Source organism: Corvus cornix, chromosome Z (genome assembly GCF_000738735.6).
Source record: "Corvus cornix cornix isolate S_Up_H32 chromosome Z, ASM73873v5, whole genome shotgun sequence".
In the NCBI taxonomy this organism is placed as follows: Eukaryota; Metazoa; Chordata; class Aves; order Passeriformes; family Corvidae; genus Corvus; species Corvus cornix.
The window spans coordinates 30,496,177-31,499,425 of record NC_046357.1 but is presented as its reverse complement, the minus strand read 5'-3'; the positions used below and the strand labels follow the sequence as shown (position 1 = coordinate 31,499,425).

At 41.8% G+C, this 1,003,249-nt stretch overlaps 11 protein-coding genes and 1 long non-coding RNA gene across 46 annotated transcripts; 8 read left to right on the top strand and 4 right to left on the bottom strand.

Annotated features, from left to right (window-relative positions):
• Positions 1-37,580: 37,580 nt before the first annotated feature.
• On the top strand, positions 37,581-53,275 carry LPL (lipoprotein lipase). Its single transcript, XM_039567260.1, has 10 exons — positions 37,581-37,798; positions 44,591-44,754; positions 44,869-45,048; positions 45,662-45,773; positions 47,631-47,864; positions 48,105-48,347; positions 49,455-49,575; positions 50,444-50,626; positions 51,806-51,910; positions 52,862-53,275. The coding sequence occupies exons 1-10, from the start codon at positions 37,735-37,737 to the stop codon at positions 52,905-52,907; spliced, it is 1,452 nt and encodes a 483-aa protein (XP_039423194.1). The 5' UTR covers positions 37,581-37,734; the 3' UTR covers positions 52,908-53,275.
• Positions 53,276-87,108: 33,833 nt separating this feature from the next.
• Positions 87,109-120,686, top strand: LOC104689738. Its single transcript, XR_002045526.3, has 7 exons — positions 87,109-87,175; positions 87,336-87,391; positions 103,863-103,907; positions 105,628-105,748; positions 106,516-106,591; positions 107,131-107,201; positions 120,581-120,686. It is a non-coding gene; the product is annotated as an uncharacterized LOC104689738 (long non-coding RNA).
• A 170,862-nt stretch (positions 120,687-291,548) lies between these two features.
• NRG1 (neuregulin 1) lies at positions 291,549-723,493 on the top strand. 16 transcript variants are annotated; one of them, XM_010400013.4, is made up of 14 exons: positions 291,549-291,660; positions 336,007-336,081; positions 479,225-479,402; positions 486,198-486,322; positions 494,282-494,332; positions 497,203-497,253; positions 593,118-593,247; positions 599,965-600,023; positions 605,824-605,847; positions 610,251-610,353; positions 614,012-614,138; positions 614,665-614,795; positions 615,296-615,499; positions 619,477-624,898. In XM_010400013.4, exons 1-14 carry the CDS (start codon positions 291,573-291,575, stop codon positions 620,126-620,128), a joined length of 1,998 nt encoding a protein of 665 aa, XP_010398315.3. In that variant the 5' UTR covers positions 291,549-291,572; the 3' UTR covers positions 620,129-624,898. The 16 variants fall into 16 exon arrangements, with proteins under 16 accessions (XP_010398315.3, XP_010398318.3, XP_039423628.1 ...); XM_039567694.1 differs by lacking the exons at positions 291,549-291,660; positions 336,007-336,081 and adding an exon at positions 448,348-448,639; XM_010400016.4 differs by lacking the exons at positions 494,282-494,332; positions 497,203-497,253.
• On the bottom strand, positions 716,637-734,458 carry FUT10 (fucosyltransferase 10). 9 transcript variants are annotated; one of them, XM_019286200.2, is made up of 6 exons: positions 734,375-734,458; positions 733,465-733,638; positions 728,030-728,236; positions 727,062-727,347; positions 720,069-720,904; positions 716,637-718,809 (listed from the first exon to the last, which is right to left on the bottom strand). In XM_019286200.2, the coding sequence occupies exons 3-6, from the start codon at positions 728,108-728,110 to the stop codon at positions 718,585-718,587; spliced, it is 1,428 nt and encodes a 475-aa protein (XP_019141745.1). In that variant the 5' UTR covers positions 728,111-728,236; positions 733,465-733,638; positions 734,375-734,458; the 3' UTR covers positions 716,637-718,584. The 9 variants fall into 9 exon arrangements, with proteins under 9 accessions (XP_019141745.1, XP_019141744.1, XP_019141746.1 ...); XM_019286199.2 differs by having other exon boundaries at positions 728,030-728,233; XM_019286201.2 differs by lacking the exons at positions 733,465-733,638; positions 734,375-734,458 and adding exons at positions 728,868-728,947; positions 730,212-731,046.
• Positions 734,459-734,856: 398 nt separating this feature from the next.
• Positions 734,857-743,831, top strand: FNTA (farnesyltransferase, CAAX box, alpha). The gene is made up of 9 exons (XM_010400020.4): positions 734,857-735,024; positions 735,704-735,789; positions 736,345-736,459; positions 737,314-737,418; positions 738,080-738,206; positions 738,555-738,703; positions 740,804-740,866; positions 741,373-741,544; positions 743,025-743,831. Exons 1-9 carry the CDS (start codon positions 734,882-734,884, stop codon positions 743,154-743,156), a joined length of 1,092 nt encoding a protein of 363 aa, XP_010398322.2. The 5' UTR covers positions 734,857-734,881; the 3' UTR covers positions 743,157-743,831.
• An 11,056-nt stretch (positions 743,832-754,887) lies between these two features.
• Positions 754,888-801,256, top strand: KCMF1 (potassium channel modulatory factor 1). Its single transcript, XM_039567268.1, has 7 exons — positions 754,888-755,486; positions 777,827-777,994; positions 785,049-785,188; positions 791,651-791,752; positions 795,619-795,793; positions 797,899-798,181; positions 799,112-801,256. Exons 1-7 carry the CDS (start codon positions 754,925-754,927, stop codon positions 799,371-799,373), a joined length of 1,692 nt encoding a protein of 563 aa, XP_039423202.1. The 5' UTR covers positions 754,888-754,924; the 3' UTR covers positions 799,374-801,256.
• Positions 801,257-807,533: 6,277 nt separating this feature from the next.
• Positions 807,534-894,893, bottom strand: HOOK3 (hook microtubule tethering protein 3). Of its 6 annotated transcripts, none has more exons than XM_039566899.1 (24): positions 894,774-894,892; positions 880,635-880,720; positions 870,448-870,520; positions 861,545-861,595; positions 858,415-858,547; positions 856,893-856,960; positions 849,681-849,743; positions 848,140-848,223; positions 846,952-847,115; positions 844,720-844,860; positions 843,048-843,249; positions 839,640-839,750; positions 836,995-837,082; positions 836,378-836,447; positions 832,110-832,250; positions 829,816-829,903; positions 825,517-825,594; positions 824,780-824,814; positions 823,905-823,987; positions 822,475-822,575; positions 820,281-820,385; positions 820,103-820,174; positions 818,507-818,643; positions 807,534-810,429 (listed from the first exon to the last, which is right to left on the bottom strand). In XM_039566899.1, exons 1-24 carry the CDS (start codon positions 894,828-894,830, stop codon positions 810,414-810,416), a joined length of 2,247 nt encoding a protein of 748 aa, XP_039422833.1. In that variant the 5' UTR covers positions 894,831-894,892; the 3' UTR covers positions 807,534-810,413. The 6 variants fall into 6 exon arrangements, with proteins under 6 accessions (XP_039422833.1, XP_039422834.1, XP_039422837.1 ...); XM_039566900.1 differs by having other exon boundaries at positions 825,517-825,522; XM_039566903.1 differs by lacking the exon at positions 839,640-839,750 and having other exon boundaries at positions 825,517-825,522; positions 894,774-894,893.
• A 79-nt stretch (positions 894,894-894,972) lies between these two features.
• RNF170 (ring finger protein 170) lies at positions 894,973-919,883 on the top strand. 4 transcript variants are annotated; one of them, XM_039566908.1, is made up of 8 exons: positions 894,973-895,046; positions 898,084-898,141; positions 905,012-905,093; positions 909,998-910,073; positions 911,399-911,507; positions 912,531-912,604; positions 914,471-914,575; positions 916,302-919,883. In XM_039566908.1, exons 5-8 carry the CDS (start codon positions 911,438-911,440, stop codon positions 916,569-916,571), a joined length of 519 nt encoding a protein of 172 aa, XP_039422842.1. In that variant the 5' UTR covers positions 894,973-895,046; positions 898,084-898,141; positions 905,012-905,093; positions 909,998-910,073; positions 911,399-911,437; the 3' UTR covers positions 916,572-919,883. The 4 variants fall into 4 exon arrangements, with proteins under 4 accessions (XP_039422842.1, XP_039422841.1, XP_039422839.1 ...); XM_039566907.1 differs by having other exon boundaries at positions 895,013-895,046; positions 905,012-905,155; XM_039566905.1 differs by having other exon boundaries at positions 895,013-895,046; positions 905,012-905,155; positions 911,396-911,507.
• Positions 919,884-936,804: 16,921 nt separating this feature from the next.
• LOC120411536 (transcription factor jun-D-like) lies at positions 936,805-949,931 on the bottom strand. Its single transcript, XM_039567571.1, has 2 exons — positions 948,219-949,931; positions 936,805-942,029 (listed from the first exon to the last, which is right to left on the bottom strand). Exon 1 carries the CDS (start codon positions 949,929-949,931, stop codon positions 948,276-948,278), a length of 1,656 nt encoding a protein of 551 aa, XP_039423505.1. The 3' UTR covers positions 936,805-942,029; positions 948,219-948,275.
• A 2,827-nt stretch (positions 949,932-952,758) lies between these two features.
• On the top strand, positions 952,759-959,673 carry THAP1 (THAP domain containing 1). Its single transcript, XM_039567527.1, has 3 exons — positions 952,759-953,037; positions 953,380-953,575; positions 957,631-959,673. Exons 1-3 carry the CDS (start codon positions 952,967-952,969, stop codon positions 958,096-958,098), a joined length of 735 nt encoding a protein of 244 aa, XP_039423461.1. The 5' UTR covers positions 952,759-952,966; the 3' UTR covers positions 958,099-959,673.
• Positions 959,674-973,379: 13,706 nt separating this feature from the next.
• Positions 973,380-986,332, top strand: CHRNB3 (cholinergic receptor nicotinic beta 3 subunit). 4 transcript variants are annotated; one of them, XM_010400033.4, is made up of 7 exons: positions 973,380-973,923; positions 976,542-976,693; positions 977,741-977,785; positions 982,172-982,281; positions 982,506-983,035; positions 983,123-983,388; positions 984,684-986,332. In XM_010400033.4, exons 1-7 carry the CDS (start codon positions 973,881-973,883, stop codon positions 984,816-984,818), a joined length of 1,281 nt encoding a protein of 426 aa, XP_010398335.1. In that variant the 5' UTR covers positions 973,380-973,880; the 3' UTR covers positions 984,819-986,332. The 4 variants fall into 4 exon arrangements, with proteins under 4 accessions (XP_010398335.1, XP_010398334.1, XP_019141683.1 ...); XM_010400032.4 differs by having other exon boundaries at positions 973,381-973,923; positions 982,506-983,388; XM_019286138.3 differs by lacking the exon at positions 973,380-973,923 and adding an exon at positions 974,069-974,232 and having other exon boundaries at positions 982,506-983,388.
• Positions 986,333-989,475: 3,143 nt separating this feature from the next.
• CHRNA6 (cholinergic receptor nicotinic alpha 6 subunit) lies at positions 989,476-1,000,232 on the bottom strand. The gene is made up of 6 exons (XM_010400036.4): positions 999,897-1,000,232; positions 997,418-997,557; positions 996,219-996,263; positions 995,062-995,171; positions 993,937-994,921; positions 989,476-990,960 (listed from the first exon to the last, which is right to left on the bottom strand). Exons 1-6 carry the CDS (start codon positions 1,000,207-1,000,209, stop codon positions 990,838-990,840), a joined length of 1,716 nt encoding a protein of 571 aa, XP_010398338.3. The 5' UTR covers positions 1,000,210-1,000,232; the 3' UTR covers positions 989,476-990,837.
• Positions 1,000,233-1,003,249: the final 3,017 nt, after the last annotated feature.

Here is a 1,003,249-nt window from a genome sequence, read left to right as displayed (position 1 = left end):
TCGTTTACCAAATGCAAGCAAGAACTTTCCCAAAGCCTGCACCAATGGCCTGACTTTGCCCTTGTAGTCAGAAGGAGCAAATTTAGGCTAATCCCCAAAGCATTATCTCTTCCCTGCCTTTGAACACTTAATTATTCCATAAAAATTATAAATGTTTAAACAGTGAGGGACTTTCCATGGCCTGTGCTTTTAAATCTGGGCCAGGAAGCAGCTGGGGTACAGGCCAGAGGTTTATTTGGACCAGTAAAGGCACACACCTAGCAATGCAAGCACTGAAAGTGCTACAAGCCGCAAGGGCAGGATTTTTCTCCGACATAAGCCACTGTTTATGTTGCCACTCTATAGCAGTGGTCCTGTCTGTAATTTCATCTAAATGAGACCAGGACAAGAAGATACATTTTGTCTAGACAGGCCAGGTTTCAGCTTGGGCCAAGTGAGTATTATGGTGTAGTGACAGAGCAGCTAGCTAAGCTGCCATGGAGACTTGTATCACATGAAATCCTCCAACTCACCTTAGCCTCTTGCTGGGAAAAGGGAGACCAATGCTATCGAGTCTGTGTCACTGCACAGGGCAAACTCTATTGGTAATATAAGTCTTAACTCACACTCTGACAAAAACCTCATGCTCAGAGCTGTCAAATTCTGAAAGACTGTAGGATGAGAGCAGGGGTGGGTTGTGGTTGGGTTTTTTTTAAAATTTGTACATATTCATGACAACTGTGTCCTCTTATTCGAGTCTAGAATTATAATTTGGCTAAAAGGACAGAGTTTTTTGGCTGTTTAAAAACCTTTAAGTCACTACTCTCTGTGTGAGGTACACTCTGAGGCTTAGATTACCTGGTGAACATGTTTAAGTGATGCCTATAGATGTCTGTATGTATTTCCTAAGTATAGTATGGCTTCTATGGCTCAGCATTGCAAAGCCTGCTGTTCTTTTCTGAGGCTTATTTTGGTCAAAGCACTTCAGCAGCTGCAAACATTGTTAGGTAGCTTGTTGTTCTGATTGTTCTCAAATGAGGTTAAACAGCTATCAGAGCTTTGCAGATTTAAGGTATCCTTTGAGCTGCCTTGATCTTCATGTGTTGTCCACCAGGGGCTGCCTGTTGTTCTGCATGTTGAAAGCAAGACATATACTTGAGAGTCTAAGCAAGAGTTAGTGGGTGGGATTTTCTGCTAGCTTAACACTGGGCTGACTTTCTCCCTGTTTATGTCAGCTGGTGCCTGTACCAGGAGCATCCACGCTGACTTCTTCTGAAAATCATGCTCTGGGGATCTAATACACAGCTTTACTTCTGAAAATGTTGACCTTGCTCTGTGAAAATTCAGCAAAGGGACATCATGTCCAAAGTGTCCAAGAAGGACAGGTGCCTGTGATGTCTCCTGCAGATACAGCCGTACAGCAGTAGTGAGGGGTTTTTTTTTCTGCAACGTACAGATTTCCTGAAGAGTGGCTCATCAGCAGGGAAAAGAGCAGCAGGGCTGAAATATCTCTCTTGGGCATCCCAAGGTTTCCCTTGGGAGCATTAAACAACCTTTTAACAAGTTGCTGGTCTGAGTAAAATGACATAGGGAAACCCAGTGGGTTTTCCTATTGCGCTCTAGTCAGGGCAACAGTAGTGCGATCTGCATTATTCTTGGAAAGAGAGAGCAAAGCCTGAGGGTGTGATTCTTAGCTGGAGTCATAAAACTGTTTATCATGCAGTTAGCTTGAAGCACTTGAGCAACTTCAGTGAAACTATGCCTTTGCGCTTCACTGGACCACAGCCAGAGTGATTGTGTCGTACAGAACCGAGACCAAGTGAACTGCTCAGAATGAAATGAAGGGGAACACCCCATCACCTTGCTTTGGGCAAGCTGTAGTCCTGTAATCCTTTCTCAGGTATTGGGCTTCGCCCCTTGGCTTTCCTGCCCCCCCATGGTGATGGGAAGATGTGGCTGAGTACGGTCAGTTGTAGAGTCACAGTTAAGAAGTGTCATTTACCCTCCACCTGAACTGTTGCTATGTTGTTTTCCCTTAGGCTGAGACAGAGGACTGAATTTTCAGACAATGTTGCTTGGTAGCCATATGGGAAGCATAATTCTCAGCAGTGGTAGTGCAGTAAAACATTTTGCACATGCGTGTACATACACCTTATACATCTCTTGTGTGCAGAACTAACCTTACAGGGCTTGACAGCAGTCCTTGCAAGACCTTTCCTCTGGGTGGTCTCCTATCGCTTTTGTGATGTGTAGGAACCTTCTTTCTGGTAACCTTGAATTCAGTTTACTCTCATCACTGAATTGCTGGAGTGTTTTTCATGTAACATAGTAGAGACACAGTCCCAGTCTCACTGCTTTGCGGTAACTTCTTGGTCTGCTGTGAAGCAACAACATTGAGGTAGCCATTAAATCTTTTCCAGCAGCATGGAACTTGCTGTTCTGACTCTTGAGGAGGTCATCATCTCAGGTTTGATGCTGTCCTACCACCAGGACACCCTGTTTTGTCCCTGGGAGTAGGCATGGCCAGAAAAGCATACTGGGTGGTTGGAGTCAGAGCTGTGCTGACTTAAGTCAAGCCCTGGTTCATGGGAGATTTTTCCATGCGCTGCTGTTGTCCATAAGGACTCAAACATAAACTTGCTTACACAGAGATGCTTTCCTGAAGCAGAGTTGTCACTCTTTTCTACAGGTATCACAGGATGCCCTCCCTTATTCTGCTTCATGTATCTGGTACTAGAATGATCATTTCCTGATAAATGAAGGCACTTAATCAGTCCTCTTCCCCTTGGAAGAAGGACTTTTGGGGATATTGTTATATCATTTAAAATAATATTTTGGAATTTAAGTTTACATTGCTTTATTTTTCACTTGAGGTGACTGTACATAAATATTTTCCTCTATTTTATCATTGCTGATAAAGTAAGCCTACAGTATACAGACAAATAATTTGCCTTTGATGTATTGAAACTGTGAGATATAAAGTAGACTTCTCTTGTGTCCATGTTCCTGACTATAACTCTGTTCCTCTGTGTTTTTATAAGTTGGAATAAATGTTGCTTACGGGCAACAGTGAGCCTGCAAGCTTTCCAATAATTTTTATGTCATTGAACTCAAGCAACCCTATTGAAGGATCTCACATATGTATAATGATATATGTATATGTACAAACTTTAGAAAGAAATAAACCAAATGTATTTCACGTTCTGCAGCTGAATGTTTTTTATTTGAGCCCTGACAGTTGTTCTACAAGTAGGAACATGAAGGTGGCTTTACAGTGGCTGACAGTCCTGCTTCTGACTCCTGGCAGTCTAAGTAGTTTCAAGGTTTTCCTTAGCTGTGTACATACATGTACTGTCTGCCTTACAGTCTGGATCTGACCTGTGGTTGGGCTAACCCATGGAACCAGTGGCATTGTGTGCACATTAGTCCTGTGTGAGGGCAGCTGGAGCTCTCTTCCTTCTGCACCTATAAAAGAGGTGGTATCCATTCCAGCTGTTTCAGGGTGTGTAGCCTGCAGAGCTACCACTGCTTGCTGTGAAGAGACAGCAAGAAGAGAATTAACTGATTTAAAATGGGTTTACCAGCACATGGGCCAGAAGAGGCTGCAGCAAACAGCCGTTCAGAAATGATTGGGAATTGATCTCAAAATTGTTGAGGCTGGGAATTGCTGCTGACATGGTGGATGGGAAGAAGGACCCACAAAAGGCAGAAGAGTCAGACACTAAAGAAAATGATGGAGTGCAAAAAGGCAAAGGTGGGAGTGGTTAAGAAACTACAGCTATCCAAAATACCGAGAAATAGTTGGTACAACAAACAGCCTTGTGCTTGCAGTTCTTTGGTTGTACAAAGTTCAACATGGGAAGTTAGTACACTGTGTGGAGAGTGAGTCACAAGGCAAATGGAGAGAATGTGTCCAATACATGTAGGGCATGCCCAAACTTCACAACAGGGCTAGGAGCTTGTGCTTGGAGACAATAGTAAAGAAGACATGTTTCTTACTAAGATTTCTGTGAATGTTTGACTATCTTGAGGTGATCGTTTCTTTATATTTTTCTTCAGTGTGCTGCCTTTAGATGAATGGTAAAGACTTTCACACCTGAGGTAGTTCTGTGTTTGTTTGTTTTTTCACACTATGCCTTGGGCTATCAGATTTTTTCATTGTTGTTCCAGCCTGGTTGCTTCAAATCACTTGGGATTTTTGATTCCAATGCATGCTTCTGGATTAATATGTCTTTAATGAAAAGACTAAACAAAGTGCTGGTAAGGATGGATGGGAGTATTTTAAAAAGATGTATTAAATGCCTCCTCTAAGCCCAAATGAATGTTTGAATTGTGTCTGAATGTTAATGTCAGTACTGCTCACCACATCTTTTCTTATTTTTTCTTCCTAGCTGACAGAGTCAACGCTGAACATTTTCTGGTGATTTTTCTACCTGGAATCATTAGTCACGTCACGTTACTCACAATGCAATAAGCTAGAACAAAATGACAGAACAGGTGCAAAGTGAAAGACAGATGCATTTATATTCTCTTCGTTGTCCGTTTTCAGTTCAAGTACAGAATATAATTATCGAGGAAGACTGAAAGGGCTAGTTTGTGTATGCAGGAGAAACCTCCAGTCTACAGCAACTACACATCTCTTTGGGTATTTATAAATAATGTATCACGAGAAAGAGACTTAGCCCAAAGTGATGCACAGTTTGGTCTGAAATTGTCATGGTTATCTCTAGATTGGAAATGAGAATAAAGTTCTTACCTGTCAGAGCACTAATCTACTGCAGTGGCCTCCTAATGTGTAAGGTAAGGGCAAAAATACCCAGTTGCTTTTAAGGTAGAGCTGGAAGAGGAATCACGTGATGATAACCCCGGTTCTCATTTGTCAGGTCATTCCACATTCCATCTGTTTCTTTCTGTGTTTGCTACTAAATTGATGTTTCTCAGAAGAAATTATGTCAGCCACTATGCTAACTGTTTGTCCCAGAAAAAGGGCCATCCTAGAAAATATGAGTTGCTGCACAACAGCTAGCCATCTTTCCAGGTTTGCTGTGTCATAGCACGTTCATCTTAGGACATCTCTTCTGGTCCCATTCTACAGCTAGTTTTTTGATAGATCAGTGCATAAATGATGCGGGTTTTCATTTCACTGGTCTGCTCTTCACAAGAAGATGCAAAGACAAGGACCTAAACTGGGATCAGGTGAAGGAATCAAGACTAAGTTATTTGCCTTGGAAAATGTGGAAGGTAATGTGTTGCTATTATGAAATGGAAGTTCATGGGGATGTTTTGGTCCCCTCTTCCCATGCCGGGTGTATCAGTAATAGGCTGAGTTTGCTCCAATAACAAGCTTGGGAAGTCCAGACTTTGGTACAGATTTTGCTGAATTTGGCCAGTGAGGATAAACTAAGAAGGGTATGTCTTAGGGAGGAACCTGGGCAGAGAAGGGGAGGCACAGGAGTGGCAAAAAGATCGTTCCAGGAAATAGAAACAGTGATGAATAAGGCAAAAAAATCAGATTAAATAAACAAAGGAAGAGGGAGCCTTCTGAAAGGAGGAGTGCAGGTGCCTGCAGATGCGTCACTGATTTGCAACCTGATCCACCAGGAATTCCCTTCACAAAGGTGTCTGAAAAACTTGCTGTGAGAGGGTGGGCTTCAGAGGGATAGATTTCCACTGTGGTGATACGTCATGTAAAGAGGAAAAGTGATGGATTTGTAAGTGAACAGTTGATGTATGTGATTCATAAGATTTAAGAGTGTGAAATAAGCACTTTTATAGTTGTGTATAATAAGGTGGAAAATAGCATAATTTCAGATTAGCAGCCAGTGGTGTGTTTGTTTGATAATCAGTATATTGATTACTTAATAGATTGACCAGTTCCTTAGGACTGTGTTGCTTAATCACTAAAGCCTGTAATTTTGTTGTAGCACTTACATCTTGATCTTGCAATCTAAATGCAGGGAGTTGCTTCCTGAAGTAACAGTTATACTGAGGGAAAGAACATTTCCTACCTAGTTTTAACTTGCTTCAGCCACAGCACATTGACCATTGTAAGGACGTTTGCAGGAATGTTTGTAAATATTTGAATTATGCCAGTGACCACAGGCCACAAGCTAAATAGGATGAATCTTGAGAATGCAAACGCCATAAAAATTACATACTGGGAAAGCGAGGTCTGTGAATTAAAATCTCAGGGAAGGACTTTCATAGTGCACGAGCATTGTTTTCTCAGCTAACACTGTCTGTATGTGCAAAGGTACTGAAGGGCCTTTATCTTTATGATGTGCAGTTTTAAAATGTTGGGGAAATGTACAGATGGGTAGAAGTCTGCGGAAGGAAGCAGAATATAGCATCAAAAACTGAAAACTCTGTGGGAAAGAAGATTGCAAGGAGGCCTTGCCCAAGGGGAGAGTATTTGTTTGAAAGCCAGAGACAAGACAAAAACTGAACAAGGCTGTAAAGAAAAAGCATGAGAGGCAACTGAACAGTACACAGATTCAGTTATCACTTGGAAACGACAATCCATTAATAGGAAGGGAGCAGCCTCTTGTGAATGTTGCCTAACCCTTCCCTTTATCAGAGTGCTCTTTTGGTGAAATGTTCTTATTCCCCCATTGTTTGTAGAGGCATTTTGAACACTGCCAGGGCTTGCCATAGGGTCAGAACAGCGTGCTGTGCACTGGCCTTCAGGGGAAACTGCTCAGAGTTAGCCAAGGTAGATACTCCTTCCTGCACCTGGTAGCTTGGAAGACAGCAGCATCCCTGGGGTTGTGCACTCTCTGTTGGATGGGGTGTGTCTTTGCAGAAAGGACAGAAAGAAAAGCAAGCTGAAGCCCATTTTCCATCATCGCTATACTAAGATTGTTCAAAATAAGTGGTTTAGGTGGGTGGGTATGGTTTGCTTTCTTCCTCTCCAAGAAAATGTTTTTTGTTCAGCCAGAAATCATCTTTATGCTGTATCTCGCTCAGAAGTGCAGTGTAGATAGGCTCCATCAACTCTTTGGAAGGTGAATATTTTTAGTCAGCTTGCGCAACCTTCTCCTCAATGCCCAAATGTCTCCTCACCGTCCAAAAAAGTACGCTCCCTCTTTTCAGGGTAATTCCAGTCAGGACTTGTAAACCAAGACATGTGTCACTGAACCCTTGTCGCAAGTGCAGTCTTCAGCACAGACATGTGCCTTGTCCTTTGAATAGAAGTTATTTTGATCAAGGTCATGGCAGGGATGCTGCTATGAGGGTGGGTGTGGAAAATGCTCCTCTCCAGTCAGAAGTGCATGTGTGATACCCAGCTTTTGGTGTGCTCTGCTTCCTGTTCCATCCCATCCCATCCTGGGCTGAACTGTGCTGAGCACCCTGTAAGTACAATTACTGAGACAGGGATGGATGGAGCCAATGCCATTAGCAGCATAATTATCTGAGTAATAAAGACACTAGAGATGCTCATCTTGACAGGAATTTGCTGTGGTCTGTGCCTAGGACAGGAATACTTTCCATGTCTGGCTGCTGGGACAGTTTTGTGGGGGCCTTGCAGCCAGCCAATGATAGCAAGAATGGTGTAAAACCCGAGTCCTGTTACCACAGCCATACCCACGCTGCGTTTCTTAGGCAACTGAAGTGTGGGCGGCAGTTAGAGGTTGTAATTGTTTCATGGGGGAAAAAAGCCCATATACATACACACTCGGAATTAAAAAATGCAGTGCTCTTTCCTTTTAGCTGCGGTTTTTGACTGCACTTTGGACAAATTGTCAGAATCTGCATTCCCACTGGCAGGGAGCCAGGCTCCCTGGCACACTGATTAAACGGTGTGTGGGCAAAATGTAGGCAGATGATGGGGACCTGGTACATTGAAACCTTGGAGAGCTGTGTTTGCTGCTGCTTTCTTTTTCTCTCCAAGTTCCTTTCATGCTAGTTTTCTGGCCATCCTTCACTAGATCCATTTTGGGGTCTGAACATCCAACTTTGGGAACTGAGAAGACGCTTGAAGCCACAGAGGTAGCTGCTCAAGGTACATAGTCCCAGCTGATTGTTCCCCTGCGGGTGAGCACATTACCGTCTGAGTGCAGTGGAGGTGCTCAAGAGACCAAAATGCTCGGCTGCAGCAACATAAAGGAAATTTTTGCATTTATATGGGAAACCTCTTCTTTGAAGGACCCAGTCAGCCAGTAAAACACATTCTTCTGGTCCAGCTTCAGCCTTCTTGGGAGCTCCATCTATGACTTGGGGTATGGCTTTATTTCAGTGAGCTGCTCTGCCCTTTTCCATCCTGGGGCACTGGGCTCCATCCAGCTGACAAGCACTGGAGCTGGGGGTTTTGAGACGTCACATTTCTAATCAATCTGGTGCTTAGATCTCACAGCTGTAGCATTTACACTGCCATGTGTGTGAAGACTGGAGGCTGTTGCATTGTTCTGCCTGATATGTGTCTGCCTGTCATGGTGGGCACTCTTGGTTTACACTGACTTGCTCACTTTTCATTTGGTTTTTCATCGTTTCTCTTAGGGCTCAACAATACACAGGAAGGTGAGTTGTTCAACCTTTGGAGCCACAGCAGGCATTCAGTGGAGGCAATTTTCGTGAACATAATGGCTGGGCTCTGCTCTGAGTCAATGTTGCTCTGCTCTGAGTCAATGTTGCCCCACTCCCGTGTCTGATGTCACCATAAAGGGTTTGACTGGATAGCTACACCTCAAGAGAGGTAATTCTGCTTTTAAAATGGGTGAGCTCCACTGCACTGAACACTGGTGTGGACCTCCCAGTTCAGAGGCAGGGTGGCTTCCATGTGGCTTCCAGAGCAAGGCAAAATGATGCTCTTCTCAAAATATGGCCATAAAAGCTCAATCTCTTTTTTAAATTCCACAGAAATTTGATTCACATCTTTAGCTAATTCAAACTTCTTAAGAAATCTGGCACAAACAAGTCTCTGGAGGTATTTTGCAGCCCTCTGGGTTCTTGCTGCACCTGTGATTCATCAAACGTGTCTTGATGTTTAGTTCAGTGTGCAGCCTGACTGACAGGGCCTCTTTGCCAAGCGTTAGGAGGTGCAAAAGTCCTGCAGGGTCTCGTATGTGCTGACGGTGCAGTCGGGGGCTCAGCCTCTCATGATTACAGAGAAGGGGCTGGTGCTCCTGGTAGGAGCTATCTGCTCCAGCACAGCTGCACTGTGATCTGCCTCTGTGCCCAAGAGCCCGAGAGGTTTCATACTCAGCTGCCCCAGGAGCAGACCAGGGCCAGAGCTGCATGTGTGCCTGACAGTTCTGCCTATACTTCAGGGAACGGGTTTTGGCTGTGTACATTCAATACCAATAAGTATTAATTCTTATGATTTGCAAGCTGCTTGGCTTTCAGAGACTGGTACAACTTTAATGCAAAACACCTGGCACAGTGTTTTATGAGCCCTGGGGACAGTTTAGCTTGTTCAAACGTGTACTTGGCTTTGAGTCACTAATGTGATCAATCAAAGGAGCAGTCTTTTCCCTCTGACTCACCAAGACTGATTCCTTGAATTTCAGGGGTTTAAATATCCACTTGATTCAAGTATTAAGGATTTTGACTTAAAAATTCTGGCTGCTTAAATCACAGTGGGAGCAACTGACCCCAGCTCCCACAAGTTCAAGGAATAATCACTAATGTGCTAAAGGCAGAGAATATCTACTAGCTTTCATCAGCTGAAAATTGAGCATTTTGGGGAAAAAACTGTAGATTCAGTGGGGTGCCAAGCCCCAAAAACTTCCCCTGTTCATTTGCTCCGATCTGTCTCTCATGTAAATGGCTTTTAAAAGATGAAGAAAACCAAATCCAGCCCCATGTAGTGGGATTTTCAGGTTTCTCATTCCACTCCATGGAACCCTGATTTTGCTAAAGGACACTAAAATGAGAAGGGAGAAAAAAAGTCCATGCCCCTCCTTTTCCCTTCAGGTACCTTCTGTTGAAGTACAACTTTCATTCCATTTTTCCTCAGCATGTACACCTTGAGGCCTGGTGAGTTTCTGCAGTCCTTGCACTGTCTCACCTTGAATGTTGTAATGCTGCTGTGGATTTTACTGTTACTGTTCTGCCTGCTGGTATTACTGGTGTCATTGGAGGATGTAATTCTTTTCTTGTCTGTGCCCCTTAGTGCTTTTACTGTTGTTCTGACCACATCATGTTGTATCTTCTCTGCGAGCTATTGTCCTTATGTCCTCTTCAGGGAAAATAAAGCACATAAAGCCTAAGTAACTGGGTCACACAGGGATTTTTGAGCACATCTGGAAGGTGATTTCCCCTCTTCCAGAAAAAGCAGTGAATCACTTTGTGTCACACTCCTTTTTTAGCTGCCTCCAGTACTCTGACAACTTCACCTCCATTATGAAGATCATACCTTCCTAGTCTTACCCTTCATTATTGCTCTCAGCTTGTTTAATTATGAATTGTCATCAGGCAAGGCTTCAGCAACTGGCTGAATCTCTGCAATTCTGACAAACACCTCTAGCATATGTGCAGCTGTCTTAGTTCAGTGCAAAACCCCATTTTCAGACCAAGCAGTAGAATGAACAGATATATTTGTGGTCACCTGTGCTGCAGTCATCATCGGAGTTCAGAGTTCTGCTATGCTAAGCAATGTGTAGGCCTCCTATGCCTCCAGACTGTGGATTTGTTCCAAAGATTTATGCCCAAGCTGAAATTCAAGGGTGAGAGGTTTATTGGACTTTTGCTGTTAAATTTTAGTAGGGTCAGGGTGCACTGACTGGCTGCTGAGCTTGAATATTAGCAGACAAAATAGTTAGGAAAGAGGGAAAAACAAAGATAAAGAAACAGGCACACTGTGGCTATTTGCCCCTGATCAGATGATTGTTTCTGATAACTGTTCTTAAAGCTGGTTTTACTCACAATAAACAAAAATAGGAGCTGTTTTGATTGAGGGTGGAGGTTAGCTCTGCCCTAGCTGTTCTGCCCTAGCATTTCCATCCTGCCACATAAAAAAAGGAAAGCACAACTTCAAACAAAGCTAAGCCCTAGAGCCTTTCTGGTTTTCTACTTAAGCATGGTGTAAATTATACAGCAATGGCACAGTCTCCTTATTAATTTCACTCTATAAGCAGTCATAAAGCATTTAGTTTTAACATGAAATATTCAAATTATTCTCTGTTTGTTTTTGAATTCTTTATGTATAATTTAAAGAATGCGCTAATGCAGAAATTATTAAATGTGGATATGTCAGATGACAACTAAGCTGAGGAAGAGGGACAAGGATACTGGAAACTGAAGGATTTCCCAAAACTATAACAAAGTGTTTTGAATGCAAGATTTTTTCCTTGGGAGATGCAAATAAAAAAATATCCCTGATACTATGGTTAAGAATGACCTTGTTGATAATGTGATAGATCCAGCACTGCTCAGCCTGCAAAGTGCTGGATGGGGTTATTATTACTGGTCCTTATCTGTCATTGCATGATGATAACAGATTAGCTGACTGACTGCACTCTGTGCTTTAGTGCAGTCCCAGCTTTCTCAAAGGCTGCTCCAGAAAACATCACCCTGTAGTTCCCACACACTTGAGCTTGGAAAGCTTGGAAATATCTCAAGGGACCTATCTTGTGCCTAGTTAAAGTGCTTTTCACTTGAAAAAGAGGTGCCATGCTTGCTGTGCTCTTCATACACCATGTAGCCATAAGGTATTTGTAGCACTTTCAAAAACAAGAACTCCATCCAGCAGGATGAAAATGCATAGTTCTGACATCTCCCAGTGCTATGCTCTTATGGGCTATCCATGTGCATCCCCGGACTACCTCCCATGTAAGTGGAGGATGGTGAAGTGTGGTTGCAGAGGAAGAGCTTTCAAGCTGAAAGTCCCTCTTGCCCCTTTGTGGACTTGAGCTATGTCTGTAACCCATCAACTTTTCCAAGTCAGATTTCCCCCATGACTTTCCAAAATAACATTGCCCCCAGCACTAAACATGTCCCCAGGAACATCCAGGTTGTGCGTCTGCTGCCCCACAGCACGCCAGCATGTAGTGCTCTGCTTCAAAACCCTGAGCTGCAACAGGGTGCAGCCCCTCTTTCCTACCGAACTCTTCATCACTCTTCTGTGGATTTCCCAGCTACCTGGACTCTCTCTGTGGGTGCACAGCTGCAATGCTCTCTTGCTCAGATGTCTGCTCTCATCTGAGCCCAGATTACTGGGATACATCCTTTTTGATGCTCCAGTATTCAGCCCCCAAATTTCTTCCTGTTAGCTCCCCCACTAGTGGTACCCTCTTACCTGCCCTGAGCTGCATAGGGCTGGGAAATTTTCCCCATGCTCAGCTGCCAGGCAGGGAGGAGACTGTGTGATCTGCAGCATTCACAGAATGAGTACCTGGCACTGGCCTGTGCTGCTCTGCCGGTGCTGCTGGAGGAGTCAGAAGGATCAGAGCAGTAGTGGCCGATGGTCCCCAGCAGCAGTTCACCTCACCTTCTGTGTGGCTGCATGGGCCTATTTGGCATGGCAGGGATGAGGGATTGGTGACTCCGGCCATGGATGCCTGTGGGGAGGGAGAGGAAAAGGCCTCTTAAATGTGCCAGAGCAGAGCTCAAAATGTCCTGCCAGAATACAAAAACCCTGGTCACAGTCCAAGGGATGGTGGTGCTCTGGGAGAGTGGCAAGGGAAATCTGCCATGAAAGGGCTTGAAAGGCAGAATGGGCTGAAGCACTGAGAAGTGGGCAAGAATCAAAACTCAGTGCTATGAAGAAATCTGGATCAGAGGAGCATGACAAGTTTTCCTGGCTGTCAGAGGATGAGGGAGCAGGAGGGGAGCCTTACAAAGAGTGCAGGGACAAGGTCAAGCAGGAGGTGGATGAGAGAAACACAGGCACCTCCATCCTTTCCTCCAAGCCTTGGCCTGGAAGTCTTTTGCTGGTGTTGGTGCCAGCAAGGCATGAGTCATTACTCAGAGCCTGAATATGCATCCTGCCTCACTTCAAGCTTCCCACCTGATCAAGTTGTGCCACAGGGTGTTGATGGGGTTGGCAAGATAAAAGAGGGGGTAGAACTTGCTAGATGGAGCTGGATGTTGCTCTTTGGCCAAAAAAAATTTGATGCTATGATTATTCACCCTTTCTGCGGCTATTAGTGGGCTGTAGGCATATAGGGTTTCAAAAAAAGCGTTATCCATTTAAAAGTCAGATTAAGAAAAATCTGCAACAAACTATGTATCTGAATAGAAATGGGAATTTCTGGGGAGCCAAACACTTATTCATTATTGAGAAGCCAATTGCTTCTGAAAAACCCGGCTCCTTGTTGCTTCTTGTATTTTCAAATATGATGCAGTTGCACGTGGGGACAGTTCAGTGGTGGGAGCTTTCACACAGATTTGTAGCACAGGGAGTGCAGGAGCAGAGGGAACAGTTTGTGCTGTTGCATCACAGCAGCTAAGAAAGCCATATGTGAAATATCAGCCTCCCATCAGCCACACAGACATACATCTCCATTCTTTTCTCTCCAAATGGCTCCTGTTTCAGAAGGCAATGAGGAATGGAATGCTGTATTGGGAATGCAATCACTGATTGCAGAAGAAAAGGCAGTCCTTGGTGAAGAGGTTATCATTCAAGCTTTATGCCTATTCCAGAAAAGCTGTGACTTAACATTGTTTGTGAGCAAAGGGAAAGGAAGGATGGAGTGGGGCAAACCACTGTGCATTTTAAGCAGCTTTGATTCTGAGTTGGAGCTTTATGTTAAATACCATGATTCATGTCTATTTATTTTGTTAAGCAGTGAGCAAGCAGAAAGTCTAGCAGCTGAAATGATGTGCCTGAAAGACTCCTGGCAGGCAATCCATCAAGCAACTATTGATTAGTGCTGCCACAGGAGCCATTATGCACAGTAAGACCTTTATTCTTTACTCTGACAAATGCTCACTTAGATGTAAATTAGCTGAAGGTGTCCTTCTCTCACTTGTTAGGGCTGAACTGGGAATGAAGCTTTGCTCTCCTAAGAGCAGAAGTTTGGAAAGCATAGCAAGAGCCATGAGCAAAAAAACCATGAATAAGATTCCAGGGCTCCAGGAGGTGTCCTAGCCTTTTAAAAAAGGAGGAGAGAAGAGAAATGAAAAAATTCGCTTAAGAAGATGGCATGCTGTAACTGAAAAGTGCTCCAGTGGGCTGTAATGGCTAAACAGAAACTTGCTGGTAATGGTGCTACTGAACCAGTCCAGCCTCACTCACTTCCCGTGGTGCATAATGTGAAGGAAATCAAAGGTGAGGAAGGTGCAATGGAGGTGCTGTGATACTATTTAGGCTTGCACTGCATTGCTTGCATTGCCTCAATAGTGTGCATGTCAGTATCTATTTGCATGGATAATCCAAGCAAGCTTTGCTCTCCCAGAAGGGGTCTAAATGTGCTGTACTTGTTACCTCCCACAAATGGTTAATTTCTCCTTCATTTTATAAATATTTCTAAACCCATGGTAAATATCTGACTTCCATCTCCAGCCATTGGTTCCCATTGTACCTTTCTCTGCTTGATTAAACAGCCTGTCAGGATCAAGAATTTTCTGTCCTGCAGAGGTGCTTTTGCACTGCCGTCATGGCCTATTTAGTTATTTCTTGAAGAGCTAAACAGATTGAGCTCTCCCCATTTCTCAGTACCAGGCATCTGCTTTGATTTTAGCCTGAAATGCCCATTCTAGTTTTCTCGATGTTCCTACTCATGGGCATTAAAGGACAGTGTTCTCAGACACAGTTATTACACCTTTGGTGTCCTTCACATGGGGTGCAGAGATACAATTCTTGTCCTGCCCCTTGCCTCTCTGCAGAGACTTTGCAGAGGCAAAAAAACTGCTCTTAATAGTTGGTGCTGATAGCCAGAGCAGAACATTGCAATTTTTCTGGGTTCCATGGTGGTCTCTGAGTGAATTTGCTCCAGATGGATGACCCTGAGCTTCTTCTTGCCCTCAGCAATGAAAATATGTGGGTGATATTATTTCTGCTGGCACTGTGCTGAACTAATTATTCCTGTTTTTTTCCAAAGAACTGAGGTATGCAGATCTTGTTCTTGCATCATAACTGAAATCTTTTCCCAAATTCAGGAAAAATACGTGGCGGCGAAGCAATCAGTGTGAGCCCATGCTTGGCTGTTTGTAAAGGCTGGATGAGAAGCAATCAGTTTTGTCTGGAGAAGTCTCTACATGCATGATTTTTGATCTCTACATGCATGATTTTTGGTCTCTCAGTGGGAGATGCATACTTGATAGCTTGCAGCTGATGTCATCTCCCTCCTGGAATTAATTAGGTGGTGCCAGATCGTAAGTGAGTTCCTGAACTGCAGTAGGTGCTGTGCTCAGTCTGTCAGCAGTTCAGCACATCTGTAAATGTCAGCACAAGGCAGTACATTGGCAAGCCTCACAGGTGAACAAGATTGGTAGATTGTTGGGCAGAACAGCTGGGCAGAGGTAGTATTGGGGGAATAGCCTGGGTTTTCATGCCCATAATGTTATGTCTTAGTTTTAGACAATTTAAAGGAGAACAGTCTCAAATGAGCCGCCTCCGTTTACAGGTTCAGCCAATCCCTTTTCACCAATAAGGAATGAATATGAGTAAATATAAGTGAAAAAGCAAAAATCACGTGGCACAAGAAGCCGAGCTGCTTGCCTGAGCAGACTTTAAAAGCACCCACAGTACCGGCCCCCTGCCCCCACCCAATTCCACCAGTTCCATTTCCTGGCTGCAGGATCTTAGAGAGACTAAAAATTTTTGGGCACAGGTAGGTGTAGGGAGTACAATAACATTTTGGGTTACCCACGACATGCTATCATGAAGCAGACAGTTGTTTAAACGTGAGGAGCTTGTGCCTAAATGCTCTTGAGAGTCAGTGCCTTTGCTGGAGATGGGTGTGTGTAAGGTACATCACCCAGGGCCTGGATGGTGATGCTGAGTGGAGGGCTCTGCTGCAGCTCTGGTGAGCCACGGCTCTGCCAGGCTGCCATGAGGGCAAGGAAAAGGGGGATTTTTCTGCTCCTCTTCCCTCTGCATCCAGGGAGGGTTTTTTGTACTTTCTCTGTTGCTCATGAGGGTATTAGACTGTGTTTTCTCTAGTACCATACTACTTTATTATCCTGGCAGTATGCAAACACTGCTAACCTACACTCTCTGTATGATATGGATTTAGTTTGAGTTTAGGTGACTTAAGACATTACTGTAGTCAGATGCCCAGTCCATCTCCTGGAAAGGTGTAACTGGACCTGAAATGAAGCAGTACATTTAGGCATGGTTCATCTTGCACCACCAATGACTTGAAGTAGCATTAGAACAACTAGGCTATGAGGTACACATCCTATTATGTCCAGGAGTGTTAGCCCATGCAGGAAATAATATGGCAGAGAGGGAAAATGAATCCATCTCTTCTAAACCACTGCCTAAATCCACTTTCTGTCATGGATAAATTATTTTATTACAATGATTCTGGCTGCTGATTCTGGATGACTTCAACTCCTTTGGCTTCAATGTAATTTTAGCCCATGCCTAAATGAATTTGAAGTGAAGCTGGTGTGAAAATAAAACAGTCTTAGCAAAGATGTGATTTGTACTCTTTCAGATTTTATATTTTTTGCTTTGCTTGTTAATTTTTTTTTCCTTTGCAACTAATTATTTCAGGAACAGGTAACAGAGGAGAAGGTGAATGCTTCTACAGAGACATCTTCAATCTCAGCCATTTAAACAGCAATTAATTGTAATCTCTTCTAATTTATTAACTTGTGCAGGGTCTAGTATCACAAAATATTAACAAGAGCTGAACAGGGAATTCAGCAACAACGAACTATCTATATGCACTTGATGGAGTGTTCAGCTTATTAAATTGTAGCTATAGTACAATTTGAAGACACTCCACTGTGTAAACTGATGTGACCTCACATATTTTGCTCTGTCTTTTTAGTCACTGAGGTCTCTCAGTATTTCTCTGTTTTTCCTTGGGGCCATTTTTACTTCACCGCTCAAGTATTGATTTCTCCTATTAGGGACAGGCAGAAAAATTATGAAAAAACACAGGGAGGGATCCAACCAGGGTACTGGAAGAAGAAAACTGGTATCTGTGAACTATTGATATTTTAATTCTCTCATTAATTTTTCAGGAAAGAGATCAGAATGTACAACAGTAGCCAAAGAAACACTGGCTGCAAGGACTGACAGCATCTGGTAGGGTCTCATGTACCACATGCTGCTCTGCTTTGCTTCCATGGTTCCACCTCATTGTCACGGCTCAGTGCTTTACTTTGCTGTATGTGTTTCTGAATTTGCTACTTGCAGCACCTCAGGTTTTTTTCCTGTTACATGTGGATGCCAGCAACCATTAGCAAGATGCCATAAGGCTTGATCTTCTGTATGGCTGTCCAAAGTGCAACAAGAAGGTTTTTCCATGGACCTAGCACTTCTACTGATTATTCTAGCTGTGTATAATTGGCCAAGCCACAGAAGTGGGGCAAGGAGAGTATTGGGCAGGGGAGCCAATACAAAAGATGGAGCAGTCCTTAAAGGTTTATGATCGTAGGTTTCATAAGCAGTGCCGTTCAGGCTGTGAAATCTCAGCGCTCACCATATGGAAACCTTCTGGAAAAAAGACCCTGGTGGTGGCAGTACATCATCATTGGCTGCTGCCTTAGTCCAGATGTTCTGAGCAGCTCTGACAATGTCACCCCACTGGTGACAGCAACAGAAGGCCATGGGACCTGAAGGCACAGGAAGAATGGTGGCCACCCAAAAGGACTTCTGGAGAGTAAGGAATTCCAGCACGCTGTGGCCAATGTTGGTGAGCCTCTGACTGAGAGGGACAAATGCAGGCACATCTACATGGAAGCTGGCATAGAGTCATAGGATCATTAGGGTTGGAAAAGACCTCTAAATCACTGAGTCCAGGCACTGCTGTGCTCTGTGTGTCACCTCTGCAGCAGTCTGGTCACAGCCCTGGGGTCACTTCAGCCCCTTTCCCAGTGTCCCCAGTTGCCTCAGATCTTTGCAAACTGCATGGTGCTACCTGTCTCTCTTTGAGCATGGAGCATAGACAGAGGCGATGGCTGTGCAGCCACTTCATCCCTGTTTCAATACACCCACTGAAAGCCCTGTTTTATGACAATGTACTAAGGAGACAGAGAGAAGCATCTCCTGGAAGGTGGGAAATAGGTAAAGGAGAACACCCTTTTCTAGATCTGACGCTCATTTTCTTGCATCAGAAACTGGACAAATATTTGTGTGCTTTCACCCAGCCAGTGAGTCAGAGGCAGGAATGCAGGACCCATCCTTGTCCTGTGCTCACATACTGACTTTGTGTATATCCCTGCTACAACTTGACTGTCCATGCCGTGGGCATGAAGGAGGATGGGGAAAGGAAACGTTGGCAAACCAGGGGGAAAGCCCTTCTTCAGTGCAGCCAGGGGCGTAGGACTAGATCTGGGGTGGGTGTCTGTGACACCACTTGTGCTTGCAAGAACAGGGGCTGACAAAATGGTCAGAGATGGAAACAGGGTCAGATCCCAATGGTCAAGGTCATGGAAAAACAGGATGGCCTCTGATACAGGAAAAGTAGGGAGTCGGCCCTCCCAGGGCTTCTTCAGTACTGGCATCCTCCTTTGCCCTGCCAGAGGACACAGCTGACCTTCTCTGGCTTGGCTCCTGGCAGTGGTCTCTTGGGTTTTTGCATCCTCCGCTCCTTGGACTTCAGAATGAGCAGGACTGGGAAATAATCAACACCTTGGTAATGTTCTCCACTGATGCATTAACTCTTGGGTAAGTGCTTACCTCAGTGCACCTGACAGCCGGACACAGGATGGGAGAACCCACACAAACAGTGGTGGTTGCCTCAAGAATATCCTGTAGGTTAGTTACAGGCTTTGTTACTTCTCTTCATGTGTTCTAAGCCTATTATTTGCAAATCTCTCTTCATCTGTGTTATTACAAGAGCAGAATTACTCAGCTGCCCATCCACCAAGCCATTCAGTGTTTGAGACATAGCCTTAAATTTTTATTTATGACTTCTCCTTCAGAAATGAAGTCCTGATCCTTCAGTCCCTGAAGCTGTATGGAATTCTTGCCTTCCTCAGAGGCTTCTCCTACACACAGTTTACATTCATCCACAAATATTGCTAGGCAAGTGTGTAATTTCAGCTAATCATTGCATGTTCACCTTCTGGGGGAAGTTCAGGGGCTGCCTTGGCATGCAGGCTCCCCATCAACACCAGGTCTCGTTGCTACTTTACTCATTATTCATTCTCAAATGGTGAAAGCAAGTGACTCAACTGCTGAATGTTTCCTACTGAGCTTAACCGAGTAACACTTGTGAGGAGAAAAGCTCCTGTTTGCCTCCGCCTCGCTTTCAGCTGCAAAAGACCATCTGAAGAACACTGACAGCCTTCTTCTTTATGATCTTTCCATCTCACCAACCCACTGGAGTAATTAAGTTTTCCTTTTCGGTGCCAGTAGGTGGCATTGCTTACTCTCTTAAATGCCCAAAAGTTAAGCAAACATTTGGCCAAGCCTTCAGAAGTAGTATCCAGTTGGAAAGTCACGACCTTTCCCAATATTGCAACAGCTTCCAAATCCAGCATCTAAATTTTGGCTGGAAATCAGGCTGTTTTCTAGCCCCTAGAGGAATTAAGTTGTGTTAGCACTTCCCTGCTGAAATTACAGGTGGAAAAGAACTAGGTAGTTTTATGCTATAGCATGATAAATTTATGAACAAGGTGGCATGGTGAAATTGCCTGTGATATGATAGAGCAGCAGTCCATGATCTTGCAACCTCTACACCTCTTTGTGGTGTGCAAATGCAGTCTGCTCAATGGAGTTGTGCCACTGGCAATTACAGCTCCGTCTTGTGCTGGGTTGTAACTGCGATTGCAATCATGTTATGTCACTCCATGGCACAGACTGACAAAGATTTGGCCATGCCATCTTTCTCCCAATGGATAGCCATTTCCTGTCCTGCAAATATAGCACATGGGACATCATCTCTTCATCATAATAAGACTGGAGAGATTTTTCCAAGTGGATGTTGAAAGGTCCTGGCACTGCAAATGCAGCTTTGCTGAGAATCAGCACTCCAGGAAAGACAGCTTGGCAGGCTGGGGATGGCTATGGTGTCATCACAGGAGATGACCCTCTATAGGCTACTGGGAGAGGGGCGGCGTATGAGGAGAAAGGCAAGCAGCACAAAGGCAATTGGAAGTCTAAGCGTTAACTGCCTTCAATGTTGTCTTGCATCCAGGAAAAAATACGCAGACATATACATGGCTCCAGGGTAAACTTCAGGGTTTCTTACCTCTTTGTGGGCAAGGAGTGTCCTGGAGGACTCTCAGAGTGCTCAACACCACCAAACAGATTTACGAGCAGAAAACCTATCCTTGATCTGTTCATGAGAGGAGTGCTGAAATGGTCACCCTGGACACCTGTCTCAAGCAAGAGGCTAATCATCTTGCCGTTCATTCTGGCTCAGGGAAGTGGATGTCCAGGAACAACTTTTATCCAGCCATTTCTGTGTCATCACATGGCAGGTTGGGATGTGCCCACTGCACCTGCTCATGTGGTATGCTCTGAGCATGCTTATGGGAGACTGTGTGATTCACCTGCTGTCAGAGGACAGTGCACAAAAATGTTGAGCAGCTCTATGAATGAGGACCAGGTCCAACTTGGCTCTGGACCCCCGCACAGCACCACATGCCAGTGCTCTAGCTCCAGTGCCCAGGATGACTCTGCCTTTGCTTGCACAGTAGGTAGACCACTATTTTCTGAACTATGCATGACATCTGACACAAATATGGAATATGTGTGGGGCATCATGCAGTCTGCCCATGGCAAAAGCAAACAGGCCATTCCTGGCTCTACAGTGATCTTCTCCTACTACATGCTATCCTATCTTCTGATTAGGAGCAGCTTGTTAGAGTGCATGTCTGCTCTTTCAGGAGTTCAAATAGCTTTAATGGGTAAGCTTTAACGGCCTTACATGTTAATCCTGTGCCACTGGGATCCGTGATCTATCCCAGTGAGATGCCGCTCTCGGTCTTGATGGAGTAGGAGTGTGGCTTATCTGGCAGGGGATCCTAAGCCATGTGGAAGACACTCGATCAGGAACTCCTCAGGACACAGACAGTGACTTCAGGGCCTTTTTCTCTTCACCCATACCTGAAAGGTTATTTGTGCTACCTCTTGCCTCAAATTACTGACAAGGGGTGATGATTTTGGCCTTTGTGCAGCAAGAGCAAGGCATGGAGAATGCATTTCCTTCTCAGATGACCATTATTAAATACCTTTCAGTTTGTTTCATAATATTCCTTTGTTCCAGAATGAAGACTCCTGAATGATGATTATAATTAGCATCTGGTGCTGTTCACTGTGAAATAAAAGATTTTTGATTCCATTGTATATAATTTCTAGGGAGCCTACTTGCATTACATTTTCATGATTTATTTTTAAATTGGCACAAAGCACTCAGAAAGTGATGTATGACAAGCTGTGGGATGTTGTCCTGAGTGGATTCAGACTGTCTTCTTATGTAGTCACTTTACCATTTTTGGTTGCAGACTCTCAGAGAAAATTTGAGAGTGATTCAGATTCCTAAACACATGTACCAGCAACATTTGAGATATTCCTAGGGAGCCCAAACTCTCCACTCAAAATAGGCAGATCTGATGTGGCACCTGTGGGCCCACAGGCTTCACAGACTATTGACCGCAAGGTACAGCTTTGGTAGCTAGTCCTTTGATATGCATTATAAATTTTTTCTTGCATATTGTTGCTCTCTGACATTAGGGAGTTATGAGGGAATTAGCCCCCTAGGCTCATCATTTGCATATTCTATGTCATGCCCACTTCTTTTTTTGTCTACAGTTAGGAAATTCAGCTCTTCCACCTGTGGCCATAATGGTCTTGGCTGCAAATCTCATTGGTCAGGTTGCTGTGGACAGGCCTATTCCTTTGATTAAGAGAGTCCTTCTGAGGCAGCAGCAGCACAAAACACACGATGTCTCCTCCTCAGACTTGGCTGGGAGCCTGTTCTGATGTTGTCAGCCCTTCCTCAACTCTGCTTTTTGTCTTGCAGGCTATATCATTGCTGCCATGATATCCACTCACGGGACTGAATTAGCCCTGAAAGCAGCCTCCTTGGCTACACATTATGGCATTGCTGTGATAGCAAAGAGCTGAGAATGGTTCAGCTGCCTGAGTATGAGGGGCGGGTGAACATGGAGGCCCTGGTCCTTGCAGTGGGCCATTCACCCTCAGGTGTGCTGTTTCCAGGACTGTTCCAGGCTCTGTTTCAAGAGCCATGCTGGTGGTGTTGACTATGGCATGAGAAGAAGGACGATGACAACAACAAAGGAAGAAAATATGACTCCTCCTTGCACACATGGCACATATCTGTGTTGCTTGACATCAGAGAAGAAGGAGCCTTTGTGAATAATATAAAGATAACTTTTTTTTTAAAGAAAATTACATTGTGTTGTCTTTTCTGCTACTCAGGACAAGCAAAGCCTATGACTTAGTACCAAATTGGGTCACCTGACCAGAAGCTGTTGGGAGACTTTGGATGCTGCCACTCACACGGCTGCAGCATGCTACCCTCTGGAAAAGGAGGGCCATGATGGAGAGAGTGGCCATGCAAAGCCTTTGAAGGACAACAGCACTGGAGAGGTGCACTGGCACTTCCCTCTACCCCCCATGACATCTAGAGGGAATGAGAAGGCATGCAAGCAAGGATCTTTATTTGTTCTTAGGTGCCTGTAGTGACTGCAAACACCCATCAGGAGGGGGAGGATATGTCCAGAATACACAGCTCCTTAGGACTTCTCTTGAGTCCTGAAAGTTAAAAAAAACCCCACCCAGTAGCAGAAAAGGATGTAAAATGACGAATTGTTCTAACATTGTGTGTGTCCCTGAAAGACTGTGTGACTACTAGATTTGCAGCCAGTGGGTATCTCTTCATTAGAAGAAAGAAGAAGCTGGTCAGGATATGCCACAGAGAAGGGCCTTTTTTGTACCTCTAGTCAATGAATTCCAGAAGTCTTTTCTTCCATTTATAGCCTGTTAGCAAGCGCTGGTGTTGACCTGAGTTGTGCCAGATGCTGCTAGTTGTGCCAGCCTGGAAATTGGATGTGCTGTCTGAGACCAGGGTCCTCTTTCTACTATTTTCACATCCTAGGCACATAGTGAAAGAGTTTTTCGATGCCCATGAGGTCTAGTTTCCTTGAGCACAAAACCAGACACCCAACTTCTTATTAAATCATTCCATGAGCAAATTTGAACTGGGTTTCAAGGTTTTTCTCCTCCAGTTCAGGAGTAAGTTCTTCTAAGGCTGTATTAGCTATTGGTAAGGAATTACCATGGCTGTGTTTGGCGAGGAGCTGTGTGCTTTCAGAGCATTGCAAGAATGCACATTGAATATGCCTGTGATTGCTCTTCTTCTAGAAATACAAATTCGTCAAGAACCTCAATTGCGTAGTGCTGTGGACCTCAACGTGTCTCCCGCAGAGTCTGGCAGATGAAAGACCCAAGGGAGGAAACTGAGGCATAGCAAAGTGTTTCACCTCTTTTGATAGTCTTTATGGCCCCAGAGTGGGAGAAACTGGTACAAGATCTTTTGTCCATAATGAACATTACTTGATGCCCATGAGTCAGGGGTTTTAGTGACTGGGGTCTTTCAGATTAAGTTTGAAATTAAGTTTTGCCCTATGCTATCCTTTCTCCTTCCAGGGACATGTCATATAGTCTTTCAGCACCTCTTTAGGACTGTACAAGCATGTTTCAGTTCCTGAGGGCCACAAATTCTTCAACAGCTCACCATGAAAAGGTATGGACTCAAAAGTCACATCGGCTCCTGCAGACCTGAAATGCCCATAAACACAACCTGCAGGGGATGCCTCTGAGAAAAGATGTGAGACAGAACTTCTCCAAAGAATTTTACAATCTCAATCTTGAACATGATACCTGAACTGAAGGTAGGATTTGGGATTACTTGCTTTAGGACATGGATTGCTTGTTTCAAGTAGCTTTAAGACTCAAACTGTGTTTTATCCACAGTGTAGTAAATTGTCTATGGTCAATTTGCTTTTGGTGAGAACCTGATGGCTGAAAGAGAGCTACAGGATGTAAAATGACAAATTGTTCTAACATTGTGTGTGTTAGATACTGATCAACCTCATTGGAATATGCAGCGAGTGACCTTCCTGAGGCAAAAACATATTAAGAAATATTTCTGAACTTCTTAGCTTGCATTTAATTTAAGTAATAATGAAGAAAATTTAAAATAGATCAGGACTAGCAATATGTTTCATAATTTGTGTAATACTGTCTTTTTCCTAACTGTACACTAGGGATGAATGGTAGGAGTTTATGCCCTATTGCAAAATTAACCAATTCATGCTATTCTTTCCTGAATTTTCACAAGTCTGGATACTTCTGTAGCATAGTGATGGTCCTCTGTCTGAAGATTTTTGTTCCTTCTTTCACATTTCACTGTTTATGATACTGACTTACGGGAATGCCTGCACCCCCTTTGCCTTTAACTTGCTGTCTTGTCAGTAGCTGCCAAGAGGGTTCTTCCTTTATCTTTTGTAGCTAATGATGTATGTATTGGGGCTGCAAACTCTTTCTTACTTACTCAGTATTTCCCCTGCTCTCACCTGGTATAACAGAAATGCTCTTGAGATCCTTGTTGAGGGCATGGAAAGCCACTCTTCTAGAACTGTATGTCCTTTTAACACTCATGTCTGAACACCCAGCCTGGAACATAAAGGAACTCCCATGCTTTTCCTGCAGACAGTCTCTTCCTCAATGGCTTGTTTACTTTTGATACTGTCTAGTGATGCAGAGTTCTTCCATAATAGTTAATAGATTTATGTGCCCAGATTAGAAATAAATGGGTGTCAAGAGTTCCCCCAAGAAACTGTGAAACCTCTCATCTCTCAGTACAAGATCTGTGTCTCAACATCCATTTTCACACAGAATATAGTGGGAGAACTCTCTGATTTGGATGAGGCCCTAAAATTGCTTTGTTTTCCGGTTCATCAAATCCTGTGTGTAATCTAAGGAAAACAACTGGAACTTCCCTCTGGCTGAATTAGCTGAACAGCTCTTAGAGCTTATGTTTGACTTACTGGGGGTTGAATTATATTCTTGAGGGACAAGGAGCAAGGGAAAAATTTAGAGGGCAACTGCCAAAAGTTGGTGGTAGGAACTTGAGTAGGTGGAGGGATAGCAACAGACTCATCTTTCTCCCAGAGAGTTGTTCCAGTTGACTCTCTTGGGGTTTGCAGGGCTGAGCATGTGATTGGGAAGGGCTGTGGTGCCAGCTGCTTGCCAAAGCACTTTCGGGCTTGGAGGGGCTTAAAGTGGTGAGTACTGCCCCTTTATGGGGGAAGAGGGGGCAAAACATGCAAGACATGATACTCAGACATTTTTCTACTTATTTCTCAGCGAACCTCACTTGGTTGTCTTCAGGCAACCAAAGTCTTATGAGTGTGATATGTTTCAGGGTGCACAGAAATGCTTCAGTGTAGTAAGTCCATGCTGGATCAGGACTTTTCTGTGTAAGGGCATAAAGCACTTTGGAGGCCCTCCTTGAAACCCATGACAAGGGAAGGTATCTAATTACCAAGTGAGATGCCAGCATATGACTATGTGGAAAGAGATACAAACAGTTGATACAACCAAAATGCCCGGACCCAAGAAATGAGTAAGTCTCAGAAGGTGGCAAGGACATGCTGCAGCTGTATGCAAGGAGTAGTTTTACAATGGAGTGTTCTCAGTCTGTGGTGTGCACATCAACCTTGCCTCAAATACTTGCCTCCAAAGCTGCACCAGTTCCCAGATTCACCAGAGGGAGATGGTGTTTGCAGGATGAAGATAAGCATCTGCAGTGGATGTTGAGTTCCATTTAGCAATCACTTGGCAAGGCTGGCTGCAATGCAAGCACAGCTCATGCAATTTCAACTGTGTACTCTCTCAAGGGTATTGTGTCATGCAGGAAAGGCCTCTAAATTTTAAAAAGGTCATGACTGGACTCCCAAGGGATTGAGATAGCCCTTCTCTATCCTTGGGGAAGAGGTTAATTTTCCAGGGCCTGTGGGTGTAGACAGAAAAAAGGATGGTGTAAGGTCTTGGAACAAAACACTGGGCTGGGGTTTAAGCAAGTTCAAGGCTAGAGGGGAAAGGCCTGATTCTCCTCTTGGGTTATTATGCAGTCATTTCTTGAGATGGTTTACCCAAGTGCAAGGACCCTTAAGCACAAGTTTGGCTTTACCATGTTCAAAGACAAAGATGTTCTAAAGTGAGAATGAGGCAGAAAAAAGTCATCAGCACAAGAGAAAATTAGAAAAAGGGGTGTATTCCTGCAATACAGACCTGTGTGTGAACAAATGAAAGAAGGCCTTGTCACATAAGGAAGAACTCAAAAACTGAATTTACAACTTACGTATTTTTATTCTCAGCAGGACTTTTAAGTTTAGCAAGAAACAAATCCTTTTTCATGTCCCCTGGTTTGACCACATATCTTGAGTGTTTTAAAAGATCAGACATCTTTCCAGCTTGTGCAGTCATAACACACAAAGCTAGTGAACTGCTCCTACTTGAATTCCTGTTAGGTAGATGGGAGGCCACTTTTGTGCTATACAGATGTTGTAAGAATTATTTGCCATAGAAAGTAGCAACCATCTGCATGAATCTGCTGTATCTTTTGTAGGGTTGGAGTTACTGGAACTTCAGAGTCTTTTTTTCTATGAGACATTCACAAGGGTTGGTGTATACACCTTGGGACTTTGAATTTTGGGTTGGATATTACATGAGTGCTGTAAACAACAGGGGCTGACGGATGGACCAGGCAATACCACCCTATGTGTAGTCCAAAATTTTGCCTCTAGAATAGGTGCTTAGGGGAAGGCTGGCAGACACACTACTCCACATGACTAACACTAGTTATCTGGCTGGCACAAGGGAGTACATGTCTCCAGACACTCTGGATTCATCAGCTGTTTTACACACTTCACAAGATCCTGGAGGCCATAACCTCCTAGGGAATTGTCCGTATAAATTTCACTTGCAATTTCAGGGTGCAAGAGTCCTCTTCCTCCAGACTGTTTCCTTTCTCCTGTTCCTGGGGCAGACCAGCCTACAGAGGTTTTGGAAACTTAGCTTCCACAATGCATGCTGTGATCATCGGATGACAGGTGGTGAGACATCTATCATTGCTGTAAGTCTCTTGCTCCCTATGCCTGCGTCCAACCACGGTAAAAGAACTGGGGAAGGGGATTTCTCACTGAGCATCAGCGAGTGCAGCAGAAGGAGTAACCAGGCACAGATACACACACTGACATATTTCAGCAGCCCCCCAGTAGGAAACTAATACCATTTCCTGCTCAAGTCAATCAATGCTCCCAGCCCTGTGCTTCAAGAGCACCAAAACCTACCAACAGGCTGAGCTGGGAGGAATGAGCCTGTTCCCTTGCAAACCCTATCAGGATAATCAGTAATTCCTCTTCAAGGAGGTGCCAGACTTTGCTTCCACACGTGTAAACCCTTCATTGCAGAAGGAGGGCAATCTGGCCAGCAAAAAAGCCATACAGTATAAGGTTTTGTTCCACTGTAAGGAAACCTTCACTGCCAGCTATTGCAAAGTTACTAGTAGCTAATTAGAGCTGACTTAAATGGTATTTAGTGTGTTATTCCAGAAGAAAATACTTTTTCACAGAGTGAATGCAACAATTACACAGATGCCATATTATGAATGATCATTTATATTTTCCACATATTTGCATTTTCAGATTCTGTTTCCAGATTTTTTAAATTTATGCTGATATTATAAAGCTGTGTTAATTACTTTTTGGGGATATATGTTTCATTTTTGATTAAAAAAGTATTAAAAAATATTAATTTTTTTTCTTCAGAAAAATGACAATTGGAAAGGAAAAAACTTGTAATAACTGCCTAAGACCAAACAAAAATACTTATTCAACCATCAGTGACCAATAAAATAAAATCCAATGAAGTAAAAAATTGCTGATTATTCAAATTTAATTTCAAGGGCTGGGTGGTCAGTTCCATTTCTACCTTTTAAAAACAAATTTAAAAGGAGATTATAAACCAGAAAGTTTTAAAAATCAGTGTTTTGCTTTAAAAGTGTCAAAACAAAAAGGTTGGATGGAATTACTTTTTAATCTTGAGCAATTTAGTTAATTCAACCCAAAACTGCAAAATACTGTGTTTGAGTCATAGCCTAACTTTTCAAAGCGAAGAACTGTTTAGGCTGAAAATACTTTGCTGAGCTCTACTTCTGCCTCAAAAGAGAAGCCTGCAGCTGTTTCATCGTGAATTATCCATGCACCACTGACTCCTTCCTTTACCATGCCTAATCAGCCCCAAATTTGCCTTAATCCATTAGCTTTGTTTGCTCTGTTGTCTGTCTCTTCTTTATCTTGGGAAGGAATAAAGGTGACAGCCCAGAACCAAACAGTGGAGGACTGTCCTCGTCAATTGCTTGCAAAGCAACTCACAGGGTAGTTCTTCCCTCTAATCAAAGTCCTGTAGTGCCCCTAAAATCCAAGGAAAGAATTTTTTTAAGATATCCCTTGTGAAAGGCGAACTTTATGTAGGAACTGGTTTTACCATGTTCACTAATGGAAGCTCCTTTGAGGTTATTTTTTTCCTTCTACAAAGCTTTTTTTTTTTCCCCTCAAGACTGTTAAGGAAAAGAAATACAGGCATAAATACAACAACTAAAAAAAACCCCAATTCTGCTCGGCTGAGATGACAAACCACAATACCCAGATACGAACTACTGAAGGAGTCAGAGAGTGGCTTTCCACTAATTTGCTCATCAACATAAATAAATGATAAAAGAGATTAGCAAACAAGAGAAAACCAGTGGCAGCTTATGAACTGTTCACTAGTGCTAAAAGGGTTGAATCTTTTAGGAATGAAGGTATATTTTATGGAAGCAGGTAGTTTATGTAAGACTCTCCTTCCAGTCCTGCAATTGCTTACAATTCACAGCTTGCATTACAGAAGAGTAAATATTTAGCCTTCATGGCCACAGAGAAGGGTTTGATGTTGAGAATGTTAAACCTTAAAGACCAGAAGGCAAATAAAAATTACCCCAGCATTTGTCCTTTGAAACAAAACAAAGAAAGCCTAGCAGTTTTTAAGCTAGACTCAGTAGTGTTCATTCTTTCTGCTGTTTGTATTTTCTGTAATTTCTTCTCAGGCTGGTCAGTTCAGCCCACTACTTCAGCCATAGGACTTCCAGAAAACCACAGGGTATGCATACAACTGCATGCACGTCTGCTTCTCCTTGTGGTGGAACAGGTATGCATGGGCTGGGTTCATGCACAGACAGCCTCTCCAGTGGGAAGGGGCAGTGTCATCCCATTCCCAGCCTCTCACCACATTTTCTGCAGCAGCACTTACAGCAGGTTTAGTGGCACTTCTAAGACCTGAATGCAGGATCACATCTAGGTCAGGACTGCTGCTGAAGAGAGTCCTCATTTTGGGCTTCAGGGTGCATCAGCATCAAGCCAAGCATCTCCAGAGTGACTGCTAGATGCAGATTTCCTTGGAAAAAGCCATCTCTGTTAGAAGCAATGTGAGCATGTGGAAGAGATAGAAAGTGCCTTTTGCATAAAAATCTGTGCTGCAGCTCCTAGATGGGAAAGTGCTTGTTTGGTCCTGGACTGGAGGCAAGTTAAGGCATCCAACGGGCTGAGCGGCAAGACCAAGCACTGAGAAGGCTGAGGCCAAGCGGTGGTCTGTGGGAAATTTTGTACAAAACAAAATTTTGTCAGCTTTACATGAAAGTGGCCTCAGGGAAGCCTCAGGAAAGCACTTGGAGGAAAATATAAATAAGCAGTGGACAGTCAATAATTTCTCTTCACTGGAGAGGAAGAGCCTAGCCCCAGCACACAGGCCTTGGTGCAGCATGGGTGTGCTGGCTGAGGCAGCACCTAACCTCTGGTGTGCTCCTGTGCCAGCAAAAGCTCAGCTTTGCTCTGAGGGGCTGGTGAGTGCCTGGTGCAAGGGTCCAGTTCCAACAGCAAGGCAGACATGTTCCTGGAACCTTCCCACTTAGTCAAACTGAGTTTTCACTGCTTCCACAGCTCCACCTCAGTTGACTGAGTCCACAACACTGTGTGCACTAGGAACTTCATGTGGTTTTATTTACCCATGAGTTTTTGGTAAAAAAAAAAATCTTTTTATGTTTGCCTTAGGTTGAAAAATGTGTTTTTATGTTCCTACATGCAAAGGACTGGAAGCCTTAGTTCTTACAGCAATATAAAATAATACCTAAGGACGTGAACAACTTTAAAGCCCAACACTGGAAAATTTTAGGAAGAAATTCACTCATTAACAAAGGAACAAATATTCCTTAAAAGAGCTTCATTCCCAGAGTTCTCATGGCATCAGACTGATGGAAAATCAAGTTCACATGTCCCTAATTATTTAACAGGAATTCTTAAAATTCCCTCAGGATAAGTAACTTGAAACAACCCACAGAGCTATTTTTCTTGTTTCCTGGGGCAAATTTATGTTGCAGTTTGGTAGTTACAATGTTATCTGCTGCCTTGGAAAAACAGGCTCTGCTAATATGACCATTACCTAATTCTTGCCTGGTGTCTGATCCTTGGAGATTTCTAAGCCTTTTAGTGATCCCTTGAATGGCCTCTTTATAACTTTAAACACAGGGACATTTAGTCAGGTGGCTGCCATAGTAGGAGAACAGGAAGGTTTATAAGAATAACCATTTTTGTTTGATGTCCTACCCTCTGCACAATTGCAAACTTGTGCATAAACACTCATGACTGCTTTTTCACCGCTATACATGAAAACAAAAATTACCCAACACTCTCTGGGAGATGGGACTGTGGAGGAAATGAAGGTACTGGTGGAGCCTCATATCCGTGTCTTCCAGAGGAGATGGAGGCAGAAAGTACTTTTCCCTCTTTTCAATTGTTTTTTTTCTGGTTTTACGCCCCTTAGGAAGGACATCATGTGGGGGGCCTGCCCCGCTGAGGGCAGTCTGTGCTCTGGGTTTCTTTATGCTCCTCACTTTGTACACGGGCTTGGGGCAAGCCATTTCAATCTTTGGTGCCTCAGCTTCTCACTCTCCTGTAAAGTGCTTACACATGGCCTTAGGAGCTGCAGAAGGTGGTTTCTTCTCACCCGGATCCCCACTGCCGCCTGCTATGATCCTACGGGAGCACTGAGGCACAGCCACAGTGAGTCAGGAGGAAGGTGGTGTCAGAGACCATCAAATCAGCCAAGTTTCCATCTGCTCTGTGTGTGCTCTAGCTGGTGGAGAGGACCCTGAAGTGGACTGGCTGTACTTTCTGCTTCCAAGGCTGCCCTTGGTACACAGAGCTGCTGCCCCTGGACTCCAGCAGGAGATGGAACATGCCTTTTCTGTGGTGTGCTATGTGGCAATGTCTTCAATGACAGGCACGTGACTTACACAGTAAATATGACAAACTGAGCACTTTGCAACTTTAAAAACAGAAAAAAGCTTTGCCAGATTTATGGCTGTAGATGGCAATGATGGCATCATTTGGTGCCCTGAAGGCCAAGCTGATGTGCTTCCCTCACAAGCTGTTTCTAAAAAAAGGGCCCCCAGGGAAAATGTGATTTTCCAACTTGGAGAATCCTGTCTGTGGGGTCTGAAAACCTCCATGATCAGGGAATCAGGTCTGCCATTTTTCAGGCTTCTCCTATAGGTTGCACTGTTTGGAGTTGATTGATGAATATTGAGATCTTATTGCTGCAGCCCTTGTCCTTCCTCTCCCCTTCACCTCTTCTTTGTGTCTCCTCTTTGTTGCCATGTCTTAGTTTTGGCAGGAGTATCTCTGGGACAGGGACCACAGCTGCAGATGTTCCTAAAAATGTCAGCATACTTGTCAAGATAATGAAGTAGTGCAATGAAAGAAGTAGGTGGAAATAAATACTATTTGTTTGCTTACTTGTGGCAAATAGAATAGATCGGATAGGGAAATTTTACTGTGCATATGTAAACTGAGCCTGTTTTCTGGTCACAGTTTGAAGGCAAATCACTAACTGAGCTCAGGCTTTGATTGAAATCTTTTAAACCTCCATGAGAAGTAAAATTGAGAAGTAAAATTGATACCTATAAAGGTTAGGAGCACAAAATCACTGCAGGATTCCTCTGTAGTTCCTGGAGGCAGTGCGCGAGTGTGCTTTGACTGCAGGCGGGCTGAACTGTCCTTTGGGGAGCACACCCCTCACTCCATGAGCACTTGGTTTGGATGTCCACAGCAGGAGTGTTGAGCCAAGAGGGTGTTTTTACTTACCAGTTGCAAAATTCCAGAGAAGCAATGCTAACTCAGCTGAAACTTTAACTGAAAATTAAAACAAATCCCCTTTGGGACGAGATGGAAATGTCAGCCCAAGGATGAATCTGTTCTCAGTAAGTTGCAAGCAACTAAAGGAGATACAAATTGGAATCCAGCCTTTGCTGCACCACACACCATCTGTCAACCTTATAGAGTGAAATAAAGGAAAAGCAGAGAGCCTGCAATTATCCTCTCCCTCGTTGGATAGCCTAGAGGCCAGAGAAGTGGATTCTCTTCCCTGATACATTTATTGAGACGGAAATGACACATTCGTTTTCCCACAGTGGTGATGCTGTGCATTGCTCTCTCATCCTACTCACTGTCCCCTTGGCAAGAAGGAACACAGACTGCCAGGCTGGGACCTGAGTGAGAAGGCTCTCTTCCCAGGGTTAGAGATATAGATTTAGCAAATTGCAGGAGAAGAACATGAGAGAGCAGGGGATGCTGAAGTCTCTCCACCCGGCGCACTGCTGGCAAAATGCAGGAACTTGCTTCTGCCCTTCCAGGCGCCTGAGTACTGCTGGTACTGAGCACTTTCAGTCAAGCAAAATCTCTTCTCTCTCTCTTTCTCCCCCCCTGCCCTTCCACATTTTCATAACCTTGCAAAAGTTTCAGACAACGTCATCTTTAACCTACTGCAGGCAGGACTTGGGAGCCACGTGAGGAACAGCAAGGGGGACCATACTGGATCAGAACACCAGCCCCATGGCCAATGAATGGGAGACTTGGAATACACTCCCCTACACCCCACCCTAAACAGGGTGCTGGAATGTCTCTCCCTTGGCATTGCATTTTGAAAGATGTGTCTGGCAAGACAGCTAGCTGACTTTGGCAGGCACTGCCGTCAGTGCGATAATTAATTAAAAAGCAGTTGAGAAAATACAGCACGAGGTTACTTCACAACTGGATCCACAAGTCACTACCAGAGCAGGGCATCCTGCTCTATTCTGTATCTCTGTTTTTTTTTAAGGAATCAGTATCTTACCTTGTGCACTGGAAATAAGAGACTATGATGGAGAGGAACAAATCCTTGTGCTAATCAGTGAGAGGACCTTGTCTGTGAGATAAGACAACCTGGCAACAGAACACCAAGTGATATCACAGCAATAGAAAGGACAAATATGGCAAGACATAATAGCTAAAGGCTATTTTACACAAGCCTCCTCTTGTTTCCTGTGTGACACCAAAGACTGGAAAAACCTCCCTGCGGAACAGAAAAGTTAGCAGGAGGAACAGGTGTCACATCTACTGCAGTCAGAGCTGCAGCTGCTGCATAGCTCCCCATATTTCTGTGTTTTCAGCTGGGCTCTTCCAGGTACCAACAGTGAAGGCACACATATTATGTTCCTAAGCAGACACCCAGGTTGTTCCTGCTCTCACTTTTCCCACTGCTGCTCATTTAGGGAGATTTGAGATAACCATTACACACAGACTTTGGTGCAACTGTAGCTCTCACTTGCCTGCACACCTGCCTGTCACTGGGCTGTCCCTGCCCCTACTGAAAGGTACTTGCAGTGCTTGCCCACTGCCAGCGTGGAAAAGCAGGCAAATAGTGGGCCACAAAAAGGGCCTGTTGATGAGTGTTGGTGTGACAGGCTCAACAGTCACCCTCAAGGCCCTGGATGTCTTGATGTTGTGCTGCTCCTTACTTGAAGCAAAGTAAGAGGCTCAGCCCAGGTCAAGAGGACCTCCGCTGCGTGTAAAGTTATTGCTGTAGCCCAGTTAGTGGTTATTGAAACAGTCAGGGAAGACTAAATTTTTTATTCCCAAACTGGAGTTTCTTTAAAAATGGCTGATTTTCAGAAAAATACATTTTAAAAAACATTTCATTGATATCTTTGAACAAACTAAAACTAGGAGAAAAGGATCCTTTTTTGTTTGTTTCTTTGAACTTACTAATACAGAAATCATCTGGAAGCCTTAGCTGACTTTTTGGCTTTATTTTCACTATTTTTCTTCTGGGTGGGGAAAGAAAAAATTCAAATACTTACAGAAAGGAAGAAAAAAAAAGACTTCTTACTTGTATTTCCTTGAAGGAGTTTGTTTTCTCCAGAACATGTTTTCTGCTTGTTTCTAAGCAGATACTTTTGTTGGAAGACCTCTCACCCTCAGTTATCAAATCTTTTATGTTAAAGCAGTACAGAAACATTCAAAGTGTCATGTTGTGTCACCCCCCTTCCCTTCTCACTGTACTTCAAGCTCTCTTTGGAACATTGTTGTGGAAATGAAATTTTCTGGTTGGTTCTCCCCTTCCTGTCATTGTGTGAGGCCAGTGAGTCTGCTTGGGGTTTAGCACAGCTGCACTGCATAAACCAATGCTGCCCACATTGTGTTGGAGCCACTTGTGGGCTTGTTTTCAGTTTAACCTTCCACATGGTCTGTGAGTGCAAGTACCAGTCTAGTTATGCAACTCCTCTCTCCATTGCCCAGGATTTCACCTATCCTTATTAGGAACAGTGTATTTTAGCTCTCACTATAGTACCTTCCACCCACTTTGGAGTCCATGAATGCTATAAATCAAGCTCTTTTTTACAGATGGAGCTTTGCTTTCCCCTCTAGGATTATGTATTTCACAGACAAAGAGGAACTCAAGTCCAGTTAATGATTGCAGGACCTGGAGTTGATGCCATGAAGCTTCTTTTCCATCCAATCAAGATTACCTGGAAGGGAAAAAATGGTTTTTAAATGTTGGAAAATATGCTGTATCCCATTTAGTTCAGATTATTTTGCATCTGAGTTTACAACAGACTTACACAATTTGTTCAAGATCCAAGAAACCAGAATTATCCCCTTCCCCCCATTTTTCGGCACTTAAAAGTTTTCTTTTAGTGTTTTGTTTTTAATCTTCCTTCTTTTCTTTTTCTTTCTTTTTTTTTTTTTAATTTGGTGGGCACTTTGCATAACTCTTTCTTAAATACATAACTGTCTTAAAGTGAGGCATGGGCATAAAGAAAAAATTATGCAAACAAACATTTTCAGTGTAACAAATTAGATTTCATTCTGTGAAAATCTGCTGTGTGCCCTTGCTATTGACGGATATCACGAACTATGTTGGGAATTAACTGTAAGTCTGTTTACAGCCTGTGGATTTACAGATGGGGCCAGCAATCCATCCAGGACTAGTGTGCCAAGCATTGACACTGCTCCTTTCTACCTGATCCTATAAGTATTTAAAACTACACTACTTCTCTTCCCAAAATCATATTATAACATGCAATATGTCACATTGTCAGCTTTCAGGAGACTTCATATTCTGATGGGGTAGGTAGCATCACCTGCAGTTAGGGTGACCTGACAGTCTCCCTAACAGCAGCCTGCCTTAAAGTGTTTGTTCTTTTAGCTTGCCTTATGTTGCCATCAAGGAATGACATTTTCTAGGAAGGATGTCTGACCCTAGAGAGAGTCAGGCTGATTTCTAAGGGGGAAATGATGCCATACAGTTTCAACCAAATTAGATCAACAGAAATGCAGAGTTTAGTCCACACTAGTGGAAAAGAAAGACATGAAAAAATTCCTGTTATTGTTTCGAAAAGATGGTCTCAAAAACTGTGTGTCAGAGGATATGCTCAGTACTCAGTAAGCTGCAGCACAAACCATATTTTTCCCTGCCCACATCACCGCCATCCTCTGGTGAGGAATGCTGGTCTCTCCTTATTCCCTCTTCGCTTCCAATCCCCTGCTCTGACTCCCACTGTGTTAGCCCCCTCCTCTCCCTGACACTCACTTGTCTCAATGGAAAAGTCTCAGCATGAACAGTTTGTACCCTCACTAAATTCTTCCAATGCCTTCTGGATATAAATAGGGATTGCTGGTGGAGGAAATTCTAGTTGTGTCTTGGGGGAAAATGTATTCTCACTTACAGATCTTACTGGTCTTTTAGTGGAACCTGAAGTTGGAAAGGGGACCCAGTACTGCTACACTTCAGCAGTCTGTTATTGAACAATCTCACTAATATAAACCAGATATGTTTTAGTCTCCTAAGGTGTCTGGTATGACAAAGATCTGTTACCCTTGAAGTGAATCCCATTTGCTTCACATTGCAAAACCCAAGGAGTCCTCATTCCCTGTGTCATAAGCTTCTTTATGAAGCTGGGCCTTTGGCAACAAACTGCACAATGAAATGAAAACTGGTATTGTTATTAAATTAATGTCCTTACATAACTGATCTTTCACCCAGTGACTGCCAACGCAAATCTCAGTGCAAACCACATTTCTGAGAGGAGGACAAAGAGAGTTGAAGAGCTCAAAGAATCAATTTTTTATTTCTCAGGACCACAGATGCAACCTCCAGTGAATTAATTTTTTTCTCCAAACTTGTATCCCCTCGAGTACTGGCAAAACAAGGTCTCAGCAATGATTTTTTCGAGGGAACAGTGGAAGCCCCCTTGCAAGCACAGTACAGGAAATGCAGTTACCTGCTGGTTACTGATACAAAAGCATGAATGGGAAGGAAGACCCCACCAGAGGCAGCAGGGCTAGGTCGCCAAAGGCAGCAAGGGCCAAGGGGGTGAAACGCCGGGGCCGCATCCTGGCTGCGCGGGCAGGGCTGGCCAGAGTGCTGTGGGAGGGCTGTGGGAGCCGGGCCCAAGGAGAGCTCGGAGCCTAGGGCTCTATGCACGCCATGCCGAGCCGGGGCCGTGCCGCTCTATCCCGTCCCGTCCCGTCCCGTCCCGTCCCGTCCCGTCCCGTCCCGTCCCGTCCCGTCCCGTCCCGTCCCGCTCTGCTGCATCCCGCGGCGTGGGGCGCCCCGCGGCAGAGCCGAGGGCCAGCGCCGGCCCGAGGGCCAGCGCCATCCCCAGCCCCAGCACCATCCCCAACCTCAGCCCCATCCCCATCCCCAGCCCCAGGCTCATCCCCAGCCCCAGCCCCAGCCTCAACCTCAACCTCAACCTCAACCTCAACCTCAACCTCAACCTCAACCTCAGCCTCAGCCTCAGCCCCAGCCCCAGCCCCACCCTCATCCCCATCCCCATCCCCAGCCCCACCCTCAGCCACAGCCCCAGCCCCAGCCCCATCCCCATCCCCATCCCCATCCCCATCCCCAGCCTCAGCCTCAGCCCCAGCCCCAGCCCCAGCCCCAGCCCCAGCCCCAGGCTCATCCCCAGCCCCACTCTCAGCCCCATCCCGATCCCCAGCCCCATCCCCAGCCCCAGCCCCACCCCGGCGATGGGGGCAGCGCCGGCCCCGCCCCGCCCCGCGGCGCGCGGCCAATGGGCGCGGGGCGCTCGTTTGCATATTTGCATATTTGCATATTGCCCGGGACATAAGGGCGGGCGGGCGCGGCGCTGGCGGTGCTGGGCGCTCCCGAGCCGGGCCTGTTCCCATCGCTGCGCTTCTCTTTAGTTGTCATAAGTTTTTAAAGCAAAAACCTTACTTCTTATTTTATTTATTTATTTTTTTCTTTCGCGACGAAACTTTCGTGCCGCGGCAGGAGGCGAGATGGGGAGGAAGGCGTTCCTGGCCGCTGTGTGTCTCTGCCTGCGCTGGGTGGCTGCTCTCGGCGGTGAGTCCCGGGGCGGGGGGTGGCAGGACGGCGCCCAGAGCGCGCACGGGACACGGGATGCACGGAGCTGCCGGGCCTGCCTGTTGCTTTTGGGAAAGGGGAGCCTGGGGGAAAGCGCTGCCGGCATGGCGGGAAGGGGAGTTTGCAATCTTTCCTTTGTGACGCTATCCCGGGGTACTTGGGATGCTGCGGGACCCGGGTGTCACGGAGTGGGCTTGGAAGGCGCTGGAGAGCGACACTGGGGGGAACCTCCATCCTGTTAGGGGGGACCTGGAGCCTGTTCCCCAACCGAAACTCAGGCACAACCTGCCGGGCTGCTGGCGCGACCTGTTGAGATTTGGGATGTGTTTTTTTCCCAGAAACGGGGTGGCTTCCGAGAGTCCCTTACCCCAGCAAGGGACTTGCACAGCAGTAGCACCACGGTAAGGTCCCTGGGCTCCCTCCTCTGTGGGACTCATCCATCCCAGCATCCCAACTTCATACAGTTCTTGATCATAGCCGAGGCAAGGCTGAGTCTCATCGCTATCATGTGTTTCATCGTTATCATGTGTTCGAGTTGTAGTTAAGCCTGTAGTGGGCAGAATCCACCAGGGGACAAGTGAACAGAGGGATGTACTCTTTCTAGGTTCACGTATGGCTGTGTTTGCACTCTGCGTGTTGTACCTGCACTTGTGCATAGGCACCCTGTGCAAGCTCGAGGAAGTGGAACACGTGCAAGTGTTGACTGCTAGATGTTCACTAATGCTCTCTCAGTTAATCACAACGTGGTTGAAGCTGTTGTGAACAAAGGGATTAGTTCCAGGAGATCACTACTCCTCAAGCTTAAAAACTAAAAAAAGCTATTAAAATATTGTTAGCAGTGCCCTGTCACAGGCTTACTTTCTTACACCGATCTTCCACACATAGTACCTATCTTTTAAAGTTTAGCCTTAGAAGAAAGGGTGGCCGTAGCTCCTAGAGCTGCTTTGTGATCCTAAACTGGAATATATAAACTGCTGGTTTTTTCTGCTGTGGATGCCTTTGTTACTGCTTTGTGTACAAGGAAGCTGAAGGGAAGTATTCAGAAGTAGGAGGATGGGGTGCTAGGGTACAGCGAAAGGAATGTATTCTAGCTTTGAATCCAATCTTGTGCCATCAGAGACAATCAAAACAAGTTTTCATCACAGTATCCAAGTTCTATACAGTAAAATAACTGTCTTCCCAGAGAAAGCTTTCATCCCTGCAGGAACTGATTTGCCACAGACTTACTAATAATTTCATTATTTCTTCTTAGGAACAGGTTATATGAAAGCAGGTTGTGTGTTCATCCTAAAGCAATTCAAGCCTTTAGTTCCACACTATTTCTTGCACACCACAGTAAAAAGTTTTTTGAAACCACAGAAAACACATGATCCAGCCCTCCAGGAATTCAGAGTATTTAAAAAACAACATAGAAAAATACTTTATAGGTGAAGAAAATGTTGGCGTTCCAGGAAAAGATAAAAACATTGCTAGGAATACATTCAGAAACTTATTTTTACTAGTGTAAATCCAGAATCTACATTGTTGTGTGATATGAACTGCTGGCTTTTTCTATGGCTGTGTTTTTAGGATAGACGTAGCAGGGGAGCTGTGGCGTGGCCTTTTGAGAAACAGTGCGTTTCTGAGAAGGCACAGAGGTGAGGCTCTGAGGCATCAAGTTGTGCTGGAGATTAGCATGATCACTATCGCTTCTAAAAGTTTGTTGGAATCTCCTCTGTGCAAAAGTACTTGCGTGATAGGACTTTCTCATGCATCCTTACCTCTACATTACTGCAAAGTCTGACAGCGGTTGCATTTTAATTGTCTTGGGCTAATTCCAGATATCCCAGAGGGAGTGATAGATGGCATGATCTCTGCTGGATTGAGTTTTGAGTGTCCCAGCTGCAGCTGAGTAAAGATTTGTCAGGGAGTACCAGGGAGAGGGGTGGGCACCCCTGTGTGTGGTGCAAGAACAGCAGTTTGCCAGCTGCAGAACTTGAGCTGGGAGGTTCTTGCTTAGCTTCTGAACTTGTGCCCAGCAGCTTTTCAGAGGTGTTGCTCTTTCCATTGACCCCACCTGGGAAGTGAAGCAGAACGTACTCTCAGGGCTCTGCCATTAAGGAATACATAAATAAACTTGAAGTTGTAATATTTTTGCAGCGAGGTTAAACAATAACCTGATTCGTGAGGTAGGTTTCCTGGGATTGCAACACAGAGTAGTCTGCTTTCAGTTTATAGTGTAGATCAAATTAAATGGTAACTGTTTCTGTGATATAACCCCTTTATTACAGCTGGCTGTGGGTTTGCTTCAGAATCTTAGGAATTCAGTATGACTGATTGACAGGTGATCCTAATGCTGATTGTTGGCTGAGAGAAGATTTAGCCCAGTTAACTACAGCTGGTAAATGTTCCATGTTATGTGCAGATGTGTACTGCTGTGCCTGTGTGTGCATGTATGTCTCTGTGGGCTATATAGTATACACAGTCCAGCAGTGTCATTTCTAAGGATCTTTGCACTTAGCTAATAGTATTTCCATTTCTCAGTACATAATGCTAGGAAATTGTTGTTTATCAAAGATTCCCTTTTTAAAACCATAACTCAGGTGCACCCATTCTGGCAAATGCATTGTTATCATATTTTGGCAACCTGTGTGATGTGGGCAGTTTAACTTTTGATTAATATTCCAGATGTTGTTACTTCCTCAAGAGTCACATTCTCCACCCAGCTGACCAGTGGTAAACAGTTTCACAATAAAAATAATTTGCCAAGTTGCCTTGGGCTTCCTGTGAAAGAAACTTGAAACTGAATTCTTTTGACTAGTGTGTCAGAATGCCTAAAGACAGTGGAATGCTTTCAAAATTGATAATTGATAGGAGTCCCTAACTGAATGGAATTTCACAAGTTGCAAGTCCAAAGTGTCACAAACTTTGAACAGGAAAAACAAAACTACTGAGTTTTCCCAGTTAGTAAGCTTTTTTTCCCTCCCGCTTTCTTTGAGTTCTGTGAGATTCTTGATCTCACAGCTTTTTATTTTTTTTTAAATATGGAAACTCAGACTGTGGAAGTAGAGGTGTAAGAAAAGCATCAGAAAACTTTGTATAGCGTGACAAAATGGTGAAGTTTTGGCAATGCAGCCTGAAAAGCCAGCTTCCATCTGGAATTGGTCACTTGATTCTGCTCCAGTTCCCTAAATAATCCCTTTGTAGGTCGTGTTAACTGTAAGCACACAGCAGTAGATAGAAAACTTTGTTTTGCAACAGGTGCTTGTAGTTGTGACTGTGTGCCTGGAAGCTTTGGCAATGCACAACACTTGCTTTGGTACCTTTGCTGAACTTTGTCTAGGAAAGTGTAGTTTTTAGAAAAAGCATGGATTTCTTTTTTGTCTGAATGTATTTACTTCCAGTCTGTTTTATTCAAGGCCTTGTTTAGAAATGGGACTTGCATTCTTGTCATGAAAAGCTACTTTGGTGTCTCAACATGGATGTATGTAGATTTCTAATTATATCTAATTTCTGTATCTGTGTTATGAAAAATGAGATATTAATTCAGATAAATTTCTGTCCACCTTTCAGAAAACTACCCATTTTTGGGTTTTCTCTGGCTTCATTAACTTGAGTTAAAACATATTACTTACTAAACTGTGGTGAGTGTGTACGTTGACTGTGTCTGCACTTCTTTGTGTAAGACTGTAAGAATGAGGCCCAGCAGTTCACTGGCTCAGGACATGATTCAAGGAGACTTCTCCCTTTAAATCTATGAGGAAAAGTCTGTGGCAAAATCTATGAATGACAAAGTTTGGTTCTGAATAATTTTTTTAATAGACCAAGAAATATGATGAGGTATGAAAGCAGAAGTGGGAAATGCTATTTTTCTGAAGAGATGTGCTGTGTAACTTCTCTGCTTCAGGTTTAAAGCTTGGTACATGTAGGTCTGTGTGGTGAGTGTGTACATACTATGTGTACCTCTATAATGTATTTGTAAAATGTGTTCTGCAGAAGCTGAGATGTGAGGTGGTGCTGCAGCGAAGACTGGGTATCTTGTGCTCTGAGCCATATAGAATTTGCAAAGCCAAACTTAGGCAAATTCTGAGGAAAGCTTCTTGATGAGCACACCATGAAGAAGTCTGTAATAAACTCCACTACACACACACTTCCCTCATCCAAAGAGTATCTTGGCTGCTGGGAACTGACCATATGTGGACATAAGATAACATGACACTTTTTGTGGCCATAAGATGATAACAGTAATTTCTTCTGACTTTCTAATTCCTCATACAACATAGTTAAATGAGAAGAGTGGCTGCCTGCCATTTCCCTAACTCATGGGCTGTTGCTTTGCAGCTGCTGCTTTCCTGGTGGTGACTGTATCTCAGTGATTTTATGTCCTCAAATCCCCATCGAAGATTTTTAGACTAGAACACGCAGATAATTGTGAGGCACTTAGCATGTCTTCAGTGGCAGGTGCCACTGTACTGCAATCTTTCTAAGCTTGGTGCACTTTTCCAAGTGCACCCTTATATAGTACACTTTGAATTGTAAATTTCCTATAAGCTTGTTTTCAAAAGAGCTGTGTTCTGGACTTACATGCAAATTCTAGCATGTGTTTGTAATTGAAAACACACTACAAGACAGGATATCAATGTAATTTAGATTTTGGATGATTATCAGATAAGTTTAATTCAGAAGGGAAATGATATCTATGTATGAAAGGAAGCACTATTAACTAGTGAGCAGGTGGGCTATTCTTGTTTCCCTTCCTGTACTAGGAGGGAGTATACATAATTGGAAGTCCTGGTGTTGTATGCCTTACAGTTGAAAGCTGTTGCTGTTCCTTTCAAGGTTTTATTGATTCACAGCTGAGTGAAAAGTTACAGCTTATATTTAACCAACCAGCCTTTGGAGCTTTTCTTTTTCTGGCTAAAAACTATATAATATAAGTCTAAAGATTTGTTCCAGAAAAGTGTTTTATACTCTTAGTTGGCGAGAAAAAGAAATTTCAAACATGCAAAAATGTAGAAAAGGTTTGGTTAGTTTGGTAAATGTAGCTTTCATTGGTGGGTGAAATGTTATATTTGCCATTATGTGAATACTTCTGCTGGTTTGGAGGAAGGGTAAGGTCTATGAAAAACACCTTTCTTTAGGAGGAAGGAGGCAGGAAGGGGGCCCTCAGTGTAATTATCCTGGATTAGCTAGCCAGCCTAGCACAGTCAAGGTTGAAACCTAAAGCTGAGTACTGCCTCTGTTCAGTGAACAGTTCTTGCTTTCCTGCGTGTGCTTTGACAGGTGAGAAATCCTGCTGAACTTGGGCAGTATTAAGCCACTGATTATGGCTGGCAAGTTTCTCAGAGGCTTGTATATAAGCATTTGTTGCAAGGCTCTGTGCTGGTTTTAGACTTAATGCAGGAGGTTAGACCCTGATTTCTTGTGACCCTCCAAGCACAGCAAGAACTTCCCAGACTTTATAGAACTCCCTGAGGTGGGGTCAGGCAGAAGTCAGTGGCCTGCTGTGTGTGGTAGCTTGAATAAGAAGACCAGAAAAACTGTTTTGGAAGAAAATGAATTGTAAGTTAATAATCACCTGAGTGATGCAGAAATGCAAATCTACCAATTATCATAGAAAACCTCTTCTGCAAGAGGAAAAAAAAGAGGAGTGGGAGTCTGTTTTGCATGCCTAGTGTAAGGTCCTTACCTAGGTATTCCCCATGATGACTTGGAGCCAGTCATTAATGTGTGTTTAGGAGTTTGTGAAAAGTTGGTGGTCTTGATGTCAGGAAAGACCATGCTGAGCAGGACAGAACTGGCCTAAGTTCAGCTGCACTTGAAAAACAGGCAATCAATATTTGCCAAACTCAAGTTGCCAAACAGGAGCCTGGGTTTTAAAAAGTTAATTATGGGGTCTGCTGTACGTAGAGGCATTTAAGTGTTGAATCAGACATAAAAAGAGGAGACATTTAAGTTCCTTCCTGAAGGAAATAGTGAGTATGAAGCCTAAAGTAATTTCTGCCTTGGCAGGAAAAGGAGTACTTAAATTTTGAATCTGGAAGCTGGAGGGAGTGATCTTTGCAGGCCATGATATACTTTGTTACCACCAGTACAGGATCTTCACCTCCTTCCCCACCCTGGACTCAAAATAGCTTCAGGCAGAGAAAGATACTCTTCTGCCCTTATTTTTCTGTAGTTTATCAGATGACCTGAAAATGTACTTATTTTCAAAATAGACTGCTGGTTTGCTAGTTCACTTTCTCTGATGGGTGTCTGGTCTTCTCACCTGCTGTTTGTTGGTCAGAAGTTAGAACTAGCATTTTGTAAAGCAGTGGTGGCTTCACAGCTTTTAATGCACTGCAACTACATGGTGTTACAAAAGGCCTTGTTAGGCAGTGATTATTGATGAGGTGATGTGGAAGATGCACCACCAAAATATGTAATAGTATGGTAGTAGCTCTCTGCGTTCCTGGATGAGTCTGTGACTGTCCTGTGCAGTTTTCTGTACTCTTGTGATACTTAAGAGGTTTCCTGCTTAGTGTAATGGGGAAAATACTGACTCTTAAAATGCGTTCATACCTCTGTGACAGCTCAGCAGATTCTTACTGTTTTAGCAGGACCTTGGAAGGGGAGCAATTTTCATCCTTTGATTTCCTCTTTACATGGCTGTTGAGTGCTGTAGGAAATGAAAATCATGCATCCCATTTCTTGACTGTTCCAGATATCTCTCCAACATTGTACCTGTGCCTTCTGACTTTGTCCTAGTACTCCTAAACACTGCTATATGTTTTTTGTGCTCTTGCATAGCAGAAGCTGAAAACAATTTCGATGGAATTGAAAGCAAGTTTTCCTTACGGACACCTGCAGAACCCGATGAGGATGTCTGCTACCTGGTTCCTGGGCAGGTGAACAGCCTGGCACAGTGCAACTTCAATCATACCAGTAAAACCTTTGTGGTGATCCATGGGTGGACGGTAAGACGAAGTGGGAGGAATCTCCCTTTTAACCACACTTCTGATAAACTGTCCAGAGGTGTCTCACAGATATATTATTTCTCCTTTTTTAACTAAAATCCCCAAAATCAACAGGTGACAGGGATGTATGAAAGCTGGGTCCCGAAGCTGGTGGATGCTCTGTACAAGAGGGAACCTGATTCAAATGTCATTGTGGTGGACTGGCTAGTTCGAGCTCAGCAGCACTATCCGGTGTCTGCTGCATACACCAGGCTGGTGGGAAAGGATGTTGCTATGTTTATTGACTGGATGGAGGTAAGGCATGGAGACATGTCTCACATTCTACATAATGTCACAGGAGACAGAACAGCAGTGATGCAGTTGTGCTAATCATCTCCTGTTGGGACGATGGAGTTAAACTCTTGCAGACAGTACTTTAGCTGGACTGGTAGAATTCCAGCTTTAATTTACTGGCTATCTCCTGCTCAGAGGGCTTTTGTAGTGCATTCCAGAAACTTTACCTTGTGGTCTGTGGAGTCCTCTGAGCCCACAGTATTTCTGTCTCTATGAAAGACAGGTCCCTATATATTATACAGCAGCCAGCCCTTGGGAATCAGAAATGTGCCCTGCCTTTGGAAAATACTTAGGAGATCCAAAAACTGGTGGGGAGAGAGTGGCTGAAAATATTTATAATACACAGCCCTGTTTTCTGTCCTTTATTCTGCATTCCTCTCAGCTTAGATTTTGGCCATAAATTAGTTAGATCAAGAAATCTACTATGGCACAAAATTATGATAGCTGTATAGTGTTTCTTCTATTATTCATGGCTCAAACAAAAATCCTGGTATTAACAAAACGGGGGGTTTTTGTGGCTTCTGACATTTTTGTGTTTGGTTTTGAACTTCAAACAAATTGTTCTCTTCTGCAGGAGCAATTCAATTACCCTCTCAACAATCTCCACTTGCTGGGGTACAGTCTAGGTGCCCATGCTGCTGGGATTGCTGGGAACCTGACCAAAAAGAAGGTGAACAGAATTACTGGTAAGGAAACCTGTGACTGTAGAGTGGAGGGTCCCATCTCTTCCATACTGAAACATTATATTCCACTGAAAAATCACCAATAATTGTTGCTTGCTGGCAGTACTTTGGTTATATGTTCATCATTTAATGAAACATCAGGGCTGGTATTTCTTTAGTAGAACTAGAAAAAAAATTCAGAAAATAACAACAAAGGTGGTGAGTGAGAAACCTTTATTTGCTTTTTCACAGGAAATGAGTGAGTAGGCCATGATAAAAGAGTTGTTTGGGGGGTGCGGTGGGGACTGACCAAATTTGTGGCTTGGAAAAGGTCACAGTATCTCTTGCAGCATGAGAAGTTCAGCTGGTTGTCTTTATCCAGGCAGTCATTTCTTACAGCTGATGGAAGCCATTCAAAAAGAACAGGACGTAGGTCCTGCTGCAGCAGTTTTAGTACCTGCAGAACTCTTTGCCATGGGATGGTGCAGATGCAAGAAGTTTATATCGGCTCAAAGGGAGATTGGACAGATAATCAGAAGAGAGATCCAGTGTGGGTTATTAACAAGTTAATCATAACAGGCTCAAGAAATATTCTAGGCTGGAAAAAATACTGTGAGAATTTGGGGAAGGGGAAGGGAGCATACATATACTTGCCATGTTGCTATGTGTGCTCAGATGTCTAAGGTGATTTTTGGAGACTGAGAAATGTGCTAGACAAGACAGAGTGTGTGGCTGCTCTGGGGCTGGTTTACAACCCACCACCTGGAGAGCTGAGCCCTAGCACTGATCTCAGTGACAAAGGAATTGCCAGCATCAGCAAATGAGGCTAAGAAAATTGCTCATCTGTGGTGTCTTTGTTGCTGAGAGAGCTTGGGAGCAGCATTTAGAAGGGAGCCTAGCTCCTGTCACCCTTTACTCTTTCACCTGAGCCTGGCTGTGATCCCAGATCCACAGGCAGGCTGAGAGGAGAGCTAGGCAGCAGTCACACCTGGAAAGGTCGAGTCCTGAGAGGTGGCAGATTAAAGTCAGGAGGCCAAAGCAGTAGTCCCTCTGCCCTTCCTTTCTCTAAGTTGCAGCTTTGTTGCTTTGCCAAATCACTGACATAGCAGTAGCCCTCTGTTATGCCTCTACAGTTGCTTTTGGTGCTCTTCCTTTCCTTGGGAAAAGCACAGGGAGCAATGTAATGTGGCCCCTGAAGCCCTCACAGCTGAGGGTGAGGCAGCTCAGACCCACTGGAGCTAACTGTGGGTGAACAGCACAGGTGCCTGTCCCCACCTGAGAGCTGCAGAAAAGACATGTCCCTTCAGCCATCTCTCAGGTAGTTGTCTGAACAGGAGATAGTACTTGTTCACTGGCAGAATAGTTCTGGGCTTTTTTGATGTCAGTGTTGCTGCCGCTTGACAGTTTACCATAATAATCCCCTTCCCCTTAGGTATGTAGAGAGTGAAGCCCTCATTTATGTTTCCCACTTGTTCCCCTGGCATGGAGTTGTCAGCAAGACTTTTCCATACTTCAGACACTTCAGATTCAAGTTCTACAGTTCTTGACAAGAGAGGAAGACACTGAGAAAATACTTAGGATCTCGTTTCTTCCACCCACTACAGCTACACTGTAGCTACAGCTCTGAGGAAGTTCGCTGGGCTTCCTTCCATGTGCTTGCATACACTTTTATTTTTTTTAAACAGTGACAACATTTCAAGGTAGTGCATTTGATTCTCCTGTATACATGAATGTTATTTAAATGATCCCTCTGTAATGTCTGCAGGAAAACCAACTCAATACTCCAGCCCAACATGGCAGTTGAGTTTAGCTTTTGTTGTCAATGTCAGTGTCTTTGGCAGACAGTAGTATCAGTTTTTCTTTGTGGTTTGCCCCATAAAGGGCTGGATCCTGCTGGTCCTACCTTTGAGTATGCTGATGAACTCACTCGCCTCTCCCCGGATGATGCTGACTTTGTGGATGTCCTACACACCTACACCCGAGGCTCTCCAGACCGCAGCATTGGGATCCAGAAGCCTGTTGGACACATTGATATTTATCCCAATGGTGGAGGTTTCCAGCCAGGTTGCAATCTGGGAGAAGCACTGCGTCTGATTGCTGAGAAAGGCTTTGGAGGTGAGGTTGCTCTGAAGCAAGCAGTATAACATTCAGAGGGAAACCTGAATAGTCCTGCAAGGTGTCTTGTAGGGAAGGATGTCTGAGAGGCACAGGAATATGTTCTTTTAGGTGCTTTTAAAAGTCATCTGTAAACAGCAGCTCTGGCATAGTGGATCAGGCCTGTTGACAGCATTGCTTAGGGGTTTATATCATTACATGTGTGCATGTATACATATTCCACATTTTCATTCTTTCAAGATGTGGATCAGCTGGTGAAATGCTCCCATGAACGATCCATCCACCTCTTCATTGACTCTCTCCTCAATGAAGAAAAGCCCAGCATGGCCTACCGCTGCAACACAAAGGAGGCCTTTGAGAAGGGCCTCTGCCTGAGCTGCCGCAAGAACCGCTGCAACAATTTGGGTTACAAGGTCAACAGAGTGAGAACAAAGAGAAACACCAAAATGTATTTGAAAACCCGTGCTCAGATGCCCTATAAAGGTAGGTAGTGCCTGCTTACTGGTGAGCAAGACTGGTACTTGTGGTCAGCAGTGTGTCATGGTGGGCGTGTGCTGCAGATGACAATATTCCTGATTGGTGCCTGTGGTGAGCAGGGGTGAAGCTGGTCTATAGTTTGCCATTGAATACAAGTCTCAGAGAAAAGTGTCCTCTTACTCAATGTGTGGAGGTGTCGGGTAGAGTACAAGAAGAAAGGTATTTTGTAACAAGTTTCTGAGTAGCAAAAGTTAGACTTCCTCTGCTGCCCTATCACTTGGAACAGCTGAGTCTTCCAAACCTTTCAGTGTTCTTCATCCAAATGATTACTTCTTCTGCTGGGGAAATAATCAGCAGAACTCAGTCGGATGAGCAACTTATTTAAAGATATGCAAACATCAGATTTGTGGCTTTGGTAGTGCGCTTGCTAGAGGAGCCCTAGTCCTTGTTAAAATAGCACAGCACTTCTTGATTCTAGTTGCCACTGTGGGAGATCTGAGAAGGACAGTGCCAAGAGAACTGGGAGGCTTTCAGCTAGGAAAATAGCACTGGATTTTACTACTTTATTTTATTTTCCTCCCTAGCTTTGCCTGTACCCCATGGGATGCTTATAGTGTGCATTGTGTGATGGACCAGCAATCAGAAGGCACATTCCTGCAGTGTTAGAGCAGCTGCAAGACTGGTGTTCTACTGGCATTTGGTGCTTTATCTGCAGTGTCAGTGGGCTGATTTTTTTTCTTTTGTCTCCTTTTAACAAGAGTCCTGTAAGAGGAAGGCTTCTCACTTGTTTCAAGTCAAGGACAGCAAGTCTTACACGTTCAATAGCAGGTTTGAAGGTGATAATGCAAAAACTGTGGTTATAGTGGCAGCTTGAATGCAGAGTTCAGTTGCAAGAACTGCAAAGGTGTTCTTTAAAGATGATTGCCTTGTTAACTTATATTTACCTTCTCACAAAAATAGTTCCCTGGACACCTGCAGGGAAGTAAACTCATTTTAGTGAAGTTGGCATATTCCAGCCTAGGATTTTCAGAGGTGAGGCAGGGTGATTTCGTCACCAGCTGTCTCTTTGGAAGTTGAGTTTTCCTAATGGCGTTTCCTTTTGTATTCTTCCAGTCTTTCATTACCAGGTCAAGATACATTTCTTTGGAAAGACTAACACAACCAAGACAAACCAGCCATTCCTGATCTCTCTCTATGGCACTCTAGATGAGAGTGAGAACATTGCTTTCACACTGTAAGTAGCTACAGAAACAACTGCAAAGTACTGTTGAGTTTACCTAAATTTGTTAAAGTCTTAACTGAAAAACTTGTTCTAGCTCCAGCTCCAGTAATCTTACAGGGTCCTAGTATCTGCTCTTGGGCTTGATCAAGGAGTTGCATTTGCTTCTGAAGCTAATGAACCAAATCTTACAGTAGCTCTTCTTGATACGACATCTGAAATATGGAAATTTGAAGTCTGACCTGTGACTCAGCCTAATAAGAGTCTTTCTAGTGCTTTCTTATTTTCTTTTCAGTACCTTTGTACCATGTTAAATCTTCTTAAAAGTAGACTAATGGGTTTGAAGACCTCAGTACAGAAGCTGAGGGAGACTTGGGATTTGCTTTCACAGCTCTGCCAATAAGTTTGTGTGTACATCCCTGGACATAAGCTGGCAGGGAATGGAGCTGGAAATCACCAAAGTCTGTTTTCTGCTCTGAGGAATGTAAATTGTTTATGGCTGGTGGTTGTCTGGCTTTCTGAGAGTCATCAGCACGGGAGAGGACAACCCTTGCCTGTCAGACTGTCCCAGGATTTTAGCAGCCTTGCTACAGAAGGATGTTCCTTTTGCCTCTACAAAAGCTTAAGGCATTTTTTTCCTTACTTCATCCATCAGTGATGAACCTCTGCAGAAGGATGCATCAACCATCCTATGCAGAAGGTTGCTTCCTTCTCTGGAGTACAAAAATTCCAGGTTCTATTGCTCCTTAATTTTCTTTGTCTGTCCAAGAGTTTCGGGGTTTTTTTGTTTGTTGGTTTTTGGTGTTTTTGGGGGGTTTCTTGTTTTGTTGTGTTGTTGTTGTTTGGTTTTTTTTTTTTTTTTTTAATCTTCTCCTCCCCACAGGCCTGAAGTCTCCTCAAACAAGACCTTCTCCTTCCTGATTTACACAGAAGTGGATATTGGAGACCTGCTTATGCTGAAGCTGCAGTGGGAAAAAGACACCTTCTTCAGCTGGTCAGACTGGTGGACTCCTTTTACATTTGACATCCAGAGAGTCAGAGTGAAGTCAGGAGAAACTCAGAAAAAGTAACTTGCTTTGGTTGTTACAAGCTATATTAGTTTTAATTGACAGTGCTTCCTGATTTCTGGTATCTCACAGGCTGGGACAAACATGTTAAGCAGTTACAAATTGGTGCAGCACTGATAATCAGGGCTCCAGTGGTATCAAACCACCATTTATATCAGCCAGGTTCAGTCATTTGCTTCCACTGTGATCTGCAATTTATAGTCTTTACTCCCACATAATTAATTTGTATCCTGCTGTCTTATCTACTTGAGGTTAGTTATAATATGCAGGAGTGTGTGTCCATGAACCAGCATCAGTGACTGTGTTTGCAATTTCTCTCCTCCTTTTTCATGCTGGGTGTTTGCATAGGTTTTGTCACAAAGAGCATGCTTAGATGGGGGTTTTTAGAAATCCTTTCAAAAGTGTGCTTTCACAAAAATTATTGCTTAGTTAAGTTGGGTTTTCTTAGGGGTTTAATACCTGCATGGTGGGTGAAAACAGACACAACTGTTGCTGGACATTGCTAACGCGTGAATGTTAAAACATCAAAGTCTGCACAGAAGTGCTTTGACATTAATCTTTTGAAATACTCATATTCACTAAACATGAGCTCTGTTTGCAGAACACGGGCCTAGAACAGAGTATGTGTGTCCTAGGTATAGTATAGTAAATAATAAGTTCCTTCTTTGAATAAACAGGTCAGTCACTTGATCAAAGAACTGTTATCAGAGCTGAACAAATATAGGGGTGGGGAAAGTACTGATAAATAGTAAAAGCAAGTGCTCAGGTTTTCTGGAAATTGTAACCTACTTTGTTTGCAAACATTTGAGGAGTATGGCTTTCTTCCAAGTTCATTCACCTGACAAAAAACTCACGTAAAGACTGGTGCAAATAAAGATCCAAGAGACTTTGGGATAGAACTTCAGCTGTCTTAGCCACAAGAAGATTTTATGCAGAGGATCAGTGAAAATTATGGCTGTGGTTTGATGCCCATGTATAATTCGTTTACCAGTTTTTCTTGCACAGCGTTTCTTTTGTCACAGAATTCTCTTTTAAAAATAACTTTCTCACTGGCTTGTGAAGTAGCAGTGCCCCATGTGACAAAGTATAAAGACTGTTTCCAAGCACCAGTCTTCTTTCTAAGATTAAAAAGGGATGTTTGGCTCAGTCATGTGATTTTTCCAATATTTATTCCACAGAGTGGTGTTCTGTTCTCGAGATGGCACCTCACGTCTCAGTAAGGGAGAAGAGGCAGCAATATTTGTGAAATGCTCAGAGCAACCCGTCAACAGGAAGAGAGCAGGGTATGAGTAATCACTATTGGTTCTATATTGTTTTATTACCACTCAAGTGGTAATAAAACTTTCCCATTAATTGACTTGTGCACTAGTCTTCTCAAGGCTTCAGAAGCATCACAGTCAGACTAACCAGAGGTTTGCTTATGGCTGCTTTAGCAGCTTAAAAGCCCTTTGCTTGCTTCTCTGCTGACCATTCTTGTGTGGTTGTTAGCATGTCTGAGAAGCAGGTACTAGTCACTGCCTCTCACAGCCACTCGGTGGCCAAGCTTGAGGGACTGTTGGGGAGGGTTACGGACAAGGCACTAGTACACAGAGGAAAGCATGTCTCTGTCTCAAGATTCCTTACGCTTACCCTTAGCTGCAGAATATTCAAACTTCCATACTGGGTCAGCCCAGAGCCCTCCCTCCTTACTTGCCAGCAGCAGATTTGGAGGCTGGTACTGGAATGGAGCAGGCATATGCAGGTGCTCTTCTTGGCACACTGCTTTCTGATGGCAACCATCAGCTGAGTGACTTTCTCAGATTTTCATCTCTATGGATCAGAGATTCTGCCTTTGTTTAATAGCCCTTGGTGCACTTTAGTATTTTTATCAATAATTTTTCTGACCCAGATTAAATGTGGGGACAGTCTTTGCCCTTTACCCACAAAAGTTTGAGATAGAGAAGTGGTTATATTTATTGTAGTTCAATTGCTGTGTATGAATGGGGACACTTCTAGGCTGAGATCTAACTGCATAAAAAGTGCACGTGCTGACCTTGACTCTGGGGCAATGACTTGGATGGGCCTTGAGACATCTGTGTGTGTATCTGACATAAAAACAAGCAGAAGCCAGGAGAAGCCCAAGCACATAGTTTATCTTCCTGTTAAGCAGGGAGTTTTAAAATCTTAATTCTCAAAAGTAAGACAAGTATCTTACATCTTCCTTATCACCTTTATATTTTATCTTTTTTCCACAGTACCAAGAAAGCCTCTAAAGAAAATTCAGCTCATGAATCTGCTTAAGTGACAAGAGCAAAGATTTTTCACACTGGGGAGGAGAAGAGTCTGTTCATCCCTGTGGACTGGATGTTCAGAACCAAATATATAAAAATATTTATCCGCTGCTGGATTTTTGCCTGCTATTCCTAGCTATTTTAGAGACTTCTTGTAAGAAAGTCTCAGCATATGAAGTTACTAACCATAACCATTATCCAAATAGTTAAAAACAAAAAGAAACCTGCAAAACAACATGCCAAAGTTTGGAGTGCTGAAAAGATACAAGTAATTTTGCTTAATCATGGTGCCTTGTGACAAGGTTTCTTGACATCAGATCATATATAGCAATTTTTTAGTATTTATTGAAAAGAAACAAAGCCCTGTGCTTGATTTTATTTTTTGCTGTTGTTTTTGGGGTTTTTTTGTTTTGTTTTGTTTTGGGTTCTTTTGGTTAGTTGGTTGTTTTTGTTCTTTTCAGGAGTCTTTTAAAACTAGACAGATTTGTTTTCTGTCTTGGCTAACTGAATTTTCAGGCAGTTCAGTGGGGAGAGTTCATAGTTTTCAAGTGTGTGTTTAACAAATAAGTAGGTTTCCCATGTGAAAAAACCATCTTTGCTGTGTGTAATACTAGAAGGTGTCAGGGACTGACTTAATATGGGGATGAATTTTTTAGTTTGTGGTTATGAATGTATTTAATTGGGGGTAGATCCCAGTGGTGCTTAGCAATAGGTATGATCTGTTAAGCTATATACTTCTATGCCACTAAACCCTGTAATAAATAACAGCTGTAGGAGAAGGCAGCAATGCCAGTGTCTTATGCAGACATTTAATACTTTATCTATGCTTTCAGTTATTGCAAATGAAACTGTCTAGCCTTCAACACTGAAAATGGAACTGCAGAGGAATTGAGCTACCAGAAAATGCAGGAAACAGATATTTCCCCCCACCTCCACCTTCTCCCAGCTTGCTTGCATCATGTATGCCAAAACTGTCACAGTTTCTCTACTCTTTGTCAATGAGTGTCAGTCATGCAGCTGAGTGGCTGCTGTTTGCAGTTTTCAGTGCAAGTGAATCCACTTGATAGCTGACAAGGATGTTCATACTTCCCTGTACTGGAACTGTGACTGCCAGAGGACCACCTCTGTTTGTTTCTTGGCTGTGCTAGAAGCTGCTTAGCTTTCTGCCATGAGATGGAATTCAGCAGGAAGCAGGAGCCGAGTTAAAAGCAGCCTGATTGTGTGCTCCACAAGAAAGAGTGCTCTGAGAAACACTGAAATTAGCCACGCTGCAAGTTTACAAAAATAGGTATATTGAAGGCAGTCTGCTTCCCCGTTTTAAAGTAACATACAATTTTTCTAGTGTGCTGAAAGGTGCAATAGCCCTCTTTTAACTTCGTAGAGGAAAAACAAAATGCTGGAGAGGTAGAAGGGCCTGAAGGTAGGCACTTGGAGCTGTGTAATGTTAGCTATGTTGCTGGGTGTTGTAGTCTTTTCCTGCATGGGCAAGACAGCATGGAGATGGTGATTTCTCCAATATCATCCCATCTTAAAAGCAAAGAAAAAAATGTAAGTGTTTATGTGCACAGTTTGTTTCCTATTTCCAACTGTAGCTGCTAGTATATTTGGGGATAAAAGTCTTAAACAGTGCAATATGTTGGAATATTAATAGCTCTGAAATTGCTCACATTTGATTCCACATTCGATTAAACTACAGCAGAGATGTGATGAGTCATTGAGGGTGGGGTTGAGTATTGAGCCACTGCATTTGAGACATCTAAAAATAAATACAGTGATTTATTCCCTATAGTTTCCACATTTTGTTGCAATTTTCTCTTAAAAGTTAAATTCTTCAGAAGCAAAGTATCTGGACAGCTGTGCTCTTAATACAGGATCAAATACAAACACATTTAGAATTTGGATACAAAATAGTGAAAGTTCTTTTCATAAGGAAACATGGTTTAGCTTGGATGTTATTTATTAGCTGTAAATAAGATATTTATGGGTGTAAAGGTAGTTTGTATATATTGCTAAAGTTGCTGACAGTCTCTACATTAATACAGTTGTGTAGTATTAATCCTGTATATAGCTTTCAGAGATTTTTATCAACAAGCCACTTACATTGCATTGTTTCCTATGTGGTTAATACTTTTTTTTTTTTTTTTTTAGAAATCTCCTCAGTTTTGTATAGAACAGAAACCTATGGTTTTAATAAAATTCTCAAACTGATACTGAAGTCATTAGTTTAATTTCAATGAAACAATCTGCTGTATACCTTATATGTGAAGGCCAGAGCCTATCCTTGAGTTCTGGGCTAGAAGGATGTAATGAGACACTGAAAAAAAAAAAAACAAAAAAAAAACAAAAGGGCGGCTTGTGATTGCTGCACTCCCCTCCCCGATTTCATTTTGGGAAATGCAAAACTCATGTATTAAGACATCAAGCAATCACTGTATGAAAGAAAGTATCCCACATCATAAAAGAAGTAGTTTTTCACCTGTAGTTTGTGGTTTTCAAGTTTCAGGCCCTTTTAAGAACAGTCCAAGAACTGTCCTTATTTTGAAAGGCTTGTTTCCCTTTTTTTTTTTTTTTTTTTCCCGCAGATGTCAGAACTGTGCTTCTGCTCCATGTTTTGCCAAAATAGAGATGTTCTGACCCTGTGGGTGCAGGAGGAAAGCACCAGTCCCTTACCACCACTATTGCTTAAGGAAGGAACAGTGACAAGTCACTTTCACCCATGTGTTATGAGTGCAGCTGAGCTCAAGAATGGTTGTCACTAGAACAGTTTGCTCTGTCATACACAGCAAGACTCCACCCAGGCAAAGGAGGGGGATTGCTAGAATTAAGGACAATTGTACTGACACACACGTGGGGGATCATGTTAGGAGTAATTAGAGCAGTTCTCAGTTCACCTGGGGAAATCTGCTTCCAATGCTCTTCCTTTGTCAAAGATGACTGCTCTTTGACAAGAGTAGAGCTTAATTCCTTGTGAAAGCAGAGGGAAGCTATGCCATGGAAAATGGATGGTTGAAGAGGATGAAAGAAGAACTGGAGGGAGAAGGGAAGGGGGGATAGGGAGAATGCTGAGAGAATCAGTGGAAAAAGGAAGAACCCAATCTGCAGACTGCAATCCTTGAAAATGCTGGCAGTGGGTGTTTTAAGGCCATTGTTCTTTTCCCTGGGTCAGTGTCTGGATTAGGGGACTAGAAGGGCTCCTGCAGTTGTACAAGACAAGGCCTGGGATCACATCTCTTGAAAACACCATGGTATAACTATTCTTTTAACATCACAGCAGCCTCAGTATGCTAAATGTGTTACTAGGTAAAGCAGAAAAATAGTTTTTGTTGGGGGGTCAAGAATCCAGGTGTCTCCTGTGAGCCTTTAGAGCCATCCCTGGGCCCCATTGCAGCTTGCTCTGCAGTGCCCAGCCACATCAGAAAAGGTGATGATCCCTGCTCACCCTGCCAACTGTCTCTGGAGTGGGCTGGGAGGGACAGACTGTCCAACAGTCAACAAGTGGGTGGACAGACCAAAAGAGACATTCTTGGCTGCAAGGAAAGAGTGAAGAAAAAGGATTTTAGCCAGTGTACCTGCAAGATGAGGAAATCCTGGCTCAGGTTTCTCATGCCTAGATTTTAATTTTCGTATTTAATTCTGAGAAATTTTTGGAATCAGCAATGACTTTGCTCTCCACAGATGTCTCCATACTTTTGCCATTCAGATATAGTTATGTGCCTGCACTTTTGTGTGTTAAGAACAAAATGTCAAAGCTTGCTGCTTGGGATGAGCAAGACATTGTGCATGTGTTGTTTCTAAAGGTCAAAACCAGATATTGAAAAAAAAGTTTCTGTAAGAGAGAAGAATGAAAGTAGCTGTAGTATTTTCCTTTTTGTTTACAGCTGTCATTGCAAGGCTCTCCATATTCTGACTGTCAATACAAACATAGCAACATTAAAATCCTCAGGTCCAAAGGAATCAATCCAGCTGCCATCAAGTTGAGATCATTCAGGAAAAACATTTCCAACTCCTCCTGCTGCATCTTTACAGAAAAGTCTTCTAGTTCAAATGTCTTTTGTAGCAGGTCTGGAAAGTCACCAGTTTATGCGTAAGTGAATAAAGGGATTAGCATTCTCCAGTGGCTGAAGGAGAACAAGGAAATGAGAAGAGGAAGGGAAGGGAACCATTTGGCAGAACATCCCATATAAAGCTTGTCTTAACAATGGTTTTATGTCCGTGTGTGGTGCTATCTCTGCACAGCAACACTCAGAATGCTTCCCTAAATCAGAACAATGCATCCACATCAGAAATGCAGATGCTCAATGGGGACCACTTTGGATATAGCAGGTGTTAGTGTGGGGGTGCAGTGCATTTTCAATGACGTAACCTCCCAACCATTCACGTCAGATAAACACCGTGTTCTTCGTTGTAGGCCCTTCCTGTGGGAAGTGACCCAATATCATCAGTCTCACTTCTTGCCAATGACACTGGAGTATCTGCTGCTGTTTATCACCCCACCACGTAGAACCATTCAGTGAGACGTAAGACAGCCTGGCCATGGGTTACTGTCCTCAAAAGAGCCAGGAAGTGAGGGCATGTCTCATATTGTTCAACCTACCAAAGGCTTTTTTAACCACAATTAGCTGTAAACCTGGAATGTTCTAAATAGTGGAACAAGGACACTCCAAATACAGAAATTAGGAGCAGTAAAAACAGATTCCCATGATAGGACAGGTTGAAAAGATGCTAAGAATAATCACTGTTTCAAAAGAAGCATTGAAAATAAAAAACTTCCAAAGTTTTGCTTGTCAGGTCCTTAGGCTTTGGTCAGCCCTTGCTTTTTTCCTCTGGCAGGCTTCATTCAGGAGCTTTTGAGGTTTGCTCCCACTGCCTGAGAAATTGCTGCTGCACAAAACTCCCTTTGGAGTCACTTCTAATCTTTGGGATTAGAAACCTCTCCCATGAGTAACTGTGTATGTAAGGAGGGGGCTACCAGTCTTGTGCTTCTGGTGACAGGGCCAACCCTGCCTTCAGTGAGAGACCCAGTCAAAACTCCACTGAGGCTATGAAAAATCTTTTTGTTGACATTATGGAATTTTGAATGCTTTCCTAACACCTAGCACAAGATCCCAGATTTAAAATGAAAGCACAGCTCAAACTTTCTTGTCTTTAATACTCCTACGCAGTGTTTCCAAACTGAGTGCATATAATGTCAGGTCATGATCTGCTCAGGCACTAGGTTAAATATCAGCTCTGGATGACTTCTCACAAATATTGCCAGCATCTCTTAGCAGTAAAAACATTCTTATTTATGGGACACCAGAACAAACCTCATAATTGCAATGATGTAAATAGCACCCAATTAAAATTAAAACAAAGAAATCAACTAACAGAAAAACAACCTGAGAGAAAGACATGCACAATACACAGTACCTGATTTAATGTCTACAGACTTTTGTAGGAAGGTATGAGACAAAGACAATCCCAAGCAAACTCCATTGTTTCTCTTGCCCTTCTTGCAGGCAGGCATGGGCAATGGGAGCCATCTCAGGGATGCTGTCACATAGCTCCAGCTCACTGCTCTGTGTGGTGCACTAACTGCATATCTCAGGTGGTTTACTCCTTCCAGATCCTTGCCGAGTCTTGTTCAGAAGCCGGGCATGGTTACGCTGATTCTTAAATTCCTCACTTCTGCCAAGCTGCACAAAGAGAAACAACATAGCTAGAGTGGTTGGTTCCTGGATCTGAGTCAGGGAGCTGATCAGTTTGGCAGCCTTGATCAGCCAGGAGGCCTGACAGAAATCTAACTGTTGGAGAATTTTGTTATGTGTCAGCAATTTTGAGTGACACCAAAGCAAACTCAAAACAAGAAGCAAAAAGCAAGAGCAGAAATGCCTAAGAAAAGGCAAGAAAGAAGGAGGGGTCTTTGATGTTGCACCAGGTTGTACAGTACTCTACTGCAATATGGTGAAAACAACCATACCAAGACTTGAACAACAGGGCTGTTAAGCATTCCTTTGGTTTTAAATACACATTCTCTTGACATCAAGAAAATGGAAGTGTGCACCAGAGGCTAGGTACACACTTAAATGATTTACACTGTGTTGGTATCCATTAAAAATATTTAGTCCATAACAAACCAATCCTAAAGAAAAACGTGTATAGACCCATTATAGAAAGATCACCAAGATTACAGAACAAAAAGCAAGATATAAATAAACGTTAAAAAGTAGAAGCACATATTCAGAAAGAGGAATAAATTAAGAGGAAGAGGAAAAGCAAAGAAGAACTCTTCCTTAGCAAATTATTCCACCCAGGACACCCACCCACATATTCTTGAATGTAATTGAGCTATTATTTATATGCTCATATGACTAATTTTCACCCTTTATAATGTATTTATAACCCAGACACAAAATTAAGCCAAATTTTTTGTTTATCTTGGGAAAATTTTTGCCCTTTGCTAGTGAAGTTTTTCTGTACAAGGGTAAGAAGTAAGATCTTAATCTCTCTGATTTTATTTCCCAGGCCTTAGACAGGAAATTCAGGTCAGACTCAATGAAACAGAAAGACTCCTTCTAGTATCAGTCTTTTCTTAATGTCCTGAGCACAGAGCAGTGATGGAGTAAGCAAATGCCTACACAATGGCTGATTCAAAATACTAAATGCTTGCTTTCCCCCCCCCCCCTTTTTTATTTATAGAGCAGTGTTCATGTGCCTTTTTGTAGTTCTTTGTTTTTCTTTTAACATCAGCGAATTTAAAGACCCTGGGGAGAAATCAGGGAAATGCTGGGGAACATTCCTTTCACAGCATTTTACTCCCATACCTTGTGTAAAACTAAAAAAAAATTGCGTTTTTGTGGCTGGATATTTTTTAGTGAAAGGCTGAAGCACCTAGTCACATTCAAAATTGGGTGTCATTTCCCTCTTTCTGCCCTGAATTTGAAAGCATAATTTTGAATTTGGATGGGAGGCATCAGGAGAGGAAAAGAGGGCAGGACTTCTATACTAGGTTTATTTGGAGCTTCTTGTCAGTGTTTAAGCAACCCTCCCTGAGACATTTCAGTTACTCAGTGGTACCTCTTCTGACTGACTAATCCCTGACCATCGTTCTGTTTCCAGTCATTTTCTGACAGGATCCCTGTTGAAGGCATCCCTTTAGCTGTCGGGGTAGTAGTCCCATTGCCTTCAAGACTTCCTTGGGCATCCTAGGGGTAGGGATAAGTGCAGTTACATGGGAGAATTTTCTTCTAGACAAAGTGTAACTAAGTTGGCAAAGATCTCTGACAAGTAGCTTTTACATAACCAGAGAGGAAAACTTGTATTTTCTTACCAAACTTGGACCAGATGCTTGGACATCTTTGTGTAGGTATGACTAAGTCTCTATGACCTTCTCTCCAAACTTATCCTAGCTTGCTGCTGAATCCTGTTTTCCATTTCTCCTTTCATTTCTCTTTTGGCAAAGTTTGCAGAATTCAGCATCCTTCCTCCTACCAACGCCCCTGTACTCCCTGTCCCATGACTGCATAGGACCACAGTAAATTTGTGTGTTACTCTTTCAAGAGTACCCCGCCTCCACTCAGACAAGAGACCAGCCTACATCAGCTACTTCTCTAAGGATCCTGCAACATTTTCTGTCTTTTCTATTAGGTTCCATTTAACCCCAGAATGTGTTCTAAAAGCCCCCACGGATGGGGAGAAAAAGGTACCATATTGAGATAGCAAAATAAGTGTTTGAAAGTCCTCCATAAGTCGATCAGAAGGAAAGGACCTAGTTGTGCAACTGTCTTCTCAATTGCAGTGTACATTCATTTAAAGAAGCAGCAGAAATCTCCTATTTGGACTTTGTGCCATGATAACATCTTGAGGACTTTGGATCCATATGCTGCAGAAATAATCATCTTTATTCCATATCTTGTTTTCTATAGTATTCATTGCTGATGTACACACAGTGTTGTTAAAAAGGAACACAATACTCTCTACAATGTTTTGTGTGTGTGTTGCTGGGAGGATTCAATTTTACATGCTTGCCTAGTGTTAGTCAGCAAAACCCCCAAAATATATATATATTATATAGTTGTGTTTGAATTCTATATTTAATGTTTCTAGAGATGAGACAAAGAACATTAAATCCTTGAAGAGAAACACTTTCATCATTCAATTAAGTAGCATACTCTATATTGGACTGAAGGAAATAATGTCCAGAGAGTAAATGCTGAGTTCAAGTTTCCTACCATTTTACCAGGCTAGACTTTCTTACATTACATAAACTAATGGTGAGTGGAAATAAATTCAACTGTTTGTGGACGAAATGCTTGAAGATTTGGAATATGGATTTGGTGAATCAATCCCCAAAAATATGTTAAAACCCATTTGACTGCAGGAGAAGAGGATTAATTGTGAACTCCCTACTGGTCAAGCTTGGAGAGTGATGCATTTGAGCCTAACACAACTTCAGTAATATTTTTCCTGAACATTTTTTTTGATATGATGTATCCTTTCTACACTTTCTACACATTTTAACTTTGAAAGAATCAATACAAGCAAATAGTAAAGGGCCATCACATGAAAGCAGAGATGGTTAAGATCCCTTACTCCCATCTCTTGCTTAATGTATGTTACAGAATCTCAGAATAGTTAGGGTTGGAAAGGACCTCTGGAGATTATTTAGTCCAAGCCCCTCACCAAGGCACCATGGAGAAGAGTCTGGCACCATCCTCTGGGCACTCACCTTGGAGATACTGGTATGTATTGCTGAGATCCCCTCTCAGTCTTCTCTTGCCTGGACTAAACAGGCCCAGCTGCTGCTGTCTCTCCTGATAAGAGAGATGCTCCAGACACCAAGTCACCTCTGTGACCTCCACTGGACCTTCTCCAGTAGCTCCTTGTCTTTCTTGTGCTGAGGAGCCCAGACCTGGACACAGCACTCCAGATGTGGCCTCACTACAGCTGAGTATGGGGGACAATCACCTCCCTTGACCTGCTGGCCACACTCTTCCTGATGCCCCCCAGGATCCCACTGGCCCTCCTGGCTGCAAGGGCACTGCTGGCTCATGGACAGCATGTTGTCCACCAGGACCCCCAGGTCCTTCTCCGCAGCGCTGCTTTCCAGCAGGTCAGTCCCCAGCCTGTGCTGGTGCCTGGGGTTGTTCTCCTCAGGTGCAGGACCCTAAACTTGCCCCTGTTGGACTCCATTAGGTTTCCCTCTGCCCAATTCTCCAGCCTATCAAGGTCCCTCTGAGTGGCAGCAAAGCCTTCAGGTGTGTCAGCCACTCCCCCCAGTTTTGTATCAGCTGCAAACTGGCTTAGGGTTCTTTCTATCCCTTCACCCCAGTTGTTGATAAACAAGCTGAATAACGATGAACTATTTCTTTTACATGCATGGTGATGACCTCCAGAATGATCTGTTCTGTCACCTTTCCAGGGATGGAGGTGAGTCTGACTGGCTGGTAGTTTCCCAGATCCTCCTTCCTGCTCTTTTTTAAAGATGGGAGTAATATTTGCTTTCCTCCAGTTATTAGGCATTTCTCCCACTCTCTGTGATTTTTCAAAGACAATGGAGACTGGCTTAGCAGCACCTGCCAGCTCCCTCAGCACACTTGGGTGCATCCCATCAGGCCTGTAGATTTATGGGTGTTTAGTCTGCCTCACTGATCTCTAACCCAACCCTCTACAAACAAGTCTTCCATTCTCCAATCTTCTTCTCTTATTGATGGGATTCCTGAGAGCTGTTCTCAGCAGTAAAGACTGAGGCAAAGAAGGCATTCAATAATTCTTCCTCCTCTGTGTCTTCCAACACCAGGACACCCCTCTGATTCAGCAGCAGCCCCACATTTTCACTCTTCTTCCTTTTGCTGTTGATGTACTTGTAGAAATCCTTCTTGTTGTCCTTGATATCCCTTTCCAGACTCAATTCCAAGTAGGCCTTGGCCTTCCTTGTCACATCCCTGTGTACTCTGGAGATGTACCTATAGTCCTTCCACATGGCCTCTGCCTTTCTCCGTGTCCTACAAATTTCTTTCTTCCATTTGAGATTTGCTGGGAGCTCCCTGCTCATTCATTCAGGTCTCCTGCCTCCTTTGCTTGATTTCCTGCTCATGGGGATACATTGGTCTTGGGCTTGGAGGAAATAATTCTTGGGTATCGACCAACTCTCTTGGATGCCCTTCTCTTCTAGAGCTGTAGCTGATGGAATCCCTCCAAACAGGTCCTTGAAGGGGTCAAAGATAGCTCTCCAGAAATTTAGGGTTCTAGTCCTGCTCACTGCTTTGCTTCCTCAATGCAGGATCCTGAATTCCACCATGTCACTGAAGGCACGGCTGCCCCCAACCTTCACGTCTTCAATCAGTCATGAGCGAGTGAAACATCTTGACATGTGCGAACACTTAAATCACTGGTACTGCACTCAACATGGGGATTTCAGTGCTGCTACTTTGGGAAAAACATTGTACAGCTCTCTACCTCAAGGAAAGGTGACTGCAAAGTGACAGTAGCTATGTCAGAAAACAGCTAGTGGATGCAAAGGTTAGAAAGGAATAGCTTGGATCCAGGACCAAGAGTGAACCACATCTGTTAAGGATTGACACAGTAAAACATATTACAAGGCAGCTTTTGTTAACAATATTTCTGATGTCTTTACCTAAGCATTTCCATTGATCTTGTAACTTCATTTCCATGCCATCTTCTCCTGTGGAAGAAAACCTGATAGTACTGCTGTCACCAGGTACAGATGTGTGAAGTGTAGTAAAGAAGAGTAACCAGGCATATAGCTCTTTAGTACATGTGGGCTGACTAGAAACATGGCTGTGTTCCTGCTACCTCTGCTGAATTAACCACACAGTACAAACTTGAGAAGAACTCTCCCATAAAGAAATAAAAGTCCACTGTAAAGCTCTGAGCAGCTGGAAGCAGCAAGAGTTAACACAGAGGAGAAGATGTCCCTGATCAATGTTTGGGTTTCAGACACAGTTTTGTGACAAAGTAATGAAAGAAAAATCTTTGCTCTTTAACAATGTTGAGACAAATTCACAAACGAAAGGGAGCATAAACAAGTAAATACTGTATCATTCACTTGCAGTATTTATCAGCACCTTTCACATTTGTTGAAAAACAGTGCGAGAAAAGGAGAGAAGGGGGCGGGGAAGAAAGCTTTCCTAGTAAGTTACTACCCTGAAGACTGAATGCTGAAGATAAGCTAGTCACTGCAGTGCAGTACAGGGATACCATGCATACTCACCCTCCCAACCTTGTGAAGCAGCAGCAGCAGCGTCCTTCTTACTCAGTCACAGCACAGCTAGGTCAGAGTTCCTCAACTTCTTACCAAATCCCTTACCAGACATATTGTCTTGGATTGCTACTAACCCCAGATCATCTTCTTCTCCCCCAGGAAGCATGAGGAAAACTCCATTTTCTTTAAAAGCATGGACAATAGAACAGTAAACTCAGGAATCCGATCCTTTTCTCTTCTTTTTTTTTTTTTTTTTTCACAAATTTCAATTGACAGGCAGTGTTCCTAAGAGGGCTTTTATCTTTGACTCAAAAATACCTCAGAATAAAACTGAGGGTGAAAATGTCCTTTTACAGCATTACCAAGAACTCTCCTAGGGATATGCACGGGCAGCCTCGCAGATGAGCCAGTGGTCTGGTATTGTAAAATCCCTGAGGATGTTTAAGGTCCTGCTGATATGAGAAGAATGGATTGCCAGTCTCCTTTGCTGGACTTGTCATTACCCCTCTCCTCAATTACTATACAGTGCATGTATGGTAATGTACACACATACATACATACATACATATACACACATATTTTTTAATTTCCTGACAGCTATGGCAAAAGAAAACTTGCAGCGCCTCTGCGCAAGCTCTTCATGTTGTACAGAACTGCTAGTGGTTTGCTTCAGATGTTTTGAGAGATGTCCGCTGTCTTGGTAAACAGCAGAAGCAGGTGGACGGGTTTAGAAGCCTTTGCTTCTCCTGGAGAGACCAATCCTTGACTACTGCTCCCTAGAAGATATCTCCTTTTTACGTTTCCCACAGGAAGAAAAGAGGCCCGGAGCCTGGGGTATTTCCACAGAGCTGTGGGTAGGCTTCATGTCTCCCTCTGACCACATGTTGAAAATGGCCCTTACACATTATCAGTTCCTGGGAGACTTGTTTGTCTCTTTCAGAGGCCCCGTGGTGAGGAGATAAGTTGGTGAGAGCTAGAAGGGGGGAAAATTCTTGAAGAACAGATGTCTGACAGCTGTAAAAGTAGCTAAAGCGCCAGTTGCTCTTTTTAACAGTGACAGTGGTACCTGCCAACACTGGGAAAACCACAGCCTCTGCAGATATGCCCTTCCCCTTCCGGTGTGGGTAGGCATGCAGCAGCTAGCACCAGCAGGCAGACTAGGGAACCTATGGCTGTGGAAGAGACAGCAACCTGAAAGCAGTACAGGCTAGGAAAAATGGTATGCAAATGGACTGAGTGGGCCGTGAGGAGTTACTCACTGTATCCTTGTCATGTTACCCACCTTCCCAAATACATCTTGTTCCCTGCCCCTAGCACACAAATAAATGCTTAGCTCTTTCCAGTGCCTTCCTGACCTCTCTCTCCTTTGTGATCTCAATCCAACCCACTTATATCTTCTGGCTAGCTGTTTCTTTTCTGTAGAAGCTTTCCCAGAATGAGGCACATGGGGAAAACCAGAGAGGAGTAAAGAGTAAGGTCTACAAATACACGTCAAAGCACCCATGACAATCTCTTCCCACATGGAAATTAAACCTTCCTTTGCTTCCAGGAGAAAACAAGGCTTGAAGTCTCTGAGATTAGTAGCCTCCAGTACTACCCCATCTAAAATCACTGCATACACATATAATCCATAAGAATATACATATATATATTTATACATATTTGCATACTGACTAGTCTAAACTCCTTTCCCTGCTTAGCTTTCCACTTGTTACAGCTGCTGCCTGACGGCCACTGTAAAGCAGCCCACCATGAGACTAACATGAAAAGGGAATTAAACAATGGAGAAAGGTTACTTTCGGACAAATTCCTGCTGCAGCACCAGGACGGCTATTTGCATGTGACAGCTCCGTGTGCAGGGGTGAACACAAGGTTTGGCGCTGAGGGAAGATGCTAGGCTGTTTTGAACACTTGACTTCAGAAGTAACACTTCTGAAAGAGTTGCCTTGGGCATGGACACAGGCAAGCTGAGAGAATAGTGTTTGACAAAGCTTAAAGACTCCTTTTTTTTCTAAGATACTGCCAGTTAGCATGGGTTTGGACTGGCATATTATTTCCTTTTTTATCCCCCACTTTGTTATCTAGGCTCTTGTGGGCCCACACCTTCCTGAAGCTTGCATCTCCAACAATTGTTAAGGAGTTTTATTCTCAATAGAGTATGTTTAAGAAATGCAGGACAAAGATAGTGGGGTAGATTAAAGAGAGACCATGGATGGTTCAGCATTTGTAAGCAGGTTTCTCAGTGTTCACAAACATTCTTTCATGAGCCTCTTTCTTGTCTGGCTCTTCAAATGTAATTAAGAGGAGAAAAGAATTTTGCAGTCACCTCAGATCCAAGTGTGTCAAAACCTGGGATCACTGTAAAAAGGTACAATGGTAAAAACCAGCTCACTTTCAAGAGCAAGTTGAGTCCTACAAAAGAGAAAGGAACAGAGAAGTACCCTTGTTTGACAAACCTTTCTTTCCCATTTTTTTCACTCTGGGTGACTCCTTCGTTTCCTAGAGTCATCAGCATGGGGTCTGAAAGTCTGAACCCTGCAGTGTTGAGGAGAGCATACGAGCATATCTACAGCATCTTAAGGTAATTTCTGAATGAAGTTTGGGCTTAACCCTGGGGCAGGTGCTTTGGTTATCTCACTGGTGACAGGGAGTCTTCTTCCTGTTTCTTCCCAGTCCTTGCTCCACTGTTCCAGATCAACAGCTCTGCTGTGAGACCTTGGATCTCAAGACTGCCACAGCAGTCCTAGGGGTAGAGAAAAGGTTCTGCAAGTTCTTTATGTTTGTCTTGTCACAGAGTGTCATTCCCAGCCATGCTGCTGCTATGTGAGGAGCTCCTGTCTGGAAAACCTTTCAGCACACTCTCAAGAAAAAGAGATTTATTATTCTGATCCTACTTTTTACAATACACAATATCTATGCCATGTGGCCAACAAACCCAGCAGGTTCACCAAAGCAGCAGTCTGGAACATACCTGGTGTGCTGAGGATACCTGAGGGAACTTTCCCTCCTCACAACTACAGTCCAGATGGTGACATCTATGTATCTGTGATAGAACCAAAATCTCAAGACAGAATAAGGGATGTATTTCAGAGAAAACATAGTTTAAAGGTGGGTCACCTTGACACAACAATTTTAGATGCCAAAAGACTATGTGGCTTAGAAATGATCAGGTATCACTTCTGAAGAAAAGTCTGTCTAGGGCTGTCATGCACAGCAGTACTGCCTGTAGTACTGGAAATATCCGGGCATCATACGACTGGAGGCTGGGAAATCATCTTGTAGAATCTCGGCTACATTTTCTTTGTTCTGCAGATGCTTGGTCTTAGTCACTGTCAGAGAAGGATTACCAACTGGTAAAACTCTAGCCTGGTCTAGACATTCTCATGTATTCTAGCCGATAGTCCTATTTACATATTACTCACCTTTCAAATTAGAGCAATTCTAGTACACTTAAGCAAGGTTTATTTAATGTCTTGGTTCTTAGGTTTACCCTAAGGAGTTGGTTAAAATCAAAATGTGTAAATTTTCTCTGCTCATTGGGCTTAGAAGAGTATGGTATGAGCCCTTTGATATTTTTTTCTTCTCTTTGTTGAAAACCTGAAATTTCCCAGAGGGTAGATACACAAATAATATCTTTGATTTTCTGTTCTAGCAAGTTAAATACTTTCTGCTCAAACAGAATCTCATAATTCTGAGTAGTGACAATGAGGATTTCAGCTGAAAAAATGAAGGCTTCTGGATAAACTGCAAAGTAAAATTTTTGAATCTAAGTGTATACATCAACATGTATGTAGGTACAAAGTATGTCAAATGATACCATCTATTGCTAAACTGTTTATACTGAAGGCCAAGGTACACAGTCCTTGAAAGGTCACTTGTTAACATGTTGAGCGAGTTAGATTTTAAGCTAAGGCTTTTCAATGGATCTTTCCTGGTTTTCTCTCTCTTGGTCCTACAATGCAATTCACTGTACCTAGATGCCCTTTGAGAGCCACTCTGTCTTACAGTGTAGACACATCCCAAGTATCTTTCTGGGTAAACAAGTATTTATAGGATCTCAGATTTCAAGACAGGGATGAGACAGACAGAGGCTAATTAGCAGTTTAGGAATGTCTTCACACTTGGTGGGTTTTGGCTTAATGGTTTCTCAGCTCATGAAAAAACTTTTCTCATTTGATCCATGCTGAGGGAATATTGCTCCTGAGGCAATGACACTGTATTTCTGGAAGACCGATCACTATGTTCCAAAGGCTGTACATTTAGACTTCTCCTTAGTGCCAAGTAACAGATGTTATCATGGGAGAGATGCCCTCTTCCCCTCTAATTCCAGCAGGCAGAGCTGCTGGGCCCTGTGAAGGTGTAGGGATAATATCCTGTATAGAGCAGCCTAGTAGCAGGCCACTAGGGATTCATAATCCAGCATCTTTCTATTTCCTCAGCTTTTGCAGATTATTCTGTGTTTCTGGTTTCTTCCTTCCCTGTGCTAGAGCAGGAAGGTGCTTTGATGATGGATATGATGTTGTGTCAGAAAAATGTAAATTCTGGGAGCACAAATTTTCTTTACTCTGCAAGTTGCATGGGGTTGCCCAAACAGAAGAATAACAGGACTTTCCCCTCTGTTTCTCTCCTGACTAGGAAAGGACCACAGCCAGCCATGCTTATGACTGGCAGTCCTCATTAAAGGACCATGAATAGAGGCAGGCTGTAAACTTCAGGAAAGAGCATCCATGCAAGCACAGGCAGAACTGTAATTGTAACTGTACCAAACCAGAAATGGCATATATGTGTATACTGCTGCAAAACATGTACTTCACTGTGTCACCTGCTTCTGCAAGGCCTTCCAGAGAAACTGCAATTGCAAAAAGCCGAGCCAGCTGCCCTCTGGCATAGAAAAGCAAATGTACATTAGTGCCTGTTTAGCAGTTTGTGTGTACTCAACTGCTCTGCTGGATCTGTCCCCATTTCACTCCTGGGCTCAAGCCCTCACTGATCATATTGCATTCATGTGGTGTAGCTTCTGGACTTCTCTCTGAAAATAAGCTGTTGAGAGCACAGTTTGTTCTAAATTGTGTATTCTGCATTGTACTCTACTGCACATACCTGAGAGCCTTCAGCTTTGTATCAGCAGGGCTTGCATGATCAAATTCCTCTTGGTCCCCCTCAAGTGTACTTACTCAGCAGCACGGCATTGTCATGGTGATCTGCAAAAAGGGCTTTCTTGCCACAGAAAAGGAATGACTGTCCCAGAACAAATACAGTTGAAATAACAAAACGATTGCTTGAAAAGCCCCGAGGATAAGGTCTCAATATATATTGCAAATGAAACTATTCCACACAAAAAGTACTGAGTCTACACCAGCTAGGGGCTGGTTTGGAGTTCATGTCCTATCCTTGTTTGTAAAGGCAGTATGAACAGAACCAGTTTAAGGTAGAAGAAGGGAAGTAGTAAAAGCAGCTTTTCCCATGGGCCATCAATTTTATGGTACACCTCTGTTCTGTTAATCCATTTTTGCTCCCTGAGAAGACCATACTCCTCTGGCATTTATTTATCTCTCATGGATTCCCTCAGAGCAATGAAGCAGAGTAGAAGGGTGCTGGGTTCAGCACTGAGAAAGAGCCAAGCACCCTCTGATACGTGCACAAGATCCTCAGGGGACCCATATAGCAGAAACAAATGAGACAGAAGCTGGGAATCAGAAGGTAGAAAATGTGAGATGTTAGGCATAGAGTAAGCCTTACCCACTCCTCGATCATTCACTTTATTCAGCTGAAGGGTTCATGGAATCAGATTAGTTCCTGCGATTACTTTTGTTGTTACAATTGAATTTATCACATACCTAGACCCCTGGCAGCACCAGCATGAGTCAGTCCTCACAGGTGCCTAACAACAAGGAACATGGGTAATTTTTCTTTGATCTGTTATATCTTTCTTGTCTGGCTAACTTGTTTTGATGCCATTCCCTAATGGACCATAGCTGGTAAATCAGAAGTCCCTGCCTATAGCAAACCTTTTCTCACCTAAAAGACATGAAAAAACAAAACACTGTGGTTTTATTAGTATTTTCCTTTCTGATTCCAGCACACCTGAGCTATCCAGCCAAGTAGGGGACGTTGAACTTCTCATAACTGAAGTTATGAGCAGGCATGTGCTTTGTTTCTTGGAGAATTTTGGAAGTAGTTCACACCAGAGAGCCAAGTTAGTGGACTGGAGAATTCTGAAAAATGCAGACAGGGCATGCTGTGCCAACAGACTTAGTTACCCACTTTCCTCCATCTTCTTTCTTATAATTTCCAGCTGTTGAGGATGCTGAGTCTGACCGAAATTCTTCTATATCCATGGCTGTCTCTTTTCCTAGAGGCAAACAAGTCAATGCTGCACTGATGGGTTTACATCTGCATTCTGCCATGGCTTGTTCCCTACCAAGACATCTGGGGAGTGTAGGAAGGCTGGCACTGCACCAATGCAATACGAACAGAAGTGGTGATTTATTACTTCTCCATATAAGGGTAATCAGAGAAGCTGGCAGATTGACACTGGTCTTTGGGAAAGGCACAGAAGTGGAGTGGGTAGTGGGAGGAAGCCTGCCCTATTATCCAGTCACTCTCCTGAGATCCTGTGACAGAAGAGCACTCATCCACTGTGAGCAGCTCAGCCCAAAACAGAGACCTCATGATAACCACAAGACTACTCTCCACACTCCTCTAAATGCAGAAGTTGTTCCTCCCACAGAGAAGTCCTCTTCTCTGTATTTGTCAGCCATGGACCTTGAAACCTATTCAGGCCTGGAAATTTGCCTCAGTTTTTGCAGCTAACCGGGCAGCTTCACAGACGGACGGTGTGGGTTAGAAGTGGTTGTAGTACGGTTGCTGTACTCTGCACTCTCCCCAGTCCTCCCCCTGCTCCCCCAGGCAATCTCTTATGTTAAACCCACAGGACAAAGTTTTCTGTTTTCTGAGGCCAATGCACAAAGAGGAGAATTCCAGTTTCTCCTCTCAGCCTGAAGAACTGATGTAGCACACGCAGTGCCAGGACTGGAAAAGACCCTAATCCAGCTCTCTGGAGCATCCTTAGCATGTTTCTCAGAGAAGGAAGTGCCAGGCCATGCTAAGAAAGGAGCTCTGGTGAAACTGAAAATCATTGTACCTGAAGACAACCACTGCTGGTTTCTGCCAAGTTTCATTCTGGCAAAAGAGGCTGTAGGTCTTCCCTCATCCTGGTCAGCCCACTGCATTTAGAGAAATGCCTGAACAGATTTAAACTAAGAGTTCCCCCTAGAGGAGTGAAGCAATAATGTACACATCATTCCACGTTCTGCTGAGTCCGGGTTCCATTTTCTTTACAGATACCGGCTGACAGTGGGATAAATCTGCTTATGAATTCCACTGTCCATACATATGCAATAAAAACAAAACAGTATCAGCTACACAGAAAAAAGCTAGCAGGGCCTTTTGAGGACTATCAATGGCAACAGAGGACAAAACCCTAAAGTTTCAAGTTTAACCCAGCCGCAATTTACACAATTCTGCCACTAGAAAGGAAGAAAACATCATTATTGCAAAAACTGAGAATTCCATAGAGTGATCCTGACCCTGCTGTGCTTAGATGTTGTGCATCCCTCCACTGCAAGGCTCAGCAGCTAAACATGAGCGATAAAATGAAATCAAGGCACAGAAAAGGGATTAGGCTGCGGTCAAAGTCAAAGACAAGGGCAATCACATGTACAGAATTTATTTGTATGGAGTTATTGTGTCCCCAAGTCTTGTTACTCACTATTTATTCATTAATATTGATTTAGAGGAACTAGTTTTGGAAAATAGTTTGTTTCATATTCATATTGCAGGATGCTTTCTTTCTTAAGCAGTATTCAGCACTATGGAAATGCTGCACACCTTATATATGAGATATAACTTTATTTGCTACTTTTACTTGAGAATCTGATCACAGTAGGAACACCGTGAAGACCAGCTGTGAAGAATTAAGGTTTCTTGTCTTAGCAATATCTGTCCAGAAATCTCAGTGGGAAAAGCCATGGGATTAAGTTGTCTGATTTCCAAACCAAACACATGTGAAGGTAGAAGTGACCAGCTAACTTGCACAGAGAAAGAAGACAGCAAATGCCTAGCTGGGAGGAATAGAAATATTCTTGGAAGGATTTTGTATTACAGCAGACTGATTTAGATAGAACCTTTTAGGCTGGGCTCTTCAAAAGACACCAGAGGAGACAGGGCTACAGCTTCCACTTGGAGTCACCTGAAACTTCCTGCTGCAATTAAAACATGTTGTGCCTTGGCCTTCTCCATGGATAGGTTTAAGCATAATGCCTTCAGAAAGATATGTGAAGAATCGTTGAGTCATTTTACACATGAGGATGGAGAGACAATACCAAATTATCTGTCAGACACGCATATACACATACATAGAGATATATTTAAATTACCTTCCCACATTTTTAAAAATGCAATTATTTGTAGAGGTAAGTGGTCCAAGGAAGTTAAAAATAGCTAGTGAACAGAAGATGCAGAGGTTTGCATTGTCTAAATGACCTTTCCAACTATTTGTGAAACAACATATACGTGTTTTTTCAAGGCAACTGAAACAATAATAAATATGAGAGCCACAACAGTCTGTCTGCATTCTAGTTGCTTTGTTAAACACAAAGGCCCAAAATGTCAATGTGGATTTAGTGTCTCTCATTCGTTTTGGCTTTGAAAGTTAAGTTGTGATGAATAATCTGCAAGTTAAGATGTTAGAGCAGTGACAGATCCTGCCCCAGCTAGACCAGTTTTGTGACACAGTTTCATGAAACGATTCATTGCAAGAAAGTAGAACATGAAGGATGTGGAAAAAAGAGGATTCAGAAGCAACCTAGGAACCAGCGCAGTGTTTCAGGAGACTGAGCATCAGTTTCATAGACTACCTCTGTGACCCTGGATAAATCACTTGAATAGTCTTTGCCTTCATACCTAGAGATAAAAGATAAGGTTTTAAATACTCATCCCACCTGACTGCTTTGTATGCTTCTCAGATTCAAAGTTGAGGCCATGTAAATCCAAACTGTAAAAAACAAAAATCCAGAAATTATAGATATTAAGTGCATTGTAAATTATAACATTGAGCAGTGTCCTACAGTTTATGTAGTTCTATGCATCAACACAGTTTTATCTACATTAACCAAGAAACAAGATTGTGATTATCTTTACATCTGCTGCTCCATACAACAGTGTTACTCCTGTATAAGATATTTCAAAAGTAGTGTCATGGATAGGATGGATGAAGTGCACACTCTCATTACTCCTCTATAATTGGAAAAGCAGTTTGGGTGTTTGCTGCCTCTGTGAAACAGTAGCTAAGAACACTACAAAGCAGGTAGAAGCAGTTATCTGTACTTCACTTTTCCTGCAGGAAGGAAGGAGCAGAGCTCTCAGCAGGCAAGAGGAGCAGGGTGCTGAATGCGGTGGCTCTGGCCATGAGAACTTGGTCCCAGGTGTCCCTGCAGGTCCTCCATAGCCAAATGTCCCCCAGAGCAGTTGCCCTTCTCCCTCTTGGGAGGAGGTGGGATGAGGGACCTCTTCCAGCTGTTGGCATTTTCTTGGCCCATGGACCTCTCTGAGATACTGTTCAATGATGAGTGTAGTGAATCATGGAGTAAATATTCTAGAACCAGTTTAGATGTGCTTTTTCTGCCAATAGCTATGGGGTTTTTTTCGTAAGACCTGCCTAATTGTGCTTTATCTAAGCAGTGGTACCTCCCTACCAACTACCTAGCAACACGATGAAGGTCAGACTATGGGCCTCTGACAATGGTCTAACCATTTGAGCAATGCCAGCTCTACAGGCTAGAACACTAAACAACGCTTGCTTTACAGCTCCATAATCTCACTTGTCTAATGATACACATTGGGAAGTTACTTGCATCACAAATAACATTCTCTGGAACACTCTGCAGGTCTTTGTGTGCTGGACTATAACAATAAAGTGCTCCTATTTCACTACAACTTTCGAAGTTTTCATGTACACTTTTAAACTCACAACTTTTTCAACTTCTGACTGCTTAAGACTAGTAGCACTTAACAGGTTTTCCCTTTGTTTCCAACTTTTAACCTTCTTGATACTTTTTTTTTACATTCTTTCTGTTATTTACAGAGTAATGTTACTGAAACTAATTTTTATCACCAATTGCCTCTTTTCAAGTTGTTCTACAAAGGCTCAGTCTGTAAAATAAAGTATAAATATCTGTCAAAGCTATTAAGTTATTACAGTTTGGCTTAAATTGTGACTGTTCAGGCAGTTTTTTTAACTATTAAGGTTACATCCATTTATTTATTAAGCTGGAACTGCTTGTTTACATTATTATATATTAAATTATTATATATGATATTAGATGTGTAATATATATAATATATTATATATATTTACATAATTATTTTTCTTTATGAGCAGAGTTTTTGTTACATCCTAGGAAATTTTAATTTAATATAAAATTGTTGGTGATTAAAGATGTTGCTTTAGTGTCTTTGAGACTTGGAAATAAGAGAGGATTTGTTACACCAGCCGAAGTCCATGTTTTAGTTGTCCATAGCTTCATTGTTTTGTTTCTTAAACGAGAGCTACCATTAGACTGAATTATTTCATATGTCCTATGTCCGTAAGCTTTTTTTTTTTAGATTTACCATTGTACTTCTAGTAGTGGCATAGGTTACTGGGTAAATTTCCAGCTAGCATGTAGCCGTTCTTACTATGTTTAGGGCATAGTGATGCACCCTAGTGTTACTACACAGAAGTCCAATGTGTTCTGCTTGCTTTGCATCTCCAAATTCTGAGATCACATATCATCCTTCTGTCCTTCCTGTTTGACTTCCTCTTTCATTAATGCACAGATTTCTCTTGCGAAATGGTATCTGCACTCTATCGAAGCAGTGTAACATCCCTAACAACTACCTAGCTATGTGCTGAAGGTCAGCCATGGGCCTGTAATATCAGTCTAACCACTCCACCAGCTCTGTAGCTCCATAAGCCAAGACACTGGGCAAAGGTAATGTAAAATCAGAACCAGCTTTCTAAATGATATGTGGTAAGAGGCCAAAATCTCTTTCTTACACGTTTTTCTAATGCCGAATTCATCATACTGTTATTGTACACCTGAAGGAATTTACTCTGGTAATGAAAATATACACTGTAATTACAACATCAAGATATTGCTAGCAAACTTTCTATTACTTACTATCACTATTGTCTTGACAGTGTTAAGACAAGTCTGTTTAACTATGTGAAATAAGCAATACCAGTGAGGCCAGAAAATAACCATTGCTTGTTTAGTAAGGCAAATCTGGAAAAATGCAGAATGTTTATCATTTATCTCTATTGCAAGGAAGACTTTAGTTTCTTTTATGCACCTGCTTAGTTGCATGAAAATAAATCTCCAAAATTATTCATAAATTTGTACCTTTGATCTTTTAAATGCAGACTTTGCATGGTCATCAGTATTTTCTGTAACCAAACCTCCATCTCTTTTTTGTTCAGCTTTTGTATTATTGCTAATAAAACCCCAAGTGTTCTCTATCTGCAGCAGGAACACTGATTGCACTTGCAGAACTCTACTTTATTAATTACACCCTCGGCTATAACTTTCTCTATCAAAATTAACAAAGACAAAGCAGGAAGTCTGCCCTTGACTGCAGATTTGCTCAGACATTAAAAAAGCCAGTTTGACTTCCTGTGCTTATTCAAGCATTTCCATTCATTACTGGTAATATTACAGCTTTTATACTTTTTTGATATCAAAGCATGCCTTTGTGAGGAATTCAGAAGTCTTAAAAATCAAAACTCAATCATGCTTCTGGAGAAAAGCCAGAAATTGGAAAATAGCCACAATAGTTTGAAGAAGCTTTTCAGAAGAAAACAGAGCCTGGAGACTTTAGCCTCATAACACGAGAAGGGTTCACTAGAATATTTTCTAGTGGCAATCTTCACCACAAATGTAAGACTCTCTCTGACTCAGCAGGGCAGGGTGGGCACACCATGCCACATACAAAACCAGTAACAGAAAAAGGGCAAACAACCGCAAATCAACCCACCAACCAAAACAATTCTGAGCCCATTATTAACTGGCTCCAACTTTTCAGAGAACTGTGAATATCTTGATTCCTTTCCACAGACTGTCAAGAGACAATGTTAGATTGTTGAGTGTTTTGTCCAGATTAGAAAAATTTAATTTGTGTGTTTCAATTCTTCTCAAGGGACTTTAAATCACCCGTGTCACATGCATCTGCTTCTTTCTTGCACTTTTGTCTCCAGAGTAGAAAGCACAATTAAAATGACCTAAAAAATCCACTGGGGTCTGGGTTGAAAGCCTGGGAGAAGTCTGCCTTGCCTGACTTCCAACAGCAGGGAGGCTTGGCCACCATCAGGGTCTTCTCTCCACAGACACCGTCATCCATGCTACAAAACACTTGCAACTCAGGTTTGGCCTCCTTATCCATATTTGGTCATGTGAACTTTCCACAGGTCTTGGCGATTTGTAATACTTTCCTACAGCACTCTCTGACTGCTCCAGCTACTTCTGAAGTTGTGGCCTGACTTAAGGGACCGTTTGTCCCTTGGTGGCTGTTGTTGTGGTTCTCAGTCCACCCAGAGCAAAATGATCCTTTTGCCTCACCATGAATCCCTGCCTGGGGCTGTGTCCACACAGATAAGAAACAGAACTTCAAAACCAGTGGAAGCCCACAGCCTGCAGAATATCCTTGCTACCTTGTTTGTGATGAACAGGAGTGGATCTTAGGACACTTCCTTACCTGCTGCCATGTCTCTCCTTGCAAACAGCAGGACTCATCTCTGCTGTTGGACAAGGGAGGAGAAAGCAGGGTGTGCTGCCCCTGCCTAGCTGCGCCTGCTGACCCCTCTTTAGCTGCAAGCAGATGTGCTCTGGCAGCACCTGGGAATAGTGGTTCAGAGCACTAGCCAAGCTCAGAGGAAAGGATAAGGGAAGGGGAGAGGAGAGTTTGCTTAGAAATATTTACCCAGAGTCTCACAGGGATATAAGTGCTGGATGATGGAAGAGTGAGACAGGAAGTAGATCCATTGCACATTTACGGTTATTAGCTACCTGCCTTTAACATGTCATAAATAGACAGATGTGCGTGTGCATGTGTGTAGTTTTTTGAGACCCTTTATCGACATTTCCACACCCCATTTGATATCAAGGTTCTCAGGCCCGAAGAGAATCAGACCTACCACATTTGAAATTCAGACCTGCTATTACAGAGTTGCTGGATTTTGTGGTTAAGAACCTTGCCTATGTTGTTGCTGTGCGGTTGTCTATGGACAGTCCAAAATAAAGCATCCTGCTCCAGAAGGCATCCAGTTTAAATGTTAAGCCCAAGGGACAGAGAGACAAGTCAGAAGATGACACAAAACAAGGAGACAACATTCATTAGTGTGGCAAATATTGCTGTGTTATCCCTGCAGCTCAGCTTGGGAAGCATCTCAGCAAAACAGAGTTTGAGATCAGTGTGGTAGTTATGTACATGTTAATGACTGCAGGCGGGACGAATGTCCTCATCTGACTAGTCTCAGTCTTAATAATCCTTAGAAATCCTGCTAGAATGAGTTTTTTAAGGGTCCTGAGAAGCTGCTACAGCTCCTGAGGTACTCCATGAGGTAAAGGTTAGGGCATGAGCAGGCTTTGAGAGGTGTCCAAAAGCAAAGCCAGGCAGCTTATATTTAGCTTTACAAAGAGATGGGAGCCCACAGTGGAAGGTGAAGAGAAAGGTAGACTATTTTCAGTGACAGTAATGTGTATGTTCTTTCAACAATGCTAGCAAAGAGCTCTATTTTCCACAAACCACTGTGCTGTCCATGACTGGGTTTCCCACAGCTTTTCTGACAAGGGCATTATAGCAGAATATCCTCAGCCTTTTACAGAATCACTGGCAAAGCAGCATAATGTGAAGGCAGCCATTATAAAAAGCACCTCTTTTACTTATGTTACCTGTCACCCTAGTTGGAACGCTTTCAGGTGAGAAAAACAGGCAAAAGCTTATAGAAGGAAAACCCTCTGATGTTGAACTGGCGCTATCCCTCTGTCCATGGCTACATTTAGCTCATGCTGTGAGTCTGTATTTCAGCTTCCTCACGTCTCACCCTACATCCTGAAGAGTAATTTTTCTCCAGGTGGGCTGTTTACTTAAGGTACAGAGGCAGACTGGATTTTGGCATTACCTTGGTTCTTACGTTATAGACTGTACTTTCAGGGACCAAACCTTCCAGCTTTGTTTCCTCTGTTTGAAATGATGTTTATACTTTGGCCATAAAATACACTTTCAGGAAGGGAAGTGCGTTCAGTAAGGAATTTGGAGAATGCCTTTTCATCTGGGAAATAGATTTATTTTTCCAGTTTGCAGCTATGTAATCTGAAATGGCAAGACTTTCAGAAATGGGACAAACTATTCTTCTTTTAGCTATATAGATAATAATGCTATCTCAGGAATTCGGGTTTGACAATCTTGGCTTCAAAAGGAGCCTACAAAAACTAGGTGCTCCAACTCTCGTCTTCTTATCATACCACAAGTTCTCCAGGGTGAAAGAAATATATGTTTGCAGGCCTAATTTAGATAGTGTCTGACCACTGTAGACACTGTTCAGATAAAAGGAAACACAACCAAAAATTTACTTTTTTAATACCTTTTTTGTCTCTTTTCTAGGGTACACACCAACCATCACTACAGGAAGATGTGCTGTGGATTTAAGTCACTGTTTTGTAAAATTCTTAAGAGAAGTTGCATGGTGGAGCAGACTGAAATACCATGGTGCTGCCTGTCCTGCCACTGTCTCCTCTTAGATTGCTTTAACAAGCCTGCCAGGACAACGAAATTTTCTCTTTCTCCCAGAAAAAACCTATTAACTGCATTGGTTGCTGGCTAGGCCAAAGCCCTTCTTGGAGATGAGGTCTCTAGCACAGTGCAGTGCAGCTCTGTCTTGATTTGATTCTAATGAAATTCATTATAATGCTAGCCAGAACTCTTTTCCTTTTTCTCTTAAATTGCAACTCTCTGGAATTTGAAAGAACACATTTTCCTTGTGGTTAATTAAATTTCATCAGATTGGGAGTCCTTTTTTTTCAGTGAGGAAAACCATCAAAATAAAAAAGCAAGGAAGTTACACAAAACTACTTTTGATTCCCTATTATTTGTGGAATACAATTAGATGCTAAAGGAAGTCATTCTTTGGTAACTGTGGTACTGGCTGTTACTAAATCCCCTCACCTACTTTTACGTTACATTCTCAGTTCTTTATGTACAGACTTTTTTGGATTTCAGCTACTGCACTACTGAAAGGAGGTCACAGTTTGAAAATGGGTACTGTTTGGCCTCGTGCAGGACACAGGAAAACTTCATCTGGACTACTGAATGTAGATTGTCAAGTTAATAGTCCATTTGGTAAAAATGGGTATTATTTCCTGTCAGAAGAAAAAAGAATGACACTATCAGATGAGGGTGGAAGACAGTTTTCTCTATTATCTTAATTTATTATCTCTAGTTTGATGAGACTAGAGAGTGTTAATATGTTCCTCATCATCTTGGTTTGAAAATTCACACTGCAAGTTTCCTGCAGGTGGTTCAAAGAATTATCTGCCTCCTCTGTACCTGGCAATTCCAGGAAAACTGTGATGATTCAGTTCACTGGCTTTCGATTCTAAGGAAGATGATAGACATAGTCCTCTTACAAAGACATGACATCTATTTCCAAAGTACTCAAAAACTGACAGGGCAGGAAATGGTTAAAAAATAAAACCACCAGTAACCCAGAACTGAAGTGATTTGGGCCAGGCCAAACACAAGATGGTGAGAGGGATAGAGATAAAAAAGTTTGCACCCACTGGACAAATAAATGTTTTATCCAAGCATCACGGCAAACATTTGGTAAGTGGTACCTTAGTCCTGACCACTTAAGTTTACTCTAAATTAACTTCCCATTGTCCTGGTCAGATTACATTGCTAACTCCCATTAAATTTTTTGCAGGCAAATTTAGATGTATCCTGGCTGTATCTGTGCAGGTCTGGACTCTTCTCAGGATGAAAATTGCATTTGGATAGTTTCTTTCACCAAAGAAAAATGACACTTATTTGAGAGGCATAGCCAGAGAGTTTAGAAAAGTTTATTTTAAAGTGAGGATGATATCAGCTCGAAGTCCAGTATTGTACAAGAAGCCAAAATTTGATTGGTGTTTGTAGCCAAATTCTTAGTTAATATCAGGAGTTTAAGCCATTTTCTGCAAAGTGAGTGATGTTTACCCTAGAGATCCTGCCTTTTGTTCAGTACATCAGCCAAAAGTAGATATTTTCTGGTGTTTCTTATCTATGCTGAAGTCTTTGCTGCACCAAATCAGAGGGCAGATTTCCAGGCAAGAGGAAATGTATGCTCATGTAATATGAATGCTGAGGTAAACAGGCCTTGTGAGTTCACTCAGCAGTTCCTGTATCACTTGTACATGTTCTAATGAAATGAAAAAATTGCTATTAGAAACATTATATCATGTCATGTCATGTCATGTCATGTCATGTCATGTCATCCCTGTTCCAGTGGCTAACAGTTTCCCTTTAAGAACTTGTAACATATATAACATGAGCTTTTTCAATTTACAGAGTTTGGAGCAGTTCAGGTGCAGCAGATGTAGAAGACTTCACATAGCAGAAATACTGGAGATGCTAATAAAGTTTAATTGAAACACTTCTTCACTTTTCCTTTTTTCATCTTAGGAATTTGAGTTATTTGAAGTGTTGGTCTTGTACAAAGAAAATGTTGAACGATTGGGAAACAGATTTTCTGTTCTTCCAGGTAATAGGGACTATTCTCAGTTTGTAAAAATCTAACTGGAAAATGAAGGTTATTATCCTTTCAAAGATCAAAAACTCGTAGTGCACAGAGATTCACGTTGACTTCATAGTATGCTTAGCTATAGTTAGAGCATGCCAGTTTCTCACAGTGAAATTACACTCCAGATAGGGGTCCTATATAGGGGTGGCTATTTGTAGTTTCCTCTTCAAATAGACAGGGGATAACGTGTTCACGTGGACTGAAGCCAGAAGTTTTTAGCTGTGAACATCTTACAGGCATCATCTAATACCAAGATTTAAAGCGACAAGTAGTAAGAGTAATGATGACATTATTCTCTGCTTGTAAGGCCAATTATTGCCTCTAATTCATGATGTTCTAGTTACAGATGAGGCAGTTTTCCATTATAAGCTTCTTCTCTGTGTCACTTGGAGCTGACATTTCTCACAGTAGCTGTCAGTCCAGTCATAAGAGGATTTTATGATTAATGAGATTCACTTTTTGCTGTTTCCAAGGTGCTTCAAATCCCACATAGTATACTAGAGGGAAAAGTGGGACACTTAAGGCTGACGCGTTCAGCCTAGAACAGTGTCAGCTTTTCTATTGAATCTTAGCTGTACATAGGTGATTTTTTGTCACAATGACCAAAGGTTTTGGTGAAGCAGAAGACCATTAATGTCTTCTCCGATGTGCAGCCATGCCCACACAGTTCTCTGAAAGTAAGTCTTTTGAAATGCAAATGGAAACTGTGTGATCTTTGCCTTGCACTGAAGGGACGGTTGTAGAAATGCATGCTCTTCATATTTTTTGCTTCCTTCAGTTATTTGTAATACTACTTTAACGATGTTAGATTTTATTTTGTCAGATTTCCTTTTGATTTTTGTCAATTTTTCTACCTGTTGTATTTGTGCTATGGTAGCTTTTAGAGTCTACAACTGGTGTTAGGGCCCTGTGGTTCTTTGCATGTATGTAACACTGGGATTTTGATGGTGTGGAACAAAGCAGGATTGTTTAAGCAGAGAGATGACTGACAGGAATACAGTTGAGGTCTACCCTGAGAGATATGGAGAAAGTAAATAAGGAAATTAAAGTTTTTCATACTAAAAGAATTAGGGGATGTCAAATTAGACCAAGGGGTAGCATATTCATAACAAAGGAAAGGACATGGCTCTTCACATAATATGTAGGTGAGCCATGGGCCTCCTTCCTGCAAAAATATTGCAGGTTTAATTTTGCCTGGATTCAGAAGGGGACAGGACAAATTCACGGAAAACAATTCATCCTGTTCCACCTGGAGGGTGGTTAATTCATAGAGAAATGCTTGTGGCTTATGATGTTTCCAGAGCCACAAAACTGTTAACAACTGTGAAAATATTCGGGAGTAGCATAATTGCAGCTCTATCCTGACCTTACATGGATTCTTAAGTATCTGGTTTTGTATGTTGATGGGATTCAGGACCACATGGGCCTTTGGTGTGATCCAGTTTGATTCTTCTTACGTGCTTTATATTTCAGTCTTTGAATTGTTTTTTTCAAGAAGAACAAATGAGCTCTGGGGGAGGATATCCATACAAAAGTGGTTGTTGATCTCAGCATAAGTCTGATGGCATTCAAACAAAGTCAGCTTCTCATAGCAGAACTAAAGAAAACCTTAACAAATGTTGACAACCGAAGGTGCTGGAAATGCAATTATTTCCCCACATGAGTACACAAGGGCAGCTCAGGATAGCTCAATTGAATGGATCCAAAAATATTGAAAATGGAAGGGCAATATTTGGACATGTCTGTTTCATAATGGGAAAAAAAAAATCCCTTGAAAATAAGAGTGAGCTTCCCCTGAGTTGACCCAGTCTTCAGACTGGTTCAAGAAAGCCCTCTGGACTTAGTGAATTACTGAGAAAAAGAAAATATATATGTAATGATGTCTAAGGCTGTCATTGATTTGCAGATTTCTGTCATGAGCAGTTGAGATGGTCAAGCCTTTATACAAGGATGTTACTTTCTGATGATCTCAAGCTGATTGCTCTCAGTGGCTGGAGATATTTTAAAGTGGATGAAACCTTGGTATTTTCCACCAGCTGTGAAGAGTGCAGACGCTGTGCATTGAACAGAATAGTTACACTGTGAAGTCCAGAAAATAACCCTGCAACGTCCAGTGTGCTTACATCCCTGTGACAAAGCATAGACCTGTAGGTTTTATACAAAATGTGTGCCAGCAATGAAAAGTGAAGAATGGTTCACAGATGCATTTACAGATAAACTCTATTTTCTCTATATTCCATAAGCTAGAGCCTTTTGCCACTTTGTAATGTTTTCTGACTGTATCAAACACTTCTTCTAACAAGAAACTGAAGGTAACACTATATTGGTAAGTGGATTGGGAGCTGTTTCATTCTGATGGGTCAGGGAACTGCAGAGGTCTGCTCTGGGATTCATTGATAGATAAAGCTTTCTGGAAAGGCTAAACTGGACAGGTACTCCAGCAAAGAGTGAAGCTGAGGTTTAGGGGGCTTGAAGAATGAGAAGCTCAAGAAGTACATGTGATCACTTTCTCCTGCACTTAAAAGCTGGGTGGGACCCAAAGGGAAAACTGTGAATGAGAATTTATTTAAAAGAAGGATTTTGCTAAATGCAGGGACTGTATTATCTGTACTCACCTTTGGAGTGAGTCCATTAATCCATCTCTATCCAAAAAGCACTTCATGAACTTTTCATTGAGAGCCCATACAGACCACATTGCCAGCAACAACTGCTCACATGCACTGTTGAGTAAGGAAACTTGGAACCATAAATTTTTGCTTAAGGATTTGGGGGAATGAGCTTGCAAAGTCATGTTAGTATGTTACAGGAAAGAGCCAGACTCTGCAATTACCCAAGGAAGAAGGGAAGATTTACAGTAGAATTTCTTTCCCTTAGGCAGGCACATCCCAGCTGCCTTATTCTGATACTTTTTTGACAGGCAGCAGTGCAGAATGATTGTATACTTATAAAAATCTGTTTTCAGGAGGGATAGGGGCAAATTTTCTTAATTATGCTAATTTGTCCAGTAAGATTTTATGCATAACAGCTCTTCCTTGTTGCATGTTTACTTCTTTGCTGCACTTCATTGTTTATCTTAAAAACCCTCAGAAATCTGGCATCCAGATTCTTAAGCCACAAACAAGGATCACAGTCATAGAGACAAGAAAGCTGGAATTTGTGTTACTCAGTTTTGTGTTCTGTTGTAATATTGCCCAACTGCCAAGGACTCAATTTTGATCTTGCTTTGTTCTGTTGTAAAGCTCACTAGAGGGTAGAGAATGGAAAAGAAAAGGGAAGTGGTTTTCTGAAGAACTTAGCTTACATTTAGGAATCTCAGGGGCATGGTCTGATTTTCAAGGTTATATATATTAAGAAGATATTTTCTTTTCTGTGTGTTGCTTTCCCTAAAAAACCCCTGGTGGTTTTCTGTCACTTTAAAATTTTGTATGCCTGCACTGGTGATCAAAAGGAAAGTCCCACCCCAGTATTCCAGTTCCCACTCTTCTGCTTCTGCTGGCATAAACATTTATGCAACAAAACAGTCAGCCAGGTCTAAGAACATATCAGCTGAAATATATCATTAAAAAAACATACTTAAAATCCATCAGACTCGAGCTATTGTAAACCTGCATGTATCCTTCACTCAGCACAAGGAAAGTCTACTGAATTGCTGTAGGCTGCAGCATGAGATGTGGCTGCCTCTCTTAGTGGTGATAAGGATTTTCATGGGATTGAGCTCATACACTTCATCTTTGCAGCAGCAGAGAGCACCAATGTCCTCATCCTGCATTTTCGGGGTGAGTCTTCCATCTGTGATAGTAGTGTGTCCTAGTGTTTCCAAGGGGATAGCTGACTTGGTGAATTAAAAGTGCCGTCTCTCTTTATCTTGCCCCAGAGAGATGTGTATTAGTCAGGAAAGCCTGTTCCTTAACGGGGCATGGGTCTAGTAGTTTACTGTTGGGCTGTTGTGTTGTAACCACAGCATTCAGATCTCCAGATTATTGCAAGGAATTGGTATAACTGCTGGAAAGATTTGTCATCTTCCCCTTGTTATTCTAGGAGCAAAACAATCATGCACAGATTGACATAAACTAGGCCAGACTCTGTTCTTGTTCATAGTTATTCCCATGGGACTTGACTGTTTCCTTGGCAATACATATGCTATACAGAGTAAGACACTTGCATCGGGGTTTTCTTCTATATTTTCAGAGCTGTGCTGGCACCAAAGGACCAGGTTGCATTCTTGAACCCTGTTTTCTGGCTCCTGTCAACCTTTGGCACATTAGAGAGACAAAGAAGAGAAGACTAAGAGGGAGATGATGCTGTCCATGTCAATGCATGCAGACTCAAAGAGCAAAAAAGAGATGACTGACAATCCCAGTGAACTTAGAACTTGAAATACTTTCTGTTTCCTGGAAAATGAAATGGAGCTATTTTGTATTCCTTGTCAAGTTTTAAATCTCTTTTCATAACCACGGGAAAAATGTTTTCTATATAGTGCTATTAATAAAGTGATGGATTTAAAAAAATGAACAGATGGGATTCTTTTTGGGTTTGTTATTCACCAAAAGACACATTTCTGCCCTGCAAAAATAATAGGTGCAGTGTCCATCACTGTCCACAGGGAGGGGAACAAATCCTAGCTCCTAGGATGCACTGGGCTTTTTGAAGAGAGAAGGCAGCTCATCCACACTTGAACAAAGTGAAAAGAATCTGATTCTATTTTACTAAACAGACCAAATGTCCTGGCCAAGACTGCAGGGTAATTTTACATTACATTCAAGAGACGTTTTGTTTAATCACTTCCTCTTACACTCTCCAAATAAAGCACTGCTTTCCACTTTTTTTCTACACAGATCTGATGCTAGCAATTCTGCTCTTCATGACAGATTAGTCTGTGCTTTGGTCAAACCATTTTGGCACAGGATGGAATAAAAACTGACCAACTTGATCTGATGGAAGGTGTCCCTGCCCCTGGCAGGAGTTGTTGGAACTAGATGATCTTTAAGGTCCCTTCAAATCCAAATCACTCTGCGATTCTATGATCCTATCTCCTACAAAGAGTATTTGAGGGTGAAAATGCGGTCACTTAACCTGTTCCATACTTCTTGATGTGAGGGGTGATCCCTTGGCAGAGGCATACCTCCAGAGTACACCAAGACTGTGCTTCCGCATCATGCTGTCTCTTCAAGGAGGATAAACAGTGCAGAGGCACTAACTCACAACCCTGTAATTCTGCAAACAGCAGAGCCATGTGAGAGTGCGACCATGATGACACTGGCATGGCTAGATATCTGCCTGGGTGCTTTTGTACTGTGGTCCACTCATGGGGCTTTAAGGGATTTGAGAAAAACCATAAAAGAAACATGGCCCTCTAATCATGTCCCTTAGCAAGGAAGTCCAGAGCCTTCACTCTTAGTTTAATGTTGATGCCTATTTTTCAGGTGTTTGAATGCAGCCACAGTGCTCAGGATGCTGGTCAGTCTGAATTGAGTCTAGTACAAAGAATCTCCTCCCATGAATATTACTGGACCAACAATGGCAATGGGGAAATCCAATTTAAGCTGATCCACATAAACTAATTATACTGACCTGTCAAGCTCTTATGTCATTCTCTCTATAGTTCTGCAAAACTCCATGAAAAGGCCAATTTAGAGAATGATAAAGACCAGGTTATAACTTAAAAAAGGACCAGCACTTTCTAGTTAAAAGCATTCAAAATTTCGGGAGAATTCAGAACAAAAGTGAGAAAATATTCTGATGTTGACAGCCACTGTAGCAAAATAATGTAACTTGTTTTTACATCTTGAGTGGGAAAAATGTCAGCTGAAAACACTACCTGCAAAATCAGCCTGTTACATTGAGATAAAAAGGATTCCTAACATATAATGTGTATCCGTGCTGGAAGTTTTGCTAGAATGTGTTTTGCTCAGCTTTCACATGAAAGTGTGACATACCCTTTCTTCATGGTTTTCCCTAATACATGCAGAGAGATCCTTGTTCAGATTTGTTTAGATCATGTTTGTTTTCCTGTGTTTCTTCTAAAGGAGTTTTGGTTCTGAGTGGGAGACACTTTTGAGTCATAATGACGTGTGTGTGACTGATAATGCAACTGATGAAACACTGAAGAGTGGGCAAAACCTAAATAATTTCTGGCTGGTCTGTAGTGCAGAGCTTAAATTGGGGATAGTGCTCTTGATAATGCAAGCATCTGGAGCTCTTTGTAAGTAAACACATGTGATTCAGACATAACCTGGTACTGCCTGAGACTGGAGTGTGGAAGTCAATTGCTGCAGGGATGAATAGTGCTGGAAGTAATAATAGGCTATACTTTTCTGAAAGCACAGATGAGAGGAAGAATAATATTGTTATTTTTCACGCAGTTATCAAGTCAGAGATTGAAGACTGCTTGTAGGAAGACATAACTACTTAGCTGCAGGTAAGTAGAGTTTAATCAAGCCATATTCTGTTACACAGAGATTTGTTTCTATCCATGGGTAAGGCACACTGGGGTAGCCCTTCCTGTGAGCAGTAGCAAAAATTCAGGGAGGTGATACAAAAAAGATTTTCTTCTCAGACAAAGCCTATAATTAAGTTTATCAGGCAAAGTTTTCTGTCATATTTTTTCTGTAACTAGTGTTACAGTGAGGTAAAATCTATCAGTAAGAGTTTTCATTTCCAGGTTAAAAATATTCCACGAGATATCTGTGCTCTTGAGAATATCTGAAAATAAACTTGTGAATATCCCCATTTGGCTACCTGCCTAGAGAAACTAATATAATAATAATAATAATAATAATAATAATAATAATAGCAATAATATTAATAGTAATAATCTGAAGGAGTGCAATTCAGAAATCAGTTAAACTGTCCAATAGATTTTCCTGGCCCAGATTTCCAGATAGCCTGGTGTTGCTACATCTTCTTTGTGTAACTTAAAAAAAGAAAAAAAAAAAAAAAGGAAAAATAAAATGGATCTTTGTTTTCCTTTGAAGGAAAAAAAAAATAGAGAATTGCTACACCATGATGCTCAAGAACTCAGCTAAAATACATGCACTTTTGAAGTTAAATTGCCAAGTTTCAGTCCTGAAAATGCGTATGCACAACTTAGGTTTACATTTGTGGTATGTTCTATGGGCTTCAGTGCTAAAGAAAGATGTAAGAGCTTGCATGACGTTTGACAGGACTGCAAGGAAACAGGGCTGTTTACAGTTTGGCTACTGTGTTTCTGTCTCTGGCAGGACTGTGAAACATTACAGCAGTCTGAATTTAAATACTTTGATTCATTGCTCTACTGCGTAGAGAAAATATCTGTAACTCAGAAGCTGAAATTATTCTTGTATAGGAGCTGTCTTTGGATTTTAACAGAAGTGTCAGAAAGAAGCTGCTGTAATGTACAGGAGTAGAATTCCAATTGAACCTTGAAAGAAAAACTTGATTTTCTAAAAATATTAAGCTGTTTGAAATGGTTATGTATTTTTTCTTTCCCGCTTATGAGGAACATATAAAGCAGTGGGGTTTGCAAATGCCTGCTTTCAGATTGTGTAGCTGCTGCAGACGTATAGTGCTTTGTGTAACATTGCCCAGCAGACATAGATACTATGTGCAGGTTTTTTTACTCTGGAATGCAATTTGGGATTGTGGAAGCCCTTAGTCAACTGTAGTTTGGGGACAGGAATCAACAACTCCCCAGGCACTAATTCATTTTGAACTCATGAGGTTTTGGCTACGGTTGTGTGAGCAGGCTGTGTATTCCTCTCACAAGTGTAGCATGTCCTTCTAGCCCAGTTTCTCACTTGCCAGCCAGAAAGCTTCCACCTTGCAAGTGGTGGCTTATCATGCTAGAGACTAAAATGAAAATTTATAATCAAGGACTAGGCATGGGTTCAGATCTCCCTTCCATGCAAATCCAAAGTGAACCAACTTGGTAAGCAGCTGTTAGTAGTAATTAGTTATTGTTATTAATTATAATTGTAAGAACTATAAATCATCAGACATACCACCACCACCACCAATATGTTGATAGGTTAATTTCACTAAGGTAGGTACGGTGGCACTATCTGAATGTCATTTTCTCCAGGAAAGAGAAGTATTTCACAACAGTGAATGGCAAAATAAGGACATAGCTTGTGACCTGAATATCTGTACAGTTCAAGGCATGAGAAATCCTTTGGAGCAGTATAGAGCTGGACAGGAATAGAAATGTGCAGTACAAAAGCAGCTACCAAACAATTCCATATGTTTCTTATGAGTTTTTTCTAATTTGGTATCAAACCAAGAAAATGTCTCTGAATGAAGGCTTTGTCAAAACTACATAGGTTTTCATGGAGTGGGGAGAAGTGAAGAGTGGAGACATGTTGACTTCAGCAAGGCTTTTGACACTGTTTCCCCTACATACTCATAGGTATCTCAGGAAGTGTGGGTTAGCTGAGAGGACAGTGAGGTGAATTGAGAACTGGCTGAATGACAGAGTTCAGAGGGCTGTGACCAGTGGCACAGGGCGTAGCTGGAGGCTTGTAGCTGGTGGCATTCCTCAGGGGTCAGTGCTGGGTTCAGTCTTGTTCAACTTACTCATCAATGACCTGGAGGCAGGAACAGAGTGTACCCTCAGTGAGTTCCCTGACAACACAAAGCCGGGAGGAGTGACCAACACCCCAGAGGGCTGTGCTGCCGTTCGGTGAGACCTGGACAGGCTGGAGAGTTGGGCAGAGAAGAAACACCTGAAATTCAACAGAGGCAAGCGCAGGGTCCTGCACCTGGGGAGGAATAACCCCAGGCACCAGCACAGGCTGGGGCTGACCTGCTGGAAAGCAGCTCTGGGGAGAAGGACCTGGGGGTCCTGGTGGACAACAAGCTGTCTGTGAGCCAGCAGGCCAAGAAGGGGGCCAAGAAGGCCGATGGGATCCTGGTGTACATGAGGAAGAGCATTGCTAGGAGGCTGAGTGAGGGGATCCTGACCCTCTACTCAGCCCTGGTGAGGCACATCTGGAGTGCTGTGTCCAGGTCAGGGCTCTTCAGTAGAAGACACACGTGAGTTCCTGGAGCACGGCCAGTGGAGGGCAAAAAAGATAATGAGGTGACTGGAGCATCTCTCTCAAGAGGAAAGGCTGAGGGAGCTGGGCCTGTTCAGCCTCAAGAGGAGACGACTGAGAAGAGACCTTATCAATGTATGCAAGTATCTGAAGAGGATGGAGCCAGGCTCTTTCCACTGGCTCCATCTGACAGAACAAGGGACAATGAACACAAACTTCCACACAAAGTTCCACCTTTATGAGGGAGAACGTCTTCACTTTGAAGGTGACAGAGCACTGGAAGAAGTTGTCCAGAGAGGTTTGGAGTCTCCTCCTCTAGACATGTTCAAGACTTGTCTGGACATGATCCTGTGGAACCCATTCTAGATGAGCTCCAGAGGTCCCCAACCCTAGTGAATCTATGACCTAAAGATATTTATTGAATATAAGGAAAACTGGTAAAATCTAATCTAATCTGAAGACTATAAAGACTTTGTGATCCAATCTCCAATCAAAAATCACGCATGAAATCTACATAAGATCAAAGAAAAATTAGATAAATTAGATGTGTTCATGGGTATGACTAGCATGAAGGCAATTAAGATTGTGTTGTGCAAAATGGTGATAGGTATCTTGTTTTCTTTTAAGCAGTGGACCTCTGGAATCTGCACTGGGAAGAAGTACTGGCCTTGCTTTTTCATCCTCAGCAGTAACCCAAAGATAGTACAAACCCAGTTTTGCCTTATGGATCTTTACTACCACATGAAAGGTTGCCCAAATGTAGCACGCAGATTTATGCTCATGCAAATTTGCTTCTTAATGTTAGGTACTTTCTTGTCTCCCTTTCCACAGCTCAGGGACACTGCAGAAAAAGGGACAGGGACACGAGTCCTGCCAGCTGCAGGGAGTGAGTTGAACATGCAGCTGCTGCTGCGTGTTTAGGTGTGTTGGAGAAGAAAGGGAAGGGAAGGCATTTCAGACCTATATAAAGGGTACCAGAAGATCTCAGGGCTGCTTCTGAGATCCTCCCAGTTGGACTGGGCCAGCAGCTCTACCTCACCTGGTTGTGTTCAACTTATCCCAAGAAAAATAAGTGAGGAAAAACAAAATGGCCACCTTGACCTATTTGTCTAATCTTCCTTTCCAGATAGAAACAGGGCACAATTCCTCTGACCAACTTAGCTTTTCTGCAATATGACATTCCAGACTAGCAGGAGACTGTATTTCCTTGGGTGATCCCACATCTTTCTATAGTTCTCTTGCAATTGGGCTGAAATGAAATGCATCCTCCCATCTATCATTCTGCTTTCCAGAATAAGAAGGAAATCTCTACAATTTGTCCAGGGATAAGAACTGGCATAGCAATTGCCTAAACTGTCGTTGGTCTGTCTGAACTCCATGTTGTAGAATTACTGACTGAATTTGCCAGCTATTGCAGTGTATCACCTTTTCATTTTTCCTGCTGTCCTCAACCTCTTTTTTTTTTGGTGACACAGATGATCGTCAATTTAGTTGCCCGAATGGGACTATGGGTAAGAATGCTTAGTTTAGAGTAATACACTCATGTGCTTACCAAGCAGAATTAGCACCAGCAGGGGCCAGGTGGACAGTAAGCTGGACATGAGCCTGCTGTGTGCCCTTGCAACAAGGAGACCTAACTGTGCCTAGGCTGCCTCAAAAGAGAATAGCTAGCATATTAAGGCAAGCATCTTTTCCACAATCTTCTCATTCTAAAGAAGAAAACATTCATCCCTATCTTATGCTTGAGTTGTTTATCAATGTATCACAGGAAAACTTTATTCTCCTGTTAGACAGGGCTAATTGAAAAGAAGCTGTTCTGAAACCTGAAGCCCTGAAATCATGTTTTGGCTGAACCATGTGCTGTTTACTTCATGATTGAAATGGCTCATGACTGCAGTCATATATTGACACGTTACCTCAAACTGCAAAAGGCAAAGAAAATATATGTTGGCTGACTCAGTTCAACAACATCTCAGCTGAGAAGATAAAACTGTGCAGGTGTTAATATCAGTAGGTAACCAAAACTGATTTAATGTTAGGTTTGTAATCGTATTAATTATTCTTGTTTATTTAGTAAACAAAGTTCAGCTAATTGACAGCCTCTGCAAGCACAATAAGAACTGGTACAGATATAGCAAGATCAAACTTACTCAGTTAAATGACTTCAGTTTTTCATGTAGACACTGAGCCTAAGATCCTTATTTTAGGGCTTCATATATCTTTTAAGGAAACATTATGATACCATTCTCTTCTTCTATAAGATTTAAGGTGACTATAATAAAAAAAAAACAACTACTGCCCTAATGCTGACTTGAGCTGACTATGCTTGATTGTTTTTTTAGGGAAGAATGTTTAGCCTTGAGGAAAATGTGAGCAGTACTTTTACTTTTTAGAATTTTTGTACTGGAGGATAAATTCAGTGAAACAGATGAAGATCAGACTGAATTGCTGATATTAATATTATTTTTAGCCAAAATTTTCATGTCTGACTGTGACTAGAGATGTTGTTTCAGCTAAAAGTGCAATAAACCTCACAGTAAACAATGACCAAATATGAAAAGAAATTTCTGTCTCCAACTTAGAATGTCAGTTTATATTCCAAGGCAGATGTGGTTTTATTCTTCTCATAAGTAGTCTTTGTCGTCTCTCATGTAATTACATGTGGTTGTTTGTGGATTTTTTTAAAATTATATGTAGAAATATTTCAGATTTTTTATGGCATTTAATCTGTCTTTCTGGTCAGCCTCAGGGAGATGTTTCAGCAGCTAATTCCACAGGTTAACAAAGTGCAGTATGGGGAGACACTTCTTTTCCTATCACTTTTAGACCAGTTGCCTTTCTATCCTCTTCAAAGCATTCCAGCTCCTTTCTGTTGAAAGAGAGCAAACAGGAGAATATCATAACTTGTCTTCTTTCAGCCAGAAATCTACTGCTTACTGCTACCCTCTCCCTTCTCTTGTCAGCTTTTGCTTGCAATTAGCCCTTTGACTCAGAGTAGTTCTTTCTGTACTGACAGCATATGAAATAGTGTGTGAGAGACTGGTTCAGTGCCAAAATATGACTGCATTTCCTGGCAGTTTTGCTGTTGTATTAAATTAAGGAATTATGACCACTGAAATCTGCAATATTAATTTTGGTCTTCAATCCAGTGATTTTCATTCCTTTACCTGTGCAAGGGCTTTCCCTTGCGTGGTTTGACTGGTTTGTTTTTGTTTTTCTGGTTGTTTCTAAGCTCAGATGGTCTCTTACATATATATTTCATACTGACAGGGGCACAGATTCCAGAAGTATCTCTACTTATCTCAGGTTATCTGGTGCTATCCTGTACCTGGGAAAGTAATGTGCATCCAGAAGAAATGTCAGGAGCACTTCCCAAAAGCTCACAGATAAATTCTTCTGAAGGCAGCTGTGTTCCTAAGTGCTAAAGTCTATCATGGTGCAACTGTAGATGACAATGGTGCAACAAGCACTAGGCCATGATTAGTGAAGGGGTAAGCATGCCCTCTGAAAACTTGATATAATTTGGTTTATTTTAACCCCCTCTTGTGCACGCCAGAAATGCACACAGTTCCTTTTCAACTGTCCAGGTAGCATATAATTTGTTGAACAGCAGCAGTACAGCTTTGTCGGAATCCCAGGCCCTCTGCTTATCAACTGTGTCTCTTTTTCCATTAACAAGCTTCACAGATCCTTGCTGGACTTGTTATACTTGGATATCAAGGCACATCATTCCTTCACGGCTAGGAAGGACCCCTCCTGGGTCATGAGCAGGGCATGCTACCAGCACGCCAGCTACCAAATCCTTATGGCACAGCTGGTGAACTTCGTCCAGTCCATCCTGCCAGCCTCCAGAAAAGCTGCCAGAATGAGAATGGTGTTGCTGATGCCATTAGAGGAGCAGTCCTGGCTTCATCTGTTCACCATGTCTTTGCTTAACTTCCCCTTTTCAGGTGTCTGTGTTCAAGTGGTAATCATGGACCATCAGGTTCTTTTCCAGGTGGGAAAGAATGGTGAATTTGGGTCCCCACAGAATACAAACAGACACTGTGCTCCTTCTGAGAGAGGTCAGTACCTTCCCACTTTAAGAAATGGTTGTCCAGTCTCCTGGAGAGAATAAGGAAAGTTGCTGTATTACCATATTTGCCTTGTCCAAAGGGGTGATGGTTATGTATTTCCTAGGGCTTGCTGAGATGCATAGGAAGTGGGCTGATGATGCTAAGCTGCTGCCAGAAAATGGCTGTAGTTAGATCTTTCTCCTATACACTATAGGGAAGACAAGCTGCCACCTTCAGGGACTGCAAAAATGATGTCTAACCAGTCCCATGCTTCACACAGATGTTCTTTGTTTTACAGGTATTGAATGGAACCTGAAATTTGTCAGAGGAACTGTAATTAGTTTTAAAATTGATAAAACAAGCCCTGTAAGCCCCTGGAGAACATGATTTACAAAAACGCAGCCATCTCTCTGTGACTGAACACTTAGAACAACATATTACAATGGAGGCTTGTGCTCCAGGTTCAGATGTCCAAAGATATTTAAATATATAGTTCCCATTCAGATTAATGAGATCCTGGGTAAAACAGTGTAATACTTATGTGCTTTATTATCGAACATTGTCAAATCTTTATGACAAAACCATATGGAGTGGTTATTGGATTCAGGTCCAATTCCAGTAAGGTACCTTACCTGAAAAAGCAAGTGATTTCAAAGAGAACTGGGAATTCATCTTATTGCTGAACTCCTGCCAGCTGCTGAGTTACGTAAGTAGAAACTGTGCCACAAACCCTTTTGTTCTAAACACAAATATCCTTAGGCCCTGTTGTTTATATTTTTGAACTCTTTCTTTTGGAAAGACAAATGCTCACATACATGCACACAGCCCTGAGGAGACAAACACAAGAATTGCACAGAGGAAAATAACACCAATCTCCAGTTAAGTGTCTTTAACATTTGCAAATCTCTTTTTAATGATACTGGACTAAAAGTTTGAGCACGCTTTTATATTAATTGGAGAAATGTTGCTCAGATAAAAGCCCCTCTTTCTGTCAGTAAATAGACCATTGTTTCCTTGAAAGTGTTTGAGTCAGTGTCAAAAACTGTAAATAGAATTAAATGCCGCCTCTAATTAAAAAACATAATTTTTTTTTTTTTTTTTGGTCTTCATTGCATAATGAAGAAACTTGTGTAAAATACCAACAGGAGAAGCTGAGTTTCCCAAGACTAAGATTCAGAACTGGACTGTGAATTACTTTCTTCATAAAGAAAAGTGATCCAGTGTCTTGGATAAGGCAAAAAAGGAAGGAGTATTCCCAGTGGAAGCAAGTTCAGGTGACATGGGAAGAAGACAGATATGCTGCTCACTGCTGTAGGGAGAAAATTTGTGTGGCCAAAACACAACCAGAGGGTGGTTGGGCATTGGAACAGGCTACCCAGGGAAGCAGTCACAGTGCCAAGCCCGACAGAGTTCAAGAAGCGTTTGGACAGTACTCTTGGGCACATGATGTGAATCTTGGGGATGGTGCTCTGCAGAGCCAGGAGTTGATGATCCTTGAGGGCCCCTTCCAACTCAGCCTATTCTGTGATTCTGTGATGAAATATTTTAAAAGAGGAGAGTCCTTTACAAAAATATTTTTGTGTTTGTTTAGACTCATTCTGTTTCTATCCTCTCTTGTTGTCTCCTCTGTTCTCACCACCTGAAATCGTAGCTCCAGCATGGAAACCATAAGGAGATGGTAGAACTTTCCTCCTGAGCTATGGCATCTTCAACAAGGATTCACATACTTCTCACTTGCTTCCCTTCCCCCTTTCTACTCCAGCAAGATAGAGAAGAGAATTGGAGGTAAAAAGGTGAAGGTAACAGGTTTAAGTAAGAACAATTTACTGGAAACAGCAATGAGACGAGAAAGCAAAAAATAACAGCAATAAAAGTAATAAAAAGAGCCTACAAAAGAGAAGGTGATTCACATGCAAAAATGCCCACCAGGGATCCCGAGACAATGAAACAAAGAAGGCTTCCCTCAGCCTACCAAGTTTGTTCAACTGAAACCCACACACTTCTTCTCAGAAGTCCAGAGAGTCCCTTTCCTCTGCCCCAGCAATGACCCGAGGAGGTGTAGAATAACCTCCAACTCCTGGCCAAAATTAGGACAATGGGGGAACAGGCTATACCCACAGCTGAAGAGCATGGCTTTGTACTTGAGCCAAGCTCACCTAACAATGAGCTCCTGCTGGAAGAGGTGCTAGTAATTCACTGCAGCTCAGCTCCTTGGTCTGTCAAACCAAGTGATCATCTGCCTGCTGAGCTAGAGAATGAAGCAGAAATCTTCATTTCTCTTAAATCACAGGCTTGATTTCCCACATATTGGCTAATGTAAGTGACTCCCATATAGGTGTACAGACCTAACTGTGGTGTCCATTTAAAGCTGATGCCATCAAGAGAGATTGACCAATATTACAGCTGGTAAGGGGGGTCAGCGGCTCTGACCCAGGAAGAGATGACCGGTCCGGGGAGATGGTCCCGAAAGGAATCGCCTTCCCGAGGCCCGGTGTCTTCCCTCAGCTGCTGGCAGGAGGGCCCTTGCAGAGGCTGTCAGCTCTTTAGTGATTATCAGCTCGTGATTCCAGCTCAGCTCTGCAGGGCAGCCTCCAGGCCAAGCCAGACCAGAGAGAGAGACGAGAGGCTCGTGTGGTTGGTTCCGCACGAAGGTAGCTTTATTGTGGGTCCCCTCTAGCAAAGGGGAGAGCCAGTGACAAGAACTCTCTCCCTCCAGGGCCCCAGAGAGCTTGCTTTTATAGGGATACAGGGGATGGGTGAGGACCAATGGGTTACAGAGGATCTGGGATGGGAACAGACCAATGGGTTACAGAATGATTTGCATAGGGTCTCCCAAAGGATTGTGGGTCTGTCTTTTCTCACCGTGACCACAGAAGTGGTTGCCTTTCCAGGGAGTCCTGCTGGGCGAGTGAAAAATCTCTTATCTCAGCAGAGATCCGTCCAGGGCAGGGGCTGGGCATACCCCACAGACCAACTCTAAAAATTTTGTACACCAGGAATAATTTGTGTGATAACAGCAGCAGGACTCCTTTCACAACCTGGGTCTCATCAGGGAAATGTAAAGCACAGGAGAAAAATCATTGTTCTTAATGTTATATTGAAGTTGGTAGTATATCAGTACGTATGATAATCCTAGGCACACTTAGTGTGTTTCCCCTAGCTTGTTTTTTTTGCATGTCTGTGGGTATTATTCCCTACTCAAGAGGGCTCTCATATCTGTTCAGTCTGCTTGCAGATGTACCTTCAGTGTGCTAGGCCACAGGGAATGGCAACTGTAAGCCTTGAGGTCTGTATCCTCCCTTCCAGCCATGCATGATCACTTCTTGAATAATAAGGTAGCAGCTGCAAATGAAGAAAGGATAAGTATTGTAGCAGGTAATATCTTCCCTACTGTGATTTGTCACCTCTTGCCTATCATGGTTCAATATGATGTAGTCCTTAAAATGCAGAGCAAAGCCTCAGAAGTAGGGGTGGTCAGAATCTTGACAACTCAGTTCAAACCTTTCACAACTTCTTTGACTGTTAAAAAAATGAGTGGAGAATAGCAGGATAATACTTTCCTCTCAATTAGCTGTGTAATAATCTGAAATGCAACTCATTTGGAAGAAAATAATTTGTGCATTAAAGTGTAACTTTGAAATTTGATGGTTAAACTTGCATTTCCCTCTTCGAAAGTTTTGTTTCTGTATTTTGATGTTTTTGCATTGCATCTACTCATGTTAGCCCCTCATATCCTCTCATGTCAGAGCAGCTCACTTGCTTCTGGATGAATTACCTGATGATCTTTTAGGAAATGCCTGTAGGTTGAGAAAATAGAGTTGTTCCTTGCCTGACAAGCCTTACTGTGGTCTGTGTATTTCAACAAGGTGATACTAACAAGACCCAGTGACAGAAACCTTCATCCAACTTATTAAACCAAGTTATTACATATAAGGGGCCAAGAAGGAAAAAAAGTCACCAGAATCAAACTTGATATTTAAACTTTTTAATGAGGCAAACCAGAATGACATTGTTCTTGAGGCAGTTCCATCTTGCCATCTTAAGATCCTCACCTGATCAGTTAAATTACAAGTTGCTAATGATCACCACGGTATACTCAGAGAGGTTGACAATAATGCTGTTTTGAAGATATCCCAGTCTTAACAGATGGTACTTGTGTAAAGTGGGATGCTGGATTTACCCTTAATTTCCTTGCAGCACTTACTTACTGTGGTGTGCTGGTTTTAACAACCAGCAGGGAACTAAACTCCAAACATTCCCCTCTCTTTTACCTCACCCATTCCAATAACGGAGGAACAATGAGGAGAAAATACAAATTGGAATAAAAACTTACTAAATTCATGATAGCCAGTGCAGTATTAATGGAAAAAAAGTATATAAAAGAGAGAGGGACCCACAAAAAGTTATTCACCACTCGTAACAAAAAAAAAAAAAAGACTTCCCAAAAGCAGCATTGCCCACGTGGTCTCCAGAAAAAGGCAATATGGCGAGAAGAGCTCACATGGCTTAACATCCTTCCTCGACCCCAAGTCTGAAAAAACCCCAAAACAAACCATGAAGAAACGGAACAAAGCAACCCCCTTGGGAGCCAGATTATCTGTGTTGTGCTGCCTGCTATTTTTCTGGACCGGTGTGCTCGGCTGTGTTCAGCCACGCTCACCCAGCTTGACTCAGTCCTGGGAGCACACACTTTGATGGGCTTGAAGGAATGGAGGGAGGAGTGGTGCCAAAGAGGGAGCTGGGGCTGCCAGCTGATCCCAGCACCTTCTCTCTGGAGAGAGCCAGGCAAGATGGTGAATTTCTGGCACTTGGCTCTTCCTGATGAAACCTTGTCCCCACCAACCATATAGGTGGTATGGAATTAAACAGCTCTAAAAGCTCCACCGCCTTTTCTCTGTAACCAGCACATACAGTTGCAGTTTTTGTATCAATATCAGCTCTGGCTTCCGTTACTGGAAGCCTCTGTTCCATAGAGCTGCCATGGTATATTCATCAAGGAGTGCAAGTTTCTTCTAGCATTCCCACTCGCTTCAATGGCAGCTCAGCAGGGCCAGCCAGGCCTCTCAAAACAGCAAATATGCAAGACGGGAACTCCTGATTACCACAAAAAGCAAAATAAACAAAAAATATCCACTCTGGCTGACTCTAATGTCACATTCTTAGGAAAACAGATTTTGCTGTTGAAAAAAGTCCCAGGATATTTTAAACTGGTTTTATTCAGAAGGCAAATACAATGAATAACATGCAAGGATATTCACTTAGGCCATGATTCATGAATTGCCCAAATGAAAGCTGTGATAATATTCATCAAGAACTGTGAATAGATAAGGACATGACAAACTGTTTTACTTTATTTTTGTCCTGGCTATATTTGTACAAAACTAGCTTCATTAAGAAACCTTTCAGACAAAGCTTTTCTTAAATAAACTGTCCTTTTGTCTCCTTCCATCAAGACAAATATTTTCTCCTTGTTCTTAAGGCAAACTTTCCCTCTCACTGAGACTCTTGCAGTGTGACAAGCCTGCATAATCCACTGTATGAGAAGATCTCCAATATTATTTGCATGATGCTGAGCAGCAGAAAATGACATTTCAGGCAGAGGAGTTTGAAAAATTCTGAAGAGTAGATTTTATTTTCAACCAGAGGAGGCTTGCAATGAGCCAAAACCAGACAAGACCACTAACATTAAGGTGAATAGTGGTGGTGATGGTAATGACAAGGGTAAGGTATGAAAGGAATGAACAATTATGATAATTTTGTTTGTTTCTCAAAAGATGAGATAATGTGGATGACAGAATACAAACATGCTTCTGCAAGTAGTTATTCCCCTATTTTCAAATAACATATTATTTATCATATGTGCATATTTATAAAAAAGGCCTGAGGATTTAAAGTACTAATTTGAATTCTATATTCTTATGTGTTTGCAATAACACATGAATTAAAAAACCACATAGATTAAAAAAATAAAACCTTTCTCTGTAGATGTCCTAGCTTTTCATTCTAATAGTGCTTACCAGAACAGGTAATGACACTTAGTTGCTGCTGTAGCTGATGGTAGACACTACTGAAAACAGGCCACGATGCAAAATAGCATCTTGTGTCTTGACAGAGTCATGTACATAATGTCTTTAGGTATTCAGGAAAAAAAAAACCAAAACCCCCAAACAGTTCTGTCTTTTACACAGCAGACCTTAAGAAGGCAAACACTTTGATAAAAATCTATCCATGTTTTTAAGGACTTTAACCATGATCTAGATGGTTGAAAGCTCCTACTTGACCTCAAGCTTCCTCTGACAACTTGACCAGGACACTTACTGTCACTTCAATTTCCTTTGAAAACAGAGATAATCTCTTGTCTTCATATTTTTATATTGCAGGCTGGGGGATAAATAGACTGAGAGCAACCCTGTGAGAAGGACTTTGGAGGTGCTGGTGGGTGAGAGGCTGGACATGACCCAGCCATGGGCACTCACAGCCCAGAGAGCCAAACATGTCCTGGGCTGCATCCAAAGCAGCGTGGGCAGCAGGGAGGGAGGGGATTCTGCCCCTCTGCTCTGCTCTGGTGAGACCCCACCTGGAACACTGCATCCAGCTCTGGGGTCCCAGCACAGGAAGGACATGGACCTGCTGGAGCAAGTCCAGAGGAGGCCACCAGGATGAATGACCAGAATGCTGGAGCACCTCTTCTCTCCCACAATGACAGGCTGAGAGTGGTGGGGCTGTTCAGCCTGGTGAACAGAAGGTTCCAGGGGCACTTTAGAGCAGCCTTCCAGTACCTGAAGTGGGCTGACAGGAAAACAGGAGAAGGATTTTTTACAAGGGAGAATGGTTTTAAACTGAAAGAGTGTAGGTTTAGATTAGATATTAGGAAAAAATCCTTTACTGTGGGGGAGGTGAGGCACTGTAACAGGTTGCCCAGGAATCTGTGGATGCCCCATCTCTGGCAGTGTTCAAGGCCAGGGGTTTTGAGAAACCTGGTGTAGTGGAAGATGTCCCTACTTGTGGCAGTGGAGTTGAAACTAGGTGATCTTTAAGCTCTCTTCCAACTCAAATAATTTTATGGTTCTATGATTCTATAGTATTTGGGTGACAAAGCTGCTGACACGAGAAGCAAACTCCATGTTCTCAAATGAAGAGTCCCATATGAATGTGTTTTCTAGGGAGGTCCACCAGGTCATTTAACAGCTTATCCCCAGGGTACAGCTGAATAACAGAAGTTTTCAGTAAAAGTCAAGTGGAGTCTGTTGTCAAAATACACGGCAGCAGTAATCATTATTAAGCATTGTTGAAAACTAACATTGGGAAGGTAAGTAGCCCATGTATGGAGATCTGATGTTGAGGAAAGAATGCCTGCTCTGCCACAGAGATCTAGCAATGCCGTTGCAAATCATTTAGCCATCCTAAAATGAACTGACACCACTAGTAGGTAAGCATCCAGATACAAAGCCCAGGCTTCATACCTAAGCTTGTCTTTTAAACCTAAGCTCCAAATCTAAGCTTGACTTTTGCCCATCATCATGGTGGAGGGATTCTCTTTCACACAGACAGTACTGAGGCAGTGACCACTCCACATTGCTTATTTGAAAAGTGGCAACAATTTTCCAGGTACTTTGAAGAGCATGTTGCAGCACTGGATTTGATAGTAAAGGTTATGAATGGAACAGACTTGCTGCCAGGGCACTGTGAGAAATGCAAGAGGTGGTATTAGCATCACCTCAGGCGAAGCAGGTCAGATTACTTTCCTTATCTATCATTTTTCATTCTGTGACAAAATTGGTATCATGATAGCAGCAGGAAGATAATATTTTTTTACACAGATAACTATTGTATCTTTTCCTTGCAGTATACACAATGCCCATTTATCCTACACCATTGCCATCCCATCAGAAGCCACTTTGACCCCATCAGCTTAGGCTGCAAGCACAAAACCCATTGCTGCTGCCCAAGAAAGCCCCAGCCCAGTGCATTGAAGCACAGCTACCATACCTACAGGGGCAGCACCAAGAACTTTCAAAAGTCTGGCAACAGCTGCCAGCTGCCAAAAGTAAACAACAAGCAATTTTCATTTATGCAGGTCCACTGAAATGGGTCTTTTCTTGTGGCTCTACAAGTCTCTGGACAGCTTGTGTGCTACAGATATTTTGCCAGACCCATTCCTGCACTTTGACTCACTGAAACAAGACAGTGTTTATTTCTATCAGGAATGGTAGTGGCCAAATTCTTACCACAGCTGGACATGGTAGGGTGGTCTCGTTGTTTATCTCTGCATCTTTACCCTTCATGGTTCAGTTCAGTCTGGAGAAAGTGTAATGAATATCAATGGAAGTAATGGCATTCTTTTGCCAGAGGTCATCATCATGCAAGTCAGGACAGAATATATCCTCTGAGATTTTCAACTAGAGTAGCTTGTGCTCATTTGACTTATAAATTTGGCTCTGCAAGAAGAGCATGGATAGATTTCAGGCTGTCTTATTTAACAGAAACCCACTGACAACTTTGAAGGCTGTGCAGGTTTTGTTCTTTTCCAGTGTAAGACCAGACCTATATTCTACAGATAAAGGTTGAGCTGCAAAACTCCCATCCCTGTGAAGTCCAAGATTTTTGTCTACAGAGGGTAGTACTTCAGACAAAATGTCATAGCATAATTTTATCTATCTCTGTGCTATCAGCCTTGAAATAAACTCTGTTACCACATAGGTTTATTTCAGGAAATATAATAATGCAAATGTTGAAAAAGTCCTAGTGTGCTTGAAAGCTTATATATTTTTCCAACTTTATCAGTTGCTCTAGTAACAGATATTATCATTCTTTTCCCCCCACAAACCATGCCTTGTTTTTTTCCTTACTTTCTTTGCCACTGAAAATGTACAAAGAGCAGGAGATGGTTTGATGGGACATTAGGTAGCTAAAATGCTCCCTTCATATAGATACATTTTTTAGCTAGGCCAAATGCATTCCACAGATGAAGCATGCCATTTAACATTTCTTGCTCTTGCTGTCTCTTAGTTGATTCTCTTTCTGCTCAGCAAGTCTTAGTCTTGTTCAAGTATGTACACTGACTGTTTTTTTCTAAACAAATGTAGCTATTATCACCACAACACTCAGGGCATTTGAGTTCCAAGTAGAATACAGATTTATTGCATAGCTTTGGTAGGTACTGTAACATAATTCTGTTTGTACCAAATTTTTGTGGCTACTCTTGAGTGGACTAAATTATCATATTCTCTGTCAGAACCAAGAGTTGGCTGAGGAGACTTAATTTGTGGCAGAAACAGTCAGAAAAAGTAAAAAAATCCATCTGTGTAAAAAAATCTATTTGTAAAACCAAGCCATAAATTCTCTTCAAGGGCCTCAATGCTGTTTTCAGCTGCACCTACACAAATGGTGTAGGCAGATACATCTTTGCTATGTCTGCCCTTGCTAATGGCAAGACGCAAACCAGCTCTTTTCCAGGAACTGAATAGTCTCATTCAGCATATGTACAGCTCTGAGCTAATGCATTTAAATGGTTCTGGCCTGCTGCCAACAGTAGGCACACAAGTCAAGCAGACGTGACCGTCTGTACCTGTCTGTGCCTCCAAAAGCAGAGTCCTTGTCATTGTTTCCAGTATTCATGGTATTGAATACTTGCTAAAACCATCAAAATATTCTCTTTGCTCTTGATGTACCCAGCTGCATGTCAATTAATCCAGCAAAGGAAAGCACAACAACCCCTGCAGCTACCAACTATTTATTTCCCATGTCTTACTCTCCAATTTTTTCTGCTTTTACTCAGCTGCATCAGCTTAATTCACTGATTATTCTTCTTTGTTTTATCTAGGTTTACCCTCAGCTGTTTCCTCTATCATATGCAGGATGCTAAAGGGTAAGTTTATTTCAATTTTGCTCACCCTCAGACAACTGTCCTTTCAGTGGACATTGCTGCAGGTGAAATTGAGCTTGAGTTGAGAGGCCGTTGTATTCAATGCCATGGTTCAGACCCTTATGTTACCCTCTTGTTCAGTAATGTCCACTGGGTTTCTCTGTCTAGCAAAATTTGTTTTAAAATTTGCTTCAAGATTTTTGCCAGATTACATTTTTCATTCAGTTTTCCCCCCAAACCATAATTTCATTCAGTGGCATGAGACTTGTCTTGCATGGCTCATGCCCTACTGTCTGTATGTCAGGAAGTCCCTGCAACACTTGACATAGGGAGCTCTGAAGAAATGCAGTTGAGTCATATTAGAAGGGACATCTGGTTCTAGGAGATCATAAAACAAGACAAAACCTGGACTTTTTGAAACAGTGACACTGTTCTGGGTATTCACAGTCTTCTTTCATTCACAACCAAAGGCTGGCTTCATCATATTTTTTTCTAAACAAATGGTGCAATACACCTTTTTTTGTAGACGTTGCTAATACACATTATGTTAGATCACAAACGTTGTTCTTGCTGTAAGACTTTTGTACCCTATGTAAGCAGGATGCAGGGGACAAATGTGAATAAGAATTGAAGTCTTGTGGTCTGGTCGTGGAAGAAGCAGGTGTGATAAATGAAAAACTTCTTCTCTTTCCAAATGGATACTTAGGTCTTGGAAAATGATCAGAAAGGATTCATAATCATTACCTTTAAATATCACATCAGATGGTAATTTTTTCCTTCAAGCCTGATGTCCCTATTTGAGGGCCATTTTCCATTTCAAGTACCAAGTGTTCACTGATTGCAGGAGAGGGCAGGCACTGATGGTGTATCTGACATGGCCACAGGACACACTCTCTGACTGGTCTGTGCCAAGCAGCTCTATACATCCAGCAGGATGAAGCAGAGAGATTCTTGAGGAAACATGCACCACTGCCAGGGCAGAAGGAATTCAATTTCCCCCTAGGAGCCTTGTACCTTTCATTTTTATAGTCCAATGCCTCTGAAAGTCCAAAAATAAGTGACTGTGTATCTTACCTTGTACTCTCACATGATGCAGGTTTAAAAGTTATTTATGTAGAGTGTAAAGGTCTTCTAAGAACCATGAAGAGCCCTGCTTCTGTACCATACAAGTGTTTCCTCTGAATGACGCATTGGCTAAAGAGATCTACTCCAAGATGAGGAACCTGTTAATAATAAAGCAAAAGGGAATAAAGAGAGCAGGGATGGGGAGAGGACACCAAGAAATAACAGAGGCCCAATTTTTCCACCCCAGTCAAACCATCCTCACCTGCAAGCAAGGTTGGAGAAGCTCTCCTCAGCCTGTCTGAAAGCGGCAGAACAAGGCTTTGGTGCATCTGCCCCAGGATAGTGTGTAAAAAGGTAGTGATACATATGTCGAATGCAACCATACTGGCAACTCTGTTATTGGGAGCTCCTTGGGAGCTCCTTATTGGGTTGTTTCATATGTCTAAAGTTGTTTCATAGGTCTAGGTTGTAGCAAGCAATGGTCATAGTACGCTCCCTGATTACACAAGGGCTTTACACTTCTGCAGCTTTTCATAACACGTTTGAACATCACTCAAGCATTTCTAAACCACGTGCATGAGATCAATAAAAAAATATGTAACAATTGTGTAACTTGAGCTTCTCTCCTGAGTATTTCTTCTCATCTAACATTTTTCAGAGCGCTTGGTCAGTCTTACAGCAGTCTGTCTGGTTATCACACCTGCTTATTGTGGGGGAGTTCTTTCATGCTCATAGATGTACAAGTAAAAATTCAAAGAGACTGGATCAAGTGCTGGCAGGTAAGTGATAAGAAGTAAGAAAAATGAAAACAAAAAGGGGTGGGAACTCCAGGTTTTGGGCTATCGCTGATCTCTTTGGTCATGTTCTGGAAAGGAGGAATATACTTCCGATATGTAATTATCTTTCTCCACCCACTTCCAGAGAGAGAAAGAGCCACTAGGGGATATTGTAGACGGATTATGGAGGTTCATCATGCTTCTGTTTTTCAGGAGCTCAGTCCTGTAATGTCATCAACATACACCACTTTTGCAAGTTAAGATTTATTAAAAATACGTGCCTTGTTGGAGCTCTTCTGTGACCAGTAATGTCCAACAAATTTGGGGAAAGAAATGAGGGGTCTGGGATGTTCTTACCGTTTATTGCTCTGAAGGCTTCCCTCAGAGAGGAGCTAAATGATAGCAAGGTCCCGTACACCAGTTCCTTATGGAGAGAGCAGAAAGGATCAAATTCGGCAGAAGAGGAGAACAGCAAAGGATAAAGCTTTTCAGAAGGAATGTCGTGGTAGCAAGGTACACAGAGCTTAAAAAGTATTAAAGAGTGGGTGTAAAAATGAATGTATCATGCAGTTAGTGCTCCTGCAAGTGTGGTATAAAGCCAGACAGCCTATTACAGCAGCTCTAAAGACACAGACAGTACCACTTTGCACAAGTCAGTGCACTAATTTGCTCCTTACTGTCTTCTACTGGATATTCTGTGTTCCACTTCAGCACTGCTCCTTGACTCTATTAATCGTATCCATACTGGTTCTCTCCCTCTTGCCTTTTAGGTTCTGTGTCCTTGTCTGAAGAGCCACACTGCCCCCCTCAAAGACTCATCACCCAAGGAAACATGCAGTACCTAAGGTAAGGCAGTGACTCATCTAACCCCTGCTGGTGCTGGCCTGCTTTGTAAAAGCACTTGTGCTCCTATTATGTGGCATAACACAGAGAGGAGATGCTCCTGCAGAAATCCCCCAGACAGGCCAGCACTCCTGGTCCGAGTCACAGCCTAGGGTTTCAGGAGTCATCTCATCCTCCCCATTGTGCAAGACCAGCACTGCACACTTAGTTCACTGCCCCTGGGACCACACTATAATTTTGACTTATTAATTAGAGCTATAGACTCTTTTCAAACTTTATGTCAATACTGCATGTGGCATCTTGGAGGGCAGTGAGGGCCTGAAACCCAGAAACAATATTATTTCTTTTATAAAATCAACAAAAAACGCCAAAAATATCAGAGCTGGTGCCATGAAGATTGATGTGAATCGACAGGAATTAATCCTCCTGCTGTACTCTTTGCCTAAATATGAAAGGTTAAGCCAGCTGCTTCCAGTGGGTCAGAAAGGAGATTTCTTCTAGAACAATATACCAGGGACTTCTGTATTTTTTTTTTTTTTTAGTGCCTTCCAGCAAAGATCATCTGCTAGGACCATCTGGATGTCATGAGTTCAATGAATTTCCTCTGTCAAAGGTAAACTTGGCTGTTTGTAGAGTGGCAGATGCCTTTTCTATTTGTGGCTGACATTGCTTGCTTTTTCCTGTTGACCATAATCTGTGATAAAAATTTTGTTTGGCTTTACCTCGCCTTTCCCATTCTGCCCTTTTTCAGGGAGATTTAAAAAAGCATCATTTGTAGAAGCATTTAGGAAAGGATCGCCCAAGAAGAGCCTTTGCTCTCACCCACTCATTGGTATTATGGAGCACACCCAGCCCCAAAGACAGAATAAAGAAATGATAATATATCTTTTCTTTAATAATTGGTGCCCTCCTTTCAATGAGACCTCCTGTTTGTGGCACTCTATTGACTGACTTTCACGGCACCTGAACAGCTAACAACTCTCATTGCCCTACAGTACTCCCAAGGGATAGGAAGGGGCATGGAGGGATGTCTGCAGGTTGTTCTTAATAAAAAGTTTGAATGTATCCTCTGGTATCTATGCTGCAGAGGGTTCCCAGAGATTTAGTGATGTTTGAAGCAGCCATTGGAGAAAAACTTGGGCCATATTTGAAAAGCCCACAACCAATGTCTCATTTGCATAGCACATTTACTTTTCTCCTGTGAGGAAGCTGGGATTTGACAGCCATCAGGAGCACAAGATCTGGGTCATTCTGTGTTTGTTAGAATTTAAGCAGTGTGGATGGCACAGGCAACTTTTTTGAGCTCTGTCATTTATCTGGTGTCAGTGGGCTTCTGTAGACTGCTGCTCTCATGGGGATGGGCATGGACTGAGAGAGCTGTGCTAGCAGAAACGTAACTGTGGCTACTTCGCAGAGTGTCAGTTTTAGTGTAAGTATGTACAAGAAGCCAATGCAGTTGGCCTTATACTGATGAAAAATACAAGTGTTCATGCAGTGGTATGCATTTTAGCAGCACTACAGCCTAAATGATCCAAGTCAAAGTTTTCCCCACAGAAGTCTGTGACAGGCCAGGGAACTAAAAAGGGCCAATACCCCCACTGCCTGGTGTCCAAAGATGTAACAAGTCTCTGCTGCAAGAAGCACCTGGAAGATGCTCAGCATTCCAGACTGAGTCCTCGGCACATCCTGTACCACTCTGAGACACAATCTATCATTGCTTCAAGTTAAATTCATGGGAGCTATGACCTGAGCCATGTGCACTACTTTGACTGTAGGAGCAGGAATCCCATTATTTACTCCACCACAAAGGCATTTTTAAAGTATAAATACACAGGTTTTAACACAGACCACAAAACTGGTGTAAGGTGGTCTTTTAGATACTTTTTATCCTGTAGAAGTTTGTCTCCTTGGACTACATGAGATCCTTGAGCTTTGAGCAGAGAGGTCTGCAGAACCATGAGGACAAATTGCCCTGAGCCACCAACTCAAAAAATAAAGCAGGAAGGGAGACAGAGAGGGAGGGCAGGCCCTGCATTTCCTTGCCTGTAAACAAAGACTGTGGAAGCAGGGAAAAAAACCCCACAAAACAAAACAAGAAAAGCCAAAGTCAGATTTAGAATACTTGAAACAAAACCTGATGGTTTTGTCTCAGTCTACTGACCTCGCCGCATATACCCTTTCATCTTCCACTAGTCTTCAGGAGCATTCTGACCTAAGTTCTGTTAGGCATTTAGCTTCCAGCTTAGAAACATGATGGAAGAAGCATACCACAGGAAAGTAGTTTTGCTTCTGTGCTTTTTTCATGCCTACTTTCAAGCTCTGGTTATAGTGTTCTGTAATAATGTGTTGTCATGAAAACAGCAGTCTGCCTCAGTCTCTCTGGTATGCTCCTGGTTGTTCTTTCAGCTATATAACAGCATGTTTCATCTTAAGTTGTTTTGAATGACTGGGGAGGTAAGCTGTTCTAGGATGCTGTATATTTCAATAGTAGGCTATTGCATACAATGCAGAAGTGTTATCTAAATGCTAGCCTTTCTGGTATGTGTGCAAGACAGATACTGGTTTACTATTGGAAAAGCTGCAAAAGGACTCTGTCTCCCTACAACATCTGTATTCTGTCCTTCTGTGCTGGGAGCAGAAATGCCTAGGAAATGACTCTTGCCCTAGCACAGTCCTATACCAGGTTTTGGCCCTATCACACACAACCGACCTGTGACTGTGTGGGAAATGTAGGATCTTTTGTGTACGATGCATAAGAAAGCCATGCAACTGCAGTGCTGTGCCATTCACGGCAGGGCTCTGTCTGTCCCCAGGTGTTTGGCATGCTGCAAAGGAGGTGTGTGTTTGTGAGGGCCTTGGGTGAAGGAAACTCTCCTTCTTGAATTCCAGGCAGGCAGGCTGAGGTATTAATCTCTGCAAGACTGAGGCAGCTGTGGACATGTGTGTAGCTGTAGCATGGCTAATTTGGGAGTTCAGAAATAAAATAATTTAGCAGCTGTTAGAGAATAAACTTTTTTAGGAAGGTTACTGAAATACGAACTGGAAAACCTCCAGTGCTCCTCCTTGTGTAGCTTTAAGTCCAAGTATGTCTCTTCCATGCTAGAATGCAGCTGCATGGGCTCAAGGTTTGATCAGGAGCACATAATGAGCTCTTTAGGAGGAGTGTCTGGCCATCTCCTTTGGATATCTTTGGCAATGCTAACAAGTGCCAGCATCTCTACTTAGTTTGCTCATGTCTTTCTGAAAAATGGATGCCATTGGAAAGTTTTGCTTGCTATTTATTATTTACTATTATTTACTATTAATTTTTATTATTAATTATTAATATTTATTATTATTTACTAATTGTTTACTGTTTTTTATTGTCTCACTGATAATAAAACAAAGTTAAAAACTTAGCAAATCTATTATGAAATCTAAATCTCTTTACTGATTATACAAGGGTCGTCCCCCATAATTCTATTTCCAAAAATATTTTGCTTTTCTAACAAAACTTTCATTCCAGAGAGTTTATGATGAAAACCAAATGCTGAACCTTGTTTCATCTCATTATGTTTAGTTTCCATCTTCCTTGGGTTTTCCTTAATTCAGAAAAAAGCGAACAAAAATATAGTAGATGCCATTTCTATTCCAGGGAAATAAAATAAGAAGAACCTTTTGTTCTGACAAGAAAGGTATCACAAAAACTGTATTTCGTGGCACGCCTGAGGACAGGGTGCCATCCAAAGGGACCTGGACAGGCCTGAGAAATTCGCCTGTTCATTTGAGTCTCATGATTTTTAACAAGACCAAGTGCAAGGTGCTGCACCTGGCCTATGGCAACCCCCGGTATCAGCACAGGCTGGGGATGAACAGATGGAGAGCAGCCCTGTGAGAAGGTCCTGGGGGTGCTGGTGGGTGAGAGGCTGGACATGACCCAGCCATGGGCACTCACAGCCCAGAGAGCCAAACGTGTCCTGGGCTGCATCCAAAGCAGTGTGGGCAGCAGGGGAGGGAGGGGATTCTGCCCCTCTGCTCTGCTCTGCCCTGGTGAGACCCCACCTGGAACACTGCATCCAGCTCTGGGGTCCCAGCACAGGAAGGACAGGGACCTGTTGGAGTGGGTGCAGAGGAGAGTCACAGAGATGATCAAAGGGTTGCAGCACCTGTCCTATGAGTAAAGGCTGAGAGAATTTGAATTATTCAGAGAAGGGAAGGTTCCAGGGTGACCTTATTGTTGCCCACCAGCACATGAAGGGGGCCTACAAAAGAGATGGAGAGGGAGTTTTTACAAGAGTATGTAGTGACAGAGCAAGGGGGAATGGGTCTACACTGAAATAGAGTAGGTTTAGATTACAGCTTAGGAAGAAATTCTTTGCTCTGAGGTTGTTGAGGCACTGGAAGAGGTTGCTCAGAGAAGCTGTGGATGCCCCATCTCTGGCAGTGTTCCAGGCCAGGCTGAATAGAGCTCTGAACAACTTGTTCTAGTGGGAGCTGGCAGGGAGGTTGGAACTAGATGGTTCCTTCCAAATAAAACAAAACACTCTATGATTCCATGATTTTCTTATGAAACAGCAGTTGCAATTATTCCTTTATCAAATGTGAGTTGCTCTTTTTATTATAGTTGCTTTTTTTTTAGCTGTGCCAGCTCCAAGAATCTGGATTTGTAAGAAAAAGTGAGAAGGTAAAGAAATGTTCTTCTTTATTTGTTTCATAATCTTAAGTCAGTTTTTAGGCTCTATTTATGATACTCTTTCCACAGACAGGCTTTGAATCAGATGCACAGAAGTAAAAATGCTGCATGTATATTGTATCTTTTGATACAAATGTTGGTTTAATGTGATATAGTGGACAATATCCACTGCCAAGGGATATCTTACGTTTCACACATCAAATTAGAAAGCAAAGTGAAATAAGGAAAGTACTTTTCTAAATTTTGCTCAACGCTCTGATTTTTAATTTGATTTTCCATGGTCAAATAGGATCTTATTTAATTCCCTCAGTATAGCTTCATTTACTTGAGTTCATAGGCAGTCATAAAGATGGACATCAGAATTAGCACACCTCTAAAAGGAACAGAGTAGTTGTCAGCGAAATCAGCTATTTTTTCAGGCTGCCTGCAGACAGATAAATGTCTTGACACTGCTACCAGTGTCATACAAACACATTACCTAGAGCAAGAAATTGCATTCATACCATGATGTTTAATCATGTCATAAAACAGAGGGCCCCTGTGCAGTATTCCTCCTTAGCATGAGGAGAAGAAACTGCTCTCTCGTAGGCTGTCCTGGGGTCCAGAGACACGTCTTGCTACTCCAAGGTTACCATCTTGGAGTAATCAACACACTTGCTGAAAAACAAGGCCAGAGACAAACACCAGGAAAAGGCTAGCACAGGCTGCATATTTTTTCTGACCTGCAGTACAAATCCCAAAGTAGGTTACTTGTAATAAATTCTCTGTGATGTGCACTTTGAGGGATATAATCCAGGTCTTTAGTGGTAAAAAGAAGTGCCTTTTGTTACCTGACCTCCTAGATTTGAGGCAGTATGATGCGTAAGCAGGTCTTGTCTAGAATGCCAAATTTCAAAACTAGCATATTTTTACCAAAAATGTTTCCTGATGAGTTTCCTGTTGTTCACCACATACTTCTATTGGAAATATTTTTTAGTTCTGAGGTGGAGTTCCTCACTCAGTGTCAAAGCAAGTGTCTGAGGTGTTCAACACTTAGTTTGGGAGGGTGGATTTCAGAGCTCTGCTTATTCTAATGCAATCCAAGGATACTGTCATGGTTACACTGGCCCAGCACCAGGCAACCACAAGAGTTGCTTGCTCACCTTCCCCTGGACAAAGCCAAGTCCATGAAGATTGAAGGATGTCATTTACCAAAATATCTGAGCTTAAAAGGCAGGTTTCCCAAATCTCTTTGGGACCATGCGGCTCCCATTGCTATGAGAATGTGTGGGGTGTATTTCCCTTGTACTGAACAGGTCTGCTGTGTGGAAATGACTTTATTGTTCCCAGACTGGGTGGAGTGAGCTTCTATTGCTCTCAAGTGTGAGGTGAGAAACTTCAGCTGCAGTCTGGTCAAAACACATCTGGCTCCATTCATTGTGCTCTCAGTGATCCAGTGTGTCTATGGGCACTGCCTGGTAACCTATGAAGATTTCTTTTGGGCACTCAGAAGCAGTCTGGTGGCAGCAGTAGATGTTCTGGCTTTACAGGCTATAGCTTGACATCTCTTTTGTCTCAGGAGTTGACTTATTTGGCACACACCACTCTGTAGACATGCTCTAGGCTTCCTGGCCCCAGCATTCCTGCACTTCCTTGCAGCCCTTGCCCACCTCTGTGAACTCACAGGAGCTTGATTCCCCTCCAAGATCATACTCTCCATATTGGAAACAAAAGCATCCTGAAGGAAATCACTCCAAGTATGTCAAACATGTTGTCTACCTGATTGGTCTTCAGTCTAGCTGGTGCTCAAGCAAAATTTCAGACAACGAACAAGCTTTGGTATCTTTAATGAAGAAGCAACTAATCATGATAGGAGTGTGCTATGCTCCAAAAAGAGATCTGATGAGCAGAAGAAGCCTGAAGTATGGCCAGATCCAATTACAGTGCCTGTTGTGGGAGCAATACAAGAGGTCACAGACATACTGTTTTGGACAAATCCTATGAGCTAACCAACTCAATGAGAAAACTGCTACTGAGAAGCAGGTGGAGGGCTCACTCACCCTTGCTGAAGAAAGGCCCAAGATAGTGGCAATCAGAATTGCAAACCAGAATAATGAAATTGATCTTGCAGGAGAACAGGCGGCCCAAAGCTTCAGGAGAATCTGGTGCTTCAGCAAGTGACCAAGGCAGCACTAGCCCAGCGCTGGAGCACCATCTGGTGACGAAAAACCAGAAAAGTTTTCTGCAGATCCCATATTGTCTGCTAAGAAAATAGGATGTCTCTGCGACTGCAGTGCTGCTCAGGCGTCTGAGCACTGACCCCTCTGACACAGAACATCCATGTCCTCTGGCTGTCTAGCAGGAGATGTGACAAACAATCACAGAGGAAAGCATCCCAGACTGAGTTTGCTGCAAAATTAGCGTGTGTTTTTAAACAGCAGTCAATGAGAAAATAGTCCTAAGAGGTAAATTAACATAGTAAGATATTCTGCGATTCTAAATATCACTAGTATTTGCCAAGGAAAAAGTGTGCACAAGAAAGAGAATCTGCCCAAATGGTATGTAGGTCCCATAACACGGACTTCTTTGTTAGGTTTTGACATGAGTGAATTGCCCTCTGTGTAATATTTCCTTCCACTTCTCAATGCATTTCCACTTCTAGGCTTGTAAAGCACTGGCAAGAACTTCCTTTAAGGGAAAAACTTAGCTGGAATCATAGGGTATGGAGCTAGGATGTGCTCAAGCCTTTGTTTTTCCGTATCACCAAAAGAAAAAAAAATTCTAAAAGGGAAGAATATCATTCAGGTATCAATAGGTAAACCTATTCATTAAGCTGTTCAAAAGGCTTCTGCTCATTCTTTTGCCTTCCATTCAGCTTGTGAACATCACTCCTCAGAAGAGGCCTTTTGAACACAACATTTCTGTATGCATGAGCTGGTCAGACCAAACTCCATGGCAGGTCAGTATCTGCCGCACTGGAGGTGGTTTGCACCAGTCACAGAGAAGTGTGGTTAGATGGAGGCTGGTAGCTAGAAATTATCCTTCTTTCCTTGACTAAGATCCAGGCCATGTGTTCCAGCTGCCACAGTGAGGCGCAACTTCCCTCTGCCCACAGCTGTCCCACTGTCTTTGGTCTCTCACAAAGAAAATTCCCTGCTGTTCACCTGTCCCTTCTGTATCTAACATCTCTTTCAGACAGGATACCATGTGGGTGCTGTCAGTGGCTAAAAGTTTGAAGGCACAACTCCTTGATCCCCTGCTACCAGAGAAAGAAGCCATGCCTGCAAAGAAAGCACACATAAGAACTACTGGCTTGTGTCTGTGACCAAGTCTCCAAGCTCCATCCATCCATGGCTGGGAAGTTAGCTGTCCAAATGGTCTGCTGGGGTGCAAAAGTAGCTCCTTAGAGAGCAGAATGCCTACAACAACCCATAGCTCCCAACACAGATAATGGCATGCAGTGTTGGAGAAAAGTACATGTGCGTTTTTTAGTGAGAAACCTTTTGTCTGGTGTCAAGTTGACTGTTGCATTTCAAGGCAGCTCTTACCCAAGCCTTGAGCCCAGATTGGATTCCTTGGGTGAAAGAGCAAAGCTGTATTCTGCCTAGTGGCAAACAAGGCTGTTCGTTGTGCATGGATATACCAGTGATCTGGCTGGTCTGTACCATAACTACCAACACCAACAATCCAAAACACAGGCAGCTTAAATTTCTCTGATGTTTCCCCTGATGCCGATTCTGTTAATATTCCTTTAGTGCAAAACCTCTTAATTTGGGTTTCTTATCTCAGGTTTTCAGTCAGAAAGGATTTCTGCAAAGCACTAATATCTCTTTCATTAACTAGCGTTGACAGGAGGGTCAGAGCCACATTAGGTGGTCCCACTGAAGCACAGGCAAACAGAGGCTGATGGGTCCAATCCTGTATTTGAGGGATTTTTCTCATTACAGCCAAAGGTGTCATTTCTTGCCACATGTCCCTGTGGATTTGGCAGTAGAAGGTGGCAGGATGCAGGATGGAGAGTACACCCCACACAGAGAACCAGTGACATGTAGGTCAACAGGTGCTTGATTTCTAATTTTCTGTATCACGTTGCATGAGCATAAGCTTCAGTGTAAGTGCAGCAGGAGGAGCATGCTCCAAGTCTGCAAGAGCTGATAAGCAGAGCTGTCACTGTTAAAACTACACCCCCACATGTCACATGCAATTCAACACCACACTGGAGGATTTAGGACTCTGATCAGCAGTTTGTTCCAGAGATGGACAACCAAACTGCCTTGCCTTGCAAGTCCTACTGGAAATTTGTCATGTTTATGTCACATTTTGACCCTGTTTAGTCCTTTGCCGGAAGGTAAAGGACTCGGTGTGACCTTCAGAGCCCAAGTGGAGTGATGGGAAGAGAAGCATTGACTGTTTAATTGCATAGAAAGGAGGAAGAGCCTTAAAATTAAGAGCATTCTATATCAGTAGGAGGAAACTGCTTTATACTGTGATGAGCCAGAGCTCTGTAAGCTGTTTCTCTGCAGAAAGGAACAGATTGGACCATGAGTCACTCTGAAAGTAGCATGATCCTTTTATAACTCAGAGCAACAGGTCTTCCACATATGAGTTATGACGTTACTGAAGGTATGTGATACAGAAAGTGCTTCATTTCCCTTCTGCCATTCACCCATTTCCCTGGGAGCCAGGTAGCACAATAAACTAATGCAGCAGATAAACACCACTTGGTTTCTTGGTTTACTTAGAGACTAAATGACGCTCATATTCCAAAACTGACTGGCAAGGTACAGGAAAGGAAACAAACCCAAATTCCTTTCTTACATGACTGTTGATGATTGCCTGCTGTTATGGCTCCCTTTCCCCCAGTCATGGCCTCTGGTGAGCTGGAAAAAAGGTTGAATATGCAGAGCAGGGATTCCAACAAACTCTTTACTGGACACTGAAACTGTGCTGATAAATATCATACCAGATTATTTTACATTAAAAAGCATTAATTCTGGGGAGGTTTTCATCATGCACCAGGCAAAACTGAAGTTCCTATGTCCATTCCTTTACTCACAGATTTGATATGTAATTTTTTTGACACTATGAGTTAACGGATTGAATTAGTGTGAGCAAAAGTTAACTTATCTTACATAAAGACAAATCAAAAGTCTGAGCTGGCTTCAAAGGCTCTTCACCAAATAGCAAGAGTCAACTTTATCTGGAAGTGGATGAAACAGAGGAAGAACTCTAACCTGAGAAATCCCTAGGATGGATAGACTTGCCAGACTCCATAGGAAAGCAAGAGTTAGGAATAGCCACCTGGTAGTTTTAAGACCTGTTTCCCTCTGAAATGTTTTTTTTTTCTGGTTGAAATGACAGTTAGCTCTAAGGGAACTGGCTATTAAGGGAAGGAGAACTACAGACACTGCCAGTCCTCTGAAAGCACTCCAGCCCAGGGCCTGATCTGAGAGTTGGTGCACTGTATGGCTTCATTGCTGGAGGGACAAGAACCTTGGCCTGGAACAGAGCAAGAAGAGCAAGTAGCCAGTTGGGAAACTAGACACATCTTTTACTTTGCCCTCTTTCAGTTTCCCAGCTCTCCCCAGTCCTTTGACTCAGACTCAGCCAGGGATGCCACACAGGAAGATCCAAAATGCTCATCTGTTGTGGTGGAAGTACTGACTGTCTTTCCAGCTCTGGAAGTCCTTGTGTTTAAGAGCACAGCAGGGAAAACTATTCATCCACTTTGAAAGTAAAATCTTTTGAGAGAAGCTGGAGAACCTAAATATAACCAATGAAAAAAAGAAAAAAAGAATTCTGCTTTTATATTCACTATTTCTGGTCTCAGAACTACAAAGAAGCTGGTCAGATTATGCTCTCCCCCTCTCCAGAATCAAAAGAAACAGATGTTGCAGTGGGCAGGGTTCAGAAATCTGTGGGTCTCCTTTACTTTGGGCAGGAGGCAATTCACATTGAAACAAGCTCACACTTCTCCCAAAGAATGCATGCATTGTTTTCTAAACTGCCTCGTCATGAGAATGTCATTCGATTATATGTATGTCAAATGGACACTAAAACTTACCTGAAGTTTTGAAAGCCACAGCCAAATCCCCCCATGCCCACAGGCCAAACACATATTTTGTGCAATTTTTTGTCTTTTTTTCCTTTCCAAAGACCAAGAGGAAGCAAGATGAGTTCGATGAGTTTGATTGATGATGTCTCAATCTCAGAAATTCAGACTTAACCCTTTGTTGTAAATATCTGTTTATCAAAAGAGGAAGGGATGATTCCCAACACTTTTCCAAATACATGGAGTGATCATGATGCGTCTGAAGAGGTAAATGCAAGACTTTTAGTGACATCTTCCAGAGACGGGAGAAAGCCTTCATCACAACCCAGTCATCTCCCATTTGCTTTTGATGAACTCCTCAGAACACATGGAATATTCTTTTCTGACAAATACAGATTCATAGCATGACTTACTGTTAAGGTGCATGGTGGAGGCCACAGTATTTGTAGCGGCAAGGTTCAGTGCAATACATGTCCTTGTGACAGAAGAACAACTTTCCTTCAGTCTCCCATCCTTCCCCATCTGTTCTCTGAAGGTTTAGATCTTTGTGATCAACCAATCTGCCTTCCCAGAAAGGCAGGCTATATGTATTCCCCATTCTTTCTTCCTGAGCTGGTGTGTTTCAGCCTGCCTGAATGGCAGCGCTTAAGATTTGTCATAAAGTTTAGTTTAACACTTCAATGTACATAATTTAATGTTAGATTTTGCTTAGCTTCACTATGGGACCTCCTTTTATCTCTGTCTATTAGATGCAAAAGCCATGCGCTGTTTGATTTCTTTCTACTGGTAGTTTTGCTCTTTCAAGTCCTTTGGAACATACCTAACAGCACAGGGAATTGTCCTTGTTCCAGTGGAAGACAAGTTGCTCCTTACAATTACATTTTTAGGGGTATCAACTACGTCTTTATCCATTTGGTGGCTAACATGACAGGTTAAATCTAGCTTTGATGGAGAATACCATCCAGCACAATGTCAAAAAACACACCAGATATCTACAGTATGGATGCCCATTATCTTCCATCTCTCAAACTCCCTTTAATTTTTTTAAAGTGCTAAACCACTATTAACCCAAATTAAATTTAAATAAACCTCTTCAAGGTCTAGCACAAATTTCTAGCAAGACTATGTTGTTTTAAGACTTATTTCTTCAGGTGGTAGTTTTCTGGGGGGGGAATGGAAAGGAAAATGAAGGTGCAGCATTGCTTGATGCAGAACATACTTTCCCACAAACTGTGATGGGAAAGGGCTTGGCAAGGGGAAAAGGGTTATATTTAGAGCAATACTAGAGAATATTGGCAGCAGAAGCCTTGTCTAGGATATGTTCATCCTCATACTGAACATGTCAAAGGCACTTGAGAAAACAAGCTGCCAGAGCACAACCAGAAAAAGCTGATAGCAAAGCAATCTAAAATCAGTCCTTGCTTTTACCTGGTTCTTCCAGTTTCTCTCCTTTGCTGACAGCTCTGCTGCCTGTGAGAAAGCTGTTCAGCATTCATCCTTAAGCTGTCTCTAGACTTAAAAACTCTCTATGAAAACAGAGTACAAAAGAGAACAACTGCTCATTGAACTGTGGTGGTTTGTCATAAGCATAACAAACATACTACACCACTTGCATGACTTCATGGGAAAAACCATTGCCCAAAGGCATAAAGAGTTTGGAAGAGTCCCCTAACAAATATTGCAGGATTTGGTCTTTTGAGACTGGACAGAGATAGAAATACTTGCTTTTAAAAAAAGGCATCTGAGACACAAGCCTGAGATACAGGCCAAGTAGGTTTTACGCACAAGGGCCTCAAGAGGCTACAAAGATGTAGGCGGAAGAAAAAAGTGAGCAGAGTGCAGAGTAACTTCGTCTTAGCACTGCCTGGCAGAGCAGCACGAAAACTTGAAACACTGAAGTACTGGCAGGCAGGAGGGAACCTGCAAGAATTTCCATGCCTCAGCCTAAAATTCATTTAACTTTACCTCCACAGGTTTGAGGCAACTTCTGAGCATTAGCATTTATCTCACCAAAGATAAAATAGGAACATGAGGGAAGTATGCAGCAGTCTTTAGCCTGGAAGGAGAATGCCCCAGAGGAATGTCTGCATTTTGCATGAAGACTGCTATTTGGATGATCTTGTGAGATTACATAAAATGGGGCTTTTGAATTATTTTACTACAAGAGAAGGATGGGTAAGGAGTGTCGTGGGAGTAGAGTCATTAAGCAACAAATGAGAGGGAAAAGCCTTTTCATTGTCATTAGCAATGTTAATAGCAACATGCATTTCTTCCTTGCTGGAGATGCCTTTGATCATATACATGACTATTACCGAGCAGCCAATAACTGATGGGAGTGCAATAGTTTTTGTGTCTACCACAAGTGCAGGGAGGAATTCCTGCTGTCTGGTACTACAGTCTTGATGGTGCAGTATTATCATGCTTTATCTGTTTCTGTGCCCTTGGAGATAAAAAACAAACCTGATGTTGATGTTTCTAATTAAAAAAAAAAAAAGAAGAAAAGAGCCTTTTTGCCTCTTTCTTGGCTACTACTGTGTATTTTTAGTTGTGGAAGACTTCTCAAACCTACTCACATCCGGAAAACTTATTTTTCACTCTTCACTAAGTCTGATGTCAAGTGGTGTTACTGGGGTATGTGATCAGCTCAGGTTGCAGAATTGTCTGAAACTAAACAACAAAATGCTTTTCCTCAGTTGTTGGACACCAGTGGAATCCAAACCAGTCTGCAGATAAACAGGGCTGTTCGATCAGCTCATTTGACTATCAGTTACAGGATTACGGAGGTTGGAAGTTTAAGTTACCCACAGTCAGCATTGCCCAGTTTACTCATTTGGTTAAGCAAGTGCTGTGGCACAAAGTTGGAGGCAAAGATTTTGTCCTTCCTTCCTCTTTGATTGTTGTCTAATACATATATTAACATAACCTGCTGGGCCAAAGTAGAGTGAACCGTGGCCAGAATTATGTTTAATCTTGCTTTGCTATGGTTTCTTTAGCAAGTAGTGTCATATTTTTGCATTTCCTAAGATCATGAGATGGTTGATTTGCAACCAGAAGAGCTACTATATATGTACATATAACTTGAAATGCCATAATTTAAATTTCAACTAAAGCATACTCTTAAAAAATAAGCATTACTAATGCAGTTTCCTAGATCAGAAGAGTCAAGAAGCCATATATAGGTATGTAATATCTGAATATGCTACAACATAGTGTACTTGCAGCTTTAATACAGTCTTTTCAGACATACATGATGCAAGACGTTATAATCTCTCTTCTGTTTCTGTCATAGCTGCTTGAAGTGCTGAGATGGACGTCCTAGTGTGGAATGATGCATGAAACCTGCTGTTGAGATCTTGGATCACAGTATGGTTTTGAGTAACCTCTCTGAGCAGCCCATCCTAAGGTAAGGGGACAGGGAAATTGCTTGCATTGCTCCCTTGCATTGTGGAGCAGATGAAGTGGCTTGCCATGCTGTGATTCTCCCGAGAACAAGCAGTCTCTAGGTGACCACATCTTTAATCTTGCAGTTGAAAGGCAAGCACTATTACTGAACAATTTTTTTGTCTGGTTACTTTAACAAATTGCATTTTACAAAATTCTTAATTTACAACTGGATAAATGATTTCTCTTACTTTCCTCTCAGTTTTATTCAGGAAATAGCCATAATGGCTGGTAAAGCTCTGTGACGACTGCAGTTCAGTTACTCACCAGATGGAAAGAGCCCTGAGCATTCAAGGCGAATATTTGGCTAAGACTTGCCAGAAATCTGAATTCATGCTTGATTATCTAGATTCAAGCAAACTACTCATGTTTGGCCAGCCTCTTTGGTAGCCCCGAGAAGCCACAATTGACTATTCTCACCCGTTAAGTCAGGTCCCAAACGCTATTAGCAAGTCCATAGCAGCTGTGAAAATTATAAATATGTTGGCGTTAGGAACTGGCAGCTCTGTTTAGCTCTGTCACAGGCAGACTGCCTTTTCAATGCGCCATTAGGGAGCTGGGAAATTGGAGCTAACGGATGGACTTTCTGCAGTTTTCCTCTTTTCTAACATCCAGTGGCCACTGGATGGCACTGAGGTTACTCTCCTGCTCACAAACACATTCTAAGAAGCCTCACCCTTTGATTTTAGGAGTTCTAAAAAATTGTCCGGGACACTGAATTTAGGTTATTTGTTTGGACACGTGTAAGACTGGTTGCCTCAGCTCTTGTAGATTCTTCTCCCCTCACTTACTGCCCCTGCTTTGGGACCGCTTACAGCTAACAATAAATGCTCACTGTAAATCTCCACAGGGGTGTGTATGGAGCCTCAAACTTGTTGGAAGTGCATGCTGTCCTATCACACTGGCGGGTGAAGAAGATAAGGAGCCTTAATTGTTGTATTAATCTGTAAGCTACGTCACTGATACTGGTTACAGAGTAATTTCAAAGGATCTGCCAAAGCATACAATTGTCTTAGGTAATGGCAGCATCAGACAAAGTTCACTGATTATCCAGCCATCTCAATGCCCATGGCTTCTGAAGATTTCCCATTCTGAAAGCACACAAACTATAGCACAATGTTTTCAGAAACCAAAATACCCAGCATCTTAAGGTATTTTTAGATATCTGACCTTAAAGCTTCTTATCTGTCTCTGAAGATGTACTCCAGTGAGGCATTCAGATTTGTTTGTAGTGAAAATGCCACTAATCACTTTTTATTATGCTGGCTGAAGGCTTGAGCCACAAATACAGAATTAGCAGGTTTTATGTGTGCTTGATGCACTCACTGCAGCCAGTGTGGTGGTACACGCGAACTGGGCATGGATGTGAATCTCAATAGCTGCAGCAGAAATAATTTTTTTACAGGTTCCATCTCAAGCTCTGTAGTGCTGACCCAGCAGGATTTTCAGTGCATTTGTCCTCCTAGCCCCTCTTTAGCTGCTAGGTGCTGATGCTTTGAACAAGCTAATACCCCTTCTTTTATGCTCTAGGTTGTGTTTGATTTTGTAACCTAAGCAGCTTTTCAGGGAGATGGCTCTTCAGACTGCTAATCCCAGTTTGATTTGCTTTTGTGGGGCAAGCCAGAGCTGGCCAGTAGTCCAAGTCCTCTTAGTGCAAGGACACAAGCAAGGAGTGGGCCCTGAGATATGGATCCAGGAGGAAGCACAAGGGAGAATAGTGAGCGAAACCCCTCTTTCATGCTTATCATACTGGCAGGGTAGTGGTCTGGGTGCAACTGCACAGCACCTGGCCGCAATGCCAGCATGCCTCTGACAACAGCTAGCCAACAGAGTGGTCTGCAGGGGATGGCCCCTCTTTGCTTAGCTCTGCAGCTCTGCTAAGTGAAAGATGAGGTTGGGGTACTCAGTCTGAAAGGCCAGGAACAGAAATAGAAATTTGATTAAGGTAACTGGACGCCAAGTGCTTGATTCTTTTAAACTATTTTCAGAATTCTGGATTAAAAGGACTGTTCTTCCCTGCTCTGTTCCCTCAGACTTTCAGCAGATTAAAGGCAGGTCAGAATCACTTTGTGAGAAACCAGTTTGCAATGCACCGGCTTTCAGAAAGGAATTTCAGACTATATATACACAACTAATATTAGAAAAGTCTGAACACATAGGGCACCATTTTCTGGTGTCTGTTTAGATGTGTCTTTCTACACAGCAGATACACATCTAGGCACCAAACTACATGAAAGTTCACAATGTCTGTTTCACTACCATTTAGTTGCATCCAAAACCAGACATTAGGGAATTCAAGAAATCTTAAGCTGTGTGCTCTTAGTTCATGACTCCAGAGATGCTACAAGCTTGTTCTTATTAAAACTAGACACTAATACAGACAGCAAATTTGAGAGAAGTGGCTAATTTTTTTTTTGAAAGAGACTTGGTACTTGTGTGTGAAAACAAAATACTGAGATTTTTAACAGGCACTCATGGCCAAAACATCATCAAGCATTGATGTGATTTAGAGAAATAGATGGCAGTGGAATATGGAGTTTTTTAAAATATCCGTTCTTCTGAGAATACCATAACCTAATTTTAAATAAACTCTGCTAGTTGTTTTTGATTTTGCAAGGACCGCATCATTCTGCAATCAGTCTGAACTCTAGCTTGCTGGTATCCAATGCCTTTGAGAGTACTGTGCTCTGTGTGACATTCAAAGTACCTGAACACAGTCTATCCCAGTAGCTACTGAAGCTATGTTTGATGTGGTATATAGCTACACAGCACAAAGCCACGGGATTTGGATGCCCAGAGCAATCTTAACATCATTCTTCTTCTAGCTAGTATGTTTTTCCACTTGATTTTCTCTTCATTTTTTGACCGTGTCCTTTCAGTGGACACTTACAATCGAAACAGGATTTTGTCCAAAGGGCTTGTACTCACATACTTTTGATTCCCGAGAAACTGTTGTGGCTCTTTGTCAAGTTAATGAAAATAAAGATTGTACACTCTTTATGATTTTTGAGCAGCAGGGGGAACAGTTCAGTTCTATGGAGCTGTTGACTCACATGGCTGTCTTTTTACAAAGCCAACTATATACAAAAGGGGAGACTTTTTATGAATCAAGTGTTACTTAGCTATGGTGTGGTCCTCTTCAATTCTTGCTTTGAAAGATCTGTTCCACTGCCAGAAATATGCTCTCTCTATGGAAAAGAATCCTTCCAGTTTCTATCCCCTCAAATTTGAAGAATGTTAAATTGACCATTTCTGGGCTATGCAAATGTATTTTAAAGTTCTCATATCTGCAGAAGTAAACTAAACATGGTCTAAATTTCTCTAAGTAATAAACACGCTGTTTCTAATCAGCAGCAGCTCTAAAAGGTGTGAGTGTGGGTGTGTGTGTTTCTGTGGGTGGTGGTACATTAGCTGTTGTGACCTGCAGTAGATACTGGTTAAGTTCTGTCTGCACAGCATCATGTAAACTGAAGCAACTGATGTCTGCATGGGAAAGGTTGGTGCTTTGTTCTGAGCAGCTGAGCTGACATGTTCTCACATCTCCCAGGTTCTTCTTTGCTTCCATATCTAGTGTTGCATGTGCACTGAGACACCTCATGCTCTGACCTTGCAAACTGATATTTTTAAAAATAGACTTTTGAGGTGTAGATGGAAAAACGCTTAAAGCACTCCTATAAGCAAAATCCAGGATGGAGCCAAACTTTCCCAAACACTTCCGTATTGTGTCAGAACCTGCACAAATAAGCCAGTTCATCCAAATAAGCTGAACTGGGAAGACGCAGACAAGCAGCAGCCCTCTACGCACAGCACCTGGGACACCAGAACAGAAAGGCTGCACTGCAAAGTTGCAGTAAAAGGGGATGGAGTGTACAGGGGCAGTGCCATACTGCTATGTTTAGGTGAGTGGTACGACCTGGTGGCTGGGCACTGTCACACAAGCAGAGAAGGTGCGGTACAGCTAAGAGAGTCCAGGCTCCTGAGGCGTGTGCAAAAATGTCACAGAACTTAAGTAGCATGAATGATAACCAAATTTAATCTCCATCCTGAAGAAAGGAGCTGATGAGCAGAAGAGGCAAAGAACTAAATGCACGTTAGCATCTAACACAAAGATGTCAAGGAGATCCTCGTAGAAGCAAGAGGAGTCACCTTCATTAACATGACCCCCTTCAATTTTGTAAAAGAAGTGTGGCAGCTGGAGGCAGGTGACTCTTGCTCTCTACTCCACTCTTGTGACACCACCTAGAGTACTATTTACTACTCTGTGGGCCCCAGCATGAAAAGGATGCAGAATTTTTAGAGTAAATCCAGAGTAGGCCACAAAGATGATCAGATGGATGGAGCACCTTTCCTATGAGGAAAGGCTGAGAGTGCTGGGATTGTTCACCTGGAGAAGAGAAGGCCTTGGGGTGATGCTATAGAAGCCTTTCAGTGCCTGAAGGGAGTCTACAAGAAGTATGGAGAGGGAGCATGAAGTGATAGTGATGCCTTTTCCTGGTCTTAAAATCAAGACTCAAACACAGTTAGAAGGGAAAAAGGGATTTTACCTTGGTATTTATTTTAAGGATCCTTAGGTGCACATATCCAGGTCAAATGCACCGAAATGCACACCGCAGTGCCCCCCCACCCCAAAAGATCAGGTATAACATTATAGGTCTTACTAATTAGCATACCTATCAAAAATTCCCCAATGAGGGGCTTGAATGCACCGCCCTCCCCAAGGAACCTTCCCTTGGATGGTTCTATCTTAGTTTACAGAATGTGTTCTGGAGAGGACCTTGGGGTCTGGGGCACACTAACCCTTACTTACGAAGCTTCTAAAATGTTTAATCTCCTAGCTGGATAAACAAGTCGAAGAATGCAGGCAAAAAGCACTAAGAATACAGAAGTTGTAAAAAGGTATAACAGGGGTATAAAAGAAAAGGCAAAAAATCATCATGGCGTCAATAGGAAAGGGGAAAATGGCTTGAAACTGAAAGAGAGTAGGTTTAAATTAGATATTAGGAGAAATTCTTTACTGTGAGGGTAGTGAAGCACCAGAACAGGTTGCTCAGGGAAGCTGTGGATGCTTCATCCCTGGCAGTGTTTAAGGCCAGGCTAGATGTGGCCCCGAGCAACCTGGCTAGTGGAAGGTGTTCCCTGACCATGGTGGGTGAGTTTAAACTGGATGACCTTTAAGATCTATCTCTCCTTTCCACCTGCGGCTGCTGTGCTAAGGTGTGGCCGTGTGCTTCGCCAGGGACTCTTAGGGCTGTTGCACAAGCCCCACGGCAGCTGCTGCCATGTGTCATGGCTATAAAGCTTTTCAGCTGCTGCCATGTGTCATGGCTCCCAGAACTGTCAGTGACACACAGGCACTTTGTATCTCTTGAGTTCCTGCTGGGCACACCCTCCCAGGACACGGCCAGGGCAGCTCCTTGAGAGGCACTGTCCCTCCCATGTCCTCTCTCCTGTGTATAGGTGTTGAATTAAGAGTACAGACATTTGGCAGAAGATAAACTCTGGCATCCAGTTGGTCCTGAGAGATCAGAGGGACTGGGTGCATCTAGGCTTCATTTCTGATTGTAAACGGTTAGGCACTGTAAGTCTGATCATGTTCAGTGAGATCCCAGGTGCAGAGATAGCGTGAGTTACACCAGAAATCTGGCCAAAGTGGTGATCCTAGATTCACGAATGGTGCAGGTCATGAATTCAATTCTGTAAGTCTGGTCAAGCTCAGTAAGAACTTTGATGAACACAGACGTGTTCCTGCTCTGCCCAAAGCTGGTCTATGACAGAGGCCTCTTCCTGGGAGAGTGAGGGAAAGCAGGCAGCCACACATGGCCTGGCTTTGTCACTTCTGTCCTCTTTAGAGGAACAGCCTATTAAAGATTTTTGGCTTGTGAAGAGCAGATCCTGCAGAGGGAAATTGGTAGCAGATCCTTTGGGTAAATTTGTAAGCGAATGGTTTTTGAGACCAAGGTCATGTTTAGAAGACACCATCAGTATCTCTTACTCTCTAGTGACTATAGACGGGCTGGAAGAATACTGAATATGTTTCCATTAAGTTTCCCCTGATTCAGCTACGGAGTGTTTTGTCAGGATTTCTGTTTCTAGATAATTCTGCAATAGAAAGCAATCAATAGTAGCTCATTTTTCGTTATTCTTCCCCCACATAATGCTTTTGTTTTGCACTTTTGCTCATTTGATCAGGTCCAGAGACAATTGCTGACTGTCACTGTTCCTCTTATCATTGACACTACTGTCAAGAGTTGGACTGAGTTTGCATAACCGTTTCTGTAAACCATGATTTTCAAAGGAGGTGCTACATGGAGTACATCCAAGAGCCAACACTTACTCTTAAAACAAAAGGTATTTTCAAAGCCAAAGCTGTGGTGTAAGACAGCCTAATCTGACCCATTCACAGGACCAAGTTCAACTTCCTTCACCAAAATATTTCTGTTTCTTCTTCTTCGTTAGGTTAACCCCAAGTAAAATTCTAAATTGCCTCTGAAACTGTTATTTGGTTGCTTGTAGCTCTACATCCACAGGAGGGGGCACTTGAATAAAATTTTGAGCAGTGCCGAATATCCCTCTTTTCATTCCTTCCTTGGTCTGAAAATTTAGTTCTCTGCTTCAGTAGGAAATAAGGCATTTTACAAGGAAGCCTTTCTTTTCATGCTTAATATCCATGCACAGGCATCTAAAGGGTTGAACTGGACTAAAGAGGAAACTTCTAGTGGTTCAGCAGACTGAAAGATCCAGAGTTCTTAGTCTGGTGCAGAAAAATTGTATTGTAGTTTCATATCATCTTTGTTTAAAAAGGGATTTGTTTCCCATACCTGCCTGGAGTACATGGAGGTATGCTTCCTGAGAGGAGCAATAAGTGAAAGAAAACATATTTCCACATGCATTACCAGTAGTCTGCACTTCAGCTATGCTGATGTGTCAGACCTTTCTGAGGGACTAGAGCATAGCTGAGCATTAGAAAAGTAGATGTGTAGCTCTACTTGACCATGTTTCTTGTTCTTTGCCCTCTCTAAGGTCTTTCTGGCCTTTCATGATTGACAAGGTGTAGCACTTGGGAAGAACTGATTTCTAGCTCCTGTGGACTTAAAGATTTTGAAAGCTGAAACTATGAAAGAAGCGGGCATGAGTTTAAGTGCCAGCAGGAGTGAGACTTGCTTCTACCAGAAGAGTCAATAACAGGTTTTTATATGTATTTCCCCTCCTCCTTCCACTCTTGCTTTTGCTCAGTTTAAATCTACTCTGGATAAGGACACTGTGCTGCTCAGGACTGGAGACAGAGCTGTCTTCACTGGAGCATCAGGCTCATACACAGAACTGCAGTGAAGATGTCTCAGCAGAGATCCACTACTACCACAGCAGGATTCCTGCTCATAGATTCAAAGCTTCTCCTGAGCCAGAACAGATTCCTTTAATCTGGGAGAGGACAATGAAGAGGTGACCACAGATTTCAGTACTCAGATTGTACCACTGAGGAGAGGGAAAATTAGAGAGGTCTGATATAACTAGCAAAACTTCTTGTTTTTCCCTTTCCTATTTTCCAGAGTTGGCAGATGTGACTCTCACAGTCTTCAGGGGCCATACAACAGTCAGAAACCATAGTTTGAAAACAACTCCTATAACAAGAGTTCTTAGATATGGCAGGGTCCTAGAAGAAGAAAGAAAAGAGAGGAAGTGTTGAGGGTCCACTATTAAATTTATCAAATTTACCCTATTCTTGTGAATGATACATCCGTAATAAATTAATTATTTTGCTGCTGCCCATGTTATGAACTCCATGTAGGAGAACAGACATGTGGCTGGATTGCTTGTGTGTTACTTCCCTCCTCCCCTCTTGCTTTTGTCTTCTCTTATGATACTATGGGTTGCAATTTAAAGCTTCACAGCACTGGCCTAACTTCACTCTCTGACAGCTGCAATCAAGTTCTGGTTTGCCCGACTGCTAACAGTTCTACCAGTGAAATTCTGGCTGACTGCAGTAAGAACAGAATTGGAGCAGTTCAGCCTCCTCTAAAAATACCTCTTCAAGAGGTTGCTGTAGGAAAACACCATGATTCTGCATCTCAAAGTGTGAACACTTATTAGGGCCAACATCAATGGATGTGAAACCTGAGGCAGGGAAGGAGACACCTTTTTTTGCTCGTGTGGGTTATGGGGGAGAAAGCAGGACCTAATTTTCCTGGTCCCAGGCAGATTAGCTGAGGCTAAGCCTCATTGTTTAAAGTTATGCCAAATGCCATTCTGTTGATGTCTTTGATTTCTCACAAGACATTTCATCCTGCTTCAAAGCCCTTGACTATTTGAGAACTATTCAAGGTCAGCTACCACCCCACCTAATATTGCTGCTTTTCAGAGAAGGCATCTGCAGAACTGTGGCTACTTAGTGTATCTGTAACAAAGCTAGGACAACTTTCTTTGATTCTTTTCTTTCTTGAGAGAGACAGCTGCTTGGCTCCATTGACAGCAATGCAATTTTAAATTCCTGAGATTCCAATTAAAAACTAGATATGTTTCCAAAACGCTATTAAGGATATACCAGGGGATAAAGGATTTGAATTTATTGTAATGAATATAAAGCTTATCTCCTTATTTGTGGTCACAGACAAGCCTTTCTGTCTTGCAGGGTGAAAGAATACTCATCCAACAAAATGGAGACTGCAACTAGTGCTTTTTCCTTTGTGAGCTGTCTAGATTTCAGAAGCTGGCAGTGGTGAGATAAGCATACTATTAGGAGTGGTGATCTAATAAAACAGCTGGCAATCTTTCTGTGTCAAATCTGCCTTGTGCCCAACTCACTTGTTTTCTGTGAGACACTTAGGACTTGATGTTCCCAAATGTGTGCCATCTCTCTCCATATCAGACAGCCAAATATGCAAAATTGCTACTTGCTATTTTGATTCAATATTACTTGAGAAGTACGCCTGGTAGTACTTCTTGTCTTATGAGTATTCACTACTGGGATCTGCCAAAAAAAGGAGATGATGCTGTGAGCTGTAATGATTCAGAAATAGGCTCTGCCTCAGCTCTGCCTAAGTTTGCTCTGCCAAAGCCTTCAGTGTCAGTTCGACTCCTTGTCTCTTGATGGTGATTACAATGGACTTCTGGTGAGCTCAGAAAAATTAAGCTAAATTCTCAGAAAAATTAAGCCAAATAGGATGGTTTGAGAGCAACCATCCTATCTCTCCTTCTTCTGAGTTGTGTGTGGGTATAGACCTGAATCCAGTCTTCACCAAGAGACTGGATAACATCTGTCTCTATGGGTGCCAGCAAAATGTCACCCTGTAACTGCAGCTGATGCACCACTAATTGCCAAAAGCAGATACAGGGCAATTGTAGGTGTCAAAGCTACTAAGATGCTTGCAGATCTCAGTGCACAGCTGGGCTCAAAGAGGATGGAACATGATTTTAATGTCGAATTCAGAGGAAGGCTCTTATGTAAAGTGAGTAATAGGCCTCTGCTACTGCTCAGCATTGTGCACGGTGTTCAAGCCAATCAGGGCCAGGTTCTGGACATAAGGAAATGTAGTTCGATTGAGTTATAATCACTGACACAGGGTACTTTTAACCTGTTTAAAACCTAATCTTCAAAAACTGCTAGACATATTCAGGGGTGAAAAGTTCACAGACCATAAGGAAAGAAGACACTTTCTCTGGTTGAAGAGGTCAGAGCCCATGACAACCAGAAGCTGACATACAGTGGGAGAAAAGCTGCTTGCTGTGCCATTAGTCTTTCCCTTCATGCTGTTCTCAGAAAGTAGCCTCATTTACACAGGCCTTTGCTATAGCTGCCAGTTTTCACTGCTCTCAGTGCAGGTGCTTCTGAACAAGGCAACTAAGGGCCAGGGTTTCAGACACATTTGCCTTAGTTCATACACCTTTGTACCATTGATTAGCTTTTCATCTTCACCTTGGGGGCAAACACAATGTTATATGGGGAAGCTTAGTCTGAAATACATTTTTCTTCTGAGTAACCTGCAGCATCTCTACAGTTCTGACACTGTCATGTTCCCAAATGCAAAGAACAGAGAGATTTAAAACCCAGAAACAAAACACTTCAGCAGCTTTCTCTATTTCACACCCTCACTTCCCACCACTGTTTTGTTGGATTCTTCCTTAAGCTAGAAGTGATGGCATTGAAGACAATGAGGAAGATCTTGGACACAAATTGAATGCCTTATAGTGGATGGAGGAAAACAGAACCCAGCAATTCTGCAATGAAAATTGACCAGACTAATTTTTCTCCTTAGCACAGATAGTGTATTGTTTCCCCAGAAGAAAACAGAAATTAATACTTAATGAAATACCCTTTCCTGCCACTTGGTTCCTCAATGGCAGTCAGGCTTAGATCTCCCACCATCCTTTTTCCAGAAGGCAGCCTACAACACAAAGGTTCAGAAAAAAGTCCTTTTTTTTCTTTCTTTCTTTTTTTTTTTTTCCATTACAGAGATCTGAGCTGTTTGGGAAAAAAAAAAAAAAAACACCAAACCAAAACCAAACCCACAAAAAAAGAAAACTTAAAAGGAAACTCAATAGTGCTCGTGCTCCTACCATTTGGTTCTACTGTCAAGGACAGAATAAAACTGTTACTGGCTGCAATAGATAAATGATTTGTTCAGACATGACTTCCCTGCGTAAATTGGCAGATGACACCAAGCTGGGTGGCAGTGCTGATCTGCTGGAGGACAGGAAGGCTCTGCAGAGGAATCTGGACAGGCTGGATTGATGGGCAAAGGCCAACAGTAAGAGGTTCAACATGACTAAATGCCAGATCCTACACTCTGGTCACAACAGCCCCCTGCAGTGCTACAGGCTGGGGGAAGAGTGGCTGAAAGCTGCCTGGGGAAAAAGGATGTGGGGGTGCTGGTTGGCAGTGTCTGAACATGAACCAGCAGCATGTCCAGGTGGCCAAGAAGGCCAATGGCATCCTGGCCTGTATCAGCAATAGAAAATAGAAAAAAACCTTATTTTTTAAATTCTCAGCAGGAAGTCCTTGCTGCAACTGCCAGCCCTTACATAAAAATGCCAAACCAAAGCAAACCAATCAAGCAAACAAGAAAACCCCAAAAGAATTATTTATTTTGGGGAAAGGAAGTTAGGGGCAGGAGAGCAAAGAGATTGCGGACAGCTGCCATACCTATTTCCATGTGCAAGAGAATGTGAGGAATTGAAAGATAAAATGGTTTTATTTCAAAATGCCTCTACAAAAATAAAATGTTAATTCCTTCATTACTAAAAATATTACCACCAGTAGACAGGGCTGGTACTGTCTATTTCCATGGAGACCACTGCAGTATTTTAGAGCTCTGGTTTTGTGGGCAGAGGAATATGCTGTTAAATTAAATAATACTTGAGAAGATAGACATAAATCCTCACTACATATTTTGGGAACTCACATAACCTTAAGGCAATGTAACTACAATAACATCATAATAACATCCTCTGACCTCCACTAACTACTTCTTTCTGGTGGTGTCAGTGACACAAATGTCCAGAAATGGTGTGAGTGCTCTGATGGTCCCACCCAGTGCCCTCCCCATTCTGCAATAAGGACTCGTCCATCTGACACTGCTGTGAAAGGGAACAACCTGATGCTGTCAGCTCTGGGTAGGTTTGTTCCTTTACTACCCATGGTAGAAAGAGCAGAGTGCAGCACTGTGTTAACCTCGCACAGACAATAGTCAAAGTAAAGCAGAAAGAAGGCAGAGGCAAGCCATTTTGTGGTTTCCATGTTCATTTCTAGGCTGTGAAATCACTATAGCGAGCAAGACGTGCATGTAATGCCACTGTGCCACTGCCTGGTTATTCCTAATGAGCCATATGATCCTTCTCTTCCTCACTTCCTCCCTCCCTCCCTCCCTCCCTCCCTTCCTTCCTTCCTGGAATCCTTCCTGGAATCCTTCCTTCCTTCTCTTCAGTACTGTCAGCCAGCTTTGATGTGGAGCTCTTTCCTTAGGGATGTGCCTACAGAGATGGACATGATCTTGCGTAGACGATAAATGATCCTGAAGGACTGAGGACAACTTTAAGCCCTGGGAATGCTTGGATAACAGGCCTTTCTTACCAAGAGGATGAAAAGCTCTGCCTAAAAACCAAGGTTAATGGAGTTCAGGAAGATAAGCCCTCCTTGAAGGAAGTCAGCATTTTGCATGACTGAACCCTGTAAAGTTCATTACTCTTGCAAGCCTCAGCATGAGCTGTAATCCATTTTGCTTGGCAAGGAGGAGTTTAGTCTGTCAGTATCAGCCCTTTGTTCCTGTGTAAGAAAAGATTTGCACAAAAACCCACTGGCCCAAATTTGCAACCTGAAAGAGCATGTGGGAAGAAGACTGTTTGCTCAGCTGTGGCATCTGATGCGAAGTTAGCTTTCAAATACCAAAAAACCGGTGTAGTGAAGCATAGCCATGGAGTTTCTCACAGGTGGATGGATGCATAGTATAACTTTGGTATGAGTGCACCAAGGACACAAAATCTGCTTGCATTTTCTTGTGCAATTTCATCTTGTGTTACTGTTTCCAGAATCTAAAAGCCCAGCTGCTGTTAACTGGGGTCCTTCATTGTTGAATGTCTTGTAGATCTCCTGATAGTACCAGTGAAGTATAAATATTTTGTACCTACCTTCCAGCACTAATACCTTGCTTAATCAAAATATTGGCAAGTTTTGTACCTATCACAGTAGAACTGGGCAACTATTTAGCCCGGGCCTGAGAACATTTTAGAAGGTGTATCAAAAAAGCCGTGTCTTTTCTTGTAAACTCTAGCTTTATCATCATCTCTAATCACACATTCCATTAATATAATTAGGAAATCTACAATGTCTTGAGTAAAATCAATGCTAAAAAAAGGGAAATTCTGTAATTCTGATATTCTTTCCTTGGTAGCTCTATCATGCAGACTTTTTTTCTGCTCTCTGAGCAGAAACTCATAAACTCTTGATTGGGAACAGCATAAAAAAAAAGGAATGTCATTCTTGGATTTCAGTCCATTTCCTAAAGTAGCTTCTAAAAGCCAGAAAGTCAGCAACTGAGATGTGCATTTCAGAGACCAGTAGATCTCTTGGCTTGAAACGTAATTAAAGCAGAAATATTTTCACTGCAGTTAGTACAGTTCCCTGCATCTAACCACCAAATCTTTGTTCATGTGTTGAAACTAGACCAGCTGAAACATAAACTGACTTAGCTTAATCAGAGCAAAACCCTTGTGTACATGGACTCTCTCAATCAGTTTCTTACCAAATTAAGATAACTCAAGAAGTGCCTCAGAGTGGTTGCTTCCACTTTCTGGGAAGCATCTCTTTTAGTAATTTGGAAAGGGATTTAAGAAGTATTACTCTTTGTACACAGAACCCCACCACTCCATTCTGCTGGGCCTCGTGTCATGCTCAAGCTGGTGATGTGTACTGTTTTGATAGATGGATGAAGGGAAAGCATAATTTTCCTTACCTTCAGCTTTCCCTGTGTCTGTGTCTGTTTACCATGCAGGTGTAGACAAGACACTTCTCCATAACTCCATTGCTCCTCCATTACTGCTTATAGTCCATTCTCCTTTCCAAGCCTACCTGCACCATGTAAATGTTCTTGAAAGCTCTCAGAGCTGCCTCCTTCCTCCTGCAAGACCAGTGCAGCTGACTGTCTTATTTCAAGAACAGAAAGGTGAGCTGTGTGACACAGAGCAAGATTTCTCCATTCCCAAAGCCCCTCACACTTATGACCAGAAGATATGACTGCCATTTACACAGTGCTTGTGGTGAGGGAGGCTTCAGGGCTGGGACACGAACTATATCCATTTAAAGGTAGGATGGTTTCCTATGATCCCCATCACATCATGGGTATAGAAATACTGGCAAGAGGTAAGATGTGATGAGGGAGTTACCTAATGCTTTTGACAGACTTTTTCAATCTAAGGCACCAGGAATATTACTGCTATTAATGATGAATGAAGCAGACAAACAAGATCTTATTCTAGCAGTAATTTGAATATGGGAGTACTGAGGCATGTGTCCTGTGATTGCCAATTACCTGTTTTGCAGTTATCGCAGCAGTGCCTGAACAGTGCTACAACCAGAGCTGTCAGCACCTTTGAGCATTCATTTCTTGCTGACACACAGAGGTCTGTAATGGATGCATAATGTGCTCATTTAGTGACAAACATTTAAGTAAATCAGTGACATTAACTAGTGAAACCAAGCAGTTTTGAGCTCTACGCAATTTACAGTCCTGACCAGATGCTGTCTACAATCTATGCTCTGCAGAAAGATCTGTAGGAAGGCACCAGGTAATCTTATAGGCACCTACGGCTAAGAAGTCCTGTGCGGGTGTGTGAATTCACACAGCTTTTAAGAGAACGTAGTTTACACCAGTGGAGTTTGTAGTTAGTCTGAGCTGACTGTTTCCAGTGAAACTTGACTGCCTATACCTCACTGGTTGACTGTCAGGTACTAACCTTGTTCCTCTGAGATGGCTTCTTAATTCAGATCTCACCAGGTCCCTTCAAAAAGTTTCTCAATCCTGTGCAGTAAAGTGAAGAGAAGCATATGAAACAGCAGTCTTCTCGGCTGCTCTGTCTCAGGAACTAATGATGCTCTGTAGACTCAGGGTAAATTGTTCAGCTGAAAGTGAATAAGAAACACAAAAAATTAGTATCTTCTACAAGCACTGGCACTGCTCTTCCACATGAGGGAACTACAAAAAACAGCCACTTTCCACAGTGCGTTTCTGCAAACTCTGGGATGAAATGAGCCTGATCCTGACAGAGCATCTGTATTTGGGAAGCCTTTAAATCCTAGATTGAGAACACTGAAATTTCTTTATATGTTGGCACCAGCCTCTTGCTTTTGGTGTAACAAGACCATGCCAGAGACCGCACTTTTAGGGTGGTAGCCTGATTGCCACTGCTTTATATTCATACCTTGCCTGGAAACCACTGCATCAGTGCCTGAAGTACATACCTGAACATGAGAGACATGCATGGGGGAGAGCTCCTGATTCCTTTTGCAAACTATTGCTAATTTCAAAACACCACTGTAACAGTAGTTCAATTCACCCAGTCAACACCTTAAAAATATTGGCATCAGCTGGAGTTGTGTTCTTTGATATCTTCACTGAGCTAGAACTGCTTAACTACTTGGCTGATACCCATGTGGATGTGTCAGAGTATGATAGGCCCCCACACGAACACTGACAGTGTAGTCAGAGGTAAAGGACAACTTATACTGTCCAGTTTTTCTAATTAAAGCCATGATTTCATTCTTGAGGACACCTGCAAATAGTAGAAAGACACCCGCAGAAGTCCCATGATAAAAATCAGGCCATAATGATGAAGATTTTGGAGGTCCTACAAAGTAGAGCTCACCAAGTAGGGCAGCTAGGAGATGGCACGTGCTGAAAAAAGAGCAAGAAGTTGCATAAATTAGTATGAAAATCTAGGGAAAGACCTTCTGTGGGAAAATCCTGTGTGTCAGTCAAGTAATTTTGTTTTCGTTTAGGGTATATATGAGCAATTAAAAAGACTAAACCAAAATTTCCACAGCTAATCAATATTAGGAAAGAAAAAAAGCTGTTAAGAACTTGTTATTAGTTTGCTAAAAGATGCAAATCAGGTATCAAGCCAGGTTTAAAACTTGATTAACCCTATTTTTCTGCAGTCCAGGGAACTGAACATAATAAATAGGGTGGTGGTCTTTATCTGCATAGCCAGGACTGGAATACTGAGACCTGTTAATCATCTGGGATATTTCACTTGAAAACATACATGGACATACAAAGAAATAGTCTCAATATCAGGGCTGAGATTTGACTCAGCATCATCTGTTGACTCTGTAAATTCCCCTTTCTCTGTCAGATGCATTTATCACCAGTTTTCTCTGCTCTGTACCCAGTATACTCACTATGTATAGAGCTGGTCTCTACTAGTCCTTGCACTTGCAAGGCAACCTGAAGATCTGCAGGGCAGACCATAAATAACTAGTAGAGGACAAGATGTACAAAAGAACTCAAATAAAAGGATTTTTATTCCACTGAAAGACCTGTGCAACCATGAATTTTCTTTTTCTTGAAAAAAGCAGGAAGATTACAAAAGTTGCCATTTTTTATGCACAGTAACTTCTTCCTGTATCTCAGGCTCAGCTTGGTATGTGTGCACAGTTGGGCTTCCATTACACCTCTGCATGCGAAGGCTGTAGTTTTCTCATGCCTGAGCAAGGGCAAAGACATGAGTGCTGTGCTATCTGTTGTGCAAACTGAAAAGGGAAGTTAAATTTCTGAATAGGATATGGAGGACAGGCTTGCTTACATGTTCGTTTGAGGCAATTACAGACCCCAAGCTTCACATCTCCTCTTTGTAAGCTTTGGGATGTTAACCTTCCAGCTACAAATTCACAAACAGTCTACAGGAGCAGACTCAAAGGAATTCGAAACCTTCTAGAGACAGAATTGTGCCGTACTAGCTCACTAATAGGAACTGTGTTTCACTCTGCAGTGGAAAAAGGACTTTCTGGCTTGCAAGTGCAAACTAACGGCACTACCAGGAACAGAAGTCAAGAGAATCAGAATCACAGAATCACAAAATCACAGAATATTCTGAGTTAGAAGGGACCCTCAAGAGCCATTGAGTCCAGCTCCTGGCTCTACACAGCACCATTCCCAGGAGTCGCACCATGTGCCTGAGAGCATTGTCCAAATGCTCCTTGAACTCTGTCAGGCTGGTGCTGTGACCACTTCCCTGGGGAGCCTGTTCCAGTGCCCAACTGCCCACTGGGGGAAGAACCTTTTCCTAATACCCAACCTAAACCTCCCCTGACACAACTTCAGGCCATTCCCATGGGTATTGTCACAGAGAAGAGATCAATGCCTGGCCCTCCTCTTCACCTCAAAAGGAACTTGTAAACTGAAATGTGGTCTCCTCTCAGTCTCCTCTTCCCCAGGCTGAACAGAACAAGTGACCTCAGCTGCTCCTCACACAGCTTCTCCTCTGGGCCCTTCACCACCTTTGTTGCCCTCCTTTGGATGCTCTCCAAGAGCTTTATGTCCTTCTTATATTGCATTCAAGGTGAGGCTGCGCCAGTGCAGAGCAGAGTGGGACAATCCCCTCCCTTGACCAGCTGGCAATGCTTTGCCTAATGCCAACAGCTTGGGGAATTTACAAGTCTATCAGGGCTGGGGGCAAACCAGTCTTGTTCAGTTGTCTCAGCCAGTGTCTTCCACTTTACTCACTTGCTTTGTCGTATTCTTGTTTATAAACTGTACTTGGGTTAGGGTTTAAGTGGCTCAGTTACTGCTTTGGTGTCTTGGTTATGCACCTGTGAAGACCAGCCTGCCTGCCAGAGCTACTTACAGCCACCCTTACTCCTGCTTTCCCTCAAAAACTGGATGCTGTGTGAGCTGAAGGCCAAAGCACGCCACCGCACAGATTACCACTCAGCATAATAATGTCTAAACCACACTTTTCTTGTTGGAGGGTGAAAAGCTGCCCATCCATGAAACACATCCATCTCTGGATGTTTTTCTCTCTTGGTCACTCGGGTCATGACGGCATGTTGGTGGAGCTGGAGTATAATCCTGCTGTCTTCTGGGGCTCCACCTCCACAGATTTGCTGTGTGCCAGGTTAAGCCAGTGTCGCTGCGTTATGTCTGGGATGCAGTGTACAAAGCTGGGTCCCCGCCTGGTTACCAGCTAATAAGTGTCCCTCTGTTTCCTGCCTCTGCATCTTTTCTTCAGGTCTGTCCCTTTTCGCCAAGCCTGGTACATGCTGATTGGCTAAGTGGGAGCAAAGGAAAACAAGCTGTCACTCACATTTGTCCTCACTACCCTGCCTCCTTCAGTGCCAGAGAGAAGATAAATTGACTCTCAATCCCCTAAGGCCGGTCTACAATACCTTACAGCATCTAATGGATTTTAACACCTCCGGGAAGGCAGTCTTTAAACCAAATGTCCATACAATAACTAACTTAATTTTGCATTTAGTAGTGGGGATAGTGAAAAATGTCTGAACTAGAGAGGCAGTAAATTACCTCTTTGAGGAGTAGTTTGCATTTCTTGTTGCCAGGAGCACTACAAATGACACATTCCATGGATTTATTTGCCGTGTTCCTGAGCAAAGCATTAGAAGGTCAGAATTGCAAACTACATGGAAAATGGACTAGCAACTCTTCACTCTGTCCTGAGGATTCTTCTGGCTTGCTGGGAGTACTTTTTCTCTTATGAACACAAACCAGCTTGCAGGGTCTGGGCAAAATTAGGTATTCTAGTTTTGGGTAATAATTTGTTAAGAATCACAGTGACAGGAGCACTGAAAGACCACCAACAGGGAATCCTTGCTGACTGGAGAGGGTGTCTGTCCTCTGTTGTAGCTCTTGAGCTCATAAAATTCCACTGGTTCAATTCTCTGAACTGGTCTTGAGCATTCGCAGTTTCTCAGGAACTGGTTACTACAATAGTAGGATACAGTTGAAGAGATTTTTTAAAAAAATTTGCATACCCTGAGTAACACAACTAGGGGAGTTGAAAGGAGGGCTTGGGAAAGTGGGAAAATTCCTGGATTAGGCTGATCAATCTATGGAAAAAAGAGTTTGTTAAAAGTCTATGGTCGGAAGGAATAGCTATTGAAAAAAGAGCTTGTTAAATGTCTATTGTAGGAATGAATGCTTATAAGTCACCAGGTTCTCTGTCGAAAATACTTTCTAAAAACACAACAAAACCAACTCTGCTCCTACTGACAGTGCATGCACACCATGTCTCCTTGTTTGTTGACTTTAAAGATCTGATGCCAGGGTCTTTTGTCTACCATATTTACAAACTGAATCCATACCTTTGATCTTTGTGGAAAAAAAAGTTTCTGAGCAAGCTCAGTCTTGCAGAAAAGTTTCTTACTGCTTGATATGGGATGGACTGTGTTTCTTCCAACTGACAAGTAAAACCCAACATAGTCCTGCTAACAGCAGGAAAACCTTGGTATTAACCATATAATGATGGTCAGGTCTTTGCCTCCTGTTTAGATGAGAAATTCCATAACCCTTATTGCAAAGGTAGAGACAGAAAACTTTATTGCTGTGCTGGGGTTTGAACATCTAGCTATGATTCAAAAATTAGAAAAATCTTACTCAAATGCTCCAGCCTTGGAAGAAACATTTTGCACCTTGAGAACCATTTAGGTGAACATAGTGATTAAAGGGAAGTAGACACGTGGGGAAAGGTCCAAAGCATCATAGCAAACCAACTGCAGATTTAGGAGCAAAACTTTGCTCTTGACCTGCAGCCCATATATTATCTCTTGAACTTTGTGTTTTTCTGTGAACTAACTTGAGTAGAAAATACACTTTTTAGTGACTGGAGGCAACCTTTAGATATTCTAAAGTAGGAAATAAGTGACTTGATATTATTAATAAGAAAGATGATAAGTTCAATAGCTAATAACAAAGGAAGCCAGTCAGGTACTGGGTAAACATGAAGTTACTTGTATTGGGTTGGTATTTCCACAAATTCTCCTCTGAATGCTGCCCAGAGGCTGCTTCAAGGGGCAGAATGGAAGAATTCAGGATAAGTTAGCTTTTAATTTTTTTGTCGATAGGTTCTCTTTGCATTTCAATTTTATGAAACCCAAGGTTTCCTTCTTTCCATGAAACAGACTGCTGGATATACTGATATTCTGTTAGAGACCGTGGAGCAGCAAAGATAAAAAAGAATAAATGGTGGAAACCACAACTGCTCATGGGATTTTTTTTTTAATTCAATGCTTTCACTATATTTTAGGCACTTAACTTCTGTTTCCTGAAACTCAATTCAACAATGTGAAGCTTGAGCACTGAAGTATACAGTATTACTGTACACTTAGCCCCACATCTAATAGTGAATGCTTAGTAGTAGAAGCTGGTTTCAATGTGTATGGAGCCACAAAATTGCTGTCATTATTAGCAGAAGTGGTTCCTTCAGCGTGTCATCCATCTTGGGAAAGGAAGATATTTTCAGTACTCCCTTCTTTGATCTATTGAAATTGTTCAGACTTTCAGATTGTCAGTCCAATCACAGCTCTTCATTTCCACATGTCCCAGTTATTCTAGGAAGCTTTGAATTATTTACACAATAGGATTGTCTGCACTGGGAATAAAAGATTTGCAGCAGGCAAACCTGAAATCTAAATGAAAAGGCATCTGGTTGCTCGGCATGGGGACTTACTCTCACAACCCAGAGGCTAAGAGTAAACAAGAACAAGAACAGGTGTTTAAGAAATGGTTAAAGTCCCGCTATGTTGTAACCTCTAGACTCTGCCTAGGAGGCTGCTGCTCCCTGAGAGCTCAGCGAGGGTTTCCTAGGGCCGTGTGATCAGTCGCATCCCGGAGTCCACTTCAGACAGCCCTGCGATCTGGCTCCAGCAGCCAGCAGCGTTACAACGCAGCGGATGGTAAAGAAGGTAGAGAAGGGTCTCTCATGAGGGTTTGAGATGGCTTTAATCACATCCTGTCCCTGTGATATTCAGAGGTAGAGAGACCACAGGGTCTGGGTGCGGGGTGGTTTTGTCAGGGGCCCAAGGGCGGTCCCTGGGCAGGGTTGGGGTACAGGAGCAAATAGGGAGAAAACGAGGGAGTGGCCAGGACTAGGGCAGGGAACAGGGGGAACATGTGAAATACGAAAAGCAATGGATTAACAGATCCCCACACCCCTAGATACCCAAGTCTGTGGCTTCAGTCTCAGTGAGCACACGATCCCCATGTGTACGACCACGCATATGCATGTGTGCATTTGAGTGTGTGCACACTCATCAAAAAGGGAAGGAGCTTTCCCAGTTGATGCTGCATACTTGCCTTCACATGAGGAAGCTGCCCCTCATAAAGCAGTGGCCAGGAGGAGCCTCTGACCATGCCATTATCACAGAACCAGAACCAGACATTCCCCTGAACCTCCATGTCGTTCAGTCCTGTGGCACAGCACAGTCTTGAGGGAGTTGTCAGGGGGCGCTGCAACTTGAAAGGAGGCAGGATGTCTGTCTCTCCTTCATCCAATATCATAATTTCCATCCAAAGGGAAAGTGGCTCCTGGTTCCAGTCCCACCAAAGCTTAGGTAAGGACTTACAGGGCTTAACTCCAAGCAGCATTTCCTTCACTGTTGGCTGGAACTGAGCAACTCCCCTCCCCTCTATGTTGGTCAAAGGGTCTTGTTCTACTGAACAATGTTTCAGTCCTGTAAGTTTGAATAATTCCCTTGGAAAGCGTAATTTCAAATATGCAGTGCCATCTTCCATGACTACAATAGGAGAGTATTTGGTGAATATCAGCTTGAACATTTGTTACAGCGGTTACAGTAATAGCATCATTGTTACAGTAAAAACTATTTTGACATTTCATTGAAACATAAGGGAATATGTCAGCACTATAACCACCTGTAAACTGGTAAAATAAAAGTATCTATTTAAAACCATGTCTTCATAAGTATATGTGACAGCTTTGGAATACTTGATGCAGACAAGTATTGTGATAAAACTTTGATATATAGAATGACATAAATTAAATAAAGTAGATACCGAGTACTTTATTGAAACACGGCTATTCCAATAATTCTAAGGCTTCAGGTACCAGAGGGACTTGATGGGCTTTGTAGGACTGTTCTGTGTCTTTATCTGAGTTCTGTTTTATTCTTACAATCAGTGTGCAAAATGCCTGTTGTTCACGACAGTGTAGAGAACTGGTATCCTAAGGCTTAGATTTTATATGGAAAACAGTTGTAATTAATTTATCAAATTCTGTTAATCAAAACTATCCAAGACTTTTTCTGTCTCAAAGCAGACTCCTGAATGGGTTGGTTTTACTTAAGTACTTAGAGACTTCTATGGGTGCAGGAGAGGCAAGGCTGGAAGTATCACAGATGGTGAAACACACTGGAAAACACCCTGAAAAAACATTGTGTGCTCCTATGAGCAGAGTCCCTGGACTTTTCTGGAGAACCACAGTATTGGCAGACCAATAAGTATTATTCTTTTTGGGGTGGTTGCCTGTTCCGTGGTGTTTCAATGTTAGACTTACAGCAGGACTAATGTGTTACAATGCAGTCACAAGAAGATAATACACCTGAATGTAATGCAGAAATATTCCTTCCTACATGATCAGGCACCTTGTTGGAGCATATTTAGCTTTCTCAATGAAGAGCAAGGGGAATTTTCTTCTGAAAATTGAGATGTGCTAAAGGAGACTTCACAGAAGCAGTTAATACATGATACAGAAAAGCAGCTTACTTCTGAAAGTAGTTGGTAAGAGTTGTGCATTACACTGACCTAGCTGTGGGTTTCTGGAAGAGCTGCATGGAGTGAGAACTTTTCTTTTTTCCAGGAACAGCTTCCTTGATGCTCCCTCTTCCCAAGGATTTTAGAAAAAATAATGTGATAGTAGTCCTCATAAGCATGCAGAGCTGAGGGTCCCCTATTTTCTGTGTCACCTTTGTAGGCTCTTCAAAGAACCAAGGGGGAACAGACTCATTTGTTAGGGGTCCAGCTGTGTGAGAAGAGGGGAAAGAGTTAGGACTAATGCAGGGAATACAGTTGACCGCAGGGACATGGCCTATATAGGGAAATACAGAACATTTTCTTCAAATCTGTTCTTAGCATAACATATGAAGCTGCAAGAACTGGCTGGTTCATTTGCTAAAGAATTGATCCCATATAGTCATAGCTCTAAAAAACCCACAATTTTAGCTATGTGTTGCACTGAATTTCAGCATGCACCCCTTTTGCATTAGGAAAACAAATTGCTCTGACCATAGAATTTCTTTGGTGTAGTTTTGGGAATGTTTGAATTCAACCACTTCTGTGATGTGCTGATGAAGGAGGATTTCTGCCTCAGGAATCACTGGCAAAACAGCAGTGAGCCATTTATCATACTACACAGCTAATATTAAACAAACCCACTTTTCTAAATTAATGAGGGCAGTTGTCTGTAAAAGCTTCAGGGCTGAGCCGGAGATGTCCTGCAAAGTTAAAACACTGGGTCTCCCCAAGGAGAGACAATATTTTTATTTCAATGAAACTATTTTACAAGCCCTGTACTAAATTCACTAGTTTCTATTTTGTCCAACAAACAGAATGATCCACTAAAAGATGAATAAGGAAAATCATCATGTTGGCTGTTTACACTCTGCCTTCTGACTGTTCCTAGTTAGACAATCCTTTAATTATTTGTGAAGAAAGGCCTCTTTTGAGTTCTCCGTTGGACTGAAAAAATTGCTCCTTCTCATCATCCACAAGCAGTCTGGCTCGGGCTCCTGGCACACAGAAAGGTTTCTGCATTACTTTGGTTTATGCATATATATCAATGAGCCAGCCAAGTTTCGTCTGGATTCATTTAATCAGACATCAAGAACAAGATTTGAGGGTAGCAGACATGTGCTACTTGCTCCCCAGAACTCCTGGAAGTCCTGTTTCCTTCAATTTTTCACACCTAGTTAAGGTTCAGTAACCTTGTACTGCATGTTGTTACACAAGTGCTGTATGCATTTTACCAAGCTGCTTCTTATAGATGCAGAATCCATTCTGAAGAAATAGCTCTTATGTTTGGGTCAAATTTTTCCAGTATTCTCCAAAATCAGCAGTCACACCTGAGTCTAGGTTTCAGATACATGAAGGCTGCTCAGCCCTCCTCACATCAGTTCAGTGGGGGTGTTTAATGTCTTTCTGCGTGAATTAGAATTGATGTCATCTATGATTTTGATATTCATTACTGTCCAAATGGGATGAAGAGGAAAAGCAGAAGAAAGGTAAAATTATGGGATTAACTAATCACTCAGTGCATGTTATTCAGGTGGCTCTAAGCATAGTCAGTCATTAAGTCAGGTAGGCTTCCTCTTCCAAGTTTGATTGAGAATGTAAATGTCTTCCCAAAACAGCTATATGCAGTGAAGTGACACTGAAATAACAAATTGCCTTGAAACCTTCTTGACTAAAGGGCAGAATTTGCAGTAAATTACACACTGGGCAGGTAACTGGCTGGTTACTTTCTGCTTAGGTCTTAAATCATGGCTGTTATGGTGAACCATGGAAATGGAAAAGATTAAGGCTGTACCTAGCTTGAGACACTGACAGCCTAGAGCTTTGCAGGGAAAGGTATCACTCTGTTTCATTTCTTGCAGCAGAGTAACTGTGTAGCGCAGGCCTGGATTGCTTTCCATGAACACATCAGGAGGGCTGTGCCCGGCATCTGGAAAACCTTTCACTCTTTGCTAAACAGAAGTGGTATCTTAATACATTAACTATGTTTCAACAGACAAGAAAAAAGGTATTTTCAGTGCATCAGGAATAACTCCTCAAAATGCCTTTGTGAGGGTGGTAAGCTACTGATGCTCTATTAAAAAAGAAATCTGCTTGCCAAGAACACGTAGGAGAGTGAATGCTGCCGGTTCTGCATTTCAGTACTGCAAAGCTAAGGTTCAAACCCACCATGGTATCCTATAGCCTGTCAAGCAGTGTCTTCTGCCACCACTGGCCTTTGTTTGAAATCTGTTGTGCCGGTTTGGACAAATTTGGAGGAAAATATCTTCTGATAGAAAGCAGATTACAACCAGCCTTCCCTCACCAGGTTAGGGGAAAAAAAAGAAATTTTCCTCGGAGGAAAGTGAAAGAGATCAAAACTATTTATTTAACAAGCACACAGGAAAAGGATAATAATGCTAAATAATAAAACCTCAGAGCTCTGGAGAGAAACCTGGGAAGATTTCAGAGTCCTTCTGTACATGTGGTCTCCCTCCTCCTCCTCGGAGCTGGGTCAGTGTGGGCCCACCTTCAGGGCCTTGGTGGAAAATTCTCCCGATGCATTCTGATGTTGAAACAGTCCAGAAGAGAAGAAGGGAAAAAATCCCCGAAGTCCCAGGAAAACAAAGTTCAACTCTCCATCTTCCTCTGGAGAAAAGGAGCCGAAAGCTGGCTGAAAAGCAAGCAGGCTGCTTCCTCTGCTCTTGCTGCTGCAGAAGCAGAGGAGTCTGTGTGTCTGTGTCCTTGAACAACTGCTTTGAAAAGTTCGCTTGGTTTTCTCCTCTCCCCCCCCTCAGGCTCAGTTTAAAGGCACAGAAAGACACAAAATTAATTTCTGGGCATAGAGCAGCGATAGGGGATACACATCATAAAGTCACCCCAAGACATTTGTGTAGTCTGCACTTGACTGTCCTATATTAGGTGTGCTTTCTTTTTCATAAGAGGAGATGGAAGGTGAGGCTGATGCTATCAGAACACAAGCTATGTAAACAAAACAAAGAAATGGAACTGAACAAAGAGTACAGTAGCTCACCTGTAGCTTGTCTTGGCCTGGTATTTTTTTTATATGTGAAGATAATTATTTGTTAACACTGATAATGGCTAATATGGAAGTTACCAAAAATTGTACTCAATGTATGGCAAATATTCACAAGATGTGGTTGGACATCAGAGTGACTCAGCATGGCTTAATGTGTGTGTGTATGCACTGACATATACAGAGAAAACGCTGCCTAGGATGGGTGTCATATTTGACTTAAGTATCAACTGATATATGAAAGGTACCCATTCAGTTTCAGTCTGAGACTGGATGGAGAGCTCCCTCACCTTTTGAGTGCTCAACCCTTTGAGAGCTGTCCTCTACTAGTCAGCCCTCAGCTTACAGAAACCTATCTCAATATATAAACCCCTTGTCTATGTCATCTTTATCATTATTTCTGTGCACCTTAGAGTTATGAATACCTTTCAGACTAGATTTAAGGGTCTGGGCCTTGCATCCTTCACTGTTACAACATGTTGAGCTGCATCCCTAGAGACTGCCTTGGGTCTGTTCCCTTTGTTACATGGGCAGGGTATGCTTTGCAAAATATTAAGCACTGGAAAGTGACCTTTTAACTCACCGGTGCCAAGAAAGAACTTAATGTATGAAGTAGCCTGTACTCAACACATCCAGAGACAGATGCAGCTAGCTCATTCTCTAGGGATTTCTCTAGAAAGACTGAGGCACTTTTAAGCTCAAAAGTGAAATTTTGCCTGATTGACAAGAAACCAAAACTAAAAGACAAGAAGCTTCAGGCTACTCTGAGAGAGAAAACTGAAACTGACAGGCTAGGTACAATTGTCCCTTCCTCAGAGCTGTCCAGGCAAACCTTTACTTCCATTCTTCTGTGCATAGCAGAAGTATGTCGGTCACTAAAAACTATCCTGCCACTTCTGAATCTTTGTGGTTGATTCCCAAAATTGCACAGTTCAAGTGAAAGTTCAGATTGTGTGGTGCTAAAATCATGCCTATAGACACTCCTGGATGCACAAGTCTCAAATGCAATGGAGAAAAGTGTTTCAGTCAAAAGTATATCACAAAGGAGAAGAATCCTATAGCTTGATCACTGTATCTGACACCCTGCCAGGGGATCTAAGCCCATCAGTCATGTGAAAATGAAGTGATTTAGAGCTATAAATGCACTGTCAGAGCTTGCTTATCTGTCCTAGTCTGAATCGCAACCTCCATCTGTTTTTCAGGGTCTATTGCTTTCTGGTTTTCTTCCTCTTCTCTACATCACTGCAGCACATTCCAGATCAAAGGCAAACAAAGACTTGGATAAGCACTGGGGACTACAGGTCTGAGTCTAAAACACAGTGGTGAAAAAATGGACTGTGAAATCCATTGCTCAAGGGCTCTGAGAAGGAGGTGATGAGCAGCTCCAAATCTGGTGTTCCAGGCTATTTCTGGTGATGAGACAATGCCAGGTGGTGTATAGGCTAGGTCATTTCTCTCAGAGATGAGGAAAACTTAACAAAATTATGACTGTGTAGGGGGCTGTAAAGAAACAAAAAGGCATCAAGATGCTCTAGTAGAATAGACACTTGCTCCACTGTTTTGTTTTCAAGAAGCCCCTGCACAGCGACTCCTGCATCCAGAAATTAATCACTCAAAATTCCTGAGGATAGCAATGTGAAAGACTACAATGGCCAAGATGCACTGAGGTGGAAATGGGACAAAATTTCAGGTGAGCTCAGGGACAAGTTACTTGTACCTCAGAGCAAAACTTACCTCTCACTCTTAAAGAAAGACCATTTTAAAAATTGGACTCTGTCCAATACTGAGTGGGTCTAAAATACCTACTTGATGTGATAAGCTTGGTGAGTTGTGTGAGAAGAAATAAGCTGTTTACAGGTTTCAGCTTTTCCTTCCATGGAATTCTTTGAGTTCAGTGGAACAACTCATGTGCTACCGTTCTGAAGTTCAGCTTCTGCTTGGAGTTCCAACTGTCCACTGCCCAGGGGAAAGACAGGTTTCAGGTTCTGCACAGCCCCTGCTTTCTGGGGCAGAAGTGAGCTGGCAGAGAACAAAGCCTGTCTGTAATCAGAAAGGCTGTAGAGCCCTTCAGACTGAGTTGGGGCCATTCTTTCCATAGATTGAATTTCAGAGAGAAAATCATTCCTTTAAAACTGGAAGTGTTGAATGACTTCAAGAATTTGGTAAGGCTAGACTGGAAACAACCTCTGATCTTCCAAACATTGTCTGAATTTCAATTCTTTGCATTGCATACCCTGTTGGAAATTGATGAGCTACTACTTATATCAGGTGAGTGCTTGCTTAATCACTAAAAGTCTGAACTAAGCATGCTTACAAATCAGCCTGTCTTAGCTTCTTGCCTATTAGCAGGGAAATTCAACACTTTTGGGCACTGCTTTACAAGCAGCTGTAGCTATGGCATTGGGATTAAACCCTCTGCACTCATTAATCATGTTTGAGAGCCACATGCATTTGATGTAACTAGAATTTTAAATTCGAAGTCATCCAGAGCAACACATCCTCTCCTCAAGACACAAGCTGGCACTGTGGTGACTCTGAGTTGCCTGTAATTCCTGATAATTCTTGGTCCTGGGGTGAACAGACAATCTAATCACTTGTTGCAGGTATGTAGCCTCATCCAAATGTGATTAACTGGTTTGATAAGGCATCTGCCAGAGAGCTAATTTAGAAAAATGGTAATTAATAATACTATTTCAGTGTAATAAGATTAGTGATTATTCTTATATTATTTCCTTATTAAAGAAGAAAAAGTAGTTTGGAATGACTAAAGGACCTACACAACATCTCTTGAAGGGGTAATAAGTGGCTAGGAAGAATCTTGGAAGGTGGTCAACCAATTTGTCACTCAGTGTGAGGCCTCCAACACATCAGAGAGCTCTGGTATGGCAGCAGAGATCAGCTTCCTGCTGCTCTATCAGACAAGGCATCACAAACAGAACCTTATAAGAACTCTATACAGGTGAAGGTACACTATGATAGAGGAGGGCAACTGAGATGTTCCTGTGGGTGACATAAGACAAAGATCCACGAGGCAAACGAATTTTCTAATATGTCCTGTAAGTAAAGAAACATGGAGGGGATATCTGGTGAAAACTGTCTACCCTCTGGTAGAAAGCCAGACTTCATGCACGAAAGGAGCTTGCTATCATAAAATGAGCTCATGTCCAAGGAAAACTTAGTTCCCAGATCTGGGAATTCACTTAGCAGGTATGGGGCATGGGGGACAATGGTATCAGTCTCACAGCTGTGCATAAGAAAATGGTCCAGTTGGAAGTGAGCAGCATGGTGACATGTTCTTACTGAGTATTTCCCACAACAGAGACAGCAAGGGTTTTTGTCCTCTCTCAAGCCACTTTTTCATATGAACAGCAACCTGTAGCCTTCCTTTCATCTCCCAGTTTTGTACCAAGAGGTATGAAAACCACAGTTCATTCAGATCTACTGTGAACAGTATTTGTTTTGGTTCTTTTTGCTGATTTTGCATTTTATGAAGGGCTAGGGGAAAACATTACCAAGCATCTCCTACATGGCCTGCTGGAGTAGTAGCCTGATGGTGCAGAGACCCTGTATAAACCTGCATTAACCATACGACCTGCTCCCTCTTCTGCAGACAGCATACTTATTTTCTCCTTGGAATGGCTGCTTCACAATTATACTGGTGTAACACTTGATTTTCTTAGAAATAAAGACACTGGAAGTAAGATACATGGAAAGAACCCCATGCCTCTTTTCTGCAGGATCATCAAATGTGGGAACATCTTGGTTACTCTCCTGATTTTAATGGGCCTCATCTCTTACTTTTTGAAGCCAATGTGTGTGACCATCAGTGATATACTGTGAAGTAGGTGGAGGCATTGATTAATCCTTTGAAACACAGAATTTCAGGGCCAGAGATCCTGGGCTCATTCCCATGTGCTGTGGTACTTGGCTCACATTCCATCAACAAGCACAAAATGTATTATCTCAAACGCTATTTAAAATTACATTAAGGTGCTGCTAGATAAGGTTTTTTCTCTGTTTTACTTCAGTCCAGAGAATTATTCTTCCCAGTTTCCCTGAATGCTGCCTCCTCCATATCTAGGGTACCTCTGCCACTGATTCTTGTCATGGTGAAAGGGGTGCAGTGACCATTGGGCAGGTTGTCCAGCCAGCCAAACTCTATTGCCAGCTCAGGACATATAATGCTTTCAAGAGCTGTTCATCCAATTGTGTCATTCAATGTGGGGCAGAGTCAACAGACGCCAAGCTTGGGCCAAAGCTGGAAAGCAGGTTTAAGACCTGGCTTCCTGGTAATAATCTTTTCCATGAACTGTTACTACACAGAAGTCCAGTGCATAACAGGTTCAGAAGATTAAGCCTCATGGCTATACAAAGTCTCGTAAGGATAGATTTATGTTTCCGAGAACTGCAAGAGCTATAAAACGAGGGATACTGGTTTAAGGGTGGGGAAATACGCCTGGATCCTGTCAACCTACAAATGTGAGATTTACTTGGCTTCCAGTGCTGGCTATATAGGTACCACGACTTTCTTCCAGAGTTCTTGTGCCTACACAGCTCAGTATCTGGTCTGGCCACACAGCTGTCAGAAGAGATCCGGGTTTGAGTGAAACCTATGTTCAACCATGGGCCTTGCAATTACAATAATCTATTGTACAGCAGCAGAAATAAATCTGATGAAGCAGAACAGCAACTAGCTGAACAAACATCTCCCAGTAGAACTGAATATCATGCCTGAATCTTAATATCATGACCTTTTTAATAAGGCAAGGTGCAATAAATTAGCCTGGTGTCTCAGACTTGCCTACCACTGCCTGATCATAGAGTGCTGACCTGACCTAATTCTGCCCTGAAAACTCAGTATCAAGCTGTAAGGGTTAATGGTCTGGCAGCTTCACATACTACCAGGACCTACTCAGGCAGGACTCTTGCCCTCTCCTGAGGTCTAAAATGCATACTCTGTTCCTCTCATTTTTTTACCTCATGCAGTTGAGGTCTCTAGGGCTGGGGTCTTTTTTCAGAATCCAGATGCACATATTGGAAGGGATCTGAGTAAACGCAGATAGTGCTGAGCTTTAAGTTCCATGTTCAGCGCAGGAAGAAAGCAGTTTTCAGGAATTACTCCCCTTCTTCAGATATTAATACTTGGATGTCTGCACTGCTATATGCTTGCTGTGAGTTTATGTTGCGGCTGTTAAAATGTGTCCATGTTTGCATTAATGATTATGAGTGAGTAGGAGAGGCAAGTGGAAAGGACTGGGACACCTGTCAACAGTGTGCTAGTCTAAGCCAAAATGCAAATCAGAAAAACACAATTGCTGCAGTCAAAATGGGAACTTTCAGGCCTTTTTACTGTATCCTTGGACCCTTCCTTACCCTGTCTAATACAAAGCAAAGTCCTAGCAAAGTGAACGCCCTTATTGCATGTTTCTTTTGGAAGAGATTTTTTAGAAGTTTGAGACTACGACCTTGTCTATTATTATTCAGAAGAGCATTGAGAACAATATGCCTGCTACTCTTGCACCTCATCTCTGTGCAGTAATAGAGTATTTAGTTTTATAGTTCTGTGATTACTTCTATCAGACAAGGTGACCCTGGAATCTCCAGCAAAATAGTGTGTAGAAATTTATAACGGTGCATGGAGTTCCCTTCTGAGCTACAGCCCCACTGTGCTAAGCCATTCTGGTGCCAAGAAGCCTACACACAGTAAAGATGCAGACTCAAGGTCAAACTTCTAATGGTGGCTGAGACAGAAACAATATTTTGGGTCTTCAGCATGCTGGCTTGCACCTAGTCTTACCCAATTTTACAACTTCACATAGAAAAAGGCTGAATTTCTACTGCGTAAAAAGACCACTCCAGTCTAAGGTTGTGCATGGGTTTATCACTGGCCTCATATGGATGCTCAAGGGAAGAAAAACCCCCCACAAAAATTGTATTTTGTACTCTGTGAATAAAAGCAAAGCAAAGAAGGCTCAAGCTCTTCTTTTTAGTAGTCCAGATGCATGTGAATGCTTTTGAGCAAAATAGTTGGAATTTTTCTCAGCAGCAGCTGAGGCGTAGGCATGGAGCTTCATGCTTGTACACTGAACTTTTTTTAGGTAATATGTCAGTTTGGGAGAAAAGAGGAAGACATTAATACATAGCTAAAAATTTCAGCTAAAAGGTCACAAAGGACTGCTCTGTGCCCAAGATAGCTTAAAATCCATGTTTGTTCTTGGCAGTAAAACACCTTCCATACATAGAGGTAAAGAGCTGGAAAATCTCCTGCCTTTCTGGAGCCACTGAAGTTTTGCTGCTCATTTTCCAGAATTCTTTGAAATAAACATGAGAAACATGACTGAGAAATCCCATACTCCAAGAAAAGTTCAGCATGAGCATATGAAAAGTTCTGCCAGATCAAGAGGGTCTTTACACACTTGAAAGTGCATGCAGAAGTCCCAGTTCACATGATGCGGTAGCAACTCCTATGTCTTACTGGATGAGAGGAACTGGACAGTGCTAGTGACAGCTTATACTTTGATTTGAGACCTTCCTAGATCAGGTTTCTGTTTTAATATCAAAAGATTCTAGCAATTGCAACTGAGCACACAATTTGCAACATGAAAATACAAAGCATAGTTCTTTTTCTTCATCCTTATTGCAGCACTACTAACAAACAGAAAAGAACAGAAGAGTCTTAATAATATTCTAGAGGCCAAATTACTAGTTTGACTATAAAGGGGATTGTGATTGGTCCACATGGATTCACCAAGTCATCCTGACTGATCTGATAGCCTTCCACAATGAGTTGACTGACTTGGTAGACAAGGGAAGAGCAATTGGTATTTTCTGTCTTGACTTCTGTAAGGTTTTCAACACTGTCTCCCATAACATCTTCGCAGAGAAGCTCATAAATTATGGTCTGGATGAGCCAACCTCATCTAGTCTGAGACTAAAAACTGACTGAATAGGCAGGCTCAGATGTTAGTGATCAGACATAGAGTGTCTAGCTGGAGGCCAATAATGCTTCATCCCAGGGGTCAAGTCTGGGACCAATCCTGTCCATTTTCATATGGTCTGCATTTTGGGACAGAGTGTGTCCTCAGAATGTTTGATGATGGTACAAAACTGGGAGGAGAGCTAATACACCAGAGGTTTTTTCTGCCTCCCAGAGGGTCCCTGACAAGCTGAAGAAATGGGCTGACAGGAAATCCATGAAGTTCAAAGTGGGGAAGGACTAAGTTCTGTACCTGGAAAGGAAGAACCCCAGGAACCAGCACATGCTGGGGTCCACCCAGACAGAAAGAACCTTAGCATAAAAGGATTTGGGGGTTGTCACCGCAAACCTGAAAATAGACTCTCCAACAAATTTGTTAGGTTAGAAAGCCAACATTACTTTATTAGCAGTGCTGGATGCATAGGGAATTGTCCTCAAAGGATGCATGCTAAGGAACCTATCAGACCAGGTTATATTCCTGAAACTAATACATATTCATCACATTTTTTAATACATGCATATATGCTAATTATTCCCACTGACCTATTTGAATATGGTTCCAGGTCTTCTGATGAATTTTTTCTCCTTGAGACCATCTCAAACATGTCATCAAGTCATAATGTACTTCTCCTATCATTCTTTGCTCTGACATACAATCCTTGTTCTCAAAACTAAGAAATCTGCTAGTACATATTAATCACTAATACAAGTAAATAAGGAAGCATTAGCTGGAAAACAACTTACTAGTCACAGCTGTAGGGAGTTAACACAAGGCCATACTAATCTCTGGCATTTGTACTAAGCACTGTATGATACAACACTAAGCATCAACCACGGATATAGGGATCATACATTACCGCGCTTAAGATAAAAGAACCTTCCGACGTCTTCCCCCACTGCTGCATAGGCTTCTTCTTCCAGAAATAAAACCTGTTCGTTAATGGTTCTGGTAGACACCAAGCTGGCCATGAGCTAGCTATGTCCCCTTGCAGGAAAGGAGGTTAATGAGTTGGTTGTGAAGTTTCCATGCTTGGAGAAACAGAAAAGACATCTGGACACAGTCATGGTTCACTTGTCCTAGGCAGACCTGCCTGAGAAAGGAGGTTGGACCAGGTGACCTCCAGACATCCCATTCAACCTCAACCATTCTATGATTCTTTAAACACAGTTATGTTTTGTCTTATCATGTTAAAGAGTTTATGGGGGCAGCCTACTGATGCTCTGATAGGCTTTGGAGTAATGTATCTTGCTTGCATTTTACTGACAGGGCATAATCCTCTGAATTAACTTACTCTGTAAAGGATATATACACATGTTTTTGTTTTACAGCATAATCTTTAGACAAAATGTAAAACTGGGACATGCTTCCCATCAGTTATTGATTAGCAAAAGTCCAGCTGATAAAATACTTCTTAATATCAACTACAGACATCTAAACATAATTCACTTTTTGCCTTGTTGAAATGTAATATGATGCTTTATTCTTGTTAATCTTAAGTTTCAGACAATTCAAGGCATAGTGACTCAAGCAAATTGTCCTCTTTGCTATTTTAAGTCTAAGAATAGGTGTATTAATGCAACAATGAAACAATGACTCATGTCTGAAGCAAGGCATTTAGGGTGTAATCCTTAAGTCCTCTTTTACCACTCAAGGAAAGGGTAGTGTGGAGGGACAGAATCACAATGCGAAGGAAAACTGGATCTTTATCAGCAAAATCTGGAGGAGTAAAATGAAGTAATTTTTTTTCAGCAGTTCATGAGTTATTTGAATAAAGAGAGAATTTGCAAAGTTTTAATACTCAGTTCAAGGGAACTGAACACATTCTTCCACCAGGTAAGTAAAAGCTGTGCTTTTGAAGGACTGTCTGCAAAATGAGCCACTCTGCATAAGGTGGAAGGTGCCAGTGTTTCTCACTCAGCCTCAAAGCACAGCAGCCATTAACATGAAACAACTTCAGAAAATACCCCAAACAGGCATCCTTTTTATTATGTAAATATAATTCACCTAGTGAGGGCTTGGCTCCAGTGAAATTCATTCAGAGCAGAGAAGCTTGGAGGAGAAGTACGCAGATCCGTAACAAGAGCAAAACATTTACTTTCTGTCTGTATTAAGCAAGCAGCTGCAGACTCCCTGTGGCATAGAAAAAATACTCTATTTATACATGCCAACAATACTAGCAAATTCCGGAGCTTGCTGGAGCATTCTCGCAATATGAAAACAAACTTGTTTTTCAGCGACAGAAGGAAGATGTGAAAATGGGGGCTTTCACTGACTCATCATAATCACGGGGGTTATCACAAAACTAAATTTTTCTTCTAAACTACTATTTCCACACAAACAACTTATTTGCAATTGTGAAGGCAAGTGTCTTACCAGAAATAGACCACTCTGTTACTAAAAATGTTGCCTTCTTCCCTTACTGTAGATTTCATTTTAAGAAAATGGATATAGATAAATTCCTACACCTCTTCATCTCATTTTAAAACAACTACCATTATATTAGCTTTTCCTCATACATGCCTTTCAAATACAGCTTGTATTTTGTAGTAATACCAAAGCTGTAACCAAGAGTCTGTTTTGCTGCCTTCACATCTCTTTTTTATACATTGAAACTTTTCTGTTTGGAGTGGGTAACAGTTTTGATCATACCTCCTCAGATATATTACACCAAATTTCCATACTCTTAACACTTCCATAGAATAGAAATTTTCTGCTATACAGGTGTATCCAGAACAGGTGCTGTATGTACATCAGGCCAGCAGTCAGGGTTTGGAGCTGCTCTGTGATCCAGGTGACACCTTTTCCTTGTTCTTAATTACACTCTTCAATTGTCTGACTCACTTTTGTCCTCCTTTGTGAACAGATGCAGCCCCTTATGTTTGTCTTGAAACGCTTGGGAGGAATGACTACCTTGGCAAAAATACTTCATTTCAGGCAGGGATATCCATACATTTTTTCTACTTAGGAAAGTGTTCAAAGAACTTGATGCTTTCAGTGGCGGCTCTCTGACCTTGTGGGTACAGCTTGGGGCTGTGCTGCAGAACCCTCTCTGTGAGCTGATACAGATTTCTTTTTTTCCTAGAGGGAAACTCATCTGTGCCCAGGGAAGACAAGAGCCCTGCACACAGGCAGAGGGACACTGCAGAAAGACAAGCGTTTTGAGAGCACAGTTAATGATGACGTTACCAGGACATTTTGCATCTGTTCCTGCAATGAAGAAGCCTTTCAGTTAGGAACATACAGAAATGAGGGGAGTTCTTCAGTAGTAGCCCGTGAACAAGACTTCAGTGATTTTGAGTATACAGGAGGAGCCTGGATTGTTCCACTATTTGAGCTAAGCGGTGATAAAAACTGGGCACAAGGTGAAGAGACTCATTTGTAAGATTAGGCTTCAAAGATCAAATTCTGGGTTTATTTTTAAGTTGTCCTGAAGCTAATTTTTTTTAGCTAAAGCAATAGCAATATAATCTAGGGGAGAATACTTTCTCTTCCACCTTCTAATGGTTCATTTGCACTTCAAAGTAATGATTCAGACTTAATTCAGCCTTAACTATCATGACCTAATTAACTTCTTTATGTTGCAGACCATGTCTGAATATATGATATGCTTTGCCATGTTGAGGGCTGGCTGTTCAATCTCACAGCTTTTCCTAACAAGTTTTATCTGTCACAGCACTTCCCTTTTCCTTTCTATGCCTCTGCATTTTCTTCAAAGATTTTCCATGGAAGGCTCTCACAAGCACTCTAAAATCCAGATAGATTATACCCATCCAGTCCACATAACATGTTTGTATTATGTGACACAGGTTTCCTACATAGAAATGGTGTGAGCTTGTTTTTTCAGGCTATTTCATATTAATTTGTATTATTTCATTCTGAGTGGTTTTGTAAACCTTTAGGCTTCAACAACCTGAAAGCAGATTGCTCACCCATTTTTTCTTGGAAAGGAAAACAATGACAGTTTTCTGGGAGCATGGAAACATTCCAGCAATGTTTTTTGGTTAACTGATATATTTAATCAATTTCATTCCCCCTGAAAGTGTACAGGAGCAGTACAAACTAAAACATCTCCAGAAACAGTTTTGTCTGAGATGGTCTCACAAAAATGGAATGTTAAAAAAATTAGTGATAATATACAATTAATTTTGAGTTCTGTTCCTGAGAATTGCTGTGTTGAGACCTACAGAAATGGGCAGAGCATCAAAGTTGAAATAGAAAGAAAATTTCTGACTAACTCACTAGCAAAATTAAAATATTTGATGCCTTTTTTGCAAAAGCATTACCTAGAAAACCTTACCCAACCCTAGATATTGGAAATGATGGTTCTATGGCTCTGAAAATATATAGCATTTTTCTCAGAGTCTATCTCATTTTTGTGGAAGATAAATATGCACAGACAAACCATGAAACTCTTCATCATTGGTCATTGGGTTGGACAAATACATAAAAAAGTTAAAAATGAATAGGCTGAATTAGTGGACCTGCTAGACCTACTAAGGAAAGAGGAATAGGTTTTAGTTTTAGCATTAGTCCTAGCTCCTAAACCATTGACAGCTGGCATTTGAGAGTGGATACTGATGGGAATATTTGTCTACAGTATTTTTTTTTATTTTATCCAACGCATCTGCTACTGGATGTTGGTAAGAAGGTACTAGAGGGATCCCTGTTTGTCCAGTAAACCACTAATTATGTTATTCAGTAAAACTGATAATTCATTATTTGAAAAAGACAAAGTGCAAAAGGAAAAAATCTCCTTTGCTGCTTTTAAACACCTGAAGAATAGGCCCAAGCCCACAGAAGTTCTTAAATTAACAACTCCTGATATGTGCTACTGTGCTGTTTCCTACATTAAGTCCTTGAATAACTGAAAAGAGTGTTCTTTTTAATGTTTTATTTACAGGATACCACATTACAAGCAAGGGTTTGCTAAGCATAGACAATGTTGAGACAAATCTTTTAATACTGCCAAGAGCAGGTTTCACAGTAAAAAAACAAATTGTATGAAAACCAAATTAAGTTCCATTGAAAGAAATCTTGGACTTCAAAGCCACAGAAGTTTCTGTACTCAAATTTAGACTCCTTTTAAAATAAACCTTAAGACTAAAGTACACCACATTTTGAAGAAACCCCTAAATGTTTTTTTGTTTTAATAAATTCTGTCGAGAAGTATATTGCAAGACACAAAATCTATTCCAATTAAGATGATCATTGATTAAAAACTCAACTCTATGCTCCATGAGGGATTCAAATCTTGACAAAAATACGATATCCCCACTAATTAATATGTGGGTTTCAGTTTCTACTTCATTGTTCATTTCAAATATTCCTAAAGAGACTTTGAACTGAGACTCTCTATACATGTGTGAATGCTAAGTAGGCGGGGTGGAAGACTGCTGTTTTGGGAGACACACTGAAGAAATGCAACGTCTGTCCCATAAGAGAGTGTTTCAAAGTGGAGAACTTAATTGCACTGAAACACTCATTTTCTGTTCAGCACCAGATGTCAGCAGAGCTTTAGGTAGCTGGCTCACAGTCTAGCTTTTTAGAGTATGTGACACGTCACATACCATACCAGACCTACACTTACATGATAATCACTTGGTGAATTACTGAGCGGTGAGGATTTGCTGTTCTCTGTCCTTCCCCAGACGTCCTCTTGTGTCCCATGTGTAAGCAGCTCAACGCTTTGTGATGCATGCTTCCATCCTCCTGCTTTATTTCAGCTCAGGCACAGCTGTTACTTGCTCCTTCTGCAAGAGACACTCTGCTGCTGGCTAACTCACCCAACAGCCAATACCACCTGCTTTTGTGGTTTGGTGGGTTGACCTCCGACAGCAGCTAAGCTCCCTCCCAGTTGCTCCTCACTCCAAGCTCCCAGTGAGATGGGAGGGAAAAAGTGGAAACAAAACCAAACCAAAACAGTAATTATGGGTTGAAGTGAACACAGGTTAGTAAGTAAAGGAAAAAAAAAAAACCTGGGAAAAAAAGCAAGTATGTAAAAGCAATTCCTGCCCAGCAGCAGAGTTGTGTCCAGCCAGCCTCCAAGACTGGCTATGTACAACAAAACTCACCTCCCCTGGTTTTCTTGCCGAGCATGATGTTATGTAGTATGAAGTATCTCTCCAGTCAATTCAGTCAGCTGTCCCAGTTCTCCCCATCCTAGACTATGCTCTGGGGGAGAACAGAGTAAGAAACAGATGATGAGCAAGCACTATCCAGCAACAGCTAAAACACTGTGGATTTAGTTATAAACTATTTTCATCACACATGTAAAACACAGCACCATTTGGACTGCTATGAAGAAAACTAACTCCACCCCAACTGAACCCAGCACACAGAGGAGGCAAACCACCCCTTGCTGCTAGTTTAGGGGTACTCTTATGTTGGTGAAGATGGCTGCTTGGTGTAGCATAGCTGTGGTGTGGAACTGCAGTGAGGTGGAGCTCTAAGTCCAGCGTGTGGAACAAACCGGTCTGTGTTCACACAAAAACACACTGTTTTGCAGGCTTGCTGCCAATGAACCTTTATAGCACTGCAGTTTCCCTTCCACTATGTACTATAAAAACCCAGTTCTTTAAGAGCAAGGAGACATGTTTCCCTACCCACTCATCTCACCTTTCCCTAGAAGTTGTCACTTCTTCATATATCTTCCTGATTTGAAAAACAAACAAACAAACAAACAAGCAAAAAAACCGAACAGTATTCACCTGCTCATGCCATGTCCTGTCCTCACCCCTCTTCTCACTTTGTAGTAGCATGAGCTGTCTTGTTGCAGGAGTATATGGATTGGAACCCTTGGTTCAATGCTGTTCCCCACTGTCCTCCACTGAAATTCCTGGGACCACCATGGGAACACAGGGAAGGATATGAAGCAGGCAGTGCTTCACCTCAGTTCCAGGCTGAGATATGTTAGCCAGCCCAGGATGTCTCAAAGACATACATACTGAGAGTCCTACATACCTGGAAGTTCTCTGTAGCAGCTGCTGACTTTGTCCCTTGCAGGCTCAGCAAAGCAGTTAATGCCTTTAACTCTGTACCTTTTTACTTCAGTAGGACTGTGTTTGGCCTTAAAGTACACCATCACGTACCGTGCTAGACTGGGATCTGCTAGAGAGCCACAACATTCTGACTTATTTCCTGTCCATATGGACTTTTCTCAAGTAGACACCAGTTTTGCTAGCACCTAGCACTTTAGCAAGTTAGCCTATTAAAACAAAAGGGTAAAAGAAAGGGTATATAAATGAATGGATAATTTCGTGATATAGTACAAATGCTGTTAAGTTTTGATCAAATGCCACTTTTGTATACTGGTAGGCTCATCAACCCACTTTACTGTTTTTTGTCCTTAAACATTGATTCTGTTTGAGAAGGACACTTTAAGAATATGTACAAATATGAAGTCTTTGCATTTTTTAATTACTAAAAGTGCAAAAAGCATTGTGCTGCTTCTCTTAAAATTCTGCTTGTATAGGTCAAGCAATATAGTTAGCTGAGACTAATAATTTTTCAGTTGAGCCCCTAAGGAGGCAGAAAGACAGAATGAGAGAGTCCCATGCTCTGTAAACATAGGTGAGCGATACCAAAACAGAACCTGACAGGCATGAAAATTTCAGACAACACAGATTTTTGACTAGTGTATATTTTTTTCAAGAATATAATGCAGTTTTCTCAAGAATTGTATGAGATTAAGGGTCATGTGAGCGCTCTAACTCAGTTCCATTGAAGTCCTTAGGGGCCTGATGCAAGTCTTTGCTGATGCATGCAAGAACCTTGGCCAGCTGTTATTTTGACTCCTGTTGTGTAAAGCAGTCCCATTATAAAACAATGCGGTTTCAGTTTCAAAGAACGTGGCAGATTCTCACTTACAAAACAATGCTTCATCTTTCCTGTATCAAGGAATTTTAATGTAACCAAAACCAATTTCTCTTATAATAAATATACTACTAATAAATACACTCTAATAAACCCTTATTTATATTTAGATGCTTTCTGCAGGGGAAAAAGAGTGATATTACAACATAAAGGCTAGCAGCATGTGTGCGTTTCTCTGCTTCAAAGCAGTCAGAGGGACACCACTTTGTAGTCAAACATGCCTATCAGCAGGCAGTGAATCTGAATCTCGATGTATAGGAAATCACATAGAGTTTACTTGCCAAGAAGGCTTTTGGGGAAAAAAAAAACATACCACTAACAAACTTTGAAAAATTAACTTGTATAAACTCATGTAAACACAAGACAATAGGACAGATTTTTTTCAAATGGAAACACTTGAGTACCATATTCAAGCAAAAAGGTAGTGGGTTTGGTTCCTGTAACTGTTTTTATAGCCAACAAAAGGAACAAACATGACAGGTTGCCCTTTTCCAGTTGCTCCCTCAGTTCCACACAACAGGTCACAAGTGTTTCTTTTCTCCTTTTACTGTTGCCTAGTCATTAGAAATTTGCCTTTGATGAAACTAGTGGAAAATGCTTCCTTTCTTTTCTCAGAAGTTTCTTTTTTCTGCTTCTCCTCTTGCTGAAGGATCTCAATGAGAAATTAAAGTAATAACCTTGGCAGCTTCCAAAGGTGCTTGTTGGAGGGGATTTTTTTGGTGTTTTTATTTTTTTGGTTTGTTTGTTTGTTTGAGGTTTGGGGGTCTTTGGGGTTTTTTTTTAAGGAGACATCCACTTTTTCTAAGTTGAATTTGGTGCTAACAATATGTAATATATGAGCAGCTCCTGCATATGGGTTCAAGGTGTGAAACTGGTTTTTTCCTCCTCCCATAAGAAAATAAACAAGAAGATAAACTGTGACTGAAGTGAGTTGCATGGGGACAAGGGAACATTTAGTGCTGTCACAACTTGAGAAGACACTTGTGTTCATTGTTTGGTGAGGTTTATGGATTTCCACCTCCAGCAAAATTAATGAGAAAAGCCTTTTTTTATTATTATTTTAGTGCCATTACAATATATACTGCATCCTAAAGGACACTTTTGGAAGATTGTGGTCTACCATGGTATCATATTTACACTCAGACTTGAAATGAGCTGGAGTTTCCATTTTTGCCAGTTCTACATCAGTCCCTTTGAAAAGTGATAAGCAGGTCCATAGTGCTGCAAAACTTCAAAAACAGAACACAGACTTTGGAAAGTGCACTTCTACAACACAGTATTCTTACAGAGATATCAGTGCACAGGAAAGGTGGAGATAAGTTTAGATCCTCCAAAATGAGCCTTCATTTTGCAGCTGCTATCAAAACAGAGTGTTTGCCTGTTTCTCTGTTGCAAAAAAAAATAAAATACAGGAGTGTTGTCTTTTCAGTAGAAAAAATACTGCATTTTAGAAGCATTCTTTTTTATTTTGCTATGGGAAGGGAAACACAACATGCTAGGGAGAAATGGCTCTCAGAATTGCATTTTCTTCTGTAATCTGTTAGACTAACAGCCCATGCATCATGGACCAAGCAAATAAGGTGTCTTTGCCAAGGCAAGGAATAATCCTTGGACTGGAGCTCCCCACATGGACAATGAACCTGACACTCCTGGAATTTTTGTCCAGTGGATGACTTTTAGAGGGGATGTGTAAATACACACGGGTGAGACTGCTGGTTGCTGTGCAAGGGACCTCACTTGAGACATGCAGCTCCAAGCAGTCAAAACTCTCATGTGTCAACACCTTCCAAGACACCCGGGACAAAGCTCCTACGAGGGCTGAACCCTCAGTGTTAGTGAATGTGTGCAGTGGTTTTGGCTGAGCAGACTGGCTTTCTCTACCAGCTCAGAAGTAGCAGGAACCGAGTAAAGGTTTGAGATCGAGCCACCAGAGGGAGATGTAAGGCCACACGCGGTGCCATCTGCTGTCGTCTGATGATGCGTTTGTAACCATCTGTGACGCCATCACAAAGCTCATGCTAACTCAAACTGTTGTGGCAAACAGCAACACCATTAGGCCACCAGCACTTGCCAAAGACGAACATTACCATTTTAATTTTGCATCTGTCAAAGCCAATGCATGCAATCCCAAACAACAAAAAACCCCAAAACCAACCCAGCCCAGACCAAGCAAATAAACAGAACCACCCCCCAACAAAAAGCCTTCAAACAAAATTCTTGCTGTTGTTTTTGTAATAGATCTATGCAGCCTGTTGGAGAAGTTTGTAACTCTGTGCTGTGCACACATGATTTGTTTTATACCTGTTACTGCTCTACTTGTTTCAAACTGAGATCTAAGAAACCATTAAGTTTCTGCAAATATTTTGGCATGGACCTTTTGGAATAACGCTAATGAAGTTCAGCCTGCTAGGTTTTTTTCTTAGAGCATATTGGAGGGAGTTCATGTTTTGAAAAAATTCCATGGAACATTTCAAAGTCAATTCTACACTCAAAATATTCCTTCAAAAGCAAGAATACAGACCACGACAAAAACACTTAATGAAGTGCTCTTAAGAAGATGATTCGGACAAACTCTTGGTTAGATTTTTGTTCTCCAGGGATAGTCTTTGTCTCTTTATTCTTTGTATCTGTCTCTTCCTTTTTTATGTCCTTCCTAGAGCGTTCCTAGTTGTAGTGTAAAATGAAGAGGCTAAATATAGTAATAAAGTAATAAATAACAAAGTAAAATAGGTTATAGGAATAAAGTAATAAATAAATAATAAATATAGTAACGATGAAGTAATAAGTCAAAAAATAATAAAGTAAATGCAGCTGCTTGAAAACCTCAAGCTACAGTTGTCAATAAAAACTTGTAGATTTCTGCTCTGGACCAGAATGAAAAAAAACCCCAAAATTATGACAAAGTTTAAGTGAAAAAATGTTGAATTATTTTGACAATTTTCATGGAAACAGGACATTTCAGTAAATCCAAATGTAAGTCTTTTCTGGCTGCATCAGCAGGGAATTGCAATCCTGATGCCTTTCCCATTGTTGTCTCCCTTCTAATCTTGCTGTCTGACTATGAGAACTCCTTCCATAATACATCAATTTGTCCCTGATTCTAAATTATCTTGTCTGTGTTAGAGACTAAGAAAGAAGAAGACACAAAATCTTGGAAGGGTGTAAGAAATCTGGAGTTAGAACCTGTGACTGACTGGTCAAACACCTTCTCATATAGGATACTAAAGGAAAAGGAAACCCATGAACAAGACAGACAGAGACACAAACATGACAGAGAAATGTAACTGTGACAAAGATCAGAAACAAACCTGCCTAATCTGAGTAATTGATGGGATAGCAATAAATTCAGAGGCACACTGGGGCAACTGGTAAGGATGTAAACTCAAAGATGCAGAATGCTGGTGAGTCTGTGACAGTTGCTCAGCATTCAAGGAAGGGAGAAGGTCAGACAGAAAGGGTGTAGGAGGAGCTAGTTGCTTGTGAGATTAGACTGGTCACTATGTTGGTCTGACTGAACCTGGCACCTAATTACTACAATCTGTTCCAACTTCTTACATCCTTTCTTATCTAACTGCATAGTCATGGTCTCTATCCCATGTGCATGACTGCTGAAAGGACTAAGTGCCAGCTGCTGGGTGAACTGATGTTATGGATTTGGTGCCAGCAACTGGAGTCAGACCAAGGGTTTTGGTGCCCCAGACCTGTAGTGGCAGCTACCAAAGTGAGTGGGGTTTCAGTGTCAGTGACTGGGGCAAGGAGGGATCTGGGCCACCAGTCACTGGGGTTGAAATGGTTCATGTTCAAATAGCCATCAGACCGATAATGGATCAAGGTGGCAAAAGCTGGTAGAGCAATTGTTAGAAAGGAGGAATGCTTCTTGTTAGAAGAGGAGGTTAAAATTGTTCTTTTTTTGCCCACTAAGGATGAACCTAGAGACAATGCTGAATTGTTCATATGCACTTTGGAGCAGGAAGAGAGGAGAGCAGTGTTATTTCAGATATAGAATGGTATCAGCCAGATTTTAACAGTTGTTTTTGTGCCAAGTATGTATTTAGGGTAGAAGTTTGAAGAACCCCTTACTGGTAGAGGAACAAGATTGTGGGATACCTTATCAAAGGAAATATTTTGGCACAAAAGCTTCAGTTAAAATAGATCTCAGAATGATTATTTAAAAAGATTTATCCTGACATGGCTACCCAAGTTAACAAGTGACTAGTTTTTATCATTTCTGTGTTTCTATGGAACAGTTGGTTCAGAATCTTCTATTAGCAGATGTGCTAAAAAAGGTACAAAAGCAATTCTAAGACCCTCTGTGCAAGGCTGGTCTTCAGCCTTCCCCCAGATAGTCTTTCTGTAGTATGGCCATCTCTGCTACTGTCATTCCGTTGCAGGAAAAGAGTTCCAAAATCAGAATTCCTGTGTTTCTTGCTTCATCACTTGTAGCACTAGGGCTTGGAGTGACAATGTGTGCATACTCAGTTTTCTCTAGAGAAAACTGGATGCTTCTGCCTTTTTCTCTTGGCTATTTTGCACACATGGGCACACATACACATGGGCTCACACACACACACAAACACCCACACCACCCCACACTTTTACCTACATACATAAACTACATTTACTTTGGTGTTCCCACCTAAATTAGCGAAAGCATGGCACATATTTGCTGCACAGGGACCCTGGACACTGTCTCCTATAACCTAATGAAGTCTCTGCTTTTGTGCTGCTTTGAACTTTTGCTGTAGTTGATAACTGATGTGGCTGCTTCACTCTCATGAAAGCATCTGGGAAAAAAAACCCTATAGTTTTGTGTCTCAGATATTTTGGATCCCAACACTGTCTCATGTTAATCACACATAGCTGAAATTAAACCTTTCTCTTTTTTTTTTGGTGGGTGTGAAGATGGTCTGATGGTCTTACTTTTTGTAAGTATGAGGAAGATAGCAGTGAGTACACAATGGTTAACGAAAGAGGCAAATAATTCAGACCTTAGGGACTTAAGACTTCTCTAGGGCTGCTAATGGGAGAATGGAAAATTTCAGCCTGAAGGATGCTGAATGGGGTGATAGTTCAGTTCTTCCAGACACTGAGCATCTCTAAGAATCAGCCTATTTTCCCCTTTCATTGAAAGCAGCTGTCCATAAGGACGAGGCAGTTTTTCTGAGTCAGGATACAGCATGGCGAGAATTCCCACTGCTGCCACTGCAGCATCCAAAGCTACAGTCATCAAGTGCAGGCTCACAGAGAGACACAGACAGCACCTGCTCAACTTCTGCTTTTTCTGCTTTGCCCCTACATGAGCTGTCCATAGATCCTACAAAAGGGCAGAAGGAACGAAAGTCCTGCAGCCTACCAGTGTTGACATAGCTTGTTGGGAGGGTGACTGGACAATCTTTGGTGATGGCTGGCATGAATTACAAAGAGCTACTAGTAAAATGCAGACATTCCTCTATGTATGAGGCCTGATATTTAGAAGTGGAAGTAAGACACTACTTTGTTGCATGTGTTTGTCTGGAGTTTGTCTGATCTATGCTGTCAGCATACACTTACATGAGTTACATGGCATTTTCAAACTTGTTCTAAACATAAATCTGTTTAATGATGCAGAAGTCTTGACAGCTCTTCATAAAACCTTTGAGATGCAAGAGGCTTTGTCAGGATCTGTTTCTTGTTATCTGCTCACCATTGCTGATCAAGAAAATGGCTTGCTGAGTTGTACCACTAGAGCTGGCACAAAAGCTGTGGCTTCCTTGTCAACAAACAATGCCACACAAAGGGACCTGGGGGTTCTTGTTGACGGCAAGTTGAATGAGTCATTGTGCCCTGGCAGCCAGGAAGGCCAACCCTGTCCTGGAGTGCATCAGGCACAGCATGGCCAGCTGGGCAAGGGAGGGGATTGTCCCACTCTGCTCTGCACTGGGGCAGCCTCACTGAATACCATGTGCAGTTTTGGGTTCCTCAATATAAGAAAGATATTAGGCTCTTAGAGGTCATCCAAAGAAGGGCAAAAAAGATGGTGAAGGGCCTTGAGGGGAAGCCGTATGAGGAGCGGCTGAAGTCACTTGGTCTGTTCAGGCTGGAGGAGACTGAAGGAAGACCTCATTGCATTTACAACTTCCTCACAAGAGGAAGAGGAGGGGCAGGCACTGATCTCTGCTCTGTGGTGACCTGTGACAGGACCCAAGGGAATGGGCTGAAGTTGTGTCAGGAGAAGTTTAGGTTGGATATTGGAAAAAGGATCTTCTCTTGGAATAGGTTCCCCAGGGAAGTGGTCACAGCACCAGCCTGACAGAGTTCAAGGAGTGTTTGGACCATGCTCTCAGGCACGTGGTGTGATTCTTGGGGATGGTCCTCTGCAGGGCCAGGAGTTGCACTTGGTGATCCTCCTGCGTCCCTTCCAACTCAGCATATTCTGTGATTCTATGAACCAGAGATGAAATATACATATACTGAAGCCTTGGAAGTTGTACTGAGTATTTGCTTCAATTTTGCTGTCTGCATGAAGCTATGTGGGGATTTCATAAAAGCCACAGGAATATCCACTTACATGATCCATGTTTCTTGCTACACAGATGTGATTGGGGCATTTGATTCACTGTGAGTCACTTTTTAATCATGCTACAAATTGAACCTTTTTTTCCTATTCTTTCTGGTTGCCCCTGTAAACGATGCCTGCAAAATCAAATGTAGCCTTGTTTTTTTGGTTTTTTTTCCTCCAGAGTAAAACCCTGAGTCAGGAAGATGCTTAAGCACATGCTCAAGTACAGGCTGCAGTGCTTTGTTGAAAATTTGTAGGTATAAGAGCATGTTTATCCATAAACATATACTGAAGAGCTTTCCTAAACTGATACTTTCCCCCAGAACAGTAATTACTTAGATAGCAAGTAAGTGCAAGATAGCACTTAGTTGCAATAGCAAGATAGCACTAAGATAGCAATAGTGATGCTCTGAATTGAATTAGTGAATCCACACCGCCATTAAGAGAGAAAATATTTTTCATTTTATGTTTAAAATGCAGATAAACATGAAAAGAAAGAAAAGCAGCATTTTCTTATACAAAGGGGTCACTTCCTGCTGTTCAATATTTTTAAGGGTAAACACTAGCTCTGTTATTAAAATGACAGGGTGAGACATGGGAGTTTCAAGAAAACTGGATATTAAAATCAAGGAGTCTGGTCGTCACATAATAAAGGTGAATTTAAGTCATTGGCCAGTGGTCAGTTAGGACACTCTGCTTGCTAGGGGAGAGACTAAATGGTACAAAGGGAAGTTTTCAATGCGTCACTTTTCAGAAAGCCATAAATTATCAGCAAGCTGTACTGTCTAGAAATATCTGAGTTCCAATCACAGATTTCAGTGCAAATCAGACCTCTTTGTTAGGCACTGCTCAAATTAGGGCTGCATTGAAGTAATCAGTATTCTCTTCAAATTTTTTTTTAATTGTTCTTTGTTTTTCCCTTCATTTTCCTTGCTAAGGACTCATTCAGGAGCCTGATACTGAAGTGCATGTACTGCGGAAGAGGCAGGACATTTCTTCTTGTACTGTGAGTTCAGATACCCATACACCTGATTGTAAGGTGGCACCGGTCAAAGCTGTCCACCCGCATTGTAGATTTTAGATTTGACTTCATATACAGTAAAAACTGGCAAGTGAGCATGGGAAAGATATGCACTGGATAATCGGCCTAGAAGATGCTTGGAAAATCAGTAAGAGCTTGGGGTCCAAGTGTTTTGAAAAGCAATGCAAGGTCTAGCATGTGACTGGCTACTGGTCACGTCCCTCTGAAATACTGACACTGTGGCCAAAAGTGTGCAATGTCTTTACTAATGACCTGTATGATGGGACAGTGTGTTCTCAGCAAGTTTGAAGATGCTCCCAGTCTGAGGAGAATGTCAGATACACTGGAGAAGAGGGCTGCTCTTTAGAGGCACCTTGACAAGCCAGAGAAATGGGCTGATGAGAACCTCCTGGAGTTTAGCATCGGCAAATGACAGCTTTAGTTTGAGTCCCCCAGTTCTTCTCAAGAGAGGCACTGAGCCTATGCAGCAAGTTCAGTGGAGGCCACAGATGCAGAGAAGGCTGGAGGATGGCACAGGGCAGGAGGGGAAGCAAGAAGTGGTTTTTTCAGCTTGGGAGTGAAAGGGAGTTTTTCTGGCTGTCATCAGCTCCTTTGTGGCAGAGCACTGAAATAGTAGACTCCTCTCAGGGATGCACCAAAGGCAAAAGACAGTCATAGCAATATAGAGCTCTCACAGAAGATTGAAAGATACCCATCTTTCCCGAGAGGGTGCTCAGTGTCTAGGCAGGGACACCCAGCAAGACTGAAGGTTCTCCACTCTCAGGCGTCTTCCAAACTTCATAGCCCAGAGAAAACGGACGAAGTGTCAGGTTGGCCTGTGTGTGAAGTAGGGAGGAATCTATGGGCTAGTAGATGGGGGTTTCATAAAAAAGTGAGAAATCTGGGCTCTTGAGCGAGCTCTTCCAAGACAGAATGTTGCTGTTTATGTATTTGCTGTTGTTTGCCTACCATGCCCCCTTGCCCTAGGAGCTATGCAGGGACAGGAGTTCTTGCCCTGTGTGTGTGCTTTATGTTGAAGTAATTGGGAATATGAGATCCTTGCTCAAGTCCGAGCCCCAGTCAGGCACAACTCAGGCGTTTTTCTCCGCGAGGAACTTGTTGGGGAACATGTGAACAACCCCGCGGTATTGCAGATCACCCGTGAGCAACACCGTGCACTCATTTACGAAAGTTCCATGCGACGTGCACGGCAGACAACAGACAAGGCAGAAACTGGGGGAAAGACGTAGAATGGCTGACGAAGGGACGACATTCCTTTATCTGGGGGCCAGGGAAGCTGCTCCAGGCGGTGCGCGGAGCCCCCGGGCGCGGGGGGCGGTGCGGTGCGCAGGGGGCGGGCGGCGGGCAGCACCATGCGGCCGCGGCTCCCCGCCCTCCCGCTCTGGAGCTGCGCGGCGGCGGCGGCGGCTTCCGCGGGGCGGTCGGGGCAGGCGAGCCGCCGCCGCTGCCCTCCGCATGGAGCCGCGGCCGCCCGGCGCCACCGCCGCCGCGCTGCGAGGGGCGTCCGCGGCGCCGGGGGCGGCGGGCGGCGGCGGCGGCAGCGTCGGGGCGCCCTGCGGAGGATGTGGTGAGTGACGGAGGCGCCGCGGTGCGTGTGCGTGTGAGCGAGTGTGAGCGTGTGCCTGGGGGGTGTGTGTGTGGGTGTGCGCGCTCCCGGCGGGCCAGGCCGCTTCCCGGCCCGGGCGGCGTGTCCCGGCAGCGGCGCGGGGCCCCGCGGGGCGCTGTCCGTGGTGCTGAGCACGGCGGGGCGGGCGCGGCTGCTGCCGCCGCCGGGCGCGGAGAGGCGCGCGGCAAGGAGGCTTTCCTTCCCTGGCTTCCTGCCTTGCGGTGTACTACCCGTGCTGTCTCGGCGGGGCGGCATGGTCGCTGGGCTGGGTATGAAAATATGTGGCCGGACCTTGCTCGGTCCGCCCGCAGGGTTTGTGATCCGGTCATGGCAGAAAGCAGCCGGCAGATGAGACCATCAGTAATCGGGTAGACCATAGACTAACACAAACACAGCTCGGGGTAGCAGTCCGCAGCCGGTGGTATTTTCAGTTTGCAAATCTAGACAGTATCTGCTCAACATCTGTTTGCAGCAGACAAGATGAAGTAGCTCCCTGGCACCCTGCAGTTTTGCAAGTAAAAACATAGACTCAGGTCTTGCTGTGCATTAGCTTAAACGAATTTGAGGTCAGCCAAGGCTTAGATGCATTATTCTTATATTTTCTTAGTCCTGAGTCACATCATTACTGTCACGGATTGTTGGGGAACGATATATCCTTACTCCTAGGAGGAAATACATTTTTTAGAGTGCAAAGTTCTCTCATTGTAAAAGAAGCAGTAACAATACACTTCTTTTCGAGCCTTTCCTTCTTGTAGGCAATATTCAGCCTCTCTTTCCTGCAGCAGCTAAACATTCTCCTCCTTTGTTATCCTGCAGTATTTCTTGCAACAAATGCTCTTCATTTGCATAAATAATGAATGCACTGTTGCATTTTTGGTATTGTGTTAATCTTTGAAACTTTAAAAACCATAATTTCTCAGAGCTGCTGTATGTGTGTGTGTGTGTAGGTGTGAGGAAGCCATGCTTTGCATTCAGTTATCCACAGGTCTTAGCTCCTAGATACTCTCTTGGACTTAGTGGGAACTGAACTCTTCAAGTATTTTACTGTAAATGTATGGCACTTGGAAGATTGTCTTTTTTTCTGAAGTTGACAGGACTTTGCCTGTTTAAAAGATAATCAGTACTGTTTACCACAGGTGTTACCAGACAAAGGCTTGAGAGGAGGTAAATGGTGTGATCATGATGCTATTGTATAATCAGGCAGGTTAGCCATGGGCAAGGACCATTCTTCAGCTGCACAGAAGCTAGCAAAGTGTATTTCTAAAGGCGAGGTCTGTCCACGGACTGAAAGCTCTCACAGGCATTCAGGCCTGTCTAAATGGGAGTCTGTGAAAATCTTGAGTCTGGGGGAGTCACAGCCCATAAAATCTAGCCTGTAAAATCTTCAGCACCTACCCAAACTCCTTTGTGATTCATTGGGATCTGTATTTCACTTGCTGGTGTGTCCCAACTTGTAAGTCCCATCTCACACTTGCCAGCTTTGGCCTCTGCTTTTCTGTTAGATGATAGCAGATGAATTTCTAAATTTGTTACTGAGATAAGAATAGTTATTTTGTTTGAGTTTACTTTGAATAAATGTTACTCCTGTGCCCACTGAGATGTTAATTGCTTCTCTTTACACACTGTGGGAGCCGAAAAAGGGCAATTTAAGAAAGTCATGATCTGCCTCGTATTCATAACTTTTCCTTCCATTTTGCCTTGTGTAAGCACTTCTGCTGGCTTTAAGAAGATCTCACTGTGGGCATAAATTTTCTTCAGGAATTAAGCCTCTGCATAATTCCTGAAGGCTTAGGTTTGTAGGTGTTTTGCTGACATGATTAATCATGCAAATAATTCTAGGGGCTTCCATGCTGGACTGCTTACTTGACTAGTTGCAAGAAATATATGACATCTAAGTAGAAACCCACAGGAGCAGATTGTCTGAGAGACAAAACCTCAGCAGAGGCATTCAGATGGCTTTCTCACCTCTGTGCAGAAGACAAAGTGGGGCACTCAGCCTAACACTACTTGTTGCTCGTGCTGTACCCCTGTGTCCTCTCATAAGTTCTGTAGGGCTGTCACATGCTTCCCATGCTGCAGCTGCAGAAGGGGCAGGAGAGCGCTGGCCCACAGCTGGCAGAAGTGGGCTCTGATGTAAGGGAATAGCAGTGTACTTGTTCAAGTATACAAGTCAGGCTTGCTGTGCACCCAGATGTTTGGGTTACAAGTACCCTGTCACCTCTTGCTATGTGTTTCACTGTCTTCAAGTGCAGATATAATGGGCAAAAGTTAAGTATCCCATATATTTGAATGAGCCAGCTTTGCAGTCATGGAGGATAGAGATGGCTCTTTCCTTACACAGCTGAAGATGTGACCAGTTGGCAAGCCAGGATGTGTGTGTGTGTGTGTGTGGGTGGGTGGGTGGGTGGGTGTGGGTGTGTTGGGTGTGTTGACCACAGGCAGGCACTTTAACTCTTTTGTCATTTCTTGAGACTGTTGAAAAGGCATCACTGTCACAAAGCAAAATAATGAGACTAGTAATATCTTATTTGTGTTTCTTTAGGCACAAATTAGTTCTGAAAAAATACATTTCTCCTTACAAAAGTTTGTTTAAATGTACTGAGCAGGGTGCCTAAAATCCATTTAATCTAATGAGCAAATAAATTTTATTTTTATAAGTATGTGAAATGCAGAAGATTTGAAAAGTATTTTTCATACATATTCGTCAAGTCAAACTGCTTAAGGTTTGCTTTTAAATGTAAGCAACTTAAAAATGCATTTGAAGACCCAAGTTAAAAATAGTTGACTTGCTGTTTGCCTGCACCAAGGAGTCTATTTTTGTCTTTATTCAGTAGCTTGCACACAGGCATTTCTGGGGGATGTTTCAGGCCTCCTTTGTAGCAATCCAGCCCCTGGATTTGTGTGTTAAATCGTTTTGATTTGGTTAGAAGCCACATTTCTTCCCAATGTGCAGATGTTTCTATTCATATCGGTAGGAAAGGAATACAAAAGTTTATTCTAACCTCTAAACATGTTTTCAGCTCGCTCTTTGAATAGTGACATGATTTCACTGTCACTTTCAAAACTGCACTGAAATTCAGGGGAATGCCCAAACTTGAAACCTCCTTTTAATACATGACTCTCCTTTGTACTTACGGTTGATAGATTTCCCCAGCACTACTGAAAATAAACCCCATCAATAGTTCATTTTAAATGGTTTTATTTATAAACATCAATTTGAGGCTAGCTAAGATTGATTAATGTAGCTCTTAAAAATAAAAGATGTGACACTATCTGGAAATACTGTTTTTAGAGTTCATGTGCATGTTTTGTTGAATTGAAGCTGTATAGAGTGAAGGAATTTATCTTTCATTGTCATAAATATAGATATTTAAAGCTGTATAAATTCTATATTTAGAACACGATATAAGCCAAAATCGATTTGATGTATTTGTATGTGTTCAGTACATATATTTATGTGAAAACTGTCCATCTAAAGCAGTTATATGCAGTGTGGAGGCAGGCCTGATATCTCTTCAAATTAGTATGTTACTTTGTAGTTCACAAGAGAGTCCTGGTTTTGTATTCTGAAAACAATCGACCTCAGTCCAGAATCTCTGAAATTATTTCTTGGTGTTTCTTGGATAGTACTTCTTTTTGGGATAAGTACACTGCTGGAGGTCTGGGCAATTGATCCTAATGAAGCAGCCTGCCTGAGTGATCCTTTTGGGATTTCATCTGTGTTGCTACTGTGATAGCTGCTTGAATTGTGGGGGTTTTCTCCTTTTTTCCCCCTCTTGTTTGCAGGGATTTAGCTGCCTTGCCACTAGCTCTGCCAGGTTAGAGGGTGGTGTTTCTACCTGGCTTCTGCAGGCTGAAATTTGCAGCCTTTCCAATCTGCCTGTCAATCATCCTAACAGCCTAGCATCTTGAGATGCTAGAGGGCTCCCTTAATGTGAGCACTTACCTTTCTGCTTGTCTGGGGCCCAATCCTGCACCCTTGAAGCAGGTAGCATTTTTGATACTGCCTCTGGTACTTGTAAAGTCTATGTTGTGACAGGGACCTTGCATTGCCAGGAGGGTGCAGCTTTCCCCCACCTCCCACACACACCACTGTTTCTGTTTGCATGCTAGAAATAACAAGGTTGCGTGACCTTCCCATCTTGGTGCACACACGGACATCTGAAGTCAATGTTTTGACAGGAATGACTTGTGTGAGGAAGGTGAGCAGAACTTGCCTCTGTTTTTCCTTTGTGCCAGTCAGGCTGCCCAGGTGCTTCGATGTGTGTTGCCAGCAGCAGCAACAACTGCAAGTATGGATAGTGTTTGTCCAAAATATTAAATGAAATACATCAGAATATCTGCTTTGCAAGATGCAATTCACTAAATTTCACTAAATACGAAATGGGATTATTTAAGTCTTTGCAAGGAAATGAAAATCAAGGATCATGGAATAAATAATTATTTTCAGACAACCTGATAACCATTTCCCTTGCATGTATTCATCTACAATTTGCATAAGGATTTCACTTTCGTGCTTATTAGTAATGTGTTTTGATTGCGTTCTTGTAGTGGGTATAATTATTTATTTGATTGTGAGCATTTCTTCTTGTCCACAAATAGGACAAAAGATTGTGTAATGCCCTGGAATATCATCGGTATATTGCTGATCTCATGCCAAGATCATCTTCAGCAACGAGATACGTATCTAAATAGAATGCTTTATGGTCATTACCTTAATAAAATGTGAGTCATGCACACCAGCACTTTCATTCTTAAAATACTTCAGTAAACTGGTATATCCATTTGCCAATGCATAGAGCACACTATGGAAGACAAATCTGCTGCTGTGTGGACAAATAGTCTCCAGAATCTTCCCTGAAGCTCTGTGCTTAATTTAGCAGTTTATGCGTGAGCTCACTAATGAACATTCTAAGCGTGCTTGCATGATGTACATTATCGCCAAGTTTTAACTAAAACTATAAATGTTCAACTATTTTAAAGTCTATTCTGACCTAACGAAGTCCTACATTTTAAATTAGACTGTTGGCTAAATATACCTGTTTGTTCTGGAGGGCAGACAGAAAACCTGACTGCTTTATAGCAAACTCTCTATGTGATGGTCCTGTAGCTATTGAGAAAAGGTAGCAACTGATACCACAAATTGCTCCAAAACCAGCATTCAAGCTAAGGCTTCTGAGGAGCAATCTATGACTCAGAAAAACTTTCACGTTCTAGCTTGAAAAATATATGCGTGCTCTGGGAAAATAAAAGGGAAAGTTGAAACTGTACAAGCTGTCAGACCATGTCATGTGTGTCCATTCAGGAGATCAGCAGGTGAGTCAGAAGGAATTTGGGAAGTATTGCATTTGGGGATGCTGTGGTACTTTTGTATTTCAAATGGATTTTCTCACTTGCAGGGAAGAAGCAGTCACTTCCGGGACACGTAAGGAACATTCAAAAATGTCGACCTCTGACAATGATATTAATTCCTGATGAAATAAAAGCTTGTAACATTCAGTGTAGTTAGTCCATATATTTCTATAGATTCTGAAAATAATTTTCTAATACTGATTTTTAAAAACAGTTAAAAAAAAAACACATTTAAAAAGCCCTAATCTCTTCATAGTACTGCATCTTCTCTTCGTCTTGCTATCAAGTCTATTACAGTAACAGTCAAAATTAATTTATAATCCACCTGCTTTCTGACAAGAACAGTTGTCAGTTTTTTAGCTGATATCTCTATGTACGTGTTTGTACTGTCTTTGTGTGAAAGAACATTTGGGAGCTGAGCAGAGGAAGGGAATCTGATTCATAACAGGTGAATAGGAACTCAATTAGGTTTTGGTACAGCTGTCCAAAACATTCAGTCTTTCTTGTGAGGGCAGGGTATATACATGGTGACTGCATTCTTCCTTCTTCTCAGCTTTCATGTTAGTTCACTGTGCAAGTCTGGTGGAGAACAGTTGATTCTGCTGTACTTCTTCTATACTGAAATTTGTATAACCACGAAAAATATGTCAACCCCAGACAGCAAACATATTTTGATTTCTTCCATCAATGAACATCATCTACCATCAAGCACATTTTCACAGAATCAGCTGACAGCTAAAATTCTTCAGTACTGCTTTTTAAAACCAGCATTTATGTTTACAGTGGTCTTTTTTTTTTTTTTAATTATTTTGAAGTGCAGAGTTTTATGACCAGCTGCTCTCAAGTATTCCTGCTTAAGAATCCAGTACTGCATATTCTGTGAACAAACAATTGGTACAAAATAAAACTTGTGGTTCCTGCAGAGCATCTTACTGGCATGTGTTGCTTCCTTCATCCTAGAGGTGGGTGGCTTCTTCCATTTTGTGTGTGATGGTGAAGCATCTGCAGTTCTTGCTTGCTTCCTTGAGCCTCTTTCTACATTACTATCAGCTTTTGACAGTGTTTTTGAGATGGGGGAGAGCAAGCTGAGTAGAGGAGGGTTGTGCTGTTGAACAGGCATTGTTTCACAATGTGCTGAAGAGTTTTATTTCTGCTGGTGGTGGCAGAATAATAGTGGTATCATATTATTGCTAGTTTTCAACACATGCTTTCCTACAGATGGTGGAGATTAACACTGCAGTGCCTGTTGTTTGAGCTGCAGTGCTAAAAACAAGAGCTTTGCCACAGCTGCTTCAGCCGCAGCAAGGCGAGGGCCCCTGGGGACCTTTGGCAGAATCTGGTCTCTGTGTATCACTGGGCAAGAACAGAAGTTTATGAACACTGTTCATTTGTTTATTTATGACAGCTGGTTGTTGTCAGTCGTCTCTTGCAGGTCACACATGTTTAAACTTAATCAGAGAGAGCTCTTGCCCTTTTGTTTGTTTTTTACCTAAAGGTTTTGTTGAGCACTATACAGGGTAGGGAAGGTTTTAACTAATGTTTTCTATTAGATGCATTGATTGTGTGGTCAGAAACCTCAAGCACCACAAGCAAGTGGATCCTAAACACTTTGGGCTAAATTGGTTCTCTGGTATGTTTTTGGAAGTATCCAAAATTCTGATCTATATTAGAGTGTGTTTCTGTACTGAGGTAAGCAGCAAAACTTGCATTGACTTTCACTGACACAAGAACAGCCCCTGAAGCTATTGTTGTAGTTCAGCCTAAATTGCATTGGAAAGTGGTTTGGGATATTTCAGTGAATATTCTGAAATAATATTTCTCCCTTGACATCTGGTAAATTGCATAGCTGAAAGTTTCAGTATGTATGTGCACTCACTTTTAGATCAGATGTTTTAGTGCACTTCATGCACATTCAAAATGCATCCTTATAATCCTTATAATGCTTCAATAGTAATCAAGGTAAGATGGAATATTAACAAAATGCAGGTTTTTTTTTACTGGAGATGTGAAGCCTTTCTATTAACAGTGAACAGAAGATTACAGTGGAAATGAGTGCATGGGGAAATGACTGTAGTGGATGCTCAAGTCTTTTTGGGATTCATTTTAATATTTAGTTTGAATTAAAAACAAAATAAAACACAATGAAGTTTATTTAGGGAGTATTTTCCAGATTTTTTGGATAAGGCTGAAGTTGTAAACTCTCAGGTGATGAATATTTTTTTCAAAACCACAGTTAGATAAGAAAAGTAATACCCTTACAAGAAGTGATTGGATCTTTTGCTGAAGATGAAGGCACTGGTATCAAGCTGGTAAATACATATTTCAGAAGATCTTGGGGCAAATTTAAATAGGTATAAATCTTAGCAAAAATACCAGCATCTGAGAAAAAGATACATCCTTAACACACAACATAGAAGAAAATAGTAGCTTTTCCAATTATCTTTTCCAAACATTTTTGCTGGAAGCTTCAGGGCTGCTGAATGGGTATGGATATCTGGACATTTGATCCTTTTTAGTTTGTCCAGTTTCTAGTTAAGAAGTTGTAGGAGGAAGAGAATGAGTGATTCATAGGTGTCTTTGAAAATCTATCTGGTTTTTGCTAAAAGAACAAAAATCAGGAGTGGTCTGCAGGTCCACTGCAGGCTGGACACCATAAAATTATTATGAGCATCTTGACTTTCAGATAATTTGTTGTTACAACATGTTGTGTGATTCACGTAAGTTTCTGGTGAGTAGCTGGTACTGGACTTGTGACATTCTCTTTTCTTCAGCAAGACCTGCTGTGTCATGGAGAACTTTGTAGGAAACACAACTTTCTCCCTGCCCTTCAGTGACTGAGGATATACCTCCAATAACACCAGAAACCACATAAAACTAAAAAGAGTATCCAAACACTTCTTTCTTCCCAATGCATAGAAAAGGCATGCAATGGCTTGATAGATGCTGTGCTTGAGTATCTCTGTTCAGCTGGAGTGAGTTTTTGTCCAATTGTGGTAAATAAGGGTTTTGTCTCTGGCTTGGAGCCACATTTTCAATCCTTTAATTTACTTGGGATTTTCTTTTGGCAGGACAGGATGTTCTGCTCTGTCTGTGAAAATGTCTTACTTTATTGACAAGTTATGAAGGTCAAGAGAAACACTCAGGTTTGTATTCAGAGGCATCATCAGAAGATGAATAGCAAGGGACCCAAGAGAATAGAAGTAGTCCATTTACAATTGAAAATCAAATTTAAACCTTCTTCAGGGTTTTAATTATAACTGGTCATGCTTTTAATTTTCAGTTCTCACCTCTTTTCATATATGATTTCCGTTCTAGGAGGCTGATTTTCTGCTTGCTTCTGAAAATGTTGTCCAGATATGGAGTAATGTATAGTCTCTTTACAGGTGCAGTCAGAATTGATGCTTTAGTCTTGCTAGTGATTTCCTGTAGTGATTTTGATACTAATGCTTCAGATTACATCCACTGACTTTGAGACTTAAATATCAATGCAAAGTTATATTTGTGGTCTAATGCTGTCTTAACTGCACATCCTTTCCTAACTCTGGGTCCCAGGAAACCTCCCAGCTAAAAAAATCTGCTGTCATCTTTTAATCTCATTGTTACTGGCAAAAGTTTATTCCGTACCTCAGAGTTGCCAGTGTTTCTTAAACTGACATTATAAGATAGTTTCTTATAGTAAACATTTATACAAGAAAAAATATAGTGATAAAAAACTTGTACTTTCCTTTAAAACTGCCTCTGTTTGGAGGCATTTGCTATTTCTGCATCTCTCAAGAAATTCAATATTTGCTTTAATAATACAGAATAAATATTGACTGCTGTATTGTGGTATAGATTTAATAAATCCCTTTAATATTAACCTAACTTTTTGCCTTTACTTTGTACTAAGAAGGCTCTCCTGACTGTGATCCAATTGTAACCACCTTTTGTCACTCTTAATTAAAGTTTACTCTCTTTACAGTTTCTCTCAACAAATTAATCTACTGCAGTGGCTTAGTGGCAGATGAAATTTAAAATGATGGTGTATCTCCACTACCGTTCAGTTTTGTTTTTTTCAGCATGCCTTTAACTGAAAAGATCATGTTTCCACATTTACAGGCACATTTGGTTTTTTTCAGGTATTCTTTTTTTTTTTCACTAGCAAAACATTGAAGCTTGAAACAACTTTTTATTTCTAATATATATTGCAAAGTGGCAATTTATTATTCATAATGCTATATAATGTTTAATAACCTGTCTAGCAGATAACAATTAATGTAACATACAGAGAACTATGCAGATGATTGCATGGAAAATGCCTTATCTTCCTTGTGTTATTTAGCACAGGTAAAACATAGGCAAATGATAAAAATTTTATTAAATATAATACATTTACTGAAGCACTGACATACAGGTATAGAAGCAGGGAAATAGATGTAGAGCTTTTATTTATGCAGAAGAAAAATAGGTATTGATAGCTAGAATCTCTGCTAGGCAGGCAGATGTTTGATAACCTTAGTTTCTCTTTGTAAGTAGGTTTGCAAGACCAGTATTGCAAGTTTTGCGTTTGCTTGTTTTTTTAAGGTTTCAATTTTCAAGGTGATTTTAGATATTTTTTCCTGGCTTATATTCTAGTTTCCTTTCTTATATTTTGTGACAGTCTGTTGTTCTTTTATAGATCTGGTATTTTTCTCAAGGAGAATAAAATAGCCTTGTTCTTTTTGCTTTGAGGATAGTGTCTGCTTTAGCATTATATATTGCATTTCTTTCCTCAAGTGTAGGTCAGATATGCTTTTTGTTTTAGTAAGCTGAAGTCTTCATTGTCCTGGAAAGTGAAGAGTCTCTTTGTCTTCATCCACCCAAGCAGACTTTTTCTGAAGTCTCTTTGGTGACGGAGATGCATGTGTTTACTTGTCATTGGAATTTCCTACACTGTTCCCCATAAGAACATGCTGGTGGGCAAATTGGGGGTGGGGAGCATTTATACAACACTGTCTGTCATTATTGCAATGAAATTTGAATCATGGACCTTTGCATCATCAGTGTCAGCTTAAGCCACGGTTGCACACATGGGTACATTACTCTGAGTACTTCTAAAAATCTCTTGCAGTTCAGTTTCAGACTCACAAAAAATTGACCAAAGTGTATCCAGGCAAAGTATATCTCTGTGCACAGAGAGACCACACTAGAAATTATGAGAATCTGGCTTGGTTTAAAGGTGAACCGTATGAGTTTTACTTTTGTACCTGTGCAATCTTTACTACGTACATGCTGTAAAACAAAAGGTTTGAAATCAAAGTATTTTAGAAATCATCATGAAATAGGATGCTGGACTTTGCAAGTTCAGACAGCAGCTGTTTATTGGTTTGGTATTCTGAGATAGTCATCTGGCAGAAACCATAAAAGTGTTGGAGACTGCATGGTCTTGAAGTCTTGCTAAGTTGGATGCAACTAAACAATGTGCATTTTATATAGTGAAATGCAAGTAATAGCTTTTCAAACCAGGACTATACCTTATGACAGAAGAGCAGGATTTGGAGTAATGCGGAAACAGCTTCTGCGGAAAGAAGTCACAGTTCATGAATACCTGCAAAGACTAGAGCCTTCTTTGGTGTAGGAACTAAAAGGACATTCTTTTGAAAATCTACTGGCATTTGGGGTTTCTTGTCCATAAATATCAGAGTTTCATCTTGCACGTCTATTTTTTTTTTTTGTGTGTGTGTGTGTGTGTGTGTGTGAATACTAGAAAATTAGACAATAGGGAGATTTCAGAGAAGAGCTACAAGCCCAACTGAATGACTGGAAACACGAGTTGCAAGAGGTTCAGTCTACTGTCTCTACAATGGGCTAAAGATGATATAGTAACTTTCTATTAGAGAAAGATATCACTTGAGGGTTTAAAAGTGAGACTTTTTACATTCTCTGATTTTCCCACAAGAATTTTGCATCCTGAGATCTCTGGGACAAGGTCTAAGGGCTATCTGATCTGTGCAGATCTTCACTATTATAGGGAGAAAATTAATGGGGACAAAACTCCATTAGACCTCAATCTGGCCAGCACTATAAATGACAAACAAAAGGGCTTCTAAAAACATTTTAACAACAAAAGGAAGATCAGAGATGATGCTGGTGTGTTGCTTGATGAGGTCAGACTCCTCACAAATAGGGACATACACACAACAGAGATTTTTAATACCTTCTTTGCCTCTGTCTTCGACACTGATTATGTGCTCTGGGAACCCCAGAGCCCTGTGTTGAAAGACTGACTGGGGGGATGATAATCTTCCAGCTGACCCTGAGTTTGTTCAAGACATGCTGCTCCAGCTGGATGTGCATAAATCTATGGGGCCTGATGGGATTCATCCCGGGGTACCAAAAGAGCTGACTGATGTCATTGCAGGACCTCTCTCCATTATTTTTCAAGTGACTTGGGAGTCTGGAGAGGTCCCAGTCAACTGGAAGCTGGCAAACATTGTCCCAATTTCAAGAAGGGAAAGAAGGAAGACCCTGATAATACAGGCCTGTCAGTCTCAATTCACTGCCTGGTAAAATTACGGAGAAGGTTATTCTGGGGGTAGTTGGAAAACACTTGAGAAATAACACAATCATTGGTCATAGCCAGCAAGAGTTCACACCAGGGAAGTCCTGCTTAACCAACTTAATTTCCTTCTATGACGAGGTCACCCAACTAATTGAGCAAGGGAAGTCAGTATATCTGGGACTTTTGGATTTTAGCAAAAATTTTGATACTGACTCTCATAATATAATTCTGGACATAATGCTTAACACACATCTAGACAAGCCCATAATATGTTAAGTGAACAAATTACTGATGGGACTGGCTCAGAGTTATGTGAGGTTACATGAGGGTGGTGACCAGTCACCAGTGCTACTACTCAGGAGTCAATTTTAGGACCAGTGCTCTTTATTGTTTTTATAATCAGAATACAGAAATCAAATGTACATTTATTTGTAAATGATACTAATCTAAGAGCAGCTGTAGACTCCCTTGAGGGTAGAGTGGCTGTACACAGAGATATGGATAGACTAGAGGAGAGCGACTAAGATGGTGAAAGATTTCAGGGGCAAAATATATGAGGAAAATTTCAAGTCACTTGCTTTTCTCAGCTTGAAGAAGAGAAGGCTGAGGAGTAACCCCATCACAGTGTACAACTTCCTCAAGGGGAGCAGTGGAAGGCAAATTGCTGTTCTCTTCTGTCTGGTGACTAGTGGTAGGAAATGAGGAAAAGGAATGAAGCTGTGTCAGGCAGGTTGAGGTTGAACATTTGGAAAAGTTTCTTCACTGAAAGGGTGATTAATTGTTACAGTGGGGATACTGCAACACGTGTATCAGACAACGAGGCCCATGGAAAAGAAATATATATGGACAGATTCTTGGTAGCTGTTTCAGAGATGTTTATTTCTCCAGCCGCATGGCCGGGGCTCTGCCGAGGAACTGTTCCAGTCACGGGACCAAGGGTCCTTCTGCCCGCGCAGGGAACACAAACCAACCAATGGGAGCGAGGCTGAGCAGGGGCAGGGAAGCCCCGTGTCTGTGCCCTCAGGGCCCCTCTGCCAGGGCTACACGGCGGGGGAGGAAGGGACCCCGACAATTAATCACTGGAGCAGGCTCCCAAGGTAAGTGATCACAGCACCAAGCCTGGCACAGTTCAAGGAGTGTCTGAATGATGTCCTTAGTCATATGATTTAGCTTTAGGTAGTCCCGCAAGAAGCAGGGAGCTGAACTTAAGGAGAAGCTGGGCCCCTCTAAGCGTGAGATACTCTGTGATTCAACCAGCTATGATCTCAAGAAAAAAGAGAGACATTATGAAATGCTTAAGGCATATATTTGCTGAGATGTAACACCTGATTTTGTTTCAGCACTTTATATTTTTCAAGGTGTTTACTTTTTGTTCAAATCTCTTGCCATTATACTTGAGTGACATAAAGGCTGTCCGTAGACTATTTATGAATGTCTCTTTAAGGACTAGATTGTCCTCTTTTGCCTTGTCCACATTTGTAAAGGTTACTGATATTTGTCTCCTGCCATTGTTGTGTTGTTGATGTCATACTTTTTTTGTCATTCATTCTGAAACCCAATGAATTATGGAACACATGGGGGGATGATGTTGTGAGGGTACCAGAGTAAAATTAAGAAAATATGAGTTATTACTATGCTTTGAAACTACAGCTTTTGCAAGAACATTTCAGCAGGTGCAAGCTGCCCCTTGAAATTCCTTCGGTCTTTTCTCTTGAACTTTCAAGGTCTTTGGTGGTTTATGGACCTCTTGAAATTATGCATGGTCAAGGAGAGTGGTACTTTGGCTTGAGTCGTAAGGAAAAACTAAAAAGAGACTTTTTTTTTCCTATCTGCAAATCAGAAAACTCAGTGCTTAAACACCTTGGAGAACTTAAGCAAATAAGTTATCACAAAAACTGCCCATCAAATACTTGAAATAGAATGTTCGTGTTCAAGACATGAAGTGTCTGGGAGAAGACCCATTGGGCAGCAGCGTGGCCCAGCTCAAAGAGCCAGCTAACTGGGAACTCAACATCTGCCATTGCATTTCTCTGCACTACAGGTTCCCCCTATTCTCCTGGACAGTCAGTTACTATCACCTGGACGAGGAAAACAAAGAGTTTTCATTTGTATTTCTGAAGTGCTTGGCTATAATGGTAAGGAATATATATTAACATAAATCTTCTTGTCAGGAAAAAAAATCTGAACTAGCCTCTGGCTGCACTACTTGTGAACTTTCTCTCAGCTTCAAGGGTGACTTCTAACTACATGTTGAACAATGTATCGTGGTGCTACCAGGATAGCTATAGTCACAAGTAGGAATATCCGTCTGTAATTGTGAGAACTGGGGAGTCTAGGAGTTAATGTGTCCTTGTGGTACTGAAATGGCTTCTTAATTTACAGAATTGTTGGCTAGTTGTTCTCAGCCTCTCTTCTCTCACCTCCCCAGAGCAGCTCTCTTGTTTCGCTACACCTCAGCCAGTTCCTCTTTGCCTGTTGTGCTGGGGAGCAGCTGGGGAATGGTGTTGCTTGTATTTGAGAGGAAACCAAACTACTAATAACTGGCGGTTTTCTTTCCTGAATGACTTGATTTTTTTAGTGAAACTTGCTGTGGTATCCAAGGATGAACACCTCTGGCAGTCTCAAATGGGTGGTAGTTCCATATGACTGAAACTTAGGGTAGAGATAAGAGTCTAATCACTTTTGGCAGAGGCTTTTAAATCAAAATGGCTTGTGTTCCCACTGAAAATAAAAGTGTAAGGGTCTGGTATAAAGAAAAAACCAAGGATCATTCCTGATACTTAGATGGGAAAACCTGGCATGTTGGAATCCCACACTAAAAGGAACAAAAGCTAGTCACTATCATATTTTGGGAAGAAGTCTCATGCTTTAATTGTCTTGATGATTAGTTCTACTCAGGGGAATGAGTCAAAAGCATCCTACTGAATGGAAGAATAATGAAGGAAACAGAGATATGTAAAAGAGACTTCCTGCAAATTCCATCCCTTTGCTTTGGTTTGTTAATAGCACCACTGTTACAGTCTTGAAATAAAGCCTTTAGAATCAATTTTGAGAAGTCTTTTGAGTTTTTATTCTCCTGACTATGTTACTTTTCTCCTGGTGTTGTTTCAGCTCTCTAAATCTGAATTCTTTAACCTTGTCTGTCCAAGAAACGTGTTGTGCCTTATAGGCCTTAATAGCACTTAACAACAAAAGAATGGTTTGTAAATAACAGAGCTACTAGATCAGGCCTGCCTCAGCATGGTCAAATGCCATGTCCTTTGACCACCAGTAACTCTTAACAGTAACCGCCACAGTGTCAGACTCTCACTTCCCCTGTTTTTGAACATCATTAACACCTTCTGTGGCACTTTTTCTGCTGCAAATGCCTAAAGATGACTAACACATAGCTAGTTTATGTAATTTCCAAGATGTAAATGTCTTAATATTGTCTATTAATATGACCTAGTATTCCATCTTGTTTAATTCTTTACATTTCCTCTAATTTTGAAATTGGGTTACAATGCAGCAGAATACCATGAACAGCAGTAACTAAATCTTTTCCTCAGCATTTGCTTCATCTCTGCAGGCATTTTTGTTAACATTTTTTGTTCAGTTTGGAGCCACTTATATTCAGGTTATAATTCATAGCTTGATATTGGAGATGCAGCTCAGAGACACATCAGTTAATGAAAGACACTCTTCTGGCAAGCAAATCTCCCTGTGTTTTCCAGAAAACCCTTTGAAGGATACAATAAGGAGGAAGCAAAACTACTTTTAACCAGTCACATGTTGTAAGACCGTCCTAAAAATGAGTAATGTCTACATAGAGAAGACAAGTGATTACAGTTTTAGTCAAAAGCTTCTTCCGATAGCATGATACTGTTGATTGTTATAGGACCAAAGAAGATTTACTGTGAACTTGGGAGTAATAAACTTCTCTTTCAGCACCGCAAACAGCAAGCTGTGAATAACGCTGATCTGCAGAGTATGGAGTAATTTTCTATCACATCAGAGTTTGATAACTGTAAAATACTTGACAAACCTTTGGACTACTGTGTTATATAGTTAAGATGTGGCGCAGGGGAGGAATTTTAGAGGTGCCTAAACAAACAGCTCTGCTTCACAAGTCTTAAACAGTAACATACTGGGACAAAGACACAATTTTTGCTAATCCTTGCAGAAAAGAAGATGAATGCATAATGATAGCAAAATTTAAATCATTGCATCCAAATCTGAGCATCTGCCCAAGCCCTGAGCAAATATGAGAAGCAGGGAGATACCAGGAGGCCCCAGCCTAGCTCTTTTCAGGAAAAGCTACATGAACAGATCAGGGCTTTTACCACGTTGCTTGGTGACATGTTTTATGTTGTCCCTGACACAAGTGGTGATGGTCAGTAAGCCTACCACAGTGACACACCTCGTGTTGGGTTTCATGTTAAAGACACTACTCATAAACTTCCTTGGGTAAATGCAGTTTGTCTATTTGGCACACATCCCAACCCCAGATGTTCACAGATTTTGAGTTAGTTCTCAGGAAAAAAATTCAATTTTCTGACTCAGTATAGCAGTATTTAATTTTTTTTGTAACTATCTTCTACTTTTGACCTTCCCTAGACTGTTTTTTAAAGACATTCTCATTAAAAGAAAAGCTGGGCTTCTAGTGTAATCCTGTAAACATAAGACCCGATGCATTAAAGCACACTAAAATCTGTGGCACTTACAGTAAGACATAGAGATGTCAAAACTGATTCCTTGTTTAAGAGACTACAAAAAGAGAATCAGAAGGGAAAGGTGAGATTCTTGCTAAGTCTAGGGCATTATTTCTGCTGAAAAAGGCTGCAGGCAGTGTATGGTTGAAAGAAATAGACACCCACAGAACACAGTCCTATTTCACTCTAGATATTCTAGTCAGTCACTGTAGGACTAAAGGTTTTAAAGACAATATTAAGCATGATGACTTAAGGTAGTTTGGTAAGTTGACTGAAGGTTTCCTCACATAAACAAGGCAGTGGAAACAGCCCAGCTGTACAGTCTATCTATCCCTTTTTTTCCTAAGCAGTGAATTTCCATGTGTTAACTTTCAAGAAGCTGTTTTAGCGTTTTGGTATTTTGTGTTAAAAGCAAACAGAAAAACTGGGGTTCTTACTAAGCCATTTCAGCAGCACATTTCTTCATCCCTCTTATGGTCTATGGTTTTAAGAAACACTTTATTGTTTAGAATCTTAATGACAATATTTACAGCAACAATGTCTACCTTAATTCTTTTTATACTAGTTGAATGATATAAACTATAATTTGCAACACTAAGATGTGAGAGTAATCTTTGAAAAGAGAAGGCTGAATAGCATGATTAAATTCAATTTTATTTTTTAAGCTTACCACATATATTATCATTACTATGTATTTTTGGCACATTCTCCAAAGTGTCTGTTGGAATGATTCCTGGTTTCTGCTTAATAAAAAACAAAGCTAAACTTCATTATGTTTGCTTGTCCTGAGATACTTGAAAGTTTTGCTCCAGTTGTTTCAAAATTACCACAGTATGTTGCTCTTCCAGTTAAAATATGTGGCCTGTCAGAGCTTATTTTACAAGGCAGTGGTCTCTTTGCTGTGGTCCAGTTAAACACCTAAATACTTGCTCCATGTTGGCAACTTGGATGCACAAATGTAGCGCACATTTGAATGCTCTGTTGAATCATATCACAGTGCTCTGCAGTATCAAACTCTAATACACAAGTACGTTTTGCAGATCACATTAGCATCACACAGAGGGTACATATGCACAGGCAGCTGTGTGAAGATATCAGCCTTGGCTTTGGAAAGACATGTATAAAAATTGACATGTTTGCCTGCAATACGTGAACACCAGTTGTTTATTAGACAGCTATGATCGCTGTTGAGCTGGAAGGGAAGCAATGTCTCTGAAGTTGATGGCAAAATTTGCTTAACTCAGCATTTCACCTGAAGTGTCTTAAGCAGTCTACACTGGTTCTTTACCCTTTACTACTGCTTTTTACCCTCTCACTGCAAGCTCCATCTTCATCGAGGAATAAGTAAGCAGCTTTTGTGGAATGACTTTGAAATTTCCCCTTGTGCACCAAAAACTGTGGCTAGTTTTTGAGCCAAATACATAATTCACAGGGAGTAAGTCATTAAGTGAGTTCATCCTCTTACTTTCTTTTGTTTATATTCCTCACACTTGCAGTGATGACTCTCGCTGCTAATTGAATGAAAGTGAGCCCCTCTGATTTTCATGCATTGCATGTTTCCTAGCTAACACTTTGACACTACATCTGAAGATGTTTTGTGCAAGACACTGCTTTGACTGTTTTGCCTTCACCTAGTTTCTACTATTTCCCATAGTTGACAAATATTTTTTCTCATTAGCCTGGCTGACAAGCATAGCTTCTGTCCCACAATGGCTATATATATATATATATACATATAATCATTTCCAGTGTGAAAGTCTGGGTCAGATGTGTCACTTTTAGACTGTAGTGAAGGCCTTACCTCCCAGCCCCTGATGAATACCAGCTATTAAAGTCCTGCTGGAAATCACTTTGATCAATCTGCGAAGTCAAATATACCTATGCAAATTTATTTGTACTCTTGTGTCTGTTTCCATGAAATATTTACACGGCTTTGAATTTCACTGTCTGTAAGTATTAGCAGCAGTAAACAAATCATTCCGGTATTCAGGGAGAGCCACCCCAAAAGAGAAGCAAGCAGTTTTTGAAGTAATTCCAGTTCATTTGGGTGAAAGACTTGAGACAAAAAGGGATATGTTTAATCTGCACCTTCTCAGTCTCTCAATCCAGTAGAATGTTTCCTACACAGAGTTTGAGAGCTTGTAACCAAACTAAGAAACATACCAGATAAATTCACAGGTTCTTCACCTGCTAGGGCTGTTTTTTCTGCACTTCCTGTAGTCTCAGCATTTTTCTGCCACAGAATTCTTCAGCTGACAAGAGAAATTAAACTGACAATAAACAAAGAGCGGAGATAATGCTGCCTGCTGCTTCCAATAATGCTGCCTGCTGCTTCCAAAGTGCAAAGTGGAAAAGAAGTTATCATGCAAGAAGCCCTGTGATAGCAAAGACAGTTGTTTCCCATGTTTGGCAGGACCCTGAGGGGAAAGGAGCCTTGCTTTACTCCAAATAATCACAGGAGAGCTAGGTGACTGCTGACTTGAAATATATTTTCCCTCCCAGACCTTTTTGGATAGTAACATGAATGCTACACACCTACCCACTGTTCCTGCCATAAGGTCAAAGTTGGATTAATAGCTTCTCTGCAGTTGATGAAGTGTCACTATCCAGGTGTTCTCCTGGAAGCACCAAAGCTCAGTCCTGACTAATTGCTACTCTAACCTGTTTCCCATCTTTAAACATAGCCTGCTGCTTCTCAAAGCTCCAGTTAACTGAGTGGAGGTGACACTGGTGGACTGGACTTTGTACTGAGCAGTAAGGCTGTCTGAGTGAAGTCTCAAGCAAGGAAAACAAAAGTCATTGTTGCTATTTGGCAGTTTCTGCTAGAAAGAGCTGTGGAACAGAGTGATACCTGCAAAGGATATTTTAAAAAAGTGCATGACTTGCCTCTGCACCCTCAGCTAAGGAAAGAGGTGATTGTATGAAGAGCTCAGTGGGGATGCCTAGGAAAAGTTTGGCTTTCCCCACTGCCTCCTCATAGAGGGCCAAGAAGTGCCTCTAGTTGTTACCAGGGGCAAAAATCACACAGCACCTAGATGGTGAGTCACGGGTAACTGTGCCAGGACAGGACTTTGATCTGACTGTTTCTAAAGCAGTTAATCTCTCATTCCTAGTAGTCCCTCCCTGTGCTTTGTGAGCTTTGAGGAAGGTGGGGAAAGGGACAGGCTGGTATCCATGATCCTACCTGGACACAAGGAATTGGGATTGGTGGAATTGTGCCTCTGAGGACTGGAGAGGGTTCTTCATGATAGCTCCAACAACTATCTCCAAAGGGTTATATTCGGTCTGCTGCAGAGTGTGAAGCAGATAGACCCAGGTACCTAAGGACAGTTAGTCTCTCCTGCCCTTGGTTACACATAATGAATCTTCTCCAAGGAGAGTGGGTCTCACCCACTTTTCAATTTTTATTTAGTCTTTGCATCCACCAGGGCCAAGTTCTTTACAAAGGGGGAAAAAAGCCAAATGTCATGTCTTCCAGTAAGATGAGTGATAGGAAGCTAGCACATGTATAGGCAGCTCCTGCTGTTGCACAGCCGAGGCACTGCTACTTTAGCATTCACTGGCAAGAACATTTATTCCCTGCAGTCATCCCTCACTTGTTCTTTTCTTGACAGCAGATGGGAAGCAGAATAAAAAGACACCCTGAAAAAGAGTAATTACATCCTTATCTTTGCTTAATCTTGATTTTTCTGCACCTTCTTTCATAAGAGTTGATTAGTTGTGCTGTTTCAAGCAGATGCTTTAAAGAAATCTATTTATGGGGACACTCTGTTTGCAGCTGGAAGTGGTTTACAATGGCAAATAAAAGGACTTTCTCCACTGAGATGTGCAGACAGGCCCAAGGTCATGCTAGTCAAACAGAAGACATTCTGTTAGTGAACAAGATCAATGTGCTAGCAAAGCCAGGCCCTCAGAATTGCAGAATGGCTGAGGTTGGAAGGGGCGTCTGAAGGTCATAGGATCCAATCACTCACTTCAGGCAAGACCACCTAGAGCCAATTGCCCAGGAACAGCTCCAGACAGCTTTTGAGTATCTTCAAGGATGGAAACCCTACAACCTCCCTGGGCAACCTGTGCCAGTGGTCAGTCACCCTCATAGTAAAATGTGTTTCATGATGGTTGGGAGGAATCTTCTGGGTATCAGTTTGTGTTTGAATGTTCAAATTAAGGGTGTTCCTTGGACTAATCTTGCTGGCCGCAACTTACCTGGAGGTAAGTGTGAGCACAAGTACTTTGATGTACCAGCATAAGCAAAACAATTTGATATCTTTATTTTGTGAAAGAAAAGTTGAAAGAATTATCTGCTGTGATAGGGAGAGGGAATTCCAGATAGGTTTGGCTGAGAAACAGTGGCTTCTCTGTATAGTTCAGTCCAAAACACCTGCAGGCTGACCAAGATTCCTTTGATTTCTGTACACTACAGACTAGTGAGTGCTCATGTTGGCACAGAACATGCATCTTAAAGTGTATTTTCTTTGTCACCTCCCAGGGATGCATATATAGTTTGCATGTAATTTTGCTGTGGTGATCTCAGAGTAATATAAAAGATATGTGTCATACTTTAGAAGGTAAGGGCTCAGGCTTTATGATTATAGTACACAAACCTTTCCAAATTAGGCAAAAATCTAGGGAAATGAGAGAAATGCATGCGAGAAATGCAACCAGCTTATTTGCAGAAATGCCAGCCAGTCTCGTTCTTAGCAGAATTGATACTGCCTGGTGCAGGACAATAGCAAAAAGAAGTCCTCCAAGTCCTGCACAAGGCAAATTTGCAAACTCTGAAGTACAGCATCAACTTTGAACTGCAGCACCCTGCACCGTCTCCAGGAATTAGGGTTATAATGTCAGTGGGGGCATACAGCAGACATACGTGTGCTTCCTGTACAGACTGACACAGACCTGCTGTTCTTAGAGGTCATCAAAAGCAATTTCCTCATGATTTCTAATTTAAAGATACAGTCCCTGAATTAGTGAATTACGAGAATTAAATGACCCATCACTTTGTGTCCATTCTGTCTCTGCTTCCCACCTGACCACTTTTTACCACAAAAAATGGTGAAATTTCTCATGGATACCATGGCCAGATGTGCTTGACCTGAACTAATAGAGAGATATTTGAAACTTAACTAATTTTTATGCTAGCATGGAAGTTACTATCAGGCCTATATGAGGACTCAAAACTCCACTGAATTTGAACATTTTGATGAAATATGGGCTGACTTTAATTTTTGTCAAATACTGATAGCAGAAGCACCAATTACTTTTTTCAAATAGTGAGCCCAGGTCCATAATTTGCCTCTAGATTTTAAGCATTTTAGAAACTGAAGAGGCTCAGATCTTCATTTTGACTGAATGCTAGCTCTATCTGGAGTAGTTCCCTTCAGAAGGCACCAGAAACAAAATTAATAATGATAAACAGGTCTCCTAGTGAATAGTAGTAAGAGGATGCCACTTTTTTTCCAGATCTGTTTGGAAAAATTTCATACAATGTAATACCATAAGTAAATAGCCTAAATTCTTCATTTTTTAGTCAACCAGAGACTTACTGTTTCATGAAAAAAAAACAAAACCCAACTTTGCTTTGCTGAGGACTGTCCATTATGCATAACATATTAGAATAAGTTCAAAGTTCAGTGGGGCCAGCTGCTTGTTAGAGAATGAACAGCAAGCTGAGATATTTTTGACTCTGTCATGGGAATGCAAAGATGCCTGCAAGAGCATCTTGTTGATATTGCTGCAAACACAAAAATCTCTATCTGAGAAGCAGAATTCTGGAAAGGGATACCTTCTATGTGTCGATAAAGACATCTATTTTTCCCCATTATTCTGCTGTTGAAGAACATGGGGGAACTCAAGAAGGGTGCATGTTATAATGACAAAATAGCCATGCAGGCTCCTCTTTTCATTACTGGTGGCAGCAGCAGTAGCAGTAGTTATTACCTTTTCTGAAAGACAAGATTTGTTATAGCAGCAGCCTATTACACCAGAGAACCTCTCATCCTAAATTGGTTTGCTTAGCTAGGTAAAGGCGGAAATTGGTTAAAAGGAAAGGGAGTGAGAGAGATATGGCTCCTCATTTTTTTGTGCCACAGGTTTTGTATAAAGACACGGATAATGAGGCTGGCTGACATCTAAGCCACTGGCAGCAAGTGCTTAGATGAGTGGGGCAGTTAGCACCCTGCAAGGACAAGCCCTGCTCTTATACATCATACCTGGGCACCGACCAAAGCCGTCTGAGTACACACTGCTTCCTCACAAATGGTGTGTTATTTCCCAGTCATACCATTTGGCAGCCTTGCTGGGATGTCTTCTGTGTGCACTGATGGCTAATATGGGAAGAAGCAGCTCTCAGAGAGTAGCAGGAGTCGAGCTTGTGTAACCCCATCACCTGGGGCAGACAGTGATGCCCCTGACACCATCTTGCAGCTGTGTCTGACACACTGGCAATTCCTTGCAGAAATGTAAAGAAGGTAGTGTGCTGCTCTGAAGAAGGCGCTGACACTGAAGTGATAACTCATGTTTCATGCTCAGAGGCTGTTTCCTTTGTAAGGGAGGCTTGAACACACACTGAAAAAAAATACTTCAGAGGACTATAGTAATGCAATGCCCTTTCTTGTGAACTGTGCAGGATAATAATATTTTTTCATTTCCACAGTCTCCATAGATCCCAGTCATAACTCTCTGATGTTACTGCAAAGTAAGAAACAGAAAGGATAGGTATAATTTCTTTTTTAGTTCACTTCCTACTTAAGCTTCTAAAATTGAGGTGTTTTCTATAGTCTCTTTCTTAGTGTGATGGCCTTTTGAAACACCATTAGAAAACAATCAAGGCTTTTTTGTGTGTTTTCTTGTCCAAATAATGCAAGTTAGTACTGGGACCACTGCTGTTTAACACCTTTGTCAGCGACATGGACAGTGGGATCAAGAGCACCCTCAGCAAGTTTGCCACCAGCAGCCAGCAAATGTGCAAGGCCAGTTGTATCCTGGGCTGCATCCAAAGCAGCGTGGGCAGCAGGCTGAGGGAGGGGATTCTGCCCCTCTGCTCTGCTCTGGTGAGACCCCACCTGGAACACTGCATCCAGCTCTGGGGTCATCAATGTAAGAAAGATGCAGACCTGTTGGAGTGAGTCCAGAGTAGGCCATGAAGATGAGCAGAAGGATGGAGAATGTCTCCAATGAGAGAAGACTGAGAGAGTTGCAGCTGGTCTGCCTAGAGAAGGTCCCAGGGAGGTTTTATAGAAGCCTTCCAGTTTGCAGAGGGGGCAACAAGAGAGCTGGAGAGGGACTCTTTACGAGATCATGTAGTGATAGATCAAGGGAGAACAGCCTTAAGCTGAAGGAGAGTGGATTTAGATTATCTATGAGGAGGAAATTCTTTGCTGTAAGGGTGGTGAGGCACTGGTACAGGCTGCCCAGAGAAGCTGTTGGTGCCCCATCCCTGGAAGTGTTTAAGGACTCTTGAACAGGCCTTTGCGCTACCTGCTCTAGTGCAGAGTTTGCCAGCCCATGGTAGGGGGTTTGGAACCAGATGACCTTTGGAGTCCCTTACAACTCAAACTATTCTATGAATCTATGATTTGGATGCTTCAGTTATGTATGTTGTCTACTACATGGTGGTGAAACAGTTCCTAAGCAAAATCTAGAAGTTCAAGTGTAGGTGACATAGAACATCCCACTGATGGCACTATTTTTATTCACAGTTTTCATCCATGTTCACCATACTGCATCTCCATCTCCCAAACAAGATTTCATTCTCACTGAATTAGGTCTTTAAAGATACACAGTATCTGACAGTACAGAAATTGTGGTCAAAGTAGTGAGGAAAAGCTGTTGAAAATGAGGGAAAACTCATTTAACTATCCATAAAGACAGAAGTAGGAGCAGAAGATGCTATCTCGTCTTATGAATTTTATGCAAGGTCCTTAATTTCTCACTGTATAAATTTCTAAAGAGTTACATATTAATTATCATATCCTCCCATGTTTTGAAGCTCAGAATGTCACTTACATAAATTCCGCCTGGGAGGTACATATTGCTTAATAGCTGAATTAATTTTTAATCTCCCTTTGAAGAATATTAATTCTTTATTTTCTATACTTCATCTCAAAGCAGCATTCCAGCAAAATATCTCAAAGAAGAAGGCACTGGGAATACTTACCTTTGAAAGCAACATCTTATCATCATTTATTGGAACTGTCAAACTTTTCCACAAGGCTCATACTTCTTTCCCTGACTGCTTTATTAATGCTGGTATCACTCAGCATTTATAGGAAGACTAATTTCGTAGCACTGCAGTACCTGCCTGAACTTTCTGAACCTGAGCCTGTTACACCATGATATTCTTCGCATTGCTGAATATGAATCACAGCCTTTCCAGAACCTGTGAAAATATTTGAGTATCTATTTAAGGATTAAGGGAAAACAGTTCTATCAAAAGTAGAAGATGAAGAATGAAATCTAGTTTTTCAACTATTAAAAAGTCCTCTAGTTTCCTTTTGAAATTGTCTAAAGTTTTTGCTATCTGTCTTGAAAATACACTTGGCTAGGATTAAGGGTTGTTCACACATGTGAGTGGGCTGAATTAAAGCTAATGGGCATACTTCATTCTTTTGTTACTTTGCCTCTGCTTGACTTTGCAAGCTTAATGTTCTTTAAATGTAGGAGGATGATGGGTGAAACATAGTGGCATACTTGCATACATATGCAATATAAGCAATCTATGATCCTTAAACTGGGGTCCTGTTCCCTTGATCCAGAGGTATTGTATATAATTCAGTTGTTTTTTCTGCAGCATTTATAAAAAAAGTAGTATTCCATTTCCAGCGCTTCTTCTATATTCACCTTGGTGACACAGCAAAAGGAGGTTGCTTTGGCCAAAACCAGGCATTTTTAGAAGGAAAAATTAGTTGATGTTACATTGTAGTGTGGAACAGTCACAAATCAAACTAAGCCTGCAGAAATAATTTATACTTCAGGTAGAAAATGCTGACCTGAATCCTGCAGTGGCTCTCCCAAACAAAAGTGTAGTTGTTATAAGACCAAAATGAGAGAATAATTCTAGCACATTGTTGAAAGCCCACACTGCCAGTGTGTGCCTCAGACTTGCTGTGCCAGTTTGCACTTTGAGAAGAATGGGAAGAAACAGTGCTCCTTACGAGTTTTGACTGGGTAACCTCACTTGTGGCAGGAATGGCTTGCTGTTTTCGCAGTTCTGCCTGTTTCTTATAACTGGCCCGCATGCTGCTAAGGTCGTGGCTTCCAGAGTTAGACAGCTGCTGGCTAGACAGCTGGAAAAAGAGCCTCAAAAAATCAAGATTAGGAGTAGTTTTCTTACAAATCAGAGCCTGCTTAGTGATACAGCTAGCAAAAAAAAAAAAAAAAAGCCAGTTGCCTCTAAAGCTGGAAATCAGTGCATCCTGGAGATCATGTTGTTTGTCACATCTAATGAGTTAGTGAAGAAAAGAGATAGCCTCTGTGCAAACTGCTGAGGACTTTCACCATTTGTGACCATTAATAATCCAAAGGGATCTGAGAAAATCTGAGTTGCCATAAAGACATGGCTTACCTTAGGAAGTATGACACATGCTATGAATTGCCTTATTCCTTAAATATATGAATAAGGCTGGCCTTGAACAGCCTTCTGGAGAAAATGGCATGGGCATCTGGTTGAAGGTACTTTCTCCTCATGCTGTTGAAACTTAAATAAAAGCTCTTCAGTACCTCAGTTTCAAGATGGACATGAAAGAAAATGTTCCCTAATCATATACAGGATATGTGTCCACCCCTTTCTAAAGCGCCATGCCATTTGATGCCTGTCACAAAAAAATGAAGGTGATGCATAGAGTTATTTGCCCTCAGAGTGAGAGCAAAGATGATGAACCAGATAGCACCTAAAAGAGAAGGTGCTTAAAGGTATGATTATTTAATTCTAATAATGAAGCAATATCTGAATTTGGTCACATATTAATGCATTAACATCAAAGTTACTTCAAGGGCCTGCCTGCCTAAGTTAGACCCTTCTGAGGCTAATATTTTAAACTCGGAAAGTTTTGAAAACTGTGTAAACATTTTGTACCCAACATCATAATATAGAACCTTGAGGTGGAGATAACATTAATGGCTGTAAATGTACATCAGATAAAAGAAAACAGAACTTTATGATAATCATGAAAACAGAAAATTCATTGCTTGGTCATAATCAGGTCACATGCTGTCTCTGGAATTAAAAAATGACATATGTGTTTTATGAGTACTACTAATATTTTAACTGGGTGAACTAAAACAAAGATAACAATCTCCTTCATGTGATGGCTAAGGGCAGACATGTACTTCTCATGAAGAGTGGTAAAGAACAGACTTCTGTGCTGTGGGATCTCTCTTTACTCACTGTTATGAGTGACATTTATAGACAAAGTTGTCTTTTACTGGCTAATTGTTCCACTTCTATCCTGATCCCTCTGAGTGAGCAGAAGGTTGACTGCAAGATGGCTACTAGTGTAATGGGAACATAGATTTCTAAGCTCCCTTACACAGCACTCTTGTTGCAGGCATCCTTCTTATACTACAGTCAGTCGATATGATCCTTGTTCCCTCATCTGTAAATAACACCAACAACCTAGCTGTTTCAAAAAGGAGGTTAGTATTTTCATTTTGCAAAGTTATTCTCATTTATGATCATAGAGTCATAGAATGATTTGGGTTGAAAGGGATATTTAAAGGTCATTTACTCCAAACCCCCTGCATTGAGCAGGGACATCTTCAACTAGGTCAGATTGTTCAGAGCCCAGACCACCCTGACCTTGAATATTTCCAGGGATGGAGCATCTACCGCCTCTCTAGGTAACCTGTTCCAGTGTTTAGAGAATCACAGAATTATTTAGGTTGGAAAAGACATATAAGATCATTGAGTCCAACCTTTGGCTGATCACCACCTCATCAACTAGACCAGAGCACTAAGTGCTACATCCAGTTGTTTCTTGAACACCTCCAGGGATGCTAACTTCACCACCTTCCTGGGAAGTCCACCAATGCTTGCCAACCCTTTCCATGAAGAAATTCTTCCTGATGTCCTGCCTGAATCTCCCCCGGTGCAGCTTGAGACTGTGTCCTCTCATCCTGTCCGTAGTTGCCTGGGAGAAGAGGCTGAACCCTGCCTTGCTGCTAAACCTTTTATCAGCTTTGTTGCCCTTCTCTGGACACACTGCAGCACCTAAATGTCCCCCTTGTAGTGAGGGGGACCAGAACTGGACACAGAACTTGAGGTGTGGTCTCACCAATGCCAAGCACAGAGGGACAATCCCTGCCCTGGTCCTGCTGGCCACTCTAGTGCTGATACAGGCCAGGATGCCACTGGCCTTCTTGGCCACCTGGGAACTCGATGGCTTATGTTCAGCCACTGTTGACTAGCACCTCCAGGTCCTTTTCCACTGGGAAGCTTTCCAGTCACTCTCCTTGTAAAAATTTCTTCCTTATATCTAGTCTGAATCTATCTGCTCTTTGGATTAAAACAATCACCCCTTTGTCCTATCTCTGCAGGCCTTATTAAAAAGTCTGACTCCATTTTATAAGCCCACTTTAGGCACCAGAAGGCTACAATAATGCCTCCCTGTAATAAAGCCTTCTTTTCTCCAGTATAAAAAACTCCAACTCTTTCATTCTTTCTTCATAGGAGAGGTGCTTCAACCTGCTAATCATTTTTGTGGCCCTCTTCTGGGCTTGCTCCAGCAGCTCTATGACCTTCCTATGCTGGGGACCCAGGAGTTGGATACTGTACTCCTTCTGGGGTCTCACTAGAGCAGAGGGGCAGAGGCTGGTCGCGCTTGTTTGGATGCAGCCCAGGACATGTTTGGCTCTCTGGGCTGTGAGTGCACATGGCTGGGTCATGTCCAGCCTCTCATCCACAAGTCCTTCTCCCCAGGGCTGTTCTTCATCTGTTCATCCCCCATTCTGTGTTGATACCAAGGGTTGCCATAGCCCAGTTGCAGCACCTTGCACTTGGTCTCGTTGAACATTATGAGGTTCTCATAGGCCCACCTCTGGACTTGTCCAGGTCTTCTCTCTGTATGCCGTCCATTCCCTCAGGCATGTCAAATGCAACACTCAGCTTTGGTGGTAGCAAATTTGCTGAAGGAGCACTAGCTAATGTCTATTTCTATGGTGACTGGCCGAGAAACATCAATTTTTATGTCACCAGTTATGGAATGGGATTCTTTCACTTCCTGTTCTTCTCCCAACTCTTTTTTGTCTGTAGAGTGAAGGTGCCCTTTACTGAACCCTATCCATGGGATGATAGAAATTTAGAGAATGGGTCTGATAACAGAGCGAGACTGCATGCCAGAACTGGTGTTGCATCCTGATTGTATACTGATCTCATCCCATAGCAGAAGATTGCCTTGCAGGTGCAAAAATAGTTTTCAGTCTGGCCGACAGAACCAGAACAGCCCTCTGTGTGTGTGTGTTAGAGCACATGTTAGATGCATGCCAATTACTAGGCAGCTTTGCTCCTATAGCTTTGCTGCTATAGCTTTGCAGCAGAGCAATATTTTTCCTGCCTACAAGCATAATCTGGGTGATGCTAAGGCAAAGCATATTCTTCTCCGTGCCCTCATTTGTTCATAAAAGGCTACACTGATTCCAGCTGAAGGTCTGTTAAAAGAGAGATCTTCAAGCTGTCCTGATCTGTGCATGCTGTCATCAGTAGACAAAAGCATAGAACGGAATGCTGTGGCCTGCATGTCCTACATTTGATCTGGACTGCCTGTCCTGAGCAGTGGGATATTAGTTTGAATAGCATTGGTTGGGAACACACTGCAGAATGTCTCTTTTCTTCTGCATGTCTTCCCAAGCAACTGTGGACTTGAAATTGGGTCAGGCAGTCTTACATGAATCATCCAGAGCGGAACATAACGTCTACTGCATTTGAGGCTGTACTGGTTCTGACATGCTTCATAGCTAGATCCTTTGTTCACATGTATAGTGGAGGGCTGAAACTTGCCAGCATTTATTGGGAGAGAGCACTGCTCATTTATTGGGAGCAGCACTACTGCTGAGCCACTACTGAGCTCTTCTGCCTGTCAGGAGAGTTTTCGTTGTAATATGCTATTTGACATTTGTAACTCACCTATCTCATTGCAAACTAACTTGAAAATAAAAAGAACTGCCAGACCTTTCTGGCTGGTGTTGTGTAAATGTTCGTGACTCTCCTTGAGTATTTGCTCTCTTTAAAAAGCAAATTTTAAGGCACATTTCCCTTCTCCATCTCTCAGCTGATTATGTGATCTTCTCTTCCACTTTCACTTGTAACAGTTCCAAGCATCTTTTTTTCTCCATGAGATCAAAAGCTCAAATACTTGTATGTTTGTTTCCTTAGGACCTCAGCATACCTACCTGCCTATTGAAACTATTATTTTTACTGACTTTTAGAGAATATCTGCAATTGTAACTAAGTAGATAATAGAATCATAGCATTATAGAATGGCTTGAGTTGAAAGGGACCTTAAAGATCATTTAGTTCCAAGGCACCTGCTGTGGGCAGGGACACCTTCCACTAGACCAGGTTGTTCAGAGCTTCATCCAGCAATTCCAGGGATGGGGCACCCACAGCTTTGGGAAACCTGTGCCAGTGCCTCACCACCCTCACAGTAAAGAATTTCTTCCTAATATCTAATGTAAATCTACCCTCCTTCAGCTTAAGGCCATTCACCCTTGTCATATCACTATGTGTCCTTGTGAAAAATCCCTCTCCATCTCTCTTGTAGCCAGGTGGGATCTCATGAGAGCTGAGCTGATGGCAAGAATCACCTCCCTCAGCTCCTGGCGATGCTGCCTTTGATGCAGCCTGGGACATGATTGGCCTCCAGCCTCTCACCACAAGCACCCCCAAGTCCTTCTCTTCATGATCCATTCTCCACTCAGCTTGTACTTGGGGTTGCCCCAAGCCAGGTGTAGGACTTTGTGTTTGGCTTTGTTGAACTTCATGAGATTCACACAGCCCCACCTCTCCAGCCTGTCCAGGTCCCTCTGAATGGCATCCCTTCCCTCCAGTGTGTTGACAGCACCACACAGCTTGGTGTTGGTGGCAAACTTGCTGAGGGTGCCCTTGATCCTGCTGTCCATGCCACTGACACAGATTTTAAAGTGATGGTGCCAGTACTGGGCTCTGAGGAACAGCAGTGCCACTGGTCTCTACTTGAGCTGTTGACTGCATCTCTTGGAGTGAGACCATCCAGCCAATTTCTTATCCACCAACTGTTCCATCTGCACATCCACGTGTCTCCAGTTTAGAGACAGGGATGTTGTGTGGCGTATTGTCAGATGCTTTGCACGAGTCCAGGTAGGTGGCATCTGTTGCTCCTTCCTCATCCACCACTGCAGTAACCTCATCATAGAAGGCTGCCAAATTTGTCAGACACAGTTTGCCTTCAGTGAAGCCATGCTGGCTGTCACCAATCACCTCATTATTTAGATGGTGTCATGCTAACAGGAATAAAACGTTGAAATGCACTACCTAAAAAGGCAAGAGCACAACCAGCCTTGTGGATGGATAACTTTTAAAAATGAAAATTAGAGCATTTACAGAATTAGTATCTATGCTCTTGTTCACTGGTCCCTTTCTGACCATCACATCACAGTGACTGTATCCTTCGCACTGACTTCTGCTTATTGCATTTACACATTTGCATGCATTAAGTATCCATAAGTAAGCAGGAACTTTGACAAAGTGTGCAGTCTGTCCACTTCCTGCTGAATAATGGCTTATGGTGAAACCTGACAATAAATGTAAAATGAAGACAGTGTTCTTCACCCTTCTTGTCTTGGTCTCTTGCAATCCTAAGCAGTAATCTTAGGCAACCTTGACACTTTGAGACCTTTCTTGAATCTAAGCATAAAAGTACCTTTGGATTTTATCCTCCTTTCACCTATTAAATAAGCTTCACACCTGTGGTTAGAAAAACTTCAAAATGCCAGCTTAAATATATTCAAAACCAATTTGAGCCACTTCTTGTGCCAACACTCTCCTTTTCCCTAAATAATTTTGGTTTTCCCCTGATGTTTAGCCCCTATCAATTTATAGACAATGAACATACTCTCTCCAGTCTTTGCTTTGCTGAGCTAGACAACTCCAATCCTTCAGTCCTTTCAGCTCAGGCAGGCCTCACTCTATTCCTTCACTATATTTGTTTCCAATTTAATTTTAGTCTACTTCGAGATTTTTGCCCAGAACCAAACACAGGAGTTCATCAGCATCTTGTGCAGTGCTATTTTCTTGCTGTTACTCATAGACTTTCAGTTGTGGTTGCTTTATGTAGAGGACAGCTACGACATTTTTGTGTCTGATGAACCCTACAGGGTTTAGCCCTGACACTGTTGGCCTTCTGTGTTAGCAAACAGAAAAGCACTAACTCCTCCAAGTTATCTTTTCCTGCTATGGGATATTTCTGCAGATGAACAAGCACTGCAAGTGTTGGAGTCAGTAACATGCTCTTGCATTCATTATGTGTGCTGCTCATTGACGGGCACTTCAGAGCACCTGCACTGTGCTGCTCATATGTGAATTTTATTGGCCCTCTCCTGGTTTGGGAGCCCAGACATAGCGCTTGTCACAAGTTCCAGCTGTTGTGCACAGTCTTTTTATCTGGAAAGGGTCTGGAGATGTGCTTCTTTGGCAGTTTGTGTCTTGTACATGGCCTCTGGCTCAGGATCTTCCTGATGGCAGCACAGGAGCCTGCTGCCAAGCCATCTGGTTCAGTCTTCCTGGACCATCTCTCAGTGGGACCCTTCTGATGAGCTATACTGCAGAATGAGCTCCGGATAAGGATGGTGCCTTGCACAGCAACTGCTCTTCCCCCTTGTGTCCTCAACTGCCGCTTCCATGAATGTACATGTCTTCCTGCTCTTCCTTCCTTTGCCCTCCTGCACATGCATGGGCTGGGCCAAAGTCCTGGTTGCGGGTGCATGGCAGAGCACTCACTGCCTCTCTTTGCAAATGACTTATTAGGGGACATAAAGGACCTCTAAAGGTCCCAAGATGTTTGTAGACAACATCAACCAATCAACCAGAGTAGGTATCGGACATTTGCTTTCTGAAAAATGGATCTCTCCGTCTCTGAGCATCAGTAGCAGGAACAGAAAGAAGGTAATAAAAGAAGGCTCCACCAAGACCTGTTGCAGTCTTCAAGTATGTAAAGGGGGTTATATGAAAGATGGGGTCAGACGTTTTAGTAGGGACTGTAGCGATAGTGCAAGGGTTAACGGTTTTAAATGAAAGAGTGTAGATTCAGACTAGATGTGAGGCAGATAGTTTTTATGTTGAGGATAGCGAAACACCTGAACAGGTTGCCCAGAGAGGTGGTAGATGCCCCATCACTGGAAACATTCAAGGTCAGATTGGAAGGGGCTCTGAGAAACCTGATCAAATTAAGATGTCCCTACTTATTTCAGGGAAGGTTGGACTAGATGAACTTTAAAGGTCCCTTCCAACAAACTCATCTAAGATGCTGTGATTTTATGATTTTATGATCACAAAATAGAAAGCATGTTTCCTTCAGTTGAGTAATGACAGGACTCTCTGTAACTCTGGTGGATTACTAAATAAACTCTTTTTGGAAAGGTGGGAATGCTGTGTTACAGATAATTCAGTATCTAATTCTAAAAGCTAAAGCCTGTATTTATTACCTTCAATTTCATGTATATCCATCTGTCACCAACTCTTTAAAACTTGTTTTTCACAATGAGATATTCCCACCCTGCAGATCTTTCTGCTATTATGTTACACTAAACTAGAACAAGATATAGGTTAGCTGTTTCTGTGTAATTTGGCCTGTGGGTGTTCAGTGTACATACATACAAGAACAATTTGGTTAATGACTCATGCTTACTGCCCTTGTCTTTGACTATGCTGTTGCCCCAAGCAGATGGGTATCATAATGAATTCTGTTTCAGAAAAAGATCCACCACCGAAGCTGCAGTGGTGGAAAAGGTTTATTCAAGTATTTATGTTCCAAATACCGGAGTTTTATTTGCCATGTCTTACTGGCACATTAGCTACTGCAATTGTTATGCTTCTCTTCTAAGACAGATGGAGAGAAAACTACAACCAAAAAGGTCCTGAAGAAGGTCCTATAGACTGGAAATTCTGTAAAAGCTTAGATTACTTTTTACCTGTAGAATATTTTTAAGCTTCCTTATTCCAAGCGAGTGGTACATTATTGTTTTTTTTATATATTATTTAAAAATATTTTTTTTGTGGAGACATGCAGAGTATCCTCAAACCTTTATAGAGTTGTTCTTAGTTTGTACATAATTAGAGATTTCTCTGATCCGTATTTTCTCCAAAATACTGATTATCATATTACTTATCTTCTCCTTTCTTTGAAGGAAACAGCGTACAATTCCTGAGTTTCATGTGACAAATAAAATACAAGCATGTTTTGATAAGAGAAACGTTGTCCCAACTTGACTTTCCATTCTTTTATGCTGTTTTGAGAATGAACTAACATGCTACGGATCATGGGAACAAACAAAAAGCGTGGTGGCAGAGTAACAGCAGTGTTTCAAATAAAGCTGTTTAGCACTTCCTCTCAAGGTACAATGCCCGTGTCTCATAAACTAGAACTACAGAGGGAGTAGCTGCACAGAAGGAAAAGAAAACATGCCCATGGAAAATTGAAATATGCATTGTAACTTGGCAGGGTTTATTTGCTTGTCTTTTATTGGTGGGTAACCTCTCAATTACTAGAACATACTTTCTGTCTCCAGCTGTGCCTCACCTTGTTTTGGCATGACCATAATTAACATAGTTAATTACACAGTTCTTAGTTGATGTTAAGTACTTAGGTCACATTCAGCGACTGTCTTCACGTTCGCCTCATGAATACATTATTAGGGCAATAAAACTTCTTTGACTATAAATACAACTTTTATCTTCATGCTTTCTCTTTATAAAATTAATTTGATGTTTGTATATTTATCTCATTTGAAGCTGTATTTATAGTAAATTGATCTTTCTTTTCATGTCAGTTTCTAATTATTCTCTTGTTACCAGATACTGCTGTATTGTTGACATGTGAATTTAAGGTCAAGCACAGTCTTCAGTTGCTTCACCAGTGACACTGTTTAGCAGAAAAGATGGTCAGGAGAGGAGTGGGGGAAAAGAGGGTGTTTTGGTATGCGGTGGTAAGATCAGCTAAGTGTGAAGAATGGACTACTGCCTTAGTCCACTCATGAAAGGTACAGGCAGCATTTAGCTTCTGAGGTGAATTCCTGTGAAATTGACATCTTGACATCCAGCACTTCATTCAAGGCCAGATAGGCTGACCTGATGATCAAATTAGGTCTGCTGATTTAATTTGTAGTGGGCCAGGGGCCTGGGTGTTATCCCATGCCATTGGCTCCAGGGAAGGTTTGTCACCTCATTTCAGAGCAAGTTCAATCTCTGCTTTGGGCTAATGGAGAAGTGTGTCACTAGAAACATCCTGACAACCCTTTACAGGTTGTCACTTTTCCCATACCCTGTTTTCTCTAAGTCCTGGTCCACAGGCACCACATCTTGGCAATACTTTTAGCATTTATTACCAAGATGTTGCCTTAAAGCTCGTCACAATCTGGTGCAATTAAAGGGTTGGATCCTCCTGTCATTCAGCTCTGTAGGAAGTGTGATATTTCCTCATTTCACACTAAGCTTAGTCACTCCTCAGACAGACAGGGAAAAGGGACATATGTTCAACTCTGTGTACCTGAGATAGCAGCCAGGGCTCCTCAGAGTCAGAGGGACAGATGGGCTCAGCCTCTCATGCTCTGTTCTGTCCTCAGAATGAGCTGAGTGTCCACAGCATATACTTTGGGACGGAGGGCAGGATATTAAGTCAGCCCTGAGTCCAGCCTACTGTGGCCATTATTGTGTTCTTGCTTGTGCATGGAAACAAAAAGCCTAAGATGTTGAGAGCTGCAACATGGGATTAGTTCCTCCAACTCCAGCCATTAACTTTTTATGTATTTCTCTTTCACTGCTCGGAAGCCTGGCCAAAAATAGGAGTGCCAGTGCACTACATTTTCTCTCTGTACTACTGTATCTTCATGTGATAATCCAAAGGAAAGGCAGATCATGGTGAATTGTTTCAGGCGTACAAATGATAACACAAAGCTGTGACTGAATACAGAGAACTCTCACAAGAGAAATGAACCAAAAACTCTTGAAGTTGCCTGAGAATCCCAGGATTCAGTGTAGCTGACAGATACAGCTTCCTCTGAGACAGAACTCAAAGCCTCGTTCAGAAAGATTGACCAAGTGATTACAGAATGTATCCTTGGATGTGACCACCCTATGTACAAGCAAAACATTTATGACTGCTGCTATACATGTAGAGATTGAAACACATTTGTCCAAGGGTGTTATAAGACTTTTAAGCTATAGATAGTATTGCCATTCAGGATGGAGGGATTTATGTGAAAATCTCACACCTGTCTTAGACATTTGATTATCAGTGTCATGTCCCAGCTCACAAAATTATTCTGCTCTAAATCTCATCAGAGATTTTTCAAAGGTGACTTCTAAACCAGTTGCTGTTATGTTGTCATAACTCATAGCCTGACTAAGTGCATGACTCTGCCAGGTTTGTCATGGACTTCAGGTATTTATGAAGGTCAGACATCCAGTATCTGTATTTATATTTTTAAACTTACCCTTCTTTCTTTTTTCTTCAAGCTTTTGAAGCCAATGGGACTCTACTTTTGACTTTTTGAAATACCTAATAAATGTATATGCTACCAAAAAATTAGGCTGTGATTCAGTGCTGTGGGTAGATAGTATAACTTATCCAAAGATAGTCAACTGAGAAGATGATGGGAATGTCCATTATTTTAGGATGGCTAGTGAGCCTATTAGGAAACAATTCAAGAGAGGAGATGCAGAAGAGATTGACTCAGTTTAGTTCTACTAGAGTCTTCCTTATCCAAGCTAGAAATGATTGACAGCAGCTGTTCCATCTTGTTCTCGTGATCACACAGCCAGAAAGAAAACTCAGGCTCTGTTGCTTCCATCACACTATGTGGACTCTTGGGGTTTTTCAGAAGTTGCCTGCAGAGGCAGACCTTAAGAAGCCTGGCAGAGCTCACTCAGAAAAGGACTGCAGAAAGAACAAGCACATCTCTGTCATCTTGGGCCTGGTCCCTGACAACTTGTGATCTATTTGCTGCATGCTTCTTGCAGTGGAAATGTGGCAGGAGTTCTCCCAAGCACGTTTCTGACCTTAGGGAGAGGATGATTTAAAGTCAGTATATATAAATCAGTGCTGGGTATTCATTGCTACATGATGTGGTTTATACTAGTGGGACTCCACATGTGAACGAAGCTTGATGTGTCATTAGATGTTTCTGCTGCAAAAAATATTTGCAATTAAGGGACCAGATTTTCAAATTCTTTTCCCCAGAAACTCTGCAAGGTCTTATTTCAGAAAAATTTTGGATCCTCAAACTTTCCCTTACAGATACCAATTATGTTTGATTGCTTAAGGAGTGAAGGAGGATTTAATCAGAAATATTTCCTTTTATGTTACCAAAAGTACCTCTATAAAAAATATGTGCTTACATTTTCTGGTGGAAATATTTCTGTTGTTGTGTGTGATACTAAGAAAGTCAACTTTTGTCTTGTTTAATTATGAAAAACACTGCTAGGATGCAAATATGCAGACTATGTGGATCTTGCTACCACAGATGGTGGCTTATACCTGGGATTCCCAGCCATGGAAAACCAGTTATCTCAAAGCTGGCAGCTAAGTAGGCAGCTGGTCTTCAGAAAATATGGAGCTGGTGCAGCTCGTGTGGCAATGGCATCCAGACTCAAACAGAAGGGACCACTCCTGTGCACTGCTTGCAGACTGGAATGATCTAATATTCACAGTCCATAAGCATCAGCTGAAAAATATAGCTAGTGGCTAAGCCCTCTGCAACGTATAAACACTTGTCTGCATCAAATTCTGTGGGGAAGAAAAGAAAACCAAAAGGCAGCAAATGTCTCCACACCTTCTACAGGACTAGAGGTATCTGAAAATTTGACTGAATCACTAGCATGGTAGGACCAGCCAACAGAGCTAGCAAGAAAGTGCTTATGTTTTCATTTGGAGACCTTGCAGCCTGGGAAGGAAGCTTTGGTGCTGGCCTTGCCTGCAGACCTGGGTGGCTTCGTAAAGCAATCAGGGCTGCTGCCCAACAGGGACTGAGAGCAGCTCTCTGGGTACCGGGTTGCCCGGTACATCCAGTCTTTTTGCAGACTGGGCTGTGGGTAAGGGCATGAGCCAAGGGAAGCCTTGTGCCACTGCCTCCTCTTGAAACTGCTCTTATCCCGTTGGGATATGGTTTGATCCTGTTGCTGCATCTCAGCCACACTGGCTGTGTGTTTCCCTGTAGTAGTTGTCTGAGACAAAGTGAATGTAATTCAGTAATTACTGCAGCTATTTAGGATGCTTGGAGAGTAGAGAAGGAAAGTTGAGAGGTGAAGATATTTCTTTTCAGAAGATTTATAATTGTGGGGTTTTTCTCTCTATTTTTCTACCATATGAAGAAATGAAGAAGCAGAAGAGAGTCTAGCTCAGGCTGTGATAAAGAGGTATTTGCTTCCTCACCCAGCAATGTTGATTAAGCTGGAGACAGGGAAGTGTATTTATTTCCACACTGCTGTTCCAAATCAATGCCACCTGCCAGAAGGATGGACTCTGACAGATTCCTGTAACACCATAAGACACCAGTGTTATGTTCTGTAGCCTTTTCTGTTGAAAAATCATCACCATGGTGAGTGTTTTTTCATTGGCAGAGAAAATAGGCAGATACTCTCCCGCATTGTGAGGCCAGATAGGCTGAAGTAGAAATTGCCAGACTTTGTGTAAAGAGGATGCAGTTACTTGGACCAAAATGCTGCAGCTATGTGATGCAGGCTGTAGGTTGCTACATGCTGGACAGTGGTGTGGTGGCCTTGACTGAGCACTGTGAGCACCTGCTAAACGTCAAACTGTGTATGGAAGTACTGCCAATCAAAGTAAAAATCTATTCTGATCTCTGTTAGATCTGGAGTTTAATTTACTGCAGTAAGGGATAGTAGGAGTGGATCTTTCAAAACCCATTATACTTAAATCGTGAACATTGTTACCAGAAATGTTCCCCCATCCACAGGCAGCTGAGTTGGATATTTGCATTGCTTCACTCTTGAGCTGATAAAGTCAAATTGCTGTTTAGACTATGTTCTTCCCCAGAGAAAGATGTTTTTGAAGACCTGTCTTTTTAAAGCACTGACCTGACATAATTCTGCAGCTGTGCTGACAATTCTTGGTAAAAATCATACTGATGGAACACATTCCATGGAACTAGGTGATTTTCTTTTTTTCTTGAATAATGCATTTATTTGAAAGTGATTTTCATTTGGGACTGGACAAATAAAATTATATGAGCCAAACCTTTCTTAGAAGGAACAAAACTTTTCAAAAACGTTTTTGTAGGTGACCTATATTAAACCCAATAGATTTAATTAGGGTTAATTATTCAGAACATAGCTATTTATCTCCACTATCTAGAAAGCTGAACAGAAAGTAAAGGCCTTGTAGAAAAATACAAAGCATGGTAGAGAACAATCTGAAAACTGTCCACACTGTAATGTTAAAAAAAACAAAGGAAGTATCACTACAGGCTACAGAACAAATACAGAATTTATGGAGAGGTTTGAAAAAGCAGGAAGCTACTGGAAATTAAGTTTCTGTAAAACCAAGTTCCTGGTAAGAACTATTAAGAAACTCTGATTGAGAGAGCTGAGTGTGGCTGGAAAATCACTGCTTGTTGTCTCCCTGGGTTGTCTCCGGGTCAGAGCACATTTCCTCAACGCGTGAGGTCGATGCCCTGTACCCTGACCCGCAGGACTGCTGAGTCTCCATTTCCTGTTCTGTTGTCTGACCGTATTCAAAAGAACCCGTGAAGGAAACATAGCAACACTTGTGACTCCAGGGCATTCAGTTTCTACAGTCTGCTTTCCCTCTTTTGCTGTTATCTTAGGAAATGTTCAAACTAAAAATACAGCTTCTGAACTCTTGGGGCTGTTTGGAAATACAAGTGCTGGTGTTCTTGGTGCCTTTTTTACTCCAACACCTTCAGATCACACAGAATTTCTAAGAGTTTGCTCTTGTTCAGGCCAAAAGCAGAATTTGAGCTTCAAATTTCCTCTGAGCCAGGGATACCTGGTTGCAGATAAATCTGCTTAACATATTGTGCATTGGAATGGAAAGTGAGACTATTTTCTCTGCAAACAGCTTTGCTTATTATTCTGTGCCCCAAAGCTATTTCTGCCAGTGTAAAATGGTCCAAGAAACATAGTAGCATTTCCTCTCATTTTGCACAGAATGGAATTAGCAAGAAAAGTTCAGAGCAAGGAGGAGTCTGTAAATACAGGCCCATTTCACTTCCCTTGTTCTACCTCTCTTTAGGTTGGAGTGCAATTGATCCAATATCTTGTGTCTTTAGTCTATGTGTTTTTTAAAACCAAGAATTTGCTTCTGTTTATCCTTAAGTACTTTCATGCAGTTTGGATATTCAGATTTTTTGGTTTGTGCTGCAAAGCTGTTGCAGGGAGCCAAGTTTCTATTCAATGGTGAAATAGTCTCCTGCAGCTTTTGCTACACATTTGCTCATATCCTGAACACATTTCTTCCACCATATACTATTCTTAGCATCATTGTTCTGTGATAGCATCCCCTTACTTTAAGCCATTTTCTCACTAGGGAAAAGAGAACAGAGTGATCTGAATGCCTACGATGAGTTTCCTCATGGATATAGATGTCTCCAGGTGTATCCTTTCTGCACAGAAAAGCTGTGCTTTGCAGGGAGCATACCACTGCAGTCCATTCTGCAGTCAAAAGTGTGGATGCGTATGGCTGGTGTCAGTAGGCAGGTCTTCTCTTCCTTGGGATTAAGGAATAGGTGCTTTTCCCAGGTCTCAGTACCTGTGTCTGCTAACGTGCATTATGGGAAGGGATAACCACTGTGCAGAGAGGTGAAATAGGGATGACCTTTTGTGTTTGCATTGGCACACTTCAGCCAGAATGATTAATAGCAGTCACACAACCTGCCTGTATAAGACATGCTTGTAGCATTTTCCATCTAATTTTCACTCCTACACAGAAACTAGTAACCTCACAGTCCTTGTATATGTAACGCGGCCTGGGAGAGGAAGGTTCTAATGCATGAAATGTAGCTCTCTCACAGCACTGGGTTATACAAAGAGAAAATACTAGAATGCAATTACCCACCAACTGGAAACAGTAGGAGTAGGTTAGCTGCTGAGAGAGGGCTGCAGACAGAAGTTCGGAGAGAGAACAAGGATGGAATTGCTCTTGTCATCTCTAAAGACACTGCAGCCCTGTTAGCAAAGGCTGGGAGGAGGCCTGCAATAGAAGAAGGATCGATGGTTATGCTGCTGGTGAAAAGCTAATAGACACACCTGCGCATTAGTGAATATTGATAGTAAAAAACCCTATTTCCTGCATAATGTAGTGGTGAACTGATGGACTCCAGCCCTACTATTTTTTCTCAGTTTCGTGGGTAATCATCAGTGGGCTGTAGCAGACTGGGAAGTTTCTTGGTGATGTCCCTTACCCAGGCCCCAGAGAGGCAACACACCTCCCTACGGATTGGATCCAGCTGGCACATCAGGCCTTCCATTCCTCTCAAAAGGGAGTCACCAATGACTACTCTTCTTTTTCATAGCTGAGGAGGCTGTGATGTGGGGGGTAAGCTGCTGTGCTATAGGCAGCCTCATCAACCCGGATGGACTGTCACCCACATTCTCATTTCTCCAGTCCTCATTTCCCTGCTTCTCAGATTCCAGGGCCTCGTATCTATTGCATATGGACACTTGAGGAGGTGAGAGAGGTCAGGAGGGGTTCACCTGCCACCCAAAGCAGAAACGCATTTTCACTCCCCTCCACCCCGAGCTCCTTCTGGCTGGTGGTGAGAGGGTGGGGGGTCCATTGCTTCTTGTGAATTGGATGTCAGGTCTGTTTGTCTGAGGCACGGCAGAGTGCGCCTCCACCAGCCAATCTCTTCATCCAAGTCCCTCAAACTTCTTAGTCTTTTTACTTCATGTGTCAGCTCTGCCACTAGGCTGAGCAGATCTTCACACTTCACACAGATCTTCACCTCTCACTGTTCTCCCTGCTGCCCTCCGACAGCAGCACAGGCTCTGGCACTCCCTGCAGCCTGAGATCTGGACCACTGCAAGCTTTTGTGGGTGCTCCATCTGGGTCACCACATCCTTTGTGGTGCACACAGAGGAAGTAGCTTTTTTCGAAGTGGACACCATACTTGAGCTCTCTTGGTGAGGATGCTCCCCACCAGCTGAGCTAAGTGCTTGAGCTGGCAGTGCCTCAGTGCCTGTCCTGCTCACGCTGCCTGCACAAACTGCCACCCCATGTCCTGGCTGATGCACCATGCCCTGTTTGCCCACGTTATTCATTTGGTGTGGTCCCAGTGTGCAGTAGGACTGATGAATGTTGGCTGAATGTGAACAAACTGGCAGGCTGATTTTGGTCAATAGTCAAAGAGTTCTGACAATTTATTACTTTCATAACCATTCTGAGCAAAGACATTATGAACAAAAACTCTTTTGCACATCCTTCTAAAGTGTTTAGAAGAGATGAAAAAAAAAATTTTGCTATTTCTTCAATAAACTGCTCATATCCTTCCCACAAAATGTGTCCTTGCAGTTGCATTCTTTCAAGTAGCAGTACCTTAGCCTTTAAAGCTTTTTGAACATGTATGAGTAGGCTCTTACAAGTCAGACTCCTTTTCATTCCCTGTCTTATGGACACACTTGTGGTCACGCATGAAAACCTGTGGGCTCCTGTGGCTCTCCTGCCTGTCCAAACACAAATGTGTGTGGCTTTTCTCATGACAACTGGGTAAGTAATTAGAATGTATGTTCATTTTGGGTATGGGTAGCATTTTAGGAGCTCCACGTGGATGTGAAAGCCCAATCTCAAGAAGTGAGGTGGAAACTTCTGAGTTATGTTCTCTTCTAAAAGTATTTTGCATCCTTACATTTGAATTAAGATTTTAAAACGCAGAAGGAATTTGCATCTGATTGTGAACTTATTGGAGCCCTAATTTTTGTGTTCCTAGAAAGCAAAAACTTTGAACTTCTTTCAGTACAAAGAAAAAAACTGCAAAAGCCTCAGTGGGAAAAAAACCCCCCAGTGAAACAGGCTACCGAGTCATCACAGTATTTTTATAAAATTTGGAATATTTTGTGCACAGAAGTGAAAGTCACTTGGTATCATGCTTTTGAAAAGAAAATTGCTCTGGAGTATTTTGCAACCATCAACACTGACAACAGCATCTTCTCAGAGAATGGCTTTTAACAGCTGTGAGGTGGTAAGAGAGCACAGTTGGCTTACAATAAAGCAGATATAGTGTGAGTCTGTATGGCACTTGTACTGCCTGAGATGTAGCAATGATTTTTTTAAAGTCCATTCTATGTGTTTGCATCACAGAATCACAGAATCTAAGCACTCTGTTTCCTTTAACTTAAAATTAATAAATAAGCTTTGCATTTCTGTTGGCTAACTCTTATTCAGTGAAGGTCAGTCATAGTTCCTTCCAGAAGTTCTACAGAAATAGGGTCCAGTTACTACTGCTAGCCATGCTGGATTTTGTGTAGGCCCAGTTACCTATTTGTGATATTAGTGTAAGTAAGAAAATACTTAAGAATGTGACATAATGCACAAGACACTGGCACTCCCAGATAAATGCAAAGTACCAGTCAGAATAATTCTGCTCTCTCAGAATCAGAACTAGTGGGGTTTTTGCTGCTTTTGGGAGAGAGGACTTACTCCAAGAAGGAAGTCTTAGTATGGCCTGTCAGCAATACATTAAGATCACAGAATCACAGAATTAACTAAGTTGAAAAAGACCTTTGAGATCCTTGAGTCCAACCTATGATCTAACACCACCGTATCAACCACACCATGGCACTAAATGCCGCATCCAGTCTTTCCTTAAACACCTCTGGGGATGGTGACTCTGCCACCTCCCTGGGGAGTCTATTCCAATGTCCAGTCACTCCTTCTGTGAAGAACTTCTTCTTAATGTCCAGCATAAACTTCCTCTGGCACAGTGTAAGGCTGTGTCCTCTTCTCCTGTTGCTGATTGATGGGAGAAGAGACTGACCTCACCCAGCTATGGCCTCTTCTCAGGAAGGTGAAGAGAGTGATAAGGTCACCCCTGAGTCTCCTTTTCTCCAGGTTAAACACCCCCAGCTCACTCAGCCACTCCTCAGACAGCTTGTGTTCTAGACCCTTCACCAGCCTTGCTGTCCTTCTCTGGACATGCTCCAGCATCTCAACATCCTTCCTAAACTGGTGGGCCCAGAACTGGGCACAGAACTCTTAAGTGTGATCTCACCAGTGCCAAGTACAGGGGGGCAATCACTGCCCTGCTCCTGCTAGCCACACTGTTCCTGATACAGGTCAGGATGCCATTGGCCTTCTTGGCCACCTGGGCACACTGCTGGCTCATGTTCAGTCTGCCCTCAATCAGTACCCCCAGGCCCCTTTCGGCCTGGCCACTGTCCAGCCACTCTGACCCCAGCCTGTAGCATGCCTGGGGTTGCTGTGACCCAAGGGAAGGACACAGCACTTGGTCTTGCTAAACCTCCTCGTATCATTGGGTTTGGCCTATTGATCCAGCCTGTCCAGGTCGCTCTGCAGAGCCCTCCTACCCTCGAGCAGATTGACAGTCACACTCAACTTGGTGTCATCTCCAAGTCTGCTAATGGTAGGCTGATCCCTGGGGGACGCCACTGGTGACTGGCCACCAACTGGATGTAAAACCATTCACCACCACCCTCTGGTCCTGGGGATCCAGACAGTTCTTAACACAGCAAAGAATGTACCTGTCCATGCTGTGGGCTGCCAGCTTCTCCAAGAGTGTGCAATGGGAGATGGTGTAAAAGGCTGTGTTGAAGTCCAGGTAGACAACATCCACAGCCTTCCCTGCATCCACCAGGTGGGTCACCTGGTCATAAAAGGAGATCAGGTTGGTCAGGCAGGACCTGTCCCTCCTAAATCCATGCTGGCTGGGTCCGATCCCTTGGCTGTCCTGTAGGTGCCATGTGATCACACTCAAGATGATCTGTTCCATAATCTTGCTGGGCATCAAGGTCAGGCTGACAGGCGCGTAGTTTCCCCAATCCTCCTTTTGGCCCTCCTTATGGCTGCATGTCACATTGACCAGCTTCCAGTCATCTGGGACCTCCCCAGTGAGCCGGGACTGATGATAAATGATGCAGACCAGCTTAGTGAGATGTTCTGCCAGTTCCCTCATCACCCTAGGATGGGTCCCAACTGGTTCCCCAGGCTTGTGAGCATCTAAGTGGCTCAGCAGGTCACTAACTGCTCTCTCCTGGATTGCGGGGAGGCTATTCTGCTCCGTGTCCCCGTCTACCAGCTAAGGGGGCCTGGTGTTCTGATTTCCTCTAGTGTTTTCACTGTTCTATGTCTGCTAAGTTTGGTAAAATCTGATGTAGTGTCCAGCACTTAAAATTCATTTCTGAAAACTGGTGACCACTTCAGCTCTGCCTCTTTTCCTAGCACTGGGAGCTTGTGCACTGTACATCCTCCCAAACCCCTGCACTCCTGCAGATGGGAAGGCAAAAATGCTTTCTCCTTGCAACTTGCTGTAGAAGGAAGGCTGGTGGAAAAGGTCTATTCAGTGATTTTTTCAGGAACTTAACTGAAGGTTTTCCTCAGTTCAGACTGAGGAACAGCTGGTGCCCATGGTGACATGAGTGTGAGCCAAGTGCTGCATAGAAAGGAATATAAAAGCAAACTTGTATCCATGTGAAATCCTATGCAGTAGTCACTCTAAATGTTCAGATACCATTTTTGGGTTTGTTAATTTTCTGTTTTGTTAACAACCACAGGACAGGTCACAGTTACATTACCCTGTGCTATGTGCAAGACAAAAGTAGGAATAAGGAGGCTGGCACAGGTAAGAAAGACACTGGTTTGATACCACTAAGAGGTAAGAAATAATGGTGTAAGTCCTGGAGTGAGCTGTTGGTCAGAGCTGAATTAGTGGACAGAGGGCAAATGAGTTATTCCTTCATAAACATTTCAAAATGCTTGATAAATTGCTTTTTTATTTAGCTCAACACTTGTATATAGTTTTGGAGAGAGGCTCTCCTTAAAACAATAATGGTCAATAACAAACATCCTGAGCTTATTGCTGCATTTGGTTGATGAGGTTAAAAAGGCTGGTGTCTCTGAGCAACGTTGCTCTGACCCTGAGCAACAGAAATGCTGAAGGGAATGTGAGTAAGTGATTATGCACAAGAAACAGTCTTCATCTCTCACTTCTTTAGTCACTTTACACTCAGTAGCTCCATTTCAAGCGTATTGTCTTTTGTTACTTTTTGTCTGGTTAAGTTTAGCTACATAATAAGTCTTTCTTCTTTAAGGTTCTTGAAAATCAAGTGGAAGTTCTCCTTTCTTCCATCTAATATTTTTTTTAAAAGGGGAAGAGAAAGAAAAGTAGGACTTCTTTTATCCAGGACTTGAGTGTGTGTCACAGTATACTTAGTCTGAAGTAACTAACTGATGTTCTGGAACTGTTTTCAGAATTTGTCATGAAGAAAAAATCTTCAGAAAGGCTGTTGCCTCCTCCCTTTACTCTCTTTCTTTGTTGTAGATTTGAGTATGAACTTGATCTCAAATAGTGTAACAAGTACAATTGTGATGTATTCATGATGTAGTCAAATTCCCAGAATCTTCCTGAAGCAGACAACCCAGAGATTCATGCCTATTTTCCTTGCTTATTGAATGATAAGAGTGATTGTCTTACACTAGATTTTCTGATTTGCTGTGAATTACTAGGGAAGACTTAACCTTGCCAGAGTTCACAGGTCAAAATACACATAAGAAAAATTTTCTTCACAGAAGTTATCATATTACTAGATGTGTATAATAAAACCATCCCTTATTAGGTGGGATTTTCTGGATAATTGTATGCAAGAGGCATGCCTAAATCATTGCAAAATTAAATTGTTTGGATTGGAAAAGACCTTTAACATCACTGAAACCAGCTGTAAGTCTGATACTGCCAAGTCCACTGCTATGCCATGTCCCCAGGTGCCACATCCACACATCTTTAAATACCTTCATGTACGCTGACTCAGCCACTTCCCTGGGCAGTTTGTTCCAATGGTTTACAGCCCTTTCTGTGAAGTCTGATTTGGCTTTAAAAACCACACATTTAATGTGTATAAATTGACCACCTAGAAGCTCACACATTTCATGTGTTGATGATGATACATTATAAAGAGGTATTTTAAATGATCAGTTTTGGGGAAGACAAGTGAGTGGTGTCCAGGACTTTTTATACCACTTGCAACTGCTTTTCATTTCCATTTGTTTGTGGAATCTGTTGCTGAAAGATTTCACTAGTGATAGCTGATACAGTGAAAGTAGTGGACAGCAGTTCTTGGTTGGACCCGCCCAGGGGCAGAAAGAAGTGCTTCTTGACTGGTCAATGTGGGACCAGCAACCTCCATGCAGCTCGCATTTGGTATTAATTATGTGACTAGATAAATGGTTATGATTTGCCTTAAGAGTTGTCAACTCGTCCTAGATGTGGATTTTGTATATGAGGATATTTATTTTAGCTATTCCCTCACTAACTTTCCTCTTCATTGGGTCCTCTAAATATGACGTAGACAGAGGAAAATGCCTAAGGGTGGTTTATTCATTCAGGCTCCTATTGCTAGTTCTCCTTGAATAGAAGGTCCTCAGTGGTCCTTGAAACCCCAGCTGGCCTTTAGGCATCTCCTTCAGGGAAATCGTGATGGATTTTAAGATTATCCTTGAATTAAGGGGTGTGTCACTTGGGTAGATAAGAACGAGCACCTGAAATGGTGCTGCTCAAGGCCTGGATGCTCAGTGTCAATTATTTTCCTGAGTGATTTGTGAACACTTTGCCTGAATCCCCTTTGTGTGCTCCAGAATGCAACTCAGGTCAGCTGCAGCTATCCGGAAAATAAAGATCACATTGGAAAGACTGTGATATAGATGTGTAAAAAACCAGAATAATAATAAATTTGAAGCCTTGAGTTTCATCTAACTATTCTCCAGAAGCCTCATCCTATTCATGTTCTATTCAGTGATTATACTGACCCATAACACAAACTTTTGTTGATAGTTTCATTGCCTAAAACATTAACAAAGAAATACCAAATTTCTTGGCAATGAGCAGTTTAAAAATTCAAGAGTTGTCTGGATCTGGTGCTGGTTGATGTGGTTTAGTGGTTTAGAGATTACAGTGGTAGTGCTGGGTTGACAGTTGGACTGGATGATCTTGAAGGTCTCCTCCACCCTTAATGATTCCATGATTCTATTTATAAATAGAAAATCTTTCCTTTGGTAAAGAACAACATCAGCTAACATCCTACTGTGTTAAATATCCCACAGCCTTAAAATGCTGTTCCTTGATCAAATTTATTTGTATTTCAATGAAGTAAGCATTACAAAAAGATTTTCTTTTCTGTTAGTGATGCTTTTACACTGGGCCCAGTAATGAAAGAATTGGTTGGAATGATAAATTTTGGTACTACCAGCTAATTAGAATGTCAAGCTTCCAGTGTGAATTGGAATTTTTACTGTTAGTCTGAATAATGCTAAATACCATACAGTGTTTAAGGAGACCATAATAGATGAAATTTTTCATTCAGTCGTATTTACAAAATAAATAGCATTTAAGTAATGAAAGATGACAAATTGGCAATATAAAGGGAATTTTAAACAAAATACTTCTTTAAGAGTTTTACTGATTCATCTGAGAAATGTTTTATAGCTTCTTCTATGCAAACATAATATAGTAGCTGTTACCTATGAATGCAGAGTAAAGACTCTGGGCACAACAAAGAAAGAATGCGTTTGGTCATCACCCCTGGGAGCCAAGAGTCCTTAGTCTGACCTACAAAGGTGCTAAATGCTTCTTGTATTGCTTTGAGCAAAGCACTCAAGCTCACATCTGTCAAGAACTTAAGCATATAAGAGATTTTTCTTTGTTAGCACTTGAGTTATTCCATTAAATGCAATTTCTCTTCCTGGAAAACACTTTTAGGGAACACTAGTGCAAATTTTGGCCAAGATATTTTTCATAATTTAGGGGACACTTTCTCATAAAAAGGAGATTGCGAATGCTGTATTTTCAATTGCCCCATTAATGCAAATTTTCACTTTTTTCCCCCTCTTGGCAGTTCTAGTCATGAACTGCCATCCACTGTTTCTTTTTCACTGTGGCACCTATCACTGCTGACGTGAAATCTTTCAGCAAAAGATTTCACAAGCAAATAGAAATGAAAAGCAGATGCAAGTGGTATAAAATCCAGGATTTTCATTGTCAAAATCTGTCAATATTGTTTGTGTTACTTGCTAAAAGTGAAGTATGCATTTTTTTCTCCTTCTAACACAGATCCTGTATTTCTTTATGTAAACTGGTTTTCATGAAATTATCTCTGGGTCAAAAGAGGGAGATTCAACCAAAATGCTTTTGTTAAAAAGCTTAGATGAAGATAAAATTTTAAAGAGCAAAAAAAATTAGCAACAATGTCCTCTGAAATGCCTGAGATTCAAAGAACTATTTAGATAAGGAGCCTGACAAAAAGCTCTGCTGCAATCTGTGCACAGAAGTTGCAGCTGCAGGAGAACCTGCTGGCAGTGGCTACCTCATGCAGTTCTCCATGGGGAAGTTCTCTGTGACAAGATCTGAGCAGGAGAGCAATGTTAGCTCTAAATTTATCTCTGCATTTAAATGGGTTTAATTCATGTTGTGGGAAAAGAACAAACTAAGTGTCTTCATGAGAAGCAAAATAGTAAAAAATGTTGTTTGCTTTTTTATTTTCCATCTCACCTGTAAAATCTGTAAACGGATGGCTAATTTAATTTTACTTTACTTCCTTTTCTTCACATAGATATTGCACCTCTTTTCAAACTAGCTTCCACTGAATGATGCATTTTGCTTGTATATTTGATTCAACTCAGTTTGTGGTTCTAAAACCTCTTGACCATGTGTAACACATTACTGGAAGTTTACCACTTGCAGAAGGTAAGTTTGTTTAACTCCCAGGTTGGATGATAAAGTGAAAATATTTTCAGAACTAGGTGACGTGGTGTATTACTTTGAAAGTACTTTATCTTTTTGTTGAGAAGTGAGTTACTTCAGTGTCATTGCAATGGACAACAAGTAAGATCAGAATGGGTTAGGTTATCTTTTGGTCAAAAGTTTTGAAAATTTTATTGTGAATTCGTAGATAGCACTGATTTTTAGTGGGAATAGCACTGTTTCTCAAAGTTGTTATGATTCCTTTCCATGGCAGGAGGGTTGGAACTAAAGATGACTTTAAGGTTCCCTTCCAACCCAAAACATTCTGTGGTTCTGTGACTTTGTATCATGAGAAAATAGCATGGGAAAAAAATCCAGATAGTGTTGTTCTGAAAATTGCTCCAACAAACTGTGCAGAAATCAACAGTTTTGATCTCTGTGAAGCTCATGAAAGTGTTTATTTCAAAGCTGGCATCAGTAATGTAGAATTGCATTTTTGTGTTTTCTGTCTCACAAAATTCAGGTGAGATTCACACAGACAGAAAACTGTAAAATTTAAGCAACAAATAGATGTAGTTGGGACCCTTCTTAGTCTTTTCCCTCTAGGAATATGCTTTTCTTCCCACACTTTGACACATGTGGACATTTATCCTAACCTTTCTATCCCAGTGCTGGAGTCTTTTGCCATCACTCCATCAGAGGAAAAGGTGCTAGGCACTGTATGTCTCAGTTCTCCTCTTTGTCTAGATATTTCTGACATTTTCTGTCTATACCACCTTGTGCCAGAAACAGGAGGGATTGTGCCAGTTATCAATACAGAAAAGAGTCTCCCTGTTCCAGTAAGACATTGCTTGAGGAAACAAGAGAAGGAAGAAAAAGAGGTTTAAAACCTGAAAAGCAACCTAAGCAAAACTGTTCCCCAAAATAGTAATTGAAACAAATGGAAATTTCACTCATAGAAGGTGGAAATAAGAACACACTTTGATCTGTCCTGAAATGCATCCTCTCATTTGACATTCTCATCTGGGCAAAGATAAGGTAGTTCAGACATTTTGAAAGACCTGACTGTATTTCCTATGTAAACAGATGCTGCCCCATGCTCTAATAGTCCTTGATAGCTTTCCTCTCTAGGGCTTCTGCTTATATTATCACACTGTGCTTTGCTGTCTGTCACAAAATTATTTCACAGTGTTGGTCTGTTTTTCCCCAGGTTACCTTAATGACAGCACCTCTTAAGTATTAAAAGCTATAAAGTCAGGCTTCATCTACCACTAAATGTCTGTAAGGCATTGGGAAAGAAGCTCTGTGAAATTGTGGATCTGGATGAAAGATATGGGAAAGAGGGATATGTCTTTCCGTGTGTGCATATAAGTAAACAAAGGCTAAAGGCAGATGAAATCAAGAAGTCTTATAGGGTATAATCTGCTTTCTAGTCAGTTGTAGAGTAAAACTATTGTAGCAATTCTGTACTGTATGATTTATTCCCTCCCTCTCTAACCCCACGCACAAGGAAAGGTATTTTTTCAGTTATAAAAAGCTAGAAAACAGTGATGAAATGATCAATGTAGAAAGGCTGAAGTTTTCTGCTTGTGGTCTTAGAACACAAAACTGCAACCTTCACATACCAAAATAGTGTTATGTTGATACATCTCAAGCCAGCCAGTAATTGGTGGTTTGTAGACATAATCTGGTCACAATAATTGTGGATATTTGGATTGTAACTACACACAACCAGAAAAAGACATTAGGAAGCAACCAGAAAAAGACATTAGGAAGCAATCAGAAAGGCTGTGGTAGTAAATTAACATCTGCTGTACTGCTAGACTGTAAAGCGCTTGAAAACACTGAGAACTGATAATAATTTAGAATAGTATGAAAGACAGGTTTGCGTTCAGCCTCAGTCATCTGCTTGAAAACATCTAAGAGGATCTGACTACTGACCTCGAGGGAAAAGCATTCATTACCAATGGACAAGCTGAAAGTGCATCTGAGAATCGGTGGTTTTGGTAATGTTTCTTTGCAGTTCGTTTATTAATTTTTGCCAGTATGGAGTTAGTTTGGAGACAGAGAGCTAACAGGAAGAGAAATAATACATAGAAGTAAGTGTTGCATTCGATAGTCACCATGCTGTGATACAAGGGAATTGGCTCAGAGTGTCGTTGGACCTCCTGAAATGTTGTATCTTCTGCAACTACATAAAATATGAAAAGTATCAAAGGGAGTCAAAGCAGGATCTTTAACTAATCGGCTTGGCTTGGTAGCAGTCTTTTTTCCATTGTTCCACCTTCAGTATTGAAAGAGCAAGGCACAGAGACAAAAGTCAGGCAGAAAGGCATGTTCTTCCATATCTGAGGCAAGGGTTTGCATAGACAGTGTCATGTCACCTTCTCCTGAGGGCTAGGTGATATCTAAGGGCATCAGTAGGATGGGTGAGGAGATCTGCGAAGAGCTGAGACTCATTCCACAGCAAAGACTGATAAATTCTGTGAGCAAGATTTTCCAGCATGTCACAGAATGGGTCACTCTGGGCAGGGGAACATGGGCAATCTTGTGCCCAGTGAAGAACCAGCTCCTTGGCTTGTATTTCTTCCGGCAGCCTCTTCTTTGAGGGGGTAGCCAGGCATGCTCTTTTCCAGGCTGTAGGAACAGCAGACAAAAGTTCATTTGAGCATCTCATAATTTAGGAGCCTGCAGCAGCTTTGTGCTCCCACCAACACAGGTCTGGTTTCTCTTGGTAGCACTCGGATTGCTGCAATAAGGTGGGTTGTAGGATCTATAGTTGATAGGAACCAGTGCTGACTCTAGAGTTATTTCTTCAGAACTGTTGCTGGAACTTTTCACTAACCTGCTGCTGCAGTGGGCAGGAATGGAACAAACTACCAGCTGCAAGGGAAAACAGCAGGGTATTGCTCATTTCTATGAAGATGCTTTACTTTAATTCAATGGGGTAGAGAAGGGGAGCAGTCTTTGGTAATTTGATTCAGTGTACCCTATTACCCTATAGTGGGCCATGGGGGAGTGCTTTCACTGTAGATAAAACAAGTGAGTCAAGGAGTTTGGGTGGAGGAGGCTGAGAGGAGACTACATTGCTGTCTACAGCTTCCTCAGGAGGGGAAGAGGAGAGACAGGCACTGATTTTTTTTTTTGTGGTGACCAGTGACAGGACCTGATGGAATGGCCTGAAGCTATGTCAGGGGAGATTTAGGTTAGATATCAGGAAAAGGTTCTTCACCTAGAGGATATTTGGGCAGTGAAACAGGCCCCCAGAGAAGTGGTCATAGCATCAAGCCTGACAGAGTTTCAAAGAGTTTGGACAAATGGGTGCATTCTGTGATTTTTGGGGTGGTCCTGTACAGTGCCAGGAGTTGGACTCGATGATCCTTGTGGGTCCCTTCCAACTCAGCATATTCTAAGATTCTGTGATTCATTTTTCTGAAACTGTGGCATAGCCATCACAAAACTTTTGTGTTCTTGCATACTGGAGTACTGAGCACACAATGTGCCCCTGTGACAACTGCCTCTTTGCTATTAGTCAGGTGGGGACTAAAGTATGAATCTTATGTTTTCTGTAGTGGGTGACTCTTGTTTAGTCTCTTTGGAAGTTAGAATTGCCCAGGTTTGCAAAGAAAAATGTCTGAATTCAGGTTTACTGAGACCATTGATACTTGTGTGCTCATGGGGCAGAAAGAGAACAAGTTGGTGTAAGGTCTTTAAAATAATCTTATCTTTTTTTAATGTGGTGGGTTGTACAGCGTCACGCCTGGGTGATGCTGAGGAGTGAAGCAGTGCTCAGAGAGTTTAGAAAGTCAGTAAATGTTGTCTTTTTGCAGACAAGCTGTTCTGGTTGTGCACGTTGTTGCAGGCTGCTTTCAGTGAGGCTTAGGGAAGGGTGCCCAAAGCAGTCATCTCAGAGGTATGCAGAAAATAAAAAATAATAAAAAAAAAAGAAAAAAAGAGAAAAAAAGATAGAGAAATAGGAGAATGGGAAAAGTTTATTCAAAGGGTGATTGCTTAAACTTGTTGACATAGAGTCAAAAAGGAGACCTCATTAAAAACCACAACTCTATTGAAGGAAAGTGCTAGAAGATAAATCTTCTCTTTTGGAGCCCTTCCTACCCTGAGTCAGAGAAGTGAGAACAGAAGCCAAGTCATGGAACCACTGTCATATGCAAATACCCAGGCATATCTAGGAGTAAAATGTAGGTGGCTTTGGTCCTTCCTGAGGATGCTTATGGCCCAACAGTTGGCCAACACAGACTCATTTTCTGCTGGTAACACAGAGCAATTTCTGAACTGAGCCAAACAGCAACTAATGGGGGGGGGGGGGGGGGGGGGGGGGGGGGGGGGGGAGTGTGATTATGTATTTTGTGACTCTGTTTACATTCCCAGTGTAACTACAATGACAGGACTCGCAATTCAGCTTGGCACTGGCATCAGGATGATTATTATGGAATTACTGAGCCATTTTACATAGCAAGGAAGAAAAATGGTGGTGTAAAGATTCAATTTCCCACTGCCTGAATGACCCATCAGGTTGCAACCCATCTGCTTTCCTGAACTGCATGTGTTCCCAGAGACTGCCAAGTACTGAAATGAGAAAAAGGTGATCTCCAGGGGAGAGAAGAGAGTTTCGGCAGGAACTGAAGGAATGTTCCTGTTGTATAGGAGAAACAAACAAAAAAACCCCACTGAAACAACAGAAAAAAAGAAAATAAAGAAATACATATTTAGACAGAACTGCCGTTGCTGATGTCTGTAGAAGGATCTGTGAGAGTGCCAGATCCCAGCACTGAACAGCCAGAGGACTCTGCAGCAGAAGACACTGCATTGGATAAATGTAATATTTGAGACCAGAAGAGAAGTAGCTTCTGATCCTCCTCAGCCCTATTTTTTACCAATGCTGTCCAACTGAGCAGCATGAGAGCAAAAATAAATAAGTAAATGGGAGCAGATACCTGGGCAATACTGTGGTGACTTTGAGATGGGGGTGTCTATAATTGCCCATATTTGCAATGACCCATCAATTACAGGTCTGTTTAACACAGATAAAGGTCTGGGTGGTGAGCAGTGTTCCATTATGGGAGGCTTCATTTTCTGAGGGGTCTTTGCCTGCAGAGTTGGGAATAACTGCTGAACAACAACAAAACCTCTTTTAATTCGTCTGGCACAAGCAGGCACTAGGTGTGGTCACATTGCTCTTCAAGGATGAAGGGCAAAATGATGAAGATTTAGTTGACCTCCTGCATGCCACAGCCTGGGTCATGTCACCTGGGATGGCTGCAGTTTCCTAGAAGATTCCTAAACTGCAGCAACTCTTTTGCAGAGACATCTGCTCCTCTGCCACATAATTGAAGGCCATAGAGAGAAATAGAGAACAGTCTGCTCCTCCTGTTGTACTCATCCAAGAGTTAATTATTTTCCACGTTTTTCTGTCCTCTGTGAGTTTGAGCTACACCAGTTTGAGTTTGCTGCCTCTGGACCTCATTAGGTCCTTAACCTGATGAAACTAGAAGTCCTTTCTTGTAGTACAGGGCTCTTTCTTCACACAGTTTGGCACTTATTCTCAGCTTTGTCTTCAGTAAGCTGGTAAATTGTCCTTCTTTCTTCTCTCAGAAAAAGTGTGCTCTCTGTCTGGTGAGGCATTTACGTGGCCCTTTGCAGCTTTAAGATCTTTTTTCAAGTTGCACAGCAGAGCAGGGATTGAAGTCTCCTTGGTGTTTCCCTGACCTGGTACTTGTGGAGGCGCTTCGTCTTTCCCTATCAGGCCCAGCTCAGTCCCCAGGCCTGTCAGACAACGTGAGCAGTGCTGCCCTGCACAGCTGCACTGTTGTGGAGTGGCCACAGAGAGACACAGACAACCAAAACCTGTTTCCAAAGAGCCTGGGGCTACTCCAGCACGACTAGTAACAGCCTCTCTTGGCTCTGCTTTGCCATGGGACTTCATACCAAGCAGGCAATCTTGCAATCTCTGCACTCAGACCAGCATCTCCTTCCCAGGACATGTCTTTTCCCTGACCTCCCAGGAGCATGAAATCCCTAGTCCTGCAAGTCTTTAGCTGTCGGTAGGTGGAAGAGGCCTCAAGAGCTGGGTGACGTGCTTTGGAAAGGTACCAACAAAAGCAGCTTTGGCATTTCCATTGCATTGGCAGCTGGTGGATGTTTGCTTGACGTGACTGAATCATCATGCACCACTCTACAGGCACAAAGGAATTTCTAAGCCAGACCATTCACAGCAGCACGTGGCTGTGCCATGGGGCAGAGGGGAGCCTCAACTCCAGTACCTTTAAGGCTTGTTTGCGATGCAGTGGACACACCACCAGCAGTCACCTGGTGAAAACCATTCAAGCCACCTCAGACACTTGGTTAAACAAACCCACTAGAAGTTTAAAAGTTTTAGCAAGCTGCCTGAATTGCTTGTCAGGTTTTAGAGCTCAGATGCCATAGGATTTCTGAGCACTGCCCTGGAAGATGAAGGTTCTCAGTTGTTCGGTTCACTCTGTCTCATGGGGAACAGGGAGGGTAAACTCCCAAGTCATGCTGCAGTAGCCTGGACCAAGCAACAAAACATTCAGCAACTCCTAATAAGCTAATATAAATACATTTTTAGTCTAACAGGGAAATAGAACAGAAGGGAAAAATATTCTCTGACAAGTACTAAATAGCTACCTGTCTTGAGTCACTGCATTTTTTTATTATCACAAAAATTCTTGAATCGTAATTGTAATACCTGTAATCAATAATAAGAAATTGTGTTATAAAGAAACATTGCAGTGCTGTTAAATGCATTATTGGCATACTGAAGTAATTTACAATCCAATAATCATACCTCTAACACTGGTTATTGCAAACTGTAATTTGAGAAAGTTAAATTGTGAATCATAATTCAATACAGTGCTTGACAATTATTCTATTATGCATAAAGATAATAGGCATAACAATTGGCTTGTTCACCTGTGGCAGAAAGCCTACTAATTTTAATTTTGGATATTCCAATTGGTTGTCTTTTATAGAACAGTTAAGACAATAACTCTGCTCTTGCTTACCCTTAAAAAATAAGGGTGATTCCACCAAAGCTCAGCAAGCTTTATATAATTTAAGAAGAAACTTTCATCTTAATTGTAAACTATTTTGGCTGCATGGTGTGGAGCACTTGTGTAGAAAAGTAGCAGTTTGTTCAGCTCATGGCATGACCTCACCCCTTCAAAACTAATGTAGAGTTATCAAAGTGACTCAATTTTAATCAATTGCATTTCTGCAGATTGCCTGATATTATAAGCTGGCAGAGATCTAGAAATTAAACAATCACAAGCAATACTTTTTAATGACTCAGAGGTTGAAATAAGCTAGTGATTGACTTCCAGAACAACATATTTTATTAGTAGGATTATTGTGCTCTTTTTTATATCTAATTTCTCTTTTTGCTTTTTTTTTGGAAGATGAGGAACAATGGCACTTGTCATAGCTAGAATCTTAGCTACCTTTATCTGATTAAATATTTTTTGTCATTTTTCGTTTATCCCAGCATATCTCTGGCATAAGTGTTTTTGGAAAGTGGAAGAATACAGAAGAAGAGTTAAGATATATTATTTTTCTCTTCATAAATAAACCTCGCAGAAAAGAACCCCTCAAGAAAACTGTGGTTCTATTCTTTTTAATTTATCCTCTAAAGCATTGTATAATCCAATTGTTTTTCCACAGCCGTCATCAGGAATTCACTCTGTAACAATAAAGAGAGAACTTTTTTTATATGCAAAACAACCTTCTGCTTAGGGCTTCTAAAATGAAATTAATACCGCACATGTACACTGTTCTTATTTTGGTGACTCTTCAGATTAGGTGAATTAAAGATACCAGTTTTGTTTAATACAAATATTTTTTTGTGACTGCTGTATAGAACATAGTCTCAGAATAGTGCTTTCTTGGGTTGACTTTTATCTCTATTAAATAATTTATGAACTTTTTTTCTCTTATTAAATAGGAAGTTTTAGAATTTAAGTTTTTCTGCCAAAGGAATGAAAATGAAATTGCCTTTACCGTTTAAAATGATTAAAGTGTAAAAATAATTTCTGTCTACAAAGGTGATGATCTTGAAAAGTGAGGTACTTCAATTTTTGAAATATGTTGTTTAAGCCAGCCTACTGGCACAGAAGTTTTCTATCCATCTCAAAAAAACCCCCTGAAAACCCAAAAAACACCACAGATTTTTTTCCTGTTGCCTGCAGGTACTTTCCATGAGCATGGCATTCAGGCTTGGGGGATCAGGGAACAATGCAAATCTGGTTAGGTGTGCAGCTGTTAATGTGCCCTTGAAACAGAACGATATTCAAGCAGTGTTAAGTCTCTTATTTTGGAAATGCTTATTTATCTTTACAAAAGTCTTACTAGACGTTAAAAGAAATGTTGGTGGGATGTTAGATCACTGAATCCATTTACAAGGAAGCAAATCCAGGTCCTCTCTGGTTGCCAAACTCCAGCTGACTAAAAGGTAATTTACCTTTTAAGCCAGCAATGGTAATTGCCTTAGAGACTGCCTAGTGAAACAGCAGAATATTTTTACATGTCAGCTGGTCCTTGCAGTCCCCCCAGCTGACACAGGAGATAAAACTGATTTGCTTTACCAACACCTGAGTGACTTGCCTGGAGCCTATTACACAGAAGATTCTCAAATTCTTTTGGTTGTAAGAGCAGTCCATGGTCTATAACGTCCTTATCCTTGATGCATTTGGGGACAGTCCAGGACAGTCCCCTCCTGCATGTGCACAGAAAAGACTAGGAATTTTTATCCAAAATAATTCAGAATCTTCATCAGTACCTTTTGCTGTGCAAAACCTCTCCTCACCAAAAAGCAACAAAAAAAAGGGCAGTCCATAATCCAGAGCTTATTGGCACCAGAGATAACTGGCACTCCTTTACGAGCATTTTGTCGCTACCTCAAGCTGTTTGTGTCCATTGAGTGTCCTCAGGCTTATGTTTAGACTGTAGCTTCCCCTAGCTGTGGTTGTTCCCTCTTAATTCCACAAAAAAGAGCATTTTGAGATGATTTATTTTTGGTACTTCAATAGGAAGAGTAATATAGTGAATAATGCACTAACTAACGAGGACATCTCTTAATTTGACAGATTAACGGAACACATTTTATTAAAATACTTGCATCCAAGCAATTTGCTTTTAATGGGCAAAGCATAAAGGCAGTGTAAACAAATGGCAGATATTGTACCTCTCTGCAATGATTCTGGGAGAGGTCACAACTTGATGCAAAGCAAAATGGCTCAGCCCAGTTCTACTATGAGCAGATACTGCACAACTGGTGTGTAACAGCTCCCCCATACAAAATTTGCAAAACAAAAGCCATTTCTGGATTTGTGATATGGGAAGGACTAAAAGTTGAATTTCAAAGCAGAACCTGATATCTTATCTAGCAAGACTAGAGCAAGTGAATATATTTTTCATTTATGCTTGGGTTATGTTTCACTTAACTTCGTAACTTGTCTACAGAACCAGCAATAAAAAGACCTGACAGAAAATTCTATTTCACCTGCTAAACAAGAAAAAAGGTGAACATGACTGGTGGGAATAATAATCTACTGAGGGGATGTAGACATGTAGGGAATGCAAGGTTTTAATGAAACCACAGGCTATGAGAAAATCCATTCAGTCCAGGTATTGCCCCAAGAAATCTTTTTTTTTTTTTTTTTGAATTACAGGCTTGTGACACATGGCATTATGTAGAGAGTTTTGATAGAAGGGATTATGTTCAAACAGAAAAGCTTATCCTTTGATAAGCTGTGGTTGCATATCTGATGCTGTTGTCAAGACTGACTTCAAAAGGCCTTGGCTGTCTCTGAAGTTGCCAGCTAATATTGCTTAAATTTGCAAATGTGCTTTTCATCATTTTGCTACAGGTGAGGAAGGACAGACAAAGAGGCTGAAGTTCAGGGAAATACAAACTTTTAACACTGACCCCATAAAATCCAACTGAGGTACTAGCTAGCTGGCCAAGAAAGAGAAAAGCTCCTAAATTGCACCTCAGCTTCTAAAAAGTTATCTGATAGCTTCTAAAAGTTCTTTATCCATCAGAAGGCTTGAAACATGAAATGCTTAGGGGCGTCATTCATAGTACTTGAGAAACAGTAAACAGGAGGTAGGAAATCAAACAGGCCTGTAAGGAACAGAGATAGTGCATATCACAGAACCATAGAAGCATAGAATGGTTGGGGTTGAAAGGGACCTTAAATCTGACCTAGCTCCAAACCCCCTGCCATGGGCAAGGACACCTTTCACTGGACCAGGTTGCTCAGAGCCCCATCCAACCTGGCTGTGAACAAATCCAGGGACAGGCATGAAGAACTTCACAGAGCAACCTGTGCCACTGCCTCATAGTAAAGAATTTCTTCCTAATATCTAATCTAAACCTATCATATGTCAGTTCAAAGCCACTATCTTGTCCTTATGAAAAGTCCCTCTCTGGCTCTCCTCTAGCCCACTGTAAGTACTGGAAGGCTGCTAGAAGGTCTCCCCTGAGCCTTGTCTCTAATAACCCCAACCCTCTCATCCTGTCTTCCTAGGAGAGGAGCTCCAGCCCTCTTACCATCTTTGTGACGCTGCTCTGGACTCCCTCCAACAGCTGCCTGTCATTCTTACGTTGGGTGCTCATCTTCAGGGCAGGACACAGTCCCCATGCATGTTCATCTCACACTGACCCTGTTCCTCAGACTTTGCTGAGAATGGCAGAGCCCAGGCAGGGAAATGGTCTTGCAGAGTAATATTGCTATCAGACACAGCAGGCTTTCTTTAAGAGAATATACAGTTTTCACAGTTTGCTGCGTACAGAAGCAGGCAATTCCTAAATCCTGAAAGAGAAGCAGGCGAGGCAGAAGGCTGGCTTGGTTGAACAGGGATTTTCTCTTGGAAATAAGGTGAATAAGGAAGGAGTATGCCCAGTGGAAGCAAGGTCAGGTGGCATGGGAAGAAAACAGAGATGCTCCTCACCACTGCTCCTCACCATTTGTGCAGCCAAAGCTCAGCTGAAGTTGCAGCTGGCCGGAACTGTGAGGGACAATAAGAATAGTTTTAAAAAATATATTAATAGCAAAAAGCAGTGTAGGAGTACCATCAGCTTGTTACAGTATGAGGATGGTCATCTTGCAAACAGGGACATGGACAAGGCAGAGGTGTTTAATGCAGTCTTTGCCTTTGTCTTCAACATGGATGACAGACCAGGGGTGTGTCAGTGCCCTGAGGTGGAGGACCAAGACTGCGAGAATGATCACGTCCTGGTTAACCTTGAAGTTCTGTGGGATCAGCTGCGCCAGCTGGATCCCTACAAATCTATAGGGCTAGATGAGATTCATCCAAGAATCTTCAAAGAGCTGGCTGATGTCATCACAAAGCCTCTCTTGATGGTATTTGAGTGGTCTTGGGAATTTGGAGAGGTCCCAGCTGACTAAAAGCTTCCTAATGTTTTCCCAATTTTCACGAAGGGCAAAAAGGATGACACTAGAAACTACATGTCTGTCAATCTCACTTCAGTGCCTGGTAAAGTTATGGAGAAGATTATTGTGGGAGGTATTGAAAAACATCTGGAGGACACTGCAGCCATTGTCACAGCCACCACAGCTTCCTGAGAGGAAAGTCCTGCTTGTCCAACCAAATTTACTTTTATGACAAGGTAAACCATTTAGCTGATCAAGGGAAGCCAGTTAATGTGATCTTTTTGAATTTCATAAAGCTTTCAGTGCTGTCTCTCTCAGGATCCTTCTGGAGAAAATGTCCAGCACACAGGTGGATAAAGACATCATGTGGTGGGTGAGCAGCTGGCTCAGGGGTCGAGCACAGAGGGTTACAGTGAATGGGGTGACATCAGACTGGTGACCTGTCACTGGTGGGCCTCCACAGGGCTCCATCCTTGCCCCAGTTCACTTGAACATCTTCATAAATTACCTGGATGCAGGACTGGAGGGAATACTAAGTCAGTTTGCTGATGACACTAAAGTGGGAGTAGCTGTCAACTCCCATGAGGGCAGAGAGGCCCTGCAGAGAGACCTGGACAAATTACAGGGCTGGAAAATCACCACCTGTATGAAGTTTAACAAGGATTCTGCACCTGGGATGGGGCAACTCTGGATGTGTGTATGGACTGGGCAACGAGAGGCTGGAGAGCAGCGCTGTGGAAATGGACCTGGGGGTTCTGTTCAATGGCAAGTTGAACCTGAGTCAGCAGTGCCCTGGCAGCCAGGAGGGCCTCCCGTGTCCTGGGGGGCATCAGGCACAGCATTGCCAACTGGGCAAGGGAGGGGATTGTCCTGTTCTGCTCTGCACTGGGGTGGCCTCACCTCGAGTGCTGGGGACAGCTTTGGTGCCACAATATAAAAAAGACATTACATTATCAGACAGCATCCAAAGGAGGGCCATGGAGATGGTGAAGGGTCTGGAGGGGAGGCTGTATGAGGAGCAGCTGAGGTCACTTGGTCTGTTCAGCCTGAAGGAGACTGAAGGGAGACCTCACTGAGGTCTTCAACATCTTCACAGGGGGAAATGGAGGAACAGGCACTGACCTCTTCACTCTTGTGACCAGTGACAGGACTTGAGGAAACACCATGATGCTGAATCAGGGGAGGTTTAGGTTGGATATCAAGAAAAGGTTTTTCACCCAGGGGGTGGTTAAGCACTGGAACATGTTCCCCAGGGAAATGGTCACAGCACCAAGCCTGAGAGAGTTCAAGAAGCATTTGGAAAACACTTTCAAGTGCATGGTGCGATTCTTGGGGCATCTTGTTCAGGGCCAGGAGTTGGGCATGATGATCCTGATGGGTCCCTTCCAATGCAGGATATTCTATGATTCTATAACTTGAAGGCCTGAGTTCAGAAATAAAGTTGAAGGTGCTAAGTTGGAAAGGATTTTTCTGCTGTGGAAATGTCAAGGTGATGGAAAACATCACCGTACTTGCCAAAACAGAATACACTCCATCCAGCAAATGGCTGAGAAAGGGAATTGACCTATCTTTACCCAGATTATCAGTTCCTTGCAGCTACATAAGCTCCAGGATGGATGGATGGATGGATGTCTCAGCAGAACAAAAGTGAGTGTACATTCATTCTCTTCCAGTGTGGGTCACTCCTTAAATTCTACTGACACAGCATTTGTGGAGGTTTGTTCCACTAAAGGTTCACTGATTAAAAGGGCTACTACAAAGGATGTATAGTTAACTGCTTATGACAGCAAGAGAAATTAAGAAGAAAATGGCATAAAAGAAGAAATCAATGAAAAAAGTGAGAAACATTTTTAATCAACCCACCATTCTTAGTATGGAATCTGTGCTATTTAAGTGTACCAAATACTGTGTATTCCTCTTCCATTTCTTCTTGTGTTAGTTTGGTTTCAATCTGGTAATTCTTAATACATATTTAAGAGTGTTCTGCTGGGACAATTTGCAAAGCTAAAAAGACAATTACAGGCTTGGTCTTCATTTTCGATGGGGGGGAGTAATTTGTTACAGGTATTGAAAATTTCAGTTTTGTATGTAAGTATTGTTTTCATTCAAGTATTTAAAATCAATTCTGCAGTTTTTTCACCAGTGGGTACAAAGATAAGGGGAATTAAGAAAATATTTCTTCTCCTTAAGCACATTGCAGTGATTTAATGGGATGAACTCATATAGTACAAATAGCACAACCCTGTCCAAATGCAAACACTTCTTCCTCTTCCTTGTTTCTTAGCAATGATTGCTTTAATTAGAACTTTTCATGATTCCTACTGTTTGACAATGGAGTTCTTTCCTTTCTTGATCCCTACTCAGTGTTTAAATTGCCAAGAAGTTTTGAAGTTTAATGCAAAAGTAGCCATAACCTACGATGAAGTCTGCTTTACTCTTTGCTTGCAAAGATTTGTGCAATACTTAACTCTGGAATCTTTGCAGAACAAGATGCTTGACTTTGTAAACAAAATTGTAACATATAGCCCACCTGTCCTTTTGTTTTTGCTGTTTGCCTCTTGGTTTTTGGGGTTTTTTTAATTAATAGAAAACTCCATAGGTTCAGAACTGTGAAGGATAGGGTATCCTAAGAACTATTAGCCCAATCTAATCAATTTATTTATGAATTATACTTTTATACTTTATCCGAATTATGATCTCCTCAAGGTTGAAACACCTGCTTTATATACTGGATTGTCTCCTGGACCTCAGTGAAATGGAATAAGTGCCTAGTCTGTTTGTCTGTTTTAAGAAAGCATGAAACTGCTGTTTTAAGCTTTCAGCATAGAACTGAGGCTACCAATATAGGAGTTTTTTGCCTTTGTACTCTCATAGCCTAGCCAAAGCTGAGTCAGTTTGTTCAATATTTAATAATTCAGGTAAGAAGCATTTTGGAATTTATTTGTGATTAAGGTTAAATAGGGTATTTTCAGAACTTTCTATTCCCAAAGAGTAATCAAGACTTTTTATTGCTTCAATGGCTGGTTCCATTTGAGGCTTGTTCTTTGATAACAGCAGGCTGGACTGGTACCTGAGAAAGTAACTGTACTTTATTTAGTTACACTAGAGGATCAAAATTACTGCGCACACAGCTAAGGTCATAGCAGAATGAAGTAGCTGAGGGCACAAGTCTTCCTTTCATGCTCTGCCAGGTTCAGTAATCCCTGGATTATTCATTTTTCCTTTTCATGGGATAACTCTGAAGATAACTGAATTTTAAGAAGTATTACTTAATGCTTTGGGCTCTAGAGCAACCAACCCCCCCACCTCAAAAAAAAAAAAAAAAGAAGAAGAAAAAGAAAAATAAAAGCAAGCAAACAAATATAAATATTTCCAAAAGATTCAGAAGCTTAATGCTTCGGATTTTAGAGCAACAAATAAAAACCAAACACTCCCACCCTCAAAAAAAAAAAAAAAGGATTTTGAAAGTAAAGGTACTCAAGTGTCTTAAAAAAAAGGTACTTAAAACCCCAGTGCCAAACGTCAGTGTGAAATGGTTTTTTATCAATTTTTGGGGAAAAAACCAACAACAAACATACAAACCACAACCAAAAACAAACCCAAAAACCTTCTATTAAACAGTTCTCATGGAAGAGACTATTTTTTTTCCTGCCATCTGCACCAGGGCATCATCACTTTGTGCCACCATGGATTCAAGGAAAAGTATCTCTTCTATTAACCATCACAAAGTATTGATAGTTGTAGTTGAACATGTCAGCTGGAGCTGGAGTATCACAGCTTTCAGCAACACCCTGTACTGTTCTTTGCCATAAGAACAAATAAAATCAGGAGAAACATACATTTCAGAGCAAGCCTAGAACTCTTCTGAGGATGGCCTGCTTCAAAGGCTTCTTCCCTCTCCTATGTACTCTCTTCAGAGTGAGTCCACTTCAGAGCTGTTGTCAAAGGGAATTTAAGAGACGTGGCCACGCTTCCCTCAGAATCGGGGCCACGAATAAGGTGGTTATCAGTTTACTTACACATTCTTGTCTTCTCACCCCTGCATTTCAGACACATGCTTTGTGCTGCATCACCATTTCTTTTTTCAAGAACTCACAAAAGGCAGCTACTTTAAACGATTTATTACTGCACAAGTACTTAAGCAAAAGATTAAACTTTTAATCTTCAGCGTTTGGTTGACATTAGTTTGGCTGAACTATCAATTAAACAAATTGCTTGAGTGTGTTTCTCAAGCTCTTAGTTCTCCAGAAAATGAAGTGAAAAACACTCTGAAGGCCAGAGCTGGCCCACTGGAAGAGGTTAATACAGTGGAGAAAAAAATCACATATAACCTTTTCTAAGGTAAAATCTTCACATGGGTTAGTAATTGCCTGTTTTTCTGTTGAACTACTCCTAGCAGATCTTTGCATAGCATTAGATTAACATTTTCCATTTTTACAGTACTTTATTCACCACTGCATCTTAAAGCTTTTTGCAAATGAGTCAGTTATGTGGTGGCAGTTGAATATCAGATGAGCTCAGAGCAAGAACATCATGTAAACCAGCCAGTTTTATTTCTTTTTTATAGTTGTCACTTATATTACAGGAAAACCTTAAAGTTCTCTTTAAACAGAAGAAACAGATGTGGAGGCTTTCAGTTTCATATTCCATTTACTAAGATATCATATCTCTATCTCTTTCCTTTCTCATCCAGCAACACAATTCAGGGTCATGTGCTGTGACCTGGCTGACTAGACTGACTAGATTTGTTTTTCCTAAGTCAAAATGATCACAGGAAAACAGGGAGTTAAGAGTCCAGTATCATTTTAATACACGACAAAGTCAGACTTGTGATTTTTACACATGAATAAATGAAAAAGGAAAGTCTAATTGCATGAATCTTTAATGTCAAGTGGTACACTTCAGATTAAGGACTGAGTCAGTGGAAATCTTTCTTCTAGTATTTCTGAATTCAGTTCAAAGTATTGAGACTTTCAGAAGCATGGCAGTGGCATTTTTCTTGTCACTTTCCCCTTTCCTGCAGCATCCTTTACACTGGTGTTTTCCCTATTTCTTACCATGGAGCAACAATGTGGTGAACTGCATGTTTGCATGCTGGGAGGGAGGACTTTCTGGGTTGGAGCAGTCACCTCTTCCTACTCATTGTTATCCCTTACATTCCTCCACCTTCTTCTGCTCTTTTCCTTCATGCTGAAAGCAATACCATTTCCCTCTCATGAGCATGCCTGGCATTAATATTCCTAACTGACTCCCTTTGGGGGTATAGGAATATGTTGTCTATGAGCCAGCCTAATGGATAGCAAAAAGCAATTTGAAAGGAGCTTCTTTGCAAGACTTCTTGATAAGTCTGCTGGCAGTTGGAGTTTAAAAAAACCAACAACCCTAAACTACAAACTCCCCCTCAAAAAAAAAAAAAAAAAAAAAAAAAGCACCAATACCAACCAACAAAAAGCCCCCACCCCAAAAAAAACCGCCACAAACAAGCAAACAAATATTTTTAATAGATTCAGAAGCTTAGCCTTAAAATTTCAGCTTTTGAAAATTAATGCATTTTTTGGCAGAGAAACCAAAAAGGGGAGGAGTCACTAATTTTAGCTAATGAGATTATTATGCTTTCTGATACCAAAAAAAAAAAATAGTTGGAAGACCTGCATGTCAGTCAACTAGGACAATTTCTGTAGTGGTCAATGCTTGCAGTACAGGCATAATTTTCAGGAGTACTGACTGACAGCTTCTGAAAGTTTGTGGATGTACACATAAAAAGGCAAATTTCTGACCTCTGTAGTTCTGAATTTCTGAAACTCTGTAGTTTCCCTACAGAGGAACTCCACTTCACCTGAAAGGATGGCAATAATATCATAAAACGTCCTGCCAACAAGAGTTTCAAGTGTGGGATTGAAACAGACATGCTATTTCTCCATTTGATAGGTGGGTTCTGTCAGATCAGTGAACATCATCTACAGCATTTGAATGCGTAACACAAAGAAGGGTTTTCTGTTTGGAAAATAATTTGGTGCTTTCACAGAACTGCCACAGAGTAGCCCACATATTCAGTTGTGGTGGAAGTACTCACAGTGAACCCAGTCATTGCACACACTAAAACTTTCAGTCAGTGCTGCACACAGACAGGGAAGTTGCCGCTGCCAAGCAGCAGCTAGCCTGGCATATGGAAAAGTCAAAAGTTAATCCACAAAAATATACCTCCCAAACTACTAGCAGTACAACAAGATGCCATTTTTCTTCTCTTTAGTTTTAGGGAGGGAAGTAACCTCTAGGGAAAGGAGTTTCAAAGTACAGATTGAGAAGAAAAATCCTTGTCTAATACAGCTAATGGGTTTATGATTTTTAGTGCCTGAATATTCACACAAAAAGAAAACATTACTCTACATCTTCTTATGAGATCATGGGAAAAAGTACATCCAAGTTTAAAACCTGAATTTCTCTGGAATCATTTAACATTTTAGTCTTAATTTTCTTAAAATGTCAAAGAATTTTGTTTTCTGCTTATGTCATAATAATAATAGTCAGTAAAGGGCTGGCATATGAAAAGAAGTATCATCACAAGTATATATACTTAATAAAATGGTCCAATATTTAAAAAAGTAAAACAAAATATAAAATAAGTTGGAGCATCTCTCCTATGAGGAAAGGCTGAGGGAGCTGTGCCTTTTCAGAGTTGAGATGACTGAGAGGGGACCTCATCAATGTCTGTAAGTATCTTAAAGGAGTGTGTCAGAGGATGGAGCCAGGCTCTTCTTGTTAGTGCCCAGCAACAGGACAAGACACAATGGGCAGAAACTGATGCACAAAAGGTTCCACCTGAGCATGAGGAAGAACTTCTTTACTGTGAGAGTGACCAGGCACTGGAGCAGGCTGTCCAGAGATGTTGTGGAGTCACCCTCACTGGAGGTATTCAAGAATCATCTAGACACAATCCTGTGCTGTGGGCTCTAGGACAACCTGGCCCACTCTGTGAGTCAGTGATTCTGTGAAATACAGGATGCTTAGAGAGAGTGAACTGGTTGTTCTGAGAACTGCAGGGGTTTAAGGGGATTACATGTCTCTGGAAAACCAATGGATATTTTAGGTGCTTAGCTTTGTGTTTGTAGGATGAAACATTTGGGTCCTCAATATTATGTCCTCTTTCATCTTATTGGTTTATTTATAAAGTAAACATAATGGAATGAAATAATAGGTAGAAAGAAACACGCAGTAAATAGACTGTTGATTTGTGAAGAGATGTTTGAACACCGTTTTTAAGGAATGAAAGCATATATTAAAGATCAGTCTATTGCAAAACTGCACAGCATTTTAATTGACTGCTTGGGTATGATTTTCAGAAGGACTTGACTGTGCTCTAGTTTTTTTCACTTTAAAAATAGAGACTTTATTAGAAGGTCTTCTCAAACAGTCTTTTTTCTGTTGTTATGTTGTTAGGTTATCCAGAAAACAGCTAAATTTCTTGCCGCATATGTTTGTGTTCAAAGCAACTCTGGTGCCATACCAGGACATCTTAGTTTTGTTTTACTTACTTTAGCTGAGTTTGAAAGCTGAGACTCTCAGAATCGGTTGGTGTACAGCTGCCATTCTGACACCAAACTAGCTTGTGGTTCAAGGGATGATGGCAGGCTTTGGAGATGATTCCTGACTTAACAGAGCCATCCTGAGGCACTAGAGTCCATGCCATCTTTCAAAACTTTCAAAAAGCAAGGTGATAGAGTATATCAGAACTGAATACTGAAGTTTTGCAAGCTATTTTTTATGTGTCTCCCAAATACTTCTACTTTGGGAAACACAAAACCTTTAGAATCTGATCCTTAGAAACTAACACAATTCCTTGAGAGTCTTTGATGCCTTTCAATAGACTTCTCTTTATCAAGAGTTAAAATCTATCTGAATACATTGCTTTGCAACTCCTAGGAGGGTAACTGGAAAATAAATCTATGCTGTCTATTCCAGTGTATATTAATAACCTTTTTTAAAGAAACCTTCTATACTGCCAGAAGAGGGAAGCCATAGGACTGGGAGGGGAAGGAATAAGAATTCAGAAACAATTCTGTGTTTTGAGCTCTCTGAAGGATTCATTTAGCCCTAAGTTACACTCTGTTTTCTGCCAGTTTTCTGGTTCTTATGTAACTCAACTCTTTTCCTCAGGAATTAATTTTCTTAATTTGAGGAACACTGAGTTAGTGCTTTCCACAGCGAGTTCAGGTTTATAATGCTGTTTGTCTCAATTAATATGGCTCTAAAATATGCATTCTTCTTGCTGTTGTTGTTGTTATTATTAATTGGAAGAGGCTCTTTACAAAAACACTCTAGTATCAGATGCTCTTGAATTAGGGTAATAGTTAAGAAGAAATATATTTGTCACTTTGACAATACATGAAAGCTGAAGTACATATTCACCCACATGACTGACTTGACTCATCAAAATCAAAACACACCCTTTCTGTATGACTATCTTTAGCTCTCAACATGTGTTACTATAGAAATAGTATCCACACTCATCTGTTCTTTGGCAATTTTAAATCCCTTTAATTCATGGATTATCATAAGCTTCCAAGGGAGGTTAACCTCCTTATCTCTAACGATTTGAAAATCCCAGGGCAGCTAGACTGTCTTTTACTTACTGCTACAGTAACTGGGGTGCTTGACACTGACCTTTGTGTTTGTCTCTAAATTGTCTGGATCAAACATAACAATATATAATTTATCAACATTACTAGATATTTCTTGAGTGTTCAGTAGTGATCTTTTCTTTCTTGGAAAGATAGTGATAAACTACCGGGACACCTGCAGAATTTCATACCTGTTTTCCCAACAAGAATCAGCTTATACAGTCCCTTTAGGAACTGTAGATCAGCTTTCCCTGTGTAGCTTCTAAAGAATAAGACTGTAGCTAACATCACAGTTCCTCCAACTGTATTAAGCTAAAAACTTGATCTTTACAGTATACATTTCTCACTGATAGTTATTTTAGGTTATCATAAGAACCAGTTTAAAAAGTGGCACTTTTTAAAGAGAGTGATATTAAACCAAGTGGAAATATTTTCCATTTAAGGGAAGATAAAGGAAAAATTATTTTGAGTTTGTAGATTGCTGATTGCCTAGCATCTTCAAAGGAAATAGCACTGTAGCATTTTTAAGCCTTAAGAAAATTGTATTTAATTTTCAGGCATTAAAAATCTCATTCAGCTCAAGTTATCATTGATAGTATAGTTCACACATTTAAAGGTGGAAGAGATTATTATGAGAAGATTGCAACTCCCTTGGAAAAAATTCCTAAATCTGGGTGCTAATAAGCTAGACTGAAAAAAAAAGCCAAAAAGAATAAGGCATCTCAGAGAAGAGAACAATACACCCTCTGATTGGGTTTGGATTTACAGCTACCCTGTGGAGTTTCTAATCAGAACACATTCAGGTTGCCCTTTATTTGTAGTGTCATGGTTTGGAGCCCAAACCTAATTAGTTTATTTTCTACTTCTCTTACTTCATCATTTATTTTCTCCCCAGGATGATATGCCTGATATTCTTTAATAAAGTCAGCAGAAGCTGTGAGGGCAGATCTTTAGATGCTGTGAATTTATTACCATCATCTCCTTACCCCTCATCAAGGAGCAGGCTTACTCCTATCTGACCTCATACTTTTTCCAACTAGAGACTACTCAATGTGACCTGACTTAGCTTAATTGTCGTTGATGTGTTTTTCAAGATAGGCAGTTACTGTAATAACAGTGTCGTTTCTAGAAAACAGTATCTCTGGTGGAGACCATGTTTTGTCCAGAAGGGCATTTGTACGGAATCAAATAAATATTTTATGCTATTAGTTGCTAAGGAAGCTTGGCTTTCTTAGTTTCTGAAGGGAAAAGAAGCGCTCTACTAATTTCCTACCAAAATGGAAATCTATTTCCATGTATTTTTGAGCTGAACAGTAAGCATTTGGACATTATTATTAACATAATCAACAAAATCATATTGCCTTCTAAAACCAACTTCTTCCAAAGCATGCCACTTCCTCAGGGCAGGTCACTACAGTCTTCAGTTTAGTGATCCTTTTCTGTCCCAAGGCAGAGTAGGTGAAATTAAAGGGCATGACTAATTAATGCAGCAACTTCTACATAGAGCAATACATCAGACATGCTTTGACTTGACTTTCTAATTTTTTTTTGGTCACTTTTATCCTTTCAAGCCCACTAGCACTGCATATTTGAGGGTCAGGAATATTTCAGAGTAAGGAGGACATCCCATAATGTTTATTTGTCTGGTTCTTTTAGTTTTTTAATGTCATTTGAGAATAGTGCTTGTTGTATGTTTTTCTGCCCACTCTGAAGACAGGTTCACTCCACATCCAATTTTGAAGGTCTCAGGCTCATGCTAACTGGTGTAATCTAAGCTGCAGGATAGGGAAAGAGCTGAAATGTTTTCTACACCCTACCTTGAGACCTGCTGTTTTTATCTCTGGTTTTGTGCAGACTGCTGTAACTTAGATAATCACCAGTTCTCTTGATGTGGTCTTTTCCTGAATCACAGTGCTGATGCTTTTGAGAGAGAACTACTCAGACTCACTTCGTCTTAAATATTGAAAGGTGATTTTGTTCCTCCTTTTTTTTATTTTTTTTTAACCTGGTTATAACAGAGATGGGATAATATTGTGAGAAAAAAGAAATACATTTAGACCAAACCAAAAAAATGTACATGCTATAGAAAAGAGAAAGGACATTGGGATAGCAGAAAACTTTAAGTATAATTATTTGCCATTGGTAGGAGCATCAACTGATCAAGTGGTATATGAATGTGCAGTGTTACCAGATGTAATCCTGGCAGAGTCCGATGTGTTTTCTCCTCAGCTGCACTGTTTATTTATGAAAGAGAGAGAGGGAGGATCTCCCAAATCTCCCAAATTTGGCAGATGCTGCAAAGAAGTGAGAAGGTACAAACAAAGTGAGATTCAGCATCAGCAGTGTCTTGGGGTGACTTTATGATGTGTATCCCCTATCGCTGCTCTATGCCCAGAAATTAATTTTGTGTCTTTCTGTGCCTTTAAACTGAGCCTGAGGTGGGGGAGAGGAGAAAACCAAGCGAACTTTTCAAAGCAGTTGTTCAAGGACACAGACACACAGACTCCTCTGCTTCTGCAGCAGCAAGAGCAGAGGAAGCAGCCTGCTTGCTTTTCAGCCAGCTTTCGGCTCCTTTTCTCCAGAGGAAGATGGAGAGTTGAACTTTGTTTTCCTGGGACTTCGGGGATTTTTCCCTTCTTCTCTTCTGGACTGTTTCAAACATCAGAATGCATCGGGAGAATTTTCCACCAAGGCCCTGAAGGTGGGCCCACACTGACCCAGCTCCAAGGAGGAGGAGAGAGACCACATGTACAGAAGGACTCTGAAATCTTCCCAGGTTTCTCTCCAGAGCTCTGAGGTTTTATTATTTAGCATTATTATCCTTTTCCTGTGTGCTTGTTAAATAAATAGTTTTGATCTCTTTCACCTTCCTCCGAGGAAAATTTCTTTTTTTTCCCTAACCTGGTGGGGGAGGGGTGATTGTAACCTGACTTCTATCAGAGAATATTTTCCTCCGAATTTGTCCAAACTGGCACAAGCAGCCACAGTTTTATCAGCTGATATAAGCCTCCCCAATTAAGTTGCCTTCAACCAGGACTTATATCTCACTGTAAATCACACTAGAGCAGGAGCTACCATACTTCAGAGTTATGGTTGGTTTATTCCCTCAAAACCCCACTGTTTTGTTTTGTTTTTTTTTTTAATCAAATTAGAGAGGTATCATGGCTTTGGAAAAAAGGATTTGTAAAAACGCAGACCCTACATTTGCATGCAAACATAGTGTTTTATTTTAAAAGCCAGTTTGCAGTTGGTTGTGGGGTGAGTGAGAGTCATCTGGGTCTGAGCTGTGAGGAGTAGCGAGATGTGGCACAGGACTGGCCTAAACTGTGGAGGCACCAAGGTGGGAAGTGACATCTTGAGACTGACCATTCCAACACTCCCTGCTGGGAATGGTCATCTTTAATTTAGGTACAAGGCATTATACATTCAAAGGCATCCTGCAACAAAAGTATTACATAACTGCTTCTGGCAAATCTTTGGAATTGGGGAAACAGACGAGAAACAAGCACATAATAAAGCAAGTTTAAGTAAACAATTTACACTACTCACATTCCTGTGGAACCAATGACTTGCACCATGTAGCAAGTAGGCTAGGGATTTTTCAGCCACCATTTGAATAATGAGCATTATTTTTGTAGATGTTTTTAGGGATAAAGAAGTGGGACAGGAAATTGCATTCTCAGATGATGACAAACTCCACGAGAGAGAGAGTACTCAGGACTTGACAGGAGTTATGTGAAGAATCAGGAATTTACATTGAAAGCTGAGTCAAGATTTGCATTGATGTCCCATTCTCCAGTGTGTGATGTTCATGTTACAGCTTTCACAAAGTCTAGCACCAGGTACATTTCATCACTTATTCTGTCCCACTCGGTCTCTTGCACATGTAAATATCTGAGCTGCTGAGCACCAGGTTGAAATTCCCATGACTCAACCTGGTAAAGAGAAAGAGGTTATTTCCAGAAGGTTTCTTCATCACAGTAAGATTCTAGAAGTCCTGAGGCCTTCTACTGAAGGGCTTTGGGAAGTAGTAATTACACCTTAATTGTATGTGAAGTTAATGCAGGGCAAGGACAAATCTCAGTGTTGTATTTTCATATGCTAGCTGTATTAAAACCAGGGCCTCTTCTTACTGAGCAATCCAAATGAATGTACACAAAGTCAACAGTATACACTTGTACTCAGTTATCCAAAGATTAAAGATTAAAATTGTAGCTTGTGGATTGATTTGATTTTTATTTAAACCAGGAAAAGGTAGCTTGAAATTGCATTTACCCATAGTTTGACTTTAATCTTCTATGGGCAGAAATGAAACTGAGGGTGTTCCAGGTGCTCTGCTGCTGAGAAATTGTTTTCTTAATGTTTACTATCTGTGAAGCTAGGTTCTAGGCCTGTTTGAAGCCTTACTGAAGGAAACCATATTGAAAATTTATTTTAAAATTTTATCAAGATCATGATGGATGAAAATTGATTTCCTGCCTGAATCAAGGAACAAGAATGGCTACTTCTTTCCCTTTTTATCATCTGCACAGGTCTTTAAAAAGTCCAGCTCCTAGAATCCATTCCTACAGTTCCCTGCTTTTATTTTCCTCTTTTTTCAAAAATAACTTGTCCATATGCTTTGGGAGAAAAGCTTGACAATATGCATCTTAAGCTCAACAACATGTATCTTAAACTCTCTGTGCTTAGGAAAACAAAACAAATACATCCTACTATGTATGCCAGTGCCTACAGACACTCTGATTACTGTCCATGTCAGGCTGCCTCAAACCCTGAGCCAGAGAAGCTGAAACTGTCCCTGTACACAGCCAAGAAGAGGGAAGTCTGGCTGCAATATGCAACACAGTGGCACAGCAACTTTTTAAATCATGGGCAGGGTTGAAAGACACAGACAGGACATTTGTCATAGCTAGACAAATATGCCTGAGTTATATTTTAATTTAGTGGGCTGATGGGCTGTTTTTAGCAAACTGACACAAAACAGTATCTCCCTATGCTCTACTTCCCTACGGATTTAAAAGGATCCTGCTGCTATTTTTCACCCTGAGTTTCCACCTCTTTGTGCTGTTTCTAACATTTTTTTTCACTGTTCATCTCGTTTCCATGCTTTTCTCTGCTTTTTCAAATCCTCTCAGTGAGGTGCTTGCTGTCAGTTGTGTCTTCCCTTGCAGATCTTGCTATGTAGATGTCTTTTTCTCAACCTCTCTTGTTTATAAATCAGTTCCAAGAGCTTTAAAACGGGCTAGCGGGAGAAGCAAAGTTTACCTGTTGGCAGCAATGACGCTTTACATGGGACAATAAACTTCTCATTGTTCATTAACTGATACTAAACCTTGGTAAACTGCCTGTGTCACATCTTTGCTTAGTCTCAGAAGCATAGTGTGACTCTGCAAGGCTTCTCTCTGCAGAAGCTCAGGAGTTGGTCAGAACTCATGTATTAACCTCTGTTCATACCTTGCCACGTGCAAATTAGAATAGTGCAACACCTGAATGCAAGACAGCAGGGGTCACCGATACCTTTACAAAGCCCTCCCTGCCCATTTCTATGTCAGTCTCGCACAGTCTATCCCAAAACTTTTCATATGGCCTCCCTTGTTATAAGATTCCTCAGCACAGCTGGGGGATGAAAAAAAAAATGGAAACAGCTGGATATTTCTGGAGAAAACCAAAACAAATCAAAATGAAACAAAATACAACAAAACACACAAAAACCTGCCAATAACAGCCAAGCTGAAGCATTGCTTATCCCTGTGAGAACCTTGCACAAATAGATACAAGGAACCAGTTAAAAATTACTGCACTCAGCAGAACAAACAGGGAGTGAAAATATTTTTTCATTAGTATAGCCCGGATTTTTGCTTGTGGAACAAAAGGAAGATTTTTTTTCTTCAACAACCTCAGAATCTTATTTTGAAAGTGGCTATGTAATGCATTCTTACTTCTCAAACTAAAACCTATGTTCTGTAAGGCTTAACACTGTGTTTTCAATAATAGTAATAATAATAGTAACAAGACTATCATTATCATAATCATCTTACAAACAGTTTAACAAAGCTTCTCTCCATCATGCTTAGGCTTCTGACATGATGGGTGTTTAGTGCAAACTTGAGATTACTCAGACTAGTGGAAGTTGTGTGTAAAAATTTTCTTTACTAATGCACAATGGTTTTGGACAGCACACCTGGATTTTTACTTTATCACTGGCAAAACATTTTATACCAAATATACATTATATGCTTTTATATCTGAATATTATTTCACTCAGCTGCTAAGGGCAACAGGCAGAGATTTGCCCTCAGATCTATTCTGACTGGTGATTGCTGGGGAGGATGAGGAATGTACAGCAGCAAATGTCTGCTGATGAGGTCTCTCCAAATAGCCTTTTACATTTGCCATCAGTGCAAACAAAATACGGGACAACACAGTTGCTGTGATTCAGAATGCATTTTCCATATTACATATTTACTTTGTTAATATGGTAAGGACTAAATTTGCACTTTCAGATCCTCAGATGAAATTATTGTTATTCTCAGTGCAACCATCACCACCAGATGGTAGCGTTAAAGTCTTATCTGGTATGTAAATATTTCACAGTCTTTCCAAGGATTTTTTTTTTGCTGTGTGTTTTTTTGTGTGCATGTTTTGCAGAATGCTTTTGCTTTGTTTAGAAACAAAGGAATTTAGAAAGATTTAGAAAGAACCAAAGGAATTTTTAAAAATTTAGGTTGTTGGGTTAAGAAACTGGTAGAGGTTTATTGTAGAGGTACTCATCTGTATGAATTCTGGTCCACAGTTGGGATGTATACCACAGATAAATACAACTTTCCATAAAACATCCATTCTCCATGCTTCTGACTTGCTTTCCTGTACAGTAAGCAGAACTATGAGACCTGCTAGTAGGGCAGCAATAGGAAGTTGGGGGGGTTTCCCTTTATGCTGTTACTCTGTGTTGTTTTCAGATTGTATTTTGTGATCTCCTCTGTGCTCCTTGCAGAACACCTGCTGCAGTTGTGCTTCCTCTTCTGCAGTGTGAATGTGTCTTTAGGGAATGACCATCAGTTTCAATTTGTATTCCTGAAGTTAAAATCTTTGCTCCTGCATAGAGAAGGGGCCACTCTGCTAACAAAGACCCCTCAGTTAGATGCTGATATATATTGTTGTTCTCCTACAGCCTGGATTCCAGTAAGATCTGTGTACTGTCTTTAGGTACTTTAGCCATACATTTACAACACAGGGATTTCATTAATCTGCCTTATTTAGACTACAGGTCCAGAATGTCAGAACAGTGCTATTTGATATCCATCAACAACAGACAGAAAATGCTGGAGAAGTGAAGGAATTATGTAAACCTCTTTTGAAATGCTGTAATCAATGCAATTTTTTTTGAGATAATTTTTTGGTTGAGGTTTTTGTTCTGTACCAATTGTGACCTATTCATTGGTTGTAATGGGCTTCGAGCAAAGCCATCAAGCATCACCCATGAATTAGTGGCATTATTGATTTTATGCATGTAAATGGACAACATACATCAAGACATTTCAGCATGCAGCCACCTTTCTCCTCATGATATGGCAATGCTAGCTGAGGAGGAAAGGCACAGAGGTGCTTTGATCCAGACAGAAGAACATCACGAAGCCCGGTTGACTTGAAGGAGTTGCTATGGTAGTGCTGCAGTCCCAGCTGCCTCACTCAATGTCTAAAGGCTGTTTCTCAGTCCTGCACACTCTCAAGTTTCAGAAGTACACACGCTAGCTCTGCTTTACATAGGAAAGCTGCAAAGGGAAGGTGTCTTTCTTGTAATAGCTGAGTTGTCACAAAGATACATATGTTCTTTTAAGTCCTAAAGTCATTTATACTCACATCAAAATCTCAACAAACCTTTGTATACCATTAGTGAAAAGACACTCTGGATAGGCTGCTGGGTTGTAAGGGTACTGAGTTATTAATAAAACAGATTTAGACAGAGAGAATCCAGGCCTTTCATGACTCTACATTTCAGACTTTCACACAGGAGTAGTGCACACAGGACAACTAACAAGCCTCTTTGTTCCACTGACCACTTAGTTACTTTAAAGCTGTTGTTTTCCAAACATATCCTGGATCTCTAACACAGGTGGAAAATAATATCTAAGCTGAAACACAGAGTAGAGGGAAGAAGACAGGGAGGGAATGAACATATGAGCCAGCTTAAAGATCTCTGCTTTTTATATCTTGAAAAAGATCATCGGTGTTTTATACACTGCATGGGGAGATACATTTTGCCCAGGCCTATATGTGTACTTTTACTGGAGTGACTTGTGAAATAAACTGGCTGAATCTGATCTCGCATTGCAAAATTATTTTTTCCAGGAAGCACAATACAGTTAGAATACCTCTATCTTTTTAATCATTCTGATGAGTGCTTGGGATTGTTAAGGAGGGCTTAATTTAGGAAAAATTCCTGTTCTAATTTCAGTAAGAATTCAATTCTCTAGATAGTTATCAAAATCTCTTTTATGTTCCTCTTACAAGGAGACCAAAAGAACAAGAAAAAGTATGCACTATTGTAGTTCAGTCAGGATATGTTTTTCTGCAGAGGCCTTGGGCTAGGTGTTCACACTGATTTTGGGGTGAAAAATTTTCCATTATAATCTTAGAGTCATCCCACAGCAGTTTTGAGCTCTATGCATGACTAGATTCTTGATTTGCTGCAGGGGTTTGCAAATAGGAGTGGAATAAGACAAGGTGACCTACCCACTCCTGCATTTTGTGAGCTGACTTTTGCTGCCTCAGCACCAGGACCATTTTTTCACTAGGGTGGTGAATGGCTAGTCCTTAAATGAATGGATCAATAATTATCCCTTAAAATAAAAACCACCTGATCTTCTGTCTTTCTCGTCTCTCAGGTCTGGCCCTGGTACCTGTTTCACACCCAGCCTGCCTGATGTCATCAACCCCAGCTCCCATGTCCTTCTGCTATGATGATGTTCATTCAGATGTGTTCCAAATACTCATAGCAGGAAGCATATGTTCTTGTTCATGTCCCTGGTGAGCTGTACAAATATATAAGGAAATTTTCTGCCACTTGAAACTTGCTGACTTTTAGCCAGCTGGCTTATAGCCAGAAAGTGTCCTTTCAGATTTCTCAAAATTAAGGTAAAATAACAGGACTTCATCTAAGATTTTTCCACCCCTTTGTATTTTGAGAAAGTTTTTTTTTTAAATCCCCAGAGTTTCAGTCACAATTCAAGTTTAGAAATGTGTTCTTTATTGCTGTCAAAAGGAAGTGTTGTTTTAGATTTTAGTATTAGACTCTAACATGAAAGATTTAGGCATTACCAATAAAAGGCAAGCTTGTCATTCTTACAAAAATTTCAACAAAAGCCACTTACAGCATAGGAGATCATGAAGATTTTTTAAAAATATAGAAAGAAAAACTAAGAAACCTATTACGCTCCTAAGTCCCTCTTATCAAGGGGGAAAGCAGTCCACATTGGAGATAATTTAAAAAATTATTTCATGGCTCTGCCAAATGATATATGCACATCAACACAGAAAACTGTGACTCCAACTAGTTTATTCGCTGATGGTGGGGGAAACAATGAGGACTCAGTGTGGATGGGGTTTCCCAGGTCCTGAGCAGGTTTTATAGGAGCTATACGATTTTCAGTGCTGGAGCTAATTCAAATCTTGCTCAGGATTTGTGGTAACATCTTCCCCTAGTTTTACATATTCTTACCCAGCCCGGAGGAAAAAATTAGAACAAATAGCTGGATAATGTAAAAGAACTAGTGCAGACATTGTCCACAATTTCCTAGAAAGGAGCACAGAGCCTGGAACAAGGTGCATTTGTCAAAAAAACCCCATTTACTGGTTCTACAGAAAATCCATTGCATTTCAGCTAATAACGTGAATGTGATGCCCTGTGCTTGCATAACAGTATGGTATAAAATTCTGACACGTGGTAAAATCTGCCTTCTGTCTTTATATGACATAACACGGAGAGATGAGGGATGAGATCCTGATCTCATGGGAGAGATGTTGCTATGACAATTTAAACCAGCTAAAAATATACTCATGACTGCTTAAAAGTCAGGGTAGTAAAAGCAATATTCCCATTCCAAGATAAAAATGAGCAGTTTATTGGAAGTTCAGACATGGGTAATTCTGAGGAAGGTATTTTGACCTTGAGTTATGTATCTACACTCAAGTAATTTAGTCTCTGCAGTGAACAGTAAGCAATTAAATGCTGAAGTTGCACAGAAAATATACAGGGGGTTTATGGGTTTCTATGGTGAATTGCCTGTTACTGCACTTGCAAGTTTTTCGAGCACGTGAAGAGTATGTGCTAATCACTCCCAGAACCCAGCAATACAATGATGCTGGTCACAAAAGTTAATCTTTGTGGCTATTGAAAGATGTGATGTGACTTTCTCAAGCATACAAAGATTTGTCTGTGCAAGTCATTATGTCATGTCCAAACAAGAAGTGTGCAGGAATAGCTTCCCAAATGTCTCTGTCAGTATTTTTACGGTACCATCGTCTGCAGAGTGGGCTGGAGTTCTCCTTCCTAAATCATTTTTCAGTTGAAAACACAAATGAGGATGTGGCAGGTCACACATACACCTCCTTCTTGTCGCAATGTTTCTTGTACGTGGGTACCATATACTGCTGGAGAAGACACAGTTGTTACTTTGCCTCTCTGATGTAGGTAAAACCAGCAGTATTTACATGGCCCAAATTCTAGCTCAGACCCTGTGCCTAATTTGCTGGTGGGTAGGCATAGATTTTCAGTCCTTAGATGAATCACCATTTGAAGGGATCTGCCTGTCTCTGCTGGATTTCAGGAGAAAGTGCAGTACTGTGCCAAGCAGTGCTCCTCTAATTTGGGATCCTTAACAGTGTTTACATCACAAGACCTTGTAATTTACCACAGGCTTCAGCTTTCCAAAGATTTGCTAAGGGCACATGGGGTTTCCCACTTCCATTACAATACAAAGCTCACATCCTTAAGACTACTTAGTCTCTTTTTACCTGCATCCTCTAGTTTTATCAACAAAACCATGGCCATTTTGAACAGACAGTCATTCCAGTGTCAAGGGTCACAGAAAAAAGGCCTCAAATACATGCAGATCCCAGAATATAATGTGTTGCCTGATGCAGGTTCTACTTTTACACACTTCTAAATCAGATAACCAAAACAGAGAAATCCTGTAAGTATCCCCAGGATATTTTAGTGAAGCTTTTTGCCATTTTTGCATGTTTAGATTTGATATGAGGAAAAATTTCTTCACTGAAAGCATGGTCAAGCATTGGAATAGGCTGCGCAGAGAAGTGATGGAATCACTGTTCCTGCAATAATAAGTGTGTAAATGTGGTGCCTAAGGACATTGTTCAGTGGTAGACCTGGCAGTATTAGGTTAACAGTTAGATTCAATGATCTTTGAGGTTTTTTCCAACCTAAATTATTTTGTGATTCTCTGAAACTCACGTAACAGTAACTGGAAGAAAGTAAACTTTTTATTTTTCTGTTGTTTGTAAGTAAGTGTATGCTAAATTTAACAGGTGAGAAATACAGGTGAGAATTGAAAAGAAGTGAGTCAAACTTAAAAGGCCCAACTGTGCAACTCGCTGGCTGAACTGCAAGGCAAAATTCCTTGGAAATCTCTAGGAGAACAGATTATAAATAAAGTTAAAAATATACATGAGGCACTGTAACCAGAATAGTCCTTTTATTTTTATCCAGGTCAACAGTCAGATGTTTGATGTTAACTTCCTTTTCTTCTGTGTCTGTTAGATCAGGGTGCATAAAGCTCAGCTTGTGGTAAACTGCTGTAACTTAGTGCACCCATCCTTGCAAATTATTATACAGGTGTAAAAATCCAGCAGAAGAAAAATTATTCTTCTTGAAATACTGGGTATTTATCAGCAAACAATGTGAAAATAGCGTCACACTACTTGCACTTCGGTTTCATTTACTGCATCCAGTGAATGACATCTGATTTTGTCCAATTCTGATAGTCTTTGATTTTGTCTAAATATCAACAAATCACTCAGGAAAATGAAAGCTTCAGTGCTTTGCTTGCTTTTTTTTTTTTTTTTTTCTAAAGAGGTGTATTATCAGTTCTATAAAAGTTGATAACTACCCTTTTTCATTTTCTTTCAGCTTGAATTTATCTGTGCATTTATTACCAGGGGAGTGCTATCCTTAATTGTGTGTTAAAACCCACCCTGGCCTGGTGCATTATTTTCCCCTCATAAATCATTTTTCTTCAAGTGTTGTAAGGTCCATAGGCACTTGCCATGGCTGACTGTCTTCCTGAGGCAGAGCTCTGGTTACATGTATGGGTAAGCTTGCTCCAGAGGTCATGTCTAGTTTTGCAGAGACAGCACTGCGGTGCTGAGCCCTCGGGTCTTGTGTACTGTCTAGTTAGCCTGAACTTTTCACACACCATTCCTGCACATGGCAAAGTCCATGATGTGTTTTTACCTAGTTCACAATCTTGTCCATAGGTTTTTCCTTTACACTCTCTGCCCTGGCAGGTTTTATCATTCCCTGAGGATAAATTGCAAAAGGCTGCTTGGTGGTGTCAGTATGTGGCTGTCAAGCTGCATGTTCTAGCCCAGTTTGGTACCTAATCCTTACTCAGGAATTTGCAAAGTAGCACCAAAGAAATACATATATTGCTATAGGTCTCAAAAAATCCAACAGAGATTGGAGGAGAGGAAAATGAGAGAAATTAATTCATGGGTCTAGACATTTTTATTAGAAATACACAACAAAACAGTGGATAGAAGCCTTGTCACTAGGATAAAATCAATTATGTTTACCATGTGTTGGGCCACTGGATGAGGAAATACCAGTTCAGGCACAATGCAACCTTCTGTCATTGCAATCCATGGGATTTCCAACTCTGATGACTACCCTCTTATGTCCACTGCCACATTAAGAGGGTAGTGATATAGTTTCAGTATAAATATCTATATATAGATCTTTGTAAGCAAGATGAAAAAAAAAATAAATTAATCCAACTGGACCTGAAATTTTCTTTCCCAACACAGAAGAGGGTGTCCCTCACTTTTACAATGACAATCAAATCCCTATTACAAGGAATACTTAAAATTTTCATGTACATAGGTAAGACCTTTAATGTGAAAACCAAAATGTCAAGGAATTGAAATGTTTGGTTTTTGTGGGTACAGGCAGCAAAGTTTGTAAAGAAATAAGGCCAAATCTTGGACTTATAAAAGAGAGGAGGAATCACTGAGTTACTTACAGCATTCTGAGGCTATTGCATTGTACCGGTTTGGCCAAATTTAGAAATATATCCTCTGAGAGAAGGCAGGTCACCACCCCTCCCCCACCAGGTTCAGGAAAAAATAAATTTTCCACAAAGGAAAGTGAAAGAGATAAAAACTATTTATTTAACAAACACATGGGAAAGGAAAATAATGCTGAATAATAAAATCTTTCGCTGTGGAGAAAAAACCTGGGAAAGTGTTAGAGTCCTCCCTTTGGTCTCCTCGGAGCTGGGGCTTGGCCCAGGGCCAGGCCGTCTGTGCTCAGTGGAAGGCCCTCCCAATGTGTTCTGATATTGAAGCAGTCCAGCAGAAAAGAGAGAAAATCTGAAATTCCAGAGAAGGAAAAAAAAGTTCAACTCTCAGTCTCTCTCCAGAGAAAAAGAAGCTGAAAAAGTGGCCAAAAGCTGACTGGAGAGCCGCAAGCCAGGTGCTTCCTCGCTCTCCTGCTGCAGCTGGAAAAAAAGTCGCTATCTCTGTGTGACTTTGAACAAGCTGCAAACTGCTTTGAAAAAGTTTTGCTCAGTTTTTCCTTCCCCCTCAGGCTCAGTTTAAAGGCATAAAAAGGCACAAAAATTAATTTCTGGGCATAGGGCAGCGATATGGGATACACATCATAAAGTCACTCCAAAACATGCATGCTGATGCTTCGTAGTTCTGTATTGGGGAGTTTGCAATTCAGGAATGCAAGGACATTTGTGACCAAAGATTTTCTCTTATATTGGTATTCCTAACAGTGGGAGCTGCATGTCAGCTGAAAAACAGGCTAAATATGAGCATACCTTTTGAATGTCTGAATTCTCAGAAAACCAATGACTGGGTGTTTGGCTATGCCTCAAAGAGGCATAAGAAAATGTAATTCTTCTTCTCCTCTCATTTTCCTCATGAAAGGAGATCAAATCCCCAGGCTAACATGCTGTGCTGCTACAGGGACACTGGTAGCACTGTAGTAGAAAATGTCAAAAATGGAAAACCTTGAAGCTCTGAATGAGGCCCTGAACTGCTTGCATGTCTTAATGGGAAGTATTTTCTTCTATTTCCTATTGACTTTTAAAATAGCACAAAGGAATAACTGTAAATTATTTCAAAGAGAATTCTAAGAATCTTGTAACTTCTTTGCTCTTTTTTTCTTTTCCATATAGTATTGTTGTTCTGATGTACGTAGCTGGAACTAACACAACAGGAATACGTGTAATCCCTCAAGGTGGGTGTCTCTGTTTTGGAGACAAAACTTCAGGAGGAAATACTCCGGAATGAGTGTCTCCTCCAAAGGAGGACTCCCTTTTCCTCCACCAATAAGACAAGTGGGTCACAGCTAGTGAAAGTGTAAAAACCAAACTGTTTATTAACACAAAAACAAAACAGGGCAGAACAGGATAAAAAAAAAAAAACAAAAACTCAAAATACAACAAATTCCCGGAGAGGGAACAGACACCTGGGCTTGGACCAGCCAGGGCCATCCCACGGGCCCGCTGGGGCCACCCCACGGGCCCGCTGGGGCCACCCACAGGCTCCCCGGACTGGCAAGGAGGGAAGGGAGGCAGTGAGGCAAGGGGAAGGGAAAGGAAGGGAGAAAGAAAAGAACAAGAGAAACCAACAGAACCTTTTTCCAGAGAGCCGGAACACAAAAGAAACCCAAAGATCAACCCAGCGCTCCCGGCGCACTCCCTCCCGAGCCGTCGGGCTGAGCCCTTGAACCGACCCGCACTCGGTCCCGTGGCTCCGCCCCCACCCCCGGCTCCATCTTAAAGGCACAGCGTCCTTGGGCATTGAGCGGACGGTTAAGGAATAGAGCGGCCTCGTAACATCACCCCAGGACAGTGGGGACTGGTGTTTGAGAAAATATTCTCAACATATGTATAAATAAAACGCAGTGCCGTCCCATTAAAACTGGAGCCTGTCAGCATCAATCTGGAACAAAACTTACATATTATATCCTCAAAATTTAGGCACAGCATCAATTGTATGGGGATGTACGAGAGAGAACTGAGTCCCCAAAGTATTTTCCTCGTAGTCTAGATTTCTTTTTCACTTCAAACTTTTTAAACTTACCCTTAATTCTAAACTGACTAGATGTCAGAGCTCAGGTAGGCCCTTTCTGGTGGGCATACCAGTTCTATCTTGGTGTCTTTTTGTGTATTTTTTAATGCTTTACACTGATTGTATGTGCTGTTGTGTTTGATGGTGGAGGCCATGCCTGGAGCTACTGGTGCTAATGCAGAGTTCAAGAGACACCTTCACTACACAGAGTGCAGCAGTATATTTGCAAATCCAGCCTGTCTGGATTCCTGGAATAAACCTGCAGATAGGGGCAATGACACTGTGATATTGAGAAAGTTGGGGTGAGCTTTCTTATATTTGCTGTTCAGGGCAAGCCCAGAACTGGAGTTTTCTATACTAGGGAAAGGTAATGAAGCAAAGAGCAAAATGAGAAACCTTGCAGTATCAGGAGAAGAGTGACAACAGTTGTTAGGAAGTGAATGAGTGGGAAGATGCAATAACCCTTATGACTTAGGCACACAAGAAATTAGCAGCCTGGGAACACCAACTGTTGCCTTCCCTGGAAAGAAAAAGGATATATATTTTTGCATTGCCTTGAAGTATGCCAGGCACAGAACCAAGGTTAGTGATGACTAACTGAATGACTGGGGCTGTGGACAGGAAGGGAAGTCACAGCTTCATTCCCACCATGCCTGCAGACTTTGTAGCCAGGCAGTTCCTCTTTGCTCCAGATTCTCTGGGACAAACTCAGGAGCCTTGTCCTAAAAGGATCTTGTAAAGACAGAGTGTTGCAAGGAAAGGATTCAGGTCAGTTACCTGATGGATGAATAGCCCCAAGATCCCACTGCTGTGCTTAGGGGTTTATATCTGATGGAGACAGTACAGATGGAGACAGTACTCTCTGCTCAGTTCCTTGTACAGGGCTGGGAGCAGATGGTGAGGTTTTATGAGTTTTACTTCTGGTTCTGAACACAATTCTTAGAATTGATCTTGCCTTGCTGAATTACTGGTCAAAAGGCAGACAGCATCCCGTCCAGATAGATCTTAAAAGTGTTGGGGAATAATCTCTTTGCCTGGGGAAATTAATCCAATGGCTAATTGTTCTCATTGTGAAAAATTTTACTCTGTGTCCAATAGGAATGTCCCCAGAAGTAACTCGTATCCATTACCTCTCATCTTTTCTGTGTGAATCCTTGCAAAAAAGGAGTCTCCATCTTCTTCGTAGCCACACTTTAAGCACTGAAACACAGTGATAAGTTCTCCCCTAAGCCTTCTTTTCCCCAGGCTGAAAAAACCCAGCTCTCAGCCTTTCCTCAAATGGCAGGCTGCCCAGTTCTTTGATCATCTTTCTGGCCCTTCTCTGAACCCTGTCCAGCCTGTCTACATCTTTTTTTTTTGTCCAGCAGGGACCAAAATGGAACACAATATTCCAGAGGTGGCCTGACAAACACTGAGCAGAGTGACATAGTGGCTTCTTTAATCTCTGATGATGATGCCTTTTTGATGGAACCCAACATCCTCTGGTCTTTCTTTGCTGCAGCAGAACATTGTTCACTCCTGTTGAGCTTGTTGTCCACCAGGACTCCAGGTCCCTTTTCTACAGAGCTGCTCACCAGAGGGGCAAATCCCAGCTTGTACTGCACTCCTGGATTATGTTTTCCCCAGGGCAAGGCCTTATATTTGTCTTTGCTGAAATTAAACCATAAGCTGTTTTCCACTTCTTCACATAGAGTTCTAAATGGGCTCATCTCCATATCATTTGTTCAGTTTCCAGAACTGCTATAATCTGTCACCTGGTGTAGATCATAAAAAATCAACTTTTAAGCATGTCCTGTTCAGTAAGTGATATTAATTTATAAAGTCAGAAAGCAAATTTTGGCTTCGTTACATAGTTTAAAATTAAGATCCATTGTCTTGGTTTGTTTCTGACATGTACTGAGAATTGTTTCAACTTCTTGTTTTAATGTTTAACAAAGATGCATATATTGGTTGTTGTGGGTTAATTATTTTCTTTTAGAGTAAAATAGATTTAATAATGCATCTGACTAAAACAGGCAGCCTTTGGCACAGGTTAGTCAGTACATCCGAAGAAAGTATTTTAAATGGAAAAAAAAAGCCCAAAGGATTTGAAGATTATCTTCAGCTGTGTGGTGTGATCCTGCAGCAGTTCTCACCTCTCTCATTTGACAGCACTGGTATAAACAATGATTAATCTTTTAATTTTAGAGTTGTCAAGAAAGGTCTCCGTTTTCTTAGTTTTCTTTTTCTTTTTTCTTCATTCACATCAAGAATAGCAGGAGACACTCTGATCTGGCATGGACATTCTTTCAGATAGAGCTGATGGTCTGGGTGTGACCAGCGCTGTGGACACAGCTGTTTGGGAAGGAAGGCTTATGCAGGGGCTAGGGCTGTCCTATGGCTTTAGTCCTCTGCTCTTGGATAGGTTGCACAGCTGCAGATCATCAGTATTACCTGAGCATCTGTCTTTAATGGAAATAAATGGTTAACCCCAATGGCAGTCACATGCCTGAATACCTTTTGGATGACCTGTACGCATGACTCTTCTATTAGGTGGGTGAATTATTCTGCCCTATCTCCCTGCACTGATGTGCACTAGATGCATGCCAGACCTTTGTGAGGAGACCTACAAAAAATAGGATCAGACGTCTAATAGACAGCCATTTCAACACAGTGTTACTGTTTTTACTGTATCTGAAGATGAATAATAACATACGAAAGTATGTTAGGTGTTAATTGTTAGGTCTGAAAGACTGAGACCACAGTCATGGGAAATGCATACTGTTTTATTACCATTTTTCTTAGATAATTTCACAATGGTTCCCTGAAATAGTCTCTAGAGCTTCAGCTGGACTAGATTTATGTTTTTACATATTTGTTTTTTTTCTAAGAAGGCTGCAGATTAACAACTCTGGTCTTACTCAACATTACCAGAATATGTTTTCTGTCCTCTGCAAACCCTGCAATGACTTCCACAGTAATGCAGATATCTCCACTGCAATTACTCAAACCCTATTACCCCTATGGTGAATTAAATATTTACTGTGTTCAGCTGTCAGTCTTAAAATTGTTACAGCTCTTCCATTCTGCTCCTGAAGACAGAAGTGTCTGACATTAGAAACAAAGCAGTGTTAGTTTATCATTAAGTACCACTGTAGTACTTACTAGTGTTCTCCTTGGTATTTATTAGTACTTGCCTTGAGCTGGAGATAGATTTGTGGGTGAAGATCTGCCCTTAAGCTGACATGGCTTGCTGTTTAGTACTGCAGGACAGCAGTATGTATGAAGACAGGGGATGTCTTCACTGTGGTCCCTGTTGTGTGTGCAGTATCTTCTCTTATTCACGGGATCAATATGATCTAGCAGGCTCATTACCTTGTCATGACAGAGAAAATATTCAGAGCATTGACTTCTTTTTACCATACCTTTGTTCTATGAAAGTGGGAAGTGGGAAATGTGTCAAGAAAAGAACAAGTTGACACCAAGTTTTTAAAATAAAATCAAGTAACAGAATTTTCTTGAGATTTTGACATATCTGCCAGCCTTGCATAAAACTGTCAGTTTCTTAGAGTCTACCTCAGTAATGATACTAGATGAATAAAATGAGAATAAATTACAGAGCCCTAGCAATCCAAACAGAGCTTAGTCAGTAAGGAATTTAGATTTTTGCTTTAGCAATCAAGGTTTGGCTGTTAAAAGACCTTTTCTCTTTTGTCAAAGCTTGTGAGTATTCAACTCACTGAAGATAACTGAAACTAGCCATTGACCGTTCTCCCTGAAAAGTTGTGCTCCAATGCCTTGACACACAGAATGCTGGGTACCACTGTTACCTGTGAGAATAAAATACCTGGAAAAATCATCTTTAAAAATCAGTCAATTCTTTTACCTTTACTGTTGAAAAGATTGGCATGATGTAAGGCATTTGACTTGAGATATATTTCACATCACCAGCGAGCTATTTGTTCCCACATTAGAATAGCTGGGGAGAATTAGGTCTCCTTGTCGTAGATGAGATCAGACCAGCTGAAGTCCAAGTACAGTCTACTGATACCATTTACAAAGGGAAACACTTGTTTTAATGTTGGCAGAAACTTGTGGCTTTGCCAAGACTCATTTTTAGAAATAGCTTTGATTGCCCTTCTTGATACTTAGCAACACAATAGCAACCCATAACTATCAGTTGCAGCCACTGAACAGGTGTCTGACAACGTGCTTTGTGACAAAAAGCAGCAAGAGGATGCAGCAGCTCAAAGAGCAATGATTCAATGCTTGTCAACAGCCTCCTGCAGAGTAGAAACTAAGGTGGACCCAGGAGAAGTTAGACACCTTGACAGGTGATGTAGGTGCCACGGCAATTTCACTGGCAGCAAACCTCTTAATCCTCAGCTGTATTTGGGAAGGGATTTCCTAAAGGCTCTTCCCTCCACATCTGCTCCAGCACACAGCAGCAGAGCAGTACTGCCTGACCTCCTTCCAACAGCACCGCTGAGCAAACCAACCAACAGAACAGAAAATCAGCCCTGGTCAGTGGCCCTGAGCGATCATCACCAGAGACTCCAAAGGAGGACTTAGGCCTTCATACTCTGAAGAGAAACATACCACTGACTGCCGAGGCATAGCAGGCAGCACAGTGGGTACTATCGCATTAGAGACATGATTTCACCTCAGAGAAGGTGAGTTAAAAACACCTGGGGGGGCAACCTGTTAGAGTGGGGATTCTGTAACACGATGTATCAAACAAGGAGGCCTGTGGGAAAGAAATATATATGGACAGATTCTTGGTAGCTGTTTCAGAGATGTTTATTTCTCCAGCCGCATGGCTGGGGCTCTGCCAAGGAACTGTTCCAGTCACGGGCCCAAGGGTCCTTCTGCCCGCGCAGGGAACACAAACCAACCAATGGGAACGAGGCTGAGCAGGGACAGGGAAACCCCGTGTCTGTGCCCTCAGGGCCCTCTCCCAGGGCTACACGGCAGGGGAGGGACCCCAACAGCAACCCAGCTCTTCTCATAGGTGGCCAGTTGGGTAGCCAAGCTGCTGAAACAACCAGCTGGGGGGCACAGCATGCCCAGCCAGCATCTCATGGGATGCACTGTCTGGTTCTGCTTCAATGACAGGGTTTGCTTCCTGTGGGGCAGATTGTTGCTTTCAACAACTTTCAACCCAGTGGCACCCCCCAAACCTAAGTAACCCTTAGACCTGGTAGCATTGCCCAAATCCAGGACCAAATGCAGATGCACCTGACACATGGAAGCACCCCCCAAACCTGGCGGCATGCACCTGATGCCCACAGCAACACTCACAAACCCTGAAGTTCACCCCGAAGTGGCAGCAACCACCACACCTGGGCACATCCCCAAAACTTGTTAGCAACCTCCAAACCCACAAATACCCTCAAGCCCAGGGACACATCTTAAATCTGCCAACAGCACTGCAGGTTCAGAGAGCTGCCAGATACACCTCTGAACTGGGCATCTTTCCTCATACCAGGCAGACCCCCAAAAACTGGCAGCGCTGCATGGCCCCAGCAGGGCGCAGCAATCCCAAACTCAGCGGGCTGTTGCCATGCCGTGGCATCTGGGGCAACCCCTAGGCCAGGACCCCCAACTTGGCCAGGACAAGGAATGAAGGCTGGAGCAGGAAGCCTGGGTTAGTCCAGGTCTGGTGGCAAGTTCACCACCAGCCTGGCTGTCCTCTTGTCACTTCTGGGGACTTTCCAGGGCACTGGGGCCCAGCCGGGCATCCTGGACAAGGCAGAGACTAGATGCAGATGGAACTCGGGCATGTGAACATCCCCTGGGGGCAAAGGTCTGGTCCAGAGGGACGTTGACAGCAGCCATTCACGGCCAGCAAGGCTTGAAGCACATGGCCATGGCTCTGGGCAGCCAGGCCAGGCCAATCTGTAGGGAGGAATGTCTGGGGAAGGTGCTCCTAACCCTGGGGAAGAAGACAAGACCCCAGTCTGTCCCCTAACACTGCTCTTGAGAAAGGCAGAGGATAATGACTGGCAAATGAGTGTGGGATGTCCCAGCACAAATAAGCAGACAACTGTTTTGTGACAGGTGAAGAAGGCCAACCAGCACTTGGGGCTGGCACACAGCTAGTCCTGTGGTGGTTTTCAGGCCAGCTTTAGGGCTTTTCTCCCCCACCATGGCTGCCAAAAGGTCTGTCATGTCCTAATAGACCCAGTCTGGGAGTGGCTGTCACTCTTGACTGCCACAGTGGCATGGGGGAGCCCCCACACTGCCTAACTGGCAGTGCTGAAGCTGCTGGTTTCAGCACTCTGTGCTGGCACAGTTGACCAATGGCATTTTTCAGGCTGGCTGGCTGAGTTTTGTGCCCACTGTTGTTTCCTTGAGCAGTTTTAGATCCAGTCTGGCCCTAGGTGGCTGGAGAGACTGCTGCTTTGAGGCACCAGGGAGCCATGGAACTGCCCTGATGCCACCTGGCTGGCAGTGCTGGGGCTCACAACCTCCAAATTGTCACTGGGGGCTGCAAGGAGAGGCAGGATGGTCAGCAGGATGACCACGCAGTCCCCAAGCAGGAGAAGTCATTGTAGCACCCACAACTCTCCTGGCACCAATCCCTAAGGCTCTGCTGACAGGCCCAGCCTGGCCCCTGGCCCCAGCACAAGACACCTGGGTGCTTTGCCTCTTCCCAGTATCCATGGGTACAGCTGTCACACTGCAGGGTTCTGTGCTGCTCCTCAAAGAGAAGCAGCATTGGCCAGCAGTACCAGAACAGAGACCATCCCGTGCACTGGGTGTTGGTCAGGATGCGCCTTGAACCCTGTGTCCAGTTCTGGGCCCTCATGACAAGAAAGACATTGAGGTGCTGGACCATGTCCAGACAAGGGCAACATAGCTGGGGAAGGGTCTGGAGCACGAGTCTGATGAATACTGAGGGGGTTTGGTCTCAAGAAAGGATGCTTGGGAGGAGCTTCTCGCTCTCTAAACTCCCTCAAAGGAATTTGTAACCAGGTGCGAGTTGGTCTCTTCTCCCAGGCAACCAGCAACAGGACAAGAGGAAATGGCCTCTTGTTCTGCTAGGGGAGGTTTAGATTGGATATTAGGAAAGATTTCTCACTGAAAGGATGCTGAGGCATTGGAACAGAAAAATGATAGAGTGGCCATTCCTTCAAGTGTTCATCATATCAGAGACATGATTTAGTGATGGGCTTGGCAGGGCTGGGTTAATACTTGGGCTCAGGGATCTTCAGGGTCTTTTCCAGCCTCTCTGATCCTATGATGTCTATGGGTTTTATCATGATTATTATGAATAGCAGCATGAGTAGTGCTTGCTCATGTTTCTTTCACTAGAAGTCTTCCCTTCTTGATTTGGGTAGGTGTATTTTGCTTGTTACCCACTTCTTCCCTGCTTTTAGTCCATCATCTAATAGATTACTGTGGCAAATATTCTTTTAAAAGTTAGTATTTAATCAAAAAGTTGGAAGAAAGGATATATTAGAGATCATTAATCCCTCTACAAGGGAGAAAATTGAGAGATAGATGGGTTTATAAGCTGAAAAAAAGGATAGTAGTGCCTTTTGGGGCATTTGGGAAAGACAACTGAATTCCTTTGGGTGTTATTATTGCAATTAAGTACCTCACTGCACTAGAAGAGGACATGCATATGCAAGTCTTGCTGAGGACTTTCAAAAGTGATCACACCATTTGGATATGGTGGAAGTGTGTTGACAGTGCCTAAAGGAAGGCATCCACAGTGTCTGGTCACTTACAGCTTTTCTCAGCAGACTTCCCCTAACACATGAATGGTTGTAGGGAAAGACTGATTCAATAATCTATCTTCAAGCCCAATTTTGAGCTTAACTGGGCAAGCTGGTCTTACACCTGAAGTCTTACAAGCCTCTGCAAGGGTATTTCCTTAGATACACAAATCCTCATCTCACTGAGTGATTTTGTCTTCAAATTGATTGTGTGAGATTTTGTCTTCTGTGATTTGGGTTCTGTGACTAGCTCATATTAACATTTAAAGATTCCTGAAGATACCTCCTCTTATATTCTAACCTGGAAAAATGTGTACAACATAGACTGCATTTAGGATGCAGGATGAGAGCTAGAGTCATTGAACAGGGTGTTACTGAAGAATACAGCACTGTGGACAGTCTTCTGTCTGTGGAACATCTGCTTGAAGTGCATTTGCTTACCTCAAAGCAGTCTCCACCTTGCCTTGTATTCTTACAAGCACCCATGAGGCCTCTCACTGACATCTCCCTTAACTAGTTAGTAGAAATTAGTTTCTTGCTTATCTGTTTAAAAATAGTAAAGTTCCTGACTAGTGTTGGCAGTGCCTTAGGTGGAAAAACAGCCTGAGCAAACAGAGTAATTCAGAAAACTGAATCAGAGCTTGGTCCTATCTCTCATGTGGCTTGAGTAAGTACATCTTAATACATCCAGTTAGTATCCAGGAATTATTCACAATTTTTACTGAATTGTATGTACAGTTCCAGAAGTCAAGGGGGAGAGAAAGTGTGTCAGGAACCTTACAACTTTTAGTCAGAAAAGAAACGAATTTTTTAAGGATTTGAATATTTTGCCACTATCCAAGCAGCTATTACAGTAACTTGAATTTAGATTTTCACACTTCTTGTCCAGAAAATTAGGAAGGATATAGGAAAATCTGTGACATTTTTTACTAAGATGTGTTTTATTTTCTAGCTTGCATGTAGAATTTTAGCGCAAATATAATTTCGAACATGTATGACCTAATATAATATTAGGATTCTCCCCTATCTGCTATCCTCTCTGTTTTAGATATTTCTTTATAGGATCATTGTCTTATTTCAGAGAAAAGCACGACTTCATTACTCTGTGTCAGTGACACCCATCCCAGGAGCATGCAAGCTGCACTTTTGTTTTATTAATTAACATAGTATTAGTAAAATACTCTAAAGATGGTAAGCATCCTCACCTTGCTAATGTAATTACTGCTTTTCATACCAACTATATTCCTAAAAAAAGTAATATGGATATGAATGGTCCAAGATGATAACAGGCTGGGATCTCACAACATGTTGATGGCTTGGAAATTTCAAGTTACAAAAGCATCGTTAGTTCACAGTTTAAAATATAGAGTACAGGGCCAAGTGCACAGTAAAAAATCACAAATATGAGGACATTCTGATGAACTTAAGGAAATCGTGTGTATGCTTATGCATGTATAACAGCATACTGCACAATAGGGAAAAAAGGATTAAATGCTTTTGGAGAGACTGGGTTTCATTTTCATATTTTTGCAATGATTAATTTTTTGTGGACTCTCTACACCTAAGAGCCTTTATCCCACCTCTCTCTCTTGCACTTCATTCCTCTGCCTTTCTGTCTGTGCATTGCTCCATGAAAAAACGCTGCTGAAGAGCTGGTTAAATACTGCAAAGTTATATCCTCACAACTTTACAGGCAGCCCTGACAGGGCCTGTAATAAGGTGAGAATTCCTGAACTTAAGTGATGATAGTGTGATTTTACAGACCAGGTTAAAGTGGCTAGGTGCATCCAGAAAGATACTGCACAGCTAATATTTCAAATAGGTGCCTGGTATCTTTGAATCTAAGCTTAGATCAGTTATGAATGTACAAATATATCTGTGTTTCTCTGAGAAAGCAATAAATAGAATTGTTCTTTACCATGGGTTTGCTGGCTGGGAGCCAAACCAAGGAAGCAGAGACAGGCATTGAGGTATGTATATTCATACCCTCCTGTACCCTCCTGCACTGACCTCAGAGTTTACCCCAGCTTTGCATAATTTCTTCTTGATGCAGCAAACTATTTTTTATACTGTTATGGTATGTCATCCCTGAAGCTCAATTCTAAATCCAAACAGTTAATTATATGAAAAGGCTTATTAACTTGAGTAAGAGGACTACTCATGCACAGAAATCTGTGCAGTTCTGGGCCAGGTGCTAAAAAAGGAAAGCTGATCATGTTGTTTTGAAAGGCCAAGACTATAAAAGGTCTCCATATAAGTTTAAATTAATTCTCCTAGGGAAGCAAACTAGGAGTTTGAATTTTTGTGTTAGTGATAAGTCACTCACCTTTACAGTCCATCATTTATATTCATTGGCTGCAACAGACTGGAATCTGTCCAGAGAGTAGAATTCTCTTTTTTCATTGAGAAAAGATTCCTGTTTTCAGTCAAATCCTCCATAATTTCCCTTTTTCACCAGTATGGTATTGCTTATTCACAAGGGTTGTAAGTTTTAATGAACATTATTTTTTGTTCTGTCTCAGCATGTCAGCAAAGTTTAGTAAACCTTGTGCCTTGTGCCAAATGCATTTACCAGCTGGATGGAGCATATTTGCAGTGTGCTCTGTTTGGAGATGCTGTCTCTGTGAATTACTGTGGTGCAGACCAAAAACATCTGGCATTCCCTTATGAGGAAAGGTAAGCATAGATCCCTTATTGCTGGCCAGTCCTAGTGGGGCTCAACCTTTGGCTTCATTAGAAAAAGGAGTTAGGGAAGAACAGCATGAATCATGTCTTCAGCATGTGTGCAGAGATACCTGAACTTCAGGGCAAGGAGGCCACCGTCCCTTCACTCCTCTTCCACACCTCCCCTCCCTGAATACACTACTGACTTCCTTGCGGCATGGCATCATTCCAAGTTTGCATTCTTCTTGCATGGAAAAATAAAAAGCTATAATGCACTCATCAGGACCTTCTTTACATCTAGAAATTGCAAGGTGGCAATGCAAAGGGTAGGCTCTTTTGAACATGGGCTATTGAGCAGACACAACACAGCCATAAACTCATGCTCAAAATGTAATTTAGGACTTGAACTGCTCCCCTTTGGCAGTCATATGGAATCACCATGGCAACTGTTCTACTGGGAACAGCATGGGTACACTGGAAAATATTGCAATCTTGAAAATAATTTTGGGATGGAAATATCATTTGGAAATGAGGTCTTGTGTGAGACAATTGACTCTTTCTTTGATAAAATGCTAGAGAATGCTCCCACTCCAAAGAGGGACAGTTCTTGGGACCAGCAAGTTTGTGAAAATGCTGAGAGCTACATGTAGAATTTCAAAAGAAGCTCTGGAACTTCAAAAAAACCCTATCTTTCTGAAGTTGTGCAGTTGAACAGAATAATACTTTTGTTTCTACTCAGTGTGCACATGCTAAGGACCCTCAAATTGAATATGAAGTCACAGCAAGGACAAACACATTGTCTTCCTGGGACGAGATAAAGGAAGTTCCATCGCATGGTGATGTGCTATTTGATGACCCTCACAATATTGCCACAGCAGCTGCCCAGTGGAGAAAGTCACTATAAACAGGGAAAGAGGCTCTGATAAGTAAGAGGCTCTGATTAAGTAAGAAATTATAGGTCATGTGAAGTACATTAAAAAAAAAAAAGGTACAATATCCATTTCTTTGAGATTTCCTTTGTTGTGGCTTTACTCTGTAAAGCTAATTGTAAAGATCAATAGGCAAAAAACCTGTTACTGTTGAGACCACACAGATTTCTAAGATACTAAGTTTCTTTAACACTCCTGGGTTTCCATCATGGTTTACATGTGTAATAGATCCAAACAAATTAATCCTATGTGCTTATTTCTGAGAAGCTATTGCATTTTTAAGCAAATAACCTTGTTCAATCTTTGCTTTTCTTCCTTACAATATTGTCTGATGGATGCTGGAAGCAGAGGAATTACAGTGCTTCCAGATTACTGCTCTGCTTTAAAGGAGGTGGTGTGGCCCACTGGGCTGGAACACAAGAGATGGATTCTCTACCAGGTAACCTTGGGTGGCTGGTTTCACACCTGTAAGCATCAGCTAACTGTAGCTGAAAAACAGAAGGGGAGAGGGAAGCTGATGGCACCACTGCTTTGCAAGTGCTTGAGTCACAAGCAAAAAGCTGTGACACGAGGGAAAAGCTCTATCTAAGAAGCAAGATTGACCTACAGCTACTTCTGAGGCAGGCTTATTTTGGGACATAATTCAATTCTGCCAACTCTCTGTCATGTTGTAACTAAAAACATGTGTATTCGATCTGAACACATTCACTCTGATCTGTCTGTTCAAGCTGTTTTTCAAGGTTAATGGTTAAATGGCTAAAATTATAAATGAGGGCATTCGCAGGGGACGTTGGAACAACCGTGCAAAGTTTTACTTCCTTTGTAATGCTACCTGTTCTTCTTCATCATCATAATCTTAAAGCACAAGAGGTTCCTCTTCCTGTGAATTACAGTTATTAGAGAAGAAAAGCATTTTACTGAACACTGTCACTCTAACCTTTTGCAACAGCTCTTTGAAGACAGAAGCCAGTAATCTGAATTGTCTTGCAGTTGCAGATGCAAAAGCCATCAAGAAATAGTCAGTGAAGCTGTATTAGTAGTGGAAATCTATTTCCGTATAAATGTAAAATGTTAAAAGTATCTGTTCTTTAATATCTTTGTGAGGCTGAAATGAACATGGAATCTCTTTCATTCTTGTAGATAAACCAGAAATATTTGGATGTTAGTGTAAGGCTGTTTTAGAGCCTTCAGAAGCAATCAGACTGTGAGCTGGTTGTTGTGTTCGCTAAAGAAAAAACATTTAATTGCTCCCAGAGCTGATGTGAGTCATTGTTTGTTTTCTGTTAGAGCAACACCTCAGTCCTCAGCAGGGACTCTGAAAATGAGTTAGTTCCATTGTATTTTTGTCCAGTTGTCTGCCTGCTGCCCAGATTTCTAAGAGGCATTATCTGTCTCAAAGCACTTGAAGTCTTACTAGGCAAGACAGCAAAGTGCCAGAAGTATAGGCAAGGAGGAGTGAAATGAGTAGCCAATTCCACTTAGCAGCTAGGAGCAAATATTCTGAGTCTTAGAGATATATCCTACCTGTCAAAACACTTTCCAGTCTGCTATTCAGAATAATGATGCCAAGGAATCAGAAGAGGGACAAAATGTTACGCTTTAGGATAATTATGGTGGTGTTAATGATACTTTAATGGCTTGCTTGGATTTTAGACAAAATTTTCTCAAAATTGTTAAATTTTATATTAAAGCCTAGAGGTACAATGTGATTCTTTAAGATAATTATAAAAATTGTTTTCTCTGCCAGGTGGTTTTCCACATGATACAACATGGAACTTCTATTAATAATCATAATAAACAGAATCAACAGCATCAAATGCTAATCAGTTCTCCACATTTAGGGTGCTGTAGTCTGTGTGTGTGTTTCTCTCCTAAATGATGGCACAATGTAGAAGAATAAGGCAGCGTCCATTAAAAGAGTTCATATTTTCTGATGCATCAGTTTGCAGGAGTCACCAGAAAACAGCTAGAGCAACTGGATGTGTGTATGTCAGATGGCTTGAAACAGTTCAGAGAATGTTATAAGGACAGTTCTGTTGCACCTGTCAGCATATGTTTTCATAATGCATGGTTACCTGTCCTCTCTTCCTCTAAGATAGATAATTACATAGAAATTATAAAGACTTCTAAAACAAATCTCCCATAACTATCTACTTAATTTCAGATATTTCAAAATTACTCAGGACTCTGAGCAAGACTGAAAAATTTCCTGCATTTTTGCCTGAAGTTTTGGGAACTTTGGTTCAAATATAGTGCTTTGCATTGCTAATGAATATTGCTTAATTTGCCTTACAGGTATCCTTAACTCAGGTCATCACAAATACAATACTTCCAAAGAAGGAAATAATATCGCTTTGAGGTTTTGTTTACATCCCCTGCTTGGGGTTTTTTTTTTGGTCTCACAAATGAGGAACTTAGTGCTGCTTTTCCTATGGTGACATCATTTGTCAAGCTTCTGTCCCACACTGAGTCTCAGATAATCTGGTTGCATTAAAGCTGCAATGGTCAATGCTACAATGGACTGACCTTCTCATAGCATTGAATCAGTCCTACCTGTGGGTACTGCACTATATAACAAGTGTTCACAAAACTGCCTTTTTAAATAGTTGCATTTTACATTTCTTGAAGGTTAGTATGATAGAAAAATACTTCTATTCCTTCTGCTTACAATGTTTCTTGCTACAAGCAACGCTCTTCAGCTGACTTTGGTCTTCCCATCTTGCAGATTTTATGACAGAAAAGAAGTGCAGGTTTTGAAGCCTGGTATGTCGAATTAGTCACTGATTCATTTTACCATGCTGTGAGAAGTACAAGCAGAGTCACTGACAGCTGTTCTCCTCAAGTGTTCGGTACTAAAAGATGATTGGTGCACATTCAACTTGCAGAGTCTTGGCATCATATGCAATTACAGAAAGGGTGATGGAAAAGTTTCAAGAGCAGCAATGATGTAGTGCAATAATTCTGATCCATAGTAATGATAGGTTCAATAAGGTGAAGTGCTGGATCCTGCCTCTGGGTCACAACAGCCCCATGCAGTGCTACAAGCTGGGTGCAGAGTGTCTAGAAATCTGCCTGGTGAAAAAGGACCTGGGGATGCTGGTCAACAGAAACTGAACATGAGCCAGGAGTGTGCCCAGGTGGCCAAGAAGGCCAATGGCATCCTGGCCAGTACCAGGAAAAGTGTGGCCAGCAGGACCAGGGCAGTGATTGTCCCCCTGTGCTCGGCACTGGTGAGGCTGTACTTTGAACTTTGTGTCCAGTTCTGAGCCCCGCACTACAGGAAGGACAGTGAGGTGCTGGAGCATGTCCAGAGAAGGGCACTGGAGCAATGCAGCTGGGGAAGGGCCTAGAGAGTAAATCCTGTGAGGAGCATCTGAGGGGGCTGGGGTTGTTTAGCTGGAGAAAAGGAGGCTCTACAACTTGAAAGGAGGGTGTGGCCAGGTGGGGTCAATCCCAGGCAACCAGTGACAGGATGAGAGGACACAGCCTCAAGCTGCACCGGAGGAGGCTCAGGTTGGACATCAGGAGGAATTTCTTAATGGAAAGCACAGTCAAGCATTGAAACAGACTGCCCAGGGAGGTGGTGGAGTCACTATCCCTGGAGGTGTTCAAGAAACAACTGGATGTAGCGTGCACTGCCCTGATCTAGTTGACAAAGTGGTGATCAGTGAAAGGTTTAACTTGTTGATCTTGGAGGTCTTTTTCCGGTCTAAATGGTTCTGTGATAATTAGTCTGTCTGTCCTATCTAGTTTAGGTCTTTATATTTTCAAATAGTATATTTTATTAATCTGGTAAAAAGAAACAGAATGGTAAATATGGAGTAACTATGGCAATAAAAAACAAAACCAGTATTGCCCTAAGTATGAGTGTAATTCTGGCACCACTTCTTCAGAAGCTCTCTGGTGCTGTCTGAAAGATAGACACAATTTAAGTACTTAAGAGATCTATAGAAAATTGAAGAAAAGCAGTGCTGAGGCTGATCCATGTCAACAGCAGGGCTTGAAAATGAAAACACTCACCACACATCAGGCCTGACCTGGCATCTGCATGAGAAGGAATGGGGTAGCAAACAGTGAAACACTCATGAGGTGTTGTGGACAGAGCTGCCAAACCTGTCCTGAATTTAAAAACTCTGCCTCAAAAACACCATCTGCTCTTACAAATCTGAATATTTTAGTGAACAGGGGAACAGGGCTGCTAAAAAACCTGCAACATCATCCTTCAAATGCACACATCATATATTCAGACTAAGCTTTCATCAAATAATAAAACTGTGATTAAAATAGGAGACAGTGAAAAACAGCTAAAGGAACGAATGGTTGCAATATAAGTGAGGGCAGCTGTCCTAGATTATGCCAGTGTTCACAAGTGTTTGTGAAACCTACAAATAAACATGTTTATATTTTTAGACATGGAAATAGACAATAACTTGGAAAGTTTTTATGTGATGCCAGTATAGCAGAACATCATAATGATGAATGCCTTAGATGTAAAGCTAGGTAAATTAAAGTTTTGCCTATCTAACACTTGCTCAGCATATGTATTCCTCTCCTGATACTTAGAATGCCTGTTCCAGATCAGAGGTGTGGTCAACTGAAAAGAGCCCTGTCCTGAGTGAGCCAGGTATCAGTTACACAGTCTGGAGCAAAATGCAGAACATTAGAGAGTTAATCTCATATAGATATTCCTCTTTCAATTCAAGCCACTGAATAATCCAGACTTGCCTCCTATGTATACAGTCCTTGAGAAACTAGGGCTGGCAAGTAATATTCAGTAGGCCATTTGATCCATCACTTTAGTTTAGAGCTGGGCTTAGGTGAGAGGCTTTCCAGTGTGCACATACTAAGTAATGGTTTGGCTTACAGTAAGAGTACAAAAAAGCTATTTAGCACTAGCTATTTATGTAAGCATTTATTTTACAATGCTCTAGTTGAACTCCTCCAAAGTGGATTAGGTTGAACAGCTCAAAGGCATTTTTCCAAAGTGGATTATGTTGAACAGCTCAAAGGTATTTTTCTGTGAAATTTGATAACCCACAAAAATAGTTAGGGAAGAATAATGATGGCCCATTAAATTTGCACCTGAGCTTATTTTACAGTAAATTCCCAGTGTTGACAGGTCCCAAGAGCACATAGCTCATAAGTGGATTGTACAAATAGTGTGGTGTGGTTGTAGCAGACAGGCAGCCAAACAGCCTTGAATGCTCAGTGGAGGCACAAAAGGTTATGCTGGAGAGCAGCAGAGCTTTTGTTGGCTAATTAAACAACCATGCTGTTACAGAGCAAAACAAATTAAGGAAGGGAAATATAAGACAGGGGCAGGGTTGAAATAGCAATGTCAGCTGGAAAGCTGTTGCGCATGGACTGATGTGACAGGGATGTAAACACATGGACTTCAGGATTTAAAGGTATTAAGGCATCGCTTCACAAAACCTTGCAGTGTCTAATCTGTTTACAAATGTGACCCCTCAAGGTGCTCATATTTTTAAAAAAACATTCCTTACCCATTGTTAAGGCAACTTCCCAGTCTGACCACTCACAAGACTCTGGCAGTCACAGTCCCCAGGTCAGAGACTGTCGCTGTTGGGACCGCAGCCCCTTCGCAAGCAGGGGCTGCACTGAGCCCACGGCAGCCTCGCTCAAGTCCCTGCTCACCCCACTCTCACTCAGACGAGGCTTCCCAGGCAGAGTCTCAGATGTCCCATTCCATGGAGCAATTTATTCACGGCAGAGTAACACAGAAACAGCCCGAGCTGGTGCCTCCGAGGAGGATCCTGAGCAAAGGTACCCCTGGGCTTTTACACCCTCACAGTCCAAGCCATGTGCAAGTCTCAAGTCTCCCAAACCTCGCTCTTCCTCCAGAGCCCTCGGCCCCCGCTGTGTCTCCCAGTGTCCATTCCCCAGGCCGGTGCCACCGCTCTTTGTGCGCTTGGTTATGCGAAGGGTCGGCAGGTCATGGCCTCTTGTCTCTGTGGGCTCTCACCCAGAACTCAATCAGCATCTCAGTCTGTACCCTGAACTGCAGCTTGCAGAGCGAGCTACCTGCACCAGGTGTATTCCTCAGTACCCATACTGTGGGAGCAGGTACTACCATCTTATCTCTCCCTGCTACAGCTGTAGGTATAGTCATAAAGCTCTATGTGATGTGCCATGCTTATTCTTGAGAGTGGTCTTCTGGGTTGTGTACACAGTGGGGGTGCCTTTGGCAAGCTGTGTGAGCTGTCTTGCACAGCACTGCTGCAGGACAGGGCTCTCTGCAGCATCTTTGTGACTCCTGAGCTTTTGCTGTGCTCGGTAACACATGGTGGTCTGTGAATTCAGACATCTTTTACAGGCATCTTATGCTTGGGGTTTTGGTGTCACTCTTTGTCTTTACTTATTGTTTAAAGGCTTTTAATCACTCAGTCACAGGATGCATCTTAGAAACAACAATGCTTATTATGAAGACAGTCCCCAGTATGGTTCTGCTTTGGATGAGTTCCCAGGGGAGATTTTGTTTGCTGGCAATGGTGCCCACCACTGTGCTTCAGTTACTTGTTTCATAGGCCCACATCTGTCATGCCCTGGAAGTCATGCACCAGGCTGACCAGGAAGCAATAATGTGGGAAGCGGGTGAATGCACTGCCCCTCACATCATCTGGGTGGACAGAGTTCATACACAGAGATTTGTGATAATCAGACACTTAGCTGTATGTGGAGTGCTTCCTACTTTTGAAGAAGGGTAGATGGGCTATAAATTAATTTCTTTGTCAGTGCTTTGCCATTGGTTTTTACAACAGGGGCCAGAGGGCTTTGCTGAGTCCAGAAAGTAGTTGATGCTTAGATGACAAATGGGAGGTGGACTGAGGAAAGCAACTTCAGAAAAACATGCTCTCAAAGCCATGTTCTCACTTACACTCAAGCAACACTGCTGTACACAGCCAACATTGTAGTATGCAGGCACCCTTACTCAGGAGAGCAGCTGCCTTGCCCTCTCCATTTCCTCAGTTACTCCCCTGCAATTCTAGGCAATGCTTCTTGTATATTTTATCAGTCTTGATGGCCTTGTACTGTAAATACTTTATGTGGAAAGGCACTGCTCTGCCATGGTGGCTGGGAGAACAGGGCAGTCCTTAGCAGAGTTGCCACACTTAACAGTCTGGGTGAGTCCAGAACAGAAACCCACAGGCTGGTTGCTGAAATCCTCTGCCTTTTTAACCACAGCTGCCTTAAGGGGAAGGGAAGTGCATACACACTATGCCAGCATCATCTGCACATGAAGCTTCTGAGCTGTGCTAGCACAGAGAGGTGTCTGCAAAGACTGTCCCTATTCCTGAGGCTGCACTGCCTCACAAGATGCTGCAGGAAACAAACATTATGGGCTCAGCCTTTGCTCTATACAGAAAATGTTCTCTGTGACAAGAAGAGAACCTCCTTCTCTGGCAGGCATTTCTCAGGTTTTTCAGGTCTACTCTCCTGTAATTTGTTTTCATTTTCTAATGAAATCGTTGTGATGAAATGAGACAATTGTCCCATGTGGGATTTGAATAAGCTAACTCGTGCTTGCCATTAATTAGCTGGGTTTCAATTCTTGATTTCAAACTATTAAAATAATTAAGTTTGTATGAAGGCTTAATCACAGAAAGTAGCTGAGTCTTACAGTAATGTCAGTAAAAGTCCCACTGGGGAGCATGTTCCCAGTTAGCTGCTTCTGAACATTGCTTCTGGTGACCTGCTCATATGGTCTAATTGGTCTGCACTGAAAGCAGAGTGAAACCAATTAGGACTGCAGAAGTCTGGTACATAGTTGGGGCCAGCTTAGGGAGATTTTTTCTCATTATGGTTTGTTACAGAATCTTTCCCTCTGGCCAGCTGTTGAAAAATAGTTTATTCTCTTTTGGCAGGAGCTGAAATTCAAGTCACATGCTCATGCCTTTGCTACATAAATTTGAATATCTGAAGTCAAAAGTGCGATTAAGAGTAGTACTGAACCCTTGTCTAAATGAACATAGAAAGCTATGATGATGACCCAAATCTGAGTAGGGCAAAAAGTGACTGTGCCTCATGCTGAGCTGTGACACTGTCCGAGTCAGGAGTGCTGATGTGGGAATTTAAGTAGCATTTAACACATTTATCTGCTCAAACCCGCTCTCCCCCCGACCCACCCCTCCCCTTCCCCCCACCTCTGTCCCTGCAGGTAGATCTGTGCCTGGGAAAATTGTGTACTTTAAAACACTTCAAGAGGCTTTTCCAGTTTTCCTGTTTTGCACCAGCTCAGAAAGTGTGTGTATGCAGTGTAAACATACTGCATGGAACTGGACTGGTTTTATTAAACACCGAATCGCTTTGTCCAGGACAGCAGAATTATTAATCAGCCTGGGTGAAAATGATTTTCCCTGGCTTCCTCTGAGTTCCACCATTGTTAACAGCTTAGTGACTTAGGAGATCGGTTGGCTCAACTCTAGTTGTATTCTCTTTTTCATCCATTAATTAATTAATTATTAATGTCTTAATTAATTTTAAAATTAATCTTAATTGCTTTACCATTTAAAAAAAAATTCCTAAATTTTTACCTTAGCTGTAATAAAAACATTGCTTCACAAGTAAGAGTGTTCTGAGGACATAATTCCAACATATAGACATGTCTTCTTTCATTGTCTCTTTTTAAATAATTTTTTTAATCTTGACTAGAGTTTTCCTGCATTTTTCTCTCCCCTTCTTAAAGGTACAAGACAAATAAAGCTTTACTGGGGAGAGAAATGTAACTATAGATGATGAAATTGTAGGAAGATGAAAAAAAGGGAGGGGAGTATCTCCTTGCTACTGCATGGTTGTCAGTACAACAGCTGACAGCGAAGTAGTAAGTGTGACAATCCAGAAGAAGAGTATCACAACAGGAAAGAACCAGAATGCAATGTAAAACTGTGCTGAAATAAAAGTAGTGTAACTACACCAAGCAAAGGGAAAACCTTGCCCTGAACCTTGCTGCACTTGTGTCTGTTTGAAATGGAGGGGGTTTGCAAACAGGCAACAAAAATGATCAGAGCTGGGGAGATGACTGTAGGTAGAGCTTGCCATATACCCAGTTCCAAGTTAGGCGAGAGTTGGGAAGCAGTGACAGCATAATCCCCAATGGAACAAAGCATCATAAGAGACTTCAGGGTTTCTACTCAATCTTCCTCATCTTTTAAAACCAGGAGGGGACTACTCAGTGACACTAAAAGGAAATCTTTCTTACTCAGTAGTTAATGAGCCTTTGGCCTAAGATAACGTTGCTCTCACCCATGCAAAAGCAAGGTTGAAAGCTTTCCTTACTATGAAGGATCCAATCAGTGGAATGCAATTCCCTTAACTAGTCATTCAGCACACACTTTACATACAAAGACTTGATTAGAAGATGTATATTATGGTTACTTCTTTACACTGTCAGTGTAATACTGGTGGTGCAACACTTTAAATTTCATTACCATATACATCTTCTCTAAGAAGGTTCTACAGCTTTTTCTTTCTATGCAAAGTTATCTATGTCAATAAAGGTACAATCTTTGCTGAAGAAGCACAAATTGTTCAAACTCTATCAGAAACAGGAAGTATAGCTCTTCTTCCAACCATTAGAAGCATAGTGGTGTTATTTGCTTGCTATTTAGGAGCAAGTGCGTAAGGAGATAGAGGTATGGTACCCTGTCAGCTTTTGTGTGGCTACAATGCTTTCTTTATTTAGGAGCTGCTGGAATTGTGTTGTATTACTTCAAAATGCCCATCCATATGTTCTAGTGCTGTGGATTTGTAGAAACAGCCCTGTTCATAGATAAGGGCTTAAGCAGGTTTCGAAGTCCAATCGTATCAGTTTGCCAGCATTCAGATGGATCTGTTTTGATTTTCTGGTATTTCCTATTGATTGTCTTAGGACCAAACTAAGCTGAGCTCTCATGGTGTTACAGCCACATGTTTCTGGTTGGGAAAGATGAAAACAGGATGTACCTGCTGGCCTTTGGCCACAACTTAGAGCTCACCTGCCTTTTTGTACTTGCGGTTGCATCTACTTGCAAAGAACCAATCTGCCCAATTTACTGAATAAACTCTATTCCAAATGAACGTGTTGGAGTAATATTTTCTACAGAAATGGGGCTGGACTATTTCCTAATGTTGCTGGTGGTGGCACCCAACCTACATTTATGCCTTATATTTCAGAGAATTTCTTATGCACAGGAATGCTGGATTGTTGAGCTTATACTCAAATCCAGGTTTCCCAGGTGCCTGGAAAGACAAATAAGTGATATCCTTATATACTTATGTAACCCTTTCTGCTTGGCTCTCATTTCTTCATCCCTGGAACAGAATGTTTTGGATCTTCCCCCTGTTTTTCTGGTAGCATTGCTTGTTTCTTTCCTGAGAAGCTGGGCTGAAAATGACATAATTTAGGTCTTTAATTCATGAAATAACTTGACTGATTTGATGAAACTGTTCCCATTGCTCTCTGAGGACTTTAAACCAAATCCTCACTTTCCCAGCATTGAGAACAGAAGGCAAAAGACATTTAGACCTGAGCTGCTGATAGGTATTGTAACCATCTGGCCCCTGAAGCCAAACCTGCTGTCAGCTCTGCGCTGAGAGACCCAGATGGACTGCAGAGGTCTGGTGAAAGGGGAGCTGAATAGGAAATATCATGAAAAAGATTTCTGCTATGACTTCAACAGGGAGGAGGTCAGGCTTTCTTCACATTGAAAGTGTGCAATGGGAGATGCTTTTCATACCGAGCTCTCCAGCATCCCTTAAATCTTCTGTTAAGAAACCCTGCCTTTGCCAATCTTTGAGGATCATAAAGGGAATTTATTGTTATATTATTCTTGTTTCTCTCAGACCAAGCAGGAGAAATGTTAAGGAGGGATCCTGCTAGCTGACAGTTATTCATTTCTTATGAGTGTTTTGAAGTCCAGATCATGTGTTAGTATTCTCAGGCTGTATTATTTTTCCCATGGTTTTTGAGCTCTCCTCATGTTTTTTCAGAAGGGTTTCCTCTTAAGCTAAGCCATTATCAGTCATAGAAGAATTATCATGGCACAGCAGCTGTGCAGCTCATTGCACCTCTAAAGCAGGCACCAAAAAGTTTGTCCCACAGACCAGCAAAGCTGTTTTTCCTGAAGAAAAAGAACACCTTCAAGTGTTCTGTTGCTCTGCTGGAGTTGACTCTTGTCTCAGCTTGGATATTCACAGCTATCCACAGCTTGGGTAGCTCATCCCAAGAGTGCTGTTCTCCTTATAACTTCAGTGAAAGAAATTTAAATGCATTATGATAATAGCAGTATCTGATAAATCTGCTGCAGATTGGCAGAGCTGCAGGGTTTAGCAGAGCAAATAGGCTGGCTTCAAAGAGCTGTAACTACGAGGAAAATCATAATTCTGGGAGGATATATTCTAGGCACAAGATCTGTGAGTTATTAAAAGGCCGTGCTCTCTCCTATGCTGTGCAGCCTTCAGGAGAACAAGAATGTTGTTTGCTTTGTCTCTTGAGTGGCTTGAGCTGAAACAGTATGCTGATCTCCAAGCCACTGGCCAGCAGAGGACAGGAGCAAGCTGTGCAGGGGCCATATAATTAGTTTAGGCACTCCATCAGTACCTGCCAGCAGGAAGCATGTAGCTGGGAGACAGAGCCCTGCACAACCAGGCTATCAAGCAGAAAAGGCAAAGCCACAGGTACAAGGAGCTGTCTGCCAGATGAAAACATTAGGGTCTGGCTGGGGGCCTGGCCCAGAAGCAGTTTTGGAGCACTTTGGTCCTCTTCATGTTGAGAGTGTTTCTCATAATGAGAAAGCAGGCTAGCCACTTTTTCATCACTCTGGGACCAGCCATGAAATCAAGCCTCTTGCAGGAGGTGAAAATTACACCAGGATTTTGCAAGGATATTTATGGCATGCGATAGACAGTGGTGGATCCTGCAGATTTCCCATGCATGTGCTTCACAAGCAAGCTGTGGTATGGTGGGAGATAGGGGATGAACAATGCTGGAGGCTGCCACATGCTGTTTGTGTCCTCTTTGGGAGAAATGTTGCCTACATTGCTAAGACAGGTAGTCCAGTCTGCACCACTGCTGGGAGCAGGCAGTCAACAGCTCTTCTCATAAACCTTGGTGATGACAGCTGCTTTTCATCCAGTAAGCCTGTGCATGTAATCTGAACCAAAAATGGACTTGCACTTCACACTCTTTAAACAGAAATCCCATCTAGCTCATTACAGTTGTCGTGGCTAATAATCACTGACAGATGTCTGAATAAAACCAGGAAACGGCGACAGCAGAGGAGTGGGTGGTGCATGTGCTCCCTTCAGTGACCAAGTTCTGTGTGTCACTTCAGTGGGGGGGACTGAGCCTGTACTGTGATTATAAATAGCACACCTCTGTTTCTGTTTTGAAGTATCTCCATATGGGAGTGAAGAGATACTGAAAGCTACCCTAGATACTCCAGTCTGTTGCTGGCATTGCTCCCAGAATGCAGCCTGCTGGAACTTTGAATTTACCATTAAGAAATGTTGGAGGAATTGCTTATCAAAGAATGAACAAGCTTTATTTCCCAATAAAAAAAATACATGTAATGTTTCTTGCAACTAGAACTGAGCATACTGAAGAGACAAAACTGAAATAATGGAAGATATTTTTGACATGTTGATGTGCTTAGCCTTAGTCATCTGCCTTTAATGATTATGCATTAGGCTTTGAGAGCCAAAGATATAATAGAAAATGTAGGAAATTGAAATGATGAAGAAAAAAAAAATTTCAGCTATGAGGGTAATCTCCCATGCTTTTTCTTAATTTTTTTTTGCCAGCATCTGTAAATTCTACCCATACTGAGATAAGCTAATTGGAATAAGAGAGGCCTGTGAGCTTGAAGATTCACAACAAACTGTTTCAAAGTAACTCCCTTGATTATAAAGTTTTAATTTCTTGGTGACATAAATCATCATGTTTAGAGAAAAAAAGACATGGAATTAACGCAAATTCCCACACTTCTAATTGCGTATTTGATTGTAGTGTTTATAATCCGTGTAAATAGTCTAAATCACTGTTTAAAGAGGACAAGCAACATAATATGGAATAATTCACAGCATGCATATGAACACCTTGAAAATCGGTGTGGACAATTTCAAGGCAATTGATGAACAAAGGTTCTTGACTTTAGTCAGCTTTAATGAACTCTCTTTTATTAAAGCACTGATTAGTCCTGCTCTGGTGGTAGGAGATAACTAGAAAAGGGCAGCTAGGCCACAAAGCATGAAAGGATTTGGCAAATCACATTGGAGGTGAGACTCAGGAGAAAACTCTTAAATGGCAGTTTGCATCCTATCAGATTAATTATCATCAGTGGTCTAATAAGAATGCTGTCTGCTTGGCACTATGAATGCTTTCAAGAACCAATTGGAAAGTGCTGCCAGGTGTGCATACTGCAATTGTGCACACTTTTTGTCAATTGCTGGAGGAATGGCTTCAAATAAATGGTAGGGAACCATACTGCCTAGTGATGCATGCAGCATATTTAAATTAGTTTTGTTAACTAACTCTCAGCCTTCTGTACGATTCATACTTGCAGTAGAAGCTGGCAGAGAAACCATCACCTTTCCCACAAATTAGTTTTGGCCAGCTTTGGTACATGACTGTCAGTCCTGAATGACAATGTGTGTCTTGAAGGGCTTTGCATCCGTCTGCTGGATTAGAGGAATAGCAGGAGTTTGTTAAAAGGGTAGCAAAGGGAGAAGTGTGGTTATTTTGAGATATGATCTCTCAGCATGGTTGGGGGTTTTTTATCAACTAGAACAAAGAAAGATGATCAGGAGTAGTCGAAATGCCAGTTCAGTGGCACCAAAATTTAAGTGTTAATCAGTGTTGCTGTGTTTTCTAAGGCTTGCAAAGTCCAACTCTGAGGACCTAGGCAGAAAAGGAAGTTTGCTCACCTTTCCCTTTGTGTGCAATTCCTTTCCCTCTTGCCGGTAGTGGAACTAGGCCACCTAAACCTAACAATGTTTGTACCACATCAGTTCCAGCTGTTCAGTACTTGAATGTGAAGCTGAACACCTGAAAGCCTGCAGTTTCATTTTTTAGTATGCCTAAGTGGCTATGAAGTTAATGGTTATCTGTAAGCTGTCAGAGGTTATTAGGGTCCTTGAAGGCTCAATTCTGCTCCATATAATGCACAAGGAAGAGATGATCCAGCCACAAAAGTTGTGAGTAGCATGTGGCCTGTAGTTGTCAACAATTTTGGTTTCAACCATTAGTCTGCCATTGAACACCCATAATATTTCAAGGTCTCAAAACTTTTGGAAGTCGTATGCCTTGTCCAGCCCTAGGATTTCCTACCATTATGCCAAATCCTGTATGTGTATGTAGTGTCCTGCATGCCTTTGCTATTGTGAGTCTGACAGAGGAACAGAAATAGAAATGTGTGTGGAAAACCACAGTGAAACCCATGTAGATTATGGCTTTTTTTCTTGTCTAGTTGGGTCTGAAAAGTGTCCTGATGTTTCCGGACTAGTGATTTAAGGAGGAAATTGACAACAGAATTTTTCCTGTTAGAGCTAAATCTCAACCTTTTGGTTTGTTTCAGTACACCTGCAGCTGAAAGAGGTATCATTGCATGTATTATGAGAGCTGTGTGTCAGTACACATCTCAGGTAGGGAAAGAAAATGTCCTTGTTGGATCTTTGACAATTTAGTTTCTTTCACAAAAATTGAATCCCCACATATTAAATCAATGTAGTTGATTTCCTGTTTCACTCCTCTTTATATTTCCCTTCCATTTCAGAAGTTACAAGACTGTGTAGACTTGAATTTTCTCTCTTTGGTACTTTGCTATTTACACAATCTGGTTAAATCTGGAGAAAAACTGCAATCCTAATTATCTGTCTGAGCCACCTATTCAGGCTAAAAAAAAGTTTGCATGAGAAGTGATTAATAGCTAATTTACTTAAGTAATTTGGGAGTTCTCCAATTTACTTTTGCAGAGGTCTGGAAGATGCCTGCCTTTTCTGTTATTTTTACAGATTTCTGAAAAGGTGCCATGTCTTCCATTCTTGTTTCTAACATAGAAAAAAGTCAGGCAAATCCAACTGCACTAAAACTGAAAGAACCTAACTGGGAGGCATGGGCTGTATTCTGAGAAAATAAAGACAGTGTCTATTTCATACAAAGAGATCCTCAGAAAGTGTCTGGGTGGCAATCTACAAAATCAGATCCAAGAAGGTATCAAGATACATTCCCGTATCATATATATCCTCCCACAAAAAACTTGTGAACCTGGACTAGAAGCAAGGTGTACTAGTCACCTTGCAATGGTCTCCAAGCACTCACAGAATATGGTGGTTAAACAGGATCTGAAGAACCAAAGTACTACTGGCTTTGTTGGTGACTGTGGTCTTGGTTTTTTTGTTGTTTGTCCAGCTCTGGAGTTTGTATATGATGTAGACAGGTTCTGTGAACTCTGTCTCTGATCCTCAGGACTATTCAGGTTTTTGACTATCATCAATAGTATGTCTAGTCTAATCTGTATGTGAGAACCAGGATTTAAATACTTCAAGATTTTCTGTCACAAAAAAATGGGGAAACAGAGGTAATAATTCTTCTGCTGTCATAGACATGAGAAAATTATGAAGCACTTGGATTCTCTAGTAACAGAGAACATATGACTTCCGGGGGATGACTAGAGGGGTGTTTAAGGTACCAGAACTCCCAGAACTCCCAGGACCAGGACTCCCAAAGTTCAGATGGATCACTTGTTATCAGTTTTTTTTATACTTTCAAGCACCTGCCCGTATGTTATCTTTTAAAAAACATGACAAAGTGTGATTGGGCAGAAAAGTAGGTTTTACATCTGCACAGGCTATTCCCAACTATTTCTCTAGAGAGTAAATGTCATGTTTCTGACCTCACCTTACCTGACTCCTTTTCTTCAGAACTGCCCTGCTCCTTGTCAAAAAAAATGTGCAAACTATTGGAGGAAAGGGAGATTGTCATACTATTGGAGTACTGTTTTAGAAGGAGTAAAGATTCTGTTTCATGAAAACACAGTGACTGCAGACAGTCTGTGTCCTACAGCTCTGCACTTTAGTGACGTTTTCTCAGGTTTTTGTGTAGCTCCAAAATGGTAGACTTGCGTTTGCACCATCTATATCCAATTTACCATACTGCACTGGGGAGTCATTCTCAAGCTTCTAGCATAACCTCCAGGATCATCCTGTAATCCTGACTCATTTGTGGGACTAACTGCTGAATAGTTTCAATGTTATTCTCAGTTGTCAGATCAAATCCACTAAAACTAGAAGACAGGCAGGATGTTGCCCTTACTTTCTCTTTCAGAATTCTCAGCTACTAGAAAATGTTAATGACCTTGGTTTGCTCCACTAACCTAACTTAGGTTGCAGGCTTTCTGACTGTGAAGCGTGAAATATGTGCATTTAGGAGATTCTGCATTTCTCTGTTTGTTCCCTCTGATTAAGGGAACATAGTAGTCAGCTGAATCCTGGCAGAACGTTTTCTTGAGAAATCCTTGCCAATTCAGCTGCACTAGTCATTAACAGCTGGATAGTTGTCATAAGGCAACATGGAGTTGAACAGAGAAAGTCTTGAACTCTTTCACACTCTACCAGCTACCATCTGAGAAAGACAAAATGATGGAAGTTTCTTGTCCTGGGTGAAGCTTTAAACATTCACTATCAAAAAGACAGTGAAAACTTTTTATCTTGGTGCGTGTTTTCTAGATGGTCTTTAATGCAAAGATCTTTGAATGTTGTCAATCAAAAGAGTGGGGCGCAAATCTACAGACATTACTAATCAGACTACACAGGGTACACTTGGATTTGATCATACAGATTACACTTGGATTTATTTTAAAAACCCCTAAAATATTTTTAAATAAATGTTTTGTCAGGCTTTCGAAAAGGAGAGAAGCTTCATCTCAGGAATTCCTTTCTCAAAGTCAGCTGCTTTGTGTTTTAAGTTATTTTATTTCATCTCATCCATTCTGCAGCAGCCCTTCTCATATGACTTCTCCTTGTGGTGACAGCGATGTTGCCAGTACAATGTGCCCCCACCCCTTCAGCCAGCCCTGGGAGCTTCCCTTTCCAGCTTCCAACCTTTGGCCGCTTCTCTGTGCTCCAGAGGTACCATAACATACGGAGCTGCTGCTTTGGTTTGTGATGGCTTTGTCCCAAAGCCATTGTTCTGCATACAGAGATTTATGTCTAACCTACTTGATGCACACTCCTTGGATGGCCCAGAAAAGAAGCCCACAGTAGACTTGGAAAGGGGGAAGTCACAGTATTCACTCACAAAACTTGCAGACACTGAATTCATTGGAGCTTTCTCTGATACCAACAGTTATGTGGAATTAGAATTTATCTTCTGACTTGAGTCTCTAGCAGCATTTTGTCTGTCATAAGTTTCAAATACGCCCCTCACACTATGGGATGGGCTTCATGTTCCTCTTCCTCTTTTTTCCCCAGTCTTAGGTTTCTGCAGTTTTACGTGGACCTGCAGCAGCTGCTGTCCTGTACTTGGGAGTAATTTGCCACAGTTAATTTATAGGTGTCAAATACTTGCTGTTTAACTCAGCATATAACCCATCTTTATTGGCAGTGACAAGTGAGTGCTCACAGTTATCCCATTAACCTCAATAAAGCATCACTTCAGTGATACTAATTTTAGCAGGGTCAGATGGAAAATTATTTATTTTTGGGTTTAAGGTAAACTGCCTCAGATTTTCATCTTGTTTTTGTCTCTTGTTTCTGATGGAGTTCTGGAGGGTAAAATACTTCTAAAGTACATTTATTTCAAAGACCAGCCCCACAGTGAATAGCGTCATTGTGTCACAGTCTGCTTAAGGAAATCTTTGGGACACAGTGGTAGTGTTTCTTCCATTACTTAACAGCTCCTTGTAGAACCATTCAAAATTAGAACTTGTATTAAAAATAATCCTTTTATGCAGGTTTTGGAGAAGTCTTTTAACTCAAAATATTCCACTGACATTTTTAATCCAAATCGAGTCTTTATTCCAGTTCACTTAAAGCAAAATAAAATGTTCTCCCCTTACATTCTACCTGTTCTCACTTCTTCCACTTGAAATGAGCTATCTTTCCTTGCACAAAATCAACTTTCTGTCCTGAGTGCATCTGCAGTACTTGTAAAGCTGCTTGTTACATCGCCATCTAGTGATTTAAAATCATTGCAAAACTTACCTGAAGATGTTTCACTAACAACCAAGTCACAGTGTTGAAGACCCTTACTTGCCGGTGCAGTTGCCCATCCTTATATGTGGAATGTCTAACCGAACATGAGTGATTTCCTAGAATTTGAAAAATTAATCTTTTCTCTGCTGTCAGTGTATTTTTATAAAAAGTAGATGCAAGAGGAGGGAGGAAATATGCCAGAAAGTCTTGAGTATAGAGCTAAAAAATATACCAATATATCCTTTTAAAGAAGTACTGATTTGGTGTACTGAAGCATAGTAGCACTAACTGAAAATTACCTGTGCATTTTCAAGCTAGAGGTCTCCTCCATTCTGTTTGATTTTTAACACAATCTGTATTATTTGTTATTCTCTTCTTGTGTTGAGTGTTCATATTAAGCAACAGTTAAGATGGCATGGGAAACAAATGTACAATACAGTTTTAAAACATAATAGAATTGTGTAGCCAGAACAAGGTTGCTTTTTTGTTTGCCAGTTATAAAGTGAGCAGCTGTGGGATGGTCATATATACACGGTCTTCACATTTGTAAAGGTGGGCAAAATATTATAGAAGACCAGGTGCTGCTTTTGATTTAGATATGTGGTAGCACAGGTGAATAGGATGTTTGGGGGGAATTTCTTTACTGAATGCTTCAAAACAAGCAACAACTGTTAAGCATATCTGATTTTCTGCTTTTATTATTTACAGATGTGCTAAATGGGCAAGGACATAATTTCTAATCAGAGAGACCCACAGCCCTTTTACTTCTTGCAACAAGATAATTTCTTACTCTTCTTATCTCTCAGTGTCCTGTATCTGTTTCTGTGTTGTGAGAGGCATTTTCACTTGGAGTTGCCAATAGTAATAATTTTGTCAGCCTGTGGATAGCAGAGAGACTTTGGTCAGATAATGTCTGAAAAATTTATGTCTGAAAGAAGAAACATGGATATGCCAGCGCTTCATTATTTCTGAATAGTCTCCTTTGTAATGGTAGGCTCTGTTACCTGTTAGCTGTGTTACCTGTGTAAGTATCAGTGACTGAAATATCCTTCCTCATTAGTTAAACCAGGGTGCACCTATTTAAAGTATCTTTTCTTTTGAGTCAACAGAGGGCGAGATGAAGTTGTGCTTTCTGGCAGTATTATACATAGGGATTCCTCCACCATTGGCATTGGGTTCCCAGGAGCCACAAGAAAGAGTTAAAATATGAGCTCCTCTGTTTTCAGGCTGGATGCTTTGCACTGGCAGCAAATTAACCGCCCTCCCCACCATCATCTCTCCGTCCTAGTCCTGTATTTAGTCCATTGTCTTATTTACTCACTTCTGAAGTGATCTTTGGGGTACAGTTTGGGTTTAGCAGAGGACAAGTTTCTTGCAGTGCTAGAAGATAAGACTTACATGTAGTTGACAGCCTTTTAAATTAAATGCATATTTTGATGGAGCCAGAACTGCTTCTGAAAGCTTGCTTTACACAAATATATTCATCAGCTTTAAGACACTCATTATACATCTTATTTCACTAGATTTGCATCCTCTTTTTTTGACATCTGATTTTCAAGCTGAAATACTGGAATCTATATCTGCTTGTAGAAGTGGTGAGGAAAACACTGATTGCAAAAACCAGACATATCTGGAAGAATTTTCAGAAAGAAGTCAGTATAAATATCTTTTTACAAGGTGGGAAAAGTGAGTTAATGGCACTAAGAAAGTAATTTTATGAGGTTCCCTTGCAAGCCAGAAGAAGAGCCAGGAAATAAGAAGTTATCAAATACTGAGGTGTTATCCCTAGAGAACATATGAAAGGGAGCTTCACAAGCCATCTGGAAATTTAAATCTGGGGTTCCCTCTCTCCTGAACAGTCTTATCAGCTGTTTCCATGTCCTTTCAGTGAAGTATAAGGAAAGTCTTCACTCCCTTGAGCACTAAGATGACTCTGTAAGTCACACACATCCCCATATGCTGATACAATTTGTCCCTAAGAGAACAGAAGCTTTAAAACCCACAAATTAATTTTCTTTTTATTTTATGTCTGTGCAAGGCTAATTACTGATAAGCTGACTGCACTGGTGACTTGTATTACTGTGTGGGAGTCATCAATTTACCTCAATAACACACTGAGTAGAGAACAGAGACAGTTTTTTGTTCCTTGGGCTCTATTATGCATTTAGAACTATGCTACGTGACTTTATACTTTGTCTTCAGGAATAAATATCATCATAAATTGGGCTATGCATATATAGATTTAGTTCATCCTCACATGAGAGATTAGAAAGTTATCCTGACTTTAAATGCTGTTTATGGTAGAAAGGTATTGATAGAATTTTGTTCACAGCATGATGAAGGTCACAGACAGTAGAAGACAACACAAATGACCTGCAGTCTTTCTAGAGAGGATCTGATTTTTGCTATGACAGTTTAAGGACTTGCGGGAAGTCCAGCCCAACTGAAGAATACTTTTCTGTCTGAAAAACTGCATTTCTTTCCTGTTCAGACCCAGGACTGAGGAAAACTCTTCTTCTCTCCATTATATTCTCCACTGAAGCTCATTAATCTTTTTTCTCTAGTTGCTGTTTATCCTCAGCTGCGTATTTTGGATTCTTTCTTTCCTGTTGCCCTGTGAAATCAATAGGTCTCTGCACTGACTACTGTCCACGAATTACAGAGCAGGGTCTCATGGATCTGTTCAAAATTTCTTCAAAAATAGCAGTATAATTTCGTAAGAAGCATAGAATCAAAGAATCATTTAGGTTGGGAAAGACCTTAAAGATCCTTGAGTCCAAACATTAAACCAACACTGCTGAGTCCACCACTACGTCCCTCAATGCCATATCTACATGTATTTCAAATACCTCCAGAAATGGAGGCTCCACCACTTCCCTGCGCACCCTGTTCCAGTGATTAACTATTCTTCCAGTGAAGAAATTTATCCTAGTATTCGAACTGAATCTCTCATGGTGCATCTTGAGGCCATTTCTCCTTGTCCTGTTGCTAATTTCGTGAGAGAAGAGGCCGACCCCCACCTGGCTACACCCTGCTTTCAGGCAGTTGTAGAGCATGGTAAGGACTCCCTGAGCCTCCTTTTCTCCAGGCTAAACATCCCCCCCTACTTCACCCAATTCTCCTAAGACTTGTACTCTAGGTGCTTTCTAGATGCTTAATTGATCGCCTTTTGACATGATCCAGCAGGCCTTTGTGCTTCTGGCTGCATTAGTAATGTCTAAAAATGCAGAGGACTTGAGCCTTTTCCTAGTTTTGTGGCATTCTTAAAGCCTGTAGAATGATTTCTGTAGGAGTTCTCCAGCACTGAATAATGTGCTTGCCCAGCCTTTTTTAGAGGAACAGATTGGCATTTGGCAGCGTTATTTTGCCCTCTGCTTTTCACAAATCTTTTAGAATCTTTTACAGCTCTAAAGAGATGACTTGAGAACTTACCCTGCAGTCAAATTTAGATAGAGTTGGCCTGTGTGGTTTTAAAAGCTGTTGCAAGGCAGGGACAGAACACATTTAATTTTCTTTAGAATCCCTGCTAAAAATTAAGGTATATTTATGGTCCTGTGCTGTTGTATGAAAGCAAATTTGTATGGTTATTTTTCATTGTCTGCATGGAAATGTTTTAGCAGATCTTTGTATTTCTAAGCCAACATCAGACTGACTCTTCCTATTTTTTAAAATCCTGTTAGGGAAAGAAATAGCTTATTTCTGAAATTGGTGCTGAAATTGGTATTCATATCACACCTTTGAACTTATTCTCTTTATGAGGTATGTGGTATTAGTTGGAGTAGGACATCACTCTATAAATAGCTTAAGTTCAAAGGAATGAAGAAATACACAGCAATGCCTTCTTCTCCCAAAAAGGGAAAAGAGCATTTTCATTGAGTGGTTTTCTGATCAGCAAATAAAACCAAATTGTTGCACGATCTCTAATGGGCCCTCATGCTACAGCACTAGGAGTGCATTTAAAGTACTTGATGACCTTTGCTTTGCTGTTAATTTCACCTGAGACGGTAAGCAAAATTTAAAAAAGGTCCATCCATGATGGATAGTTCTGTCGTGAGCAGTTCCACTCAGTGGTCTAGCAACCATTGGACATTTTGCCTTTGTGTACATTGGATCATGGTGCATGAAGGTGATTCTTGGAACCTTGCAATGTAAGCACCCAATACATTAATTTTGAGAGGTGTGGATCTTTACTGCTCCATTGACTATTCCATGAAATTAGCTGTTAAAAGTACACTGTCAGGGCAGGTCACTTTGTATCAGAAGGGAATGTTCCCTTTAGTCATTTGTAAACCTTAACATTTGTTGGAGTGATACTGAGAGTCACTAGGCATGATCAAATAAAATACGAGTGTAGAAGTGTTACTTCCTGTGGTGAGGTGGCTTATTGGCATTGCTTTTGGTTCATATTAAATGAGCATCATGTTTCATGCCCAATAATGTTGAGCCCAATAATGTTGAACCTATTGGGATTTCCACAAAACTTTGGTTTATCTATTTACAACCATCTGCTATTTGTGTTTGGAGTCCTTTTTACTTATGAAACCTGGCATGCAGTGAAGAACTGCTTGATGCACCATCGTATCACAAGAATTTGCAGTGCAAAAAATTATATGGTATGCCTGTTACAGAAACTCAGGTACTGGGGCTCCTGTCAGTCAGAATTCCACTGAACATGATGATCTAAAAATGTAGATCATAAGGGATGATCTGGTTCAAATGGGGTTTTGGTAGGTATGACAGTGTGAAGGGAAGTAGGAGTACTCCTGAGGTCATGAGAGAAGTCTGTCACAGAATCAGCTCTGCTGTCTCCCTCTCCCTCTGCTCCTTTTTATTCCCAATGCATTTTAATTTTCTCTCCAAATGCACAAATCTGTCAGCCTAAGCTGATGGGCTACAGCAAGAAGGAAGGTTGTGAAAAGGAAAATGGCTGAGAAAAAAATAACATGCAACATCTTGGTGTCTCGAGAATTATTATAATACACAAAAATAGTGAGTAAGGACTTGGTATGCAAGAGTAAAGGGATTTGTAATAGAATGTAGGTAACACCTTAATTAAAAAAAGAGAAAGACAGAAGGGCACAATTAGTGAACTGCAGGCAATACAAATTTGAATTATTATATTATTCATTAATTATCAGGGTTTTTATAGCATTTCTTTAATCAAGGCATTTTTAGTTTAAGTCTAGCAGATGGTATACCTTGTAGTTCACAGTAAGAGACTGGCCATTATCTTGAGCACCCAGGTCCGAAGACGTTTGGAGCTAATATACATGACTAGAGTTTGATTTTCACGTGGAAATTTTTTGTGTCCGCTGAGGTTGCACCAGCACTATCAGAGAGATCAGGCTGGGTTCCTAAAAAGCTATCTGTGGGTGAAAGTGAGGTCAGAGCTGTAGGGAGAGGTAAAACTCTCATCAGAGCAAATGGTTGTAGTGGCTGAGGCCATCACAGCTGTGACACCTTTCTGCAACACTGTGGAAAGTTTATTTGTCTCAGATATCAGATTATCTGTTTGCAAAAGAGATCACACATCATGAAACAGGATGGCGAGGTGGGGTCAGAAACTAAACAAAGTGGTATCATGTGCTTAGGTCCAGTGCACCTAATAGAATATAAGATCCCTTTCTGTAAATATTGAGATCACCACATCAGCAGTGTTACAAAATGGAATTTAGGGTAGACATACTCAAAAGCAATCAAATCCCATTTTTAAATGTATCTCAGTAGTAGCACTTCTCTGGAACTCTTCTGTTGTTCTTCAAGATACATGTTAAAATTTTATTCAGTACAACTGACTGGCAGATGTAAGTCATTCATGACCGTGGAATCTCAAAAACAGAAGGTTTAGATGATTTGAATTTTCTCAGCTTATGTCACACTGTTGAGGGGCTTCCATTGTCTGGTAATTTAGATTTTACATTGGCCAAGTAACTGCACTTCAACATGCACACTGATTTGGTACCCTGTAAGTTTGCTCTCCTTCTGGCGCTCTACTCTTCTGGGAGAGCTGCTGTGCTGAGATCTGACTCCGAGTCAGTGGTGCTTGCTGGTACTGTAGGTTTCTCTCAGTTCACAGGAAACATTTGAGTTCAGAGCTCCTTGAAGTGACTAAGTGTGGGACATCCGTGAGAGTCGTGGGTGGTTCCCTGCCCCCTTGTCCCATATTTAGCCTGCTGTGGGATCATTACAGGACTAGGCACACGCAGCTGCCCACACTGTGTCGCCCACTGTCCTCACCTGGAGGGCATTGCCAGAGCTACAACATACCCCTGCAGCAATACCAGGTGCCAGCATAGATTCACATTTCAGAATAAGCACTGTTTTCCAACATGGAAAATTTCTGCTGAGTTGCATCCCATATTCATCCCTATGCTGAATATACAGGAAGGAACATACAAAGGCCCTTTGAGCTGTTGCCTTTTTCTCAACCTGGAAATGAAACTCTAGATAATTTTAGTAAGGAGGTAATATAAAAGTGGATCTTTATTTTGGAGGCCTCCAGGGGCAGTTACGGAGAATGTCCACAAAAGCCCAGCCCCCACGGGGGTGCATACACTTTTATAAGTTTGGTAAATTAGCATAATTTACAAAAAGCGCCAATCAGGAGCACAAGTGGTGATGCAATTCCCCCTGGGTCAAGCCCCTTCTAAGTCTTCCCTTCCTCGGATGGGACTGTACTTTGTTGATGAAAATGCGTCTGAAGAGCTGTTTTTCAACCTTGGTAGCCAGAGAGAACCAAGATAGGACAGGGGCCCTTGGAATATGTTTTGTCTTTCTGCCTAGGAAAAGGGCATGGGAAAGTACTGGGAAAACTAGCTAGAATGCAGTAATAGGCTACAGGGCTCCAAATACATGTGCAAAGAATACAGAGAGTACACAAAAGAAAAAAGACAAACATCAAAATGGCATCAGAGCTGGAGTGAATAAGCCTCCCTCCTAAACTTCTTTTCCCAGGACTGACTACTACTAGGACGGATGGAGGAGGGCTAGGGGGACTCCGTGCATGCGTACTTTTGTCTTTTGCTGGCTGTTCCCCACGGTCAGCGCTCTCATGGGTTCCAAGCCCGTCAGCTTTCCGCAGCGAGAAGCAGGTAAGGGGCGCAGGTTGGGGGTGTGCGGGCCGTCCCGCTGGCCAGGGCTGGGAAATGGTGTGGCCAGCAGGTGGCATCAGCAGCACGGGCCGGCTCCAGCATCCCGGCACAGCCTCCTCGGGCTGCGCCCTGCCGGCAGAGCCCGCCCCGCGCTGCCTCCCGGCTCCGCTCAGCTCGGGCCCTCTCCGCACCTGCGGACACGCTGGGGGCAGCTCCTCGGCCTGCACGCTGCACGGAGAAGACTTCCGAGCCAAGCTTGGTGGTGCTGTGTTCAACCTGACGCCTGGTGGCACAACTGGTACCGCTCCAGGCGTTTTGGAAGGGTCACGACATCTGAAAGCGTCAGCATGTAAATTTGACAGGACTGGGGGCAGCTTTCAAGCCGTGGGTTTGAAAAATAACTAAAGGAAGAAAAACAAGGTTTGCTAGCTGTACGCCCCAACATATGTCTGATACAGTCTTTCATAGTCCAGGCAGCACTTCTGAGGCAGGTGTCTTCTCAGAACAAGGTCTGGTACGAGTAACTCCATACTATTTCTGTTTGCTCGACTCCTTCCATGGAAAAAGGTACATGGCTGCGCAGTTTTGCCCACCCCAACAGCCTCCTTATTCCGTGGTGGGCTTCTGATGCTCACCTTGTCAGAACTGGTATTAACTGCGAAGTTAATGCTAGTTTGCTTATCTTTAAGTGTTTCAACATGTATTCAAAAAAGGAAACAGATGCATAAATATACAAAACCTTCTTACCCACATGTTTTGGTATTTTTTTCGCTTAAAGTCCTGTCTCCTACCTGTGTGAGTGAGCTTTTAGCGTTATAGTACCTTGAAGCTTGCACCTCACTGGCTCTTCACTGCATTTTATACTGCTCACATAAATTGTAAAACTGTCTCTGCACAAGTGGATTTGCCTCATGTACTTAAGGAGTAGTATGTGGAAAGAAGGGCATGGGGAAGCAGCCATGCTGTTTTGCTGCCAGCACCTTCTGGAGCATATATGGCTTCATGAACTCAGGGGCTGACCATGCCACTTATTTTCAAGAATATGCGTGTTTTCCCACCTAAATAGTCTGGCTGCTAAACCAAATGGCTTCCCAGGCAAGCACTGATACCAGCAAGGGTAGAGATCTATGCTCTGAATTACCTTCTACAGGAGGCTACCTCAGTGTTTCCTAGAAGGGTAGAGACAAGCCAGCCATATCAGGTATTAATGCAGACATCACTTATATATATGACAGGATTGTATTAGGTCAGAATACAAGCTTAGTGACCATTAGAAGGAAAATACAGACAGATAATCTTACTGCATGCTCCTCTGCGAAGGATTTTGACTCACATTAGTAAAATTCTACTAGGAAAAAATTAGATCCATGACTTGTAAAGTGGGTGTTTGGGAAAAAAAGGGATACTTTAATGTACTCAAGAAAAAGACCAAGCCAAATTCTTCATGTAGCAGATTATGCTTTTGCAAAAGTCTTACTGTGAGATAACTAAATCAATGAATTAGAATTTTTTGAATGTATGGGGGTTTTCTAGGCTAGAGAACTTTGCAACAGCAGTAAGTGCACTGATGCAGTTATGTATAGATTTTGAATCCTTTTGTATTTGATTTCTGGATGGAGTCTTTGGGTGTACTCCATGTTCAAAGCTGCATACTTAACAAGGCCAAGAAACTTCTTAAAGTGAAACCTGAGATTCTTGCTGTCAATCTACAAAGTAAAATGGAGCTGTTACCAAAAATCTGGTAAAATAAAAAACTCCTTAACACCAATACAGTATTAAGAAGCAGGCACTCTTTATTTGACCAGATGCACAGGGGGATAGCTCCTGTGAAGGTCATACATGGTGAGTACAGTAAAGTTTTTGTTTACATAGTGTATTTTGCATACATATTCTTTGATTGTCCCAGAATAAACATACATATGAAAATAGTTTCCCTAAAATCCCCTTAACTCATGTGCTCTCCTGTCCTGTGGGTCTCTTCAGTGGTGCCTAGTGGTCAGGGACCCCAATGTTACGGTTGATCTAATAAGCTGGCAGGGCACTGGGGCTGGTGAACTTCCAGTTCTCCTTCTTACACAATGGGCATTGAGCAGTTTCATAGGCCAGTGGTCTTTGAGGAATAAGCATTGTGTTAGCTCACCAGGTGTAGACAGTTTATCATCTAGTAACAGAGTGACAGGAGTCCCATATTGTAACAGAACAGTAACTTCACCTGGAGTGTTAGTATTGGGCTATGCATGCTAAAATAAATAAGGGCATTGAGTTCTCAACCCCAGAATGAGGACTTCACCCATGTGATTTATTTGTCATTTGGCATTCTTTCCTTGTGAGAGAATTTTTAGTCTCCTCTCACAGTTTTGAATACTGTCCTAAAAAACAGGCACTGCTTGGACAAAAACTGGGACTGAGGCAGGTATAAGGACTAACAGGACAGCCAGTGGCTGAGAAGTTTTGTTCCAAGCAGCTGGCTGAATGACAAGAGTTAAATTGATGGCAAGCCAAGGCAGTGTAGCCTTGAGATAGACTCAGGAAGGAGAAGACAGCCTGGGGTATTGTGAGTAACCTAGATGTGCACCTGCACAACCCCTAGCAGCAATTGCATTGTGCTCATCTTAGACAACTCTGTTTTTCTAAGCTGTATATTGGTGTAGGTATTTTATAAGACAAGCCACACAGTCCCCAGTGGAGTTTTTCTTGGAATTATGATGTTGCCACTTCCTGAAATATGATTGGGTTTTTTTTATCTGTGAGTTTTCTTTTGGTTGCAAAGTAAACAAATTAAGCTAACACTCAGGATGAAATCAGCAACATTTGGGACCACAAACTTCATGGGTTTAGGTTTCAGCCAGAGCATATTATTTTAGCTTTTTACTGTAATTTTTTTCCCCTCCAAAAGTACATTGGGCTTCATGCCAGCCAATTTTCTCAGTGGGTTTTTTTTTGTCTCCAAGAGATTTGCAGAGGTCTGAGGATCTAAGGCAGCTTGTGGATTTCTTCTTGGTTGCTTCTTAGCTCCTACTCTGTGACACTCAAATTCCCCTTTCTCTGTCAGTCTTGCCAGAACATCTTAGAGCCCCCCAAATTACCACATGCCTTGAAAGACACAGCACAGTTTATCAGTTTTCTCTCCAATTTCAGAGCTTTTGGGTTGCAGCACTCCTGTCTTTCACCCTTCCTACGCAGCTAGGAAGTCTAGAAACTTGTTTTATTGCTTCTTCATGAAAATGGAGCTTCTTACCTACTTTTGTACCTACAGAACCTGTAGTGAACATGATGAAATTCTTAATTAAATCGCAGGCATTGGTACTATTGTTTCCTTCCTGCTTTGAAAGTGACAAGTTTAAGTTTTCAGTGTTGTCAAATGTCCCTTAGCATGACTGTCAAATTTGTAGGAATGACATAATTGAAAAAGGCTTCTCCAAGGAATATGAAGCTTTATTCATCTTTCTACTCTTCATCTGTTTCTACTCTTCATCTGTTAAAGTGTTACATAGTACAAATTACATCAGAAGTTATATTGCACCATAGAAATAAATTTCCGATTCTTAATCCAGTGATAATTCTCTTGTTTCTAAGAGAAACTCTGGTTTTGCCACTTGCAGTTTCTAGATTTTCTTCAGTTTCATGTACCCCCATGTCATTGTTTTGCAATAGAGAAATACTTTTTCATATCACTTCTCCTAAACCATGCTGTACCTAACATGCCTTAAGGTTGTGTCCCTGTAAGGGCCCTTGCACAGCAGGTCTGAAGTCACAAGAGTTTTTTGTGTGTGACTGAAACTTACTCCTTGTAGGGAATCTGTGGAGCACGATGTCAGGTTCATTGAACTGCTGTTCAAGAAAAGCACAGAACAGGTGATAGTGCATGATACTACCTTTCTGTCTAACTCATAAAAATGCACAGAAATCAAGGGCAGGCTCTCAAATGTCATATGACATTTCTGTAATGCTGGAGAAATACGGGTATCATCTGTGTTATCGTTACACTTTAGCAGATGGCCAAGAAGTGAAAACAACTTGCCCAGAGCCATCCAGCAAATGAGGCCTTGAGGCTAATCAAAGAAAATGATGTTTCCAGTTCTTTAATTTTAACCATGTATGAAGTGGTAAATAGTCTTTACACCTAGGAAAACATTAAACACTTACAAGGCAACACTGAGAAATACAGCACCCAATATTGCCCAAGAGTGTCTTTCATCTCACTGCTGTTAATCTGCAGCATTTAATGACCAGATTGACACTATCATAAAAGTTCATCTCTAGCTTCTATGAGCTTTTAAAGGAGCACATTCCTCAACGTAGTAATATATTTGTGTTGTCTTTAGACAGTGGGTCTGTAAAGCACTAAGTGGCAGGTTATTTTCATTTGCTAATAAACTTGTTAACTGTTTTGCTATGAATCTGACTTGTATTAACTTCCTTCCTGTGTGCAATAACTCCCCTCTCATTCTACGTAGGATCGTCAGCAGTGAAAGCATGGCTACTTTAAGAAAAAAGTCTCCAATATGTGAGGAGAAAAGTGATTTTTATGGTACATTAGGCTGACAGAGTAAATGTTCATTTGTCTTCAATATGGTAATCTTTAATATGTAATGATTGTCTTGTCAACACTACAACTTTGACAGGTGCAAGTTAAAATCTGTTTCATAACGGAGAGGCAGAATCATAGGACCAAAGCATGAATACCACCCTCAAGAAACTGCTGTGCAGCAGGGGGCACAGGGGGTGGAAGGTGGGGTGGTAAATTGGCTTCCTGCTGGAAAGGACTGTTAGGAGAAGGCATTCTGTGGGCATTTTGATACGTACAACTTGTTCATTTATGCTGTATGTAGTGTTCTCTGAAAAGAAGCAACCACGGAAAAAACCTTACCTCCATAATCCCAGCCTAAGCAGCTCACCTTTTCAAGCAAGCAGCTCTTCCCTTGGAATTTGCTCTCAGAAAGATTTTAAGTGGTCATGCAATTCTTTCTTGCTTGCCACAGCACTCGTGCCCTTTGCCAGCCATCAAAACTCTCAAATTTTAGAGCCAAAAAGCTCTACATCCCACTGCCTAACTTTTGAAGAACTAAGGGAAAGGGGCCTTAAAATCATGTATATTACTGCGTCATCTACCAACTGCTGATCAAGCAATCCTGGGAAACAGTGAAAAATTTAGAAGACAGTCATACTCTGCATCTGTAAAGTAGCAAGCAAGTTGGGGGTAGTCAGAATAGAATATGCCCTGGATGTAGTTGTAATACACAAAATTAATGAATTGGATATCCCAAAAAACACAGGGGTAAAAGAGGGTGAGTGAATTTCAAGTAAGGATGCAAAGAAATTTAAAATTTGAAATATTTTATACTGTAATAACAATGTGTAAACTTCAGACTTTCCTCCCAGTTACTTGATATAAAATTCCAGGATGGGTGAATTAGAAAGAACTCTAAGGACTCTTTTATCAAAAATAGTAAGTACTTGGGATCAAGATGGGGTGTTTGCCTAACTGGATTTCACACTGTTTTGCTGTTTGGGTGAAATATGGATAATAATGTTCTCAGTGTTACCTTATACTTTGCACATACAAATTGCCATCAACAAAGTGAATATCCGTAATAAAATACACCTGCTCCACGTGGCATTTTGCCTTTTAAGAGAAGCAAAGTGATTCTCTCAGCTAGATAGATTGCCTTTGACAGCGAACCATGGAAACTGATCATGTTTTCAGGTGAAGTTTTCTGACCTGAGAAGAACAAAGAGACTGATATTTCTGACTTCAGAGTATGAATTCTGCAAAACACTGCAAGGTGTAGGGGTCCATGGAGTATAATACTAAAAATACCCCGATATTACATCTGGCATCATGTGATGTCCATTTCACAGCAGTCATTCCAGTGTTGTTTGCTTCCTATGTAAATTAATGTCCGTACATCAACAGTGTGACAGTGAACGGAGTTTGATTAGTCCATTGTTCCAGGTTGAAATATAGCTCTGAAAAGATATTTTTGTTATAAAAGCTAGAAATGTAAATCAGCATCACCATACTTGCAGGTGTTGATACAAATCAGGAATTTGCTGCCCTAAATAGGTCACAGGCAGAGGCTAGGACAAAACAGCAAATGAAAGACATGTTGCGCACAAGAAGCAGTAGATTGTACTAAACTCCAAAATAGTATGTCTTGAAATACAGTGATCTGAAGTCACATGGGGGGGATTTTTTCTGTCTTTCAGACTGAAAATACCATTTTAACATACTTAGTACAGATAACCTGAATTTAACCCAAAATAAAAAAAAAATTCTGGCAATGACAGTGGGAATTTACAATTCCAGAAGACAAGAAAAAAAGAAAGAAAAACAAAACCATGAACAACCTGAAAAACTTCCTAAAGTATTTCCTTTTTTTTTTACTTGCTATCAAACTCATGAAGTGTAAATCTCTACTTATTTTTATTTTAAATAATTTTTAGAAGTTCAGTTTAATGATTAGTTTATTATATTATTTGTGGTAATAAAGCCCCACCAAAAACTCAGGGGGATGTGGTAGTTTTTCTTCTCTAATTTCTTTTTGAACTTTTGCTAAACTATTTCTTTTATATCTGTGGAGAAAGAATCTGTGAATTATGATGACATCTCTTGGCAAGTGCTGTCTTCAGAATCATGTAGCTGTCAAAATATGTGATGAAGTCAAATGGCCTTAAGGGAGGAAAATGTCATTCATTTGTCATCATGACAAGTGATATACCTCTGTGAGATAGTCTGACAGATTAAAGTTTATCCCAAGAATCAAGAAACTTACTTTAATGATTGAACTCCCCCACTTCACAGTCTACCAGCTGTGTCCTTCTTCCTCCCTTTCTTCCTTGCTCTGCACTTCACCCTAGACAATTTTGCTAGCTCTTCAGTGTGAGGTTTCCACCTCAGACCCTTCCAGGCTGCCAAACACACTTCTGTTTCCTTGTGGTGAGATCATCCAGGGCTGCATCATCATCTGCACTTTCCAAAATGTGTTTCTTTTTTTTTGGCCCAAATCTTCCATGGTGCAATCCCTGGCCATGTTATTCCACCTGCAAATGACGGTAAGGTTTCTATGTCAATGCTCTTGAAATATTTTTAAGTTACTACTGAAGAACTAAAGGCTTGTCTTTTTCCTTACCAGACAAGCCCAGCTCCCTCATCCTCTTTCCTGGGTCATGTTCTAGGCCCCTCATCACTTTGATAACATTAAATGCTTCAGGACTGAGTTCTCTGACACAGAACTGAAATTCTCAAAATATCTCAAAATAAAATTTTGAGAATTTTATCCTCAAACCTGCTGCTGGTAGTTGTTTTGTGTCTGTTGTTTAGTTTTGTTTGTTTGAGTGGAAGACAGAAAAGGAGGTGCTAAGTCTGGGATGCAGATATAGAAAATTGTTATTTCTGCTACAGGGACAAAAGATGATTGTATGAACAGAGGTGAAAAAGTTGTGTGCTCCTTAGTGAAATGTCTCTGCCTTTGTTGTGCTAACAGTTAAGCTAGGTGGAAATGTTAGTTTTGCTTGAAACTCCTCATTGTCTGCCAGTGTTTCCCAGTGGGACTGTATTTTGCTTCAGAGATGTTGCAGGAATTTTAAGGATTCTTAACAGCAGCTGTATGTTTGGGAATACTCTCTTTCTTTGCTGCCTGTAGTACTCCCTGCTGATGTGCTTTGATCTGGGTCTCACCTCCTTATACACTGAAGCTGTAGTTTGGAGAGGAAATAAAGTTTTAAAATTTCCCGTTGAGGTACTTCTCTGTGTTCTTGCAAATCAAGTAGATGATAGCAATAAATAACAGCATCCTTGTCATGACTGGAACATCGCTGACATTCTTGCTTGTGTATCAAAGGAGGAACAGAAGCTCATCATCCCCATGCTCTGCTACTCTGAGCAACCAGGCTGTGAGCCTCAGCCCATCAAACAGTACCATCCTGATGCTTCTGCTGAGATCAAGAGTCTAAGTTCAGACTCCAGAGATACTGTAGTGTAAAATTAAATTTATAACAGCAAACATCCAGGAGAAATGGAAGGATGGATCTGGGGGCATAAAGGTTGTTTATAGTAAAGCTAATGTATAGAGATAATATTCTAAGTACTCTTCCACATTTTCTTCCCAGTTAAGTTCCTTAATATAAATTTGGGTTGTATTCAGTGCTTACACAACCACACAGAGTTTAACAGAATTACGCCAGAAAGTTTTTGCTAGAGAAGGAAGTAATGGATAAAAAAAGTGTTCATGCAACTTAATAGTTTACTGCCTGCAAAATGCCTTTAGTTCCTCCAGTGGTACCTGTATCAGAGCAACATATTGTCATTTACTGCACTCTGGGGAACATTGTAATTCAGAAGAAAGCTGAGCACTAGCTGCCAATGTATCAGAGCTTACAGCATCTGCTTTTTTGTTCCTATCCTGCACTTGCAGGGTCACTTCTGTGTTCAGTTTTTCTCTTATCAGCCACGTTGGCAGCAGAGCAAGAAATCTGAAGTAAAATTGAATGATGCATCTAAGTACTGGGTCTTTTTTCCGCAGTTACTTGGTAGGTGTTAAGTACTGCAGTAGCAGGAGTTCAGCAACCTGTTCAAGACTGCATGGGTCTTGATGTGTTTCTGTGCTTAAATGTGCCTGGGCCACCAGAATATTTCAATAGAGGTAGACGTGAGTGTGGGTACTTGCAACAAGGAAAGGAAGGCTGTAAATCTGCATTTGCCACCCAGAAAGATAAAGTGCCTTTTGCAGCCCTTTCTATTGCCACATCCTCAATTTGGTCTAAAGCCTTCTTGGATTATTCTGATATCAGAAATTTGCTTGGATGGGAGACTTTCTGTCTGGGTAGAAAGAGCTGAACAAAGTGCAACTCTTGGAGATCTTGCCTCTTGGCAAGGCAGAGGCAGCTTAATCCCTATGGTTCTTTCTCATATGAAACCCTGGAACAGTTATTCAAAAATGTGTGTGCTAATCCACCTGCAAAGCACCAGGTCAGTTGGTAGCAATCTCAGCCTTCATGAGTGATGGCTGTAAATTCTGTCTAGGTGTGGAGAGTGCTCATTCATGTAAGAAGGCTTGTGTTGCAATGAAAACACCACAGAGCCATGCTTGTGGCCACCAAGGACTGGAGGAGTTCAGAGGCAGAGCCTTGACGTGCTGTGCTTGTACACTGTGGCAGGCAACAGCTTTGAAGAGAGGAAAAGTGATGGCTGTCAGGAGGGAAAAAGGTGGGAGAGGCAGTCAGCTCCGGCAGAGGTGTGAAATATGGCATGGATATGGAGTAGCTTAAGGAAAGCAGAGGAATCCTACGTCATGAAAACAGAATAGGCGAGTTTCATGGGGTACTCCGCCTGAGAATTTAGTGCCCACAGCAGAGAGGTGACAAACCTAGCTTTTGGATCTCTCTAACATGAAATTATGAGGAATTAGGGGCTGCCTGTGGAAACGGAGTTAACAGAGCAAGTGTTTAGGAGAAGGGTTTGTCTTAGTCCTACAACTGAAAAACCTCTGCTGTTACTATGAAAGATAAAAATCTGCAGGAGAAGGATGTGGAAACTGATGGAAGCAGGTGATCAGTCTGAGGGGTGAATGATAAAGGCAAATGTAGTGGGGGGGTTAACATATTTGAGGCCTGTGATACAGCCTGCTGCCCTTGGTAGGGTATGTTGGGACTAGATGCTCTTTAGGGTCCATTCCAACCCCTTAACGTTTTATGACTTTAAGGTTTTAATAGTCTGACAGAGGCACTGAATCAGGCTTCCACAAGGCTACCTTGAAGTGCAGAGCACATACAAGGGTGGGAGGATGTTCTCTGGAGGGCTTGCTTAAGCCTGTTGAGTCCCACAGGATGCCGTGTCAGCTGTAGAAAATTTACCACTGACATAGGCTATGGAAAAAATAATGAGTGTTTGCAAAGGCCAGGAGGTGGCCTGGGGCACTGCAGTTTACCCAAAACTGTCTTCACTCTACCCTCTCCTCCCCCTCAAAATGGGACTTATTACAAGATTGCTGTTGTCCTTTTATGCTGTAGGAATCTTACCTTTAACAGATTAGTAACATTGTATACAAAGAGACAAAGCACACTCAGGAAAAGGAAGTATGGAGTGATCTCTGTCCAAGTATTACAGCTGTAAAGCTCAAAGTGATTTCACAGGTTTATGCTGAAGATGTATACGTTTAGACTTTTACTGGATTTTATTAGTTTACTAGCTAGAATTTTCACGTTCAGAAATAGGAAAAAATCCAAATGCCTCTGTGTTCCTGCACAACTCTTCTGTAAGGACTATGTAAGATTTTCAGGCATAGCTGCTGAAAGCAGTGTCTCAGCTGCTGGGTGTCCCCTTGATACTTTGAAAGGAATGATACTTCAGTACTCAGCACTCACCCTTACGACATCCACAGAAATATAGGATATCCCTATAGGAAACCTCTGCTTGAGCACCTCAAATCATCCTTGTTTCCAGTGCAACCCCTAGGCTCTGGGAAACATGCACACAATGGCTTCTCACTGTTCGGCTTACTGATTAATCCTGTGAGTCTGGCAGGACATCCAAAGCTGACAGCTTGGAGAGCACTGTGTGCATTGCTGTGCATGGAGGCAGGCCACGTGCAGTAGCTCTGCTGGTGAGGTGACCTTGGCTGTAGAGACCTGGGTCTGCTTGGGTCTGCACCTTGGGGCTACAGCCTTCCTGATACAGCAGCACGCAGCTCAGCATGGGCTGCTAACCCTGCTGCTCAGCCAGGACCCAGAGGCAGTTTATTATAGTGAGTCCTCATCAGTCTGTGCTGTTTTACAACACAAATACTCCCCCAGTTGCCTTTAGAGCACTCTTCTGAGTAGCAGAAAAACATTTTTTGCAGAAGCAAATGGCCTGAAAATGTTCTCGGAATACTTAGAAGAATTGGCCTACTATTTTAGCTACAGTACATGTAAAGTGCCTATATTCTGGATTTACTTTTTAACTGAAACAAGTGGGGTGTGGACCAAAAATGGAAGCCACATAAGAGTGCCTTGCTTATAGGATGCTTTGTTTTGCAACCAGAACTGCCTCATGCAGACCGCTTACTAGTGCTGATAGGTGGCATTGCTCTTGCATTTCTGCACTGTTATGTTGTTCTTTGGCCAAGGTTATTCATCCTGCTTTTTTCCCTAGTGCACCCATTTCTCCAGCTTTCCTTTAGTCAAAGGTACTGGTATTTTTCGGGCACACCACTCCCTATCTTTGTTGTCTTTTTTTCCACAGCCAGCTTACAGTTTCACTGACTAACTTTTCCAGGTAATGCTGAAGCTGTCAAGAGCAGTATAAACTACCCCTATCCACATTCTCAGGTGAATTAGGAGAGGATAGGGAAGGTTCTTCTTTTCTTGTTAGTCACTAAAGTAAAATGTCTCTTGTGAAAGGAATTTGGGGCTCTATACTATTTTGGTCCTATCCATCACAAATGGCAAACTTCAGCTACAGGGGATGTCTGCTGTCAGAAGTTGTTATATGCTAAAAGATTACAAAAAAAAAATTTGCTGGAGAGGTGTATTTTACATCAACAGTTAAGTCTGCTGTTCTTAAATTTCCCACTTGAAAAGCCTGTCATCCCAAATAGCTGGTGTAATTGCCGGTTTATAGTACTGACATGGACCAGAGCAAATTCAGTGATGGCACTGAGCAGTGAGAGCTTTTTCAGCATAAGAAGATCTATCCATTTCATTTCCTTCAAAGCCCCACAATAAATTCCTTCTGTTAACTAATGTTTTGGACAATTGAAGGACAGTAATAGGTTTTATGTTGAACCACAGCCTAGATAAGTATGAAATGCATCTGAATGGTCAAATCATGGCTATTTGTCAAAGGAAAAGGCTTGAAATGCTTTCATCTATGCTATACTTAGTAACAATGTGTGTGAAATAATTTTTATTAGATAGACTGACAATCATACTTTCCAAAGCAGTTCGTAATTAGAAGTGAGTGGTATTTCCAATGTGCTGCTTAATGATGGCTGTCATCCAAACATGGTACTTCTGGACATTGACAGATTCATTTTCTAGGAGCACCAATACTAGCTTTTGAGTTGTAAATGTGTGTTCATGTGACTTCCTCTTCCCCCTTCTCTCAAGAGTCACTTGTGATGATTAAACACTCAGCTCCTCCTTGAAATAAATGAAACCCAGGGAATTCACTCCCTTGGGTGCAGTATTTGAGGTGCACAGGCTTGCTAGCTGCAGGGCTTTGTTGGTATCTCTGATGCTGTCCCACTCCATCTGCTGTTTCATGTCAGGTGTAGCCTGTAGCTGGGATGGTGCTTTTCCCTATTTCACTCTTCCTCTCACAGAAAATGGCTCAGGAACACCCCTGAACCTCTGCTCTGCAAGTGACAATGGACTTCTTACTTTTACACAGATGGAGCGCTGTGAGGAAACAGAAACAGGCAGATGTGAGGTGGTCTCACTGTCCCTTGACATCCTTATTTTGCAGCTGAGTGACTTGGGGAGAGAAATACCTGAATTTGGCTGTGTCTAAGTATGAAGTCAGTGATGGTGATGACCTTTGTACTCAGCAAACCAGCCAGTTAATTGTACAGGCCCTATTATACCTCGGTTTCTAAACTGGTGATGTTCCCAGTTTGAAACCTGAAGGATTGTGAAAGGATTTAGATACAGGAAATTCTACTTACCATGCACAATACATTGAAGTTCTGCAGTTCTTCCTCCCAGGAGGATCAAAGCCTATTTCTCAGATAAAAACAATTTTCTCAAGTATAAGAGGTAGGAAATTGCTGAAAAAAGTGATTATCCAGAGTAATAACTGTGCAAAAATATGTTCAGTGTAGTAAAAAAATCCCGCACTCTTCTCAAAAGACTCAAAATCGCTGAGAAGAGCATGGTGTACTATGCACATGGCACTAGGAAAATGTCAATGAGCAAAGTCAGCTGTGTTACAAATGAAGCAGTAATTAAGAGTACATATTCTGCACTTCATGGGACTTCCACTTCCATGATTTTCACTGTCTATATGTGTAGTCACCAGTCTTAAATGTAATAATTTACTTCCATCAGAACCAAACTTGGCTGGTAAAGAAATTCAAAACAGAAAAAAAACATTGTGAAAGGGGATAAAATCTTCAAAGGCAGCTTCAGTGCACAGTGATTGTGAGCTAGAAATACAGCAAGGTTTAGAGTATTTTCTTGAGGACTGCCTTCAGCTTTATCAGTTGGTACTTAAACTTACTGGTTTTAAGTGTCTGTGTGAGACCACTGTTCAAAACTTTCGAAACCCATGGCACAAACAAGGTGGGATGCCTCTCCTTCTGTTTCAGTCCCTTGAATATTTCAGTGCATGTTGTTCTGAAAGGAAAAGTGGCATCATCACTACCAGTTTAATAAAAATGAACTGAGATTGGAAAATTCTACGTGCTTACCTGCAGGTATAGACCTGATTTCACACATACCTGTTGGATATTAACTAACCACAGGAGCCCTTCTGAGGATGGCACTATCTTCAGAAAACTTTACAGTCCTTTGAGTTACAAATCTAAACACTTTTTTTCACAGCTTGCCAAGAATAAGCCACTCCAAGGGCCTTCAGTATCTTTGAGCATTTAGTGTCCATCACCACCCAAGAGTATTCTCATGGCCTTGTTTGGTGTCTCAGGAAATCCAGAGAGAAAACATTTTAGCCATCTGGAGAATCACTGTGCTTCAGGTGCAGAATAAGCTTGGAGAAGGGACACTTTCTGTTCAGTTTATTTTTCTCTTACTGTTTTCTCAGGTCAGAGACATACAGAGTTCCCAAGCTGAGTTTGGTATGCAGCACTAGTGTTGTGGTAAAATTCCAGGCTATGGGAATGCTGCAGTGCTGGGATGCAACTCTTCATGTGGCCCCACACTAACCTTTTCACATTTCCTAGTGCAATTTTAAAGGACCCTCTGGGAGTCTCAAAGCTGTCAGGTGGTGAGTACTCTGATAAAAGTTAGTCTCACATGTGAGGGATCATCCCACATGAGGGCAGAACACTTCTCGTTAGTGCAGTAGATGGTGTGTCTTGCAAAGCAGCATGGGTTGGACAGCCTTTTAGAAGAGCCTCTGGTCTGCATTCCCATGAATTGCTCTGAGAATAGCATTTACTGTGCAACTCAGAACAACCTAGAAATTACTTACTTCTGACCTCTCTGAGAAATTGTGCTTGAAAATGAACTGGGGCAATCTTGTTAACTCTTCCAGCTGGCATTGTGCATCTGCAATGCAGAGTGAAAGCAGGTTAGGTCTTTCAGACTTTTTTTGAATTTTTCTTTTTGCAAGTGCTTAATTTATCCTAGGATGGGAGTTTTTGGCATTTTGGCATACAGGAATGTGCCTGACGTTGTGGGACCTCTTGCTAACATCTGCTACAAATGTTGTTTTGTTGACAGAAGTATTGAATCAGTGAGTGCACAGTGCTGTATTTGTAGTTAAAGGAGCTAGCACAAATAACTTAGCACATAGAAAACATATCCGCCACTGGGGTGAAGATTAATTTCACTATAAAGGATGTTTGGCTGAGTGACAGCCCAAAACACACTAACCCCATGCTGGTGAAGCACCTTGGAGAAGACTGGGCAGGTTGGAAGGAGAAAGGACTGTACTAAGTGAAGGAGATCTGTAAGTGTGGTGGACGCTCATCAGCTCTGCTGTAGCTACTCACAAGAAACCTCCTGCCTTGGAGCAAATACGTCAGCAAGGATGGCATGTTAGTTTGGAGAGGAAGGATGATCTGGACATGAAAGGATCAGCTACTTCCCCAGAGAGGGGGCAGGTGAAAGGGAGCATGGACAGAATGGATAAAGAGTTTGAGGAGGGCTGGCCTCTGACACTCCTGGGGCATGTTTTTCTGTGAGTGAATTGCAGTAGTAGAGTCCAGGGAGGCAAAAGTAGTGCAACTGCCAAGTCACAGCTGGAAGAGCATGGGGCACGCTGCTTCCCAGATAAAAGTGACTCTCAAGAGTTTGCTTGGAGGTGTCTGCATAGCCTTCCATCATTGTTGCCTCTGAGGAAGCAGGCATTGGAATGCAGACATCTCTGTACCACTAAAATATGCCCATACTTAGAGGTCATTGTGCACTGGAGGGGATCCAAGTTCCAGCCCGAGAATAGACAGTAGCTTGGGTGCATGGCAAAAACAAGGTTGTGCCTTGACTTCACAGCACATTCCCTCATTTGTACAGATTTCTCTTACAGTCACTCAGTAAGTAGTAACTTACAAGCCCCCAAAACAAGGAAAGTTGAATAGTGACTGGAAGAATTCCTGCAAACTGGTATCAGTGTGTTTAACTCCCATCCTCACTGCTCAGCTGGGAGCCTCAGTCATGGTCCCATAGTAAAACAAGGAGCTGGCCTCTTACTCTGAAGGTTAATAATTACATGCTTCTGAAGTCAATGTTCTTTTACTTCACCTGGGTCACAATGCAACTATTTAAGTATTTAAGTTTTGTCAGGTGGAAGCAGATGGGTTTGGATGTAAGAGGGTCAATGAGAAGAATTAAAAGTGGCCCGTTTCCTCGTTTTCAAGCTTTAGATTAATTCTTAGTCTTAACTCTATGTTTTTCAGGATTTGGGTTTGTGGTTTTGTTTGGTTTTTTTTAAACTAGTTGCCATATGCTCTGAATATTGTAGTGGGGTGTTTGTAGTGTAGGAGGTAGTTTTCTGTTGCTGGAAACTTCAGGGATAATCCCCATGAGGCCAGTATTATTCCGAATTCAGGAGAGTCAGGAAACAGGAATGTCATCTGCCCAGTCATTTTCAAATACTGAAAAATTCATATTGTTTTATCACTGCATCATATATTGCCCTCTACATCCTTTCTGAGATCTATCAGATGAAATATGTATTATTTATGCATTTATTTTATTTTTACAGTGCATGCTTTTATCATCACTTTTTTTCAGGTTAGCCCTGCTTTATGTCACCTGAGCAACAAAAAGGGATACTTCTAATTTTGTCCTCTTGGAGGCTACCTCACTCTGTCCAGCTGCATTAGACTCATACTGATGTGAACTTCAGAAAGAAAAATATGGTCATATGTAAGAGGGCCCCTGTGAAATCTGGTATGAGTTGTGCCAGACACTATACTAAGTGAGAAACCATTGTTTCTGCAAGGATTATGAGGAGGGAAGGGATGATTGCATGTGATGGGCATAAATGGAATGGAGGTCTTTCCAAATGTGTGCTCTGACTGCTTCTCCCCACTGGTTTCCCATGGAGTTCAGTTAGGTATCCGGCTGGACTGTTGAAAACTACCAGAGGCCTTAGAACAAGGAGGAGCAAGTGAAATTCCTGAGGGTACTTACATTCCTATTCCACACTCTTCAAGAGGAAGGGAGAAATACAATAATTTGATAATCACCATGATCAATCAATAAAAAGAGTGGTTACAAAGAGGGAAAGAGAACTCACCTGATGGCTCAGTGGAAACAGAGTATGTACAATGAACCAACAATGATGAAATCAAACATTTTGAAATCTCCAGAGGATATAGCTCATTAGGGCTTTTTATTGCAATGCATTGTGGCACAGCTCCTTAGTGAATACAGAGGGAGGAAATCTGGAGAAGTGGGGTTTTCTTCATGGGCATTTCAAGAGAGTTTAAATCCTGAACATGCTATCATCTGACAAGCTGTACCTGCAGGCTGGACAGGAGCTGTGTTCAGAGCTGACAGGGGAAAATCTTCCAACCTCACTCCTTCCTTGTTTGAGCTCTGGTCCTGTGAAAAGTGGGGCATACTATAAGATGTGTCCCTTGTTTCCAAGTCAAGCAGCCCCATTTTAGGTAGACAGGTACACAATCTTGTGCTTATGAAGGGTGTTGCATCTGAATGCATTTGCAAGTACTTGTGCTTGTGAAAGAATTAGGTATAATATATGAAAGCAAATCCAAATAGTAATACAGTAATGGGTTTGACAGTGTGGGGAAAATGTATTCCTGTTCCAGCATCACCCCAGTGTGATTAAATTGCATCCATTTTAAACATTAATACAGCAGGGATCCTGATTCCACCCTTCTGCTTTGGGGGAAGAGATTTTCAAAGGACTCATCACCTCCACAGTTTCATTGAGAAAGAGGTGCTGACAGAATGAGAACTGTCTTACAATTCATGAAGAAACTATTTCTGTTTTGCCTTTGCTAGCAGTGCTTCTGCAGGCTTAAAGGAGCAGCACTAGCAACGTACTTGCTCTTCAAAAATACGTGAAAAATGCGTAAAGTAGCAGCTTTTAAGTAATCTTCTGGCTGCTCCAAACTCTCACATTTTCTTTTCAACATCTGTTTTTCTATGGCTATGGCAATATTTATTAGTCTTCCTGATGTAAGATGCAATCATAGCTGTCACTACTGACACAAGCACAGGAGTTGCCCAAATTTGTTCTTCAATGTTTAATATTGGCACACATGTAAAAAAAAAAAAGTTAAAAATCATGTTTCATGATGATGATGATGATGATATACAGTGATGTTTGGCGTTATGGGTTTTTTTGTTGCCTAGCGTTTAAAGTGGTTTTTTTGTCTTTCTATTTTTATTACAGTGGGTACTGATACATCAAATAGTAGACTGATGATTGTGCAGAGATTTCCAGAGCAAGGCAAATGTTTGGCAACAATAAGCATCACAACAAACATTTCTTTATAGGCAGAAGAAGAAGCATTCAGCATTGAACTGATACAATGCTGATGGCAACCAGTACCTAGTCATGACAACAATATAGTGAGAGTGCTGTGGGATATTCTCTCATAATTCATCTTATGATGAATGAACTCACTGCAGGTCTTGCCACAGCTGTTGCAGCTTCTTGTTGTTTCACCCATCATCTCTGGAAAAGTCCTCAGGTCTTCTGAGATATGTGGTTGGGGAGGACTTCTCACCAGACATAAAGGAACAAGTGGAAGCACCAAACCCATTTCAGTAGCCCATATGTGTTAGTCCTGCCTTTCCCAGATCAGCAAAACACCGAAGAACAGAGGAAAGTTATTCATGTAGGTTTTTCTGTGCAGTTTTATCTTTTGGCATACTGTCCAAAAACCAGATACACAGATACACAGTGATTGTGTACCTGTTATTCACCTTCTGCCATTATGGTCTTTTCCAGCATGTGGTGCCACACTTGCTGATGCAGGCAAGGCTACACAGGAGTGTGGCATAGCCTACAGCTCATAGAGGGCCAGCTGGAGGAGAATGCAACTGGAAAAAAATAATTATTTAACTGGGTAGAGAGACTGAATCTGTAGCCAGTCCCATCTGACGTGAGTCAGATGCCAAAACTCTGGCCTTGTCAGAACTGCTCCAGTGCTTTTGTGAAGGGCACAGACCAATGAAGTGTAGCTCACATCCTGGTAGTGGAATAATTAGGAAAGCATAAAGCGCTATGTAAGTAGCACATTCTTTTCAGGAGGGAACACAAAGCCCTGCCCTTCTGTGCATGTGAACTCCGTTTTGTTTCTGATGGTTGACTGGATGCCAGCATGGTGCCAACAGTGGCAGGCCAGGGACTGCAGCCAGGTGATACCTGGCACTTCTACCAGCACTGGTATCTAGCAAAAATGCAATCAGATAATCCCCTGAAGCTGCGACAGAATGCTCCTGTCAGACCAAGTTGTATATAGGATCAGGCACAACTGAGCTTGGATGAAAAGTCAGGTGTAGAAATTACCATGAGGATGTCTTAATCCTGTGTTACAGTGCGGTAGCTTTCAAAAGGCAATGGTTCAATGACACAGAAATGGAGAAAGTGGGCAAGCAGGTACATCAGTGATGTGGTGGGTAGTCCATGCTCCCTGTACCCAACCCTTGCTCTGGTACATAGGGTGGGTGACAGCATGGGAATACGTTTTTTGGGCAGCTTTGGCAAACTGTCCAGCAGCATCTGCTGCAACTTTCGTATGCTTCTAAGACCTGAGGAAAGGCAAGGTGTTTTGTATTGTTCTCAATAATGCCATTTTCTTCCAGGCACCTTATAGCTACCAGTTGTCAAAGCATCATTAACATTATTTCCAGAAGTGTGAATAAATGGTGAAGAAGGGGCACCTTTTACAGTGAGTGTGACTGGATTTGAAGAAAGCAGTAGCTAACAGCCTGTTGCAGATAAGTGAGCACAGAAACCTTTCTTTTGTGCCAAGTTTTCTAGGTGTTGCCTTATGTTCTTTCTCCCTGTTATGCCTGTTTAATCTCTGAAGCATGAGATGCAGCGTTAGGAGTGCTTAGAGGAGTAATTATTGTTTGTGAAAAAATAGAGAACGTGAAGATGAGTGAAACTTTTGTAGCATCTTCCTTAGCAAAAGGGTGAGGAGGGGCCAAAGCTTGCTCATTTCTCTGGAATCACACAGATGCCAGTGGTAAAGATGGAAAAGTCTGTTGAAGTGTGTTGTGCTGAAATCAAGGCTTCCTTAGCTGGAGACTCTCAGCTTGACATTTTCCCCTCCCTTTTCTTGCCTTTCATGAATTGCTTGTCTTTCAACATCTGAGTCATGGAATATCTCAAGGCAAAATGCAGTGGTCCTAGGGTCTGATGTGAAAGAATTGAAATTCTAGAATAGGCTCCATACAGAGAGCTGTCTTCTCTTGAGTTGTTCTTCATTTGTATTTCAGTTTCTTCATGTGTCTTTTTCATCTAAGGTATACTAGGAAAGACAAAGCATAGGGGAAGTTACCTCTGGAGTTTAGCCTTGTCTCATACATTGTCTGTCCTTGTGAAGTCTGTAACACCTACACTGGTCCAAAAACAAAAGAGTTCCCAGGAGCAAATCATGTCATCTTTTTCAGATGCCTCTTGCCTTCAGATGTCCTTGAATTAATTATATGGCCTGGAGTAGACTTATGGGCTTGGGCAGTTAGGAAATTGTCTGACACATGGTGGGAATGAGCACCTTTATAATGTGTGTGTATGTACATACGGATATATGCATAAAACTTTAACCTCACCTCTTGGGTATTCTGTTAGGGTGGTAGTGCCTTAGTGATGTACAGCAGTCCCCATCACCTTTTCTTGTAAGCCATTGCTTTCACTTGCTTTTACATTTTAATAAGAATATTATAGAAGTGATGGAAGCAGTTTTTGAGAATCTTTATGAAGAATCTGTATGTGTATGTAAATACATGCATCTGACTTTATGCTGTTTTCTTCGTATTAGTTGCCCTGGAATCTTCCAAGATAGTGGCTTTGTAGTGTCTGTTTTTCTCACATATTTTTATTAAGAGGAGGGAATTAAGTAGGCTGTAGGACATCCCTCCCAGGGGTCTCATCTGTGGAAGTTTTGTCCATGTCTATGTGCTCAAGTCTATGTTTTGTTGCTTCTTTGCACTGTGTAAAAACCATCTTACCTCTCCATTCCATTGCATTGGTGTCTGTCTTACAGAAACAGAATGCACTAACTCCTTACCTCATTCATGGTGACTAACATTTAGTTCCATTTGCAACTGTGGACTTTGATGCCAAATATAGCTATTTCAAAGTTTTATAGCATTGGCAAAGTGCTGGCTTAGAGAAACAAAGTGAAGCTAGTTTTGAAAGGCTTGGGGATGATTTAAGTATGTTGGTCACATGGAAAAAAAAAATTACAGATTGCATCTTTATCCTTTCTGCCTGTGGAGATCAGCCACAAGCTGAAGGTGGTAGAGGGGCAGCAGATTAGGAAACAACAATGCTTACTGATGTAAAATCTGCTGTCTGCAAGGAGCAGCCTGCAAGCCCCAACTGCTGCTCAGGGACTTCCCAATAGTGCATGATGGGAATGAAATCCATGCATGTTTCATCTTGAGAAAATTTCTTCGCTTCTACTTCTTGGCAGTATCTTAAATGTGTTTTATAATGAGTTCTTTAAAGTAATGCAGTTGTTAACTGTGCAGAAATTTCAGTGCACTGACCCCAGTGAATTATCAGAGGTAGGTGTAATTATTTGTAAAGTAATTCAGGCCTGGATTATGAAATATTTGCTCATGTCATTCTCTTGAGAAGAGAGGGAGTGCAGTTAGAATGGTATTGACCTTTTCTAGGCAGCTCTTAGATGTGCCAAGTAGGTGGAGGAAACGCGGAGGTGCTGATGTTACCAGCATGAACATGGAAGGGTAATGGCACTGAAGCTGAGGATTTTGGAAGAGAGGGGGCACACACCTACGCACTGCAGAGCAGAGTAATGAGTAGCTGGCAGGAGGCAGAAATCACATCCATTTTGTTTCTTTGCTTGTGGAAGTGACACTTCTGTGCAATAAAAGACAAGCAGCTGGTCTCTGACTGTGTTTTCTAGCTCACTAGCTGTGTAATGCAAGGGAGAAAGCCTATGGGAAAAGTACACAGAGTCACCAAATGAGGGTGGAGGAGCTTACTCAGAAAAACAGGAAGGGCAGTGGGAACTGTGAAACCTGTTGAGCCCTCATGGCAGAAGACTGGGCATTGGTCTTTTTTGGAGGCCATGCCATAGGACAATTTGTGCTTCTTGCGCACCCTGGCTCTGCATCAAATCCTGCCTCTTCAGTCATTAAGGTAAAAGGAGAATGGATCCTCATCACCCCACTCCATGAAATGTCATCAGTTTGCTACATTTTGGCAGCAGCTTAGTCTCCTTTTTTTTTTTTTTATTTTTGGCATTGGAGATAGTACAGAGAATGTGCTGTAAAATTGAGTGGTTTGGTGTAGCTAGTGGGAGAGCAGGAGTTCTGCTGTTGCTTGGCCATGGTACATTTCAAATATACACAGACAGGGTGTTGAAAGTTCGAGAAGTCATTTATCTTTTTATCCGAAGGTCACTTCTAACTCATTTGAAAGACCTGTAATGGTGGGGCTGCCTTCCCATGGTGCCCCCAGGAAACCCTTGCATTGTCTGACCTTTCTGCTGCTTAGGCCCACACTGCATGTCCCATCTGCTACAGGTGCAGAGACAGAGTGCTCCATTCCTCTTTACTACAAGGTCTTGGAAACTGCGGTATCTTTTCATGTCTTTTCCCTTCTAAAGAATGTAATTTCATTTGCAATCAGTCTTATTTTTATTTCTGACCTCAAGTAATTTTTGTTATTTGGCTTTGGACTTTTTCTGGTTGGCCCACCAGTTTTTCCGAACATGGGCTCCAAGATGCCTGCTCAAGTCTACAGTGAATAGTAGTTGACGCTGAACTCTGAGAGTACAATGTTACTAAACTATTGTCTAATCACTTCATAGCAGATTGTTTTAAAAAGCCATAAAATCGGCAAATATTTTTATCTGAAAACAAATTTTAATGTATTCTCCACCATTTGGAAACCACTTTTAATATAGTCCCCACTCTGCTGTACTAAGGAGGCAGTTTCTTCATTCAGCAACTGCCACAGTCTGAGACTTCTCCCTGACTGCTTTTTCAGAATACTCTATGCAGCCTGGAAGCATATTGAGTTTGAAGTGCTGCTACACACTCTAACACACTGTGTTGCACACTTAACTGGGCATCACCTTCAAGAACTTAAATGACATCATAAAGATCGTACTGGGCAACTTAGCATGTCGTCCTGTGGAAATACTCTCTACCCATTTGTCACGGGTTTTTGCTTTTTTGTTTTGGGGTTTTTTTTTTTGGTTTGGTCTTTTTGGGGGGAGTGGTAGGGGCTTTTTTTTTTGTTTTGGAGTTTCTGGGGTTTTTTTTCTTTAGCATAGCAAATGTGCTGCAGCTGTCAGTGCTGCAGTGTTTTTTGTGTTTCTCTTTTTCCCAAGGGAAGTATGGGCCTGAAGCTATGCCTTTGGTTTCTCAGACCCAGTTTGCTTGGTGAAGGGAAAGAAGATGGAGAAAGCAGGACTAAAATAGGGTTTGAATTTAAAACATTTCATTTCCTTGCAATTAATAAATAGTTGATTCTTTATTCAGATGATTTTTAGTCTGGTTAACTCACCTTTGATTCCAACACGTTAGTGAATAGCAGTGCTAGTGTGGAATAGCTGTGCTAGAAAAAGTTCCCAAATGGACAAGTCCTGGAGTGTATGATACATCCCATCCTCGGAAGGCTGTTTTCAATGACAGCACTGTTCTGTAAAATCCCACCCTGTCTCCTGGTTTGGCAGGCATATTTTTTCAAGCCTGCTTAGAAGTTTGCATGTTCCCATACGAGAGGAGCAATTCCTTGTGTATTCCTCCATTTTGCAACCTTCCAGCGTTTACAGATTATGACATGAACTCATGGAACTGTTTATCTGATTTGGGGATGGGTTTTAAAAATATAAATAACATCTTTAGAGAAATAGAAAAGCCCCCAGGTTTTAGTCTGGGTGCTTTTGTATTCATCTCTTGGTCAGTGTACTTTTATGGGTTTCTGTTTGCAAGAGTGTCTCCACAGCACCAAAAGCTGGATATTTACTGCTAAATAAAATAAAAATAAAATATTAAAAAAAAAAAATGTTGGCATCCCTGTGGAATTGTATGACTGCAGAAATGTAACAATATATTAAAAAAAAAAAAAAACGGATCCCAATAAAATCATGTGAGTAGCCAGTGATGGCCTCAGTGTTCTATATGGTCACAAATATTTTGAGTTTCCGATTGAGTTGGTGAGTTTAACAGAATCCCATTTGCTTTTAACTACCATCAACAGCAGTCAACAGCAGAATCAAATGAAATTTTTTAACATTAATAGATCTTTCATACAAAGAAATGAGATTTGGAGCCTTTTGAACTGCTGCTGCAAATTCAGATAGCTGATGTCAGCAATTCTGTTTTATTGCATATTCTTCTTGTTAAAAATGGCTAAGGCTTGTCAGTTATCTGTGTTTTGCAGACCCATAGCTGTGTGGCATTCATAGTATAGACAAACATTTGCTGTTTATCATACAGTTGTTGTAATAGCAGTTATTCCCAGATGATAATTACCTTTAAGAACATAAATTCTTGTCAACATCAAAGAAAAATATGCAATTTCTCATGCAGTACCTATTCTAGCTGTGTTTCCAAAAGGTCAACTGCTGGCTATTTATAAATAATCTGAGCCAGTAATTACTGGGCTGGCTTTAGGTAGTTTTGCAAGGCTTATTTCAGGTTGTTTTTTCCATGGCTAAAATGATATTGGCTGAAGATTAATCTTGCTTCTCACCAAGGAACTCTGCCCAAGGATCACAGTTCTGCCAGCATTTGAGATAAAATCATAAAATCATAAGAGTTGCAATTTTAGGTTGATTTCTTTGGCAGCCAGTGGTTTTCAGACTGCCACAGGCAACTCAGTAGTTTTGGATCATCCCTAAATTGACTGTATTGTTTGTGTCTATTTTGAAGATCATTGAGCTCTCAGCTGGCTTCATTGCACAGATGCCTCTGAATGTTTGGAAAAACCCACTCCAGAATATGCTGGCTTTTGTTAGAGTTGCCTGAATACACATCTATATTGGAAAGCTAATTTGGGCTTCAACAGGTTGTGAATTAAAAACAGATTAGCTATTTTCAATTAACAGCTTAAATTGGCAGCATTGACTCCTTGTATATGGTGTAATGGAAGGCAAACTGATTCTTTTGTTCACACAGAATAATGCTCAATAGGCAATTTCCCAGTGTGTGCCTGCATTCAGCTTACTGATCTAGAAACTTTTTCTCCAGCTGCTTACACAAGTCCAACCTGTGGCTCTTTGGCTTTTTTGTGTGTTCTCTTCAGCTGTTGGAGAGCATATGTATGTTTGTAGGCCCACTGAAGTGCACACAGTGAAACACTGTTTTCACTGGAAAGCAGGAAATACAGAGCTGTACGTACAATATTCTGTTCGTTGGGGATTCTTTTGTCCAGACTGTGACAACCTCTGCATTTGTCATTTAACTGTGATTTATTTTGTTCTGCCTCTCTCCAGAGAAATCCCAATGTGGGTAGCACACAAAGAACATCCAAACCTGTGAGACACTTCTTGTCATGTTTCCCACACAGAGGCTTCACCTGCTTTGGCCCGCTGCATAGATTCTCAATTATATATTTGTGTTAATGTCCACACTTGCTGATGCACAGAGATTTCCAGCCTAGAATCTGCTATATTTGTGTTAATGTCCACACTTGCTGATGCACAGAGATTTCCAGCCTAGAATCTAGCACACAAAGAACATCCAAACCTGTGAGACACTTCTTGTCATGTTTCCCACACAGAGGCTTCACCTGCTTTGGCCCGCTGCATAGATTCTCAATTATATATTTGTGTTAATGTCCACACTTGCTGATGCACAGAGATTTCCAGCCTAGAATCTGCTAAGGTTTAAATGTTAAGTCTGCATATAAACAGAGATGCTCTTAAAAGAGGACAGCAACTACCCATACAGTAGAGAGCTCCTGGGAGATTCAACCCACTGAAGTAAAAAGTCTTTTTCCCAAGAGCTTTAGAGGGAAATGTTCCAAAATGTCCCACTTTTAAAGTTTTTATTTTATGTGTATTTATTTCACACACACACACATGTCTGGAAAAATTCAATATTGTTATTAGGATTGGGGTTGTGGGTCTTTGTTTGCACCAGCTTGCTGTTGGTATACACGATTTAGTGTAGACACCAGAAACAGGCCATCTCCAACTGTGAAGAAACCTTTATCAGACAAATTATCTCCAACAAATCAGCATCCCATGTGAGCCTCTTGGATTGTTTCCAGTCCCTAAAGTGGCTATACACCACTGCAATTCTAAACATGGACATATACTTTGTGATAGTCCCAGATAAATACCAAAGCTAGAAACCCTGACAGGGGCTTTGGGAGGTGGTTGCATTAAACAGAGTTGAAAAGCTTTTATTTTAGGGTTGGAAGACAGGGACAGTCTGCTTGTATTTCACTTAATGGCACTTTAAAGGTGAAATTAATGTTTTGGGATCACTTCCAGCCTGATTAAGTGATTGGAGTGGCAGTGAAATGGCAGGAGATGGTATATATGTCATTGCTCAAGACTTTGGAAAGAGAACTTTCTTAACTGTAAGTGGGAAAATATTACCCTAGATTTCATCTTCACAGAATCCCAGAATATTCTGAGTTTGAAGGGACCCACAAGGATCATTGAGTCCATCTTTCAACTCCTTGTCCTGCACAGGACATTCCCAAGAATCATACCATGTGCTTGGGAGCATTGTCTACTTTGTGCTGTGACCACTTCCCTGGGGAGCCTGTTCCACTGCTCAGCCACCCTCTGGGTGAAGATCCTTTTCCTAACAACCAGCCTAAACCTCCCTTGGCACTTCAGGCCATTCCCTCAAGTCCTGTGACTGGTTGCTGCAGAGAAGAGAACAGTGCCTGCTCCTCCTTTTCCCCTCAGAAGGAAGTTGTAACTGCAATGAGGTCTCCCCTCAGTCTTCTCCTGGCCAAACAGACTGAGTGACCTCAGCTGCTCCTTGTAAGACTTCTCCTCAAGGCCCTTCAGCATCCTTGTGGCCTTCCTTTGGATGCTGATAGCCTTACGTCCTACTCATATTGTGTCACCCAAAACTGCACAGTGAGGCTGCCCCAGTGCAGAGCAGGACAATCCCCTCCCTTGCCCAGCTGGCGATGCTGTGCCTGATGCACCCCAGGACAAGGTTGGCCCTCCTGGCTGCCAGGGCACTGCTGGCTCAAATTCAATTGCCCCTGACTACGACACCCAAGTCCCTTTCTGCAGCACTGTTCTCCAGGGTCTTATTCCCCAGTCTGTCCATGCGTCCAGGGTTGCCCTGTCCCAGGTACAGAATCCAGCACTTGTCTTTGGTAAACTTCATATGGTTGGCAAATGCATTAAGTCAATTGATACCTGGAAAACACAGGGTAAAGTGTGTAGGAAACTTTAGGCTGGTGCATTTTACTGAAAGGCAGATGAAAATAGCATGGGTTTGAGACTTGTCATTGGGATTCTGGCAGCTACAGAGGGAGGAGCATTAATACTTCTAGCAGAATCAGATTTGCTTCAGACTTAATGAGACTACAGTTTGCTGCATGTGTTTAAGTTCTGTTTAGAAAAGAATAACTGTTATTTAAATAGTTATAGGTCAGTTAGTTGCATATAATTTTGCATAAAATCACCTAGGAATGGGTTTTCATGTGTGAATAATACACCTTTTATGGCTTTATAGGGCTTGTTAGGTTAGCCTGTGTATAGGTATTTTATGCTGCAGCAAAAAACATATAATACGACTCGACTCTTCTTTTCATGGAGAAAACTACAGTTAATCAGTAAAGCATAGGCTTTGAGGCCTCCTAACATGTCAGATCATCCTTTTCCGAATGCTACGTCCCTCGTAGACTGAGGCTGGATGGTGTTGTCAAAATAAAGGTACAACAGAAACTGTGAGCATGAGTTTGTGCTATTCTGCCTCCCCTGAAGGTACCCCACATTTTAAGGAGACTAAGGAGATGAAGTAGAAGGTGAACTCAAAAAAGTGCTGTGTTTTCACAATCTTTACCTTTACAATGGTCCAGTAGTGATTGGGAGCCTCACATACCTGTGAAACTGGAATAATGTTGCATAGGTGTTAGTATAAGACACCCTATTCCCAAGGGTCAGACACCTTAAGAGTGATGCATGACACCCCACGCTCAGATGCTTGTGGTTGGGGAACTCTGAAAACATGCTGAAATTAAAGAACAGAGGAAAAACCCTGAAAAAAATAGCAGCATTTCTTAAATGCTTCTGAAATACCTAAAAGCAGATCAGTTAGATACCATTAGGCTTGTTTGGCACAAATTAGAGAATGTGTGAGGGAAGGACATGCACCTATTGGAGTGGGCAATTAAAACATTGGCTTTCTTCCTTCTTTTTTTCAGTAGTTGTCCCTTTGTCCTCAATCGGACTGTATTGAGTTTTTGTCAAGAACAATATTCTGCAGTTAGTGAGATGAAACAGTGTTTACACTTTCAATGCAAAATTAATGCTGCTCTATGAAATGAAGCACATTTCTTTACAATAAAATTCTCATTGACAAAAAGAACTTTTAGATCAAAGAGCTACCTTATACTGAGTCTAAACAACTCCTGTTACAGTCTTTACAGCAAGATGTTTTTCAGTACCTTGTCAGTGAGATAAACAAGAAGAGCTTTATGGTCCCTTTTGGTATTTACATTTTTGTACAGTAGCTATCAGCAGATATTCCAGTTAAAATCACAGTACTTCTGACTGCCATTTCTTGCTTTCACATAATTGTGACTTTGCAATATATGTATTTTTTACACTGTTTTGTCTTTGCTGCAGAACAGTCTTTTTTATTTGCAAAGAACTGTGCTCAGAGTAGCTAAGTATCTTATCTCCATTAAGATTTTACCCATTAATCCTCAGGCCGTGGTAAAATATGGATCAAAACAGGTTCATTTAAAAGCAAACAAGGAAATGCTTTATGTAATTCTTATGATTATTCTAGTACTTTGACCTGCCCATTGATAAACTGAAGATTATTATTTTCTTAAGTGTGGCAAAAATAAACTAGACCTTTCTTATGAAAAAGCTGGGAGGGTTCATACAGATATTTGGTAGGGAATTAGATGCTAGATATTGTTCTTTTCTTAGAGAATTTCTTCTACTACAGTAGGATGTCTTCAAAGTCAGCTGCAACAGGAGAGAATCGAGGTATAAATTATTTAGATCTATTAATTACAAAATTAAGAACTTTCATTAGTTGCAATATGTATAAATTTCCAAGTAGTCTTGCCAAAGGTCCAATATTTTTCATTTACTTCACAGCATTTTATTTGGAAAGATACATTCTGCAAAACCAATTAATTCAATCAGTTCACTGACAGTCATTACTTTTGGTCACACAATAGCATAGCACATAACTTTCGTGCAGTCAGGGGCTAGGACAGTAGGAGGTGGCACTTCAAACAAAAATCTTTCAGTGGTAGAGATGTAACTTTTGGCTCTTGCTCAGTGCTAAAACTCAGTCATTGGTCAATTTACTCTTGTATCATTTGTTAAGCTTGTTTTCATTCCTATTATGCCTTTCTCCAAACAGATGGAAAATTCAACTCCTTCAGAATTTCTCCTTCCCACAGTAGCCTCAGTATTAGGAAAGGATGTCAAAGCCATGTGTTCACCAAGGTACTTTTCCAGGTCATTCTGTCCTTGCAGTCAGACCCTAACTCATAAAGTTAGTACATTGCAAGTCAATGTAGCTATGCACTGGGTAACAGTGTTGAGAGGAGAAGCCTTGCGGTTATTTTGTCATATACTAAATTATAATTTATGATTCAGTTCAAATGTCTCTTTCTGAGGCCTGCTTTTCTCACACTCTGGAGATCATCAAGTGTTTGTAGTTCAGCACTGTGTTTTCTGAGGACAGACTGTGACTTACATTCTGTATCACACTTCTTGGGAGAGGCACTTGTGAATGCACAGTATTTCATAAATAAAGTGACTGCTACTTCACCATAAAATGTAAATATTCACACCAGAGTAACAGGTGCACAATGAGAAATGGAGTCCCTGATGATGTCCCACAGTCCCCCAAAAGGATCAACCTTTTATTTATGTTATCTACACTCTTCTTTTAGACTTTGTAGTCTTTGAGAATATCCCACAAACTGTATGCTTTGTAGCATAGAAGATGTGACTGTATGGAAAGTACAAGTTTTGGGTTTGGTCAGGGTTTCCCTTCTGCTTTTTTTCTTCTGCCTGACTGGACTATTGTGGAGTTCCTTCCTTCGTCCCCTCCCTCACACATCCCAGGGGAAGGTCTTGGTACAGCCCTGTGACTCTGCTTTTTGCAGAGCCATGGCATCTGCTGTCACAGGTAGGAAAGTGAAGCAAAACGGAGGCAGGGCAGCTGTTGACATAACTGAAGGCTCTGACATCAGACCTTTTAAATAGGTGGAGAAAGAAGAGAGCTAGAAGATATTTTTAGAAAGTAGGATGCTGGGGAAAATTACCTCATGCCTGAGGTCTCTGTGTTTTATCATTTTAAGCTCTACCGTGAAAAAAAAATTGCAATTACATCTTTCTAATTCTTTCCACTTCCTTATTTATTCCTTGCCATTTTTCCACCCTGTCTCAATAACTGGATTACGCAAGACTTTTAATCAGAAGTTAGTTCCATGAACTTTTTATTGCCTACCTGCCTCCTGCAGATCAGTTGTGTGTAATTTCAAACCCTCAAAGACTAATTAATAGAAATCAAAGCCAAGAAGAAGGATTAAGGGGGTATGTGTGTTTAAATGAACCTAAAGTCCGTCTCTCCCTGCTACCATCAAAGCCCAAGGTAATTCTTCTGAATTTCAGTATTGCTCTGTTATACTCAGAGCCATGGTAGAGCAACTGGCTGGCACAAGGCTCGGATCTTGTGAGCATGTCCAAGTGGGTCTGACGTGCAGCTCGTTGCATGTGTTTTGATTTTTCACAGGCTTGGATCAACCAACAGAGTGCACCGGTATTGGCACTATAGTTCTACAAGGATTTCTTCCTCTAACTGCTCTGCCCTTGTTTCTTCCATTGCAAAGCCCAAGGAGCCTCCTCACAGCCCACCTGAATATTTTGTCTGGAAGAATCTATTAGATCTCCTTTGCTACTTCACAGATGAAGCTTTTTTTGCTGCTGACCTTGCTGGTTTTTTCTCACAGGTTCATGTCTTCGGTGTTGTTTGACTGATATGGGTCTGTTAGAAAATGCCTGCACATCCACAGACCCTGTACCTGGCAGCCCACAGTGCAGGAGAGATGCAATATTATTGTCACAGTGAGGTGAATTAGTGAAAGATCAGCTGAGCTACAGTTAATAGCATTTAGTCCATAGGGGAGGCTGCAGTGCAAAAAACTCTGCAAAGGGAAAGAATATGAAATTAATTTTTATATATATCTATATATCTATATATCTGTGTATCTATTAGCTACCAGACTATATACATATATATCTATATTAATGTTTACCACCCAGACGTCTTCATTTTCTTCTAAGTGTTCCTTCATTTAACAGCGAGTGTTATTCAGGTGGTAAGAAAGTTCAGGAGAGGGTACATTCTCAGCTGAGATTGTCTGCAGACTTGCAAAGATGACACTAAATTGGGAAAAGGCTATGTAAATTTTGAAGATCCCTCTTTGGTAATCATGAATATTATAAGCGTGGTTTTGTACTCTGGTTTCCTAAGAAAATGAAGATTAGAAGGTTATGTGTAGGTGGGTGCTTCAGTCAGTAAGTTTTGGTACCATGCCTTTGTCTCCCCAGTAACATTTAAGACTGTTGATGAAGTTCAGGTAAAATTCTGGGTTCTGATGTCCAAATTTTTTAGTTTCTCCAAGTTTAATGAAAATAGACAGCTGAGTAGAGGAAACAGGGGTCCTAGTATGGAAGGACTAAGGTATTGGTATCAGCACTTATCGAACTTTGTAGAATTCAAGCAGGAGGCATTATGGGGGCTAACTTTAGAGAGTGCATGCTTGGCACATGTTATAATATACTCATAATGTTGAAATCCACACAGAATGAAGTCTGTAATTTCTGCACTTCAATAAAGTATCTTTTTCACTGCAGAAGTTGTAAACTTGGGACTATAGACCCTGTATGGACTGTGAAAACAAAGAGGATGAACTTTTTTTTTGGATTGGGTATTTGATAGCTGCCTGCCTTATGCAGAATATAGTAGTTCCCATAACACTGGCATTACAAAGGGTTTAGAGACAGCTATGCCCCAGCTAGAAGTGCTTTCTTATAAAGTCTAAACTATCTGCAGAGTTGATGTGAGTTAGCATAGCTGCCTCTGTAGTCTGTAACGTACAGTTTGATCCCATCATTTGTAAAGCAAGGAAATGAAACCCATTATTTATCATTACAGCTCAAAGCTATCTATTTGGTGTTTGAACAGCCTCTTGAGAAATGCAGGTGATAGACTTTATTGCAGCTAAAATATTTATTGTTGCCCAGGGATATATTTCTAAAGGAATATTAGCTGTATGAGTGCTTTGTGGATGAATGGAGGCAGTTTCTCCTGATACTTGACTGGCTGTATACCATCCCTCATTGACTGCAATGACTACAATGCAAAACAGCTTTGCAGTAAAACCATTGAACACATACTGCTGGTCAGAGAGCCAAGTCCTTGAGGTGCAACTCCCATTTCAGCTGGAAAGCTCTGTATTTTGGCCCTCCAGCCCTTTTATCTGTGAGATCAGAAAGTCTTTGTGTATTAACTGGTACCTATAGTTATGACTTTTTTGATGTTAGTATACAAATTATCCATGAGATTTAGTTGAATTGAGGTCTAAAATATGATCACTGTTCACTGAACTCAAAGAAGTACTTTATTTTAAGGATCAAATACTTAAGTGGTCAGATTTAGTGTCTGGTATTATTTGCAAAGACATGCTTGAAACAAGTTTGCAGAGAAAAATAAAAAAGGGAACTGAACACATTGGTGAAGAGAATAAGAAAAATTGATGATGTCTTCTAAAGAGTATAGCTGGCAGGATGTTTTGCTTTCTACAGATATAGTTTCTATAGAAACCTGGAATTTTAAGATACAAATTCAGTACAACTTTTTAAACACTTAATGCAAAGCAAAATTGGGTTTCTGCACTGTTACAGAACCAGTAAAAGCAAACAGTCTTTCCGGTGTAGGACAGCTCCAGGATGGACCCGCTGCTGGCCAAGGCCAAGCCAGTCAGAGATGGTGGTAACGCCTCTGTGATAACATATTTTAGAAGGAAAAAAAGTTTTGCACAGATGTAATTATGCTCAGAGAAGTGAGGAGTGCAAGTATGTGAGAGGAACAACTCTGCAGACACCAAGGTCAGTGCAGAAGGAGGGGCGGGAGGTGCCCCAGGTGCTGGAGCAGAGATTCCCCTGCTGCCGCTGGTGCAGCCAATGGTGAGGCAGCTGTGCCCCTGCAGTCCGTGGAGGTCCATGGGGATACAGAGATCCACCCACAGCTCTTGGAGGAGCCCCACGCCTGAGAGGTGGATGTCTGAGAGGAGGCTGTGACCCCATGGGAGGCCTGTGCTGGAGCAGGGTCCTGGCAGGGACCTGCAGACCCATGGAGAGAAGAGCCCATGCTGGAGCAGGTTTCTAGTAGAACTTGTGGATGACCCACAGTGGGGCAGCCTGTCCTTGAAGGACTGCACCTTGGGAAAAGAGACCCACAGCAGTTCATGAAGAACTGTAGCCCTTGAGAAGGACTCGTCCTGGAGAAGTTCCCGGAGAACTGTTTCCTGTGGGAAGGACTTTACACTGGTGCAGGGGAATGACTCCTCTCCCTGAGCAGTGGGAGAAACAGTGTGTGATGAACTGACCATAATACCCATTCCCTGTCTCCCTGCACTGCTGGGGAAGAAGGTAGAGCTGGGGAGGAGGGGATGGTGGGGAGAAGGTGTTTTTGAGATTTGTTTTACTTGTCATTATCCTGCTCTAATTTTAGTTAGCAATACATTCGATTAGTATCCCCAAGCTGTGTCTGTTTTGGCCATGATGGGAATCAAAAAAGTGATCTTGCTCCTGTCCTTATCCCAATTCATTAACTTTTTGTTATATTTTCTCTCCCACGTCCAGTTACAGAGGGAGATGATAGAGCAGATTTTGTGGGCACCTGGCATCCAGACAGGGTCAACCCACCACAATAAAGCATCCTATTAAATCCTAGGAATCCACTTGAAAGTTGGGGAATAAACTATCTGTGCTTCCCCATATAAGAAAGAAGCAGAACAGTTGTCTTCTTTTGTCAGTCTTTGTGACTATTTTACATTTCCTGGTACAGAGTGGTTTCTTCCTAACATCAGAAAGATGCACACAACTGGGAGCATAACTTCAGCCTCAAATGTTCACCAAAATATTAAATGTTGTTGAATGTTTGCATGCAAGATATTGGAAATGAATGTAGCTAGCTGCATCACATATCCCGTTCCTAAAGTCTTTTAATCTTTTTATATGAAGGGCAAAGTTGTTAAAACTCAAGCCAGGAATGCAAATACCACTGTCCAAAGTTTTCCATTTGGACTTCATTATCTGAATGCACTACGAAGAAATCAGGGTATTAATGGTATTTTGAGGCCTACTTAAAGCTTGGAGGTGGCTCTAGATTCTGGTGCTTTTTATTGAGTCAAGAAGAAAAGTTAAAAGAGTATCTAGAGGTTACTACTAACATCATATGGAGAAGTTACTGAAATGTTTGTTTTTCCTAATTCTGTGAGTCAAAGGCTATTCAGACGATGTGTTTATATACATGACACTGGTTACCTGCTGCTTGCAACAAAGCCAGATTCTAACCAAGAAAAGATTTCATGCCTTACTGCAGTCAGATGATGTCAGACTCAGGGTGTGTATTAGCTTACTGTTGGGGACAAGATATGTGTAGGAAGAGGCCTTTGTTTGCTTCCTTCACACAGCGAAGAGTTATGGGGAAAGGAAGTAAGCAGAGACAAAGGAGGCTGTTCATTCTGGATCTGCCTTGCTCCTGAAAGGCTTCACTGTTTAGACAGTGAAGTGAACCCTGTGTTAAATTAAGACAAAAAAGCAAGCGGAGGCGCTACAGCAGTGCCTTGCTTTCCGTGCATGGGAGGATTTGAGCACCAGCATCAGGAGGATTTCAGACCAGTCCATGACTGCATCACTGGAGCTCTGAGACACTTAATCCAATCAGCTAAATATTTCAAACTTTCTTTTAAAGTACTTCTTTTTTTTCTTAGCAAAGAGTCACCAGATAAAATAAGCATGCTTGCAATTTAATTCATACACCTACCTGCCCTTTGAAACCAAGTGTCTAAAATGCATCCATCCTACAGCTGGAAAGAGAGACTTGTGATTATCCCATTCAGTCCCTGCAGTGACACACCCTCCTCGCTTCATTCAACAGATCCAGCACTACAGGAATTATTGCTCTGTCTTTATTCAAGCCACAACTGATGGTGCATGTGGAATAAGCTTGCTGGGAAGATACCCAGGCTTTGCTTTGACTCCAACTGAAAATGAATTTGCTGCATACCCCACTACCACTAATTATAGCAAATTACTATCACTGCTACGAAGCCCTTCTACATCTGCCTGATTGGCTTCTGTTCTGCCTCTGCAGCTGCTTGGTGAGGCCAAGCTCCCAACCTGTGCCTGTGAGAGGATGTTCACTCAGCTCTCAATTCACTTTTGAACCTGCACTTTCAATCAGCTAAACACATTCTGCTGTTGCCTGGGCGAGGAGTTTGGCTCTGGTAAAGGGAAGCTTAGGAACAGCTTGGAATTCTCCCGGGAAAGAGGCCTTTTCCACCCATGTGTTGGCAAGTTTGGAAAATGCAGCAAATGGTCAGTATAAGGGACAGAGAAGAGGAACTCTTGGGCTATGTTCTTCTCATCCCAAACTTCAGTTGCCTCTAAAGCATTTGGACTTTGAGATAACTGGTATACTGACATCTTCTTTCTTATCTCTCAGAGAGTTCTAGAACTTAATTAATTAACATTAGTGAGCTATGAACACTTCCTCTGATCGGAGTTACTACGTATCACAGCAAAATATGAATAATCTTGACATGCTCAAATCAGCTCAACTTTGATACAGGTGAAAAGAGAATGAATGACACTTACTACACTATAGGGAATATCTCAGGTTGTTTGAAATGCAATAATCCTCTTATGGATTTCTGGGCTATTTTTATAATACTAATTCTGATTAAAAACACTAAGTCTGACTGTCAGTACTAATCCATGCTTCATCCTTGCATATCTAGCAGTGTTAAACACTGACTTGTCTAAAGGCCTTTGAAAATATTCCCACATGTAAAAACTTCTGAGGAACACATACAAGCCACACACATTTCCCTGTTTCTGCAGTGGGAAGAGTTTATGGAGCTACACAAGCCATCAGTATGGGTGCTGTATTTAGTGAATTGACTTTGATTATGTCCCAGTTTCATAGCAGCTGATTTAGTTTTTTAGCTCTCTGTTGTTCTGAAGTGAGTAATTGGAGTTCAGCAGTGACAAAAAATGGTTCTTTTATTTTTTCCTTTTTTTCTCATTTTAGTAGGTGCTCAGCTTCCCTCTTCATCAGCGAATAAGCTCTATAAAAATGGGCTGGAAATGCCTCCTCCAAAATGAGTGGTGTTGACAGGCTGCTGCTGTAGCCTGCTGCCTGTGCAGGTACAGACAGATGCTTTGAGCTCTGACCAGATGTTGCAGCCAGGCAAAAACAAAGTTTCCCAAAACTACTCAGCAGCATGTAACTCATTATAGCAATGGAGAAACATGCACAACACTGGAATTATCTTGTGTCCTAGACACTTTTGCCTCACTTTATGTTGTACTTTAGGCTGTCCGGACTGCAGATAGAATTGTATTGAATCCTACATTTTGATACTTAAAAAGCTCAGGTAACCTTCCCAAGCTGCACAGCTGTTCTAAGAGGATTTTCAACCATAAAGCATGAACTGTTTAACACTAGTTTGCAATTAAAATGAGAAAAATCTTGCAAAAAGCACTTTTTAAAAAAATATGCAACTTGATGTTGTTTTTCAATACTCTGTCTGTAAAAACAGGACCTTTTTCTCAGTTTTCTAGTGAAACCTAATTTGACAATGCAAGAAGCAATTAAGCTAGAATATGTTCCTCTGTTTTATCTGGTCTTTAAATAATTTAGAGGCTGAAATTAGTTTAATTTTTTGTTATTTGTACTGCATGATAAAAATTTTATTCATTATATAAGCAAGTAAACATGGCAGGCAAATTGTGTGAGGCACATAAAAGTGCGAAAGGATTAAGAAAAAAGTATGGGCAGAATGTACTTGGTCCTGCAGATTTTGGTAGCCGTATGTAGTGTGAAGATGGACAGATGGAAAAACAGTAATGTAAAAATTTTATACTAGAAATCATCCCTTTCAAGTCTCCATTTCCAAATAGTTTTATAACTTCAAATTCTTTCTTTCCATCTGATACATTACTGTAACAAATGCAACCTTATAAACTTCCTTCTTAGAATAAAATAGGATTTACTTGCAATAGGGATGTGTGTAAGAATATCCAGAGAATATATTAGGCCTTAGTTTTGTAGTTAAAGCTTAAAAAGTTATTTGAAAGCAATGCTTTTCATTAAACATTTGAGAAATTTCCACTGTAGGAAAGACGTTCGCATGCTGAACAGAGGAGAAGAACACTGATAGTTCTCTGCAATGGTTACGCTGTGCCCTGGGAGAGAACAACCCACAGTGTTGTCTTGCTTGGACTATTTAGATATAACCCAGTCACTACTCTCCTTCACAAAGACAATTCACTGTTTTCGGAGTGGGGCACTTGATAAGAAATTTGTCTTATGTTTCAACCCAGTGTATTCAACATTACTGGAGGGAAGTTCCCTTGTAGTGGGGATGTACATGGATTGGTCAAGGAGAAGGGATATGCATAAAAGCAATTGTGATTGCTTCAGTGCAATGGAAGTGCAGTGGAAGATAGGTATGGAGAGAAGTGGCAGGAGTATTACGAGGGCATAGCTGGTGGGGGTTTTTTGAGGACACAGACAGTAGCTGTTTTAAAAGCACAGATGGTGGTTGGGATGTAGGAATCTGTAGAAAAGCAAGACTTGAAGGATGCCTAAGCCCCTTTTTCAAGTGGGCTATGAGTTCAGGTTTCTCTGTTTTCAAGCATGCTTTTAAAAAGATTTTAAAAGAGTGTGGGTGAGTCTTCAGAGTGTGTGGACTTAACACTGTGCAAACCAAGCTCTAAATAACCCAGGCTGTCTCTCTCCCACCACAAAAGTCAGTGCAGTCACTATTTACTTTTAAAAACTGTGTTCAACTTTCCTAGAATTAGAATAATATTCTGGCAAGTGCATTCAAATTAATTATTTTTCTTACCTGTAGTAGTGACTGTGTAAATATTCTTTGGCACTGTTTCATTAATATTCCCTAGGTTGACCCTTTTGTTGTTAAAAAAAGCCACAGAGTTACTGTTTTTTCATGACTTTTTTTTCATGACACTAGAAATCAGTCTCATCTTTCTGTCACACAACTGTGAAGCAAACAGGGCTATGTCAATAAACTGGGATTATTTTTTAGCTTCCTGCAAGCTCCTCCCTGCTTCTTGACTACTATCTCTCCAGCTGAGAAATGCTGTCTTCCTTGCTCACAGCCCTTGGTGATTACACATTACTCTTTATGTCTATTCCCCAAGTAAGAACAAAGATGAGATACAATTATCAGCAGGGTATCTTGAAGCCCCAGTCTCCACAGATGAATACTCATGCCAAAACAGGTGACTCTCTATTAATTTCGATTGCATACACTTCTTTCTTCTTTGAAATTATGGAGTGTAGTTGCCCTGATCCTAAACATCATCATGTCCAGAAGCCTTATGGAGTCACATAAAAACAGTCATAACAGATAAGACCAGTGTCCACTAAGCCAAATGTCCTGTACAACAAAATAAATAATAGGGCAAGGACATAGTGTTGCTTTTTTAGCATTGCCTGAATTTTTGTAAAGTAGTGGCTGAGGGACTCCTGAGCCAGAGATATGTACTTAGAAGCCTGTCATTTTATTTGACTGAAAAAATTACTTCTGCTCATTTCCCTTTGATGCTTATCTTTTCTTAGACATCATATAATTCCTCAGCTGCCTTACTTTCTATAAACTGAAGAGGTGGCATTTTCTGCAGTTCATGCCTCTTTGTAAAGATGGATTAGAGAAATGTCACAGGCACTGGAGTTTCTGCCTGTTTTGAGTTCATACCAGGCAGGAAGAAAACTCTTGCAGAGAATACTTTTGTTTTGGTGCTCCTAGAAGTCTTTCACACATAGAGCCTTACTAGGCTGCACACATATACTCCAAAGAAATGCTTATAAGGAGTAGACCGACTGGTGTCACGAAGTAATTCTTTTTCAGCTCTGGCTGACAAATACCAGGAACTGTCTATCTCAGTAGTTCCTTAAGTGAACTAAGAAGCTGATCCCATTCCACTTCTTTGACATTCCTTTTTATTTCTAATTTTCAAGACAAAACAACGATGTTCCATCCAGTGACACTTACAAAGAACAAAAACATGCAAAATCCACTCCACTTTGGAGACTTCTCGTAAGGAAAGCCAGAACACTGGAGTTTCTTCTGACTGCAGTTCCCTACAGGATAGGATAGATGACATTATAGTGGGAGTCTGCTACAGGCCACCCAACCAGGATGACTCCCTGGATGAGTCACACTATAGACAAGTAGAAGCAGCTTTATGTTCACAGGCCTGGTCCCCATAGGAAAGAGGTGCTATGCTGGATTTTGTTCTCACCAACAAGGAGAGGAGGAGGAGAATGTAAAGCTCAAGGGCAGCCAGGGCTGTATTGACCATGAAATGTGAAGTTTCAGATCCTCAGGGCAGTGAGGAAGGCACACACACACCCCCCAGACTTCAGGGCAGCAGATTTTGGCCTCCTCAGGGATCTGCTTAGTCATGTACCATGGGATAACTCCCTGAAGGGGAGAAAAGCCAAACAAAGCTTGTTGATATTCAAGGATTACCTTCTCCAAGCTCAGGATTGATGCTTCCCAATAAGAAGGAAGTCAGGCAGAAGCATCAGGAGACCTATGTGGATGAATGAGGAGCACCTGGACAAACTCAAACACAAAAAAGAAGCACACAGAGGGTGGAAGCAAGGACAGGTAGCCTGGGAGGAGTGCAGAGATACTGTGTGAGCAGCCAGGGATCAGGTTAAGAAAGCTAAAGACCCGATTCAATTAAAGCTGGTCAAGGATGTCGAGGCCAACAAGAAAAGCTTCCATACATACATCAGTGATTAAAGGAGGACTAGAAAAAAGTGGGCCCTCTCCACAAGGAAACAAGAGACCTGGTTACCTGGATCATGGTGCTCAGAACCTAAACGTGCATAAATCCGTGGCTTCCAATGAGATGCATCCGTGAATCCAAAGGGTACTACTGTAGGAGGAAGTGGCTAAGCCACTACCATATTTGAGAAGTTGTGGCTGTTTGTGAAGTTCCCAATGACTGGAAAAGGGGAAACATAATGCCCATCCTTAAAAGGAGAAAAAAGGAAGACCTGGATGCCTACAGGTTGGTCATTCTTAGCTTTGTGTCTGGCAAGATTATGAAGCAGATCCTCCTGGAAACTATGCTAAAACAATGGAAAATAAGAATGTGATTGGTGACAGAAAATGTGTCTTCACTAAAGGCAAATCATGCCTGAGAAATTTGGTGGCCTTCTGTGGATGGGTTACAGGGGGAGTGGGTGAGAAAAGAGTCCCTGATGTAATCTACCTTGATCTATTCAAAGCATTTGGCACTGTCCCGCAAAGTATCCTTGTCTCTTCACTGAAGAGACATGGATTTGATAGACGGACCACTTGGTAGATAAGGAATTTTTAAGCAGAAGTCAGCTGATGGTGTTTGTTTCCAACAGGGCTTTGCTTCTGCTCTGGAGGGAACTCCTTGCTGCTTGTATTTCCCTGGCTGCTCTCTCTTAGCCATGGTGTGAATTTGGGCGGCTGAAGGTGAAACGCTGAATTCTGGCTTATTATCAGACAGGACTGAGGAAGCCTGCTTGTGCTGGATATACATTTCCAGGATGCCCAGCAATCTGCTAATTTTCGGTGGCCAGATTTACACTCATCTAGCACTGTGTAAACTACAATTCCATATTTTAAAAATTGAAGTAGGTAACTCCTGTTTAATTTCTTGAGCAGAAAGCTATTCACTGGAAGGGATTTTAGGGGCTACAATTTCTCCAAGTGTCATTTTCTTGACTTTTATATCTGCACCAACACAGCATCTTTTTTGCTGCTTTGATTCCCCTATGATTCTGTCTTGCATTTTGCACATACTGTTCACTCCAGCTATCTCTGGTTGAATTATACAGAGCACTTCATGTGAAACCAGGCAGAGAGTGTAACAGATAACCAAATCTGCTTTTTTTTTTAGCTGGTGGAAAGTATCTCTCTTGAAGACACCATAGTACCTGTCAGTGATTATTTTCTCAAATGTGTGGCCGGTAAATACTGACATTTAGTATTGCTAAGTGCCTCTGTAGTAAATCATAAACTATGCAGGTTAGAAGGACCTCTGGAGGTTGAATCTTTCTCCCCCTCCTAAATACTAGTCCAGCTAGTGCTCTACACAGTGACCGGCTATTTTTTTAAATAGCTCCAAGAATGGAGTACCCATGACATCCCTAAGACTTTGCTGCAGTGGCAAATTGCAAATTTTCTTTGGGGAAGAAAAATTTCCTAAGTTTTCTTGTTAGTGTCCTGTGTTGCATCTTGTACCTGATGGCTCTCACCCTTTCTCTGTGCATCTCTGAGGCTGTCTCCATCTTTTTCTCCCCTCCCACGTGGCTGATGAAGAGAGAAGTAGGTCCCTTTTAACCTTCTCTTCTTAAACCTGCTTTAAAAATCATTACCCATTATAAAGAATTGTAAGTTTAATGGCTTTAATAGTTTGGATTTTAGATCCCAGGAAGGGATCAGGTTTTCAGGCATTTATGCACAACTACAAAGGCTATTGCTCTTTTTGTCTGAACTTCTCATTGTTTCTGTAGATCAGTGGTTCTCTACTTTTCATTTATATAAAGAAGCTAAACTGTAAATAAGTGTATAAAAAAAAAGGAAAGAAAATAATAACAGTTGCTGCAATTTTAAATGCAGTTTTAATTGAAAGTGGTTTTGTGGACATATAAACATCTTTCAGGGTGTAGTATTGCTTCAGGACTTATGAAATAGTTCACAGTTTCCCCAAAGAAAGGAAAAAGCAATTCACAAAGTCAAAAGAGGGGTGTTGACAAATGAGTGTTAATACGCATTTTTCAGCAGCACTGAAAAGATAGGATACGTGTTTATACCTTTAAAAAACCCACTTTTGTTCTCTTTTTTCTTGCTTTGAAGATGCAAATCTTCAAGAGGCTCATAGAAAGATACGGTGGCAAAATGTGTTAACGCAGCATTTGGGCAAAGAGGCTTCTACAAGCCTTGTACTTGAGACGTTTCAGTTTTAACATGTAAGGAAATGTTTCGAGAAATAAAGACTTAATTAGAGAAGTAGTGAGTTACTGAAAGATGTTGGAAAGTTAAAATAATTTTGTAAGGAAGCAAAGGCAAGAAAAGGAGACAGTAAACAATCTGTGAAGGATGAGTGTTAAAATAATATTCAATTAGAGACATCAAAGCTATTCTGCAAAGAAAAGTTATGAACAGCCAAAATAGAGGCTGGAGATCAAAAGGATTTGGAATAGAGGTGGGCAGGTTCTGGGGAAAACTTTATAAACAATAAGAGCACCTTAGAAGGGGTTTCTTAGAAAAACAGGGAACAAATGAAAGCCTAGATAGGCAGCATGATTCTTTTTAATACATTTGAGAAGGATGTTTTGGAAAAGCAAGGAAAATAGCACTCAATAAAGAGTACTTCTGAATAGAATGTGATCTTTTAAAAAACAATAGTCCAGTGTTTCACTCATCTCACTTCCCTGTCATTGAGAGTATGTGGGCTCTTGTCACATGTAAAACAGCAAGAGAACAAGAGCTCACAACTAAATTCCCTTTTTTTTGCTTATTCTTTTAGCAGTTCTGAAGAGTCTGAATGCATCTGTACTGTTGGTGATTTTTAGTTAAAAGTTTTTGAAGGCAGACATATAAATAAACAGTAGCATACAAATAAATATACGAAAGCCCCAAAGTGACTGGGATCTTCAGCCAAAGTAACTCAAGAATAGTTACTTAAAACTTCATAATACACCAGAATTTGGAGAAGTGGCCCTATATCTTGCTTTAGCTGATTCTGCTGGAAGGTAGAGATTATAGGAGCAAAATTCCTCCTCAGTCTTTTCACTTTCAAGTCACAAATTACTTCAGTACTATTCCTCTGCATTTATATAAATGGATGAAAGTCTGTCAGCAATAACTTAGCATTAATTGCTCTTCAATTAGTATAATGAGTATTTCTAGATTGTGTAATGCTTATGTGTGCATTCTAAAGCTTTCTCAAATGAGGACTTAATGCTGCATGTTCTTTGTGAAAGATCCTATAACTAATGGGAATGCGGTTTCATAGAATCAAAGAACCATGGAATGGTTTAGGTTGGAAGGGAACTTAAAGATCATCAAAAGCCAACTCCCCTGCCATGAGCAGGGACACCTTCCACTAGACCAGCTCGGTCAGGGTCCCATCCAGCCTGGCCTTAAATACTTCCAGGGATGGAGCATCCACAGCTTCTCTGGGCAACCTGTTCCAGTGTCTCACCCCTATTAAAGTAAAGAAATTACTTCCTAATAGCTAATCTAAACCTACTCTCCCTTTTACCATCCATCTTCATTACTAAGCAGTGTATATGACCCAGTCAAATTCTGTGAGAACTAATCAGGAAGGGAGATTAGAACTCAATAATGAAAGTGATTATTTATAGCATAGTATTTAGACTCCCTCAGTGCTGCCATAGTAGTTGGGCTGAGACTTTGGACTGAAGGACAGATGCCATGCTCCTTTCTTCCTCGCTGGTAAAATCTTCTGCTGCTTACATGGCAAGTGCCATGGATTCACTATACTGCAGTAGCAGCACAGAAACTGTTTTTTTAAAAAACTCCACAACCCTTTCAGACTGCTTGAGTTGCTCACAATATAGCACATACACACCCAATTGTCCTACATAACATTTCAGAAAAGGCAGTAAGAACCAAAAAGAGGAGAACTAGATTGAAAATGTAATGAGCATGATCTTAAATGTCAAAATATGTGGACTCAAATGCTGTCAAACTGAGAGGTTCTTGATCCACCTCTGGTGCCTCACTTACAGAGCAGCACATCTGGAATGAAGAACATCAGAGCAGTATGATGCCAGTAACTCTGCACCTTCTGTGACAGGGGCTATTCCCCCCATAGGAAATTCACAAATGCAATCTGCAAACGAGACACATGTCAGGTTAATAACACAGCCCTTGCTGACCTAAATGCTAGAGAGGACTTGAATTGCACTTTTCCGAGGGTAAAGTTATTCATAACAAGAAATGCTGCCAAGATACGTTTTTTCTGCTGCATCCATTGTCTGTTAATGAGCTAGACAGCAGGTCTGACATGCTCATGTTTGACGTCCAGGTATTATCATATGCATCTGTCCTTAAAGAAATGCTGGAAGATAAACTCAGGCTTGACAGTCTGGTCTGCAAGGGTCTGATCTGCAAAGATTGGATCTGTCAGTGAAGTCCCACACATACTTGGTGCAATAGCATCATCAGTTCTGCAGATTGCATGTCCTCCACCCTCTTTAATGATCCTGTTAAAGGAATTTACAGCGGGTTGACACTCAGACAAAGCAAATGAGATCCCTTGGAAGAGCTCTAGACAACCATTTTCCCCAGATTTCTGCTGGGAGGTGTGTTTGAGGCATGAAAAAGTGTGTGTGTTGGAGGGGGGAGGAATTTACTGTAAGAGATTGTGTTAAACAATGGATGGTGTCTGCATATCTGTTCAGTGAGTTTATCTAAATATTCCCTTTTTCTCCCCTTTTTTCCTCCCTTCCCTTCCTTCTTTCTCTTCTGCCATTTCCTGCCAGGAAGGGCCACCTCTGAAGGGCCAGTTCTGTACAGCCTGGCACCAACACAGACGGACGCCAACAACAGCTCCAACTGTGAGTCAGTTTGCAGTGGGGGGACTCCTTGAAGCAGTATTGGTTTATGTGCATGTAGAAAGTGCAAGAACTCTGCAGAGGGCTTCCAGAACAGGGAGAGAGTAGGTTTGTTACCCCTAGCTCCCTCTGGTTGGAGTAGCATGCAAGTTTTTGATGTCTTACTAAATAGCGTTAGATAAATGTAGCTTCTCCTGAAATACACAAGGATTCTGACATGTGAGGGCCAGTGACAGGGAATTTTACCAGCAGAATAGACTTTTTTAGCTGAATGCTGTTCAGAGGAAACTGTCTATTACCGATAAGTGAAGCTTTGTAAAGGGAAGGCCTGGTAAAATCATAGCTCTGGCCTGTTACTTAGGCTAAGAAGAAAAGGACTGTGGGAGAGTGACTCAGCTAGAATAGAGGAAGTGAGGCATGCTGCAGGAATGCCTCATGCCCGCACCGTGGTGTATTGTGGTTGGTTAAATTGGGTTTGTTGTGTCTTAAAACTATGTAAACTGATAACCGACTAACGGCATAAAAAGGCCGGGGTTTTGGCAATAAAGATCCTCCTTTGCACCTGCCTGGGGACTCCTCATCGCTCTGTATCGCAACAGCTGTCCACCAAGAAAGCTTAAGGCACATCACCTGACTAGAGAAGAGGCTGGAAGTCAGGCGACAGACAAGGATCTTCATTGAATTGTTATTTTCACAGCTAGAGACAAGAGCTGCCAGTCTCAGATTTTTGTAGGAGCACTGATCTGTGTTAGGACAGGTGAAGAGACCTCGTTTTAAGTTTTGAGGTGATTTAGCTGCTGTCAATTCGATTCTCTTCAGGAGCAGCTGCAAGGGGGAAGACAAGACTTTGCACAGTTCTCTCTCATTATGCATGCACATAAAGTTATCCAACACTTGTGATCCCAGTCCCCAGAGGCCCCTTCTCCTAATATGTGTGTTAGGTGAAGATATTCCCTATGGAATTGTAGGAGAGGAAAAAAATGCATTACACTGAGCAAGTGAAAAATGACATCTGCTCTTCACTGTTCCTGAAAGGTACTCCTCCCCTATATTTTTCTCTTGGTGACTTTCCTGGTCCCAACAGGCTTTGGCCCAGCATCACAGAGAAGGTAGCTGGAGAAGGAGATAGTGATTTAAAGGAGAAGTGGGCAACTGTATCAGCTGGAAAATTTGAGAGGAGGTGATGGCAAATGCAGAGGAGAGCAGAAGGCAAAAAATGGAAAAAGTCTCTAATTACGCCTACACTTCAAAGACAGTAGGATAAGTTACATCCTCTGGCAAGGACTGAGAGGGTACTGGTTCAAGACTAACTATTTGAGCTATAAAATTTGTATCATCTCATTCATGGAAAGGTAGTATAAAGCAGTGACACACTACTGTACAGTGAAGGGATTAACTCTGTTTTTTCTAGATGCATTGTCCTCAGCATAGTTCTAACATTTTCCATGATTCTACTAAAAACTGTATCTTTGGTATGTATATGTAGATACAGCTTTTTATGAATATACTTGAATATATTAGTAAAAATCTTGCTCCGAAACTGTGAAAGTGACTAATAATGTTATCATAAACAATGCTGTATTCTGATTTTATGCTGTACAGCGAACAATGGAAAATTCACAACACAGACCAATGTCTCACTGATCTGTGACTCTTAAGCAAAGAATTTCTTCAAGCCATACTTCTTCATCTCAAATGCTTGAGTGAGTCATACTATATTTGTCCTGCTTTTTACTTTTCTGATGATTTGTTTGTCTCCCAGTTCCTGCAGTCCAATGGCCGCTTCTGTAAACTATTGATTGGAATTGTTGATGTCCTGGGCAGTGCATCAAACCAGATGGTTTGTCAGTTGTATCAGTCCTGTGAGCAGTTCTGTCTGTCGGTAAACATGTGGACAAGGGCCTTGAGATCAACAGGAAGACTCACTGTTAAATTGCAGCACGCAGCTAAGGAATCTGTGCTTGCGTTTGTACCAGGTGGAAGTGATTTTAAAAAAATGTAAAATCTCACAGAGGTGGGAAGCTGAGTATGGACAGAATTCAGGCTAATGCTTCACTCAGCACAGAATGCCTTTCGGAGTTAATGAGTGAATACAAATTAAAACACTGAGATTACACTTCTACCAGATCTGACAAAAAAAAAAAAAAAAAAAAAAAAAAAAAGAAGCAACAGGCTCAGAGAAGTACAGCCCCATCTTTTGGGAGAGATTTAGTTTCAAAGCAGGTTTTGGAGACCTAAAGTCTGAAATACAATACACTATTCTATTCTTCCTTTTAGCTTACCTGGTAGTCAATCCTGTACTTGTCTAGAGCAGTACTCTATTTTTGGCTCTTTTTTTTGGTTTGGTTTGGTTTTTTTGTTTGGTTGGTTTGATTTGGTTTGGTTTTTGTTTTCTTATTCAAGTTGCCAAAGCACTTAATCAAACTTCAAGATGGATTGTGATTACATCTCAAGCCCTTCTTTGCACATTGATTGATTTTGTTAATGTTTGTTTTGGTTCCTCTCTAGTAAGAACAGTTTGAAACTGCACTATATGGGGGGGGGAAATTTAGACAAGAAAAGTAATAGCATAGTAATTCCATGCAGGTGAGATATTGATCAAGGCTGCTCAAAATGCTTGGCCAATGTCCTTTCTTTTCACCTCCAGTCATTTGTTTGTAGCCTCTCTGAGTCTCCTGGACCTGCACAGATTAGTGTTGAAATTATTGGGGTCAGGCAATTCTTGAAGATTCACAAAAGCACCTAAAAATGTTTTTAGGACTTTATTGTTGTTATTATTATTCAGGATGTCCTCCTTTGAATGACAAGCCTACAACAGGAAATACAAACAGGAAAAGATAGTCTATCTAGGTGGACAGACTAAAGGGCAATAAAAAGGAAGGGGTCCAAGGGGTCCAAGGGGTCCTGTAACAATGTAGAACTCTCCCTCTGAGAGATAGGAAAAGGGGCTGAAAGAGGGTATACAGACCCCATTCTTGGGTCTGTATATATATTCTTGGGTCTGTATATATATACTCAAAACTTCATGATACAAAGCTGATTGAACCTGGAGTCCATGCTTTGAGTAGGGGTTGGACTCCATGTCCTCCAGAGCAGCCTTCCAAACAATGTCATTTTTAAATTCTACTATCTATGGTAAATTCAGTAGCAAAGTCCTGTGTGTTTAAACTCTATATAGCCTGATAATTGGTCTAGCACCTAAGCTGCAGAAAATGTCCTCCCTCTTTGGAATTAAGCTGTCTCCTCTGAAACCACCAGATGATTGTTGTCTTCTGGTAGCATGCAGTGGACAGAAGAAGAATGTGATGTGATTTTTTTTGCACTAAATTTAAATGAAATCTGCTATATACACAGAGCAGCTAGGAATTTAGGAAACAAGGGCTGGAAATTGAGCTGACAATCTCAAGCAAGTACAGAAATCTTCCTCCCCATAAGACTAATGCTTATCGAATTTTTTAAAATGCAGAAAGACAAAACTCTTCTTTCGCAGATGTCCTGGGAATCAGAGCTAGAGGCGTCTCACTCTGACAGCACTGTTCCTGTTGTGTAGCTAAATTGTACAAGTCAGGTCCTGGGGCTGTCAATCCAGTTAAGTCTGCACCACTGTTTAGAAAAGAAGTAGATATACTCCAAAGACAAAATGCCAGTGACTTTGATGTGACTTTTTGATAAAGTCCTGGACTCTTTCAGCGAGAAGAAAGTATTGTTGCATTAATGTAATGACTTTTGATATCATATCTATTACTCTTTTATTGTGCATTTTCAAACCCTGGGCTCCCATTTGGTTTTGATGGACACCAGATTTTTTAGTTCCAAATGTTTTTTTGAAGTGTTTTCTTGGGGTTTTTTGTTGTAGTAATGGTAATCTAAACTGAGAGCTCATTATAAATTCCTGCTGTGCACAATAAGCTCTTAATCTATCTATATTACCTGAGGCAGGGTCCATGGGAAAAATGTGCTCTTATACCAACTGACATGGATATAAAAAACGGAATTTTTCTGGGACACTAGTCACTGTCCACATCTGAAACAGAAGCAAGAAATTTCAAGCTACTGTGTTTCATTATGGGTTTCTGGGCTCTTGTATTTTTTCATCTTAAAATCCCTATTCAGAATCCACTGAGGCTGCTTGGGTGTCTGCTGTTTATTTTAGTGGGTTTGGGAATAAGTATTACATCAGCAAGATTAATGATTGTAACTGCATTTATAATGCTTTCTGCTTTATTCTTGCTATCTGTGCCATTAGAAGCTTCTTCTTTGGCCATTCATTAAAAACCAGACTAGTTGCCTTCCTGAGACATGCCAAATTGTTTCTGCAGTCTGCTAATGACTGCTAGTTCTGCTGGCAGATTTCATAGGGAAAATTTGGAAAATGAATCTATATTGCCAACAGCACTGCTGCCATCTGATTGTGTTATTACAAGAGTTAAACTCTTATCCTTTTTATGCTGTGACTTATACAGCATGATGCTTTGATTTTGTCCACCTCCTAATTATGTCTGTCACAATACAAATTAGATGGAAAATCTTCACAGGAGCATCCTGCCCACGATTTTAGCATTAGCAAGAAATAATTGTGCAGTGCTTTCTATGGAAACATTTAATTTCATCACAGTTGCCAATTTCAAATGATTGGTTTTGTTCCAGTTAATGGGAGCTGCAACAGAAATGTCAGTCTGGCACAAATCATGGTGCCAAGATCTGCAAGCAGCAGAAAAACAGCAGCTACTGAGAGACAGTGTGGATGGTTCATGTGAAGCAGCTTTTAAGGACAGTGGGACGGCTGGACACCAAGCGTTTGCAGTTACAGGTTCCTAAAGCTCATAAGGTTTTATGAACGTCAACAACTTTGGTGCGAATTTGTGAGATGACAGGCATACAACATCACTGATTTCCTTCTGAGGTGATGACGCACACCACTGCTGGATTACATCCCTCAGGTTCCTTATCTATAGCACTAAAACAACATGGGAAGAAGCCTGCTTTTTCAGGTGAGGGGAACAGGCAGACGTGATGGCAGAAATCAGACAAAAGCACATGCCAGCACCTGGAGACTGGTAAGTCAGGAGAGTCTCAGCAGTGTCAGTACCACTGCAGGGTGAGCCCCAGCAGGACATGGCTATTGCTCAAGATGGGGTGACAGGGAAGCAGCACTCATAAGGTTCAGAAAGAGCAGAACCTGATCTTTAAATACTTCAAGGTGTTAAAGCTGTGAAATGTTCAGAGTTTGGTTTTTTTAATGACTGCCTCTGCATGATAGATATAAAAGATAAAAGCATTCCATAATTGCTGTTTTATATATATATATGTATATATATATATATGTAATATAATATATTTCACAGATATTCTGGTACCTGTTTCATGGGGACATTCAGACAATAGGATCTGAATTAATTTTTGAAATGCATTTATTACATAGAATTAATGTGTGGGCACTTTCACTCAGAATTAAGCTAAACTAAAATAAAGGCTTAAATTCAAGAGCAGGGTATGTAAGACAATGAAGACAGACAGAGAATTTTCCTTCATCTAAATTTTATGAAAAGCTCATGGAGATAAATTGGTATAAACCGGGTCCTCAGCTAAAAATGAGATTTATCCAGTGATTTGATTCAGGTTGCTCAGAGCTCCATCCAACCTGGCCTTGAACCCTGCCAGAGACAGGGCATGTATGTGGAACAGGAAAGATGTTTAGATGGTGTTTAACCTGTTGTCTCCAACATCTGGCATTAGCCAATTACGCTTGTCCAATGCTTTAAAATTCAATCTTATCTCAATACCTCTGCATGTTTGTCCTATAAATACATATTCATCTAAAGTGGTCCAAAATCTAGGAGGCCAGTACTTGTCCCAACATCCAGCCATGCTTCCCTGGCACCTCTTTTGTCATCCCTCCCATTCCTTCAACTACAAGAACTGGCTGAAAAGCTTGTCAAAACTACCAGGATAGTGTTCAGGTAAATCAATGGATCAACAGTGAAAGAAATAGACTATTAGTGTCTTTGCTCAGGAAAAGGCAGATATTTCAGCTCAACCCTTACTAGACATTGAAGTCAAAATGAGGATGGTGTTAGGAAGGCTCAGGTGTGGGGAAAGGCTTGTACACACGATCAGTTTAGATGTGAGATGCAACACCACAAAACCCCAGCATTTATTATTTTTCCCACAATACTGGTGGGATAGCAAGAACAATTCAGTTCATTGTAGGCATTACTATGAGGCTGGTGAGGCACTGGAACAGATTGTTCAGATAAACGAAGGATAACCCATCCCTGAAGGTGCTCAAGGCCCAGTTGGATAGGGCTCTGAGCAATCTGGTCAAGTGTCCTGACCCATGATAGGGGGTTTGGAATGACATGATATTTAAGTTCCCTTCCAACTTAAACCATTCTGTGATCTTAGGAGTCCCTGCCAACCCAGACTATTCTGGTTCTATGATTATTGGAACATGTCAGTACATGGAAAAGACTCAAGTCCCATACTTGGTGACATTTCATAGGACTGCCTTCCCAACAGGATGGTTTTCATTCTCTTCCCATTACTTGTGTCTGTTGCCAAAAAAGTACAACTTGAAGCTATTTCTTCTTGTACTGTCCCTTGTTACCTGGAAGAGACTCCACTACAATCTCCTTTCAAGTAGCTATAGAGAGCAATAAGGTCTCCCCTGAGGCTCCTTTTCTCCAGGCTAAACACCTCCAGCTCCCTCAACTACTCCTTATATGACTTGTGCTCCAGCCCCTTCACCAGCTCCATTAACCTTTTTGGACATGCTCTGGAGATAAGAGGCAGACTACAATCCAGGCTATGGCTACAGTAACAAGCTGCCATGATAATCCAGGATACAGCTTTACAGAATGTCAAGACCTCAATGTAAAATGAGTGCAGTATATTCTGTCACCCTGTCACCAGCATGAGGCAACTTGGTCCCTATGGAACTGTGTCTTGTTTAGAGTAAGTGGAGTAGTCAAGTTTGCCAGGTTTCTATCATGCCTTAAGACTGTTAGCATGAGGTAAGGGATCGAGCCCCAGAATTTCTTCTGTCCTCTTTCCAGTGAATGCACAATGGTTTCTGTTTTGCTTACAGAGAAATAAATCACTTACCTTCTTGCTAATGCCTTTTGTATTGGGTTTCATTTCCCTCTTTGCTACTGAAGGTTACCAGCATGTCTGTGCCCAGCAGGCATCAGTTGGCATCTGTTCTTAAATTCAGAGCACATAACTGTGCCTTCAGTTTCCATTCTTTGGAAACCTGAACATACCATGATTAAAATGCACTGCAAACAGATGCTTGCCGATAAAGAGATTCCATTTGCTTGTACTATTTGCAATTTTTGCTGTGAGGGTTTTGTCACTGTCTAATGGCTAATCTTTGCAAGGGTTCAAAGAACCTCCTGGCCAAACCTGTGGGTTTGATAGGTGGAATTTTTGCACTCACTGAGCAACTCAGAACTGTGCAGCCACCAAATCAGAGAATCACAGAATGGGTGGGGTTCAAATAGATCACAGTGGGTCATTTGATCCAACCTTCCTGCTCAAGCAGAGTCATTCTAGAGCCCATGGTACAGGATGGCATCCAGATGGTTCTTGAACATCTCCAGTGAGAGAGACTCCCCAGTCTCTCTTGGCACCCTGTTCAGTTACCTGCACAGTAAAGTTCTTACCCGTCTTTAGGTGGAACTTCCTGTGCATCAATTTCCCATTGTCTCTTGTCCTATCGCTTGGCACTTCAGATACTCATTGAAGAGGTCCCCTCTCAGTCATCCCTCTTGAGGCTGAACAGCTCCCTCTGTCTTTCCTCCTTAGAGAGATGATCCAGTCCCTTAATCATCTTCATTGTCCTCCGCTTTACCCACTCTTGGAGCTCCATGTGTCTCTTGTACTGAAAAGCCCAGAGCTGGACACAGCACTCCAGATGTGCCTCACTGGGGCAGGATCACCTCCCTCAACCTGCAGGCAATGCTCTTCCTAATTTACTCCAGGATGCCATTGGCTGTCTCAGCCACAAGGACACACTGCTGGCTCATGGACAGCTTGTTGTCCACCAGGACCCCCAGGTCCTTCTCAGCAGAGCTGCTTTCCAGCAGATCAGCCCCCAGCCTGTACTGGTACATTCTGGGGTTATTCTTCCCCATGTGCACTTGCCACAGAACTGACATCAAAAAAACATGCCCTGTCACACCCTGCTGCTGCAAGTTTGACCAACAGGGACTGTAGAGTTGGCTGTATGCACCCTGCACTGCTTATGCACTGGAAAATTGGTCATTTGGCTTCTGGATGTGGAAAATCTTCCTTAGTACAGAGTTTAGAAAGAATTCTTCAATTTTCTTTCTTTTCTACCAATTGAACTTCAGGAAGCAAAGGTCAGTAAAGGTCTGTATAGCAAAACAAAATTATCTTTACGAAGAGGTGACTTGAAATTTCTTCTAACAGCAGGCAAGAGCAGGTCACTGCATATGAGAGGGAAAGGCAGAGATAACCCAGATTGAATCTGGAAGCATGTGTCCAAAGCAGACTTTGTTGATATTATAAGCTGTACACATGCCTCCAAGATGAGTTTGGTGATCCTGACTCAAGACAACCAAGGCAATAGTGTCTCTCTTCCTGCAGCCCCAGGGCCTGCCTTTATGCCAGTCCTGACAGTGCAGCTGTGGGCACAAACCAAAATAGCCCTGTTGTCTGCTCACTCTTACACGGTTGTACATCAGGAGTGACCCCCTCCACGGCAGTCTGAGACTGGTGTGAAGTCCTCCCAAATTTCAAGATGCATGCACAGGTCTGCAGGTGCCCTGCCAATACCCTAACTCAGCAACTGAGGCAGAACTGCAGCACAAACCATACCTCTTCTCACTCCTGCTGTGGGTGCACTGGAGGCACCCACATATATGCGTTTGTTTTCCAGAGTGCTCCATTAAACCCTTAAGTCCTGTATCAAGAATAAAAGTGAGCTGCAGGCAAAGCTGAAGTTGGCCAGGCATGTGTTTATAACAAACACATCTGGGTTTTTTCAGGATGAAGTTGGATTTTCAGCACATGTTTATTAACACACTTAGTTTATGTTTTTGTAAAGCCAGTGTTTCCATGAAAATGAACTGAAATGGCAACAAGATAGAGAAAAATATAAGGGGAAGAAAGTTAACAGGGTGGTAAAGAACCCTGGTACCTGAGACCCTCTTTCAGGGATTTGCATATTACTGAAAATGTAAAGGATGGGAGGCAGGGAAGCTGCAAGGAGCAAGGACATGTGGTATGTTGATTTTAGCTCTTAGGTGTCTTGAACTTTGTATGTTTGGGTCAGAAATGAGCAATTTCAGAGCATATAGGGCTGTGTTCAAACAGTTTTCATGGCAGCAGGCATTCTGTGCTTGGTGAGAGCATTTGCATACTGTTCTGACACAGTCCATCTCATTCTTCATAGGGTGAGCTTATGATAAACATCCCTGTGTCACATAAACCATCTTAGCAAGTGACTTCACTGGCTCATAAATCATGCCAGGTGTGGTATACCTTGTCTATGCCTCACAGCTGTAAAGTAAAAGGCATCCAATTCTTTTCTTGCACAAGGTAAAGCTGTGAACTTTTTAAAGAGTCTTTTTGACTTTGCAGAAGAGAAAATTGAGAGGCCTTTCATTCCTATAAGAACTTTAGTAAGTCAATATTATTTATTTAGCTGAATAAGTTATTTGAACGTGTCTTTTATTTCAGTCACAGCATCTGCAGATGTCCTGCGTGATCGTGGTAGGTCCCTTTCCACTGAAACATTCAAGTCTGGTGTAGTCTAGACTGGTCTCTAAATGTTATAAAATGAATAGCTATACCTTTGAGTGTAATAGTGTAACCCCCTTCCTAGAAGTCTAAATTGAAATTGGAACAACCTGGTATTTCTGAAGTGTTTTGTAAAAATTGAGAACAATGTGCTACAAATAATCACATAGGAGGAAAAAGCTTTTTTTTTCCTCCCAGTATCTATTGTTTTTCATTGTAAGATTATTGTTTTTTGGCATCTTCACAGGCCCTATAAATTGACATGTTCCTTTTGATCAGAAAGGAGTGAGTTTCATCATCAAAAGGACTCTCAAAAGGATGGGAGAACTTTCAGCATAAGTCAGTTGCTTTTAGAACAGTAAACCCTGCCCGAAAGCTGTATTTTCCATGATTGCTTTCAGAAATCTTTGCGCAACCATGTGTCCAGAAAGTGGTTTAAATGCATAAGGTTCTTTTTATCCTACTCAGACTTCTGCCTGAATTCCCAAGTGAATAAACCTCTTCAACACAACTCTGGAAGCTTAAATGAAATTGGACTGGAGTGGCCCGTGCCAAGAAACTACTATTGCTTCAGACTGACTACCAAGGGGAACCATTCCTTAATGAAGCAAATGCCATCCAGCAACAGGAGCCAGAGTTCATTATAGACTGGCCCATCAGGGAATTAGAGTGATTGATAATGATCAAGATTTAACAGACCCAACAAGGCTGAAAATTAAAACCATTCTCCATAGCGAACAAAGAGAGGAATATAATTGTGACTGAGAGTGGCTGTAACACGGATGGGTCTGGAGAGGTTTGTGAGCAGTTAAGAGTGCACAATCAACTTTTGAAAATAATGATGCTGGCACGGAAACATGCCATGCTCTCAGGTCCTTTCACTTCTTCCATGACATTGAAAGTCATGTCATGCAAAAGGACATTTCAGAGGGAGAATTTGCAGAAAATAAATTTTTTAAGTATTGTATGGTTTATGTAATTATTTTTTATTTCCTCCTAGTCTGGTCTGATAGAGACTAGGAGAATTTTGTTGGAATTTTTTTCAGGTTCCTTCCAGTGGTCACAGAGCAATACTTCTTACAGGAAACATCTAGGTGGACCATTCCAGTGGTCACAGAGCAATACTTCTTACAGGAAACATCTAGGTGGTTTGCGTGCTTTGCCACGGATAGGACATTTTCTCATAGTCTCACAACCCGTTAAAACAAACCAGAGAAAACAGGCACTTGAGTTATTTTAAGGGTAATTCTAAAATATCACTTCTCCTCCAGCATTTTAGTTTTCTCTACTCAGGGGTCAGGGGTCAGAGTTGTAAAGGTGACAAGGAATCTTTTTATTCTCATAGCCAGTTCCTCTCAGAGTTGTTGACCCTGCATACAAGTTTGCAGTCGCGTTACTGCATTGCAACATATCTTTGAAATAAGAGCAAAACTCCAGTGTGGGTTTGTGCCATGGAATATCCCAAGCTATGAAGATTTGCTGTCCAGCTCCACAGCTGCAGAATTAAGAGCACCTCTGAAAATTCTGGCCTGTGAGTCTCGTGATATTTAAAGGTCTGCTAGCAGTTACAGGAAATCCCAGAGACACAGCAGTTCGTAGTGCAAACATTTTTGTTGGGCCAAGTGGGTATTTGCCTCTGGTCTGGCAGGATGCAACAGCCTCAGCTATGCCTTCATCCAGCAACTGCTGAATTGAACCAGTAAGTCTGTCTAATTTGCTTTGTGAAAAATCAGTGGGAGAACTTTTTCAGTTTCCAGTCTATTTCACTTCAGGAGCTAGTTTGTATCATAACTATCCTAAACCTGCTTTGCACTATAAAATTGGACAGTCTCCCCATTTTCTTTCTCAGATCACCACAGGTTCCCATCCTCTGCTTAGTCGGGGGACGTTTTAGCATTTTATACTGTGTCCGGGTTTTCTGATTTCCATTTGGCTGCGTAAGTCCTTTGTTTTTGCCTAAGGCAACATACTTCAGGAATGAGAGAGTGGCTAAGCCAGGTCAGCAGTGACAGCTAGCAAGAATCTGCACATTGATACCATCAAGCATCCAACAAAATCTCTCAAGGCTTTGACTGGATATTAACACCATGCCCCTTTGTGACAGGAAACCCATCCAAGACCAGCATCTCAGGAACTGTACCCTAGCTGCCTTCATTGGTTTTAGTATAGAAATCATAACATTTTGAGGAAATTTCCTGTCATTGAAAAAGAGGAATTTGCTTCCCTGAAGAAAAAGCTCTTGTCTATAAATGCCTTGTATTAGTAGCTTTGTGTAATTTTAACTAAGCCCTTAATTTGTAATTTATGATGGTAGTAAGCTCCTGCACTAGCAGTGAGGGCTTTAAACTGGTAGCACCGTGGAGGAAAGAGGAAAGGATATTTTTCACAGTGAGTCCTGAGGAGAGACAGGGACCCTTTAATCAGGGTCCTACTGACAGTTTTGTGGAAAACATGTATCAGCACCTTCAGAGGATCCCTTTCTGGTGGGAGCAAGGCATTACTGGAGCAGGACAAGCCAGTGCAACCACTGAGAGGGACTGCTTTCCCTTTATGAACCCTGTCTAGTTTGCAGTAATCCCACTGCTTTACCCTGAGTTAGGCTAATCTCCACCTGCCCAATCTAGGAATTAGTGAAGCTCTGTCATTGTTTTCCACTTCTCTAAATGAAGCAGAAAATTGAAATACAATACACACTAATCCATGCCTGTTTAAATATACACCTGGAATGATCTTTTGGTGCTGTAAAGTTTGCATCCAGACTTGCAACTGAGGACTGGACAGGTCAAACCACAGGAAAATAGCCAAAATGTGTAAACAACTAAAAATGGACTATTGCAATGCTGTCCAGGATTCTTATGCACATAATTGTGCATTAAATTAGGTATTAGCCAGTGAGACGTGGGTAGGAAATGTGGCCAGGCACTCTCCTCCTCCAAGGGGGGAGACTTTTCATAACTCTACAGAGTGGGTACTTCACGCGTTAATTATATTGGAAGATGCTTGGCTGCACTTCTGAAAGGCACATCTCTGTTTGCTCAAGCCTTCACCCCTGCCAGTCTCTGTGCTTATCACATACTGCATGGCTGAGTGGAGGGATCCACCTACAGAAACTTTACGTTATACTCTAGAGATAGGCTTGGGAGTCTAATTTCAGGTATCCAGGTTTGAACATTTTATTCAGATTTTGTCAGGAACAAAGGAAGTTATTCGCTAAACTTTGGAGAATGATACTTCCTCCCCTCCCCTCCCTTTCTCTCCCCTCCCCTCCCCTCCCCTTTACTCTTTCTCGGGAGGGAACTGGCTTGAATATGAATTCAGTTTAGGGAGTTTCCCCTCAGTGTTGTTTCCATTTGAACTCATCAAAATGTAGTTGTTTCCACAGCTTTCTGGTCTAACCAGCCTTGCTAGCTTGCCTTCTCCACACAATTGTGCCAGTTATCTGCTGGCTAAAGAGGAGTTCAGAGATGTCATGGGACCTTTGTTGTGGCACATTCTTTTCACACTGTCCAAGATCTCGTGACCTTTGGAGTTGTTAACCAAAGTTTAGATGAGTCCATTTTACCATGGATTTTTCCTATTACTTACTCCCATTATGAATTTGCAGATTTTATGGTAAAGTGAGTTATTACAACTGTAATGATGCTGTGTCATCATGGCTGTTTTTAGTCTGAAAACCTGCTCCAAATGGGGTAGGAGTGCTACATGATATCATAAACCACAATCTATAAAATCTTTATTAGGTACATCACAATTTATCATTTTAACCGATCTTCTGTAATTAAAGACAGACCTTCAATAATTTGCATTTTTTGTAGTTCTTTTTTCTCAGGCACCCTAAATATTTTTACTGCAACTGTTGGGAACAAATGCTGATAATTTACATAGTGCACCATGCAGGAAGCAAGGAAAATTAAAAAAACGAAGGATTCAAAAGGCTTCTTCTCAGTTCAGAGGATCATTTTCTCTGGCTTAGAAAGCATTGCATTGCAATTATTTGACATTATGTATTCTAGCATGGTCATTAAAAAAGAAGAAAGAATCTTTTAATGATTCTCTTAGTAATTAAAGGGATTCCCACAGTATCCATGACTGTTTTCAGGTTTGTAAAACTAACCTGTGGCCACAGAAATGTTTCTGGAACTTTTAAATGAGACTTCAAAAATCCCTCAGTTACTCAGTAAGGAAAATAAGCACACATGTCCCCCCCCTCAAAATAAACCCAACCTTAGAAAACATCAATTTTGATGGAAACCTAAAAGTAAAGCTCTTCTCATATAGCAGTTACCAAGGCCAACTTCCTGTTGATTTGTGGCCTCAGTCTTGCTGTAAGAGCATGTTGTGACTGCATACTAAAAGGCCCTCGTTCTTTGGTTAAGAAAGGTGTATAATTTACCTTAATGGAGAGAAGCTGTTTAATAGTATTGGTGGTGAATAACTTTCCTGAACTTTGGTGAATGATTGTAAAAATATGTTTATAGATGTGACATTTTGTTGCCCTGGATCTTGCTCTAGTTAGAGGGAGTAAATACGGTTGTACTAATGGACTCAGCCCTTAAAAATTGTTTTTCGGTATTGGATTGTGTCAAGAGCAGAATTTTTGTGTCAAATCTTGTAGTATCAGTGCAATTAATTCTGAACTATACCATGTTTTCTTCTAAGTAGTAAGAAGTGTGTGCCTTGTGATACGTGCTATCTTTCTATTAACAGGTACTGCAGAAGTATTGCAAAACTGGCTGCTAAGAGCACTTCCCAAGAGCATGATCAGGTGATGGCTGGCAGGTGTTGAATGCGCTGTGGCCACTGCCACGGAAACGTGGCTGCTGATCACTCGCTGCCCGTTCACTACACAGTACCAGTGTGAGGGCAAGCAGCCACCTGAGGTGCACTGATCAGATTGCTGGTGCTAGCCTGATCATGCTCAGATGCACCCCTCTGCTTGTGTTTGTTCACAAGCTCAGGCTTTTCACCTTTAGGAAAGCAAGTCACAAAATCCATGCTGTAGGCTGTGTGGTGCCAGAAGAAATTCCTGACAGGAGAGCAATGGGAAGTTTCAGCAGCTCCCTTCCTGTGACCACCCAAACTTGTTTCATGGAGAAAGCATCCCCAAAAAGAAGGACATCCTCATCAAAGAAAGGCTGAGGCATGTCTGTAACAAAAATAAAGACTGTCACAAAGGGAGACCAAAGCTTCACTGCAGCTAACCATCACATGGTTGAGGGAATAACTTGCAATGGTTACAATAATTTTAAGATATTTGCAGTGCCATGTTGTGGTAATTGTCACAAGACCAACAGAAACAGATGTTGTACCTCATGGTCTCAGGTGGAAGAAATCTTCTGTGTCAATGAGTGGATTCTAATTGGCATGGGTGCCAATAGGTGACTCACTAGAAACTGTGGTTCCTGCACTCCCCAGTGTCCTTGTTATTACAGGCCAGATGGTTCTGTTGGTGGTCCTCTGTGGCAGGGAGCACTCAAGCTGTCCAGAGCTGCAACTGAGACAGGGACATAACAGGAATCCCAGTACTCCCAGAGGACTCTGAAGGGGTACACAGGGCCCCCTGTGGATTTCTCAGTCAGAACAGGAACCATATGGATATTTGGAGTGTATGTTTATTTGTGTGTGTGTAGGATACCACATTTCAAATCCTAGCAATTGTGTGCATGTTTATACTTAAGCATTTGTGCTTCACTCTTTGGAAACCAAATTTCACAAAAATGCTATCAGAAAAAGCCAATTGCAGCAGTCTTCCTGTACAAAGCAGAACCAGGTTTCTTAAAGTAAAGGAAAGATTTCCCACCTCCTGAGATTCAGTTGCCCAGTCTTACCTATACTATGGCAGAAATGTTTTAAAGTTCTTATGCATATCACACAGACACAGGTTTTGTGTTTGCAAGAGTGAGATAGAGTGTATTTGTAAATATATCAATCTGCTCAGTGTTTTGCCCGGTCATGCTGGGGTCTGTGGTGAGACCCAGGATGTGAATCCCATATTCTTAAGCTGAGATTTTTCTCACAAACCTGTCTTTACATCGTACTAATATCTATCCTGTTTTTTATCATCTCTCTTCCCTGTCCACTTCATGAGTGCAATAGCAGTCTCCAAAAAGGATCTTTGAAGATCTGGTTGTGGCTTTACTGCTTCTCTTAAAAGCATCTCTAGTTCAGGCATGCATAATTTATGCATCATTATATGGTAGAAAATGCTGCAGCCTGATGTAAATAGGCATATATTTGCTGGCAGACTTCTTGATTGAAAAAGGAAAAAAAATAATTTAAAAATATTATCATTATGCCACCATTCCACTCATACATGTAGTGTAGACTTTTGCTTTTCTTTAGTATGGTTTACCTTCCAGATCAGGAGGAATGTGAACAACTAACATTGCAGTCACAAAAAACCCCAAAACATCAAGTTCTGGTCATGTTTGAGTGGCCAACTGCAATAGATTCAATTCAAATGTCAGTGAAAGCCAGTGTTTTCCACTCACAGAGAGCTCACCGATTCTGTTCAGTCTTCAAACAGAGAAGAAAAGAAGGCATTTGGCCTTGGACAGAGAGTGAGTGGATATTCACTGGAGGCATCTTGTCAGACAGCTTTGTCCCAGCTGTGTAATTCCATGGCAGGCATAAGTAGCCAAGGACCACCCATATAACAGGGATGCTGGGGTTGGCTTCTGCAGTGAATATTCAGCTGAGGGCAGAGTCAGAGAAAAGTTACCATGGTATGTAAGAGTTTTGAAAACAAGGCTGAGGAAATAACTCCCATCAAAGAGCACAATCTTCCTCCTTATTCTGGTCACTTTTTTGGGCCCTGGTCACATGGCAGGAGACTTTATACTACACACACATGGGAAAGAGAAGCAAAAAAAAAACCTGGCTTAATGGAAGATAAGCACAGAAAGAGAGGGAGTTATTCGGTTAGTAATTATCGTAGGCACTACCTTTAAATGCTGTAATTCTTAAAAAATGTCAGCATTCATGTGCAAATCAAACAGATCAGGTCTGTGCGTGTGATAGTGCAGTCAGCAAAAGCTGGGGCTTGTGTCATTTGGATAGAACGATTTGGGATTTTGCTGAGCCAGCTCCTTACAGTTTTTACAGTTAATTCATTTATAGCTGTAATTTAGAATTTATAAAACTCATTCGTCATGTAATTAATGTAAGAGTTTCCCAATGTCAAACGAGATTGGCCTATGATAGCATCAGATATTTTGAAAGTCAATAGGAAAAATGTATCTGCCTTCACCAAATCTGCAAGAGTAAAGAACATTTGGACTATGCGTAGCTTTTGAGGAGATAGAAAACCATCTATGGAGCTTCAGAAAGGGTACTAGCAGGAGGTAAACCACAGGTTATTGTGCCTTTTTTGGGGAAATGTAGAAAGTGATTACTAGATTTGAAAGAAAAAGCATCTCCTTGCAATACACACAGAAGTCTACCTCACTAAAAAATTCCATCTCTAATGCACTTTTCTATGTTACGGACACTATTTAATAAAATCCAACATGGACATGGAAGGCAAATGAAGTATGCTTTATATATTGCTGGCGCTTAGAAGTGCTTGCTCTACTGAGTAAAATATTTTCTAAAACTGATCCTTCAGGTCAGTATTGTATTTTGGGCTAGTGGCATTTACTGAAACTCTGAAGGAGGCTCTTTTCACTGACAAAGTTTGGTTTGGGTTTGGTTTTGGAGGGTTTTTTTGTGGCCACAGATACTACATTTTAGGCATTATAACATTAGAGTGAATTTTTAAAGTCTAGCTTGAGATACATATGATCTGAAAAGAAAGTAAATAATTCATATTCCTTCCAGAAGAAGTATCCAGTGGTATTACCTCTAGGGTGATGAAAGTATTTTGCACTTATAAATTCTGCATTTTTAAAGCTCAGCTTTCTAGGATGCCCATTTATTAAGCCAAGCTGTTCTTGGAGAAAAACAAACATAAAAAATCTTTTAAACCCCTACTGTCATGGTAGACATGAGTGAACTACCCACAGCATGTCATGGCTTATTCGCATGAGTGGCTCTTTGCATTAGTAAATACCAAGGATTAAGAAAATTTCCAGTCTAACAGAGATCTTTTCATGGAGTCAAATTCCTTTTCCACAGTCAAATATCTGCAGGTAGGGTCCCAGCAATACCAGAAAGGACCATAACGATGAGTTAACCTCCTTTTGGCCTACGAGGGCTCGGCTGTGAAGAGTAGGAGGGCTGCTGTGGTGCACCTCAAAGCCTGGGACCTGGGCCTGGGTGGAGCTGCTACAGGTGCAGGTCTTGGTGGTAGCAGCAAATACTCAAGCAAGAGCTTTAAAGGCCAGAGTGGTTGAACATGAGTCAGTCAGACCTCAGTGACAGGTGAGCACCATTCTGAAAGGGCTGGCCTCAAGCTGTGCCATGGCATGTTCAGATTGGACATCAGGAAGAATTTCTTTGCTGGAAGGGTGGTTAAATACCGGAACACAGGAAAGTAGTGGAGTCACAATCCGTGGAAGTGTTCAAGAAATAAATGGATGTGGCACTTAGTGTTATGGTTTAGTTGGCAAGGTGGTGTTTAGTCAAAGGTTGGACTCTGTGGTCTTGGAGGTCTTTTCCAACCTTAGTGATTCTATGTTTCTATGATTCTGTATCACAAGCAAAGGATTGGGTTCATCCAGTATGTTCTGCATCAAGTTCATACAGTTAGAGACTCACAGCTTCCCCTGGCAGGAACCGATGGAGATGTCTGATCCAGTTTCCTGTTCAGAGGTGCCACTGGATGTATCTCAGGCTCTGAAGCATGAAGTCACTGTTTTGAAGCATGCAATATCTGGATTTCAAATTCTGTGAGACATTTTTGTCATGCACCCAAGAAAGTATAGACTACTGTAAGAAAAAGTAAAGTGAGGGGTGACAAGGAAAGTTGGGAGTTGTGGAACAGCTTTGATATGTTCAATTACTAGATGGACAAGCACTCTTCAGACAGCAGATTCCCAGAGCCATGACACCACAGCAGACTGTCAGTGTCCCTTTATCATGTGTTGCAAAATTAGGTGTTAGTATCCAGTGCTCCAAAGCCGCCTTACACAGATTTTGAACTTATTAGCCACCACTTGTCAGGTAGAGCTTGGAAACAATCAGCACAAGGCAAAAACCTCCTCTTCTCAGAATCATAGTTTTTCACAAAGCAGTCACCCTATTTGTAAACTTTTGGTTTGGATCCTCAAATGAATGTGTTCACTAAACACTTCCAAAGGACAAGCCAAGAAATTAAAGTCCCTGTCAAACAATTAAGTCATGGACTTGGAAGAGGTATTTATTGCATTGCACATTATTGTTTTTCTTTAGCACTAGACATAATCATTTTATCACCTCTCCTGCTGCTAAAACCCTTCTTCTGCCCCGTGAGAGCCAAGTACTTTTTTTTTGTCTTGAATGGTCTGACTAGTTAGCATGTCCAGTAAAAATCCAAAGTACTGTTCTCAACTTTTGAAAAATGCTCTCTCTATTTTATACTTGGAAAAAAAAGACTAACAGACTAAAAATCATGTCTGGTTTTTGGGGTTTTTTTTCCCCCAGCAATATTATTTTGCCTGATAGAAGACTTAATCTTCTTCCACAAACCTCAATATAATGACATCATAGACTTCATTACCACAAGATATTCAGAAAAGGATGAATATGTAGAGGTCAGGACTACCACTTACTGTTCAAAATGGCAGCTGGAGGACATTGTAGAAAAGAATGACTCTGTACTTGCCTTTTTAATTAATATATTTTCTTAAATTAGCCGTATGTGATAGAATACCAGGCTCGATGGATCTTTGCATGAGGGCAGCTCATATTATGTGCTTATAAATCATCTACTGTCAAATATCTATTTCTTGGATAAGTTTTTTATCAATTCACTTTTTAATTTTATTTTGGCTAATTTTAGAAAAATAAAGGCAGTGCCATGTTTCACCCTTATAAACAGGAAACATGAAATCTATGAGATTTTAAGGTTAACAGCTGAAAATGGAGAGCACAAGTTCCTGTGTAAACATGCATTTGCCACAGACTTTCTTTTAGAGCAAAAATAAATCAACAGTTAGAAAATAAGTATGTAGACTCTTCTGAGTCTGGTCAGAGCAGGTGTCCAAATGAACGTTCCATTAGTACTGTTTGGCAGCATAAGCCTTTTTTTAAATTTGGCATTATGTGGGCAACATGTCTAATTGCAAGGCGTATACTGCCCAAATATTTCATTATCTTCCTGTTACTCTTGTTAACTCATTCTTATCATTCATAGTTTTTACATTTGACTGTAAAAGCAGTGTTTTCTATTCATATTCTGCTTTCTGCAGGACCACAGAGCAGGAATAATGCACAGTTTATAATATTTGACTAAAAAGAGAAAAGTAGGTTTTTGTGATGTGTGTGCTCTTCTTCATCGTCATTAATGTACGAATGTTTTGTACCTACTTCTGCATTGCAAGCATTTGATGTGCTCATTTACAACAGCATGGAGCGTTTTTTTTTGTTTCCAGGAATATGCTATCTGAGGTCCTTTCCAGGGGTTCTTTCTGTTAATCTAGCAGAAGGCTCACCAATTAGCTAACTGCACCGTTTTCCCCCTTTGTTTTTTTTGGTTGTTCTGATGACTCCTTTCTTCAGATGCCAGCTGGGACTGAGAGGAAGCTATGAGACACCTCTTTGTAATCCGACAGCAAGTTTCAGAGGTCTTAATGTTTAATCTGGTCTCAACAGCTCTTTTCAGAAAGCAAGAGGTCACTTTTATCAATAATAATCATCAGAGATTATTACTACAAATGAAAAGGCACACAGGAAATTTTTGATGGAATAACTAAAAGGATTTGTATATTGTACCAAATTCTTTTTTTGGTTCTCTCAGTGCAAACACAGTATTGTAAACAGAAGCACAATGTGGCCTTACGTGTATTATAAACACTAACTTGTTATGACTACATTTATAGTAAGTATTATTTTGGGAGTAATAAGATTATTAAAGTCATAACTGACATATTCACTGGAGGGGTTTTTTGGTGGTTTTTTTTGGTATGTTGGGTTTTTTAATTATTGTTATTACGTTACATCCTCTTTCTTTTGATATTACAGAATTTTGTTGGTGTGCTCCTTCTGAAAAAAAGTATTTTCACACTTGCAGTGTGTTACTTGACAGTGTGCAATTTCTTTCATTCACACTTATTTTAAGAGCACTTTTGAGAAGTAATATGAGTTTTCCTGGAAGTACAATGGATGCTCTTTTACCTTTTTCCTTTCAGAGAGTGTAGCTGGGCATGTACAGTAAATTGACTCCTTCACTTAAGAAATAATTGGTTTTCTCCTACAGTAGTTCAAGGTGCTTTTTTCCAACTGTATATGAAGAGTATCTTGCAAATACTGTGATTCCTTTCCAGCCTTTGGCTTTTAGTCATGATATGTCCCAATCATTTAAAAAAATTACTATAGCTCCTAATCAGAGACCAAAAGCCAAACAGAATAATCGAGACACAATATGTGTATTGATAAATTTGTAAGACCACCTAAATTATGGCATGTGCTTTGCTTGAGGCATAGAAAACCTCAGAACTGCTTGCAGTTTTCTCATCTTGAAATTACTGCACAGGAATACACGTTTTAATTGAATTCAGTTCTTTGTAGGAAATAATTTTTCTTCCTTTTTTTAAAGTTCTTTAAGCTGTTTTCCAAATGATATATTTGTACTTAGGTTTTTTTAATGAATTTTTTAAATTTTAGGTGTATGAATGTAGGTGACCGAATTCCTATTAGAGAAATGTCACAGACATTTAAATTTTGGTTTTGCATAAAAATGTACATGGCAAAGAATGAAATATTAATTTTAGTATTTTTAAATTGCTAATTTTGTGCAACTCAGAAGTACTTTTATCTTCCATATAAATGCAAAATAAAATGCAAGTGTTTCTTCCCGTGGGTAGGAAACTAGAACATGACCATCTTTGCCAATGTGTTTAAGTACCTTTGTAAAAGAGCACAGAATTTTGTCAGGTATTGAATGAGTTTCAGCTAAAGGTTGCCCTTAGGCTGGACAAGGTTTGCTTCAAATATATGTGCCTGCTGGAAGCTATTCAGTGGTAAGATCTAAGAAACATTTGACATAGCAACACTGTCATTTCAGCAGGGTATTTCACAAGGAAGATGAGGCTGTTAGCCCTAGACCTTTTATGCTGCTGTAGGCATAAGGTGTTGGGGTCTTGTTTCTGCTTCAGGAAAGTTGTTTTTTGTAAAGTAGATGCCCCAAGAATGGCCACAGCAATTGTCTTACAGAGGGAGATTTGTCCATCATTAGTAATCAGATGGAAGGAGATCCTACAAGGCTGGTTCAAGGTCTCTGCTTCTTGGAGTTTGATTATCTTACAGATAAAAGTATCTGGATAGTTCTTCATGGATAGGTTTTTGAAAAGAAAGAAATGAATCAGTAGGAAACTGAGGAAAATAAACCACCTCCCCAAATTTCCCACAAAGTCCCTGATTCTTTTGTCCCCCACAGAAAGAATCCACCTGCAAAAATCACTCACAAGTCTTTAGTGGCCTGAGGAAAATTAGTGGGCAATTTCCATCATTGTTTGTGTCAAAGTGAACTGCAGAGGTTATCGCTATGCGTGGCTGCATTTGTAGAATGAAGACTGAATGCCACTGATTTGAGGAGACAACACAGAAAATTGGCTGTGAACTAATATTTTTCACCTTTTTCACATGTTAGTATGCTTATGTAAGATTAATGGGTAGAGTCTTTGAGTGGACGTGGAGCATCTCAGGAAACTACTTCTACTGCTACAATGAAAAGTCTTTTCCACTCCACCTTTTTACACCCAAGCCCAAGAGGACCACCTGTAGTTTGGTGGTGCTTCTATGTCAAGATGTAGTGGCTGAAGAAGTGACTATATGCACCAGAGGCATTTTCTCCGGCCCAGGCGAATGTCTACATGGGCTGTAGCCTGTTCTCTGGATACCAGATCTCTGAACTTGTGTTTGTGACTTCTGTTTCTGGGATCAGACTTCCAAAACACTTTGGAGGTGCAATACAGAGTCCAATTAACCTTTGTGTGCCTTAGCCTCACATTTCACTTTGGGACTCTTTTTCATTTTAGCCATAACAGAGCCTGTATGTAAGTCATTTGCAGAAAAGCCTGAGAAAACTCGAGGTACTTCTTACCACAGTCACTTCCTTGCCTTTCATAAGGCTGCAGTGAGAAGTGCAGAAATTTCAGTGTATATTGACCATTTCTCAAGACATTTGATATGAACCAGTTTTAGAGGAAATCACACCAAGATGAGACAAAGAATACGCTGTGATTGCTTCTACTTCTGCTCCGTCCCTACACAGATAGGTGTGTGTATTTGTGTGTCTCTCTGTCTGCATGTGTGAATGAAAACTTTATAGATACTGTTATTTATTAGAACTGCAGTGACTATAAGAGCATTCACAAACTCAGTTTCAATTTAGGTGTGACACAGGATATAGCAATATGTTATCAAGAGAACATGCACAGTCTGCACTTTTGAAAGAAATAAAAAGGAGTGATTGATGGTCATGAATTAATCATTGAAAGTATTAATAGTAACATACACAATTCCTCTATGTTCTGCATCAAGAGACTCTTCCATGAAAACAGGCTTTCTTTTAAGTTTGTGATTTTGAATGTACATCCATATAAATATTTTATCACTTAAGGAGTAAATATTTTAGTTGAGAGTTTTGGAAGATGGCATCACATATTTTAATTATAGTGTAGATCTAAAAAATCTGGTACCTCCACCATCCAATAGATAATTTTTTGCAGCCAAAATCTTTATAATAAAGACAAGTTTTGAAGGAACACAAGTCCCTCTTAGGTTTTGCCAAGAAAAAACATTTTCTTAGCTCAAACGTGTAAAAAGTCTTACTGAATTTAGTATTTTGCCATTCAATGGTTACTGGTAAGTGCAAGATCTTGGCTCTGCTGTGGCCCTCTTGCAACCTCCAAGTATGCCACAGTACTCATTTTCCTGCATTTGCTTCTGGCTGTTTTGCTGGATTGAAGGGACGTGGGTAGGTCCCTCCATCATCACATTTCTGCTTCTTCTGCCTTTTTCTCTTAAAATATCATTGAATAACAAATCACCCGGAAATCTGAGGTCACCAAAAAGTGAGGGTTTGGGAACAGTGGACAATATAGAGCTAATTATCTTGAGAGACTAATCAGTTCCTCTGCCTTGGTTGGTTGTAAGAGCATGGTACCAAACCTCTATCTCATATTATATATTTTCTGTTTAAATTATATGCACTTTGGGTGGCATCTGCACCTGAGATACGATTGGAAATAGGTCCTTACAGATGTCTCTTAACAGAATGTAACTTCTACTGTATAGACTGATAGGGGTAGAGGTTTTCCAGTGAGCTTATCTGAGCAGACAACACAGACAGATAAATCCTCTGAACATGCAGAACGTGGGACTGCTCAGGGTGCCTACACAGGCTCAGGGGGTTGACTTGGGCTGTGCCATGCTTTACCACAAGACTTTTGGCAGAGGTGGCATGCTGCTGTGTTACTCCCACTCTGAATGGACTCTGAGAGCATGGTCCCTCTCTGTGCTTCAGACACTGTCTGTAAATGTGGCTCACTAATTCCTTACGGCTAATGGTAAAAACTGGAGAGATGTCCAGGGGTGGAAAGTCAGATTCTTTCTCCCGGCCATTCCCAGCTCTCCTGCTGAGATGGGCATGTGGTGACTGTTGTCTGACAGCCAGGTGGCCCACGGGGTGAGTGGGGGCACTTTCCAGTCCTCTATGTAACCCTGTGCTCTCAGGACACTGGGAAGGACACTGGCTATTCAGCACTGGCTATTCCTCCCACACCCTGGATGGCTGTATGCACAACTGATTGTCTGGAAAATTAGTCTGGCCAGGCATTTATTTGTGTTTTGATGAAGCGTAGGCATGCTGGGAATTTATGTCTCTTTACAAGAAAAGTGTATCTTCTTGTAAAGAAGAATCTTCTCAGATACATCACTTTTGAAGGTGCAAAGCTCGCCGCTTGGCTTACAATGTAACTGCAGAAGGGAAGGACTGCTTTTTCTCCCTGTTCCCTCGGCAACGCTCACTCTCGTATTCAGCACCAGTCCTGGAGACCAGGGAACACAATCAACAGCAGGGAGCTGGTATTGGGGATTCTGAGCGTGTTTTGCTAGGGATGTCACACTTTGAATCTCTGCTGTAACACCTCCGTCCCCAGCCAAAGGAGCTTGTAAAACGAGAAGGGTCTTCTTCAACAACCTCCTTCTCCCTCCCCGGCTCCCACGCCTCCTCCTCCTCCGCCCTTTGCTGTCAGAGTGGGCGAGTGCCCTCCCATGCACAAACCATGGAAGTGAAGAGAAGGTGGTTCCCAGTGATGTCATTGGCACTTTCCCATTCAGGGAACTCCTAGGCAGAAAGAAATCCTCTTGAGCACCAGACAAGTAGGAAATCTAGATCCATTAAAAAAAATCAAAGGAAGAAGAAGAACTGCCACTGTCCACAAAGAAAGTTCTTCATCATTACTTGATCACACATACCACCGCCTTCTGCAGATTTTTCTAGGGGGAAAAGAAAAGGGAGAAAAAAAAAACCACAAAAAACCCTTACGTACATAAGCACTTGCTGGGCAGCAATGCCTGTTCTTTACCTAATTGCTTTAATTTTTTCATTAGCTGCTTCAGATTTGCGGAATAAATGAAGAAAAAAGTGCAGGCATTTTGAGGTTCTCCATACCCCAGCTAAGATGCCAAGGGCCAAACCCTCATCATACAAGGAATTTAATGCAGATGTTTGCTTCAAGATTATATTATCTTTCCAACCAGAAGAATTAATAAAGGTGAATTTACATGTCTTTATTTGCCTTTCACACACACACACACACACACACACACACACACGTGTGTATATTTGTAATGCTATGGTACCTACAGGCTGAAGCCCCATGGTGCTGTACAGAAAAGATAAAATGCATAAAGGGTATTTGCTCCTTTCAAATCTTTTTTGGACATATGAGACAATAATTTTGTATTTACTGGCTTTCTCCTTAAGAGAAAGAATCATAAGGGCAACAAACGTTCCCAGAATGGCCTTTCGTTATTCTGGATCCAATACAAGCATGTGGAAAAGTTCCATGATACAGATGACCACCAGCTGGCTCTGCTGAAACTCTACTTCAGTAACTGAATACAGAAGGAGAAACAGATTAGGTGTTGACTTGTATATTGGCCCTTTCCTTTCTTTCAAGGTAATTAGAGATTATTTTTTCAGACTGATGCAAGAAGACTCAATTTGTCTCCCTCCCTCCCATATTAATTATTAGAAACAGAAGAGCCAAACTGAAAGTGTGTACTAATTTTTACCATAAGAAAATTTGAATGCTGGATTACACTTAATTAAGAATATTAAAGGGGAACGGAATGTTACTCTAATTTACAGATACAATTTATTTTTAAATTAATGCCTTAATTTGGTCTTAATTTTATTTTTCTTTTAAATAATAGGAGAAATTTGTTGTATCCATTAAAGCCTTTTATTCTAGCTGTTGATTCAACTTCTGAAATTTTCAACAAACACCTCAAATTATTGTTCCTATTCCATAAAAACAAAATGTAGCATCTGCAGAGATAAATCCAAATTTCTTATTATCCAAATAAGAAAAGATTTTTTCTTATTCAAAATACAATCCAGAAATAGATTTTCTCCTATCAGAGTAGTCACGAGTTATTACAGTATTTTGTTTTCTATTTTAGGCCGTCAAAACCAGTATACTGATTTGCCAATGTACTTTATTTATTCTGTATAATTTTTAGGGAATTAATGTGAAAATTCAGATAATCAAATTCTTCAGTTTTATTCTTTTAGAAAGGTCTAGCAATGCTATTCTTGGTGTAAACAAGATACTGGATGATGAACTAGTTGAATAAGAAAATACTTCTTCTGCAGCATCCAAAAGTATGTCCTAAACAAACTAGTCTTTTTTTTCCCCCCTATTTAATGGTCATCACACTGCTGAGGTGTTACTGGTCTAGTTTAATTATTACAATATGCACAGCCAGAAAGATCAAAACTGACTACGCATTGCTTATGTTTTACATAATTCGTGTTTTCCAAAGAATGCCAGTACTTTTTTTTTTGTTTGGTTTTTCAATTTTTTAAATTTGCATTTTTATTTTTTCATTAAGAAAATTTCACAACTGAACTCGCATTAGAGGTGTGAGCTAGAAGTGAGCGTTTAGGCTCAGAACTGAACTTCCCTACAGCTGTGATCATAAGACATGTTCTTTCTTTAAAAACGACAGCAAGTCCTTTTTTCTCAGAAGCAGTAATTTAGCTAGGCATTTATATATCACATCTGATACTGATTTTAATGTATTTTTATGTATTCCTCCGTAATGCTGTATTGTAATCACTGTGGAAACTGTTATTGTGGTATTAGTAGTGCATAATATACAATGTACCAGTGCCCGTGGAAAGTTCAGCAGGAACGTGAGCACTTGAATATTAACTACTTGCAAACTTCAGATATTGAGTATGTGGTATAAATTGTGGTATTGTACCATGGTTCCTCCAGCAGTAGCAAACTTACATGTACGCGCCACATGGAAGAAATATTGGCAGTATAGATGCTCACTGGTAATGTGCAGAGTTGGATTCTGAACTGAACTGAATTCTGGATGATTTGAAAGAACACATTCAATCTACCTTTGAAAGTCAATATGGGACAACTTGTTAAAAAAGTTAGCAAGGCAGCTGGTACAGGCAATACCACTTCTTTGATTACTGTTCCCACTTGAAGGGAAAAAAAGCCCCAAGCTTCTGGCCTGAAGGACAACTTCATTCAGTTTGACGAAGTGTGGCAAGATCCAGACTGACTAATGGTAAGACATTGTTGCTCTTAATGTAATTTAACTTTGTTAATCACTTCATTTGGAAGTGTTTGCAATTAGCAATGTTTGATGCAGAGTCAGTGCATAAACTGGATCTTGTCTCATGCCCTGATTTTTATTAAGTGAAAGAACTGTTTATTTCAGTACCCAGGATCATATGTTTCATATAATTTGTGTATCTCCTTTGGGGCTGGGACTGAGAGATGGACACATTCTTTTGGGAGACATTTTCTCTTGTATAAGAGACTATGTCTCCCCTTTGTGACAGTCCTGTGTTCATTCAGGGTGGACTTTAGTGACAGAGCACTTTGGTTGAAGGCTTCTCAGGAGGGCTTGCATCAGACCCTGTCCTTGGCCACCAGAAAGCAGAAAACCAACTTGAGTGGTCAGCTGCTGCACCAGGCACAGGACTAGTACTTGTGTGGTCATGGAGGACACAGAAGTCATCACATGGCTTTGCAAACTCCTTACATCAAAAATTCAGTCCTGATAAATCATCATCTTAAAACTGACCATGTCTATTCCTGGTGCTGACATGCTGCCTCCTGCTTCAGGAATTTGTTATAGAAATTCATCATATAAAATGGAAAAAAGCTGGAAGATTGCCTTCTCACAGAGAAGACTTTTCCTGGAATGGCTGGGGAGTTTTCGACCATTTACTCTGCATGGAAAAGAATGCAGTATTTCCCCATCATGTCAAACCAGGTTCAGTGATTATATTACCCAACCCTACAATCACCACAACTCTTTAGATATTGAAATGTTCATCTTCTAGGGAGTAATAATGAGAATATGTTTTCCTTTGGACTACTTTTGTGGAATTACGTTGTTACGTTCATCCATAGCTCTCAAATATTCTTTACGTGGATCAGGACGCTGCCCTGCCATTTTGCATGGCGCCATTGATGGTGAGCTCACAGACTTTTGCAGCTGAGCTTGTCCTTAGACCTTGCTTTTCCATTCTCTGGAGAGTTCAGTGTTCTGTTTAGCTATGTGAACACCCTCTCTAGCCATGCCTTATAATATCAGTGTCAAAATCTGAAGTGCAGCTGGTAGTCTTCAGTAAAAGTGAGAAAAGTTGCTGTCCCAGTTAGCTATCAAGTTTATAAAGGATGTAAGGACTTTGAGAGAGTTTGAATCTGAGTGAAGAACACCCCAAGTCAAATATGGATAAAAGCAAACCTACAAGAGATAATAGTGAACAAGACTCAGTCTTGAGAGTACTAGAAGTGTCCTAGCAAGATTCTGTTGGAATGAGCAGAAAAAATATTTTTGAGATACCAACAGAAGTAGGGGGTGATGTTTCCTTTATTTCTTTTTATCTCCTTCTAGGCTTTGTACCTGTTCATTAACCTGGCATTCTTAGTAAAATATATTCATCCTTTACTGCCACCTTAGTATTTGCTTAAAGCTCAGCATAATGTGGGGCTGACTGGCCACAAGTGATTCACTCCTGAGAATGGTAGTTCACAGCTTCAGCAGCTGTAACTGCACTTGCAACACTCCGTATGAGACCACAAGTACTCAAGATACAGCAGATGCTTTTCAGCTGCAGTGCCAGATTTGGGGTGGGACCTGGAAACACAGGCTGTGCATTTGGAAAAAGTATTTTGCAGTCTTAGGTCTAAACAAGAACCTCCTGGGATGTTACAGAACAGGTGGAACACTGCCTGCAGCTCCAAAATCTCCTCCAGTGGGTATCACAACTACAAAAATTTCTGTTACCTCCTTAGACTATCGCAACAACAGCAGTCTTGATGCAATGGATAAGCCATTTCTAATGAGTTATGTGGCTCTATATTGGAATTATCTCCATCTATGGTATTTAGGTTCACCTTTTGTTACTTTTTGCTGTGTGGCATGTGGGATATGCAAGACTTTCTTGAATGCTGAACACATTGTCAGTGCCATTCATAAAAATGCAAATAGCTTTCAATACCCAGGTCTTACATCATACAGATAGTCATGATATTGTAAGTGGTCTTCAAATTGCAAGATAGTAGTGTTTCTATATTCAGTTACAGTAATTTTTACTTTGTTTTTGAGTGTAACATGCTTATTTCCTATGTGTTTCATCATCCAAACACTGAAACTAGTGATCCAGAGTTCCCCTGTCATGAACATGGCAAAGTATGATGTTGCTATCAGTACAAGGTTTGGATTTGGGTGGTTACACAACAACACATTGCACAGGAACATTGTAGGCATAATTTAAATATTGCTCAGGGATCGATCTGTTCCTGCAAGGAAATTGTTTTTACCTCTCTGTCTGTGAAGCAAAAGGCAAGTAGATTTTATATGTTAAGCACTTGTTTAGGTTTAACACCAAAGTAAGAGTTCTTAGTGCCTAAAGCAGCTATAAAGATAGATTCGTCTTTCTGATTCAAAGGCAGAGATTTGAAAATCTCTTTGGTCTTTTGTCGTCCAGTTTACTGTGAGACTTCTATAAGGCCAGTTATTTTTCTGACCAAATTTGCTTGCTGACCAAATGGACATACAGTTTGTATTGTAATTTTCTGTGCACAGGAGTGAAGATCAAAATAACTTAGCAGAAAGTAGTGGAAATGTAAACTTATGCGGAACAGACTCAAGAAACAAACACGGTATCAGTGGCCTATCCCCTGGTAACATTAAGGCATAGGGACAGTGAAATTCCTTTGTCACAGTTGTACAAACAGACATAATCTAGTAGACTCACTTGGACATCTCATCCTACAAAAACTTCTCCCTCTGCACTCAAACCTACCACACTGCCCACCTGGTTCACCACAAGTGATCCAGTGCTTGCCAAATTCAACAGCTTTTCAAACTGTGGGTGCTTGGGATAGCAGTAGAAGTGCTATTCTTTATAGCCTGCCTTCTGTAGCACACAGATTTGGAGCACATCAGTGCTTCAGAGGTGATGCAGGAAAAGATTTCCTGCTGGTCAGAGACTGTAGCATGAACTACATCATGTTTCTGTAAACTGCTCTGTACTAGAAGTTCAGGGATGCTTCTGAAAAATATCCATTCTTCCCATCTGAAAGCCATTCTGCAAAATGGACCACAAATTCTAAGTGTGGCACCCTACTCCACACAAGTAGCTACTTTGGAAAGACAGTTCAAGAAAGCTTTTTTTCAGTGTCTGAGTCAGTCACATAGATGAAGATAGGGCCATCTCCTTCAAGGTACTAGATACTTTTCTTCTAAGAGGTTAAAAGGATTAAGTTTCATTACACTTCAGCGTAATGCATTGCCTGAGACTGCTGAGATTGCTCTACAAAGCCCTTAGTGCCATATTCAGAGGTGCAAAAAGCCTAAGGGTTGGCTCATTTTATTGACACATCCGGCACAGCCAACTGGGATAAACAAGACATGATTTTGACCTACTGCTCCATAAATCACTTGTTTCATCAGCTCAGTGGGCAGTTTCCATATGCCCCCAGGCTGGAGAGGGTCAGGCAGGGTGGTGGAGTGACTCATCTCCTGACATATTCACTCTTTGCAGAATCAAAGGTATCATCATCTGGCAGCAAGCAGCCAAGGTGAGCACACACTGTGTCATGTGGCAGAAGGAAGGGTTAGTGGTGAAGGACATTTCTCATAACCTCCTACAAATCATTTTGCAGTCATAAAACTTGCATTGGAAAAATGGACTAACATATTTTGCTTTCTGGAGAGCAACTCCTCAGAATTAAGCTCTGATGGCCAGAAGCCTGTGACACATCAGTCTTCCCCTGGGGAAAGAAAGGAAAAGAGTCTGGATCTGCTCACCTCAGGGGTTTTTTTTCCCATTCTCTTTTTTTCTTGAGGCTATTCCTTCCTTAACATTTATGTCAATATCTATTTTGACCAGTGAACATACTCCTGTAACAATAATGTTTCTCATCTCCAGAGGTGACTGAGTGCAAGGTCTGTCTGTATGCCAGGGTCCTCTTCATGAAGTTTCCAGACAGTGATGCCTATTGGCCAGAACTGTACTGCAAACCCACAGCATCCTGAAGGGAAGTGTTGTCATCAAGGGGTTTAACAAATTGCTTTGTAGTGTAATAGCATCACATTTGGATAGCAAATCAGGGCTGACTCACAAATTCATCACAGGAATGTGCTTCTGGATCTACACTACTGCCTACAGAAGAAGGGAAAAGGTGACTGTCAGCAAAGGTATCATAGACTGGTGAAGGCATCTCACACTTTTCATAAGAAATCCTTCAGAGACATATGCTAGAAGTGAAGAGCTAGATTTTCCAAGGGAAAATAATCTCCTAAGATACTACATTAAGTTTCAGCATTAGAACCAGTACATAGCCATTCTGTGATATGGCTCTGGTCAGATCACAAAAATATGTTAATCCTCTCCCTGAAGGGAATGAGGTATGCCTTTCATTTCAGCCAAAACAAGGTTGCATATGAATCATGATGTACGGATGTAAAGAGATGAATCAATAGGTAGATAAATAGATGATATATTTATACACTTGGATTTTATTTAATGCAGTAAACTTGCCAAGTAAAACCAATCAACTAAATAGCGCCAATGCATCAGCTAAATATTATGGACTAGGTCTCTGTGTAGAGAAAATTGTTGTAGTTCCACTGGAAATCATTGGTTTGGTGGTAGTATTAGTTACAAACTCCTCTGTTGCAGATTTCCATCAGGAAAGAACACTGGATCCTCTAGCCTGATGCATAGTAAATACCATCACATTCCTCTTCACAATCTGAACTCTTCTTCTGATTCAGCTGAAGGGGGTCTTATTTGGTAATGATTTAAAGCACAGAGAATCCACAACCTCCTTTGAGTTACTTGTCTTTAGTATTAAAACAGAAATAATTAAAATTTAGAAAATAAAACTTCTTTTCATTCTGGATCTGCCTTCTGTATCAAAGCACTGTCTGGTTTCTTTTTGCTTAGTAGCTTAAGAAGTTTTTCATGCTTAGTCTGCTCTCAGCACCTGTTCTGCATCTCAGTTCTCTTTCAATTGGCTGACAGTTGTTTAGAGCTAGATGCTATACCAGTTCAGATTTTCCTTTTTACGACTGTTCTAGACCTAGAGTTGTTTATTGATCTAACTTTTAGCCTCAAGTACAGTTGGGTCACATGACTGAAAGGGTGATGGGTGGGAAAGAGCAGGGTCTTCAGATGGAAGAAAGGGAAAAATCCACAAGTTATCAAGAAGTAGGTGATCCCAAGTCTGTGATGACGAGAAACTGTTACCAATATTCTTCCTTCTGGGGAAATATTTAACACTAATTCATCTCTTACCTTTCTCTTTGCTAAGGAACCTATTTTCAGTCTTTCCTGAGAGGCAGATTTTCTGTATCTCAGAGATTATTTTAGATTCTTTTCCTGTATCTCCCAGTGTCCTTTTTAAAGATGTGACTGAAAACAGACACTGTTTTGCAACAGTGGCAGAAAGAGGTTATCTTTGTTGTCTTAGACTTTGCCATGTTTCATACAAATATGCCATACAATGACTTGCTTTAGCCCAGTATACAAGACACCAAGCTCATCTCAGAGAATTACCAACAGGCCTAGTTTTCATTCGGCCAACAGTGATATTCTCTTCCATTCTGTTTTGGGAATAGTTTCATTTACCTCCTCCCACTTCCAGTCTTCCTGAAGCCTCTGTTGGTTACTAGTCCTGAAGTGTTTTATTTCCTTGCTTTTTCCCCATTTTGGCTCTGAACCATGGATAGATAAGCTCATGAACTTTGAAATTAAAACATCTAGCAGCAGGCAAGCATGTCATAACAGTCAGGTCAGAGCCACTCACAGTGCTTTGCTCAGACTTGCAGGACTGAGGGAACTGGGACCTCTTTGTCATGCTTTGAGCCTTTCTAGAAAGGTGTGTCTCTCCCCTTTGCCTGAACTTGAATAGTGATGGTTGCACTGCAGTGCATTCAGTACACACACAGCCTGCTGTTTTCTTTTAAAGGGGATGTCAGAGCAGGAGTGGAGAAATGTGCCAGTGAAACATGGAAAATTAAATACTTTTCAAATGCTGTTCACCACTCACCAAGACTTAATTTAGTTCTATGCATCAGTTCTCTAAGTGCATCTGTTTCTTAGAAAATTGAGGCAGGTAAGGATACAATACCAAGGAAGCTGTTAAAATGTCAGCTTTTGCCAATCATTACCACATAGCTACACAGACAAAGATGAAGGTAATTGCAGTATTTGCATAGTGACAACAATGTGATGAGTGATTTATGGATATTTTCGCGTGCTGTGAGACTCACCCTGTTCTCCTCTAGGTTAGACTTCCAGTACTGGGACACTGCAGACTCTGGAAGATGCATGCTATGGCGTTTAAGAGACCATATTGGACTGCAACTCTAGGGGTTCAGTGTCTCCTCCGAGAAACATCTGGGAAAACTAATGCAAACAGAAAGGTATTGCACAGTCTACACAGTGCTGTTCAAATATTTCACTAATTCCAGCACAGTACATGGCTGCAGTACCTTTACTGAATACTGGGTATGAAAAGAGATGAGGGGTTGCTCTTGTATCAAGACAAGATGCTGTTTGCGCTTCACATGAACTGTGTCTGCTGCCATCACATTTTGGGGACTTTGATCTTGGTCAGGATGCAGAGAGGACAGGTAAGAATAATGGCAGCCAGACATGACTGCTCCGAAGAGCCCCTGGGAAAACAGACACAACAGAAGTACGGAGAAAGGAAGGAAGGCTCGTAGAGAAGGGTGATCAAGAACTTTACACAAGAAAGCCAATCCAGCCATCCCATATGTTTCTGAGGAAGTAATGACCTTTTGAGAGTGTATCTTCTTGTCCAATATTACAACAGGAACAATAAATTTCCTGCCTGCCTAGGTTGTTACTCAGCTTCTGCCCTGGAAAATCAGTTTATACTCTTTTTGGTTTTGGTTTTCTCTGAACAGCATGAAGTCCTCTGCTGCTACCCCATTACACCTGTAATTTTTGTCAATACTCCCCTTGTGGGGACAATGATATGAACAATAATGCAATATATTTAATGATGCTGTTGAAACACACTTCCTAAGTTATTATGTTTAAGGGTTTAAGTAGAGGCTGTGTCTTGTCACTTACTGGTTGCAAAGTATTTTTCTTGTCATTTTTCTTGTCAATGCCATCTTTGCTTTGGAGAAACTGCAAATAAAATATGTGGCCTACTGCTAAGGAATTGTTTGTGTTCTGTTCTCTTGAGTTCATGACAGTACCTGTAATGATGTGCAAATGGCAAAGCAGATATTGCTCCCCTCCAAGGAGCATGACTGTGGAGTATAACTAGCTAAGGTCCTTGAAGTAGTCACACACAACAGACTACAACATGATCCTGCTGATGCACTGCCTCCCAGTAGAAGCTGGTTTAGGCTACTTGTCACTTACAGTAGGGACTTGGTGGTTCCATTGTGCAAGGAGCTGTGCAAACACATACTGGATATACCAAAGATGTGCATGCCAGGGAAGAGACAGAAGCCTGCTGAAGCTGAGACAAATCTCAGAGTTGTATCCACAGCCAGCGGAACAGATTCACACATGTCTGCATGTACCCCATTGCTGGGAGCAGACACTTTGTCTGAAACATGTGCAGAGGACTTGCTTATGTACCTATAGCCTATATATATGTCCGTAATGATGATAATGATGATAAGCCAGGACAGCCCCATAGAGCTGTGTTTCGAGAAGCTACCAGCAACATTACCTTTCCACTCCTTGAATTCCCCTGTTAGTCACCAGTTTGAACTGAGCTTCACAGCCAAACCAAAGCACTCTGAAAAGATTGAGTCCTAAAACATTTCTAACCCCTCTTGGATTATTGTTTGAGCAGCTGCATGTGATAAAATTGCAGAATCTTATATACTGTAGGGGCTGTGTGCCACAAACAGTCCTTTGGGGGCAGTCCATCCTGTCTTTGAATTGGTGCCTGCACATTAATGCTATTAGTACCAAATACAAATCCAAATGCAACGACTAGGCTCAGGTGGTGTGATTTTGTTTTTGCAAATCAGCCCCTACCTGTGATGACTCAGAAGTTTAACAAGTATGCTTCCTTCGATTTGTCTTTCATTGTATTTAAGAAATATGTGCAGGTTTCACCAACACAGCTGGTAGCCTGTCAGTTTTGAGAGTGGTTAGTGGGCCTAGAAGAATAACTTTTTATGAGGAAAATGCTGTAGAAACCCCTTTGGGATGAAATTCAGCACTCCAACTGCCCCTGGAGAGTCTAAAGAAAAAATGTGCAGGCTAAGAGATGAATAGTACTGGAAAGCCTGGGAGCCAATCCAGCCCTGTTCCCCACTGGTTATCAGGTTAGTGAGACAACACATTTTAACCTTCTCACTGATGTTGTAGATTGCTTTCTTTACTAATTTGGTGGACAACACCAAACTCAGCGTCTGCCCCAGAGGACCCCTGCTGACCCTCTCTCTCTGTGTCACCTAGCAGCCTTTAACCCTGCTAGAGAATTGCAGAGGTGATCTGGGGCTGAGCAGGCATCGACTCTGTGGTAAAATGCCTCCTAAATTATTTACTTAACCAGAAGAGAAAGGAAAGGACATAGACCGCTGCTGAAGCAGAAGAAAAGTCTTGAGTAAAATCAGAGATTAAAATCAGTGTGAGGGAAAACAGGTGTGTGAACAAGGATCAAAGAATATGTTGGTGTAACTGCGCATCTGTCTCTCAAACCAAAATAGAAACTCACTGAGTCCACAGGCTGAAAGATGCACCTGAAGGGCCTTCAACAGATCCCAGCCCAAGGCTGTAGAGGCTGAAAGCATTTTCAGCCCCAGTGAGCAATACCCAGGGAAATGTTCATGCAGGAAAATGGATGCTCATTGAAGACCTGTCTCCAGCACTACTCCCATACAACCATGCGCTTTCCCAGGTCACCCTGGTAAGCCTCCATAAAAAGAGAGATCATGAAGAACCAGTTACAGTTAATGTTTAAAGAATCAGTTTCATCTGGAAATATGTTAGAATAAAGCTTCTTGACTTGTACCTCATTCATTTTAAACTGAGCGGTCTGTATTGCTTGCTAGTCTGTCTCATTTGAACACCGTGGATTTTTATTCTGCAAAATGATAGGTTGAATATCCCAGAAGAGAGGTAAATAAGCTGGACTTGCAAAATGGAGATTTGTATCCTATAATGCACTGCAAGAGAGCTAATGGGTTATGGCAGAATTCTAATTGAGTTGGGACCTCCAAAGAAGCACCCTAAGACAATTAGGGTTAGACAGTATTGGGAAATGAACTAGGAGCAGGGAGACTGTCATGGCTGTATGCAGCATGAGGCATCAAAAGGGTGTTAGAAACCTGCGGAGGGAGGCAGAAAAGAACTACAGAAATCACCTAAAGTCAGTAAAATTCCCTTTACTGTGAGGTTGTTTGAGAAGCCTGGTCCATTTCATATGTTGAAGGGAATCAACTTGATGTCACTCTCTAGAGTATTACCTGCAGAAATGATCACAGACCTTTCTTTTCTGTAGCAAACCAAAGCAGAAGGAAGAAGGCAATTGCTAGGATCCAGAGTAATTCAGACCAGAAGAAAAAGTGAAAAGTTTTATAAAAAGTGAATCACAATTCAGTGAGCAACATGACAGATCTTCCTGTATTTGCAGACTTAAAGTCTGAAAATAATATAAGAAATACTATCATTCTGTTCAAATTTGCTAAAATTGAGTGGCTAATATGAGATCAAAGTAGGTGATCTCTGCGATGTACCTAGGTCCTTAGGAATAACTTGTGCTTGGGTGCTATGGTGAGCATTACACCTTTTAAACTATTTTCTAACTAACCAATTATTCATTTGTGTAGAAAATAATTTTATGGCTTGAGCATGAGTATTGAAAAGATATGGTATCTGCTATGTTCTGCTCAGGTTTTCTAGTAAGAGCCTGTCTTCTGGAAGGAATAAATAGTGAGGGAAGGTAAGTTGCAGAGCTGCAAAGACATGACAAAGAAAAGCATGAAGCAGAAATTATTTCCAGGCCATTGGATGCATTTCCGAATGTGTTTCTGCAGAAAAATCAATCTAATCTCTGATAAAATGACTAAAGTAGTACTGCTAGGAAATTAAGGGCATGAGCTGGAAAGCAAAATGCTTTGTCTTTTTTATTCCTAATGCAGTATTTGACAGTGTTAAATTATACCAGTGAACATACATACAAAAGATTGCAATAGTATTAATGTGCAGTGAGCTATGTGGCAGGAGGCCAACAAGCTTCCTTTTTTGCATCTCCCAGTAACAGAAAGTAGAGTTCTGTCACTCCATCAGTGTACATGAGTCTGCAGACTGGTTCTGAAAAAGAGCAGCTTGGAGGTTTGTTCTGAATGTTCTCTACACTGCCAGGGATGGATCTTGAAACCAAAGTTTCCCATCTCCCTCAAATAAAAACCCGATTTTGCTTTGCTGAGTATAAGAAAGCCCCTTTGTTCGTCCTTCCTCAAGATTCAGTCAGAGCTTCTCCATTTTGGATGACCAGTGTTGGCTGTCTTTTCCAACCTGGTAAATTCCGTGATTCTATGTAACCCTGAGAGCAGTCAGTAACACAGGTTACAGAAAGAGGAAAAGGCAGAGAGGCCCTTCTGTACTTAGGTCCCAGTGGAGAACTCAGGCCTCTCTCCACAGTCCAGCTGCCTGTCAGCAGGTCCTGTCTTACTATTCCCAATATGGCATCAGAGAGGGTCAGAGAGTGAGAAATTGCTGTGGATCCTCTTCCAGCATACTTTTTTTTCACTTTTCCTCCCTGCAGTTTCCTTCTCCAGTATGTGGCTTCATTAGCAGGGCAGAGAGACAGGTCTGAGAGCAGCCTGTACTGAACCCTTAAGTTTATTAACTATTCTCCAGAGCAGTAGCTAGCAGCACAGGACTCATTTCTAGCTAGCAGATCAAAAGCAGGAGGTCAGGAACAAGTGAAGGTCAGTAACTCAGGATGGAAGAGACAGCAGATGTTTTAAATGCTTATTTCTGTAGCTGATTTCAGGGAATAACTCACAATCTGGGACTTGCAAGAGTACTGGCTGTGTTCCTACAACATCACTGCCTTCTTCACCCAACTATACTACGGTCATAATTTTAGATCCTAAAGAACCATCTTGCCCATGTACTGAATGGGCATTTCCTAACTACTTCTTACAAGACACTTCAAAATTTCTGGAAAAAGGAGGCTAAGTCAGAGATAGCAGGGGTAGTAAGGCAAAGCAGCAGGACAAAGAGACCAGTAAAAGCATGATGTTATCACGAACCACTTCCTGTGGGATCTTCATCCCAGCTGCTCCTTGTAGCAGGCTTTCCAGCTTTCACATTGCAGTGACCCAAAGCCCACGATCACCACTGGGAAGAGGCTGAGTTAAAAGGTCCTTGGCAGTGATACTGTGTAAAAGAGATCCACCTCTGCAAGAATATTTGAGCTGTGACATTTGCAAGTGTGACAGTTCTCCTGCAGATGCACAACAACTCAAGGAGAAACTCACCTTTTTCCCTATTTTCATCATGGACTAATGAGCTTGTGGTTTTCATACAGCTGGTGTGATCCACAGAAATTGCAAAATGACAGGGTACTGCTTCTCGGGAGTTTGAAGGTGTGTCACGCCTTTAGCATTTATCAGCGGAGAGGTGAGGAGAACCCTGGCCCAGGTTTTATGACTCTTGCTGGCTTCTGTTACAGCACTACCACCATAAAACAGCGGAGAAAAACTTTGCAAGGCTTGCTTGTGTGTCATTGCCAGCTGGTCTCAACCAGGGCATCTATTGTTAAGTTACATTTTAGGCCAAGTCTGTTACACGATCACCTGTCCTCAACTACCTAGGAAGCTTTTTTTCTTCTGTTTGATGGAAATTACATTTGCTAATAATGCCACTGCTGCTCCATGTTATTGGTGAGAAGAATGTGGTTATGAATAATCTCTCTCTCTCAGCAGCATGGTATGCGAGTACCAGGAAATTGGCAAAGGCAGTAGGCCAGGTTGGATGAGGCTGTGATCAAGCTGGTTTAGCGGAAGGTGCCCCTGCCCATGATAGGGGGCTGGAACCAGATGATCCTTAAGGTCCCTTCCAAGTCATTCTAGGATTCTATGGTGCTTAGGGAATGTGTAATCTCCTACCAAGCTATTGCACACTGCCAATAGAGAGGGAGTCACTCCTTCATCGATCACAGTTGTTCTGCCCTGCTTCCCATCCTGTGCTTTTGTGCAAGGACTGCCCAGTCCTCTTGGTCACATCAGGAAGTCAACACCTAGGCACTGTCTTACACCAAAGAAGCCAACCCTTAGCAATGCCACAAGCCACACTGCCATGGTCCAAAGCATGCAGAGTGTCCTCTGTTCACAGTGTTAAGAAAGAAACAGCTGAATTAGGGCTGCCTTGAAAGGGACATTCATGTATTCAGTGTGCACACATTATAATGCAGAATTTTGTGGTGAGAAATGAAACTCATATGTCTTCCTGTTCCTCAGGATGTCCCCTCTGTAGCCTGGAGCACTGCTACCCTGTCTTCTTGTGGTTTTTTAGCCTGATGACCTACTGGTTTTCCAGGCAAATTTTTCACCTCAGTCACAGAGAAAGAGAGCTCCCCAAGGCACATGTACCAGGCTCTTTTCCAAATCAGGGTCCTAATGTGGGTATCAGCAGTAAAAAAGGCTTTTCACACCCATGAACCCAGAGATCATCTACTACACAATGTTCAAGAGGAAGTTTGTTACTTAAATGCATTAATTTCACTTAATTAATTTAAACGGATTTAAATAACACTTAGTGAAACTGATGGGAACAGTTAATCTAATGGTGAGATTTTTTTTTTTTTTTTGCATGTTTCTGCAGATATAGGTATTTCAATACTCAGAATAGAATGACTTCTGGTATTTACTTGTTGTGTTCCAGTGGATTGTCTATGTGCTGTGATAAGGTGGAATTAGTTATCATTGCAATATTCTCAATTATGCTGATTGCAAAATTTCGTGACATTCCTGGGAAGCTTGGAGGCCTGAACCCAGAAAGTTAAAGAAACACCCATTTTTTCTGTTTGCATAAACTGAGCAAAGGAGGCCTTTGCAACTGAGGAGTTGAAAAGGCATGTCTAAATTTCTTAGTGTCTAACACAACACATATTATCAACTCAGACTTACAGAAAATGTTAGCCCTCCTAACTCAGGCAGTTTTAAAGTGTAGGGGAACCACAACATTGCTAGTCATGTACCTTCTTTTCTCAGCTGTTTACTGAAAAAGAGGATCTCATGGAAAGAAAAGTATACTGGAATAAAATACACAGCCATGCTCATTAAATAAATTGGACACAGAACTTTTGGCTGTAATTCAAAAGTAATAAATAATTGCAAGTTAACATGGCCTTCAAATTTTGCTAATATGTTCATGTCACCAGTCCAGCAATATCCTAAGTGCTGCAGTGCAATGCAATTACTAGCAACTACCACAATATTTTATGGGGATTCTCTTGCCAAAATATGGTGCACACTTTGACACTCTTGATTTTTTTGAGAAGTACTTGACAAGGTTTCAATTTCACTATGCTTATTTTGCATCTTTTTGAGTGCTGCCATGCTATTAAAAAGCCATTTTAAGCATGTCAAATCTCATCAGGAGGGCATTTCCCTCAATAATTTGTACCTAAATGTTAATGATTGTTCTCTGTTTATGATATTACTAACGACTAAGCCTGTGTTGTTAGGCCAGGATATAATCAACTTCTGTTGCACTTTTGAACAGAGGACTGACACTGCCTTCTAGCTTGAAAATCCCCTTCATTTTCAATATTACATTAGGAAAAAAAAATTAAATCTGCAGCTTCCATCAAACTCTGTTTATGACCAAAAGGAAAAAAATTACGACTGTGCTGGGGATTTGTCCGGACAGGTTAAAGCAGAGGCGTACTGACTTTTCCTAGTGTTCTTTTCCCCCATATCTGCTCCTGAACATGTTTGCTTTTACTTGACAATATTGTCACAGGAGAAGAAGCAGAGACAGTGCCAGAGAAGTGGGCTGGCAATGGTGTTTCCGCACAACTGGAATGATTTCCTTGTGAATCACCCATCTCATGAACAAAAGTACCCATCCCCAGCGTGGAAGGTGGGGAGGAAAAAGAAAGACAAAGTAATCCTTGCTACTACTTCTCAAATGGAAACACTTTGCGCTTGTTTTTAACTCTCAGTGACTGTATGAAAGGGGATTCTCTTTCATCATAGGGGTTTTATTTGCTATTCCATTCACACTGTTCATTTTTCATGCCACTGGCACCAAGGCAAGCTACACACTGGCAGCTTTGGAGAAGACTTCCATGACTCCCACTGTGATTCATGCACGTTAGTCTTTCAGTTGTTCAGTAAGGAGACCCCTCAGAAGGGTTGTTTCTAGGTTATCCCTCTAATGGCTGTAGTCCTGGAACAGCAGAAGTGCAGGAGCAGAACACAATGCTTCATGGATCTTTGATCCACCCTGTTTTCCCCTTCCCTTGTGTCATCTGCAGTTCCCTGCTCACTGGTGCCCTGAGATCAGAGCAATGCTGAACCAAAGAGGCTGTGTTTTGTCTGTGTTTTGACGTGGTGTAAGTAATAGAATAGATTTTGGAGAAGCAGAAAATTTGTCTTGTATATGGCATTTCAACTCCAAGCCTTCACCTCATCATTATCTGCTGGTGGTAGGCAGGAAAGGGAAGATGATGATCTAGAAGTTGAAGTTGCAGTTTTGGATAATTGTACAATCTGTCCTGCAGCACAGGCTCTCTGGTGCAACTGTCACTTCATCAGCAGCATGGCAGAGAGGGGATGAGGAATATGAAAACTATTCAGTACAAACTATCAAATTCATTCACTACAGACTATCCGCTAAGAGAATCCTCTGTGAACAATACATGGATTTGGTACTGGACTGTTCTTCACCACTGTCAAGTGCTGCCAGGCTATCACAAGCCCTTTGTGCACACATTTCTGCAGGAAACAAGAGCTGAAAATCCAGAAATGCCACACAAATATTTTTACGTTTTGCTTGAATTAAAAATTCACTAAATTAAAAAAAACCCCTGCATTATTACAGACATGTTTTTGTTAATACAAGATATGCAACACTGTAACAAAATTATCTTTTTCTACCCCAAAAATGGGAAAGCATTTTTAAAAAGGCTTTGATAAAAGTAGAAGAAATCTGAATTGCATTAGCAAGGATGATTTAATTTAAAAGTCCTAGTAAAACACAGAGAGGGAGTTAAATATCTGTGCACAAGATTGTACAGTTTGTGTTGCTAATGCCCTTTAAAAGGCATAAAGAGAAAAATAACAAATATAATTTAAACAGCAACAAAAACACAGAAGAGATTCCTGCCAACACTGGTGAACATGGAATTGTTGCCCAAGAAGGCCTGGCTAGAGGGTTGGGTTGAACAAAGGAATGAAAGAAAAAGGGTAATATATAAATTAATATATAAATATTAGGAGAACAAAATATCAGATGTTCTTGTAGATACCCCACAGTGTCTAGGATAGTGTTAATGTTTCAAAAATATTATAGAAGCAGACCACTCTGTAATCTAAAGCAAACATGAAGCAAGATTTTTGCTGTCTTCCCTAGAATAATTCTTGGAATGTTTCTTTTGTAAGAATAGAACTACTAAGAGGGAAACAGAAAAGTTCAGAAATATGCCAGTAGGCAGCTTCTGAACTTCTTTTTGCTGAAGTATTCCCAGGTGGATAGCTAGCTGAATTAAAATATTTGGTTCACTGTGTTGAGCTTTGATGTTCCTCTTAAAGAAATGTCATTGAGAGACTACCAAGCCTTGCACAGTCCATTGGTGCTGGTGTTGTTTCGTGTATCATGGGCACCCATGATAGAGCCAGAAGCAGTCTGAGGAGCATCAAGGGTTACAGAGCCCTGGGAGCAGCAATAAGGGGCTCTGGAGCACAAGAAGTTTTTTCATTGATCCTCACAGTCAAAGGGAAGGTGTTTGAAAGGGTCAGTCAGACCTGGCAAATCAACAAATGGTTACAGGCTGGTGCCGTAGTCAGGGTTTTGGCTTCTTGGGCCTCATGACACACCCTGAGAAACTGGGTGTACTGAGGGCTGATGGGGTCCATCTGTCAGAGAAGGGGAAGAGCATCTTTGGCCATAGGCTTGCCAGGTAGGTGAGGAGGGCTTTAAATTCACAGTGTCAGGAGATGGGAACCTCTGTCCATCTTAGTCCTTCCAGTCTGATGGCAAGTCAGCAAGAGCTGCCCAGAGCTTGGAGCAGGTCAGGAGGAGAATACATGAAAAGTCACAAAGGAACTCCTGACACTCCAGCCAGTAAGGTGGCTTCATCAGGGACTGAATTTAAATGTCTTTGTGCAAACACACAGCATGGGGATGAACGAGAGGAGTTAGAGATGGGCTAACAGGCATCACAGAGATGTGGTGGGATGGCTCCTATGACTCAAGCACTGGAATGGGAGGTTACAGGCTCTTTTCAAAACAGGCAGGAGAGACAAAGGAGGAGTGTTGCTCTCTGTGCCAAGGACATGCTGAAGTGGGTGGAGCTCTGCCCTGGGACGGATGAGGGCCCAGCTGAGAGCTTATGGGTCTGGGCTAATGGGCAGGCAGGGACAGGTGAGATTATAGCAGGGGCCTGCTACAGGCTGCCTGACCAGGAACACTGAGTGGATGAGTCCCTCTATAGACAGATAGGAGCAGCCTCACATTCCCAAGCTCTGGTCCTCAAGAGGAATTCAACTACCTCAATATCTGTTGGATGGACAACATAGCAGAACACAAACAGTCCATGAGGTTCTTGGAATGTGTTGATGATAACTTTCTTCTCCAAGCATTAGAGGAGCAAGCAAAGAGAAGGTGCTATGCTGAATCTTCTTCTCACCAACAAGGAGGATCTGGTGGGGAATGTGAAGGCCAGTGGGAGGTTTGACTGAATACTTATGGTGTCAGGAAGGGCAAAGAGCAAGCTAATACCCTAGACTTCAGGAGAGCAGACCTTGGCCTCTTCATGGATCTTCATGGTAGAATATCATAGGAAAAATCCCTGGAGGGAAAAGATGCCCAAGAAAGCTAGTGGTGATTAAAGCATCACCTTCTCCAAGGTCAAGGTACAAGATGTGTGTATCCTTCTGAGTTAGAAAGCAAGCAAAAGGGGTGGGAGGCTTTCCTAAATGAGCAAGGAGCTTCTGGCAAAACTCAAACAGAAGAAGGAAGTTTGCAGACTCTGGAAAAAGGGACAGGCTACTTGGTAAGAATATTGGAGTTATATCGGAGCATGCAGGGCTGCATGCTAAGGTTCATTTGGAACTGTATCTGGCAAGTGATGTCAAAGACAACAGGGGGCACTTCTTCAAGTACATCAGAAGCAAAAGGAAGACTAGGGAAAATGAGGGCCCACTGCTGAATGGGGGCCCACTGTGCTCTGGTGACCAAGGATATAGTGAAGACATTTTCTCAGTGCCCACTTTGCTTCTCTCTTTACTGCTAATGCATATCCTTAGGAATCCCAGTCCCTGGAGGCAAGAGACAAAGTCTGGAAAAAGGACAACTTCCCCCTAGTAGAGGAGAATTGGTTTAGAGATCATTGAGGCAAACTCGACACCTACAAATCCATGGGGTCTTATAGAATGCACATGTGAATGCTGAAGAAGTTTGCAGGTGTTACTGCTAATGGAATCTCCATCATCTTTGAAAGGTCACAAAGGACATGACAGATCCCCAAGGACTCGAGAAAGCCAATGTCGCTCCAATTTTCAAAAAGGGCAAGGAGGACCCAGGAAATGAGTCTCATCTCCATCAGCCTCATGTCCATCCCTGGAAAAGTGATGGAACAGTTTATTGAATGTGGGCTTCGGTGGATTGATGCCGTGTTTATTCCTAAAGGGTCCCTCATGGACACGCTTAGGCGGCACTCTCGTAGCACCTACGCACGCACACAATCTCACCTTTGCAGGCAGTCACGAACAGCCACTCACACACACAGTCTGTGCACGAACCAGAGACAAAGAGGCAAGAGGGGTTCTCTGCATGCAATTCCGAGGCGTTCAATGGCAACACACCCAAAGGGAACAGAGGCAAGAAGAACCCAGAACTGAACACCCGTGCCAGTTTTATCCCGAGAGCTCCCAGAGCCGGGCAGAGCATCCAAAACCTATAGTCTGAGGGCTAGGGGGCAGAGGCAAGGCTCAGTGACATAACAGGGGCCAATGGGAAAAGGGACGGGAGGGGGGAAAGGGCCAGTGACCAGCAGAATCTCCCTTTGTCAAGGGAGAACTTTGTAGCACAGTGTTGTAGGGAGAGATCACTTTTAGGGTAACTTGGGGGGTGTAAAGTGGGCTTAGCCACTGCAACAACAGTTCATCGTGGATGCCATCTCTAAGAATGTGGATGAAAAGAAGGTTACAAGAGTAACTGGAATCACCAGGGCATAAGCATGCTTTGACCAATCTGATAGCCTTCTATGGTGGGATTACTGGCTGAGGACAGAAGGGGCAAGCAGTGGTTGATTGCCTTGACTTCAGCAAGGCTTTTGACACTGTTTCCCCTACATACTCATAGGTATCTCAGGAAGTGTGGGTTAGCTGAGAGGACAGTGAGGTGAATTGAGAACTGGCTGAATGACAGAGTTCAGAGGGCTGTGACCAGTGGCACAGGGCGTAGCTGGAGGCTTGTAGCTGGTGGCATTCCTCAGGGGTCAGTGCTGGGTTCAGTCTTGTTCAACTTACTCATCAATGACCTGGAGGCAGGAACAGAGTGTACCCTCAGTGAGTTCCCTGACAACACAAAGCCGGGAGGAGTGACCAACACCCCAGAGGGCTGTGCTGCCGTTCGGTGAGACCTGGACAGGCTGGAGAGTTGGGCAGAGAAGAAACACCTGAAATTCAACAGAGGCAAAGCGCAGGGTCCTGCACCTGGGGAGGAATAACCCCAGGCACCAGCACAGGCTGGGGCTGACCTGCTGGAAAGCAGCTCTGGGGAGAAGGACCTGGGGGTCCTGGTGGACAACAAGCTGTCCATGAGCTAGCAGTGTCCTGGGGGCCAAGAAGGCCAATGGGATCCTGGGGTGCAATAGGAAGAGCATTGCCAGGAGGCTGAGTGAGGGGATCCTGACCCTCTACTCAGCCCTGGTGAGGCACATTTGGAATGCTGTGTCCAGGTCTGGGCTCCTCAGTTTAAAGAACTACTGTAGAGGGTCCAGCAGAGGGCTGTGAATATGATGAGAGGACTGGACCATCTCTCTAAAGAGGAAAGGCTGGGGGAGCTGGGCTTGTTCAGCCGTGAGAAGAGACAGCTGAGATGGGACCTTACCAACGCATACAAGTATCTGAAGGGACGGTGTCAGAGGATGGAGCCAGGCTCTGCTTGGTGGTGCGCAGCAATAGGGCAAGGACCAGTGGGCACAAACTGAAACACAAGTTCTATATCAAGATGAAGAAAACGTTCTTTGCTTTGAGAGTGACAGAACACTGGAACAGACTTCTCTGGGAGGTTGATGCATCTCCTTCTCTGGAGATGTTCAAAACCCACCTGGATATTATCCTGGGCAGTCTGCTTTAGCAGGGTGTTGGACTGGAAGATCTCCAAGGGTCCCTTCCTACCCCAGTGATTTCATGATTCTCTGATTCTGTGAAATGTTGTAAGAGCACTATCTTTCTTCTGTAATAATTTTTCGTAGCATTTGTTTTAAAGTCAGCTTTCGCATATAAGCTTTGTGTATGCAAACAGACAGGAGAAGCAGAAATTCTTAGCTGGATTTCCTAAATCCAAAAAGCTATAGATAACAATTTGCCAATGAAATTTTGTTTGCAAAGCGTTCAGTATGCATTCTGATGCAATACACTGATATTGAAGCTTCTGGGTGAAAAAAATTTTAATCCTGAAGCAGCAGAGGGAGCTATGCCGACACAATTAATTGCATTCCCAGGCTTCTGCAACTGTGAATGGAGACTTTTGTTTGTATGCTGCCTTTTCCTGACATCTGTAGAGATTAATATGTTTGGAATATATTAAACTGTGATACCAGCCTCAAGGAAGGCGTAGAACATATGTCTGAGATGTAATGAACAAGATGAAAAAGCAAAACAGGACAAAACATTCAAATGCTTTTAGGTACTAAAATGCCTAAAAGACCTTGCAGTTTGGTGGGATGAGTGCTTTTCAGGAACTTTGGCATTTTTGAAAATCACATTTTTATTTCAAGAATGTGGGGAATTCTAGTCATTACTTTGGGAGCCCAGACTGGCCTTTTTACCATCACCTACATCTTCCTACATTTTCATCATGACAATGGCATCAACTCACAAAGCTTTTTGCCATCTCCCCAAAACATATATTCTACTGACTGCTCTGAGATGTAAGCATGCATTGACAGCAAGACACATGCTTAAACACATGGTGGAAAAAAGAAAGAGCTTAATTGCTTATACTTAAGCATATGTCCAAGCCTTTTGTAATTCTCCTTGAAAAGATTCACTTGTAAGCCTGTTAATGCCAAGTGGTAAGTCCTTTGGGAGTGAAATATCTGGTAAAGCTTTTAAGTTTTACAAATAGCCACGAGGAGTCTTTACACACATTGTATGACTTTAAATGTGCCTACTGATTTCTGTGTGTATGGATTTGTACAAAAGATTCTCATGAATGTAACGCATACATATTCCTCTTACTGCCTTACTTCCTACCTGCCTCCTATTGCCCCCGCAGTTTGGAGACCAGCAACCACCAGGGGAGATATGTAAATGCAAAAACAAACAGTGTCTCAGAGGTCACCACAGAGTCTTTGGTTCTCAGTTCAGTGGAGTGAAATTAACCAAAGCAAAGCAAAAACTAAAGAAAACATGGCCCTGTGGAAACTATAAACTTTAGTATCTGTTCCTAGCCCTTCAGAGATCCTGAGCCAGCTCCTAAATAACCAAGTTTTCAAATTTACTAAGTTGGGAAAGGAAGTACTCACCCACAGGCATTCATTTGAGCCTGTATCTTGTTTGTTCTTGTCACTTTTCATTGCAGACAGAAAATTAATATGGGGAAGTCGGGGAGGAGAAGAGGTGTTAGGAAAATTTAAAGTTTCTCCTTTAATGTTGCAGTGGTAAAAGAGCAGGTCAACAGGGAAAATACAAACCATTTTGGGACTTGTCGCAGAATCACAAGTGCTGTCAGCTGAGATGGTGTTCCAGTCACAGGTGACCCAGACCTTCTCCCATCACTGTTTCCCATTCACTGATTTGAGGCAGGGCAGGATCCAACCCACAGCAGCAGGGACCTCCAGGCTTTGGAATACTCCTAATTTCTAATTCCCAGTGCCTGGCTATTTAGGCGAGTGGTATGTTTAAAAGGAAGGTCTTTTCTTGACTCAGTACAGTTTTTTCTCAGATGTCTGCTTCAGTGGGACACTGCTTCAATCTGTTTATCCAGGAATATGATAGACACCTGTGGAGTGTCTACTATTTGCTTGTTTTCAAAAGTGGGAATCAGATAAGATAAATTAGGTTTTAGTCCTCATTACACATGTATTTAGCAGTCAAATACTGAAATCTTTAGTGTGCCAGATAAAAGATTGAGATTTAAGATGCTGATTGTTGAGAAAGCATTTATCATAAAAATGTATATCTCTAATAAAAATTACAAGGCAAGCTTGTATATATGGAAATTATTAGGCTTAATTTCAAGTACTTGTCACAAAGGTATAGAGGAGAGGCCAGAAAGACTGACGATTGACTTTGTATAGAATTATAAAAACATTAATTTGAAGGTTTTTTCAGTCAGAGAATTTTAGTATTAAATTATTTGTTCTTTTTACTCAGTGCATGACAAATCAGGGAATGACAGAGAGATAAAAGAGGGTTCCCAAGCTGTCTACAAAACAGATGTTTTCTGAAGCATTTCCCTGAATTCTCTCAAAGTTCAGGGGCAAGATGGGGAATCATAGCACTGCGGGCAGGGAGAGCAGCAGTGAGCACATGGGGACGCATGTAACTATAACTGTGAGGGTGTTTTGATCCCGCTGCAGAGGACCTGTCCAGAGCTGAAGCTCCTTTTTCCTCCATTATTACTCTTGACAATTGTTCATACAGGTATTGAAATGGAAGGATTGAAGGTTGCCTCATGCTTGACATGTGAACTGATCTGAAGGCTAGCAGAGGGCATATGGATGGTCTTCCAGTACTGCAACAGGCCTCACAGTAAGATGGTTAAAGGAACAGCTGCTTTATTTATTTAGGAAATTCACGTTTGCCCTCCTGGTTTCCCTCACCATCACTTTTTCTCTGTTAATTCATTCTTTTGTTAGCTAAATGTGAAACCTCCTGGAATCAGAAAGTCTGCAGCTTCATACAGGTTACCAGAAGTGTGAATCATGTCCCCAGACTCATCTCTCAGATACATCACTCATTAGCGGAAACCTTCTCAGGTTGTGAGAATCGAATGCCACAGTTCCAAATGAAGGCTTGGGTCCCTCACAAATCATCTCAGTTTTTTTGTTCATGTGTTTCCTGGGTCTTTTTGAGAAAAATAAATGGTTTATAAAACAGGTGGACTGAACAGTGCAGTTCATTTGAAATGCCCTTTAGTTGTACCAAACTGTTACCACAGGAAAAGTCAGAAGTGCTGACACAACTCACTACAACCGAGACTCAGTGCCCCTCAAAACCTTTACCATCCAGTCAATAAACAAGAGATAAAATCAACAGCAAATGTCAACAGTGTATTTCCATTTCACAAAAAAAAAGACAAAGAAGCAAAGTTAAGATTGACATAATTATATAAACATTGTCTGGTAATAAGGGATAATAAAAGCTTATGGGGATTTTGGGGGCTAAATTTCTTAGTCATCCATATATAGACAACACTATAGCTCTCAGCATGAAATGAATGTGAGGAGGAAAGGTTCCTTCCTCCAGTGAGAAAAAATGTCAGTAAAACCCATTTTGAAGAATACCCTTTTTTTTTTCCTTTTTCATACAAAACGTCATCTATAGTCATGTTGATCTGTATTTTCCATCCTGGGCTAAGGCAAGCATTGCAGCTTGAAGCCCCTCTGTATTCTACAGATCCTGTCAAAAGCTCTCAAATCTGAAAAGTTTCTCTGTGAGTAAAAAGAAAGCTGCAATTTTTAAGTAGTAACTGACACCAGTAGAAGGAGCTTTAGCAGAAGCAATACATATTCTTGAGCTTGTAATAACATTGCCATCATGGGAAATTCCGGTATGTGAAATGGCAGAAGTCAAGCCCAGTGTTTGCTTTTTCTGGAAGTCATAACTCCCTTAAGGTAGCCTCTGCTAGAACTGAAGTTAGTTATGTTCGGCAAAGATCTCAGGTTCTCCTTCAGAGGGTGAGAACACTAGTTGTACAAATACGAATAAGTTTTGAGATCAAACATTAACATACCTACCACAAAAAAAAAAAAAAAAAAAAAAAAGAGTGGACTCTTCACAGTTTACACATAGCTGGTCTGATGCAAATGGCAACGTAAAAATGAGTGTTTGCCCTAACAAACTTCAAGGATACTGTTTGCGGTGTTTATGTGATGGAGATTGAAGAAGCATCGTTTGAGACTGCTTGGAAACTTGTTGGCACAAATTTGTTCTTATTCCTAAATTCTTAGTCACTATGAATCATTGACTTTTTTTGATATGCCACAGCCTCACCTATAAGGAGATTTATTTGTAAGCCTTAAGACAATGTGTGGATGAAGAGTTGCTTGTTTTGGTCAACCATCAGACAGTTAGACTGAGCTCACAATGCATAGGGAAGCAGAATGTTCAGTTATAAAGTTTGACTGCATTCTAATATAAACACCATCTACCGTCCAACGCTGCATTTTCAGGGGAAATTTGGATGATACCACACAACATCCCCAATTATCATCTTCTTTTTATCTAGGCTTCTCAGTTGCGAATAACTCATTTTCATTAAATCACAGATTTGCCATTTTCATTAGAAAAACAATGAACTACTCTTCTGTGCAATGCAAAAAGCATTCTCCTTTGAGTTGGTTTTAAAAGGTTATAAAGTGTTGGAGTTGCTGATAGCATTTAGATGGTGCAGTATTACCCCAATTTTTGAGAGTTTAGCCATTTTTATTCTCTATGTTTCTCATGAACTGTGTTGACACTTCTATGGATTGCAGACGTTAAAGTACCAAAACAACTTAAAGGCAGCTAACCACAAACTGAGAGTTCTCCAATCAAGGAAACATAGGCAGACTTGGAAACCAGATAGATGCTGCTGCCAGCAGGCTGCTGTGGCCCCGCTGGGTACCTTCATAACACTGGGCAGTGTTCAGGATATTTCTGTGATTTTCATTCAGGGTGCCATGTTTTGAAGGAAGAACAGAAATGCTTCTATTAAAAAATTTTGTCAGGTTTGCTGGGAGAACCGCACCCTAGGTTCCTTCTGGTCCCACTGAACTGGGATTTCCATGCTGGCACAACTTTCAACTGACACATTGATGCAGTCTGTATTATGCTTACTGTGAGTCTGAGACAGTGGGGAAAGCATGAGAAACTTTCAAAAGCAAATATAAAATTTCACAGTGTTGCAAACACTTGGGAACACAATGAGAACGCATCATTGCATGGTTTGTTTCTCTTCTTCAGAAGTATTTGGTATGCAAGCAATTCCAATCCTTGAGCCTTTCTTTGGAAATCCTTCTTTTGCTTATAATTGAACTTCGCTACTGATACAGAGGGTCAGATTAGAAGTCCATTAAGCCAAGTAGCTTTACTTTGGGTGACTATGTTTAATGAAGGAAATAGTAACACAATCCATATGCCAGTTCCAGAATTAAAGGCGAAGTAATATCCCAAAGCATGTGTGGCAAGGTCTCCAAAACAGGGCTATACCTGCTGATCCTGGAAAAATCTCAGGTTAAACTACTCCCTTTAATGTTTTTGAAGGCCTGCTCTTTTTTCTCCCCCAAGTAATTTAAGGTAATCAGCAGAGTTGGGAGTTTATCTCCCTTACATGTTTTGAAGTCTTCATTGTGGCATTACCCTGACAGATAGAATTTGTTTCTAACATCCTTGCTCATCTTGTGAGCTAATGAAGGTGGAGGCAGTGGCACTGCTGTTTCAGAAGTTGAGATTCTCCTCTTCCCATGTCTCCTTCAGTCACAAGAAGTCCCTCATCTACCCTAGGAATCAATATAGATGTAGGAAGTAACACTGAGAATGAAGGAAGTGTTGATCAAGGCTGAATCAGCTATGGATGCAGGGATTTGCATATGCTCTCCTTGACAGGGGAAAGAATGAACTCAGAAAGCGATAATGCTTGCCTGGTGTAAAGGAAAAGTGTAAAGGTTGCACTGCCCCTTCCCTTCCCTTCCCTTCCCTTCCCTTCCCTTCCCTTCCCTTCCCTTCCCTTCCCTTCCCTTCCCTTCCCTTCCCTTCCCTTCCCTTCCCTTCCCTTCCTTCCTTCCCTTCCCTCCCCTTCCCTAATTTTGAGACCAGTAGTCTGTTTTTTAAGTGTGCTAAGTGCTTGGGAATTAACAGTGATCTGGGCCTGGATCTCATAGCTGTGTACAACACTAACTTCTGTGATAAACCAGAGAGGTCCAAACATCCAAACAGCACACGTTAAGCATATTGTTACTTCTGTGCCTCTCACCCTCTGCTGTGAGAAGACAATAATAGCCTCTAGTGTCATCATGGTGATAATTGCATGTTTATGAAGCTTTCAGATAATAGAATAATGAAAGCCATAATAATTGAGGAAATAAATTGCAATTCATTTTCATCCAATTTTAAATACTGTGTAACTACTGGAGAGTGAACAAAAACAGAGAAAGGGAAATGTGTAAACATCAGAATGGGGGATAATTCCACACATTGGAACGACAGAGAAATAATGATATATTCTTACTGCATAAACCACATTACTTCTCTCCTGAGCACCACATAAATTTGAGATCAGGCTTTTGAAACATGGATCAGGATCCATCTACACAAAACACACAAATTGGGGAATCAGTGCTTAATAAAGCAAGTCTAAATCTTTTTTTTTGTAATTGTCCATGCAAAAAAAATACTGAGAATAAGAGCTTAATATTGTTTCTTTTTACTTTTGAGATATAGATCTTTATAATCTCATATTTGTAACTAATACAGCTGTAATTCTGTCACAAAGTTTTAGTGGTAACAGAGACCCCAAGATGAAAACTCCAGATACTTATCTCCAAGTTGCCTGTAGTCAGGAGGACCTTGCGAGAACTGAAAGTAGAAAGTTTGTTGAAGTATCTGAGTGCTGATTTAATGGTAGTTTTATTGCTGTCATCCTTCCTACAGACTTTATTTGCAGAAGCTTGGAGGAGTCCATGAAGGATGTGTGTTGTACTGGGCAGGGATAAGCATTCATGCCTACCTGTGTGCTCTTTTGAACTCTGCTAGGATGACAGAAGCTAACACTGGCCAGCTTGGATCCTGCCTTTTGCTCGCAAGGCAGCAGCAACCCACGTGGGGAAGGTGGCAGTGAGTTAGGGGCTGTAGCTGTGCCGCATCATCTGTGTTTCAGGAGACTGTCTTCCTGTTTCTAAGATGGGATCCGTTTGTTTCTTGTGTGTGTTTCTCTTCAAGGCATATACAAACAAAGAGACCTACCTTCTTGGGCTAACATTCACATTTCCCTCCCACCTGTGATCTGAATCATTGTCTTTGCTAAAAGTACTGTTATGTTTTACAGGCAGTGGAGAGAGAGATTCCACCTGACCTGCAACATAGGGAATTTGTAGGGTAGCTGAATGTTCCCTACCCCCTGCCAAGCACTGTCCTGGATCACCACAGTGTACTAGCACACTATCTTCACTGTGACTAACACAGTTTAGAGCCAGAAAAAGGAGACACTTTCCTACTTCATTGTGGCATGCCAGATGTTCCTCTGCAGAGCTGCCCCAAAGCGCCCTGGAACTGGTCACATGGGACTATCAGTTCCCCTGATGCTTTCACCTTGGCAAGAGCTTCCCAGGTCCTGTCTCATCAGGTGCATGCCATCCTTGAGGAAGAGATTGCAAGAGGACACAAACACAGGCTGTTTCACTGAAGTTCCTGATCCTGACTGAGAAATCGCCACTTCTGCTGCACACAGTTGTACAAAGGGCTTTTCCCAACTGCTTTTAGACCTGTACCAGTTAAATAAACCTGAGTGAAATGAGAATAAAACTCTGCTCTTTTTGCAGTGTCTTTTTCAGTAGACCAGATCCCAAACTCTTCTCACAGACCTGTACAGATTCAGAATACTTTGGATGTGTATTAGAGAATCACAAGACCATTTAGGTTGGAAAAGACCTCTGAGATTATCAAGCCCAACCTTTGACCCATCAGCACCTTGTCAACAGGACTAGAGCACTAAGTGCTATGTCCAGTCATTTCTTGAACACCCCCAGAGATGGTGACTCCACCACCCCCCTGGGAAGTCCATTCCAATACTTAAAAACCCTTTATGTGAAGAAATTCTTCCTGGTGTCCCGCCTGAACTTCCCTTAGGGCAGCTTGAGGCTAGGTTCTCTTGTCCTACCGCTTGTTACCTGGGAGAAGAGGCAGAGCCCCGCTGGCTGCACCCTCCTTTCAGGGAGTTGTAAAGAGTGATAAGGTCACACCTGAGCCTCCTTTTCTCCAGGCTAAACACCCCCAGCTGCCTCAGCAGCTCCTCATAAGATTTACACTCCAGACCCTTCCCCAGCTTTGTTCCCTTCTCTGGACACACTCCAGCACCTCAATGTCCTTCTTACAGTGAGGGGCCCAGAGTTGGACACAGCACTCAAGGTGTGGCCTCACCAGTGCTGAGCACAGGGGTGCAGTCACTGCCCTGGTCCTGCAGGCCACACTATTGCTGGTGCAGGCCAGGATGTCACTGGCCACCTAGGCACATGCTGGCTCATATTCAACTGGCTGTCCCAAACCTGCATGGGTTTGCTGAAGCGTACCAAGTGTGGGCACTTGGCCTTGTTGGATACAATTGGCCTTGGCCTACTGATCCAGCATGCCCAGATCCCTCTGCAGAGCCTTCCTGCTCTCTAGCAGATCTGCACTACCACCCAACTTGGTGTCATCCATGAACTTACTGAAAGTGCACTCAATCCTCTCATCCAGATCATCAATAAACAAATTAAACAGGACTGGCCCCACTACTGAGCCCTGAGGAACAGCACCAACTTGAGTTGCAGCACCATTCACCACTATCATCTGGGCTCAGCCATCCAGACATTTCTTAACCCAGCAAAGAGAGCTCCTGTCCAAGCCATGGGCTGCCAGCTTTTCCAGGAGAATGCTGCGGGAGACAGTGTCAAAGGCTTTACTGAAATCCATGTAGACAACACCCACAGCCTTTCCCTTATCCACGGGGTGCGTCACCTGGTCATAGAAGGGGATCAGGTTGGTCAGGCAAGACCTGCATTTCCTAAGCCTGTGATGGCTGGGCCTGATCCCCTGGTTGTCCTGTACAGGCCATGTGTCACATGCAAGATGATCAGTTCCATAACCTTCCCGGGCACCTGTCAGGCTGACAGGCCTGTAATTCCCTGGATCCTCCTTCCAACCCTTCTGTAAATGGGCAACACACTGGACAACCTCCAGTCGTCTGGAACCTCCTCAGTTAACCAGGACGGAAGATAAATGATGGAGAGTGTCTTGGTGAGCTCTTCTGCCAGCTCCATCAGTTCCCGTGGAGGAATCCATCCAGTCCCACAGACTTGTGAGCGTCTAAGTGCCACAGCAGGTCACTAATGATTTCCCCCTGAATTGCAGGGGGTCTGTCCTGATCCCTGCCCTGTTGACCAGCTCAGGGGGCCTGGGAATAACTGGTCTTACTCTTAAAGACCAAGGCCAAGAAGGCATTAAGTACCTCAGCCTTTTCCTTACCCTTGGTTACAATGATCCACCCTGGGTCCAATAAAGGATGGAGGTTTTCCTTGGCCCTCCTTTTGTTATTAATGTATTTATAAAAATGCTTTTTATAATATTTTGGGTGAGTTTTGAGCAGAATGAGTTCTAATTGAGCTCCTGCCTTTCTGATTTTCTCTCTACATGACCTAAAAACATCCTTCGACTGTCCCTGAGGTTCCTGCTTCTTGATCCAAAGCTCATATACTCTCTTTTCATCCTGAGTTATTGCTAAAGTTCCCTGTTCAGCCAGCCTGGTCTTCTTCCCTGCCAGCTCATCTGTTGGCACATGGGGATGGCCTGCTCCTGTGCATTTAGAGTTCCTCCCAGCCTTCCTGGACCCTTTTGTTATTAAGGGTTTTTTCCTGGGGAACCCTCTGAACCAGTGTCCTGAACAGGCCAAAGGCCACCCTCTGAAAGTCCAAGGTCCAAGCGTTTTGCTGATCCCCTTCCTTACTTCTCCAAGAATCAAAAACTCTGTGACTGATTCCATGGTCACTGTGCCCAAGATGGTCTCTGACCACCACTTCTCCCACAGCCCTTCTCTGTTTGTAAACAGCAGGTCTGGCAGGGCATGCCCTGGTAGGCTCGCTTACCAGCTGTGTCCGATTACCTTCCACACACTCCAGGAACCAAGTTAGATATTTTATGTCCTCTGTTAGAAGAACAAAATTATCCATTATTATGACCAGTAGCTTTTGTGGTATTTCTGGCCTTGTCAGAAGAAAAAATCCTGCAGAGTTTTAGAAATTTATGTCTTTGGTTATTGTCTTAAATACAGCTTCCAACTGTATAGGCACTGCAAGAACATAGGAAGAAGCACTCTTCCTGTTCCAAAGTGCTTAGGACACATTATAGCTACACCAGGAGTGTTTTACTGGCATCACTATATGAGGAATACTGACTTTTTTTGTTGCTACATTTGGCACAGACTAGGATGGCTGTATTCTAGTTTTTCCAATCTAAGTGCATCTTTAGTGGGGTGACCTGGAGCTTTCTGTCAGTAGGGACTGTCCTCCTTTATACCTCTGGCTGAAACTGTGGCAAAAGAGCATAGCTGGTCCTGTTGAGCACTATGCAGCTCCCTCAGCTGTCTCAAGGGCTACTTGGAGACCCAGCATTTCTAAGCATCCTTGACAGAGCTGTCTGCAGGGCTTGTTTTACGTTACAGTTTCATGCAGGAGGTCAAGAAAGTGGGCAATCCTTTTTGACTGAGATTTACCAGTCTTAGTTTAGCAAAAGAACAGGAGGAAGGCAGGGAAAAGGTCTGATCCAAATTGGGCTTCTGGGTGTTTTGATCTTTCCTTGTCCTTTTTCCAAGTCTGTGCTTAACACAGCTCACATCTCTAAGATAAGGGATACCCTAGATTGCCATGACCTCACACTGTACCTATTAGGGACTCTTTCACTGTGTCCAAAGACTGCTTTATAAATAGCATCTTTGCCTACAAGATGTTCTGGCAGCCAGATGTGAAGGTTTATTCACTAGTATACATGGAAGATGTGACAGCCTTTTGGGACTTTGCAAGCTGAGTCATTGGATAGTGACTAAGAATGGTTATTCATCGGTAGCTGACTACTAAACAATCTTCCAGCCTTATGGGACAGCACCCATCAAAGCTTTGCAGAAAGTTGACTTTAACCCCATATTTAGTTATCAGGTTTTAGGTCACATTATGAATAACATTGTGATTCAGATGTCTCATGGATGTTCAGAAACCTCTTACCATAAGGTTTCCTTGTCAGAGTTATTAATCATAACATTCCCAGAAGCAAGTCTTCCCATGCACTCTGATGGTTGAATGCAGGTGGTGGAAAGCAGCCTTCTCCATCCGTTTCCTAAGTAGGCAATGGAGGGGAAAAAAGTTAAGAAGAAACCTGTAGATACTTCCTCTGAGCAGGGAAGTTACAGTGAAGACTACTAACTGTGCCACACAGAAAGGATATTAATTTTTCATAGCTCCAGTCTTCAAAACTGGGTGATCTTACTTTTGCTGTCTCTGGAGTTTGTATCACTGGGGGAGGAGCTGTCTCCATATCCCTGAGTGAAGACACTAGATACAAAAGTGCGAATCCTTCACCTTCTGCATACCTGGGGGTTTTCAAGGGAACTTGTCATAGAGGTATTCGTGCTATGCAGAGCAGCAGGCACATGAGAGTATGCAAAGGAAGCTCCCTCCCCTGCACTACCTGCTCTGCATGAACAAGCTCTACCTAGAACACTTCGGGGGACAAGGACAGAGATCCTTCAGAACTGTCATTGAGACATAAAGAGGACTTTGCAAACGAGCACCATTGCTGTACCCAAAAAGACATGTTTTTTCCAGCCATATATGTCTGCTGCACCAGCATCCAAAGTATACATAGTTTGAGTGGGAAGTTGTCAGTGGAAGAAAAGGGAAGAGAAATTACCATTTTTTTTCAATTCCATGTAGAAAAAAAAAAAAATTGAACTTCATTTCTTCTAAACTCCAATGAAAAAATCTTTAAAAAAAGAAATGTGGCTTGAAATTGGAAACTCAAGCCTGTATCTAAACCAAAGCCCTTACTATTGTGCATTTTTTGAAACTCATCCTACTTGAAATCTGCAAACCTCCTAAAATTACTGTCACGTTCACTTGAGAAATACCTAAAATGCCAAGTATTTGTGGGATAATTGCTGTTTACTTGACATTTGTTGCTGACCTGAATTTCAGCAGACATACGCTTGCTCAGTTCAGCCATTAAGCTTAACATCAGCCACTTTGCAAAGTTAAATAATTCAGCTGTTTGCATTTGCCTACTAATTGCTGAGAGCAGCCATCCACACAAAGGATTATGTGACTATTATTCTTCAGAATAATATAAGTCTTTTATTCTGCAGGAAGTCTAAAAAATGTCATTTGGTACTTTCATGTGTAGTATCACTAGGAATAAGTTAATGGAGTACAGAAAGTTAAAAATCTTTTTGGGCCTGTATATCAAATTCCATCTTGATGTGCTTTTAACTCTAGAAAAACATTTTGGAACGGAAGTAGCAATTGGCTCTTAACTTCCATCTACTACTAGTGAAGTGCTGTTTTACTTCTAGAATGAAACAGCTCATTTTAAAAAACCCAAAACAAATAAGCTGTCATGTCCAAAAGCATTTGAAAGCTTGCAGTAGGCATTAATGAAGACAGCAAACTCTTCCGTGATAGGGGTGCTGAAAACAACACAGCAATATATAATCAAATGAATACTTTATGAGTTATTATAAATCTGTCTTGAGGTGGTGCCTAGAAACTAGAATTACATTCTTCTCCTAAACACTTTTAACTTAGTGAGCTTATTGCAGAATTTTTACAAGCAGCTGTGACTTTTAAAAGATTTCCTTCCCTTTGCATTGATAACTCCTCCATAGACTTCATCAGTAAGAAATCAAGGCATACATCTCAAGACAGCAATTTTGTTCTGTTCAGTTTGACTAATCTGCTATGTATACATCTCAAGGGTTCTTTCCCTGGTTAAATAAATACGGAGGCTTTCACTAACTCTTGCACTTGCTGCTCTACAAGTAGCACTAGCACTAATTTAGCAAAGGAAAAATAGTTGCACTGGATTTAGCGCTGAATTATTAGATGGTATCTCTTGCATAAATAAAAGCAATTTTATTTCCTTTGTAGCTTTCACAAAGTGGTGGTGTCTAAAGCTGGCGTTCTTTGGTGTATTTTAGTGACTTCTACATGACCTTGAAAGCAAGGGGTTGTGTCTGCATAGCAGGGTGTGATGCTGTGCTGCAACACCACTGTGGATAGCAGCAGATGCAGCTGAACAAGTGCAGTGCCAGAGCTCTGCAGGTGACTTGAACTTGGAGTAAGTGCTCTCCAGCCAGGCAGGCCCATGAGCTAGTGCTGTCTCAGAACTGGCTCCTAGCTCAGTGACTCACAGTTCTCACTCATGCTTTCAGAAAGACATGGGCTTCTAAAGTCACATCTCACAACTTTTAGCCAGTGTGTTCATCCCTGGGCTTGCTTTCCTGAGAGGTGTAGAACTCAGTTATGGCTGAAGTATGCATTCATCATGATCTTCGACCCTGCTGGCTTGTGCCAACACCTTTGATGCCAGGTGACACTGGCTAGTGCTGCCAGAGGCAGGATGGATTCAGACAGATGGCTTAGGTATACAGAAACTCCCAGAAGAAGCCATCTCTGCCCGTACTGGTGGGAACTGCAGTCTCCAGACCAGTTTTGCAATTTCAGCAGTTCTTTGCTTCCCACAGCAGAAGCAGCATTGCCTTGGTGTAGGACCTGTTGCTCACCTTCAGGTAAAACTCAGTGTTGCCCCAGTCTCTGAGAAGAACCTCCATAAATGTCACAGGCTTGCATTGCTCTACCATACTCATGGACCTGGCTTTTTGAGTTAGTTACCTCTGCCCATGCCTCAGCAATACTTCATAGACCCTCATAGCTTAGAATATCTGCTGGAGGGTATACATGCACTTACTGCAATTACTGCAGTCTGGGGGATGCTGGAAAAAGCCTCACTTCAGAGAAGCTCTCAAACATTACTCTTGTTTTGCTTTCGTCCATAAAATCAACTGAACTTCCATTATTCCAAGAAAAGGTTTTTTGTACTGTTCACCCTTGTATAATCTTTGGTCTGCAGAAAGTGTTTCGTGATTTCACATGATTGTTTGTCTATATCCCTATGTCATCAGCAAAACTGGCCATGTTGCCGTGTTCTGGAAACAAAGCTGGCTCAGAGAAGTGTATGGCTCGTGATCAGTACTGGTAGTTTTGAAAATGAGTTTGAAGCCCTTTCAATCCAGACACTGCCTATAGTGCAGCACTGAGTTATGCAAGAACCAGGTTCTGACTTCTGGGGGCTTCTTTGCTTGCAGAATTGAAAAGGGGAACAGCTGCCCAGGCTTTATTTTAAGGTTACATTCTTGCACCATGTTATTAATGAGGGTTTTGAGCTTGTTATAGGCATGATCAGTCTATGCTGTAAATGGCTATAAACAAAGCAGGGGAAGGTAATGTAGCTAATTCTAAGCCAATGTTTATAAACAACTTGTCAAACTTTATCACTGTTGGTTAATGTCTATTAATAATGTATTAATGCTTTATAAACTATTTATAAATGGAACCTTAATATAGGAAGAACCTTATTCAACTTGGTTCTATGCTTGTGGTTAAGTACAGAATCTTCTCCAGCTCCAGGCTGCACAGGTATTTCTTCTAACATCCAGAGAAGTAGTACTGCACAAACACTCAAGTTTCTTGGCCTTGATTAATGCAAAGCTGATATGCTGACAGAAGAAAGAAAAAGCACACCATTCAGAAGGTTCTGACCTGATACCCACTTACTACTAACTGTATTCCCCCTGATACTCTGCTCTGATCCCTCTCCAAATGACTGAATGCTGAAAGTTTGCAATATTTGGTTGCTGGTCCCAAGTTTTGTGTTGGATAAATATACAGAGGGTTATATAAATATAACTTGACTGTGTAATTTTAAGTAACCAGATCACACTACATTTGATTTCCAAATCAATTAAGAAAGTAAAGTGCTGATGGAGAGGAAATGATTCACTGGCCTTAAGTAAAGAAATGAGCAGACAACCCTCTCAAGATGCCACAAGGAAACATTCGGATCAGGTATTTCAGTGGAATGCAGTCCAGGTAAATATATCTCTTTAACCTCTCCTTTTCACATGATACCTGCAGTAAATTTAAAAAAAAACTTAAAATTTTTAAAAAATTGTTGATGTCACTTTTTCCTGTAGATAAACACTGTTTTGAGCACATTTCAGGCTGTTGGATGTGTCATAGGAATGTGACATTTTACAATATTGTATTCACTCCAAAAATAGAAAAATTTTTACAGATCAGAATAGTTCTGTGAGAAATACTTCAGGACAATAGGAAGCAATAAGTGTGTTTCAAAATGTTATCTAGATCAATTTTTTATGTCCGTTCTTTATAAACAAATCTTCATCATCCATGTCTGGATTACATACTTTGCAATTTAACCAAACCACTCTAAAAATAAAATAAACTCAACTTTTTTTTTTCTTTCTCTACATTTATGAGTAATTTTATGATTCTTTTTTTTAAAGATAGCATGTTGTGCTGCTGCTAGCCTAATTTACACACAGTGTAAATTGTTTGTAGAGTCCTTTCCTCCACAACCCACCTCCCATATCTGGACTACCCATCATTTGCTCTGGGTATCTGCCGGTTGACAATGTATCCACCCTACCACAACAAACTGTGCTCCAATGGAGTAACTTTAATGAGGCAGAGCAAAGACCAAATATCTGTACAGTACAACACACTTGTGACCTAGCAATGGATGTTTCTTGTGGCATCCCACAGGCTCTGGAACACATCACCTGGAGTCCCAGCTTCCTTCCCTGGCCACCCTCTCCACTCAGCATCCCATAAGCTGGGAAGGGAAAGCCTACATGAAAGTGAATGCATTCCCTGAGATATGTGTTTTTCATTTCCTTGGTTTTTTCCAGTTTGATGAGAGCTGTATTTTGTTGAGGCTGACAAAAGGCAGCATTGCTGTGTACTAATGAGGCAGTGCAAGCTCTCGACATGTGTTCAGGGTTAGCTTGAAATTAACAGATGAGGGCCTGTATGACCCATTGAGTTGTTTCTGATTCCTTTAGTGTCACTAAAAGGAATGACCTGTGCTGTTTGTCTTCATCTGGCAAATACAGTCATTAATGTTAGACGAGACAGATTTGCTCTTCTAGACTGTACTGTGGTTTCTTCAAAAGTGATCTGAGCATGATGTTTTACTGAGCTGCACGTAGGTGAGGAACACAAATGATTAGGAACAAGCAATGTGTTAGCATTAGTGAAGCTAAAGGAGAAAAGCAAAATGGTGAGGTCTTCCAAAAGCATTTTGTTATAAAGAGTCCAAATTTGTGTGTAATTCTTTTTAAGGTCTGTCAGAGGAACTTGCAAATTCACTGTCTCTGCTAGAAAAACAAGCACTAAGAAAGAGATTCGATATGGACCACACAAAGCAAGAAAATCAAAGGAATATTTTTAAACCATCTCAGTGATTTAAGAGTTTTTGCCAACATTTGGAAAAATGATAGGGTTATGAGACTAAAATTTTTGCCCATCAGTGAGACATTGGTTCCTAAGTGTCTACAGACCCCTGTCTGCAAATCATCAAAATGGAATTAGGAGTGTCTCCTAATGCACCAGAGCACCAGGACTTTGGGATGTTGGCAGGCCACAAGCCTGGACTCAAATACCTTCCACCTCCTGTATGTCACCCTGCACTGGATGTATCAAAGGCAGACTTCAGCTAGGTATGCAAAAATCACTAGAGTTTGCCATAAGGGGCTGCAAAATGTAGCAGATGAGTGCTTGAGTCCTCTTGGAGACCTCCTAAGGCCAAAGCAGAGCGTGCTTGTGATGTATGAAGAATAAACCTTGATAGCATTTCTGTGTTAACTCATGGTCTGCCCAGCCCGTCGGGATAAAGTGTCATGTGTAACAGTTTGGGGTCATTTTTATCAACTACCATGTAAACAAAGGGGAAAATGTGAAGCATTCTCTTTCTTCCCCTAATATTTCTTTTGGTTTTCTCCCCATTAACAAATCTTGCTGTTTGACAATTGAGACCATTCTGTTTAACAATGCCCTGGTCTGGTTTCATGGGAGATATGCTAGAAAGTGACATCTGAAAACAACATGTCAGACAATTACACTCACTTCTGAATCAATAAAAGCTCTCCTTCAGAAAAAAGTGATGGGAAATGATCTATCACTCTACACTGCTTCTTTTATTTTTCCCACTGCTTTTTGCTTTAGAGATTGGCCAGCAGCATCTCTTCATCTGCTCATATTGTCCCATCGTGAACTCTCTGGTGGACTCCATTTGATGTGAGAATGAGACTTACAGGTTAGGTCCTTGACAAGTTTTGTTTTAAGCCTGCTGCTTCCATGAAAATGCAGAGCTCCACCAAGCCACTCAGGTCTTCTCTGCACTGTGCTCTCCTGCCAGCCCGAGTGGTAAACTGAGCAAACCATCTTCACAGCAGATCTGTGAACAGGGTCAAGAGCACTTTCTTTCCAAACAGGCAGTTTTTGGACAATTGTAGAAGCTGGTCTTTGTGCTCTCAGTGCAGTGAATGGGCTTGAAAACTGTTGAGCTGAAAAAGAGATCTTTTGACACCTTGCCCATTAACACAGGCAAAGCTGTTCACCTATAGTAGCAGCCTGGCAGTCAGTGAGGAGATGAGAGAAATGATGCTAGCACTTCTTCATAGACAAACTGCAACAGCAGCTGTCTGTTTTGGCAGTAGGGACACCAGGTTTGCACTGGAACAGAGGAGAAACCTGTGTCACAGATCAAGTGCAGCTTTGCACTCACAGTTTGGCAACAGTTGAGCATTGGTAAATGATGCTCTGTGGGGTGCCTACAGCATTCACTTTGACAGCCAACCATGACAGTTCTTAAAAAGGCAGATAAAGGGCTTCAGTGCAAAGAAAAATGAGTGGAAAAATGGGATTAACAATCTCCAGAATCCAGAGCGTTTTTGTCCTAAAGCCAGGACTCAGGGTCTGCACACCTGAAAATTTCCCCATTTCTCAACTAGGTAAAAAGAACTTCTTTCTTTTTCTCTTTATTTTGTTAAATGCAAAAAGGAACTAACAGAAGAAACTCTTTACCTAGGTCTCTTACTGTTTTGGATCTGGATACAAATGTATTTTGCAAGGGCTCTTTCTCTCATCCCAGGCTGATTTCTTCTAAACCAGCAAATTACTGAAACTTCAGCACAAACAGAAAGCTGCATCATTGGGACTCTTGTGACTTTCTGATGAAACTTACCGCATATCCGTACATTTAAGGAACGTTGCTTATATTTAAGTAGGAAGTCGACAGTTTCCATACCAAACATGGACAGATTTTAGTCATAGTATTACTGAGAGAAACATCTGTTCCTGTAGTTCCTGAGATCTCAGATGTCCTGTGCTGTGTTTCCTCCACATCTGCTGCAAAGGTCAAAGCTGTAGAAGGTGAAGTTTCTGTCTTTTTTTAGGGGGGTGAGGTACCATAAAGACAGCAGGGAGGGGATATAAGTCACATAACTGCCTCCTAATTGATGGACAGTGCAATGGAAAGAGGAGCTGTCCTTCCTCTGTGCCACCTACACCTTCCTGTGATAAGCAGTCAACACACAAAGATCTGCCATGGGCTGTGCACTATAGGTATAAATCAGAAGTCCCACACAGTGGTACAAAGATAAGGACTTGATCCTTTGCTGGGTTGCAGGAACACTCATTTATCTGCTCTGAGTCTGATGGCAGGGCCTGAGGAACAGATCTTTGAAATACAATTTTTCAATTAATTTTAAGTTCTCCACTGAAAACTGCCTCTCTTCTTTGGGAATTCAGTTGTAGTTTACATATAAACCACTAGGAATTTAATTTCAAAGTGAAAGTTGCCCAGTTTTCTTCCACAGCTCTGAGCTAATTCATCAGGTAATCTCTCACTCTGTCACACAATGAAATAATGGGATACTGGCTACATCCATCCTTCAGTTCAGCCTGTTGTGAAATTATCAGTCTTATTTCTCTGAAACAACATGTGGAAGGAAATGTGCAATGAAATTACACTGCTGCTCCTTGAGTGATCAATGTTACTAAGTAGAAGAAATGAGGCAATGTGGCCCTTCAGTGAATCCACTATTTCAATTTGATAAATTAATCCAAAGTACATTAAATTGTATTCTGCCTGTGTTTTTCCAATTTTTTTCAAGCCAAGTACCATTCCCTTCCCTTCCCTTCCCTTCCCTTCCCTTCCCTTCCCTTCCCTTCCCTTCCCTTCCCTTCCCTTCCCTTCCCTTCCCTTCCCTTCCCTTCCCTTCCCTTCCCTTCCCTTCCCTTCCCTTCCCTTCCCTTCCCTTCCCTTCCCTTCCCTTCCCTTCCCTTCCCTTCCCTTCCCTTCCCTTCCCTTCCCTTCCCTTCCCTTCCCTTCCCTTCCCTTCCCTTCCCTTCCCTTCCCTTCCCTTCCCTTCCCTTCCCTTCCCTTCCCTTCCCTTCCTTCTTTTCCCTTTTCCATCCCCTTTCTTTTCTTCTTTTTTCTTCTAAGTGATGGAGAAAATGAGGCTGAAAAATATAGAAGTGTGTTCAAGAAAGACTTGGCTGGAAAAGATCCAATGGAGGCAATTGAGAGCGGGGCTAGAGCATTCCCCCTGCAAAAATAGGCTTTGGGATGTGTCTGGCTCAGCCAGGAGCAGGAACAACTGAGCATGTATTAGCAGCCCAGTGCCTATGGGGTGGTGATCAGCAATGCTTGCAGGAGATGAAGAGACAGTGGTCATGATTTGAAACAGGAGAGTTTGTAACTGCATGCACTGGATGGAGAAAAACAGTGCAAGAATTACTAGACATTAGAACAGCATCCAGAGTGGCTGTGAGATCTGTCTTGGAGGTATTTTTCACGATCTGACTTGGCAAAGCTCTGAGCAACCTGTTCTGAAGTAATAGGTGGTTGTTCTGAGCTGGAGGTTGGACTAGCCTCCCTCCCAACCTGAATCATTCTGTTATTCTAAGAGTACACGTCAGAATCAAGTGAACATATTTTTCTCAAATAAAGACAAAAAATAAAATACATTGTTCAGGTTCCTGTAGCCTTGACTACAAGCTTTTCAAGCATAGTTAATTTCTCATTATGATCTATGCTCAAAGTCAATTGCAAAAATCACAAAAGAGCAAACAAAAGCTCCTCATATAAACATAGCACGCAGTTGTCTAACCTCACATATGGACTCCAGTGGAATGGCTTTGAGGGTTGACCTCTGCCTTGGTCTAAGCCTCCATAGTATTGACTTTAAATTTGCAAGACTTTTGCCAAGGCACTTGTCCCAAAGTCTTAGGGCTGTCTGAATCTCTTTTCCTGAGGCAGCAAAATGCTTAGGCTTCTGCTTCAGTGTAAGTCCTTAGCTGGTATTTTACAGTTGAAGCAGGCATGCAGTTTCTTTGCTCATCTCAGGTTATACAAAGTGATAGTCTATAAAAAGTGATAGTTCTATACTGTCTTGTTCAATGGGAGTGGAAGATACAGCTTCAATACCTCAGTGAGCAGCTGCTGCAGAGCACTGTGAAATGCCTATGCTGGGCTTGATTAAGCTGGTATATCATTAGATAGTCATTCATTGCAAAATCCAATGTCAAGCCAAAGTTTTGCAAACCCAAACTTGTGATGTGCAGTTGTGGCTTGCATTGCACCCATGTCTTTCACCGAAATGTGGTTGGTTTCCCACTTTATATCTGAAAGTGGGAAGGTCACTAGCTAGAATCAGTAAAGGCTGAAATACAAGGAAACTTTGCAGAGCCTGTAGGAGTTGAGTACACTCTGTAAAAATGATACTCATTTATCTTTGTTAACAGCTCTAAGGATGTTGCACAAACTTGTAGGAAATTTCCATCCGGGGAAAAGAACAGCACTCCTCCCACCACCTTGGGTTTTTATTGTAGCTCTCACAGGACACAAACTGTTACAAAATGACCCAGAGCTGCATCGCAGCACAGCAGCCAAAGCGACTGATGCCTCTTGTAACTCCAGCTCCCCTGGCCTTCTTGCTAGGAGAAGGTCAATGCAAAGAATGAATTAGCTCATACCTGTGATTTGGGAGAAGATATTTAAAATACAATCTGATAAAAAGCTGAAAGCCACTACAAAAGTCTGAACCGTATTTTGTGGGTTTGTGATTTCTCAAGCTAATTTCAAAACAGAAGGGGTTGAAGAGCAAGGGAGGAGCTGACTCAGTTTTCAATTTTTGAACTCTCACTAACAGTATGCTTTCTAAGGATTTTTATCCCTATTCCACCATCAAAATAAAACACCCACATTTTTGAAACTGCTCCATCACCACCCTGAGGCATGTCATTTGAAAACAGAGGAAAATGGTGTTTTCTACTTGTTTTGCTAGATATAGAGAATGAATCTGAACACTTTGGTTTTAACCAAACAAATGGGAACTGGGCATTCTGGGATATATAAAAAAATATATTTTCCTGTAACTTCAGTTGAGACTTTTATTATCATTTCTGTCCTTCTCCCCCTGCCCAGTGAAACTGAAAATATTAAGAGAAAGATACTTTCAGCCTGTGAAAGGCCAAGCCTTTACTGGCAGAATTACTCGTTTGGGAGGCTTTGCTGTCCTGGAAGCAATTGTGATTGTTTAGTATGACTCTAAGGCCACACGTCACTGTGGCAAACACAGTCAAATGATGGGGATTTGTTTTCCATTGCATCAAGAACTCATTTATCTCTGAGCTGTTTGTGTTTATTTTTCTGGAAATTTGCTAACGTATAACCCAGGAAACTGGTACATGCTGTTATTCAAAGAATTCTCTTTTTAAAGTGCTTCCTCCACTTTAAAGCAGCATCCTCTTCAGGTCTTAGCAGATTCCTGTTCTGTTGGATCTATCCTTCTTATGTCAACACTCTGCCCTGTTCCAATAGGGATTCATTGGTATCCCATGCAGATTGTCTAAATTATTTTAATGGTGACAGGAGTGAGGCAGTAATAACTTTTTTACAATTCAGTGGGTTTTTTCATAAAAGTTGAATTAACTTGCCAAAGCAGCTCTATTATACACACAGGCAAACATGAAAACAGCTCTGTTGAACTAGGGGTGCAAAAGGGGCCTTGGTGCAGCACCTGTAGTAGGAGATACCAACACAATGCTGCTTATATCAGGACAAAGACAATAACTGCACTTTCTGGATCCACTTCCTCCTACTTATGGGAAAGAAAGGCTACCACCCTCCAGGGGCAGCATTGCTTTCATTCCTGCTCAGAGCTGAGCACGCAGTGCCCATCCCTTGCATTGCATCTGGCCCCAGTGGGTCAAGAATATGCCATTTCAAATTAGATGCAGGTAATATAACCCTGAAGACCAAGTTCACTAGACCTCCACAAATGATGTAGATATCTGTTTGACTGAACTGACACCCAAGGAAGACATCACAGATGACAGCTGCTGATTCTTGGTGTACAGAAAAGTGTCTTTCCTTGGACTATGATTTCCAGTCCCACACACAGATCTGCCTTCCACCCACTGACTGTATGTTGCCTTCTTGTCCACTTTTTCTCAGACATCATAAGTCTCTCCAAGATACCCGGCATCTCTAGAAAGGGCAGAATTGTTTTACCCGTGCCGGCCTGCCTGGTGGGAGAGAGGAAGTGGTGGGAGGTCTACATGGGAGTGGCACAGCGAGTCCATTGTCTCTGTTTCATTGTGCTTTAGGATTTCTGAAGGGCACCTAAAAGGGGATTTCCCTGCCTAATGCATAGTCCTGCCAATTTAGGAAGTAAAATGTCTTATTACGCCCTTATGTTGGAGAGTTTCAAACCTGGGGGAGGAGCTGCACTGGTTCAATGCAAGCTTGAGAAAAAGTCCTACCAGATAACAATGTTTCTCCTTTACACCTTGCTGAGTAAAATTAATATTAAAGTACTGGACTCTTGGGGTGGAAAATTGGATTATGTCCTGGGTCTCTGCTAGTTTACTTTGGTACCTGTAATCAAGAATTTCAGAAGAAATTTATGAAGCAATACAGGTCTCCCAACTACTGTCTTCCATCTGAAAATGGAGCTAATCTAAACCTTCTAGTAGGTTTTTGCCAGAATTTCAGAATACAGATTGACACATGCTTTGGGTTTAAGCAGCTCCCAGCATTATGTAAACCTAATTTTTGGCTGAGGTCTCACCTTTGTAGTAGTGCAAATAAATTAGTCATTTATCTCAATTTCAGAATTTCTTTAAGATAGTAAAGGTCTGTGCAGAAAATAAGGAGATGTTCCTGTGCTTCTCGCCCTTACCTTCCTGTCCCCAGCTGTTTGTTGGCATCTTATACCAACTCTAGTGCAATGCACATATGACCAGACAGATCAGGGAGCTGATCTGCCTTAAAAGTTAGAACTTACAGTCTCCCAAAATAATTTTTCAGGGCTGGTTCTCTCACATTATTTTGCTTGTCCCTTGTTGTCAACAAAAGGAAGAGACCAAGAACAAAAGCAGAAGGGCAATACAACCTCTTTAGAAACAGATTGCTGGATATCAGCCTTAACCTTCACAAATAAAATAACTTCAAATTCCTTCATGCCAAGGAACATAAATAATTCCTGCTATAGAATACCCATTTGCTTTCCTTGAGTATTTTTTACACAAACCCCATAAGTGTGAATTGGCCACAGTGGTTCTAATTTTAGGCCCCCCTTTTAAGCAATAGGAGTGTGTGCTTTTTACTGTAGTGGGTGCAGTCCTTGGATTACCCAAAGCCGTATCTATGTCTGTCTCCTCAAACTCATATCATTTTTTCAGCCTGTGCTTGGAAAAGAAAGTAGCATTGTCATACTCCTAAACACAGCATGGTGATCTGCCCCACAGTTCCAAAGTAGAAGTAAAGTGGAAGATTCTACTGGCTGACAAAGATTATCTTCTGCTTCCTGTTTCAGGGAATAAAAATGAGCAAAAATAAAGGTCATCTGTGTTTGTATTAACAATACAACAGTTCCACTATGTTTCGTAACAAACTTGGGTCATTATTTATCCACTTGTCCTTTATATCACTGCTTTGAACTCTGGGTTTGCTTATCATGATATTTCTAAAATCCGTAAACAGTCAGGGAGAAGTATTTCTAGTTTTCTAAATAGAGCATTAGGTCATTTTATTATCAGAGAAATGTAACGCTGCCCATCTGTTGTTGTTTCACATGTGGAACAGCAGGCAGCCTCCTCCTAACCGTTAATTATTTCAAGGAAGTCAGTGCAGCAACTTTGCCATAAGGGCCCAGTTTTGTTTCTGTTCTTCGTGATAGCTTTCCCCACAGCCATCTGTGAGGTACTAAGAAAATACCCATTCATGCAAATCCCCAGCTAACAACACACTCTTGGTACAATTTGCTTCAAATGCCTAAATTTTGTAATTGGAGTAACAGCAGAGTTTTGTTTTTGCTGAGGACTTTAATTCATCTGTCAGTTCAAAATCAAGTTTGCATCTTCCTTGAGACCTCTGGGCAAAGTGAAATTCTTTACTTCCTAACCCTGGGATATCATTACTTGTTAGATCACTGTACTGCTTCCTGCAGCAAGATGTCTCTCTTGTTACTCTCATATACCATAAAATGCAGGAGAGCAGTAATAAGAAATAATAATTAACTAGATGCCAAAACCCTAAGTCCCTTTGTGGTTCATTGAAAACATGTTCTTCCATGTCAGAAGGTGAAAAAATGTTGAGGTAAATATGTTCAGTCACAAAGTAAACAGAAATCCACTGTGGTTAGAAGCCCCTCTAGGCAGGCATTGTATTTCTGCAAAGTATCTGTGCAGTGCTTAACAAAGTTTGCTAGTTCTTGCAAGTGCTGCAGTAGTGCAGAAACAGAAGATGTTATTTCATACATATAAATACAACTAAGGAGTTATCAAGTGTTTTTGTCCCCTCTTGAGTTTAGGCAAAAGAGCAAATTGCATGTAAACTTACTGCAACCTCATATGAAGTGATCTTCTCATTACTATTCTTCCCAGTTCCCACCACCTCCCCTTTGCAGTACCAGCTTCTTCAGGGCACAATCTGTGCCCTGAGAATCCATTACTTCCACCATATGAATAATTTACTGTGCATCAAACACCAAACTGTGCATCAGGATATGATGTCTCTGTTTCTGTCTAAGCGACATGAAGATTTACATTGAAAATTTCTAGCAAAACTCAATTATCAGGTTACTCCTAATGAGAGTGTAAATTAAGACACAGATTGGGGATACCACTTGAGTCTCTGTGGGGTTTCTTTTCTTCTCAGGATGTGTCAGAGAACATTATACTCTGCAACACACTGGGACTAGCCTGGACCACAGAGTTTTCTGGAAGACCTGTAGTGTCTCTTTCCTGGGAAGATTATGCTGGAGTGGAGGCTGCTTGTTCTGTTTTAGTTTGAGGGGAGATTTGCCAGGGATTCCCCCCGGCAAAATTGTACCTTCTTCTAGGGATTTGTGATGTTTAAGAAGTCCCCAACCTCTTTCAGGTGTCCTCTAAGTAATCTGTCAGCAGAAATTAGTAGGCATGGGAAAGAAAGACTGAAAAGGATTTGATGGGCCAGCAACGTTCCCCAGATAATATTATAAGAAAGCTTGCAATATAATGTTTGTGTCGCTGTTATACAGCCTTTACAAAAGAATGTAGACCCAAGTGGATGAATTGGACTAGGCTAATTTTTCTTTAAAGACCAGCTGGCTGGGAATAAGAATATTCCAGGTTTATACCAAAATATCTGTGAACTATACATAGGTGAACCTATATCAGGACAGAGCTTTGTATATTTTCATGCAGTAAGGATAACTTTCTTTGTTGCTTTATACAAATAAACCACATGCATGATGAATACAACAAATAAGGTACCTGAAAAAAGCATGAGAAGTTCAGAAGTCAGCACTCACTGGGAAACTACACAGATCCTCTCATAAAGAAATGAAGAGGACAGAAATGGGAAGAGAGGTGACTTTGGAATTGCTCCATCGTTGAGAAGTGTCTCCTGGGAAATGGATGCACCATCTTCCCCTTTCTGCAAAGGTGGAATATGCTCCTAGCTTGAGGAAAAGTGAGAACTGCAATGAGACTTAGCCCTGTGCAAGTACCTCAGACAGATTAGTCTGGGTTGGCCCCCTGCTCCTACTGCCTGATGCTCATCTACCGTGGGTAAAATCCAAGCTAGATGCTGGTTTACTCCTTCCATGACACTGCTGATGTACATGCTTTCAGAACCCTATCCTAATCACTGAGAATTTTATGAGCAGGGACCTGACCAAAAAGGAATTTTACTGACAAAACTATTTTCTTCTTTAAGGTCTTACTGCAGGTAACTGTTTTGTCTCTAGGAGCATAAATAGTTTTCAATGTGAAGAATACCTGAGTTGTTTTAATGTCAACATTAAAACAAGAAGCATCCTGTCTCTTTTTAAATTTATGTAATTCCCAATGACCTGTAACTGTCTGCATGGACTTCAACCACTTTTAATGTATTAAAAAACATAGTAATGTGCAAATTAAATGAAAGTTTAGATTAAATTGTTTTGTTTTGTTCTGTTTTGTTTTGTTTTGACATGTGTGCATGTGCATGTGACCAGTCTTCACATGGACCAGGATGCATGTGAGATGACTTATAAGCATGTTGGTACTGTAAAATATATTCCATTCTCAATTATAATCCCCCATAAGTAATGGCCACCTATTTCATATAGCAGCAGGGACAGCCACAAAATATATGCTGTATTCAGGTAGTTCAGTACTTTAAACTAGATACCTCTGGAAACACAGTTAAGGTGTCTTTCTTTTTCTTCTACTTTCCCTGTCTCAGACTGGTGTGTCATTTCATCCAAATAGTTTGTTATGTGTTACGAAAGTTCTGTAGCCTAAATCTTGATTCCACCTTATTCACATGTCAGGAGTATAGGTTGTGGCTGTTTCCATACTGACTATACACTACATAATTTAATAACGAATTTTTTATCTGAGATATTTGTCTCTTAAAGGTTATATTTTCTCTTAATTATGTAGCTGACAACTTTTTTTGTGTGAATCACTGGATGTATCTGTGTCCATTTCAAAAGTCCAGCTTGCCTCTAGAATGCTTCCCCCAAAGAAGTGGAGCTTGGGCAGAGGAACCGATTAATCCTACCATGATTTTCCATCAGGAGATGCCTGTGCTTAACTGTATCCTCTCCTTAGATCCCCATTACACAGCTCTGTATCAGCAGCAGCACTACTGCCAAAGATGGGAGCCCTGCTAAAGGCAAGGCAAAGTTTCTCCAGCACTCTTACATTTCTAATCTCAAGGACTTTATGAAACACGTAGCAAGTATTTAATAAAATACATAAAAAGTAATAGAGCAGCAATATAGTAAATTGGAGTAAGAATGAGCTAGGCTCTTTCAGGTAAGCAAAGAGACTATAAAATAGGAGGACATAGAATGAAGGTCACCTGTTTTTTGTCAGAAATCTAGTTTAGAGCTCAAAATCCATTTTCACAAGGACAAAAATACATGTGTGACACGTGAGGAAATGAACTCTCCAGGATGTGCTTTGGGAGTGCTGTAGGACAGAGGCATTTTGGAAAGAGGTGATAATGGCCTTAAAATGGCAGTGATGAGATTGTGGAACTCCTGTGTGTGGGTTCTGGAAAAAAAAGATATATTTGAAAACAAAAAACCCAAAAGCTGCCGGAAAATACGAGCAGCTAGGCTAATTGTAGACACTTGGAAAATGGAAAGATGTTTCCTTTTTTTCTTTATTTTTAAATAGGAGCTTTTGTAATCTGGCTTCTCTTCAAGGCATAAGGAAGTATGTCTTGATTTCTGTGTCTGTTGTATGCACTACTACAATCACAGCCTACAAACCTAAAATAAAGAAAATCACTGGAAGGTAAACCCAAAATATCCCCAAATACTGCTTATCATTGATTAGGAAGTACCTCTTTTTTCATGGATGGGTCCATACTGCTGTGTCCATTTTTACACATCCATCATATAGAAGCTTAGGAAATACTCATGTATCTAACAAAGATATCAGCTAGTAAACTGAAGTTGCAACTTTGAACTGTAGTAACCAAAATAATATAAATGATGGGGAAATTGCCAAAAGATGTCTCTAGAGTCCATTACCAACTCCAGTAGACCCACAGTAGACAACTCTCTGTGCTGATGACATGTATGCAATGCTTTGTGTCATTTTAACTGAGATTATAGCACTTTTCTTATGGAAGTACAACCAGGTCTCTATGACACTATGCACCTGACCAGATTCTCTCTGAAGTCCATATTTCTTGTTCCAGTTAACACTCATCATCTGAAAGTAGCAACTCTGTGAAAATGGTCTTATATGGTAGGCTTCCATAGTTCTTTATCTGAATCAACTGCATGAATAATTTCTTTGTTTCATGTTTTGTTTCAAGGAGTCAAAGAAAAACCTAGAAGGCTCTGGACTTGCTGTGAAATATCTCCATAATCTTGGTCACTAGGGTCTACAGCAAGGCCCATTCTTTTTATCTAAGGCTGCTGAAAAACTAGACAGAGGGTTTAAATTAAAATTAGAAACTTGTGTGCCTCTTCTCTGCAGTTGTGGCTACTTTTTTTTCCCAGCTCTCATTGATTTTCTATTATGTTTATTGCAGGACTGCCGTGCTGTTGAAAACAGCAGCAGTTTGTTCTTAAACAGTGATGTGGTTATCTGTTGCCCTTGCTATTTGGTGAAAATTAATTATATCCTAAACTGAATCTTGCTTTATACTCTACCTGTATTTGCTACTTAGTGCTGGAAAGCATGATTTATGAAATTATAGACCTGAAATCCTCTTTGAGAGAAAAGCACACTCTTGAATAGACAGTGCTCTTTGGTTAGTATAGCATCTTTCTGTGATATCCAGGGCTTACATCCCATTATGTCCTTTGCCCTGTATCTTGACATGAGCTGTTCTGATGCATAATGGACTTCAACTTAGTCCCAGAAGCACACAGTGAGAACAGCAACAGAGAGAAGGCTCTAGAAGGTAATAGAGTGCTGTTTTTGAAAGCTGCTGTCCAGCATCTCACCTGCTTCACCTGTCTGGAAAGAGCACAATAAAAACACGTAAAGTCTTTCTTAGCACTGTCTTTTCTGAGCTTTAGCAGCTCTAGAGACACTTGGTAAAAGCACTGCAAAGTACTGAAAAAGCCAGAAGAAATCTACAACACTGAGTCTAGAACTGACTTTTTGAATCACATTTGAAAACTGCAGTTTAGTCAGCAGAAGATCTCGGTGTATAAGCCATATCCTTGTCTCTCTCTTCCTTGGTTTAGGCCAACAATTAATCATGGCACAAGAGGTAAATGAGTGGGGGATTTCAGTGTAAACTGTGCTGGTGGATTGGTAAACATTTCTGGTATTGTTGCAAATAACCAACACAAGTGTAAGGAATGGAAGTTTAGCTTTAGGCCTGTATGTTTACCATTACATTTTTAAACTGTTTATAAGAAGAAGAGTGCTTTAAAATGTTCCTGAGGAGATGGTCAAAACCACAGGGCTGCTAAGGGTTTAACTGAGATAAAGTGTTTGCCTTAAAATTCAGAGAAACGTGGTCATTTTGCAGGCGTGGTTTGTCATTTAAAACATTGCTGTTGACATTGTGTTGTGACACCAGCCTAAAACATTTATGGTAACTCCAGAAATGAGGTGTATTAGAAGCTGGAAGGCAACATCTGGATTCTTCCTTATCACTGTGTCCTCAAACAGCTAATTCAGAGTTTTCCATGTAAAATAACAATGCAATCCCACCAGCATCCCTCCACCCTCTACCCCCCCCACCCTCTCCACCCCCCTATTTTTATTGGAAACATTAAGATGTGGATTTAAATGTCTTTCAATAAAGCCCTAGATCCAGGATGCATAGCAATAGGTGAACATGTTGGTTTTCATGGTGAGTGGTAAAACATTGGCTGGGGTTTTCCACTAGCTAAGCCACAGGCTAAAAGCTAGGTAGAGCTGGATGCTGTTCTCCTCGCGGCTGTGAACTGGACATGCCACCTCCCGCACACCTGCCAAGAGACCTGGTCTGGCAGCTGCCTTCCATGTTGGAGACCTTGGACTCTGTAGCTCAAATTCTTCCTCTACATGACAGGGGTCAAAACAGCCTTTACCACTATCAAGAGGTTCTCCAAGACACTAGCAATGCGTTCTGGTTTGAGGTTGTTTTCTATCCTGTTTAATTCTGCAGACAAAACTAGGAATTAAGTATAGCACTCTAACCAGATTATACAGTGCTGGTATGGGACAGCAAAGACCTTGGTTCCAGTCAGTGTTCCAAGGTATTTTTAAACATCCTGTGAGGTTTGGCGCCCTGACTTAGGACTTGTAAACATGTGATGTTGGCAAGTAAGTAACCAAGCTTTGCTGCCAAAACAGGTGGGGAAGGACATTAGAAAGACAAAGTCCCTTACCTTGGCAAAAAGGATCTTCACAGCTCTGGTCAACCTCCACTCAGCAGCAGTTCACAGTAGCCTGGTGTTACCTGAGAAGGAGTTTTTATCTTGGGACCATACAGAGGAAAAGGGAAAAAAACTAACTTGTGACTATGACAGCCTGAAGTTAAAAATAATAAAAACATTTTTTTGTTACTTTGTAAAACAGAGTGTTCCAAAAGTGCTTTTCAGGCTGACTTCAGTGTTCATTAGCGAGAAGAACACAAGGACAGATATAAACAAGATACCCATCTTCACCTGAGAGCTCTCTCTCACTTATTAACATCCTGATCTGATCGCTTTTTTTGTTAGGATGGTACCAAGAAGGCTGTCTGACCATGGTAAACTCTGTAGAGCACTGAACTGCCAACAAATTACATGTCTGTTTGAAAAATCTTTAATTTAAATAGAAAAGACCAAATATGAAGGAGAAGGCAAGCATCCTTATCCCATGTCACTGGTTTTGCTCTTTAACCTTGTCTTCTCCACAGCTGGATCTGATGCCTGTTGTTTTCTGCATGCGCCACTCAAAAGAGACCATGTAATTTTGTGTGGCTTTCATGTGCAGATGGGTGTAGCCTCTTTCATGCTGCCCTGAAGTCAGCCCTTACCAGCCAGTGTTTTGTTGTCAGCAAAGGTCTTTCTGGATTTCACTACTGAAGAGTCTGCAGTCTTCACTGGGTTTGTTCTTCCTTTATCCCTGTGCCTCATGCACATTTTAGAGAGCTGTTTCCCAAGCTTTTGACCAGCACCCAACTCATTAAACCTCCTTAGTATTGCAAGTGGTCTGTTACTGAAGCAGTATGTAAGAAAATACAGTCCATGTCATGGAGAAGTTCCCATGAAATGAGGAAAATGTTGATGAACTGGAGAAGGAAGATGCCTTTAATACAAAGGATTTGAAGTAGATGTGACCCTGCCAAGTTCCTGCAGGAATTCCTCTTATTTAAAGACACTGTCAATGAGGGTCTTCTGGATAAGCCAGAGCTTGCTGGGGATTATCTTGGATAGAAAATACAGTTTGGTCTCTATCATATGGATGCTTTTCTAGTCTTTCTAAATTATTTTAATGTAGGAGTAGCCCTTCAAGACCATGCTTCCTGGGCCAGTATTTAGAGTGAGCACTCAGATTTTACTTTTCAACTCTGTCTCCAGCCAAGATAAGGGGCTTTAGTAGTAATGGAGTGTTTTCTAGCTGCTGTAAATGTGGGGGGTTATTTGACTTACCAAGCTTACTTTAGCTGATGAGCTTATGAGGAAGAACTGTCAGTGCAGTTATAAACAATCAGTCATAAACATACAGCTAACATCTACCTAGAACACAGACCACTTGTGCTGACCTGGAGGCACTGCTGAGATCATAGCCAGGCCCGTAGCAATATGTTTGCAAGAAAAAGACAATTAATTATAGACTGAGAGGCTCAGTTAGCAGGATTACAGTATGCCTCTTGATACAGCAAAAGACCAACTTAATTATCTCTGGTATACAGGAGAGTTGTATGTGTCTAATGACCTTTGATCCTTCCTGAAGGAAAGGATAGTTTATTGTTTGCTAATTCAAATTCTCTGTTGAAATAATGTGGAATAATTAATCCTGCTATTATTTCTCTTTCTTTCTCTCAAAGTTAAGAATAGTAAAAAATCTGCTTGTCCAGGCATTTACATATGAAGTTCTCTTGAAGAAAAACATATTTCTTCTCATGAAGAAAAACATATTTACATCTATATACAAATATATCTGTGTATGTACATATAAAAGTACAGATTAATATTATATATATATATATATATATATATATATATATAGGTGCTTTCATACACATTCACACACATAAACACACACAAACACACACACACACACACACGTGTGCATCCGCACTACCACCCTGATATTCATAGCAGCCGTGCTCTGAGAGAAATCCCATGATGAATTTCCATACTGACAGTCATCTTTCTACAGTGCTCTCTTTATCGTAGTACAGTGGTAAGTTAGTGGGCAGTGGTCTCAAGCTCTTAATGAGAAGATCTCTCCATTCTCTTGCCAATAAAGCCTGAAAAACAAAAGATTATCAACAGAACTTCACTGAAGCTGCAGGTGAGCCCATGTCAAGGGCAGGGAAGAGTAAAGAGGATCTGAGTGTGAATATGGACCATAGCAAGATAGCAGAACACCTGGAAGAGTTCTAAAAAAATGATGATGTAAAATATTTTGGAATAGAGTCAGACATTGAGGCATAAGCCCATGGAGCATGTATGAGGTTGGTCAGTTTGAGCTTATGGAGAAAGCAGAGTGGGAAGAACCCAGTGAAAGTCAAGAGAGTCAAGTGCAGATCCCTGGACCCAGGGAGGAACAACCCCAGGCACCAGCACAGGCTGGGGCTGACCTGCTGGAAAGCAGCTCTGGGGAGAAGGACCTGGGGGTCCTGGTGGACAACAAGCTGTCTGTGAGCCAGCAGTGTCCTGGGGGCCAAGAAGGCCGATGGGATCCTGGGGTACATTAGGAATAGCATTGCCAGGAGGCTGAGTGAGCTGATCCTGATCCTCTATTAGGCCCTGGTGTGCTGTGTCCAGGTCTGGGTTCCTCAGTACAAGAGAGACAGGAACCGAGAGTGAGTCCAGAGTGGGGCTGTGAAGGTGATTGAGACTGGAGCATCTCTCTTAGGAAGAACAGCTGAGGGAGCTGGGCCTGTTCAGCCTCAAGAGGAGATGTCTGAGATTGGACCTTATCAGTACATACAAGTATCTGAAGGCAGGGTGTCAGAGAATGGAGGCAGGCTCATTTCAGTGGTGCTCAACAATAAGACAAGGGCCAGTGGGCATAAACTGAAACACAAGATGAATGATGATGAAACACAAGATGAATGATGATCTTCTATATGAAGATGAGGAAAAGATTCTTTTATTTTGAGAGTGACAGAGCACTGGAACAGACTGCTCGGAGAATTTGAGGAGTCTCCTCCTTTGGAGATGTTCAAAATCCACCTGGATATGACCCAGGGCAATCTGCTTTAGATGAACTGGCTCTAGCAGGGGGATTAGACTAGACATCTAGAGATGCCTCCCAACCCCAGCCATTCCGTGATTCTGTGATTCTGGTGGATTTCTGTAATGTAATCACTCTGCAGTCTTGCCTCAATAATAAGGAATGACTCAGCACAGTTCTTCTCCAAGCATATATTGCATGTGGGATTCCTCATAATATGGACTTCAGTTTCTTAGTCTTTAGCATGCACCATGGACAAGCACTAAAACCTAGCAAACCCCACTTCAGAATACAAGTTCATACTTGGACACCTGGGCCTTGATTCAGGAAGATGTTTAACACTTCCTAACTCTTCTTGATTTCTAAGAAACTAATACAAGTTCTTGGAAGTAAGAATGTGTGTCTCCAAGTACTTTGCTGAATCCATTAAGAACAGCTTATGTTCCTATCACACCTCAGTCCCTGTCCAGGTTAATCATATTTAGGCAGTTCATCAGAAATATAAAATTACCCATTGGTCAAACAGCCATGAATAATCAAACATACTTAAAATATAAATTGCATTTGTGGAAATTATTATATGCCAATGGCCATTCTGTTCAGAATTAGTAAAACTCATACAATAATTTACTCATTGTAAATTATTCACTCATTTGTAATAAACAAGTAGTTTTCACCACAAGTCTGTCCTAAATAAAAGAGATGTAAACAGAAAATTGGAAGGATTCTGGTAAATGGCTATTATTGAGGCACTGTTTTCTGTGTCATCCAGATTTGAAGCTGAATATTTTGAAAATAATTTTATTAGATGCTAAAAACCAACAACAAAAGAATGAATTGACTCTAAAGCAGAGTTCATTTAGGAAAAATGGGAGCTGTGTCAACCCTACATCAAAGGGCAGAATATATTCAAAAGACTGCTCAGGCAAAGGTCTGGAGTGACAGAGAAAATCAAGCTAGAAAGAAATTTATTATGTGATTAAGACTGTAAAAATACTGGTTAATTTAAGCCCTATACCTGTAAAAATATTTGCTTCCTAAAGCTAGGTGGTAATGGATCCTTCTTGTATCCTGTCGGAGTCCACGTATGCAGTCACTAGAAGGTTCCATTGTTTCTGAGGAATGATGGTAACAGAACAATAAAGGGACATTAAAAAAGAGAGACAAAGACATATTACCTGTAAGAACCAACATAAGGCATGGTAAATGGTACAGGATGGCCTTAGTGCTGGTGTGTGGCAGTCACACGTGGCCCTACAGGAGTCACCCGACACAGCTTGATTGGCTTCCACCCCTGGAGATACTCTGGAGATACTGCATTTCTGGGGATACTGCTCCCTTGGTGGAGCCAAGCCATAAGAAATCAATTTATATCAGTTGGTGGTCTGTCTTGGTAGGATAAATCTTGTCAAAAGACTTACTATTGTCAAAAAGTCCCTTGCTTTGCCTTCTTTCTGCACTGTTTCTCTGAAACATCTAAGCAACCTAAAGGGAATCAAAAGGAAACAAAAGACATCCCTGGGAAGTAAATGGAACAAAAGGCAGACCAATCAGTCTCATCTGTCATAGCATGAAGATGAGCTTAAATGCTAAGTTTTAGATACGCAATACTGTTGAGTATAAAGACGTGGGAACTGCTATCTATGCAGTATGAAGATGGGAACAGAACCTAGGCACAGGGCAAGACCTGATGGTTATCCTCAAAGAAATCTATTTATCAGTTCGAGTGCTTTTGACTATCCATGTGCGAATGTATATAAAAAGTATTTTTTCCAGTTTAAGAATGAGGGCCTTACCCTACATGTGGTTTTAGGCTTAGATCCTCAGAGATATTCTTCTTTGTAAATTAAGTGCCTTTGTAAATTAAGAATAGTGAATCCACATGCTACACTTTGGATCAGAAATGCCCTCAGTTGCTTTGTTCAGGCACTCTTTTGAGTCAGCTGTTCAGGTGAAGGTGTCAGCATCATCCCAATGGAAGCTGCTATTCCTGAAGTTCTGCTGGCAGAGGGGTTCCCTGATACGCTGTAGGCAAAAACAGCTGGCACCATGCAAACCCAAGCTCGTTTACATGTGTAAATGGATGATTTTCCTTGAGGGGGTGTTAAGCACCTTGGGGATGATAATGTCATCATCTGGCTTAGCTCAAGACAATGCCAGAATCTATGTGTAGCTGTAAGGCATGGCACCAGCGCCCTCACACTAGCTTCAATGACTCGCCTGCACCTGGCCTTCAAGATCCAAACTGGAAAAATGTGCAAGCAGATTTGACACCTTAAAAATGTTGAAAGAGAACCAAGAAGAAAGTAATCTATAATATGACAGGCAAGAAAGAATAAATTAAATTAAAACTCTGTTGAAACAGGGGAGAGCCTTCTATTATTTCAATTCTGTTTATTCTGACCTTATGGGTCCTTTTATAAACATTTTGAAACAAATGTTTTGGGGACTATGGTATGCTTTTCTTCTCACAGGGCAGCTAGGTGTCCTAGGAGATTTGCAATAAGAGCTTTCCCCATTCCTGACTCAGGCAGGCTCTCTTCCTCATAATACTAATAACTGTTCATAACACGAGAAGTTTTGCTCAAGAGATTTGACAGTGTCTACAAGACACTGACTGAGCATGGCTGGAATTCACAGTGTAGCTGGCAGAGCACAGAATCCTATAGAGGTTATGTGAATGTGTCTGCAGGAGGGCTAGTTAGAAGAATAATTAGTATGCATCAGGACCCACTCTCAAACAGCCTGCACAGAGATGTACCTGCAGTTTTTGGCCATCTCCTGGACTGAAATGGTGGTGATTTTGATCTTCACCCCTGCCCACCTTCAACATTTGTATTTGATTTATTGGTAATTTTTAATGACTAGTTAATGCTGTATTTGAAAAAGAAGTGTGCATTTTTTGCTGTAATTCTCAGAGGTCAGGACTGGGAAATTCAAAACTCTGGAAGACAATAAATGCAAAGTTTTCACTGCCACCAGGCAAAATACCCATTTCAGCGGAAGCCAGGCAGTATTACCCACACTTTAATTTAGAGTAATATAACACAAAAGCAAAATACAGCCAGAAGACAAAGGAGTGGAAGATCCAGAAACAAATTAGCTACCAGCAATCATCCACCCCCTAAAATTTACTAAATTGCAGCCTCAAACTAGTTTTTGTCCTTTATGTCAAGAGGTTTTTTCTAGGTATCCATTTATAGCCACGTCCATGGCTTCAGGACTCAAAGCATCATGGAAAATGGTGTCTCTCCACTGTCAACAGGAACCAAATAGGACAAGTGTTTTCTGCATACATGGTGTAAAAGAAGCTGATGTTTCCCCACAGCTAGCTCTCTGCTGCCTTCTCTATTAATCCAAGTCCCCATGTATTCCAGCCTTGGTGGCAAAGGCAGCCTACTTCCACAGGGATTGAGAGATCCTCTTACTCTCTGTCAGAGGACAGACCCATACACCACTGAATCGGCCATCTCTGCCATCCACCTCCTGCAGGCATACACACGATCTGCCCACAGCACATGTGGGCCTGCTGGCCAACAGGCATCCCACAGACTGAGGAGGGCTGCTGAGTCCTTGGGTTGAGAACCCATTGCTCCCATCCTTTGGGAAGCCAAAAGCCTGATATATTGCTATCTATTCAGCTTCAGTACACAACCATCTTCAGGCAGTGTGACTCATCAGTGGTCTGGTGTGACTTCTGCCCAAATTCTATTTGGTGTCCTTTTATTTAAGAAAATAACTTCTCTCACCTTGAAGACGGATTTGATTTCTTGAAAATACAATATTGATTTTTTTTCTTTGTCCTTCTGCTAATATTTGCTGTTAAAATGGACCAGCAATGTAAAAGTGATAGTTAGAGCAGGTACTGAGCTAAAACACAGTGAAATACAACTGACTACATAGCACCTTCCAGACTTTCTTATAATCACAAATATACCTGAGTAGCATATTTGTAAAGAGCTTTTTGCCTTTTTTTTTAAACCCAGTTGCTCTGAAGGACTCTTGGCCCTCAGATAACATGGCATAAAAGAATTAGGCACAAAACCTGAAGGTGAATCATAAATAGGTCTGATTCTAAGCTAGTCAGTACTCCAAGCCATGAGCTCTGACATCTTTATTTGCAGCAGATCAAACTGTAACTGCTCCCAGCTTCTGCCAGAAGATGCTACTCCCATGGTGGAGTGAGAGATGCACATGTGCCTATGCCACAGCCCAGTGTATTCCTCAGAGTTTTAGTCGGGGTGGAAGGCAGAGCGTGGTTACACCTTAACCTACAGCAAATGAAACCATCAGAGCTCATGATTCAAAGTCCACATATTCCAGCTGCACCACACAGGTAGTGTCAAAAGGCCTTCAAGGCTTCATACGATTACAGGAGCAGTTCTACAGTGTCTCAGTGCAAAGGAGATTCCTGGTACATTTAGAAACAACCTCAATTTTATAGATTCAAAAGAAATCCAGTTACGCAGTGACTGAAACTGCTCCAGTTGTGTAGAGAATTCATACCCATCTTGCATGAGGTGGTTGGATGTATCCAGAGGAAAACTACCCCCTGTTTTGAGTATTTCAAAGTTACAAGGCACAATTGAATTGGATATATTTTCTTTCAAAGTTTTCAAATCTCTAGTGTATTTCTTCCCTTCACTTTTTGAACAAAAACTTAAAATCAATTCTCCATAGATTTGCTGTTCTTTCAAGGTGCATTTGAAAAGGCTGCATTGTTTTTCTCAGAGTCTCTTGAAGCTTTTGTAACTATCTACCAGCCTGATATCAGAAGGAATTGCATGCGTTCCTCTTTCTACAAAAATGGTTGACTACTTCAAGTGGATAATCGATTGGACAGATGACTTATCAGTCAATTGACCAATCCAGTACCTGGTCTGGCTGATGATTTTCCCTTTCTTTCCTGATGAAGTGAAGCATGTAAGTGTCTCTTTTGTCGCTGTGGGAGCTCTGAGGCCTAATGTAGCCTTTTAGTTAGGTAATTTCACCTTTGAGGCAGGAAAAGCAGGTCTTTTGCAGTCAATGTGTGCAGGTCAAAGCAAATGGAAGACAAAGAGTTCATAAGGTGGGAAGCTGAATAAAGGCTGAAGGATAGATGACTTGAATCAAATTGAACTCTCATTTTGGCAGACAGGTAGAGCATTCACAAGTCTTTTTGTTCCTGCAGTTTAGAATCATAGAATCAATAGAATCACCAAGGTCAGAAGAAACCTCTAAGATCATCAAATCCAACTGCCAACCCACCACTACCACTGTAACTCCTAAACCCCCAAACTACATCACCCAGCACCAGATTTAGACACCTGTTGAACATCTCCAGGGATAGTGACTCCGCCACCTTCCTGTGCACATAATATTGGAGAGGACAGCACTGTCACCTATCTTCTGTGACACTTGGAAAATCAGTGACCAGCTTTGCTACAAAGGGAAAAAGCCCTGGAACATCATATTCGTACTCAGAGTTTCCTGCATACATCTCAGATGTTTTTGGGGATGTTGATCCCAAGCCCAATTGTCCATACATACATCAGTTTGAAAATTGAGGCCTAAGGGGCAACCGGAGACTGACCTTCAAAGTTCAGGTGGTCCTCTGTGCCTGAACACAGTCAGTGGCTGCGTACAGTGGTAGCATGGTATTTGCACCTGCAGAAGAACAAGACACTACTATGACAAGCTGCTGAGTGGTGGAAAGATACAGTCACCCTTTAAGGACAGAGCAATCATATTCTCATTGATATCACAATCACTTTAAAAAAATGTGGCCAAAGTCACTGGGTCGCCTGGACAATACTGAAAAGTGTATCCAGGAGCAAAACAACTTTCTGTGTGGTTAACACTGAGCTGGAGGAGAAGTTCATAATGAATATTACATTCCCTCAGTATTAAGAATGCGAAGCTTCTAATTTCTGTAAGTTCTCTTTGCATTGTTGGAGGAGTGTGAAGAAGGTATAAATATAATGCGCAACCAATATAAAGCTACAATATGCTGTCAGGGTGATGTGAAATGGTATCTTAGCAGAATAAATGGTTGCCTTAAGAGTTCATTATTGTACTTACAGTAGCATACAGCCGAAGGATTATAAAACATCCTGAGATGCAATTCTTTTTTGGCTGAAGGTGATTTAGCATTCAGAAACAGACTCAGTGGAAATCCAGGTAGCACAGCCCTAGTCCCACAACAGACCTTATTTCTGTTCTGTGCATTTCCAAGCAGGAAATCCTCACTGAATGGCTCAAACGCATTCCTAGTTCCATGGTTTCTTAGTTCAGATTAATACAGCAAGAAGCTTCCTTCCAATTGCAAAAAGAAGGGATGAGGTCTACCCACTGAAGTGCAGCTTTGCTGGGGAGATGGACATGAAAGAGAAAATATGTTCAAATTAAAGGTACCCTTTTAGATATTGTTTCAAAATTCTGCCTGCTGGCTCTTTTCTCTACTTTCATTTTGATACGCCCTATGGTAGTATCAGGCCCACAAGACACTGACAGCTCTACATTTCATATTCAGTGCTCTTAAATTATTTGGCCTAAAGTTCAGCTCAAGAGTCATGCCATGGTGGACATGGTTTTACCTTTCTCGCAGATACATGGTGAGGACAGCCTGCAAAGAGCTTTGAGATCCAGAGTAGGAAAACAAAAACACTGCTACTTGCAGAGTGTTTTCTTTATAACCACTTGTACATGTTTGGATATTGGATTGCTGCAGCCTTATTCCCCATTACAGCTGATGACAGTTCCCCCATTTAGACAGATCAGTAGGGGCTTTACCTCATATTCCTTGTGGGGGCAGGCCCCAGAGAAGAGTTGAGAAAGGGAAACCCTTTGAATCTTTGGGACAGCACATCATAAATCTCTTCTGCAGCACACAGTTCTCCCTGCTGGGCAGTAGCCACTTGCCTGCTGATCCCCAGGGAACAAGGACACTCCTTTTTTCAAGCAAAACAGAGTGTCAATTGGAGCCTCTTATGACAGGAAGCAGGATTTTAAATTTCTTTTATATTTTTTTTTTATGCACTCTTTTCCTCTTCCTGTTTTTAGAGAGTAGGAAGAAGTGATTGAAAGTGAAGCCTGGAAACAGCTGGCTTCTCTTTTGGGCCACAGAATTATCCAAACTGTTTGCAAACTCAGGTCTGTAAAGCTAACAAATGGAGAGTCACTAAGTCCACCGTATACTTTAGGTTTCATTTGACGCCCACATGCTGAAACTACATCACTTGCATCTGCTGATACAGAGAGATCCTTGCTGGAGTGAAGTATCACCCTTGCACTGCTTGTCTGAACATGCTGATTTTCACTTCTGGAAGAATTTTCTTCAGCTTTGGGCAAAATGACATCTATGACTCCCTCCCCCACTTGCTTAAGCATGAGTGAAGTCACTTGCAAGTTCCATTCCCATGTTTCTGTAACAAAGGTGTTATCTTTGTAAGAGACAGAGTTAGCAGAGCAAGGCATGTGGAAGAGAACGCAAACGCTATGGCTATGTGTTTCCATAACCTCCAGCACTGGAGCTTGCAGTCAACATAATCTTTGCCTTAGGGGAAAATAAATCCAGGAGCAGCAAAAGCATGCTTCACGCTAAAAAGAATTGGTGGGGGGTGTATGGGGCTGTCTCACTCTGTTAGCTGCTCTTTATACCTGTGCATGATAAACCACAGTGAACATTAAAATTAAGTACATTTAAGAGTTATAATATATGTGGGAGGCTTCCACTATAATGCTAGATTGGTTAGGCTGGCTAACTGTTTTCAAACATCTTAACTTCCAAAGCAACTTCCTCAGCATGGTTTATTTTAGCTGTCTTACTTACACATCTGCAGTATGACAGTTCTCAAAGCCTATCAAAACCTGTGCTGTTATGATCTGGGATTTACAGTGTGTGCAGAAGAATGTTGCAGAAATGCATCCCTCAGCTTCATTGACTTTAAGATGTACCAATAATCCTAACGTTGCCACTTGTAAGGGACAAAACTCTCCAGCAAAACCTGTAGCCTGGAAGACAAAGCATAGCAGATGGATTTCAACAGTCACATGACCAGAGAAAAAAGGCAACACAAATAAAGTGAGCTTTAGAGCAGCCTAGCCCCTATGCACTCCTTATTTAAGCTTTGTGACAGCTTTGGTAATAGTTTTTGTAAATGGAAGCACCAACATGGAAAAGCTGTCCCTGGTGCACTTTCAGCAGTTAAGGACTTTCTCAATCGGTTCTTCTTAGGTTTCATTTGTTAAAATAACAGTGTCTATCCATCAGCAATTACCATCTCAAAAGCAAATCCTCACAGGGAGAAGGAAATGTGCCTTTCCGGATTGTATGGTTATCATTTCCAACCACGACCAGATCAGCCATCAGTACTAAAAGGACATCAGTACTAAAAGGACTCTTCAACTGTCTCTGAAGGAGTTCGTTCTGGTGGAACTAATACTGGGACAGGGTCTCAGAAATGTTACCGGATGTCTCATACTAATGTAAAGCTAGATAAAAGAAATGGGTATTTCTCCGTGTCAGGCTTTTGTCCAAACTTCACCTCTAAGTCAGAGAAGACTTTTTTATATACCCACTGCTTGTCATGCAATTGGCAGGATTTTGGGGGTTTGCCTGTGTGTCTTTTAATATATCCACTTAGCTCAAATGCATCATTTGTACTCTTGCTTCATCAAAATGATCAAGGCCTAAACTTCGCTGTGAGACTGCCTTTAGGTAAAGAAAATCAGACAGTAAGCTGGTCTCCTGACATGTAGTTGTAGAAGATGGCCCTGCTGAGATAATCTGTTTTCCTTTTCCTTTCTTTAGGGAAAAGGTAGACATATCTGCTTGAGCAGCATATACTACCTGAAAAGGCATTCTCTTAGATGCAAAGACCTGCACAGAGCTGACCTTGCAGGTCACTGGAAGCTGAGGAGGGGTGTGAGGGATGTGGGACACAGTTCCTCCCCTTCTCCATCTCCCCTCCTAGGGAGAGATCTCTGTAGAAAGGAGGACCAGCAAGCTTAGGTTCTATCCTGATCTCCCTCCACCTCACCCTGCCCCCAGCCTGCTCACATACCAGCAACCAAGGAAGGACCAAGACATCCAGTTGTGACAAACAGAGAGAAGGTCCTACAAAACCATTCAGTCAGGTGATAAGGTGCATGGTATTGAGGAGATAAGAGACAAAGACACATGTGGCCTTATACAGAATTGCCTGAAACCTCCCCAGGCAAAATTAATTTAACCCTAAATTGTGACACAAAAAAAAAGTAAAATTCCTAGAATGTTTAACAAAAAAAAATACACTTTTGACTTCTATTATTTTTACCTAATATAATTTACAAAAGCCTAAGCAAAACAGTAGAAAATGAGTTGTTACATGTATTTATTGAAATTAAATATTTGGCTTTGTGTTCATTAAATATTTTGACAGCCTACCTATTTTAAATTTTTGGTGAAAATACTTAGCTGTGCTATCACTGAACACTGATTATCCTTGGAACCTTCTAAATTATTTTTATCCTCAAAATTATTTACAAGAGGTGAATCCAGAAATGGCTGTTATTAGACACTGTCAGATTTTCCAGCATATTGAGAGGCACCATTTCAGACAAGCACCTCAGTTCATCAGGGGTCTAAGGAAAGACAGTAGTTCACAGGAAAGGTCTATAAGCTGTAGTCATAGACAGCAGGCTGAATGATATTTACAAGATTGGAGTGACTGCAATATGCAGAAAATCCACGGTTTTCTTGGTGAGCATTGACAGAACAGCTGAGTGAACACGCACTCGTTCTTGTTTCACCCAACAGTTGCACCCATTGCAGCTGAGACGTGCCAAGTTCACAATTATTGGTATGCAGTCCCCACTGTTGCATTTTCACTCAGTATCTGGTGGGAACAGGGCAGAGGACATGCTTCTGTCGCTGAAAGTTCTGTGGGCAGATTAAGCTTTGCACGTGTTATTACCCAGGTGAGAACATGTCCACAGGAAAGGGAAAGCTCATTTCAATGACGTCATTCAGCTGTGCAGCTCCATCGCATGCTTGGTGTGGGTGTTGCCCATGTTGGGCTTTTTGTGTTGCAAAGGGAAATAAAAGTGATGCTGCCCCTGAAAAGCCACCAAACAGAGATTCACTGTGACCGGCATGGGCTTCTGATTTCCATGAGTTTTCAATTAATGATAAAGCTGTATTTGTTATTTCAACTCAGTTCTTCGAGTCCTATCTTGGCCATCTGCTGCATGAACAAATGTAGCAATCATTCAGGTTGAGGGAAAATGTGACTGCTAGAGCTGTTTTCTCTTCCAACAGGTCTTATTCAGATAACAAAACTGGTCTGGTTTAAAGGCATCGCTCTGACCTTTATGAATGAGAAACTTACATTTAGGAAGTGCAGTCATGACACAAAGAGCCTAGATAACAGGATGACAGGTCCCATGGTTTAGCAGGGCGATCCAAGAAAAATTTTAAAATCAGTCTAGAAACCAATTCCTTAGTCCACTTAATTGACATAGGGTTTGTATGGAGAAGTCAAATTTTCTATCAGAGTGGCTCATAGATGAAAAAATCCAGTAAACCTTTGCAGACTATTTTTTCTCTAGCCCATCAGTTTTTTCCAACTGTATCAGTTGTTTCAGTTAAGAGACAGTAACTCTCCCTTCAAGTGCTGACCCACTTCTACCCCTAAATCATCACACTTACAACACAGTCCTACCAATTTGTGCATCTGGTGATCAGAAGTATTTTCTGACATGATCTACAGCCTTTTCTTCTGACATGAACTGGCATTAATATTATTATTTTATCACCTTACATTTAAAAGTTGCATTGAAGGAACTTTAGGATTATAAAGTCAAAAACCAGTAAGTATTTCTACAACCATAACCTGGCTGTGCAACTTCCTAGAGAGTGGCCTTCATGGTACAGAAATCACACTTTTTTCCCTTGTGACTTCTTCATCCAGCACAACTCTTGACTTTTAGGCTTCTTAGGTTGGATCCAGTACTCATCTTTAGAGAAACAGCTCAAGAATTTGCTGATGCTTTCCTGACAAAGAATACCACAGCTTAATCTTAATGCAAGAGTCATAGGATCTCTTCAGAAATCTGATCCTGATTGCTGGTGAGAGGAAATTAAACCTCACTTGTAAGGGAGTTTGAGTATCAAAAATTTGCTTAGCTTGTGGATATTGCTTAAAGCACTAGGAAAGTTTTCCATACCTCGAAGTATGGAAACTTCAAATATATTTCATTAAATATTGACTCTTCAGATAAAGGGTTAAGCAGTATTGAGTTGGACCACATAACGGAAAGTACGGAACACTGTGTAAAAGGCAATTGAATGGATTATGTTCTCTACACTGTGCCCAGAAATTAAAAAATTGGATGTGGCATACCTTTGCTTTTAATTCCCACCCTACTTCTTTCTTAAAAAATATTCATCTAAGCTTTAGTGTGGACTTTAGTCAGTCAAATTTCAAGCAATGTGGTGTTTTCCTCAAGGCTCAAAGACGTCTGAGGCTATGGATACAGTATTTTATCCTTTGGCACAGAAGGGGTGATTTCACTGGTTATAAATTCATTGACTTTTAAGGTATTAAAAATACTTCTGCCACTGACTAGCTACAGAAGTAAGAATCCAAAATGGCATCTTGAGTGCAGATCTAGATGCTCACATCACTGGAATTTCAGCTATGCCTGTCAATAATCCCACAAAATGGGCAGGATTTGATATGAATTAATACATACAGGTGTGTCAGGTAATTTAGAAGTGACTAGTTTGGCTTAAGCAGAGTTGTTGTTGTTGTTGTTTCAAAACAACACCAAATATATGTAAAAAGAGAAAGTTTTTTTTTTCACCTCCAGGGCTGGGGTTTGTGGGCAGGGAGGCTGTGCCAGTTGTGCCTTTGACCCTCTGCAATTTCCCCTGCCCTTGGTAGGGTCTCAGCTAGCATCCAGGGATGGCTCTGCTGGGGCAGGGAATGGGAAGCCAGTCCCTTCTATCTGCTCCCTGGCTGCCAAAACAAATAAGGTAATGTCCCCAGTATGAGTGGCTGATTCCTACTGGACTTCAATTACTGAGTGAAAGGCACAGAAAAAAAGCTGGATCCCTAGGGCATGGACAGCTAACTAAGAGGGTATTCTCTTAATGTGAGCATTTATGTACCTTCAAAGTAGGTCTAAATAGTGATTTTCCACCCTGAACAAGCTGGGTGGCACAAAAAAGTAAAGAAAAAGAAAGTTCTCTCTCTGTAAATTAAGTTGTGTCTAACTAGGCAATCATAAAGAGAAGTATCATCAAATGTTTCATTTTTGTTCTGAAAATGACTATATGAATGGTTTTCACACCTCTCTTCTATTTCCCAAGCTCAAACAAACAAAAAAATCCCACTTTGACAGCTTTCTGCCTGTTAAATCAAGGTGGATGCTACCATGAAGAGAGCCTGGGCCAGTGCCTGAGAGTTCCAGCACCCTTCGTGAGGCTGTTTCTCGTAAGGATTAAGCTGGGCTTTGCTGTTTTTTTTCCTTTTGGCTATGGTAAACAGCCAGGCAGACTGTTTTGCACAGTCCAGGAGAAAAAGGAGATATGAAAAGTACAATTAACAGATCTGGAACAGAGCCCTAGCAGCAGCATTAGCAGTTTTTCCCAAAGAGTCTGCAGTTTGAAATCCTTGGTCATCCCTCCTACAATTAAAAAAAAAAAAATCAGAAAGAAGGGTGGTAAAGGGGAAGGAAGATGTGTGGCTTATGTTAGACTCAAGCCTGATCAGCTTAGTTTCTGCAAAGAGAGAAGATCAGGGCCCAGACACATGGCACTAGTTGAAGTCTATGCAGGAAGAGTCTGGATCATAGAAAAGTAGCCAAAATGTGTATTTGTCTCTTCAAAATACACATCCATCCAGGAAAAAGTATTCTTCATCTTAGCCATATATCAGGCAAATGTTTTCCATGATTCACTTAGTCTGATGTTTTCTGTTCAGGTTTCTTCAAGTGGTGCTGCTAAGCACTCTAAAGGCTTCCTCAGCAGAGCTGGCAGACAGGAGCAGAATCCCACGCTGTTGAAAGGACATATTTCAAGGGCAACTGAAAAATTAGTGAGGTCTTTGGCAAATCCCCTCAGCTGGCCCAGGGGCCTGTGTAAAATTCATCCTCCATGATATCAAGGGAAGACTTTGGTTCTAGATTCTAGACTCAGAAGCATTCCTCACCTGGCACTTGGGACCCAACATTTTTGTGCCTGGTCCCTGCTTTTCAATTTTGTCATCCAGCTGGTCCAACCAGAAGAGTACTCATGGGGTGCACACACAGTGCAAAGCAGCTCGGATGGAGGCGATAGGAAAAGCTGCTCACTGTGCAGGGGAGATGCTCTTGGCTCTTCAAAACGCAGTTTTAAAAACTGTCTGGCTCAGGAGTCTCTTGGAAAGTGGTATGATCCAGGTAGCTCCTGTTCCTGCTGAGACATTGCTGCGAGGCACAAACTGGCCCCAGCACGTGTCCTGCAGTGTGCTGTACAGGAAGGGTGTGAGCTTGTTTTAGGTGAAAGGAGTTCCACAAGGAAATGCTGGCACTTCCAAGAAATCAATCGGGACATGTGTTGCCTGTGTAGTGAATGCCAGGGCTGGAAGAACAGCAACCCATCTGACCGAGCCAAAGTGAAGAGACTCTCTCCTCTTTGTCAGCAGGGGCTAAGTCAACCCTGCTGAAACTTGAAATACTTTTGTATGATTTGCATGCATCTATGATGCTTGAACTGTGACCATATACTGTTGTCACTATCCATTAGGAAGATACCTAGCAGAACTGCAAAACAGAAATAATCTGGACCTATAATATACCGCAAAGATAAAGAAGACAATAAAATTGAATACAGTATCTTACAAGTTTTTTTCACAAATCATTTCATAAAAGCTGTAATCCAGGTGATTCAAAATAACAGCATTGGCGACATGCAGCCTTGGTCTGACAGCTTTGTTTTTCAAATCAGGGAACTAAAAATACCTCTTCTCTCTGTTTTCCTGTTCTCCAATATAATAAAATAGTGGTACCTTTTCCACTCAGTAGCTATTTTACACATATGGCAGGTGAGGTGTACAGGGCATGTACCTCATGAACATAATTTTCTATGCTTTTTGAAGCAGTCCATTATATTAAAAAAGTGAAATGTTCTCACTGGTACTAATAGACTAGCTCAAAACACCACCCAGGTATTACACTTTTTTTTACTTTCCTGCTTTTTTCTTTTGGTTTTTGTCCTTCTTTGCAAAGTTTTCTTTGTTTGTCTGGCCTATGCTTTTTCCTTGCAACACCAAGTCAGTCCTGCATTCCTGTGACTTTTCAGAAGCTTGTGGCTGTTATAAGGCATCATGTGAAGGTGTTTAAATTACGCCTAAAGCAGACATACACAAATTTAAGCATGATCAGATATTTGTGGCCTGCCTGGAGTACCTCTTTTCCTGATGAGTAGCGCTATAGTGAGTAGTCCCACTAACATAAATGAGATGACTCAATCATTGTGCGTTACAGTTAAGAGGTTGGACACAGGTGGAACACCAGAAAGTGTACGGAAATTCTTCTCTGCTGAGTGTGTGCCATGAGCAGCCAGTGCATGTGTCCACAGGTCCCTCTGTGGAAACACATCCTGCCTGGCTTCAGCCTCTGCTGGGAATGAGAAAAAAAGTCTCCCACTGCCTTGCAGTGCCTACCAGCTAATATCTGCATTTTCAAATGGGATTTTGGAAAGGCAAGTGGGAGAAGCGGCAGCATAAAGCTGGATAGAGAAGAAGGGTCCCTAAGAAATCACTCTCCAGACACTGATTTGCTGGGTGGCAGCGATGTGTTACAGCTGGGAGCTTCCTTCTAGAGGAATTTAGCTTGAAGGCTCAAAGCCTGTTCAACATTAAAACCATGCTGATAGAGGGCAGGCTCCAGCTCCTCCTCTAAGCACAGCTGTTGCTGCCAGCCAGTACATTGACTTTTTTCTGCTCTAACTAGAGAACAGAGATTAAATGCTCCGTCCCTGTATTTTCTGTGTCCTCACTTTGTTTTGGGAAAAGAGACAAACAGAACAGGTGCCTGGTGATGGTTTGTTTTGGATATGGATAGCAAGCAGAGGGACACTGATAAGGTCTAAAGTATGCACAAGCATTTTTTAGGCCCACAGAGGACAGTTTAACACCGAGCTTGCTGGTAAGACTTTCTCTATTTCTATATAACAGATAAATTTGATGTTACACTGCACCTGTGGCAATGGAGGCAATAATCTAGCCCACTAGTCTTGGTCGTTCCAATACAGAGCAGGACGGATGTTTGGAGTTAGCAAATCCCAGGCAAGGGCCATTCCTCTTTAAAGAGCATGTTTCTGTGGGAAGAAGGTGCCCTGGGAAAGGGAAGCTGTGCAGCCACACCAGCGCCCCACTGTCAGTCTGAAGGCAGCTCTGTAGTGTGTTGCTCAGGATCCCACAGCACAGCTGCTGATAGAGCCGTGCCGGCGTCCCACTGCCCATCCAGCAGCACACTCCAAAGGAAAAGGGGCCCTTGTCAGCTCAGCGAGAGGAAGAGGCAGCACCAGGCTCCTCTTCCACCTCCTCCTCCCCTGCCGAGTGCCGGTGTGAGATGCCTGGCTAGTCTCTCTGCTGGCGTGAGATTGTGCAAGCTGTGCATCTCTTCCTCACGGTGGGAGCTCAACACCAACTTGTGCGTCAGCAAAGCCGCTTCCCCGCCCTGCATCTATCTGTCGCTACACCCGCTGGTGTGCTGCACCCGTGTGGCCTCCATGACCACCCACCCATGCTCGGACAAGCAAGGGAGAGGGTGAGGGGGGACGTTCGAAGTGTGTAAGGGCACACTTTGAGATTGTGCAGCTGAGCACAGCCCCTCGGTTCCGGTGACGCTGCACTGACTTACACCAGCTGAAAACCTGCTCTCTGCTTTTGCCACAGTTAACTCAGGACAGGGATGGAGTGGTCTAATGGTAATTATTGTTAAGGAGGAAGCTGAAATTAATATCTGTTCTCGCATGAGTATAAATGCCAAGGCCTGAATACATATATTTCAGAGGCTAAGAGAAATTACACACCGAACTGATGGCATTTCATTAGCATTTACATTATCTTTGGGCCCAAAGGGCTCAGTGGAAACAGAGTCTAAGGAACCTTACCCAGGCTTTATATGGGCTTTTTAAATCAGGGCTTGGAAAACTCCAAGGATAAGAGAAGGCTTAGCCTCCCTGGGAATCCTTTTGCCCTGCCTGGTTATCCCTGTGGGAAAGAAGCACGTCTTTATCTCCAGCCTGAACCTCTCTAGCTTCAGCTTATGCCCATTGTCACTCCGCTTTCCACCAGCCACTGCCAGGACATCGTCGTGTGCCCCAAACCTCCTCTACTCCAGGGGAAACCAGCCCCTTCTCCAGTCCCACCCAGCCAGAGGGCTCCTGGAGCCCTCTGTTTTGTCATTGTCTCACCTTTCTGGGGCCCAAAACAGAACTTAATGCTTGGATGAAGTCTGAGGGGCCCTGAGCTAAGGGGACCATCCCTGTCTCCTATACAATCCATCTGCCCTGTAGGACTTACACACTGAAAAAAAAAAAGAGAGACAAGCTAAATCACAGCAAAAATAATGATATGGAGTACATGGCTTGCCTAAACTTAGCTTACTTAGCTGAGACCAGAAGACCATGTAGCTCACTATCCTGCCCCTGAGATTAGCCAAGAGAAGAGTGTGAGGACATGGGAGGTACACAGAGAGCTATTTTTGGGAATGATTTCCCAGATTCCAAGAATTTGACTCTCATGCATGATAAGTTTAGATTTAATAGCTCCTGAATCACTTTTTATCCATAAGTTTATCAGATTGGTTTTGAAATCCATGCAAATCTTTACCATCTACAACATGCTGTGATTAGGAGTTCCAGTTCAACATTTCATACAAAATGTTGTACGAAAAAGTATTCCTTTTTGTGTTTGAAAATAACGGGGTTTGTGTTTGAAACTACCACTTTCTGTTTTACTGCTGTTCCTTACTTCAATAATTCCCTAATAATTCTCTCTCTGTTCCAATTATATGGTGTGCATGGGACTCCACCACATCCACCAGACTGCATGCCTTCAACCATCTGTCTTGTTCTCTGTACTTACCCAGAGCAGATGCAGGAACAAGAACTGAACATGGTTTGGGGGTTTCTAATGTGGCTGTAAACCATGTGTTGGAAGAGAGGTGTTTTCTATTTTCTTCTTCTTTTCTTTCCTGAAAGTTCTTATCATGGAGTTTGCTGTTTGGGTGGAGCACCAGCCCTGGTGTGTGTAGAGCTATCTATTTAAAACTCAGGATCTCATCCTGAGTGGGGAAAATGCATTGAAACTCATGTACCAGTAAAAACCTTGAAATCCATGTACTGATAAAGGTCAGGAAGAGTTTTTCATCTGCAATCTTCCAATCCCTTTACCTCCACTCCAGTGTCCTGCTTCCTAAGCTAAGCTCACCTGGCTTCCAGGAATACTCCTTTGGGGTATTTCAGTTCTGCTCTTATGTCCTTTCAGTTGTGCCTAACACGCTCCAAGTTTTGCCTGTCTTTGTCAACAACAGAGTGATAGTTCATCAAGGACTATGCCCCATTTTTTTTTTTTTTTTTGAACGAGAGTTTTACAGCATCTTCATATTCCTTTCTTTCTGCAACCTTACTGATTGTTTTAGGCCTCACATTTACCCCAAATACCCAAACTTCATCTTTTGGAGTAACTTAACTCAGCATGTCCATTCCAAAGAAAGCTGAGAGGCACTGAAGAGCTGTGGAGAGAGAGAGCACATGAAGAACAGAAAGAGGGAGTGAGACATCCCCTCTGTGTACACAGTCACCTATAGCCTTCATTATGGTGGTGACGTGCCTCCATGGACAGTGCTTCACAGACAGTAAAATGTCTCCAGCATGAGCTGAGTCCACACATTGGCATTACTGTTATGCTGGGAGTCACCTGCTGCCACCCCAGGGCAGAATCTGGCCTTCTGGGTACTACTGGGAGTTTAGTGCTGGTGGGGTCAAATCAGTGCTGTCTTGAATCATTGTCCATGAAAAGGGAACAAAACCTGTTTTTCACTGTTTCATCTGTCCCAGAGAGCAGCAACATTTCTGAAAGCTGACATATAGTTAGCTCAGCAAAGTATAAAGGCCCTACTCTGGCTTATATTTTTTTTCCTAGCAATGACTTTTTCTGTGGCTGGCACAATGCTGTAATAATAGTGTCTCACTGTTCTCTCTGTGAACAATAGATATGACCTTTTACCATAAATTGATGTTGCCAGCCTTCCTCAAAAAGGTTGTGGCCTGTGGTGTGTTGTGGGTGAAGCCACTTGGTGGGGCAGCCTGTCTGTACAGGCTGGCAAAAAGGCCAGAGCAGGTCTCCTGTGTCCTGTACCCAATCTCAGGCTGGGGCCACCTGATTTCACCAGCAACACAGCCTGAAAGCACAAGAAGAAAAAAAAACATCTTGTGTCCTGAGTAATGACATCAGATAAAACAGCTCTGTAAATCGGTGGAACAACATGTTCAAGATCTGGCATCTTTATGATTCTGCCACAGACTTCATGTGCTTTCCTGAAAAAATGGATCCATTGTGTCATGCTTGAGTTTCCACCTCTGTTCAATAGGGAGTCATTATAAGGACCTCCTAAAAGCTGAGAATTATTTCAGTTAAATCAAGGGAATGGTGCTGCTGACAATCTTCAAGAACTGGTAACATTTCACAGAATCATAAAATCTTGGAATGTTAAGGGACTGGAATGGACCTTAAATATCATTTAGTCCCAACCCTCGCTGCCATGGGCAGGGACACCTCTCACTAGACCAGGTTGCTCAAGGCCTTATCCAACCTGGCTTTGAACAGTGCCGAGTTGGGGTATCCACAACCTCCCTGGGCAACCTGTTCCAGTGTCTCATCACCTTCGCAGGAAAGAATTTCTTCCCAGTATCTAACCTGCATTTCTCCTCTTTTGATTTGTACCCATTACTCCTTGCCCTGTCACTACAGTTCCTGATGAAGAGTCCCTCTCCAGGTTTCCTGTAGGACCCTTCTGATACTGGAAGGCTGCTATGAGGTCTTCACACAGCCTTCTCTTCTCCAGGATGAACAGACCTAACTTCCTCAGTCTGTCCTCGTAGGTAAGGGGCTACAGTCCTCTTATCAACTTCCTGACCTGTCAGTGGACTTGCTCCAACAGTTCCATGTCCTTATGCTGGGACCCCAGAGCTGGATGCAGTGTTCCAGGGGCGGCCTCACCAGAGCAGAGCAGAGGGGCAGAATCCCCTCCCGTGCCCTGCTGCCCACACTGCTTTGGATGCAGCCCAGGATCCCATTGCCTTTCTGGGCTGTGAGTGCACCTGGCTGGGTCTTGCTGGGTTTTTCATCCACCACCACCCCCAAGTTCTTCTCCTCAGGGCTGCTGTCAATCACTTCTCCACCCAGTCTGTAGGTGTGTCTAGGACTGACCTGGCCTAGGTGCAGGACCTTGCACCTCACTTTCACAGAACCACAGAATCACAGAATGGGCCAGGCTGGAAACGACCACAGTAACCTGGTCCAACCTGCCTGTTAAGCAGAGTCTCCCTGGAACACTTGACACAGGATCTCACCCAGATGGTTCTTAAATATCTCCAGTAAGGGAAACTCCACCTCTCTGGACAACCTGTTCCAGTGCATGGTCATGCACACAGTAAAGAAGTTCTTCCTCATGTTTCAGTGGAACATCCCGTGCATCAGTTTCTGTCATTGTCTCTTGTCCTATTGCTGGGTACCACCGAGAAGAGCCTGGATCCATCCTCTGACACCCTTCCTTCAGATACTCATAGATGTTGATGAGGTCCCCTCTCAGTTGTCCCATCTCTAGAATGAACAGGCCCAGCTCCCTCAGCCTTTCCTCACAAATGAGGCACTCCTCTCACCCCATCATCTTCATTGCTTCCACTGGCCCTGCTCCAGGAGCTCCATGTCTCTCTTGTACTGAGGAGCCCAGGACTGGACACAGCACTCCAGATGTACCTCACCAGGGCTGAGTAGAGGGTCAGGATCACCTCCCTCAACCTGCTGACAATGCTCTTCCTACTGCACCCCAGGATACCACTGACCTTCTTGGCCACAGGGCACACTTCTGGCTTATGGACAGCTTGTTGTCCACCAGGATTCCCAGGTCATTCTGTGCAGAGCTACTATTTCTTGGAGGTGAACACTGTCATTTCCTTGCTGATTACCAGAAGGCATCTATGGATGTTAGAGTAAATAGTAATTAATTGACCATATAAAACCACAGATGACTGAAGAAGCTGACTCATATCCCACCTTTTTGTTTAAACTTGCTGTAAATTCTTCACATTTTTGATTGGTTAGAACAAAGATAAACTGCTTTAAATGTAACCACAACCTGTAAACATTACATGCAATGTCTGAAGCATGGGTTGGATTTTCTTTTGGGTGAGTGGGTGCAGCTTCAGCTGAGAGGTTGGATCAGCAGTTTCCAGGCCATGAGCATTTCCTCCCTGAAAAAGAAAAAAACTCGAGGGTTTTTGCAGAATGAGGAAGAGCAAAACAGCTGTCTTACACACAAAGGTGTGTACTGACAAACTGGAAGAAATGGAGACGCAAGGGGGAATTTTGCTGGAAGAATATTTAGGCTCTCAGAGAACATAGGAGAAATGAGGCAAAAGAGGTTTTTTATTGTCATATCCAGCCCAAAATGCAGATAATTAAAGGTTTTGAAAATATCCTCCTAAACAGGGAGGATATTTATTGACAATAAACACATGGGAGTGAGAAAGCTCCTCCCTCTTGAGCAAATTTTGCATTTGTACAGAGCTACACTGGAACCACAGGAGACCAAACACTACTCTCCAGACATTTCAGACACCAAAAGCTGCTGAAAGTTGATACCTCTATCTTTTGTCAGACTGCTCATTGCATCCACCCCATCCAGATCCTCAGGCAACTTAGGCTGCAGAGTGTGAGGTCAGCCTGGGTGCTAGGGCACTCTCTGCTCCAAGGGAAGTCACAGCACAGTTTCTTTCTCTTCATCACATTACAGCCTGCCAAAGCCATTAGCTTACCTGAGAAACTACAGTAAGTTCAGAAAAGTGACTTTCCAAAACTAGGCCTGCCTTCTCCAGTTGTTCACAGAGAACAGCACTTGCATTTGATTGCTCTGCTGATCCTTAACTATTTTGATTTTTTATTACAACTCTTTCTAGTTAATTATTCCCTCCAAACTAGTCCAGCTTATCCTCTCGCTCTCAGCACTTTACTCAGCATAGCTCTCTCATTACTTACTCATTTTTGCCAGAACACTGGGATCTGTATCAACGTGACTTATTTTCTTGAGGTGTCCCTGACCATCAGACACTTCATCAGATTCTTTAATATCTTTTGCATCCTGTTGCTGTACACAAGTCATGCACCTGCTGGACCATCTGCCGTTGCAGACTGCAATTCAACCCACGCACACAAGAGATTTCTTTATCCATTACTTTGCACTTTGTTAAATGGTAACTGTCTGTACAGTGAGGCTCTAGTAAGGTTTTTCAGAAGATGCTTGAAAAACACAGGCTAAACCTAATTTTTTTCTTGCCATTAACTTGAGAGAACTCCAGTTGTGCCTCCAGAAGTTCAAAGGAGCACATGGGGAGGCCTGCAAGGCAGTGTGGCATGCTGAGTGCTGCTCATCCTGCAGCCAGGGAAAGAGAGCACAGTGGCACTAGACAGCCTAGAGTTTCAGGACTCTTGCACAGAGTGCAGAAGTGCTTTTATTCCTTTCCTGCCAATTTTCTTTTGTTCCCTGCCTTCGTCTCATATTCTGGTTTTTGTTCATATTTCTGGAATGGCACAAAAAAGCTGTGCTGTAACTACCTGATATTTGCATGAATTTTTTGGGTTGCCATTCATTTTTTTCTCTCCTTCTCTTTGTCCCTCACAAGTCAGCCTACTGAAAAGTTGTTTTGGCAGTTTCTCAGGCAATTCAGATAAATACCCAGCTTTCCATCAAGCTCCCAAACCCTTGAATTTGCAATACGCAAGATTTTCTTTTCCAATTTCCTCGCAGTACAGGCTGAGAGTAGAATGACTCCAGTTTGTTTTGTTGCTTGCCATGATCCTGCAACACTGAGAACTAAACAGCTGAGTTTGGTGTTTGAAAGTCAATTGCCTTTAAGTTCTTTACCCTGTATTCAGTCTCTGTGATGTGACAATAATTTCATTTTTACATACATGTTACTTTGCTGCCTGATAACAGTGTATTGACAATACTGACAGTGGGAGAATAGCAGTATATTGACAATATTGAAAGAGAAGTCTTCTGTTATTTTTTGTAGCTTGAGGGAAGAAAACTGCAGGTATTGTTTTGGTAAATCTTAATCTTCTGCATTGGAAGTGTGCATTCCCCAGGGATAATTTTCTTGTATGACTTATTTGCTCAGTCTCTCAAAGTCCTTTGGAGTTGGTTGTTTTGGTCAGTGTCCCTGGGCAAGTGATCCCTTGTGAAGAAACCTGACCAAAATGTCTTCTCTTAGTTTTCTTTGTGCAATATATTGCTATCACTAGTGCTCAGTGGGAACACTGGCACAACCCAGAATATTTCATGGCAATAGCTTCCACTGACAGATTTTTATCAAATCATCAGGATTTGGTCAATTGTATTATCTTTGCTATAGAGTCTTTTTCTCTGGAGATACCACACAATTAAAGTGTCAAATTTAATGAATGCTAATAGAAGGCTGACCACCATTTACCTGCAGAATGAAATCTTACAGAAGACAGGAGAGTTAATACCCCTTTAAAGAGAATAGAGGTCAGTATGGAGTGGAAACAGTGGCTGTTGTCTGTCCTATTACTAGGTTCAGACCTTGGTTTTGATTATAAATGTTACCTTCCCATCTCCAGATATAAACTTGGAGAATTTGGTTACTAGTCCCATAGCTGAGGTGGTGACTCCAGATTACCAAATTCTCTGTGGCAGCTGTGGTGGATAGTTCAGGAGCAAACTACAGAATTAAATGTGTTTGCATAATAAGCCCACATAGAGCTACACATAGCAATCAAATTAACAAATACTACTTTCATATGCTCCCCTATTACAAACATATTTGCAGTCTTTCTGTGGATTAATCATGAACAGGCAAAGGTCTGAGCTTGTGGAATAGCACATTCATTGTCAATTGTAACTCATGAGTAAACTTGCAGGAGGAATTGCTGTTAAAATACTTTCTTTCTCTGCTTGGTGAGGTGCTCCCACAATCTTCAGTGCTTTACTAGCAAGCTGTATAGAACCAGTACATTTAGGGTAATAGGATTCCTGTCTTGGCTGGGTTTTGAATGTTTTATGAGTCAATTAAAACCACTTGAAAGAATTTAGTGACAGAGGCACCACACATTTTATTCCCTGACAACTATGTTCTGCATTGTTTTCATAGGGGTAGGATTAATGAAGGTTTTAAAAAACTTTGCCCCAAAAGGAAGTACCCAGATTCCAGTTATTTGTGTTTTTAAGCGCTGAAACTTGGCAGTACAGTGTGTAGAAATTTTTCAGTGATCCAAAATAACCCTAAATATATATGTAGTTAGGTCTTCAAGCATGTTAAAGTATTGTGTTTACTGGGATTTGTGTGGTCCCACAGCACCTTCTGAGTTTTATTTTGTTTGTGTGTGTGTGTGTATGACCCGAGGATCTGGAAAGAGTTCTGTCTAAAGAATATTTTGGTAAAGTTTTATCCACAGAGGAAATCACACCAGTGTGATTACATCAGAACACTTAAACTGCTGAGGATCTCCTGCCTGACTCCATATTCAGACTTCCTTTAGAAAGGGAAGAATTAGTCAGCAAACAGAAAACTATTTGTTATCTATATATTTTAAACTAGGGATCAGCTGGAAGTAGCCATGATGTGTTAGGGACAAATTTTCAGGCATGAAAATCACTATTTCCATGGACTTCAAAGGAGCCATACAAATTTTGAAACCCCAGGGGTCTGACCTCTGGATTTTTCTTCAACTTCCACATTATATTCACTACCTTCCTTACCACATCTTTTGCCAAACAAAGTTATATTTAGCCTTTTGTCTGATATTTTATGGTGAATTCAGTTCTCCCACCACCACTATTCAACTCATATTACTGTCATTCATGATTTTGCAAAGCCATTAAAAAAAAAACCAAATCAAAACTTTTTAAAATATAGTTTTAACTCCCCCTTGGCCAACTTTTATTAGGTGTATGGCTTGGTAATTTCTGATGCCCCAAAATTAGGAACTAGGAGACAGTGACAATGAGAGTCCAGTCACCTTAACTGTGACAGAAGGGTAAGGCAACAGGACTTCACACTATGTCTCTGCATTTGTGGAAGAACTGGAAACTAATTAGTCTGGGAAGAAGTAACAAGTTCCTATATGAACTCTAAACCAGCACTCACAGATCACTAAAGTATTTTTAAAATATAATGAAGGCTCATAGTGACCTGAAACGTTAGACACTTGTTTAATTGAATGCAAAGTTGAAGAATACTGAACTGGTCATATTGGCTCAAACTAAAGTCCCATCCAGCTTAATATCCATTTTCTGATACTGGCCAGGAGCAGGCTCCTAAAGGAGATTACAAGAACTAGGCATGTAGAGAGCAATTTTCTGGATTTGTGCCTCCAGCTCCTGTATTTCAGCCAGGTACTATGTTCTTAGGATAGCTACTGAGCCCCCAGATGTATTTGGGGTACATTCCTCCCTCTGCCCACTCCTCTCCCCCTCATCTTCCCTGCCTGCTATGGTTGGCAGGGTTCAAAACAGACAAATACACATTTTTTAGTCTGGCCTGTCTGCAGGTAAACCCCACCCTCACCCTACCCAACAGTGCACTGTGTTAAACACAATTTCAAAACATTATTTTTTGAGGCTTGAAATAACTGGATTTCCCTGAGCTTTAATTTACCACTTGACTAGTTTCCTATTTAAACTTTCACTTCAATCCTTATTTCACAGCATGAAATGATACCCCTGCACACTATATTTCTCTTTTTGAGGCAAGCCTACCAAAATTATCTTTTGCTTGGATGTGATGGGAAATGCATGCAACTTTCTGAAACAATTCAGTGAAAACAACATATTGCTCATAGAAAATTCTCAGTAAAGGTTGCAGCCGAGAAACTTTGATAGGAGGAATGGCATATCAGACACACTTTACCCAAAGTTCTACTTATTTAGAAAGGAAAAGGCATGAAAACTTTCTGAAAGAACAATTTTTCCCAAACCCCATTTGTGAAAGGTACCTAAGTGTGTGTCTGGCTTTAAGCAAAGGAATTGTTATAGAAATACTCCTGTGCTTGATATAATGCCTGCTAAACCATGGATTTAACCAGGCACACTGCAATTAATCACACAAATTTTTGCAGCCTGAGCTAAACAGTCAAGACTTGCTAGCTATCGATATATATTTCTTACATAGATAAGACACAGCAGGGAATCTTACCACTGGTTCAGGCTTTGATTAGACACATCTTAATTTTCTCGCTGGATGAAAAACCTTAAAACAAAGCTGCAGTGACTGTACATCCTCCCTAACACTCTATTTTTTCTTTGGATTTAAATAAGAAGGGTTATGGGGAAAACAAAGCCCACACAGAGAGCTCTCTCCCCACAAGCAATATATTTGTGTTTACAGCTGCTCATCTAACTGACTTTCATGAGGAGCAAAAGCTCCAGTTGAATCAGGGAAGTTCTGTAGTAGCTCTGAACATGAGTGTGTGAGTAGGTATGTACATAGGGGAAGTCTCATCCTTCATTTTGTATATGAATGATGGAAAGGATCCAAACAATTTCTGCATTTGACTGCAGGACTTCTAGCTAAGCTCTCAGTGAAATCCATACAAAAACATGTATCTGCATGTGTGGTCTGTGGTGCTAGACTTGTTGGTATTTTAAAAAAGAGAATATCCTCAGTCAGTCTAGTTAGAGTTGCCCCACCACGTACTGGGACAGAAGCAAAGAAAGAAAGCATGGTAGTGGTCTGAGAGCTTATGTGAAAGAAAGGGTGGTTTCAATTCCAGCTCCTGGTCTCCAAAGTATTTCACCGGTCCAGAATTTCTGGCAAAGCTGCCTAAGAGCCTGACTGTCTCCTGAGAGATGAGAGGTGTGCACTTGCATATTTTCAGGGACATGAAGAAACTGAGCTCAGGTTTCTTATTTTTGGGGAGAGGACATTTTTCACCACTGGTCTGTAAGCACAGGCAGGAGGGAGGCAGTCCCGTTACAATCCTTTTCAAATAGTATCTTCTCTTTCTCTGGTGTTTTTGTTTCACTTTGGGGCTGTGAAGGCACCTCCTTGCCGCATGGAGTTGAAAGCCTCTAAAGCTTCAGTGAGAAATCTTGTTTTATTGTTAACACTTTGTTTGTTTCTTGCTTAGCAGACATGGCAGCTGTGATTCCCACCATCAGACACTGAACGCTCCTTAGGTGATGAACGTGAAGCCTGTGTGTCTGACTCAGGATATTGTGTTGATGATCAAATTATGATGAGTTTGGAGCTCCAAGGCTGAGAGCTGCTTGGTCTAAATACCCTTTAAGACCTGTTCTCCATCTGTAAGGAAAGAAGCTAGCAGCTTTGCCACACAGCCACAGGGGTGTTTTGAAGATGAGGTATCTTGGAGATTGCATACCACTGAGATAATCTCATGGAGAAGGCTGTAAACACCTTGGATGGCAGTGTGGGCAGAACATGCTCCAGAGTGCCTGTGCTGGACTGATTGATTCCAAAAGGAAGTTTTCTTCACAGAGCCTGTGGAGCACAGGCAGCACAAAGTGGAGCCCTTGGAGACCCCTCAGACTAGCCAGCTGATTTCATCAAGGACACTGGGATAATAACACACCTTGGTAAATTGCACCCTGCCAGGAGCATAAATTTTGCTCCCGCAATATGGCAGGGATGCAGGCTGGTGCCAGTGCTCACTCAGTCAGCTTACTGCAGTACAGGCCAGTGGTTGCAGCAGACAGGGCTTGCAGGGAATGACAGAAGCCAGAACTCTACTGTCCACATCGTGCTAAGACCACACAAGGCATAACTGTGTGACGTGATGGCCCAGAGACAGAAACAGCATTACCAAACCCACTTGGCAGAGCACAGTTTGAGATTGCTGATCATGAGAGTGCAGGCTTGGAAGGGGCTGGGACCAACATCCATTCTGAGATGTGTCTCCACAGAGATAAGGGTGCTGATTGTGATGGGGTACAAACTAACCATGGATTTATGCACAGAGTGTGCCAGTCTAATTTGGAAGACCTGTTGGTCCCTCATGAGTGCACCAGGACAATGGGGATTATCATGCTTGGCCACTAAACTCCTGTCCACAGAGACAAAAATGAGTCTGGGTTCAAAACAGCTATGCATTTAATGTGAAATTGTTAAACCACATTAAATTTCTGTTTCAGCATTTTTAATCAAAGTTGCTTTTAATGTGATTAGACTTCTTTACCTTATCAAGTGAATTGATCTGAACCTAATTTCATATTTTTTTAGTCTTGAATTAGAATATCCACACAGAAATTGAATGAAATTTTAATACACATTTAAAAAATTAGTTTGGATTCACTTCCATGAGAGCAAAATGTCTGGACTGAACATGAGTCAGTGTAGTCACATCAATGAAGTGAGAGAGCTGTCAATCTTCAGAGCAGTCCTCACTGCCAGTGCTGGAGTAGTTTGGATTCAAACAGGGGCAGCCAAATTATTCCTGTTAATAGATTTTAACATTCCATGCCTTTTTGCTTAGTTATTTTCAGAGGCTATATCCTGGGTTATAACTAATGATGTTTTTCATGTGTGTAGTAGTCTGTAGAGACATTCAGCCCACACCAAACAGCATCAATGTCTTGCACATTAATGGTCTTGCATTGTGTGTGTGTGTGTATATGCGTATATATTTATATATATTTTTATATGTTTATAGTTGTGACTGGGTGATGTAAAAAGTTCTGAAAAATTAAATGTTAAAGTACCCATTTATCTTGTTGTGAAAGTTTCCTGAAGTTTCACAAATTGATTCTTTTAAAATTGTTGGCAAATTGGAGGCCAGGTCTTGTTTTATAGCAACATATATACAGATACATGTACAAACAACTCCAAAATGTGCCGTTTCCTGAAAAGAGACGTTAATGGGACGTCATCACCTGTCACAATTGCGGCTGTTGCCAAAGATGTTGCCTTGACCTTTAAACCACTGTTAGGATACTTCTGTGTAATCAAGATTTGCATCTTCAAAATGTCAGTAGAACAAAAGGTACTGTTGTCCTCACTCAGCTGAGTTGATGTCAAAGATCTGGTGCTTAGCTGCTGACAAAATTTCAAGTCAAACTTAAGATAAGACTGTGTCTCATTCACAGTTATATTTCTAATACATAGTTCCCATTCATTCTGCTTAGGATGATGTTTCTTACTCTTTTCTTGCTACCGGTGGAGGGCAACAGGCAGTTTTGAAGTTTATGCAGATTGTCTTCCACTTGCCTTCATGGGTTTTAAGGAGCACAAAATGAATAAAAAGAAAATGGCAGTCCCCAGTTTAAGGGGAGAAAGAGAGCAGGGTGAAACCATGAACTTAACTATTAATTCAAGAACTGATTTTGTTAAATGAGTACATTTTCTGTACAGAAAAAAAATAGTCTTAAACCATTTTTTGCTCTCTTGGTAAGGCAGTGCAATTTCAAAGTATTTGTAATTAGGCCCCTTTTAAAGTGTATTTGTAAAAATGAACTTAGAAGCAAAAGAAAACCAGGTTGTTGAAATTATATTCAACTGTTTGTTACTCTGGAGCACTATTTTAGTTTATTTATTTTATTTATTTTTTATTATTTATTTATTATTTATTTTTGTTGACTCATCTGTCTCTTCTAGCTTGCATTACATGTTGCAGAGATGGCAAAGTGAAAAGGTAGAGTTAGCAGCACTCTGCGTTCACTTCACATGATGTAATTAAGTTCATAAAGTACAGAGGTCCAGAAGAGCCAGACTACCAACGATGAGCCTGGGCATAGGCAGAGCTTAGTTTTTGAACTGAAGAAGCTGACATGGAAATAGCAAAGAGATGAATGAGTAAAAGCTACATACACAGTCTCTACCTGTGTATTGGTGACAAGTAGGCAGCACTCCTTTTTACCTGTCCTATGATGAACTGATGTACATGAAAGTTTGACTGCTGTTCTGTGAGTAACTGTGCAATTTTTATAAGATTGTGCAACATGCCTGAGCTACTTCACTCAGTGTTCCTACTCCACTGAAATTATGTAAATGATCCCATCTCTCTAGTTAAAGAAGTCCAAAGTGGCCCTTTGCTGCCGGAACATAAAAAGTATGTCAAGATCAGTAGATTGGACTGTGCTGTATCAGCTCAGAAGATTGTTGTACACTGGGCATTTTCTGACCAAACTCTGACAAGCCAGCTCTTTACCACAGTTCTGCAAATGTGGGGGTAAAATGGCTGGGTTAACATGGTGTTAAATCAGCTGCTACCTACTCTGCTGAAGTATCTCACAGATGGCAACAGCAGAGGAGAGGCAGACTTACGTGCCGTAAGCAATACCACCTTCTTTGGCATTGGTGTATATGGAAGTAAATCACACCCTTCAGCTGTGGATCTATGACACATTGTATAAAATGAATTATAATCTTTCTTCTCGGAATAATAGGCTTATTTCCGGAACAGATTTCTGGTATGTTTTTCTGAGAAATTTCCCACTTCTAACAGACAAGGTGCAGGAATTCATCTGGAGTTTCATTTTTAGGCTGTCATTTTGAATGTGTTCTTGGGCTGCTGGGGTCTTTCCACAGTATCTCACCCTCAAAAGCAGGGTCTTTTGTGGGGGTGCACCCTGTGTCTTGCTCATGATGCCTCAGTGCTGATAACTCCCTGGAATGATGGTTTAATACTGAACACAGCCTGAAGATAAAGCTTGAGTAGTTAGATTGTGCAGAGTACAGAAGACCAGGTTATATAGAGACTATTTAAAAGTACAATTTGTTAGCCAACAGAATCCCTTACGCTTTGCTGAAGTAGGCTCCCTCCTTGCTAAGTAGTGACCCCTTAAGGAAAAACCGAGCTACTGCCGCCAGCACTATCTCCCCATCTCCAGCTGTTCTTCCGTGAGGCTTACTTTTTCTCCCCGCCCTGCCTGGGGCTTATCCCCTCAACTTCGGTTCAGCACATTTGAGAAAGGATGCCGTAACGCTGTCTGTCAAGAAACTCAAAATGTGGCTCAAATGCATCTGTAACTTTTTGTGTCAAGAATTGTATCCGTGTCTTCTCCCCTTCCTCCCCTTCCCATCTTGATTTGATTTTTCACTAAAGTTGTATCACCAGGCCACTTAGGAAGTATAATTTTTTTGCCTTGATGTTTTGCAGTACATGTTGTTCGCTGTTCTTCTTTTACCATACAGAGAAGACTTAGACCAACAATGGGCTTTTTTTCTGTTTGTTTCAAAGTCCAAGTGCTGAAAAAACAAAATGCTGGCTTGCCACTGCTTCTTCAAGAGCTTCTTGCTCCAGGAGAGTATGTTGAAAAAACTGAGCCCAAAAATTTCAGCCAAGAAGATGAGGAACTCAATATATGCTGCTTTTTCACTGTTTTGTCTTTTTTAGGCCTGATTTGGGAAGATTTTTTTAATGTCTTCAGTCCAAGAATGCTGAAAAACAATTTTAAAGCTTCTTTTGTGCATGATGGTCATTTTTTGATGTCTAAAGGACATGCAAAAGTCCCCCCAAGAGAAGGAGAAATCAGTAAGAACTGTGAAGTAGCAAGCCTAGTTTTAGATTCTGATTCCATCTGCTTTTCCACATTTCATGACTTTTCCAGGAAAAAACCTTGCATCGTGAGACTTCAAGTAGTCTATATAGATCTCTTCTGTAACTTCTGAGTATTGTGTTTTCCACTCAATGGCGTAAGTGAGAGTCCTACAGGTAACAGTTATTTCTACCATCAGGGACTATGGCTCAGGTTAGCTGAGCAATTATATACAGATTCCTGAAGGTTTCCAGCTGATGGTGGAGTTCAGTTTGGTGCATTTGCACTGCTACCCGTTACTTCACAGCTGTCTTGGGTACAGCTGTATTGGGGGCAGTTTCGTCTGCGGACTGCAGTTGGTTGTGAGAACTGGTGGTTCTGGGACCAGCCCCTTGAGGAGATACCAAAGTAGAAACGGACCCACAGTGAGGACAGTGTGGGACAGGACCCCCTTGGAAGTCACCAGGTGCGGGAGGGCACGCCAGTCTTGCAAACCCTCCGTCCCCTGAACATCCCCCGCCACCGCGGGGGAGGCGGCACTGCCGGTAACCTCGCAGGTTAGGCGGAAGCCTCAGCTTAAGCAGGTGCCTAAGTGGCAGCATGTCAGCACCCTGATGAATACCGCACCCGCCTCTGGCTTTCTCCGACCCTGCGCCGGGCCGCCCGCAGGCTGCCCGCCCGCAGAGCCACCCGCGCCCGCAGCGCGCCCCGGGCAGCGCCGGCCGGCGGGGCGGCTCCAGGCTGCAACACCGCCCCGTCCTGCCCTGCCCGGCCCCTGCCCGCCCCGCCCCGCCGGGCCGCGGTGCCTGCGCCCTCCCCGGGGCTGGGGCCGGGGCAAGGGGCCGGGGCCGCCCGGCACCCTGGGGCCGTGCAGGCTCCTCCCGAGAGCAAGAGAGGGGTGCCCGGGGCGGGCGCTGGTGAGGCGTGTGCCGAGGGGGTGTGGTTTTGGGCTGGAGTTTATTAGTAGTAGTAAAGAAAGGAAAGCGGGGGAAAAAAAAAAAAAAAAAAAAAAAAAAAAAAAAAAAAAAAAAAGGGGTGGAGAAGGAGGGAGGGGGGTGAAGGGGAAAAAAAAAGGCCCGAAGAGGAGTTTCCAAAAACTTCCAAGGAACTCGCGGCTGCAAGTCCCAGGCGGCAGGCAAGAGCGATGCTGGAGCCTCGAGCGCTCCGGGAGCCGACAGAGGCGGCGGTGGCGGCAGAGGGGGTGACCGCGGGGATGGCGGCGGCAGCGGGGAGCGCGGTGCCGGCCGGAGCCGGGATGGCCGAGAAGAAAAAAGCCGGCAACGGCAGGAAGGGCAGGAAAGGCAAGGGGCCCGGCAAGAAGCCAGCTCCGCCGGAGGAGGGCGAGGCGCCCGGGTCCACCACAGGTAAGCCCATCGGCAGGTGCGAGGGCCACCCCGCTCGGACCCTCCGCGGCCGCGGGTCCGCACGCAGCGGGCACATCTCCGGCGCCCGCCGCCGCCTGCCCGGCCCGGCGGAACCTCCGCGCCCCGCGGCGGCTGCTCGCGAGCTCCCGGAGCGGCGGAGGCGGCGGCGCTGCCGGGAGCTCCTCGGCTGTCCGACCGTGGTTCGGTCTGCTGCCCTATTTCCCTCCCGCTGGCCCCGAAATCCTGAGAGGCTCTCGGTCAGCTGTTGCTTTCTTCATATTTCCCCCCCCCCCCTCCATTTTTTGGAGGGCGTGAGACTATCTCTCCTATTACAAAACACATTTTCTGTCCCTTCCTTTCCCTTCCTTAGCGTAGTTGAACAGATGACCAACTTTCATATGGGGTATTTTGTCTAAACTTGCAGCTATTTACTCAGGGATGATCAGAGAGGACATTTCGCTCACTAAGCAGCACGTGTTTTGCTCTTATGCCTCCTCAGTATTAAGCACAAGAATTCATGCCAGTGATACCCTTGTCCTCCGTAGGTGTCCAGAAGCAGGACCCAAAGGAAGGGCCAGAGCTGAGCGTGCTGCCCCACTCGCCATAGTTACTTATCCCTGTCAGCCAAATGCCCCAGTCAGGATCAAGGCTCCTAGTGCAGTACAAACACGTATGAGTGCATGATGCTTTTCCTAGAGCCCTTGTGTTATGCCACCTAGTTTATCAGAAAACCTAGCAGTGTCTGTGGATACCCTTAGCTTTTTGCAGCAGCAATGTGTAGCTGCAGCTACTGTTCACCAATTTCTTTGAATTCTTTGGGGTCTTGTGAGAAATTGTTTTAAAAGAAGCATGAGAAAAGCAGTCAATTGCTTGTGGTTTGGTTTTGGGTTTTTTGGTTGGTTGGGGGGTTTTTTCCCCCCTTTGTGTTGTGTTCCTCTCCAAACAGCCAAATTAACATAAAGCCCAGTAGGGTAAAACTTTCTAAATATACCTACATTAATTTTGCTTAGTGCATCATGGCCAACACAGTGCTGCTCTAGACCTCAATCATCAGCCCTCAGGGAGGATGTGTGTGATTCAGCAGCAGCAGATATCCCTTTGGGCTACTAATCTTTACAAACTAGCACTGCCCAATGCACCCTCTCTGTGTTAGGAGACACAGCTCACTCAGCTTCTGCTCAGCAGTGGCTGTAAACAAGTTTCAGGTACAGCAGGGGAGGTTTCCCTTGTTATGCCAAGACAGAGACTAACACTTCTTTTGATCTTCTTTTTCTCTTTCACTGGATTTTTATAATGATGTTACTCTATGCGAGCATCTCCTGCTAAAACTAACCATCTCTGGCATTAAAACATTAAAACCTCTGGCAAACTTATCGGCCACAGCTGGGCTGTCTGAAGTGTTTGGGGGTTTTTTTGTTTGTTTTTGTGGCTGGCAGAAAACAGGAAGACAGTGACAAGTGGGACAATTTGTGATAGGAAAGATCTGCCAAGGAGGCCCATTTTCTCACTGTGCACTTCAGAGTTCTATAGCATCCCATCCCATTCATGTAGGAGAGCTTTCTGTGTCCTGTTGTGCAGTTTTCCTTTTCCAGTGGAGCAGGTTGCTGATGGAGTAGTGAAAGGAGCTGAGAACCAGAGGGCATTTTTTTGAGTAATCCAACCAAGTCAACGTCTAAACTAGGCAGAGATTGTTGGGAAGATGGTCTTCTTTCTCTGTAGAAGTGAGCTAGAATAACCGAAAAATCCATGCAGGTAAATAGCACCTAAAGTTTGGGTATCTAAGTGTTGGTTGATTCTCACTTCTGGTGGTTGGATTATGTCTGCCGTGGTGAGTGTTTCACCTGAAAATCTGAAGGGTAGCAAATGTAGGTTGAGGTTCATCAAGGCAGAATTCAGATCATGCCAGCTCCTAAGGCTTTGCTAAAACTCCAGAAGGCTAAGTCTCTACTAAACCAAAATATGCCAGTGTTTAAACCAGAAATAATCCAGTTTTCTGGCAAGTGCTTACCTCAGGTCTGCAAAGCACCAGTATGTTTTTATAGGTATGAAAGAGTACCGCCTTCATCCATACCTGACATTACTAGTCAAAAGTTTCCTGTGTGGGCAAGAACTGAACATTCTTCTATCTTATGTAATAAAAATCCCATTCCTTCCAAGATGAGTGTATGTGGCAGGATAGCTCACATGTGTAGCTAATCCATGTAGTCTGTCTAATGGGAAAATGAAATACATCATAATGCATCACTATAAATTTGACTCAAAATCAGATAATGTCACACTGGAAATGTAACATAGGTTTTATCTAATCTGTTACTTAAGGGTATTATCTGGTTTGAGGGGCATTTAGAACTAGAACTGATAATTAGAAGAGAAAGAGTAGAAAGACTGATGCAAAATGTAGCAAGAGAGCAATTTTGCATTTCATGCCATGGGCTTTTATTCTTTCTGTTCAAGCATATTAGAGCTTGAATTAATTACTAGTCTACTCATGTTGATTAACAGTACTTACTGAGGACAATATGAAGACCTTCTGACTTTGATGGGAAAGGGAGACTTTCGACAGTTTTCCTTTTCGCTAATACAGTTTTGCAGCCATATCTGTTGTTATTTGCTGTGTTTAGGGTGTGCAGCCTGAGAGGTTCTGCAGCAGTTTTGCTTTTAGTTACCTCCTTTCTTTAGTTGAATTATGTCAAGAATTGTAATTTCTCTGTTGTGTTCTTTTCTATGAGGAGTTTTCATCCACTTACGGTCTTCCTTGTGAAGAAGAGTGGCTTGCAGACTGTCCTCAGTTTTAAGCTCTGACACTAGCACAGAAGTCCTTAGGAGGTGTTCAGGTTTTTGCTTAGTGCAGTTTTTTCTGACCATAGCTTCTTGCAACTTACTTTGCTTTTGGCTGGCAAAGTATATCATACGCACATCAATCCTGGGTCTGGAAGCATGGGTAAATTTTCAGTTTTGTCAGTTGGGAAGAAAGGGTATGAAAAAATGTTTCATATTCTGTCGCAACTTAGCCAGAATCTCCAGAATTGCTATCGGAGAACAAAGTTAGTTATTGGAAAAAAAAGAAGAAGGAGGTTTGGCCTTCTCTGCTCACCTGCACAGTGGTAACACAAAAAAATCTTCATGTTTTCCATTGCCCAGGTGAAGTCTGGGCTCCGTTAAAAACGTTTGAGGAGGTCTATGTTGCTATGGTTTCTTTTTCGTTAAAATTATTTAGAACATTTACTCTCCCTCGCTACAAGTGGTCTTGAATAAACTGATGTTGTCTGGCTTGTGTCAAGCCTGGAGGGATTATACCTTCCTTTAGCAGGGCACTCTGGACCATGATAAATACAAGGGATGGAAAACTGAAGAGAGAGTATTATAAACGGACTTTTCTCCAAGTTTTATCACTGAACTGCTATGCCAACTGAGTGTGCAGACAGGCTCAACAAATCTGCCAGCGGGGCTTCCTAGGGCATTGCCAGCACACAGAAAATACATCCAGCCTGGGCAGAGAAAGCCTATGCAGGAAAGCTGAGGTTGGGAATCAAGGTCTCCAGACTTGCCCCTCACAGAGGCACTGCTCCTGACTTAGGGTGCTGTTAGAGCAGGAGCACAAGGGCTTAGGCCCTTGAACCTGTGTCAGCCCAACCTTCTGCCTGCCCAGCCTTAGTGCTGGACTGCATAACATGGGGCTAGTGCAGTGAGAGTCAGCCCTGGAAAAATCCCTCTGTGGAAGCTGTGTGTTTGTCAGTAATGTGGGGTATCAGCATATCAGCTGCCCAGCCTCTTTGTCAAGTGTTTCCGGACATCTCGGGGAATGTGAGTTTTCAGGTGGTTCTGCTTAGCAGAGAAGACTAGGGCAAGGTTGCTGGGCTTGAAAGGACGAAGTGTGAGAAGATGTGGAGTACTTCTAAAGAAAACACCTTGATGTGTGCAGACTTGACAGCGCTGCGAACTCTGGCCTTGGGTTTTGTCAGCCACTCTCTAGTGGTAAGAAGAGCAAGGCTTCACAAGCATCTGGTGCCAAAACACTGAGAAGGAAGAGGGAAGGGCATCAAATGGGTCTCAATCATCATTCCAGTGAAGTGACCTCACTGCAGACAGCAGTGTTGTTCTGAACACATCTGCACTTAACAGAGCCCAGAGTAGAGAGGCTGCGGTCATTGACATAGAAAATAAGTATCTCCTGGTGGGTTTAATTTAGAATTAGATAAAATGTCAGAGTTTGGAGACTGCTTGATAGAATAAACAGCACAAAGTTCAGATGAGATTAGTGTGGCTGAGCAGAACCTTTGACTGTATCCTGGTAGCAGGCTTGGTTGCCAGAGGAAGAAATGGTTTTGATTGTATTAAAGACCAAGTTGCAGGTGAGGGCTGGTTGTGAGGATTAGAGCTCAGTCTGAGGCTTGCTAAGTTTAAGTTGATATTCAATATTCATAAAGAGATATCAGAAGACAGATCACTGTTTTAACAGGAAGACAAGTTTGGGAGATGAAATGAAAGCTGTGATTTCTGGCAAAACCTGTCCACTTCTAGAGGTAAACTGTTGCTTAGAAGGAGTGACAACTTCTTTTAGTGTTTCCAGTCCAAAATATTTATGTGCTGCTGGTATGCTTGTACATTTTTCTGTGAGGAAAGCCTCTCTACCTGTGTGCAATGCCTGGATTCTCCAAACATTCCACACAATCTTCAGAGCAATTTTGAGTGTGAATCCTTTAAAAAGCATGCGAGTGCGTTCATGTTTTTTTGAATAAATGAGATTAGTCACCATTCAAACTTTTTTGAATTAACACTACAAGTACTACTTGACTGCAGCCATGGGAATGCAAACAGAATGGTAAGAACATACCAGTACAGTTGTACAGTAAATACTGCATGTGTATAGAAAGACATTCCCCGTGTGAAATAAATCCAGAAACTGTTTTGAACTTTGTGCAAATATTGATGGCTGGGGATGGCTGAGCAAAATTTTTATCTTTTGTGTAGATATGCCAAAGCCTGCTAAGCTATGCATGGATTTTAAAACTTCAATTTTCTGGCAAAGCTTGCGAGCGAACTCTTAAATCTGAGTTTGTCTATTTGTAATTGTGGGCTTCTCAGATTTCTGGAAAGGCAGTAACTGGAAAAGGAAGGGGGGAAAAAGGTTGAATGAAACAGTTTGAAACAGCACTCATAAGTAAAAAAAGAAAAAAAGATCCTATGCAGTTGATATTTCAGAATACTTCAGCCCTCACTATTTGGGGAAGCTCATTTTTGAATCAAAGCCACTGAGTTTTCACAAAAACTTTTTGGGTGCTTGATTTGTGAATGTCTAGCCACAAAAATCACAAGAGAAGCTACTGAGCATCCTTGACAACACATGCTACTTTAAGCTCTTAAGTATCAATTGGTCATCCTTAAAGTAAGGCGAGTTAAATGCAGAGCTGTGGAAAACTTTCTTCCAAGCATCTCTCCTCCCCTGCCTCCCCCCTTTCAGTCTATGTGTAAGCATCTGATAGCCCTTTGAGGCAGGTGCTTATAACCAAAAGCAAAACAGTGAAGAACAATTGTCTCAGAGTGTCAGGATCTGGAAATGCTATGAATTCTTACCAAATTAGTGTTTTGCTAACATTCCAAAAGTAACAAGAGTGAATGTGCCTTTAACAGTACTGATAGTTTATCGTGTTCCGTTATGATACAAGAAAACAAACCAAGTGTCAGTATTTTGTATGAGTCATTCTGGTTGTGCAAAGAGCTGCTCGAATGTGCTTGAGGTGTTTGAGTTAACCCTCAGTTGCTCCCTCAAGTACACGGAGCCCTGGGTTCGGCGGGGGAGGGGGTCTTGTTGCAGGTCTAGAAAATCTACAGCGGCAGGCTTTTATCGGAAGAGTTACGGTGCCGGCGCCGGCGCTGCGGCGGCGCAGCAGGGGCAGCGCAGCCGTGAGAAGAGACGGATTGCTGTGCTTGCGTGCGGAGGCGGCTGTGAAAGTGCTGCTTTAAAAATAAAGAAAACAATCGAACTAACAGTGAACGGGGGAAAGAGCCGTTGGTGACCTGCGGGGAAGGGAAGCGGCGCCGGAGGAGGGGTGCGGGTTTTGCTGCCGGTGCCCGCGGCGGCCGCGAGGGGGTGCGGCGGGAGCGCTGCTGCCCGCGGAGCTCCGCAGCGGGACGGACCCGCAGCCCCCGCGCCTTCCCTCCGCGGCCCTCGTGCTGAGCCGTGGGGGAGGCATCCGCTGTGAGGATGTTCTTCAGTCCTTTGGCGTTGTGGGTGCTTCACCAGTATCAGAGGATGGTTCAAGCAGGGGTTGTTAAGGCTGTTGTGTTGTGCTGAGGGTCAGTGCATGTGCGGTAAACAGGTAGAGAAGCTGTGAGGGAGACTTTGGCCCTGAGAAACACTCTGCTCTGATCTCATGCAATATGAGCATTAAATCGTCTAGTGTGAGGTCACAGGGATGCTCTTCTTGTCTTTTCATTCATTCTCTCACTTCTTTCTTTCCTACCACACTTCCTCTATCCCTCTCTTCTTCCATCCTTTGTCCTTTTTCTCCTTCCCTTTTTTCTTCCCATCCTCCTTTCTATCCATCCTGCTGTCCTTTTATGCATCCCTTTGCCTCCTTCTTCCATCCTTTTCTTTCTCCCTCCTTTCTTTTCTCCATCTTTCTTTCTTCTCTGTTATCCCTCCATCCTTCTCCTTCCTTTTTTCCACTTCTTCCTGTCCCTCCCATCTGCTCTATATCTGTTAACGAAGAATAAAAAACAATAAAGGAAAAGTAAAACAAGATATTTCATAAGGGACCGATAGAGATCTTTAACATAACCTCCTGTCTTGAGTAACTGCTATTTTTTCATTTATGCACAGAATACTGCTTGTGTCTGGTTTTGCGTTTCTGGTTGTGTAATTTTCTGTGGGAGCATTAGATTTGGGGAGAAATTGACCGTGTTATGTAGTTTGTTCACTATGGGCCATTTGATTCCTAGCTCTGACAACCAAGTCCACAGGCTTCACAGGTCAGGGAGGAAGAGGGAGATATTAATCTGCTTTGTGACAGTTCACTTGGGAGCCTTTACTCAGTCTCTCTGTGCATCTCTTCCTCAGGTTTTCTGAGGTGATGGTCCTTCCACCTCTGTAAGCAGGGGGAATCCAGGTCAGGGAGTTTGGGCTTGGCATTCAGGCATGGACTCAGGCTGAGCCTTGCTTAATGCCTTTCTCCTGCATTAACAGCTTTCATTTCACCCTTGAGTCAACCACATGCCATGTCCTATGGCTAATGGTTAATCCCTTTGAAGACAGCTACCGAAGCATGAATGCATACTTAAGGTGACTAAACAGAGACCCTAGTAACATCCAGTTGCAGAGGTGATAGATAGGGGTTGTTATCACTGCCATTACTGCCAGAAGAGTTGAATTCTAAATTCAGTTCTGGAGATTTGGTGTGTATGTGTGTATGTGTGTGAGCACATGCAGGTGTGATATTTTAGTGGGATTTAGTGATGACTTAGTTGGCTTCTACTATTCAGTTTTCCTTTGGGGCAGTCCACTGGACTCAGAAAAGAGAAAAAGGGGGCTGTTCTATCAGTGCCATATTGCACCTGTAAACGAAACAGCAATGAAAACTGCTGCGTTACTGTATTACGTTTGGAATGGGTGGCCCTGTTATTCTGTGAATATATTTTTGCATGTCCTCTTGAACTGCACCAAATAAACTGGTGATGTCTGTGTCATCACAGTCGTTGAGTTCTATTCTAGCCGTCCTTCAAACCGCCTTCTGTGGAACAAGCGCCCATTGCCTAGGATCATACAGTCTTTGCATGTCCAAGGTCACGACAGATCACAGTCTGATCACAGAAACCAGAGTCTCCTGACTCTCAGTCTAACCTCTCTCTTCAAACCACCCTGGCTTCTAACACATGGCCATAACATACAGGTATCACAAACCTGTCACTTACCCCTTTTTTTTTTTTTTTTAATGTCAAAAAGATTCCTTTCCCTTTGTGAAAACAAGTTTCCTGGAGGGCACTGTGCATTGCTGGTATGTCTGCTGCAGGAGAAATAGAAAGACGAAGGGTCTTATTAGGTAGCAGGCACATTGCTGTCCCACTGGAACTATGCAGCCAGCCCTATGGCACGAGCTGCTTCCACAGGGTGAATACAGGATGAAGGGCATTGGAGAAGATGTCAGTTGTGCCATTGTGCCAGACCTGCAGGTCCAGGGAGAGTCACTGGCAGGATTTGAGAGACCCTCAGAGAAAAGGTCTTATTAGTACGGTTTTCTACCAGGCTCCTTCCAAGGGCAGCATGTACCTTTGCAAGAACGAGAGAAACCTCTCATGCAGAGCTTCCCCATTCCAATGGGAACAATACGACCTGTAAAAACTGGTGTCCCAGGGCAGCCAGTGCCTCCTTCTTGTTTCTGGCCTCTGCTGTATGTCTGCAATGATCCATGACAGCTTTAGAGCAGTGTCCTGATCATCTCAAGAGAAGTTACGTTAGGGCAAGTTAGCTAAGCCTTTGAAAAACAAACCTTAAAACATAGTAACTGCTAGTTGACCCTGTTCTTGGAAAGAGTGGACTGGAAATGCAAAAGTACAAACTGCTCTGTAATGAGTGTGTTCTCTGTCAGGCTCTAGAGGATGAATGCAGCTGCCAGTGCACTTGTGGGGTTAGTTAAAAGGCAGTGCTTTTAAAAGTCAAGGCAGTTGTGCAGAGGGAGAACTTGCCTGGGCATGTGGAGGATTTCTGTCCCTCATAGCATCTGAGATGAGGACTGGCATAATTTTTGAAAGATGGGCTATCGTTCAACCAAAAGCTATGAGATGAATGCAGAAATTACTGGGTGAGGGGGTTTTTTTCCGTTACAAGCTTCTAGTCTGGCAGACATTCTGAGCAAGTTATTGCCAGACTTAGTGTTGTCGATTCCAGCAGTCCTAGCCTAATCTTTTTTATCTTGGTACATATTGATTTAAATGCAACTTTTACTTAAGCATGTTGCTCGTGGCATGTAAGAAGGTACTGCAAGCATACAAAAGGCTAAGTGTAAATGCTGGATGGTAAGATTAACTGTGGAAAAAAATAAACTGATTATCAACCAGACTGAAAGTGATGATAAGCACAGGTTTTCCTGGCTTTGTGAAGTGCAATTTCTGCAAGGTGAGAAATTGGAAAACTATTTCAGAGCAATAACAGCAATCTGATGCCAGAGCAGGGAGGATTTTGAAACAAGGTCAGAGAGAGGGCTGTAAAATAGATAACTGTCTCATTAACTCAGGTCCATTCCTGGATTATTTGGCATTGATATGCCTTGGTTATTTTTCCCATGTGTGAGTGAGGATGTCTCTCATCCCACTCTGTCCTCACACTTACAGTGAAGACCACCTCACCTTGCTGAGGAGCCCCTTTGCAGGGACCATGCTACCATCATCCCTCATCCTAGCTGCAAGGTCCCCCTGGAGGCTCATGTTAGTTCCATAAATGCCAGAACGCGTTGGTCTCAGCAGACATTGTTCTTGCTTCCATCCCCAAATTTGCTGTCTTCTCTCATCCCTCCTCTAGCTCCCACCTGACCCTTAGAAGCTGATAACAATAATCAGGCCAGTTTCCAGGCCGGGAACAACTGAATTTCCAGGCAGATTGCATGAGGGAAACCGATTCTTTGGCTGCAGTATGAGTTGTACCTAACAGCAGGATGAAGGCAGACCTTGTTGTTAAGGGGATGTCATCTTCGCTGCTGTCCACAAAAAAAGAGCAAGGGAGGGGGTATAATTTCTAAGAGCTGTTGAGAGAGAAGTAGCTTCATTTAGGCATTTTGTTTTAAAGGTATGGAATTAATTGCTGCCAGTGGCATTGCTTCCTCTTGAGAGGAGGTGCAAAGACAGATTCCCAGGACACCAAAGATGGCTGAGGATTACTTAGTCCTGGTGTGGATTTTTAAATGCTTCTCATGGTTCACTATAGGCTTCCAGGATGTTTCTTCAAGTTGACTTTGAATGCAAGTGCCATTAAAGCTGAAGTAAGCTGCTAGGTCTGTATAGCTCCTGTTCTGTCCAGGGTCTCTAGTTTGAGTTCTTAGCGTCTGTTTCCCTTTTGATTCCCAAAAGGTCAGGCTTGTCTCCAGTGACAAGTTGTGCCAAGTGATTGCCACCATGGTGAGCTTGCCTGAAGGTCCCTCCATGGTACTGACAGGAGGGAAATAGCATGGAAATGAGATGAAATGGCAGGAGGACATGTAGGTGGGTAGGTGAGATGGTGTCCACTGCTCTGCCTGATGTTTCCTCTCAAATGCACGGGTGATTTTGCTACAGGTGGTATCCTGTCGTTGACTTGCTCATCATGGTTTTTTTCCCCCTTAAATCAGTGATGAAAGGTTTTCTTCCTCTGGGCATTTGGGTCAAAATCACCAGCAGCAAGTTTTATCCAATCCCTCTTACCCCTTACAGGCAGTTCTGGGAGCACCGTGTCTGTGTTTCACTCTGTTGTGTCCACAGCTAAGCACTGAAAGGAAAATGATCTTCCAGCTTACTTACACGCACATTGACCTTTAAGGAATGCATTGAAATTCCTTGAACATCACTGGGAGTATTTGCAGGCTTAAGCTTAAGCACTTTCCTAAGCACTCCGGTAGGTGGAACTAGCTGGTGTGTCTAGGTCTAGGTTTAGGTTTCTCCTTCTCTCACCCTACACAGATGGTTAACCATATACTTGAAACTCTAAGCAGGCCATCCTAGGTGTCCTTTGGCAAGTCCAAAAGGGGCCAGGTAAAAATACAGTTAAACACACTGCAAATTATTTAAACTGAGAATAACAAAAGGACTTCTGTCCTGCAAAAACTGTTTTTGGAAGAAATTGATATAATGCATTGTATCATGTCTGCTGGCCTAGAGTTAAAAGGCAGAGAAAGATAATTGAATGTCTAATATTTGCTGTCGAGGTTAGTAGTTGACTCATCTGATGTGGGAAATTGGGTACCTGTATGTTTGGAATTGTTTTGGCATCTTTTCATCTTACCCTCTTTATAACAGCAAAGTGATAGCTTTTACTCATTCTATTCTAAACTACTTAGTTTTCACAAAGAGAAGCAAACTCTTCATTTTTTTTTCCCCAGAGTCATGCTACAGCAATATCAGTGTAAACACATATGTGGACTTGTGCACACACATGCACTCCAGCCCATCACAACTGCAACAAGAGGGGAGTAAATTTTGAGTGTTCAAGACCTCCTGTAGTTATACTACATCACAGAATTTATCCCCTGGGGAAGTGTCAAGTAAAGAAAAGGCTTCCCTTCCAAGCCATTTTTAACTCACAGTTCTGTAAAAATTGCGGAGCTTCTGGAGAAACCTCCTTGGGGAGTGGTCCTGTGAAATATGCCAACAGCTGGATGGCACAAATTTGGAAAACTGCTGTCTTTAAAGAATAGAACTGAAAGCCACTGTGAGAAAGCAGTGTATTTTCCCAATAACCCTTTTAATTCTGTATTAATGTTATAGAGGGGAACAAATGCATTTTCTTTTGATAATGTGGGGAAACAGGCTCTTCATGGAAAAGCAGAAATCTTACCATGGCTCAGCAGGGAAGTGTAGAAATGTCTGAAAGAGTGAGTTCACTTTGATTTTTTTTTTTTTTTTAAAGCTGCAGTTGGTTAACAACTCCCTTAACAGATTAAAGGAATATCAAGCAGCCTCAGAATTGCCTTGTTTCATGGCACATTTCATGATGTTTCTCACTATCGGTTTCATGGCAAAACACAGTTCATTTCAGATCAGTGCCAAAGACTCCAGGCACAAATAAGAGCTGTAAATCACTTTGAAGTTGAGGGATAAGGAACAACTTGAGCTACTTAGAACTGAACTTAGTTTGTAAGGCTATTTCCATGTGGAAAACCGTGGTGACTGCTGGCTATAAACCAGGGAGTAGATAAGATAAAAAGCATAAGACAGGATTACCCTCACGGTGTTTGCACATCTCCTGACCATCAACAGAGTACATGTCTGTCCAGGAAGACTGCTCGAGTGCAGTGCTCGAGTCTGTTCCAGTGGAAAGCCCCACCTCACCAGACCCAGGTCCTGCCCAGAAGCCTGGCAAGGTTTCCGTCCACCTCCAAGCCCCACCAGAGGAGCGAGAGGCAGCTTTTGAATCTGCATCACACCACAAGGGCTCCCAAGCATCTCACCTGGCCCAGTGGTACCTGCTTCCACTGCAGCTTGCTGAACTGTAGGGCTTTGCTATGTCCAAGTGCATCACAGCCAATGATTTCTTGGTTCTTCAATGGTTACTTTTTTTTTCCTCCTGTCACCCATAATCAGCTGTAGCTGAATATGGGATACTAGGCTAGTCTAGCTTTTTGTCTGATCCGAATGGTCGTTTTTATGTATGCCAAAATATGCTTGAGGATGAAATGAAGAGTGGGCATGTGGGCCTGCTTGACACGGGAAATTATTGGGTGTGGAGGGTTTTTCAAACAAGGGGGGAGGATATGCACTTGACCAGGAATTCCTCTATTAGCTTTTCAGGGCACCTTCCTTAAGGAGTTGTCTATTTCTCATGTTCTCAGTGCTCTGCTTCTGTCCTGTGTCTGCTATATCTCTTTCCCCAGAATCACCATCCGCATTTCTAACTCAGTTCTTGCCTGGAGCATGCTGTATATAATGTTTCTAGGTAGGAATGTGGGGGTGGAAAGACCACATGAGGTCATAAAGTTTTTGTGGAGTTGCAATTTGATCCAAAAAGTGAATTACCAGGTGCTCCTTCAGAGAGGGATTGGGGAGGGGTTATATTTAAATACGTCATTTAGTAAGGCCTTTTATTCCAGAAGATAATCAATTCCATTTATTCTCTACATGTGCATTTGTTTTACCATAGCATAATTCTAGGATGATGTTTAAATTGATCAGTAGATTGAACTTAACAAATTCAGAAATAAAAAAATAATGACAATGCTACATATCACTTTTCCTAAGAAATAGGATTCTACTACTATTGAAGGATTCTACTGAGTAATAAAACTTTTAAAAGGCAATACATTTCAGATATTTGTTTACATAAATTTACCTCTACTTTGCAGAGAAGGGAGAGAGAAGGGGTTCTACTCCAGTAATCAGCATGTGAGCTCTCAGGGCCAGGATGGATATAGCATCAGTCAGTAGGCTTTAATCAAGGAGGGGTGCCAGAGAAGCTTTGTAGCACTCTGCAAATGTATGTTCTGTGGCTGAAATGGTTGTTACCTCTCAGGAAGGCTTCTTGTAACAGCAGGTTCCTATGAGAAGGCGTTACACCCCTGTAAGGTGTAAGCAGGAGGTGCAACTGGTCATGACTTGGCTGGGAGGCTGCTGGGTCTGCTCCTCAGCAGGCAGAGCTGCTGGAACACAGGTTATATTTTATTTCTGCTGTGTTTTTGAACAGAACTATTGAGCGCTGCTCCCCTACCCACTTGTTCAGGCATTCAGCAGGGAGAATCAAATGGAGGCAAAACCAGCACTGCTTACGCATGCTTGGAAGGCAAACGTCTGTGGTCAGTGATTTGCTTATGCAGGGACACCTGGAAAGCTCATCCAAATGAGCTTCTAAAGTGCAGTCATTAAGTCATGTTGGATCACCACTTGGGGTTTTTTGTTATTTTTAGCTCTAAACCAGAGAGAATTAAGATCACCTGATTTCTGAAGGTGTGTCACCACCAGAGTGTAACTGAAGTACTTTAGATTCACACTTTGCATTAGTTCAGCAAAAGTTTTGCAGTCTGTCTTGCACCAACAGCTTTAAAATGCCTTTCCCTTGCTGATGAGCCCTGCATAAGTTTCTAGCCCCAGCCAGGGGATACCAGAGGCCCAGCCTGCAGTGCTTCTGTGGTATTACACATGAGATGTTACCCAAACGCGGGGAGAAGTCAGCTTTGGGACCATGTTCAAGGGGACAGGAGAAGAGTTGGAGAAGCAGGGACAGGACTGGGATTTGTGGGGCTGGACATCAAGCAGTGGGAAATGGGTGAATAGAGACGTCCTCAGTGGAAAGCTAAAAAAAGAGAGTGAGAGCAGAGAACTTGGGGAGCAAGACATGTCTGGGAGATTAGGCTGCAGGAAGAGTAGGGGAGGAACAGGGTCATTTTTGGCTCAGTGGGAGACTGAAAGTTGGGAAAGGGGGGACACTGAGATGTGACCAACCCACAACAAGGGTGGGATGAGTGGAACAGAGAAGGAAGGTGGCTTTGCGGGGGGAGGAAAAAGGCTGTCGATACAGATGGTGTTGGGCAGCCCTACTTCCCCTGGGGTTAGCAAGCAAAGTGACTTCACTGACCACCCTCATCATCTTTTCCTCGCCTGCTTAGCCACGCTGTTGCCATGCAGTGACCATGGCAACCCCAGTTTTTGACTGGCTGTTCTAGGATGGTAGCTGTAATGATAGCAGTAGTGAGTATTGACGGAGGGGAGGGGAAGGCAAGCAGCTGTGGAGCAGGGGAAGTTGCCTGAGTACAGTAATCGTCTTTGGCAGGTCAAGGGTGAACTGTGGCCTGCGGGAGTTGTACAATGCCCAAGGCTAACAAAGTGGTGTTACAATAAACCCCAGATGTTTCCGCTATTTACAATGTATATGTTATGTTTAAACCTGAAAATGCATCCTAGGATCTGGTGGGTAGGGAAACAGTTATTAGCTGCTTGGAAATAACTTGCTGGTAATGTATCTGTTCCCCCCTGATATTAGCTGTTGCCTGTTTAAAATATAAATCTTCTAAGCAGAGACCCTCGTGAGCAGCTTCTTTGCCAAACCAGTGGTTCCATTCAGCTTCATGAGAAATAGCTCCGTTCCCCATGATGGGTTTCTGGGAGGCTGCAGCCTGGGCACGGCAGCCCTGGGAGCTGTGCTCACAGCCAGCATGCGTTGGTGTGGGAGAGGCACCGCTGTCAGGCAGGGGAGCACAGCCAGCCACAGGTGCACAGAGAGCACTGTTTAATTTCCCCAGACTAATTATTTTAGAGCTGGGAGCCAGAACTCTTGCAGTATGTCATGGGCCACAGCAGAACTTTGAATAAGCATTTAAGAGAGGGATAGGATTTAGTTGATCAGGCTTTTATGCCAAAACAATGGCTTGTCTATAAGAGTAAATTAGTCAGCTAAACCGTGAATTTGTGGCCAAGTGGTTGCTTTGCACAGACCCTCCAGGTGATCAGTCCTACACATGGTCCAGGCAAGGCATTCAAAATATTAACATTTAAAGTGAATGAGTTCAACTGTAGGAAGGCCTGGAGTGGAGGCTCCTGTTCAGAAATGAACCATTCTGAGTGAATTGCACCACAGCCACACAAATTTGGAAAGCATTTTCAGTGTTTTACTGGATTTAACGAACACAGGAAAAATGCACAACTTCAGTAAATTCGTATTAATTCCTCACTAATGTCCCCTGCGTGCCCTTGCTTCTCTGTCCACCAGTCTGCACTGTGCCGCAGTCCTGCATCGTGTGAACACTTGGGGTACAAAAGGACTTGTCTGGACCCTCCTCACCACAGGGTGTACTGAGACTAGCCCTTTGTGTCAGGAGTGGAAGAGGAGTGCTTTAAGATAGGTTGTGCAAAAATACTGCTGAAGATCAGGTAACAGTTTGCAAGGAGAATGGCCAGAAATTGGGTCCTCACCCAGATGCACCAGTGTTGTGCTGAGAACCCTTTTGTGGGAGAGTTGAGTAGTCACATTACACAGCATTTGTCATGTCTTGATACGGGTTTTGGATCTGCACAGAAATGAATCTTGGGGCTTGGGGAGAAAACTATGCTGACTTTGAGGTTTTTTTCCTTATTTTCTGTTCCTACTCCAAACAGTCCCTGTGCAGCTATTCCATCACAAGTCTACTGTGACTTCTGTTAAGGGTGATGTCTTTTCTTCCTGAGCTTTACTGTCCTCCCACATCCCACATGCCTGCCTTAGACTGATTTTCTTGAATTTTAGCCCTGATGGACAACTCCCTGCCTAGCCATCCAGTTTTACAGTATTTCACATCACACCTCATAAGAAGGGGTCCAGTACAAGTGTTCTGCTAGGCAGAGTGCCTGCACGATGTGAAGAACTCTGTATACCTTTCTCTGATTCACTTGGACTCAGTATTGTGAATGAAGGACCATTCATGTCAGTGGTTTCTAGCATGATACTCCAGTTTAAAATGCAGTTAAGCCACACCAGTCAATATGAATTCAATGCCTGAGGTGGCTGAGTGTAAAATGACCAGAGTTCTGTAAATTCACATTGCATCCTACTAACTAGCTTCCCCACATGGAAAGTTAAATGCGTAGAAATGTCATCTGCCTGAGATCTTTTTTGAATGCTAGACTCATCTGTTTTGCTGATTGCAAAAAGGTTTTTTTGGTGTTTTTCATCTAATTCAATGTGATGACCAAGTGATAGTGAAATTACTGAACAAGAGTTAAAACGGGGAAAAAAGTATTTTTCTCTCTCAATCTGTGCCTAAAACTGAGGTGATTTCCTTTTTTCAGGATGTGATGACCCTCTTTGCAAATGTGACTCATCAAGTCACTCCTAGTACTTACTTGTTTAGTGATTGTGTTGAATGTGAATTCAAAACATGTTTTAATAAAACTTCTGCTTTTCTCCTCTCTTAGGGGTCTGGTAGATTCAGCTAATGCCAAGTCCTTTTCTTTTTCTGTATTTTGATCTTTATTTATCCCTCTGCAGAATAATCAATAAGATAACCAATACATCAGATAACACATTATTTTCCAGCCTAACATTGAAAATGTAAGAATTTATAGTGTTCTTACAGAATATCCTCAGAGCTTGGAAAACTGAGTTATCAAATTGAAAATAAGGGCTGTGCTTTATTATGAGTAAGGGTGTCATAAGAGTTAGAAGCCAGTGACAATCATTCTCCTTTTTTTTTGTTTTTGTTTTTGGAGAAAGACTGGGGTATAAGAAAAGAAAAACATGGTTAAAACCTGTTGTTTAAGTTCAGTGCCTTCTCCTGATTATTTAAATTATGTATAGATTGGGGAAACAAGCCATGGGGATAAACAGCTGTCAAACATCTCAGTATTACCAAAAACAATGCCGTCTCATGAGTACTGATAAATACTGAAGGATTAAATTAAAAACTTCTCTTTTCTTTCTTTTTTTTTTTTTTAAATCTACTGAGAGAGGTTGGGATGAAAATATTGTGAGAAAGAGGGTACCTGGCCCTGGAGCTATTTGCCTTTCTTGGTATGGATACCTTGGCTTCCATGACTATTTTCTGTGTTAGGTGTGGATTCAGTCAACCCTGGAGAGGTCTGCAGAGGTTACAGTTGGAGGTGCCGTGCACTTTGTTGGTGATTTGCTGGATTTAGACCCCCCCTCTCTTCGCTCTCAACTCATGTCAGAGTTGATGAGAATCCCTAAACACACAGTGTGTGGTCACTTCCTCTTCCTCCATCGCAAAGAGCTTGATTGTTCGTAGGCTTCAGGAAAACGCTAATTTGATACTGCTTTTCCTTCATCCTTGATCTGTTTGTTTACTGCTGGAAATTCATGAAGCCCGTGGACTAAGCAGTGGGAAAAAAGATCAGACCTGGAAATAATGTCTTGCAAAGTTCAAAGCATGCCTTAAATTCTTTCTAGAAGCAGTGATTAAAATGGAAAAATACGGTAGGCTTTCAGTGTAATTATACTGTTGGGGTTTTTTATTATATGTTTTTCAGTCATGTTGGGCTTTATGACATCTCTCAGTAGATGGAGACAGATTCAGAATGCGTTAATACTCTGAAAGAAGAATGCTTATCATCTACAGAGCATTTTGCTCTATTAATTGTTTCAATTTCTCTTGCAATGATGGTGTCCAGCTTGGTTACTTCCTACATAGAATTCCCTTTGCAGCCAGAAGGGGGACTCAGGATATTAAATTTCAGCAGATGTGGTGAACTCATCCTTTATGTTCTTTTTTTATGAACATTGTTTTCTGATATTACTGTGGTTCTTCTTCCATCAATCTTTTATGGCTTCCATTGTCATAGCTTTCATTATTATGTACTTAACAGTGTGGGACAAATTTTGCAGAAGGAAATACTGAAATGGACACTTGGACATGTCTGGAACCAGGTTCCAGTCCATCAGGAAGTGGTTTGGTGTATCTCTTCTTTGTCTGTTTAGCACAGGGGTTTTCAGCCCCTGTGTTGCTGCATTTCCCCAGAGGTATATCCTCCCTCCAGTGTGTAGGCAGGATCTCAGACTGTAATTAATAAGGGAATATTCTGGCTGTTGTGATACCCAAACATAAGAGTGAATGAGACCCAAGAGAGAGTCCCAGTCTGCTCAATGGACTTCAGACCATCATACAGCTCATGACAAAAGAGAATAAATGAGCATTTCTAAGCAGAGGTATGCTTATTGCTTCATGTGCTGTGGAGCAATCTGTGAGAAAATAGCCAAAGTACCAAGGAGTGAATCCTACCTGCCACTGGGTTTCGTGTGAGACAGCCCTGCTGTCTGTAGTCATGTCACCTTGCAGGACTGAGTCTTACAGGAAACTTGATACACCTGCCAGTTCTGCTGCTGGGATTGCATAAATTTCCCATGTAAACCCCTGTTTTTCAAAACCCTTGTAGGATTAAGCTTTTATCTCTGATTTATTTGTGTAATATGAGTTTCATTCTCATGTCTTCTAGAAAATCTGCACAAAAGAAATGATTGGCAACCCCCTAGAGTTCAGCACAGTTGGGGAGAAAGTTATGCATTCTGCCTGTTACATGTTATTTTCAATGAAAATTTTGATTGGAACTTGACATGATACCATCTTTTTAGGATAATGTGGTTTTGTTTGGTTTATGAAAGACTGGTCTTTGGGGGATTTTTGTTGTTGTTGGGGTTTTTTGTTGCTTGGGGGGGGTTGTGTTTTTTCTTTTTCCTTCTTTTTTCCTTCTTTTTTCCTTCTGTTTTCCTTCTGTTTTCCTTCTTTTTTCCTGCTTTTTTCCTGCTTTATCCTTCTGTTTTCCTTCTGTTTTCCTTCTGCTTTCCTTCTTTTTTCCTTCTGTCTTTTTCTTCTTTTCACTTTCTTTTTCCTCTTTTCCTCTTTTCCTCTTTTTTTAAGACCAATTAAAGAAGGAAAAGACTGCACTGTGTAAGGATTAGTTTGAACACTATGCAGATCGTCCCTAAAGGAGATTTGACTCTGTTTTCATTCTTGATCTCATCTGGGGAAGCATCCCTCCTGTGCCTGATAAGGAGCAGCCCCTCGTCTAACAGATTTTGAAGTTACTTCAGATAGCTTCAGAGAGGCACAGTACCCACACATGATGAGGCTGGAGAATTTGGTTTTTTTCTGGTTCTTCAAGAAATAGATAAGCAATCTGCTGGGTAGCTGCAGCGTGACGCCAGCACCATAGGGTGGGAACCTTCTTGCTTTTCCTAACCTGGACTTTTTCCTGGGGAGTTGTCTCAGGGTACTCTAGTGTGAGACTTTCTATTATGTTGTTTTAGTAAGGATTATGTATATTGCTGCCTTCCTTGCAGCTCAGCTGTCCAAACCTGTACAGAGCTGGTTTGTGGTCTGGTGCAACTCTGTGAAAACAGCTTTGCTGCAGATTGGCTTGCAGTTGTTCTGTTAGTGCTCTTCAGTAATTTTTCAGCAGCAAAAAAGCACATTTTATGCTGCATGCTGTGTGTATGCAGTCCATGTGACCCATGGCTGAAGTTGGTGGCTTGGATAGGAAGTAAAAGCAAAGAAAAAGTTTCCTGTTGTTGCACTAATGGCCACAAACTGAAACTTCTAATAGAAATTATGTGGAACAGATAAATCACTGAAGATGATCTACAAAAATCTCCAGCTCAGTAGTAGAAAAATGACTGTATTGTGCTCAAGTGTCTTTTCACTGAGAATGAAATGAAATGGAGGTTAAGAAAGGGATAGGACACTGGTTTGATTAGTCCTTTTGTGCAGAAGTTTATAATCACACTGATGTCTTTCTGCCCTGAATGATGAATGCATGTATCAGTGTTAACACACAAAGTCATTGTCATTAAAGTCAAGTTTCTTAATTCTGTTGAAGCAGAGCGAGTGTTGCCTCTAGAAAGACCTGTTAGGACTAATTTAATCCAGAAGTTTATTGATTCAACATAATTTATGAAGGAATTGATTTTAATGTGAGTTTAATCATAAATTGGCTTTAAATCAGTTTAAATCGGTGTTCACAGTGAGACTTTGCATTGGTTTAAATGTAATTTACTTATGTTTTAATTCGATCTCTGCAAATTTGGATATAGATAAATTCTCTGTTTTTTCCCTTCAGTAAAACTGTAGCACATTTCTCCATCTTCTGGGCTGAAAGTCTAGCTGTAACGAATCAATGACAAAGCATTTTATTTTCACAGGGCCTGAATTTTACCTTAGTTCTGTGCTGGGCCTTCAGTTCTTATCATATAGAAAATAAAGTCCTGGATACTGGAAAATTGAAATAATCAATTTTCAGGCTGTGATTTTATCCAAAACTGTGACACACAAAAACCAGTTGTGAGTTTAAAAAAGTAGTGGGGGAAGGGAGTTTTACTTGATTTACCATGTCTGTATTCTTTTTGCCGGCAGTAGGAATTTATTCTCCACCTCCTTTTTAACTAAAATTTACCATATAAATGCTGTTCTGCTAATGGAGACTCTAGATTGGGGAATAAGGCTCAGTACACATTGCTTACTGCCCTTCATATATTTGAGCTGCTCCACAAGGTTCACCTGTGGCTTCTACCTAAGGAATGTTTCTCTTCTACAATAAAAGCTGTAATTCCTCCTTTACAGTAGCTACCGGTGGCCACAATCACAAGGGTTAGAGTGTTAAATAATTACTGTTTGATGCATGTTTTAGTCTTTTTCATGTACTCAGGGATTTTAAGGCCATTGAGAGGTCTTGACAGATGATTGACCTGGCAGTGTGGGCTACCTTGTTATAGACCAGAAGCTCCAGGCTGGACTTGATGGCCTGGAGATCTGTGTCACAGTTTTTCTGTATTTGTGTGACGATTCCACTCCTGTATGGATCATTCTTACCATTCACACCCATTTCCTGGTATGCAATTACAGCACCTACTGTTGATCTGGAATATACTTTTAAGAGCCATGTCATTTTCCCTGCATAATTTTTAAACTTTTGTCTTAAGTCCAAAAACCATTTCAGAGGTGCATAATTTGCCTTGTCCCTCCTCCAGTGATTGCTGCACCATGGCATGTTTCTGCACGCTTTACTTACCATGTGGTTATGGATTTTTTGGAGGTTGACCTTTAAAAGGATGTCTAATCTTGCATAATAATTTAGCCAATGGAGATACTTCCAATTATATATTTTTGCAAGCTGTTCCCAATTGCAAGTATTTAGTAGTATTTGTAAGAATTTTGTTCAAGTTTTCATTTGAAGATAGGATGTACATTTTCAACAGTTGTGACATAAATGCTTCCTTTTCACTGCAGTTTCCATTTCTGTTTTGCCATAGCTGCAGACTATAAATATGGAGTTCAAGTATGTTGGAAGTAAATTATATTGAAGGGTACATTATGAGATCTCTCTGCACACTGTGCAACTCCATAATGTTAGATGCAATGTTTAAATTTTTGCTGAGCTGGGTTTGAGCTCATGATTTTTGTGCAGTGCCTGGGTGTATCCAGTTCCCTAGTTCCTGAAATGAGGCAAATGGTTTTCTGTCTCATTGGCTAAAATGTTTGCACTCTCCTTCTGTTAAAAAAAAAATAAATAAAAAAGGTTTTTTGTTTTTCCAGCAGACTCTTCCGAGTTATGACCACTTCTTTTGTCACCTGAAGTGACCTGGACTAGTTGTGCTGTGCCCCTGGGGAAGAGCACATCCTTTTGCTGTGGGTGTGTCACTTCAGGAATTATCAGACCTTGTGATTTTTCCTTTAGGGTGCAGGTACAAAAGCAGTCATATTTCAAAACGACGTAGGAATGGAGGCACCAGCAATACCTCCATTCCTTTTCTATCTGGTGGAGTTTAAGGCAGGCAGGCAGAGGCAGGAGACATTGAATTTTCAGGTGTTATATAGCTGGGATGGGCCTGGCACATGCTCTGCTCTGTGATCAACACCAGAAGAAAATTATTAAGAAAACATTTGAGGCTGCAGTGGAAGAACTACCCTTGCTTTCCAGAGGTTTTTTCTGTGCAGTCTTTTAGTACACAGATGTTTTTGTAGGCCTACATCTTTCCACAGCCTATGCTGAACACCCACACAAATCCTAGAAAGGGAGTATTGCTAGGAGAGCTGACCACAAGGAATTTAAATGAGAGGAGGGGAAGGAAAGTGGCGAATGAGGAACCATACCCACAGTGTTAAGTTTGATTTGTGCATTAGCAAATCAGTGTCTTGAAAGTTTCAAAATTCTTCACACTGCTGTAAATATTTTATGCACCCAATAATGCAACAGCAACTTCTTCATTTTAAGGCTCCAATTAATCTTGTTTTTCCCAAATTCATTTCTGTGATTTGATTTTCTTTCTGTTCATGTCAAGCAAGCCAGCAGACAGGTTTCAGCTTTGGTTTTCCACATTCCCACCCCAAAATTTCAACATGGGTGAGTGGTTCTTTGCAGGGAGGAACAGTAGAAGACAAATGAACCTCCTAAACTTCCAGTTGTGCCTTGGGATATCCAGACATTTTCTCATCTAATTTGTGAAGAGTGCTGGCCTCTGTGTGAACTTTGTGAGAGGGAGATTGTTTGAGTCTTTGAGGAGGCAATCGTTTTGGGGAATTCCATTTTGGTTCTTCCTGTATGCTAATTATTCTTTCCAGTGGTTACATCCCCAAGATCAGATTACTCATGTGTCCTTATTGGTGGTGGCAGTGACTCTAGCCCTGTGAACCCATGCAGGGGGAGGTGATTAGTGGTGACCTATTAAGGTAACCTTCATTCCACATTTGGGGAATTGCCTTCTGACCTCCATTTCCACTGTATTTCACCTGTCATGACACTCCCTACTCTCTGTGTTTTATCATTTTGTAATAAGATATCCTTGTGGACAGGAGGTCCTTCTGGTTTTCTTGTTCAAAATGGCAAAATAATACTGGGAAAGTTTATGTTAATCCTGTGCCTATAAAATTGTCTGATGTTTTTTAAATTCTGCTTGATGCAGGTTTTTTCTCCTGCACATATATGACTGAGATCTCACTGGAGGAGTAGGGACAATATGCTATACTTAATTAGGAATACCTCTAACCAGGGACGTAAAAGTGTGCTGGCAGTGTTGCTGGATGTGTATTGTTATTCTTTCCCTTAAGACTTTCATAGCCTCAGGAGGAGGAGGAAGATTTTTAGACATGTGAAAGCCTGCTATGGATAGATCTGCATTGGGCAATTTATTGGCTGCAGCATGGTACACTTTGTCTGTGAAGTGGAGCTACTGCAGAATCAGAAAATGCTGCAAAGCCAAGAAAACTGTGTAAACCAGGAGCAAAAATGGGCCTCTATGACGGGGATCAGAACAAAGCAATGACTCATGTCCTTTGCATGTGAGAATCCCAGCTTTGCTGGAACAGTGTGAAGAGAAAGAGCATGGTGGAGAAACGCTGAAAGGGTGGAGAAGCAACTGGAGGCCAGAGGAGATGAAAACAAGAGTTTCAAAATATAATATAGTTCACAGGGTCTGAAAAGCTTACAGGATTTGACACACAGGAATCTCTGTGTTTTCAGATGATGGCAGAAGAAGAGGGGGCCAGAGAATACGAAATTTGAGAGGGAGAGGAGGAGATGGCTGCAGCACTTTCAGGCCCCGGGATTGAAAGTCTTAAGCTCTAAGGAAGCTGTTTAAAAAAGCAAATTCTACCAAAAAGAGGGAGGAAAAAAGGGAGTTTCCAAAGAACTGGATTTTTGTCACTAATGCAGAGAAATAACCTCTGGATTTTTACCATTCATTTGGGTTTTTTCTTCACAACATGATCTTAGGGCACACCAATGTGGCTACACAAGTATCACAGCTGAAACCTAAAGTTTAAGTTTTCCATTCTTCTCAGTCCAGTGATCTACTGAACCTTACAACTCTGGCCATAAAGTGAAGACTGAGACCCAGACAAGTTAGCAGTGTAGTTCCAGCCTTTGCTTTTACGTGGTTCTATCAGCTGCATTGCCCTCTGTTTCGTGACTTACTGAATGGCTTTTTTTCAAGCAAAATTAGAAATTAGTGGTTGACATTCTTACACTGGAGAGCAAAGAAAGAGATGTATTTATGATGTGGCAAATTGCACTTCCTTCTATCATCTGACTTCAAGTCATACAACTTGAGTCAAACTTCCTTTAAGCTGCAATCCTGAAATTCAGCTCCTAAATCAAAATTTTTTGTGAAAAAAAAATTTTAATTACTGAGTACTTGCAAGTCCCCTTGAAGTCCATGGGATTTATCCTGCACAGCATTTCTGTGCTTTGAGTTACTGTAATTTTAGTGTAGTGTTCAAGTAAAGATTCTGGAGTCCACTTTGATACACTCGCGTATGTAAAATATGGACCTGCAGATTCTTCCATCAACTTTACGAGCTGTTTGCCCTGAATCACTTGTTGGATGTCATATTGTGGATATTACACTGTCCCACATTTTCAGTCTGTGTGATCAGGTTTTTATATTGACAGTGTCTAACAGGATGATCAAAGCTTAACAGGGATGCAGCCAGTTGGAGTCAGCTGAAGCACTGAGAATCAGAGGAGAGAGTATTTAATGTAATCAGGCAGTGTGTTCCTGCAGACACGATCATCAGTAAATAAATTAAGTGTTGACCTTTAAATCATAATCTTTAGGTTAGACACTCACTCACACCCAGCTTCTCTTGCAAAACCTACATTTTGCTTTGAACACAGTTCCCTGTCTCTGAGGAGGCCTAAGTTCAGAAACTGATATCTTGAGTGTCTGCAGGAGAATGAACAGCCTGTCACTATCATGTTACACTGAATAAATGGGTGCTCTCAGGCTTTTGCTCCTGGACACGATACTTCTAGACATGCTGTTTTGTCACTACCATCCTTTTTCACTCCACTGGAGATGCTTTTTGCTTGTCAAGTGGAGGTTGGGCAGGGAGGAACAGGAATGAGACCTTCTCCGCGTGCATAGTACTTCTTCCATATGCCCATTTTCAGTGTCCTGTTGAAAATCCTGCCTTCCCAAGATCAAATTATGAATTGGCCCATGGTACTCTCATTGGAGGGGTTTACTGGGCTTCTGACAGAGAGAACAAAGAGAAGATTAATGCAAGCTCACAGAGCAGTTTCTTGGCTAGGAGTAAATATCCAGGAACACTGGCATGACATAGCATGCACTTGAAAGCATCTCACACCAAATAAACAAATATTTTAGGTACAGATCTATGGGTTTGTTGGTGCTGCATTACTTTGAAAGGACCAAGTGAGACTTCAGTACCATCATACCTAAACCCGTCAGGTTATCAGAGTAGCAGTTGGATTTGTACTGGCTTTTGGGAGTAGTTACTCTGATTTATAGAGGCATTTGCTGGTTCCATGCTGTTCCAGTGTTTAAAGAGCATGGCTGTAGTGCTGTATCTCTCTATTGCTCTATTTCTTGGCTCCTGACCATGTTGCTAGCCATTGCTTTGTTGCTCCCCTTTCTTTTGGCCTTTGCAATACCTAAAATTTTTGTAAAATTTTCATTTTAACATCACTAGAATGGGTGATATTCTGTGGATCTTGGTTTTATGTGTACTTCAAGACAAATGTCAGGTTTGCATTTTCCTTTTGCTCTTCAGCAACAGACACAAGTATTCAAGTATCAAGACCCAGAGCTGAAATGTATCTGGCAGTATTTCCAAAAGAATTCATAAATTCCCATTAAGTAACTAAATGATTTGTTTGGTTTTTCAGTCCTTCAGCTTGTGTTCAGTTATTGTGGTATGTTGGAGAGCTGGTTGTTTGGGATTATCTCCTATCATTACCCACAGTGTTTTATCATGTAGGTAATCTGCACAGAGACTCAGCATGCTTGCAGGAAGTAGGCAGATTTTGAAAAGTGTTCAAAATTCAAATGTTGCCTGAGAGAATAATAGGAAGATTAAAACCAAGAGATGCAATGCAAATTTTTGTGGGTTTTATTTGTTTGTTTGTGGATTTTTGTTGTTGTTTGGCTTGGGGTTTTGTTTTATTTGTTTGGTTAGGGTTTTGGGGGCTTCGAGGGGAGGCTTTTTGTCTAAGTCGGAGCAGTATACATTTTAAAGTGTAGCTTATATATTCAGAAGACCTGGTCTGCTGATGATAAGCCTGACCCCTTGATTATAATCTCATATGCAAGGGGAGAAGGCTTTTGGAAATAATATAATTTGTCCTGCATTACTTCCCTGCCTTGAGCATTATGCAAAAAAAAAAAAAAAAAAGGCAGTAAGTCTGAGGCCAAGGCAATGGGCGTTATTCTGGTGGCTTCTATTACCCCTCACCAAGCTGTTGGTCACAATTTTGTGCAGCAAACTCTGCACATGTGCCTACTGGTAAGCATGCCTAATACATTCCTGTGCTCAGGCTCTCAAAAGGCTTTGCACCTTCCTAGGGAAAGAAGAGACAAGGAAGTAAAAACAACCACTCATGGAATTTCAGCTGAGTGTGGTTGTGTGATAATATTTTGCAGGTTTCCTGTTTAATTTATTCAATGTGTTGAGCTTCCATGCAGATTAACTATACAATCAAATACTGAAAGTGAGGAGATTGATGTTCTTTGCCAAACTCACAAGTCCGGGGAGAAGAAGTTATCTGCAGTCATATATTATCAGTGAGTCTTTTGCAGAGAGAATATGGAAATGCGTGTTCCTTATCTGCAATGATATTATGCCGGCCAGCAGACATAAGTTTCTGAAAAAAATTGCTAACAAAATGACAGCTATTCAAGCCATCTTAATAAGGAAAGATCTAACACCTTGCTTGCTTTTGCCTGTTAAACCCTTCCAACCGTGTGGGGCTTTTGCTGACACTACAGGTCCACTGCTTTGTGTTCTCTCACTGTTACCACCCTTGTTGCTTTCTTAGAAAGTCTGTCAAAGCAGGGGAGGACCATGGGTCACAGAGAGACATCCTGACTGGGTAGTGTGAAAAGCCTGGGTGCCTTTCTGTGTGTCTAATTGACTCTTAAATATGAGGCCCTACCCCATTTTGGCACAAGGAATACAGATAAAGTAGATGCCCCACCACATCTTTCATTCAAGCAGCTCCTCTTTCAGGGTAGTTCCACACTCAGTTTATGCTTTTTCTCTTCAGGATTTGTCTGTTTTCTTTGCTCCCTGGCCCTTGTCATTCTGTGATGGATGGCATGTGTAAGGGCCCTGCTGCTGCCATACCAGAGCTGCTCATAACAGCACTGCCCAAAAAGTGACCTGTAGGAAATGCTGTGAGGCTCCCTTCCATTTTCATTTTGACCAAATCCTTGTGTCCCTGATGGCATTTCAACCTCCATCTACATGTAGGAAATGCAGAAAATGTTTTCCTTGCCCTTCCTGCCTCGTTCCTGCCTGCCTCAGACAGTGGGCAGAAGCCTCGCCAGCGGCAGGAGTGGTCCTGCGTGACAGGCACCGCAAGGAGAAGTGGAAAGGAGCCAAGCTGGCAGGAGATGCTGTGAGGACAAAGGGGGAAGGGGTAAAGAGGCAAGGGGAGGGCAGCGTCAGGGGGAGCCGTGTCTAGTTATCATTATAACCATTTTTGTCTCTTCTAAAAGCATTTTTACCCTGCAGACAAGGTCCTGTCTTACCAGCACCGTAGAATTGGCACAGACTGTGATGAAAGTCAGTTACCTCTTGCAACAGTGGAAGCTGTAGCTGATCTTGATCCAAGTGCACAATGCTGTAGTTTTATCAGCACAAGCTTTCTCATATGCCTGGCAGGTCTGATTAACTTTTGCGAAACTGCGACTGAAAGGAAAGAAACATAGTGTAAATGAAAAGAATAAAAAAACCCCAAAGAAACAATCTCCTTTCTGTCATGTCTGTGAACAGCTTTTACTGTGTTCCCTGGAGAGCCTGCATGCTTGGACAGCGAGTTACTGTGAATTAGTGAGGGTCACTGCCATTGATTAAATCCTCTTTTATGTTTCCCGGTAACTCCTGAATTATGGCAAGAGTTGAGCATATTAATTTAACACTTTTCTTTTTTTCACTGACAGCTCTGATGGAGGAAAAAATCTGCAAGTCATTTTGAGCAGATAATACTGAATTAAAATAAAAATCAGGAACAAAATGGCATCTCTCTTTTATTCCCAGTTTCACATTGCTATGTTGAAAGAACAACCCATAACTAGTTGAAGTCTTTAGCACAAAAATTTTCATCCATGCAATTGTGGTTATGCTTTTAATTTATGCAAGATATGGACTAGGACTATAACAAGTGAAATATGGTAAAATAAGAAATACTGCCTTTGTATTTCAAACCTCTGCAGCTCATTTTCTTACATAGTGACAAAAGACTATAACCTTAACTCTTTAATGACAGAATGAAATGGTCAGCACAAGCCTCAGTAGTAAGGCTCTTACTTAATGCTATTTATTTTTGTTGGAATTTTTAAATATTATTATTTTTAAAAATATAATATTTATATTCAGACAATACTTATGTGTGTTCTTATATAAATGAATATATATATATACAAACACACACTTATAAAAGTGTATGTATTTAAACATATTGGTTTCAGGATGGTGTGTGGGCACTTGTTTTTCCAAAATCAAAAATTGTTTTCATAGCATTTTGAGAACACACTGAAATTTCCAAAATTATCCGGGGGAGTGGGAGAAAATGGAAACCAACATATGAAAAGATTTTCTGGTCATGAAATGCTGGGCCTTTACCTGATCCATCACAATGCCACCCTGACAGCTGTGCATGTACCCCACATGTACAACATCCATGGATGCCATTCCCAGAGAAGTCTCCCTCTCAGACATTTTGCTGATGTCTAGAACGCTTCCTTTCACAAACTTGTTGTCCACGCCAACCGAGGAACACAGAAAAGGTTGTCACTTTCTTCTTAATCAGACACTTTTTAATTATGGAAGACTACTCTGTCCCTCTTCTGTCTTCTGCTGGTGTCGCAGCATCACTTCATTTGGTCACTCAATGCAGACCACATTTTCCCAACTACCACTGTTTATGCCGCTCAGGGCTCAATTTCCAGGGAATTAAGTGTTTCCCTGGGCTTTCCTGGGGTGAGGAAGGCTGCCTTACGTGTGGGACAGGCCATGCTGCCTTCAACAGTCACACACTTACTGGGCATGTGCATATTTGTTCTTTATTCAGGCTTCTCATAATTATGGCTGTGATGGTGCTGCTTGTTTTTTGTTTTATTGGAATCATAATTAAGGGCAACTGATCAGCAAGTCCCCACAAACGCATGAGGAACATATACCAAAACATAATCAAGAGTGTCCAGTTTGTTAGGACATTTTCTTGCACAGGACTCTGTTGGAGACTTTTTGGTGTCTCTTTGGGTGCCTGGTCTGCATCTTATGGAGAATCATTTGACCAGGATGGCCATTTGTGTCCTTGGACAATATTACAACTGTTCAAGAAACAAAATGCCCTGCTGCTGGAGGTACTGCACAGCAATAGTGACTCCCTGGAGATTCAGGCAGGGCGCAGCTGAGCGAGGATGGACTTACAGGCTATCACCCATCAGCAGACCAGCTGCAGTACCCCATATTAGCCCTCCCTGTTTGTGTGGTAAAGGTGTTATCTTAAGCCTCAGGGGAAGCAAGGTCAAGTATAGGTGTTTTGCCTATACACTGGAGCACAGAAGTGGCTGGTTTACAGCTAGCACACGGGGTCAAATGAAGGGTAGCATCTCACAAAGGGACTGCATCTTCCTGTGAAGCCTGTGCTCAAAGACCAGGACTCATGTGTAATATTAGAGGTCTATAACTTAGAAAGCCTGAAATGGTTTGAGGTTTACACATACAAGAAACGTTATTGCTACAACACAGTAGAAATTGAGATGCATCAGCTGGAACCCTAAGTGTGTTGGCTGAGCCTTTTCAATGCAGTGTCCCCTTCTGGGTCCAAAATACCCTTAATTGATATTGATTCTGTTGATGGGCTTCCAAGCCTGTTGTCTTTTGCCTCAGGGAAAGGATATGGCCAAGCTGAGGTTTGAGGTAGGTGTATAATGTGGGTTATAATGTTTGGCTGTAGCAAAAGCGTTTCCCTGAGACGAGGGAGGCTGTAGAGCTTATATTTATGCTTTTAACTCTGTGTCAGATCAGTTGCACCTGGAGCCTTTGGGTAGCCCGTGACTCATAGCAATTGAAATTAGTAAAGCAGCAAGATACCCTCCCTTTGCCTTTCTGTGTTACCAACCAGAGGTGCCTGCCACGGTGTGCTGTCTTGTCCCTAGGTGCACACAATCAAATAATGTTGTTAGTGCTCCATGCTGTATTCAGAAGCAGCACTTTGGTTCTCGCTGCGGCTTGCAAGTTGTAAGACTGTCGTAGGAGAGCTCCAAAGGGTCAAAGTAGGCTGTCATTAAATGTGTCCTTATGCTTTAAGGACAGTACACATCCTTGTTTTTCATGGGGTTTTGCAGAAGCATTGTTAGTCTGGTTGGGGTTTCGCTCTCCATGACTTGCCTAGCTCAACTTGAGTAAGCGATGTTTTCCCTTTTGAGGATGGCCTAATCACCAGCACACTCTTTTATTTCTTTAGCGGTGCCCCTCAAATTGAAGGAAATGAAAAACCAAGAGGCTGCTGTGGGTCAGAAGCTAGTGCTAAGGTGTGAAACCACTTCAGAGTATCCTGCGCTCAGATTCAAATGGTTAAAGAATGGGAAGGAAATAACCAAAAGAAACAGACCGGAAAATATCAAGATCCCAAAAAAACAAAAGTAAGTACGAAGTAATATCTCTCAAGTGGGGCTTGGAGGGCTGGGAAGTGATGTTCACCAGAACACAAGCATTGAAGTTGTTAACTGGAGTAACACAAAGCTGAAAGCTGTGAGTCACAGAGGAAGAAAATTTAAGGAAACAGACACCAGTGTTTTTTTTCCTTAAAGTATGAATGAAGTGTGAGTGTGGTATAAAGATTTCATAATTAATTTTCCCTTTTCAATTTATATCTGTTTTCTGATAGCCAAAGGCTATGATTTTAACCAGTAAACCTTGGAGACAGGCCATTTTTAAACTGCTAACAAGAACAGAGGTACCTTATGTTTATTGTCTAAAATCAAAGAACACTTAAAATCGTCAAAGGAGTGCAGATTTTGAAATATTTTAGAGATTTGCTTTTCAAGCAGTTTAGTCCTTAAGAAGGGCTGGATGCTGTCCTCATTAGCTCTGAATGTCTTATGCAAGCATGCAGTAGTCCTTTACCAGAGGCATTCCTGCACTTGCAGAACAAGGCACTGGTGTAGCAGATGTCAGATGAATAGCAAAGCATGCAAATCCTATCCTCCTGTCTGGTGGAAAGTGCCCCCTACATGTGACTGATGACCAGTGCTAAAAGATGGACTGGTGCCTTGTTTCTGCAGGGGAGAGTGCTTTTGCTGCATTGAGACAGAAGAAGGCTTTTACTGTTTGATCTCTAGTTTGTTGGCTAGGTTAAAAAGTTTTAATTGTCACCAGCTACGAAAATCTATTTGAACACAGTCTTTCAACTCTCACTTCTGCTCTCTGTAGGTAGGGCTGCTCTCTGCTGCACTATGGCATGCCTTCCCTTCATTCGAGACACAGAAGGTTTGGAATGGACTCTGCAAGAGATTTTTCTTTCCAAGGTGTTCAGTGCCCCCATACTTTGTGTCAGGGCTCACCTTGCTAGACAAAGCAAGCCATAGTCAAATAGACATTTGACCTTTTAGAGTTATTCAGGTTAAAATTCAGAAATCCTGCCCTCCTTTGAAGTTTCTTGTACCCCAGCCTGGGGCACAAGGTGAAACATGGAGAGGGGCAGAGCAGCATCACCACAGCCCCCATGCCACAGTCACACAGATGTCAAGAAGGAACCTGTGATGTCTCCTTCCAGCATTTGCAAAATGGAGCTGTTCCAGGTGGCAGATAGCCTGGCAAATTGTCTGGACTCATTTGCAGAGCCATATGTCTCCGTCAGAGTTGTATTTTCAGTCTATTCTGTAAAGAAAATGTTCAGATCAGAGCCTAGCCTTCAGCTTTCCCAGCAACCCAGTGCTGCCTGTGAGCAGCAATCAGTATTTTCTCCACTTACATTTTGGCTGATGCTGATTGACTAAACTCACTGGGGCTAGGATTTCACTTTCTGGGGCTGGACTTTATCAGTTCAGCATTGAATCAGGAACTGCCTTTTGCCAGTTCACTTCTCTGTGGTTTTTTTGCCCCCCAAAAAGGTTTGAGGAGCTGTCAGAAGGGAAACTGATTGCTATTGATTTGATATTGATGCATGTGGAGTGTGTGAGATTATTTTTGAGCTTGATGTGCCAAAAAGTGTTTAAAATTCTTCAAAAGATACATAATGAAAAAGACTAAAATTGTGCCTTTTTGTGGAAGATAGAAATAACCAAGTCATCTTCACTCACCGTAAGTGGACAGGGCGCAGGCTTTGACCTGTATTTCACACATTTGTGCTTCCCCAGTCACAATGATACCACTCATTGCTGGAATTTCTCTCCTGTGTTTTGGAAATGTCAGTGTGGAATGGAGAAGCACTTCCAGTTAGAGACATGAAAGTCACTAGATGTAGAGTACAAAAGGGGGAAAGACAAGGGATGTCTGCTGACATCTGAAGGATTTTCTCTGCCTTCCTACTTTGACATTTTAATTTGGGGATGTGTCAGTGCTTTGCCATTTCTTCTTTTGCTATTCATGTGTACATCCAGGAGTGAGTAGAAATGAACAGCTTAAGAGAAAATGGATTTTATTTTGATGAAAAGTGGGACAGACACGAGTTGTAAAGCTAAAGAAGAGTGGGGAAAAATGCAGTGTAAATGAATGCATAAAAAGACATACACGTTTCAGTAAGCAAAGCCACATTAAAAAGATCCCATTGCAAATTAGAGGAGTATCAGATCAAGGAGTTTTTTCCCCACTTATATTCTGTGCGTTTTTTCATTATAGCCCACTGATAAATGTTTGTCATGTTCACATGCTGCTGTATTGTTACAACAAGCATTTTAGTGTGAATTTTTTACTGTTACCAAGTGTGAGAAACATCAAGTGTGAAGGTTAGAGTAGCTGATAAGCTGTCTGGGATTAATGTTTGTTTTAAAGTTCAAATGGCTACGTAAAAAGTAGGCTGTGTTTCTGAAGAACCATTAGCATGCAGAGTACCACAGCCTTATTGACATCTTCAATCCAAACACTTGAAAATAACATTTTCTAACATTTACCAAAACCTCACAAAGTTTATATCTAGTGCCCAATGGCCACTGACTTCTACCACGTAGTATTTTGCAAGAAATCACCCTTCATTGTGGGATGGCAGAATAAAACCTGTTTATTGTTGGAATAAAAATAAATGTTTCTTTCGTTCAGCTACATAGCCAGAGCTAAAGCTAAATAGTCTTAGGTTTTTAACAAACTGCAAAATATCTGGCAGTATGATGAAGCGTCTACCTCAGAAATTAAAAATGAAGACCTTAGCTTTATACCTGAAGTAGGCAAGGAAAAGATAATACATCAGCTTGGTGGTTCTGGGCACATTGGCCAGTGTGAATAGTACTGGATCAAAAGATTTGCCAAAGTGGAGCAGATGCTGTTTTCTTAGTGTTTTAAGAGTTCAGAAGCCCCTGTGGCAATGCAGGCTTCCTCAAAGCTTAGCCTTCCAAAGACTACTTTGCCTGTCAAACAGTTTCACTCTTCTAAGCTCCCTAGGATGGTTTCAGGGTGGTTGATTCAGAGGGTGCCGAGCCCCAGCATGTGATGGCCCCACCTGGACTACTGTGTCCATCTCTGGGGCCCCCAACACAAGAAAGACATGGACATGTTGGAGTGAGTCCAGAGAAGAGCCATTAGGTTGATCATTGGGCTGGAGCACCCCTTCTATGAAGACAGGCTGAGAGAGTGGGGACTGTTCACCCTGGAGAGGAGAAGTCTTTGGGAAGACCTTACAGCACCTTTCAGTGCCTGAAGGGAGGGCTACAAGAAGGTTGGAGAAGGACTTTTTACAGGGGTGTGGAGTGACATGACAAGGGGAATCTCCTTGAACTGAAGAAGGGTAGTTTTAGGTTAGGTATTAGGAAGACATTTTTTACTGTGAGTGTGGGGAGGCACTGACACCTGTAGCCCAGAAAGCTTGTGGATTCCCTATCCTTGGAAGTGTTCCAAGGCCAGGAAGGGTGAGGCTTTCTGAGTAACCAGGTCCAGTGAAAGATGCCCCTGTCCATGGAAAGTGGGTTGGAACTATTGATCTTTAAGGACCCTGCCAACGCAAACTACTCTGATTTTATACTTCTATGACAGTACAGCAGGTGAATCCACTAAATGGCTATATTCCTTCTCATTACACTGGAGAGTCAAGAGATACTGAATGACTTTACATTTTAATAAAAGACATTTAAAGCACTCATTCAAATTTGTCTGAGTAAGAGCGTGCAGTCAGTGAGTTTCTGCTGCTGATTGCTGATGATTGGTGAGGCCATGATTGGTTGATTTGTATGTCCAGGGTCTAAGCTATTTCTTTGTGACAGTAGAGATACAGAGAAAACAGACCCCAGACAAGGGTTTTTCACCTACCAGCTAACATTTCCCATGGAAAATGATAGCCTATCATTTTCCTTCTCTGATTTCAAATGCAGGTGAGACCTGTACATTATTGGTTTGGACAGTGTGCTGTACAAGTCAGGTGCTCTTCATTACATGAAGAGAGACTCCCTTATCAGAGTTGGGGGTTTTTTGTGGCAGAGACAAGGTGTTTGCCACTTACAGCTGTTGGCTTTGGGTGCAGCAGTGCGTGAGGAAACTGTGTGTGTAAGTGCCCTGTTCCTTGAGCTTCACCCAAGCTTAGCCTGGATATTTGCCTGCAGACAGGCAATTCTGGATGACAGATGGAGACTGGAAGCAAAATGAATTCAAGCAATCAGATAAGGTGGGCTGGGACTGCATTCTGCAGATGTGTTTCTTTACCCTTCATGTATGAATACAAGCTCAGCAGTGTCATAGTGGCAATGAGCTAAAGATTCAGCAGAAGCAAATCTTACAGGGAGTGGCATTTTTTTTGGAGTAGCATGGTATAGTTTGAGAAAAGGACAAGCCTTTAAAAACAAAATCCCTTATCAGGGGCTCTAAGTGAGTACTGTTGGAGTACTGTATTGCTAGGAAACTGCTTCATTTACAGCCATTAATGAGTCATCTTCTGCTCTGACTCTTTTGAATTCTGTCCCAATACCTCTCAATGATATTTTTAAGGCTATAAATATTCATACTATTTCTCCTGCTCTCAGAGACAAAACTTCTTACAGGGTTTTTTTCTAAAACCAAGAGTAAATTTGCCTTCTTAGAAATGGATTTGTAAGAAATATTGTTGCTTCACCTATTGTAATGTAATAATAAAATCGTAAAAGGAAGACACAATTCCTTGCCTTTTCCCATATGTATCAAGTAAAACAAAAACAATAAAAATAAATGTGCAGGGCAGAGAGTTTCTTCACAAAGCCAAGCATGCCACAAAAGTAGTTTGCATCAATATTACTTAATATATGGAAAAGATTGCAGCAAATATCCATTGGGTGTCCGCATTAAAGTGATGTAGCTGCAGCTGTGCTTCCTTCCTTTTCACTGGGTTACAGTGAATTCTTAAAAACAGTAAGCCTCTTAAAAACTTTGGCTTTTGAAGCTTCCTAAGGCTACAGCTCCCTCTCCATCTAGACAAGTGTCTGCAAGTATGGCTGAGAGATAACCTGTTGCAATATAGGAAATACCACATGTCCACACAAGCTGTTAGGTGGTGTAGAACAATGCACGACATTCCTGGCCAGGCCCTCAACAGGCTGTTGCGAAGGCGGGCAGGCAAATTAAAAAGCAAACCACTTTTACTGTTGTATAAGCATAGCTGTTAGTCAGGTGTAAAATTTTCACACAAAGGTCCAGTAGCATTCAACTTTTGGACACCTCTGTCAGTGCCTCTACCACTTTTTTCTCATATATATTAATGGTTGCCACCAGCTAGAGTCTGTTCTTGTATGCTGTCTGAAGTGCAGCCCAGTAAATTAATTCAGCACTGGGAACTGGGCTCCTAATGTTTCCTGAGAAGGGAGCCCAAATACTCAGCTATTCATTTCTTTACCATTTGAGTAAACCTGAGTAAATTGCTAATCCTGGCTTGGCTGCTCCTCCCTCTTGCAAGCCCAGTGGCCTCAGAAAAGCAGTCCTCTTTCAGGACATGAGGGGAAACTCTTGTCATGCATGTTTCTGGGAGAGAGGGGTCCACCTAGCACGCTGCTTTCATTCCATGAGGGCCACAGGGCTGACTCCTCAGCAGCAGGATCTTCACATAGAGGCAGGGAAGGCTGAGCTGCCAATAAGCACGTTTGGTACCAGATGGGATAGTGTCCTGTGATGGAGGTAGGGCTGGCTCACAAGGATGTGTTGAAAAATGACACTGAACATTTTGGTTGCTTCAGAAGCCCACACTGTTACAACAGACCAGTTTGTGGTCTGAACCAAGCCATGCTCACTGATTTGCAGAAGGGGTAACCAGTTGTGATTTCTGCACGGAGGGTTAGGAGACATGACAGTGACAGAGCAAAGCAACTCCCCAAGCATTGTTTAGCAGTCATGACAATGACTATGAGCTTTTAGAGTGAGCAGCCACTGCCTCCTGGGGATCAGCCCTTCAAGTCAGGGTAGGCCAACTTAAGGAAGCCAGTGTTCATGTACTCTGAGCAACTATTCTGTAGATCAGGTTTTATGACGGGCAGAAACTTCCCCAGAGCACTTCTTTTAAGCAGTAACTGGGAAGAGCAGTAATGTGTGCATTTTCCCCAAGCTAGTCATTCTCTGCAGTCTAGATAATGGGATTATTGTCATCCTGTGTGTTGGGGACCCCATGAATGACACCAGAACATGTTCCTACAAAATTAATGGGTAGGCAGGAGTTCTGCATTTGAAAATCTAATCTTAAAACCTTGGAGACTGATTAAATTACATCTCTGAGCCAAGAACAAAATGTAGCTTCATGCAAATTGTGCTCCTGCCCATGAATTTTTGTTAGCACTGGAGAATGATTTACTGTTGGAGTTTCAGAGGCTGTTAAAGAGTGTGGTGTGTTCTAATCTCATGATTGTTTAGTCAGATGTTAGGAACTACAGTACTTATCCAGAACTTTACTGCTAGTAATGTGAACCTGTAGGGAAGAGTAATCTATTTTAATATTACACCCATCTCTGTGGCATCTGGACAGCCAACAATTTGGCTGAGAGACGGTGGTTGTTGGACTGTTGTTTTTCAGATTTCCTTTAGGAGCAAAGACTTCTCTCATACAGAAAAGCATACGCAAGTACCTTCATTTGAGTCTGTGAATATATGCCTGTTTTCCAGCAGCCTGTAAGAGATATTTTTTAATCTCCTCTCTTCTTTCAAACTGGATAGTGTTGATCTATCAGTAAGAATGGAAGACAAGACTCTCTGTTGAAAGGGGTGGGGAAAAAAGTGCTTTAGTTGATGCAGTGACTGTTATTCCAGTACAGGATGTTTATATGTTTTTTCTGATTTCACAGGAAATACTCTGAGCTTCACATTTACAGAGCCACGTTGGCCGATGCTGGGGAATATGTATGCAGAGTGAGCAGCAAACTAGGAAATGACAGTACTAAAGCCAGTGTTATCATCACAGACACCAATGGTAAGGCTTGACTCATTATTTTACTGTCACATTCAGAAAGACCATGTGTTAAAGCTGCCAGCAGGACAAATTGCTTAGGAGCAGGACAGAGCTTGGCAAGTGAAGTGGAAGTGGAAGCACTGAAATCTATTACGTGTACTAAGAAAAGTAGTCGGGCCTGACTTGTCTATTATGTAGTTGAGATGCTCGATTTTCCTTACAGACAAATGGGATGTTTCCTACAGATCTCAGGACAGATCAGCATTTTCTGTGTAACACCAAGTTTAGGGCACAGTCTAAACAGTCAAGATCAGAAGAAGATGAAGGGAAGGGAGTATTATTCTAATTCCTGTTATACACAGTGGGGGAAGTTGCATTTAACCTAAAGCATGTCATAGTCTGAACTGCTGAACGAGAACTTCTCACTTCAAGTAATATTTGTGCTGCTCTGGTTGCCACTGTTTTTACTCTCACATATATTGATTTCACTCTCACATATATTTTGATTTCTAAAACAATAAGCACAAAGGCATGAATGTATCTGAAGACAAATTATTCAGAGGCTTAGGTGTGATTCAAACACTTTGATTCAGGTATTGTTATTTAAGGTTATTTCCTGAGGAGTAGAGCTTCTCATGAAACAGATAGCATTCAGACTTACTCAAAAGATTTACAGTTGTTATAGATTGCTGGTTTTGCAGGACTCATTTAATTTACAGGGATGTAATGATGAAATTTTGTGTTTCCACTACACACAAATGTATTGCAGTACTATTTCTCCTTTGGAAAGGCAGTGGAGGCAGCAGTTCAGCTGAAATCTTGTTTTTCAAGTGTGGCTTTGACTAATTCAGTTCCCATAATTCAAACTCCAGTGTCCAGCCAGTTGTGAAGTACGAAACAAACATGCCCTCATTAGCAAACAAAACTGGAGTTCTCTGCATATCTTAGATGGGTTAAAGATGTTACAGCAGTGTGAATTTACCAGGCATGCTTTTCTGTTCCACATTGTGCTCTTAGATGGGAGTTAGGCATTTACATAAACAGAAAACAAATGTAGACCTTTTCCAGGGGGATTTGTCTTTGTCTATCTGCTGTTCTGTAATCACACAGCAATTGCTTGACTGTATTCACTTTGTGTATTTGCTATTCTATTTCATCAACTAAAGAATCTCAAGTGCTAGGATTTCATTCTAGCTGTATGGTATTATAATCATGAGCAGATGTCAGGAGACTGATATAAAAGATCAAGTGTTATTTACTGGAATGTTACTAAGAGGAAAAATGGGTAGGTGTTTCTGTGTAGTTTTGTAGACTCTCTTGGTTTCCATGAATACAAATTTTGGTTGCTCATTAGCCGCTTACATGGAAAGGTCCTATAATGTTTCCATAACTCAACTGTAGGCACTGTGCCTAGGCAGTGATAGAGATAAATGCAAAAAAAAATGCTTGACCATTTATTATTACTTTCTCAGACAAGGAATGGTGTCATGGGAGTGCATGTGGGACCTCATTCCTGTGCTTCGTGACATGGATTTTTCAACTTCCTTTTGGGCTATGCTGAATGACTACAAAATGCTCCTGCTGCAGGGGGACAGGAGCTTGGTCTCAGCTGAAACTATTTGTGGGCAAGCCCTGTTACATGCATCTATAACATAAATGTTAAAATCTGTCTAATTGTATTATGAAATGTAATTTGTTTAAAATACAGCCATGCATGGAAACTCCCTTGAATGCAGGGCAACGTGAATCCAGTCTAAACTTGGCAGCTGGCTCTTGTCTGTAAAGATCTGAACTGGAAACTAAGTGATGTCTGCACTGGAACATCTCAGTGATATTTGATCATCTAGACTGAGGCATGGCAGCATTCATTGGTCGAATAAATCAATCATGCATATTTGGTTGCTATACATACATCTGAGCCTCCTCTGCTTACTGTTGCTTATAAATTACCAATAAAATTGTTCGTAATTTTCCTGCTAATGATGGAATTTTCCACCTGGATTTGAGAAATAGCAGGGGCAACATCTGGTGGCTTAAGACCAATAGATCCATACAGCCTCAAAGGGCAACATCTGCCTTGCAAACAGGGATAGACCCCCTGCAGGAGTGACCTCCTCACCCCTCCTTCCCCCACATTCCCTGACCTCTTCCCCTTGCTAGCTTAATGACAGATTTGGGATCCAAACTCGGTAATGAGCCCTGAAGGGCAGTCATTACTCGACTCCTGTGTATCTGGGAGGTCCTGCAATATTCATAAGAAAGAAGTTTAAAATTAAAAGAAAAAAACAAAACAACAAACAAAAATCCAGCATATTTAACTCTTACTTGTTATTACCTGTTAATGGGCTTTTGGGGAAGCCCTTGGGGTCCAGAGTAGCCCAGGAGTCCCTGTAGAAAACTAAAGCATGGGTATCTGAGAAGGCTGAATCTCTCAAAGTGGGAAGAGAAGTTGCTTTCTTCCACCTCCAGCAGATAGGGTAACAGTGAGGTAAAGAAAAATGCACCAGTGGGCCTGACTTTCTTATGGTCATACTGGTCTGCTCTGCCACGTGAACCATAACTTAAATTATGACCTTCAGTTAAGTGACCTCACCTTGTCATGTTTATTATGTGTGCCCTGCTATCTGCACACTAGGTCTTCCTTTCCCTTTGTGCTGGGTACTTTAAGAGTGAGGGTAGATGAAGTAATGGCTTTTCTGGGAATGGGGTTATTTATTTCCACTGTAAGATTAGTGCTTTTCAGTATCTAAAAAAAATCCTGGTTTAAATTCCCTAAAATTTTGTCAAACTAGAACTATTTTAGTTGAAATTTTCTTTACTGGTGTATGGCACAAAACAGAACTCCAGGGCCAGACCAGAAGTCTGTTTATCATAGTGCCTTGTCTCTAAAGTAAACTAGCAGTGGACATTAGGAAAATACATACAAAGAACAAGGCAAATATGTTGAGGTTTTTCCCCCAAGAATACAAAAAGCCACACATTTACCATCAAGGTCCCATGTTGGAAAGTTGCTGATTTCAATTCTCTGCTCCAAGCATAGAAAAATTAGTATTTCTCAATAAAACGGTTGTAAAACATTTTTTGTTGTTTTCAGTGAGCAGAAACCTTAATCTTTCCTGATCTCATTCCCCAAAGTGGTAAACTTTTCTGTCTAAAACAGTAATATTCAATGCAATAGTAACTCCTGTCCTTCTTACTGTTATTGTTATTATAAACGTTGTTACTTAAAACTGCCAAGTTTGCTCTTGTGCAAGTTTTTGCTAAACATAAACATGAACACACACCACACACAAACTGTATTGACCTACACAGACTTTTAAATTTTCCCAGTTTTACTGAAAGAAATATAAAGCCTTGCCTATTGAGTCACACGTGTGGATTAAAAATGTAACAAATATAAAAATAGCTAGACAAACACAATTTTTACCAATCTTAATAGCAAGTGATAGGAGCTATTCTGTTCTCTTTTAAATTTATAATGAGTATAACTTGCCCACAGGATATGAGCTGCCTTCTTATTGTCATTCACTCATACTCATGTATGCTCCCCTAAGAAAGATCGTAATTGAGGTCAGAATAGAGGCATGAGGTTCTCCTGGTGTTGTATAAATAGTGCACAGGATTGCTAATGCAATAGTAACTGCTTTTTTTGTGCATCCTGATTTGTTACTTTACCTAGGCAAAATTCTTGCGGTGAATTTTTCATGGATTTTCTCATCAGCATAGGACCTTACTATGGTTAATAAATAGCACTGACAGAATACTTCACACCACAGCCAAAGCTTTCAACTTGCTCACAAAACCCCTTATGTAGACATCTCGCTAAGTGATATTTTTTTAATAAAGAGTCAACCATGCTCTATCTGCATGTGGTGTCAGTCTTTTCCATAAAAACCTGTTGGCCTGATTCTTTTGCCTCTCTGAGGATGTTTGCTGTGCCCAGCATGTTTCAGGGTGCAAAAGGGTGGATTCATGCTGCGGAATTTCAAAAGCCAGAAGTCTACGATGCTGGGTTCTGCTGGGTTGTGTGCAGGGTGTTGTGTGAGCTCTATTCCTCAATGTCTGTGGAAAGTGAGTTGATGTAATTTGACTCATCTGTGTGGGTGGCTGGGACAAATTTGCCTGAATTGATGGATACAAGAAGTACTCAGGTGATCTGTTAATGTATCTCAATTGTAGGCAGTGGTGAGCCTTGGCAAATTCATTAGCTACCCAATGGCCTGTGCAGGCTTCTGGTTTTGCATACATAGGACTCTCAGTAGTAGTAACAGCTCCAAGTTGTACAGTAATCAATAAGGATCTGATATTCATCATTCATTAAATTTTAATTTGCTCTTCCTCTTCTGAAGACAGACAGTAGCTTAGCTTCAAGAAGACGACTGAGAAATAACTAAATAAAAACATCTTATATCCAGTTCCCATAGAGCATATGACCAACTATGAAATACTTCAAGTGCAAAAGAAGTCCCTTCTTCTGTCCAAGACTTGGTTAAAGTAGGAGATCAGGGTATTTCTTCTCTCTAGCATAATTACAGGTGACCTGGGACATAGTTTGTTTTGAACTGGCTGGCATAATGAGTCAGATTCTCAGCTGGAGCAAATCAGTATGCCTGGACCGATGTCACTAATTTTGTCTCAGAAAAAAATGTGGCCATCACTCAGTCTGGTATTGCAACTCCCCTAAAAGTACTCTTGAACCTTTCCTTGCAATTTGACATACTTGGATTGAGGGCAATGCTCTTTAATCTAAATCAAGTCAGTAGTTCCTTGGAGGAAAATGGGGAAAAGTATGGTAGCTTTAAGAAACTAAAAGTTAGTTTAGCCACTGGATCACCCTGTATCTTTCACCACATGTGCTTGCATGTCTCTAAGGCCTCAGACTGTGGTCTTACCAACCTTCTACACAACTACTCTCTCTGCTCTGCCATCTATAGACCAAGTGACAGAGGTGAAGAAAGTGCTCTTCTTTCCTGAAAGTGTATGTTAGCTTGTGTCATTGTTTGTATAATTCAGATGATATCACCCTAATAGCACAAACAATGCAAAAGGCTTAAAACTTGTATCACTGCTAGAAAGTACACCTCAGGATGACAAAAAGCTTGTTTGCATCTCTATCTATGGTGTCATGGTATGTGAACCCTCCTCAGAGCCCAGGCTGTTGTCCCTGTCAGGGTTCTCAGAGCCACCACCTGCAAGGCCTGAACTAAAACCTATGAGATCAACCAAACCCCTTCAACTTGCTCAAGCAGGATTTTTTGCGTTAGGCCTTTGACAAACTAACTGGGGGAAAAAGGCTGTGAGGGCACACACAGGGCTGTTCACAACAGCAGCTGTCAGGCTCTTAAATATGTGGTTATTGTGGAGAAAAGGTTTTGGCTGAGTAGGAGAGGGACCTCCTGCTTCTCTCAGAGCCATACAGCAGAGCTTGTAGCTGTCTCCTCTCAGCAGCCCAAAAAAAGCTCCTTATCTGGAAGGATGGATCAACATACCAGCAAGGTGGTGGGGTTGTTGGGAGTCCGGTGTGAGTTAAAGGAGCTCTTCCCTGTTAGGTCAGACGAAATAGCAGAAGATACTGCTGGCCAGAGTACTAAGGAAAAAGACTGAGAAGCTGCAGGGCCTGCTCTTTAAAACATCCCCAGACAAGGATCCCTCATGGATCCTTCAATATTTTTACATGAGTAAGCCCCAGCACAAATATACCCAGTTTCAGGGAACAGCACTTCACCAAGGCAGTATTCTTAGAAGTGCCAGGGGACAGAACTGGTTGTAGCCTCTGAGGTAGCTGCTCCTCATGGGCACTTAAACATGATGATGATGAAGACAGGGCTGCAGGCTGCCATCACCATACCCTAGCAGACTGCAGCAGCAAAAGTATCATGATTGAAAAATTGGTTCCAGCTCTTTCACCTCAGGCAAGTACTGACAGCCTGCTATGAGAAACCCCTTTTTTGCTTGCTTCTTGTGTTCAGGTAGCTTGTCATGTGGATCTGTGCTAGCCTTCTCAGGTAATGTAAAATGCCTTTGTTATCATTGTGGTGTACTGTGTGCAGTAAGCAACACACACAAATGTTGTGTCTTCCAAATGTTAGCATCCACTTTTAGTGTTGCTAAGATGAATGTTACTAGCGGAGCTTGATAAAGTGTGACTTTGCCACATGTTTTCCAAATGTATTTCTCAGCACGTTTCAGGTGTAGGAGGCTCTGGCTGTATTTTCCACTGGCAGGGAAGCTTCCCGTCGGCGTTTGTACTAACACAGCTGGGCTGGGGAGGTGCCAGTAAGAAATGCTCCATCAAGCTCAGCACAGGCACTAAATGGAACATGGTTTCTTTAATGGTGAAAGAAAAATTTGCTCCAGTTGTGCCAGATGCTGAGCTATGCAGCTGTCAGACCTGTTCCATCTCCTGATGTGATTAAGAAAGGTTAATTGTCAGACAACCCAGCTGCACAACAGCAAACTGCCGTTATGCCCAAAAAATGGTCCTGAAAACTGCCTGGCTACAGGCCACTGTGTTCCAAGACCTAATGCAAAGGTTTTGACCTTAAGAATTTTACTTATGGATACTCCCTTTCATGCCACGCATCGCTGGCTGCCAAGGAAATGCTGCATAACACGTTCTCTGCCATTGGTGAGATGAAACTGGGATGTACTAACTAGGCAAATAGTATATTTGCCAAAGAAAGATGGACCAAAATGGAAAAAAAAGATACAAAAGAAAAGCAAGCAAGTAAGAAGTTAAAATACAGGGTTGATATTAAAGTTTAACAAGAGGGATGTTGAAGGGAAGATGGCTAGTTTTGTCTCTGGTCAAGTTTCTATAAACTCTGGAGACAATGAGCAGAGAGCCACTGGAATCCAGATTCACAAAACAGAACAAAAACATTCCTGAGTTTCCTTTTCCTAAATCTCTTATGAGAATTTTTCTGAATTCTGTTTGTTTGACCTACTAGGGGATTCTTGGTGTGCCTTGAGGTTTCAGGGCAAGACTTTTTTTTTGGCATTCAGAGCCTTTCTCCAGCTGTAGAGTTGAAACTTGTGCAGCTGCATTGAACTGCGCCACTTAAAGCCTGAAATATATTTTGAGAACTTGGGGAAGTCCAAGGTTGTTGTTGAATACAACTGAAGAGCAATTTGTTCACACCTAAGAAATTGCACACAGTTGTGGCTTGCAGGGACAGCAGAGCATTCACAAATCATTGCTGTCTTTGGAACAAGGTCTCTGTGCAAGTCTGTGAAGCCTAAACAAAGGCTTTCTGCATCCTGCTTTCTCCCATCTGTGCATTTTGCATTAGCAAGGATCTAAGCATGGCAGCACCATCTCCCTTAGCCATCAGCTGGTTCAACAAGTGAGTGCAAGCAGTCCTTGCCAGAATGTAACTAGCAACAGTGTGTGGAGATGTACATAGGACCAGTATGGAAGCGCAACTTTCCTCATCTCTTCAGCAAAGCAACTGTCTGATTTCTGTCACAGAGCCCCCAGCAGTCCGTGAGGGATGGGGTTTGCATGTGTGACTCAGAAGATTTCCCTGAAATGGCAAGTGACACTATTGGATATACTTAACAGCAATTCAAGTGATATGAACAGGGACACATCTTTGCAAAATTTAACTGCCTAGAAGCATAAGGAGTGAATACTCACACTGACATCTTCCAGAAACAGAGCCATCTGCATGATTTCTCCTGTTGCCACTGATCAGTTATTCCCAGAGGAAAACAAGAGATTGAACAACTGGGTTCTTTCAGAAGAAACGCGCTTTTTTCTTCAGTTTTGCGAGTAGGCACCATCATTTTTTGTTTTTTCCCAAAAGGAAACTTCTGCAAGTTGATGTCTGATTGAAGCCTCTGCCCACTGAAGCAAAATTTAAGCTTGCTTCTTTGAACACCTTTTTCTCCTTTACCTTGTCCATTCTGGAGCTGAATACTGTTAGAGGATCACATGACACCATATTATAACTTCTTGTTGCCTCTTGTGTTTTCCAGAGAGGACCAGCAAGATACCAGCATCAACAGAAGTGACAAAAACTACTTCACGTAAGTTGAATTAACAGTCTTTCTATCTGTTTCTCTTCATTTCTTCTTGAAACTGCTTCTACAGCTCTGAAACAGCTCCTTCTTAGGAGAGAACAATTCATCTACATTCAGCAGCTCCATTTCTGCGTATCACCTTGCCTACTTGAGCTACTTCAGGGACCAAGAAAAGAATGAAGAAGGGTTGAGCATACTTTTTACTGTCCTGTGGCTGTATCAAGGAAGCTAATTTGGCCTACAGTTGTCAGGCTGCAGCAGCCCAAGCAAAGGAGTATTTGTGTTGTTAGGAACTATGTTTTAAAAAAGCTCTTACCTCCTTCTCCTATAAATCCAAGCAGCTCCTTACGAGTTTGCTGAGTGTATAGGCATACTGATGTGTCCTCAGGAAAGTCTGTTGCCTCTGTTCTTCAGGGCTCTACATACAATTCCTGACAGCTCTGCAGGGTCTGTGAGTGTAGACAGGTAACTCACTGTCAGTAACTTAACCTCTTTTGAAGCTGCCTTGGCATACTAGGAGCCTTCTCCAGGTAGTTTTCTTTCAGGCTGATGGAATTTGCTTTCAGCATCCTGCCTGCAGTTACAGATTGCATACTTCCAGAGTTACTCCTGGGACTGACCCCAGTGAGGAGCCACTTTCATTATTTAACTGTTAAGAGTTACTTTATATATGGATAAAATACAAGCAGTTGTCTCTGCTGCTGACTTTGGCTGAGGCAATTGTAGATAAACGTGTATAAGCCGAGCAACCCAAGGATTTACAAGATGCACATACCCTGCTTGGCAAAGAGGCTGGGGTCCTGCTAGCTTTTTTGGGAAAGCTATGTCTGGCAGAGACAGGTTTTAGTGTGAAATGACAGTGTTTGTAGGCTAGATCAAGGAAAACAGTGTGATTGCCAGATTTTGCATTTAGCATGCCTGCAGTCTTTCCTTTGATGCATCTGTGTGTGTGGCGACCTACTTCTGAAATCTTGGCATTGCTGCCTGACAGAAGAGACGTTGGATGTGCCCATATTCTTTCATGTTCTCAGTGGGGCCTGTCACTGGTGCTTCACTGGGTGTATGTGAGACCACATAGCTAATAGGAAGTGTCCTGTAACCATTGGAACCATTTTTGTTCGAAGAAGGTGACACGCTGGTCACTGACTCCACTGGGCTTGCCTTGCCTTCTCCCTTGTGCAGCAAGAATGTAGTCCCTGCACTTTGCTGCCTTCTTTCCCATGAATTAAAGTTCTTGTTCTTGAGTGGTCTCTTTCCCTGCTTATGTCCCTTCAAGTGCCTGCTGTTACAGTACTGTCCTCCTCTTTACTGCTATTGTGCTGCTGGAGAGGAGGAAGCTGGGATGTTCAAAAAGTTGGCTGCATTCCTGATGAATCTCTGCGCTGGTAGATTTCATGCCAAGCAACACATCACAAAAAGCAGTACATTCAGTGGCTGCTTGTTGAGATCTTCTCATGGAACTCTGAGGAGGTCTTTGATATGTGGCAGGAGCAGAGACCAGCTTAGTCCTGAACCCAGTCAGGTGCTGTTTTTCCTACTGTTCTATCCCAGCTCTGGGTCCAGACCATGTCTTTGCTCTAACACTTCATGAGTTTCCTGGTGACCAGTAGTGCCTGGGGTTTTGGGCACTGCTGATTTTTTTCCAGGATTTTCAAATGAAAATAATAAGTAATTAGTGTGTTTTCTTTAATTGAAGATAGACTATTGTGAAATGCTGGTGTTCAAATCACTGGGTTCTAGGTCTCTTGAATTATTGCTACACTTACTTTTTGATGATAGCAGAACTTACAGAGAGGTCTTAGTTTCTAAGAGTGGCTTTTTTCTGCCTAAAACCAGGCTTTGTTAGGCAACAGATTCATCTTTTCTGTGTGACATGACATGTTAAATGTTTCACTACAGAGCATGCAGTATGCCTCACCTGCTTCCTAGAATTCCCAGACCAGCTGTCAGCCACCTGTACTTCACACCAGCACATCACATTGCCACCTTATGCAAAGTATTCTCTCTTCAAACTCTTCCTTCCAGCTGATAGTACTTCTCAAGCCTTCTCTTGAATTCTTTATTCATGCATGATACCATATATGATTTGCTAGATAGTGAAAGCCCATGAAGCCCTCCAAACACATGGCTCTTAATTGCTGTGTGGTTCAGGTTCCTACAGCTCAGGAGGTTCAGACCCAGCTTCAGGCTACCTGCTTCTTCTATAAAATTTTCTGAGTGCTTCCTTTGTGTAATTTGTGTTGAGGTCTATTTCCTTCCACTGCCCTACAAGATTATTCACCATTCTTTTTCCTTTCTTTGTAACCACTTTGGGGCTGGTGCTATGGCCCTTTTGATCTGGAATGTGTTCTGCTTTCCCTTCCATCTGCAGCTCTCTGCAGAGGTGGTGACAGTCATGGACCCTCCTCTCTTTCAAGCCACAGAAGTCCTTAACTGTAGTTATGGTAGACCTGAATGCCTTACTGTTCATTTGGAGTTATGTGAGAAGAAGATAAGAAGCTAGTGCTTCCTGGGTCAGCATGTGGAGCTTCAAGACCTGCTCCTTTCCACTTTCCTCTGATGCTGTCAGAAACAGCTGAAAATTTTACTCTGTCTTTGCCAGTTTTTCTCCTGGCCTTTACTCCCAGGACTATGGAGCATTTTTGCTGTAATTGATTATCACAGTGTGCCTAGGACATGCTGAACCAACTTTGAAGTTCTTTGCTTTCTCAAGCTATCTCATTTTTTTCTCTGCTCCGCTGGGTTTCTGACTACTGAGAAAAAAAAATAAAAATAGAAGAAATCTCTACTGCGGGAAGATGTTCAGGCTCTTCCAGTATAGTGCTGTAGCTGTGGCTGTATTCTTACAACTTTGTTGTTACTTCTGTGTGTTGCAGAACCCATGCTTAGGATACAAGCTTCAACAGAAGGAACAAACACTTCCTCCTGTAAGTATATACAAGTTGTTTAAATTATTGCTGACAAGACCCTCAAGTATATTTCTCCCTTCCTAACTCAGAAGAAAACGTGCATTAAGAGATCAGGAGTGACTGGGTGTGATTCCTGAACTAAAGGTGCAATTGTTATTTGTTATATATTATTAGAACTTTCAGAGACATGCTCTTTGTGTATTGAGGTCTAAACACCTTCCTTCTGAAAGGTCAAATGTAGGTTTGGGCAGGGCAAAGGAGGAGGAAACTACATCAGTGTTTCCTACTTGGAATTCCCTTCCTTGCCCTTGGCTTCAAACACTGTCTGCTCTGCCTCCACAGCCCCTGGCCCTGGGGTAGCTGGAGCACCTTCAGGTCCAGCCATCCCTACCTGGGTGTGTTTCCCTTCATCCACGTGCCAGCTGGTGCTTGTTAGAATTCCTTGGGCTCTTTCTTCTGTGCCCCAGTACCTTTGGGAAGAAGACAAGGAAGGTGAGGACATCTTTTTGGGTGTCTTCCCTCAGCTGGAGAGAGAAGAGAGCAAGGAATGGTTCTTTCCTAGGACAGAGAGATTGTTTCTCTGCTTATCTCAAGAGCACACTGGGAGCTGCAGGGGTACCAGTAGGGAAAGTGACTCTTTTCTTCCTCAGTAGTGATGCTTCCTAAAGCATGCATTACAGCCATAATGCTATACAATTTTACCCTTGAGACTCACTAGGAAGAGCATTCCAGCTCTTTTCTAGAACCAAATCCACCATCTATCAGCCTGTTTCGGAGCAGTCTGGAAGCCCACTTCACACAGTCAAAGTCATTGGGGTTGTGGGAGGTACGGTATTAATCTTGCCCTAAAGCAGTAAGTGTTGCCAGCTGCTCGGAATAGGATGTGAGGTGAGGTAGGTACAATCCACCCTGACAGTTCCAGTGTTGCTATAAAATGAGGTATGTGCTTTATAAAAAACTATACATGAATGCCCTTAACTCACATCTAATAGCTACTGTAGCAGCACTAGGAGGAAAGGTCAAAGCCATATCTCTGGATTTTTCTAGATTTTCTTCTTAGCTACTAGTCTGATAATTTTAAGTGTGTGTTGAAAGAATTAGAGAAATTTGATAGGTTATTCAAGAAGCTTTCTGCCAGCAAGGTGAGAAGAGTTGGGTTTTGGCCTCCTTTTCCCCTTGATGCCTAGCAGCAGGGTAGGCAGGAATAATTTCTGGAGCAATTTAAAACGGTAAATCCTCTCTGTTCTGTTTTCAGAAGCAATAATGTATACTGGAATTAATACTGTTCAAGTCACTAAAATAAGTAGTGGAGGCGAGAGGGCAGTATTGGATATTGCTGCCTGTGCTGGGTAGAAAAAGCAAGAGGGAGCCAATGTTAATTGCTAACAGATGTGGATGTCTACTCACACTACAGAGTGATTAGGGAATTGAGTCCACGTACTTATTCTAAAGTTCCTTAGGGCTTTTCTTTTCTGAATTTCAGTGCGACATGTCCATTTCACACTTGTCACTGTCAATCTTGTAACAGCCACAGGAGATAAAATAAACTGTTTCCTTCCACTTCTCAGACAATAGCAGATGTTTAGAGAACATGCCAGCACTGTCACTGTTGGCCAGACACTGGGAAAGACCTGAAAACAGCAGAGTGATTCAGTAGGTTCTCTCCCCTAGGGCTTCCATAAGAGAATAGACGTGTCATGCTTTGCTTCTTTTGGAGTTTCAGTGACAGATATTCAGAGAGGGAGAAGAAAAAAAAAATCCCATCTCTATAAGACACTCCACAACTGACATCCCAAAACCTGCCCTTTTATGTGCACATATCCCTACACTCCCCAAAATCAAGTCCACTTGGAGAGTGTGGACCTCCGTGCTTAAATAAAGGAGAAAGAGCAGCCATTAGGCATTCCGAGTTTCTCATAAAGGACTGGTGATCTGATTGAGGGGTCAGTAATCCAAGGGAGAAGTAAGGAAATTCATGCTTTTTTGTCCTGTTTCATAGTGTGAGGCTTTTTGACAGTGATTGCTAATGCTGCTCCTAACAGGTAGAAATACTTCCCACCTTGTCTTCCACCCAAGCCAAAGGATTGATTCACATATATTTATTTTGTACTGTGCAATCACAGAATCATAGAATTTGGGGTTGGAAAGGATCTTAAAGATCATCTGGTTCCAACCCCTTTGCCATGGAGAGGGACATGTTCCACCAGACCAGGTTGCTCCAAGCCCCATGTAGCCTGGCCTTGAACCCTGCCAGGGATGGAGCATCCACAACCTCTTTGGGCAACCTGTGCCAGTGCCTCACCACTCTCACAGTAAAGAACTCCTCCCTAATATCTAATCTAAATCTACTCTATTCCAGTTTAAAGCTGTTTCCCTTGTCTTATCACTATATGCCCTAGGTTACAACTTTGATTTTCCTTCACAATGAAGCTCTCTCTGTGATGGGCTTTTTCCTGCTGAAAGAAGTGAACAAACCAACAGCACTTAGAGCACTGTGTGCTCTCATTACCAAGGACTACAGAGGCCATTCTTAATCACACTGGAAAATTTGGGAATGGAAGACATTTTTCTACCCCTTGTTTCCCAGGACTGCCATACTCTGAGACAAGTGTCTTATGACCCTATGACTTTCTTTTTCTCAGAAGCTGGAGTGGAAGAACTAAATCTGAGACTTCACCATAAAGCCTTGTTATTAAGGCTTCAGTCAACTCTGTATTCAAGACTAGAGAATGAAAATGTGGTGGTCTTTTTGCTTCCTGGGACTTGTTAAAGGAATCTTGGCTTCTCACCCCAATAGCATACATATGGCAGTTTTCCTTTTCCTTAGAAAATTGGTCCCAAAACTTACATTCCTGTTTGTAAGTTACAACATCCACGGAAATAAATTCAAAGCAATCAGGTTTCCTAGGCTAAAATCATCAGCACTGCGCACAGGCTTCTGGTGGAGGAATTGTGTAGGAGCATTTGTATGGTGCAAAAAGGGAGAAGGGAATTGATGGGATGCAGGCTGTTTATAATTACCCTGGTTCCTGTTGTGTGGGAACCATGAACAACACAGTATGGGTGTACAGACCAGGAATGGTTCTACACCTAAGCTTACAGTTTCTATGGACAACATCAGTCTGGAAACCCATGCTCTGAGAGCTAAACTGGATCAAAAACCGAGAATTTATAGCAGTAGGAAATGAGGAAGTTGCACAGCAACAAAGCCTGTGGGAGTATGTGTCAAATGGAAGCATTTTGCTTAGCTGCACCTTGCAGCATTACCCTCATACTTGTTTGTGCTGCCTACTAAGGGCTTTTCCCTAAAATGTCTGTGGAGGCACTTCCCCCAGCAAAGAGCCAGGGCATGTAGTCTGCATGTTTCAGATGTGGTTGTCTTACACGGGGATTCTCAGTTCAGATTTGTCTGCTCGTGCAAGATGGTGAGCTGGCAACCATGGCACTGGATGTGCCCAGAGCATATTCTCTGCAGCATGCTTCCTCCTGCCCACTACCTAGCAGGTTGATGTGATGGCCAGCTGGAGGCAAGAATATGAATAAAGAACAGGTGGGAGGCTGATCCCGCCTTGCCTGTGGCTTTTTTTTCAGAGGAATACAGAATGAGTTTGTTTAGCTTTTTCCTGGAGAGAAAAACCCAGTGCTGGTTGTCTGCCCCACAGCTGACTTTAAACATATTTTCCTACCGACTTTCATGTTGGCCTCTAAAACCTGCACAGAAATTTTAAAAAGAAAGATTAATTGGGTAAGAAAAGTGCCAGTTTGGATTGCTCATCTTTCCTTTCTGGAGTTATTAACTTACAAGCTCCAAGCCTGGCACAGCAAAACACTTTCCTAACACTTCATCTTCTCATCATGCAATAAGAGATTCCAACATGTATATTAAATTATGACCAGATACAGCACACAGAAAGGAAGCATGCAAAGACTTCTTGCCTGTCACATTTTCTTAAGTACAATACTGAACAGCTTTGATAAAAATGGTCCATGCTGAGCAATAAAACCTTCTATGGCATGACATTAGGATCATTGGTTTACAGAGTATTTTTAACAGGAACATTTTTGCATATACAAAGCAAGCAGCCTGGCCAATAGATCATCTGTGCTCTAAAATCTCAAAAAGCAAGTTAAGTTTCTGCTGAATTCTGCTTTCCTTTTTCTCCTAAAGTGAACCCAATCCTTCTCCCTGTATTTATTTATATTATGCCTGACAGAAGTCCACTTTCAAAAAACATGAATTTTCTAAAACTCATACAAAAAAGAATCAGTGCTTCTGGTAGACAGAGAGCTTGGGCCCCAAATGATATTGTTTTTATGTGGCTTTTTCTTCTGCCTTCAGAATACTTACCCAAACCTTCTGATTTTGTTAGTGTTTCAAGCAATTTTTTAAAGGGTAATCTTGGTTTGTATCAAGTCCTTAGACCATTTAAGTTGTTCTGCTATCTGATTTTTGGAGGTTTGTTTAGATTTCTTTATTTTATTTTTTTGATGGTGCTCATGCACAGGCACCTACCTACCAATAGGAGTGCACTTGTCTTTGATGTGTGGCAAAAACTTGTGGAATCAAGGAAAGACAGATGGAGAGTCTTTCCTGCTTCCTGAGGTCTGTGTGAATTGCAGTTTGTTTAAGATCCAGCACGACTTGATGAGTAGGTATCTTGCAGTATAGTGAAATACAGTATATATTTTTGTTCTGCATTCATTCAATTTACTCTGTTTTGTTTGGTTTCATTTTATTCTGAGTTTGACAGATGTTAATTTCTTATATTCCCTCTGCAACCAAGAGACAAAAATGATAGTATGATTGACAGTGCTGCCACACAGTGTAAGGATCAGAAAAAATTAGGGGATAATGCCTAACCATTGAACACATGTTCAACTTCTTTTATCTCTAATAAACTTCTGTGGTTTTGTCATAAAATTTAAATACACTGGTTGCACCTCAGAAACTTCTGAAATGCAGCTATTTTGGGGTGAAAAAGCAGAATTTTTTAATGAGATAGTAAATAACTGTGTAAAGTCACTTGGGGAAGGATGGGAACAGGAGAATATTGTAACCAATTCATAAAGCTGAAGGAATTCAGATGTTGAAGGCAATTACTCAGGTTGCAGTTATGCTAGCACAGCAGCACTCCCAACTCTTGCTCTTACAAAAAATTAATCCAACATCTTCAGCTATCAGCATTTAATTCATCTCTGCCACGGATTGAAAGGCTACTTCTCCAGGAAAGCCATACACTTGATGCCCTGGTGGGACTGTGGGTCAAAGGAAAACACTATACCACCTCATGTATTTTGCTTTACCATTTCAGTGGGTTTATTTCTCTGAATAATGGCCTCTGGAGAGAATACTTTGCTTTGTTCTAAGGGCACAGTGAGAGAGTAAAGGCAGGGTCAGATAACTAGTTCTTGTTTAATGTAAAATGAGTTTAAACATCCTAGTTTGTGAAAGCCAAATGAAAGAGCAGTGGTGAACACGTGTCAATCATTTGTTAAAACCTACCACAGTGTGCAGTATGTTCTAGTTTCATTCTCCATGGTGGGCACCAATGACAGTGGGAAATGCAGTGGTAATTTCAGTACCTTTATGATTTCATCTGGCATGACAAACTGTGTTTCCTGTGGTTATATTTCACAGATAAGGCAAACTCATGGAAATAGGCAACATCTCCCAGATACACAGCTTTCAATCTCTTGTATGACTCCCAGTCTAAAGATGGTGTGACATTAAATGCCTTCTTCCAAACCACTTAATCTTGCAGGGTTTTCTGTAGTTGCATTCTTGGTTCCCCAGTCTCGCTCTGAAGGAGAGCTTGGGTTGTCACTGGGAACCTCAGCTGGGCTAGGCCGCTCCACTGGGAAATTCATACCTGTCAAACTTCAGAGACAACACCACTAGTGTCAAGTCAATTCTCTTCCATGCTGGGGTTTGTCCTCTTTTTTTTCCTTCAAGGAGGTCAGGGAGATAAAAGGCAATGATGGGTGTAAGCAGTGCTATAAGTGGAAGCAGCTGACATGACAATCACAAAGGAGTAAGTGCAACAGTTTGTATGGCTTAAATACAGCTGCCAGAGTGGAAGGGTTTTAGGGACATTGGTTTTAGCTAGCTGTATATTTGTGCATGTGAGAATAAATCTGTAAGACTGGCACTTGCCTCAGTGTTTGTATATAATGAGGCAATTGTGGTTAATGTATAAATATACATACGTACATTGGTTTATAAAGTATATACATGCACGTGTGAAGGCAATGGTTTGTGTCTGTTTATTTCAAGGTGTGCTTTCCTGAGGTCATGAATTACACCACAGAAAGGGTTATCAAATGTATGGCAGTCTACTCTGGTGGAATGCAAGTCACAAAATCTACTTCACAGGTTTCTGTTAGTCATAGTATTTCTGAAGGAATTTCCCAAGATTACCTTCCATTGCCTTCAACATGTTCAGGATCATGTCTTCTCCAAGGTTCTAACTCCAGAAACTCCTGCCATCTTTCAGCAAAAGGATTTTTAAAGACTGTGTGTGTCCTTAGGGATGGAGTGGGGGAGCCTCTCACACCAAGGTAGCTGTCCAAAAGTCACATTGTCAATTGATGCCTCAGCTGGAAAGTGTGGGCTCCCCTAGCTTTCCTCAGGAACCCTGGGTATGTCTGGACTTCTGCTTCTGAGACCCTGCAAGTCATATGGGAATTTGTCTTCAACAGTCTGCTCATATGGCCTGGTTTCTCTGAAGTTCTTCCCACAAGGTCAAATCATGGCAAATTCTTTCCTAAGAGAGCATTATTTTGTGTCTTTCTGAACTTCTTCTTCATACTTTGCTGAAATGACGCATCACACTATCTGCCCACCTGAGACCAAAATAAGCATCTTTCTCATGTACCAGCATAGCCTATGCTATACTGGAGGACATGAGCTTGTAGCACAGGGATGTGTTGGTGCTTTGACTGTGGTTGTTTGGTCACTGTGTCTTCCAAGGAAGTCCCTGGAATTGTCACTGTGACAAAAACAGGTTCTCAAGGACTCCTGTTCCTCCTGGTTTTACTCTTTCTGGGTAGCAACTGTGAGCATACTTTGTGGTACTGGATCAGCCTTCTCAAAATCTTCCCTCTTCTAAGGCATCAGGGTAGCTGTTAGTGAGTAAAGGTACATGACAGGCAGTCATGCCAGCAGGGCAGAGATCTATGAACAAAATGGAGTACGTAACCTTGACAGAAACATGCATCTCTTTCATGTCATTATCCATGTTAAAATCAAGACTTTCAGTGCTTTGTAGGAAGGCATGAAGGAGACAAAGAGCTCAGAACAAGTATGAAAAAAGGATACTCTCAACCAACGAAAATTATGAGCATGTGCATGGGTACACAATATTTTTTGTATTTTAATACAGTAGGCAGTTCCCAGCTTACCCCTATAGCCCAGATATTCTGTCCATGTCCTTATCTTCCATGTGTTGCCCCCAAAGAGAGTTTACCCTGAGGCACTCTCATGTGTTAACCCCAGGAGAGACTAGCAATGCACGTTCCTTTGCACTCTTCAGGAGACCCTTCTGTCCTTAGAAAGACAGGATGACAGCTCACTTTCTTGTTTTTAGAGGTAGAGTTTCTCTTGCTTCAGCTTTGGAGGGAAAAGGTCCAACAGAGAGAAGAATCCCAAAGGGAATTTAAGTTACCAAATCTGAGTTACTCTATCATGCCCAAAGGTTTGCTGGGTTCCTTGACAGGGAGGCACACAGAGCAGGCTTTCTTGGATGGTATGTTCTGGGCTTTCTAGTCCACGTTCTTCCAGGGGGGATCTTAGGCTGCATCCACTGTGAACAGACATGTGGCCACTGTGGCATAGCAGGGCCCTGGTCCGTGAAGGGTGGTCTGGCAGTGGAGGTCCGTGATGAAACAGAAACACAAATTTAATGAAATATAAAGGAGTCAAGAGCCTGGATCCATTGCTTTGTTTTCATGATGAGCTTAAAATTTGGACAGTTCTGGTCAACCACAGAGACAGATGATGTTGTCTAGGGAGAGGGAACAAAGAATAACACCGCAGTAGATAAAAGATGAACAGAAAAGTAAGCTGTTACTTTTCAGAATAACTTGCAAAGTGTATGGCTTTGAGTGTTTCCATTTACTTGAGAATAACCCCTTGATAAATCACTATTTACTTTTAAAAAATGTAAGTTGCATCACAGAAATGGTATTTCAAAAGCTATAGGCAGAGTACTGACCACATAAATGTGAACTTTTCTGTAGATGCATGGCTTTGAAAACCATCACTGTGTCCCCTCATTAGCTTCTCCACAAACAGTGGCACTTTATGGCTGAGACTCAATGTAGACTATAGCAGTTTCTATCAGATAAATTAAAACAATAGTCTTCTTTCACATTCCTATCCTAGCAGTATTGTAATAGTGCAGTGGGAGCCAAGCTAAACCCTCGGGAAGAAATTATTATCCTATCCTTCATGTCCACATCTCTTCTAAATTGCCTTTTGGTAACCTCTTCTAATTGGATGCAAAATGGGAAAGTTGTATCTCCTGTGACTTTCATTATCAAAATGTTCCCGGAGGTTCTTAATGGTTTCTGCTGTTCTTGACATTCTCCCTCTGTACAGCAAGGAGAAGGAATCACTGTAGTCATTGCAGCAATTAAAGAGCAACGTTTTACAGTGTGATCTTCCTTCTAGGTTTGCATCTTCCTAAATATTTACCACTAGCCAGCTAGTCAGTAACATTGAGTTGCATCTGCTGCAGCTGGCAAATATCACAAAACACCCACTCTGTTTTTTGAAAAGAAAGCTATGCCCTGGAGCAACTGTTTCTTTCAGTGACTATATATGTATATAAAGGCTCTTGCATTTCCTCATAAGATTTTCTTTTCCTGACTGCCCACTCTTCATTCTAGTCATTTCAACTTCATTATGGATATACAGAGTTCATAGGCCTGACTGGTAGTTTATATTAATCACAGTATCCAGCTGTCTGAGATCCTTTGGTAAAGTAATTCCAAATTTTCCCTTCTACAGGAATCTGCTTTTTACAAGAGAGGAAACTTTTTCTTAGCCTTCCAGTTTCCAAATTTTATCAATTCTGTTGCAAGCTAAAATAGCATGGGGCATTTCTAAATTATGATGATCAAAAAGGCTAAACCTAGGGTGCTGTGTGCAGTGAGGCTGAGGAGCGAGATGGCGTGCTAGAGCAGCGTTTGCCCATTTCAGCATTAACATGCTTTCTTGTGTCATTTCGGGCCATGCTGGGTACTGATTTTCAAGACATCTAAGTACAATATAAGGATTTAGTACAGTACAAGGATTAAGTGCACTGAGACCTTTACCAGGAGGCAGTATGGTTACCATCCTCCCAGCCCAGCTCCCTTCACTCTGAGCAGTTCTCCCATATCATGCCAACAGAAACTGCAACCCCCCACAGACTCCCAGGTACCTTTAACTGTGCCAGAGGGAATTAATCATAAAGCTATAGTAATGCCATGAAAACACCACTTGGATGGGCTGAGACTCACCCTTTCCACAATTTAGGCACTGAGAACTGGAAGAAGACACATGTAAATTATTTTTAATGAAGGACAGAGCCACAGTGAGGTGGTATGTGATGTAGATGTAGCCTAGCCATGCTCACCCTTGGACTGGGAGCATGGTCTGTCCCCTTTACAACTGAACAGTGTTGGAACATTTGAGCAATCAGGCTGCCTATCCCACCCCACCCTTCCTCATAACTGTGTACTTGTGGGGCAAAAAGCAACTGGCATTACATCCCAGCCTTCTCAACTTCAGCAACCATGGTCGCTGCTCTTGAACACAGATGTGAGATAACACCTGCTGGACTACAGACCAAGCCAACAGAGGAGACAACTATTTTCCCAACCCTGAGCATTTGGCTCTTTTGTTTGTCCATTTGTTTCTGTTTCGTTCATTCAACACAGAAAAGCTCCTTGCTCCAGAGCTGTAAATATTCAGAATTTATGATGAATAAGGAAGGATTTGACTGGACACAGCTTTGCAGCCTAAAGCTTTTACAAATACCATCTGCCACTGAGGTTGTCTAAAAGTTTACCATTTATTCATGGGGTGGTAATAGCTGTTCAGAATTTAATATAGTCATTATTTTTCTGAGGTTTATAAAGTGGAATCTGAGCTATGTTACTGATATCTTTCTGGTAATATTCACAATGATCCAAAATATGATTCTTAATAACACAGTCAAGTGTCTTGACAGGTATTTAGATGAGCTTTCCAAAATGTCAGCAGTTTTGGTAAGGAATATTACTGCGATGGTTGGTTTCTAAAAGAAAAGGATAAGCCATACTCGAGGGAAGAAATATTAGGGTGTTTTTCAGTAGGCAGATAGCCAGGTGTGAAAGCCACAGCTACCTGCATTGAGAAAGCTACTCATTTGATCTACTGGTGCCAGTTGTGGCACAAACTTTGTGGCAGAAAGCTTTTTCTAGTCTTCTCAAATTAGAAGTGAGCTAACCACATGTGATGCTTTTATTTGTTTGAAATGTCTGTGTTTTTATATATAGTAACTGAGTAACTGAGAATGTTCTTTCAGTTGTGGCTAAAATTCCGTTGTAAGCTTTCAAACACTAACTTCCAGTGCCATGGGGCATTGGTTCAACAGTTTAGTTATTGTTCTGAACGAACAGTAGGTTTAAATGTCTGGTGCTTTCGCCTGATTAAATGCCACCCCCCCAGCCTTTTTCCATTCTAAGAAAGTCCAAAACTTGCATTGATTGTTTTGCATTCCTTAATATTTTATGTTATTTAAAACAATACAAACATGGAGTGATTCCACAGGGCACACAGTGAAATAGGATTGGAGTCTAATCTTGCACTGTACTTTTTATACTGTTAGTATGACTTTTATTATTTCCCTGGAATGGCTTTTTCTTTCCATTTCCCACTGGGGAAATATTTGGCTTAAAACAAGCTGCAGGCTATGCATACTTCTTGAATATTTTAATGATCTACACAAAACCCATTAGCTGACACAGTGGCAACTAATACTTGACAGACAGTAGGATAACAGTTGTCTCAGAGACTGTGAGAGGCCAGAAGAATCTTGAACACTAATCTTGCAGGAAAGATGAAGAGTTGCCTTGAGCAGTGATGCAGCTCATTCAAATGCATGTCGATCTGTCTTGATGGAGAACTGGTGCTTCAGATCCCTGGTGTAATGAGCTCTGAATCAGATGCTGTTCTTGGCTACCAGGCAAGCTGCATCTGCAGAGTACATCCTTGTAACTCGTTTAAATATTTCTCACTTTGGAGGGAGCAGGTTAAGACAGATCCAGGGAAGGAATGCTGCGAACACAGATTCTGTATCTTTTTTGGTGGACTGGTAGTCGTGCCAGTGTAGCTGTGATCACTAAGAGTGGCAGATCAATCCCAAGCATCATGGGAGGTAACAGAAGTCTGAAATCCTCTCCATGTGTGATCAGCCAGTGCATTTGATCCTTGCACTGGTGAAATTCCTTCCTGGAGGCAGGCAGGAGGAAATTAGAGATGGGTTAGGGACTGTTTACCTTAACCTGTCCAATTGCATGTTTCTATCAGATGGAGAGGATTCTCGGTGTCTTACTCCCAATGTCTGTATCCTGCATCGAGTGTGTAAGTGACTTCTCATGTTGGCAGCAACACCATGACTGAATGATACTTTCAAGGTCAAGAGTTAAATGCCAGCACCCTACTAATTCTTCCAGCCAAATGGACACCTGAAGAGCTGATGTACTGTTGTACTTAATGTTTGAGTTATACGTAGAAAATACGCAGTAAAACTCTAGATAATTGGATGTGGACTGCATTTGCAATTTATGTTCACTGGATAATATGCATACCTAATATGCAGAGACCTAATATTCAACCCAGCAAGAGAGCACAGTTATAGGCAGGCTGAGCAAATGGAGCTTTTCAATTTAAATGTGCAAATGAATTTCATACACACATGGGCACTATTAGCAGATGGTCAGTTAGGAAGGCTGTGTACAGGGGAGGGGTTCTTTCCTTTTAATTTGATAAGAATCTGTTCATGTGGATGTTGTTTCATCTTGAGGAATAGCTTTTATTATCTGTAAATATCTTGTAAAATATGAGATAGACATTCACAATTACCCAAGAACATCAGGTATGAAGTAGTGGATGAAGAATTTTCTCTGGATGGAGAAAAAAAAAAAAGAGAGTCAAATATTTTTACGGTTATCTAATTTTCAGAACACAATGTGGCACGAGTAGCTCTAGTAGAAACACATTAACGAATGCTGATGATTCACACAGGATTGCTGAAAATTGTGAGAATTCCTTAAGGAAGAAAAGAATTCTTTAAAAAGCCCTTTAAGACAAAATGGGTATGAGCTAACTCTGAAATGGGAGGCAAGCAGAGAACTGGTTATCACTTGTTTAGACCTGCTGCTCTAGAGTTCATCTGCTGTATCCTAGTACTGAAGGGGGAGTGGAGCACAGGAAAAGATAATCCAAGCAGAAAGGAGAGGAAAGCCTGGTAGTATGAGCTGGCATTTCTGCTTAGCCTCTGTCTCAACTAGATCTCATCACTCACTTCTTAGACTCTGCCATATTCTTGGCATCTCCCCTTTTATTATCTCAAGAAATTGTCAGTGTGACAAAGTACATTTCAGCATTTGTGAGAAACACTGACTAATAACGGTCCTGTGAGTTTTTAAAGAGCTCTTCATGCTTTTCTGATCTTTGAGGACTGTTTCTTACTCAGTCCTAGTCATGATCATGTCTCGACCCCCAGTAGCTCTGCAGAAAATAGTTGTTACAAATAATTTTGAGCACAATCTTTGCACACAATGCCACCTGCCAAAACTGAAATATCTTCAACAAAAGTCCCAGCTGTCAGCCAGTCGGACTGACCGCATGTGAAGCAGTCATGGCGCTCTACCTCCTCTACCTGGCCACAGAAAGAAAGGGTAGCTGACCTGTTCTGGAAAGCAGCATTTGACGCTGGGCAGAATTTCTGCTGCCAACCCATGCTCACAGACAGTGGGGAAGCAGAACAGCCAGAGACATGCATCAGCACTCAGGCTGGCCAGCCCCTGTGCCCACCAAGCCCTGTGTTCTTGTCTCAGGCACAGGCAGCAATTGCTGCCTCAGGGACTTGTGGGGGAAAGACACAACAAAAAGATGATGCCTCTGCTAAATGAGTTTTCTCCTACTCTGTGACCATGAGACAGAACTCAACCTTTCTATTTTTCTCTGCTTTTATTTATGGAGAGTCTTGTCTCTTCTGTAATCTTGTTTGTATTATTTTCTGTAACCTTGTTTGGTCTCTCCAGTTTATATGTCTGTACTTTACTGGTTATAGTCCACTATGTGTGGGCAATGCCAAAAAGGGAGAGAAAGGTACAAAAACAGTCCTCATGGAAAACCATGGACTTGTTTCATTACCTAGAAAATGTCATCCTTGCCCTCCTGTGCTTAACTATTGACATACATGCTACAGCATGAGGTTTACTAATGCATAAGAAGCATCTGGTTTTGTTAGTGCAGGAATGTTCCTATTTTCCATGCAACTATCAAATCTTTTCTCAAAATTTCCCTAAGAACTCACCTGAATGGGGCCTAAGCAAACAGGTGCTTCTCCATGACAGATACTTTTTTCTTTTCTATTCCCACGTGGAAACAAGAAATGTGTCTGTTCCCCATACAGGAAAATCTAATTGCAGAGGACTGCAAAAACACCTGACTGGTAGAGGATAATTTGGCCTGCTCCTCACAGTCCACAAAGGTTCTCCTCTTAGCTCAAGAGATGGAGGGGAACATCCTGACTGTCTGAAAGCACTCCCTTCACCACCCTGTTGATGTAAGATCATAAACTGGGAGACCTTGGGGGTCTCATTTTGCCGTCCATGTAAAGTGCTGAGAAATATTAATGTGTCAGTCTTTGCAAGACTTCTAACTGATCTTAAGACTGGCCACAGCTTGACCTGATCATGGTTTATTTGTCACAGAGAAGATACAATTAATATGTATCACCCACAATTAATATGTGGGTGAATATACAAGGAAAACAATGTCTTCAGCAGGGAAGTAGCACAAGGCTTCTGTCACTGACACTCGCCTTTGCCCTGTCGTTTCACCCACTGTGATTAGAAATTCATCAAATATGTCTGGAGAATTTGCATGCTTAGCCTGCTTTGGAAAGAGGGGATTGTCTAGCTGTGAAAGGAGATTATGCAGCAATTTCCTCCTCAGCACAGCAAGACAATGAATCTGACTCTTCATTATAGAGGAAGGATGAGTAAGAATGGTTGCATTTCCTGTGCAGCAAGAGCAACATAAGCCGTGCTCCAGATTCCTTTGGGAATTTCCATGATCATGTCAATTTCAGACACAATATATAATGTAACTATGAGAAAATGTAGATGTTTAAATAGGAATGTTTGTGGGGAAGGGGAAAGGGATCAATTCACTAAATAATGTTTGATCTCAGCTAGAAACACAGCTCTACAAAAGAAGACAGGCTCAAAATTAGTCACTTCAGTTTTATAACTCATGCATTAATTACTGACAGCAGCAATGTACTTCTGAGATGACCGTAGCTTTTAACAGATATTCTCACATTCTCTCACCGCTTTTGAAAATATTTCCCTTCACTTACAAAAATATTTTGCTGTGTTTTCATAATGTGAAAGGCTGTAAAGAAGTCTTGCAGTTACTTGTATATTTGCTAAATAAATGGAGAGAGGTCCCACAAAGCATCTGCCTCTTTCTCCTACATTTTCACATTCATGCTCAGGGTAAACACAACTGGTGTTGCTGGTCAGGCATCAGTTTTTCTTTCCCAGAGTCTTTAACAGATACACAATCCTGCTTAGATTTTTTCTAACTTGAGGGAGGTTGTACATCTGCAAATGCAAAAATGTATCACAGGGACAACAGTCACAAGGACACATTCTTCTGCTCAAAAAAGACTGTCTAGCAACTGGATGTTAAAAAACAATGGTTAGAGGAAAAATTTCCTGAGCAGCCTTAAGCACGTGCCTTAGGACTAGTATGAATGTGGTTACAGGCTGAGAATCCCAGACTAACTGTTGGCTCCTGAGGGACCAACCCATGAATTCTGAAATGCATGTGCAGAAACCCCAGTGAATGCCCAGAAAGACTTTAGATGCCTCAAAACTGAAATTATTTCTTACGAGGATTAGTCCAAACAATTACCAAAGGTTGTTCCCTGATCATGTGCTGAGTGGGAAGTCAGGCAGGCAGACAGCCAGCATGCTGTAGATGTCTAAGATGAAGCATGGGAAGTTGTCTCCATGTCTGTCCATTTCCTAGATCCTGCCTTTGAGGCACTTCCTCAAAGTTTTAAGGCGAAGGGAAAAAAAAAGGAAGCATTGAACTACAATCATCTAAATGTACCTACTGTTTTTCTGTGACAGTGTTCACCACATCTCTTCTCTGTTCATGAAGTCTTTAAAAAGTCCTTCAGTGACATTCACCTCTCTGATGTAAAGAATGTATCATTATTTCCTGCAAAGTTGGAGACTTCCTTCAGCAAGAGGAACTTGGAAGTTCTTCCTAAAACAGCCGGTGTTGAAACTGTGCTCTCAGGAGAGAAAGAAAGCTCCCAAGGGAGAGAAAAGGGTAGCCATGTCAGGCTATTTTAAAATAAAACCAAAAGCTTCTATTAACACCTTGGGGTGAAGTCTGTCATGGTAAAAGGATCTGAGCAGCATCCTGGTTCATCCAGAACCCTCTAGGGTAAGGAATGGACAAGAGACACGTACAGATGCAAGTGTGAGAAGGCATATGAAAATGGCCAAGGCCGCATGGTTGGATGTGCCTGTGTACCAAGTTAGGTCCGTTTTAAGTGCCTGAGTACAATTTTTTTTTTTTTTAACTGGCTTCTTTTTTCTTTTCCTCCCTCATAAAGGAAATGCAGTGACTGCACATGTCTTATTAAAAGATTGCTTGTTTGGCTGGTGGCCATAGAAGAATAATTCCTCTTATTGCTCAATAAATCAAGTTACTGTCATTTTAAACACTCTAGCTGAATTTCTGATGAGCACATGAAAGAGTTAACTCTACCACTGTCATGCTACTACAGCATTAAAATAACAGAAAATTTTGGGAACATAAAATGTATCCTCTCTTGTAGCATAAATCTGGAGCCTAAGCAAAATCCTTATAAAATTATGCCATTCTGTAGAAGTCTTACTCTTACTTGTAAAATAATCAAGCAGAGTTGTGGACTAGTAAAGTGCAAGTAAAATACATGCAGGGAAGCAGAGTGGTGTCTTTTGAATTTGTAGGCATTTCAAATGCATTTTTATAATTTTAAATAAAATTCTTAAAATGCTAAATATTTTTTCATTTCAGTTAACACAACTTTTCTTACATACAATAATCATCAGGCTATCCTGGACTGGACGGGCATGTTGATTTTATTTGAAGTGGTGGGCTCCTTCTCAGAAAGGTTTTTTTGTTGCTTTAGCAATTGAAAGCCTTTCTTTCCTAATAGGATTAACCCAAATAATTACCAAAGGATTTCTCCGTCATCTGAGCACAGTTCCCCACAGTGGTATTAAAAAGCCTGTCTTCAGTACAGAAATAGTCAATGGCCGTGAGTAGCTGAAAAGGTTATAGTTAACTGTTGCCACTCAAACCAGAGAAAGTCATCTACAAAGGCAGGACTGCAGTATTTTGTACCCTAATCTCCATTGTGCCCAACTTTTCCCATTGTGGGAAGAATAAATATTTGCCACAAAGTCACTAGGGAGGCTCTGGCAGACAGCAGGGTGAAGTGAAGGACCACAATGCAAATGGTAGGTGTTGCGACAATCCTTTGCAACACTTGTTCGGTAACATGCGAGTGATCTGGGATAACAAAGCTTTAACATTGTGTGTGTGTCAAATTTCATGCTAGCTAGCCCTTTGGTTCTGGATGCAAACTGGGGTCCTCCCCTCTGACCTATTGGGAAGGGAGTCTAGTTGTGGTTTTTTGGCAGATCCCTGAAATCTGTGAGATACGTCAGCATTCTGTGGGAGAAGCTTCAGCTTTAGGACAGCTCCTTGCTGCTTTTTACAATCTTTACATTTTTAGGTACTTTATCTAGAGCAGTAACAAATTTTGTATGAAAAAAGGAACCCCTTGAGGAGGGGAAAAAAGAAATTGTTACTCAGGTTGAAACTGCACAAAGGCATCCTGCTGGGGAAGCAGGTCTGAATTAGTGTCTGTGACTTTAATCCATGTATCTAATCCATAACTTTATTACTTGTTCAAGTCACGCAGTATGTTTCTGCTGTTCTCAGCCTTCATTTCAGGAGTTCTGGCTCTGTATCCATATTCTGTGCAGCATAATACGTTGTACAGAATAAAAGAAAATGAAGTCTGAAAGGCACTTCTTCAGCATTAATGTACAGGTATCAGTTTGACAGATACATGTCTGTAATCATAGGTCATTGTTTGGTGTACCAGGAAATGAGCAATTCTGGCCTGACCTGTCTTAATATTCCTTGAAATCACAGGATATATATGCATACTTTTTCCAGCTCACTGTGAACCCTGTTGTTTTGGTAGGAAAAAGGCTTGGTAAACCTCTTTATTTGGGGTGCTTCATCTCATGGTACTATCTGTACCTGTTTCCTTTCTGCCTGGCCTCTGGAGACTTCCAGCTTGTGTAATTGCTTTTGAACATAATCACATTCATGGATCAAAGAAAATGCACAACCTTATTGTTGCAAGTTAATTGTTCCTGGAATAATTCTTACAGGTTGTCCATGGTTGTCCATCTCAATGGTAGATTCAGACGCATCATTTCTTCCAGTTTCTGTGCTTTTCCGAACAGCTGGTATTATTTAGCCACTTAAGTTGGTACTCTTGGAAACTTTCTCATTATCTAATGCACGGGCAAGCTGACTATTGCCAGTAGCTAAAACTTACCTCTACACTGGTAAGCAGTAAAACTGAACTTTCTGTCTGCTGCAGTCACATTAAAAATGCATAATGCTTCCTGTAATTACATACATGCACAGAGATTACTTTTTTTTGTTTTGTTAGAGGAGGAAAGAAGATGGAGTTGGGGCGTGGAAGGTGGTGGAAACAGATACAAGTAATTATTACTGCTGACAAGACCTCAGCTGCATAGGTTTTTAATTAGTCCATGTCTAACCCTAATAGTCACTGTTGGGATAATACTAGCACTTCTTAAGCAGGCTAGTTTAGAAAGGGAAGTGTATTGTCTGCTCACACCTGCACTGCGTAGTGTTACTAGCACATACTCAGCAATGCAGGCCAAAATGTTCCAATTTTTTTCAGTTCACTTGGTTAAATTTTAGTCATATTGTATTCTTCAAGGCAGTCTCAAGGAGCAAACTCCATGCAGCTGCACAGGGCTGCTTTCCTGATGACACTGTGAACTGATGCCTGACGAAGGGAAGGAATGCAGTATACCAAATTTCACATAATTTTCAAGTGTTATTAACAAGGCCTCCAGAGAATCATTTCAAATTGATCAGTGAAGCAGGAGCATGATCTCTGCTCTTCACAGCAAAAGAAGTTCAAAATTCAAGACACCCCGCCTTTTCCTTTCTTAGCTGAGCTGAAGGCTACTGGAATAAGTAGAAATGTTATGCCCATGAATGGGTGTCAGCCTGGTCCATCCTTGGGAGCTTGGTCTTTGCCCTGTGGAGCTGGTGCCTTTAGAATGGAATCTATTTTAGTCACATCCTTGTTTTCTCCTCTAGCGTGTGCAAAGTTGTTAAAATGTCATTCCTTTGTTGGAAACCCTGAAGGAAGGACAAAGGATTTAGTGTGAAATTAGAAACACTGGGAGGTTTTTTTGCCCTTTGGCAGCTTTTAATTTCATTGGGGTTAAGCAACAGTTAAGCAGTACGCAGAGTTTTAGCAAGAGCAAAGCATCTCTCAAGTGAAAGCATGTATCAGATCCTCATTGCTGTGGCTAAGTAGGCTGCAATCTTGCTCAAATTGGCAAGATATTTTACCCTGTCTTTGCAGAAGCAAATTTCTGAAGGAATGATAGAGTTTTATTAAGTTCTGGGTTCAAACTGTGGCCCTGATCAGAAAGGGATTTAGGGACACTATTCATCTCATCTATGTGCAAACAAACCAAAGACACAAAGTGCCTTTTTCTTTTTCTTGCAGCCCTGTAGGCTTTCCTTCTCCACTTCGCAGCCACCATTTCCACCACAGGCATAGCATACCTACAGTGGTGTACGTGATGACAGCTCTGTTTTATTTGACTTTCTCTCTGGATGCTAATTTGAAAGAGCTTGGCTGAGAACACAGAATACAGGGTGACCTTAACCCTGCCTCTCTGGACCACCTTTTCAAAGGTCTTTCAGAGTAAATGCATTTATTCCTTAGACACCCTCAAGAAGAAGGGAAAAGACAGGCTGGGCTCTCCATTCTTTTTTTGTAGTCTCGCTGCCATTCTGCAGCCTCTGTGGTGAAACACAGGCACACATAATGCACCCCAGTGGACATGACCCACAGTGTGAATGCAGGAAATGCTGCAGGAATAATGAATCCTTAAAATGAAATGGTAATAATAAACTCATTCTGATGCATATGTATCAGCTCTGTCACTGCCTCTGATGCTTCATTCTAGGTTATTCAATGTCTTGCAGAAGGGGATGTTTCCAAAGCTGCATTACAGGACTTGTATTATCCAGTAGCCTGTATTGCCCATATGTTGTATTATCCAGTAGCCTGTTGTATGCCCATATGTTAAATACCAACAAGTTATAATAAATCTGTTTTACCCTGGTGTAAGGGTCTGCTCAGTGTCTGGAGCAGCACAGAGTTGGCTCTGTAGCTTTAAACTGCATCAGGGAAATGAAAGTACAGCAGATACATTTCTTTAAGGTTTCAGAGTTTCCTCTTTGCCGTTTTCCTCTCTTGCTCTTGACAAGACTCAGCCTGATGCACAAACATTGATGTCCTGTATGTGAGAAAAGTTAACTACCTTCATCAATTGATTTCTGGAAAAGGAGAGTTTTGCTTGTCTCCTAGACTATACAGAGCACAAAAAAGAGCCTGGGTGCAGGAGTGAGAAAGATGTGACAGGCTAGGCTTTGCATTTAAAACATAGCTACGTAATACAAGCATATTCGATTAGACTACTCAAAACTCATTACTAGACATAAAATCTCCTTTGTCATACTTACTTGAATTCTTCTTAATTTGCTGGAAACTGACAGTTTTCCAGCCAATGCCAAAGGAGTGATTCATGCCTTCTATGGCCTTCTGAATGCACTAAGAAAGAATATTAAACATTAAATATTAAATGGTACCAGGTACTAGGATTCTGAGGCATGATGAGAGCTGTTGCTTTTGTTATTGTTCAGTTTTGGTACTTAAAAATATTGTGTTGCTTATCTGTTTCAAACAGTGAACATCTCACTTCTGCTAACTTGAGCATAATCAGGCAACATATGGACATGACCAGAGCTGAACTAAGAAATGTAATTGAATTAATATCTCAGTTTAGGATAAGGTGGATTAACTTCATTATTTAGAGGTATTTGTAGAAAGCTGCTAAGCAAACCAGCTCTTGAGGTGAAATCATAGTATTTTCTGCAAGCAAAGTTCTGAAATTTGCAGATTCTGAAAGTATAACTGTACTGTAAGATGTACTTTAGAAGTCCAAGCCACAAATATGCCAATGTCCTGTCATTAATAAAGTTTATTTAATGATACAGAAATTCTTCCATGCAGTAGGCTGCTCCATGCCTTTGACTTCTTTCTTTTTGCTTGTCTAACAGCAAAACTATTGAACACACACAGTAAAGAGTTACTCTACGAAAAACTCCACATGTGGTTAGAATATTAAAAAGTGAAGTAAAGTATTATGCCTTAAGGTTTAAACAGCAGCTGTTGAGAATACATGCAGGTACAAAAATAATTCTATTTACACCCAAAAAACCCCAAAAAGTGCAGTAAGTAGAGTCAAGATTTTTCAGAGTAATGGGGATCCTTTTGGGATTTTCTACAAGCCTCTGCCTAAATTAAGCCCAGATTCAGGAAGGGCTTTGGGTCATGGTTTCACTATGCAAAGTCTTTTGTGAGAAGACAAGGTCAAGGGACTTCAGGCCTATTCTCTTTCTTCCAACCTAGATATATGGTTTTTTACAGGACCAGTATGGGAATTAGGGCTGAACAATGTTACTGCACTAGTTCAAGTGACAGAAGGAACAGAAAGAAAGGAGAGACAGGGAAAGGGATGATATTGCTGCCCAAACTGTTTATCATGAAACCACTGTGCTATGCTCCAAAATGCCTTCTCAGTTCCTGAATTAGGCTCTGATTCAAAAAGGCACTTAGATATATGATGTGGCCCATCTCTAATCAGGAAGGCATTTCACCACTTGTTTAAGTATTTTATTAACCGGGTGTCAGTGAGGGAGGGATAATCCCTTGATTCAGGGTTTTCAGGACCTTGACTCAAATTATCGTTGTCCAGTGACACTGCCAGCAGAGCACTGTGAATACAAAAGTTGACAGCACAAAATCCTGCACAGCTGAGCTTGTGCAAAGTAGCAGTATTGCCCCATGAGGAATTTCTTCTGTCTGAATAAAGTGGTTCAAATGCAGGAGTGCAGATGCATTTGAGCACTAAGGTAGGTGGGAGTGAATAACCAAGCCTGAGCCCTGTGACTGCACTGCTGCTGCAGCTTATTGCCACACTGTGAAAATAAATAATCACAACCGCCCCAGCAGATTTGCTGGAGACTCCAGTGACAGAGTGAAGGGGGTATCAGACCTGGGAAAAAAAAACAACCCCCAAACAAACAAATAAAAAAAAATCTGAATTTCACATGGACTTTGTCCATCTGCTTCAGCTGTCAGGCAGAAGAGCCTAGCTGAGTGCATTACATGTCTTTGCATCTCTTAAATGTTCCTTTACCACGTGGTAGAGCTAATAATTATTAACCTAAACAGTGGTGGGGCCCATCCCAGTTTTGTGACTTAGCAGAGGCTGGGGAAATGAGTCAGTTCCATTGATGAAAAACCCTGACATTCATGGTTTGATGTCCTATTTCTATGTCTCGTGTAGTGCCACTAGCTCTGCTTTAGAATAGGATGAAAGAAACTCAGTGTCTTTCATTTCACTTGAAGATGAAAAGATTCAGAGCACCTTTTTGGTTCCCCTGAAATAACAGCCCATTTTATGGCAGTTTTCAGTTTCAATTACTGGCTGTAGCTATTTAAAGTATATACATTTCTCAAAACAGCCATTGTAGTTGTGTCGGATTTTTTCAAATCACTGTTTCTGCAAGACGCAGCTATTGGACTTACAGAAAACATATTCCTAGTGTAAATGCTTGGTGTAAATGTGTATATGTGATGCCAATACAGAAAACGCTGCCACAGAGGCAACATGAGCTCTCCCAAATGTTTTCAGAAGCATTGTTGTTTGTATACCGTGCTTCACACATTTCCAAGAAATGTACTGGTGTGAGGACCTGCTTCTGACACACCAGCATCCAGTGTAGTTGGTTTGGCTTGAGGGTACAGAGAGAGTTAGAATAGTTTCTTCATGTCCCCATCTTCTGTGTTGTCTGAGGGCATGGGGTCTTCCCACAGCAACCCTTTATACCAACCAAATAAAGCACACTAATGATTCTGGTGACACTGACATATTTACCCTCATGTCTATGGCTTTAAAAATAAATATGTATTTTTATTGCTCATCTTGTCTTGCCTTTTCTTAGAGGCTTGATGTTTCATCTCCTCGCTCACATATGGCTGCAAATGGGCAGAGGGTATAAAACAAATAAAGGGAAGAAGGTGGTGGAAATGGACAGAAGCATAAAAACAGCGCTATCATCTATATTGTGTTTGCTTTACATCTGGTGAAAAATAAGATGTCTGTTTGCAAGTGACAGCCTGTCCCATTTTAACATTTGGAGTTCCAGTGACAGGACCAGTATAGAAGCAAAATAAAGTTTTCTCCTTGTGCCATTTGAGATGAGAGATGAGTTCCTAGTAAGGCCTTTTGGAAGGACTCAAAGAGTGCTGGCATCAGTCCAAGGGAGATGGATTTTGGAAGGGAGATTGGTGAAACACTGAAAGGATGAATAAATGAATCATTTTGTACCACGTGTGATGGCCCTCTCTCCCCACACCATGACTGCTGGCAATGATGTTGCTCATTGGGCCTGATCGCTTGCTTTAGGTCACTTCTCCATTTTTATATAGTGCACTTATTTAATTTGAAGAAAGTGCAATCAATAAAAAGCGATCCTTTTATCTTCCTCATCAATCTCGTCTTAATGAACATGCACTTTTTTCTTCTTCTTCTTAAATCCTTGGTTACAATGCTTTTAATTTCTCAAGTGTATGGTAGAAAAAGGGGTGCAAACACATGATGGAGCAGTTGGTGCTGCATGTTGCTGGTTGCTTCTTACTGAAGAATGAACATGTTCTTAAAGGAAAGCAGTGGTCTGGGGGAGGGGGTGCAGATCACTTGTCCTGCACTGATGTATGGTCCTCTGAGTATTCTTTTTTAAGCTGTCATCCAGCAGAGCCATGAATAACCACTTATGAAGAGATATTTTCATTTCCTAATGTCCCAGCAGTTGCAAGAAAGTAGATAATTCTTATGAAATATTTTTGTGGACTATTAAGACTTTATTTAAAGGAGATAGATATTGGAAAGCCAATGCCTTCCATGAGAATGACTCACCACGCCTACTTTCCAAAACTTTCAGCAGGTTTGGGTCTCACTATGGTATGACTGAAGGGTCAGCTGAGTTAAATGGTACTTGTGCTCTAGTTTGCAGGATGATGTCAGTCATAACCACATATCTATTCACATCTTTGTGGCTGGCCAGAGAGAATGGTCCTCTGCAGTTTGGTAATATGAAGTCTACCTCCTTTTAGCACCCATAAAACTGGTGGACAGATAGAACATGTTCCTCCTCATCACAGGCTGGAAGTTAATGCTGGTTTGGGTTGTGCATTATTTTCTTGAGCCTTCTGGGAGTGAAACTTTTCAAAAAAACCCCACTTGATTCTTTGCAAAAACACTCCATGAAATAAAATTACAGTTTTCTAAGGCTCTTAGTTTCAACATGTCATTTGGCAGGAGTCCAAATCTCAGTCATAGATTAGCTTCATTAGTGTAGACTCAATCTGCATTTTCCTCTAAGCCAAAGACACCCAAGCTATGTGGGAATCAGAAATAAATCTTTGCACAAGAAGCTAACCTTATTGCAAACAGGCAAGTAATTTCCTTTTTTGTCCTTCCGTGTTTACCACCACTGGGCTACCCCAGTAAAACTTTGTTACCTCAAGGTCATGCTCCCACTTGATTTCTTCCGCGGTCTCCCTTCCAATGAGCCAATTGCTGACTTCTCGCGGCCACTCCTCTCCTTCAGCCGGGGCAGAATCCATGTTTGAGCAGAGCATGCCACTGCTAGCATCTCACAGCAGAAATGTAAAAAGCTCAAGCCTGCAGCTGCAGGATAAAGGACTTCTGCATTGCTTTGGGGGCAAGGGGAACAGAAAGGACCCACAAAGTCAGCGAACTGTACCTTCAGTTTATGCTTGTATCTTCAGACCAAAGTGAGAGACAATCATCAATCAGCTTTTACGGCAGCCTCTAGAGCTGACTCATGTGCTCCCGTACCCACCCCGACGCGGTAAAGAGCACAGGGTTTCATTTTGGTCCAAAAGGTTCCGGGAGGAACCGTCCCGTGAGGTATAGGATTGCAGCATGGCAGGCAGGCTGTGTTCTGGCCCTGGCCACCTGTGGAGCAGGGCCAGGGAAGCTGCCTGGCCGATGATTCAGCGCCTCCTTTCTCCCTTCTTGGCGGGGAATAGCGGGAGCCGCAGGCACCCCGGAGGCGGGGGCAGCGTGCCGGGTGCCGCCGCGCTCTCCTCGCCGCAAGACCCCGTGGCCCCTGCGGAGCTGGGGGGCTGAAGCAGCGCTGCAGGCTTCCCTGCGGAGGGGGAGGAGGTCTGGGCAGAGCCGTCTGCGTGGTGCTGAGGCAGGCAGCCTGCGCGCCAGGGCTGGAGGTGCGGCGGGGGAAGGGACCCGCAGCGGAGGAGGGCACTGCAGCCTGGCCGGGAGCCAGGGACCACGGGCACGCTGCGGCCGCGGAGCCGGCGGGGGGTGTGCGGGTGTGCCCGCCCGCCTGCCTGCCTGCCTGCCGGGAGGAGCTGCTGCGGGCAGGCTGGGCCTGCCGGTGCAGGAGAAAAAGGCAGGGAGAGATGCTGTCCAGCCTCAGTTTAGCCAGCCGGGCTGGGGCAGGAGCTCTTTGGAAGAGCCCTTTCCCGGTCCATGCGAGCTGGTGGCCCCTGCGGCAGCAAGGTGAGAAAGGGGGCGATGCCGCACATGCAGAGGAGCCCCTCAATGTGTCACCGTGCGGTAGCACGCCATCGCTCTGCCTAGCTGTGCAGCCTTTTGCGTGTTTGGTTTAACTTCGTGGCAGCCCTTGTAAGGAAGGTGCAAGATCTCCACGTGCGTTTCTGTTCAGCACAGCACCAGGGAGATGTGAGCATAGCAGGAACGTGGCTTAAAGGAAAGCAGATAAGTGTAGATAGGATGGAGGGTCGCAAAGATTACTGGAGGTTGAACACAGGCAGTTTGCCAGGAAGACCAGTGCAGGAAAGATGTGTACAGGACAGTGGATTAAACACGAGCTCAGAGAAGTGTCAGCAGGAGAAAGTCTCTTTACTGGAAATAGGAAGGTTGAAAAATTAGACATGGATAAAGAAGGAGAGAGATTTTTAAAAAATTCTGCCAAGCACTCAGATGCTATAGTATCTCATCTGTCTGGGTCTCAGCTTGCACTCCACTTTGAAGAGTCAGCTTCACACCTGAGGAACAACTTGTGTGTGCAAAAGTATGTCTGCTTTTCCCAGACTTATCAATTAGTCAGATAAAAGGTACATCCTTTTTCTAGAAACCATGCTTACTTGTAGCCACAGACCACCACTCCTGTCACGGCAATGCTACTGTGCTGTTACAATTTCTATAGACGTTGTGTTGTTACTGCTGTTTGAAATAGGTTTTGAGATACTCGAGAGAGGCTGCACTGATGCAGGATATTACCAGCTAAAGAGAACATGTGCTTTGTAATAAAGAGAAGCCATGTATGTAAATACGCAGTGCAAGCTGTTCATTCTGTCTGAGGTTACTGATCACATCATTAACCTAAGGACCAGACACTTCAATGGTAATGTAGGCTAGATTGTAAGATGATTTATCTTTTTGCATTCTTTCAGAGAGTGTTATCACTGGCTGTGCTTTAAGGTAAATGCTCCAAGCACTTGATTGTAGTAGCATTGTGATTACTTCAGTTGGCTACCACAGCCTCACAGGAAGCTTTGTGATCAGACATCCATCAATTAGTCCTTGACATGACTGTCTGTAAAAACACTATGGGATTCATTGAGATTTTGATAAATCTTTTTCATGCGAATGTTACTAATGTTCCCATGGAAGGCGGGGGGGTGAAGTGGGAGTGGAGTTGGAGGCAGAGAGAGAATATGTATGAGCCAGATGCCTCTTTTGACACTACCAAAAATATGTTGTTACAAAGGAATTTACCTTCCATGTGCCTGACTAAGATACCAACAAAAATTAGTTCAGAGCAATTTGTAGCACTTGATTCTTTGTTTCCTTATGAATCCTGCAGCCATTTATACTATGGAGAAACAGGGATTCTCACCAGTAAATCTTCAATGTAAATGTTTTCATTAAGTTCAAGGAACTGGAAATTGCCTTGCCTTTCATACACATCTTTATTGTTACACAGTTGCATTTTTCTGTGAGAGACAAAAGAGACTGGCAATAGATCTGATTCTGATCTTACTTTCATTATGTTAACCAGACTGTTGATTTACCCCTGTATTATACTGCGCTGGTGGAAACGGTAGTGCTGGGTATTAGTAAAGGTGAGAAATGACAGCCAAATTTAAAAACAAAGTGTAAGCCTTTAATAAATAATAATAAAATACTTTAATTCTTTTCTTTTTGTTTTTTTTAGTCTAAGGTGAGTGAGGATATATTCTAGCAACCTGTGAGCTCTTGAAAACTATATTCAGGAATTGACTTTAGTGTGAAGTCTGAGGTTTTTGGGTTTGGAAAAGGGTTTGGAAAGGAGGTTGGAAAATGGAACTAAAAAAAAAAGCAAACCTCTTTGCAATAACTTGAATGAAAATTTGCCAGAGGTGGGAATGGCTTAGGGTGTTTTATTCCCTCTGCTTGATCTAAGATGCATTCCAGCCCTATTCCTAGGAAATAAAACTTACTCAGGAGCTTGGAAAGAAAATCTGTCTCTAGGTGTCAGGCAGGGAAAAACTGCTTCTGGAAAGAGGTCTTCCCCTTGGGAGAGATCGAATATCAGACTGAGCGAGCCCAGTCCAACCCAAAGAGCTCCCACCGACACCCGGTCCTTGCCGGAGGACTTTGCCATCGATGGCCGCCGCCGCCTCTGGCCACGGTTTGCCTGGAGAGAGGGAGCTGGTGGGTGCACAACTCCTGTCCGCTCCCTCCCTTTGATTTGATGGCCTTATTCCTCCTAATTGGATAAAATAGGAAGTCACTGACAGTCCTGCGTTGCTGGGTGTACTGATTTCACTCAGAGCAGCCCTGCAGAGTGCGGGGGGTGGGGTAGGGGAGGAAGGAGCGAGTCTGTACATCAGGGAAACAGGCTGCGAGGGGGCTGGGGGAGCGGGGCGGGGGGGGACGGAGGAAAGTGAATGAGCGCTCAAGGAGGACAAAGAGGGAGGGGAGATAAAGGGAGTTACCATCGTCTTGGCATCGCTCTTCCTTTCAAACCTCTCTGTAATGATATTGTTTGCAGTGATGCTCAGACAGCGAGCACCTGCTGCTCTGTAATGATTCAGCCTCTTTCAGCCGCTGCTGTAACACGACAGGATGCTGCTGCTACTGTCACTTCTGCCGCTGCCGCTGTTGTTAGAGATTTTGCTTTTGCTCCTTCTGCCGCATGACAATTGTTTTCCTCGTCTAAGCAGATACCAGCCTCAGATGCTCAAGGTGAGAGTGTTGCCTTTTGCTCTGGGCTACTGGTTTACTTAATCCGGTCAGTTTGTTCAGTGTTTGTGGTTTTCTTTATCTCATCACCCTCTTTCCCCTTGTTTTGTTTTGTTGTGCTTGCTTTTGGGGGAATGTTTCTTCCCTCCTGCAGAAGAGCTGGAATTGCTTGAGAGGCATTTAAGGAATTCTAAAAGTGGCTAGCAAACAGGAGCTCAATAATTGCAAAGCTATTCTCACTTCAGAGAAGCAGAGACAGTGACGGAGGGCTTGGGGGCAGAGGGACCAGGGGATCTAATTTTTCCTGTGCATTACTCCTCTCGCAGTTTGGATGATGTTGCTGAGCTTCAACCTTTTATTGACTCCCACTCTGTGATTTTTGCAGAGCACTGTGACTATTACTACCGTCTCTTTTTGTCTGTGTCTCACAGTAATGGACTGTGATAGAGTTAAGGCCTTTTGGAGGTGAGCTGTTTGAGAGCTGATGCTTAAACATGTCTGAAGTAGCTGCCGACACTTTCCCCAGCCCTTCAGCTCAACTGAGCCCCGATGCGTCCCTCAACAGGCTCCCGGATGAGGAGAACATGCCGGGGACCCAAAGAGAGGACAGAAGTGTCCAGGGGATAGCAGGCCTTGCCGCAGCCTGCTGTGCGTGCCTGGAGGCAGAGCGACTGAAGGGCTGCCTCAACTCTGAAAAGATCTGCATCGCCCCTATCTTGGCTTGCCTGCTTAGCCTTTGCCTCTGCATTGCTGGCCTCAAGTGGGTCTTTGTGGACAAGATTTTTGAGTATGACTCTCCTACCCACCTTGACCCTGGGAGGATAGGACAAGACCCAAAGAGCGCTGTGGATCCTACAGCTCTATCTGCCTGGGTGCCTTCAGAGGTGTATGCCTCACCCTTCCTCATACCTAGCCCCAAGAGCAAGGCTGAAGTGACAGTGCGAAGTGACAGCTCACTTGTACCCTCCAAACCATTCCTCCAGCCTTCTCTATATAACCGCATCCTAGATGTTGGCTTGTTGTCCTCTGCTGCACCTTCGCTGTCACCACCCGCCCTGGAGCCTACCACAGCATCTCAGGCACAAGCAACAGAAACCAATCTCCAAACTGCTCCAAAACTTTGTAAGTAAAAGCTGTATGTTCCTTTGGTTTTTTTCCCTTTCACAGAAAAAAAAAAAAAAGGAAAAAAAAAAACAAACCACTTAACTGTTCTGGCGCTGTCTACAAGGAGGGCATGTGATTGGTTTGCAAAGATCAAGTGTGCTAGGACAGGTATAGCATGGGTTACCTTCTGAGAAGAGCATCTAGAGTCCTTTGAACTTAGTTCTGAGATATGCAGGACTTCCTGTGGGATGTCTGTAAAAGGCTAGTACTGCCTTTTTCTCTGCATCCACTTGTAGGAAAGTATGTGATTTACTTCTAGGGTTTATCTGATAGCTATTCCACATGGTATATTTTCCTTATAAATTGGCTTTGTGTCCTTTGCTGGATCTTCCGTGTGCGTTCTTTGCCTTGCCTGCAGAGCACTTCTGGTACATCCTTCCTGAAGTCTGTGTCTGGCAAATATCCCTATCATTCTCATGAAACTCTCAGAACAGTGAGGAAAAGCAACAGCAGATTTGAAGCAGTTAGAAACTAGGAACTATTAATTTAGCATCTAGCTTATGATCTTTCTCTTAGGAGCAAAGCATACATTTCTCTTTGTCTTTCCCCATCTCTAGGAGCTGATTCTTGTTTAAACTGTTTCCCGTATATTGCCTTACTGCCTTTTGTGGGGCATTTCAGGAAAGAATTTTTTCCAATGTAGGAAGAGTCAATTTCCAAATTAGTCTTTGCTCATCATAAAAACAAAAACAAAAAAAGGTATCTGTATTATTTTCTCAGTTGTGATCATAAAGCATCAAAATACTGCATTGCTGAAGTGTCATTTCTTTGTCATTCATAATTTTCAACCCATCAAATTCAAAGCAAACCAAGCCAGAAGTTCCTGAGTTATGTAAAGCTGTGCAACTCTAGTAAAAGAGAAGGCAGTGCACTGTTCTGCTGAGAGCACAGGGCTGAGGTTTCCTGTGGAAAGCTGCAGTGATCAGAGTGAAAAATTGCATTCCTCACAAATTTCCTTGCAGGTCCCCATCTCATTTATTCTCCCTCATGCCTTCCCTGTAATGCTGCAGGTTGGCCACATTGAAGATGGCACATACTAGACCTCACCCTGAGCTCTGAAGTCACCAGAAGTTCACTTCTAAGTTTAGCCCCACTGGGACTGGACATAGATATGTGGCATTTGGATTAGCTTTAACATTTTAGGCCAGCCACCTTGCCACTGAAAATGAGCATAACTACAGTGATTTCAGAGGAGGTCCTTTCAGCTGACAGTCAATCTTGAACAGCAGTTCCAGAATCAGTGAAAGAAAGTTCTGAGTATTCCTGCAGAAACCCTGCTGCCTTTTGCTTAGATAATGGGTGACTACCATCCTTCAGATTAAAAGTAATTTGTCAGATGGAAACAGTCTAATAGAGAAATACTGCTGTACCATTAAATGACAGGGGCTTTGTCTGTGGTATTACTTGAATTAACCACCTTTGCAATTAAATAGAACTATACTAAGTGAGCTTCTTTTAAAATATTGCTGATGCATAATATCTTTTTTGTACTGCAAATATTCTGACATTAAATATGACCTTTTAACACATTTTGCTTTATAAAGTAACCAGAGACAGAACAATTATGTTCAGTCATAATTGCCTCAAGAATCCCTCTTGACTTTCCACATATGAGGCAAACCTTTATCAATAACATGCTAACTTCATCTCTGAAGTAAAGAAGGGAGGGGTGGGGGGGTGGGCGGGGGGGGGCACAGAAGAGATTCTTTGGAGCTGTCACTGACAAAAAGCCATTATCTGCATTCAGATCTGCTCACATCTGGGAAATAAATGAATAAATGGTGGTCCAGAAGTTAGGTGATTGGGTTGAGAGGGGGTTTTTTGCTTTTGATTTGGGGGTTTTGTATGTGTGAGAGTTTTTGAGGTTTGGGATTTTTGTTTAATTTTGCCTTTTTTAGACATAAATGTGTTTTAAGGCATTGTAGACTTCCATAGCTACAGACTGAAAGGAGAGGGAGATCTGGTAGCAGATTAAGTTTGGGTTGCTGAGGGAGAATGTTGTGTAGACAGAATTTATTCTAACTGTGGCACATGATTCGGACTATGGCAAGAGTCTGTGATTCTCTGCAAAGAAAAATATGAAGACCTAGCTGGAAAAATACACTGCAGAAGGTCTGCCTAAGAATTCCAAGAGGCATGAAAAGAACTTTTTGGACAGCTCTTAAAGCACTGTCTTGGGGTTTTTGAAACAGCTGCATTTCAAACACATCATTGTGTTTTATGTAGAGCAAGATTTGTTGGAGAGGTTGACAGATTGCATCAGTGCTAACTTTTTTTAATGCCTTTGACAGCTATAAAATTCTCAGTGACATGGCTTGAAAAGTAGCATCTGCAAATTGGATTGTCCCTTCTTTTGCCTTTCAGTGTCCTTTTTTCTTTTCAGGCAGAGTGAGGTAACATGTTCCCAAAAAGTCCTTTATGTGCTGAAATTTTTTTTTCCAGTGCAGAAATAAAATGAAATGCACATTTCATATTCTGTGCTTGATGTACTGTTTCTGAACCTATCCCTTCCATGAGTTTCCAAATCCTTTTCTCTTCTCCTCTCTTTTCTGTCTTACTCAGCATATTCCTCTTAAAGCTGTATCCTTCAAGGTCATAGTCTGCAGAGAGCTAATTGATTCTTCTTTCTCCTGGAGCCTGGAAGAGAAAGCAGAAGAGAGACAATCCTGGTAATTGTGTCTGGTGTATTAGATTCAAGACTGGTCTTGCTTTTTTTGTTATACTTTGCCCTTTTATCAATACAGAAATATTTCTTAATGTTTAGCTTACCTTTTGTATTTTAATATCATTTTTCCTTTGCTGAAAGAGAAAGGAAAGGTGGATGTTTTAAAGCATTCCCATATTTAGGGAGCTTGTCATCTTAGCATAATTACACCAGAGAAGATATTATTACAAGCAGGATATAATAGTACACCCCAACCTACAATCTCCCTCCCTCTGAGAAGACATGCAGATTGTAATAATGCTAACTCAGTTCAGAAGCTAAATTTCACTTCTTCTAACACTATCATCTTTAAATGCAATTCCACCCTTTATCAAGGCTGGTTAGAAATTCAGCTCTGTAGTACTGCAAAAACTGTGTTTCTGTAATAATAGCTTTTATACATCTGCAAACCAACCATTCCCCTCGTTAAAGGTCTTCCTACAGCCTCCTCTTTCAATTTAAGCAGATTTCCCCACAAAACACCCAGAAAGGCCCACGTGGAGCTTGCCATTCTGGGGTGACAGCTCTGCCAAAATAGTGCAGGGCTCCTGTGTTTTGGTTCTGCCCCAGAGCGGAGGTACCCAAGCAGGCCTTGGCTTTGGGACCACAACACTCATGGCTTGGTGAAGTGCCACAGGGCACACTAGAAGCAGGGCAGGAGGCAGACCACAGCATGATTTTTCTGGAGTGGCTTTCCTTGGGAGCAGAGCAAAGGCCCATTGGAGAGCAGGATCCAGAGGGTGCACGTGCCCGGTGGCACATCCACACAGCCCCTGCATCCATTTCACTTTTGGCTTCCCTGGCCAGCTCGGGTACCATGCGCTGACGGGCCAGCTGCACATGTTATGCCATGCTGGTGGCCAGCAGATGATCAACAGGCATGTCTTCATCTCCCTACAGCACCAGACCTGTGCATGTCCCTTGGGAGGCAAGCAGGACTCCTTCCTATCTCACTTATGCTGGCCCTCGCCTAGAGAATGAGGAAGTGGAAGAAGGGCCCTGCATTACTGTCAACCACCTCTGACTGGGACAACTCCCCTCTAGCGTTTCTGATTTCTGCTTCCACTTCAGGTGTGCTGCGTCAGTATTAGCAAAGGATGCTGCTTTCTCATCCTCGGTGGAAAAATGTTAAAAGATTGCTCTTGAGGCCTGGTAGTAGTTGTTTACCTGGGAAATAGTCTCAGCTCCTGTCTAAATTTGACAAGCTCCCCTCCGAGATTTACAAGCTCCCTAAATATGGGAATGCTTTAAAACATTCACCTTTCCCTTCTCTTTCAGCAAAGGAAACATAATATTAAAATACAAAAGGTAAGCCAAAGGGAAAGGAGTATTTCTTTATTGATAAAGGCATAGTATAATAAAAGGAGCAAGACTAGTCTTGAACTGAGGCACAATGGCTAAATTTCTTGTGTCTTTTTAGAGCTAGAGATGGGAAATATTGAATGAAAATTGTACTGTACCTTGTTTTAGTATCGTACCATAAATATTCCTTACAATTTTTTCCCTGCCTCTTTCACTTCCACTCTTCTTTCTCAGTTCTGCATTTGATGTTGTTTCTCCTATTCACAGTGATTTGGGAAAGTCTCTACTTTAGCTTGATAGCAGGCTAGAGGGAGCCTCTCCTTCCACTTATAGGCGCTGCAACCCTCTAACTTCATTTTAAGGACAGAGGGTTTGTTCATAGCAGCTTCGTGCAGTGTTTGTTCTTACTCTTGAAAGAGTCTAATTCTGACACATGCTCTGTATTTCAAATCCCCATCACAACACCATAGGGTTGAGTCCATGCCTGGCAGCCTCTGAATGTGTCAAGGTCTCAGAGAGCCACAGGGGACTGCGCTCACAGGAGGGGAGAGCAGATGATCCAGTACAGGCTCTACCTCAGCCTTTTCTTGCTCACTGTTGCTCTGCAGGGCAGTTCCACGAGAGACTGTTTTCTCCCCAAAGCTTGAAGATGCAGGAAGAGAGCACCTTAAAGCAGATGCTGGTCCATTTCTGACGCAGTACTGGACTTGATTAGCTTCAGATACCTGACTTAAGTGCCTGCATTAGGAAGCTAGTTAGCCTTCAGCTACATATCCAGCATAAAGGAAGAGACTTCCCCGAGGCAATTCCCAGAGTGACTCATGGGGAAAGAGTCACTCTCTTTCCCCATGAGTCTACAGGGCGACTACCCTTGTAATTCAGTTTCTACGTTAAATATCTACTACACAATATGAGGACTCATTTTGAAAGCCGTGACTTTCCTTTTATGTGTCCTGTGAGTTAATAACATCTTGTCAGAGGGAAGTTACAATTAATCACGGTTAAGATACCAGACAAGTTTTGAGCCTAACTCAGGAGTGCAGTAAAGAGATGCTGATCTCAGTAGGCCCAGGAGACACAACTGGACCTCCATTAACAAGCAGCAATAAAGCAAGTGCCACTGTACTGAGCCAGCCAGTCTGTATTTCTTTGCTGTTCCAAAGGTCATGGCAGCTCCTAGATGTATATACTTGTGACAGGAACACTCATGGGGACTGATGGGGTGAGATGCACAAGATGCAGCAATTTTTGGGGAGTTTAGGTCCATTAAGCCTTCTAAAGTGATAACTGAGTCTTCCCCTCCCCAGTCTGGTTAATTCACACGGTCTTCAAAATGTCCTCAGCAAGCACAATTTGTTCGGACAAGTTTATTGTTTTGTTTCTTTCTGTATCTCTACCACCCCCCTTTTTAGCACTTCTTGGTTGCGTGGAAACAGTTCTTCTATTTAACATGAAGCAAACAGTACGGACTGGTCCTGGGTTTCTTTCTGTTGGACAAACACCCCAAATTCATGGCTTTCAAATTTTCCTCATGGGTGTGGTTTTTCTTTCATGCACCATTTATCGTGCACAGAACATGGTAGCAAAAAAGCAGTATTTCCTGGAGTGTCTTTTTCTTCATAACAATCTGAATTTCTCCGTAAAAAACAGTAGTCTGCACTTGTATTTATTTTTTAAAGCTTCATTTTACTTTGTAAACTTCCCTGAGAATAAGTCATGTGTTTGTGCTACATGGAGCCTTTTGCATGTTCTCTCTCCTCATTTATATACAGATGCATATGTGAGTATAGAGAATACAATAGATATACAAAGTATATGGCTATTATTTCTTTATAAAAAATGAAATCTGCGACTGTTCTGCATCAAAACTTTCTAAGCAAAACTGATTAATAATTGATGTAATTACAAAAGTCAGGGTATGGATTTCCACTGCACAGGACTGAAATTATCCTCATTCCATATCTGTTGTACTTTTTACACTAATTATACTGTTTTATTTCCTGTTAATGCACTGCAAATAAAACACGCAGCAGCCTACCTCAGATTTGCTGTGCCTAACTTCTGGTTACAGAGAAACCTTGGGGAACTTTCTCTGCATCAGATGAGAAAGCACAATTTGGCTTGCTGGAGGGTAAGTAGCAGGTTAATTGTGGTGCAGAGCTGGAATGATATAAATGAGCGTTTTCATCATTTGCAGTCTTGCTAATGGAAATGCAATAGATTTGCTGCAGAAATCCAACTCAGAATCAATAGCAATGCAATGAGGCAGCTGGTTCAGGGAGAGCACATGTGATGACAATCTGCTGCAGACAGTACCTGGGCAGAGATTGCACTGTCTCTCTTTCAGGAAAGGGGAGACAGACCCAAAAAATGCCATGGCAGGTGATAAAAGAATTTTGAAAGGAAAATGCCTATTTCACCTAGGATGGGCTGGAATTAGGAGAAAAGGCTTTCTCTGACTAAGGGAAGAGAATTGTTTTCTTTGAGCGATTCAGATCTGTTTGGACTCAAAGCTGGGTTTTTGTTACACAGTACTAAGTTAAGCAACGGCAGGAGTCTTTGTGCTTCAGGTCATGTTCAAGCCACATGAAATCAAGGACTGAATCATGGTGTGTAACTTTGGAGATGGATAGGTGGGTTTTAGAGTATCTTCTGCGAAAGGCTTCTGGCCTTTTGTTCCCCAGGCAGACCATAGAGAGTAGCAGACCCTGTCTTTTGTGAACTGTTTTGTATTAGGCACACTGCCTACCTTTACAATTTATACTGAAAGGAGACCAGTTTCCTGGAGAGTGAGCACTGTGAATTACATCTTGATCTTTGACTTTAAAACATTATGTGAAGTACCAGACACAGTAGGAGGTACACATTAAACTCAAGAGCTGGAGCATGACCATTGTTTGCAGCTAGAGAGCAGCAAGGGAGAAAGCATTATTTTGAGGTAATGTGAAGTCTGCTTGTTTACACCCTGACCTGTCTCATCCTTCTCCCCCATCTGCAGTAGAGTGTTAGTCACTGAGAAAAAAGAAAAGGTTTTAGCTGTGGAAGAATTTGCAGGAACAAATCCAGTGGGACATGGCTGGCCACCACTCAAGGCTTCCCTAAGATAAACCAGAGGCAAGGTCCATTCAGCTCTGGACAAGATCACTGGTATTGTGGCATCCACCTATTATGTTCGGTCCTGTATTGTTTTGCTACAAAAGCCTTATTTCAATGTACATCTTCCTGCAAGAGTATATTCAGCTTTTTCACATATGCTTTCCCTACCCCCTCCCCCACTTTTTTATATCTCTGCTTCATCCTGGAACTTGCTGGCAGTGCATTCTCATAACTCAGACAGCTTTTTATTTTGGCAGTGAATATTGTCTCAGTTTTTGAGATGAAAGGAAATCAATACTGGGTTGGTAGTCACATGGCACTGGGAGGAGTATATGAAGCTATGATCTTAAGCATGATTTGTGACATAGTTCAGTATTTCTATGGAATTCCTGAAAGATATTTGAATTTTACAATTTTCAACAGTCAATTAATTCATGTGATTAGACAGATCAAAGTAGAAAAAAGAGTATCAAGCTCATTCAAAAGCTGTTCTCTTATGCCAAAAAAAAAATTCTCTGAGCTCATAAAAGATGACTTGAATCTTCTAAGGTGGTGAGTGGAAGCTAGTGTAAGGCTGCTGGAACAGCATCTTGAGAAGGGAAACTTGGGCTTTTTCCTATATTAAATTAATCTGGATGATTAATTTAGTATTTCAGCTGGAATTAAATGGCCTGAATTTTCACTGGTATAAAGGTTCTGAGGTCTGTAGCCCTGTAAGACCCAGCAGAGCACTGGAATGCACTGGTCCATGACCTACATGGCGCAGTGTCATCTCAGCTAAGGTTTCTTCCAGTCTTCTCAGGTGTGAAGCCTGAAAGCAAGACATTGTCTGCCTTTTCCCTTTGTCTAGCATCTCTTTTAAATAAAACCACATACTTTGACTTTGAAAATATGTGTTTGTATTCTGGCCACTTGTTCATTTACACCTTTCTCTCCTAGATGAAAAAGTTCTTCTGTGCCATGTATTTCTCACTCACAAAGGTGAGTAATCAGTACACTGTAATCAGCTCAACTTTGGATAAACCTTTTCAGCAGGTAGGCTGAACTCCACGATTCTCCCCATGGAGGAATTTGTTTTCAGTCCTTGAATTACTTCATCCCTCTTCATGCTTTCTTATTTTTAGGATAAATAGAGCCATAATTTTGATGGTACTTAGACAGGGACTAGTCAAAAATCCCAACAAAGGACAATAAAACCTGCTTGTTACCTTGATCACTGTCCAGAAGTATTCAAGATGCATAAAGTAGCATCAGTTTAATATTTTAAGCAGTAAATCAATAATAATGTCCATTCAGAGCAGAAGACCAATGACTCACACATGCAAGGGTCCTCACCAACCTGCTTCTATAGTCCCCAGGGTTGCATACTGCTTGTCACTGGGGTGGAACAATAATACTAAGGGCCATTCAAGGGAAGAAAAGACAAATATGGCTCAGCCTTGGCAATGCTGTGTGAATTTTAGGAGGAGTTTCAGCTCCCTCATTCCCCATCTGGTTCTGTCCTACTCCGAAGAATGCCTTCAGCAAGGCCTCTTGGGTGAACAGAGGCCAGCTCAATGATTTTAACTGTGTGGAGTTCCCCTATACACTTGACTTCTGCTCGTGCTTTCAAAGATTTCTCCCTCCATGCCCCTCCATTGACATTTCTCCCACTGTTGGCCCAAGGACCATTGCCTCACTTTGCCCTTTGTTCAGTTTATTATCTCAACTCCTCCAGCATTTGGTTCTTCCTTCCAAAAGTGGAAACAGTCATAGTGCATGGATTACTGGAATGGGAGGATTTTGGTGGTAGCATTGCTCCTGTCTACCCAGTTTAAAGACACTTTGCCTGTGGATTCTTTTGCGTTTCTGTCCTGCAGTGGGTATGCTGAATGGACTTAGCCTGATAGGGTTTCGTTACGCCTGAGCATCGTTTATAGTAACAGGACATGAGAATAATGGGGCGTGATCATACCAAGAAAGTCACAATGGCTATTAATGTCAAGATGTCTGGGATTTTTAAGACATTATATTTTCAAGATAGCTTTTCTTGAGCTGTGGAGCTCAGCAGGACAGTTAGCAGTGTGACAGCATTAATGCCGTAGCAAGGGAAATTAAGTGTATCAGGGTGAGAAGGACAAGTACAGGGGAATGGAAGAATGATTATTTATGTATCTGGTCTGAGTTAATCAGGGAACGAACCAGTGAGTATGTTGTTATGATTTTAGGAATTAAGGAGTACAGGATCAGAAGAAAGACAAAAAGCTTCCTGCTGTGTTGGTACAGGGCCTTGAAGAGGCTTGAGCTCTTAACTGAAAAAGCAGAACATCATTAAGTAGCCAGGAAAGGGCCAGGAAACTGCAAAGGATTGATTATACCAAGCACAGGAGAGCAGGGAAGGTCTGGTATTTTCTTGACTGGATAAAAACAGGCAGAATCTGTTCCCCAGTGCCACAGGTATTTACAGTCTGCGTGGGACTTGCAGCAGATCCCAAAGCAGCTTTTCCCCTGCTGAGGATCTGAACTAGGAATGCAATCATTCACTCTGTCTATCATACATTTCTAAGGGATCCTCTGTCGGGCAGATCATCTTGCCATCTGGCCATGCTGAGTAAGCACTCTTCACTCCTCATTCTCATTCTTGGAGAAATCCAAGGAAGTGCCCTTCACACCCTGCTTTCTCTAGCCACCCCAAGGGCTGGAGTCACTCTGCCTGTGCTGCAGACACTGCAGAGTGTCTCTCTGTTACTGAATTCTCTCCCATCACTTTGTTCAAAACCCCTCACTCCACTCCAGCCTTTGCCTCATGGAGGTTAGTCAGTCAGCCCACCCTTCTTTTTGGAGGTGTTGATTTAGTATAGTACTAATAGATTTTGGATGTCATCATTAAAAATTTTTGCAAATTCCTTCAGCTACATAATTTTTGGGACATACAACTGCATATGCATTCTCTTTGTGAACGAAGATAGGCCGTGTTTCTGGATGAAAAGGCCAATGAATGCATTAGGACACAGACCTCTCCTTCAAAATAAATTAACGGAAAGGTACCTTAAAATTCTCCTTTTGGTTTATAAAATGGTATCTGGCCAGTAAAGCCATCAGAATGTAATTTGAACATGTGAACGTTTAAGAACATGGCTAGCAACCTTTCTGTTGTTTGCTATCTCCAAGCATTTGAATTTGCCGTGCTGTAGAGATTAATGGAGGCCTCTCATATAAGTAGCTTCTCAAGCAACCCTGTAATTTTCCTAATTCTTGCTAATAGATTGTTTAATATGTGCAGTTTTTACTTCTCCACATTTGGAAGAAGAATTAAAAAGACATGTTCTGTAAGCGTATTCAGATAACTGCTACGAGCCCAGGCAGCAGATTTACTAGCTGTGAATCAGAGGAAGTACTAGTTCACAAAAGACACTTAGCTAGGCAGAAGCTGGCAGGGGAGGGGACTGAAGACAAATAAAACAGAAAAATATTCTGATGCTTCCTGAACAGAACTGAGATCCAGGGAGTACTGCATGTCAATGTGCCAGGATTCAAAATAGAATTTGGTCTCTAAATTCACTCACCCTTAACATATCTAGCAGCTTCCCCTAGCTGCAGAACAATATGTGGTTATGCTTTGCTTTTGCTTTTGCAGATTATCTGTAATGTCTTCTCAGGGGTGTTACTGATACTTTCAGGATGCTAATACGCATTGATTTTTAACAAATGGGTATACCAACACTACTGTCTGATGTTAACTTACATTTAATTCAAACTTTAATTTTCATACATTACTCTGTTTTACAAATGATGATGACATAATGACAATTTTTTTCTGATGATTGATCAAAAATTATGACTTAGCAGAAACTCAGACACAGTGTTCAAAAAGCACTATTGGCAAATGTTGGTCAGGTCATGTAAATACTGCCCCTTCAAAGGAAATCTTTAAAATGTCACTCACTAGAGAAAAATCAGACAAATAACTTGATCAGGACTTCTGTGTAATGACAGGTCACATAAGAGAAAATTTGGAGTGTTCAAGTCTGGCAGGGAAATTTGCATTATGCAAGACTGAGGTGAAAATAGATTTTCCAAGCGGGAAATAAACCACAGTTCTTTTAAGGATGAACACGTTAAACTGCAGAAACTTTTCCTTTGGTGGTGGTGAACTAACCTCCATCAACCATAGTAATGTCACCAATTGTACCACAGTAACTTGCTACCCTAAGGTGACTCATATCCCAATCTCATCAAGAGAAAAGCTTTAGCAAATTCAAATCTCTCCCTCTAGTGACTTTGGGTTAATGCAGATTTCTTCCTGTTTACAACAATTGCTTGAAACAACTTTTTACCTACACACTAGTGTTTTCACTGAAAACTAGTGGGCAATTCAGCTACACCAACCTTTGTTTTACCTTGTGCTGAATTCAGGACTGGAAATGCTCTTCACCTTTCCAGTTGCAGCTCGACCTCTCCAGGCTTGAATGTAAAAGTAGAAGAAATGTTGGGATGATCCTTTTAAATCTAACACCTACTCTGCTTTAAATTCTGCTTATTTAAAAAGCATTGTATTAAATTCTCGTGGAGATCCCATATGGTGAATATTCATAAAGTGTAAGAAGACTGTGTAGCAGAAGGACTACAAATCTAACAATATTTGTTAAAGTATGAGGGTTTCTGGGGATGTTCACTTGTTAACAGAGCTTTTAAAATTGCCAGATTGTGACTTCCCATGTGGGATCTCAACCTCAGTCTTTCCTGTGCTTCATTTTCTCACACTGCTAGTGATCTGCCCTTTTCATTGCTTGAGAAGCATTGTGCTGCATGTAATTCTCAGCAGACCTGGACCCAGAGTTCTGCTCCTTAAGGCAGCTCATGTTTTGAATTATGCATACATCCATTTCAGAGGGGCTGCATTTCATGGCTCCTTTTTGGGGGTGGTGATGTAAGGGAGTTTAAGTACTATAGTGGCACTTTTCATTTTTCATGTCCTAGCCCGGTTAAGAGCAAGCCTTGAATTGTGTCATTTTTCTCTCATGTGACTGTTTAATCACCTGAGAGCGCACCAACCAGAGTTTTGTGGTAAGATTGATTATATTCCCAACAAAGTGCTTCCTTCAGCTGAGCGCCAGGAAGTAGCCAGTTTAGCAGCTAATGGGCTTCAGTCTGATGTGAAAATGGCGACTGTGATGGAAATGTCACTGCAGTGCACGCCAGCCCTTTCAGCTAGCTGCATGCTGAATAGTACTGAAATGACTGGAGGCTGCTCAGGTTTAAAAATATGGGGAGATACTCCTAATTTCGACTACACAAAGCTCTGCTGTGTAGCACACCTTTGAAAGTGTCAGGGCAGCATGTGTAGGAATATCCAGACATGCAAGTGGAGAAGAGTGTTGCTGCAGGTGTAATGATGACTTTTTTTGCCCTGTTAGCCTTTATAGGGCTGGTGCTATGAGCTTTGCAATATCAGTGCTGGCGTGGGCAAAGGGTGCTGTGGAATCAGCTGGGACCCCAGTTTGCATGGCATGAAATGGAGAGAACCGCAATGGAGTGATCTTCCATTTAACACCACCCAACACCGGTTCTGACAGCAGCCTACATTCACATCCACTACAAGCCTGGGAGAGAGCTAAGGAAATACATTCACCAATCCCATTTTACACAGCATGAGCGCTGTAGGTGACAGTTTACAAATGTTTTGTCTTGCTTGGATGAATTCATAGTCTCTGAGTGTCAACAGCCCCTCTTACAGATGCCTCTGTGATTTACCGTGTATTAACAGAGGAAACCTCTGGCAGCACCAAGAATGAAGTTTCACAGCCTGAGAGGCAGCTGTGCTCCCTTTAAGCAGTAGCATGTGCTAAGGAAAATCCAGGAGGAAAGAGTAGAAAAATCACAAATAAAGGGTAGTAAGTATAGACTTATACTTACAGACATGTGCATAAAGACACAGCAAAGTAAAAATCATTCCAGAATCCTTCTCTTTGCAAGATTTTTTCTTTTTTTTTCTTTTTCTTTTTTTTTTTTAATTTCTGGAAAGAAATATTGTTTAAAATACATAGGAAGACAACATGCCTTCACTGTTAAAATGCCTTCCTGGCATTTATTGCTAAAAAGGAATGAAATAAATGCAAACAAAATAAGATCCTGACATTTCAAGTCAGACTGTTTTTCTGTCATTGTCATTGTAATAGACTGTTAGCTAATGGCTCCCTTCAGGGGGAAAAAAAAAGCTATGTTGCACTTCTTTGCCAACTGACAAAGTACTAGTTAACCAAGGTCTGGTGATTATGTTTCCCAAAGCTGAGAGCTCTTAGTGTTGTAGACTAGTTGTTCATCTTTTGGCTGAACCTCAACTAGCTGCAGGGCCTGTTTGTGTTCGTATCTGGTTTCTGGCTTTGTTTTGTTTATTTGTTTGTTTTAAATAGAGATTGATTGCTTCTTTCCAATCTTGGCTAGTTTCAGTTTTTGTACGTAAATACACAAAATCAGATCACCATTTGCTTGAGCACTGTCTGGTCCAATGGCTGTTTTTCAGCCTGACCGTTGTACAGCATGGGCTCAGGCCTCAGTTCCTCAGCCACTCATGGAGCCCAGTTAAACCTAGCAGCCTTGGTGCTCACAAAGCGAGGCTGCAGGGATGACCTTCACACCATCACCTCCTGTGTTGCTGGCCAGGGGATCTCTCCTGGGCAACAGTCACCACGAGAGTGATTATGTCCCTTCTTCTCCTGTTTGGGTTGGAGGAGGAAGGAGCCCGCACTCTGACAGATAGAGATGCACAGCTGTGGAGAGGAAGAGGAGCTGTGACGGGCCTGCTGCCCCATCACCATGGTGGTGGCAGGTTGCCAGCCATGTGGCCAGAAGGGAGGGCAGTGCCACAGCACTGACTGGGGAGGTTGCAGGCGTCCGATGAATACACAGCATGAGAATAGCTCCAGCCCAACAGGCAAAAATGCAGACTGTTTGGGCAGGAGAAGGGACAGAAGCACTTTCTGAATACCCATGGGACACTCATAGGCCTAAGTGCAATTTCTTTGGCAGAAACCACCTCCTTGCTTGTCAGCCCTGTCCAGAAAGATTTTTTAGCTTTGCCCTTCACTATTGTCATTAATATAATAAATTGAGGATAATTGCTTGGTTTGAAACAGCTCTGTCTTCTACTGTGTAGGTGGGGAAATGATGCTAGGAACAATCCTTTCTTCTCCTGCCAGTTTGCTTTTTGCTGCAGCAGGGATATATACCAGTTCCGTATAGATGCTGCTGTTAGCAAAAAGCAACCTAAGCACTGCCTCAGCTAGAAATGCAAGATTGATTACATTAGATGTGCTTTATTCCCGGTGTCCTGCATGAAATTAGCTCCAAAATACGTTAATACTGTTGCTTCGGAGTGGAAAATGCCAATGTTAATATAGGGTTTGTTATGGATAGACAGCTTGGTACAGAGCACAAATGCACTGCCAGACTTGTATTTGAGGAGAGAGGTCAAATGAAGGTTTGCATGGGATGGTATCTCCTATACCAAACTCAGTGTGTGACCAGTTGCTGGGATAACCCAGGGAGCCGTATCCTCTTTACATCTAAGTTCAGCTCTGCTATGGTGTTATTGACAGAAAACTGAAACATGTTTTCAGCCATGGTCCAAATTATTCTGCTGCTTCACGATCAGGACAGGACACCATGACAACACTTTAAATCCCACTTGAAAATGAAACATGTCTTCTGGAAAGCATCTAGCTTGAAACTGCAGGGAAATTACTGGAAACAAAGCAGAGCACATGATGCCTACTGCAGGGACAAAAAACTCTACAGGGTCCTCGTGCACTGCAACAGATGGATCATAACTTTTTTGGTACAACTCATGATAACTAAAAGGCATCAGGCCTCTACTCCAACATCAGTGATGGTGGAGAGTTTAAGGAATTTTTCATGGCTCTAAAGTTAGGAGATCAAGTTTTACTTTGTCTTTGCTTTGTGAAGCTTTTCTGCAATGGTCCATTGCGCAGAGAGGAAACTGACATGACCAATCATATGAAGCCAGTGTACTGCCTAAGTGAGGGCTGTGGTTCTTGACTTTCTGGGGATTGATGTGCAAATGAACAAACAAGCCTTTTCCATCTGTCTTATCTCAAAGTTCCCTTGGAGTTCAGTTTATGAGTGTTACTGTATGAACAGTGTGGGCTCCCACTTGGAAATGCTGTGACTGTTACAGGTCTACTCACAGTCAGAATGGAGATTTGTGCAGAGCTGGAGTGAATTTGGTTTGAAGGGGTTTGGTTTGAAGGAGTGCCCCAAGAGGGAGAGAATTATGCTATTTCATGGCGAAGGACTGCTGCACAGACGGTCACATCATGCTCCCATATCCCCAGCCCCCATGTGGTACAGAGCATCTCATTTGTGGCAGCCCTTTGCTGTTAATTCATCTTCCAGAGCAGGCATTTCTAGGGCAAGATGGTGGTTTCACACAGTAACCTGGAGACGCCTGAACAACAAATGACCTGCTGCCCTTTAGGTGAAGACTGGTGCTAAGCTACCAGTACGGGGCTGTGTACTTGGTTGATTGTTCTTCAGGACTGCAGGCTGTGAGGAGGTCCCAGTCCTTCTTCAGAGACTGATTATGCCAACATAGTTAAATTTTGGGGGTCAGGTCACAGCTTATATCCATCCTGCACCCCAAGTACTTTTTGGTAAATGCAAGAGGAGTAGTCAACTGTGTGGCAGGGAAACAGCATCTCTGAGACTTCACAGTATCTTCTGTTACTGAGCAAGGGTTGCATAGTTCATGCAGTGCTGCAGTCCACAGGGCGTGAGGCAAAATGCTGCACACCTCTTAGACACCAAATAACAAAGAACTCTTTGGCTCACAAACTACCAGCAGCCAAAGTGATGCTCTGTCACATGATCCGTCTGTTTCATGTTCAGAGTGGGATAGAAAGCAAACACACTGTAGGCTATTTTTTCCTTTTCCAGTGAGTTGGTCGATATGGCAGGGGGACGATCTGTCGTAAGAGGTCATTAAGGAGGAAACATACCTAATTTTCTCATAGCTACTCTTACAACAGAGAGCATGTGTGAGTTAATGTCTAATTAATAAAGCTGTAATTTTAGGCCTGACTGCTAAGCTCCTACCAAGCACACTGGAACAATCAAGCACCTGTTTGCATTTACTTTGTTGGGATGACCTCTGAGGTGGATTTCTACAGGTATTAAATCTAAGTATCTGGAAGATAACTGAGAAACATGGATTCAGCATGCAGTGGGCAGTGGCCTTGTATGCTATGTCCCTGTCTTCTCACCCTTTCTTAGAGATTTGAAAATCCAAAACCAAAAACATCTGTAGTAAACAAGGTTTATTGTCCTATTGCGTTCTCTGATACTTGTGATTAACTATCCGTCTCTCAACTACCCTTGTCTACTTTCTATTTCCAAGGTACTTTTTTGTTTTTAAGACGTCTTGCATTCTGAAGCATTTCAGTGGTATATTGTTTCCTGATTGCAATGCCTTATATCATGTCCTGGTTATCCGACACTTTTAGAGAATGACAGGGAAGCTAAAGGCTCTTTATCTATTGCCTTGGGACATGGCTAAGACTCCTTTCACTTAGAAATTCAAGGTCTTTACAGGGGAAATGGGAGAGTTGCAATGCCTTCTCACTAGGCAAAAATTACTATATTGTTACAGAGATCAAGTATAATCTTGAAAGCCCCTAGCATATTAGCATTGCCTGATTCCAACTAAGAACTGGTAGAACAATATTTCCAGGGGACCATCTATTACTCATCTCTTTTTTTCTCTAAAAGAAAGACCACAGACCCAGAGCATAACTAGTTTTACTTTCGCTTCAAAAGAAATGCCACGCTGTTTCATCTTTCATGGTACAGTTAGGTCCTTTTGGAGAACTCTGTAACAATCTGTTTTTGCCATGATGGGGGAGGCCATAATTTATTCTGCCTATAAAGGGCTTCTCAGGAGTATAAGGCATTAACAGTGAGCAAGCTACCAGGTTCGTAAATCTCCAGAGACAGATAGAGAGCTCTCTAGTAAATGAGGATTCTCGTACAGCCTCCCACTCCCCTTTCCAGTGTGTTGCCAATCTTAGGGATGACAGTTATACCAGACCTTTTCTAGTAATGTTTTACTCAGTTCCTCACACACAAATACACTCAGCTCTGTAATTGCTTCTCATAAAATACATTTGTCTGCTTAACTCCTGCTATGTCATTCCTGCAGTGCAGGGTCTTCCTGGTGCTAACAGAGCTCTTGCAAGCTCAGGAGCATGCAGCCACAGGGGAGGGTACTGAAATCCAGTCAGGGCCTGGATTATCACAAAAGGGTATTGTATTGTGCAGTAGCTGCCTGGGGCAGGACTCACCCAAACTCCATACTGACCAAGCTACTTAGGTACCACAAAAGATGTATGTGCTGCCACAGGGGCTGAATGTGACCTGAACGGGGGGCAGAACTAATCAGCTCTCTCCACAAGCACAAGAGTGTTGTTTTGAGAGGCACACTGTTCTGGGCAACATGGGCAACAAGGGTCTGTTTTCTGAGGGCTGCATCTCTTCATGTTCACCCTTTTGTCATCATGGATGTGACCCAGCTTTGCTTTGGACCAAAGGTCAGAGAAATTCACAGCAGCAGTGAAGAAAGCTGCAGGTTTGAGCCTCAGGAGAAGCAGTGTGTGCCAGCTGCAATGCCTGGCCAATAACCAACCACTTTCCAAGCAGGCTGGATGTCCCTTGTGCTGCCCAGCTAAGGGCACAGCTAAGGGGGACTACTCCCTATGGGCATGTGAGAATGGAGAGCAGAATAGATGCAACAGCATGGCTTGGTCTGTAGTGCTTACTGGTTTGGGCTGTAATTGTACGCGGAAGCTCCACAAAAACAAAGTCGCAGCTGCTGGCTCATTTTGTGTGGCAGCCCTTAGTTAATGCTGTGTAATGTGAGAACTGCTCTCTGCCAAGACCACTGTGTCCCTCCCTCTTCTGGCCTCCCTCCCCACTACCAGATGCATCTCCAAGCTCAAAACCTGTCCCTCCTGACCTGGATGAGGAGTGCATCAGGGCAGACTTTACATGAGTGGACAGGAACAAAATCCCTCACAGCACAGGCTTTGTTCTGTTACATAAAAGCCACATGGACATGGTCAGGATTATTGCTGTTTCCATCTTTGATTATGCAAGCTCACATATTGCTCACACTCCAGACTCATAGCAACTCATGCATAGGAGTAGATCAAATTAATCCCTTTACACTCAGGTGCGAAATCCCCTCCCCGGAACAAATTCATACGCAATACCCACCCCAACCCCCTCACCTTCCTCCCAAGGAGCAGTGAAAGGCACTGGGGGAATGCAGTGAGACTGACATTCAAAGCTGTGGAAGATAACATGCTTAGCTATTGGTTGATGGATGTTCTGTCTTCTCTTTTTCCTCCTAAAAACTGTATGAGGTGGAGGCAGGCAAGGAGGAATTGGTGTGTTTTACTTCAGAGGTAGAGTTCAACCCTTTTAGCAAATCTCCTGAGATATCGACCACCTTATTTAGGTATTTATATCCCTCTGAAGATCTGCCCATGCATTAGAGGAAGGTTGCACTGCCAGTGGAAAAACAACTTCTGCAGCTCTAGCCTTGGTCTGTTTCATCCCAATAAATATTTCGCTGTTGTCAAAAATGAAATCCAGCATTGCTTTCCACTGGCTTTCTGCCTGCAGAAGGGAGGTGATACAGGCTCTTGCTGCAGTAGCACATTTTCCCCATAGCATCTGTTCTGCCATTATTTACCTAGATTGTCAATAAAATCTCCTGCTTTTGTGAATTCAACCAGTGTAGATGGTGTCAGCTGTTACTTGGATCGTGGCCCTGATTTGGTCAGCTGTTGTCAAAAATTACTAATGACTATTGACTAAAGATCTGCAAACTTTAATTAAGATAACAGTTCTTTAGAGATACCTGTTTTGTAATAAAAGGCACTTCAGAAACATGGACAGTCAGAATGATTGACTTAGAAGTTGGTTATAACCAAGTGATGTATTCCACCAGTGTAGCACTTAAAACACAAGCAGTGGAGCATGGCTTGTAATATCCATTCAGATATAGACAAAAAGCAATTAGTACTCAAAAGCTTTCTTAACAAAGTATCAGCCTATTCAGTTCTGATACTACATGAGCACCTGTACTTTATTCCTCTGCAATGCTATTTTTTCATAATTTCTAATTGTGTTCACTGCAAAAATAAGTTTGAAAATCTGGGCAGCTAAAGATCAAAAATCCAGAGGCCAAAACCTAGTGTGTCATTTTAAATGAGATTTTAATTTTCATGCCAATTTCATGACTTTTCAGCACTTAGGATTGGCAAGATGAACTATGTAGCGTTTTAATGAGAAAACAGGCTTCAAATCTAGGCATCTTCAGGGATCTGGATTTTAACAGAATTTTTTTTCTGAGTTAGAGTAAGACATATTTTAATTTGTTTTGTTTTGTGGCAAGCCCTTCAGGCCAGGCTTCTGGTTTACTTTTCCTTGTTCTAAAAAGTCTCCCCTTTGGCTGAATAAAAAATAAACAGGTCCGTATATGTTATTAATGGAAGAACTGCATGATGTTACAAATGTTTAAAATCCTCTAGAATGTTTCAGAAACACATTGGGTAATCTTTTAAACTTTTTGGAATTACTCCACTAATAGTTTTTTCCCACAGGAAATTACTATTATATTCCCAGTAATAAACATCCGGCATCCTCCAAATGACACTAAACTGATGAATTGTGAATATTGCTTTCCACACAGCCCTCCACAAAATTTCATGTGTTCATATGCACATGTACATGCATACAAACATACCGTGATCCAAACACAGAATGTTTGCCAAACACAGCATCAGGATCTTTTTCACTTCTCACTAATTCCCCTTCACTGTCTCAAGAGTTGCATGTCCTGTGTTGCTCAGAAAGTTGTGTCCACAGAATATAGCAATCCTTCTTGTTCTGAGTATGAAAGGTAGATCTGAGCCAACCAAATGCTTTTATCAGCTGCCCCAAGCAGACTGGTAATTTTTGCTAAAATCTTTCATTGTAAGCCTACTCTAAAAACTAAACTCTTTTTGATCTGTTATCTAGTGCTAGTGCTCTTAATGTAAGGGTTTAAAGGTTGCAGACAGCAATTCACTCAAGGCTCATTTAATTAATATCCTTCTACCAGAAGAAGCATGGAGCAGGTTGCCTGAAAAACCTTCCTTGCAAATTTGAAAATTGAAAATTACAATGGATTACAAGGCCTACTGTGGGGCTAGCCTCTCCCGTACACTGAACTGCATTAGAATTTTGAACTCTGAAAGGGTAAATACAAACAGCATGTATCTGGTATCAGTAGGGAACCTACATATCCTGGCAAAGTCAGATTTTGGTCTGCAATGATCTGTGGCAGCAGTAGCAGTAAATTGTTGTACTGATAAAGGTCGGGTCTACAGCTTAAATGTGTACAGTATCTGTTGCCCCATTTCAGCATTTCTGAAGTTATTCACTCCTTTTTGTTCATGTGTTCATATGTTCATGTTCCTGTTTGGGGTGATTATTGCTGGACTCTTCTGGGTTCGTCCACATCCTTGTTCTTCAAAGAGTAGACTGTAGTCTTGCAGTGAGGGCTTGCTGATGCAGCGTGCCGTGGGATGTGCCTTTTCTGTGGCTTTGTTGTTTCCCACCATTTGTCATCCATAATGACTCAGATATCCTTCTGTAGAATCGTTCATACCTACCTGTGTGTTTGTGGCTGGTTCATTCTGTTCCCACTAACCAGCATCCTTCTCCTGTTTTTCAAAATCTTTTCTCATGAAGAGACTGCCTGTATGCACTCATACTCTCAAGACCATAACCAAACTTCTCAACCTTTAGAGTTTTGCCAGTGTGTGACACAAGCCATAACAATGTGTGACAAATGACAAAAATGTGGAACACTTGTGCCCAATTGCGTAGCATGCTGTAATTGACAGATTATAATCGTTTTTAGTCATAAAAACTGTTTACAGAGTGCCTTTCCGGAGAGTATGAGTCACATAAAGCAGTTTGTGTCATTCACTTGTTTACATGTGATTTGCAAAATCAGTTCTTTGGCCAAGTTATCAGATGGCTATGGCCAGATTATCAGATGGCTGAGTCAGAGATCCTCAGCTGGGAGTCTCTGTTGGTACCTTCAAGGGTGAGATAGTGGCCAAAAGAGAACTATCCCACTAACTTAGCTCCTATGTGTGACCTCTTCTGCAACTCTGCAGGTGTTCATGCTCACATGAATTTCCCCACAGAAATTGGACCAGGTGTAACCACTTGCAAATGTGCTACCATCTTATAAAGCCTCTCCCTTATACACTCAGGGCTTGAGCATTGAGACTTATCTCTTACCCATTCAGCCCCTCCCAGCAGAACTCAGAAGGCACAATGTTTTGGAAAGATCAGGCCCCAGCTGTCAGAAAAAATGAGTGAAATGAGATTAGTGGCCATGTCTGAGAACATCCTCACTTGCTAACAGTGCAATGCAAGCATATAGCAGAGCCAGGGATAAAGCTCTAGTCCCCTTCCAGCAAAGCACAAAACCTTAATTGGATGTAACCACCTCCTCTATCCATACAGCTTCTTCAGCGGTGGTTGTGGAGTTAACTGGTAGAAAGCAGCACAGTGCTAGAAAACAAGCATACATCCCGTGGCAAGGCATCTTTCATGCAGAGAGACAAGAGACCACTGGTATTGCTGGCCTGGGAGTTGCACAATTATAAATGTGACGGTGGAGTCTGGGAGCCCCACAAAAAGGAGTCTTTCACCCTCCTCTGCCATGCCAGCACAAATCCAGTGAATGTGTCAGCAGGATAATAGAACCAGTCTTAGAGCAGCTTTAACCCAGATCACATTTAAATGTGCAATCTCACACCCATTCTAAAAACTTGCCACATTCCAGATTTGCAATTGAAATGAAGGAGCCTTGGTGAACATTGCTTTTCATGGGATGCCACAAAAAAGCAATGGCTTTTTTTCTGTAGTTTTTAGAAAGCTGCTACCACAGTGCCCTCATTCCATAAATGTATTGATTATGAGAATAAACTAACAGTGAGAATGGAAGAGAAAAAAAAAGCTTTTGAAGAAGCTCAAAGATGTCTGTTTGGTTACCTGGAAAAACTCCCTAGCCATATTGGCTCTTGTAATCCTCACCTACACCAACATCAAGAATCAAATATTATAATGGCAATAACCCCTGCATGGGGGAGAACACATAACTTAGACTGATTCAGCAAAATTTGACATCTGCCTTCTCACCCAAAAGTATGATGAGAGCTGTTATTTTTCATAGTTAGACTTGCAGGGGTTTTCCAGGAGGGGGTTCTGATCTAGGCTTCACCAGGAGCAGCCTGGACACAAACACATAGCTAGCTGAAAGTCCATCCCCACTCTAAAAGATAAAGGAGGAAAAGCATGTTTTAGTCCTTCAGAAACCAAATAAACTTGCACAAAGGAGCTGCAGCTGCTCCTACATAATCTGTGCAGCAAAAAGTAGAAAACGCTAATAAAAATCAGGTTCTGAAAAAGCTGCTCCCTTCTGCAGTTACCACTAGATCTGCACAGCACCAGCCACTAAAGGCTGCTATGCATTCATTAGTTATTACAGTTGTTTTAATGAACTGCTTAAAGATGTAGGAAAGCATAAAGTTCCGTGACCATGCTGCTCAAGATTTTTCTATAAACATTGGCAGTTAATGATAAGCATTAAATAAAAAAGCTTTTGCAGTTTGTTGGCAAACTCTTTTGCAAACATATTACATAATAACTCTTCTCAGGACAATATTCTGTCATGAAGATTGTGTCATTCAAGCAAATATTTGATAACTTGAGCCTGATAATTTTCAGGATATAGCTACTTAATTCACAGTGAGGGGACAAGAAATAAAAGAGGACATTCTCACTAGTGTTCGTTGTTGCAATATTATTAAGCCAATTTATTATGTCAGGAGTAAGTCCATCCTAATTCAGCTGCATTCAGTGACTTTTTTTGCTCTTGCCTTCACAGTATTTGTTTGCTATATAAAAAAGTAAGTAACAGAGCCCTAAAAGATTATCTGATGAGTTTGAATGCTTTCTAGTACAAATGCGCCTAGAAGTAATTCAGCCTCACCTGAGAGCTAGATATTATGTTAAAAGACAAAAAAAAGAAGGTGCGGGGGTGGGGGGGGAGCACAAAACCTTGCAGTGCATCTAATTAGCAGCCCCTTTTTGGAAGGCAGCATATCTTCCCTTCTTTGTGCACTGAGGGGACTGCCTCTTGCAGTCAGAGTGCTGGACCCACACTGACCACAGTGGGTGGAGAAGCTGAAGGGACCCTGTCCATCAGCTCATGTTGCCCATGTGCATGTGGTTGGTGAAGCAGGTCTGGTGTGATCTCATCAGGAGGCTCTTCATCACAGCTTTGTCTTTTTATAGGTAACAGTAATAATTTCAGATACCCAGAGGCTGGAAATTCCCAAATTCATAAGCAGGCCTTCACACAGTATTGCTTCCAAGTTCTCTTGCCAGCATGGTTTTAGCAAGGCCCAAGCTCTTGTGACATGAGCTCATGGTGACTACTGCTAAGAGTCTGTCTGAGGTGCATTTCTGGATATGCAAGTGGGGGTCACACCAGCGTCTCAGGAACAGGGCCCACACCTGCATTAGTTACTGTGCGTAACAGCATCCACCGCAAGGGAGCTTGCACCTCAGCTTAGCAAAATCATGGTAAAAAGTGTGCTATGTCCTTTTTGCTGCAAGATGAGTTGTGAATGTGTCAGGTTTTGCCTTCCAGGTTTGGTCTTGCGGCAAGGACATTCCCTTCCCCTGCACATACTGATGAGGGTCTGCCAGGTTGACAAGATCTGATTGGGTGAAGGCAGTGGATGTAGATTGTCAAGTATTAGTTTTCTCTTTTCTTAAAAGAAATAAGGAAAGTGTGAGTTTTGGAGGCTCTTAGGCCCTTTGAGGAAAACCATTACTTTATTCAGTTCAACAGAAACCAGATATGCTGGACACTGTTTAGCATCTTTTGGTCCTTGAGGACATCTCCGATCACCTACTGTTAAAGTTCAGCTGAAGGCAAGACATCAGGCAGTTCCACTTCGAACAGAAATTTTCGAATTACTGTGGAAAGGCTGCCTACTTTCCCATGTCCCACTGTGTTTCCTTCACCAGTACAGCCTGCTACTGTGACTCATCTGCCTAGGGCTTAATGAAGTCAGTCTGCAGCATCAAAAGCAATTAAAGTGCTTTTCTACAGCAGCCCCATACAGTTACCTTTAGCTTGTCCTCTGAGAAGTCCTGTGCTGCATCTGCAAAGACTCCCCTGCAGTGTTGCGGGAGCAATTGTGCTGGATCTGTGTGCAAGAAAAATAAACCAGGATTCCTCAGCAGGCTGGCCAGTCCTGGGATGGAGAGTGTGGGTCTTGGAGTCAGGCAGTGGGGAATGAAACTTGGAGGAGGACTGAGAAAGGAGCTTGTTGATGGCTAGGTCACAAAATCACAGAATCATGGAATATGCTGAATTGGAAGGGATCCACAAGGAACATTGAGTCCAGCTCCTGGCCCTGCACAGGACCATACCAAAGAGTTACACCATCTGCCCAAGAGTATTGTCCCCCCAGTCTTGGGCTAGAAGTGGGCTTGCTGTGTTCCTGCAGGTCTCACAGACTCACCCTCTCAGGATGGCAGTGTTCGCCCCTCCACTCTCTAAAGGCACAGGCAGCACCTGTGAATATAAGCCATAAAATGCTGATGTGCTGTTGGCTTGCTGAGGGCTCTGGCTGAGGTGTTCCAGTTGGGCACCACAACAAAGCTCAGTCTTTTCCAGTCCTTCCCTGCACTGAGTGCCAGCAGCTCAACACTGAACATAATCCCTTTCAGTATATGGAATGCAGATTCGTTCCCACTTCAGGGAACAAGGGGCTTGATATCAGGTCCTTTATGCTCTGGCTAAGTGCACCAGCCATCCCTTGTTCCAAAGGCTGCTGTCCCAAGTCCAGATAAAAACTTTGTAGGAATTTAGGCATTTGGTTTGCTACAGTACTTGAAGTCAGTGCTTCCTGAAAGATTTTTCACTTCAGAGTGAAAAAAAGAAGCTCTCACGCATGCTAATGCATACTCTCTGGGATTTTTCAGCTGAGCATGACACTGACAGCCAGCTGGATGTGCACAGTTAAGTGTCACTACCCCTAAGGCCTGTGCCTTGTTGGTGTCTTGCTTTTACTGACGCTGGAGCTGATCCTCCTTCAGGCCAAAACTGAAAGGTGGAGAAAGTTGTACACACAGTCAGAGGAAGTGAACGAGGGGTAAACAAAGTTGAGCAGCAAACACTTTTCTGGAAATGCAGGGACTAACTTCCTAAGCCAGGATGGAAGGCACCAGAGGCGAGTGCAAGAAGCAAAGATGCTCCAGAGATTTACAGGGAGAAAAATAAGGATAGCTGCAGATACAGAAAAAGCAGTATGCAAAGCAGAAGCAGGATTTGAGAGGAAGACATAAGTTCTGTAATGCTTAACAGCTCTTACTCTGAAAAAGGCAAGTGTGGCAGAAAGGAGAGAACAGCTTGCTTTGTAGCTGTGGCAGCAGCAGAGATCTGGCACCCTCTCCTCCTGCTCATACCTCCCCAGAGCATCTGCCTGACCCCCACACTGGAACGGATGCGATCCCAGTTCTCTTGTTCTCCATGGCTTGAGTCTTGTTTCTTTAGTTTTTAAGATTCATTTGTGGCCATTTCATTCTAGCAAAGCAGTATAGATATGTATTTTTCATCTTTTTTTGTGCTTTATGTCAAGGCTTGTGGTTTTATGCACATTATACATTATGTGTAATGTTCCCTGGCAGTGGATGGAAACAGGAACCACAAGCAAGGATGTGTGTGTGTGGTCTCAGGAGGTGATGTGAATGCATGGGCAGTACACTGGACCAAAACCATGCAGTGAAGGAGATAATTTTAGACATAAGCGGCGTGCTCTGCCTCTAGGATGCAGGAACTGATCTTGGACTGTTCTGCAGTGTGTTTCTTTCCATTACAAGGACAAGACAACAGCATGAGTGCACTAACTGAGCTGCAGTCATACAGAAGGAATCAGGTCCTATTTGATTGCTTCAGCCCAGTGCTGAGCAAGTAGTTTCCACCTCTAGTGAGTTTTCAAGCTGCTACTCCTGAGTGTCAAGCTGGTAGCATCACCACTAGAAAGAGCATCACCCAGGTCTGCAATAGGTACATCTGCCTTGAAACCAGTCTGTGTACCAGCATATAAAACATTGTACAGTGATTTGTTCCTCACTATACATTGCAAGACCTCAGGCTGTTCTGCCAGGGGCTGGTCCTCATCCCAGCTGCCTAGCAGGACTGTCATGAAGACCCTCAGACCCTTTGCTGAAAAGCACTTGTTTCAGGACCGTGTTAGTATTCTTCATCACAACTGGCACAGACTTTTTTTCCAAAAATCAAGGAGATGCAAACAGTAAAACTCTCATTAAATAAGGAAACAGACAAAAAAAACATAATGCTACACAGACAAACACAGATTTTCTTGTACTTCCCTCCCACAGAGCCTGTGGCTCTGTGGTTTGAAAAATAGTGAGTTTTTACATTGTGATTCCTGCACTATGTGAAGGAAGAAATGTTGCATGAATATTAAAAGACTCAGCAAGTCAAAAATAGCCTAGTCATGAGTGAATAGCCTTTGTAACACCCCGTGAGCTGTCTCCATGTCCTCTTCCAAGAGTACAAACCTGGTACTTCTACAGCTCTGTTTTTGGGGTTAGCTTTAGTTTTAAAGTGTTGAGGTTTTGGATGCAAACTGATCCATTGCAGAAATACCTACCCCAGACGTGAGGAATGCCACGTGGACATGGCCAAAGACAGCTGTGTGAAGCGGGAGGGGGTGGGTGGTGGGGGCGGCAGGTGGTGCCCTCTGGGTGCACACAACTCCTATTGTAAGATCTGCAAAATAAGATGAGAGAAAATCTCTGTTTTCGCACAGCCTACAACAGCAAGCAAATAGGCAGGCAGTACACCAGCACCACAGCCAGCATGCTTTTAGTCAGTAGCATCTCCAGGCTGTAATTTATAAGACATTTCTCAGTTAGCACATCCGTTTCTGCTAGCTCATCATGCAGCAGAATGAGAAAGGCTGGGTTCTCACAAAGTGGTGGAGTGCAGCAATCTCATTTGAATGCTGTGACCATTGTGGGGTAACCTTCCTTTGCCCGTGGGCTGCTGAGACTTTTGTAACACCCTCATTCTGCATTCCCCTTGAGCCAGTAGGTACCTCTGATCACTTACTGAGTTCAGGGGATTGCTGCATGTGCTCCCTGAAAGACTGCTCCGTCACTGTTTCTTGCAAGCCAAGAACAGGATTATTATTTGCAGTATTTTAGGTGACAAAACATGTGAACTAGCCTTGTAAAACTACTACCCTGCCCACAAATTTCCAGAGTACTGCTACAGAGACAAAAAGAAGTTGTAAATTAGCTTTGGAAGAGAGTGATTTCGTGTTGAGATACTCATTGAAATTCAGAGATAAATGACTGGGGAGACTCACAGCTGTTGAGTATTTTCAGTTCTCCATCAGTATAACAACTTTTGTCTGCTGGGGTCTGCCTATTTATAAGTCACAGGGACAGTGCAGCCTTGTATATTTTGGGGACAGAGCTGGAGCAGATGGGGCAATTACTGTCCATGGATGTTCTTTCCTGCCAGTCTTCTGGAGTCACAGTTGAGTTATGCTTTTGAAAGTACAGCACTAACTTGGGTTAACTATACAGATCAGCGAGAAGATGCCTTGGTTATAATGGAGTTATGTTGGAAGTAGTCCAGACTCCATCCTAATGTGAGGGGAAATAAGGAAATTCTTAAGTGAGGGAAATTATTTTAGATACTGGTTTAAGGGAATTTGATATGAAAAAATCAATTCTTATTTAGAGGCTATGTATAAGATTGTTAAAATAACAGTTTTGTGTAGCTGAGCATTTCTGGGCAGTAGCCATGTTAGAGTCCTATTTTCTGCAGTTGTTTGAAATGCTTGAGTTTTGCTCATTTTGTTTGTAACTGCAACACTATCCATTTTTTTCATTACTTTGCCAATCTTATAATTGCTTTCTGATGCCTCAGACCATTTGAGGTATGTCTTTTGGATATGACATGCCATAAAACACAGCAGAATAAAAATTTATTGTGGCTCTATGTCAACACTTTGGGCTCTGTGTGCTGATGAGGGCCTCAGCAGAGACCTTCACTTAGCAGATTGTGTGCTGCTTCTGTCATCCCCGGCTCCCGCAATGTGTGTGAGGGCTGTGTCACTCTTGTTAACCCCTCTGGTTCCATGTCTCATTTTGACTGGCAATACCAGGAGGCACATGCACTTGCAAAGTCATTATGGTAATAAAATAGTGTCAGTGTTTCAGATTCTAATTGCTAAGTATCACAGGGCACAATGCACAGAAGGTCATGCTTCAAACCCTGCTCATCTGAAGGGAAGGGAAGGGAAGGGAAGGGAAGGGAAGGAAGGGAAGGGAAGGGAAGGGAAGGGAAGGGAAGGGAAGGGAAGGGAAGGGAAGGGAAGGGAAGGGAAGGGAAGGGAAGGGAAGGGAAGGGAAGCTATAAGGCTTCGATGTTCCTGTCGTGATCATAGAACTGTCTTTGATCTGTTTGTTGTGAAAAGTCATGGAGAAAGGAGCTAAAACCTTCTTGAATGATTTGTTGCCTGTGTGGAGATGGAATCTCATTACCAATATCATCAAATGTTTCCCAGTTTCCATAAGTAGGGGAAAGTTTGGGGGAGGGGTGCTGAAGACATGAAGAGAGGGGGAAAGAAAATGGCAGGCATGGGATAAGGTTTGAACACAACACTGACAGATACCCTATCATTGCGCGGTGGCTAAAAATAGGCTCCTGGTAGTGTGCACATAATGGATATTCAGTCTGTCTCCAAACTAGATGTGTGCAGGCTTTACAAATGCCCATTTTCTTCCAATGAAGACAGAAGCAGGCTGCAGCCCTACTGCTTCCCTACACACAGGCACACAAGCTCCTGACTTTCATTTGTACTCATTTAGACTTTTATTCAGACTGCGGATGAAGCAAACTCTGCATGCTCAGTCTAAATAAAGAGTTCTGGCTCCCAGTTCCACCTAGCCCTTTCATGCTTCAGGACGAGTGGAAATGGACTTGGGAACTAGGAAGAATGAGACCCTTGTGCAGGACCAGCTTGAGGCGGAGCTGCTTGGGCAGCTCATCCCCAGAGATTTACAGGGGCAGGTTTCCAGCTGGTGTTGCTCTGAGGAGCTCTTGTAGCCAATGGAGCTGCAGGGATTTACACTTGATGAAGCTGAGACTCCCAAGCCTGCAAGCATCTGGTGCTGACTCACTGCTGGGTGCAGCAGGGTGTGGATATGGTGTGAGAAGGCACTGACATCTCATGCTTTCTACAGCAAATGCAGCATTAAAAATGGGAGTGTGGCAGGACCAGCTCTTCATGCTAAAGGAAAGGCTCACCCTGCCAGCAGCTTGTCGCTGAAGCCAGGAGGGGGATTGGGGGGGCGGGGGGAGGGGAAGACACATGATGTGTTATACAGAAGCTGTGACACTGTGGATTTGTTTTAAATTTTGTTTTCAGTTCTTTGCTTAAAAGAGATTTCTTCATCTAAACCCCCTTCTTCTTCTCACTGCCCACACGAGTAACCAAGAAAATACTTGTAAACAGCAGCTTTAGTCAGAGTATTGCTTCTCTCACATCACTGGCAATAGTATATAGCTCTGTACAAACTGCTGCCTGCCTGTGCTGCCAAACCCCTGCCTACAGGAGCCCTCCTCACTGTCAGATGTCTCAGCTTCCACATGTGCTCAGTGAGAAGCAAGATTTATTGCAGTGATAAGTGGTCTCTGAAGTGCAGTTCTGCTGCTCCGTAACTGAAGCCAAGAGCCCGGCTGTTCCCAGGCCTCATAGGACTCTCAGCATAGCCAGCACTGCCTGTTCCCTGTAGTGTTCCTGGCTGTACTTCTTCTCCATGCCCAGAAGCAGTGCCCCCCAGAGAGTTCTGCCCTCTTCTGTCTCCAGTCCTGTGGCTTAGCTCCACACAGGCAAGGGTAAGCCATTCACTTCTGAGGCGTGTGCAAGCTTTCCTCTTCCCACCAAAGTGCTAGTTAAGGAAAAAGAAAACCCTTCTTTTATTGTGAGCGGACATCAGTCATGGGCATCTTCCTAAGAGTAATGTTACAAATGGAGTGTGCTTGGTGTGGGCAGCTGCTTTTGTCAGCGTGGCCAGGCAAAGCTAACTCTTCTAGGCAGACCTTTCCCCTGGGGCTTTCTGAACAGCTTCAGAGGAAAAATCATATTAATAGGGGAGTACAGGCACTGCAGGATGGGTAAGAGGCAGCCCAGGCTGGAGTGAAGGTCCTTATGCTGCGTTTGTTTTTGCTCTTATTTGCTCACGTTTGTCGTTCAAGGAACCTCTCTGACACCTCCTTTATGAGCGCTGCCTTTCTGCTCAGGTCCCAGCAGGCAAATACACAAAGCCTTCTGCAGGGATCCCAGAGGGTTTGAGAGCTGTTTCTGCATGGAAGTGTTTAGGGAAAGCATCAGGAAATGAGGAGAGGTGAGGCTACAAGAACTGGAGAATATGGCTTCAGTTACTTCACAGCTGAAACATGCTGACTAAGGGCATTTAGGTATTTTCCTGAGCACTGTACCTGTCTGTATTTCCAACCCAACACAAGCAGTTTAGAACATGGAGGGACTGTATCAGAAAAGCTGGGGTCACCCAGCAGATCCCCATTGTCCAGGTCAGCCAGAAAGAAAAGTGATGTACAATCACATTGCTGAGCCTGGATGGGATCCAGCCCCAGACACTTAGGTAGATATTAAAACTTGTTGTGCTGGCTCACTGGGAAAGCCATTTGCATGCATGAGGCTCCTTACCCTGACTGCCCCAGGGTGGATTTCTAGGCTGTGAGATGCGCACAGAAGCCACCCAGGGCAGTGTCTGAAGTCATCATGGTTGTAGTTCCTCCCATTCCAGCACAGAGAAACAGTCCAGAAAGTGAAAACAGGACATGGTTTCCCAGGGTGTCTTGTTTCTACCAACTGCTGTGATCCTTGGCAGTAGTGGAGCAAAAGAAGAGAAACTGTGTGCAAAGAGCTCAAAGAATGAAGCAGAGCTGTTGGCATTATTGAACTGAGGTCGTTCATACCTACAGGCATCTTAGAAGCTATTCGTTAGCGTCCATGTTGCAGGCAGTAGGCTGATGCTGACTCTGAATAAATCCCCCTAAATAAATAGTGTGATCATGTTGTCTGAGGGCTGTGGGAAATAAGGTGCATATGAGACAGGCTGGCAATTCAAACTCAGACTGAGTGTACCCAGTTTCCTGAGCACTGGCAGCAGAGTTGCTGGGCTTATGAGCAAGGATATATGGAATGCAACAGTAAGGCCTTCAAAAATATTCTTGGTTTGGTTGCAGCACAAAGAAATCGGGACAGATGGCAAGTGGTCCAGGCAGTGTTTGGAGGCAAGAGATATCACAAGTTTAGCAAGCTTAGACACTTACATGTCACTGTGTTTAAGGACAATACCTGTAGCTAATAACCCAGCATCCATAACATTTGGACCACAGCTAAGTCCATGGCATGTTAGCTCAGTCAATCTCCTTAAGAGATGCTCCCTAAGATGTACAGTACATGCATACATACATCAAGCCATATCCACCACAGATGTAGGGAGCCACATTGACCTTTGTGAAGTTAAGCCCCAGAGCACCAGCAGAAGGTGATGCTTGTGGAGTATAAGAACACTGGGATCAGATTAATATGTTGAAACTGTAGGGGCTTCAAGATACATTGGTGGGCTCAGAAGCTCACCTGGATTTTTGCAACTTAATCCATCTGTCTACCAAAAGACACTGCTTCCCAATAGAGGCCTTAACTCATTTAAAAGTTAAGTTGGACAAGAGTTACAAGGAGGGTTCTGCTGTTTGTTTACCTATGTTACTGCAAAAAATACAATTAAATCTTCCATTGTCTGACTTGGATGTCTCCTGCCATCATTGAAAGCATTGCAAACAGCCATTATATTTAGCAGGGCATGCTTAAAATGGAAGGAAGGGTGTGAAAAGCAAAGAAGGTTTCACATCCATCAATAGGTTACAAAAAAAAATCCTCCCCTGTTTTAAGATGCTAATGAAAGAATCAAAAGCTTTGCTCTGAATGGAAGACATGGTTGCTGTCAACTGAGTACTATTCCAGAGATGTCCAAAGTAGCAATTAGTCCCGAAAGACAAGCACATATCTTCAGACAAGGAAGAAACTGTTTGTGCCCAAGATCTTCATGCAGATCTCAGCAGTGGCCACAACACAATGTAAAAAATCAGACCAGAGAGTATGTCTGCTGTTTTGTGACCCAATCTGAAAGCCCCTGAGGAGCAATGTGTATAGTACTTTGTTTTCATGAGACAGGTAATCTCAACAACAGGGCAAACCATGAAGAACAGAGAAGGAATGTAGAGAGCCAGTAACAGTGAGGAACCAGACACGCTTTAGTTACTACTGCTCTTTGCAAGAAGCCAGATACATCATGTTTAGGCAAAGGCAAATTAGACTGATGCAGAGAAAAGGGGGTTCAGTATTTTATCCTTTGCTGAACACCCGCATGAAACAGCGTAGGCATCCATCTCCATGGGAAGGGGTATTACCCTGGATTTTCTGTAACAAGATGGTATGCTGAGTGACCTGTTTGATGCAATTTTCCTTGAATTTTGGTCCCCTAAAAATGACTGTCATTCCACTGTGTTGCAAAGATTCTTCTTCACTGCAGCCTAACCTGAGGTGTGCATCATGTTTGCAGGCTGTTTGTCAGTTGAACATCTCCAAAGGAAACCTCTGTTACTTTTTATTTCACTTAAAGTTTATTGCCTTCAAGTTGCAGTCAGCATCCCTAAATTATAACACCCCAGTCTGAAACACGTGTGCTTTTTGTCCCTGATGTGTTCCAAAAAAAACATTTTGCAGCCAAAAAATAGTTTAAAAAAAGGATAGCATCTTGTATTCACTGAGAGACCTGCTGTTACTAAAAACATCTGCACAGTCAGCCTTACAACAGAGCAGAAAAACTGAACATTCTATTTCTAAAATGATGGTGGGTGCATTTTCCACTAACCCAGCTAGTTTTGAAAATGTTTCTCTATATGACAAAATCTTTTAATTCCCCAAACTGTTTAAAAGTCCCTCTTTCTCAAACAGGTACTGTGTCATTTTTTTCGTGGGAAACTTTTTATAGGAAGAAAAAAGAACAAGCATGTTCATCTTTTAGCTTTGATGACCTCATCCCAAGGAGATATACACTGTATCTATCTGTATCTAAAGTGAGAAACGGTGAGGCTGCAGCAGATCCATGCCCTAGCTCCATGCAGGACTGAAACTGGGCGTACATTCATAGCAGGCGCGCACACAGACACATGTACATTCACACGGGCACACCACTCACCCATTAAAAGAGCTAGCAATGGAGTTTAATGAGAAGACTGGACAGATTGCACTCATCGTGTGCAAGGCACAGCCACAGAAGCACAATGACCAGCAGCTTGTTTACACGTACAGTCCTCATATCTCCCTGTTTCTGCATGCTTATTCCCTGTCAAACTTCTTGGATCCTACTCTTTCCCTGCCTTTGCTTCCTCCACTAAACATCTCATCACAAGACTTGTACTATGCCAAAATGTTCTTCCCTTGCATCCCGTGAGGGGTCCCAGACACCCACAGTAATGCCCCTCTGTTCGAAAGCTGCACCAGGAAGCCTTCCCAGTTGGATCAGAGTGGTAGGTTTCATCCCTCAATGTGTGGCTGAAGGCTCCTGTGATGGGCCTGGGAGGGGCCAGGCAGGGCATGATTTGAGGACCCCTTATCTGCCCTTGTCTCTTTGCTCTCCCTCACCGGTGGGCAAATGAGCTTTCATCACACATAACCTAATTAGAATAAAAAATAAAGCTGAACTGTGGTCAAAGTGAGTTGTGCCCTTTTTGCACTTCTGTCATTCTCCGAATTTTAGATTAATTTCATTATGGGTCTTTGTTAACTATGTCTCTTACCAGGAAAATAACCCAACCCTAAACAAAAAAGTCAGAGTTTCCTGCTGATTTTATTTGCCTTTAGCTGTGCTACAGGCACACAAATTATTTCTGCATATTGTGATTCCTAGATTTCCTCCAGAGACATCTTTTACATAAGCATTTTTTTTATGTAAGCTTAGTGCTGTCGCTGTCTTGGGTGTGAAGAAACACAGCCACAGCCGCACACCCATGAGGTGATGTTTTAGTTTCAGATCTCAGACCGATCATAGTCACACAGACTATCCTGGTTTGTTCTTTTACCTGTATGAGGTAAGCCTCATACTACAGCTGTGACCTTCAGCTCTGTCACGGAACTTGCCTGTTACGAGGGAAGGGTTTCCAGCCCAAATTTTCCAAAGAAGGGAGTATTTTGGAGCACCACCAGTGGGGTTGAGGGTCAGAGGAGGGGGCTGACCAGGAAAACTCAAGTGTACAGCAGTTTGGGGTCCTTTAAGAACCTGTTAAATGGACATTGTGCAAAACTCAAGAAGCCACTGCTGCAGAGATGTTCACCTCTTTAAAAATGCTCTGGAAAAGGCACAGGTGCTGGGGAGGAGGTAAGGGTGTCAGGAGAGGTTTGGTTGTAAACTGATTATGGGGCTGAGAGCATCTGGCTGCCTTCAGTCCCTCTGCTCTGCCTTGACTTTTCATCTGTCCAGAGACTGGGTGCCTAGGGAAAGTTTACCAATCTCCTGTCAGACCTGACTAGCATTCAAGTAAAACAAACTTTATTTAAATAAACACTTGTTTAAAGATTAAGTGCAAAACTGTTTTTTCCTGCCAAGGTCTAAGCTCAGAGCTTTTTACTTCCTCTGCAGCAATGAATGACATCATTGCCACTCTTACATGGTGTTAAGCATAAAAGAGGCCATCCAGTGCTGAGCAGAAACAGAAAACAACTGCCTAGAAATCTTGCATAACAAAAATTAATTACTTTCTTTTAAATATGGAACGTTCTGTATGCCTTGTAGCTATGTTTCTATGGAATTTGCCATGATATGTCCATGTTGCCAGTTGTCTGCAACTTTTGCAGACCATTCAAATGGAAATTTTCCCTTCCTCATGGTGTAGGTAGAGCATTGTTTGAAAAATTCCACTGAAAAGAAATTTTCTGTTCTTCTGAGAGACAGAGTAGGGAAGTTTTTGCAGAGCAGGTTTGGTGGTGCAAAAGAATAGCTTGTGAGTACCTAATGGATGAGCTCACACAGTCACACATGCAGGTGGCTCTTTAGATACGGAGTCATGTGGCAGCAGGGACACTACTGTAAAGCACCCATATGATTATCAATTATGTTTCATTTACATTATTGGTGCACTTGTCAGAAAGGTGCATCAGCCTTGCTAACCTTTGGAAGAGAGAATGTTGGCAGCTGGTCATAGTAAGCATCTTGCATGTGCAAGTTGCTCCTTTTCAGGCCTCAGCATGAGCATTAACTCACATCTGCCTGCCTCCATTTTCTGCTTTTCTGCCTGTTTGTTCTGCAAGTTGTCTGAATCATGTGGGATCTAGACAAGGTACGAAACTGCCAGCCCAGTCTGTGTTACAGACTTGGTCACTGGTGGTGGGGCTGAAGGTCCACTCTGGGCAGAGGTTTATTAGTCCTCTGGATTCCTGCCAGCTCCCTTGTGGTTCATCAGCTTCATTCAGCCTCTTCACACGGCCATTTCTTATTAGTGACGCCCAGTTTGCAACCATGCAGGATGCTAACTTGGTGCTGTTATGATCTAGGTGTGTCTAAAATATCTCTGCCTGTGTGGATCACAAATACTATAAAGGGGAGACAACAGGGCATTAGTGGGAGGACAGAGATGTCAACAGCAGATTGATTTGATTTAGTGTGTTCCTGATAGGAAATGATGGATATTATGCTCACTATGGTAACCTTGCTCTTCCGAAAGAGAGGGGTGGAGACAGGAGAAGGGGACAATTCAGAGGGAAAGTGTATACCTGCTAGTAGTAGCATCCGTAAGAAAAGAGTAGAATCTCTTACTTCACGTTTGGCATGGCTGACAGATTCACCATTAAGGGAAAATAAAGGTGATCTGCCTCCCAGAGTGAATCAGCATTGTACGCAATGTTGAGAGGAGTTTGCTGGGTGTTACTCATTGTCTGGAAGAATAACTATCTGGAATTGTGAATGAAGACTACATTGCCCTGAGGTGTGATTTTTTTTTTTTACTGTTATTCATCTCCTTACTGGTTTTTTTTTTCATGTTATGAATGATCGGTTTTACATTTAGCTGAAAGATACAGCCTAGCTCATTCACTTGGTGCAGTCTTAAACTGCAAATGGAGAGCAAATTAAAAATTAACAACTGCAAAAACACCCCAAAGAGTCTAGGATAAGAGCTGGCATGATCAGTGATCCTTCCAATTGCGTTGAGAGGATGCAGCACAGGCCACATTTCTATTTTCCCCTCTGATTTGCTATGAGCTGCTGTGAGCAGTGTTAAATAGCTTATGCTGCTATGCTTCTCTCATTCATTTCCATAATTTCTTGGTCATCTAAGATAATGCCCCAACAGACAGAAGGAACGAACATTGGCTTAGAAAGAGTGGCTACTTGTCAAACTAATTCTGGCTGCTCTAGGAGAAAAGTCTCTCCTAGATGTCTAACTCCCTTTCTTCATCTCCACTTCCCTCCTCTATTCATCATCATTTTTTGTTCTGCAAGGCTCATCTCAAACTCAGCCATCATTTAAAATCCTGGGATAGTAATCATAAAGCAGTCTGGCCAGTATTTTAACGAGCATACAATATTTCCGGCATTGGATATGATTCTGTTGTTTAGCCTTCTGCGTCCAAGAGTGAGTGTGACTGCATGCACCTCTGTGTGTGTGTGTGCATGTGTGTGCGTGGGGGCTTTTAGTCACTAGTTGGCTAATTTTCTTTGTTACTCTGTCTACCTGCCATACAAGGAAGACTCCTATTGGGCTGTGCATAACAGCTTGAATTTACATTTCACCTGATCTGGCTTGTGTTTGATTCATTAGTTGCATTGTGGCTGTTGCATTAAGTTGCATTCAAAATTACAAAAACAGTGTGGCCTGCAAGAGTGCATTAAAAGCAAAATGCACCATTTGCTAGTGTATCTCTAACTGCTCTTAGGCAGCTCCTAGGGCTTTGTGCAGGGCTTGCCTGTCTTGTGGTGTCCATCACTATCTGTGCACCCTGCATCTTTCTCCCATGTCAATCCCCAGCAGCCTGGAGCCTTCAGCATTGGATCTGGGAGCTTGCTGTGTAGTGCTGTCAGTGGAAAAGGGCTTTTACTGTTCCTCACAACTTCTATGGAGCTGTGAGATGGTAACCCTTGCACTGCTGCCCTGGAAAACTCAACTCCATTGGTCAAACAGAGCCTCTAAACCTGCAAATGTACAGGTGCCTTGGCAGAGCAGCTCTGCAAACCCTGCACTGGTCAGGGAGCAGCAGTCCCGTGTGGTCAGGAACTGGCTGCAGTGCTTGTGGGGCATCACCATAAGCCTGAAAATGATGGAGAAGGGAGTATCAGGGCTTTGCAGTGTGGGAAGTTGCAAAGGCTGCCCAAGCTGCCGACCGCTGGAATCTCATTGCAAACAGGAGTTAGCAGCAGGGGTGACAGGCCCTGGCAGAAGAAATGTCTTTGTGAACAAACAGCTGGTCTGGGAGGACAGAGCTGTTGAAATCTTGGAATCATGGATTTCAAAAGATCTTTTATAGACTCACACACATTATGAATGCTCCTCAGCTGAGAACAGATTTTCTACAGATAGGAATGGGGAAGGGAGTGTCATGTTGGCAGTCAGTGAGTGGGTGAGGGCAGCATCCCTGTCCAACAAGGTGCTGAAATGTCCCAACATTTCCTGATATGAAACAGTCTTCCATGACCCTGGACTTTGGCCCTGGATTACCCTTTGGAAATCCTGTGCAAAATAGCTAGATTTGTGGTTGTTCCTGATATATCTGGAGTTTTTGCACTTCCTGTACATAAGAAAGAGAGAACTTTAGAAAGATGGTCTAAGGTGGTGTTTAGGTTTTGGTAACACTGCAGCCTTCTTTTAGGAAGAAGATTATAGATGATGGTCTCAGATTCCCACATTTATTTTTTACTTGAATTGCATTTTCTTCTGAAGTGAAGAACTGTTATCTTTAAGTACAGTTTAGAACTCATAGTATAGAGATGGTGAATTTCTTTGTATCCTCTCTTAGGAGAGAAATCTCATCAGTACTGTCATTTATTGTAATACTTTAACATTTTTCCTTCTGATAAAAAAGCTATAGTGCTCTTCTCCCAAAAGCCCTAATTTTCTGTGTTTTCCTCTCCTCACTTCCTTTTCAGTGTTACAGATTATGACAGCAAAGGCATTCAATGTACCCTACCATGGTACAAAGCAAGTGTACAAGCAGTCTCAGAAATTCCAGCTCTGTTAAAACCACATTTTAACATCCTGCTCATGCAACTGATTCTTTTCCCCACCACCATGGTTTCAAAATCTGTAAGCTGTAGACACCATCACTGTAAAAAGTAGGCTTTGCTATGTCAAAACAAAGAAGAGCTGGTGGTCTCTCTGTAGCTAAGGCTGTGATTAGCTTTCCTTGTTAAGCTTGGAATTAATCCCTCCTATTGCAATTCAATGAAATTGGTCCATCTGTGATGTACTTGTAGCTCTTGCTAGGTACTAGCAGCTTTAGAAAGTCAAGAGTAATTGAATGGGAAAGAGGAAGAAGGTTGTCATGCATAAAAACTCAATATTACGATTTTTGCATGTCTCTGGTGGCTGCTGGATGGGTTAGATGGGGAGTATGATTTACAGAAACAACTCCAGCAAGAAACCTAGATTTATGTTTTTCTGTTGTCCTAATTGAAACCCAATGCGCTGGTCTATGTAAAGAGTGAAGCATAGTACCCCTAGAGGAATGGATAAACCGAATAAACTCTTCCAAATTTCTGGCTTGGGTTTTGTAGTAACATGAAAATAGATTTTCTCTAAGTCAGGAGAATGAAAAATTGCAACAATCTTGCTTCATATTAATAGAGGTTGATTTGCAGTCTTTTAATTGTCTTAGAATTATTCCTTTTTTTTTTGTCCTGTATTGTGTCACTAGCAAAATGTGACTGCTTCCAGCTTCAGACTTCTTAGTTTGTTAGTAGTCCAGGCAGTGTTGGAATTAGGGTGATTCATCCTTTTTTACTTTTGTAAGCATTTAAATACAACCAGGCATCAACCCATACCAAAGCACCACCTCTTTTAGTAACATGGCAGCATTTCATTTTTTAATTCAAAAGGCCAATCATCCTCTTTCATTCTCTGCTCAATATGCAAAAAATGTTGGGCAGCGTGAAGATCTGAGAGGGTAGCCGGGGCATTTTGCAAGGGCTTGCCTTCACACCCACTAGGGACATGCCCAAGTATAGAGAGCAGGTGCAACAGAAAAGTTTGCTGTGATTCCTGCATTCCTTTCCATGCCATCCTTCCTAGCTGCCTTCTAGCTGTTTATGTTGTCATTTGATGAGCATCTTGTTCTTTGAAGTACTGTAGTGGTCTCTAGGGCAGCACTGTACCTTGCCTGTATCTTGGCTTGGGTGATCTCCCAGAGCTCCCAAGAACACATTCATGAGGTAGAATGCCTAGCCTAGCAATCACCCCCACTTTCTATACAGCTGGCTTTCTCAAATTCCCTGACCAGGGCCTATCCATGAATAAAACAGCCATGCCACTTCTGCTCTGCCTTTAAATAAGTAGTTACTGAAAATGAAGCAGTTTCACTTCCTCCAGTCCAGTAGGTGACAATGATGAAGTGGCCTGGTATGCCCACAGTGGCACTGAAATTGATTTATTAAATTGCATCAGTTGTAAGGCCCAGATTTTGATTAATTAAACTGCTTGGTTGGCTAGTGATTAATGTGCCTGGAGGACTGAAATATGTTTTTTCTAGAAGACAGAGAAGATAATCTGTATGAAGTACAGGCTGTGGCACACATCTGATTATCAGAATGGTGACCAGAGCAGATTTTAAGTGTAGTGCAGTACTGGGGATTTTTAAAGCAAAAGATGGAGTTAATGCTACAATGCTCTTTGTATTGCATACTCTCCTGTATTGCATGAGGAGCAATCTGGTATTGCTGCAGAGCCATCCATGCAGTCTTGGGGTAAATGCAAACTTAAATCTCTGGGTCATAGATCTTTACAGCTTGATGGAGGCCAGCAGAGCCCATTCAGCCTGAGATCATGTGAGTAATTGCCACTGGTAAACTTGCTGTTTTGCACCTCCAGCAGAGAACCTTCACAGTGACAGGCAGCGTTGGAAAGTAATTTTTACTTGTCATAGACTAGGAGATATGAAGAACACTGCAAGAGTAAGTCCTAAGTTACTTATGCAGACTTTTCTACTTGGTTTCTCAGAGAACTCAGCTTTTAATTTAAGGAAGTTTTCCTTGATGGAAAATCTCCAAGGAAGTATGTCGCTGGCACTGCCATCTGTCTCTTTTCCGGGGAAGTATATCTAGTGAATGGGGAGGAATGCTGGCTGGCAACTAATAGCAAGTTTTACCCTTGCATTTGCCAATTCTGGTCCTAAAGACCACTGGTCTGTAATAAAGCAGTAAATATATGACATAAATAAATTAATAAAAGTCTGAACTAAAACATAAAAAATTATAACTTGTTACAATAAAGTTTAAAAAAAATTTTGTTCTAGAGACATCTGTGACTCTGAAAGCTATTTACAGAAGCTCTGCTTTTGGGGTGCTGGCACATCATAGTGCAAACTGCTTGGGGCTGGCTAGGTGTGGGGTTGGCTAGGAGATGTGTTCCATCTAACCCATCGCCTGTCTTTGGATCGCAGGCACAATTTAGATCAGTAGTACATGTCTCTCCCTTCTGCTCCAGCTCTGGGCTGTGTATCTATTTGTGAGGAAAACAGGAAAAGGGGAAGGAGGGATAAAATAGTAAAATAATTTTTATTCAGGCAAAAAATTGAAAGCTAATAGAAGGAAGTACTTTTTCACATAATACACAATTAGCTTATGGAACTCACTGCCAAAGGATACAACTGAAGCCAAAGATTGCAGACCTGTTCAAAACAGTATTAGGCATAACATGAAAAGCAACATTAGCCAGATTCATAACAGTTAATACTTTAAAATAAACAAGGGGTTTTGGAAGGAATATAAATCCTTGGGCATCAGGACAGAAGCCAAGCTCTAGCTAGCAGGATTTAGGAAGACGTTTTCCCTGGGGCCTGCTTCTTCTGTAACTGAGTCTTAACAGAGTATCTTGCACCTTCCTCTGAAGCAACTGGTGCTGGCCACTGTCAGAGAGGGGACACTGGGTGAACTGGGCCCTCATCCAGACATAGTCTGGCAAAACCAATTTTCGTTATTGAAATAAGTTCAGAATTAAAATACAAATGAAGCAAGAGTTTTGGGAAACCAGAACAAGTTTTCTCCCTTCAGATTCTGGGAGCAAGTAACAGAACTTAGCCTATCCCCACTCAAAAGCAGGAAACCTGATACCTAGCCTCATATGTTGATGCAATCTATTGAGTTCAGCGAGACCTAACCACACACATCTTTATGTATGAACATCAGTATGAGTCCGAGAGGCTACATCATCCTCTTCCACTCTAACACTGGAGCCAGTCAAAACCCTTTTTTATTTTTAATGCAGCTTTTTAATTTTTAAAGCAATCTCAATGGGACCTTCTGTGCGGGAGAGGAGGTGTGCCAGTTCTGCTAATGCAGCAAGAGTTCTGCCAAGACTAGGTTTCTCCTAGGACCTTCCAGAAAAATCTCCCTGAGCTGCAGTCCCTGTGAAAGAACAGCATGTCAACGCACTTGTCATTAATTGTTCCTAGTGAACAGTTAGGGAGGGGTTCCCATGTGGAGTAAGAAGGCTCTGCAGAGGGATCTGGACATGCTGGATTGATGGGCCAAGGCCAGTGCTAAGAGCTTCAGTAAGGCCAAATGCCTGGTCCTGTCTTCAGGTCACAACAACCCCAGACAGCACTGGGGGCAGAGTGGCTGGAAAAGTGCATGGTGGAAAAGGACCTGGGGGTCCTGCTTGTCTACAGCAAATGAACATGAGCCAGAAGTGCGCCCAGGTGGCCAAAAAGGCCAATGGCATCCTGGCCTGTATCAGCAATAGAGTGGCCAGCAGGACCAGGGCAGTGATCGTCCCTCTGTACTCAGCACTGGTGAGGCCACACCTCAAGTTCTGCATCCAGTTTTGGCCCCTTCATGACAAGAAAGACATTGAGGTGCTGGAGTGTGTCCCAAGAAGGGCAACTGAGCTGTGAAGGGTCTCGAGCACAAGTCCTATGAAGAGCAGCTGAGGGAGCTGGGGGTGTTTAGCCTGGAGAAAAGGAGGCTCAGGTGTGACCTTATTTCCCTCTACAACTGCCTGAAAGGAGGCTGTAGCCATGTGGGGGTCTGTCTCTTCCTCCAGGCAATTAGTCACAGGATGAGAAGACATAGCCTCAACCTGCAGCAGGGGAAGTTCAGGCTGGACATCCGGAGGAGTTTCTTCATGGAAAGGGTTGTTTAGTATTGGAATGAACTGTCCAGGGAGGTGATGGAGTACGTCCTTGGAGATGTTCAAGAAATGACTGGATGTAGCACTCAGTGCTCTGGTCCAGTTGACAAGGTGGTGGTTGGTCAAAGGTTGGACTCCATGACCTCAGAGGTCTTTTCCAACATTATGGTTCTGTGATTCTGTTTCACATGGGAGGGTAAGACTGCAGCAGTGCAATTGGGAGGACTGGAAGAGGAGACAAGAAGAATTCAGAGAAGGTACTGAGGTAGGAAGAGAGGAGACTGGCCCAAGAAAAAGGTGGAGTTCAACCAACATTTAATTTTCTATTGAATAGGCATGTACAAAAAATGTATGTCTGTTTTAAAGAACAGGTCCCACTCATCCATATAAACCTGTTGGCAGAAAGTTTTCTAGAAGGAGCCAGCAAAAGCATCACTAATCAATTCTGAAAACTTCCCTAGGCAGCATTCAGTGTCACTTCTGACAGAAAACAGTCCCCACAGAAAGCTACAGTTGGAGAAAATCAGGCCCTAGTAGTAGAAGACAGCTTTTCAGTCTTTGGAAAAGTCTGTCCTCAATTTATCAGGTTATTCTTTGTTGCTGCAAGATCTGGCATTCTCTGATGTCAAAATTGAGCTAATTTTCTTCTTTCAAACTGCAAAGCAATCTCTTGTTAAATCTAGGGAGAGGATGATATCAATACTGGAAATTTTTCTGTTCTGAAATCAGTTTTGGAAATGGGTAAAGGAGGAAATAGAGGTTCTCTTCTTCATTTAGCATCATACAGGCTTAACAACATGAGTCTGGTTACTGGAAAACTGTCACTTCAATAAGAAAGTTCATTGAAGTGTCTGCAATAATTTCCTGTCTAGTGGCCATTCTTGGACCAGATGTGCCAGCAGGAAAATGACAGAGAAGCAAGATATAAAAAGTGAGAGATATACCTATTTATAAATCAGACCAGCTGTAAGACTCAAAGAACCCCTGAGACCTGTGGAATGAGGAACATGAATTAAGAGCTCCCCATTTCCTCCTTCCCCTCTACCATGAAAAATACACTGTGGAGTGTGTTATGTCTTTCAGGAATAACTGGCTGAGTTTTATCTTTGGTTTTCCCCTTTTTTTCTTCCTTGAAAACTTTGGATCAAAGTCATTGCTTATTTCCTTGCTGAAAGTTAAACTTTGGCTACAAGTAGGTCAGTTAAAGTTTTGTTGTCTCTTGGGTGACCATGTCTGTGCAGATCTGTTAGAGCAGAGATCGTGAAACAGTTATTTCTCCTGATTCATATTAAACAGATCTGGCAAATAATACATTATACAGGGGGAAAAGAGGAAGAAGAGAGCCTCTGAGGGGACAGTGAGAGAGGTAGGCCTCTGGATGCAAGAAAACAGACTTTAGGAAACAGGCCTACTCCTAACAGTCCTTTGTGCTGGTTTCTTTCCCACTTTGTTAGATTGCTTGAAGTGATAAAGGACACAGGTGTAATTAGCCCAACCATCCATTTCCCAAAGAGTAAGTCAGAACCAAGCCATCAGCCACAGTCTTGATCTTTGCCCAGGATAACCAAGTGTTTTCCCTGTCTCTGCTACTGACCCTCTGTCTATCATATCACCTCTTATCTTTTGTCTCCTTGCTGACTTTGTGTTAGAAGAACCATAGGGATGGGTCTTCATTTGTGTTACAGATGTTTCTGAAATGCAAGGTTTATTCCTCTATTTTAGTACAGCTGTAGTTCAGTAATTTTTTGTTGTTGTTTTTAAAGCCTTAAAAAGAGCTCTTCTGCACATATCACTGAGCTCAAAGACCCAAGTAGTTGTTAGGAAACATACAAATTAGGATAGGAAAACTATAGGGAAAATGTTGTCATGCCTTAATACAAAATGGTGATGTACTCCAGTACTCTGGAGAGCTGCCTCCTGCTTCATTTCTTATTTAAAATAACAGAGTAGAAAGGGAATCAGCAAGAAGTTAGAGGAATAGCAGCAGGCTTGGAATAACTCTCAGGGGTTTTCCTGTGTTACGAGTTTGGTGCTGAAGTATTTGGGGGACAACATGGGAAGACTGATGATTTTAAAACTGGTCTTGAGAGGACCGAAAGGAGGTTCTGTTCTCTTTGTCCACTAGTACACAAGCAAGGATGTTCTCAGTCACATTGCTTGATGGACTAAAAAGCTGATCAAAGTCCATCTTACACTGTTTGTCGTTAAAGTGTGGAGCTTGTTGCCACAGGAAATCACAGTCTGAAACCAGAACAATGATTTGTCAGATTAGATTTCTGAGCATGGAATTGTCAGAAAAGCACTGGAACTGCTCAGCAGAAACTGTCAGAGACCCTGATTTTTCTTCTTGGAACCATTTGTGTGGTAAAGGTACAAGTGGCAGTATCTGGCCAACTTCAAATCCTACAGCAAAACAGGAATACAGGACAAGGTGATGCATAGGTGAAGAGGAAGATTGCACTGGCTCGGTCTGGAAAACAATGCAATTGAGATTGGTCAGCAGACGGAAACGCTTTAGCTAAGGGATGGATGGAGTCTTTGGCTAATCTATCTGGTTATCAGAAACCAGGCTTACTGGGGTCCTTCAGGCCACTCAGCAGCATCACAAGACAGAAATGGCAGCTTTCCAATGGCAGCCAGCCAGCTGCTTGTAGGCAGACAGGAATGCACCACACTAGTGCAGAGCTCTTTCACCTTGTGCTTCAGTCCCAAAGCACAAGGGCAGAGGGACCTTCTGCCTCCAGCTGGTACCATGTTTGTCATACCCCTACAGAGGAGAAGGTCTTCTGAAACTTTTAGGACAACCCACTGAACAAGAGAGGGATACTGCAGACGTAACAACAGCAGATGTAGCACCAGTCCTCCCTACAAGCCTTTCTCCTGGGTCTATCTTTTGTTGCCAAGTGATGGTCAAGCCTTACAGACTTGTCTTCCTCTATTTTCAACCACCACCTTGCAACTGCATAACCAAAGTGAAGGGGCAGGGACAACGTAGCTAGGCCTGAGCAGTACACAGGCTGAGCTGATAACATGCTGCAGGCTGTGGGACCTGTGTCACAGCTGATGGACATCCCATGACTCCCAGAGAGCAGCCCCGGAGTTTGCTTTCCATTACTCCACTCTCCTCTTGTAGATCTCCCCTGCAGGAAACACAATTCTCTTTAGAAGATTATGTCCTGGCCCTGACTGATAAAAAATGAATGGATTTTCTCCCATCAACAGGTACTGTGTGGATCCAGGCTAGGAACAGATGTAGCTAGACTTTTGCTCTCCAAAAACAGAGAGGGAAAAAAATAAAAAGAGAAGTATACAGCATGTTAAAACTGGAAACCCGATTCTGTACAGGTGGATTTGGTTTAAAAATGCTCACTGTTCTCTGCACTACCAGACTGAGACCATCTGTAGCCCATATCAAACAGTTTAATTTGGATGTTGTAATAAGATATTTGTTTTCTTTCAATATCATGCTTGTGTTTTTTAAATAATTTGTCAGATGAGCAGAGAAAACTTCCTGTATGCTTTGTTAACTCAGAGAATGTATGATCCCAAAAAGTAAAGCAGAGAGACTATGAAGGAAGGACAAATTAAGCATGATATAAAAAGTCTTCTAACTAATCAGGTCGAATTTTCTGAAGTAAACAAGCTAAATACAGTGAAAAACAGTAAGACAGAAGCATAACCAATGTGTGATACAGGAGCTGACACATGTTTTCACTTACAGACCATAGCTGCAAAGCAAAATCAATTACTTTTCCTACTTTTCTCAGTACTGATAGAGTAAATCTCACAAGAAATCAGCAACGTTTTACTTCTTGTTGGGATAAGACGAACCTTCCAAATGTGAATCCCAATTCACATTTCTGATTTATGGTCTGCCTTCTTTATGGCCTTGAAATTCATTTCAGGGATTTTTTTCCTTTAATAATACATTTGTACTCTTGGGAGGGGTTGGGGGGGGGGCGGTGTGGTAAGCCAAGCAAAACAAAACAGTGGTTGCACAGACACTTACATATGCCAAAGGAGACAGTTTCTGCCTCCAGCAGCCGGAGGAACTAGGACGTGCAAACCACCCTAGTACCAGTGCATGACACTGTGTATCAGCAGTAGAGCTCCCATGAGAGGACAAGCAAAGCCTTTTCTTTCTTCATCCACCCTGACCTTCACCCCAGATTTTTAACTTTCCTGCATTTTTGCTGTTCGGAGGCTTGAAAAAAAAAACCAGTCAGGAAATAAGACCCTGCATAGACTACTTTGCTTCAGTGTTTTGGGATCAATACCAGAGACCAGTTGTTTGCCCCATGTATGTTCTGGCAGTGACTGGATTCCCTGATAGTTGATGTGGTTCTGCCCATGTTGACATCTTCCTCTAGCTTGGCAACATGAGAGTGGTGTCCAGCTATCCATGAGCTGATGTTTACCTGCAGCTGAACTGTGCTTATTGTGATTTCAGGAACAAAAGACATTTGAGCCAACAAGGTTTGGGAATGTGACAGTTTTTGCCTGTATTTCTGCATGGTAGGGCTGGAGTGACTAGAGAAGCCTGAATCTCTGGGCACTGGGCTCCTTCCCAGCTGGTGTTAACCAGTGTGCTCTCTTTCAGATGTTTTGCACATCCCCTTTTGGGCAGACTGAAGCCCCTGAAATAAGATGATTTATTCTCTTAATAGCCCTTTATAAGCAGCCTGAAAAGTTACTTTCCTGGTTTAGAGGTGAAAGGGCAGAAAACCATGTGTTCATTCAACCTTAACTCCCAGCATGCTAATGAAGAAGCCAGTTGGTTTCAGTACTCCTTGTAGCTGGTGGAGACATTCCCAGAATGTGATTTAGGGGGAGCACAGCAGAGTCCTTCCCTGTATATGGGTCTGTCTGCCTGAACCATCTGTTGCTGCTCTGCCTGTTGACCCATCTCTGAGGAACAGGTATCAGGCACAGACACAGAGGTGTTTCTGTGGCAGCACCCTTGCACAAAGGTCTGCCATGGTACATAAAGAACCTGGCTGTCCTTTTTCTCCTGATGAGGGGCCTTAGCAAATCATGCAAAGGTGCCCATGGCCAGGGAGGGTACCTGTCACATGTGTCTGCTTCTGAGGTCTTGGTCAGTCAGTCTGAGAGATACAGCAAGGCTGGAAGAATAGATCCACAAGAGGAAGAGAAGAAGGAGGAGGAGGAGGAGAAGGAGGAGAAGGAGGAGGAGGAAGACTCCAGACCTAATTTTTAAATCCAGTGCCCTCCCAACAGGACCTGGGACCATCAATGGATGGAATAGGATTTTGATCTATTTGGATTTCCCTTCCAGCACATCCTTGTCCACATTTGTTCAGCACTTTGAGGGCTCCTCCACAGAAGCTTATGAGAATAAGAAGGCAGGTGGAAGAAAGATACAGTTTCATCTGCTTCTGCTGCTTCCCAAGAGAAATGAGGTTGTATCTTCCCAGCCCCTTTTTCATCTGGTTTTAGCAGTACTTCATCTGTCATGTATGGCAGAAAAATTTCCTCCTTCCCTTAAGACTCCAGTACTTTCAAAGGGAGGACACAGCCCAGAGTTTTGTGCAGTAGAAGAGATAAAGCCCAGATTTCATCTAATCTGAAATAGATGTATGCAGTTACAAGGAGGGCTTTTTGTGGGCTTGTTAATGTGTTGGAAGAAGAAATCCTGATAGCAATCCCAGCATAAGCCTCTGTATCCTCACTGGAACCTCAGAAAAGGCTAGAGATTCTGGATGCACTGTAGCTGTAAAATGAGCCTAGATTCTTTATCTCCATGCACTTTTAGTGTCACCACAGTGGGCTTGAAACTTCATGGAAACCAGAAGAAAGAGAAAGAAAATAGAAGAGCTGTTAAGATGCTTCTCACTGCACTTTTTAATGCAGCCTCATTTTCAGAAGGGGCTGATGAGGGCAGTCTCAGTTGGTCCAGCTGGATACTCACATGCTCAGTTGCCCAAATTCATTGATCAGCTCAGATATCCAAAAGCAGTGCTTGACATCAAGGGCCTGCAAGCCCTTGGCAACATGCCATCCATCTCGTAAGTCACTGGTCTTTCACTGAAAGCTGCCAATTATTCCTACTGCCATGAGAGATTTCTGTTGTGCATGAATGTCTGAAAAAACTTAGAAGATTAATTAAACAGAAGTAATAAACACCTGCCAGTGCCTTTGATTTCAGTGAAAGCTGTTCATACTCAACACTTGTGAAAAAATGTACTGTATGAGATCATTATTTAATTGAAGAAATATTTAAATACAGACAGAGTCAAGGGCAAAGCTGAATCCTGGAATATACTCAAGAAAATCTTGCCAAACTTTTTTTCTTTTTTTCTTTTTTTTTCTTTTTTTTGTGGTAATGTGCTGATTCTAAGGAATGAGGGAATTGATCCAGACTCATGAGCAGGGAATTGGGAATTGCATGTGATATGTGATTCCATATGCTTAAATGTCCACCTGGAAGTGCGATTTTTCATTTAAGAAAAGTTTTGCAGACATTATATTTAGTAGGCAGGAAACCAAACATTTGAGTTTAAGCACTCCAAGGGACAAAAATAGCAGTCATACATAAAGGATCTGAAGATCTGTAAGTCTTGGGATCCATAAGCACTCTTCTCTTTCCCATATATGTCTTTTCCTTTTCAGGGTTTGCTGACCTGTCAAAACAGAAACAGAGCACTGAAGTCTGTTTTAGAAATTGGCTGTAAGATTAGTGGCTGAACATGCTCTTTAGAAAGTAAAAAACCATAATTGTGGACACACTGTAATGGTCAGACATATATTTTCTATTTTTTTCCTTATGTTTTTACTTTTCCTATAATTCTATGACCTAATAATCTCTTGATGTATTTAATATACCTTGGACTCTCACTCCTGCAATAGACCATTGCCAGAATGCTTGCACCAACTTCAAAATTTCACTTGATTTGCTTGATCTGAGTCTTTGAAATCCCACTTTTTGTGAGGTCACTGTAAAATGATCATAGCTGACAAACATGATCTGCATTCATGCTTGCTTGCTCTAAGTGTGACTTCTGTTGTAAGTTAGAAAGAATTCTGGAGAAGATGATCTCCTCACAAAATGGCGTTGTATCATAACTGGGGAGGGACTGAATGAGTATTACTAGGCTGTAGCATGTGGGCTGCAGTGTGTGGAAGCACAGGCTGAACCAGCACATGATTTGCTCAGACAGTAAAATCAGCTCCACGGGTAGCTGGTGCTGTGCTGGAGTGGAGCACAAAACCTGGCACTGAGCTGGATGTGTTTTAGCAGTAGGGGCAGGAAGGATTGGCATGTCTGGGAAATGTCTGTCCTCGATGAGCAGGGCCGGCATTACTGCACAGTCAGAGGATGCTCCCACGGCTCTGCTGACTGTAGCTTGCCACTGAACATAGCAGGACCAGGTGACCTGAGCTTCCCCAGATCTGCTCAACAAAGTTTGACTCTGGACAGGGCTTTTCAAGGCGTTTGAAAGTCTGTAAGACTGGAACCCAGTCCCATTGCTATCCAGTGGGTATTCCTTGTACACCTTTTGGGAAGGTATGTGCGCATGTTGCATCAATGTAGTGTTTAAAGCAGGCTGGCTGTGCTAGGTTTTCCATAGAGTTGAAACCCGAAGTTTAATTAATTTTATCATTTAACAGACTAAGAAGGGGGGGTTCTTTCTTCAGCTTCCTTACCTCATTGCTGGAATTAGCTCAGATAATTGCCACACTTTTTTTGAGCTCTATTGCTTGGTAATTTCGTGATGTATCTGTCACTCTACTGAAAATCCAGAAAGGCCTAGATAAGTGCTAGGGGAAAAAAAAAACCAAACACATAGAAAAGCTGGATCTCCAATTTTGAATCCAAAGCAATAACCTCTAAAATGCCTTTTTTTCAGAGTAAGTAGCTGAACTGAGGCTTTTCTTCATGACCGTTTATTTAATACCAGGGGCATGTTCTGTATCAAGATATAAGCAGACCTGTCTCAAGAGAGCAGTCAGTCTAGGAGAGGAGCCAGGCACACCAGAACATGCAGGGGATGCAATTACTGATGGGTCTGGTTACTGTGTCAAGCCTGCTCCCACACATGAACCGTCTCCCAGCCTCTCTTCCTAGACCTGATTACTCACTTCTCCTTCCTTCCAGACAGAGCACATACCTGCAGGTAAGGAAAGAGAACAGCCCTGTTCATGTTGGTTGCAGAGAAGTTGTCCCTTTGCCATCCCAGCACATCTCTGGCTCCTACACACCTCACTGACATGGGTGAGAGCAGTCCAGCATTTGTCAAGGTGTGGTGCTGCTGGAGCCCACAGACACCCCTCCTGTCCTTACCTCCTGTAGGGCCAGTGCTGTGAGGGCATGCTGTGGGGTAGGGAGAAGAAATGGGAGTGGCTTCAACTGGTGAAGAGGAGGGCTGCGGGGATGACTAGAGGGAAAAATGAGACAAGAAGCAAAGAGACAGACAGGATGGACTGCTGGTCTGACACAGCCTAAAATAAACTATTGGGTAGAGGGCAAAATGATCTGAAAACAGAAAGGGTAAGTGTTGCGCTCTATAGGTGCACTGTTGCAACCGTGGGAGCCAGACTTGGGCTTCATCTGTGTATGGAGTCAGAAATATCATTTTAGGCAGCCGTAATTGTTTTTGAGGCTGTAAACAGTCTAGTAAGCAAATTTCAGGCAATAATAAGGTCAAATACGAAATCCCTGAAATTTGCTTTGTCCTATTTTATCTCAAAGTGATAACCTTTTCCATTTCTTTTTCAATGGGATGCACTCCACCAGATCAGACAGAGTATGTGTGAAAGATGGGAGTTAATGAATGGCATCCTGTTCTCCCTCATTAGTAAAATGTGTCTGCTATTGACTTTGGGCCAAACACTGATCTCAGTTACAAGACAACAGACTCCTAATTCTAGTAAGAGTTCATACTGTTGCCATTTAAACTCAGAATTTAGAAAGAGACTGCTGATTTTTTAGGTACTTCCAGTTTTGGACTTCCTAATTCAAGGCAGCCTCATGGTAGTATGAGCTCAGTTTCTCATGTTGGTCTAACCAAAACCAGCAGTATGCCATAGCAAATTGCTTGTATCTTTTATTTTAGGAGAACCACTTTCTGACTATCTCAACTACTGAACACTAAAACAAAGTCGGGGGGGAAAAAGCATTTTTTGTAGAATTTCTTAGAAAATTGGTATTACTTTTCAGACATAGGTAATGATGTCCATGACACAAATAACATATACTGCACCTATCTGATAGATATGCACAAGATATGCACAAGACAAAAGCTGCATGTGTTGACAATATAACTAAAAGATTTTTATTATTCAGTTCAAAGCTTTATTTTTTCCCTTTTTGCAGATTTCCATGTAGTGTATTTCATCACAGAGAAAATACATAAACAAAATTGTCTCCTTGCAGCAAAATTTATGACTGTCAGTCTTCCCATTCTTTTTCAAGAAAGTAGAGAAATAAATATTGATCCAACTCCTCCTCCAAATTGTTTACTTTTAAATCCCTTCTAAAATATTAAACATTCTCCTTGCTATCTCCTTCTTTGTAACTGCTGTCCATTGATTTCTTGAAGCTATTCTTTTTCTTTGATTAGTTAGGAAATAAAACTTAGGAACCGAAAAATTGTTCCTCATGCTTTTGGAAGCACAACATTGTTTAATATGTTTATCCAGCTTCTTGAGCTTGTTTCTAGCTTTGCAAAATATATGAAGGGGTTTTTTTCATTTAATTTTTTCCAGCATCATCTCTTAATGGATATCTCTTTGATATTCACATTTATTTTGATCAGCATGAGTAATGAAGGGAAGATCCTATGCCACATTAAATTTCTGCAAGACCACACAGACTAACAGACCAAAACAAGGAGAAAAAAAAAGAAGTTAAGCAAATGTATTTCATATTATTCTTATTCTCTGTGAATTCATTTTTCCATTAGTCAACTCTAATCAGAGCTGTTATCCGTTGATTTAGACTTATCTTTCCCACATGTGAGTGTTTTAATCTAGTTTTATTTTCATCCCTAGCTAAAAAGGAAAATTTTCATCTAGATGCTCAAATTCACTCATTTTCATGCCAGCACTGTCTCAAAGTATTTAATTTGAATAGCTGCTCTTAGCATTAGAAGCATTAAAGAAAATTGCTCCGAGGACCACTCTTCAGTGGTGCACATAAATAAAAGCAGAGAAATCATGCAAAAACATCAGAGAGAAGGTCTCTCTCTCTCTCCCTTCCCCCTCCTTCAGTGGCATCAGTTTCTTATTTCGTTCAAGTCATAGGTGACTTTGGCAGATAAATTCTCCTGGACTGCTTGCCCTTTTGTCTCAAAGCAGACTCCTTGCACAGTAAAATGCAATTTCATCCCATTCTGTGAGTTTCATAAAGGCCATGGAAATTAATGGCATCCAGAGGTCACATCTACAGCACTGTGAGAGTAAGGGATTGCACAAGCCATGTAACTTAGCTCACCACTGGCATATTCCCAACACAGGACTTTCATTACCTCCATGATATGGCTGCTGCCGGTAACAAAATGCATGGCTTTGGTGGAACGAAGCAATGTGGAGGAAATGGAGGAAGACAACAGTGTCTGCCACAGCACTATCTGTGTCCTGCTGACCAAGGTTAAATAAGATAGACAGCTGACATAGGCCCTCTGATACAACAGGAAAGTTGAAAAAGACATGAAGTCAGCTTTCCTTGGCTGTAAGAGAATCACCCTGAAGAAAGAAAAACCATTCTGTTTTGCCCTAAGATACTCAAACTTTGACTTGTCTTCACTGACCTTGAAGTATTTTCCAGCAAGGAAATGCATCCTGCAAAATACAGGTTTAGGCTAGAAGTGATGTTCTTAATTTATGTTTACTGAGATCTTTGTGCCAGGAAGCTTGCTGCATTTCTGGAGGTGCAGACTGGTAAGGAAGGCTGCAGGAGAGGGCTGACAGCAGAAGGAGAAGAGGCACTGCTCCCCAGAAGCAGCTCCCAACAGCTCTCAGGTGCAGCCTTGTGCCAACAGCAGCGGCTTTGGCAGCACTGAGATGCGATGTCTGGGCTGCCACACATGCCAGGCTGGCATCCTAGTCCTTTCCCCCACATACTTCTCAATGTTGGAGAAAATCAGCCTGTTACTACTTCTGTCCTGTAAAAGGCTCAACCTTCTCTATTTGTAAGAATGAAAAAATTGGCCATCACTAATTCCCTTGTCCCTTCGCAGGCTGGTAATGTTCTCCTTGCAGTTCAGTCTGCACCATTATTGAGTACAGCAGCCAAGGAACCTTTGAAAGCAATACTTACAGGCAGTGTGCAACGGGTTGCACTGTTTTCCTGTCTGTGGTAAAATGCCAGTTTAGTGCAACCAGCACACGAGAGAGATAGAATCCCTTCAACATTTGGTTTCTTTCTTCAAGCTACATTTTAGCTTTCACTCAAAAGGAAAGAGGGAAAGTCTAACTGTTTGGATTGCAATACAAGATAAACTCAAAGGCTTATCAACAAAACAATAAAAATACCCAGTGAATTTTTTTTTTTTTTTTTTAATAGCCTGCTCTTCCAAACTCAGGGTTTTATAAGATTTGGCTCAGGATTTTTAAACAGCTCAGACTGTCAACCTTCTTGTTGTAGCTCATAATAGAAAAAAAAAGCCTACATCCTCCGTATCCTCAGGAGAGCTCCACTGCTGTCTCTGTCAAGCATTCACCTATGATGTTGGCCCTAAACACTTGGTAGCTTCCTTTTTCACTTATTTGTGCAAAATTTCTCTCCTATCCTCAAGGCTTCCAGGAGTTTCTCTCTCTTCCTAACCTTAGAACAAGCATGGTAAAGATTGATACATCTGCCCAATAATTGTAACGTGTGAAACATGTTCTGTTTTTTGGTGTAAAGAACACCTAGTTTTTCTGGGCTCTGGTGTTCTATTCTCTTCCAGCCTTTGGATTATTTTTTGAGCTTTGTTAAATTGCTGGCTGAAACCCATGGAACAATGATCTCCGACAAGCAGTATGTTGAGGGAAGTCCCTAGGGTCTCTCTTGTAGGTTGGCGGAGGGCAGTTTCCTGAGTCACGTGCAAGAGGCAGTGACACATTTGATACTCAAGGTTCCCATTAGCACAGTTTTTTTTCTTAAATGTACACGCCGTGGCACTATAAAAGGGATGTGGCAGTGAGGAACCATAACAGTTCAGCTGTAGACTAAAAGAAGATTTAAAGACAAACCCACCTAAACATTAACTAGTGAAAATATACTTTCATTTTGATACAAAGGGACTCAAAAAACTGTGAGCAAATGGAGTGCTTGGAAGGTCATTGGTAGGGTACCACATGCACTAACAGTTTTCTGCAAGGAACCTGAAAGATTAGGCCCAGTCTGCAGAAGAAAGGTGAGCCTTTCACCCTGTGTAGTGTTTTGAAGTGGTTAAAAAGGTGTAGGCTCAGTGAATGCCCAGCTTCGCTCTCTGTATTTTGAGAGCTCCCTGTGCATGACACCACTAGAGAATGGCTTTCTGACCTTACCCACACAGCTAGGACCTCCACCCCATCAGGTTTTTCCAGTGTCATCAGTTCTTTCCTTCTGCATCCCTCTAGTGGTTTCTCATCTCACTGCTCGTCAGTGCTCTTACAGTTCATCCCCTCTTCCCTCCTGCTCACCCTATAGGTGCAGGTTCCCACCCCCAGGAAGCAATTGTGTGCTGCTTTCTATAAACCAGTTGTTCAAACATACACTTCAAATGTTGCCCCCTGCCTGGAAGGGCCCTCTGTACGCCATGCCTCTTCATTTCACTTGGAGTATTCTCTCTCATGGAAGAAACTACAAAAAATGCTGGCTGCCACTGTGAAGAGCTTCTTAGTGTTTTCTTGTGTCCTCCATCTTTGCATACCTGTTTCTTGCCCTTTACATGGCCTGCAAACTCTTCACATTTCTAACTGGTATTGTCCTTGATCATGGTACTCAACAGCATCCCAGCTCTGTTTACAGAAACAGAAACAGTAAATCATAGAATCATAGAAAGGCTTGGATTGGAAAGGACCCTAAAGATCATCTAGTTCCAATATCCCTGACACTGACACCTGCCATTAGTCCAGGTTTCCCAGAGCTCCATCCAGCCTGACTGGAACACTTCAAGGCATGGGGAATCCACAGTTTCTCTGGGCAGCCCTTTCCAATGCCTCACCACCGTTACAGCAAAGAACTTCCTCCTAATATATAATCTAAACCTACTCTCTTTTAGTTGAAAGCCATTCCCCGTTGTCCTGTCACTACCTGCCCTTGTAAAAAGTCCCTCTCCATCTTTATTGTGGGCTCCCTTCAGGTACTGGAAGGCCTCTGTTAAATCACCCTGAAGCCTTCTCTTCTCCAGGCTGAACAAACCCAGTTCTTTCAGCTTTTCCTTATACACGAGAGGCTCCATACCAGCAAAGAGTCCCTTTTAAAGCTGAAGAGCAAGGACCAGCAATAGGACTGCCTTAGCAACTTGCTTTATGCTGGGAAGGCATCTGCTGTCTGTAAACGGGGCAGTTCTTTTGGCTACGTGGCTGCATGCACCGTTGCCAGCTTTTGTCCTCCCTTAGATTCCCAAAGAATCTTTGCGTTCTGTAGAAAGTATTATGTTCTCTGGACTACATGTTCTCCTTCACTCAGAGCCTGTCTTGTCCTGATCAGGCTGTTGAACCATTTTCTCATTCCTATGAACCCATCCCTGATGCAGGTCTGTATCTGCATCAATATACGAGTATGAAAGTGGCTCTATTAGCACAGCAATTGCCTGGAATCTGTTAGCATTTCATTATAAATCTTATTTTTGACAGATTTATAACCAGATTGTAGAAATTAACTGCTGGAGAAAATGTGCCATTTATTCTCAACAAGAACACATTTTATTTTTCTGCATGGTTGTTACTAGACTGTTTTTTAGAGGCTAGAAAAATAACATTACACTTGTTTTCACGTATTTCTTTTTAAGTGAAAAAAAACTTCGACCTTTTCATAAACATTGAAAAACTGTTGGTACAGTGACATGTTTATTGCATAGTCCTCTCTGATGTTTCGTGAGAACAGGAACTGATTAAATGCCATTATTGTATCAGTGCACTAAAGCATAGCTTAACTGAAGAAACAGCAGCCGAATAAAATGAGGTTAGCAGGTGAAAAAAATAGTGTCAGAACAAACAGTGTTGTTGGTAGAAGGAAGGTAGTCCTTTCTATGGCAACAAATATACTACTACTCATTTTTTAAAAAGCCCAAATTGACAGCAGATAGAAGGGACAGCATTCCACTCCCTCACAGTAACTTTTGAAGTTTTGCTACAAAGCTTTGACAGTGAGCCCAAGGTGAGCTACTGCACACCTCTTAATGCAGGCAGTTGAAGAAGTCGCAGGGGTGATGGCAGGAGGAAGAGAGCCATCTCTCAGGACTGGTCTGGGTGTAAGAACTTGCTCCTCTGCACTCACAGCTGCCATCTGCAGCAGTTCACAGAGGTCCTGGGCAGGGTTCACTGAGGACACTGAGCTGCTGCCTGCTAGTGTGACTGCTCCTGACACATCACGCAACCCTTTGAAGCCTGTCAGAGTCAGTCCCACTAGGACTACTCTACACAGTTAGGGAAAAAAATTGTTTCAGGCTAGGCAACCTGAAATCTTTCTGCTTTACTATACTAGTCATGTTTTCTAGGCCATTCTTGTTTGTCTTTTTACTGTCACAAGTATGATTTCCCTGAGTGCCACTTCATACACACTCATTTTCAAGCAGCACTATGAGCAGTGACAATTTCATACCTCCAGGCAGGAAATTAGGGAGGGGAAGGAGAAAAGGCTCCCTTGCTACAGACAGCTCTTTCTTTGATAGGAATTCTAAGTGCTTTGACAGTTTGCAATTAAAGGACCCTGCTTACAGAGTCCAAAGGATCTTGTTACAAGCAAAGCATAACCCAGTAATGTCTCTCTCCACCACTCTTCTCTGGAAAGAGAAAATCCAAACAGGGAACTGGTAACTCTGTATTTTTCAGAAATGATGGGTCCCGTGGCTATGCTGGTGGATAGCAGAGTCAAAATTTCCCTCTGCTCCCACCCAGAGAGGATTTTTCTCTTTAGTCTCAATGAGCACTTCCCCCAGAGGACAGGAGACTGGATCCTCTAGCAGAACCTGCATAAAAGACCCAACAACTCTGTCTTAAGATTTTATCATACCTTTTTCCAAAGGGATTGGTACATTTCAAGTTAAGGAATAAGTTTTAACAGCAAGAGAATAGTCTGTCTTCTTTTCTACAGGTTAAATTTCAAAACTTTGTTTTCAATTGTATAGGCAATTTATAATTAAAAAAAAAAAATCCAAGGCCTTGGAAATCTCTGGTGGAATACAAATATCCAGGTAAACTGACAAATAAATTCAGTGCATTACAAAGGAAGCTGTCCTTGATAAGCATTCTTGTTCTTCACTTATCTTCATACCTGCCTGTCTATTGGGGATCCTTTCTTGTAATGCTTTCTTATCAAAGATATCAAGGAGATGCTTGGCAACCTGTGAGCAACCGTCTGTGTTTTCTGAAACAAGTTGCCTTTGCTGTATCTTTAACTCAGAACTGAAGGCATATTTCCACTCTAGTCTGTGTCAGAGCTTGTCACCATTATATCTTAAAAGCTAATTTCTGCTACTGTGCTCTTCCCCACCACCCAGGGATCTCAGGCTGGTGAAACAGATTGAGCTTCAATTGCCTCAGCTTTAGCACATCCCTTTCATGCCTCAAGTTTCCAGGGGCTTCCTCTCACAACCACCTCCATGAAGCAGAGAGCCACCAGGAAAGCAAAAGATAGTCGTCTGTGCTTTGGGGATGGGAGCATGGGGAGGGAAGATGCCCTTAATAACTTTGAAGATGTGCTTCAAAGTCAATGAAAGTTTGTTTCATTGTGGAATTAGTAACTTCTATGTTTTTTGCTGCAGAGTATGCAGTAGGAGACAGATTAATGAGTGCCTAAGAATCCTGGGCTGCACATTCAGAATTATTCAAGGGAAGTTTGTAGACACAGCCTCCTCTTGCAAACTTATTTAACATGAGGTATTTCAGTGGGCAAGTCTTGCTTTCAACAAGGCTAAACACTGTGCTGAAATCCATTCTCCTTCATAAAAACTTTATAAAGACACAGGGGAAAACATGGAAGTGAATGTGACAATAAATTAAGCAGGTGCTTGAGTGCAATCTCAGATTTGTGTGGGCTTATTGGTTCATTTTTAGGTATATTCTTGCTGCAGTGCTTTCCTGAAGGAGGATTCATGACAGGGATTATCATGTTGACTTTATATGAAACATAGTTTGTAATAGAAAGCTTTCACGCTTCCTTTCACAAGCTGCTAAATAGTCTTTATTATCCCTGCTTCTCTGTGAGTAGATAGAACTAAAGAGGTAAAGACATTTTGCACTGATTTGCGGAAGTATAATTGGTTACTTGGAATTAATAAGAAAAATCCTTCAGAGGAAAAGAGGAACAAGAATAGATTTTGACTGACTATGTTATAATGGAATGAAATTATTTCAGTACTCAGCGTGATAAGGAAATAGTTATGTCAGTATCACTACATACCCATTAGGGCAAACTTGATGGTACCAGATGGAATCTGTAATACAATCCTCTACCACAGTAACTTTCAGGGGTAGTAAGACGGCACTGCTACCTGAGCTGAATCTAACTGCAGCTAATCAGACCTAGATTTCCTATCATTATTTATTTTAGTAATTGAATGTTGGTTACAGCACAAGTGAGCTAAATGATCAACCCTCAGAGAAAGGATCATATGTGGACTGAAATAGGGAAAAAAACCCAGATTTTGCATCCTGAGGCAGGGAAAGCAGTGTTAGTACAGCTGTACTTGCTGTCTGATTTCTCAGGGAGCTTGCTGCCATACCAAATCTGCAGTTGGATTTGGGTAGCTGGCAGGGCCTCAAGATAGTGTTCAGGTTCCCTCTGGACATTTTCTTGAAGGACAGCAATCTGTCTTCATAATCTTCATAGTCTTTGTGTGTTTGTTCTTTCAATTCTGTCAAAGTTCTTTTTCCCCACTTTTTAAGTGAAAAGTCATCTTGAGTTAAAACCACCTCGTATGGTGGTTTGCTCTATACAGAAATGATGCTGTTTGGATTAGGATGCTCCCCACTCTGCCTTGCAGAATAGGGATGTTTGGAATTTGAGAAAAGAGCCCAAGTTCTCGTCTTCACTGTCTTGAGTCCAGTCCTCCTGCCAGCAGTTTGATTTCCATGTAGATCCCATCAGTAACCTCTCCAGGCTGCAGTGAAGCTGCAGATGATTGCAACAGCACCTTTCTCATTGATTAGACAGGGTCATAACAATGGGAAAGCATGACCTGCTCAGTGATTTGGTGCAGTTGGTTTTCCTGAGATTGGAATCTGTGCCTTGGCACTCAGCAGGAGATGGCTTCTCACCTGTCCAACAGCTGTTTTCTCTTCTGAATGCAATGGTTCCCTTGGGATCAGGACTAACAGGGCAGGAACTGGACTATCCAGGCAGCTCTTGCTTTGTGAAGCTTCACCTCCACCCTAAGTGTCCTTTTCAGTTTTGACAGCCTCCTCTGCACCTGCCTTGGTGGACAGCAGCCTGAAGAGACCTTTCAGAGCTCTGTGGAAGATACAGGAGTAAGACACACATGATGAAGCACCCCCTAACAGATGTATCATGTGTTGTTTAGCATGGGCTCAGCCCATTACAAACTTCCAGCCCAATGAGTTTTGTACCTTGCCTTGCTGCACAGCAAGCATGGAGAAGAGGCCTTGTGGCCTCCAAAACAAGATGAGCCAGGAATCCTTTCCAACAGTTTATTTGGCCACTCAGGTTTTTCTGCATGATGGGATGTTCTCCAGTACAGCAAAGGACCCCACACTGGAGAACATTCATTGTATCATGACATTTGTGTTCAGCTCCTTGTCTGCTGTCTACTTTAATCTAAGGTCTCTACATTTTCAGACCCTCCCACCCATTCCTGGCATTTGCAAAGTTGTCTCTCAACAGTAAAAGAACTTCCTTGTCTGGCTGTCAGTTTAGCATTCCTGAGCTTCGACCTGTTTTTCCTGCACTGGTTCAATCTATGCATATTTCCTCTGCACCTCCTTTCTTTTCTTTTCCTTCTGTCCCTTCCTACCACACACACATTTTTCCTCTTGGGATGCTCTGGTCTGTCACTGCCTTGTGTTTTGCCATTCAAGTCTCCCTTCACCAAGTGGGGAATGTTTTCTAAAGGGTCTTACAGACCTTTTGCTTATCACACCACCGTCAAGTGAAAGCTGACATTTTTCATGGCAGTGAAAAAGTATGCCTTGTCTCAAAGCCCAGTTTCAACCAGGTCTTTTCATTCACTAGCATTTTTCCACAGCCTGTGTTTTCCACCCTTGTTCTGAAAACTTTTGCAAGCAGTAATTGCATTTCCTCACTAACAACCTGTGAACTTTGTGTGTCTGTGCCCATCCTTTCTACCATCTCGAAGTTAAATGACACAAACAAAAAATCTTCTTGATCAGCAGTGTTTAGCATGTGTCACCTCTTGACCCTCTGTGGTGAGCCAGATGCTGTGCAGGTCTCACAGTCATGCGCCTGCCAACTGGGTCAGTCTGTTGGCCTATCGGGGAGGAAGTGATCGGGTGGTGCAGCAAGCTGAAGCGTCTGTGCTTTGTTTTTCTTCTTTTTTTTTTATTTTTTTTACTTTGCTTTGCTAAGGTTGGATTTGTGGAAGGAAGCCACTGCTGAGTCCGTGTCATAGGGGGAAGACAGACATGCCGCCTTGGTTCAGCAAAAGTTTATGTGCTCTCAATCTTTCCTGAAGTTTCTATCTTGCAGACCTGGCAATTTCCTGTTTCCTTCTTGCTGGCCCTGATCTTCCTAGAGATAGTGCCAAAGTGAGAAACCACTGTCTTAGGGCCGGAGAACCATTCCACTAACTTGTAAGCACTCAATTCCAGCTGCTGGCTGAACAGATCCTCCTCTCCTGTGGAAGTCCCAGGAATCTGTTACACTGCATGTTATTTGCGAAGAGAGAGGCTGAAAAAAATTTTAACTGGACTGAGCAGCTAGTTTTGGGTATTAAATCACAAAAACAATGTGAAAAATTCTGAGCAGCCCCATGAAATAGACCGTAAATGCCTCATATAGAGACTTGGTTGTTTTGGAGGTTTTTTCCTCTGGTGTTTGTTCGTTGGTGTTGGTAGTTTTTTCAAACCTTTGGCATGTTCATAGCTACATGAATCCAGTTCCAGGTCTGGAACAATTAAGTATGAAGGACTGTATAAAATACATCTTTTTACACACCTGGTAAAATGGAAATTCTTGTCTCTTCAGAAAGGGGCTAATTTTTGATTGCTCTCAGGTTTTGGCTTCTGTTCTCCTTGAAAGTACACATATAGTTTCTGCTGCCCACAGTTACACTGGAACCAGCAACTTTCCTCATTCAGTGCAGTACAGAAATGCCAAGGTTTTCTGTACTGTAAGTACTTTGCAAGTTGGATTCATCAGGGAAGTCAGAGTGAGTTGAAGAGGCTCAATACTCAGTGGGAAGAAAATGTAGGCGGTTTCATGGAGATACAGAGGAATTAAATGCTACAGCCAAGGTTACACAGAAAATCACCCTACCCTATAGATCAGGGCTGTGCACATTAGCAAGTCAAGAGGGAACTGGACTGTGCTTTCGAAGAAGTGAATGAGCTACAAGTGTTGGAATATGAGTTAGTAAAGCTGGCTTTCAACTGGGAGCAGAAACTCTATCACCCCAAAGCTTGCTTGTGTGCACTCTCTCATCACCTCCTTCTCTCCCTCAGTCCATCCTTCACTCCATGCAGGTCCCTTTCTCTCCATTGGCATGAGCCACAGCTTCACAAAAGGAAAGGTGTCCATCTGCAGTCCCATAAGGTGGCATATTTACCTCAGTAAATGGCCTTGCCATGAGAATGGCAAACCTTCCATTGTGCTGCAGCTGCCACTTTGTCTCCATCGAGTCATAAGCATCTCACTAGCCACCTTGCACGACTTTGAGTGTGTCCTCTGATTTTACAGCAGCTTTGCAGAAACTCAATTCAAAGAGGCATGGATACTATTCTGTTTAGGTTGCAAAGCTCTTCCCTCTTAGTCTGAATTAAGCCTGAGATCCCTTAGGACTCCTCTCAGTGGACTGTCTCATCTGTGCAGGGTCTGGGAGTCTTGGTGCTGTAGCCACTAAACATCAGAGGGTTTTTTGGAAAGCAAGAGACAGAAAGAGAATGCATTTTTCTGTTTCAGACCAGGAAAAAAGGGTCAGAGATTCTCCAGGTAAGAACAGAATTACATGAAGTTTTGTCTGCTTGACATGAAATGAACCTGAGGTAGTTTTACAGCAGTAATTCACCTTTTAGAGAACTGTTTTTGTATAATGGAATAGCTTCTGTTTTTCTTCTTGTTAATGTCTTTAGGCAATTCCTGTTGATGGGAACCGATCTCATTGTTTTTTAGTGCCATGTGAATATTTGCATTACTAGTAGTGACCTTGTTCACACTGCCTGCAGTTGCTTTTTAAAATATGGTGTTTCTGCCTTCAAGGAAGGGAGAGGGGAAAGTAGACTACGCAGTGTTTTCAGGTATTCTCTCGTGTGATATTTTCAAATTGTGATTTACCTGTAATGTGTGTAATTTAGTCCTTGTGGTAAGCTAAGTGTTTGGTATAGGACTCTAGAACAAAACAGCTTTTCTCTCTTGTGCTTGTCTAGCTGAAGAAAACATTATGTAAAAAAAAGGAGATACAAATTTTGACTAGGTGAAGAAGTAACAATGTACAGATACATGTTCTACAGCTGTGTGCTTTACCTCATCACTGCTGGTCATTCCCATTAAACATCTTCCAAGACCACGTCTGCTAGAGATGTATGGAAAGGCCATATTTTGGGGCTAGTTATGGACTGTATGAAATGGACTCTGATGAACACCTGCTCCCAAACACCATATTTCTTCCATTATGTGGCTTTAAGTGAAACCCAAAACCGTAGTTAGTGTTTCTTGTATTTAATTGGCAAAGCAGGCTTACAGTGCATACACTGAATGCTGGCCGTAAGCCATAAAAACTATGCATACTTTGCGAAGAAAAATTAACATCAGAACTAATTCCCTGGAGACTTTTTTCCTCCCCTTAACCCATTACAAAGCTCAGGCAGACAGGGACTATGATGCCAGCAGATCAGTAATGCAGAGAAAATTCTTGTGCAAGATTTATACAACAGTGATGCTCAAAACAAGGGTAAAGATACTCATCACAAATATGTGTGAAGCCTTTGCCTCATGAGATTTCTCTGAGAGCTGCAGATTATTCCCATCTCTAGTAGTCAGTTCAGAGCAATTGCTTCTGTCCAAATCTCACTTACACCAGCTGGGAAATGACTGTTAACTTTGAAACTCCATGGTGTTCCGGTTTTGATTGAGCTTCTGCTTAAAGAAAAATCAAGTAAGCGAGATTATGGAAACAATTACAGATAGCTACAAGTCCACTTGTTACTGTATCTACCTTCATTTTTCAATTTAAAACATTACATTAGCCAGCAGAGTAGCGAAGTGGTGGAGTTCTGTTTTCAAAAGCGTTGCAGACAATATTGTTTTTTTCCCCCTCGCAAATTAATGCACCGGTTTTCTGAGCTTGAAGACATCCTCAGAGTATTTGGCTCACAGCTTGAAGTGTGTCCTTTAACTTTATTAAAGGGTGCATAGGTTATCAGCAGTGATAAGCTTAATATTGAGTTTGCCTGTTGAGACTCACAAAAGCTTCAAAGCATGCATTACTACACAGACAAAATTTGTTCACCCACATTTGTTACATCCTAGAACTTGGTATGACATAGCCTGTCAAGTCAGGCATCTCCTTTAGGATAATAATCCAGACCCCTTTCAAACCAGCAGAGAAGGAAAGGCTCTTCTACAAGACAAATCTCCCCATCCTAAAGGAGGAGAGATCCTCAAGGATGGTGGTCAAGCCTCTGACATCAAACATAGAGGACCCTTCACTGCTGAGCGGATGGCAGTCTGTAGGCCAACCTTTTGTCAACATTGCGTGCAAAGTCCTGTTTGAACTGGTGCTAGCTGAAAGAGTGTCAGACTACTCTTAAAACATGACCCCTTTTCCTGCCCCTAGACAAGACTTAAATTTATCCTGGTCTGAGAGGTTATAAATCATGCTTTGAGGGGCCAGGAGAAAGGAATGTGTTAAGAGGAATCTGTACTCCATGTTTGCATTTCATTAACACTTAGAGGCCCCAGTCAAGATCAGGATCTGTGGAGATGTAACACAATGGCTAGATGCAAGTGAGAAGCAGGAGGGAGTTTCAGTTTTGGAAGAGGTCACAAGAGGGTTTTTCCTGGCCTGTTAGAGGAGACCATCCCATACAAGCAAGGCAGCATGCAAGAAAGAGAAAGAAGCCAAGGTGGTGCACTTTCCCAGGTGCTGAGTGCTAAAAATGCATTTACCTGGAAGATAATGGGAAATGCATAAAAATGAAATGTGGCAGGGACTATATCATACTACAGTTCAAAATGTGTAAGTGGTATTTGTTCATAGTCAATCTGCTAAAACCATGTTTTCTTCAGATTCAGTGTGTCCAGGAAATGGTAGAATGTCACACATCGCCTATTATAAGCATGTCCCTTGGGTGCCTTTGTGCTAGAAAAGGCTTCAAATATCAGACAACTTTACTGTAGGTGTTTGCAGCTTTCTAGTCAACTCCAGTGAAATCAGTCAATAGGTAATAGCATTGTTTCACCTCAGGGTACAAACTGTCTTTCAGAAACAAAAATATTGGGATTTTTTGATCACAATAACAAAATTACCAACTTCTGTGTCTCTAGAGATAAACAAATATCATGCAAGAATTTCCACCACTTTTTACAGTTTGCAGGTGATCACTTCAGTTAGTTTTAGCCATTTAAAGTCTTTGGGCATATTGTCAAGAGTTTAAGCTTCACCTGCAGTCAGTGTGGGCAGACAGTCACCACCAAAGGGGCTTATCCCACTCATTGGGGGCATAAGTTGAGTTGCTTCTGTGAGCAGTGAAAAGCATATCCTTGACAGAAACTGCCTTGGCAAGTCCTAAGACTGTGATTATTTATCCTTCCCTGGCAGCCTCCCTGAAGGTTGCTAACTAAACAGGGCTCCTGCTTTCTCTAGGTATTCCCTAAATGCAGCAGGGAGTAAGCTAAGAAACACTGTCGTCAGGCTGATAACTTCCATTTTATAGGAATTTGGACACCTAATGGTGTCTAGCAGCATTGGTGGCCCCAAACCTTATGCTCATCTCATGCAGATGAGCCCAGCTGCAGGAGGTGCTAGGCTGGCCTCTGGATCAAAGATTCCTGTGGATACAATGGTGGCAATTGTACATGCACAGGAAGGAGCAAAACCTCCAACCTCCCCATTCTCTTCCTCCTACATCGTCAAACCAGGGTAGCCACAGCTCTCGTTTGAGCAAGGAAAGAGACACTCAGCATTCAGCCATTCACCCTCTCCTCGGGGAGAAGGAAGTGGCTGTACTGAGGTCTTGAATAAGCACAGAGCCTCTGGTTATGCTTTACTGAAAAATACCTGTTTCAAGGCAATACCAGAAGGAAATATCACCCAGGACCTTATTTTATTGGGCACTATGTCAGCAATCTGTAATGACTCTCACACCCCAAAATCACTTGAATGCAATTAATGCAGTGTAAGTTACTGCACATAAATTACACATTTTTAATGAAACATATATGAATCTTGCAAAACATTTAAGGCCACTCGATGGACAGGGCTAGGAAAACCCTCACTTCCTCCCAGGCCAAGTGTGGGGTTGTGTATCTCTGAGGTATGTATTTAAACTCCACTCCCTGTGGCAATCAACAAAATACAGGGTCAAGTAATTAGTGCTTGTGGTAGCAGCAGATAGAGAGCTCAAAGGACTTGCCAGATCCTCCCTAGCCCTACTTCTTCCCTCACATACAAGTATACTTACCAGTCAGAAAGAAAAACAGCCTCTGATCTGTATTTTCATTCTTATCTTTTCCAGCCACTTCCACATCTACAACTGGGACAAGTCATCTCACAAAATGTGACATAAAGCAGAAAGCCTTCTGTGTAAATGGGGGAGAGTGTTACATGGTTAAAGACCTCCCAAACCCCCCAAGATACCTCTGCAGGTAAGAAATCCTATTTGCTTCTTTCGTTGGAGACATCAGGTTTCACAAATGGTTTTTTCTTTAAGGAGCACCTGAAAATATCTTCTTCTGAACTTGCATTTCTTCATTTTTTAACCCTGTGGACATGGAAAGAATGCTGACAATGACCTCTGTGTTCTACAGAGGCATATGAGGCATAGCAGAGGCTAACTGGGAAATATTTCTGTGTGATAGTGGCACAGTATCTTCCACTGGTGTTTATATGGCACAAAGTAACACAACTTCAGCCTTACGTTAGAAATAATGAAACTGTAAACTACGTATTCTGCATTTAGAAAAGAAAAGGAAAGGCAAAAAAAAAGGGTGTGGAAAATTGCATTGAGTATTACATTTTGTACAGGAGAAACTGTTATTTTAATTGTCTTGTGTGGTAACCAAGCAGTTTTCTGGTAAGACAAGATTCACAACTGTTGTTGCATTTAATTGCATAAAAAAAACAATGAATGTCATGGTCATGGTGGAGGTTACTATTTTGTGTGCGGATCTTGATTCATGAAGTCATATGAGTTTAGTTTAGGGGGGTGCTTGTGCACCTTTTTCAGGTCCTGGCTGTGCTGTATTGGACTGCTGCAATAGTCCCTTGCATCAGAGAACATCAATGAAGAGCCACAGCACTGAAATTTACCTCCTGTGTGGGAGCATGTCATGTAGCATTTACCACTGAAGATTAACTAGTCATAGGGACTGCTTCTCACTAGCTTGAGAGGAAACTCAGCATTTAAACCTTGGGAAACATCCTTGGTACTTAAGAGGGCTGAGTGAAAAGGGTGCATTTTTGTGTGGATATTGCTGTTTTTCAGACAAAGAGATGGTGGTCAGTGAAGACCATCATCTGCTGTTAACTGCATAATTTTTAAAGTCTACTAGGACTAAAAATGGAAAAACACTAATTGTAGAGATAACTTTGGTAGGTGTGTTAGGTGAAGGTCTGTGATGCTTTTGTTGAGGCCAGGAAGAAATTGACTGCTTGTCTTTGGTTTTTTGGGTTTTGTTTTTTTTTTTTTAAAGGAAAACAAACAAACAAAAGCCATCAAAAAGCCCCACCAAACCTCACAGTGTTCTGTTTACCTGTAAGTTTTCTCTTTTTTTGTAGAAAGATGTTACCTGCACATCATGGGATTTGTTTTGCTTTGGATTTTCATGGATTGCTGTGCTGCTGAAAGCCATGAATATTCCATTGACTTCTAGGATCATTTTTAGCTAAAGTGAATATGGAAAAGTTACATATGCTGTGGGTTGGATTCTTTTTTGAGAAAGAGAAAGAAAGATTTGTGTTAAATTTACATGGTTGTTGTAAGCCAGCATTCAAGATGAGCAGTTTGCTATGACTCTCCAGAGCACGTACAAGAGCTTATGTGTTTCAACTTCCTATCCAATCCCATTCAGAAAACTCCAGTGAATGGTAAAGCTGAGCATAGAGCTGACTTGCTAATCATTAATATTGTCTTGTTAGTTTCAGAGGTATCCCATCTTCATTGGCAGGGGGACTTCTTTATTTTAGTTCAGACATCTGTGTATGTTCTTTGATGATGTTACAGACTGGATAATTTTTTAATAAAAAATCTTGGAGACATTTGAATAAAGTGGGGGCTGTTTTTCCCTGTTGTAGACAAGAAATAATCTTTAATTCTGGGGCTGGATTTCAAGGAAAAGGCAATTCCCAGATTTGGCAGATGTGCCTCTGCCTGGGTGGTCCAAGACCTATTTGGAAAAAGCATCAGAGCTGTAAAGTTAGACAGGGTGAATCTCATTTACAATGAGGCAGCAGAGAAGGATTCTTACCCTGGGAACAGTCAGGGCCACCACTATTTTGCAGGGGCATTTGCTATGCCCTCTAATACTTGCCAGCACCAAAATTTTATGTTGTGTAGTAAAACTGGATGCAATACAGCTACATAAGAAATAGAAGTGAGTACTTGAAAGTGGGTGTACTGGGAAATTGAAGCGACAAAATACAGTTTTCCTCTTACTTCTTTAAAAATAAAGATGTCCACTTTTTATTCTGCCATTCCAGTTAATTAAAATAAGTATTTAACCACTACACATTGTCTTCATTGTTCTAAGAAAATAAATCTACTCCCAGAACATGCTTCTGGAAACAGAATGCTTGAAATATGGTACTTGCTCTTCATATTTCTGCCTCAGTAGCAAGTTCACATTTTTCCATATGGTCCATCTGTTGAGAGCAAAAACAAAATTTCTAAATCATAAGCCATATCGTTCTAAATTGGTTTTATCCCTAACCAAAAAAACATGACTCAGATTCAAAACAACCATGGAAATTTCCAAGTAATATCTCGGGTTTTGTAAATCCCCTATTCTGTTTTAAAAAAAAAAAAATCCTAAATTCATCTTCGGTTAAAATCTGGCTATGTATTTTTAAAAAATGTATATTACAAAATATATAGTAATCATCTGGACAGGATCAGATCTTGCTCTTACAGATACTGATGTGAACTTCAAGAAAATACTCTGCTTTCAAGAGGTAACCATGTGAAATGCTCGAGAAGTGTATGAAGACTTAGTAAAGCATTGTACAGCTACATCTATGGTAGCATATATGTTCCCCACATGTATTTTAATTAAGGCCCAAGACCAAGCAAAACAAAGTCTCAAAATAGAACAGATTAAATAGGAAGCTTTGAGACTACTTAAATAAACTAGTGTATAAAATTTTCAGAAGCTTCATAGGAACATGAGTCACATTTTGAAAACTTCATAGACTTAGGAAGCCTGGATGTTACTGGCTTCCTATGAGACTGAGATTCCTAGGTCGTTCTGTTCAGTTGGAAATGTGTCCCCGAGTTCATTGAAGACAAAAAGTTTTCAATAAATGCAAAATTAATACCAAAAATCCTAGCATTTCCTTCCTACTTGAAAAAATCTATATGAATATGGTATCTGTTACACTTTTAGAGCACTCTTTTGAAGTATCATACCATGAAGGACTTGATAGTCTGACTAATTGATTTCTGACTTGCAGACACATCTCTTCTAGTGGTTTTGTTGTTACTGAAGAATGAAATTTATGTCTGGATTTCATTGGATGAAAATAATGCTACTGTCTTAATAGAAATGTGCTGCTGCTTTTCTTAACAGCAAAAGAGTGAATTATGTACTTTTTAATGATATAGCCATTTTCTATATCTGTCTTCATGTAAAGGCCTTTGTAGAGTAGAAATGGGCAGAAGTTTCTTCCAACCAGCAATTATGAAAGCAGCAGTTCCAGAAGTATTCATTCAAGAGACAGGATAGAAATACTAGTTCTGACTTAGGCAATGAACTGCACTACTGAGTACTGTACTTCCCATGGAAATAAAAACATTCTGTCCCACAATGCATTTGTTTGTAAGCAGTGAATGAAATGGAAATATGAGTTCTGAACCCTCCAGCCATTCCTCTCCTGATGAAAAACAGTTTAATGTGTTCAGTGTCCACTGAACACATGCAAATGCTGCTGTTTGCAACTACTGTGTGTAGAGGGAAAAAAAGCAATTCTTCTATTACATATGGTTCAGTATTTTGGTTTTACCCAGTTAATACAATAAATAAATGGTCCAGGTAGCCTTTTTTAAGGCAGAAAGGAAATTTTAAGGCTCTCACAGCACAAACATACACATTTTGCTCTAGGTTGTTTGACCTCAACTTTTGCTACTGTCAAAAAGGAAAATGGTACATGGATAATGATCTAGAAAAGAAAGTTACAACAAAAAATAATGTCTGAAAACTTTGAGTAGGACGAGGTGTTTGGGAAAGGACAACATCTCAAGCTGATTGTAAAAGTACAGTCTACAGGAAACAACCTTCCAAACTGTGCTGGAAACGGTGCTGCAGTGCACATCTGAGCAATAAAATGCCTTTAGCATTCACACATCATCATAAGCAGAGAGGCTCATCTCAGCTTTCCTCTCAGCTGGCCTGCCCTGGGCCCATTCTCAAGGGCAGGTGCTGCAGCCCATTTGCTGGCAATGGTTTCAGAGCAAGTATAAACACACCTGAACTGTTTTCGGCGCCATCTCGACAGGGCTGATCCTGCTTGGTCTGGAAGTGATTTCAGCATTGTCTATACCGGTGCTCAAGTTGTTTTCATCACCTCCACAGCTGCACCAACATCTGAAAACAAGCACAGACAAACCAAGCAACCACCAGCAGTCAGTGGCAGGAGGAAAACATGAGGCTTTCAATCGTGTTCCTTGGGAATTTGTAGAGTTGAGCCTGACGAGCAAGATGTAAAGATCCCTGTGAACTGAAAGCAAGCGTGCACAGATGCCAACTTTCCAGGGACATCTATGTAACAAGATGACAATAGTGCAAAATATTTTCACTCTTGATTCAGTAACACACATCAAAATGCTTTCTGTCAAAAGCATTTTGCCTTCTATAAGATATGCAAAAAGTCTTCTGTCGTGCCCAGCAATAGCATCTTCTAATGACAGAGTTATCCTTGTTGCATTTTTCTCAGCTGAATATATCTGTGGAAACTGGGATCTCTCCACACTGCGTACTTGTCAAAAGATGTGACCTTGGCTCTGAAGAAATGGAATTCCCTTCCTTAATAAACAAATATATCATTATAGCAAATCAGCTCCAAAGAATCATCTGCAGATCCTCAAAATATACCTTTATTACACAAATATCATTCCTGCATGGTTTATTTAAACAAGATATTAGTGTTTATCCCTGACACTGATCGGATCTTCTGAAAGTCTCACTTGTGCAAGGGCAGCATCCCTGTTTTTTAGGGCTAGAGGCAATTGTGGGAAAGCAGAATTTAAAATATTGGGACAGCTTTCAGCACACATGAAACTCAGATGGATAGAAGAGGAGGTGGAGGATTCTTCTGACCAACATGCATTTGCAAATAAGAAAGCTGTTTATCACCTGACAAGTGAATTATGAAGAAATTTGAAAAAGAGGCTAGCACCATATCATCAGCAGGAGAAAAAGAGTGGGAGATTCTTGCACCATGGCAAACTCCTCACAAAGACAGGCAATAGAAGTGAGATGTGTTGAAGGAAGCAGGTATCACGTAATTTCAGGTTACATGCTGAGCAAGAGTGGAGAGAAGAAGGAGGAAGAGCAAAGATTGAAATCTACAGATACTTGGTGTGGTGGACAGTCATTCACACTTAAGTCTGAAGCACAAGAAGCCTGCATTGCTATAGTGATATTTTGGGAGCCTGAGCCCTGCCCCAGAATGGAGAATGAAGGTGAAGGAAGAATTGATAGGCAGCCGCAGAAAAGATGGGCAAATCATAGTAGTGAAATCCCTTCTCTATGATCAAGGGGAAAGCTGCACTGAAGTTTTCTGCAGAAGAGCTGATGAACTGAATGGACAGACAACTCTGGAGCTGCAAATCTTGAGAGCACTTCTGCCCTCTCATTTTACTTATTGCCTGGACTGACTTTTTATCTTTTTGTGAGCCATGTTGAATATACTTTCCCTTGGGTTTGACTTTGTCTTTCACTTTTTGGACTTTTTGTGGCTTTTCTGGGATGCTGTATTAACTATTCCTCCTCAAAGCAAACTACCAGAAGGCACAACATGCCATCACAGAAACAGGGAAATCATGGTATTTTCATAGATTTTATGTGACTAATGAAAGCAGCAGTGTAAATTGTTGTTATGTACTGCACTGCAAATTTTAAAAAAGAACTCAATCTGGTCCCTTCATGAGGTGGAGTAAGCAATGAGCTGGTACACATTTGCTAGCCATGATTCTCCTTTCTTTTTCAAAACAGACAAGCAAAAAGACTTTTTTTTTTCTCTGATGGATTTTTGCTGTAAATTTTTGCAAAGTTTTAACTTCTGGAAAGGTTATACTTTCTTGCCTCTTTTTTCGCTAACACCTAACCAGGAGGTCACTTAATGCACTCGCACTCCATAGACCAGCAGATGTAAGTCTGTTAGTGCAGTGGTTTTGGTGTACTATTGCTTATCACGTTTTTGCCCTTTAGGTGCCAACCTGGATTCACTGGAGCAAGATGTACTGAAACTCTGCCCATGAAAATCCAAATCAAAGAAAGTATGTTAAAATAATCTGAACTTTGCTTTCTTCCCCAACTACAGCAACAAAATCAATAGTACTTGGTGTTTTCACAGTTCAGCTGGAACCGGCCTCTTTACTCACTAATTTATGATCTGATTTTCTGAAGTACAATTTGTACACCATGGCATTATTGACCTCCAAAATATTTCTTGTTTGTGTGATTTTTGATCTTTCCATTCATTCACAGATGCATTTGTTTTGCACACAATGGCAGTTTTTCTGTTTGGGAGACTGCTGCATAGTGCAACCCTAAAAGACCAAACTCATGGAGATGAGTATGTACAGATCTTGTGTCCTTGCTGCCTTGTGGAAAGAGCATCCTAAAACCAATTTGGGTCTCTGGAATGGTGAATTTCTGTCTGAGATCTTGAAACACACTTTGATCTGGATTGGTTTGGTTTTGGCTGGTTTTGCAGGGGGGATTTCTTTACATTTCCACAGAGCAAATGACTTGCTCTCAACATCCTGAGCTATTTTGACACGCTAAACCGAGATTCAGTTTCTGAAAGTGAACTCACCAAGTCATATCAGTTCACACTGAAGGAGCTTCTTTCTTAGCGTATATTCACCTCTTCTCTTTTCTCTGTTTTTTTTCTCTACCATTTTTTTTGTTTGTTTTTCCTCTCAGGTGCCCAAATGAATTTACTGGTGATCGCTGCCAAAACTACGTAATGGCCAGCTTCTACAGTACGTCCACTACTTTTCTGTCTGTGCTGCAGTAGAAGCATGCTCAGTCGGTGCTGCTTTCTTGTCGCTGCATCTTTCCTCCAGTTTTATTTTTTTTTAACCTGTAACTAGATTTGTTGCCTAAGGCCTAATATTGATTTTCTCTGCCTGTTGCATGAAAATTATAACAAAAAGCAATTGCAAATTATAATAAAAAGCAATCCTGGGGTTGTTTGGCATTGAGGGTATGGGGAAATGCAAGACTTAGGAATGCTGTGAAATTAACGTTGAACGTGTGATATGGACTCCCTGCTGACATCAAGCAGAAAAAGTACAAAAAAGGCATTTTAAAAGTCTCTCATTTTATTTGCCACAAAACACTTATGAGTCATGTTACAGGCCAGCACTCCCTCAACCAAAGGATGGGTAGCTGGTCCTCTACTTACATACGAGATTTGCATTTGGAGCTAGAGGTTAAGGGCAACTGAAGTGCTTACATTGTTTCTAATGAGCACCTGCCGAACAGGATTAACATGTTCTTCCTCCTCATTGTTCAGGCTTCAGTGGAAAGAGCACAGAAAGAAAAAGAAAGGGGGGAGAGATGACTTAAACAATGGGGTCTAACATATTTTGGGTATATCATGGGTAACAGGTGCAAGAGATCAAGGATTACTTGGCCAAATGAAAGTATCAGACATGCACATACACAGACTGCTAGAATCAGCACTGCCGTCTCATCCCATAAGGTTTCCTATGGAGGAGTGGGCTAATTATTATTACTTGACAGGGAGTAACAGCAGGTACACTCTATTTTCTCTCTTTGGCTATAGCAAAGTCAAGGGTAACATATAAGAAAATTGCTTAGATCTTACATTTAAATGCATGTGTACTACTCACAATCAATTGTTGCTGGCATCAGAATGTACTGTGATCTAAAAGCAGTATTATAAAAACAATTTTTTTTTTGATGGATTACTTGCCAGCACAGAAAGGTTATAGGCTAGCTTGATTTAATTTCCATTGGTATATAGGACAAAAAGCTGTAAGCACGTGCTGGACATTTTGGAGCCTGAAGAAATGCACAGGTTTTCTCTTATACTGATGGATGAAGAACATCCATACATAATTCATACTTTCCGTCATGGAAGCTACCCTCATAAATCCCAAGAGTGCTGACTGGGGACCAGACCTTCCAGCACTCGAGTGGGCATTTTATGCCCTGTTTTAAAAGCTTTATTAGTGTGAGTTATATTTAAAAGCCTCTGGTAACTATGGATTTAAAATTTTTTATGCTATTACAGTATTTGTTTACCAAATGTTAGATTTAAGTGGCCTTTTCTGTGGATTGTGGTGAAAAGTGCTGTTAAGATTTTCTGATCTTAGAAGAATAATTTAAAAGGAGGCGGTGTAAAAATACGAGATCCATTGTTTGCTGCTGAATTTTATCTGAAAACTATAGAAGAATTGTATGTTGATTATAAATCCCTTTATTTATATTCTTTATATATATTTATATTCTTTATATTCTCCCTAGGAGAAAAAAAAATTTAGGTGGGTTTTCATTCGTTCAACCTAACTCTGGTTGGGATTTTTAAAGACACCAGATTGAGATTTTCTGAAGTTGCCTGCATAGAAAAGGCACAGATGCCCTTGCCTTGCTGCAAGAGTTACGCTCAGTGTTAGTACTTAAGTTGGTCAAGCCCTTCCTCTCCTTGAAATGCAGAGGCAGGAGAACACACCACTACCTCCCTTGGGCCACTCTGAGAGCCCCAGCCAATGGCTATGAGACTCTGGTGCTCCTGCCTGCCCTGCATCTGCACTACAACATCTGGTTTCTTATACTGCTAAACATCTTGAAATGACACTTTTGGAAAGGGTCCACTGAGGGCACATTTATACTTAACTAAAAAAAAAATAAATGAAGAAGCATTTATATGACTTTTTATTATTAAACCCAAAGCTGACCAGAGCATACTATTCAAAAGAGAACTTCAGTGACAGTTCTCTAAAGGCGAATGGTGCATCTGAGGCTTAAAGCCAAGCTCATATTTTGCACCAAGTGTTGTGGTTGATTAATTTAGCTCTGTAGATGCAGCTTTTGCAAAGTACAGAGCAAATTGGGATGCTAAACAACATAAGTGCTAGTAGGAAACAAAAGTGTATGTGTGAACTATACAGCTATCTAATTTCACTTGCGTTCAGAAGGGTCTTTCCTCATTTGGAGAGAAAGGCAGTGGGGTGCCATGCCAAGTTTGCCTACTGATGAGCTGTTACTGTCTCAGTTTGGCTGTTAAAGAAAATTGTCTTCAGAAATCTGCCCTGGAGCTGGTATTTGAGAGTCCTGAAGTTAATGGGCTGAGGACGTTTTGCCAGATCAGAACAAGGCACCACTGGGCATTCTGGAAATGCCCTGTCTCACCAGAGTACATGGCTAACTGGCTTATCTTGACTCATCTCAGGAGCCTGGCTGGCAGACCCTGTAGTGTCCTTTTCTTGAGTACAGCAGTCACAACTGCTACCAGGCGTGCTACCCTGTATTTTTGCTGTGACTGCTTTGACTTTGAGGCTCATGGTCCACCACTGGTCCATAAGACAGCAGAAGGCAATCCACAAATGGTTGCAAAAATAGATCTGCTCCATGCAGATATATTTGCTGTCTCTGAATGTTCACACATTCTCTCCCTGAAGTCAACGAATCAAGGCAAGTAGAGGAGAGCAAAAGTAATGAGTTAACATTAAAAGTTTTTGGGTAATTTTCATGTAGTTAGGCATGAGAACTCTCATAGCATCACTGTGCAGAATGATCCCAGGGATAAGAAAGCCATGAATTAATAGAAGGTTGAGGAAGCCTCTCTGGAGTTTTATCACATATAAACCCTTTGTCTTCTTAAATGTCCCTGATGGACCAAGGACCCCACCCAAAGGGCCAGTGGACTTGCCTACTTCACTAGTTAACTATTACATATGAATTGTGGATTTAGAACTGCCCAGGGGCATGCTGTGGGCCTTCTTGGGCATCAGCTGAGCACGGTCCATGCCTTCCTTCAGCATGGGCCACCACTTTAAATCATATCCATTTTAGCTCTGCCATCCCTGATGAGCAAGAGTGACGGTACCAAGAGGGACAGAAGGAATTTTCTTTTTAGTTGATAGCCCTGCCTCATATTGTCACGGTGAACCTCACTGAGTCATTAAAGGGAGCAAGAGTTGAGAAAAGCTCCAATATTCTAGAGCTAGTTACTGTGTGATGGCCTTGATTTTTCAGCCTTTTCATATAAACTACAGGTCTTCAAAAGTCTGCCTTTAGCTATTCTACTACCTCGGTATTTCCCATTTTCTATATATTTCTCAAGTAGTCACATCTGTATGAGGGTAGTAGACAATCTTACCTGAAACTTTCGTTTTCTAAAGCCTTTCAGCACCCTAAATTGTACACTTTATGTGCTGAGACCAAGACTCCTAAATGAACAAACAGATTTGAAAAATGCCATTGTCCATCTTTTGCTCAACATTAAAAAAGACAGGTTTTCACTATAAACTACTCAGTTAATGTTCACTAAGTACTAAAATTGCTATGACAGGATACTTAAATTATGAAAGGACAAATTTTCCATGCTTCTGAGATTTGAACCAGTTGTGACTTTTACAGGAGCCATAGGACTTAACACATCAACTTCAAAACCAACTTTGCAACCTGAGTACTATTGAAATGAACCAGATTTTGGATCCAAAGTGGAATCTAATGTCACAAAGAGACCGTATCCCTGTCCCTCAAATAGAAATGGCTGACATACATATCTGCTCTGTGATAGTTTAGGAGATTTGAGTTTGTTTTCAATTGAAATTGCATGAAGAAGAATTTATATTTTTTTAGAATTTTTTGTTACCCACAGACAGAAGCATGACACATTGATGCTTCCGAGTTGAAATCGGTCTCCCTGGACCTCTCTGCTGTTTCAGTTGATCCAATGGATCCTTCCTTTGCCAAGCGCAAGGTCTCTGCAAAAACCTGAGGTAGTGGTCACCTCACACTGGGCGCCATGTCTCCAGGCTACCCACCCACCTGTATCCATACAGTAGCCATCCCAAAATATTGAGTGCCCAGCAGCTGTGGCACACCACTCGTAAACAGAGCATGCAGGTCTGGAGGATTCTGTTCCACATTTCCAGGCACCATCCTCTTGTTCTGTAGACACTGCATCTCAGCGGGCTACAGTATATCCAACAAGTTGTAATTTTAAGTAACTTTGGGGGGAAAAAATTGCTTCCTAAGTATTTTTTCTTGCAATACTGGCACGTCCCCCCAGCCACAACCAGAATGAAAACTGAGTTGTTAAAAATGATTAATTGTATTTGTTCTTAGAGCACCTCTAGGTTCTACTCAATAGAAGCCACACTGCATGTAAAAAGTATGCAGAAATATCAGGCTAAGTAGGAAAGTATCAAAAATAATCACCTGTTTATAAAATGAGAAGTATTGGGACATTCTGCTTATCAGATCTAGGGAATGTAACTAGGAATACCATAGATAAGTAAGAGCTACATAACATGTAGGTTTGAATAAGCAATGCATGTTTCTTCAGCATGTTTTCTTGTTAGGCCTTTCAGCCAGAATACCTTCCCATTTTAAATACCAACTTCCTATTGAATTATATTAAATAGAAACTGCATGATATGAATGACTTCCCTAAAATTAAATTACCTTCAAACTAGGTGTCTTACCTATAAGCAAGCATAATTACAGCAATGTATATGCATGGGCATGTCATTCATTTTACTGAAGACTCAATCAAGCTTTCTATGCAACTAATGTATATCGTTAGCAGAGTTCAGGTAGGCATGTGATACTGGCTCTTTAGGAAGAGACCTGGATGGATTCCAACTTAACCCTTAAGATGTTACTGATTGGCAATGAAGAGTTGACATTCCCCATGTGTGCAATAGACATTAAAAAATCAATTTGCCGTGAAAATTACCATTGGATTTAAATTTCACAGCACACAGGAACAAAAAAAGGCAAGAGCTACCATGGCTGTGGTGTTGGCCCCATGGGAAGGGTGTCCTAGGGTACCTGCTGGGGGGAAGCTTGTGCTCCTCCTTACCCCCAGCTGCTGGGGCCTGGGAGTGCTGATGTAGGTGTGTGATTTGTGTAAAGGGATCAGGCCCTGCACCCCAGGGTCCATCCAGCTGGTCAACAAGTTGTTCTGCCAATGCAGCACAGTCCAAAGACAGGGAAAAGGGGTTGGCTCCTCATTTTCCAGAAGCTGGAGGCCTGCTGCAGTCAATTTGCAAAGCAGAGGACTCCCACTGCTGAGTAAGCACTGCCAGCTACCTCCAGATCACAGCCTACGGGAGCAAGGATATGCATTCTGGGGACAGAAGCAGGGCCAGAAGGGAGAGCAGTGCATAACCCATTTGCAGGGGTGTGCTGCCCTTTGTAGAGCATCCCTTTGCTGTCATGATCCCATGTGAAACCAATCAGCCATTGCACGTGGCATCCTCAGGCCATAGCCCTGTTCATCTCAGTAAGATCTTAAGGGTTAATGGTTCCTGCTGCATTCTCTGGACTGTGGCTGCTCAGATGCCCTGCCATGTATACATATTTTTGTGTATAAGCCTTGCAGAACGTCTGGTCACATAGCTAAGAAAGGTGCACTTGAGCACCATCCATGTAACCATGCGCCCCCTTGTCCTGTTTCATGTGCAGACACAGAATAGCTGTAATTCTCATATGTAATTTATTTTTAAGTACAGTGTATTGCTCTTTTCTGAAACTTTTTCCTTTTTCTTTCTTTTTTTTGACAACTTTCTGCATTGGCAGAGCATCTTGGGATTGAATTTATGGGTATGGACCAATCATTCCTTTTAGCCTGCAGATTCTAGACCCTGAGAGATAAACCCCTTTTTATTTTTTTTTCTACACCTCCCCTTTTCAATTCCTAACCAATTTCTTTATGCTTTAGAAGGGATCATACAGCTATAACAACAACCCTTGTCAAAGTGTTAGTGGAGATCAGTTCACTAAAATGGTAATAGTGATAGGATATTCCAGACTTAAGGAGTTCTAGGAATTACTGAAGTGATCATAACATAGTGTACATTCCTTTTTCTGCTGTATAGTTTTGGCTAGTTTTGACATCTGTTTTTGGTGAGTTCTTCTAGGGTTGCCACGTTTTGGAAACACTGTACATTTTAGGCAAAATTACTAACTAGTGTATTAAAAAAGAGAAACTTATGACCACTTAAAATTCTGCAAATTTGCAGTGTTGAGCACTGATTTTCAAGTGAAGTTTTATGTCTAAACCCACATCTAGGTGGTTACACATTATGTGTATATCAGTTGCCTATAAATATATGTAAATGATATGCATATATACATTCCTTTCCAGGTCTGTAAATTCGAAGTGGACTGAAAGTTATTTAGGAATTTAAATAGAAGTTTACAGCCAGACTCCAGATCCTCAAGTCAGCATATATATATTCAATATTTCTAAAACTAAACTCAACAAGAACATTGGCAGTGGGTACTATTTTCATATTTCAGCTTTAAATATAATGGAAATAGATCTTTTAAGTCTTAGTCATGAATAGACTGTACTCATCTAACTAGCTGTTTGTATTCAGGGGTACAAATAATGCATTTCTTGAATAGGCTAACTTGACATTCAGGTCAATTTTAGTTTGGAATTTCCTATAATTGTTGGTAAATGAAAAAAAAAACCAGATGATGAGGCAGTTTTAGTTCACATTCTTATTAAAAATGCCCCCACAATATGTCATTAGCTTAAGCTGTGAACTATGGAAAATCCATTACAAGCCCAAATTTAAAAAATCACTCACAGCCCAGCTTATTTTTGTTTTTATTATTATCCTAAGGTAGCATTAGTTCCCACATATAAATACTAGATTGTAGTGGAAGATATATCGCTACATTAACACATGAGGAGTTAAATTAAAATCCTGTTAAAAACTGACCTGCAAATTTTGCTTTATATATGAAATTACATCAGCAGAACAATCTCTTGGAATTAAATTCTTTTAAAAATCCCTAGCTATCTGTAAGAAGAAAAACTTTAAAACAGAGCAAATTTAAGACCTTATGTATCATCAGTTGTGTATAAACAAGAGTGATGTGAAATTAATTGCATAATATGCATATTTGAAAGGCTGCACATTTAATATCTTGACTTAAGTCATACATTGATTTGATTTTCATATCATTCTATAGGGAAAAAAATTATTGAAATTATTTTTAATACTTAACAGGCTAAAATCTTTCTAAATTCTCACGACACATACAATTCTTTACAGACTTTCCTGCAAGGCTGCTATAATTTTTTTTCAAGATATTTTGATCAGCATGTATTATTTATCTGGGTGTCACTAACAGACTCTGTAAATGTTAACACTGGTCAGGGAGAGAAGGTAGTTTTGGGGCAAGATGTAGTATAACCACAAGTGCCCCACAGAAGTTCTTTGCAAAACTCTTCTTGGCCTTAAACAGAGAGTCCAAGGCTTCTCTTTGAGGTACCATGCCATCTGCAGAGTCTTGACCAGGATCCCAGTCCTGTCCAAGCTGCCAGCATCCCCTGTCACCCACATTGGCCCCTGCAGAACAGCAGGGCATCCCCCATTTGGCCCCTGCTGTCCCCTGTCAGCCAGGAGCATGGCCAGGTTTACATGAGAGCTTGCTGGTTTGCTGGGCATGACATGCCCAGGTGCATGTGCCTTCCTAGGCAGACCTTGCCCCCAGAGTTTGAGGGAAGGCATGGCAGCACCACCGTTCATGCACACTGTGCCAAGCTGTATTGTCCTTAGGGCCTTGTTTCAAAGGGCACAGAAGGGAACTGAGGTTATAAAAGCAGATCCAGGGGTTTAATATCCCATGCCTATCAAGACCTGTAGTCCCAGAAGACGTGCTGGTGCTAGGACCATTGCTCAGGGCTTCATCCCCCATCCCCTGCAGTGAGTGAGCACCCAGAAACGCCCCAAGCAACAAGCCTCGGCCCACTGGCAAACTCAGTCAGGCCATCACCAGCCAGCTGCCCAGCTCATCTGCAACAGCCTCAGCCTGCAGCAAACCTCCTGGAGTCAGGCAATTTTTCTTTCAGGGAAAAATTGAGCAGGGTGTCCACTGTCAATTAATCTTCTACTTCCTCTCCCTTGCCCTCCAAAAAAAAACGGGTTGATATGTCATTGTTCATTTTGCTTTCATAAGCTAACAGCTGACAGCATGACAATTTTAAAAAAATAATAATAATTCAAAGCATTTCAAATTAGGCCCTAAATTGCTTAGCACAATTCTCCTGTTTCCTGTGACATCCTTGTAATACACCATTTCCATGGCTAACTAATAAGCGCTTTCAGAAGGGGCAAAAATGGGAAGGGGATCAAGTGCCACTAACTAGCCTAGGCGAGGAGTTATGCTGTATGAGAAATCCCTTCACAATCTGCTTCAACCTTTTTTTTTGTCCCCAAGCATTTCTTTCTGTTTTTTTTCCAGTTCCAAGCATGCTGTGCCAGGCCTGCAGTTGACTTCTCTACCCTTTTTTCCAGTCTTTCCCTATATTTCACCTTCCTCTTTTTTCTTTGTCCTGGTTTGGTTTGGTTGGAGTTTCAGCCCTTTCTTTCTTCCCTTTTTTGACCTTCTGTTTTTGGAGTTATATTTATTTTTCTTTAATACATTTTTACAGCATCCTAGTTTTACCAAACTCACTTCTTCTCTCCCCCTTCCCCCCCTTTGTTAATAATTACTGCTATTAATTTTGTCTGACAGTGCTCATGACCTGTTTGCTGGTGTTTGGTTTACAGTGGGTTTGGCTTGTAAGATAAATTTGTTCCATGGTGTAGTGCATTGTATCAGAGAAATTAAGATTTATTTTTGGTTTTTGGTTTGTTGCATGGAGTATTTGCCGCTTGCCCACAGTGACTTTAAAACAAAACTCAGGAAGCACATTGGAGGGAAGGCTCCCTGTTCAGTAAGGAGTATTTTCCCTTGAACTGGTGTGTCATTTATGACAACACATCGTTTGGACAGGGACATATGGCACATGTGAGAGACCATTGTGCACCTCTGTACCAGTCCCAGATGTAAGTCCCTTCCAGCAGGAATAATGCTGGCATTTATCCCAAAGGTAGTGCAAAGCTGTGCAGCTCTAATTCATTCATTTATTTTTAATCATCTGCTGGTATTCTGACTGTGGTCAATACTGTAGATCACTACTGGTCTGTCTGCTTACTCAAAAATAAGATTTGACTAAAGTTAGACATCCATTTTTTCCTAACAGCAGGAACACAAATCCACATCTGTAAAGCGTCAACACAGAATGCGCCTCTGTTTCAGAGCTCCTTACGTAACATTTCCCCAGCAGAGCACTCAGCAATGCTCTCTGCCAAGCATGAGCGAGGCTGGAAAGCATCAGTAGCTCCAGCCCAAACATTAGCAGTGCTACTAACACCTTTATAAAAATGAAATATCTCCGATGAATGAGATCGGTAACAAGCTGTCATCACTGAGCAGGCTGCCACCCTAGATAGAGAATTCCTTTGTTGGTCACAAGCGGATACAAGTTGAAACTCTGCATTTCTCTCACACAAGGCACTGCTGGTCACTGATACTGCTGTGTTTTAGGAGGAGCACTGGAGAAAGAGTCTGAATTTTATGACCAGAGCTCAAAACCTGTCTTCATTTCCATTGGTGATATAATTACAAGCCAAGCTCATGTCTCAAATGTAGAAGAGTATTTTGAAATCTCTCCTGTAAAGACAGCTGAGATATAAATTGACATGGGACCAGAGGGATATTGGATATGAAAACAATCCAAAAAAGATAATAAGAAAATAAATTTCTCATAAGACCTGTAAAAATGGCTTTCATTCCAGCTGTCTTTGCAAAACTTCCAAAGCATTTGCAAATTCACGTTATTACCTTAACACAGTGCATTTTTATTTCCAGCAAATGCTGTGTTTGTCAACTGTGAAGTTGTTTCTTAGATATTATTCTTGTTGGCTTTAAAAAAAAAAAAAGTGACTTTTGACTGTAATTGTTGTTATCCCTAGTATTGTGTTGATAGTTTGTGGTGTAGTCCTGTTCTCCTTGCAGTCAATAATGAGTCTGCCTGAAGTGTGGTGGCTGTGTCTCGGTGTGGCTGTGTGACTGTGCAGTGGTTTGTAGCATGACAGCGGTTGTGTGCTCCTTGCCTAGCCATCCTCCATGTTGTGACTTTCTCTGTTTTTGTCCCTTTCTAGAAGCTGAGGAACTGTACCAGAAACGGGTGCTGACCATAACTGGCATTTGCATTGCTCTTCTAGTAGTTGGCATCATGTGTGTGGTGGCCTACTGCAAAACCAAGTAAACTTTTCTCTTCTATTTTGTATCTGTGGTTGTTGGTCAGGGCCTTCCCAGTTGATTGTAGCTTCTCTGGGCATAAGGTTGCATCTGGGTTTCTCTAGAGGTGAGCTTAAGAGACAAACCCGTGACCAGGGTGCTCTGGTCCAAGCCAGATGAATGTAGGTCTCCATGTCCATCAGCAGTGCAAAAATAAGACAGGTATCTGAAAGGTTTCTCAGTCTTTTTGGCAATTTTTTTCCTTTTTTTGTTTGTTTGTTTGTTTTTCTATTGCCCATTTCAGCTGGTTTCCCCAGCTGAAAAGGAACAAACTCCAACATTGGAATCCTGTTGCTCTCCAGCAGTAAATTTTATGTATAAGCCTAATTTGTTTGTACTTGAGACACGATTAATGATGCTAAAAGTTACTATACATAAAAGGCCAAAAAATTGAACACAAAAGTGCTCTCAATGCAAAAGTAGGCATTTAAATGCATTCTGTGAGTCTCTAAATTACTGGGGGTGGCTCTCAAACATGCATGAGGCACTCTGGACCATAAATTACACAGAACATCAGTAGAATTTCTGCTGCCAAAACTTCTGTCTGCTCTTATAAATCTTCCCACCAAAACACAGAAAACCCTTATCATAAATATTCCACATTTGTATAAATGTGATTTACTGTTACAAGGCTTGACTGGCAGTTGGACTGTTGTTTTTTGTTGTAAGCCCCTCCAATAATGGATGTGTTAACAGCAGGGGAGGAGAGAGATCATTTGTCCCTCTCAGTAAGAGTCCAAACACATACACATAACTGCTCCCACCCATAACCTTATGCCAGTGGTCAGTGGGGAACAACTGAAACAGTAATAAAAAATCAGATCAATTACTGCTTTTAGAAATCACCTCCCCATGTATTTCAACAAACATTTAGTCAGGATCCTGAAGTATGGTTTTCTGCATAAAGAGCCCCCAGAATCCATCAGAGGTCTGGATAGTTTTTTTGCCCCAGACATCAGCAACCACTGTGAACCAAAAGCTAAGTGTTTTCAAACACAGCTGGTGAGAGGACCATGCCAGGATATGGCCCTCCAAATGCAGCAGTCACGCCAGACTGTTATCTGTGAGGTGATTTGCATATGCTCCTTTCCCTGAATAGGGGAAAACTCAGAACCAAGAGAAATCCTGGAATGGTATTAGGAGAACAACCTATGTAGTAGCTTAGATTTTGTTGGTCTCCTTGCAAAAAATACTGCTGATAATTGCCAAGGCAGTATCTTCAGACACTGAGTCTTAATTCAAAGGTACTTTATTTGCAAATCATTTACATGAAGAAAAAAGCTTCTTTAGTGAAGTACACACTAACTTTCCCATTATTCTTTCTTCTCAGTTTTGTGGAGTAATTTCCTTTTTTTTAGTGTCCTTTTGCTAGAAGATGAATAGCACAGATAGAAGCATGCAAATTCAAATGCATTGGTCACTGAAGGTGGGAAGTAATGCGGTTTTCTGGGGATGGATTCCCAGGTTACATGTGCCAGGATTTCAGTCCTATAGTAGACAAATTCAAACTCCTTCTAGAACTCACTTTCTCTACCATGTAAAGGAATTCAGGTTGTTCTCAGCTCCCAAGGTCTCCAGAGTCTCATTAAAGGGAGCTGTGAAATTGAGTTAAAACCTTGCTTGCATGTTGCTTCTCAGCCCAGCAGGTCTTTTGGTAGTTCAAATGTCTCCTGGCACTGCACTCTCTATACACCTTAACTACTTACATGTCCTAAGATGATGCCTGGTTGTCCTCAAAGCACAAAATCCACATGGATCACATACTGTATCCTTCTGAGACAAGAGCATTTCCAAGACAGATGTATCTGCGTATGCCATTCATGTGATGTGACATAAAGTAAGCATTTTCCACTACCCAGGCACATATACACAGAGAAAATATGTAAAACACTGTGTGTAAAGTCATGTTTTCATTGTCTTTAAGCATTCATGGCTGTCAAGCTTCAGCATATTTATTGCCCTCCCTCACTCCTCCTTTTTGTAATGCTTGGAAGAGTCCCCTTGAGTTCAAAACAGGATTGAAAGTAGTTATATCTTATGCTGTCCTACCCTGCCAACACTATCTGCACTTCTGCATACGGCATAGGAGTTTTAAGTATTTTAGATTTTGCCACAGCCAAAGTCATATGCATTCCGCAGTGTGTTGGAGCCTGCATCCTCCCTTCACTGCCCTGGATTCTGTGACAGTATGGTGGAAGTTCTCCAATGTAATGAGAGAAAACTGGGTAATATTGATAAATTAAGTCTGAAATTGAATAGCCCTTTCTCTCGTTATTTATTTTGGTGTTCTATTTAGTGTGTTCTGCATAGCCTTCACAGTGCCAGGTTTTACTATGCTGTAAGTTTTGTTGCTGACAGCTTGTAATGATCTTCCGAAAATTTCTTCTGAGGAGGGCTGGAAGGATTACAGAATCTTGGAATCATTTAGGCTGGAAAAGACCTTTGAGATTGTGTCCAACCTTTGACTGGCCACCACCTTATCAACTAGCACTAGGTGCCATGACCATTTCTTGAATACCCCCAAGGATAGTGACTCCACCACACCCCTGGGCAGTCCAAAGCTTAATAACCCTTTACATGAAGAAATTTCTCCTGATGTCCAACCTGAACCTCTCCTGGCATAGCTTGAGACCATTTCTTCTTGTCCTGTTGCTACTTGCCTGGGAGAAGAGGCCAATACCCACCTGGCTACAGCCTCCTTTCAGGTGGTTGTAGAGAGTGATAAGGTCACCCCTGAGCCTCCTTTTCTCCAGGCTAAACACCCCCAGCTCCTGCAGCCACTCCTCAAAAGACTTACATGTTATTAGCAAGTGGGGAAACAGCAGCTAAGGACAGGAAACAGTAGGAGCATCAAAGTCAGCCAGAGATCATATCATTAGTACATGGGTAGTTCTACTAAATGCATTAGCAGCCATGGCATCCACCTGCTAATCACTAGGTTCCAGAGCAAATCTGATGTTGCTGAAACAAAACCTTCCAGAGCTGCCAGGAAGTCTGCAGGCTCAGGCCTGTCTCATATATTCTCACTTTGGATTTCTGAGGCTTCCTCTGCGCTCTTCAATTCTTTAACACATTTATGTACTTGAAGTACACTGTTGAGGTAAGGGATGAATCGCACCAAAAAAATGTGTAACTGCCACATCACAAAGACCGTGTTCCAGTGTCTGCAAGCAAGCCCTGAGGCACAGACACCTCGACTCCATGCAATGAACAGAGAGGCAAAACTCAATGGGCTGTCAGAAACCTTGCCTTGGCCCTTGTGAGGGTGTCAAGGTGACTGGGTTAAAATCTCTCCCCCCTCCTTTCTGAGTGCAGAAAAGAGCTCCGCCTGAGACAGGGCATTGCTTAGAAATAGCTTCCCTTTTTCTCTCACTTATTCCCATCCCTCTGTGTCCTGCTGACTCCTGGAAGGGATCCCAAATATCCTTCCCCCTGTGCAGGTCCCCACAGCTCCAGCTGCAATTAGACCTGTGGTTTTCAGAGTTACTCTGAGCTCTAGCAGCAGTGGAGAAAATTCTGGCAAAAAAAATGATGTTATATTATTATCACCAACATCAATATGCTGAAAGGTGCAGCTGCTTTCCTTTTGTCTATTAAAATCATTTCCGTGTTTCGTGCACAGGAAGCAGAGGAAAAAGTTGCATGACCGCCTTCGGCAGAGCCTGCGCTCGGAAAGGAACAATGTGATGAACATGGCCAACGGGCCGCACCACACCAACCCACCGCCGGATAACGTCCAGCTGGTGAATGTAGGTTTCACTGCCCATGTTTCAGCCTAGGCTACCAGTGCCACAGGAAAGCTCACCCCACAGCTTTTAAACATCTACCTGCTGGAGGCTGGGGACTGATTTCTCTTGGCTTTCTCCACACAGAAAAAATTGCTACCGCAAACTACTGCCATCTCCTCCATCAGAGAGTAGTATTTTTGGTGTAGCTGATGGTAAAGGGGCATTGCCTTCCCACGTCTCTGTCTATTGGGACTTCTCATTCCCTTTTTAGATATGTTTTTATAGCTTGATTGGGTTGCAGACCTTTGCTACTTTCCTCAATGATTGTCTCCTTCTATTTTGAGTCTAGATGGGCTATGTACACAGAGGTGTATATGGATGTGCCAGTATGTGTGTTGGTATGGTTTCTGCATGTATTTAAGTGAAAAAATTTGTGCTTTGGCACATGTAAAAGACTGAAATCTGAGAAGGAGGGATTGGCAATTATGTATACAAATGTGCTGTGAGTTACAGTTTGTAAACCTGAGGTTTGTCTGGGTTTTTTCAGCAGTACATTTCGAAAAATGTAATCTCCAGCGAGCATGTCATCGAGCGAGAAACAGAGACCTCGTTTTCTACAAGCCACTACACCTCAACAACACATCACTCCGTGACAGTCACCCAGACACCTAGCCACAGGTACTGGAGGTAGAAGGCAAATGGCAGCTGTAATATCTGATCCGTTGCTGTTGCAAAACCAAAAAGATGTGTAAAACAACAAACCAGGGAAGTTTTATGCTCCTTTCATAGTGTTTTCATTTTAAGACTAATGGTATTTGATGTCATATCACCTAATTAATTATCTTCACAGGCATTTACAAAGACCTTTATTGTCTGAATGGCATTCCAATACAGTGAATTTTAGTATATGCAAATTGCTAAATCAGTGACAGTTCTGATGACTGGAAAGCCCTCCTTCCCTCTCCTTTTATCGATACAAGCAAAATGACCTTGATGCCTGTGGATTCATACAATTCACTAAACTCTGCAACCCCAGTTACCAACCCAAAGGTTATGCTGCAGATCCTGTGTGACAACAGAACCCTTCTTTTCCTGGGTAAGCTTCTGCTCGTACACATTTGCCACCAAAGCCCACTCTCACACTCGTCCTTTCTCTTTTCTTGGTTGCTGCTCTCCAGCTGGAGTAATGGCCACACTGAAAGCATCCTCTCTGAAAGCCACTCGGTGCTCATCAGCTCTTCCATGGAGAATAGCAGGCACACCAGCCCAGCAGGGCCCCGGGGCCGCCTCAATGGCATCGGCGGGCCACGGGAAGGCAACAGCTTCCTCCGGCATGCGAGAGAGACCCCCGATTCCTACCGAGACTCTCCTCACAGTGAAAGGTAGGACACACCACCTCACTGCTTTCAGTTGGCAAGGCCTGGTGTTTTCCCAGATGGTTTCAAAGCTTGGGGGCAAAGGAGAAAATGCAACAGTGCACCTCTTCATGTAGGGCATATATCTCCTTATTCATAAAGGTGGAGAGCTTAGTAGTAGTTTAAAGCCTACCAAAAGCATTTCTGCCCTTCTTGCCTCTACTGGATTTAGTCCTATTAGCCAGCAGTTCACACTTGGAAAAGCTCCATTGGAGTAGTTAGTCAGAAATTTCCATTGTAAAGTATAAACAGAACTTTGCCCAATTACCAATTTCTTAGAAGATGCAAGTGAGAAAACGGAGAGATTTTGTGGGGAGAAAGTAATGTATTGATCCACAGATGGAGGGCACTAAGGACTCCTAAGCAGTATAGAAATTATGCCACCACCTACTTTCTGGAGTATTCCAGCTCCTAAACCCTTTAAAAATTCCCCTTAACGTTTTATTAAATGAAAGCAAGGAACACAAAGTGCAAGCCAGAAGGACTCGGGTCATTATTAAATCAGGAATAGTTATAAATGAAGCTGACCAGGAGTTTTCCAACCAAGTAACTTTTTTTCTGAAAAGGCTGGTTCATCAGTTCCTAAGGTCTGCCTAGAAGTGCATCAGTTGCAAAAAAACTTACTGAAAAAATCCTTCTCAGGTTTACACTAGCATTTTACTTCAAGATGGCCCCAGAATAGCAAAAGAAAGACTGAGAAGAAACAAGACATTTAAAGAGAGCATTGCTCCCAGGAATCATAGGTAGAAGAAAAGGAAAGCAAAAGGTTATGGACCAATTCTCTGAGCACTTTGAAATCACAAGGGATTTGGCTTTGTAGGGTGTCCATGATGTCAGAAATGCAGCCAGACAATCCCTAAGGACACTGAGTTGTGTAAATTGTGGTTTTCAGAAAAATAAATGTGCCAGTACAGGAAATGCCATTTCTGTGGTACTCACTCTGCCACACAAACTGCTTAGCAGCAGGAAGAGGGCCCACTGAGGAAGGATCCTGAGTGTGGTACCACCAAGGATAATAAAGTAGCTTTCTTGTTAAAAGTTACGTGTTATTTACCATGGAATTTAATTTGAAGATACAGGGCTCACATGACATAAACAGCCATGGCTCCAATTCAGCAGAGCACTTTGACAAGATTATCTTTTAATCGTGCAAGTAGGCCCGCTGAAATCAGCAAGATTACTCACATGGGTAGAGCTCAGCATGTGCTTAAGTGCTTTGCTGGATCAGGACCTGTAACAGTAAATACCATGTTGTCTCCTGCCTGGGAATCGAGCAGGATGCATGGCCACACGCCTGCCAGTGGTGAGTATTAGAGCTTGGTGTATTTGGGCATCTGCATGTGGGAAGTGAAGACCATTCTTGCTGCCTGCCTGCATTGCATGGGACACCCAAAACATCATTCTAATATGAACTGTTTAGATTTCATTGGGGGGGGAGGAGGGGAGCGGGGAGGAGCATATTCTTTTTTGTTTCCCTGAGAAGAAAGAAGGCATTTCATCAATTATTGTGTCTCTTGAAGGTTGTACAATAGGTCAAAAGCAGCAACATTTCTGTAATAATTCATCAGGCATTGACAGCCTAGCCTGTGCCTGAAGCGATCAGAAATTTGGAACATGGGAGATGATAGTTCCCTGGGCATTAATTGCAGGCCTCATCTATTTTTAGCAAGCAGGAAATACACAGCCAATTGTTCCTGAGATGGATTGTGTGTGTGTGTGTGTATGTAAGGGAGAAAATGAGAGTTACTTGGAACTAAAAATTACTCAGAAACATAAAGGAATGTAGGAGCTGACAGATTACTTCCTGAAGCCATCAAATGTTGCTGTACTGTGAACTGGTAGATCAAGGCTGTACTCCCTCAAATTTCAAATGAAATTGAACAGACATTACGAGGGCTTCTTTTGCATGACCCCATTCATCTGCTGGATCCCATGCCCTGCCACCTGTGTACACAAGCAGAGGGCACAAGCAGTTTTATCTTGGCTGTCCTGAGCTGTCTTACAGGAGAGAAGATCAAAAAACACCATCTCTGCACAAAAGGCTGGACTGTATGATGAAGCTGGCAGCATATAACTAGTTAATGCTTGCTGGATGGCCATGTATACACTCTGATCCCCTTTCACTGAGCCAGCATAGTTGGCCATGAAGCTGGATAAATCAATCGCCTTTTAACCTTCCTTTCAGGATGAGCTAGAGCTGCACGAGATCAGCTCTCCAGCCTCAGATCGCAGACAGCAGCTAGTTAGCACTGCCCTGTTATGGTGTGGGGGAATACAGCAGAAATGTGTGAACACACAACACTCCAGTATGAGTAACTTGACACTGTTGGAAGCATGCACAGTACACTGAACACATTTAACCAACTCAATGCATTAACAGAACCAGTTTAGCTAAAATCCAGTATGTCATGAAGACGTATACCCAACACTGTACCAGCTGGAAAGTAGAAAGGCTTCAGTTTTTCAGACAATGCCTATTTAAAAATGTGAAAGGGATTAAAAGCTCACTCATGGAAGGAGAAAAAATTATTTAATTCATCCAATGCACAGACCTATTCATTACCCTTTGCTCAACCAGCTTGATTAATTCCCATGCATAACTCCAGGTTTGTTTTTTTTCCTTTCTCTTGCTCCTCAGTTCATGTAAATCAATGTGCAATCAATGTGCCTCTAGTGAAATCAATTTACGCTACTGCACATCTGTCCAGAGTCTCCCATTTTCTCTTTTTTCCCATAACTCCATTTTTGTCAAGTGTAATATGTGCAACTGAGTCATAGATTGGATAAGAAAGCTGGGTTCAGATTTATTTTGGTAAATTCAGGCTCAGATAAATAAACCACTAATGAAAAACTAACTGCTTCAATCATAGACATGTAGCTTTTCTCAGTGGGCCTGTGTAGGAGATGGAGCTTAGAAAGATTTTAACTTCGAACACAGATGAAATTCGGGCAGGTGAATTTAGGATAAGAATAAAAGTAAAGCCAGACCATGTTGGGCACTGTGCTTTTGATCAAGTGATTTTAGGCAGATCCTCACCTGGCATGAATCCACATGACCTCATAGCATGTCTACTGATTCAAACCAGTTGAGAGTCTTACATTTTTTGTTCTGTTTCTTTGGGACAAGCTCTGTAATGGCAATTGAGCTTCATTTTCAGAAATCACTTCTGACCACTACCCTTCCCACAGGAACAGGGACATATTTTGCAGAGAAATCATGGACACTAGGCCAGACAATGCTGTCTTTCAGAATTTGTTCCCATATGAGGACAAATGATACTCTCTGTTTCTTTGCAGATAGACCTACCAGCCAGGGTAATTAACACCCAAGGAGTGCAACAGCACAAAATTCCTGGGATGGTGCTACAAATGCTTCTCTGACTATCCTTGGTGATTAAAATTAGCAGAATCTGGCTCTAGATTTTATCCAAACATTACTTTCCTCCTTAGCCTGAGACAGTCTGGTTGCCAGAAGAGGGTGAAGCCCCAAGAGGACTGTCCTTCAATTCCCTTCCTTTCTTTCCCCTGTCTGTTTGCATGTACCCCAGATTCTGGTCAAATCCTTCCAGAAGTGCAGCAGCTGTTTGTATTTTGAGAAAATACTTGCAAATGCATTTTGTTTCTGGCAGCCTGTCTGTCTCTGAATCCCATTCCTGGATTCATTCCAGAAAGTTATTCTCGCAAAAAATTTACGGCATCTCCATGGCTGGGATCTCAGAGTTTTGCTGTGCTCCTCCTGCTTTCAAATGTTTTTGCCCAAAGTCCCAGAAGTCAGCAGTTTATAGGATTAATAGCAACAGGAAAGTTTCCTAAGTAGCCCTGTGTGAGGATGCTGGGGATCTTAAGGGATCCCTGCCATTTCTCTCCCAGTCCACATGAGCTGCTGTGTTCACAGGTCACCACTGCTCCTGTGCTCGCAACCTTTCCCCATCTCTTTCCTTCAGGTATGTCTCAGCTATGACCACACCAGCTCGCATGTCACCTGTTGATTTTCACACTCCAACTTCTCCCAAGTCCCGCCCCTCCACAATGTCACCACCGGCTTCCAGCTTGACCGTCTCGATCCCTTCAGTGGCGGTGAGTCCCTTCATAGAAGAGGAGCGACCACTGCTCCTGGTGACTCCACTGCAGCTACATGAGAAGTATGACCACCATCTTCAGCAATTCAACTCCTTTCAACACAATGCCACCCATGAGAGCAACAGCCTGCCACCAAGCCCTCTGCGGATTGTGGAGGATGAGGAGTACGAGACCACGCAGGAGTACGAACCAGCACAGGAGCCTCCAAAGAAACTCAGCAACAGCCGGAGGGTCAAAAGAACAAAGCCCAATGGCCACATTTCCAGCAGGGTGGAAGTGGACTCTGACACAAGCTCTGAGAGCGGCAGCTCTGAGACCGAAACCGAAGATGAACGAATAGGCGAGGATACACCATTCCTGAGCATACCGAACCCCGGGGCAACCAGTCTGGAGCCAGCCACTGCCTTCCGGCTGGCTGAAACCAGGACTAACCCGGCAAATCGCTTCTCCACACCAGAAGAGTTGCAAGCAAGGTTGTCCAGTGTGATAGCTAACCAAGACCCTATTGCTGTATAAAACATAAAACACATAGATTCACATGTAAAACTTTATTTTATATAATGAAGTATTCCACCTTTAAATTAAACAATTTATTTTATTTTAGCAATTCCGCTGATAGAAAACAGGAGAGGAAAAAAAACTTTTATAAATTAAATATACGTATGTACAAATGTGTTATGTGCCATATGTAGCAATTTTTTACAGTATTTCAAAAATGGGGAAAGATATCAATGGTGCCTTTATGTTATGTTAAGTTGAGAGCAAGTTTTGTACAGTTACAATGATGGCTGTCCCATAGTATTTTGCAAAACCTTTTAGCCCTCAGTTGTCCTAGCTTTTTTGTGCACTGCATTATAATGACTGGATGTATGATTTGCAAGAATTGCAGAAGTCCCTCTGGTCGCTTGCTGTAGAATCCCCAAATCAGAAAGCCCTGTAATGGCACTCCCACCCTACTCCACCAGAAAAACACACATATACACACACACAGAGTCAGAAAGAAAAAAAAAACTTAAAAAAAAAAAGATAAAAAAGTAAAAAAAAAACCCAACAAAAAAATTTTCTTCTATGAGAACTTTTATTTGCTTTCCGTCTATGAGATGAGTTTTGTCTGCTCTCTGCCAGCCAAAAGGTTTGCTTCTTTGAGCACTGGGATAATAGTAGATCCAACAGCATGCTACTATTAATTACAGCAGGATAACAAAAAACATACAAAGAAAAAAAAAGCGCCAACCTGCATTAAATAATGTTACTTATAGAAAGAAAGTAATACTGTGATTTTAAACCAAATATATTATTATTCAGAGGTCAGCTTGTAATCACTAGGAGCTGCCATTTCATTATTTTCCAGATATGAATTGTTCTAGTTATCCCTTAGGAAATGGGTTTAAGTTAGCTGAGGCTTTGAACCCAATACTCTATTTAAACAAAAAAGAAAAAAAAAAAGAAAAAAAAAAAAAAAAAAGAAGAAGAAGAAAAAAAAGAAAGCATTTATATTAGTTTATGTTAATGGGGCAAATATAATAGATATCTGTAACCAAGCAAGGAAGACATCTAGCTGGAAAACAAATGCCACTAATAAAAGTGCAATCAGTTTTCACCTCTATTTTTTAATGTTGATTTCTAATACATGATTTATTCTTGTGTTTCCCCTCAATTTTCTTCCCCTTTTTCTCTTCCTCAGAAAGAACCCTGACAAGCTTCTAGCAATACCTTGTTAGAGTTGCTGTTGGAGTAAGGCTTACTCTTGGACACTGAAAGGCCTTTCAGGGAAGAACTTGATTTGCTGAATGGTTAAAAAGTATAGGCACATAGGAAGGACAAAGCAAATATATGGAGTTTATTTCCACTCACCTTTATTGACTCCATTACTTGGGTTGAGAGAGGCAAGGCTGATGCAGAGCCCATTTATGAAGGCAAGCACACCATGTGGGTTACAGCCATAGTAACCCATGTGTGACTATTTGATATCAGTGTTTGCATAGCCAGTGACAGTCTTGAAGTCATTGACTAGTAATGAACAAGGAAGCTGTCAGTGCTGGAGCAGATGCATCCATACAGACAGAAGCAAATGGCCTCTTTTGCACTGAATTCCTATCAGTTTAGTCAGGGTCACTCTGCCTCTTCTATACTTTTGATTTTTTGTTGTGTGTTCAGTTGGCACAGCATTGACTCAGGATTGATGTGGAAAACAAATGTTTTTCCTAGACTCTGGGGATTCTGAAAATGAGAACATATGTTTTACAGGTATTACTGAGCTCTAAACAAGAGCCCTGTCAAGAGAAAAAGAATTTCAGCCAAACTACACTCATCCTTTGGGCCACATTCTGGTCCTAGTTAAATGAAAAGAAATACATCAAGGAAATTTTGTGAGATGCAAACCTGAGGAACTAAAGTCCCAACTCAGTAAATTGTTCAAGCATATGCTTATGCTAATCCCAGCAAAAGTTACCTTCAGCATGTGCTAGACTGTCATTGACACATCCAGCACATACAAAAACTTAAGCATGTGCCTAAGAATTTTGCTGAACAAGGTGTCCTTTTGATCTGAGACCTGAAAGCAAAGTATAGCAAAAGAAGCTCTTTGCCAGGATGACAAAAATCAGTGAGTTCCTCACTGTATAAATAATAACCATATCACATTAGTAAGAACACACATGAGTCTACCTGAACACCAGATTCAGCAGAGAAAGAACAAAAAAAACCTTAGTATAGGAAACAAAGTTGTCCACTAGGATGTTAGTGGTAGAACCGAAAGGCTAGGAAACTAGCACAGCTTTGGGCTATGTGGTGGCTAAAATGGCACTGCTTATTTGAGAAATCTATGGGAGATGGCAAATACATACTGTCTGGACTTAAGTCCCCTTTGCCATTTTTCCCTAGCTGTCATGTACTTGAACATACTTTGCCTTTGCAGACTGAAACAAAAGCTCTCTACAAATTCTAGACACCATATTCTCATTTTCATCCCTTTTCTCATGCCTATTTATCTGCAATCCCATGCAGCAGAATAGTCACCTCTTTGGTAACTCTGCAGCTCAGTAGTACAGAGGGCCAGGTGGGCTTTCCTAATGAAGGCCATGAGTGTCCAAAAGATTTGCACTGTTGAGTTTCTGGGGGCAGAAATTTCTTGAATATCTGTCCTTTCAGGAAGGCCTCTGATACTGCAAAGACCTTGTAGAACAGATGAGACAGAAAAAGAATGGCAGAGAAACAAGTGATTTGCCCCAAAATCACCCATCTTAGTGGCAGAATAGAGATTATAACACAGGTCTTTTGTAAACTCCTCTGGTATATATCACCCACAAGGCGAGCTCTCATTGAAATATCTGTAACAGCCCAGACAGATTAATCAGAATGGAAAGGGAACATACCTTGAAGTTGAGTAGATTATTTGACTACTGACAATGTTGTTATTGAGGGACAGTACAAAATGAAGGAGCAATTCCATATTTGGGAGCTGTGCATGTGAGATTTATTTGGTATAGGTCTAGGGAAAAACACCACACCTCTTCTGTTGCAGTGCCTCGAAGTCAAAACGCTGTGCAGTTCCTGCTCTTCCTCCCCCTCGGAACATACGCAGTGTGTTATAGGGCAACCATGAAACTAGGCTGGAGACTTCACATGGACCTAAGAACAAGAAAATACAATTGGGGATATGGCTGCCTAAGCCCTTAGATCTTTGTGAAGAACCCAGCCTTACAGCACAATTCATGCAGCAGTGAGTTGGGGAATTGCCCTGGCTTGGCACTCACAGAAGCAGGAGGAGGACACAGACCCTCAACCTCTCAGCTTGTGTTTATCACATTGTGCAGGTGTTTCGCATCAGTCAGGTCCACACCCAGAAGTTAGTGAGTCTACCTGGCCACAGGTGCTGCTGGTGAGCTGCAGCCAGCTCCTGCTGGCCAAGGGGCTGGAGGCTGCAGCAGCATGGAGCAGAGCCAGCAAGTGCCTATGGAAAAGGCCAGCTCCCCTGTTGGGGATATTTGCTTCATTACCCACACCTCTGAGCTAGGCTGTCCCAACACCCTTCAGCCATCACTGTGTAATCCTTGCCAGCTTTTTGGCTGAAAGTCATGGCAAGAAGAAACATACTTTGAAGAGGGGGAGAAATATTCCAGTGGTGGCAGAGTTGTTGAGATCGTCCTGATTTATTTCCATGTCATTTAATTTGAGCCATGAGTTTTCCCTGTGTATGTGTTTATATGCAGGAATTATTCCAGGATAAAAGGCTTCTTTCAAGGGTGTATAGCTGGATCATGTTGTGCACAATCTGGTACAGCCTGCCTGTTTAAGGGGTGTAACTCATTACAGCTCCATAGAGGTTCTCATGTAACAGAGAAAAGCCTACTCCCTCCTTTTGGCCAGTTATTCCCTTCCTCACTTGAGCCACCCCAACACACCCAGGTTTAAGAGATCAATCACTGCCTTTATCAGGGAAACAGGAAAGCTCCTTCTTTCCAATACTCCAAAACAACAGTGCTGCATCTCCCTGCTTCTCTCACACACATTGCAAGCAGTTTCCTGAGCATCCAGGATAGCAGACTGGTGTCTCCTCAAAGGACACACCTCTCAGCCTGTTGAGCACTTCTTGGCCCTGCAGTGTGGCTCCTTACCATCACCTGGGACTTACTTCTAGTAAGAAACAAACAAGCACCTATGAAATGCTGCAGAGAAGGGCAGACAAAGAACATGGCCAATTATCATCACTTGTAATTCTCTATTCTATTGTAAATACATCTTGTACATACGTGGATGTTTTCATTATTTACTGTCTTTATGGATATTGTGTTAAATGAGACGCTCTTAGTTTATTGTGTAACACTGTAAATAACATAACGTCCTTTATTATTTATGCATAGGCATCTAACACACAGAGAAAGTTATCCTCATATTATTTTAAGATATATGTCAAAAAGATGTTGCGTTTTTCCTTTTGCTTTGAAAAAATTGTAATATATCCTCTTTTTCCCCTCTTTTCCTTTAAAAAAAAAAAAAAGAATGCTAATTTATTGTTCAGGAGAGAAAGGGGATGTAACTGAAAGGCAAACTGTTCAAAGAACATGCTATGGAAGCCACAAGCTACTGATAAACTAAAGAATTTATTACCCCAAATACAGCAATAAGTAATTGTTGATTTATTAAGGTTTTGTTATTCATTTTCAGTAAAAGAGGTGCTGGATTAAATTGTTTATGTGTGGTCCTGGCCCAGCTGCTCAGCAGACTGTGTCAGGTCACTAGCTACCATCTTTCTGTATCCAAACGTTGTAAAGGTCTTGTTCTGTTGTTGTGGACCACTGTTCCTTGAGATTTCTGACTGTTCCCTACAGAGGTGTCTGGCAGGCACTCTTGTTCCTACATACATTTTTAGTTTCTTAAGTTAGAATTATTAGCTCTACCCTGACCATTACTACTTAAGATGGATGGGGTTTGGGGAGGGGGAGGAGTTGGGGGGGGGCAGAAATGACACAGTCTTGTGACTCTGGGAGCTCTACAAAACTGTCACCTCGCTGTTCAGCAAGTCAATAAAGCAAAGCAGATACTAGGAACTATTAGATGCCATCACCATGCCACTATATAAATTCATGATTTGTGCAGGTCATAAGTACCATGAGTGGTCCTGGTCTTCTTGTCTCAGGATAATGAGTAGCATAATGGGGAAGGGTTTGAAGGGCAACCCAGGTGAATAAACATCTGGAGCTGGTGAGGTCTGGGGAGCACTGGGTAGGCTGGATATCATTATTCTGAAAGGACAGCTGAGAGAAGGTATCAAAGGTCTGTGGGAACATAATTATCTTGTAGAAGGTAGGAAGGGACTGGATGTTTAGTACCTCTTCCAATCAAAGAAATGGAATCAATCAAAAGTGTTGGGAACCATATTCCCAGAAGGATTGAGCTCTTCGTGTAAGGTGTAGGGAACTTGGGGAATTACTTGCTGCAAGAGATTGTGGATTGTTAAAAGTTTCCATTGGTTCATAGTGGGGGCCAGATCTTAGGCATTAATCCAATGAGCATTACTAAATCCATGAAAACCACATCAGATGTGGGAAATAACTGAACTGAAAACATGTGGAGATTGTATAAATTGGAAATATTGTGTATACTGGTGCTGCTCTTACCCTTCTCCAAGTATCTGCCTCTCTTGGAGAGAAGGGAGATATCCAATCTGGCTGTGCTTACATGATATAAGTATGTAAAGTCATTTGCTGTTAACAAGCATTAAATAAGAGGAGGAAAGCTAGGCATGAGCAGCGGAGAGAGGAATGCAGCAAAGACATCTTGGATGTGTTTCACATCCCTTTGTTCCCAGGGCTAGTACTCCTGGGCCTACCTATTGGTACTGAATGAAATGTCAAACTGAGGATGGATGGAGAAACTGAAGGATAGAAGAACAAAGGAATGGAGAAGTGGAGGAACAGAGGGAGGGAGGAACAGAGGAACAGAGGGAGGGATGAAGGGATGGAGGGAGGGAATGACTGGCAAGGGTTTTCTGTCACCCTCCCTCTTCCCCAGTTCTCAACACAGAGAATAAATACCTGGTGGGCTGGTCAGATCTCAGTTTCCCTCAGACAACTTCCCTATCTTTCTATTTCGTGTGGAGGGATCCTGTGGCTGCAGGCTGGATGCTTAGGCTATTTGCCTCACCTGAATGTCTCAGCTGTGTAGGGCCTTGTCGCCTCAGAGCCAGCCCAAGCTAGCACATTATGTCACAGTGCTACTGTAGAGAAAAGGATGGTACTTCCATTGCAGGCTGTTGAAATTGACTGCTTTGAGAAGACAGACCCTCCTCAGGCATCCCCACTGGCCTTTCATGCATGGGAGTGGAGGTAGAGGATTTCTGAAGCAACTAAGTACCATAAGAATCACTCAGAGTCAACAGGACTGAAGACGCCATGCCACATTTGATACAGACAAGAGGGCTTTAGGGAACACATCCGTGTGTGTCCCAAATGTCTGTCCTTGCAAAAGTTGTTTGTCAGTCCATGCTGTCTTTATCCTATGGGCTTTCTCTGCCAAGCTTCTGCCTCTGCTCTTCTCCACAAGGCCTGGAAGCAGATGGCGTCAGGGAACACTACAGGAAAATCAAGCAAACCCTTCTCATTTCTGCAGCCCGCAGCTGGGTATGCTCTTAGCATGCCAACTCCACCCAGTTATGAGCACATGATTTGGAGAATGCATTCCCCAAGTTAATTCTTTCTGTCTCAGTTACAACTGATGGGAAGAAAACTATCTCAAATGCCTTGAGATGTTGCAGTTAGTCACTCATGATTAACCTGTGCAGCAGAAGCAAAGCAACATGGCCTGTGCATAGGTTATGAGCCTAATAACTCTTCTTTAGTGACAACAGACCCTTGGCAATGGCACTTTCAGGACTAAATCTTATTTTACCTTTCAAAAAAAAAAAAAAACAAACAAACATGGAGCCTTGGGAATTTCTGATCCCAGAGTGCCTCTCCTGCCTGATGCTATGACCTTTTGTTGGAGTAATTTCAGAGTAGCTCTCTTTAGAAAAGCTCTACTGATTGCAAAATTATTTCACATGTCTCTAGACTAAGGCTGGAAGGACAAATGTCGTGATATTCCCATTTCCACCCATGAAAACAAGGACTAAAGGAGAGTTCCACATCTCCCAGCAAGGAAGAGGTAAAACAAGATCAGGCCCATGCACATCTAGAAAGGTTGTCATGTCACTGGGGTTGGGGACAATATAGTGACTCCAGAGGGTATTTAGAGTGCTGCACTTTCTATTCATTGGGACTGTCAAAACCTGAGACAAAACCTTCAGCATGAATGGAATTCATTTCCTTGAAAGCTAGACCTTACTGTCTAAGGTTTTAACTCCAGAAGGTAACCAAGCACCAACCTTAGTTGGAAACTGGACTTCTAACGTAAATGGCAGCTGCTAAATTTCCACTTAGTTTTTTCCCCTTGGAGACAGCAGGAGTTCCCTGCACTGGATGTAATGCCTTGGAGAGGAACCCTGGCAGCAGTGCATAGAAAACCCCTGAAATAAGGCCAGCTCATTTGATGACAGCAGCAGAGGAGATATCAAGGGAGTCTTTGCAAGGTTATATGCACATCAGTTGGTAGGGAGTACAGCGATTGTTAACAACTGATTAAGTCATTACTCTGGTAATGGCCAATTTGGAGCCATGCTTCAGAAGGCAGATATTGTGTGGGAGGTATTTTAACTTAGGCTACACTTTACTGCATCAGTTGGGTTATGCATTCTCTATGTGTACACACACATATACAGTCTCTCAATTTTGTGTAATGATTTCCTGATGTTCAGTGCATGCTCAGTGACAGGAAAGGAAAAAATGTCACGACAAGGCCGTTCAGCAGCTGCAAAACTGCCTGCACCCAAGAGGAAACACTTTTTCACCTCAGAGAGGAAAAATTGAGGGTGGTATTTGTCCTGTACAGCTGTGAAGATATGGAAAGGGAATGCCTTTCTTCCCCAGTTGGACAAACTGGATCACAGATTGCAGAGGAGCCTTCACAGGGCCACAGCTGAGAAGGGACTGGCATGGTGGAAGATTAAGGGGACTCCAGCTAGGGTAAAGGGTGGCCATGTGCCTCTTATTTCATTGAAATAACCCTAGAACAATGGATTCAATCCCAAACAGCAAAAAGAGTCACTAAAGATGCCCAAATGGGCCTTCTATATGTGGCAAAGAGAGACAATTTCCAAAGAACAATTATTGCCCCATGTTCTGGTCCTCAGGATATTCCCATCTTGTGCTCCCCTTTCTCACCCTAAAGGCCCCAAAGCTGAGGGTGAGTTGAGTCAGATCCTCCACAGAAATGGACAGTAATCTGCTCAATGTATATGAGAAGACGTGTGCCTACAGCAGCATTCCTAGAAAAAGCAAAGGGAACTACTGGTGCTGTGAAAGCAGTAATCCAAAATTTAGGAAATAAAAGGCCACTTACATGAATGCCACAGTATAAATCCAAGAACCTGAAATTCAGCACACAGTTTTAAAATCATCCCCTAATCAAAGCTCCAGAAAACAAAATAATGCCATTCTAGTGATACATGAACCATTTTAATAATTAAAAATGCCCTGTAATTCTGTCGACTTAGTATCTGCACACACCATCCTTTCATATCCAACTAAAACATGCAGTATTTATCTGATGGCTAATGATTATGAAATAAAGCTGAAAGTAATAAAACTCCAAATAAGAACTGGCAGACTACAGCTATCTTGTGTCTGTTTTATAATCAATCTCTCAGTTGTCATGGTACTAAATCACACATTCTGGGTCATATCAATGGAATAGCAGAAAGGAGCTCTAATGCAGTAACCCTGTTACTTTCATTTCCAAGTGCCAGCTTCCTTCAAATAGAACTTACATGACCTGTTCCGAACTCTGATTACTGAGGTAACAAGTTTGAAGTTCAGGTAACATAAAGTCCAGGTAATGGGATTATTATCACAGTGATTCTACACACAGCTCTTCATTTTACTGTCCAATACAGTCCAGAGCTTATCTCATTATTTCTGTGCCTCTCATAATTAGTTGAAGTTGCCATTCTAGGGCTTCAGATGCGGAAATCATGGTACTTTTAGTAAACGTCACTTTCTGTCTTACAACTTCATTTGACTGGCAAGAGCTGTACTGGCTCAGCAGCAGAACAGCTCTCAGCTTGGTCCCAAGGTGATTGCAGTAGGTCTTCAGCTGCAGGAGAACAGCATGCTTTCTGCTCCTTCTTTGGTATTTCACCAGGACCACATCATCAATGTCAGCACTTACTTCCAGGCTGCTCTTTCAAAAGATTTTTGGTTGAGGATCTAAAAGAGCTGAGTTTGTCTGTTTCTCCTTCCCACGTGCATGCACCACATCATTTAGATTTTGAAAAATTAAAAGAGCTTAGGCGGGGGAGCAGAACAAAGCTGATGCTATGACGTTCTGTCTCAGAAGTAAAAGATAAACAACCTTCCCAAAGAGTCCATATTTAGCTTTGTCACATACACTGAGCAAGATACTCTGCATCTCAAACTGAGGTGCTGGGAAATGGATCATACTGCCTGTGGAAACAGGTGATGCTGAATTTCAGAGCAGAGGCTCAAGCCCCCTTGCAGTCTGTCACCCAGAGACCTGCTGTCCTGAGGGTTCCAGAAGTGTTTCAGAGTATTTCTCTAAACAGGCGGCTGAGTGCGTCAAGCTGTTGGCATGTGTGGAGGTTCCAAAGGTCAGCCATTCTTGGCTGCAGCTTGCTTTCAGGGGTGTTAAGTGCTCCCACACTGGCAGGGAAGCCCCTTGGCTTGAAGACACCTAGCCAGAGCTTTGTCCCTGGAGCAAACTGGGACACTCAGGGTATCGGTAGTGCTCTTTCCAGGCCAGGGGAGGAAACAAATGCACAGCTTGACTTTCTGTGTGTTGGCCTGAAACCAGACACTGTGTCAGTACTCTGCTATGACAGCTATGGTAGTGAGAATTACTTCAGAACAGAGGCATCCGGTGACTTAGAAGCTGAACAATCTCTTGCACCAAAGAGCAAATGTTTTCCCTGATTTCTTGGAGGGGTAGTGGGTGGGAGCTGAGATGGTGAAGTGCAACGGAAACCCACAGCCTGCAGGCTGGGTTAGCGTCCTTCAAAGCCTGGGGGTACTAAAAGCACGCAACAGCAGATGGACTCACCCTCTACCAACGTGGAACCTCACCCTTGTACATCTGAGCACTGACATGAGTGTCCAGTGACTACAGTTCCATAACCAGCTGTCCCATCCACCTATGGATAATCATAGTACCTATGTGGCAAGAACTTGCTGGATATTATCCACTGCCCATGCAAGATGTTTGTTTTGCCTAAAGCACATAACTGCACTCGTCCAAATGTACACTCTCACAGAAGGCTCCTTAGTAACTCCAAAGGTCTGATCTCTCTGTGAGAGTGCCCTAGATTTTGTAAGCTGGCATCCCTCTAAGGGGACAGGCTATCCCCTTTGTTGCTGATAGCAAAATAGCAGAGAGCCAAGCATGTACTGGCTACAAGGCTACTTAGCCAGACTTGTGCTCAACAGATGACATTTCTAGGAATTGCTGAAATATCTCTGTGGCTAAACATAGTGGTCCTACCTCTCACTCTTGTACTCAGGCTAGTAAATTACACACCATCTCTCTCACCAAGATATCTGACTCAGTCCAAGTACAAAATTACCTATGTTGCATATGCTGAATTCTGCCTCTCTGGAACAGCCTTTTCCACTATTGCATTAAACAAGCAAAATGCCTGAGGTCAGATTCAGGAGAAGGGGCTTGGGAAAGTGCAAAATCTCTCAAGTAGTTGGGGAAAAAGAATCCTACCTACAAATTATTGATGCTTTTGTTCGTCCCTAAAGAAGAAAAGGTTGTTAGCTTTTAACATAGAAATGAAAAGAACTGGGTTAAGTGCATGAAGTCTTCACCCCTGCCCTTCCCAGGAGAAATTTTGGTGCTTTTCTTGGTCTTTGAAGAGCAATGATTTGCCCTGGAGCAGAAAACCTTCTACAAGGATTGTAGCCCTGATTTGCATGTGCTGATTAACCTCAGTATCACCACAGTTTTGTTGTGCAGATGAGCACTCTGAAGCCTCTCAAAAGATAATGTATATTCCCTGCCTTCATTCACAAAGCTGCAGAGGTTTGGCAGCTTGTGAATAACTGTTTTTCTAATAGTAATCACTAATTCAATGCCTGGGATTAAAAATAGGATTGCTAATTCTATTAATGTAAGTGACAGTGATCATGTCGCAGTGCTATGTAGTACATAACCTTGTTATAGCTGAAGTTTGTTACCTTACTTTTGGGTTCTCTCTCAGCTAATTTGCAGGAAGTTTCAGCTGCAGATGGCCTGTTTGAGGTATGAAATACGAATCCCATGCGATGTCCCAGTACTTGAAATTACCCTGAACAGAAATCTATCTGAGCCTGGTGCCATTAGTAGAAAGGGAGAGGAAAATATCTCTGCTGGTGGCTGAGAGACAACAAAGCTGCTTGGAGTGCTCAGTAATAGAGTTTGGTCTTGTTCCATGATGTCTGGTCTTCAGAACATGACTTTCTAGAGTGTATGTGAAATAGGCCATTACCAGCTTCAAAGACAGGGAAGCAAAGATCATCTCTCTGCTGCTCCCACTTTCTGTTGACTGCCTAGTAATTCTGCTGGTATATCTCCATGTGGAGTAGGAGAAGAAGCCGACAAACAGTGAGTATTTAGGACCTTTGGGGAAGAAAGGCAGGAACAGTTCGGAAAGCATAACTGGAAAGGAGTGACATAAATTTCTTGCTGATGAGAGAGAGTAAAAATTCAGTATAGTTCTAACACTAAGGAATGCCCCACCCCTGTTAGGAACAGCACCACAGGCCTCTGGGCTGAATAACTGGGACTTGCAGCTCTGTTTTGAGCCCACACATGGATCTCATTCCCCTAACCTCTACATGCTGCAGCCAGAGTGCAGTGGCCTGGGACAGGACGAGCACTTCAATTATTTCTTAGAAAGCTAATTTTAGAGAGGCTGTGCACAGACTCTCCTGTCTCCTATGTTAACAGGAACACATTTGCTGGACATCAAGAGCAAATAGTACGAGGAGGAATGAAACATGGGACTATTGTATTATCCAGCTTCATTAGATAGAACGTTGCTGTTGAAGAAGCAGCAGTTTTCTTGTCCATTGCAAACAATTATGTACAGTGGCCAGAAACAGCATGACAGAAGTTACCCCTGTGCAATCAGGACTGGAGAAAAATAAATGTGAAACAGAACAGTCACTAAAGCAGTCTGCCATGCTGCAGAAAGAGTTCTGCTTCCCTCCAGAGCAGAAACAAAATGACAATGGATTTCAGCAATTAATAGCAGTAGGCTTCCAGAAACTGAAGCCTTTCCTCATTTACTCTAAGAATGGAGGAAGAGTAACTTAACTCCTGGGCTGGGGCATGTTTATATGGCCGTCCACTTATGGCTCCAAGGCACTGTGCCAGGCAGCAGGCCTGTGCCATGTCTAGAGCACTCCTGTGTCCTTGCTGCTTCTCAGTAGAAACACATTTATCTTCTAAAACACCACCTAAGTGCTGAGCCTAATCCTCAATTTGATGTTTGTCCTGGTTAGTCTGGGTCTGATTCTACCCAGACCTCAGACAACACAAGCACACTAGAAAACAACACAATGTTCCTTACACTCAGAGGGGGACAAAGTGTTGCCTTTTGATCTTTTGCCCATCTAATTCTTCTCTGAGATCTCAGCTTAACTCCAGGGCTGGTGCAGCCAAGGCACCTTCGGAAAAAAGCGTTGTTGCTGTCTTGCCACGCTTTATCCCAGCTGATTCAGCTTTTCACTTGCAGAGGACTTCGATTTTGTTCCTGCAGAGGGATTAGGAGCCAATCAGGTAACATTTTCTTGCTGCCCCACAGGACCCTGGGAGTCGATAAACTGGGTTTTTCAAGGTGTGCTGTGGCCTTCTTGCAAGGATTGACAGTAATCACCAGATTGCACTTCTTCACTGCCAGTTTTGTCATTTCTGTGACATGGCCTATAGGATGGGCCATGCCTCAGCCCAGAGGCTCGGCTAGGCTCTCAGACAATCAGCTCTCTGTAGTTATCCATGGATGGAAAAGGTTCTCACAGATCATCAGCTCTCTGCAGTCATTCACAAATGGAAAACAAATTGGTATATACAGCCAGAGAAGTCCTCTTATGTTAGCCACAAGGACAGGAGTTGTCCACCTGAACAGGACCTTCAGGGACAGGCGCTGTGAAAGGTGAAGATAGACCTAAGTAGAGAGTTCTTCAGTGGCACACCTTGACCCTTGGCCATCTCTGTTATTTTCTCCATTAATAACCTGTGTCCCCCACAGTTACTGAACCAGCACCCCTTCTCACGAGATGGAGCCCAGCAGCATTTATATCTGATACTAGTTGTTGTAGCTATAATTACTAAAAACTCTATCTCTGCTAACAATTTGACCCAGACAAGTTCACCTGCTGGGGGAGGCTGCTCTAAAGCATTGACACTCTATTGCTTCCCTACCTTGATTTGCACAAAATGGAGCAGGAAGTCCCTTGTTCCCTAGCTGTTGCAATTTTTTATTAAAAACATCTCTTAAAGACATACCTGCAATTTTAAGAGTTTGTCACTTGAAACTGTACTTAGAAAACATAAAGGCCTTAATCATGTTGAAATGTATTGTCTGGTTTCTTTTTTTGTTGAGGGAGCTAAGTTACTTGTGGTGTCCATGCAACTGGAAGAGAAATAAAAGACACTTCTGGAAGCGGGAAATAGCCTAAGCAAGGTAAAAGTCAAGAAGGTTAATTACTTTTTTTTTTGAGTCAAACTGTGCATTGAAGTGCAGCCCCTTAGAAAGTAATTTTCTGGATGTGTAGACAGTGTTGCTGTAGGCAACAAGAGTAAGCCAGAAATTTGATCAGATTGCTGGTCTTGCTTTAATGCTGATCTATCCTATCCAGTCCTATTCATGCATTTAAAAACTCTGCGAGGGAGCAGGAAAAGTCAATTTCAGATTAAGTGTGCTGAAGGCTAAATTAATGCAGTAGGTAAGAGTTTCCAGAAGTTATGGACAAAACAAAAGGAAAACCAGGGTATAGTCTCAGTTGCAACAAAGTCCCTGTAGCCTCTTGATTCTGTCTTATGCAGGGAGGTATCCAGTCTTTGAACAGTGTCAGACAACTAATTTTGAAATTAATGAGATCTTTATAAAGAAATCTGTTACATCTCCAGTGTTTAACCTAGTTACCAGCTATAGTAAATATAGTAAATGTTTTCTTGTGTGTATTCTTCAAGCAGCACTGTCCCAACAGCATAAATGCAGACATATGGATTATGCAAATGATTCAGTACTCAACCCAGTAATGCTGAGGCCAGCAGACAATGGTCTGTTTGCTGCAAAGACTCCTGTAAAAAGGACATACTAAAAGGAGGCAGAGAGTCTGGGAAAGTAGGTGTTAGTCTGTTTAGTCATGTCAGCTTTCTCAGGCTGTTCTACGGCAGGCAATAAAAAATTGCTTCAAGGACACCAACTTAGCTTTGTCCAAGGCATCTCCTCTAGGAACCTTGTGGAAGGGTTGGATTCAGTTATCTTCTTCAAATACGCAATTTCTTGTTAGATATCCGTCCAGTGCCTGGTATGGGGAAGGATGGATCTGCTTTATCCAGCATGTACTGTGCTGCCTTGCATCTGCCCATACCTTGTCTCTCGTTGACGGACTTAAGGATGAGGCACTTTAAGTAGATGGGAATATTCCCTTCCAGCCTTGAACAGACCCAGTCTATTCAAGGCAGACTATCTATAGCCAGCTACACAGCTTGTTTCTTCCTGGATGGGGCCACCAGTTTATAGGTGAAAATGCTGTCATTTAGCTCCCAGGCTGACATATTTTATGCAGGATTCCCAGTAGAGGGGTTCCTTTTCACCTCAGAGAGCTAAATTCAATCTCACCCTTTGGATTAATCACACTAATGTCCTGAGCTGGTGCCTGGAAGACAAATACAGCAGATAAGCTTGGTGGCACCTCCCAGCTGGGACTTTGGGATGGAAAGTGTACAGGAAAGGAGTTAAAAAGCAAGTGTACTGACCAGAGATACAAACCCATATACAAAGACTAAAAACTCTCCTGTGATCATGACAAAACAGAAGGGCAAAGAAACAAGAAAAATGCAGATCTCTCATACACCATGATGTCAGGCTCAGTGGGAGTGGAGTCTGACAGGGCCAGAAATCCAGACAGTTTTACCCAGCCTTTGGGATTAGCTGTGAATACCTTGAAGGGCTGGACTTGCACTTGCATGCAAGGCATCAATCAAACATTGGCCATTTTCTACAGCCCAGAGTATCAGATGGAGTACATGATCAGGTAGGTGAGGGAGTCAAATTTGAACTACTTTTCAAAGGTAATTTTTGTCTATTCCTATTCTTAAAAAAACCTATATTTAATTCCTTGTTTCAGGATGACATCTCTCCCAAAACTGGCCATAATCTTTGGTTTCAGGGGCAGAAAAATATCTATCTATTTGTGCGACTAGCATTTTTATGGGTGTCTAAGTGTGTTAACAGAAGCATGGTGTATCTGTTTAAACTGTTTCAGCAGCTCGGAGAGTTACGGTGTCAGATATTTTTAAGATTAGTCCTTTTAGCAGCTGATAACATATGGGTCTGAACTGAAAGGCTATGATGTAAGCCTTGCAAAAAGCCTGAAAGCCAAATTAAGCAATAACATGGTTGGTGCTCTGGCATCATAACAAACTGGTTTTCTTTCTAAGAGGTGCACAGTGGAGAGAGGTATTCCCTCCCCTTCTCTCTTCTTGTGTTCACCCTCAGGCACAAGATGACAGACTCTGTGCTAAGTATCTCAGGCTGCTTTGTACAGCTGAGGGTACCAGCTGTCCTGCTGGCAGACCCCAACAGCATGACAGAAGGGGAGCACCTGGAGGAGCTGGCAGGCTCTTTGCCTCTCCCCCTGGGCTCCTCCAGCCTACCCCACATGTAGGAAGGGCATCCCAAAGAGATGAGCCTGGGGAAAGCAGAAGACCGAGAGAGAGAGAGAGAGAGAGAGAGGGAAATACTATGGAGTTGTGTTAAAGAGGAATGAAAGACTGCTTTAGCCCTAGACAAGTCAGACTTTTCCTGATCACCATCGCCTGTGGATGGATAGAAGCAGAGATAGCACATGGAACAGGACAGGACAGGACAGGACAGCATGGAAGCCAACCAGGAGCATGGGACAGCCGTTCTGCCCATGTACCCTCTGTTAACAGCCATAAACCTGGGATGGGCTTTGCCTGCTGCCCCAGCCTAAGTACCACTATGCATGTTTCTTGCTGTAGTCCAGGAGATTTGGGAAGGGGACAGAAAAATGACAGGGAGAATGAAACAGAGAAGGACACTGCTGGCCATTATAGTCTGGGACAAAGAACCACCAATTAAAGGTTAAAGAGAGTAGGAGGGGAAGGGGAGCACTCCTGGGGAGGGCTAGAGAATTCCCTCAGGCAATAAGCAGAGGCCTTCCCAGGAGCATTAGCAATGCTATCTCTCCTCGTCAGAGCAGGGACAACTTCTCTTAAGACCCAAAACCAGGTGGTGTCTGACCTATGATTACATGGTTTTCTTCCTGAGAGGAGGTCTGCTCAAAGGGAGTCTGAAAGGGGGAGCACAGGGCAATAACAACCCATCTGCTGCCTGCCTGCCCTGGGGAGCTGGCAAGGGATTCTCAGTGGCAAGTTTCAGGATTCCCTGGTCCTGAGCCATGCTTCAGCTGCCGTCCACCACCTGACCAAAGAGAGCTGTGGTCACCCAGTGGTAACCATGAGGTGACCTCACTGCCATGCTTGAGCAATTTGCTGGGAGAGGAATAAAAGGCACCCCCAGAACACGTCACAGACCTGCCACGATGCCAGGGAGAGGTGTGGTGTGGAAGAAAGAGACAAGATTTGCACAATCAAGAAAAGCCCCAGTTGAATGTTGCATTGAACCCTGAGACTTCCTGAGGCCCATCTGCATGTTCCAGTGGCAGTGCCTGCATAACAATTCCCAAAGCTAGCCTAATGCTTTTCTGGATCCTTGGAAATCCAGGCTGGCCTCAGTAACAAAGTGCAGATACACACTGGAACACACAGGCATATCCTGTGCTGTAATGCTGTGATGAGGGAAACTCCTGTTTTTGAAATCATTAAACTACCTAGCTGAACTGCATAAAGTTCAAATAACCTCTACTGGCTGTAGTCTAGCCAGGAAACCTCGACCTCTGGAGTGAGGTCATTAAAGCTGAACTTCTGGAAACTCAGAGGTGTTTAGAGAGCCTGTTAATTACTGTACTAATCCTTCAGACAATGCTGGCTCCCAGGACTTCCGGAGCATTAGCACTTTGGTAGCACTTGGGCCCAGACCACTCCACTCCCCCCTCTCAGGAGTACCTCCTGATGAAAATATTGCCAGTGTCTTTTCCAAGTCCACACGTGCACAAGTAAGGCAGTCAGGAGAGTCACAGGGTGTCAGAAGCTGGCCCTGAGCATTTCTAAACAGATGTGAGTCCTTTTTGTCTCATTATCTGGAGCTGACATCATCTGTTTTCTGTGTTTGTCTGACACCTATGAAGCCTCAGATGGTTCCTACCCACTGTGGAATGAGCTGCCTAACTTTTCCAAAATTGTGTCTCTTCCAAAACATTGACCCTGTAGGCTCGACAAGTCAGCAGGTCAGCAGAAGGACAGAGTGCTCTGGATCCAGAGCATGGGTTTAATGACAGTGTGGAAATCAAATGCCTAATCCATTAAAAATGCCTATGACAAAATATGAATAATTAAATCATACTCACAATAACAGTGGGTACAGAGCTCATCAAAACAGTTGTATTCATTCAACCAGACAAAGTAGCTGCTGCCCAGCAGCTCTCACTCTTTCCAGCTGGACACTCACATTCCCAAACATGAGCCTTCCTTATAGGAGAGCAAGTGACACCCCTACACAGCAGAAAGAGCAGCAGTGTTTTGTGGACCCCTTGTAGTTAACGAACTTTGGCTGGTTGATCAATTATTTTCTAGCAGGTTTACTGGGCTTGGTTAAAAAGGAATCACAACTGGTTTGTGTTACTGCATCTACTGTAGCAACCCACATCAGCTACCACTCTATCATGGGCATGACAATGTTGCTTAGGACTTCTGGCCATCAGCCTGCTTGCCTGGTATTCCTTCTGCCAGGCTAGGGACCTAGCACACTCAGCTGGAGCTGCTACACACATACAATATCCTAAGACATTCAAGCGTCCCAATCTCAATGATCTAGGCACTGAGATTTCCAGCATGACTGGTCACATAGTGGGAGCCCCAGGAACCCTCAGGGATCCCCTACTGTCCCACAGACTGTGCCTGCTATTCTGCAGGCAGCACAGAGGAATCCAAGAACTGAAACATGAATTCATGAGTGCAGTGGCTCCTGGACAAGGCTTTACTCAAGGACTGTCATTTCCCTGGCTTTGTCATTTACACAGCATAGAACATCCTGCACAAAGCATGTTGAGACAGAGGCACAGTTATTAGCATGGTCTGTAGTTGTTGACAGGCATTGACTACTATGCAGATATTACTTTGGGGGGAAAATAATATTTGAATGAGACAAAAAGAAAGGAAAAGCGAGAAAAATTTCTCTGGCAGCAAGTTGGGAGAGAGGCAATGGAAAGTGAAGTGTCCTCTTCCTGTTTTTATCTCCAGGGCAGCAGATGATCCCCTGTAATACTTCACCACAACAATAGAGCTTTTCATTAGTCACATAGACTCCCTCCTGGTTCTCCCTGCTTATGGGATGCTGTGCACACTAAAGTACCCCTTGCTAAGGTGTGACTCTTGCACACTATGTGGTTATTGATCTCTGTGCGTACATAAAATGGGCTCCCAAGTATAAACCAAAGCAACCACAGGCAGGGAAAAATGGGGAAAGCAGGGAGAACTCTCAGATTTGTGGCAGTCACTTTCTGCAGGAGCCCATCACAGCACAAAGTCAAGGTTGCAAGACCATGAGAACAGCAGCAAAGCAACAAAAAGAGAACACTCCAGCAGAGGATCTCCAAAATACAGCCACAGCATCTTGGGTGAAAAAGTACTGGGTTGCAAATAGAAGGCAGGCTGCAGAGTTGCAAATCTCAACTTGCAGGAAGTCTGTTTGCAAAAGCCCTTGACCTTACAATAGCTAAGGCACCTTGCAATGAGCAGCTCCAGCAGGGAACATTGCAGAAGCCTTGCATTGGAGTAATCAGTAAGCTAGGGCATGAAGTGCTGTTTTTCACTCTGAGAAAGGAAGACCGAAGTTGCTGCCCCATACCTGATACAGACCCATAAAGGCGAGGATCTGAGCTGCTCTCTCCCTCATCCCATATTGCTGCCATGTGTCTGTGGCTGCTCAGTACAGGACTGTGCTCTCTTGTGCAAAGACAGGAGCACTCTGTTTAGGAGCTGGACAAGTGTTTATGCTGGGGATCCAAAGAGAGGTAACCTTTTCCGGCTCTGCTCTAGTCCTCGGCAGCTTGCTTGTGCCAAGCTTAGACAGGTCTAAGCTTGTCCTCTTTCTTCTGGCACTAAAATCTCTCTATTCATTGCCTTAAAAAGTTGCTGCATCTGATCTGAAAGCAGAAGAGAGTCAGAGGTGTATTCCTTAGCTGTTTCTGCAGACCTGAGCAGTCACTCCACCATGCAGAGGTGTGCTCAGCCAGTTGATAGCACTTGAGCCATTGTTCAGAGAAAATTGGGGCCTTCAGGAAAGGGTAGTCAATTAATGGATATTGCAGACTAAAATTTTGCTGCAATCCATGGTTTTCCATCTCCTGTTATGTAACAGAGTTTCAGCACTGGCAGCTCAGAGAAGGTAGTCTGTGAAAACAACAGTTTCTTTGTAAAAGAAACCAAAGGGCAGTTTTCTGTTGCTGACTGTGACCTCATGTACCTCAGTAAGGCAGACTGATGAATAAGGCTGCACCTGGCCCAGTCTTGGATTGAGAAGCATAACATTTCCCCGTTCTGGAAGAAGTATTTCTGTTGTCTCTGTGCATGAGCTTTAGTTGACTATTTAGTGGCTAGCAAAATTTAACAGCCTGCTTGTGGTCTCAGAACTGGATCTAGACCATGTAGGTATCAGTCGTGTAACCTGAACACCATTAGGCCTGGGATCATCGTGGTAGTTGTGCTGCAGTAGCATTTCAACAATTATTAGGCAGCTCTGGACCTTGTGTCCATTTGTGAGGTCTGAACAAATGCAACAGTTCTTGCTCTTTGTGCAAACAAGTCATATGAACAAGCTATATTTTGCAACCTTGCAGGTAAGCGTCAGAGACTGAAATACTATAGTTTATGACAAACATTTTCATGAAGGACTTTCAAAACTGTATTATAAAAGAGAGGACTACACTGAATGGGGCTCTGAGAGGCCCTGGACCGCTGGCTGATGAAGATAAGATAAAGTAACAACTCTGGGCTGGGGACATTCACAGAGCACAGGCTTAACACCTCCAGTGTGGAGGCCACAGCCCCAGGGCTATCAGCTGCCAGGCTCGAACAGACCCTCACACCAAGGGGTGGGGGGAGAGAGGCTTTGGGTGTGTGTTGGAAAACCTCTGGTCAGAGGTGCCGTGACTGCCCATCCTCCACTGTGCAGAGGAGCCCAGCTGAGGGGCCCTCACCCGGGGAGAAGCTGCATCCACATGAAGGACAGAGGGGGTGACATGGCCCATCACAGGGGCCCCCCTCAAAGGGGTCCACAGACCCTGCCCCAGAGCACCAGAGATGATGCAACAGACCCTCAGTGTTGCAAGGGACAGTGTCAAGCTGGCCCCTGCAAGAGAGGCACGTGGGCATTCCCACCTGGCCCAAAGTGTGTATTAATCCACGGGATTCTGTACTCTTCAGTGTGGCATAGCGTTGGGCTGCATGGCATGGCAGCAGCAACGGGGGACCCTCACCACCAGCAGACCAGATGGAGGGGAGCAACAAGACATGGTTGGGACCTTTGGATTGGTGACACGCTTCCACCTAACCCCTGTCACCTCTCCCTGTTCCCTACCCCCCACCCACAGTTCTTTGTCTATTTCTTTCTTTCTTTCTTTTCTCCTTCTTTCTCTTTGCCTGTTTTATTATTATATAAAACATACCAATTTTTTGGCACCAACATCCAATTTCGATTTGTTTTAATCTCGTTTTTGAGTATATTTTGAACCTTCTAAGTTCCTTCCGGTTTATACACAGAGACTTAGCTTGCTTTGCCCTTCTGGGTGTAACTGGAACACGACAGTAAGATGCTGATCTTTATAAGCTCATCAACCTTAAGTTAAAAACAACAAAAGCTTTGTTTCTGTTACAAACAGCAATGCTGTAAGAGGGTCTTTACAGAGTCATGCTACCAGGCTAATAGTAGGTTTGATACTTAAGTCTATGTATTCTCTTGTATCCCGAAAATAACAGGATACAGGAGGGAGAAGCAGGAAGAAAGAGACAAGCCCTTCACTTCTGGTCACTAATGTGCCAATGGTGAGTTTCCAGTCGGAGAAGTATAGCAAGCTGTGGTGTCTGGGGGAGGCAAGCAGTGCAGTGCCTTCCTAACAAAAAGTCTCTTACAAGGCTTGATAATGATGTCGGACTCTTGGTCCCTGAGCAGAGCAAGAAGATGTTCTGCCCCAACTTGCTCTGCAATCTCTTTCTACAGATGGGAAGACTCTTAGGCTTCATTCTAGCTGCTACAAAATTACATGGTGCATAGCAATGAAGCATTCAGCCACAGTTACATTTTTGAGAAGATGTAATAGGGTGATGTTTTCTTTCCCCCTGTGTGTTGCTGCACAACACTGCCACGTACAAACAAGATTTTTCACTCTGAGGGGGCAGAAGGAGATCTTGTTCAGGCTGTTATGTATGTCAGGAACAGCTTAATCACCAGTAGGGTTGCTTTCTTGCCTGAGACCATTGCTTTATCTTTCAGGAATCATCAATGTTCCACTTAGGAAATATTTTTGCCTCTAGTGATTTGTATGTGTGTGTTAGCTATCCAGCAAAAGATGGCATGACTAAATAATCCAACAAGTGTTTTATCAGCTTGTGTTTGCTCCTGATTCAAAGACAATGCCCCCCAAACAGTCATTACCCAGGAATGCAGATCTTAGAGCTTTGGCATTAAATTTCACTTAATGGAATTTGCTGCACAGATAAAACACAAAAAACAGCAAGTCCTGACTCTGAGGACATTTCCTCTGATAACAAACAGTTGACATAGGAAAAATATAATTTATCCACTGGTTTTTCTGAGGTCAATGACTTAAAAAAACAAAGGGGGGGTTTTGAGGGATTTTTTTTACATCCAGACAAGCACCCCAGAAGAATGGATTTCAGATTGATGAGGTATTTCATCCTGATTTTCAAGTCATATGAGCTCACTTGTTGCCGGACATGCTCTAGAGGACTGGCACTAGAAACTGCAGAGGAATTGTGTTGCCATTTCAGCAGCCAGAGGAAACCATGCTTCATAGCTGGTGCCCTGAGAGCCCTCTGGACAACCAAGTGTGACAGAGATCCAGCCTTGGCCAGGACAGTGGAAATGAGTGTTACACGTACTTCAGATGTCTTTGGAACAAAACCAGCATCCACAGACATGTTGGTCCTGATGGCCTTCTGTGTCTGATGTCTGCCAGGGCAGTCATGGGGAACCTTTCTCTGGTATGCCACAGTGCTCTTCCAATGTGGAGTTTGAACATGCTGGTAAAAACTCAGGGAAAATCAGAAGAGGCTTTCGCCTTTCCAGAGTACTGCTATCTTTTACACAGGCAGCTGTCTCTGTAAGTTTTGCTATCATGTGTTCTTTGCATCCTATGTCAGGAGCCACTGTCCCCTCCTTTGTTGTTTCGGCTGGTTGCAATGGGCATGGAAGGAAACTGACAAGGGTTGTAATGTGTTTTAAAACCCTGGCACATTAAGAATTTGTGTGATGTGCAATTGCCCTTATTAGTCACTGCCTGGGCAGTCAAGATTCCAGAACTTACTAAAGCATCAGGTGGAAATCATGTAAGTGGAGAGGTATACTGCCTCTCTCTTAAATGATCAATCCCTGCTTTTGCCTTCTTCATGCTCCATCCTCTTCTCATGGCCTTCCTGTCTGAACTTGTGAAGGCTCACCTCTGTTACACCACGGGATGATTTATTTTTTTATGCCAAAGCAAAGGCCTGAGCTGTTCCATAGCCAGGTAAAGCCTGCAGCATAAACTATCTGGCACTGTTCCCTTTGCAGGCAGAGGAGCACAGAACAATGTGTGCACTGGGAGTATGAAAAAGGAGCATTCTTCTCAGTTCCTGTGTTTTGCTTGTCTCCCTCAATGACAGTCCTGAAATGAGGGAGTGTGATGCATTTGCCATCTCTGGTAAAAAAGAGAACAACACTTCAGCCCTAGAGGGTATTACAAAGAAACACTGAGTGGTTTAACATTTGCTATAAGAAATGGCAGAGTACATAGTCTTTTCAGGAGTAGATTTCAGTCCCCAGGTGAGACATTTTTAATAACAGTATACCTGGATAGGCACAGCCTTTCTCAGGGAGAAAAGAATAGAGCAATAACTCAGCGCCTTGAGCAGGCAGACTTTCCTGCCCTACTCTAAGAGCATGGATATTGCAAGTGTGTGCAGTGTAGATACATTTTTAAAGTAAAAGATAGTGTGCTATGGGGTTCCCTGGTTGTTAAAGCCTTGGAGTCATCTAAGAAAGCCAGCTGGTGGTGGAGAAAACCATTTCCTCTGGAAAGGAGCTCCATTTTCTGTAATTTTCCGTGGGTTTCTATAAAACAAATCTGCCCATCCAGTATCAGCTTTCCTGAAGTACAAGGGAAGGTGTGGCAAGGGAGTTATCAGCCATGAAGGATGATCATGACTGCCATCCTACAGCATCCAGGAGCCTGTTCCCATCAGGAGCTAGGCAACTGTCCTCTCCAATGCTTTGTTCCCGTAATGGGCTGACAGTGACAAATGTCACCTGGAGCAGAGCTCTTTCTCTTCAGCTCACCTTCACAATGATAAAGTATTGAGAAGTAATGCATTCTTGCTGCTGGGAACTCTGCAGATTTCCAGCTAGTTCTGTAGTTTGGAGGGCAAATGAAGATGACAGCAGGCAGGAAAGGTTATTTGTAGAGTGAGTTGGAAAATTGATTTGTTCCAACCATAAAGTAGTATGGCTGAGAACAAAAATAGAAGCCCTTAGTCAGAAATTTCTGCATTCACTATACATACTTAAAGCATTTGTTGTAATGTGGACGTGAGCCCTTTGAGGACGCTGAAATTTACTTCTGCTTATTTCATCCCTTTTCTCAAATATTTTCACTTGTCAAAACCCCTAAGTATCTGAAAATGGATCTTTCAAGAGAGAACTGCTTTCTCTAAAAAACAAAACACCCTGGTCTCATATCCATCAGGAACTGGGATATGCAGTTTGATTGCCATCAGTCACTCTGTTCTATGATAGTCACTGAAGGTATTCACCAGCATCTCAGAGAATTACATTTCCACATGTTTTGTGGAGGCTAAAACTTGGGTAGGTAATCCGATGTAAAAGGGACTGTGATTTAAGTTCACCAGGTGTCCTGTGGGCTGCCTCGTTAGCTTGTGTCACCTGCCCAGCTGGCAGTTAAGGGCCAGCTGGAGGGGCAAAACAGTGTAGGGGGACAAAATGGGGAAGAGTAGCAGTGCTAGGTAGAGTAAAGTCCTCTAGAATCTTCTTTGGAGAGTGGAGTTGTGAAAAAGTTGTCCTCATTAGTGTTTCTGCTAGTTTGATAGACTTTCTGAAAGGAATTAAATACCCCAATTCTCTTTATTCACTTCTCCAGAATAAGAAAAGCAAGCAGACAAATCGCCTTTTCCTCTAATTCATTACTGCTCTGAGCAAACAAATGCAGAAACACAGCTGTTTCCATTGCCTCTGTGGCCCCAAGATGAAGGACACATCTGCAGCTCTCTTGGTGGGCAGTGGAGGTATCACCTTGAATTAGGAATTTAGGACAAAAGACAAAAATTTGTATTTCAGCCCAGAAAGGAATTATAAGATCCTAGCAATATCACAGACTGTGCTTCATTATCCTTTGAGAACTTGAGCAATAACATGCTAAGGAGACAAATCTTGCAGGCACACAACCTTTTTTTTCCCCTGACCCCTAGCAGAGTGTGATGGAAGAGCAGTTAAGTCATCTAGATCTCTATGAGGATCAAATTATGTGAGATTTGAGCCTTGCTCTGTGTTAAAGCTGAAACTGTATTCCTGTTGATTCAGTTGTGCATGACAATTTGCTGCCTTGACTATCAACTCATTACTCTCTCATGGACTCTGTCCATAGCCAGTGGTGATCTAAAGCTCCACCACTTCTCAGAGTTTCCTCAAGCCAGCCTATGATGGGCAATAACAGAACTGTGGGTTGTCAGGAAAACAAAGATATATCATGCCATGGTGCAACTTCCATCAAAATGCTTGCAGGCTCATTTCAAAAGAACTTTCATTGCTACTGGGAGCTCAAATTAAAAATACAATATTTTAATTGTTGATTCCAACTTTCATTAAATCCATCTGTCCTTATGCGGATGCAATTAAATTCGTTTTTTGACTCCACAAACACAGTACCTGGCAAGTGCAATTACATGTGTGTCTAACAGAATGAAAGAAGTACTTAGGTTTGTAAGTAAGTTCTGGCATTTTTCTTGTTTGGGCCTTTGACCTTTTCTATATGTAGCCATTGTGCTCATTCAACTAAAATGGACCCTTTGTACAAACTTGGCTGTAAAAACTCTTTCAGTGCTTTAACTAAAAGCTGTGGTTTGCACCTCTAAACAAATCAATGAAAGATAACCCAGCATAAGCCATTTTCCCTGGGGGAGCTTTTAAAAATATTTTTAGGGCTCTGACAGGTGAATTACAGTGAGTCAGCTACAGCAATTTAAGGATTTTTAAGAAGTTCCTTGATCCTGGTCTTTGCTAATGCTACAACAGAAGTAACCACCCTGCTTCCCTTAGAAGTGCAGGAGAGATGGGCTGTAAGCAGCAGAAGCCGAGCTGCAGAAAACCCCTTCCCTCAGCAGCTCCTGCTGCTCATAGGCTGGGAGTTACCATGCTGTGCAGGACCTGCTCAGGCTCTCTCCAAAATATTGCTTTCAGGTTTGCTGTCTGAATTGCCTTTATGGCTTGGCACAACTGGGCCTTCAAAGATTCTCGTCAAATAGATTCAGCACTCAAACTGGTGCCACAGAGCTGGAAGTACATCCACTGGCCCACAGTTTTGGCCTTACATGAATTCATATTGGCTTGATATGGCTTACTTGGCAGTGTAGTGACATGAATCAGCCTGAAACTGTCAGCAGGCTCTGTGCCATTTGGACAGATAGCCCAATTTTGTTTTCAGGTTTGCTTCTAAGCATGTCAAAGGGCTTGCTGAAGATGTTAAAAGTCCTGAAATGCTAAATTACTATCTCGGTTTGATTCAAAAGTGCTTGCTGCCCATTTGTTTTATCAGACAGCCTGTCTCAGGTCCACAAAGGATTGCATGACCTTAGCCTGTACATACACCAGCAAATATCACAGAATCATAGAATATGCTGAGGTGGAAGGGAACCACAAGGATCATCAAGTCCATCTCCTGGCCCAGCATCTGAGCATCCTATCAGTTACTGCAGGCAGTGTTACATGGGCCAAAAGTGGACAAGGCATATCTGGGCTAGTTCTCTGCTATCAGTCTGGTTGTGCCAACATCTTAAGGACCTATTGGAAGCAAGAGTCTGGGAAAATTTAGGTAACCTTAAAGTCTCTTCTGTCTGTTATGAAGAGTCAAAGGCTGCCCTACTCCTTTCCTAGTGTGTGTTCAGTGACACAGACCACTTGAGATCAGACTCAAGAAAGGGCCACTGCAGCACTATTTGTCTCCTACAGTTAGGACAGAGAACTTTGGTTTGCACATTAGATGCCCTCCAAAGCAAACACTGTAATGACTGGGTATTGGATATTCTTCTGTCTCCTGGTTGGACCTCTCAACTACGTTTTTTATACTCAAGAAATTAACTGGTAGACAATGGCCAGCAGCTGGCTTTTTTTGTTATTGTTGCATTTTTAATGAGATGATTGTCTACCATGCATAGCCTCCTGAAACTAGAGGTGTATGTAAAATCCAGGCTATCAGAGGAGGTGATAACTTTCATATTTATCTAGTGTATTTGTTCCTAGATGATAGTTACTCCATTTGATTCAAACACTGTGGGTTTCTCATCCTTGTTTTTCCTTTCCAGACTCCATTCTGTGACTGGTGTGTGAACTGTCTTTCATTCAACTAGTATACAGTGTGTGGTCATACCCTAAGTGAAGAGTTTTCCATAAAGAAACTACAGTTTTTTGAACCCATGGAATTTTATGCTATATTTGTACTTCCCTGTGGAAGAATTGTACCTGTGGAGGAATTAAACCTCTTCATTCTGGTGATACACACAAACTGTTATGTATGTCAGACTTCCTTTTCTCGCTTCTTGAATTTGTTTTGCCGTGTTTTTCTCAGTAATTTAGTACCTTTTTCCTACAACCTTCCCATCCCATGAGTCTCTCTGGGAAGACAGAGATTCAGACTTCCTGAATTTAGTGGTACCTACTAAACAAAATATCTGAAAGTCATTTATGAGAACAGAGGTTTCACAGCAGATTGAATTCTGACTTTGTGTGTCTTTTCTACAAGAGACCTGGCTTATCCCACACATCTACCAGCTGAGAAATGCACATCAAGAAAACTGCCTCAGTCCCATGCCTTCCGTTTTTATTCTCCTCTCTGAAACTTAACTTCTGCTTTACCTCTTCTTCTTTGGAGACCTTTGTCTGCTGGACTCTTCCCCACTCTATGGCAAGGGAGGTCACACACTGGATGGAGTGCTATCCATAAAAACAGGTCTGTGGGGACACCAAAGATGTTGGGAGTTGTGGTCCCAAAAGAAGAGCTACAATTTTGGCTTCCAAGGGAGGGAAGGTGATGTCCTACATTTGCATGGGTCACAGCCCAGAAAAGCACCAAAACTAAAAGAAAAACACCCATGCTGCATGACTAGTTTTACACAGTCTGATGAAAACAACTAGAGTAAAGGGAAAATAGCTCTTATCTCTCCGGGCTTCCTCTGATACCTTCTTTATTTCAGTATGTTTGTGGATAGAGAGAAGGCATAGGGAAAACACTATTGATTCCAACTTAGTTCTTAGTCACTTTTCCACTTTCTTTGTGTAAATACTCAGAAAACACAAGGCCAAGACTCCAAATGAGGATTTTTCCGGCCATTTTCATCCTGAGGCTTAGCAGTTATGATCATGGTCTAAGAATGTGTGGTATCAGTAAGTCTGGCCCCTCAGAGACGATGGTTATGCAGCAAGTCCACACAGCTAGGTCACCAGATACCCCAGAGCAAGTGTGACTGTAGCCCTGTATACCCTGTGTCAGCTGCCAATCTAAGCAGCTTTTTAAGGCCTCCCATCTTGGAGACTCCTTTTTAAACTGAATTAGTGTCTTTTAGGGTATCAGTCTTTGAAACACAACCCGCATTTAGGTACAGATCCCTTTTGGAGCGCTTGCCTTGAGGCAGGACTTGCCCATCTCCTCTGTGCAACTCAAGTATTGCTTCCTAGTATTCAACGAACAGCATCTCCAGTTTGCTCAGACTGTTTTGATTGTTTAACCTCCTCTGCTACAGTTTATGCACTGCCTCTTTCCATTTTGCAGATTGAATGAAATATAAGATGTGGCTATTTAAAGGCAGAACAAGGTGCTGTTGAAGAGATGGTGGTGGTGTCCAGAGAAGGGCAAAAAAGGGTGAAGGGCCTGGAGCACAAGTCTTATAAGACTGAGGAGCTGAAGGAGCTGGGGTTGTTTAGCCTGGAGAAAAGGAGGCTCATGGGAAACCTTATCACTCTCTACAACTACCAGAAGGGAGGTTACATCAAGTCAGGGTCAATCTCTACTTCTCATTCAAAAGCAATAGGACAAGAGGAAATGGCCTCAAGCTGCACTAGGGAAGGTTTAGATTGGATAGTAGGAGAAATTTCTTCAGCAAAAAGATTCTCAAGCATTGGAACAGGCCGTGGAGAAGTCACCATCCCTGAAGGTCTTTAAAAGACATGCAGATGTGGCATTTAGGGATATGGTTTGGTGGTAGACTTGGCGGTGTTGAGTTAATGGTTGCACTTGATGATCTTAAACGTCTTTTCCAACTTTAAGATGCTATAATCACAGAGGCATTTAGATTGGAAAAGACCTCTAAGATCATTGAGTCCAACCTTTGACCAATCACCACCTTGTCAGCCAGACCATGGTGCTGCCTGCCACATGAAGTTGCTTCTTGAACAGCTCCAGGGATGATGACTCCACCACCTCCCTGGGCAGCCATTCCAATTCTTAATAACCCTTTCCATGAAGAAACTCCCCTGATGTCCAACCTGACCAGCAGATCACTAGCAACTTCCTCCTGGATTGCAGGGGATCTATCCTGCTCCCTGTCCCTGTCTACTCTCAGCTACTACTCTACAGCTCAGGGGGCAGTTGCCCTGGGGATAACTGGTCTTACTGTTAAAGACCAAGGCAAAGAAGGCATTAAGTACCTCAATCTTTTCCTTATCCTTGGCTACAGTAGTCCCCTCTTTACATCCAAGAAAGGATGGAGATTTCCTTGGCCTTCCTTTTGTTGTTGGTGCATTAGAAAAACATTTTTATCTTCCACAGCAGTGGCCAGATTGAGTTGAGCTTTTGCCTTTCTAATTTTCTCTTTACATGACCTAACAACATCGTTGTACTCTTCCTGAGTTGCCTACCACTTGTTCCAAAGGCCATAAACCCTCTCCTTTTCCGTGAGTTCCTGTAGAAATTCTCTGTTCAGCCAGGCCAGTCTTCCTCCCTGATGGCTCATCTTTTGGCACATAGGGTCAGCCTGCTTCTGTCCCTTTAAGATTTCCTTCTTGAGGTGTGTCCAGGACCCTCTGTTTATTAAGGACGATAGCAGGGCTATGATTCTAAAATTATACTGAATATATGTAAGTGTGTGTGTATGTGTACAAATGATAGTACACTGAAATGATACTGTAATTCCATGGTCCATCTGATGAAAATTAACATCAGTTATAAATACAGGCCAGCTCCAGCCTTACATTGGCAAACTTGCAGGTCTATATGAGGATCAGGAATACCCTCCCAAACAGCCTTTTTCATGTCCAGCAGTGAAACCAGACCCACAAACATCACTAGCTCTAACTTGTGCTAGCGCAGAGCTATTTTGAACAAGTTGGTGGGTTTCATATTACGGGGGGTTTATCCTAGAATTTCAGGTTTTTAAGAATTCCTTACTCTTCTACAACTTCTTTCTGTTCTGACAGAAGTTCTTTTTGCTCACACCATGAGAAAAAAGGGCCTTCCTATTTCACAATATGGATTTTTCACACACCCTGATCGAAATGCTGATTCTACTTTGAAAAGCTGAATTGATTCATATAATGGGCACAGTGCTTTAATGATGGGAAAAGAGTGCAGAGGTAAAGAAATCTGGTTAAAGAAACATGAAACTGAGGAGTGCTAAAGCAGAAGGTCCAGAAGTAATAAGATGAAGTCATGAATTTCAGGCACCCCCGAATAAAATGCCCTTCAGCTAGGATACCTGGCAATCCAAAGGACTTGGTAGCATAGTCAAAACTGAGATGGATGATGTGAAAGATAGGTTGTACGGAGAATTTAGGTTGATGTGGATGAGGACCACCCTCCTGCTAAGAGAAAGGATCAATCAGTTGTACTGGACTATTCAAAAAGTAGAGAACTGCGGAGTTAGGGGGATGGAAGAGGCTGGGGAGGATGCATGGAGAGAGAGATAGACAAAAAATTATTTGTGGGCTGCATGGGCTTCTTTATTATTAAACATTTCCTAAACTTCAAAAAATGAGGGCCTGTGATTTTATTAGTGTGAATGGCTTCACTGTCCACAGTACCCATCCTTAATGTCACTCATGCTTAGCATCTTGGCCTCCTTAATACCCACAACAAGGAGAAATTACAGTGGAGCAATGCAAGACTGCCCTTCTTTTCTATGTCTGTGCAGCATCTGGCACAGTGAGAGGCCACTTCCAAATATTGCCACTCAGATGATAGCGAGTGTGAGATCTGCCAGTTCAGCACAATTTATTCAAGGTCTTTATATATCAGTCTTGGTGCTTGCTTAGAAGCAAGGAAAAATTTATAGGAAAACTCTGCTGAAGAATGTGTCAGTCTCAGGAGTGTGTTTCCTGAGAAATGAGTGTGTCCCTACAACAGTGCATGTTGGCTTTCAGGGAATACTGTGTCCCCAGCAACTGGAGACAGATTCCTTAGCAACTTTCACTCACCTTTCATTGCCCTCATCTCTGTTCTCCATATAGAGCCAAATAACTTAAACTTCTGCAACAACAAAGTTCAGATTCAAAGTGAGTTCTGGCAGCTCAGAAATCCCAAACACATTTCCGTCTCATGGGATCCATTCCCACTGCTGCAGCACTAAAAACCCTGCTACCCTGGCGTTTGGACATCACACATCATGGTGAGCATGAGCTCTAGCAGAAGCACCCTCAGACAGCTCTTCTCAGGAAGAAGCACCCCACTAATATTTAGTCACTCTACATGCTGCAGCCTCTCCACACCCCAGCCATTCCCATGGTGCTCATTTGGCTGCACAAAATTCTTCTGTGACGAATGAATTGGAGCTGGTATTCAAGACATGGATATCTTAGGTATGTATGGATTAACATACTAATATAGCCCTTTCTGTTGTCTTCCCATCTACTAACTTTTAACATTAGTTCCTTTCCGTATTTTTACTGTTTACTGAACAAATGCTTCTGCAGACCAACCCAGAGTAATACAACAATCTGTTTCTTAGTGAAACCGTAGAATTCACAATTCACCACTTTGTATGCAGTGTTGACACTGCTGTTGCCACATGGCGACTACTTTGTATGAAATAGCAGAGTTTAATCTACAACTTTTTTCCTATGTTATTTTGCTTCTTGAGGCTTTTTGACAACCCTTCTCAGCACCACTTGTTTTACTACCCCAACTTTGTGTGCTTGCAAAAGTTGATTGCCTCATTAGGCAACTACCCCTTCTACTAATCATTTGTAAACAAGCTGTGAAGCATGCAGTTCTGTATAGATCTGCTTCATTTGCAGCCTGTATATTGTAAATTCTGACTTTTTAGTGACTTACTACTTCCTTTATTTTATCCTGTTATTTACCTACCCTTTTTTGCTTGTAGCCTGTCAGAGCTTAGCTTCTCCAAAATACTGTAGGGAATCATAGAATTTAGGGATGCAACAAATACAGTCAAGAAGAGTCCTTAGGTCATAAGAAAACCTGGATGTTCCTCACAAACAGATTCAGTGGCTCCCCAAAATGACGCTCACAGATCAGTGAAACATGACTTCCTTCCACAAAACATGAGCATTCTTCTCTTTTGTAAATTTTTGTAAAGTATCTGTAAATTCTGTCTTGTATTGCTCAGCATGGACATCAGAATTTCTAACCTGCACTGCCCACAACATCCCTCTCTACAGGTCTTTTAAAACATACCTTATTTGCCACCCACCATTCCTGCTTTGGGGTTATTTTAAATGATAGCTCTCACACCACAGTAACTGATGTGGGAATTTCATACTTGGGCTCCTTTTGAAGTTTTGGATGAATGGCATCATTCACAGAAACTTTTTCATTCTTTGTTTTAAGAAGTTCTATAGGTTTATTCAGACACAGATCCTCCAGCATATCCCAAGAGAAAATGAACTGTGAACCTCAGAGAGCTCATTTTGAGTGAATACAGGCATGAAGAATGCATTTAGTTTTCTGTGTGGTCTTATCTTCTCACCTTGACCTCTCCAGCCATCTATAACTTTTACAAAGCCTGTGAAGAGCATCCTTCTCCTGATGAGTGGAGTAAAAAGATACGCCCTTGGCATGTTGCTTCTCCAAGGTTTTTGTCCTGCCTGCTCATAACTGACCAACCATAAGGATTCCTGTTGTCCTCATTTGGTCTCACTTGCAACTTTTTTACTCCTCCTGCTAGCATCTTTTATCCTGCTGTTTAATCCTATCAGCACTTCTCTTTCAAACTGATTCTTGCATATTGCTCGGGGCCAAGTAGTCACCTGCTGTGACATTTCAGCACTCTATTAATTATCACTCTTTTACCAAGTTTCTACTACAGCCTGTTTATTAGTAGTTTCATTTAAAACTATGTTTTCAGTTTCCACACATTTCTAAGATGACCCATGTTTGACAACAACATGTATATATGTTTATCTATGTGTGTGTGTGGATGTATGTGCCTGTATTTTATGATTAAATTTCCTATTGCTCATGTTCTGCTTAAACGAGAATTGATACCTTTTCAAACTTCTCCTTTCCTTTTCTTTTCCATGGGCTTGTCATACATGAAATCCCTATTTGTGCTTGGTCTTTGCATATTAAGTGCTTTAATTAATTAATTTTGAGTTAAATATTTTTAAATTGAATCTTAAAATTAACCCATCAGCCCAGGTACAAAAAAATCAAGTTCCATTATCAGTGTTTTCAATTGTTTAAAGTAGTTTATTAAGAGAGTTGCTCCCTTTTCAAACTTCAAACCACCTATACACGATAAGAGTTACCTTTCCTGTGTTTACTGTATACTTTTACATGTGTTTTAAGATGTGTTGGATGTATTTTAATACTTTTTTTTGGTGTTTCCACTTGCATTTTGGTTCCAAGGCCAAAGAAACCCCAATTCTAACAGCCAGCAGCTATTTTTAGCCCCAACAGCCATTACTCTGCAGGCAAGCTCCATGGCAACCTGAATACCTGAATTTTAATGAAGGCATTTCAGCTCCCTTATCTCAACTAATACCACCCCTCTGACAACGATGAGCCATTGGTGGACAGAGATGATCTATCAAAGGGAAAGCACCAATCACTTTAAACCGAAGGAGCGGGCTGTGGGCGGGCTGTGGGCGGAGCAAAAACTATAAAAAAGAACGAGGCAAAGAGGCGGGTTCTCTTTCTTCTTCCTCTCTTGCTCTCTGCAGGCTAGCTGTGGTAGACGTCAGTGCTGGGCATTCAAAGCCTTACCCCTTTTAAGGGGCTTTTAGTAATTTTTTTAAAGTCAGCCCAGCACTGCAAGTTCTTTTTCTCTACCTGAGGTCTAGTGCTGTCTCAGCCAGAAGATCTCAAATCCCTGCGCTCCTGGGGCATACCATCTACTGAGCCATAGGATCCCAAATTTTTATATTTTTGTAATTTCTGTAATTTTTCAATTTTTCTGTTTTCAATGAATTAATCTTTTTAAGAGTTGTCTCATTTCTCACAGGCTTCTACTCTATCCTTTTTCTGAGGGTGCAATTTCTCTCACTTCACCCTTACAGATGCAACGTTCCAAGAGTATCTTTGCTGTACTTCATTGCTTTTTCTACTTTTTTATTTTCTGATTTGCTGTTTGACAGCTCAGTCCACTTCCATGCTGGATTAGATGAAGACATCCCACTCCAAAAGTCAGTCCTTTGCGTGTTTGTGTTGAAACCGGACATTTCCCCCTCACATCTTCCCTATGTCATCTACTCAGCTATACATTAAGGCTTTGCTTTTCCACATCTTTGACTGGCACTGAACATGCCCCTGGAAGGACTTCCAAAGATGACGCTGTCTAAAGCCATAAACATTGCATAAAGGATCATCTTTCTTACTCACCCCTTTTTCAACCACAACTGATGGTCTATCACCATCACCTCCTTTCCAGCAGTCCCTGAAAAACCTGTCTAGACACATGAAACAATTTACTACCTTTGCATCATCTGCCAAGCAGGTTTCCATGTAGTCTTCTCCAATATCCTGAGAACATACTTACACACATGCTATTTATATGTAGGCACTGTAATAGCCTGCAACTTGGTCTCTGTTGGGATACCAATTATCCTTTGTACAATACAATATATGTGCCCACTGTGAGGCTCATTTCTCTCCTTTTCTAGACAGCTGGTGGTTGGATTTATTCTTTTCTCAGTTTCAGCGCACTTCTAAAGCTGCACTGGACTGCCCTGACACGTCCAAGAAATGTCATGATAAACCCCTCTTTCTCACTGAGTTTTTCCAGACCAGTCTCTGGGATAAGTGGTCTATGCATGGGAGCTGGGGAGTGATCCACCTGCCTGGCAAGCAATGACATGAGCTATGAACAGGTACATCTCTTGTGTCTTTCCTGGAGAGGAGAATGAAATTTCCTTGCTACCACTGCATTCATTTATTCCTTGGTTTAGACGGTTACTTGGTTTCCTTGTGTGGTTGATTTCTCTGTGAGGCTCTCTGTTACACAGCTGGCTGAGTGTTGGGGCTTGTTTTGCTTACAAATACTACAAAAACCCACATACAAAATCTGTGTGCCCCAAATCTTTAAAGTAGATATTTTTCCAATCATACTTTTTCGGACTGAAAGCCTTTCCTGGATCCTCAGCACACTCGAAAGGTTCCATTTCAATTGTCTTCACTCCAAAAAGGACTTATCCACTGCACAACAAAACAAATTTTGCCTGCATGGACATCATACCCAGAGTTAAGTGCAGCTAAAGACAAATAACTTGTTGGTAAGAGGTCCACTGGCCTGCTATCTCATACATAGTGTTCATTAAGATTCTGTCAGTGAAGGAAGACTGCATGATCTCAAAAGCACTAGACTGGAGAATAACACATTTTTCTCCTAACACCTCTTTAAAAACAAAGAGACTTGGGTATAGCCCTGGAACTCTCTGGCAGTAACTCTAGACACCAGGGATAAAACGCTGCTCCCTAGTGGTAATCAACAACCACTACCAGTAAGAAGGCAAGTCCCTCTGTAGATCAGGGTTTTGAAGAAGTAAAGCACAACATCTCTGAAATAACAGTAGTATTTTTCACACTTCTCCTTTCTTGGACAGCAAACAACGGCGGTAGGAAGTAGTAGGAAAAAAAACCTCACAAATAAATGCTATGTTGTCAGCACCATGGTCAACATCAATTCCCCAGGCTGCCAGGACCAGAATGAATGCACTTTCCCAAATGAATAAGATTTCCATTGTGTTCTAAAGTACCTCTTCCTTAAAATAAGCATGGTCTAGGAATCAATAAGTCCTGTTAAATGGATTAAAAATGGACCAAAAAATAGATTTCAAAAGGTAATTGTTCAAGTGGATCAGTGTGTGAATGCAGATGATATTAGTTGTATCCCTGAAGGACGGATTTCAATCCAAGGGCTGTTCAATACTTTAATCAATAATCTGGAAGGAAACAGGAAAATCATTGCTGATAAAATTTGCAGAAGAAACAGGAATACATAGAATAATGAATGGCGTCCTCAGGGAAATCCAGATTACTAAACTGTGTACTGCCGGTTATGTAGGCCTTTGTGTCTGGCTGATAGTAAAAATCAGTACGAAGCAGCCTGTGGTGAGGGAAAGGACAGTTTTGGAAAGCAGTGCCTCTGGCAGGCTTACTTGATGTGCATTTTAAATGAGAGGCTGCAGCTACATGGGTTAACACGGTCCTTCTGTGGTGACACCATTCCTACCCCACTGTGTTCAGCTCGGTGTCACTGGTATGGAGAGGAGGCTGGAGAAGGCAAGGAGATAAAATGGGATAGCAGAGGGCTCAGAACACAGATATAAGTGGTGCAAGGTCTGAAAATTCTGCCTTGAAGTAACAGCTTCAAGCACCTTGGTGTATTTAGAGAGAGAAGGATGGGATATTGATCACTTTAAAAGCAGTTGTTTTCATCCTGTGGTTGCTGATGCACTGACAAGGACCATCCAAGAAAACTAAGTACAATTGGAAGTTCAAAATTTGCTGGCCTGGAATCAGCTTTTGTATGGGGAAATGCTCAGGAGTATGTAAATTTGAAAGACTTGAAAAGAGAAGTTCACAAATAACAAAACAATAGGAAGGTAAGGTACTAGAGGGAAAAATCCTTCTAAATCCAGGAGCTGCATAGACAAAAGAGGATGGAAATGACTGGCACATAGAGTGATTGCCAGTGGTGGCTCATTGTTTCATTGAAAGCTACATATCTTCCTGCAGAGTGAAGTATGCTAATTTACCAGCTACACATGGCTTGCAAAGGATCAAATGGATATGGAGGCATAACAGGGCACATAACAGGCACAGCATCTCCCTGACTGAGAATTAAAATGCATCTGGGGCCTGTGCTCTTTGGTCTTGGAGAAACATCACATTGAGGAAATTTGTTTCAGGTACTTTCACTTGAGGCTAGCAGCTGCCACAGATGAGCTACTTTCCACAGGAAAATTTCATTTTTGGGAGCCAAACTCAGAAACAGGGTCCAAAGGCATTTCTGCTTCCCTGAGAAGTCCTGATGTGTGAAAGGCATGCATTAAAGGTTTTACAGTAATTATTGAAGTGTAAGGTCTATATCTAATATCAGTAGAAGTCTGAACTGAAGAATTCTTAGCACTCAAATCTTCTCAACTCAATTTGGTTGCCTGACAAGTATCCTGATCTCAGTGTACCAGATGGCACAATCTCCTAGAGGGATGGAGCTTTGTGGATGTGAGGAAGATAGCTGCAGGTTTCAATTTCAGTCCCAGACTAATTTTCTCTAGTCACTGATGCAAAATATTGATTTCAAGGCAGATTTAAAAGTGCTACTAATCCGCAGGGGAATGACAGTATATATTTAAATCTCATATGTTGATTAGAGCAGTCAAAGGTCTTATATGTAATTAACAGTGTATTTTTGGATACATTTAGTTTTCAGTTCTGTACAGCACAATCTTTAAGATGAGGGATAGAAAAAGAAATAAGATAGCAGGAGTATAGGAATAGAACATCATGAGAAATCCAATAAACTGCCCCAGACCCATAGTGTCAGGTACAAATGGTGGGTTCCTTCCTTGCTCATTCAGGTCCATTGCATGAGGATGTCAGTTTAGAAGGGGAGAGCTCAATGTTACAGGCCTTCGGCAGTCTTGATAGCTGTGCGGTTTTCTCATTCCAACACTATTTATGAAAGGTTCCTGGCCAGTAGAAGAGCTCAGTGTAGGACTCACTGAACTCTCACTGAGTCCCTCAGTGATACTTTCCCAAGCAGTATAACTCCCAATTCCTAAGATCTCTTTTTGGTGCTGTTCTCTCCTGAGTCCTGTTTTCTTCCTTCATGCCCTTGCAGGCATATGGCAGAATCTGTTACAGCAGCCAGTTTTGCTTTGGATGGAGGAGCTCTGGTCCTTGATAATATTTCAGACTCTTTCCCTCTATATCTTGATTACTTTTTGTTTATCTGTTGCAATATTTTGGTGTTAAGTGGAAGAAGTGCATCAACACAAACCAATACCAAGTGTTTTCAGGGCAAGAAACTCCTCTACCTCGCATTGGGCTTTGAGTGTCTTAAGTCTCCTGGGTCTACTGGAAAGTACTTGCTAAGTATCTTACTAGAGCTGATTGAAATATTCTGACTGGACACCTGTCTTACACCAAATGCCCTTTTGATTAGATTGAAACATTCCACAGGAACATGCCTATTTTTATGAAAATTATTGAACGATTTTATTTCTGCCAAGCTGGATCTTTTGGTATGATGAATTTGGTACACTGGAATGGCATTATGATATGAAAAATGGCAACACTGAGGTGAAGAACGGGAGCTTTTACTGAGATGTTGCATTTTGAAAAAATTATTTTTATTACATTTTAAAAATTAGTTATAAAGGGAGGTGTATGGAGGACAGCTTTGCAGGGAAAAGATAAAAGCAAGGCTTATCAAAAAACATGTTATGCTTTCAAGCTGCCTGTCTTTAAAAAGCTCTGGGTTTTGGGCAGCCTGCTTTTCAAACACAGCCTGTTATCCACCCTTCCCACATCAGCAGCCCACTTCAGCCGTGCTCCTGACCCGCCCCACTGGGTGACATCCCTTCCTTCCAGCAAGAAACCTCTCCTTGAGACAGGTGTCTTCTCCACTCCTGCTAAGGATCTGCTCCAGATCTGCTTTTCTCGGAGATAATTCAGAGAAGGACTCTCATGACAAACAGATGCCCAGGAAAATTTGGCCCTGGGGGTAGGAGAAGGTGTGAAACCCCTGAACAGTCACTTTTCTTCTGGAAATATTGAAGGGAACATTGAAGAGTTTGGTTGGGGTGCTGCAGAGGATGCTAGGATGCAAATCCCACAGGGAATGGGCACCGAGTGTGCATGTCCAGGAGAAAACCCTTGAGACTCATCCTGCAAGGCAAAAGGCAAGTTGTGCACCAATGGGTATTTACCTGTGCTCCCTGAGAGGAGAGGGCAGGTGGTGGAATCAAAAGGCAGACAATCATAGGCTGATGGGGAATTCCCCTTGCACAAAGACTAATTAAATTTGGGCTGCCATGCAGAGAAGCAGATTTGTCAGTAAGACTTCCAAAAAGGGATTAGGTGCCTTAAATGGGTACAGTCTGCATTTGTAATTACGCTGCTTAGGATAATATTTCTGTGGGGTACTTAGCCTTTTTGTTTGGGGAATATACTGATCTGCAGCAGGGCTTGGGATGGGAGTTCCCTGTGCTGAAGAGTCTTGCAACAAAAGGAACATTATACATGTTTTATTGCTTACTCCAAAACATTTGGTTGCCAGCCACTGCTCTAGGCAGTCCCTGGACTAGACTGACCATCAGTGTGTATCTCTGGAGCATTTCTAATGTCCCTGCATTATATTACATTACTGTGATAACACAGGCAATTCTGCTCTGCAAAGCCAGAGCATTAGGAAGAACTGCACTATTAATGCAGCTTTCTGTTACCCAATCTGTTGTTGGGAAGAAATACAAGAAAATATAACTAATCTTTGCTATTACACCTGACCCGCTTTCAAGAGAGATGTGTTGTCTTCTGGGAGCCCAGATCAGGGATGTTACTGAGACAGTCCCAAGCCTAGTTAAACCCACTGATTGTTACCCACTGTTAGTGTGCCTTATGGGCGCCAGTGATACATATAGTCAGCAGCAGTCTGGGAAGTATTGAGAGCGACTACAGAGGTCTGGGTACCATGGAGACCATTCCATGGATAAAGAAAACTGCCTGTATGGCCACACACACAGAGTTGTTCTTAACAGCTCAAAGTGCACCTGGGGACCAAAGACCAGTGGTACCCCTCAGGGGTCAGTACTGGGGCTGATACTGTTCAACACTTTGGTCAGCGTCATGGACAGTGAGATCAATGGCAGCCTCAGCAAGTTTGCCACCAACACCAAGCTGTGTGGGGCAGTCGACACACTGGAGGGAAGGGATGTCATCCACAGGGACCTGGACAGGCTGGAGAGGTGGGGCTGTGCAAACCCCATGAAGTTCAGCAAGGCCAAGTGCAAGGTCCTGCACCTGGGTTGTGGCAACACCTGACACAGCTACAGGCTGGGTGGACAAGTGATTGACAGCAGCCCTGAGGAGAAGGACTTGGGGGTGGTGGTGGATGAAAAACCCAGCAAGACCCAGCCAGGTGCACTCACAGCCCAGAAAGGCAATGGGATCCTGGGCTGCATCCAAAGCAGTGTGGGCAGCAGGGCACAGGAGGGGATTCTGCCCCTCTGCTCTGCTCTGGTGAGACCCCCCCTGGAACACTGCATCCAGCTCTGGGGTCCTCAGCATAAGAAAGACATGGAACTGTTGGAGCAAGTCCAGAGGAGGGCACAATGTTGGTAAGAGGACTGGAGCACCTTCGCTATGAAGACAAACTGAGGAAGCTGGGTCTGCTCAGCCTGGAGAAGACTGTGTGGAGACCCCCTAGCAACCTTGCAGTATCTGAAGGGTCCTACAGGGAAGCTGGAGAGGGAGTCTTTGTGAGGAACTGTCGTGATAGAACAAGGAGTAATGGGTACAAACTGAAAGAGGGGAAATTCAGATTAGATATTGGGAAGAAATTCTTTACGGTGAAGGTGGTGAGACACTGGACCAGGTTGCCCAGGGAGGTTGTGGATGCCCCCACCCAGCATCCACACTGACCTTGCCACCCCCTGTTCAAGGTCAGTGGACAAGGCCTTGAGCAATCCGGTCTAGTGAAAGGTGTTCCTGTCCATGGCAGATGGGTTGGCACTCGGTGATATTTAAGGTCCATTCCAATCCAGGCCATGAAAAAAACAACAAACATGAGACACATAGATGAACCTTTGGGTAATGTGAGGCTGTTGGGTACCAATTTATCACTGCTTGTCCTGAGCAGTGTATCTGTGCTGAGTGTATCTTTCTGATGTGACACTGGAGGCTTAAATGACTGCAAAGCGACAATGGTTTCTCTCTTTCAACTCTGGAAGAAAATAGCAACTCCAAATAGAAACTAAAGCCTTCAAACACTGTGAAGACATAAACAGCCTTTGTGGGCCACCCACTCTATAACTCATGACTGAAGGGAAAGGTAAATGGAAATGTTTAATCCCAGAAGAGTGACAGAAATAACATTTGGGAATTAAAATACGAACTTTTCAGAAGCAGGGAGTGAGTCACAGGGGAGATCCTAGAGAAGATCAAGGGGATAAAGACAGTCTTTTATATTGTCTGAACTTCTGCACGGGGAAATACAAGATTTCCTTGCCTGAACAAACAATGACACTTAGGTTTGTCTATCTGGGATAAGGAAGACAAACACACAAATTTACAGCATATGTGTATTGCACCTCTGGTGATTATGCAGCTCATGGTACTGGTCCTTCAAAGTTATATATACATTTGTAAGCAGGATCCTGTCAACAATCCCATTAATCCCAGTGCAATTACTTCTGATTAAAATATTAAACACAAATGTAAGTCTTTTGGAATTCTTCAGCATTAATTCCTGAAGAAGTAAATGGTTAGTATTAAGGAAGTGGTTATTTTCTTTTCTGTGTTCTTAATATTTTTTCTGTGGTTAAGTTCCAAACACCCCAAAAAAACAGGTATGAACTGCCTGATAGCTACCAAATCATGACACTGCTCTGAGAAATGGACAGATCTTGTGCCATGTGGGAGGTTGGAACACCTTGGAATGGAGCACACCTGCACCATGGTTAAGGACTCTTGGTTTTTTACTCAGAGATATTAAAAAACCTCCAACCGTCTTCAAACAGACCATGAGACATTTTCCAGGGCTATTGAAATCCAAACATTCAGAGAGAGGTTTTGTTATGCTTATTATTTTGTAGGATCCTGCTATCACTAGGCCTGCTTAAGTGAGCTATGTTTCAGGATAGGAGAATTTTCTCCCACTTGAGGAGTTTAAGAGAGCATACATAAACAATAGATATTCACAGATGTTTAAACCACCATGACTTATTTTTAGAAAATACTACTACTACTACTGCCATTGACATGATACTTACCCCTTTAAAGAGTTTGGTACTTTCGGTTTCTTTCTTGGAGGGTCTGGATCTAGTGACACCTTTGGCTAGGATTTTTGTTTGCAGTATGAGAACTTCAGCGAATCAAGATGTGCCCTAAGGGCACCAGAGATGGCCCAGAGGACTGAAATATTTGGAAACAGGTATGCACATGTAATGAAAAGCTCATGTGTTCACTGCGTGTGTCCCACTGCTCACAACTGGGATAACCATTGTTCTGTTCTCAGCTCAGGTCTCAGGGTGGCTTTGCAAGCCAAGTGATCATGAAAATGAAAAGGCCACAGAGTCAGCTGATGATAGAGGATACCTGTGTAAGAAACAGTAACGTTTTGGGGATAATGTGTCAAATGACTGGTGCAGAAGACTTCAGCAGGAGGGTTATGCTTTAGCCATGGGAACATGGCTCCGTAGCTACAGAGAGTAGTTCATGGTCTAATTACTGCCAGCCTGTAACAGCAGTAATTCTCAAGTGCTGCCTGTTTATCTCTCATAGAGCATGTGTCCCACCCAAGAGAAGACATTAAGGGGTTGGAGTCCCTGGCATGTTTCATCCCCTTTACTGCTGCTCTGGATGTGTAAAGCAGCACACACACTGTCTCATCAGACAAGGCACTTGATGTCTTCTTTCAGCCCCTGGAGCAGCAACAAAGCAGATGGATCTTACTGGTAAACCTGGCCAATGATTTCTCAAATCACAGTATGAAATCTTTGTAAGCAAACACGTATGTAATTATACAACACTTCATATTTACAGAGTAACATATCCAGAGCTTGATCCCCCTGGCTCTTGTGATGGTTTTGACTTACAAGAACCTGAGTCCACCATCAAGAGGGGCATCCATCGTCTCCTGACCTTTCCATGCTGGTTTCCAAGTAGGCTGTCTTACTTTCATACTGTCTTACTTTTCTGCCACAATGACAGGGCTTCTCCCAGCTGTTAAAACCTTTCCTCCAGCATGATCTTCTTGCCAGGCATTTCCCTTATGAGATGTAGCTGAGTCATCCAGGGGTCAACTGCTCTGACATATTACTGGAAATGTGACAAGGTAGGAGAGCTCACAGCAGCTCCTCCCATTGCTTTTCAGGCCGGCTGAACTCACCAGAGGCCGATCGCTAGCTGCCTGCAGGACAAAACAGGAGGATTGTGCTGGCAATTTGGCACCCAGCACTGAACATATTGGTTTCCCAGTTGCAGGCTGTTTCCTGGAAACCAAATAATCTCTGTGGCGAGCACCATCTCCTATTATTCTTTATTAAGAATTTAGCTCAATGCTTCAAACTGGCCACAGACGCATCTCAATTAATTGGTCTCCTCGGTAGATTTGCTACTCTGATGTAAACAATGAGGCTGGCTTGGGACAGCAGAGCTTAATGAGGCCAGACTTGCTTTCCAAGAGGAAAGTGCAGAGAGGATGTATGTGTTGAATGACAGAGGGAGCTACACATAGTGCTGAAGTCTAGCAGGCATGAATGGTGTATGCTCATCCAACTCACTGCTCACACAAGCACAAAACCACAGAAGACCTCCAGACTCTGGAGAATGATTGAGGGAAAATATGAATGCCTTGGAAAGGGCTGCTCCAGCACTTGTTGCTGGACAAAGGTATTGAGCTGTGATTGCTGGGCAATGCGGATGTTTCAGCAAGTAGAAGGCCCTTTCATTGCTCACAGGATAGCATTTACAAGATTTCATTACATCCTCATGGCCCTTCTGGAGGCACAGCTCTCCTGAATGCTGAGACTGCTGTCTCAGGACTGTTGCTCCTTTGGTGCATGGGGCAGAGCCGGGGGTGGGATTTCCAGTTTCAGAAGAGATGTGTCCCCAGGTGTTTAATGCTGTTTGGCACCCTTTTCCTTCACCACTCACTTCTCCACTCCTGGTCAAGTCCACTGAAACATCTCTGGGTGACAGACTTTCTTGAAACTCTCTGCTGATGTGTACTCATCCATTTCACTTCCTTTTCTGCATTTTTTTCCAAATCCTTCCCCTAGAGCTGGTACAGAATCTGGCACATTTCCTGAGAAACACAAGTATGCAGCAGCCAGTGATGTCTAAGCCACAGAACATTTTAGAAAACTCCAGCCAGACCAGGAGGGGCCAAATTCTCATGTCAGAGAGTCCCTGGCAGCAGAGCAGTATGTTGAAGGCTAGGTAGGGTTTAGGCAGGTCTTACCAGGGATGACTAGCTGTGCTCAGGTATGTGACAGGGAGCTGGTAGGTAGGGATGGAGACGTGCACTCAAACGTGTAATCTGTGTGTGCTCTGTAAATGATTCTTCCTTAGGGTGATCCCTGGACCAGTTGCAGTTTTTCTAGCACTGGGTATGAAAGCCTCTATGATACACTCAGTCCTACTTCTGCAGCCCAGGCACGACTTTTCTGAAAATTGATAGGTATATTTGTAGGGCTTTTTTACTGTTAACATTACCTTAGGAATCACAACCTCTTTGTACAGAGACTTGTATTTCAATAGAAGCCAAAAAGACTTTTTTTTTTACAAAGATAGAAGTATTCTTAAACTCTTCTAGTCATTGGTCTTTTTCTAAACGAACAATATATACAGAAAATAAAAGCACCACCTTGCTTAGAAAGAATTAATCAAGATTAACAATTTATCATTAGTTTTCTTGAGAAATAAAGTTTTATTCTTAACTACATTGAAAACAGAAAAAGGACAAAAAGACAACAAATTATAACCATCTTTGTTTCAAAAGATTTAAAACATATCTGTTTCTTAGCTGAGTTTGAGATCATCACCAGCAGCTTAAATCAGAAAACACAACCAGACCTTTTGTTAAATATGAAAATATTGGAAGAAAAACTGTTAGATTAAAAAAAATAATTGAAATACTAGTGCATCCTTTGTTTAGAAACCTGTTTGCTGTCGCAGGCATTTTTTGTCTGACACAGAGAAAGAAACAAGGCTTGTCAAAGGTCTGAAAATACCATTATAAAGACCAAACTACCACTTATAATTCATTACTCAGATGTTGTTTTCCTCCTAGAGACACAGCTATGCACCCAAGTGAGCCCCATCCCAGTGTCACCATGGAAAACACAGTCACCTCCCTCCTGTCACTGTTCCCTGCTCATCCAGCACTCACTACTCTGCAGACTCCAGAGTTGTGTCATTTGCAAATTGTTCTGCAGTCTCAGAGGTGGGGTGACCAGCTGCAAACTGCTGCATTTTCCAGAATTTTTGCAGACAGATGGCTAGGAAACCGCATGCTTTCAGTGGCTGACCAGGGAAAACCATTTCTTCAGAGTGAGATGTGCCACAGGCTTATAAAAGCTATAGGCTGATGCAGAGGTAATCGGATGAAGCCCTACAGCCTGTGTGCTTTACCGGATGTCGTCCTAAATGAGATAATGGTCCCTACTGACCTTTAAATCTACGAAATGCTGACTCTTGGAGAGTTTGATTATGGACTTTTCTGATAGAAATTTCTCCTGACTGGTTTTCAGACTGGACCACAACATAGGATCAAGACATTTTCACCCAGGAGTAACTGTAATAGGGCCATCCTTCAATAAGTTCACAGAATGTCTCAGGTCTTCTCCAACACACCTGCTTCTTTTTTATGGTTGAAAACTACATGGGAGGGGGGAGGGGAGCAGGGTAGGGGTGGTTCTTCAGAAGTAACTTGCAGATCCTTTTCCAGTTTCTGAATGTTGGATGTCTGCTGTGATTTTCTTGTGATGGGTTGGCAGGAATTATTTTTTTTCCCCAGAGAAGGAGGGTGTCACTGCTGTGAGAGCAAAGAGACCTCTCTATAAGATGCAGGGGCTTAGACATGTGGCTGGCACACATCAGCTGATCCACAGCAGGTGTGCTGTGTGCGCTGCTATCTCATGCACTTTTCCCCACCTACTTTTGTTGGCACCGAAGCCACTCCCTGCCAGAGAGTTGTGCAGGTAGAGCAGTGTTCAGACCTGCTCACGCCCTTGCCAAAGTGAGAAAGAGGCAACTACTGGCTAGGAAAATGCTGGAAAAGCTACAACCAGTGGTGTCCTGTATAACCCAGCATTGCCCTCACAGAGGAAGCATCAAAGGAGACAGAAAAAAATTACAGTCAAATAAGAAAGCTAGAGTCCACTAAAACATCCAAAAGCTGTTTTACCAGGGAGATTGATTTTGGAAGAACGAAGCAGAAAATTAAATCAAACCTTTAGCCTCCGTCTCTTGCTCATTTAATCAAAAACAATAGTCATCACAAAAGGTGTTCAACACACCAGCTTTTTGGCTCCAGAGGGATCCTGGAAGGACTAGTAACTATAAAGGGCAGAATCAGGAAATTAAGAAAGGTAAACTGTTGAACTGACACCATAAATTTTTATTGTAGCAAATGGTGTCCTCTCATTCCTTGTGGAAGAAAAAACTAGTCATCTATTAATAATGTTACTTTCATCTCTAAATTTCATAGGATTCTGTCAAGTAAGTTAGTTAATGTGAGGGTATGATTTATGAAGAGGGAAGATGCCATATGTGCCCTTTGTAAGTAACCTGAATCCTCAAAAATATCCTCCTCATAACAGAAGCATAGAATCATAGAAGGCTTGCAAAGTACCTTCAAGATCATATAGCTCCAACCCCTTGTCATGGGCAGGGGCACCTTCCATTTGACCTAGTTTCTCAGGGCCCCATCCAACCCAGTCTTGAACATTTCCAGGGATGGAGCATCCACAGCCACTATGGACAACCTGTTCCAGTGCCTGAGCACCCTCTGAGTAAAGAATTTCTTCCTAACCTCTGATCTAAACTACCCTCTTTCAGTTAAAAACCATTGTCCCTTGTCCTGTCTCTGCATGCTCTTACAGTCTTTATTCCTCCCTTCTATAAGCCCCCTTAAGGTGCTGGAAGGCTGCAATGAGGTCTCCTTGAAGTCTTCTCCAGGCTAAACAATCCCAGTTCTCTTAGTCTGTCTCCATAGGAGAAGTACTCCAGCACTACAGTCATCTTTGCGGCCTCCTCTGGACTCGTTCCAGCAGGTCCATGCCTTTCCTGTGCTAAGGACCCCAGACCTGGACAGAGCAATCCAGGTGGGGTCTCATGAGAGCAAAGTAGAGGCAGAAAATCACATCCCTCTACCTGCTGGCCACTTTTCTTTTGATGAAGCGAGGATGCAACTGGCTTTCTATGCATGGCTCAAGTCCAGCCTTTCATGCATGCCGTAAGTGCATGGCTCATGTCCAAACTTTCATCCACAAGAACCCCCATGCACTTCTCAGCAGGGTTGCTCTCAATGACTTCTTCTCCCCGTTTTCACTCCTGTCTGGAATTGCTGACCCAGGTGCAGCACCTGGCACTTGGATATGTTGACTTTCATTAAGTCCTCTTGGGCCCAATTCTCATGTTTATCCAGGCCCCTCCGGATGGCATCCCATCCTTCTGTTGTGTCACCTGCACGCTCAGCTTGGTGTCATCTCCAAACCTGCTGAGGGTGCACTGAATCCCACTGTCTGTGTCATTGATGAGGATGTTGAAGAGCACTGGTCCCAGGAGAGCCCTGTCCCTGAGAGCACTTGTCACCAGATTCAGATCCACAACTCTCTGGCTGCATCCATCCAGCCACTTCCTTATCCACTGAATATTCCATCTATCAAATCCATGTCTCTCCAACCTGGAGATAAGGATATAATGTGGGACCATATCAAAGTCCTTACAGAAGTCTAGGTAGATGATGTCTGTCAGTCTTTCCCTGTTTACTGTTTCCATCACTCCAGAGGTCACCAGATTGATGAGGCATAATTTTCCCTTAATAAAGATGTGCTGGCTGCCTCAAACCACCCCATTGTCTCCTATGTGCTATAGCACATGTTCTAGGAGGAGCTGCTTCATGATCGTCCCAGGCACAGAGGTGAGGCTTGCCAGTCTGTAGTTCCTCTTTTATATTTTCATTCCTTTTTCCCCTTTTTAAAACTGGGAGCAACAATTCCCTTTTCCCAATCTTCAGGGCCTTCTCCTTGACTGCCGTGAGTTTTCAAATATGACAGAAAGTGGCTTGGCAACAACATGAGCCAGTTCCCCCAGGACTCTGGGACATATCTCATCAGGTCCCATAGCCCGGTGGCTGTTTAGCTTCATCAAGTGATCCCAAAACTGCATTTTGCTTACAGTGAAATGGACTTCACTCTCCCCCACCTACCCATAGGTCAGGGACTTGAGAGAAAGTGGGAAACCTGACTGCCAGTGAAGAGTGAGGAAAAGAACACAATGAGTACCTCCACCTGCTCTGTATCAGTTGTTACCAGTACACCCTTCTCACATATCAGAGGAGTACATTCTCCTTGGCACCCACTGGTTTTCAGACAAGGTTTCTCTTGGTCCCTCTCAGTGAGGGACTGAGAATGGTGCCAGCACAAATGGTGAATAGAGATAGAATGTCTCCTCTTGAACCTTTTCTGTTCACTCTGATTATTGCAAATTCATCACAAGTCTGGACCAACATACTGGTCCTAGAAAAATGAGATAGATTTCCTGAAATGCTGGCATACCTACCAGCCTAAAACATTTTTCTCTGGGTGAACTCAGGGTTTGAAGTCTCTCTTGTGAGAGTGTGCAATGCTTGTGTGTCACTGAGTTTTTCTCCACCTCCATCTGCTAACTTGGATCCCACAGTTATACTGGAAGAAAGGACAGAGACAAAACCACACCAAGGTCCTAGCTTGCATTGCCCAGATCAGTGCTGGGCCTCCTCAGATGTGAGGAAAATGATAGATAGCTTTTCTGTACAATGACAATTAGAAGCAGAGACAATTGCTTAGGAAGTGCCTTACATACTATGACTATTGTGCATCTTCTTTAATATTCTCTACCTCTACTACAGCACTTAAGCACATACCTCACAGGCCTTTCTATTTACTGTAGCTGTGTAACAGGCTGAGGGATTCAATCATTTTGCCCTAATCTCCTTTCTAGTTATGATGTTTGCTGAATGTAGCAGTTATTCCCTAGATTGTCTCCTTGAATTCAGCCTCATTATTTTATCATTTTGACAATGGACTGCATTTGCCATCTGCCAGCTCCAATTCTCAATATAACCCAAATCCCTTGGAATCTGGTTACACTGTTCCTTGCTATTTGTTCATCCTCTGCATCATCTGTAAACTGTGAGATCTCAGAGTTTTGAGCTCTCTGAGTCAGACTGTGCTCTCCATCTTTTAACTAGGGTAAATCTGGATCTTTTCCACTAAGGTCTGTGGAATTACTCCAGAGTGAGCAAACGGAAACTAGAGCTGGATATTGCTTAGGTTTTCAACACCCTCATCCAAGTAATTTTATATTTATATATAGACACATGTTATGAACAACAGATGTCCTAAAACTGACCTTGAGGACATTTTTCATCTATTCTGTTCCTATGCCATTTTTCTAGTCGACACCCATTTTTCCTCAGTGCTGGCTGTTTGTTTGAAGTTAATTCAGTATCAATAAACATGTTCTTACTGTTATGAATGAAGGTTTGGCAAAGTGAAGATACTTTCAGGTTGTGTTTACACTCTTTATTTCCCTTTCACTTCCTTCATTTTTTAATTCCTTTCTCTGGATAATTTTTTCTTTACTACAGTGAAAAATGGTTGCTATGTAGCAGACCACTAGACATGCCCAGGGATAGTAGGTTTACTGTGCTCCCTGGAATAAACAATAAAAAACTTGCAAAGTGCCTGAATGCATGGAGTTTGATACTCCACACCAAATGTGAAGGACAAACCTAGTAGAACTGCTGACCTGTCACATAACTCTGCAATTTAGTCTTATGAAATCCCTTCCCTTTCCCCCACCTCTGGAACACCAGTGTGCAGCAGAAAGAAAAATACTTTTTTTTCTCTATGACTCTTTCCCTTCTGTTTTATTTTTCCCATGCTGGTGAATCTTACTACTGGTCATAATTACAATTTTCAGCATAAAGTCCCAAGGGCAGACGAGACCACATGGGAATAGTATGAAGGCAGATGAAATCTTTTATCAGAACATTGGTGCCAAACATTGCCACACACCTTGAAGGTGTTATATCTTGACCAGATGAATTTCTTGCTTACACCTGTTGCCAAACTACCCTGTTCCTCACAGTTTGCTGTTTTGCATTTTACCCCCTAATTTCTGTCACAGGAGCAGGAGAGATGTAGAATCAAGCTTTCCTCCCGCTTACAGCGCCTAGTATTGTCTGACCTATGGAAACAGGAGTAATGTGATCCTGTAAGTAGAGACTGTTTCATAATGTACACACACGCGAGGGAGTTTAAGTGTTTTTGGCATTACCTAACTCCCAAGTACTCAACTTTTACCTCTTATGTTCTCCTGGCAACATGTGGTGCTATATATAATATGCAGTTTCCTAGGTTTTTAACACAAGAAGATACAAATAGTACCACATGCAAATAAAACAGCCCACCCACGTGATCCATCAGGATTTGAAATATAATAATCAGCAGACATTGCTGGTGTTTGGGTTAAAGGTCTAAGATCACTAGCTAGCTGCTCTGTTGGATGGTTTGGCTTTGCAGACAAGGCTTGGAGAAGAGAGGCACCACACTGAATCATAAATCAAATAATGTGGGAGAAGGTGTGTGTGTTCTATGCATGCTTAAATACACAGGTTTAGGAGATCTGGCTTGAAAGTGAGCCTGAGAAATCACAAGTGACATCTCTTCTCCCTGTATCATGCTGTACTAGTTTGAAAACAAACCAGTGGGAGGCACCAAGTCAGAATAACAATTAAAGGAGAAATTAAAGAAAAGGAAAAACTAAAAGAAAACACTGGTTCAAATTGACAGAGTCAGGATACAACCTCACACCCCGTTAGTCAGGGTGGTGGTAGCAGTCTGGTAGAATGATAGCTGCAGTCCTCTCAAGTGGTGATCCTGTAAAAAAAGGGTCTGCTCTTCCTCAGGTCCAGTAGTGGCTGTGTAGCTCCTGTCCTCTGGAAATCCAGTGGAAAGGTTGTCTCTGGTGTTCAGCCTCAGCTTATATCCACGATGGGATGCTTGGTTCCTCCCTCTGGGTGGAGCATCTCACAGTGGGGTAATGAGTCATGAGGCCAGGTGTTGATTAGGCTCATTAACAGAAGATAGTCCGGAGGGAGTTATCTCTGAGTCATGCGGCAGGACAATGATGGGTCATTAACAGAAAGATAGTCTGGGGGGAGGAGGCAAGGAAACATTGCCCTACCTGATTTCAACAGCTGATGGGGATGGTAATAGAATACACTGCAACCCAGGACACATGCTCTGCCTGGATCACCAGTGATCCTATTCCTCCTCTGTGGTAAAAGATGTGAGTGGGCTCTTGTCTTCTAGTTTAGATGCTGATACTTCACTCCCTACAAATAATGTGGTAAGAAATACAGGAAGGGGACATCTCACAGGGAGATTAAATGGGATAACCTGAGGACCAGTTAAAGCACTTTGTCTAAAGACAGAATTTACTTAGAGTCAAAAAAGGGAAAAAAGTCTTCTATTTCTGCGTCCTGCAGAACAACACAGAGGAAGATCAGAGTAGCATGAAAAGCTGGTGAATAAAGAGTCACAGAGGAACATGAATGAAGTTTTCTCAACTTCAGGATGAATTTCCTACTGATCTGCAGACAAAAGTTACTGGAGACCTTCAAAGTAATTGTAGCTGGTTTAATGATGATTAAAGGTTCTTCAGAGCGAAACAGAAAGTGTTTTCTTGAGGCTTTGCACTCTCAGCCTGGCCTTCCCATATCCAAAAATATTTTTTCAATAAGGGTTTATACCCTTATTAAAAGCAGCCAAGACTGTGGCTCTTACTTTTGCACTGCACCTCAGGAGAGTGGAAATACAGAAATACCTTCTCACTGCTTCAAGTGACAGATACCAGTTGATTGCATTGCTAGTAGGCAGGATCTCAGGCTAGCCTAGCCCTCAGGCTTCACGGTGCAAATGCCAGTGGTGAGGAAAACAGCAACAAAAGCATTGTCCCTCTCACTCTCCTATTGTGAAGCAACTCTTCCAGCACCTGGGCATCTCACCTCTCACAAGGTCAAGTTCTCATGATGTGAAGAGCTGCTCTGCTGTCAGCAAATGCAATGAAATTCCAGTATTATCTTCTTTGGTTGATGGCAATCCACTGAATGTAAATAAGAACTGACAGTTTGTGCACCTGGATTTCAAACTATGGTTCTGCAATATCATCTGACATCCGTGAAATCTACATACCATGAGCTGGAGAGGAAGGTGCGGAGGGACGCAGCGATAAATGAGACTCCAATGCATTTTATGCCACTGGAAGGGAAGGATACACCACATTTTGTCCCTGTCTGGCTTTATCTGTAGTCCTTTTCCTCCTATTTCCTTTCCATTTGTTTTCATAGGATGAAGTATCTCCAGTGTGCAAAGATGCTGAAATGGTAGGTGCAACTCAGACCTCACACGCTCTGTCTCCAAAACCAGGGCTCAGAAGCAGGTTGCTGTGATCTGCCTTGTGCAGCTCCTCCTTACAGGGAGAGTCTCCTCTCTACCTTCCCCAGGCTGGGCAACTCAGCCCTGCTGGGGCCCTTATTAGCCTTGCACTCAGAGCCACAGCATGTGCAGAGTACCAGTGGGAAAAATATTCAGAATATGTTTTCTGAAGTGACTGCTGCTGAAGGGAAATTTAGCAAGGAGTTGTCATGGTCCATTGAGCAGCCACATGGAGCCACATCAGACACAAGACAAAGCTGGACAACAAAACCAGGTTGTTTTGTGAACACCTTGTTCACGCACCTGGAATTATCTCCCCTGTCAAAAAAGCCTCCTCTGAATTTCAGAAGAACTGACCAGAGTTTCTGATAAAACTGTGTCGTGGGTTTGGTTTGTAACCAGGCAGAAACACCAATTTAGTGTAGTGGTTTGGTCCAAAATACTCATTACTGTTTATCTGCTGTGAGATAAGAATTAGGAGAAATGCAAAACAGGCACCAAACTTGAAAGAATATAAAGAAGTTTATTAACAGACCTAAAAGAAGAAAAAAAATTATACCACCTTCAGAACTCTCCTCCTCCCCCCACCTTCCTCCCTTCTCCCACTGACAATGTGAAAAGACAACCCTTAAGATGTTCAACCTGTTTACCACTTCCATAATAACCTTGTTCAGTCCATTTAGAAAGAGAAGTCTCTTCTTGCTCATGCTATGAAAACATTATCACAACGAGACAGCCGCCCACTTCCAAATATCGTTCAGTCCATTTAGGAAGAGGAGTCTCTCTGCCTGCGTGTGAGTCCCTTCCCCCGACTTGCAGCTTTTCCCGCAACTGCTTTCAAGGGTCCACTCTTGAAGTTTTTTGGGGTATAATTTTAAGGTTGAGCCGTTCAGAAACAAAAACAGAGGCCCTTCTCCTTCCCTGGGAGCAAAGAGTCTTCATCATCTTCATCTTTAGGACTATCTCTGGGAGCATCTCTAGGGACTGAGGTTTTTCTCCTTTCCCATTTGGAGCAAAAGTCCTCATCTGGTTCATCTCTCCCTGTCCAAACTTCTCATGAAATTACAGCTGCATCAGCATCTGCCTATCTCAGCGCAGGTGCTTTTGCTCACGAGTTGAACACTCCACCCCCCATATCTTCATGAAATTACAACGGGATACTCTGATATATCATAGCTTCACAACAGAATTTCAGCTTTAAGCATCTCCTCTCTCTCTTCCCTCAGGTTTTCAGCTCTTCACAGCAGTAAAAGGGTTAATCTCACCTCGGCCTTGCAGCTTTGCAGCTGGAATGTTGAATTTTTCTTATCGCAGTGGAGAGGGGGGAGAGCCGAGCCGCTCCGGCTGCCCACGGCAAGGCAGTGGGGGGGGTTCCACGGCTGGAACAGGTCCATGGCTTCAGGATGGCCGTGGCCCGGCCCGGCCTGGCCCAAGCAGGGCCTGGCTGGGCCCGCTGGCCCCCACACGGGGCCCGCAGCCACCTGTCCCAGCACCGGAAATGAGAGAGAGCTTGGAGGGGGAGTTTGCCTATTCTTAAATGTGGATCACAGAGGTGGTCACAACTTTAAGTGGCTTAGAGAATTGTCCATATTCAAACTGGCCAGCTGATAGGTTCTATCAGTTCCCAGAGGAAACTGTAAGCACCCCTTAGCAAGGACGTCCCTTCCGGGACTATGCTTGCTAACCCATGACAAACTGTCACCTCTGACTTCAGTAAATTTGCTTACTGCTTTTAATCCAAATATGAAAACAATTTTTTTAATGGCAGCTATAAATCACCATAAGCAGCAGATATGTGATGGCAGAGCTTTTTTGTACCAAAGTGTGCCATGGAGCACATGTGTCAGGGAAAGTGGGACTCCTCACAAAGTCAGGGAGTAAGGAAACCAGAGGTGCCATGTGAGTTTGAAGAGAAATGATAATTCAACACAGAAACTGGGGACAGTCAGTGGAAAGTTGCAAAATGTGCATTTAAGTGCAGCATTGGCTAGCTGCTGTGGAGAGTGCTTTTTAATTTGGAAGTTTCTTCCCTTCAATTCCAGCAGCTACCTTTCTGATGGAAGATAGGAGATATTCTTTTCAGCATTAGTCAGTACACACCATAATTTCCCAGCCATGTCGCCTTTTCAGATTCACATGCAACAAGTTCCACTGCAATGCAGTCATTTTAAAAGGACTTACAAAAGTGGCTACCGAGGAATATATTGCAAAATTACTGGTAGCAGCTTAATTGAATTATTGACAACCTTCCTCTTCATCTCATAAATTTGTCACTGGAGTAATCCAGCATTCCCACAGTCTTCATGAAGGATGTTATGCAAATTGTAATCCTGAACATAAATTTGTAGAGAGCATGCCTGTGTACCTTATGGACCTAAGATCAGGAAGAAGTCATAGTTTGATGAAAGAAGCTTAAAATCATACTTTTCTCAGATCAGCATGTAGATAGTGTATTAATTCTCACAAGTATCTGCAGTCTGATATCTAAAAGTATGAGAGATGCACTAATTCGGCTAAAGACAGCATAAGGTAATTGCAGTACTGAAGACAACTTAGGAAAAAAAGCAGAATAATGTCCATTTCAATTCCGCATGGTATAGCTTCTCTCACTGGTGTTTGATTTAGAGTCTGTTGAGTTCCCCATAGAGAAAACTAACCTTTAACTCCTTCTATAATAGCTGTTCTGGACTCTTATGTTCCCAGCAGCAAAATTTATTTCCCACTCTCGGGCCAAAGAAAATTGCTCCAAAGAATGCCACTGAGACATGCTGGTGTCTGCGTTCTCTGTATGTGCACATATGTATATCTGTGCATGCACGTGTGTGCATGTTCCTTCTTAAGGACATAGCTTTGGTAGCATGACACTGATGATACAATCTTAAATTAATGCCACCATAAACCTCAACATTTCTCTGAATTTACTCCTTTCTAAAAGGAGCAGAATCTCACTCACTCCCTTGACTGATTAGAAATGTTGTTGATCCTGATGTCACACCTAATCTGTGTTCACAGTCCCTGAGCAACACAAATTCATCCCATATCATTTTCAGATTGAGAGGTTTTTGTTAATTTAATCAAAGTTAGTTTTCTTAAGTTTACTGGAGAATGAGTTTTTGGGTCGGATTTTTTTAACCTGTATAGGTACTTTTGAAAGATATTTAAAGTCAGACTGTTACTGGTAAAACTGATTTTCAAAAAACAATCTATTGTATCTACATATTCTACCATAAAATTTGACTGTCAACATTTTGATTGAAACTGTTTTTAAGAAACACTTGAAAAATCTGTTCCACTACATGGGTTAAAATTCTGTCTTATTCTATTCTCTTTTTTTTGAAATCACTTTTATGAATAAAGGAGCTTATTTATATGTATAGTTATGTATGTGTACAGTATTTCCTGGGAAAATCCCTTTGCAAATGCATTGATCTAAAAAGGAGTTTCTTTTCCTCCTTAGGAACGTAATTCTCCAAAGCAGAACTGCATGCCTACATTGAGTTACCCAAGAATAGTTCCTGTTCTTTAGATCTTCACTGTCAAGGAAAAAGAAGTTTTACTTGAGTTCAGCATGAGCTTAAATAAATGAAATACAGGAAATTACTTTAGAAAAGCAGTGCAGCACCCTCTAGTGTGGACACATTTAGATTAGTAAACATCACAGCTTTATGAATACCTGATTAACTTGATGCTGGCCCACTAGTCAGCCGAATGTCTGATTCGGACATTCTTACAAGACTTCTGATTGGCCTTGGATAATTTGGTTCACTTTGTCTCTTTTTCTTCACCTGTAAAAAAAACAGAGAAAAACTACCCTTTTTAAAACACCTTACACTGTCCTAATGCCAAGTTCCTCCTGTAGAAAAGGTGAACTGGTATCATAATCATAACCAAACGATGATGACCAGATTGTCCTCTCTACCTCCAGAAAATGTACTGTGTAATGCCAGGGCTAGGCGAGCTCTCCCGTGTGGTGCTGCACATCATCTGTCAGGCAACACCTTGGGTTTTTTCAGTGTGATTTGCACCACCAAAGCCTGGGATCATAATCTCTACTGTCGGGTTTTCAAAACTCATCAATAATGGACTTGTGCTTGTAGCTCTTGGAATGTCTGCTGCACATTGGCTCATGTAAACTGGGATACCACTCTTTCACATTAATAAATTCCATTATCTTGCACCTTATTTTGGGACTTAGTTAAAAGACAGAACAGGCTTCAGAAAACTGAGTGAGAAAGAAGGACAGACATTTGGTCCCTGTATGATCTTCTAATGAGGTAAATAGATCTTCCAAATGTCTGAGCTCTTCACAGAGGCAACACTTAGCTATAAAAGAGACCATCTGAGGACCCGGTCTTTCATGTCTACTCCGTACTGCACTTTGTCACATTGTACCATTCCTGTTGGTGATGACTGAGCATAGCTATTGCTAAAAGCTGGAGATTGTCATATGTGCCAGAGGGAGAACATTCCAATGGCTTTAGTGCACTGGAAATTATGGGGACAGGTGGTAAAGAAGATTAGTGTGCAGAACTCTTTATTAAGAGTGATCTTCTGCCTGGAGTTTGTCTGGGATGTTTGTCTGGGATGCATGTATATGTGATACGCTCATACATGGGTATATATTCTTTTCAAGCCATATTGCCATTCCAGTGCATAACCTAACCACTACAGCCAGATACATAAATCCCAGGTGGATTTAGATAGGATATCTCCTTGTTGACACGGTATTGAGGAGACTGTGCTGCAGGACTGCATCTGAAATGTAGTAACCAAGAACTTCTTTGACAGAACTTGCTGGGTACAAACCACCAAATCTTGAATGTCTCTGACTCATACACGAAGTGACAAAGTAATAAAGTAATTAAGGACCTGTCTAGGCTGGACAAATATGGAGCAGACAAGGAAATAAGTGCCAACACGCTCGAACAATTCAGATGCACTTCTGCCATCTCGACAGCTGGTTTTTCCACTGCTTAAGCGCATGCAAGAAGACCAGGTCCAAGCCAATCTCCTTCTAGTTAAGCAAGTATTTTATTATTTTGGGGGGTGGTATAAACCTTTTTTCCTGACTCCCAGCCAGGTTCTTTTCTCCTTGCAGACATCAGTTATGTCAGTCAAAAGGCCCTTCCCTTCTTCAGTTCCTTTTAGCACCTGTGAGGGAAAAAAATTACCTACCAAAACTACAGCAGGGGAGACCGCAGCCTCTTTTTGTTTTCCCTCCACAATAAGATCCAAGGCATAAAGTCAGGAGAGAGAAGCTTCTTCACCTGTGAAAGACAGGAACAGGGGCATACAAAATCTCCAGGTTTTTCTTAGCACTTCCTCCTGCTCTTGGGTCTGCAGTGATCATACTTCAAATCAGAAATCTGTGATTTCAAAAAAGATGGGAAAAGACATTTTCTCTGCCTTGTAATCAGCAGTCTTCAAAGCCAAAATTCAGATTTTCAGCAGGATTAAGTTAACACATGCTGATCTCCAACAGGCAGAGACGAGAAAAAAAATTGTGAAAAGTAGTAAGATTAGAGATGTGCTGTAAGGAGACAGAACATTCTAGAGGATCACAAACAGTACATTACTGGATTTGGTACCATTTACATCTTCTGTCTTTTATTTTAAATCATGTTCTTGGAGCATCGGTTTATACTGTGATCAAGTCTGTCACTGATGGGACCAGTGTTTTGAACATCTCTGCACTACTGTCAGGAGAACTTGCACAACTTCCTTATGCACTGTCACTAAAACCAATAACATGAATGTGACAACCAGAGATTAGGAACAATCTTGGACCGAGTTATCCCAACTCTCCACTAACTTTAAACTTCTTTTCTTCTGTTTCAAGCAGAACTGATGGATTCTGATCCTGCAAGTATGTAACATTCCAACTATCCCTGGCCCATCTTTGGACCAGTTGCACAGTCAGGGTAGGACTGTGTGTGCAGAAAAGTGGTCAAAATGTCTTATGCATGTGGCATAAGAGGATACTTTTCTGAACATACTGCAAGACTTCCCTTAATAAATTTTCAGTTGTTATTAGCTCTGTCTTCCAGTATCACGCTGTCAGTATAGCTGCCCTTAATCTGTGGATCAGGCCTCCTGACTGAACAAAGGGAATGTATACATTCCCCAGCTATCATGAAGCTGGACATTATTATTGTTCTGTCTACGTCCACCAGCTGGAATCAAGCCCTTTCTGAGCAACATAAGGCTAAGGCCACATATAGCCTAGGATTTAGCCATAGGATTTTATCTTGTTCAAGATAATTGACATGTTTCATAAGGCTAGGTGAAGCAAACTGCTTGGACCTCAGCTTGTGCTTACTTCAGCTTCAACAGAACACTGTGGCAAGTCCATGTAATTCTTGGTTAGAATTTTAGGAGGCTCTTACTGATATGAACTATGACTTTTTAAAGCCAAGGCCATGCATCTAATAGGATGGAAAACAGTTTTTGTTTCTAGTGTAATTGTGGGGACAATCCAGCAGCAGTTAAATGCTGCCCTGTATTGAAAGCAAAATGTATGCACTCAACAAAAGCACTGGGGGGAAGAAAGAAAAGCTGCAGAGAATCTGAAATTAAACCAACAAAATGGATATTGAATAATTGGTAATTCACATGGGTATTTTTCCTGTATGAAGCAAGGTGAATTATTTCTGCGTTTGCTTTGTGCTGTGCCTAACACAGAGAGGAAAATACCAGGCAGGGATGTGTCTGGGCTTCTGTTGCCTTGTTGCACTGAAGTGAACCACAGACAAGTCTAGGTGAATCAAGTCCAGAACATGCTGGTTATTTTGCTGATGCAAGGATAATAACCTGTTGGCTTGGTGTGCTGTGACTGGATGCTGCTTGGGAAAGTTTTCTTCCAGTCTGTGCCCACCTACTTCTCATACAGCCATGCCCACATCAGCCCACAGCTGGGTCCCTCTGTGGAGTCCGAGTACCTCAACTAAAACTGAGAACTGTGCAGGAGCATCCCGAAGGAGGATGGAGCACAGAAATCCTGACACAGCGCTGGACATCTCTCCCCTGAAGGGAAAGCATACTCTGATGGATGGCAAGACAAGGAAATGTCAGAAATTTAATCATCTGTGCTAGCAGGGTTTTTGTATGTCTTTCTAACACTGAGCCACATTTTGGAGAGGACACTGGAGGTTGACCAGATGGCACGAAGGATATGAAACACACACAAGGCAGATGCTTTCAACAGCCCTGATCTTTGTTATGCTCTCTGAGCAGATCTCAGAATGATTCTATGTATTGCTGTTACTCAGAGCGAGGGCTGGGAGAGTAATGCACCAGCTGCACCTCTTTTCTGGGTATTCTCCACGTTTGGGCTTTTCCACCATCATTGACATCTTGTATGAGCCAGACCCAGAGGGAGATTTCACAATCTTCTGATGGCTATGTGCTTACTGAACAGCACTGTGCTTGCAGAGAAAAGAAAAGAAAAGAAAAGAAAAGAAAAGAAAAGAAAAGAAAAGAAAAGAAAAGAAAAGAAAAGAAAAGAAAAGAAAAGAAAAGAAAAGAAAAGAAAAAGAGAAAAGAAAAGTTGTTTCTGATTGTGAGAAACTGGGAAAGTTTCTCAGAAACATCTCTTTGGAATGCTGTCAAATCATTTCTGTACCAAAGTTTATCAGATCACCTAGACTGGCAGAACAACATGCCTCATAGTGCTCCCTCAGTGAAATAAGATGTGACATTTGCAGAAAGATATTTTTCACTGCCCTCCACAGTCAGATTAAACACAAAATGCAGAATGATCAGTTATAATTGGCATTATTGCTTTTAAAACACTTTCAGTGGAAAATCAGGATGAGACTTGGTAAACACAACATACCCACACTGGAAACTAAACAAAATTTCAGGAGCAAAATTCATTCAATGCAGTACCTCTGCAATGCCTACTCACAGGAGTGATGTGGGAGACAAAGAACATACCACTATTAAATCACATGTGCAAGCACTAACTCATGGTGAAACCATGTAGCTTGTGGGCTGTTTCCAGTGATACAAGTATATCAAGATATTACTGCAGAGCTTTTTCATTGCGATAAACTTGTGTAAGCAAATCCTGTGGTAAACTGGTGCAGTATTCTCTTGATTCTTTCACATGCCTAAAATGTCTTCTTTTTAACCTGAAAGCAAAAAAGAAAGCCAGAACAGATGTCCTGGGTTGCAGTGTATTCTATTACCATCCTCATGAGCTGTTGAAACCAGGTGGGGCAGTGTTCCCTTGCCTCCTCCCTCTGGACTATCTTCTGTTAATGAGCCCATCAACGCCTGGCCTCATGACTCATCATCCCATTGTGAGATGCTCCACCCAGAGGGAGGAACCAAACATTCCATCCTGGGTATAATCTGAGATTCCAAACACCACAGACACCCTTTCCACTGGATTCCCAGAGGACAGGAGCTACATAGCCACCACTGGACCTTCCGAGGAAGAGCAGACCCTTCTACAGGATCACTGCTTTGACAGAACCACATCCACCACTTCAGGAGGACTGCAGCCACCATCTTACCAGACTGCTAGCACCACCCTGACTAACAGGCTGTCAGGTTGTATCCTGACGCTGTCAGTTTGAACCAGTGTTTTCTGCCTTTTTTTTTTTAATTCCCTATTAAATTGTTATTCTGACTTGGTGCCTCCCCCTGGTTTGTTTTCAAACTAGTACAACAGAATAGTATCATAAAATGATAAAATGCTCTGCTCTGTGCTCACTCTAAATTTTCTCACCTACAGTTTCATCAATATAATACCTTAGTACTCTGCACATAGCAATTAACCTTTATTCAACAGGCACATTTATCACATTACATTTCCCAGGAAAGCGGTCCAGACACAGAAGAGTCCATTCCACTGCTCATTATTTCCTCACTCAGGCAGGGCTGAGATTTTAAAGGGTTTAGGCATTTGCTTATACTTCATTAAGGGCAAGGAGAAAGTTCTGTTACACCATAAATATGTGCCAACAGCAGAAAAAACACAACACTGACAACAAGAATTTCATTACTGAGTTAATGTTTCTTTCTAGTTAGAGGTGCCTTTTGCCAGTTTCATCACTACATGTCCACTTGTTCCCTCTCCTTCTCTGACCCCAGAACCAGGTAGTTTTGTGGGGCTGGAGTCCCTGTGTCTCACTTGAAACATCTGTAGCCTTATGTCTAATCCAGCCAAAGACATCTGATGCCTGTCTACCTGGTAGGACACCTCCAGCCTGCAATTCATTCAAAAGAAAGCTGACTAAGATGAGTGGACTCCGCTGGAGGTGCATTTCTTTCCTCAACTGTTCAGGCTGTTTGGAGACAGCACTCAGACTGTTTGATTTATATTTTGATTGTTACTGTGAAGAGAGAGAGCTTCATGCCTCAGGTTCATCCTGCAGCACCTGTCTATGTTGTGCATTGTAGCAATGGTATGAGATCTCTGATGGAATCGGGGTCCCAATGTGGCACACACCTTGCAAACAGACAGATCTGAACCTTTCCTAGAGAGACAAATGAAGTTATTGGACAAAAGAAAAGCAAATAGAGGCAAAGTGATTCCCTGAGATCTTACAGCAGTTAAGTGTCAAAGTGTGAAGAAAATCAAGGCACCTTTACTCCCAGGTGCATACCACCCCCATCAAATCACACACTATTTCACATTAAACTTTAATGCTTATCTGTCCTTTGCATCAGAAACGTCTCTCTGTCTTTCTCCAGGTGGAATGTCAACCTTACAAAGAAAAGTCAGGTTTGACAAAATTACATAGGGGGGAAAACATAATACTGTCTTCTTGGGTGAAAAATAGTGTTAAGGAGCACATTTTTGCCAAAGGTGTGCCTTATTCAGGTAGGTTTCTGAAGACTAGTCAGTTAGCATGGAATATATTTTTCTGAACATCACAATCTTTGATTGAGTTATAATAAAAGGAGAGAAAAAAAATCATCAAGACATCATGCAAGAGAAGGGAGAGGATGTATTTTCCATTAAATTATTTCAGTGGAGTCCTGGCCGAGAGAATGGTTTCTTCTTCAGTTACGAACTGGAGAGAGAATTTCTTTGGCCAGGTCATCCTTTTTGTTTGTTCTTGTTCTGAGTGTTTTCTGACACACTTACTTTAGATTAATTCCTTGATTCCTCCTTGTTTCTCACCTTCAGAGACATGAGGATTTAAAATTTTTTTTAAATGTCCCAGCAACACACTAAACTTGCTGCATGGTGTTTCCCAGTCCGGTAAGCATTGAAGACAAGCCAAAGAAAAATGTCTGTGCATTAAAATGCCAGCCTTTGTTCCCCTGGAAAGAGACTGGCTAATGCACTGTCAGACAGAGTCTTTATACTAATGATGTCAGCTGTGAAAATTCAGTGCCCACATGCAAAAGCACTTCCCTTCCATGGGGCTATATGAGTTCAAATTTCAGCATTTATGCCCTGGTGTGTGACCATCTCCCTGAAAGAAGAGATGATTGCTAGGCAAAGAGCCAGACCTCCCTACACAGCAAGATATCCATGCATGTCTACCTACGCATTCTGGAGATGGGAACTGGGATCCCGCACCCACGCAACCCATGCCTCTTGCATACTGAGGCATCTTTGTACCCTGCCCTCGCCTTGGTGCAGCCCAGTCTACAGAAAACTCCCTGCAGCTGGCAAAACAGTAGACACAATGGCTGTTGTCCCACTTCTCTGCTGCTCAGATTGGGAGAGGGGCGAAAGAACAAGGCTGTGTCTCATATTCTGATTATTACTCTAACATCCCTGGCTGCTATGGTGTCCCAGCAACACCTGTACATGCAGTGACAACTAGATGGGACCTTTAGCTCCTGGCTTATCTCAACTCAGTTTCGGAGCAGAAACTGGTTAAGAACAAAACAGTCTAGGTGAAGCACTATACTAAAGAGAAAGGTATAAAGTAGGCAATCTTTGAGGTAAGAAGACTACAATTTTTCCAGCCCCCCAAGCAGAGCTGTTGCCAAGCACTCAAACCTCCCCATCACCTTACTGTTCTCTTCTTCACAGCCACAAGCCACCCATCGGTATTTGGAGGGCAAGGTGCAGTCATTCACTGTAGCAGTGAAAAGCTGTCTGTGTGTGCAGAGCTATCTGACTGCTGGGCACTGCTGGGACTGGTGAGCTTGGCTGTTCTTAGCCTGGCCCTAGCAGCCTGACATGCTACATTGCATGCTGAAGGAAATGCAAGCTAATACCCTGAACAGGAGCAAATGCTGCCTCATCATAGACCTTTGTCCTCGACCTGTATTTTATTCACCTCAAATCTATTTCTGGATTAGATGCGGGCACTGAAGCCTCACTTTTTAAATTAAACATTCTTCTTTCTCCTTTTTTTTTTTTTTTTTAAGGAGAGAGACATTTAATTTCTTATATTAATTTCTCCAATAAAGCACACAGTACTTTATTGGACGATTAAAGCCTGTACTGCTCTTTGGCAGACAGCACTGTTCTGTAATTCCAACCTATTCACATCACTCAGCTCTCCTTTGAAAATGCCAAGATTTCCCTTCCTTGCCAAATGTTGAAAGAGATCTGCCAGCTGAGAGGGGCTTTCAAAATAATTGCAAGTACAAAAATGGCAAGTAGAAAAAAACTTGTTGGGCAGAAAAACCACCTGTGACTAGTGCAGCACCATATATACCCCAGAAGAGCCCTTGCTGGTTTTGGGCCTGTTTTGACTGATTGACCTGGTGATTTCTAACGTTCACCTGCGAAACAATGAAATCACCACACTGTTTGAGCTCTCAGAGTGGCACAAAACAGAGCTTTTTGCAACAGTATTTGGTTAAGAGAGGGGTGATGGCGTTCTGGATGGTGCATGCTGAATATCCATCCTGTAAGGCTCCACACGAGTGCTGCTCCCCTCAAGGGAGCTAAGAGGTGGCATAGTACAGACAGCAGTCATGTCAAAGTCAAGGAGTGACAGAGGTTTCCTGTGGTACACAAAGTTTTGCAGTCCCTGTCTGAAGGAAGAAAAAGCATGTCATTTGTCTTATACTTAACCTCCATGAGCTCTGGATTAACTTTGTCTACATATTATTAAACTTTTTTGCTACTTTGGTTCCAAACCTAGCAAGGTTTTCTGATGACCTCCCTGGCTTCGAGCTTTCCTCCATAATCACAGAAATACAGCAGGATAGCATCAGAAGCCAGGTATGAAGGGCTGTCTCTTCTACAGACCTCTCTGTGGCATGAATTGAGCACAAAAGGTAGATCTGTTGTAGACCAAATAGAAAGAGCTGCTGGGACATCTCACTCACCCTGACACAGAACACAAGGACTTTCTACTGAAAAGTGAAGGTGAGAGTGGAAGAAGCCCACAGACCACAACTATGTGCCAGTGGAGACTAACTACCTGATCGGCCAGACCCTTCTCCAAGGATCACACTGTGTGTACCTGAACATCCACACCAGCAACATCCAGCCTAAATCCCTTCTCCTGCTCCAGCTTTCAAAAGGGAGGCAGAAAATCAGGGAATCTCATCAGAGTTCCCTTTTAGTGCCCATGGTGAGGAGATGGACTTCCCCCTCCACTACACCGGTAACTGGGTGCTCAGAGGAGAAAAAGAAGTCTCCCAAAAAATCTAAAGTAGGGATCACTACGTTGCACATCTCCCTCAGAGACTTGATTGCTTTTGACTCTCATGGCAGGTGACAGCAGAGGCCTGACCTTACCCATGAGTAGAAGCATGGCTTATCACTCACAATATCAATCCTATGCTTGGTTAATCAGCATTACAGTGCATCCAGATCATCAACCAGCTGGCTGAGGGCAGCCTAAATAAGGGCATCAACAGGCTCCAAAGCTGTCTTTTAATTTCAATAATGTAATATGTATTTTGTAATATTATGTTTTATTATAATCTCCCTGGTTTCCCACCCCGTTATTACTCTTGTGTACTTAAATGATATTTAACTTCAAGGACAGTCTCAGTCATCTGCTCCAAATTTATTTACATACAAGTAAATATCAAGCAATAATGCCACTGTCAACCAAAAAAAAAGAATGAGAGAATGAGAGGAATATATTTGCAAACTTGGGATGATAGTCCAGAATGAATGTCAAGAATATACCAGCAGCCATAACAAAAAAGATACCAAGTGGTTTTTTCTTTATTTCCTCCCCCATTCCACCCTCCAAAAGGCTACATTAAAATAGGCATCTTCTATCAAAGTGTTTGGGTTTTTCCAGCACACTGGGATCAATACTTCCTCTCCAAATACTTGAAAAATGAGTCATTGATCAAATGTCAGCCACAATTTATTCTTTGTGCAATGTTCTGATCTCAATGCAAGGCCTGCACTGTGAATATTTCTAGACTTACTAAGAGCCTGTTCTGGTGTTCCTCCCTCTCTAAATTGCTTTTGTTCTTGAATGTCACCAGAGCATCTTAGTGGACACATGCAGTCAAAGCAGTTTTCTTAAGACAGCCAGTTGTTTACTAAATAATTCATCAGCTACACAAAAGCCAAAAAGGGGCAGAAAAGCTCCAGAATGAAACACCACTTTATGCAAATCAATGTTGCTCATATCCTTCAGTTTCTGGAGGCAAGTGGTGCTTTGCACAGAGCTTGCAGAGCACAGTGGGCTCAGCAGCTCACTCTGGGCATACAAGGCAGCCTGGAGGGACAGATTGGTGTTTGCAGCCAAGTGAGTGACCTGGCTGGTAGTGGGTGAGCTGCAGACGTCCTTGCCATGGGATATCAGTTGCTAAATGTTGATGTGCTTTCCACATCCCTGGTGGTTCTGCACAGCATCCCTTCCCCTCAACGCACTGCACAGAGCTCTTGCCCCACTGTCCCACCCCAGGTTGTTGCTACCACAGCGCAGTGTTTTGAAGTTCTGAGAGCAAAGAATCATTTTCTCCCCTAGGGATAGAAAAATGCAAATTTTCTGCAGATGACAAAGCCTTGGTTCTTCTCCCTTGGCCAACCTCTTTTCTGCCAGGGGGGAAGAAATGGAATGAGCTGTGCCAGGAAAAGAGCTGATGTCCTCCCAGGTGGAGAAGTGGAGACTGAGTGGAAACCCTCATTGGCTGACAATACTTCCATGTTCTCTCCCAATCTGGACACATCTGGGAACATCTGGTTGTCTGCTTCTGGAAAACCAAGCCATTCCCTGAGCAACGGAAAGAACAAAGCACATACTCCAGTGTGTCACCTGTGTGGGTTCAGTTATGCTTCACATCAGCCCTCTCCTCAGCAGGAGAGTGAGTCAAGACTTCTCCACCTCCCTCCTAGGACTGACTAATGTCATTATCACTGAGATCTCTCCTCCTCTTCAAATTAGGTTGTAACTGGCCAGCATATTCAAAATGTGTTGGAACTGCTGGGACACACACACTGTTACTGCATAACATTCATTTTCTGAAGAAACTGGCCTGAAAATACCTCTCTGCTCCTAAGCAAGCAGAATGTGCCTGTCTCCCTTTCTTCACCTTCATGGTCATATCTGGCTGTGCAATTTTTCATTTGGTTTGTTTAGTTTACTACTCTGGATTTAATTTAAAGAATTAGTATTGCTAAAATTACACACATGGTGGTATTTCAAGCTGTAATTTCATTAAAAGGAATGTGCAATTTTCTGTCGCAAGGGATGAGGGTGTGGGAGCGGAGAGAGAGCAAGACCACTCCAAAGATTACCAGTAATATAAGTAAACCTGGCTTTGATCTAGCCAGCGTCAGCCTGATGTATTTATAGATTTTCAATTACATATATCATAGCCTGCAATACGTTCCGAATACTACTTTGGAACTTAAATCACTGCCCTTAGTTTTTTTTTCTTATCTGTTTCAAGTCTGAGCACTTCAAAAAAAAAGAAAGAAAAAGAGAGAGAGTCTAAGTAATGGTGTGGCCAGAAGAAGGAGATATCAGTTTTCTGTGCTATTGAATTCCAGAGGTAACAAAGGACTGCCATTGAACACATTAAGGAATTAAATTCGGACTGGCAGTTTGGAATGGATTTTTCTGCAGCACTCAGCATTTCCCTATACCAGGATTTCTTCTGGAACAGCTACCCCTGATGGTCCACTCTATGACAATGCTTGCTCCAGAGCAGATTAGATTAAATTAGTATACTTAGGCCAGCACGAGAATGGCTCATGCACAGGGAGTGCATCACAAATCACTCTTTTTCTTTATGTTAATCCCATAACATTAACCAAATTAATGTCCCTTTGCAGACAAACATTCGTTCTTTGTCAGCCAGCACAGGAACATTTGAGGAAATTAATTCAAAATAACTTTGAAAAAGGATTTGTTAAATTCCTCTAAAGCCCTATGACCTCAGTTTAGTTTAATTGGGCATTAATTCGTTTAACTCAATTCTTGTCCTAAGTCAATTAAACTCAATAGAATTGTGACCGTTTCAGTTCTAAAGGAGAATGCCCACACTGTGCTCTCAGCAGTCCAATTACTGCAGTGGAAATGTACACCTTTTGTTTAATTTGGATCATTTTTCTTCAGTGTCCTGTGCTGATAGGTCTTCTGTGATGCCCCAACAAGACCAAAGTCCCCTTGACTTGCAAAGGTCAAAAGGATTTGACCTCAGATCTTTGGCTCCTACCCTTGCTATTTGCTATCCACTGCTCCAGCCTTCCTCTCAGTACTGTCCCTAATACCACAGTGCATTTGGAGATGGAGTCAATAGTCCTTTTTATTTGTATAGACATTAAACCACTCCAAGCTTACATAGGACTATACAGAAAAACTCAGTAGGGTTATTTTTGCCGTGGATACATGGTATAGCTTGTGTCATCAGCAGACACTTTTTGCTCGGGCAGCCCTTTTCCACTGTTGAACAGCTAATTGGGTGCTTGGCACAGGAAAGGTTTTGATGGCCTCTTCATGCATCCTTGTTTGCTATAGTGGCTGATTTTACTAGCAAACCAGTCCTAAGAAACACTGCACTGAAAGCCACAGTGTTTCTGTCATCTGAAAACTGGAGACACTCTCCACATGTGACAGGTCCAGAAGCAGAACCTTGACTTAGGGAGCCTCTATGAGATCAGGCCATAACAATTCAGTAGATGGGACCCCAAGAGTCAGTAGCAGCTGTGAAAGAATGAAAATGGGCCATACAGCATCACAAAAGGAAAAGGGAGGTTTTCCTGCCCTTGCTGTGAGATATTATGAAAGTGTCTGTCTCTTAGGAATGCTCAAGAGAAAATACCTTTTTTGCAAGGTACATTCCAACCCCTCAGAATGCCTAGGAAGCATGGACTCAAGATAGAGAAGTGTTACAGCTGTGTTATATTCTGCCTTTGAGACTTTTTTGGTGTCCATAAATGCACATACACACCAGATAAAGCTGTAGCATCGTACTGGCTGTGCATGGCAAGGTTTTGCTAGTGGAGGAGCTACAGAAGTGGCTTCTGTGGGAAGATGCTAAATGCTTCCTCTGTGTTCAACAGAGACAGTGCCAGCTGGCTCCAGGATGGAGCCACAACTGGCCAAGGCTGAGCCCATCAGCAACAGTGGTAGAGCCTATGGGATAATGTATCTAAGAAGGAAGGGAGGTGGGGGACTGAAACAACTGGGCAACAACAATTGCAGATGGAGGGAGGAGTGAGAGTATGTGAGAGAAACAGCCCTGCAGGGCCAGTGGAAAAGGAGGGGCAGAAAATGCTCCAGGCACCAGAGCAGACATTCCTCTGCAGCCCATAGTAAAGACTGTGGTGAGGCAGCTGTGCCCCTGCAGCCCATGGGGGTCCACAGTGGAGCAGAGATCCACCTGCAGCCCCTGGAGGACCCCATGTTGGAGCAGATGGAGATGGAGGCTGTGACCCCCCCAGGAAGCCCACACTGGAGCAAATTTGCTGGCACAATTTGTGACCCCATGGGGGACCCATGCTGGAGCAATTAATGAAGAACTGCAGCCTGAGGGAAGGGCCTACATTGAAGAAGTTAATGGAGGACTGTCTCCCATGGGAGAGCCCCCATGCTGGAGCAGGCAAAGAATGTGAGGAGTTCTTCCCCTGAGGAGGAAGGAGCAGCAGAAACACTGTGTGATGACCTGATCACAGCCACCATTCCCTGTCCCCCTGCACCACTGGGGAGGTGTGGAGGAGGTAGAGAATCTGTGAGTAAAGTTGAGCCTGGGAAAAAGGGAGGGGTGGGGGGAAGAAGTTTTAAGATTTGGTTTTATTTCTCATTATCCTACTCTGATATGATTGGTAATAAATTAACCTAATTTCCCCATGTCTGTTCTGCCCATGACAGTAATTGATGAATGATCTCTCCCTGTCCTTATCTTGACCCTTGAGCTTTTCATTGTATTTTCTCTTCTCTATCCAGTTGAGGAGGGGGATAGAGCTTCTGACAGAACAGCTTTGGTGGGTACCTGGCATCCAGCCATGATCAACCCACCACGACCCTGCTGCAAAAAGCAGTTCCACAAACATGGAGACACACAAAGCACACAAGCTACACAGAACAGCTGAGCCGCACAAGGAGTCAGCAGTTAAAATAACTCCTTTTCTATCTGTTCCCAATACTGTTTTTCCTCCAGCACCTTGTGGAAGTTTGGCAGCTTTGCAGTAGAACTAGGAAAACTAGAAGATAAAAGGCAGCATAGGCATTTTGTTAAGAGCTTCTTATAAAATTCTCATTAATCATCAAGCAATTCTGCATTTAAAAGTCATCCAGCAAAATGTCTGCCCTTTTTTTGTCTCAAGATGAAAGGCAGAGAATGGTAATACTCTTTCTTCTTTCCAGAAAGGAAATGGGAGGAGGGTTGGCATAAATGCATGCAAGAGAACAGTGGCTGGTGGAATACGTGACAGTGTCCTCCACAGGCATAAAAAAAGGTCATTTTCCTGCTGGCTGTCGAAGAGACTAACCAGGCCAGCAGCTGCATTGGTAAGATCTAAAGAAGGCAAGGTCTTGCATTAACTGGTGACACTCTGTTTTCCTTGCACAGCAGCTTCAAGGCTTTCTTAATTAAAGCGGAAAATATTCTAATGAATATACAACAATTGTAACAACATTCAGACTGTACAATGCACTTTCTGCCCAAACAAGACAGAGTTTTGCACAACCAGTTCCCACTTCAGGCTCTCCCATAGGCATGTCCCTTTCCCTCATTTTTGCAGCTATGCACAATTACCTTACTCCATCAGCTTGGCCTTACATGGCTTTTGAACCTGATCAGCATATACACCGCAACTGTGTCTGGCTTGTAGATTCACTGCAAGGTGGAGGGTGCAACAGAATTGGATCATGGAAATCAATAGAGGATGGCACCAGGAGTCTGGGTATGAATCAGCCTGACAGACATGGATTTTAAGGAGTATAAAGGATTAAAACTGGGGGCTGGTCTTGGGTACTTGAGAAGAGGCAACCTGGATATATACAGACCCTTGAAAGAGGTGAAATATCCTGACTCAGGTTAGCTTCGACATGCTTAGGTCTTTGGAAAATTTACCTCTGCCTGCATGCGATACTGCATGGTGTGAAGTGAGCTGGTAACACCTGAGGCAATCTGCTGGGAGAAGCCAGACATTCATTGTACCATTACCTATCACATGTAGTTGTCCTGCCAGCCTCACCCGTGTTTTCAAGACCACTTCCCCACTCCTTCCTTGCCTCTGCTGGTTCTGCAGGATCTTGGCTATTGTTTACTTTCTTTCTTATAATTTGGTGTTCTCATGCAACAACATATGGTTTTCCTCCTACCATAAAAGACGTTGCCACTTCCAGCACCAAGAATGTCTGAGGAGCAGGAGGCAATAAATAGCAGAGTGCAAAGGTCCCCTTTGCTTGAACTGACAGATCAGAAATTTGAGCTGAAGTGAGTTTCTGCCAGGTTTACAAGCAGGGCAATCAGCCCAAGAACAGTAATTGTTTTAGATGTATATCTCCAAAGAACAACAATCCCAAATAAAGAATTACCCCTCTGACAGAGCATATAAGCACAGCACTCTATAGCATCAAGTTCATTGAGATTCAAGTTGTATTAAGCCTAGTTTCCCCAGTTTGACTTTATTCCAGTGTTCTGCTACTGCAGATAAATTCTTCTTCTCAATCAGTGATGACTTTCCCAAGAGCAGACTTAAGACCTCATAGAAAGCCACAAGCACACTTTGAAAATCTAGCCCTTATGAAGCTTAACCCACCAACATATGCTCCATGGTTACCTTTAGTGAAAAGTCAACCTCATGGTGCTAACTCTGAAGATCTAGGGCGTATTTTCAGCAATACACCTCTATGACTTCTGCAGCTTCTGGCAACAGGTAGTCAAGGCCACAGGACAGTAGCAGCTGAAATCCTGAATGTGATTTCTGAGTTTGGTCCTTGCAACATGCGGTCTTGAAAGAATACACTCACACATGTCTATGTGTCTCAGGGCATATCCAAGGCTGTGTCATCTTGCAGCTGATCTTCTGAGGGCTCTACAGAGGGCCTGGACTGGCTGGATAGATGGGCCGAGTCCAACAATATGAGGTTTATCAAGTCCAGGTGCCAGGTCCTGCACTTTGGCCACAACAACCCCGGGCAGCACAACCACCTGGGGACAGAGTGGCTGGACAGCGGCCAGGCAGAAGGGGACCTGGGGGTACTGGTCGACAGCAGACTGAACATGAGCCAGCAGTGTGCCCAGGTGGCCAAGAAGGCCAATGGCATCCTGACCTGTATCAGCAACAGAGTGGCCAACAGGACCAGGGAAGTCACTCTGCCCCTATACTCAGCACTTGTGAGGCCTCAACTTGAGTGCTGTGTCCAGTTCTGGGACCCCCCAGTTTAGGAGGGATGCTGAGATGCTTGAACATGTCTAAAGAAGGGCAACAAGGCTGGTGAAGGGTCTGGAACACAAGCCCTATGAAGAGCAGCTGAGGGATCTGGGGTTGTTTAGCCTGGAGAAAAGGAGGCTCAGGGGCGACCTTATCATTCTCTACAACTCTGTGAAAGGTGGTTGTAGCCAGGTGGGGGTTGGCCTCTTCTCCCAGGCAACCAGTGACAGAACAAGAGGACACAGTCTTAAGCGGTGCCGGGGGAAGTTTAGGTTAGACATCAGGAAAAAATTCTTCACTGAAGAGTGACTGGGCACTGGAATTGTCTGCCCAGGGAGGGGGTAGAGTCACCATTCCGGGAGGTGTTTAAAAAGACTGGCATGGTTTAGTTGATGAGGTGGTGTTAGGTCATAGGTTGGACTTGATGATCTCAAAGGTCTTTTCCAACCTAGTTCATTCTGTCATTCTGTGATTCTTGACTCTGGGTGTGTTCAAGCCCATACCAATAAAGGTACTCCTTAGTTAATAGCACATTACACAAGGAGTTGTGTTCAAATCCCCTGTTTGCCTGGAGACACCTGAATGTGCGACCTGTCCTCTCTAAGGAGCATATTTTCCCAAAACAGAATCATGAAGGTTGGAAAGGACCTCCATGATCAAGTCCAACCTTTGACTGAACATCATGATGTCAACTAAACCGTAGTACTAAGTGCCACATCCAGTTGTTTCTCAAACACTTCCAGGGATGGTGACTCCTCTGCTTTGCTGGGCAGCACATTCCAATGCTTAACCTCCCTTTCAGTGAAGAAATTCAATGATGCTTATGATGTCCAACTTGAACCTCTCCTGGTGCAGCTTGAGGCCATTTCGTCTTGTTCCTCACTGGGAGAAGAGACTGGCCCCTTCCTGGCTACAATGTCATTTCAGGTAGTTGTAGTGAATGATAACTCTCCCTTTTCTCCAAGCTAAACAACCCCAGCTCCCTCAGCCATTCCTCAAATGGCCTTACATCATGACTTAGCATGTTTCGGGACTATCTCAAAACCTTACATCTTCTGTCTGCCTACATTCATGCAGTAGATTTAAACAGTGAGTAATGTAGGAAGACAGTGTTCTAACTAGTGAGAAAGTGAACAGAAAATGGTATACCATGCCTAGTCTCCCTCTTTTTTACTATGCAATGTCCTCATTTCCCAAATCATCCCTTTCCTTATGAAGGCAAGGTGAGCAAGAACAACATTCTTGTAAGGGTAGCATAAGAACAACATTTATTACTCCTCAGGAGCACTGCACCTTCCTTGAAGACTTCATGGCATCTCTTACTGATGCCATGCAAACTGATTTCAGCACTCTGTATTCAAGTGTGCTGGATTTCATGACTAATAATCTTAATTACCTACCTACCTTTATGTGTCAGAAGAAGTTTGACTGTAAGACATCTACATGAGAGACAAGTTCCCCCCATTTCCCTCTCTCCTATCACTATGCAGCAGCTACTATAATGGCCATTCTTCTGCTCTGTACAAAAAAGCAAATTTTCAGACTTCTGAAGTCGTCAGCCCACGGAATTCTCCTGGCTTGCAGATTTTCCATTCTCACCACATGTGCTTCAAAAAGAGCTGCCTTGAACTTGTTTTGAACATTCGCTCCACTTATTTGCAATGGAAAGATACATTGCAGATATGCATAACATATACATGAGAGCTTGTAGATAGATAGATGGATATGTATATAAGCATTATATAGAATTATACAGATAAATACACATTTTTCAGTATCCTCTTGCCCTTGCACTGAAAGCTGATGGTTATTTTCTGGCAAACCTCTGATTATATTTTTCTCATCTAAATTTTGTCTTCCTAGCTGAAATCTGCATCAATCTCTGAAGATTAATAAAACAAAGAGCCACTACTGGAGGCTGCTGGAGGACATTTTTCTTTTAAATTCTGATAAACTTAAGTGCTGGTCATTAATTTTTGTGTCCCAGAGGAATGCCTGGAGCCTACAGAATAATTTCATTCCAACAACTTGCATAAAATTTTGCACTGCACTTTGGATCCAAGCCAGGTTGTCAGGATTGTTATTTATTGCAACTAGTAAAAATGATTCTCAGCTGTTGTAATTTGGAGACATTCAAATGACTTTGGTAGAGCAGTGCTCATTTGGCTTGGCAGCCTAGCAAATACCCCGTAATAACAACTAACAACGCTGACATATCAGCTACCGTCACAGCAGTTGCCAGTGGATTTTTAATTACTCAGGGGAGGAAGGGCAAAAAGGAGAAGGCAGCCTTCTTACAAAGATACTGTGAGTTAACTACCTGGCTCAATTCTCCAACGTTGTAAGTCTCCACTTTCAAGCACTTTCATGCTCACACATTCCTTTTTTTTTCAGTTTTTCATATAATCCATTAAGCAACCCATGGCCACCTGATTAAACCCATCTTCTTTGACTATAGGGAGCTAAGGCCCTCCTTGGGTCCTGGCAAACAAGAATTAAAGCAAAGCCAAGAGACAGTTATCCAAGAGAGAAGGTGCAGTCAATGAAGAGGAAAAGGGCATTGCAAGGTGGTGATGCTAACAAGCCCCATCAGTCACCACTGTTAAAAATGGTCAGTGGTTTGAGGCTAAGAAGAAACCTGCAGGGGCAGGTTATCATGTCCTGCTGTGCAAATGCTTCAAGACACCTTAGACTGTCACACACGAATTCATGAAAATTCAATCTCTTCAAGCAGAAGGTACCTGCTCTACTATAAAACTGCCAAAGGGAAGCAGAAACCTCTGAAAAATGTTGAAAATGTGTCCAGGTTCTTCCCAAGCCAACTGATTCTTCATCTCATTCACTGTCTGCTTGTAGAAGCAGAACTTAATATTCACGCTGTGCCAGGAGAAACATGAGCTAAGGGTTGACCTAAGCTATGACCTTTATCTCCACACTTCATGGAGCATTTGCTTTTAGGATGTCAGCTGGCTTTCAGACCCTGAGCCCTACCAGTCAACCTACACCTGAGCTGCATGAGCATGGGAGATCAAACTTGTCTTCTTCCTGTGTGTGCTTAACTCCCGGTCTAAGTGAAGACAAGCTGACAGCTGTGTCTTTCTAACTGGTATGGACTAGGTGGCTGACTCCATGATTCTTCTGTAATGATCTCTCCTCACATAAAACCTTTCTAGCTGACATAGCTAGACAATGATGTCATTCTTCCCCTCAAATAAACAGAGTTCCAAGCTCTTAAAATCAAAGGCAATCTCTTCTCATATTCCTCCTGAGCTAGATCCCAATGTCTTTGCAGACTGCACATTTGTGCCCCGTTATTTTTACTTGATTTTTAATATGTTGCATTTGATTTTATTTTTCCCTATTTATCCTGACCACCTGATCAATGTGTTAAATAATCACAGAAACACAGAATGTTCTGAGTTGGAAGACACCTACAAGGATCAAGTCCAGCTTCTGGCCCTGCACAGCACTATCCCCAAGAATCACACCATGTGCCTGAGAGCACTGTCCAAACACTTCTTGAACTCTGTCAGGCTGGTGCTGGGACCACTTCCCTGGGGAGCCTGTTCCAGTGCCCTACCACCCTCTGGATGAAGAACCATTTTCTAATCTCCAAGCTAAACCTCCCCTGAACAGCTTCAGGCCATTCTCTCAGGTCCTGTCACTGCTCACCACAGAGAAGGGATCAGTGCCTGCCCCTCCTCTTCCCCTCACAAGGAAGTTTTAACTGCAATGAGGTCTCCCCTCAGTCTTCTCTTCTCCAGGCTGAACAGACCAAGTGACTTCAGCTGCTCCTCATACGGCTTCCCCTCAAGGCCCTTCACTATCTTGGTTGCCCTCCTTTGGATGATCTCTAAGAGCTTAATGTCTTTTTTATATTGAGGAGCCCAAAGCTGCGCACCTCATTGATGAGGCCACAACGGTGCAGAGCAGTAGAAAACTTCAGGTTAGGATCAAGGAGGATGAGATTTTCCGACCTGCGGGGGTTGATGAATTCTCACCAACAATAATGGGAGCAAGACAGCAAAATGTCTTATTTGTTTTGCAGACCTAAACTTTAATGTTTAGTAAGTGAAATGGATTTGTTTTCACAGTGCAGTGTTAGGAAGTAATCCAAGGCTATGTGAAGTCAAGATAGTTTTGCATTGATCAGGCCAGTTTCACGACTATCATGATGAGCTCATCCCAGCTTAATGACTTCTGCAGGTTTTTATGCAGCACCTACAGAACTGCCTGGCTTCTCACTTACTCCTTCTTTAGTATGAGTCTGACATGCTGGGTGCTATAGAACTGACTCAGCAACTATCAAGTGTTTTATTCTCTTTCTTTTTTTTTAAGGTTAAAAAAAAGTAAACGATTGTAGCTCATGTTTCCACCTTTTATTTCACTCCTTGAGGTCAATACCACTCTTACTGGAAGAGCACATTGCAGAGCCTGCTTTTCTCTTCTGGTGTTATTTTTATATACCACTTTTGATCTCAGGGAATCTTTTCATCCTTGCTCCACTGATGTTTAATAACATTTTAACTGAATGTGCTTCAGTGAATATGCCGCCACTCCACACTTAAGCACATGCTGTCCTTGTGGAAAGAGGCGAGGGTAGTGAGGGTGGAGAGACCACAGGTCATGGCAGAAATCAGGATTTGGGGTGGATCTCACATGTGCATTGGCAGAATCATAGGCAGATGAGGAAAACCATAAAAAACTAGAGCATAAAACCATCAGGCTTACAGAGCTTCAGATGGGTAGCAAGTAAATTAACTCCCAAAATCCTCCTAGATGAGGTTTACCTCTGCTGACTGAACATGTACTGATGGAGTGGACCCAGAGATTCCTGCACCAGCTTGTGCTTGTGATCGCACACGAGATTATGTCCAAGGTGCTTTCCATGTTACTACATAAGTTCAGAATTATGCAGCTTCTTTCCATATCCTTAGGATTTAAGCAGACAAATAGTAAGAAGGGAAATAAAGTGACAGACCCAGAAAAAATGTGAAAAAACGGGCTCAAAAATACATACTGTCACTCTAGTACATTTCTGGTAGAGAAAAATTATCCATTCTTCATCAGACTCAGGAGCACTCAGACCTCTGCCAATGTCTCCTCTCTACTGGGCAATGGTGACATTAACCCTAAAGAGAGAGGAAAGTTCCTTTAAAGGGTTATGTTCAGGTTTACTACTCACATGAAGCAAAATGGATCACACTGCTGTTGGGCTTCAAAAGCAATGCACTGCTTCCCAGGGCATCTCTGAGCAGCACAACTGCCAGCCAGGTGGGCCTGCCAAACACAGGTATGAAATGTGCCACCTGTGGCTGGAAGTATGGGTGCAATGTGGTTGGATGTGCACTGGGAGAGGGACAAAGGACCTCTCTACTTCCACTCCAGCAGTCTCGGGGAGGGGCAGCAATTCCTCCCTCATACCCAGTGCTGGTGGGGGGATGCAAAAGGCTGTAGCAACATCAGGCAGCCAGCTAGTTTGCTGAGGGGATGTTCATCTTGTGAAGCTTGGCTCAGCTTCAAGCAGCAAGAAGAAACAGTGTCACCATTTCCCAGAAGTTTAGCTGACAATAGCAGTGATTGCAAATGCTTAGCAAAGTGCTTTTTGTCACATTTTGCTAACAAAGCAGAGGTCAGGTCCTTTCTGCCTGTTGAGATATAAATATCTTAATTAGATCTTGGAAAAAGAAAAAGAAGAAAATCTAAAAGCCTGGAATGTATTTTATTATTTCTTTTTTATTTTTAGTATTAAAAGTATAACTCAAGTAGTGCTGGCACCAGGATGCATAATCCACTTACCAGGGCAGAAGGGGCTCTGAAGCTGCACCACAAATGCATCATTTGATAACAGTAATGAAAAAGACACCAATCTATATCTGCAAATAGCATTAGAGCTGACTTGGTTTGAGGACCAAAGGAAGCTGATGCTGAATTTATGAGGCTGACATCTCAAACATTTGAGACCAGTGCTTTCTTTCCTCCTCTGTTTTGTTTCATCCTCCCTTACTTTTTTATTTTTAATAACTTAACCCTCTTTTTGGGTCAGCTCTTAGCCCCATAATGAAAGCAATTTAGTCAGGAAAGGTTGCAGAGTGAAGTGGGCCTGCCTTGTCCCATGGGCTGGGTGGGAGCAGCTGGCGCATGCTCACGCACCTTGCCCCACAGGCTTTGTTCCAGCGCTGCAGGGTGCACGTGCTTTGGGATGCCCACACCACACCTATCCATGTCCACAGTGCCCACCGCTAAGCCGGGGCTGGAAAAGCTACAGAGCCACATGGGAGACACCTCATCCAGCTAGGGACCAGACAGGACCTTTTCCAATACAGGTGTCTCTCTCCATCCCATCTGACACTGTCTGTCACACAGCTCCTAAAAGGAGCCTCCTAAAGGAGGAGTGAGCTGTTGGAGAAAACACGTGGGATCGGGAGTGAACAGACATGGTTAAGAGAGCCAAAAAAATACTCTACTGCTGCTGGGCAATAGTCCTTTTGGCTAATACCCTGTCTCCAGCTGTGGCAGTAGGAAATGCTACATCAGCACAAAGCACAAGCCCATTCCCTTACTTGAGTTTCTCCAGTTCTTGGTGAGACAGTCTGCTGTCACAACCTCCTATGCCAGCAAGTTCCAAAAATTCCCTTCCCCTCTGTATAGAAGCAGTTTCTTTCTTTCCTGTTTTAAACCATCCCCCTTGAATCCAGTGTTGCAGTAAGCTTGTGCTCCTCTTTACTTATTTTGCATGTGCCTGTCTCATATCCTTCGGTTCAGTCCCAGACCAATAGCTCCTACCTTTTTAGTGTCCTTTGAAAGTAACTTTTTCATCTCCAGACATTTAATTCCTCTTTTCTTTCCATTCTCTGTATCCATCATGCTTTCTTGGAGACAAGACCTGCATTGTCTGCTCAAAATGCATTAAATTTTCCCTTTCACATAATTTTCCAGCATTTTGATGGACATGCTGAATAAAGTGGTGCCAGCACTTGTTTCTGGAGGACCTTCCATGAAGACCCACCAAACAAACGGGGTAGCACACAGCTTTACAAAACCATGCTGGTTTTTTCTCAGTACACTGTGTTTAGTCATGTGCTCTGTGATTTTTTTCTTGACCGTAGACTTTTATCATCTTCTCAAGATGGAGTGTAAGTCATCCATTGTTTGGAAGTTCCAGCAGCCAGCTGACACACTTGCTGTTTGCAATGACAGTTTATGCACCTCAGGCAGCAGATCAGTGGGTTGACACCTGAGCTCCCACTCAGTTCTCCCACTCAGTTCTGCAGTGAATGCCATCTGGTCATAGGAACTTGTTAGTATCTTATTAACCATGGAGCCCAACACTTCTCAGGCTTTCAGGCTCCTGGCATTGATACAGACTGGCAGTTGTAAAATTTATTCTTGCTCTGTCTCCTGGCACACACCAAGCAGCTGGAATTGAAGGTGATCTATTTTTCAGTGTGACTGTGCTCTCTATTTCTCTACTGACACTTAGACACACCAAGTGTTAGTCAAACCCACCTTGTAGGCCATGCCAATCTGAACAAAGTGCTTTCTCCCAGCTCAGAGATGACATACTCCTCTACAACTTTTCTCATTTCCTCTGCCAGCAGAAAAGTTCCATTAAGATGAGGAACAGCCAATCCTTTCTGCATGGGTTCCTCTTCTCCAGAAAGGTGTCCTGGATTCTTACCACCTACTTCTTATACCATGACCTACCAAAATTTGAGGGTCTGAATTTCTCTCCTGGCTCCTTCGGCCTCACACAAGACAGGATTGCAGGCAGTGCTACCAGAGAGGTCACAGCCTCCAGTCTCCAGTTTCAACACTTAAGTAGTAAAGTTCACCTCCCAAGGCAGAAGTAGTTTAGAGAAACAATGCTTCACAGGTGAGGCCCACTGCAGTGCTTCAAAGGGGTCTGCCCTATGATCAATGGATGTTAGTGACGGCCCAGGTGCCCAGGAACCTCCTGATTATTCTTGATCTGTCCCTGACAATGGAGGTCTGGCCTCAAAGATACTCCTTCCATTCAGTGCTTTGCATGTCCAAGCAGATGGCCTGGATTTCTTCAAGCATGCTGTAAGCCATGGTGTCTGACACCTTTGTGACAGCAGCTTGAAGGGCACTTTGAACACTTCTACACTATGTGAAGGCTCCCAGATAAATGACTGCTGGCCTCTTTAGCGCCATAGCTCTTAACATCATGGATCATTTTAACAGGATTTCTAACAAACCTTAGGAGAACTCTGTGATCTGAATGGGGTCAGGCAGTGGAGCAAGGCCTAGGTCAATTTTTCTGTTTTAAAGAACACAGGGTGCTGGTGGGACCCTCAAGGCTCTTGAAAAACAGGGACTGAGTGGAGGTAGTTTTTGAAAAAACACACCTAAATACCAAGTCCGTCGCTTGCATTTATTTCTGTGAGTTCCTCCTTATACTCTCACAATAAGCTACAGGAGGAAATTGCATCTCCAGAAAGCTGGCTGAGCTGCACATGCTGCACAGTGTAGCTAAGGAACCCCAGGGGTTATGGAGAAAAAGTCCTTCAGCAGTTAATGCTGTAGGGACACAGGAGAGCTGGCAGAAGAAGGGGCAATCATGGATAAACAGCGAGGAAGACTACTCCCAGGAAAGCAAGGCAATTGCATCAATGTTTCTGATCTGCTGATGAAACTGATCTGCTTTATCCTCACACTTCTTAAGGTACTGGCACAGGAAAGGAGTAGAGACCTTTCTCCTTAACATAATCTAAAGCTGGGTTGCTTTTTCTTTATTTCTGCTGTTTTGGTTTTTTTCTGGTTTGTTGATGGAAAGCTTATTTAGTCCTTTTCTTTCACTAAATTTAAACCAGATTTTCATGCTAAGCAGCTTCTGACTCTCTTACATGAAGGAAGGCTGGCTGTGGTTCTACACAGTCTTGCAAGAGGCACAGACTGACCCAACAATGACTGCAGAGTTACAGAGCTACCAGTTAGAAGTCATCAGAGAGGCAGAGGGGAGCTGAACAGAAACAGCTAGACAAGCGCAAATCAGCTAGTGCAAGCAGCAGCATTTACTTGCAAGTCCTAAGGTATTACTGTTGAGAAATAAGTAATCTGGTATTTTATTGCTATAACATTTTTGCTAAAAACACGTGTCCATACACCCTGGAAAACGAATGATTGGTCTCTACAGTACCTGGTTTGCAGCAGTTTATTCAGTTACTCTAAGGTCTCAAGAGCCCCACCTGGTGTCCATCGCTCACTTGGGAGTAGCTCAATTTGGATAGTCGTCACAGGACAAGTCGGAGCTTCAGACAAGCCCCTTAGCCACAGATTTTTGGCAGCAGTTTAAATGTAAGAAATTACTCTGGCCCACAAGTTTTAAGACTGGCAGATCAGGTCTATTTAAAAAATGAATTTTTTATTGAACAGACAAGAGATGACAGATGAAAGAACTTAATCAGAGTTACTTACTACAAAGTATAAAACTAAAAATAACTACTAGTAGATTACAGCATCACATAAAACAGTGCACTATATCAAGGTACCTATATTAAAGCCAGCAAAAGAAATAGTATTGATCAGGAGTCAAATGTAACTTACCACTGTAATGACAATAATGTACACAAATTCCTTTTACTTAACCCCTGGGGAGTAACTGTGAAGTAAGCATCCCTACTCATGGGAGAAACTCCACACATTTCCAGCGAAATATATAGAAGATTTCTGCTTTGTGAAAGTTTGGTGTCGCTTTTATAACCATAAAGGGAAGTGTCTATCAGTCAGAAATCCAGATTATCTTCCAGATCTCACATCGACAGTAAGATGTTTATTGGCAGTTGGGAGATGCCAGACCACAGCACTAATATAACTCACTACAAGACAGTTTGTCCTGTTTGAGTTATCTGACCCATAAACAAACAACAGATAAGCTCTTGTGGTAAGTGAGATGCCCTGCTCCAGTAGTACTCTGGGGGCCTCACCAGGCTAGGAAGTTTCCTGCTGATGTCCTTAACCCAGGCCCCAGACAGTCATCAGACACCCCTAGGGGTTGGGCCCAGTCAGTATATTGTCCCCCTTGGAAGGGAACTGCCTACAACTATAACCCATGTTTTCTTCTTCTTCCTGGGAGTTGTTTTTAGTATGGAGAAGTACACATTTCTAGTTGTGGTGGCACCTCTGGTGTTAACAGACTTTCATCCTCTTCACCCTTTGGCTGGTCTTTCATGTAAAATGGCTCATAGTTTTTGTGCAGAGGCACCTCAGTGGGGGAATGAGGTGGGTGAAGAACGATTTTGCTTGCACCCCAAGCATGGACTACCCTCCATTCGCTCCTTTCTTTACAACTACTACTTTCTTGCTGGAGGATGGACATAGGATTCCCTTGATCTTGCATTATTTCTGGTGGCTGCTCCTGTCTCATGGAGGCCAGAGCTTGGTTCCACCTGTCTATTGCCCTTTCTGGTGCTCTAATACTCCTTAACCTTTCTACCTCATCTTGCAGCTCTGCTAGCAGGCTGAACAGGTTGTCCATCTGATCACATCTGACACAACTGCTGTCTCTGCTACAATCCAGTGAAAAGCTTAGGCATTCCCTACAGCCTGAAGCCTGGACAGCTGTGTGTTTTTTAGGGAGCTCTGTCTGGGTCACTACATCCTTTTTCATGACTGTAGATGAGCGGAGCCCATGGAAATCTCACCATTTTTAACAAGTGCAAGGTGTGATACCCGGCCTATGGCAACGTCTGGTACCAACACAGGCTGAAGGATGAAGGGATTGCGAGCAGCTCTGGGGAGAAGGACTTGGGGGTGCTGGTGGGTGAGAGACTGGACATGACCCAGCCATGGGCACTCACAGCCCAGAGAGCCAAACGTGTCCTGGGCTGCATCCAAAGCAGCGTGGGCAGCAGGGGAGGGAGGGGATTCTGCCCCTCTGCTCTGCTCTGCCCTGGTGAGACCCCACCTGGAACACTGCATCCAGCTCTGGGGTCCCAGCACAGGAAGGACATGGACCTGTTGGAGTGAGTGCAGAGGAAGCTACCAAGATGATTAGGGGATGGAGAGCCTCTGCCATGAGGAAAGGCTGAGAGAATTGGGATTCAGCCTGGAAAAGAGAAGACTTAGGGGTGAACAAATTATGGCCTTCCAGTACCTGAAGAGAGCCTACAAGAAAGATGGAGAGAGACTATTTACAAAGGCATGTAGTGACAAAACAAGAAGGAATGGCTTTAAACTGAAAGAGAGTACATTTAAATTACAGATTGGGAAGAAATTCTTTAAGGGTGGTGACACACTGAAACAGGTTTCCTACAGAGATTGTGGATGCCTCATTCCTGGAAGTGTCTCAAGGCCAGGCTAGATAGGGCTCTGAGCAACCTGGTCTAGTGAAAGGTGTCCGTGCCCATAGCAGGGGGGGTTGGAACTAGATTAATTAAGCTTAATTCCAACCCAAGTCATTCTATGATTCTATGATTCTCTGTACTAGCTTTCTCTTTCTTCCTTTTGACAAACTCATATTTCATAATCCACGTTTTTAAAAGGGAATACTTAAGTCATTGGGCACCAGATAAACATTTTCTGCTTCAGTCTGACATTCTTTTAATATGAGCACTAAAATTTAAAAGCAGTTATTGATGCTGCAGTGAAGTACTGGTGAAAAGCTTCCTATACATTCTACACATGACCCTCAGCTGAAGTTAAGCAACATGTTTCTGTTAAAGGAACTGAAGAAATTGTTTTTCTCAGCCTAACTGCTGAAAATAACTCATTGCTTTTCTCAGAATGCAGTGCGTGTGTTCTCTCTGCCTGGGAGAAGGAAAGGCCATAACACAGGGGAGGTTAGGTTTCCTCTCCAACTGGATATTCTCGAAACCTTCACTTAAAAAGAGAAATGAACAGAAGAACGCTTGGTGTTCTATTATTACCTTGTGACCCCAGGAGCTGGGACATTGGCTCACATGTTGTGGCAGTACTGAGCTGGATTACGAACTCCTCATCCATCAGCCCAGAAATAGGTCATGGTCAGCAGTCAGTACTGCTTCCCATTTCACACTAAGGTTTCAGATTTTCATTAAGGTTTGGGCCAGGAAGGTGAAATCTCTGCCAGAAAAGCACAGGAAGGCATATTACTTGTGGGCAGTACAATGAATGCCAGGGCTTCAGAGGGCCATCACCACTGTCCCTGCCATGGTGCTGCGGCCATGTCTGCCATGGAAATCACCTGTGTGCCGTGGAAATCACTTGTCCTGCAGCAGTTCTCAAGTCCAGCACACATGCAGTCAGATGATTTTGATGACTTGGAGCCTATCCTTTAGCTTTGCCTTTTATCGGGATCGCTTCACCCGAAGCGTGTCCAGCACTGTCAGGGGTGACAGCACAGAGGGCTCCTCATGGCCAGGCTGCCTCCCTGTTACATGCCACCGTCACCACTGCAGGCTGCTTCCCTTCTGCCACGAGGGCAGCAGCTGGTTATCGCTGAGGTCTCACAAGGGCTCAAAGGAAAAACATATGTGCCTCTCTGGGAGAGCTCACTTGCAGGGAACACCAGTCCTTCCTTCTCTTTACCAGAAGGTGGAAAATAAATGGACTTACCTTTTTTTCATTTATGTACATGAAAATAAAAGTAATTTTTCTTTATGTCAAATTATGTAGTATAGTTTAAAAAACTAGAGCTGATGTTTGAAGAGAAAAGGGAACACTGAGACAGTGGAAATCCTTAACTGTGCCCTGGGGAAAAGGGTGTTTTGGAAAGGTGATGTCAGTTTGGGAGAGTAGTCACTTCCAAAAGCACCGAGAGAATATTTTCCTAATTCAGGATCACTTATTTGTCTGTTCAGAGCTGAGAACTGGAAGGTAAAAGGAAGGGCAGAAAAGTTTAATTTTCCTCTTCTAATCTATGAATGTAAACAAGACATAAAATGAGATTTATTACTGTTAAAATCTTGAAGGTCATTCTGACCAGGAGCTAAATTCAAATAACTGGCTAAGGATCGTATTACTTTTGTTTAATAAATCACTTAGTCTTAAATGTTGGACATGTTTTGATAAACCTTCCCTTTTTGCATTATTCACTCTATGAAAATATGAAAGTAAAAAAACTAAAAGAGGTACCTTTCTTCACACACACAAAACCCTAGCTAAAATGCTGTTTGGAGGCTAACTGAATCCCAGTTCTCTTCCAGAAGTTTAATCAAGCTCACAAGAACCACTAACTAGGAAGAGCAAACGTGTCTTCATCAGCCTCCAGAATCATAAAGAAAGTAAAACTTTTAATCTGAATAAACATGTTAAACCTTGCAAATGAGTGAAGAATAGCTGTGGGTCCTGAGTGTATCCCTAGCTCAGCCAAAGGCTATGTTGGATTTTATCTGCAAATGAGAATCAGACTTTCTTTGAGAAAAAAATTCTGAAAGCCCACACACAGCAAAATGTAAGCAATAATTTAAATTGAAGCTCTCTGCTTTTTTATTTAAATCATGATTAAACAATAACATGCTTTAAATCTTCATGATAAATTAATTTCCCCTCTTATCAAGACTCTCCTTGTTAAACTGACACATCTAAATTCTCCATCAGAAATGCTCAGCTATTCGTCAACAGGGGTCCCCTTGAAGAGAGGGGCAGTGTGGAAAGTTTAATCCTGCTTTCCCGTCCCCCTTTTTACCATTTAATTCCATTTTCTTCTATTTGTTCTGTTATTATCACAGATTCATAGCTTTTTTTGTCATAAGGAGTGCCACCTACAGTAAAAATAATGGCAAGCAGAATAGAGATTGCCCAGAGCAAAAAGATGTAAAGATGTTTATCAAGCAAATGCAGATGAAGTTCATATTTTGCCCAGTTTTCTTTTAGGATCTGTATCCATGTGAAGTGTCCTCCCACTCAACCTTGCTTTTCAGGTTGCTGTTTCATGGTGCTCAGACCAAACAAGACCAAACATATCGGTCCAGATAGACTTGTGGCAGAAGATTCCCTGTGCAGCCTTGTTCCTTCCAGAGTTACCCAGCAGGTCCCTGGTGTAGCAGGAGAGGACAACTGCCTCTCAGATCATGTCGTCACCACTTTGCACACCTTTTGTCTGAGCAAATGCTGACAGTTCCTTGTGAGCTGGGGAGAAAGCAGACTCGCTTTCTCCAACAGCCACTTAAGCAGTCAAACTTATCTTGACCCTCTCTGCCTGAGTTTGAGTACCACAACACCTGGGCACAGAGAGTCAGCTTACAGCACAACACAATCTGCCCATCTGGGGACCCAGACCCAGCTACAACACAGCAACAAAACCTGCCTCTCCATGGAAGTGGGAATGACTGCAGAGGCTCTCCCATGGCCACACACTGCCTATGTCTCTAGGCATGTTACCAAACCTATATGAATTTTTATCTTAGTGCAATATTGCCCTGGGCCTTGAGAGGCCATTGCAAGAAGCCCTTCCCCTCCCCAACCCTGTTTATTTGAATACAGTGCTCTCCTGAGAAGATATTCATAAACACTGTAAAGAGTGCTTCATCTTAGGTAATTCTTTTGAATGATTTTATATATGCCTGTCAGAAACCAAATGAGGAGGGAAATGGCAAATTTTTTACTAAAACACTTTTTCCTTTAGTAATGTCTAATGGTCCATTCGTTAGTTGTGTTTTATGATGCAGCTTCTGGCATTTTCTTTCATGTGCCAAGGGTCCATTATACTGGGGTTTTACTGCTTCTAGGTGACAAGTAAGAAAAACCATATGAAGAATCCCTGGTACACAGCAGGCTTCTTCATCACGTGCATGGAGGCAGACACACAGCGGTGGGGCAGAAGGGTGATTGCCAGTGAGAACTGTGGAAGTGACAATGGCAGACAAGCAACTCCCAGACTCAATGACTGAATTGATTGTGGGAAGGCAAAACCAAGGGTTTTGTCACCAACCAGGACACACCATGCAGGAACAGAACCCCCTGCAGTTGTCAGGGAAGATGGGCCAGACCTGACTGATTCAATGGCATAATACTGTCTGCTGCTGTAGGAAGTACTTTAACTGCAAATTAAACTTTGGAAATGCTGAATAAGGGTCAGTCACTTTTCAGTTTGATCCTGGGTGGAATACTAATCTGAATATGAGAATATTAATAATGACCTGTGGATTCTACTTGTGAAAAGAGAAGAAAAGTCACATAACATTAAATGCTTCCAAAACAGCACTTGCACATTTTCTTAATTTGTGTAAATAAACTGTAATATTATATACAGGTTGATATTAATTTAGTATTACTAAATTACTAAAACTACTGATGGGGTATTATTAAAATGGTCAGTAAACTGCAGATAACAACTGCTTAGGAGTAAGTCCAGATGCCTGTAAATATGTCCTCTCACAATGGGATGTGTTACAGTGTTGTGTGGATTTAGTGTTTTCATTTTCCTCCTTTTGTGCTTTGTTGCTGTCACTGATGTTGTCATTTTGCAGCTAGCTTACTCTGCTTGCATCCCAAAGAACCTGCAGTGGACGGAAAGGGAATATTTCCATTAGTTGCTATCTCTTGGAGCATAATGCTTTTTAGGATGGTAAGGGGAGGGCCACATTCGTAAGATTTTGCATGCCACAAGCGCTGTTAAACTCAGACCTCTGTTGTGCTAGGCAATGCAGAGTAGGTGTACATCACAGACAGGACAGTAGACTGCCAACACCACATACCCTCCATGTGCCTCAAAAAGCTTCCTGGCACAGCCTAAAGGCCATATGGGCTATTTATACAGTCACAGAGCACTGTCCTGGATCCAAGAGATACAGCAGCATCAGGTGATCACAAAAGCAGATCACAATTCATTGTACAGAGCAGAGCAGAAAGAGCATCAGCATCTCTCCACAAATCTGTCCTGAAGGGAGAACCATCTTCTGAGCCCAGTCTGAAGTTCAGTGTTAGGTCTCACTGTGTTGTGCCAGAGGCATCCTCATCAATGGAAGGCTCATGCCATGGAAATCTTCTCATGACTACAGTCAGTTACAGGAGTGCTGTTATGAAATGGTAACATTCTTCACATCCGTCTTTTATAATAATACTTAAATAACACACCGTTTCATGTGAATTTATAAATAAACCATGAAATGGTTCATGAGCTAACAATTCATGCTTTCCTGAATCTAATACAATGGCAGGTTTTGCCTTCATTGTACAAAGAGGATTGTGAAGAAACAGCAGTCCATAAACACAGCATACTAAAAGCCACTCACTTGTGCTCACACTTGCCTGGGCTTGCTTCTTCCAGAAGTCTGAGCACTCAACTCACTTCTTGTCCTCACAAGTATTTGGGCACATCATTCCCATGACTACATGTCATGGGAAAATAAATAGTGCTTTGAGTACCTACTTCAAAGCTTACTAGAGAACACTTGTGTTTTATGCAAGGAATCATGAAGGATTCCCCGGGCTGACAGGGCAGGAACCACAACTGACTGTGTCAGATGTTTCTCATATGAAGGACCATGTATTTTAATTTTCCTGCCCAAGTTCTCAGCTGAGATACCACCCAAGCGAGGGCTGGTTCCTCTTTCTTTTCAGGTGAGTAAGAAGCAGAGCTCATCCATTGCTTTACGGGAGGTTCTCTCTTTCCGAGAAGGGTGCGAGCTACCGAAGCGGCCAACAGCTCCAAGAGGACCAACGGCGGGGCACGCGGCAGCAGCGGGACAGCGGCGTCCGCCCTGCGCGGGGACAGCGGTGCCCTGCAGAGGGACGGTGCCTGCCCTGCAGTGGCACCTGGTGGCCCCGCAGGACACCTACACCCGCGGCGCAGGCACCCCCCGCCAGCAGCACGGGTGGGTGCGCTCCTCACCCGCCGGGATCTGCCGGGAGGTTTTTTGCTGCTCAGGCAGCCGCGGGAAGGCGGGCGGGGGACAGCGGGGGATGGGTGTTGTTAAATATTGATATCGATTCTGAGGATGCGGTTGGGTGAGGCATCATGGATGTGAATTCAGGCTAATCGACACAGGATGTATTGACCGTGAAATGCATCTGCAGGGCTGAGTCAGTCCCGTCTCTCAAGGTTATCCTGCCCCCTCTGCTACTGTATGTCTGGGACAACTTTACAGTCAGTCCTGCTGCTGTCTGGGACATTGGGATGTTGATGCACAGTACAGCATTTTGGGTGCCCACAGCTGTCCCTGGTACCTATCGCAGACCAAAGGACAGACCCCCCCATCTCCCCAAATGAGGCCATCTCCACCCATCCACGCTAGATACCCTTCATGCACTACAGTTGCCATCCAGCCCATGTCAGGCCAGATCTCAGAGCTTCCTCTGAGGACAGTAGGACATATCAGCGGACACATCTGCAGATGAAATCTAATATCTGGCCCCTTTGCAGAAGAAGTCAGTTTCTCAAAACTGGACTTTAAAGCGGCAGAATATTCAGATGATTCCATTTCAGGTGTCAAATTAGTTAGCCTCTTTTCAAAAGACGTCCCTAGCAAAGGATACTCCAGCAGGACAACTGTCTGAGTCTGCAAAGAGCCTGGAAAGAAATGCTGACAAGGATAATGTCCTCTGGCATCTTAGCAGTATATTCAGTCATGGGCAGAGAAAAAGCCACCAGGAAGCTGACCACCTCCATAGAAATGAGAAACATCTTTCTGATGGCTTTGCCCACAGTACAGGTATGAGTACTTTCAAATAGCAGCTGGTGAAAAGGTACAGTGCAGGCACAGTACAGCCTCTGGATGCTCTCCATTGATGCTGGAGTGGACTTCAAAGGCAAAACACAGCCTAGAAGGCTGAACAGACAAGGATTCACACACACACTTTAGTCTGGCTTTAGAAGAGCTGTATCTGATTCTCCACAAGTAGAAATATTTCTATAGCCTTGCAGCTTTCTACAGCACTCAAATGACTGCTGCTGCTGCTGCTCTGGTAGTGCTCACCACCACCTCTTGAGCTGGTTTCTGGGCCACAAAACTATTTTTTTTTGCTTTAGAGCCCTGATGTCAGGTAGGAGGCATGCCTTTTGGACAGGTGGGAAAGGGGATGCTGGAACAGCTGCAGCATATGGTCACAGATACACCCTCATAACCCTGCCCGACAAAACTGGTTGGCTCTGTAGTGACCACCACCACCATTTTCCCACGATGCCACCCAACATTTGCATTATCTACAGTCTTCTGTGTCCTGGTGCTCTCACCAGCTCCCACATTGTGGGCTCTGTTTCAAGTGTTAAGCCCTTACCCTGGATTTACATTTATGCTATTCTGATGATGTACAACAACTCCTGAGCAGGATTACATTACATTACACTTAGTATAAGCCCCTTTGCAATGCCCTAGCAGTATAAAGAGGATCCAGTGACTCATGTTTCCTTCATGGCTGGTTCTCTGTCACCAGGTTACTGGTGCTTTTGGATGAAGTTTTAATCAGTGTTGATTAGCAATCCTAGAGCAGATGACACACCTGGGCCACAACAGCAAAACTGAGTTTCGTACTCGTGCAAAGAAAGCAACACTATATACAGAGGTGGGAATAGTGTGTACACAGCCTCCCACTCAGTGTGGGGATGGAGTAGCAGCAATTTCCACCACGCCTGGTGAGTTTTGAGAGTTCTTCCCACAGCAGCAGGAAAAGTCCAATTGTCGTCTTAAACAAGGATTCTTAAAAACCCAATAATAATAGCAAATCATGTAGACATCGTCTTCCATCATCTCTGAGCTGAGCAAGCCTCAAAAAGGTGACATTTTGTTCTAAAGTGCTTGCATCTATTTGCTGCTTTCATACCCTAAAATTAGGTTTGGGTCATCTATATAATGGCATTTCCTATCCACCAGAAGTAGCGTCTTGTTGGACGCATTGGTCTTCTGCAGGAGGCTGAGGAGGAGCCAGGAGTGGGGCTATCAATTAAAATGTCCCACAGCAAGGGGGCAGGGACCCCCTTTCCTTTGGCCCTGTTCTGGCTGCCCCAGGTGATATTTCAAGCATTTGCTTCCTACTTTGAAAGAGCGGAGCCCAGCAACAAACGAGCGCTACTGAGAACGGAGAGGAACCCTCCCTCAGTGGCAATGGTCCCAGCAAAGCTGTCTTGCACACCTGCTCCCCTTGATTCAACACCTCAAGGGTCTGGAGCCCGATTCTCTGTGGCAGAGATTTATTTGAAACTGGCGCAAGGCTGGTCAACCGAACTAAGGTTTGAAGACACAGCCTCAAGCTGAACCAAAAGAGTTTCAGGTTGGAGATAGGATGAAGTTCTTCATAGGAAGGGTGAATCAACATTAGAATGGGCTTCCCAGGGAGGTGGTGGAGTCACCATCCATGGAGGTGTTTAAGCCAAGACTGGATGTGGCACTTGGTGCCATGGTCTGGTTGACAGGGTGGTGTTCAGTCATAGGTCAGACTTCATGAACTCAGAGATCTTTTTAAGCTTACTGGTTCTGTGATTCTGTAAAAGTGCAGTCCTTCTGTCACACTACCCTCTGAGTGACTCACAGTCAAGATGTCCCTGTGGCTGCTGTACTGCCTGGATTCCTGGTCACATTTTGACTGTGGGCTTTGATTTTAGTCATCAGACCAGACAGTCCAATTCTGACCACTCAGACGGGAGAAAAATTTTTCTTTAATTCTAGATTAAGTATTTTGGGGGAATGAAGGGGCCCAGAGTCTAAATCTAATTCCATTATTACTGGGGTTTTGTGTGTACTGCTCTCACCCCTGGAATTAATCATATTGGGTTTCTGCGGTCTTTGTACAAAACACATGGCATGGAGAGAAAGGATGTATTTTTGCTGACTCTGGGAAAATGGTAAACAACCAAATGCATATGTCAGGAAGAGGGAGTAATAGCTTCCAATGCAAACAACTTTTAGCAGTACATTTTAGTGCATTAATAATTTACATTCCATGGAAAGTTTAATTTATGCAAAGTGAGAGTTTTGTGGCACAGTTACTAGAGGCACACATGATTCTGGGGATAACAAATCTACAGTGAGCCTGTGACTGCCAAGACTCTTGGTTTCATCACAGTTCTTGCATACAGTTTGTACAGTGTCTTTATCAACACACCAATGTCTCTTACTGGAGTCCAGTACAAGACCATTTATTTCTCATCCATATTAAAAAAAACATCTTCTGAGGCCTACCCAGCCTAAAGAAATACCCAGAATGGCAAAATGTACACAGCAAAATATTCAGAAAGGTTGCCAACAAAAGGGAAAGAACATACAATTACCTTCCAAGCCTCATGACCCTGGACCAGTAATAACTGATGCAATGTCTCTCCAGCTGCTGCATCTCAAGCTGCTGCATCTCCAGCTGCTGCATCTCAAGCTGCTCCAAGGACTGCCACAACCAGTATCCACTAGAGGCCTGAGGACACCCCATCACCCAGCAGACACATATTGGTGGGCCAGAAGGAGATGGCTTCTCTGCTGACAAAATACAGCATTGAAAAGGAGACTGACAGAGCTCCCAAGCTGTCCTGGAGCTTGCAGCAAAATCCATCAAATACAAATGGCTTTCCTCAGGCTTCCCCAAACATGCTGTATGCAGCATGTTTCAGTTCTCTGAGTGTACTGCCCCCACACTCCTCCCAGGCCAGGGAGTCATGCAAACACATTTCTGCAAACCCAGGGGACCCAGAGCCCAGAAAGGTTGTTCTCTGTTGAAAACCATCAGAAAGGAACATGCAGCCTCTTCCCACACTCTTGCCCCGCACCTGGGCTGAAGGATAAAACTTCTGGCTTAAGTCTCGTTTGATTGTGCATCTCACCTCACTCCAGGCTCAGGATGGACAGCAAATGAAAGGAAGCTGAAGGAGAACGTAACTAACTTGGTGTGTGTGTTTAGTTTTGGTATGGAACTGGGAAAGCAAAATGAACTGGCTTTCATGGACTTGATGGTGCCCCAACGTAATGTTTCAGGGGAAAAATCCTGGGTTTAAAAAGACCAGTAATACAAATGTTTTTCATTCTGCTTTGCTTTGCAACCTTAAGCAATCCTCAGGTCAGTTTTTTTCCTGCAGAATATATGTACATATATTAAACAAGATTGATTTCAAGATATTTGATTGATCAGATGCAAAATAACGTCTCTACCCCCTATCTGCTTCCAAGGCCAGACAGTAAAGACATCAGCAAATGGCTGTAGGTTTTTAATAATTAATTCATTAACCCTGAGTTTAGAAGACTAACTTAAAACAAGGTCTGCACAAGAAGGCTTCAATAACAGTGGTTTAAGAACACTTAGGGGGAATGTCAGGCAGCAGGACACAGCAGCACATGTCCGTACCACCCCACACTGCCTAGCCTTCCATCCTTCATGCTCTGCAGAAAGTGCACCTGAGAAGGGTAGTTCACAAGCTCTCTCTTTGGATTAATTATGCAGAGAGAGCCTGGTCTAGTTTGTGAACAGTCCCCACAGAGTTGTGCAGCATGGCACTACAGTGTCAGTCATATGAGTCCTCCCCACCATCACCTCATGCATACACAGCAGCGACACTCTTTTCTACAGAAGCACACAGCCACCCTCATTGTATTTCATGTCAGGCTGACACCATGCTGCTGACAAAACAGAGCATCATATGCTCTGCAATGTGCACTACCAGCATCGAGATCTTTGCTTTTCTTTAATGCCTGCCACAAGCAAGATTTGGCTTTGTTCCTCTGTAAATGCTGCACGAGGGAGGAAAGCTGGGATTTGACCTCTGAAGACCACAATGCACAGTTGTGCGCCCACAGCATAAGATTGAGGTTTGCCTTGCACTGAAATGAATACAGTTAAAGTCCCCCTTCTGTTTTTTAATCACTTTTTCAGTCTTCGGCTTGCTGTTCATTTTCTAGGGCAAATACTCCATTGTGCCTTTAATGTATTCCGAGCACAGCAATCTCATATGATCTGCTGTGTTAACACCCCCACCCCACCAGGCCCTTCCAAAGTTAAGGAGATTTTTGAAGAGGAAACAAATATGCAAAAATGAACCAATATGGGAAAAGCAGGTCAAATGACCAGAGTTCAGAGGAGAAAAGAAATTTTAAACCTCAATTCTGAATCAAAGCAATGCAGCAGGAGAGCCCCATCACTAGAGTGCTGCTAGAAGGCATGGAGGAGGCAGAGCACTGTAGGCAAGGGACAGCCCAGCTGCACAGCATTCTGCCATGAGACAGGGGATGCACTGTTATGGGTTCATGGATAATGGTCAGGGGGTGGCACAACACAAGGGGTGGCATGTGGGCATCTGCTGTGGACAACCTCACTGAGAGGTGAAGCAACCCTTAGGAAGTTGGAGGAAGCTTCATGATGGCAGGACCAGGTGTTCCAAGGGACTTTCCCCATTAGCAGTAGCTTCTGGAAGGGCCCCGGGCTGGGGCAGAAAACGTCTACTGGGAGTAGAGCCAAATGGGCAGTATCTGCACTGGGGTGCAGGGGATGTTGCACTACAGGCAGGACACACAGAGCAGGGCTGTGGTGGAGGGCAGGGTCAGTGACAGTCCAGCAATCGCCCAGCAGGTCCATGGGGACAAAACAGATGAAGACTGAGACAGAAGAACTGGAAACAGGCACAAGCATGGCACAGCACAGCCCAGACAGGGACTTGGGACCTCAAAAGGCGTGACACGGGAGGCCCCATGTGAGGCTTCTCCCAGCTCCTTCTCATGCTCACCTTAGCTGTTTCCCTGCAGCCTGATTCCAGATATCACTGCACCAACCCAGAGCTTGCCTCAAGCACAGGCAGCCATAACCCAAAAAAGACAAGTTGGAGGTTGAGGCCTCTGACACAGTGAAAATGGAGAAATGTGAGCAAATATTTGCAGTGAAAACACTTGCGGTTTTTTTTCCCTACACAACAAGATGTCACAGAGGGCAGGAGGTACAGGTATATCAGAGAGCTGGTAGAAGGCAGAGGCTGGATGTAGAAAGGACAAGAGAGAGTAGTAGGAAGGTTAAAAGCAATCTTGTCTCTCTTGTCTGTGCTCCCGTCCTAATTTTCCTCAGAGAAAAGGAGAAGGACCATTTCCAAGGCTGACATCCAGGGTAACCTCCTTCCCCAGGCTTTCCCAGTCCCACCAGGGAGATGCTGCAGATTTCTGAGACACCTCCAAGCTGAACGCTGGCATCTTCTGAAGGGGCACTCTGGAAGTTTTGTACTTCAAATGCAAAAGTCACTACGGGCTCAGAGGCCACAAATATTTGTGACTCCAGGGACAGCTGATGGGCATGGGTTCAGTGGAATAAATGCAAGCCCAGGAGGAACTGTCTTTGTTTCTTATATGCCAGGGGAAATCAGGACAGATTGTTACTACTGTGTAAAAGGTTGGGAAGCATGCACTCATTCTCCAGAATCATCTCTTGTTGGAAGTACAGTTTTTCTCAACTGTCCTGCTATTGTCTTTCTAAGGCAAAAAGAAACAAAAAAAAGTAAGGACTTTATCATCTGTATCTGTCAAACTGTTGGCTAGAATTACAAATCTGTACATGGCAGGAAGGCTAGCAAATCTGCTAAAAACAATTCTGCTTATTCCTTCTCAGAGCAGTAGGGGGAGAGATCAACGTAGAATTCACAGTGGTCAGTCCTTCTTAACACCTGATGAGCCTGCACAAATTCTTGCCATAAATCTCCACAGTGATGTTCACAAACCCTCCACCCAGCACAGGAAAAAATTATTCTAGAAGGTGATTAAAAAATGAAGAGGCCAAATGGAGGTTGCATTGAATTAGACTGTGGGACCCAAGAGTTTATATTCTGGAAAAAAAATGCACTGTGAGAGGACTGACAATTAAACCACAGCACCCCTTTAGGCAACTGCTCTGGAGACTCATTTTTCTACTCTGTATAGCACAGTATGAACACATTACCTCTTCTGAAACATGGGCTGCTGACCACTTGAAATTTCAGAATGCGGGTCATAAACCACTTACTTCAGCCTTTCTGTCCCTCACACCCCACCAAATTAAAATTAAAGATAATAAAATAGCAAAAACTGAGATAAATATGTCATATCTTTGGATAAATCTATCGACCAGACTGCTCAGGATCCTCAGGATCTGACAGATTCCATCATGAAAACAAAGAAAAAAACATTCAGTTGTGCAGTTCCTTGTTAAACAACATAGCTTTATATTTTTGGCAAAGGAGACGGCAGAACATAACAAAAAAAAAAAAAATAAACCAACAAGAATAACAACAAAAAGTAGTTAGTCCTTCATGTTCCTTTATCATCCTGGGAGGTGACTTAGAGATTCATGGCAACAGATGGGCATTCAGCAGTTCCCTTTGCAAATATTTTTGTACTTATGTTCAGCTTTCAGTCTTGATCTAGGAAAGCCTCTAAGTCCTGTGTTATGTCACTTTGCTGAAGAGCTTCATTTGTGGAGCCTAGTCATTTGCACTGCAGACCACTGGGGTAACTGTTTAGGACATGCCCAACAGACACTGTGTGTCACACTGGCAAAACACTATTGGTGAGAAATTTCAGTGAGAATATTTTTCTTAATTGAAATGAAATATATTCTCATAGAAACAAAGACTGATACTAATGACCAATGCTATATTGTTCATGGCTACAAAACTTATCTTTCCTTTGACAGATTTAAAAGTAATAAAAAACTCACCAGCTATTCATTGAGAAAATTTCTGGTGAGGAAACTTTTCCAAGGTAAGTACATTTTGCCACAGAATTACTTGGTGTAAATGCTATTTTCACATCCTTCCCCATTGCCACTATGTGCCTACCCCTTCATAAAACAGTCAGGTCTTTGACAGAAATTTTCAATTAGCCTGGTGTGAGGAACAATTGCATGGAAATTATCACACAGGTGAAAATCTGCCTTTCTGGAAATGTGAAGAACCCTGTATTCATAGTTCCGTTTGCCTGTGTCACCATATGTGGGCATGTGTACGAACGACTGTCCCCCATCTGAATGGCTCCACACAGTCAGTGCCGTTTTGCAGATCCTGTGGAAGCTGACTCCTCCACAGACCGAGGCTGAAAGAACTTGGGAAGAAAACCGTAACAGTCTAAATACCAGGCAAAGGTGTGTCCTTTGGCAAGTGATGACTAAGATCACCAAGCTTTATTCTTTGTGAGATTAAGATTTGAGGTTTTGTGTGTTAAAACAGGAAGGATGTTCGCCTACTTCTCCTTGGGCCTACTGAAGACTTCAGCACCAATGGACTCTGTGTTATCCCTGCCCTTTTAATCATATAATTTCATGTTTATACCTGACACAAGTACTATCATCACAATACAAATACATCATCAGAAAGGCAAGAAGATAAGTCAGATCAAAGACAACCCTGATTCTGGGGAGTAGAGATACTCATGTGCTCTGCTTATTTTTAGCAAAAGATAGTGGGTAAATCTGAGCCAACACGTTTTTCATTCAATCTGTCCCTGTACACTAACAGATGGTGCTTCCTCATTCCAACATTCCAACCACTAACATACTTTACACTGGCACTCAGTGTCAGGACACAAAGCCCACCAAGTCCCGGCTAAATCTGCTGATGGCAGGAAAATTCATAATAAACAGCTAGCCAGGCACACGGTCCCAAGTTTTTAATCTACCTCCAAAGCAGCACAGAAGCTGTACCTGTGCAATGGTGTCAGCTGCTTTGCACCTTGTGGCTATCAATATAGCAAAGGAGGGTCCTGGACTAGGGAAAAAGGGGTCTTGAGACCAAGCAGGTATGTATCTAAAGATGGAGGGAGAGCCATCTGCTTCAGGGTAATTAGCTGTGTGCTTAAATCTGGGCTTTGAGAACCCTCAAAATCAGGGTCTTAATGTTCAAATATTTGAACAAATGACAATTAATAGAAATCATTCTAAATATAAATATATGCGTATATATGTGCGTATATTACCTGGCAGAATGATTTTATTGTTTAGCGTTTCTTAGTGCCCCATGAGCACTGAACATACTAAATTCAGTCTTAAGGGTCTATTTTCCATGGCCTAAATTATAAGGTCACCTACAAAAGAAAACTCCACAGAACTCCTCTGAGGAGCTCAACTCTGTTTTACAGGTCGTTGTGTTTATTCTTTGAATACAAGCATCCAAAATTCTTCAGCTGTAAAGTTCTTGTTCCTTTCCACCAGGTGCCTCAGTGCCCAGGCTTCTTTCTTGGATTGCTCGAAGCTTGGTATCCACATCTTTTGGAGAGAAATCCAGCCAGGGTTTGAGGATGAGAACCAGAACGCCTCTGGTTTGGGGCAGCTCAGATGATTAACTTGAGCCTCCCACTTCTGGGGCAGCCATCCCTGGCAATGGAGACAAATAAAAGGGGTTATTCAGTGACCCAAGAAAACAGAGAAGAAAAGTGCTATGCCATTAGTAAACTATCAAATCGCATCAGTTACACTTTTCTTCACGATGCAGGTTCTACCATGTCCCTGTGGAAGGCCTCCCCTAAGTGTCTGGGACAAGATCAGTCATGCTGAGTCTCAGATAAGGTTTGGCTGCAAATGAGCAGTACCAGCCAACAAAAAATGAAATTACAAGGCAAGGAGTTATATTTTCATCATTATATTCTGTTTTCATCTTAAATACACACATACTTACTGGGATGTTTTTTCCTAAGGGAAAAAAACAAACCATGAATCTGGCCAGGAGAGCAAACTGGTCTTTATAATTTTATTGACTAGAGAGCCACAGAAGCACAGAGAAGGAATATCTGTATCTAACCTATTCTATACCTTTCCACGGTTGCATTCCTAACTCAAAGAGAGGACGTATGTCCAGATTTGCACCAGACTCAAACAGCAAAATTTGGTTAAGAGTAATGCTTGCCAGTTAATAATTCTCAACACTTAAGCTCGCCTTAATAACTTCAGAGGTTTTCTCCATCTCCCTTCTACTGGCTTACCACTTAGTGTACTGCTCAGTTTGTGATCAGCTAAAATACCTCTCACAAACACACAGCCTGGCTTAAAAATGGTTTCAGTGTTTAGTCACCAAATGTGGCCACAGGCAATGGCATGTTGTCACTACAGGTTTGAATGTACCCACAGAACCTGACAGTCATAGAGTGCTTAAGACAAACCTGAAGACAGGGATCTCTAGGCCAGTTCCCTCTTCCAAACAGGTGTAATCATATCTAATTGACTAGGGCAAAATTGAGCTTAGTCTTAAAACACCTCCAAGGACAGAAATCCCACAACCTTTCTGGGCAACCTGTTTCCAAATGTTCCAGGTCATCTGAAGGTCAAAAAGTCAGGCTACTTTCTGCAGCATGAAAAAAACCTCCTCCCTGAACAACTCGAGCCTTTGGCTGAAAATGACCACCAGCTCAGTGGTCAATGTCATGTTCTCACACAGCAGCGCTATGAGGAACACATGCTCTGGTTGTGCACCTACAGCTTCTGCCAACACCTGTTTACATGAGGATGCACAACCAAATGGCACTGGAATACCGTGCTGTCAGATGGCCAGAAATCTGGTAACCAAACTTCCTGGGACAAACCTGACCCTAGTGCCATTTTAAAGCCTCTCTGAGACACAATCACAAATTCACACATACCTTTTCTCTCCGTCTGATGTTTTCCCACACTCTGTTACAAACCATGCACTCAAAGGTGTCAATGTAATTGTCCTGGGTGATATCTTGCACTCCCCACTTGCGTTCCTTCATTGCTCTAAGAAGTCTCGGGTTGGAAATGTCCCCTCTCAGTTTCCATTGTAGGTAGGACTCATATTCTTCATCATTTGTATCCAGTGTTTTGATATAGTGGGCCAGATCCCGAGGGTGTGAAAAACTGGATACCAGGATTGCACTCTTGTTACTAGGAAGCCAGTCTACAATGCTGGGAGACCCAAAGTACACTGGCACCACTCCCAACTTCAGAGGCCGCCAGAGTTTTTCAGTGATGTAATCTTCACAAACAGCATTCTCAAAAGCAAGAATGAACTTGTACTGTGCCAGTATTTTTAGAAAGTTCCCATCATCCATGGCACCTGAGTTTCTGAGATGCTGAGGAAGGTCTCTGTTATGCAAACATTCCCCATAAGAGTCTACTTCAATGTGGCACATCAGCTCACGCACATAGCTGTCCCGGTCAGAAGGGGGGTTGCAGTCAGACTGCACGTACACCAGCGGTGCAAGCCTTTTCCTCAGGCTGTTTTTCATCTGCAGTGGGATCATGAACCTCAATGACTTCAGGACCTCTACACCCTCAAGGTACTGAGTGGTCAGTGGCAGGTGAGAATGGCGGCTAAATGTTGCAGTGTGGTTGAATAAGGTGATGGTTGCTTCGTGGAAGAGTTTGTAGTTGTTTTTTGGCGACTCTTCATGAAAAAGGGCCCAGTCATGATAGTCTTTACGAGGGAGGGGTAAGCTGTCTATACTGAAGTCAGTACCTAGACAAAAGCAAACAGTGGTCGTCCTGCTCTTATCTGTCATGTGACACTAACTACAATGACACAGAAGTCTATTTAGTATCAGCCATACAACCATCACATTTCTGACACTATAAGGCAGTTATTTCAAAAAGCACAATTCATGGAAAGGCACAAGAGCATAATGACAGATAAAACTGTCTTCCACAGCAGAATAATCTAGAGAAGTGGTATCAGTAGTTAATATCGGAAGTGGTTTCCTTTCCTGTCATATTAGTTTAAAGGCCTCTCATTTCAAAGGATCACTAGGAATTTTGTATTTTAATGCACTGGAATGAAACTAGTAAGATGTTTAATAATCCCCTGGTTCTCTAAACAGGGGAACAGATGGCCATGCAAGGAAAATGGTTACTGCAGAACTCAACTTGGTTCTAGCAATAGAACAACTAAAAGGATGCTGAAATACTGGACAGGATCAAGGAGAAAAAAAATAATTACTTCAAGTCTTGAAAAGACATTGTACTGTAGAGACTTAGGAAGCCAAACTATTAACTTATCAAAGAGAAAATTAAGAGATGATGTATCATAGCTGCCTACCAGATACATAAAGAAATAGCTTCTGGCAGAAGACAGCTCTTCAAAGTAATGTCAGTTGAAGAACAACCATGTCTAAACTCTAAGAACAGTCAGCCGCAGAAATTGGGAAAGCTGGTAGAAGCCTTAGGACAAACCTAGATGACTTTTCTCAAAGGCTGGTCTCTGCAAAACTAAGTTGAAAATACCAGCTCATTAATGCAGCCCTCAGTCAACCTTCAGTACTACTGCACTACACTCGTATGACCAGCCTTACTGCAGATTAAATGCAAAGTTGCCCAGTTTCTGTCAAGGTTCTTCCTCACTGTCTTATAACCATACCAGTTTTCCACTTAAGTAAAGGCAATGAATACACAAAACTTTTAACCGATATTGTCAAGCAAGAGAGGTTCAAAAACTGAAACTAACACTGAAGAGCTGGTTTAGAAAACATCACAAATTCTCATCTTTAGACAAACTACCATCTGTGGCAACCTAACCTTTGTATAGCAAACTCCATGGCTGGTTGCATCTAGGACAATCGGGAACATAATGTCTTAACAAGCTGAGCTCAAACCAACTAAGGGGAATGGCCAGTAAGCAGCAGATTCCATGGAGGTGGGGGTAATGCTTTCTCAATGCCAATTTCCCTCTTTCACCATAAGACACAGATGCACAGTCACAAGCAGCAGTGTCAAACACCAGCCATATCTCTACAGGGGGCTATGGGCCACAAACAACCCCAAGCACCCTAACTCTTACCAGGAACTCTCCATCAGAAGACTGCACATGCCTCATACTGTTGCATCACTCACAAAGAGTTCCCACCCTGGCAAGGGATCTAGGTGTTTCCATGCCAATTTAAATGTATATAACCCAGCACACTCTTTGTTTTGCAGGCCCCTACCCCAACGAATCAAGACTGCAACCATCACTCCTATCTTGGACATCAAAATTGCAATGACTGAGAGTCATCACTGAATCCATCAGAGGTGGTATCCTTCCTCTCCACTATCTACTGTTATCCCTTCATTCTCTTTTTCTTTTCCTTACATATTTTCTTTGTGGGATTTTTATACTTTTATAGGAAAGAATCAAAAGAGCCACATACGTCCTTGCCACTGCAATTAAGTTGTTTTGAAATAAACCTGGCTCATATATACACACCGGTCATTCAGTGTTGTTTCACTCTAAGTCATCCAAGGGATCTATTAACAGGAACCTCAGTACCCTCCCTCAGAGGAGAGTCATAACACCATCTCAGTCATACTTCTAACTTTTCATTCTCCATTCTACCCCTGACCTCAAACCACTGACAGCAAAAAGGGAGTGCTAGCAAAAGTCTTACAAAGAATACTGATGAAAAAAACTAAAACACAAAGAAGATTTTAAGAAATGTCCAGTGATCCTCGCAGCTGTATGAGCCTGCCAAAATGACTCCAAGGATGACCTTATAAAACCAATATAAGATGTCACTACTGCAGTGGAGATAGAAGTTAGCTGTCAGTAATATAAAAATCTCCTAATCCTTCAGGTGCATCAGGTGGGGTTTTTTAAGGCCACTAAACATGGACTTTCTGTTTTCTATGCAGGTCCTAAGTCCTTAACACTAAAAGGATGAAAGGCTGTGCCACTCAATGAAAAATGCTATTTGCTTCTTCTGTTTTTGATGTGTTATCTTGTTTTTGATGTGTGACAAAAACTGAAAGTTAATCAAATTCTCATGGAGAAATTCATAAAAGTCTACCTGGGTTTGAAAACACTCTGTTCTAGGTGATGCCAAAAAAAGAAGTAACAGTGCATACCAACATTAATGAAATGCTGCGGATCAAAATCATAGCACTGCAGCTCAGTCTCTTGCAAGGGTACTCCCTCTTGCAGGGAAATGGGGCTGGAAACACATGCAAGAATGAGAGAAAGACAAAAAGGCAACATGTAAAACTAGGAGACAGTTAAGTTGGGCAAAGAGAAACTTAAAGAAAAATGCACTATAAAATCACAGAATCTTTTAGTTTGGAAAAGACCTCCAAGATCATCAAGTCCAACCTTTGACCAATCATCACATTATCAACTAGACCATGGCACTTAGCGCCATGATCAGGTGTTTCTTGAACACCTCCAGGGATGGTGACTCCACTACCTCCCTGGGCAATCCATTCCAATGTTTAACAACCCCTTCCATGAAAAAATTTCTCCTGATGGCCAACCTGAACCTTCCCTGGTGCAGCTTGAGGCTGTGTCCTCTCCTCCTGTCACTGGTTGCCTGGGAGAGATGCCAACACCCACCCACCCGGCTACAGCCTCTTCTCAGGGAGTTGTAGAGCGTGATAAGGTCACCCCTAAGCCTCCTTTTCTCCAGGCTAAACATTCCCAGCCTCACAGGACTCCTTCTCCAGGCCGTTCCTCAGCTTCAATGGCCTTCTCTGGACATGCTCCAGCACCTCAGTGTCTTTCTTGAAATGAGGGGCCCAAAACTCGACACAATACAGATCAGAGGGAATCAGAATGACTGACTTTAATACAACACCTAATCAGTCTCAGTCCAGCAAGAAGACAAAAAGGATTAAAAGGAAGATAACATCAGCATGCCCCCTACTGCATGAAATGAAGGAAATAAGGAAGCATATGAGGGAATAAAAAAAAGCACAAGGCTGGAATCATGAGTGATTTCACTTTCCAACTATTAATCTGGAAATCTTTGATACGCAGAAGAGAAAGATATACACTGCTAGAAGTAGTTATGCATTTTAGAAGACACTTTCATTCAGAAGCCATACTCCAAGGACTTGGTGCTCCAGTATGGAACAGCTGGATATCCTTCCCTCTTAGGAACAACACCCCTGAGGCTCTGACAGATCCAGCTCATGCTGACTCAAGTCACATTGGCAGCTCATGCTAAATACTACACTCTATGAATTATGTGACACTGGAAGGGTGGAGCTAGGAATCCCTTCCAAAAGTAGAGATAAAGTCTAGCAAGTGGAGACGGCAACACTTGACAAAGTTATCACCCACACTGAGGGGCTCTCCAGGCCAGGACAGTGAGTTGGAACAAGCTGTAGAAAAGTTGGTGTTCCTAACAAAGCAGTTGTGCTGGAGAACATCTACACCCTATATTTTTGCACAGTCCTTTTCTTAATCTTTGGATCATTCTCCTCTTGACTAGCTTACTGACCAAGTACTAGGGGGAAATTAATGCATTTTCTTTGGAAGGTGAAACTGAGCTCTGATCCAGCCTTACCATGGGAATTCAGATATTCAAGTTTTCACTCAGCAGGCTGTTTTAGAGGGAAATTCTGTAAAAGTATAATACACCTTTTTGCAGATTCACAGCTCTGTGCATCAAGGTAGGGGGGAGAGAGGGAAAGAAAGACAGAATGAGAGAAAAACTCGCTCTCTCTGTGTTGGGGTTTTAGTTTAGTCTTAGTTTTTTTTCCTGTTAAAGGAATTTTCTCCCATATGCATGTTGCTAGGGGACAAATAGCTGTACTTAAGAAAGACAAAAAGGGAAGTGGGGTGGGCCTGGCTACTCCTTTGTCTACACCTGGGTGTGGGGTCAGTTCGCTCTGAGCGTCCGGAGAGAGAAGCTGCAGAGAAAGGAGCTGCTGCTTCTTTCTTTTTGGCCGTTCTTTCTTCCCGCTGGAAACAACGCCGGGACCCCAAAAGCCGCTTTCCCTGCCCTGCTGGAGACCGGGCTGTGGCTGCCCTGCCCCGCTGCTGCTTCGAGCTTTCGCTACGCTGTAGCCCTGCTCGCCCTCCCTTCCTGGGCCTCCGTGGGTTTTGTCCCATCTGGATACATCTCATCTGCCACCTGGGATTTGCGTCCGTCCCTGCCGTTCCAGCCTGCTGTTCCTGAGAGCCCGGGATCAACTGCCCAGGGGTTTGTGAAGCCTTTGTTCCATCCCTTCCCGGGATCCCAGGGCACCGGTGCCGCGTGCTCCCCGAGCTCGCTCCGGAGCGCCCCCTGCAGCCGCGGGGGAACCATCGCACCTGCCCTGCTCACCGGGAGCCACCAGCGCCCCTGCCGGCTGCGAGCGGAACTGCACCCGAGGGGAAAGGGCCTGACAGCCGAGAAGGCTGGGACTGGGTTTGTGATTGCTGTTACTGCCATAGTTGTTATTGTTTTGTTTGACTGGTTATATACATATATATATATATATATATATATAGTAAAGAACTGTTATTCCTATTTCCCACATCTTCGCCTAAAGGCCCTTGATTTCAAAATATAATAACTTGGAGGGAAAAGGGGTTATATCTGCCACTTCAAGGGGGGCCTCTGCCTTCCTTAGCAGACACCTGTCTTTCAAAACCCAGACACTCTGTTTTGGCACTGTGAGATCATTTACTGTGGTTTAAAAACAAGTAAAAATTTGGCGTATTTTGACACTTGTCTTTACAAAGTTCATAGCCAGCATCACCAGAAGAAAAAAAAAAAAAAACACTACAGGGAGAGTCTTATGCCCAGTATAAACAGTCTTTTAAAAATATGAGAGCAAAGTATGTCTGGAAGCCTGCTAAAAATGAAGAGTAACAGTCCTTCTAATGCTGAAACAGACAAATGAAATTACTACCAGAGACCAAAATCACCAGACTTTACAGCTTCCCTGTGATGCAATCCAGCTTTCTTTGTCTTTAATTGGGTCAGCTTCTCATTCCTTTGCTGTTACTCCTTCACTTTCATGCTTAACCACTATATTATCAATTGACAAAGCTGACCTACTTGGAGATCTAAAAAGATTAGTGATGAGAAGTTTTTGGTTCACTGCTAACAACCAAGCTAAATGCCCTTCTTTCCTATATTTCCAGTTCACCTGGATTCATATTGAGCGAATGAGATTTGGTATCCTGATTTATTTTGTTTTATTTCCAGACAAAAGATCTGAACGTACCAGTTAGAGAAAAGCATTTGAATTTATTTTTCCACCTAAAACTCAAGTTTTCTTTCAAAAACAACTGTGTGAGGAGAAAGAACAAAGTTAATGAAGTAAGGTCTACTTTTGAATGATGTATCTTTCATGCTCTGTAGACTGACTTTACAGTAATGGGAAGTTTCTGGCAGAGCCAGAGCAGCTCACAAGGTTGCACTAGCTGCCGCTCCCTGTGAAAAATCAATAGGTTTCTTTCACTACTTTCCGTTTAGAGTCTGCTAGCAATTTCTTGGCACATGAGGCAGGGGAATTGCCATGTTGCCAGAGAGGGCATTATTTTTAGACAAAAGACTTGCAGAAGTGCAACAAAGGCCTTGCAGAACCTCTGCTAGGAGTGACAAGTCAGAACACTGGAAAAAGTTGGCTTGATCTCAGACTGTCTTTAAATGCCTTGGCAATGACACGAAATTGTCTTTTCTCCCATGAACAGGGAGTACATGTGACTGAAAAGCAGCATGAGACAAGGCATCAGTCATACCACAGAAGTGCATGGTCACTTTTCAGAGTACTTTTACAGAGCACTCATAATGGTATTCAGCACCAGGCAAAGTTTAGCTCAATGAGCTGCATAAATTTCCTGTTCTAAGTCGTTGCCACCTAGAATATTTACTCTCTATAGGGAAAGAACTAAGCAGAAGGAAAGGCTACTTCTTTAAGAACAAATAGATTCTTACCATAGAACAGAAATGCTCTTGTCATCTGATTGTGCTGGTAGGTCTTGTTGATAGTAAAGAAGCAAACATCCTCTCCACACTGACTGAATCTCCCTGTCTCTCCAGTCAGGGGAGACCACCAGAGCAGGACAGGACAGTGATTCACATCAGACTCCGTCTTGAAGCTGCTGTGAAGTTCCTGCTTCTTAAACTGAAAAGCATGTCTCTCCCCAGGCTTTAATGGGCTGCTGTGTAAACTGGAGATTACTGACACCTTATTCTCTGAATTTCCGAGTTCGGTGATAACCTTCAGGGAAATAAACATACACATCACAACATGTCACAGTCATTAGCATCTGCTTACAAAGCAGAATTTAAGCATTTCACTAAGTCTGTATGTTAAGTTTCTGTCAATTAAATTGGATGCATTTCACTGACTGTAGACATCAGGTCATCTTATTTCAGAACAGCAAACTATTTAATTTGAAATTGTAAGGAGAAGGCAGGAAATATATTTCTATACCGATATATGACCACATCACGTGTGACTTAACAATACAACTTCTGCTTTCTCCCTGGAAAATGCACGGGACAGAGAACAGCCCTTCAGTAGCCAAGTTTCTTCTGAAAATTAGCTGTTAAAAAAACCATGCAGTTTTCATGTCTCTGTGGGTCCAGCCTTGCCCACTTGCCTAATGAGTTCAAACACATGAAAAGAGGAGGCAATGCTGGATAGAGGTAAAACAACATGGCATGGTATGTTGCCATGGCCATTCCTCCACGGGCCAAGGAGGTACACAAGAAAGGTATTCTCTGCGTTATGTCACTTCCAGACTCAGCTATCACCACAAGGCCAATGCTGCTAACAAGAGTAACTCCTGGTAAAGCACAGACTGGTATGGAAAATGCCTGTCACCTCTCTCCTCTGACAGAACTGTGTCCTGGTTTGACAGCAATCCCATGCATACCCCACCCCCTTGCCCCTCTACCTGGAGTGTCAGAACAAGGAAAAACGCAGCTGCAAAGCAGAAGCAAGATGCCCACAGTATCTTCCTCCTCATCCTAATCATGCTGCACTACCAGGCCTGCCAGAGCAGTTACATCTAGGCACTGGGAAGGTCAGCTTGTCTAAAGTCTTCGCTCTTCACTGCTGGGCTTTCCCACTTTATCCTTATTGCTCTTCATGGTGACTGCTGCTGAAAAAGAGTAGAGCATCAACATAGACAGCTCCTTCAAAGCTCAATGGTTAGCTTCATGTCTACCCATAGCCTTCTGTAGGTGCCAGAGCCACATTTTCAGCCAGGTGTCCAGAAAGACAGCACTCTTGCTCACAAAGCCCCAGGCACCTACTCTCTCCCTGTAGTCATCCTGGACATCCTCTCATCCTTGCAGTCAGTGTAAGGAATGCTGATGGTCCTGGCTCAGAACTGTGTGGGAAGGGCAGCCGTTTTCATGAGTTTCAGATGTCAAGCTGTGCTGCTATGCAGCAGACTTACAGATAGGGGAGCAATGAAAGGTTTTCCTTCCCTGGGCAATCTCTGAAAATGCTCCTGGAGAAGGCACACAGCTACCTGGCCTTGGGAGTTACTATACTTCAGTCTTCTGGGACTTCTGTTTGTAAGCATTAAGCATGCTCATGGAATATGCTCTATGTCCAATGCATAGAGAAAGTAACCATACAATACACACACAAACTCTGTCCACACCTAAACCCAGTTAAATTTAACAAGTTCCCCTTTCCAAGTAATCTGCACCTGTGCTGGTTTGCCTCTCTTCAAATAACTTTCCCTTCCCCAATGCTTTTTTTAGCTTTCAGACAAAACTTACTGTTTTCTTGCATGATGGATGTTTCTGTATAAAAATCCCAACTCCTGGCAACAGGAGAAGTTGTAAAATTCCTGCCACATCTTGAAAAATAAAAATAAAGGATGGTAGAAAGACAGGACTGTAGCATTCCACACACAGAAGTGAAGTTTGAAAATGTGGGTGTTCTGAAAGCTCAGAAAGCAGAAACACATGCACAAAATGTTTAATAAATTGCTATTTTAGAGCTCCTCTCTTTCAGAGATATGACTATGAAATTTATGCTGGTTTTCCTGCCAGCTTTCCCCCGTCTTAATCCCAAAGTTCTAAAGCCCTGACAAAGAGAGATGGGTCCCAAACGTACTGCCTGCTGCAGTACTATCACGGTGGTGCTGACAGCTAAAGGAAAAAAAATTATCCTGTTTCTGCTTCCACTGACACATGAGTTCATCCCTTTCCTTCGAACATCAGAAAGCCCTCTTTAGCAAAAGCTGACATGAAACCCCGCTGAGCAATTCTGCTCTGCACAGGCCAGCTGCTTTTGAAGGTCTGTGTGGGTGTGACAGTGCATGGCTGCCAGTTAAGCACTTCTCAGATCAGGCAGGATTTTCTAGAAAGCCTCTGCACCTTCTGTGCCTCCTGCAGTACAGCCAACAAGGGGCACCAGGAGGGGAAGGGGATGAATTCTGACCACTGCTGTGGTGGCACACCTGGAGATGGGCAGTATTTTTAACACCGTATCTTACCAGGCCAGTGCCTGGCAAAAAGTAAGACTCTGATGATCCACTGAATAACACCCTAACCCCTACTCTGGTAAAAGAGTAGTAGTAATCGTCACATTTTTAGGTATAGTTCTAGAGGGGGAACTGCCCACAGCACGGCTGTGCTGTACCTATGGACCCAAGGTATCACACTGAGTCATGGCTTCATTTTTGCCTCTGCGGTGCCCAACATGCAGTACTTCTGCCCAGCACTGCTGTGTGTACTTGGACTGGGCCAGGCAAGGCTCTGTCCCGTCCCAGCTCCACTGGCAAGGATGACCTTGCAACGCTTTCCCACCTCTGTCAGGCTGAGCGGAGGCCAGCCTAAGGACTTGAGGGAACAAGGATAAATCACCATCCCAGGCTGCCCTGCGGGAGCAGCAGCTCCCTGCAAATCCTTCCAAACTTCCTGCCAGCTCTCCCCGCCGCCTCTCCTTCCAGCTCCGTCTCGCCGCAATTCTCCGCGCTCAGCATCCCAGCCAGTGTTTTGCCGGCTCCCCGAAACGCTGCCCCTTCCCTTCCCGAGGCTCTGCGCATCCCGCAGCCCCGGCCCTGCTCCCGCCGCGGGTCGGGCATCCTCCGGCCGGGCGCCCGCCGCCGTACTCACCCCGAGAAAGTCGCTCCCGCCTCACCGCCGCCGTCCCCCTCCGGCCGGGTCTGAGGGGGGTTGGGGTGTTTTCCTGCTTTTTTTAAACTTTCAGTTAGTGCACCCACTTGGAGCGCGGAGGGGGGGCGGGCACCGGCGGGGGCGGTGCGGCTCCGCGCCGCCCTCCGCCCGCCCCGGCTCTGCTCGGGGTCTGCAAGGCCCTGCACAGGGAACGCGGAGGGCCAGTCGGCCCGAGAGCGCCATCAGTTCCACCCCGTCCGACTCCTCTTCTGCAAACCCTCACTGCAAGACCTCACCCAATTCCCAAAAATAAATTCGCCCCTGACACCGATTCCTATAGCTGTTTCCATAATAGCGCGCTTTGCGGTTTTATGTTTTTTGACTACAGTGCCGGTGCTATCCTGACGGGAGACTTTAGATTGTCTGTATGAGGCCAGCGAGCAGTCAGAAAAAGAAATGCGTCACGGCAGCTGGGAAGCCCCGAGGAGCTGGGAGTGCCGGCCCGCGCTCATCCTTCGTCCCTGTGGCGCGGAGCTGCGGCAGGCATCCCGCAGCTGACACCATGCCTTGCTTCCAGCCTTGCCGAGGCATCCCCGCGGGGCCATGTGTACCGACCAGGGAACGGTCCTGTCTGCCCGCTCGGGGCTTCCTGAAGCTGGGAAACACTTTGTGCACGTCTTGCTCTTTGTAGATGTTTACTCCAAAAGCCTGGTTCTGCTAGCTCAGAGTCCATACTTACCTGATACACACTTACGAACCACCCATTCTCGCGTATGTAATGCGTCCATCGCATACATACACATTTGTATTAACACAGAAATACCTGATACCTATACACTTCTCCATAGGTACTTAAATTTATACACGAACACTTGAAAGTGAGGTATCTGCTGTTTCTAACCCAGACGTGGCAGGCAGGGGACTGATTACCTGAGGGAGTGGAGGGAGAAAGAATTCCAGAAGAGGCAGAGGAGACACCTGTGCCTCAACTGAAACGCATGACTGATAAAAACTGTAGAAATGTTATGCACACAGCTCATCTCCTTACTCTGAGTGCGTAATGCCTGCAGCCTTCCCGAGAGGATCAGAAGGGTACCCACCAGGCAACCTGAATCCTCTGCAGCAGTGTCCGTGATCCTTGCCACACTGGCTCTGTCCCCTTGCCACTACAGCTATTCTTTCCAGTAGCCCCTTTGGAGCAACACCCACCTCTTGCTGTACATACTGCACCAGAGAGCTCTGATTTCTCTCTGAACTACCAGTCTCTTCCTGATATGAAAACTAGCAACTGACACTGCAATGCTGGGACATGCAGATTTACTTATCCTCCAGTCTTTGTTTAGTGATTAATCCCAGGTCATGTCCTATTTGTTGCTTCCTCACACAGGTTCTAGCTGCTGGAGTCGTATTTTTATGTAGAAGCTTTCAGGTGGGGTTTTAATATTATCTTTAAAGTGTGTTTACAGATATTCAACCTGGAACATGAAGGATGTCCACTCACTTTAAGTCATGAGGCACACAGCAAGAATCTCCAAGTATTATTTTGCAAAGCAGGTTCATGTGAAGGCAGAATCCTGCTTTTGCAGGCCTAATTCAGAGTGCCTAGAGGCTGCAAGGACTGAAGTTAGCATGGCACAATGAGGTGTAGCTCAGTAAATTAAATCGAGTGGTTGGAAATGGATCCGAAACCTGGTATAGTTCATGGGAGGACTTCTGTGATCCCACTGGGTTTTGATCTAGTCTGTAATTTTAAACTTATTTATATTCCTGGCTTTCACATTTCCTCAGCTGGCACACTCCTAAGTTGCTCTCATGAGGACAAAATTTAATTGTAAAATGCTTCAGCTTCCTTCCACAGGCTTGAGTTTTCTCAGTTACTGTCCCTCAAACCTTTAGATACAGCCCACAGACCCAATAACCCACAGTTTCAGACTGAAAATGCACAACTGGGTCCTGAGGGCAGTGGGATGGCTGTGGTATCTGCTGTCCATCCCATGCCATAAGCAAGCTGTTCTTGGACCAGCTCAATCCAGTGGCTGCCATCAGAGAAGTTCACTTTTGTTTCTTGTCCTGTTATGCCACTCTGAGGAAATTGGCTCTTATTGCAGGATCTGGTTTGTCTGTAATCCATGTTAAATAGCTGGTAAAGATGATACCAGCATAAGCAAGGGCAGGGCCAGGTCATCATGTACGAATTCTGGATGAAGACAACCCCAAAAAACACAACTGTCGCTCAAACAGCAGAGCTAATAAACCAGATTTCTTAAAGATCTGTGTCTCATGTGCCCTCTGTCCATGGAGAGCTGTTGGTGATCTTAACAAACTTGCAATGCAACTTTTCTTTCCATGGGTCAGGAACAGCAGCTTTCCTTTCTGCTCTCTTACAAAACACAATTTACTGTGTTTGAGGTTTCTCTCATTCATATGTACAATTTTCCTCTGATCTGTTTTTAATACACTTTGTTTCTTTCTATGCCTTTGTTCTTCCTCTCTCTTTTTATTCTTTGTCATTTTAGAATTTTTTTCTTTCACTTAGGTCCTGTTGGGTATCCTGTCTGTCTCTGGATATGCCCATTTCCTTTCTGTTGTTTGCACAGTCCTGTTATTCAAAGTGACCTTTCAGTAGATTTCTCTGGGTTTTATCCTCATTATATTAGTATAGTCTATATTACTGTAACACCCAGAAGCAGCAACCCCACTATGCACTCCAATGAGTATGAACATCCTGGCAGGAACAAATGAAGTCCTCAGAATAAAATAGGACAGAAAAAAAGGCAGGGAGACAAGGAAAACACAGAGTTCAAGGGACTTCCCAAAGGAGACAAAGCTGCTCAGTGACACAAGAACCACCTGTGGGCCTGATTTTTCCTTGTCCTGGATCTTGTGTCTCAATTTGCAGCTGTGCATTTATACTCCCTCATTGTCGCTGTGGCACCATTCTTCTTTCCATAAAATCACTGTAAAACATGTGACACAACAGCCCTTTCAACTTGAGCAGCTCAGAATTAAAGATGTTATAAATAAAAGTTGGAAAAGTTGGCTTTCGCATTAATGAATAATAGTTAATTAGTTTGTGTTATTAATTAAAATTGCAGAATTAAACAATTAATCTGAATTATAAAAGTTAAACCTTCCAAGTTGTACTACTGCTACACTGTTCAAATGTTCATATTGAAGTTAAGCATTAGTCAAACGTTCAAGTTAGACCTAAAAAGTTTAAAATGTGTTATAAAATTATATTCTTTTAACTTACCTGTAAATTAAGTTGTGCTTCAATAGAGGAGAGAAGGTCCAGAGGAACTTTCCAGTGAGCTATGTTTAGAAACCAACTGTTGGCCTACCAGCAAACTCCACAGCAACGCTGAATTTTAATGAGGATCTTTCCCGCCAAAAGCCTGATGACGTCACCCCGAAGAGACTGACGCCCCTGAAGCAGACGAGCGATTGGACAAGAGACTTTACCAATGGAGTACATCGAAACATCATCTCTAAATTTAAACCAATTAAACGCACTCTTACATGGACCTCGGGGGAGGGACAGTGAGCGGTGATGGGAGGGGCCATGAGGGTACAAAACTCTGTGTCACAGCCTGGAGAGGTGTGTGCTTGCTTTGGAGGAGCCTGAGGAATGCTCAGTGCTGTGGGTGCTTTACCTGGGCTTTATAGCTAATTTAGCTTACAGTGTCTCTAATCGTTGTGACCCAGACAAGTAATTTGAATAAGGGAATTTGGCCTGTTCACTTAATAAATTAAATTATAAAATCTAAATTGAGGGTGGCCTCATTCTGACAAAAGACTTCAGCGATTTCCACCACATATAGAATGATTTCCCCCCCCCTCCCTGAGAATACAGTATAGATGCAGATCTAGGCACAGCCCTTGCTACTGCACATGCTCCATCTGTCTTTAATCCTTTTCATGCTAATGCATCTCAAAATGCCCCAGACTACAAGCCCGTACCCCTGAATCAGCTGTTCTCTAACACCTGTCTTCAGTTCAGCTACTTTGTCCTGCTGACCAACACCACATTAGGGGATCACAGAATCATTTAGGTTGGAAAAGATCTCTGAGATCCATCGAGTCCAACCTATGACAGAACACCGCCTTGTCAACCGGACCACAGTCCAGTTGACCCTGGGTAGTCCATTCCAATGTCTAATCACCTTTCCTGTGAAGAAACTCCTCCTGATGGCCGCCCTGAACCTCCGCTGGTGCAGTTTGAGACTGTGTCTCGTCTCTGGTTGCCTGGGAGAAGAGGCCGATTCCCACGTGGCTACAGCCTCCTTTCAGGTAGTTGAAAAGCACTAAGGTCACCCCTGAGCCTCCTTTTCTCCAGGCTAACCCCACCCAGCTCCTGCTGGGTCTGCTGCCTTCTCCAGTTTCACCCGTTGGTTAGCAGCGGCTGTTTCAAAACCTTCTCCAGTTTCACCTTTTACACCTGTTAGGTGGCTTGAACCTAAAATGGCGCCACTTGTGTTTTCCCTGCGCTGTGTAAACTCCCGATGTGGAGACACGGCGGGAGCTTCCCTGGCGGAGGGAAGGCAGCTCCCCGTGCCCGCAGCCCCGCCGCGGGCTGCGCCCTCCGCCCCAGGGGCGGCGCTGTCGAGCCGCGCTGCCGCTCCGCCCCCGCCTCTGTGGTGCAGCCGGGCCCCGGAAGCGGCGGCGCAGCGATGGCGGCGGACGGGAGGGCCGCGGTGGCCGAGTTGCAGGCGGAGGGGGAAGCGGAGGGCGGCGGCAGCGAGCCAGAGGGCGGCTTCGGGCAGCTGCTGGAGGAGGAGGAGGACGGGGAGGATAACGGCTACGTGCTGTACAGGTACGGCCGCGGCGGCGTCGCGGCACGTCAGGGGGTGGGGGGCGTGGAGCGGCGGAGCTGCGGCCGGAGGAGTGGGGAGCTTGTGGGAGGGGCAGGGACACCTTTCACTTCACCAGGTTGCTCGGGGCTTTATCCAACATGGCCTTGAGCACTGCCAGAGCTGGTGCATACACAGCTTCTCTGGGCGACCTGGTCCAGGGTCTCACCACCCTTACAATAAAAGAATTTTTTCCTAATGTCGAACCTAAGTTTCCCCTCTTTCAGTTTGTACCCATTATTTCTTGTCCATCATTACAGTTTCTGACGGAAAATCCCTCTCCTGCTTCCCTGTAGGCCCTTTTTTAGATCCTGGAAGGCTGCTCTGAGGTCTCCACCCAGCCACCAGTGGGGTGGGTGGACAGCCCCACCTTTCTCAGTATGTCTTTGTAAGGGAGGTGCTCCAGTCCTCTTTTCAACGTCGTGGCCCTCCTCTGGACTTGCTCCAACACTTCCATGTCCTCCTTATGTTGGGGACACTTTTACCTGTTTATATGCTGTGGTACAGACAGTAATGTAGCTAAAATAGTAGTGACTGTTCAGAGCAAGGATGTGTACTGGACACAGGTTTGTGCATGTCATGGTATGAGTAGCATATTGTGCTTTTCAGAACCATTGAAAAAACAAAAATATGTATTTACAGGGACAGGAAGGAATGGGCCGATATTGAACCTGTACCTCAAAATGATGGGCCAAATCCTGTTGTTCAGATCATCTACAGTGAAAAATGTAAGTCTTAAATATGTTCTGCCCTTACCATTGTTGAAACAAGACTTCATTTTTTGGATAACATTTTCTAGAGTGATACTGTGAAGAAATTAATTTAATTAATTGTGTTATGGTGCTTGTGTGTGGTGTTTTTACCAAGCATTTCTGAATCTGAATCTTCACCTGAGATATTAATAGCCAAGGTTCTCCTTTAAAATCGTATGGCTTAAGAGGTAATACAGCAGACAGTGTGGTTCATGTCACAAGGCATTTCCAGCCCACAAGTGGAAGCAAAACATGAAGCTCCTGCAACTGGTGAAGCAGTGTGAGTAAGCAGCACAGAACTTTTATGATTGTTTTTGATATTATTCTGATGGTGTATTGCTAACATACTTGTGCAGCTTTTTGGTGTGCTAATATCATGCACAGGTCTCAGTTGCAAATGCTGTCAGAGCAATAGGTAGCTATCGTTTCACAGAGGTATGTTTAGAATACAGAAAACAGGAAGGAATTTCAAAAGATTATTAACCTTATCCCCTACTCAGGCCATTGGCTAAGATGCTATTTTCTATTTAGTCCGAGATGTGTATGATTACTTCCGGGCTGTTCTGCAGCGGGATGAGAGAAGCGAAAGAGCTTTCAAGTTAACAGCAGATGCCATTGAGTTAAATGCTGCAAACTACACAGTATGGTATGTAATAACTCTGGGATTATTTCTGTGGTCATTCGACTGCCTACCTTTTAAGTCTTTACTATTTTGTTAGTTGAATTAGGACATGCCTACTTGAATTTACACAGAAGAGTAGCGTAGATTTCCAGTGAGCTTCCAAAGAAAGCCTTTGTTCAGTATTTCCCATGCCTCACTTTGATTCAGTGGTTTTCATTCATTTGTCTTTAAGGATGTTATCAGTCAAGGACAGGGCTAGCTACAAAAAGGACTTTTCTGTTTAAAATTAGAACATTTACCTGATAATGTGGCCATGGCAAAATGCTGAAGATGGGCTCAGTTGACTTCAAGAAGAAGCATAAAAACATGACAGCAGCTAATTTGTATATTTACTAAATAGTGCATTTTAAAAGATCTCTCAGGTTACCATTCAGTTAGGTAATAAATAAACAGTGAATTTCTGATACTCAGAGTAGGGCCTTTTAACTCACAAATGCTAACAAGTATGTCTTGGACATCTTTATTCCACTAATTTCCATAAAATCAGAAAGTTTACATTGTTTCAAGCACAGAAGTCTTAGTTTCCACGACAAAAAACTAGCATGGGTACAGGTTAACTTGAACATGATTGCTACTATCTTAGATAATGTACTGTTGTAACTGGTCATATTCTAATTCTCCGCTGTTCAATAATTGAATGCCCTTTAACAGAACTAGATATGTGGTTGAGGATTTTGCATTAGGTTTTGGTTTTTTGTACTATTTTTAGCTCAATATCATTTACAAGAATTGTGAACAAAGGTGATCCTATGTTCTTCTCTGTGAATTTTAGGAAAGTCCTTTTGCAGTGTTCAAATGCTTGACTTTTAAAAATACAGGCATTTCCGGAGAGTCCTCCTGCAGTCTTTGGGAAAGGATCTCCATGAGGAACTTAAGTACATTACAGCTATCATTGAAGATCAGCCAAAGAACTACCAAGTCTGGTAAAATCGTGCTTTCTTTTCAATTCCTAATGTTTTTATAAATTGGCTATCAGTTATGATGGAGGAATTAAATGGAATTGCATCATGTCAAAGTTTCTTTCAGATACTTCTTCTAAGCATATGATTATGACATGCTAAGCAGGTCTTGTTTTCTTGTTAAAATTAAGTTTTAAACTGCCAAAATAAATCTGACAGGTAAAAAAAAAAAAAAGGACTTGTGAAAAGGCAACCAAGAAAACAAATAGAAGTTAATATTTTTTCTTTTATTTTGTCTTGGAGTTTGCCTGCCTGTTGTTGGGGTTTTTTCCGAAATGAATGGGAATAAGCAAAAGAGCAGTATTGTTATTACAAGAGAAATTACGCAGTACTAGAAAATTTTACTTTGCTGAAGACTTTGACCATGAGTGTGGAAGTATATTGTTTCAGGTGAACATTACTTGTCTAAAATGAGGTGATTTGCCATTGTGTATGTGTGGTTAGAATTTTTTATAATATAAATATGCATCATACGTTTCTCAGAGCCAAGTGAAATGTTCTGCTATGCTTAATTTGAAGTACTTAACTAGTGGGTTTTTTTCCTAAGTGGTACAGTTGCTATAAGCTGCTTTAATACACACCACACAGTCACCAAAAAAATTTAGACTTTTCTTCTTGTCATTAGGCATCACAGGCGGGTGCTGGTTGAGTGGCTGCAGGATCCATCCAGAGAGCTTGAGTTCATAGCTGACATTCTTAACCAAGATGCCAAAAATTACCATGCCTGGCAACACAGACAATGGGTTATTCAGGTATTGTATCCACAGAACTCTTGATTCTTTAAATAACCTGGCAGAGGTTAGCTATAAACTTGCCTTTTAGGAAGTGAGTTCAAAAAATTGGATTGCTGTCTACTAACTGTTACGTGTGTGTATTTAATGTTGAACTAATACCTTTGCGTACCACTGCATAGTGTAGCATGTTCCTAGTGTACCTGTACTTACTTTTCTTTGAACTTTGTGTTGATTTCTTCAAAAAATGCTCTATCTGATGTTCAGGCAACTTAGGAATGAGGAGAATTTAAAATAATATTTATAACGAGGAGTATTTAAAAAAAATAAAAACTTTTGATTGTGATACTCTCTCTTCTCTTTCTATAGGAGTTCAAACTATGGGACAATGAACTGGACTATGTAGACCAGCTTTTGAGAGAAGATGTGAGAAACAACTCAGTTTGGAACCAACGACACTTTGTCATTTTCAACACCACTGGCTATGATGACCCAGCAGTCCTAGACAGAGAAGTCCGGTTAGTAATGCTATTCAGGCTCACGTTAAACAGTCTCCATTACATGAAGGCAAAGGAATACTTTCACCGTCACCCTGGGCTTTGTTTCCTGGTTTTTGTTCACTTCTGGGACTAACACTCATGGTTAGCAGATCAAGTGTTAGACTGAAGCAAGCTCTGCTTATCCTGGGCAAGTCACTATCATGCATCTGTTTTCCTGACCTGCTGTTTATTGTGCAAACAAAACTTTGGGGTTTATGGTGAGCTAGTTATAGTGGGACAATCTGCAGAAAATCTGTGACACTGTTGTGCTGTTCATCAGTATTCTACCCCTAGAAAGTTTGGGAAAAGAGGCCCTCTTCAGTTCTGGTGCCTGCAGCACCTCCCCCGCTTCCTTCTTCACTGACCTTGGTGTCTGTGGAGTTTTCCTCTCACATGTTCTCATTCTGCTCTTGTCTGGCCACAAATAAAACTGGGCCACCACCTTTGTTTTTCTTTCTTCTTTAGTATGTTACCATGAGGTGTTACCATCATTTCCAATAGGCCCAGCCTTGGCCAGTGGCACATCTATCTGTGGAGCCACCAGAGATTGGCTCTGATGGACATGGAAGAAGCTCCTGGCAGCTTCTCACAAAACCCACCCCTGTAGCCTCCCCCACTACCAAAAACCAGGCCATGCAAACCCAATACAGTAATGTGGACACAGATTGTAGGAAGAGGAGTTGCTTTTTTTGAGGAATTTTATGCAGCTGGAAAAACAAAGGAGCTTTCAGGAGTATGTGGTTGGCACAAAGAGAACTACTTCTGTGAGATGGCTAGTTTTCAGGAAAAAGAGCTTTGTGCTCACTGCTTCTAGGTTGCAGGTTTGTAACTGAAGACAAACTGGGCTTCTAGATGTATTTTACTGCTCGTGGTGGTAAAAAAAGCTTCTTCATATGGTTTTCACATCTCAGATTGCTGATTAGGGTTGATGGTTATGAGAAGGTATTTATCAAAAGTGAAGAAGCAATTAAAATAAGGTATTGCAATTTTTATAGAGTTATTTTTCAGAAGAAAGACTCAATCTCTGAATAAGTCCTTTGGTACATTATTCCTAGAGGATCCCAGCACTCACCATCTTTCATGGTTGTCTTTGCAACCTTCTAGAAGTTGTACTTCTCTTCCAGTTCATAACCTTCCTGTAGATGAATGAATCTGTACCATTTCCATGACTTAGACTTGGATATCTTCAACTTTTTCTCTCCAGAGTTTAGTCTGGGCATCCTCCCTTGATCTTCTCAAGATAATTGGATACCATCTTAAGAACCAGGCTGGCTAAGGTTAAGACTTCCCAGATGTCATTAGAGAACTGCTTATTGGTAGATAAACTTGGTCTTTGTCATAGTGACTGCAGAATGTTAAAAGAGTTAGGATTGTGGGTATTTTTTTTAGTACTCCTGATACAACTTTTTATCAGTATCTGCAGCCTCTGAAAATCATCAGATGGCTGGTTATGCTGGGAAAAGCCAGAAGATAAATCTGTTTTGTGAAGATGAAATGTGGCCTTGTGGTTGTACGGGAGGTGCCTTTTGTTGCTTTGCTTTTATAGCAGTTGTCTCACTATTACTTTCACAGAAGTGCTGCAGACGGCTATGTGAGCTGAAAGCTCAAGCTCTGCCTTTCTGTGGGTTTGCTTGAGTGCAGCCTCATGGAAAACGTTCTGCAAATAGGTACAGAACATACCGCTTGCAGTCATATTAACAGAGCTCAGGTACTCTGGCCATTTTCAGCCCCTTGCCATTGCTGGGCATCAAGACAAAAGTTACTCCTTTAGCATACCAGGAGTGTATTACGTTGTTTCTCAGTGTTACCGCTAATAATTTTGGGAACTGACTCATTATTGTATGAAGTCCAGCAAATTGAACACTTAAATCTTAAAATAGTTTTCATAGTGTCTGCCTCTTTGAGACGCCTGGTGATTATCTTCTGAGCCATTTTTGATCTACTGAGCTGAGATGATCTGCAAAAAGAGTGAAGTCTAGGCTAGAGAGATGTATTTGGAATCTTCCGAGCACATTCAGGTAATTTCTAACTGCATTGTTACTTTGGTTGCATTCATGACCTGTTATTTTCTTATTGCAGGTACACTCTTGAGATGATCACTGCAGTGCCACATAATGAGAGCGCTTGGAACTACTTAAAAGGGTGAGGTGTATTTCTCCATGAGACAAAAAGAGTATCTGTAGAAGGTGTCTGATGCCTACTTCTTAATTGAAAATAACTTGTTGCTGTTTGTTCTAATGTAGTGTGCTTAAGCATGCAGGCAAATACTATCACAAGGTGTTATTATATTATAACTTAATTTCTTCGTAAATTTTCACTAAGCTTCTGGCCCTGTAGTTTTGTGGAAGGACTATGGGTATTTCTCATGATTTTAAAAACTTGACTTGTTATGTTACTGTGTTAAAAAGCATAGACAGGAAATAACAAACATGCTTTCAGTCTAATTTATGTTCAGTTGAACAAAAACTATACCAGCTTATTACAACATGAGGCTGTACTAGTGCTGTGTGCTGCTTACTTTCTGACTTACTTGTATTTGCAGCCTGATTTCAAAACTAATCTCCAAGTAAAGGACTCATAACAAAAACACAATTACTCACACCAGATTTCCCACTGCCACGTGTCAAGCCTATTAACCTCTCTTCTAGGATTCTACAGGATCGTGGTCTTTCTAAGTATCCAAATCTGCTGGAGGAACTGTTGAATTTACAGCCCAGTCACAGTTCACCCTATCTGATTGCCTTTCTTGTGGACATATATGAAGACATGCTAGAAAACCAGTGCGATAACAAGGAAGAAACACTGAACAAGGCACTGGAGGTAGGTTTTGAGAGCTTGGTTTTTCTTCTGACGGATTCTGTCTGTTCCTGTCTGGTTTTATAGCTTGACAAAATGGGATTGATTTTCATAAACAGAGCAGGTTATTTGTTAATCACAAGAGGTCTATGAAGAGTTTAACACAAAATCCAGACAATCACAAGGATCTCCTGAATTTAAATATAAGTAATAACTTGCCAGTTATGAAATTACTCTTAAGTTTTCTTCACTTGGTAGTGAAGGAAGGTCTCTAATACCACATGCAGAAATAAGATGATGTTTGAACAATTGAAGAGTTTTGGATGTTAACTTTTAGCATGAACTCACTCTCTTCTCTGTAGGTTAATGAATTTTTCTCAGAATATCCATTTCCAAACCTCTATTGAGCTCCTTTGGCCCTTCTTAGCCCTTTCTAAGAAAGGTGGCAGAATTAGCTTATGGCCAGCAGGCACTGGGGGTATCAGTAAGAAGTGTCAGGCACCACTTCCTACAGAGCATAAATTACTTCTGGCAATGTTGTGTATCTCTCAGAGCTTCATACTTGGATGGTCCTTGGTGCAGTTTGTAGTGTAGTTTTTACAAGAACACTTTGCATTCACTGTGGCACAGACTGGAACTCAATGTAATTAGAGCTGTAGTTTTGCCTGGAGTCTTTGTGTTCCAATGTTACTCTTTCTCAGCATTTTTCCATTGTGTTCCAGGACCAGATTGCAAATAAGTGCAGTTGTACCTCCTAGATTCATATCCCCTTTATACTATTTCACTGATTTTGACTTCTCTATTTAGGCATCAAAGCTCCTGATTTCTTAACTCCATTTCACTGAGCAAGGCCGTGTCATCTGCATAATAAAAGGGAATTTACTAAAACATTGGTAGACAGTGTACATACTGTGTAAAGTTTACACAGCCTGTCCTGTAAGTAGGATTGACTTCTACTGTGCTGCTTACCGAGATCAAAACAAAAAAAAACCCCTGAACACGTAGAAGTATTTGCACCAACTTAACATAGCATGAGAGAAGGTTACTGACTTGCGTGGAGAACCCTTTTGGGACAGTCTGCTGAGGGAAAAGAGAAATAAAATATCTCTTGTCAGTCCATCAAGAGTACTGAAGATTCAAGAGAAGTGGTTTGCAGCCTGTTGGATGACTAAAAGACATTCAGGGTTCTCAGGAAGTATACTGTGCTTCTACTACAGGCTTGGCATGGATGATGAGTGGTAGGCATGGAAATGAGTCAGAGGGAAACTCTTACAACTGAAATGGGGCTGGAGGGATTTTTGTGCAGTGTCAGATTGGTTGGCTACCAACTGGGATTGTCATCAGTTTGATGTCATTGAACAATTACAAGTCCTGCGAATAAAACAAATGTTGCAGAGAAACGTGTTTCTAATACTGTCTGAAATATATGTTGTATGCATTTTATAGTGAAGGATTCCGTAAGCTTTTTGGTATAATGCTCCAATCTCTCGTTTTTCTTCCATAGTTGTGTGAAATTCTGGCTAAAGAAAAAGACACCATCCGAAAAGAGTACTGGAGATACATTGGAAGGTCCCTTAAGAGCAAGCACAGTTCAGGCACTGAACAAAGCAGCACAGTGACAGATAAACAGCAGTAACTGAAGATGGAAGAAAACAGTGTTAAGCTCTCAAGCTGTTCTAAAGCTGTACTAAGTAGGGTCATCAACAAGTTTAAAGTCCAGTTGTCGGTATTGCAATGAAAGAGGAGTGCAGACTGCTGTATAGTCCTGGGTTGCTGCTGCTACTGGTAATACCTCTAGTTTCAGTCAAGAAATGTATTAAGGCTTAATTATTGAAATGTACCGAGTAAAGGTTTTAGTTCCTAACTAAAAATACATAAAGCTATACCTTACTATATTGGCAGTGCTCAGTTAACAGTTGGCCTTGACCTTATAGAGGTTTTTTCCAACGTAAATTACTCTATGATTCTGTGAAGCACTAAAACCATTTCTGGCTTACCCACTTGTGGTTCCTAGCTCTCTCATCAGATGCTGCAGTAATGACTGCAGGTAACTTAGCTATAGGGGATATAAAGTAACCTGGTTAGTGCAAGTAGGCACTGCAGCTGTTGCCTTACGTGGGAGCAGCTGTGTGACACTGTCAGCCTATGCTGTTGTATGCAACTAACACCAAGTGTAATTTTGTAATAAAAATAGATAACTTAGAGCATTTGTCTGATTTTTTTTAGTGTGTTTCTTTTGCTTCTTGTAAGTGCATAGTTTGTTCTTTTCAGATGCTAATAAGAGATAAAATATCCCCTTGTATGTATTGGATTCTATTGCATTGAGATGTTTTTTGCACTGGAGTATTCTTACCCCAGAAACTTTCAGTACACTTGATATGTTCTGTGGAGCCCTGAATTCTTACCTGCACAGACAGGAAAAATGCTTTGAGGATCCTGGGGGATGTGTATACCTGCACCAGAAAAATGCATCTACCCTGTTTTCAGTAAATGCCTATTGTAAGCTGTGATCTTATAGAGTGCTTGTCTGATATGAAATTTATTGAAAATGATCATAAGGGGATGTTAACAAACAAATGCTGGTATTTATTCCATAATATGCAGTTTTTCTGACACTAAACATTAAAAGGTGTTACTGTGATTAAACAATAGTGGAGATTATTTTTTAACACTTGAAATTCTTTAATTCAATGCACTCTTCAAATTTAAAACAACTCACATATATACGAAAGCTATGTAATTTTGTAGTGGTTTTGCTGCATTCTCAGCAGTAGAGAAAACATTTTTTTAATGACATATGAACATTCAAAACAGACATGGACTTCAAACTTCTGGAGATATGTTACCTGGGGGGTTTTTTCTGTTTTCGTTTTTTTGGGGGTTGGGTTTTTTTGGATATGTTTGGGGGTTTTTTACCACATTTGAAACCGTAGTACAAAGCAAGAAGTGTGTTTCTACCCCTATGAGTTGTTCCTAATTGCAACTGTACTAAATATGGAGTGGTGAACACCACAGCCAGGGTGTTCAAGGTCTTCAGGACAAAGTAATTTATTTGCCACTATCAGTCAAGAAAGCTCAGAAAGATGAAACAGTCAAATGCAATCCTTAAAGTAAACATCATCAATGAAGAGGGAACAGAATTTTTCCTCTGCATATGGTGTTAATACGTTCCCATTTCTTTCACAAAATTCAGAGAACACTTGGAGTAAGAGTATTCTTTATAGACACTAGCATAAATTTCAGCAAGAATAAGTCATCCCAACGTAAGACTGATGAAGAGTGTCCACAGGGACGGTATATTTTGGGATGTGATCTCAGTCACTTTTGGGCTGAGGGAAGAGCTTAGATTTAGCCATATAGACTTCCTAGTGGCAAGAATAGGTAGGAGTCCTCTGACAAAACCTTTTTGGGAATATGGTCAACCTATGGCCTTCTCATTCTTGAAAATGATGTCTAGAAGGAATCAGTAAGATTCTAACAAAGTTGGTAGGGTTTTATACTGGTTATGCAAACATAGTGGTACGTGGAAAGATAATACCACTTCTGAGCTCCCTTTACCAATAAATAACCAGATACATATTTTTAGTGGAAAAAATACCTTGTCTTATGTAGAACAAACATGTAACTGAACAAATCGTGTAAATCCTAAGAAAAAAATGTGCTGGACACTGGAGTTCAGCTTAAACACAAACAACAACAACAAAATAGTCATTCTGTTGTAACAGAAATTTTCCTTTTTTTCTTTCAAATGTTTATGTTTACTGTCATTTGGATTGCAAGGAAGATTTCAAATTCTCTTGCAAAGGCGCCTCAGTTCTGTGCTGGTAAACCATACACAAAAATACTGAGCTGTCAGAGCTGGAAAAATGATGGCTGCCCAGACAGGTAGCAAGTGCAGCTACCAAACCTTGAATTTTAATGTGTCCAAGACAAAATCTTTCTGCTGGAAGAAGCAGCTTGACAAAATGTATGACCTGTAGAAAGAAGGGTCTTAGAGTAGGAAGTTAGACATGACTTTAACCTGTAGGCATTGGTACTGACTACCTTCGGTCAGGGCAAACATCACAGTGATTTGTCCAAACGGGTTCACCTGTACAAAGAAAATTTACTGTTGTTACATTGTAGTGATGTGACTCTTGTGTACAATTTTATTACCAAAGAGCTGTGCCTAAATGGAAAACTACTGATACAACTCTCCCTTGTAAATCAGTGTAACTGGAACATTCAGTGGAGTATGGAACATTATTTAAGTGTGTGAAATCATATCCTATGCTTGCTTTTATCAGACTGATGTTCTTGCCTTGGTCTAGCTCTGTGTCTTACTAAGCTGTTATTGACTTCCATCTTATTGTCTTTGCAACTCAACTGACAAAACAGTGTGCAAATCCTTCCTAATCTATTCAGTACCAAACCACCTCTGCTAGCACAAAGTGCTTCTATCAGATGCTGTCTGGTTGTGCTGAGGCAGATTAGGAGTGTGCCATTCAGCTGGACCTATTGTAAAGGCAATATTCTCCAATAAGGAAGTAGGGAGGTTTCTAACCACTCCCTACACATGAAACACTTCCATCCAAATGCTAGCTGCCAATTCATGCAGTGCTATGATGATGAAGGACTTACAGAGAGATGGGACACCCAAAACTGAGGGTGCACACACTTATTTAGGTTTCTCTAAGTATGTGCCATGATGAGCTACTAGAAGGTTCACCAAATTTAGCTAGAGACCCCACCTCAGGATGCCTTGATGCCTACCTCAGCTGTCTGATGAAACCTCCTTGGGGCTAGGACTGTGCTCCACGAGGTGCATCACCATCACTGTCTCTGAAGAAACACTGAGATACAAATCTGCCTAAAATTTCAGCCTTCGGGGATTAGAATCGTTGCCGTATCCTGCTGCTGCTGCTGCCGCCCAGCCGAGAAGGTGGACACCGGCCACTAGATGACAGTGTGAGACGCACCCCCAGCCCATCGGCGCCGCTGACGTGCAGGAAAAGCAGCGGTGCCACCTCCTTCTCCGTGCAACATCACTAATTTCACAACTGCTAATTAAACACGGAAGAGCAGCTGCTTGGTAATTCAATACATAGCGCCACACAAGCATCAAGCACAAGTATTCTGGGAGGGGCTAAATGGTCATCTTCATGTTGACGTTAATTGGAGAGCAATTTCTCGCTAACAGAAATTATGTCTCCTCTGACACTGGACACCTTGTACAGATTGGGACTCTCTTTAGTCCTGGTGTTCTAAAAATAACCCCGTGACTAAACCCCACCACTCAGAACTTGGGGTGTGTGGCCCATGTACATCTTTTGGAGACATGCCTCCAATCAGACTGCTACACACATACACCTTCACAAGCTGGAAAGTTTTGGTCCCCTAGAGCCAGCCTTGTTACGATAAATTTCTCTCGTCCCTCTGTAATGAAATGCTGGCCATTTCTGGCTATTTCTGGGAATACAGATTGAAGGACAAGATGACCTACTCCTGCTTCTTGGAACTCAGAGGAGGACTTGGGCCAAACTGAGGAAAACAAGCATGCTGTTGCAGATCTGAAAGCGGTTTCCTTGCTTTCTGGTAAGCAGGCCTGAAAACTTTGCTAAGGAAGGTCAAATACAGACTTCTCTTTCTCATGCACTGGTTTGTTGAAACTGAATCTTGTGGGATTGTCACAATGCAGGGATTTTAAGTGAATGAAGAGATGCCCTGTGTCACTTAAGCCAAGCCAGCCTGAACACTCAAGAGTGACTACTCAGGTGCAGCTGCTGTGTGTGTACATACTGAGCTCCCAGGACATGCTACCATTACCCCCTCCCATGGGCATTATGCTAGCTCTGGTACCTCTGTTCACACCTGAAACAGTCAGGTGACAGGTGTAATGCTGCCACCACAGTAATGCTCATGAGTAGTGATCTTGCCACTGAAGAAGAGGTCTTGCTGTATTTGGGCTTCTCATTCTTTTGGGTTTGGGTTTCCTTGGGTTGGTCTAGTTGGTTATTTACTTAATTGGTTTTCTGATGTGCCCTGACTGTTGTCCAGGTCATCTCTCCAACAGATCCAAAAATAGCTGAATAAGTGCTTGTGCTGCTATGAAAAAACTTCAGAAGAAGAAGAAGGAAAACAGGAACTGTGTTTGTATCATTGATGTACATTCTCTGTCCTCCCTCTTCTGTCAAAGCCTGCTTACCAGGACAAGAAGGTGGCATGTGCTTCCACACATCTGTCCCTGCTCTAGTTTGCAGACACACCATGAATATGAGTTTTATTCCCATTTTTACCAAAGGACAGTGAGAGCACACACTCCCTGTACACAATAGCATATGGTGCTCACTGGCTTTTCTGGCTGCCTCTTGCAGTAACAGTTTCTCTGCTGCCAAATGAGTCCAAATGACTATTTGCAGGTACCTACAGAGCAGGTGCATGGTTAGTGTGGAGAGTTCCTGAGCACTGTTCCAGCACTCTGATACCAGTTGAGTGGTACTGCCAATCATCTTGCTAATTTGTTTGAGGTCCAACCTCCACAGATCCTGCATTGAGATGAAGACTACAATAAAAGGAGAGAGTGTTGAGTATTCACATGGGCAACAGAAAACCAGAAACATCTGGTTTTAGAAATGTATCTTCAAATTATCAATTTTCAGATGATTCTTTAACTGAAAAATTTAAAACTTGTAAAGTGAGAACAGAAAACTGCTTGGCTTCTGACATTCAGAGGGAAAAGATGTGAGATTTGCCTTAGGCAAGACCTAGTTTACTGCTAGACGGCGTGTCTGAATAAAACCCTAAGAGCTGAATGAGATCTGTTTGTCATTTAGCAGTGTCCCAGACACAGCTAGGTCCCATTTGGAGCTCAAATTTTCTCTTGTTTCATTGCAGGAGGAAGGGGAAAATGAGGGATGATTGGGAAAGGACAAGCCAAAATCACTAGTCATGCATCACTAACAACAGCTAAGAATATTACAGCAAATGATTTCAGTATAGGTGCCTGCTGCAGAACCAGACAGAGCCACCTGGCGCACACACAGCAATTTTGTGCATTTCAAGTAAGAGCATTGTTTTCCCTGCAGGTTAACTGTATTGACTTTCTCATTTCTCTTTTTAACTGTTAATACACTGTCAGATACATGCTTCTTCGAGCTACACAGGCTAAAATTTCTAGGGAGAGAAGAAGAAGAGAAAGATGAGATAGAACCCATTTTACTGCAGGATTGCTACTCAGCAGCCATGGCCAAGACAAGCGCCACATAAACCTGGGTTTTGTATCCCATGATGCCAGATTACAGCTGTCACTTTATAGTACAGCTTTTTACAGCAGAAATTACATGTCCTCTTATGTTTGAAAACTCCTGGTGTACATAGAGATGCCCCCTCACTCCAACAAGTGCTAGTAGCCTCTTTAATACTGTGGGAGTTTCACCTGCTTTCTGTTCCTCAGCACCGTGCTTGCAAAACAGACACAAGCAGTGCAGACAAACACTTCCCCAGGCGCTTAGCCTGGATAGTCCTGGAGTTGATGAGATTTTGCAGTGACTTCTAGAGCACCTCTTTGCTCACAAGGGTCCTCATGGAAAAGGAGCCAGCCATGAAGGCCCCTTGCAACCTCAAGTCTTAGGCCAATTTTGGAGACTGACATTGTATCACCTCATCATAGCATCCCACCCATCATATGATTTCAGCAGGCGAGTTGAGAAGTCTAGGCGTAAGGAACCAATCTTGAATTACACTGAAACAGAGGCCTACATATCCAAAGATTAACCACCAAGTTTTGCGAAGAGTAGCTTGTATCCTGTATGTCAGTATCCAGTGCCTATAAGAACAGGCAGAGAGCTGCACTCAAAAAGGTCAAATAGGATCACTCAATTATTTGAATTCCCTTTGAATAAGGGAATTCCTTATGAGTAAGTGCAGGTGTTGTTCTGAAAGAGAGAGGGGATAGGAAGAGAAGAAAAGGCCAGAAAAAACCCAGAGGGTAGTGAAAACTTAGCTCATAGCCTGAACCAGTATTGCAGGATGACTCTGAGAAACATGTGCAAAAAACACATCTGGGCAGCAGAGGAGTTTTTATGGTGATGAGCAGATAATGTTTTAAATGCTTCCTCCTGTTCACAGAGAAAAAGCTTTGTAAGTATACAGGATACATCCCTGATATCTCCTCCTTGCGGGAACAGTGCTTGGAACACTGTGTTTCTGATTCATTCACATGGGCTGGAGTCAAAATGGCAACATTCATGGTTATCAAGTAGAGGATTATTGTTTTGTTCAGTGCTAACCTCCAAAGGAGCAGTAAAAATAATTTCAAGAAAGGATAAATTATCAAGTAGAGGATGATTGTTTTGTTCAGCGCTAACCTCCAAAGGAACAGTAAAAACAATTTCAAGAAAAGATAAATGCTTTTTTTTTGTCCTCTTCTAACAGAGAGCAGAGCTGGAATTTGGAGAATTTTTTAAAACTGTTTCTATTTCCTAGTGTGCTGTGACTTTAGGTCCTGTAAGAATGGTGTGCCTACTGGAACCATGCCATTACAAGAGTATGTGGTCAGTTTGAAGTATTTTTTTAAGAGGACAGAATGATTTGATGAATTTTCAGTGTTTGTTTTGGCTCAAGTTCTTCACAAAGGTTTGGCCAGAAAGTTGAAGAGGAGTTAGCTGGGTCACCTTAAACTTTATATCAACATCTGGTATCTTAACCAGCATCAAAAACTGACTGCGGAGAAGATGAAAGCTCTCAGTAGTGAAGGACCAATCTGGGGTAACCTCTGAATGCACACTCTAAAAAGGAGGAGATAAACAAGGCAATTCCTCATTTTGCTGAAGTCCAGATACATTTGCTGATAGACGGAAAAGAGCAGCAGTATATTAGAATTCTGTGCGGTGCCTGCACACATTTGTCTGGCTGTGTACAAGTACCCATCAGCTTAACCTCTTAACGCCACCTGTCTGACTCGCAAAAAGATTCTGGGATCATGCAAAACCTGTTACAGAGGGTTTTGGAGTGGCAGTGATTTCAGGGTATGTGCAGGTGAATATGGGGATGCCACAGATCAGGAAAGAAGACAAATGTGACATTTACTCTTGGACAGCATGTCTGAAAAAATGAAACAGCTTTTGCAACTGCTGGTTGGCAGTAAAGTACAGGCATAGCAGCATACCATTTCCATTGTACATCCTAGTGGTGTCCAGCATTCAAAAGGAGTATTACTAATAAAAGTTTAAACTGACAATGAGCATTTTATAGTATATTTAGTTGTGCTTAGCCCAGTATAGCTCTAAAGCCAAATATGGTTTCCATGTGAGGAAAAAAAATCTGCTAAAAATTCAAGTCCACTCTCATCCAGCGAGATGCTTGTATTCCATTGCAAAAGCTCCAAATGGGACTCACCAAGCAAAGCCGTCTGATGTTCCTGATTCCTACAGTTCCACTTGTGCAGCTCCTCAGTCCTTTGGCCATTTCAAGCTGGATTGTGAGACACCATAATCAGGCCTGGGAACATGAAAGAATTCAGTTCACAAGAAGTATTTATGTAGAAATACCATTTCCTATCTAGAATACGATCATGGGAATACCAAAGTCCTTGTATTTTCTGGTCCGTTATGGTGGCAAACCAGGCATCCTTGGCATAGAATGTAAAATAGAACAGAAGAAGGTAAGAAGAAGTTAAGGTATTTTAGGTCTTTCCTCATAAAGTAGAAAGCGGCAAGACTGACTTTCTCTGTTTGATTTTAAATACTTTATTTACCTATCATACTGAACACAGCTGGTAAGCAACTCTGTATCATGTTGAACCACTACTGAGCAAGAGGAGGCAGAAAAACAGGAAAAAAGAAAGTGTAGTGGAAGGCCCTGAGATGTACCAGTGTACAAATTTAATATTTGAGTATGTATGCATCACAGTTCCATATGTGTCCACTGATGACCACACAACTGATATATTTAAGTTTTGTACCGCTGTGGTGTTTCACTTCCAAGCGTGACCCTGAACCACCAAACCTGCAAGGAGCTAGTGTGGCACATAGTGGTTTGCCCAGCCTTGGTAATGACATATTCAAACAAAGTAAAGCATTCCTCAAATGGATGAAACCTGTTAGAAATAGCACTGAAACAAGTTAAAAACACAGTCTCAAGCGGGCTTTCAGTACCTTACAAAAGGGTGAAAAATTCTGAGGAGATTAATGGACTAAAGTGTCCCCTAATGTAACACTCTGAGTTTTAACAGTCAGGAGTTCTGCTCTAGGATATCACAGTTCAATTCAGTGTTCAGTGACCACTGTTCAGTGGTCAAACTTCTCCTGGTCTTTTCCAGACACCGTTTTTACAATGGCAGGGAAAGGAACCACACGAGGCCACACAACCATCTCTTCCCTATTTCAGAGGATTTTATGACTTTCAGACACAAATTTTATCATATTATTATTATATGTTGGGAAAATTCATCAATTTTTCTGTTTATCACTGTGGCTTATTCAATGGCCTAATTAGCTGTGAGAACTGGGTCTCTAATCCCTTGTCTGACTCTGACCTTGAATGACTTTTGGGTAAGAAAATTTTTATTTCTCAGCTTGCTTTTCTCCATCAGGAATATACTAATGTTGAATTTTTTTCCTCGTGGCTTTAAAGGAAGTATCACCTATGAACTCTTCTGGTGTACAGGAGAGAAAGAATAAGAAACCCAATCATGGTAGCCTCCTTCCATAGAGACAGAAAGATTCATCCACACCAGAACTTTATAAGCCTAACTAAAATCTTTCTTTCTCATTCCGCCTGTGGAATAACAGCATGTGGGTTTGAGAAACAGTATTGTTCAAAACCAGAACAGTATAGGTTATTAATTATCAAGATAATTCTAAGAAAATAGTATTTTCTACTGGTGGCCATGACCTCGTAAAGGACATTCAAATTCTGTTATGTACCTCTTTGCACACAGAGACAGAGTTGCCACATCCTCATCACTGAGAGCCTGGTCATGTTACATTTGCAGTATTTGCTGTATTTGCAGAGGAAACAATCAGCAAAATTCCCACTGAATGATATAATGCAGGTGTCTTTCACATACTGCTGCACATGCAGACATATTCTAACGTAATTCCAAGGTTTTTATCTATAATGTGTCCTTGGGTATAGATACTGGCCTTAAGGCAAGAAAACAGGAAATAATAACAAGATTATAGTTTTAATTTTGGACTTCAAGCCTACAAAGATGGAGAAGAGGCCACAGAAGAGGCACAATGTGCACTCAAGGGATATCCATCTGAGTAATGCTTATTAGAGGAAAGTTTATGGGACTGTTTTTAACTGAAGTGTGGAGAAAGAAGATGATTAGAATAAAGAACTTCCATGACTAAAGACAGAATCTTCCTGAAATACCTGGCATGAAATCTTTATTTCATGGGGAGAAGCTCCTTTGGAAGGTCACTCTTCTGGAACAGGATAAAACCTATCACAGCCCAGCACAGCATCATAGCTCTCAGAGAGACACAAGTTTTCTTCAGGAGGAGCCACAGTCTCTCACAGAAATTAAATATCTCTTGCCAGCTGAGTTACCAGCTTGCAAGCTAGCTTGCTCTTCTAGGGACTGACAGGGAGCAACTGATGGTCTGTATTTTGCATCTGGGTGAAACAACTGCCAATTTGCATTTAAAATTGTTGGTGACAAAATAGAGTAGTAAGACACATGTTACTCACTGCTCCAGTCTGTGCACTGTTGCTGTGAAATGCTAGCAAGACAGGTATAGCTTTGTCACCAAAACTATCTCAGAGACACTGCTTTCCTAGTTTGGTATGTGAGTATTTTGACAGCTGCAAGTTGCTCTTCAGTTTCTTGTCATCTGTGGTGTACTTCTTACAACCTCCTTGCATGGTCATTGACTCTTTGCCTGCTTTCACAAGCAGTGAAATCATTGGCTCCCATCAGTCAAAATGATCCCCAGTTTCCCCTACAGCATATCCAATTCACAGGTATTGCTTGCTGCCACTGAAAATGCCCACAAACCACTGGAATTTTAGACTTTTAGATCCAGGTTATCTTCTCAGTAGGCACCGTTTATGAAACTGCATGTGGCTAAAGGAAAGCTGGAAGTGAACCAGGTCATCAGAAACCAGGAACACCCTTGTACCAGGAACAAAGGGTGCACATGCATGTAAGGTGTCAAGCAGAGGCTGTATAAAACAAATGGCATGGGAGGGAGGTGGTGCCAGGAATGAGGTTGGCACTTCCTCCTTTCAGCGTGTTCTGGTTCAGTCCCGCCTTTCCCAGCATCTTGATACTAGGCTGCTCTGGTGTGGGCCCTCATGGCCCTTGAAATAGACTGAGAAGGTATTTCACCAACTTAAACATGTAAGAATTGTGGGGCTGGGGCAGACTTATGGGAGCTGTGGTGTAAAACAGTGGAGAAGATGGAGGTGTTGGATTGGCAAAGGGAAAAGATGAAGGAATTCCATAAGCACGGTAGAGGAAAACAAAGGCAGATGGGAGAAGGTGAGAAAAATGGTGCTATTATCATGGATGCAATCTAGGGAAAGGCCAGGAAGTCATAGTAAAAAAGGCAACACAGAAGCAAAATGCATGATGTATGTGCCCTGTGAATCTGCACCAGGGAAGGAACATGGCCATGTTGCAGGTCTTTCACTCGTTCCAAGCCTGGCCTGCTTCCATGAAGTGGCAGGAAGCCATCAATGATGGGATGAAAAGTCCTCATGGTGTGGACAGACCAAGACACTTGTCTGGAGTACAGGGCCTTGTGGGGAAGCTGTATAAGAAGTGGCTGAGGTCCCTGGGTCTCTTCAGCCTGGAGGAGACTGAGGGGAGACCTCATTGTAGTTTCAACTTCCTCATGAGGGGAACAGAAAGGGCAAGCACTGATGTCTTTATCTGCGATGATTTGTGACAAAACCCGAAGGAACTGCATGAGGGAGGAGGAGATTTAGACTGGACACTAGGGAGAGGGTGGTTGGGCACTGGAACAGGCTTCCCAGGGAAGTGGTCACAGCACCAAGCCCGACAGAGTTCAAGAAGCATTGGAACACGCTCTCAGGCACATGGTGTCACTCATGGGGCTGTCCTGTGCAGGGCCAGGAGTTTTGACTTGACGATCCTTGTGGGTCCCTTCCAAGCTATTCTGTGATTCTGTGAGCGAGACAACACACGACACTCCGTGGGCATCCTCTTTACAGAGCTAGAGTTTAACTGAAGGACACTTCTAGCAGTCCTCTGCAGGCCTGACAAAGGCGGAACGGAGAAAAAAAAACCAAAAAAACACGAAGGAAGGACTTCAGCCCTGTGTCTGGAGTCGCAGCTCCCCAAATCTGTCAGAACGAGTAACGCGATAAGTGACGGAACGCTGGCTCAGGGCATGCGCCCAGCTGTTCTCTGCCGCTTTTTGCCCGCTCCTTTAACATTAAAAAAGCTGATTAATGCGTGTCGTTTCGGTCAGGCCGGTGCTGGGTCCCGTTACCTCGGCTTCCTTCCCCCGGGCGGAGCCCGCCCTGGCCCGGCAGCCCGCGCGGGAGGGCCGCCGCCCTGCCAGGGAGTTTCCTCTTCCTCCAGCAGCGCGGCCGGGGCGGGAGGAGGAAGGGGAAGGGGCAGGGGCCGAGGCCGGGAACGCTCCAGCACGGCCGCCGCCGTCGCTGGTGCGGCAGGGGCGGAGCGGCGCGGGAGGCGGAGCCAGCGGCCGTTGGGGCCCGGAGTCACCGTGTCACGGCGCCCGGGAAGCCGTTGCCGCCGGATCCGCCCCCCGCAGGGCGAGCGAGGAGGCAGGAGGAGGAGAAGAAGAAGGAGGAGGAGGAGGAGGAGGGGGGAGGCCGGCTCCTCGCCGCCTCTTGTGTTTTCGCCCCCTTCCCGGCCCAGCCCCGGACCCTCTCCTCTCGCACCGGGGCGGCGGCGGGGGGAGAGGCCGCAGCGGCGCCCGAGCTGCCCGCGGAAGCCCCGGGACGGGCCTGGGCCGCCGTCTCCGGACTAGGATGTCCCGACATGAAGGTGAGCGGCGCGGGGCGCCCAGGCCGCTCCCGGCGGCGGCGGCAGGGCCCGGCCCGGCGGCCTTGGGGGCCGATCATCATCATGGCGCCGCCGGGAGCGGGGCCCGGGGCCCGGCGGCGGAAGGAAGGAGAGGCCCCGTCGGGCGGGCCGCGCTCTGCAGTGTCATAGCGGGGGAGGCCGGTACGGCCCGTTCGCCGCGCGGCCTCCGCCGGGCGGGGCCGGGGCCGCAGGTACGGCCGGCGGGGGAGCCGGGCCGCCCCGCTTCTCCGCCCGAAGGACGGGCGGAGCGAGGTGCGGCGCCCCCGGAGGGCCCGGCCGCCGTGGGTGGGCGGTGGCGCGGGGCGGCCCTGCCGACGTGTCGGCCGCCGCCGCGGCAGGTCCGGCCGGGCTCCGCGCCCCGGGGCCCCGCTGGGTGCCGGGGGAGCGGGGCCCGGGACAGAAGTGGGCGGGCAGCCTGCCTGGCCCTGCTGAGGGGTGGCTTGTGTGCTGGCGGCCCCGGGATCTGCCCGTTTTCCCTCGGTTTTGCCTTGCGGCCGAGGAGGCCGGTGCTGGTGTAGTAGTGGCATGTTTTGAGGCCGCCGGAGAAACGTGTTCTGTGTGCTGCTTGCCTCTGATCCCGTTGTGTTTATCGCCGTGGAGGAGTTTAGTGGGTAGTTAGTCAGAAGAAGCAGGGTGGAGGAAGAGATGGAGGCTAAGAAAGGAATTCGTGCAGGAAGAGCATGCGAGTGTGAAACCAGTAGAGAAAGTTGCTCGGTTTTTCTGTGCTTGTTTACCAGCGGGTAAAGTGTTTGGAATAGTATTCTGTAAAACCAGGGATTGTCATCTGAAAAGGTAACTTTCTGCCATGTTAGGAACTTAATTCAGTATTGTCTCCATTTTCTCTTATCTAATTTATCTTTTCTCTGTTCTGTGTAATCTTAAAACCTTTTGACAGAAACGTTACAGGAGAATTCGATATTTGTGGCTCATACTGCTGGCTTCTAGTTAGTAGCTCGATTTTAGGCAGTATTGTATATGTGACGGATTTTTGGTGTGTGTCGCAGTATTTTGCAGACTTCTTGTTTGTGCAAGTACGTGTGCATCTCTGTCAAAGAATTTTCTTCCCTAAATCCACTAGCTGTTTTTTGTTGTTTGCTTGCTAAAGTTGAATCTTAGTAGGACTGCTGCTTTTTCTCCCTCCCCCCGCCCCCACTTCATGTTTTCCAGGAGGGTAGAGATGGATTTCTTTATGGTTAAAGATGCAGTTTTGACTGAAATAAAATGATTATTGATCACAAAATTATTGGTGGTGGTGTAGTAGGCTTATGCAGTCTGTAAGTATCTGCTGTGATGCATGTATCCGTAATACTCTTTTTAAAGTACAGTAGTGGAATACAGGCTTTTCGAACTTGAATAGGTCAAAATTATGGAAGTTTTATCATAGTGATAAGTGTTATCATGTGTTGTTCTTTAGTGGTTTTCAGTGATCAGTGCATGGACTATTGTAAGAGGTGGTGATGTGTGTTAAAAAGACATCCCAGCCCTGTCTTTTTGTTAAAATAGAATTTGAAAGTACATTTTCTTCTATGTTTCTTATGGAGATTATAGCATGAATTTTCCTTTTAGTTGTTAGGTTCTTTGTAGCAGGAAAAATTATATTTCCTGTCTTTGATATTTGTTGGTATTTTTAGGAGTGACTGTTAATGAAACCAGGCTTAATATTCTCTTTGCAAAGCAGATTCATCAGTGATTGTTCTATTTAGACACACCTAGTTAGAAAAAAAGGAGATAATTGCCTAATTAATTACCTACTTGGTAAGCGAATGTGAGTTTTGGTAATTCTGGATCCTGGGTGTAGACTTCTCAGGTGTGTGTGAATAAACAATGCATTCCTAAAACCATGAGAACACTGTGAGATTAAAAATTACATCTACCACTGTATCCTTGTGATTTTTTTTTTAAAAAAGCTAGTCTGTCTCTTAATTTCTCAATGATTCTCCTCTTACTTCACACTTCAGGTGTGTTCTTTTAGGCAACTTTAGTTACAGGGATAAAATAACACATATTAGTATGGGAGGCATGGTTTTCCAACTTTATGGAGAAGATGTTTTGGGGGCTTGATTTTGGTAGAACTCTGGAAATCCATAGAAAGTATATACTCAAAAAGAAAGGTAATTCTTGCTTCAGATCTGCGCAAGTTTATTCACAGCTGACAGTTTTTGATCCAGTATGATGAGTTTGGGAATGGCTGTCTTGGAAGACTGTGGTATAGGAGGAAAACAAGCTTTAATCATGTTTATGTGATTTCTTTTATATGTGTATTTTCTTTAAAATGGTCCATACACAAAGTTACAAACAAGCTTTATTGATATTTCTTGACAGAATCTGGATGCTGTACCAGTTTTATGGTGGAAAAGTATGTATCTGGTTGTGTAGATGCTGGAGAAGTTAAAATTCTAAAGGCTTGGGACTTAAGTAGGCTGTAAAGCATTTGATGGAGATTTATGCTTACTTTCCTCTGGGGTTTCTCAACTACTTCTTTGGTGTAATAATCTGTACAAAACAATTGTTTGGGATTTTTTGGTTAGTTGGTTTTATTGTTGTTTTTTTAAAAGGGAGATTTTGTTATCTTTCACAAAAAGTTTGACCACAGCCTGCCTTTTCACTGTGCTCTCGTTTCACATATGAGCTCCAGACTCCTGTTTCTCCCAAATCCCGGAAAATGGACACCAACTAGAATTTAAATTACTGTTGCTTTTTTTGATGTGTTTATTCAGTGTTCAAGGGACTTCCTTGATAATGCTATCAAGAGTTAAGTATTTATCTCTTGCTATTGCTAGGCTCCTCTAATTTTTCAAAACCATTTTTGTTCTGTGATTGGGTGTTAAGAGGCTAGCTGTTCTTTGCCTTTGGTTTTGTAGAATGCAACGTGAGGTCATTCCCTGGTCTTGGATTTCATGTTGTTCCCTTTATAGGAGCAATATGCTGTGTTTCTCTGGGTTAGCCCCTCTGTGGAGAAATATGTGGTGGTGTAATATTTGGCAGCCTACAAGGAACAGGTAGGTAATATTTTTTTACATCCTGGAAAGTTTACCAGAAGGTATTTTGCTTATTACAGATTGTCTCTTTGTGGACGTGTGTCTTGCAATGATTCTCTTACTCGGCAATAGACACCACCCAGGACAGCAGAAAAATTGAGAATTGCAACTTCCAGGAATATCATTACAAGACCATTTTTGCAACTTTTGTGGAACTAGGTTGCAACAGTATTACTGGCCTGGCTTAAGATTCCCTACAGCTGGCATCTCCAGAGGGCTCCCTGTTCCGTATCACCTGCATCACTTAGTTCTGTATCTCTCATGCTCTGCACCCCACTCTCAGACCCAGTTCCATCCTTTTCTTCTTATTCTCACTAAAGGACATAGTCTTTAAGCTTCAAAGAGCTGTCAGCAATTCAAGCGGTGGGGTTTTTTTGCTGGTCCCCATTTGTCAGCATTTCTTATGAATCAGCAAAGGTCTGCAGTTAATCCTAGTCTCATGTGAAGTAAATTGTAAATGGATGGCTAGGAAGGGAGAGCAGTGACTGTCAGGACCACATGGCCTTTCCAAATACTCTTCTCTGGCTTTAAGATCCTTTTACCTGAGGGAGCCAGTGTCTCTCTGCTCCTTCTCTTTCTGTGTATGCATAAATGTGTTGCATAGAGATACTGAAATCAAGTGGTTATTTGTAGTAGAAGGGTAAATAAGTAAATCTTAAAAAAGAACTGCATATAACTTCGTCTTTGAAATTCAAGAAATCATAGTTACTGTTGAATATATACCAACCACTGTAAAACTATTAGTATAAGGGTAATGTTAGCTCCAGTCCTCCAGCTGTACAGTGAAAAGATTGGGAGTCTGGGCTGATGATGTATTCTGTATGGTTACAATACAAAACATAAAACTTAATCTGAAACAAACTTTTTGAAAACATTAAAAGAAAGAGTAATTTCTGCCCTTTGTAATGGTGCAATAGCTGTGTCATACTTGAGCTGCAGAAGGGTACTACAAACTTCTGTCACGACAATGCTCAGCCAGTTGATGTGTAACTTAATGCTTCATATAGTGTCAGTTATAAAGTTGCCACAAAATGCAGAATTAATATATTTTTGCATGTAAAACTTTTAATTCACTTAACAGGACTACATATTTTCCGTACAAAGTACTCAAGATACAGTGTTGGTGAAGTGTGGCATGTAGTAATGAAACATGTTTGTGAGACCAGTTACAACTTGCTGTTACAACTTCCGATACTTTGCTAGCGTCTCCTTCAAAGGAGTCTGCTATTTCACAATACAGAATAATAACAAATTCTTTCATATGTTGCTGCCACTGAGATCTATTTTGTAGAAATTAAGTCCAGATTAAGTTGTGCATGTAACATAAAACAGTGAGTTTTTTTGAATTTGTACTAGTATTTGAGTCTGCCAAAGCATTTTTTAACTGTATATGCAAAGTGTTTCATACTCTTCTTAGTTTTACTCTATGGTAGCATATTAATACATCTAATTACAGATGTAGTACAGTATCTGAAAATTAGTTAGTGTGACAATTTGACTAGTGGGAGCTGTGTTTAGACACAAAAAAATGTTAATGTTAAATATAAACAGCTGCAAATGTGATTGGAAATATTTGAACATAGTAATTTGCTTTTTTATTAAACTGTTGTTTGATTTCAGTAGGAAACTGAATCATCATTTAATAATAAAAAGAGCTGGAAACATAATTCATATTTTAACTGGCATGATACTTACTGGCTTTATGAAAGCTAGGTTTTAAAAAAGGATTTTGGCTGTGGTTTAGGAAACTGTGTGAACCAAGCTGCTGCTGTTCCTGCAGAGTCTGAACAAGGTCCTCCAAAAAATGTTTGTAAAAGGAGACTGTTTTTCCTCTCAAGTCTTTATAAAAAGTAATGACACCATCATGGGAAAAGGGAGAAAAGGATTAGATTTAAGTTATCAATGTTTGAAAGACTTGTAGCCTATATTTTAAGCAGGAAAACTGGAACAGAACTGTGATACTTTTAACATTATTGTGTGGGGGTGAAGAGAGAAGACAAACGGTGAAAAAGCTCTGTTCCAAATGCTGATTTAAACAAGAAGGGATTCAGGGGAAATTTATAGAGCCATGAAAATTGCTTGAGTGGTACTGGACAAATAAAATTCGTACATGTTAAATAACAAGAATAAAGCTTTTCAAATACTTCTGCATGTTTACATTACTGATAACATTTGAGGGAGAGTTGTTAGTGTCACTGTTCATTGTTGTATCTTCATTGTTATGTTACTTCCGTTATTGTTAAATACAAAACCAAAGCAGTGATTAATACAAAAAGTGCTAATGCATTCAAGAAGCTGCTGGACACAGCAGCATATTTGAAGAATGTTGCTCAGGAATTGGGATGTGCCAGAGACAGATTCCAGAGACAGCAATAATTCAACCTCATTTGAGTATCTTTATTTTGTACACAGCTGCATATTATCTACTCCATACCACCCTGCATTCTTTAGGGTGTGCAGGAGGGTTCTCTATGTTAGACCACTGCTCAGTGTTTGGGAGTGCACAGCAAATGAGCAGATAGAGACATTACAGAAAAAAAGGATGGTCAAGGTGTTGACAGTGGAGCTTTGTTGTGGAAAGCTGGATCAACTGTTCTGTCTTCTGTTGCAGAGTTCATGTGAACTGCTAGGTAAGTTATTTTGTCAAGAATTCACAGGTAGCTGGTAGCCGTTTGTTCCTTATGAAGACTTGGTTTGGCATTTTGAGACCTGAGCATTTACACCTCCAACTGCATTAACTGAGCAGTGAGCTTTGAAAAAACACTTAACTATAGAAAATCGAGGATTCTTAAAATTCCATCCTTTGGCATCTCAGATTGGGTGACTGAGTTCAGCAGACTTAGGAGTTTTATTCTTTATGTGCTGTGGTTTCCCTTTATTTTAGGAGAAGGGAGATCTTGCTTAGAAGTGTTGTTAAAGTTAATACGTTGATGTTCGGGCTGCACTGAAATGCTATAGAGAAAATGCTTGCAGAGATAAGGCAGTGAGAAAATCCATAGTCAGTGCAAATTTCTTTGAACTGTGTGATAACTAAGCGCTCAGGCTGACCAAGGAGGACAAAACAAAAAGGTTGTTTACTGAACATCATACACGCTGGTGCACTGAATAAGGTGATATTTTTAAGAAAGGAATATAATTGTGTTAGATGACATCTGATAGATTCTGACCATAGATTGATACTAGGGATACATATATTTTAATGTGAGTAAGGTAGTGAGCTTTCATGGGTTTTGTTCCTGTAATCATTTGGGCTAAATCCCCTACATGCAATGTGTTTTTCCCCTCTATAGGATTTACAACAGATGAGCGGATTTGGTAGCTGTAGGTTCTGAAAATGAAGACATAATGGAGAAGGGATATACAAAACTTTAACTATAGGCAGAAGTGTTGCTCGCTTTTACAGAAACAACATTACTAACATGATTAAAATTATTAAGGTACTGTGAGCAGTTCAGAAAACTCAACCAGGGTGCTGTTAGTGACTCAGGATGTAAGGGATGTGTGAGGGGGAATTATTGCATGGACAGAAATTGAAAAAGTATTTGCCTCAGAAAGGCTGATAGAGAATCTGAAAGAAAGGCATCACTGCATAAAATGTAATATGTAATCTCCCTTTTCAAATACAAGAAGAAATCTCGTGAATTCAAGGGGAAGAATAAAATTGAACTGCTTTTTCATACACTGTGTAATGAGATTATGGAGAATTTTTTTATTTAATGTTCTTGAGGCTACCTCATACCCAGATTTAACAATTAAGGCTTTGAATTTTATCTTAAACTTTCTAGTCCAGGTATTTTAACTACTTCAGATTCAGATGTGGTTGTCAAGGATCTTAAATCTTAGCTCCCTTTCCCTGAAGCATCACTTGAGCATCTGGTTTGAACTTACTCCTACAGTTCCCTGTATATCTAGTCCTAATGGTTATCCACATTTTTTCCTCAGTGTAGCATTTTGATGATTTTAACGCAGTGAAGTGAGAGTATTTGTAATTCAGTGTGAAGCACAGAGACAAGCTCATTAGTTTAACTTTTTCAGGAAATATGTGTAAACCCAACATTTCAGTTCAGATCTACTTGAAAAGTTTTGTGTGGCTTATTGTCATTTACTAAGTTGAGAAGTGAGATCTGTGCCAAGTAAAAATTGTGAGGCAACATCACAGAAGCCTTGGAATTGTGTATCAGAGGTGTGTGCAGGTAATGGCTTGATTTCTACCACTTGAAGTTACTTGTTCTAGTTTGAAATTAATTTTTAAGTATGAATAGAAGAAGTCACTGGAGCCTCTGACATATTAGGAAAAAATTATACCACCCCACCTGCCAGGTTTATTCTGAGAATGTGGTTTGAGTAAGTTGACAGGGGAAGGATGGATGGATTTACTTGATGGAATTTTTATCTTCTTTTATTTTTAATGTTTGAATATTTGTAAAAAAAAATTAGGCTTCGTCTATGATTTGCTTTTTATGAGAGTTCCTCTTTTTATTGCTCATTTGTCACCCTGCAGTGAATTTCACGTTTGTGTTAGTTCTTTTTGTTGTGATTGTTTTATTTGGAGCTTCTAGGAGACTGTCTCTAGAAGTCACCCCATTTTCAGTTGGAGAGCTGGGTACAACTTTTTTATTGCAATTAGGCTTGGAACTTGATACAAGAAACCGTGATGTTTCTCCCATTTGTACATGGGATATCACGTGTAGATTTTGTCTTGCCAGTAGGCCGTCAGGAGAGTCTCCTACAGGTAGAAATGAGTGGTCTTGTACTCCGTTGCAGTGAGTTTTATAGTTATAAGTCCATTCTTCCAAATTTTTTACTCATTGGGACATTTCACTAGCATAATACATTGTTTGCAGCTATCAGTTCATATGACATCCCCATATTACTTAAAATTTGTCTTTAATTTCACATTTTTGTCAAAGTACTATTGATCCACATTTGATTTATATCATCGCACTGTCATCACTGACAAAATCCAGCTGAAGAAAAATATTAATTAGAAAAAGCTTTTTAAAAATTATACTGCAAAAGTAAGATGAAATAACAAACAAAGTTCAAAAAATTATAACTGCATTTTTTTTTCTTACCTCAGGTCAGATTTGGTCTTCCCCCTTCTGCCACTTCCTGGTGCCAGATTCTTTTTGGGAGGCAATGTTTCTTGTCTTGACTGACAAGAGGTGCTGTCTCTGGTAGGATAAATTATCTTCTTTGCTTTCTTTCTTTTTGTCTTTGATCTCTTACCCTTTACCCTCTTACTTTGTTGTCACTATTCTTTCTTCCCCTTGCTCTGCTCTCCCTCTCCTACTTTCCTCCTTTGAGTGCTCTGGGGTGGGATTTTCAACACACCCTTGGGAAGCTGTAGATCCGTGTTGGGTGCAAGTGCAATAGAAATTTAACGCCTGCCTCTGTAAGCCTCTTTGAAAAGCAAATCTCTGGTGTTTCTTGGTGCACAACTTGCCCTTGCTTATTTCAGAAAACAACAGTTGCTGGAAAGGTTTTTAGGCAGCCAGATACAGAGATGGATTTGTGTTTTGGTTTTGTTTGTTAGCTGATGAGATGAGGTGCTTTTAGTAGTGAAAGTTTTACTAGGTTATGACTGATATATTCTTTAATTATTTCTTGAGCAGAGTCATTGTTTACAAAACTCTTCAGTAACAGTTGATTCTAGTGTAAATACTATGTACTATTAGCTTATTGATACTAAAGCAGCCAGTGATCACTTGAGCAGAAGGTGATTTCTAATGGCTCATTCTGTGACACTATATTTAAAAATTTGAAAGGATGAGGTGAAATCTATGTATAAACAATGTAGAAAGCAGCATAAATTAATGTGACAGATATAAATATCAATATTCGTATTAGGGATGTAATTTTAAATCAGTTTCCAGACCACTTTTCAGACCAACAGAGTTGCTTTCCAGCTGCTTGATGGTATGGGAGGAACTTCATGGCCGCTTCTGGAAGGAAACACCTGGGTGTGTGCCTAGAACAACATTAGAATTACTTGGCAGATGAATATCGGCACCCTGGAGGTGGCCGGTTGGAGAGCAGTGCTGTGAGCTGTTATGCAGGTGATACTCCGGGTACTTGATAGGTATCTCAAATATCCTAGCTCCAGCAGCAGTAGGTCATACATGATTTTCAAGGTCAGAAATGCATTAGTATATAGTCATGTAAGGACCTCTTGTGTGATTGTCAGTAACTTCTGTCTTTATCTCTAAACAAATGATTCTGGTAAGAATCAACATTCAGTTTTACTGGAAATATATTTTTGCATATTTACCTCTATGTGTATATGTATTAGCTGTGCATGCTCAGAAATCATTGTTACCTGGAATCAATTTTAAACTGCTGTGAGTCTTGATTAGAAACCCTTGTCAGTTGGACTTTCTTTCATGATAGAATGAAATTAACTCTGAAGAAATCTGTGATTTGGGCACAAAGGCTTTTCTGTGCTCAAGATACCATCACATCACTTCTACTCAACAAAGCAAATGTTTTAATTAATTCAAATATTTACATACGCTTTTAGTGTAGGCAGTAATGCTGAGATGTGCCTAACAGAAATGGCATTTTGTGTACAGCTGTTATGTGCGTATCATGCTGAGGTGTGGGTTATATCTGCAAGTGGAAAATCTCTGTGGCAAGAAGCAACTCATGATCCACCGATGAAGTGGGTCTGTGAGAGCAACTTCACCAAGAGTAATAGTGCTGGAACAAAGGTCACATCTGGACTGACAAATGTGGCACTGCAGCTCATTAGTTTAACTTTTTCAGGAAATATGTGTAAACCCAACATTTCGGTTCAGATCTACTTGAAAAGTTTTGTGTGGCTTATTGTCATTTACTAAGTTTAGAAGTGAGATCTGTGCCAAGTAAAAATTGTGAGGCAACATCACAGAAGCCTTGGAATTGTGTATCAGAGCACCAAAGTTTCTTCTGACTTTGTCTTTACTTTCTGAGACTAAATAAGGCCACTAACTTCAGCCCCTGAATATTGTTAGTATTACTTTTCACATGTCCAAAGCAGACTCTCTGAAACTGGTTGTGGAAAAGGACGTAAGTTTGGGAAAGAGATTTCAGGATGCCCATGAAGAAAGACATCTAAGCTTTGCAAAAGTAAGCTGTAGAGAATGCAGAGCTTTCTGTGTCATGACTAAGCTTTTTTCAGTCTGGATGTGCATAAGATAGTGCAGATGATTTTAATTCCATACCTGTTTCCTGCTTTCACTTGTACTCTTCTGATAAGATGAAAATGTCAGTAAGTGTAATTTGATCTCTGACTGTGCAGGTAGAAGTCAGTTATTTCTGCTGTTAGCCACAACCTGTTGATTACACTAGTTAGATGCTTTGCTGGAGTAAGAAGATGGAGTAGAAACTGCGGAATGTCTTGACTCAGGAGTAGGTCAGACACATTTTCCAGCTCTCTTCTCACTTGGTTATCTTAAATTTTAGAAAATTCCAAAGATGAATAAAAGCCTATTTGCCCTCCTGAATTCAGAAAGAATGGGTACTGTGATCTGCAGGTATCTTTCCCAAGGTTGTCTGCCATAAGGCCTCTGAAATGCCAGGCAGGGTCTGACAACAACGTTCTTATTCTGAAAGACTCTGGCGGTGAGCAGAGAAAACAGCTTGAGATTTTTGCTGTAGAAGATATGCAAATATATTCTTTGGAAATGAAGATATACGTGTAAAGATTCATTAGAATATAAACATGTCTTTACAGTGTAGATAACTGAAAAATTGACTGTTACTAGTCAAAGTTGTACTGGTAGAGGTTGCTATTGATAGCATTCTTGTGCTGTTGCAAACTGCTGTCTGGAGTTTATTTGGAAGCAGAGAATCTGCAAGATGCAAACTCTCAAGTTTAACTCATGTCACATTAAAAAAAAAGAAGTATAAATGGAAACTATTAATAAGTTTTGGGTTATCTCATAGTTTGTTAGAATGTTATCCAGCTCTTAAGTATTGGAGCCAGTTACTGGGAAGAGTCATTCTTACTGTCCCTCAAAGCTCAGTTAATATCTTGTTCCTGAAAGCATTAGGAATTAAAGGAAAACTACCAGAAAGTAAAGGAATGGGTTGTTGGGAACTGCATGCCAGAATACATTTATTTAGCCAGGAATGAAGTACTTCAAGGTGATCATTGAATGAGGTGCAGGACTCCAGGCTCTAACTTTGGGGTGTACCATGATGTATCTCTTCAGAGGAAGTATTTCAGGTCATCTGCTGATGAACACTCTTGTTATGCTTTCACTAAATGTTGTGTTGAGCTTCTTCCAAACCTACTGTTCGTTCCTTCTAAAGTCCTTCTTCAAAGATTACCACTTTTCAAGAAAGCAGACATTTTCTTAGCTTGTGTAATAGGACATAGCATTAAATGTCCCTAATCGGTAAGATGACATTGTCTGCATGTTCCTCCGTAGTGCTGAGCATTTGGTGATCTTGGCAGTGTATAGAAAATTTAAAAGTCTACACTGTAGTATGGTTTAGTTCAGCGCAGTTTGTTCTAGTTAATTGAAAAACTCTAGAGAAGCTGCTGGGACTCAGAAATACCTCAGAAATTAGAAATTGCAGGGGAAATCTGATGACCTGTATTTAGGATGGAGCAAGCCTTAGGGTTAAAGAAGACAAAAGAAGTTGTCTGTAAATAATTGGGTCCTTTTGTTTTCGTCCTGCAACAATTGTAGGCATCTTCTAATTGTACACAAGAAAAATGGATTCACTATAGGGTCTAAGTTACATTTGGGTCTGTTACCTGTACGGAAGGATGTCTGCAAATAAAAAAAACCCCTTGCAAACCTCTTAGCTGTAAATATATGTTTTATGTGGACAGCATTTCAGGTGCATTGCCATACCTCTTTCATCCTGAAAAATTTTATAGTCAGACAGAACCATGAACTTCAGGAAGGTAAAAAGTACTGAGTTGCTTCTGAGTTTGACTGCTCTGCTGAGAAGTGTGTCAGTGAAGTAAGGTAGATGCCAACTCTGGCACATGCAGAAGAACTTGGAAGGAAAGTAGTTAATACTTATTGTGTCTTGTAATAAGCTGGTGTGTTGCAACAGTCAACAAAGAGCTCAGAAAATAACAGCTGTCTTGAAGGTGTACCAGGACTGTCGGCATCCTATTCAGCTCAACGAGCTGAAGGTGTCTCTTCATCCATGCATCCCAGTGACATCACCTGGAAGACTGTCAAGGGAAATGGAAGGAGTATCAGGCTCATACCCAAGCTCATTTTACAGTTATGTGTAGACTAGGAGACTTGTAATATTTGTGATTGCATGTTTGACACACATCAAACTTTAGAATGCAACACAGTGTACAGTGAGGCAGTCCTAAAAAACAATGTATGTGTTAAAAGAAGAAGGTATGAATTACAGAAGATACAAGTTTGCGGATGAGTGATTTTTGCTCATAAACATTTGAGAACTTGAAGAAGCTCAACAGTTTAGTGGGTGAAAACCACCTTTGTGTGAATTCAAGCAGAGTCCAATGGGCAGTGGAGAACAGAGCTTATAAGTTAGTCTGAAAGGAAAAAATCTTGTGCTTCCAGGAGGCAGAAATTGAGGTGAAACAGCTAAAATACCTGTCATATGTCCACCTTCCCCTATTTCATTATCTAGGTTTTCCTCACTAGTATCTTTGTATTACAGATTTTTTTTTCTAATAGATTGTTTAAAAATGCTTTCAATAAAGATCTGTCAGATTTTTTTGTTACACATAATTTTTTCTTTATTCTTAAAATACTGTTTCATGCATTTTGTAACTGTAGCATGGCAGCTGAGCTTGTAGTAAGAAGTAGTGAGACCTAAGGGGTGTTTGATCATCCCTCTCCTTTTTTCCTAAATCCTGAAGTGAGGTACATTTTACCTGTTTTGATAAAATGCTGTATTGCTGACACCTGGTTTATTTTGTGGTTCAGCAAATAAAGTAAAACATTTGAGTCTTGTTTAAGAAAATGAGCTAATTACATTAAAAGTTCTTAAGTACTGAAGACTCATGAGCTGTGATCTACAAATTAGTGATGGGTTTTAGTGTTTAGTGATAGATTGGAAGCTCTATAGAAAAATTATGTGACATGTTATTTTCAAATAGAGTGTTTAGTAAATTATTCTTAAAAGTAAGTTGGATACATATGTGAGATGATCAGGACTGTCAGGGAAATGTTCTAGAACATAATACTTGATCGTCTTTGGTTTTTTATGCATGTGCGGTTTAAAGGGACAAGAAGAACAAAACTACAGGTAATAAAGCTCAGCGAAACAAGGGGAAAGGTAAGGCATTTGGTATGGCTGGCAAATGGTTGTGTTGCCAATACAGGGAATATATGAGCAACATGTAAGGAACCCTGCCAAGATGATCTTGAGGATGCTGGTGGATGAGAGGCTGGACATGATCTGAGAGCCCAGAAAGCCAGTTGTATGCTGAGCTGCATCCAAAGCAGCGTGGGCAGCAGGGGAGGGAGGGGATTCTGCCCCTCTGCTCTGCTCTGGTGAGACCCCACCTGGAACACTGCATCCAGCTCTGGGGTCCCGGCACAGGAAGGACATGGACCTGTTGGAGTGAGACCAGAGGAGGCCACCAGGTTGACTAGAGGATTTCCTCCTATGAGGAAAGGCTGAAAGAACTGGAATTTTTCAGCCTGGAAAAGAGAAGGTTTTAGGGGTACCCTAATTGTGGTCTTCCAGTACCTGAAGGGAGCCTACAAGGAAGTTAGAGAGGGACTTTTTGCAGGGGCATGTAGTGACAGAACAAGGGAGAATGCCTTCAAACTGAAAGAGGATGGGTTTGGGTTAGATGTTAAAATTCTTTTGCAGATGGTGAGGCACTGGACCAGGTTGTCCAGGGAAGCTGTGGATGCCCCATCCCTGGAAGTGTTTAAGGCCAGTTTGGATGGGGCTTGGAGCAACCTGGTCTAGTGAAAGGTGTCCCTGCCTGTACCAGGGATGTTGGATCTAGGTGATCTTTAAGGTCCCTTCCAACCCAGACAATTATATGATTGTTTGAATTAGGAAAGAAGTCTATGCCATGAAGAATTGGAAAGAAGAGGTGGGAGGAACAGAACAAACTCAAAGCCTAATCGAAGTAGACATGAAACCTTCTTTGCTTTAGGTTACTGTGTTTCCCACAGTGCTCTACTTAGCCTTCCCATCATAAGCGTTTGTAGTTTCTGGAGACATGTTATCAGCCTGACAAGCAGTTCTATATAACAAAAAAGTGGGAGAAAGAGTTGTCAAGGCAGTCTGTTTATGTTCAGAGTAAGAACAATGCTTTGAGAAAGCCCAGGATAGAATATTGCAACTACTTAAATGAATATGTTGTAGGATTTTAAGCTCCTATTGCCCCTCTGTGTTGTGTTCAGAGACTTACGTATTTTTACAAGTTACTAGACCTCTTGTGGTGTTCAGGAAAGATAAATTATTTTTATGATATTGTGATGCCATTCAAAATGGTGATTTTGAAGGTAGTCTTTAAGTTTGAAAGTGTTCTTGTGCTCCTCTCTATGACGTGAATTGGCTGGGAGGAATCTAGGTGTGACTGCCTTGTATTAGGCATTGCTGCTTTCTTCAATGATGAGAAGAACCATTTGATTTTATGTCCCTCCCTCTTCCAACTGCTTTCTAGTTGTGTTTTCATGACCTGAAAAGTGTGTATTTCCAGACCACTTAATGCAAGTCTTTTAAGTCTGAGCTATTATGAGGCATGTAATTCACAAAGCATTACGACTAGAGCTAAAGCACTTGCTGCATGCAGACTTCTTGTGTCTCTCACTTCCAGCTCCTTGGTTTCCTAGCCAGTATTGCCTACTTTCTGCATTGTTACCTATGATAAATCTTGCCTTCTCCCCATCCCACAGGGTGGGAAAAGCTTGCCATGTTTGCTTATTTGGGTAATGTTTAAAAGGATCAGGAGTGAGTTTAATAGTGCAAAAGGAGGTAAAGCTGAGTGTGTATTCCTTACACCAGAGCTATGTTTAAGGTGTACCCAAATAGTTAATTTCAGCTAAGCTCTTAGCCTCTGCCAAGTGTTGTGGGGGTTTTTTTCTTATCTGCCTGAAACAGTGGCTCACAGAAAAAGCATTCTTCAAGCATGTTTACTTCTCTGTTCAACTGGTCTGTACTGCTCAGTTGTCTCCCAAGCCTTACGGGACATGTGTCTTATTCTCCTTGTGTGTTTTTCCCTTTTTATGCCACTCTTCCTAAATAATGGTAATCCAAAGTGCACAAAGGTTTATTTTCTGAGAAAAGGATATGTTAATTCTTTTATGGCTCAGCAGAGAAGTACCAGTTCTTTTGTTTAATTTCTTTTTAGGATTTTAGTGTTTTCTTGATGTTTCCTACGCCTGTAAAACTCACTTGTGTGTAATGTACTTTTCCCCCAGCCCAATTCTCTTTTAGCTGGTGCTTGCCTGAGCAGTGTATTTCTGTTGTCTCATCCTGAAACAAACTCAGGAATGTGGTCGTGTCCTATTGAGTGAGAAACTTTTCCATTGATTTTACTAGATACAGGATGTAGCTTAGTACTGTTACTGTTATTTTCTTGCCCTGGAGCTGTTTGTAGCTTTCTCAGTTTAAGTATTTTTCTGTTAATAGAATTCACATTCTGTTTGCCATTTTCCAGATTAACAGAGTTGTTAAATAAAATCATGTCTGGTGCCAGTTCTTTGCCACACTACGGACCTCATGTGCTCCATTGCAATCTGTTTATTTTTAATGTATTTACAGTACTTTAGCAGGTCTTTGTGTTGTGATGGTTTTGATGGTCAAATTAAATTATATTAATGGAATGATAAGAGACATGTGAGATAGTATCAAATATTAAATTGGAAATCCAAATTGACTTGATCAGAAATCCTGCATGATTTCTGCATAGATCTGGGCATGTTTTGCAAGTGCTTACTAATCACTTGTTCCTGATGCCCTAGATGACTGAAACTGTTGTGCGTATAACTTCCACAACCTGGAATGTGAAAGCAAAAATAGAAAAACTTCTTTTTGCAGCAGACTGGCTGAGGCTTTGGATCAAGTCTGAAACTTGCTGGGCCAGCTGTACTGTTCAATTCTTTGTTTTTACACCAGGGTAATGACTGTCCCCCTCTCTCAGCACTGCCGAAGCCATGCCTCAAGTATTGCATTCAGTTGTCTCTTCACTTTAAAAAGGACATCGAAGTGCTGGCATGTGTCCAGAGGAGGGCAGCAAGGCTTGCAAAAAAGTCCAGAAAATATGGAATGACTGAAGGAGCTGGGTTTGTTTAGTCTTGAGGAAGCTCAGGGGGGACATTATCACTCTCTACAACTACCCGAAAGGAGGTTGTAGTGAGATGGAAGTCGGTCTCTTTCAACGTGCCTGCAGTGAGAGGACAAGAGGAAATGGCCTGCTCCTGAGACAGGGAAGATTCAGATTAGATATTAGAAAAAAAAATTTTGGGTGGTCAGGAATTGGATTCGTTTGCCCAGGGGTGTAGTGGAGCCAGGTATCCAAGAGGCATCTGGATCTGGCACGGGGTGATATGGTTTAGTTGTTTAGAGATTACAGTGGTATTGCTGAGTGGACAGTTGGATTTGGTGATCTTAAAGGTCTTTTCCAACCTTTATGATTCTGTGATTCTAAGTATCAGGCAAGTGGGCTTCATGAGAATTATTGACAACAGAGAGGTTAGGTGTCTGTTTCTACTCCAGACTCGAGAGGAAGGAGGAGTTCAGTGAAGAAAACGAAAAGCCTTTTGTAGGCCCAATTCCCTCTCTTTCCTCCTTTTTTTTCCCCATTTCCAAGTCAACAACATCTCTGTCTGCAACTTTAATCCTACTAGTTCTTTTCAGTCTGGTTACTTCTTTTTCCTCTTTGCTCTAAGAAGGTCCTGCATGTTTGGCCATGTTGCATACATGCTATGTGGGGGGACAGAGTGTTTTTGGTTTTCTCAAGGGTTTACTGTGTGAATTTTTTGTTCAGTACTTGTAGCTGCAAGGGCGAAGAAATAGGTTCTATGTTGTAGGTGTCTTTAATGTTTGTTTTCACAGTCTGCTTTAGCAAACATGAGGAAAAGTAAACAAAAATGAATGTTCTTAGATTTGGTTGATTTTTCTGGTGAAATGTTCACAGAAACAGCAGAAATTCTTAGAATTTGATCTGTCAAACCAGGCAGTAGTCTACATTAAGAAATGAGTCTATTAAAGTAAGAAACAATTGGCATTTCTTCTTTATTAAGTATTATCAAATGGGATATATTTTCCTATCTTCAGTCTTGGAAACATCTGAACTGCGTAAATAGAATATCTTAAGGTTTGGACGTGCTGTGTGGCATGTAGACTGTAGATGAGGTAGTTAATGTCAAGCAGATTTATTTAAAACTGAACAAACCCATAACAATCACATGAAAAGAGCATCTTACACTATCAGATGCATTTAAAAAGGACTATTACTTATGATCTTCAAAATATAGAAATAAAATGCAGTATACAGATTGCAACCATTTGTACCACGAAAGAGGTGGCACAACATTTTAAGTTTCACTTGCATGCTTAAGTTCGGGTTTTTGAAAGGTAGAAACCTTGAAGTTTATCCAGTCCCCTGAAATTCAGTGGTACTCTTGCATATAATACTTTCAGTCTTTAGAAGGGTGAATCCTTTCAGTACTTTATGTAAGTTACGAAGAAATTCTGAAGTAACTGGCATTTTCTTTCCAGAGAAGAAACCATTGATGGGCTGATTTTGTATTTGTGTTGTACATTAAAGAAATACAGTGATCCTCCCTCTGAGCACTGATGAACGAAAAACAATACCTAAATTGGCTGGAAGGTTGGGTTTTGGATGTTGAGCTGCTGGCAGGAATGCTAACTGCTGATAACTACCCATGAAATTAGTGTCTGCCAATGTATTGCTAAGAGGAGGAAATTAATTTAATTCTCAGGAAGAGCAGAATGACTAAATATTCTTCTCTGGAGGTAATTTTTGTTTTCACTGTTTGAATACTTCACATATTGGCTTCATATGTGTTTAAAATGTTTTCTAATGATTGGTATTTTCTTGAAAGGTGTTGTTTAATTTTTAGAAATTTCTAAGTATTGATAAAGTTCATGGCCTCATTTTGAGGCTGAAATGTATTTCAGCATCTCTGTATAGCTAATCTTTCACCATATGCTCTTTATAAGACAAAAAAGATGCTGGGTTTCCTACAGTTTCTCAGGTAATTTTGTCTGGCTCAGATTACTGGGCTTTTAATATCATTATTATTCTGATTGCCCTTAGTTTCTGAGGACACCAAGTAGGGGGAAAAAACCTTTGCTTTTTTTACAAATGTGTGTCTATCCAAGGCAGTAATGGCTTGGGACACTAAGGACACTTTCACTGATGTTACCTCATAGCTTTGCTTGTAATCATAAATACAAATTAATCCTGAGGTATATAGTATTTGAACCACGTGTTTTTTTCAGTGTTATTCTCTCCATTATGAATCCAGGTTATGTGCTGTCTTTGGTGTATCTATTAAACCCAGGACCAGTTGCATTCATTTTCGTTAATTTCTAGCAAAACAGTTCAGTGTCATAAAATCAAATTATGCTTGGCTATCAGGATCAAAATATGAAAGGTGTTGGGGAAGATAATTGTTTCGACTTTTTCTTTTTTCCTAGAATCACTCAACAAATCATTCAAATCATTCAATGTGCTACATGTAAAATGCTGAAATAATTGACCTGGATTAAAAGAACCTGTGGGCTCAATAAAAATGTAGTAAGACTTTTCTATTGAAGGGGTAAAACATACTTTATTGGTGGGACTGTTAGGTATGTCCTGACTCACTTCACTCAAAGTGTGAAGCTGGAGAGATTGAGTGTTGATACTTCAAGGGAATACTTCTGAAGAAACTTTCAGAACCCGGTGTTTGTTAGTTGAAGGTGAACCAAAAGCTTTTAGCACAATGCTGTCCTCTGGTGGAATAATGTTGCACTAAAAGAGCATTGTACACGGAGCAGAAAAGTTTTCATTAGATCTATGTTATGCAGTATATGTTGGTACTTGTGTAGCAGTAACAAAATAGAACAAAATTTGAGGATGCCTCCAAATCATCTGTGATGTAATGTAATTTGTAACTAAAATAGATATTTCTTACTCTTACCATTCCAAGCTAATGTTTTCCTTAAGGTTAATCAGAAGTTCTCATTGAACAGCAAGTCATTTGGAGTTAACAGGATTTCATTTTATGATTCTTTTAAAAGTCGATAGTAACAGTTCTTTCAAGTCAGAAGTGTATTTAAATAGTTGTCACAGATTGTTCATACTTCTCTTTTGGTTTGTTCTGTGCTTTTGTTCCTTGCTTTCATGTGGTCCATAGTCTTTAGACTGTGGGGTATTTTTCTCAAAACCAGTAATTAATGTGGATACATCCTGTTTAATCTGATAGTCTTGGATCTGTAGCATACCTGCCATACTTGGAAATGTAAAGTAAATGCAGGGAAATGTTGGATAGACACATACTGAAAGATAGGCTGTGCTAAATAAAGTATGTTATCTTTGAGTGTTTGAGGTTTGTGCAGAATGAACTTTTGTAATTTCACTTGATGTAAAGATTAAAGTGTAAAAGATTCAAATCAAAAGCTTTCGTTATAGTAGAAAGAATAAGGTGGGATGAAATTACTTGGTTATTTTACTTTCTAGATCACGTGTTGGGTAGGTAGTTGAGATTTTGGCAGCCAAGTAATAGGCTTGAAGAGGAATAGGAAGAACTGTCAGGCCTGACTTTGTTCAGACTTTTAAAAAGGGAAAAATCAGTAATACAATTTCTGGAAAATAAATCCTGCTGGATTCAGGGGAAGGTCTGGGGATTTAAGCATGTGTTTAATGCCTAAATTTTGATTTAATAATTTTCCCTTTTGCAGTTTTCATTCTCTGCTATAGAAAAGGGTATAAGAGTAACCTGATACATCCCTTGCTGCCAGCCTATTCCTCAAAGGGAAGGATGTGGTAGTTGTTGTAAAATACCAACTTCGAGAGATGCAGAAAGAATGCTGTCTCTAGAACATTGCTACTCTCTTGGTCTGACTTCACCAGCCATAGAGATGTGTTACGCTAATATTAGTTTTTCTGTTTGAATCAAATTATAGATGTTCTAATAGTTGATCATAAGTAACAAAGTTCATCTGTTATTTGAAGACCTGGTAGATTCTCACTGCAAATGTTCTAAAATTTTAAATACAGACATTTTTGTGATTTATGTTGATGGCTGAATTTCCCCACAGTTAATATCACATCATATATAGAGGTTACAGATTGGAGTAATATGGAGAAGTATTGACGTGAAGAAAACACGTAAATCAGGGCTTCTTAAAAATGTCTGTCTTCAAGTAGGAATGATGTAAATGTTTGAGAGAAAACATGACAGGAGTTTGTTGCAAAGAGTCTTACATCTGCATTAAATCAGTTGTTTTGAGCTTAAATGAAAAGAATGGGAAAAGTACTACTTTCTGGAGAAGCATGGGTTAGTACTTCATTTGGAAAGCTGTTAGTGTCTGACAGATTCTAGGTTAAACTAGTTTGCTTATTTCAGTGTGACGTCTAACTTGCTAATCAGCTGTTTTCTAGAAAGTTTAGTAGGCAACAAAAAGACTTGCAGTGCTGCCAGTAGCTGCTAAGTATTGTGTGTGCAGCATCAATTGTTGGGAAGATCTGCGTGCTGCATAGGTAGAATTTTGTGGGTCTCTGTGTGGGAGGAAAAAAGCAAACACACCAACTGAAGCAGTGAAATTCAGTTTACAGAGTTAGCAAGCAAGTGTTCTCAGAAGTTAGCCTGCTGTCAGCATCCACATCATCAGATTGTTAAAAATCCTTCAGAGTTTATGGATGAAACTTCAGGAAAAAGAAAGTTAAGTGAGAAAGGCAGTTTTTTCATTTTTTCTTTTTTAAGCCAACCAGACCAACTTTGAAGATGCTAACATGGCCATCCTCGAAACATAGTTCGGCTATTAACAAAGATTCTGGAGATATTTTCTTCTAATACGCTGTTCCATGTAGAGGGATGATTGCAGAATAGATATGCAGTGAGGTGAATAAAAAACAGGTTCAGTATTCACATAAGCACCGTGATTATACCTTAGAAGCTAATAGTGCTTCAGGCTGTCCCGATAGATGAAGAAACTAAAGGCAAAAGTGATAAAATAATTTTGCTCACTGTTCATCTAACTGCAGTGATGCAATTGTTGGAACAAGTAGGGGAGATTCAAAAGTAATTGCTTATCAATGTGTTTCTGAATTACTTGTGGTAGAGCTTCTGTTCAGATGCTATAGAGTGGAGTAGTTAAAAAAAAAAAAAAAAGCAAAAATATTCTGTAACTCACACCAGAACAACTAGGTTTAAAAAATAGAGATATGGCTAATGTGACTCTTGTTCTGGCAGTTTGCTCTAAAATTGTCTGTGCTTTTACCAAACTGTGAAGAAGAAATCTTAACTGTTGCTGAAAGAGGATGTTGATCCAAATCCTGCCTTGGTTGTACACACTGGTTTCTTTCGTGAAGGTCCTTAATTTGCTGCTGCGGTTGAAAGATGTTTGTGTTAGCCTTCACAGATTACAAGACAATGTCACTTCTGCACTTAACTAGGCAACCCAGGGAGAACTGAAACCATACAGAGAAAAATGAAAACTTCTTGAAGCTATAAAGCCTTTCTCAGACACACATGCAGTGTGGCTACTTTACATAGCAAAGCATGAGCTTAAGGGAGAAATAGAATGGAGAGAACTCATGCAGCCTAAATTAAAAAAACGTAGAAAAACATCCTAATTTCTACCGCACATGAAATGTCAGGGATGGCTATGGTGTTATTCAGAATTAACATATTAGGAAGTGTTGAATTAAAGGCTGGAAAGCTAGCTAGTACATTTTTGCCAGTGGTTGATTTGGTTGTTGTTTTTCTTTCCTCTTGATCAACCATTATACAATTTACCTTTTAAAAGTGGCACAATTCCTGACTGAATAGTTAAAATACCAGTCAATACTAAGGGGTAAAGGTGTCTGTAGGAAGGTGGAGCTGAAGAGCTTTTATAACTTAACCTGTTATTATTTCAGGTGCTCGAGTCTGCTTTACTTCAAGAATTCAAGATTCTGATTTTGGGAGAGCAGTGTCTTTTAAAGACACAAATGCATTATAAATCGAGTCTCATGTCAGCTGCACATGTCAGACATGGTTGGCTCTGTTTAGTTACTGAGAGGCAATAGCAACAAATCTTCCTCATAAAAAATAAGTGCATTTGTTGCTGTCTTAAAGCAATTTTATTTGTTTACAGGTGTCAGCTGTGATGCATGTTTAAAAGGAAATTTTCGAGGCCGCCGATACAAGTGTTTAATTTGCTACGATTACGATCTGTGTGCAACTTGTTATGAAAGTGGTGCAACGACAACAAGGCATACAACTGACCATCCAATGCAGTGCATACTAACAAGAGTAGATTTTGGTAAGTGATAATTTCAAACTCCTGTAATTTGTTGCTATATTTTTGTGTTTCTACTTATTAATCACTTCTCCAATTAGTGCGCTAAAAATAAGGGCCAAGTTCTTGTGTTCTAATAAGCAGGCATGTTTTCTTCTCTAGAAGAGCTGAATTTTTTTTTTTTTTTTAACCGCTGCACATGTATTTCTGATTTTTTTTATTTTGGTCTGATAACAGCAAATTATCAGACTAATAAATATACTTAGTAACAGTGACTACTGTTAAAAGTGCCACGGTCTACAGGCAGAAAAAAAATCCTAGTGACATTTTGTAGGAAGGTTGTTCATTGGTGGCTTACGTGAAACTGCAAGTACAAGAAAGGTGGTGATGGACTGCATTGAGAGATTAGTAGCAAGGACTAGCATGTAGTCTTTTTAGAATTCCTTTGTAGATGTACTAGTCTCAGAATTATTTCTAACTGTAAAGTCTTGTCAGTATTTAGAATAAATAATTGTTCTTGTGTCCTATCCAGTTTGATGTTTCTGTTGCATCATACTTGAAACAGGTTGTAACTTGTGAGAAATGATTTTGTGACAATCCACTGCTCTACGATGTTGCTGATCCTGGACATGTATTTTCTTTTGATGTCAAACACATGGGACTAGCATTTCAGTATTTCTTCCTAGTGATTGCACCTGTAATATTCATTTTTTAAATCTTTTAAATATGATGATTTCTCAAAAGATGAAGTCCTAACTTCTCTACCTTTTTGATTATAACAGAAGTAAAATTTATACTTTATTGGTTTAAAGTTTAGAGAATAGCTGTATACAGAAACATGCAGTTTCTTAAAACAACCTTTATATGAAATTGTCTTCAATTTTCTTTTAATTCTCAGGGCTCCTCTTGCCCTGAGACTGCCTGATTATGACTTCAGAAATCCAGGCCATGGGAGTCCATGATTTGAAAGGAAATAATTTAGTGCATTATCAAAAATACATGCCCCTGTTTTAACTTACGTGTTTCTTGTCAGGCTTTTGTTTTTTCCTCTGTGTACAGTATTGGGGATTGAAGTCACTGTTTGAAATGCACAGTTGAAACTTCTTAACCTGTTATCAGCAGTTATTTTTTGACATTAAACATGGGATAAAAGGACAGCATTGCTGTAAGTACTAAATACTAATCACAGGGGTAAGAAGACTGAAACGTAGTAATATTATAAGTCAAAGATTTTGGTGTACTGCAATGAGAACTTGTTCTAAACTATACTTTTTTTTTAATGCCTATAATGAGAAACTAGGAGTGACTACAAATTTTGTTTTGTTTCTTGCAACTTGGGTACTTCTCTTTTGGAAGTCTTTGATACATATACCTTTGGCTTAATGCCTTTTATGTATGTATTTTGTAGAGACACAGAGGGGTTATTTTCTACTATTTTAAGTATGCCTGAAGAATACAGATAGGTGGAAGAAGGTTCACAGTGAAGTGTTGAGATGGGTAATAGGATTTGAAGGACAACTTCTATATTGCTTAGTGTTTATGCTGTTTATTCTCTAAATGGGAATAAAAAACCAAGGTCTATAAATTTAATATGGCTTGCTATCCAAGCATTGCTCCCACAGAGCTAGTATCAGGAAACAAAATACTGCAGCTCAGCGCTACAGTAAGACTCCTGTTTTGATAACTGTGCAGAACAAGAATATCACCAAATTATGAGCTGCAGCAAAGTCTGATGGCACCTAGTTACTACTGACCTTGTAAGCTTATAGAGTGGAGAATGAAATGGGAAAATTGGAAAATAACATATTCCTTAGAGTTCAGGAGGATCTGTGGCATCATTCCTAAAATGTTTTGATTTTAAAGTTCCCTGTAGAATACACGTAAAGGCACATACCTTACAATATTGTACAGATGCTTAAAGAAATTGGTGACTTTTCAAAGGGCCTTGTGTGGCCAAGAAGATCATGTGACTTTGAGGAACATGCAAAAAATTAGGAGCTAAGAAATGTTAAGTTTAGTTAGAAAATCAGTAATGGTAGAAGTAGTCTAAAATTACCTGATTCAGGGTTGTTAGGATAGTTTTATTACTGGATATTAAAAATCACTAAGGTTAGATATTAATGGCTGAGAAGAAAATAATCTCAGGGCAACTAAGTGGTATTGTTGTGGTTTATCCCCAGCCATCAGCCAAGCCCCACACAGCTACTTACTCCCCACCAGCGGAATCAGGGAGAGAATTGGAAGGGTAAAAGCTGAAAACTCCTGGCTTGAGACAAAGGCAGTTTAATAGGGAAAGCAAAAACTGTGCACACAAGCGAAGCAGAACAAGGAATTCATTCAGTGCTTCCCACGGGCAGGCAGGTGGTCAGACATCTCTGGAGAGCAGGGCCCCATCATGCCTAATGGTGACTTGCGAAGACAAACAACAAGACTCCAAATGTTCCCCATTCCTCCTTCTTCCCGCCTTCATATACTTTATATCTGGAGTGTGGTGTCATATGGTCCAGAATGTCCCTTTGGTCAGTTGGGGTGACCTGTCCTGGCTGTGTCTCCTCCCAATCTCCCATGCACCCCAACTTCCTCGCCATTGTAGGAGTAGCAGCGCAAAAAGCAGAAAAGGTCTTGGCTCTGCGTAAGCCCTGCTCAGCAATAACAAAAATATCAGCCCTGTGTTCAACACAAATCCAGAAGATAGCCCTGTACTTCACACTGTGAAGAAAGTTAACTCTATCCCAGCTGAAACCAGCACAAGCACAGAACTGATGAAGTCTTCAGTTGCTCCCTGGTGATGTGGAAAGTCAAATGAAAGGAGAGTGTTTGTAATGTATGGCATTACAATGAGTGGGGATTTTCTTAAGTAAGGAAGATGTCACTAGAAAAACAAACTGGAAGGCTGTTAGTGTAGCTAGGTGTGTGAATTGTAGTGTACTTGGCTGTTGACAAACTTCAGTACTGTTATCTGTAGGCAGGTTTGTTTCAAAGATACAAAAATATTTTAAAAGCAGTAAACTTAAAGTTTTTCTTATGATATGGAGGAAAGCGGACAGGTAGTGAAAGATGAGTATTTTATCAAGGAAAAGGAAACAGAGTGGGTAGTCCTTCTCTTACAAAACTGATGCAAGCACTTCAGAGGAAGTCACTGTCATTTTTCTGATTTTAAAAGTGCACATGGGGATCAGCGAGTCATTTGCCCAAAATCCGTCTGCTACTGATGAAAAGGAGCCTGTACTATTGAATCCCACCACCACTCTGGCCATCACTGTCTAGGTGGGGGTATCTGTGGAGTTCACTTAAGTACTCTGCCTGAAGCTACAACCAAATTGTTTGTGGTGGATAGCTGACCACATGGATGATCCTTTCAGTATAGGAAAAGTCATATATTGTTTACCACTGTGAAAGTTAGGATCCGTTTTTAGAGTTCCTAGGTACTGTAATAATGTTGCAGAATATACTGCAAGAAGATGGGACTTTTTCAGGTACCCTGAAGGAGCTTTTGTTGTCATCTTGACACATTTTAATTTTTTTTCCTTGTAAGTCAGACTAGTAAAGGAGCCAGTATGAGAACACTGAAGACAAGTTAAAAGCTCTAGTGTTTTCTGGTTGTGCATGTTCACTCTTGCAGCATCTGGTTGCCATATTTATCTTTCAGGAGTCAGCATATGACCTAGTACTAATTTTGAAGCAAGACGGGATCCAGAACAATGGCAGTGCTGTTGTTCCTCAGGCCCCACAAGAGATACTGGAAAAAAGGCTTCAACACACACCAAGAGTGATATGCTTCTGTAAGAGGGACAGAGCTTAATATAAAGTATGAAGTCTCATATGTAATGAGAAGTGGCCTTCAAAGCACAAATCCAATTAGTTTATTTCAGAGGGGTGAAAGAGTAGAATTGTAATAGGCCTGTAAAGAACAGGAATGTGCTTACCAGGCAGCCACTTTTGTGCTCTTTGTAGGTCAATTTGTCAGGACAATGGAGAAGTTCACTGCGAATTTCCTAGTTTCCTTTTTCCTAAAAAAGCATTTTAAACTGTTAGGATGCTTTAGGGTCTAAGCATGTGGGTTGCCCATTACCACATCATTTTAAAGTGCCTATACTGACAAAAGAAAGTAATACAAATTGTTCATAGGGTTCTCTGCCAAAATCATATTGTGTTACTTTCATTGCAGTACAGAACCTACCTTGGTTCAGAAGTGCCTTCACTTGTCAGCTAAGATGCTTGTGTGACAGAAGATCCTGCCACTTTTTGTGCCCAATTCCTAAGCAGAGGGAGCTGATTAAATAATGGGTACCTTAATAATATGTGGTGTGAGATTGTCTGGATTCACCAGAATTCAGCTTGAGACTTTGTGGGTTTTTTGGTTTGTTTGGGGTTTTTTTCACACACTAGAACAAGATGTGTTTGCTACATGTGTATCATGCTAAGTGTGAGCATCGTTAGTTTGTTTGGAGCAGGGCTCTGGAGCAGCTTTGAGGGTAATATGTATGGCTGCTTGATAAGTAATACAAGAACATACATACTTTGTTTTGTTAAGTGGTGTGTTGCCACCATTTGGTTTCTTTAAGCATTAAAAAAATAAATAAATAAATACACTACAAGTTATGTCATACCAACATTTTTGTCTATATGTATATATCACATTGATTATACATTATTTATATAAAGAAAAGTGAAACTGAAATTCCTTACTGCTGTGTACCCTTGTAAAGAATTATATCTTAACAAAAAGTACAGGCTGTTAGAAAATGTAATCCTGAATTAGATCTCTCTTTGACAGATTGATTTTCATCTAAGGAATTCTGTGATACTTCTGTTTTCTCACTAACCTCCTACCAATTTTAAGAGTGTACTCGTTAGATTTAAGTATACATTTAACTTTTGTAGCTATAGATGGATAAAAAAGCAAAATTGCTGATATTTTTGGTTGCATTTTCACATTTAATTCAGGTTGTTTCTTGGTGTTTTTTCCCCACCAAGGAAAAGCTATAATGTCTAAATACTGTTGTGCTTGAAAACTGTCTTCATAAACTACTGTTGGGTCCTCATCAGACAGTGTTCTGATCTTTCCACTCCTTTGTATTCTTCCCCTAATTGATAAGACATATGGGTCACGAATCTTATCCTAGAGGGATGCAATTGAATCTGGTTTTACTTTTTTGCTCAGTAGCCTTGTCTTCCTAGACATCTTGAACAGAGGGCTTTAGAGTTCCAGAGGAGTTTGAAGAATTATGGACTCCTCCTTTTGTCTTTGAAATGAACCAAAATGTTAATACCTGAGAGATTTCTTTGTGGTCAGAAGAGATAGTTCTTCGGTCATGGGCACATTGCATTCTAAACTGATAGATTTGTAAATGAAAACAGTAGCACAATTGTAGGTTCCTTCACTTCTGCAGCCGTGGAGGCACAGTGTTTCATTTCTTCCCATGTTACCTCTAATTCTTAATTAAATTCATTAACAAACGACCCCTTGGTCGTCAAGAACATGACTGTTCATAAATTTTAGGATTTTTTATGTCCTTGTAGACATAAAAAAACCAGATAAAAACATAGAACAGATAGAGAAATACCCATTCACTACCTTCAGTGCTCAAAACACACACAAAGATTCATAAGATCACTTAATTACCAACCTTTTTTTTTTTTTTAACTTAAATATTCCTTTTAATTAAAACCTATCTGGTGATCTATGTTTCACATTAGAAAACAGATTTTGTTTGTAGTAGGTGCAGAGAGATTAAAGTTGAAGAGGAAAAAAGAAGGGAGGTATAAATTTACCAAGGAAAAATATCTGGATTTGCCAGATATATATGTAACTTCTACACATTTTTTAATATTTCTTTTCCCAGGGGAAGGCATATTTGTTTGGCATTCTCATGTACGTTTGATGTATATTACAAGAAAGATGTGGAAGGAGGTTTGAGTGCGAGAACATGCCAGAGGTATAATCAAAAGACTGCAAAGACCTCCGACTTTTATTATATTAGTGAATAAATGTTTTGTTTTGTATTCTTTGAAAACAAGGAACAACGCAGGATTTGACAGCCTTGTCAAACCTCCCCCCTTTGTGATAGAACTATGTGTGCTGCTAAAATTCTTGACATCTCGATTGAGCTAACAGTGTATCTAAGGAGAAGATACTTCTATGTGCATGCTTATGTATTTCCAGCTCTCTTCAGATGAGTTGTGGCCCTGTGCCCTTTGCCCAGCTGTGAGGTTGGAGTTGGTACTGTTGCCTTACTTGAAAATATGTTCATTCATTCTCAGTGAGTTTTACAGGTAGAGGTTTTTAGGCAATATGATATTTAAGAGGGGGGTTGGTTTGTTTGTTTGTTTGTTTTTATATTGATGTGAGTGAGAAGCTTATTCATGTTTCCTGTAGAATACAAAATACCTGCAGAGGATGAGAGAGAATAACGTTCTGTCCTTGCATAGTTTGATAAATTTTCATCTTAAGTTTGGGGAACTTCTATGTTAGCAACTAAAAGGTACCTACTTTTCATCAATGATGCAGAAGTGCTCACATTCAACACACCTAAAAGTTGCAGCTGGTGTGTAACAGATACCCAAATTCCTTTTGCACTATCAAACTTTTATGTTATATATTTGAGACACTTCCAAAACTATTTACTGCAAAGCAGTGGTTCAACTATGGTATAAATACTGACATTTGGTGTCACTGAGGACTTCTGAAATTTGATCTAAATTTAAGGTCTTTTCAAGAGTTCAGCTTCTGGTTGAAATCTTATGGTTGAAAAATACCATAGTTGACCCTGTATATTGGATAAGAACAGTGGTGGAAAAGTGGAAGTGTGGCAGTGTCAGCAGCATCATGATGGAAGTCTTTTTTCCTAGTAAATATTAGAAAACTTAAGTTACATGTGCTAGTGAAAATGAAGTATAGTCTCTGATTTTTTTATCAGTAACTGAACCGCTCCTGAATATAGTTATTTCAATGAAAAAACAGATTAATTTAGTAGGGATTATAATGAAGTACATTTGTAAACAGAGGTTGATGTGAACAAAATTAATAATGATACTTTCTTTGAAGTAACCTCTATTTAATCTCTTTCTGTTTCAGACTTGTACTATGGTGGGGAAGCTTTCTCTGTAGAGCAGCCACAGTCTTTCACTTGTCCTTATTGTGGGAAAATGGGTTATACGGAAACATCTCTTCAAGAACATGTTACTTCTGAGCATGCAGAAACATCAACAGAAGTGGTAAGGAGCCTCAGAGCTTGCTTTCATGGTGGAAATATATTTTAAATAGTCTCATTTCTGAAAAATTGTCTTCCTGTTCTTTCCTGAAGCATGTGTTCATTTAAGTGCTAAGTACCTATGTTTGAGAATGACGTCAAAATTCTTCTGTGATTTATGGGTATCATAATATAATGAGCTTGGTTCCTTCTTTTAGAGTTTCTGCTTGTTGTCGTGATATAAAGGCCGCCTAAACATAGGAGATTGTTATATTGTAAGACAAAATTTAGAAAGTTCTCATGGTTATTCTGTCTAGCTGTGTCTCCCTTTTCACAGTTAGTATGTAATTGTTCTGCAAGCTTACAGCTGTGCTGGTTTTCTGTAAGAGAGGAAGACATGCAGGTAGTTTGTTGTGTTTTCTAATAGCATTTTTAATGAACCTCTTATTTTTTATGCAGTGGGATTTTAAAATTGTTTTAAAACTATTCTTGTCAAAGCAGGGGGTTTCCCCCAATCCATAACCAGTAGGACACTAAATGGGGTTTTAAATGCACTTCTTAAACAAGTTTCAACATAAATACTTCAATTGGAGATGTTAACTCCTGATATCTTGATTGACCTTGGGAGGAGAAGAAACTTGGTTAGCAGAATGACATGGAGGGTGCTATTCTCTGGTTAACTGTTTTACCATAGACCCCGAGGAAGAAAGTGATACTTGAAGTGGATTACTCATCACTAATATATTGTGAAGAAATCAGTTATAAATAGGTTCTCTCTATTCTAATTCTCTAGTTTTCTTTTCTTCCGCAGAAATTTTGAAAGTTAATGAATGACTCTTCAAACCTAATAAGGAGCTTGGGTGAAGAGGTGATATGGAAAGGTGTTAAGATCTTTCTTAAAAACACAGGAAGTGAAAAGGTTTACTTCACAATCAGTTGCACTGTGGTAGAATTATTTAACTCTGTGACACACTGCAACTTTTACAGTCCTCTGAGTTTTTCTTAAACTTTGCAACTTTTACACACAGCGTCAACCACTGAAAGTTCTGCATTTGGATGACTTTATTTTGTTTGGTGGCTTTGTATTGCAATTCTGATTTGGACCACCTGATGTCAGCGATATGTTCCTGACACGGAGTGTCCATAGATCCTGGGTTTTTAAAGCTGAGGCGCCCTTGTTTGCAGTTGTGACTTCCAGAACTCTGCACATAAAGCCTAAATTTGTGATTCTTGACACCTGCTACTCTGGTGAATCCTGAAAGAGTTAAATGTGTAAAAAAAAATCCCACAAAATTTTCCTTTTTATGCATCAGTCTGCAACACTGCTGTATCATTGTTCCAAACAATGATAAAGGGCAATATTTTTTGAATACGATTGTTACTGTTTGTGCTAAGTTTTGAATCTGGCTTTTGTGATAAATGCTTAGTATGCATGCGCATAAAATTGTTTGGGTACTGTACCCTTACTGAGATAGTGAAGGGAAAATACTATCGATTCTAAATGTTCGTAGTTACAGGCTTTCAAACAATTATTTATGTTTACTGAGCTTGTAGTCATTGGAGTATCTCCTTCCAAAGATGTGTTTTGTTTTAGACATGTATTTTTAGGGATGTAAGGGAACTTTACATTCCCAGTTTTTCAAGGAATAAGCCAAAAAAATTTTTGGTCTGTTAAATTTTGCCATTTTTATATTCAGAGTGATGCAGATAAGAAGTTTACTTTCTGCTGATTTTTCTCACTTATAGGCCCTGGTAAGTACAACAATGTTACATATCTGCAGGCAGCAATCACAGACTGAATGAGGTTGAAAGGGATCTCTGGAGGTTATCTTGAGCAGGGTCACATACAGCTGGTTGCTCAGGACCATGTCCAGACAGTTCTTTAATAGTGACTCCACTAATAGTGACTCCACAGTTAATTCTCTGGTTAACTTGTGCCAGTGCTTGGTGATCCTCACAGTGAGAAATGTTTCAGCGTTTCCTAATGTTTATGAGGAAGCTCCTATGTTTGAATTTGTGCCCACGGTCTCTCATCCTGTCGCTGCTTGGCTCCATCATTCTTTCAAGTTCCCTTTAGGTATTCATGGACATTCATAAGATACATCCCCCATTAGCCTGCCCTTCTCCAGGCTGAAGAGTTCCATCTTTGTCAGCCTTTCCTCCATTCCTGAAATCATCTTTGTGTCCTCTTACTGAGCTCTTTTCAGTGCGTGCATGTCTCTCATACATGCAGAGCTGGGAACTGGGCACTGGTGCTGGATGAAGGCGAAGGGTCACAACCCTTGACCTGCTGGCAGCTCCCTTCAGTGGAGCCCAGAACACCACTGGCTTTCTTTGCCACAAGAGCACACTGCTGTCTTGTGGTCCACCCGGACCCCAGGTTCTTTGCTGCAAAGCTGTGTTCCATATGACTGGCCTCCAGTGTGTGCTGGTTCCTGGGGTTGTGCCTGCCCAGGTGCAGGACTTTGTACTTCCCCTTCATAAGGTTCCTGTTGTCCCATTTCTTCAGTTTTTTAAGGTCTCTCCAAAGGGCCACACAGCTCCCTGGTGTATCAGCCACTCCTCATAGTTTTGTGTAATCAGCGGAATTCCCACTAATCACCACCCTCTGAGCCCAGCTGTTGAGACACACTCTCTACTTATCCAGCCTGAGCATCAACAACTTCTCTTTGAGAATCCTGTGAGAGGCAGTGTCAGTGGTCTTACTTGAGGTCCAGGTAGGAAGTTTCCCCTACTCTTCAGTCATCTACCAGGCCAGACACTTCAGCATTGAAGTATATCAAGCATGCCTTCCCCTTTGTGAAGCCAGTGCTGACTACTATTGATTATTTTCTTGTCTTTTCATGTGTCTGAAAGTGGTTAACAATAGCTTCCTCACTTGCCCAGGGATCAAAGCAAGATGACCAGCCTGTAGTTCCCTAGGTCCTCCTCTTACTTGCCTGTCTTTAAGATGGGAGTGAAATTTGCTTTACTCCAGTCCTCAGGCATCTCGCGCAGTCACCATTATTGTTAAAAGATTGAGAGGAGGGAGCCTCACAATGGCATCTGCCAGCTCCCTCAGCACCTCTTGGTGCATCACACCATCACAGCCTGTGGATTTAAGTATTCCAGTTCACATAAGTATTCTGCAGAGTAGTCCTCTTCCAGCAGGGGAATGTCTTCACTGCTCCAGACTTTCTCCCTGCTCTGTGGGGCCTGGAGTGGCAAAAGACCAGTCTTGCCAGTAAAGACTAGCAAAGGAGGCACTTGGTACTTCAGCTTCTTCTGTGTCCTGTGTAACTAGGCCTCACATCTTTTGAGCAATGGGCTCGCATTTTCCCTGGTTATCTTTTTATTTTGTCTGCACTTCTAGAAGCCCTTCTTGTTACCTTGGATACTAATTGCCTGACACAGTTCCATTTAGGCTTTAGCTTTGCTTACATTGCCCTGTGATGCTCAGATAATGCTTATGTATCCCTCGAGGGCTACCCTAGGAGGGTAACCTCTGTATGGGGGGGTTTTTTGTGTTTGAGTTTGTCCGAAAGTGTCTTGATCATTTATGTAGGCCTCCTGGCATTTTTGCGTGACTTCGTGTTCATTGGGATGGAGAACTCTTGAGTTTGGAGGGGAGTGGTCTTTCAATATTAATAGGCTTTCTCGGGGCCCCTTTACTCTCCAGGTTCTTACACCATGGGACTCCTCCAAGCAGTTATTTTGAGGCCAGAGTATGCTTTGCTGAGGTCCAGGGTCATGAGCTTGTTTTTCATCTTCTTCCCTGCCCTCAGGATCTCGAACTGCACCATGTCAAGGTCACTGCAGCCAAGGCTTTCTTTGACCTTCACATCCTGACTGATATCCTCCTTGTTGGTAATTATGAAGTCCCATCTAGCACCTTTCCTTGTGTGTTCCTTTATCACTTGGAGAAACCCCGAGTGCACTCCAGGAGCCTCCTGGATTGCAGTCACACTGTGTTGTCCTTCCAACAGATTCTGGGGTGGTTGAAGACCTCCATGAGGATCAGGTCCTGCAAGTGTGAGGCAGCTGCTCTATGTCGCTAGAGGGCCTGATCTGTTTCTTCCTCCTGGTCAGGTGGCCTGTAGTAGACAACCCCTATAACATCACCTTTGCCTGTTCTCTTTTTAACTCCAACATGTAAGGTCTCCATCAGGTCATCTTCCATCCAGACAGCACTTTTAATGCACCCCAGCTGCTCTCTCACTTAAAGAGCAAGCCACCCTTCCTGTTGAAAGAGCCCCCTTCCTCTTCTAAAGAACCAGTATTTCTTCACCCATATAATGTCCAGGGACAGTGGTTAGAGTTGTAAGGCAGAGGAGTCTGGGAATCAGTATGATGATTGTTTTTGTTGGTGTTGGGGGTTCAGGTTAGTTGGACTGGCCCAGATGAAATTTAGTGTTCAATTAGAAGTCTTGCTAGCATTGTAAATGAAAAAATATTTAGGAGACTTCATCGAATACCATCTCTTCAGTCTTGTTTCAGAACAAAGATTCAAATTTTCTGCTATTATATTGCACTGCAAAAGCTTTCTCACTTTTGGGAAGACAGTAACTAGGCCTCTTGGTACATGAATTGTAAGCACTAGGTTGTTGATACTTAGAGGATAAAACTGGGGAGAGCTTTTTCTGCAGTAATGAAATGGACAATCTGAGACAGTCTCAGTGTCCCTGTTCTCCCAGTGACTCTTGTTGAGGTTACAGAAGTGCTGTCACTTACAGAAGTGCTGTCACTTAAGGTGGTTACTTTGTATGTAAATGGGGAAGTTGTGATAATACATGCACAGTTCTGGAAACTGGCAGGGTTGTATGAGTTGGATTGGCTTAGGCCTTTAAAGTCATCGTTCAGGGTTGCATGGTGATTTCCTAATACAAATGCTCATAAATTTAAGAGAAAATTCTGACAATATTTGCCTTTCATCTGCACCGATTGTTCATGCATGTTATAATTAATAATGATTTTTAGCTGTGTCATGCTTAATAAGTGATCCAGCAATCTTTGTTGTTTGTGATTCTGTCAGAGCTTATGCTTAACTAAGTTGCTGTTCGTGTGTAACAGTGCTGGAATAACTTTCCTTAGTCAATAGTTCTTGAAAGTTTAGTTGATACTTTGAATTTGGGTTGGGGTACTTCAGTTCCTTCTTACTCACTATTCATTATAACCTTTTCTTAGCTGGTATTTTCCTGAGGATTGAGTATATTCACAAATACGGGCAGTTAATTACACCTTTGTCATGTTAACAAAGAATTTTCTGATGCTTTCCTGCTTTCCAGGAGTGGGTTGTTCTTCTTACATTGGGTTTCTGCTTCCTCAGAGTAGCTTAAATAAAAGAAGATTGCTTTGAAAGTGTTGTGTACTCTTCTGTTAGAAGATTAAGCAGCTGTAATGAAGTTTAGGGAATTCAGAACCATCTGTCCAATACACATCCATTCCTATATCCCTACAGGATAGCTATATGATATGTTGGCATAGCTGAGTATTCGTTATATTATGCTGTAATAAGATGTACCCTGTAGTGCACTTGTTTGGCTTCTGTAGAGGTGAAAAATCTGTGGAGAGAAATGCTGAACATTAAAAATACAAGGGAAGGAGTTGTAGCAAAAAGCTTTTAAAATGCCTGGTTTTCTTTTCAGAACTGATCACTAAAATTAAAGTGGAATTAGATGCAGCAGCTCCTGTCAAAAGCAGCTGAGATTTTATAGTAAACTTCAAGACCTTGTTCTCACCTCCATGAGAGTCCAACAGATGTGTGTTCTTTTATACAAGTGTTCTTAATGCTTGTGGTCTTTTGACATCTACATTCATCGGCTTAAGTATACACATGAAAAATGAAATAAAAATGGAAGATGCCATTTGTAGAGTCATTCAAAGAACAAGTCATAATTATGGTAATAGTAGTGGTAATGTTTGCCTGCTTAGTTAACTGTATTTTGGTTTAAAAAACAACCAAAAACCATTAAGCGGGGCGGGGGGGAGGGGGGGGAGGGAACCAAACAAAATCAAAGAGAGACCTCAGTACCTTCTCTCAAAATACTGTTGTGGAGGGGTATGGAGATTACCCCTTCTCTGCCAAGTCTGCACTTCCTGGGTGGTGTGGTCTCAGCTTGATACTTAGCAAATAGGGCCGTTTCATTCTGATTCCTTTGCTGCGATGAATGTCAAGGAGGCAAATAACATTCCTGTATGATTAGACTTGATTGACTGGGGCAGAACTGGCATGCAAATACTAATTTTCAAGACATTGCAAATTGAATTTGAGAATCCTAGCTCTGGTTTTCATAGTATTCTGAAATTCATAAAGTAAAAGGTGGCCAAATTAATGTCTGCACTTCAGTAATTTTTCTGAGTTTTTTGAGTATGTTGATATTCAGGTGTTTGTGAATGCCAAAATGTGATTTTAGAGCATAAGAGCCAGTGTCTAATGACTGATTCGATACAAGTTCTATTTCTTGTAATATTTATAAAGTTGGGTTTTTTCCTTGCTTTGTCATTTCAGATTTGTCCAATATGTGCAGCATTACCTGGAGGGGATCCGAATCACGTAACAGATGACTTTGCAGCTCATCTTACACTGGAACACAGAGCTCCTAGAGATTTAATATCCTTTCCAATTTGAAGCAAAGGGGCTAGACTGTTTCACCTAGTAGTCATGGTGACTTGGTTTGATTTTTATAGTCAAAGGGTCATATTCTGGATTTCCTGGAACTTAGGTTGCTAAAGATATGTATGTCAAAAATAAGAAGGTTCATCTGCTAGTTTAAAAAAGTGTGGTTATCAGACTGTGCACAGACTTGTAGGTATACTTGAGAGTGTTTTGTGCTCTAACAGCAGAAACATTTACAGAATTTTGACAGAGGTTTTTTCTACTTGCATTGTGTTTTATCCTGCCTCATCATTACTCTTGGTGCTGTTTTATATGTATCAAGATTCAGTGCTTGTATATATTTATGACTTAGATGATTCAGGCATAGCTGCTTGAATTGTAAACTTGCTTAACTACTTTCAACACAATCTTTTAATAAGTAATCTTGTTGTGTTACTGACATTTTGTAATACAGCTCAGAAAACCTTCAGATTTTCTGGGAAATAAGATCATGTCCTTCAGTTACCTTAGCAGCCAGTTACGGACATTTATCTGTGCTTGATGGCTGAAGAGCTGGAACTGTTGGGTTTTTTCATCCTTGTTATAGGAATATTTGTCTCCTTCTTTGAAATTTTTTTTCCTCCCTGAAATTAACTGATAAAATATCTTTTGGTTTGGGCTTTTATTTAATGACATGCAAGCTATGTAGCATCCCTACAGTAAGGAATCTCTAGATTATTCCATTTTTCCTCATTTAAATAGACAGAAAAAAAGACTGCATTATAAGTTTGATAGTGGCTTTTTTGTTCAGGGATTTTTAAAAAGGAAAAAGGAATAATGTAAGCGCAAGCAGTTGAATTTAAAAAAAAATCCAAGCCCTATCAAACAGAATTGATTACACTAATAGAAGGGAAACAGCATTTGAGGTGATGGCTCCACTTCAGTTATGATTGTGTTTGATTGCATTTAAGTTTGTCAGTATTAACATGGTTTAGGGTCAGGACTGACTAAATGTGCAGGTTAATTACTGTGCAATAATTGGATCAGGTAAAGGAGTTTGGATATAGATTTAAACTGTGAAAGGTGAATGATGGAAAAACTGATGCAAAAATCAGTGCAAAGTCAGACGAAGGCAGTTGCCTGTACTTTGCTCTCTCACAGACAGGAGTAGAGCTCTCAGCACTCAGGAGGAGCAGGGTGCTGAATACTGTGGCTCTGGTTATGAGAGCTTGATCACAGGCATCCCCAGTGGCCAGGAGTCATGCCATCCTCCCTTTCTGGAGGAGGTGGGATAAGATTGATGAGGGGAGAGTGACTTCCAGACCACCAGATCTTTCCTGGCTTTTGGACAGCTCTGAAATGTTGCTTGATGGCTGATGTAGTTTGAGCAGTTTCTCTTGTATCGTCTTAGTTCTGCTCATTGTACCAGCTGTGAGATTTTCATAGCACCTGCCTAATTAGGCTTTTTCTAGCAAGAATTACATAACTACATAGCAGTGTACCAGAATTCAAACTGTGGGCTTCCAACATTGACTTAACTGCTCTGTTAAGGCAGGAAGTTTAAATTTTTCCAGCTACAGAGTAAAATTAATTTCCTACTGAAATACACGAGATAATTGATTAGAATTCAGGCTACGGCTGCATTTTTTCCTCCCTAGTACCAGAGATGCCACCAGATGACTTTTAATTAGGGAATGTTTGAGCTAGAAAAGACAACCTTTTTTTCAAATACAGAGTAAGGTTTCAGTATCAGTCATCCCAAAATGGATATATTTTGGGAATACAATGCCCATGGTTAAAGATAACACATGTAGAATTTTCTACTTGTACTCTATTGTGTTGGTGTCCAGAGTTGTCAAATTTCTAAAACCTGGTAAGAAGTATCTTGAAGTGTCTGTTTGACATTGGTCTCTACATCATATCTAGCAATAGGCAGGTCTAAAGCAGGAAAAAAGGAAGCAAATATGCCCTTTTTCACTCAGGGTCTGGCAGTGTAGGAAATAAGAACCATCGGACTCTAACAGGAAGCTGTTAGAAAGCTGCTCTCTGATATACAATTATATTGCTGTATATGAAGTTGAAGCTGTACAGAACAACTCTCCAGGCCCTGTAATTGCTTTCATGTACAAAAAGGAGATAGAGGAGGCTCTTGGCTTGTACTTTTTCTAGAGTGAAAATTTATTTTGCAGTTTGAGGTAAACATTTATTGTTGGATCTGCTACAGTTCTGAGAGGTGGTCTTATCCACCAGCTATTAATTAGACATATTTGGTTAATTTTGGTTTTTGTTCTTTCCTAGAGTTGTCCCAAAACACTGCATGTGTTTCTTACTACAAACCTTGTGCAGCTATTGCAAGGTGTGTCATTTATTCCTACAGTCTGTGGACAGCTCTTTAAAACCCAGTTTCTTTCTTTAGCAGGAAAATACCTGAAAATTCATTAAATACATCTTTTCAGTGTTAATCATGCAAGTAGTTCTCACATGACTATTCAGTTTAAATGTTTGTCACAAGGTAAGGTTTGCAGAGTCTTTTCTTACTTCAGCATAGCTGGTAGGACTCAAGTGCATGCTTAGCTGGTATTTGAAGAATGACTTTTATCTCAAACCACTTCAAAAGCTGCAGTTGGGAGAGTTACCCTAGAGTCCTGTGCTTGAAAAATCCTCAGATAATATCCTGTTCTAACATGTTTAATTATTAAAAGCTTGCCAAACTACATAGATTCTATAGTCCATCTAATTTAGCAACTCATCTCCAGTAGCATCCAAAATTGGCACATCCAGAAGTGCAAGACACTCTGTACTAAGCAAAGCGTGTTCTGTGCCGGTGAGGTTTTCCTCTTGCACCCTAGATGGTAAGTTTTACTCTGTAGCATAACCAACAGTTTTGAAAGAAGCAAACGTTCTGTTAAGTCATCTTGTACTGGCCAGAAGCTCTCTCTTCCCATGAGAAGTCAAGTCATTCCTTTCAGTCTTAAGCTCTTGACCTCTGTGACATCATGAGGCTCTGCCTCATAACTGTGATTTATGAAAAGTACATTGGACACTACCCTTGCACAGAAATTGGTACCATATGAGTGGTAACCATACTATTATAAAAATTTAAAAATGGGAGATGGAGATCTAAGCTGAATTCTAGTAACACTAAAATAAAATAGTAAAGCCTATGCTATTTCATTTTTCACAAGTGAGTCATGCTAGTAATTTTTAAGAAGAAGCCTTGTCTGGACTGTCTTGGAGGAATGAATGTTAACAACTTTATGACAAAAATAATCTTTAAATAATTTGTTGATTACCTCAAAATTTATATGAGAACCTATAAAAGTGTGACACAAAATACAAGCATCTGATAGGGGGAAGTGGGGAAAAGGGAAAATGAAAAGCATCATTGTCATAACTTGAATTAGTGATATTTCTTTCGCTGTAAGAAAAAAGGTGAAACAAAGGGGTGTGATGGATGTGCTGAATATTCCAGAAACCTGCAGTTTCCTAAAGAATGAAGTGATGAAATTTCTTGGATAAAAGCATGAAGTACAGAAGTCAAAAGGAATTCGGTAATTTTCCTGATCAGAATTGTAGTTAACTTTTTAATTATTTTTGATGCTTAATGTAAGAAGTGGGAAGGGAGAATTGAAATCCCTGTCTCAGCAGTAAGCTTGGCTGAAAATGCATTTGTGTGGGTTTTCATTAAAAAAAAAATGTTACCAGATCAGTAAGTCTGACCTACAGCATAGCCACAGTGTACCTTAGCTCTGCTTCAAAAGTTAGGTCATTACTTCATGAATCAAGAACAGTACACCTGCATATTTCACCCATCAAATGTCCTTTAATGGTTATTTAAGACTCAATGCCAAACAGTTCTGTTTTCTTAACTTCTTGACTACGATGAATCCAGTGGTGTTCGGCATGTACGTAGGATGTTCCACCCAGGCCGCGGTTTGGGAGGCCCCCGTGCTCGTAGATCAAACATGCACTTTACTACCAGTTCCCCTGGTGGGCTTTCGTCTTCTCAGAGTTCGTATTCTCCAAGCAATAGAGAAGCCATGGATCCTATAGCTGGTAAGAGCTGTAACCACAAATTTTACCCCACTGTCCTCCTTCCACAGGGGAAGGAAAGTGCAAAATGACAGTAGTTGCCCTGCTCTATGTCGCTGTGAAGCTGCACTACAGGCACAGCATCCCACAGCACAGGTGAAGAGGGGAAGGGTGTTCTTACTGTCAACATCAGAAAGTAATTAGGCTGTGTCTTTAGGATTCCCAGAAATGACTTGTTTGTTCTATTTTTAGCTTTCATGTGAAAATAACTTTTTTTTACAAGGAAGAAAAACTAGAGAGTGAAGACAATTCTGAGAACAAATATAGCTTTGCCTATGGGGAAATCTAAACATGTTAATGTTATGGTCTTCCACCATACCAGAATGTTACAGGGAAACCTCAGAATGTCTGCCACAAATCCATCTTTGCTTATAATGCAAAGGAGACACAGTGCTCAAACTGGAGCTTGCTACTATCAGGGTGTAACTTCTTCAGGGGCAGGTAGCCAGCAGCTGTCTTAATGAGGCATTGTCCCTAAAAGGGGAGCTGTGGATCCACTGCCTTCCTTAATCATGGTCCCCTTTGCCCGCCTTCTGCTGCCTCTGGTGCTCTGCTGGCCTGGTGTGACTTGATGTAACTCATTAAATTAGCTGTGAAGAAGTAGCCCGTCAAGAGAAGGAAACAAGTTCAGTGAGGTCACAGGTGAGTTTGTTCAAAGAGGGAGGATGTTCTTGAAGCTTCCAGTGCAAGACATCCTCTTTCTTTTCCCAGGGCAGCTACTTCAGCTCAGTTACAATGTGAAGTGACTGCTGAAGTTTGTTTTCAGCCTCTCGGGACCTTCCCACTTAGCAGCATTAAATGTGGGATAAAATGTCATTCTTCTGCATCTATTCTCTTTTGGTGGAAGCTGTGTTTCTGCATTTAGAGCACACTGAGCTTGGTGTCTGCCTTGTTCCAGGACTGTCTTGAGTTCACACCTGCTTCCCTGTACTCTAAGCTTCAGCTTACAGTGAGAATAAATATATCTTAATCTTGCCTGTGAGTTTATCGTGCCTGCCTTTTTACTGGAGTAATAAATAGGAAACACCACAGTAATTTTCCTGTTTAAAGTTTATAGCATCAGTTACTTTTCTTAACTTTTTTTTCCTCCCTGTGGCATTCTCTAGTAATTAAAATTTACTTAATTTTGGTGCTACTGTCAGTGTTGGTGAAAATTACTCAGCCACTCTAGTCCATATTTTACTTTATTCCTTCAAAAACAGCTTGCTTTAGAATTACATTTCATTAATGCGATGGAAGAAAAATTGTCATGACCTATATAGTAACTTTGTAATGCAGAGGAGAGGGGCAGGAGCAGGATTGTCCCCTGCTTCCTCTGCCATTGCATCAACTGTGGCAGGTGTCTGAGGTGACAAGTACCTTCTGCACAGGGCATAGAATAGATTCTGCAGTAATGCACTGAGCAGTAATTTGCTGCTAATACTTATTTCTAAAAAACCTTTGTGAATAAAACTTGCAAGGAGCATTCCATCCTTCTGAATTGGAAGACTTAAAAACAGAGGGAGGTTTTAATCACTAGGTCTCCATGCTTGTGGCAGAAATAAGAATTCATACAAAATGCTTTTGAAGCATTTTGTGAAGCAGTGATTTAATATGTTTTCTTAAATAAATTTCTTTTAGTAAATGTTTGAAGCAATGGTACAGTATTTCTCTCTTTGCTGCAGCACAGCTTCCCTCTGGGATACCTGGGAGGATGTAGTTTGTTTTTTGAGGGAACACTTGTTGAAAGGGAAAAAAAAGTCACCATCCAAAGCCAAAATAAAGAAGTTTCTTAGTCAGTGGCTATTTTGACTTGAAGTTTCAGAATTGCTGCAGAGGACGTCTTTTGCCAGCGATTACGTGTAGATTGGCTCTCCTGTCATTGTCAAGGCATTAAACTTTGACTTGTTACTTGCACTAAGTCTGCATAAATTAGTCTTAATCTTCATAGGCATTATTCTTCATAGTCTTCTGTGAGCATTGTTGGGTTTTGATGTTAGTTGAGAAAAATGGAATTCAGGGTGTATTTATTCTGCTGTGTAATGCTTATTTAAGATCTTAAGTCATAGATGCTTTCTGTTCTCTGGCAGAGCTTTTATCCCAGCTATCAGGTGTGAGGCGTTCTGCAGGAGGACAGCTCAACTCCTCTGGCCCTTCTGCTTCTCAGTTACAGCAGCTGCAGATGCAACTGCAGTTGGAACGACAACATGCACAGGCAGCAAGACAGCAACTGGAGACTGCACGCAATGCAACCAGACGCACCAACACGATCAATGTCAACACCACTATGACACAATCTACAACAACAACCAACACATCTAACACAGAAAACAGTCAGCAGACTATCCAGAATTCCCAGTTCCTTCTGACAAGGTAACTTGTTCAGTGTATTTACTTGTATTTACCTCTTACAATTCCTGTTCACCTTAGTTCTAGTAGAGATACAGAGCTTGATGAAGCTTATGTGTTTGGAGTCAGGCACGTGCCTAGGTTGGCATTCATTAACAGAATACTTACCTAGTTTAGAAATTATACTTAGACCCCAGAGTTATTTGAAAGAGGATTCCACCTCCTGTGTCATTCCAGTTCTAGAACATGGACTACTGATCTGAAATACAAATGTTTTCCACATCTTCTCTGTCACACCCTCCACAAGCATACTTTCATTTGTCTGGTATTGTGAAAGAGTGTGGTAGTTTTAACAGCTCCTGTGCCTGAATGTGAGTCGGATGGATTTTTTGTCTTAGTTCAAAATAATGCCATGTGACATCTTTCAGTTAGAAGCTCACTTGAGAACCTTAATCAAAGCACCCACAAGAGTCACAGCCTGTGACTTTCAGAGTTGGAGTGAGCAATTTCCTTGCCACTGTTAGGGCATGCATGTGCCCTAGGAGAAATGGAATTACATTCAGTAATCCGTACACAGGCTTTATACATGCAATGATGTGTTTTGTGGCCAGTGTGAACTTAGAAGTTGATGTGGAAACAAGGGAGGCATATAATTGCATGTCCAGGAAATGGCACCAGCCCACCCTAAAAGACTCGTGAATAGCAGGAAACCTCATGAACAGTTTTTGATGTTCCTCTAGCTTTGGGCTCCACTGTGAATGCTGCTGCAGCAGCTGGGAAGGGGTAGGTTGTTAAATGCATGCGTGTTGTACTGAGGTGCTGGACGTGTTGAAGGGCAGGCAGGACTCTCCTAAGGAGCAGTTTCTGAGCACATCTCAGCCTGTTGGTGGTGTATCAGTGAAATAAATGGGCTTTCAGCAACTTCCTGTCTTCTCTTCCCTTGCTGCTGCACAGGTTGAATGATCCGAAGATGTCGGAAGCAGAGCGTCAGTCAATGGAGAGTGAACGGGCAGACTGCAGCCTGTTTGTTCAGGAGCTTCTACTGTCCACCTTGATGCAGGAAGAAAGTTCCTCCTCAGATGAGGATGAGCGGGGGGAGATTGCAGATTTTGGTGCTATGGGCTGTGTAGATATTATGCCTCTAGATGTTGCTTTAGAAAACCTAAATTTAAAAGAGAGTAATAAAGGAAATGAGCCTCCTCCACCTCCTCTTTGATGACATCCCACTTTGCAGACAATGTCCTCTGTGCTGTATTTGCCAATGAAAGTGGACAACAACTATCTTGGGTTTGTTTTGGTGATTGTAATTTCAGGTCTGTCACTCTTGTTACATTGTGTACATTCAAAAGAAAGAGAGAAAAGATATATATGATAATCATTTCCACTTAACTAATTTTTACTTCTAGCAGGTAAATGTAGGTTGCAGTGCAGAGCAGAAGGCTCTGTGTCCTGTACCTTGACATGCAAAAGGCTCTCCTAATACTCCACATTCAAACTGAAGAGGAAAAAAAAATGAAAAATCTCTAATGAAGCTGCTGTGTGTATTTATGAATATTAATGAATAAAAACTGCTTGGATGGTTTACCTTAACTACTGCATGACGTTTTTTGCAGCGTGCATGAGTTTTAGTGACCTTGTCATTTAAAAACTTAAATACAAGGAGTAAAACTATAAAACACAAAGCTTTCCCATTATTCAAAGGTTACATGATGAAAAAGGTTAGTGCTGAGTAGCAGTTTGTGGCCACAGAGTAGCTTTTTAATAATATATGACAGAATGACATCTTCATGTGCTGTTCCTGCACAGGATGAAAACTCTGCAGTGAGATACATTGTTGTGACCAGGGTGTGGCATTTTGCTGTATGTGACCATTATGTTGCCCTCTCAGCTGTCACCGCAATGTGGAGTTAAACTTCATTTTACGCATCTGTAGGAGACACAGCAGTAAGGCCACTGCTGGAAGCTACTGCAAGGGACTTTTGTGTGCCCTAAAATCAAATGATGTTCACTTTCGTTTAAAGTTTTCCTTTGTTGTGGTTGTTAAAATTTTTTAATTGTTAAATATGTTTTATTCAGGTGTAGACAATTCATATATTCACTGTGTTTCTTAAAAAAAAAAAAAGTTAACCTGGATCCTATTGTCTTAGTTTAAAAAGCCTTTCACAGCCTCAATCATAGTTTATTTATGTATTTGCTTCATAGTGTGCAGAGACCTGACAGTATCAGGAGAGCTTGAGGATTTGGATTCCCAGATTGTCAGTATATTACAAGAAATTCTTAATGCTAACTTCAGCACCTTTTATTTATTGTTTCTTTTGGTTGTTTTCCCCAGTATAAAAGTTGGAAAAAAGCCTTTTAGTTGAATCATGCCACCTACATGCCTATACTGTTAATCCTACTGGTTTGGAAAAAAAAAAAGAGTATGGTGTTCTTGTGCATAGAAATTTATAATAGCCCCAAAGCAAGGGCAGAAGGGGTATGTTCGGACTTGATTTTGGTTTTCTTTCTTTTTTTTTTCCCTTTTTTTTCCTTTTTTTTTTTTGGTCGGTTTTTTGAATGTAAAGTTAGATTATAAAAACAAAAGTGCACACAGCTTCTGATGAAAATCTAAACTAGGCTTATATCATAATGATGTCTTTCCAGATCTTTCACCTCACGGCCTCTCTCTTTCTCTGTATCCTCTCATCTCAGCAGCACTGTAGAGTAAACATACAGACTTGGACACCACGTGGTGTTCTCAGCAGAACTGTGACATGTATGCTAATCCAAAATAACAGCAGGAAAAAGCTACCCCATTGACTGAAGTTTAAGTTCCTTCCTTCCTCTTTTTTTTTTTTTTTTTTTTAAATCATCAAATCTTGATTGTTTTCATGTAGAGCAGCACGAGCTTTGGTTGGGTTTTTGGTTTTTTTTTTTTTTAGTCTCTGCAACAGAAAACTTTACATGCAGCCTCTGGTTATCCTGAGAGTTACCCCCAGTAGGGACTTTTTTATTGATTGTTGAAGACTTTCAAAAATTTTTCAAGCTGTAGTTTTTCAAACACATCTTCTGCACATTACAATAAGACACACGGTTCAATAAAGCATTTTCAAGACTGTTGTTCAGTTGATTTTCTTTGGTTTTAATGTATTTTCCAGACAGTTTTGTTCCAGAAATTTCCGCATCTGCCTTTCATTCTAACTGTATCTTCCAACACAAAATCAGTTTGTGTAGACATTCTTGGTTTATATAAACGTTTTAAAACCAAATGCTTTGGCAGGTGATGAAGTGCATAATCTACACTCTTCACAGGTAGGTGAATTGGAGGTTGCATAGACCAAGACGCATTTACAACAGGCTCTTCTCAGTCCAGTGTTTTGTATTGGTTGAGGCTGGTCTCTTACACTGCCTGAATTCCAGACACCGCCACACTTGCCCGGAAGGGGACGCAAACCAGTGCTACCCGTGTTTGTTTAGAGACTGAATACATGCTGGCTTGGATTTAAAAGTATCCTTGGGTGTCACATTAACTTGTTCAAATCCTTAGTTGTTTGGGGGCCAGTTGACCCTTTTTTTTTTTTTTTTTTCCCTTTAGGTTTAGAAATAACATGAACTGGCTACTAGGAAGGTATTCTGGTAGTCTGTTAATTCCTATTTGCGGGGAAGTGTTTTTCTTTCTCAGAATAAGCTTTGTGAAGGTAGTACTTTTGAGTTATTTCCAAAACATTTATTTTCAGGGTGCTTTGGGCTGCAGTGACTACAGCCTCCATGAGCTTTGAAGGGGAATCTCATAGGGGGTTACTGCCTTTAGCATGTGAGAGAGGAAAAAAAACCACAAGACCCCCCCTTCCAGGAGCAGGAGCCTTAGTGCTCTGCACTTGCACAGTTCTGGAGTGCAGTGAAACCTGTACTGTGACTGGGTGGTCAAGGTCATGTACAAAATCACTGTCAAAGGTGTCAGCAGAAGAAATTTTATTACAAATCTCTGAAAGCACGACAAAGTTCTATGGCAAAGTTCATTCTGGTACCACACAGATAAAACACAAAAAGGAGAACTGGATTGGAGTCAGCCTGGAACGATACACAGCAGAGACAGGATGCAAAAGGGTGAGGACTGAGAATGTAAGGGTGCAGAGGGGGAAGGGAGACCCTCCCACTGAGTCACAAGGTTCGCAGTGGACCTCTTGCCAAACCTACCCATGTAATTCCTCAGTGCTTTATGTCTAAAGGATTTGGCAGCACTTAATCATTACCTGATTTAACTCTTACAGAGTGATTCCATAAGATTTATTATGGAATAAATAATAACAGTACACTTAATTTTGTTACAACAGTAACTTAATTTTGAATCTAAAATGGCAACATTGGTGCTACACTTGCTATAAAGTATAGTTTGTACAGTTTTCAGACACAGATACAGACTTTATATTAAAATATCTGTGTTGTGTGTGCGCCGTGTACAAAGCACCTGTTACAGACTCCCCCAGAGTTCAGTGAAAGACACACGCTGGATGTCCTCTGCATCTCTCTGTGGGCAAAGGCCTGAGCCTTGGGGAGGGGGTACCAGGCTGGGCCCACTGTCAGTTTCTGACGAAGCTCCTTTGAGTTCTCAGACGTGTGGGTGCTGACAAGCACCGAGGCACATCCTGCTCCAAGGGAGGTGCTGACACAGCCACTGGGGCCAAGGGGCCTCAAAGGTCCTCCTGTGGGAACTCTGTTCACAGGGTTGAGATGCTTGGCTTTAGTCTTCCTTCAGTTGCCATCCTGGACTCAATCCAGGTCAGTAATTTTCCTCAAAGGCCCAGTAACAATAATACTATTTCAGTCCAGCTGTGATTCAGATAAAAATAAGTATTCATTAGAAAAGAACTTAGTTGGGCAACAAGTGCCTGGGAACAGGGAATGTTACGGGTAAGATTGAGGAGAGCTTAATTGTACAGGTACAGGGGAAGGATGTGCCCCACCACAGACAGCTGTGTGTGCTGTGTAAGCTGTGCTGTGTGAGCTGTGTGAGCTGTGTGCTGTGTGTGCTGTGTGAGCTGTGCTGTGTGAGCTGTGTGTGCTGTGTGTGCTGTGCTGTGTGTGCTGTGCTCTGTGTGAGCTGTGCTCTGTGTGCTGTGTGAGCTGTGTGAGCTGTGTGTGCTGTGTGAGCTGTGCTGTGTGAGCTGTGTGAGCTGTGTGAGCTGTGTGAGCTGTGCTCTGTGTGCTGTGTGAGCTGTGTGAGCTGTGTGTGCTGTGCTGTGTGAGCTGTGTGCTGTGTGTGCTGTGTGAGCTGTGTGAGCTGTGTGCTGTGTGAGCTGTGTGAGCTGTGTGTGCTGTGTGTGCTGTGTGTGCTGTGTGAGCTGTGTGAGCTGTGTGTGCTGTGTGAGCTGTGTGAGCTGTGTGCTGTGTGAGCTGTGTGAGCTGTGTGAGCTGTGTGAGCTGTGTGTGCTGTGTGAGCTGTGTGTGCTGTGTGTGCTGTGTGAGCTGTGTGAGCTGTGTGCTGTGTGCTGTGTGAGCTGTGTGAGCTGTGTGTGCTGTGTGTGCTGTGTGTGCTGTGCTGTGTGTGCTGTGTGTGCTGTGTGTGCTGTGTGAGCTGTGTGTGCTGTGTGAGCTGTGTGTGCTGTGTGAGCTGTGCTGTGTGTGCTGTGTGTGCTGTGTGTGCTGTGCTGTGTGAGCTGTGTGAGCTGTGTGTGCTGTGTGAGCTGTGTGAGCTGTGCTGTGTGAGCTGTGTGAGCTGTGTGTGCTGTGTGAGCTGTGTGAGCTGTGTGCTGTGTGTGCTGTGTGAGCTGTGTGTGCTGTGTGAGCTGTGTGAGCTGTGCTGTGTGAGCTGTGTGAGCTGTGCTGTGTGTGCTGTGCTGTGTGAGCTGTGTGAGCTGTGCTGTGTGTGCTGTGTGAGCTGTGCTGTGTGAGCTGTGTGTGCTGTGCTGTGTGAGCTGTGTGTGTGTGCTGTGTGAGCTGTGCTGTGTGAGCTGTGTGTGCTGTGCTGTGTGTGCTGTGTGTGCTGTGTGAGCTGTGTGAGCTGTGTGAGCTGTGTGTGCTGTGTGTGCTTTGTGAGCTGTGCTGTGTGTGCTGTGCTGTGTGAGCTGTGTGAGCTGTGCTGTGTGTGCTGTGTGAGCTGTGTGAGCTGTGCTGTGTGAGCTGTGTGTGCTGTGTGAGCTGTGCTGTGTGTGCTGTGTGTGCTGTGTGTGCTGTGTGTGCTGTGTGAGCTGTGTGAGCTGTGTGTGCTGTGCTGTGTGAGCTGTGTGCTGTGTGTGCTGTGTGTGCTGTGTGTGCTGTGTGAGCTGTGTGTGCTGTGCTGTGTGTGCTGTGTGTGCTGTGTGTGCTGTGTGAGCTGTGTGAGCTGTGCTGTGTGTGCTGTGTTGTGTGAGCTGTGTGAGCTGTGCTGTGTGAGCTGTGCTGTGTGTGCTGTGTGAGCTGTGCTGTGTGACCTGTGTGAGCTGTGTGTGCTGTGTGAGCTGTGTGTGCTGTGTGAGCTGTGTGTGCTGTGTGTGCTGTGTGTGCTGTGCTGTGTGAGCTGTGTGTGCTGTGTGAGCTGTGTGTGCTGTGTGTGCTGTGTGAGCTGTGTGTGCTGTGTGTGCTGTGTGTGCTGTGTGAGCTGTGTGTGCTGTGTGAGCTGTGTGAGCTGTGTGAGCTGTGTGCTGTGTGAGCTGTGTGAGCTGTGTGTGCTGTGTGAGCTGTGCTGTGTGTGCTGTGTGTGCTGTGTGAGCTGTGTGAGCTGTGTGTGCTGTGTGAGCTGTGTGAGCTGTGTGTGCTGTGTGTGCTGTGTGTGCTGTGCTGTGTGAGCTGTGTGAGCTGTGTGTGCTGTGTGAGCTGTGTGAGCTGTGTGAGCTGTGTGAGCTGTGCTGTGTGAGCTGTGTGTGCTGTGTGTGCTGTGTGAGCTGTGTGAGCTGTGCTGTGTGAGCTGTGTGTGCTGTGTGTGCTGTGTGAGCTGTGTGAGCTGTGTGAGCTGTGTGTGCTGTGTGAGCTGTGTGAGCTGTGTGAGCTGTGTGTGCTGTGTGAGCTGTGTGAGCTGTGTGTGCTGTGTGAGCTGTGTGAGCTGTGTGAGCTGTGCTGTGTGTGCTGTGTGAGCTGTGTGAGCTGTGTGTGCTGTGTGAGCTGTGCTGTGCTCTGTTTTGCTGGCAGACGGCAGATCCCGTATCGCTGATGGCGCTCCATAGCCTGCGTTGTCCTTTCCTGCGCTGTCAGCGCGGAGCGTGCCCGCTTCGATTCTGGTGAGGGCTACCGACTGCCTTTGTTTGGGGGAGGGGCAAACAAAAAGACACAGCCATTCCAATGTTTTGTGACAGTTAAAGGGGCAGGAAAAAGCATGGAAACAGTGAAGTCCCTAGAAAGCTTTTTAGAGTATCGATGTGATCTGTCTGTAACTTCTGATCTGCCTTAGAGGTCTGGGTTGGTTTTTTGGTACATTTTTTTGTTTGGGTCACAGCCAAAGAAAGGGTCTTGCACATGGTGGTGTGATAAACAGTGAAAATGCATCTGCCTCATGTTTTACTTGTGACTGCCTTCATCGAGTCCCTGGCACTGGGGGTTGGGAGAGTTTCCATTCCCTGCCCTTAGCTCAGGTTGGGTTTCCTTCTTGGCACGGAGTTGTGCCCCCTGTTAGTTTGTGGACAGCGTAGTTTGGCGCAGAAACCAAACATCCAGATGTGTGCACAGCTGCAGCTCTGAGACACTTGTCTGTTGTGAAGGACTAAAGGCCATTCCCTGCTACCAGCAGGAAGCCCCAGCAGGCAGAGAGGCTCCACTGCCTCCTGGGGCTCTCAGAACTACAGCAGGGAAGGAGCGGGTACACTCGGTAAGTGAAGGTTTTCCAGTTACATCACATCTTCGCTCTGGCATAGCTGACCTTCACTTCTGGCCAGCCTGCTTTGCCGCATGGGTACTTTGCTGTGTTGAGGCTGTTCTACTGCTTTAAGCTCCTAAGGAAGAGGAACTCGGTACGCCCAGCACAGGAGGAGACTCCCCTGCGGTGCTTTTCCCTCGCTGGAGGCAGGGTGGCAGTGTCCCCCTCCAGACCTTGCAGCCTTGCTCCAAGGGTGCTGCTGCCTCCCACTGCCAAACACACACGTGGATACAAACGTGCTGCCCTTTGCTTTGGTACACAAAGGGTTTTGAGACAGGCGGATGGGTACAAGGATTTATTTACAGGATTATACTTAATGCGAATAGTATACAGGTGCTCAGAAGTTATTTGTGGACGAAAGAGTGGAAAAGGGGAACTGTAGGGGGGAAATGTGCAGCCTCTGGAGCATGCTTCCACCACACCTTTTAAAACAGCAGTGGCTGTCACCTCCTGCAACCTGGGGGACAGTGCAGCTGTGGGGTGTGGAGGAGAGGTACCACTGGAAGACAACCTGCATCCTCCCTGCTGGGCCAGCAGCTGTGGAGGGGCAGTGGGAAGCAGGGGGATAAGAGCACAATTCCCCCATAGCATGAGAGCATAAGTCATGGCCTTGCAGGAGTGGACAGGCAGCAGAGCGGAGAGTGGGGAGTGGAGGCCAGAACAAGGGATACCAGTGTGGGTCTCAGCACACTTCGGGGTGGGACAGCTGGGAAGGGAAAAAGATGTATAGCGAAAGTTTGGAGAGGTTCGGAGTGAGGAAAAGAACAGGACAGGGAATGACAGTCAAAGACAGGAACTGTTACAGTCATGCCAAAGATGAAGAGGAGTGACAAGTGGGACTGAGGAAGGTAGAGGACCACAGTGAATAACAAGCAGCTGGAAGTGAGGCTCTGGCAGCTTCCTGCCTCCACCCTCCACTGCCTGTGGTGCAGGAGGAAGCTGGGTACCACCTCTGGGGCTCTCCTGCCCTTCCCAGCCAGCAAACACTTTACCCCAGCCTGACCTCAGCCTCACAAGCTCTCCAGTCACTACCAGGCTGGCAGCACTGCCACCAGGGCACCTTCCCCTTTCTGATCCTATTCCTTTTACAGACCAGTCCCAGAAGGCTGTATCAGGGTCTCTGCACATCCTTCTTAACCCCAGTACCACCCACAACACTCATGGGCTCAGTATTGCTCTCTGGCTGTTGCCTTCTCTTTCACAAAGATCAGCATTTGCCCATTCTGAGACCCACCCAGGCCTCCTCCTCCCCAGCTGCCAGAGCTGTTCATCAGTGCAGGATGGAAGGACAGATGTTTGTGTCCACATTAGCAGTGTCTCTTTTCCTTTAGCTACATCTGTTGTGAAGCTTCCATCAGCAAGGGAAAATTGTCTTACTTTGGTCATTTGGCTCAGCCCTTGGTGAGGCAAACCATGCCATGCACCTCAGGCAGCCATATGGGATGGTTCCCAGCAGAAGTGAGGACGTTGTGCTTTCTGATATACTGGTACTGCCCATGCCATTCACCCTCCTTTGCAGAGCCCGAGGAAATGCACTTCGCAACCAAGTACCAAATAAAGGGAAGACAAGCATTTACATTTTATATAAGCGTTTATTTACAACTTGTTTAACAACTGTACACTCTTCTATCACCTTGGAAGCATTAGTGTATTTGACTGGGAAAAAATATTAAACTTTTTGATTCCAATTATCATTAATGAGGTTTTTTTGTCTATATACACGTATGTATATTAATATTGCTACCATAACAATCTGGTAGTTACACAATTTGTAGATGAACTGAAATGGGAAATAAATGTTTTGACACTCTAAGAATTCATTCTTTTACAGAAAATATATCACTGGCAACTTCACAAACAGTTACTACTTTGATAATTGATCAACATTTAATTCAGGACTGTCAAACAAGCTGCTATTAAGAAGGTAAGAGAGTTTTTCTATGCAGCACAAATGAAGTTAGTATATCAGAGACATGCTGGAGATCAGCTCTGAGTTGAGAGCTCACAACCACTTCATGGCAGAGATGCCAGGTTAATCTAATTAAAGTGGCCAGCTCCTTGCTGAAAGTTACTGGCTCCACCTGGCATCTCTCTGTTGCATTAGTAAACTCAAACAACTTTTGTCAAGCTAAACACACTTACATACAAATGTCAAGGCTCAAGAACAACTGATACTTAGTCTCTAATCTGCACAGACCACTTGGAGAAATGAGGTACTGCTCGGCATCACTTTGGGACACCCGTGGAGGCAGGTGCACAAAAAAAGCAATCCCCTCCTGCCCAGCACAGTGCCCTGATTTCAGGAATCCTGCACCCAGCCTGACTTGGGGCAGGGTGCGGTCCCAGCCGGAGCAGCACTTGCAAATGAAAAACATACCATGCCTTTAACACCCAACTAAAAGAAGTTTTACTAGTAGCACTTGCCCTGACACATAACAAGGGATTCAATGGTTAGGACCTGGAAAGACACAAATCCTTCAGCTCTCAGGCTGGACTCAGTCTGATGAAATTCTGCTGCCTCTGCTGCAGGAGTAGCTGACTCGTTATCACCAAACCCCAGATCCTGGCTGCAGGTCACGTCAGACTTCACTGTCCCTGGCCCTGGTGGACCAGGAAAGACATATCCCCATCTGAAGTCTTTACGGACAGCTGTCAGCCAGAGCATCTGGTAGCCACAGTACCTGATACGGTATCCAGAAAGGGAGAACACCACAGTTCTCACTGGGATCTGAATTTTATCCTTCACTCTGCTGCCTGGCCTGGTTGGAGCCCATTCTTGCCTGCCCATCCCTTTGCCAGGCAGCACAGACCACCCCGCTCTGGTGGGGCACACATCTGTCCTATCTCCATGTCATTCTGCACAAGGCCACGGACACTGTGGGATCAGATCCCTGAGGGCTGGACAAAAGCAGGTGTCTCTGCGCACGAGGTGGGGCTCTGTCAGAGCCCACCTGACGGGCCAGGGACGAGGCAGGCACTGTATGTGTGACCAGAAGAGACTGCAGAGACAAGTGGACACAACGCTTCTTCAGCGCAGGGGTGCCCCATGGCAAACAGGGCTGGAGGTTCTGCTACTGCCTAAATAACCAAAATTCCTGGAGGCAGCAGAGTTCATATCAGTATTTCTGCAGGATTAAGATTCAAGTGAGCAAGAATGGCGTTTCTCTAAAACTGGGTTTAAATCAAACTGCTTAAGGTACTCGGCATTCAGACTTCTCAGTTTTTCCAGCAGTCCTATGGCTGGAAAGCCCCCTTCCCTGTTTGTTACGTACTAACTCCTATACAATAAACCTCTTAACATACAACACTACAGCACTCCCTCGTCTTCTGAATCTTGCCAGTACTGGATGCCCAATACAAAACAAAGATACAGTAGTACAAATGTGCAGATATTTAGGAATATTAAATAAGCAGCTTTTTAAATTAATATAGGCAGTACAAAGCATTTTGAGTTACACTGTCTACATATGGCAAATCTTATAGCTAAACTTCAAAATACAAAGAAACAGCCAAGCTAGTGCAATTGGAAATTAAATAGCTAAGACTGTGACAGGAGAAAGAAAAAAAGAAAGGAAAAGAACAGTACAGGTGAAAGATAAACAATCCAAATTATAAACTGGCAAGGACAGTCTGCATAATACTGAAAGTGTAGATGACTTTCATAATTATCTCCATTCATGGTCTTTCCTCAGATTGTTTTAACAATTGTACACAGATTGAAAAAAAAAGCTTCTGAAAGAAACCAACAACACAGCTCAAATGTAGAGAGAAAAATACAACAGCCACAAACTACTGTGTATATACATATTAAGGAAGCAGGCAATGCCTGTGAACAAAATACCACCCGGTAGTTTGCCTGGCTCGGAGATTATCAGATGAAACTTGCTTGGTTTTCTAAGGAAGATGGGATCGCCAAGCAGCAATTCATTAGTCATTTCTCCTGGTAAAATACCTCCTTCGCTTTACTTTATTTGTTTAAAGATTCAAAGTGGATCCTTTAAGGGTGCAGGTGCTTTGAAATTTTAACAGTAACCAAAAGGCCTTTTTTAGGAACTCATTAAGACTAGATTTTTATAGTTCGGTATATGAAAATGTTGCAGGAAGTCTGTGTGTTAATACTGTTAATCAGAATTAAATAAAGCGGACAGGCGGAAGTAAGATGGAGAGCTGACAGTGCTCTGTCAGTTTGCAGAATGCCTCCTGTTGAGTTGTGAATACTGGATTTCCTCTCTTCTAGCCTCATAGGAGACTTTTTGTGAAGAGAAAGAGTAAGTGGAAGTGGGAAATGGGAAAGCCACTTCCCAGGATGGTAAGCTTCTCTGCAAGTAGATCCCCCTTTGAAATCAGATGGCCATGAGTCTTAAGTGTAGAACTGGTTAAGTTTTGGTTATGCAGTCTGGACAGAAAAGCAAGTCATGCACTGAACAGTCCCTGTTATAATAATGCTGCAGGTCATGCAACCACATCACTGCAAATAAAAGAATAAAGAAGAAAGTTAAAAAGCAGATAACATATTACTGTTGAAAAAAAAAAAAACAAAACAGAGAACAGAACAGGTCTTTTTCAAAGCAGTTTAGTAAGGCCACCTCTACTTAAGAGTTGTGCAAATTCACAGGGAAAATACCTTTGCCAAACAACTCTTCAAATTAACAGGAAGGTTACAGGCCAGTAATTGGAAAAAGCAACAAAATAGCCATGGTCAATATCTAAATTTAGCTGTAATTAAACTTTACACACTTCTGAGTAAAATTCTTCAGGGCACCATTCTTAACTAATAAAGCTACGGAAAATAAGTTTACACGGCAATGAGCAAGTCTCAGGCATTCCTGATGTCTGTGAGTACAACTGTTAAAGAACCAAAGGAAGATAAAGTGAAAGGTGCCCACCCAATACTGCATGTGTTTACATGCTAAAAGACAATCAGTCAACGACTGTTTTGAGCTCTGAGCACTGCTGAAGGCATTTAAATTTCATCAGAGCTCATCCTGTGCATGAGGCTCAGCATCACTGCCCCACTGCACAGGCAAGTTCTATCCACTGCATGCAAATACAGGTTTGAATTGCCAGAAAATTATACATGTTCTTCTTAAAGTAAGCTGAGTAGAGTCACTGAGCAGTTGAGAGAGCACTCCACAGTGCTGCAGAAGGGAATCTAAGTTTGGAAGAGAATCGGAGAGGTTGGCACAGCTCTCGATCCTCACCGATGCACCCTCTTTCCAGTGTAACTGGAACGGGATGCTTTACTGACACAGCTACAGTGCTTCCACTTTGCCCACGTAACACATGTCCCTACACAGCACTGGCACAGCACTAAATGTGGATTTTTGTTTTCATATTGCAAAGAGCAAATTGGCTTCACCAGACTGAAGTTAGAGCTTGTTTCCCCACATCCTTCTCCCTTGTATTGCACTGGTCAAAAATGATTCTAAGAATGCTTCTTGGGACAATCCAGGTTAAATAGATAAAAAAGAGTATTTATGCTACAAGTCTTGTAGCTTGTGTATCCCTCTTCTTTTCCTTCTCATTCATCCACCCAGAATACTAACCACAGTTGAAAAACAAACAGAAACAGAGAGACACATATCAAATGGAATAAAAAATTTAACACATTCAACACATTCAAAGCCCTTGGGGGTGTGTATTTTGAACAATCATTGTCTTTTAAGCTTGCTTGGCACTGCTTGGTGCATAAAGTTACACAGTTCAGGATTAATATGAAGATCACTGTAGTTATTCTATAAAAAATTAGAAGTTCAATCTACATAAACATGTACCTATTCTATTGTGCATAAATGAATGTAATCTACTCCTTTAGTCTCACCTGGCTATTATTTAGTTCAAACTTACTATTTAGTAGCACTTCCAGTGTATGTTGCACATACACAGAAGTGATATTGTAGGCTTCTCTTTGAGTCAGCAGTACTTTTGAGAGGTCTCAGGACACTGTATTATCTTTCAAGGATGTAAAATTTCATCTGGTAGTACCCTTTCCTGACTAGAAATTCTTATCATGTTCTAGTTGTCTGTCAGTTTCTCTATTTTAAAGCCACCTGTTGAGGCAGCAACACATAGAAGACAACAGAGATGCAAGATGTGAGGGTAAATTAATTCAGCATAACCTGTCACTGCATCTGCAGCATCTGTAGAAAGAGACAGTTTATGCAGCAGACAATGCGTCTAGGGAGGAGTGACAACAAGAACACAAAGCAGACTATACAATTTAAAAATTGTGGCCTTATAATGTAATGCTTATAATTGTTCCAAGACTTTACTGATACTGCTAAACAAAAGCTTTAAAATCTCTCTCGAAACCACTGATGCCTCCAGGAAATAAGTTTATTCTCCAGCTTACTAACCTTTTGTGGCTGTGAACAATAACCTCTGCTTTACAATATTTTAAATTATATAACTGATCCAAATTCAAATCCAAATCAAAAGTCTGATGGTCTCATTACAACTATTTTATAACCCTATAAATACTACACCACTGGGGATTTTCTCTTAAAATTCCATCCACTTCTATGATCAGGCTAACAATGTGAGCATGCTAACAGTAATAATTGAACTTTGTTAGCTCTCTTTTCAAGTTAGGTATAATCATTAGGGATTCAAATTCCATTTCTAAACTACTCTATACCTGTGGAAATACTTGCTTTTGCAGTGTTTCAGATTTGTGTCATGCTACAGTAGTTAACAGTTCCTCAGAGTGCTGACAAATGTCTGGTTTTGTAATGATTAAAACAACCACATTCCTCTTTCTGAAATGTGATATTCTAACCTCATCTGATAGCAAAGGACCTCTCTAGTGCAAAGCAATGAATAAAGTCAGCACCAGAAAGGAAAGGCTGCCCAACTGACCTGTATTTCCCTCTACCAGCAGTATTTTTCATGTTGTATGGATCAGTCTTTGAGACCCATAGCAGCAAGACAGCAGCAAGAAATTTTTATCTGACATGAAATCTGCTCTCAGTCTGGAAGTGACACCCCATGCAAAGGGGACTGAAGGATATGCCATCTTCTGAATGACTTTACGTGCACAGCAAACAGCAGCAAAACAAACTCCGGATTTGCCACCAGAGCCAACTAATGCAGAAATATACCTCAGGATAGGCCTGTACTACCTTGGCAAGGCCCAAAGGTGAAGTAAGAATCTGGACCACAGGGAAGCTGACAGCAACACCATCCCCTAGCAGATGAGGACTTAAGACTACAGCAGTCAGCCCACGTTGCTACTGATCCACTGACTACAATGTGACATCAGGACAATTTGTCTGGGAAGCTGTCTTGGCTATACTGCCAGGTGCTGTTTCAATGCCTCATGGGACGGTATGATTTGTCAAGTTTCCTAGAGCCCCCAGTCGACATTCATTCATTGTCTAATTTGAAGAGATGATGCTTTTAAAAATGAACTTTATGTCCCAATATTTTAATGAATCCACAAAAATAAAGTCAAAGACAAAAAGAGGATGAAGCTAGCTAGGTCCTCAGCACCTCCAAATGGTACAGTAGAGCTGGCAACAGAATCAAAGTTTCCAGGGTTTCACTGTACCAGATGCAAGAAGTCTGAGGCTGTGGTGGCTGATAATGACAGCTTCTGCTTTATACACAGGTAAAATCTCTAATTCTTACTCCATTAAAAATAAAATTTAATTAAAAAGATAAAAACCCAGCCCAATAAACTCAGGTTCTTCTTAATTCATTTAAAAATGAACATCAAAATGCAAAATGGTGAAAGATATACTGCTCTCCTGATTTTTGTATTGACTAGTTGCTTGCATCTGTCTCCTCCATTTTCATACCAAAGAAATCACAACTTATTTTTAGTTATAGCCTGCAGGATCACTGACAAACTTCTGCTGCTTTTCTGGACTTCCAGAGGGAAGAAAGATCACAGCAGTAAGGCAATCCAAACAGCCATGCCAGGATGTGATCTTGATTCCTTAAGAGTGACAAACTGGAGGCATGATTAGGATCCTACATAGAATCTGACATTTGCTCAAAAAAACCTCACCACTTGGAATATATCCTGATAAACCCTTTTAGCTATTTATTTATGCAATGCCAGACGAGGAAAATGCCTGCAAAATTTGCTAAAATTGGTTAGGAGATACTGAAGTTTATCAATACAATCTTACTGCACCACACAGAGTCCACATTTTACCTAAAACACATGTGCAAAAACCCGTAAGAAGTCAGTATTGCATAGCTGACTGAGTGCAAAAATACCTCCCTCATCAATCCTTGCAAAAAGTCAGTATGTTGGGCAAGAATAAAAAATCTCTATACAATATGTAAAACTGAAATACTGTTTTACTTCATAGGAAAAAAAAAGTTAGCCACATTCAGGATAGTCTTCCTCCAAAAGGAAGAAGAAAAGAAGAAAATCAAGTGGTGACATTAAAATACCTTCCAACTACCAAATCTACAGAAAATGTCAACACATCAGGACAATTAAACCCACTAAAAATCATCCAGGAAGCTGTTAAGTGTATAGTCTCATACGCTAGAGAAGAAAGGAAAAGCAAAAGCTACTAGCACATGTCAAAATACCAAGGACTTCAAAATTGCCAAAACCTTTTAAATTTTCTTGACAGCTTACACACACCACTTACTATTTGAGATCATAATAAAGCAGTAATAGGAATATTGACTGTTAATTCTTTCATACACATACAAAAATGCCAGCGCTCCTTACAGAACAAAGAGCCATGGAAAACTTGCAGAAGCATTACTGCTAACACAACTGACACTTGAACAGGAGAAGACTGCCATCTGATTATTTCCAAACAGAATGAAAGGCATCTTATAGCCATGATATATTTATTTCATTTTGCAATACATAAAGGTGAATATTCCAGATATGTATTTACCTTTGTACTGTGGGTAGAACACACAACCTTTAAATCAGATTACTTCCATTTTCACAGCACTTAGAAAATACATGTTATGATCCAAGTGGTTATGTGTTGCTATCAAGAAAACATGGAACTTGAATATTTTTTTCCTGTAATGATCAGATCTGCTAAAAACTTAACTCTCCACAGAAGTACATGAACTGTACCGCACATACATCCTTTTAGGTCAGAAACTAAGCTTCGGCTCTGAACAATGAAAATATTTATCCATTTATCTGTTATCTTTTATTGGTATTAATTAAAATCTGTCAGAAAGATTATTCTGGGCAGATCCTCAGGACAGTGCCCAGAAAAGTACTCTCATGAACTCCTCAGCTGTTTTATCTCTGCCCTGAAGAACGTTTTCTCTTTAAGCTCAGTTGTAGGGGTTTTTTTCTGTAGTGTATCAGGACAGGATATAGCACTGGCTTAGTAATTACCACTACGATTTTGATTTAAATAGCCTTTATTGCCTCAGGGAAAAAAAGTATTCCTAAAAACTTCTCAGAACTATCTAGCACACTGAGAGAATTCTGTTTCACAGGTTGGGGTTTTTGCTTATATTCTTTTATTACTCAAGGTATGACAAATAGAGAACATTCACTGGTAGCTCCCCTATATATGTGTTTATTCCCTGGAGTCACAGTCGGAACTCCTTCTTTTTCTTAATACACACTGCTTACAAAGCTACATAACAAGCAAGGGAAATAATGAAACTGAACCCTTTGAATAAAGAAGCTGTTCTTGTGAAAAAGAAGGTTTAATGATGGTCACCACTTGCATTCATCCACACAGAAAGATCAACAATGGAGGTATGCAGCATATTAAAGAAGTAAAGCACTGAAGAAGAAAGAATTTAACTCCTCTTAATCACTAATAGAAGACAGAACAAATGATTTACTGGAACTGGACAGCAACCAAGTATACGTCTGTAAGAGTGCAGTACATTTTTAGGTTTTTATATTCAACATGAATTCTGTGAAATACCAGAATTTCTGCAAGTTTGTAAATTCTCAAAGACAAAATGATTGTTCACTTGCCTAACAATTACTATGAGCAACAGTAAAGGTCAGATTCAATATGAGTCTTGTGTTGCTCTTTGATACTATATAATGATGCTATCTATCTTTGAAGGGAACTACAGAAAACACTTCAGTGTCTTAAAGGAAAAAGGAAAGACAGAATCACAAAGCAGAAGAGAAAAGCCAACAACCACCAAGAAGCAAAAGAAGCCATGAGAGACTGGAAAGTAAAGGCATATGACAAGGCTTCTAACCAGCATCTGTTCATCTCCTAACTCTCAAGGCCATTAGCCTGTCATCAAAACTTTGGAGGCAAAACAGTAAAACAAATAGTAACATATTAAAAGCAATTACTTTTATTCTAGTGTGCTGATTGTGTTCAAGTTCCTTTAGACCTGCGCCTAATTAACAGCAATAAGTAATTAAATTACTAGACAAAATTAAGAGAGAAAACTTCCCATTAAGGTTCCATCCCTTTCTTTCACAAAGAGCCCTTGGCAGTTTAGTAACAGAAAAAGTCAGCTAGATTAAAATTAAAATAAAAATGGAGCTTTAGGTATTCTTAGGTTCTTGCTCTGGGTGATATAAAATGCTGTAACCTCAAGCAGAACATCAAATTCTCTCAGAGGAGTGGTCTTGCTCCTGTTCGCATATAGCGTGCGGTAAAGAGTTCTTCAAGTTACTAAAATCGATTGCACAACAAAATCAGTAAAAGATATCCCACACAAACTGCAATCATCTAGATAATTACAGATAGCATTTTGTATACAGAGCATTTTATATCTCAGTAAGAGACAGAAGACTGAGGGTATCACCTCACTGAGCTACAGAAATTATCCACAATCCCCTTTGCATTGTTACCTTTCTGCACACAAGAAACTTGCAATGTCTCATCTAATTTTTGCAAGCATAGCCCATACCAGTCATACACTGCATAAGTACAGAAAATTTTTAGAAAACCATGTTTTTCCAAATGTGAGGAATACAAGACAAAACTATATGTAGAATTCAGCATCTGTTTTCTGGCAGGCAGGGTAACTAGAACTGAAAATATTTTTCAGACACTGAATGCATTTCCTAGCCCAGATTAAAACAGATGATGTACTCCAGGATAAAACAATAGTAATTAAAAATGTCATTCACCTGTTTATTACCCTTTAATCTAGGTGTGCTTGTTTTAATTACCTTTGCTCATTGCACCCAAGTTTTGAATTAAAACACACATTCAGATTGATAAATGCCAGTATGATTGATAAATGCTAGTATGTCTTTTCTGTAAGGGCGTTTATGCAACAATGTCTCCACTTAGGAGGACATTAAAACCAGGTGAAAGAATAAATTTTTAAACCGACTGCATGCACATTAGGGTCCAAACAGTCTCTAAATAAAAACCATTTAAAACTGAATCACAACACGATGGTACGTATATGAAACTTCCAGCCAATACTCAGGTTCTCTATGTCCATCAATTCTTTGTCAAAAATGATAGGGAATGCGTAGAACTGGTCAGGGAAAAAGCACAACTTTGTAGGAACAGAACCTAAACAGGAGGAGCCTCCATCCAGTAATCAACATGAAGGTGTTACAACAATTAATCAGCTATATACTAAAAAGGCAGTACAACAAATCACAGCCAGTTTCCAACAAAGTCAGCAATAAACTCACCTGAAGGCACTGGTACCATTAGTAAGGCAACTGATACAATTATACCCTGAATCAATATATTAAAAGCAAGTCTTTTGGTAGGGGATGACAACTGGAATACATTAACAATATTAATTAGGGCCTTGATCCATTATGTATTGGTCATCCATAATTATAAAATTTTAAAACAAATGTCCTTTTTAAATGGATGATAGAGTAGCATATTAGCACATTCTAAATACTTCTCCACCTTTTTAGAATATGTATTTAAGCATACACTTGACAAAGAAGAGTGGAATAAACCATTTGAAAGTATTCATCTCTACCAGCAAAAGAGTTAACACCAGTTGATAAAGAAAAACCTGGAAAAAAATCACCCTCTTTCCCTAAATGCCAAGAATAAGAGCAAACTTTGCACTTACGAGATTAAAAAAACCCCCAATCTTTCTTTTTTGCATTGGTGAGTTTTTTTAGTATGAAATATATTTCACAATAATACTATAATCTAGCTTTGCATTTCTGTAATGAGATTTCAGCGTTTTTCTGAAGCAACAGGTTAGGAGATGAAACAAAAAGCTAATTCCCTTTGAAAAAAACAGTCTTATAAAGCATAACAACACTTATAGGCACAAAAGTACCAGCTGTGGTAAGAAATCTACATTGTCATATGTCCACATGAGGTTTTTCATAAGAGACCAGGCTTCATACAAATAAGACTGTTTTTATACAGCACTCCTCTAGATGTTTTCAAAATTTTGGCACATTCAGAAAATGCAGAGAGAAATGAACTCCAAAAAATGTAAGCAAAGGGCATTACAGAACAATGAGAAAGCATAATAAAACCCTTTCCTGAACTGTAAAATAATAGCAGTAACAAGGGAGAAAGAGAAAGGATGCTGGTTTATTTTCCTTGAATGTTGTCACTTGCAATAGAAGTGGCCTGGATCACAGGGCAGTTTTCTTTCTAAGGGCAAGGCTTCTCTACCTTGCTGTTGCTGGCTGGACATGACCAGGGTAAGATCTCCTTGTGCTCGTGGCTTGCCTTTGTCTAGCCAGGAAGGACTGTCCTGAGCCTGTACTAGCCAGTCTGTCTTCTGCTGCTTTCTTATGCAGAGTCATCCCCTACAAAGAGAAATTCTCAGTGATTACCAATACAGAACACTGAATAATTTTATTTGTTTGCATTTTGTTCATTATTTCTGCCTTCATACTGACTAAACTAGTTTGAATTCCATACACAAAGCATCATATTTTCAAGGGCAAAGGTTAGACACTCTTCCTAATACTTTGTGTGGAACTCTTCCCCTTCCCTGCAGTCATTCTCCAGGTTTAGAGTAACCACCTAAGAACCCAAAATATGCTTCTCATGGCAATTAGATAATTCTTTTCAAAAGGGCTTCCCCCAATTCCCAGCTCTTTTCAGCATGTTGAGCTAGAAAAAGTACTTTTCTTCTGGAAAAAGTTCAGGTATTGTCATCCTCTGTGGAAACACCAGCTCGTATGTCAGAAGCACATCTTGGAGACAGTATGTTCTTATCAGGCAAAAATGCAACGAGGAAATTAAGAAAGCTGTGGTGGGTTGTGCAGTTGTGTATAAAAGCAGAGGCTAACTAAAGAATGATACAGACAAAGCTGTCACCATCTTGGTGTTCATGATAGGTCACTGAACTGTGGATCTTACCTCCGGCTTGTCTTCTACTTGTTAGTGGGACTATTGTTATAAAATTGGCCAAGGACACTGGTCACTTGAAAATACCTCCAATATGTAAACAATTCAAACACTCTGCTTGAGTTCCGACTTGCTATCCACGAACACAAGAAGGATGTAGAACAGCAAGAAGGAAACTCTTCCAAAGGAATACAGAGAGAAGGAATTTGAATTCTATGATGGAGCAGAGTGAAAGTTACAGATGTCAAGGAGTCTTTCTGTATGAAGAGAAGTTTCAATGCAACCAGTCTGCCAAAGAGAAGTCTTGAACACATCTGATGTGAGTGACAACTTTCCTGGCACATAGGCCCAGAAAAAGCTGTATGGCTGCACAGATCACATCTTCTATTCAAACTTATTCTTTCAATAATTTAAGTGAGGGTCTTGCTGCTGCCCTCACTCTTCATACGTGGCTAAATTTGCACCCAAGTTAAAGTGATTGTTTCTCAGAGCACTTGAGCTGAATTGCAAGTTAACTGAATTGCTTTGATTGTGCCCCTTCATTAGAAACAACTGAAAGACTGGAGAGTGGTGAATCAAAGTAAATTTGAGCACTGTAATTTGTATAACTAAAGGGCTGTGATTACAAAATAGTGATCTGAGCCACCTCTGATTTTAAAACTTGAAAATTACAAACTTTTTTTTATTTTCCCCAAGGTTATTGTAGGAACATACTCTTACATAGAGATAACTTAAAATTACTAAAAGGTATTTATTTCTGTGTTTGTGTGTTGGAAAATGCTTCTCAAACAAAAATACTGTAAATGAATGAATGCTGTTATAAATATGCCAGAAACAAATAGTATTAATAGTTTCTTTCCTTTTTTTTTTTTTTCTTCTTCTTTTCAATTAAAAGGTTTGGGAGATTCTTACCATATTGTACCAGGCACTAACGATAAATTTCTCCTCCATTTCTCTTTGACTTTTTGTTTTCTCATATTCTTTCTATAAAACATAAAAAATCCATATATTAAAAACCAAAGTGTAATAGAAGTATTAGTGTCTAACTAAAAAGCAATGAGCTTTTACTATAAAACACAAGGATTACTACCTCCAGGGAATGAAACATTCTGTCCCGCTCCTGCAACTGATTTTTCAGTGCCTGAATCTCAGGAGCAGCACCCTGGTTCTGTTTAGGATCTAATGTGCGGATGACCTGTAAGAGAAAACCAGTTTGCTTTTATTAAATCATGCAAAAGCAATCTTGTTAAGGAATTACAACTTTTTAAGTTAGGTTAAGAAATAAAAAAAAAAGTAACTTAAAATATCTCTCATCAAGCATGCCATATTAGAGCTTCTGAACAGGGCCCTCTTTTACAGGACTGTGAAACAAAACTACTGACAAGAAAAAGTGATACCTAAAAGGTTCAGTAACCCAGAATCACATTTGTAGCTCCTAACCCAGGCTAGATTACCTTGGGGCCACAGTGATAGAAATATCTTCTGTAAGGTTTCTCTCTTTATAGTTATGGTTTTCCTGCCTGTCAATTTCTCCTGCTTGAAGAAGGACTGCTTCTGTCCTTATGGGTATTTGCCATGATTCACCAACCTAAAATACCAGATGTTGTAATTTCTAGGTAGCTCTGTTAAGCCAAGAAGCACTCTGTGGCACATGCATAACCACCATACTACTAAAAAGATGAAGGGACACCCGGTACATTCGTATGTGTCATCCAAGAGTGCCGGCAAACCAAGCTAAACCAAGAACAAATCCAGCAAAATGCCTGAATCATTAAGCCTTTAATAGAAAATGGCTTGAAACTTTTTAACAACCTCTGGCTTTACAGAAATAAGACTTCTCATCTTCTGTCTTTCTACCTATTTCAGAATTGTGTCCAGATGCTGAAATAAAACAATGCTTTAAATCTCAGTGAGATATTTTTACTGTATGGTAAACATATAAATCCTATGAGGAGTGGCTGAGGGAGCTGGGGGTGTTTAGCCTGGAGAAAAGACAGCTCTGGGAGCCCTTATCACTCTTTACTTGAAAGGAAGTTGTAGCCAGATGGGGGTTGTGGCCTCTTCTGCCAGGCAGCCAGTGACAGGATGAGACACCATAGTCTCAAGCTGCGCCAGGCAAGGTTTAGGCTGGATTGTCAAGCATAGGAATGGGCTGCCTAGGGAGGTGGTGTAGTCACCATCCCTGGAGGTGTTCACGGAACTGCATGTGGCACTTAGTGCCATGGTCTAGTTAACAGTCGTGATCAGACAAAAGCTGGACTCAATGATTATCTTAGAGTTCTTTTCCAACTTAAATGATTGTATGATTCTATTATCTTCTATAAAAGCATGTTATTTTTCTAAGAAAATACTCATTAGACCTGGATACACTTTCCATAGTGGAAGACTATAATGATTCTACTGATCTTCACAAAAAACCCTGCACCAAAACCCATCAATAACAACAATGAGAAAAAAAGAAGACAACTCCAAACCAAACACAAATAAAACTCAAAATGAAAATTGATAAAAAGATTACAAAAAGTTAACCTAATTAATTCTACTGTCATATAAAAATACCCTATAGTAACACAGTACATAAAAATAAATAAGTCTTACTGAAAAAGGAAAAGCCATCTTTCAGTGGTATATACTCTAAGATGCAACAACCAATAAAAATTGGGGGGTGGGCCAAGGGACAGAGGAGAAATTTGTTTAGACTTCCTGAAGACATTTCACAAGAAGTCATTCAGGAAACTCCACAGAAGTAAAGGAAGAAAGCATAAAGTTTTGCCAAATTAGGAACCTACTTACAGATTCCAATGTAATGATATGTATCCAAAGACACGGACACGCTTTTAAGAAACTCAAAATAGCCAAGTATAGTAAGAGAAGGGGACTATGATTAAGACCACAATATTGCCATTTTAAAGCTAGTAGTATACCCATATCATCAGTACTTAAATATCAATCACTTTCTCAACAGAAGCATATACTAAGCAATAAAGGCAAAGAGAATGCTGAACATCATCAGAGAAATGTAACAGCTATTGAAGGTGATCCAGTCAAAAAGATCACTTTACTGAGGAAAAGCATCAATAAAAGAGTCTCAAAAATGGGGTAATCTTCTGCAGAATTAATCCGTATTAAATTCTGAAACAATAAGATGATACTCTATAGGCCTTCCTTCTCTTTTACTTGTTACTGTGTATACAGATACCTCCTCCATTTTTACTCCCACGGAGTGGACATGTAATACAGTCTATGTCAGAGAGGGATCATTTACATGGAACACATCTACTTACACTTTTGGCCTTTTCCAAATACTTTTTGTATCGTTCTTCCATTTGCTTCATTTCCTCCTCCTTTTTCCGTAAAGCTTCTTGTAATTCCTCAATTTTAAGTGCTTTATGTCAGAAGATGCACACATTGGAAAATAGCATCATTATATTATGCATATTTTCATGTTTTACAAGAGACATTTAAGACACAGCTAAAATATACTTCAGTTAAGAAAAGCTGACATAAGAAACCTGATGTGGTAGATATCACATATTTAATTACTGTACAACTCAGAAACACATTAAAAATATGTACTCCTGTAAAATCTCATAAAATTGATTTTTTGGGACATAATTTTGCTTTTTAAAATTATGACAAAGAGAAATTGAATCATAAAGCAATCATGTTACTGAACACATTTAGAAAACCAGTTTACTAAAGACTTACAGCTACTATAGTATCTTGGCATGTAATACAGACAAATAGGATTTTTCTTATTTTATGTAAGAGGAATAATTCCTAACAGGCACAACTCCTGCTTAAATCTGCTAAATTGTAACATGAATATACTAAATTTAATTTTCCTCTCGCATTTTCTTAAGCAGCAATTGAGATCAGTAGGACAATTTAATTGCACAGATTTTTCCTGTGTTGGTGTAAGAATATGTCAAGCCACTATTACTTCTACATCTTCTATACAACTTCTTAGATCTCAGAAAACAAAATTATATTTTTTCTATTTTTCCTCCATCTTACTATGAATAAAATAATTTTACCACAAATCAGAAAATCTACCATTGGTTACAATCTTTTTGCCTTGTTCTATAACAACTAGTCTTCTAAAAAAACCAGACTACCTCCATCATTACTTCTCTAGAAAAAAAATAGCAATAATGTGCTAAAAACCAACTAGATGCAGGGTTCTGCATGCCCTCTGAGCAATGTGATACATATCTTATATTCTCTTTGAACAGTAACTGAAAGTTTGCTCAAATGACAACACATTTTTGAAAACACATTGGAAGAATATACACTGGAAGCAAAGATGAGCCAGTGACAGCAGCAAGGATCTTCTAAATTAGGGTCTTACGAGACATGACAGTTCTGGACAGCTAAGGTTCAACAGAAGGTATGGCAGTGAGCTGGTATTTCTACGGCCAATGTCATTGGGGTTTGGGACTAGATGATCTTTAAGGTTAATTCTAATCTCTTAGCATGCTATGATTCCATGATTTCTTACTACAGTGGTTTCTAAAATGTGATCCCATGCATTTCAAGTGCTAAGAGCATCTTTTTGGTCACCATAGTTTCCAGAGAAATTAACAACATACATGTCCCTTCCATTAAAAATGTACATTTTGCTTACCTGACACCTCCTTTAGGTATTATAATTAAAGATGTTGCACATGAAATAATTTATAAAGAAAAGAAATGGACTGCACAGGTAACTCACAACTGTTGTTGCATCTTGGTTCCAAATCTTCAATAATAGCTCGTTTCTTCTGTAGCTCATTGTTAGCTTCATGGAGCTTCTCACTGTTACAAACCACAAAAGCACATATTGTTTCCCCAGTAGTATTACTGTGCTTGAAATGAGCACTAAGCAGTACAGAAAACCCTCAGAGACAGATTATTTCTAAGGGCATGATTGATTTTTTTCTGTGGGGCTTAAGGACAAGAGACAATATCACTGTAGAAATATTTGTCAGATAAGATGAAAACCATCATTCTGTATGGAGAACTGCAACAGCAAACAGCTTCTTTATCAGTAACTGTACTTAACTTAGAACTTAAGAGTTAATTGTACAATGAGGGCCTAAAATGAATACTGATATTACATTGAGAAAGAATGGCTAAACCCAAAGGCAACAGAAAGTTCTTTTTGCAAGCCAGTCAAAAAGCAAATACTCTTTCAGGGAAATAAAAGATGTGCAAAAATAGCACAATAAAATGATAGCACTTCCTAAAGTATTATCTTCTATGCCATAATGTATATTAAAGAGTAAACAAATTAATTTTGTTTATATTAGCATGCTTTCCTCAGAAGAAAATTACTTAGTCCTCTTGAGCAAAGATTTGCACAACGTTAAGCAAAGCTTTCTACCCAACACAAAATGATGGCTCCCTCATCGCTCTTACTTTCAAAATGGTTTTCTACGAGAAAAAATATAGAATCTGAACAGCAGATTCCCAAATATTCCTGTGTTATCTAATGTCTCTTAGTTGCGTATTTTCCAGATCCATGATTAATGAGTGTCTGCCTTCCTCGCCATATAGAAAACACATCATTTCAAACTGCAAACAAAATAGGCAAATAAAAATACTTACAGATGTTCTTCAAGTTTCTTTTTCAGAAGAACTGACTAAAATAGAAAGTTAAATATTTTGTTTTAATATATTGTGAAACTCTAACATATTTAAAAAATTATTTGAAAACATGCAATTTTGGCACTCTAACCAAAATCCAACTTTTTTACTTCAGTTTTAGATCACAGCTGTAAAGCCTCTGTGGTAGCAACCTTTCTCTTCACAGCTGTGTGACTGTAGTAACATTAAACCCTTTAAAACTTTACAAATATTTTCCCAGGAACTAGATCAATAAAAGCAAGATCCATAAATGACAGAATTCTATGGCAGTTGTCTTAATTTGTTCAGTACTTTGTATTGGAAAGTGCAGCTAAATTTGCAAGAAGAGCTGTCCTACCAATATTGCATTGCAACTTGCATGAAGACATGTAGCAAATTAGTTGAAGTAAATTCCCATCCCCACAGAAACTAGAAGGAGTAGAGTATTTCTAACTGGAGTGTAGCAAAAATGTCACCTTGTTTGTGTTTCTTATCTTTCTTGATTACAGACACATAAAAATCACCGTACAACTTACAGTGTTCCACTTTCTGGTTAAATCACGTTTAGATAAGCTCTTTGAATAAAAACTTTGAAGTAATTTTAAAATTTTAAACTCACTTCATACACAGTGAGTATCTTTCAAAAAGAAAAAATATCCCAACTCAATAAATGTCCATGAACTGAAAGTAGTGTTAAGTAAATAGAAAGCCATACTCACAATAGCCTTGAGCAGAAGCCCATGCCAAGAAACAGAGATGACATTAGTATAAAGCAAAACAGCAGCCAACAGAAGAAACTATTTAGAAAGTCATGAACAGAAAAAGTTAAAGCTATGTATTTTTCACACAGGCGCAATTTTTTCCTCTGTTCTCATGAGCCCTTTCATTCTGTAACATTTTCTAAAACATGTCACTAAACCCAAAAATATAAAAATAATAAAGAAGCACATTTACAAATCATTGTGTTTAAACCAGAATTCCAAAGGAGAGCAACTGCTATTTTGGAAAGTAATTTTAAAATAAAAATCATACAACTAATAAAATGAAGGAAAATAGCCAGTCTGTTGAGCTACAATCAGAATTAAGAGATGCAGGTGTTTTTGTGGTGTGATACTGAATTGTGTTATTGCCACACTGATTGAATACAAAGCAAATGTAGAATATTTAAATCTGCAACTGCCTTTTTGGTTTGTATTTATCCACTATTAATCACTGGTTTAGCATGTTACTGATGGTCCAAAACATCATCAAAATATAAGATAAAATCATCAACAAAATTACTTTATTTTTTTTTTCTCCAATGTTCTTTCAACAAAGGTTTAGATACCTTGCTAACAGAAAAAATTACTGTTTGCACTCAAAAAGCAGTTTAGTTTGGTAATACTTCAAAATACTGTCTTTGATCACATTCCTGGGGCATGTTTTTTCATTATTTTAAAAGAGATTTTCTTTTCGCACAACAAGAAAAGCGGGGAGCCATAAAAACAAGTCAACATGGCTCTGTTGACTTCACAGTCAGAAATCTGCAGCAGCTGAGGATCTGCAGGTTTTCTTTTCCAGTCCCCTGAACAACTGCAGCAACACCACTTTTTCTGTAACAAAAAATATTTGTATGCATCTTTATCAGTCACAAATCATTTGAACTGTTCCCATCACTTATATTCGATCATTCAGGGGACTATCAGCTGGCTGGGACAAGAAAGAGAAAAAGTTGGAAGCAGTGCCCATTTCCCTAAGGTAAGAAAATCAAAACTGAACTCAGCTTTTCTTTGCAATCCTTGTATTGCACTTGGGTTTATCTTGAAACAGGCAAAACTACTACTCAACACTGATTCCACTGGTGTATTATTTACCTAGTACCTGCACTGTTGAGGGAGTAACCCTCTCCCATCTAGACGGATCATGTCCTCACAAGCAAGAAATTAATTGTGATAAACAGCACAAACAATTTAAAGAAGCAGAACTGAGTTTACCCACATTAATTTACCTAAGACATATGATTAGGAAAAAGACTAAAACACTCGATATGCCATTTTAGGCAACCAAAGATCCTGTACATACTTGTCAGATAAATTCAAACAGATCACTCTAAATATGGGCAAACATTACCTCTGGGATTTCTGCAGTATCAGTAAGCTTTAAAGACTCATTTACAAATCTAAAATATAATTAGTATAAAATTGTACTCTCACAGGAAGATGAGTCTCCTAAAAATGGTAGAAATAAAAGTTCTTTTGCTTGAAGTTTCTTTCATGCCTAAACAAGCCAAAGGAACAAGTCTGTCCCCTTCTTCAGGGCAAAATTCAGTTTTGTTTCACATGTTAAGGTTATGGGCAGAATGGCGAGGCTCTGGCCTGAGATTAAGCTAACTTAGCAGGGTGTGGGAAACTATGGATCATCACTTCAGAAGACTGCTGGATGAGATCAGCAATGCTGTGAGGTGATTAAAGTCACAAAACAGCACCATGATGGAGGGTCAGATTTCAAGGATCCTGACAGTAGTGATAGAATGGTTTGGGTTGGAAGGGACTTTTAAAGGTCACATAGTCCAATCCCCTGCAACAAGCAGGGACATTTTCAACTAGGTCAGGTTGCTCAGAGCCCTGTCCAACCTGGCCTTGAATATTCCATGGATGGGGCATCCACAGCTTCCCTGGGCAACCTGTTCTAGTGTCTCATCAAATGAACAAAGTGGCTGAACTTCACGGGTAACTGAAGAGGTAACAGAGCTCTGGGGACGTTTTAGGGAGGTGTTGTATCAGTAACAGCACGTAAGGCCAAGACTGCATGTTACATTTTGAAAAATATTAGGCATGGGATGGATTTAACACATGGGGCAGAAGTAACTAAAGGCCGGGTGTTTATATAGGAAAGGATTAGGGCAGAGAACCGGAGAACAAGGATGATAAACAACAGTGGTAAGACATGCAAATGATGTAGTCGAAGCTGTTCAGGAAACTGTTGAGTAGCCCTGTGCAACTACTGCATTCTGGAAGCCAATAAATCAAAGCTATTCTGAGCACACCAGACATATCTGCATTGATTCTGTAGTCTGAAAGATGGGGGAAAGGAGGCCTTTGCCTGGCTAGCAAGGTAACACCCAGGATGTACTAATCAATAATCCCAACAGAATGTGTCAGTGCCCATTACAGGCCCAATGACACACAGCTGCCCTCCACTGCACTTCAGTATAAAACCAGAACTGCTTCCCCATGTGGACCTTGGCACACAGCATGTATCACTGCAAGGACACTTGCCTGGGTTAGGACAGTACCTCTATGTCTTTTTGGGCACATCTGAAAATAACTTCAGCTTTAAAACCAAACAAAACTTAAAAGAAAAAAAATACCAAAAAAAACCCCAACAAAAAACAAACCTGAGCTCTCATCAAACATTTCTGGACTGAATTAAAATGGAGTGCCAATTTTCTGGATTGAGCACAATTACAGTGTAAGTATGTAAAAATATGAATTTCAGTGCATTGTTGCAGAAAAATAGCAAAAACCAGGAAATTAGCTGAAAATGATGTATTGGCGAACTGTATGCCATGTCTCTCCCATTGCTTTTTCATATGTTTCTGAAGAATCACTCTTTTTGTATGGATATCCTACAGATAACTCAGGTAGTCTCAGCACAACTTCGATGTACTTGAGCAGCTGGGTTAAACTTCTGAGGTTTGCTCTGCTTCGTCAGGGAGACTGCATGAAGACCGCGTCAGAGGTTCTTGCATCCTCAACACTTCCCTGAGTCTACATTGACTCCTTTGCTTCCTTAAGAGTAAATGAAATCCTACACATCAAACTCAGCAAAAGAGACTATGGGATCAGTGCCTGTAAGTCACCACTGCTATGGTCAGACCTAGAAAGAAGCCATGAGGGCAGACACACCCTAAATTACTGCCCCAATCAGTGCCTCCAAAGAGACACAACTAGAATTGCAGTAAATAAACGTGAATACAGTTAGACAGAGATCATTTACAATACTCAATATCTGAGAATAATTCTTTCATATTCTTGCTCACCCTGAAAAGATTTTGGCCAATAATCAAGAGAACAAAGAACATCTCAGAATTTACCTATTTTAACGTGCATTCTAAAACACATTCTTAGTTACTCAGGAAAATAATCTTGTTGGAAATCAACTAGGTGTTTTACATTCATATAGTTTATTCTGAAAATTAAAAGTATAAACTAAATTTAACACACTCTTAAGTGAACATAAGCAGCTAGTAAAAAAACTTGCACTATTTTATATAAATTAGTTAAAACAAACCCACAAAAATAGAAAGCAACACATTACAATTTGTTGCCAATTAGCAACATGATACACTGAGATTGTGAGCATACACTATGCATGTACAGTCCAACAAATCACCGCTTCCAAGAAAATTCTAGAGCTTCTTTTTTGAAATACAGGAGATAATAAACAATTTTTGAGTGGAAGACTGAAAGTTGTTTTCCACACTAACTCAGCTACAATGTGTATTCTTACATTTAAAATAAAGTTAACTCTGTATACAGAAACAAAAAATGCTGCATTATGTTGAGGGCCTAATTATTTGACCTTTTTTTCACTTTGGTCTGCCTTCTTTTATCATTCTGAGATACATTTACATGAACAATTACAGACCCTCCAGTGGCTGGAAAGGCCTCAACTTTCATTAAGAGAACTAAACCAAAACCAACTTCAGATGCTTTATTCATAGAGAATCAACATTTTCTCAATTCCCTGCAAAACTGTCTATTCCAATTAAATAGTTTTCTATTGCAACAGACACAATTATTCAAATAAAACATATTTGACATCTTCTCTACATAGGATGGTTTTCTAATCTAGACAATTGTCTTACATCCTAGTTAGAGAAGCACAATTTATTGATAAGACCATACAAGTAAATATGCAAAACTATTAGAAATCTCAGTTTGTATATTTCTTTGACTTTTTTTTTTTTACAAAAAGGTCAAAGTTTCGAAAATGGTAACTATTCGAATGTAAGTTTGATGTACATTTCTACTTACATCTTCAGCTTTTGAACCTTGATCCTGCAAAGATTTTTGTAGTTCTTCAACCTGGGACTGTACTTCCAGAAGTCTCTGATTTACCAATCTAGGAAAGAGACAATATTTTTTTTTCATTAAAAAAAACAATTGCAAGAGGAGGTGTCAGACTTTTAGTGTCCAGTGTTTCCAGCTCATCTACACAAAAAATGCAATACAGTAAATTACTCTCAAAAAATTTACAGCAGTAGTTAGAGCTTACAGCAGTTCCAGAGATTGTAACATCCAGATGTTCATCCAGAACATTTTCATATTCCTCAAGGACAACATAAATGCATGCAGAAATCATTTCTATATACATGAAAGAAAACCTTTTAACAGCCAAAGTTTTACTGCGTGAGAGCTGCTAGCTTATGCTTTTGCACAGTTACGGAAACCCTATAAACCTGCAGGCTGGAAGGAATGTCCACAGTTTGCCTGGATCCAACTTCCTCCTTAAAGCAGGTGCACTTACAGCAGATTGCTGGCAACCACATCCAGTACCAGGTTTGGACACTTTTAAGCATAGAGGTCTGTCTCTTTGGGCTTCTCTTCTAGAGCTCAGACCCATACTCCGTATTTTGTCTGCTGCCTCTTGTCCTTCCACAAATAATGTCTTGAGAACAGCCCAAATCTGTCTTCTTACTACCTTCCCATGAAGTAGATGCAGATCACAGTACAATCTCCTCTATGCCACTTTTTCTTTGTCCTGGACACACTTGCTTCTCAGTTTTATCCCACCTGTCGCACCTTCTAGTGTCTCTCACCTTAGGAGTATTCTGCTGCACTTCTACACATCCACATCTCTCTGGCACTTGGGAATCCAAAATTACATGCTCTGTCTAGGTGTGGTATCTTAAGTACTGATAAGAGGTGAACAACCATTTTCCCAGACTGACTGCCTGCCTGCAGCTCAGTGAGAACAGTCCAGATCACAGTCAACTGCAAGGTCCCCAAATAACATATCCTCCTTTGCCACCCACTAGGACCCCAGGGCTTTTGCAGCAGAGCTGCTCCACAGCCATGGACAGGACTCCCATCAGTTCATTTCTCTGCACTGCTGAGCTCCTCTGAATAACAGCTTTCCCTTTCAGGATATCCTAAAGTGGTACTATTCTCAAACTTCCTGGGAGTCCAGTCCCTCTCATCAGTGAAGTTGTTAATAGAAGTGATGAACAACTGGTCCTGGTACTGATGACTGAGGAACTGGTTGCCAGCTGGGTTTCATTTCATTGACAGTACTACTCTAGGCTCAGCTGTCCCATCACTGTCCAATTAATTTTTTTGCTCACTTTACTGTCCACTTATTTAGTTTATATCTAACCATTCTGAACATAAGGATACCATGGAACACTTTATCAAAGGCTTTACTGAAGCTAAGCTAAGTACCATCCTCTTTTTCACCCTTCTTCACATGTGCAGTCATCTCATTGTCAAGACAATTGGATTAGTTGGGCATGATTTGCTCTGAATAAATTCATGTTGACGTTTCCCAGTTACTTTCCTGTCCCTCATGTGGCTGGAAATAGATTCCAGATGGACTTGCTTTGTGAAATTTCCAGAAAGCGACCCGTGGCTGACCAGTCTTTGTAGTTCCTCATGCTCTTTTTCTTGCCCTTCCTGAAGGTGAGTGCAGTATTTACCTTTTTCCAGGCTTCAGGCACCTCCCCCAGTTGAAGGGGAAGATAGAGGAAGATTAGATAAAGAACAGATTTGAAGCTTAGATAGAAAGCAGCCTCACATCACTATCAGCCAAATACTTTGGCATGCTCAGATGCACTCTGGCCCCACAGATGCCTGTATGCTGACTGGCTCAATCCAGCAGGGTTAGGTAGAGCAGGCTACCCAGGAACACGTCCTGTTGGGTTTTAAATATCTACAAGGATGTAGACAACATCTCTGGACAACATACTCCAGTATTCATCAACCCTCACAGTGAAAATAAAGTATGTTCTTGCATTTAGATCAAATATAATGTGTTTCAAGCTCTGCACACTGCCTCTTGCCCTGCTACTGAGTACTACTGACAAGAGTCTAACTTCATCTCCTTTAGACCCTCCCATTAGACACTTTGGTAAGATAACATTGGTAAGATCTAACCTAAGCCTCCTCTTTTCCAGGCTCTGTCCCTCAGGCTTTACTCATAACAAGACGCTGCAGTCCTGTAATCACATCCCTGTGGCCTTTCCCAGGACTGACTCCATTAAATCCATGTCTTTCTTGTCCTGAGGATGCCTGTAGGAAAGTCAACTGCAACAGAGGACAAAATTTCTTACCTGTTTTCTGTCTCCAGTTCATTCTTACGTAAGTTTGCATCATCAAGAAGGCTCTGCAACAAGGCAATCTTCTCATTGTCAGAACCTTCCTGGTTCAATTTTAACATCTTGTTCTCATGCTGAAGGCGAATTAGTTTCTCCCTAAACACATAGAACACAATTTTGTAAAAAAAGGAATGCTAATGTCTGTAACAAAGAAAACAGTTTACCATAGGAAATAAAATAATAACATAAATACAATCTTTTTAAAGGAGATGGCTGCAACAGCAATCATGTTTTCAAACCCCCAAATACAAACCTAATTTAAAGAGTTGTAATTGCAGAATGCAGAACACAAGGAAATTACCTCAATTCCCCTATCAGGATCTCTGAGTACAACTCAAGAGATTTATAGGGAGAACACAAAGAATGCAAAGCTTAATGCCAAGCATGAAGAAAGACTGTAATCTCAGCTGTCACTGAACTACTGCATAAACCTGAGCAAGTCACTTCCACCCTTGGTCTGTTTACACAGAATCACTGAATCATTTGGGTTGAAAAGATTCTTAAGATCATCAAGATCCAACATAAACTCAGCACAGAACCATGTCCCTTAAGCACCACATCTACACATCTTTTAAACACCACCAGGGACGAGGATTCAATCACTTCCCTAGGTAGCCTGTTGCAATGCTTGATAACCCCTTCTGGTGAAGAAATGACTCCTAATATCCAATCTAAACCTCTCCAGCACAGCTTGAGGAGAAGAGACCAATCCCTGCTTTGCTATAACCTCCTTTCAGGTAGTTGTAGGAAGTGGTACAGTCACATCTGAGCCTCCTTTTCTTCAGGATAAACAGCCCCCCTGCTCCTCACAGGACTTAACTCTTTACACCCTTCTCCAGCTCCACTGTCCTTCTCTGGACAAGCTCCACCACCTCAGTGGTGAGGTGGCACAAAACTGGACACAGAACTTGAGGTGTGGCCTCACCAGTGCCAAGTATGGGGGGGACAATCCCTGCCCTGGTCTTGCTGGCCTCTCTGGTGCTGATACAGGCCAGGACGTCATAGCCTTTTTGGCCACCTGAGCACTCAATGGTTCATGTTCAGCTGCTGTCAACCAACACCCTCAATCCACACCAGAACAACAGGTGTCATGTTGGGGTCCCCCCCCCCCCGCCATGGAGCCCCGGGAGAGGGCCCTGAGGGCACAGACACGGGGTTTCCCTGTCCCTGCTCAGCCTCGTTCCCATTGGTTGGTTTGGGTTCCCCGGGGTGGCCAAGGACCCTCGGGTCCCGTGACTGCGGGGTTCCTGAGCTGAGCCCCGGCCATGCGGCTGGAGAAATAAACATCTCTGAAACATCTACCAAGAATCTGTCCATATATATTTCTTTTCCACGGGCCTCCTGGTTTGATATAGGCGTGTTCCACTATCCCCGCTGTATCAGTGTCATCCACAGGGACCTGGACAAACTGAAGAAGTGGGGCCATGAAAACCTCATGAGGGTCAACAAGGCCAAGTGCAAGGTCCTGCACTTGGCCTACGGTAAACCCTGGTATCAGTCCAGGCTGGGGATGAATAGATGGAGAGCAGCCCTGTGAGAAGGCCCTGGGGGTGCTGGGGGATGAGAGGCTGGACATGACCCAGCCATGGGCACTCACAGCCCAGAGAGCCAAACATGTCCTGGGCTGCATCCAAAGCAGCGTGGGCAGCAGGGGAGGGAGGGGATTCTGCCCCTCTGCTCTGCTCTGGTGAGACCCCACCTGGAACACTGCATCCAGCTCTGGGGTCCCAGCACAGGAAGTATGTCAACTAATTGAAGTGAGTCCTGAGGAAGCCACTAAGGTGATCACAGGGATGGAACACCTCTACTATGAAAACAGGCTGAGAGAGCTGGGTTGTAGATCAGGGTCCAGGGATACCTTACAGTAGCCTTACAGTACCTGAAAGGAGCCAACAAGGGAGCTGGAGAGGGAGTTTTTACAAGAGCATGGAGTGACAAGACAAAGGAAAGTGGTGTAAACTTAAAAAGGGTGCTTTAGATTAGACATTGAACAGAAATTCTTTACTTTGAGGGTTTGGAGGCAATGGCAAAGGGAGTTGTGGATGTCCCCTACCTGGCAGTGTTCAAGTCCAGGTTGGATGAGGATTTGAGCAACCTGGTCTACTGGAAGGTGTCCTTGCCCATGGCAGCAGAGATGAACAAGATGATCTTTGAGGTCCCTTCCAACCCAAGCTGCTCTATGATTCTACAATTACTTCCCACTGTGCATCTTTCCGGCCACTCTTCTCCAAGCCTGCAGCACTGTACAAGTTGTTGTGACCCAAGGGCAGGACCTAGCACTATGCCATGTTGAACTTCATGCAATTGTCCTCCACCCACCGATACAGCCTGTTCAGATTCCTCTGCAGAGCCTTCTGACCCTCCAGCAGATCAACACTGTTCTGGGTAACCCAAAATGTTATTGTGTTCCTTATCTATCTGTGCCCAAAATTGTTACTGTCTTCCTGCAGCTGGAAAACAGAAGGGCGGGGCTGGGCGGTACCCCGGGCGCTTTAAAAGTTAAAGCACTCTGGCAGAGTCACTCTCTGCCTGCTTGGCTTGCCTCTTGGTTCTTTCTTGCCTCTACTTGCTACAGTAGCAAATCGAGAAGCTCCATTTCACAATCAAAAACTGTTTCAGAGTGAATTTTGCAACACCTGTCCGAAGCCACTCCCTCAATACCCTTCGGTGGATCCCGCCCACTCCCATGGACTTGAGGGCATCTAATTGGCACAGCACTGGGCATTAGATGTTTCCTCCTGTATTGTGGAGGCTTTATTCAGCTTCTTGCATCTGTCTTCCAGATAAGCAGTCTTACTATTAAAGACTGTGGCAAAGAAGGCTTCAAGTAGATCAGCCTTTTCCTTGTCCTTTACTGGTATGGTTCCCCCTGCATCCAATAAGGGATTGAGAGTCTCCTTAATCCTCATTTAATTGTGAATGTATCTATAGAAACGTTTTTTATTGTCTTTTATTGGCAGTAGCCAAAATAAGCTCTAGTTGGGCTTTAGCCCATCTAATTTTCTCCCTGCATAACAGCACAACATCTCTGTAGTCCTTCTGAGTGGCTTTGCCCCTTCTTCCAAACATAATACAATCTTTTTTATCCTGAGTTCTGGCCAAAGCCCTGTGTACAGCCAAGCCAGTCTTCCTGATGGCTCTTCATTAGGCACATGGAGACATCCTGCTCCTGCACTGTTAACAGTTCCTTCTTGCCCTCCCGGACTCCTTTGCCCTTCCAGACTGACTCCCAAGCAACTTGACAACAAGACCCCTAAACAGGCCGAACTATGCCCTCCAGAAGTCCAAAGTGGAGGTTCTGCTGGCCTCTCTCCTTAATTCTCTGTGAATCAAGAACTCTCTCATTCAGTGCTTGCTGTGCCCAAGACAGCCTCTGATCACCACATCATCCACCAGTCCTTTCCTGCTCACATTGAGTCCACTGAGACACCTTCCCTAGCTGGCTTGCTCAGTAGCTGTGTTAGGAGGTAATCTTCCACACAGTCCTGGAACCTCCTAGACTGATCCCTTTCTGCCATATTGCATTTCCAGCAGCCATCCGGTAAGTTGAAGTCCTCCATAATAAGAAGGGCCAGCAATCTCAAGACCTCTCCCAGCTGCTTATAGTATATGGCATCCTAGACGAGTGGTCTGTAACACACCCACCAGAATATCTGCCTTGTGGCCTTCCCCTTGATTCTTACTCATAAATACTCAATTCTTTTGGTACCATCATCAAGCTCTAGACAATCAAGACAGGGCAACAACAAGAAACCTTTTTCTAGTATCCAACCTAAACCTTCCTTGGCACAAATTCAGACCATTCCCTTGGGTCCTGTCACTGGTCACAACAGAAGAGAATGTCTGCCCCTCCTCTTCTTCTCGTGAGGAAGGTGGAGACCAGCATAACATCTCTGCCCAGTCTCATCTCCAGGCTGAACAGACCAAATGACCTCAGCCACTCCTCATATAGTTTCTCCTCAAGGCCCTTCACCATTTTTGTGGCCCTCTGCTGGATGCTAAGAGCTTTATGTCCTTCTCATATTGTAGCACCCAAAACTGCACACAGGACTCTGCCCCAGTGCACAGCAGGACAATCCCCTCCCTTGCCTGGCTGGTGATGCTGTGCCTGATGCACCCCAGGACACAGTTGGTCCTCCTGACTACCAGGGCACTGCTGGCTGATATTCAACTTGCCATTGACCATTGTAAAGGTTAGTAAAACAAAGCACACATTAGCTTACTTTATTTCAGGAGTAATGATTTCTGCTGCTAAACTGTCTGAAGGCTCTTGTCTTCCCAGAGGCATCAGTCCTGAGTAAGGAAAAGCACACCATTTACTTTCTTTACATGACAAGAAGTTAAGAAGTTCTAGAAGTTTTAGACTATTGCTAGACAACGCAAAATGACACAAAGTCAAGCTACAGCAAGACTGACAGACAAACACCATTTCATTTGGTGAATCATTACTTCATCCATTCTGAAAAAATATTATTGCCGTTTATTTTCTGCTTATCTAAGAACTACAAAGGTACAGAAGATTACACATAGGAATGAACTATTACGCATGAAACATCATGAGAAAATATCTCTCTAAAGAAAATTATGTAACTACACAGAAATCAGATATATATTATAAAAATATCCTACTGGAGAGGAGACTAAAATTTCTGATTGGCTGAAATAACATTTGAAGCTTTTGCTTGCTTATAAAGCTGTGACTAGTTGAAGAGGTTTTACACTACTGATTTTAGGGGAGCTTGAATTTATTCTGTCCTAAACAAAAGCACATTCAATACTCTACAGAAAACTCCTGTAAGCTTTAGAAAAGATGCATTTAATCTCCTTATTTGTCCTTTACCTGTAGTGGTGAGTTGACCCTCCTGAGCTTGTACACATCTAAGTTCTTCAATAGTTTCTTTCAAAGAATCCCTTTCTGTTCTTAATCTCTGAATAATTGGAAAGAAAACAATTCTTAGTCTTGGCGGTACAAATCCATCTCTAACAGCCTTCAAAATTTTAAAAATAATTTAATGCAGCTCTAGAGATTACTTCCAAATTAAGGTATCTCAGTCTATTTCATAACAAAAGAAATGTAAATTTTATATATTCCACAGGAACAGTGGTTTGGCGTTTTTTGGGAGAAGGGTTGCTGATCTTACTGGACTAAAAATAGCAGGGTATAAGCTTACAAAATCGAGATATTAGTGGCACAAAGTCCTGGTACCAGGTAGTAAACAGTATCCACTGGGGCCACTCAGCTGTTTTCCTTTTCCTTTCATTGGGGCTGATTCCAAAGGAAATGGAAGTCAGTTGAGAGACCACAGATTTTTGCTTCACCATGAATCCAAGATTCAGCCAGGAGTGAAACCACGGGCATATAAGTACAGAGTCAACATAACAAACAAACTGCTTTTAACTTCATTTTGTTTGCCTTTCACCAGTGGAAGTGCGAGCAGCATTTCCATATCCCATTCCTCCTGTGGGTCAGCTGGCCTTGTTATTCACCAGCATCTTGGCTATGAAAGAAAACTAGTTGCTTAAGACTTGGTCCAAAGAGAAATGAAGAACAGGACTGGATTGCCTTGGGATCCAAACAGGTGTGCTACTCAGTAACATCAGGCAAATACTCTTTCAATTTGGCACAAGTACCCTTCTGGCAAAAAAATGAGAACCTACAGATAGCACCAGGTTTTTGTCCAGAAGGGTGCCAAGAGTCAAAAAAAAGAGAAAGAATGTAACGATCCAAGTTCTAGTTTGCTTCAAAATCAGACATATTCAGTATTACTAAATGGTCCAGGACAGACCTTGCTTCTGTGTAGGTATGGAGTTGTGTTGGCTGGTAACATTTCATTTTACTAACAGTTGATTCCCAAATGCCAGAATATTTTAGAAAAAGCTCTAGGGCTTCACTGGTACAAGCAACTCAATAATTATCTTAGTACTTATATATAACAGACCACAGAGGTAAAATTCCAAGCTGCTTTGATGGAGATATCAAACACTACCACACTTTGCTGAACATAAAGAAAAGGGTAAAATCAATTTCAGTAACTATTTCCAAAATATAACTGACAAGATACCATTACCTAGCCTGTGACCTGTGGCGGGCTACCTTACTGATACGTATTGACAACACAGAACAGAAAGAGTGGGTAATACAGACAGTGAATCACTGAGTTCATGTGATGAGAGACTTCTAGCTGTAACTTACTTCTCACAGGTGCATATCCATTCAAAAGAATGTACTTAAAAACAACATCCAGCTCAAAAAAATGCTATTTTTTGGGGGTGAAACAGAAAACTATATGATAATGGCCTGCAATTCAGATCCTTTGTGCAAGATGAAATGGTCCACTGAGCCATGGATAAGCCACAGAAACAATCTTACAATTGTTCAACATAAAAGAATTGGAAAAAAACCCCAATATAAAAATAAAAAGCAGGAAAGAAAGCCAAAGCACAATACCAATACAGTTACTATGAACATTCCAGCCTGATTTGAAGGGCAGATGGAAGTTATGTGAAGGTCAAGTGTCCACCGCAGCTTGAAAATTTAATAAAACATGGAAATCAATGACCTATGAACATAAAATAACTAAAGACTTTCAGTTCAAATGATACTTAAGTGCTGGGCTTGGAAATCTTGGAAAAAACTGGACATGAAATATGATTATTAAGGAAAAAGCCTGCAGGGTTTCCAACAGTTGGATCAACGGATTTGTAATTAAAACATGCCTAAGAAACTGCTAACTTCAATTGCTGACCTTGGTTTTAGGTAGTTTGAGGCACCTGCATATACATTCCTTAGAAACAAGCTGAAATTAACTGTTGAGAAATGACAAATGTGCAAGAGAAGTCCGAAGGATCAGTCCCGTCAAGAGAGGACGGAGCAATTAATCACAGAATCACTAGCAGCAAATGACACAAGACGAACGGGTAGATTGGCAGCTACCCTGTGTGTTCCACATTGGCAGTACAAGATAGGTCAACGAGGAGCTGTCATAAAAGCTGAGATCACCACAAAGGACATTTCCCTCTACACAACTACTACTAAGCCTCTTGCTACATTAGTGATGACTCCACAAAGAGAAGCATGCTGATGGTACCTCAAAGAATGCCTTAGGAAAAGAAAGAAACAGGAATTTAGTTCTAGGATGATACTGTAGAAACCCTGTTGTAAATAGCTTTTCAGAATATGTAACAATTACCCTGGGTATTTATTAACCTTCTCATGGTAAATGGCCAGGAAACAACTTCAGATGCCAGATATGAAGGCTTTTCCTCTTAAAAATGGGTTGCATATGTTTTTGTACAGTCACTTTATTCCATGCTGTACAATTCTTAGGTTTAAAAAGTAGCCTGTACACAAACATTAGAAAATTTTAGATGAAAAAAGACTTCCTAATTTAAAAAGATTGCTAAGTGTAATTACCATATCTCTGTGTTATAAAGGATACAAAGTTGCTATTGTTACTAACAAAAAAATAACACCTTGGCACTTACATCTTTTTCTTTTTGGAGGCTGTCTACTTTTTCTTTCAGTCGTTTGCATTCATAATCTAATTTATCAGCTTTCTTGGATTCTTCAGATAACCTGTTTTGTAGTTCAACTGCCTGTGAGAACAAGAATCAATAATGTGTCTGCAAATGTTAAAACAAAATACACAAGACAAAGTAGCCAATTACAATGCACCACAAGTCATGTTGTAAAACAAATGAAATAGTTACTTATAGGACATACTAAAAAATGCTTTCATCAGTTGTTCTGTGTTTCAGTAAAATAAAAAGCATTCAAATATTAGGTCTTAGTGCAAGCAAAAGACAGAAGAAATGCGAAGTATTTTCAGTACATCTAAAACAAGAATTTAAGCTCAAGCAGGGTTTACAGAAAGAAAAGCTATGTAGTTCTAGGAATCAAAAAGCTTATGAACAGCAGAAAAATCTTTCTGCATTCTGAAAAACCTAGTTAAAAGAAAAAACTCTGAAGAAAGCCAATTATCTACACCGTTTGTTAACTTTATTTCATAAGCCTCACTGAGAATTCAACTACTAGTTTATGGAGCCAGGTAACATTCCCTAACCTGAGATTTCCTAGTAATTTTTAATACACTAACATAAAGATTCAGCCACAGGCTCCAAACAGTTTTGTTTATTTGAGGAGAAACTGCTAACAAAGCCACATGTATGCTCTCAACTACAGATCAGTAAAGAGCTCTTAAAATTAAGTGATCAGAAATCTGAAAGCTGAGCACAACAGATGGTAAATCAGCGAAGTCTTGCCTTTTCAAAACTCTCAGCCTTTACTAGCAAAGATTAATTTCCAGAACACTAGTAAAGCTCATAATGCAGAGAGCATGGAAGCAAATAAGCTAAATAAAGACTGACCTGCAAACACAAAAGCTGAATGAAGAGTCAGCTTAAGACCTAGAGCTTCTTCTGAAGCAGTTTATAAGAAGGCTTCTTCATGGCTTTTAGATTACACAGGAAGTGATTAAAGCAGTAGCCATACCTACATAAAATTGTCCAGTGGTTCTAACTGCCTTTTATTTTCAATGTGTACAACTATAACAAAGTAACTACAAGGCCTAAAATACGCATGGTCTTAAGTCTTAGAGAAGGAGTTTGCTGCTGTTATTCTTAAATTAAAGGCTGCAAAACCAGCACAGGCCTGCATTTTCTGCAATTAAAGAAATTAAAATGTTATATATGAAAATATTTCATTTTTCAGATGTGAAATCATCACTGGGGCTATCAGAATAACTGCAGGTATAAAAAAAACCTGCAGGCCTTCACCAGTGATTGTGCCGCCACTTGCAAAATGTGAGAATTTTCACCTCAAACGGAAACAAATGCATTCATGTTTGTAATCAATCATGCTAAGATAATGGTCTGTAGAAAAACACTGAAGGAAACAAATTTGTCTTCAATTAGGACTTGTGAGTGTATTGAAAAACATACAACTTCATGGTAATGCAGAAGATTAAAAAAAAAATGAACTGCCATCACATTTACTAAGCATTATCTGTGTGTGGAATGAGTAAAGCAGCAATCTTGAAACAAAGAAAAGCAAGACATACTGTTAGCTATGTATCAGAATGCACATGCACAAAGGGGCTGAATTAAAATTACAAAAAAAATTATCCTGAAATCTTCACATTTCAATTCTTTATGCCAAAATAAAGTTTCTTAGAAAAGGCTTATGCTTGCTCTCAGAAGAGTGAAAACAAAACACCACCACTCAATCTCACCTCACAGAGATAGTTCTGTGCAGTGAAGGTGCAATTTCCTTGCAGATTGATATAGGAATTTGAATCAACCACTTTCATCTGCATAGCACAAGGCTTCTAAGCCAAAGAAGTAACTCTCTAATGGCATTCTCATGAGTGGGGCTGGATCCTTCAAACACCAGACAAGACATATTCCACTACAGGAGCACACTAGCGCTCAGCAGTGACATAACATCACAATCCTTACATCTGGTTTACTTCTGATAGCACAATTTAGGATTCCCAGAAAAATAATTTTGTGGCTTATGATTCACAGGCAGGTCTCAAAAGAAGACCAGTCTTACAGACACTGAAGACAAACACAGAGTGTTCATTTTGAGACACCGTAGTTAGGTGAAGAAAACACATCTGCAACAGGACACCTGAGGCTTATTCCAGTCTCAGCCAGTAAACAGTTTTGCACCAAACAACAGCACCTCATACAGGAAATCCTACCCATAAAATACAGGGAATAATGAAGAAAAGGAGTACTTTAGCAGCACAAATGTTTGGGATTGCCGTTCCAAAATCCTTTTGGTTGGTGAAATAAGAATCAAATGCAGGTGTTGAGGTTACACAACAGTATAACATGCTCAGCTGTTTAATGGAGTGACATATTGGGCTGCCAGTAAACTTGATATTACTCATGTGTGGAAGGCCATTCCTTTCTACATTTACTTTTCCCTTTTTCCCCTTGGACAACTTTTCTTGTCCAAGGCCTTTTTTTCTGGTAAAATCATTTGGTCTGTATTTAAAATTAGACTACATAGGCTGAAACTAGTTGTTTTAAACACTGAGATAGCCAAGTGCAAGGAAAAAATCTATCAAATCTTAGGGAGACACATTGTTTCTGGGCTGGCAATATTGTTAGTGCCTGTTTCTGTATTTCATTCTACTGTAAACTGACATACAGGGACCGCTGTGCTGTGATCATTTGATCAGGCAGAAATACAGAGCAGGCACTACTATTTTAATGAACCATGCTCTGTCTGGCCCTCTAACAAGAATATAAGAATGATATCGTGTCCCTGTAGTATAGAAGCAGAGAGAAGACTAAACACATCTTCCAACTTTACAGAAACAGCATCACATGGCACTTGGATAAACAGGTGCCTTTCACTCCACAGAGTGTGCTGGTGACACATTTTGTACTCCACTAGGTGCATATAAAACAGGGATGACAAGGGTCCTTCTCTCTTAAGTGGAAAAGTTCAGATGTATCAGACAAACTAGAACCTTAAAAAAGGGGGTAATTTAACCACAGGAATAACTTACCTCAGCTGTGGTGTGTGTTCCTCACTGCTGGAATATTGTAGTGAAAAGTGGATACTTTTTCTGAAAGGAGAGCCTCTAATTCAAGCCTCACTACTGAATATGAATTTGGAATAATTTTAGAAAAAAAAAAAACACTTAAAATCTGTTGAGCTTCTAAATGCAGGAAATACTGCTTTTTGACAAAGTAACATAAACTTACAGCAATGACAAGAATTGCAGGAAAAAAGGACAAAGGTAGCACCTACAAAACATCGAAGCATTCTAAACAGGAGGTGGTTTTTTTCATAGGTTTTTTACTTTGAAGTATTAGCCATGTTATGAAGTGTTGAGCTATACAGAGCACTACTGCATTGATGATGCCTGTCCTCACCTGTCTCTTGTATGTTTCCAGCTGACTGCGTGCTGCATTGGCCTTCCTCAGTTCTTCTTCCAGGCTCACGGTATTTTGCATGTACATTGTATTCTTCTCTTCTAAAAGCTTCACTTGCCGCCGCAAATCACCCAGATCCTCCAATTTCTTTTTGTATGACTCTACCTGGCTTTCTAATTTGGCTACTTTATCAGAAGAATGCCTGAAGGGACAGATTTATATCAAAGTTGAACTCTGAAAACGAACAAAACTAACAGAATTTAAAATGCTTTCTCACTGTGTTTTCTTAATGCAGAAGACATTCTGAGACATAATGGGGAGAACAATAAAGCAATCATATCCTCCTATTACTGATGTTTTCACTTTTAAATTGTCTGTTTTCTTCCAATAACTATTTGTCAACTCTATAAGCTGCTGCGGAAGGTTCTTTTAGACCCTATCCCTTTTCCTAACACCCAGAACTTTCTGATCTGCTTCCAATCTTAAAATAATAGTGAAAAAACCTCATTCCCACCCATTTCCTTTCAATTCTAAATTATCTTCTGTCTTAAATTTGTCAAAGGTAAAGAAGAAAAGTTTCTGCACTTCATTTTAATGACAGCCAGGAATAAAATCATAAAGATCCATCTCCTAGGCAAATTGAACTTGGTGACACAGAAGTACCATAATAGTTTTGGAACTTGATTCCTTCTTTAAAAAAAAAAAGGAAAAAAAAAGAAACACCAGGCTTCATTCACAGCTTTTCAGAGTTTTATCAATCCACTTGCTGCACTGCCAAGACAGCAATGGACCTCACCTCCCCCAACGACCTCTGCTACTATTACTGTCCCCAGTTTCATTTTAGAATCAACCAATTTACAGACCCAATTTCCTGTGAAATCCAGGGAATCTCCCACTGAATTGATGGGCCAGTTTACGGGACACTGAGGCAAGCCAACTCTGCTTAATCCTCAGTGAGGTGCAGGGCCTCTCTCTTGGGGCAAGGAATTTTTGAACCCAAGCCACCCACACAGTTTATGCAGTGTGATGGGTTCATTCCTTATATTAATGACAGAAGGGTAAAAGACAGATACCATTGGTAGAAGGCTACTGGTGAGTCAGGAATGGCAGTATTAAATAGGCCTTGCTGGAGAGAATGGGTAACTGTTCTGAATAACCCATGGCAGCAAGATGCCAATACTGAAGGATTATGCTCCATAATAAAAGTGGCTGTCCCACCCTATAAACCCCAAGTATCATCAAATCATTACAACTTTCAATGCTAAAATCCAGTGGCAATGAGAGCTGCAACAGATGCTCGTATTATCATTATATGATAAACCAAAAGCACCACCCAAAGTCCAAACAATGCAAACCCAAGAAAGGAAATGGCCTAGTTTTATGATGAGAACAGATGCCCAAGACATGATGAGGGTGAATATTGCATACTCAAAGAGACCAGTGAGTGCCCTGTTATAACCATAAATTGGCATAGAATTACGAAGTTTACTAATAGTTATTGATTAGGTACACAAGAAGCAACTATTTTACTCAATAACTGTGCATTGGTCTGTGTACCTAAACCAGAGGATCCAAAGAATCTTGGAATTGAAAGTGTTTAATATAGATTAGGTACACAAATTATATAGACTAAAACATAGTAGTTAAAAAGGGTTAATGGAGCAAAATTTACCTGAGTACATCTATCTCATCCTTCAAAGACTGAGCCTCCTCTGCCAGTGTAGTAAGCTCTTCTGTTTGTTGTCTCAATTCTGCAATTTCCTTTTCTAGCTCTTCACAGCGTATTCGATAGTCATCTTTGGCAGCTTCTAATCTGTAGGAATGAAAAAAAAGCCCAGAAAATAATTTCTCATCCTGAGCTACAGTCACCTTTCCTCATCATCAGCCCCTCTAAGAACACACAAAATGGTTTCCTGCTGCAGTGAAGGAAAACAACAGCCCAATGTGCTTATTCAAAATATAAAAGCAGATTGACTTTATTGATTTATGCTTCCAATATAATATCAGTCTATTTCAAAATTCACAAGGTAACATATGTTCTCATAAAGACAAAACCTGATGTTTTTCTCTATAACAGTAGTTTTTCACAGTGGAAGCTTAAGCAGGAATTTTCATCTTTTTTCATCTTGGGACATACAGATTTGAACACGACATCTTTATTCTAAAATTTTGTTCAGCTGTCCAACTTATCTACCTCCAACAATATTGATCTGATTGTTAGATGTTATAAATTCCATACACCTCTCATTGAAGCGACTTTATTTATTTACTCATAAAGAACCAGTGCATGCCCAGTATGTCTGGAGAACCAGGTTACCCAGTTAGCAAGTAAAGAACTCTGACCAAAGTTGCTGAACTGCTTCCATATAGTATACACAGGCAAAGCTCCATTAACCTTGTAGCAAACAAAGGGAGTAAGTAATAGAAATTTTGTCAAAGTATTTTGAACAAATGGAAGAGGACATAACCTGAAACACAGAGTCCTACTGTGATTTTTGCTCTGAAATTAATAAAAAAACAATCCAGGATAGGAAATAAGGGCATGAGGAAAAAAAAAAGGCAAGGAGTCCTAAAAGAATCTACAAGAAAGGAGACAAGAGAAAATCTTTAAGTCATCTAAATCAGGAACAATGAAGATTTGGATCATGACAAACCAGAACAGTCAAAGGACAAAGAAGCAAGACTAGGATGAAAACTGGTATACCACAGTGAGCATCAGTTAAGCTGTACCAATCAGCTTGATCAGGTAGAACTGGAAGCAACACACACAAATTGCCATTAGAAGCCACATGATATGAAGACAGGGGAAGGAGGTAAAGGAGACAAGGAATGAGTCTCACATATGAAAAAAGTTTAGAATGACCTTCAGAACCTGAAATTAGAGTAACAGGCAGTGCAGATATTGAACATGGGGACAAAATCTGTTAAAACAGTAATTGATACCAGACTCAGGTAGGAATCACTTCAGAGCATGGAGATGAATCAGGATAGATAAAAGGGGACACTATCACCATTCTATTCCTTTACATAGTAGATGAATAAAAAGAAGAAATCCAGGCACTAGCTGTTGTGAAAGAGAAACACTGAATGTTTTTCAATAAACTGATGGGAGATGATATGTCAGAATAAGCAGGAAAGGAGGCTTATCAAGGGGAAATGGAAAAATGGCAAAAGAGACAAAAAAAGGAAAATAATGTGGCACATATTGTAAGAACTGGAAAAGGGCAATGAGAAGAAGACAGCAAAAGGAAAACTGGCAGTGTAAAGAAAGAAATACCATAATAGCACTCACAAAAGAGAAGGAAAGTATGGCAAAGAGAATGAAAAGGTGATGGTGAAGTGAACCAGCTTTCTTCCACAGAACAGGCTTACACAGCCTGAGAGCAATGGTCAAGAGGACCAGGAAGTATATTTAAAGAGGAAGTGTATCTTCACATATTGGGGAAATGTAAATGAAGTGCAGAGCTCATACATGGACAATCTCCATCTTTCATCATCTACGAAATTTGTTTTCAAGGACATATTTTGCTTTGTACATAATGCCACCAGCAGTACAGCCTGTAGCAAACTTTCATCAAGGAATTACTACACTTTAAAAATACAATCAGAATAATTTGCATAAAGGAAAGCATGCTACTTTTCATTCTCACTGACTTTGCAAAACATGGGTGAAATGACTGCACACAAACAATTCAAAGTAACTCATGGTAGAGCGACAAATTGTACTTTTTTTAACGCTGGACCTCGTAAAGAGCAAAATTATAACATCACTGCAAAAATGGTACTACTGTGGTTATACACCATCCATTATACTAATTAATATTTGCCAGCAGAACCAGAAGTATCTAAGTCACCTCTGTTGCCAGCTACAAACAAACAACCTAACCAAGTGTAGCTTTTCTACCTGAATGTTTCCTCTTGAAGCTGTTCCAGTTGTGTCTGCAGCTGCAGGTGTCTACGACCTGCAGGACTGTTGGGATCTTCAATAGAATCAGATTGGTTTAAACGTTCCATCAAAATCTGGTTCTCAGCAAGCAGGCTGCTCTTCTCCTCTTGGAGGGCTGCAACCTGTTGTAATAAAAGCATGAACAGAAATAACTGACCTACCCAGGTACAGAGAGCAGCATTTTTTCATTTTCTAATGAAGTCTCAACAGAGCCCACAAACAGAAACATGCAGGCTTCACTAGTTACACTGCACAAGAATACACTGTATCATTTAAAAGGTAGTCAATTGCTATGTGATGTAACCAATGTACTGCAACATTAGGGGCCGAGTTACCACTCGGGAAACATAATCATTCTTTGATGTACTTCGAACAAGAATTTAAAGAAAAAGTCTTTGTTACGACAGAAGATCACTTCATTGTAACAAAATCTGCATACTTTCCCTAACAACAAATAAAACTAGCTCTCCACAGTAAGGGCCATCCGTAAGCAGGCCTGAAACAGGGACACAGTCCAAAAGATGATTCAGTTTCCACTAGCACTGTGAAAACAGGTAGTAGTGCAAAGAACCCAAAGTGCTCCACGACCTGAAACATGGGTTCATATATTAACCACGACAAACAGACCAGCTTTATTAATTCCAACAGTTACTGAACTGCAAGAAGCCTGAATTAATACTGCAAAGTCAGGTTGCAATGGTAATGCCTTTCAGGGCTCCCCCTTCACACTCCTCATGTCTGCCCAGACTGATTTACTGACTGTAAAACTTTGTCTAAAAACCCATACATATTTAATGGTCTCCAGCAACTTCTGACTGGGATTTAACTGTTAACTGGAACTGTTACAGCAGCAGAACTTGTATTAATTCTCTATGGCAAGAGTTTCACACAGCTCAAACCCTTCCTAACTGAATAAAAAAAGTTTTGCTAGTATGAATCATTTTAATACTGACAACGCAGCAACAAGATAAGAAAACAATGGCATTCATTCTGCTAGCACAAGTGAAAACAAAATAATTAGTGTGTCATTTTCACCCCCCTTCTAAAAATTATGTTTCCATATTCTACTACTTATTTTCAGCCATCTAAAAGTTAGCACATCTTTTTTTCACTTCAAAATTGATACAGACTCTGTAGCAAACTTACCTGCATATCTAACTCATGACATCTCTGGGCAATTTCTTCTTTCGTTGCAAGTGCTTCATTTAATTCTTCTGTAGTTTTCTTCAGCTACCATAAACAACAAACATTTACATTTTCATCATGCTCTGTGATCCATTTAAAAATATTCTGAACTACAGACTACATATCTATAAAATTATTTTTACATTTAGATAATATACTGAATTTTTAAAAAACAGAACAATTTTGTTCTTATAAAGAAAAAAAGAAGCAGATGTGAATACTGTTTCGTTTGTGTACTAGCAAAAAGTAACCGTACATAAAAGGAATATTTGCTCTTACATTAGAATTATCACACCTATTCTATAAATTGGGTCAAAAACTCCAGAAGAACTTGGGTCTGAAGAACTCATCAAATTTCTAAACTGAAAAAAAATTGTCAATACCACTTTTCTTTACAGATGCAAAGAATGCATAATTTCAATTTTCAATCTACGTTTGAAATACAGAAAGGACTGGAAGGTGGAATACAGGGAATGGACAATCAGGATAAAATCTCTCTAGTCACTGGAAGCTACTTTTAGTGCACAACAGGAATAAAACTAACATGTGACAGAGAAGCCTACCGTTCCAAAGAAGGGCACTGAACCTTATAAACAGTAGGAAATATTCAGGTACTTCCCTTCAAAGACTTAACGTTTAAGGATATGTATCTCACTGGTTTGCAAATGAATGCAGTTAAGATAGCATAAAAAACATAGCCACAAGAAAATTGGTCTGATAAAATAGGTGTATGCATGTTAAGTGTGTGTCTGTGTGTATATATATATATATATATATATATATTACGTATGATTAAGTTTAAATGGGCTGTCTCAAACAGCATGATCATATATTGCATTTGCAAGTTTATTTCTCATGGGCCTGTTTACATACAAAAATCAACTTCGTCTGCAAGAATGTACATATTTCTGCAGAGAAAGCATGATGGAGGAATACAATGAGCACCACTAGTCTTTTTCTCCATTAGAAAAAAATCTGAGGAAGCAGACAGTGTTAGCATGAGGATAAGGTAGTAAAACAAAAATCAGGTTTGTATATTTTTAAAATAAATCAGACCAGGAAAGATTATATTTGAAAACTTCTCTACTATATTGCCACAGTTCCAGGATTCCCATAGAAGTGGGGGTTTTGTAAAAACTGACTTTGGAAATAGGAACTCACATAAAAATATTTAATCTAATAGTGCACATTTTTTATCTTTCTTTCTTTCTCCATACCTAAAGATTTATCTGCAGTTTTGCTTTATTATGTCATACAGCTAGACTGGTTTTTCAAACCAACTTTTTAATATCCTTTAAACACAATAGGAGCAAACTCAATTTATAAAGCTAAAGGACTTGAAATACTGAAATTTAGTTTTCCACTTCCTATTTTACTTTTCCACAAAACCCTTTAATGATTAAAGAAAAAAAAAAAAAAGAGACAGAATTCTTAATATGGAAAAAAAGACTGGCCACTGACATGCTATGATTGAAGGACAAGAAACATCTAGTCTTAGATACCTGCCGATCAAGGTCAACGTAAGCATCATTTCCAACAGAGACTGGAGACTCTTTACTCATCAACTGCAATTAGATTACACTGGGTTAGAAAAAGCAAAGATTTTTACTTTTATATTAATACCTAAGTTTCAATGAAATACTGAGCTGATTTTTACTTTTGGGAGTTTTAATCCAAATTAATTTGAAAGGTTTTAACTTCATTTTTATATATGACACATTCAGAAACACGAACATAAAAAATCTTCATAATTTGTATTATTTAGAGTGCTATAAAAGAAACCTTACATCATCTCTTTTTCTTTTGACAGTGCACATTCTTTATCTATGATGAAGCCTATAGAACATCCCACTAAATTTTTTACTGCAGTGGCAGTGGATTGATAGTAGATATCAACACACCATGCAAGACCTATCTTTAATTGTTCTCTGCTAGTGGGTGTTTTTTTCATATTTCCATTACCTGGATGTTAACATCAATTTACTTATTTATTTGTTTCACTAAACTCCAGGACATATCTCTCTCAACTACTAGTGCAAATCAAAGGTGATAAAAATTCTGCTCTGGAGTTGTCTGTAATTTTCAAGCTTAAAAAGAAATTCAGTAGAGTGCATTCGTGAAATGAGTATTACAGTTCCTTGTATACTATTTTACTGCAGGAATAGCTGATAGTGGTTTTGGCCTAGAATATTAAAAAAACCAACAAAACAAAAAACAGAATCAAACCCTCAACACAAAACCCCACATCAAATCCTACAAAATTGACTGATGTACTGATCAAAAGAAAGAAAAAAGCTGATAATTAAGTTTTCTTATAGTAACCAAATGATCAGCTGTACAGGTCGGTAAAAGTGAAATCAAGCGTAGCAGAAGTTGGATATCAGCAACCTCCTCCCACACAGGTCAAGCAAACATACTAAAGTAACCTTCTTACTAAAAGTTGCAAGACGGCAACAGGAACAGTCTTGCAAATGAGAAATACACTGTAACTAATTCAAAAGCCATCACCGCAGAACAGCGCTGATGGTTTCTGTCCAAACACAAAATGTTCTGATGCGACCCATGAAAGTTACAATTAAAAAGGCCCTATCCTAACCAAAATCAGGACAAGACTTCTTCCCTAGAATCTCCTGCCTAGCCAGGTAACTCGAGAGACAGTACTTCCTTTATTCCTTCTAGAAATCAGTGCTTTTGCATTGTTTTCCTTGGCAAGGTTTTTGGGATACACTGCACAGGAGCCTTCCCTTCTCAATCCTGTTTATATCACCGCATACAAGTGAAAAATCTGTTTGACATTTACACCATTCAAATATATACATTTACTTTTCTCTCACTTTCCCCATTTCCTTAACTGGGATTTAGCTGCATAATTTAGATAATCTCTCCTCAGCAGTCCTCCTCAGACCTTGACAATATTTGCCAAATTTCTTACAATGACAAATTACTCCAGGATGAAGCATTACATCAAGCCCACATTCTCTGCAACAATAATTAGGAAGTCCCTAGCCTCAGAGCAGTCCCCTGAAAAGTGAAGTCTTGTCTTTTTCATTACCATATATAACGGCATTACAAACTTATCTTCAATTTAGGACCCTGTTTTCTAAGCCAATTATCATTTAAACAAAACCTCCCAATCCCTCCCCACTCTGTGATGTTCATACTATCTTCAAATACTGCATTTCACCAGCTTTTCCACATGACTAACAGGGATATCCCATATTAACGAAATACTGAACTCCTCTCACTATTTTATATTCCACAATGCTGTTCACAAACACACTTTGGACACATGGACACACACACACACAAGTTCCACCTGCTAAGCCAGCACTTTCCAACAGGCCGGTCCCATGCTGCAGGCAGCATGGAAGGGTGTACAACACGTCCCTAACAGCCACCACCCCTTTCTGGCTCTAACACAACTTCCTCTTTGAAAAACCAGCTCAACAGGCCTGTCCAAGACTTACAGTAAAAGGAATACAAGTGACCGCACAACCCACTAGAGGCCACTGTGGTTTCATTGCTTTCCGTGACTCGCCATAAGGCAGGCCAAGAATATAACCCCTATTTTCTTCAACGAGTTTTGCCATCTCTCCAAAGCATCCTGTCCTTGAGAACCCTTAGCAGAAATATCCAGAGAAGAGGACATTATCTGGAGTAGGATTAGGTAGTGGAAATACACAGTCTGGGTGTACCATGAATGCTAAACTGCACGTGTGAATTTCACTCCATGGGGTACATAAAGAATGTAATGGGGAAGTGTGAATGAGGCACCAAGGGCAAGAGCCACAGATACATGTATAGATGTATCTCACATGACTCAGTGCAACAAAAAGCACCTTGCAATTGGATAATCTGTGGTATGGTGAGAAAGCTAAAGACAAAATTTAAGGCACTGTTTTGTGTTCAGTATCACAATCCGACAAGAAGAAAGAGATTGCCAGGTAACTCAAAAGGAACACAGGAATCCAACTTCTGATCATCAGTTAACAATAAAACAATTTTAAGAAGTGGGATGCAAAGGTAGAGTTATCCCAGCAAATGATTCCATCTCTTCCCTACACATCTCCCCACATACTCTAAAGGACAATATGTAAGAAAATGTCTTGACCATGCTCTGCTTCTGGATTGCCTGTACACAGTTTCTCCCCACTTAGAAGCAAAAACTTCACTATATATAGCACAGCCAGTAGAGCACAAATCTACTCACCTACCCAAACTTCTCTCTCTTCAGTCAGATTATTTTAAAATGTCAAGGAAACTTTTACTGAATGCTATGTTTTCAGATTCCATACAGAGAGGTATGTTACCTTGAAACACACACTACACCTTCCATCCACCTAAAAATTAAAAGAGAAGATGCTTGCCTAGTTTCCCCTACTCTTGACTTTGTTTCTGGTCAATCAACATTTTCTGATATTCCTGAAATTTAGAGTTGCAAAATGCTCATTTAAACAATTACCTGCTCAATGGTACATCAGCTCTTTCTGCACTATTTATTACTGATCTTACAATACTAGTAGGTTGTTAATAATTTTTAAAGCAAATTTCCATACTGTTTTCTGCTGTGTATCTCCTTTGCTTAAAAGCTCACATTCAGAAAAAATTCATGAAATACAGATGTAGTTTCAGCGCTTCACATGCAACTTGCAAGCGTGACATTACAATATGTGATCTTGAGTGGTGTGGATCAACCGCCACACTTTTGAGTTTAGAGGGGCAAACCTTATTTCATTTGTATTTCAAAGGAGTCAAGAGAACAAAAAGCAAAAGGAAGTGGTCTTCTCATTTTCCCTTCACATCTGTTTTCTTCAAGACCAGACTACAAGGAGAATAAAGGTTTACCTTCACTATATTGCAGCACTGGAACTGGCTTTCATTTCCAAACATAATTTAGTTTAAGTATAGTATTATCACCTATTTTCACACATAACTTTAATGGAGGATGATATGCAGAGACTATAAAAAGGGAAACACAAAAAATGTGCTTGCTAATTCAAGCAATTGCATTGGGGCTCTACAGGAGAAAGAAAAGCCTGCTTAAGAGCTTCCCACAGTGAAATAAACTAGCAACTAGCATTTACAGCCTTGTTCTTTTTCTGGTTTATTTTGCAAAGAGGTCAGTCTGGATTTTAAATGGTCCAATAACCTGGACAACATAACAATTCTTACAATTATTTGTGTCATTTTATGAGAAGAAGTTGTCATTCCCTGTTAATCCTTTACATCTACATTTTTTCATGTTCACAGCTTTGGTACAGTATGTTACATAATACCTGTAGGTCTGCTAATCCTATGTTATGAAAACCTTCACCTTTTAACTGCTTTCACTGTAAAATGTGAACAGGCTGTGTTGTCATGGATACATAAAGATTAGGGAAGGGGTAAAAGTACCACAAAACCTGCATGCATGAATAACCTGAATTATGAAAGCTTTTTTCCCCCCCATACAGGATTTTGTAAACACAGCTGCTCTATTTAGTTGACGATTTTGAAGTCCAAAACATTTGCTTTATCTGAAATGCTTCTTCTATGGTGGATAATATTGTAATAAGCTCGTTTAAGTGCCCACAAAGCAATGTCAAAACCTAGCTTCTGTACTCATGTTATGTTTTTTTCTTAGAACATTTTTATGTTAGTTTTTAAGAGTCCAGGCTATACTAGACACTGTATATCCTTTAAAGCAGCTAGACTTCATTCTTCCTCCAGCTGATACCCAGTCTATCTATTGATAGACCCAATAAAATACTTCCATATCATTTCCTAAATTCAAAAAAATTTTTTACTTCAGACAAAATAAACCTTTAAACAACCAGGACAAAATACAGGAGGGAAAACCCCACAAAACCGAACAGTGGAAGTAACACAGTCGGTGTTACCCCAGACTTAAGTAAGCACCTTTTCTTATGTACCCCAGGCAAGTTTGACACTACCCCTGACACTATTCTGACTCTCAACTTGACCTGCACAGAGAGCTGCTAAGTGATCAAGTTTAGAGATGTTCTGAACAGTAAATGTAAACAACTTGTTTACCTCAGCTACCACCTTCATCAACAATGAACTTGGCTACTCCAGGAAGAGACTGGGGAAAATGACAAAAAGGGAGAAAGGGGGAGGGAGAAAGAAAGGGGGAGGGAGAATGAAAGGGGGAGGGAGAATGAAAGGGGGAGGGAGAAAGAAAGGGGGAGGGAGAAAGAAAGGGGGAGGGGGGAAGTGAAATACATGATGGCCAAAATAATTTCTGTAAGAAAATATTTCGGGCCTTTAAAAAATCTGAAAATTATGAAATAAAAAAACCTGTTATAATACACATATTAAGATATTCAATCTTGTATCTCGCACACAACTTGCATTTTGATACCTACAACTGCAGATTAGCATCTAAGAATCTAAGTGGTGACAACACACCGGATCTATTTGACTACACTGAGAAACTAACAGAAAAGCACTGTTTCATTTATAAAACCTTTATGGAGCACAAGGCATATTTTAAACATTTAAACAGGTGAAGAAAAAAATGATGACGAACCACAAGTTAATAAAAAACTAGATAATTGAATAAAACCTAGAAAACAAAATGCTGCTTCTTCCATTGAAAAATCATCTTCATACAAAAAAATAGAGAAGACTTGTTCTATTGTGCCTCATTAAATACTTTAATGAGTAAGATGATCTATGATACCCGAAGAAGCATCAAAAAAAATTTGTATGTGCTCAGCTGAAACAGAAAAATTAATTACATAATATATCAGTAAAGCTTAGAGAGGTCTTCTGACATACCTAATTTTGAAGAGTACCTGCAATGTCATATGCTTTGAAATGTTTGGATTAGGTGACATACCAACTTTTCAAATATGCATATATAGCTGATTTCCTACATACTGCTTTTTCTAAGTCACTTGAATTCTAAAAGCTGCCATGAGTCTATGAAATAGAAAAACCTCCTTACAAAATCCCATGAAATTTCACCCTTTTAAAGACTCTCCCCATGTCAATCTGTGCTGGCTATGATCTAACTCCCAGAATAACCTTCTTCATGATTTTGCCAAGGCCCTGAAGCGAGATGGGCCTGCAACTGACAGCACCTTCCTTCTTTCTCTTCTTGAAAACTGGAATAATATTTCCCAGCTTCCAGCTGACTGGGACCTCTCCAAACTCCAAGCCCATTGAAAAATAATGGAGAGAGACCTTGCTCTCAAAGTGTGTGAAAGTCTGAGACATCTTCTCACCTCCTCATTAACCACTTGAGATCCTCCTCATTTGGTCCTAAAATGTCTTCAATTTCTAAGCAGCTTGGAAAGTAGCATTAAAATCACTCAGAACTGTGCCACTGGCTGAATAGTAAGCTTTTTGATTAATTAAATTTCAAAAATCTGCTCCAGAAGAACAGACCCTTACCCTATGGTTTCTTATGACTTCTACTCATCATCTCAGAGAAAGGGCACAAACATTGAACAAGTTCAAAGTTCACTCATCAAATGCTGAAAATTATGGGCTGCTTCAAGTCTAGCTATTTTATCAAATGAAGGAGACTTTAATAAAAATCAAATAGATTTTCAGCACAAAGAAGGAAGATAAAAGAAGGCTTTATATTTCAAGGTGGTGCAGAATACAGTAATGCTGAAATTTGGGTTTAATAAAAAACACTAGAAAAATCCACCAAAACACTTTATATTACAATTATAAAACTTACCAAAAAGTAAAATACCTCAAAACTCCAGCAAACTGGTGCTTGGCAGCACTGACTGGAAGATGATTTAGATAATGATTCTTTTGATGCTCATTTCAAAAGTCCTCTCCAGTATGTTACAGACAGCAGTCCACACACAGACAACTGAATGTATGACTGCATGGATACAGCACTGGCCAAAGTGATGACTGGGGACAGATTCCCTTGTAGTATCACTGACATCTCTTTCTCTATTCAGACACTACAGAGATGAGACACTGCTCTAAAGCTCAATGTGGAATTTAGTTTCTCTTGTTCAGGTTCAGAAGAAATGAGATTACTAGTGGTTTCCTGCTTTTCCCAGTGGCCTGCCCTGCAGTAAACATCTATAGACTGATAGGCATTTCTCTTATAGGCACTCTGGACTTCTAAGAAGTCACACACGGGCTTCAGTGGCTAACACTGTGGTTTGATTTACCACAGAAGAGCACTTCTACAAAGTGCACTGCAGTATACTCACTGACTTGTAAAAACATACCAGTCTACTGTATTATTCATGTATGTTCATATTACATATCATTACCCTGTTCATAACACTACAACTGACAAATGATTACTGTTAGTCAATTCTCTTTCATTTGTCTACTAAATTTTTTAAAATTTTAACAGTTCACTGAGCTTTGCAGTCTCAAGATACAAATTTTGACAACATTCTACAGTAACTGGTTATCCATATAAAATCAATCTAGTGCACTTCAGGATTCACAGGGTGGGAAAGGAAAAGGAAAGGGAACCCAGTATCAAAAATATCTAGAAGTTTCAGTCTTCCAGATTTAAAGAAAAGTGGGACATTCAACCAGAGTTCCTTGACATAAAGCAAGATTTTTCTAAACAAAAAATGGAGAAATTTTTCACTGTAAAAAGGCAAAATCTATGTCCCTTATTTTCTTAACTTCCAACTATGTTTTTCCTAAGTGGGAAAAAGCATACTACCGTAAAATACTGAAAGGCCGAAATTTTACAAACTGTGGGCTTCCCAGCATACCTCCTGAATGGCTGTCATGACAACGTGTTGAACTGATTCTTCCATCATCATTATGGTCTGGATGTACTCTGAAAATAAAAGCATTCTGAAATGTCAGTGTTGAAACTCAAGTCACAGAAGGTAAGATCAGAAGCTGCATCCTTCCTACAAGATGACTAGGTGTCATGGATGACACTGAAATGTATAATCACCAGTCAAGTTCCACCCCAACAAATTCAACAAGATTTTATCACAAGTCTGTTCAGACATAAATCCAGGCTTATTTGAACTCTACAACAATGAAAAAAGTACATTATTACCTTTTTTTCCCCTCCCCTGGCATCTCACACTTCTGAAATAACTGATTTTATCCTTTTTTCACTTTGTTCCCAAACTATTCAGGCTCTTCAAGTACACAATCCATGCACAGGTTGTCCTTTCCTGTAAGTGTAACAATAACAGCCTGCCTTCCCACAGTATCCTCATCTCAACGCATTTTCATGCTCATTCTTGGTGTTTGTTCTTATTTCGGTACTACCTCACAAATTAAGTCCCCTCCACTTTTTAAGTCTTTAGCTATGTGTCCATGTGAGCTACACAACAGTATCACATAAGATGATACAGTAGTCAGAAGAACAAATTCTGACATTTAAACTAAGTCCAGGAGCAAATGACTTGCCCAGCATCATATGGTTTCCAGCCAAACATCATCTCCTTTGTTTTAATGATGTGATTAAGAGAAAGAAGCTGGGAAAAAGTCATCACCTTCAAGTGGTTAATTTGCTCATGCTGAATCTCACTCAAAGTACATAAAATTAGACGGTTCTGGTATTTCAAACACGTGCATTTTTAATGTCCAGACTGAAAGAGTATTTGTGCAGGTCAGAATTACAGTCAGTGCCATGGGGGTAGAGAGGCAGGAGTCTCTTTCAGGGATTGCTGAAGAGGGATTGAATTGCCAAGCAAATGGCCTGAAGTGACTTTTTGGATGCTCTTATGATACCACACTCCATCTTCAGCTGTTGCCCACAAGGGCATGGATGCATTACTTTTTCCTATTTGCCAACCCCATAGCAACGAACATCTTAGAAACTACAGTATCCCAGACCAAACCAGACATATCTTCAGACCAAGAACCACTCATGCTGATGGCTTTTGGCCATGTAGTAAGATGATGTCTGGAATGCATTTCTAAAATCAAGAGTCATGATGAATAATGCAATAATTACATTTTTCCACTCTTAAGTATCCCGATCTGCCTCATAAATGGTTAAAAGGTGTGCCCAAGAATTTTTTCTTTGTAGACTGATTTTTAGCTTGGCAAACCAAAATCGAAAATATGTAAGTTGGAAGTAAATTCAGTGCCACTCTGAGTCTCCAAAAATAGTGAAGCTTACAACAAAACAACAGTTACTATCTGTAGGACAAAATAATGACATCATTAAAAGAAACCAAACTGTTTCTGACAGAAACCCAAGAAATATAGTTTTTCTCCTCAGCAGTTGAACAGTAACCAAGAAAACATGTTTTCAAAATCTATTACCTTGCTTCTGTTCACAATTCACAGCACATCCCAAAATAAGCTGAAGCATTCTCCCAAGCTCCGCAGCATCAGCATGCTCTCCAATCAGGTTAACATCAGGAAGGGTGAAGTCATTTATCTGTTGCCCTAGAATCTGCATGAAGACCAAGTACATATACATGGCTGTATCACTGCACATATACATACCCATTTATTTCATACGAAGATGATTCCGAATCAGCAAGAGCAATTCACTCTTATTTTACCATAGTTTTGAATACACCTTCAAAACAAACTAAATTGCCTAACACCTAACATCCCACTATTAGATCATACCGTTTGATACAAATAATACTTGGGAAAAGACAAACATGACTGTCTCAACTCACAAGCAACTACTAGATAAACACTTAGCAAGATTGTTTTTCTTCAGATAAGAAAGCTAACAAAAGCAGGCCTCCACATGGCTAAATAATTTTTTTAAAGCATTCCATTAAAAGAATCCAACTAAAAACATCTCCTGTAGCATAAGATATTACACACATCTGACATTTCTTACAACTACAAAGTCAGAAAATCAAGTATTTCGCCTATACAATACATATATCTAACACTGACAGGTGACAAATACAAGACAGTAAAAAACTCATATCACATTTTTAGCAAATTTAAGGATATCTGGCAAGTCTTACAGCTAAGAAAGCTGTTCCATGGAGATAATCTGAGGTAGTAGTACAATGATATGTAATTAAACAGCCCACATGCAGAAAGAAAGAAAAAATCCCGCAAAACAAAAGCCCATGTGACTCACAATTAGTGTTATCTGATTTATCATTAAAGATCATTAAGGATTAATGATTGTCAGTAGAAGCAACTAGACAATTCTGCTAAATTGCTCTTTACTGAACAGAGGGTTGAAAATATGAATATGAAATTTGGAATTAAACACATCTCTGACACATTAATTGCAGATAAAAAGAAACTTCTTAAACAGGGTGCAATAAGGAAACAATGACTATAGAGGGAATCAGTCGTGTTTGCTGCATGCTCTTTTTTGTGCAATACCCAAGAAAAACAGAAATCAGATTAAGGCATTTACTAAAAACATAGCATATATGAAGAATACAAAGAAAACAAGCCATTCTTAAGTTTAGTTGGGTTGGGCTTCTTGGAAGTGTTGTGGTTATATTCTGATTATGTACGGTGTGTTTTGTATTGTAGGTAGGATTTTTAAGCAGTTTTCTCAAAGAAGTAACTTAAAAACTTCTAAAATTCTTTGTAAACTTTAAAGGACCCATATTCACTCTTGTTGGAAGAGACTTCCTTTAGGTCATAAGAATTCTGTGAATGGATCAAGCACAATGGAAAATATTACCATTGTATATAGACTGCAATAATATTTTTTTGACTCTGATATGCATTTATATATTGATCTGTAGTTCCTGAATTTCTTTCAAATATAATGCTAGGTTTAAGTTAACAACACTACAGTGACTTCATAGTTACTGACAATAAAACTTCTATTGAGGAAAGCTGAAGGGAACAGGCAAATTGGCAGGCACTGTGTAGAAACCAAGGATGTGAAGGTGTGAACAGAGTTTGAAATAAACAAGAGAAAAAATTAAAAGAACCCAAAATACCAAAAGCCCTGAAAGAAATATGAAAATGAAGGATAGATTCTAAAATAACTATCTTGAGATGAAAAAGAGCACTTAACCCATTTTCAAAAACCAAAAATATAATACATTTACAAAAAAAATTAAATTTTCAGTTCCAGAGCAGCAGAGTTCTGTAGCAAGATTAACTGAGGCATAACAAAGCATGAAAGCTATAAATAGTTAACTTAGGCTTGCTGTTCTTCCATACTTGACAAAGACAGCAAACGTAGCATTTCTACTGGGAGATTGTTCTTCTGAACTCAATACAAATTTCTGAATTTTTGTGGATGAACAACATTAACATTTTTCAAAGGCTTTTAGCTACATCAGGTAAAATCCACATACACATCTATATTCTAGTAGCAGGGGAGGGAATCATGCTTAGGAAAACATAAGCAGAATTCATTAGCAGAATCCAGATCATCTCTACTATCACCCCCAGGATTGCCTTGGCAGAAAAAAACCAAACTAAACCAAAATCCAGTAAGATTTATAAATGTGCACTACCTTTACAGAAATTAATCAGCTTGAAACAGCTCAAAACTTGCTTAATAGTAAAGTTTTCACACCAGAGACTTAAATCATAAATACTAACCAGTCAAAAAGAAGCTTTCATCACTTTGTCTTAGCAATATTAATTTTCCATACTAAAAACCTGATCTGTTTCTTTTTAGTATTTCCAGTTATGACCAGCTTGCTTAATCATCAATTTTCAACATTTATTTAAACATGAATACTTAACCATTTACTCATTATGGCCTCCTAAGACAAATTTTTCTTTCTAAAGTATTTCAGTTTATTAACAAATAACTTAATCTCTGAAGTATTTATGAGAAGACAATATTTTGAGACAAGCAATGTCTAGAATATATATATTATGGATTTTGTGCTGCTGCCTGTACAGATCAATTTGTCTCAAACATCACTGAAAGCAGATTTCACCTGAAGATTCACCACTGAAAGAAAAAATATGGTACTCTGTCTCCTCTGGAGTAATTAAGTCCTGAGTTTGCTCAAAATAAGAGAAAATGATGAGGGCTGAGTCCAATGACAATCCCTGAATTAAAATGTTTAATTGGAAGTCTTAATGCAGGGAGAGGCTAGAAATGCTCTTACTCTCCTCAAGAGGAAAATAAGGAAAAAAGCAGACTTAAGCTGCAGAGGAGGAGGGGAAAAAAATCAGACAGAGGTACAGTACAGTACATCAGACGCAAAATCCATCATCAGAACATAGTCAGTAAAGCCATCTATTGTTTACATGGCAAAATTTGCATATCATGCTTCCCTGGAACTCCTGAGTTTTCAGTAAAGCAGGTGAGAAGTTTTAAAGAAGGCCAAGACTAGGGAATAGGCCATGAATCATTATACATGCCAAAATGTTTGCAAGAAAACGTCAGAACTTAACCTGCAGAATACAATTTATCTTCAACAGGTTAACTAAAATACGTAACTCAAAAGGCAAGCAGATGTAGATTACTTAAAATGGTTCTTACCTCATGGTTATAATCCAGTATTCCTTTTAAAATTTTTTTCAGGTTGCTTACCTATTTGACAAGAAGGAGGAAATAAAATAAATGCAGGGAATAAATTATAGAGAAATGATCAGAAAGTAGGTAATCACAGAAGAATCACACAAAAGAAGGATACAATTACATCTGTTTACCCGCAGTAAATTTAGAATCACAAAAGTTATGCAAGGGGCCCTTATGATCAGACTTCCAGATGTGATCACAAATCTTTATTAATTCCCAGAACCCATTTAAATTTATGAAAAATATAACATTGTCTTGCATCTGCTTTAAATCAGATCCTACAGCACGAATGTTTTATGAGTACTTGTTTATTTTAGGATTATCTTCATATCCAGAAGTTGAAACATTCTTTTCCTCCTTTCTTCTCTCCAAGCATCCTAGTAATCTACTTTCTGCAGGGATAAACTTCTTCTTCCAAACCAAAACCAGCTACTGCTCAATATCATCCTTTATTCCCAACCTATTTAAGTCTAATTTGTTATTTTTCTCAGTAATTATTCCTTTTAGTTCTTTCATTTTTGTTCTTGTCATTCTCTGTCCCGCCTCCCCCCTCCCAGTTTTTACAAATGAATGTCTGTCTTACAGTATCTGGCAAAATTCACATTTCTCAGTGTTGACTTCACTGCTATACAAAGGTAGCTTCTGTTCCCTTGCACAGCCAATGGCACCAGTTAAGTAACTCCTGTACAGAATGTATGGCACATTTCTCTAGTACTCAATATTGCTCCCTTCCCAGCAAAAATCCATTTGCATCAAGCTTCTGGGAATGTAGAGTGTGTTTTAAATTATAAAAATGCCCATGGGTATCAAAGGTGAAATTTAGACCGAAAAAAAAGAACCTTTGCTGAAAGTAACTACTACAGTTTACCACCAATTATGGTCCAAGTATTCAAGAAAAGAATTTAGGTAATACTAGCAGCATCCTGTTTCCTGGGACAGAGGATCTGCTGAGGGAGCTGGGGTTGGTTCAGCCTGGAGAAAAGGAGGTTCAGAGGTGACCTTATCACTCTTTACAACTCCCTGAAAGGAGGTTGTAGCCAGGTGGGGGTCAGCCTCTTCTGCCAGGTGACAAGAGATGGGACAAGAGGAAATGGCTTCAAGTTGTGCCAGGAAGAGTTTAGACTGGGTATCAGGAAACATCTCTTCATCAAAAAGGGTTACCAAGCATTGTAACAGGCTACCCAGGACACGACTGAGTCACCATCCTTGTGGTGTGCAAAGAGCTGTGTAGATGTGGTGCACTGGGACATGACTTACTGGTGGACTTGACAGTTTATGGTTGGATTCTAGGATCTTAAGGATCTTTTCCAACCTAAATGACTCTATAACTGAAGTTTAAACAGGATCTGCAAAGACTAAAACTGATAGAAATAGGATTCACAAAGTTCTCTTGCTGACCACAGTAGCCACTGCAGCAAACTGTGGAACTACAATGAAGGGAGAGCAAAACCTCTCAAGTTCCAATTGCCTTTGAAGCCCACGATAAATTTTACATTCTTGACTGCATTCCAAAAATATCCAATTAGGAGATTCTGTCCACTGACAGAAGTTATATACCTTTCAAACAATGTGATGGTTGTTAGGAAATGTGATACTGAAATTCAGGGACAAACTCAACACTTCAATACAGTCAACGAACAAAATGAGGTGATGAAAGTAAAATCCAAACTCAAGAAAGGAACAGGCTACACACACTGAAAGATTTTGCCAAGAAATCCAAAGTGGTGACGATCTGATTATCTTACTCCTATTAATCCACTTCCTTTTGGATACAAGTGCCAGAAGTTGATTCCTTATTAAGATATAGGAACATTCTGATTGTCTCCATAATGACTGAATTTTAAGTCATACAATAAACAAAAATTCATTTGGACCTGAAAAGTGACAAATCAAATACCCTGACAACCTAGAAACAGAACGGAAGCGGCTACATTATAGTAAGTATATGGGAACATCCACTGTCTCTTCGGTAAGAGCAAATAGGCAGCTTACGCCTTTTACACCAAAGCACATTCTTTTTCTGTACTACTACACACAACACAGCGCAGTTCTGTAAGAGCTACAACTATTTCTTAGCTGTCTGCCCAAGAGCAACCAAGACCACCACTCAAAGGCAAAGCACAATCATAACCAAAGTCTGCAACAGATTTAAGAATTTAAAGAAATTAAGAAATTTTATTTTTATGTCAAATCACCACAAAGAATACTGCACTGATTGGAACATAATTTTCAAACTTGATTAGTTAAAATCTTCCGGTTTATAATTTACCTGAGTCTGCTGCAGAAAGAGCCACAGAAACACAAGGGCCGTGTTGCAGAATTTAAGTCCAGTTTACCGATGAGAACATTGTGAGGAACCTTGAACTTGAACATAATCCCAAAAAAATGAGAAACCAAATGGAAAGCATCCACCTGTGAAATACTTCTTTTCCCCTCTCCTTGTAAGCATTTTTGAATTAAAATCCCTTAAACACAAAGAGCCACCCTCCTCCATGTAACTTTCATAGAGCTTAGAGTTGAGATACTGGAACAAAACCAATATTGATCAAAATTTGTCATGAAAACCAACATATAGGGCAGCATCCTTGAAAGAAGAGGACAGCAAACAAACTGAAAAAGAAATCTTTGCAGTCCTATTTCATTCCACTGTCAATCAACAGTACCAGCGTAGCTTGTTTTCAAGAACTAACTATACCATCTTTGCATCTGGCACATAATCACAATTATGAGGTTAAAGCAGCTTCTTTATAGACTTCTTTTAAGACTAAGACCAACTTAAACTTAACAATGACCTTCAGTATTACTCAGATGGCTCTCAATTTTTTTTTCTAACTACTTGCAGAGAATATACTTAGATGGTTTTATTGCACCTGGAAGAGAGGATCATCATAGGGAAACTACGAGTAACATTTTGTACTTTGAAATTCAACTGAGTAGTTCCAGTAACATTCATGAGGTCAAAGCATGAACAACAGCCCAAGAAAGTGTTAAAGACAACTAATTAGATCAGAATTCTAAGTCACAGCAGGTGATGGTTGTTCAGAATTACTTTTCACTTTCTTAAGCACATAGGGAAAACCTAACTGTGGTTAACAAAGACCATTCTATTATGTAATGGCAGAACACAACAGACAGAATTTCCAATATAGTCTATGACTATAAAGTACTAAATCATTGTTTGAATGTCAGCCCATGACTACATTGGATGCCTGTTTGCTTGCATCAGCAACCCGAGTTCTTCCCTTTCCATAAAAATATACACTCTACCCTCCCAACACCTTTTAACATCCATTCCCTGCAGCCATACTTCTGCTGGAAAAGACATGAAGCTTACTGGTAAAAAAAGCAACTATGCTTTATTCCACCTCAAAAATTTGTTGCAGTTCACAATAGATGGACCATTAAGTATTTCTAGACAAACATCTATCCATTTTCAATCTCTTTACGATCTGGCCTTTCTGTTTTACTTTCCCAATCTCATATTATGAGTGACAGTATATCTGCTTTGAGCTAATGCATCCACATAGGCAACCTGAATATTCTCACTCCTTCTTTGAACACCTGAACTTCACTAATACCCACAGCAGAGTTGTGTGGGTGTTCTCTATGCTAAATTATCATTACCCCCTCAATTAACAGCCATCTTGGCTTAGTATAGCACTACATACTAAGCACACAGTGTTTAGAATGATACTGATGCTTATGACACAGCATTACCTTGATAACTGACTGGAATGAAAGCAGAGATGATGTGATCTGCCAACACCGTATGACTTAATGGTTGCTTAGTTTCTCTCCGGTTTTTTCTTTTATTCTCACTTGTCATATGAAAACTCTAATTAATTACAATTTACTTACTGTTTCCAACCTCAGGTTTGTAAGGGCAGTCTGTCTAGATTTCTCTCTTTACAAATATAGTTGTGCAACAAAGGGAAAGGCTGATGAAGTGGACAATAGAAAATGCCCTTAAGCTTGTGACTGTTGATAAAAAGGGAGCATGGGTTATCTAACGTCTTGGGTTTTTCTCCAACATTAGGACAGTCAGTCCACAATTTTGCATTACACTTATATCACGTGTATGACTGAAACCTTTTTTATGCTGAAGGCTCTGAATAAATTGGCTTTTCTTTTTGTATTTCAGATCTTGAATAACCTCTGGAAGTGTTGCTAGGGCACACTTTCAAGTGGTGTGTGAATTCTTAACCAATGGGCTTTGGATATCTCATTAAGGTACATTTTTACCCATTTGCAGTTAACAGGTGGGGTGGGGGGTGGGTGGCATGAGGCTGTGGGTGGGTGTGTGCATTGTTTGCATCACTCTCGCAGGCATTTGGTTTCTGATTTAAACTGCGTTTTGCAGGAGCATGTCTCATCACTGATTATAGATGGAACCTAGAAAAAGACTAGGTTATCCCTCTTCAGACGGTCTTCTACGAAAAAAAAAAAATCCCCAAAAGAATGTATACAGACACTTCCCTGAGTTAAATGACAAGGAAAGAAAAATTTAATGTAGCTCCGAAGACAGAGAGCATTCCCACATTCAACTTATACTGTTGATTTAGGAGTTAAGGTTATATCAAAAGAGAATTAAATATATAGTTGCTCATTAACTTTTTCACAGAAATGAATGTCAGCTTCCAATACACCTATAATCTCTGCTTCTCACTTGTAGAAGAAACATTCACATGACAGGTTTCCAGCCTTATCAGGTAAACACCTTCTAAAAGGCTGCTGGAAGTGCTCCCTTCTCCTCCAAAAGAACCAGAAAAATAGAAATAGAAATATGATACTGTACACTGAAAACTAGCTCCCATTATACCACCAGTCATGTCAGCTTGTACTGAAAAAGAATTCAGAGCTAATGTAACAGTACCACTGTAAGGAGTCAAAATTAATTCTCAGAAATCAGATTTTTTTACTTAGATTACAGCATTAATTGGTTATTCCATTTTGCCATACTGTACCAAACACACGACATTCAAACTGTAGTAGGTGTCAAAAGTTTAGTGGTTCCTGTTATTCAGTAATGGAACTAACAGAGCCTGCTACTATAAACATCACTAAAATTGTACTTTAAATTGATACTGTAGTCTGAATGCCGAAACAAAAAGCTCAGAAGAAAAAGTCAGAAATCAAGCTGAACAATTAATTTCCTTCCTTTCCTAAGCTTCCCACACTGAATGGAAGGGGGTGGGGGCAAAGGGTGACAATTTTATGCCATCCCTCAGATAGCCAACAGTTTATTCTGTAACTGCCAAAACTGACAATGTATGTATCAAATCAGTAACTTTTTTCTTGATTAGGGAATTTCATTCTTGCAAAATTTTGGCAATCATATTATTTTCTAACCTGTTTTTCATTTTGAATAAAGGTATTATGTTCAAGATGTCATCTTCCTCAGCCATGAAATACTAGGTTGTACACAATTTGAACTTGGACTATATATAAGTACTCATTGTACACAAGGAAAGAGTTAATGTCTTTGCTTTTTCTTTTTTGTAAACCATCATAGAATTGCAGGTAAGGCAGCAGTGAAAAGTTTTTTTGTTGCCTAAGGGAAAACACAAACTACTGTATTCACTGATGTATGCTACGACCATGAAATTTTAACCCTGAAGAAATAACACTTCTCTACTAAACACAGTAGACAAAGATCTGTGACCAGGAATGCTTGCTGAATTGTTCCTACATTGCAAGTTCCCTTTTTCTCTCCCGTGCATTGCTCAATTTCTCAAGTCTGGCAACTTGCCCTGAAACCAAGACTGTAAAACATCCCTGTGATTTTTTTTTAAATGGTACAGCAACAGTAAAAACATTGCAGTTACCAGAAAGCAAAATGCTAAAAAACCCCCCAAAAACCAAAACCCCAACCCCCCCCCCAAACAAACAAAACCAAAAAAACAACCAAACCAAACAACCAAACAAAACCAAAACAAACAAAAAACACCAAACCAAAACAACCCCCACCCAAAACTAAACAAACAAACAAAAACCACCTCAGCCTTATGTTCTTGTTTTTCTCCATACAGGAAAACACACAATTTAAAATTAACTATCACATCACTTGTTACCTTCTCCCAGGTAAACAGTGACAGGACAAGAAGAAATGGCCTCAAGATGCGCCAGGTAAGTTTTAGATTAAATATTAGGTAAAAAATTTTCATGGAAAGCATTGTAGAGCATTTGAACAGACTGCCTAGCAAAACAGTAGAGACATCATCCAGGAAGTGTTCAAAAAAGTGCAGATATAGCACTTGGAGACATAACGGGTTGTGGTGAACACAGTGGTGGTGCTAGGTTGACGGCTAGACTTGATCTTAAAGGTCTTTCCCAACTTTAACAATTCTATGATTCTACAATTTTCTGAGTACTTCTATGAACAGTGGTTAGATGGGCTGTACAAGGCCTATACTAACCTCTACCAGCCCTCCTAAACACCATTTCACAAAGCAAAACTTCCAACACATTACATTTTAGATTGTTTTTATGTATTTCCCCTACTACACTGGCTCCTTTACGTGGTTCAAGATACCAAGAGCTTGTACAAGTGGTGACTGTTATCCCAGATGGCATCAGAGGCAAAGAGCAACCATGTTTAGCAACAAGAAAATAATGCAGCTCATTATCACATTTGAGATAATCCAATTATCACTTCTCATGGCACTTCTCAAAGGATGATGGGAAAGCTGTATTCTAGAGTCATGCAAGTATGATGCCCACATCTTTAATCTACTAATGAATATATTTCTAAAAGGAGGTTGTAGTCAGGTGAGGGTCAGTCTCTTCTCCCACTTAGCAAGGGACAGGACAAGAGGAAATGGCCTCAAGTTGCACATGGGGAAATTTAGATTGGATATTATGAAAAATTTCTTCACCACCAGGGCTGTCAAGCATTAGAACAGACTGCCCAGGGAAGCAATTGAGTTACTATCCCTGGAGGTGTTTAGAAGAGGTGTAGATGTGGAGCTTAGGGACATGGTTTAGTGTGGACTTGGTAGACTTAACTTGATCTTAAGTCTTTTCCAAGCTGAACAATTCCATGTATACAAATGCACAGACTGGAGTGTTCCTACAAGCCAGACTATAAATGAAGGACTGGCTGATAGACACTTGGAAAACTAGACTACTGATAATGTTTACTCACATATAAAGAACAGTTGGCAAAGTATAGGATTACTTTTCTGATTAAAAAACTTGAGTTCAAGTATCACAATTGTGGCTTTTAGTATTCTTCATGAAAAGGGACGTGGTCTATACAAATGTATACAAAAAGCTGATTATACATATTTCTTAAACAGAACAAAAGAAGTTTAGTTCTTGTTTACATGGATACATGAAAAAGGAGATGGAATGACATCAGCAATAAACTGAAATTTGACCTGATGCTTTTCCAACCTCAGTCACATAAGCAAGTTACTAGATTACTCAGCTTTTTTTTTTCACACCTACTAAGCTTTTACATCTGCCAAATTGGTGGGAGACATAAAAATAAAATATTTTTTCCTCTAACTCCATATGACAGTTATAGAAGCTGCTGCTCCACTTTCAATCAGCTCAAATGCTATTATAACAAACAGTTCTCAATTTGTTATTCTCCACATTTAACAGCCAAGACTTCAATATTCCTTAGAAGAAAACCCAAAAAATATTTTAGAGAAAAGTAAGACCTTGTATCCAGCCGTTCACTTGTAATTCCATACAATTCTTTGAGAAGTTCATTTATATTAAGTGCTTTACATGCAGCAGAAGCCAAGAGAGTTCTAAAGCTTTCTTAGGGATCGTGTTTTTTATTCACCAGTCAGTCAATATATCCTCATCAATGTACCCTCACTTTTGCCGGCAGCCCCAGTAGACAAAACACTCTAAAGCATTCCAGACTCCACACAGCTGGCCAGACAGCAGAATCCATGCTGATAGGTTTCCTGGCCAAGTCAAAACATAAACAGCAGCAGTGTACCCCATCTTTGTCTCAGGCAGCATTCTGCCTGTGTGTCCCTGCAATTCAAAGAGTGATGTAGACAAGCCAGTAAGTACTAGAGCATTTCACAGCTGTAGGCCTTCCCCAGATGCTCAGAATGGGCTTTGGTGGCTGGAAAAAAATGGTTTTACGGGAAACAAGAACTAACAGAAAATCATAACTATTTTTTCCCCCGAATTAGTCAGGCTGAAAATGGAAATTTAGAAAAGCACATAGATGATTCTCTGAACAAACTAGTCAAAAACCACACTAGCATCTACATGTGAGACTGTGCTCTTCAGATTCTAAAGCAAGATGTTCCTCATTCATAGTTCTTGTAAATTCTATTTCCTTCAGGTTTGCAGAGAAGTACTAGAATGCCAAGCGATACAAATTACCCAGCAAATAGACTGTGGTTAAAAACCATGCTGAGTAGAAACACAGAAAAAACACTACTTCCTCCCTTAAAACTCAGTAGTTCTGCAGAGCTGACAAAGTAAAGGAAGCAACACTTCACCATTTTTCTTCAAAGATACTGCTTATTATGTTCTTATTTTTATGCAGCTGCTTCTCAAAAAAGCTGCTTTTTTAAAAGCTGCTTTCACACTGTGCATTAAAAAAAAAATCTCATTCAGCACTTGAAAAATGAGAGGTAATTGATGTATAACATTTACTTTAATATTTTCCTTTTAAGTCATTGAAACCTATTTACAAATTCAAAATGTCTTTGCTAAAACTGTGCAGGACAATACAACATAAAAACAAGTAAGTGTAATTTAAATGGTCTAAAATTCAAAATGCTGTCTATAAAGCAAGATCCTAATCCAAAAATGTGCGAATATTTAGACACAATATTGTATTAAGAACTGAAATACAGATTCACAGACAAGCAAAGTAAGTCAAATACCTTCAGCCTCCAATTATCTCCTACTTCTGTTTTGATTCTGTTCAGCCAATTTTCATCAAAGTAAGCTGGATCTCTGAAAGATAAAAAGTGTATTCATTAAAAACAGGTTACAGAAATTGTGAGTACACATTAGTCATTAAAGCTTCTGTCTCAGGTTTGAGTTAATTTAAATGACTACCTCTTGTATCTGACACATTGCCTGAATATAGTAGTTCAGAATCCTGTCACTACTCACTTTTCTAAGATCTTGCACCCCGTTGACAGCACAGCTTCATTGTGTGCCATGAGCAGCTTATGCTTTTGAGGAAGCTTTTTTGTATTTTGAATGCATTTTGCCAGTTCTCCCTCCATAAGTCCTATCTCTTAATTTCTCTTCTGGTGCTGCAGCAATATTTAGTTGCATTTCTTAAAAGTGTTAAGAATTATTCCTTTTTCGCATATGATGGATCCCTACCATTGTACACTGCTTACAACTATACAACTTCTAAAATAAAAGCCCGAAACCAAACAATACATATGCTGTCTTGATACAGTGAGAATAGCTAAAGAGTATCACTGAAGTTTTTATGACTGAGAACACACTTCACTATTCCACATACCAAACACTATCAGTTTTTGCAAATCTCTTTTCATAGTAACCCTACACAAATCTTTTTGTGAACACCCTTCCTCAGAAGTTTTTCTGTCCCCTGCACTTTTGACAAGGCAATCAAGAAAAAGAACAGAGAACTCCTACTGCTTGCAGAGTATACTTCTATTTCTATGAACAACTTCTCCCTCTTCATTTTCCTCCAAGCATCTTCCACAAGCTGCTTCTTCAAGACACCTCCTGAGACCCTCCTGCTGCCAAGCTCAACTAAAAGGCTAACATTTTCTACTAAAAGGCTAACATTTTCTACTCTCAGTTCAGTCAAATTTTCCCTTTATCACACAGAATTTTGAAAATTATATAATCAGAACTAAGGAGGAGGAATGTACTACTTATAACTGGTTTTAAAGGAGTAGGCAAACATAAGGAAAGGCTCATATTTCATCTAACATATAAAGTTAATACAGTCATAGTGAAAAAAAAAAACCCAAACCTTTCTGTTGTTAGCAAAAGGCTCTTAAGAATCTGTGTTACTGTTTCAGGTGAAGTACACTATTTTCTGGACTTACACTGCTGCATTTGCCACTGATTACTATTACATTTTCTGCTGTACCCTCTACACAGAAGGGTTCTGGACTGAGCTCTTTTTTCAAGGGCAAGATGCCGTGAGATCTTTCAGCAAAACTTCAAGAAAACTCTGCATATGCCTGGAGATTTAAATAACATCCATATCATATATACTGCAAACCAGCAATTACATCAGTACTTTTATTAGAGCACAAACTTTGTAGCCACACTTTGCATCTGATGCACAGTACATGCTGTATTTCATCTTCCACAGTGTCCTCACAATGCATCAAGGTCTGCAAGCTGTACTACAACTACAATACACAGCAATGGAGGAAGATCACAAACAGCAATGTTTCTCTATTGACACACTTCCATTGCTATTTTTACACACTTTGTTACAGACTCTGGTGAAGATTACAGCATTATTTCCTTTCCTTTGACATGGCATCTGCAAACATATCTGGAAGAACAGCTTTAATTACTAGTTAAGTTGATGACTCCAAATTACTTCCATTCATAAACAGTACAGTTCTAGCAGAGATGTCAGAATCTTAAATTATGAAACAGAAAAAGCAATGTCTTATCCAAAGTATCATCTGGTTTTGAAATATATATTTTCAAAGAGCTTTCAAATGTCCTCTCTGCCACAAGAAGACAAGTAAACCTAAGAACGACATTGATTCAAGTATATATAAGATCTCTGAGATATAAAGAAAGTTCCCATTCAGCTTTCACATGAAACAAATAGCTCTCCTTGCAAAAAGCCTTACTTAAAACGTCTTCGTTTGGCTAACTTCCACTCAATTACAACAAAATCATCTCGACAGTAATAAAAAGAATGACAGCTCAAATACCATTTTAGGTGTGGTGTTCAAAAAGCACCCTGGTGACTCTCAAGAGGGTCTTCCGGGAATTGCCAACACACAAGTAAGCTTGCTTAACAGACTCACAAAGGATTTATGCAGCTGAGAGAGAAAGTAGGTATGACCTGTGCTTCCCCATCAAAAAAACCCAATAGCACTTCCTTAGGGATTGTATCTTATAATTTTAAGGGTTGCACTTGGCCACGAACATTTTCAGCTGCTTCAAGACTGCAGTGCCATGAATATACCAATCCTTGACATACCATTTTCAAGGTAAAGGTTCTAAGAAGCAACATGGTTAAGTATAAACAACATCCCACAAGCAAAATTATATTTGAACTGACTGGGTAGCTAATATTGCATATCCAGTTTTCAACAATAACAGCACCAGTAAGTGCATCAGCTGAGGAACAGTAACAAGATTTCAGAGTTAGGTCCAACTCACTTCACTCTGGAAGCCTTAGTTTCAGCAGAAACTAAGCAGCTTTTCTCAGCTACTACTGTAATAAATGGTACCCATGGACCAGCAACTGTCTTTCACAGTCTTGATGGAAGTCATAGGCTACCTAAACCCTTATATACATGATCAGACATGCTTACGGAAGGTCCTGGAGAAATAAATCTAAACTCAAGGTGGTAGTCTTCTTCCATAGATCCCATTTGGTTTTTTATTTGTATGTATACAAAACTCATGGAAGCATCCAAGGGCCCAGCAGCTGATAAGCACCCCACTTGAAATCAATATTATGTAACAGTAGTCAAAATAGCACCAACAACTCTTTTTAGAGAACCTTCATGCAGGTTACACAATAATTAATAGCACACTGCAAAAACACTTTGCTGGGAATACAACAAGCAGATGAGCAACAGGTTGGGTATCAACACCAATCAAATCTAGAATGATCATCCTTTCCTTAACATAAATAACCTACCATTATAATGTTCTTTCTCTTCAAAAGTTTAATTAAAGTTCATTACTAATACCAACAGCAATGCTCTCTCTATATAACAAATTACTGGAAATAAAAAACTTTTCCACAAGAACTTCTAAACATACTTTTAAAAAGGGGCTTCCAGATTGTGGGAACCCAGAGTGCAGAGAGTATTTCTCTGCCTGTTTTGAAGGGTTCTACCCCCCTGGACAACACTGGTTTTGACCTTCGTCCATGGAGAAAATTGCCTACCCTCTGGGAAGAATTAGAATCTACACTGGTGTGAACTAGGTGATAGAATACTATGTAAGATTGTCACAGGGTGAAAAATTTAGAGGTTTTGGGTTTATTAATATAGTAAGTAGATAAAAGCAAAAAACATCAAAATGGAGAATCCTTGTAGTTTCCAGGTTTCTTCCTCCTTCTTCACCTACTCCATTTTCTGCAGTATTGGTAGTATAGAATGATTGGTCACAAAATGCCGCAGTACAGGGTTACGCGGAAGGATAGTTCATTAGGCATTGGTAGAAAAGTAAAAATATTGTACGGTTTTAGTGGCCTTTAAAAAGCCTTGAGCTTTCCTGCATTTTGCCTTTTGTATTTTGCTCTGCTTCATGCTATGCTGTTGGCATGTGAATTACTGATAAGATATAATAAACAACCTGAAGACCAAGAAAATACAGAAGTCCCATTCGTCTCTGACTCCTTGCAAAGACTCTAAAAAGTCTCCCCCATCAGGGGAGACACAATTAAGATGCAGCCTGCGTCACCAGATGTTGGGTCATTCACAGCCCTTGCAGCAAACAAGTCTCCCAACGCTGTAATTTTGGGAACCAGGATTCAATCGAATTCAGAGTTCTTTAACTGCCTTAGGCTATTTCATTCGGAAGCAACAGCATTTTTCTTATAGTGTTTAAAAAAGCATCACCTAAGCAAATATGAAAATGTGTGTCTGAGAATAGAGCAGCTAAACTATCAGAAAATGGACTGAAGCATCATCATTACCATGACATGGCTTGTGCATGAACTAAGTATTCTGAATTCAGTAAGTTCCTGAGCCTAGAGCCAAACTTACACAATCTCCAGCACTGGATAACTTTCAGGTTTAGAAAGGTATTTGTGTATCAGTTGATTGCTGCCTACTATCTGAGTAGTACTGCAGATAACTGGGACTGTTCTTCAGAGCACAAGATACTTATGCTTGTTGTTAATGTTCTATCACTTCATGTGATGTTTTCAGCAGCGCTCATTTATACCATCTCCATCTTATTTTGTATGCAAATTTTCCTTTATTTAAGCAATCATCTCTCCGCATCACAGATGCCAAGAGACAGAAATACTCTTCTGAAGAAAATCAACCCACAGAGCATGTAGTATAACTCATGATTATTACTCATTTTAACAGTGGTACAGTAAGCTGCTTCAAGAAACGTGTTTACAAAAATTTCCCTCCCCCAGCGATATACAAAGGCATGGCTTTTGTGTTCTGCATGTGTCAAAACATACACAGCGTGTTGCAACGTATAATGTAACAAATGAATAATTCATTGAGAGGGGCACAATGCACAGATGACAAAAGAAAATACAGACCACTTCTTACACTTACCAAGGCCAGTATGACAGAGCAAGAAATAATCAAAACAAGAGGGACACCTGGTATTAAACAGTCTCCAGAGTGGGATGAAAGGCAAATTTTAAAACATAGTATAAAATGGGAAATCATGTTATTCTAGGGATATCAGTGGACAGTGAAAACATCAGTGCACAAGCTACAAAAAAAAAAAGGATGTGATTCAGAAGCAAGCTATGGCACTTCTACCAGCAAAAGCTACACAATTTTAGGTAAACAGCCTACTCATAAACGATTTAAACATTTTCTTTTGCTTCCACTGTTTACTCCTGGAGTACAACATTCTTTAAAATAATCATCAACACTGATTGTGTACAGGCATTTTATCTTACTGTATTTCATATCAATCCTAGTCAGAGGGATCAATAACTATCACATCTGAATACAAACAATCTTACAAAATAACACACAAAAGATAAGCTCAAGCATAGGCTGAATTTCTTCCTGCAAGATAATACAGTTAGCACTAGAAAATTACATTCAGTGATACTTTAACCTGAATCTTGAAGACAAAGTTTTAATGCTATAAAGAAAGAAAACGTCCTTCACAAATTTATCAACATCTGCTTTTTAACAGCTGAAACTGTAAGCAAAACGTTCATGCTTGGTTACATAAAACACATTTCTGCTATTTGCTATCACATACTACATCAATAGTGAAAAGCTTCTGAAGGTGTCAATTTCCTCTGTAACCTTTTCTTCTGACAGCTTCTTCCAGCAGTTTCGTTAAAGAAAATTCTGCTAGGTTTGTTGTGATGTCTGGCACTTACCTACAAATGGGCTACTACCCTGAGTGCAAAAAATATTGAGGATGATGTACAAAAAATTAAGAAGCATAGAAGAAACTGTTAGCCCCTTCCACTTAGCACAAGGCATAGCTGTTTTTTATCAGCTGATGAGCAAGCAATGTTCTTCCTTTTCGGTTTCCTCTTTTCTTCCTTTTTCTGACAAAAACTCCTACAGTTCTGTTTTGTGCAAATTTTCTGTATGTCTAAAACGACTAATTCCCTGAACTAGGGATCTGTCAAAAATTGTTCCTTATCTTGATCTACTATCTCACATCCTCGTAAGTACCAGTGGGCTTTTCCTATGAAGGTAGATGTAAAAAAAAAAAGAAAACAATTAGAAATAATAGAGTTCACTAGTAAACTTTTAAGCTTTTTGGAAGAAATGCTATCCTCACTCCCCTATGGAAATAGATCCAGATCACTGGATCACCCCAACAGCTTAAAATTTTCATCAATGGTCTTCTTCACTTGACTTCTTCGTTGACAATATTTTCTTCTTTCATAATGAATTCTTTTCCCTTTTTTTTTTTTTTAATTCTCACTGGATATATTAATCTGCTCTTTCAGCTATTTTTTAAATATTAATTTATTTATTATAGTAAAATCCTGATGTACACAAAAATTGCATCATCAAAAGTTAGAGAATTCTCCCCTCCCTACCTTTACCTAATTAACCTCTCATTACTATTAGGCTCAAAAAATGCACACTTATGAAGAACCTTAAACAAGAGGCAGCTATACTGAAAAGCACCCAATTTTCAAGGAACACAAATTACAAAAATAGTAGTTTATCCTTCTCAGTGGAATAAGAGTAATGGCATTTAAGTTGTATCTGTAGTTAAAACAATAAATTTGTCCTTTGAAGACTAACTTTTTTGAGAGATTTTCACATCAAAGACACAACTATTCAAGTTTTCACTGCAAATTATATGTCTGCAGTGACCTGGTGCTTTCAGGCTTGTTCTTTGCTATTTAACTTCACTGCATGACTTTTCCAAATAACCTTAAGCATGCAGCTATCTTCCTGTTGTACAGTTCTACATCTGCAAAAATTGTCTTCTACACTTGCTTCATATTGTTGAACATGCCCTGACTCCCAGATAAGTATTCTTCCTGTTGTATCTGTTCAAAGGAGCAAAAGGAGGATTTCACTCCTAGTGTTGAAATTGGTTTCATTTTCAAGAAAGATTATTTAAAATGGCTTTGTCAACAGGCTCCTGATCAGTTTTCCAGTTAGCTATACAAATGCTGATCCCTGTGTTTGACCTATATTTCAATCTCATGTCCAGGGAAAGAAACAATGCTTGGCTATTCTACAATCCTTGGTTTCCGCTTCAAAAATCAATCAGACTAATCTTCTGTTACTCTTCTTATCTTGTACTACTTATCTTCTGTTTATTCTGTTTTATAAAGAAAAAACAAAAAAGAAGCAATAATATTTTCTCTCAAAATTGTTCATGTTATCATTCCTGTCATACAATCCAAGATCAGATTGCTCCTGCTCTTCAGAGTTTAGATAAACAGGAATGCAGTCAAGATTTAGCAATACTGTTGCTAAATTTCAGCATGAGAATATGTCTGTTCATTACATAAGTAGGCAAAATGTCAAATCTGAAGCACAACTACTGATGCCTTTTCCTGGTCTTAAAATCAAGACTGAAACACAGAAGGGAAAAAGGGATTTTACCTTGGTATCTATTTTAAGGATCTTTAGGTGCACTGAAAGTGCACATCCAGGTCAAATGCACCGCAGTGCACACCGCAATGCCCCCACCAAAAGATCAGGTATAACATTATAGGTCTTACTAGTTAGCATATCTATCAAAAATTCCCTAATGAGAGGCTTGAATGAGCCCCCCTCCCCAAGGAACCTTCCCCATGATGGTTCTATCTTAGTTTACAAAATGTGTTCTGGAGAAGACCTTGAGGTCTGGGGCACGCTGATCTGTAACTATGAAACTTCTAAAATGTTTAGTCTCCTAGCTGGATAAACAAGTCCAAGAATGTAGGCAAAAAGCACTAAGAATACAGAAGTTGTAAAAAGGTATAACAGGGGTATAAAAGAAAAGGCAAAAAATCATCATGGCATCACTACCATAAAGTAGGATAGTCAAATAATTTTGGCATGTTCACATTATTACATAGGGCATAAAGAAAGAATTATAAATTGTTTAGTTGGTCTTTATATTTAGCTGGAAAAAACTGAAGAATTTCTGTTTCAGTGTCAGCATGGCAGTTGTTACAAAAATATTTTAAAATAATGCTACAGAAATGCAATATTTGTATTGTATATTTATTCTAAAAATATTAGTTCATCAACTTAAAACAGTATCTTAGAACCATGTGCTAAAAAGTCCTGCTTTATTTGACTACATTGAGATTTCCCTTTTCCCCTTTTTTATTCTTCCTGTGAACTGGCAGCCCCTTCTCGCTCTAGGAGGACAGCTCCTGCTCCTGAGAATCTGCAACTACAGAACAGACTCAGTGCCCTCAAACAGTTACAGTCCTAGGAGCTCTGTCAAACAAATCATCTGTGTTCAGTAAACCTGAGCCATGCAGCAGCACAAGAGGGAAGTGCTAAGCACTAGCACAGGATGGAGGACCCTCATCTACTGACTAACATCATCCAAGAAGGCCTGTTGCTTGCTCGGGGTTTGAATTCCTGGCATTGTTGAAAGACTGCTGAAGCTTGTCCAACCCTCACACTATTACTCCTCCTGCTCTTCCACCTGGGCACGAGTGGTACAGCTAGGGAAACCTGCAAAGTGCCAAGTGTGATTATGTGGCTTCGGAAGCTATGGTCAAGGCTCAAGTAGCGTTCACCCCAGTTACATCAGTTAGTGAGGAGGAGGTTTGAGCAGCAGACAGATCCTGCAGGTCAACAACCAGCTGCAATCTAGTGTTGGCAACAAAGTTTTGGTTTCAATAGCCATTGAACCCTTCTGAGAATCAAGGACTGCTAGGAAGAGATGGGATCCACCAGACTGTGGTGGGCAGACACATCTTCACTAACGGGCTGGCCAAGGTGGTAAGAAGAGTTTTATAAAAGTAACAACACAAAAATGAACAGTAAGTGACAAAGCAGTGGACTCTGTTGAAAAACTAGGGGCGAGGAATGATGTGAACAAAAGATACCTCATAGTCAACAAAACAGGGCCAGGTGAAGTGGGATCACCCCAAGCATATGCACACAAATATAGAAAGGCCTAAAGAAGAACACTCTGGGGAAAGCTTCATTCTTGGGAATCAGAATGACTGGATGCATACATGGAGTGCTTGTGCACTAATGCATGCAGCATGGCAAACAAATAGGAAGAAGCAGAGCTCTGTATGTAGTTACAAAGTCACAGTCTCACTGGGATCATGAAGTTGTGGTAGGATGGCTCACATGCCAGGGCTGCTGCCATGAACATACACAGGCTCTTTAAGAAGAACAAGCTGAGAAGGCAGTGACAGGGAGACGCCCTTCCTGTGAGAGAGCAGTGGGAATGGATGAGCTCTGTCTTAGGATGGATATGAGCCAGCTGAGAGATTACTGGACAGGATGACTAAGCAGACTAACGTAAGTGACACTGTTACAGATTCCTGCTACAGACTGCCTGATCAGGATAGCATCTTCATAGAAGAACTGATCAAGCATGATGGAGGTAACTGGATAGCAAGGTGGGCTGAAAAATGGCTGAAATGCCAGGCTCAGAGGTTTCAGAAGCATGAAATCCAGCTTGAGGCCAGTCCACTAGCAGCATACCCAGTGGGTCAATACTATTAAATGTCTTTAATAGAGACCTAGATGACAGGACAGAGGGCAATTTTTCATATAATACAAAAATGGAAGGAGTGTTTGATACACCTGATAGTTGTGTTGACATTTAAGAGAAATTTGACAAGCTGGAAAAACACATTGAGAGGAACCTTACACATTTCAGAAAAGATAAGTGCAAACAAACCCTATTCACCAGTATATACTGGGGGCCAGCTGGTTGGAAAACAGCTTTTCAGACAAGAAACTAGGTAGAAACCAAGTGGAACGCACTCCAGCAAGGTGTCCTTGCAGCAAAGAAGGCCAAACACAACCTGGGCTGTGGCTGTGTTGGGAAGATCGTTGCCAGCAAGCCAAGGGAGGTACTGCTCAGATATGTTAAACCCGTATCTGAATTGCTGCATCCTGGACTCCCCAGTATGAGAGACACCTGGACATACATAGTAGTTCAGCAAAGGGCAATTAAGACGATTAACAGACTGCATTTTCTGTCAAATGAGATGAGACTGGATGAGTTGTGTTTGTTTAGCCTCAAGAAGAGAGGGCTCAGTAGGATCTTACCAATCCTGTGTATAAATAACCTAATGCTTCTTCTTTATACACTCACATAATGTCAGTGGTGTCTAGTGAACAGACAAGGGATAGCGGAAACAAATTGAAAAGTACTTCCAACTGCAAACAACTAAACTGACAGTTCCATTCAGTTTATCACAGAAGTTTCATTACATTAAACTAATTCTAACAACGATCAGGACCTTACCTTGCACTGATTTCAATTTTAAGTGGGAATCTGTAAGTTCAGTTTTAATTCAGCTTACTTTCCAGTAAGTTCACACCTGACTAAACTCTTCCCTAAAACAAAACTTTTTTTATTTAAGATAGTTATCTGTAAACAACAGAGAAAAAAATCATTAGTCATGTTCCAGTTTAAAGTACCATCTAAGCCACATCCTTACGGAATACCAACCAAGTTTGAACTAAAACACATGTAAATATTGAAAAATGTACAGATAAAAATCCTCTGTATTTAATTCATTAAGTAAAGAATTACTTACATTTTTTGAAGGACCTGGGCCATCACAACCCCACTCGTTAAATCTTCCACACTCTGGCATGGTGCCTCAACATTAAACGTTTGGATCTGTGGGAGAAAGGAAAAAGTTATCTTTTTTTCCTTCAATGTCAAGGAATTTTCAAAAGTTTGAAAAAAATGATACCAAATAGCAAACAGAATAAATGCCACACATTTAGTGTACATATTAGGTTTAAAAAGCTTTATATTTAATAGCCATCAAAGAAATTGTTTTCTCAATAAACTTTGCTACAAAAATCAGTATTAAATTCTCCAAAAGGCAAACTTTCCACTGCATTTTCTACTTACTGAAAGTGATCAGTGCATTAAAGTACTTCCATATATTCATGTGCATATATTCAAGTACACTGTCTCAATCAACAAAAGTAAGAAACTCAGTTTTTAGAAGAAACACTGAACCCACAGAATGCTCATCAGCTCCCCACAATGAGAAGACAAAATGTAGATTGACTTATATATTCCAAACTTCATTATTCCCTGCTATCAGACGGAAGAGAAGAAGACGATGCTGTTAAACCGTAATTGGTCTATGCACTACTAGCATTCTGAGCCTTTCAGTCTGCTGTATTAACACAGTGACAGGCACTACAGTCCACAGCAAAGCACTTTTCTTCCTTGCTCTCTTGGTGAGAAGAATCAGTCCACTTCAGTACAATCTTTTTAACTGGTCTAACTTATTTGATAATTTATTTTAAAGTAACATTATTTTTAAATGATGTGGATGATTTTGCAAAAGTAATTTTGATGGTATTATTTGGGGGATATCTGCCTAGTGTTCTCTGCTACTATCCTCCTCCTAGGGGAAGCCTGGGCTTATTTGTAGAAAGCACTACTCATATGCACAAGGGATAAGACAGTCTACAAGAGCACTTGCAGCTTCAGAGTACACAAATGTTAGATACATCAATCATTTTTTTTCTGAACATAATGTACGACCATTCATGCTTTAGTGGCATCTGAAGGAGTAACAGTGATCAGTCATTTCCCAATAAATACCCTTTATATGTGTGTCTTAGAATAAAAGACAATTCATGTAACAGTGTGAAATTTTGAAGGTACTTCTCTGAGAAGACTCTCAAAAGGTCACGTGCACAACAACCAGATTCTTCTTACACTTTTGGAATAGGTATAAGCACTCTAGGTCATGGAAGGTACAATAGATCATGCAAGAACTCTAGCAGTGCCATTTAACATTAATTTGGAGTACAGGCACCTAGGTGAATTTTCCTTTTTTTTCCCTTTATTCTGGAGAAAAAAAATAACACTCTATTAGGAAAAAAAAGCAATGATATCCATGAAGAGTCAAAAATTTAAGCTCTCAGAGCATGTTTCCTGATCAAGTTCAACTGTGACCAGTCAATCATGTCCATGTTCCAAAAGCACATGAATAAATTACTGAGTGGCATATAAAACAGACAGAAGTGACCTCTGCACTTCTGATTCAGACTTTCTTACAGCATGGTCTGAGCTACTTTAAAAAAACCAAACCACAGCTGCTTCTCTAGAAAATCAAGAAGCCATCATAGATTGTCAGGACACTAGATGCAAATTGGAGTGGGTGGGTGAGGAAAAAAAACCCACACATGAAAACACAGCATAACAGGATATAACACTGATTTGCTATTTTGCCAGAAAATTGAATTTACCAGTAGTCTCTGAATTGCGGCAACACTGTTGAAGGAATACAGAGACAATTTTGAGTCCCCAGCTCAGCAACACATTAAACAAGAAATAATACTTTACAGCTAAAAAAAAAAGGGGCTGCAATGATACCATGGATGCTTATGCTTGAAGAAGTTCAAGATGCAAAAAAGAAAAAATTATCAAGCATAGAAAATGGAAACGTTTTTCTAATTTTGCATATTATACCTTTAACTAATGAAAATTGAAATCACTTTGCTGCACAATAGCCAAATCAAAAAATCACTTAAGAAGTACTGCTATTATGGTTTTGCAGAAATAGGCAACGTTAAATGTTATTTTCAAATAAGCAACAGCAACATAATTAAGGTCTTCAGAGTTTTTTAGATTTATTTTGTAACTTGATATATGAAACACCTCCTTGACTAAATAAAAGCGTATGTAGATGATATCACTACACTGATGGTTAAAGAAAGATGACTAAGCCTATTTCCAAAACACAGAAAAACAAGATGCACATTCTCTGTTATTTTGTATATAATTTTATCATCATACTTCCCCAACACTTTACATAGAGAAAAAGGTCAAAAGTTTCACTAAGGTTCAGGTAATCTATTTCTTCCTCCCATAACCACACATGCAAGATTGCCATTGAGGAAAATAAATGTTTTTCATAGTAAGCTGTCAAAGAACAGAAAGAAAGACTTAAATTAATGTGACTTTTATCTTCACTCATGTTTAAATTTTATAATAAATGTCTTTGCTTTTATATTTCAACTGTGTCAAATTTATGCTGCAAAACATTTATACAAATCTTAAAAAACAATGAAGTATATCCTTTTCATATGCTTCAGCAAGTATCCTCCAGAGATACAAAAGTAACAAATTTTCTTCAAAAAACCTTACATAAAACAGCTTTTCAAATTTGCATCAAAGTTAAACTCCTATACCATTCTCAGTTCTACAATACGCTAAACCCCTCTAGGAAAGCAGAGTTCATTTTCCAGAAGGGAAAAAATGGTAACAATGTGGCAATGCATACACAGAGTCCGGCCATGGAGAAAAAGGAGCAAATTTAAATTTGTGTGAGTGTGTAGGCCTCTAAACAGCTATTCAGTAACAGCTGTTAAAACAGTGCTCTTCCTGTGCATTGTGATGTATCTCCTTCTGGAAGACTTCTCTCCCTTCCTGCAGAACTGCTCCTCTGCTCCTCCTTCTTGAGTGTTTGCAATGCACTCCTCATCTTTAGTTCCACAACACTGAAAATTAATTCCTGTTTGCTGATATGATTCTTGGGATTTTTTCCCCACTTCTTGAACCAGTGTATGGAGTCTGTGGGCACACATGAATCTCATGGATGCAACAAGGCCAAATGCTGCAACTGGGTTGGGGCAGCCCCCCAATCAACACAGTCTGGGGGATGAACAGATCAAGAGCAATCCTGCTGAGAGGGAATTGGGGGTGCTGGTGGGTGAGAGGCTGAAAATGAGTCAGAAACGTGCATGGCCAGCAGGTTAAGGGAGGCAATTTTCCCACTCTACTCCTCTCTCATGAGACCCCACCACTCTTATATGTCCAACTCTAGGGTCCTTAGTACAAGGAAGACATGGATCTGTTGGAGCAGGTTCTGAATAGGGCCACAAAAATGATGAGAGGACTTTCTTCCTATGAGGAAAGGCTGGGAGAGTTGGGGTTGTTCAGTCTGGACAAGAGAAGGCTTCAGGGATATGTCACTGTGGCCCTTCAGTAGTTAAAGGGAAGATGGGGACATACTTTTAAACAGGCCCTCTAGCAACCAGAAAAGCAGTAACAGTTTTAAACAGAAAGAGCATAGATTCAGACTAGATACAAGGAAGAATTATTCTAAGATGAGGGTGGTGAAACACTGGAACAGGTTGCCCAGAGAAGTGGTAGATGCCCCATCCCCAGTAAGGTTGGGTTAGGCTCTGTGCAACCTGATCCAGTTGAAGATGTCCCCACCCAAACCCAGGGGGCTGGACTACTTGACCTTTGAAGGTCCCTTACAACACAAACTATTCTATGATCCTATCACACAAGAGTCTGGGGAAAAGAAAGGGGTAAAGTAAAAAACCCCAGCCACTTGACTCAATCACTAGGTCTAGTAAGCCTTCATACCTTCCATCAACTATCATGTAATGAAAGAGAAGGGTGCTTTAATTTTACTAAATATTAATCCAGATCTCTGATCCACACGGACATGAACAGTAAATTTTTATACAAAGCTTAAAATAAGGATTAACAGGTGACAGTTACAACGTAAAGGAGGCTATCACTGGGGACTAAATAATTGCTTCAGGAAGACAAAACCTTAGAAAATTTACAGTTCCTCATTACATATATGGCTAGAGAGGATTTGTTAGCTACTAGAGATAGGATGCAAAAATGTTTTTCATGAAAAACACCTATGATATGAAGGTAAGTGAACTGGACAAACACTCAGTTGTCAAAGACAGTAGGTAAAAACCAGGATGAAAATGTGATGGGGAACTCAGCATAACATGAAACTTGATGGGGAAAAAAAGAAGTAAAAAACAAACCAAAGCAAACCAATTCCGCCTCAAAGACAAAAAAAATTCTCAATGACTTTTCCCTTCACAACACTAAGGGATAATGAAAGACTTGCTCTTTGCTGAGTGATTATATACACAGCTTGGTTTTTATTACTGATACAGTTACGTAATAAACCTTTTAAGTATGGTTTTGAAATAATACCTCAAATCGTTGTTAGTGGTTCTTAGCAGATAAAACACTGTGTGACTGGTTACGTTAAGTATAAACACAACAAACAGTAACACCCAGTTACCAATTTATCTGAGCAAAGCACTCCCCAGTCACTGCTGGGGGATAAACTGGGCATCGGTCCACAGATTCTGACCAACCTGCTTGTTTCTGTTGGGTTTTGCCACTCTCTTTCCCTCTCCTTATCATTATAATTATTAGTACTGTTGTTATTAGCATATTTAGTGCTATATTATATTAATTATTAGTACTATTTTATATTGATGTTCTCTCTAGCCTATTATTACTATTATTGTTGCTATTTTGTTTCAATTATTAAATTTTTCTTATGTCAACCTGAAAGGTTTACCTTTTCTTTCCCATTCTTCTTCCCACTGGCAGGGGAATCAGCAGGGAATGAGCGAGCAGTTGTGCGATCCTTAATTCCCAGCAAGGGTTAAACTTCAGAATTATTTATCCACTATTTTCCTATACTTTTGGAACTGACTATGCAAGCTTACAGCTAGCTGCCATGTAGAGCCTAGAACAATACCGTGCCACTACAGAAGAAATAAATCACATAGACAAGACACAGAGAAGTGGCTGTGAAAGGAAACAAGAAAGGAACCAGCCTCACTGGGTTGGATGCAAAGAACACACTAGCAGAGAAGATTAAGGTGGGTTGGATACTTCTGTTCTTGCACATTAATCCTGTACTACCTACAAGTTATGCAAGAATCTCACTAAAATAACGTTTACTCAGCTTCAATGCCTGGAGGAAACCAGAATATAAATTCTTTTCACAATGGCAAGATAATTATGTGATACACACAGTTGTTCTTCCTCAGATGTAAAATTCTTGTATTGAGACAGATCTTTCAAATTAGAAGTGGATTCCCATCCTAAAAGCAGATCCTATGCTTTTGGATAACCTTAAGGTTTCTTCACCCATTTTTCTCCTCACAGTTGGTAGCACTGCTATCTTCTGCCTGCACAGTCATGGCACAAGCTGTTTTTTCATGCTTTCCAAGACAACAGCAGACTGCATGAAACCAACAATGGGGAAACAGATTCTCTAACAAGCAGCAGTTTTATTCCAAGATTTGAATTTGTGAATGTTTCCACTGATTTTTAGGTTGTCAGATTTTCATTACTAAAATATCAAAAGCTACTTTGCAATCCAGCTGTAATGCTAGGCACTCAATTAGCCCAACAATGAAATTACAAGGCTTTTATATTACTGGTCAGGGTGGGGATTCTTCTAGGGAAGGACCTGAATATGAATTTTTAATTAATTTCCCTCTCATTTTATGTATATTGTGTTTAACCCGAAATATCTGAACAAGTCAAAGCCAGGAAATAGCTCAATCAATATATTTTATTCAAAATGACACTTTTTCAAATATTAAATATTTCCTTCACAGAAACACAGCACAGAAATTAGAAGATACACCTTTGATGCCTTAGGTTTTAACCTTTATATTTTTCAAATTCTGTACTGCTCGGTGTGTGACTCTGAAGTTTCTTGTAGCCTGTTAACTTCTGCTCTCTCATGCTAGGTAGACATAACAAAGCCTCTCTGGCCCTGCTTTCCAAGGACACCAAGACTGTTCTAGGCCAAAAGTATAAACCAAAGAGCAGCTAAGGTGGGGGGGAAAGCTGAGGGGGAAACTGAAGCTTTAACTGGAGAATTAACCCTGCTGTGCAAATGAACCAAACCTATAAAAGAGTGAAGAACTCGTGACCTGGGGTCCATCTTGGGGTCCATTTTGGCAATAGCCTGTAGCTGCCAGGGTGTACCTTTGAAGGCCTTTCAAATAAATACCTATTTTATTCTTTCACTCCTGTCCAGTCTCTGTGTCTAGTAGGCCTCTTAAGGTATCACCTTAACTAAAGCTTTCTTACTCAAGGAGTTAAGAGATGAGAGAGCCATGACAGCATAATGCAGTTACTGCTGCACTGTCTTGGCATTGCCACTAAATTGCTGCTAACTGAAGTGTTCAAGTATGACAAATTATTAAGGATACAATGAACAGAGTCTCAAGTCTGAATGGTTTTTGGTTTAACCATTTCAGAAACATTAATGAGAAGACAAGCTAACCTACCAACTCCTGTGGTGAAAATGAATGTATTCCTGTTTTCAGCTGAAAGCCAGATGAGCCAACAGATGAAAAAGAACTCTAAACAGCATTTGCAATGAAGATAAAATGAAAATGTAATACAAAATAGAAAGGCCTAAAACAACACCATAAACCAATGGCTCTTTCCAGTCAATGCTTTCTCTTCTCAAAATACAAGCTACTAAGAAAATGCAAAACTGCCAAACATTAAATCAGTGCACCCACGTTTATAGGATATGTACATTCACATTCCACCAAGCACCAATGAATTTTAGCAAGCTTCAAAAGTGCCTTTTAAGACAGGAAATATTTTCTCATGGCAAAAAAAACCCTAACCCAAAACACAAATGGTAGGATTTCCAGCAACCAGCAGCTTCCTCTGTTAATCGGAGTGCAAAAATTTCCATCTCTACTACTCAGAAGTGACAAAATAACACACTTACAACAATGTCATATTAAACACCGAAGTATGATATGTTCTACTTTCAGTACTCTGACTCACAGAAGCCTAGATGATAATTCAGCCCATAGAATTAGGACACATGAAGTTTCACCGAAGAAGGATAATGAAACTTTTCTGTAAAAAGAGGTGTTCAGTGAACAAAAGAATTAAATTCTTTTTATTCCAAATGAAGATGGCTAGGCTACTAGAAACCTGAACAACATCAGGCAAATGTGCCCAAATTGATCCATACTAAAATAAAGAACAGGCAGCAAGACCTAGCAACTATGTGAGGGCACAGGGCCAAGTCAATTAACTTCTTGGCTAGTGGCTAGTCAGAGAAACTTCCCAAATTTATACTTATTTCTAATATTACTTAAACAACAAAACAAAAAACCCCAAATCAAACAAAAAGCAAACAGAACAAAAAATAAATAAAACAAGAAGTGAAAAGAGATGACAGCTTTCCCCTTGCAAAATACAAAAGAAGAATAACAACTATTTAAAGCCTGTAACTCCAACCTTTGCTGCTATAATTCAGATGAGAAATATTGTCCCTATTGACAGGCGAAGGTAAGAGCTCTCTTCCCCAAAGGCACAGAAGATGAATCCAAGAACACTAAGTTCTACTGAAATATCATCTGCACACACTTTCTGATCAGTGTGGAAACACAGGCTTTCACAGAATCACATGAGTAAGAAAGATTTAGCAGTTAAAAGATAGGATTAAGAGAAAGCTGGCACTAAGTTTTCACCAGATTAAGAAATTTCAGACTTAACAGATTCTAGAACTGGTAACACAGATGTATAGCACACCACTAAAATTAGCATATCTTGCAGTTCAAGTCTTCTCCTTTTCCTTCCTTACATTTCAACAGTTTCCTGAACTTCATGGAATTCTGTGCAGAACAAGATTTTTCAGAGGCTGACCAAATTCCATGGTTCCTTAATAAAAAGGCAGGAGCCACCATGTAACAGCATCTTTTGACACTGTCCATAAAATAAAATCATTAACCCTGCCAGAGTGATCAAGTCATGCTGTCTGGTTTTTTTTTTTTTTTCCTAGCCACAAAAGGGGCAGTACAGTTAATAAAACCAAACACACACACAAAAAAACACACAAAAAATAAAATAAGAAACAAACAAAAAAACCCACAAACAAATTCTGTTACAGTTAGTTACACACTTATTTCTACTTATTCCTACACTGAAGTGAAACTATGGATACCTTGCTGCCATGGCAAACAAGTTCAGTCAAAGATTTTTCTTACGTAATCCTGAAATGTAGAAAGGCTGTAACTCATTTAATAATTTGCAACACTGGAATGAATAAATTACAGAGGCTCATTTCCCCGATCTATTGTGCCCAAAATATAAATCATGTGGGGTAAAATATGCATTTGTTGCTTAAGTATCCTAACTTAGCTACCGTGAGAGACTTAGCTTCAAATGGGAGCTCCACAGAGGACACAAAGCACTACACTTCCAGCATGACACACTTTTGCAAAGAAGCTTGCAGCTAAACGGCATGAAAGAGCCCTAGGAATCCCCAGGACTAAAGCACATTATCATCAGATTTACAATGCATCTTCTTGTGCAATACTTGCTCCACTACCTGCATCACTTCAAAGACATTTCCTGTATGCCCCCTTTGAAAAGCTCCCATCCCTCTGTGGCCCCAGCTAGTCCACTGAAACACAACTCTAGCTTTGTATTCATTCAGAAGCTTCTGCCTGCCACAGGCAGGAGTGGAGTGCTGGCTGGATTCCCCCGCCCTTAACCTTAGAGAGCTTTTCCCTTCACTGAAACCCTTCTCCTCCTTTTCATGCTCTTTGTTCTCCGCCCTGAATGAGCAGTACTAAGGAACTCAAGGGAATGACTTAAGTCATGTATGGCAAAGGCAGGCAGAAAAACAATACAAGCATACTCTGCAGGGCACGAAACCACCACCAGTAGTTAAGGGAAAGAGTTAATCCCCCTCCCTTCCCTGTGTGGCAGGACCTGCCAGGTTGTTGGCAACAAAAGCCACAAGGACACTACTACTCTCTTTCCCTCATGGTTTTTCCAACCATGCATTCCTGCCTTAACCTTGTGCTAGTGTTGGTTGCCATGTGGCAAATAACCTTGCTGTTGTTTGCGGGTTTTTTTAATTAATTACTAGGACTTGCAAATTAAATTGATTAAACAACCCCAGACTTAGGCTCTGAAGTTGGGGGCACTTAACAAAACAAATTAGGCAATGACCTTTCTAAACGACCACACTAGAGTCAGCCAAGACAGCAGAGAGCAGCAAGTGCAATTGTGTAGCAGGGGAAAGATAAGAGGGGCTCACCGCTCAACTTGAATGCCTGCAATTGCTCTACAAAAGTCAAACATATTGCACCAGAGATCTCTAATGGTCCAGGAAGAACAGAATGTTAGAATATTATCTTCAAGTTTACAAGCCCCAAAATGTCACAATTAAGGCGGACAATTGTGCAAAATTCAGTTTGACTTAATCTCTTTGAAACATCTGTATTTAAGTATTTCAGAGAAGATAGAAACAGTTTTCTCTCGACACCTCCCACTTTGAGATTAACAAGCTAACAGAAAAGTTGTTTCCTTTACACTCTCTAAGGTTCACAGTTCCTAGGAGCAAGGTCTGTTTCTTCTCCAAGCAACATCTTGCAACCCTTCACCAAAAAACATGAGGGGGCCGAATTGGGAGCTGAAATTGAGCACATACTAAATCATATCTAAATTTTTTTTTCAGAGAACTGCTATAAACACACACTGTATAGAACAGCTCTTCAGGAAGGAGAAAATAGAAAAAAACCCAGCATTTTGGACAAGGCCCCAGAGAATGAAAATCTAACAGTGTCAAAGTGTACGCATGATGAATAATGCCTGCACCTCCAAATTCTGCGTTCAGTTTTCCTTTCTCAGGTTGACTTAAAAGATGGCAGGGAACATATACAAACTGTACCCTATTACCTTTAATTATCGTACTCCTATGTTATCAGCCTTCTATAACTTGCTCTTCAATGTGATCTTGAAGAGAACTTCCTCTTTCTTCCTGACCTCTCAGCAACATGTTAAAAAAATCCCTATTACCTAATAATGGTGCTAGACACTCCAGCTCCTTCAAACATGGTGAATGTTACACTCAGAATATCACAGAAACACCTATCCCTTTAAAAGCTGGAGCAACAAATTCTGTACTTAGTGAGAGGTCATAAAATATAAGAAAAGGTTGCTCAGCCTACTGGTCTTTCACATTAGTTACAGGGGCTGTCATCTGCCAGGTTCCTCAAGCCACATTCCATGACTGCTGACAAGTTCAAGATTTTTGCCCTCTGAACAGCAACATATTGTATTCAAACAGAATAGTTGTCTTGATTCACTGTCGTCATCATCAACACAATCAACCACTCCTGAAACATGTTGCTTTTTTCAAGAGGTAAGACATGCTGATGCAATTATATTATCAGGAGAAAATGAAACTCTACAGCTTTATGGTCAGTGGCCAAGGATTGGAAGAAGATGCAATTTAAACAGGTATAGCAAGTTGCCTACAATCTTGGCAGCCACAAGAAACGAGAGGAGTACATAAAAACGCAAATGCACAAGCATCGAGAACAGCATAATCTGAAAAAAACATAACCGGACAGTACAGAAAAACAGCGTCCCCAATAAACTCCAGCAATTTCTCTTTGAAGAGTGCCTACCAAGCACTTGCAAGCAGCCTTCTTGAGGAATCAAAATCTGTTTCAGCAGTTGGTCACATGGTCTCTGTACTTCATACTACCACAGACAAATCCTTACTGTTGGGGATAGGCCACGACACAGAATACAGCGATGCACTGTACTGAGGAGATTTTTCAGCCAAAAAGGCAGAAATGTCAGAGGACTCACACCACATAAATGACCAAAGTGCTTGTGAAATAGAGAATACTGAAACAGGAGCCTTGCAGTGTTTAGAAAGTTCTCACTTATCACAAAAGTTTTAACAGAAACTTCGGCCTTGAGGGTTGGAAAAGAAGAAAAGCAGACAAGATGCAGCTTGGTGGAGGCAGCACATACTAAAAAAGGAGATATTTGTCATAATGAAAGAAAGTTCATGACATGTCCACATCAACTTACTACTTACAACCACTTAGCAGCAACCTTTTTGAGGAATCCTCCTGTTTATATACCAATGCTAAGCAATCTTTTCAGTATCATACCTTAGTTCTGTGCTGAAAAAGAAAACTTCTCAGGTTACGTAGCAAAAGCCTATAGCCATCACAATGATTTCACACATATTAAAGTACAACTGGCACAGTTGACAGCGCTTCATGTTTTATGAAATGCCTCAGCTATGTACCTAAGTTGAGAGCACTCCTGACACCACACACACAAAAAACAACCCAAACTGAGCACCAAAACCCATGTGTTCACATGTGAACCAGTCTTAACTTTTGAGCAAAAAAAATGTTGTCAATCTCTTCTTAGATACACTGAAACAACTTTAGTATCATTGCAGGTATACCTCACAGACGTTTTTCTAAACTGCCTTGGCTGAAGCACAGCTTGGATAACAATTCCACAGTGCATAGGATAGTCTCAGAAGAGGTTTGTGGGAGATTTTTGGTAGAGCAATAATTCTACAATTACAGTAGGTTGCAAACAGTGCTGAAGTGCAATATCAATTTTGAGAAGCCTGTACTTGGTCTCCAGTCCTTCGTTTAGTTTTGCTCACGTTGCCACTACTGTGGCTGTCTCAAAGTAATATCATGGTCACCTGCTAAAGTGGTAGGAAGTCAAAGGTCACCCAGCTGTTTAAAATCCTGAACAAAAATTATTTAGGAACCCATTTAATGACACTGTCAGAGGGGTGAAAAATTAACAACAATTACACCCCAAGCTAAAGCCTAACAACAAAAATGGGTATTGGCAAAATATTAAAAAATAAACCAAAACATATTCAGATGTAAGCAGCTTGCCCCAGCTTAAACACAGCGGAACAGAAATCACAGGCATGCAAGGTAAAAAGCCTAAGCAATATTCTCCTTCATTAAAATCATGAGCTGGCAGAGGGAGGAGCACTTTCTTCTCACCCTATATACATCTGAGCAAACATTCAGTCTAGGCCGAACAGGTTCTCAGACTTGCAGAAACCCTTATCTATTCAAAACACAGACAAACCAGTTAAAGTACTTCTGTATGAATGTTAAGCAAGCAACCTGGGAGGTTAAGCCTGTTCTACTGAGCAGCCAGCTTCTCTGGTATAATGGGAAATGACTGGTCTTCCCAGATGTGCATAAACAGTTATTAAGACAGCTCTACCCTCCTCTCTAAATGAACGGTTTCCCAAGAATCATTATGGGACTTGAGAGAAAGCCAAGAAAAAAAAAAGCAACTTCTTTATAGACAATAAGTTTCACTGAAGAACAAAAAACCTCATTGCCTCTTCTGCAAGTTTCATGTATCCTGGAATAAACTGAAGTCACCTTTCTTCTTTTTACTGAGTCTGTTTCAAAGCCACATTCACACATAAATGATGAAACTGTAAAAATAATCCATAACTTCATACGTTCATCTCAGAATCAAGCTGACCCATTTGAATGCTGTTTTAAGAGAATTTACTATTTCTGCTAACCAAAAAAGCTGCAGCTAGTCTCTTCCTTAGCTCAATGTTTGAGTGGGTGGAAAGGTGAGAAGTGCAAAGGGATCTGTGTGGACCATTACTACAGACAGGACCAGGCTCCACTGGATAGGTACAGCTTCAGGAGTGCAGATTATAAAGACTGAGCCTCTCACTCAGCTTTTCTTTGCAGGTACTAACACCCATCGGCTTCCTCATATTGGGACTTTTCATTCCCCATACTTAAAGGAGAAAGCATGAAAAGCCAAAAGCAAGACAAGTGGCCAACCATAACAAAGGTAGAAAAATTGGCAGGAATGTGAAGGAAAGAGAAATTGGGTGACTTATTCCAGACTTACGCAAAGCATTTCCCCAAAAACCTCTTTCCCAATATCGTTGCCTTCTACACTTTTAGGCCACTTGTTCATCTCTAACAGTAAATTCATTTCCCTTGCTTATCCTTTTTGACTTTCACTGAGAAATCTAACCTGTTATTCCCCAGGAACTTACTTATCACCATCAGAGATTCAGTCAGCTTTGGCCTCTCATAGAAAAAATGTCTAAAAATTTCTGACTCTATTTAACAATCAGCTGTATTGCAGAGTTTCATATTCTAGGTCTTTACTTGGCAATTTTGCGCATAGAGAGGGGAAAAACCCCAAACCAAAATCCAGTGGTTTGAAACAACTAGTCAATAACTCAGCTACTGCAGAAACACAAGCTCCACGTCTGTGTTACAGTCATTGCTCAGACTACAGAGTAGCTGCAAACCCAAGTTTAACATCCACGACATCTGGGCTGCTCTTTGAGTGACAGCATAACCTAAAGACATTTTTGGAAGAAACTGCAAACATTAAAGTGGTATAAATCAATTGCTATTATAAGATCATAGAATGGTTTGGACCGGAAAAGAACCTTGAAGATCATCTGGTTCCAACCCCTCTGCCATGAGCAGGGACACCTTCAGCTAGACCAGGTTGCTCAGAGCCCCATCCAGCCAGGCCTTGAACACCCTAAGGGATAAAAATATCACCTCTTAGGTTGATACTGTAATATCCTCGACCTCATCGGTGAGTTCTGTCTCTCGAGACTCAAGCACTGCTTAGAAACAGACAAAAAACAAACAGGCGGAAATGCAAGTTTCTGATCAAAAAGGCGGCCTTGCTGGTCAGAGCAGCGGGCGGGGGCGAACAGCGGGGCACTGACAGACCGACGGCATAGCAGGACAAGGATCAGAGCCACGGCCTGCAGCTCGCCCGCCCAGCCCGGGCGCACCTGGGGGCGCTCCCGCGCCGGCCCCCCGGCCCTTTGTTCCCCTGCTGCAGGGGCAGCGTTGAGGCAGAGCACGGCCCTGCCCGGGCACCCCCGGAGCGCCAATATAAGACGTAAACAAGGCAGGGCCGGGCCGCTCGAGCTCCGCCGACCCCGACCCGGGCGCGGTGCGGGCCGCGGGGCCTCTATCACCGGAGCGGAGGCGCGGCGGGGCGGGAGGCGCCCAGCGCCGCGGCCCTGCGGTGCGGCACAGCTCGGTGCGGGCGGGCAGCGAGCACTCACCCAGGTGAGCAGGCTCTCGCCGAGCTCGGCGCGCTCCAGGCTCTCCACGTTGAACATGGCGGGGCTGCGGGGCCGCGGCCGGGTCGGTACCGCCGGTCCCGCCCCGCCCCGTCCCGGCCGGGCGGTGGCGCCGACACGTCACCGCGCCCTGGCGGAGTCCGGCCGCGCGCGCCTGCGCTCGGCGGCCTCGGGGCGGGGCGGGGACGCGGCGCGACCCGGCGCCGTCGGGGGGACGGGGCGGGGCCGCGGGGCCGGCGGCGAGCGGCGGGTCAGGTACCGCGGGGGGACGGGCGGGGCCGGACCGGACTGGGCTGTCCGCCCCTCACAGCCAGCCGGGGGGGGCTGGGGAGGGCGAGGGAGACGCGAAGCCCTCCGTCGCAGGCCCGCCGAGGCACCTCGTACGTCGCCGGGCCCCCGAGGGATGCGGGGAGGAGGGTCTGCCAGCCCTTCCCCCGGCTCTGTGTGTGTGTGTGTGTCTCGGCGCGGAGGAGCTGGTTGGGAGAGTGTCCAGCAGGGCTGGGATCGTGGGTTTGTGAAGATGGTGCACCACAGGCGTTATCAATGTTGGTGTGTAGTGTGGCTTGGTTTCTGGATGGAGTGGCACCTACAAGGTTTTTTCTCTTTTTGTAGCAGAAAAAGACGTTTTACCCACAGACGTTTTCCTGTTAGTGAAAGGAGCAGCCCCTACAAAGCTTTCCTCCTTTTGGAGCAGGAAATGACCCTGCACCTACAGACATTTGACAATTTCAGTATCTAGTGTGGCTTGGCTTGTGTACTGAGCAGCCCTGACGACGTTTTTCTCTGTTTTGGGAGAAGACAACGACGTTAACTTCTTTTCAACAAAGCTCTGCTATAGTAAATTTAATGAACAGGCAACCTACCAGTGTCTGAAGGGGGTCTGCAGGGAAGCCAGACAGAGACTCTTCGTTAGGAACTGTAGTGACAAGGAGTAATGGGTTCAAACTTAAAGAAGGGCAATTTAGGCTAGATAGCAGGAAGGAATTTTTTGCTGTCAAGTTGGAACAAGTTGTCCAAGGAGGTTGTGAATGCCCCAACCCTGGCACTATTTTAAAGCATTTTGGATAAGCCTTTGATGCTTTTTCTTGGTCTTAAAATCACGACTCAAACACTGTTAGAAGGGAAAAAGGGATTTTACCTTGGTATTTATTTTAAGGATCTTTAGGTGCACACCTCCAGGTCGAATGCACCGCAATGCACACCACAATGCCCCCACCAAAAGATCAGGTATAACATTATAGGTCTTACTAGTTAGCATATCTATCAAAAATTCCCCAGTGAGAGGCTTGAATGAGCCCCCCTCCCCAAGGAACCTTCCCCATGATGGTTCTATCTCAGTTTACAGAATGTGTTCTGGAGAAGACCTTGAGGTCTGGGGCACACTGATCTGTAACTATGAAACTTCTAAAATGTTTAGTCTCCTAGCTGAACAAACAAGTCCAAAAATGTAGGCAAAAAGCACTAAGAATACAGAAGTTGTAAAAAGGTATAACGGGTATAAAAGAAAAGGCAAAAAATCATCATGGCATCACCTTGAGCAACCTGGTCTAGTGAGAGGTGTCCCTGTCCGTGGCATGGGGATATTGGGACTGGATGATCTTTAAGGTCCTTCCCAATCTCTCAACATTCTATGATTCTATAAGTTACTTGCTTAGCACTAGCTACAAGTGGTAGCTAGGAAGAAGGGTGATTAGACATTGGAATGGGCTGCCCAGGGAGTTGGTGGAATCACGGTCCCAAGGGGCATTTAAGAAAAGATTGGACATGAAACTTGGTGTCATGGTGTGGTTGACTAGGTGGTGTTCAGTCTTAGATTGGTCTTTTGATGATCTCAGTGGTCTTTTCCAGCCTAATTGGTTCTGTGTGATTCTTCAGGTGATTCAATTAATTTTTAATCTCAAAGACAAGGAGTCTGTCTGTGGCCAGAGTGCTCCCACATCCTTACTGTGCCCCAGCCAGAGGAACTCTCCGTCATGCTGCAAATGGGTCACCTGAGGAGTTTGAGTAACTCTTTCTCAGTAGTGTGTTGGATTTTGGCCTATTTGAAGTTTGCAATGAGAGTATGTGGCACCATGATAAGTTCTGCAGTTCCCTGTCAGTTAACAACGGGTCTGACATGTAATAACATGGAGCAGCGGGCACAGGGTAACAGTGGAGGGTTGAATAAACAGGAAGGGTCGCAGATGCAGAAACTGTCACTTTTCCCCCATTTTCTCAGAGTTCTTCCATTTAATAAATTAGTAGCATGGACAAAATCTGAGTGCTCCCTTTATGTCAGCGTCTTTTGAATTAAAGAGTATTGTAGAAGCTATGAAAATTTTCAAGTTTTCCCAGGAAAGTACTTTCGCGCTGATCTCTTTGTATAACCTGCTGTATAAGTTATAAATCAAATCTGTCTTCATTTAAAGGTAATTTTCAGTTTGAGAATGAGTTTGAAATCATAGGAAACTGCACAACTACCAACTTTCCATTCCAAGTTTTAAAGTGTGCTTTAAGCATTATGCTTGGTACTTTTGACAAACAATGCTTTCACAGGTCTATTGCATTGTTTAAGGTTTTCTGCCATATCTTCCTCTGTGTCTCATTTCCCACTCTGCTTTGCTTGTTGCCACGAGGTGTAGCTTGTATTTTGTTGACTCAAACACAGTAATGTTTTTTTTGCCTTGCTATCTATTTTAGATACGAGGTTGTATATGGAAGTAGTGCTTTCTACAATAAGGAATTCTTGGGCACTTTTCCTAAAAGTGATCTGAAGCCTCTTCATGCTTAGCCGAAGTATTACCATATTCTAGTAAACATTATTATAATGAAGTGACAATATTTCTTTTTCTTCCTGTCTGACCAGGAATGTCAGGTATCCAAGCTGAAGGCATTGCCCAGCTCTTCCTCATGCTCCTATCTGCATGTGAATTCAGTTCCACCCTCTAGTTTGTTTAGAACTCTATACCTTTCAGTTTGTTTTAGCCTTATGAAGTGATGGAAGATTTTGTTGGGAATTGTTTTACACAGGTCATACATCACCCAGCCAGATATTCAGAAGAGTAATGCTAAACAGGCCATTGAATTTGTCATTTTGCTTCAAGCCATCTGCACGGTTTCGGGCTCAGGAGAAAAATTATTGGAGACATTTTGTTTTCCCAGTAGAATGGTATACTAATCTTGGATTATTTTTCCTCACAGTCTTGCATTTGGAGCTTGCATCTGCATTACTTTTAACTTGCAAAACATTATTGCATCAGCAAAAGTACAATATCTACTTTCCTTTTTCTTCTTTCTTTTTTTTTCTCCTTAGGGAAAAATGTGTCTCAGAGACTGCTGACCTCAGACCTTGCAGAAACCTGCTTTATCAGGCAAGTGCCTCAGTTGGTCTGTTCATAAGGTATACTCAACAAAGTCATTATTTGCCTACTGAAGTTGCCCTCTTCTCTCTTTTGGCAAGACTCTTCAGCCTTTTCCATTCTCTTTTGCAAAGAGCACACATACACTCGAATGTAGTCAGCACAGTCCTGAAAGCAAAGGTGATTCATGGTGAGCATATAACTGAATATTATACAGCTGAGTTTGGCTGTATTTCTTGTACCAGCTGAACTGATTTGTAAACGCAAAGTTGATGCAAGCTCATAGTAATGATGCATTAACAGACTGCATGAAATTCTAGTAGGATAATCCCAGTCAGTTTTAACAACGTTCTCACAGAATATGTCTTGCCAATTTATATGTTGCTATATTAGATTTTTTTTTTTTTTTTTTAGTTTCCATTAGTAAATGTGCCCTCGGGATTTTCTCCTACTAATTTTTAAAATATAGGGAGATACTTAGTACTAGAGATTGTTGTGTGTTGCTTTATTCAAGTAAGACTATGCTCACAAAAATGACAAGCTAATAAACCCTGTTTCCTCAGAAACAATTTTTCTAAGTACACCATCAATCATTTCCATTATTTCTCTTTTATAATGTTGTATTTGCCTACACCACTTTTTTAAAGTCCAGTTTCAGTACACTAAGGAACCTGGATAAAATGTATTACCTCAGGATTTAGCTGATTTAGGATTTAGGCTAGTAAACTTATAGAGTATTCAACGCTTTCACTGTTCATCATGTGTAGTTCATGCCTGCTGTTGTTAACTGTTTCTGAATGCAGTCTGGGCATATCTTTGAACTGTTAAAGAAAGAGAGCATAAATAACTGTAGGATCCAATTTGCTGAGTTAAATCCATTCACAAAGTCCCATTGTCAACCATGGAGAGGGGCCATGACCTGCTACTACCCTGAAGCAGGAAGTAATTAGATAACTTCTGACAAGGCAGGTCTCAATTTTTGCCCTACATATATAAATTTGTCTTTATTTTGGGAATTTTCGCCTGTTTTTCTCTTAAATGAAATATGCTAAATTTATGCCCTCAATATTTCAATATGAGCTAATATATGTTTAGGAGTTGGATTACAGAATAAATATACTCTGTTTTAGTATGTTTAAATTCCTGAAAGTTGGTTTATGTTATCTAAAACAGGCCAATCTTATTAGAAACTTTTTAATACAAATGAAGCCAATTTTTCTTGTTTGTTTCTCTTACCATGGAAGAAAATTTTAAGGAGTTAAAGCCTTTTTGTCTTTAAGAAAGTGAGACCTGTGGTATTTGACTATTTGGAGATGAATTAGCTTATCCAGCTTTTTTAAAGAGCAGGGGTAATGCTTTTGCTAATAAAAGGCAACTGGCAAAAGGAGTCACACGTTCTGGCTTGCACATTGGCCCACCATCACTATCTTAACTTTATAATTTTTTTCAAGAGATGTTGGTGGCTGCCAGTACTGCATCAAGAGGAAAACACTCAAAATGAAACTGAAATAAATGAAAACCCAAAACTCCATTTTTCTCATCCTGTTCACTCCCAGCCCATCCCATAAAGGACACATTGTTATCCAAATTATCTTTCAGATGTTAAGCAAATTTGTACCACATTCACAGAGTCAATACCTTAAGGTTAATAACTTGTATCTCACAGCAGTATTGCTTGTGTGTTACCTCCTTGTTTACTTCTCAGACATCAAGAGAGCCTCTTACTACTTTTTCACTATGCTTGTACATTCCTTTGGTAGTGGGTCCTAAAAATATCTGTGGTTTTGAGAGTATGTTATCATATGGTACTTCCCTGATAAACTCAGAAAAGTTCAAATACTTCAGAAAACTTTGGAGAAAATTCTGACTTTGGATAGCTGACAGCTGTTTAACATATCGTGGTAAAGACTGGATTGTTTTTAGTGTCTTTATGAGTCATGGCATAGGGTATTGTTGTAGCTGTGCTTTATGTCTAACATTGAAAGTCTTAATAATACTTTTCAGATCTGAAAAATTAAGAAATAGTACATCCACACTACTGTATGTCTTCATTCTCTCACATTTTAATGTGATCCGTATGAATTTCCAAGAAAAAAAGTCGTGGTACTTCCAGTATTGCTCATTATAGGTCTCCTTTTTTTGCTTAAATCTGCATACATTGTTCATACAAATTTCCACAGAGGGAAAAATGTAACTTTTAAAGGTCTGTATTTATTTGAAATGTAAAAACAATTAGTGTTGCTTTCTGTCAGTGATCACTCTGAGAAAAACTGATAATAAACAAGGTAATTTTCTGTTCAGATGGTTAATTGCTGAGAGATTTACCAATAAAACGGTATTATTTTACTGACAGTAGATTGCATTCCTTCCTATTGCCAAACCTTTTGTGGACCATTTAGTCTGAGGTTGTTTACACTCTCTAGCTATCAAGAATCCTCGTGGAGATAAACCTGATCCTAGTCTACTGGGATGCAATGTCAAGCTGTAACTTAGCTAGCCCAAATGGAATGGAGGAGTAACTCCTTGTCTTTTTCCTCTTTCTGTATTGTTTTACTTGAAGCAAGTGCCAGTAGTCTGAACATGAGATGAAATAAAACTGGAATTTAAGATTTGGGCTTTGTTGTTGTTGTTTTTAATGTAGGAAAAAGGCCCAGCATTTTTGTCAGTTTTTTAGACTTCGCAATTGATATTTTTAACATTCTGAAGTTAATTGTATAAATTCCAGTTTTGATGTGAGTATTGTTAGATGTGGCTTGGTTTTCATCCCCTCATTGGAACACAGGGTGGAGTTATGCTTGCATTTAAGAAAGCTATCCTTGTGAAATGGCTAAAAAGAGAAAAAGTCTTAAGTATAACCAGAAATAATTTATCAGAATTTAATCTATTTTCAATTACTGCCTTTTTTTCCCGAAGTAGTTTTATACATTTGGTACTTTTCTAAGAGCTAGTGTAGACAGGAATTAATTTCTTGTATTAAAAAATAGAGACAGAGCAATAAAAAATTCAAACCTTCTTTGCAATTATAAAATGAAACAAAGTAACATAAATCTACAGAAAAGAAAGAAAAACTTTAAAATAATTTAATGTCTGAAAATCCTGTGGTGTAGAACCCAGATCTGAAAATGATTATATGAGGAAAAGGTTGATGAAATACTGTCATTTATTTTTTCGTAATCAGACAAATGTAATGGATCAATGGATGGAATTTAGTATGAACCACACTAACTTGCTCTTGAATTGCATCAAATTATTTACAGTGACTATTTTAGGAGTGATTAGATATATGTGATAAAATCTGGTTCTGGAAGTCTTCTCTGACACACACTTGGTCTTTATCAAGGCTGGTTGTCTCTGAAGACTGTGTCTTCATTACATTATTTAAGAGCTAAATCTCCTATAGCTTGCTTCTTAGTCGTACCAACTGAAAGAGCAACACTTGCTGAACACGTGCACTGTGAGGTGAGATCTCTTAGAAGCTATTTTAGTACTGTTATCTAGCCTATCATACATTCAAACCACTGCAGACAACTCCTTGGCTGTTATGGTTGCACTTGAAGAAATATGAACTGCAAGCTTCCAGTTCTAGGTATTTTGTTTGAAAACATTCAAGACAGCCTTGAAATCAGAAAATAATTCCTTCATCCTTCAGTCAGACATTTTTTCTATTAATGTATTTTAGCTTTTTCCTTGTAGACACTGCTTTTTTTAACATGCTATCTCAGAGATAAGAGGGGGAGGAGGAGGAGATTGTTACTGTCTCTACTGAGGCTTGAATTCAGAGAAAGTATGTATTGCTTCTTTTGAAGTGATACCCTTCTGTTTTGTAGTACCTAGTCTACACAAGTCTTGTCAGCTCTCCTGTGCAATGATCTTATTCAGAAAAAGTGCTGGAAGTAATGAGAAAAATGTACACAGCACTTGCTGGCAGTCCAGAAGCAGTGAGTAAATTAAAGTATGAACAACACGAGCATTAAGCATGGATAGTTTGTCTTGTCTAGAATTCAGCAATAGCAGCAGCTGGGAGTGAGACAGAGGCAGAGATTCCACTCCCCCGCTATATAATCTTTGCAGTATTGATACGTAAGTGAAAACAAGGTGTTTCTGGGTATTTTATGCAGAGAGAAAGACTGTGCAACAATTTCTCTTGGGTACTATGCTTGTGTCAAAAAGGTTCTTGGGAAAGTCATATATGTTCCAAAATGAAGGGCTGAAGTAGATACCAGTAACTGGCATTAGGTGCAAGGAGGAAGAGAGGTGAGGATCTGTGTATTTAGTTTTCATGTTTTGATGCTAACTTTGGCACCTTAGTTTGGTATTTCAGGAAAAGTGGGTGAGCAGAAATGAAGGCAAGTAATGAATGCAGTAAGTGCTATTAATGGTAGGCAGATAAGAATTTAGAGTGTTGTTGCAAGGAACATACAGAGAGGGAAGAGTTGGGGTGGATGTCTTGAAAGCTGTTCAGGGGAACTGATTTAAATTGCTGTGATATTGGTAATTCATGTGTAGTTTTCAAAGTGCATCAAGCAAGCAGTGACAGAGGAAGTTCAAATGTTAGTGTAAGAAACACTTGCATTCCAAAGGTACAGTTAAATCATCTGTATGCCTCTGGCACAATAGGTATTTCTGAAAAAAAAAGCCAACAAGCCAAAACCCTGTGTAATACTTAATGGGATGTAGTTGTTATTGGCATTTTGGTATATTCTAACAGAGCTGATGTGGAACAATGGAGGAATTATCACATACCTGTTCCCTGGCATTTACTTCTGGTTTTGTTCTGAGTGGTCAACCCAGAAAAAACTGGGGGACAGAGTAAAAATTAGTGGACTGATACTTAAGGAGGAAAAACTTAGGAATTGAAGACACCAGCATGCACAGTTGTGGAAAGTGGCTGTCTTAGAATGATGCAGTGAAAGAAAGGGAAGCTTCTTCCGGACTGGATATGCAAAGAAATAAAGTATACACGCAGGTAATGTTGAGCTAGGGAGGCATCACAGCACACCTACCAGTCCAGAGCCTCAGCACCAGGGAACTGCTGCTCAGAAAAATTCCACATGTTAACCTCATGGCTTTAACTGTAGGAATGTAATTGTGTAACTAGCTATGCAGAGAAATGCTGTAACTCCTTGTGTAGGCCCATGTTCTTATGTAACACCTTTCCACAAAGACCTGGTCTTTTGTTCATTAGTGTATATGAAACGTGTGTAAGCATTGACCTACTTTAAACATGCCTGTTTATGAGTCACTGGTATTCCACCTTTGAAAGAAGCTTTCCAAATACTATGACATAGTTGCTTGTTGAAAGCTGTAATTAGCCAAAAATTGGCTATAGTTACAGAAATAATAGTCTCAGTTCAGATTGGCACACTTAGGATAACTTAGTTTGTTGTTTCACTTCATATATGCTTCACTATTCCATTTTGGTTTTCACAGTGAAAGCCCAAAAATATTACAAGAATTAATGAAATCTCCCCTTGTTCTCCATGAGTTTGCTCTGCTCTCATGGTACTTAATTATACCACTTACACTTTTTAACAATACTCTTAGAATGTATCAGGTCCTCTTGTGTTGCTGCTACAGAAGGCAGCTCCCACAAATGTAAGGAAGCTTGAAAAAAAGCTCCACTGCTTATACTAGAAAAAATCTGGAGGGTGAGAGTAGCTCCCTTAGGGAAAAGATGACGCTTTCTTACTAGCAATAGACTGGCATGCTGAGGTCTTGCCAGGGTAGGCATTGCAGGTATCCACTAAAATCCTGATGATTTGTACTCCATTTCAGTTTTGCAATTAATTCAGGGCCAGAGGGTGTTTGGTGATGTTTGCTAGACAGCGAGGTTTAAATTAAAAATGACACATGAGCTGTGAAGTGTAGAGAAACACTGATGAAACTTGCAAGCTGGACTAGGAAACAGAGAAAATGATACCAGTCCTACCTGCCTTCAGAAACCAATACTGGGATTTTATGTCAGCATCATACGAGAAATACTTCAATTGTATATAGACACAGCTTCAGTGTGACTTTCCATGTCATGTGACAGAGTTAGCTTCGCCCTTCTGATTTCCTAATATTCACAGCCATAGTTCATTTCACTTCCTGATTGCAACAGGAATGATTCAGCAGTGTGTTGGAAGCTGTTTTATTTTGCATGTCTCCAACTGTAGGTTAGTGCTGTAGGTTAATAAATGTTAGCCTTAGTCATTCTGGTGGCTAAAAATATGAAACAAATATTAAACAAGTGAGTCTACCTAAGGAAGCCTGATAATACTGTTTTTCTTTTAAGTTTTTCCCATGTTTCCAGCTAAAGGTTGGTAATGCACAGAAAACACAAATGAAGTTTAAAATGCACTGGGTGATTCCTGTGTATCCAAATGAGCATTTAACACTAAAACCAAAATGTCCTTGTTTCTTTATTCACATAAGTGGTGAAAGTTAAGTTTCTGTGTTGGCTTAGCCTGGCAGGAATAACGTGGTGTGTAACAGCTAAAATTCTTGGTAATGCAGAGTCATTAAAATTTTTTTCCGTGAACACTCCTTAGAATATGGCCAGTTCAGTAATGACGTATTCCTATGCAATTTATCTTATAAAGATTTCCAGATAAACTATCTGACTAATTTTTTTTTTAAATCCATAAATCATAACACAGTTATTTTATATTTGTTTACTACTGCACAAGACCTCTACAGCAAGCTCAGTGTTTGGTAAAAATGGATACATTGCTTCTTTTTATACCACTTTTTTCCCCCAACAATAACTGTTCTGTTGCTTCAGGAATTTGTTGTATATATGAATAGATGAGTACACATATTGTTTGTAACTATGTTTAAAATGTCTGTGCACATATGTTTTAATATATGTATATGTATGTATTTCTTTTTATATTTTAGAGCTGTGATGGCCAGTCACCAAGCAGAAGTTCAGAGTTTGAAGCTAGATAATGATTCAGTTATAGAAGGAGTAAGTGACCAGGTACTGGTGGCAGTTGTGCTCAGTTTCACTTTCATTGCTGCTCTGGTATATACGCTTTTAAGGTGAGAATGTGTTGACAGGAATTAGTCAACATACCTGCATTTATAAAAATCGTAACTTTCTTGACAATTTTTTGCATTGGTAGATAAAAACTGTGATTTTGTGGCAGGAAGGAAGTGACTGTTAGATTGCTTACTATGTTTAATTGTTTGGCACAGCTAGAATCAAAAGTGGAGTTTAATTCTTCCTTATCTTCAGATAATTAAGCTGAATAGTGTTCATCATTCCTGAAAATGGTTAAATTCACAGTCTGTATGGCTGCTGTGTCACATTTGGTTAAAAAGTACAGATTTGTCAACAACTCCAAAATTAAAATTGGAAGTATTCCTCCAATGTATGTTCTAGCTGCAGTCTCTTTCCAACAAAAAAACCAAACCAAAACAAAAAAACCCCAACTAACCAAAAAAACTCCCCAAATCCAAAAAAGTTGACTGTTTGTTTTTTTTTTTAATTAGTATGCTGTAAAACAGTGGACTTCAATATTAATTCCATACAGGAAAATGTTACGTTCAGAATTCATGATCAAGTCATCAGAGCTTATTTTCATTTCAGAGTTTTTCTTTGCATCCTAACAAATATCTTAGCCTGTGGGTTTTGGGAAAATGAGTCTGAGCTTCAGATTGGGTCCTTTTATTTTATTTTATGGATGTCCGTAAACATCTGAACACAGAACAGTTGTCAAAACCAAGAGAACTCAATTTTAGTGACACATTGGCATCATGGAACTTACTGAAGAGTATATGTCCACATGAGTATACTGCCGGGGTAGAGTTACTTGAGAGCAAGCTACAAAATAAACTACAGGTAGAAAAACTTGGTTGGACTGCGAGGTGGTGCTGCTGTTCAGGACCAGGAGATCACAAAGGAATCTTAAGAAGTGCATTCACTTCACCTTACCTTTTTTTTCCTGAAGCTGTTTCAGTTACTCAGATTGCTTTAAGAATGCCTCTTTTTCATCTGTTCTGTTATGATTTCTCTACCCCTTATATTGACATTTTTGGCAGTTGCGATTTGAATTTTAAGTGTTTCGTTTGAAAGTCAACATTTTATTTTTGAGCTTTAGAAAGGCAAGTAAGAAATATTAAAAAAAAAAAAGTAAGTGGAACAAGGGTCAGCAGTTGGCAAGAGTAGCAGGAGTTCAGTCAGAATTAAGTTCAGGAAGATGATGCATCAATTATGAAGAGTTTCTTAGGGAGGAAGATAAGGCTAGTTATTGACTACCTCCGCAGTGTAATGAGGTAGGTAAAAAGTTTGACTGTGAATCCTGTTACATACCTTGATGGTTTATTTTCTGGAAGGGCAAACAAACTGAAAACACAAAGCTTCCAGGCTTTGGAGGACTGCATTGTATGATTCGTGGCCAGTGACAGGACTCAAGGAAACACGTGAAGCTGAGTCAGAGGAGATTTAGGTTAGATATCAGAAAAAAGTTCTTCACCCAGAAGGTGGCTGAGCATTGGAACAGGCTCCCAAGGGAAGTGGTCACAGCACTGGCCTGACAGAGCTGGAGATGTGTTTTGGCGATACTCTCAGGCACATGTGTCTTGAGGGCCAGGAGTTGAACATAATGATCCTGATGGGACCCTTCAACTCAGCATATTTTATGACTGTGATTCTATGACTGATGACTGAAAGTCTTAACAGTATCCTCTTAGCTCCCTGCTCTGCCTTCTGGTACTTTTTTGAATTGTCTGTATTCAGCAGCACTCTTCATCTACCTCCTTTGTATTGTTGCTATCAAAATCTGCTCAGTATGCTAGAAAATCTGTACAGTACAAAAATTATTGTACTTTAAATTTATTTAGCACTGAGGGAGAAAAAGAGTGTTTTCTTTTTCTTCTCTGGTTACCTTAGACAGCACAGTGATCTTTGTGTTCCTTATACGGTGTTCATTTTCTTTGCCTTTCGTGCTTCCGTATCAACAGAACAGGAATACCTAAGTTGGGTAGGAACAGGTCATGGGTAAGTATACAGGAAAGAAAGCTTACAGTAATGAATAGTTGCAGGAACTGAATAAAAAGGGCAACTAGGAGCAAGGAGTATGTGTTGCAGTAGATTTTAGGGGGCAGAAGCAGAATATGGAGAGAACTGTTAAGGGATATGGTTGTTGTACTTGTTTTCAGTTGAAAGAACTCAATGAAGTATCACATCAGGGCTTCATTCATGCTTCTGGTGGAAAAAACTTATGAGCCATAATTAACATATGTAACAAGTTGCAGATGTGTAGTTCAGGCACTGTATGATACTTTTGTAAAGCTTGTATGCTTTTGAGTTATAAATTTTGATACAATGAAACCACATTTTTTCCATGATCTTTTAAACCGGTGAGGTTGTCATATTACAAATGAGGTTGTGAAAATTCAGTGTATTCAGCAAATTAAAGGAAGCCTGACCCTTTAATTTCCTACAAGGGATTCCTCATTTGTCCTAGATGACTTATCTGTTCCTTGTTTATGGATCTACAGGTTTAGATCTTTTAAATCCCATTCTTCTATCCATCATATGGTTTGATTATAAGATCAAGTCAGTATTTTCAGCAGAAGTGAGATCTTACTCCTTGGAAGTTAACAGTGTCCATCACTGCACAGTCATGCACCAGTCCCCTTAAGTACTGTCCCTCTCTTTCCATGTCTGAGACTGCGCACTGTAAGAGTAGGCAGCCTTCCTCCTTCCAATAATAATAGTTTGGTGGGGCCCTCTGTGGTACATAATAGAATCTTTCCACATCATGGGACCTTTTTCCTCAAGTTTTGGCATGCTAACAGTCAGAAATGGGGCAATAAAAAGCCTTTGCATCTAACTTTATTTCTTTCTGGCTTGTGTTTGATAATGCCTTTAATTACATGGCACCATGCTGATTTTTATTTATTTCATTTTCCTTTTCATACTAATTGCATGACAGATGTTATGAATTTGATATGTCTTGAGCTCTGCCTGTCCCTTCCTGAACATTGCATGGTTTTCTGCTACCTCACCATCTTATGCATAAGTGACAGTACATGCTGTACCTCTACAGCTCTACAAATGCTCTCGTGATTTCAGCATAGTACGCGATACCAGGGTAAGGTTCATATAAATGAACACTTTCAGTAGCAAATTTGCAATTAGTTGTTTATGGAGAAATCAGAATAAACTGTCTTAAAATTCGCACCTTCCGTTTGTGTGTGAATCAAATTGAATTTCAATATATATCAAACATTCTGGCAAAATGAAGTTGTGAACTATGTTAATTTTGTAGGTTCTAAACAGAAAAATACTTTTATACATATAACATTTATGACAGACAACATCCACAAAATCTGACTCATGGAGACCAAGGGTGCGTAAGAAGGGTTTTAATATAGCCTTCCCATCATATAACTTTCATATGTCACCCACATTAGTGTTAAATAGATTTGGTTTTTACAGACAGCCATGTAAATATTAGCATGAAAACTATGGCACTTGTCTGTTTCTCTCTGAAGAAAGAATGAAGCAGACAAAACGTTAAACATAGAAGTAATGCAATACTATGATTGCCCACATTAAATGAAGGAAAATATTGCAGAAGCTCCTAGAGCCATTGAGGAAATTATATGGTATAACTGCAACCAGGAAATGTCCTAGAAGTTCAGCCAGTCCTGACAGAGGATCAGCTTGCCTCAATATCCCTGGAAGCATTGCAACCTGTTTTTTGATTTAACTTTTAGTTCAGGATGGATGAAAATAACCTGAGTTAATCTTGGCTGATTTTGTACACTATGCAGTTAGAAATGTGTTTCCACAAGCCTTAGATAACTGTGGGAAATAATTGCTCATATTTATAGAATGGTAGCCTTATTCTGTCCCCTTTTCACTCCATGAAGAGTCTTCTGTATGAACTGACATTTCTTCAGTCTTTCTCTAATGTTTAAAAAACGTGGGCAGTAGTTCTTATTATCTTCTGAACTTCTTTCAACTTCTTTATGTTTCTATGCATTTAGCCCAAAATGGAGAACAGAATCCAGCTGAGACCTCAAGAGTCCAGAGCAGAATGTATCATCATTGAAATCCATATGAATAAATAAAGCATAAAAATTCACATTTTTAATAGGCTGTTGACTTGTATTTATCATAACTCAACACCTCTGATTGTTGTCAGCACATTTTTAATTTAAATTCTGTCCCATTGTGCTTTAGAACTTCAAATTTCTAACACATCCATCCTTCTTTCTTCAGTGTGTCCCTTCCCAATGATTCTTCTTGGTGTATCTAACCTGTAGTTTGCTTGCCTGTAGAATCTTTCTTTTTTTAAAAAAGAGTGATTTTAAAAGAGTGGTTTCTTTTTATATCCAGTCTGCTGATAGTTACATAAATTCAATACTCTAAATGTAAGTTTGTCTACCCTTTCTTATGCAAATGTCATGTAGCAGATAAAATTGAAGTAATTAGGGGGTTTCAACTCTATGACTTAAGCAGTGAGTGAAAAACTAGTACTTTATGGGTAGACCAACAAATAAGAAACTAGCAGTGGAGACAAAAATGAAAACTATTTCTGCAATAAAAAAGCTTTCAAGCAACTTCATTTTTTGTAGGTTCATGGCTTAATTTTTTCTCAGATTAAAATCTAGTTTTAACATGGTTTAATGATTGGTTATGGAGTCTCTGAAAAATCTTGCTGCTGTACAGCTTTAAGTGCCCAGAGTAACTTTAGGATCCCAAATAAATTCCTGTTTCCTTAAAAATTTGTGTACTTCCTTTAGAATCCTTTATAGCAGGAAAGAACGATTTTTTGCCCTTTGTTCAATTTTCATATTTGTTTCAGTGAGTTATTTTTCAGTGTTGGATCACAGGGGTTTTTTTATTGCTTGTATTTCCTTTCACAGAAATGAACATCAGAACATACATCCAGAAAATCAAGAGCTAGTGCGAGCTCTTCGTCAGCAGCTTCAGACTGATCAGGTGCTGTGCTAAGTGTTGGCATTATTCAGCTCTGTGATGTGGGGTACTGTAGCGTGCAGAACTCTGAGGTTCTGGAAGAAGCTGATCTTGATAGTTGTGGCAGCTTACTTACTGTACAGAGGCATCCTTGAAATTCATCAAATAATGAGATAATGTAGCTTTTTTTCAATGGATGCAATAAGTAATTAAAACTAAATATTTGGCTGGTTCTTTTTTCAAAGATCTTTTTGCCACAAGGTGGAGTATGTTAGATTATGCTGCGTGCTTCCTGTAATGTTCCTGGGAACTTAATGGTAAAGGAAAGGAAATCTGGAGTACAGTTTGCTGAGACAGGACAGTGGTTAGATGTTTAGATTGATAAACAGCATGTAACAGAACAATGGCACAGCAACAAGAGCCAGGCAACAGAGTGAGAGAGGAACTTTTTAGCAAAGCCTTTAGTCACAGGACAGGGAGCAGTGGTTCTAAACTGAAAGAAGCTAGGTTGAGATGGGACGTAAGGAAGAAATTCTTTACTGTGAGGGTGGTGAGGCACTGGAACAGGCTGCCCAGAGAATTTATGGATGCTCTATCCCTGGAAATGTTCAAGGCAGGGTTGGATGGGGCTCTGAGCAGCCTGGTCTAGTGGAAGGTGTCCCTACCTATGGCAGGACAGTTGGAACCTAGTGATCTTTAAAGGCCCTTCAAGCTCAAATTATTCAGTGATTCTATGTCTGCATCCGGTTTGGACAGGTAGAGTCTAGGCCATACTTTTGGAGAATATTGAGAACAGTCTTTCATCATGATAATTCTTGAAATAATGACAGTGCATATTTATGTGGAAGACAAATACAGCAAAATGGGGAGAAAAACTGTTTCACGACAATGACACACAAGCTGATATCTGTGTTTGGGCTTGGAAACACTAAATGCTGCAGCTGGTAAGCAATGCAGTTCAGTTACCTGGCTCTGGACAGAACTACTCGGGATAATGAAGTAACAATATAGATCCGAGTTTGTTATTCATGCTCCAGCATGTCTAACCTGGCTCAATGTGAAGGACCAAGGAGGTTCTTTCTTTGTGGTCTTTAACTGGTTTGAAGCACACACTTATTTAACAGATGAAGGGAAAATAACGGTCTTGTCACAAAAACTCACTTGTTGAATCAATGCATTTAAGTATGTTTGATTTTTGCATTTAAATATATTTCTCATTTCACATAGTTCTTTATTTGACAGTTTGACTTATAGTAAATGACTTCCGTTTTATTATTATTTTTTAGAACTCAGTAGACTTACATAGAATAGTATCTCTAACACTTTACATTTTCCTGTTGTTCCAGCAGGATGCTTCTGCTGGTGATAGGCATCGCTTCTATACAGATATGTCCTGTCCAGTGTGTTTGCAACAGGCTACATTTCCTATAGAAACAAACTGTGGACATCTCTTCTGTGGTAAGCAAGCAAAGCTCCTAGGTGCAAAGATAAAATTAGTACAGAAATACAAACTTTTGGCGCTGGTACAGGCATCCTAATTCAAAGCTTTGTTTGCTTTTAACTGTTTATCTTTTTGTCTGCATAAGAAATATTTTTTTATAAATAGTCAAGAAACTACATTTATGAATAAACAGTCACTTTAAGATTGTGCTGCACTGTTTTCTATGCCATAAGGAATGAAACTGGTTAATTTTAAAATGTCAAAGAGTACAATTTGTTTCCAGTTTGGTAAAAAACGGAAGGGTTTGAGAAACATTTGGAAATGTACCATTTAAAAAACCTGTTTTAGAAAGAATAAAATAATCTTTATCTCATAAAATATTTTTTTCTTGGAAGTCCTGCAGAATTATGAGTAAGTTCAGAGTTGATTAAAGTGTTTGGTTTGGGTTTTTTTTGAGGCCATGTTTATATGTAGACCCCCTAGGTAGCATTTTGCTTCCTCTCCTTCAAGTTCCCAGTAGGATTCTTTCACTGCATTCATCTAGTTTTATGAAGTATGTCGTGCATACCATGCCTCCTTGTTTAAGTGAAAAAACAAGGAAGTTTGGAAAACAGATAAAGTACTCACATTTTTATATTTGTCTTCATCTGTTGAAACACTGATGATAAAGCCAAGTTTTTAGGATAAATTTTACATCTCTTGACATTTTTGTGGCTTCTAAATTTTAAACTGATAAAAATCTTAGTTATTTGCTTCTTCACTTAAGGAGTAAAAAATTGTGGTGTTTTCAGGAAATAATGCCTTAAAATTCCTGATCAGTTGAAGCTATTCCGGATTTTTCTCATTAATAGCATTGAATTTGAACATGTTAGTTCTTGGTATCTTCAGTGAGTGCTTATACAAAATTACATCGGAAAATGTGGATTTAACCTAACTGCATATATGCACTTTCTGTTGTTTCCCTTGGTGTGCAACATATTACTTCAGGCAATGTGTTTTTCACCTCAGGAGTTTAAATGAGTGTCACTTATCTTCACCAGGTTCCTGCATTATTGCCTACTGGAGATACGGCTCATGGCTGGGTGCCATCCGCTGTCCAATCTGCAGACAGACGGTAATATTTTAAGTCATCATGCGCCTGTCAGTTTGGTTGTCTACGATAGCCTGCCACAAGGCACTTACATGTGAGCTGCAACAGTGAGGCTGGCAGATAAAGAAGTCTGAGAAACTGAAAGAATGTAGAGGGATATGTGAGACAGGAATGGTGGGCATTCAGGTTTTCCAAACGTTTTGCTTTGACAAATGGCTCAAAAAACTCAGATTGTTCCTGCAACTCAAACATAAGTGAACTGCACTGATAACTCAGCTCTTTTTCTGTGAGGAATATATGAAAACAGAAAATTGTGAGATTTTAACTATGATCCTTTCATGCCTTCTGTTCAAGATGCTATTTAACTTCTTTTACCAGAACTTGCATCTGAAAGGCTTGGCTGTTGTTGTAGACTGCCAGTAGCAGCACAGGTTCCTGAGAAATACCCTGTCCCTTCCTTCTCTCCCTACCAAAACACCTATCCATGTCAATTTCTTATTTTGGCCCTATTTTTAACTTGTATGTATTATTAATTTCATCTTTGTAGAGCAAGCATTAGCTTACTTCCTACGCAACTTACTTATATTGTCAGTTTGAAATAATGTTCCTGCAACTCATTAAGGCTTAGGATCTCTGAGTTTGATAGTGTATGTTTTAACAAAAGTACATCTTTATTTTAACAGTGGACAAACTACAGAGCTATTAACTTCTGATGAATTATGTAACTCATGCTTTTGCCCCTCCATTATATCCTGCTTTGATTGTGTGTATCAGCAGGACAAATGACTGTAAGAACACAGTTGAAGGAAAGAAAAATAGGTATGACTGAAGAATTACTAGGTTTAGAGTGTAGCCAGTGAGGAAAAAGACACAAATAATAAAGGTGAGGAAAGCGGAAAAGGGGAAAATAAGTGATTTTTTTTTGGTGTCATTTCTTACATATATATTCATTTACCTTCCTCTGAGTAACAGATATATTGGGTGGTACTGCTTGCATGGTTATATATTCATTCTCTCCCTGTTTTATAAGTGGGGAAGAGAAATATGTATACATGAGGAACATGAGTCATACAGGAGGTTTGTGGCAGTACCAGGAGTTGAATGTACATTTGCTCATGCTCTCATTTCTAAACGTGACTGCCACACAGATTTATATTCAGTCGCCAGGTATAGAGGAAGCTTTTGAAGACTGTAATAATTACAAGGGCTATGTCTTCCCTGTTTCCTATGTTAGTCTGCATTTTATATCTGCACATTGCTTCCAAATAGAAGTCTCAAGTTTTCAGCAACTCCTATGCAGAAAGATAACATGCATAAAGTCATATTCACGTACATCTTATTTCTCTATGTTTGCATGAAAGTTAACCCAAGAACAGAGCAGAATAATCTGTGCTTGCAAAAGAGCTGAAGGTTAATATCTTTTTCTGCTAATTCATCCTGGTGTGAAGATCCATATGCAAAACTATGAATTTTGCTGCATGTTTGTTGTCATGCAAGGCAATTCTAAAGATAGAAGAAGAAAGGCCTCACTGATTGCTTCATTTGATTTTCAATTTAGGAAACAAAATTAGATGAATTTGGTAAATTAACTTTGTTCTCCAAATCATCTGTCCCACTTATGAAACATAAAGCATTTAGGTGTTTAGAAAAAAACATATAATCTTCTCTTAAAAGGAAGGTTCTTGTGTGCTTTTTTTAACAATCTCCTTAATATTCTGTGAAGAGCTGTAAGCAATTAATTAGTTAAAACTTAATAGCAGTATCCATGCTAGTAATTTTCATTTATTCTCTTATTAACTATTCAAGTAAACCAAAGGTTTTTCTATGTAGTTAACTGAAGATGAGTGTTTTACAGTTGCACATGTAACATAATCTCCCTGCTGTGCCTAGGTAACACTGTTCTTACCACTCTTTGGTGAAGATCAGCAGGGTGCAACCCAAGTGTTTCAAGATGTTAATGATTACAATCGAAGATTCTCAGGACAGCCCAGATCTGTAAGTTTTGGATAAATTTGGGTGGAAGTCAGTGATGTCAGGAGAGTTTGAGTGCAATTTTTTTGTGATTTTTTTTTTCCCCCCTTCTTTTTTTTTCCTTTCCCTGGGATATGGGTTTTCTCTTCCTGATGCTTAGGGCCTAGGCAACTTTTTCTTTAGGAAATTCATGTTTATATGGTTAGGTCAAACCCAAGACCTCAAAATTATTATTTTGTCATTTATGAGAATGTATGAAAACTTGAGTTTTTGTTGTGAGTGAGAATCTAGTAAGTCTTGAGTTTTCTGTTCATGTGTTAGGTTGGTTTTTAGATATGAGTCATTATTTTGAAAGGATCAATAATTAGTCAGTAAAAATACTTAATGAAATACATGACCGGCAAGGAAGAATACTCACTTCATTGATCTCTTTACCCTGATTAGAAGAATCTGAATCTGAATCTGTGCCTTTCCTCTCAGACAGCTATATGCTGTCTTGATTTTTCAATTTTCCTCCTCTTTTATATTACAGTCTTTATTCTCTGAGTAAAGAAAACCAGATTTTTTTTCTGTAAATAGATAAAAGGGGTGGTCAAAGTTCTACAAATGTTAGAAAGACAGCCTTGTGAGCACATCTCCTGTGTGCGTGTCCTGTTTCGCAAGGTGAAATGCACACACACACATACTTAGTAACCTCCCTCTTTGTCTTCATTTGTTATGGGATTTGGATATAGCAAGAAGACATTAGCAAGAAAAATGAACAGTATAAAGAAACAGAAGAGGGAGGGATGTTTTTCTAAACCACAAAATGTGTCGGTTTTGTCCAGAAGAGATTGAAAGTACCTTTCAGGCTCCATCAGACTTCTCTGTGAGCTGTGTCTAGTCCCCAGTAACCTGCCTGGGGGGTGCCAGAAATCTGGAGGTCATGCCAGAAATCTGCACTGAAGCCCTAATTGGACTAGATAAATTGTCTTTGATTTATACACAGTGTTACCACATCGAAAAATTCTTTCTCAACACTTTTTCAGCTATGGTAATAACTCATTTTAATGGAATTTAATGGCTTTATGTATAAACTGTGTACCATAGAAGGGAACCAGTATAAAAAAGTTTTAAAGTTCACCCCTCCCTACTTGTCACAACAAAAAACTGAATATTTTCTATTGAACAGTCTCTTACTAAGCTGACAGAATCATAGCAAAATGGAAAGGAGCCAGAAATTGATCCATTTAAAGGTTCTTTAGTTTACTTTGAAGCTTCATCCATCCTTTGGAAACTTGTGTGAATCACTGGTTATACACCAGGAGAGGGGATACTGTGTTTCTGAAAAACTGTAACCTATTCTGCTTTACCTATACCAAAGTTTGTTCTTGCAATCCTTGTTTGTCTTTCATTCTGATCAATATTTCACTCCCATTAACCTGTTTGCTGTTTCTCACTTTCCCAGTCATTTGTTTTCTTCTATTAGTAATTTCTTTTCCTTCATAATAGTTGCCAATATATGTTCTAGTGATGTATAGTAAGTGTATGCTTTTCATTATAGATTAACAGTTTGACTGTTTCTTGAAAACATATATAGTCTAAATCTGACTTTCTACCCAGTAAAACTAAACTCATTAACTCTTCCTGGATTTTCTTTTAATTCCTATAAACTGACAGGTTCTAAGATGTAATGTAGTTGTAGAAACTTCAGTTGAGCATGGATGAGTTGCTGAAGCAAAATACTAACTTTTGGGTTCTTTCTTTATAGATTATGGAAAGAATTATGGATCTTCCCACTTTATTGCGGCATGCTTTCAGGGAGATGTTTTCTGTAGGGGGCCTCTTCTGGATGTTTCGCATCAGAATATTCCTCTGCTTGATTGGAGCCTTGCTGTACCTAGCTTCACCTTTGGATTTTCTTCCTGAAGCTCTCTTTGGAATTCTGGGATTCTTGGATGATTTCTTTGTCATTTTTCTTCTGCTGATATATATCTCTATCATGTACAGAGAAGTGGTAACACAGCGTCTAAATAGATGAAATGGACAAAAGTGACCTAAAAGCAGAGTCAGTTGTGGAATGTTTTGAAAAGAAAACTATAACGTGAGTATGATATAGCAAGGTGCCTGTGTATGATTTCAGTAGTAACAATTTCTTAGCTGGTTATGTTATACAAACATAAAGGGTTAGTATGTGGTGATGCTTAACTGGAGTCTTTAATTTGTGCATTACCTATGCTTCATAAGGATGTTAATTTTATAATGTTGTAATAAACCACCTTCATCTACTTCCACCTGATGAACAACTGTGTGTAATGAAAGCAGGAAACACTTTTTTTGGTGTGTTGTGCTTTGTGAAAAAGGATTTCTAGCAAATGACTTCAAACAATAAGCTGGTTTGCATAATCTAGGTGTGTAAGAAAATTCAGAAGTTCTTCACAGTACAGTTATCATGGCTAAATTGTTTGATGTCTTCCTGTTGTGGGCTAGAGTTTTTTGAAATAAAAGTAGCTTTGTTTGTCTCTGTGGAAGAAGAAACCCATGGAACCGCATTACAATTATCACCCTGCTGTTTGCTGTTGTCCACATGCTTCAGAAAAATAAGGATAATACCTTGGTATTGCTTGAACTGCACTATGTACAGTTGCATGCAATTTGTACCATTTTACTTTTATATTTGGGAATATACACACAGTATCTGATCTACATTGAGAAACCAGTATTATGCATGTCACGCTCATTAGTGCTCTATTTTTTTAAGTGAGAGCATGGTTTTTCTCTTCAGACTTTTTTATTTGGTAAGTATGTATCTTGGAAGCGGAGGTTTTGTGCTACTTTGGGTCAATGCAATATGTCTGAAATGCAAGTTTGCATTTCTGTAGATGCATTAAAACATTTGGTCCATTGGGAAGGACACTCAAATTCCAAATAGTGGTTGAAATAAAGAAGTCGGAGCTGGATGTTTACACTACATGTACATGTACTTGTATGTGTACAGTGTAGATGTCTACCCAAATGTACATTCTGCAACACATGTGTACTAAACAACATAGATATTGGGGTGATTTTCAGTTGGAGTTTTCTTGGTTGGTTGGTTGGTTGATTTGGATGTGGATAGAAGAGGTTTTGAATTACCTTGAAAAATAGTCTGTGATAAGGGACCACAAAAAGATCTTGAAAATGTTCTCAAAAATTCCTGGGTATCCTTAACGCTGATTTTTTTTTTCATGTTGAATTTGAACATAGGCTGTCATAGCTATACAAGTGGAAAATACTTCCATTTTGAGCAATGATTGCCACTAGAAAGGTCCAGGATTTGTATTTTTTAGCTGCAGGAATGCCAATTGCAATTTAGCTTCCTGAGTACTTGAAAGACAGTGAATTAATAGGTGATTCTTTGTGTGTTTACATATATGGGATGAGACTTACAATGAAAGGGACCTTTTCACCACTTCTGTGTTTTCCCTGTGCAGGTGTCTTTCCACAGCTTCTAGCACTTAGGCCTGTGCAGGAAGATGGTAGAGCTGAAACCTCAGGTGTCAGTCATTGAGGATGCAGATTGTCTTTCAGTGTCAGTGCTCTAAATGACATTCATTTAAAACTAAATTCACTGATTCTTCATTTGAAAATTTAGTTTTGAAAATCCAAGGACATTTTACAAATGAACTGGAAAGCTAAACTTTTCTTTGTTGCTGTTTGTTAGAGATAGGCAGGAAGAGAAAAGGGAAGTGAAGCAAGGGTTGGAGAAAGAGAGCTAGAGAGAAGATGACATTTTTGGAAGTAAATGATAACTAACTTCTCTTGAGCATCTTGGTTGAGCTTTTCTCATTGTGTTAGCATTGCTAATGTATGGTGGCTACCTCAGTTAAAACTCTTTAAGGTATTATTGAGTAAGGGTGAGATATTCATAAGCTATTAGGTGCATTTACAAATCAAGATATTAGTTTAGGATGTTACGTAAGACAGGATTTCGCAGTTTGCTGTAAGTATAGTTTTTGATTTTGGGGGTTTTTTTCCCAAGAAATCTAGCTGAAAACAAACCTCAAAAATTCTTTTTTGACTGAGTAAATTTAACAGCCCCTTTTCTCCTGGAGTTTAAGTTGTAGCTCTGCTTAGAGAAGAGTGTGAACTGCTATTGTAGAGTAATTGGCATCTGTTCATGGAATTTGTTGATATAGTACCTCATCCATACTTTTATCCAATGATTATAATTTTCCCATGACTCTATAAATCCGGCGTGGATATAGATGCACATGAAGCTGCTTACTGATTGGTTTTCTTTAAATTTCCCAATTCCATGTGCTACTGTGAAGTTCTGGAAATACCCATCCCATCTAAAGAGATCCTGTGTATCTGAAATCATACACAAACCACATCTGAAAGATTATATGAAGTTTCCCCGTGTTCTTTTTCTTCAGTACATTTCTGGTAGCCAGAAGGCTTTCGCTCAGAGGCTTCTGCTTACTTTTGAGTATTGAGTAACATTGTAATTTTAAATTCAACACATTAAATGCTTGACAGAATTAGGACTGTTCTTTTCACCGATACGCGTGCTTGCTTGTGGATGTTTTTTTTGGTCCTGCAAGCCAATGATAAACAGTATTATGATTTGTTCAGGCCTTTTTGTGTAATGTGAAGATGCATCTGTCCTGCAACATCTGGCCGCTGCTCCTTTACACAAATCTGAAATAGCTATAAGTGAGCTATCTTGGGTACTTAGCTTGAGCTTAACCTAAGGTCTAGCGCTCCCAAGAAGCTGCAGATTAAAATATGAGCATGTAGTATTCCTGAACTGTGTGCTGCCAAGTCGTTCTGGCAGCAATGTGAAAGGTAAGGGTTAGGGCTGAGCACTGGCTTCAGAATGTAAAGGAAATACATGATGCTGTGTGCAGAGTGACTGCAAACATCACTGTGGTTTTGTCTCCTGAGGTGGGTCAGGTGTGTCACTAAGGGGGGAAAGTTAAAAAAGGAAAACTATAGCAGGAAGATATATGGGGATAAAATACAGTTCTTAAAAGATCACAGGGTCGCCAAAAGCTATGTGAAATATTTGATTGTTCTAGCAATATTAACAAAGAGGAAAATAAAAATTACACTTAATAGCTCTTAAAAAATAACTTGTAGCATCTTGAGGCCTAATGATCATCGCTGTATAGAGCGATCCATTTCTGTGCTGTTCGTGTGCCACACCATTGATGTCTGTGAGGATCAGGCAGAACGGTGTGGTTTGGGGATACAATTTTGCCGTAAGTTTAATAGAACTGTAGCAGTGTGTTATACTAGATTTTTAAGACAAAAGAATTTAAAACTACTTGTTGTTACTTTTAATGATAATAAATTGCTGTTAAAGAGATTCTCTTGAATTATTTTATTTTATTGCCTATCTGGATGCAATATTATTTCCCCTTTTTCCACTTCCACAGGTTCAAGATTTAAGTGTGGTGTCCCACCCTTAATGGGAAGGGAGTACTCAAGATTTGTAGATGCTCATGGTCAAAAGGAATGACAAAAGTCAGAGGGTCCACAAAAACTCACAAAGTTCTATTAGTAAATTACATACTTGACATGAAATTGGTATAAGTTAGTCCCTGATCTCCTCTATGAACACATGGCACTGGCTTTTGAACAGAGGGTCAGGGTGAAAGGGGAGAGAGAAATATAGAAATGAATTAAGGAGGGGGAGGGAGAAAGAAAGGGAGAGGGAAAGAGAGATCACCGGTCTTACCTCCAGCATTGATCCAGCTGGGGTGTCCTGTGGGTACCCACACACATGGGCTTAGTTGGGGTGCCTTTTATAGATAAATCCCCCCATCTTGGAGATCAGTTTCTCACTTTCTATGCACATCAGGAATCCTGTGCAGTCCATTCCTCTAGACCTTTCTGGAAATGGGTCAGAAGGCTTTGGGGATCTTTGGTGGTCTCCATCCCCTCTTACAGTCCATGACCCCTTCTCAGCCTCATCCCTGCACTTGTGCTGTGCTGTGTTGTGCTCATCTCCAGGAGCCAGAATAAGGATGTTTGTCCCAGAAATGTGCTGCCCTACCTCCTTATGGCCTCTTCTCCAGCCACATCCTGCTCTTTCTCAGTGTGTTATCACCAACAATTCTTGGCTGTTATCACCAACAATCCATGGCTGGCTCCACAGCTACCTGGCTGTCGGAGTTTGACACATACACATTAGCCCCCTTGTCTTCTAGGATTCTGTTACTTTCCTGCAGTTGTGATCGATTTTTGTCTTGGTGTCTGTGCTCAGGATGTTTAGAGATAACTCATTGTTTTTCATCTTTATGATTGCCATAATAAAGATTACAAAATTTCTAAGATCTTAGTCCCAAAAGTGTGTTGTACATCAGACATCTTTCCCTAAGCAGTCCAACCAGTTCCATCAGATCCATGGGCACTAAGCTTTCAGGCTGATAAACCAGTACAGATGATGAGTTAGCACCTTCACGTAACAATCCTCTAGCAAACAAAAGCATAAAGCCACGTGTATGAGAATGTATGCAAACAACAAATAGTCTCTGTAGATTTACAGGAAGGATGAAGACTGGGCTCGGAAGAACTGGGTGTGACTCGTCTGTGCTGCAGTCTTGGGCTTTTCTTGATTCATGTCATGAAAGGGCCCTGGGCATCAGGAAGACATGATCCATTTTTCTAAGCAGTGTCTAACAAATCATAGCTGGGAAGTCCACTGCCAGGTTGGGTCAAGTCTTTTGTTAACTTTGTAGCCTGCTTTGGTACACAGTTTCAGTGTTTATGGAAAAACATGTAATTGTGTATTTGGTAAGATGCTATTAAATCAGGTTGGAAGTTTGATGGGTATACACTACACTTGTTCTTATACCTGCTGCCCCTGTGCTTGCCATGGAAACCAAAGCTAAACACTTGAAAGTTCCTCAGCCAAGGCTGACAAAGGACATGGATTTTTAGGCGGTCTGTTGTACAGTTGCAGTTTTGGGTAGATTTTCTGCTTCCAGCTGTCAGCCAAACAGAAAACTGCCTGTTCGTCACCCATACTGAAAGCTACATGGGATTTGCTCCATGGAGACAGAGCAGTGAGTCTTACTATGCCTGTTTCTTTGAGATGGTGCGTCCTAGTAGGTTGCCTTCTTCCCTGTTGTGTGTACTGTGTTTTTAAACTGGGGAAGAAGCTGCTGAATTTCATTCAGTCTATGATTCACTCAACTTAGGGACCTGTAGATATTTAGAACAGAGATAGACCTGGAGGTCCTGCTTCTCATGTGGACAGCACATCATTAGATGCTGTGGTAAGTAGAGGTGCTTTCTGTAAGGGATTTTTTTCATCAGGGCATGAGAAGCCTATCCAAATAATAAATAATGCAGCAAAATCAGGAAAAAAGAGCAGGAGTTTGGAGTTGAATTTCCTATTCTACAACTTGGATTCAGCCTCTTGGTATGCCCCTGCTCTGTACCGTGCTGCCTTATGTAAGATGTTTGTTGCATCAGCATCCACATAAAAGTCTATCATAGATACATTTTGTTCTTGCCCGAGTAATCTCAGATCTTGCCATGGGGATTTCTATTGCAACCTTCATGTCAAATGTTAGGGCTGCTGTATTGAACAGGTGAAATCAAAAGGTGTGGAAGAGTGGGGGGTGATAAAAAGGGTCCTCTTAAAGTAAATTTCTATGTAATATACTCTCATTGGGACTGTATGGCCCTGTATGAGGATATCCAAATATCTTGTCTTTGTTTATGCTAATGCTAGATAGAAGGCACAAGAATTATGGCAAGACTAGAAAATAAATCCAGAAATAAAGAAGAAACTGAGGTTTTGACTGCAGGATAGACTGAGGAAGACTCAAGTCTCTAAATATGTTAAAACAGGATGCTATTTCCTGTATTAGGTGTGACTGGAGAAATGCATATGGCTGGAGCTTGAGTGACAGCAAATGAGACTTAAACTAGAGCAAATTTGCCAAAGTGAATGGGGAGGGGATTTTGTCTTGTGGAACCTCTCCTGAGAGGCCTCTTAAGGCAGGCTAATGCCTGTGGGGACTGTCTTTTGCACAGCTAGTCCTGCGGGGGAAAGGGCAGGACAACGAAAAGGTGGCTGCTTTCAAGGCAGCTGGTCTGGGCCTTAATAGATGTGAGACCAAAGAAGCCTGATCTGACCAAATCTTTATTGTTGATGGTGTTTCTGACACACATTACCTGTATGCATCAGCTGGCAGACCTGACCAGCTTACCTTTTCCCAGGGATTTTGCTAAATAGCAGTGCTTAAAATCCATGGCATAACAATATGGCTACACCTTATTTCAGGACTTCTTAATGATTATTTACTGTAATATTCCATTTTATTGGCAAAACTCCTTGTTTGTCCAGTATTTTCTAAGTAGAGGACTGTTTATCATGATTAGCACATGATTAATTGGTGGGAGAGAGAGAAGGATAGGGGAAAGGAACATAATTGATAATATTGAGTTCATTGCTCATTGCTGGCAGGTAACTAACGGAGAACCATGGGTGTATCAGGTGATAGTAATAGCTTGGCTAGAATATGTTTCATGGAAAGCTGTTCAGCTTCACGCTAGCATATGCTGTGCTTCACAGTGAAGAATTGTTTTCTACCCCTTCCCCCTTTTGCCTTCATTCTGGAAACTCGTTTCTTTTTTTACCAAGATGGGGGATGCAACAAAACCTGAAAATAATCCACACTTTATACAGGGCAGTCAAGTACTCCTGAGTAAAACTCCTTTTTCAGGGATAGGCTTCCTATCATTCCATGGGACGTGTTCTTACTCTCCAGAGCAGAAGGTCACATTTTTGTCCTTCCTGCCTTCTTCACCATCTAGTTGCCAGGGGCTGGTGCTGTCTGATGTGGTTGCTATTATGTGTGGGCTCTAAGGAGGGTCATGGTAATCAGTTTAATCCAGGTTGACCCAAAATATGCCTCATCAGTTTGCTGGTTTATGACAGTTTATGTTTTCATCCCATCTAGGGCCTTCAACATCCAACCAACCTGACCTGAAGCTGCTCTAGTTTCATTTCTCTTTTCCTTGCAGGATTTGGCTGTTTTGTGCATTCCCCTCCTACTTTCTTCCTGTTCTCTGTAAGGACCAGAATGAAGATGACAGAACAAATTTTGATGAATCACTTGCTTATATACCACAACACTTTGCACCTTACCTCTGAATATCCCTTCCAGCCAGCCACTTAGTGCTCTTGCATCTCACAGGCCATGCATCAGGAAGGAAGGTAGACATGTCTGTGGTTAAAGGGCCAAATTCCTCATGTAGCAACATGAAGAAGACAGTTCAGTACAGCTCTGTGGTTCTGCCTCCTGTTCATACAAGGAGCTAGGCATCCTGGCTCTGCTGCCTTTTCCCAAGAAGGATGCAGGACCTGAAGTCCATCAGACTTTTCCCTTACACCTTTAACTTCCCTTAGTATTGCTTCCTGGTTTGGTAGCTGCAAGTGGAGAGAGAAGCACCAGAAGGAGCAAGGCATCATACAGACCTCCTAGTTAGGCAGGCTGTGTTTGCGCCTGGGAAGAGCCCGTGTACTAAGGAGATGTTGCATTCAGTTTCAGTCACATCTGGAGAGACTGGTTTTCTCTGTCACTGAGGTTGTCAGGTACAAGTCTTTTCTTGACGAAAAACAAAGCATTGCTTTGAAAATAATCTCTGTGGTGCTAACCTTTATTTACCTACAGGTATTTTGAGCCCCTGGGATTCTTGTTCTCATGATTTCTTTCACAGCTCCCACAAGCAAAGGTTGCCTCAATACGAAAAGAAGAAGAGAAAACCCAGTAATCATATTGCAACTTCAAGAACCCTAGGAAAGAAACCAACCATGTAAGACACTTGATTAAAACCACAAGGACTGGCAACGTGGTGCCGACAAAGCCGCTTCTCTGGAAATCCCGTGAATTTCCCGCTCTGAGCTGCTGGGCAAACCCTTCCCTGGATTCAGATTTTCACTTTTGATTCACCTTGCTTGGAAGAAACAGGTTACTGATAATAATTTTAGATGTTAGATCAGCAGCAGAATTAGCCACTCTGCCCCAGCCCCAGCAGAACTTCTCCTGTCCTACCTCCTGTTCTACTGTGGGCTGCCTCAGTGACTCACAGGGGCACTGTAGATGCTGTGGTAAATCTGGGGCAAAGGGGTGTAGGGGCTAACTGAAACTTCTCATAATCCACACGATTGCTGACGTCTCATTGCCAGGAATGGAAGAAGGAAGTAGGGTGGTCAGGGGACCACCAGCTGGCCGGGTTATCCCTTAGCAACAACCCCGAGTAAGGTATGAGGGTTAGTGAGACCAGATCCTAACAGAGGTCCATAATGGCACCATGAGGGGTATGAGGCAGACAAAAAGCAAGGCCAGGATGCAGCTGCAGCCTGGGCATTGGCCCTCAGCATCAGTGAACCAATGGAGGGGAGCTGCAGCAAGGCAAGGTGTCCCCCACTGTTCCCTCAGGACTGCAGAGCAGCTTCACTGTGGGCTGGAGAGAAAAGCCAATCCCTGGGGCCAGGGCAGAGCTAGAGGTGGCAGCTAGCCCTGCACCCCTGTGAGTTGGTGGGACTGTCCCCACACTGTGCTCCTTGATGTGTCTGCAGGGCTCTCCAACTTTTTGAGGACCACCTGGCTTCTCAGGGTGTCTGTTGCTTCTTTGAGCTGCTGCAGACAGGGTGACTGGAGCCCAGCAGGAATGAATTGGTTGTACAACCTTTTTCAGAGAAGCTTAACGTGAGCTTGCTTCTGTTCTTCTGTTCTGCTTGCGTCAGCCAGTCACTATCCAGTGATTCCTGGGTAGTGTTGATCTTGATAAAGACGATGGCAGGTAAGAAAAGACTGCATTGCCCAAGCTGTCCCTGATATTATAGGAAGATTCAGGAATAGACACAGGACAGGTGGGCTCCTCTGGACAGTACACCTGTAAACAGATGTCTCACCCGACTGCTTGTAGGTATCTGCCATAGTTTCTTTTTTAATCTGCTCTTTCTGTGCATTTTCCTTAAGTACTTATGCTTGCTTGGAAGGCATGTGTTCTTTAATCTCCTTTGGGGCACTGCCTTAGAGTGAGACACTTCTCCATATAACATGTGAAAAATCACAATAGGAAGACCCTAAAGGGTTAAACTTTATCAAGTACCAAAATTCAGCAAAAATAAAATAATCCGAATGCAAAAGGGGAATCAACTTGGGGATTAGTCATTACTGAGTAGGATTTACAGAGGAGTAAAAGTAGCGTAAAAATGTAAACTAGCTTTGCATCCACCCACCATACCATGTTTGCTTGCTGAGAAACACCAAGCAAGAATCAGTAGGCACATCATCTGATATCTGCAGCAAAGGTCCATGGGTCGAAATAATCTAGCAAAAGAACGACATCTCAGACAGCAGGTGTACATGCCTGAGCTGGAAAAGACCTACTTATAAACACAGAGCCCACTGGTCACTGGCCACCAAGGGGTACCACAGCCTTTGCCCAGGGCTCTCTTTGCAGATCTTGGTATTGCCCATGGGCAGTTTCCCAAGAGATGTTTCACAGGGACAGTTGCAATCAAAACTATTTTCCACCCAAAGCTGTACTCTAATTCCTCCTGTTGGCACCAGAAAGATCATGTACTTACCTATGGACACTTCTACAGCAATAATGAGGTTGTGGACAGATGTGCTCCCCCGTGGATGACTCCTTTCCCTCTGATACGGCCCTTTGCAGTAAGGAATGCAGATTAAACCCCCTGTGTCCCAGTTGCATTTTCCTGCCCTTTTCCGACAGCCCTCTCCCACCAAGCCCAGCCATTTCCCAACAAAAGGCAGCAGCTTTGCACATTGCCAGTTCACAAGGTTTGACACTGTGCACAAGGATGATGATTCATTTGGCAATTCTGAGGATGTATTTCATCCCTCATGGTTCAAAGACATTTTACTTTCCAGGCAAATGTAGTCTGATAAAGAGGTTTCAGTATCTTGGCTGTTCTTGGTCTACCCTGTATCTCTTCTCATAGCCTTAGTAAGTGCCTCTTCTTTTCTTCTGACAGCATCAGCACTGCTAAATCAAGCCAACCTGGCATCCTGCTTACAGCCCCAGCTTTGGGAGTCACATGAACATGAAAAAGTCCTTGTTTACATTAATCCTTCTTCACAAGTCTCATATTTCCTGAGAAAAATTCAGTATGAGAAACCCCATGCTTACAGCCTTATATGCCAAAAAAGGGGACATGAAGAAACCAGCTGCTGAATTCATCTTTTGCTAGGTTTTATATTTCTGAAGCAAGGTTATGCTTTTGTAGGACTTGAGCTCAATTAGCTTTTGAAGCTATGGTTTGTCTGCACTACTGCTTCTCTTCTTCTCCTTCCCTCCTGCTACTGCCCATAAGTCTGTTTCTTCTCCGTTTTGTCTTGCTTCCTTCCGAGCTGCCTTTTCCTCTCCTCTTTTCATGACTGGGGGCGTTTCTGCTTGCTTACTGCTACTGTATCTACCTGCATGTTTAGTGTGACAACTCTTCAGGGAAGGCGTTGGAAGGGTAAGGGAGGTCCTTCCACTTAAAGACCTCGTCATTGGTGCTGCAAAAGTAAAAACCATAGTCTCTAGTAAATGTGTGAAGTTTTAGATACTTATTCCCTCTAATTTAAAAAATATAATTATGCCAAGCCATCTGTTGCTAATGTAAAAAAAGATGTAAATAGATGATACATAGTGTACGGAGTGTCACATGAGTGCTCCATCTGCTGTGAGGAAAGTCACTGCTCCCCAGCAACAACACTGGGTGCTGAAGTGCAATCCAGCATTTGGAGCAGACTTAAGCTTTCCAAAGGCATAACCAGATCTGAAGGCTGACCCAAAAGAAAAGCAACTCAAACAAGTGTGATTGGTAGATCTCTGAATATCAGTCTTTCATCTCTGTTTTTCTGACAAGTAGCCGTAGTGGCTTAATTGAGGACATCATAAGTTATATCTTTATGCTCTTGTTCCAGACTCTTGGCAAGCCCAGGGATCCTGCTCTCCTTACTCATATTTCCAAGGTTTACCTGGCAGACAGGAGCCTAACAAGCTGTGTCTCTCTACCTAACAACATCAGAATGTACCCACAATGTCAGAGCAATTGGGCAATGAACTAGCAGATGAAATGCAGCTCTGAGGAACATGAAGTAGTGGGCATGAGGCAACAGAAATCCTTTCCATGGATGCTGACTGATAGACTCCTTGTCAGCTGTTGCCACTCAGGAGGAGACCCAGGAACTGCTGTGAATTATTTGGTGTGCTCAGCAGTGGCTAGAAAAGGAAATAAAAGGTTGAGAATCATGAGAGAGTAAATAAAGGTAATTTAATTACCTTTAATTTATTATTACCAATAAAGGTAATTTAATCCTCTTGGGCATGTGACTGGAGAATTCTCACTCTTCTTCACTGTGAGCCCTCCACCTAGTTCTGGTCTCCCTATCTCAGGATGGGTGCAGTGACAGGATAGGGCAGAGTCTTGGAAGCTGGAAGTACAGCATAGTTCTCTGCAAAGGTACTAGGATCCTCAACCTGCAAAACAGAGAAGGTATGGTAGAGATCTTAAAAAAACAGGACTCTGATGGGAGATGTGACAGGAAAACCACTATTCACCTCTTCAGATGCCACCAGGTGTGGGTGACACCACCGGGAGTTAGCAGAGAACAGTTTCTAAACTCAGCAAAAGGATAAGCTGCTTCACAAGATGCACAGTTACCCTCTGCTGACAGAACTGGCGATGTTAAGAGTTTGTACAGTTCCCAAAAGCTTCTAAACAGATCTGTAGTACCAATTCCATGAGAACTGATAAACATGGAAGCCCCAGAATGACCCTTCTTTCCAAAAGCTCTCAAATGCCTGTCAGCAGTAGGTGGAGGCAGATCTTTTATCATGCCATACTCTTTTCTGAGGTGTCTGCTGCTATCAGCCCGGGAGCTGTGTCAAATGGCTCCACAGTCTCACCAACCTTGAACAGCAGTTTCGCAGAACCTGGTATCACGTTTCCAGCTTGCAACGGATTTGGGACAAAAAGGGAGTGCAAAACAACCCTATAGGAAGCACTTTCTGTTGAGAAAACAGTCTTCATTTCTGCAGTACTTCCTTCCCAGGTTTCTCTTGGATGGGCTCAGCAGTGGCTGATGGTAGATGCCTTTGAATAGCAGGCTTTTCCCCTGAGGGCACAGTCCCTACGTGAAGCCCAGAGATGGGGAGAAAGGCAACAACACAGAGAGCAGGGCAGGTCATGGTGGCTGGCCCTTACACTGAGGCTACCTACCCTGTGGTCTCCCGCTGCCCACAACAGTTACTGAAGGGAAGAAACATTATCCAGGGATGGAGGGTGAGCCATTCCTCAGGGACATAAATGAGCACTCCTCTTTCTTTTCATCTGTTGGAGTGTATCATCCAGCACCTCTTAATTTCCAAAGAGGCCAGGAGGGTTCCCTTGAGGGGCACAGCAGTACATGAGCAGTTTTTCACCTCTGAGCATGAAGGTGATGTCTCAACATGGATTTTCACAGCAAAAAGATGAGTGGAAGAAAACTGAAGAGAAACCATCCAAAGTCTTCTGGGAGAGGGACAGTGGTGTGAAAGGGGATGCCCTTTTGATATCTTTGTCAGGAGCCAGGGCTTCTTGCTCCAGTAATGCTGGGGAAGACACAGTTACATCAAAACACCCACTTCTAGGGCCAAGGCAGCTGTTACCACCAGGATGAAGCCTTCCCTGTGCTACAAAATCTGTCTGAGAAAGCAGGATACATGTGGGTTTTGTAAACAGCAAAATCAGGTACAAAAAAAATAAGAATGTCACCTTCTTAGCACCAACCCAAACATCTGTCTGGTCCAGACAGAGCCTGAGTTTTGCTATTGCTCATAATAAAGCATCACAAAACATATTTTCTGCCTTTTAAAATCTGATTCCTTGAACATAGGGGGCTCTAATTCTGCCTTTGGTAGGAAGGTCATGATCTGCTCTTGCATCTTAATCTTTCATCCCTACCAGGTAACAAAGGTTCTCAGTTGAGTGGATCATGAAAAACCTAATGCCACAGATCCAGCAGGAGGTAAATGCAGTTTGACCATGCAAACTGTAAGGTTTGGAAGTTCAAGATGGGATCAGGAGCTAGTGCCAGCTGTGTTCGCCCCCCACCCCAACCTCCCCAGCCAAAGCTCAGATGAGCAGGTCCTTCTGCAGATGTGGAGCAAGAAAGACAGCACAGGAAAGTCTTTAATCTCCCTGTCTCTGCCTGGAAAGCTGCTTTCAGAGGTACAAGCCAGCAAAAGGACAAGCCAGCAGAAGGACAAGCCAACAGAGGAGAGGCAGGTGAGCCACCAGTGATCAGAGAGCATTTAGGCGCATGCAGGACTGGCTGTAACAGGCCCCCTCTTGTTTTTCACCTTTTATAGCTTCTTGAGAGGCCTGAATGGCCCTGACTTTGCATTTATGTCCTTTGCACTGCTGAGCAAACAAGCAGGGCCTTGTCTCCACCAGACTCCTCCACCCTTTGTTGGCTGCCTTTCAGTTTTCTGCCTTAGTGCATTGCAGGCAAATATTTGCACTGTGGTCTCAGACACTACCTCACTCCTGTTTGCCCAGGTTCTCACTTCAGTGCCTTGAACATTGTGCTTACTCCACCCACACCCTGGGGTGACCAAGTCACAAGGACACAGGCTTTGTGTGCACTGCTGTCCTTTGTGTCCTCCTTCCCTGGTACTGGCAAACCTGAAGGTCAGAGATGTCCAGGTTGCCAAACCCACCTGTAGCCTTTACAAGTGTGTCCTTGCTGGGGAGTGTAGCAGCCATGCCCAGCCCACCAGTAAGCACCAGGAGGTGAAGAGAGGGGGCAGATACCAGGCCTGGTTTTCGTGAACCTCTGTGTAAATGCTAAGCCCCTGTGTCTAAGTTTGCAGTGACTACAGTCTGCTGCATGCCCAGATGCATGGAGGCTTGGAAGTTCACTTTTTCACCCACCTTCAGGTGCCTTGCAAGCAGAGCAGTCACTTGGGAGGGCTACATTTAATTAGGTGTGTAGTCTTTTTCCATTGGGCTGTGTTCCCAAAAGGACATGCAAGCCGCATAAAATTATTGGTTGTGACCATGGGGAGTGTTTCATGCTGTGCATGAAACAGCCTAGGTCTCCTTGCTAGGCAAAATTGTCCAGTTAAGGCAGCTGCGGGTTCATCCTTGCGGTGATTCTCTCAGTGGTGTGCCTAGTTTGGCCGGGTATCACATACTTCCTCTGGGAGAGCCCTGACTTAGACCTCAAGGAGCAAGAGTAAAATAAAGTTCCCTATTCTGTTCTGTTCTCTTTACTTTTTTTTTCACCTCTCCTAAGCTCACAGCCTGAAAAGCTCAAAAGTGCTGCCAGACTGTTTGTGTTACACTGCAACGAGGCAGTGCTCTTTATGTGTCCTGGGGGCAAAGATGGCCTGTTATGCGTCTGGAGAGGTTTAGGCAGGACTAACACCAGTGCTCACATAGATCATGAGGATGGTTAGAGTGAAGCAGCACCTTTGCAGAAGGCCCACATGGTTTTAATTTGGGAGGTACCAGGGAAAAGCCACACACCGAAGGTGAGGCTCCAGCTGTTGTACCAGTCCCAAGCCAGATGGACACGTTCTGCTGCAGGGTGCCTGCTCCGGGGAGGCGGTGCTGCTGCTGCAGTGCCGTGGAGCAGTCAGAAACAGCACAAGGAGTAAATATGACACACTAGCCCTGCTGCTAGCATCACTGTGACCAGCTCCAACAGCAGTGGATCTATCCAAGAAGGAGGGATTTGCCTTCCTGGAGCTTCTTTTGAGGCTGGTGTATGCAAAGAGGAATCAAAGTATGTGGTTTTAATAAAGCAACACCAGCATAAAATTTGACAAGTTCCTCTGTTCAAGCAATTTGTCCTTTCTAGCCAGAACATTCACTTCACACAAAGTCAATGAAGGAAAATAGAAAGTCTCTCCTGGTTTTGGCTGTCAAAACTCAAGCAGCATTGCTAATTTTGAAAGTAGAAGGGAAAGGCAGTGAGGTCAGGACGCAGTTGCCCATTGATCCCAGCTGCATGGCACAAGGCAGACACTCCCCTGGGCCTCACTTTGCAAGTCTGTCATTTCCAGAAACGACAATGAGTCACATTTGCCCCATGTGTCATTTAAAGAAATTGAAAGAATTAACTGGTAAGGCACTGGGAAAAGCCTGGTGTGAGTCATGCTTTCAAAGCCATAGCTGCACAGGAACAGGAAAGCCCACATGGCTGTTCCCAAACTGCAGCCCATGGGCAAATATGCCCCTTAAAATCTCCAGAATCTGCAGTCAGTGAGACTCTAGCACCTTCAGAAGGGCAAGAGGTGATCCAAGGGGTATATTGAGGGTTCAAGGTGTTCAGTGGCATAATGAGATGTCCAGTCATTTGCACAGCTGGTTTTGGCTTGAGTTTGTCTTTACCCACAGTGTGTGCTCTCAGGTGGCCTGGAAACAGGCTTCAGAATAGTCAGTAAGAGAGTATTTTGTCCAACACCCGCTATAAAGAGATGCACTGGAACAGAGACATTATAGGTGAGAAGGGAGAGCTGTTAATTTCCTGAGATCAACCAAGCTGGCCAGCACCTGGAGTTAAATCTCCATCACTCCTCAAAAGGCTACAGTGATGAGAGAAAGATAGTGGAATACATTCCTTTCCAGTCAACTCTTACTTAATCTGCAAATGCTGGAGAGCCTTGGCCTGTGGCAAAACAGAAGAGGTAATCTGGCACCTCTGTTGAGCTTTCTAAATTACCTTCGAGTTGTGGATTTTCTAAAGCGTGTTTTGGAGAACAGCAACAAGTCTCCCCATGCTGGTGTTTTGCCCCAAAGTATTTACATTAGTGTCAATTTCGTGTAATTTTCTGTCTGGTATTTTCCTTCATTTTCTCCCCTATTTAAGCCTGTTAAATACAGAACCCAGAAAGAAGGGAGATTCAAGATCTCCTTAAAACTAAGGGGCAAATCCACAAAGCCCACACAGTTTTTAAGGCCACATTCTTGCTGTGGCTTTACCCTAGCCCTGCCCAGCACAGGGAAGCAAGGCTGTGCTGAGCCTGCAGGCTCACGACACTCACCGTAGGCAGAGGCTCCCTCTCTTCTACAGCTGCATTTGTCAGTCAGTTTATTGATTCACTGACCTTAGATTTTCTGCTTTTGTACATTAGCAGGTGAAACTGTGGAGGATAACACGGTATGCTCTCTCTCTGTCCTTCTACTTCCAGGAGGCAGTATTCAGTTTGCTGCACAGCAAAGTGCCTACACACACACCTGGGCAGGGAAGGCAAAGAGAGAGGGAGGGGAGCTGGGAAGGCTGCCAGCTGCAGCCTGAGGGAGCAGATGGAGATGCAGTGTTAGGGTTAGAGAAATGCAGTGAGTGGGAGGCACCAAAGGAGAGCTCAGGAATAGAGAAAGGATGGAAACAGGGTGGAAAGGAAGAAAAAGTTCTCTTTGCAACTGTCTATAAGCACCAGGAATTCCAGAGCATCAGGAGGTTTTATTTGGTTTACACGCAAGGTTCTGGCAACAGGGCACTACAGACATGGGTTCTGTGAGAAGCTACCAGAAACCTCTCCCACATCTGACAGAGCCAATGCCAGATGGTCCCAGGATGGACCCACTGCTTCCCAAGGCCAAGCTACTCAGAGTTGATAGTAATAACTCTGTGATAACATCTTTAAACAGGAAAAAAAGTTATTGTGAGGCATTAATTGTGGCCAGAGAAGAGAGGAGTGAGAATATGTGAGAGAAACAACTGTGCAGACACCGAGGTCAGTGGAGAAGGAGAGGGAGGAGGTGCTCCAGGTGCCAGGACTGAGATTCCCTACGTTGGAACTGGTGGGTGCCTGAGAGGAGGCTGTGACCCCATGGGAGGCCTGTGCTGGAGCAGGGTCCTGGCAGGGCCCTGCAGACCCATGGAGAGAAGAGCCCACACTGGAGCAGGTTTCTAGTAGAACTTGTGACCCTGTGGAGGACCCACAGTGGAGCACGGGAAGGACTCCTTTCCCTAACAAGAAAGCAGCAGGAGCAAAAAACCATATCAGGATCTCACCATAACCCCATTTCTCATCTCCCTGCACCACCTGTGGGAGGAGGGAGAGAATTGGGAACAAAGTTTGGCCTGGGAAGGAAGGAGGGGTAGGGAGAAGGTGTTTTTAGGATTTGTTTTACGTATTATCCTGCTCTGATTTTGACTGGTAATAAATTCAACCCAAGTAAAGTCTGTTTTGCCCATGATGGTAAGCAGTGAGTGACCTCTCCCTGTCGCTACCTGAGCTCCTGAGCCTTTCGTTTTATTTTCTCTCCCCTGTCCAACTGTGGGGGGAAGTTATAGAGCAATTTTGGTGGGCACCTGGCATCCAGTCAGGGCCAACCCACCACAGAGGCCCAGCTGTTCGATGTGGAATAGAGTAATGCAGGGGCATGGATATTCCACCATAGAGCACAGGCCATGGGTAGCTGGAAACCTCCTTCAGAAGTAACATCTGCTTAAGGCCTCTCAAGCAGATGTAATAGTTGCAGCCAAAAACCCATTTCATGTTCCTTTCAGGTGGGCCCTATTGCTCAGGGCCATGGATGATTGAGCTGTTTGATGTCCTGCTCCCTATGAAAACTGGACCTGTTCTACCAGGTCCAAAGGAAAAAACTTGTTTGATTAAAGGAAACAAACACACAAAAAATGACCAAGAAAATAAGCAAAGGATGAACATTCAACCCCAGACATAGCTACCTCAGGTAATGTGTTCAGAGCTGCTGCTGTGTTGTAGGTTATGTGATGCTGTGGCTACAGGTGCACAGGAACTGCCAGGTCAGAGCAGAGCAGTAGCCCTTTCAGCTCATATGTATGGCTCAGAGAATGACTCCACAGGTTACTAAAAGCTACAAGGTGATGGTTAGGAATTATGTGCTCTGGCTGCCCTATTTGTCTTCTCCTGCATCTCCTGGTCTGGGTTGCTGGATAGCTGAAGAATGAGCTTTGAGACACCCTCCAGAATCCAACCATTACGATGCATCACACACAGTAGTCATATCATGGGACATGACAGGTATCCAGGGATCTGTGACTGGCCTTTGCAACTTGGAATCTCAGGAATCAGGCCTCCAGCCCTGCCCTACTCACCGACCATGGGCTGACATCCATCCAACCACCTCCCTGAATTTATGAATCCATCAGTTACAGTCATTAACTTTCCACCTGCCTTGCAGCTGGGTCTTTCTGGGACTGACATTTGAGAGTTGTAGCAAGAATGATGAAGACATGAATTTCAGATTTGGCAGAATGGCTCAGATGATGAAACATCTGCCCAAATCTTGTAATTTACACTTCCTGACCTAATTTACAGTTGGTGGGGGGAAACCCAATGCAACTTGCATGTCATATCTTCCACATTGCTATGTCACACCAGAGAAAAGGAAAACTTAGAAATTACTTTAGTGCAGCCAGCTACAGATGAAACAGAAAGTAACCCGCTCACATCAGGACAAGTGAGAGAAGTTCACAGCTATTTTGTGTCACCTACTACTTGACTTCTGGCAACTGATGCAACTGCCAGATCTACCTGAATGGCCTGTGCCAGAACCTCAGTCACCCAGGCTGAAGGAACAGAAATAATAGGCTGCAAGAGAACCAATGGGCCTTTGCCTCCCTTAGTCTGGAAGATGTGCAGGGACGAGGAATAAATTATGAGTTGCCGTTCTATGTGGTTTTGGAAGTTGTGCAAGGGCCATGCCTGTTTCCCTCTTGCAAGGAACCCCAAGAGAGAGGCAGAAGAAAGGGGAATTCTCGGAAGAAAAAAAAAAAAACCCTGAACACAATCCTGCAGGTTATTCAACCAATGGGAAGCACCCACTTTCATTCCACACCCTCTGGATAATAAAGCACAATCAGTCTCAACTATCTCCTTCCTGAGCACTTCTGAAGGCACCATTCTGAGGCACTCAAAGTCAGAGAAACTCAAACCTTAAAGAGAACAAGCAGACTGGTTCTTATATCACATATGCTAAACACTTTTCCATAGAACCATGCTCTAAAGTTCCAATTGACATAGAAAATTAACAATACGCTCAAACATCTATCAAACCATTAAAAGCACAAACCATTTTGTTGTTCTACTTCCCCTCTGCAATTAATTTGGAAAGCATGAAGATTATTGCAACAGTGCTTCAGACTCCCCCATGAAGAAATCTGTCTTGAGTGAAAACCTGTAAGGAATGGTCTGACTAGCATGTTTGAAACACAGCCTGAAGCCATGCACGACGTGGAGATTAAAAAGCATTAAACAACTCCCAGAGCACTGAGGGAGGCACAGTTCACGTTTAGAAGTCACAGTAGTCCCACACCAAACCAATAATGCGGTCATAAACCTAAGCGCCAACATACAACAGCATGAACAACAATGTGATTACAGCTTCCTTCCCCTCCCCCAGCTTTGTCATGCCCCAAAAATCCTAGCATTCGTATCTTAAACCAGAAAACATTCCCTCTGCTGTTTCTTCAGTGCCAGACCTGGAATCCACGCGCTCTAGAGAAAAGCCAGGGTCCAGCTGTGTGCCGGCGTGTGAGCTGGCACAGCCAGCGCCACCGGCACTGCCCTGCTTCCCAGCTCTCACTTCAGCCGGGCATCCTCGCAGCGCTCCTGCTGGGCCTTGGCACTCACTCCGCCCAGCGTCGCTAGTTTGAAAGGATGTATCCGGAAGGCAGGGCTGCCTTCCCAGAGCACGGGAGCTTTCAGCTGGGACTTCAGAAGTGTTGTCAGCACGTGGGGATGTTTACCGAGTAGCTCTCCTGTAGGAGTATGTCAAGATGTATCAATGTCCATAAGAACGATCATGGGAAAGAAAACGAAATCCCTTATTTCAACAGCTTTACTCCAGATCTGGTTCAGAACAATTCAATTTGCAAAAAGGTTTTACTGTCACTCGTTCTGTTGAACCAGAAAAGTCAAGACACGGCTAACAGGAGACCCATCCCACAGGGCTGATGACTCCAGTCAGCTTTTCTTAGCAAGGGCCTGAAATCTGATATCATCAGAGCTGGACTGTCTCTTCTCTTTTGCTCTTTATAAAAGTTTACTTTCTGAGTTGCAACTGCACTAGCATATACGGAAGTTACCACAAAGAGCAACATTTTTACAAGAAGAAATTTGTCCCTCCTTGCACTTTGGTAAGTTCACACAATCAAAGGAAGCAGTGTTATCAAGCATGGTTTAAAAATACTTCTTAAAAAGCCCAAATCACTATGCCTTAAGCCTTTTAAATTTCTTGATGAAATGATAAAAAACACAGCCAAAAATATGAATATAAAGCAGTTTTAATTTTCCTCTAGATATTTATATCAAAGAAATAATACTCATGTCCAAGTACTGTACATACAATATCTTCCTTATAAACTCTGTAGTTTAAAACACATGTACAAAATTGCACATTGCAGTTTGCAAAAAATCATAAATACCTTTTTGCATGTAAACAATTCCAGCACAAGGATCAATGTTATACATTCCAAAATGTCTAAGTGTCTGTTCACAAACAAAAACAAACAAAAACCCCACTGTGATCTCCATAAAGGTCCTAATGTTACAAATCAATCATTAACAGATTTCTAACTGATGTACTACACACAGGGATACATAAATGAGCACAAGGCAAGTCGCCTTTTAGTCATAAGTACTTAAGACAGAGGCTTGGAATACAATCCTGCTGCCATTTAAACCCACGGTATCTATCCCACAGAATTTAGTGGTAGCAGCATTGAGTTAATTTTTCCAAGTTTGCCAATTGCAGTATGCCTTATTTCCAATTCTCAAACAAGTTGGCTACCACTGAACAGTAGGAATTTGAAAATTATTGTAAACACAGTTATCATTGTTGTATATTCAGTAAGTTACAGTATTTTCCTAAACACATCACTAAATTAAGAAAATGTTTTACATTTAATCAAGTGCAAGATGCCCACTAGTATTGTCCACTTTGTCTCAGAAATAAGTATTTTGAATATAATACTACACAGTTAGTAAAAGTAATGTAAAAAAAATTACAATGGACATAATCCTCAGTTGTGTATTATTAAGCCCTGTAGCTTGTTTACAGAAAAAAATCACCACATCAGAAAAAAGGTCTCAGAAGTGCCCTTTAAAATCTCTCCTGACCAAATCCAGCAAATGAGTAGCTACTGAATTTTGTTTCACTACTATCTCCATCTGTGTGCAATGTCCTTGCCAGCACACCTGTTGAAGACTTCCCAAAATTAATCAAGTTTTTAAAGGTCCATGATATCCATACAAAATTACTTGTTTTGTTGTCTGTTTTGGGTTACTTTTGTGGGGTTTTTTTTGTTGTTTCGTTGGGGATTTTTCAACCTGTTCACATGCCGTAATTTCATAAAATTCTACCAAAAGCAGAGATTTTTAAAGGGTTTCTCAGAGGCTTCCCCTGTGCCAGCTAATTTAGTAAGGCAGAATAAGAAGGTACACATAAAGCCAACTTACAAAAACCCAAGAAAGGATGTTTGGGAAAAACACCCACCCACCAACTAGTTGCACATAAGCTGCTGGAAGAGCAAAGCCCAATTTGAACTGCTCTGCTTCCACCTTTTGTTTTGAAGAGCTACCCTGAAGGAAAAGGTTTCAGTGCCATGCTTGAAGGCCTGTGAAGAACCAGCTTGAAGAATTGTAGGAAGTGGCAGTTTGCTCACACTTCTTTTGGACAAAAAGAGAGCTTGGAGATGCTGGTGGTGACAGAGCAGGGAGGGGATTCTTGCCCTTTACAGGAAATTCCTTATTCTGTTAATCAGCATGTGGCATGAATCCCAGTAAGGACCACAGAACTTGCATGATACTACCAGCAGACCCAGCCCATGACATTGCAAGGTATTGTGATTATAGTAATGCAGATCATTAAGTGTTTTCTGCATCATGGAAGCTTAGCAAGAATCAGAAGCCACCAAGGGTTTTCAAAGCTGGGTCCTATTGCCCAAGAGCTCTCCTTTATCTTACGGGAGTTAGTTCCTCTGTTGAACTGATAGAAAGACATACTGCACAAAGAATGATAGATTTCATCTTTCCTAGTCTGCACCTAACTGGAGCTACTCCTTTCTAAGGGGATCTCCTTTGAGTCATACAGGATTAGCCACCACAAACACCACGCAGTGAGGGCACATACGTGGTCCCCTGAACCTCAGAAAGATTTTTCAGTGTAGGCAGAAATTGCACTTACAACAAGCCAGCTTTAGATGAGCCACTGCAGGAAAGAGAAACTGCTCTGGAAGAATGTCCTACAACTCCACAGATGGAAAAACACAGAAAGCCAAAGAGCTACTTCATCAAAAGTCTTATTCAGCAATACAGACCCAGCCACCTCTCCTGGTAAGATGCTCCATAGGGAGTCTAAGAATTACCTTCAGATATCATAAACTAGAGGTAACCTAACAGATTGAGTTTTAAGGCCCAGGAGGCTCAAGGCCCTTCACAGCAGAATATCCCTGGTACTGCCACCTCTGAATCTCTCTACTCCTCTCCCCTTCTCTCCTTTTCACCTTAAGAAGCCAGTAGACCCGTTCCTGATTAAGAAGAGTGGGAGTGGCAAAAATCAGTAGCTAAATTTTGGTGTGCGAGAGGCCTATGCAGACTTGCCTATCATTTTCTATTTAAAAGACAGGAATTGCACAATACTATATTGCAACACTTACTCCCTTCCCTTTGTCCCGTACAAAGTAGCAAAGCGCAACCAAAGCAAAATCACTGTTGGGAGTGTTTAGATTGATGGCTCACATGTCAGAACAGCGCTAAGCGTCTCTGTAATTAACAGCACTTTGCAACAAAGTAAAACAATTCTCCAAGATATACTTGTGTTGGGCCTTTTATTTCGGGTTTGGGTTTCTTTCTGTGGGTCTTGGTTTGGTTTTGGGGCTTGTTTTTTTGGGGGGGGGGGATTGGGGGGGGGACGGGAGAATTAAGGAAGCCTGAATATTTAATTTGTTACACACGGAGGAATGCTCAAGGGGCTCGCAAGAACTTGTTTTGCTGCACGTTGAGCAACACCACATGGCAAAGCCTTGAAATTAGAGCAAATGCTTGAAGACAGGGCGTAGCTGTCTTTTGGAGCTCGTCCTTGAAGGGCTGCATTTTATTAGAGAGCAGAGCTTTGCATCACCAGTCAGCATGCAGACCTGGGCTTTACTTGATGACATTTCAGTATGGTGGTTGCCATGGCTTTAAATAAATAAGGGTAAGTGTGAAATCAACAGTCATCAGGCCAAACAGGGAGGGGCACAGTTTCTAAAGAAGAGACATTTAGAAGACACTTAAGCAGTAATAACAAAACAAAGTAAGTTAAAAAGCATTCTGAAGAGTAGTCTTAATTATCTGCCACTTAAACATGCAACAAATATTACCATTAAATACTGTTTTAGAGATAAATATTATTTTTTCCTTGGATTCCTTTTTTTTCTCCTTCCTGGTGCTGAAAAATTCAACTATCATCTCTCATATTCCCAGTGGGGAAAGGAATAAAGACATAAACTTTATTAGACACTACTGGCCTGCTGGGAAAGTGGTATCATACCACGTAGACATACCAGCTTGTGCGGTGATTTCACTTACAGGGTGCACACAAAGACTGTCAAAAATCACAAGGATTTACAATTCGATTTTACTAACTGGCCCAAAATGCTTTGGACAGATAACAACACTTTGGCAGTTTTTGGAATCCCTATTCTGAAGGTGTCATCTTGCAGACTATAAATAGGTGTCCTAGCTACTTATGGCCATAACTTATGTGACATTAGACATAACAAGAACATTTAACTCCCTAACAGTATTTCCTCAATACTTCTGTCACCCTCCCATGAAGGATGTTAAAAGACAGAATGGTAAAAGTTGGAAAAATCCAAGAATTCAAACTCTGGCTCTACTCGTGAAGAACAGCAAGTTTTAAATCAGTATCTTCTACTGCTCTCTTTCCATAGCAGTTACTACGGAAAAAGAAGGAGACTATCCTAAATACACTCTCTGGAACATCACACTAACTTTACTTGACGCTACTCCATTGCTTCTGCCCTGCATTACAAGAAAATCTGGAGATTTATGAAACAGAGGTGTGGGAAAGATTGTCAAGTTCAGTATGTTATCTTTCAAATTACTCAGCATGTACCAGAAGACTATCTTTAGTTAGTTAGTTAGCTAGTTAGTTAGTTAAAAACTGTTAATCCTTAAAGGTCAATTTTCCATATGAGGCAGGAGGGACACATCCCTTGGGGCAGTGGGAAGCTCTCTGAAGAGGACAAGAAAACGGTATCAAACAGCTTCTCAGAGTGCAAGCTACTGGCCATGATTTTTCACATGTTCAGTCCATTGTTTAAGAACAGGGATGCAGTGAGAAGCCTGACTCTTAGTAGCTTCAGCTTTCTCCATCTATGACAGAAGTAATACCACAGTTGTACAACCACTGATTGTAACTGAACAGTTGCAAGACATGCTTTAAGGTACCTATTAGAAAGGTTTTCAAATTTATTCAAATAAATTTTGAGGTAAGAGTAAAACAGGACTCAACCTAAAAAAGTAACTGGACTTGCAAAATCAAAACAGAGACTACGACCAAAGATTTTTTCTTTCCTCCCCCTTGTATGGGATGGGAGTCTGTTACTGACCTCCAGCAAGACAGCTATCCAGACCCTATTTAGCTGACTTACAATTCCACCCACACTTAGTTCTTAACCAATAAGTAACAGCAGTAGTAAATCTTATCAGCAGTGTGCTAAAAATCAGAATCATTGTATTAGTGCACAGTGAACTGGTCATATCTATTATCTCCATGTTAGCAAGGCTTCAAACCTGACCATCACTTCAAAGCATTCCTACAGAAATGGTCATTCTTTAGCCAGAACATTTACTCCTTAAACTATTGCAGACCCTGTTTGTTACTAGTACTAGAAATTCAGAGCAAAGCTCAATTTACAGCTAGCTATGCTATGGATAGAGACTTTTTGACAGCAGACAAAAAAGCAAACATCACGTAGGTAATTAATTAGGGTGACTCCTTCAAAACATTATTTATGATAATCATCATTTCACTTTACAGTAAGCTACTACATATGAACTGCAGCACTTCAGATAACATTAAGGCTAAATGTGACTTTAAAATAAGTTCTCTTTTTGTGTTAATTTAGCATTGCAAGATCTGACAGTTCTCCAATTTGAATGGAAATCTAAAAAATCACCTTGTGACCACACACAGAAATGAAGGTTAGTCTTCTTCTGGAAGAATTTGACCACAACAAAAGAATATGAAAAATCCCATTGTGTACTGTTGCAGCTAAGAAAATCACAGTTCCTTCCTTTTGGCCATCCCCTTCTCTATGCATGCTGGTGTCTATGCACAGCACCTCCACATGCATTTGCAGGTATCTGTGTGCTTCAGAAGAATTAGTTCATAAAGGCTGGATTTGCTGTTTCTTCAGTTAGTCCTCACTGACTTGAGAGGATACCGCCCAAAGCAGGACTCCAGCACAAGAACTCATGTCCCCTGCAGACACAAGATCAAGACTCAGTGTTTTTACATAAGTAATACACTTTTGTCAAGACTACTCAACTGAAAGTTGCATTTCAATACACAGCACTGGTGTGAAGATACAGATCCTAGACAGGTTTCCTTCCTCCCCACCACTGTTTCCCCAGTGGGACCCTGCAAAGGCAAATCAAGCAAGGCATTCTAATTGACCCGTATGAAGCCAACTGTTTCAACACTCAAGCAGAGATCCGGTTTGTGACTACATTGATGCAGAAAGTAAGCCTTCAGATATGCAATAGCTTAGGAAAAAGTGCTCCCAGACTAAAGCAAGCAGCAAGGATCAATACCCATAGCAAGGCAACAGGATGGTGCCTTGGAAACCACTCATTATGATTTATGTGTATACATTTCTAGATTCTTTTAGTGACACACATACAACAGCAGGTTCTCCACTGTGCCCTCACTGTTGCAGTGCTTCTCAGAAACCTACATTTAGCTTGTCACACATGACCAATTCATGGAGAAGTTGCTTCTGTCCCGCCTCCAAGTTACTGAGTTGTTATGAAGAGAGAAGTTTCACAGCACAAACAGCTGCAAGACACTTCATAGGCTAAAAAGAGACAGATCTCTGAATCACTGGAGAGTAATTATGAATTACTAAAACCTCTTGTCTCCCATAATGTACCATAATGGCCTAAGTCTCCATATATTCAGATTTAATTCAACACCTTCATAGCAAAGTTGCACAGTGTGCAACATGATTAACGAGTTTTTGATAAACTTTAGATTCTGCACTTGTCACAGGAGCATTTATCATTCTTCATCAGATACACTAAACCCAGATGCAACCCCACAACAAGTGACTGCGGTGTGAGAAGGATGAGTTAACATTTGCAGGATTATTATGCACTGTGAAAGCTTTCTGTCCAAGACTTTTTCTGCTGATACAAGTCTTGCCAAATACTGAAAGAGGTGAATCCCTGACAGACTTTACTGTCCACCTCTGCTGGAAGATGAGCAGTCACTACAAAGAGTACTGATCAAAAGAAGTGACCAACGAGAAACAAAACAGGCTAAGAATTCTTCAACACTCATTCTTAAGTAAAACTTCAAACAAAATACTGGAAAAATGGAAGTGGTTTTGTACAAATCAAAGATGTACGCAGATATGTCATACTCCAATTTGTCTACTTGCTAAACATAGAAACTTGGAGAATCAAGTCAGGAAAGAGCAAAATTATCCAGCAGCAGTCACAGCTGCACATATAAATAAACGAAAATGTAACTCATTGCTTTTCCTTTTTTAACTTGCACTCGAGAAGCAGGACACATAAAATGCATCAAAGAATGACTTATGTTACAAGTAGATGGTTTTTTTCTCTTGCATAAATATCTCAGATATAGACAGCAGCTCTAAGAAGCTGCTGGATTCAAATAGTTAAGACTCCAGTTATGGCAGCCAAGATACTATTTTCAGCACAACTAGTAATTCAGACCAGGCACGCACCTGTACTTCAGACACTATCAAACAATACTCTTCGGTACTTTGGGAAGCATCAGTGACTTATATAACTGTTTAAAAATTACTTGCCTAACAAATTTCAACTTTAACAGCTGCAAAATGCAGAATGCATCTGGGCTTAACCTGGGGAGATCACTCCTTTGTCAAAGGTGAGACAGAGAGTCAACCAGATATTTAAATGAATAAAGGATGCCTCATGACTCTTTGTTCTGTAAAGACATAAACACAAAGACAACAAGGAACTGTCTAGGGCCACTCTTATCTTGAACAGTGCATGAGAGTCAGTAGTGACTACTGACATGCAGTGGAGAGTCCAGATCTGTTGAGATATTTACCTTTTGGAAGACCATCAAAGGGTCATAACAGAAAACACAACCATCAACACCAGAATCACTCCTCACCATGATCAGAACTTACCATGTCCAAATACCTACGCTTCTCAAAGTACATGAAGTACTTGTGTTTTTGGAAAGGTGCTCTAAGCATACTAAATGGGCTTGACCTGGAATCACAGTGAAAGTTTTAAAAACAACTCACCAGCTACCTGGAACTGTCTGGAGACCTTGTGATTCCGACAGACTTCACTACACTGGAGACTCAACCAATCAACTTTCTAGCAATGGCATCATTTGAATCAGTGTTATCAGAGTAGCTTCCTTGCACTCACAGCAAGCAGGGGCAGATCTGAAGGGGGCTCCACCCTCTGCCCAAGGAAGGAGTGAACAAGACTTCCCTTTACTTCCCTCTCCTACTTCCCAAGACAGAAAAGATCTGATAACAATTCAAATAAATCAAAGTCATATATGAATCAAACTATTGTGCCGTAGCACCTAAATGAGAAGGCACTTCACATCTAAACCAAGACACCAGTTCAAGCACATTCAAAAACTGCTGAACAGCAAATGAGATGTGCACAGGAGCAAGCACTCAGCAACCAACACAGACAAAGGAGGAGACTGTAGTCTCCACAGCAGATTACAGGTAGGGCAAAGAAACAAAGATGGACAAATGTTTATTTGTAATGGGTTTGCATCTGGAATGAAAACCGGATTAGAAGGACATGAGGGTAGCCTGCAAATCAAGTCACTCAAAAAGAGTCTTTGCAAGGACTAGCAAATAGTGTGCAAACCTGTAACAAAGCATGATAGTTTTGAAGAATGAAGAAAAATGCTAAAAAGAACTGAGCTAACAGTGAACATAAACTCTTTTATTTTGCGGTTTTAATCTTTTTGTTTGCTTTTTTTTGAGTTTTGTTTTTGAGGGGTTTTGTGTGGGTTTTTTTTCTTTCTTGCAGTAACACACAGCCAACTTGCTTGGTGTTACTGAGAAGGAGCTACATGGATGCAAATCATACAAACAGTCTGGAAAATTTTTACTCAGTATCTATCTTTTAGCATCTCACAGTGACCAAAGTTTTTGGCAGAAAATCAAAACCTAAAAGACACATACGTTTAGCAACAAACTGAAGCAAAAAGGCATACAAAATAGAGAAGCCATATTTAAAGATTTAGGAACACAGCAGGGCTAAAAGTCAGAGTATTGATACATTTTAGAAGACAGGAACATTCAAGTCTGACAGCTGCAGCAGGTAAGTACTCCTGAGTCTTTTTATATTGGTTTAAAGTGTTAGGTGCTTAGGCTTTCTACTCAAATACCTGCAAAAAATGCAGCAACCTCTAGCAGAACCACCCCAACATTATTCTCAAATTTTGTCAGTGTTAGATCCTATTTTTTAGCCTAAATGCCACCTAAAAAAAAGGCATTTATAAAGGTAACCTGCCACTCTACAGAAGACACTTTCTTTTGGACGACTCTACTACCAGAACAGTAGCCTCTGGCAGAGAGCTGGAGCTGCCAGCCTCACTAGTAATCTCTCATCAGTCATCAGGGTAAGAGAGCTGGCCTGTCACCACTTCTACCACTGAACAGATGTCAGCTAGAACAGAAAGCAGGCTATCAAAGAAGTTACCACATGAGGTCTTTGAGATGCTGGGTGCAAGACTCCTCTTGCAGAAAAGTTCAAACTCAAGTGAGGTAATGTGGGGTGGTTTTCAGCTTTAACATTACCATGCCGAAAGGGGGCAGCTCATTATAACCCTGCTAGACTATAGACCACTAGAGCCTTGCCCGTGTCTGGGAAGGGGAACTGCAGTGATTTCTCATGCCTTATGGATCCCCCATGTCTCTCGGATATTGCTAATTTACTATGACCAGAAATTATGACATAAGTAAAGACCAAGTATTGCACAGTTTCGTTCATCATTGTCCTGTGTTCTACCACAAGATCTTTACCTAACCGTACACTCATTTGCAAAGACAAGGACCAAAGTAATAGTGTTTACCCATGTAATTTTTTATGATTTTTTCCAGGATTCCTTAAAAAAACCCCACCTCACTACATATGCAGTAAAGTATCTCACATCTACCAGGCAGCATTACCTCTCTCACTAGGGAAAAGGGTTAAGTGTGGGGGGAAAGAAGTTTTTTATTGGTTTCTCCAGACTTGCAGCAACTTTGCGGATGGGTGATGACTACCAAAGTAAAAACCACATTTTTCACCCAGTTATTATTTAACAGGCAGTGCTACAGATTGTATGCTGTATGGTTCAGAATGCCCTTAAGAAATCTTTAAACCTGTGCTAAGATCAAAATATTTTTTTATCTGCTCATTGGTATTTCTAACAGCAGAAAGTAATGTTACAGGCAATCATGTTCAACGACCAAAAAAGGCTCTGGTGACATGATTAAACAGTTATACAACGATTAATATGGCTTCTACCTAATTTGCATATGCATTACGAAAAGAAGTATCCTCAGAGCATCTCAGCTACAGTAACAGTGTAACTATGCATTTTCACATAATTTCATACATGTGCCAGGAACAACTATGCACTAAAAGGAAAAGCTCATACACTTGACTGCTGCAGCTCAACTTTCTGAACAGATAGCACTCACATATCCCCAATAAAAGCATGAAAAACTGTGAGTCTATCTCATTCTTATTGTATTTCAAATCATCAGCTGTAGCCTTCAGAAGAAGTAAGAGATGTTTACCAGCTCCTGAGTGGCTTTAACGGATCTGAGCAATTGCAGTACACCTAGAGATGTCTATGCTCTCTTGGCTCCTCATATGATTCCCCCTTTTCACCAGCTGGCACAGACACATATCCCCATGAAAGATTTGCCTCTGAGTTCAAGCAGAGTTTTTAGCACAGTTTCAACGAGGGGAGAGGGCCCCACACAGCAGCTGGATCGGCTCAGGAGAAGCCCTGCCTTCCCTCAGCAGCAGGGCCGGCCCGCGGCCTCCGCACGGAGGGCCTTCTGGTGAGGTGATCATCACACTCCGACAGACCCTTCCCACTGCACCATTGCCACAGGGCTCGGCAGCGCTGCGCTAGCGGCTATACTCAAAATACACAGGTGCAGCAGAAGCATGGAATGCAGTGGCACCGAGCCAGGGACCTAAAGCTTTCAAAAACTTATTGAGGATTATGTCTAATCAGAAGAAATAGTTCCTTTGCTATACTCTTCTACTAGTAAATTCTCGACAAAGAAATAAATCACACCAATTCTTCCCAACCAGAAAAACATTTCACATTCTAGCATCAACTCTTTCTGTCTCTAGAGTATTGCAGAAAGTTTCTTTAGAACGATGTAGACCAAGAAGCAAGATACACAGATTTCTACTGAAAAATAAATCTAGTTCTCCATAATATTTCTGTGATTTATTCAAACAGAATACAATGGAATTATCACCTTTACAGCTAACCCACCCCAAACCTGAGCCCTTTTCTGTATAGCACTGAATTGTTACTATACTATGGAAAGAGCACACACTACTGGAATGTACACAGTGAAGGAAAAAAAGAGAAAAAAAAGTAAAGCTCTTTTTGCCAAAGTAACCATTTTCTCTACTAACATGTTATCTAGAAAAATAAGGTCTAGGCAACGTCCAAAAAGTGTTCAAGTTTCAATAAATAACTATCAATGCCCCAAGTTTGCACTGGCACAAGAAATATGGAGCATACAGGTTTAGAAAACTATTTTCTTATGACTGAGTCAGCAATGCATTTCAATCTGTTTAAGATTTACAACAAAAATCATTTCCCTCCAAGGTTCAACTTGCAAATCAAAGCCATGTAAGTGCAAGAGCACCCACACAGCTGTCTTAACTCTCAATGGCAAATTAAAGCTCTAGAGAAAGACAGTATTTTTAAAAAAGTTCTTTATCAATACCAAGAAAATATACATAGCCATATTATGTTTTAAATATATATATACACGCACATCTTTTCAAAAGGTACGATTCTGGCTGTTTTTTTTTTTAAGTTTGAAAAGCTTATCCATTGCTATACAGTTCAGTAAGGTGTATTAGGAAACACACGTTTTATATCCCCCATGAAAATAAAGTTGAATCTTTCTGTAAACAGTAATTTTCTTATTTTCGGAAATCTCTACAGACCTCAAGTACTTCACTGAAAAACTAACAACCACCTGCCCCAGAACCACCCACGGAAACCCTCTCTGCTGAATGCGACATCGACAGAACTCGGGAAACGCTTAGCAACACCCGGCTCTCGCAAAAAAACGCCTTCTCCGGGCGCAAATAAATAATAATAATAATTAATAATAATAATAAAAATAATAATAATCATAGCAGAAGGGCGGCGGCGGGCGCGCACCTTGGCCCCGCGGTGCCCCCGGGCGGGATGGGGCCGGGGCCGGCGGGGTGTCCCTCCTCAGCAGGCGCTGGTCTCCGGCGCGGCGGCGGCCGCCTCGGGGGCAGTCTCCCGCGGCTGGGCGGCGGCGTGAGGAGGAGGAGGATGCCCGGCGGCGTTGATGTGGCAGCCGGAGGAGAGGTGGCTGCGGACGCGACCCTGCAGCTGGGTGACCTGGGCGCGGAGGAGGTTGGCGGTGGCGGCCAGCTCGGCGTTCTGCCCCTTGAGCGCCTTCACCTTCTCCTCCAGCCGGGCGATGCGCTCCAGCTTCCGCCGGCGGCACTTGGAGGCGGCGATGCGGTTTCGCAGCCGCTTGCGCTCTGCCTTCAGACGCTCCTGGCTCTCCGCGTCCAGCGGCGACAGCGACGGCGGCGTGGGCGCGCTGCTGCCGCCCTCCCCGCCCGCCGACGGCGGCACCTCGGGCACGGTCTGCGGTTCCTCCAGGGACCGCGCCGGCGGCAGCCGGCCGCTCCCCAGACCCGCCGCCCCGAAGGCCAGGCCCGGCGGCGGCGGCGGGGCGGAGGCGGAGGGGTAGGCGCTGCCCGAGGGGCTCAGCGGCCCCGCGGTGTTGAAGCCGCTCAAGTTGGTGTAGACGGCCGGAGGGTCGGCGGCGGCAGTGGCGGGGGCTCCCGGCGGCCCCGGGCGGGCGGTGCAGCAGGGTCCCGGCGCGGAGAGCGGCGGCGGGGCCGCCAGGAGCTGGTTCTGCTTGTGCAGGTCGGCCAGGGCCTTGACGAAGCCGTCGGCGAAACCCTCCTGCTCCTGCGTCACCGGCTGCCGGTAGAGGAACGGCCCCGCCGCCCCGCCGCTCCCTGCCCCAGGTGCCGTCGGCCCCGGGCTGCCCGCGCCCAGCCCCGCGCCCCCCTGGATCAGCAGCTGCTCCAGGTCTGCGGCCGGTGGCAGCTTCAGCAGCGGCAGCTCTGCAGCCGACCCCAGCGCGGCCTCCGGGCCGCCGCGGGCCGCCGCCGCTCCGCCGCCGCTCCCCGTCTCCGCGGAGCCCGCGGTGGGCGGCGGGGCGGCGGCGGCGGCGGCGGGCGGCGGTAACAAGCGCAGAGCCGCCGCGCTGCCGCGGGCGCCGGCAGGCGGACGAAGGGCGAAGGGCCCCGGGAGCGGCGCGGGGGCGGCAGCCGGCAGGTCCCGCTTCTTCCCGGCGCCCAGCAGCAGCTTCTGCCCCGCCGCCGCATCGGCTCCAGGTCCGCCAGCGGTACCGAAACCCGGCAGCGGTACGAAGTCGGGCAGCAGCTCCAGTCCTTCCTCGGGATAAAACGGTGCCTCCATCTTCACGGCGGATCGCCCGCTACGCCCGCCGCTCATGCTGCCGCCCTCGCCGGCCGGCGGCGGCTCCGGCGCGGGGCGGGCCGGGCTGGGCGGCTGCTCCGCGGGGCCGGCCGCCCTCGGCTGGCAGCGGGGACTGAGCCGCCTCCCGGCGCCGCCGGACCCGCGCCACGCCCCGGGCCCGCTGCCCGCCCCGCCGTCGCCGCCTCCCTGCTGCCGCCGCCGGTCCCCCCCCGCCTGCTCCTTCCCCCGCCCGCCGGGCTTGCGCGGAACGGCTTCCCGGTGGGGTGTCCGTGGGGAACACGCGCTGCTCCTCCCCCTCGGAAACTCGCCCCGTGGCTGCGGTGTGGGAAAGAAGGCAGTGCCGGGGCCTTCGTCCGGGAATGAGGGGTTTCTCGGGGCCATCAGTCCGGCCAGGGGACGAGTCCTGCAGGAGGAAAAAGATCAATGGCCACGCGTGGCGGCTCCTGGGGGCAAGTGCTTGTGCCTTCGGTCTGTGATGGATGGGCACAGGATAGTGCAGGTGTCCGACTAATGATTCCCGACAACGCGGTGCTGGAAAGTCTGACGGGGAAATGGCTCGGCCATCAGGAAACATGCCAACTAGTCAAACTAAAAGTCCGTCAGAAGATGGACATGGATTTGATTAAGCCTTTTTTTCGTGGAAAAAAAAAGTTAAGAGAAAATATTTGAAACGGCCTAGATGTATTTTCAATATTTCCAAAATTACTGAAATGTGAATAGCATTTTTCAGTTTGGGGGTTGTATTTATTTGTTATCTTTACTCAAGACAATTGCCTCTGCCCCTCTCCAAGTTTCTGAAATTCCTATGGGATGAGGAAATTTAGTTCCACCCAGTCTTTTATCAATCCCTTTTGCTTCAGGATCCAATGTGATCCTGACAGAGCTGCTGAAAGCTCTCATTTAAGTCTTTAAAATCAGCTTGCTGACTGAGGGTCTCAATGGCTCATCTACACATTCACTAGATCTCCTCATCTCTGGTGGAACCCCTCAGTTACCTCAGTCACCTTCTGCAACCTACTTATGCTTTCATGCTCTCTCCCCAGGCATTTCCTCCCTACATATCAAGACCATGTGCCACTTCTCACAGTGTCTAGTGAAGCTGCTGAGCTCTGCTCTTAGGCCCACAATCTGTGTGGCCATACTGTGCCTCCCTTCTGCCTAGGTTCATTCCAAAACCAGGAATGGAGAAGGAGATGGACACTAGTGTCAAGTCCAGAAGGACTTCAACTCAGGATCCCTCTTCAGGTCCATAGGAGAGCTGGAGTCCAGGTGCATGGACTAAGGCCTTGATGACCTTGACTCAAGTACTTTGGGGCCCCCAACTCTTGCTCATGGGGCAAGAGCTCCTTTTCAACACAGCCTGGTACCTTCAGTCCCTGCCCGGCTATGTCACAGCTGTTGCTCTCTTCAGCTCCATCTCCTGGGTGAACTTTAGACCTGTGTTTCCAGTTCTGCTCCTGGCACAATCTCCTGCTGCTCCTGCCTGAATTACCTGGGTGGACCTTGTACTTGGTTCATCACCTCACCTTGTGTGGGTGTGTCAGTGGGTCCAACCATTAATGTCTGCTCTGCTCTTGTGCTGCAGGACTCTGGCTAGGCTGGTGAGCCTGGGCTTTGGCTCTGGCCACTCCCAGCTCATACTGCTGTAAGACGGCCCAGCTCTTCTGGTCCCTGAGGCTGTGGCAGAACTGCTGCCCAGAAAACTGGCAGCAGGACTCGAGGGAGAGGAAAGCCATCAGGCAAAGGCCAGGGACAGAGGCGTTCACATGGATGGGGGAGGAGTAACCATATTTTTCTTGGTGAGGAAGGTAGTGTTAGAAAGAGCTTATTTTGGTTTCCTTGTCTCTTGGCTGACCTAGCAGGAGAGGGGGCAGAGTTAGCAGTGCTCAGCCAACACTGAGTACTGAAAACAGCTCATGCGAGTGGTTTTGTGGAAGTACTGCTGAAGCTGCTATACAGGCTCTTCTGTCATATTCCTGGGCAAGCAAATGGTAGTGACTGGTACGTTCCATCAGCTGGGCAAAGAGGGCTGCCTAGGCAGAGAAGCCACAGACTCCAAGCTAAAGCCAATACACCTTTTCTTTCCCTCACAAAGCAAGTGTAGGCTGAGGAGAAAATAATGGTCTGTGTGGGGTCAGAGAAAAAGCTGCAGAGGTTCACTTCTGTCGGGGGACATGGTCAGGGAATCTCTAGATATAATGTTACACTTGCTGACCATGTCCCCGGACCCAAGTGAACCTCCACAGCTTTTTCTCATCACTCACCTAAAGGTAGGTTCCTTTGTCATTCCTATACAAAAACTGTCACTCCTGTAGGATGGTTTTACTTGCTGATCTAATGCAGAGTTCAAAAGTGAGCCTACAAGAATGGTAATATGTTGAAACTGCTCAAAATAAACTTATTTGTACAACAGATAGATTTATTGAGAGATCTATTTACTGTTTGCTGATGCACCTGCAACCTACATTTAGGCGAGTGACACAGAGTTGTTTTACACATCCTCCATTCACCTGTGTGTTACGGCAATGTGGTCTTTGCGTTGTTTTCTTTTGCCTTTCCCCCGCCCCTTTTTTTTTTTTTTTTTTTCCTTTTTCTTTCTTCCCGAAGAGAGCCAGAACCTCCCGCCGGGCTCACAGAACCAACTTCTTCCTGTCCCTGTGACAGCCGCGTTGTGCACACCCGCCCGACCGCAGCCCTGCCTGCCAGATGGGGAGATCATCCCTAGCCAGGACTTCGGGCATGGCGCGGCCGGAGTAGTCCCTGAAGGGTCCCTCTCCTTGCAGGAACGACCGCAGCACAGCCCTCGGTCCCGGGATTGTGCCCAGCGGGGCCGGAGGCGCTGCCCAGCTGTGGATGCGGGGCGGGAGGCGCTGCCCAGCTGTGGATACGGGGGGAGAGGCACTGCCCTGTTGTGGATGCGGGAGGGGGTGGACAGCGCTGCCCAGCTGCGCATGATGTGGGGTGTGGGCGGCGCTGCCCGGCTGTGGGCGCAGAGGGTGTGGGGGTCACTGCCCGGCTGTGGGTGCGGGGGGGTGTGGGCGGTGCGGCCCGGCTGTGGGTGCGGGGGTGCGGGCGGAGCAGGGCCCCGAGAAAGGGGCGGAGCGAGGGAAAGGAGGCGGCTGGATTGGAGGGCCCGCCAAACAAAGCTCCGCCTCCACCCCGCGCGCCGACGCGCCCAATGGGCGGAGCGCGGTGCGCGCCACTACCGCGAGAGTTTCCGTTGAAGCTGGCGCCGCCATCTTGGAGTTGGGAGAGGCCGCGCGTCCCGTTCCCGTCCCTCTCCGGAGGGTCACGGGCGTGCGGGGGGGCCGCGGGAGGCGGGGGAAGCATGGGTGCCCGGCGGTGAGTTCGCGGCGCCCCGCCGGCTCGCCCGTCCCCACGGAGGCCGCGCCGCGGCGGCCGCGGGGCTGGGCGGGATGGTGCAGTCCTGTTCCGCCTACCGCTGCCGGAACCGATACGACAAAGAGAAGCCCATCTCCTTCCACAAGTGAGCGCGCGCGGGCGCCGGGGCGGGGTCGCGCCCGGGGGCGGGGCCAGCGCGGGGCCGCGCGCGCGAGGTTCTCGGGGAGCCGAGAGGTAGTGCGAGCGAGCGAGCGAGCGAGTGTCGACGGACGGACGGATGGATGGATATGTCTGTTCGTGGCCTCGCCCGCCCCTCTCGGCGGCTCCCTGGGGAAAGCCAAGGGACGGGATCCTCTGAGCTGCCTGTTTCAGAGCGAGAGCGGGCTGAGACCACCCCCTACTGGGGGGCAGGAGGGGTTTGGCTCTGGCCATGAGCCCCCGGGTTATAACGCTTTCCAGAAAAGCTGAAAGTACCTCTTACTTGCAGGTTTCCTCTTACAAGACCCGATCTTTGCAAGAAGTGGGAAGCTGCTGTTAAGAGGAAAAACTTCAAGCCGACCAAGTACAGCAGCATTTGCTCAGAACACTTTACCCCCGATTGCTTTAAGAGGGAGTGCAATAACAAGCTCCTAAAAGAGAATGCTGTGCCCACAATATTTTGTTACACTGAACCCGGTGAAAAGGTAAACCGAAAGCACCCATGGCTGCAGGTGCCGCAACGCGTTGTGCGTGTCACTGGTTGCAGCGTTGCAGGGCAGCGAGCAGGGAGAGGGTGCAGTCTGGGACGGATACAGTCTGGGAAGGATGAAGGCTGGCAGGGTGCTGAGGGTGTGTACGTGGGGTCACTAGGAAGGCTGTGGTGACTGAAACACCTCTAACAGCTTTTCTTGTTTTCTGTGAGGCTGTCCGAGACTTTGGAGTGCACAGTGTTGTACAGGCAGACTCTGGCTCTGACCTGCTCATGTGTCCGTTTAATTCAGCATCCATGTGCTGAATTAAATGGAATGGCAGCAAAGTAAGAAGATACTGCCCTGTAGTTGAGCTGTTCTACAGCATTTCCTGCATATTTGGAGTCTGAGAGAGCCTTCATTAATGCTTGCAAATGGCATTATTCTCTTCCCATGGCTGATGGCTACTGCTAGCCTTGAAGAGATGGTGGATGTTAACTGAAACTTCACTGTCCTCTTAAGAGGAGGCCCTCTGGCTTTGCAAAGTTAAAAGTGAGCGGCAGAACCTTACCTGCACCTGCTGTCTGTCTGTCCTGAGACCACCTCTGTCTTGCCTTGACCTTGTGTTCAAAAGCCAGACTGGTCCCTGACTTCTGATGGTAGAGTTTTCTGTGTGAGGTATTCTTTCCTTCGCTGTGCCACTAGAGCAATTTACTGTGAGATGCAACTCACTTGCAAGTTCTTCCTCCTTGATGTAATAACTTCAAGACAAGAATGGAAAAGGTTGATTTTTAACTCCTTTAAAGGATATAAAATATCTGCTCTCTCATCGCTGTCCCATAGAGAAAGTGGTAAAGGAGACAGTGATAGATACAATAGGTCTAGGGAGCAAAAGATTGAAATGGGATGAAGTTCACAGAGGAAAATTCAGATTTTTCTTGTTCAATTTTTCTATTTATATACAATATTGGATTGCTGCAGAAATAAAAAGGCAATGCATTTGAAAAATGAAAAGTGGCTAGTAACAGATAAGAGAATATAAACAATGTAAAAATAAGGAGATGGACAATTTACAGGGAAATATGGCTGTGTTTTTTGTTTGATTACACTTCCTTGCTTATCTGTCTAATACACATTTTCTTCATTGTGTGTAAAATACTTGCAAATTTTTTTACAGTCTGAAAGCTGAATGGGTGTATAGGGTAGTCTGCAAAAGTACTGTTGGTGCAGCAGGATTAGTAGTGAGCCACGTTCCCAATTTCACTGTCATACCTGGATCTACAAAAACACAGAAGAGTGAGTGCCTTTTAATTCTGAAGGATTTAGTTCTATTCTTCTTTGTCTCGTGGCACTTTTGAATAAGCTGCCACATATCTTCAGGTAACAATGTAATAACAAAGAATAGTAGTGGTTGTTTTGAAGTTGAATCCACACTGATTTTGAAATACAGTGAATTTTGTATTTTGAAACATTTTGAAAATTATTTTTTTCTTTTGCACAATGTAATTTGGTATATTTTTCTTTACTTATGTGTTAGGAGAAGTATTTATTGCCTGGAAGAAGTAATTAGAAGTCACTGGTGATGTCACAGTGATACCAAAGATCTGTTCTCTGTGATACGTTGTGACAATAGTAATTTGTATATAGAGGTAGCGTATGCTCTGTAGCTTCAAATAGTCTCTGTGTATTCAGCAGTCCAGCAGTGATCTGATTTTTGCTTTTGTTTCCAGCAAGAATGAGTTTCTTTTTGCTGGCTTTATCTTTGCCTTGTAGGGTTTATTTTTTTGTAGAAAAATTTGATAGTGACAGCTGAAAGGGTCAAGTTCTTTAGGATATTCATATGTGAATAGGCTAACAGCAGCAGTTTTTTATAACTGAGAAATAAGACTGATAGTTGGCTGGTTTTGTATTTTCATGTGATCAGTTACTTTTGAGTGCATATTAAATTTCCCTTTAATGCCAATCACCACTTGCCTTCAATACTAATCACTAAACTGCCTTTTCAGTTATTGTCTGCCAAGTTGTAGTTTGTATGAGGGACAGTTAGACACCCAAACATCTAATACTATCTTGTTTGCATGTTAAGCCAAGGAACTTAATGATATGACCTTCAGATCTGATGAGCTTGATGTTCTGATGGTGAGGACTGTTGGCTGTTCTTCAAATCAACATTTTCCCAGTCCTTATGCTTTTCTTCGTACTAATAGTGTTGGCAACTGGTGGGTAGGTAGAAAATTGTTTCAGTGCCTCTTTTACTGAGAATGTTTTAAGCTTTCTTTTTAACAGGCAATTTGCAAGCTCTTTTTTTTCAACAGTGCTTTTTCAATCAACGTGTGCACAGAAGCATTTCTGAATTATACTGGATTCCTTTGGCGAAGAAAGAATCTGATTCTATGCTCTGGCCTATACTCAAGTGGTTTGCGATCTGTGTTGTCCTGAACTGTACAAGTGGACCTATTAAGAGCAATGTGATAAAACATGCAGTTTTATCTGCAAAAGAAACCCTGCAGTGGAGTTGAGCCAACTGATATTTTGCTGCTGCCAAAAGGCAGAACTGTGCTTCTCCCCTGTCCATTCCATCTGCCAGCTATGCAGTCCTGTTTCTTAACATAACCTGGCAGTGTGAGCTCACAGCCCACAAGGCCAGTCCTGGGCTGGATCCAAAGCAGCGTGGGCAGCAGGGGAGGGAGGGGATTCTGCCCCTCTGCTCTGCTCTGGTGAGACCCCACCTGGAACACTGCATCCAGCTCTGGGGTCCCAGCACAGGAAGGACAGGGACCTGTTGGAGTGAGTCCAGAGAAGGCCAGGAAGATGATCAGAGGATGGAGCACCCCTCTTAGAGACACAGGCTGAAAAAATTGGAGATGTTCAGCCTGGGGAAGAGAAGGTGTGGAAACCTCATAACAAATTTCCAGTACCTAAAAAGGACCTACGAGAAGGCTGGAAAGGGACTTGTTTACAAGGGCAGATAGTGACAGGCCAAGGGAGAATGGCCTTAAACTGCAAGAGGGCAGGTTCAAATTAGATATTAGGTAAAAATTCTCTACTGTGAGGGTGGTGAGGCACTGGAACAGGTTGCCCAGAGAAACTGTGAATGCTCCATCCCCAGAAGTGTTCAAGGTCAGGTTGGATGGGGCTCTGAGCATCCTGGTCTAGTGAAAGGTGTCCCTGCCCATGACAGAGGGGTGTTGACACGGGATGATCTTTAGGGTCCGTTCCAACCCAAACCATTCTATGAATCCATGATTCTCACTTCTTCCACATATCAGGGCAGGTGTAGGTCATACTTTGTGTTGCATTGCTTTGACATTTAGTAATGGACAGAAAATATATGCAGTGATAGTGGGAGATTGAATAGCTTTCTGTCATTTTAGCAACTATGTTTGAGCAAAGAGTAAATACCAAAGATGAGAGGGCAGCTTTGCTGTTGAAGAGCTGTTTATTTTGGTTCGTGATGTCTCTTGCAACCAAGCCCTTATGCTGCAGCCCAGAGCCAGTGACAGAGTCCCTTCCAGTTATTGAGAAGACTGGTGTTGCTGTGTCTATGTCTCCGCGCTGCCAGCCTATCAGCCTGCTCAGTAGTTGACCCTTATTCTACTTCAGCAGAAGATTGTCTGCTTCTGATGTGTTTTTGATTAAGTTAGCTGATAGGCTCAATTACATAGTGATGTGACACAGCAGAAAGAAGGAGGGCCAAAGGGGAATGGGGATGGCAGTGATGAGTTACTAGGTCATCTGAACTCTGTTTTATGGAATTGCAGCCTGTGTTCTTGCTTCTTAGGTAATTGTGGATATAGATTTCAAAAATCTGCTCATCAAAAGAAGTGTTTAGACATTAAGGGCTTGAGTTTCAAAGAGACCTTAAAATGAAGCTGCTTTAAAATATGTCCAGTTGAGAAGCCAGACAAAGCAGGCCCGGAAATGTTTGCCAGTTTTTGAAATCTTGGCTTTGAAATTTATTTTATTAATTTAAAACCTGGTTATTCAGTTTGTTCTGGGGTTATTATACGGGAGTTGAGTTGTAAACAATGTTAAGCATTAAATGTACATTTTTGTCTTGTTCTTTCTAGTCTGAGGAATTTGCAGAGCAGCCAGAAGATCCACTGCCACCTCCTCCACTGCCACCGCCACCACCGCCTCCGCCACCACCACCACCACCAGCAGCTCCAGTACTGGCACCATCTCCATCAACTCCTTCTTTTCACTTGTCTCAAATAGATGCCAGATTTGTAGATCCAAGTATTGGATTATTGATGCCCCCTCTCCAGACCCCCAGCAATCTTGCTGTTTTTTGTGATCATAACTATACCGTAGAGGATACAGTTCATCAGCGAAAAAGAATTCAACAGCTGGAGGAACAAGTTGAAAAACTGCGGAAGAAGCTCAAGACAGCGCAACAGCGATGCCGGCGTCAGGAAAGACAGATTGAAAAACTGAGAGAAATTGTTCAGTTTCAGAAAGAAAAAGACATATTGGCAGGAAAAGGCTATGTGATTCTGCCTAATGACTATTTTGAAATCGTAGAAGTACCTGCCTAGAAGTCAAGAACATCTGTTTTCACTTTGGTAGGCCAAGAAATTTAGTTTAAAAACTAAATTCTTTCTAATTCTGTATGTAAGACTCTCTAGAATTCTATAACAGTAATTAAGCAGTCATACAAATAAGATATTTTTTCTTCATTGTCATTTCAGTTTGATACACTTTTAATATATTGAAGATGCAAGCATCTCAGAATTAGAATATGCAATTAATTTACAAAATCTGAATTGCTTCCAGAAGGAAAAGATGCAAGATTGAAGACACAAAGAAATTTACTTTTTTTTTAATGATGTCTGTCTTATACTTACAGGGGATGGGAACTGAATCTGGCTGAGAGTGAAATTTGGGTGGTTGTACACCTAGTGCTTTGTCAAGACTTCTAATGTTGGCTTTGGTAATCCCCAGTAAGTAGTTTTCACTGATTTTAGAAAGAACAGAATTAGGTCAGCTAACATCTGCAAGTGCTGCAGAAAGATAGATAAGATGCACATTTCAGTCTGGGAAAACTTCCAACTTCAGTTTGCTATGCATTTGAAGCACTGCAAAAAGTCTAATTCCTGGATCCCTTTGGGTGAGGTATGTAAATGAACCTCTTCTTTTGGAGTAACTGTTTGCCACATGTGTGTTTTGAGGGTGATGAGAAGAATTCATTAGCATAGCTAACGAGAGCCGTAGAAGCGTCTTTTGTTTTGAGGGCACTTAAAAATAGTCCTGAAGTGCAGGGCTGAACTGAACGCGTATGTTACTGCACTGTTGGCAGGGTCAATAAGACAATGTACTGTTACAGTGACTGCTTGCAAAAGTATACTGGTAATACACAGTTCAGTGTGTTGTAGGGTCATCTACTCATAAACACTGAAACTGGTCAAGTGTCGTCCTTGGTTTTGAAATTATTTTGCATAATTTCATGTGTCAATAACACATGTCGACCATGTGTAGCTTCAGGAAATGAAGTAAGTTTTTTCTTTATCCAGGGAATCAGATATTTATGGCTTTGCAGTATGCAGTGGTTTTATTTCTTTCCTTTTTTCACTCCCCAAAGGGCATCCACCAAAGGGCAAATAGGGAACTAGACTTTGGAGTTGCTTGGTGCTAGACTGGTTTATAATATCTCAAATGCTGCTGCCTCTTACTCAGCCTTATTAAGACTCTTTCTAGTAATAGATTAAGCATGACAAAGCAGTGCAGCAGTTTGCACTTACCGTCTAATAATTTATTTCGTCAATGAACTCATTCAAAATGAGAGAAAATGGCTAACCCTAATTTAGGCTTCACAGCTGAAATTCCTGGATATACAAGACATGAAGAAAATTGAAGTCTGTGTCAAACTTTTATGCAATGTGGGTTCTAGCTCTGATGTTAAACAAGCCTTGTTCATGATGGCTTTAAAAGCTTCCCTTAATATCCCGTTAGCATGACATTTTGAAATGTTTCAAACCAGTCTTGATACTTCTGACCTCACTCATGCCATGTGTCTATTTTCCCTACCGTATCATACACTTAAAATGAACAAAAATGCTGATGCTTCCTTTTGTGTACGTTTATTATACCTAATTAAAAATTTGAAAAGCAAATGTTGTGTTAGATTTTTAATTGCCCTCTCTTCTCTTTTCCCAGGATTTTGCCAAAATTGTCTTGACATTTTGCATTTTTATTTTCTACTGGTTTCCTTGTTTAGATGTTGGGTTCCCAAGTCTTGTTGCTGTTACACTTTGTGTTTAAAATTGGTAAAATTCAAAAGTGACAAGGAAAAGACGTTTAAAAAACTGTTGCTATGCTGTTGGCATGTGTGACCAGATAGCAGATTGTGTCTGTTTTCTCTGCAGAATACCCTCTCTTACTCTTCAGGAATTTCAAGTGTGACTTCCTGAGGCACAGTGGATTGCTGCAGTACCACACCCCTTGCCACCTGTGTCTGCCCCCCCCACTTGGTTGTGTACTCGTACTCCTGCTGCCACCCTTCTTATGTCCTCCAGTTCTGGTGCTGGTTGCACCCTTCTGTGGGGCACTTCAGCTCACTAAAGCAGCAGGTTTGGCTCATAGTGGAGAGGCAGTGGAGGCCAATAGTACCGCGCCTGATACAAGTTAAAGACACGGCCAAAAGCGGGGCATGAGGAGAAGTAAATCCTCTCCTCTGGGTGCGATGAGCATTATGTCAGCTGCTTCTGAATCCTACTCTTGATGTTCAGCACCATTTCCTTCCACCTTGGCCAAGGTTCCCTGTTTCCCCCCACCTTATGCTTTGGCTGCTGTGCTTGTTGGGCCTTTCCTTTGGGTGTTTTAGCTTCATAACCCTTCAGGAAGGCGGCCCAACAAAACTAAGTCTGCAAGGTAGATTTAAGGTACACTGATAGACAGCTGGTGTGTGGAGTTCTTTTTTCTTTAGGCTATTTGCGTTGGTGAAGTTGATTTAACAGCTGACTCAAATAAATGTTTCTTCTGTTGAGGGGGTTGATTATTCCTTGTCTGGACTGTTTTGGAAGTAACATGCTAAGGAGGGGACTGCTGCCCAATGGTCATGCTTTCTTCTTACCAGAGGATTTTTCTAAGAAGAGGTGCAGCCTATTCTGACAACAGGCTTGAATTTCTTCTTCAGCAGCTATTTTTTTTTCCTTTAAAAAAAAGTCATGTTAACTCCTGATGTAGTCATGTCAGGGCTAGGTGTGGAATTTATTAGACCCATGAGGGTGCTCGGTACTACAGAGCTCTGAAGTGGAGAAAAAAGACTGGCACAGAAACAACTGATTTTCTTTTAGCAATTGACTTTTCTGCACTGCACCCTACCCACTCTTTCACAATCTCTCTTGTTTGGTAGCAGTATAGAAAGAGAAGATGAAGGCTCTCTGCTACTGGCAAGGCTAGGAAAAGAATTCTAGCTAATAAGCACAATATGTTCCCCAAGCATGTGTTAAAATTTCCTCTTACGGGATTTGTTACATCCACGCAATCATCTGTTAAAGAGGTCTGCAACAATTACTGTTTGCATTGGCCACAAATGGTACCTGCACTAGCACCAATTTCATAAATGTCTCTGAAAAGATGTGATTGGGAATTAAAAAGCAGAGGTTGGAATTGTAGAATGGCATGTGGTTGTTCAAGTGTGTGTGCAGTAGCTGGCATTTGTTTAAATACGTTTCACTGAAGCCTATTTTATAAACTGAGTAATTCAAGCAAGTTAGAAAATAGCAAAATTGGCAAAAAATGTCCCATCCTTGAATTATAGACAGATTTATTTTGAAATGGGCAGATGCTTCAACAGATAGGAATTGGAGCCACTTCTAAAAAGTTTTGGCTTACTTCTCCCTGTTTCCCCAGTTCTCCTTTTGCTGCAGCAGGGTATCTGAATTATGTGTAGTGTTTGCTTTTTTTCTTCTTACACCTCTGCAAAGTATTAGATTTCCCTGTCTAACTGGGACTTTTCAAACTCAGAAGTATGTTTTATGGGGAAAAAATTGAATAGCTAAATACTTGAATTACTTCTTGTCATACTGAGGGAGTTCTTTGTCACTGCTCTGTTTACTCCTGCATTTCCAGTTACCACCTTGTCTACGTTGTCACTGGCATGGTATTAAAAACTGTGGCAGCAAATTAAGGAAATCAAAATGTCCAAGAAATCTTCTGTCTTGCTGACATTCTATTTTCCTTCAGCTCTCTTAGGAATTAGGGCTTTGGTGTCCTGTGTGACTCATGAAGAAGTTCTCTTGCAGCTGAAGAAAGTGCAAAGCAAGTCCCACTCTGAATGAAGGAAACAGGGGAGGAAAAGAGTTGCTTGGGTAAAACTAAAACCTCAACAGTTCCTGACTACATTCCTAAGGACTTCTCCTGCTACTTGCTTTTCTGGACCCAGGAAGTTATTCCTAGTTGCCCTTTTCCTTTCTTTATTTCCTGAGATCTGTTTTAGGTTTTAGTCCATAGGCTTATTTGTTTCCTGACAGCTTACACCTTCATCAGGTGGCTTTGGCAGGGTGGAAGGGGGTGAGCTATAGTCTAATTTTAACAACCAAAACACAATCTGCTGAAGCATGTTGATGACTGCAAGTTCAGGTATGTAACTCCTGCTGTTTTAAGCACAGCAGTTTATTTACCATACTCTGCCATGATAATGATTTGTTTATAAATGAGAAACAGAAAAACAGGATACCTGACTCAAAAATATGACAGTAATTGCTCTTAGAGATTTCCCTTTGCACTTGTTCAATGCTTTCAATGGAAATTATATCTTTACATAGAGATCTTTGATAGAACTGCAGCATTTTATTGCACAAAATTAGGCAGGCCTTACAGTGTCATATAGGCTGAAAGAGTTTAAAAATGGGCAAACAAATGTGTTGCGAAGTTGCTGTTTAATCTGCTATGACTAACTCGAAACAAGTCGTCTTAAATATTCCTAAGTTAAAGAAAACATTTAAATCAGTTACTGAGAAGGAAAGGTTCAAGTACCTCTCTTGAGAATAGTTACATTATATTGTCATAACTAAATTATTAATTAAGTCTGTCCACAGTCGTGCCAGGGTGAGTTCATTTTGCATTGAGCATCAGGCTTTTCGTTGTGCAAAATGAGCCATTTATCCTCCTGTAGGTGCCTCCTCCTATTGTACAGGGCAAATAGATTGTAGGGCCTGGGCTCACACGTTCTAGGAACTTCTGAAAAGTGATTGTCCTCTGTCTCTTAATTGGTTCCAGTGGTCTTTTAGTTAGGGATGAGTATGAAAAACACTATCAGACCAGTCAGTAGAGTGTTTGTTTGGTTTGACTGTTTTTTTGAAGTTCATGGAGGTCTTGAGCAAATCAGGCAGGCTTTTCATTTCCTTTCAGGTTTCATTGGATGTGACCATTAAATATGGAGAATCTGAGGCTGTACCAGCCATCTGTAGAAGAACCAGTATTTGAGGCTATGAAAGATGTGTGACTTTCTACTGAGAGCTCTTCAATTCAATGACCTGGAACAGGTAATCCAGAAAAAGGAAGAGGTCTTGCTTCCAGTAATGGTGTCGTCTTTTGTGTTGGGCTTATTTAGTAGCCTGCATCCATAGTCCAGTACTCTCTAACCAAGTTCTCACAGATGTATCCAGACTTTGATTCAGCAGAATGTTACAGCAATATACTGGAATTGCAGCACAATCACAATATAGCAGCTGCAATATGCAGTGGAATCACAATTCAGATACACTGTGCAAATTCCTATTACTGGTCTCTAAATGCTTGCTGTCATGACACTGTGTCCTCACAGTTACTGGGAAGAAATATGCATGTTACACCAGCTCAAGCCAGTTACTGCCTTCTAAGCTGATTTTTTGAGTTGTGTAGTTTCTATACTTTATATTGGGCTCAGTCACATACAGACTACCCTCCCACGCTGGCCTGGTTAGCTTAGGAAAACATTACTCTTGACTAATTGTTTCAGGGAAGGCTGTTTATTTGATCTTAGGACTGCATGATGCAGCTCTATTCCTAAAGCAAAGTTTTCTATCCAGCCCCTCTTGCGCTGAGATAATTTCATCTTTATGACAATTCGTTGTTTTTCCTTACATTCTTCCTTCAGCATATCATTCTTGCCCATCTCCTCTGGGCCTTCCTCCATTGCAGGGGTCAGTCACCCATTCTCATACTTTTCAGGAATCTCACAAGTCTTTTGCAGAAAAAGTGAACTTTTTTGTCTTCAGGTGCTTTACAGCTTGTACCTGTGGCTCAAGAAGGAAGGGATGATATTTTTTTTATATTAACAGGAAGGGATTTTTTCTCAGTTTAAGAAATCCCAAGACTTCCACCTGTACTTAAAGGTTTTTGATAATAACCACAGGTGCTTGGTCTGAGAGAAGGAAGCTTTGGATGTCTACTTTTACAGCTCAGTCCAAATTTCTTGCCCTTTTTGTGTGTTTTCTTTTTTCTTCTTCTTCTTCTTCTTTATTTTGTATTGACAGGATCAGACTTTTCATTAATCACTTCACTGATGCTGATGTTGTCAGGTCCAGCAGAATAGCGTCCTCATGTAAAGAAAATCTAAAGGGAGAGTTATTCCCAAGCTTGTTGTGAGCCACCAAGGTGGAGTCTTGCAGCTCCCACAGGAAGTCATGTGAATTCAGGCCACAGATGATGGCCTTACTGATAAATGTTTCAATTTCTAATTATTTTAAGCTTTATCATGCAGGTTTGTCCCATAGGTGTCCTGAGCTGATACAGTGTTATATTGAATGATTTTGTGGTGGTGGTTTTAATCTGAGGAATTCTAGGAGTTGCTGTCAGAAGAATATTTGTGGTGTTATGTTGAGGGACTGAAAAAGAATTTATATAACAATGGCCTCAAATTCTGTTGTATGTATATACTTTCAGTTATTATCTTAATTTCTTTCTTTCTTAGTTCAGACAGGAAAATATTTTTACTAGTGTTCTTTTTTCTTTTTGCATGACAAGGGACTGCAATTGCTCAGAGTTTATTTATGTGTTCAGCATGGTGAGGAACTGGGCAGGTTCTCTAGTACAGATACTACAGCATGGAAATCTCTTGGTTGTGTATAATAGGAAACATCTATTCCCCCAAGTGAATGTGCATGTAGCTGTTTCAGCTTAAAGAACTCTGCTTGTTTGGAAATCATCTGTTTAAAATATAGACACCCACAAACCACAGTTATAGCATCAGTGGAATTGCCTTTCTTTGATACTGTCATCAGCTGACAAACTCAAGATATCCTCATGGTAAATTTTCATATAACTGGAAAAAAATCGAAATACATATGTAATAAATCTTAAATGAACAAGCAATCTTATAATAACATTACTTAACCTAATAGTATCACTATGGTGATCACCATCCTTCCATCAATACTGATGTTTACCTCTTGGTCTGTCTGCTAAGGTTGCTAGAACTTAGATTTTTTGCTTCAAATAATAGCCACCAGGTAATTGACATGTATATGACTTCAGTGATAAGATGTAATTAAATTAAATAAATATGTGCAAATGGTACTTTCTTGTATTGTTCCCAATGCTGCCTGGATTCCTACACTAAATAAATGCCCAGCCTGCTTCAACACCTTTTACTCCAGTCACAGAAGAAATCAGAAGTTTACACATACAGGAGATGACATTGTCCTTGCTTGTTTTTCACAGGAGGATCACCACAAAATCTTGCTGCCTAGTAAATCCATCATCTCTGTGATGAGATATGAGTGTAGAAGTAAGACTTTTCTCCCTGCTAGAAATCTTTTATAATACTGAATAGCATATAATTTTCTCTGGTTCTTGTGTGCCTTGCCTTGCTCCTCTACAGCATCACTCTTCTCTCTTAACAAAGATCCATCTGGGTTTTTTTCTACTAATACTCTCAGAATTTAAACATCTGTGTTTTTAAATACATTTTTTGATGTTTTGTACATGATAATGAGACACTGACCTATTCAGTTACAGAGCTTGTCAGCAATTGAACAGGGAATTGAATTTGGAAGGTGGGGCAGTAACCTTTTATTATGGATGGGTAAATTTTGCTGTTTCATACTATAAAATGTGCCACAGAGATGAAAATTCAAAATGCGGTTGGAAACAGCATTGGAATGAAAAGCCTGTCTCTGAAGACTGTTTCGGGTTAATGGATGAGTTTGGCCTGAGGAAAGAGGAGCTTGCTTAATATTTCAATGGATTTCACTCTGTGCTTTCAAGCTGAGTTTTGCTTTTATTCTGCTTGCCTCTTGATTCCTATACATAAGAGATATAAAAGTGAGCTTAGCAATTCCCAGGGGACAGGAGAGTTTTCTGAGCAATGTCCTCACCACTGATGTAGCTTCCCTCCTCCCCCACCACCAAAAAAAAAAAATCAACTGTAAAAGACCTGCTAGTGCTGAAATGTTAAAAGCCTAACTCTGAACATTTTGGGTAAAGCTTTGCTGAGTCCCAAGGAGCTAGAATTTCTTCTTTGAATTTCTGAAAATGTTATTGTATCATTGGGAAGTCCACCATGGATTTTCTCATCAGCTTTGTGCAGAAGAGAGTTACTGTGGCAGCCTCATTGTCTCAGACAAGACTAAGCAGCATTGTTCTTTTGGAACAAAGTCATGAAGTCATGTATAGCTTCAGCAGCCAAGTGCTTGCTCATGATGTCACAACAAGACATTATATGTGTGCAGTGTGGCACAAACAACAGTCCACAACAGGACTGCAGTGTGGCAGTCTGCTGTGCTGCTGTCAGATCATGGTAAGGTAAAATCCAGCTGCAATGGTAAGTGGTTATTTACCTGACTGAGTGAGGTGCCTGGTAGCAGTCCTATGCAAATAGTCATCCCCATTACCCATAGAGGAATTAAACTGTGAATTAAACTCTGCAGTTCTTTTATTGCTCCTTTTGATTTAGCTGATTATCATGTTGTTTGCATCTGGTATTAATGCATCAAGCTCTCTGGGCTTGCTGACAGCCTTAAAACATTACAAAGCATATGAAATCAGGTCTGTTGGCTGATTTGCATTGAAAGTGAAGGCGAAGAGCTGCCCCAGTGAAGAGATACAAGGATGATAATGCGGAGAAGGATGACAGCAGCCCAGTTTGGCCTGAGGCAGTTAAAAGGTGTTTTTGGGCCTTTGTGAAGTTTAGTGGAGGTGGTATTTGTTCTGTAAGCTCTATCAGGTCCATGGCAAGCTGTCTCCTGGCACACTGCCCCATCATCCGTTGACTTGCCAGGGACTGGCCCTACACTTATCAGCCTTCTTTTGGAGAACTGGACCTCTTCCCAGCCCATTATTCCTGCACCATAGGAGTAGTCTGCAGAGCATTTTGACTGTTATGCCGTATGTTCCTCCTCCTACTAATATACACAAACTGTTGGACTCTGCTCCCAGTTCAGGGAGTTACTCCAACCCAGCATTGGTTTACTAATAGGCCAAGTTACCTAAATACCTTCAGCTGAATTCTTCTGACTAGGCACAGACAGGCCATTAAAACAGTTACAGGAAATAGGATATTCTGACATGGTATAAAGGGCAAAACTAGTTTTTGCTTATTTCGTAAGTAATATCAATTATGCTTTCCAGTGAGGTGAAGATGTAAACATTTGGTTTTGTATTCAGCTTTTCTGGCTTGTAAGAAGAAAGACAAATGACAAATATCAAAGGTGTCATCCTGTAGAGACAGCTGTTTAGGTCTCAAAACCTTCCAGTTTGCTGTTTCATAACTTTAAATATTTGATGAACTTACACAGCTTTAAGATATATCCATGAGTTATACCAAATAATTACAAAATTATATCAAGTAATTACAAAATAATTATTACCAAATAATTACAGAGCATTCTACTACCTAACATTACTTTCACATCACTTGTGTTATGATTACATGTTGCCCAAAGGTTAATTTTTGCAAATTATATGAAAAGAATACTCTGAGTTAATTCAGAAACTGTGAAAGTATCTAAACTATGCTATGTTTACACTCATCTTGATATTAGTTGATATTACTCAGAACTGTTCTGTTATGGATATAGGCTATGATGCATGCATGTCACATGACTTTATTTCTTCTACACTCAGTACTCTTAGGCATGAAATCTGACTGGGTTTTGTTTGCACATAATCATGAGCACAGCTTTGTAAACTCTAACATAATGAGCAAATACCTGGAGGTAGACAACATGGCATTTTAAGCATATAGGTAGACATTCAAGAGGACTATAATGCTTCATATAATAAGTCATTATGGATAGAAGATTCTGGAAGTTATGTGAAAGCTGGTTTCTAGGTCTACATTTAAGTGTACTATCTCTGTTTATGAATCAGTAAAAATAGAAGCCCAAAATGTCACTGATGTTCAAAATGATGGTCCAGCATATACTGTCTTTGGTTCCTACCTGTAAACATTTTCATCTAATCTTAAGAAACCTCTAGAAGGAATAAATATTATTCTTTATAAAGTATTTGGCAATAACCCTAACGATATAAGACTCAGCGTGGCAAGCAAGCATCTCTGGATAAAAGGCTCACATCCCAGTAGAAGCCCTCAGGAAATAGTCTTCAGAACAGCAGAGGGCTGACTTGAGCCCTGCTGTGACGCCCTCGAGAAGGACGGATAGGAGTTAGCAGGTGGTATTACATGAATAACCTCTCGCAAACTCTCCCACTGCTGATTTCCCATGGAGAAGGTGGCTTTATGATACTTTGACAGAGGTGAGGTCTAGTCTGTTGACTGGTCTGCTGCCAGAGCAGTTTCTGCTTTTTAGCCAGGGACGATCTGAAGTAAAATGCATGCACTTCATAGGACCCTGAGTTTTGTGAGGCTGAATGTGGCTGAGACAATTAGTGCTGTTGCATTTTCTATAAAAATAGTAGCTTCCAACAGCACCACAACAGCATACAGTAAAATAATGAAGAAAGACATAGAAGAGTATTGGCTTCCAAACATTTCTAGTAGTTTTGATTGTTTTCATCTTTGGGACAGTACAGAATTATGATCTCTGTCAAGATACATTTCTAAAGCTAAAAAAAAACCCTTCTTTTGAATTGTATGGACTGTGTGGACCCACAGGACAACCATCTCTGTTGACTCAGGAAAAGGGCATAAAGAGCAAATGCCCTCAAATGCAGGAACAGCATTTGTAGAACTCATTCAATTTCTGACAAAGCATCTGATTTTGCTATGATATCCTCAAGGGAGTCCCCCATCCTCCCACGTCAGATAGAGCAGCTCCAAAAAGAAAGTTTATCAGCTACCACCTTTCTGGCTGTGTGCTGGAGCTCCAAAGAGAAGTGGATGGAATGAACAAAGCTGCGTGAGGAGTCATGCAGCTTATCAAGGCCATAGGACATGGCAGGAATTGCCCTTTGAGTTTTATGATTGCCTTGGAGACAAAAAGCCTGTATTAGATCAGAATGAGAAAGCAGAACCTCTTGTCATAGAGCACTGCGTGTGTTGGGATAAAGGCTTTCAGACAGCAGGTGTAACCATTGAAAATGAGAGACTGAGAGGCTGATCCAGTTAGGCATGAACCAAGTTCCTCTGTCATTCCTGAAGCAGCTGTCTTTAAAACAGATTTTGCTTTCACATCTTGCAAAGTCTTGATCCTTGCTAGTTGTTTGCTTACCCCTGATATCTTCCAAGCACTGACATCTGAACAGCAAGTCCATGATGCTGCAGATAAAATTTGATCTCTGAGGGGCATTTATGAAAGCAGAGATGAGGTTGATGAAATGGAAAGAAAAGCTGAGAAAATGGCTGAGCTGAGCCGGACCTTTTTTACTATTATTAATTCAGAACAAATGGGTTTGAAAACTGTCATATGCTAAGATAGATATTGTCACCAAAACTCAGAAAGTGATCACAGCGCCTCAAGACACTCCTAAATGAGACCTCACTGTAAAGTCAGAACTGAAACAGGAAAACGAAGATTCTAATGCAGAAGGCAATGCACCACCTATGAGAAATATTAATGCACGTGCAGTGGTGAAGAGCCTCTGCCCCTCCCAAAGACCTGTGTCCCTACATGTCTGCACTACCCGTGAAGCACTGGGAGGTTTTTACAGAGCAGTGTGAAGCAGGCAGTTATGTGGACTCCGCACTGTCAGATGGCACAAGGACTCAGCTCTGTCTCAAGTTTGCATTCACATGCATGTGGTAGAAATGGAAAGGAGGGTAGGGAGGGTTCCTCACGGTAGGAAGGCGTCAGGAAACCAAGCACTGAAACGACTCTTGTTCTGCAAAACCTTGTCCCTGTACTCGCAGAGCCTGATCACTGGTGAAACCACTGCCTGGGTGAACTTGAAAGTGTTCAGTTCAGGCAGCCTGCTCAAGGGTGCCCATCAGCCCATTCTGAGCCTGCTGTGCTGAGTGGCTGCGTGTTCCTTGGCGGGCACAAACACAAATGCGTGAATTTTCATCCATGAGTTTTTAGACGTTACGCTGCTCTCCCAAAGAGAGCTCACAAAGCGTGTGATAGACATCGTAGCCCAGACAGCAGCCGTATCCATTCCCTCCGGAGGGCTGGGAGTCCTCCAGCCGGCAGGGCCCTGCGGTGCTGCCTGCGCTGCCCGCGTCCTGCCACGGCGGGGAGCTGGGACAGCGGCCACGGCAGAGCGAAAGGGCACGGACCCGGGGAAAGCACCTCCCCTCCGAGTGAGAGAAGGGGGGAAAGGAGGAGGAGAAGGGGGAGGAGGAAAGTGACGACTGTGAGATGAGGGCGGTGGGATGTGGTGCAGCTCCCGTCGGAAAAGGGTGTGTGGAGGAGGAGGGATGGATTAGAGGGGAAAACGGCACTCAGGGAGAGACCGAATGGGGTTTGCTTGGTGGGGCCTGTAAACAAACCAAGAGAGAGAAGGAGTGTGTTTGGGGGGACAGGAAGCTGGAGGAGAGCAGACAGGGTATATGGACAGGTGGGTGGTTGGCTCCAAACTGTTCCCTCTGGCATATGGAAATGCTGGTGCTGCAAAAGTTGCTGGTGAGCTGGTTAAAAACAACTCTGGTCTTGCCCCATGAAGATGCATGTTTTGAGAAGCTGCTAGTGAAGAGAGGTGTCTGCTGCTGGCCAGAACTGAGATCAGGAAGGACCTGAGAAGTGTCAGGGCAAAGACGAGATTCCAGGAGTTCTGCTCTTTCCCACCCCATTTTTTGCTCCAGAAAATCTCCCTCACCCCTAAGGGCAGGTTTTCATCTGCTGGCTTCCTTTGTCATGCCAAATGGTACAAGATTACTTCAGTCCTCCCTGGGGATCTCTGGGGAGCCTGGCTCTATCACAAGTCCTGGCGCTCCAGGTGGGCCTTCCTTGGTTTCTGTCCTATCACCTTCAGGGACCAGGGAAGCTGAGATGGGTTTGGGAGGGAGAAGGCACATCCACCTGAAAAGTGTCTCTTGTTCCATAGTGCTGCCTCACCTCTCTTTTCTCCTTCCTGCAGCTGACAAACATAGAGGTACAGCAAACTCTACTTTGGCGCTTGGTTTTGGAAACAAAGCCTCACAGTTCTGGTTGAGTATCTCCCATCTATGTCCTTCCTCTTCACCATCCTTCTCACTTTAGTCCAGGTTTCCCACCCTCTGATTGCCAGCCAGCACCATCACCTTTCCCTGGAGCCTGTGTTTTCCATGCTCGATAGCATGATGCCTTTAAGTAACATGGCTTAGGACAGTCTGTCACAACCTCGAGTTTTCAGTTGCTGCTAATATTAACCATGTGGGCTCGAACTGATGGATTTGTGCCTCTAGGTGGATTTCTCTTTTCCTTTTCTTGGCAGTTTTGCTGCCTAGAGGGTCAGGGTCAGCTCCAGTGTTGCTTGTGCCCAGACAGTACTTGGCTCTTTGCAGCCTGGAATTGCAGCCTCATATTAGTTATAAATCCCATGAACCTGTGGAAAAGCAAAGATGTTTTCTCAACAGAGAACAGCCACTCAAGTATTGCCACAAGCAGAGTTCTGCTCAAGAATTAATTTGCTATCTCAGGGTGGATGCTCCTCATGCTTCATGGCCCGTCTGACAAAATGGAGTATTCATGCATACCTTCCTTTCCAAAATGTTGGAGTGCATGCTGAATAAAGACTTGTGAACAGAAAACAACAGGCAAACAGAATTTCTTTCTCCAGTACCCTCCTTTGGTTGTCTGGTAACTGTGGAAGCCAGTGACCAGGCAAACCTGGTCCTTACCTCTTGTCACAGTCTAGGCAGTGGGTGGGGGCAATGGTAATGCAACCATACTTCATATTTCCCTCCAAGCAACTATCATGTAGTAGCAAAAAGCCTACTCCTATAGACAGATAATAAAGTAACTCAATTGCCATAAGGCAGCACGTTAAAGCCCCGTGAAAAACAAGTGTCTCTCATATTGTCTAACAGAGCAATGGTTGAATGCAATCTCAGGTGGTAACTACAATCAGAGGTGTCAATGGGCAAAGGCTGGGGCTTGCAGTCTTGAAGCAAAATAATGGATGACATCTGAGGGTGCTGAGTCCTGTACAGGACCACAAACATGATGGAAAGCATGGGCTAGTCTGCAGAGAACATTTTAAAGGGGTAACCTTGTTGCAGAAAAATTGCATCAGGCAGAATAATTGTGTTTAGTCCCCACTCCACTTCGGGGCAGACTGTGGTGTTGTCTCTCTGCACCACTACAGCCAAATGACTGCTGTTCTCTTGATGTCAGCATCAAAAAAGGAGTTTTCCTGTGTACTGCAAGAAGTTGTGTGCTTGTGCCTGGGATCGATCTAATAGGGAAAGTGAGAAGTGACAGCAGCTGGTGTTGCCAGTACACTTCATTGAAGATGGTCTTTTGGTAGCACTGTTGGTTTTGTATGGCTTTCTGCATCTGAGATGAGGAGGGGTGCAGAGGAAGCCAGCTGCTCCTCTAGCCCTGCTGGGTGACCACTGGTAGAAATGAGGAACTATCAAGGGCCATTGCACATTTCTTGTGTGCGGTACAGTAGTGGAAAAAGCAAACTCACTGAGTTGCTGCCAGCAGCCTGCCTGAGAGCTATGGATGAGGTGGCCTGCAAGCCCACAGAACCATGAATAAATTGATAGGACACTACAAGAATGTTACTTGCAGCAACAATGTGACTTTGAACCACGCGTAAATGGCAACTTTTCATTACAGAAAGCTGAATAATCTGATAAGATTATAGCTGCCAGTTATCAATCCTCTGTGGGGACAGGAATTTAGATAAGGCAAATCTGAATCACAAAACTTGTGACTGTACCAAAATCTGTGCCACTGCAAGAAGTGGACCCAGTGTTTCTGAAAAAGATCCAGGCTTCCCATATAAGAGTCAGCAAGCAATTAAATAGCCAGCAAGAAATAATCAAAGCAGGAAGAGTTTTGGGTCTGGGGACAAGCTAAAAGAATTTTGCATGCCTCTTCCTTGAACTTGAGGAATTCAGGGGAAAACCTCCTCTTTGGAGAGGTACAGCAAAGTAACTCTCATTTGAGAAGAAAACAGAGAAGATCCTGATACCGCTTGGCAGAGGAGTGGCAGGGGGATGGGAAAAGGGGAACCTGCATCTCTTTTGATCATCAGCAATTTCGGGTGGTTTCTGAAAGGAGCCTTGTCTGAGGCATCACTGGGAGGACTGACAGAGGTCTGACTGCAGAGGAACTGGCTAAATAATCCTCACTTGCTACACACAAGACCCTGGGGCAACATTCTCTGTTAAGCTTTGCCAGTGGGTAGTACTGTGTAAGCACTTCTGTGCTGCTGTCTGTGATATTTTGTGTACGTGTGATGAGATACAAATTTAGAAATCAGCGTTGTTTTCCCACCTACATCTTACTGGGGTTTTTTGCCTCCCAAATGCATTTTATGGCTCTTAAACAGCAAGTGTAGCAGAAGTGAATAAGCTGAGTTAGGGCTGTAGGGAGTCTGCCTCTATTATTAGACCAACTGATACAGCTGGAGCAAACAAATAATCTTTAAGGCATCTGATTTATCTTTGGATCTGAACTGCAGCCTGTTTTTAGTTTTTTCCAGCTGTAATTAGGAGTATAATAAAAGATATTTCTCCTCCTTAAAAGACTTCCCTCCTTTATACTCCTAGACCACAGTGGTTATAGCCACCCAAATACTGCCATGAAGAGATCAGTCAGAGTTTAGGACCCAGAGCCCTCTTTAAGGCTTATGGGATGTGACAGCTGACTGAAAATCAATGAAGTGTGATTTACCAAGCGTCATAATGAGGGCAAGATAAGGCTAGAAAGGTGCTGCCTTGCCTTGCAGACTCAATTGTCTGCCTTGATTTTTAACTAGATTGTTTTAGTCCCCTGCAAAGATGAGACCGATTTGCTTATGAAAACAGAAGATCAGATTTAAAGGAAAAGCCACGGTGGTGCCCATGCTTTGCCTAGTGCTCTTTGCTTTGTGTCTGAGCCACTCAGGTAGGTGTGATTTCTTCTTCTTCTTCCAAGCTGAGCTGCAGGTGTTCAAGATTTTTCTGCTGGCTGGTTAGCTGCCGCTTTCTGGGATACGGTGAATGCTGGCTTCCCTTGGTCCTCCTCTAAACACTGTGTGAGTAGCAGAAGAGGGTTATATCAGTTGCTGCCTTTGTATTGCAACCACGGTTTAATAACTGATGTTGGGGTGGTTGCTGGCTAGAAATTAACAAAAAATCCTAAGCTCAACTTTTCACTGCTAAAGGGAATTAAGGGAGAATTTCCATCGCCAAGAGGAAAACTGAAATGGTTCAGGTGAGCTGATGAAGGGCTTAGTGTCTTGTCTGTGCTTCTTGGGGTGTTTTGCATGTTTGTTTAGCCGACTTTCTGCCTCAGAACTCCTGTTCTGCACCCATGGGGAGCTGCTACTTGCACGGATCACAGAGAGAAGCAAGAAACCTGGGGGAGAGGGGAGATGGCAGACTGTGCTTGGGTAATTGAACGTTTGTAAACGTGCCAGGGAGCTCCCCAGTTTTTGCCTCTCAGTGCACCCTATGGTAAATTCAGGGATGTATCTGTCCTGTGGTTGCTTCTCTGTTTTTTTCAAAGGCAGTGCCACTTTGTTCAATATTTTCTCCATGGATTTATCTAGTTTAATCATAAGATGGGGCTTGGTCAAAGGAACTGTTAGGCTATTTTCTCACATGATATTTCTTATTTCTCATTAATAGCTTCTGCTTTTAAAATGTCTTTGTGCAAGTACTGAGGCTTATAAAGGCAGCAATCTTCTTCCTTCTGACTTTCTTCTTTGTGAGACTCCTCAAGTCTTTTTCTCTCTTTTGTGTGGCTTCCTCAGCAGCTGAGATTCAACATATCCAGCCCCACACCCAGCTTTACCACCTGTCTTCTATACCCACTTGGATCATTAGGGACCTGAACTTTACGTGAGATGCGGGCTGTGAAGTGGCACCATTTTCTTTTGCGAGGAATTGTGCACACCCACAGACACAGAGTGTGTGAGGCTGCATATATGTGTGCAGGATTTCATACTAAAACAAAAACAGAGCAAGGTATTCTGGCATTAAGATAGGGCTGGTTTTGGTACCGTATGTTTTGAGGTTACGGATTTTTCTATTCAGTGGGTTTTCTGTTAAATCTGTTTTTTACAACCATGCACCCCTGTGAATCTCCTAAAGGGAAAGCAAAATGTCTAGGAGATGGAGTCTCTGCAAAGACTCATATATGTCAGGGGGTTGGACCTCTGAGGTTGTGGGCAGTGAGGGGGGAGAAATGTATTCTTTCTCTTTCTTTGGCTGCAGATGCAATACCTGTTTCAGAGTTTATAGCTCCTCAAAGAGGAACAGTATCTTGCTGTGGCTGAAAGTGGGAAATTACAGTGTTGCTGGGACCTTGTGCTGTCCTGAGAGGATCCAGACAGCATTAAAAAATGATTTTGTCCCATGAAAATCTCTGAGAGCAGGTTTTTGCTTTGGGCAGTCCTTCAGCTGTGTTGCTTGTTGTCAGGTCTAGCCCTGCCCACAGCCTCAGACACACCCTGACAAAGTGCGCAGCCTGTTGTGCCCAGGAGATGGGCAGCAGCTGCTGGGGAATAGGACATGGGCAGAGACAGGGGTCTGTGGTCATGTCCTTTCCTCCATGTAGGGGCAGAGCACTACCCTCTGCTTCCAGTTTTCTCTCTGGAGGAGCTGCTGGGCTTGAATGCCCTTTCTCCCCATGTGGAACTCTCCATGTGCTGGGGGCTGCCTTAGCTCTGTTCGTTGATGCACCGCGTGTGTGAGCACATTGACTGTGCCCTCCAGGGCTCTCCCACCATCAGGTCCTGGCACCATCCCTGGGCCATGACCCTCTGCCTGCAGACTCCTCTTGCATCTAATGCTTGGCAGTCCAGGCGCAGGTGTTCTGCTCACCCTGGGGCTGGCAGAGCACAAGCTGGGCCCTGGACAGTGTCCTGTGAGGTCCCCTTTGACTGCTGACACTGCTATGTGGCTGTGATCCTTACTGTATGGAGTCAATTCTTTTTCCTCCTTGGTGGCTTTGAAGAGAGGTAAAATCCTTCTCACCCTTGGGTGCTGTGTGTGTGCACAAGGGAAGACATGGAGGTTGTATCAGAACCTCAACATCACACGGAGTGGGGCCAAAGTTTGCAAAAGGGTGGAGGGTCTGAACTGCCCTTCCCCCTTCATGGTAGCAAGGAGAAGGAGGAGCATGGTGTCAGCGATTGTGGGAGTCACAAGTCTTGCAGGTACAGACCATGATGGCTCTGTGCTTGCCTGGCAGATCTAGCCCTGACTGCATCATCCAGCTCCTGCTGCTGCCAGGTGGGCTCTTTTTGCTTTGGCAAAAAGGCCATAGAAAACATGAACCTAGTACAAAGTCGTCACTGCTCTGACTTCATGATTTTTTTTTGTATGTGAGTTGGGCTTGGGCTATCTTGCCTTTCCTTTCCCTTGCCCTGGTTCTGCTGAGAGTCTGTGGATCTGAATTCCTGCAGACCTGGCCAGAGGTGAGTTTTCCTCACATCATTGCTCTGCCTCACTTCAGGTCATGGCATTTTCCATGTATGCTTTATGGCAATATCTCCACTCTGTGTTGCTCTCTTCCAGATGTGAATGCCTTCAGTTCAGTTGCTGAAAATGAGGATGCACTCCTCAAGCACTTATTTGAAGGCTATCAGAAATGGGTCCGCCCTGTGGAAAACTCCAATGACACCATCAAAGTCCTTTTTGGGTTAAAGATATCACAGCTTGTGGATGTGGTAAGTGTTGTGTTAGGCTCAGTAAAACACCCCTTCTTTTATAGACAGTTGTGCCTCCACCTGGGAGGGCTGGTAATGTAATCAGCTTTTGCTTCCTGCCACAAGAAATGCACGGTGATGGTTGGGCAACAGAACACTGAGTGTGAAATGGTGCTGGTGATATGACCTTCTGCCTCCCTCCACCCTCAGCAAGGACTCTAGGACTCATTTATTTTGAAGGAAACCAGAAGGCTCTTTTTTCCCTGATGTTCTCAGGGAATGAGACCTCATTTCCACAAGGTTTTAATCAAACAACCCGTGCCAGACAGTTCTTGATATCTATGTTGCAGTTTAATGACAAGACAGCTACAGGAGAGGACTGAGGAAGGGTAAGAGCTGGTCGGGCATTATTCCCTCTAAGCAAGCTTGTATTGAGGCCAAAGGTAGTTAAAGTTTTAAGCCAGCTGGTCACTCAGATAAAACTCTAGAGGCAAAATAGATAATCCTGTGTTTCTGCCCATGTGGAAATTTTTCCTTCCCTTTCCACTGCAATGCACAGTGGAATTTGCACAATGCCCAGAGGTACCCACGCAACAGTGTGCTCCTTACATCCCCCAGCCCCTGGTAATGTCTCCTTGTGCTGTGGAAGGCACACTCTAATTGTATGCTTTATTTACATATTTAGGACAGTGTTTCAGCTTGTGTCTTCCCAAACTCACTCCAGGTGGAGCAGTGCAGGGAGATGAGCCATCCTCTGAGCCCATAGCCTTGTGTGACCTGATACCACTTGCTGGCTGAGCCCTGCTGCATCCTGGCTCTTTCGCATATGATTCCTTTGATCTCCTGTGAAATGCCAGACCTCAGTTTTCCAGCCTCAGGGACTCCCAGTGATAGCAGGGACAGCATGTAGAAAGTCACCCTCAATGGTGACTGAAGAGCCCAAGCCCATGGGGAAGCAGGACCATAGGAATCTCCTCATATTGGCACAGGGTGGGACTCAGCAGGCATAGGCTCTGTTTCTAATGGCTGCTTTGGTATTGCAATCCTCTCTACCTTGTGTCACCCTAGGATGAGAAGAATCAGCTGATGACAACCAACGTGTGGCTGAAACAGGTAAATTAGACCACATCTGACCTCACTTTTCCCCATGTGGAGCTTCTGAGCTGAGTAGCCATCCCAGTCTGCTGTCCACTGTGCCATTCATCCCATTTTGTGATGCTGAGTGGCCAGCACCAAGATACCTAACCTGAAGTCTTTACTTCACTCTTCTCATTTCATTAAATGCATAAAGAGACAGAAAGGCAGGCAGGTAGGCCTTTAGGACACAGGGTACCCTCTTCTCCTGACCTTCACCCCAGCTGTATTTCAGGGAAGCGACACACCTGGTACTGCACTTGGCTGTCTCTGGGATGTTGTATGTGCCCTGAGGGACTATCCTGTCTTAGAGGTCACACAAGTACTGTCTTCCTTGCCTGAGCTAAGAGTGGTGCCTCAGATAGATTTCTTCATTCCTCAGCATATGTAAAGAGAAAAAAAAGGCCACACCACAGACCTATTCCCATTAAAAGCTGTAGCAAATGAATCAGATCTCTCTATCATAATTGCTTCTGGAACTGATGGTGATTTATACAAATGCGGGAAAGGTGCAAGTTGAACTGTTAGGTCTCCTTTCTTCTTCTTCACTCCTGAAGAATACTGTTTTTGGTTTAGGTTACATTGCACCAGTTTATTGACCTTGTGACAATTATTTTAAGTCTCTCAGCCTTGTGAGTATCTGTAAAGATGTCAGCTAATCCCAGGCAGAGGACATAAAAAACAAACCGTACTTGAAATCATGCCAGGGAGAAAGGTTCCTGGGGACCACTGGGCTGGTGGACAAGAAATGTGAGTCAATTTTTGTCTCAGTCTGGGTCCTGTAGTGCTCCAGTGGGAGATTCTGGCTGGAGCAAGACCCCTAAAACCCATATGGATATTGTGTGTAAAGATGGTCTCTCCCTTGAAGAGGGAAAAGCTCAGACTTCCCCTCACTGTGGGGAAGACAGGAATTTCCCCTTCTGCTGGAGAAATTTCTCTCTGATCCAAATACAGCTGCTGGGAGCCTGCCCTGAAATATCTGCAGTATTAATTTTCCCCATCTTCAGCTGCAATTGTAGAGCCCCTTTTGTGCACAAGGCCACATCTTGGCTTCCTTACTTCAAGTATCCACTTGGGCAGACAGCAGAGCCCTTCTGTAAAGGTCACCTCTCTGCCCTCATCTGTCCTCTCCCATTCCCACCCACTCTCCTTGCAGGCTATAGCACCCAGCTTCACCTGCAGGTCCAAGCCCTGTGCACTGTAGACAGACTGATTTCTCTGGAAGCCTTGGTAATCCTCAGATTTTAGCCATGGCAGCTCCTCAGGGAAACTCAGGACTGTGATTACCCAGAGCTGGGCTCCCAGGTGTTGTTACCATTTCTAATACTGCTTCTCCATCTGATGGGCTGAGAACATTAAGGCCCGAGGTAATGCAAAGGGAGCAGAAAATGAGGCACAGGCTCTGATTTTCACACATATAAGTGCTCTCAGGAGCTCAGGCTGAGCACTGAATACCTGTGGCCTGACCCAGGTGTCCTGCTGTGGGAGCTGTGCATTCATGTAGGCCCAGCTCCCTCAGCTTTTCCTTGTAAGAGATGCTCCAGTCCCCTCATCATCTTTGCTACCCTCTGCTGGACCTGCTCCAGGAACTCTGTGGCTCCTTTGTACTGAGGAGCCCAGACCTGGACACAGCACTCCAGATGTGCCTCACCAGGGCTGAGTAGAGGGTCAGGATCACCTCACTCAGCCTCCTGGCAATGCTCTTCCTACTGCACCCCAGGATCCCATTGGCCTTCTTGGCCCCCAGGACACTGCTGGCTCATGGACAGCTTGTTGTCCACCAGGACCCCCAGGTCCTTCTCCCCAGAGCTGCTTTCCAGCAGGTCAGCCCCCAGCCTGTGCTGTTGCCTGAGATTTTTCCTCCCCAGGTTCAGGACCCTGCACTTGCCTTTGTTGAATTTCAGAAGTTTCTTCTCTTCCCATCCCTCCAGCCTGTCCAGTCCTTCTGAAGGGCTGCCCAGCCCTCTGGGATATTGGCCACTCCTCTGAAGTTTGTGTCATCAGTAAACTTGGTGAGAAGGCATCTGCCCTTCATCCATGTCACTGGTAAATAAGTTAAACTACACTGGGCCCAGTATGGAACCTTGTGAGACACCACCAGTGACGGGCCTCCAAGCAGACTCTGTCCACTGATTACAACTCTCTGGGATCTGCCGTTCCGCCAGTTCTCAGTCCACCTCACTGTCCACTCGTCCAGTCCAAATGTCCTGAATTTGCCTATGAGGACCTTGTGAGAGAGACGGTGTTGAAAGCCTTGCTGTAGGCAAGGTAGACAATACCCACTGCTCTCCCCTCGTCCATCCAGGGAGTTGTTTCATCATGGAAGGCAATCAGGTTGGTCAAGCATGATTTACTTTTAGTGAATCCATGCTGATTGCTCCTGATGACCTTCATAATTTCTCTGCAAGAGTCTTACTTTTCTTGGATAAGCAAAGCTTAAACACAAGCATTTTCTTTTTTTTTTTTTTTCAAACATTCTGATGCCCACGATGGTGGTCCCTGATAAACAAGCAGGCTGACACACAAGGTTCAGAGGAGCCTTTAGTGGTTGCTGAGAAAGCGTCTGGATTCAGACAAGCTACGGGGTCTACCAGCACAGGTCGAGAATCTGGGTCCAGATTTTTCTTCCACTAGTGGTGGGTTAAACTCTTCAATGACAGCACAGAAATGGGAATTTGGCACAACTGGACATAGCAATTGCAACATCAGGAGCAGCTTGGAAAAAAGGGAGAAGAGAGGAAAGAGCCTTATGCATCTGCTGCTACAGTGTGTGTCGGCATAGCCCACAGGGAGATTCCTGTTTTAAACTGCTCATCTTCAAAATCTGCACACAACCTATATTCTGCTCTAGTAGGAAGGCATAACCATTTGCCTTGCAGACACAAAAGAGCACTTTAGCTGGGAGAGAAATCAATGCAGGGCAGGGGGAAAGTGAGGAATACTGCAGACGGAACAAATAACCCAGGCCAAGGGGCTGCTCCAATTCAACTCCATGATTGATGATGGGATGATTCTATTCCAGGTGGCTCACAGGGTATTTGCTGCTCTTGTGTTAGTGGCAGCTACAAGCTGACTGTGTTGGTTGCTGCTCAGCCCTGCCTATTCCCTTACATGATGTGTGTTTCCAGCCCCGTTGTACCTATTGCAGGAAGTGTCCAGGACATATGTGAGACTGTGACCACTTCGCCTAGGCTGCTGGAGACAAGTTAGATACAGAGAAATGCTAACACTAAAAGTGGTGTTCTCTGTCCCTGATGCTGAGGTTATGAGCAGCAATGGCCCCTCTTCTCTTTCCACACATGAACAATAACAAATGTCTGTAGGTATAGCTGTGAAAAGCATGTGGAATCAAAGAAATAAGAGGGGAACAACATGGAGAATTAATAGAGAACATTGCTTTTTTGGTTCATCCTTAAGTCATGGAGGAAATTGCCCAGTGAAGGCTGAGACTTCCACATCCCTGGAGATCTCTTAGTGCTGCAGCTTAATGGAAACTGGTTCATCTTCCACTTCCTGGCATTGACCACAGCCTATAGCTCTTGCATCATGTTGCTGCTATTTCTGTGGACAAATGAAAATCCTCATCAATAATGAACAAGGATCAGAGAACTGGTTTTCCATTGCTTTTCTGTGGAAATCTCCAGGTTGCTGGAGCCACTTTGTTATGATCTCCCTATCTGGAAAACCAAAAAAGGAGACAAAAGTTATTCTAGACTTCAGCATGATGAAAATGGACAGGACTCTCCCTGCTTTTCTAACAAAATGCTTTACAATAGCATCATATTATTTTTCCTGAAATAGTCTGCAGGTCTTTCTGATGAAAGAGCAATTTATTTTTTGCAAGGACAGTGTGCAGGTATGAGGTGTTGTATTCCATCCACTGAAAAAAGCCAGGTCTCTACTGAAAAGTGAATTAAGGCCACCTCTCCTCATTTGAGTACTAGTACCCACACCACCTGGCTCTTCCATGGGGTTGGTGCCAGCCAAAACCAGGTTGGGCTGGTTCTCAGAGGGAGGGAAAGCTGCTGCACTAAAGGGAAGTGGCTCCTTCCTTCTAGCCTACTCTCAGGTGGGCTGTGCAGGGTGGTGAGTGAAGTGAGAGTCAAGTGCTCTCCAGGAGTGCTGGCCTTGAGGTTGCCAGCCTAGGGATGGGTTCTTGGGTCTCACCTGTATCTGGAGGAGCAGTGCTTGTGGGGATTAACATCTCCCAGGCCGTGCCTGTCTGGCATCCTCTGTACAGCTGAACAGCCTCACACCAGGCTCTACCCCCTGAGCTGTGCATGCAGTTTTTCTGAGGCACAGGCAGGGGTGAGGAAAGAGGCTGCTGCATATGAGTGGGCAGAGGACTCTGCTGTTTCGTTGTAGGAATGGATCGACCACAAGCTCTCCTGGAATCCAGATGAATATGGTGGGATCACTGCTATCCGGGTCCCCTCTGAGTCTCTGTGGCTTCCCGACATTGTTTTGTTTGAAAAGTGAGTAGTGTGGCTCCTTGCTCTGGGCTTAGGCCAGAGCTTGGGCAAGGCATGTCAGCTACCATGAGGCTTGTGTGTGCTGTCAGAGGGCTGCTTCTTTAGGCAGTGTGAATGTTGTGCACTGTGTGCTCCAGGTGAGGGACAGAAAGCAGAGCTGAGAGGGGGTAGGACTGGGGCAAACATAGTCCTGAACTCGGTACTGTTTCTTCCTGTCCAACTCCCAGTGCTGACGGACGTTTTGAGGGATCCCTGATGACCAAAGCCATAGTGAAGTACAATGGAGTGGTGACCTGGACACCACCGGCCAGTTATAAGAGCTCCTGCACAATGGATGTGACCTTCTTCCCCTTCGACAGGCAGAACTGCTCCATGAAGTTTGGGTCATGGACATATGATGGCAATATGGTGGACTTGATTTTAGTGGATGAAAATGTAGACAGAAAAGACTTCTTTGATAATGGGGAGTGGGAGATCTTAAACGCCAAAGGTATGAAAGGCAACAGGAAAGATGGGCTGTACTCTTACCCATTTGTCACTTACTCCTTTGTGTTGAGACGCCTTCCATTGTTTTACACTCTTTTCTTAATAATCCCTTGCCTGGGATTGTCTTTTCTAACTGTCCTGGTGTTTTACCTGCCTTCAGATGAAGGAGAGAAGCTTTCACTGTCGACATCAGTTCTAGTGTCCCTCACTGTTTTCCTTTTAGTGATTGAGGAAATAATCCCTTCTTCTTCCAAAGTCATCCCTCTGATTGGTGAGTATCTGCTCTTCATCATGATTTTTGTGACCCTCTCTATCATCGTGACTGTGTTTGTTATCAATGTCCACCACCGATCCTCAGCAACTTACCACCCCATGGCTCCTTGGGTTAAAAGGCTCTTTCTCCAGAAGTTGCCTCGTCTGCTCTGCATGAAGGGCCATGTAGATCGCTACTCGTTCTCAGAGACTGAAGAAAAGGAAACCACCTCGAAATCAAAGTTTCTGGGGAAGCAGAAATACAAGCAAGCAAAAGATGGAGAAAAAGTTGTTATTGCCTTTCTGGAAAAGGCAGCTGACTCCATTCGGTACATTTCCAGGCACGTTAAAAAGGAGCATTTCATCAGACAGGTAGGTGGAAGGAGGGCAAGGAGGGAATCACACTTTCCTTGACAGCGATGGCCTAAGCTCTTTTCTTTTCTGCATGCTTTCCTCTTTGCCTCATCTTCCTGCTCTCCTCTGAGACATATTCTTCCTCAGATCTTGATAAATAATATGTTTCCTGAGACAACACATAGCTTTAAGGAGAAGTGTATTGTGCTGTGGGAGTCCCTGCTCTTCACAGAGGCAAGAGACTCCAGCAGCCTCTCCTGGAGGAATCCCTGGTTTGGGATTATTTTAATAACCTTGTTGTGTAAATTTGGGGTACACTTGAATCTGGAAGCCTCTAAACTCTCATATGCTCTGAAAATGTAACTTTCACACTTACAGGCAGGCTCTATGACATTTGCCAGGTGTCAGTCCTGGCCTCCCAGCACATACTCTGCACTGCGTAGCTGCTCTGTTTTGAGTGGAGGTCTTCTAGATTTTCACTAACACCTGTTCAGATTAGCTCCCAACTGCTATCCTTCACCTCTTAGTGATCCTCCTGGCTTTTAAAATGGCAAATTACTGTGTGCAAACAACGCATCTCATGCAAGGGTAGGACAGCAGAGCAATGCATCTGGCAGCATTTGGAAAGAGAAAAACTTCTGTTAGCACCCTCCTAGCAAGAGCTAGGGCTTTGTTCAAACTGTGCTGAGAGGACTATAGCACAAAGAAGAGCAGTAAATCAAACATGTAGTATGTGTATACTGTCCATGACTGAAACCTGTTTGAAGCTGAAATAACTGTAATAAAAAGGTCCCTTGAATCACCTTAATAAACACACTTTTGTGTGTAGTTGTAGTAGTTGTGCTAATACTCAAAATTCAAAATTCCCCTCCTGAGTGTACCCAATCTGAGTCAACAAGTCACTTAAGCAAACACAAGTAAATCGAAGCCCTTGTACTGTGTCCAAGTGCTGTGCCAGAGCCTCATCCTGGCACTTGGAGGGAAATGCAGGTCTGTAAAAAGAAATCCAGTTCACTATAAAGCCACCTTCAAAGCTAAGTCTGTAAACTTTCCTATATGCACTTAACTAAAAGCTTTTGCACAGGCTGAAGGAGTTGTATCACCATGTGCATAGAACTATGGAACTGTTTTGGAGCCTTGAGCAATTTGCAGCTATGAGTGCTGAAAAGGTGATCCCTGTTAGTTTTAGGCTACCGCATACTACAGACTTCTAATTTTAAAACCAGATTTGGGGGGCTGAAATATATGTAGCAGTATCAACAAAGTACCAGGCTTGTTACTGTTTATGTTTATCCTCCCTCTTTCCTTTCCAGGTTGTACAAGACTGGAAATTTGTAGCTCAAGTCCTGGATCGGATCTTCCTGTGGTTATTTCTGGTGGTGTCAGTGACGGGTTCAGTTCTCATCTTTACCCCTGCATTACGGATGTGGTTGAATAACACTCTGTAGAAAATGCTCCTACAGTAACATAAAACAAGCACAGTACCAAGGGATGGTGGTGCCTTCGAGCTTGGTGTCTGCTGTGCAAGAGGGGAAGCAGCAGCAAGAAAGAAGGAAGGTGATGGTAACAGTGGGCATTGATTAGTGCTTTCAATCTTCATATAACTCTACCAGTAACAGATTCTGCTGAAATCAGAGAAGAGCTTGGTGTACAGCCAAGTCCTAAAGTAAACTGGAGCTGTGCAATGGGGTTATAATTATTTTCTTGTTAGCTTGGTTGTATTACTATAAAAGCCAAGATTATTAGTTAAAATTGGAAATAGAGGCTCTTGCACAATGATTATACTTAGAAGGCAGATCTGCCAGTTAAAATGCTACATTATAAAAAAAGTTACAGCAGGAACACAAATCTCTACTCAGTTTATCTGTGTTTCCAAGTGAAAACCACTAAGTCTCTGCAGGTTGCTTTATGCATGTGTCAGAACTGACAATTGCATGGCATATGCATCAGAAAAAGTATAAATTCTTCTTGGATGGGATGCTCAAAACCTTGACTCTCTAGCCTAACCTTGCTGCAGGATGAGCTCGACAGCGGCAGAACTTAACACTCTGCCCACCTGCTACCAGGCTTTATGGCATGCACACTTGATCTCTCACCTCAGCCATCAGGAAACTACGAGGTGTTGCCCACCTTTCAGTATTATTTGTAATTTTGCTTGCTGCTCTGTAATGTACCAGAAGGCTGACGAAGTGAGGATTTTTCCCCTTGCTCCACATTTAGAAACTATTATTCCTTCACCTGCTTGCTCACAAGTGGAAGATCACTTAAGCATACTGCACAGAGGAAGGTGGCTACGCTACTCCATAACGCAACAGTGATATTCCTGAAGTGTTCAGCTGGAGGGAAGCTGCAAACATAGCTTTTGGCAGATGAAACTTGTGGTTGCTGCAGGAGTGGGGTTTTTCTTGAGAGCTATGGGGTGGGCTGGTCACCAGGAAGATATATTTTTGGATGTTGGCTTGTCCATATTACCCAGGCAATTCAGAATTTCATTCCTTTGATTCCTTTACTTTGGGATCTTTTTGCATGATTAGAAACAGCTCTTAAAAGTGTTAAGTAAGTGAGATGTGACTGAAAACATCCAGGTGAAACTCCTGAACACAGGAATGAAGCTCTCACCACTTTTGCTGGAACAGTGTTTTCCAACATTGTGTGTTTTAGAAAATCCCATTCAGAACTTGTAAATGTTTTCAAGGTTAAGTAGGAGTTTGGAGATCCAATTTTTGACAATCTAAATATGTGTTAAAGTTTTAGCTAGCCTTGAAACTGTCTCCCTAGGGATGGAGGTTAGAAAGTGTTAAAAATACATAGAGGTGTTCTTGTGCTTGGATTATGCATGCACACCAGACCTCCATGACTTAATGCAATCCCATCTTGTTGTGTCAATGCAGAAACTTCTGTTCACTTGTGCAATTATTATTAATAAAGATGTATTTAGTAAATGATTCCTGAGGTGTCCATACACTGGGCTATGTTGTTGATTTGTTGCCAACAAAGCTAGATTGTAGCTCATTTTAAAAGTTTTGCCTCTGTTTGAATAGATTATATTCAAACAGAGGGATTGGCAGTCCTCATTACTTTTTAGCTCTGTATGTGAGTTTGAGCAAGCATTCAGATCTGGTTTTTATATCGTAGGAGTGTCAGAGACTGAAATATTATATTTTATGACTTAAACATTTTCTTAAAGGACTTTTAAAACTGTATTACAAAAGCTGAAGAGAAGACTCCCACACCCTGAATGGGGCCCTGAGGCCTGACACTGCTCGATGATGAAGATAAGATAAAGTAACAACTCAGGGCTGGGGACATTCACTGAGCATGGGCTTAACACCTCCAAGATGAGGACCACAGCCCCAGGGCTATCAGCTGCCAGGCTCGAACAGACCCTCGCACCAAGGGGTGGAGGGAGGAGAGGCTCTGGGTATCTTGGAAAAGCCTCTGGTCAGAGGTGCAGTGACTGCCCATCCTCCACTGTGCAGAGGAGCCCAGCTGAGGGCTCCTCACCGGGGTGGGAAGCTTATCCACAGCAGGAGGGGGTGACATGGCCCATCACAGGGCCCCCCCCCAAGGGGTCCCCAGACCCTGCCCCAGAGCACCAGAGATGATGCAACAGATCCTCAGTGTTGCAAGGGACAGTGTCAAGCTGGCCCCTGCAAGAGAGGCACACCTGGCCCAAAGTGTGTATTAATCCACGGGATTCTGTACTCTCGGGGCGTGTGGCAGCGTGTGGCAGCCTGGCACAGCGTGTGGTGGCATGGCCACGGCGGCAACAGGGGACCCTCACCACCAGCAGAGCAGATGGAGGGGAGCAACGAGACATCGTTGGGACCCTTGGAGGGGTGATCTGCTTCCACCTAACCCCTGTCACCTCTCCCTGTTCCCCCACCCCCCATGCACACTTCTTTCTTTCTTTCTTTCTTTCTTTCTTTCTTTCTTTCTTTCTTTCTTTCTTTCTTTTCTTTCTTTTCTTTCTTTTCTTTCTTTCTTTCTTTTCTTTCTTTCTTTCTTTCTTTCTTTCTTTCTTTCTTTTTTCTTTCTCTTTCTTTCTTTCTTTTCTTTTCTTTCTTTTCTTTCTTTCTTTCTTTCTTTCTTTCTTTCTTTTCTCTTCACTTCTCTTTGCCTCTTTTACTATTAAATAAAATACATCAATTTTTTGGCAACAATATCTAACCTCGTTTGGTTTTAATCTCATTTCTGGGAAAATTTTGAACCTTGTAAGTTCTTTTTGGTTTATGCACAGAGACTTAGCTTGCTTTGCTTTTCTGGGTCTAAACCAGATCGTAACAAGGAGCAAATCCATTTAGCTTAGCACATACAGAGAGATGTCTTCGCATATGATACTGGCATAAAACTCATTCACATTGACCATTCTATCAGTTGCTCTTCTCTTCTCGCATAAAGTGCATTTGTTCCACTAGACAGTACTGTGAAATACTCGTAGGAAAAGAACCAGGAAGCTCTTATTTCCAGTCTTTCCAGACTCTTGGGCTGCAGTAGTGATAGGTATTCCCTGTGAGCTCTGCTGCCAGGAGGCTGCCTGTTAGCTGTGACAGATGACAACCTCCTCTCCTGGGCAAGTGCCTCAGGTGTTCATCTGACAGATGGTCCTGTCCCCGCCATGCAACAATTTTGTTGCCCACCTGCAGGCAACACATTGCTCTGTCTCACACGTCTGTGTCTGATGCCAAGATGCTTTTTCTGGCTTATTCTGGTGAAGATCAGCAGGGCTCATGTGTGGGTGATGTATGAACATTGCATAGGTATGGCATCTGGCCTCCAGTCTTCCTAGCATTGCATCTGGAACTGCTACATCTGTAGCCTCACTTCTCATTCCCTTGTGCTGCCTGTTCCTGAGCTTCTCTAAATCTGGCCCACAAAAGCATTCAACGTGTTCCCCACAAAGGCCTGCCACTAAAAACACAAGTAGGGAGGATATTTGGGCAGAAGTCCTCCAGTGGGGCCCCTCCTGCTGCTCCACCTGCTCTGCCTGTGGATGACAGCACTGCAAATCCCAAATCTTAAAAAAACCCAGTAACCCTCTGCCTTACTACTATCTCAACACATGCTGCCTTGGTTTCTGGGCACTGGTTTGCTGGGACCGTGGCCTTGCTTGGCAAGACCACATATATCACCCACTCACCAAAAGATAAATATGACAAACTCTTCTGGGCCTTTTAGTGGAGGCAAACTGGAAAAATGGTCTCCCTTGGGAAGAGAATGTAAAGAGGTGCTGAGATGCTGAATTGCTGGTGTGCTTTTAAAATTAATTCATAGATGCCATCACTCCCAAGGAAAGGAGAATTCTTGCTGCCAGTGGTACAGCCATCACTGAGATATAATAAGGGGTATTGCTGCTGTGGCTTTGGAGCTGATGGGGTGAGAATAGACCTTTCCTGTGGCTGGGCACAATGTGTGACCCAACTGCATCTGGCATGGCACCACCTCTAGTTGTAGCTTTTCTTGTTATTTCAGTTAGAAGGTCCCCCAAACTTCAGCAAGAGTTGGGGCAAGCAAAAATGTCATTTTTGTGTGGGTTCTTCCGTGTCTGCTTACAGGGGCAGCCCCACTGCAGCTTTCTTCAAGGTGACGTGCTGACATGCTTATTGTATCCCCCATCCCCACTCTCAATAATCAGTCAACTACCTTCACAAAGCTGGCAGCAGTACATTAGGCTCCAGTACTGAATGTGCCAAACACAGCTGAGAATGGCAAAAAGATGGCTGCAAAAGTTACTGAGTCGAGGGAAGGAAGGGGCAATAGTACACTAGAAAGAGACAGAAGACGACTTTGTAAATCAGGGATTTTGCTGAAGTCAGACTGTGGGGTTGTAGCTGTCATGCTTAAGACACCACTGCAGTGCACCTTGAGCCACAATATTTTCATGGTTTGGATGGACACAGAATGCAACAGTGAATGTTGGCACTCAGATGTCTTTCTGTAGAAACGAAGTTTTTGGCGTCAGAATTCAGCTTTCCTCTTCGAATTTCCTTTCTTTTCCCTCACCTTCTTTCTGATTAAAGAGCCAGCATAGTAAATGTCATTTAGTAGCATCTATAAACACATTTCACAACAGGAAATATTAAAAAAAAAACAACAAACCACAAATTCTTCAAGAAGGTTTATCTCAGGAGTGATATTTAATTGACAGGCTGACAAAATAAACCATGCTTTTTCATAAATCTGTCTGTCTGTCACTATATAATCAAACAACATTCATGGGGATTACAGAAAATAATAGTTTTCTTCTACTTTTTCTTCTACAGTCATGACTGGGTGGATTAAGACAGTTATATTCTTGTCATTCCACCTTTGTCTCTAACATATACAGTAATTCATTCCTATTCTCTTTATTATGAAACGTCAAAAAAGAGTAAAAGGCCAGTCAGTGACTTCAGAAACAGGGAGTCATACATTCCAAGGATTGGTGATGTTCAGAGCCAAGACTGATACATGTCAGACACTGAAAACACTGCATTGACACTGCACAGTTAAATTTAGAGGCTCTTATAAGAGAGAAGGGATTTGTATTCTTGAAGTCATTGGGTTTAATTGTAGTGGTGCCTTTTAAAGAAGAATCTTTTAGCACAGAACTAACAGGAATACAAACAAACAAGGGATTTAAGGGTAAACCATCCACATTTTATAGAAACCACATCAGGAACACATCTGCAAAGTGTTTCAGGATGAAGCACACTAGGATTGGGACCTGATTACGTAGCAGTGACATCAGCCCCAAAGGACATGTCCCTACAGTTACAGGCTTGCACACACAGCACAGACCCACGAGGAGCCAGCAAACAGAACATTGTTGCACAGCTGTTTGAAACAAGGTGCTCAGCTTTGCACAGGATTCACGGTATCCAGCCTTTTTCTACAGGGATGTGTGTAATCCAGGTTGGTCTTGGGTTTTAAAAATGGGAAAATTCAGATCAATCCAATGCTGTCAAACCAATTCTGTCTGTGACAAGTAGCTGCTCAGGGACAGACCCTTCTCTGTTTGGTTTATGTCTGAGCCTGAGCAAGCAAGAGTTTTCAGAGCAGAACCTGTGGGCTAGGACCACTGTAACTGACAAGAGCTGTGGCTTGGAAGTCCTGCTGAAGCTCATCAAGGTCTTGGTACACACCATCAGGAAGTAAAGGGGACTTCAGTCACATGCAAAGCTAAGTGGCAGATCAAATTAGTTTGGAAAGATTTTAGAAGTATGTAGTTTTCAAATGTATATGCCTCACATGGTAACCACATTCTAATGTTAAGTCCGTTTGTTTTCAAATATGATTTAACTGTTTAAGACTTGTCTGATTTCAAACATAAATGTCAACACATACTTTATTGTTCTGGGACCCTCTGTGGCTGGGTGCTGAGGAGGTGGTGAGCAGAAGGGTTATGTTAGAGGAGAGAAATAAAAGGTAAATTTCTGAACCAAAAATGAAAGAAGAACAAAAGTGGATAAAAAGCAGTGGATCAAGTTACGTCTCTGCTATTAGTGGCTGGATAAAGAGCCCTACAGTCCCAAACACACAAAGAATTATAAATACCCAGAGAAATACTCTGTCTATCACCATAGCTACGTATTTCCAATCATCTTCCACCTGCAAGAGAATAAAAAAAGAAAAGGATAAACGACAGGAAATGTTACATGCAATTGTGAGTTGACATTATGCAATAGAAATGCCTCTTGTGCTTTTGAATGTGAGGAAGAACACACATGCAAGTCAGGAATGTTGCTTGCTGTGCTTATAGTTGCTGCAGTTTTCAAGTCTCTTCAGAGAGGGCTGATTTGCTAATGGTATTTTGCCACTTTTGGCTGCTAACATACAACACTGTCCTAGTCTGCTGAATTTTTCTAAATATTCAAGTCTGAGGGCAGCCCATCCATGGTTGTGATGCTGACATTAACAAATAGGACCTGATCATGCAGATCAGTGGTGCAGAGTGGGGTGGGGTGGTTTAACAGCAGGCACAGCCACCATAGCTGCACATCACTAAACCCTGCCAAAGGATTTATCCTGACAGCCCACGCAAGACACAGTTTGCTATTATACTGGTCTGACCTGAAACACGGTCTCTCCAATCAAGCCCAACTGATTTCAGAAAACTGGACACATGGACACATGGACTATAGCAAAACAAGGGCTCTGACTGAGCACAATGCAGCATCTTGTGCTAAGCAGGACAGAGTGGATTTTGTATGTCTGAGAGACAGACCTTAGAACCACATTCAATGAAGTTGCTGTCCTTCAAACTGTAGCTTTAAACTTGCACTGCACAAGAAACACTGCTGCAGAAGAACATTCACTCATATAAACTAGTGACTGTTCAAGAGCTCTCTGCTGAGGGATCTTCCATGTGTTTTCCCAATTTCATTATATTTTTCTCCCAGAAAATACTGGGTTTAGGATTTTTATTGTGTTGAGGGTGAGGAATACAGTGGCAGTTATTGGGGAGCATAAGTAAAAGTCAAGTAGGGTAAGTTCAAAGTTGTAAACTATGATAAAGGCAATTCAGCCCAGGTGAGAAAGATAAATAAGGTAAGACTTTTCAGGATTGTATTTGGTTTAATCCTATCCAGCCTCCCAAGGCTGCTGAGACGATAGCTGTAAAATCAGTAGTGTTGGGTTGAGTGATGGGGATGTTATGAAAAGAGGGTGGTTGAAGAAAACTTCATGACCATGGATAGTAACATGCTGGAAGTCAGGGAAGAACTTGGAGGACTTCTGAAAATCAGAAATGGAAGCTGTATTTTGCATGAAAAAACATGCAGGAAGAACTCCCACAGCTGTAAGTGTTGCTACAATTTTTAAAGGGTTTTTATTTATACAGGACTAGTACATAGTATCACCCATATTGCTTTGTATATCTGGCTGAAGCAGAAGCAGCCTTCAGAATCACTTTTGTCTGTCCTTGCCTGAGAAAAAATCCCATTTTTTCCCTGAAAAAGGGATTTTTGTAAATGAAAAATCATGCTTCCCATCCCTAATATGTTTTGAAAGGTAAGGTACAAAGCTGCTGATGAACACACTGGACTAAGAATACAATTTCATGTGTCAGGAGAGATTTGCAAAATGCAAATCAGCAAAACTAGCAACGGAGGACTTCTCCTGAGCTGCATAATCAAGACAGCAAGTTATTTGGATGACTGCATGCAAAACTTCTTCTTTTTGGGAGAGCATCAGAGAAAGCAGCTGAATCAGTACATGTATATGTTTTATCCAGCTGGTGTGATAATGAAAGCCAGGCTGAGATGTTTGGGTTAAGGAAAGCACTAAGGGCATAGGTACTGAGCAAAGGTCAGCTCAAACCCCATACTCCTCTATGGCAATAAATTCCTGTCTTTTGCTGCGGGCTGGCATGTACTATATGCTCATTCTATGAATTCAGTCACCAGCTTAACTCTAGTCCTTTATTCAGAAATTAATGGATTTTGTTTTCAGATGAAATTTCTTCTGCAGGGAATAGAGAAAACTTAATCTTTAGGTTTTAGGGGAAAAAAGGTAATCTTTATGTTTCACAGAAGTTGCATGAATTCCAACACAATATTCTGATAGAAAGTATGCATATCAACACTTCACTTATAAAGCTTTTGTGAATTTCGATACAAATAGAGCAGTATTTAGTTTTGAAATGGATTTTACCATCATAGAGCATCTAAAAAACTTCAAAAGCAAAAATTCCATGACAGATCAAAGATATATGTTTCATTAGGTTCTAAACACTTTAAAAATATCTTGAAGTGTCAGAGAATTCCTGCTCCTTGTGAGGTCTCAGTGTCAGCACATCTTTCTGCAGTTTCTTTTAGTTGCTTGTGTTTACACATGAGGATGTGGCCCCAGAATTCTTTAAATTCCAATGTGCATCATTTTCTATGACAGTAATCCCAAATAGGATAAAAAATTTATAACCTCACACAAGCAAATTCATTAGATGGTCTTCTTCCCCAGCAACTTGTCTTACTGCTCCTGTACCTTTAGGATTTCCTTCTTAGACCATGCCCAGTCTTCCTGGACTCCTTGGACCTTCAGGACTGACTTTAAAGTGTCTCTGACAACCAACCTCCTAAACAGGCCAAAATCTAGCTTCTGAAGGTCCAGTTCTGCTAGCACCCCTCTTAACTTTACCCCAAATTGAAAACTATCATTCTATGGTCGCTGTGCCCATGGCCTCCAACCATCACATCTCCCAGTAGTCCTTCTCTGTTCACAAACAGTGAGCCCAGTGGGGCACCTTCCCTGGTTGGCTTGCTTCCTGTGCCAGGAAATTATCTCCCACACACTCCAGGAACCTCCTAGACTGATTCTTCTCTGCTGTGTTATACTTCAAGCAGCCATCTGGCAAGTTGAAGTCCCTCATGAAAACAAGGGCTGGTGATCATGATACTTCTTCCAGCCTCCGGCAGAATTCATTGTCTGCCTGTTCATCCTGCCTAGGTGGTCTGTAACAGACTCCTACCAGGACATGTGCCCTGCTGACCTTGCCCCTGATCTTTACCCACAGGCACTCCACCTTGTCATCACCATTGATTTCAATACAATCAAAACAAGCCCTAATGGGATGGTTACCTCCCTTACCTCTTTGGTTTCATTTTGAGACCTCATGTTCTCTGCGATGAACTGGACATTGCTAATGACATCCTTCACCTCTGGGGAGTACTCCATGTGCTCTGCCATCCATTTCAGGGACTGATGGCTCAGCCGTCTTTTGGTCCTTGGGAGTTCAGCTGCCTTATCACAGTGGCTGCAGCGCTGCTCCGTGTGCAATTTGGTGTCTTTGTGTTTGCTGCGCTTTGACTTGCCCAACTTACTTTCTGAAGCTCTCTCATTTTTTCTGGAGGCGTTTTTTTTCTGCTGTTCTAGTGGCCTCTGCATCAACAGGACTTTGGGGAGCAGGCTAAGGAAGATGGTTTTTACCCATTTGGGCATTGTGTGTGTGGTTGGAGTCCTGTAATGTATATTGAGGACAAACACTGTGATGACAATTGACAGAGTCACAAATATCATTGTGAAGAGTAAATATTCACCTACTAGGGGAATTACTAAAGAAGTGGATGGGATTGTTTCTGTGATCACCAGTAAAAATACAGTCAAAGAAAGAAGCACAGAGATACAAAGAGTAACTTTCTCACCACAGTCAGATGGCAGGTAAAAAACTAACACAGTCAAGAATGAGATGAAAAGACAGGGAATGATCAGATTTATGGTGTAGAACATTGGCAACCTTCGAATATAAAAGGAATATGTTATGTCTGTGTAGATCTCCTCACAGCAGTTATATTTGATATCATGTTTGTAGCCAGAAGCATCAACTATTTCCCATTCACTATTTTCCCAAAAGTCATTCATATCTACTTTGGATCCAATGATCAGAAGATCAATTTTGGCTTTGTCATAGGTCCATGAGCCAAATTTGAGTGAACAGTTCTGATGATCAAATGGGAAAAAGGTAATATCCATAGGACAGGAGCTTTTAAAAATAGCTGGTGGGGTCCAGGTGATCATTCCATCATAGCGAAGGAGGGCTTTGGTCTTGCCTTCAACTTGAAAATCTCCCACAGCACTGGAAAGACAAATGAGGCAAAGAAAAAAAATTACCATGGAAATAAAAAGTAATGGGTGCTTTCATAGGTGCTGCAAGGGGATATTTTTGAGAGAAAGAGTCAAATGAATCAATAAAATGGGTAAAATGCATCATCATACTTATTATACAAGACAATATCTGGTTTCCAAATTTTATCTGCTGGTACCCGAACAAATTCAATGCCATCATATTGTCTGGGATCCCACCGTAGTTTGTAGTCATTCCAAATCTGGAAGAAGAATGGACAAGGATTTTAAAACCTTAAATTATCAACAAATATCTGTTTCTCAGATCTTCCTGTAAAACAAGAAACTATGATAAAAATGTAGCACACAGAGAAGGGGACAATGGTCCAAAAGACAGCAAGGCCATGACCTGGAGAAACACTGGATGTGTGAATACTGCTCCCCTTGATTGCTACTCTGTTCTCTGTGACACCATGGGGTGGCAATTGTTATGAGCTGCTGGCATGCTGGGATCTCTCCTCTGTCTTGCAACATCAGTAAAGAGCCCTGTCTGTGAAAGATAACTTCCCCACTGCCAGAGGAAATAGGGGCCTTGCTGCAGCACCCCATTGGTTAGGGGAGAACAGCACCAGAGGAGAGCAGTACCCTCATGAGCTAGGCAGCACACAAGCACACGAACAGGCAGCTGCTGCCAGAAGACAGTATTGCTTCCACAGGAGTAGGAACCAGGTCAGGGCAGCAAGGGATGCACAGCAGCTCTCTTGCATTGCTGGCTATTGCCCTATCATGGGGCCATGCTCCATGGTCTCTCTCCTATCATAAGTACAGTATCATTTACAGAAAACTTTGCGTGGACCACAATCAGTGCCTGAAAATAATGATGCAAGTTAGCTATATTTTTGCAGCAGTTTAGGTCCTCTAAGTATCTTTATCTATGTAAAAGCACTAAAACTATCAGGAAAAATGGAGGTATGTTCCTTTTTCTAATAAATGTTTTGGTGGAGATGACCTAGGACTGCAGAGCTGCATATTTAATCACTCTAAGGAGTACATCCAGCTAGATTTTCCAGAAGAAAACCTATCATCATGAAGTTGGAGAAGAAAAATATATCCCACAGGAAAGAAGGAAGATGTAACTTCTTGGTAAAAAGAATGGAGAAATTACTTTTTCAACTGTGGAACTTCTCCTTATTAGTTTTTTAAATCCTTGTTACAAAACAAGAACTTGTTCGATAGATGTAACTTATAAGGTAACACACATTTCATCATTTCGATGCAGAATGCATGAGAAATGCAACACAGTCACTTACGTGTCTTAGCCACAAATTTGTTTCCATAATCTGATTGACTTCATCCTATAAAAAACACAGGTAAGAACCAGTTATAGTGTCCTGAGATGACCAAAAACTTAGCCCATAAAACCAGAAAATAGAATTTCACATTAACTAATGCCAGATTCTTTTCTAGCATCTTTCAAGAGGTTTACACATTGTACACAGTGGTGTGCAGCCCTACTGAAAAATTAATAAAGCTTTACTGAAAAATCATGCTCCATAAATATCAGACATACAGAAAGCTGCACTGTTTTGCCAAGAGCTTGAATATCTGGAGAGCACACAACCTAGAATTGTTCTGATCTGTACCAGAGGAATAAGGTTCTTCTTGTGGCTGTGTATTTTGTCGGATTCAGTGTTTAAAAAGCTCTGATTACACAGTACAGAATTGGTCAAGATCCAAGGAAAATGCCATCTGAACACATATCACAATGTTCTTGAATTTCTATGCAGACCTCTAGAGCAGATGTACTTGACCAGCACTAAATTAGGTAACTGTTATACAGAGACCTTCTTTTTGCAGTCACTTAATGCAATTGCCAGTCAGTCATGAATCAGAAAGGTGGTTTTGCTTCTTCCAGATTGCCTCTCTCCTGCTCATCGTGTTTGCCCCACACCCATTTGCATTCCAAAACATGCAACATTCATCCCCACCTCCATGCTTTAAAACACCACTCTTCCAGTTGCCACACCATTTTTTCCTTATGTCATTTTGAAACAAATAGACTGAAAAAAACCATGTAAAAAAGGAGAAGATTTTTCCCCTCAGGACCACTGGGAAATGACAGTAGCCCCACAGGAGAACTGGTCATATGCTACACACAACATGGACACACCAGATGTCTCTGGAGTGGGCTAGCCCTGTGAAGAGTGGGCTTGAACATTCAGTACTTCTGCCCTGGGCTCTGGAGGCTGCTACCTGAAGCAGAGGGGTTTGATGCTACAGAGTAAGCAAACGAATCCGTGTCATTCAAACCACCTGTTCAAGCAACTGGAATGACCTGTCTGACTGAAAGAACAGCAAAGGTCTCAGTATGTGCACTTAGACACATATGAAATACCAGCTAGGATAGTGTGGGTGCGTGCAGCCATCACATTTCCATCTCCCGCTTCAGCGATTTGCGTGTGTTTACAACCATCCCCAAAGCTCAGCAGTATTCTGTAGTGAGTCTTACCACATTTGTAAGCTGGGTAATGGCCAGTTCAAAATACACTGTGACAGGATCAGACACATTTTCCACCGGTCTAATGAACTGGTTGTACTGGGAGAAGAGTTTGTGAAATAACCGTTCCTCTGACTTGCAGGCTGTGGTATCTGTGTTAGTAAAGATAAAGAACAGCTAAGCCAGACGTAAGAAAAAGGGGAAGAAGGTACTGGATAACATACTAGTCTGTGCTATATTTATGGATCTCATGCTTTTGACCATCTTTAAAGCCATCAGAGCACAGAGAGGAGAGGGTTACTAGTATGCTGTCAGCTGAAAGCATCCTCCTGCAGAATGCTGGCTACTCCTTGTTTCCTCAAAGAGTAAGGTAACGGCTTCAATCTTCATGTCCCCTAAACTGGATTTAGCCTATGGGCTCCATTTGGCCCACCCTGGTATCACACCTGGTATCAAAGTAGAATAAGGTGGTGTGAAATAGAAGAAGTAGAAATGTGACAGATGTAATCTTTGTGAATCTTCCTGGTAAAAGAGGGTGTTTATGAGAAGCATAGCTACTTAGAAATTAAAAGCTTGAGTCTGCAACTACTGTATCAAAATCTCTATCAGGTGACTACAATGATGCCTCCTCATCTTGAACACTATGACTGCATTTGATCCTCATGTTTGATATTTCCAATCTCCAGATAGCACAGTTTTACTTTGAAGAAAGTTTATTTATTAATGAACTTTGTGAACAAGAAAAAAGTGGAAACATTAACATTTCTTATAGAATAGCATGCATCTGTGTAGTATCTATATCATGTATCTGTGTTCTCTGGGAAGAAGCAGATCACAGCTGTAACCCTCATTAAAGAAGAACAGACCAGGTGGCTTAGAAGAAACAAGGTATGTGACAGGCACTGAGCTGACTCAGGGTTAAGAAAAATGCTCCTAACCTGCTACACATAGTCCAAACCTGAAACAGTTATTTTCACAATGTTAAAGGTTATACATTTTGATTTCAAAAGGAAAATATTAAATAATAATGGCTCTGGCAACATCAGCTCAGAAGAACAATTTTCTGGAATAGCTCTGCTATTACAATGCATTACTCTAATTCAGCACCTAAAATAAAAATACTTTATAAGGTCAAGATTTAGAATTTCCTTCTCATGTTGCACACAGTTGTGTTATCAAAGCTATACAATGATCCCGAAGATATTACTGATACAACTGAAGAAAAATTTGTTTTCAGACTCATTGTCATAAGTTTTTTGCATTAGTCCCAGACTGCACTAGCACACATTAGACAAGCGACCATGATAAGCCTTTATGATTGCAAATATTAAACACAGAAGGGGTTTGTGTCAGGCAGCATGGTCTCTGGCACAGCATAGAACACAAATTTGCAATTTACATATCCCTCAGTGAATACAAGGGCCTGTGGATGCACAGATGTCCCGCAGGGAGACGCTTGGTCTCAGTATGCTGCACTTCCATGCTTAGACTGCCCTTTCCCTGTTCTTGAAAAAGAGATTTTGCGTCTAAGGTGATACAAAGCATCCTGAAATTGCAGGGGATTATCATAACTGCAAGCTGAAATGTTGGCTACTGGTCACTTAAATGTATGGAAAGAAAAGTTTAGTAAAAATTTTAAAACTTGATGTTTCATTTCACCCTTTCACCATCATTCAGAGAAGACACATGAATGTCTATAAAGTTTGGATGCTTTTAGATCGTGCATTGTTCAATTCAAAAAACAACCAAAATTTTTCTTTTCAGATTTCGTCATCACCGCCCATAGCACTGTGACTAGAAGTACACTGCTGTGGGAACATAAAGCCTCGTGACTAAAGTCAATGAGTCTAAAATCATGTTTCATTTGAAATTTTCCCACTGGCTTCTTAATAGACACATGCTTTAAAATAAAGTGACAGAACCAGACAAGTATTTAGGTCTTATCTCATGGTGCTGCTTTAAGACAATATCTTATGCCTTGCTAACACAAGCACTATATTTAATGCACATTTGGTCATCTGCAGAAGCGAGACTTTCAAAACAGATGTGTGTCCTAAAAGAAAAATCCTGCTAAACTGAGTGAGTGTTGTGCGCAGAAATGACTGCAGCATATTTAAACACAGATCAAAACCAATTGTGAACAACAATAGATTAAGTTCTCACTTTTGAAAGTGTGAGTACTGACCATGCACATCCATAGCCTGCATTATTTAAGCACTTGCAAATTCAAGCACCAAATGAAATTACTAGGACTCCTCTTCCATTTTTATTGTTTTCTAGAAACAGTTCTTCAATTAGTTATCAAACAAAAATGAAGAGTTTTATGTCAGAAAACCAGTATTGCTTTAGCTCTTTTTAAATACTGTTGAAATGTTACAGTTTTCAGGTTAGAAATAGCTGGTAGAAGCTTTACGTTGAACTCATTCAAGAAAACAGAAGCAGAGACAGTGACTAGAAAATACTCTAGAAACTGGTATCAAAGAGAGCCTACCTTTAATCAAGGATGTGAACATGAATGCCCACACACAGAAAGCAGGGCAACACCAACATAGCCACCTCTCAGGATGCATTGCTAGCAGCAGAATAGAGCTTCCTTTTGATAACACAGGTTTGGGGAAAGAAACAAGAGGCAAGAAGACATATAACCCTCCTGATGGTAAGTAGGCGGTGGAAGGATGGATTTCGGTTTTGCATCTGCAGCAAACGGCAGCCTGCTGAGCTGAGCAAAGGCTTGCCGAGTTGCTTTCACTGGCACTAGGCAAGGAGAGCTTAAGCCGTGCAGAGCGAAGGGAGTCCGGCAGCATCCTATCAGCTGACTTCACATTTCCAGTCACCCGCACCCCTGCCTCGGGGAATGTATAAGAGTGCAGGAGAGGGAAGGAAGGCAAGACACAGGACAGCCATCATGGAGCAGGGGGAACATTCCCTCAGCCCTTTACCCAAGGGTTAAGAACTCTCATCCTGCTAAAGCAGCTGCTTTAGCTATTGCCTGGTGGTCACCTCAGTGAGTCTGTCAGAATACGCAGAGGTGAAACAGCTTCAGTTTCTTGGCTGCGGACTGATTCTTTGGGTGATGGAAATGGATGCTATAGGGTTTTAACACCTCTACGAGAATCCATATGAACCTTGAAATAAGCACAGCATCAAGTGATAGAATTGCTTGACAGTATTCTGAGTGAATAAATCTAAGGCAAGTAGACTTATTATTACCATCTGACAGGAGCAACTAAGCATGCTAAGTTCTTTCCTGGCAGTCAAGTCAGCTTACAACATCAATTCTTCTAACTTTTTTTTCCTTATGTGCGCAGTCTCCTGTGCCAGTATGCTAGTATGAAAATGGGAGAGCCGAATAAAGAAAAAAACCACCAGGTGCTGTTACACGCAAAGTTCTCTGAAACAGAGTGTTACTCTTAATCACAGAAGTTAAAAAAACATGATCTCATGATCCCCTAGAGGTTAATGCATGTTCCCTCCTCAGGTGTTCAGTACACATGTCCTTGTAACAGGAATGCCTGAAAAGAATCCATAGGAAAAGGATCTGAGAAACTAAGGGTCCTGTTTAGCTGCAGCGGGGTGGAAGGCACCACAGGTTATTCGGTGCCATCCAGCCTCCCAGAAAGCAGCTCAGCCAGGGAATCTCCTTTATGTGTGCTCAATCCAGCATGAACAAGTCTGAGTGATTGGATGAATAATTTCATCAAAACAGAAATGCTGCTGATTTTCAGGCACTTACATTGTTGTGTAAGTATAGAGAGAAGAAAAAAAAAAAGCCAGAATATGAAAAAAGGATGCCCTTCATACTGCAAAATACAGAGGTGAAGCTGCAGCTCAGAATAAGAAAGTAATTCGTCACTTATACAAATTGTTAAAGTATGGATAGGAAGGAAGAGGGCTGTCTGGAAGAAAGAGACTTAGGAATGAGCTGACTGCATAAAGAAGAAACCTGAAGAGGACCAAGTTGCCTATGGTAAGTTTTGAGGGATGTGACAAGTTTTGAGGAATGAAAAATAAATCTTGAAGGATTACTAGAAGAAGCCTCATTCCAGAGCTCACTGGAGACAAGGGAGCCTTCAGCAGAGAGATGAGGAAGCAAAAGAAACAAACCACATGTGTTTTTGGAAGTCTGGGAGTTATTTTGCCCTCTCAAAAGCAGCAGTGTAAGTGCAGACCACAAGGCATGGCTATGAGGCATCTCTAAACAGAAATTAGATATAAAGTCTCCTTGCAAATAATTTTAAGATGAAAATGTGGGTTTCAGCATGGTGATTTATCTTTTAAATTTCCATTTTGCCAACATTTTCCAAGGAAAAAAGTAAAAACCACAAAAAAATTCTGCTTTGTGCCCAATTTTCCCAATTTGCAATGTTTATTAGATTGGTGTTAACAGACCAGGTCCATAAACTCTCAGTTTCCTCACCTTAATGAATGGAGTTCATACTTTCTTCCTGAATTTATGTGCCTGTAGTGCATTGTGGCTAACAGAATTACGCAGCCATGCAGCATCACAGGATGCCTGTGGCTGGCTGCAGTCAGGGCATATGCACTCCTGTTAAAGTCTAGTGCTTCTAGATGATGACATATGGTGAGATAGTGAGATACAATTTGAAAACAAATCCACCCCACCTTTAAATGTTTTGACATTTTCAAACTTTTTGTTCTTCCAAAAAATGTACCAGGCCAGGGAATCAGGTGGGAGAAATTAAAGACCTGCACATGCATGTCTGCAGACTGAAAGGTCTTCAGAGGTGAGGGTAATGAGTGTGCTTCCCCTCCAGAGAGAAGGAGAGCTGTGCAAGGCCAGCTGGCAAAGATGATCCTTCCTGCCACATTTGAGGGAAAGAACTGCTTGGTTATGAGGAGAAAGGGACTGAGGAAGCAGGCTGAATTTGGAGGCAATACCAGTCATTCAGTGAGCTGATGGCAGGAGGGGCTGTGCTGCTAAGACCCTGCTGGAGCGGGTGCTGCCTTTGGGAAAGGCTGAAGAGGAAGGCAAAGTTCAAAATGACCCATGACAAGCTGTTGCTGAGGCACCCAGATGGAGAATGCAGAGAGACCAGCTGAGGTACTGCCTCGGCACAAGGATGCCAGCTGGAAGCAGTGCAAAAAGTTGTGAATCATTCATTGCTGCTTCGGAAGGTACCTAATTTAATCTAATATGAGCTGGCCAAAACAGCCATCAAAATGCCAGGCCCAAACAGAAAGTACATATTGACAGGCTTTCATTTTTCTTTTGTCCTCTTAAGTGTGAAAGAAGAGGCTGATTTAGTCCTTTCACGTGTATTTTTACCCTCCAAGAATATATTCACTCAGAAAAAAATCTCTGATTTCTTTTCTTCAGGTAAGGTAGGTGGCTCAGGAAAAAGAGGGCAAGCAACCTGCAGGGATGCACAAAATCTGCCCACCAAAAATTTTTCTAGCACATGGATGCACTGCACCACTGGAGCTTGATGTTGTAACAGGTGCGTGGTATTGACAGTGAAAAAAAACAACACCAAGAGGACCCCTTTGGAGGGTTGCCTGTGCACCCAGGAACTGAAGGTACTAACCCTGGTGCTATTTGCAATCCTAATAACAGATCCATCTGGAGTCCGGCTTAGGTTTGAATGGCTGATTTCCTCCTCTAGAGCCAAGTAGTCCTTTGTTGAAGAGCTGTATCTGAGTTGTTTGTAGGCTTTGACAATGCAATGGGTTAACCTGCAGTGCGACAGGTACAAACACCTCTGTGACAAACACCTTTTCTATCATGAGACACTCATGTCCTGATCATCTGCTGAGAAGCCCCTGCATCCAGTGGAGAAGTTCACAGTCTGTCAACTCTTTGCTAACTACCACTAGGCAAGTGAG

Coding starts and splice junctions, on each gene's coding strand:
- RNF170 (XM_039566905.1), top strand. CDS start 905,019: ATGGCCAGTCACCAAGCAGAAGTTCAGAGTTTGAAGCTAGATAATGAT. Junction 910,074..911,395: donor AGCAGCTTCAGACTGATCAG/GTGCTGTGCTAA, acceptor CTGTTGTTCCAG/CAGGATGCTTCTGCTGGTGA. Junction 914,576..916,301: donor TCTCAGGACAGCCCAGATCT/GTAAGTTTTGGA, acceptor CTTTCTTTATAG/ATTATGGAAAGAATTATGGA.
- LOC120411536 (XM_039567571.1), bottom strand. CDS start 949,931: ATGGCCCCGAGAAACCCCTCATTCCCGGACGAAGGCCCCGGCACTGCC.
- HOOK3 (XM_039566899.1), bottom strand. CDS start 894,830: ATGTTCAACGTGGAGAGCCTGGAGCGCGCCGAGCTCGGCGAGAGCCTG. Junction 837,083..839,639: donor GCCTCCAAAAAGAAAAAGAT/GTAAGTGCCAAG, acceptor CCAATTATTCAG/AGATTAAGAACAGAAAGGGA. Junction 836,448..836,994: donor GGGTCAACTCACCACTACAG/GTAAAGGACAAA, acceptor TTCCTTACTCAG/GACTGATGCCTCTGGGAAGA.
- NRG1 (XM_019286186.3), top strand. CDS start 525,723: ATGTCTGAAGTAGCTGCCGACACTTTCCCCAGCCCTTCAGCTCAACTG. Junction 593,248..599,964: donor CCCCCAAGATACCTCTGCAG/GTAAGAAATCCT, acceptor TTTTCCTCTCAG/GTGCCCAAATGAATTTACTG. Junction 614,139..614,664: donor ATAACGTCCAGCTGGTGAAT/GTAGGTTTCACT, acceptor GGGTTTTTTCAG/CAGTACATTTCGAAAAATGT.
- THAP1 (XM_039567527.1), top strand. CDS start 952,967: ATGGTGCAGTCCTGTTCCGCCTACCGCTGCCGGAACCGATACGACAAA. Junction 953,038..953,379: donor AAGCCCATCTCCTTCCACAA/GTGAGCGCGCGC, acceptor TCTTACTTGCAG/GTTTCCTCTTACAAGACCCG. Junction 953,576..957,630: donor ACACTGAACCCGGTGAAAAG/GTAAACCGAAAG, acceptor TGTTCTTTCTAG/TCTGAGGAATTTGCAGAGCA.
- FUT10 (XM_019286200.2), bottom strand. CDS start 728,110: ATGATTAGGATGAGGAGGAAGATACTGTGGGCATCTTGCTTCTGCTTT. Junction 727,348..728,029: donor TCCTTGTTCTGACACTCCAG/GTAGAGGGGCAA, acceptor ATTTCCCTGAAG/GTTATCACCGAACTCGGAAA. Junction 718,810..720,068: donor ACATCAGACGGAGAGAAAAG/GTATGTGTGAAT, acceptor CTCCATTGCCAG/GGATGGCTGCCCCAGAAGTG.
- KCMF1 (XM_039567268.1), top strand. CDS start 754,925: ATGCGTGTCGTTTCGGTCAGGCCGGTGCTGGGTCCCGTTACCTCGGCT. Junction 791,753..795,618: donor ACAGAGCTCCTAGAGATTTA/ATATCCTTTCCA, acceptor CTTCTTGACTAC/GATGAATCCAGTGGTGTTCG. Junction 795,794..797,898: donor AGCCATGGATCCTATAGCTG/GTAAGAGCTGTA, acceptor GTTCTCTGGCAG/AGCTTTTATCCCAGCTATCA.
- LPL (XM_039567260.1), top strand. CDS start 37,735: ATGGGGAGGAAGGCGTTCCTGGCCGCTGTGTGTCTCTGCCTGCGCTGG. Junction 44,755..44,868: donor TGGTGATCCATGGGTGGACG/GTAAGACGAAGT, acceptor CAAAATCAACAG/GTGACAGGGATGTATGAAAG. Junction 50,627..51,805: donor TCAGGAGAAACTCAGAAAAA/GTAACTTGCTTT, acceptor TTTATTCCACAG/AGTGGTGTTCTGTTCTCGAG.
- CHRNA6 (XM_010400036.4), bottom strand. CDS start 1,000,209: ATGCTGCCGGACTCCCTTCGCTCTGCACGGCTTAAGCTCTCCTTGCCT. Junction 996,264..997,417: donor TTACCCAGCTTACAAATGTG/GTAAGACTCACT, acceptor TGTTTTTTATAG/GATGAAGTCAATCAGATTAT. Junction 995,172..996,218: donor CAAATTTGTGGCTAAGACAC/GTAAGTGACTGT, acceptor TTCTTCTTCCAG/ATTTGGAATGACTACAAACT.
- CHRNB3 (XM_010400032.4), top strand. CDS start 973,881: ATGCTTTGCCTAGTGCTCTTTGCTTTGTGTCTGAGCCACTCAG. Junction 977,786..982,171: donor CCAACGTGTGGCTGAAACAG/GTAAATTAGACC, acceptor GTTTCGTTGTAG/GAATGGATCGACCACAAGCT. Junction 982,282..982,505: donor GACATTGTTTTGTTTGAAAA/GTGAGTAGTGTG, acceptor TCCAACTCCCAG/TGCTGACGGACGTTTTGAGG.
- FNTA (XM_010400020.4), top strand. CDS start 734,882: ATGGCGGCGGACGGGAGGGCCGCGGTGGCCGAGTTGCAGGCGGAGGGG. Junction 735,025..735,703: donor AACGGCTACGTGCTGTACAG/GTACGGCCGCGG, acceptor ATGTATTTACAG/GGACAGGAAGGAATGGGCCG. Junction 735,790..736,344: donor GATCATCTACAGTGAAAAAT/GTAAGTCTTAAA, acceptor TTTTCTATTTAG/TCCGAGATGTGTATGATTAC.